This window comes from Diorhabda carinulata, chromosome X (assembly GCF_026250575.1).
Source record: "Diorhabda carinulata isolate Delta chromosome X, icDioCari1.1, whole genome shotgun sequence".
Classification (NCBI taxonomy): domain Eukaryota; kingdom Metazoa; phylum Arthropoda; class Insecta; order Coleoptera; family Chrysomelidae; genus Diorhabda; species Diorhabda carinulata.
This window is the reverse complement of record NC_079472.1, coordinates 29,957,712-30,882,898: the sequence shown is the minus strand read 5'-3', so window position 1 is coordinate 30,882,898 and position 925,187 is coordinate 29,957,712. Positions and strand designations below refer to the sequence as shown.

Genomic DNA, 925,187 nt, shown 5'->3' with positions numbered 1-925,187 from the left:
AGAATTAGATATATTTTCTATGTAGAGAGTATGTAATTTGGAATAATATATATAATAATAACTCATCGATTAGTTCATATACAATAATAATATGTATACATAAGTCCCAATTTAATTATTTTGACAGTTACATATTGTTTATAAACAAAATTGCTATTACTAAATCAACTAACCTGCCGGAGTATTTAAAATTAGTTACGACTCATATTCTACTCAATAAAAGTAATAAATAAAAATATTAAGAATGACATACCTCACGACATTTAGTTGCATTATTAGAGACATAATTAAATCTCTATACAAAAAAACTTTTTCTTGCTTTTTTATATGATACATTCAATTAAATCAGTTAGTTTTTTATGAATCCGACGTGCGATTGTTAGAAAAGTTAAAAACCACCTCGGTTGTATTGGGAATTCAGAAATGATCACAGATTCTCACATACAGAGTAAGTATATAAACTTTTTTTTATTAATGAATAAAAAATTCTGAGATCCATGGTAGGTAAAATAGAAAATCGTATCCGACTTAACAGGAATATCAAAGATTGGAGAGGTATTTTCTCAAAATGTATAGAAATGACGTGCAAGTAAAGATAGGTCGAAAATATCCTACTGAGTATTAGGAAAGAATAAATTCGATTTGATGTTCATAAAAAGGAGATCGATACTTCATATACAGGGATTTTCAATACCTCGAGATCAGTAAATATAGTTGTAATCAATGAAGCAAAATTGCCTTCATATTTATTATAAAATATTTTCTACTCCCTTCTCGTGTAATAATAGATGAATATAAAACAATGTTTTTAAAATGTACATTTTACTGTACTGTACTGTTTTAAAATTTATTTATCTACGTTCCTTTATGTATTGTAAAAACTACCCTCGTATAACTTGATTATATGATTATTATAAGTGGTTCAATAGCCACTATAATATAGTTCACGCGCCATCTGGCCAGATCCTTTTGTCTGTGCGGATTTTGCAAACAAGTTGAATTAGATCTAAGTCTTGATAGGAGAACAGAAGTTATAAAACGTGTGTTTTGATGTTGAAGAAAGTGTGCAAAATATTTTTGCGAACTTGTACGTTACGATAACGATTACGTACAGGAGATAACTTAAATGTTTTCATTATGGTTTAAAAGTGAAAAAAAAAAAATTTCTGGCTTTGATATTTAGTTTCGATACATAAATTTGTACTATTATTTAACAGTATTGAAAATTTAAATTTGTGTTAATGTATTAAAATTTTCGATCGAGAGCAGTAGTCCCGTTTTACTATTATATCCTTTACAATTCCTATTTTCCTGATAAATCACAGCCATGCAAGTTATGTTGTGGTAACGGAAACGGTGTTTAAAGACATCACCCATCGTTTCTGTCCTCCTGTCAGTTGTACAACTTTTCTTATATAACAACTGCGTACATGTTGTGGAATAAAACAACCGCTTGTGGGTCGTTGTTGTAACTGAACCAACTATAATAGCTTGATATTCATTTTATATTTCTTAAGTTTCAACCATTTTGTTTATAATAAATTAAGTCCTATTTTTTTTCAAACAGGTGTTTCACAATTTTTGTCTATGAATCAAAATACACAATACATATTTTATAAATAGTCTGTGGGTGGATAAAACTAGCAATTAAGCAACGTATTATGATCGTTTTTAAGATCTAAATCGGTTAAATATTTATAATAAATGCCTAGTTTGTTAACATAAGTCCAAGTCCACCTTTATTTGCTTGTTAATTTTTTTATAATTTCATTCTTATATATAAAATATATTTGTTTAATGGCTACATGTAACTAGTCACGTAGCGTGTGGAAATTTATAAATAACTTAAAATGACTAATGGAATTACATCAATTGCAACCTTTTTTCTTATAACTGTCTTGAAACAATGCGTAAGATCTGATTAGTAATTAGACAAGCCCAAGTTCCGATTTACCTTGTTTAAAAATAATTGTCATTTTCTTAACGTAAAAACTAATTAAGGACGCCGTAAGGAATTTTTCATTACACCTACATGAACTTCTTTTTATTGGAAAAATCGCCTTCTGAATTTAAGGTTAATGTATGTATAGAAGACATTGATTTTGGCGTGCCCTCGATTGAAATTATGGGATTATACTTTTGTTCCGCAATAGAAATCCGACAACCCTGTACAGTTAATTGAAGCTATCACACACGCTATCAAGTGAATTTGTATAATATTTACAACTATTTATTTGTTAATATAATAATAAACAATAGAATTTCGTTAAGATAAATATAATAACAAAAAGTATATGAAACAAATGCTAATAATATATTTTACAATCAATTTCAAAAACAATAAAATTGATCTAATTTCTTCATATTTTCCTACATTATATTTTTGTGGTACATATTGACTAAGACAGTTTAAATGGTAATTTTAGAAAAGTAGTTCAATGCCAATAAAAATACAAGGAAGTAAATATACAGCTACTATTTGTTATGTAAAATAGGATTGCAATTAATTCTTATAATATCCTGAAACATTAAATCAATCTAATAATTAGGAAAGTAGTTTATTAATTAATGTTATTAAAAATTCAATTTCGTTGTAAATTATGAAATCCCATTCTCGTTATTTGAAATAGTTTAAATTTTGTGACATTGATTTACACGTGTATAATAATAAAGAAACATTAACAACAATTAAATTTATATCCTCAAGATCACTTTTAATCTTTAGTTATGATTATTTTTCTACTAAATCCCCAGTATGGTCACATTTAATCTAAACTAACTCGTCTCTAGTTCAAATTAGACGTTGCTTAAAAATTGAGCGTTACCAAATTTAACTCCCTGGTTTTTATCATCTAATAAAAGTTGTTTTGAAATAAATTTTTATAACGAGCAATCAGTAATTGAGATATCATGTCGTTTTCTGCGCTAATAGTATTTTTTACTCACATAAAAATCCATCCTTCTTTCAAAATTAGTAAACTTACTTTTTACTTAATAGAAATATGAAATTATCTTTGGGAATAAAGAGCCCTTTCCCTTATCATTCGTACGATATAAAACCCTCAAAATCATATTTCCTTTCATCAATTTGACCACTACTCTTTTGATGTTTTCGTGTATAGAAAAGTAAAAAGTCTAATTTAATGGTCACCGCGTTGCAATATTAAGTCGACAACGTTGTCAAATATATAAATTTAACTTTCAATATTAAAATAACCTCATTTATAAATAAATATATCTCGGATTGAATATTAATGATACATATCGTAATAATAATACTATTAAAAACAAATACTTGTAATGAATTGCGAAAAATATGAAACGTGTCTTTATTGTAGAGCAAAATGATTCAGCTCGACAACGTCGTAATATTGAGTTATAATATTCCTTCTGTATAGACAACACACAGTACAACGGTATGTTTATATGGTGATATAAAACTGAGTTTCTCGATTTTATATTGAATTTATTTAGTATAATATTAATAAACTCATGATATAATTATTTTTATAGTAATTATTAACCTAATTATACTTTTGAATATATTTTAAATAGTTTAACTTTAAGTTGAATTGAATTCAAACGATTATCGTTTATGATGAATAATGTGTTGCCGACCTATTAGGTAAGATGATAAACCTAAAAATGAGAAATATATTTCAAATTTTCAATTTCAATCAGTTCATACGTAATGTAACTGTCAGCTTTGAATCGAAATCTTCCCTTCTTTATTACGTTCCAACTGGGGATGTTCATATACAATAGCAAACAAGTAAAGAGAAATTGGAAATGTCACAAAGTATGCTTATTTTCTCTTTAAATTTAAATTTCTTTTGATCGGTCGGAAAAGAGGTTTGTATGCGTTTCCTTCACAACAATGCTCTTGAAAATTATTCAAAAATCCAATATCTGACTCCATTATCCGAAGCTATGAATGTGTAATGTCTTAATCCTACCTAATCATAAAAGGACTATAAATCACTTTTGAGATTTACATATATCTTTTCGGTGAGAGTTTTTTAGGACATTTTGTTTTATCTATTGATTTCTATACGAAATTGAAAACCATGGATTTTATCGGAACAATGAGGTTATAGTACAGATAAAAATTATTACGATAAAGTATATTTTATATTGAACAGGTACAATGTTGCCAAGTTATCTACTTTTTTTATTAGTTCGTACTAATCAACGAGCGGTCAATATTCTTAATTCCCAAGTTATTATTAATGATAATCCCGTTTTCCCTAAGTTAACTTGTTCAAAGGAAAGTCGCCAAGTTAGCAGGAAGCTGGTCGAAGGACAGCTGGCGTTCCGGTTCATCCACATCCGGTCGTCCTTAGAGTCCTTCCAAATTTGCGACTGGTAAAGTTTTGATGTTAATTTGAAAGGGTCAGTAAATTAGGTGATGAAAATTGACTTAAGTTCAATGAATTGGTTAATCTTGTAGCATTTACTTTTCGCAACACATATACGTATTAATATACAAGGTGTTTCAACGAAAAATACTTATTACATTCTCATCTTTTGAATCATTAAAGTTTTAATATGAAAAATACTTCGATTCATTCACAAATGGAGATGATTGACGTGAGGAGGAAAGACAAATAGGCAACAACGCTTTTGAACTGCATTTCAATAGTTATCGCATTGTTGCCAATTCGTTGCCGTAGCTCATGAGTAAAATTAACAATGTAAAACGAGTGAAGATTTTATAAATCTATTTTTTTTATGTATTTCAATTAATTTTAAATTCAATTTGCAACACATTATTTCTTTATATACGATTAGTAATAATACATTCGGTGTCACGTATCTGACTAAGAACGTCTGAACCCAATGATCAGAAACGTTTATTTGTTATTTGCGTTGGGTGTTAGAAATATATATGCGAGAGACTGTTCGTCTTCAGACCTTTTTTATGAGCTTTATTTCCATATTTACTGCTACATAAAAAATTCTATATTTATATCGACAGTGTTCGTAAATCCAGAAGAAAATATTATACAGGGTCGTATTGGGAGTTTTTTTTTAATAAAAAATATCTTTTTTAAAATGTCTCCGTGATTAGAAAATAATTTTTATTTATAGGTTATAATGTTCGTAATCAACGCAATCCATACAGTAGACGAATTAGTCTAAAATACAGGGGAACTCAATACTACACATAATCTTTAGTTTACATAAACTTAATAGATAAAAAATTATAGATTTAGATACATTAAATGTACAAATACAAAAAGAATGGATATCGAATATTTGGGATCAATATTACAGGAGATGGAGGGAGAATATTGAAGAAAAATGAAGAAATAGAAGAAGAACTGGGAGGAGAAAATATAATAAAGTATGTGAAAGACTGAATTGAGCAGGAGACATTATGAGAAGGATACCTCTGTAGCCAAGAGTCAAAGGCAGACCAAGAAATACCCGGAGAAATCAAATTGAAGCAGATACCATAATCCAAGGAACAGTAGATTGGAAAGGAAAACGCAAAAACAGAAAAGAAGGAAGATAATTGACAAAGGAAGCCAGGACAAACAGAATAAGGGAAGTAAACCACCCCAAACGCACGAAATGCTAGTTGTAATCCAAGAAATTGAACGACATAATGATGATAATGAATGTTCGTAATAGACAATTAAGAAAAAAATAATAAATACTGAATTTTTTTAAGAAAATACTACAAAAAAACTTTTTAATAACGAGTATTTTGTTGTTGGGGTTGTTTTTGAGGATTGAATGGTAATTTTCGATGGTTTCCATCGATAGTTTCGATTGAATCGATTGTACATTGTCAAAAAAGTGTTTGATCCTTTCTCTTTTGCATCTTCCGATATTTTAGCGATGTAAAAACTCTCATTAATAAATTCTCTTTTTATTTTAGCTTCAAATCGATTTTTTAAGATTTTTTTCGATGCTACCCCATTCTGCAGTGAGTCCGGGCTACGCGCCGTACGTAATTTTTTCGGATTTCTTACATAAAAACTCCGAAAAACGTAAAAAACTGATTTAAAACAAAATTCTTGTATTATTTTTTGTAGTCCGTCCCTGGTATTTCGTGTAGGACCTCAATGATTTCCTATATAGAATAAAAAACATAAAACTTTTTTGGTATATGATATACGCCCGAATTTTCAATTTTGTATAAATAAAGACATATTGGTGATGTTTTTATTTTTATTGCGATGACCGTTCAGTGTCCAGTTCGTTTATTTTGAAATTTATAGGGAAAAATGCCGATTAGAATCGTTATGATACCATCGAGATATGCCGTTTTATTTTTTATTAGAGAAAAGGTGGTTTATTACATATAAAATTAATTTCAAACGGAATACGCGGCAGATGGTGAATCTCTGGAGAAGCGTAAAGTTTTTATTGCGGTCCGGAATAGAAACGAAACGTCGTAGAATAAATATTCAGTTCACTATTGCAAACAACGTCCTAAAACGATCGAAATATATATAAAGTTATTAATGAGAATATGTTACAAAAATTTTATTATATATCAACACGTATACGTTTAAAAAACGTCTAGACTAGGGATGATATTTTTGAAAAAAGAAAAATATTTGTAGAAAAAATTATTTACGGGCTATCTGTGGACAGGAAAAAGTCAAATGGCACTGTTGTAGGTAATTAAAAGATCCACTAATCTCGTATTCACACTTTGTTTTACATAACCTCAAAATTTATTTGAATAATTTAAAAAAAACTTTTGGTATTTAGTTTTCATCTTTTACAAAATAATTTAGTGAAAACTTACCTTTCTATGTCCATTACTATAGTAAATGTTTTCAAAAAATGTAACAAATCTAAAAAAACTATTATTCGATATGGTTTTTCAATCATTTTGTACAGTTTCATCTAAGAAATGTGCCTAATTTTTTGAAATCAACCGGTTGATTTATTAAATTCTAATTACATTTATAATACATTAACCTAGCTATTCATAAATATTTTATATTGAATTCTAATTTCTTATTTATTAGTTTTTGTAGATTCCTTGCTAATTCTGATTGTTTATTTACAATTTTTTCTCATTCATTAAGTTTCTCGTTTTTTTCTTTTATAAACAAACAAAATAAACAATTTTCTTCTATTTATACCTATTATCTAATTCCATTATTAACTAATACGTATCATTATCTATTTCTGTTTGTCTGCATTAACTTTCCAACCACTTTTAAATATTCATATCCCGCTAATTGACTCGGTAGATAATACAGTTAGCTTGATTACCGATCCTACTCTAAAAATTTCAAGATGTACTAAAACTTTTAATGAAATCAAGCCGGCATTGAGAACGAGAGGATAGCAGAATGCAAGTTCTTGTATTCAACATGCAGCCGTTTTCGTTGGAATATACTAAAAAGGTTCTGAAATTAAGAAAAGGGCCTTGCTAACCACATTAAGTTACTTCGTGGAGTAAACAAGTAAAAAATCTTGTTGAATTAGACATGAGGAGTATTTTTTGTCGTCGCCCGACTTGAAGTGGGGCATTAATAAAATATTTGACGTAACCAACTCATTTTATTTTGTAGAAAAATATAATTTTTTCACTCTTATTTACATAGGTAATATTATGTTTATGTTTGGTAAACTACTAAATCCAATAAGATCAACGAGTCATTTCGAAATTAATTACGCTTGTTCTTGGAAGTAGAAGCCTGTTTAATGGTCCTCTGTATCACTTTAATATCGACAGAAAGGGCTGCGATAATGTTCCAAGTCGGTCTAAGTAAATATTAACAATGATCTTAGATAGCGTGGTTTTCTTTGAGTTTCGATAGAAGTTAAAATATTTATTTGGGAAGTGTCACATTTATCAGACAATAAAATTAACTTTCAATTGTATTGAGATTTATCATCGACAAACGTTGATATATTTCATAATCATAATTTATTTACATTCCCCCGAATTTTATCTTTAAAAAACATTTTCTATACCCTGTTTTTAAACTAGGAAGAATTTAAGTTGGCAATTCTTCAGATTCTTGATTTGTCAAATCGCCGCCGGTTTTACAAAGCATTATTGATATATATATTATGATTGATAATTGTAAACAAATATTGTCCAAAGTAATGTGTATCTATCAAGTTAATTATTATTTAGTTTGTGATTAATTATTTTTAGACTGTATAATTTAATTATGACTAGTATTTTATGTCATTGCTTACAATCTATTAACTTTTTTAGTGATTTCTAGTGGTGTGATTCAGGTTTCATAAAATGAACTCAAACAGGTTATTAGTGTATTATAGTCACACTGTTGCCACGTTTTTTTTTTTTAGTAAATTATAATTATTGAAGTAAAATTGAGTTTTTAATGTTAAATACGTTTAATGAGCATTTTTCTTCGAATAAATTTTGTGTTTTATATTATTAACGTCCTTAAAACATCATATAACTGAGAAATCAAGAGAACTAGATAAAATACGAACTCAAAATAATCCCGAGGCGAATTTATGACGGTATCTCGTACCGTTGAGACGGATAAGAGTTAACAATAGGACAACTAAAGATCGACTGTTGCCTTTATTTTGTTTCAAGCTAGTCATAACATGTCATGTGAGTATTTTAACCAACGACTTATATCCTCTGGCACTGAAAGCGAGCTTTTGCATCAAAATAAAATGTTTATCTTAGAAAATGATATATACGGAGTGTCACAACTTTAATTATTATATGAATAAATAAAAATAAGGTTTTTTTCTCCATTGTACGAGGTGAAAACAAAAAACTATATATTTATTTTTTAACGTAATCTCTATTTAGCTCCATAAATTTTTCCGAGCGATAATATTTGAACAACGAGCTTTGTTTTTCAAGTCTGGGAACAGAAAATAATCCGAGGGAACTAAATCTGGCGAATGGGGTGTATGAGGTAGCAATTTAAACTTTTATTCAATCATTTTGGCCATTGGAATAACGGGTTTTTGAGCTGGCGGATTGTCTTTATGAAATAACACTTTCTTCTTAATCAAATTCGTTCGTTTTTGCTAGATTTCTTGACTCAAACGTTGCATTAATACTCGCCGTTGATAGTTTTTCCTTTTTTGATGAAATTTATCATTCCAAAAAATCGACGCCTGCAGATGGAACGGTCTTCGCTTTCTTTGGAACCGATTCCACCTTTTCAGTCCACTGTTTTGATTGTTCTTTTACTTTAGGTGTGAAGTGATGGATCCGCGTTTAATTTAGGATAAGAACTATAAAATAAAAGTATTATATCACATAACAAACATTACAAATTACTGAAAACGTCCACTATTGATGACTGTCAAACAAACTTGGAACATATGCAACTACCGCCATCTCTAGGTCAGATCAGATACTTCTGGGACTGTCCTCGCGACAAATAGGCTTTTGTAGAGTAATTAGAATAGGTACCTGAGCGATGATAAATGAGAAACGTTCAGTAAATTAAGCGAAATGTTGAAGTGACTCTTGAAATTACAAAAATTTAATTAAAACTTCATTCTGTTTAGAATACTAACTACCAAAAATGAAAAAGGTTTTAAGATTTACTATTCAGTATTTATTCATTTATTGAGTACTGTTTTTTTTTTTTGGAAATCGGAAAGCTGGATCAGATTAGTTTCGGAAGTCCTCTTATCGTTTTCATTAGCGAATTTCATCCCCCATCACTCATCCTACATATTTTATAAATATAATCTTTGGAGATTCAGGCCAAAAAGCTTTTGTCGCGAATTTTAAATTCTCTTTTCATTACCAGAAAAGTTTGTTCCTAAAAGTGACTCATTTAAAAGTTTGTCGAGAGCAGATATATTTACACAAAGGGGATTTTTATAACGATTTTTTTTAGAATATACTCGGAGTATAATAATGGATGACTGATTAGTGTTTAGAAAGTTTTTAAAGATTTCCTAACAGACTTTTTGTCATTATTATTAAAAATGGAAAGTGGATGGTAAGTGCCCGACGATTATTGTCGATGCGGCGAAACTTTTATACCAGGAACATTGAAAACCCGAAAAATTAACCTATAAAAATTAATTACTACGAATTATGATATTTAACGGAGAAACGATAAAAATTTCAACAAAGAAGAAAGCAAAAACAAAAGCCAAACGACGACGAACCCACAGGTTAATAAGAATAAAGCTCTGAGTTGAATATTTCTGGTACTTTCTAGAGGATATCGCATAGGTATTGAAAATGAGGTAGTTTCGCACCACAAGTGAGGTATTTGATCCTGAAACAATCACCAGAAAAGTGATTAAAAGGAAAGAGACTACACGTATACAAAAAGCTTCCTAAAAACATAACACACAAGATTCTCAAGGTATTAACAGATCCATGAAAAGAGATAATCCTCTAATAAGGAAAAGGAATCATTCCGAAGTAATATTAAATCAGGTATATCGGGTGGCTTACGGTTTTGGATGGTAGGTTCAATACTGTAGTATTTGGTACTGATTTACACCTCTCAATACATTTTAATAAACGAATAAACATTCATTGAACTTAAATAATAACCCTTGTATATAAACGTAAATAATTTCGTTGTCTATTAGTTAATAGCGTGAACGTCCTTTGGGTCTATTCTATTAAACATTTCTGGCATCTTTCCACTATTTTGAATGATTCATTGAGGTCTAAAGGGTGTTTTGTCTTGCCCTGCGGATTTCGGACCAGACACTTGATTTCGTGGATAGTGTCCCTTCAACAAATCTGCATACAATGTCGATAAATTCATTGCGACTAATTGGAATCTAGTAGATTTTCAAGTTTGGAGAAATTTCGTGAAAATATTCGGATGCTGGTTTGCCACAATTCTTTATAAACAGTACAGCATCTAATATCAAAAGTTTTCAGTCGTTTACATTGTTTGCTTAGAGAAATATGTATTAAAACCTTCTGGTTAACCTGCCCTAAGGCGTAAACCAATTGAAATGTCTTGGGCTAGTTAAGAAGTGCATCAAGACACAAAGAATCAACATGTGCGATTGCAATTGCATTTATTGTCGATAATTAATGAAACTGGATGAATAAATCGAAGGAAAAACGGTCAGAATTGTCGAATCGGAAAGGTTTAGTCTTCCATCATGATAATGCAAGGCTCACACGTCTTTGGCAATTCGTGGAAAACTATTGGAGCTTGGCTGTGGTTTTTGAGCTGCTTCCAAGTAACCAAACGATCAATTCTGATGTTTATTGTCGATAATTAATAAAACTGGATGAAGAAATCGAAGGAAAAACGGTCAGAATTGTCGAATCGGAAAGGTTTAGTCTTCCATCATGATAATGCAAGGCTCACACGTCTTTGGCAATTCGTGGAAAACTATTGGAGCTTGTCTGTGGTTTTCAAGCTGCTTCCAAGTAACCAAACGATCAATTCTGATGTTTATTGTCGATAATTAATGAAACTGGATGAATAAATCGAAGGAAAAACGGTCAGAATTGTCGAATCGGAAAGGTTTAGTCTTCCATCATGATAATGCAAGGCTCACACGTCTTTGGCAATTCGTGGAAAACTATTGGAGCTTGGCTGTGGTTTTTGAGCTGCTTCCAAGTAACCAAACGATCAATTCTGATGTTTATTGTCGATAATTAATAAAACTGGATGAAGAAATCGAAGGAAAAACGGTCAGAATTGTCGAATCGGAAAGGTTTAGTCTTCCATCATGATAATGCAAGGCTCACACGTCTTTGGCAATTCGTGGAAAACTATTGGAGCTTGTCTGTGGTTTTCAAGCTGCTTCCAAGTAACCAAACGATCAATTCTGATGTTTATTGTCGATAATTAATGAAACTGGATGAATAAATCGAAGGAAAAACGGTCAGAATTGTCGAATCGGAAAGGTTTAGTCTTCCATCATGATAATGCAAGGCTCACACGTCATTGGCAATTCGTGGGAAACTATTGGAGCTTGGCTGTGGTTTTTGAGCTGCTTCCAAGTAACCAAACGATCAATTCTGATGTTTATTGTCGATAATTAATGAAACTGGATGAAGAAATCGAAGGAAAAACGGTCAGAATTGTCGAATCGGAAAGGTTTAGTCTTCCATCATGATAATGCAAGGCTCACACGTCATTGGCAATTCGTGGGAAACTATTGGAGCTTGGCTGTGGTTTTTAAGCTGCTTCCAAGTAACCAAACGATCAATTCTGATGTTTATTGTCGATAATTAATAAAACTGGATGAAGAAATCGAAGGAAAAACGATCAAAATTGTCGAATCGGAAAGGTTAAGTCTTCCATCATGATAATGCAAGGCTCACACGTCTTTGGCAATTCGTGGAAAACTATTGGAGCTTGGCTGTGGTTTTTAAGCTGCTTCCAAGTAACCAAACGATCAATTCTGATGTTTATTGTCGATAATTAATAAAACTGGATGAAGAAATCGAAGGAAAAACGATCAAAATTGTCGAATCGGAAAGGTTAAGTCTTCCATCATGATAATGCAAGGCTCACACGTCTTTGGCAATTCGTGGAAAACTATTGGAGCTTGGCTGTGGTTTTTAAGCTGCTTCCAAGTAACCAAACGATCAATTCTGATGTTTATTGTCGATAATTAATGAAACTGGATGAAGAAATCCAAGGAAAAACGGTCAGAATTGTCGAATCGGAAAGGTTTAGTCTTCCATCATGATAATGCAAGGCTCACACGTCTTTGGCAATTCGTGGAAAACTATTGGAGCTTGGCTGTGGTTTTTAAGCTGCTTCCAAGTAACCAAACGATCAATTCTGATGTTTATTGTCGATAATTAATAAAACTGGATGAAGAAATCGAAGGAAAAACGATCAAAATTGTCGAATCGGAAAGGTTAAGTCTTCCATCATGATAATGCAAGGCTCACACGTCTTTGGCAATTCGTGGAAAACTATTGGAGCTTGGCTGTGGTTTTTAAGCTGCTTCCAAGTAACCAAACGATCAATTCTGATGTTTATTGTCGATAATTAATGAAACTGGATGAAGAAATCCAAGGAAAAACGGTCAGAATTGTCGAATCGGAAAGGTTTAGTCTTCCATCATGATAATGCAAGGCTCACACGTCTTTGGCAATTCGTGGAAAACTATTGGAGCTTGGCTGTGGTTTTTAAGCTGCTTCCAAGTAACCAAACGATCAATTCTGATGTTTATTGTCGATAATTAATGAAACTGGATGAATAAATCGAAGGAAAAACGGTCAGAATTGTCGAATCGGAAAGGTTAAGTCTTCCATCATGATAATGCAAGGCTCACACGTCATTGGCAATTCGTGGGAAACTATTGGAGCTTGGCTGTGGTTTTCAAGCTGCTTCCAAGTAACCAAACGATCAATTCTGATGTTTATTGTCGATAATTAATGAAACTGGATGAAGAAATCGAAGGAAAAACGGTCAGAATTGTCGAATCGGAAAGGTTTAGTCTTCCATCATGATAATGCAAGGCTCACACGTCATTGGCAATTCGTGGAAAACTATTGGAGCTTGGCTGTGGTTTTTGAGCTGCTTTCAAGTAACCAAACGATCAATTCTGATGTTTATTGTCGATAATTAATAAAACTGGATGAAGAAATCGAAGGAAAAACGGTCAGAATTGTCGAATCGGAAAGGTTTAGTCTTCCATCATGATAATGCAAAGCTCACACGTCTTTGGCAATTCGTGGAAAACTATTGGAGCTTGGCTGTGGTTTTTGAGCTGCTTCCAAGTAACCAAACGATCAATTCTGATGTTTATTGTCGATAATTAATGAAACTGGATGAATAAATCGAAGGAAAAACGGTCAGAATTGTCGAATCGGAAAGGTTTAGTCTTCCATCATGATAATGCAAAGCTCACACGTCATTGGCAATTCGTGGAAAACTATTGGAGCTTGGCTGTGGTTTTTGAGCTGCTTCCAAGTAACCAAACGATCAATTCTGATGTTTATTGTCGATAATTAATGAAACTGGATGAAGAAATCGAAGGAAAAACGGTCAGAATTGTCGAATCGGAAAGGTTTAGTCTTCCATCATGATAATGCAAAGCTCACACGTCTTTGGCAATTCGTGGAAAACTATTGGAGCTTGGCTGTGGTTTTTGAGCTGCTTCCAAGTAACCAAACGATCAATTCTGATGTTTATTGTCGATAATTAATGAAACTGGATGAAGAAATCGAAGGAAAAACGGTCAGAATTGTCGAATCGGAAAGGTTTAGTCTTCCATCATGATAATGCAAGGCTCACACGTCTTTGGCAATTCGTGGAAAATTATTGGAGCTTGGCTGTGGTTTTTGAGCTGCTTCCAAGTAACCAAACGATCAATTCTGATGTTTATTGTCGATAATTAATAAAACTGGATGAAGAAATCGAAGGAAAAACGGTCAGAATTGTCGAATCGGAAAGGTTTAGTCTTCCATCATGATAATGCAAGGCTCACACGTCTTTGGCAATTCGTGGAAAACTATTGGAGCTTGTCTGTGGTTTTCAAGCTGCTTCCAAGTAACCAAACGATCAATTCTGATGTTTATTGTCGATAATTAATGAAACTGGATGAATAAATCGAAGGAAAAACGGTCAGAATTGTCGAATCGGAAAGGTTTAGTCTTCCATCATGATAATGCAAGGCTCACACGTCATTGGCAATTCGTGGAAAATTATTGGAGCTTGGCTGTGGTTTTTAAGCTGCTTCCAAGTAACCAAACGATCAATTCTGATGTTTATTGTCGATAATTAATGAAACTGGATGAAGAAATCGAAGGAAAAACGGTCAGAATTGTCGAATCGGAAAGGTTTAGTCTTCCATCATGATAATGCAAGGCTCACACGTCATTGGCAATTCGTGGAAAATTATTGGAGCTTGGCTGTGGTTTTTAAGCTGCTTCCAAGTAACCAAACGATCAATTCTGATGTTTATTGTCGATAATTAATGAAACTGGATGAAGAAATCGAAGGAAAAACGGTCAGAATTGTCGAATCGGAAAGGTTTAGTCTTCCATCATGATAATGCAAGGCTCACACGTCTTTGGCAATTCGTGGAAAACTATTGGAGCTTGGCTGTGGTTTTTAAGCTGCTTCCAAGTAACCAAACGATCAATTCTGATGTTTATTGTCGATAATTAATGAAACTGGATGAAGAAATCGAAGGAAAAACGATCAAAATTGTCGAATCGGAAAGGTTAAGTCTTCCATCATGATAATGCAAGGCTCACACGTCTTTGGCAATTCGTGGAAAACTATTGGAGCTTGTCTGTGGTTTTCAAGCTGCTTCCAAGTAACCAAACGATCAATTCTGATGTTTATTGTCGATAATTAATGAAACTGGATGAAGAAATCGAAGGAAAAACGATCAAAATTGTCGAATCGGAAAGGTTAAGTCTTCCATCATGATAATGCAAGGCTCACACGTCTTTGGCAATTCGTGGAAAACTATTGGAGCTTGTCTGTGGTTTTCAAGCTGCTTCCAAGTAACCAAACGATCAATTCTGATGTTTATTGTCGATAATTAATAGAACTGGATGAAGAAATCGAAGGAAAAACGGTCAGAATTGTCGAATCGGAAAGGTTTAGTCTTCCATCATGATAATGCAAGGCTCACACGTCTTTGGCAATTCGTGGAAAACTATTGGAGCTTGGCTGTGGTTTTTGAGCTGCTTCCAAGTAACCAAACGATCAATTCTGATGTTTATTGTCGATAATTAATGAAACTGGATGAAGAAATCGAAGGAAAAATGGTCAGAATTGTCGAATCGGAAAGTCTGGGAAGTGATGCCACATCTTTCATACAACCCTGATCTAGCATCGTCTGATTACCATTTATTTCGAAGTTTGCAGAATTCTTTGAATGGTGAAACTATCACAAATAACGATGATCTTCTAAATATCAAGGTGCCCATTTACACCTCATTTTCCAGCTCTAAAATCCTCATAATTTCCAACATTGTCAGCCACAGAATGTGAACTCTAAAATTTCTACTAGATATAGTTCTATCAGATGATTCTCAAGGAGATTGTAAGGGAGAAAATACGACAAGGAAGCGTCAAATTCGTGGTCAATTTGTTGTACGAAAGACAGAAATATTCGATGGACTTTAAGTAGTTTACGTATTTTGAAATTCCTCTCTAAACCCATGTAAAGATAGGAAAAAAAAACGAAATTATTGTAAAAAGGTGAAATGAAAGAGAGATTGATAAATCCAATTGTAAGGTAAAGTAAGTGTCGTCCACACGGTGGCCTCGTTTACCTGATTAAGGCCGACAGGGAGGACGGATTCGGGTGTAAATATGATTATTTCCAACCTTCCAACGAAATCTATTTGAAAATTTTATCTCACTTCATTTTATATGATGTAAAATATATTTTTATTGTATTCTCAATATATCAATGTGAAAATCTAATTGTGTATTGAATAGTTATCCTATCGACTGCGCCAGTTCTAGCTGAAAATTGAACGTATTAATCAAGGTTTTCAATGATATTTACAAAAACTGTCTCATAAAGTGAAAAAAAAACATTTAATTTGAGAATATTCTGAGCTATTTCACTTTTTACTTTCTAAAGCTCACGTTTTGGTAATAGGTAAACACTTTTCTGTTTTCCCTACACTTTAGCATTCCCTTTCATCAAATTAATTTTGTTTTCAAGAATGATTCGTTGAAAAATTACGACAGCCATTGCGTATTTACACAAAAGTCGTTTTTTATACGTCTTGTCACATTCTGGAATGTTAATTTTACTTTAATATTTATAGTATTTTTTTTAATAGTCGCATATATTTCGTAACCGCATTTACCCCTCGGAAGTTTCATACTTTATGAATGAGAAGTGTGGTCAGACGAATACAACGTTGACAAGTTTTAAATTTAGATCAGGAGCCTGGAAATCTAATGATTCCGCTAACAGAATATTCTCGAACTTGATTTGAGTGACATACATATTTTTTAATAAAAAAATCAACAAATGATGATAGCCTTACAATATAAGTGAAACTAAGCTACTTTTTAATCTATTTTATTGAATCAAAATAAGATTTCAATGATTTTGTTCTATTTTTTGTCAATATTTCACTGTTAGCTTGCATAGGGCTTCTCCAATTTCTTCAATCCATTAAGATCTCGTTCTTACAAGTCTTTTTGTTCTTTTATTTTTATAAGCTGATACGAGGGTTACTACGTAAGCTTTGAAATGTGGCAACGCTTATGTGAGAGATTTGACGTAAAGTCAAGATTTGACATAAAGTTTGACATTTCTAATGATGAACGTATTCAAACGTGTGCTATTTGAGCTGTTTACAGATACTTAAAACATTTGGCCGTCAAAAATATTTCGTTCGTATAATTTGATAATCGCTCAAAAAAAATTCGTTTCGATTTTCAGTTCTCAGTTATAATAATAGTTCCTTTTAGCGCCATCTATTAGTAAAATTTTAAAGCTTGACTTAAAAGTTCTATAAGATGAAAATTTCACGCGATTTTATTGATTATTTTATTTTCATTGTTTAATTCCATTCAAACAAACAATCAAAATCAATTTCTCGTCGATTATTTCTCCAGTTTCTTGTATGTAAATACTGTATAATTCGAAATTAGTATTTATTCTAATTTGTGATAGTTTGGCAACGTGGTACGTATTAATATACGCCTCCGGCTACTAGGATCCCTACGTAAATATTTCGGTTTACAGTTATTGCTGACCACAGGCCGTTTTCCATAGATTACATTACATTTGAGCCTTTATGGTAGTCTATAAAGTTTCTCGTAGAGGGCGTTTTAATGATCGTCCTTTATAGGCTACAGGTTGGAGATTTTCAATATTCTAATCAATCCCCAAGGCGACGGTTTTACAACTTCTATTATTGCTTTAGGACAATGACATAACGTCAAACGTTTATCTACTATTATTTTTCATTTTTCTTAAAAAACTAAGTAGTTGAATCAAGTATTTTTAATAATATAACTCGTCTTGACACTAATCGTCATCTCCACTAAATGTGGATAGTCAAAAATTGAATATCTCGTCTGGAAATGAATTTTCCGAGCGGCATTTCCGAATATGCTTTTAACTTTTTTTTACCTGTAATTTTTTACTCTTCTATTGCTTTTAAAAGCTACACCACCGACTAATATCATTAAATAGAAAATAAGATTGTACTCAGACAAAACGAGGTCTTTCCACCAAGTAAATTGAATTATGTGTATCAAAATCTGTGATATAATACGAGGGTTACGAGAAACGTTTATAACCATTTTACGTGTTTATAAAATATATTTGATGGAATACATTATAAGAAAACATCAGGACAAAGTTGTAAATCAGAAATTTCATAATCTTTAGTTTTACATTAAGTTTTTATACAAATTGTGGGTTAAACTTTAAATAGTTTCTTAATTAGATAAACTAAATTTTCAAAACTTTGAAACGGAATCTAAATTTAACGTACTGCAAATTTATATGAACAAAAAAATTTTGTGTTATGGGGTATACAAGTAGTGCTGGAAGATGTTGAGAAATCGGAGACTGGTTACGTTGAACACAGAGTACCAATAAGAAAAAAAAAGGTTGCGCACATTTTTGGTAGTACCATTAGTAGAAGATTAAATGTACGAGTATTGAAAAAGCTTCCACGAGTTGTATAGCTCTAAAAGAAACCATAGCTTCTACTAATGAAGTCTAATCAAAAATTCAATGGGAAAGATGATGAAAAAAATGGGAAATGATAGTTCTAGACGTTTTGGAATCCAATGGAGTGAAAAATAAGCATGAGAAGATGGATATTTATCTGATAGGTTCAATCATATGAATTGGAATCCAAAATCGCTATAGAATCGCTTTTTTTTTTGAAAAGGTAGTCTAGATTTGAATCTGTCTACTCCACGCAACAATCAAAACTGTTTTGTTCAATTCCAAGGCTTCAATCTACTTTTTCCTTGGAATATCACCATGAAAATGGAAGTTGTAAAAAATAAATAAGAAGCGAAGATTATTTTCATCAAGTAGGGAATCCATTGGAGGGTTTTCGTTGCGGATAAGTAAAAAATTGTATCGAATTGACTTTTCAGTGGACTTTAGACAAAATGTTACCATTATTATGACTGGAACAGGCATCCGAAAGGGTTAATTAAAGTAGATGACTTTATATCTCGAATCATCTAAATCAGCAAAGTGGGACGATGATTTTGTTTATATCGAAATCGACATACATCAAGTGCTCCTTAGTCCCGATGCAAATACGTCGAATTGTTTGTCCTATATAAAAACAAGAGCCTTTTAGGAAAGGATTTCCATATACTCCAAGCTGTTCAATGAGAATTTGATATTTGACAGAAGATTTTACAAATTTTCTCTGCCACATCATTAATATTTTTATTATATTGTACGAGTAGAAGTTGAAAATTTGTGATTTCAGATAGGCGACTACAAAATCAAGGGCCGAATGATTTTGCGATTAAAAAAACTGTGTGAGAGCGTTGGCGATTAAAAACCCCCAAAGTGTACTAACTCTAATATATTTCCGAGCTTCCGAATACTTATTTGTGATTAAAGTTGTGGTCATGTCAAGTATAACAATCAAGATCAAATGCCTTTTGGACATATTTTCTTTAAAATTTCCGCAAAAATTCCACTATGCGCGTTTCTATAATGAAATCACCCTCTTCGGGGACTAGATTTAAAGTAAAATAGATTTAGTTTTAATCATATTTTTTCGAGTTGATTCATTCCCGTGCAAATATTTCGAAAATTCGCCGCTGTCTTTCAAATCTCCAGAATTAATTATAATTCTAATTTCACTAAGTCTCTCTCTTTCATATTTTCGAGTCGTTCTTTTGTAGAATTTTTCGAGAAGCGTGAAACGTAACAAAGTAAATCATAATGCAAATCATTTTTAATCTGGTCTAAAAGCAAACAGGGCTCTAATAAGTTTAGGGCGCACTTAACAATATGCCCTTAAATAATAAAAAATAATTAATTTTGTATCACCGCTATATTCACAAACGCCTTCCTCTACGTATCCAATTTAGAAGGACTTATTAAATTATGTTGTTCGAGGTTATTTTTCTTTTTGATATTTTTTGAGCGGCGTTTTAATTTATTCCATTTTTTCAACATCAACTTTATTGTGATATAAAATAGATGAAATTATCGATACGAATTTGTCGTTTTTTTAATTTTATACCCTCGAAGCATCCCTTTCTGGATTTGGAGAGAAAAACACGCATAAACTTTTCTATATGTCTTCAAAGCCCTTCAAAGTGAGCTGAAATAAAAAATATGACATTATGTTAAACAAAACTTTGGAGAGAATATCCTTTTGCATGAAATCGCATGCACACGTCCTTATCCTGTGATGCGTAGAAAAAACTCTAAAAATATTTCTCAATTTCCAAACTTCCAAAACTCGATCTGTCTGAAACTACATTCGTATTCCATAAAGATTACAAGGCGGGCGTGTGTAAGGCCATGTGTGTGGAATATGAAAGGCGTACTGAACAGGAACCTTAAACCAAATTTAGAAAAAAAAAACTGATGCTCTAAACCTCAATTTTAATACTTAAATGCATCTATTATATAATCTGTCCTTGTAAAAGACAATAAGTATTTAACGTGACTGTTTAAAGAGACTTGAAATGGATTGTTCCAATCAACATTTCTCAGTAAAGGCATGACCTCAACTTACTCTAATAACATCTCTCCTACAATAGATCTAATCAAGTCAGCTACGGTTTTTTGTAGAATGCTAACATGCGTCTATGTAATCTGGTATAGATTCGTCTCCAATGTCTCCTCGATACTAATGAACACAGCCTAGATCATGCAGGAAACACCTCTTCAAATCATGGAGGCATATTCTGGTCTCATCTGAGAACAAACCAAATCTCCAAGATTCCAATTCAGATGATCCTGTGCAAAACGCCGATGAGCTGGAAGGAGCCAGTCTTCTCGTACATTCAATTATCAAAAACATGGATTCACAAACAACATTTCGATCTCTGAAGACGATAATTTGGTTATAGAAACGTAATCGAAATCGTATAAATATTAGTAAGATAGTTATTGTGAAGAGAATTTGCGAAAAAAATTCTTGCGGAAACTGAAAATTTCTGAATTAAATTCGAACACACCACTGCCTGATCCCTATTTGAAAATCTTTCATCAAGTAAGATTATTTCCGATATACTTCCCTTGGAGCACAAAAAACTTTTTCAATAGAAAGTGGAGGGTTTTTCAAGGTAATACGATAAAAGGGCGAATTTTATTTCTAAATAATAGGGAAATGAAAGAAACAAGTCTGATTTGGTGATCAGTAAGATTATTATTAACTTATATTTATTACAAAACTGTTATTTATGGTATTTTCTATATTATTGTGTGTATTATTTAATCAGGACTAATTAAATGAACGGTCACAATATGGAAAATTAAATAATAATAAGTTAAGAAATTTTAGTAGATTTGGCAACGTTTTCTAAACTGTAGACGTTCATAGTATCCCCTCCCATGCAGGTTATTCTTCTTCTAATTCGAAATAAAAACTATATTTGACAGCTGAATTGATTTATTTAGTAATAAAAAATTTATTCGTATTTCAATACAGTTTCTGTACGAGAAGAATCGTTTGTTATGGAATTGATTATAAGAAATTCCTAAAGCCCCGTAGAGAATCGTAAGTGCTAAATGGTTTTTATAATGTAAAAAAACTGTTGTAAAAAGTACAATAATACCATAACCATTATTTAAAACTAACGCCGTTTCAGTATAATGTTTTCAGTGCAAATAGGAATTGTAATGTGCCATTTCAGGAATCATAAGGTTGCCCATGGCAAATATTAAACATGTCCACTATCTAGTGGCCTTCGGCTAGCTGGTAGTGCCATTGCCATTACGAAAGGATTTTATTATAAAACGTCTTTTGCACCATAATATGTGATTGTGAATATTATATAATTATTATGGGATCGAAATTGAACATTTTAGCGTATATTTAAATAGAACCGTTCTTTGATTTGAATAGAACGTAACCTAACCATAAAACTGATGTGTTTAAATAATACAGGTTGTATGTAATAATAAATTTTTTAGTGGTTTACTGAGAATAAAGTACGCGACGAAGCATTATGAAAATTGAATTCTTAAGTTTTATAACAAATAAAAAGTTGAGCATCTTCTTTTCGTTGGAAAGTTATTTTCATTCACTTTCAGTAAAAGAAGGCGAATGTAGTATAAAAGTTATAGCGACCACCTGTGTCAAATTAGAGGAATACAAAACGGTCTTGACGGTATTAAATAGTCCAGGATGAGTTATTTTTTTATAAAAATTTGTTACTACCATATTAAGATGTTAATTATAAGTTTCTTTTTATAATAAAATCATAATTCAACCATTTCGGATTGCAATTAGTCGATTTGTAAAATTTTTGGTCAATAATTACAATAAAGTAATCTTATTTTAATGGACCTCCAGTTCACGGATAAACTTGTTCTCAAATTTATCCCTCCACCTTTTCCTATTTTCCAAAAACACTATAGATCAACCGGAAATCTCGTGATCTATGTCATCAACGCGTATGTATGCGAAGACCAGAATGGATTTAAGCAATACGAATAACGAATAAAAGATTATTTAAAAAAAAATTGAAGAAGAAATATTTAGACGAATAGAAAAAGCTACAATATACTTCATGGAAAAAATGTTTTATTCCTGGTCTAACGTATCTCGAACAAATGCCGTTTGTACATTTTTTTTTGTTTTTTTCATAAATCTAATTTGTCCGGGCCGTTTAATTTCATTAAATGGACTCTCGAGAAACGAACTACTTCGTTAACTTTTTCGAGAATTCTAAGGAGATGTGTTTAATTTCGAAAAACGACGATCCGCGCTTTCGAAATTCCTCAAATGTTCATATAAAATTTAAAAATAACGACTACACATATTTTTTTAAATTATTGTAAACTTGGATAAAAATAATTAAGTACTACTCTGTATAATTTGACATAGCTAGAGGAAATAGAGTTGGCAATAATGCATTTTTAAATAACAACAACTTTAAGTAGACAGCTTTAAATTAAGATACCACGTTCCGTTGATTGCAGAAAAAAAATTATCACTCATGGGTATTAGATCTAGTGAAATCAGTAACTAATAAAAAAATTCAAATACTATAACAACATTTGAACGAAAAAATGTTTGTTTGAATATAATATTAAACCCTCTCTTACAGATATAATTAACATTGGGATTCTTATTGTTGAGATTTAGTTCTTAAACCAGGTTATATATAAACACACGAAAAGTTTTTGTGAAATATAATACCTAAAATATATTTCTATGTTCCTTTTGAAATACCAAATTGAATGTTTTCAGTGTAAATATAATTAAAATTTGAGGTTATGTTCGTTAGGCAACGTTTTCGTCTCAACAAACACGTTCACTTTTCGTCGGCTCGTAATGAACGAAAATGAGAAGTATGAAAAAACACATTTAATAAAAATATGGCACTTTCAATGAATTTAATGAACTACTAATTGTTGTATGATGGAATTCTGGCAACGCTGCTTTCATACGTTACGTAGCGAACAAAAAACTTAAACTATTTAGTTTCGGGACAAATTTCGTTTCTAAATAACTAGTTTACTCTCTAGTAATGATTTTTATATATCTAAATATGGTGGAATATTAAAATTCTTCATATATAATAATCTGACCAATTCTCTTTAAAAATAATGACGTCGTAACAACACCACTCATATAATAGAATTTGCATAGACAGTTAATGCTGATAGCGATGGCGAACTTCGCATAGTTTAATGGGTATATCAGACGGGAAGGTAAACTTTATGCCGTTTGGTTCATAACAGTAAAACCCTTTATCTAAATAAAACAAATTTCGTTAGATTTTCATTTCTTATATCTTTTTATATGTTTTAATTGCCAAATTATTTTGATTTTACGTCACTCCTAAATGATATTATTTCATAAATAAATAGGTCGAAACGTTAATTTTGTACCTGTTTAAAAATCTAATTTTTATTTAGAAAATACTTAAAATCAAGAGAATTTAACAAGAAAAATTGAATTATATTGATAAAAGTTTTTAAAAACATCTAAATGTCAATATAACTAAACTTATTATTGTAAATTTCAATTGAAATACGAAATAAATTATTATAAACTCAATTGGACCACTACATTTTGACACCTGTCTTCATCTCTGCTTCATTTAAATCCTTATATTTTTCTACTTTTTAGTGAATTCTCGTGAACTAATTAACATTTTGAATAACGTCTTCCAGATAAACAAATAAAAATTATTATAAAGAGAGAGTCTCAAATCTCCCAGCTCTTTAGCTGGAATTCTACAAGAAATTTTAATTATTTTATTGTTAATTATTATTAATTCGTGGTTCTTTTATAGTTTTGTCTATAAACATTTTCAAATAACCTAAAATAAAAAATAGTGGAAAGCAAAATTTACTACATATTACGTTTTGTGTGACAATTGACGTTCAAAGTGACTTTTGACGTTCAAAGTGACTTTTGACGTTCAAAGTGACATTTGACTTACAATCTAGACTGTTAACTAATACAAAATCTGAAATATAACACGATGGTACATCGGGATCCAGTAGATTTAGTGATGGTAATACGAGTCGAAAGTTTAAGCATTTGGTTTAGGAAGCTGGAGGATTGATCAATTTAAAATAAAAGAGCTGGATCTGGATCAGCAAATAGAAAACTAATAGAGACAAGACACAAGGTTTTTAAATAAAGGGTGACCAAATCGAAGATATACATCGTTAGTTGATGGTAGTATTGTCGTAAGAACGGGTTTGATCGAGTCGTTTAATCCAAAATTCCACTTATATATATATGATTTATAACCAATAACCTTTTTAGAACAAATATAAATCAAATTTAATTAAAATCGTATATTCATTGAGAGTTAACAAACATTACAAACAAAGCAAAGAGATTAACTGAAAACGATAAATCCTACATCAACGTGAATACAACGTTTATTCAAATTCCTTTTTATCATTATGATATTGGAATTATTTTTATAAATATTTTAGCAGTTTCATTTAATTTCGAACGGGACAATGTACTGCAGATATCACAATTAAATAATACATATTGAATTTATTCGTGTTGACTATATATCATCGAGTCAACTTGATGGAAAGCATCATTTCTATTGCAACACCCACTCATTGTTTCGATCTAATATTTAATGCATCATGCACATGGATGCAGGGGAATTCGAGAACAGGGTAGAACCAAAAGCGACTATACTAGTAGTTACAGCAGAATCCAACGAAAATGAAATTATTAGTTTATTAGTTTTCTTACAGAAGTGGAAGATCCAGCTCGTTTTGGATACCCAAAGGCAACGACGAAGCGGACTCACTCACCAGACTGGGATCGGCGAACCTACCAATGGGCCCAAAACCATCCTTGTTGTGTTTGGTAGACCGCCGTCAGATTTACCTTCGTAAGTAGAAATTTCATCTAGTTCGGGATTTTTTCTTTCTTTTGAAATGGAAACGTTTTATCATGTTTTTGTCTCTACATCTAGTTGATATCTAACTACCGATTTAGATTTCTTATAGTCCGGCCAATTTAGACATTCGAAGTTACATAAATTCCCATCATGCTGAAAATCTGTTTAAAATACAATTGAAAATAAAATTTGAATGTCAATTGTCAAAAAATGAGTTTTTTGCAATTTTCAACAAAACGCTGAGTTTTATAATAAAAACACTTCAGACAAAAATTGTAGACCATAAAATTATCTACAAAAAACGTTTCAATACTTTTTTCCCACAAGCCACTGTTTCTGAGATATAATGTTTCAAAAAGTTGTTTTTAATGGTTTCACCAATACATAACCGAGACTTGTAAGAAATTTCTGTTGACTGGTGTGAGCCATCATAAGTTCATCAAATAAATTATCAATTGACGAAGATGCTCTGTAGCTTTGGTATTCCTCGTGCAATCATTATAGCCATTAAATACGACAGTAAATCTGAAACATCATAATTTTACAATTTTAAATCATTATATCTCAGAAACGGCAGCTTGCAGGAAAAAAGTATTGATACGTTTTTTGTAGATAATTTTATGGTTTACAATTTTTGTCTAACGTATTTTTATGATAAAACTCACCGTTTTGCTGAAAATTGCGAAAAACTCATTTTTTTGACCTTTGACCTCGAATAAAATTTTTTCCGTACACGGAAATGATGTGGAACATACAAATATTATTTTCAATTGTATTTTAAACAATTTCACTGATTTTTAGCTTGATGGGAATTTATGTAGCTTCACTCTTATTTTTTGGTCTAATTTGACCAGACTATTAGTTAAAAATCCTGATAATATATTTATTTGTCTTCATCTTGTAATATCAACGTAACATACAAACATAGTAATTTAAATAGAAATTTCTATAAATTGTTTATTTATAAAAAATGAGATTGAAAATTTGTTTTTTTACTGATTGGACGATAATAAACTTATTATTCGACGATTGAACATTACAAATTGTACGCAGAATTCATATTTTTCATATTTAAATATATATTTTCTAATTATCAGTAGAAGGGATTTGTAATTGATCGTATTTATATCATTTTATTGTTTATTTTATATTTGTGGATTTGATTCAGTCCGCTCCTGATAAAATTCAGATCGATTCTCCAAGGCGTGGACCAATTGCACTGGTGAGTTTAGAAATCACAAGATCTTTAACGAAATTACTGTTTTTACTTGATGGTTGCCAAAGTGTTCATATGATTGAGATATAAGATGGAAAACACCAAAAAACTTTTGATTTGATTTTAATTTTTACAACAAATCAAGTATTTGAATTGCCAGCAGATATTTTCCAATACAAGCTATTTTTAGTATGATTTTGAAGAATTAGTAGTTAAAATAATATTTGAAGATTGAAATTATTGATGATTTTCTATACTACCAATAAAAAATATTGAGGTTAAATTATTTTTTGACTTATTTGCAGTGGAAATCGAAATATTTGTTATAAACAATTAAATTTTATATCTCAGTCGCGAAAATATTGATGAAATATGGAAAAATGTTCCCGAATTTATAAAGTCTTCAACATCTATTTCTAGAAATTGTATTCTTTTGTTTTCTAATTTTTATTAAATTAATCTGGAATTGAATTAGTGCAATTCACCCGCGATTTTGAAGAATAATGAGAAAGCATGTTGATGCACACAATGTAAAGGGTTGATATCGGCCTGTTGACTCACAGCCAATAGTAAAACGATAGGGAAAGTATTATGTTTATTGATTCAGTTATAGCAAGACCAGCGCAACGTTTTCGTTTCCAAACTTTCCATACAACTGACCTTTGCATGCAGCACTGTTCATTTTCGTTTCAATGTGAGCGAAAAACAAAATTAATTCATTTACTGAATAAAAACATTCGTCATCAAAATGTGATAGAATCAGGAATTAATTGGAAAATTTTGTTGTTGGAATTCGACATATTTTTTTAATCTCTCTCTAGGACATTTCTAAGAATAAATCGTGAACAAACTGTATCTAAACATTTGCTAAACTTCTTTCATTTTACAAACAATCCCTCCCTCGGTTTTCAATATATTCTTTTACAAGAGAAAAGTCTTAATAAAAAGTTTGAGCTGGTGAAACGAAAAAAAAGGTGAACCTTTCTATCTATAAAGATCCAGTTTTATCACGTCCCGTATACGAAGTGGAAACAATCTCCCCATTCGATCTATTGTGTCTTTTATTTTTTTTTTTTTATTAAGAATTCGTTTACCTAGAACTCAAATTATGGGAAACAGGGAAGTTAAACTTTTTATAAACCAGCCGTGTTCTTTAAAACTATAATTTCTTCTTCAACATTTTCTTTATTATTGTTTTCGTCTTTTATTCTTCTTTTTATTCTGTTTTTTGCTCATCATCAACATTTAGATTTTAATGTTTTGATGGGAAGGTCCTAACTATCTGGATTGGTAGTCCTCCAAACGTCGATGGCTTCAAAACAAGTCTTGTTTTAAGTAACTTCCGCCATTTCTAGGTCAAGCCAGGTACTTCTGGGACCACCCTCGTAATCTCAAAGCAAATTTGAGACCCAGAAACCCAAAGTTTTACTTTCAGTTAGATAAATTAGTTAAAAATCCTTAATATTTTGTAATATATGATTTAAGATGTTTATCGTTGTTCATATTTTAGCTCCATGTCTTATTTTCTGTTGGATTTATTTTGTTTTACTTTATCCAAGGTAGTAGAATATTTAACTTACTTCAAAGAAGCGTTAATATATTATAAAATCCAACTAACAGTATTTCTAGTTACAAAAGGAGCTTTCTCATAGTAACGGCCAACAAAAAAACGGCTTTATCCATAATTCCTTTGTATTTAGCTGCGATATAGAGATCATAAAACCAACCAGATCACTTTTTACGACCTCCAAAGAATAACAGAAATTTTATTTTGAATAAATTAAACGTACAAAAATCGTAAAATTTTCGCAATAATTTTTTAACGACCCGAATCATAAACCAAAAATCTAACGCCGGTTATTGTCAAAAGGACTTCCCTCAATGAAGAGATCCGAAACTCGTAATAATAATTTTCTTTATTAGATCGAGAGCCAACCCGTCTCAGAAACAAAATAGATGATTGATTTAGATTATATATAGGGTATTTGTAAATCTATACGAAAAAATTCAGCAGGTGATTGCTTGTATTAAATTAAGATGGGTGTTTCCTATAACAAAATTTCCTCAGCCCACCCCTTTCCTAGATATAACCCTTAAAAGGTGGTGACTATAAATGTCTATCATAAATTTTTGCAATAATCATGTATTGGCAGACGAGAATCCCCATTTTCAAAATATTGAAAAGCTATTGAATTTTCAGTTTTCTCGAAAATGATTTCCCTAAATTACTCGAAGACATCGCACTCAATAACAAGCAATATTTAGTTGGAATGGACGTAGAGGGCCCCAATATTGGCCTCCTCGAACTCCAGATTTAGTTCATTGTGATTTCTGTTTATGGGGCTATCTTAAACCAGTAGTATACACGACACCCATTTATTACATTTTACATATTTACTGTTTTCCACTCGATTTATTAAAAAAATTATAAATAATGGTGTTTATTTTTTTCCTCGGCAGCTATTTTTAAATAAAAAATGAAATTTCGCCCCCGTATAATATACCAGGAATATTACAAAAATTCCTGCAGTTAGTTCTTTACTAGTGCTCGAAAATTACAGAATTTCGTGTTTCTAGTTTTAATAAAACTATAGAAAAAAAATAGAAACTCAATTCTCCACTTTTTAAGGGTGTTATCTTGGAAAGTGATAGACGGGAAATTTTGTTATAGAAAAGACCCATCTTAATTTAATACGAGCAATCATCTTCTGAATTTTCTCCATTTTTATAAATACCTCGAATATTACTAAAAACTAATATTAAAAAAATTGTCTTATTAATTAAATGGACATACTGTATAATATCCAGAATCTTACTTTAAAAACTTTAGTGAATACAAATTGTTAACAAGCTCCCGTACTAATGAAGTTCCCACCCATCGGTTCCTTAGACATATTTTGGTAATAGAAACGCATTTGGTTGTAGTAGAATATTCACTGAATCTACTGGACATTTATGGGACAATAAGTTATCATCTTTCGCTTTGTGCTCTCGTAATCTAAAGGGTATCTTAGTCACTCTTTTAATGACGCCATAAAATTTCTAAGGGGTCATTCATAGGGTGGATAATCCCTTTCACGAAAATAATAGATGATATAGCTCGCTTCTTTTAACAGAACGTTTGTTATGACATCCTGTATAAGTGCGAAATAAGTCATTAGATGAGCTTGATCCTATTTAATTACTTGATTATTTCGACTTGGATCGGAATCCTTTGGGCTCACGGTAATAAAATACACACAGCTAACTTTACATGTGAGAGAATTATGAATAGGCTTAATGTCGTAAATTCGATATAACGCGAATTGCGAATTTAAGGATGGATTATAATAGACTCGTCGTTTATCGCCATAGGACAATTACCTTAGTTCGAAATTCATAAATGAGAAAACCGATTATAAGAGATACAGAATTCGTATCCAAATTATATTTGAATTTTACCACGCTCCACGTCGATAAAGTAGAAATCATTTCACGTCAACGGAAAGGTTATAAGTTTGTTGGAGTTGTAGTATTCTGTTTTATATTAATGGACGATAAATTACTTAAAAACAATTTAAATATTAAAAGTGAAGTGATAAAGTTTATTGTGTGAACGAAAAATTAGATGATAAATATATTGATTTCTTTTTAAGTTTACTGGTAAGTTTTATATCAAGTTTTACAATTTGTTTGTCAACATATACGCACAAAAATGGCGGTAACAAACTGATATATACTAAATTTTAGTGGTTTTATATACTCAGCTTGCATTTTTTTCGAAAAAAGGTCGTAAAAAATCGAATTTTAGATTATATTGATTTATGTACTCGCTATAATATATATTTTTTTACAACCTTTCCATTTTTTTTGTACGAGAAAGTTGGAAGGTTAGTTATAAAAAAATAATTGCCTAGTAAAAACATGAGTTTCGATAATAAAGAGTGTTGGTAATTGATCGTAAAGATCCCTTGTTTGTATCACAAAAAATATAAACTAGAATGACTGACGATTATCGAAAATACAACACATCAACGATTTAATAGGATAGGGTAAAAAAATAGATTGATACAAAGTAAAAACATGATTATTAAACTTGTAATTCAATTATTTAATATCTCGATTTGTATTAACTAACAGATTTTTATACTGATCTCGATGTTGCCAAATATCACTGCACATGGATTGAAATAAGTTTGTCATTATTTACATCGATTCATGTATTTAATAATTGATAAAAGTAGTGATCAACCTCGGGGAAATTTCAGTAATTTAACTAACCACAAGTCGGGGTGTGAAGTCGTGGATGGACAGACCGCAGTCTGGTGAACTTGAGTACCCTTCAGTGGCAAGAATATTAGCCAGTATCTCGAGTACGGATTGTTGTCTAACTACAGAATAGGAGACGTGTTTGTCTAAATTATTGGGGAGGAAACTATGTGATGAATTTGTTGATTTAGAAATAGAAACTGTCGACAATGTAATAGGAAATTGTTATCATTGTTGTAAACGCTTCTCAATGGAAGTATTATGTACAGGGATATTTATAATTGGATAAAATCATTTTATAAATAGTTTGATTAATGAAGGAGATTATTAAACTAGAATTTCTCGTTATCGGAATGTAACACGCACGCAATTTTATGCGTTTGGATCTGAGTTAATGCCATTTTCCATAAATGCCGTCAACGCACGGATGGGCACTTCAATACACCCATTAACTGGACCGTTAAATCCCATCATTTCCGGATGGGATCTCTCGGAATTATGAACGAAATAATTCTATTACTCTTATTCTCATTTGAATGAGCTGAGAATGCTTTCGAGAAATTTTTAAATGACTACATTTTTTTTTAAATTGAAATATCACAACGGATCTCATTCTCGTTGATGATTTCAAAAATTATGTCACAAGAGAGAGAAAGATTCGTTTTTATAGGAGGGAGGTTAGCGCTGATATAGGAGCTGCTCCTCTGCAACGCTGGAAAAGAGGTGAAGCGAACTACCATTGGCCAGAAGAGAGCTCTAGGGATTTGGGGATACATATTTTTGTGGTTTTTTGAATTTCTTTTTGGTTTTTTTCTTCATTTAAATGGGGGGAGGGCAGGTACAGCTGCAGTTGCATTATTCCATATCGTCAGTCATTTGACTGGAGAACCGGATCACCAGGAAACCTGCTACATCGTCTATCGACGAGGGAATAAAACCTCGGAATGTATTCTAAATCGTCCTCTATCTACCTACACTCAAGTGTTTAAATCAAAGTAAATTTTAGTAAATTCGTGGTTATATTATTCGCTAGTAACTAGCTTAAATATCTTTTTAACTTTATTTTTTTAATTATAGTGCTCACAAAAATGAGTTTCCTTTTGTTTAAAGCGGTTTTTTTATAATAATTTTCATGTAAATCTGTATTTTATGTATATTTGTGGAACAAACAGAGCATAAGTACCTTTTTATTCAAATCTGTTCTAACTACTCGTTTCTTCTTTCGACGAGGATTGTATTCTAAATCGTCCTCTATCTATCTTATTTGATCAGTGAACAAGCGATTGAAAGCTGTTATTATTGCCAAGGGAGGAAACGAATTCAATCTGGTATCAATAATTTCAAGATGATTCAATGATAAAATGATTATAATATAAAGTTTTAGTTGCAACATTACTGAAAATTAGACAAAATCTTTGGTTGCAGAGATTTTTTCTTTCGCAACAAGTGTAATTCCACATAAATGACTTAATTAGTCCAAAACGTAAAGTATTAAATTTCAACTTAATGACCCGTCATTAGAATCACAGGTAGGGGCGTAGCAATAAATAATAACGTAACCCGTAGCGAGAGAGAGACAGTGAATTTTCCATATGGTCACCGTTGAAAATGAACTGCATCGTCTCTCTGATAAATTAAACACATTAACGCGCAAAATTAATTAATAATTCAGTAATTTGTGAACTGTTTAATGGGAAGCTTTCAGAAATTTGTCATTTTAATGGGGTGATATTCCAAAAGCAAACGAAAATTTCGGTTAATTTATTATTTTGGTTCAACAAAGTACGATAAATTATTTAGTTTGGCCAACGAAAAGTTAGGTTAGGGCAAATAATTATATTACGAATCGATATTAATGCCAATTGATATGATCAATCAATTTTTTTTTGTTTTGGTGAGATCAAAAATACTTTAACTTTTATGTGGTTATCAACTTACGAGAACTTTAATAAAACCTCGGAATGTATTCTAAATCGTCCTCTACCTACTTATACTCAAGTGATTACATCAAAGTAAATTTCTGGGGATATAATCTTTTATATTCGCTGTTAAGTTTGTCAAATATCTTTTTAACTTTTATTTTTTATTATACTGCTCAAAAAAAAATGAGTTTCATTTTGTTTAAGGCGAATTTTTTATAATAGTTTCCGTAATTCGTCTTTTCGTATATTTTTGAAACAGAATAAGGCATAAGCTCCTTTTTATTGAAATATTTTCTACCTACTCATTTCTTCTTTAGTTGCAAAATAAAAAAAAAATTTAAATGGTAGCGCATATGATTTTGACTTGATTTTTACAAAATTTTCTTCCAATATACGAAAGGAATAGTTAACTTTATTATTATTGCTTTATTTACTAAACGAAACATCGCTAGATAAAGATTTTTTCCTTCAGGACAACATACCTTCCTTACACAGTAATTTCCAAGACTTTGGTCTACGAATCGGTTAATCACCCATCGTATTCACCTGATTTCGTCCCCCCTCCTGTTTCTTAACCGTCTAGTTGAAATATTTTTATCAGACGAGGAAGTTATCTCATATGTAGTCGATTATTTCAAGAAGAAACATGCCAACTCTTAATTAGAAGGATTGAGAAGGTTAGAGCATAGCTTTAAAAGGTGTGTATGTTGAGAAATAAAAACAATTCTGATTCTGTTTTCATTTCGGAATCTACTCCGAACGGGTGTTTGTTATACCACTCTGATCAGACGTAATAACGTCGAAACGTTCTTCATAGGGAGTGTAATTCGATATTCGTCGCGGTATTAGCCAGGAAAGTAGTTTTTTTCTCCTTTTAAGAATGGATGAATTTCAAATTATCAAAATTTTAAATATAAGAGGTGGCAAGTAGATTTTATATATTTATATTTTTGATATATAGGATGTACCTCGTATATCCACATATATGTAGTAGGAATTCATGGCTGTGTTGATAATAAAAAAATGAAAAATCACGGTAGCGCACATCTTCATCACCTTAACCACTTTTCCGCCTCCTGCGATTCCGAATAAACACTTGATGACAGACTATTTGCTATGCGTCCCGAGTCAGCGGCCACTAGATGCATACTTTTTGAAAACGTCGCTCGTTTGTCAAGTTGTCGCTCGTTTGACTGGTCCCTCTTGATCTTCGAAGGGTCGCTAATCTGAATAACGGCTTGCCAAACATTCTTGATGTGTCCTGAAGGTCCTCCGAGGATTTTTATTGGAGACTTTTCAAGCTTTATTTTGATGTTCCACGTAAATATTGTTCTTAGACTTGACGTGATCGTAATTCCGAATTTAGTTTGCGCATCGGATTTTAGAAATAAAAAAACATCAATGTTTCTAAAACAACAAGGAAACGAACTTGATATTTTCAAATATCTACTGAAAAATTACAGGTAACGTCATTTTAGTACGGAGATAAAATCTACATTAAGGAATGATTCATATCCACATTACCAAGATTCAAGATATCATGGAGAGGATAATTTATCTGGTGCAATTCTGGAAAGGTATTTTCTTCAATGATTTTGCGTGGAATCATCAACTCGCTTCGACTTTTGGTGATGAAGCACCATCTGGGGCCAGAAAACATCGATGGTATGCCTAAACTGATATTGTCCACAAAGGTCGTTCGTGCACGAAACACTTAGAAGCAAATGGTCGCCTGTCTTTCCGGAAACTTGACATTTGGCCAGCGTTCCATTAAAGCAACGAGGGTACATCAGTATTTGTTCGCCAGAAGTTTTCGAAAAAACCAATCGCAGATGACGAATCATTCTCCACACATCAGTTCAATCAAAAACCTTTTTGAACAGTCAAAGATTCAAAACTTGGAATTGATTGCATAGTCGCTTATCTTTCCTCAGCTTTTCCTATGGGACTTGATTCTACTTTTTACTAAAACGAATTTTGTGTTCTATTCGTGAATCATGTTTAATTTTGACGCATTTTTCAAAACCAAAAGTTTTTGGTTTATAAAATTATAAAATAACAAGTCTGTAACATGATCTCTACGTTAACAATCCAATTCACAATTTCCCACTTGCTGCCATCGTCGTCCTCGCACAATTTCAATTCTCTACGGAGACAGGATTGGAGAAATTCAACTGGAGTTGGATAGAGAGGAGTACGGATATATTTGCGGCGATAGGCCAATCAAAAAACAAATAAACATCAATAATATTTTAGTCAAGTTTTATTTTTCCACTATAACCCCATCAAGATGTTATTTAACGGATGTTAGATGGAGTGAAAGTTTACCTGGATGGCCAAACTCTTCGTAGGCTTATTTTTGAAATCTTTGTTTTCTGTATCATCTTCAGTTTCTTCATACAAAAGCGCTGAAGGAAGAAAAAAATCGTGTGGTGTGGTCTTTGAGTTCATCTGGTTATCAGTGGACCAAAATCTAGTTCAATTAAAGCTGAGTAGATAAATGAGGTTCAGATGAGTTTCAAATAAAGGAAATACTTATTTTTGGTGTCATTGTTTTCTGCATCATCTACAGTTTTTTCCTCTAAAAGCGCTGAAGGATTTGGTCGTGTAGTTGAGGAACTTTGAGCTGACCTGGTTATCAGTGGACCAAAACCTTGTTTGGGATTGATACCAAGAGCTTAAATCACAGTGACCTTTGGCTAAGAGATTTCATCGCTTGAAACTCAAACTTGGAAATTCTGCTGGTGTTTCCGATAGATGTATGTTGTTCAATTAAAGCTGAGTGGTTAAATAAGGTTCAGATGAGTTGCAAAACAAAGAAAATCCTTATTTTTGAGATCATTGTGTTCTGTATTATCTTCAGTTTCTTCGCCCGAATACGCTAAAGGAATTGGTCGTGTGGTTGAGGATCTTTGAGCTGACCAAAACCTTGTTTGGGGTTGTTTGGGGTTGATACCGAGAGCTTAAATCACAGTGACCTTTGGGTAAGAGATTTCATCGCTTCAAACTCAAACTTAGTTCTGCTGGTGTTTTTGCTATAGATGTATGTCTCTAAGTCGTTCAATTAAAGCTAAGTGGTTAAATGATGTTCAGATGTGTTGCAAAACAAAGAAATTCTTATTTTTGGGATCATTCTTTTCTGTATCATCTTGAGTTTCTTTGTCGAAAAGTGCTGAAGGAATTTGTCGAGTGGTTGAAGATCTTTGAGTTGACTTGGTTATCATTGAACCAAAAATTTGGACTAGTGTTTTCTTCATTTGAGTTTCTTTCCTTGGTGTAAAAATTCCTATCGAAACCTTCGGGAATATCATCGGTTATCCAAATTTATCTGCACATCAAACATCATTAAACTCTTTCAATTAGAACAATTGAAATTGAGGCAATTAGAATACAAACAACTCCATATGTTTATTTTTGTGAAAGTACATTGAAGAACTGGACTAAATTTGAGTATGCCAAAAGTTATTTGAGCTTGATTACTCGTGTCCGATGAATACCAACAAGACTAGGGATCTACTTGCAAACAGAGACTTCATTACTGAGTTTTTTAAACTCACCTTATTCACCGTTGGGAGTCACTTGATTGCTGTTTGGGCAGCGAAGTAGATGGAACGTCACATAATCCATATTAATACGGGAGAATCCGCCTATAATCCTCGAATTTAAATAATACGCAATGTATATATGAAGTTTGATGAATTCGATGTTTGATAAGATTTCGAAAATATATTATTAATAGCAAAATTTGACTTTAAATCTTAGCTACAACGTCGAAAAACTAGTAATATCAAAATTTTTGTATTGATGGTCTTCAGAATTATAATTAACAACTAAACTAACCTCAAAAGTGACTGATATCACCTACCAAAATTATTCAGTCTAAGGTTCTTCTTCAAATTCGTCCAGCTTTGGAATAAGGCTCGCACATTTGTAGATCTGCCCCCAAACATACCCAGAAGCTGACCAGAAACTTGAACAGCTTAGAGCATAGAAGAAACATCTAAGGATCTAACTCTCTTTTACTGATACTGCAACCTAGAGCAGTTATTCCAAGATCTACTCCATCATGAACACCAAGTTCGTCTACAGACGTCAATTTATGGAAACTCCTTTCTTTGGAGAAGTGTTAGCTTATGGAATCACCTACCAAGGCACCTTTTTCTCAATTTACAGAAGTTTAAGATCAATATCTGTAACTTCTTACAGCAGGCACTACTCAAACTACTCGAGTGTATGTTTGCTTTTTAAAATAACGAATTTAGTTCCGAGAAACACAATATTAATAAATAATTTTACTAGAACGGATTACTTCTAACTTGTTGAAGTTAAAAACTTGTGTTGTGGAAGCACCTTTCGTCCATGGAACCTTTTGAGAGACGCGTGATTTAAGTTGCCACCGAATCAACAGATCGATGACGTCTGAATTTCATGCTACACCAACTGATTTAATACTGATTAGTATTAGTATTAAATCAGTGTGCGTTCAAAAGTTTGATTTTGATTGCGAAATGATTTTAAGATCAACAGGTTTGCAATTTTTGTTTTCTTTTCATGATGTTGTGTTCTGCTTATTTCCAAAGATGTTTTATCAATTCTTCTTTTGTCAAGGAGGTCGTTTAAGTATTCCAGATCGATATACAAATATTAATTAAATGTGAAAGCTGGATTCTAGTTCGCATAATTTCCAAAGCTTTCCACTCCCTGGGATCATGTACTTGTTAATTGCCCCAAGGACCAAAAGTCATTGGGATAATGGACTTCTGTATTAGACAGACTTATTAACAGCAGACCTAGAACGTTGACCACGACATTAAGATATTGGTTTTTCCCTTTTGTGAATAATTAATGTGTCCTGGCTACTATTCCGATCATGTATTCTTAACGAAAACTAGATCTATAGTTAAAAATAAATATAACCTAACTTTATTTTGATTATGATCCATTGCAAAAAGGTTTTTAAATCATGATTCCAATGGGTTGTATCAATAATATTACGGGGGTTGTACAAAAGATTCAAATCTAACCATGAAATAATGTTTTTCAACATAGTTTTCTTTCAAGACAATATTTTTAGACAAAAAATCCGTACAAACTTTTTTTTATTTGCGCTGAATAATCACTATAAACGTTCTTTCGACACTACGTGACAGTTTGACGTCAAGTATTTTATCGTAGTGACCAAAATTTGATTTTTGTTCAATTTTTTGCTTCTCAGATTATTTGGTTGCTGATTTTCTCGATGTTTCAACTATAACCTCTAAACAAATATAACCTAAGGTTATTTTGATTATGATCCATTGCAAAAAGGGTTTTAAATCATGATTCTAATGAGTTATATCAATAATATTACGGGGGTTGTACAAAAGATTCAAATCTAACCACGAAATAATGTTTTTCAACATAGTTTTCTTTCAGACAATATTTTTAGACAAAAAATCCGTACAAACTTTTTTTTATTTGCGCTGAATAATCACTATAAACGTTCTTTCGACACTACGTGACAGTTTGACGTCAAGTATTTTATCGTAGTGACCAAAATTTGATTTTTGTTCAATTTTTTGCTTCTCAGATTATTTGGTTGCTGATTTTCTCGATGTTTCAACTATAACCTCTAAACAAATATAACCTAAGGTTATTTTGATTATGATCCATTGCAAAAAGGGTTTTAAATCATGATTCTAATGAGTTATATCAATAATATTACGGGGGTTGTACAAAAGATTCAAATCTAACCACGAAATAATGTTTTTCAACATAGTTTTCTTTCAAGACAATATTTTTAGACAAAAAATCCGTACAAACTTTTTTTTATTTGCGCTGAATAATCACTATAAACGTTCTTTCGACACTACGTGACAGTTTGACGTCAAGTATTTTATCGTAGTGACCAAAATTTGATTTTTGTTCAATTTTTTGCTTCTCAGATTATTTGGTTGCTGATTTTCTCGATGTTTCAACTATAACCTCTAAACAAATATAACCTAAGGTTATTTTGATTATGATCCATTGCAAAAAGGGTTTTAAATCATGATTCTAATGGGTTGTATCAATAATATTACGGGGATTGTACAAAAGATTCAAATCTAACCACGAAATAATGTTTTTCAACATAGTTTTCTTTCAAGACAATATTTTTAGACAAAAAATCCGTACAAACTTTTTTTTATTTGCGCTGAATAATCACTATAAACGTTCTTTCGACACTACGTGACAGTTTGACGTCAAGTATTTTATCGTAGTGACCAAAATTTGATTTTTGTTCCATTTTTTGCTTTCCAGATTATTTGGTTGCTGATTTTCTCGATGTTTCAACTATAACCTCTAAACAAATATAACCTAAGGTTATTTTGATTATGATCCATTGCAAAAAGGGTTTTAAATCATGATTCTAATGAGTTATATCAATAATATTACGGGGGTTGTACAAAAGATTCAAATCTAACCACGAAATAATGTTTTTCAACATAGTTTTCTTTCAAGACAATATTTTTAGACAAAAAATCCGTACAAACTTTTTTTTATTTGCGCTGAATAATCACTATAAACGTTCTTTCGACACTACGTGACAGTTTGACGTCAAGTATTTTATCGTAGTGACCAAAATTTGATTTTTGTTCAATTTTTTGCTTCTCAGATTATTTGGTTGCTGATTTTCTCGATGTTTCAACTACATCCATTTCCTTCAGAATGTTGTTTACATATTTGGAGTTTTCTGCCCAATTTTCGCAAACAGGTTCCCAGTTTTTCGTGAGTCGCTCTAACCAAATCTTCTTTTTTGATAAATTAAAGAAGGAAAGGCACTGATTTACACAGTGATTCTAAAAATGAGAATTTCACTTATCCAAAACTCCTTACAGAATTATAGTTAATGTTGAAGATGATGACATTCAGGATGGATGAAAAATATTTACAAATAATTACTCTATTTATAATGAAACAAAATATTTGTGTGTTAGGAAAAATATTCAAATCTCACATTTAGAAAGCGAAGACGAAGTTGTACGAATTGGACTCCAGCGACATCTCGACCATTTTACTTTAAACTTAATCGTGATCACAGGATCGCAATCATTGATTTGGATCGCGTATCGTGTTCTAGATTGTATCGGGATAATGATCATTCAAATTCGGTTTCGGTTCAAACTAAACTCCCAACTCGTGGATAACGTTTAATATTTCAGTTATTTTATTGTAAACGCTTTTTTTCATATGCCAATCTCTGAGTTTTTAACCGCCTCTAAAGCTCGTCGTCAGTCAACGCTGATATAGATGACTATCAAAATTCCGTGTAGTTTTACAATATTTTTCCTTTAAAAACGGTTGTTCGTAATATTAGACAGAACTTATATAAATATACTTGAAAGGGGTCTTTGTAATATTTTGGAACAGAAAGAGATCTTAAATTTCAGGAAGGGTTTAAACTCGTTGTTCTATTTTGATTCTACAAGAAGATTTCATTGATAGTAAAGGCTGTTGTACATTATCAAATATAGGTCTTAATATGACCTTGATTTGTACATTTTGACATGTATGAGATGCTCAACAAAAGCTTACTACAAGAACTGGTAATGGTTTGTAGAAGAAGGTCTAAAACATTTGTACAATGTACAAACTTCAAAGCAAAATTTTTCCTAAAGTATTGATACTTGATACAAATTTGAGTGGTAATGAGATTTTCTAGGAGTTCAGTTGATATTTAATACAATAAATAAATAATGTCATCAACTTTTCCAACGAATTCGTAAGGATTTATTATCGCAGATGTGTATTTATTCATTCGACCATTATATATGAGACAGACGCGATTATTCACGCTTCGAAGCAATTTTTAATACATCTAGAAAATCAAATGTAAATATTCATAAATTTGAAATTGTTAACGGCGTATGAAATTAAAAACGGCCGAACGAACTACGAGTACAGACAAAAATTAATTAAAACACGTAGAAAGTAAGAGCCGAAGCCCGTTTGTCTACTTTTCGTGATGAATGCTAAATACTCCCATCTCCGCGAATGAAATCATAGTGCGGTAAAATTAGACTTAACCTGAAAATTAATACCACAATTCTTCTCATATATATATCTGAAAGAAATTTGGCTTGAACCTGAGCATCAAGGATTCTTGGCTTCTTACCAGGTTTTTTCTGAACCTCCGGGTTGGAAGCACTGAGTGATGGAAGGTTGGAGGTCTTAGGATCCGCGGCAGTCGTCTTAGCATCATCGGCGTTGCGGCGTTTAAACCGGACTTTGTTGAAAGCTTGTAAATCAGTAGAAACGATGTTTTTGATCCAAATTTTTTGAAAAGATCCAAACTCAAGCTTTGCATAGAAAGAAATCGACCTTAAAAAATTCTTCGTTTGACCTGACTATCAACGAATGTTTTTACTGATATATTATGAGTTTTTTATTTCATTTTGACAGACCAGAAGAGTGGTAATTAGGAGTACTATTAAATATGATAATTTAATTACGTAATACAGTGTATACAAACTTTTTGATGAAAATATGGAAATAACGTTATTTTTCATTATATCAACAAAATAATAGACTTATCTTGGTATATGTTGATTCTTCTTGATTGTTTTCTCTTCTTATTGTAGTGGTTAATATATGATAGAAATTATTGAATGCAATAAAGACATTTCTTAAAATAAAGCTAATCAGTAAATTCATCAAGAAACTTGAAATTTAGCCCCGTATATTTCTTATAAATTTGAAACTGAAGGAATCCACTATGGAAAATCACTTAGATACTCGATTTCTCAATTGATTAATGTTAATAATAATTTGATATCTCGAATAGTTTCGCAAATATTGAATCTTTTTTACAAGCATGTAATTTTTACAAAATTTTTTTAAGTATGCGAAAATCCATGCAATTTTTGTCCGAAAAATTATGCTAGTTTCCGGATCAAATGTATAGTTTTCCAGAAAATCTGATCTTCATGAATTTTCCGAGCAACTGATATTTTTTCGACTTCCTTGTATCAAAAAACCCCAAAATCTGAACTATATTATTGAAATCTGGAATTCTGTTTCTGATACGACGATCCTTTTCAGATTTTTTTGCATTACAACGTTGCCATGTACTTTATAGAGTTTTAGCGAAATTTCTATCAAATTTTTCCAGATAAATCCCTTATTTTTTGGTAGAATTATCACAAAACAGCCCCACATCTTTTTTTCTAAATTATTTTTTCTACAACTGTCTATAACTTTTTGTACGAGATAGCTCCCATTTTGTATACCAGAACTGAGCGATCATCCACACTCTCGACTAATACTATATTCACGCCCTTTGGCTCGAAACGGGGTGATAAAAAGCCTCAAGCTGAGTCTGTATTGGGGTTTCAAGGTAATGATAGGTTAGAAATGAAGAAAAAACAATTTCGACGTTCCTCTTCCGATTTTTTTGTATTACAACGTTGCCATGTACTTTATAGAGCTTTAGCGAAATTTCTATCAAATTTTTCCAGATAACTCCCTCATCTTTTGGTAGAATTAGCACAAAAAAGTCCCATATCTTTTTTTCTCAATTATTTTTTCTATAACTGTCCGAGGATTGAAACCCCCTACTTTTTGTACGAGATAACGCGCATTTCGTATACCAGAACTGAGCGATCATCCACACTCTCGATTTATATTATATTCACGTCTTTTAACTCCCAATGGGGTGACAAAAAGCCTCATGCTGAGTCTGGATTGGGGTTTCAAGGTAATGATAGGTTAAAAATGAAGAAAAAACAATTTCGACATTCCTTTTCCGATTTTTTTGTATTACAACGTTGCCATGTACTTTATAGAGATTTATTTCACGTTTTATCGAAATTTCTATTAAATTTTTCCAGATAAATCCCTTATTTTTTGGTAGAATTAGCACGAAAGAGCCCCACATCTTTTTTCTGTTCGATCGATTTCCATCTCAAAAGTCTTTTATCTTCTTTCTTCTTTATATATTCGTTATTTGCTAAAAGATTTGATTTGATTGGATCTGATGCTCGATTTAAACTTCAAGGAAGCGTTCCTAACGCCGTCAACACGAATTTTGGTGAGCGATTATCCACACTCTCGATTTGTACTGTATTCACGTCCTTTGAGTTGCAACGGAGTGATAAAAAGCCTTATGCAGAGTCTGGATTGGGGTTTCGAGGAAATGATAGGTTGGTAATGAAAAAAAAACAACTTTTTTAGACAATGGTTATATTTATTACGTTTTAAAAATTTGTAATCCCATTGTATTACATTTATGTAAAAGCCGTCAAAAGCTCGATCATGTCATATATTATATTGATATCAAATTTTCCACGCATATAAAAACATCTTCACATATTCAAAGCGGTTCAATAGACACCACTTAACCTCAAAAAAAATACAAAATATGCCATTTTTTATATACCAACTCAATTCCTTGTTTAAATAGAAGGTGAATGAAAAATGGTTCACTTTGTACGTATAATTTCAACTTTTTTTTAAATAAAACAATTTTCCAACATTAAAATGTAAAATAAATAACATTTTTATACAATTTAAAAATCGAGAAGTAACTGGTGTCTACAATACCGACTATCTAAAGATACAAATAGATAATTTACAAATCTAAATGTGTCCATTGAAGGCCAATAAATTTCTAATAGAACCTTCAACAAACAATACGGAAGTTTCCTTTCATCTCAACAAATCTTCTCCTTCTTTTTAATAGGTACTCTAGTAGTTCATAAAGGTCTTTCTATAGGAACTTTCGAAACTTTGACAGTCAACAATGATCGTGGTAGCTACAGCCGTCAAACTGGTTCGAAAACCTGATTTTGTGTCTGTTTTTTAACCCACGTATTGATCTATAACTGAATTGGAGTTCATTGAATCATTTAAAAGTAAAGATAAACAACATTGTCATTGGTGACAACTTTGAGGTTAGGATATAGCGACATAGGGAGTGGTGTTTCTGAGCTCTATGAGTAACTTTCATCAAAAAATTAGTTTTTAATTTACAAACAAAACTTTGAAACAACAAATTCTTATTTGTATTTAATTTTACTGAAATTATATTCGCTTGTTGTATTAAGTACAACTCTGTTTAATTATTAATGATGATTTACGTTTGTTAGTCGATTATGGTTTCACAAAGTGATAATATTTTCGTTATTTGATGACGGGCGTTATAAACGTCTATTGATAATGACGTTTGTTCGCTAAATAGTTTCTTGACAGTTGAAAAAGTTTTAGAAAATCATCTTATATATGTCAGAGCGTCCAATACGATCACTGTTTAGAGGGGATGTAAAGCCATGCCCGTCGTCGAGGATCAATATGGGTCGATGACTATAAAGATAAGCCACATAGGCGACCCTAAAAACCAATCTTAGTCATGGAAAATTGATTGTTTAGGATATTCGTAACCCAGAGAAGCTACAGCAGATATATTTAATGGCGTCGCTACATTCAAAGATAAAAAGTTCTTAATGAAAGACCCAATACAATGATTTATATTGTAAAAATTTGAAAACACAAAAACTTGTGTATCAAGACTCTAATTATTATTTGGTATTATGATCCTTATATGGCACATATTGCTTTTTGAGTGACATATGGTACACAAACTTACTCCAAAAAATTTTTCAAAATAAAAATCCAAATTTATTGATATATGATTATTATTATTGCTTTTATATGATTCATATTTCAACTAGTATCTTGAAATTTGACTGCTTCACTCACGTTTATTGTAAATTCAGTATATTACTTCGAACAATCTCACTTCGATCTATGTCTCCCTATGAGGATTGTATTAAATTCTAATTAAGTTAATTCATAAAATTATGGAATAATAGACTTAAGATAAAGATATAGTGAAGAAAAACTGAAAAACTAACAGTTCTATGGAAGTGAGATGGTACACTATGGTAGAAAAAGAAAAATGAAAAGTCCCATCAATAATTAAAAGTAAAAGTTAGTATAAGAGAAGCTCCAGAAAAAGAATTTTGTTGGTTTGAAGTACAATGGTCAGTTATAATTATGCTAAAAAAGAAGAAGCAGTTAAATAGTTTCATTGCGCTGTATGTCCTATATAAATATTTATAAAGATCGGTTTTTGTAAAGTCGCGATAAATTTACGATCCGTTTAAAGACATCTTGATCAAAAGTCTTATAAGAAGAAGAAATCTAATTACTTTTTATCAACCAAAAAAAAAATTGAGAATCAGCTCTCTAGTCACTTTTTTCTATAATTTTGCAAATGCAAGGCTTGTGCAGGTGGTTGTGGGTGTCGAAAGGCTGTGATTAAGTGCTAGTTGATTTATACCCACTGCAAGAGGAATTCCTGCACTAACTATCTCCAACCTGAAGATATTGACGAGACCTGGACTTCATATATGGGGAGTCGGACTCCCATCAAAGACTTTAAGGAGTCGAATAGTTCAACGACAATCAAACTGCAACGTCTGTAATTTGTCCCAACAGTTGATTGATTTGAGTACTACTATCGAACCAACTTCTTCGTTTTCTGTGGTAAATCTAACCTAAGAAAATTGCATTTTACGAAACAGAAACAGAAAAGAAAACTGTCGGTTTTGGTTAGCAGCTCCACCTTTTGAAAATAAGTTATTCTTCAAGGAATTGAATCATATTTACTCGACATGTTGAATTCAAAGTTAAAACTCGATTTTATACCAAGCTAGTAACCTCTCGCGGCTTTTTTCGAACACAGAATATGCTTTTCCATTCCCTAATTTGATTCCTCTTCAGCTACTGGATTTCTTTTCCATATAAAAACATTTTTTTCTCAATCTTTTGTAGTAATCTTATCTACATCGTATGTAGAATCTTTAGATTGTGAAAAGATATAAGTCAGAGATCAATGAATCGACGAGACTGTCACGAAAACCGACCCAAAAATAAAGTTTAACAAACCAAAACTGAAATTAGTTAACTATATTGTTAGTGCACGTAAATTTTTAATTCAGTTCACTAATTTCGTGTGTTGTTTGTTTTATTGGTATATTTATTGACAAAAACTCTTATTATTTCACCAGTAGCATAAAACATAAAAATTAGACGAATCCGAAATAATCGCTACAAAAAGTTTGATTGTTTTAATGGCTTCATGTTTAGCCCAACATGACTATCCTAGGTATCCCCTTCGTCGGAACTCTAGGGGGAGGGGAAATGTACCCAAAAAGGGTATTTTCACAGTAATATATCTTAAAGGACTCTTAATATCGAGTACATGGTTCTCTTACTACAAAACATCAAAGTTTTCCACATTTTTGAACGCCATAAGTGGGGATGGACACATCATCTGCAGTCTTAAAGCATGACAAGAAAAAGTTGGTGAAGTTGTTGGAGAAAAATTAATCTGCAAACATTGCTTAAGAACGTACCTACGAGTACAAATACGGTTGGGACATCAGATAGTTTCGTTAGCAGGCTTTAAACTATGGTCTTCCTTGAACATGAAGAGATTGAGGAGCCAAAAGACCTGGGCTACATATATGAGGCGAAAAACTCAGAAAAACGTATTAAAAACTCGTCGTTTGGTCTATGTATTACAATTTTATATCTTCAATTATATCTTCAACTGCTTTAATAACTATAGATAAATAGTTCAGTCCAGTCCATAAACCATGTTTATGTTATTGGGAGTCCTTTAACCCTTTCGAGACGGCCTTTTGATCATGTAGGTAGACCCCAAAGACGGGCTTAGTTTTTTAGTAGTGTGGTATGTCTCAAAGCAAGAAACTATGCATAAACACACCTTGTAGTCCTGGTTCAAATATTGCGTCTCGTAGTCAAGCCAAGCAAAGACGGATTAACTAACTAATAGTGTCGGATTTAAGTGACAAGTGTTTTGAGGTTATGTTAAAGTAATGCAGATAAATCCGACATCCGTTTGGGAGACGAATTATGAAGAAAACTTCCACTGCCACTTTAGCACACCTCCGGCGAGAGAAAAAACTTGGAATCGTCATATTGGGATGAAAATGAGGCCTTTAAAAGTATATAACTTTTGTAGCAATTATCAGGATTTGAAGTTTGATTCTACTGGATTATATACGAACAACAATCAAAAAATTTGGATACATTCGAAAGAAAAATCTAAAAGAACAAAGAAAAAACAAAATTAAATATTAAATATACATCTGATGATATTGCTCCATTGCTAAACTCTGATTTAATTATTAATAATAATTATAATGATAATAATAAGTCGGTACGAGATAGGGAAGCAGAATTTGTACTCATTCAGTAATCACCATTATGATTTGTAAACATTCTCAGACCCTCGAGACTATTAAATATATTGAAAATTAAGATTTACGTTCGAACATTTTGGTATAGTATAATTTACAACGGGACTAACGAGACAAATAAATCATTTTAATTATTATATAGTGTGTACAAATAACTGATTATTTCGTTTGTGATGTAATATAGTTTGAAAGATCTCTTAATTGTCAATTCGAAAATATTGATGATGATGACAAACTAGTCAAAAACAATGAGTTTAGAAACGTGATGAAGTTGAGGCGGTTGACAAACAAACAAAAAATTTTTCAATCGCGATATCGAAAATTTTCAATATAATTAAGTTGTGGTCTTGGCCCTCTGGCTGCCCTGAGTGAAAATTAAAAAGAAAACAGCAACATCAAATCTTTAAAACAATTGACTTGTGCCCCGCTCTGCTAAACTAATACCTGCCCTAAAACTAAAAGGGCAAAAAGGGCTGGTAATGCAGAGCGCAGGTTCGGTCCTCTGCTCCCCTTCCCGACCCTTCCGCGCTACTACAGTACGCTATAAACATACATAAACTACCCTCTCAACACTCAACTTTCCAATAATGATAATAATGAACCCCAAAAGTAACGACACTCGAATTTTAATTCACAAAAAAGTTTTTGATGTAAAATAACTTTTGGTGGAATATTTAAGTACATGTTTGAGTATCGTATACTATTCGGGGTGATAATTATAATGTTTTTTTTTTAATGAAAAAAAAAACAGCGGCTAATCTACAACTGCGCCACTATAATAGCGGCCTCTTTTCACAAAACTACAATAACACCGAAAAACATGGTTAATTTGTTAATTAATTAATTAATTAATTATAATTATAGGTGTTAATTATTACGAAAATTTGTACTCTGATAGGAAATTAGTCGGTCAATGGTACTCAGAAATTTCTAAGTATGGAAATTTAACATATTAACGATCAACACATTTTTTTTCTACTAAATCAAACTATGAAACTTTCTATTGTACACATTCAAAAAGCTCTTTGGTATACCATAGTATACTAAAAACAATGTATCTACGTGAAATGATGTACCAATATTCACTTATATTATATGTTGATTATAGGGACATATACTGTATATTTGGTGCCATCATTTGAATGGATTCTTAATCTTACGAAAAAAATCATGCAAATTAACAAATCTTTTTGTTACCAAATTTTATTCTTAATTCTTTTTATTCATTATCAATATTTCGAGACATACTGTATATTAAAGACATTCTGTATACTTAGTGCCATCATTTGAATGGATACTTCATCTTACGAAAAAAATCATGCAAATTAACAAATCTTTTTGTTACCAAATTTTATTCTTAATTCTTTTTATTCATTATCATTATTTCGAGACATACTGTATATTAAAGACATTCTGTATACTTAGTGCCATCATTTGAATGGATACTTCATCTTACCAAAAAAATCGTGCAAATTAACAAATCCTTTTGATACCAAATTTTATTCTTAATTCTTTTTACTCATTGTCATTATTTCGAGACATACTGTATATTTAAGACATTCTGTATACTTGATGCCATCATTTGAATGGATACTTCATTTTACAAACAAAAAATCATGGAAATTAACAAATCCTTTTGTTACCAAATTTTATTCTTAATTTTTTTTATTTATTGTCCCTATTTCGAGACATACTGTATATTTAAGACATTCTGTATACTTGATGCCATCATTTGAATGGATACTTCATTTTACGAAAAAAATCATGCAAATTAACAAATCCTTTTGATACCAAATTTCATTCTTAATTCTTTTTCTCATTGTCATTATTTCGAGACATACTGTATATTTAACACATTCTGTATACTTAGTGCCATCATTTGAATGGATACTTCATTTTACGAAAAAAATCATGTAAATTAACAAATCCTTTTGATACCAAATTTCATTCTTAATTCTTTTTCTCATTGTCATTATTTCGAGACATACTGTATATTTAACACATTCTGTATACTTGATGCCATCATTTGAATGGATACTTCATTTTACAAACAAAAAATCATGGAAATTAACAAATCCTTTTGTTACCAAATTTTATTCTTAATTATTTTTATTTATTGTCCCTATTTCGAGACATACTGTATATTTAAGACATTCTGTATACTTGATGCCATCATTTGAATGGATACTTCATTTTACAAACAAAAAATCATGCAAATTAACAAATCCTTTTGATACCAAATTTCATTCTTAATTCTTTTTATTCATTATCATTATTTCGAGACATACTGTATATTAAAGACATTCTGTATACTTAGTGCCATCATTTGAATGGATACTTCATCTTACCAAAAAAATCGTGCAAATTAACAAATCCTTTTGATACCAAATTTTATTCTAAATTCTTTTTATTTATTGTACTTATTTTAAGACATACTGTATATTTGAGACATCCTGTATGTTTTATGTAATCTTTTTAATGGATTTTTGATTTTAATTTACAAAAAAATATCTTAAAATCGGCATATTATTCTTATACAATGGTGTGTACCAAAGTATATTCTCAACTCTTTTTATTATTTACACTTATTTGGGACAAACTGTATAGTTGAAGATCTTATCGTTCGAAAGGATACTCAATTTTCATTTGCAAAAAAATTAAACAATGCGGCACATTTTTGTTATACAGGGGTTAAACGAATTTTTATTCTAAATGCTTTTTATTGATACCCATATTTGGAGACATACTGTATATGTGGTCTACTAGTTTGAATAGATACTTAATTCTTATTTACAACAAAAAATCAATCCAAATTGGCACATTGTTTCTATACAGGAGTAAACAAATTTTCATTCTAAATCATTTTTATTGATACCCCTATCATGAGACATACTGTATATTTGGTCTATACAGGGGTTGGATCTATTGTTATTATAAATTCTTTTTATTCATTACATTTATTTGGGACATATTGTATATTAGATAAAATTTTCCATCGATATTTAACTTTCGTTTACAAACAAATCATACACATTGGCGTACTGTTCTTATATAGGGGGTGTACCAAATTTTATTCTCGATTATATTTTTCATAACACTTATTTTTGGGTCGTACTGTATATTTGATCTAATTTTTTTAAGAATACTCAATTTTCATTTACAAAAAAATATACAATATGGCACATGATTCTTATTTACTGTTTTAAATTCCTTTTATTCATTGTACTTATTTGAAACATACTGTATATTTGGTCTAGTCATTTGAACGGATACTCAAATTTAATAAAAAAAAATCATGAGAATTGTTCTATACTCCTATTTTTATTCACGACATTTTGAGACAATCTGATCTGATCAAATCATCAATGAATACTTCATTTTCATTTATGAAAAAAAATATAATTTGAACCGTTTTTCTTATACAGGGGGTGTATACAAAATTTTACTATCAATTATTTTTATTCATTACTTATTTTGGGACATACTGTATATTTGATCTTATTATTTTAGTACTTTATCATCATTTATAAATAAAAATCATTTAAAATGGCACATTATACAGGATGTATAATGGTGTAATGGTTTTTATTTGGTGTAAGCTTTCGAATCCATATTTGAGACATACGGTATAGTTGGTGTAATCGTTTACATGATTTTTTCCTTATTTTAATGTGTGAATTAATGAAATGTTAATACAAATTTCTATTATACAGGGGATATAATAATTTTTCATTTCATTTATTTTTTGGCAAACTGTATAATACTGTGAATTTATTGGCGCGAATCTGTATGAGTATAACAAAGAGCAATTTTACACATTCTACAAATTTATTTAAAAATTTTTTTTGATACAGATTTCAACAGCACAAAAAAATATTTTGTTTTTGGAATTATTTATTTATCATGATACAGAAAAAATTAAAAACCTGAGATTATTAGCTAAATAGTTATTTTTGGTATAACTCGAAGACCTGGAAAAAAACTGAAGATTCATAAAATAACACTAATTATAACAATAAATCTATATACAGGGCGAAATTTTGTTACATCTATTTTAAAAACATAACCAAATGTTTCCAACTTGTTTTGGTATTGCTTAAAGTTATAAATTTCATTATTTTTTTTAAATAACACGACAAAATAAGGTTTAAACAGATCTTTCTGAATGCCTTGACCATAAAAACGGAAAAGCAAGGGTAGCCAACCAACCATGAGTTTAAAAGACAATACCCACGAACACGCTTATAACTACTGCCTTAACTTCTATCTTTACGATTTATTCAATATCGTTATACATTTTTCGTATAAAATATTTTACAATCCATTTTCGAATGATTTTTTTTTATATATATGTATATAAAAAATTTATCACCAATTGTATTCCTAACAATACGAAATCGTGATCACACTAAAAACGGTAATTTTTTTGAGCCAATTTGAAAAAATATTTTTTAAGTAATTTGGGCGGTCCCTAGAACAACTACATCTAAATTTAGTATGTATAAAAATATATATCACAAAATTCATAACCATTTTTTTTTATTTGCAATATAATATGCCAATTAGGATTAAATTTACAATTTTGATCAATATTATATATTTATCGGAGGTCCTTAAAGCCACCAATACTCAAAAAAATCTCGAAATATTCCAAAAATAATTTAAACTTCTTGAAATTTTAATAGAACAAACGTTTTTGTCTCCTGGACAAAATTAGAAAGTTAATAAAACTTTGAGTGATTGTTTGGGGATGTATAGGGAAGCTAAATCCAAGTTTTCGGATAAATCTAGCTTGTAATTGTGTAGGGGTGGCCGAAAAACCACGATTTTTTCGAACTTGTTTCAGTTTTTGGCTTATAACTCCCAAACTATGCATCCTACCGAAAAATATACTATATACCTTTTTAGAGTAGATGAGAATCGCTATCGTTTAAGACTAACCGCAGTTTTGTAGGTCTAATAGGTCTCAAGACACAGCTCTTCAAAATTTGCCAATTTTTTTCAAAAATTGGAAAATTTATGTTTTGGCCGTCTTTTGCACGAAATATTGGCTAAATTATTGATCCCACGAGGAAGTCATGACAAATGAAGTTGTAGAGCAGTTATTTAGCTTCAGTTTAAGCCCAACCGCAACGCTGTAGAACGAACAATTTCTCAAGAAATGGAGCTCTTAACAGTATAGCAGTTATCCTGTACAAAATTGCGAAGTTATTGATTAGAAATGTTGGGATATTATTCGAGGATAACAAGGAAATCTTAATCCGAGTTTCTTTGACAAAAAAGCCAGTGCTCGATAGGGGTAGCCAAAATACCGCGATTTTTTCTGACGTATTTCGGTTTTTGGTCTATATCTTAAAAACTATGCGACGTGTAAGGGTTTCTTTTATTCTATTTTCGGAATAAGCATTAAATTTCCTTCAAATTTTACTATTTATATTACATTTTTGGCCGTATAATTCCGAAGATAATGGCATTTCAATTAGCTCCATTTCTTGAGAAATCGGATTTTGTTGATGTTTCAATTTTTCCTTATAACTTGCAAACTATTCGTTCTACAGCGTTGAGGTTGTGCTTAAATTGAAGCTAAATAACTGCTCTACAACTTCATCGTGGGATCAATAGTTTAGCCAATATTTCGTGCAAAAGACAACCAAAACATAAATTTTCAAATTTTTGAAAAAAATTGGCAAATTTTGAAGAGCTGTATCTCGAGACCTATTAGACCTACAAAGCTGCGATTGATCTTAAACGATAGCGATCTTCATCTACTTTAAAAAGGTATATAGTATCTTTTACGATAGGATGCATAGTTTGGGAGTTATAAGCCAAAAACTGAAACAAGTTCGAAAAAATCGTGGTTTTTCGGCCACCCCTACACGAGCACAGGTTAGATTTATTCGAAAACTTGGATTTAGCTTCCCTATACATCCCCAAACAATCCCCCAAAATTTCATCAACTTTCTAATTTTGTCCAGTCAAAAGTACATGACTCCTGAACTATGGCATAATTATACTAAAAATTGTTACTTTATTCCGACGAAATTTTGAAAAATCCAAATGTCTTTGATGGCTTCAAGTATCCCTCATGGTTGGTGGCTTTAATATAAAAATAGCTAGCGACAAAAGCAAGACACACACAAGATACATTTTATCATTATCTACTTGCAGCCAAGCTAATCTAAAATTACATATAGTAGTGCTCTACGATACGACCCTTATACCCTGATTGCGCCTCCTGTATTGTGCATCGACAGCCTTATCAAATTTTAAATGGCAACAACTCGAAGTTTATATATATGTAATGTAAACTAAACCATCTCTTCAACTCGACATAACTTGTATCAACCGCGATCGCGATCAAATTCAGAGACTTTTATAAAGATCCGGCTCGAAGGACCAAGAAATATTAATGAATATTGGAGTAGTGTTGCTGATTTTCTACAGCTTTGAGTTTTTATTTTTGATTGAGACATCGTCATGCGAAGATGACGCTAATTAAAACTTTGAGTTACCTCTATTGAGCTAAAGCGGGGGCAGACAAGCCCTTCATGGGACCTGAACCATTGGAAAAGAAGGTAGAGAAGAGCAAAATCAATTATTGACACATGATAAGATATGTTACTAAAAACAAACACCTGAAGATTTTGTTGCACAGAGGACGAAAAGTCTATCCACATTATCTTGATCAGATCAGCTGGATTCCCTAGTATCGCAGCAAAAAAAAATACGATAGATACTCTGAATGTCTGCAATTTTGCAAGGAACTAAAAAATGCTTATACCGGGTGTCCCTCAAACAGTTTAAAACAAAATTTTCGGCCTTGCGCGTCATGTTTGGCTCGGTGTAAAATTTCAAGGTTAGGTCATCGCCAATTAACCCCACAGGGTTTGATAGCCTTCTACTTCCTATGACTTAATGCCCTTAAAAAGTGTATTAAATTTGATAATTTGATGTTTTTATATTATAGGGTTCCGTATTTTTTCGAAATTTCTGGTTCTACATAAATTACCTTCAATTGTTATATTTTGGCGTCTTTTCTTAGGGACAACCTGTATTTTTTTAATATAAAATTGCAAATTTTTATATTGAAAAATAATAAGAACAGGAAATTTGCAAAACATACAGGTTTTCTATTAAATATTACGTATAGTTTGAAATACCAAGAAACTATGAGGTAGAGCTGACAACACTGCATTTTAAACACGACTAATATCGAGTAGTAAGTTCTGATTGTATTAATACAATTTGCCATCGAAATTTGAATTTATAAATAGAATTTACTATGTAAGGTCCAAATTGCACTTACAAAATGATTGTGTCCGTTAAAGCCGTTTTATAATCATGGGATTATTATAAAAATTTTTGTTTACTTTTCCTCAATGTCCAGAAATGTTTTTTGTTGAATAATTGGATATTTGGAAAGAAACGTTTCGAGTTGTGCCTTAATGGGAATATATGAAACGACGTGAACACCGTTGAAATCATATAAAATTTTTAGGTTGTTTCATATATTAGCAAAGTCCGTTTTGAGGACGCTGGACCGGCTAAAAATTGGAATCAGTTTTGAAAAATCGTAGACGAATGAGTCGAGCTCTGGGCAGCCACCGGATTTGGTCCTCGCACCAGCTGGGGTGCCGCGCCTCTTTTCGAAAAAAAAAACAAAAATTGATTACATCTAGAAATTCGTATTTAAAAATTTAATTTCTGTAAAAAACGACTACTCACTAGACTTATGTTAAATCGACATACATTATTGTTAATACCAATTTTTTAAAAAAAATTCAGATCAACTTTACGTCTTTTGAAAAAAAATCCGCTCGATTACCGATTGGAAAATTTTCTTATTGGAATTTTTTAAATTACAAAAAAAAACGTAAGTTGATCTAAGGAGTATTCAACGTATTTTTTTTCTTCTTTTATATCGAATTCGAAATTTATATACATTTTCATTTTAACAAAAAAAAAAGACATGAACGATTTATTTTCTCACAAAAATCTTTACAAAATATCTTAGACCGTGAGATTAGGCCTCGACAAGAAGCATGATTTTTTCTTTCTACATTTCTAGAGTCAGTTTAGAGCAAAGCGGTTTGGGTGCATGCAAAAAGTAGAGTGTCCAAATTAATCCCAAATCTTCTTATAACCAAGACAATTCGTATCATTTAAATTTTTTTATAAATTCTTTACACCGTAAAACGTTCAATTTTTTTTAGTGCTGTTTATACTATACGCGAAATAACGCGATGTTGTGCTTATATTGTAAACCATAAACCATAGAAAATTTGAACAAAACCTTCCTGAAATCATCAAAACGTGACTTGTCATCGGTTCAAAACTTCTGTTATTAACTCAATATTGAACATTGGATAATGTAAGTTTAGTAATGGAGAGGAATTATGAATTTCCACGAATTCCAAATCGTCCACAGAAACTTCTTGGTGCATTCGCAGATCTATCGAGAGTTGAACCAAAAGAAGATGAAAGATATCATTTAAGAAACTACCAGAATATCTCAAACCCACCTCAACATCCAACTAATCGAATAGGCTGTGCATTTAGGGAGAAAAACCAAGACCAAGATTAGATTTAGGTCCGTTAGACCAATCAGTGCAAGAATAATCCCTAAGACCTAGTATTACAAGATGCTTGACGATTTTTAAGTTCGATTTTCATCATCAGAATACAAAGAATTGATAAAGATAACATAAAATAAGAAATAATTTAAAGATAAGAAACCAGGCCATAACAAAATCGTGGAACTAGGATGGGATTGATAGAAGAATACAAGAAAGGAAAACCGAGAAGTTGGACAAAAAAAATAAAGATTTCAGGGGGAAAATGGCGAATAAGATGACAAGAAGTAAAATAAAAGGTACAGGATGAGATAGAACGGGAACAGACTCAACAAGCATTATACCTGAAAATATACAAAGTTATCAGAACTTGAAGATTCATTGATTTTCAAATGTTCGAAATACTTTAACCAGAACTAGCGACGTGTTTTTAAAAGTCGACTGTGCATAACAAATGAAGTTATGAAGCTGCATGACTCGAAAACTCTAGAGGAGTACAGGAAATGGAGGATGGAGCAGAAATAGAATACAAATACTTAGGAATTGAAATAACAACATTAGTCACAGCGATCGAAGAGAGAAATCTGCGGAATGGACCGAAATTGAGTACTGGAAAAGAGCAGCTGGATAAGAAATGACAGAATAAGAAAGATAGTGGGAGAGAACAACTATTCTGGTCATGCACAAAGGATATTAGAGAACAGAACACCTAAAGAAGTCCTATCAAAAGGGAAGACGGCGAAGAAAGTTCTAAACCATGTTTTTTAAAGAGCCCAAGACCAAGTTTGGGTCATAGGGAAACTTGCTTCATATTATGCGGTACTTTTGTCATTGTCACTAACAAAAATTGATTGACAGATTGGTTGCTGAGCCAAAAGTAACTAGATTTCTCCTTAGAATTACAGCTAGCACCCAATAAAAACGGCACCAATCTGATAATGTTGCAAGTTCGAGTTCTTGCATATCAAGCGGCCTTAAATTATATCAATATTTGAATTCCATTAATGTTTACATAAAAACATTTTACCAAAAATTACAAGTCACTGAAACTGTTGACGTTAACGAAGATGATGTTATCAGTGATGTTTCATAAAATTCATGTAGTAGAACTTGTGTTTGTCTATTTTAATCAAAACCAGACAATTAAGAAGTTTTTACCAAAAACTAAATGCCATATTGAACCTTTCAATTCCTTCCAATAAAAATCTAAGAAGAAAATGGACTTGCAAGACTTGCAAGTCAAGACTGCACTTTGAAGACAATACGAATATCTTGGTTTTGGATTTCGTCTTGCTTTAAATCATCACTAGATGGATAGTGATCAGTACTAACCACCCCATCGAAAGGGATGATATATTTTTCTTAGACCGCAGGTTTATTTTGAAGAATTTATAAAAGTCTATAGTAGAAAGTAGCTGGATTACCTCGGTTATACAAAGTTTCGTTATTAATTATTATTACTAAGTAAAAAAATAGTACTCTACTGACTACTACTTAAGGACTAAGGATAAAGGATAAGGATAGGCTATACATTACAAAAGCTAGGCTCACACTCGCAATATTCAAGTCGGTCGAATTAGTTTAGTCAAAACCGAGGAATCATCGAAATAAAAACGATTTTAAACTATTAAAAATAGTTTTTATTTCGAAATTTTCCAAGGTAATCGATAAAAAAAACACAAACTTAAAGCTTTGGCTACAATCGGAGATAGGAATTACTTTACCTTCAACAATAGATTAAATATGTTAATATTTTATTATATAAAATTTGCAGAAGTAACGAACGGTTTGTACTTGAAGCAATTTCCTAGTTCCGCCACATTCACCATGTCAGAAAAACAACATTCTTCTTTGTGAAACAACTGTAGCACCTTATCCAGGTGTAAATATATTTGATTCAACATTATTCCAAACGTTAAAAATTATATAATAATTATAAGGTAAACAAATAATAAATTGCACTAGGTATATTAGAATTATTGATCCGACCTCGTATTATAAAGTATTTATACGGGGATCATAAATTAATTTTTTTAACATCAAACAAATATCACATTGATTTTTGTACTATATATGTTAAATTAATAGTTAAACTTGAATTTACTCGGATAAACAGTGCAATATCTAGAAGACTTGTGATGTAATACATTGTCTTCGAAGACTGAGTTTATTGTGGAACAAACACTTCTCCAAGAGGTGTATTGCCTTTTTGGCTACTGGATATAGTGGTGAATTTACGTAAAGAATGAAAAAGCATAAAATTTTTAATGAAAATGATAATTTCATCTATGGAAATGACCAGAAGAATACATCGTCTTCAAAGACTGAGTTTAGCGTGGAACAAGCACTTCTCCAAGAGGTGTATTGCCTTTTTGGCTACTGGATATAGTGGTAAATTTACGTAAAAAATGAAAAAGCATAAATTTTTTAATGAAAATGATAATTTCATCTATGGAAATGACCGGAAGAATACATCGTCTTCAAAGACTGAGTTTAGCGTGGAACAAGCACTTCTCCAAGAGGTGTATTGCCTTTTTGGCTACTGGATATAGTGGCAAATTTACGTAAAAAATGAAAAAGCATAAATTTTTTAATGAAAATGATAATTTCATCTATGGAAATGACCGGAAGAATACATCGTCTTCAAAGACTGAGTTTAGCGTGGAACAAACACTTCTCCAAGAGGTGTATTGCCTTTTTGGCTACTGGATATAGTGGTAAATTTACGTAAAAAATGAAAAAGCATAAATTTTTTAATGAAAATGATAATTTCATCTATGGAAATGACCGGAAGAATACATCGTCTTCAAAGACTGAGTTTAGCGTGGAACAAGCACTTCTCCAAGAGGTGTATTGCCTTTTTGGCTACTGGATATAGTGGTAAATTTACGTAAAGAATGAAAAAGCATAAAATTTTTAATGAAAATGATAATTTCATCTATGGAAATGACCAGAAGAATACATCGTCTTCAAAGACTGAGTTTAGCGTGGAACAAGCACTTCTCCAAGAGGTGTATTGCCTTTTTGGCTACTGGATATAGTGGCAAATTTACGTAAAAAATGAAAAAGCATAAATTTTTTAATGAAAATGATAATTTCATCTATGGAAATGACCGGAAGAATACATCGTCTTCAAAGACTGAGTTTAGCGTGGAACAAGCACTTCTCCAAGAGGTGTATTGCCTTTTTGGCTACTGGATATAGTGGTAAATTTACGTAAAGAATGAAAAAGCATAAAATTTTTAATGAAAATGATAATTTTATCTATGGAAATGACCAGAAGAATACATCGTCTTCAAAGACTGAGTTTAGCGTGGAACAAGCACTTCTCCAAGAGGTGTATTGCCTTTTTGGCTACTGGATATAGTGGCAAATTTACGTAAAAAATGAAAAAGCATAAATTTTTTAATGAAAATGATAATTTCATCTATGGAAATGACCGGAAGAATACATCGTCTTCAAAGACTGAGTTTAGCGTGGAACAAGCACTTCTCCAAGAGGTGTATTGCCTTTTTGGCTACTGGATATAGTGGTAAATTTACGTAAAGAATGAAAAAGCATAAAATTTTTGATGAAAATGATAATTTCATCTATGGAGATGGCCAGAAGAATAGATCGTCTTCAAAGACTGAGTTTAGCGTGGAACAAGCACTTCTCCAAGAGGTTTATTGCCTTTTTGGCTACTGGATATAGTGGTAAATTTACGTAAAGAATGAAAAAGCATAAAATTTTTAATGAAAATGATAATTTCATCTATGGAAATGACCAGAAGAATAGATCGTCTTCAAAGACTGAGTTTAGCGTGGAACAAGCACTTCTCCAAGAGGTGTATTGCCTTTTTGGCTACTGGATATAGTGGTAAATTTACGTAAAGAATGAAAAAGCATAAAATTTTTAATGAAAATGATAATTTCATCTATGGAAATGACCAGAAGAATAGATCGTCTTCAAAGACTGAGTTTAGAGTGGAACAAGCACTTCTCCAAGAGGTTTATTGCCTTTTTGGCTACTGGATATAGTGGTAAATTTACGTAAAGAATGAAAAAGCATAAATTTTTTAATGAAAATGATAATTTCATCTATGGAAATGACCAGAAGAATAGATCGTCTTCAAAGACTGAGTTTAGCGTGGAACAAGCACTTCTCCAAGAGGTGTATTGCCTTTTTGGCTACTGGATATAGTGGTAAATTTACGTAAAGAATGAAAAAGCATAAAATTTTTAATGAAAATGATAATTTCATCTATGGAAATGACCGGAAGAATACATCGTCTTCAAAGACTGAGTTTAGCGTGGAACAAACACTTCTCCAAGAGGTGTATTGCCTTTTTGGCTACTGGATATAGTGGTAAATTTACGTAAAGAATAAAAAAGCATAAAATTTTTAATGAGAATGATAATTTCATCTATGGAAATGACCAGAAGAATACATCGTCTTCAAAGACTGAGTTTAGAGTGGAACAAGCACTTCTCCAAGAGGTTTATTGCCTTTTTGGCTACTGGATATAGTGGTAAATTTACGTAAAGAATGAAAAAGCATAAATTTTTTAATGAAAATGATAATTTTATCTATGGAAATGACCGGAAGAATACATCGTCTTCAAAGACTGAGTTTAGCGTGGAACAAGCACTTCTCCAAGAGGTGTATTGCCTTTTTGGCTACTGGATATAGTGGTAAATTTACGTAAAGAATGAAAAAGCATAAAATTTTTGATGAAAATGATAATTTCATCTATGGAGATGGCCAGAAGAAATTTAAATAGGCAAATAAAGCATTGATGGTTTCTTCAGATCTATCAAGAGGATCTGATTGACCAGTAATCGTATCCAAATGGATGATAGTAAAACTTTATCATGATATCATGAAATAGCTTCGACAAATTTACTCAAAAACTTTAGAAAATTATCTAAAGAAGACCTGTAATTTATGGATAACCACCAAGAAATGGTTAAACCACAATAAGTTTCCATGAACTACAATGTAAGATGTTGAAATTTGAAGTGCTTCTTATATCGTTAAGCTGGGGCTAGAAGTTATAACAGTAGTCCTTGGTGTGGGTAACAGCCTTAATAAAACTACCAATCTATGAATAGTGACCCAAAAATGGTTGTTTCACAATAAGGTTTGAAATTTATCTAGTTACTGATATAAAAAAACAAATAATATTGAAATATAACAACAAGATATTGATTCTGATGGTTAACGATTCAGAAATGGATAATCCACAATATCCTGGAAGAAAACATGGTCAGTAATTAAAGAAATATCGTCGGAAATATGCAATGAAGACTGAATGTTATTTCCAAAGAAGATAAAATCTAATTCTCGTAATCCCGCAATAAAAATCAAGTAGATTGAATTCAGTACTGTGAGGTGGTCACCACGTCCTGTCTAACAATGGAGGAAAATTTTCAACAGACCCCAACCATCTTCCCCAAAGACTTTCTTTAATAAAAACAGATTTTAGAGATATTTCGTTTCTATCTAAAATCAGTTGGTACCTATGTTATGTCCCTGCTCTATTGCCTCTATTAATCTGCTATTATCTTACTTGGAAAGTACAATTTACATCATAAGAAAATGATGATGACAGTTTAGGAAGCTTCTTAATTTCGTTATTGAAAATGATGATAATGAACTGATTGCTAGTGAAGTATTAGAAAAAAGAAGACGAAGCAATGAAAATGATAAAGACCAACGAAACAGGCACTCGATTAGAGAGAGGATCCTAAAGATGTGATATATTTGGTCCACCAAAGAGTCAGTAGGGTTGCAGAAAGAAATTTTGTCACACTTTTGATCTGTGCTAAGGGAACTGCCCGAGAACCACGGTTTCGAAGTATGTATTTCCTTGTTTTTTTCTACAAATTGTAACAATTTTTTGATAATAAATAATTTGTTTTTGACATACGCCTGTGAAACTTGGATAATGCCGAATAAAACTAATCAGAAATCGGATATCTGGGAAACAAAAATATTAAGAAGAATTTTTGGAGGAAAGCAGACAGAATTGGGATGGGAGGAAAGATCAAACCAAGAAATTGGTTAAGTCACAGAAAGAATGGACGAAAACTTGAAAGGGGTTGCATGGAAAATACCAGAGGATAAGAGGAGAAGAGTTAGACCAAAAAAACGGTGGAGGAAAGCGGTTTAAGAAGACCTTATAGAAAGAAAAAACAATAGAACGCAAAAAGTGGAGAGGAATTACAAGACTATGGACCTTAATAGCGTCATCTATTGTTAAAATTATGAACATATCGATCCATACGAATATTGTCGCTTTATGGTGTCCAAATAGCATAGTATGTGTCGTAGTTATTGCACAATTTATTATTGTAAACAATTAATCTAACTCCACCCGTAACATATACATTAAAATTTCCAAAATAAAAAACAAAATTATTATATATTAATTAAGTTTGGAATAATTATTTTCTGCGGATAACGCTGTTTCTAAAAAAAAACTGAATGCTCCAGCGCTACCTTCAGTAACATCAAGATACTAGTAATTCCAGCAACTTGATATATATTTTCAACTTTTGAGGTAATAGCGGATAACTGAGCGGCTGAGTAGTGCTTTGTACGTCCGTTTCTTGAAAGGCTACGTATACAACGGCGTAGTCACGATGTATTCGACTCTGTTAGCTACGCCGTTGCTGCGGGATGATTGTGGCAGTATGCTATTCTCTGCAAGGAGACCGACCGTCCCTTAAACGGTGAGACATGTGATCTAGATCACGTGTTCTCATGCCTTCGGATTCATTACAATGACAACGATTAACAGGAAACTTTCATACTCCTATCGCTCACGCCCTCTCGCGGGCGCCAATCACACCTATCACTAATTATTGGGACACAGCAATTTTTATGTTATACTTGTTTACTTACATTAATTATTATAAAGTAGGTTTCGTAAAAAAAACAACACAAAAAGTGCAAATTCTAACATTAGACATCTACAAAGACGAAAGGTTCAATTACCTTTTATCGATTGCTTTTTTTTCAATTTTTTCGTCGCGTAGACAAAATTCTGTGTCGATCATTTGAATTAAACTTAAAAATTATAACGTTTATCATCACAATCTTCAATTTCTTTTTTTAAAAGACTAAAGTTTGAAATAGAAATTCACTAGAAACTAACAAACATATACATTAAACTAATAACAAAACGTTTCTATATAGTACAGATATCTAAGGGTTAGGTACGGAGGACCTTTCACCCTAAAAATAAATGCGATAAAAAAAACGTTCAAGGTCAAGTCCAAGATGCTAAAATTTAAAATTAAAACGTGATTTCGTGCAAAATAATATATATTCTTTTGAATTAAAATTTTTCAAACGGCGAAATTAAACTTTTATTTAACAATTCTAAACTGTCATTATCAATGGTCGACTGATTTTTATAAATTTGTATTTTTCTCAAACTATAATTGAAGTGATCATCACACCAAAAATGATGAAAATATTAGATTTTCTTGATTTTAAATTACTTTAATATGAGAATAAAGCAGATACTCAATAACTAACTATAATTATTATTTACTTTCTAGCTTGGATCTATCTCGTTAAACATCTTGTGAAACGTTTCCATTTATTTATTAGGTTAGGTTTACTTCATTTAAAGTTAGGTTATCTCAATAAGAAAGTACGACTAATTTAATAATTAATAAAACCTGAAATACCTGAACATGTCATGTATTTTATGATTCTAAACCCAACAGATTCTAAAATATATGTTATTAAACACCAGATTTTTCTACTAAACACTCTCTGCGAGAAATTCCGAACGCAAGACTGTAAGTGTAGCCTCGCTTCGATATGTCTCGGGTTGTTTCGGCCGTTCTCGCTTCCGTGTTAGCTTTTCGAGTCCGAGTCGTAAGGTTTCGGCATGTCTCGTTAGGGATCCGAGATCCTGTACAATCTCCCACACTTCAGTAATCAGGTAGCAGCCATACGGGGCACATGTATTATTACCACATTATAGTAATAAATTAAATACGTGGAACAGTGAATGTGTAAATTTTTTAAAGATAAAAAACATTATGTAACACTTGGGTTAGAATATTACCTGTGGATCAGGTGAGAAAAAGAAGAATTCTTTAATGGAAACGTACAAAGGATAATTACGAAAAATTCATCTTTGTTTACGCCCTTTTTTTTAAATTTTTTTAAGATACGTGGATCAAGAACACAACGTGGATATTTATGTTAAGAAAGATGCTACGGAAATTTACTGGTCTAAGCCCATGTGACTATTTTTTTTAAATTATATCAAGGAAGAAACACGTTCAACATTGATGGTTTTAAATACAAATTTTTAAAAATAGGTCTTTACATCAAATTACAAAGAAAAAATTAACTGTATTTCAATATGAAAAAACATCAACTTAATGGGGATTTTTGAACAGTTTTGATTATTAAGAACTGATTAATATCGATAATCGGCATCTATATATATGTAAATTAGACACATAATTAATCACAAAAATTCGAAAAAAATTATACTACAACACCTTGAACCTAACCTCAAACTGTAAAAAATGCAACAACATAACAAAGGAAACTAAACGGTGGAGGTCTACCGAGCTCTGGTGAGCTGCAATCGGCAAAACTCGTCGAGTCGTAATCCGGCCAATTCGCGCCACAACAATCCGAGATCTAAATCCATGGGATTAGGATCTGGAGGTGTCGGTGGCGTCGGTGGGTCCTTGGTAACGACTCGGGGGGCCACGTGCTATGGCCACATCATCTGTAACGACCGCGATAGTTGACGGGCGTAACAGAAACCGAGAGGTTTCACGAAATGAGTGTCTAAAGTACGACAGTGTGGACATGGTACCATGTGACTGTAATCGCTGAAGAAATTCAGTCTTTGCGTCGGATGAAGTACCGGTTTATAACAGGAATTGCACTAAAATAAAACAAAAAAAAAGAAATTTTAGAAAATAATTAATCATTTGGAAATCATCGTTATTGTACCTTTATTCTCTCGGTGCAACACGGCATGGCGGCGAATATATCGTAAGAATACATGGTTCCGAGTACCAGGGATGATCCGTCCCATTTCTGATTACAGAATCTGCATATGATGGCGCGACCGTTTACGCCTTCCAAACAACCCATACAGACTACGGTGAGAAATTGGGTACGTCCCTCTACTTTCACCTGAAATTAAATTTTTAAATTGGAAAAAAAAGATATATTTTTTGAAAAATTTATTTTTACCTCGATGCAACTTTTGGCGTGTTGACGCGGACTTAAGAAAAATGTTCCGTCCACTAATGGATATCTATCGAAAACCAGAAGCTGTTCTTCGCACAAAACGCAATGAACCTTTGAACGACCTTGAGATGCTAGCGTGGACAAGATGAAGCAGCGGGTATCGTCGTTGCCGTGATTACCTTCGTCTTCGGTCTGTAACAAAAAACAAAATTAATCAGTGAAATTAATGTAGAAATTTGATTAGAAGAAACCTAAAATCGAAATTTGGCTACAAAAACATATCAAAACAGCAACTCGCTTCGGTTTTTGGTGATGAAGCACCTCGAGCAACCATGTTTTTCTAATTTAATCGTTCAGATTATGCGAATTAATGTAGAAATTTGATTAGAAGAAACCTAAAATCGAAATTTAGCTACAAAAACATATCAAAACAGCAACTCGCTTCGATTTTTGGTGATGAAGCACCTCGAGCAACCATGTTTTTCTAATTTAATCGTTCAGATTATGCGAATTAATGTAGAAATTTGATTAGAAGAAACCTAAAATCAAAATATGGCTACAAAAACATATCAAAACAGCAACTCGCTTCGATTTTTGGTGATGAAGCACCTCGAGCAACCATGTTTTTCTAATTTAATCGTTCAAATTATGCGAATTAATGTAGAAATTTGATTAGAAGAAACCTAAAATCGAAATTTGGCTACAAAAACATATCAAAACAGCAACTCGCTTCGATTTTTGGTGATGAAGCACCTCGAGCAACCATGTTTTTCTAATTTAATCGTTCAGATTATGCGAATTAATGTAGAAATTTGATTAGAAGAAACCTAAAATCGAAATTTGGCTACAAAAACATATCAAAACAGCAACTCGCTTCGATTTTTGGTGATGAAGCACCTCGAGCAACCATGTTTTTCTAATTTAATCGTTCAGATTATGCGAATTAATGTAGAAATTTGATTAGAAGAAACCTAAAATCGAAATTTAGCTACAAAAACATATCAAAACAGCAACTCGCTTCGATTTTTGGTGATGAAGCACCTCGAGCAACCATGTTTTTCTAATTTAATCGTTCAGATTATGCGAATTAATGTAGAAATTTGATTAGAAGAAACCTAAAATCGAAATTTGGCTACAAAAACATATCAAAACAGCAACTCGCTTCGATTTTTGGTGATGAAGCACCTCGAGCAACCATGTTTTTCTAATTTAATCGTTCAAATTATGCGAATTAATGTAGAAATTTGATTAGAAGAAACCTAAAATCGAAATTTGGCTACAAAAACATATCAAAACAGCAACTCGCTTCGATTTTTGGTGATGAAGCACCTCGAGCAACCATGTTTTTCTAATTTAATCGTTCAGATTATGCGAATTAATGTAGAAATTTGATTAGAAGAAACCTAAAATCGAAATTTGGCTACAAAAACATATCAAAACAGCAACTCGCTTCGATTTTTGGTGATGAAGCACCTCGAGCAACCATGTTTTTCTAATTTAATCGTTCAGATTATGCGAATTAATGTAGAAATTTGATTAGAAGAAACCTAAAATCGAAATTTGGCTACAAAAACATATCAAAACAGCAACTCGCTTCAATTTTTGGTGATGAAGCACCTCGAGCAACCATGTTTTTCAATTCAATCGTTCAAATTATGCGAATAAATGTAGAAATTTGATTAGAAGAAACCTAAAATCGAAATTTGGCTACAAAAACATATCAAAACAGCAACTCGCTTCAATTTTTGGTGATGAAGCACCTCGAGCAACCATGTTTTTCAATTCAATCGTTCAGATTATGCAAATTAATGTAAAAATTTGATTAGAAGAAACCTAAAATCGAAATTTGGCTACAAAAACATATAAAAACAGCAACTCGCTTCGATTTTTGGTGATGAAGCACCTCGAGCAACCATGTTTTTCAATTCAATCGTTCAGATTATGCAAATTAATGTAAAAATTTGATTAGAAGAAACCTAAAATCGAAATTTGGCTACAAAAACATATCAAAAAAGCAACTCGCTTCGATTTTTGGTGATGAAGCACCTCGAGCAACCATGTTTTTCAATTCAATCGTTCAGATTATGCAAATTAATGTAAAAATTTGATTAGAAGAAACCTAAAATCGAAATTTGGCTACAAAAACATATCAAAAAAGCAACTCGCTTCGATTTTTGGTGATGAAGCACCTCGAGCAACCATGTTTTTCTAATTTAATCGTTCAGATTATGCGAATTAATGTAGAAATTTGATTAGAAGAAACCTAAAATCGAAATTTGGCTACAAAAACATATCAAAACAGCAACTCGCTTCAATTTTTGGTGATGAAGCACCTCGAGCAACCATGTTTTTCAATTCAATCGTTCAGATTATGCGAATTAATGTAGAAATTTGATTAGAAGAAACCTAAAATCGAAATTTGGCTACAAAAACATATCAAAACAGCAACTCGCTTCAATTTTTGGTGATGAAGCACCTCGAGCAACCATGTTTTTCAATTCAATCGTTCAGATTATGCGAATTAATGTAGAAATTTGATTAGAAGAAACCTAAAATCGAAATTTGGCTACAAAAACATATCAAAACAGCAACTCGCTTCGATTTTTGGTGATGAAGCACCTCGAGCAACCATGTTTTTCTAATTTAATCGTTCAGATTATGCGAATTAATGTAGAAATTTGATTAGAAGAAACCTAAAATCGAAATTTGGCTACAAAAACATATCAAAACAGCAACTCGCTTCAATTTTTGGTGATGAAGCACCTCGAGCAACCATGTTTTTCAATTCAATCGTTCAAATTATGCGAATAAATGTAGAAATTTGATTAGAAGAAACCTAAAATCGAAATTTGGCTACAAAAACATATCAAAACAGCAACTCGCTTCAATTTTTGGTGATGAAGCACCTCGAGCAACCATGTTTTTCAATTCAATCGTTCAGATTATGCAAATTAATGTAAAAATTTGATTAGAAGAAACCTAAAATCGAAATTTGGCTACAAAAACATATAAAAACAGCAACTCGCTTCGATTTTTGGTGATGAAGCACCTCGAGCAACCATGTTTTTCAATTCAATCGTTCAGATTATGCAAATTAATGTAAAAATTTGATTAGAAGAAACCTAAAATCGAAATTTGGCTACAAAAACATATCAAAAAAGCAACTCGCTTCGATTTTTGGTGATGAAGCACCTCGAGCAACCATGTTTTTCAATTCAATCGTTCAGATTATGCAAATTAATGTAAAAATTTGATTAGAAGAAACCTAAAATCGAAATTTGGCTACAAAAACATATCAAAAAAGCAACTCGCTTCGATTTTTGGTGATGAAGCACCTCGAGCAACCATGTTTTTCTAATTTAATCGTTCAGATTATGCGAATTAATGTAGAAATTTGATTAGAAGAAACCTAAAATCGAAATTTGGCTACAAAAACATATCAAAACAGCAACTCGCTTCAATTTTTGGTGATGAAGCACCTCGAGCAACCATGTTTTTCAATTCAATCGTTCAGATTATGCGAATTAATGTAGAAATTTGATTAGAAGAAACCTAAAATCGAAATTTGGCTACAAAAACATATCAAAACAGCAACTCGCTTCAATTTTTGGTGATGAAGCACCTCGAGCAACCATGTTTTTCAATTCAATCGTTCAGATTATGCGAATTAATGTAGAAATTTGATTAGAAGAAACCTAAAATCGAAATTTGGCTACAAAAACATATCAAAACAGCAACTCGCTTCGATTTTTGGTGATGAAGCACCTCGAGCAACCATGTTTTTCTAATTTAATCGTTCAGATTATGCGAATTAATGTAGAAATTTGATTAGAAGAAACCTAAAATCGAAATTTGGCTACAAAAACATATAAAAACAGCAACTCGCTTCGATTTTTGGTGATGAAGCACCTCGAGCAACCATGTTTTTCAATTCAATCGTTCAGATTATGCAAATTAATGTAAAAATTTGATTAGAAGAAACCTAAAATCGAAATTTGGCTACAAAAACATATCAAAAAAGCAACTCGCTTCGATTTTTGGTGATGAAGCACCTCGAGCAACCATGTTTTTCAATTCAATCGTTCAGATTATGCAAATTAATGTAAAAATTTGATTAGAAGAAACCTAAAATCGAAATTTGGCTACAAAAACATATCAAAAAAGCAACTCGCTTCGATTTTTGGTGATGAAGCACCTCGAGCAACCATGTTTTTCTAATTTAATCGTTCAGATTATGCGAATTAATGTAGAAATTTGATTAGAAGAAACCTAAAATCGAAATTTGGCTACAAAAACATATCAAAACAGCAACTCGCTTCAATTTTTGGTGATGAAGCACCTCGAGCAACCATGTTTTTCAATTCAATCGTTCAAATTATGCGAATAAATGTAGAAATTTGATTAAAAGAAACCTAAAATCGAAATTTGGCTACAAAAACATATCAAAACAGCAACTCGCTTCAATTTTTGGTGATGAAGCATCTCGAGCAACCATGTTTTTCAATTCAATCGTTCAGATTATGCGAATTAATGTAGAAATTTGATTAGAAGAAACCTAAAATCGAAATTTGGCTACAAAAACATATCAAAACAGCAACTCGCTTCAATTTTTGGTGATGAAGCACCTCGAGCAACCATGTTTTTCAATTCAATCGTTCAGATTATGCGAATTAATGTAGAAATTTGATTAGAAGAAACCTAAAATCGAAATTTGGCTACAAAAACATATCAAAACAGCAACTCGCTTCGATTTTTGGTGATGAAGCACCTCGAGCAACCATGTTTTTCTAATTTAATCGTTCAGATTATGCGAATTAATGTAGAAATTTGATTAGAAGAAACCTAAAATCGAAATTTGGCTACAAAAACATATAAAAACAGCAACTCGCTTCGATTTTTGGTGATGAAGCACCTCGAGCAACCATGTTTTTCAATTCAATCGTTCAGATTATGCAAATTAATGTAAAAATTTGATTAGAAGAAACCTAAAATCGAAATTTGGCTACAAAAACATATCAAAAAAGCAACTCGCTTCGATTTTTGGTGATGAAGCACCTCGAGCAACCATGTTTTTCAATTCAATCGTTCAGATTATGCAAATTAATGTAAAAATTTGATTAGAAGAAACCTAAAATCGAAATTTGGCTACAAAAACATATCAAAAAAGCAACTCGCTTCGATTTTTGGTGATGAAGCACCTCGAGCAACCATGTTTTTCTAATTTAATCGTTCAGATTATGCGAATTAATGTAGAAATTTGATTAGAAGAAACCTAAAATCGAAATTTGGCTACAAAAACATATCAAAACAGCAACTCGCTTCAATTTTTGGTGATGAAGCACCTCGAGCAACCATGTTTTTCAATTCAATCGTTCAAATTATGCGAATAAATGTAGAAATTTGATTAAAAGAAACCTAAAATCGAAATTTGGCTACAAAAACATATCAAAACAGCAACTCGCTTCAATTTTTGGTGATGAAGCATCTCGAGCAACCATGTTTTTCAATTCAATCGTTCAGATTATGCGAATTAATGTAGAAATTTGATTAGAAGAAACCTAAAATCGAAATTTGGCTACAAAAACATATCAAAACAGCAACTCGCTTCAATTTTTGGTGATGAAGCACCTCGAGCAACCATGTTTTTCAATTCAATCGTTCAGATTATGCGAATTAATGTAGAAATTTGATTAGAAGAAACCTAAAATCGAAATTTGGCTACAAAAACATATCAAAACAGCAACTCGCTTCGATTTTTGGTGATGAAGCACCTCGAGCAACCATGTTTTTCTAATTTAATCGTTCAGATTATGCGAATTAATGTAGAAATTTGATTAGAAGAAACCTAAAATCGAAATTTGGCTACAAAAACATATAAAAACAGCAACTCGCTTCGGTTTTTGGTGATGAAGCACCTCGAGCAATCATATTTTTCTAATTTAATCGTTCAGATTATGCGAATTAATGTAGAAATTTGATTAGAAGAAACCTAAAATCGAAATTTGGCTACAAAAACATATCAAATCATTCAAAACAGCAACTCGCTTCGATTATTAGTGATGAAGCACCTCAAGCAACCATAATTTTCTATTTCAATCGTGTTTGCAACTTCGCTACAGGATCAATTTCGTGAAGGTTGTCAAAATTTGTTTGCATTGAGTATCACATAATAATTTGACAATGGTTCAAAAAAGGTCGAGTTGTTTACCAGAAGAATCAGTGGACACAGTCTTTGTTTAATATCCAAGGTCAACGTTTCCTTCCACACTGGAGAATCGGTCAAATCACATATTTTGGAGGTACCTCAATCGGAACGGAAAATACCTCAAATTTGTTTTTATTTGTCTATTTCAAAATATTTTTCTGTGTCCTCTGGATCAAACCTGAAGGAACAGCTACAGTTATCAAAAATGAACTACATCTTTTCAATCCAGAAGAATTTGAGGACTTACTTTGGGAATGCTAATTCAAGTAATCAAAGAAAGGTAGACGATATAGTTTTGATGGGTTTATTCGTGGTCAACAGCATCTTTTACTCTTCTGAGTATCGTCTCTTCATCTACAACTGACTGACCTCTGACTCATTCTGTAATGTTTGAAGCATGAAGAGTATGCATGACCAGGAGATTTAAGGATGTTGGGCATGCAATATGCATTATATTCAATTTATGATAATTTTTTTCAGAATGTCTCTTTATAGCGAACGGTTTTCTTGGCATGAACATGAATTATGTATATTTGCAGGTTTATCTTTATTGTTTTTTATAAATAAAAATGAACAACATAAAATTTGCGTCATTACACAATTTTTTTTCAATTAAACATAAATAAATTAAATAAAATCAACGCTACAGCACTCAGACTCAAAAATCAGTATAATATACTACAAATGAGTCTCTACATTCTTGAATAAATCTGCTATGAAAATTTAAACAGAAAAAGGATCCATAGTCTGAAAACTTTCTAATTACCTTAAGGTAACATCACAGACGTTGTTTTTATTATGTTGAAACAACAAACGAAAATAGAAATAAAGCTAATGCAAAGTCGACTAAATAAATTTCAATAAATGAGAAATTTTTAATGTTTATGTACCTAATTAAGAGTATAAGTACAAAAAAAAATAAATATTCGTAACCTTTGGATCATTTAACGTAAATTTCTTTTAGTACTTTTTTTTCTACCTCGTAAAATAACCGGTAGGAGCGAGTGAGGAATTTACAACATAACGAAATAGTTCAAGATCAAACAAATTGAATAAATAATTTAAAAAACTACATATAGGAAAACTATCACTGATTCCTGTGTTGATACTAAAATTTTCTCGATATAAATCAAGGATTTTTTTATGTTTTTGAAGCTTACAGATCGCATCAATTCCGAGATTAAAATAAAAATATCTTTTGGCCTCTGTCCACCCTGTTGGCTTTCAATAATCTAATACCTTGATATATCGCCCGAGCTTTGGAGTTTTCTATTCAAATATCCAGATATTTATCCTTTTTTTTACAATGGAACCAGTCGAACTGGAAAAATCTATTTACATAATAAAGACACAGGACAAGGGTCGTCTCGAAGTTGATCGAATAATAAAAATAAATTTGAATTAATTTTTTTTATAGATTCAATGTAGTTATATTTGATTTTTAGTCTTTTATTCATTAACTGTTTGTTAATGTCAATTTTCATCATCTTTATGGTTATTCAAATCAAAACTTCTGGAAACTTGTCATTTTAGACACTTTTCTATTCGAGGAATTCATCTTAGACAGTTTGTATTCGATGTATCTGTCAATCCTAGACACTTTTGATTGAGGGGTGTCTATTCTAGACACTTTTTTCTTTATAAGAGTTCAATTTTAGCAATATTAATCGTGTAGATTCATGCTAAGCATTTTCTATGAATTTGAGAATTCGTTTCAGGTTTATCATGTCATTCTAGACATTTTTCTATTTGAAGAATTCATCTTAGACAGTTTGTATTAGACGTATCTGTCAATTCTAGACATTTCTTATTGAGGGTGTCTATGCTAGACATTCTTTCTTTGTATGAGTTCAATTGAAGCAATCTCAATCGTGTCGATTTGTGCTAAGCACTTTCTATGATTGTGTGAATTCGTTTTAGGTTTATCATGTCATTCTAGACATTTTTCTATTTGAGAAGTTCATCTTAGACACTTTTTATTCGATGTACCCGTCAATTTTAATCATATGGATTCGTGCTAGACACTTTTTTCTTTGTACGAGTTCAATTTAAGCAATTTTAATCGTATGGATTCGTGCTAGACACTTTTTTCATTGTAAGAGTTCATTTTAAGCAATTTGAATCGTATGGTTTCGTGCTAGACACTTTTTTCTTTGTACGAGTTCAATTTAAGCAATTTTAATCGTATGGATTCGTGCTAGACACTTTTTTCTTTGTACGAGTTCAATTTAAGCAATTTTAATCGTATGGATTCGTGCTAGACACTTTTTTCTTTGTACGAGTTCAATTTAAGCAATTTTAATCGTATGGATTCGTGCTAGACACTTTTTTCTTTGTACGAGTTCAATTTAAGCAATTTGAATCGTATGGTTTCGTGCTAGACACTTTTTTCTTTGTGCGAGTTCAATTTAAGCAATTTGAATCGTATGGTTTCGTGCTAGACACTTTTTTCTTTGTACGAGTTCAAATTAAGCAATTTGAATCGTATGGATTCGTGCTAGACACTTTTTTCTTTGTACGAGTTTACTTTAAGCAATTTGAATCGTATGGATTCGTGCTAGACACTTTTTTCTTTGTACGAGTTCAATTTAAGCAATTTTAATCGTATTGATTCGTGCTAAGCACTTTTTTCTTTGTACGAGTTCAATTTAAGCAATTTTAATCGTATGGATTCGTGCTAGACACTTTTTTCTTTGTACGAGTTCAATTTAAGCAACTTTAATCGTATGGATTCGTGCTAGACACTTTTTTCTTTGTACGAGTTCAATTTAAGCAACTTTAATCGTATGGATTCGTGCTAGACACTTTTTTCATTGTACGAGTTCAATTTAAGCAATTTGAATCGTATGGATTCGTGCTAGACACTTTTTTCTTTGTACGAGTTCAATTTAAGCAACTTTAATCGTATGGATTCGTGCTAGACACTTTTTTCTTTGTACGAGTTCAATTTAAGCAACTTTAATCGTATGGATTCGTGCTAGACACTTTTTTCATTGTACGAGTTCAATTTAAGCAATTTGAATCGTATGGATTCGTGCTAGACACTTTTTTCTTTGTACGAGTTCAATTTAAGCAATTTGAATCGTATGGTTTCGTGCTAGACACTTTTTTCTTTGTACGAGTTCAATTTAAGCAATTTTAATCGTATGGATTCGTGCTAGACACTTTTTTCTTTGTACGAGTTCAATTTAAGCAATTTTAATCGTATGGATTCGTGCTAGACACTTTTTTCATTGTACGAGTTCAATTTAAGCAATTTGAATCGTATGGATTCGTGCTAGACACTTTTTTCTTTGTACGAGTTCAATTTAAGCAATTTTAATCGTATGGATTCGTGCTAGACACTTTTTTCTTTGTACGAGTTCAATTTAAGCAATTTTAATCGTATGGATTCGTGCTAGACACTTTTTTCTTTGTACGAGTTCAATTTAAGCAATTTGAATCGTATGGATTCGTGCTAGACACTTTTTTCATTGTACGAGTTCATTTTAAGCAATTTTAATCGAATGGATTCGTGCTAGACACTTTTTTCTTTGTACGAGTTCAATTTAAGCAATTTTAATCGAATGGATTCGTGCTAGACACTTTTTTCTTTGTACGAGTTCAATTTAAGCAATTTGAATCGTATGGTTTCGTGCTAGACACTTTTTTCTTTGTACGAGTTCAATTTAAGCAATATTAATCCTGTGATTTCGTGCTAAGCACATTTCATCATACTATATTATTCTAGACACTTTTTTATTTAGGGATTGCATCCTAGACAATTTCTAGAAGCTTTCTGTGATTGCAAGTGTGCATTTTATTTGATTCGGTCAGTCCTAGCCTTTTATTTAGTTGCGTGAGTCCTTTCTAGACACTTTTTTTGTAATATAAACACTTTTACTGTTTGTACGAGAACATTCCAAACTTTTTTGGTTCTGTAAATTCAGTCTAAGCATTTCTGTCATGTAAATTCTTATTGTGTGAGTCCATTCTAAATTCTAAATCTTAGAATGTTTGTACTACAACTTTGTGAATATTAGTGTTTTCTATTCTTAGTTTTTTACGATATAAAAGATGAAATTACGTCTACAGCTATCGCCCTCTATGAGGCGTTAATTAAATTCGAATACAGTCAATAATTTCGAAAGAATCGTAAGAAATATGCTTGGAAACGATCATTTTTTTGGTTACTTTTTCCCCACTCCGCTTGTGTGTTAAAAACCCTTCCGAATGTTCCATATATAAACAAGACTAATTAGATGCCTTTTTGACTGTCTCTTGTTTATGTTTGAAATGTGCCTATCATAGCACACATTCATTTTGACTACTCTTTTGAAGCCTCTCTCGCAGAGTTAATGAACTTTTCTCAACTCAACAAACTTTCTCTGTAATAGAAATTCTCTCAACCGTTGAGTTTGCCGTGGAAAATTTTCCGGGCGGGCTTTTCTCAGTTTTCTATATATATACACGGGCGTTTGTGTCATTGCCAGATATTAAACTTTCACTTTTATTAGTTTTATGACAAGTGCGGGCGTATATGGTACATGAAAAACATTATTTCGAAAAAAATATATACCTGAAATAGAATACGAAAATCTCTGGTAGCTTCAGCCATCTTATTATATTCTAGAACGTTCTAAAAGAAATTAACAGATCAGATGTAAACACTGGATCCTTTGGGTCACGGTTTTTCTTATTCAAAAGAATTTTTTTTTATTCGTTATATTTTCTATGGTATAATTTGAAATTCTTTTTATATATATAAGAATATCTCATATCGTTTTTTTTTTGTTAGAAATAACTGAAGGAGAAAAATTAATTCACACAATTTCCCACAAAGAAAAACGCGTGCATTTTCCGGAAAACTGACCATCGGCCGGTTCTTTTGAGGATCCAACTTTATTATATCGCGGTATGCAGACTATACACACAGCAAGTCCATTTCCTGTTTATAAGGAAACTACGTGGAGTCGGACTGACCATTCGGAGTATCGCAATAAAAAGAAAGAAAAATAACAATAAAATTAATATAAAAAAGTTTAATCCATATAGTTATAAGAACTACGATGAAATTATAAATCTAGTGAAAGTTTGAACTAGAATTTTAGCAGGTGAAGTAATCGCGGTTGTGATTGAAGATATCGTAGAATATGAAACTAACCAGACGACGTGCCATCAATCTAAAGTCTTTATAGAGACAGGAAGATGTTCTTAACCAACAAAAAAACTGAATCAGTATCACGTGAACTAATAATTTTGCATCTTAGAACAAGCAATTCTCCCAAATCACTTGAAGTATGAAGAATCCATTGTATTCCTGATGAAGACATGTTCGTGCATAAAATATAATGGGAGTTAAAATGAATTGTTGTCCTCTACAATATTTTTACTATCAACCATCAACTCTTTGAATTCATTGCAGTTTTAGATCTTTCTTTTATCTCAAAGTTTCCAATCCAGCCGCTTTCAATCTATTTTTACAACTTTTCCTTCGATTTATTATAAACTCTCCTCAATTTTACTTTATTTTTGAGTAATAATTTTGAAAATATTGAAGATACAGTTGTTGAAGACAGGTATCTTCAAATCTGGTATTAAAATGAGTTTTTGCTCTAATATTTTTTGTTTTTTACGTTTTTTAAGTACGTTCGTGCTTATTTTCGGAGCATAACTGGTTGCGGGAAAAATCTAGATGGAAAATAACCGCACGAAAAGGTAAAAATTCGAAGGGTTCAGAATTTTAGTTATAAAATCAATATTGACCGTAGTTTACAAATGAAACGAGACGATGTTTCAAATGGAAATCTTAGGCAAACAAAAGTAGGATTTATTTTTATTTGAATTTCGTCAAGGTCGTGCAAAATCCAATTAAAAACACATTTATGAGATCATGGATCCATGCATATGAACCCGAAACCCAACAAGAATCGACTGTATGGGAAATCAAACTTTGAAGCAATTGTTCGGTTGTTTTTTCAAAAAACGCTACCGTTCCATTGGAATCACGTAGAACGGTCAATTCTGGATGGTACACGAGGACAAAGCGAGCTCTCACCCATCACTTCGAACAAAAAACGTTTTCGAACAGTCAAATCATCGAATTGATGGATTTAGTACCCAACGATGTGTCATTATTCCCGAAGAATGCTTGATCTGACTGGTGTTGTGTTCAGTTCGAATTAATGAACGAGATGTTAGATTACTCTGAAGAGGTTCAACAGAATAAAAACCGGTCATTTCACTTTTATTTCGTAGGTAATGTAATCAACATTGCGAAATATGGAAATTTCGAACTAAATGAAAGGTGAAATAAATAATATAACAGACATATCTTGTATATAATATGTTATATATTAATTCAGAATGTTTCCAAGACTTTTACTTTGGGTAATAAAGTGCGAATTTGAAGGAAATCGTCTACCGACAAATGACAGCGACGGTTCAGGTGTGACAAGAATAAAAAAGGTCCTTATTCTTGGAGAGAAAGAGGCATTTTATTTGTGGAAAAAGGAGACGTTTGAAAATTTCTCATAAAATTCGTATGAACTTGTCTGATTGTTTCATATTTACGAGGAAACCGATTTTTTTTTCCTTTCTATTTATCTGTCTGGTGAAAATAGTTTGAAGATTTTTTTTTTTAGTATTATTATTAATTTCTTTATGTTGAATCATTTAATTTGTTTGTCTTACCGTGTCCTTATTTAATTAAAATGGTGGGTAATTTTCGTATGGACATTTGACTATTGAAATTTAAACGTTCTACGATTTTATCTAAATGTCAGTTCCTAATAAATCATCAAATGTTAGAAGGATACGATGCCGAGAGCTTTCCTAAAGGATTACTAAGGAATCAGAATTTGATTAGTGCCTGTATTCTCGCTGATACCTTCTTCCTTTATATCCTTGTTCTTGCTATTGTCAAAGGATTACTCAGAAAGTATTAATTAATCTTTGAAGGGATGGAGATTTTAGTACAACTAACAATAATTCAAATAACAAATAGAAAAAAAAAACAACCTTAATCACTTCTTAGATTATCTTTTCACCATGGCCCGTGAGGGAGTTTTTTAAGCAGCTTTTTGTAATCCAGTCGACACCTTTCAAAATTAACTGGGAATTTGATCTTTCACGTACCCCCGAGATCCAAAATTCGCTTTTTCTTGATAGCAAAATGTAGGGAATGGATTGTGTGCGTTTTCTTTTGACCCCAGACGGGATGAAATTTCACGGTAACCTAACTTCAGGAAAGGATTTTACCAAAATAAATTCGCGGAAGTATAAGGATTAGTTGTTGGATTTTGAAAATTCCCTTAAACAACTCAGAATTTGATATAAATTGAAATTTTGAATGAATAAATTTGTAAATTAGCAATTTAGTCCTTTTACAATTTAAACTATAGCATATTATTCCGAATTCCATTATCCTAATACTACAAGGTGAGTCAAATTTAAAAAAATACACGACAATCAGAAACAATTATTTGGTTCGTACGCTGACACATAGATAGCGCTAACAATATTGAATCCATATTATTTTCAGTTAGTCCTAACCTTCAAAAGATACGTACATACATTTGACAGCTGTCAAATTTATAAGTTATTGCATTTCCATTATTATTTTGAGATAATATATAAAAATGTATTTGTTGTGTTAAAAAAAAATCGATTTTTGGTAAAAAATAATATTGAGGCCAAGATTTGACATTACTGGGATTTGTCAAAAGAAAATTAACCGTTGAGAAGAAGTTTCATAAATTTAAACTCGACGTAAAGAGCACCGAATACGAGGTACGCACCAAAAGAAGTGTCACAAACGAAAACATAAAAAAAGTTCACAAAATAATCGTAATAATGGTTTAAGGTAGTTGAAAATATTGTACACGTTTGAATATAAGACCCCAATAGTATATTGATACATAGATGGCGCTACAAATATTAAATCCATATAATTTTCAAACTCAGCTTTCTAAGAACAAGTATATGAATAACCACATTTTTTTTGTGGAAATTTGGAGTGCATTTCTACATTTTGGCATACAAGATAAACATTTTTTATATAAATTTCATATTTTATTCACTTTTACGTAAAAAAAAAGATTACAAAACATCAAACAGTGTCGAAAGACACGTTAGGACCATGTTTATAGACGTGCTCGTTCAAAACAAGGATCAACATAAATTAAATTGCTTATTTGACCGGATCGCTTCGAAACTAATCCTCTTTTACAAGTCATTGACTCTTTGTTGATACCGAAATATTACAAGCTTGTTTTTATATTTCGAAAATCGAATGATATAATCCCAGGATTTACGATTCGGTACATCGTTTCGACGAAAATGAATATGAAAATTTCCAAACTGGACAATAATTGATATTTGAGAATACCTGGAAGTTATTTTATCAAATCAGAAGTTTGATCCTCGATCTAGTCCTCTAATAATTAACATTGAAAACCAAAGAGATTGTCTTTCAAAGGATTACAGTGTCTGAATCGATTTAATTAGGATGTCGAGGTCTACCTACTTTTTTAACAGTGTACTCTAGCAATTTCTTACATCCTTTCTTGAATATCGAAATTTTTTGCTTGAATAACAATGCCTAGTTTATAAAAATAATATTAAATGAAAAAACGATTCGTTTTTTTTCTGAAAAGTTTCCAAAAACAAAACTTTTTACGAAAAAAAAAAGATCCTCATCCATCTCGGCGATTATTTCAAGGTTCACGAATGTCCATTGTCCGTGTCGGCTTGTCGATATATCCCTATCAATTTAAAAAAGTATTTTTTCGACAAAAAAAAATTGTTAGCTAACATTAAAAGCAAAGTTTCGTTCCCGTTGAACACAACCATCAACTAAGGGAGGTAATCATAAGCGCCGTCAGTTTTATTTTATATTTAAACAACGTTTACAAACTTCGAAAATTATAAGGATATTTCAAAAATTAATCTGGGAAAAAGGCTCGCTAAAATAAGTCGTTGTTGGGTGGAAAACAGCCTCACATTTCACCTGATAGCTCTAGGGGAAGTCCAACGACTATTGGTAGTAGCTCAAGAAGAGTTTCCTCTAGGATCACAAGCAAAGAAACAATCCAAAAGATGGAGAAGATGTTTATTCAATAAATACGATGCATTCTCATAGGATTGTACTAATAAAAAAGATTTTGTTAGCAGATCAATCAATGAAAAACTTTTTCTTCTTCATCGTACGTTAGAACTTAGTCCTGTGTTTGTATCAACGGTTGCCTAGCTGTAGCTGAGATGATGAAGAACAGCTTTCATACTACATCTTGTAGGTAATCGTCCTGGTGATCGGGATGTATTCGGTTTTTCTTCCTTTGCAATCTTTTCCAACCGGTCATCTGACACATTTAATCATTTTTATTGTGGTCAAATAACGTGTGATCTCAGTTCTTGCATATTTTGCTTCTGGTAGTCAAAATATGAGCTTCCGCTTTGCAATATTCGTCGTCCAATTTTCTCAGCATTCAAAATAGGATTTGGATACGAATAGGTCAAAAAATGTGGATTGCGGAAGATGGTACAACAAAAGCAGATGTACAACAAGCTACAAAAATTGTGAACTTGATGCTTTGGTCAAAAAGAGAAGAGCAGGTCCGGTATATACGATTTCAAAGAGGCTACAGATTGAAGAACCGCTGTGGTACAAATATGTAATGAGGATGGAGCCGAAGGCCGAAGAAAACATCGATGTATCAACCGAAGAATACGACAAAGATTTGGAAAGAAGGCATTGAACAGACTATAGACATAAATTAAAAATGTATTTCGATTTTGAATTTATTTGCGACGCCAATGCACGCCAATAGACAAAAGGGAGGAAAAAGAAGTATAAAAAGTGTCATAGAGGGGAAAATAGACGAGGGAAAGTGTCTTGACACCGGAAACCAATAGAACACGATTGACAGTGCCTGATGTTTTATACTTTTCCACGATTTCTTATTGACAGATTATAAACTATCTTTTCTATAAATAAATTATGTAGTTAATTAATTTGATTTTAAAAAAATGAATAGTAACTTTTGAAAATTGATTCTCTCTACGCTATATAACTCAAAAACCTTCCTATTATAATAGTTTTTAATCTTCTACGGTTCAACAACTATATTCATACCTCTTTTGAACCCAACGTTGTTTTTTGTTACATTTTTTTCACAGTTAAATAATTACTGGTGTCTAGATTGTTCGTAAACCTTTTCCATTCTTTATTCCGAAGTTAAAGCAAAGATATAAATTCCAATGATGTGATTAACAAAGTTTGAGCAAACAAATTAAGCCCTTATCGACGCCCGCGATCTCGTCAAGACATCAAATTCCATCTAAATATATAAATTTCTCGATGTTTTACACGCGGATCGCGTGATAACGACGAGCATTCAAATTGAGAAAATTGGATGTTGAAGACGAATATCAACGAGTTGCGAATATTCTTGTCGATAATTTCACATATTCATTGTGATATTTCTATTCGCCTCGTATCCATATAATAACAGGAACATAAGGATACAAAGGACTATGATGAAACTGGTACTTGAGATGCTTGCAAACAAAATAAAATCAAAACCAAATTTTAAAAACAAAACTGGATATTTCCTTTAAGACTTCCGTTAACATATTTTTTCGTTTTAACAGCGAAAAAGTTCGAGATAACTACTTAGCAAGTTCCGCAAGGAAAAACGCTTGCTTTGTTTAGAGCTTACCACGTGGAAGTGACTGCTTATTGAGCTCATCAACGTCCCAGCCTCACCATCCAACTCATATTCGTTTTTGGTTTCAAAAGTTGGTATTAAAGCGATTTCGTCTTATGATTCCGCTTACCGACGAAGAAGCCTCAATTACAAGCCTAATGCTGCGGAGGAATCTTCAAATTACTTTACTTGGATTGCTTCTTGAAGATCTTCACCGAAAATCCGGTGGTTTAGTATTCTACGCAATCCCAGTTCCCTAATTTCGTTAGAATTACTAAATTCTGTAAAGGATTCTGGGTTCTAACATATAATTTTAATAATCGGTTCGCAAATATCAACCAGCAAACGTAATTTACTTGGTCAATTGGTCCAAACTGTTTGGGCCTGTAGTTTGTCTATCTAAATGTTGAAACAAGAGCCGCGGAGGAATCATATACATTTGGGCATCAAATCAAATCAAAAATATAAATCAAATGATTCAAAATTTTGTACGATTTATATTTGAACCGAAACGCAACTATCTGAATCACAATTCAAGTTTATTCAACTTGAACTTTCATGGACATTTGAAGTTTGTTTTTAATGAAAAATAAAAGAAAAATTCATAACGAAAATCGCTCAAAATCGCTCGGAAATTAACTATAAAGCTTATAGTCTGCTTTCCATGAATAATTACCTGCAGGTTCTTGCCGGTTTAAAAGAATACGTTTTGCAAATTTCATTGTTTGACTCGAAAATATTCCTAGGAAAATGCGGGGTTTTGGTTTGGGCGTTGAATCAATTTACGACGTCAAATAAAATTGAAAAAAGTGTCTCTGCACACCATCAAAAGTTTACAGTCCTTATCTAACCCCTAGTGATTATTATTTCTATTTTATTATAAACAAAACTTGTAAGGACTTTTGTTCAATTAAAGTTATTCTATTTCGAACGGGAATTTTTTCTTTCATTTTGTTGAGCAGTGTAATATAATTTGACGAACATCTTTGATCAAAATGATAAGAAAAAAAAACTAATAAGTAACATAAAAGAGCTTTTTGATTTCTAAGCATTGATTCGTCATTATTGGATTACTGAATTTGACATGTGGATTCGGAAAAGCCGAAAAGGAAAATGAAGAAGTGAGCCGTTCTAATTTTCCGAGGAAAATGAAAAGATAATCTTCGTATCTGTCGGAAAATGAAATTAGTCATGTGAAATTGGAAAATCGAAACAAAAACATGAAAGACGACGTCAATCTTCGTGGATCAAAATTGAAATTTAATTTTTTTTTTTTTTTACCGAGATCATTGATTTTTACGAGGTTGGTGTACTCGTTTTGAGTAATTTGAATTATTTAATGTTTAGAAAGTTGAGAAGCTGTGAGCAAATCATCTTAACGATCCCACAATAGCAATAAACTTGTTTTTACGTAAGCATATTCGCTTTATTTTAATTTGTTTCAGCGAAGTATATTCAAGAGGGGTTTCAAGTTGTTAGATCATTAATATGATTTAGAGCACTCGTAAGTGCTCTAGTTTCAGTTCAATTTCTTAAAACCATATAGTTTTGCCTGAAAATGGCTTGTTCATTCATTTAATTCGCTTTATAATGATGAGATTGAATTAAATCCCGAGAAATACTTTTCCTACATCCCCCGTAACAAACAACATTGATTTTTTGCAATGCAATTGATAAAACAACGAATAAATCCTTTTTCGATATCCCTCGTAGCAATCTTTGATTTAGATTGGACTTGAAACATTAATTTTACATAAAAATGTCATTGAATTTTTTCGTTACTATATACAAAATGGCGATTTTCCTGGTATTTGAGATACAAAAATACCAGAATCAAATAACAAACACTTTTACTACATCCCCCGTAACAACCATCATTTAAAACATCAAGAATTATTTTCTTTGTCTCTCGAGGCAATAATTTATTCAAATTCATTTTAAAACATTTGAATTTTGAATCAAAATGGCGATTTTTCTATCTTTTTCATCTTATTTTCTTTTGGTTTGTGTGGAATTTTTTCGTAACTATATACAAAATGGCGATTTTCCTGGTTTTTGAGATACAAAAATACCAGAATCAAATAACAAACACTTTTACTACATCCCCCGTAACAACCATCATTTAAAACATCAAGAATTATTTTCTTTGTCTCTCGAGGCAATAATTTATTCAAATTCATTTTAAAACATTTGAATTTTGAATCAAAATGGCGATTTTTCTATCTTTTTCATCTTATTTTCTTTTGGTTTGTGTGGAATTTTTTCGTAACTATATACAAAATGGCGATTTTCCTGGTTTTTGAGATACAAAAATACCAGAATCACATAACAAACACTTTTACTACATCCCCCGTAACAACCATCATTTAAAACATCAAGAATTATTTTCTTTGTCTCTCAAGGCAATAATTTATTCAAATTCACTTTAAAACATTCAAATTTTGAATCAAAACGGCGATTTTTTTATCTTTTTCATCTTATTTTCTTTTGATTTGTGTGGAATTTTTTCGTAACTATATACAAAATGGCGATTTTCCTGGTTTTTGAGATACAAAAATACCAGAATCAAATAACAAACACTTTTACTACATCCCCCGTAACAACCATCATTTAAAACATCAAGAATTATTTTCTTTGTCTCTCGAGGCAATAATTTATTCGAATTCACTTTAAAACATTTGAATTTTGAATCAAAATGGCGATTTTTCTATCTTTTTCATCTTATTTTCTTTTGGTTTGTGTGGAATTTTTTCGTAACTATATACAAAATGGCGATTTTCCTGGTTTTTGAGATACAAAAATACCAGAATCACATAACAAACACTTTTACTACATCCCCCGTAACAACCATCATTTAAAACATCAAGAATTATTTTCTTTGTCTCTCGAGGCAATAATTTATTCGAATTCACTTTAAAACATTTGAATTTTGAATCAAAATGGCGATTTTTTTTATCTTTTTCATCTTATTTTAATTTGGTTTGTCGTAATAATATTAAATCGAATGACAAATATTTTTTCTGCGCCCGTGTAACCAATAATTTGTTCTATTCTAGTCTTCATTGAATTTTTTCGTAACTATATACAAAATGGCAATTTTCCTGGTTTTTGAGATACAAAAATACCAGAATCGAATGACAAATACTTTTTCTATGCCCCTCGTAGTAATAATTTGTTAATTCTTTTTGTAATAATCAAATATTACGAGTATAAACGAAAAAAATCGGTAATATTCGACTATCTACCAAAAAATCACAATTGGATACAATTTATCTATCTCGTAACGCCCGACAACCCATAAAAATTCATGGGTATCGCCCCATAACTTCAACAAACATTCAATTTTTTTCACTTAAGTCGTCGGTATACGACCAGATGGCGCGAGTCATTTCCTTCGATATCGTTTAGCTTACGTCTTCCGAAACGTTGTTAGACACGCCGATAACACAGAAAGGACGTTTTCGACGACATCTTTGATCATTTTCCGATTGGCAACTCTGAAGGATAATATCCGGTGAACGTTTAATAAGGTGGCCATGGCCGGACGTAATAATGCTCCTTGGATAAACAAGTTGCTTGCTTACGCGGCGATACGTACCGCAGGTATTTATCGAAGGGGTCCAAATTTATTTTGAAAATAATTACACTCTCCTAGGGTATGAAATAACATTCTAAACTTCAAGTTTATTGAAATTTGAATTTAAGATACTTCCATCACTACTTTTGGACACGTTTTGATCGTTTTTCTTTTGTATTTTATGATGATTGTTGTGTAGATAATTTGATGTGAAACCAAAAAGTTGTAACGGGAATAAGACAAAATGTAACCAGATCTTTTGTACATTTGGAGCTTCCAACTACATCCTGAAGATGCTCGACTCCATTAGACTTATAGACGATCCAGAATTGACCACAAACTTGGACGACTTAGAGCATTGGTTCAAAATTAACAGTTTTTGAAAGAAAAAATTGGAATCAATTGCTTGATAAAAAAATCAACTAAACATGCAACTTATTTGACTTGTACAGTGACTTATAGCAAAAGAGTTACCAAAAAAAATAAGTAATTCGAATGAGATGGATGTACTTGATGGATTGACAGCATATTATCAATATTTGGTATGTGGGGAAGTAAAAATTTTTGATACCTTCTTTTAAATGTCATTTCCAGATCCTCATTAGTGCTAAGCTCGAGTAGCTCCTATCACCGTTTCATCAAATGATAAATTAAAATGTTCAGTTTACGAAAAAAATTTTATTTCATCTAATATTAGAGCCATCACTTTTATTAGTTTTTCGGTTTTCCATCCATCGCCGGCGGCTGTTTTAGACAGACTCGAGAAATTAGAAGGGTCTGAAAGAAATTTTGTCATTTATTGATATCCGATCTGTTTTTCACGAAAAAACACCAAAGTTTTCTCTTTTCCGCCTCAAATGTACCCGGTGAACCAATAAACTATTCATTAAGGTACATTTTGTTTGTCCAATTTTGTTACAAGTACCCAAAATAAAAAAATTTAGACCCTTAATATTAAGAGGTCATCTATAAATTACGTCACACGTTAAAGGGTTGGGAGGGGGTCGACTAAGTGTGACTAAATTTTTAGATGTCACAAAGTCTATTATAATCTAAATGTTAAAACCCGAATTTCAAACTATTAATTCACGAAAATCTCAAAATCATGTGTAAATATGTTTTTGTGTGGATGATGACGATGATGTTAATGAAAAAGATGTTGACACAACTAATATTCCTGACGTTAACTCAAACGATAACGAAATAGCTGCTGTGCCAGTTTATAAATAATTCAAAATGGATTCAAAATCAAAATATTATTGAGTTTATATCTTTAATTAATATAATTCTATAAATAATTTTGTTAATTTCTTCATTAGGTCTAATCTACAGTATATTTTACTTTCAATCTATTTCTTTTATAGTCTTTCTCCATACTACAATATTCTTCAATGCTTTTTTCCGCAAAAAACTTCGAAATCTTCTCGACAAGGACTTTCTAAACATACCATTTTAACCTTTATTGGTAAATAGATACCTTTTAAAAAAAATCTTATGATACGGCTATGTAATCTTCAATACACAGGGTTTTTAGCCAGTCCAAACCTTTTTCTAAGGCTTTGTACAACTTAATTATAAAAATATAAAACACGACACTGTATTTCATACTTATAAACCTCACCGTCGATGTCTGTGCTATTCTATTTTTATCTCTTTGTATTGTTTCTAATTTTAAATTTAGAGCTTTTTGGAAAGTTTATATTGTCGACATTTCGAAGCACTCAATTGTCGAAAGGAGATTAATTTTCATTTTATGATCGGCGTTCTATTATTGTCGTTCGTAAAATTGGTAACGTCGTAAACATAACTAATTCATAAATCTCAAAATAAGTACCTGAAGATGTCGTTATGCACACAACGAAACTTTCACTACATCTAATACAGTATTGTACTAAATAGATCGTCAATTTAAATAATAGAATTGCCAGTCTAATAAATATATTCACAAGGCTAAGATTGCTATCTTAGTTGTGACAAATTTCTTTAATTTCAACCGACTACAACTCGTAGAGACGTGAATTCTACTACAGACTACACAGGTCCGGCATTAACAATTACTTTCATCGGTAGCAACATCTCCGATAATAATAACTAAGTCCCAAAATGTGTATACAAATTTTAAGTGGCGCAGTCTATAGGATCAATAAAACATTTTTCAAAAATATAAATAATTAATTTCGATTACAGTTAGATTTGACTTATTTGTTTCAAATTTAGATACATATCAGTCACTAATATACGAAGGTTGTTCGAAAATGAATTTTTTCACAACAGCTCACTTATATGATCGTCATAAATAAATAAAAACTTTTTTTGTTCTAATAAAAACACATCAAGAACAAATCTAGCAGTTGGTACACATGGTAAAGGATTAAATAAATGAATCCCTGATATTAAGGACGAAAATACATACTTTCGATCGAGGTATAAAGAAACTTTATTTTTTTCTTAATCCCGACTATCTATAACTGGAAGAACATGTTTGGGAGTCGGTCCTGGCTTACAAAGGGCTCAGTTGAATTTATACAACCGATTTGGATGTATTCCAAACTGTATATTAACAACGTAATTGTGAATAGTTCCAAAACGGCTCTACCGTGAGTAAAATAACGATTACGAGATGTATTTCAATCGACTCGGAATACTTTCTTTGTAATAAAAATGATAATCAACATCTAAAAAAAGAGATAGTTCGTGGAAGTTTATTTTCGCAACTCTGTCAAATTTAGGAATGCAATTGAAAGAAAAAAATGGAACTGTTTTGGTCTTGGACGAAGAGAATACTAGAAGGCGTCCCATGGAAGGATTTTGGAAGGATATCTTCCAACTGGATCCAAACAAAATGATCTGGAGTTGAGGCTTATGTCTGGCTACTAATGATGATTATCTTCTTCATATTATTTTCCTCGCGAGTACACTTTTTTTGTATTGCAACTTAAACTTATGTTTTTGATTTCATCTCTCGAAGATCTCAGTAGTAGTTTCTTTTTAATGTTCAATTCATTTAGTTAATATTAGATTAATTGCTTGGAAACAATTTGATTGTCATTTCTATAGACCAAATCTAGCTACTAGTTGAAGGAATATCTTCAGGGCAACAACTACGATGACTATTCCCAAGCAACTCTTGTCCCTAGCGAAACAACTTAGACCAAAATAATGGACATAAGTCACTGTGAACAGCCTCTAATAGAAACAGTGATTTGGAGCTTATTGAAGATTGTTGAAACTTGTCACTGACAAACTCAATGTATTTACTATATGACCCCAAGAACCCATAGACCTTTTGGTCAGTAATATAAATAATGTCACTTAGAGATGTGTCAAATTAATTGAAAACTTTGAAAGCTACGCTACTGCTTCGAACCACTCGACTTAGAATTCGTTATTTATGTGCTTACCAACTTTCCATATGCCAAACAGTCTGCAATCTTCGAAATTTAGTTGTTTACGTATCAGATAACGAAATACAGCAAACAAAAAATCTGTTAAATATAACTGGCATTATCTTCTAATCGTTTTACAATTTTTTTTTCTCCTCTAAACCAACTTTTATCACCATAGTGACTTATTTTATATTCTCGAGTTTTCAACAGTCACTTTTTTGTCCATTAGCTAATGTATTTTCGTGCTCTATTGATTGAAAGTCGTCAACAACTCCAAGATCTCTTTAATCTCCTTCAAACCCTTCAGACTACCGGAGAGGCTATAAGATCGCAGCATGGAGAATTCTCCTTGCTATTTGATTAAAATCAAAAAAGAAGTCGAAATAGTCTAAAAATAACTGTTACGCAAAATAGATTTTCATCTTCTATTCCCGTATTATTTGATTTAAATTCGTCGCCATTTATGCACTATTGACAACCCTCAAAAACAAAACGACAACTGACAGTTTAAGGTTAGGTTAGAAATGAATTATTTTTACCAAAATTTGATGATATTGTGTGGTTTCAACAACATGTCAAACTATCCATGAAACACGTCGTATATATCTCGTTTCGGTGATCAGAATTTACCCCGATTTAACACCAATTGATTTATTTTTATGAGGCTAGGGTTAAAAATGACAGTTAACAAGATCAATAATGAATAGTTGTTGAAAATATGAGTATAGAAGACTTGGGGAATGATTCATTGTAATAAAAGCATCTTAGACCTCCAAGGAGTAATCAGTTTATACCGAGAATGTATCGGTTTTATATATAGAGATCTGTAATGCTTAAAATTCTTAAAAACGGGCTCTGTTGCCGACGCGCCGCGTTCTGGACGACTAGTGCGACTATCGGAAGAACTTCAACGTTCTTTACGACGAATTCTATTATGCAAAAACTTCACGAGGATGATTTCGTTAGTGAATTGTAATCTTGGTAATGGTACATCGGATGCGGTCAACTCCAGCATTCCATGGAGCTTCACCGCATTTTGGAAATTAGCTACCCGCTCGGTCATGTGATTTCTTCCTGTGGGGACCGGTAGTACTTCAGCTATGAGTTTTTCGCGTGTACAATTTCTATCAAGTCTGGAGAGAAAATCCTTGATTAAATGCAACATATTTGGTGTAAAGTGAATTTACAACGACGATTTAAGATCGTAAAAAGTTTATTTTGAAAAAAAAAACTCATTCGATCTATTTATTTACAACGTGATTCAATGTTTAAATAAATGGATGCCGTCTTAAACTTTTTGAATTGTGAATCAAACTATTGCAATTTTAGAAATGTTTTCGTGAAATCTTTGCGAAAAATAAAGAAATTCATTGAATAAAAAAATATGAGATACGCGTTCGAACAATCAATGAATTTTTTTTATCAACTCTTTCTCTTTATCTCTGTCTTCTTGGCGAATCCCACGTTGTGGTTATACAAGCCGTTGTACCTATATTTGTTTTTTAATTTTTCCAAATGTGGAAGTAAACACGCCGCCAAAGGTAGATATCGCTTAAAATTTACGACATACGAGCACCTTGATGATCATATTTCCCAAACCACACACATCCATAAACGTTTATCTCTTTGCATACTTTCAATAAAAACAACTACAAGAGTTTTAATGAATAAATTTAAAAGATATAATATGTACAATGCGCAATTCCCTATTCAAAAATATATCATATAATAAACTATATTAGAAATTAATCAGCAACGGTACATAAAACAAGCATTTTGAAGGGATCTTGTTTATTTATATAAATATTGGTTGTGTTTTTTTTTATATCATCATTTATCCTACAGCTACTGAATCGGGTTGAAATCAGACTAATTTTCAGCACATTTTTCCTTCCCAATTCTTTCTAATACACTTCGCACAGCTTCGAGAAACGCTTGGCATCGTTATCATCGCCGATCAGACTCTGTCTATACTACATCTTCCTTTATTATTTTTTATACCCTTCTTTTTTCGAAATCTCTTCAATTTGTACTAAATTTCTAGTCTCCCTTCCTTCAAAACATCCCCAAACCATTACCGAGTCTTTGTCGGGATTACACACGTCTATTCTTGTTTGACCTGCACACAAAAACCCGAAAAGCTCAAACTTTGACTCATCACTGCTTAACACTCTCCCCCACGCTTCATGTAACTTAATTTTATTTTGACGTCTTATAAGAGGATTTTTCACTGCCCCCAAAAAGGCGAGCTTCTCTCAATATCCTTTTTCACTGTTGAAGTACCCAAAGACAGATTCCTAGATCCTGGTTAGTATCTCTAGAGCTGTTAGCCGGTTGTTTTGGAGAGTAGGACTTTTTGTTCAAAGTTTTGCTTGACGGTTTCGTTGATATTTACTTCGTTTGCTATCATTCAAACCATTAACCTACGATCTTAGCATAATGGACTAAACTACAATCATAAACGCTGCAGAAAATCGCTCGTATGAAGTAAATAAATAACTGACACTATTAAGTATGTAATTTCAAATGTTTTCTGTTCCCAAAACAATTTTATTGTGATTTATATCGAAAAACCAAAATTTCCTGTCGTATTTTCATTCTCAAATTTTCGAAAAAAATTTTACAGAAAAACGAATTTGTATATTGTGATTAGCAACCAAAATATCTTTGGACTGCACGCCCCTGGATGAAGCTACGGAGGTTTTTATCTCGTGTTACTTACAGTTCATTGAACGAGTTTTAAATATGGACGATAATGTAAACTTGTTAATTAAAACAATAAACAAATATGACTCGATTTAAACAAAATTACAATATTTTCTGAAGGTTAATTTTACGTTTTATTAAGTTTGGTAGTCTAGTTGTTTTAAATACGACTCGATTTAGAACAAAATGCTTAACAAACACATGTGCTTAGCTCTATTGAGTCTAAAACACCAATTTCAAAAATGTAAACTTAGTTTCAGTTTTCTAAAAATCACACAACTAACATCGTAAGAGATTGAATAGTTATTCATATGAAAATTGTGTAGGGAGACAATTACATGAGTCGAAAAAAGGCCTTTACACACGAATTGCAAACAATATTTTTTCTACAACCGAAAATTTTATCAAAACACACAAGTTTTAATGATTTCTTATAAAATATATTTCATGTTTATTAATATTTGGAACATTTTAAACAAAATTAGAACAACAGACGAATTCAATAACTATTATTACATAAGTACAAAAATAGAAATCGGAATGAGCGCGACTTGAACCTGGGACCTTCCGCATGTGAGCCTCGTGCTCTAATCACAATATTATGGAGACCTTAATAATAACTTTCTTAACGCCCTAGTGCGTTTTACGTACTGGAAAGTGTGTCTAATGTACGTACTTCATGTACGGTAGTAAAAAAATATTAATATTAATTTAAAACTTTATATCATCTATTTCATCTAAATGTTCTATAGCGATTTTTTGACATAGTAGTTAGTGATTATTTATTTTTTGTCCAAAAAAACATGTTAGTTTCTCGGAAAAACATGAATTTTCCTCAATTTTCCCCCTATAATCATTTATTTCGAGCAGCTGATTTCTTTTTCGTACTCCTCGTGTCAGAAAACTTCTTACAAATATGGAACTGAAGGAATTCAATATAGAAAGTCATTTAGACTGATTTACGTCAAAAGAAAATAGTGATGGGAGATATTGGTCTTGGACTTGCAGTTAGGTTAGGTTAGACCAACGGAATACGCAAGACCAAGACCACGTATGAGGCTGCAAGACCAAAACCAAGACCATGATTAAACCGGTCTATATCTCGAAGGAAATAGTTGAAAATACAGACTTCATCCGAAATTTTGGGAAAAAACGTGAAATATTAGATATTTTTCTACAAAAATCATGTTAATTTCCGGATCACATATATAATTTACTGGAAAATCTAGTTTACATGAATTTTTCTCAATAATATTTTTTGTTCGATATCTTTTTCGAATTCCTCCTTACGAAAATTTACTTCAACGTGAACCCTGTATATTTATCTGAAGAAATCCAATATATACAGTAACGTTTTCTCAATTTTCAATCGATTTATGTTAAAAATAAATCGATATCTCGAAAGGTTTCGGAAATATTTTATACAACATGTCAAATTAAAGGTATTTTCAAAAAAAACAGTCTAGAAACCATAATAACCTTAAAATGTATTTCACACTATTTCTATGGAGGTTATAAAAAAGAAGAACAGTCATGTCAGTCTAAATGTATTAAATAAAGATGACGCCACATTAACATCAAAGTAAATATCTTCTAGGTTATATTTACAATATTATTTTGTAAAACGAAAGTCGTTGAAATTTTTTGTAATTGGTCAAAAATGGTATTAAATGTTTCAATTCTTCTGTACTTTTTCAACGTTTCTCGCCTAAGAGAAACTCTCTGCCCTCTATAACTATTTCCAAGTACGAAATTATCTGACAAATGACAATCAATTTACTTCCGGTCGTTGATTAAATTAAAAAAATAACTTCACTGTCATCGTTAAATCGAACCGTCACTTCATTATCACAAATCCAAATTTTCAGTAACTCAAAATGGGATCAATCCCAAAAGATAAAGTTGATATTATATTGAAAGTTTGCGAAACGTTAGTCGAACAAAATAATTTAAGAATCGCCGTTCCTGAAACACCCAAAGGAAGACTATCAGGCATAACCGGGTTCATAACTAATACAGTATTGGGTTCGAATAGCTCAAGTCCTACAAAACGATCCGTCGAAGCTGTGATAAAGAACGAATTAACGCAAAGTCAAAAAGATGAATTAGCAGAAATCGTGGAGAATTTACTGGAAGGTATAGAAATTGATAATCATATATCAGTTTTGACAGCTGTATCGCACAGAATTGATTTGAGAACGGCCATTATCAACGATATTACTAATTATCTTACGACTAAATTGAATGTTAAAATAATGTAGATAATAAATTAAATAATAATTTTTTCGATTTTGAAATCTTACAATTGTAACCTCACTTATGGTTGTTACTTTTGTTGCAAAAAACCAAAATAAAAACAGGGTCGTACGCGAAAGTTCGAATACTACTTAGGAATTGATTCAATTGAATCAAAAATAGATTTTATTCATTTTTTACAAAGCTAGTGTATAGATTAGAAAATGGTTAAACTTTAGATTATGAACCGTCTAATTGGATGTTACGTAACTGGTTTAAGACGCCATTTTGTATAGTGACATACATGACGTGTGACATACATTCAGCTGTCAAAAAGATTTCGTTGCTAAATAAACGATTGATGCGTTCAAATCAGATGTTTTTGAGATATCTTATTACATAACTGAAAACTTTGTATCGTATTTGAAAAAATATAATATTAGATCTCATTCGAAAATATCTACTGATGTTTTACATTGTATTGTGAGTTTTTACCGGAAACAGTAGATATAAAAAATGATATTTTCTTGGAACAAATTATAATTAAATAAAAAAAAGATGTAGTGCAAAAAAATTGTTCTTTCCAACTATAATTCCTTGAATAATGTCAAAATTTCATACCGAAGATAATCCCATATTTTTCCGTCGGAAAAACAAGAAACTGAAAGTTTTTATAAGCCAGACAAATGTGCATGCACGTCACACGAGGAGTATCTCGAAGAAGAAGAGGAAATTGACGAATGTATTTTCGTAAAAGTTTCCGCATGATGTACGTAACCACAAACTTTGCTCTTACGGGAACTAGAATCCACCAGAGGCGGCGCAAAATGAATTAACATGAATTACGGGCACGGGTTTTCGAAATTTTTTACAAAAAAAGTCTCAAGTAATTTTTTCGTTGGAGTCACTTCTTAATAGTTTCTGTTTCACAAAAATGTGGGTACTCAGTGTTCTACAATTTTGACTCCGGCACTTTTTTTTCGAATTTTACGTAGTTTTCGAGTTATTCGCGATTTAAAATATTTTTGAGCGTTCAAACCCATTTTATAATGGAAATTTTGAGGTTAGGAAAAAATTTTTGAAGACCAATCTGTAGAGAATTTTGTGCTGTACACTTTTTGCTGTAGCACTTTATTTTCGAATTCTTCTTGGTTTTCGAGTTATTCGCGTTTCAAAATTTGTTTCAAGTCTCAAGATTCAAGTCCCAAAATTTCGAAAATCCGTGCCAGTAATTTTGTTAAGAGTAGCTAGATTTATTCAGTATCCCAAAACCTACCAGAATATAGAAAATCAAAATCGCCCAATTTTATTTAGGATTTTAGCTCATAATCGCCTGTACTATAACAAAACGAATGTTTGAATAACTATTTGTATGTTTGGTTGCCTACTCCATAGGTAAATGTCATTGAGAACTTCTGTTTGACTTTCAATTCATCTTGGTTTCAAGTTATTATAAGAATCACACATTACAATTATATATACAAAGATATACTTGTAGTAAAATAAAATTAATTATCTCCATTTATTTCAGTCAAATAAAAACGATGCTGACATATGTTATTCAATTCTAACTACAACCAAAAAATGAATTCAGTCTGCATTTATAGACAGATATTATTTCTGCCTGCATTATTACATCTCTCCACTTCGATATAAATAAAATATTCTCGTTCAGTTAGAAGTTCAAACACAAACAAAAGTTTTTATACCGCGAAATTTCGACTTTTTGGTTCATGTTGGTTTACTCGATACCGAGACTCCAGACTTATGCATAATATATGAATTTATGCCTGCAACTCGTTTCACAAATGTGGAATAATCGATTCTATAGATGTCGCCGTCAGCGCGGACCATTTTTTATATTAATGATATCACGTACTACCAAAGTTGATTCATTTAATATGCTCGAGGAATAAAAATTCGTTTATTTCGGTAAACTAGAAGAAATTCCCATCAAAAATGAGTTTTTTATACACTCTTACTTATTTATTTAATTTATATTCACTTATACCCAAGATTTATATGATTTACGTAATTAATTTATACGCTAATTATTCATAACACTTAGACACTACACTATTCACTAATTTTGTACAAACTAATTTATTTAATTACACCATTTGTTTTATTTTTCACTTTCCCGATGTGTTTACTGTGATTGAAAATTGTTTTTGGGTGTTTTATATTCAATCTTACTTTCCGAAATATTCGATTTTCAGGAAATTTATCGTAAACAAACAAAAAGGACGCCTTGTGTAAATAGATAGACTTTCAATCGATTAACCTAATAAACTAACTTCAAATGAGTTTGTTATGTCAAAATTTTGATGCCTACGTTACCGACGAAAATCCCTAGATAGCAGCGCCTTGCGGCGGCTATTTCCAACACTTAAAACCCGGATAATCTAGGGAACCACACGAAATTGGTATCGGTTTCAGAAATTGTATGTAAAATTGTGTAAAATGATGGTTGAAATGTTTATAAATATTTGTTCAAATGTTAATTGAGGCCACTACGGCACTGTTTATGTCTTCTTCTATTTCTTCCAGATCTAAAAGCATAAACTAATGGACAAAAGGAAACGTTTCATTATTCAAGAATTCGTAAATAAAACACTCGATTAGGATAAATTTTTTCCCTAGGCACTGACATTCGCGTCAACGACCCGTTTTATATCGTTCTGTTCATTTCTCCGATTCCAGACATCGGAAAAAGATTAATTGCATTTGTGATTGTACGTTTGTTCGTTTCTGCATATACCACAGAATTAATTATAACCGTCGTATTCATATACGTTTCAAATATGTGGATACGAAGTGCGATCCATGAGTTCTAACATAGAAATTAAAACTGTGATTAGTTTTGAATATTCCCCCTTAATTTTAACTATTCAAAACTAAATAAAACAAATCGTAGACCTCATTGACCTGGGGTTAATTTGGACTTTTTTGACTGAAAATTGTCTTCTCTTGAATCGATTATTTCTCGCAGATGTGCAGCTTTCTTTCCAGGAGCCCCGTCTTCGATTAAAGTTTCTAGTCTCTTGGTAAAGACACTGCTTTTCCCCTTGATGACCTTGCCAGCAGACGGAACGATCTTTGCCTAGTTTGGAGTCGGTTTTCCCTTCTCAGACTTTCGAGTTAGAAGTGACCGACTCACGTTTCATCTACGGTTATCTGGAAGTGCGTTACTGATCTTCGTATTTCGTACGGTCTCGTCTAAACTTTGCTACCCAATATTTTACTGTTGATTACGAAATAGAATCCAACTTTTATATTAGTTGGGTTAAGGTCTTTCAAATAAAACGATGATTAATTTTTTCCATGTTTATAAATACACTGAAAACGTTCATTACTGATCTGCTGCCATCTCTAGGTCAGACCAGGTACTTCTGGGATCAATGTATACAGACTAAATATCGACAAATATGAATTTGCTGATAATATAGAAGATTTCCGAAGCCTGATGTGTAGTATCACCTCCCACAGTCAGCAAAACAGCTTGAATAGCAATATGGGACTATCCTAGTATTATAATAATATGAATCGAAGTAACAAGTTGAAACTTGTCATTGACAAGTGGATAAATAATTGCAATCTATGAGACCGAGAACTACTTTTGCAATTACGAATGTTTTTAAGGTTCTTGTTTTAAATTTCAATGCGAATTGTATTCATGAACCTGTTTGAACATCTCGATAACTAATTAATACTTTGATCACTTAAAGGTACGCTATCTGAATAGTCGATGGTCCATTTTCCTTTTCGAAGTCCTTTTCAGCAATTAACTCTATTACCTCAGTTACCGTTCCGATCCATTGGAGCTACTAGCCGCATTTATAATGGAAATTAATTGTTATTTCAAGTTTTCAACTGGTCGATTAGTGTTTTAGAAGTAATCGGTGGTTAATTTACCGAAAACCAATATGTCTGTTTATTTATTGAGAGGAAAAAAATCATTATTACATCTCGTTAAATTGCTACAACTCGATATTAAATTATAAAACGTATATAGACGAGTAAAATGTACCTGTCTGTAAGGGCGTTTGGTTAAAACAGGGTACCAGACATGAAGTTTGTCCTACATTAAAAAACGAATACAAGAGATAGTTGGAAATACATCATTTGGACTTACATTTTGTACATTTCTCTCAAAATTTTCGAAATTATCCTTTATATTTACGAACAATAGCTATATGATGAGATTTTAGTCACTGTATTTGATACCTCGAGGTTAATCAAGAGGATAACCAGTTCCAAAATATTCCAGCAATGTTTTTCGTCACCTTTACATTGTTTGCCACGGGTTTTCCTTTTTTGATTATCGTATCATGGTAAAATATTACTTTCTTGGTCCTTAAGGCTATAAAAACCGTTCATATTCTACTCGACGCTGCTTTTTGTACAGCGCTAAAAATTCGAGACTCCCACCTTCAATTGTTTTTAGGCTTATTTTTTGGAGTTGTCACCGTGTGGTGGTTATTAACCTCGGAGGTTATAAAAAGTTAATATGAACTAGGTTGAACTTACACGAGGACAAGGTTCACAAAACCCAAAATTGCGTTTATAATGTTTTTAAGCAATTGAAAGTTAATTTATGAAATTTCTAACTATAATTCCGTTAGTTGGTTGTTTATGAGGAGAGATGTCGAAAGTGATGTACCACGCCACGCCACACCACGCCCTGCAACCAGTAAGTTATGCAGATCACTAGTAGTTTGACCTACACGCCTTTTTAGCATAGATAACCGACCCACTCTACATTTAAAGTAAAGTTTCTGTAATTATAGTTGGTTGTTGACTTTCAAGCTGATTTGTATTTGTATTTTTTTTTTTTTTGGGGGGAAATAAAAATGATTAATCCATAAACGTCTTCAGATATTTCGCAAGACATATTTCACGTAAACAAAAGAAATTAAACGTGGTCGTTGGCTTATAATTCTTTCACAACTAATAAACTTTATGATATTTATGATCTTTTTTACACTTTTCCCAACCACTAAGTGGATAGATATATTTATTGAAACGTCCGAAAATTGCTATGTATTATTGGGGCTCTACCAAGAAGTCATTAATAAGTTTTTTGATTTATAATCTCTATCTTTATTATTGCGGAAATTCACTCATCAGAAGATGTATGTGGTTGTTGATAAGTTTTGTAGAAGATAATACATTATCTGTGTTGCTAATGCCGTTCTATCTATCGTAGAAAAACCAAAAAAGACTTCCTGTAAATACAAATCTTATGATAAATTAAGATGCAGATTTTCTTCATTATCATCTGTAACGTCTTTAATATCTTCTCCGCCATCTTAAAACATTGATATAGAATGTACCTCAGGTTATTTATACAAACGCTAGCAGTCTTCATCTTGTATAGGAGACTGTTTAAGAATTTCTAGCGTCTTAATCTATCAAACGCCTTTTCAAAATCCACAAAACATATGTAACAGTCTTGGTTTATATTCCTACATGTTTTAACCAACAATTGAGCTGTAAATTGATTTCTTTTTCAAATTTTCAAAAACTCTGTGCTCGATTATTCTTGAAAACATTTTTGACACACGTCTTATAAAGCTTATAGTTCTAAAATCACCACATTTTGTTTTAGAAAGACCATTAACGCCAGATTCATAAATATTATTATTTAGTAGTAACAAATAAGTGCAAATTGTCGATTTAAATCCCGGAAATCTATTTTTAAACAACTTTATTCACGAAATAAGAGAGAAATTCAAGAAAATATGAAACTTAGCACTTACAAGCGATCTGAAGGCTATTTCTTGTTGTCTCGTATTAAAATACAAAGTCGAGATTTTTATCGCGACAAAACGTAAAAATTCACGATCGCACTAATCTTACTGACTGCGCCTATTGAGTTTTTCCCTCTCGGAAATCTATTTTTAAACAAAAAAAATTTATTTACAAAAATTGTGACAATCAGTATTTGATGTTAAATGAATCTACTACGTTTTTATGTATCCACTCTGTATATATGTATTTACAGTAGCTAGTTATTTGAGTTGTTTGACCTCGTATGCAAATCAACGTTTTTAGCAATTATTACTCTCACAGACGCTACCATATGTTAATAAAAAACACATTGTCCGCTTTCTGTTTAACCCATTTTTCTACAGAGCAGTTTGACAAACATAAAAAATAATTTTATAGTATATGCACGTGATGAAAATGATATTTCCGTTTCCGAACATTTATACAAATCGTTCTGTTTGTATACATATAATTATGACTGATATTATCATGTAGGTAATCGAATTGTTAATATCTTTATACTCGATCATTTTTTATTTGAAATTCGCGGTTCTTACCTTAAGTCGTTACCACACGATACGTCCAACAATGTTCGTTGGTATGATAGGATGCATCGTATATCGTAGTGCGCATGTCATTCGACATATATCATCCATTTTACTTCGTTCAGTCGTACGGTGAACGCATCATGTAGTACCGGCTTTAGATTCATGAAATATTTCTCAGCATTTTCATCCTTTCTATACAACACACTGAAAGACAGTAAACAAAAAAGTCAAGATGATATTAGTCGATGAATTATTCGAAGAAAATACTTGATTTCCAACGAAACATTAACCTAACCTAACTATATCGATATAAGCTGATTGTTACAGTAATAAAATTTCAAAACTCATCCACTTAACTATAATAAGTACTTCCCTAGTCTCCCTCGTATTTATAATGCTACAATTATTTTTTTTATTATGTAGTTATGAGTTTCTTTCAAGTTTAAACTATTTATTGTTTCTTCTTAATGTGTAAGTGGCAGCTGTAATAAACTGAACTTCATATTCTGCAACAACCCATCTTTAAATCATTTTCTATTACAAAAAACAGTCTTTCTCTCGAGATAATCCGTCGTTATACCTCTTCGCCGTTCCATTTCCAGTTAATTTGACGCCAAAAGCGTAATACGCGGTAAAATGTTAGATTAATGACGTCACATTCAAAGTGACAGTTTCGCAAGAAACATCAAAGCGCACGCTGGAACATATCGTATGTTATTAAACACAGGCCACGTTGATAATATCCACAGCTAAATCTCGTCATTCAGATGTCGCCTACAGCTTACTACGAAGTGATATTGTGAATAATGAGTTTTCGAGAAGAAAATCCACTAGTAATTTGTTAACATTACATATGTGAAATTCACAAAATATATTATTTTAAATAAACAAATAGGTTATTCTTTAAATTCATTGCGTTCGTTTGCTAGTTCAATCCGATGTCAATCATTTGTTTTATCGATTTAAAATCAACAATATAATATAATTAAATACTTCTAAAACAGTTTTCCAATGATCTTACAATTTATAATATGCTTATACAATAAATACAGACGCGTTTCAAAAAATTAACTAGGATTAGTCGGCAACCAGTTTTACATACACTTGTGTATTAAGTATAGTATATGTAGTAGATATAGAAATTTTTTAGTGACACATTGGTAACGTAGTTACGAGACAATACAGTCATTATGTTGTATCAGGTGCGTATTAGCAATAAAACTAAGTAATAATTCACAAAATACATGGGTTAATGAACTCGCATACATGTAATCATACTTAGATTAATGCATTATATAATTGCAGATAACAATTTCCTGTTTGTTTATTAAAGGCTTGGTCTCATATTTACAATGAAATATACCAAAATACGATTCTTAATAACTTTTAATTTTGGTATGTCTGACATTTCGCGTACGCTTGTTGTAGGATCAACATCAGCTGCATCTAATGCATTTTGCCCTAAAATTATTGGTGTTCGTATAGTTCGTTATACAATAAACATTTTTAGTCAAACGAACTGTCAAATTTTTTACTAAAATCTTCTTAATATACAAGGGGATCCATAAATGAATTAAAATTAAGTTACCTTGTCATTTATTATCGAATTGTATGTGTACAATAAACATTTTTAGTCAAACGAACTGTCAAAATTTTTACTAAAATCGTCTTAATATACAAGGGGATTCGTAAATGAATGAAAATTCAGTTAAATTGTTATTTATTATCAAATTGTATACAATAAACATTTTTAGTCAAACAAACTGTCAAAATTTTTACTACAATCTTCTTAATATACAAGGGGATCCATAAATGAATGTAAATTCAGTTTTCTTGTCATTTATTATCGAATTGTATGTGTACAATAAACATTTTTAGTCAAACGAACTGTCAAAATTTTTATTAAAATCGTCATAATATACAAGGGGATTCGTAAATGAATGAAAATTCAGTTAAATTGTTATTTATTATCAAATTGTATACAATAAACATTTTTAGTCAAACAAACTGTCAAAATTTTTACTACAATCTTCTTAATATACAAGGGGATCCATAAATGAATGTAAATTCAGTTTTCTTGTCATTTATTATCGAATTGTATGTGTACAATAAACATTTTTAGTCAAACGAACTGTCAAAATTTTTATTAAAATCGTCATAATATACAAGGGGATTCGTAAATGAATGAAAATTCAGTTAAATTGTTATTTATTATCAAATTGTATACATTAAACATTTTTAGTCAAACGAACTGTCAAAATTTTTACTAAAACCGCCATATTATACAAGGGGATTCGTAATTGAATGAAAATTCAGTTTTCTTGTACTATATTTTTAAAATTGTATGTTATTCCGACTCTGTAAAATCTATGGGATTAATTCAATTGTTATCTTGAAGTTATGCCGTTGAATTTATTCTTCTTTCTTAGTTTTATCGAAAAACAGGGCTTTAACCACATAATTCTTCGATACAAATACCATCTACAACTCAATTAGTACAAAATAGAAACTGATTCACAACATGCAATATTGCTATAAATCCGTCGTGTTTGGAAAAAAACTGATTTAGATATTTGTTTGTTATTTGGATTGAGATAATAACACGAATAGAAAAAAAAACAACTATTTATTGAAAATTTGTTTAATTTATATTCGTTAAAACGATATAAAAGTTTTTAATTATATCTGAAGTAGAAATAAATTTGACAACGTAGCTTATTATCTTAATCTATAAAAAATTGTCGTTATTGTTGTTGGTAGAATAAGTTACAGGGTTGCCAAGTTTCATTATTTGTAATTCAATTATAACACAGTTTAATGTAGTCTGTATATTTCTCTATTTGGGCACGACGGACCTTTCTGAAGGTCTATATGCCCTTAATCGCCCACAATGCTACACAATGAAGCCTAATATTTCCCTTTTTGATTGCTATTTGTATACCTTGCAGTGTTTTATTTCTGTTTAGTCCTTCGTATTTCGAAACTTTAGCTCGTAAATTTTTTCTAAACCTAACCTCCTTAAGTAAATTATTTCGTAAACAATCAAGTCTCTTTAATTTATCTCTTAATAATCCCTCCATCTCGATCTGTTTTTTACCTTGTATTTCTTGTTAAGAAACTTTTATAATACGAAAATAATTCTCCATACGAAACCTGTAACATTGAATTCACTAATCAAAACTTGTTAATTAAAGGTAAATTCAATTTATGCTTTGTTTTAGTTTCCAAACTTGTTTTTCCACTTTGCGAAAGATATTTCAACTTCAGAACCATGAGACTGGAAAATACAAGTGTTCAGTTTTCATTATTTAATAATTTACTCCAAGTTTTTTATTAGAAATTCGAGCAGATGAAATTTCGTGAATGTTAATTAAGTCGATTTTTCAATCTGGTAATTATTAAAATATAATTATGAATAAAAAAAATCGTTTCGAACATTTTGGCAACCGAATTCAAACTAGGTCAGATATGACAGTCTAAAATAAAAGTATAGGAAAACAATTTTGATAATCGTTATTTGAAGTGGTAAACAACAACTTTTTTTGTTTGCGAAACTACAATTTTGAATTATTTCGAACATCGACTTTCACAAGGTCCCAGACACGAGACAACGTTTAGTCGTCGTACGGTAAATATTTACTCGAGCTACTTTTTGTTATTTTAATTTTTAACCGTAAATTCATTCAAACTATGCATAAAGTCACAAAGGAATATTAAAGTATTCACCTGTAACCCAAAGTGCAATTATCATTTAACAACTATAGGAAACTGCGTGTTTCAAATTTTAATATTACAGTACTGGTTCCAAAAAAAAATCATGTACCTATATTGAATAAATAGTACCATTAGTATTCATGTAACTTCACATCAGTGTTGCCATATCTCAAAACTTGAAAACATCTAACAAACCGTCAGTCCACGTGGACTCATCATCTATACTGTTTACTAATGAAAACATCGAATCGTAAATATAAACGCATTTCTAGTGGCCGAAGCTGTCAGAAAGCGTATATACGCAATTTCTTTGAAATATTCCTGCTAGACAATCTGCGATAAGCAGTGGCGTAGCCTAGTGAGATTTATTCAATTCATACATTCGTTCTTTACACCATGGGCGAATGAAGACAATTAAATTGCACAGTGTAGTGAGTTATTTATATAAATAATAAATATATTCGAACTAGAGTAAACTGAAGGTCACGTTCGGTATCCTTTTAGACCAAACGCACTTACAGGCAGGTACATTTTACTCGTCTTTTTACACTTTATAATTTAATATTCAGTTGTAGCAAGTATTTATAAAAATAATAAATTTATAAAATGAGGTATCTACGCCTACGGTAGATTAAACAAAATTCTCGGCAAAGGTTTTTATAATCTGCAATTGATTAGAAAAACTACAACTTTTGAATTTTACGAATGGTTTAAATCCGGTCCTGTTACGAAACGCAGGTGGATATTGCTTGGAGTTCACTTGAATTATTAGTGCGGACTTTCGAGTTAAATCTCAAGTTTCCGAGAAAGAAGAATGTTGTTTGTTTATTAAAAGTACAAACTTATAAAAACTACCGTCGGCATTAATAACTTCCATCTTGCAGTTAATTTGTTAGGTGAGAGTTGTTTATTTTTACTGACATGAAAATTTGTTGAGAAAACACCATGAAAGTTTCAGTTGATAGGTTCATTTTTAAATATTATATATATACATAACCTCACAAGAGTAGTCAAATAAGATTTAATCTGTTATAATATTTGTGAATCATTCAAACTTATATTCGTAATCTGTTAATTAACCAAAGAAACTCTCAGTTTAGTTAGTTTGTATCTGACACCGCATAAATACCATTTAGCGTATGGTAAAATCGGTTTGAGGCAAAACAGACGTTTACATTTTCTGTGATGTTATACATGTACACAATGTGTGCGGTGAGACGTCCATTTTGACAAGCCATGTTATTGTTGTAGCGTCTGAGTCTGTTTCATATTTCCGGCGAATATACACCACTACTACTATTATGAATTGAAAAGAATTCTCCTGCTGCATGAATTTATCTTCGTAAATAAATATGTATCTTGTTACTCGTTGAGAAACTTTCACAGTAGACTGTATTTTAAGTTATTTTCGAGAAATTTATTCCTAATATACCGTAAGTAAAATTCCGATGATTCGACCATCTTCAAAACATTTAAACGTGGAAACGACAAAAATTCATATTTTAATAAATTATTATAAGTAAACATCGCATTCGGAAGAGTAGACTGTTAGACAGCTGACACTTGCATGCGCATGCGTACTTTTACTATAGTTATACTAGTCAGTTTTATGTTATTTTTAGAACGTAGTGTTTTTAATTGTAATAAGATTAGTAAAAAACATTAAATTTCGTTAGGAATACAGTGCAATTTTCCAAATAATGTTTACAGGATGTGCCAATCCAAAAATACGACGTATAATTGATTTTCCCAAATACCAGAGCAGTAATTTTTTTTGTGTGAAGATGAAATATCAAACTTTTATTCATTTTTAAATACAGGATAATGAAAAAGTATCGAATGCATTCAATTTTTGCTTTTTAAGTATACATAAAAAGAATTGAATGACAAACTTTTTGTAATTGGAGATTCAGGATTGTACTTAAGCTATTGGGAAAATGTAATACAAAGCAGACGAGCTAGGAGTTGATTAATGAAATTTCTTGAATTAGAATCTGTATCAATCGGGATTATCATATGATACATACACCTACAATAATTTTTTACAATATTTAGAAATTTCTAAATAACTTGAACAAAAGTTTAAACGAGCTTAAATGTTTTTTGCCCTGTATATGATTAGTATGCGATTCTATCGAAGAAAAATCGATTTTTAAATCGATTATAATAGTAACCATTAAAAAATCGAAGTCTAAAAGATCGAATTTGTATTAACGATGTAAATATGAATCCATTTTATCAAAAACAAGATGAATAATAATAAATAATCTCTGGGATCTCTTATCAGTAAAATCAGGAATTTTATTTCGATAATAATAATAATTTTTTTATCAAATCAAAGTATCAGATCAATGCTTAATATTTAAGCTTTTTAAAAATGTCGATTTTCAAGGATGAAATTCGGTTTATTTGGTCGAAGGAATCGATTTTTCGATTAATCGATTTCAGATCGTCATCGCTAGTTGCGAAACCAAAAATTATTATGAGTTATAAGTTTAATTAGATATTTCTACGAGCAATAAGATGAGATATTACAGTTTGAGACAAATTATCTCAAAAATCTTGAAACACCGGTGTGTTTATTGCTAAAAATTTTGTATTTCAACTTGTATTCGAAACTAATTTCGAATAAAAAAAAATATGGCTACGGTTAAATTAAATCCACACACAAAAAGTTTTAAGATTCTAGCGAGAAGCGATATTCAAAGAAAGAAAAATACGCTTCTTATTTTTTGTCAAGAGAAAGAAGATCCCATCTATTACTTTTTCATCTATTTTAAGATATCTTTTACTTGTCAAATTTTATAAACGAAATAAAAAAAAACTCTTTATTCACAGCGGTATCATTTACTACCATTATTTCCCATTACTTTTTAAATTTGCGAGACTGAGGCATGTGTTTTTGTAACTTGGGAATGGTTTTTATTTCGCGGCTTTTTACCAGTAACGGATCGAGGAAAAGCGACGGAATACGAAAAAAATTCAACAGTATAAAACAAAAAAAAAAGAAACTCTTTTGGTAAAGGCGTTTTCATGTCTGGATGTATGAAATATTTTGTAAACACTCGATGGAAAGACCTTCACGACGATGTTTTTGTTCCATCGTGAGCAAACGCGGCATCCATCTTGCACACAGCTTTCTCACGGTCAAAATTTAACTTTTTGAATTGCCCAGCTGTCGGAATTGCAGTCAACGATTATCCAGTACATCTTTGTACATTGTGGAGTCGTCACCTCATTTGGTCGACCACTGCGATGCTGGTCCTTGTCGTTTAAACCCTTCTAGAGTAAAATCTAATACAGCTTTCAAATGAAACATATACTGTATAGATTGAGTATTTTCTAAGGAACTACGCCAGGTACTTCATGGATCATTCTCGTAATTGCAAATTTTTCAGAATGTTTGTTGAATGTAGAACAAGAAGTATAAAGGATGGAAGGGAAAGACTTACCCAATGATGAGGGAGTACAATTGATTTTTCAGGTCTCGGAGAATCATCACCCTTTCAAATATACAAATTTTGTATACTAACCTGAAACAAAGAAAAACCGTTCGAATATTTGTAAGAAATTATTTGAAATTAAACGGTATAAATTAACTGTTTTTTTTTTCATTTTTATTAACAAAAATTGTTACCGTAACATTCAAATGAGTTTTCACTCAATTAACATTTCAAAAACAAAACTACAATGTCAGTTTTATAAATTACTAAAAGTTTTTTTTTGTAATTTCCTGTTGTGTGAACAACGATGTAAACCTCGCGTGCTATCAAAAATTAATTAAAACTAAAATTTCCGTTTGAGGCTTTTGTTAACACCGGAGTTTGGTTTGGTTTGGTACACTGTAAAAAATGATAACTTTTCGAACACGTTAACTGCCGTATCTATGCACACACTCGATTTAAACACCAGTGATATGTGTTTAAGTGACAAATTTTGATTTTTATTAGGATTTTTCTCTAATAATAATAATATTTTAAAATATAATTCAAAATTTATTGTGTAAAAAAAAGAAGAAAATCAAATTATTCGGAGTATATAAGTAATCATTTGATTTATTTATTTAAACCATAATTACGGCCCTGTCTTAAGACATTTTTTTATGAAAAATATTTTTAAGCATTGTTTACACTGTTTGACAGCTCCAAAGAACGCAAAGACCGTTTTATCTACAGGATAGGTCATAATTATCAACGGCGAGTATTATGCGAACTTTTGAGTGAAAAATTCAAGCAAAAACGGACGAATTTGTCTAAGAAGAAAGTTTTGTTTCATGAAAACAACGTACCAGCTCACACAACTTGCTCAAGCACCCTATTCGACAGATTTAGCACCCTTAGATTATTTTCTGATTCCAGATTTTATAGGATTTTCTAACAATGAAGAGTTGATGTTGACAGTTAATGTCTATTTTGAGAAACATTATCACAAAAAGGATATATCGAACTTATTGAAAATCGCTCAGAAAAGTTTATGGAGCTATAATTAGATTACGTTGAAAAATAAATACATTCTTTATAAGAATTTTTGTGTACTTTTGGAACCATCCTCGTATACGATGAATAGAACCAGTTTGTCTGTTTTTTCATGACATTTTAGTTTAGTAGACGTTTGGTTTTATCAAGAATTTTTTCTATTTAATGATTTGATATCTTTTTTTTCTTTTTTTGTTAATAAAACAAAAAAAAAAACGTTACCACATATTTGACACAATCCAAAACATTTAGACGCACTTTTTCACAAATTTAAACTGGCAGTTGACGTGTTAACTATGAATAAATGGATTAATTAATGTATCAGAAAAATGTATTTGATTCAACGATGTCTCCGGAATCGTGTACATAGAGTTAATATTAAAGAGAAAGAGAAAGCAGCTACTAATAGAGACAGAAATAATATCTGTATACTACCATCTCTCTCTTATTCATTGTCAATACCATTTAATGTGACAACAGAGACGTAAAAAAATTTCATATAAGCAGTTGCAGTGGTAATTCTGAGTTATTTATTTCGTTAATATCAACATTATACGATTTGTGAGTATTAAGTAACGAAACTAGAGCTGCTACACAAAAAGTATCCGAAGCTTAGTCTTTTGAATGCGATGTCTAACAAGTTTGTAAACAAATCGGTGTATCCGTCGCCTTCGTTTATATTGTTTTCTGTTATATCTTAAAAATGATTATATTAAAGCAAAAATTTCAAAAGAAACTTACGATTTCTTAACACGAGTGTGTGGTAATGAATTTTAATCACGTCCACGTGTTTTTAAGTTAGTCGAGAAAATGTTGAAGATGATTCCCGTTCTGGCATTTCTTTTCTCGTTGAAATGAGAGGTGAAAAAATTGGGTTTTTAACAATTTACCAAGAGCTATTTATATAATAATAGGTAACATTTGATTTTGATATGTCAACTGTCAAGCAACTCCTATCATTAAACTATTAAATTGTCAGTTTGAATTTGAGGCGCGAAAACGTTTGAATGGAAATATTCTTACACGCATGAATTGAAAAAAACAATCTCAAGTTACTGAACCGTATTGTCTGCATGAAAAGTTGTTTTAGTGTCGATTAAAATCATTTAATGACCGTCATTATTTGGTATTTACTCGCGAATAATCGAATGCCACGAATTACGTTTAGACGAAAAACAAAATAGGTATCAAGAAAGTGATTATAGTTCCTCAATTTTTAATTAAATTATACCAAAAATCTATTTTCTCTTTAGTTAATTTATATGAATCATAATTCATTTTCAAGTATTATCTTATTAAAAACGTCAGTTTTGTTGCTTTTAAACGATGATTGAAGTGATATTTCGTCCTTACGACACATACTCAAAATTTAATCCCTTCTCTATAGCCAGACATGATTAATGATGCTCTCAAGGCATAATTGACTCTATGATGGTTTAAAATTAATAAAGCGTTAGTTATCAAACGTTTTAATATACTCAGGTATTAGTTAAACAGTTTGACGTGATTTTGTGATGGAATATTTCTATTCCTGAAAGTGAGTGAATTATGAAATCTGATCCAAAACTTATTATGGTTATTTCAAATGAAAAAACTCGATCGCGACAGGCAATAATCGACTGTGTAGGTGTTTCAAGACGAACCAAATCCAACTAAAATCGTTCGCTCTTCGAAATAACTGGACAAGTCTTTACCTTTCCATTAGAGCAACGTAGAACGCTCAAATCTGAATAGTGCACCAGGATTTGTTTCGAAAAAATCGTTGATGGGTCATCTGTCGTAGAGTCCTTGTTTGGAACCAAAGGATTTGTTCTAATTCAATTTGTTTCCTTCCGAATTTCTTTGTATTTTTATTTTGTTTTGCTTCATACTAGATTTTCCTTATTGCTTCTTCTGCTTTCATTAATTTCGTGATTCCCAATCCTTCTCCAATTCTCATTTTGCTTACAAATACTCTTTCCATGTCTCCATATTTGTTTCTAGATATTTCCTTTCCTATTTCTTTTACTTAGAAACAATTTCTGAAGAGAAAAATGATTCGGGCGTTAAACGGTTAATAAAAAGTGATTTTTTACACCTCGAAAGTTTTCGAAAATTTTATAACAATCAACGATGATTCTCTCGGAAATCTTCTATCAGCTTACAGCATTTAACATTGTTAAAAACAAAGGCGTAGTTTGTGAGTTCGAAAGGGTAGCTATGTATCAATCAGATTGGTAATTAGTTTAGAAGTTCGAAGTTCGCCAAGGGATTCCAAAGGGCGGAGAATGCTCATTCGGTAGGTGTATACTTGATGATTCACTATACTACGTTAAGGTTAGTTACCAATTATCGTGCGACGGTTATATCAACCCTAGATTAATAAGAACGTGCCCTTAGACTTGGAAGATAATTTTCATAGATCATTTTATTAATAGGAATTATGGTTATGGGATTATGGTGTTTGTTATGATATTTGTTTATGGGTGTACGGATTGTTTCCTAAATATATATTCGGTGTTTGTTGACGTGGGTATTTTGTTATTTAAGGATCATGAATTATATTTATACAACAAGGATTCCTCTCAAAATTTCCCAGGAAGTGTTGCCATCCTTATTAAATTCGTTCCGACAAGTTTTTCTGACTCGTTTTAGTTTACGATGTCCTGAACCGACTTGTGCAGGATCGTGTCCCCGTTTCTGGGATGATTGTAACTGTCAAAAATCTTATTTCGAAGATTCCCATGAAGATGATTTCAATAACTAAACTAGATAAATCAAAATAAAGAAACTGCCACTAGTTTATGAGCGTTTTTTGTGGAATTGTGGCAAACAAAGACCATTTTAGTTTACTTTTTTTATTGTATATTCCAAAGTTTTTGAATACGTGTGTATTGATCATCGAGGTCTGAATATATGAGCAAACTACAATTAAAAAATACGTATATTATATATGAATTAATTCGTATAAGTAATTTTTATTATTGTTAAACTTTTATATATATTTTTATATTGGACTTTGACCATATTTTCAGTCCTCGGGGATGAAAACATGCGAAAGCACGAAATATATATTAAAACAAAATACATTTTGCTGTTTGATCGCCACAATCCCACGAAAAATAACTAATAAATAGAAGCTTATGTTCTGGAATGTCTTACATCTTTTTTTTTTCTATTTATATGTGTATAAAAACCGTATGGTATGAAAGAAATCAAGACGCGACAAACCCTTAAAGTTTTCCCAACTGTATCTGTTTGAAATTTAAATGTAATTCAGTTACAAGTTTAAATTAAGTTTCCCAGTTCGGAACTTTTTTTCACAAGAACATCCGTTTACCTCTTAACTAACAAGTTTAATCTGGTTGAGTTAATTTATTTGCGAACATTCTATATCTTATATTAAAAGGTCTAATAATTGAAAATGTGAGGAAATTTTAATTTTTTTCTTCATACGAAGATTTTTCCATTTTCAAAAAGTTATGTACATTAATTTCAATTCTCGTGGAAGAAACGTTCACTTCAGATTCCACATGTGCATAAGGGATGGTTTTTTTTTCGAAATCCCGCGAGTATTTAAAACAAAACAAAGCCGGCAGATAAGAAAGGCGGCGAACTGGTAAGGGGGCAGTAAGCGGGCGGTATATGGCGCCGCCCGGGGCGGGCCGGCGTATTTTGTCCGCCAGACCGTGTTCAGATAATGCGACTTCTCCAGATATAATATATATCTCTCAAAATATAAACGCTGCTGGATAAGATTCACGCACAATTTGAAGTTATTCAGAATCGTGAAATGAAACTTATAAATTATAAATCGGAATACAAATTTAAAAAAAAAAGTTTCAAATTTATACAGAGGTATTACTAGTGTGCAAATTATACTTATAAATATTTTCTAAATGATATTTCATCAATACCTAGTGTGCAAAAAAAGCAGAAAGTGTGCGTATACATACTATAAGCAATAATGCGTAAAAAACGTATTATTAAGGTCGTAGCGTAATTGCAAGAGAACAAGACCCACATACGGAAGGTCCCAGATTCAAAAGTCGCGTTCTTTCTTCTACTACTTACGTAGTAATAATTATTTTCAGTCGCCGAAGAGAAAATATTATTTGTTATTAATTGAATTCGTCTGTTGTTTTGTTAATTTATTCTAATATTTATTAAAAATTAAACTTTACGCATTAATAATTACTTTTTAGTTTATTTTTCTAACCTTTAATTTATTTGACAGTTAACACATCCGAAATGTCATTTATTAGTATTGAAACTACCTACACATTTCTATTTATTTACCACTATAGTAAACGATGTATTTCCAATTTAAATATATGTAAATATAAAGTAATAATATTAAAATAAAGTTGTTTCTTATTTGGTACTAAACTTTAAAATATTTACGACTGAATGTTTTCTGAATGGATAAAACTCCCGTGTGATCTTCGGCCTATTCGTCTTTTAAGAAATTACGGCGAAAAACAGGATATTTTTATGCCCCATAAATTGGAAAAAAATAAAAAACTTGTCCAGAAACACATCTTCGATAAATCTGGTGTGAAATTTACGATTAACACCCATTTCAGAATTTTCTGTGACAGGCAATTTACATTACGTAATGTGAAACATTTAAAATAAGAATATTAATTTTTATCATAATTAAATTGAAAATATTCAGAATAATAATATATTTATTCATTTATATGAGTCATCTACTACATCAAGTGTAGATAGCGTTACCAGGTGTACGGATAAAGCCGGAATTAGGCTTTTCGATTGCATGTTCCGCCAGAACAAACGTTGTCCCGCTAATACAAACGGTGTCCTGCCAAAACAAACAGTGATCCGCCAAAATAAACGGTGACCCGCGAAAATAAACGGTGTCTCGACAAAATTAACTGTATCTCGCCAAAATAAACGGTGACCCGCAAAAATAAACGGTGACCCGTGAAAATAAACGGTGCCTCGACAAAATAAACTGTATCTCACCAAAATAAACGGTGACCCTCGAAAAAATAACCGGTGTCTCACCAAAATAAACGGTGACCCTCGAAAAAATAAACGGTGTCTCACCAAAATAAACGGTGACCCTCAAAATAAACGGTGTCTCGACAAAATAAACTGTATCTCGCCAAAATAAACGGTGACCCTCGAAAAAATAAACGGTGTCTCACCAAAATAAACGGTGACCCTCGAAAATAAACGGTGTCTCGACAAAATAAACTGTATCTCGCCAAAATAAACGGTGCCTCGACAAAATAAACTGTATCTCACCAAAATAAACTGTGACCCTCGAAAAAATAACCGGTGTCTCACCAAAATAAACGGTGTCTCACCAAAATAAACGGTGACCCTCGAAAATAAACGGTGTCTCGACAAAATAAACTGTATCTCGCCAAAATAAACGGTGACCCTCGAAAAAATAAACGGTGTCTCACCAAAATAAACGGTGACCCTCTAAAATAAACGGTGTCTCACCAAAATAAACGGTGACCCGCGAAAATAAACGGTGTCTCGACAAAATAAACTGTATCTCACCAAAATAAACGGTGACCCTCGAAAAAATAACCGGTGTCTCACCAAAATAAACGGTGACCCTCGAAAAAATAAACGGTGTCTCACCAAAATAAACGGTGACCCTCGAAAATAAACGGTGTCTCGACAAAATAAACTGTATCTCACCAAAATAAACGGTGACCCTCGAAAAAATAAACGGTGTCTCACCAAAATAAACGGTGACCCTCGAAAATAAACGGTGTCTCGACAAAATAAACTGTATCTCGCCAAAATAAACGGTGCCTCGACAAAATAAACTGTATCTCACCAAAATAAACGGTGACCCTCGAAAAAATAAACGGTGTCTCACCAAAATAAACGGTGACCCTCGAAAATAAACGGTGTCTCGACAAAATAAACTGTATCTCGCCAAAATAAACGGTGACCCTCGAAAAAATAAACGGTGTCTCACCAAAATAAACGGTGACCCTCTAAAATAAACGGTGTCTCACCAAAATAAACGGTGACCCGCGAAAATAAACGGTGTCTCGACAAAATAAACTGTATCTCACCAAAATAAACGGTGACCCTCGAAAAAATAACCGGTGTCTCACCAAAATAAACGGTGACCCTCGAAAAAATAAACGGTGTCTCACCAAAATAAACGGTGACCCTCGAAAATAAACGGTGTCTCGACAAAATAAACTGTATCTCGCCAAAATAAACGGTGACCCTCGAAAAAATAAACGGTGTCTCACCAAAATAAACGGTGACCCTCGAAAATAAACGGTGTCTCGACAAAATAAACTGTATCTCGCCAAAATAAACGGTGCCTCGACAAAATAAACTGTATCTCACCAAAATAAACGGTGACCCTCGAAAAAATAACCGGTGTCTCACCAAAATAAACGGTGACCCTCGAAAAAATAAACGGTGTCTCACCAAAATAAACGGTGACCCTCGAAAATAAACGGTGTCTCGACAAAATAAACTGTATCTCGCCAAAATAAACGGTGACCCTCGAAAAAATAAACGGTGTCTCACCAAAATAAACGGTGACCCTCTAAAATAAACGGTGTCTCACCAAAATAAACGGTGACCCGCGAAAATAAACGGTGTCTCGACAAAATTAACTGTATCTCGCCAAAATAAACGGTGACCCGCAAAAATAAACGGTGACCCGTGAAAATAAACGGTGCCTCGACAAAATAAACTGTATCTCACCAAAATAAACGGTGACCCTCGAAAAAATAACCGGTGTCTCACCAAAATAAACGGTGACCCTCGAAAAAATAAACGGTGTCTCACCAAAATAAACGGTGACCCTCGAAAATAAACGGTGTCTCGACAAAATAAACTGTATCTCGCCAAAATAAACGGTGACCCTCGAAAAAATAAACGGTGTCTCACCAAAATAAACGGTGACCCTCGAAAATAAACGGTGTCTCGACAAAATAAACTGTATCTCGCCAAAATAAACGGTGCCTCGACAAAATAAACTGTATCTCACCAAAATAAACGGTGACCCTCGAAAAAATAACCGGTGTCTCACCAAAATAAACGGTGACCCTCGAAAAAATAAACGGTGTCTCACCAAAATAAACGGTGACCCTCGAAAATAAACGGTGTCTCGACAAAATAAACTGTATCTCGCCAAAATAAACGGTGACCCTCGAAAAAATAAACGGTGTCTCACCAAAATAAACGGTGACCCTCGAAAATAAACGGTGTCTCGACAAAATAAACTGTATCTCGCCAAAATAAACGGTGCCTCGACAAAATAAAATGTATCTCGCCAAAATAAACGGTGACCCTCGAAAAAATTATCGGTGTCTCACCAAAATAAACGGTGACCCGCGAAAATAAACGGTGTCTCGACAAAATAAACTGTATCTTGCCAAAACAAACGGTTTATCGACAAAATCAACTGTATCTCGCCAAAATAAACGGTGACCCTCGAAAAAATAAACGGTGTCTCATCAAAATAAACGGTGACCCTCGAAAATAAACGGTGTCTCGACAAAATAAACTGTATCTCGCCAAAATAAACGGTGACCCTCGAAAAAATTATCGGTGTCTAACCAAAATAAACGGTGACCCGCGAAAATAAACGGTGTCTCGACAAAATAAACTGTATCTTGCCAAAACAAACGGTTTATCGACAAAATCAACTGTATCTCGCCAAAATAAACGGTGACCCTCGAAAAAATAAATGGTGTTTCGGCAAAATAAAATGTAACCCACCATATTAAGCTGTATTTCACAAAAATAAACGGTGTCCCGCGAAAATAAACGGTGTCTCGCCAATAAAAACGGTATCTCACTAAAATAAACGATGTCGCGCTTGTCCAGCTTTTGTTAGCGGTTGAACGTTGATTTCAAGCAGTTAGCATATAGTTGCTATTCCAGGACATAACGCAAACGTCGATAGATCCGCAATGGTCGAAAGAACACAACATTGATGATAATAATTAAAAAAACTTTATTTCACATAAAATTATTTTGTTGTATCTATTAAAATTGAGATAATCTACGGTGTTTGGCGTTTTTACCAAAATATTTCCACTTTTTTGCTATTTCTCCATTCCAATTCCTTCTGGATCTGTCTTAACTGTTCTGTCCTTGATTCTCGCTATGTATCCAAACTATCTCAACTCTTGTTGATCGATTTTTTGCACTGCTTTCATTATCTTCATTTCACGTGCTGTTATTTGTTGCTTCAATCTTTTAGTCAGCACCCAAATCAGCATTGGTGATAGTACTGATACGTGAAATATCGTTTTTGTACAATTCGTTATCTTTTTTCACGTCTTACGATTGTTTCTAGATACTTCAGCTTGTTGAAGCTCTTCTTTTTTAATTCTTGTATTTGCACAGTTTTTCTACTTATCTGCAGTCCCGCCTCATTTCTATATTCTGTTTTGTAGCTCTTATTTTGTGTTAGTAGATCGTCCGCATACATCAGCTGTATCCTATGTGTGTTTCATCACCTTCTTCATTCACTTCTTCAGCTATTTCTTCCATGACTAAGAAAAACCATAACGGAATTATAAACGCCCACTGTCTGTTTTTTTTTTTGACGAAGTGATTATCGAATCTATTGGTTCTAAATGCTCCAAAAGATTAACAGAAGTTGATATCAGCTGCAATTTTGTCCTTGTCGTTAGTGAAAACATGGAGATAATCATAAAACTTCTAATCGGTATTAAAATATTTAATATTCGTCTATAATCATAAAAGGTTAATACCAGTTCATTACTTCTGTCCAAGATTATACCGCCCTCTAGATTTCCCAAGGACTATTAAATCGTAATTAGATGTTTAATATCGTTATTAAGGCCGCAACAAACCCGCCATGCGAACGCGGAGACATCTGGTGTAACAAGACAGCACCCGCTCATTCTCGCGGTTTTCCTTCATAACTTGCTTTCCTAACAAAAACGCCAAGGGAAATCTCGAAATGTCATATGGACTAATTTTCCTCATTAATTTTTAACGAGAGAAATATTTACATATTCGTAACAAATTGGAAATTGTATAAAAGATAATAAACATTGATAAATGCTAAATAAAAAGAACTAGTCGTTAGAGAAATTGGAATATCAAGTTTCTAGTTACCAATGGTTATAGAAAGTATTTGGAACCCAGTGAAAGCAAACTACACTTCCTTATTAGCTTAACTCCTTCCTCAGGAAGTATTTGATAGTTTTCCTACAGCATAAACTCCTATAGATCTAATTATAGGAGAAGATCTCTGATGAAGTAGAAGACTTACCAGGAAGAACCACTATCCCCTTTTATTAGTATGGAACTTCTATAAGAAAGAATTTATAGAAAAGCCCTTTGCAAATGTTTTCCAAAAAGTTTTGGATCTGAATAAAACCGAACTACACCTCCTCTCCACCCTAGCTTCCTTCTAGTGCCTTTCTCCCTCAAGAAAAAGACGATGGACCTAATTCTAGAGTGCAAGCATAAACTAGTAACCTCCGAAGAAGCTGAATACTTTCCAGGAACGAATCATGACTGTCTTTTATCGGCATGGTGCTTCTATAACTTTAGAAAAGTTTTCCAAAAATTTCTTTGATGCCAATAGAATAAAAAAGTATTTGGATTTGGGTAAAACCAAACTACATTTCTTCACTAGCTTCCTCAGGAAGAACTTGATAGTTTTACCACTAGCAGAGACTCCAATAGACCTAATTTTAGAAGCCTCGACATCTCAAACATAAACCAGGATTGCTTGGTACAAGAGATCTTTGATGAACCAGGAAACTTAACAGAAAATGACCATGACCGACTTTTATCGATTTGGAGCTTCTATAAAAAACAATTTAGTATAAAAACACTTTGGAAAAGTTTTCCAAAAATTTCTTTGATGCCAATAGAATAAAAAAGTATTTGGATTTGGGTAAAACCAAACTACACTTCCTCACTAGCTTTCTTAAGAAGAATTCGATGGTATTACCTCTAGCAGAAACTCCAATAGATCTAATTTTAGAATACCTCAACAAGTCAAGCATTAACAAGGAATGCTTGATCTTTAATGAAGCAGTAGACTTAACAGAAAAGAACCACGACCGTTTTTTTATATTGGAATATCTCGTAATGTTCCATAAGAAATATCCAGTTACATTCAACTTAAGTTAATTGTGAAAAACCATGTTTTTCTTTTGATATTATTCATTTGAAACTGCGTGGTATCAAAACCACAATATACTTATTTCAATTATCATAAAAATAAATAACTTAGTTTTATTGTAAAAAAAAATAACTTGTATCATGGTCCAAACGGCACGATAAATACACCCACTGTCGTTAGAGATTTCGGATCCTGAGGTTCAGTTATAATGAGCGAGACGATTTTTTTTTCTAGTTTATTATTTTTTTTGTAACGAGTCTCAAGATATTTAGCATGGTATTTCGCTTTCGACGATTTTATTAAATAATTTTTGTCGTTGATAAAATATTTCAGCGGATCTTCTCGGGAGGAAAAAATCGAGGTTTTAATGAAATGTCTGCAGATTGAATACCGGTCGAGATGGAAGCTGTACGATATTAAGCCGTTGTTTTTATTTTTAGTCTAGATTCACCTGTTTGAGGAATTAATTCGCAATATCCTCACAAAAAAAAACATTTGGTTATAGAGACTGAAGTAGATTGAAATTATAACAAAAAACGAGTTCGCTGAAGTGCAAAGTAAAAAGAAAAAAAAAAACTTGTTCGTGTCAAATTTCACGATGTATTGTATTAAAAATAAATAATTACAGTTTCGTGGTTGCTAATACATAATAACTAGAGTTCAAAGGTCATCATCGTTTATCATAGTAGGTACTTACAAAAGAAAATGTCTAGTCTCAAATAATTTATCCAAATTCTATCAGAAAGTGGTATTGATCAAAATTTAGTTCGTTAATAGTTTTTGTGTGGTACAACAACACCAGAGGCGCGACCATTTTTATTGCCCAAAAGAATACAGGTAAAACCACACAGTTCCAAACTATTCTAGGGTTAATAATGAAATTTAATATATGACTAATGTCCACCATAATCGATTCCATTAAATTAATTATCCATTTCTATCAAGAGAAAAGAAAAAAAACGTTTTTGAGTTTTAAAACATTTCATTATATTAAGAAAATATTATTAAATCTAACTAGAAAATTATTAAACTATTTTTTCGACAATATATTGCTTCTCTACAATGCTTTTGACAAGATTCTCATCATTATTTTCGACAGAATTCATTAATTTGTTGGTACTACAAATAAAAATCTCATTAATTATCGAGTCATATTTTTTATGGAGCTTATTTAACACAAATATTTCATTCTACCCTCCAAAACAGCCCAACACCTCAAAATGACTGGGGGGTCTCATTTTTAAGCTTATTCTAAATTTATTTTCAACTTTTTAATTTGATGTGCTATTTACTTTTCAGTTTTTCAATTGGTACCACCCTCGTATAATGGCTTCGTTGGTTATATACCCATATTTCGAATCGAGCCATAACGGTGTAGTTGGTAAGGTGTTCGATTTCCAACATGGAGATCGCAGGTTCGAATCCTGTGTCGAACGAAATTTTCATCAAATAACCCACTTGCTCTTAGTCCAAATGAGAGTTAGAAACAAAAGAGCTAAAAACTCACGTAAATATATTGATAAGTCAATAAAAGAAGAAGAATAAACCCCCGTAGAGATTTATTTTCATGGTTTCGTTGACGTTCGGTATACTTTTATGAATTCACGTTCTATTTTCTTAACTATTAAATTTCGTATTTTATTTTTGACTACGGCACTGGTTTCAAATGCATTTTAACCGATCATCGGCCCTCTATTGTTTGGTCTGGTCAAGCAGACTTGCGGTATATCACGAATGTGATGCAGTCTCAGTTTCATACGTTCTGCATATTTCATTTATGACGTTATTAAATATTGTGTTGGACACTTCCATCTCTACATTTTTCGTAATATAATTAATCGTCATATATGTATTATCTACTTTGTTTTTGTGGTTATTTATCATGAAATACACTCATAAAATACAAAAAATATTAAAATCACGTTGAAGAGTAAGTTTGTTATGGTCTACGTACTATTTTCGTATTCTAAATCCCCCGTTTTGAGTAAAGCCGTATTAATGACGTCAACAAGAAGCCAAATTAGTTCTATGGTAATTTCGTCGGTAACTATCCTAATAAGCAGAATCTACCTACACCTATAAACATCTGGTAGAACTTTGGAACAATGTATAGGTACATAAACGTATCTATAAAACGAAACCTTAGCCATTTCAAAATATGATCCCTACCCATTCTTTATAACATATTTAACAAAGTTTCACGTAACTGTTATTTCTAACAAGTTCTGGAACTTTCTTGAATGTCTTGTATTGTGCTTTAGTTGAGGGAAGGAGTTCGTCAATATGGAGGGGAATCTATTGTTCAGGATCGAATTTAGTTTGGAATATTTACGAATTGATATAAGAAAATATGCTTTTAATATTTACAGAAATATTCTGAAACTTCGCTACATTTAAATTATCGAGTAATTGTTTCAAATTTTTAAATATTATTCAGACTGAAAAAAGTTTCATGGAAATCCAGAATGTGCTAAATGTTGTTTTAACTTCTTAAAAATCAAAGAAAATTTCCAGGAAAATCCAGATTATCACCAAAACTATGCAGAAAAATGTTGAAAATTTAGAAAATTAGTAGATTTTTTTTCGAAACGTTTGGAAGCTTTCAAAAAATATTATCTAAGAGTTTGCTAAATGTCCCATTAACTTTCTAAAATCTAACTGAAATTTTCCAAAATAATCCAGAAAGTCATTAATACTTTTTAAAACATAATAAAATTCCTTAGAAAGATCCAGAATGTCATTAAAAGTTTATAAAACTTGCTCAGATTTTCCAAGGAAATAGAGAAAGTTAATGAAACTTTTGAAAACGTGCTAAAACTGTAGAGAAAGATCCAGAATTTCGCTAACTTTTGGAAATCTACTCAAATTCTTCAAGATAATCCAGAAAGTCGCTGAATTTTCGAAAACTTTTTTATATTCTCCAGGATAATCTAGAAAGTCACTGAAACTTTTGATAACAAGTTAAAGTTCTCCAGAAAGATCTAGAATGTGAGTCAAAGCTAATCAAACTCTTCAGGATAATCCAAAAAGTCACAGAATGTCACTAAAACTATTGGAAATATGCTTAAATGGTCCAGGATTATCCAAAAAGTCACTGAAAGTTTGGAGAAAGTGTTCAAATTCTTCAGAAAAATCCAGTATGTCACTAAAACTATTGGAAATATGCTTAAATGATCCAGGATAATCCAAAAAGTCACTGAAAGTTTGGAAAACGTGTTCAAATTCTCCAGAAAAATCCAAAATGTTACTAAAACTATTGGAAATATGCTTAAATGATCCAGGATAATCCAAAAAGTCACTGAAAGTTTGGAAAACGTGTTCAAATTCTCCAGAAAAATCCAAAATGTCACTAAAACTATTGGAAATATGCTTAAATGGTCCAGGATAATCCAAAAAGTCACTGAAAGTTTGGAAAACGTGTTCAAATTCTTCAGAAAAATCCAGAATGTCACTAAAACTATTGGAAATATGCTTAAATGATCCAGGATAATCCAAAAAGTCACTGAAAGTTTGGAGAAAGTGTTCAAATTCTTCAGAAAAATCCAAAATGTCACTAAAACTATTAGAAATATGCTTAAATGGTCCAGGATAATCCAAAAAGTCACTGGAAGTTTGGAGAAAGTGTTCAAATTCTTCAGAAAAATCCAAAATGTCACTAAAACTATTGGAAATATGCTTAAATGGTCCAGGATAATCCAAAAAGTCACTGAAAGTTTGGAGAAAGTGTTCAAATTCTTCAGAAAAATCCAAAATGTCACTAAAACTATTGGAAATATGCTTAAATGGTCCAGGATAATCCAAAAAGTCACTGAAAGTTTGGAGAAAGTGTTCAAATTCTTCAGAAAAATCCAAAATGTCACTAAAACTCTTGGAAATATGCTTAAATGATCCAGGATAATCCAAAAAGTCACTGAAAGTTTGGAGAAAGTGTTCAAATTCTTCAGAAAAATCCAAAATGTCACTAAAACTCTTGGAAATATGCTTAAATGGTCCAGGATAATCCAAAAAGTCACTGAAAGTTTGGAGAAAGTGTTCAAATTCTTCAGAAAAATCCAGAATGTCACTAAAACTATTGGAAATATGCTTAAATGATCCAGGATAATCCAAAAAGTCACTGAAAGTTTGGAGAAAGTGTTCAAATTCTTCAGAAAAATCCAGAATGTCACTAAAACTATTGGAAATATGCTTAAATGATCCAGGATAATCCAAAAAGTCACTGAAAGTTTGGAGAAAGTGTTCAAATTCTTCAGAAAAATCCAAAATGTCACTAAAACTATTGGAAATATGCTTAAATGGTCCAGGATAATCCAAAAAGTCACTGAAAGTTTGGAGAAAGTGTTCAAATTCTTCAGAAAAATCCAAAATGTCACTAAAACTATTGGAAATATGCTTAAATGGTCCAGGATAATCCAAAAAGTCACTGAAAGTTTGGAGAAAGTGTTCAAATTCTTCAGAAAAATCCAAAATGTCACTAAAACTCTTGGAAATATGCTTAAATGGTCCAGGATAATCCAAAAAGTCACTGAAAGTTTGGAGAAAGTGTTCAAATTCTTCAGAAAAATCCAGAATGTCACTAAAACTATTGGAAATATGCTTAAATGATCCAGGATAATCCAAAAAGTCACTGAAAGTTTGGAGAAAGTGTTCAAATTCTTCAGAAAAATCCAGAATGTCACTAAAACTATTGGAAATATGCTTAAATGATCCAGGATAATCCAAAAAGTCACTGAAAGTTTGGAGAAAGTGTTCAAATTCTTCAGAAAAATCCAAAATGTCACTAAAACTATTGGAAATATGCTTAAATGGTCCAGGATAATCCAAAAAGTCACTGAAAGTTTGGAGAAAGTGTTCAAATTCTTCAGAAAAATCCAAAATGTCACTAAAACTATTGGAAATATGCTTAAATGGTCCAGGATAATCCAAAAAGTCACTGAAAGTTTGGAGAAAGTGTTCAAATTCTTCAGAAAAATCCAGAATGTAACTAAAACTATTGGAAATATGCTTAAATGGTCCAGGATAATCCAAAAAGTCACTGAAAGTTTGGAAAACGTGTTCAAATTCTCCAGAAAAATCCAAAATGTCACTAAAACTATTGGAAACATACTGAAATTGTCCAGGATAATCCTGAAAGTCACGGAAATTTTGAAAAAGATCCGAAAATACTCAACTGCTCAAAAATATCCAACTAGATTCCCGAAAATTTCCGGAAAAAATCACTTGAGTGTCACTTTATCAAAGAAATTTTTAAAAGATATATAAAAAAAACAAAAACTATTTTAAAAATGATATTTTGTTTGTATCATTTCTTCATAATGGTCTTATGAAATATTTATAAAAAAAATTGTTGGTTAATATTTTATGAATTTTTTGTGTTGGTGCCGATACGGACCTGCTTTTGATAATTAATAGTTGCACATGCGTAAAACAAATAGACAATTGCAAAGCTAAAACCGCGAATAGAAGAAGAATGTTTTTAATTATGTACGTAACCGTTTTCGTTTCTAATTCCGAACGGCGCGTTGAGATTTGAATATCATCTAGTTGGCTGGTGAGACAAACGAGTCATGAATTTACACCCTCCGAGAGAATTAGCGGATCAAGTCAGAATGACAGTTTTAAAATGGATGCAACGTCGAGAAAACGGATTAAATGGAATTATTGTACTGGATTATGTCGGGTAGTTTTTTAATCTTTGCTTAGATGTCTGCTATTACAGATTAAAAGACAGCTTGTCATTCGTTACGAATTTTTTATTTTCATTTCCACGAATACTTATAAAAGAGAAGAAGATTTATATTTATCTATGTTAAGATACACTTAGATAAGGTCGAAGCATATTGTAACCAATCAATAGTGAATAATTAACTAACTTGATTTGGTGTTGATTTGTTTGTTTTTGCACCAGGACAATGCAATTGTGCATTCATGCAGTTTCTAACCTCAAATTAATTCATAAATTAGGTTAGAATTGCTCCCCTATTACCCTAATATGTACTTAGCTTTTATTTCCTCTTTCCTAACGACTTAAAGGCGTAAAAATAAGCATAAACGATGGAAATATTTACAGAAAAACCTATATTTCAGTCAAAAATTTATGAACTTATCTACCCGCCCTCGTATTAAGTTGTTTTATTAATAATTTGCAATTGTTTCAATTATATTGGCGACATAATGTCAATGACGAGTTTGTATTATTCATTGAAATATGAATATTTGTAACTAAATTCTTTGAATAATTTAGGAATTTATATTATAATTAGAAAAATGGTTACATTACGGTCATAATAATGAAGAAAGAAAATGATTAATTTATTTTTGTGTAATATATAATAATAGAGGTTAATTCTTCTTCTTATTTCATAAATATTGTCCGCTGTAGTTGGTGGGATACATAAACTGAGAAACATGACGTCATAAAACAATTTGGTGACACTGGTTTATTCTATAATGAAGTGACTGTGTCTGTGGAGAAATAATTGTAATTTTAATGGTTGAGAAGACAAACAAAGATACTGAATGCTTTCTAAACGCGACAAAAATCACTGAAATATTCGAGAAAAGTTTCCAGAAAGATTCAGAACGTCAGATTTGTTTGGGTTTGTTTTTAGAAAGACATAGGAAGCTTTCGAAAAACTTTTCAAATTCTCCACAGAGTTATACAAATTTTTCAAAATTACTTCCTGTCACTCAAAATTTTAAAAATTTACTCTATCTAATTGTCGTGGAAGATCCTGAACGTCACTCAAACTTTAGAAAATTTGCAAATTTGAAAATGTTATTAAAACTTTCGGCTGATGGCACAAATTCTACAGTATGTCACTATAAATTTCGAAAAATCGTTGATATTTTCTAGAAACATGTCGAATGTGCGGTAACTTTCTAAAAATCAATGAAAAATTTCTAGGAAATTTAAGGAAGTCACTTGCTAATATATCTCAAAAAGATTCAAAATGTCACTAAAACTTTAAAAAAGTTGTAAAAATTTAAAATTTAAAAAACGCCTTAAAGCTTTCGAGAAAGGGCTCAAATTTCCCAAAAAGTCTCAAAATTCCACTATAACTATGAAGGAGTTGTTAAATATATTAAGAAAGGTTTTAGAGCTCTTGAGAAAGGACACAAATTTCCAAAAAAAAAACCCTCGTCCCTAAAACGATAAAGAAATTCTTAAATATTTTTAGAAAGGATTTAAAGCTCGCAGAAAATGGCTTTAATTTTCCAAGAAGACAAAATAACACCAAGATTGTAAAAAAATGATTATAATTGTTTAAAAAAGCTTCAAAGCTTTCGATAACGGACTCAAATTTCTTAAAGAGACTCAGAATGTCACTAGAATGATAAAGGAACTCTCAAACATTTATAGAAAGGCTTCAAACTTTTAAGAATAGGTTCAAATTTCCCAAAAATACATAAAATATCACCAATATTGTGAAAAAATGATTAGAATTGTTTAAAAAAGCTTCAAAGCTTTCGAAAACGAACTCAAATTTCTTAAAGAGATTCAGAACGTCACTAGATCTATAAATAAACTCAAAAATTTTTAGAAAGGCTTCGAACTTTCAAGAAAAGGCTCAAATTTCCCAAAAATACATAAAATATCACCAATTTTGTAAAAAAATAATTAGAATTGTTTAAAAAAGCTTCAAAGCTTTCGATAACGGACTCAAATTTCTTAAGGAGACTCAGAATGTCACTAGAACTAAAGAAACTCTCAAACATTTTTAGAAAGGCTCCGAACTTTTACGAAAAGGCTCAAATTTCCCAAATATACATAAAATGTCGTCAAGATTGTGGAAAAATGATTAGAATTGTTTAAAAAAAGCTTCAAAGCTTTCGAAAACGGATTCAAATTTCTTAAAGAGATTTAGAACGTCACTAGAACTATAAAGAAACTCTCAAACATTTTTAGAAAGGCTTCAAACATTTAAGAAAATGCTCAAAATTTCCCAAAAAGATATAAAATATCACCAAGATTGTGAAAAAATGATTAGAATTGTTTAAAAAAGCTTCAAAGCTTTCAAAAACGGATTCAAATTTCTTAAAGAGGTTCAGAATATCACTAGAACTATAAATATACTCTCAAAAATTTTTAGAAAGGCTTCCAACTTTTGAGAAAATGCTCAAATTTCTCAAAAAGACATAACATATCACCAAGATTGTAATAAAAATGATTGGAATTGTTTATAAAGATTTTAAAGCTTTCGATAACGAACTCAAATGTTCTAAAGAGACTCGGAATGTCACTAGAACCATAAAGAAGGCTCAAATTTCCCAAAAAGAAGCCTCAATTTAAATTGTTGAGAGAACTAGAAAAGTGAGGTTATGTATGGTGTAAAAAACCGGATTTAGCAAGACATTCAATATGAAAGTAACGTTATCATTCTAATTGTTTTTCGACAAAGATGAAAATTGTTTTCAAAACAATGGTCAGTAACTCCTTAACACACTTGCGGTTATGGCATTAAAAATAGATTCACATATCTGGTAAACCATAAAAAAACACCGATAAGAAGGTCAATGTAATTGTATATGTGATACCTATATACAGGGTAACTTGAAATGAAGTGAAAGGAATTCATCCTTAAAGCAATCTAGTGATTTTTTTCAAGTTTAGTCGTTCATCCCCTTTTTTTTAATTCGTTTGCATCCAACGAGGGTAATTAAACCCCGGAAAAGTGGAATTATATTAATTTGCATAGAAATGTAACTGATGCAGACCGGGAAAACGTGATGAAACATTTTTATGTGAAATTTGCAATGGTTAATGAGATGAAGTTTTTGTTGAACGTTTGGCGCTTCCTAAATTTACGGATCTGTCGGGCCGTTTTATGGAGACATTTGCGAGCTTTATGACTTTTCCTTGTTATTAAACAAAAAACTTCTCGAAAAAGGCTTAAGATATGAAGTACCAGTTTGATGGAACTAAAACTAGGAAAATTTTTTAACGCGAATCGGTGTAAATGACCTTTTAGTCTGAGAGCGTTTACAGCAAAATACAGATAAATAAATTCGAATTCGTTTCGAGGATTTCCAATTGTGAAACGTTAAAATGTTCAGTTTAATCTCGTGCAAAGGATCCCGTAGAAGGAGAAGATTCCCGTCCCTTTTCCTGGTGAATGGAAATTGACTTTGAATAAAATTAGCTCACTTGGATCAGTTTTCCAGATAAGAAATTTTCTCTAAGTGTCTTCGAGAATGAACTTTCTCTAAATGTAAATGTGAATATTTCAGGAAAATCTACCTTGTTTGATAAGGGATGAATTTTTTTAACAAAAATTACGTATAATTAAAATAATATTTATATTTCGATAATTTTGTACAGTCAGTAAAGCTTTTCACTTCTAAATTGACGCTTCTACCCCTTTTGTGGGTTGACACCCCTTCTCCAGGGTAAAATAATAAACAGGAATCGATAGAAAATCAAATTCTGAATCAAAAATATCTGAAGAATTTTTTCGAGAAATCAATAGATTTTTATTTATTCACGATTGAAAACTTTTCCAACCACATTTCCAAAATATTTTTCGCGAATAACTCAAAAAATACGCATTTTATTAGAAAAAGTGTAATGAACAAAATTATAGCTTATAAAAAAACAAAGAAAATTATTTTTTATAAAATTTTTTACGTCCAATACAAAGCACAGTATGATTAGTGAAAGGAAACTTATTTTGTGTAGAATTTTACGTGCATAATGCTGATAAAGTTTTTTGTAGTACTCAAAAAGACGTTTAAAATGAGTACCTATAAAAGTTAATTGGACCAAAATTGAAAAAGGTATAGTCAAAAATAAATTGGTCGCTCATATTTTTTAGATATACAGATTTTAAGCAATTACAAGGGTTTCATTTTTTCAACTTTTAAAAACGGAGAAATTTTTATAAATTATATAATTTCGTAGAAGTCTCAGAACGAAAAATTTTAAATAAATATGATATAAAAATCATAGGCCCCCCAAAAATTGAAAATTATTTTTTTTTATTTGTTTGATCAACGATATATTTGCATTTTTTTTACATTTTTTACATTTGCAAAATTTGGGAAATATTTTATGTTTTACCAATTTTCCGAAATTATCATTTTAAAAATTTTGAATAATATTGTCTTTCTGAAAAATTTTCAATATCTCTAAAATGAAGTTTTTTTTCGAATTTCATATAAGAATTTTTTGAAAAATTTAAAATTCTCGATATAAACAATAATATGGAAAAAGTATTTTTTTAATTTTTAAGAAAGAAAGTATTATTCTCCGAATTTTCTCGATTTTTTCAATTCTCGAAATTTCCAAAAATTGTGAAAAAATTTCATTATTTAAAAAAACACGAATACAAAAATTAATGATTTATTTCACAAAAAATCATATTTTTCGAAATTTTCCAATGATTTCTTCAATTTTTTTCCATTCAACTACAATTTTCAAAATATTAAATTAAATTTTTAAAATTTTCGAGAATTTTCTAGACATTCAGTTTTTCAAATTTTCTCGTAGGTACTCTACAATATTTGAAATAAGAAAATTGAGTCTAAACAATCCAAAAAACCGGAAAATTCGAAAAAAAAAATAGCAAAAACCAAAATTCATAAAAAATTATACAAAAAAAAGTGAAATTACAGATCCCTCAAATCAAGTTTGCCAAGTACGTTCTGCAAACTACTAAATTCAACTTAACTCTGTACTATTAAATCATTTCATTTATTATTTATTTCATAAAAGAAAATGCAACACCCAGAATAAAACTCTACACCAGACATTTTCCCATGAATCAAATTGAGTTTGGGAATATAAATATTATCTCCAATAAAAGTTATCTCACGATTTCAGTTACCAAATATATAAATTTTACGACTCAATTTCGACTTTTTCCTATCTTTGTCAATTCGTACCTCTGATAAACCATCGCATAGAAAATATTGAATAACCTTAAACTACCAAACAGCAAAAAATAAACTGAAATCAATTGCATTCAAGGTCAAGTTTTGGTGTTAAGCGCGAACGAATTTTACACCTACACGCCACACCGCTAGACAATCATCAACAGTACGAAAACTGTATATAGTATGTGTAGGAAGTTATAGTGGCCAGAATATTTCGAATTATAATAAGAATTCATCAGTGATTAATTCATAGACATCCCGTATAATATACCTTTTCGGTATCGTGGTCCAAACGATACGTTCAGCAGGTCAACGACTCTTTTATTTTTAGTCTAACCGATTGAGTAACCGACATATTAAAATCCTGTTTTAAAACTGGTTGTTATTTAATCCTGTAACACATCGGATACATAAGTGAAATTGTTTCCAATCATATAAGTATTTAAGTAGGATATTTATCCTTTTTTTGAATACCGCCATTTTTTGTCCTTATTTTTTTTTTTACAAATATACATCTTTTATCAATTCTCGAATAGCCTCTTTAGTGACGAAATGACAAAAACGGCGTAGATATTTATAAATACCGTTGTAACTATCTTCTACATATAAAACAAGTCTGTTACAACCATTTCGATTTAACTGTTGTGGAAAAAAGCAGACGAACAAGATTTTATACTTGGAAATATCCAACTAGACTCTGCAAATACGGTGAGTGGGATTTTAAAATTCTTCTAACTGTACTTATGGGAATTTCTTTATATAGATCTCCAACAAGTTTATAAAATATGTTCAACAATAAACTGTTAATAATAAATTTTATTATTTGCTAAAATATCTACATCCTTGTTCATAGATGCCTTTTTAAATCTCTATCACGTGACCACACAAACCATTATTATTGGATATTATTAAAGTACTCCTAACCACGTGATTCAATATGGCGTTAATTAACAACTACAACAAACAGTTTTTGGATTTAGAATTAAAATTGTAGACGTTTTGTGATTATTTGAAGTATATTTTTGAGTTTATTTTGTTGTTTATAATAATTTTCAAGTTATAAAATGGATATGATTGAAGAAAATCGGGATTAAAATGAACGGTATGTTTAAAAATTTTTTACATAAGTATAGGTTTTATTTTCATTATAGCTTTGTATAATATCAATTTTTCAACTTTGATATTTTCGGAATAACAAAAATCAATAATTTCAAAATATTTCAGTAAGGCAAACTTAATTAGATAATCATTAGATTTGTATAATGAGGTTATGAGAAACGTCTGGCAATGTGATACATTTTCGACTATATCTTATTAATTCAGTATAAAATTAAAAACATGAACTTATGTAAACAAAATAAATATTTTTACGACTGCAAAAGTTTGAAACACGTTTCTATTACATAACACGAATTATTTTGCATAAATTTGTCATTAATTATCAAGTTTCCGTATCAGATATATATACAAGGGGAAGTTAAAAATTAATAGATCGTATCGATATTTAATAGATAGTTTAACCTGAGGCGGTAGGGAGTGCAGGTTGTACTGCAGGTGCAAAATATTGCTTTTTCGGGATTTTTATAAAGCAAAAGAACAAAGCATTTACCTAGTGTTATTATCGATTATTTTTAAACAAAATGGAGTATTATCTTATGGCTTAAAATCAAATCGTAGGTAATTTTGGAAATCGTTACATTTTGAGAGCTATAAAACGCTAATTATGGCGTATATTTTCAAATTGAAGCACAAAAAGTACCTCTACTGATAATAAGTGCCAAAATATTAGAATAATTTCTCGTATAGATATTTTTATATTGAAAAAATTAGTTTTCATGATTGGATAGACAATTGTTCACAAAAAATTACATGTTTTAGACATTTGCACTATATTTACACTGTAATAGTTTTTTTGTTAAATTGTTTAAATTAGTTTATTGATACTGATAATATTTGCAATGTTGCCAAGTGTTGAATAGAGAAAATTTTGTATATTATAAAAAAATTACTTTTCGTCGACACTTAATACACGTAATCTCGTTAACAATATTCATGATAGGTAATGAGGAATTTGTTTTAACAAAAAAAATCCAAACTTTATAATTAAAAATGTATTTAAATATCCACACTAATATTTTTGAAAACAAACACGGAAGTCTTTCGACAATAGTGTAATAAAAGCTTAATTTTCGTTTGGCACAAATCATTTACTTAGAAACTATTTGGACACGGACCAAAAACAACGATTTCGAAGTATGTCTATGAATATGTTTTTGTTAAGTTTCAGTCTTGTCATATATTAAAATTTTAATGCATTTCCTCTATCTGTAAAGCTCAAATGTTGAATTCCAACATTTCCACAATCTTGCGTATGTCTCCTGTATTTCGTTCATGAATTATATATACGAGGGTGGTTCAAAGATAAACCTAAATTTTTAATTAAACGCCGGAAACATTTAGTATCATACAAGTAGCTGCACTGGATGTTTAAACTGGTCTGTTATGAATCGTAGAGAACAACCAAGAGCTTTTCTATAAAGAATAGGACGATCTATTTAACCAAATATGTCATACTGTCTTCTGACGTCACAATATACACGTCAGTACGTCATTTTTTATGATTTTTTGTGGGTTTAAAGTAAGTAGACCGTCCTAGTCCTCTTGGAACCTCCTAAAAAACACGATCAAACCTGTCTACAGATCAAAAAGAGGCCATATTCCAATCTGCAGTACGATATTGCTGCAAGACAACCCCAGACTGTATACAGTTCGGATTACTATGGAAAGTTGAACTAATTGTGACCATTATTTATATGGTCTATTGAAAAATACACTTGGAGGACTGCGATTCGAATTTCGTTCATCAGTTGCCCAATATAAGTTCAATATTAATTATAAAAATTGCAATTCTCATTAACTTGAAACTTTCCAAGCAATTTTTCATTTTCAACCCTCGTAATAACTTAATTTTCAATCGTTTGACAACAGAAAAAACTTCTGATTCTTTCTGAGACTCTCTGATCTTTTGTTTAAACAATGTAGGTTTCGCAATGTCTCTTTCCAACTGATTTAACTATTCCATGGGGAAACCGCTGAGTTTTTCTACGAATTACTAATTTATTAAACGAAAATTTATTACACGTGTGCTATTGCACGAAAGTCGTTTAAAAGGAATTTGTAATAATGTAGAGCTCGGACCGCATTTACACACCTTTCGCATTAAATCTACTTTTGTAAGTTTAAATTGGATTCTATAAAATACGATACTCCAGTTCATAATAATATTAGTCATTCGATGGACTTATTGCAGTCTAAGGGATTTTAACGACATCGAACTTTCGGAAATTATTTTTGTTTTTTAAAGATAAACGTATATAGAAGACGATCCACGTGAAGGAGTCCGATGAATCGAAGCTGTAGAATTGTATGGAGAACCAACAAAATCAAAGAGGCGACTGTATATCGTTTTATTAGTATCCTGAAGGAATTTTCCTCGCGAAAATAGTCTTGGTTTTCGTACCGCTCCATGGGGGTCGTCCCAGGGTAGCCAAGTTGTGCACGGAGTGTCTTAAGACTGTAAACTGACAGTTAGATACTCCCAATACGATTAGAAGGAGTATGCATCCTTCTTGTGGTGACTCTGTTGAAACTGAATCTAGCTGATTTAGACAGGGAGATCGTGACGACGGATGAATGGCAGCAGGGCGATTGGTGTCTCGAATTATACCGCTGAGACACCCGGTCGCACCCCACTGTATCCAGATTATACTCCTGGAAGCTGGGATCTGCTGGAATGGACTAAACGTTCCCTAACTACTCGTGGAAACAACCACGGAAAGAATCAAAAATAAAAGAAAATTAGAGAAACCCTCCAACTCTCAAGTGAGAATTCCTCACGAGAAAGGAAAACAGGGAGATGAGGTATCCCCCTCTTCTACGAAAAAAGAGAAGAAGTTGCCGGAACCTGGACAACCAGGAGGCAGATATGACCCTCTAAGGCGTGGGTTGCCGATGGTATCTGCGCTACTTCAACAATGAGCTGGCACCAGAGGAAGCTAGAGCCAAAGCATTGGAGAATAGATCCAAGGGTAGCGAAACAAAAACACTACCCCAAGCTTCAAAGAGAAAAAGGGTCGAGACTACTCCAACTCCGATCTGTTTCCACTTAAATGTTGTCTTAAATCAGATGACCTCAAATTAATCGATTTCATTGGATTTTCTACTGGGCCAAAAAGTTTTCAGCCTAATTAACAAACATGACTATTTAATTTCATAATTATTATTTGAATATTTTCACATTTCTCTCATTAATATCATTATGTCGAAAAGTTTAGTAAGGGATTAATTTAATAATAATAAATTTTCAAAAAATCATCTGCCCGATGAAATTATGTACCACCTTTAGCGGTAACCTTAATTTAATGACACCTGACATTTCGTATTTGAAATAACTAATAAGCAGGTGGTAAATTCTACGTTCAAAAGTCACGAATATGTTTTTTTTTCTAACATTTATAGATTTTTAGTTTAGAAAGTTTATTATCGATGGTTGGGCATTAAATAAAATATTATCACAAGGTAAACTTGTTTATTATTAACACGTTGACCGCCGAAGTAATTTTCAGAATTTCATTTAATTATATTATATCATTAAAAACACTAATTTAAGTAAAAATTTGCTACCAAATGGCATAATATCGAAAATTAACCTTTTTTAATAATTTTTTGAAGATAAAATTCGACTTTTCGACTTTTCTTTAAGAAGTCGAAACGTCAAATTGTTATCTATTTCGAGAATTTCTTAAACAATCAAGTTATTGAATTTTTTGGTGGAGCGTTCAACTGATTCACAAGTAAAATCGGAATATCTATAACTTGTTCCTTGTAGTTTGTTTTTAATTTTATCATTATTATTCACTGGTGTAATTAATGAACATTCCAGACACCTGATCTTCTTCGTGTTTGGAAATTGAACTTGCCAAAGTAACAACCGTTGCGTTGTAACAATATTAATAAAGTTCTATAAGTACATGCCCCCATTATCCCTTCATGTGTTTGCCCTAAGCGTCGGCTTAATATATAACCCAAAAATTATAAAAAAAAGTATATATCAATTATCTTATAATGATTACGATGTTATATACATAGGACAAACATCTCAGTATTTAGAAAATAGATTAAGAGGTCATCAAAACGATAAAAATAATAAAAATGCATCAACAAACAATGAGATATCAAAAAAAAACATATTTAATTATAAAAAATTCTTGAAATGTAATTAAATAAAAAGGAATTGAGAATATTTAGTTCACATACGAGGTGTGGCTATTAAATAACGAATCTGGTACTATAAAATATTTTTTTGTGAAATTACGTATTTATATATTTATAATTACCTTCATTATATACCCCTCCTGTATCCCTACATCACACGGTGCAAGATCCAGTGAATAAACTGGATGATTTAACACTGGGATGTTGATTTATAGAATTTTTACCTGTTTATTTTCTACCAAAAGAGATCTAAATTTAATACACTCAATCAAGGAAAACATATAAGAAATGAGAAGTTTGAAAAATGAAGTTTCCTCGACTTGAAGAAAAATCGAGAAGTACATCGGGGATGTAGATGAATCTTGAAAGTTATTTGTAGAGTCTAATATAGAGCATTGTGTGAAAAGGGAGAATTCTAACCGTTGGAAATCAATAAGAGAATTTACCGATGCGTCATTCTATATCTGAGTGCCTTCCACAACATTGTCATTAATTTTAGTTTTAAAATGAGTCACCATTTCCTGGAACAAGGAGTAAAATAGTAAAAACATGTTGAATATCCTTATATCGAAGTTAAATTTTCAAAAAAATCATTTGGAGAAATTTAAAAAACGTCGTTTTCAATAATAGGAATGTTTATACGTTTTTTTTTTCCAATATTTGAGAATATTTTGGAGGAATTAAAAGCTATGGTTTCTATGTATAAAACTATTTCACGAACTCTCATACTTTCGTAATGAAAATCCAAATTTTCTCACGGGGCAACGTTTTGTTTACGTGGTTCAGTGAATAGTGAAATTCCCGGACAAAACACACCCGGCGCCCCAAAAATTGGGTAGGAATCGACAACATATTAGTCCTCATTTCTTTTCCGAGGATTTAACAACTGATTAACATCTTCGTAGTGCTTCTAGAGCTAATTGCGGCATTTCCAATAATTTAGTTAACAACATTATGGTATTGATGTTCTGGATAACCCGTTTGAAATTGGCTTCGAAGAGATAGAATAGCCTCTTATATCATTTGATCTTACTCCTCTCGATTTTTTTCTATGGAAACGTTTAAAAAGTAGAATAAGACAATTTAGAAGACTTAAAGAAATTCACGTTCCATTGTGAATGTTATCTTTATATTTATTAACTTTCTCTGAAGGAAATTAATAATTTTATTCATATTTCTGGTTATATTTGGTTGGAAAATAGCAAACGCAACGAAAATAGTGAATAAGAAGAAAAAACTAAGCGCTCGGTATTAGAAAAACCTGCGCCATTATTATATACCGAAAGTCTGGACTTTATAGTTCCGCTAAATTTTCGAAATGATGTGCTTTCATTTAATAACCAGCCAGAAGACGGTGTCTGTTATGGAATTTTTGTCTTTTTACGCGGTATATAAAATTAAAAATGGATCAACTCCATTCCCATTGTCCTTTCGTGTATTTTTTCTTGTTTGCGTCATACTCGCGGCCCTCGGAATAATTTTCGAAATACAGCAGCAGTCAGACAGTTTGAAGTACACACTCCATTACCATATCAGACATATAAATTAATTACTAACAATACAAACATAACAAATTGTCTGCAAAACAACGTACCGCACCTATTTTCGAGAGGAGAGGCTTAATGTTAAATGCGATGCTCTCGATTCAGAATTAAAACGCTTTTATTTTTTATTTATATCGTTGTTCCTCTTCAACAGGGTCAAACGTATCGATTATCGTGTTCGTTATAACGTAATCGTGGATTATTATGCTTGTAAATCGATAATTTTCATATCAAAAATGAAAATCGAAACGTCTATCAACATATTAGTAAAACCCACGTAGTTCGATGTGATTTTATGAACCAGCCGTTGATGTAAGAGCTTATCCATAGTCTAAAAACAACCAATAAATAACCATTTGTTTATTATTTTCAAATTTTCTTTCTAAATCCATCCCCAGCTCATCCAACCATCTCTATTTTCCTCATTCTTTCCCAATGTGTCCACAATTTTAAACCGATTCAGCTCTCCATATATATTCCAGTAATCTGTCCACTATTGAGCTTAATAAGATATCCAAAGAAGGAAAATTCTCGTGTAAAACGTTGCGACAATGAAAATAGATACGGAAACCACCAATTGACATAACCAGGCAATCATTTCATTATAATACAACAAGATGAAGGATAAGAGACAGATCTGTCCGAACTATCAAGCAACAGATGAAATTAACATAGAAAGAGGCTACAGAAATACCCAAAAACAAAAAGAAAATGAACAGAATCCACATAACTACAAGTGAGGATTTCTAAATCCAACTCCAGGTCATCCAATCATATCGATTTTCCTCATTCTTTCCCAATGTTTCTGCAACTTTGAACCCGGTTCAGCTCTCCATATATATTCCAGTAATCTGTCCACTATTGAGCTTAATAAGATATCCAAAGAAGGAAAATTCTCGTGTAAAACGTTGCGACAATGAAAATAGATACGGAAACCACCAATTGACATAACCAGGCAATCATTTCATTATAATACAACAAGATAAAGGATAAGAGACAGATCTGTCCGAACTATCAAGCAACAGATGAAATTAACATAGAAAGAGGCTACAGAAATACCCAAAAACAAGAAGAAAATGAACAGAATCCACATAACTACAAGTGAGGATTTCTAAATCCAACTCCAGGTCATCCAATCATATCGATTTTCCTCATTCTTTCCCAATGTTTCTGCAACTTTGAACCCGGTTCAGCTCTCCATATATATTCCAGTAATCTGTCCACTATTGAGCTTAATAAGATATCCAAAGAAGGAAAATTCTCGTGTAAAACGTTGCGACAATGAAAATAGATACGGAAACCACCAATTGACATAACCAGGCAATCATTTCATTATAATACAACAAGATGAAGGATAAGAGACAGATCTGTCCGAACTATCAAGCAACAGATGAAATTAACATAGAAAGAGGCTACAGAAATACCCAAAAACAAGAAGAAAATGAACAGAATCCACATAACTACAAGTGAGGATTTCTAAATCCAACTCCAGGTCATCCAATCATATCGATTTTCCTCATTCTTTCCCAATGTTTCTGCAACTTTGAACCCGGTTCAGCTCTCCATATATATTCCAGTAATCTGTCCACTATTGAGCTTAATAAGATATCCAAAGAAGGAAAATTCTCGTGTAAAACGTTGCGACAATGAAAATAGATACGGAAACCACCAATTGACATAACCAGGCAATCATTTCATTATAATACAACAAGATGAAGGATAAGAGACAGATCTGTCCGAACTATCAAGCAACAGATGAAATTAACATAGAAAGAGGCTACAGAAATACCCAAAAACAAGAAGAAAATGAACAGAATCCACATAACTACAAGTGAGGATTTCTAAATCCAACTCCAGGTCATCCAATCATATCGATTTTCCTCATTCTTTCCCAATGTTTCTGCAACTTTGAACCCGGTTCAGCTCTCCATATATATTCCAGTAATCTGTCCACTATTGAGCTTAATAAGATATCCAAAGAAGGAAAATTCTCGTGTAAAACGTTGCGACAATGAAAATAGATACGGAAACCACCAATTGACATAACCAGGCAATCATTTCATTATAATACAACAAGATGAAGGATAAGAGACAGATCTGTCCGAACTATCAAGCAACAGATGAAATTAACATAGAAAGAGGCTACAGAAATACCCAAAAACAAGAAGAAAATGAACAGAATCCACATAACTACAAGTGAGGATTTCTAAATCCAACTCCAGGTCATCCAATCATATCGATTTTCCTCATTCTTTCCCAATGTTTCTGCAACTTTGAACCCGGTTCAGCTCTCCATATATATTCCAGTAATCTGTCCACTATTGAGCTTAATAAGATATCCAAAGAAGGAAAATTCTCGTGTAAAACGTTGCGACAATGAAAATAGATACGGAAACCACCAATTGACATAACCAGGCAATCATTTCATTATAATACAACAAGATGAAGGATAAGAGACAGATCTGTCCGAACTATCAAGCAACAGATGAAATTAACATAGAAAGAGGCTACAGAAATACCCAAAAACAAGAAGAAAATGAACAGAATCCACATAACTACAAGTGAGGATTTCTAAATCCAACTCCAGGTCATCCAATCATATCGATTTTCCTCATTCTTTCCCAATGTTTCTGCAACTTTGAACCCGGTTCAACTCTCCATATATATTCCAGTAATCTGTCCACTATTGAGCTTAATAAGATATCCAAAGAAGGAAAATTCTCGTGTAAAACGTTGCGACAATGAAAATAGATACGGAAACCACCAATTGACATAACCAGGCAATCATTTCATTATAATACAACAGGTTGAAGGATAAGAGACAGATCTGTTCGAACTATCAAGCAACAGATGAAATTAACATAGAAAGAGGCTACAGAAATACCCAAAAACAAGAAGAAAATTGACAGAATCCACATAACTACAAGTGAGGATTTCTAAATCCAACTCCAGGTCATCCAATCATATCGATTTTCCTCATTCTTTCCCAATGTTTCTGCAACTTTGAACCCGGTTCAGCTCTCCATATATATTCCAGTAATCTGTCCACTATTGAGCTTAATAAGATATCCAAAGAAGGAAAATTCTCGTGTAAAACGTTGCGACAATGAAAATAGATACGGAAACCACCAATTGACATAACCAGGCAATCATTTCATTATAATACAACAAGATGAAGGATAAGAGACAGATCTGTCCGAACTATCAAGCAACAGATGAAATTAACATAGAAAGAGGCTACAGAAATACCCAAAAACAAGAAGAAAATGAACAGAATCCACATAACTACAAGTGAGGATTTCTAAATCCAACTCCAGGTCATCCAATCATATCGATTTTCCTCATTCTTTCCCAATGTTTCTGCAACTTTGAACCCGGTTCAGCTCTCCATATATATTCCAGTAATCTGTCCACTATTGAGCTTAATAAGATATCCAAAGAAGGAAAATTCTCGTGTAAAACGTTGCGACAATGAAAATAGATACGGAAACCACCAATTGACATAACCAGGCAATCATTTCATTATAATACAACAAGATGAAGGATAAGAGACAGATCTGTCCGAACTATCAAGCAACAGATGAAATTAACATAGAAAGAGGCTACAGAAATACCCAAAAACAAGAAGAAAATTGACAGAATCCACATAACTACAAGTGAGGATTTCTAAATCCAACTCCAGGTCATCCAATCATATCGATTTTCCTCATTCTTTCCCAATGTTTCTGCAACTTTGAACCCGGTTCAGCTCTCCATATATATTCCAGTAATCTGTCCACTATTGAGCTTAATAAGATATCCAAAGAAGGAAAATTCTCGTGTAAAACGTTGCGACAATGAAAATAGATACGGAAACCACCAATTGACATAACCAGGCAATCATTTCATTATAATACAACAAGATGAAGGATAAGAGACAGATCTGTCCGAACTATCAAGCAACAGATGAAATTAACATAGAAAGAGGCTACAGAAATACCCAAAAACAAGAAGAAAATGAACAGAATCCACATAACTACAAGTGAGGATTTCTAAATCCAACTCCAGGTCATCCAATCATATCGATTTTCCTCATTCTTTCCCAATGTTTCTGCAACTTTGAACCCGGTTCAACTCTCCATATATATTCCAGTAATCTGTCCACTATTGAGCTTAATAAGATATCCAAAGAAGGAAAATTCTCGTGTAAAACGTTGCGACAATGAAAATAGATACGGAAACCACCAATTGACATAACCAGGCAATCATTTCATTATAATACAACAGGTTGAAGGATAAGAGACAGATCTGTTCGAACTATCAAGCAACAGATGAAATTAACATAGAAAGAGGCTACAGAAATACCCAAAAACAAGAAGAAAATGAACAGAATCCACATAACTACAAGTGAGGATTTCTAAATCCAACTCCAGGTCATCCAATCATATCGATTTTCCTCATTCTTTCCCAATGTTTCTGCAACTTTGAACCCGGTTCAGCTCTCCATATATATTCCAGTAATCTGTCCACTATTGAGCTTAATAAGATATCCAAAGAAGGAAAATTCTCGTGTAAAACGTTGCGACAATGAAAATAGATACGGAAACCACCAATTGACATAACCAGGCAATCATTTCATTATAATACAACAAGATGAAGGATAAGAGACAGATCTGTCCGAACTATCAAGCAACAGATGAAATTAACATAGAAAGAGGCTACAGAAATACCCAAAAACAAGAAGAAAATGAACAGAATCCACATAACTACAAGTGAGGATTTCTAAATCCAACTCCAGGTCATCCAATCATATCGATTTTCCTCATTCTTTCCCAATGTTTCTGCAACTTTGAACCCGGTTCAGCTCTCCATATATATTCCAGTAATCTGTCCACTATTGAGCTTAATAAGATATCCAAAGAAGGAAAATTCTCGTGTAAAACGTTGCGACAATGAAAATAGATACGGAAACCACCAATTGACATAACCAGGCAATCATTTCATTATAATACAACAAGATGAAGGATAAGAGACAGATCTGTCCGAACTATCAAGCAACAGATGAAATTAACATAGAAAGAGGCTACAGAAATACCCAAAAACAAGAAGAAAATGAACAGAATCCACATAACTACAAGTGAGGATTTCTAAATCCAACTCCAGGTCATCCAATCATATCGATTTTCCTCATTCTTTCCCAATGTTTCTGCAACTTTGAACCCGGTTCAACTCTCCATATATATTCCAGTAATCTGTCCACTATTGAGCTTAATAAGATATCCAAAGAAGGAAAATTCTCGTGTAAAACGTTGCGACAATGAAAATAGATACGGAAACCACCAATTGACATAACCAGGCAATCATTTCATTATAATACAACAGGTTGAAGGATAAGAGACAGATCTGTTCGAACTATCAAGCAACAGATGAAATTAACATAGAAAGAGGCTACAGAAATACCCAAAAACAAGAAGAAAATTGACAGAATCCACATAACTACAAGTGAGGAAGGCGTTTTACCACAGCTGTGAAACACCAACGGATGCCATGGGAGTTTTATCAATATCAAGGGATGTTTAACGAATTCAAAAACTCCCTGAGTTGTTGTGCGTTATCCTGATGCAAGGAAACAAAACTTTTTCTCAATAAAATTTCCAGGGAATCAAAGTAGCAAGTCTACGTCTGCTTCAGAGGATCCAGCGTCCAGTCCTGGGCAACAACACTACACCCTAGTAGTCCGGGAGGTGCCTGCCGTATGAAAATGCCTTCTGAAGATAGTGGTGATCTGGTTTGAGACATCTGGTGTTTATGATCCACGTCTGCTTGTCAAGTAGATCTTGCAAATACTTGGGATTATGTTGGACAGCTCGGAAAATCATCTGCCGTAGTAGCTGGTCAATTCTGGATCGTCGAATTGCTCTGTATTGAGTCGAGTATCTTCAAGGTATGCTTGAGAACCGAGCTCCAAATATGCAATATTCCAAAGATGATTCCTAATTTGTTCACACTTCAAAGAGATAGTTTACGATTAGCTATGAACGCTTGAACCTTCCCGGTATATACGTAAAGTTATTTTCTATTGAAAGTTTCAATATTTTCTATTTCTCGTGGAAAAGGTTTAATACTTTAAAGTGAAGAAATCTGAAGCTTTCACACGATGTTTATATTAGTAATCATATATAGGAAATGAGATATTTGAAAAAGAAACTTTTCGATTTAAAATCGAACGACAACTGCATAAAGAAAATTGTAACTAGATGTTGCTTATTGAAAAGATATTTTAACACAAATGACATATGGAAATGAAAATATGTAATTGGAAACAGCCAGACGGACGTTAAAAAAATGATACAGGATCGTATTTTCTACAAGCAAAAACAGTCGAATCTACGGATGCAATTTCTCAATATGATATTTGAAATGATTTATGATCATGATATACGAAAATCAATGTATATTTATTAGGAACATGGCATAAAACGAGATTGTGTGCGTGGGATATGCACCGTTTATGGTAACTGAACCAGATTTTAGTACAGTGAAGTAGAAAAATCGATGTATTCAATTATTTTAACTTCGTCACGAAGAAACGGGTAAACCAATAAAGTTTTCAAGTTCTTTGTTGAGTCTTCATGGTTATGGATAAAACTTAAGTTTTCTTATGATCTGGATGGAACCTACAAATCATTTAAAAGTTAATTTTGCGAATCTATTAAATCTATAGTACGTAAATTGTAGTAGTACACCACTGGTACTATTAATCGTTTACAACGAACGGGTTCTAGACAACCTTAATACCCGCCTACTTGAAGAACAATAAATATCGTAGAAATAATATTGTTTTTTAATGGCGGATTGTCTTCTGCGTTGATGCGGAGGCGGAAATAGTAAATAAATCGTTTCGAATTTCATACTAGTAGATTACTGAGACTTCGGCTTCTTGAAATCTATATCGAAACGAGGCGGACATTCTACACGTTAATTTTTACTTTGAAAATCCGGAAAAGAGATAAAAAATTCCGAATATTAACGTTTTATATGCACATCAGTTTGTCCATTGAATGTTGTGCGATGTCTGTCCAATATTTCTCATTTAAGGTAGCGTATTGTTTTTTGTAATTCATCCCAATAAAAGCATGTCGTCACACTTCATAAAGAAACTTCCTTCAATATTTGAAAAGATATAATTTCTCGAATCATCAAATTTCAATTGATTATCTTCAAAACTAATCTAGTGAACAAAAAAATCGACAATGACGATTTTATGGTCGTTACCAAAAACTTTCAACGAAGACGCGGTTCCGGTCATTCATTGTTAGCACATCGCACAGAAATCTGGCCTTCACTGATGTTCAAGAGCTCAGAGAAACGCGAGGAGTTGCTGAGCGGTCAGAATAAGACGAAAGATGTCTCAGATTAAACCCAGCGCATCGAGCAGTTCTACGATTTACCAAAGAACAAGACCAATTGAACAGACTGAATGATTTCTTGGTGAAGACTCCTGGATGGTTTGAGCTGGGATTTCAATGGAAGCAAAGCCGAAAATTTTTTGATTGGAGACTTTTGACCGCGAGCTTGCGGTTCGAGTCGATTGTTTATCTATGATTAAAGTAAAACTTGGTACTGTCCTGATTAGTGATTAGTAGAAAAAAAAACCTTCATTTTTCGGAATAGGCGTTATCAAAAGAACCAATTTGAAAGGCTGGTTGGGGTGATTGTATTATCGTCGGTGGTATAAAACAACTTTTTACATCGTAAATTATTTAGAAGGGTTGAAATAAAATTAAAACTAATGAAATTATCCGGGGAAATAACGACAGTATCAAAAAAAAATCGTCCCCGATATCAAATTTTCGATGAAATTGCCTCCCCGGGCGGGCAACACGAAATATTCATCAATACAAATCAGAGGCGTGTTAGGGGGTTGAGAGAAAACAGTTTATTGACGGATTTATTTTCTGTTATGAATATTTACTACGTTGCTGATAGGAATGACGTTGAAAATTAAATTGGGTCAAATTATAAACAGTTTTCAATTTCCTCGGGAAATCGTCGAGCGAAAGGATGCGATTCAATTTATATACCTACATATCCCAGATCTGATCCAAATATAAAAAGAAAAAAACAATTTATTTCTGGGTATTTAGACTTATAACCCTATAGAACATAATGTCTCAAGTGTTTTCCAAATTAATAGAAAAAAGAAAATATTAACGTTTCGTTCCGACTGACTCATAGTCCAAAATGCGGATGACCTCTTTGGAATGAGCATAATATTCAACGTCAGACTCATACTGGCATGCTAATTGTAGGAAAACACCAAATTTTTAGTAAGATACATCTTCAATTCATCTTTGATGGTATACGATTTTTTCATTTGGACTGAAACACTTGTAGCAGAGCTATACACAGCAATAGAAAAAGGTTTGGAGTGGTCAAAAGCTCTGCCTGCTATGTGAGACACTTAAAACTCGAGAAAAAATTCGTTCTCCTTTATAAGAAAAGAATTTCTGATCCTGGAAGTTTTTGCCACGGTTGCCAACCGTCCTGAATTTACCGGGACAGTTCTGATTTCCATTGTCCAAAGTCCCTTCTTTGTCTGTCCACGGGACACGGCTCAGGAGAAAAAATTTAGTTAGATCATCACCACATTGTGAACTGGACTCGATTGAATAGGTATAGAATAAAGAAGGTTATTTTATATGAAAATATTTTAATTCTTAAAAAATGATACGCCTATGGATTACGAATGTTTCATCATTTTAATACTCTCTCATTTATAAAAATAGACTATAGGTTGGAACATTTATGTTTTACCATGATTTTTTCCACGTGTTTTTGTTGATAAAAAAATATTTCTACATTAAGGATTCAGTGAGAATAAAAGTTTTTCAAACAGATGTTTATCGCAAGACATATATTATCAAAATAGCCTGAGTGCTTAAGGAAAGTTTGATAAACTTTTTTTCAAACTTTGTACCAAAAAGTTTAGAAAATATCTGGTAATAGTCCGAGAGCTAGTAGCCAAATCAATCCTAAAATGCCTGGAAATTATACACCGACATACAGTAAACAAATTTTTAGATAACCAAAAACTTTATGATGTGTTTAGATTTGATCTTGTTGAAGAAAAAGCTTTCTCATACCAAATGATTGGATTAAACCGAATAAACCACGTTTTTATCTTTGAAATTGATGATGTACAATCAAATTTTGGTTTTCTATAGACTTAAAATTCATTTCCGCATATTTTCAACTTCATATACAGTTAAAGTATACGAAAACATAAACAACAAAATCTTAATTCTTATCTTGGCGTTTAGATTTAAAGAGCTACTCGAAACAAAAAGTCGAAAAAAGCCTGTAACCGCATTTCATGCTCAGAGATTAGCTTTAATTGTTGCCGGGGATAATCCGGGGATTCTTATCTAGAAACATTTACGATGCAAGAGCTTTTCTGGAAACTTTACCAGTTTAAATATACGTCCATAAGTTTTTCCGAAAATTTTATTCTATTTTGTATTGATTAAAGAAATTCGGAAACTACAATCAATTATAACGGGGGTGGTTTTACGTAAATTACAGGCGCCCCTTCGTCTTCTTTCCTACAATCCATAGACGTCGTTTAATCTCAGGAATATAGCGGTGTACCTAAGTCTGGTTTGTGGTGAAAAATTTTTCCTTCCTTTTCATATTGATGCAGGAGACGCGTGCAAACTTCCCAGCGAAAATTTCTGCTCAAACTCAAATCGCGTACTGTACTTCGACGTTCTCATCGATAATCCTTGTTCTGGGACAAGTTTCCAAACACTTGTTGGCCTTTTCGGAAAGCGGAATACCATTCAAATGCTTAAGTCTTGGAAAGAACATCGAGCTACATTTGGTCGTCCGTTTTTTGTTCTTTTTCAGCTTGAATCAGCGCAATCATGACCCAATCACCAACAACCCAAGCCCTGCAGAGGAGTAACTCCTATATCAGGGCCAATTCCTATAAAAGAAATCCTCAAAATATATATATCTCTCTCTCTTCTGATTAGTCTATCATCAATCTTATTAGGAGAGGTTTCCTTGTTCTTCATACAGCTCTTTTCGTATCATGAGCAGAGCAACCCTATTAAAAACATCTCTATCTAAGTCCTGCAGAGGAAGAGTCTTCCAAAACAACCTTCGAGATGATGTGTCTCGGTTGGTATCTATTAATGGTTTATTTTGGCCAGAAAAACTAAATTTTTTTACCTTCAACGACTAAAACTAAACTTTCTGTCAATCTAGATATTTTTTGTATCGCTTTCTTTCGAGATTACCAATCAAATGTCTGGAGAAAATTATTGTCGAAATGTTTTGATTATGTTCGATATATTAGTAAGAATATCAACATTAGATTTCAAATTTACGCGCGATACATTCATAAAATTCCCTGTGGGCAACTTGGCATCAACAAGATATCAAATACTTCCATTAGAATTGAAAAAAAAGGTACCGACGTCATCACTTTCAACGGAATTTCGTCGGCGCAAAAAAACAACAGAACCTTCGTTCGAAAACAATAATAAAATGAGCAAAAAATTTTAGAATAAATGAGTGTTGACCCTGTCCGTGGAAGAGACGCAGATGATTTACTAAGTGCCTTGGAATTGATAAAAAACGGGCACTAAAACTGACTTTCCCTCTCGTGGGTCTGTGACAAATGGAGATTCGGTTATGGTCAAGCTTGAGGATTACTGCGACAATGAATATGGAAAGGCCATGGATATATTTACGATCTTTTTTCAAACGTTTCCCAAATAAATAAAAAAAAAACACGAATTATGATACGTGAATTTACAGGATGACCATTTTGTAACAAATAGAGTTGGAAATTGAACGCAAGTCCTGGGTATATAAACAAGGCATATTTTGAAATAGAAAACACCCTAATCTGAATAACCAAAAACCTTTACATTGTCCAAAAGTTGTGGTTTAGGCAACAATGTTTTTAAGGCTTAAGTACTTTTTTTAAAAACTTTATTAACGATCTTAAAAACATTCTGGAATAGAAAAAGAACGATCTGATTGAGTTCAAGTAATAACAAAGAAAGCTGGTTTTGGTCCTGGTCTAGATACAAAACTTCACCACCTGCCGAAGGTTGAATTTGGAAGCAATTAACAGCTTCTAATTCTCTACACCGTCTAGATCTATCCATCCTTAGAGTATTGCTCCTACAACTGTAGTTCAACTTTCAAGATTTTCATTAGAAATCTCGACTTAATACAGAAAAGATAAATACGACTTATAGGTGATCCTGATTTAACCAGAAACTTCGGATAGCTCAAAACCTAGAGCAGTAGTTGCAAGATTTAGTTGTTGAGCAAACGTAGCTCATAAACACCAAGGCAATACAATCTACAGAATTTCGAAACCAAAATCCACTACAGATGATTACATTCAAGATTTTTGTACCTGGTTTGAGAAAATTCGGTGGCGATATTAGTATCAACACATAATTGTTCTTTATTTGGAATATTTTTTTCAAAAATCCATGGCTCAATCTTCTCTACACCTCGTGAAATCATATCTGGTTGCATTTCTAGAAGGTTCTTTCTTCTAGCTTTGCTAGTGACCTTTTACTATATTAAATAATGGATGTTCTATCCACACGAAAAACCAGAAGCTAAATTTGTCAAAAAAAGTGGATAGTGACGTACAAAAAGACTTTTGATGATTAAAAACTAACGAATCAAAAGCGACGCATCACCGCGACGACAAAAAGCAATTTAATTATTTTGTTAACAAATTTTTCTGCGATAATTCAGTTTATCATTACATACACTAGATTGTAATATTTCAAAAAAATCATTCGACATAATTTTTGTTGGACTTTAAAAGAGAACAATGAGAATGTGGAGCCAGATCTGGATTATACGGTGGATAAGAAAGCAATTCAAAGTGTGATTAGTTCAATTTAACAATAATTGCCATCGATTTGTCTGTCTGTAGTTTTTTTTGATATACGAGGCCGTTTTTTCTTGATTTTTGCATTTAAAAGATCCCAAAAATTGTATACGTGGAATTATGAAAGTTGGTACTTCGTAAACGTCAAATGGATTTGATACTGACAGCGCCACCTGTGTATAAATCACACTACTTATTGAGTTATATAATTAGATATCTCGAAATGTAGTGAATTATTTTGATTTTATAATGAAATTTAACTTATTTTGATTTCATCGGAATGGCGACTGATACTTTTCACGCGAATTTTTTTCTTAAAAACCATCCGTTTTGTGAAAAAAATATCAGAAAACATTTCCCTGAATTATTACCAGTACTGTTTGATTTTGAATACGACCCTATTTAAATTGAAATCGTTTTGATTTCGTAGTGAAAAAATGGATCCATTTTCATCCTTTATCCATTATAAATTAACAAACGAAATTGTTTTAAAAATAACAATATTAGCATCATTTAAATGACTGTCATTTTTTTTTGATTAATCGAAATGTCATAAAATTATACACGTCGTATTTTGAAAGTCGTAAACGTCAAATGGATTTGACATTGACAGCGTCAACTGTGTGTAAGTTATACGATTTATTGAGTTATATAATTAGATATCTCGAAATGTAGAGAATAATTTTGACTTTATAATGAAATTTAACATATTTTGATTTCATCGGAATGGCGACTGATACTTTTCACGCGAATTTTTTTCTTAAAAACCATCCGTTTTGTGAAAAAAATATCAGAAAACATTTCCCTGAATTATTACCAGTACTGTTTGATTTTGAATACGACCCTATTTAAATTGAAATCGTTTTGATTTCGTAGTGAAAAAATGGATCCATTTTCATCCTTTATCCATTATAAATTAACAAACGAAATTGTTTTAAAAATAACAATATTAGCTTCATTTAAATGACTGTCATTTTTTTTTGATTAATCGAAATGTCATAAAATTATACACGTCGTATTTTGAAAGTCGTAAACGTCAAATGGATTTGACATTGACAGCGTCAACTGTGTGTAAGTTATACGATTTATTGAGTTATATAATTAGATATCTCGAAATGTAGAGAATAATTTTGACTTTATAATGAAATTTAACATATTTTGATTTCATCGGAATGAAGATTGATACTTTTCACGCCAATTTTTTTCTTAAAAACCATCCATTTTGTAAAAACAATTTCAGAAAATATTTCCCTGAATTATTACCAGTACTGTTTGATCCTGAATACGACCCTATTTAAATTGAAATCGTTTTGATTTCGTAGTGAAAAAATGGATCCATTTTCATCCTTTATCCATTATAAATTAACAAACGAAATTGTTTTAAAAATAACAATATTAGCATCATTTAAATGACTGTCATTTTTTTTTGATTAATCGAAATGTCATAAAATTATACACGTCGTATTTTGAAAGTCGTAAACGTCAAATGGATTTGACATTGACAGCGTCAACTGTGTGTAAGTTATACGATTTATTGAGTTATATAATTAGATATCTCGAAATGTAGAGAATAATTTTGACTTTATAATGAAATTTAACATATTTTGATTTCATCGGAATGAAGATTGATACTTTTCACGCCAATTTTTTTCTTAAAAACCATCCATTTTGTAAAAACAATTTCAGAAAATATTTCCCTGAATTATTACCAGTACTGTTTGATCCTGAATACGACCCTATTTAAATTGAAATCGTTTTGATTTCGTAGTGAAAAAATGGATCCATTTTCATCCTTTATCCATTATAAATTAACAAACGAAATTGTTTTAAAAATAACAATATTAGCTTCATTTAAATGACTGTCATTTTTTTTTGATTAATCGAAATGTCATAAAATTATACACGTCGTATTTTGAAAGTCGTAAACGTCAAATGGATTTGACATTGACAGCGTCAACTGTGTGTAAGTTATACGATTTATTGAGTTACATAATTAGATATCTCGAAATGTAGAGAATAATTTTTTCACACACGTGTATTCATTATATTTACACGTGAATATTTATTGAAATTCGTCAAAATTTACTTTTTTCCGAATAATTCAAGATTTCTAAGTTAAAAAAATGACCAAATAAATGAAACTGCGTGTTTTTATTGATCATTCTGATTGGATTGGAAAAACAATTATTATTATTGATTAGTTGATTATATTCAGTTTTGGAATACAAACTTGGTGATCGTGAAGTTGTATCGACTATTTTGATATTAATTCAACTACCTATTTAACACATAATATTTCTTATTATGATTTTTTTCCCATGACAGAATGTTTATTGTCTCAACTCCATACGTCCAATTGAAAAAGCAAAAAAAGAAAACTCTTTACAGGCAGTTAATGTTATAATTTCATTATTAACGTCGCAGCCATATAAGAGTGGATTATCCAAGTGTACTTTCTTAAATAAAAATGTTTCGGTGACGGCCACAGGATATAAACAACGACTACAATTGGGTTGTTATGAGAACGCGATAACGAAATGGAAGTTGAACAGACAATAAAAAAAATGTTGAGGTTTGTACAGGATCGGCATTAAACACGAATATAAAATATGATGGAATCTTAAACGTTACAAATATTTATTTAAACAACGTATTTATTAATTCCGAAATCTAATCACTCGTATATACCATACTAATAATACAGAGTGTTGAAAAAAATATATACGAAACGTAGGAATGTAAACAGTACGAGGTCTAGCTATTAATTAACGAGACTGATCAAAACACGTTTCCGTCACTATTATAGTATTTGAGCAGTAGAGGTGTGTTTTTTTCTCGTTAAATTGCAAAAAACTCCGACTGAGTGCTATAAATTAATGCAAGAGGTCTATGGGGACAATTCTCTATCACGTGCGCGGGTTTTTGAGTGGTTTAAGCGTTTTAATAAGAGCAATGAAGATGATCAGCGTCCAGGTCGTCTTGTGATTGCTACAACTCCGGTAACAGTGACCAAAATCAACCAAAAAATGTGACTCCTGAACAAAAGTTCTTGCGTCAACGGGTCTGCTCAAATTTCCTTGAAAATTTAGAAAAAGATCTGCTTTGAAAGGGACAAGATTTGAATCAATGGAAGCGGTAAAGCAAAAAAAGACAAAACTCCTAAAGGCACTCACCAAAGAAGACTTCCAGCATTGCTATTAATTCGTTTCATTAGATTTTCTTGGTATTTTTTGAGTACTATACGTATTAGTATCGAAATCGATCAGTATCAAAATAACATTGATAGAAAAATTAGGATTATGGTAATTGGTTTTCGGCAAAACTAATAATCATCAAAAAACAATAATTTAGATATAAATTTCATGTTTGCCAGATCGTACTATCAATTTCGGCTGCCAAACAAATATCAAACAACGTGGCGTATTCAAATTTGAAACAGGAGTCTTGTTGAGGCCACGACGATTCAATGGACAGCCGAAGAAGCTAAATTTAGAAGAGGATCCAACGTAGAGACCGAAATCTCATTCTTTTAAAGTGTGAGTGACTGCAGAGCTCCGAAGCATTGCACCTAGAAGTGTATAAAAAAGAAGATGAAGACTTTTGACAGTTAAAGACATGTCTAAGTTTGAACTTTTTAAATACTGAACCGCAGTAAGTTATATAACTAGTATAGCAATTGTTTTGAACGAAATTCGCAGGTTTTTTTAGAAGATTATTTTTGTAAACTGCATTTCGAAAATTTTTTGATTGTCTAGATGAGTGACAAGTAAAGAAGACGGTGACGAATCAAGGAAATTACAGTTTTCTTCGTATCAAAATCTAATTGGAACTACATTTCAAAGTAGTAATTCAAAAATAAACTGCCCTCTTCATTTTATACGAAGAATTACTGTTTAGTTAAATGATTAGTTTGAGAAAAGATGGTTTGGAAGATTGTTTTGGCCTACTAAGTTCCCAAATCTAATAATAATTGATTTTTTGTACTAGAAAACAAGTACAGACACATTGTATTTATGATTTCTTTCCAAATAAAGGAAAAGTTTGAAATATTGGGTTATTTACTTTGAAATAATTAGTCTACTGGATGAAAAATCACGAACAATGCGTAATTAAAATAATTAAAACGAGGTTATTATATCATTATACAGAATAAGGTGATAAATCTTACCGATTTGGAAACTAAATTTGTTTCTTTTACCTGTAAAAGATAAAGAATATGTTATATTACGACATGGTCTGCATAGTAATTTAAAAAAAAAACTTTCGTTACCTTTATATAATAATATATAACAACATAATTATAGATCTGTTTGAATACAAATTTTTTTTAGAAGCGATTTCGTTACTCAATTAAATACTAACCCAATTTCACGTTTAATATGAACACCAAATTCGAAATATTTTTATTGTGTTCAAAATCAGGGAATTTTTGAAACAATTATACTGAAATACGATTGGATTCTTCAAAATACATTCCGAAAGTTGTTTGTTCAACGAGAATGGGTTCTTTAAAAGTAAATTAATATATTATGTACAGGAATCTCGAAAAACTTCTGGTTGACAAGGTCTATGAAACAGCGGAAACCAAAGAGGTCAGTAGACGTTAGACAACGCTCTAAAAAAATCTGCATATATCGCTAAGTTTGGCAACACTGTCGAAAAAATTTAAAACGTACTTCAGAAAATCGTGTCTGTGTCAACATTCTTCATTCCATGCAGGATGAAGTTTTCGGAAGTACCTTAATGTTAATTTTGGAGTATGGAGGATTCGTTGAGTGGTCCGCTCGGTCGTGTGACCTAGCACCCTGTGATTTTTTTCTGTGGGGCGTTTATACGGATCTGCTCTCCGTTGAGAAACGTGATTTGATCAAGATGGGCATCAATTTGAATAATTTTCGAATCCCTTTTGTAATTTCTTTTAATAAATTCATTTATTAGAAAATAATGATCTAGTTTGAGAGTCCTATATCTTTTAATGAAGGAGTTATATAAAAATTGTTTTTTGGGAAAAGGAAAAAGTGAAAATTATGGAGATTTGAAGGGCTTCATCAGGGATTTTTGAAAAAAAATATGTTGGGAGGATCACTTTTGGTCTATAATAAGAAAGGAGAAGTATTTTTCGAAATAAAGAGATTTTTTTCTATGTGTAAAGATTGTGTTTCGTATAATGTCTGGCAAAATAACATTGTCAAAAATTGAAATTTCATCTACCTGAGACTAACGTAAAAAAAGTAATTTATGAACTCCGCAAAAAGTAATCGATAGTTGGAAAAAGTTGCTCGTATCTAGACATCCAATACTCCCATTTGCGAGTTCCTTTTTGTAAATAAACTCAAAACGACTTTTCCCAAAGTTTATTCAAATTTTATAACATCGATGTTGCGCGTTTTAGAGTTTTAAAGACATTTGACTTTATAATGAAATTTAACCGAATGATAAAAACTTATTTTGATTTCATCATATACTTTTCACGCGTATTTTTTTCTTAAAAACCAAATTTTTACTACTACTTTTTGGATCCTGAATACGACCCTGTTTAAATTGAAATCGATTTTGTTCGACACTCCTTAACTACAAAATTTTCTTTTGTTGTTTACATGGATCGGCTTCAATTAATAATTAATTCATAATCATTATTGTACATAATCTATTATTCGTTGAATCTTTAAGGTTAGAAGATAGATTCAGATTTCACTTTTAGTCCAAAATTAACAAACGCGTCCTTTTGATATACCAATAAATAACCTCTCTATATCTTGATTCTTAATCTGACGATTACCCAGTACCATTTAATGTAATTTTTCGATGATATCAATGAGATTTCGCACGTCCCGAAGGATCGTCATTCATTTGCCTTTCAAAAACCAAAAAAATTTCGCTCGTATTTGGTTCCAAAGTATAATACTTAGAGAATAATTAATCCGGGTTGTTTGATAATCAAAAAGAATTCTTAATGACTACATTCTTTAGGAGCATTTTCAATTATTCAAAACTTTAATGACTGTTAGCATTGTTTTCATTGTAGAAAGGACGAAAGTGACTCAATTTTTTTTGTAAACGGGATGAATACCAAAAAGCCACAAAACGCGATGTATTTTTCCATATTAAAGACAAAGGAACTTTGTATTCGAGAAAATCGATATTAAATACCACTCCTCATCATTTTTACTTCATTTTCTTCTAGTTTTAGCTATTTATAACCGGAATTAATTTTTTTATTCATCCCCAAATAACAGTAGTTTAGTTCTATATCAAATTTATATTATTAAAATCACTCCGCTTTCGTTTTTTAGCGATTCAACCGCTTCCATATCGTCTAATAACCTTTTCAGATCTTCAGAGATAAATAACGTTAACGAGAAAATGTCTGTAAGCCGAAACCCACTAGCAACACGCCACGCCACGTTTCGAATATGTTTTTTCATTTAAGGCAATTATCTACGTACGTACTCAGTCCATCACACGCCACGCCACGCCACACACACACACGCACCAAGGCACAGAGATTAAACATCCACTATATAGCCCTAATCTGGTATTCTTTATCATTTAAATAATTTAATTTAAAATTTGATAATGGATATTGATTTCATCTTTATTTAGAAACTTGCCCCCGCGTCAAAGTTTCCCCTGTATATTAATAAATTATAACATTGCGAGGAGATTTGTTTCTGGTTCGTCCGTTATCATAATCAGCTTCAATTATGTTAATAAATAATAAGAACACAGGCATATCTATATTTCCAATTAACTAAGTGAGAAATACGATAGGTGTGACCTTCAAGCGGTGATTTCTATTTTTATAGCTTGTTTATCCTTTTAAACTTGTTGAAAAACAACAATTCAAATCGTTCGTCTATTAATATAAAAAAACCGTAATAAATTAATTGTAATAACTACTCGTAATATTACTGAATACAAAATAATTTAATAACTGTATGTCAACACAAAACATAACAAATAAAAAAGTGTAAATTTCGGCAATACAAATTTAGTTCTACGACTTACAAATCGCGGCGCTAATAAAAATGTCAATTTTAAATATGAATTAACATTTTTTTTTTTTTCAAGTTTTAAAACTTTTTCTAATGTGTGTTGTAAATTGGCCGTGTCATTACCTTGAATAACAACAAAATTCATGAACGTCAACACAAACTAAACATTCAAGCAATCTTGAACATTATTAAGAGTTAAAACACGTAAACCATTATATATATGACCTAACTAAAAGCTTTTGACTGTGTAAATTCGAACATTTTGTTGTTTTGTACGTGAATCTAGTCTGGCATTAGTGAGTGATGGAGTTCCTCAGGGTTCAGTGTTGGAACCACTATTATATCTGCCATATATAAACGATTTATACTCAAATGTCGTTTTAATCGACGACGATAATACATTTCAAAATAAAAAGGTCAACATCCAAAATCTTAAAGTAGCTAAATCTTTGTTTGGTTCAAACAATTTGAAATTAAACGAAGCAAAAACTAAATTTAGCTCTGTAAAAGGAGGTGTCAGAGGATGTTGTTGGATTGTTTCAGGCCTGGAGTGATTCTTCATCTGATTCTTTCGCAAACCATTCAGTTGATCATAAGGATCTGGTCTAAAAACTTTTTTTTTAAATCTGTCTTCTTTCTAATTGTTGGGTGACCTGGTAGTCATTTTTTTTGAGTTAGTTACTGTATTTATAATTTATTTACACCTCCACGCTAAATTGAGGCTGCTCTCAACAATTTTAGGTCTTTCAAAACTGCTTGGATAAGGGAGGGAATGCTCCTAAACACTTTATGTTTATTACAATCTAGTCTGTCCATAATATTTGGAGATAACCTTGTCTAAATGATTGTTCTAAGTGGAGTTTTTTTCCTTGAGGACTCTTAGACGTGTTACTTCATTAGAAAGATATGTTGAGTCATTTCTTAATATCTTGGTGATCGAGTAAAAGATTATATTTTAAATACGACTTTGAAATAGATATGATGGAAATAAGTTTCAGAAATTGTTTATAGAAAACGAATAAATCGTGAAAGAAATTTGTTGTTTATCAAAAATAGGGTTTATTTCAAAGGAAAAGAATTTTGTACACGCCGATGAATGAATTTGAAACCAGATATAAGAATTAAACTGTCTGGGCAAGCGCCGAATCTAATTTGCAAGAATTTAGCAATTTGATTTAGCTTTTCATGGTTAACTACGCTTTTCTAATTGAAATTAATCGAGTGGCGAATTTAAAAACTTTTCTCTTTTCATAAAGATAATCTGGGGACGTTTCGGTTCTCAAGTTTTAGTTTTTTTTTTTTCGACAAAAAATTGAGTTTTAACCGAGAACCTAATTTTCAAATCGCGTTCGTTCATAAATTTATAAAATACATTTTCTAGACTTGTCAAGAATACTATTGGTGAAAAAAATTGTGAAGACAGTTACAAAAAACAGTTTCCATTCAAAAAAGAGTCAAGAGAAATCGCAATTCTTCAAAAAAAAATGACTGGAAAGATTCCTAGATACTAGGTTAGAGCGAAAAAGTGCCCATTTGCACTTAACAAGTTAACAAGGAAACATTTAGACGTACCGAAACAACTGTCATGTTTTCCTCTCCATCACCTCTGCGTACCAACTTTTCCTTCATCTTCCTTCTATTCTTTTGCTTAGTTCTTCTTTTCCAAATAGATTCCTTACTACATTATTGGTAGTTCTCATCTATAACTCCCCCTTCTTTTTACCTCCTAGTATTTCTCTTCTTCTGCTTTGTTTCGCTTCCGTAGCTCACTGCTGGTCTTATTTTTCGTATAGATGTAGCTTGGAAGTTATGGTCACTCTTATGGGCTCCCGACTGTTTACTTTCCCTCGTCATCCTCGCTTCTAAATTTCCTCCCTCGTCCTTGGTAACCCCTCCAAAACTTTCTTCTTTCAGTTGTATTAATAAACTTCTCATCGGTCTTTTCCTTTGTGGTGTTATCTTGAACTTCGATTTGCTATGAGGGCTCTGTAAATTTCGTTAACCTCGTCATCGTCTTCGTATACCAGTAGTTGCTTTGTACCTGTTCTGTTCAAACCTATTCAACATTGTGGATAGCGGATCTCCCTGTTTTAATCCTGTGTTGGTCTGAAAACATTTTTCAGTTCTTATAATTTATGTCAGTGTTTTAATCTTGATCATGCTGATGATGCTACTGAAAAATCACCGTCATTTCCTTCACTATTGTGAACAGCAAATCCATTAATATCATATACACGTGTCTACCCTCGGTCTCGGCGATTCTAGTTGTAAAAAAACCTCGGTGGTCTGTTCCAGTGGGTTGCTAATAGAAGCGCCGGGCGCATAAATAAAAAAAAAGTCTGTCGACGCATGTGACGCCCTACAACGACACCGGTTGTTTTTCCATGTCCCCGGCACTACAGGAACCACAGCGTTAGGTTAGTGATAAATATTGATTTTGTTTTTGGTTTATGAGAAAAGCTTGTTGACCTTGTATCACCTGACAAAATCTTAATCGCATAATGTGGAATTCCCTTGGTTTATGGAAGAAAAACTAATCAACCAAAAATGATCAATTTCGGCAGGTTTTTCTAAAAAATCGCATCAGTTTTTGATGGTATGTAGATTTCTTTGTCTATTTTTGTTACTAATTCGTCCATGACAAGGATCGTGACGCAGGTCCTGTTCGGTTATAATGGAAGTCTAAAATTTAGCGTATTCGTCGGTTCGTTTGATCTTTTTACAGTGAACAGTTGTTTATATAATGTATTTAGAACCAATTTCTAGGAAAATCTCATTATTTTTTTATTTGTATACGTTCCAGAATTATTGAGAAATTCTTTTAAGGTATATATATACAAGTTTTTTTGCCAGCTAAAGTTTAGTTTATAATTTGCGGACTGAAGTAAAAGATACAAGCGTATAAATTCACCCCGTCGTTGAAAAACAATTCTGACGAACCTTGTATCACCTGGCTGCCAAATAACTGATTTTCATAAATTTCCTTTGAAACAAGGTTTATTCCAATGAGAAAACGCTAAAAATGACAAGTTGTTAATGGTATATAGTTGTCCAATCAAGGTTTCTTCGCATATTATTGTTACGAACTCGTCCATGACATGGATCGTGACGCTTGTCCTGTTCGGTTATAATGGAAATCTAAAATTTAGCAAATTCGTCGGTTCATTCAATCTTTTTAGTCATGTATCAGTGAATAAATTATGGAAAAGGAAAAAATTATAAACCCTGGTGTGATTTGTTTCAATCTTACGTAAATTATTTTTTTATTACTCGACTAAAAGTAAAATTATGTAGTTTTTTTCTCCAATTCTACTTCTATTTGGAATTCCAAATCAATTGTGCATTATTGACTTAAAAAAAAATCAAAAGAAAAACAAAATGTAAATTCGTGATTGTTTGTTTTTTGATACGTTCCGCATTCAGATGAATTTGTTTACATAATAGGACAGGAATGCAACTTTTTAAAAATAGACCTGTCTCACAAAGGTAAACACTGCCAAATACGTAATTTTATGATAATTTAGAGGTATAAGTAGAATTATAAATGATTCTAAACAAAAAAGAAGCGAAACTACTTTCAAAATGAAAATATCTAGAAAGAGAGTTGGTTTATTTTGGAGAGAGATAGGGAGCTCCTTCGTGCTCTGCGAATTCCTCCTTTACGATCAATCACTACGTTCTTTATTCACCCTCCAACCAGTCAAAGTTTCTTGCCGTTGCCAGCGTGCTTTTTGTCGTATTTTGGTTAGCTCCCACTCTGATACCATCCGTATCATCACTTTTGTCCAATCTATTTAAACCTCTCATTTTTTTACCTCCTCTTTGATCTCGTGATTCATTTTTTTTCTTATATATCCTCCGACGAATAATGGAAACCGAAAAATCATTCGAGAGCTTCTTGAAGAGTGTAATACATTCATATTCGAAGAAGCGGGTACAGCTGGGGATGTATTAACCTCTATAATCCCCACTTGGCTGGTGAAGGGGTTCACCAGGTTACGGAAAATCTTCATAGTGTACAAATTCGTAGGTTTTGGCTCCAACTTTGGAGAGGAAGGATGAGAGAATGAGGAAAATTGGCGAAGTACAGTTTGGAGTATAGAACGTTCGATAACGATGTACACATTTCGAAAATTTAGGTTCTAATATTAAGTTTGAGCGCCAAATCGTCCATCTTATTCTGGGATAACCTCAAATCGACAAAAAAATCTAAATCTTATAAATAGTAAAAAATGTGTAAGTTATTATCGTTATTACAAACAAAATGTTAATTAATGTTTTATTGAATTATTTATTATATTGAAATTCAATTAAAAACAATGTTGTAAAGGTATTAAAACAGAACTTGAATCAACAAACTTAAACATTAAACCGGTTGATAGTGCGTCTTTCATTGACTACATATAAATAATAATATTTTTTTTTGCTTCTTGTTAATAAACGTTTCTATGTCAGCGAGAATATCATTATCATATAAATAGTGTAATTGCTCCCATTTTAATTTTTTACACCTGAGAATAACATGCATTAAGAAATTGTATATATATATAGAATAAGAAGTAACTGGTCTGACCTATAGATGGCGGGAGTTGCTTTAAAAATATTTATGAATCAAGTTTGGAGACGACGCGTTGTTTAGTATTTGTTTGGCAGCCATTTAATAGTGAACCAGCATCACAGTGGTCGATCAAATTAAGTGACGACTCCATAAATGTTAAAGAAAATCCATGCAGACGTTTCAAAGCTGTGCACAAGATGGGTACCGCGTTTGTTCAAAATGGAACAAACACAGCGTCGTGAAGATGTTTCCATCGAGTATTTCACAAAATTTATACGTCGTTTCATAACTATGAGTCCATCACTTCAGACTTGAAACAAAATTTTAGATTTAAAATGGAAAATCGACTCCAAAGTAGGCAAAGACCGTTGCATCTGCAGACAAGGTCATGGTGACGGTTTTTTGAGAAGCGCGTGGGATAATTTCCACTGACTATCTTGGAAAAGGAAAAACTACGAACGGTGAATATTATTACAACGTTTGAACAAATAAGTCAAGAAGAAACTGCCGTAGTTGGTTAATAAGAAAGTTTTGTTTCACCAAAACAGTACACAAGCTGAAATACCCGATATTCCAATGGCCAAAATGATTGAATAAAAGTTTTTATTGCTACCTCTTGCACCCTATTCGGCAGATTTAGTCCCATCGGATTATTTTCTGTTACCAAACTTGAAAAAAATTGTTCGGTGGTCAATAATGTCGACAGAATGTTATCGAACTAATTGAACACCGGACATATGAAGTGAGAAGTTATTTTGACTTAGAACTTAAGATATGTGATTTTGAAAATTCTCCCAAGAATACATATAAATAGTATAACGTTAATCTTGTGTTTTCGTGAATATATCAAGTCGAATTAGTCTTTGAAAGAACTGATTTTAACAATAAAAAGATTCTACAATCGATAAATCGTAGATTGAGTTACGAAATGCAAAACCTTCACAGTTTCTACTGAATTTATTTATTGAATACTTATAACTCATCAATTAGAAACATTTTCGTCTTATAACAAACTTCCGAGCCCGAATCAACTGCGAAGTTCGTGGTTTTAATACAGTCGAAACCAAAGCCAAAAAAAAAAACATCGAACTGTCAAATCCTGTTTAAAAATTGAATGAAAAACGAGATGGGTCTTTTTAGTCTGCGGATTTTCAAAACAAATGACTGTGAAATAGCGAACGGATTGTGACAGGAAAGGGTTGAACCTGACATTGCACTTTCTCCTAGAAATTAAGTTCTGTCCGTGACGGATTCTAATTATTATTGATTCAAGTTTACCGTGTTTAATTTGATTCGAATCGTCTGATTCGTTCTGTGACATTTCGACGGGGTTTAAAATCAAATGAAACGATTAAAGATACTCTGTATAGACAAATACTTCGGAAAATCGATAAAGTGAAAAGTTATCTGGAAGTGGTCGAAGGGCAACGATTTAACACTCGCAAACATTCGCCATTTCATACAATAACGCTCATTTTTGAGAATGGAGAGACAGACGCGGATTCGAACAGTGGCCTGCACGGTTATCTGACCTGACACCCTGTGATTTCTTCCTGTGGGGTTATCTCAAGGACCGCGTTTTTGCAAGAGTTCCACGCATCATTCCCGACCAACCGAAAAGCAATTAGCTTCCCATGGACCGGTCCACAACATCTTCGTCATCGCTCAAAGCTATCAGGAAAAAATATAAAAGTGATTCTTAAGGAATTAATCTTGTTGGAAGGATGAAAAAAAAAACTTTTTTTAGGTTAGTTTTAAAACGTTTAATACCGCATAATTTCCTCGTTTAGTTTTACCAGTGTAAAAAGAAAACATCGGTTGTAATCTAGAAACTAGTGGAAATAAAATTATTGTGATTGTCTAGGTGTGGTTTGGTCGAGACGTGGGCGATTTTCGGCGATATTCCTCGCACGTGTTTGCCATATTTTCCAAGACGAATATCAGACAAAGAATCTGCTACGATTCACAAAATTCTTTTAGTTATTTATGAGTTCAATTCACATATGTATATGTATACTCTTGATTTATATAAACCAGATTCGAATTATAAAAAGATTTTTGAATTTTAAACACATAATCGAAAAAACGATTGTTTTCAACTGTAGATGTTTCATAATATTATGAAAATCTTTGAGTATGCTCCCCAGAGTACAAAAATCACGATTCATTTTATGTCCTAAATCCAGTGGACAACTTCACTAGTTTTATCAAATGAATTTGGACAGACCACCTTCAAATTTGATTTTAAAATCATGTAAGACGATGAAATGTTGAACGTATGTCTGAATATCTTCATCAAGGCTTTCTACAAATTTGAAAACTGTAAAAATTTACGCCGACCAATATTTTCTTTTATAAATTTTAATTTACCAAGAAAAATCGAAATTAAACTCTTCGTTTTAAGTTGAGGTTATTAAATTTTCTGAACAAAACAGTCTGCTTTGAAATTGATCATGTTTTATTGTAAATCAGGATATTAACTTACCAGAAACTCTAAAACTGAGTCAAGACTTCTTGATAACCATGAACCTTTCGACAAGGAGCGTGCTTCGGAATGTAACAAAAAGTCTTCATTATTTTCTTCTCGCAATTGTACAAATAAGCGCGTATTCAATGCAATGCTTCTTATCTTGTTAATACAATATATAATAGAATTGTTTTTTCCTTAAAAAAATCACTCAGCACAGCCACTGCCAACGTAGAATGGAGAAATCAAGCCCAAATTTTTGCTCTTCATTATCGGCTCAACGTAGATCTCCGTCGAATCATAACATGCTACCAGAATCAGCGGTTTTAAAAGGAAACCGCCAGAACGTCTCCAAATTCGCAGAGAAGTTTTCTATTTAAAAGTGAAATTAACTTCCCTGCTCAATTGGATGGCCAGATAGAGTACAGAGTCCGTATTTGGACCTACTTCATACGTATAAGAACTAAATCCCATAATAGAGCCATTACTCAATCTTCTCCTAGAAAGACTCTAGCTGCAAACATTCCATTCTCAACTGGTGCTTAAACAAGTGCCGATACAACCCCAGCAATACCGTTTAAATCGAAAATGACTTTGATCTTCAACCCCAATATTGAAAACTTCATCGTTATTAGAAGATATCCTTTTCTAAATCCAATCTCATCAATCGTCGGTATTGGAATATCGGTTTTCTGGAATATTTCTATAACCTGCTGAACCTGTTCAGTATCTGAATAGCTGTGCGATACAGACGCAGCTGTATCCGCTTACTTAAATAATTAAAAAATGTATCACGCTCCCCAAAACGCTGTTTGTTTCGTTGAGTTTTTCTGTTTACATACTACCCTTGTAAAAAATCACTCAGCACAGCCACTGCCAACGTTGAATGGAGAAATCAAGCCCAAATTTTTGCTCTTCATTATCGTCATGCTCAACGTAGATCTCCGTCGAGTCTCCCGTGGATTCCTGGTGGTATACCTGGACCACCTTAGGAATCACGGCAGTAGAGTCTTTCTGGAACCTCAAAATTCCTTCGTATTCATCGAGTAGTAACCTCAATAGTTCGCCATGACTGGCGGCGCATCCTTTTGATAAATACTTCACGATATGTTCCTTATAGACCACCTCGAGCATGTCGAAGAAGCAAATCAGCATATTTTCCACTTTCAACGTACTCATGGGAGGTTTTTATGGTTTTAGATCACTTGGTTTTTCTTTCGGGTTCTTACTGAAAGAATCAATTGCAAAAAAATAGTTTTCATCTTTGACTTGACTTGACACGCGCTTATTGTGATCTTGGATAATTTGGTAACAGCCACTGTTGACTTTAGTGCTTTGTTTATGGATCGTAATGAACAAATCGACCTTTAGATTTAATATACAAGGTGAAGTAGTTAATTCTGTCCTTCCTAATTAATGCAAGCGATTTCTAAAATTGTCCATTAGGTTATGAAGCATGCGCTGAGGATTTCCAATCGGAATCTTAAACTGTACGAACAGTTTACTTTGAAAAAGCCCCTACGAGAAATAATTACTTGGTTTGAAGTCGGGTGAGCCCAAGGAATCGCTCCGACGATGTTGAAAAATGAATAATAACCTTAATATTTCCAAATACAGCACTGCATTCACCGTAACAGATTGACCCCTTTCAAAAATGGGATTATGATTCCCAAACTGTTATCTTGACTTAGAGGAGAGGTTGTTGGTGAAGTTGATGAAGGTTTTGATTCCTTAAGTACTAGAGTTTTGTTTGTTAACAAATCTCACGAGATGAAAATATCTTCGTCACTCATTCAGAGGTTGTAAACTCCTAATTGTCTTCAACAATACCCAAAAACGCTTCGAATATCTGAACCTCAAGATATGTCGGAAATTCCAAGAGTATCACTGTGCAGACTAGCTAATTTAACTAGCTGAATACTCCACGAGTTCAATGTTCTCAGGAGTTGGAACGGTTTTTGCTAGGTTCAAAATTTATTACCCAAAACTTTTACAGCAAACGTTCGGTGTTGATTAGACCATTGTTCCATGGTGACTGGAATGCTTTGAGATGGAAAACTAATGATAACCTTCACAAATTCACTTTCTATGTATTCAAAAATGCAGGATTGACTTCCAGTATTTCTCCACCAAAAGTCAGGTCGAGCATTCGGTGGTTAATTTTTCAGATTTTTGAAAAGTATATTCGCTCCAATAAAGGGACTGTATTCTTGAACTATTATATTTTTAATATATACCTTATTATTCGAAAACATACTGTATATAAAATAAAGAGACAAGCGAAACATATTTATATCCATTCAAGGTATATATATTCATATTGTCTTGCTAGGATAAATATTCAATTTCGTCAGATCTAGATAGTTATAGCTCAGAAAAGATATTCGAAAATTCCGAGCTCGGTCTGGTAGTTGAAAGCAACAACATGAGACTTTCTAAGCCCCCATTGACAATGTCTTTAGATACAAATCGATTCGGTTCGGATGATGAAATTCGGGAACGAATATCATTTATCGCGTACCAGAAAAAATATATGGAAATTATGAATGTCTCGAGATTTATGACGATAAGAAGAAGATGTTTGTTGTTTTTCAAATTGTATTTAGAAACAAATATAAACATAGTAATGCTAGAAAGTTAGAAATTACATTATAACACGATGGATAGCGAAGAAAATATAAAGGAAAGCAAATATATTATTTAAATGAAACTTTACTTAATATGTAATATCATAGCGTCTCCAAAGTTTAGCTAGGCTTGAATAAAAAATGTTCTCTTTAAACGTTTATTTGAGGTTAGTCTTCAGATTTCAAATTTCTTTTAGGGAAAAGTCGACAGTTGATCATTTTGAATATCTGAACTGCACGGGGTCGAACTGAGTTTTAAAATGTTTTAAACTCGAAGGGTTTTAGTTCCCAAAACTAATTCTACGAAGCGTTTTTGGTAGAAAATTGTTTACAACTTCTGAATGAGTGAATGAGATTTGTTAACAAATAAAACTCTAGTACTTAAGTGATCAAAACCTTCATCAACTTCACCAACAACCTCTCCTCTAAGTCAAGATAACATTTTGAGAATCATAATCCCATTTTTGAAAGGGGTCAATCTGTTACGTTGAATGCGGTGCTGTATTTGGGAATATTAAGGTTATTATTCATTTTTCAACATCGTCGGAGCGATTCCATGGGCTCACCCGACTTCACACCAAGTGATTATTTCTCGTAGGGGCTTTTTTAAAGTAAACTGTTCGTACAGTTTAAGATTCCGATTGGAAATCCTCAGCGCATGCTTCATAACCTAATGGACAATTTTAGAAATCGCTTGCATTAATTAGGAAGGACAGAATTAACTACTTCACCTTGTATATTAAATCTAAAGGTCGATTTGTTCATTACGATCCATAAACAAAGCACTAAAGTCAACAGTGGCTGTTACCAAATTATCCAAGATCACAATAAGCGCGTGTCAAGTCAAGTCAAAGATGAAAACTATTTTTTTGCAATTGATTCTTTCAGTAAGAACCCGAAAGAAAAACCAAGTGATCTAAAACCATAAAAACCTCCCATGAGTACGTTGAAAGTGGAAAATATGCTGATTTGCTTCTTCGACATGCTCGAGGTGGTCTATAAGGAACATATCGTGAAGTATTTATCAAAAGGATGCGCCGCCAGTCATGGCGAACTATTGAGGTTACTACTCGATGAATACGAAGGAATTTTGAGGTTCCAGAAAGACTCTAGTGCCGTGATTCCTAAGGTGGTCCAGGTATACCACCAGGAATCCACGGGAGACTCGAAGGAGATCTACGTTGAGCATGACGATAATGAAGAGCAAAAATTTGGGCTTGATTTCTCCATTCAACGTTGGCAGTGGCTGTCCTGAGTGATGTTTTACAAGGGTAGTATGTAAACAGAAAAACTCAACGAAACAAATAGCGTTTTGGGGAGCGTGATACATTTTTTAATTATTTAAGTAAGCGGATACAGCTGCGTCTGTATCGCACAGCTATTCAGATACTGAACAGGTTCAGCAGGTTATAGAAATATTCCAGAAAACCGATATTCCAATACCGACGATTGATGAGATTGGATTTAGAAAAGGATATCTTCTAATAACGATGAAGTTTTCAATATTGGGGTTGAAGATCAAAGTCATTTTCGATTTAAACGGTATTGCTGGGGTTGTATCGGCACTTGTTTAAGCACCAGTTGAGAATGGAATGTTTGCAGCTAGAGTCTTTCTAGGAGAAGATTGAGTAATGGCTCTATTATGGGATTTAGTTCTTATACGTATGAAGTAGGTCCAAATACAGACTCTGTACTCTATCTGGCCATCCAATTGAGCAGGGAAGTTAATTTCACTCTTAAATAGAAAACTTCTCTGCGAATTTGGAGACGTTCTGGCGGTTTGCTTTTAAAACCGCTGATTCTGGTAGCATGTTATGATAATTCCTGTCATTTTAGAACATGTTAGATAGATAGAGAAACTGGAATGTGTGTTATAATGCTCGATACATCCATAAGAATACGATTCCTGGTTTCTCTACGATTTAGTCCTATTTAGAATATCCATTGTTTTTGTATTGGTTGCTAATTTTTTTTTATTTCTGTTTTACCCGCCAGATTTAGTACAATGCACGTTTTAACTTCACGAAAATGGAAAAACGACATGGGAAAAACTTTTTTTTGTACGATTTATTTGTTGTTCAAAATCTTGTTAATCAAAAATATCTTTTGACCAGAACTTAACCTTCTCTTTAGGTGTTATTTCTATCAGCTTTTTTTGGAATGTCTCGTTTTGTATTCGTAACCAATCTATTGTGTTGTTTTTATTTTTTGTTCGCATCAAATCCAGAGTCAATCCAGTTGAGTATCGCGACAAATCGAGAAAAATAAAATAGAAAGCACACGTCCAGAAAAACCTCTGACACGACATGATTCCTCAGACGACAATTTGAAGTCATCGCTGTTAGTGTTTTAGAGGTATTTCCACCGCGTTTGCTATTTTTAAGAAAAACTTGTCAGCACTTTAGTTGAATACAGACAATTTTACACGTAAATAATCATTAAATACAATAAAGAAAATTAAAATAATGAAAATTGTAATACCATTTATCTAATATGGAATTTACTAGAAAAATCATCATCATATGCAGCGACTTTTTAAGTAGCTGTCTCCTTGGTCCTTCATTTAAGCCCATTGATGTCTACGATTGGTTAGTCCAAGTCGTTGTTGCTAATTTTTTTATACCATAGTCCCATCTTAGTCTTCTTCTGGATCTTTTGGTGTCTCGTGTTGTAATTTTTGTGGTCCTTCTTTGTATTAGTTGACCCAGGTATACAATTTCCTTAATTTTAGCTAGAATCATGTGTCAAATCTTTGAGGTATTTTCCATCTATTCAAAGAACTTAATTGTCTTATTCTAATCTACATTTTCCCGCTATTTATTTTGAATTTCAGCGGGAATAAGAGGAAATAATTGGATGCTAAATAAGGACTGTACGGTGGATGATCCATCAATTCGATATTTTGACTATTCAAAAACGTTTTTATTTAAATTGACGTGTGAAAAATCGCAATTAGTTTCCGTGATTGTTTTGAAAACTTCTGGTACTATTCAGAAAGTCGTAGATAATAATTAATTCCATTTTTTGACGTTCGCTATTAAAAATGACAAACTTTGACACATCCACATCAGTGTTGCCATATCTCAAAACTTAACTATCACTTGGAGGAAATGTAGAACTGCGTATTTATTTAAATAAACATCATAAATTGGAAAAATTACGAATTTTCTGATATTCCGAACGATGGTAAAATCAAATTATTTATTTCTTATACAATGAGTTGATGGTATAATGATGATACCGCAAAATTAACGATTTATCAGAATGCTTGTGCACGTAGCTAGGGTCACGATTTGGGGTTCCTGCGTTGCTAAGGACCTACCCCATCTTTTGATGCGTTGAGCTTTACCACGTTGCCACATTGAAATACTTTGCAGGTAGGACGAAAATTTAGACACAAAGTTAACGATTTTTTTTTCGAAAAACCAGAATTTTTATGATGTGTTTAGGATTTATCATATTGAAGAACAAGCTTTCTCATATACAATAATATATTTAGCGTCTAGTATGTTTTTTATTATTGAAATTGATGATGCAGAATTCCTATAGTATTCATGAAGTTAAGTTTTGATTTTCTGATAAAAAATCACCACCAGAAGTTCATTTTTCGTTTTGATTTCTGTCAAACTTGAACGCAGATTGTCGAAAAGTCAAAAAAACATATTTTCAAATACATGAATCTCTCGAGACGACTCCTGAAGACACTATACACAGACGACATGATTGCTATGTATCCACACTCTCGACGTCACGTCTTTTAACCTGACAAGGATCACTAGGAACCGTATCAGGGCAATACGATTATTTCAATAAGCAAATATGGAAACTTTTCCTGGAAAATAGATGGCAACGTTGCAGAAGTCTCCCCATCAGGATTATGCGTATTGCGTAGCACCGTCTCCGACCCCAAATGCAGTATTCTATCTATGTGTTGTGTAATCACGAGTTAGGGGTTGAAATGAGGGTAGGAATAACTGCAACAAATTTTACAGGGATGTTAAGGAAAGCCTTTGTGGAAATTTCCACATACAGACATCAAACATAGCGTTATAGATCTCGTTGTACGTCAAATCTGTCAATTATTATTTATACGGGGTGTCCCACGACGAGTCAAAACTATCTGTATATGGCGAAATACTATTCTAATAAATGGAATACCCTGTATATTAATAAATTTTTGAAATCTATATGAAATTTCAGTATACTTTTGTCTAAAAACTATTTTCTAAAAATGCATACTTTTTGAGTTATTAAAAATTGAGTTACAGACCCTTATAAATTATTTTTTTACGATGATACCCCTAAAGATATGAAAATGGTTCCTGTTCGGTGGATTTTAACAAGATCAAACGTATTTGAATCTATGTTGAAAAATTTTTATTTCATACAGGGTGTGTTTAAAAAGTGTTTAAACTTTAACTTCATAAATATCAAATTTCTTCATTTTTTTAAATAGAATCACCCGGTTTTTTTATTTTAATGCATTCGGGGGTAAAAAATAAGTGTAGTTTTCTATACGCAAACCCTGTCGTTATCCAGATATTAAATGTTTTCTGTGAATTTTGAAAATTTAGATCATACCTGCAACTCTAAAAATTTACAGAAAACATTTAATATCTAGATAACTGTAAGGTTTAGGTATAGGATAGTATATATGAATTTGCCTTATTTTTTACCTCCGAATGCATTAAAATAGAAAAAACCGGGTGGTTCTATTTAAAAACATAAAGAAATTTGATATTTATGACGTTAAACACTTTTTATATACACCCTGTATGAAATGAAAAAAATTTCAACATAGATTCCAATACGTCTGACCTTGCTAAAACTAATGAAGAGAAACCATTTTCATATCTTTAAGGGTATTTTCGTAAAAAAATAATTTGTAAAGGTATGCAACGGTCAAATTTTTTACAAAAAAATTAATAACTCAAAAAGTTTTCATTTTTGGAAAAAAGTTTTTATATCAAAGTATACTAAAATTTTACGTAGATTTCAAAAATGTATTAATATACAGGATATTCCATTTATTAGTATAGTATTTTGCCATATACAGTTAGTTTTCATCATTCGATTAATCAAATTTTTTACAAAAAAATTAGTAACTCAAAAAGTTTTCATTTTTGGAAAAAAGTTTTTATATCAAAGTATACTAAAATTTTACGTAGATTTCAAAAATGTATTAATATACAGGATGTTCCATTTATTAGTATAGTATTTTGCCATATACAGTTAGTTTTCATCATTCGATTAATCAAATTTTTTACAAAAAAATTAATAACTCAAAAAGTTTTCATTTTTGGAAAAAAGTTTTTATATCAAAGTATACTAAAATTTTACGTAGATTTCAAAAATGTATTAATATACAGGGTGTTCCATTTATTAGTATACTATTTTGCCATATACAGTTAGTTTTCATCATTCGATTAATCAAATTTTTTACAAAAAAATTAGTAACTCAAAAAGTTTTCATTTTTGGAAAAAAGTTTTTATATCAAAGTATACTAAAATTTTACGTAGATTTCAAAAATGTATTAATATACAGGATGTTCCATTTATTAGTATAGTATTTTGCCATATACAGTTAGTTTTCATCATTCGATTAATCAAATTTTTTACAAAAAAATTAATAACTCAAAAAGTTTTCATTTTTGGAAAAAAGTTTTTATATCAAAGTATACTAAAATTTTACGTAGATTTCAAAAATGTATTAATATACAGGGTGTTCCATTTATTAGTATACTATTTTGCCATATACAGTTAGTTTTCATCATTCGATTAATCAAATTTTTTACAAAAAAATTAGTAACTCAAAAAGTTTTCATTTTTGGAAAAAAGTTTTTATATCAAAGTATACTAAAATTTTACGTAGATTTCAAAAATGTATTAATATACAGGATGTTCCATTTATTAGTATAGTATTTTGCCATATACAGTTAGTTTTCATCATTCGATTAATCAAATTTTTTACAAAAAAATTAATAACTCAAAAAGTTTTCATTTTTGGAAAAAAGTTTTTATATCAAAGTATACTAAAATTTTACGTAGATTTCAAAAATGTATTAATATACAGGATGTTCCATTTATTAGTATAGTATTTTGCCATATACAGTTAGTTTTCATCATTCGATTAATCAAATTTTTTACAAAAAAATTATTAACTCAAAAAGTTTTCATTTTTGGAAAAAAGTTTTTATATCAAAGTATACTAAAATTTTACGTAGATTTCAAAAATGTATTAATATACAGGATGTTCCATTTATTAGTATAGTATTTTGCCATATACAGTTAGTTTTTATCATTCGATTAACAAACTATTTTCTCCGTGTAATTAAATTAAATAAATAAACATATCCGACGATCCGAACAGCATTAAACCGTATAAATTATTAACATCGAATGGATTTTTAACGGTACTTTTCCTGCCAGCTGTAATTTCAAAGAGAGCTCTTTTCTGTGTTGGACATCGTCTCGCCTTATAAGATTCGAAAATAGACGTAACGAGACTGGACAAGTTACGACTCCACAAACACGAAAACAGTTACGAATGCAACAACTGGATTTGATAGCAAGAACTACATCAATGGAATACGCAATTAAGTGAGTTGATATACCGTGAGATCACCAAAAGTTCGTAAACAATTTTATGAATGAAATATTATCCCCCCTATTTTGTACATATATTTCACCAAGTTGACTAATTATCCTTGATGTGGTGGGGATAAAACACGACAAATCAAACAACAACAAGTATAAGGATAAAGGATCCTTTACTAATAACGCTATCTGAAACCTTAGATAGTTCCGGAAGGAAGTTTTAGTATAATCAAGCAATTGGTGAAGTCTCAGGTCAAATAAAGTCTTACTCTATACTGAGAAAAGAACTTGCTGTTAGACTATAAGGCTAAATGAAGATGCTGATGGAATGATCTTCATGTCAGGCAATTATAAACATCCTATTTGGTAGTTAGAAGACATTACCAAGTGTTGAGATGTTATTGGAGTCGAGTAGATGAATTTTTTGACTTCCAAGGGGGGGTCAATGGTGCAGGGAACAATTCTAGAAGTGATCAGAGGCTTGTTGATATAACTGGGATAAATTTGAGCTTTCTCTTCTTATTATTTAACCATGATATTTGCTTTCGTAGAAACTACTTCAAATTATGCTTAAGGTTATTGTTAAGGACCTGGAGAATTGATTGGATTGATTACTAAGAGGTTAAATATGGATTTCAATCTGTCGTATTTCAATTTTATATTGTAAATAACCAGAGAAAGTTATTAATTAACCAAGAAAAGAAAAATCTATTGGTGTATTTTAATGTTGTAAATGCCTTTGTAAAGCAAGAAAAATATTACGTTTTTCTTGTGGAGAATGTGGAAAATATCACCCTGTATTAAACATGTTTCTATTTTTTTTTTCAATTTTCAATAATAATGAATGTATCAATACTTATTATTGATAATGTATAAGTCCCTTATATCGATAACGAAGCTGATTAATTTCTTTTTTAATTTGTTAGATTTAAGTTTGTGTTATAGTACACGAACGTTATCGTTTTTACGCGTTATTTCTTGTACTATAAATGACCAAACTGTGAAATATAAATCGGTCATGTGTATAAGAAAATCAACAACGTTTTCATCTCAGATAACCCCATTAAATTGTAAATTCACAACTTAAAACGAGCACGTATACCATTAATAAAATTATGTAACTGCAAATATATTCATGACATTCACAAAACATCGTCTGAATCAGTTTTTTTCTTCTTCTTTTCTCATCGATTTGCAACCGATAATCACTTGTAAAATGCCAGACGTACATTTTATTTCAACGTTTAATTCAAACATGTGTTTTTAATTAACAGCAAGTTCAACATTCATTTTAAAAGAGCGAAAAATTGGTGGATGTACGTACAGGGTGGTCAGATAAAAAAGAACAATCCAAACAATGGATCAAAAAAGAAAAACCGGTTTCAAGCAAGGTTATTCGGGATGCGAGTGAGATAATTTTCATCATAAAAGGAAAAACTATCAACGTCGAGTATTATGCAACGTTTAAGCAAAAAAATATTGTAAAAAAAGCCGCTTTTGGCTAAGAAGAAAGTGTTGAAAGGCCCCTCAGATTATTTTCTGTTCCCAGATTTGAAAAAACTACTTGGTAGTCAAACATTTCCAAAAAATGAAGAGTAATTTTGAGGAGCTTGATTTTTTCAACAAAAAAAAATAATAAAAGAAACCCCTGCTTCGATAATTCCGTTACATATCACCAAATCGTAAACAGAGAATAGTAAAAAATTTAAAATATAAATCGACAATATCCTTTGATATCGTGAAGTCTTTATAAAAAAATTTGTATCATTGATAGATTTCACTCACACATCTGCTATGTCAAACAAAAACAAGAGCTACACTCTAACAAGCATCCATCTAAAAGCCCCCAAAGGTTTTTATTGATTCGAACGAAGTTATAAGGGAGCAAATCGTGGTGTCGTGTCCCTAGGACAAGGTGAAGAGGGTGATTCGCGTAACTAAATTCGAAACGTGCCCTACAGTCGCACAAGTGGATACTTGAAAGTGAAAATAACTATTGAAATATCGAATAATGAAGTTGATTATAATAGTTAATTATTTCGTTAAAAGTCAATAGGGAAATTATTAGTAAGACCTGCTGAATGCATTAAGGGATGACGTTAAGACGATTAAATTAAATAAAACATCAATTTTTATCAAAAATAATCCATTTTCTTATCTTCACTTTCATATTTTCTATAAATTTGGTTCAAGACTAGTTAATATCATCATTTATCTTTTGAATACAAACAAATACGCGATTTAAGGAACCCCAAGTTATAATTAATTAAGAAAAACATATTTCAGATTGAATATCATGGGGAATATGATAAAAAAAAACGAAATATCTACCTTAATTTGATAAGAGTTCAACTTGTTCTTCGGAAGAGCATTGAATGAACTGAAGTCCAATCTTCGTGTGAAGATACCATTAGCTCCACCACCAATACTGTAACCAAAAATATATATTTCAGTACAAAAAATTTTTGTATCTAGTATTCTTTCGAATCCTAATAGTTTTTTTTTCCATTTTATACGGAGTGTTTTAACATATTTGTTCGATATATTGTTCTGGATCAAGATACATTTTTTGTGATATCTAATTATCGATTATTTACATTTTAAATATGAACAACTCGATTATGTGAATAAAAAATAAAAATTATTTATAATTATATATTTAGTTACAATTTATAAAGAAATTATTTTGATTGGGACTATCAGTTAAATTCAAACGAGATTCTAACCGCCCTCTATCTCAGAAACGATTCACCGTATGAAAAAATTTTTTAAACAAAAGTTGTAGAGATTTTAATGCTCTATAATACTGGTTAGAAATACAAATAGCGTAAAATCCATAGGAAACGAGTTATTTACAAAAAAAGTGTAAAAAATCGAATTTTTTTGATTTTTGACCCCCGATTTTTAAAGTTGCTCAAATCGAATTATATGTGAGTTTTAAAAAGAGTTTTAGGATGTCAAATGAACAAATTTGAACGATTTTATAGCTGGGTATCTCGATTTTCCTACCTAAAATGACTGGACTAGATAGTTTCCAAGAGAAACATGAATAGTTTTCAGTTTTTTAACTAATAACCTTTAAATAAATTATGTTGTTCAAAAGATACTCATAATTAACTACTTAAATAGTTTAAGTAGGCCCACAACTTTCAGTTTATGGTTTCCGAGGTATTACATCAAAGGGAAGGGAAAGGGGGTGAGTTTTTAAGGGTACAAAACGGTTTATCTCGATTTTTGGCAAAACTACAAGTCCTATGAAAAAAGGTAAATAGCAAAGTTGTAGATAATGAAAAGATCTACAACTTTTGTATTCACACTTTTTCACATAACTTCAAAATTTATGTGAAAAATTGAAAAAAAAAGTTTTTCGTTTTTAATTTTTATCTTTTACAAAAAATATTTTTTTTTCACGAAATTTTGTGAAAAGTTGCCTTTTTATGTCCCGTATACAATGTAATTTATTTGATTTGAAATATTTGTTTTTTTTTTACTTTATTTTGACTAAATATCGAAAAAACACCCTAATTTTCCAATGAAAATTATTCCGTTAAAATATCGCATTTTTTGAAAAAGTCGGTGGGATTTTTATTCTTTGAAATCTTTACTTTTTGATTGTTACCACAAAATATTACCATCGCCATGGTAAACTTTCTCAGAAGAAGCAAAAAATAAAACGAAAAAATTCGCATTCGAAATTTTTTTCAATCATTTACAATTTTTAGATATTTATTAAAATTCTAGACTAATTACTAAAGTCCATCAATGTAACATGAAATCTCATATTTTCCATGTAATTAGAGCGGAAAAATTTAATAAACTATTAAAAATTGTACGTAATGATTAAAAAAAATTCGGATGCTGGTTTTTTTCGTCTTATTTTTTGCCATTTCTGAGAAAATTTACCACGGTAATGGTAATATTTTTTTATACTATTAGAAAGTAGATTTTTCATCGAATAAAAAACACATCGACTTTTTAAAAAAATCCGATATTTTGACGGGAGAATTTTCATTCGAAGATTAGGGTGCTTTTTCGATATTATGTCAAAATAACGTGAAAAAATAAATATTTCAAATCAAATAAATTACAATGTATACGGGACATAAAAAGGAAACTTTTCACAAAATTTCGTGAAAAAAAAATATTTTTTGTAAAAGATAAAAATTAAAAACGAAAAACTTTTTTTTAATTTTTCATATAAATATTGAGGTTATGTGAAAATAGTGTAAATACAAAAGTTGTAGATCTTCTCATTATCTACAACTTTGCTATTTAACTTTTTCCTATAGGACTTGTAGTTTTGCCAAAAATCGAGATAAACCGTTTTGTACCCTTAAAAACTCACCCCCTTTCCCTTCCCTCAGATCACCCGTAAATTATTTTTCATTTTCATCATTTCTTCCTCCTTTTACAATGGGTTCCATCCTACTACTCAAGTTTAATTTATTTTTTTTTTCATATGAATGATATACAAGAAAAAGTATACAATACAATCAGTACCTACGTTCTGAAATCATATTTCATTTCGTTAAATACTTATCGTCAAAAAAATACTAAATTGAGTAATAATTTAAACATTAAATCATTCTCAAATTCGATAAATAACAAAAAAATCTATGTCAGAGTTTTTTCTGATTTTTTTTGTTAGTAAATGGTTATTCTATTTGACCTTGACCATGGATTATATTCAAAATAAAAGGCAGTGGAGCAACGAAGAACTTGTTGACCTTGAATTTGCTAAACAAAGCAGAATCACGTCAGAAGTCGTTACGGTTTGTGAAATCTTTTTGCACTAGTAAAGATCGAGAAAAGTAAAAAAAAATTGTGTGGGAAGAAGAATTTTTCGTTTTATAAACAACTAGTAAATACTTCGGGAGTCTCGTTCATTTTTATTAACTGAAACCGATATGAAACTAGCTGGTATCATAATCAAATACTACTTGAATACTAATAGGAAAATGAACAAAATTGACGGTATACTCAATGCAATTTAAACGTGGAAATCAATGACAAAGCTGTGACTGTTTAGGCCAAGTACTTGTATATCCAAAGTTGAAATTACGTCCTCACAATTTGACGTTTTACATTTATTCTATTGCAAAATATCAACTGATATCTATCACTCAATTCAAGATCTCGATAATGACAATTATTTCGGACAATAACATCGACAGATTCTCAATTCAATCGAATGTGAGGACGAAAAATATTTTCGTTTGAAATTTTATTTTGATATTTTAAATGACTAAAACTTCTTTTTTATTTTATTTACGATTAATCCATGCAATAAATACAATATATAAATATGTCACATTTTGTTTCCTTTAGTTATATTAGTGTTAACAGGCCTAAAAAACACAATATAGAGAGGAATCGGTAGCCCTACGCAATGCAGCCGATATTGGACCTACCGGGAATGTAGTTTGACGTAGGCCCAATATAGAGAGACCCTTCATGCCGGTTTTCAAGGTCGTAGGGTCATTATAAATTCGATAACAGAGAAGCGGTGTTGCGATCCATCCACAATGTTTGTCTGATGTATAATTATCGATTGTTTTTTAACGAAGGATTATTATTTGTCTGTAAGTCTATATACAGAAATTTTTGAATGTTACGAGGTGTGGAAAATTAAAAAATGGTAGTCTCAATTCAATTATTTTCCGATGTTGCCAACTCCACGTTTATTTACGTAGATCTATGTATTTTAGGCGTATTCTTCTCAATTTGTACAAGGTTTAAACCGTGGATGGAAAATTCTAAGGAACATAAATCTTCCATTCTGTTCTAAGAAAATCAGCTAAACTTTTTATATTAAATTTTTGTTCAAAATCCGAATTGGCAACACTGGTTCAATCATTAGCAGTTCGGCTTGACGCAACTCTGTCTAGTCTGATTATTTTTTTTTCAATTCAATATTTCAACGAATTCCAAGTTTTTTTGGAATTTTTCACGTTTCATCTGCAATCAAATTTTAATTAAAGAAACTTTTTAATGTTAAAAGTTATTAGATGATTAAAAAGTTCAATAAAATCGACAAAAAAACTTTTAATACATTTTTTATCAACTCCACGATAAATAAAATATATGAAAAGTACAAAAAAAATCAACGAAAGTTAAAAATAGCTTCGGAAAATATTATAACTGTCACTGATACCTATTTTTGACATATAGACAAGAGAATATACCACAAAAGTAGAAATAATGAAAAAATATGAGTAAAACAATTCTTATTCCATTATCAAATCAAGTTTCGATAATCCAGTTACCATCTTCACAAAGAAAACATAAATCTGATCGTATTTAAGCAAGCTCCACAATTCTCCAGTTAGAAATTTGAAATTTTATTACAAAAAACGTGAAAATAATCAAAATAGTTTGTATAAATTATAAATAGTTTCAAATCTACCGATATATAACCATATAATTCTTTCAATACATCCTTGTTGATAATATTAAACCCCTTCGTCTATCTTCGAACTAGAAATGAATTTTCTATTTAATCTGTATAAATATTTGTTGTGACAAAACCATCTTATCATTATCATAAAGCAAATAAGTCATTTTTTAAAACTCGAACAAACCAATCATTTCGAGAAAGACGTACAGCTGTTGAAACAAAAAAAAACAACTAATAAACTAACCTCTGGAAAACATTCAAAATAAATTTTCTAGTACTTATTCGTGGGGCTTACTTTGTATAATAAAATGAAAAGTAAGTTTCTAAATCAGTACTGATTTACACTCGACATAACCTCAACAATGTCCACGAAATAATTAAAAAATATTTTGTACCCTCTTCCCTTGCGAGACGCAAAAGATATACTTATTTTACAAATATTTAAGTGTATGTAGGAAATTGCAGGTGATTTTGAGAGTTGACCTGGCGTTTAAACCAAATTTATGTTTACAAAAGTGCGCTACCCAAACCACAAGAATGAAGTAACTACTACTGAATGTCTAAAAGATTTCCGATAGTCGGATTGACATGTCCGTACAGTGTTGCAACATAAAATAATTTAAGAATTATCTTAATTTGTATATGCTAATAATACGATAAAAACTGATATTATTAATATCCTTGACATTGAAAATAGATTATAGAATGCATTCGAAATTACTGATAAATAAACGATTTTATGTTGTTTACCGAAACAAAATTCTATCTAAAAAACGTGACCGCATAAAGGAGTCTGAAATCTTTTAATTGATTTACTCGATTTTAATTACTTTCTAGAAACTAGTTGAAAACAATTGTGTGATGAGTTCATTCCTCCTCTAAACTAGATTAACGATATACGAAAATTGTTTAGTATAATAAAATATGATTACTTTGTTTGCGATCAAGGTAACGTCATAAATAGGTCAGTGTTGACTGATTCGTATGTAATGCTTGAATTAATGGATAACTAATGTCTAGTGTGGAAAATTAAATAAAACTATGCTTAATGCAGTAGCGTACATTAATTTTTTTAATATATATAATTAACTATAATATAATATTTCGTTGTTTGTTGCCTACCCGGTAGGTTAGGTTAGGTTAGGTTAGGTTATTATTATTATATCCAACATAGTGAACGCGGTAGTAAAAATATGGATGACAGTTGACAGATTTCAATAACGTGTACTAACGTTTTCTGTTTTATTTTATCTTTCTAAAATAGATTATAATTTTATAACAACGGTTAACAATTATCATTTACCCGAACCGTTCGAAAAAATACGATAAGTAGAAAACCTAAAATTGTAATGCCCAATAACGAGTTGATGCAGTTTCGAATATCGTCTCAGGTACGTACGGGGTGTCCCAAAAAAGTAAACTGTAATATAATTATAATTGATAATTCATTTGTTGGTGTAACGTTTAATGAAAAAATTCTTCATTCGATGATTCGACATGAAACCATAAGTACGAGAGAATTTTATAGAGCAAGGGAATTAATTTGCTTGGGGAATTAAAGGGAAAATGTACATGTAAGGCAGGGAGAAATAAGTATAATGGTAACTTTGGGATTTGGAAGCGCGAAATGGTATTTTTTTAATTGCTCGTAAATAAAAAAATAAATGTTACATTTTTGTATAAGTTATTTCATTATACCTGTATTATTCACGAATTATTTTTTTAAAATCGACTCAGTCTGATTAAAAATTTAATTTTTTTCGTATTTTATATCAAAAATAACTTATTGTGCAAAAAATTATACAACACTAGAGATCATGGACACAATTGGAAGGGTTTATACAATTTTTTTAAAACACCAATTCCAAACTTTCAATAACAATTATAACAACTATTTAAATATCGATATACGTAATTAAAATTACGAAATTTCCTATTCCATGCTCAACATTAAGACAACTTCATCCCGAACAGGATAAACTACACGTAAACCCATGACATTGGAGGGTTTAAAAGTTTGTATTTCTCTGTTGGTTAATCCTATTGGACTGCGCCATTATATTCGTCAATCGTTGAATCCACATAAAATTATACTCAATCTAGTTTGTATTTTTTTTTTCATTTAAAATACATATTAATATACGAGATATACCCACAAAATAAATTTAGTTTTGACATATAGGCGCTTGTCATAGCATGGCGCACATCTTTATAAAATTAATGTGGCATGTTCGCCCAATTGCATGTCTTGTAATCGTAATGAGTATTAAATCATGTCATAATCGTTGAACTATCAAGAAAATAGTCGCTAGGAACAAGGTCCTGGCTGTACGGAGGATGATTAAACACACTAATTGTAAACTTCGAAATCTATTTCGTTTATCACAGAAGATTTAGAAGTTTCTGCCAGCAAAAAATGTATTTAGAGATAGTCCTGAAAGAAGATGCAATTTTTTTATTAAATTCTATAGAGGTTAAACCCAGGGCATTAATTTACAACTTGAATTTGTTCAATATTCAATATACAGTTGTATAAAGTAATTTTTTTCGAATTTCGATATCATTCTTTTCCTTTGTTGATGTTCAGTAAGAGCTGAGACTGAGTGTGATTGATGTGTCGTAGCAATAATTTATGAGCGTTTCAGAACGGTATTCAGGAAACTCAAATTTTATTTGAAAATCGAAAGATGCGAGTTAAGGCGTCGAGAAAATTTAATCTTCAACGATGAAGTTAGAGTGGATTTAAAAGGCGTCAGATAGATTTATTAGGAATAAAAAAAATGTGAAATTTTGATTAAAATAAATAGAAAAAATATATATGAAACAGACACCCCAGCAGAACGCCATCTATAACCTAAAAAAAATTAATTTAAAATTTCGTAATTCCGTATATTGCTTCGGTTAATACGAGTTTGTTTGTTTGTAGCAGCCCTCGTATTATTAACGTAATTAAGATAAAGAAAACTTGAAATTTTATAATATTTTGTACTAGTTAGAGTTTCTAAAAAAGCAAACGCCAATACTGTATATTTGTATAAATAAACTGAACGATCCAAGTTTGTTGAAGGGATTCGAGGATTCTTAGTTAAAACAATCAATAAAGGAAATTTGAATAAAGGAAATTTTCGATCTCTAGTTAAGATAAAAGAGATCTCATTTGCATTGATACGAAAAACTGAAAGTGGAGAACAGAAAACATAAGAAAGGAATAAATTTGTAATCACGGTATTCGATTCGACGAAATTTGAAGATTGTACGAGTTTGATGGATTTAATACACTAATTTATTTCATAAAATGGAAATTAATTCTTATTAAAATGTCTTTTTTAAACAAAAGGAATCATTAAAACATAAGCTATACAAAATAAAAGTGAGGTTAAGTTTGTTAGTGCAATTATTTCGTAAGAGAAATAAAAACTAAAATAACCTCAAGTTTATACCCTAATTAGGCCTTCGAATTCACTAGGTCCAGATTACCCAAGCAGATAACTTGTTTTATATGGAAAAAATAGAAAAGTTGAATCAAATATTATAATATCATCTTGTAAAATCAAATCCAACATTGTCAAGTAGCTTTCCAATCATTTTTTAAGTACGTTTAGAAGATTATTATTATCTCATAAAATATATTTATCATTGCGGTTAAATTTATAGAAGATATTGTTGAGGTTATGTATAATCATTAACCACTATATGGATTATATTACTTCCTAAACACCCCAACTATAATAATTGATAGTTATATCTACGATTATCGCCATAACCTAATTAAAAATAATAAACTAAATTATAATTATCAAGTTCAGTAGAAATCACTTTATTTCCTTTTCAGTTTCACCACAAACCATACATAAAACCCGTCAAAACAGAACCCAACTTATATCTCTATATCAACAAACATAACCTTGAAAAAATAACACGAATTCTTGTTTTTTATATGTAGCGTACATTAATGAATATACCTGCTTTTATATTTTTTTTTTTCAGTCGAAGGTTACTATCTGAAACTACGACGTTAGTAAACCAGCTGAAATATATAACAACAAAAGGGTTCTGTTCTGTTCTATAAATAATCGTGTTTTCGATAATAGTTTCCTGTTTATCAGAAACTTCCTTTGCATTTCGATGTTTTGCTGTGTAAGGAGAGAGGCGGTGGAATATTCAAATTTAATCATTCGACAATATTATATAACTTATTATATAATAAATTTGGTATTTAGTAATATTTAAGTATTAAATAACATTTTTTAAAATACCTCGTATACTACTGAACAATCTTAATGTCTGAGAACCCAGAACTTTTATAAATACATTTTAATAAACATAAAAAGTAAATAACTGAATATACTGTATAATTCAAACCAAATTTTACCAAATATTTAAAAAAAAAACACAAAATGGTAGAAGAAATAATAACAACAATGTGATTCAAACGATCATTTGCTCACGGTCAAGCAGAAATAGTTTGATCTAAGATAAGATTTATAATGGAAATGGTCTGATAATATCATTTTACGATACACGAAATTGTTTTAATTTAGTATTATGTTATCTTATTAAAATTTTCAAGGTTAGAATTAGAGGTATTATATAAATATTAAGGTTATAGAAAAAAGTTAGGTTATGGAATCAAATTGATCAGAAAATGAAAATCCATCACTAATGAGTTAGATCGTTGAATAATTTCGATCTTTACAACACTAAATAGGAGATTTTGTGAAAATTTGAAGCACCGGAATATTGAAAATAACATCGTTTATTTGTTATCTAAGTTCGTATATTATTTATGTCATTATATACTGCATAATCATCTAATATTTCAATTTATTTTTATAAATATAAAAACAATAAGTTTAACCACATTGCATTTTACAGTGATATCATCTTACAAGCAAAAATTTCTATATAAAAATCTACACTTTATAGTTTGTATATTTTATACAACTATCATCCATGACCTAGGGTACAGTAAATACTGAAACGACACGAAATGCAATAGAAGCAATTCAAATTAACATTGTAGTTTATTACAAATAAAAATATAAATAATTTTTAATCTGTTTAAACAGAACAACTCATTCAAATAGAAGTTTGTTGGCGCCAATTCGTTGTAAAAATATTTGGCAACGTTGTTAGATTTAATTGATTCTCGGCCCACTTTTTTCATCTAGTTCGTCTCTGATTTTAAATCAGAACTATACTTGAGTTCAACTAGTTTCGAAGGTGTGGTAAATGTGGCCAATACCATATTAATAGTAACAAAGTGCAATGCACTGCGGCCTATCTATCACGAAGACAAGTTATTTATTTCAGTTTGTGTGTATTTTCTTAAATGTCATTTCATGTTTGTCAATAATGGGTGGAAACTAACAAAAAAAAATTATATGATAAATATATTTGTTCATGTTGAAAGTTTCGTTTATTCAAATAGCCTTTGTAATATTGACATGGATTGATTTTACGTTATTCAGCACTATTCCCTTTGTATCCAATCGAAAATCTATTGATACCTTTTTAAAAATAGTAAATATCCATTAGTATATAAAAAATTTCAACCAAAAACATGACTTTATTTTCATAAGACTCAAACATATTATAGAAAAATATATTTAACCTTCTGTAAATATTACAGAACATCCTCGTCTCAGCTGTAGCATAACTTGGGCGTTTTAAAGACATTCGACCCATACGATGTTGCCAAATTTCCGAAATATAATAAAATTTGATCATCTAAGTATTATTATCATTATTACTATAATTGTGAGCTTTTCGTACATTCTGCTTTATATTCTGATATTTGTATATTAATAAGATTTAGAAATATAATACGAGGGTTCTTTTATTTCTGAATATTTCTACGAGTATTATTGAGATATCGGTTTGGCAACAGTGGGAAATGTAAACAAAAAAGTATGTGTGCGTTTGAAACTGTGGTGTATAAATAGAACCATATCTTTTCTTAATTAGAAAGCCAAACGTTGAAAAGAGATACACGAAAACCTGTACGTACATATTTACTTTTTAAATGATGGTGTCGGTAAGGTAGGTCTCGGATTTTTCATCTTGTCAAGTCGGTCGAATGTATTAATAAATCTTCAAGGTCGTTAGTGGAAATTAAAAAGGAATAATACATAAAATAATTTGTATTTTCAATAATTTCAATTATTGTACATCAACATTATAATCAAATTAGAAAATTATCGTTATATATTTTGGACGTTGTCAGATTTATATTCCTCAATACACATACCGGTATGTCCTTATTTGTAGTTAAAAAATGGAAACCCGTTAAGAAATTTAATGACACTGTCAATGATCGATGGATACATTACCTCCACTATTTAATGATTACCGAACAAGATTTAAAAAAATGAATCGTTACGCCCACTTTTCAAAATTAATTACAATAATTACAACACGTTTAATGTAGTATTATATAAATAGAAGAAATAATATGAAGAATTATTAAGAGAAAATCCGACACGTTCGATTGAGTATCTCCAACGTATGTTCATTGCTTCAATAGGAAATCAATAACAGGACCGGAGTATGAGATTTAAAAAAAAATTTAAAGTTTCATTTTCATTTAACACAAAATGTAGGCTAAGTGAACTTCTAGTATCTGTTACCACTACTTTATATGTTTATCTAAATTTCAAACACTTCTTATCAAAATGTTACTTACATATTTAATTTTATGTTGGCGTGTTGGGATTTTATTCAACTCTCAGAGAGAATAATCAAAATTTAGACACGTATCTCTTTATTTGGCGCGAGATACCAACAAAACAATTTACTGTTTACTTTTCCCTAGAGGATTCCAGGTCATGTGACGCGAAATTAATGTTTCCACGATAGTTCTGCAAGTTACTAAATTTTCCTTGTTTGTATTTATTAGATTTAGTAAACTACGTGGCTGGGTTGTATAGAATAAATATTCCCGTTTGGTTTATTCAAAGACAATTTGTTTTTAAAGAAGTAACAATAATAATTAAAAAAGATTATGACATACAAAGTTCATCATATTGATAGGAAATCAATGTAGAAGTGACAACAACGTAAATATAAAATATAGATTTAGTGTGGTTGGATTGGTTCACAGTAATATTGTACGATATGAATATTATTCGGTCTTATAAATGAAGTTTCATATTTTTCTTAATAAAAAAATTATCTAATACGTTATATACGTTAAAATATTTATTGTTTCATGTATCTCCTTTATTCTATACCTACTTTAAAAATGGACGTGAGGAAACATTGGAACATCACTGTACGTGTCGTATTTCCAAATCCTTTCCTGATTAATCCCAGTGTTTATAAACACGTTTAGCAGGAATTACGATCCAGGAATACCGGTATGTACACAGCAAGAGCTTAATGCACGCCGTCATACCGACTAAATTATTGTTTGGTGAAACGTTTGGTTAGATACGTGGAAGTCCAACAAATCGAGTTGATTAAGGTCGAACCAGACACACAAAATTGTTTTATACGTTCTTAATTACATCTAGAATATTCCACGTTAAATTATTTCCTCTTCTAATTTATAGAAATTGAAAATATTTATAAGACGTAGTCCTGTCATACTTACGCGACTTTATTAAATCATGGCAGTTGGAAATTAGCTGACCGTAAATAACTAAAAATTATAGTCTATAGACAAATTACATTTTTAATTTGATTTGTATTTATTTTAAGTAAGTAAATTATTTAATTTTGAAATGTTTATGACAATAATCTGGGTGGAATTTATTTCTACATTTAGACACGATCGTCTGATGTTTGGTTTCTGTTTTGTACGTTAAGTGAGTTTCGAAGGTTCCGCACATTAAGAAACTTTCCGTTTTAAAGGCGATTCGAATCGTAATTTTTAAATAACAAAAACAAATAAAATTTAATTTAGTACCGTACATATAATACTCATTCACTTATTACGCATTATTTTGCTTTTATCTTTATGACTCGAGTGTTTATTGTGTTGCATATTTGTAGTCATGAAAGTTGTTGACAAAAGGTTGCACTAAAACGTTTAACAACGTTAGCACGCCAATGCATTCATTTCAAACGTTAAGCGGGATGAGAGAGTCAGTCTCTCTTCACATGTTGAATGGTTATTAAACTCAAAACGAGTCAAGGTTTTTTTTATTTCGTATTTTGTTTGTTTTGTAACGGTAAACGATTATTTAAAACCGTGTTCAACATTCCAACAGTAAATTTGTGGATCTGAAATTTCACCCCGGCGTTGACGATTAGAACACTTCATCTCAAGATTAATTACATATTTTGACTGATTTTAACTTTAAGTGTATAGGCCATCTGTATTCTTCAGTTTTTATTATAAAAATCGTAGAATTTAATGAAATACTGAAACAAAAATAAATAATTTTGAATAAAAGTAAGTTTAGTTTTTGTACATTACGATATTTATCAAAAACGGTATTATATAAATTTAATTAGGAATTGTAAATATAATTCTTATCAGTATACAGCAAATTTTTCATAGAGATTATACGAGGTGTGATCCAAAAATATGGTAAATTAATATCCTGATATTAATTTAGTTACTTTGATAACTGTTTATGAGTTTATGAATGATATGACGCAATTTTATGTAGAAATGAATCAATTGTCGACGAGGAACGTTTAGAAAGATCTCTTTAAAATAGATCATGATGATAATATGAAAAAAGTGGATCTGTTTATAAATTTTGATTTGCTACGATGTTGTGAAATATTTCGTTTAATATCGTTTGATTGTAGAGAAAAAAGTCGAATGGATTTATATCAGGTGAATGTGAGGACTATTAGAATCGACTATACCTTCTAATAATTATTTAGATGTTTGGTGAGTTGTTTTTTTTTGTTGATATGATAACAAAAATGTTAATACTCAACAATTGTTGAATATAAATGAAGAACATCATCGATTTTAAATGTATACGTGTCAGAATTCACGATTGGTTGGGTAAAACCAAGGTTGAAGCGAGGTGTGAATTGCATTTTAAAAAAACTGCACGTTATTCAGTTTGCTTTTCAAAAAGAAACAAAGATTTCGAAATATTGAAAAGCAAATAAAAAACTATATTAATTGACTACTATTTATATGATTGAAATCTTTCTACTATTACGTCTAATGTCAGTTTTTTTTTCTCTCGAATTCTATCGAGCTGAAAATGTGACTTCAATCTCGATTTTCTGGAAACATTTTTCTTGAAATAGAAAAACCTCGCTGTCAACTGGTAATAGAGAGCATAACAGGCAGCGAATAGATTTTACTTTCTAAAGAACCAGTGGCGGAACAGGCAACACTGTCATAAAGTGTGAAAATCGTACGTAGTTGCCAAATTTCGACCAAATCACCAAAGTTAAATATTTATATCTTTCTCTCTCTTGATATCGTTTATAATCCGTTATTGCAATGACCAAAATTGATGAATTATAGTTTAAATTGCTACATCACGCAGTATATTCGCCAGATTTAACCCCCTCGGATTATTTTCTGTTCCCCGGACCAGGTACTTCTGGGACCGTCCTCGTAAGGAACAGGTTTAACGTGGTTTATCTAATTATGGAGTTCCTATGGTCATTTTCCTCTTTATAAGACCTTGATTACCATCTAGTTACAAAGTATTCGTAAAGACGAATCGAATGAGCCCATACTCGATTGGTTTGCTTCGTTTTTTATATTACAGTGTTTCGAAACCCGTCTTCCTCATCATCAGATCATCTCGATTCACAGTAGAATTGCATTGTGATCCGATTTATACGTGCAAAAAAAATTTCAGCTCATTCGGAGAACGAGAAGTGGATCAAATTCAACTTGATTTCACACATCGGGATAGTTCGAACTAAATAAAAAATGCGCGGTGGGGTGAATCTTCAAAAGCATAAAAATTTTAAAAAATGTTCTATTTTTCAGCTTGTATAGTTTCATTTTATACAAAAGTTCGGAATAGTGAGGCTCGTTTAAGTGCGAGGCCACGGGTGTATAATCATTTCCCAATGTCTAGCTACGGCCCTGTTTTCACGTCAAACGATATGATAATGGAATTGCATTTGATAAAAGTAATAATTATGTAAAATATTCATGAAACGTTACCCGCCACTGATTATGTTAGTTTCATTGATAATAAAACCCGCATAGACGTTCATGTCTGAAAGTTTTAAGGAATAAGGGAATGTTTCCACACGAATGATTCTTCACGATAATAGACAATCCGAGTTTTTCACTTTTTTTCTTTATTTTTTCATTCGCTTTTTTTTATTAGTAGTATAGAGAACAAAACAGGTCCGGTCGGATAAACATCAGAGACGATTCGGTTTTCTACAATTGCTTCAATAATAATCACAATCACAATATGAATTCGATGTTATAAATTGTATTAACATGGTCAAAAATGATCTAAAACACCTCAAATTCGAAATTGATTCATCACGAATGCTTTCCAAAGGGTCAAGTGGTCAATGAAGAATCCGACGAAACGAGAATCATCGCTCACCCAACGAATTCGTCAGATTTACGTCTATGTGACTTTTTCCATAAAAAATTACAATGGGAAATTTCATAACCACACAGGAATAAGTATTTTGTCCCTATTCAAACCAATCTTCTTTATATTTTTTATAAACATTGATATATGTGCCGATAAATAAGTTTTTCGCGATTATCTCGTTAACGATCATAGTTATTAAAAAAATAGTTATTATAAAATTTGTAGTTCAGGAAATTGCCAACAAAAAACATCATATTACTTTTTTTAGTAAAACTGATAGTTTTCGAGAAAATTCGTTGCAAACAATGTTTCTTCAATCGTTTTCCATCCAAGTTCTGTTTTCTCGATTTCTATTGTTTTAATTTCGATTCATGTTGATGTACGTCTTCATTAACAACATCATCACGTATCAACAACAATTACCATTGCTGGTGAACAATACAATCAAGCTCAACTGTTAATTTGTTAACCTGCAATGAATTCCATCTCTAGTCTACAAAATTCAGTTCAGTGTCAAGCTATATTTGTAATTATTAGTAGAAAGGATATGGAAGGACTCTTCCACATAGAATCGGACGGTTTACTTCACCAAATATGTCAAACTGTCATCTGAAATATGTCAAAAACAGCACAAAATGAGCTTGGATTGTTGCAATTCGTCCAGCAAAACTTCTCGATCTTCAAAAGCAACAGAAACAAAAAATTCTCGATTGAAAAATATGATAATTGATCTAGTCACAAGCTTTCTGTAATTTGAGATCTCACAAAATCGAATTGTGTGGATTTAATACAAGTAGACCGTTTTATACTTTGTGAATGAGTCGAGGTTGTAAGAAATTAAAGAAAATTTGAAAATTCTTATGTTCTTTAGTCCACTGCAACCTCTTTTGGTTTTATTTTGACCTCTTAAAACATTTCTGCTAGTTTTCCTCAATTTCCGTATCCTTGTGGAATTACTACATAGATTCATTGAGCTGCTATCTCTGGACTTGTGAGTAATAGATCAGGTTTACTGATCAATCCAATACGTTTCCTTGGTTTTACTATTTTCAAACTTCAAAAGTTTGAGAGAACGAAAACAATTTGTATACGAACTTCATAAAAAGATGACCTGGACAGTGCGTTCTTGTGGTCAACTGGGACTAAACTACAATCACAAACAAATGAAAGAAGAGTTTGTATTATATATTGAAATTTAACGAATGGATTACGGGGTGGTGGACAAAATCTTTTGACTTATGGATAATTTGTTGACTGGACCATTTAAATATCAAATTCTCGACAATTCACCGGAGTAAAGAGATATGTCAAGATTTTCTAACCAGACAAATTTATTTCTTGCTCAAAACTTTCGAGATATCCATTGTCTCTGTAATAGATAACCAGAAAGTGTCAAAGAAAAGCTAGAGAACAACCAGCTACAGCGTTTCGTGTTAATTCAATTAAAGTGAGATACAAAAGGACTTCGAGGACTATAAATGAGTTTCACGCTTGAGAATAATGACTTTTTCTTTAATTAGGTTATATTAATTTTAGATTTTGGATGAAAAGATTTTGAATTTACTTATTCAAATATCGAGAGCTAAGAAAAACCTTTTTTTTCAGAATGAATAATCTAGGTTTTTACATAAACGTTCCATCTGTGTTATATATTTTTTTTTTTGGAAATTTAGTTTCAAATTTATACACATCAAATAACGATCTTATCAATTTAACTTTCTTTATCTTTGGCTGGCTTACTAGCAACATAAATTCCAAGGATTACAGTTAATTATCCTTGAAGTTCCCAAGTCTATAATGTGTATATTAAGAAGAGACCAAAAGATTATCCAGCGCGCTTATGTTTCAGTTTAGATGAGCTGCGGTATTGTCTTGGATTAGGCCATTTATAAGCTTTCTCCTTGTCGCGGTTTCTTAAATTTACCGTGAGATGGATACCAAGGTTGTTTTATAATAGCGAAAACGAAATCACTAATAAAAAACGACATTTAATCGTTTTAAATCATTTAAAATCACTTGTTATTAAAGGAAAGAAAAGTGGAGTTTCAAACAGCAACTAAAGCTCCAGGTAAACCAAAATTTCCATCTGTGGAAACTTTTAGAAGGGTTTCGCTGGAAAAAGCTTCCCAGAAAGTCTATTCCAATGCAAAGAAGAAATTTGGATTATTGTAATTGTTGTCTTCTTCTTTCACTGCTTTATCCATTGCGAACGTTACCTATTAACATTCCAAGACCAATTTCAAAGTCATGAAAGTTTCCACAATAAATCTTCTATCTCTGAAAATGTAAATGCACTCCTGGCAGTCCTAAAATTTTAAGGAGGATCAGAATTAAGACTTTTTGGTTCAAGTATCTGCCCTAATTGGGTATTTACTTTTGACTGTCGTTTCGTCAATGCTCGAAATTTGAACTGAAGATATGCCAGAACGAAATTCCATCACCAACAATGTGCTGGTTAGGAAAACGTCTCAGAAAACAGAGCGCTTATGGACAACCATCATATTGGTCGTCGTATTTTTACATTCCCATCTGCGTTTTCCATCATCTTCTCACCAAACTCTTCCCACGAATCAGTCTCACCTTAGATCCTTTGATCTCCATCATTTTTGCTGAAGTATCTCTACCAAAATCTTCTTTTTCTTTATTTATTCATTCCATCAATGAGTGAGTTTCTTTTGGTTAGTTATCTGTATAGTTTTGAACGCTTTCCAAAGTTTTTCATAATCAATTTAAAGATCTTATCTTCTAATTTCATTATTTCTTCATCTATTCCATCATGGTATTGTTTCTATACGTCGTTTCTTCCTAGATTATTAATCATATCATACTTTCCAGTCAATTAGAATTTTTTCACTTATCTACAAAGCGAGTGCTACGATTACTTCATCATCGTCAAATAGATCTCAGTGGAGTATAAGACGCCTGTCAATGTACCAGCAGATATACTTAATGCTGATTAAAAGCTCGCTTGTATTATAAACGAAACAATGGGCAGTAGCTACGTGATACAGCGTTTCGATGTTTCAAATAAATTAGTGTATAGTGTTTTTTTAACTAAAAACTCGATTTTTCGTTATAACACCATTTTATTTTGCTAATAATTTGCCCTTAATACAAATAGTTAAGTATGTAGTATATCAAATACATGAAATTTTAAGAGTTAACCATTTTCTACAACGATATCGCTTCGTGTTTGTTCTTGTTTTCTTTTTAAATGTGTGGCGGTGTAAAAATCCTCATATTTCACATTTCGGCACGTTCCGTATGCAATTTTTGTCATAATGAAAGATTACTTCTACGCACACAAACGAAAATAAAGTAACGAAAAACAATCCTCAGAAAATCTGTGGTACGTGATAAATTATATTAAACCATTTCTCTGGTTTTTATTTTATTTGTGTTTCTGTAATATAATCCTGACCATAAACGACATGGACTTCCATATGAAGGCAAACAATTTGTTATGAACTCGATTTGAAGAACTACTGAGCGTTCATAAATCTTGTATGTTCTAAATTCAATCGAAAATATTGAATTACATAAGCGAAAACGAAAAAAAAATCGGTATGAACGGCGAAGGTTATTCATTATTATTTTTTTCGTTTTCACTCGCACAATCTTTAATTTTTTTAAAAGCATTACGTACAAAATCGTGTCACTTTAGTTAACGTCAAGTTAGGAAACGATTTCATATTAACTATCCAAAGAAGGACGAACAATAAAGATCCTTTCTGATCTCAAGAAGGATCAGAATGTGTCTAAATGGTCGCAATGGAAGGAGACGAGTCCATGGAAGACCTTGTGGTATATGTATGAAAGAAAACGTCGCTTTTGGAGAAGGTTTTTAGATGGTTTGGGAGGAAATTTCACTGGAGATAAAGAAAAGAAATTTTAGGGGATTAAATCGTTCCCTACAACAGTTTCATCTTAATGCAGGACATTCCTGTCCAAATACTGCATGTTCTGTACGAGAAAGACGAAATCTGACTTAGAATCCATTGAAACTTGCTATTAAAGTTATTACGAGTTCTAATATATATATATAGTTATACCCTTGCTCCTACAATTCTTATTTTTATTTATTTGAACGGTGGGGTCAATTTATACACTAACACTAAATGCACTAAACTATGCTTTAACACTTTTTACTAAACACTTATCTAATTTATTTAAACACATAATTAAATATTTGTTTTTCTAGAAACTTAACTAGCAAACCTCGTACGAAAAATTGTAGAAGAATCAGCGTCGTTATTCACGTAAATAGTGTAAATTGTGTAAATAGTACAGGCAAATTAGGTGATTTTGAGCTAAAAAGTTATATTAATTTGGACGGTTTTGATTTTTCAAATTCTCTACAAAAAGTATCCCAGGTATTTGTTCCCAGCCTCCAAGTTTTGACCTTAAAATGGGTTTATACACTCAAAAATATTTTGAATCGCGAATAACTCATAAACTACAAGTAGTACCAAAAAAAGTACTGAAACAAAAAATGTACAATACAAAATTCTCTACAGATTGGTTTCTAAGGATTTTCTCCTAACCTCAAAATTTTTACCGTAAAACGAGTTTATGTGCTCAAAAACTGTTTGAATTGCGGACAACTCGAAAACTACGAGATTTTTGACACAAACTGCCGAGACAAATAATGTGGAGTTCAGCATTCTATACAAAAACGGTTTCAATTTTTTCCTAACCTCAAAATTTTTATTATAAAATGGCTTTGAACGCTCAAAAACATTTTGAATCGCGAATAACTCGAAAACTACGTAGAATTCGTAAAAAAGTGTCGGAACAAAAAATGAAGAACACAAAATTCTCTACAGATTGGTCTTAAAGAATTTTTTCCTAAGCTTAAAATTTTCACCTTGAAATGGGCTTATACAGTTAAAAATATTTTGAATCGCGAATAACTCGAAAACTTCGTAGAATTCATGAAAAAGTGTCGGAACAAAAAATGAAGAACACAAAATTCTCTACAGATTGGTTTTTAATAATTTTTTCCTAACCTCAAAATTTTTACCGTAAAACGAGTTTATGTGCACAAAAACTGTTTGAATTGCGGACAACTCGAAAACTACGAGATTTTTGACACAAACTGCCGGGACAAATAATGTGGAGTACAACCTTCTGTACAAAAAAGGTTTCAATTTGTTCCTAACCTCAAAATTTCCATTATAAAATGGGTTTGAACGCTCAAAAATATTTTGAATCGCGAATAACTCGAAAACTACGTAGAATTCGTAAAAAAGTGTCGGAGCCAAAACTGTAGAGCAGAAAATTATTGAGAAATCTGTGAATTTTGAAATAATAATCAACTAAGAACGAAGATAGTTTTAATGATTGCATTTTTTAAAAGTTAGTTCATTTGAAACCAAATAGTTCATACACATGAAAGTATACCTCTTCATCTCGCAAGATTTTCGAAAATTTCTCCAAGTCGAAAATTATTCTGATAGAAAATAAAGATCTTAACCTCCTGATACATTTTGGTTATTTTAAAACGGACTATTTTTTCAGGAGATTTTTTCATGTGAATGAGTTTGCGAGCAGATACATCGGCGTTGTGGGTAATTTACTCAGAACTAGAGCCTTCAACAAAAAAATAACTACAGACCTTTTTTGTAGAAAATTTTATGCTCTACAATTTTTATTCGAGCAGTTTTTTTCGAATTCCTTTTAGTTTTCGAGTTATTCGCGTTACAACTTCCAAAATTTCTAAAACCCGTAATTTTGTTATGAGTTGCTAGGTTTATTCAGTAATCGAAAACCTCCGAGAATCCAGAAAATCAAAAGCGTCCAATTATTAATTTCTAGTTTAATCCTAATTTACCTGTACTAAAATATCGGTGTATTATTATAGATACGCGCTGAACTTTTCACCTGTTAAGTGTACCATCTACATAAAAGTAAAAATACTCCGACTGATTGTTGCCAGCATAAGTGAAATTGATGTATAGCTCCTGCCATTCCAGGTATCTATTATTTATGATACTGCCGAATGTATTATTGACTGCGAGCTTGGCGGAGGCGCCGTTATAAATTTTCTTCGGTTGACGGGATGGGTGTACACGACCCCAGACATCGAGCTTTTCACAAACTATTGTCGACATTATTTGTAAAGGTTCGATATTTTCGGCGAGAGGTTTCAATTTACTTATAGTAGATAAATTTTATTAAAAAAATAAGTTTCAAATTTCATATTCTCTTTATAATTTTTTCCGACGACTTTTTCTCACTTTTAAAATCGTTATTATCAGTCCGGGCGTTTTTCATAACCTCACAAAAAGGAATCTTCTTAGTGTCCTTTTCATTATCAACTCAAACCGGCAATTAGGCTTAAAAATTTTATGGAAATTATTTAATGTACTTTTTTGACGGTTTTCTTTAAAAAATTTTAGGGTTAATTTACTATTTTAATTATTAAATATAAAAATAAAGACAGAAAAAACTGAATATTTTAATCTGTATGTATAATTAAGCGTTTTCTTATTGGGAACGTGGAAATGAAACACCAAAGTAGACTAAGTTTAGTATATTTTCCGAGCTTTCGAATACCACCTCACAATTTGCAGTTAAAAGTAGGATCATTTGTTATTATTGTGTGTAATATTAATCAACCTCGACGTTGGTGATGAATAACGTCATTGAGGTAACAATCATACAGGAAAAATACAAAATTCTTCGTAAACCGATGATTCCAATTTTAATCGTTTACAAATTCCGGTACGTCTGGGCATTGCGATGACCATAAATAAATCGCACGGCTAGTCGTTTTCGGAATCCATTTGGAGTTTCCCTGTTTCGCCCATGGAAACTCCGTTTTGTAAATAACATCGTGTGTAATTAATCGAAAATAATAATAAAATTTAATCTAAGTTTATTCAACACAAGAGTTTAAATCTTAGTAGTAGTTAGTAAAAAATTGTTCAGGTACAACCTTGTTTAATAATTTTTTATAGTAGGTGATGTAGCTTTTTAATTTCATGTTTAGTTTGTTATACTATAATACTTCGTGATTCAGTAATATCTTTTTGTCTCTATTATTTATAAGTAACTTGACCTTGTTTTTAAAGATTCATCTGTAGGCGATGAACAAGGTTTCATACAGAAATGGAATCAACATGGAATAATTGGTTTACTATTATTAGTCATCTAAATGATTTTGTAATCGAATGTGGGCGAATTGTTAATTTCTAGCTTAAAAACGATGTTCAAATTATTAAAAACATTTCAGAAAAAGTCGAGAGCTTCAAATGGTTGTTTTAAAAAAAGAAATATAGTATACGGGATGGCCCAAACGACAGTCGAATTTCATATCTGAAGACGATTTAAATCACGTTATTAGTTTTTAAAATTTCCGGTAGTTTGAAAATTATTTTTCAACTAATAACCGATTTAATGAATCTAGGAATCTTGTTTATCGACTTTCAAAAATGCTATGTCAGTTGGGAACATAAAACGCAGACAAAGGATGCAATTACTTTTATATCCGTATCCGTATCTACGGTATTCCATAACAATAAATTTTCTAGTGGACTTATTTCGCTAGAAAACAACTATATTAGTCAATATTTCAACGGAAAACGACGTAAAATAAATATACAGTATTGAAAAGTCTCCGTAATACCAAATGGTTTTTTGAAAAATCAATTACACCATCGAGATATTTATTTCCACGTAACATTTAAGAATATGGCTTTTTCGAGTTTATCTTATCTCTTCTATACAAATAAGATATAATTTCTTTAAAAAGTGGAAATTTATAAACATCAAAATAATAGGTATGTAAGAAAAATTATAAAATTGGCAACGCAGAGATTAAATAACGGATTCGAATCAAATTCAAACGAATTCACGTTAAATATCTAAGGAATGTAAGAAAAATAATAAGATTGGCAACAGTGCGATTAAGTTAACGAATTCAAAACAGAAGAATTTTTTATAAGAGAAAACTGTGTTAAAAATGTAATGAGTTTGGCAACACTGTGATTAGGTTAAAATAAATTTTATAGGAGAGATTTTTTTGAATGAAAGAAAAATGAAAAAATGTACTCAAAAAGATTAATTATATATGTGATCTTGGATATACCAGGTGTATGAGAAAAACAATGACCCTACGGGAGATTTGGCAACAATGTATCGATCAGCACGAGTATCATTATTGACAAGTAATAAAAAATAAAAAAATTCATAGTTTTTCTCCATTTTTTCGCGACATACAAGAATAAAAGTTTAAAAACTGTCATTTCTCAGCTTATAAGACACCTAGAATCTATAAATTTCCAGATTTGTTGACGAAAACTGTACTTACAATTGTTTTTGGGAGAACGCCTTATTTTTTTTGCAGAAAGTAAATACAAGAACAAACAATTTGAAAAAAAACAATCGAAAATCATAATTTATCATATCATCATAAAATCATAATTTTTGCGAATCCAGAGTTGCAATTTTGAAATATTGACCAGTTGAAAATATTAAAAATTGTAATTTTTTTGGTAAAAAGTTCCTGAAAATAAATCATTTACGAATGGTGTGATATTCATGAAAGAATTATATCAAAACAAAAATAAAATTCATTTCGCGTCTGGGCAGGTGTTTATCCTTGAATAATTTACTTAATTTTTGACCGAGAAATTTACCTAATACAATCATTTATTTGTTTTTACACGGTATTTTATGTGTTAGTTCACTATTTTTAAAAGGTCACTTCAACGTTTCCATATGTACGTTACTTTATAAAGGTTATTATTAGTTTTAATGAATTACGAGTAAGGAAACTCAAATATGCAAATAAAAAACCCAAAATATGCTAATCATTTACTCAAAATATGCACATAAATGTTGAAAATATGCTAAAAAAAATCTCGTACATTAATTTAATGATTCAGAAGTTATCAAAACCGCAAATCACTAAATGTTTTTCAAAAAATTTCATTTAAAAAAATTGTCTCCTATCTGGAAATATCAATAGATTGAGTTCTCTCTCTAAAACGCGGCATCCATCTTGTACACAGCTTTCTCATGTCCAAATTTTCAGTTAATAAGCCATGTACTGCACTTTTTGAAATACCTACTAGGTTTGTTCTTGTTAGCTGCACTGGAACTGTTCTGACCTGGACCAGTGTAGGCCAATTTATAGGTTTGTTCTTGGTAGCTGCTCTGATACTGTACTGAACTGAACTAGTGCAGACCAGTTCATGAGTGCATAGAATTAATTCGATCTGATACAAAGAATTGTTGTATTAGAGGTTATTCGATGTGATTCAGGCCTTAACAATAATGGAAAACGATTTAGTACTTTTCGATATTTTACATTCGTCCGATGACCGTTTCCAGATTACACTTATTGCACTGCACTGGCTGAACTGGCCCAGTGAACTGGTTGAACCAGTTCTCTTGCACTGCTATATAGAACGCTTCAGTGTACACTAGTTCAGCCAGTGCAGTTACCAACAACAAACTTACTATGTCTACAATCCCAAAGAAGAATCTAGTACAGTTTTTATATTGCTGGGAGTCTTCAAATTAGAAAAATATGCTGTATAGTTTGTGTACTATCTCAAGGAAAAGACGTAAAAATAAATTTTGTACAAATCTATTCACTGTCAGTGTCTTAGAAGCAATAAGAAGTGTCGTCGCTAATTTCTTGAATTAACTCCAAATATAAAGATCTAACGTCGTTTTTTCGTATTGTTGATTCACCTGGTACATTGAATTTGCAAAACTTTTGAAAAAACGATGTTTTGATCACGTAGTTTTGACAATTTCAGACCGTCAGAGCGTGGAATAAGTTTCGGTTGAATATTACATTCGGAAAATCAGAATATATATTACAAGCAGTACACTTAACTTAGCAAGGACTTTTATTAGTCAATCTGGTACACATAATATCCTTAAGTTGGTTCAAGTGAGTAAAAAATTACGTGTACATTTGCATGTTTCCTTAAAAATAAAACCAGAACTTTCGGAAAACTTCATAAACTCGTTTTTCTTTGTTCTTTTGATTACAACAAAAAAAATTTCATTCCGTCCATAAATACCTTCGTTTTCTTTCATTCGGCTTTTATCTACAATAAAACTCTCACAAGATATACTTTCATTGGAAAACGATACAGCTAATTTGATCTCCCAGGTGGTGTTTCTTTTTTCCCCTTACACGCTTTTCCTTCCGACTTAACGTCACAATATAATGGAGAATTGGACGTAAAAATTTGGTTTAACAAAATTATAATTTCTTGTATTAAAAACATAAAAAAAATCATTTAATAGTCACTCAATAAAATTGAAAACACTAATTTTGGTTAGGATAATATTTAATTTTTTCCCCCTTAGGATCTCAGGAAACAGAGTGCAAGATCTGGAGAATCAAGCACATGTCTAGGATTCTAAACTTCGTATAGCACGAGCTTCCGAATTGTCTTGCTAAAAACCTCATCAATGCGAATACCTCCAAGTCTAAATGACATCCCGTGACCACAACTTGGAGTAAATACATTGACAAAGATATTACCAGTTAATAGATCAGTTTCAGACCTGGAGGTTGAAGTTCTTTCCTTTTTAAAATAATGGCAGATTGGAATGTAACCCATACGGTTCTCAACAGCCACTATCCCGAATGCTTCAGTCCTTTTTAAGACCAGAAATGAGTTCTGCAATAGTTTCCTATCCTCTACAAAGATTATTTGACTCATAGATGAACCATGGCAGATTCTCTTCCAATTTTTCTAACACAATCCTATCTAGAGTAGTATCTGCTCGAAAGGCAGCTTCTTTTTCGAACTTTACAACCTACAGAAGTTAAAGATCTTCACACGGCAGGCACCACTCGAATTACTACAATCCCATAGACTGCAGGCTTAGAATTGCTTGTGAATGTGCTTGCTACAGAAAGCATTGATTCGTTTCTTCATCCTCTCTTCCATACTCCTTTTATATCAGTTTCTTTCAATTGAATTTTGGTGCTTTGAACTTAGGTATCTTGTATTTGATTGTTGTGTTGAGTTTGGTCTTTTTAAGAATCATTCCGAAGCCTTCACCACAAGGTGATATCTTCAAATGCCTTCTCATAATGTCGAGGATCTTTACCCCAAATCGATATAGTTACATCGTCATCATAAGCTACTGTTTTGATTATTCGTTCTTCCAGGGTTTTTAGAATTTTTTTTTATTTAAAGACGCTTTCCATACCAAGTTATACCCCTAGAGTAAATATGGTTTACCCTTTAGTATTTTGAATATTCTGTACGTGTATACACAGATTTATTTACCAAAATGGCTTCTGGTAACTTAAATCGACATCGACGACACTGAGTATACCATAAAAATATGCTTCAGTTTCTATCCATCGAGGATACTCTTAGATCTGGGATGCGGAATGATTCTAACCAGTTTGTTATTTTTCAAACGGGTCCATTGTTTATAGTTTTTCTGTTTTGCTAGAAGATTTTGACGTCTTTCTACCCTTTGGAGTGGGTTCATCATCGATTAACTAAAACCCTGGACAGAATCATAAATTCCTTGTAGATGGAAGGTGAAATGCAAAAACTACTACAATTTATTGAGGATCAAAACCGATGAATCAGAATAAAAAAATATTTTTACTTGTTTCCAATACTCGATTTTTGGTTGTGTGTGAAAAAAATTTAGTATTCACCCGACTTTAAAGTCGGTTCACGAAAAACTGTCTGTAAAAGGGAGAGAGAGTGGATTATGCGTTTGTCATCCCTCGGGACTCATCATGACCTTTTCGGCTTCTTTTTTTGTCTTCCAACACGAACGAACCTTTGACTTTTCGAAACATAATTCATAATGAAAATGTACACTTTTTGTTTTGCGGTTTAATGTCTTTACTCTCATTATATTCAAATTACTTCAAACTTAGGCATTATTTAGAAATTGCTCGTTCGGGAATTGGGATTTTAGTGATATTAAACACAAAATTTACTTATACAAGAGATTGTTAATGTTTTTGGGTTAATTACTAGTCATCACGTTTCATAAATCGTTTTCTACAACTAAAAACTACGTTTATACTTTTGTCTCGCCCTGTATACTTACAAATAAAACATTGATAAGACTCATGACAAATAATATTAACAGTACGTTGACATTGAAAGTAATAAATGGATAAAAACGTTATCAATTTTATTTATACTTTAATACGGGGTTCAAAATAAAATCAATATTTATTTTATACCCTATTAATATTTAAAAAACATACATTTCTACAAAAGGAATAAATTTTTTGTTAGCTACTCAAACATTCCTGAAAATATTTGTTTATGACTAGCAACTCTAACTCAAAAATTATGAACGATTTTCTGGTTTTAGTGCATTTGATACAAAAGATTCCCTGTTTTGAAATCATCAACCCAGACACCATTGAAACTGCGTCGTGAATACTAAACTAAGTTTTCTAATAATTATCTGACGAATTGAAAAACATTTTTGTCAGAACTGCCTGTCGTGGTGAGATTGTTTTCTAAAATAAATCCAACCTCAACATAGTTACCGATTACATTGTAGAGTATTTAATATCTATTAGGGAATTAAAAACTAAACACCATCGGAAATATAAAAAAAAAATAGTTAATTTAACTGTAAATGGTTGCGTAAGTTAATTTCTAAACATCGATAAATCAAATGGTTCTTTGTAGCTAATGGTAGGTTTGAAATAACAGTCTAAAAGCCCGAAGAAAGATGGAATGTTTTTGAATGGTACTCGAGTTGAGTACTAAGAAATTTCTGTTTGTAATTTGTGGTGTCAAGATGTATATAGACGCTTAATCGTAATTAATGGTTTGTTTATTGTTTATAATAAAAGACAAATTGTAAATAATGTTAATTTCGATATACGAGGATTGTTTAAAAATACAAGATTCGTCGGACTTGATTGAATTAACCAACAGAAAAGCCTGATTATAAATGTGAAAATTGCAGATTTTTTTCTTAAAAAGACAGACGTGGAATCTGGCTAAGCTGGTAGCTACACAATCTTTAACAAGGACTAAAACCTTCAGTCAATTTAGATTGGGGGCCAAATTATTTTTTTAGTTATATTGTTCAACCAAGAACAAGGTTTTTCATGATTATTTGATAAGTAGAAGTTACAATTTTTTTTAATAAACGCATGGCAAGTCAATCCTAGTGTTTGGAATCTAAAAATTTCGGAATTGAGACACCATTTTCTATGAGTGTGTTTTGTAAAAAAATATTTGGTTATCCACTAAACCGCAAACTCTTTAGCTGTTTTACGTATTCAGGATTTTAATCATTGAATCCTTGAAGGAGCATTAGATAATGAAATTGCAAATAATCAGGCTCAACTTTCCACAGGATCCGAGGTTTCAGTGGATATTCCTTGCTGGTGTATTTAGGACCTATTTCTCTTTAAATGTTTTAAATATTCAGGATTTTAATCATTGAATCCTTGAAGGAGCATTAGGTAATGAAATTGCAAATAATCAGGCTCAAACTTCCACAGGATCCGAGGTTTCAGTGGATATTCCTTGCTGGTGTATTTAGGACCTATTTCTCTTTAACTGTTTTAAATATTCAGGATTTTAATCATTGAATCCTTGAAGGAGCATTAGATAATGAAATTGCAAATAATCAGGCTCAAACTTCCACAGGATCCGATCTTTCAGTGGATATTCCTTGGTGGTGTCTTTGGGACCTATTTCTCTTTAACTGTTTTAAATATTCAGGATTTTAATCATTGAATCCTTGAAGGAGCATTAGATAATGAAATTGCAAATAATCAGGCTCAAACTTCCACAGGATCCGATCTTTCAGTGGATATTCCTTGCTGGTGTATTTAGGACCTATTTCTCTTTAAATGTTTTAAATATTCAGGATTTTAATCATTGAATCCTTGAAGGAGCATTAGATAATGAAATTGCAAATAATCAGGCTCAAACTTCCACAGGATCCGATCTTTCAGTGGATATTCCTTGGTGGTGTATTTAGGACCTATTTCTCTTTAAATGTTTTAAATATTCAGGATTTTAATCATTGAATCCTTGAGGGAGCATTAGGTAATGAAATTGCAAATAATCAGGCTCAAACTTCCACAGGATCCGAGGTTTCAGTGGATATTCCTTGCTGGTGTATTTAGGACCGATTTCTCTTTAAATGTTTTAAATATTCAGGATTTTAATCATTGAATCCTTGAAGGAGCATTAGGTAATGAAATTGCAAATAATCAGGCTCAAACTTCCACAGGATCCGATCTTTCAGTGGATATTCCTTGCTGGTGTATTTAGGACCGATTTCTCTTTAAATGTTTTAAATATTCAGGATTTTAATCATTGAATCCTTGAAGGAGCATTAGGTAATGAAATTGCAAATAATCAGGCTCAAACTTCCACAGGATCCGAGGTTTCAGTGGATATTCCTTGCTGGTGTATTTAGGACCTATTTCTCTTTAAATGTTTTAAATATTCAGGATTTTAATCATTGAATCCTTGAGGGAGCATTAGGTAATGAAATTGCAAATAATCAGGCTCAAACTTCCACAGGATCCGAGGTTTCAGTGGATATTCCTTGCTGGTGTATTTAGGACCGATTTCTCTTTAAATGTTTTAAATATTCAGGATTTTAATCATTGAATCCTTGAAGGAGCATTAGATAATGAAATTGCAAATAATCAGGCTCAACTTTCCACAGGATCCGAGGTTTCAGTGGATATTCCTTGCTGGTGTATTTAGGACCGATTTCTTTTTTAGTGTTAACCTGTTGGATACAATTGATTCAGGACATATTCATGATTTTAACCATTAAATTCTTTCGGGAACCAGAGGCAATGAAGTTGTCTACGATCTGGCCAAGTTTGCAAGTACTCATCCTCTGACAGGACTTAAACCAGTGGATATCCTTAACTGGTGGAATAAGGACCAATAGGTGAGACAAATCTGTTATAGTGGGAGACGGAAATAATATGATTATGCAAAAAAGGAAGCAAAAACGTTGGTTTTTACAAATACAAGGAAGGAATTCAAGGATTCAACGTTGTAGAAGAGTCTTAAAGCGAAGACGAAGGCAATTATCTATGGAATTATAACTGAAGACCTCTTCTTGGTAATAGTGTTCATTGCAACCATTATTTTCGAGTAAAAAGAATTTTGAAATGTTTATATGGAGAAGGGAAGTTTTTTTTATGTTTGAACCTTGTATATTAAATCCTCGATGAAGTATTTTATGTATACGACTCGTTTTAAAAGAAACCAGTAAAGATAAAATGGATTTTTCTGTCTGGCGTCTTCCAACCAAAATTAAATATTTTGCAATGGTAAAATGGCGGTTTTAATTTTTCGCTCCGAAGAACGCATGTACCCAATAGAATGAAAAAAAAAAAAAGAAATAACTCCTATTCAACTTCTTAAACAACCGAAGAGCTCTTAGAAAGTTATTTTTCTGTTTTCAAATTTCAGTCATGCAAATGGAACTTTATGTATATAGAAAGCATAACATCTGAAAAAAAGTTATTTCCTTTAAAGCATAGTTTCGGAAAACAGTTTTTTATCGTATGCATCAACTATATTTTCACTAACATCCGCCATTGCTAACAACTTGAGCTTTAGAAAATTCTATTATACTAATTTATAAAATAAAAAATTTAGATTTTTCTCCTGTCAATTGGACTTTTGGCAACTATACCCGCAGATAAAATCTTTTCGGAACTGCAAGCTTGTACACCAATTTTGTAAATATCTTTGTCAATGCCTCCTCGACCATTTTGAAAACGTTAAAGCCACTCGTGAATATGTAGACGCGACAAATACTCATCATCATACACCTGTTTCAATAAACTATGATTTTAATTGAAGTTTTCACGTGAATTTTTAAAACAATATGTATTTACCCCAAAACAAAGAAATATAACCTATATAAACGAAGGCAACTGCTATGCAGGTTTGTTTACAGACACGATAAACATAGATTAAGCTTTGTAGGAAACAGATGACAGTCGTAAACATTTGAGCAGGCGTAATTTTTCAGTAATAGCCAATTTTTTTGTTTGTTAATTATTTCAATACAGACAAAAAAATGCGATGCTTCTGGGTAAGATCTAAAAACAGCGCGGTACACATCATTTTGTTTGATCAATTTTTTATCACCCGAAATTTGTTATTTATTATATTATAAAATATATTTACAGAAATAACACGTAAGTACATTAAAAATTCGTTGCTATCTGATATATCTATTAATAGTAAGTAAAAAAATTGAAAATTTGGCTTCAAGATCACTGGAATCGCTATTTTTGGTTATTTTTACAAAAAAACTATTTTAATAAGATGTATTATTCATAACTTTAACGAAAAATTATAACAGCTCTTCGTAAAACATAGCGCTGGGCTGAATATTCCACATTATAAGTCATAGAACGAGCGCGCAGAACACTTTCATGTATCTTAATGAATAATTATAAGAATGTTACAGAATGGATCCGAAAATAGTTATTATACAACTGATCAACTGTAAAGAAATGTATTTGGTATTGAATATAACGAAGAAAAATCAGTTTTTAATGAAAATTTTCTAGTTTTAATAAAAATATAAACACCAAACCACTATAATCAATTAATAATTTTCATATTTGCAAGGGTTTTGTTGTTTCATAATACCGAACCAACACTAAACTACCAGAAATTTTATAATTTTCCATAATTATGAGTGAAAATATTGGTGCTTCATTACTGAATTCATTACGAATATATAAAATATCATATTCTCATCTAAACATGATAAACTTTTAGTCTAGTATTTCGTTTCATGCAAATGTCAAATAGTTATTTACTTTCTGAATAACCCCCGTATTCTAACCTACAATTCGGTGTAAAATGTTGTAACTTTCGATAATAACAACCGTAAAAAATAACAAGTGACTATTCAGAGATTTTATTTATATGTTTTTCAACCTTGGGCCGATTTTATTTAGCTGTATAATCGTTTGCATAGTCATAATTTCGTTTTGAATTGACTGTTTCAAACTACGTTCTAATGTTTCCGTAAATAACGATAAATTTTGAGCAGCTGCGGTCAATAATAATCGCAAAAGGTGATTTATTACATACTAGGTAGTTGAATTTTTTTGAATTTCCCGCGCACTTACAACAGACTACTCGCGATGTTCGAGAGATATCAACATCGTTTGGATACTACAAGAAATTAAAAAAATGCTAATATCCGTAGAGTAAATAAAAAAATTAAAATAGAAGAAGACGACTCCACATTGGGAGAATATCGAAGAGTAATTGCAGTATATTTGGGATACTGCAAGTGATTTGGAATATTATCATATCTAAATGAATTTAAACGCCATCTTTGTTTTGATGCCCTAAAAAACATAAAGTCGTAAGACACACGAAATCATAGAGTATTGAAAACAAGACGCCATCTTGACATCCCAGCTGTCAGTTTTAAGGAAACGAGATGCTTGCTTTGAAAACTTCATTATGGTTTTATGAATATTTCCAAAACAACCGAAAATATTGTAAAAATTTTCAATTTTAATACCTCTAAAAACGAGATATAAATATTTTTATCTTCGAAGCAGAATGGCATTCTCGGAATTTCTCTGTTGCACTTGTGAAATAAAAGTTGTCGAATCGGCAAAAATGAGATCGACTTTTCAGCACTTTTCGACACATTATTTATATAACAGACATGCACTTATATTTTCTTTGTGTTAAAATATATTTAAAAAAAAAATACACAATACAATTTGTAAAACAATTAAATTGATTTAATTTCTTCTCAGTCGACGTATTTCGGGATCTACGAGCTTGTCAGTTCGTTGATTCGTATAACGAGATTACCTGTCTATCCGCTCGAAATCAATTATCAAAATTTCTGTCTCAGATATTGTGGTTTTACAACTAACACGCTAGAAAATCGGAATAGCGAAATAACTAGAAAGTCATTACGTGGATAAGGCAAGTCACTTGTCAGGTTTAGATGTAAATAATACCCTCTATCAAATTAGCAAAAATCAATAAGAAAATATGCAAAATTTGTAGCTTTTCCGTTGCTATTTAGTTGCTGAAACCGCGATTTTGTTGCTTAAGTTGTTTGCGAAAAATTGTAATTAATGCTAAATTCATATAAAGTCGATATCTCTCGAACGAATCAACCGATTCTCACGTTTTTGGCGGCAATAGACGCAGTTTTCTGAGCTCTAATAATTATTTCCTTTCGTCAAAACCGATCCAAAAAGAAATGTCGAAGTTATGTAGAAAAAAAACCCTTTTTTCGGATTTCTTTCGTTCAAGATATCTCTCGAACGAATCAACCGATTTTGATCTGCGTGGCGGCAATCGACGTGGTTTTTAGATGTTAAGAGCTGATTAGTTTTTGAAATCGATCGATAAAACCGTTTAAAAGTTATTTAAAAAATAACACATTCGAAAAAAAATTATCTCGTAGTTTTTTTGAGATTTCTTAAAATCTACTCGTCCGAATCAGTTCAAATTGCACTCAAAATTCAAGTTTTGTCAAGCCTTTTCGAATGGCTCCGATCGAGCCATTCAAAAGTTATGAGAGAGATCTGATGGAAACTCGATTTTCGAAAAACGGGGTAAAACCAATAACTTCCAGATTTTTGAGAATTTTCAGTTTTCAAAAACTTTATATTCGGTTTTTGTTTCTCTAACGATAACTCACAAACAAATCAATTAATTTCGACGAGACTGGCGGCGATCGACGTGGTTTTTTGAGGTTAAAAGCTGATAAATTTTTGGAATCGATCAGTAGAGCCGCTTGAAAATTATTTCAAAAGGACCACAATTAAAAAACGATTTTGTTGTTTATTTAAATATTTTTCAATGTAGCAACTAAATCTTTTCCTTGTAAGTCCAATTCAAGCTAACACGTGTATAAAGAATTACTGCTAGTATAAAAAATTGGTCCTGTCTTTTTTTTCTAATTTTTAGAGTATTTACTAGCAGGAACAAATTTTACTTCACTAGTTGATTCGATTTTTCAAGATTGCGATTTTTCGCGAACAAAATCGCCATAACAACAACAGATATACCAAAATCAGGAAATCCAAGGTCTACTAGAACGGTCTAAAACGTAGACAATGTTCTAGACAATCCTGACTTGTCTGTTCATCATTATTTCGTATTTTCCACAAAATTTTAAGGCTTCATTCTTTCAAAATGAATTTGGTGGTTAGAAGCTACTTCGTAAACTGATTAAGCGCTTTTCAACGTTTACCAACATCTAGTTTTCAGACTTTCGTTTGAAAGTGAACTTTCTTTTGAGACAACTCGTACTATCCTACAACATCTACAAGAAAAAAGACCAAATGAACTTACATTTAGTTCCACATATTCAATTTACTGGTTTACTCTCAATTTCCAAATCTAAATAGATTTAATAAGGCTCAATCAACCTTGGGAAACTTCTGGAAGACAACATTGCCATTTCTTCCACTTCTTTCCACGTGTCGTCTACCAGATATTCGCTAACTTGATCCACCAATTTTCTATTAGACATTCCAGGTGTCTGTATTTGTTGGGATTCGTATCTTAGACACCTTCAAAGTTCCATTCCACGGCAACTTGTTTTCAAAAACTTTTGATGTATTAAGGATCAGGTTTCACCACCAGGTGATGAGAATCTGAATACGGTTCTTCAAGTCTTTCTCAGATTCTTAGTACCTAAAATTGGTGTGTATACGAAGTATCATAATCAAGGTTCTAACTCTATAAGCTCAATTTTCAATAAAAATATTGGGAATTCCTTTGCAGTCACCATGACTGCAGCCTCATTAGTAAGTTCCTTGTTTTTAAATCCCTCACGTCTAGGAATCTACAGGATTTGTCCCAGCCAGTTCTAATTTCACCAATTCCACATCTATTGAGTTTTCCAACGCTATTAAATGATAGAGAGAGCCATTCAGGGATTTAATGATGAAATGATAAAGGAGTTGATGTAAAACAATTACTAATGATCTTGTTTTGCTACGGAGGTAGTAAGGACGAATACCTTTCAAGAAGATGTCTGTATAGATATTTTTTTTAGTCCAATTATCTTTATTCTTATTGGATACGACCTTGCTATTATTTGCACAGCTTTTCCCGTCCTTTTATTCATCTTGAACAGTCTCTTAATTATCTCAAAAGTTAATTTCATTACAACCGTTAGTGTATTATTTTGATAGTTTCAATTAAAGTGTAATTTTGTGCTGTTCGCCAAAACCTTGAACTTGTTTTCAATTGCCACTCATATTTCATCTGATGAGTCTACCCATTATTCGAATGGAAGCATAACAAGCGAGATGAGAAAGTTTTCATTAGCTTGTAATTTTCAATTATATCGTGAATATTTTCCGAGGAAATTATATACGTATAAACAAGGCTAATACAGGGTTTTTCACTACAACAGGGTGTCTAGTAAAAATTTAAAAACGAATCGTCTGTCTCCCGGTTTTTCCAAGTTGATTTGCACATTTTCACTATTGAAAATTCGTGAATTTACTACAATTTTTAATTTGCTCCACTGCTGAAAAACAACCATATATACTACAGATCGTTAAAGAGCGGTTACGAGGGAGGTTCGATATGTTTCTATTGGATGATGGATTTGATTGACTATTCTCGGTTTTTAAGGCTCCTAAACACCCTGTACAACTTGATATCTCTACGGATATACAAAGAAGAATGTGTTTTATAATAATCGAATCATCATAATCAAATATATTAATTATTTATTGAATATTTTCTACGGATAAGCTGGGATGTTGTACGTTAACTTTTGAAAACAGTCGGACAGAATTTTCAAAATTTTAAATGGAAAAGGGGTTGAAAGATACTCAATTTTGAAGGTAGTAGACTTACCTTTTTTTGAAATTTTACATTTTGCTTCTTTTTTAGAAGTCCGCGATAAATCTAATTAAAATTTACCAAAAATAGTGATTGTTACACTTAAAAAGCATCCCAGGTATAGTATTCACAGTCAAGTTGCACGCTCGCTTCCAAAGGTCTGTAGATTTAAGTCCGGGCTACGCGGAGGCTGATCCATAGCAGCAATTTCAATAAAAACCAACTCAGTTTTTACTACTGGTCTGGGGTTAACTTAAGGCAAGTTCTAGCATTTTTGATCCAACGTTAACTGCCTTAAGCCTTCTTCTGACTATTTAACCATTTCTCGCGCTTCCATGAGCTCTTTTTGAAGGGTACTTTTTGTTCCTGAACCACGTCTTCGATGAAAATTACCAATTTCTTTTAAACTCTGTCTTCCAAAAGTTTGTAGATTCAAGTCTGGGCTACGCGGAGGCTAATCCATAGAATCAATGTCATTGAAGGAACCTACTCCAAAAGTTAAGTCTCATTCCATACAACACAGGTCTTCTGTAAACTCGTAGTCTTCTAATATTACCTTGTTTTCGTCTGAGAAGTTAACGAAGCTCCATTCTTCGTCAGTCCAATTAACGTGTTCTCTGCTCGGCGGGCTGGGGTTAATTTGGGGCTAGTAGATGGCCTTTTTGGTTGGAGGTTAGCTGTTTTAAGTCTTCTTCTAACTATTCGACCATTTTTCGCGTTTCTATGAGCTCTTTTTTTTATCTGGAACCGCGATTTCGATGTTGCCTTTTGGCAACCATTTTAGCAGTTTTATCAATTATTTGAAAGATCAAGGAAGATTTCGTTTGGATATTTTAAAATTTGATTTCGATTAACTTGTTTAGAATCTACTAAACAAAAGTAACAATCAACTAAACGATTTTAAGAGTCCATCCAGATTATAGGATGACCAAAGTCTATTTCAGGACGTTTTGGTTTTATCAGGAACTATTTTTTTCATCTGAAAACCTTCATAAAGTCGTTGAAGAATCATACTTGAAATATTTTTTTTTCTGATGAAAATGATTAGGGACGCCGCTGGGAAAAATTAATATGTTTAACATAAATGCATTGCGTTTTTTTTTTCTTAACCATTGCCGTAAAAAGAGAACAATACTACATTAACACGGTCTGACGAACATTTATTTTTTATTCAAGTTGGCTAATACAGGGCGATGACTTACAATCACTTAATGTTATAATTGAACATGAAATATCGTTTTTTAATATGTTCTATGGTAAAATTTTATTGTACCAAAGTTTTTTGTTTATTTACCAAATTTGAATAATCAATTTTGAATCAAATAGGATAAAAAAAAAATAAAAGTGTCTTAAGAAGGAATCTTGAAAGACTGATAAAGAAAAAATTAGCGATGTTGTCAAATTTGTATAGATTTCAGAACTATTACCGGTTTTTTAAGCTCCTTATTCCTTGTTTTTACTTTGTTTTTCTTGCTTCGTATATTATTCTTACCATTTCGTTTATTACCATTCTTATAACATCACCAAATTATCTCATTTCCATGCTTTGTTTCTCCATCTTTTGATTATGTTTCGTATTCTATGTTAAGGCGAAAATTGTGTTATCTTTTTTTTCGCTACATCTAGGCCTTCCTGCTTTTTTTATTTCATTCTCGATGTTTCTGTCTTCCATTACGTTCTAGCCTATCCAATTATATTTCATTATATTTTACTTTGTAGAGCTTCGAGGAATGCTTTGGATCATCGCCTTTTTTCTTTAATATCCCTTCAATTTTTATCAGGGTCTCCAGTAGCTTTTTCTCCAAAATATTTCCAAACTTTGACTCATCACTCCATGAAACTCTCTCCCATTTAATGAATGGATCATCGTCAAAAACAACTGAGTAAATCCATGACCTGGTCCTTGTTTAGTCTTAAATATTTCTGATATTTCTTTGTGTAAAAATCAAATCTTTTCAAGATAGTTGATTACGAGTTATTGGCAGACAACGTGTACTTGATCTTCTAGATGTTATTTTGAAATTTAATGAATGGATCATCGTTAAAAACAACTGAGTAAATCCATGTCTTGATCCTTGTTTAGTCTTGAATGTTTCTGATATTTCTTTGTGTAAAAAACAAATATTTTCAAGATAGTTGATTACGAGTTATTGGCAGACAACGTGTACTTGATCTTCTAGATGTTATTTTGAAATTTAATGAATAGATCATCGTTAAAAACAACTGAGTAAATCCATGACTTGGTCCTTGTTTAGTCTTGAATGTTTCTGATATTTCTTTGTGTAAAAATCAAATCTTTCCAACATAGTTGATTACGAGTTATTGACAGACCACGTGTAATTGATCTTCTAGTTAGTTATTTTGAAATTTAATGAATGGATTATCGTTAAAAACAACTGAGTAAATCCATGACTTGGTCCTTGTTTAGTCTTGAATGTTTCTGATATTTCTTTGTGTAAAAATCAAATCTTTCCAACATAGTTGATTACGAGTTATTGACAGACCACGTGTAATTGATCTTCTAGTTAGTTATTTTGAAATTTAATGAATGGATTATCGTTAAAAACAACTGAGTAAATCCATGACTTGGTCCTTGTTTAGTCATAAATATTTCTGATATTTCTTTTTCTAAAAAAGAAATCTTTTCAAGACAGTTGATTACGAGTTATTGGCAGACAACATGTACTTGATCGTCTAGATGTTATTTTGAAATTTAATGAATAGATCATCGTTAAAAACAACTGAGTAAATCCATGACTTGGTCCTTGTTTAGTCTTGAATGTTTCTGATATCTCTTTGTGTAAAAAACAAATCTTTCGAAGATAGTTGATTACGAGTTATTGGCAGACAACGTGTAATTGATCTTCTAGTTAGTTATTTTGAAATTTAATTAATGGATCATCGTCAAAAACAAGTGAGTAAATCCATGACTTGGTCCTTGTTTAGTCATGAATGTTTCTGATATTTCTTTGTGTAAAAATCAAATCTTTTCAAGATAGTTGATTACGAGTTATTGGCAGACAACGTGTAATTGATCTTCTAGTTAGTTATTTTGAAATTTAATTAATGGATCATCGTCAAAAACAAGTGAGTAAATCCATGACTTGGTCCTTGTTTAGTCTTGAATGTTTCTGATATTTCTTTTTCTAAAAAAGAAATCTTTTCGAGATAGTTGATTACGAGTTATTGGCAGACAACATGTACTTGATCGTCTAGATGTTATTTTGAAATTTAATGAATGGATTATCGTCAAAAACAACTGAGTAAATCCATGACTTGGTCCTTGTTTAGTCTTGAATGTTTCTGATATTTCTTTTTCTAAAAAAGAAATCTTTTCAAGATAGTTGATTACGAGTTATTGGCAGACAACGTGTAATTGATCTTCTAGTTAGTTATTTTGAAATTTAATTAATGGATCATCGTCAAAAACAAGTGAGTAAATCCATGACTTGGTCCTTGTTTAGTCTTGAATGTTTCTGATATTTCTTTTTCTAAAAAAGAAATCTTTTCAAGATAGTTGATTACGAGTTATTGGCAGACAACGTGTAATTGATCTTCTAGTTAGTTATTTTGAAATTTAATTAATGGATCATCGTCAAAAACAAGTGAGTAAATCCATGACTTGGTCCTTGTTTAGTCTTGAATGTTTCTGATATTTCTTTTTCTAAAAAAGAAATCTTTTCAAGACAGTTGATTACGAGTTATTGGCAGACAACATGTACTTGATCGTCTAGATGTTATTTTGAAATTTAATGAATAGATCATCGTTAAAAACAACTGAGTAAATCCATGACTTGATCCTTGTTTAGTCTTGAATGTTTCTGATATTTCTTTTTCTAAAAAAGAAATCTTTTCAAGACAGTTGATTACGAGTTATTGGCAGACAACATGTACTTGATCGTCTAGATGTTATTTTGAAATTTAATGAATAGATCATCGTTAAAAACAACTGAGTAAATCCATGACTTGATCCTTGTTTAGTCTTGAATGTTTCTGATATTTCTTTTTCTAAAAAAGAAATCTTTTCAAGACAGTTGATTACGAGTTATTGGCAGACAACATGTACTTGATCGTCTAGATGTTATTTTGAAATTTAATGAATAGATCATCGTTAAAAACAACTGAGTAAATCCATGACTTGATCCTTGTTTAGTCTTGAATGTTTCTGATATTTCTTTTTCTAAAAAAGAAATCTTTTCAAGACAGTTGATTACGAGTTATTGGCAGACAACATGTACTTGATCGTCTAGATGTTATTTTGAAATTTAATGAATGGATTATCGTCAAAAACAACTGAGTAAATCCATGTCTTGATCCTTGTTTAGTCTTGAATGTTTCTGATATTTCTTTTTCTAAAAAAGAAATCTTTTCAAGACAGTTGATTACGAGTTATTGGCAGACAACATGTACTTGATCGTCTAGATGTTATTTTGAAATTTAATGAATGGATTATCGTCAAAAACAACTGAGTAAATCCATGTCTTGATCCTTGTTTAGTCTTGAATGTTTCTGATATTTCTTTTTCTAGAAAAGAAATCTTTTCAAGACAGTTGATTACGAGTTATTGGCAGACAACATGTACTTGATCGTCTAGATGTTATTTTGAAATTTAATGAATGGATTATCGTCAAAAACAACTGAGTAAATCCATGTCTTGATCCTTGTTTAGTCTTGAATGTTTCTGATATTTCTTTTTCTAAAAAAGAAATCTTTTCAAGACAGTTGATTACGAGTTATTGGCAGACAACATGTACTTGATCGTCTAGATGTTATTTTGAAATTTAATGAATGGATTATCGTCAAAAACAACTGAGTAAATCCATGTCTTGATCCTTGTTTAGTCTTGAATGTTTCTGATATTTCTTTTTCTAAAAAAGAAATCTTTTCAAGACAGTTGATTACGAGTTATTGGCAGACAACATGTACTTGATCGTCTAGATGTTATTTTGAAATTTAATGAATGGATTATCGTCAAAAACAACTGAGTAAATCCATGTCTTGATCCTTGTTTAGTCTTGAATGTTTCTGATATCTCTTTGTGTAAAAAACAAATCTTTCGAAGATAGTTGATTACGAGTTATTGGCAGACAACGTGTAATTGATCTTCTAGTTAGTTATTTTGAAATTTAATTAATGGATCATCGTCAAAAACAAGTGAGTAAATCCATGACTTGGTCCTTGTTTAGTCTTAAATATTTCTGATATTTCTTTGTGTAAAAATCAAATCTTTTCAAGATAGTTGATTACGAGTTATTGGCAGACAACGTGTAATTGATCTTCTAGATGTTATTTTGAAATTTAATGAATGGATTATCGTCAAAAACAACTGAGTAAATCCATGTCTTGATCCTTGTTTAGTCTTGAATGTTTCTGATATTTCTTTTTCTAAAAAAGAAATCTTTTCAAGACAGTTGATTACGAGTTATTGACAGCCAACGTGTAATTGATTGTCTAGTTGTTATTTTGAAATTTAATGAATGGATTATCGTCAAAAACAACTGAGTAAATCCATGACATATTGTCCTCGGTTAGTCTTGAATGTTTTTTGATATTTCGTGTTAAAAAAAATCTTTTCCTGGTAATTAATTACGAGTCATTGGCAGTCAACTTGTAACGATCGTCCAGATATCGTATCTTATTAAAAGCCTTCTCAAGATCAATAAAATAAAAGTGCGTTTCTACTAATATCTGATTATGAAACGTGTATTGTTTGATCTGAAGATCTATTGAATGTCTTTTTTTTTCCACAAACATTTTACTATTAAACAAAAATTTAATTTTGAAATAATGTTGATTTTACCAAAAATGTTTTAAGTAAACATCCATCACAGATATATATTATATTTTGTGATGACGTTGTAAATCCATAAAACACGAAACTTGTTATTTAATCAACAATTAGTCCTTTGCTAGCAATTTAAGGTTTTCGGGGGCATAGAACTCGATTTGTTAAAGGCACGTCGTTCTTAACGATACCTTATTGTGTCGTTAATAGAAGGAAAAGGATTTACGGATCTAATCACCGGATTAAGTTAGACTTGTTAGCAGATTGGAACCCACTAAATTAAACAACGCCCGAGGATTGCGTTTATAGACTTCGACTTTAGATATTTATTGATAAGGACATTTTCACATGATCTTTAGACCTTATAGTTTGTATTTAAAGAAAGTTTTCACTTCTAAAAGCGAGTTTAAAGACTTAGAGACAGTGATTGACTGTGTCGTTCACCTAGTAAAGAGCCAAAAACCGCAGGAAACTTTATTAGGAATCCTTTGAGGCTGTTGAAGAGACGGGACAAGTATTAATATTTTATTTTTATGAGATCTTTAATTTTTTTCGAGGGAAAATTTACGAGACGTCTTTTACCAAATTTGGAAAGTTGCCATATTGAGATGTAGCTTATTTGAAGTTTGAAACAATAACCAGATATAAAAGAAACACCAAATTTATTATTGTCGACTCTCTATGGAATTAAAATGTCTTTTTCATCGTCTGTTATTTACATAATTGCTCCTATAAGTAATCCAGATAATATTTATACGCACATTAAATAAAATTACATTTTTTTTGTAGATTACATAATATTGTCTGAAATTAAAAACACAAAATTTCATTTACAATACCATCACGAACTCTTCCATTAACGTAAACCGCGAAACCGGCTCTGTTATATCGTGTTAATAAAATCCAAAGTTTAGTGAATGCGATTGGTGCAATTCCCAGAAGAAATATTTACATTAGGTTTTTTATACGCGCCCGGTATATTGTGAACGTGTTAATTACCATGGGGATCATGGAATAAGATTCAACGTTATGATAGAGCCATGGAACCACGACGAAGGTTATCCCAGTACACTTAAACCAGTGTTGGATCCTGGTCAAACTTCACACTACAATATTGGGAAGTGGGTATCAAAAATAAAGGGGTCGGAGACTGGAGATGGGAAAATTATAACAAAAGACTGTAAAGCAACTTATCACTGTGAAATTTTTTGAGAGATTTATTGTGAAATTAGAAAATATAGAGTTCAAAGAAAACTGACAGAAGTATAACCTATAGAATGTGAAAAAAAGAAGAAGACTAAGGTAAAAACAATTGGAGGAGGTTTAAAGAGATTGTGGATTGTGACAAACCGACGAATTGAGACTAAAACAGAAAAAAATCGAAATAAAAAGTAAAAGATCTCAACGAAAAATACCAAAAAATCCAAAATAATCGACTGTTTCCTATTTGAAACGAGTGCAAACTGGGAAGATAAATCAACTTCGCACTTTTAGCAGTCTAACCTCAAAATTTTCGGCTCGATGTTGATTCTCGCATTTCTCTTTTCGCTAGGTCAAGGTAGAAAAGTAAGCGGAAAGTGATAAACGGTTCATATCGATCCTTCGGGAGTTTCTTATTTGTTCAAGAAATGCCGGTAGATTTTCAGTTTTTCATAATTTTAGACCAGTAAAAATGTTCGTTAGAATTGAAAGTTTTTACATAAAAATCTTTTTTTTCAGTATTCTTTCATCCATTATTTAATATTGGTCTTCAAACGTCTCTATTTTTGGATATTTCTACTACCACAATGTTCTTTTTCTGAATTTTCTTCTATTATTTGTGGTTTCCCAATTTAGTAAACACAATTTTTTAAAGAAAATATCCAAATATAAAAATTAAAAATACGAATTTATTACCAAAACATAAATTTCGATAAATGTTTTAGTTTTTGATCGTAGAGAAAATATAGTGTGCTACTCGGTGTAATTATATAAAAAATAATGGCACTTGAACTATAGGTTATAACAAAAGAGACCCCGAAATTATTTTCAGAATTTAAGCTCCACTACTATAGGGCGTATTCGAAAATATAATATTAAAAAAACATTTTTTTTTTCAAATTAACTTTCTTTAAATGCGAAGTGGGAGGAAAACGCCTTCAAATCAACATCAAAATCGGTTTAGAAGAACCGGACTTAACAGACATTTTTTCATAAATTCCCACTCTCCCCCATCTCTTATTTAAAAAGATGAATAATTCGCAGAATTTGATTCACGTGCCATTTAATTTGGTAAATTTTGCTTTTACGATTACAAAATTCGAAAAATAATTTCCAACGCGTGTCCCGGTGGCCACTTTTGTAATAATTTTCCTTTAATTCCCGATATAAGGTCGTTCTTAGTTGCCCACCCGGTACGTTTGAATAAAATTTACAGCTTGTAAGTATTTTAATAAATCGTGACGTTTCAAACTGGGCTATTATCCTTTCGAAAATACACCCATTCCAGTATAATGATCCCTTTAGTTCAGGGTCGAGCAATTTGTATGGATCCAGAAAATTGCATCGTTTTTTCCTTTCGCAAGGTAGGCAAGATATGGGGTTTTCGACGGTCTCAGAAGTGGGATTAGATCTACTAAATCAGATGGGAAATAAATGAAATGGGTATGTTCGGCTGGCAGGATTAGAATTGAAAAATTTCAAAAATATAGTACCGAAAACGAAGTAGATATAAAAACAGAAATAATTCCAAAAAAAAATGGAAATCTCTATTGGAAAACTGTTTTTTATTTATAAAATTGGCCACATTTCGACATAAAACATTTTTAATGACGTATGATTTCAAATTCTTAAGGCCCAATTCTCATATTGGCTGGTTGTTTTGATTTGGTACACTTTGTATTTATTCACAGTACATTTGTGCAAATAATTGTGTCAGGATTCGAAATATAAAATTTGAAAAACAAAAGACACGTAATACTTTAAATCATATATATCGTAATACATTCTATTTAAAATAAAATCACATTGAACTTGATACTTCAATGACAAGGTTAAAAATTTTCAGATAATGTATTAATCGTTTACATAAATATAATTAAATGACAATATAATGAGCGATTTATATTGAAATCAAAGCAACTATGGACAAAATAAACGTTAAAAACAAAATCTAAAACTTAAGGAAATCCAGTTTATACATTATGGACCTAACAACAGTTTCTATAAGTGGGAGGTGCTCAGTGAAACAAATAGTGTATAGTTTTCTCTCTCATCCGTACGCTTCAAATACTTCTACGCATCTTTTCGCGCATGAAGCATGCGCGGTGAAAATAAAGTGTCAAGAACGAGAGAGAGAAAATGAATATTGTAGACACTGTACAATTGTCCATATAGGAATATTACGTGTATGCTAAAAACTGACTTATTTGGATTATAGCCATCACTTTCATGATCAAAAGTTTCCTTTAATTGTTTTTAAATCTTCATAAACCCACGATTCGCATACACGACTTATTTCACATCTGTTTCATTGAATATTTCTTCACTTCACGAAAAAAGCGATTCCTTATTTGTTTATTAAAAGATAAAATATGTTTTTTCGAAAAAAAAATCCATTGTTACTTAAAACCGTCATATTTTACGTTTGGAATTTTATAAACAAAGTTATTTTTAACTTAGTAATCAAAAATAAAAAACCTGTATCTATTTAAATTCGTTTTATGCAATCACACCTACTTTAGATGATATTAAACACGCCCACGTTAAAAAAAACGAACATCTGGGTGATTCTATATATTTTTAAGCTTTTATATATGAATATTTTCGAATATAATTGATTAATCATATTGGGAATCTCTCCTAAATTTAACAGCACGAAACAAACTATTCGTATATACTAACAGTGCTAAATAACTCGTTCTTTTTATAATGCAACCGCTCTTCTCATGACGAGCCTTTGATTCAGGATTTTTATCTTTATAAACATTGTACATACGTGTTATTATTAAAAAAAAACAACCAATATACTTGTGAGTAAATAATTGTGATGTGTTGATGAAGTTTATTTCATATTTTGATATATGTAGCAATGAATTATAAAAATTTTCGTTAATTGGAGAATTAATTATAAAATTTCGTATGAGAATATATAGAGACGTTTCTATTTTTGTTTAAAAACATATGGGACAAATGAAATATAATCACATATGTTTTGCTATACTTGACAAACATTTATGACGTTTTAAGAATCTATGGGATCGTTGAGATAAAAAAACAAAATTCTTTTTAAATAAATACAATAAATTCGACTAAAAATAGTTGATTCATATAATTAAGATGTTTTCTACATATAGTAACATTGTGTATTTTTTTACTATCAGAAATTTAATGAAATATTTGTAGATAACTTTCGACGCTGTTTCCTATGGAAGCACAGCCATATTGTCGTAATTTTTACATACGTATTAAGTGTTTTAAAATTTATAGCCGTATATTTTTATTATTATTAAGAGTACAAATAAAAAAAGTTATCGATATGTTTTAAATTATATACTGAACTGAAGGAAAGCGAATTATTGTATATTAGATATGTAGTTTTCATTTTAAATACGACACACTATATATTTATACTTCTGCTAGTAACTATTATGTTTTTTTGATGTTAATGTTGAAATACAATGGGCTATATATTCTTGTGGGTTACCAAGATTGAAAAATGTGACAATTTGTTTTGCTCGTTTTATTTTCCTCATAGGAATCCGTTCCTTCACTTCTTTGAATTGAATATTACGTTTTATATCCAAGTTTTGATTTTTACGTTTGTTCATACTAATTTTGAAGAGAAAAGTGTGTTATAATGATAATAAATACACGAAATTTTACAGTACCACATTGATTATTTCGTACTGTTTAATCTCATTTATAAGTTTATAATTTCAAGTCATTCAATAAATTTCATTGATAATTGGATTAAATATATAATTTTTGCACGTAATAATGATGATGTAATTACTTAAACAACAAAGAATTTATTTTAAATAAATTAACTTGAAAAAGTAGTTTGATATATTTGACAATTTGTACGAGTTAAAAATAATGAAAAATAAATGAAATTTGTCAGTTAATATGTATGAGGAATTTTAGTTACATTTGTTATTAAAAAAAATATAAACAAAAATAGAAATATAAAAAAAATTATTTTTTATATTCCCCTGGTATTTTGCAGAGATATGAGAAAATTACGTTTATATGGAGATTAACAACGTAAAATATTTTAAATATGTTGATAAGAAATATTAGTTTAATTTACCATAAAAAATTAGTTTTTGTATATTGGAAATAGTTTTTTTTTCTGAGTAAAATAGTTTTATAAGGAAACTTACCGAATTCTTTCTTGTACTTCAAGCTTAGTTTTCTTTTTAGAATGGGCATGTATGGGTGAGACGCTGGGTTCGCTCCCCGATGTCGGAGGGCTGGAAGAGCCGGTGCTAGAGCACGATAAGCTACCGGTTCTCGTTCTAAGCTCGGCGCCGATGGGATGGTTTGAAGAAGAAATGGCAAGAGTCGGTCGGCAATTTTTGTTCTTTCGTTTTTTCTTTTTGCCGGTATCGACTTCTTCGATTCTCCCGAATATGTTGCTAGTGGGAGGCGGAGGCATCCAATCCAAGTCTTTTTTCAAATGTCCACGACCGCACTTACACCCACAAGCTTTATAAGCTAAATCGTAACCCTTCTTGGTCCATAGATTTTGATGTCTTTGACGTTCTGACCAAGACCGGGCTCTACCGCATGTTTTTAGATAGTTCAATACGGATTGTTCCCATTGATCGAAACACTCCCGGTGCATGTACCTTCCCGAGGTGCATAATTCGTTATTGCAAGTAACACGCACCGTATCACGAAGATCGTCCAACGAAATGAGCATGTGGTCATTGTTGTTCATATTTTGTTGGGCGCGCAGACACTCCCCCGTAGGCACACAACACCTGGTTACACCCCCGGTAACCTCGTCCCCGACGAGGCCCTGAACTTGCGCCAAGTGCCGACGAGGTGCCATAGTTAGAAAACTGTGACCTTGTAGAGATGCGTTTCACGTCCTCTTTGCGACTACTTCGGAGGCCTACTGTGACGATCGCCGGCATACGCACGCCGCGCTGGCCAGGGAAAGTGCGTGGTGGGGGACTACGGTTCAGAAAGCGAAAGGTAGGGGAAGGTGGGAGAGAGATTTTCACTTTCGGTTTCGCGCCGCGCCGCGACGCAAGCGCCCGCTTTTCACTCTCCGACGGCCCTGACCGACGTCGGGACGTTCACGACGCCGCCGATGCCTGCTCCTGCCGAAGGCTGCTGATTTGTTTTGGCTTTGGGACGCTACCAGAGCCTTCGGCAGGTATACAACCACCGACGTCACCAATACCCACCGATGCCGGTAAATTTTACAAGTCAATCAATCGTTTTATATTATACGGGTGGCATAATATTTGTACGTCTTTCATATATTTATTTATGAAACGATTTATATTATTTTTTAACAATTAATATTGGAGAAATTATTGTTTTAATTGATATCAAATACAAAATCCGTTTCATAAAACGAAAAATTTGGTAAACATCGAAATTTTCATGAAAATAATTAAAAAAATCATATTTATAAAAAGTATTTATGCTAAAAAATCTTTAATTTATTTTTAGTCGAAGAAATAAGTAAAAAATATACAAAAAAGTACATTCTATTTGAAAAAACCATAAATTAATAATAAAAAAAAATGAAAATTCCATTTATTTAATTGGAAAATGCATTTAGAAATATATATTTCGAATTATAAAAAAATTTATAACTCGGAAAAAATATACGAGGCACCTGGTGCACTAGTCGGCCGTCGTCTGCTGGAATCCCGTCGAAACTTGTAATAAAATTTGATAAATATTTGTAGCCAGGGGTTTTCAATATTTCTAAAGACGTATATAGAGTTTATTTACAAGTGGAAAGTGATACGTTGACTTCGTAGAAAGAAATAAATGAAATAGCTACAAAAAGTATTCGATTTGAAAAAACCATAAATTAATAATAAAAAAAATGAAAATTCCATTTATTTAATTGGAAAATGCATTTAGAAATGTATATTTCGAATTATAAAAAAATTTATAACTCGGAAAAAATCTACGAGGCACCTGGTGCCCTAGTTGGCCGTCGTCTACTGAAGTTCCGAGGAATTTCGTTATAAAATTTGATAAATATTTGTAACCAGGGGTTTTCAATATTTCTAAAGACGTATATAGAGTTTCTTTACAAGTGGAAAGTGATACGTTGACTTCGTAAAAAGAAATAAATGAAATTGATACAAAAAAGTGCATTCGATTTGAAAAAACCATAAATTAATAATAAAAAAATGAAAATTCCATTTATTTAATTGGAAAATGCATTTTGAGAAGTATATTTCGAATGGTAAGAAAATTTATAATCGGAAAAAATCTACGAGGCACCTGGTGCCCTAGTTGGCCGTCGTCTACTGAAGTTCCGAGGAATTTCGTTATAAAATTTGATAAATATTTGTAACCAGGGGTTTTCAATATTTCTAAAGACGTATATAGAGTTTCTTTACAAGTGGAAAGTGATACGTTGACTTCGTAAAAAGAAATAAATGAAATTGCTACAAAAAAGTGCATTCGATTTGAAAAAACCATAAATTAATAATAAAAAAATGAAAATTCCATTTATTTAATTGGAAAATGCATTTAGAAATGTATATTTCGAATTATAAAAAAATTTATAACTCGGAAAAAATCTACGAGGCACCTGGTGCCCTAGTTGGCCGTCGTCTACTGAAGTTCCGAGGAATTTCGTTATAAAATTTGATAAATATTTGTAACCAGGGGTTTTCAATATTTCTAAAGACGTATATAGAGTTCATTTACAAGTGGAAAATGATACGTTGACTTCGTAAAAAGAAATAAATGAAATAGCTACAAAAAAGTGCATTCGATTTGAAAAAACCATAAATTAATAATAAAAAAATGAAAATTCCATTTATTTAATTGGAAAATGCATTTTGAGAAGTATATTTCGAATGGTAAGAAAATTTATAACTCGGAAAAAATCTACGAGGCACCTGGTGCCCTAGTTGGCCGTCGTCTACTGAAGTTCCGAGGAATTTCGTTATAAAATTTGATAAATATTTGTAGTCAGGGGTTTTCAATATTTCTAAAGACGTATATAGAGTTTCTTTACAAGTGGAAAATGATACATTGACCTTCAATTGAATACTATACGATGGAAAACCCTTTAATGGCAAAGTACTTCCTGGAACACCATTCAACAAACTGTAATTCAGTTACCTAATTATCATGACATCAACTTACTGTCGATACCATCACATAAAATCCATAATCTCCAGCCACTGGACGTTGCTGTCGCTTCAAGTCTCTAAAAACTCACTTGTATAAATTCTGCAGGCTATGGATGAAACTGTAATCAAAAATTTGAATTATTGAGTGAAAAATTAGCGACAAATGGAAATGTAATATCAGGATTCAAGTAGCAGGAGTCTTCCTGCTAAAATCCGGGAGACATTCCGGAGTACGCTTTCAAACAAACATAGGACACGCAGTGCAGACCCAATTAGTTCCAGATTCACGCCCAAGTGAAATGAAATGAAGTTCGCAAACTAGCATTCTTTTGACCTCTGAAGGGCATATTGAGAAACGAAAAAAGAAAGGAATTAAGACTGATAGTAGATTGGCTCATAGAAGTTGCGACGAAATTAACATCGTTTTCAATAATAAAGTGAAACTAAAGACATTGAAAAAGATAATTGCGGAGATTGTCGTAATAAGATAAAGCTGAACCAAGATTGGATATAATACAATCAGAGTATATGAAAATTGCGTTTTTTGTTTCAGTTTTGGATCTATTATTTAAAATTTTTGCAAAAATTTATAGAAAAAATGTGTTCCGATACTAAATTTGTATATTTCTATCCTTTCCCATTTTATAATTAATTATTTGAAGTGGAACATGAAAGGTAATGTATTAAAAATATAAATTAATGGGGTCTAAATCGAGAATTAACTTTTTTTTTTTAGAAATTCATTAAAAAGAATTTAGCATCTTGACGCATAATCGTCTTGAAAAAGTCGATTAAAATTGTAATTAAATACGAAGAAGATTACTCAAGAAATGCACAGGGTGACAGATTTTTAATTTCATTAAGAATTATTTTACAGGGACGGCTCTAATAAATTTATGTCTATTAGCCAAATTTGTATCCAAAAAACGCAGCTTCTAATATAAAAATCTATAAATATTTAAAAATAATATCGAAAATTTTGTTTCTTTCGAGGATTTTTTTATTGAAATCTCTCGGGATTTGTCGACCCTAATTACAAAGGATTCGAAAAAGTTGGTTCTAAATCCTTTCCTGTTAAGTAAAATGAAAAATTATCTCTGTTAGAAGATCACGAGTTAAATATTTTAAAGGGTTGGAAATTAGTAAAAGGCCATAAAATACCGGTAATTAAAAAACTTGAACCGATCGAAAATCCCATTAATTTTAGCCCTTTTTCTAGATTAAATTAATTTTTTCGAAATTTTACGCTATTTCTAATCATCACACCTCAACAATTTCAAGCCTTCTCGATTTTTTTATTCACTCATTTTAATTTTAACTACAAAAAAAAAATAAATTAACTCACGTTGAACCAAACAATCCAATCGATCTTTGGAGTATTGCTCGCACATTTGAACTTTATCTTCCAACCATACCCCATTCAGATCCAGAGATAGAAACTTGGACATCAAATGTTTTTACGAGTTGTCCAACATAATCACACCTAGAGCAAGACATACTCGACAGGCAGACGTGGTTCATGAACACCAAGTTCGTCTACAGACGTTCAGAACATCAATTTATCGAGGCTTCTTCCCTTGGAGATAAATCCTGTGGAACCAGCTACCAAGACACGTTTTTAGATTTAATCAAACACCGAATACAACTCAAACTACTCGAATTTTATATTGTTTATCTTCTTTTGTTTGTTTCGTACAAACTGGTTAGTGATTTACGTCAAAAATGAGTTTCTTCTGAATTGATCCGTGTGTCATCAGCCCAAGATTCATCAAATACTAAATGTGGTCGGTGAAGTATGAAATATGAAGAGATACTAAGTGTTTACAAACTAGAACTCTTTTAAATTAGGATCTATTGTATCCTTTTTCTTGCTGCGATACTGGAGAATCCAGTGCTTACAGCTGATCCATTAATCCCACTTTAATTACCAGAGATCTTCCATCCTCAGGTGCAGCGCTTCCGGAGTTCACACTTCGAGAGAATGTTGATAGAGATTTCGTCTTCTGTGCAACAAAATCTTCACGCCGTATTATCTGTTAAGCCTAGAGTCTTCAAGGCTCCTGTAACTGTTGATTAAAGGCAAGATCGAAGGCTGGAGAAACGTCGAAAGAATGAAGATATCTTGGATGCGAAATATCAGACAAACTTAAACTATAAAGTCGTTAATACACGTCTCAAAGTATAAAGATATATGAAAAGTGTTATCGCAAACCTTTAATAGATTGCACCTCAAAGTTTGAATTAAATCGCAGCCAAATTAAGATGAGACCTAATTTTAATAATTTGTCTTTCCACTAGATGACACTTTCTTCATCTGTCAAGTCAAATAAACCTGCAACGACAAATGTGGGCGTAGTACTTGATCCGAACGAGTTATAAATCTAGTTTTTATGTATTATTCTTCTATAATAACTGTTGATACCCCTCGTAAATAAAGAACGTTTACCTGGTTGAATGGAACGAAACAAGAAAGATTAATTAAAGAAATTAACAGCAACTCGTTCTACAAATTAAAGGAAAAAAACACATAATTCTTTATTTGCGATTCTTCTCCTTACCAGACCCGAAATCGAGTTGCAGCTCCTTTTAAACAGTTCCAAATGAACTCGAGCTGATAATTAACGATTCTCAACAAAAGACTTTCATTTCGTATAAGAAAATCTTTTAGAAAGGGTGACGAGTCAATGAAGATAACACCATAATTATAAGATAACGTCGAGTGTTAATCTTTTAAGCGCGTAAAAAGGATTATATACAATGACGAGTATTTTGAAACAATGTTTACACATTCATCAGTTTGCAGATGATCAGAATACGATTTAGAATACATGAGACAACCCTAACCTAACTCTCTACGATAATTCCCGACCCCATATTCTTATAGGAATCATCCTACTCGCTCATAACGACTTTAAACTCTTCTACATCTAAAATCTTGGTGGTTGGAAACATACTACGAAGAGGGCATATAAAAACTTGTGTCATTTGTCACTTGTATCAATACACTGTTTACATTAAAACTACACTGTTTGACGCGTGAAAACGAAACGTGCGTCACTTGTCACTTGTCATTTGTGTATCTGTATACGTTGGAACCAATTTCGTTGAGTCGAGGCTCGTACTTAGGGGTATTTTTTTTTCCATTGTATGAAATCGTAATTTAATTTTCTGACATTCGGAAATGTCTAATTTTCTCAACCGCGTTCGTTTCCTAATCTCCCGGATCTGTTTTATCACATGACTTGAACATGTAAAATCATCTAGCGAAGCAAATAACGCGCTTTATCTCTAATATATTAACCATTAAATTCCGCAACAATGTAAAGACCTTACTGAAAACAAGCTAGTTCATCGTGTTCATTGTATACAGGGTATTTATTAGATATAGGGTGCAGACTTGGTATCTATGTTGTAAATTTCTTTATAAAGAAATTATCTCGCTTCCCTAGACGAGATTTCGTATAGCGTCATGTCAGGCGAAGTTCATAGTAACAAATTAAAATATTCAACAATGGTTAGTAAATTCAATTCACACAATGGATCATAATTTTTTTAAAGCTTCAATTACAGAACAATGAGCTTCGAAATTACATTCATCGTCAGTATAAGATAATGAGTATTAATGCGTTAAGGTGCGTAAAATTAAGTAATTGTGTACATGGTATGAGTAATAGTTATCATTCTCAGATCTACATAATTTTTTCAATTGTTTGTTTACAATTACTTATTATAGAGCAGATCCGGCTTAATACGAGTAGTACTATTTACTATGAGTTGTTTTTATGTAGAGTTATATAATTTCGAAATATAATTAAAGAAGGAATTCGGAAAATATTAACTAACAAACAAAAAAAAACAAAAACAAAAAAAATAGCAGAAGAAATAAACAAAACAAACAATAAATAAATAAAACAAAAAAATGAAACAACAAGGAATCAAAAAAGTAAAAAAAAGCAAACAAAAACAGAAACACAAAAAAAATTGAAAAAGTACAAAATAAAACAAACCGAAAAAAAAAACAAAAATGAGAAGAAAAACAGATCAAAACACGAAAAAAAATTGAAACAGTAAGAAAAACGAAAAAACAAAAAGATTTGAAATATCCAAAAAAAAATTTAACGTAAAACTGAACAAAAAAGCGTAAAACAAAACGAACAAAGACAAAAACAAAAAACACAAACAAAACACAGAAAAATAAAAAAATTGAAAAAGCAAGAAATAAAAAAAATTGTAAAAGCAAAAAACAATAAAAAATAAACAAAACAAAAAAAACAACAAAAAAAAACAAAAAAACAAAAGTAACAAAAAGGAAGACAAGCAAAATAAAACAGAAAAAACAAAAAAAAATGAAAAAAAAAGCAAAGCAAAAACAAATAGAACAAAAAAGGAAAAAGGATTGAAAAAGCAAAAAACAAACCAAACGAAAAACCGAACAAAAACAACAAAAAAATCTAAAACCAAAATACAAAACAAACAAAAATACGAACAAAAACAAAAAAAATTATATAGCACAAAATAAAATAAAAAAACGGAACAGAAAAAATAAAAAAAGCGAAAAAGCAAACTAAAAACGAACAACAGAAAAAATTGAAAAAGTGCAAAATAAAACAGACAAAAGTAACAAAAAAGGAAAGACAAACAAAATAAAACTCAGAAAAAACAAAAAAAAAATTGGAAGAAAAGCAAGAATCAAACCAAACGAAAAACCGAACAAAAACAAATCGAAAAAGCAAACAAAAACTTGAAATGGCAAAAAACAAGAAAAATTGTGAAAGCAAAAAACCAAAAAAAAAAAAATAAATGAAAGAAAAAAAAAAGAAATTCAGAAAAAAGAAAAAAAAAAGAAAATTGAAACAGCAAAAGAAACAAAAAAATCGAAAGGCACAAAACAAAACAAACAAAGGAATTAAAAAAAAAACAGGAAAGAAAAGATTTTGACAAAATAAAAAATAATAGTGTTTTCCAGGAAATTGTGGTTATCAATGGTCGAAAACAAAGACAAACTATTTTATGTTGTTGAAAAGTATAAAAAATGTATAATTTGACAATAATGATTGAACTGTGAAATTACAATATCGATTTAATGAATTAATTTAATTCGATTATGGAATTTCAAAGTGCAGTGGTCATATATTTCCAATTTCGATGAAATTAAATAACTGACTCAGCCGGTTCGTAATGGTAGGTAACTTCCAAACAAGCCAACAGCTGCCTCTCTAATTATAGAACTTTGTCAAGGCCAAGGTCAAGAATCGCGTTAGTTAAACAGTGAATTTTACGGCTTATTTCGGGTTTATTATGACACAGGATATGAACTAATACTGTAAATAAGATTAGAGAATGAATAATTAATCGTGCAACATTATATTTACTTATTTTGAATCTGTAAAGGGAAGTGGCTAATTAGAAATTTTGAAATTTCTATCAAACGAATAAAACATAACCTTGAAAACGTTCAATTTTTAGATATAGTCTTTTCGCAATTACTTTCTCACGACATATGCGATCCTTATAGATGTTGTGTCGCAATTCATCCAATATCATATAATAGAACGGCGTCATTGATTTGTTGTTGACTCCATATCTAGCTTTGTAGGTACCTCCGTACGCATCCATGAATTAATCGTGTCAGGTTCTTCTCTAAGTCCTACAAACCGGCGTATTCGCCAAATTTTATAATTCCAATGTAACCGAACAGGACCGGCTGCACGGTGCGTGTCGTGGACGTAACAATACATTTAACTCATTTTTGATCTAATATCGATTGTAAAACAGAAAAATATGCTGATTCAAAGTCAGCAGAAACGTTATAAAGAATATTATATAGTCTTAGATTTATATATTACTAAAATTGTTTTTTATATGATTCAAATTTTGAAATATTTGATTGTGTTTGATTTTCTGTGACCCACTCCGTATATTATTGAATATAAAACTTACATGCGGTCATTCCGGCATTCAGATAACTAATAATAAAAAAATTTCAAAACCAGTATGTGGTATTATCTTCATTGTAATAAAAAAAAACACGTACTAAAGGAACACCTGGGCGCGTTAAATGAATGAAAAAAAAATAAGGACTAAAAAGGAGTTGTTATACAAAAGATCCCTCTTTCGTATTTCGAAATGTCAAGGCCGCCCATCTTAATCTTGCAAAGTGGGTCGCACACGCGAAATCCCGTTTTCATTCAAGTTCTAATGCGGCGTTGCAATTTTTTCTTTTACCACAATATAACACTTTTCGTATATACCAGAAAAATAACATATTATAGTATATATAAAATATCATGATTACCACGTGTTTTTATTCCAATCGATTTCGGTCAAAATATAATATATAACTTGCTAATATTTTGTTTTTTGTTACAATAAAATATCATTTCACTAATGAATATATATATATATATATATATATATATATATATATATATATATATATTAAATAATACATTCTATATGTATTTTCATAATATATCTATTACTACACTGTATAATGAGGTTTGTCAAGTGCACGTAAATTCGGCAACGCTGTACGTAGCCCATATGTTATACTTGGAGTGTTCATTTTCTTTGTGCGTGTCCTTTAACCTCTAACAATAAATATTGAGAGTTCTTATTATATGTTGAGGTGGGGATCTTAATAAGAGAACTTTATTTTTGTTTAAATCTATTCAATCTGGTACAGTCCCGAATGCCAAAGGGGAATTCAGGGACAAAGCAACAAAAAAAAAATAAGGTCAACGAACTTAAAAACAGCTAGTATAGTTTTTTTGTTGATTATGTGACATTTGTATTGAGTGTGAATATTCTAGATCAGTTTATTTGGATTTATATTTGATCAAAATGGTTATAACAGTAAAAAATTTTATGTAAAATCAAATTGTAGTTTATAGATTATTCATACGATTACGCCTTCGTGTTTTCGGTGTTGACAAAACAGAGATGTTATTATGATAATGAAAATCTATTACATTCCAAAGAATATTAACAGGAGTGTACCTAATTTCCATAATCTTCTTTTTATTCGATGAAAATTCGAGGTTAGGTATCTGTCAATATAAAATTGAAGTAATAAAAACTATTCTTAACTCAAACTCCTATGTAAACATATGATTACTTGATACGTTTATATGTATCACGTGTTGTTTTTTATTTTAATCTGTAAGATGTGTCATAAGCAAACAAACAAATGGGATATCATTCAGCAAAGCATAAAAAGAATGGATAAAAATTCAATTCAATGCGAATAAATATCTGGCGTGAAGCATTTGTTATGGAAATGTTCCCAGTAATTTAATACATGTTCTGCATAACATACATCACCGATATATAAATATAAAAAAAAGAAGAAGAAAATATTCTGTTTGCCTCGATACAACAATAAAGATGAAAAATAAGAACAATAAAATTTGACAGCATATTTTATCCGAAAATATACACGAACTTAAATGCATATGCAGGAATATCGAACGATTTTTCCGATTGTATACAGGGGAAAGTTGAATTGTACATATATTTTAAACTATTATAATTTAAGGTTAGAAAATAACTATAATATTAACATAATAGAACACGTGACCTTGACAAATCAGTCATTTTACCTGGGTGGTACACAAAATATTTATTCTCCCTTCGTCCCTTCGTTAACGTGCGTTTTTTTGTGTTTCTTGTCATTATATCAAAGAAATGGATTCTTAGGAATTGAATGCATCGGTTCAATCGGTAACGCTGTGGAGTTTTGAGTTATATTATGTATCAACAAAATTTAACTTGCGCGTGCCAAATCTCTAGGAGCAGCATAGATCCGCTGAGATCTAGGCGTTCGTTTCATAAGCAAAAATGTAGTAAATGCGAGTGCACGTGGCGTGGTCATTACAAGTAAAATTCGCTCACTGGGTATATGTCTACAATAGCTTTTGGAATCAATTGTTTGAATTGAACAAAACAAAATGGACGAATGAAACAAATTTTGGAGATTATTGAGTAGGTAGGGTATTATATCTTGTATTCGGCCATTTTGTTGATGTATGATGAGTCCAGTATGTCTAATCAGTCTGTTCGTTACGATTTTTGTTGTATTTATGTTTCTCCCCTCGTAAAATTCTATAATATATGTTTATTGAATGCGATATATCAACCTTATAGGTTTGACGGTAAAATAAACTATACAAATCCGGCTATTCCTAAGAAAAACAATCACTTGTGAAGATAATAAATCTTTCTAGCAGAGAAAAATTGTACATAGTTTATTTCAGAGTTGTAAAATGTTACTAAAAACACGTCTTTATCTTCTACATACAAAATTTCCTGCATTTGTCGAATGTGAATATATAAAATGCTTTTTTTTGTCAATTACACAATCAATTTATCTTATATTCAATAGTAATTTGTGGTGAAAAAAATTGAGATAATTATCGTAACTATCGATAAATATGTACGAGTTTTTAATTCAAAATTATCTATAAATATAGATCCATAGAATTAAATAAGACGGTTGGCAATGTTGACGTATATATGTCAAATGTCAAACAATGTCACAACAAGAAGTTTGACATTTTTAATGGTAAACGTACTCAGAACGTGTTGTCATACGAGTGTTGTGCATATTTAGCATCCAATAATTCCTTTTTATTAACGCAGATGAAAAATAAATTGCGAGATCAACGTTTTTCTACACCTGAAGAAACGGTTGATGTGTTCCAAATACTTATTTTGAAGGTACCTCAATCGACCAGTGATTCAAACATACCTATCGATCTTAATGGAGAATATTTTGAAAACCAAGCCATATTAAATTAAAAATATTGGTTTTTATTTATCTATTTCAAAACTTAAGTAGCAACCCTCATAAACTATATCTTAGAACTTACCCAGAAATGTTTGTTAAGCATAATTTTCAAAATGTTTTTATTATGAATCATCAACCGTATTTTAGTGTCCATTATATCACTTCTCCAGCCTACCCCACTGTCCTACTACCCCACTCGCATTGATTGCAACCCTTTTTTACAATCTTATCCACCCCATGACATAAAATCACTCTTGCACTATGAGCCCTCCTTTCATTTTGCATACTTTTTAATCTTCTTTCATTTTTGCAACGTTGAAATAACCGACAGAGATGGTTTAAGTTTCCCAAATTTTCAAAATGGTAGACAAACCGAAATGGCGCATTATCAGAGAAGAGTATATAAGGGAAAAATAAAACATTGTCAAGGAACATAAAGGAAGAAGTAAAAAAAATAAAAGTTTACCAGATAGATGAATTAGGACGAATTATACACAAAATTTTATTGCAAGAAGAAAACGAAAAGAATTATTCATATGCGAACTTTATCAAAAATTATAAACCAAAGAACTGGGCTAACTTGGACAAAATTACAATCATAAACACCAAAGAAATAGACGCAGTACTTGCAAGTTTGAATAATATGAAGGAGAAAGACAAACGAAGGTTTTTAGATCAAACAAACAGTTTTATAAGACAATTGAAAGTTTGTTTTCCGAAAATACAGTTTTCAAAACACAAATGAAGACTTATAGTTCAAAGAAACAGTTTCTAACTACAAATGACGGTTCGTTTTTCGAAAAAATAGTCTTCTAAAGACAAACGAAGGTTTTTAGATCATACAAACAGTTTTATAAGACAATTGAAAGTTTGTTTTCCGAAAATACAGTTTTCAAAATACAAATGAAGATTTGTAGTTCAAAGAAACAGTTTCTAACTACAAATGACGGTTCGTTTTTCAAAAAAACAGTCTCCTAAAGACAAATGAAGGTTTATAGATCAAACAAACAGTTTTATAAGATAAATGAGAGTTTGTTTTCCGAAAATACAGTTTTTAAAATACAAATGAAGATTTATAGTTCAAAGAAACAGTTTCTAACTACAAATGACGGTTCGTTTTTCAAAAAAACAGTCTCCTAAAGACAAACGAAGGTTTTTAGATCATACAAACAGTTTTATAAGACAATTGAAAGTTTGTTTTCCGAAAATACAGTTTTCAAAATACAAATGAAGATTTGTAGTTCAAAGAAACAGTTTCTACCTACAAATGACGGTTCGTTTTTCAAAAAAACAGTCTCCTAAAGACAAATGAAGGTTTATAGATCAAACAAACAGTTTTATAAGATAAATGAGAGTTTGTTTTCCGAAAATACAGTTTTCAAAATACAAATGAAGATTTGTAGTTCAAAGAAACAGTTTCTAACTACAAATGACGGTTCGTTTTTCAAAAAAACAGTCTCCTAAAGACAAACGAAGGTTTTTAGATCATACAAACAGTTTTATAAGACAATTGAAAGTTTGTTTTCCGAAAATACAGTTTTCAAAATACAAATGAAGATTTGTAGTTCAAAGAAACAGTTTCTACCTACAAATGACGGTTCGTTTTTCAAAAAAACAGTCTCCTAAAGACAAATGAAGGTTTATAGATCAAACAAACAGTTTTATAAGATAAATGAGAGTTTGTTTTCCGAAAATACAGTTTTCAAAAGACAAACGAAGTTTTGTAGTTCAAAGGAACAGTATCTAACTACAAATGACGGTTCGTTTTTCAAAAAAACAGTCTCCTACAGACAAACGAAGGTTTTTAGATCAAACAAACAGTTTTATAAGACAAATGAAAGTTTGTTTTCCGAAAATACAGTTTTCAAAAGACAAACGAAGTTTTGTAGTTCAAAGAAACAGTATCTAACTACAAATGACGGTTCGTTTTTCGAAAAAACAGTCTGCTAAAGACCAACGGAGGTTTATAGATCAAACAAACAGTTTTATAAGACAATTGAAAGTTTGTTTTCCGAAAATACAGTTTTCAAAATACAAATGAAGATTTGTAGTTCAAAGAAACAGTTTCTAACTACAAATGACGGCTCGTTTTTCAAAAAAACAGTCTCCTAAAGACAAATGAAGGTTTTTAGATCAAACAAACAGTTTTATAAGACAATTGAAAGTTTGTTTTCCGAAAATACAGTTTTCAAAACACAAATGAAGACTTATAGTTCAAAGAAACAGTTTCTAACTACAAATGACGGTTCGTTTTTCAAAAAAACAGTCTCCTAAAGACAAACGAAGGTTTTTAGATCATACAAACAGTTTTATAAGATAAATGAGAGTTTGTTTTCCGAAAATACAGTTTTTAAAATACAAATGAAGATTTATAGTTCAAAGAAACAGTTTCTAACTACAAATGACGGTTCGTTTTTCAAAAAAAAACAGTCTCCTAAAGACAAACGAAGGTTTTTAGATCAAACAAACAGTTTTATAAGACAATTGAAAGTTTGTTTTCCGAAAATACAGTTTTCAAAACACAAATGAAGACTTATAGTTCAAAGAAACAGTTTCTAACTACAAATGACGGTTCGTTTTTCAAAAAAACAGTCTCCTAAAGACAAACGAAGGTTTTTAGATCATACAAACAGTTTTATAAGATAAATGAGAGTTTGTTTTCCGAAAATACAGTTTTTAAAACACAAATGAAGATTTATAGTTCAAAGAAACAGTTTCTAACTACAAATGACGGTTCGTTTTTCAAAAAAAAAACAGTCTCCTAAAGACAAACGAAGGTTTTTAGATCAAACAAACAGTTTTATAAGACAATTGAAAGTTTGTTTTCCGAAAATACAGTTTTCAAAACACAAATGAAGACTTATAGTTCAAAGAAACAGTTTCTAACTACAAATGACGGTTCGTTTTTCGAAAAAATAGTCTTCTAAAGACAAACGAAGGTTTTTAGATCATACAAACAGTTTTATAAGACAATTGAAAGTTTGTTTTCCGAAAATACAGTTTTCAAAATACAAATGAAGATTTGTAGTTCAAAGAAACAGTTTCTAACTACAAATGACGGTTCGTTTTTCAAAAAAACAGTCTCCTAAAGACAAACGAAGGTTTTTAGATCATACAAACAGTTTTATAAGACAATTGAAAGTTTGTTTTCCGAAAATACAGTTTTCAAAATACAAATGAAGATTTGTAGTTCAAAGAAACAGTTTCTACCTACAAATGACGGTTCGTTTTTCAAAAAAACAGTCTCCTAAAGACAAATGAAGGTTTATAGATCAAACAAACAGTTTTATAAGATAAATGAGAGTTTGTTTTCCGAAAATACAGTTTTCGAAATACAAATGAAGCTTTGTAGTTCAAAGAAACATTTATTGAAAGAAAATTTTCATCGTACAAATGAAATTTTATGGAAACAAGAAAAAGTCACTGAAGGCTAGATCTGGTAAATACTAGAGTATGTTGTAGCGCAATTCATTAATATTAACCATATTCCAACTTTGTAATCCACCGTTTGGACTGTTTTTAATTCCAGGAGTGTCCAGGACATACAAATTTCATCTTAAAGTATGAATCAGACCCATTTTGCATAAACTTCGTTAATGAGGTATGGCAAATGTTAATTCAAATGCGCTTTTGGTCACAAGAGAGCAAAAGCTGGTTGAGGCAGTTCCTGGCCATCCCCAACACTCGTCGTTAGTCTAGATGACACGGCCACGTTTTTAATCAACTTCTTAATTTAATTTTGACGTTTTAAAAGATGTCAACGAGAACAATTCATATGCGAAGTTTAAAAAAAATTATAAACCAAAGCACTTCAATTAAACTACAATCATAAATATCAAAGAAATAGACACAGTTTGAACAATATGAAAGAGAAATTTGTTATTTGGAATATTTAGGTTTGGAAACGTCAAATGGTACAGTTTTCATCGTTTATTTTGACGACTCTTTTTAGCAAAACATAAAGCGTCTGATTAGTTCAAAGAATACCAAAGTTGTTGAAAAGCATATCTTCAAAAAATTGAATTCATTAGGATATTGACAATATGTTTAATATAGTAATAAATTGAAATATTGTTTAGCATTAATCCCATCTTAAACTTATTGTTTATAAACTTATATTTCATTTTGAAGCTTTAATATTCTGTATTAACCCTTGTTTGAATGATTAAAATCACGCCACTGACCAAAACAACAGTTAGCCGATTAATATTATAGGTCTGAGGGCCTACACAAAAACGGTCGAAGGCGTTTGGGCGTTGTTTTTTTCGTTTTTTGATTGAAAATGAATCACGGAGGCGTATGCATGATATGACATTCTTTTTTGACGTCTTATTGGATGTACCTATTTAGTTGCATTTCAATACACAATGCGTTTTATTTAAGAAACAACCTATTCGTATAATAAAAAAAAAAAATTATTTCATTGGAAAATTTGAGAATGGAGTTTCGATTATTCGAGAACGATCGATTAAGATCTGTTATTTTATTTGATTACATGGTTAATGTGGAGTTTTATATACAGGAGTTAGCGGTAAATACTTATATATCGAAAAAGCAATTTTCGCTGTTCTGTCAAATACCTTTTAATGCCTAAAAACAAGTAGTGGATCTCCTGGAATACAAAAGATCATCAGCTTAAAAGCATCCATTGACACAAAAGGCAAATATACCGCTGAAGATGATTCCGACCATTGTTAAAAAATAAAAATGGCTGCACACTTCGACAAGCAACAAACAAATGAAAGGGGGGTTCGGCTATGGACCAATCAAAAACAGAGTTGATTCACGCATTTCAATCAGGGAAAAAGGGTTACAAATGATGAGGTCATCCTAAGGTAGGAAGGGGTGGAATTTACCACCCCTACTGGTGCTTACGTGGACCCTTCATTGCGAAATATTGTGTGCATTCGGTGATTTAGATTATTCGCAAATGGGGTTTATGGGACAGGACCGTTTTACATAATTTTTCTCAGTTCTCTTTTTCTAGGTATTTTCGTATAGCGTTCTATTTTCCATTTCTCTAGATTGCCAAATCTATAGTTTTCTTAAATCAATCTAATCTGTTGTTTTTGTTCAATTATAGGTTCCATAGTCAAGTCTTCTCTTTTGGTTCGTTTCTGCGTAAGTATTTGATTTTAGCCGCTCGAATTTTGCTTTTAACTGAGTTTGTAAGCACTCAGCTTTCAGTGCCATGTATTAAGACTGGTCTAAACATAGTTTCATAGATTAAATCCCATCTTTCTATTCATGATTCTCTCAAATTCTTCTTTATCTCACTTTAAATGAGTGTAGTTTTTGTTTCTCGTATTCTACTTTGATAAAAAAATCTAATTTCAACCACAAGTTTTGATTAAAATAAGTATTATAATGTACACGTGAAAATAATTATCCCCTTGCCAAATAAACGGATTGTAATCAAAAAACGATCATATTGAATTAAAATTATCAAAAATACCAAATAAATGAGAAATTTATAATTTGATACAATGTCGATTGGTTGATTTAAACAGTTTCTCTTGACAAAAGACGGTTTGTTTTCTTTCTAAAAAAGGTATTTTTAGTTCAAATAAACAATTTCTTGAAAAAAATGGCAGTTTGTTTTTGAAAAATAAGAGTTTTCTAAATACATATGAAGATTTGTTCAAAGAAAACTTTGCTAAGGGCAAATGACAGTTCGTTTTTCAAAAAAAAACAGTCTTCTAAACACAAACGAAGGTTTTTAAATCAAAAAACAGTTTTGTAAGACAAATGAAAGTTTGTTTTTCGAAAGTACAGTATTCCAAAGACAAATGGAGGTTTGTAGTTCGAAAAAACATTTTCCAAGGATAGAAGAGGGTTCGTTTTTCAAAAAAACAGTCTTCTAAAGACAAACGAAGGTTTTTAAATCAAAAAACAGCTTTGTAAGGCAAATGAAAGTTTGTTTTTCGAAAGTACAGTTTTCCAAAGACAAATGGAGGTTTGTAGTTCGAAAAAACATTTTCCAAGGATAGAAGAGGGTTCGTTTTTCAAAAAAACAGTCTTCTAAAGACAAACGAAGGTTTTTAAATCAAAAAACAGTTTTGTAAGACAAATGAAAGTTTGTTTTTCGAAAGTACAGTTTTCCAAAGACAAATGGAGGTTTGTAGTTCGAAAAAACATTTTCCAAGGATAGAAGAGGGTTCGTTTTTCAAAAAAACAGTCTTCTAAAGACAAACGAAGGTTTTTAAATCAAACAAACAATTCTTCAACACAAATAAATGTTTGTTATCCGAAAATACAGTTTTCAAAAGACAAATGAAGATTTGTAGTTCAAAGAAACGGTTTCTAACTACAAATGACAATTCGTTTTTCAAAAAAAAACAGTCTTCTAAAGACAAACGAAGGTTTTTAAATCAAACAAACAGTTTTTCTACACAAATGAAAGTTTGTTTTCCGAAAATACAGTTTTCAAAAGACAAATGGAGGTTTGTAGTTCGAAAAAACATTTTCCAAGGATAGAAAAGGGTTCGTTTTTCAAAAAAACAGTCTTCTAAAGACAAACGAAGGTTTTTAAATCGAACAAACAGTTTTTCAACACAAATGAATGTTTGTTATCCGAAAATACAGTTTTCAAAAGACAAATGAAGATTTGTAGTTCAAAGAAACGGTTTCTAACTACAAATGACAATTCGTTTTTCAAAAAAAAACAGTCTTCTAAAGACAAACGAAGGTTTTTAAATCAAAAAACAGTTTTTCTACACAAATGAAAGTTTGTTTTCCGAAAATACAGTTTTCAAAAGACAAATGGAGGTTTGTAGTTCGAAAAAACATTTTCCAAGGATAGAAAAGGGTTCGTTTTTCAAAAAAACAGTCTTCTAAAGACAAACGAAGGTTTTTAAATCGAACAAACAGTTTTTCAACACAAATGAATGTTTGTTATCCGAAAATACAGTTTTCAAAAGACAAATGAAGATTTGTAGTTCAAAGAAACGGTTTCTAACTACAAATGACAATTCGTTTTTGGAAAAAAAACAGTCTTCTAAAGACAAACGAAGGTTTTTAAATCAAACAAACAGTTTTTCAACACAAATGAAAGTTTGTTTTCCGAAAATACAGTTTTCAAAAGACAAATGGAGGTTTGTAGTTCGAAAAAACATTTTCCAAGGATAGAAGAAGGTTCGTTTTTCAAAAAAAAAACAGTCTTCTAAAGACAAACCGAAATTTTCAAATCAAACAAACAGTTTCTTAAAACGATGAAGTTTTTTAAAATAAATGAAGCTTTGTAGTTGAAAAATATATTTTCTAAGTGCAAATGACGGTTCGTTTTTCAAAAAAATAGTGTTTTAAAGGTTTTTAGATCAAACAAACAGTTTCTTAACACAGATAAAAGGTTTTTTTTGGAAATACAGTCTTTTTAAAACAAATCAATATTTTTTTGTGTAATAAATTGATTCCAAGAGCAAAGGATAGTTTATTTTTGGAAAATACAGTTTTCTTCAACAAAATGACGGTTGTTTTTAAAAAAATAAAATGTTCGAAGGCAACTAGAGATTCATAAAAAATAAAGATCCAACAGTGTTTGATCAACAAACGAAACTACTTTATTTTCCTTATTAAAAAAACTCCTGCTCAAATTTCATCAACTGTACTTGAAATAAAACATTAGATACTCCCAAATGATCAAGTTACTTGCAAAATATATTTAATTATGTCATCCTAACAATGCCACAAGAAGTTTCTAACCCCAAAATGTGTCATGAATCTTTTCATCATTATTTTTATAAACAGAATGCTCGGTATAGAATTACCTATTTACAGTAAAACTTCGTCATCTCTTAATTTAATAATGAACGTGCAGAAGTTCGTTAAGTGATTTGTTAAAGAGCATTGTTTCGATTTCTCTAGAGCCCTTCAGGAATATTTCTTTGATTAATGGGAGCCCTACGACGAGCAAAGTATAAAATCAAAATGCTTGAAATATTAAGAGGAATTGTTTGTACTCGAAATTTTCAAATGTTTTATACTCTTTTGCGTCTTAGATTTCTAATGAATAGAAAGACGAGTTGGGTTTTTCACGAGGTATTTTCTTGGAAAACTCATAATTCGGGTCGACGACATTTCAAAATGATAATCCGAATTCGATGTCTCTGTTTTTCAAGTTTGTAACAAACCGAAGCCGGTTAATTAAGACGAAGAAATCTATAAAACAGAAGTGAGGTTATGCAACGTTAGTTGAATCACTATTAGTACTATCACATTCACAATCTCTAAACAAATCAAAAACTTTGTTTCATAACTTCAAACTTTATGTTATATAACTCGCTTTGTAACGATGACGAAAGGGTTGTGGTATTTTTTCTATGATAGTATCAACGTTCATCTTCCGATTTTCATGTATTGCAACGTTGCCATATCACAACTGTAGGTACTATAAATTTTTATAGTGTTATGTTTCAAAAACAAACTTACTTTATCTTTAGCCCTGTATATATCACAAAAATATGAAAATTGGAGGAATTCAATGTATACAGTTACTTGAACACATGTTTTCTCAATTGATTTATATCAAAAATAAATCGATATCTTAAACGGCTTTGGAATTATGGATTTTTTTTTGACAAGCATGTCAGTTTCAGTTTTCGGATCAAATGTATAGTTACTCAGAAACTCGATAGATTTGCCTCAATTTTCGAACTATATATAATAATAATATTTTTTTTCGGAGCAATCGTCCTGTCATCGAAATTATACGTACTAGATAGCAAAATTATTGATTGAATGTATTTTAATAAAACAAAACTATTTTTCTGTTCCCTTTGTATAATAGAACATCCTATTTTGCGCAAATGAAATTTGTTTTATGTAATAATATGTCTACATGTTTTTTTCCTCAAATATTATTTCAAATAAGTGGGTACCACCATTTGGTTGAGTACACACATTATCAGTTTATTGCTGACCTTGAGTATTTACAGTGACTTGTTTTCAAATCATCTGCCAATATTTCACATAAAATTGTTCATTGGAATAATGTTAATTAAAGTAAAATGAAACTAAGGAGAAGTTGATTCAATATTATCTTGCAAGTTTCCCATCGCATGTAATGATTGTTCAAAGTGATCTTAAGGGAATATGATAACTGATTATTAGCAATGTCAACCTTCCCCCTAGAGGCGCTACTGAACTTACCTCATCCCCACCTTCTAGACCAAAATCTTCTAGTAACGTCAGTCACTATTTTTTAAGTACTTATATAGATTTAAATTCAGAAATAAAAATACAATTTCGATATGTATTATGAATATTTTTTTGCTACTTTCGAGTATATTATGGAAAATAACTAATAAAACAATTAACCTGGCCATTAATCTTGATTTTGTAATTTCATTTCATTAGCAGGAAAGCAGGTAAACACCTGGTTTGCGTGCAAATTTAATATCCAAGTATTCGCCCGCACTAAGAATGCTTATTAGCTTCTCTATAATACATCGTCGTTATTTTTAAAACGAACCTCTACTGGATGTGTTCCATAAGGTACAATATAATAAATTAAAATGACGTTTATTTAAATAAAATGAGTTGAGCTCATTTTGGTGAGAAAGTATTTTCTTGAAGTGTGGAGATTACGTTGTAGCAGCCATTTTGTTGTAATTGACGAAATTATTAATTAAGTTTCGATATATGGCAACACTGACTTGAATATGTCAAATCTGACGTTGCCATCAAGTTTGAGTAGAAATTTTTGTTAATCAACGAATTATCTAGTTTATCGATTAATTGACATAAAGAAAAAATTTTAACTGCAATAATTTCTCTAAAGTGTTCAAAATATTTCATAACTTTTCTATGCAGGTAAAATTCAAAAAAAAACTTCTATTCCTCAATAACTGTTTATCTATGGTTTAGAAATTGTTTTGTAGAAGAACTGACTTTTATGTCTCTAGAGGCTGTCAAAAATAAACTGTCAGTTGTCATTGGACTACAACAATCAAATTACTAACTAATAGATCCCTTAAATTTTGAATAAACATCAGGTTAAAAATTAATCACAAATTATTAGTTGGTTAATTACAAAGCTCATTAAAATATTTCGTGATTTTTTCGGTATAGAGTGTACAAATTAATTTTAAGTTGTTGGGTTAAGGTAACAGAAAAGAAAATTAAAAATATAATTCTTTGTTTGGCGTGTCGAACTGTTAGCGATGGAGATTTGAAAGGCCGACATGACAAAACGTTTCTTTCAGATAATTTCGGCGAGTTTAAAACTTTTTATTTCATATTGTTGTGACTAATTGGAAAACGAGTTATTTTTGGCATATTACGACCTAATAAAAAATTAAGGAAAAACGACACGATTTAGGATGTAATAAAAAATTTTTTAACGAGAATATGAATAGCGCAGATGTTGGATATAATTGAATGTATTTCGGAACTTGTTGTTCATAATCATAAATTTTTTATAGCTTCAGGTTGGACAAAATACGAAACATTTTCGTTTTTTATTATTGTAAAAGACCCATTCATATTAACGAATTAATTAAAATGTGAAAATGGAATTTCTTAAAATAATATAATTAATTTATGTATAACATAAATAGAATAAATTCCTTCTAATTTATATGTATATCTACAAATTCCTACGTCAAAGTATTTTAGTGTGACATAATATAAATAAAAGCTCAAGGTCTATAAAAAATTTTAAAATCGTTGTCGGCGTTTTAACAAAGAAATATTTATCCCTGTCTCAAACCATCTAATAAACGATTTTCGAAATAATTAAAATACATTTTACGTTAAATAATTTAGGTATTTACTATTTTTTACAAAATATTTCGAATGTTCAAAAAAATACCTAAATGATAACTGGAACAAAATCAAATGCGTTACCCGAAATTATAGCACCAAAAGGTAACCAATGATGGAACTAAGAACGGAAACAGGGTGAATATTCATAAATTAAAGAATTCGAAGAAAAAAGAATATACACAAAAAAGGAATTTGACAGAAGTATAACAAAGGAAATAAAAAATAAATTTCTTTAGGACACTAAAAATAAAAAGTACTTCACGATATACAGTCGTTAATACAAGGAATAAAGAAATAATGGAAAATATTATCACAAACATCCATTAATGGATTGAATTATAAGAAAAAGTAAATCTATTATCAAAAAAGATATGCAAAATGTATTTAGTTTTGAGTTTATGAAACTTAGTTATAACAAATTCAGTCTATTGTGAATTTTGAACTATATTTTTCTCGGAAACTGTGATTCCTAGGACAAAAAATATGAGTATTGTTTTTGTAGATAATTACATGATCTACAATTCTTGCCTGACCTTTTTTCATCATACACTTAACCGTTTCGTCATAAAATTGAAAAAACTAGATTGAAATCAATTATTTCACGTACTTGGAATGAAAGTGAACACCCTGTGAGTTAGATGACCAGTTAAGCACATTAAAATTCAATTTATTTCACTTTCCAATGAAAATATCACTGTACCTGACCTACATTATTATAAAAACATATTTTTAAGTGCAAAATATTTGTAAAAAAGTCGTATAATGTCTTAAAAAGTGCATTAATTTTGATTATAGTATTATTAACATATATTCTTAATGCCTACAATAAATTTTTAAATTCTCATTCATCTAAATTTTCAAAAACATGTTTATATAGTTTATTTCGACTTATTCAAATAACAAAATAAACAATACAGTTTGAAGTGCTGATAAATATTTCACAATCTTATTATTTAATTTATATATAAATAAAGTTATCATCAAAATAATTTCGTAATACGTGCAGAATTTGTTATTTATTTTGAAAGTTTATTTTCGTTTGAGTATATTTCATTCTTATCACTCTATAGATAACTATTTTATATATAGGTTAGGTTAGTATTTTATATATAACCATAATCACTATTATTTATAATAAATATTGACTTAGTTTTACGAAGATTATTGTTTATATGATAAATTATAAAAAATAATAAAAAAAACTTTAGGTCCCACCGAGATTCGAACTCGGATCGCTGGATTCAAAGTCCAGAGTGCTAACCATTACACCATGGAACCTGTATGAATCTTAAAATGAAATATTCTAGACATGCCTTAATCAATGAAATATATTTAGAATTTAAATATAATTGTATGTTCTTTAACTATTTATTTCTTAAACCTATTTTATACGTTTTCATCATGATTTATCTTTATTTTAAATCTCTAAAATGAATTTTAAATAATAGGTGAAATTTGACATTTGGATCTACTTTTGTCTATACCTCAATATTTTTATGTTTCTAAATCTTCTTGATTTCAGGTCTCTTCTTTTTCAAAATTAGTTTTTGTAAGAATTTTTGAAAGATACATATATACAACGAATAAATATTAATTGTCTTCTCTATGTGCAACATATATAACAAATAATTAATCTACTGCTTATTTATAATATAAATATTGAAAATTAGTATTAAATATTAAACTTAATTCATTGCTTCTAATTTCAATCTTATTTACAATATAAAAAATTATAAATATGTTCAATTATTTGGAAATCTAATTTATTCAGGGTGTCATAACTTTATTATAAATATTTGGATAGTAATGTAGATAGATCGATAAATAAAAGACTACTATTAGGCAACCAGTAATACTTCCTTTTATATTATATAACTAGCAATACAACTTAATAGATTTGTATTGGGATTTATCGTCATAGTTTTATGAATGATTTACTGATTTTATTAACAATTTTCTTGTTATAAATTATGTCATGGAATTAAATAATGTCTGGTTCATTTTAAAACAACAGACAAAGCTTGTAAACACTACTGTTGTTCACAAAACATGAAAAATGACAGTTATTTCCAAAACAATTTTAAGCTGCATAATATATTTCAGTATTAGACCAATAAATAACAATATAACACTTGTTCACGACGGTGCTGCAGAGAGGATTTTTCATTTTAAATTACAGCCATTTAACGGAAGCCCGGGAAAAAAAGGAAAGCGATCATTACTTTTCAGATATTTTATGGCTTTACATAGCCGAGGAAAACGATAGCAATTAAAGTTCAAACTGCTGTTTTAATCGTCACTATTTCGTAATAAAACTTTTCTCCTAAAAAAATGAGCAAAAACTTGTTGTAGTTTGAAATGTTAATCAATTTTAAGCTCGGATGTGTATTATGAAAACATTTTTACTTCATTTACCACCGTTATTCAGTGTCCTGAAGCGCTGTTTGGCATTTATAGAAGGGTTCGACCTTCAATGACACCATTTAAAATTCTATTCGAAAAAAACCTTATTGTCCTAAGTTCAATTTCGCGGTCCGATAAATCTCAAAATTTAAACTGTTTATCAAATGGGATTGGTTAGAAATTTGTGGCATCTGCGGTAGATTTTTTTGCAATTTTATCTTTTGTAGAAAATAACAGGCAACACGGCTTTGTTATCAAATGAAACAAGTTCAATAGAAAAATTTCAATATAATTTGTTATTTTCAGAAACAGGTTCCTACGAATAGAAACTCGATTTACACGTCTCAAGTTAATTTTCTAATTCTTTTTTTCTTTGATATACAACTGGATTAAGCGTTCATATAAAGTACTATTTGTCTATTTTTTATGAATCAAAGATGACGGCGTATGAATGTTTTAAACGTCTGCCCTACATGACTCATACTTGTTCATCAAAATTTATCATATTATATAATACTCATTGCTTTAATTACTTCAATTTTTCTTCGTATTAATCTTCGATTTAGAAACTTTTCTAAACTTGATGAAATTGTAGGCGAAAAAAAGGACTCAATAAAAATGTAATCACCAGATTCTTAAGTCTCGTTCGTAATAAAATCTCATGCTGCTGGTAGTGGCGGAATATAAGAATCTGAATAACTACAGTCACAAAATAGATGCAGTATTGTCAGTTTTTTTTATATAATAAAATAACATTATTAAGAACGTACATTGAAATAAGATTTAATTATATTAAATATTGCGAAACAATGGAATATGACTACATGAAATAATAAATAAAAATAGAAATAAGTGATTTATATCAGGTATAAGTACTTAAATTAATGAATATAAGGAAACTAAGAGACAAAAAGAGATTTAGATCGAAAATGAAGAGGAATAGGTAGAGTAAGATTTAAAAAAAAGGTGCAGAAATTAATTATTTAAAAAATGAAGTGAAAAATATGCAAATGGAACAGAGGACGAGTCCAGTTTGGTCAATTCAATTGATTTTAGAATCTTAGTTTTAACATACTTCTTACATATACGGTGCGAATACCAAGTCTTACTCTTAGTTTTATAACATGTCATTGTCAAAAATACAAGGTAAGTAGATAAATCCAGTTCATGTTGGAATTTACCGTTGTATAGCTTTGAAATTGACACGTTCTCTTTCTTTCATTAACTCATTCTTAATTAATAACCAACTAACTAAATAAACAATTTATACTGATATTGAATTCGAACGATACAAAACTAAACAGCGATTTTGCTAAATAATTGTTTTAAATATCATTATCTGTAATAATTTATTGTTATTGGAACCGTGGCAACGTTGGTAACCTTTTTGAACGTTGTGACTACGTGCGGATAGATTTTTGTGGCAGCCTGTCCGTGATTTGTTTTACAGCTCATCAAAACGAAAGGAGGGAATAAAACAAATGACCGGTGTAGCTGTACACGATGCCCATGCCGTCCACCTTGGTAATAATAAAACGGGGACATTAAATCGGGGACATTCTGAATCGTATGGATGTGTAGAGATGAATCTAGTTTTATGTGGTAAACTTTAGTGGAAAGGAGTTCGTCGCTTGCAAATTTAATTAATTACGGGTTAACGTACTTTTCTACTTATTTTTTTAGCAAAAAAAAATTGTGTACTAAGAAATTTTTAACAAATTTTTTTATTAGAATGTTTTCATATTTCCAATCGACAAAAACTGTATTGAAATATAGTGGAAAATTCGTGTACGTATGATGTTTACACCTGAATAAAGTTCAGGTATTTATTTCAGGAGCGTTGCTTTTCGGATATTATCCTTTTTCAATATTTCGAAGAATCTGCTCCGTGTTACAAGATCAAAACAGCTTTAAGGGCGATAAGTATGTTGAATACAATGTGTGCAATGTCGTGATATCTTTTTTAGTCGAGATTATTGAAAATATTTCACGTCAATTTATATACTGAATGCCTTTGAGTTATTTTTTTCTTACAAAATCTAATTTCGATGAAATCACAACAAGATATGTTATTAATAACACGAAGTTTGATAAATATTTATTGAAAATGATGTATTTGGCGTCCTTCATGAAAGCTACTCCTTTTCGAACTAGAAAACTTGTTATAATTGTTTGAATGTTCTCGATCCATCGAGCATGCGTTCTTATTTAGAGTACATTTTGAAGACTAGAGGGAAACGGAAAGCAATACATCCAGCGAAGCAAAAAATATGATACAATATGTTATAACTTTATTATAAATATTGGAATAGTAATGTAGATAGAATGCTGAAAAAAGAGTACTACTAGGCAACCAGTAATACTTCCCTTTATGTTATACAACTAGCAATACAACTTAATAGATCTGTATTGGGATTTATCGTTATAGTTTTATGGATGATTTACTGATTTTTTTAACTAGAAGAAATCGCAAATTAATACATCTAGCAAAGCAAAAAATATTATACATGTTATAACTTTATAATAAATATTGGAATAGTAATGTAGATGGAATGCTGAATAAAAGACTACTACTAGGCAACCAGTAATACTTTCCTTTATATTATACAACTAGCAATACAAATTAATAGATCTGTATTGGGATTTATCGTCATAGTTTTATGGATGATTATACAACATCGGGATGTATCAACGCATTCCGTTGACTTATTTACGAAATATAAAATTTGATTACAGAACACACCTGGACTTTCGATTTGTTTAAACAAGATTTTGTTGATCTTGGATCATTTTGGGAAACTTGGGGGCCTTAATGCAATCGAAAAGCATTGAATCACGTTATGCTTGTTTATTTCAAACTTCTGCGATGTTGTTTTTGTTATTTTGGAACCGTTTTAGCACATAAATCTTTATGATGGTATTGCAGTTGATATTTAATTTGTCTGCTGCCAATCGAACAGTTAATCGATGGATTAGAGCGCCTACAAGCTAGTCATTTCTTGTCGGAGACCTCCTTCCATGTTTTCACAGCCCTTTTTGAACATTTTAGTTAATAAAATACTTGTGCAGGGTTCATAAATACTTTTAATAGTTTACATTGTTAGAACTTGTGGAGTGCGTGGTAATTTTTAAAATGAAAGACCCCATTCCCTTTATAATCAATTGTTAGTGGAAAAAAAGAATGTGACACAAAATTACCCAACAATATAATATGCAAATAGGTTGTTTAAAAAACTATTTTACATATCAACCCTTCAACATCTGTTCTACGATAAGCGCGTCCAAAAAAAAATCCATTCATTTATTTCTAGAAGACATTGCAGGTTGTACCAATAGGATTATCCGTAGAAAAATATATTTCTTAACAAAGCAATTCGATTTCAAAATCCATTTTGATGATTGCCTTTTATAACGTTGAAAAAAAGAAATATGAAAGAAAATGTCGTTGGATTTAGAAAGCTGTTTTACATTATTTCCGAGTGACCAAAAACAGTGAAAGTATCGCCTTTGGGGGTTTAATATTGAAAATAAACTCAAAACTAACGAAAACGGAGAATTTGTATTAAAACACAGCCTAGTGGAGTGAAATTTACTTTCAAACTCAATGAAACAAAAAGGAACGAACGAAAAATATTAATATAAAAAAATCTTTTATAAACAGTCAGAATAAGTTGATAGAATCAAAAATAGGGAATATGATCAAAGTAATAAAGGGGAAATTCTTATAAACTTCAGAATTAATTATTTAAATCTTGAACTTCTGATGTAGTGTTCGAGGAAGACTTGTCTTGGTAGCTGATTCCAGAGACTTCGCTTTCTTCTGTATTAAGTCGAATATCTTTGCTTGGGGAGCCGAGTATGTGTCAGTAATATTCCAAAACTGGACGAATCTGGGCCTTGTAAAGGATTAAAATCTGTTGCGAGGTATATAGCTTTTTTATTTCAAAGTTTTCGTGAAGCTTTAGCTAATTCGGTCTCATGACTATGCCAGTTTTCAAGATCGAAGAAAGAGACGCAACACCGGGGAATACCAGCGTTAACCTCGAACGTTTCTAAGGTTTTTTCCATCGATAGCGAGCTGGAAGGATCGGACTTTGAGACAGCTACTAAGCCAGTGGATAAATAAGGACATAAACCTTTCTGAGTTGTCTTTGACTATCATCGTTTGTGTACAAACACATTCATACTTTTTTTGGACATCGGATGGTTTCTAGTGCAAAAAAAAATAAAAATAAACGTAGAGACGTAGATTTCCATCAAGTTGGATAGAAAATGATGATAGATTATGACGAAATTCACAGCAGTTTGTTGAGTGGATGAAAATATGTTTGCTAAAGTCAGGTTGAGATAAGAAGGCCGATATTTGTCCCAAAATTGGGATTTAGAAATGATGTTAAAAGTGAAAATTGTCGTTTTTGGGAAGTGATAATTAATTTCCATAATGAATTTTTCATTCTAATTTTCCAGAGTATATTAAAAAATTATTGCGTCGACTTCTGACGATTACAACGGTTTTCTTATCTGTCGGTAACGATATTTTTGCTAAATATTCTCGCCAACAAAAGAAACACTAATAAAAAAAAAAAGATACAGGGAAACAAAAGCGTCCTGCAATAGATTTTATATTTCGTAATTAAAACCTGGTTTCATTTACCGATTTGTTCCATTGTGTTAACACTGTTTAATTAAATTTCAGAAATTCTAATGTAAAAATATCTTAATTGTTTTTGGGGTTGGTTGTTTTCGCTCGGTATCTTTTTTGTTGTTATTTACATTCATTTTCATACCACCAGATACCGGATGGACCAACTGAACAAATTAAAAACGTACTAATAGTTAAAAAAGAACATAACGTTCATTTTGATACAAAAAATATTCTTGGATGTTACAGAAAAGAAAAGATAAGTTCAAATAATGTTGAATCACGTTAACCTCAAAGGTTAGTTAGACTAATATGAACTTAGTTGAACTAGAATCGAGGACAAGGTTTATAGAAACCAAATGTTCGCAAAAGTTTTAAACAAACGATTAGTTATTGTTTATTAAGGAATTTAAGTAAACAAACAAGGTGTATAATTAAAATATAGCTATAAGATTGATCAGCAATCTCCTAAGGTAAGAATTTACCAAAATGGTAACTTGTTTTATGATTCCATGCTTTGATTGAAGACTACACCAGAATATTTTGAGGTTATAATGTATATACTTGGAAGAGGCGAAGTGACATTTGGCATTTCTGATCTGATCTTTTTGATTGTTAAGCTCCGATCACTTCATATACGACGATAAGGACTTTATCATGTAATTCAGCAGGTTCTTAAGGCATATATTAAGGATAATCCGACAAGGACTTGATGAGGGTGTAATGTAGATTGGTAATCAGGTCCTGATCGTCCTTATTAGGAGAACTTTAAACGATTCTGATCAGGATGTAAAGGTTTATATTTGGTTTAGAACTAGATAGTTTGAAATGAGTGATTTAATAATAGAAGAATTGACTCAGGTGAGCCTGGGAGATTCCATGACCAGGAAAACCTGATGAAAAATAATTTATTTTCAATAGGGTCAATCGATTGTGATCCTAGCGTGGATCGCGTCAGGATTAATCTTGTTTCAAAGGATTTATATAAAAAATATAATTGATATTAATAATAGCGTTGCCCTCGTATACAGTAACTTCAGGTTTACAGCTTTAATTTCGAACGAGTTACATTTTATCATCAATAAAGTTGTCGTTAAAGACTTGAATGGAGAGTTGAGAATTATATATTTTGGAGGTTTGTAGTCAGTCGCGAAACATAAAATTCCTTTTGTTAAAAATCTTGTTTTAGCTCAGACCGAATTATTTCACCGAGTAATACCAAATATTATATATATAAACGAGGATGGTTCCAGAAGAGAAAATGTTCTTCATTGTTGGAAAATCTTTGACCACCAAGTCTGGAAATAGAAAAGGGATCGAATTTGACTGCGATTCAAACTTTAATTCAATAATTTTGGTCATTGTAATAACGGATATTTAAGCTGGTGTCTTTTTAGACGATTTTGAAGGATTTCTTCGATCAAATTTTGCAAAAACTTCGCCGTTGATAGTTTATCCTTTTTCAAAATAGTTCATTAAAATTAATCCACGCGCATCCCAAAAAAAAAACCGACGCCATGATCTTACCTACAGATAGAACGATCTTTGTCTTTTTTGGAACCGGTTCCACCTTTTCAATCAATTGTTTTGATTGTTCTTTTGCTTTAGATGTGGATTACAATAAATAATTTGATAATTGATTAAGTTAGAAATCTGTTATTTTTGGTGGAATTTATTTGGACACGTACAAAAAACCTCTTAATGTTATGATCGATGTTTATAGTAGTTTCGAGATCAGACAGATAGCGTGTTTTTCGTTTTTCCACCGAAAATCCTGGACTCTATTGATATCGTTCATCCCCACGCTAATATTTCAACGTGTTTTTTTTTCAAAGTCAAAACCACTCGAAACTTTTTAAATTTTTTAAAATATCAACTGTCGTTTCCTTCTTTACTTTATCTTTATTACATATAATGTTATACATGTCAAATATTTACATATAGGCGGAGTTTGAACAATATGGATATACGAGGGCGGTTCGAATATATATAGAGACAAATGCTGTTATGTTTAAATGGACTAAAGCGTTCAAATATGGCCGCGAATTCGTCGAGATCCAGGCACTAGACAACGTTGGAATGATTAGGGAGACGGTTTTTCATAGCGGAGTTATCTAACACGCTCAAAAGCAAGATGGAGGACCAGCCTTTACGAAGACTTGCTGTACACACCTGGAATCTGCTTATTGTTCAAAACGGAGAAGCATTCATGCTGGATATAATGTTAGAACTCTAAGAGGAGATGCTAGAGCATCCTCCCTGCAGTCCGGGCTTGTTTAGATCATTGGAAGAAGCCCTCGAAGGTCAAAAATCCAACACGGACGACTGGGAGTTTGTACTTACAAGAAAAGAAAAGTTAAGAGTTTTTGTAAATATATTTAATAAAAAATAAATTCGTCGAAAAGTTTTTCATAATCATATTTGTCCTTTGTAGTCCCAAATAAGGACCATGAAGTAGAAATTGGATTTTGATTCGTCCAGGTGCTTAGCAATTCAGTTATAGATGTGTTTTTGAATACTCAGTCGAAAAATACGAGTTTTTTGTTTATAAAAATTCCCATCTTGGATATTTAGCATCTTATACTTTGACGTATCAAACTTGATGATTATCCTCTGCTGATTTCTCTCGATTGAAACGTAACTGTCTTCCAGTACTTGGTTTAGCCTATGAAGAAGGTTTCCAGGCATCTATTCAAGTAGAAGTACGAATGTATTTCCTACTTTTGATTAAACCTTGGGGAATCGAGAAGCGTATTTGTGTTAGTACTTTCCTTCAACCGATCCCGTCTTACCTTTTTCCAGCTTTCTTGAGTCGCTTAATACAATTTTGTACCACCATAGAGGTGATAATAACCGCTCTATGTGAGTTGGGAGACCAAATTTTCTATCACAAAAGACTGCTCATGCAGATTATTTGATTTTGAAGTCACACATCCTAAGATTAGAAACTCTTCAAGGTTCCTGATCCTTAGTATAACAGCTAACTCAGACATCGCTTTTTTCCTTACCTTGTGGTACCTCAAAACCATCTATATTTTTCTCCACGATATATTTTTTATACTACTTCTTGTTTTTTTTTTCGTTTTCTTCATATTAACTGTTTCTCTTAAATAATTTTGTTTGTTGATTTGTTGTTGCTGTTTTTAGTTTATAGAAATAACGGACGTTTTGTTTATTTTAAGCCTTATTACTTCCAGATTCGAATTAAACGTTTATATAAATTTCGAGGGAAGGTTTTAGTAATTTTACGGCCCTACATAGGATCTGTATGTATATGTGACAGTTTGAAGAACCTTAAAAAGATTTAATTGTGTGGGGTCGGATTATATATCTGCACTAAAATGTTTCGAAACATCTGAGGTTTTGTGGTACGAGACCGTTTTAACCCATAAAAGAGCTCTTAGTAAATTGAATTACGCTTATTTTTTCCAGTCGTTTCATTTGCAATAAACTTCACATTATCATCTCGAAAATGTATATATATATAACTCAAAATAATGAAAAATCTGAGTAGATTTACATTTTTACTTTCATCTCAAGCAGTTATATCTTGAAAATGGCCGCCACGACTTTTTAAATTTTAAATAACGCTATTTAATAAATATGTTGGTAAGACTGCAAGTTTATTCGTATAAACCTGTGATTTCAGAGCATGGAGGACAACTTTTGTCACTAAATCGCTAAATGAGGAGATTCGTCCAAAATCGTCGATGTTTTACGAACGTATGACATTTGACAGGTGATCTGACATGTGGCTGAAACTACGTGTCGTCAAGATCAATAGCTTCCAAATGATATTGAAGAAACTGTGTTATTATAGCAAGATAATGTTTGCTATTCACGTTTACTGAATTTTTGAGCCCCAAAATGAACAGTTTTACCATCGAGGTAAATAATTTTGACAGCAAAATCAGTAGATTGCTCGACGATCGAAATGGTGAAGTTGTAGAGTCATTTGGATTTTGTAGACATGCAGTTGTATATCTCCATTGAGAATAGAAGTTTCCGGTCTTTCTGTCACATTTTAAACGACATCTAAAACCTCGTATCGAGTATTTTACGTCACTAACCGCACCGGTATTTTCTGGTTTCAGTTGTCAAAGTTTCTATCTGTCATGTCATAATTATGTGACATTTTGACTGTCAAACATTATTTGTTTATTCTATATATTTATTGTTAAAATTTGTATTAGACTTATGAATTATTTAATGTAATTTCACCTTGTGGATTATTTAACGTATTTTTAAGTTTTTTTTTAAATATTTTTAATTGATTTATGTTTCAAAACTTAATATCTAATCGGTGTTGTGCATATTGATATTAAATAATCTAAAAATATATATTTCTTAATTATTAGTGTCGTTTAGACTTTAATAAATGATATTAAAATCGAACTAACGTTTTGGGTAGATCGTAATTTTCGGAAGCTTCCCAACCGCGAAACTTTCACAATTAATATTCAAAACATCTCAAAATGCCCTGATGACTTCTTTTAACAACCCTTCTTTAGTATTTCGCAAATCTTTCATAACATCATACCAAATTTTAATCTCGCCGGCTAATTTCTCCAAAATCATCAACCAAAAGTTTTGACAGATTCGTCTGTTGCTAGTTTATCCCACCAGGGACGTAGAAGATATATTTTTAATAAGGGAAACATTTGAAATAGAAATAAATCGTTTTTCATAAGAATCATTACAGTTTTTGAACTAATTTTTGTGGAAAATAATTTATTCAACTAATAATCAACGACTTAATTAAATAAAATAACAACTAAAGTGTTTTATATCGAAATAATCTACAAAAACAAGAAATTTTGAAATATTATAAAATGTACTTGTTAAATTAACATCCTGTCCCTTATTACCATGGTTTATACCCTTTGATATATTCGTATTTATCAAGTGAAAACCGATTTCCTGGTTTTATTAATTATCGCGTGAAGATTTCAGATTAATTTCGACTTTAATTAAGAGTCCCTTCAGTCAATCACGTTCTTCTTGGAGGAACAGATGAACTAGATGGGGGTTGAGTATTGTATTGTCTTATAATAACTCCCTAAGGTTTCATACCATCAATAGAAAAAATATATCTTTCACAGTCTAACGTTGATGACGGGCTAAGAAATATACAATAGGGGTTGTTCGATTGTGATTTTCTTGAATGAAATTGATTTGAGTTCGAGGAATGTTCGGAATGCGATTGGATTAAGGGTGGAACGACAATTCTTATTTACAACTTATTTTATTTTTCATAGGCTTGCAGGAAAAATCGCATTTTTCACAAAAGGAAATTGTTAAACGACGTGAAACTTTTTAATATCGATTTATGTATGGTTTGAATTGGAAATTGCGAAATTTTTCGAGTTAAGAGGATCTCCAAATATTCCATCACCAAGTAACCTGAACCTGGAAAAGGATGTAGGATTTAATAGACCAGTGAAACTGTTTTTTTTTAATACTAAGAATGATTGAATGTTATATTTGGTTATGGAGAAGCTGAAAACTGGATAATGAAGCATACATTAATGCTAAGACTACCACGAGTGATTAAGAACAAAATAGGCCCTAGGGAGATTAGGATAAAACAAATATCTAGCTTGAGGAACGTTCAGGAATGGATTTGAAACAAGGATCTTGTCTTTGTGATGTGGGACTTGAGATAACGCAATGAGAAGAAAAATTTAGTTTTATATTTTAGAAAACTCAAAGGAAATTTGATTCTGTTTCATATAATCTTGAAGCTGCTTCGTCGCAACTCCAGAAATTTGAAAAAAATCCTCAAATCGGTACTGGACGTAGTTGTTTTTATAGCAAAGTTGCTACTTATATACAACATAAAGTTTGACATTTTTAGATAGTTCTAGAAATGGAGTTCAATCACGATCATTTTCGTGAGATGATTTTCTACGAGTTTCGACGTGGATTAAATCAACAACTCGCTTCGACTATCGGTGATTAAGCACCTTCTCGAACCTGGTTTTCCGAATTAGCTGCAAGATAAATTTCGTGGGGTATCTCAATCGGCAATTGGTTCAAACGTATACCGAAGTGTTTTGATCTTAATGGAGAATATTTAATGCAACCCTCGTATATATCGAATATGTAAATGATCAAATAAACTCTTTCGATATTAGGAATAATCCACATCTGACTACCATCAACTAAATTACGTCTCTCATTTCTAAAAATCCTTTTTTATCTGACCAACGCATCACTTTTTAATCCGTGCTCGAAGTTCCCGCGGGAAAAATAAATAGCGCAGGATTTGCAAAAAGGCAATATTTCGCCGTTATCAAGGTCATTATCAAAATTACAGCACTGCCAAGCCTCCGGCTTATAGCCTCAAATTAGCGGATTTTTAAAACTTGCCAAAGGGCATTCGAACAATAGAGAAATACCGAAGGTAGAAGGGTTGATTTGGCGTTTTGTAAGCGATGTATAGGACCTTTTGAATATGTATGTGGTGATTTACATTTATTGAAGACTTAAAATTCGATTTTATTAAGTTAAATGATACCTGATATAATTTTTGATTTCATTTATCTTTTGCGGTTAAAATTATCTTCTCCAATTTAAAAAAATAGAACAATGCATAGCTAACTTCATTAGCTATGGTTGTCTCGTCTAATAAGAACATTAGATCTTTAAACTGTTTAGATATTTACCGTGAATTTATCTTCTAGAAAATGTCTTAAAAGAAACTTCACATTCAAGCAATTAAATTCCAGGTATTGTTTGTAATGGCTGCCATTCCGTGACTGGTATTCCTTAACGTAAACTATATATTTGACATAACCTCACAGGAAAAGGTCTATAGGTATAAAATCCAGACCTCGTAGAGGCAAGGCAAGGAAAATGTTTGATGTTGCTACATCCTGCTAGAACCACGTTCTTTGATTATAATAGTTGTGCAATTCAGGAACGAAGATGTCCTCTAGCATTCTGGTTTCACGTCTATTAAAATGAAAATAAGTTTAATCCAAAAATAAAACGTTCAATGATCATCGTTTAAGTCACAAATATTGCTTAAGTAATTCTGAGATACCTTGTACATCGATTGGTGTAGTTTGTGTTAATTTTCGTTGCTATTTTGGGGAAATTTTATCCTGTTTGGTTGGGGAGTCTTCATACATTCAATTTCTCTAATTTATATGAAACTATTGTTGCAAGCGACCATACTAAAATAACTTTATAATACGATGCAATAAATTGAAAAAAAAACCTTTCTCGAAATATTATCTTGAATTCCATTCTATATAATTTCATAAATCTGTTTTCTTCACCAACTTTACAATCTTTTAACTAATACCTGAAATCATTCATTCGAACAGGAAACATTTAGAATTCTTGTATCGAAAGGAGCAAATCAAATTCATATTTGGATTCCCTAAATCAAATATGGATTGGCATCACGCACAAAAAATACAATGAAGGTCTAATTTACCAGCGATATTCAATATTCGGTAATGGAAATGTGCGGATGGCATGCTAAAAGGGACTTCTCGTCTTCGCTACCCTATATTTTATTATTATATATAGATTGAGAAGTTTCAAACGTTTCCCCAGTATTAATTTTTTTTTTATATTCGAAAAAAATGATTCTTAGTAACATTATTCAATAAATCGTTGAATTACACACAAAAAGCGTTGCCATTGACGTTTGACATTTGACGTTTATGAAGTACCAACTTTTAAAATAATACGTGTCTAATTTGGTGACATTTCGATTGGTCAGGAAAAAGTAACAGCCATAATTTTCCTTCAAAATTTGTATTTTCTCACATAATACCTTTCCGTGGCAGTTTACTTTTTAAACGTTATTTATTTCATTTCGTCCAGTATCTGTATATACCACATAAACATAAATCACTTTTTTTAACGCAATCATATCAGCAAAAGGGGGTTGTTATGCTTCGTATAGATGTATAGGAAACCAGTTAGTGGTCTCTATGAAAGAAATATGGCCAGTTATCTCTTTTTTCACCGGAATTTCATAACCTAAATTTTCGTACTTCGCCATTACCGTTATTACTGATATCAACTCAAATTTTTTATAGTTTCGCTTATAATGACTGTTTATTTTTTTTTTAAATATATAAATTTTGAAAAGTGGGAGTCGAATTTCAACTCGCTGCAAATTATTTTGGTAACTACAATATTTTGGGTCTACGAGGATATCTTTTTGAATCAAATACAACTTACAGACTTACGAGGATGGTACTAGAAGTACATATTTAAGTTTTGAGATAATTTTCTTTTATCTTTATACATTTTTTCCATGAGAATCGTCAAGCATCTCTTTATTGTTTGAAAATCTTTGACCACCGAGTCATTTTTTCAAGTGTGGGAACAGAAAATAATCAGAGGAGGTTAAATCTGTTTAATAAGGTGGATGAAGTAGCATTTCAAACTTTATTTCGTTAATTTTTAGCCATTACAATAACGGATGTGTAAACTTGATGAAACAACAATTTTTTCTTGGCCAAATTCGACCGTTTTTACTTGATTTTTTCGCTCATACGTTGCAATAAATTCGCATAATATTCGTCGTTGGAATCGAAGCTTAGATCTTGTTTGCAGATGGAACGACCTCTGCCTTCTTTGGAGCAGATTCTCTGTTTTCAGTTCATTGTTTTTTCGTCGACTTTCAGTCGAAGATCATCCAGTACAACTTTATGGATTTTCTTCGGCATTTCTGGAGTCGACAACTCATTTGGTAGATGTCACGGCCTCGTTTAAACCACCTCGTTTCACCTAGAATAGAATCTAGTGCAGCTTTTGTATTACTTGATACAACGCCTTTCAAATAAAACGATATCCAATTTTTTTCATGTTTACAAATTCACTGGAAACGTTCACTATTGATGACTGTCAAACAAATACCAAACAACATGGCGTCTTCAAACTTGATTTATATGCTGTGTAGATTGTGTACCTTCTATACAGTGACAACTACCGCCATCTCTAGGTCGGGGCCCTTCTGGAACCATTATTTGGAAGGGTTAAAAAGATAGACTTTCACTGGAAGAAGCTTGTAGACTTAAAAGGAGATTATTCTGATGAAACAAATGGTAAATAAGAAGATTATGAAAACTTTCAGTGATAATTAACGCCATATCTAGGTCGGGGCCCTTTTGGAACCACCATCTTATTATTTGGAAGGGTTAAAAAGATAGACTTTCACTGGAAGAAGCTTGTAGACTTAAAAGGAGATTATTCTGATGAAACAAATGGTAAATAAGAAGATTATGAAAACTTTCAGTGATAATTAACGCCATATCTAGGTCGGGGCCCTTTTGGAACCACCATCTTATTATTTGGAAGGGTTAAAAAGATAGACTTTCACTGGAAGAAGCTTGCAGACTTAAAAGGAGATTATTCTGATGAAACAAATGGTAAATAAGAAGATTATGAAAACTTTCAGTGATAATTAACGCCATATCTAGGTCGGGGCCCTTTTGGAACCACCATCTTATTATTTGGAAGGGTTAAAAAGATGGACATTCGCTGGAAGAAGCTTGTAGACTTAAAAGGAGTTTATTCCGATGAAACAAATGGTAAATAAATAATTATGAAAGCTTTCAATGACAATTAACGCCATATCTAGGTCGGGGCCCTTTTGGAACCACCATCTTATTATTTGGAAGGGTTAAAAAGATGGACTTTCGCTGGAAGAAGCTTGTAGACTTAAAAGGAGTTTATTCCGATGAAACAAATGGTAAATAAATAATTATGAAAGCTTTCAATGACAATTAACGCCATATCTAGGTCGGGGCCCTTTTGGAACCACCATCTTATTATTTGGAAGGGTTAAAAAGATAGACTTTCGCTGGAAGAAGCTTGTAGACTTAAAAAGAGATTATTCTGATGAAACAAATGGTAAATAAGAAGATTATGAAAGCTTTCAATGACAATTAACGCCATATCTAGGTCGGGGCCCTTTTGGAACCACCATCTTATTATTTGGAAGGGTTAAAAAGATAGACTTTCGCTGGAAGAAGCTTGTAGACTTAAAAGGAGTTTATTCCGATGAAACAAATGGTAAATAAATAATTATGAAAGCTTTCAATGACAATTAACGCCATATCTAGGTCGGGGCCCTTTTTAACCACCATCTTATTATTTGGAAGGGTTAAAAAGATGGATTTTCGCTGGAAGAAGCTTGTAGACTTAAAAGGAGTTTATTCCGATGAAACAAATGGTAAATAAATAATTATGAAAGCTTTCAATGACAATTAACGCCATATCTAGGTCGGGGCCCTTTTGGAACCACCATCTTATTATTTGGAAGGGTTAAAAAGATAGACTTTCGCTGGAAGAAGCTTGTAGACTTAAAAAGAGATTATTCTGATGAAACAAATGGTAAATAAGAAGATTATGAAAGCTTTCAATGACAATTAACGCCATATCTAGGTCGGGGCCCTTTTGGAACCACCATCTTATTATTTGGAAGGGTTAAAAAGATAGACTTTCACTGGAAGAAGCTTGTAGACTTAAAAGGAGATTATTCTGATGAAACAAATGGTAAATAAGAAGATTATGAAAACTTTCAGTGATAATTAACGCCATATCTAGGTCGGGGCCCTTTTGGAACCACCATCTTATTATTTGGAAGGGTTAAAAAGATAGACTTTCACTGGAAGAAGCTTGTAGACTTAAAAGGAGATTATTCTGATGAAACAAATGGTAAATAAGAAGATTATGAAAACTTTCAGTGATAATTAACGCCATATCTAGGTCGGGGCCCTTTTGGAACCACCATCTTATTATTTGGAAGGGTTAAAAAGATAGACTTTCACTGGAAGAAGCTTGTAGACTTAAAAGGAGATTATTCTGATGAAACAAATGGTAAATAAGAAGATTATGAAAGCTTTCAATGACAATTAACGCCATATCTAGGTCGGGGCCCTTTTGGAACCACCATCTTATTATTTGGAAGGGTTAAAAAGATAGACTTTCACTGGAAGAAGCTTGTAGACTTAAAAGGAGATTATTCTGATGAAACAAATGGTAAATAAGAAGATTATGAAAACTTTCAGTGATAATTAACGCCATATCTAGGTCGGGGCCCTTTTGGAACCACCATCTTATTATTTGGAAGGGTTAAAAAGATAGACTTTCACTGGAAGAAGCTTGTAGACTTAAAAGGAGATTATTCTGATGAAACAAATGGTAAATAAGAAGATTATGAAAACTTTCAGTGATAATTAACGCCATATCTAGGTCGGGGCCCTTTTGGAACCACCATCTTATTATTTGGAAGGGTTAAAAAGATAGACTTTCACTGGAAGAAGCTTGTAGACTTAAAAGGAGATTATTCTGATGAAACAAATGGTAAATAAGAAGATTATGAAAACTTTCAGTGATAATTAACGCCATATCTAGGTCGGGGCCCTTTTGGAACCACCATCTTATTATTTGGAAGGGTTAAAAAGATAGACTTTCACTGGAAGAAGCTTGTAGACTTAAAAGGAGATTATTCTGATGAAACAAATGGTAAATAAGAAGATTATGAAAACTTTCAGTGATAATTAACGCCATATCTAGGTCGGGGCCCTTTTGGAACCACCATCTTATTATTTGGAAGGGTTAAAAAGATAGACTTTCACTGGAAGAAGCTTGTAGACTTAAAAGGAGATTATTCTGATGAAACAAATGGTAAATAAGAAGATTATGAAAACTTTCAGTGATAATTAACGCCATATCTAGGTCGGGGCCCTTTTGGAACCACCATCTTATTATTTGGAAGGGTTAAAAAGATAGACTTTCACTGGAAGAAGCTTGTAGACTTAAAAGGAGATTATTCTGATGAAACAAATGGTAAATAAGAAGATTATGAAAACTTTCAGTGATAATTAACGCCATATCTAGGTCGGGGCCCTTTTGGAACCACCATCTTATTATTTGGAAGGGTTAAAAAGATAGACTTTCACTGGAAGAAGCTTGTAGACTTAAAAGGAGATTATTCTGATGAAACAAATGGTAAATAAGAAGATTATGAAAACTTTCAGTGATAATTAACGCCATATCTAGGTCGGGGCCCTTTTGGAACCACCATCTTATTATTTGGAAGGGTTAAAAAGATAGACTTTCACTGGAAGAAGCTTGTAGACTTAAAAGGAGATTATTCTGATGAAACAAATGGTAAATAAGAAGATTATGAAAACTTTCAGTGATAATTAACGCCATATCTAGGTCGGGGCCCTTTTGGAACCACCATCTTATTATTTGGAAGGGTTAAAAAGATAGACTTTCACTGGAAGAAGCTTGTAGACTTAAAAGGAGATTATTCTGATGAAACAAATGGTAAATAAGAAGATTATGAAAACTTTCAGTGATAATTAACGCCATATCTAGGTCGGGGCCCTTTTGGAACCACCATCTTATTATTTGGAAGGGTTAAAAAGATAGACTTTCACTGGAAGAAGCTTGTAGACTTAAAAGGAGATTATTCTGATGAAACAAATGGTAAATAAGAAGATTATGAAAACTTTCAGTGATAATTAACGCCATATCTAGGTCGGGGCCCTTTTGGAACCACCATCTTATTATTTGGAAGGGTTAAAAAGATAGACTTTCACTGGAAGAAGCTTGTAGACTTAAAAGGAGATTATTCTGATGAAACAAATGGTAAATAAGAAGATTATGAAAACTTTCAGTGATAATTAACGCCATATCTAGGTCGGGGCCCTTTTGGAACCACCATCTTATTATTTGGAAGGGTTAAAAAGATAGACTTTCACTGGAAGAAGCTTGTAGACTTAAAAGGAGATTATTCTGATGAAACAAATGGTAAATAAGAAGATTATGAAAACTTTCAGTGATAATTAACGCCATATCTAGGTCGGGGCCCTTTTGGAACCACCATCTTATTATTTGGAAGGGTTAAAAAGATAGACTTTCACTGGAAGAAGCTTGTAGACTTAAAAGGAGATTATTCTGATGAAACAAATGGTAAATAAGAAGATTATGAAAACTTTCAGTGATAATTAACGCCATATCTAGGTCGGGGCCCTTTTGGAACCACCATCTTATTATTTGGAAGGGTTAAAAAGATAGACTTTCACTGGAAGAAGCTTGTAGACTTAAAAGGAGATTATTCTGATGAAACAAATGGTAAATAAGAAGATTATGAAAACTTTCAGTGATAATTAACGCCATATCTAGGTCGGGGCCCTTTTGGAACCACCATCTTATTATTTGGAAGGGTTAAAAAGATAGACTTTCACTGGAAGAAGCTTGTAGACTTAAAAGGAGATTATTCTGATGAAACAAATGGTAAATAAGAAGATTATGAAAACTTTCAGTGATAATTAACGCCATATCTAGGTCGGGGCCCTTTTGGAACCACCATCTTATTATTTGGAAGGGTTAAAAAGATAGACTTTCACTGGAAGAAGCTTGTAGACTTAAAAGGAGATTATTCTGATGAAACAAATGGTAAATAAGAAGATTATGAAAACTTTCAGTGATAATTAACGCCATATCTAGGTCGGGGCCCTTTTGGAACCACCATCTTATTATTTGGAAGGGTTAAAAAGATAGACTTTCACTGGAAGAAGCTTGTAGACTTAAAAGGAGATTATTCTGATGAAACAAATGGTAAATAAGAAGATTATGAAAGCTTTCAATGACAATTAACGCCATATCTAGGTCGGGGCCCTTTTGGAACCACCATCTTATTATTTGGAAGGGTTAAAAAGATAGACTTTCACTGGAAGAAGCTTGTAGACTTAAAAGGAGATTATTCTGATGAAACAAATGGTAAATAAGAAGATTATGAAAACTTTCAGTGATAATTAACGCCATATCTAGGTCGGGGCCCTTTTGGAACCACCATCTTATTATTTGGAAGGGTTAAAAAGATAGACTTTCACTGGAAGAAGCTTGTAGACTTAAAAGGAGATTATTCCGATGAAACAAATGGTAAATAAGAAGATTATGAAAGCTTTCAATGACAATTAACGCCATATCTAGGTCGGGGCCCTTTTGGAACCACCATCTTATTATTTGGAAGGGTTAAAAAGATGGACTTTCGCTGGAAGAAGCTTGTAGACTTAAAAGGAGATTATTCGGATGAAACAAATGGTAAATAAGAAGATTATGAAAACTTTCAGTGATAATTAACGCCATATCTAGGTCGGGGCCCTTTTGGAACCACCATCTTATTATTTGGAAGGGTTAAAAAGATAGACTTTCACTGGAAGAAGCTTGTAGACTTAAAAGGAGATTATTCCGATGAAACAAATAGTAAATAAGAAGATTATGAAAGCTTTCAATGACAATTAACGCCATATCTAGGTCGGGGCCCTTTTGGAACCACCATCTTATTATTTGGAAGGGTTAAAAAGATAGACTTTCACTGGAAGAAGCTTGTAGACTTAAAAGGAGATTATTCTGATGAAACAAATGGTAAATAAGAAGATTATGAAAACTTTCAGTGATAATTAACGCCATATCTAGGTCGGGGCCCTTTTGGAACCACCATCTTATTATTTGGAAGGGTTAAAAAGATAGACTTTCACTGGAAGAAGCTTGTAGACTTAAAAGGAGATTATTCCGATGAAACAAATGGTAAATAAGAAGATTATGAAAGCTTTCAATGACAATTAACGCCATATCTAGGTCGGGGCCCTTTTGGAACCACCATCTTATTATTTGGAAGGGTTAAAAAGATAGACTTTCACTGGAAGAAGCTTGTAGACTTAAAAGGAGATTATTCTGATGAAACAAATGGTAAATAAGAAGATTATGAAAACTTTCAGTGATAATTAACGCCATATCTAGGTCGGGGCCCTTTTGGAACCACCATCTTATTATTTGGAAGGGTTAAAAAGATAGACTTTCACTGGAAGAAGCTTGTAGACTTAAAAGGAGATTATTCTGATGAAACAAATGGTAAATAAGAAGATTATGAAAGCTTTCAATGACAATTAACGCCATATCTAGGTCGGGGCCCTTTTGGAACCACCATCTTATTATTTGGAAGGGTTAAAAAGATAGACTTTCACTGGAAGAAGCTTGTAGACTTAAAAGGAGATTATTCCGATGAATCAAATGGTAAATAAGAAGATTATGAAAACTTTCAGTGATAATTAACGCCATATCTAGGTCGGGGCCCTTTTGGAACCACCATCTTATTATTTGGAAGGGTTAAAAAGATAGACTTTCACTGGAAGAAGCTTGTAGACTTAAAGGAGATTATTCCGATGAAACAAATGGTAAATAAGAAGATTATGAAAGCTTTCAATGACAATTAACGCCATATCTAGGTCGGGGCCCTTTTGGAACCACCATCTTATTATTTGGAAGGGTTAAAAAGATGGACTTTCGCTGGAAGAAGCTTGTAGACGTAAAAGGAGTTTATTCCGATGAAACAAATGGTAAATAAGAAGATTATGAAAACTTTCAGTGACAAATTTCATTCAAAATGAGATAATTAAGTAAGTTTTTTATTCATTTCGTCCTGCTGAGCTCTGTAATATTTCGCCCTAAGCCTATTAAACAATTTAATAGGGGTTCAATACGTGTAGCTCCCCATCAAAAATTCAAATAAGGACACCATCTGGTTTGGTATCCAGTTGGTCATTGTTGAGTAAATTAAAAAATCCTTTTTGCTCGGGATACGTATATTGAATGAATTTTATTATAATTGTATTACCAAATCTATAAATAATACAGGATAAATCACAATTATCTATACAAAATCGAAACGTAGCTTTTTACCGAATAACCATAAATGTTTACATTTCATTCGACATAAACGTTTAAGTCTCCGGTCGTCAATAGAGTAGCTGCATCGGACAGGACAGGAAATACCCTCCTACTACCGCCCTTCATCCCTCCTGCTGATATCGCCGTTCATATTCCTGCTATTGCTGTTCTCGGAACTGATTGTGACAACCAGTGGTAGAACCGATAAAACATCGAGATATTTATGGTTTATACTACAGAATAATGTACTACAAAACTTCCAGTTGATAGTCAATGATTATTTACTTCTTTTTTTTTAGAAATAATCATTTTTGAAACATCGCTGATCAAAGGGAATTGGTTGAATCTGAGGAGGGTTAATATTTTTTCAATTTCTTAACTGTGCCCCAATACTTTTTATATCCCTTTAACGACATATTTATTATTTGATTTATATAAAAGTACGGGTCTTCTAGAGTATATATACAAAGCGTTTTCTACTTACACGCTACTGTTTGAATGAAAATCACACTGTATCAAAAAAACGGTATTAGAAAAACAGTTGACAGTGAAACAAATACACAGGAAACTTCTGGGAAATTAGAAAATGTACGAATAATGTTATAGAAATATGTGAGTTAAATCATTGACGTCTTCGAACTGTTTCCGGTTTCGGCCGGGATATTTTGGTTTAACTATATATCTAGTTTTATTTATAAATTGATTAATTTAACGAAATATAACGAAAATGAGTTCGTTGGGAGAAAAAAATAATTATTCAGGAACTAGAAATAATTAAAATTGTACGCGAAATGATTGGAGTTTAATTAAGTAGAATATAATCGATAAAAACAGGTAAAAGATAACTAAAAGTTGATATAAATATGATTAACTTGAGTTGCAAATGGAGAAAAATGAATGCAAAAGTCGATTTTCGGGTTATGGAGTGGCCAGTTTACAGTCCTGACCTAAATCCGATAAAATATTTATGGGATGAGATAAAAAAAAGAATTCTAACTCGACATCCCATCCCAAACTCGATCCCAGAACTTATTGTTGAAGAAGAAGAGAGTGAGAGTTAGAGTTGCCAACTATACTGGTTTAAACGGTATTATACTACTAAATTATACTTTTTACTGTTGAACAGAAAAGAAGAATATAAAATAATGTTTGTAGTCACGCAAATTTATTCTTCACTTTGAATTTATGAACGAATCTGTCAATGTCAAATATTCTGTCATTCATTGACAGATATGCGAGTGTGTGCGTTCTTAAAACATAAGTTTCGTGTCATCGAAGTCTTCGGCTACATTTGATCATCGATTATAGATAAACTAAGTTTGTATAGACTCGATATTCGTTTGGATGATTTATATTAGGAATTAACAAATTTTAAAGTTATTTATGAAAAAATATGAAAAGACGAAAACCTTCTTTAAATGAGTACTGGCCAAAAGTGAAGCTTTTTAAAAGTAAACATTTCAGAAGGATTTAAAACCATAACTAAAATTGTTTCATATCTACTTATACTTGTGGTGAGACGTTTGAGGTTTTTATAAAAGATTGTTAATAAGTAAGTTATTCGAGAAGCTCTAAAAAATATGTATAAGGTTGCAAATTCAGTATTTTCGCTTTTTACTGATAGAGAACTTGCTCGGAAAGATTTAGTGATAATCCAAGGTCTCAAACACCATTGGCAACTCGTGGGAAACTATTGTAGCTTAACTAGGAAGTGATGCAACGTTCCTCGTATAGCCCTGATCTGGCACCATCTGATTACCATTTATTTCGAAGAATTCTTCGAATGGCGATGACTGGTTCAGTTTTTTGCTGATAAGGACCAGAAATTTTATGATCGCGGAATCAGGAAGTTGAAAGAAAGATGGTAAAAGGTCAGTGAGCAATATGGAAAATATATAATTGATAAACAACTATTCTTTGTTAAAAAAAAGTAAAATATACCGAAAATGTTAGTTTCTGCACTCTATTTGAAATTAATCTACAACTATCAAGAATCACGCACTACTTGCTTCTAAAATTACGTCAATGTGACGTCAGTATCACGTGACGAGGCACAGTATTAACAAAAGTTATTCAAAAAATAAAGCAACGCTCTCTATAAGTGAAAAGCGAAAGTACTTAATATTCATTCACACAAACATTCTTTTAACAATTTTGGATTTCTCCTCGTAAATATTTAAATGTTTTATCTCTGTTTATTTAATGTGTAAAAATTACGTAACCTCGAATAAACAACCAGAGAAACCTGTTACTGCATATTAACAAGGCAACGTGATACCGAAATTAGTTGTCTATAACAATGTTGGACAAACATAACAAAAAAAAACTATTGTCTACATGTACTTTTGGTTAGTTTTCAATATCAATTCCCAGAATTGCTTCTCGAATAATTATCGCCACAAATATAGATAATATGAGTACAAAACAGTCGTTCATAAACATCACAGGAGTGACCAGAATGAATTTAGGTTTTTTCATATTGTTTTTATTTTGTTTTCGTGTGTGTTATTCGATTGTCACGAAAAACGAATCTCATTATTTTGACGAAACTCCACGAGGATCTAACAAAAATTTCTCAGTAGAACTAAGTAAGTCAGATTCATAAATTACAACACAATTTCATTTACATAACCTCACATTTTATGTAAGCTTACTAATATATGTTTACTTTTAAGTATCTTTTACTTAAAATATATTTATTTTTTTGTTGTTGTAGTATTTTTATCACACTGAGAAACATAAAATACTTGCTACTAGGTTAGAACATATGCTTATTTTTTTAATCCCACCGTATTTTTGTAATGAAAATATAATAAAATATGCTGTTGGTTATATCAATGACCTTATATGATAATTTTTTTAATGTTTTATTTAACTGTTGATACTCAAATTCTTCACATTCTAAGTTAAAGATAAAAAATTTGTAGTACGTAAAGAAAATTTCCATTCGAGAATACTGCACGACAAAACATCTCGATGCAAAGTTAATGTTTTCATTATTTAGTCATTAGCTAAATTGACAGTAAGGAAATAACCTCAAATAAGTTTTAATCATTATGATTCCAAAGTAATTATCCATAATATAGTAGGATTAATCTTTTTTTAAACTTCGCCTCGTTGAGGCAATTGAACTTTATTAGACACCAGATAAAAAGTTTAATTGTAGTTTTGATCGATGGTACAACCATAGACGAAAATCACGTGTCCCAAGATGGCGCTGAATTCGTACACTTCTATAGCGATACCAAGGTTACTAGAATATTATAAGGTTTGTGACAATAACAAGATGCGCAGTAGACAAGTGACGTCACCAGTTCTTCACAGCTGTGAATTCGTTAGTTATAAATATATTTGTTTGTATAGACAGATCGTCAAGTGATAATACACATCCTTATAACTGGAACATAATGTTAGTGAGGTTCTGTTTGACATAAAAATATAAACAAAACAAAAATGTAAACATAATGACGTAGCTGGTGTTCTAGCAGCTGATTACAAAAACATGCGCATGTCACAAACCTTCTATTATTCTAGTAACCTTGACTAATACAATCTGTAAAGGTTATTGATGTTGTTTATTTTGTGTGGTTATAACAAAAAATTGTGATTAAGAATCGTTCTGAAAATGACGAAAATTGAAGTTTAACATCTTGTAATATATTGGAGAAGCAGACTACAAGAAAGTGGAGCAGTTTTTAAAGCAAAACATACAGTATTTTTGGACCTAGAAGAAAAATTATTAAAAGTTTGTATCTACAGACGTCAGGTCTAATTTTCCAGCCTCATTAGATAACAATTAATCTGAATGATGTTGTTAAATATTGGAAATGGTTTGTTCGTGTAAATAGGGAAGGAAGATATTTAAATATCTACAGAAAACTACCAAAAAGGTGTACAAGAGTTTTATTGGTCACTATATAACTAAAATTTGAAATAACACTTTCTATTGTTTATAAAACAACAAAATTAGATCGAATTTTGGCTTGACCTTCATAGAAGTTTAAAAGAAAATTAAGAGATGTCGCTGATTTTTGTTAATTACATGATTATACCGAGGGTCAATAAAGCTCGTGCCGTTTCAACTTGTAAATCGAAAAAACAAACTTGGTACATCTTGAAAACAGTCAGTTTTCCCGACTTTTTACATTGTTTTCTTCACTTCTCTTCGTTCTTTGTTTGTTATTGAGTTGCTGCTAAATCAAAAATACCTCGACGTACTTTGGATTACAACATGTAAAATATGTATCCACTAGAAGCTTTGTGCAATAGAAACCGTTCAAAAAGCTACTACCACTGAAGATAAACGATTCAGAAGCAACTCAAATCAATATATCTGCCTTTGGTTACTTCTACAGTAAAAAGAAGATTCACAGACGTTTGTTTTTTTTTGGAAGGGTGGTAGTGAAGATATATCTTTAAAAACGTCAAGATAAAATTAAGAGGTTACAGTTAACTGAAGAAAATTAGTCGATGAAGAGTTGGAGAGAGTTTTATGTAGTGTTGAGTTGAAGTTTGAGATTTTTGGGTCTAAAAGATGAATGAAGACCAATGTGGAACCTCGAGGCAGATGCTCGATGATAGTTTGAGGGTGTTTTAGAGGAAGTGCGACTAAAAATCTAGTAAAAATTTAAGGAATTGTTTTGTGCAATAGAAACTGTTCAGAGCAGCTTCGAAAAGCTACTACCACTGAAGATATGTAAATGTGATTGACGATTCAGAAGCCCAGAGATAGCAACTCAAATCAATATATCTTCCTTTGGGTACTTCTTCAGTAAAAAGAAGATTCACAGAAGATAAAACCAAGAGGTTACAGTTGACTGAAGGAAATTAGTCGATGAAAAGTTGGAGAAGGTTTTATGTAGTGATGAGTTGAAGTTTGAGAATTTTGGGTCTAAAAGATGAATAAAGATCAATGTGGAACCTTGAGGCAGAGCCTCGATGATGGTTTGAGGAAGGAATTTTGAAGAAAGGTGTGTAAAAAGTATTTGAAAGAATGAGAGACGAAGAATATACTGAAATTAATGATATAATCGTCACAGTTGATACTTTACATCTTTGGAATATCCTTAAAAACGACTGGAACTAAATAAACGACGATTCTTCCTCGAAATATTTTTTTGTTATGCGGGAAAAAACTTTTGGTTGGTAATTTATATGGAAAACGAATAAAGTAAAAGCAAGTTTTTCTATAGATAGAGATTATTCAATACAATAGCCGATATAAAACTTATTTTCATTTTTGTATCCTTCTCAGGACTACCAACTGAATGTGAAACTCCAAATCTAGATCCAGGATATTGTATAGAAATACAAGATTGTCCTATATTATTGAAACAGTTAAAAAATATTAACGCTACAAATTTTCTAAAGGCTTCGAGATGCGGCCCACAAAATGAAGATTATTCAAGACCAAAAGTATGTTGTGGCAAATATGATAATTTTAAACACCTAATCGGTACGTACCCTATTCTCATATTAATTTCATTTAGTAAAATCGAGTATAATTTAAAAAACTAAACATGAAATTAATCAGATACACCCCTAATTGTTAGATTCATAATTTTATTTACATATTTAACTTTATTGAAGCATACTATTTGAAAAATTAGTTAGAAACATGGAAATCGCGTTTAGGGGATGCTCTAAACTGGACAAAATATTGAATGTGATTATAAATCTTAATTATACCCCAAAATTTCTTTGAAATTGGAAAAAATATGTTTTGAGTATAAGTTTCTTAATTTTTGATCAAGGTTGTTGATTAAAAAACAAGTTTTTAAGAAAATATATAATCTATTACGTTAAAAAGGTTCAAAGGGCTTCAAAAGTGTTTCAGCCACACGAACTTTGAAAGGTTACATCTCGATTAATATTGAGGTTATAATATAGGTTGAAATACATTGAAAAACATAAATTGTATCATAAAATATCGAGCGATCTTTATTTTAATCATCGTATTTTGATAATAAGGGGTAGTTTTCATCCCTTACAATAATTTACACATATTGACATGAGATAGATTTTGAAGTGAAGGTCGAATAAAACTCAATTCCAAAATTTCACGAAAACTCATTCGTCTTAACGTAATTTATCGTTGTATATAGTACTAATTGAATAAAGTGTTTAATTCTTAAAGATATTTTAGTAAAAGTTTCGATGGTTTAGGCCTTGGTACTTGTGATTATCAATTTCACCTTCAAAGATCGAATTTATGGAACCGGTTGAACATATTTCTGTACCATTACCTTGGATGTTTTTATGTACTGATTAATTTCATATTTAGCTTGTTAAACCAAAGCCATAACTCAAATTTTCTTTATATCTATATTCGTACTACTTGTAGTTGTTTTTATATTTTATATTTTTTATAATTTGCAGTTGATGATAAAAGAATATTTCCAAAAAGATGCGGCGTCGAAAAAATTTCCGTCCATAACCGGATAATAGGAGGAACCGAAGCTAATATCGGTGAATTTCCATGGATGGCTAGATTAATTCATAAAAATGACCGAGGTTTTAAATCAGTAGGATGCGCGGGATTCCTAATACATTCTAAATATGTATTAACCGCCGCTCATTGCGTAAATCCCGAATTTACACGTATCAGAGGCCCTGTGTAAGAAATTACTGTTTTTTTGTTAAATATATGAAGTTTTAAAGTTCGTTTTCATCATCAAACTTCTACTTCATCCCTTCTCTACATTTAACGATTACAATTCAACGCAGAACACAACAGGGACAACCTGTATAATATCCAAGTCTACAGAAATGTATTAACTATAAATATAAGAAAAGTTTTTTCCACCGACTCGACATTCGCAGTTATCGGTGCTTATACGAGGGTTGTTACTCAAGTTTTGTGATAAACAATTAAAAACCAATATTTATAATTGGGTATTCAAATTATTTATCGATTGAGGTTCCTCCAAACATGTGACTGTTTCTTTAGTTGTATGATGACCCATCGATTTCATATTTTGACTGTTCTGTTTTTATTTGAATTGGTGTGTGGGAGCTCGTCGTGGTGGATTCGTTTTCTACGATTTGTAATCCTCATTTTTCTGGTAAACACATGCACCGATTCAGAATTGATCGTTCTACGTTGCTCTAATGAAACGTTGGTTTTGATTCGTCTTGAAATATCCATACAGTCGATTTTTGTTTAGTTTCGAGTTCAAATGCATAGATTAATGAATCGTCGCCCTTTCAAGATCCTTTGGACATCTTTTGGAACACAAGGATTGAATATTCTCAGCATTTCTTTGAACCAATCCTTTTTCTGGATGATTTTGGACGATCTTCATCAAATAAATCGTGTAGGAAAGCGCGACTACCATGGAATTCTGGAAACTAACGAAACGCAGTAGCTTCATCACCAAAAATCGAAGCGAGTTGGTATAATCCACATCGAAATCATAGAAAATCAACGAACGAAAAAATTCGAGATTTAATCCCATTTTTTTTACCAAAATGAATGATTCAAGTATCTGTAAACAACTCGTGTGATAATACAATGAAAAATGTCAAACTTCACGATGTCAATGTCAAATTTGACATTGACATAATCACTTAAAGTGATCGAAAAGGAATAGCGTCCGATTTTCAATCGAGATAGAGATAACACGTTGCTCTAATGAAACGAGTTCAAATGGATAGATTAATGATTCGTCGCCCTTTCAAGATCCTTTGGACATCTTTTGGAACACAAGGATTGAATATTCTCAGCATTTCTTTGCACCAATCCTTTTTCTGGATGATTTTGGACGATCTTCATCAAATAAATCGTGTAGGAAAGCGCGACTACCATGGAATTCTGGAAACTAACGAGATTATAGAAAATCAATGAGCGAAAAAATTCGAGATTTAATCCCATTTGTTTTACCAAAATGAATGATGCAAGTATCTGTAAATAAATCGTATGATAATACAATTAAAAATGTCAAACTTCACAATGTCAATGTCAAATTTGACATTGACATAATCACTTAAAGTGATCGAAAAGATAGAGATAGAGATAACAAGAAAAATAACCTCTAATGACTTTTTTTGTATTCTAATTGCTCTTTTGCATCTTTTTTTGTTGATCATTTTTTGTTTTTCATCTAGGAAGATTTTCTTTAAACGTGGCACGATCGTTTTAGATTTTCTGTGTTGCTGGGTGAACACAACACCGAAACCAAAATTGATTGTGCAGATAACGGAAAATATTGCGCGGATCCCCTACAAATTAGTCGAGTTGCTAAAATAATCGCACATCCTGGATACGACGACAAAACCACTGGACATTATAATGATATAGCCTTGATTCATCTGAAAAAGGGCGCTCGATTCACAGGTAAGTTATCACGAGAAAAAATTTAAATAAAAAAGAAACAAATTAAAGGGTCAAGTCTTTTTAACTAGAAGAAAATTTCTTGGTTTTGGTTCAAATACTATTTTTATTCTTATACTTTCCAGATGAGCGTTTTAACGATTTTTTTTTGAATGTTCATCTATTGAAAAATCGTTTTTCTTTGTCTAATTAATCCGTTGTCTTGTTGGTCTACGTCCCACAACCTTCAATTCCTTTTATTTCGATTTTTTTCACTTTTAGAATGTTTCCAAAAGTATCAATTTCTCCATCTGTTCCATCAGCAAACCTTTTGTTCAATTTTGTTCACTGGAATATCGTAAAAGTCTTGGACACAGCTCCAAACGACTCGAGCAAATCCTCACCATTCAAATCCATTTCACGTAAACAAAATTTAATATTATTTTCACAGATTTTGTTCAACCGATTTGCTTACAAATTGATAACGGAGAATACGTACCAGGAAGGTATGCGATCAGTGGATGGGGAAAAACCAAGACTGGTAAGTAGAAATCATCGTACTGAATATGTTTACACCAAATATATTCGATCATAAGGCACAAATTGCTTCACGTAACTGCTGTAGATCGATCGAAAGAACACGAGGAATGAATCCGATCTATTATGACCTAAGCAGCGGTCAAAAATAATAACCAAAATAAGGGAATCAATGTAAAATAACATACAAGTCATTTTCTACTTGCTACCCTTGAAGATCTTTATAGAAAGTTCTTACCAGAAACAGAACATGAAGCCTGGGACTTTCCTGGTCATCTCAGCTTCTAAAATGTGATGCAGGTCGAGAAACCAAGCTCGCTATCTCAATGGGGTTAGAATTATCCAATTTCCAGATGGAAACATATTACACTAGCAGATCCACCACAATGCAAAGTTTCCAATCTAGCAGATACTAGAGCGGTCAATTAAGCACTTAAATCTTAAAAAATTGAGTCAAAGCTTGTATTTGATAGCATACACAACCTAAAGATTTTTCAAAATTGGTTCCAAAGGTATTAGTTCACTGGATATTGTCTGGTGGATTACCATCTGAAGAAAATCGACGAAATTTCTGTAAAAAACTAAAATGAACAACCGCGAATTGGTAAATGCGAGATTATCAATAGAAAAAGGTGGTAATTACCCGGGTAACTTTGCAAAATCGTTTGTATCCGATCTATTGGTCAAAGTCTGGGTAGATTCATTCAGAATTACCATTGTCTTCTTGTTTATATTCGTGTACCAAATGCAGTTGAATTAGAACGTTTCTTACTATCTAAATAATCCTTTTCAGTGTACATTATTATTATTTCTAGTTCAGTTTAGTAAAATTAAGATGAAATTGGAAATACCGCCGTTCAATAAAGGAAACTGTATCGATCAATTTCGTTCTGTGAACATTGATGTTGTCGAAACGCAGATATGCGCTGGAGGAGAGTCAGACATGGATGGTTGTAGTGGAGATTCTGGAGGTCCTCTTATGTTCGATAACGGAACTAATTGGTTCGCAGCTGGAATTGTTAGTTTTGGTAAAATTCAATTTTTCTTTTCAAATATTTTAATGATAAGTTTAATATTTTCGTTTTGGTGTTATTATGAAGCGAAGTAGATGTAGAAATGGAATGATACCAATAAGAATTCGACAGTATAATGAAAGTAGAATAATCTATTCAGGAAGAAGAGTTAATTTGAGGAGAATCTCTCTGAAGAAGAAGTTGGTGGCTATCTCCGGATTTGCTGCTTATTATATTTTAATTCGAGGATAGAAAACTTCGTTTTCGACAGCATTTACGTTAACATCAATCTATAAATTATCAATAACTTTGACATACTTCGATAAAAGACTCAAAAATATACCTGCGGAGGTCTTAATTACATAGATTTCTACTTGGAAGATTGAGATTGGAGGTGAGAGTCTTAGAGGCTCTACTGTATAAGATCCTTCTGTGGATCCTTTTGGATTTAGGTTATTTTTTGTGATTGCAGCTTAATTGCAGTTTTCACTGTTAAATTTTCCGCATAGAGATGACGAGAACTCCCTGTTGATTGAGAAAATAAAAAGGGGAGATTAAAATCTACATCTACATTATATTCTTTTTACTAAAATTAATTTTCCCATTACATATTTTCATTCATTTAATAATCAAATTATTTCTGTTTCGTCTCAGGTATAAGTTGTGGTTTAGAGGGATGGCCGGGGGTTTATACGAATATTCCAAGCTTCGTACCTTGGATTAAAGAAGAAATTATCAAAAATAGCGCCAACACAAAAAATTCTAATAACACTGAATCTTATAAAACAAAAAATCGTACTATTACCACAAAAACAGTTCAATAAACTAATAATTAAAGCTTATGAAACAATTATTGATAATTGAGATTGTGATTTTTATCGTTTATTGATTTTTTAATAAATATAAACACACCAGATGAGTTTTTATTTCCTTAACTCCAACAAAATAACTGATATTCCAAACGTCAAAGTGTAGTAACCAATTAAAACGAAGGATCGTAAGGTTAAACGTAGTGTACTGATCGCGTTCAGCTGGTTTATCATCTCCCAACTAAATAAAGCCCTCGTACACATAAATAAAATTATCTTCTTCATAATAGGACATTCTTTAGAGCTTCTTCTAAGGATAAAAGATCAAAACCCTGGAAGGTACATTCGTAGATCCAGTTGAAAGTCGTTTCTAATGAAATTAAGTCATATCAACCAAATTTAACATAAAATCTTTTCGTGTGATGATTTTCGACGTGTATTGAACCAACAGCAGTGTGGTGATCATTCAAACAAAGTTCGTGTCGATTGGTGTGAAGAAATGCCGAAGAAATCATCGATTTATGCGTATGGACTCGAAGCTGGGCGAAGGAACCAAATCTGACGAAAGTTTTTCGAACCAAATTAATAACTGGACATGTCGCTATCAATTGGATTGAATTGCGGAAGCTTCTGGATACTTGAAAGTTTTTTCCGAAGTTATCGGAACCGAAAGAAGAAGCTGGTGGTTGTGTTAGATCTAGAATGAAAAATTTCTGCATTTTGATAATTATAAATCATTAGATACCGAATTTTAGGGAAATAACCAAGCTGAGAACTGAATTTAAACGAAATTTTTTACATTTTTTGCAACAAAATCATAAAAAAATGATTCGTTATCTTATTTAAAACCTAACAAAACATGATACCCCACGTAACTAATTGCTGTTTATTTTTTGATCAAACCTCGTATATTAATACTAGTATTGATAGAGAAATAGTAATAATTCCATCTTCGGGGACGAAATTACCTAAAAATATGCATTAAAAGTGCATAATAACATTTAAAATGTATAATGAAATTTCTTGTTTAATGTAAAACTTTCTTTTCTCATTAACAAATTTCCGTTCTACGATGACTATTTGTTTTACATAAAAAACGTTTCGATACGTAAATAGCGAGAAAGATAAACATATACTGGAATAACCAAAATATTATTTAGTGAGAAAACACATTTTCTGATTGTCGATATACATATATAAAACAACATCTGAAGGAGGTAGAGTAGTTCAAGAAGGTCAAGGTATTTTAGTCAGTTGCTGTTGATCAAGTGTTCAATATATGTAGTGATAATGTTTTATAAAATTTGTTTCTGTGTTGTTTTCTTTGTGGCAATTTCGGATAATTTCCAAGCAAAAGGACGTAAGATATTTTTAAATCTTTACTAATTTTTTCATTGTCTTTTCACCACGATGTTAAATTTTGATCGCCATAAAATAGATTGATTGAACTGAGTAAAATATAAAATAAGCAACGAAGCGTGAGCTCTGCAGAGGGAATTTTTCCTATATCAGGACCGTTTCATGAAATCCTAGCGAAAAGTAAACCAACGAGGCTATTTCTCTTTTTATCTCCCTAGGGAATTATGAACGTTGTCTTCTTTAGATAATTAAAATAACATTACTATTTAAAAAAGTTACTTTCCTTTGAGTTGTGTACGATATTTTTTCTACGAAATTGCAATATTTTAGTTATATTTATGCAAAAATACTGCGAGGAAAAGTATATATCGCTAATTTTAAAGCTAAACACTTTTTTGTATACTTTGGGTGGAATTTATTCATATATTCACGATTTTCAATAAAATAAAACCATTACATTGGACTAACATGATACAAACTTCCTAACTAGCATGCTTATACATCTCATGTAATTGAATCAACTAATATATAAATATAAAGCATGGCAGGTCTTAAAGGCTTGAAATTTCTCTTCTACTTTTCTCAGACACCTTGTTAAGGCTCTTTCCACCTACCAGTTTCCTTCCTGGTTACATCCCCAAGCCAAGGCAGTCTTTTTACACTTGCACCATACAAACTTTTGATATCTGCGTTGGTTTTTCTTCTTCATTCATTCAGTTCCATTCGTATCCCTCCAAAAATTTTTCTCATGACTCCCATGCATTTAGCCTCCAATTCTTTCATTGCCTCTTGTCGAATTCTCCAATTTTACTTGTTATCGTCACTCCCAGGTATTCAAACTTGTATTCTATCGAACCTTATTTTGTCTGTTGTGATTTTTAATCGATTGTCACTTAAAAAAAATCTTTTTGCCGTTTATTAGTAAAAACTTTCCTTGTAATTCCTGTTTTGTTCTAGAATTAACTAATATAAGCCTTAATAATGCTTTTTGGCTTATCTAAAATGCTATTAACTTGTGCTGAATAGGAGCAACGACCTCGAAACTGGTCCGTATTAAAAATACGAGTTAAAAATAATGATTAGAATCGATAAAGATAGAAAAGTAGTTACAGAAAACGATAAATCGTTAAATATTATTATAAACATTTAAAACATGTAATGGAATAGTTAATCTTGACATTTGACCAATTCTGTGAAATTTATAATCAACACAAAATGGTGGAGTATAAATAAATCTTTAATTTTGATATTATGAACGTCATGAATAAAATTTTTTTTATAATGTAAAATCTTTCTGTTATTTTCACGTTTTTTACATACATACAGGGTGTCCCCTACTAAACTGATACTACATGTAACTTTCTAAGGGAGTTAGTGCCCTTAGAAGATGATATTATCGAATTGATTTATGAAAATTTGATATTTTGAATTGAAAATTTCGTATTTTTCGAATTTATTGCAAAACATTTTAGAGCAAATGAGTTTTTTTTGCTTAAAAAATTGATTAAATAGCATCATTTACTATTATTAATGACATTTAGTATTTAGTTATATTTTTGTTTGTTTGTTACCTCGTATATTAATAGTTTATGTACAATATTATATTTCAGAATTTTGAAATTATTAAAACAAGAAAATATTTTAAAAATAATTAGGAAATTCGAGAATTATCTTATCGAATGGATATAGGATGATGTCATTATCATTAATTACATTTTAATTATTTTTTACTTATCGATTTTAATACAACAAAAACCTAAAAATTACACGAAAATAATCGACAGAAAAACATATTAAAAACGGAAAAAAATAAAAACTTAATCCCTAATCCCCCTCGGAAACATTGAATTGGAAACAATGTTTTTGTACAAGAATCAGTATCAAATTACTTTTGATTTTAGAAATTTCAACGGTTAATTAAACCCTAGACTTTACTTTGGCCAATCAATAAGCAAAACATCTAATAGAAACATAATTTTATATTATTCCGTTGCTTTTAAATGTTTCCAAAAGAAGAAGTTTCAAAGAAAAGTATTTCAAAATTATCTAATCTTCTCTAGGACTCAGAATAGATCCCACTGATTAAAATCGATCATTTCTAGCTCTGATAGAATAATTGCTATAAATTCTTTAATTATATCAAAAATATGTCTATTATAGAGTGGCAAACGCGTAAAAGAAGGCCTCAGTATGCACACTCAAATACGTCACGTAAGTAGTTATATTTTCTGAAACTTTATGTCACTTCAAAATATTTATGTTAACGATAACGATGACGAAGACGATTAAACAGAAGAATGTTCAAAAAATAATAGTTTCCGCCATGTTATTTGTCCTTTATCTTAGAAAACAATATTAAAAAAATTATTCTTCAGACAAATCGTTTCTGATCGAGCATGTATCAAAACTTTGGGCTTCTATAGATGTTTTAAAGTGACATAATGTATATAAACACGTCTTTATGTAGATCAAAAACTTGTCTTCTATTTTATCTTTATATTGGTGCCGGTTATTAACACTTTCTAAAAGAGATTGAACTTTAAATCCACAGATCTTTCTGTAAATACTAACCAAACAGTTTTCGTGCTCGTGGTTGCTTAGTTAGCCATTTTCTTCATTTGAATGTTAGAATACATCTTCATATCATAGACATAATCATAGTTAATGCTTTTTTTATTAACATTATCGATTAAACCATTTCCGCGATCATTCTAACAAAGTATTTAACAATTTTTGTAATGAATCATCGATTGAATGAATTTTAGAACGAGGTAGGGAATGTAAGACCCCAAATCAAGAATGGGCGACGTGCGAATCCATATATACATGTCAACGTCTTTTGAACACCATCCAGAATAAAGATCCGATCCAGGTGAGGTTTTTACGCCAATCGCAATGCGGTTACGATTCCGAACCTCTGGTTTGTTGCGGTACCAAAAGTACTTACATGAGACGCAATACTCAAAATGGGGGTACTGCGATACCTGGTAGATCGTTAATTGGAAGTAGAAATCGTGATGGTGTAGTTGGGGTAGCAAAAGGTGGTGCCAGTAATTATAATTATAGATCTAATTCGGTTCTACCTCAAAGACCTTCATGTGGACAAGACGTGAGTAAAATATTTCTTCGTTTATAGACATTATATGATGTTGTTTAGTTTTCGGAAAAAATTTATGGTGGTATTAGAACTCAGTTGAACGAATTCCCGTGGATGGCGCTTCTTCAATATGCGAACGGTACCGGTTTTAAACGTTGGGCGTGCGCAGGAACTCTTATTAACAACAGATACATTTTGACAGCTGCTCATTGTGTTACTGGGGAAATAACAAAAAAAGTTGGACTATTGTAAGTATTTAGATTATTGTACGATAATTTTTTACTATAGAATTGTTATTATTTGATTTTTTTCAAAAGTATTCCAATACGAAACTTCTTTTTCTTGTGGTGTCTATCCATGGCGAATCATCATGACTATTTTCATACTCTCAGCAGCAATTCGTCTTCTTCCTGGACCTCCTTTGCCAAAAATTTTGCCTTGTAAGATGGTTTGGAGCCTTGGATCTGTCTTCAGATTTGTATGCTATTTCAATGACTTCCTAGTGCTTTCTAGTTGGATTACTTAAAGAAATAGCTTCAAAAGATGCTTCATAAGACAAACCTTAAGCTAATCTTGGTTTCTTAGGACGTGCAAAGATCTCGGATTTCAAATAGGTCTATTGTTTGGACTTGGATGATGACAGAACAGATTCTGATGATGATGGACTTTTAAAATAATGCTCTGATGAAGTTCAATGTTGGCATTGATTAAATTTCATCCAGTATTTGTATCGAAAATTAAAATTCAAAATTTCATTAAAAAATTGAATTTTAGAGTAAAGGTACGTTTGGGAGAATATGATACAGCGCAAGATGTTGATTGTGACGGCGCTTTATGCAACAGCCCCCAGGATATCGGCGTAGAAGAAGCTGTTTATAACCAAGGTTACGATAACGATGACACTCAAAGATACAACGATATCGCTTTGATTAGATTAAACAAATCAGTCAAGTTTTCAAGTAATTATTCTAAAATAAATATAATAATAAATCGAATAATTTATCGATTTAATCATAGGTTTCATCCAACCTCTTTGTCTACCAAATATAAACGAAGCTGCGGCTATTGGCGAGCGCGTTGTTGTAGCTGGTTGGGGTAAAACCGAATCGTCTGGTAGGAGCTCCAAGAAGTTGAAAGTAGAAATACCAATAGCTCAAAGGAGACAATGTACGACTGCTTTCTCTTCGGCAGGTATCAATTTGAAAAATTCACAAATTTGCGCTGGAGGGGAAAGAGGAAAGGATTCTTGTTCAGGTATAACATGAAATAATTCCTATATCACAAAAAATTAGTGCTAGGATGTTTTGATGGAAGGATTCGACCTAAAATGAAGTTCTTTACGGGTATAGACCTAGATATTGAGTAATCATTGTCTAGGTCTATGTCCTATGACTTCCTTCGGGAACTACGACCTCCAAGGTTCACTTCAGGTGTGCTGTAGAGATCCCAAAAATGTTAACAACCTCCAGATGACCCAGGAAGTTATATATAACTTGGAACGATGTCCCAAAATACTTTAGATTGAATCCTACTCGGCGTAGTCTTCAGATGTATCATTTTCCTTCTGTGAGGTTTCTAAATTTTAGCACTACGGTTTAAAAGTACAAAGCACAAATTTTTTGTGATTCCGGAACTCTTATCAGCTTCTTTGCTTTGAATTTAGGTTTGTTTGTTCAAATTCTAGGTGACAGTGGTGGTCCTTTGATGAAAACAGTAAAGGGGGATGTATCGACTTGGTATTTGGAGGGAATAGTTTCTTTTGGAGCTAAATGTGGTACGGAAGGTTGGCCGGGAATATATACCAGAGTCGAAAATTATTTAGGATGGATTCATAGTAACGTTAGACCATAGATTGTGTTCGATATCTATTAGTTAATTTATTTAATTTTTGTTTGATTAGTGAAATAAATTTGTGATTGGATCCGATAGTTTTATTTTAATGATAATCACAATTTACTGAATCCATTTTTAAACGGAATAATAGACAAAAATCTGGGGCATATAGTGAAGTGAATTATGAAGGTTATGAATGTTAATTATTGCCTCGGACTATTAATAGTCCAAGAAAATTTGTTCTTAAATGAGAATTCTGTAGTACTGTACTTTTTAATAAAAATTTGGGTAATGGCTAGAAATAGAAACATCGAATTAAATTTGTAGATTTATTTATTATCGAATTTTGTTATTGAGGGTAGTTCAAGCTTAAGGGATGGTTTAAAAATTGATGAATCGCTTAAGAAATTGTAATTTTTCAAAATAAATGTTTATACGCTGAAAGAACTAATTTTTGTTTGGTTGAAGTTGAACTAAAATTTCTGGTAATAGCCCATTATACTTTTAATTCAATTATTACTAATTTTTTGTTTCTTAAACTATTAAAATCAGTTTTTTACTTGGTATATTCTATTTTGCTTGGATAAGAGTATACGTAAAAAAATTCTCACTATTTGTGGTTTTATAAACATCTTGATTAGAAATCTTATGAATTGTTAATTAATAGCTATTTTATGGGAAAAACCAATTATTCACACACTTTTTTTGATAGTTGAAATATAGGTGGAATTACCAATGGTATTTCAGTATTTATTCCAAGTTTTACGTACGTAGTGCAGTCCATGAGTTCTTTGTTTCACATTAAAATAAATTCTGATTGATTTTCAATATATTTTCTCCCTATTTCTACAAAATTTGTAACTAATCCTATGCTACTATAGAATACAATGCATCTTTAGAGTCAAAATGTTGGCACGAGGCTAGATCAGGACTATATGTTGGCTGTTCAATCTCTGCGAACCTTATCGCGCCTTTTTTTCGATAAAATTTCAATACAACTACCTTATTAAGAAATATATCGAGTTCAATGTTGTATTAGATTCATTAAAACAACCAAAAATTTACTCTCCAAGACCTTTGCTTTCCTTGCACGCGCTGTTATTTCTATGGAATCTCTTTTGGACGTGGGATCATAGTAAAAGAACCTCATCCGATGCAACGCTCATCATATTGTACAAAACGCTTGACATACAACTCTGGTAGGATCCTAAGAATACTTGTTCAAATTTACGATGCCAAAAAAAGCAAAAATTTACTCTCCAAGTCCCAAAATATTGTAGCTATCAGTTTTTTGGTGCTTTTTTTGACCTTTGCTTTCTTTGTACGCGCTGTTCTTTCTATGGAATCTCTTTTGGACGTGGGATCATAGTAAAAGAACCTCATCCGATGCAACGCTCATAATATTGTACAAAACGCTGGACATACAACTTTGGTAGGATCCTAAGAATACTTGTTCAAATTTACGATGCCAAAAAAAGCAAAAATTTACTCTCCAAGTCCCAAAATATTGTAGCCATCAGTTTTTTGGTGCTTTTTTTGACCTTTGCTTTCTTTGTACGGACTGTTCTTTCTATGGAATCTCTTTTGGACGTGGGATCATAGTAAAAGAACCTCATCCGATGCAACGCTCATCATATTGTACAAAACGCTTGACATACAACTCTGGTAGGATCCTAAGAATACTTGTTCAAATTTACGATGCCAAAAAAAGCAAAAATTTACTCTCCAAGTCCCAAAATATTGTAGCCATCAGTTTTTTGGAGCTTTTTTGACCTTCGCTTACTTTGTACGGACTGTTCTTTCTATGGAATCTCTTTTGGACGTGGGATCATAGTAAAAGAACCTCATCCGATGCAACGCTCATCATATTGTACAAAACGCTTGACATACAACTCTGGTAGGATCCTAAGAATACTTGTTCAAATGTACAATGCCAAAAAAGCAAAAATTTACTCTCCAAGTCCCAAAATATTGTAGCCATCAGTTTTTTGGTGCTTTTTTTGACCTTTGCTTTCTTTGTACGCGCTGTTCTTTCTATGGGATCTCTTTTGGACGTGGGATCATAGTAAAAGAACCTCATCCGATGCAACGCTCATCATATTGTACAAAACGCTTGACATACAACTCTGGTAGGATCCTAAGAATACTTGTTCAAATTTACGATGCCAAAAAAAGCAAAAATTTACTCTCCAAGTCCCAAAATATTGTAGCCATCAGTTTTTTGGTGCTTTTTTTGACCTTTGCTTTCTTTGTACGCGCTGTTCTTTCTATGGAATCTCTTTTGGACGTGGGATCATAGTAAAAGAACCTCATCCGATGCAACGCTCATCATATTGTACAAAACGCTTGACATACAACTCTGGTAGGATCCTAAGAATACTTGTTCAAATGTACAATGCCAAAAAAGCAAAAATTTACTCTCCAAGTCCCAAAATATTGTAGCCATCAGTTTTTTGGTGCTTTTTTTGACCTTTGCTTTCTTTGTACGCGCTGTTCTTTCTATGGAATCTCTTTTGGACGTGGGATCATAGTAAAAGAACCTCATCCGATGCAACGCTCATCATATTGTACAAAACGCTTGACATACAACTCTGGTAGGATCCTAAGAATACTTGTTCAAATTTACGATGCCAAAAAAAGCAAAAATTTACTCTCCAAGTCCCAAAATATTGTAGCCATCAGTTTTTTGGTGCTTTTTTTGACCTTTGCTTTCTTTGTACGCGCTGTTCTTTCTATGGAATCTCTTTTGGACGTGGGATCATAGTAAAAGAACCTCATCCGATGCAATGCTCATAATATTGTACAAAACGCTGGACATACAACTTTGGTAGGATCCTAAGAATACTTGTTCAAATTTACGATGCCAAAAAAAGCAAAAATTTACTCTCCAAGTCCCAAAATATTGTAGCCATCAGTTTTTTGGAGCTTTTTTGACCTTCGCTTACTTTGTACGGAGTGTTCTTTCTATGGAATCTCTTTTGGACGTGGGATCATAGTAAAAGAACCTCATCCGATGCAACGCTCATCATATTGTACAAAACGCTTGACATACAACTCTGGTAGGATCCTAAGAATACTTGTTCAAATTTACGATGCCAAAAAAAGCAAAAATTTACTCTTCAAGTCTCGAAATATTCTAGCCATCAGTTTTTTGGAGCTTTTTTGACCTTCGCTTACTTTGTACGGACTGTTCTTTCTATGGAATCTCTTTTGGACGTGGGATCATAGTAAAAGAACCTCATCCGATGCAACGCTCATCATATTGTACAAAACGCTTGACATACAACTCTGGTAGGATCCTAAGAATACTTGTTCAAATTTACGATGCCAAAAAAAGCAAAAATTTACTCTCCAAGTCCCAAAATATTGTAGCCATCAGTTTTTTGGAGCTTTTTTGACCTTCGCTTACTTTGTACGGACTGTTCTTTCTATGGAATCTCTTTTGGACGTGGGATCATAGTAAAAGAACCTCATCCGATGCAACGCTCATCATATTGTACAAAACGCTTGACATACAACTCTGGTAGGATCCTAAGAATACTTGTTCAAATTTACGATGCCAAAAAAAGCAAAGATTTACTCTTCAAGTCTCGAAATATTCTAGCCATCAGTTTTTTGGAGCTTTTTTGACCTTCGCTTACTTTGTACGGACTGTTCTTTCTATGGAATCTCTTTTGGACGTGGGATCATAGTAAAAGAACCTCATCCGATGCAACGCTCATCATATTGTACAAAACGCTTGACATACAACTCTGGTAGGATCCTAAGAATACTTGTTCAAATTTACGATGCCAAAAAAAGCAAAAATTTACTCTCCAAGTCCCAAAATATTGTAGCCATCAGTTTTTTGGAGCTTTTTTGACCTTCGCTTACTTTGTACGGACTGTTCTTTCTATGGAATCTCTTTTGGACGTGGGATCATAGTAAAAGAACCTCATCCGATGCAACGCTCATCATATTGTACAAAACGCTTGACATACAACTTTGGTAGGATCCTAAGAATACTTGTTCAAATTTACGATGCCAAAAAAAAGCAAAAATTTACTCTCCAAGTCCCAAAATATTGTAGCCATCAGTTTTTTGGTGCTTTTTTTGACCTTTGCTTTCTTTGTACGCGCTGTTCTTTCTATGGAATCTCTTTTGGACGTGGGATCATAGTAAAAGAACCTCATCCGATGCAACGCTCATCATATTGTACAAAACGCTTGACATACAACTCTGGTAGGATCCTAAGAATACTTGTTCAAATTTACGATGCCAAAAAAAGCAAAAATTTACTCTTCAAGTCTCGAAATATTCTAGCCATCAGTTTTTTGGAGCTTTTTTGACCTTCGCTTACTTTGTACGGACTGTTCTTTCTATGGAATCTCTTTTGGACGTGGGATCATAGTAAAAGAACCTCATCCGATGCAACGCTCATCATATTGTACAAAACGCTTGACATACAACTCTGGTAGGATCCTAAGAATACTTGTTCAAATTTACGATGCCAAAAAAAGCAAAAATTTACTCTCCAAGTCCCAAAATATTGTAGCCATCAGTTTTTTGGAGCTTTTTTGACCTTCGCTTACTTTGTACGGACTGTTCTTTCTATGGAATCTCTTTTGGACGTGGGATCATAGTAAAAGAACCTCATCCGATGCAACGCTCATCATATTGTACAAAACGCTTGACATACAACTCTGGTAGGATCCTAAGAATACTTGTTCAAATTTACGATGCCAAAAAAAGCAAAAATTTACTCTCCAAGTCCCAAAATATTGTAGCCATCAGTTTTTTGGAGCTTTTTTGACCTTCGCTTACTTTGTACGGACTGTTCTTTCTATGGAATCTCTTTTGGACGTGGGATCATAGTAAAAGAACCTCATCCGATGCAACGCTCATCATATTGTACAAAACGCTTGACATACAACTCTGGTAGGATCCTAAGAATACTTGTTCAAATTTACGATGCCAAAAAAAGCAAAAATTTACTCTTCAAGTCTCGAAATATTCTAGCCATCAGTTTTTTGGAGCTTTTTTGACCTTCGCTTACTTTGTACGGACTGTTCTTTCTATGGAATCTCTTTTGGACGTGGGATCATAGTAAAAGAACCTCATCCGATGCAACGCTCATCATATTGTACAAAACGCTTGACATACAACTCTGGTAGGATCCTAAGAATACTTGTTCAAATTTACGATGCCAAAAAAAGCAAAAATTTACTCTCCAAGTCCCAAAATATTGTAGCCATCAGTTTTTTGGAGCTTTTTTGACCTTCGCTTACTTTGTACGGACTGTTCTTTCTATGGAATCTCTTTTGGACGTGGGATCATAGTAAAAGAACCTCATCCGATGCAACGCTCATCATATTGTACAAAACGCTTGACATACAACTTTGGTAGGATCCTAAGAATACTTGTTCAAATTTACGATGCCAAAAAAAAGCAAAAATTTACTCTCCAAGTCCCAAAATATTGTAGCCATCAGTTTTTTGGTGCTTTTTTTGACCTTTGCTTTCTTTGTACGCGCTGTTCTTTCTATGGAATCTCTTTTGGACGTGGGATCATAGTAAAAGAACCTCATCCGATGCAACGCTCATCATATTGTACAAAACGCTTGACATACAACTCTGGTAGGATCCTAAGAATACTTGTTCAAATTTACGATGCCAAAAAAAGCAAAAATTTACTCTCCAAGTCCCAAAATATTGTAGCCATCAGTTTTTTGGTGCTTTTTTTGACCTTTGCTTTCTTTGTACGCGCTGTTATTTCTATGGAATCTCTTTTGGACGTGGGATCATAGTAAAAGAACCTCATCCGATGCAACGCTCATCATATTGTACAAAACGCTTGACATACATCTCTGGTAGGATCCTAAGAATACTTGTTCAAATTTACGATGCCAAAAAAAGCAAAAATTTACTCTCCAAGTCCCAAAATATTGTAGCCATCAGTTTTTTGGTGCTTTTTTTGACCTTTGCTTTCTTTGTACGCGCTGTTCTTTCTATGGAATCTCTTTTGGACGTGGGATCATAGTAAAAGAACCTCATCCGATGCAACGCTCATCATATTGTACAAAACGCTTGACATACATCTCTGGTAGGATCCTAAGAATACTTGTTCAAATTTACGATGCCAAAAAAAGCAAAAATTTACTCTCCAAGTCCCAAAATATTGTAGCCATCAGTTTTTTGGTGCTTTTTTTGACCTTTGCTTTCTTTGTACGGGCTGTTCTTTCCATGGAATTTCTTTTAATTCGTACAACAGATTCGAAATGAAACAAAAATCACACGAATACAGACAAATCCTCCGAATGTTCACCAATCGCAAGCTTGGTATCTTTCTGTAAATTTAAAGCAATCTGGAACAACAACCAAAGCAGATTCATATTGTGAACTAGTTGCTTAGAAAGCGGCGTTGCTAAACTGACGTGGAGTTCAGAAAAACCGTCACAATTTGGCAGCTTTATTTTATCGAGAAGGTATTGCATAGATATGACAAATATCTAAGTATTTTATCTTATTTTTCGGTAATAAAACATTTTTTGTATATCCATTCGTCGTTTTTTTTACAGCCCATCGGATGTTTAGATAAACAACGATTCAATTTGTCGTGTATAAAAATAATTATTTCTAAAAATTTCTGCAGCACTTTCTTTAATTGATATTTTCTAACAACCACCTGTATATAATGACCTTACCATTCAACCTTGTCAGATCAATAAACAATTCTTATTGTACAAGTAGCATTTTATTAATTCGTCGTGTTGAAAATGTAAATGATTAATATTGGAATTTTTCTTTTCCCGCATAACCTCAATATTGTGGATATCCCAAGAATGATTTGGGATTTATAAATTGTAAATTTCAAGCGACAGTACAAATAGTGATAATGCACGGAAAAGGTTTTATTTTTTTCAACGTGTCTCTGATTATTTTAACCATAAGTTCATCGGTCAAATGTCGTAAGTTATTTTTTTATTTATATTTAAAAATATTAATCATTATTTTTATTTAGAACAATCATGTGAAACTCCGAACGGTGTTTCGGCGATTTGCATTTCCGTTTTCGATTGTAAACACTTTATAAAAGCTATTAGAAATAGAAATCTTTCACAACTCGCTTTTATACGAAAGTCACAATGCGGTTATGATTCTACTCCCTTTGTTTGCTGTGGTGAAGATGTCGATTTCCTCCCAATACCATCAGGAAGATCTTCGTCAACTATTAGTCAAAATTTTCTGAGAAACTCGGCAATTCCTGATTGGAAGACCTGCGGAATACAGGTAAAAAAGTATTTTTTATGTAAATCAGAATATCAAAAATGATTTTTTTATACCACATTCTTTTCTATTAGTTCTGGATACAATAAATCTCTTCTTATTGTCAATTTATTTGTTTTTAAAATAATTTCTTCTTTATATTAATTTATACGAGCGCATCTTTATATTTCGTTGGTAAATTCTACAAGTTTAAACCTGATTTGTTTAATATTATGTTTATGATTGTAGTTTAGTCCTAATTAGCCCTGCGACACGCCGGAACGTCCTGTGGTTCATAATTTTTGAATTATTTTCGTTTTTACAATAATTATTCTAAGTTTAAAAATGGGTAGAACCGTATAATTACGAAAGGAGCATCCATTAAACTACAACTCCTGAAGATATAAGTTTTGTATTGATCAGTAAATGTGATGAAACGATTCACCCAGAGAAATTAACTCATTCAACGAACCGGATTTGCTTAAATAAGTGACGGGGTTGTTTACAGAAATTGATCATCCACCATATAGACCTGATCTTGCTCCGACTGAATATTTTTGATCGCTTAAAGTCGAGGGTGTAAATGAATGATGTTAGGATAAGAATTCATTCATTTCATGAATTAAATTTGAATTTGCTTCGAATATTTTCAAAAATTTACCAAAAAATTAACAAAAAGAGACTCTGTGGACACAGGAAATTATAAATATTAAGAAAATGTTATAAATATCGTACAGGGTTGCGGTTAAAAAAAATTGGGAAGTTTTTTTCTAAACAACAAGTTGAAAAACGGGAAAAATGAAAATAAAGTTGAATCAAAATCTAAATTAAGGGGTGGGAAAAAACTAATTGATTCAGTGATTGTCAATGTTAATATTATTAATAGTTTAATAAGAAGTTTTTCACTTTTTTCCCAGAAATCTGATACTGGTATTGCAAGATTCATTATTGGAGGAACAGAAACGAAATTGAAAGAATTTCCTTGGATGGCTCTTCTTGGTTACACAGATAAATTCGGTAATTTGCTATGGCCTTGCGGAGGTACTCTCATCAACTCCAGGTATATTTTGACAGCTGCACATTGCGTCACTGGAGATATATTAAAATTAGTAGGGAAACTGTAAGTAAATTATTATTTGTTCAATGTTCAATCAGATCTTTCATGACATGTAGACGAAATTTCCTATTAATATCTATAACTTCCACAGCTGCTTTAAACCTTCTTTTTACCACAGATCAAATGGTCAGTTTTAGACTTGTAGAGCCTACAAAACTTGCGAAAGATAAGTACTTAGTTGTTATATGAATAGCCAAATCAAAACTAGTCTCCCAAGTTTCAAAACTGATGTTATAGACTACGAATGTCATTAATGACAGATGAAATGTGTGTAAACGATTGTTGATACCAAGAAAACAAAGAATTTAGAAAGATTTATAACTTTGGTAGGCACCAACGTGATCAAAACGTCACAAAGCAAAAATCCGGAATAAAAATTTTTATATTTGTATTGATGGAACCACCTAGAGGATGTTGGTGATGTTAAGAAAGATTTTCCACCATATCTTGGTTCTAAAAAGTTAGCAAAAACCAGAATGCCAGTCACCAGATTTATACAAGAGATTCTTCAATCATTTTTTCCCCTGGAGAAGGCAGAAACGAAAAGGCAAAACTTTAAAATGTTTACTTAAGGTTGCCGATGAGATTATAGAAAATGTTTAAATATATTTTTGGTTTTTTACGTGTTTTCTAGACGATTTTTAGTGAAAAAAACTCTGCGTCAAGGAAGATAATTATTCAAAATTATAAAATTAAAATGTTAGGTTAAGATAACATCTGATTTACGTAAGTAAAAACGTTTTGTTTTAGTTCTTATGTGAAGCTTGGTGAGCACAACGTAAAAACCGAAATCGATTGTGACAAACATGGAAATTGTAACAATCCTCCAGTTGTAGTAGATGTGGAAACTAGTATTTTCCACGAGGATTACGATCCAGATGATAAAACCAGCGCAAACGATATAGCTCTAATAAAATTGAATCAACAAATCACGTACACAGGTTAATATCTAAATAAATCGATGTAATTGATTGTTGTTTCTTTAATTTTTAGATTTTATACGTCCAATATGTCTCCCGGAACCAAACGAATTTTCTTTTATCGGGGATTATCTCACAACAGCCGGTTGGGGTTTAACAGAAAATCGGACTAATTCTAATTATTTATTAAAAGTGGAAGTTCCATTAAATGATAATGAAAAATGTAATAACGCTTTTAGATCTACGGGGGAGACTCTGTTAGATTCACAAATTTGTGCTGGAGGAGACGCTGAACGAGATTCTTGCTCTGGTATTAAATTTTTTTTTTAAATAAAAACTAGATTTTTAAAACTATTACGTTTTTGTTTTAGGGGATAGCGGGGGACCTTTAATGGCTAGAAGGGCGAGCAATCCACGTCAATGGTATCAAGAAGGAATCGTTTCTTTCGGTGATGTAACATGTGGTATACAAGGATTACCAGGTGTCTATACAAAAGTCTCAAGTTTCTTATCCTGGATACATAGACATGTTGAAGATTGAAAATTAGTTTAATCAATTGAATGTGATAAACAAATGTTAGATTTTATTATAATAAATGATTATTTAAAACTGTTTTTTATTGGTGAACATCAACATTAGTCAAAAACTTGACTAGAAGAAGTTTACAGTGTTCTGTGTACATTATTCTCAACAATTGCAGTTTCAAGATTCAGCTCCATGGCTTCTATACACCACCATGTAGCCCTGATCTGAATCCTTTTCACTATTTTTTATTCGGAAAGCTGAAAGTCGAGCTAAAGGGTGAAAAGCTAGAGAAAGTCATAGGAAAATGATTAGAAGACGATTCTATCGATAAAAGATGAAAAAATACAAATAAAAGTATAATAGATATAAAAAATAAATCATAGCAGTTTAAAGAAAAGCAAAAGATTAATCCGAATAAATGATAAGAGTTGTTATCAATATTTACTTGTTAAAAAAGCGAGGTCGGAAGCTTTTCAAACAACCCTCGTACATATGTAGTACACAGTATTGAATTGGGACGAATAATCGGATAATTCAACCGAATATGTATATCGGAAATGAGATTTACGGAAACGTTATACGGGTAATCACCCACGGATATCTATCGCATATTTTTTAAGATGACTTATCATATTAAATGCCGTTCAAAAATATAAGTTAATAAGTGGAAATACGTCGTGACGTCACTAAATTTTATATGAAATATTATATAAAGTGGAGCGAATTATAAACAAAAGGCAGTTAACTTGCACCACCACATACGATATTATCTTTTATTTGATAATTATTTTTTATTTAATTGGAAATGAAATATATCGAAACATGTTTAATGTTAGGTATCTTATCGATTATCGAAGGTGGTAAGTATTTTTTTTTTGTTAATATAATTCGATTCTTCTAACTTTATCTTATTCTTTTTTATCTAATAGTATTAGTATTTTATCATTTTACATATTTCAATATCTAATTTTCTTTCTTGTTTTTATTATATTCTGTTTCTAGACATTTCGTATTCTTCTTTATCTTCTTTTTTATAAAATGACATTTCCTATAGTAATTATATCATCTAATTACGTTCCTAGATATTTCGTATTCTTTTCGATCTTCTTTTTTATCTAATGACATTTCCTATCAAGTAATTCGATCTTCTACATATTTCAATATCTAATTATCAATATATTCAGTTTCTAAACATTTCGTATTCTTTTTTCGTATTCTTCTCGATCTTCTTTTTTATAAAATGACATTTCCTATAGTAATTATATCATCTAATTACGTTTCTAGATATTTCGTATTGTTTTCTATCTTCTTTTTTATCTAATGACATTTCCTATCAAGTAATTCGATCTTCTACATATTTCAATATCTAATTTTCAATATATTCAGTTTCTAAACATTTCGTATTCTTCTCGATCTTCTTTTTTATAAAATGACATTTCCTATCAAGTAATTCGATCTTCTACATATTTCAATATCTAATTATCAATATATTCAGTTTCTAAACATTTCGTATTCTTTTCGATCTTCTTTTTTATCTAATGACATTTCCTATCAAGTAATTCGATCTTCTACATATTTCAATATCTAATTTTCAATATATTCAGTTTCTAAACATTTCGTATTCTTCTCGATCTTCTTTTTTATAAAATGACATTTCCTATCAAGTAATTCGATCTTCTACATATTTCAATATCTAATTATCAATATATTCAGTTTCTAAACATTTCGTATTCTTTTTTCGTATTCTTCTCGATCTTCTTTTTTATAAAATGACATTTCCTATAGTAATTATATCATCTAATTACGTTCCTAGATATTTCGTATTCTTTTCGATCTTCTTTTTTATCTAATGACATTTCCTATCAAGTAATTCGATCTTCTACATATTTCAATATCTAATTTTCAATATATTCAGTTTCTAAACATTTCGTATTCTTCTCGATCTTCTTTTTTATAAAATGACATTTCCTATCAAGTAATTCGATCTTCTACATATTTCAATATCTAATTATCAATATATTCAGTTTCTAAACATTTCGTATTCTTTTTTCGTATTCTTCTCGATCTTCTTTTTTATAAAATGACATTTCCTATAGTAATTATATCATCTAATTACGTTTCTAGATATTTCGTATTGTTTTCTATCTTCTTTTTTATCTAATGACATTTCCTATCAAGTAATTCGATCTTCTACGTATTTCAATATCTAATTTTCAATATATTCAGTTTCTAAACATTTCGTATTCTTCTCGATCTTCTTTTTTATAAAATGACATTTCCTATCAAGTAATTCGATCTTCTACATATTTCAATATCTAATTATCAATATATTCAGTTTCTAAACATTTCGTATTCTTTTTTCGTATTCTTCTCGATCTTCTTTTTTATAAAATGACATTTCCTATAGTAATTATATCATCTAATTACGTTCCTAGATATTTCGTATTCTTTTCGATCTTCTTTTTTATCTAATGACATTTCCTATCAAGTAATTCGATCTTCTACATATTTCAATATCTAATTTTCAATATATTCAGTTTCTAAACATTTCGTATTCTTCTCGATCTTCTTTTTTATAAAATGACATTTCCTATCAAGTAATTCGATCTTCTACATATTTCAATATCTAATTATCAATATATTCAGTTTCTAAACATTTCGTATTCTTTTTTCGTATTCTTCTCGATCTTCTTTTTTATAAAATGACATTTCCTATAGTAATTATATCATCTAATTACGTTCCTAGATATTTCGTATTCTTTTCGATCTTCTTTTTTATCTAATGACATTTCCTATCAAGTAATTCGATCTTCTACATATTTCAATATCTAATTTTCAATATATTCAGTTTCTAAACATTTCGTATTCTTCTCGATATTCTTTTTTATAAAATGACATTTCCTATCAAGTAATTCGATCTTCTACATATTTCAATATCTAATTATCAATATATTCAGTTTCTAAACATTTCGTATTCTTTTTTCGTATTCTTCTCGATCTTCTTTTTTATAAAATGACATTTCCTATAGTAATTATATCATCTAATTACGTTCCTAGATATTTCGTATTCTTTTCGATCTTCTTTTTTATCTAATGACATTTCCTATCAAGTAATTCGATCTTCTACATATTTCAATATCTAATTTACAATATATTCAGTTTCTAAACATTTCGTATTCTTCTCGATCTTCTTTTTTATAAAATGACATTTCCTATCAAGTAATTCGATCTTCTACATATTTCAATATCTAATTATCAATATATTCAGTTTCTAAACATTTCGTATTCTTTTTTCGTATTCTTCTCGATCTTCTTTTTTATAAAATGACATTTCCTATAGTAATTATATCATCTAATTACGTTCCTAGATATTTCGTATTCTTTTCGATCTTCTTTTTTATCTAATGACATTTCCTATCAAGTAATTCGATCTTCTACATATTTCAATATCTAATTATCAATATATTCAGTTTCTAAACATTTCGTATTCTTCTCGATCTTCTTTTTTATAAAATGACATTTCCTATCAAGTAATTCGATCTTCTACATATTTCAATATCTAATTATCAATATATTCAGTTTCTAAACATTTCGTATTCTTTTTTCGTATTCTTCTCGATCTTCTTTTTTATAAAATGACATTTCCTATAGTAATTATATCATCTAATTACGTTTCTAGATATTTCGTATTGTTTTCTATCTTCTTTTTTATCTAATGACATTTCCTATCAAGTAATTCGATCTTCTACATATTTCAATATCTAATTATCAATATATTCAGTTTCTAAACATTTCGTATTCTTCTCGATCTTCTTTTTTATAAAATGACATTTCCTATCAAGTAATTCGATCTTCTACATATTTCAATATCTAATTATCAATATATTCAGTTTCTAAACATTTCGTATTCTTTTTTCGTATTCTTCTCGATCTTCTTTTTTATAAAATGACATTTCCTATAGTAATTATATCATCTAATTACGTTCCTAGATATTTCGTATTGTTTTCGATCTTCTTTTTTATCTAATGACATTTCCTATCAAGTAATTCGATCTTCTACATATTTCAATATCTAATTTTCAATATATTCAGTTTCTAAACATTTCGTATTCTTCTCGATCTTCTTTTTTATAAAATGACATTTCCTATCAAGTAATTCGATCTTCTACATATTTCAATATCTAATTATCAATATATTCAGTTTCTAAACATTTCGTATTCTTTTTTCATATTCTTCTCGATCTTCTTTTTTATAAAATGACATTTCCTATAGTAATTATATCATCTAATTACGTTCCTAGATATTTCGTATTCTTTTCGATCTTCTTTTTTATCTAATGACATTTCCTATCAAGTAATTCGATCTTCTACATATTTCAATATCTAATTTTCAATATATTCAGTTTCTAAACATTTCGTATTCTTCTCGATCTTCTTTTTTATAAAATGACATTTCCTATCAAGTAATTCGATCTTCTACATATTTCAATATCTAATTATCAATATATTCAGTTTCTAAACATTTCGTATTCTTTTTTCGTATTCTTCTCGATCTTCTTTTTTATAAAATGACATTTCCTATAGTAATTATATCATCTAATTACGTTCCTAGATATTTCGTATTCTTTTCGATCTTCTTTTTTATCTAATGACATTTCCTATCAAGTAATTCGATCTTCTACATATTTCAATATCTAATTATCAATATATTCAGTTTCTAAACATTTCGTATTCTTCTCGATCTTCTTTTTTATAAAATGACATTTCCTATCAAGTAATTCGATCTTCTACATATTTCAATATCTAATTATCAATATATTCAGTTTCTAAACATTTCGTATTCTTTTTTCGTATTCTTCTCGATCTTCTTTTTTATAAAATGACATTTCCTATAGTAATTATATCATCTAATTACGTTCCTAGATATTTCGTATTCTTTTCGATCTTCTTTTTTATCTAATGACATTTCCTATCAAGTAATTCGATCTTCTACATATTTCAATATCTAATTTTCAATATATTCAGTTTCTAAACATTTCGTATTCTTCTCGATCTTCTTTTTTATAAAATGACATTTCCTATCAAGTAATTCGATCTTCTACATATTTCAATATCTAATTATCAATATATTCAGTTTCTAAACATTTCGTATTCTTTTTTCGTATTCTTCTCGATCTTCTTTTTTATAAAATGACATTTCCTATAGTAATTATATCATCTAATTACGTTCCTAGATATTTCGTATTCTTTTCGATCTTCTTTTTTATCTAATGACATTTCCTATCAAGTAATTCGATCTTCTACATATTTCAATATCTAATTTTCAATATATTCAGTTTCTAAACATTTCGTATTCTTCTCGATCTTCTTTTTTATAAAATGACATTTCCTATCAAGTAATTCGATCTTCTACATATTTCAATATCTAATTATCAATATATTCAGTTTCTAAACATTTCGTATTCTTTTTTCGTATTCTTCTCGATCTTCTTTTTTATAAAATGACATTTCCTATAGTAATTATATCATCTAATTACGTTCCTAGATATTTCGTATTCTTTTCGATCTTCTTTTTTATCTAATGACATTTCCTATCAAGTAATTCGATCTTCTACATATTTCAATATCTAATTATCAATATATTCAGTTTCTAAACATTTCGTATTCTTCTCGATCTTCTTTTTTATAAAATGACATTTCCTATCAAGTAATTCGATCTTCTACATATTTCAATATCTAATTATCAATATATTCAGTTTCTAAACATTTCGTATTCTTTTTTCGTATTCTTCTCGATCTTCTTTTTTATAAAATGACATTTCCTATAGTAATTATATCATCTAATTACGTTTCTAGATATTTCGTATTGTTTTCTATCTTCTTTTTTATCTAATGACATTTCCTATCAAGTAATTCGATCTTCTACATATTTCAATATCTAATTATCAATATATTCAGTTTCTAAACATTTCGTATTCTTCTCGATCTTCTTTTTTATAAAATGACATTTCCTATCAAGTAATTCGATCTTCTACATATTTCAATATCTAATTATCAATATATTCAGTTTCTAAACATTTCGTATTCTTTTTTCGTATTCTTCTCGATCTTCTTTTTTATAAAATGACATTTCCTATAGTAATTATATCATCTAATTACGTTTCTAGATATTTCGTATTGTTTTCGATCTTCTTTTTTATCTAATGACATTTCCTATCAAGTAATTCGATCTTCTACATATTTCAATATCTAATTTTCAATATATTCAGTTTCTAAACATTTCGTATTCTTCTCGATCTTCTTTTTTATAAAATGACATTTCCTATCAAGTAATTCGATCTTCTACATATTTCAATATCTAATTATCAATATATTCAGTTTCTAAACATTTCGTATTCTTTTTTCGTATTCTTCTCGATCTTCTTTTTTATAAAATGACATTTCCTATAGTAATTATATCATCTAATTACGTTCCTAGATATTTCGTATTCTTTTCGATCTTCTTTTTTATCTAATGACATTTCCTATCAAGTAATTCGATCTTCTACATATTTCAATATCTAATTTTCAATATATTCAGTTTCTAAACATTTCGTATTCTTCTCGATCTTCTTTTTTATAAAATGACATTTCCTATCAAGTAATTCGATCTTCTACATATTTCAATATCTAATTATCAATATATTCAGTTTCTAAACATTTCGTATTCTTTTTTCGTATTCTTCTCGATCTTCTTTTTTATAAAATGACATTTCCTATAGTAATTATATCATCTAATTACGTTCCTAGATATTTCGTATTCTTTTCGATCTTCTTTTTTATCTAATGACATTTCCTATCAAGTAATTCGATCTTCTACATATTTCAATATCTAATTATCAATATATTCAGTTTCTAAACATTTCGTATTCTTCTCGATCTTCTTTTTTATAAAATGACATTTCCTATCAAGTAATTCGATCTTCTACATATTTCAATATCTAATTATCAATATATTCAGTTTCTAAACATTTCGTATTCTTTTTTCGTATTCTTCTCGATCTTCTTTTTTATAAAATGACATTTCCTATAGTAATTATATCATCTAATTACGTTCCTAGATATTTCGTATTCTTTTCGATCTTCTTTTTTATCTAATGACATTTCCTATCAAGTAATTCGATCTTCTACATATTTCAATATCTAATTATCAATATATTCAGTTTCTAAACATTTCGTATTCTTCTCGATCTTCTTTTTTATAAAATGATATTTCCTATAGTAATTATATCATCTAATTACGTTTCTAGATATTTCGTATTGTTTTCTATCTTCTTTTTTATCTAATGACATTACCTATCAAGTAATTCGATCTTCTACATATTTCAATATCTAATTTTCAATATATACAGTTTCTAGACATTTCGTATTCTTTTTTCGTATTCTTCTCGATCTTCTTTTTTATAAAATGACATTTCCTATAGTAATTATATCATCTAATTACGTTCCTAGATATTTCGTATTCTTCTCGATCTTCTGTTTTATAAAATGACATTTCCTATCAAGTAATTCGATCTTCTACATATTTCAATATCTAATTTTCAATATATTCAGTTTCTAAACATTTCGTATTCTTCTCGATCTTCTTTTTTATAAAATGACATTTCCTATCAAGTAATTCGATCTTCTACATATTTCAATATCTAATTTTCAATATATACAGTTTCTAGACATTTCGTATTCTTTTTTCGTATTCTTCTCGATCTTCTTTTTTATAAAATGACATTTCCTATAGTAATTATATCATCTAATTACGTTCCTAGATATTTCGTATTCTTCTCGATCTTCTGTTTTATAAAATGACATTTCCTATCAAGTAATTCGATCTTCTACATATTTCAATATCTAATTTTCAATATATTCAGGTTCTAAACATTTCGTATTCTTCTCGATCTTCTTTTTTATAAAATGACATTTCCTATGTAATTATATCATCTAATTACGTTTCTAGATATTTCGTATTCTTTTCGATCTTCTTTTTTATCTAATGACATTTCATATCAAGTAATTAAACATTCTACATATTTCAGTAACTACTTTTAATTCTTAATTGTAATATATTCAGAATGAATTGCATATTTAATGTATCTTATGAGGTTAGTAAGTTTTACGGTTCCAAGAAATTTCGCATTTAATAAGCACAATAAAAAATTGATATAGAAGATAAAAAACCTTCCGAATACATCGTTAAAGCTACAGCAGTTGTTGTAATTCAGATTACATTAAATGAATTTTCTAATTAACGTTTTTTTGATATTAAATATTAATATAAAAGTTTTATTATAGAAAAATTTATTTATATCCCGTGGATGCATTTTTACGAGCCGGTTAACATTGAATTCTTCTTTCTTATTTTTGAAACGATTTTACACAAACTAATGAAATTTGGAAATTGAATAGTAAGGATGCAAAACTTCCTGTTAATGATGATGACATAGCTCTCTACGTTGAAAACTCAAAATACCCAAATTTTCATGTAAAATAAGTACATAGAATGTGTTTTTAAACACAACTTCAACTAGCATACTTGTCAATTATATGTTTGTAGAAAGAAACAAAAATCAAGTAAAAACATTTCCCACTAAACTTATCTTATTATAGGACAAGATAGTCTGAGACAATACTTTCATGGTATCAGGATAACATCGTATTGAAGATATGGTGCATCAAATTTCACAGTTTGAAGATTCTAGTATATTAGATCTCAACCATCAAACTCCTATTCAAGAGGATTGGGTTGGTTTTCAACAATTTTTGAAACCATGGTGTCAGGAAAACAAAAAAAAACATTATTGAACTTGGATTGAATTGGATGCGTGTTCAATAGTTCGTTTTGAAGATGTGGTGCATCAAATTTCACAGTTTGAAGATTCTAGTATATTAGATCTCAACCATCAAACTCCTATTCAAGAGGATTGGGTTGGTTTTCAACAATTTTTGAAACCATGGTGTCAGGAAAACAAAAAAAAACATTATTGAACTTGGATTGAATTGGATGCGTGTTCAATAGTTCGTTTTGAAGATGTGGTGCATCAAATTTCACAGTTTGAAGATTCTAGTATATTAGATCTCAACCATCAAACTCCTATTCAAGAGGATTGGGTTGGTTTTCAACAATTTTTGAAACCATGGTGTCAGGAAAACAAAAAAAAACATTATTGAACTTGGATTGAATTGGATGCGTGTTCAATAGTTCGTTTTGAAGATGTGGTGCATCAAATTTCACAGTTTGAAGATTCTAGTATATTAGATCTCAACCATCAAACTCCTATTCAAGAGGATTGGGTTGGTTTTCAACAATTTTTGAAACCATGGTGTCAGGAAAACAAAAAAAAACATTATTGAACTTGGATTGAATTGGATGCGTGTTCAATAGTTCGTTTTGAAGATGTGGTGCATCAAATTTCACAGTTTGAAGATTCTAGTATATTAGATCTCAACCATCAAACTCCTATTCAAGAGGATTGGGTTGGTTTTCAACAATTTTTGAAACCATGGTGTCAGGAAAACAAAAAAAAACATTATTGAACTTGGATTGAATTGGATGCGTGTTCAATAGTTCGTTTTGAAGATGTGGTGCATCAAATTTCACAGTTTGAAGATTCTAGTATATTAGATCTCAACCATCAAACATCAAGCCTTTGAAAATAACACGATATTGATTTACAAAAATTTTTAAATACTGCAAGAAAGTAAAGAAAATTCAGAAAGTATGAATGATTACATAAAATATTGTTTATTATAAATATGTAACATAATTAAGTTATTTTTTTTCAACAGAACTCTTCCAGTTAAATACAGACGAAGAAATTAATACTGTAAACAATATTCAAACAGAATCTAAAAGATATAAGAGACTCATTGCATTCAAAAAGTTTGAAGGGAAATTTTGTCCGAACAAAAAAAGGCGAAGAACGCAAATAATAAAAAAAAATCGGAAAATAAAAAGTCTTTACGGACCAAGATATGAAAACGAAATTGTCAATGAAGTTAACAAAGATTATAATGACGATATTTATATTTTGAAACCATCTGATTATCCAAAAACCTACTCGATTAAATCCAAAAGTAATAACAGGAAATGTGGTAGAAATTCGGAAGGTGTCAGTGAAAAAATAGTCGGTGGGACACGTGTAGCTTTAGGCGAATACCCCTGGATGGCGTTAATTCAATATATCGGAACTAAAGGGGTGACAAATGGATGTGGTGGTACTTTGATAAATTCAAAACACGTTTTAACAGCTGCTCATTGCGTAGACGAAGATATTCTACAATTCCAAAATTTAAAATTGTAAGTAAACAAATTTGATAATCTTAGAATGTTTATTGTCGTTTTTATTCAAGGTATCGAATTATTTTGGGGGAATATGATACAAAAACAGATCCCGATTGTACTGCTGGACCTAATAGCGTTTGCGCAGATGCAATTAAAGTTTATAATGCCGCGCAAATAATCAAACATTACAATTTTAATAAAACAAATGGCTTATTGAACGACATAGCGTTGATAAAATTAGACAGGGAAGTTGAATTTTCAGATTATATTAAACCTATTTGCCTTCCGAGAACGAACTTTGTTCTTAATCAAAATGGCAGAGAAACAGTCACTGTTGCTGGATGGGGAACAATTTTCACCAAAAAAGATGTTTCTGCAAAAGGTAATTGATATATTTGTTTCACTTACCGAATTAAAAGTGATAACACTCTTTTCCAGAAAGTACTAGCAGAATGTTGAACAAAGTTGATCTTCCAGTTGTTGATCAAGGTTATTGTACGAATCAAGGTGTTATTTTGACACCGGGTCAACTATGCGTAGGTTTGGGAAAAGGCATGGACTCCTGTCGGGGAGATTCAGGAGGTCCGGCGATGGTCCAAATTGTTGAAGACTCAGAAATCGTCACTTACCAAATAGGCATAATTTCCTACGGATTTAGTCCTGATAGGGAATTGTGTGGAAGTGTTTCGTCAGTTAAAACATTCGTTCCTTATTATTTAAACTGGATTTATAATCAAATGTGATAATATCTTTATATAAATAGTAATAAATGATACGAAATAAATAAAAAACGAATTTATACCCTACTTTTTGATTTTCTTGTATATTAATTCATATTTGGATTGATAAACTTTTTGTAAAGTTCGTTCATCTTTAAATGATAATTACGAATTGATTCGAAGCTTCAAGTTCTTGTTTACGAGCTTATCGAACGGCAACTTTCTAATATTTCCCTAACCTCCAAATCATGACATATCTGTCATTTGTCATAGTTGATGTCTCCGAAAGGCTTAGAAGATACCTTGACTATAACCTCCAAATCATGACATATCTGTCATTTGTCATAGTTGATGTCTCCGAAAGGCTTAGAAGATACCTTGACTATAACCTCCAAATCATGACATATCTGTCATTTGTCATAGTTGATATTTCCGAAAGGCTTAGAAGATACCTTGACTATAACCTCCAAATCATGACATATCTGTCATTTGTCATAGTTGATGTCTCCGAAAGGCTTAGAAGATACCTTGACTATAACCTCCAAATCATGACATATCTGTCATTTGTCATAGTTGATATTTCCGAAAGGCTTAGAAGATACCTTGACTATAACCTCCAAATCATGACATATCTGTCATTTGTCATAGTTTTTAGATTTTTCGTTTTGATGTCTCTGAAACGTTTAGAAGATACCTTGAAATGGAATTTAAGAATTTCTGACTAACACCCTTCGGCAATCCTTCATCTTCATTATCTAAATTTTGGAAATTTCGCCTCAATACAAAGATGGTTCCCGAAGTACTTGGAAATTGGACCAGATTGATTGTATTGGACCACTTTGGTAATCAGTTTATAAAAATTCGAAAAATTTATTTTATTTTGCTTAATGACAACAAATAAATAATAAATTTATACAAGTTTTTCATCGGATTTGTTAATAAATTTTATTGAAATTTATCTATCGACGAGACTCAATTTTTAACCCGATTATTTTCACTTTCAATATCCTTTATAGGGCAGCAAACTTTTGGATTATTACCGAAGAAACCGCATTGTGATTTTATGAGAAAATCCAGTTTTTCAACAGTCATTGGAGTGTCATAATCTGTAGATATTTCAAATATAGAAGAACATTCTTGTAGTATCACACAAATACCTTTCCCGTTGTTTGGAGTTAGACAAAAATCTACAAAAAAAAAGATAATTTCGAAAATTGAGCTAATAAATATGTCAGAATTAGAATCAAGACAAATTAAAGATGTGGGGAGGAAAGTTCGTTCCAAATTTCGCCAAAACGTTCCATTGGTTTCAATTGAGGCTCATTAAGAACTTTCCTAGATGTCCAACTCCAAGTTTTCGCAAGGTCCTTTGCATAATGAGCAACTTCTATATCTTCCCAAAACAAATAATTTTTTTCTTTATGTAATATTCCATTTTAACAGACGTGGGTAGGTCCAGAACATGTTATTTGTTCTACATAATCATTGTTTTGTAATACAACCGCGTACAATAGAATAATTCCTTTCCATATCCTTTCAAAGTCGCTTTTCATTGGAACCATTTATTGAGGTTTTGAAGCGGTTCCCGATTGCACCAAAACCAGTCTGGATTACAAAAAGTTTAGAAAAATCAGGACCTGCAAGAATACAGCTAGAAATAAGAAATTTCGTAGACTATTGAATCAGAAAACGCTTTCGACGAAATCAAGAAACGTTTCACATCTAACAAGCCTTGATTTTTGATTTTTTTCCATTCGTCGCTGAACTACATTTTGTTTGTTTAGATTGTAGCTTACAAATTTCTTATTTTTTTGACTTTTAGTACTACATAACCTCAAATTTTATAGACTTACCTGTTAACGCTGAACTGTATATTGCTAAGGTAGATACAAGCACAAATCGTAACCACAACATTTTGGTAAATAAGAAATAATGATTAAAAAAATAGTTTATATTTATTTCAGATTGAAATCAAGTCTACCTTGATTAAGGTTAATGCTATGATACACGTTGTTGTAATTTCCTGCGCCTATTCGTTCATACTTTAAAGGAAAGGTGTTAAATCATTAAGAATAACCAGTTTTAGTTTAACGGTATTAATAATTTCAGTAACAATATAAATCTTTTGGTGTTGAAGAAAAAACGAGATGGATTCTATTTTGAGTGACTAGTACTGGTTATAATTATTAAAAAAAATTTTCTTTACATTTTTAGAATCCTTTTACTTTCAAAAAACATCTCCTAAAGTTTCATAGCGAAATTCGAAATAATAAGAAAGTTATAAAAGTTTGAGCGCGCAGGCGTTTCTGAGTTCTACAAGCGATTGACAATTGGTTTTAAAAACAACCGCCAATTGGATTTTTTTTTCACAATTTCTCATTTAAAAGTAATAAATTACGATATCAACTACCCTTCTATTTAAAAAGTTATTAGAATTTTTTGTTTCGTATTTACCAAATTCGAGATTATCTCAGCGCCATCTATAAAATGATGTTTAACACTTTTTTACAAAAAAAAAATAATGAGCAAAAAGTTTCATATGGAATTAAAATAAGAAAAATGAAAAAAAACTATTTAATTAAGCGTCTCTTAAAAGTTGTATGAATTAAAACAAAGAATGATAATTCACAAATGTCTTTATGATAAAAATGAGAACAAAAAAAAAGATTAAATCACTTAAAATATGAAAAATATTGTCAAATATATCTAATGGAGGCGTTTGAGGCTTTTTGGATGTAGATATTATCAAAAAAAGTGAAAAAAATGAGGTAGAACATTGAAAATTCAACCGATTTTGAAAGATATTTCACTTAAAAGTTTGTCGACAAGTTAAAACCAGTAATCAAGTTGTTAATTGGACACAATCTACTAATAATTTAAATCTGGTATCATTAGAAAAGGAGAACCATTCACAAATGGTGAATATATCGATGATTGCTTCATATCTGCATCTGAATAACTGTTTGGTGATATCAAAACAAACCGGAAATCTTGAAAAAGATTTTCCTTCATCTTTTACCGGATAGAATAGCTAAAATCTCGTCCAAAGACACGGAATAATTGAGGTTTATGTCTTCACAAGATCCAAAAGAGGATTTTCTACGATTGGAGATAAAAGATATAGCAAACGCCGTGCTTTGAAGACAATTGTATCAATTTGAATAAAACTGTTCCAATAGCAACTAATAGGATCAAAAGTTGAGGTTATGAGCTTGCTAATAGCATCAACTATCATCACAAGTTTAAGCAATTGTTGAATTCAGTGGTCCAACCAACTTTTTCATAATGCTTTCCGAAGATAAAGGGTTAAAACGTTTTGCTATGTGTTTGAATGAAATAAATACTTTCCCAAATGAAATAGGTATTAATCAACATGAATTAGAAAGCGATTAATGGTTGAAACAACTTTCCTTTATGGTGGATATCACATCTAAGATGCAACTAGAAAAGAAGCCCATGGTAGCCGGCCAGTAGGTATCTAGAGGAGCACCGATATACCGATTTGTAAACATAGAAATTGCCTCCATTTATGGGGAGCATATAATATTAACTGATGTACGAGTTTGCAGCAATAACCTTGGAAGGATCTCGAGCAGAAGGCTACAAGGATTTATTAAAATCTGAAATCTTACGCTCAGAAGATAATTGCGATGTTTGCAATTTAGCTTTGAGAAATCAGCTCATCCCAATTTCTACCTCCTTCGAAAAAGTTTGATCTAAGATCATTATATTCTTCAAATATTTTTATTTTTCGTAATTTTTTCCTTTTTCTTATCTCATTATAAGTTCAAAATGGAGTATAAAGGTTTTCGAGATATCGATACTTGAAGTTTAAGGAACATAGCCTAACTTCACTGGAGTTTTGTGTTTAAAAACACTCGATATTTTTATATTTAATAATTATCATATTTAACTGCTTATTTTACTTAAGAAAACAGAATTATCGAAAAAGTTATTTCGAATTAACGTTCGGTAGTGATTTCAAGTATCGATATTTCGAAAACGAAGCGAGATATCGAAACATTTTATTCGTTTTATTGACATTTATAGGTTATGACAAGAAATAAAAAACAAATCATCTCTTTCACTGTAATGTTTACATCTTATATACTGTAGATAACTAATGAAAAATTTTTTGAATAACTTTAAGAATATTCACTACTTTATAAACGTTGTTCGGAGATTAGGATGACAAAATGGCGGCGGTGACGCCACGCGCGTTATTACTAGAAATTTCCGGTTTTAGTAGCTGCTAGATCGAATGAATATGAAATCATATAATTATACAGTTCTACCAACTGTCAATGATAACTTGAAATATCTTAGTTTATCTCATTTGTTTGATAATAGAATTTGCATTTTAGCAGCTGATCGGTGACATTAATAAATTTTTGTAATGTCAACGGATGTGACCCACGTCACATACAAATTTGTAACATGTGTAAAAAGAATAATAATTAAATAAAAAACGTAAAGTAATGGCGAACGAATCGAGTACAACTTTATACGTAATTGCGGAATCCGATTCGTCGGAGTGGTCATCGAGCGAAGAAAAAGGTCAACAAAAACCGAAACCGATCATCGAACCGATTTTGAAAGAGAAAAAGGAAGAGGTTGGTAAAACGAAGAAGAAACGAAAACGCACGATTTCGGTATGTCTGACTCATTGTAGATACGACGTTATCCGAAGGGTCGCTCAGAAATACAATTATCGTGAAGTACTCGAAGGAGAAAATTGGAACATGTACTGGACCGATCTGTCGATTACAGTTGATAGGTGTAAGGATATGAAGAGGTTTCAAAAAATCAACCATTTCCCTGGTAAATATAAATTTTTTAAAAATTCAAACACACTCTTCTAAAATAAAATATTAAAGTTTCCATTATCGTTTTTTATATCCTACAATTCGAAATCTCGAGGTCTTGATCTGTTAATTTATGTATAATTAAATTTTTTAACATCTAGTAGTTTGAAATTCCCATCTTGGTCATACTTAAAAATAAATTTGATGAGCTCTAAGAAATGTTTTTGGTAACTTGACAAGAATATTTGAAACCGGTCAAAATTTTTGCCCACCCCGTTGATTTGTCCATTATTCCTCAATTGTAAATCATTTCTTCGGTGTTTATGATTGTAGTTTAGTCTCACTGAGACGCAAAAACGTATTCCGATTAATACTGTTTGAACCAAGACATGTTTATTGTTTTCCTTTTTGCAAATCAAACTTTTAAGTTTTGAAATAGCTAAAACCGAGCAACTATCATTTGGAACTCATGCATCAGTCTTCGTAGTTCATAAATTACCATCGAATTGAAAATTCTTCGATAACTTCAAAATTATGTAACTACCAGGAGTTTTAGTGGAAAAAAAACGTGATCAGTAAAATTAGATCAATGAATCTAGGGATGAAAAACATATAAATTGGACGCTTCAAAAGTGGAAGAGAGTTTTATGAAGTTTGAAATTTTTGGTTCTAAAAAATAGTGTAATCCCGACTGTAAAACACGGCGGAGACTTGATGATCTTTCGGGGATGTTTTAAAAGAAGATCTACTGGAGAATTGATAAAAATTGAAGGTGTTTCATCGGCAGAAATCTTTTTCCAGCATGACAACGAACGATCCCAAAAATTTCTCGAAACTATGCGAAAAGTATTTGAAATAATTGAAAAGGAAGAATGTACTGAAAATATTGATTTTGCCTAATCTCAACTCAGAATTCAGAAAGCAGTGTCCATTGGAATATCCCCCAAAACGAATGGAATCAAACTAAAACCAAAAATTTTGACCTGTAGTGGTCGGGATTTAGATCCATCAATATCTCAGTTGGATTTGAACTATTGGCATAGACGTTTTCTCTTTGGATTTCTTGTCTTCTTCGAAGTTGTTGTACAAATTGGCTCTTAAAACTTCTTCTTCAGCTATGTGGAGTTGTCATTTCAACACGAGGTTTGAGATTAAAAAAAAAAAACAACAAATCAAGCTTTTTTAGACCTGCATGCAGAGCTTAATAATTAAACCTCTAATTCTCCAAGTTTCGTAGCATTTTTTCGTTTGAAATATAGTTGTTAATGAAATTTCCTCATACCAATATTCATTTCAGGGATGTTAGAAATATGTAGAAAAGATTTACTAGCCAGAAACCTCAATAGAATGTTAAGATTGTTTCCTAGAGAATACAATTTCTTCCCTAAAACTTGGTGCTTTCCTGCAGATCTGGGCGAAGCTATAACCTATAGCAGAGTTAGGAAAAACAAAACTTTCATTTTAAAACCGGACGCTGGTAGTCAAGGTCGTGGGATTGTGATAACTAAAACGCTAAAAGAGATACGACCGTGCGACAGGGGAATTTGTCAAGTATACATTTCGAGACCGTTCCTCATCGATGGTTATAAATTCGATTTGAGAGTATATACTTTAATAACCTCCTGTGATCCTTTAAGGATTTATATTTATAACGAGGGATTGGTTAGATTCGCTACTAGCAGATATAAAGAACCTAACGGTATTAATATAACGAATGTTTTCATGCATCTAACTAATTACGCTGTTAATAAACACAGCAGGACTTATAATCAGGATGCTGAAGGTGGTAGTAAAAGGAAATTGTCTTGGTTCAACAATTATCTTCACAGTTTACAACACGACGTCGAAGCTATTTGGTGTAGGATCGATGACGTGATAATAAAGACAGTCATAAGCGCTTTTCCGGTTCTCAAACATAGTTACGCAGCTTGTTTTCCCAATCACGATGTAATACCAGCTTGTTGCGAATTATTAGGCATAGATATCCTTTTAGATAAAAGGTTGAATCCTCAAGTTTTAGAGGTGAATCATTCTCCTAGTTTCCATACGGATACAGAGCTGGATATAGAAGTAAAAGAGGCTCTATTAAGCGATATGTTCGCTATGATGAACTTGGAATATTGCGATAAACGTAAAGTTATGAGAGAAGATCGAAAAAGAATCAGGGAGAGGTTATTGAATGGAATTACTTCGAAGGATAATAGTTCGAATGATATTAAAAACTTTACCGATTATTTTAAATTGGAAATGGCGCATAGAGGTGGATTTAGATTAGTTCATCCTTGTACTAATACGGAACATTTGTACGCGAAATTTTTCGATCAAGGACAGAATTCAATTTATTGCGATACCGCATCTAGTAGAGCTAGAGAAGCAGCTCAAAACGCTCTAAGAGACGAGATGCAATTGAAAGCTAAATTAGAAGCGGCGAAACGTATAACTGCTAAAGCTAAAACTGTAACGGAAGGACCTTCGACGAGTTTCGTGAAAACTACGATTCCTTTAAATACAAAAAGTGATTATAACAATTCTTTCGATCCTCAGATGATTGTGGAAATTGAAGAGAAGGAGCGGTTACAAAAACTAGCTCAACGAGATTATCTGGTGAGGAGTCAAGGTATATTGGAATTAATTTACTTTTCGATGAAAAAAAATAATATATTGAGACCGCAAGATGAAAGAAAATACGCGTTGTTCGATAAAATACGACATGCTAGTGAAACTGTTAATAAACAGTTGAATAAAGGACCTGCCATTAGTGATATGTTGGAAGATATCACCGAAAAAGGAGCCGGTGAGGTTCTAGCAAGTCAAAAGGAACTGTATCCGTGGAGGTCTAATAAAGATAAATATCTAAAACAGATCGGGAGAGTTTAGGTATGAAAAATGGAGAGTGAACAATAAATTTCGAAATAATTGTTAAATTTCGTACCATTTGTGTGTGACGGGTGTTTCGAAATTTAATATTTTAAATCGTCGGTGAATGTAACTTCAATAGAAAGGATTTTCATTTATTCACTATGGAGTTTAATTGAAAAAAAAAATATATTAAAAACAGCCTGGTTCGTTTTTTTAATAACCGTTCGGATTTTGTATTATTTAAATTTACTTTTTCTTGAATTCTGATTAAATATATATTTTACAATATGTTTCGCTTATTTTTGTAAGTTACAATTAGTATATTAATACAGGGTGGCGTTTTATTACGAATTTTAAAAAAATATATAACATCACTCAATAAGTCGTGTGACTGACACACAGATGGCGCGGCATTTCACAAATCCGTATGACGTTTATAAAGTACCAACTTTCAAAAGACAATGTGTCAAATTTCATGACATTTCGATTGGTCAGAAAAAAGTGACAGCCATTCGAGTGAAACTACTTTTTTATTTTCAAAACAATGGATTTCATGGAAAAAATACTGTACAAGTTCAGTAATAGGTTTGAATAATATTATCCGGAATACGGTCTATCGAAAACAACCTTTTGTTTTTGATTTGCTGAATTAAAACGTGGTCCTACAGACACCGAACGTTCTGGTCGTCCATTTAAGGTTATTACTTCAGAAAACATCATAAAAGTTCACGAATTTTTTATATTCAATTGTAAATTCAAACTGAATGAGATTTATGAGATCCTGGAGATATCAAAAGGCATTATCTTTACAATTATGCATGAATATTTGACCACGAGAAAGCTTTTTTCAAAGTGGGTATCGTGTTTACTGATAGTCGATCAAAAATATGAACGTGTTGATGATTCGGAGCAGTATGGAGCAGGAGATATGTGATAATAGATGAAACATGGGTCCATTACTTCACTCTGGAATCAAAACGATCATCATCCGAGTGGATTGCAGTCTGTGAACCATCTCTAAAGCGTCCGAAGGCGCAGAAGTCAGCTGGGAAGGTTACGGCTTCAATATTTTGGGAAACGCGTGGAAAATTTGCGTCGATATGTGATAATAAATGGAACATGGATCTATCACTTTTATTCCGGAAACAAAATTATCATCATTCGAGTGGACTGCAAATGGTAAACCACGTCCGAAGCGTCCGAAGGCACAGAAGTCAGCTGAGAAGGTTATGGCTTAAATAATTTGGGAAGCGCGTGGAAAATCTGCGTTGATATCTGATAATAGATGAAATATGGATCTATCAGTTCACTCCAGAATCAAAATTTTCATCATTCGAGTGGACTACAGTCGGTGAACCACGTCCGAAGTGTCCGAAGGCACAGAAGTCAGCTGGGAAAGTTATGGCTTCAATATTTTGGGAAGCACGTGGAAAATTTGCATCGATATGTGATAATCGATGAAACATGGATCCATTATTTCACACTGGAATCAAAACGATCATTATCCGAGTGGACTACAGTCGGTGAACAACGTCTGAAGTGTCCGAAGGCACAGAAGTCAGCTGGGAAAGTTATGGCTTCAATATTTTGGGAAGCACGTGGAAAATTTGCATCGATATGTGGTAATAGATGAAACATGGATCCATCACTTCACTCTGGAATCAAAACGATCATCATCCGAGTGGATTGCAGTCTGTGAACCATCTCTAAAGCGTCCGAAGGCGCAGAAGTCAGCTGGGAAGGTTACGGCTTCAATATTTTGGGAAACGCGTGGAAAATTTGCGTCGATATGTGATAATAAATGGAACATGGATCTATCACTTTTATTCCGGAAACAAAATTATCATCATTCGAGTGGACTGCAAATGGTAAACCACGTCCGAAGCGTCCGAAGGCACAGAAGTCAGCTGAGAAGGTTATGGCTTAAATAATTTGGGAAGCGCGTGGAAAATCTGCGTTGATATCTGATAATAGATGAAATATGGATCTATCAGTTCACTCCAGAATCAAAATTTTCATCATTCGAGTGGACTACAGTCGGTGAACCACGTCCGAAGCGTCCGAAGGCACAGAAGTCAGCTGGGAAAGTTATGGCTTCAATATTTTGGGAAGCACGTGGAAAATTTGCATCGATATGTGATAATCGATGAAACATGGATCCATTATTTCACACTGGAATCAAAACGATCATTATCCGAGTGGACTACAGTCGGTGAACAACGTCTGAAGTGTCCGAAGGCACAGAAGTCAGCTGGGAAGGTTAAGGCTTCAATATGTTGGGTAGCGCGTGAAAAATTTGCGTCGATATGTGGTAATAGATGAAACATGGATCCATCACTTCACTCTGGAATCAAAAGGATTATCACTCGAATGGACTGCAGCTAGCGAGACATTTCCAAAGGTACAACAGTCAGCTAGTTTCGGTAACAGCGTCGTGAAGATGACTTCATCGACTGTTTGGCAATGTTTCAAAGATAAAGCAAAATTTTAGCGTTGTTTCATATCCATGGAAGAAACGTAAACGAAAAAAGAATCAGAACAATGGTTTGAACAGAAAGAACCGGTTCCAAGGAAGGCAAAGATCGTTCCATGTGCAGGCTTCAGTTTTTTGATATGCGCGTGGGATAATTTTCATTAACTATCTTCAATAAGGAAAAATCTATCAACGGCGAGTATTTTACAAACTTATTGCAACATTCCAATGAAGATATCAAGCAAAAACGGTCTCATTTGGCTAAGAAGTAAGTGACGCTTACACGCTATTGAAATGGCCAAAATTAAAGAATTAAAGTTTGATTTGTTATCTCGATGTATCTCTGATTATTTTCTGCTTCCAGATTTCAGAGAACATCCTCGTAATCTAGCAGATTCCCAATGTTGGCTTTTAGTTTTATATAAATTTGACTTTTATACATATAATTTTTTGGTAATAAACTGTCAGTTTATAAAACAACAATGTATTAATTAAAACCCAAGAATAAATACGCGAGTAAATAGAAAAAAATTCTGTATAATTACTGGCCTCGAATTTTTCGTCATCCCTCGCTTTCTAACCGACGCATTTTCGCGCATTTTTTCAAATCAACTCGTAAGTAAGCAACTGTGACAAATTGGCAATTAAAACCAAACATCTATACGTACGGACCCATCATAAATTCCCTTTTCTGACACCTAATTCATAATTTTTCATAAGCTTAATGAAAGCTTTTAATTTTACAAAAGCCATACCGTTCTCCATTTTGAATAATGGCGAGTTAATTCTCGGACGATTGGCGGGTCCGCGACGTCCAGTTTTGCTTCGAAAAGCATGCGTTTTGATTTCTTTCGCACAGGCACGGTCTCAGTTAAAATATGTAACAGAAAGGAAAAAAAAATCATTTCATGGTTTCCGAAATATATTCCATTAAGATCAATACATTTTGCATATATTTGAACCAATTTAGGTACCTCCAAAACTTGTAAATTGAAGTTTTAGATCCACCCGATGCTTTTAAACGAGTGAAAAGTATGTTTCTGATTCTGTTAGATATTTAAACAGATTAATAGTGTCAAAATAACAAGTTTTACGTTACATATTTGCATAAACCTTGTATAAATTTAATGTACGAGGTTAATCTATTAGTTAAAATAGTCCAATATGATATTTTCTTTCATATAAATAAGATACGGTCCTGTATAGACGGTGCGTTTCGTTTTGATTTATAAGCTCTTAAAAATATGGGTTGGAGCTCCATAAATATGGCCAATGTCTTTTCCCTAATGCCTTTTCTAATCATTGGATAACACTAAAACGTTCTGGTAACAACAAAAAAATTGAATTTGATATATGGAAGTTTGTTTGTGACGAGAAACTTGTGATAGTCGCTCAGGAAATGGACGTCGGAAAAACGAATGTTTCGTTTTCGTTTGCTACGATTCTTCCATCAATTATGTGGTCAAACAACCCACGTCTTATCTGTTAATATATTTAGTCATTATCTGGAGTCTACTTAACATTTAAGATTCATAGTTTTTATGCAGCAATATTATTTGATTGACTGTACTATACATTATGATCAACCGTTAACTAAATCACGTTTTTCTCGATTCGGGTATTAAAAATCTTCAAGATACTTCGATTAAAATGTTAATTTGTAATAGTTTGATACGAGAATCACCCTAGAAGTACTTGATCTAACCTAGAGATGGCTGTAGTTCCTTTAAAAATATGATGTGACTGACTGTACTATAAATTATGATAAACCGTTAACTAAATTACGTTTTTCTCGATACGAGTATTAAAAATCTTCAAGATACTTCGATTAAAATGTTAATTTGTAATAGTTTGATACGAGAATCACCCTAGAAGTACTTGATCTAACCTAGAGACGGCTGTAGTTCCTTTAAAAATATGATGTCACTGACTGTACTATAAATTATGATAAACCGTTAACTAAATTACGTTTTTCTCGATTCGGGTATTAAAAATCTTCAAGATACTTCGATTAAAATGTTAATTTGTAATAGTTTGATACGAGAATCACCCTAGAAGTACTTGATCTAACCTAGAGATGGCTGTAGTTCCTTTAAAAATATGATGTCACTGACTGTACTATAAATTATGATAAACCGTTAACTAAATTACGTTTTTCTCGATTCGGGTATTAAAAATCTTCAAGATACTTCGATTAAAATGTTAATTTGTAATAGTTTGATACGAGAATCACCCTAGAAGTACTTGATCTAACCTAGAGATGGCTGTAGTTCCTTTAAAAATATGATGTGACTGACTGTACTATAAATTATGATAAACCGTTAACTAAATTACGTTTTTCTCGATACGAGTATTAAAAATCTTCAAGATACTTCGATTAAAATGTTAATTTGTAATAGTTTGATACGAGAATCACCCTAGAAGTACTTGATCTAACCTAGAGATGGCTGTAGTTCCTTTAAAAATATGATGTCACTGACTGTACTATAAATTATGATAAACCGTTAACTAAATTACGTTTTTCTCGATTCGGGTATTAAAAATCTTCAAGATACTTCGATTAAAATGTTAATTTGTAATAGTTTGATACGAGAATCACCCTAGAAGTACTTGATCTAACCTAGAGATGGCTGTAGTTCCTTTAAAAATATGATGTCACTGACTGTACTATAAATTATGATAAACCGTTAACTAAATTACGTTTTTCTCGATACGAGTATTAAAAATCTTCAAGATACTTCGATTAAAATGTTAATTTGTAATAGTTTGATACGAGAATCACCCTAGAAGTACTTGATCTAACCTAGAGATGGCTGTAGTTCCTTTAAAAATATGATGTCACTGACTGTACTATAAATTATGATAAACCGTTAACTAAATTACGTTTTTCTCGATTCGGGTATTAAAAATCTTCAAGATACTTCGATTAAAATGTTAATTTGTAATAGTTTGATACGAGAATCACCCTAGAAGTACTTGATCTAACCTAGAGATGGCTGTAGTTCCTTTAAAAATATGATGTGACTGACTGTACTATAAATTATGATAAACCGTTAACTAAATTACGTTTTTCTCGATTCGGGTATTAAAAATCTTCAAGATACTTCGATTAAAATGTTAATTTGTAATAGTTTGATACGAGGATCGTCCTAGAAGTACCTGATCTGACCTAGAGATGGCTGTAGTTCCTTTAAAAATATGATGTGACTGACTGTACTATAAATTATGATAAACCGTTAACTAAATTACGTTTTTCTCGATTCGGGTATTAAAAATCTTCAAGATACTTCGATTAAAATGTTAATTTGTAATAGTTTGATACGAGAATCACCCTAGAAGTACTTGATCTAACCTAGAGATGGCTGTAGTTCCTTTAAAAATATGATGTGACTGACTGTACTATAAATTATGATAAACCGTTAACTAAATCACGTTTTTCTCGATACGAGTATTAAAAATCTTCAAGATACTTCGATTAAAATGTTAATTTGTAATAGTTTGATACGAGAATCACCCTAGAAGTACTTGATCTAACCTAGAGATGGCTGTAGTTCCTTTAAAAATATGATGTGACTGACTGTACTATAAATTATGATAAACCGTTAACTAAATTACGTTTTTCTCGATTCGGGTATTAAAAATCTTCAAGATACTTCGATTAAAATGTTAATTTGTAATAGTTTGATACGAGAATCACCCTAGAAGTACTTGATCTAACCTAGAGATGGCTGTAGTTCCTTTAAAAATATGATGTGACTGACTGTACTATAAATTATGATAAACCGTTAATTAAATCACGTTTTTCTCGATACGAGTATTAAAAATCTTCAAGATACTTCGATTAGAATGTTAATTTGTAATAGTTTGATACGAGGATCGTCCTAGAAGTACCTGATCTGACCTAGAGATGGCTGTAGTTCATTTAAAAATATGATGTCACTGACTGTACTATAAATTATGATAAACCGTTAACTAAATTATGTTTTTCTCGATTCAGGTATTAAAAATCTACGAGATACTTCGTTTAAAATGTTAATTTGTAATAGTTTAATACGAGGATCGTCCTAGAAGTACCTGATCTGACCTAGAGATGGCTGTAGTTCCTTTAAAAATATGATGTGACTGACTGTACTATAAATTATGATAAACCGTTAATTAAATCACGTTTTTCTCGATACGAGTATTAAAAATCTTCAAGATACTTCGATTAGAATGTTAATTTGTAATAGTTTAATACGAGGATCGTCCTAGAAGTACCTGATCTGACCTAGAGATGGCTGTAGTTCCTTTAAAAATATGATGTGACTGACTGTACTATAAATTATGATAAACCGTTAACTAAATTACGTTTTTCTCGATTCGGGTATTAAAAATCTTCAAGATACTTCGATTAGAATGTTAATTTGTAATAGTTTGATACGAGGATCGTCCTAGAATTACCTGTTCTAACCTAGAGATGGCTGTAGTTCCTTTAAAAATACCAAATATACAATCTATACAGCATATGTTTCAAGTTTGAAGACTCCATAAGACACGAGTTAAACGGAATTTCTATTATTTCACACCCGAAACAAAAAAACAATTAATCTTAATCAAAGTTTGCTATCTCATGTATCCAATTCACCACATTTAGTCCCGTCAGATTATTTTCTGTCCGTTTGTATATTTAATTGAAATAATACAAAATTATTATCCACTTTGATCTAGAAAATTATCATTATTTTAATTATTATTATACTTTTATCGATAGTACGTTTTTGTAATATAAAAAATAACGAATTTCACTTGATTTAAAGGGCCCTTGAAAACAGTAAAGGGTTGAAGAATCGAGATAACAGGAATACTTCAGTCACATCCGATGTAGCATGTATTCTGAAATCGAAAGTTCCCAACAGTGAATCAGAGACGTATTCAAAATTTGTTTAAGGATTTTATATGAATATGAGTTTTCGGATTTTTGATTTGACTATGACTCTCCCAAGCTAGCAATCTATAGAATTGTTCATAAGACGTGTAACCTCAAAAACTGTTTTCCTGTTAAAAGAACAAAGGACCCGCTAGTTTAAAACAACAATCAGTTAGAAAGAAAGCACGAAGAAATTTTTACAGATAGTTTGGTCACAAAATGGAACAGAATCCGAGGTTTGAACAAGAGATCAGAACATTTAGAAGTTGTACAGTCTTTAAACAGGATGTATCTAATATCCTTCAAGTAGAAATTTACACAATGGAAAAGGATGTCGACAAAAAGTGTTCAATTGAACAGAAATACAACAAATTATACATAAAAAACAGACTTAAAGGCATTAGCACCAAAATTGGTAACAGGCTTTCAGGAGGTACTATATAAAGTAAGTATTTGCTGGTTACTAGGGCACCATGAAGTGGCAAATAGGCTTGCGAAAAGCTGGACGAGAGTGACGCCGATGTTATGGACTCCTTACCGATCTTTCCTACATGGTAAAATCTGGACAATAACTCAGAAGAATTGATCAGTTCTCTTTTTGTTTACCTCAGAATATTCGAACATATTAGATGATACTTTCCAAACCAGTGTCGACTAGGAGATTTTTCCATGCAGAACGTTTCGTAGCAATTGCAGAGTGAACAAAAGCTTCATTAACGAATCAACTAATTTAAATCGAGGTTTTATTGGAAAGACTATAAACTATAATTCAGTTTATAATTTACGAAATTTCGAATGAAAATTTCAACACTTTAACCATCAAAAAAGAAAAACAAATCCATCCCTGTAAAATGATATCGACCTAAAAATCAAAACTTCTAAACGAGCGTGAGTGTCTCCTCGACCACTCGGACAATAGACCAGCTCTCATTTTCGACGTTTCCACGTGGCCTCTCCATGGAAACCTTTGACTTAATTTGCTTTGAACCTAATATATTATATATTCATATTATCTGATGTTCCAAACTCTTTGACTGCTTTTAATTTAGTTATAATTGTAATTAATCGAAAAACCCATATCTGTTTTTGGTCATTTCGTTCCCTGTGATGTGTGAAAACGGAAAAGTGGACAAAGCAAGTTAGGTGAAGCCTTTTTAGCACAACTAACAAACTTCAAAGGGTGTTTATTGGGTCAAATATAAACGTATATACTGGAATTATCTACGATCAAAATCTATGGATACTACAATTGAAGAAACGCACTTAAAATAATTAAGGGATGTTACAAGAATGGAAGAAGACAAAATGAAGAAAACTGAGCAATCAAAAGAAAAATCTTCATGATTATACAAAAGCTAGACCATGATTCTTAGTTACAAAATAGAATCATGTCCTAGAACAGTTTATTGTAGATACTGGTGACCAATTTAGCTAAAATTTAATGCAACGACTGTATAAAAATAAAAGTTTTGATTCTCTGGAACGTACTGTATACGGAAGTCTCTTGTGAAACAATGTTCATCTTGATTCCTTTAACATATACCGTTAAAAATATGGAATGAAACAGTTTCCAATTAGAGAACCCTTTCATATAAAAGTATATTTGACACATACGTATTTTCACCCTTGCAACTTATGCTCCCTATAGAATCTCTCTGGTTACAATTGACGTCCTAATACCCACAGTTTTATTAAAATACTCGTGTCAGTTCCGAATCTCCAAGGACTAAAGGAAAGTCCGTTCAGAAGTGCTATGTGTTGAATTAATGTTTGTAAAGGATGGGATTATGTTTTATATTTTTAAAATATAATTCGTCATTCATTTTATGATGTAGTTTCGAGAAAACATGAAAGATTAAACAGAAAGTTTTGTTTCTACAAATAAATTAAGGTGTTACAAATAATTTTCCAAAGAATTTAGTCCTCCAAGAGTTATTGAGCATCGAAATCAAAAAATGAAACCATTTTGAGAAACCGTTCATTCACAATATATAAACTGATTTGGAAATGGTTGCTGTGGGATAAATAAATGCTTGTCCCGTAAGTTTATGTTTGTATTATGAAGTTATTTGTTAGAATATAGATCTCAAAGTTCCAAATTTTAGCACAAAATGACTTCTTTTAAAGAGTTGCTACTTGAAGAAGTACGAAATTTCCTCTAGGAAACGTGTTTTTGTTATTTTCAACTATACAGTGTAGTATAAAGAGCAAGTATATTGTAAAATTGTCGAAAATGATCAGAATCCTGACTAAAGGTCTTTTTGACTAATGGAATCTCCATCTAAGGCTTCAAGTTTGACCACTAGTTTATTGCACATAATCTGTAAAATAAAACTGCAAAAATATTCAGTTTCAGCTGTATTAATTCCACTTAAACAGATCTAAAAAGTATCCTTAGAGTCCTCTCAACACTATAAAACAAAAAAATAATACAAAACTTTCACTACTGGAAAAAATCAAAGAAAGCTAACGGGTACATACAAAAAAATTGTTTACCCTACGTCCGCCATTTCGACGTAGATATTAGATCAATGACAGTGTCAATATTCCCAAAAACGACAGCTGTCATATTATATCGATATCTGTGTTCATTCAAATGCAACAAAAAAATAAGAAAGTATGAATCGAAATAAAACTGTGAGTAACGATTATTCAGAATTGTTTTTCGGACGATAATATTCTATTGTAGATGAAAGGAATGGTCAAATAATATATTTACGGTTTTTTGATTGTTTACATGGATGTAAAACGGGCATAAACAACAAAAAAATTTCTTGAAATATTCAGACTGACTTAAAAAACTGCAAAAATACTCAGTTTCAACTGTATTAATTCCATTGAAACAGATCTAAAAAATATTTATGGAGTTTTCTTTACACTATGAAACAAAAAAACATTTCTCACTACAATAATTAATCGAGAAATCGATTGTTTACCCTACGTCCGCCATATCGACATAGATCTTAGATTCCGTAATTCAATGACAGTGTCAATATTCTCAAAAACGACAGCTGTCATATTATATCGACATCTCTGTTCATTCAAACGCAATAAAAAACAAAGAAAGTATTAATCGAAATAAAACTGGAGGAAACGATTTTTCCGAATTGTTTTTCGTATTTGGTAGTGGATGAAAATAATTGTCAAATAATATATTTACGGTTTTTTGATTGTTTACACGAATGTAAAACGGGTGTAAACATCAAAAAATTGCTCAAAGTATTCAAAATGACTAAAAAACTGCAAAAATACTCATTTTAAACTGTATTAGTTCTACTGAAACAGATCTAGAAGTTTTCTATGGAGTTTTCTACACACTATAAAACAAAAAAACTAACCAAACCTAACCTAACTACAAGAAATAACAAAGAAGTTGATTGTTTACCCTACGGCCGCCATTTAGATGTTGATCTTAGATTCCGTAATTCAATGACAGTGTCAATATTCTCAAAAACGACAGCTGTCATATTATATCGACATCTCTGTTCGTTCAAACGCAACAAAAAATTAAGAAAGTATTAATCGAAATAAAACTGTAGGAAACGATTTTTCCGAATTGTTTTTCGTATTATAACATTTGGTAGTGGATGAAAGGAATTGTCAAATAATATATTTACGGCTTTCTGATTTTTTACGCGGATCTAAAACGGGTATAAACCTCAAACATAGAACATAAAAGGTTATTTGCTTGCTTTCACTGTGAATATTAAAAGTAGTAATGGTGGAATTTTTTTATAACCTATAAAAAATCCCCGAGGGGTGGCGGCGATGTGACGAAAAGTTCGTTGCTAGGTTTGTGCGACAAAATAAAAAAAATATTAGATACATAAGAAGAATGACATTTTTTTATGTTAGCATATATTTTTATATAATAATTTTTGAATAGATCATATATCTTCGCAATATTTGGTTTTATTAGAGCAAATAAAATTGTGGAAATATGTTTTAAAACTGATACTATAATTCCAAAAATATTTCCACTTACAAGTAATAGTATATTGTTAACGAACTCGTCCACTACATGGATCGTGAAGCCGATCCTGTCGGTTATAATGGAAGTCTAAAATTTGGCAGAATATGCAGAAACGTTTGATGTTTGTCGACGTCTTTAATATGTTTTTCTATAAACAGCGGAGAATTGTTTATATTATCCAGAAATTCTTTTTATTTATTTATTAATTTTCTAGAATTTTTGAAAAATTCGTTTGGTGTATAAAAACTAGTATGTTTAGCAGTTAAAGTTAGTTTATAATTGAAAGTGATAGTAAATGGAACGAGAGAGAGATTCGATAGGAAATTTTTTTGGTAGGATAACGGAAATTTGTTATAGAAGGATTTGTTGGAGTTGGCCCTAATATAGAAGCTGTTCCTCTGCAGAACTGGGGTTATAAGGGTTGCGTGGGGTTGTGTTCGCTGTCCTGGCTGGAAAGAAGGAAAAGCAAACGACATTTGTAAGAAGAAAACGAGAAAGGAGCTATAGAAAAGTAAAAACGTTTCTTCTAGGTTTTGGGATTTCGTTTATGTAAGTTTTTTGTGAGTTTTTTTTGAAATTTTTTAATGGAAATTCAAGTATGACTTGAAATATTTAACAGTGAGATCATAAATGATCGATAATTGTCGTTTTAACGTTAATCTTCTTCGATGTTGTATTTCTCGGCCAAATTAGAAGTCTAACTGCATTTAATATCAAAAGTTTCTAGATTTCATGTTATATTAAAACATTTTCGTAGTTTTTGTCGATTCAAAATAATCTTAACATTACAAATCAAAGCAAAAGCGACTCCGAGTGTGTTCTATCACTTTTTTTTTCGGATCGTAGTAAAAGCTTTTCATATAAAATAGTGGTGAGCTTTTTAGTGTTCTTGCATGACTGTGTTATCACGCATATTATTCAGCAGGCGCTTGTAGTCGGTAATATTACAAAATTTATGACTTAAAACATACGTGCAGTCATCCAAAAGCAATTCCACTTTTTATGCGTATGGAAATTTCATACCAACACGAGGGATCATCAAAATTTTGGCAATGAGTCGTGAACTTATTTCAAGACTTTATGATTTAAAATTCAATGTGCATCAACACCAAAAAGATGTGGATCGGTCGTTTTAGAAAGTTCTATTCATCTAATTACATACCGCATCGTTAATATCAATCGGATGTACAAGAAAAAAAAATAGTGCGCTCGTACAAGTTGACAGACAACCCCGTACCCCATTCAATTCCCATCAAATTAATAAAGAATAATGAACGTTCTACAGAGACACGCAACCCAAACAAAACTTCTCGAAACTTCCAATTTCTTCCTGTTAACTCGATATCTGTTGATAATTAAGATTGCTGAATCTACAGAACCGGTTCCACGATCTTGGATACAGATTCTGATATTTTTCTCATCATTAGAAGAAAAAACTGATTTGGCGAAGGATGTTGGAAATAGACAACAACGAATTGAATTGCAAGAAGATGAAGACATCAATGAAGATGGATTTAACGAAATCGTAGATAAAATAGAAGAGAATAAATCATCAGGAATTGTTGTAATCAATCAAGAATTAGTTAAAGAAAATTCAAATTGGTATAAAAAGGAAAAAAGAAAAGTAATTGAGAGACAGGATTCATAGGAAAGAGTTGAAGATGGTATACACTGAGAAACATAAAAAAATGATGTAGTAGGAACACGTGGAAGATCAAAGAATGGGTTCCACGATCTTTGATACAGATTCTGATATTTTTCTCATCATTAAAAGAAGAAAATTTTGAAGAAAAAACTGATTTGGCGAAGGATTTTAAAACTAGACAACAACGAATTGAATTAGAAGAAGAAGACAAGACGTAAAGGAAGATGAATTTAACGAAACCCTAGATAAAATAGAAGAGAATAAAGCATCAGGAATTATTGTAATCAATCAAGAATTAGTTAAAGAAAATTCAAATTGGTGTAAAGAAGAAAAAAAAGTTTACTGCGAGACAGGATTCATAGGAAAGAGTTAAAGATGGTATACACTGAGAAACATAAAAAAATGATGTAGTAAGAACACGTGGAAGACCAAAGAATAGGTAGAGCAGATAAATGTCTGAAAGGAAGCAAATAGAAAACCAAAAGCAGACAATTGCAGAGAAAAACAAAATCCAGATCAGTAATATCTAGTAGAAAGGAAAATTTCGAAGTAAATAGTCCAGGTGTACCCCCACGAGTCCACGGGAAGGTCTACAAGAAGAACATACTTCAATTCCCATAGTTAGATTTTTGACTAGTTGGTGATAAGGAAAAAAACCATGAGAACTACTGAAATTTGCTGTTACATCGAAACATTTCACTTTCCTACTGAATTAAGAAACGTGGAAAGCAAAATTTCAAAGCTCAATACTTGTTTTAAGAAAATTAATATTCTAATTACTCTCAGATTTGCTCTAGCAAGAAAAGTAGAGAAAATAGACAATATATACGAGATCGCTCCATGCAGACGCTACGATCTCGTACCACACACATTGTTGACATTCAGGCGTCAGTCGGCGTTGTGCTATAGCCACGTAAACATGTCCGCCATTATTGAATGTGTGAATAGCGAATTTTGATTCGTTTTTTACAGGCTGAAGGTCATAGGGCTGCAAAAATCCTTCGGAGAATGAGGGAAAAAAGTTTAAAGATGGTTACATGATGAAGGGGGCCAAGGACGCAAATCTATCGTTTCAGATGATGTGGTTCAACGAGTTGACAGATGTTTCAATCTCTTCGATGTCGAAAAGTAATAAAATTATTGTTTTATATGAACTTGTACGAACGGCGCTCGTACATAAATTTCAGTTTAGTTTTAGGTACAAATTTTAGGTAAAAATCTAGTGGGAACCCAGAGCATTTGACAGTGTTTTACTACAAATTACGTGCATCGAATAAAGTCCAATTTCAAGTACTATTAAGACAGTGTTTTGTATAATATGTTTAGATATAATTATTATTAAACCGGATCTATTTGTAGTCATTGAATCCGATGCGTCTGTTGCCTTAACTTATTTGGAATGCTTCTGACGTCTTTCACTAATTACAAGACTTGTCTGTGACATTCTCGTCTTCCAAATACAAGTTTCCATGTCTATTAATTTCTTGTTTTCAGCTCTAACTTTTTGTCTATTTTAATATTTGTTAAAATCGATCGAAAATTACGTATCAAACTTGTTTTAGACGATTTCGTTTTAGTAATTTTCATCCTATTCAATTCAAAAATGATCGCATGGATGAATATTCTTCAAACACATAATACCCGTTAGCATATGAATGGCGAGATTTTATTCGACCAATTACACAAACTGTAGACTACGTGGAACTTGAAAAACTCAAAATTTAGTCCTGGTGATACGATGATAATAAAAACACGTAATCATCGTTGAAGCGGTATTAATTTAAAGTTTGTTTGGTTAAAAATTACATTCAAAATTAACGTAATTTAAACAATAAATAAAAATTTCCGATATGTACTATAGAATAGAAAAAAACATAACCTCTAAAGGGTTATAGTAGTTGTTGGTATCCATTTTGCATCGATTTTAATATCCGCCATGTTAAAATGGATTTGGATCAGTGAATAATCTGGATTAATGATCATTTTGTAGTGATTTACGATTTACTACAACATAAACGCTATTATATGTATACGTTTTCAATAATTATCAGTTTATTTAAGTGATTCATCTGGAATTGAGATCACTAATCCAATCTTGAAGGCTGCTTTTTGGTTTCCTTCTTTAGTGACGAATACTTTGAGATCCAAACTCGTACCAAAGCTGTGATACTAATTTACTGATATGATTTACTAATAAAATAACGATGCATGGTAGTCGTTTTTATAGAAAACTGAAAAATAAAAAAGAAACGATTCAAATATACTTTTCTAGGTTATGTGTAATGAATAAAAAGACACAAACTTGGCTGGAAAATGATGCAGTAGATGAATGAAGTAATTAAGGGTTTAAAAAATCGTTAAAAACGTAATTAAAACGGAAATATCAACGTTCCCACTGAAGAAGAAGATACTTAAGTCGTTTTCGGTCCACTGGTCTGAGATTTCTCGTCGATATTGACTTGTTCACTTCCGGTGGGTTCAAATTCATCAATTTTTTTACTGTGTATTATCCTTTTCTTAACATTCATCATCTCGTATTGGAATATATTGGATTTAAAAATCCATTTCTAGTGATATTAATAGACTTGAAGTTTTACATCCAAGACTAGAACTCAAGAATCCAAAAATTCTGGTTGATTTCGATAGATTTTTAAGTAATTATTGCCTATTACTAATCTGAATTCGAAATTTCAGTATAATCACCCGTTCTATATTAAATCCTATCATATTCGAATGGCCAGTTCACCTATTTTAGAATTCCCTCGCGTTGGAATCGTTCAGAAACGTCCGGAAACGGGGTCAAGAACAATACTGTGAGCTCCTTGCAAACCCCTACGGGTATATACGATGAGAGTACACAAAGCTTCAACAATAATCGCGAACGAAGTTATAGAACCTGTAGAAACTAGTTTTTACATCCCCCATACCGGTTTAATAGCCTCCGGACAAGAATACACTTGTTCGAGTGGATCTAACTAATGAACAAGCTCCGGATGTTTCAATAGAAACCGGAAAATGAAAATGATAAAACTACGAATTTCAAAATTTGAATTAACAATCCCTATTTGAAAAAAAAGTGTTATTCAAAGCATAAAAACCTGTCAATTATGAAATACCCCTTGCCGAACGGTTTAACATGCTGACAAAGGAACCCACCCCTAGTTTTTGGCGTTTTATTGAGGTAATTTTATACTACTCTGTATAAAAATATGGATATATTCTATATAACGATATATATCAAGAGTCTACATTTTTAGAACGAAAACAAAACATTTTAAGGACCCCATAAAACAACCAGTTTGGTATAGATCGCATACAGAGACGTATTTTGATATTCTAGAGAGAAAATTTTTGTTAGCCTTGCTGTAAATAGCTTTTACTATAAATCTTCAAATCTTCGGATGATTATTCATCAGACAGTGTCCAATGAACTCTGTCTTGCTCGTCTTTGCTTCATATAAATGCCTTTTGGAACCAGTTGATCAAATAAGAAAGAAAACTCTTCGATTCTTTCGAATCTGGTGTCTTACAACATTTCTTCGCTTTTTTTTATCTTTCCACCTCTTTATAACCAGTATTCGATGGTTTTTTGAGTAACGAAATTGTCAACTGTCAATATTGAAGTGGCTAAGTCACATCCCGAAAGTGTTTTGCAGTACGGAACTGTCACTTTCACTACACGGAACACTCAAAACGCAACTTTCCACAAAAAGATCGTAATAGTTAGTTTAAATAATGAAATAATTTTCAGTTTTTTACAGTAATCAATATATTAATCTTTGAAATATAAACAGTTTCCACGTAACTACTTTTTATAACTGATAAATGAATGTTATGATAAATTTGGCATTTCCTAATGTCAAAGAGTAACTTAAAATGTCAAATTTAATAAATAAAGAATCAAACTTCGGATAAAACGAAACTGTCAACTGTCAATATTGAAGTGGCTAAAGTCACATCCCGAAAGTGTTTTGCAGTACGGAACTGTCACTTTCACCACACGGAACACTCAAAACGCAACTTTCCACAAAAAGATCGTTAATAGTTAGTTTAAATAATGAAATAATTGTCAGTTTTTTAGAGTTATTAATATATTAATCTTTGAAACATAAACAGTTTCCACGTAACTACTTTTTATAACTGATAAATGAATGTTATAAAAACTTTGACATTTCCGAATGTCAAAGAGTAACATGAAATGTCAAATTTAATAAATAAAGAATCAAACTTCGGATAAAACGAAAGTGTCAACTGTCAATATTGAAGTGGCTAAAGTCACATCCCGAAAGTGTTTTGCAGTACGGAACTACTTTTTATAACTGATAAATGAAGGTTATGAAAACTTTGACGTTTCCTTCATTAGACTCAAATTTTTCATGTAAAAAGCCTATTACATTCGAAGAAACCTTCTCTAACATACAAAATGAGCAAGGACTTAATGGTACAGGACAACAAACATAGAAAAGTTATCCGAGGACAATCTATTTGCAGACAAAAGGTCTCAATCAGAAGATAACCTTGAAGATGATTTGTATGGGGTGTCAATTATGACAGATTATTAGAGACCATGAACAGATTGAAGGCATTTGAGATGTGGATCTGGTTGTCGTGTTTGGGAAAGACGTATTGGTGTTGAAAATACTGATATCTCTAATAACTGCATTCTGATTGTTTTTATACTGATTTTGTTGTAATTAAGTATTGCTAATGAGATGTTTAAACGAGAATTAGCCTCTTAATATCTTTGTATTATATAGAAATTTAATTTCTAATATTATATCCTAGTGAGCAAGTCCGTTTCTGGAGGCATCATCTGAAATCACCGACATAAAAATGTGACAGTTCTGAAGCACTAATCTTCCTTTTGTGTTTCGCAATAGAATAGGGACGATATAAATATGAAATTCATACGTAAATATAATCCCTAGACAGGTTTGGTAAATTTCTTGCGCAAATATTTGAGGTTATGTTGAAACTCTACACTCAACTTTATCTGATGAACAAATTTACATTCATACTCATATAAAACAGAGGAAAATTATGTATTTCTGCATTACAAATCAGTTTTTATAATCGAATTAATACTTAATTAGAAACGACATACGTTTTTCATCCTTGAAAGGATTTTTATTTTTATATTTAGTGAGAAAAATACCTGTACCGAGTATAAATAATACTTTTCTATTTATTTTTATTACACCATTACAACAATCGCTGTTTTTAAGAGCGACATCTCATATTTTTCATTTCTATTCTCAAGATTTTATATCCAGCTGTTATAAGAAATGTCAGACTTAATAATTTAGATCCAGAATGTCGACAAGTTATTTTTTCGAAACGACAAAGATAGTACGGTCATTAACCTTAAAAAAATGATACCTATACTCAGTAAAAGTTGTCGATTTTCTTATTTAGAAGCTTTTCAGTCTTAAAGAGGGCTTCAAGTTTGCATGGAGTCGCTAAAGCTAACTCGACCACGTAAACTGCTCCCAACCTCAACATCAAACAAGCAAATTTGCGATGCTGGTGATATTTCAAGTCCAGAAACGATCAAATCTTGAGCTGCATCTTTGCAAAAACAACATCTTGAGTCTTTGTTGCATCAAACTCAATAAGATTGTTTCCAACCCACTCCAGGTTGTTTTTAAAATTGATGAAGTATCTCTTAACGTTCCACGAGCTCTAAACACTCACCAAACATCGTGTTTATACATTTTTCAGTTCTTTATTGGTTCCAATACACTCGAGTGACTAGGCTTTGTAGAGGATCAGAAGCTACAAGCTTTTCAGTCTTAAAGAGGGCTTCAAGTTTGCCTCAACCTCAAATAAGCAAATTTGCGATGCTGGTGATATTTCAAGTCAAGAAACGACCAAATCTTGAGCTGCATCTTTGCAAAAACAACATCTTGAATCTTTGTTGCATCAAACTGAATAAGATTGCTTCAAACCACTCCAGGATGTTTCTAACATTGATGAAGTATCTCTAAACGTTCCACGAGCTCTAATCTCTCACCAAACATCGTGTTTATACATTTTTTCAGTTTTTTATTGGTTCTAAAACACTCAAGTCACTGGGCTTTGAGGGGATCAGAAGCTACAAGCTTTTCAGTCTTAAAGAGGGCTTCAAGTTTGCGTGGAGTCGCTAAAGCTAACTCGACCACGTAAACTGCTCCCATCCTCAACACCAAAGAAGCAAATTTGCGATGCTGGTGATATTTCAAGTCCAGAAACGACCAAATCTTGAGCTGCATCTTTGCAAAAACAACATCTTGAGTCTTTGTTGCATCAAACTCAATAAGATTGTTTCCAACCCACTCCAGGTTGTTTCTAACATTGATGAAGTATCTCTAAACGTTCCACGAGCTCTAAACACTCACCAAACATCGTGTTTATACATTTTTCAGTTCTTTATTGGTTCCAATACACTCGAGTGACTAGGCTTTGTAGAGGATCAGAAGCTACAAGCTTTTCAGTCTTAAAGAGGGCTTCAAGTTTGCCTCAACCTCAAATAAGCAAATTTGCGATGCTGGTGATATTTCAAGTCAAGAAACGACCAAATCTTGAGCTGCATCTTTGCAAAAACAACATCTTGAGTATTTGCTGCATCAAACTGAATAAGATTGTTTCCAACCCACTCCAGGATGTTTCCAAGATTGATAATTTTTTTAATAGCTTTTCTCGTATCCTAAATGTAAAACATCTTTAGCCCTATCGAAAACCATTTGCCTTTGGTTCCATCCTAGAATGTAAATTTTCATCGACTACATTATTTGTTATCGTGTCATTCAAAGTGATCGGTCTAAAGTTGAAGCACTTTCACCGAATAGAAATTGTTAGATGAAACAACCCCTGCAAGATAATCTCCGAGATATTATTTTAAAAATGTAAGGTAAAGCTACCGCGGTGGATTTTTACGAAGATTACGTTTATTTTTAAAAAACTGAGGATCAAAAGTGATTGATATATAATACAACATCAAAATCATATTTATTTTATTACTGCAGATTTTGTTGGTGGTTATATTTTAAAAATATCACGTACTAATACAAAAACCAGATATTTTTTTCTAATAAATAATATCATTAGGTACAGAGTGATGAAATTATGGTTTTCTACATCGAAAAGAGATTCATTGGAGCACAAAAACCCCGAAAAGAATCAAAAAACAGAAAACTACATCATTTTGGAACGTGCTTGATGTCCAGCCAATCACAGAACAGCATATTGACATTTGACATAATGTAGTAGATGTGTAGTTGATGATAATCGTTATGGTGGTATTCACTCATAGGTAAAGTACAGATAACATAGATTTAGCTGATTTATGTGATTCGATCAGGATTCAAGATGGAGGATAAACAGAAAGTTGTGTTGTATTTGGATCTCATCGCAAATCGAGTTGTTGATGCAAATGGACTTAAAGATTGAGAAAGATTCACTATTTTCGTCTTTATAAATCTCCAATTTGTTGTAGCTATTACCGGTGCTCCTAAAAACCGGTAATAAATCAAAGAAGTTGCGGTACGATTTTTACGATATCGTATAAGAGGACCTTTACTGCCGTTACATAAAATGAGAGGACAAACGAGCAATTAAACCAGCTGTAAAGAGAAGGAAGTATCTTGGAACGCGTTTGTTTTGTGTAGGAAGACGTATACAGGGTATAAGTCATAACTAAGGCACATATTATTTCAATCTAGGAAACAATAAGATCCAAAACTTTTTCAGTTACTTTGAGGGAAGAAAATAAATAATAGAGAATTATAAACATCAAGTTGCATGGATAGGAGTAACTCTCTTACGTTTTCTTTTTCATCATCATTCATTGTTATTCATTAATTTAGACAAAACTTCGGATAAAACGAAACTGTCAACTGTCAACATTGAAGTGGCTAAAGTCACGTCCCGAAAGTGCTTTACAGTACGAAACTGTAATTTTCACATCATAGAACACACTGAAAATGCAACTTTCCACAAAAAGATCGTTAACAATTAGTTTAAATAATGAAATAATTGTCAGTTTTTTACAGTAATTGATTTATTAATCTTTGAAACGTAAATAGTTTCTACGTAATTACTTTCTATAATTAATAAATGAGGGTTATGAAAAATTTGACGTTTCCTAATGTCAAGGAATGACATAAAATGTCAAATTTAATTGATAAACGATGAAATAATTTGGAATATTTATAATTATGTTCGAAAAGATATCAAAATTAGAAAGAATCTCATTTTTATGTCAGCAATATCAAAAATACTGACAAAGAAAAAAATTCCTTTCTTCCGAAATCATCTGTCACGATATACTCGTTATTGTTTAGCGGATATATGAATACCATAAGTTTTTCTTCTACCCTTATATTAATAATCGACGAAAGAATGCATTAAGATACAGTAGAATCGCTCTCAAAATACCCCAAAAACAATAAAGAAGGTCACATCTGACGTGACATTTATAACTGTGATTCCGACATGTTGCTTTCGTCTTTTGTTTTCCAGTCGTGCGGTCCGATTGGGGAGAACTTCGAGGACATAAAATCAGTAACGACTCGTCTAAATCTCACTTAATCACAGAAAAAATAAACAGGATACATCAGATCCTAAGGATTTTTTAAAAATGATTATTTTGTACTATTCAGTTTAGAACAGCAATGATTTATATACACAGCCCTTTTCCTTTTGGTATACAGCCCTTTTTCCACTAATTTTCCGCTCATTTTTCCAAATATAAGAAAATTTTCGAGATTAGTTGGTCGATTAGTGTTAAATTTTGAAAAAAAAAATAAATTTTTTGTTATAATAATTTTATAATGAATGTATGCGAAAAAAACATGAAATATTATTAATTTTTTGTCCAAAATAACCTCAAAAAACATGTCAGTTTGTGATTAAAATGTATAGTTTTTCGAAAAATACAATTTTTTTTGATTTTCCTCAACTTTCCGTTTATAATAACTTTTTTTCGCTATTCGTATCAAAAAGCCCCCTCTATAGTTCCGCCACTGCTATTAGAGAACCCTATAAGAGGAAACAATGGGGATAACGATGATTGTTGGTCTTAGAGGACTCTCGAAAGTTGATGGAACATTTTCTTGAGGCGTTAATGACCGATTTCTACGGCCGAATCAAATCTGTCAAACTTGCACAATCATACCGGTTCTCGATTATCTCTACAAACGCCGTGATTTCGATCATTATTTTTGAGTACCTTCGAGATATACTTTTTCCAGATGGATTAACTTTCTGGCGAGATGACTGGAACATGTTATTTGTCCCTGAAATAGGGAGAAAGTCTCTCTATTATTTCAGATATTAATTGGAAAGATCGCTCCTTTGGACCAAAGAATTATCTTTTTATGAAACTACTAAAATTTGATTAACCAATCGATATTTCATTTGGAAACAGTTTCGTTACTTTCCGCTTTAATTTGATTAATCTTTTGTAGTATTTGTTATACATGTTTCCTTAGGGTTAAATCCCTTCTAACGTATGTAAAGTAATTCATCGTTTTGTGCGAATTCTTGACGTTTCCTCAACGTCTATTGAATAAATTTTCTATTTAAACTCGAGATGCGATGATGAATCAAAGCTAGAAAGTTTAAATTTTGAATAAAATCATCTTTTTTATCGAATGGATATAAAAGTTGTATTAAATAAATTTTCTAAACAGCCTTCGCTTGTCCATCATCTTGTGAACCATCAACCACCAGTTTCATGTCGTTTCTTCGTTCTTAAGACTTCTCGTGATGAATATCTTTGACCTGGAATGCCTCTCCTCATTAGCCATTCGTTCAGTTCAATGTGGTAGCTCTTGAGGTCACGGTTGAGGTCTGATGCAATGTATGTCTGCTTCCTTATTTCTTGGTATACCCTGGCGGACTGGAAACTACTTTATGGTTACTTTGTTTTGGATAGCTAGTGTTTTTAGGGTCTTCCAAAATCGAATATTGTCGACCGTTAATAAGAAAAAATTGAGAATAAGCAGCAAAAAATGTTGAAAAGTCACTTGTTTAAGGGTAGGTTTGTAGTAGGGTTACTAATAGATAATACACTGGTAGGTAGTTGTATTTTTGACACAAAAAATTCTATATTACAATAAAGTAATAATTTTTGATTGTTGAAATAACATTAGTCGGTATCTATTTTTTTAAAATTTCCATAGTATCCCAAGATTTCATCGTTTTTTAATTTTTCCGGTCGTAGTTTTTCGTTAACTTCCATTTTTTCTAACTTGTCAAATCTATCTTTGTATTCCAAAAATTTCGCTTTCCACATTGCTAGAAAAGTAAAAAAACTACTAATAGAACTATTAAAAAAAAACATTCTGGTTTACCTTCCAGTTCGTCTAAAGACTTTTCTTGACCACCTAAATCGCTTGGTAATATGTCCAATGGAAAATGTTCACTAATATTTTCAATCGTGGGATATGAGTGAATCTGGAATTATGTAATTATCCAACCGTAAAAATAATACGACGATTCCAAAATAATAATTAAATAACTTCGAAATTGTGAGGGTTGAATCAATATTAAAAATTCATCCCATACCCAGAAGAATACAACCAGGACCTTAATCGAAATATAAGTTGTTGTTATTCATTTTCTTGGAATGAAATTGGTTTCAAAGTCTTTTTTTCTCTATTTTTTATATTTGAAGATAAAAGTTTTTAGGTAGATTCAAACACTTTTTATGATATTTATAGTATCAACTTTCTAAAGACTATGTGTAAAATTTAATGACGTTTCGATAAGTCAGTAAAAATTACCAGCAAAGACATCGATGATGATGAACGTTCTGGTCGTTCAATGGAGGTAGTTACTCCAGAAAAACATCAAAAAAGTCCACAAATTTGACCAAATTTGACAAATAATTTGACCATTAGAAAGTTTTTTCTTAGTTTGTGTGGTGTCGATCAAAAACAACAACGTTGGCCATGTTTACAAGTAATAAATCAGATTTTTTGTATTGATATTTGACAATGGATCCATTACTTCATCAAAACGATCATCGTCCGAGTGGACTGCAGTCGGTGAACCAGGTTGGAAGCGTCCAAAAGCCCAACCAACAGCTGGGAAGGTTATGGCTTCAGTATTTTGGGATTCCCGTGGAATATTGTTCATCAATTATCTCCAAAAAGAGGAGATAATCCATAACGAATACTACATAGAGTTGTTGGATCGTTTTAATGCAACAATCAAAGAAAAACGACAAAGAAAAAACAACTGTTCCACCAAGACGACGCACAGATTTACAAATCAATGACAACGATGGTTAAATTGAACGAATTGCTTTTTTATCCAGCGTATAGTCTAGATCTGGCCCTGGGTGGGAAATTCAGCTCAAATAATGAAGCAATTGCTGAAACTGAAGCAAAAGATAAATCATTGTACATCGAGAAGTTAGTTAGGCGTTGGATTTATCGTATTGATCTTGAAGGAGATGAATAAAATCGGTTTTTGACAAAAAAATGTGTTTTTCTGAGTTAGTCACACGACTTATTGAGTGATGTGTTTCAAAAATTACTTAATTAACATTTGAATTTATATTTTTAATAATTTAATCAGTTTTTTATACCATTAACTTGTGTTTTTATACAATAATTTAATATTCTTTATTCATACTTTTAGCATATTAATTAGAATATTATTTGTACTAGTATTTGAAATATTTTATCTTGTAGTTAAATCTCAATACTCACTCTTTCACCCAATTTACTGCTCAAAAAGCTTTTGAATAATTTCAAAAAATTTGTCATATAATTTGGACAATTGTACATGTATACACCTTTCAATCTCAGACTGTGAATTTTCTAAAAATTAGCTTAAATCAATTATGAAATTTCGAAATTGGGATGTGGACGATACCTCCATGGCAAGAGCTACTTGTTTCAAAATTACGGGTGTGTTTTTGGCCGCCATTGCGAAGCTGATGTGCTCCAGATCTACTAGGACAACGTCGCCCATTGTGAGATCTTCTTAAGCTCTTATTTCGTAAATATTATTGAGGTAATGAACGTAGATTTTCCGTATATCCACGATGTCATCCACGTCTTTATATTTGAAAAACATTATTCTTTCCTTTGATGGGGTTAATTTTGGTAAAGGAAACATATAACTGAAATTTTCAAAATTTTTAAAAGGATAAGAACCAGAAAAAATTTAAGGGACCGTAAAGGATTCGGGAGATTGAAGTAATGATTAGCAGTAGCTACTGAAAGGGGGATTGGGATACAACAATCTAAAAAGGATTGTTAAGGACGAGAGATTTTTAGGAAAAATAGGATTAGAAAATAGACAAACTTTGAGTTGTGTCCAAAGATTGTTGAAGTAAGATAAAAAATCTGATAAAGGACAATAGAATAGAACTTGTAATGCCTCAAAAGGATTAGACAGGATTAAAAATAGAATAAAATAATGACAAAACCAAAATAAAAAATTGAGTGTCGAGTGTTAAATGGTACTAAAAACGTCTGATAAAGACTGGAGGCCAAAATGGACTTAAATAGTATGAAAAAGTGACTAAAATTGGTTAATAACAAATTAAATTCCAAGGATAAGGATTGGAGAGGATTAGTAGAAAAAACAAAATGGAAATAACATTCAAAAGAGACTAAAAAGGAATAGGATCAATTGAGCACTGAATAAAACTAAAAATGTCTGAAAAAAACTAGAAAAATGTTCCAAAACAAGTAAAGAATTAAAAAAAAGAAAATTAAGAACTTAAAATGTCTGATAAAGACTGGGAAGGACCAAAAAGGACTCGAATAGTATGAAAAAATGAGTAAAATTCGTTAATAACAAATTAACTTCCAAGGAAAATATTAGAAGGGAACAAAATGTAAATAACATTCAAAAGTGACTAAAAAGGAATAGGGACGTGAAGAAAGAGAAAATTGTGTACTAGATGAAACTAAAAATACTTGAAGAGAACTAGAAAAGATCAAAAAAGAGAAAATTATAACGAAATGGTATCAAAAATGTCTAAAAATGAATAGAAACGTCAAAAATAATTGAATTCACGATCAAAACAGATTAAATAAGAATCAAATGAGCTAAAATAGTGTTTAAAAGTAACTAAAAAGGGGAAGAAAGTGAAAAAAGGGAAAATTTAATACTAAACGAAACTAAAAATACTTGAAGAGAACTAGAAAAGATCAAACAAGAGAAAATTATAAAGAAATGGTATCAAAAATGTCTAAAAATGAATAGAAACGTCAAAAATAATTGAATTCACGATCAAAACAGATTAAATAAGAATCAAATGAGCTAAAATAGTGTTTAAAAGTAACTAAAAAGGGGAAGAAAGTGAAAAAAGGGAAAATTTAATACTAAACGAAACTAAAAATACTTGAAGAGAACTAGAAAAGATCAAAAAAGAGAAAATTATAACGAAATGGTATCAAAAATGTCTAAAAATGAATAGAAACGTCAAAAATAATTGAATTCACGATCAAAACAGATTAAATAAGAATCAAATGAGCTAAAATAGTGTTTGAAAGTAACTAAAAAGGGGAAGGAAAGTGAAAAAAGGGAAAATTTAATACTAAATGAAACTAAAAATACTTGAAGAGAACTAGAAAAGATCAAAAAAGAGAAAATTATAAAGAAATGGTATCAAAAATGTCTAAAAATGAATAGAACCGTCAAAAATAGTTGAGTTCACGATCAAAACAGATTAAATAAGAATCAAATGAACTAAAATAGTGTTTAAAAGTAACTAAAAAGGGGAAGAAAGTGAAAAAATGGAAAATTTAATACTAAATGAAACTAAAAATACTTGAAGAGAACTAGAAAAGATCAAACAAGAGAAAATTACAAAGAAATGGTATCAAAAATGTCTAAAAATGAATAGAAACGTCAAAAATAATTGAATTCACGATCAAAACAGATTAAATAAGAATCAAATGAGCTAAAATAGTGTTTAAAAGTAACTAAAAAGGGGAAGGAAAGTGAAAAAAGGGAAAATTTAATACTAAATGAAACTAAAAATACTTGAAGAGAACTAGAAAAGATCAAAAAAGAGAAAATTATAAAGAAATGGTATCAAAAATGTCTAAAAATGAATAGAACCGTCAAAAATAGTTGAGTTCACGATCAAAACAGATTAAATAAGAATCAAATGAACTAAAATAGTGTTTAAAAGTAACTAAAAAGGGGAAGAAAGTGAAAAAATGGAAAATTTAATACTAAATGAAACTAAAAATACTTGAAGAGAACTAGAAAAGATCAAACAAGAGAAAATTACAAAGAAATGGTATCAAAAATGTCTAAAAATGAATAGAAACGTCAAAAATAATTGAATTCACGATCAAAACAGATTAAATAAGAATCAAATGAGCTAAAATAGTGTTTAAAAGTAACTAAAAAGAGGAAGGAAAGTGAAAAAGGGAAAATTGAATACTAAATGAAACTAAATTACTTGAAGAGAGCTAGAAAAGATCAAAAAAGGGAAAATTATAAAGAAATGGTAACAAAAATGTCTTAAAATGAATAGAAACGTCAAAAATAATTGAATTTACGATTAAAACATTAATTAAAACTCAAATTAAATAAGAATCAAATGAGCTAAAATCGTATTTCAAAGTAACTAAAAACGGTTAAATTCTTATAAAACTGAAAAAATGTAATTTTGAATATAACTATAACTAAAAATGATAGAAGAACTAAAAGAGACTGTAAAATAAGTGGAATAAAGAAAAAAAAATTACTAAAAAGTAGTGAAATGACTTAAAATATACAAACTTGACTTGTTAAGACCATATCTGAAAAGTCTAATAAAGAAAGAAAAGTTGAAGATAATAAATAACTAAAATGGAACCAACCGTAATACTCTAAATTTAATAATAACAATCAAATAAAAATAATTCTATGACGTACGCTTTTTTGTAAACTTCTTCTATATCTGGTGTAGATGGATTCGCGTTTTGATACATATCCGGTATAAGATTTCTTAACGTATAGTACATATCCAAATTTTGTTTCGTTTTCTCGATACTGAATTTACAATTATTCAAAACGAATTCAATCAAATTATCACCTGCAACAAATATTTTCTCAATTCAAATTATCAATCATTTCATCCCATAGGATAGTTGATAATTAAGCCAACCATAACCTAACTTTTTATCATTATCGATATGAATATTGACTTAGTTGGAATTTCAGGTAGATGCTTTTGAGTTTCCAACCATTCCTTAATAATTTTTATATCTCGAAAAACGGATTCTTTCGATTTCCCGGACAATTTTCTAATTTCATCGCGATCGGTGATTAGTACAGTTTCAGCGTTCATGGTATTAGAACAAACTGGTTAATATCAACGTAATTTTTACTTAAATATCGCCTTGATAGAAACAAGTCAAGTAACAATAAAACATGCAAATTAGCTTACGATTAAAACATAAATTATGTGAAATGATATCATGAAAACGTATTAGATATTACAAAACATCTACTACGTGCTTGTTTTCAAATTTATTTCCTTCTAATTTTTATTTATAAATAACTGTATTGGTGATTTTACATGTACCAGTGAATTTGAGTGGTGATTTGTGCATTTTTAGACCTTCTGGTACTCAAAGTTTTTAGACACAATTACTGATTCTCCTTCGTACTTAAGAAGATTCGTACTCTGTACAGTTTATGGTGTTGAACAAAGTCCAAGCAAGTCTGAAGACGAAGAAATTGATACAGACTTTACATCTACTGGAAGTTCTCCAGCACCGAATTTGATTAACCAAACTTAATGAATGGATCTCAAGACTGACAAAATGGAATCGGAGATTCCTCATCACCAAAGATTAATCTGTACAGTTTTGGAATGAATATGATGGAAAATGATTAAAAATTACTAAAAAGAAGACGAAAATAATGATAAGATCACTAGACTATGAAGATTTATCGAAAACTTAGTAGATAAGGACTAGAATAGTTTACAAATACCAACTAAAGAATTTTATATGGGTGTAGAACTAAACAAAATATTCAAAGAATTACTAAAAACAACTAAAAAGATTGAAATAATACAATTCAATAAAATCAAAAATAAAATAAAATGAAGAAGTTATTAAAAGCAGTAAAAGAAACTGATGAAAAAATTGAAAAAAACATAAACGAAATACATAAAGGAGAAAAAGATGTATATTACGAAAATGTATAACATTTTTTTGACATATTTGAAACATCAATCGGTGTCTATTTTTTTGAAATTTCCATAGTACCCCAAAAGTTCATCGTTTTTCAATTTTTCCGGTCGTAGTTTTTCGTTAACTTTCATTTTTTCTAACTCGTCAAATCTATCTTTGAATTCCATAAATTTGACTTTCCACATTGCTAAAAAAATTGATAAACATCGATAAAATTTTTCTATGTAAGCACATTTTGATATACCTTCCAGTTCATCTAAGGATTTTTCTTTACCACCCAAATCGCTTGGTAATATATCAATTGGAAAATGTTTGCCAATAGATTCGATCGTTGGATATACGTGAAACTGAAATTATAACTCATTGAGCCGTGAAAATAATAAGAAACACATTCTATAAGTAGAGAAATATGGAAAATAGTTTCATTGCATTATAATGAAAATATCAGCTGCAGATTTATTCACCTCATCTCTCTACTTGGTCTTGCAGAAATTCAAACAAGTATCACAATGAAGGTGTTGGATTTTCACGAACTTCCATCCTCCTCGGATGTTCTCAACTAGGTACAAAGACGATTTTTATAAGCTTAATCCATCAGCATAAACAATTATGGTTAAAGACTAAATGGAACAATGCTTGCGGGAAACCTAGAGAAATTCCAATAGTCCTGCAAGAGCTGAGATCACGACGAATCCTCCTCTTTATCCAGGGACTATCAGCAAACAAAAACCACGAAATCTATTATCCAAAAAGTATCGGTTTCTGCTACTCTGACAAAAAAAAAAAGGGAAAAGAAAAAGCCAAAGCTCTCAAAGATACTCCAAGACCTTTTCCTTCCAGGAGTTCTAGGTAAAACTTTTTGAAACACTAAGAAAACCTGGTTAATCGCTCATTAAACAACGGTTTGGTTGCACCTGCGTTAGATCCCGGTGCATAATCGAATCTGCGACTGGCCTCGAGTCTGGCAGCGAAATCAAACCTTCCTGTTGGGCTGGTTTTGGATCATATTCTAATTCGTCGAAAGGTTCAAGCCAGAAGGACTTTCAAAGAAAATCTGCACTAGGAATTGCCGCGATCCCGGATCCTAATGTTGACCAAGAAAACCTGCACTTAGGGGTTGAAATTATGATTAATTCGTAATAATCCCTGAAAAATTCTCGCCGTATATTTTTTCTTAACTTGATTTCAAATGGATTTTTTTTTGTATTTATGTTTTCGTCGAATATACTTACTCTTTCACTTAGCTTGCTGCTCAAGAAGCTTTTGAATAGATTCAAAAAATTAGTCAAATAATTTGGACAGTTAAAAATAAATATTCCTTTCATTCTCAGACTATGTACTTTCTGAAAATTAGCTTAAATCAATTATGAAATTTCGAAATTAGGATGTGGATGATACCTCCATGGCAAGAGCTACTTGTTTCAAAATTACGGGTGTGTTTTTGGCCGCCATTGCGAAGCTGATGTGCTCCAGATCTACTAGGACAACGTCGCCCATTGTGAGATCTTCTTGAGCTCTTATTTCGTAAATATTATTGAGGTAATGAGCGTAGATTTTCCGTATATCCACGATGTCATCCACGTCTTTATATCTGAATAAAATTATTCTTTCCTTTGATGGGGTTAATTGTGGCAAAGGAATCATATAACTGAAATTGTTTTTGAAATGTTGCATTACCAAAAATAAGATTTTTTCATGGAGCTTAAATTTGGAAAATAGTTACGGAAACGGTTTTTAAAATTAAGTGAAAACGACAATAAAGGATTACCGAAATAACTTGATAGATTAGGATTTAAAAATAATTGGTATTGAGAAATCTTAGAAGGACTATACAGGATCAGAAACCACAATATACTGAAAATAATTAATAAAGAATTACTAGATATAAATCGAAGTAGAAAAGTCCAATTAAGACTGGATTAAATGTTAAAAGGACTCAGGAAAATAACTAAGAAAGGGTCAGAAAGAAACGATGGTGTCAGACAATAACTAAAAAATAGAAAAAAGGACAATAAAGGTCAAAAAATATTAAAAAAAAGGTCATAAGCGATCAAGAGAAGAAAAAATGAGTTCTATATAAAACTATAAACGGCTAATTAAAATTAAACAAGATTGGAGAAGAGAAAATATGATAAAAGAACAAAATAGTCAAAAAAAAAATGTCTAAAAATGACTGCGAAATGTTGAAAGGTTAAAAAAAGAGAAAATTAAGTTCAAAATACAAATGAAATATTTGGTAAAAGTTTAGAAAAGATGATAGACAGGAAGAGTATTCAAAAATGAAATAAAAAAATCTGATAGACTGAACTCAAATACAGTCTAAAATGAGTTGAAATATAAAAAATAGTTAAAGGAGCTGAAAACACTTGAAATTATTGACAGGAAGTAGAAAGGGCTAACCACGAATAACTAGGACTAAAATAAAATAAAACTAAAAAAAAATAAGAAAAATAGAACGAAACGAAGAAAGATTCAAAAATGATTCAGTAGGAGTGAAAAGGAGTAATAATTGGATTGTCTTCCAGGATTAAAAAGAAGAAACAAAAAGAAGACTAAATAGGACAAGGATTGGGTCTAGAATAGAGTTTGATAAGGATCAGAAATTACTAAAATTTGATAAAGTAAATGTCTGAAAAAATTATAAAAAACGAATGGAAAAAACTCAAAAAGAGAAAGAAAAAACTCAACAAATCACAAAAAAATTATAAAGATTACTTGAAAGTAATAAATTAGAACCTGATAGGATTTCAGTTTACAAAATTCTGATAAGGATTAAATATTATATTAGATACTCAAAAGGACCAAAATGTTTTAAAAAATATCGAAAAAATCGTAAAAATTACTTAGAATCTGATAGGATTTCTTTCACAAAAAGTCTGATAAGGAATGAGATAATATTAAATACTAACAAGGACCAAAATATTCTGAAAAATAACGAAAAAATCGTAAAAATTACTTAGAATGAAACATTCTAAAGAATAACGAAAAAAACGTAAAAATTAATTAGACCCTGATAGGATTTATTACGCAAAAAGTCTGATATAAGGACTGAAAATAATATTAAATACTAACAAGGACCAAAATATTCTGAAAAATAACGAAAAAATCGTAAAAATTACTTAGAATGAAACATTCTAAAGAATAACGAAAAAAACGTAAAAATTAATTAGACCCTGATAGGATTTATTACGCAAAAAGTCTGATATAAGGACTGAAAATAATATTAAATACTAACAAGGACCAAAATATTCTGAAAAATAACGAAAAAATCGTAAAAATTACTTAGAATGAAACATTCTAAAGAATAACGAAAAAAACGTAAAAATTAATTAGACCCTGATAGGATTTATTACGCAAAAAGTCTGATATAAGGACTGAAAATAATATTAAATACTAACAAGGACCAAAATATTCTGAAAAATAACGAAAAAACCGTGAAAATTACTTAGAATGAAACATTCTAAAGAATAACGAAAAAAACGTAAAAATTAATTAGACCCTGATAGGATTTATTACGCAAAAAGTCTGATATAAGGACTGAAAATAATATTAAATACTAACAAGGACCAAAATATTCTGAAAAATAACGAAAAAATCGTAAAAATTACTTAGAATGAAACATTCTAAAGAATAACGAAAAAAACGTAAAAATTAATTAGACCCTGATAGGATTTATTACGCAAAAAGTCTGATATAAGGACTGAAAATAATATTAAATACTAACAAGGACCAAAATATTCTGAAAAATAACGAAAAAACCGTGAAAATTACTTAGAATGAAACATTCTAAAGAATAACGAAAAAAACGTAAAAATTAATTAGACCCTGATAGGATTTATTACACAAAAAGTCTGATATAAGGACTGAAAATAATATTAAATACTAACAAGGACCAAAATATTCTGAAAAATAACGAAAAAATCGTAAAAATTACTTAGAATGAAACATTCTAAAGAATAACGAAAAAAACGTAAAAATTAATTAGACCCTGATAGGATTTATTACACAAAAAGTCTGATATAAGGACTGAAAATAATATTAAATACTAACAAGGACCAAAATATTCTGAAAAATAACGAAAAAATCGTAAAAATTACTTAGAATGAAACATTCTAAAGAATAACGAAAAAAACGTAAAAATTAATTAGACCCTGATAGGATTTATTACGCAAAAAGTCTGATATAAGGACTGAAAATAATATTAAATACTAACAAGGACCAAAATATTCTGAAAAATAACGAAAAAATCGTAAAAATTACTTAGAATGAAACATTCTAAAGAATAACGAAAAAAACGTAAAAATTAATTAGACCCTGATAGGATTTATTACGCAAAAAGTCTGATATAAGGACTGAAAATAATATTAAATACTAACAAGGACCAAAATATTCTGAAAAATAACGAAAAAACCGTGAAAATTACTTAGAATGAAACATTCTAAAGAATAACGAAAAAAACGTAAAAATTAATTAGACCCTGATAGGATTTATTACGCAAAAAGTCTGATATAAGGACTGAAAATAATATTAAATACTAACAAGGACCAAAATATTCTGAAAAATAACGAAAAAATCGTAAAAATTACTTAGAATGGAACATTCTAAAGAATAACGAAAAAAACGTAAAAATTAATTAGACCCTGATAGGATTTATTACGCAAAAAGTCTGATATAAGGACTGAAAATAATATTAAATACTAACAAGGACCAAAACATTCTGAAAAATAACGAAAAAATCGTAAAAATTACTTAGAATGAAACATTCTAAAGAATAACGAAAAAAACGTAAAAATTAATTAGACCCTGATAGGATTTATTACGCAAAAAGTCTGATATAAGGACTGAAAATAATATTAAATACTAACAAGGACCAAAATATTCTGAAAAATAACGAAAAAACCGTGAAAATTACTTAGAATGGAACATTCTAAAAAATAACGAAAAAAACGTAAAAATTAATTAGACCCTGATAGGATTTATTACGCAAAAAGTCTGATATAAGGACTGAAAATAATATTAAATACTAACAAGGACCAAAATATTCTGAAAAATAACGAAAAAACCGTGAAAATTACTTAGAATGGAACATTCTAAAAAATAACGAAAAAAACGTAAAAATTAATTAGACCCTGATAGGATTTATTACGCAAAAAGTCTGATATAAGGACTGAAAATAATATTAAATACTAACAAGGACCAAAATATTCTGAAAAATAACGAAAAAACCGTGAAAATTACTTAGAATGAAACATTCTAAAGAATAACGAAAAAAACGTAAAAATTAATTAGACCCTGATAGGATTTATTACGCAAAAAGTCTGATATAAGGACTGAAAATAATATTAAATACTAACAAGGACCAAAATATTCTGAAAAATAACGAAAAAATCGTAAAAATTACTTAGAATGAAACATTCTAAAGAATAACGAAAAAAACGTAAAAATTAATTAGACCCTGATAGGATTTATTACGCAAAAAGTCTGATATAAGGACTGAAAATAATATTAAATACTAACAAGGACCAAAATATTCTGAAAAATAACGAAAAAACCGTGAAAATTACTTAGAATGAAACATTCTAAAGAATAACGAAAAAAACGTAAAAATTAATTAGACCCTGATAGGATTTATTACACAAAAAGTCTGATATAAGGACTGAAAATAATATTAAATACTAACAAGGACCAAAATATTCTGAAAAATAACGAAAAAATCGTAAAAATTACTTAGAATGAAACATTCTAAAGAATAACGAAAAAAAACGTAAAAATTAATTAGAGCCTGATAGGATTTATTACGCAAAAAGTCTGATATAAGGACTGAAAATAATATTAAATACTAACAAGGACCAAAATATTCTGAAAAATAACGAAAAAACCGTGAAAATTACTTAGAATGAAACATTCTAAAAAATAACGAAAAAAACGTAAAAATTAATTAGACCCTGATAGGATTTATTACACAAAAAGTCTGATATAAGGACTGAAAATAATATTAAATACTAACAAGGACCAAAATATTCTGAAAAATAACGAAAAAACCGTGAAAATTACTTAGAATGGAACATTCTAAAAAATAACGAAAAAAAACGTAAAAATTAATTAGAGCCTGATAGGATTTATTACGCAAAAAGTCTGATAAGGACTGAAAACGATATTGAATACTAAAAGGGGTCAAAATATTCTAAAAAAAAACAAAAAAAAAACAAAAAAAAATGCAAAAAAATCAACCAATTGATCTCAAAGTATTGACAAGAATCAAATAAATTAATTTATGACGTACACTTTTTTATAAACTTCTTCTAAATTTGGTGTAGATGGATTCACGTTTTGGTACATATCCGGTATAAGATTTCTCAACGTATAGTACATATCCAAATTTTGTTTCGTTTTCTCAATACTGAATTTACAATTATTCAAAAAGAATTCGATCAAATTGTCACCTGCAACAAATATTTTCAAATTCTCAATCATTTCATCATAATTGATAATTAAGCCAACCATAACCTAACTTTTTATCATTATCGATATGAATATTGACTTACTTGGAATTTCAGGTAGATGCTTTTGAGTTTCCAACCATTCCTTAATAATTTTTATATCTCGAAAAACAGATTCTTTCGATTTCCCGGACAATTTTCTAATTTCATCGCGATCGGTGATTAGTACAGTTTCAGATTTCATGGTATAAGGACAAACTGGTTCGTATTAATGCAAATTTTACTTAAATACCATCGTTCACGCAAACAAGTCCATAAGCTCGAAAACATGGGACACTGGCGTACAATTGAAATATAAATTTTGGGCGTAGATAATTGAATGAAAAGAAAAAATTACTATAAAAATCGTGAAAACCACTTAAAAAAACAATAGTATTATATTATGATTGGAAAGGGTAATGAATCAATGAAGCTTGAAGAATAAATTATAATTCACCCAAAAATGTATTAAAGAAAGCTCGAAAGAACTGAAATAGATTTAAAAACTGATTAGAAGAAATGAAAAAAGACTAAAACGGATTTGAAAACAAGTAAAACGAAGAAATTACTAGAAACAAGTCGAAGAATGATCGGAGAAAGGTATTAAAAAGATTGAAGAAAACAAAATGGAATAAGAAACATTACAAAATAACCATAAAAAGGATAGAAATGGAGTGAAATTTATTGAAAGAAAAAAATTTCTCATGCGAACTCAAAGAATAAGTGATAAAGACTGATAAATATCAAAAGGGAATGAAACAAAATGAAAAAGAATTCAAAATATAATAAAACCGGAGCAAAAGATACTAAACAAGATTATAATTTACACAGAAATTGATTGAAAAGGGATTGGATGAACTAAAATAGATTTTAAAATTGACTAAAGAGTGAAAAATATCAGAGAAGAAGGGTAGAAAGAAGAAAAATTGATTGAAAAGGGCCAAAAAGAACTGAAATAGTTTCTAAAACTGACTAAAGAGTGAAAAATCAACGGCTGAAGAAGAGTGAGAAGAACTGGGACTAAAAAAGTCGGGTGAAGGCTGAAAAATGACAGAAAGAAATAAAGTGGAATGGGAAACTATTAAAAATTAGAAAAAAAGAGCAAAAAAAGATTAAAAAGGATAAAAGACTTAAGGAACATCAATGAATTATTTGAAGACGAATAAAAAGAAATAAGCGAGACTAGAAATAGGGCTAATAGAGCTAAGGATGAAAAATATCAAAGAGAAATAACATAAAATGAAAAATAATAATGACAAATGACAAAAACGGAAAATAACTAAAAATAATATTAAAATAAATTTATTGGAAAGGACCAAAAAGAATTAAAATAGATTCAAAAACGGACTAAAGGGTAAAAACTACTAGATGGGAAGAGAATGTTTTCAATAAAGGACTGAAAAGAAGTGAATTACGATAAATAACAGGAAGAAACAAAATTAAAAGAGAAAGAATTGAAAATTAGTGAAAAAACTAATAGATGGGAAGAGAATGGACTCAATAAACGACTGAAAAGAAGTGAATTACGATAAATAACAGGAAGAAACAAAATGAAAAGAGAAAGAATTGAAAATTAGTGAAAAAACTACTAGATGGGAAGAGAATGGACTCAATAAACGACTGAAAAGAAGTGAATTACGATAAATAACAGGAAGAAACAAAATAAAAAGAGAAAGAATTGAAAATTAGTGAAAAAACTACTAGATGGGAAGAGAATGGACTCAATAAACGACTGAAAAGAAGTAAATTACGATAAATAACAGGAAGAAACAACATGAAAAGAGAAAGAATTGAAAATTAGTGAAAAAACTACTAGATGGGAAGAGAATGGACTCAATAAACGACTGAAAAGAAGTGAATTACGATAAATAACAGGAAGAAACAAAATAAAAAGAGAAAGAATTGAAAATTAGTGAAAAAACTACTAGATGGGAAGAGAATGGACTCAATAAACGACTGAAAAGAAGTGAATTACGATAAATAACAGGAAGAAACAACATGAAAAGAGAAAGAATTGAAAATTAGTGAAAAAGCTACTAGATGGGAAGAGAATGGACTCAATAAACGACTGAAAAGAAGTGAATTACGATAAATAACAGGAAGAAACAAAATGAAAAGGGAAAGAATTGAAAATTAGTAGAAAAAAGAATAAGAGATTAAAAACAACTAAAAAAAGAAAAATTACGTAAAAAATGAAATGAAAAAATTTAAAAAGAATCGAAAAACTGACTAGAGGACGAAAAAACTAGATGGGAAGGAAATAGACCCAAATAATGACTGCTAAAATGTAAACACAACTAAAAATAAATGATTAGTACTAAAAACAAGACTTATAAAGTCCGATAAAAGCTGAAAAATATCTGTAAGAAACAAAATGAACTTAAAATTATTTAGGACTGACGAGAAACTTAAACATATGTCGAAAAGTAGAACTAAAAAGAAATAAGACTGAAAAAGTTTGACAAGGACTAGAAAGTATCAAAAAACAACAAAACATATTGGCAAGGACTAATACGCACTGAAACTCTACATAGTTAACTTTCGTATGATAATTATTAACCTTTGAAATTAATTTTTGTTGTGCAATTTCTTAGAATTTATTCAAATTAAAAATAACTGTCTGGTTGGATATTTTGTTCAATTATTTTTAGAAATACACAATATATATATATAAAATTATATCAATAACAACAACAACAAAGAATATATCAACAATTTTTTATTTATTTCTATTTTATAACTTCCACAAAACATCATCTTGAAATATGTTAATAATTTTAACAATTCAACGAATATTTCTAATTAATTTAGATGCTACATCATTTTTAATTAATCTGTTTATAAAAAATTGGAATAATCATGAGCTGAGGGGGCGAAACCTACCAAAAAATTCATCTAATTTCGTAAGAGAGCGCCACTGAAAATCATATCTCATAATATTAAAATTTCAATTGACTTTGAACAGCCTAAAAAAACAACTAAAAAAAAACAAAGGGAATTTAAAAGAAAACAGACATCGTTAAATATTTATTTGTATAAATAGTAAATTTATTGAATAAAATTAGAATTGATAACATATGAATAAATGCTCAAACGCGCGGAAACCTCTCGTCGGGATATTGAGTGAAAAACGCTTCCCAATCATTCCTATTTTCACAACTCCATCTTCTTATTTCCCTTCCGCTCCGGTACTCAGTACACCAAGTACCAGTAGCGTCTGTTAGAACGCCGGTCGGATCGGTACATAAACATTTCGGTCTTCGTATAGTATTACAGTTAGAGATCACTTTCGATACCAATCCGTAACATTTATAACCCGATTTGGGATCGTTTCTAGCCTCGTAATTATCCAAACAACGACAATCTTCTTTGTTTGTTATCCTAATGGGAAAAGAAGTCACGAACGTCCCTGCGGCCACGAAGGTGAAGTAAATCAAGTATATCTTCATTCTGGAAGGAAGAAACTATGTCAAGGTCCAATTAAGATCATATATAAAAAAAAACTGTACAGAAAATAGAAAGAAATGTTTGTTTTATACAGGGTGTCCCACGACGAGTTAAAACTATCTGTATAGGGTAAAATACTTATAGTAAAATCATGAAAATTACTACGTTTGGGTTTTAAGATATGATCTTTTTAACTAAAATATTTTCAAAGATGGCCGACTTCCGGTTCTACCGGAAGTTGACTGTAACTTTGTTATTTTACATATTTTACCCTATTTATTAATACATTATAGAAATCTACGTAAAATTTTATTATACTTTTGTCTAAGAACTTTTTTCGAAAAATGCATACTTTTTGAGTTATTAATTTTTTTGTAAAAAATTTGACAGTTACAGACCCTTATAAATTATTTTTTTTAGACGATACTCTTAAAGATATGAAAATGGTTTCTGTTCGGTTGATTTTAGCAAAGTCAGACTTATTTGAATCTATGTTGAAAAATCTTTTATTCTATACAGGGTGTATATAAAAAGTGTTCAAAGTTTAACTTCATAAATATCAAATTTCTTTATTTTTTTAAATAGAACCACCCGGTTTTTTTATTTTAAAACATTCAAGGGTAAAAAATAAGGCAAGTTCATGTCTACTTTCCTATACCTAAACCTCTCCGTTATCCAGATATTAAATGTTTTCTGTAAATTTTTAGAGATACAGGTGTGGTCTAAATTTTCAAAATTTACAGAAAGCATTTAATATCTGGATAACGACAAGGTTTAGTTATAAGAAAATATATGTATGAATTTGCCTTATTTTTTACCTCTGAATGCATTAAAATAGAAAAAACCGGGTGGTTCTATTTAAAAAAAATAAAGAAATTTGATATTTATGAAGTTAAAGTTTGAACACTTTTTATACACACCCTGTATAAAATGAGAAATTTTTCAACATAGATTCAAATACGTCTGACCTTGCTAAAAGTAACCGAACAGAAACCATTTTCATATCTTGAAGGATATCCTCGTAAAAAAATAAATTATAAGGATTTGTAACTGTCAAATTTTTTACAAAAAACCTAATAACCCAAAAAGTATGTATTTTTCAAAAAAAGTTTTTAGACAAAATTATACTAAAATTTTACTTAGATTTCTAAAATGTATTAATATACAGGGTGTTCATGTTAATAAAATTGATTTATTATTAAAAATAGTGAAAAAAAACGGTGTATATTATTTTCCTTAATCAAAAAACCGATTCAAAGTTTATAGTTGTAAATTTGAAAATTAGTAGTATCACCACTTACTTTTTCTAGTCGTTTATAATAGAAAAAATTCACAATAATTTCAATGCTAATTCAAACTTCACAATTCTTTGATAATGATGGTAATGTAAAGTTGACATATGAGATAACGTTATCTAGAGGTCGTAATTTGTTATTAAAATATGTAGGGGGAATTAGAGACAATAATTTTAAATAAAACAAACTGTTTTTCAGTACAACTCGTCGATACTTGACGTTGCCGCGCCGGTCGTCGTCCCGTCCACAACGTTTATTCAAACTTGCAAATGAATAAGACTTGTTATATACGTGGTTGCAATCTTGCATGAACTTGTTTAATTATTTACCAATATAAATACGAATGTCAAGGGTAAACGTTATTAGTTTTCGAAATTTAATAAAGAAAAGTGAAAAATTGTTAATTCGTCGTTAAAAATCAGCCACAACGCATATTTCCCTTCACTTTTAATAATAGTAACCAGAATCATTATTTCAATCAATCAATAATTCTATCAATGTCAATTTAATTATTGAATTTTGAATTCTATGAGTTTAAAAATTTATACAAGGATTAATACTATAAAAAATGACCGAAAATCTCCATTAATTATATCCCAGACGATGAATACATAAATATTCGAAAATATATTAAAGTTAGTCCACTTTGGTGTTTCATTGCCACGTTCCCAATAAGAAAACACTTTTATATATGTAACCATACGTTTTTTTTTGTAACATATCTCGTATAATTATCAAAATATTTCTAAACTTTAGAATTTATTTCAACAAATGTCTTTAATTTCAGTTTTCTCCAATAAAAACCGAAACGTGGAAATGAAAAACTTAGTTAGTCCACTTTGGTATTTCATTGCCACGTTCCCAATAAAAAAACGCTTTTATATATGTAACCATACGTTTTTTTTGTAACATATCTCGTATAATTATCAAAATATTTCTAAACTTTGGAATTTATTTCAACAAATGTCTTTAATTTGAGTTTTCTCCAATAAAAACCGAAACGTGGAAATGAAAAACTTAGTTAGTCCACTTTGGTATTTCATTGCCACGTTCCCAATAAAAAAACGCTTTTATATATGTAACCATACGTTTTTTTTGTAACATATCTCGTATAATTATCAAAATATTTCTAAACTTTAGAATTTATTTCAATAAATGTCTTTAATTTCAGTTTTCTCCAATAAAAACCGAAACGTGGAAATGAAAAACTTAGTTAGTCCACTTTGGTATTTCATTGCCACGTTCCCAATAAGAAAACGCTTTTATATATGTAACCATACGTTTTTTTTGTAACATATCTCGTATAATTATCAAAATATTTCTAAACTTTAGAATTTATTTCAACAAATATCTTTAATTTGAGTTTTCTCCAATAAAAACCGAAATGTGGAAATGAAAAACTTAGTTAGTCCACTTTTGTATTTCATTGCCACGTTCCCAATAAGAAAACGCTCTTATATATGTAACCATACGTTTTTTTTGTAATATATCTTGTGTAATTATCAAAATATTTCTAAACTTTAGAATTTATTTCAACAAATGTCTTTAATTTCAGTTTTCTCCAATAAAAACCGAAACGTGGAAATGAAAAACTTAGTTAGTCCACTTTGGTGTTTCATTGCCACGTTCCCAATAAGAAAACGCTTTTATATATGTAACCATACGTTTTTTTTGTAACATATCTCGTATAATTATCAAAATATTTCTAAACTTTAGAATTTATTTCAACAAATATCTTTAATTTGAGTTTTCTCCAATAAAAACCGAAATGTGGAAATGAAAAACTTAGTTAGTCCACTTTTGTATTTCATTGCCACGTTCCCAATAAGAAAACGCTCTTATATATGTAACCATACGTTTTTTTTGTAATATATCTTGTGTAATTATCAAAATATTTCTAAACTTTAGAATTTATTTCAACAAATGTCTTTAATTTCAGTTTTCTCCAATAAAAACCGAAACGTGGAAATGAAAAACTTAGTTAGTCCACTTTGGTGTTTCATTGCCACGTTCCCAATAAGAAAACGCTTTTATATATGTAACCATACGTTTTTTTTGTAACATATCTCGTATAATTATCAAAATATTTCTAAACTTTAGAATTTATTTCAACAAATGTCTTTAATTTCAGTTTTCTCCAATAAAAACCGAAACGTGGAAATGAAAAACTTAGTTAGTCCACTTTGGTGTTTCATTGCCACGTTCCCAATAAGAAAACGCTTTTATATATGTAACCGTACGTTTTTTTGTAATATATCTCGTGTAATTATCAAAATATTTCTAAACTTTGGAATTTATTTCAATGAATATCTTTAATTTGAGTTTCCCTCAATAAAAACCGAAACGTGGAAATGAAAAACTTGGAAAATTCATTGCACTTTCCCCCACAAAGCATTGTGTACACATTTCCAGGTCAAAAATCACTTAAAAACATGAGGAACATAATGAGAAGCATAATAAAAGACTGGGGGGGTTGTACTAACCCCATTCACGTGTGTACAGATTTTAAATCTCGTCGGTATAAATTTCATTCCTGTAGATATATTTTTGCACCACTGGCCACGAAAGAGTGAAGATATTACAAAAGTCACCCTCGAATACATGGACGTGGAAATACGATTTTTTTTATCGAGGTTAAGTTAATGGAAATCATTTATGTTTATTATTCCATCAATTATATCAATAATTAGTATAAAAACAAATAATTAACTTTTAAGTGATGTTGTAGAATAATTAGCAAATAAGATATTTAAAATAATAATATTAAATAACTTATATACAAATTGATATCAATTTATGTATATTTATACGGGGTAAATAAGAAATTCGTTTCTTTATCGTATCTCGTAAACCTCCAAAACTCAAAAGCCGTAATTTTCTCAATTTTAGTTTTTTCTTGTAGGTAGATTCCCATAATTGAATAACTATTAATAGTAATACTGTTCATCACATAACAATTGCACATATATCGAAAGCTTTTGACAAGGTCTAACATGTACATATGTAAGTTCAGAATGGAGTTCTAACTAGAGTTCTGTGGAATTCCGTAGTGGTTAATCGTTTCTTCATCTGTCTGGTATCTTTCCCAAGAATATCTTTGTCTGTCTCAACCCCTGTGGATTACCTAAAAGAATTTGGATCCTAATTTAGCAAGTCTATCAACAATTTCGTTTCCCTTTTCCTCCAGGATGTACCTAAATTAATCGCGGCATAAATTTATTTTCTTCTAAATAAATCGAGATCATTGACCTTATATTATTAGTTTTCTACTCTATCCAAGACACGATTCAAAAGGAATTAGAATCAACGTGTTTTCCAAGGATTCATCTTATTATCTAGCCCTATGAACTGGCTTAAAACCAGATCAATACTTACTGACCTTGAAAACGTTCTAGAATGGGTAGGATCAATCTGTTTGAGTTTAACGCAGCATAGATCTAGGCTACTGGCTTCATAAAGAAAGCTGTTGCTCTTAAAATATCCCCAAATCATCTCAAATTCACCAGTTGGGTATTGAAGTTAAGACCAATTTCTTGGTATAGTCTTACTTACTAAATTCTATCTTTTCAGATGTAAGTCATGCTGAAGTTTACTTGGACTGCCTCTTCCACAGTAGCGTCTTTCCGATTCTGAGTTTTTGGTTTATTTTCTGATATATTTATGTGGTTTAAATAGGTTAAACAGCTTTACAACAGCTTCTAACAGCTCCATTCCAAGCAAATCCTCTTTGACTTACTAAGTTAGAATTTTTGGAACTCTGGGGATGTTCATAGTGAATATTACTAAGATCGTGGTCAGATACTGGTGAACTGCTGTGTTTGATAGAGGAAATGATCTAGAGTTGATCAGACTGTTGAGCAATTGGGAGTTCAAGATAAAAGTGGGTGATCTGCCTGTTTCACTGATACTAATACAGCAGATTCGAGCTGTGAACATAGTCCCATCTAGAACAGTATTTGCAACATCTATTTGAGAATCATTCATCGAGATTTTTTACCAACAAGACCATTCTCGAGCTATTCGAATGTAATATGGCTGCCTCTTCCACAGTAGCTTCTATTCTTTCAAATTCTGAGTTTTTGGTTTATTTTCTGGTATATTTGTGTGGTTTAAATAGCTTCAAAACAGCTTCTAATTCTCTACGACGCCAAGACTCGTCCATATTTGGAGTACAACCCGCATATTTAGAGCTCCATTCCAAGCAGATCCTCTTCTACTTAATAAGTTGGAATTTTTGGAACTCTGGGGATGTTCATAGTGAATATTACCAAGATCGTGGTCAGATACTGATTTAATTGATAGAGAAAATGATCTAGAGTTGATCAGAATGTTGAGAAATTGATATTCAAGATAAAAGTGGGTGATCTGACTGTTTTTCTGATATAAATACAGCATATGATCATCAGAACTGTTCGACATAGTCTTATTTAGAACAGTATTTGCAATATTTCATGCCATTTTACATTTAGAAATGTTGTACGTCACTGAATTTCAGCTGCATTTTCTATATTTCAATAAAATCAAATACGCGTGAATTTTGGGGTCGAAGAATGTAGTTCATAATGGCATTCGATGAGTTTTACACGCAAATAAACCCCTACACTGGGTGTTTTTTTTCTATTAAAAAAACCATATCTAACTACTGGATATGTATAAGTAACTGTGGGTAATTTTTTTCTTTTTATTATGCCGTTGATGATGTGCTAAAACCTGTTATAGAACGGTACTTCTTCGGCTTGAGTTGATTTCGCAGTATTCTCTAGTTGTGTCGCTACAAGAAACGGTGTCATCGGTCTTATAATGTAAGTAAAACAATTCGCAAAAAATTATTACAACGTTAATATTTGTTTTTTGTAAAAATAATCGAAATAACAGTGATTAACTACATTAATGTCATATAAAAACTTTTATTAAACATTAACCCGAACCAAACTTTAAAAATCACATGTCAATATCATCTTTAGATATTCGTTAACAAGAATTTTAAAGAAATGGTCAAAAAGTCAAGAGGAAGGTATAAACTTGCATTGTAGTTGCAACAGATTTCTTCTAACCATTCCAGGACAAATAATTTGTTAATTGTATGCTCTTTTGGTTAATCGAACAATTAGTTTCCTTGATATTCAAGGCAATTGCTTCAGCAAACCATCTAGTCCAATTTTGAAAGCTTTTTCGTCCAATTGGTATCAATTTTTCAAATAATCTGATGTTATTTTTCATTTGCTTTCAGAGCACATTCTTGAACTACTCTGGCAAGTGTTGCTGTATACATTCAACTCGATTTGTTACAAAATCATCGTTGTTTGATTCGATACAATCAAGGAGCAGCTTCACCTTCTCGTCAAGCTAATCCTACCGTGACTATGCGATAGAAATTCCGTTGCAGTCCTTCAGAGGTGTCTTCATACCATAAATTTATCATTTTCTTTATTTCTACGTAACTTAATGGTGTCGAACTTTAGTAGATGCTTTAGGAAGGTATTGGAGTGCTTATTAGCTACCTCGTAGTATCCTTATCGGCACGTCTAATCGCAGCATCGAAGTATGTGTTTCCTTATACTGTGATGATTTCCTCTAAAAATTTCTAAGGTTTCTTATATGTTATTTCGTTCTAGCTTTAACTTCTTTTATACAAGAAATTTGCCTGTTAATATCATGTCTATGATAAAAATTACAAACCAATTTTTTCTTTTTATCTATTAACGTTGTAGGCGCTGCTTGAGGAGCCTTACTTTTGTAGTATGGAATTCAGAAGCATTTATTTTGACATCCTACATCGCTGGGTGGGTCTAGCTGAAAAATTCAGTTTTGTTTTTGCTAAAGCATTTCCTGGAGAACGAGAATTGTTGTATCATAGCATAATTGGCTACATTTTGGATCTGATTCTAGCGAATATTTTCTGTTTCCATTTAATCTTTCTGTCTTTTTGAAGACTAAAACTTTGTTTGTCTCTGAGAAATGTCTTTAGAAACTGTCTTCTACAAAAATCAACAGTCATTCGTCGAAAGAAACATAGAATTGTCTTTAGAAACTGTCTGTTACAAAAAAAATGTTCAATTGAACTACAAAACTGTCTTTTTAAAGTGTAAAACTTTGTTTGTCTCTGAGAAATGTCTTTAGAAACTGTCTTATACAAAAATCAACAGTCATTTGTCAAAAGAAACATGGAATAGTCTTTAGAAACTGCCTTTCTGAAGTTTAAAACTTTGTTTGTCTCTGAGAAATGTCTTTAGAAACTGTCTTCTACAAAAATCAACAGTCATTTGTCAAAAGAAACATAGAATTGTCTTTAGAAACTGTCTGTTACAAAAAAAAATGTTCAATTGAACTACAAAACTGTCTTTTTGAAGTGTAAAACTTTGTTTGTCTCTGAGAAATGTCTTTAGAAACTGTCTTCTACAAAAATCAACAGTCATTTGTCGAAAGAAACATGGAATAGTCTTTCGAAACTGCCTTTCTGAAGTTTAAAACTTTGTTTGTCTCTGAGAAATGTCTTTAGAAACTGTCTTCTACAAAAATCAACAGTCATTTGTCAGAAGAAACATAGAATTGTCTTTAGAAACTGTCTGTTAAGAAAAACAAATGTTCAATTGAACTACAAAACTGTCTTTTTGTGAAGTCTAAAATTTTGTTTTTCTCTGAGAAATGTTTTTAGAGACTGTCTTCTACAATAATCAACAGTCATTCGTTAAAAGAAACATAGAATTGTCTTTAGAAACTGTCTGTTACAAAAAAAAATGTTCAATTGAACTACAAAACTGCCTTTCTGAAGTTTAAAACTTTGTTTGTCTCTGAGAAATGTCTTTAGAAACTGTCTTCTACAAAAATCAACAGTCATTTGTCAGAAGAAACATAGAATTGTCTTTAGAAACTGTCTGTTACAAAAACAAATGTTCAATTGAACTACAAAACTGTCTTTTTGTGAAGTCTAAAATTTTGTTTTTCTCTGAGAAATGTTTTTAGAGACTGTCTTCTACAATAATCAACAGTCATTCGTTAAAAGAAACATAGAATTGTCTTTAGAAACTGTCTGTTACAAAAAAAAATGTTCAATTGAACTACAAAACTGCCTTTCTGAAGTTTAAAACTTTGTTTGTCTCTGAGAAATGTCTTTAGAAACTGTCTTCTACAAAAATCAACAGTCATTTGTCAGAAGAAACATAGAATTGTCTTTAGAAACTGTCTGTTACAAAAACAAATGTTCAATTGAACTACAAAACTGTCTTTTTGTGAAGTCTAAAATTTTGTTTTTCTCTGAGAAATGTTTTTAGAGACTGTCTTCTACAATAATCAACAGTCATTCGTTAAAAGAAACATAGAATTGTCTTTAGAAACTGTCTGTTACAAAAAAACATGTTCAATTGAACTACAAAACTGCCTTTCTGAAGTTTAAAACTTTGTTTGTCTCTGAGAAATGTCTTTAGAAACTGTCTTCTACAAAAATCAACAGTCATTTGTCAGAAGAAACATAGAATTGTCTTTAGAAACTGTCTGTTACAAAAACAAATGTTCAATTGAACCACAAAACTGTCTTTTTGTGAAGTCTAAAATTTTGTTTTTCTCTGAGAAATGTTTTTAGAGACTGTCTTCTACAATAATCAACAGTCATTCGTTAAAAGAAACATAGAATTGTCTTTAGAAACTGTCTGTTACAAAAAAAAATGTTCAATTGAACTACAAAACTGCCTTTCTGAAGTTTAAAACTTTGTTTGTCTCTGAGAAATGTCTTTAGAAACTGTCTTCTACAAAAATCAACAGTCATTTGTCAGAAGAAACATAGAATTGTCTTTAGAAACTGTCTGTTACAAAAACAAATGTTCAATTGAACCACAAAACTGTCTTTTTGTGAAGTCTAAAATTTTGTTTTTCTCTGAGAAATGTTTTTAGAGACTGTCTTCTACAATAATCAACAGTCATTCGTTGAAAGAAACACAGAATTGTCTTTAGAAACTGTCTGTTACAAAAAAAAATGTTCAATTGAACTACAAAACTGCCTTTCTGAAGTTTAAAACTTTGTTTGTCTCTGAGAAATGTCTTTAGAAACTGTCTTCTACAAAAATCAACAGTCATTTGTCAGAAGAAACATAGAATTGTCTTTAGAAACTGTCTGTTACAAAAACAAATGTTCAATTGAACTACAAAACTGTCTTTTTGTGAAGTCTAAAATTTTGTTTTTCTCTGAGAAATTTTTTTAGATACTGTCTTCTACAATAATCAACAGTCATTTGTCAGAAGAAACATAGAATTGTCTTTAGAAACTGTCTGTTACAAAAACAATTGTCAATTGAACTACAAAACTGTCTTTTTGTGAAGTCTAAAATTTTGTTTTTCTCTGAGAAATTTTTTTAGATACTGTCTTCTACAATAATCAACAGTCATTCGTTAAAAGAAACATAGAATTGTCTTTAGAAATTGTCTGTTACAAAAAAAATGTTCAATTGAACTACAAAACTGTCTTTTCGAAGTGTAAAACTTTGTTTGTCTCTGAGAAATGTCTTTAGAAACTGTCTTCTACAAAAATCAACAGTCATTCGTCGAAAGAAACATAGAATAGTCTTTAGAAATTGTCTGTTACAAAAAAAATGTTCAATTGAACTACAAAACTGTCTTTCTGAAGTTTAAAACTTTGTTTGTCTCTGAGAAATGTCTTTAGAAACTGTGCTTCTCAACTAGATAGCTAATTTTCCACTAGATCCGGAATCATCATTGGAGCTCAAACTACCTCTGGTCGATCTTTCGTTTTTTCTCTTTTAATCTCCTTTTTAGCAATTGTATTATCATCTTTCCTTTCTTCGCTATGTCGTCGTTCTTTTTGATTTTTAACCTCACAAATTATATATTCAGTTAATTCTTCTTATTTTCTAATCAATTATCGTTTCGTTTGTTGCAGGTCTATAATATACGTTCTGTTATTAATTTCATTGTCAGTTGTTGCTGACGAAATTTCCGACTGTAAATGTAAAGAAGGATTTTCCGCTCAAAAAGACGAACACGGAAATGTCTTTTGTCAAGGAATCGTTTTGAAATCTATCCTCCCTTGTAATATAGTCTTCAAACCAGACTGTTTGTGTGGAACTGAAGCTACCAGTGTTGTACAAGATTCTTCAGGTAAACTTCAATTTAATATTATCTCGATTTCTTATAAAAAAAAATGATTTTCTACTTTTGTTGCTTCACAGGAACTTGGTGTGGAAGATTTGTCGATGGAAAGGAAGATAAGAGATGGGAATGTCAAAACAAAGCGGAATGGGAAGCATTCTATCAAGAACACCCAGAAGAGAGACCAAAACAAACCAATAGTTAGAAGAAAAAATCAATTTTGAGAAGTTATACATTTAAGTTATTATATGCTTTGTTAAGTTTTTTGATTCTGATTCTTCATACGTTTGAAAATCACGAAAATGAAACTAAGAGATGATATAAATTATATAATTAACAATAATTCTAGTTTTTCTTTATTACAATGATGTGTGAACGAAATAAATTATTGAATTTATATATATCAATTCGAGTTGGCTACACTTCAGTATCGGCGCTGGGTCTTTCCTCGGGATACAATTTAAAAAATTCGTCCCAATCATTTTTGTTCTCGCAGTCCCATCTTATTTCTTCCACGTATCCAGGTTTAACTTTAATACACCAATAACCGTATAAATCCTGAACTATAAACCCTTTAATTAAGGTACATTTACACCTTGGTCTTTCCAAATTCACACAAGCTGATTTCCCTTCGTGTAAAATACCTTTGCAATAAAATCGTTTATCTTTTGGATGCTTCTGTACATTATATCCATGGTGGCAAACACAGGACGATTCATCTGGTTCTACTTTATATATTATAGATGTGGATAGAACAAAATAGGAGATACTTAGTAGTAAAAGTGTCCTTACTAGCATTTTCCTGGAAATCAAAAGTCTTTTCAATATTTTCCTAGTTCAAAAATAAACTAATTAATCTTAAATGTTTTAAAATTGAAATGCTTGGCTTGACGATCTCGAAAAAGATTCAAACAAAGCTTGTTCGTACTTTAAATAATTCTTTCTGTGTCTAGATAACACGTGCTCGGTCGAGTAGACACTACAAAAACGAAATTTTTTTGTTATGAAGTTTCTACGGATTACGAAACTTCGTTTACTGATTTACAACAAAAATTTATTAACTCGCAGCTATCAAATCGTACAACAGTGTGGAGGACGTACCAGAAATTCTTTAAAAAAAGGGCTCTGTTGCCGACGCGCCGTGTTTTAGACGACCGGTATCTATAAATATGGAAATATCCATAAATAGTTATGGAGAATAAGAAGAAACATTTTGCATGTATGTCATTACGATGTAAATTATTTTTTTGTACTATCCCATTGCATACTTTGTTTTTAATTTGAATTTGAATATAAAGAAAAACTTACCTGATTTTTCGAGTATGAAATACATAATATTACTTTCGATTTTGTGAGACAAAATCGTTTTTAAATGAGCGCAGTGTCTGATAAGTCACATTTGATGATACGAGATGGTTTTTGTAATTAAATTGTGAAACTTGTGTGCGCAATTTAAAATTTTATCAACATATTGGAACCAGTATTGAAATAACATCGGTACATGTTATAACATACATAACTGGATATTATTATAAATATAAAACTTTGTTTGTGTGTGCTACAGAGAACCTTGAACTGATCTGATTATTCAACAGAGCTGAAAATATTATCTTTTACAGGATGATTCGATTGACCATCGTTTCAGTATTTATTAGAATTACGTCTGTTTTAGTTTTATTCTAGACATATTTTTACGATATAAGCATCTGTCAAAATCAAAATCAACAGTTATTTGTCGAAAGAAACATATAATTGTCTTTAGAAACTGTCTTTAACAAAAACAAATTATCAATTGAACTACAAAATTGTCTTTTTGGAATCTATAACTTTGTTTGTCTCTGAGAAATATTTTTAGAGACTGTCTTCTACAAAAATCAACAGTCTTTCGTCAAAAGAAACATAGAATTGTCTTTAGAAACTGTGTATTACAAAAACAAATGTTCAATTGAACTGCAAAACTGTCTTTTTGAACTCTAAAACTTTGTTTCTCTCTGAGAAATTTTTTTAGATACTGTCTTCTACAATAATCAACAGTCATTCGTCAAAAGAAACATAGAATTGTCTTTAGAAACTGTCTATTACAAAAACAAATGTTCAATTGAACTGCAAAACTGTCTTTTTGGAGTCTAAAACTTTGTTTGTCTCTGAGAAATGATTTTAGAGACTGTCTTCTACAAAAATCAACAGTCATTTGTTAAAAGAAAGATGGAATTGTCTATAGAAAATGTGTATAACAAAAACAAATGTTCAATTGAACTGCAAAATTGTCTTTTTGAACTCTAAAACTTTGTTTCTCTCTGAGAAATTTTTTTAGATACTGTCTTCTACAATAATCAACAGTCATTCGTCGAAAGAAACATAGAATTGTCTTTAGAAACTGTCTGTTACAAAAAAAATGTTCAATTGAACTACAAAACTGTCTTTTTGAAGTCTAAAACTTTGTTTCTCTGAGAACTTTTTTTAGATACTGTCTTCTACAATAATCAACAGTCATTTGTCAAAAGAAACATAGAATTGTCTTTAGAAACTGTGGATTACAAAAACAAATGTTCATTTGAACTACAAAACTGTCTTTTTGAAGTCTAAAACTTTGTTTCTCTGAGAAATTTTTTTAGATACTGTCTTCTACAATAATCAACAGTCATTCGTTAAAAGAAACATAGAATTGTCTTTAGAAACTGTGGATTACAAAAACAAATGTTCATTTGAACTGCAAAACTGTCTTTTTCAAGTCTAAAACTTTGTTTGTCTCTGAGAAATGTTTTTAGAGAGTGTCTTCTACAAAAATCAACAGTCATTTGTTAAAAGAAACATAGAATTGTCTTTAGAAACTGTGGATTACAAAAACAAATGTTCATTTGAACTGCAAAACTGTCTTTTTCAAGTCTAAAACTTTGTTTGTCTCTGAGAAATGATTTTAGAGACTGTCTTCTACAAAAATCAACAGTCATTCGTCAAAAGAAACATAGAATTGTCTTTAGAAACTGTGTATTACAAAAAGAAATGTTCAATTGAACTGCAAAACTGTCTTTTTCAAGTCTAAAACTTCGTTTGTCTCTAGAAATGTTTTTAGAGACTGTCTTCTACAAAAATTAACAGTCATTTGTCAATAGAAACATAGAATTGTCTTTAGAAACTGTCTATTACAAAAACAAATGTTCAATTGAACTGCAAAACTGTCTTTTTGAAGTCTAATACTTTGTTCCTCTCTGAGAAATTTTTTTAGATACTGTCTTCTACAATAATCAACAGTCATTCGTCAAAAGAAATATAGAATTGTCTTTAGATACTGTGGATTACAAAAACAAATGTTCATTTGAACTACAAAACTGTCTTTTTGAAGTCTAAAACTTTGTTTCTCTGAGAAATTTTTTTAGATACTGTCTTCTACATAAATCAACAGTCATTCGTTAAAAGAAACATAGAATTGTCTTTAGAAACTGTGGATTACAAAAACAAATGTTCATTTGAACTGCAAAACTGTCTTTTTCAAGTCTAAAACTTTGTTTGTCTCCGAGAAATGTTTTTAGAGACTGTCTTCTACAAAAATCAACAGTCATTCGTCAAAAGAAATATAGAATTGTCTTTAGAAACTGTGGATTACAAAAACAAATGTTCATTTGAACTGCAAAACTGTCTTTTTCAAGTCTAAAACTTTGTTTGTCTCTGAGAAATGTTTTTAGAGAGTGTCTTCTACAAAAATCAACAGTCATTTGTTAAAAGAAACATAGAATTGTCTTTAGAAACTGTGGATTACAAAAACAAATGTTCATTTGAACTGCAAAACTGTCTTTTTCAAGTCTAAAACTTTGTTTGTCTCTGAGAAATGTTTTTAGAGAGTGTCTTCTACAAAAATCAACAGTCATTTGTTAAAAGAAACATAGAATTGTCTTTAGAAACTGTCTATTACAAAAACAAATGTTCAATTGAACTACAAAACTTTCTTTTTGAAGTCTAAAACTTTGTTTGTCTCTGAGAAATGATTTTAGATACTGTCTTCTACAATAATCAACAGTCATTCGTCAAAAGAAATATAGAATTGTCTTTAGATACTGTGGATTACAAAAACAAATGTTCAATTGAACTGCAAAACTGTCTTTTTCAAGTCTAAAACTTCGTTTGTCTCTAGAAATGTTTTTAGAGACTGTCTTCTACAAAAATTAACAGTCATTTGTCAATAGAAACATAGAATTGTCTTTAGAAACTGTCTATTACAAAAACAAATGTTCAATTGAACTGCAAAACTGTCTTTTTGAAGTCTAATACTTTGTTCCTCTCTGAGAAATTTTTTTAGATACTGTCTTCTACAATAATCAACAGTCATTCGTCAAAAGAAATATAGAATTGTCTTTAGAAACTGTGGATTACAAAAACAAATGTTCATTTGAACTACAAAACTGTCTTTTTGAAGTCTAAAACTTTGTTTCTCTGAGAAATTTTTTTAGATACTGTCTTCTACAATAATCAACAGTCATTCGTTAAAAGAAACATAGAATTGTCTTTAGAAACTGTGGATTACAAAAACAAATGTTCATTTGAACTGCAAAACTGTCTTTTTCAAGTCTAAAACTTTGTTTGTCTCTGAGAAATGTTTTTAGAGACTGTCTTCTACAAAAATCAACAGTCATTCGTCAAAAGAAATATAGAATTGTCTTTAGAAACTGTGGATTACAGAAACAAATGTTCATTTGAACTGCAAAACTGTCTTTTTCAAGTCTAAAACTTTGTTTGTCTCTGAGAAATGTTTTTAGAGAGTGTCTTCTACAAAAATCAACAGTCATTTGTTAAAAGAAACATAGAATTGTCTTTAGAAACTGTGGATTACAAAAACAAATGTTCATTTGAACTGCAAAACTGTCTTTTTCAAGTCTAAAACTTTGTTTGTCTCTGAGAAATGTTTTTAGAGAGTGTCTTCTACAAAAATCAACAGTCATTTGTTAAAAGAAACATAGAATTGTCTTTAGAAACTGTCTATTACAAAAACAAATGTTCAATTGAACTACAAAACTTTCTTTTTGAAGTCTAAAACTTTGTTTGTCTCTGAGAAATGATTTTAGATACTGTCTTCTACAATAATCAACAGTCATTCGTCAAAAGAAATATAGAATTGTCTTTAGATACTGTGGATTACAAAAACAAATGTTCAATTGAACTGCAAAACTGTCTTTTTCAAGTCTAAAACTTCGTTTGTCTCTAGAAATGTTTTTAGAGACTGTCTTCTACAAAAATTAACAGTCATTTGTCAATAGAAACATAGAATTGTCTTTAGAAACTGTCTATTACAAAAACAAATGTTCAATTGAACTGCAAAACTGTCTTTTTGAAGTCTAATACTTTGTTCCTCTCTGAGAAATTTTTTTAGATACTGTCTTCTACAATAATCAACAGTCATTCGTCAAAAGAAATATAGAATTGTCTTTAGAAACTGTGGATTACAAAAACAAATGTTCATTTGAACTGCAAAACTGTCTTTTTCAAGTCTAAAACTTTGTTTGTCTCTGAGAAATGTTTTTAGAGACTGTCTTCTACAAAAATCAACAGTCATTCGTCAAAAGAAATATAGAATTGTCTTTAGAAACTGTGGATTACAAAAACAAATGTTCATTTGAACTGCAAAACTGTCTTTTTCAAGTCTAAAACTTTGTTTGTCTCTGAGAAATGTTTTTAGAGAGTGTCTTCTACAAAAATCAACAGTCATTTGTTAAAAGAAACATAGAATTGTCTTTAGAAACTGTGTATTACAAAAAGAAATGTTCAATTGAACTGCAAAACTTTCTTTTTGAAGTCTAAAACTTTGTTTGTCTCTGAGAAATGATTTTAGAGACTGTCTTCTACAAAAATCAACAGTCATTCGTCAAAAGAAACATAGAATTGTCTTTAGAAACTGTGTATTACAAAAAGAAATGTTCAATTGAACTGCAAAACTGTCTTTTTCAAGTCTAAAACTTCGTTGGTCTCTAGAAATGTTTTTAGAGACTGTCTTCTACAAAAATTAACAGTCATTTGTTAATAGAAACATAGAATTGTCTTTAGAAACTGTCTATTACAAAAACAAATGTTCAATTGAACTGCAAAACTGTCTTTTTGAAGTCTAATACTTTGTTCCTCTCTGAGAAATTTTTTTAGATACTGTCTTCTACAATAATCAACAGTCATTCGTCAAAAGAAATATAGAATTGTCTTTAGATACTGTGGATTACAAAAACAAATGTTCATTTGAACTGCAAAACTGTCTTTTTCAAGTCTAAAACTTTGTTTGTCTCTGAGAAATGTTTTTAGAGACTGTCTTCTACAAAAATTAACAGTCATTCGTCAAAAGAAACATAGAATTGTCTTTAGAAACTGTGGATTACAAAAACAAATGTTCAATTTAACAGCAAAACTGTCTTTTTGAAGTCTAAAACTTTGTTTGTCTCTAAGAAATGTCTTCAAAAACTGTCTTCTGCAAAAATCATCAGTCATTTGTCAAAAGAAACATAGAATTGTCTTTAGAAACTGTGTATAACAAAAACAAATGTTCAATTGAACTACAAAACTGTCTTTTTGAAGTCAAAAAACTTCATTTGTCTTTGAGAAATGTTTTTAGAGACTGTATTCTACAAAAATTCCACACAAATATAAAATTGAAGAAATACAATATATAAAGTCTTTCGATTGATTCATGTGTGATTTATGTTTTTTGAAACTACAACTTTTCAGCGAAAATATGGTAAAAAAAGTGAAATATAATGTATATTTTCGATTCGAGTAGTTCAAAAAAGGTATCAATTACATCGAAAAAAGTTATTATAGGCGAAAAATTGAGGAAAAAGAATGAAAATTAGTTTTTTAGGAAAACTACACATTTGATCTGGAATTTAACATTATTATTGGATTTTTTGAACAAAAATAATTTCGATTTAAAGTTTTAATTTCAACTATTATGTCAAAGAATCCAAAAATTTGCTGCTATGTGGTACTGTTAATAATTTCTAAGCAAATTATAGCACTATCTTCAAATTTAAAGAAAATACTTGGACTGAAGCTCTTATCTTTGTGGAAAAAAACTCAAAATGTGTTATATCTACTTTTGCTAATTGTATAGACGTGATTGAAATTAGTTTCACCTACAAGCATTCCCTAAAACTATGTATATAAGTAAAAAACCCCTTTTTAAAAATATTTTCATGAAAATTCTCCAAAAAACCTAGTGAAAAAAGCATTTTTCCTACCAGTATGAATATTTCTGTCAATTTGTATTCCACTTATAAAAAAGAAAACAATTTAGGTTTCAATTAATTCCTTTACATCGCATTTGAGGAATGTCTTCAATGAAGGATTGATATCCAAAATAGCTGTATGGGCATTAGAGGATTGTTGAACGTCTGGAATTTTCGGTTTCGCTTTACCGTCTATTGTTTCGGTTATAATTCGACTTGGAAGATCACACATTCGAGTTAGATTTAATATGCACGGCAAGGAATAGAGAATTTCATTTAATTCTCACAATTTCATACGTATATAAACAAAAATACTTTATGAAGTTGTGGAAACACGCTTCTAGATTGTATCTGAGTTTGAGTATCAAAAATATTTTTATTCACAACATCCAGCTTTGCCTTCAGTATTATTTTGAAGTATAAAACAATGAAAAAACGCGCAGAATTAGTTTAAGGCTCAATACTATACAATGCGAAAATAATGCACAATCATTTGCCAATTGAAATCAAATCTATTACATAATAGGTGAATAATTGTGTAAAAATAGTTATCTCTTTCTTAAAATATGGTTAGCATAAACTCTTCTTCTGTAATTTGCATGGAGAAACAGTTTTTTGGTCTCTACATCACAATAATGGATCTTATGAATAGATATTTTGTAATAAAGAATGGAATCGTCCCAATTACGTGTAGATGGAGGAAGAGGTTTATATATAACGAGCAATTATACAAGATTTCGTTTCGATATTCTATTTTCTTGAGGGAGGATATTCACCACAATCGTTTCGCTGATTTCATTCTCGTTAACTTCATTTTTTTTTCTATATCCATCAGTGGTTTAGACACTTTCCAATGTCAATTAGGATTATTTTGATAATTAGGTTACCGAAACTCAACTTTTTATATAGATAATAAAATTCCTAAACTTTCAATTCTCTATCTGAATAAATAAACGACTGACTAGAGATTTACCCCCAAAAAGTCATTAGTAGTTTTTAATTCGAATTTTTTATTACTTTACCACAAATGCGATACCGGAACGTCATTAATATGTGTCGTTTGAAAATCGGATGCTGATGGGTTTGGATAGAACCATTAGGGTGTCATGTAAAAAGGGAAAAAAAACAAAAGTAAATACGAGGTTTATACACAGCTTTCCAATAGGAATTTACTATGATCTATCGATTAGTTACTTGATGACTGTTTCAGTGAAATTAACCCACAAAATATCAGATAAAAATCAATTGAACTACAAAACTGACTTTTTGAAGTATAAAACTTTGTTTGTCTATGAGAAGTGTCTTTAAAAACTGTCTACTATAAAAATCAACAGTCATTCGTTAAAAGAAACATAGAATTGTCTTTAGAAACTGTCTATTACAAAAACAAACGTTCAACTGAACTACGAAACTGTCTTTTTAAGTCTAACACTTTGTTTGACAATGAAAAATGTCTTTAAAAACTGTCTTCTACAAAAATCAACAGTCATTCGTCAATTGAAACATAAAATTGTCTTTAGAAACAGTCTATCACAAAAACAAATGTTCAATTCAACTGCAAAACTGGGTTTTTGAAGTCTAAAACTTCATTTGTCTCTGAGAAATGTCTTTAAAAACTGTCTTCTACAAAAATCAACAGTCATTCCTAGAAAGAAACAAATAATTGTCTTTAGAAACAGTCTATCACAAAAACAAATGTTCAATTCAACTGCAAAACTGGCTTTTTGAAGTCTAAAACTTCATTTGTCTCTGAGAAATGTCTTTAAAAACTGTCTTCTACAAAAATCAACAGTCATTCCTAGAAAGAAACAAATAATTGTCTTTAGAAACAGTCTATCACAAAAACAAATGTTCAATTCAACTGCAAAACTGGCTTTTTGAAGTCTAAAACTTCATTTGTCTCTGAGAAATGTCTTTAAAAACTGTCTTCTACAAAAATCAACAGTCATTCCTAGAAAGAAACAAATAATTGTCTTTAGAAACAGTCTATCACAAAAACAAATGGTCAATTCAACTGCAAAACTGGCTTTTTGAAGTCTAAAACTTCATTTGTCTCTGAGAAATGTCTTTAAAAACTGTCTTCTACAAAAATCAATATTCATTCCTAGAAAGAAACATATAATTGTCTTTAGAAACAGTCTATCACAAAAAGAAATGTTCAATTCAACTGCAGAACTGGCTTTTTGAAGTCTAAAACTTCATTTGTCTCTGAGAAATGTCTTTAAAAACTGTCTTCTACAAAAATCAATATTCATTCCTAGAAAGAAACAAATAATTGTCTATAGAAACAGTCTATCACAAAAACAAATGGTCAATTCAACTGCAAAACTGGCTTTTTGAAGTCTAAAACTTCATTTGTCTCTGAGAAATGTCTTTAAAAACTGTCTTCTACAAAAATCAACAGTCATTCCTAGAAAGAAACATAGAATTATCTTTAGAAACAGTCTATCACAAAAACAAATTTTCAATCGAACTACAAAACTGTATTTTTGAAGTGTAAAACTTCGTTTATCTCTGAGTGATGTTTTTAGAGACTGTCTTCTACAAAAATCAACAGTCATTCGTCGAAAGAAACATAGAATTGTCTTTAGAAACTGTCTGTTACAAAAATCAACAGTCATTCCTAGAAAGAAACAAATAATTGTCTATAGAAACAGTCTATCACAAAAACAAATGGTCAATTCAACTGCAAAACTGGCTTTTTGAAGTCTAAAACTTCATTTGTCTCTGAGAAATGTCTTTAAAAACTGTCTTCTGCAAAAATCAACAGTCATTCCTAGAAAGAAACAAATAATTGTCTATAGAAACAGTCTATCACAAAAACAAATGGTCAATTCAACTGCAAAACTGGCTTTTTGAAGTCTAAAACTTCATTTGTCTCTGAGAAATGTCTTTAAAATCTGTCTTCTACAAAAATCAACAGTCATTCGTCGAAAGAAACATAGAATTATCTTTAGAAACAGTCTATCACAAAAACAAATTTTCAATCGAACTACAAAACTGTATTTTTGAAGTGTAAAACTTCGTTTATCTCTGAGAGATGTTTTTAGAGACTGTCTTCTACAAAAATCAACAGTCATTCGTCAAAAGAAACATACAAATATTGATAAAAGAAATAAAAATAAACAAAAAAAAACCTGAAATTATGGTAGTAGCAATAAAAATTGTTGTCTTGGTTGGATAGGAGATGATAGAACAAGTTAGTGGCTTCCAATATCAAGGAATTATGTTGGGAAAAGCAGGAAAGAGTGATATACAATTAAACATTAGAATAGAGAAGGAAATAAATTCGGCTTTGAATGTTTTGAGCCGATTCTACCGATTCTTCCATACGTTAAGCTTCAAACTGTACTAATTCTATTATATTCCCCAGCTATCGAATACCTGCGTTTAAATTTTTTAGTTTCTCTTGAAAATAATTAAACGCAATAGTCAAATTGACGCTTGACGCAGATATTAATTCTAACCTTATTAAACAACAATAAAAATTTTGTTTAGTAGTAAATTTCGTATTAGGTAATCCCCTGAATCATTCCCTGTTCCTTTATGTAAGTACGCGGACCCAAAACAAATAAAACAACAATGTTTGACTTTCTTTTTGAAAGTGACTCAATTAAAGAGATTTTTTTATATTTCGAAATTCAAAAGGGTCCCTTATAATAATAATAATAATAATAAAAGCCTTGTGTTGCTGTTAAATAAATTTGTTTATTAAATTGAAAAACTAATTTAAATCGAATTCGCTTTGATGTCCCATGGCTGCCTACTTTATTGCGTCTTTTTCTTTTAATTTGGCCCGTGGATGTACAACTTCATCATTCAGGAATTTCACTTGTTTTTGTTTTTATTTTTTTCAATGGAAACCTCCTGCTAACTAAATTAAAAAGTAATATACGTCTACATCTACAGAACCGGAAATGCATGTTAATTTCTACGTTGTGAACGATCTCGTTTCATTTTTATCTTGTTGTTCATTATTTTGTTGTTAGTATAACCTCAAACTACACGGTGTACACCACCACTACACCAACAACCACAATTACACTGTCGAACGCGCGTTTCTAAATAACCTTAAAAAGAAACATTTGGGTGCTAATTTCTTTGAAAATTTAAGAAATTGATCGTCGTTAATTACAGATAATTCAATACACATAATAAAAAGAAAACTGGTTATGAATCGCGACTGGGTTTCTAGAAAAAAATTTATTAATATTCGTAAATCAGAAGGTTTATCTATTGATCGCTTAAAGAATGATGTATAATGATATTTCAACGATTTGGAAACCGTTTTGAAGGATAACCAATTGTTTATTAAGCTTTCTCACATATTTTATATTAATGAAACTGATCCCAAACAAATATAAAAATCAGAGTAATATCCAAAATCAAATAAAGTCCTACTGATTGTTGATTGACATGCATCGCATGAAGGTCTTCTTCAGCTAGCTTATAATCGTATTTGAAGACCGAAGAATAGAAGATTAACGTTTCTAATGAACGTCAAATCGTAGAATCCTTGGGTCGTAATACCAGGAACCTCAAAGTTTAGTCTCAGTAATTGACAATATTGCAAGGAACCATGCAAAACATGTAGTGGATGTATTGACAGACAAAAGAAAACAAAAAATAGAGAAGAAAGAAAATTTTGAAAATACCGAGCCTTGTTTGTATACAAAGAAAGCAGAATCAACTCTTGAAGAATGTGAAGATTGGATCAATTGATCCATGAAGACAAGTAAAATCAAAGCAAAGTAAAAATTATTAAAATTTCAGTTGATAAATCGTCACCAAAGTTTGTATAACCAAATTTGATCAATAAAAAATTAATAATAAAGTGAAGACTTTCATTTTTCGTAACAGGTACTCTGAATTACCCTATACGGGGGCTACGAAACTGGAGGAGTTAGATTTTAACAACACCTGCATAATCTAGAATTCCAAATAGTTATTTTGGACAGCAGGTAATTCATCCTACGGCCCTAGGTAAATAAAATAACTTTCAATTCATCCTTCTAAACGAATTATCATGAAATTTACCTGTCCAAATATTATTAGGTTATGTTACGTGAAACATTTTGACGAAGTCAAATATTTATCCGAGAAATTAGAAGTCCCAAAACTACTATACATTTCATTTAATAATATATAGTTTTCTCTCAGTTGATTCCCTCAAAGTTGTAAGGCTTTTTGGTAAACCAAGAAGGGTGATAAGGGCCCTTTAAATGAATTCCATTCGTTTATTTGGATAACTAGTTATTTCAAGGTCAAGGTAAACCGGGAATTGGGTTTCGACTAACCTATTATCGTCTTCAGAGACTTATAGTGAACGAAATCATTTTGAAAATTACTTGGCGATTTGTCGCTGAATTAAAAACGATTTTTTATTGTAACACGTGACTGGAAAACATCAATTCCAACAGTGGTCACACACCCATGGATCCATTTATTCCTATGTCTAACAAATTACTACACGAACCCCCGATTTGCAAACGACTTTCTTTTTCAGTCGTAATCATGTGTTTTATTTAAATCTGTAAATGGCAGTTGTTAGGCCAGTACTAGGTTGTTTTTAATTCTGAATTCTTTATGTGTACACCGCTTCTCAACCTTTAGAATACACGTTCAATTGGCCTCAATTGAGGCGCGTTCTATTTCTCGAAACCTCTCACTCTCAGTTTTCCGTTGGCCGTTTTGACCAAAACTTATCTTTTCTTTTATGACATTTTTTGATGTGCTGTCTAAAAATGTACGGAATTTTCATCTCCACAACCTTAAATTATTATATCTACCACGTTTTTTTAATTCGGGATGTCTCATAATCGATATAAAGTTTATATCAACAAGCAAATTTGTTTCTAAAAGGAACTGAAATAAAATAAAAGTTGATGTCTACTTATCGATCAATTGTAAATATTTAGAGGTCACTAAGGAAGATTTTAACTTTTCATAGAGTATAGAGCAGTCCATATTCTCGATCCGTTTGTCCCCAATGTCCCAAATCAGATTATCAACTTCTTCGAGTTGAATCGATACAGTTTGCTTCAAGTTTGAAGACACCACGTTGGTGGTAATCGTTATGTAATTTGGTTGAGACTGCTCCTTCGTTATTAAAAGTAAGATATTGGGTAGCAGAGTTTAAGCGATGTCCAACGACCTGCGAACACCAAATTAAGTGACAATTCCAAAAATATTGAAGTTAAACCGCTGGGTGATCGTCGATTGGAAGGCATTTCAAAAAGTGCTTTATATCGCATTTTAACTGAAAATTTGGACATGAGAAAGCTGTGCACAAGATTGGTGCTCATATTGGAACACAAACAACATCGTGAAGATGTTTGTTTTACAGAAATAAGGCCGTTTCATAATTATGAATGCACCAGTTCACATATTAATGAATTAAAGTTTGAATTGTCACCTAATTCACCAGATTTACCCCCCTCGGATTATTTTATGTTTCTAGATTGATAAATAAATATATTTTGTAGTAAAATTTTTCGAGTTGAGTTCGGTCTGGTACCTATTGGTCGATTTTCGTAAATATATATCGGATTGGTCTAAAATTTTATTCAAAACGAGGATATTAATCAAATAATCGATAGATCTAATTTGATTCTGGTAACTAGGGATTGACAAAACAATCACAAGCTCGCCTTTTTGTCCAGTAACTGGACCCGAAAGGGTCGGCAAATATTCGTTACATGCGTCATGGACACGATTTCCGCTTGTTTTCCGCCATTTCTAATGACAAATTTGATTAAATCACGAATAGACATTTTCAAACTTGGACTACATCAACTCCAAAGGCTTCGTCTGTTAATAACAGATGCAGAAATTCAAAGATATCCTAAATATTTCAACTAATAAATCTATTAATTGGTAAAACGAAATCTTAAGTTCAGAATTAATTAGAAACGTTATAGTGGACTGCTTCGATTGGTTTTTATAATATATTAATGAATGTTAATTCGTTGTTTGTCTGACACTTCTCCGGGAGGTTAAAAACCTTTAAGATGCTAGTTTCCCAAAAATTAGAATTCTTCAATTATGTCAGTCAATCTTTTGATGTCGATTTCATCGAGACTTTGTAGCTTTTCGTAAAATCATTTCTTATTTATTCATTTATATATTTATCACGCAGCTACTGATAGAAAATTATATTTTTTCTAGTAAAATCTCAAAATGTTTTGCGAATATAGTATAGTTTGATTTAAACCTAACCTCAAAGTTGTAGCATGAATTGTAAGTGAAAAGTGAAATGGAAATGAATGAATAGCACACTAGGATTTAATAATATGACAACCAGTATTACTTTGACACTAATATCGCCATCTTTCGTTGAAATAACGAATCTTTAATGTTTCTTATAAAATCGACAGACGTTGAATTAATTTATTCATTCAGTTACAGCTCGCTCAATTCTTTTTTGTACTAAATTAAACAGAAAAAACGAATATCTGCCTTAAATATTTATGAAATTTTCCTGTTGTAAATTTATCGCTAATTATTTCAGCATTAAATCTTAGATATCCGCTGAAGTGTACTTGAAAACATGATACTTCCAATTAATTACGTTAAATCCCAGCATACTTATTAGATAATTAAAGAGAGGGAAACTGTTGGAACACTTAAAACGGATACTTAAACTTTACTGCAGATTATCGCGTATCCGTGGCGACATCTTACGTTATTAATACCAAGTAATTATGAAATTAAATCGGGATGTAGCTATTTACCATTTCGGACTTGGGTACTTTCCACAGGTAGAATTTCGAATGTAATAGATGAAAGTTTGTTATTATTTCAGTAGAATCGAATTTTCTATTCGAAATTCCGATCAGGTGGCGTTGAAATTACCAAAAATTCTTATTGTTCTTTGACAAAAATCGAATCATAATTCTAACAAAGATAATTCCGAAAACCAAAATTAATTCTTCCACAAACAAAAGATTCAAAGAGACGAAGCCTTTGTTCGACATTTCGGAGGTGCCTTATGATCTCGTTTCAAATGAAAAAAACGTTCTCGTTAATACGAATGGATAGCCTCGGGTATATCTCTTATACAGGTCATGATTCAAGATAAAACAGACCTCAAGAAATTCATTTTGAATTGTACGTTGATCGGGGATCCATAATCGCAAACGGGGGTTTTCATAATCGAAAATTTTGAATGCGGATTGAAACACCTCACGGTGATGGACTGCGCAAAAGCTTTGTCATCATCATATCTTGTCGAGAAAAGTTTTAGTGCATACAAACTTCTAATTGTAGATGCAAATGAACTCCACCAGATCCGGCAAAATTAAAAGTGATCTATGGAACTAAAAAATTTAGAAAATCTATCGAAGACTAAAAGAAATAGAAGGTATCACGTGATAGAGTACGTAGACGTATACAGGTCAGGATTCAAGATAAAATAAGCCTCAAGAAATTCATTTTGATTTGTACGTTGATAACTGAGTAAAACTTTGGAATATAAAAGGAAAAAGAAATAACCATGAAAAACTCAAATTTTAGAACTGTGATTACCAAAGTGCACCTTGTGGACCTCCAGCGCGATAAATAACGGGGGTATATAATCGCAAACGGGGGCTTTCATAATCGAAACTTTTGAATGCGTATTGAAACACCCCACGGCTTTGGAGTCGAAGCATATAACATGTAGCAAGAAAAAACATGAAAGCTATGAACTCAAAGAGGAAACAGAAGAAATAAACAACGAAAAGAGCTTTTAGCGTATGAAGAAAAATATTGAAAAGCAAAGAAATGAAAATGAAAACAAAACTCGAAATATATAAAACAAAAAGTAAATTCATCATGATTTAATCTGTAGAAACCATGAGTTTGATATTGAAAGAGATGCTGACAATAAAACAAGAGGAAATAGAAGAAAAAATAAGGAAATGGAAGAAGTTTTAGATAAAGAAAATGTGTTAAGCTGAGTCACCGCAAAATTTGTGTTGATTTTTATTTCATATTTTGTTCAAATTCGGATCCTTGAGCTGCGGTTGATTTCTTACAAGTAAATATTCACATTATAGAATCTGTGGAATAAATCTTCAATTTGATGACTTGAAAATAGTTTAGAACCATACGGTAACATTATAATCGCCATATTTAATACCATGTGTAAAAAAGTTAACACCAAGTTTTTATAATTACCTAATTCAATTTGATGATTAAAACCTTTATGTATAACTTAATGGAGGTTTAAATTTCGAAAATAAACATTTAAATCGACAGATATTGAATGAAAACGATTCGATAAACGCTTTTCATTCTGCAGAAGAAGATTTTAATATAACAAAAGCTTTTTTTATATAATATAATTGCATTTGAGACAGTTTGAGTATGATAACTGATGATTGGAGTATTGAAATTTTAAACTGAACCGACCCTGTTGTCTTTTTTATGTTTCATCAAGAGCTACAGCCCATTATTTCAAACTGGAACGTACTTCCTTCCGATTTGTTTCCTATTAAAAAATCTTTTCAATTTTCGAATAAAAAATATTGTAAGAACAATTCGGGAAAGTAAAGTCACGTTTTCTTTAAAATTTCATCAATCCATATACTTTTTTGTATCTATTTATATCATGTACATGTCTTTTCACACGACGTTTCAATATAGTTATAAATAACCATCTTCAGAGGCCAAAAAACAAAGATAAAAACAGGATCTATGATATTTTCGAGTAATTCATGTTCTGTTTTTTTTCTAAAGTGTCGTTGAATATGAGAAATTGATTAAGAAATATATTTCATATTGTGACGACGTTTCAATTAACTTATAACCATCTTCAGAGGCCAAAAAACAAAGATAAAAACAGGATCTATGATATTTTCGAGTAATTCATGTTCCGTTTTTTTTCTAAAGTGTCGTTTAATATGAGAAATTGATTACGAAATATATTTCATATTGTGACGACGTTTCAATTAACTTATAACCATCTTCAGAAACCAAAAAATAAAGATAAAAACAGGATCTATGGTATTTTCGAGTAATTCATGTTCCGTTTTTTTTCTAAAGTGTCGTTGAATATGAGAAATTGATTAAGAAATATATTTCATATTGTCACGACGTTTCAATTAACTTATAACCATCTTCAGAGACCAAAAAATAAAGATAAAAACAGGATCTATGGTATTTTCGAGTAATTCATGTTCCGTTTTTTTTCTAAAGTGTCGTTGAATATGAGAAATTGATTAAGAAATATATTTCATATTGTCACGACGTTTCAATTAACTTATAACCATCTTCAGAGACCAAAAAATAAAGATAAAAACAGGATCTATGGTATTTTCGAGTAATTCATGTTCCGTTTTTTTTCTAAAGTGTCGTTGAATATGAGAAATTGATTAAGAAATATATTTCATATTGTCACGACGTTTCAATTAACTTATAACCATCTTCAGAGACCAAAAAATAAAGATAAAAACAGGATCTATGGTATTTTCGAGTAATTCATGTTCCGTTTTTTTTCTAAAGTGTCGTTGAATATGAGAAATTGATTAAGAAATATATTTCATATTGTCACGACGTTTCAATTAACTTATAACCATCTTCAGAGACCAAAAAACAAAGATAAAAACAGAATCTACGGTATTTTCGAGTAATTCATGTTCCGTTTTTTTTCTAAAGTGTCGTTGAATATGAGAAATTGATTAAGAAATATATTTCATATTGTCACGACGTTTCAATTAACTTATAACCATCTTCAGAAACCAAAAAATAAAGATAAGAACAGGATCTATCAAATTTAATACTATATTCGTATTTTTTTTGTTCGACAGTGTTGTTAAGTGTGTTAAACGTGGTACAAATAATATTTTTTACTATAACAACGTTTCAATAAATATTTTAATGTCTTCAGAGAGTGTATATGTTGAGATAAGCAATGTGAAAGGACGAAGAATCAAATTTTGAAAAACTTGTTGCTTTTGATTGGCGGGTTTTTGACAGCTAAAAACCTTACTGTCAAAAGATGACAATGTTTGACATATTGGGAATGTATCGAAGAATTTTTAAGAAATTGGGACGTCCGATACATTCGATTTTATAATATTATTCATCATTATTGGTAGTATCTAATTTGGAAGATTTGAATATAGATGAATTGAGGAATTGGGGTCAAGAAGTTCCCCTTGTTGTTACTAAGGGCATTAATTATAAACGGTCTGCTTACTAATCACGTTCCCTTCGTTGACGTTACCTTAAACACCTCCATCATCTTGTGGTGAACCAAAGAATTCAACTTGAAGGGATTTCAGACCTTTTGTCTTGACCATTATTTACCAATGAAATATTATAGATATGATACACGTGTACGAATTTTCTTGACGACCTCGAAATTTCATTTTTTGTTTGCAGATGTCTTAGAATTTATCGTATTGCGAAATAAAGGAAAAAAATGCACGTCACGAAAAATTATCGCGTCGAAAATAATGAAATAATGTCCAATGGGATCCTTTCAAATAAAATTAAGGAACGACGTGAAATCCTACAATTAGATCAATCCCCTAAAACGAATTAAGCGATGACCTAATCAGAAATCGGGCTTTAAGCGCTATTCGGAAAGACCGAATCAATACCAGGGAGATTCAAAATGTTTCTAGTATCATTTAAAATGTTTTATACAGAAGAAATTGATAAATTAGAAGAAGAAACAAGAAATTGCGCATCGGAAATGAATGCAAATAAATACAATTTCGAAACAGTATAGATCTTTAGCTATCTAGGAATAATAAACAGACACAAGAAAAAGAAAATGATATAAAAACTTATTAAAAAACGAAAATATAACTAAACGAAACGAAATAACAATGTACGTGCGATGGAAACAACAGTAATAAACAAAAGAGAAGAAGAAAAACCGAGAGATAGATAATGGGTTGAAACATAGCACAGGAGAGAGAAAGAAAAGTAAATAAAAACGAAAAAATAGAGAAAGAGATTGAAAGATGAAAAGAATAATGTAATAAATCACATAGTGGCCAAGGAGAAGAGGCAGGCCGAGAAAAACTTGGAGAAACGAAATAGAGAAAGACATAAAAGCATTAAGAAAATAATATAGAAAACGAGAATAAATCCACCTCAAAAAGGATGTTAAAGCGTTAAAAACGAAAGTGATAATCGAATGGATTGAAAGGTTTAATGATGATGTTGACGATATTGAAGGAATAGATGAAAAAAATACTAAAAACGAGCTAAAAAATGCGAGTAGGAATGTAGAATTTTATAGGGGAATTGAAGGGAAATCTTTGGAATGTATCGTAATGATAAAATTATTTCAAATCACTTAAAGTTGAATAATATATCGGAAATTTATACATGCCTACCTTTCTATTCACGTTTGATTTATATTTTTAAATAAATAATATCTCTTTGTGTGATCATTTTGTTAACTCGTAGAAGCCCTCAGAAATTCACTTAAACCGATCATTTATCAAAGCGGCCCGAATAAATATTTTCCTAGGATCATTTTTCATAGTGTCCTAAGTCAATTTATGTCTTCATTTTTTATATAAAAACTTTCGCTAATCTGAATACCTACAATTCCATTAGAGCTAGTCCCTCCGGAAATTTATATCTTTAATGTACCGGGCGACAGCTCCAAGTGTTTAGATTCAGTTTTGTTGTTGTTGAGATGTCTAATACTATTTTTCATTTTCGAAAAACGCTTTTGTTAATGCTAACGAAATTCTTTCCAATAAGAGTGCTGGAAGTGATCATTAATTATTATAATACAGCCGCATACGAGGTTATTGGCATACTTTTATTTTAATATGTATTTTCTTGAAACTGTCGACGTCGATGTTGACCTGGTGAACCGGTTCCTTAGTCAAATGGCCGACGATGAACCGCAAGCTGTACCCCATCTTTTAAATTTAGAAAGACTTTCTTGAAAATTATAAAAATCCAAACAGAGAAATAGCGTTTATGCTTTTTTTTCGTTTTTTTTCTTTTCCAGAAAACTTAGCAAACACAACTCCACGCAACCACCACAACTCCAGCTCTGCAGAGGAGCAATTCCTTTTTCAGGACCCGCCGTTCCATTAGAGCAACGTAGAACAATCAATTCTGAATGGTACATCACTATTTTTTTTACCAGAAGTGTTCGTGAAAATCATGGAAACCAATCATTCTCTTAACTTAACTTATGTAGCAACCCTCGTATACTTGAAAATTATTAACAATAAAAAAGGACCATTGAAGTAGCTCCCTACGTCTTAAAGTCTAACAACTTTTTTCGATTTAAAATTACAAACGTTGTAAGACAAAATTAAAAACGAAGTTTGTAGGTTTATTACCAAGAAATCGTTGGATATTTAAAAGTATATTTAGTTGAATCGATTTATAACGAACAAACCAACAACCGGTTGATTGTGAATCACTCCACGTATCCCAATTCTCAATTATTTCAATCTAAAAAATCAATTAATCCGCCTATTGTGCAAAAGCAATCGTAATTTACGTCGGAGTTTACTTTGAGGGTTGAATCCGGACACTGCACGGTGTATAATTTACTTCCCGGTCCTCTTCTAAATCCCGCTGACCATCCAGAATAATAGATAATTGTTTATTCTAGTTGGAAAAGCTGGTTTTCCGTTTAGGACGTTTTCTCTCTTGATATAAAGTCCGTACAACGAGAGCTTTTCGTCTTAACCTCGTCTTATTTTCAATTTCAATGTTAAAAGTATTCTATTCAGTCCATGTGTCCTTACATGTTTTTTGACCAGTCGAAATGTCATGAAATTTGACGCATAGCATTAACGTCATATAGATTTGACATTGACAGCGCTATCTGTGTGTCATTCACACAATTTTGAATGATGTAATATATAATATATGGCTGTCAATTTTTTCTAACCAATCGAAATGTCATGAAATTTGACACGTAGTATTTTGAAAGTTGGTGCTTCATTAACGTCATATAGATTTGACATTGACGGCGATATCTGTGAGTCATTCACACAATTTTTAATGATGTAATATATAATATAATGCAAAAACATCAAAACAAAATTAACTTCACTCAAATGACTGTCAATTTCTTCTGACCAATCGAAATGTCATGAAATTCGAAGCGTAGTATTTTGAAAAATGGTACTTCATTAACGTCATATAGATTTGACATTGACAGCGCTATCTGTGTGTCATTCACATAATTTTGAATGATGTAATATATAATATAATGCAAAAACGTCATAACAAAATTAACTTATTAGAGCTCTTGTTTCAGTGACCATGTGACCAGGTCTCTTAGGTTTGAAGAAGCTGAATTTTTGTCTCGACGTTTATCATGACTGACAGTTCTATTCTGGACAGCGTCTTCAAGAAATATTTTCGTCGTAGCTGAATTTCTAAAAGATATTTTCTAAGATACCTGCTGCAAATCTCCCTATTGCACTACGAGGTTTTCTACTAAAATTTTGAGATTTTCAATTAGATATGGGTTTATTATTTTTTTTTAAATATGAAACTAAAGCTCAAAAATAATTGGTATATAGAGTTACCTCTTCAAATTTCTCCAAAAGTATCATTGACAATTAATGACTGTTACTTGTAAATTAGTCTCGACTATCGTCCGGCTGAACACTTTGGAAAACATTGAACTGACACGGAATTGCTTTTAGATTATCCTGTTCGTCTCAATGACCAACTCATCTCATTTAGCAACTAATTACCTCGATGTGTAGTCCCTTCTTTAATTTACATAAATACCTTTTCAACTACATTTGAGATTTTCAGGATTAAATAAGGATTATAAGGACGAGTATTAATGGAAAAATCCTGTTATGTTAACTAAAATTGTGTTTATGTCGAAAAAAAAATGAAAACTAGTGGATAGAAGAAATAATAACAAAGATATCATGTCTACGTTCCTAGCTATCAGTAATTTTCAACTTCAACAAAAACTACCCCTTTAAAATTTTTATTTTAAGCACTGGTTTGTAAAGTTTTTATTCGAGAACTAACAAAAAATCCAAGTTTAAAGTTTGGAAACTTTGTGGGAATATAAATTTGACAATTCATCGCACTCAGACCGTCTCTAGTACTTATAATTGTAAAATTTTTACTTAGTCCTCATTTCTTCATGCTTACGTCACCAGCGCCTATCGAATTTCACCCAACAAGCTGCAAAAGCATCGTTATAAATACTGTATTGTATCAAAATGCACGCATGACCAAATCCTGATAAGAATCATGAATATGTTGTAGTTTGTGATCGACTGTGAGTAAACGCGGCACCCATTTTGAAAAAAGCTTTCTCGTAGTTAAATATTTAGTGGATTTTTTGTTATTTCCTTGAATAACCACTTCAATTAGAAGACCAGAACGTTCACCATCATCGGTGTCTGTACGACCACGTTTAAATTCAGCAAACCAATACCAAATGGTTCTTTTCGATGGATCAGAGCCCGAATATCATTGCTAGACTTGTAAAAAATTTTTTTTCATCAAGAAACAAAGATAAATTGGAAATAACAAAATTAACTTCACTTTAATGGCGGTTAATTTTCTCTAACCAATCGAAATGTAGTGAAAATTGACACGTAGTATGTTGAAAGTTGGTACTTCATTAACGTCATATAGATTTGACATTGACAGCGCTATCTGTGTGTCATTCACACAATTTTTAATGATGTAATATAAAATATAATGCAAAAACATCAAAACAAAATTAACTTCAGTTAACTGGCTGTCAATTTTTTCTAACCAATCGAAATGTAGTGAAATTTGACACGTAGTATTTTGAAAGTTGGTACTCCATTAACGTCATATAGATTTGACATTGACAGCGCTATCTGTGTGTCATTCACACAATTTTTAATGATGTAATATAAAATATAATGCAAAAACATCAAAACAAAATTAACTTCAGTTAAATGGCTGTCAATTTTTTCTAACCAATCGAAATGTAGTGAAATTTGACACGTAGTATTTTGAAAAATGGTACTCCATTAACGTCATATAGATTTGACATTGACAGCGCTTTCTATGTATCATTCACACGACTTTGAGGGATATAATATAATGCAAAAACATAATTTGACACTTTCTAGATGACATTCTAACCTATTTGAGTAAAAACAGTTAATCGTTGTTAATCACTTAAGTGACATCAACGGATGCTGTATAACAGCTACGTCATTTTTTTTAATAGGTATGTTTGAAAACAACATGATTATTGAGTGTTTTTTAGTATTATAGGGAATTATTTAAACTATAAATCAAGAAAAAAGGATTTATAATCATAATTAGCGCGAAAGAAAACTTTTAAGTAACTTTATTTGAAAGTACAGTGAATAGAAAAATCACAAATTAAATTTCAGGAACAAAGACAATGTTTTATGTATATTTGTAGATAGTATACATACTATAGAATATCTACATTTGGTATTTTGTATGAGGAGACGTCTGTTGAAATTAAATTTTCTTTTATTTTGCCGCCTCTTTGTAAATTTCGATCGATCGATGCACTCTGAATAAGTGAAGATGCGTATGCCTTTGGGTCTATACAAATTTTACGAGCGATACCCGTTCGTTCTGTAGTTTATGAAGTGGTTGCTTTCATATTAAACGTGGGGAAATGAATTTTAATCAGGACTAAGGGTCCTGGCGCCAGTTTAGACGCGATTTACGGTCCGAACTACCCGCAATAAGTGAAAATTGATGTTTAATGAGTTTCAAAAGTTTATTCTAGATTTTCTTGTATAACATTAACTTATTTGAAATCAAGACTGTTTGTTCTTATCTACAAGAAATTGTTTGGTAATTTTTGTACAACCTAAAAATGATTGAATCTTTATTTGAAAAAAGCAAAAAATACGATGAAATTAGAAAATTTGTATTTTATATTATTCCTTAACCATTTAATAACTTTCTGTAATGTAATTAATTGTTCGAGGATGGTTCTAGAAGTACCTGACCTGAACTAGAGATGGAGGTAGTCGCTAGTTATAAAATAACGATACTGGTTACGAAAAACGGTTGTTTTGTCGTTAACGGTTATTTTGAGAAACTTGACGATTCTTATCAGCGTTGTAAAAAGTGTATAAAGCTAAAAGAAAAGTTATACTTTCATACCAATAATCACAAACTTTCATATCAACTCTAACAATTCTAGTTATAAATTAACAAAAGTTGTAGTTCAATATTCCCACCTCAAATTCTAAACGAAATTTTATTATATTCGATTCTCTTTCTAAACTAACTCCTATTAAATGTCTGGAAAACTTAACTAGACTTCAACATTATATTCTAGTTCCGTTTTCATTCTATTATATCCTTAATTAATTCTTCGTAAATAAGTTTATTAAGTCTGGATTTGTTCAAACGAAATCAAAAAGGAATTTCAAATAAAACCAGTTAATTCCAACTTGAAAATACCTTTATATCTTTGTGTAGAAAAAACTGATAATATAACTGAAATTGAAGTAGTTAAAGATGACATAGAAACGTAATAATCTACTATTTTATTAATATCCTTATCGGTATAGTCCATTCAAACACAAAGTAGTTTTAGCACAAAATATTCATCATCATATTTGAAATGAATTTTCTGTGAATATCTCTCATTAAACAGAATTATTTGTTTTAGTATAACCAAGTTTCCATTATATAAAGGCTTGACGGTAAGATCCAGGTTACCTTATAAGACCTAAATATCCTTATTTTGTCGAAATCGTCCACCAGATCAAAATTTCATCAGCGAATTTTGCTTTTTAGTCATATTTTACATTGTTAACGCATTTTTCTATATTTCACATATAAAATCATCGTTTCCTTTGATTTCCTAATTGGCAGATGTAAAGTAATTGATGATTTTGCATGATAAATCTTAGTTTTGATGAACGCGAACTATCTAAGTCTCCAACTAAATTTTGGAAGTTTTTTCATATTCGCAGTTTAAAAGATATTTCATTGCAAATGATATCATTAATGATTTAACTCACAATTAGTCAAAAAAAAGGAAAATTCATAAAATTCGGGATAAACAGCGTCCTGTCCCTTGAAATCCGGAACGTCTGGAAACCCTGGTACTAACTGCCATCACGCAAATTCGTGGAAGAAATTTCTTATTTGTTTCGGATGGTATTTCAAAGTTTTGTCTTTATTACTCTGTGTTGTATTTCTTTTTGTGTACTAACTAATCTCTGAATTATAATTAAAGAAAAAATAAGCCGTTTTCATCATTAAGATTCATTTTTTAGTGTAATTGACAGAATAAATAATTATACACTACTATCTGAAACTAGGACCTGATGTCCAATAGTTAACAATACGTAATTTTTACAGGGACAACCTGTACAATCTAAATATAGGAAAAATGAGTTTTCTATTGATTTTTTAACAAAAAGTTTCTCTTTGTTTAACTTGATAAAATTTATGATTATATTTAGATCGATGTACATGTACAAGAAAATCGTTCACCATATTGGGAGACATTTTGAAGAAATTGAATTATATACTGTCGAATATCATTTTACTTACATAAAGGAAAAAATTGAAACGTAAAAAAATTATAATATATGTTCGAAGTAGGCGTCTACATACTTCCAAAATCTATAGAGGAAATTTCTTTGAACTTGAAAGAGTTTTCCAAGTTTCTGCCTTATAACATCACAACGGAAGTTTATTCTATCGATAATTCCGTTTCTTGTGTTATTAATTATCACAATTAACATGATGAAAATCCTCATAGTACAATTAGAACAAAGAATCAACTCCGTTTTTGTCGAATTCAACACTGCAGACACAATTAGTGCAAAAATTGACACAAAACGATTCAATTTCCAAAAAAAAACTTCTTGGACGTGGTCCGATTACTTAAACGAATATGTCAATAAACAAAATAAAGATTTTGGAGCAGACAAAGCCCTCTACATTTTCCAACAATGTCTCCAAATACCAACTGTACTTTTTCCGAATTTTTTTTTATTTACATTTTTATCACTAATGGTTACAAAAATTGAACATGGAAGATAGTACAACATGTTATGTATACAACGAGATTTAAAGAAATAGATTTTGCGAAAACAAAAATATTTTATAGCCTCCTCGCAGCCCAGACCAATAACTAGTTGATTTCTTATCGAGTCTAAACTAAATACCAAATTCCAATTGAAGAGAATCATTCGTCAAGAAATAGGTAACATACCAGGTGCTATACGTCTTCGAAAATCTAGTTTCTAAGTTATAACAACGAGTTTTCTTTTTTTTTTTTTGTTCGTGGCAATTTTAAAATAAAATTTCGTAGCCCACCCGTATAACGCGATATTTCGAAAGTATGACTACTTAACTTATTTAACAATAGAATATATCTTTAGATTTGTATTTAATATCTTCCAATGTTCGAAAGACATAAACACAGTGCCTACTGTACTTTATTCAGGTCAAATAGGGGTGCCAGTAGTATCTCGAAGGGGAGATATACACTAGGGGAAAAGATTGGTCAAGGACATATCCTACTGCGTAGCTGGGGTTACTCATCATCAACTAAAAACAGAAAAGGAAATTACGAAATCAATTTTATCAACAAGAATTCGCTCAATCGAAATAATTCTATGTATAAAACACGTGAAATCGGTTGAAAATATACATATTCGCAATCAAAACTTGAGTAACAACTCTAAATTCGATACATTATCATTTCAGTTGAAAATAAACTTTCTATATCCAAACCGGTGTCTATTCCCACCATAATACAATTATCTCGACCATTAGTAAACTAAATAAGCAATCAACTAACCAATTTCATTTGTTAAACAGCACTCTGAAATGTTTTCATACTTTCTAGTGTACCGAAAGAAAGAAAAGTATTAAAAACATTTTTTTCCTTTTTGTTGAATTGGACCAATTCTCCGGAACGAACTTGAGGTCTGCCCACTCCTCTATAAACTCTATAATATAAATTATTTATTGATGAGATCCGAAATTAACAACCTTTCGATATTACAGTTCTTATTTACTACGATATCGTTGAAGATAACATAGATTGCTCCGGCTTTTGGTCTTCCCGGATTGATTTGATGACATGATGAACATTAACGATGGCCTTTGGAATTAATTGAACTTTAATTGGACAATAATACGTAATCAGGGTGGTTCCGGATTGGTTTGAAGACATGATGAACATAAACGATGGGCTTTGGAATGAATTGAACTTCAATTAGACAATAATACGTAATCAGGGTCGTCACGGATTGGTTTGAAGACATGATGAAGTTCAATGATGGCCTTTGGAAGTAATTGAAATTCAATTGGACAACAATAAGTAATCAGGGTCATCCCGAATTGGTTTGAAGACATGATGAAGATAAACGATTGGCTATGGAATGAATTGAACTTCAATTAGACAATAATACGTAATCAGGGTGGTTCCGGATTGGTTTGAAGACATGATGAAGTTCAACGATGGCCTTTGGAAGTAATTGAAATTCAATTGGACAACAATAAGTAATCAGGGTCATCCCGAATTGGTTTGAAGACATGATGAAATTCAACGATGGCCTTTGGAAGTAATTGAAATTCAATTGGACAACAATAAGTAATCAGGGTCATCCCGAATTGGTTTGAAGACATGATGAAATTCAACGATGGCCTTTGGAAGTAATTGAAATTCAATTGGACAACAATAAGTAATCAGGGTCATCCCGAATTGGTTTGAAGACATGATGAAGATAAACGATTGGCTATGGAATGAATTGAACTTCAATTAGACAATAATACGTAATCAGGGTGGTTCCGGATTGGTTTGAAGACATGATGAAGTTCAACGATGGCCTTTGGAAGTAATTGAAATTCAATTGGACAACAATAAGTAATCAGGGTCATCCCGAATTGGTTTGAAGACATGATGAAATTCAACGATGGCCTTTGGAAGTAATTGAAATTCAATTGGACAACAATAAGTAATCAGGGTCATCCCGAATTGGTTTGAAGACATGATGAAATTCAACGATGGCCTTTGGAAGTAATTGAAATTCAATTGGACAACAATAAGTAATCAGGGTCATCCCGAATTGGTTTGAAGACATGATGAAATTCAACGATGGCCTTTGGAAGTAATTGAAATTCAATTGGACAACAATAAGTAATCAGGGTCATCCCGAATTGGTTTGAAGACATGATGAAATTCAACGATGGCCTTTGGAAGTAATTGAAATTCAATTGGACAACAATAAGTAATCAGGGTCATCCCGAATTGGTTTGAAGACATGATGAAGTTCAACGATTGGCTATGGAATGAATTGAACTTCAATTAGACAACAATACGTAATCAGTGTCGTCGCGGATTGGTTTGAAGACATGATAAAGATAAACGATTGGCTATGGAATGAATTGAACTTCAATTAGACAACAATACGTAATTAGGGAAAACAAAGAATGTTCAATAACATATTAAATTGTCAACGGTATAGCTTTCCAAAACAACTGGATCTTTGTTTTGGAGCTTTAGAACTCCACACATAGTATCAAGGTACACAGCAGAGGTTTATTTTAATCTAACGAATCCGTCAGAACGTTTATTCATACTGGATTCACCTCTTTTCATTTAACTGCCTCTTCTCTTCTCGCGGAGATGTTAATCTTGAACTTGGGTAGGTTGACGTGCCTTGGTAGTTGATTCCACTTCTCCAAAGAAATCGGTTTTTATAATTGACGTTCTAGGTGCGTCTACAGGTGAAATGGGTGATTATGAACCACGTCTGCTTGTCGAGTAGCTTTCCAAAAACTGCTCTAGGTGGGATTTTGTCTTAATCAGCATTTGCCGTGGTTGTATCGGTAAAACAGATCTTCTTCATAGATCTCTTGCAGGAATTCTTTTAGAGAGATGTACTGCTTCGATAAGAGAAAAGGAAACGGAAATCCTGTCTTTGTCTGTACCTCTATTACAGCTCGAACCTTTTGAACACTCTACCAGCCTTCCGATTGGTTTTTTTGCCTCTCAACAGACCCTATTTAATCTTGGACGAATACAAGGTTGTAGACATTTTGATTTTGATTTTACCACGTTGAAATGGAATCAACTAACTTCTGTATATAAATATCGACTATGATATGATGTTTTTGGAGATTAAAAATCTAGATCTTCAGCTTTATGGTGGATACTATGAATTTAAAGGTTATTTGGGTTTAGTTGAAGATTGATACACACAAAGAAAACAGATTAAAAGAACCTCGACGTACTGAATCGTCCAACTATGAATTTATCATACATAGAACGCAGTTAAGAAACTATTTATCTGAAGAAGGTTTCCAGCCCCTTCTAATATCAAAGTTATTCCTTCATACATCCGAATTCCGTACATATTTCCTTTATAATCACCTCGCGTTATTTTTCCAAGTGATTTCACACGCGCCCTTATGAATTTCTCCCTAAATCCGCATTGCCCTTTTTCTTATTTACAAATAATTAGAAGGTCATAAATAATATACAATTTAAGACGCTTCCGTTTACAAACTCAACCAATATTCGTATCCAGACCACGGCGATAAACATCAAAAGGAGGAGGAATCGAAATCGTATGGTTGGAAGTTACCAAGAAGTTTTTAATAAAGGAAAACTCGCTAAAACAAAGTAAAATAAAAACTGAAATTGATATAATTCATAATTTTTCTAAAAATAAAGTTAAAACTATGAATTTAACTCTAGTTTTAACCAATAATAAAGAAAATTACTCCATTGCAGCCTCTACCACGTTTTCCACGTGGAAATCTAACCCAACTTTTCCAATATCATGCAATTTACCTTGATCGTTGTTGTTTTCTTAGTTGTTTTTGATTTGATGGAGAAATGCATTCCATTATCTTCGTATTTCTTGGAGTATTATCTTTTCAAAGAGTTTCATCTTCCGCTCAATGAAATTGAAGCCCCCAACAACTCCCAAGCAGCTCTCGGTCACTTTTGCTTCAAGATAGTTTGAACTACAACTTTTCCAAAATCATGCAATTTACCTTGATCGTTGTTGTTTTCTTAGTTGTTTTTGATTTGATGGAGAAATGCATTCCATTATCTTCGTATTTCTTGGAGTATTATCTTTTCAAAGAGTTTCATCTTCCGCTCAATGAAATTGAAACCCCCAACAACTCCCAAGCAGCTCTCGGTCACTTTTGCTTCAAGATAGTTTGAACTACAACTTTTCCAAAATCATGCAATTTACCTTGATCGTTGTTGTTTTCTTAGTTGTTTTTGATTTGATGGAGAAATGCATTCCATTATCTTCGTATTTCTTGGAGTATTATCTTTTCAAAGAGTTTCATCTTCCGCTCAATGAAATTGAAACCCCCAACAACTCCCAAGCAGCTCTCGGTCACTTTTGCTTCAAGATAGTTTGAACTACAACTTTGTTTTAGTCCAACAACAACAACATATATTTAATCTAGAGTTTTAGGTCGTTTCATCTGTAGGAATTTTGATCTATCAGCTCTAATCCTTGAGTACCATGGTACATTTGATTTATACCTTTAGTTGTTTAGCATTTCCCAATAAATTATCACTCACTATCTAAGTTTTATACATAGGAATGATTTAGTTGATTAATCTTTTATTTTTTTTTATTGTTACTTGAAATAACTAAATAATAATTAGTCTTTCTAGTAACCAACCCTCTTATCCTTTATTGGGGATCAAAATTATTACAGCTTGTCATATTATCATCGTATATCATATTTTCTTCAACGGGAAACACGACCCAGGGCTAAAACTTCCCTTTCACCCTTCCCTAATTGGCTACCTCGTGATGAACCCTTACAATGTGATGGGGATCAGATCTGTCTACAGAAATTATCTATACTTGAAACAACATCAACAAAAGGAACAGGACACTGGACTTGTAGGGTTTCAGAAATGATTAGCTCAATATTTTACGTAAAAAAATGAGTAATCGAGTGAGATTATTTAATGAAAAATTTGTTTTTAGATCACGAAGTTAAATATTTTTCACATCATATAGCAGGAATGTGATAGGAAGGCGAATCGAATTACGAAATAAAGTTCATGTAATTTGATTTTCGTGAAGCAAATTACCCTTATAATTCTCGCGTTACACAACGACACTGATAAAATTACCACCCCAACTTACGAATTTTAGAAATTCGTTTCGGAATTCGTAAAATTTTCTACCAATTCCAGTCAAAACTGTGACAATAAACTCGATTACTTTCTTTTGTAATTGAGGTTATGTAATCCACCGAAATTCATCTATTCGGTGTATAGTAGAAGGGTTCACACGTTAACAAGAAACACGTGTCCATTTAACAAAAAAGCTCCCCTAGTTTTCTCTGGGAAACAAGGTCATAACTACGAATCATTTAAATAATACAATGGATCGATTACTTATCGTGATAAAGTCTTTTTAACACACTTTATTTGAATTACGATGATTGTTCCAGAAGTACCAGGCTTGACCTAGAGATGTCGGTCAAGTTTGAAGACGCTACATGTTTTGAATTTTTTATATAAACATCAATAATCTCGAAATTCCTGACGGGAACCATTTAAAATCTGTTAATTATATATTAATTCAAACAATATATCTCGAATTACCTAATTTCTGTTTTATAAACGACTGTAAATATAATTAATTATATTTTTTGTATAGGATTAGTATTTAAGAGAGCTTATACACGCATAATTTGTTTTTTATAGTTTTGACCTTCAGCGAGATTATTAAAATCACTTTCTTTACTTATATTTTTTGTTAATAAATAGTTTTTAGTTTACCGAGTTTATAGGTTTTAGTTTTTAACTCGATTTTTAGTTTTTTATATATATACAACTGTTTTTATTCGTATTTTGAAAAAAAATACGTAGTTATTTAAATTATTAAAGCATATTTTACGATTCCTTAAGGTAATACTTTAAATACTTTCGAAGAAGTTGTAATTCCTGAAGGAAACTCCGAGAAAAGTTGGACCGTGGAGATGTAATTAAATGTTGACTGAGTGGATTTAATGGGGTTTTCAGCTTGATTTATTTTCTGTCAGTCGATTAGTGATTCATTAAGAGATTTTCTGTTTTTTTTTCTTCACAAAAATTTGTGTTAAAACAATTGTATCTGTATCGTGATTGTACGTGATCCACAAGCAAGCGCGTATAATCGTTACGAATCTCTCCCACGCACTTCATGGGGATGATTTCGATCGCAGATTGGAATTAGTATCTAGAATGCAGTCTGAATGATCCAGCAATCCATATCGTGGTCTAATAAAGCTGAACGATCAATCTTGGAACGACCAGAATCCTCAGGTCTTCACTGAAAAAAATATTAAACGCTAGGGGGTGTGTGTGGGTAGATATCCATGCGAGAAATCTCGTGGGTTTTTAGTTTTTTGATAGTCAAAGTTATCTGGAAATAATCGATGATTTAGATCTTCTCAATGACTGAATTTTTAACTCTTCACGAAGAGATCTACCGAATCTGCTTCTAAGTTAAGAAACGTTATCGTATATACATCGATCAATCGATTTGAACCATTTTTTTCTCTAATTTTGACGGAAATGGTTAGAAATAAAAAATAAACGAAAACTATTCCTTCATGTATATATGTAGAAACAAAATAGAGAAGAAGAACTAACCCTTTTAGCAGCAGTTAAAAGGATCCGAAACTTCGTTAACCTAATTGCGCAGCATGTCAAATCAATTAAATGTATTAGAACGCGACTGTCATTATCAACTGTCCCTTTTTGTTTTGAAATTTAAATTAACAACGATATATGGACCTTCAGGAAAATGTAGGGCTTTAGTTCGATTTTCATTGAAAGCATTCAATTGATTACTTACAATTTAAAGTCTTTTTAAAATTAGATTTTGTCCTCGCCAACAAATTTTCAATCCTCAGTCATTTCGACTTCTCCACCTAGTCATCAGGTCATTTCATCTTGCTTTTGGTCTTCCTAGAAGGTGCCCGGTTGAGCTCTCCATAATTTTCTTATCGTTGTATCTTCATGTCTTATTCTTACATGACCCAGACAATATCTGATCGTCTGCACTGATCCGATGTTTTTCAATATTCTTCATAATTCTTTTATATTTTATTTTCAAATGTTAATAACTTCTTCTAGGTGTGTTTTTTTAGTATTCTACACCTCAAATTGTTATAATAATAGGTAAAAGTAAATGAAAAGTTCTTCGAAAGTAACTTTTAACATTAGGTAGATCCGGCAATCTTTGTTGGTGATTTTCCAATGGTATATCGCACAAAAAATCGTGTTTTACAGCGTGTTTTGTTTCCTGAAATTGTAATTCAGTTTTCCTCCAAATCTCCTGCAAATTAAAAGCGTAGTTCCTTAAACTAAAACCAGTTTTTGGCCAAGGACAACATACAATAATGATTATGTTAAGGCCGTCACTACCATATGGTTTATTTTTAATGTTTTTAATTATTATCTAAAGCTTCTTCTTTATTTGTTGAATGGAACGATAATGAAAAATCTACAGATAGATTAACGATGTTATTACAAAAGTTTATAATATCATCATCTGGTTTATAATCGCTTTTAATATCATTAATAAAGTTATTAATTTCATCAACATTAGTGCAAGTGATGAGATTTTTTTATTTTCGAATTCTGTTGTGTAACATACTGTTTAAAGGGCTTAATGAAAGTCCAGTGTGACTGACCCGATGTAAAGGGCTAAATATTTAATAAAACTAAACCGATTTCCTTGCAATGCTTTCAACAAGGATTATTATTGATGAAGTGAGTGGGATTATTCGAAAACGCGCTCTTTTTTCCTAGACATTTCCATTAACGGTTTTCCTCCTACTTTACCAATTAATTTTTCATTATATGAATATAATCGACTCGGTCGATTCTTTTTACTACAATTTTTTCAGTTGGCAGATTGTTCAGAACATTTTGAGTTGATAGTACAGTTAACCAAGAAAATCACTTCGCAATTTTAAATACCTTCATGGATTAGTTTGAAATTTTGACAGAAGCTCAAAAATGATGCAAGTAACAAACTTGATTTGGTACTAATGTATGCTTATACCCCAGGGGTGAATGCCACCCTTATTCGGAGGTGGAAATTTAAAGTTACAAAACAATTCAAGGATCGATAGAGAATTAAATTTTATGAAGAAAATGTCGGATAAAGTTTTTTATTTAACTTGATAATTTCTGAGTTATTCGCGATTGAAAATTTAAAACGTTTTCCAACATTTTTTTATGATAAACTGGAAAATTACGCCTTTTCTGGAAAAAATTATTCTTATCAAAATTGAAGCTTATAAAAAATCAAAGAAATTAGTCAGCTTAAATTAAATTTTTTAAATAATTTTCAACAACTTAAGAGTTACTGAAAGCCTATTTTTTCTTTTTCGTAAATTTATGCGGAGGTTTGAGCACAAATAACGGAAAAACAGTCAATTTTTCATAAAAAACTGTGATAAACATTTTTAAAGAACTTTTTCAGACCTTTAAAACGAGTTTTTATAAAACTGTCTAGCATCAATATTAAGCGAGTTAAGACAAAAATTAAAAAGAAACACGTTTTTAACAGTTTTTCACGAAAAACTCGAAAATTACGCATTTTCTGAAAAAATTATTCTTATCAAAATTGAAGCTTATAAAAAAACAAAGAAATTAGTCAGCTTCAATTAAATTTTTTAAATAATATTCAACAACCTAAGAGTTACTGAAAGCCAATTTTTTCTTTTTCGTAAATTTATGCGGAGGTTTGAGCACAAATAACGGAAAAACAGTCAATTTTTCATAAAAAACTGTGATAAACATTTTTAAAGAACTTTTTCAGACCTTTAAAACGAGTTTTTATAAAACTGTCTAGCATCAATATTAAGCGAGTTATGACGAAAATTAAAAAAAAAAACACGTTTTCAACAGTTTTTCACGAAAAACTCGAAAATTACGCATTTTCTGGAAAAATTATTCTTATCAAAATTGAAGCTTATAAAAAAAAGAAATTAGTCAGCTTAAATTAAATTTTTTAAATAATTTTCAACAACTTAAGAGTTACTGAAAGCCTATTTTTTCTTTTTCGTAAATTTATGCGGAGGTTTGAGCACAAATAACGGAAAAACAGTCAATTTTTCATAAAAAACTGTGATAAACATTTTTAAAGAACTTTTTCAGACCTTTAAAACGAGTTTTTATAAAACTGTCTAGCATCAATATTAAGCGAGTTATGACGAAAATTAAAAAAAAAACACGTTTTCAACAGTTTTTCACGAAAAACGCGAAAATTACGCCTTTTCTGGAAAAAATTATTCTGATCAAAATTGAAGCTTATAAAAAAACAAAGAAATTAGTCAGCTTCAATTAAATTTTTTAAATAATATTCAACAACCTAAGAGTTACTGAAAGCCAATTTTTTCTTTTTCGTAAATTTATGCGGAGGTTTGAGCACAAATAACGGAAAAACAGTCAATTTTTCATAAAAAACTGTGATAAACATTTTTAAAGAACTTTTTCAGACCTTTAAAACGAGTTTTTATAAAACTGTCTAGCATCAATATTAAGCGAGTTAAGACAAAAATTAAAAAGAAACACGTTTTTAACAGTTTTTCACGAAAAACTCGAAAATTACGCATTTTCTGAAAAAATTATTCTTATCAAAATTGAAGCTTATAAAAAAAAGAAATTAGTCAGCTTAAATTAAATTTTTTAAATAATTTTCAACAACTTAAGTGTTACTGAAAGCCTATTTTTTCTTTTTCGTAAATTTATGCGGAGGTTTGAGCACAAATAACGGAAAAACAGTCAATTTTTCATAAAAAACTGTGATAAACATTTTTAAAGAACTTTTTCAGACCTTTAAAACGAGTTTTTATAAAACTGTCTAGCATCAATATTAAGCGAGTTATGACGAAAATTAAAAAAAAAAACACGTTTTCAACAGTTTTTCACGAAAAACTCGAAAATTACGCATTTTCTGGAAAAATTATTCTTATCAAAATTGAAGCTTATAAAAAAAAGAAATTAGTCAGCTTAAATTAAATTTTTTAAATAATTTTCAACAACTTAAGAGTTACTGAAAGCCAATTTTTTCTTTTTCGTAAATTTATGCGGAGGTTTGAGCTCAAATAACGGAAAAACAGTCAATTTTTCATAAAAAACTGTGATAAACATTTTTAAAGTACTTTTTCAGACCTTTAAAATAAGCTTTTATTAAACTGTCTAGCATTAATATTAAGCAAGTTATGACAAAAATTAAAAATAAAAACACGTTTTCCACAGTTTTTCACGAAAAACGCGAAAATTACGCATTTTCTGGAAAAAATTATTCTGATCAAAATTGAAGCTTATAAAAAAACAAAGAAATTAGTCAGCTTCAATTAAATTTTTTAAATAATATTCAACAACCTAAGAGTTACTGAAAGCCAATTTTTTCTTTTACGTAAAATTTATGCGGAGGTTTGAGCTCAACATAAAAACGGTCAATTTTTCATAAAAAACTGTAATAAACATTTTTAAAGTACTTTTCAAGACCTTTAAAACGAGTTTTTATAAAATCATCCATCATGAAAATTAAGCGAGGTATGACGAAAATAAGTTAAGTAACTCGAATTTGAAAAAAAAATGTAAATTTGACACCATGTGCGGCAAAATTAATTAATCGTAGCCCATGTAAAATTATCTTTATTTAAGCCCTAACAACACGTTCCAAAATTTTGAATGGTTTGGAACACGTATATTTTGAAAAAATTTAAAAAAAAAACGTCACTTTTTCAAAATATCTCAAAAATTATTGGATCAACGAAAGAATTTTTTTGTAACTAAAATTTAGCTTTTATTTTACTGAAAATTTTGCTTTTTTTTAAACTCACGTAGCTTGAAAATTAAACGAGATATAAGCGTTTAAAGTATCGATTTCAATGCTAAGGGAGAGTTTTTTTTACCCTTTAACATCAAAATTTTCTGAAGAAAAGGGCCTAGAAAGAATGCAACTTATGTATCAGATTTATTGTATTTAAATTATATATATTTTTTCTACTCAAAATCAAAAATAAAATGATTTCATACTTTCAACCGTTTTTTAAATAACTGTATTAGGGTAGTTATTAAGGGTAGTTATATATAAAAAATAGAAATATTACTTACATTGTAGAAAAACAATTATTTCACATGTTTGAATACAATAAGCCTTATAACTGCTTCCATTTAGTAATTTGCAATTTTTTCCATTCTGAGGGGTGGTTTTTGGTGGTTGCATTATTAAAAATACTGGGGGTCAAATTTCTTGTACTTGAAGAAAAAAATTTCCCCTATTACGATCCAAAATAAAAAAAATTTCTTAATTTTTTAAATAATCTTTGTATGAGGGGTTGTTTCTAAGGGTAGGTGAACTGTATAATATCAAAATATTGAAGTCATGATACAAAACAATCAAAATTTATTATATTTGAACATAACTATAGCCAATTACCGCTTTAATTCATTAGTTTTTAATTTATTAGAGTAAAGGGTGATTTTCACCCCTTAAAAATAAAAAGCACACCTAGCGATCAAGTCAGGTTTGAAGAGGAGGGTAATTAATTCCAAATTTTCAAGAAAATCGATTAAGGTCTTCAAAATTGCGAGGTTTTGGTCGATTTTAAGCATGTATGGCTGTACTATTAAATCAAAAAGGGACGTTTTCAAAAATTACGTTAAAATAATTTTCAATTGTTGAAGCTCACTAAAAAAAACGTATTTTCAGCATTAGTAAACATTCCTATGAAGAAAAAGTGAAGAATTTAAAAAATCAGTAAATTCGCTACTGATAAAACGTCTCGGCAACGTTGTATACGAAAAAAACGTTTTTTTGATTCACACTACAGAAAAGTTTTAAGCTAAAAAACGATAATATATTCTCTGAATATAAAACGAGAAGTTTAAGTAGATTAAAACGAGAATAATTTCGAAAAGAATAAAGAAAAATACAAAGTGTATGTATGTGTGAGATGAAGCGGAAATTCTCTCATACATTTTTCATTGTATCGGAAATGTTTGCTTACTAGTTAGACATGCAAATTCAAAAAATTATTCCTTCTTTTTATATCAAAAAGAATACGTTTTATATAATGATAAAAGAAATACTAAAAAATATAACCGTTACTTTAGATAACTCCATCTCTAATAAATATCGAAAGTACTTGAAGAGTTTCCATCAACAACCCTCTTGGTGCTCTTCCTTGCCATCTTGATATTGTCTGATGTCCTTAAGACACCGCGACTGACCGAAAAGGACCAAGGACTTTGCGTTCGACAACCGGTCAAGCAAACAATTACTAAATCGTTATTACCGAGTAATTGAAATTTACATTTGGGTCCTTTGATGTCGACCGGAATGTGGAATTGACTAGAATTGCAATTTGTGCGCTTTGTGTGTCCCACTTCTGATGTGGTTGTGACATTTCGGTTTAGGGGAAACAGAAAGCTAATTTAGTTGTTATGGACGAAAGGTATAATATCGAAAATTTCGAAAATAATTAGTTTTATCGAATAGTTGCTTTCCATAAACGAAAACGATGCTTTGAAAATGATATTCTTTTATAAAATATACTTTTTAACACAACCGGGGATCGTTAGACTTAAAAAAACTAATTTGAAATGACGCTAATTAATTTCTCTAATCTCCAGACTACTTTCAGAATCTGGCAACGTTGCTTTCGCTAAATCATTTCTCTAATCCCCAGACTACTTTCAGAATTTGGCAACGTTGCTCAAACAACAAATAACGTTTGTGATTATTACACAATTAATATCTAGAAATCGCGGATTTTCATAATAAATACAATGAGTTAAAAATTCGAAAAAAACTGTGCGAATTCACCAATATTTTACATAAAACCGATCGACCCTTATTTTATCCAATCTTGAATCAATCTAAACTTTTAGTAGGCGGTCGTTTATTCAATATTCATGTGATAAATAATTGCAATTTCGTTTCGACGAGACAAGTTTTGCGACTACCACTTAAGATGGCGTCTCGACCTCCGAAACCCACCCTAATAACTAATAAAGGAGCTGATGAAGCAAAATGTCCCTTGTTTAATATAACAACCACCCTTCAAACACTTATTATTAGTGTAATCGATTAGGGTTGTACATACAATGCTGATTTTGTCTCCATTTGCGACCTCTGAGGCCTCGTAAAATAATAAATTTCCAGTAGCGCAGGGCGACTAGGGTTGGGTGAAAACAAAATGAAATTAATTTCAATTTTTTAAGCCAACGCTTACAATTTTATGTTCTCGGCCATTTTTGACATTCAGGCGTCAGTCGGCGTTCTGCTACAGCCATGTCCGCCATTATTGATACTCCCGCCAAGTTTAAACGCTATAATTCTGCAGAAATCCATCAGAGAATGAGGAAATAATGATGAAGTTCAACGAATTGACAGAATGGTTAAAGAAAACCACAGATTCATCATTACTGCTTTGTCTACGGAATTTCCAGAAGTTTCAAGGTCTTTTTTGTACCCAATAGCTGGCAATTTTCATTAAAGAGGGTATTGGAAAGATTGTCCACAAATTTTGAAAAAAAAAAACGTCTCTCGTAGTATAAATAAAAATAAATGTTTTTAAATTTGAGTTAAAAACTGAGATACAAACTCTTTTAAGTGAATTCTCTCACCATATCTGATGGTAACCATTAGGATTTGTTAATAATTTAGTTCAGTGATTCCAAGTGTACCTTATTTGAGACTAGAAACTCGAAATTCCATTAACGTAATAACTTTTATATTGATATGACTTTAGACAAGCATAAATTAACATTTGCATATGATGATATTTAGTATTTAAGACAGCTTGTACACGGATACGGTGTTTTTTGATAGTTTGACATTCGTCGAGTACACGGATTATTAAAACTATCTCAAATTAATTATTTTCTTGCTCAATAAATAGTTTTTTTCCCGAAGATACATTACAGGTATTAAAATAAATGGTTATAGAAGTAAATCTGTTATTTGGAGATACACGCCCTTATTCGAGTCCGTGTCTGTATTAAGAAAGTCCTTCGACCAGAAAAAATGATGTCCGTTTCACCCTCTTATAATCCCCGTGCTAATAACCCCCTACCTCAGTACGAATGAGGTGAAGTATCATAATTACCGTAATAAGAATTCAAATCTGAAATTATTATAAAAGTTTTGGTTGCGGTTTATTTTTTAATAGGATTAAGTTCTGTACTTTAGGTCTCGCTAATTGGAGGTTATTATTTTCCATAATTCTTGTTCTTTTGTTATAATTGCTACGTTCTTTAGAAAGATAAAAATTTTATTATTGAGTTGATAAATACTTTTTACTTTTTCAACGGAAATCGATGCAGATATATTTAAAAAATTCATTTTACATCTTATTCGAGATCTGCTTCCAAATCATCTACTTTTCACTATCAGAAATCAAAATTTTCCTCTTATAGGATCCGTATCTATAGAAAATCTGTATATCCACGTTTTCTATTATTCCACATATTCAAATCAGAAGTGGGATTCCTATGACAAATGGACTTAAGGCCTTATTGACTCATCATGCTGAATGGGAATTCGAGAAATCTTCCCCTCGATAAATCTATGCTTTCTCGGTGATCCACCACATATATACATGTTTGTCACAAAATAGTCGAGTGTTGGGTTCACTTCAGAGAGAGAGGGAGAGAGGAATTGCGAATAATTACTTTCATGTCGACATGCTTTTTGATATACAGAATGTCCTAACGAATATTTCCATCTTCAAATTATAACTAATAACTATTGGTCATAATCGCACAAACATTAAAAATAATTTATAAGATATCTGGAATAAGGTTGAAGATAGTCAAGAGAAGAAACTATTGGGCTAAAAAATAGAGTCGAATAGAGAATTAGAGACACTCAAATGTACTGAGACAATAAGAAAAAGTTTATAAGAGACTAGGAGTCAGAAGAATGTTCGGTAATGAAGTAATTGATTCTTAAAGAGACAGAGAATTTACGAGTATCAGGGAACCAGGAACGAGATCAGAGATACTCAAATGAAGTGAGAAATTAAGAAAAAGTTTATAAGTAACAGGGAGTCAAAAGAATATTTGTTAATGAAGTAATTGATTCTTAAAGAGACTTATAGATAGTTTACGAGTATCAGGGAACCAGGAAGAGAATCAGAGTCCAAGTCAGAGCTATATTTAGTCAGTGAGAGACTCAAAAAGAAGATTAGAGACACTCAAATGAAGTGAGAGACCAAGAAAGAGTTTAAAAGTGACTGGAAGTCAAAAGAATTTTCGTTAATAAAGTTAATAAATTAATAAAGTCTTAAAGATACTAACAGAAAGTTTACGAGTATCAGGGAACCAGGAAGAGAATCAGAGTCTAAGTGAGAGTTATATTGGGCCAATGAGAAAGTCACACAGAAGATTAGAAATACTCAAATGAACTGAGAGACTAAGAAAGACTTTATAAGTAACAGGGAGTCAGAAGTATGTTCGTTAATGAAGTAATTGATTCTTAAAGAGTTTTATAGATAGTTTACGAGTATCAGGTAACCAGGAAGAGAATCGGAGTCCAAGTGAGAGTTATATTTAGTCAGTGAGAGACTCAAAAAGAAGATTAGAGATACTCAAATGAAGTGAGAGACCAAGAAAGAGTTTAAAAGTGACTAGAAGTCAAAAGAATTTTCGTTAATAAAGTAATATGATTCTTAAAGATACTAACAGAAAGTTTACGAGTATCAGGGAACCAGGAAGAGAATCAGAGTCTAAGTGAGAGTTATATTGGGCCAATGAGAAAGTCACACAGAAGATTAGAGATACTCAAATGAAGTGAGAGACTAAGAAAGACTTTATAAGTAACAGGGAGTCAGAAGTATGTTCGTTAATGAAGTAATTGAATCTTAAAGAGACAGAGAATTTACGAGTATCAGGGAACCAGGAACGAGATCAGAGATACTCAAATGAAGTGAGAAATTAAGAAAAAGTTTATAAGTAACAGGGAGTCAAAAGAATATTTGTTAATGAAGTAATTGATTCTTAAAGAGACTTATAGATAGTTTACGAGTATCAGGGAACCAGGAAGAGAATCAGAGTCCAAGTCAGAGCTATATTTAGTCAGTGAGAGACTCAAAAAGAAGATTAGAGACACTCAAATGAAGTGAGAGACCAAGAAAGAGTTTAAAAGTGACTGGAAGTCAAAAGAATTTTCGTTAATAAAGTTAATAAATTAATAAAGTCTTGAAGATACTAACAGAAAGTTTACGAGTATCAGGGAACCAGGAAGAGAATCAGAGATACTCAAATGAAGTGAGAAATTAAGAAAAAGTTTATAAGTAACAGGGAGTCAAAAGAATATTTGTTAATGAAGTAATTGATTCTTAAAGAGACTTATAGATAGTTTACGAGTATCAGGGAACCAGGAAGAGAATCAGAGTCCAAGTCAGAGCTATATTTAGTCAGTGAGAGACTCAAAAAGAAGATTAGAGACACTCAAATGAAGTGAGAGACCAAGAAAGAGTTTAAAAGTGACTGGAAGTCAAAAGAATTTTCGTTAATAAAGTTAATAAATTAATAAAGTCTTGAAGATACTAACAGAAAGTTTACGAGTATCAGGGAACCAGGAAGAGAATCAGAGATACTCAAATGAAGTGAGAAATTAAGAAAAAGTTTATAAGTAACAGGGAGTCAAAAGAATATTTGTTAATGAAGTAATTGATTCTTAAAGAGACTTATAGATAGTTTACGAGTATCAGGGAACCAGGAAGAGAATCAGAGTCCAAGTCAGAGCTATATTTAGTCAGTGAGAGACTCAAAAAGAAGATTAGAGACACTCAAATGAAGTGAGAGACCAAGAAAGAGTTTAAAAGTGACTGGAAGTCAAAAGAATTTTCGTTAATAAAGTTAATAAATTAATAAAGTCTTGAAGATACTAACAGAAAGTTTACGAGTATCAGGGAACCAGGAAGAGAATCAGAGATACTCAAATGAAGTGAGAAATTAAGAAAAAGTTTATAAGTAACAGGGAGTCAAAAGAATATTTGTTAATGAAGTAATTGATTCTTAAAGAGACTTATAGATAGTTTACGAGTATCAGGGAACCAGGAAGAGAATCAGAGTCCAAGTCAGAGCTATATTTAGTCAGTGAGAGACTCAAAAAGAAGATTAGAGACACTCAAATGAAGTGAGAGACCAAGAAAGAGTTTAAAAGTGACTGGAAGTCAAAAGAATTTTCGTTAATAAAGTTAATAAATTAATAAAGTCTTAAAGATACTAACAGAAAGTTTACGAGTATCAGGGAACCAGGAAGAGAATCAGAGTCTAAGTGAGAGTTATATTGGGCCAATGAGAAAGTCACACAGAAGATTAGAAATACTCAAATGAACTGAGAGACTAAGAAAGACTTTATAAGTAACAGGGAGTCAGAAGTATGTTCGTTAATGAAGTAATTGATTCTTAAAGAGTTTTATAGATAGTTTACGAGTATCAGGTAACCAGGAAGAGAATCGGAGTCCAAGTGAGAGTTATATTTAGTCAGTGAGAGACTCAAAAAGAAGATTAGAGATACTCAAATGAAGTGAGAGACCAAGAAAGAGTTTAAAAGTGACTAGAAGTCAAAAGAATTTTCGTTAATAAAGTAATAAGATTCTTAAAGATACTAACAGAAAGTTTACGAGTATCAGGGAACCAGGAAGAGAATCAGAGTCTAAGTGAGAGTTATATTGGGCCAATGAGAAAGTCACACAGAAGATTAGAGATACTCAAATGAAGTGAGAGACTAAGAAAGACTTTATAAGTAACAGGGAGTCAGAAGTATGTTCGTTAATGAAGTAATTGATTCTTAAAGAGACTTATAGATAGTTTACGAGTATCAGGGAACCAGGAAGGGAATCAGAGCTAAGTGAGAGTTATATTGGGCTAATGAGAGAATCAGAAAGAAGATTGGAGATACTCAAATGAAATGAGAGACTTAGAAAGAGTTTAAAAATAACAGGGAGTCAGAGGAATGTTCGTTAATGAAGTAATAGCTTCTTAAAGATACTAACAGAAAGTTTACGAGTATCAGGGGGCCAGAAAGATAGTCAGATGATGTAATAGAGAGTCAGAAAATCTATGAGAGAGTTAGGAAGAGGTTTAGATAGACAGATAGATTAATACAATGCCAAAGGAATTAAGAGATAGTTATTGGGCGTCTGGAAACTGAAAAGAGATTTAGGAATAGACAACTGAAGTAATAGAAAGTCAAGGTGAAAGGGTCAAAGAGAAGATTAGAGATAATCAGTTATAATAATAGATATTTAACTAGATTGACAGATTCATGGAATCAAAAAAGATTAAGAGATGAAGTAATAGATTTAGAGAGACAGAGTCTGTACTGCTGGAATAAAGATGTAGTTGAAAATGTAGTGGGCAAAACCAAAATAATTTATGAAAATTTCTAGATAAAGCTCAAAAAATGTATGAAAAAATTTCTATAAAGTAGTAAAAGTGTACATAAATATATATAAATAAGACAATGTGTATAGTAACATCGTCGAGACGTGCGAGTTTTCCGGTTTTCCAACCGACTAACCCCCAAAGCCAGGATGCTCGTCCTCATCCTTAAAGTCCTTAGATATAGAACGCAATTTAATTACGATCTATATGTTATAATTAAGAGAATTTATAAAGATTTACTCGGCCGTGGGATATTATTAAGGACGAAAACTGGACGTAATATAACGAGGAAAATACATATTCGGAAATTGTTTGTTTATCGAAGGAAAGGGGAAAAAGCGGAAAACGTAATTTCAACATTATATTCATTAAAATAATTATTCCAACTGAGAATTTTAAAACTTTCTCTAAGTACTTTTTCCAAAGAATAGTTTCGCTAATATCTCGAAGGGTTCACTCTTTCACGCCCTCTATATAAAAGAGAAAATATCTGCAGTGCTGTATTAACAGTATTCAGTATGCAGTTTAGTCCTGCAGTCCTTAAAGCTAGAGGAATAAATCGTTAGGCATTTGCCAAATCTCGTTATTTAAATCGTTTTCTTCGATATTATTTCAAAAAAATATACGAAAATTGTGAGGAATGGACTGGAAAAACCTCATATAATATTTAGTGACTATCCCAGTATCGTCTCAATCTCAATATTCTCCAACTGCAAACAGTTTATCACCTTCTTAATGTCTTACAAGTGTTTCTTATGCCTGTCTGCGCATTTTTCTAAAAAGTGTACAACCGATGTTCTCATATAAATAGAAATATACAGACGCCATACTGAATAAGCAATTTTATTTTCATATGGGGTGAAGGAAATCAAATCAACCTGATTTGAAGCGTGACTGGGATATTATCAGATGATCTGCTTTTCGCTTCGTCGCGGGAGGGAAAAAAAAACGATTTCTTGAAAGGCGACAGGAAATTTGGAGAGGCGCAGATGCATTTTAGTACAAAAGATAGCAGATATATATTTTTGATATCATTATTTGGAACAAATAAGTAAAGGATATTCCTTAAACAATATTTTAATATCGAAAATTTTATTAGTACTTTGTATAGTCGATAATTTTTCGCAATAACTTCAAAAGCAGATACATTTTTTCATTTTTCATAAATAGACATCACTATGCGAGAAATCTGGCACTACAGCTTAGCATTTGGTTCTAGAGGACGTAAAATCTGGTATAGTCACGTGGACGAATTAACTAAGGCAGCTTTACTAAAATTTGGAGCCCTTTTGAGGACCAGAACAGCTTCTAATCCTCTATAAACCCAAATCTGAGGATGTTCGACTCAATTCGGCTTATGGACGATCCATTAACTGGAAAATTGTACAGAGCCTAGAAGAAAAATCGCTGATTCGTCTTTACTTGCAATTTATTGAGACTTTCTTTCTTTGGAGAAGTGCAAGGCTGTTGAATCAACTACCAAGACAAGTTCAAAATCAATCTCCACACAGCAGGAACCACTGAAATTAATTTTGATGGGTAAATCCATTTTGATTTGAATTTTGACACGTTCAATCGTTTTTAACCTCAAAAAACTGACTTACAACGGATGTAAATTGGAACGATAAAACAATTAAAGGAGTTAACCTCAAAGATAGAAAGATTAGATGGATATTAGTGAGAAATAAGGATTTCGGGATGTGGAGACTTAAGATAAAACGTAATCATGAATTACCTGATAGGTAATCTGGGATAGACAACAGAAATCTAATATACGAATACCACTGATGATAGATGGTAAAAGATAGTCTCAAAAAGAGCTGAAAAATCGAAGTTAAACAAGACAAAAGACAAAGTTATTCCCTAAGGTAGCTTTACAAAAATTTGGAGCCCTTTTGAGGACCAGAACAGCTTCTAATCCTCTATAAACCCAAATCTGGGGATGTTCGACTCAATTTGGCTTATAGACGATCCATTAACTGGAAAATTGGTCAGAGCACGGAAGAAAAATCGCTGATTCGTCTTTACTTTCAATTTATTGAGACTTTCTTTCTTTGGAGAAGTGCAAGGCTGTTGAATCAACTACCAAGACAAGTTCAAGACAAGCTCAAGATCAATCTCCACACGGCAGGAACCACTCAAATCAATTTTGATGAGTGAATCCATTTCGATTTAAATTATGACACTCCCAATCCTTTTTAACCTCAAAAAACTGACTTACAACGGATGTAAATTGGAACGATAAAACAATTAAAGGAGTTAACCTCAAAGATAGAAAGACTAGTCAGGATATTAGTGAGAAATAAGGATTTCAGGATGTGAAGATTTAAAATTAAAATGAAATCATGGATTACCAGATAGATAATCTGGGCTAAAAAACCAAAAATATAATTACTGATACCACTGATGATAAATGGTAAGAGATAATCTCAAAAAGAGCTAAAAAATCGAAGTCAAACTAGACAGAAGACACATTTATTCCCAAAGGTAGCTTTACAAAAATTTGGAGAACTTTTTTAGGACCAGGACAGTCTCTAATCCTCTACAAGACCCAAATTTGACTTATGGACGATCCATTAACTGGAAAATTTGATACAGCATAGAAAAAACATCGCTGATTCGTCTTTACTTGCAATTTATTGAGACTTTCTTTCTTTGGAGAAGTGCAAGGCTGTTGAATCAACTACCAAGACAAGTTCAAGACAATCTCCACACGCCAGGAACCACTGAAATTAATTTTGATGAGTGAATCCATTTCTATTTGAATTTTGACACGTTCAATCGTTTTTAACCTCAAAAAACTCACTTAAAACGGATGTAAATTGAAACGATAAAACAATTAAAGGAATTAACCTCAAAAATAGAAAGATTAGATAGGATATTAGTGAGAAATAATGATTTCAGGATATGGATGCAAATGTCTTATTGAAAATCGAATTTTTATATGAACTACTCGATTTATTTTAGTATATAATTGTTAACGTCGCTTTCAATTACAGTCCAAAAAATCCCTTTTGGGGATTCGTTAAAAGTAAAGTAGTAGGATTTTCCCTCAATTAAGAAAGCCGTGAAAACCGTGTCAAGTGCCCGCCCGCCTGCTCAAACCACACGTCCAATTAACGAGGGTGAGAAAAGGGTAAAAGAACAATTATTTCTTTCTAATCTAAATCCTCTCGCGATGCGATGTGGTCGACTGTCGTCCGTTTTGTAAATTAACCAAGTATTAAGGACCGTTTCAAGAGAAAAGATAGTGTTTAATTTAATTCCACAACACAACTAATTCTACGTAAAAAAGAAAGAACCGAAAAGAAGCGATTTATTGTTAAAAAAATTGTTACAAATTCTAGCCAAAAGCTTGTAAAAGATTAGAAGGCAAATGATTGTGCACTTTTTTGCATTGTAAAATATTGATCCACAACTAATTCTTGAAATTGGAGGAACATGCTTAAGAATTAGTCAAACGGATTCAAATATGAAATATGAAGGAGTTTAGTCCAAGTAAATATTCTAACAGCTCTTTTTGAAGTAGTTTGAATCTCGAATTGAGTCTCACCACACCTAAATGAAGAACTAGACATAAAGAACGTCCCTAATTCAATGACGATCATAGTAAAGTTGAAAAAACAGCGTGATGAAATTGAAAACTAACTGAGGAGAATTTCTGATGTTTTTGATATAATATTTCTGGGATCTGAGTGCTGAGGTTAACAATGTGTAGATGCCGAGTAAACAACGACTTTTGGACTATCAATCGCGATGTTTCAACGTGGTTAAACTCCTATTAAGTATTTGGAAAATTGAAAAGGGAAAAGCTCGATAGGGATATTAAGAAAGCTAATTTTTTTAGGAGGAAACGTTGCAGAGCCGCCACTGTATATTATAGACGTGACGTACCGGGTGGGCAACTAAGAACGGGAAATTACGATACACATACACGAAATATTTAAATCAAACAAATTTTGTTATAGTCGTAGCTGTGAAGTTATAAGCTTCGACCTAACGAGGTCAATATTCTTTTTCATCCGTAGCTTATCGGGAAAATTGGAAAAATCCGTTGGTATATAGATTCAAACAAGCCCCTTTATGCAAAGTAACTGCGTCTAGATGTCGCCAATGGGGTGGGGGTTTTACGGATTTACTGCGAAGTTATATAGTGTAGAAGGCAAGCATTGAAAATTGTCGATTATAGGAAGCTAAGCAGCATATAAATATGTTTGAGCCGTCGGAAAATTGCCTTTTTCTTGATAGTTGCGCCCATCTTCTCGTCTCCGACATAAGTAGAAGTTTAAAGTTAACTTTATAATTTAAATTCATGTTTTTATGCTAATGGGAAAGTTAAGGGTAAAGTCGATAAACTTAAGGTAATTACTTTTTTTATTGAACGGGAGATCAAAGTAGTAAAATATTCCATTATACGGGGTAGGTTTATTCCATTCAAATCTAACGTTCTATTCGTCCTCATCATAAATATTTTTTAATTCAAGGTCTTCTCTTCAAATTTGTATATCTTTTAAAATAGTTGTGAAGTTAAAGTTTCCAAAAGTCGATTGGGAAGCTGGAAATCCAAAACTCGATAATTTTATAACCAACTAAAGCTGCATGGACAAAGTACAATGTACGACACGTGAAAAGGTGACATATTATTCACTTGATGTACAAGATACTAGTGCGAATTTTATACGACCCAAACTTTTTTTCTCATAGACAACTTTCGAAATATTACTTGATCCGGTGGATCTTCAATATTAATTCACCTCTAGGTTCCGTTTTCAAAGTTTTCGCAAAAAGTTTCTCCTCACAAATATCTCCACCCATAAAAAATAAATTCATGAGCTGTCATGCGTGGCGTGTCCAATGTCGCCATTAATCAATTTAGAAATCGAATTATGTCTTAATTTCTTAATTAAATTTTAATTTTTATTTTACGAAAACTGTTTCACTCGAAATTTTATCACAGATGGCGTGGTAGTTTAAGTAATCATTATTACAGTTGAGAAAGTTAGGTTAGGTTGGGTTAAATTAGGTTAACGTCTAGTTTCCGCCTTCAAAATTTTCGCAAAAAGTTTTTCCTCAAGAAGTTTATATGCGAAATTTCAAATTGCGTATTTATCTAAATAACTTTTGAGAAATTATTTTTTGAAAATGTGCGTTTTTCAGCTTTATGTCAAACGAAACGTAACCCGTTTAAGACGCCATTTTGTATTGTGTCATGCGTGGCGTGTCCAATGTCGCCATTAATCATTTAGAAATCGAATTATGTCTTAATTTCTTAATTAAATTTTAATTTTTATTTTACGATAACTGTTTCACTCGAAATTTTATCACAGATGGCGTGGTAGTTTAAGTAATCATTATTACAGTTGAGAAAGTTAGGTTAGGTTGGGTTAAATTAGGTTAACGTCTAGTTTCCGCCTTCAAAATTTTCGCAAAAAGTTTTTCCTCAAGAAGTTTGTATACGAAATTTCAAATTGAGTATATATCTAAATAACTTTTGAGAAATTATTTTTTGAAAATGTGCGTTTTTCAGCTTTATGTCAAACGAAACGTAACCCGTTTAAGACGCCATTTTGTATTGTGTCATGCGTGGCGTGTCCAATGTCGCCATTAATCATTTAGAAATCGAACTATGTCTTAATTTCATAATTAAATTTTCATTTTATCACAGATGGTGTGGCAGTTTAAGTAATCATCATTACACTTAAGAAAGTTAGGTTAGATTAGGTTAAGTTGGGTGTAGGTTATGTTAGGTTAGGTTATTATTATTTTGTATATCATTCAAAACCTCTACCTACTATAAAAATTAACAATCGATGAGTAAATACTGTGTAGTAAGTTTGTTTTTACGTCGCAGCTCTTTCCAGGGTGCGCACCCCTCGTAGCTCTTTCCGGGAGTGTAAAGAACTCCTTAATACGTACATTAATCAGTACTGATTCACACTCGACACAACTTCAAACTCTCTCTCTTTTTCAGAATGGAGTTTTGAGGAACAATTGACAAAATTTAAAGTTTGTCCAGGGTTCTGAGGCCCACTGTGGAGATCGTTGGAAAAATATTGTACATAACTCGCTGCAAAATTAATATTCATACTCGTGTGTAAAACGTCTCGTTATTTGATAAAATTTTATCGATCTATATAATGAAATTACTTAACCGTTAGCTGGACTTTTGTTTATTTACCTCTTCTTATATCGAGGACCCCTCGATTCCGCAAACGGTTCTTTCTGTTTATTTTCCCTAGCACGGTCGGAAGGTACTTTCATTTCTCGATATTTAAACAAACAACTTTAAATTTCCCCTATTTATTTCTTCCTTGGACCGTAAAAATCCGCATGTACCAGTTGTCCTAATTGCATCCTATCCGCACTTAATCACGACTAAAAGCAGGACTGAACTGGGAAGTCTGCTGGTAAAACAAGCTAAGGCCTTTCTGTCTGTTCACCAATCAACTAGATAAACTTGATTACTTGTATTTCAACCTCACTTCCATGAAACTTAAACCTAGTGACGTTAAAAAAATGCTTGATTTTGATTAACTTTTCTGAGTACATTTGAGGTTTTTCATCCAATCAAAAGTTATTAGAACATTTCCAAATATCCAAAAGGTTGTTACTAAATTTTTTATTATCTGTAAAATTGCTTGATGTTCTTTCTACAACTGGAGATCTATTAACATCTTTCAAAATATTGACAGCTGCTTCAGGTGTAGAAAAACGTTGATCTCGCCATTTATTTCAGATCTGCGGATATCAGAAGAAATCGTTGAGTGTCAAACAAGGTTTGTACGGCGGATAACCAAGGAAAATCGATGTTTTGACTGTTGGACGTGGTTGATCTCTTCTTTCGGCAAAAAATTCTGATGTACCATTCGGAATTCACCGTTCTACTTTGGTCTAATGGAACAGTCAACCATTTGCTTCGATGTGCTTCTAATACGAACAGTTTTTGTTGGATTTGGTTCATATTGAAAGACCCATACAGTTTAGTTTCGATTCTATATACATAAATCCAATATTCGATCTTATAAACTTCTTTTGAAGCACCTCTATTGAATTTTTTCAAAATTTCCTTTCACCAATCGACTCGAGCTTTTTCATGCGGTTATCAACGTGAAAATGTCTTTTTGACAGGCAAAAATCTAGACAATATCGAATGTATACGAATACCTCAATCTCACGATAAATATTTAGAGTTTCGACTTGAACTTGTTTGGTCTATCTAGAAAATTCTCCAATACAAACCTGTGATTATATTTTGGAGGTACTCGTACTTTTTATTCTATTTGCGATTCGTTAATTATTTCAAGGATATTCGGGAGTTTTCGCATCGAATACCATAAACATCCGAGAGCTTTTTTTAAAGTTCAAACGTATATTTTTTTCACAGCGAACTTTCCAAAGTAAATAGCTACTAACTTATAACTGCTCATACATAGTAGTTTTCGATTTATTCAATCAGAAATAATACCAATTTCCAATGTTTTTTCAAATTCTTGCCTTTTGGAGTACTTAGAGAGTACGCAAAAATCCCAAGCATATTTACTAATAGATCAATGTGAAGATTTCATCTTCTGATGGGTGAAAATTGGTAAAGAGGATTTGGAGTTGTAGCCCAAAGATCGTGGATGTACACGGCAATTGTAAGATCAATCATAACATATGATTACAGTGGATTACCAAGAGGCACAAAGACTGGATTGAACCGGATCCTTTGGCTGTACTAGAAGCGATTCTAAATCTTTCACCCGTTCACATACTTGGAATGTTAACAAATCTCACAATCTAGACTTTTTAAAAGGATTAATGGATGAGCAGTTCAAATGTGTTTGTCGATCCTGTTTTTGTTTTTACTACTACAATTTTCCTTTTCGTATTTCATGGTTTCGTTTAATAGTTACACCAAATTTGATATCTAATAAAGACGAAATACGAGTTTATGGTGTTTACAAAACATCAGCTCTATAATTGAATTGCTTTCGAAAACCATTAGTTTGTTTGTTGTGATAGGAATATCATTTCTATTGTATGTATACGAATTTTTTGTCGTGATTCACGTTATGTGTCATTCATTCCTCATAGACACGCTGTGAATGTCTTAACCATAATTACATCCGGTTGTCAAAGATGACAGACAAACAAATCGAATCCGCACACAATTTGTCTCGAAACAATGGAGATTGTATATGTGTTAGTCAATTCTAAATTAAATTCCTGGTAACAAAACAATCGGCAGTCATATAGTCTTGGAACAAAACGTCGTTTTCCGCAAATGCGTTCGAGAAACTGAAAGTAAACTGTTTACCTTCAGTCGCTGAAGACGATAACTTGGTTATCGAAACATTGTATTCAGTTTCAGTCATCAAAAATGGACACTAAAAAGTTTTTAACGTGAAAAAATGAAACGTTTTAAGGTATTCCATGACTAATCAGTAGTTTTTCTCCAATATCGCGTTTTTATAGGACGAAAAAATATTGGGGAAGATGTGCAGTCTCTGAAGACGATAACTTGGTTATCGAAACATTGTATTCAGTTTCAGTCATCAAAAATGGACCCTAAAAAGTTTTTAACGTGAAAAAATGGAACGTTTTAAGATATTCCATGATTAATCAGTAGTTTTTCTCCAATATCGCGTTTTTATAGGACGAAAAAATATTGGGGAAGATGTGCAGTCTCTGAAGACGATAACTTGGTTATCGAAACATTGTATTCAGTTTCAGTCATCAAAAATGGACACTAAAAAGTTTTTAACGTGAAAAAATGGAACGTTTTAAGGTATTCCATGACTAATCAGTAGTTTTTCTCCAATATCGCGTTTTTATAGGACGAAAAAATATTGGGGAAGATGTGCAGTCTCTGAAGACGATAACTTGGTTATCGAAACCTTGTATTCAGTTTCAGTCATCAAAAATGGACACTAAAAAGTTTTCATCGGGAAAAAATAAAACGTTTTAAAGTATTCCATGATTAATCAGTAGTTTTTCTCCAATATCGCGTTTTTATAGAACGAAAAAATATTGGGGAAGATGTGCAGTCTCTGAAGACGATAACTTGGTTATCGAAACATTGTATTCAGTTTCAGTCATCAAAAATGGACACTAAAAAGTTTTTAACGTGAAAAAATGGAACGTTTTAAGGTATTCCATGACTAATCAGTAGTTTTTCTCCAATATCGCGTTTTTATAGGACGAAAAAATATTGGGGAAGATGTGCAGTCTCTGAAGACGATAACTTGGTTATCGAAACATTGTATTCAGTTTCAGTCATCAAAAATGGACACTAAAAAGTTTTTAACGTGAAAAAATGGAACGTTTTAAGGTATTCCATGACTAATCAGTAGTTTTTCTCCAATATCGCCTTTTTATAGGACGAAAAAATATTGGGGAAGATGTGCACGGGTTTATTTGCCAGATTTTTGAATATACGTCATCTTCACTTGGGGTAAATAACCGTAGTGAAACGAGGGATGAAGCTAGAGTCCTGGAATCGCCTTAAATTCAATTTCCAGCCCTTCCATCCCTTTGCTTGTATGACAATCTCAATTAACAGCGTACTGAAGAATCAGAAAGACAAGTTTTGTAGTAAAATCAACGATAAAATAAACAATATTCATTACGCAGTGGTATTGGCTAATAGTCTACCAGAGCTTCTCTACATCCAAAACCAAACTATTGGTATTGTCAAAAATACAAAGAAACTTCATCCAAACACTCCATGGAGACATCATTGAACAAATGTCATTTCTAAGATACCTAGGAACGCTTGTCAACCAACAATGAGATCCAATCAGATCAAGAATTGGACAAGCAAGGAAAACTCTGAACAACCTCAGCCTGAAACTCCAGAATCCTTCGCTGGACTATGGAAGCGGCCACAGAGAGGAAAATTGAAGCGTTCAAAATACCTACAGGCAAGGAAAGGAAGTTGTAGTACCAAGGACATATAACAAGAGGCGAGCGAGCTTTTTTGTCCCTTGGGCTTTTACGAAAGCTGAAATTTCTTTAATTTAAGATAGAGTTACATCGGAATTAGATTCTAGTGAAGATTCTCTTAAAATATAACTTTGGGTACAATTTTTTTTGCAAGACGACAAGCTCTTTTAATATATTGGCTACATTTCTATCCCCAGATTTCCTCTAAGTAGCAAAAACAAAACTCAATAAATGTTGAAGAAAACAGCGTCGTGAAAATGTTTCCATCGAGTGTTTTGCAATGTTTTACATAAATACACGTAAGTATGGATGAATCGTTGGGTCCACCACTTCAGATAAGATCGTTCCATCGACAGGCGTCGTTTTTTTGGGGTACGCGTGGGATAATATCCATTAACTATCATAAAAAAGAAAAACTATCATTATGAGAACTTGTAGCAATATTTGAACTAAAAAATTGAGCATTTGGTTGAAAGAAAAGTGGAATTTCATCAAGACAATGCACCAGATCACAAATCTGTTATATAAAGTACTCTATTTGCCAGATTTAGCTCCCTCGGATTATCATATGATCCCAAACTTGAAAAAACGATTTAGTAGTCGAAGATTTTCCAACAATGAAGACTATTATGAAGATCTTGACGATTCTTCTTATATTCTTATAAAAAAAGTAACGAATTTATTAAACATCGCTGGGAAACGATTATTGATCAAAATTTTCCAAAATTTTTGTGTTTATTTTATTGTATTAGTACCATCGTCGTAATCATCAATTATTTCTACTTGATTTGAGATTTAAAAAAGTTTTCAATGTCTTCCTGAAATATTGTTAACTTTTTATCAAAAATTCTGAATAGTGTGTTCACAAAAACATAATTCACGTCTTTTATTCAATGAAAACTGACGTCAAACCCTCCTTCCAATATCCGAATACCTTCGAAACACGTAACTACCCCTTAAATATTGAATAATGAATAATCCTCTAGTATGTTTTAGACGTATCATATCCACAATAAGCTATTTCCTTCTACAATGCAAATATAAAGAGCTCCCGTACCCGAATTTATTCAAAAACATTGTAGCATTGTCTGGAAATTAGCTGAACGCTCTATTATAGAAACATCGTTCCCTTTTGTAATAATTTCGATTTGTGAAGCTCGTTCCTCCCGACCCAATTTGAATATTTTAACCTTTTCGATTATGCCTTTATTAGTTCCATTTAGACTTCGACAAAGATATCTCCTATCAAGATTTTCTCACATGCAGATGATAAAATCAACTATTTCATTCATAAAAATAAAAAAAAAACATTCGTAACTTATTGAGGAAACAATTTTAACTGGTCAATCATCAAATCTAGTGATGACAACAACAAGATTAATAACTTCTTAAATATTTTGGGTTTTACTTTTGATAGATATCGGATTATATCGAAGAAGTGCGATTCTTTACAAATATTTCGTAGATTATAGAAAAAAATTTGTCTTTAAGCTTCCTTATCTAGTTTTTCTGAAGGTACTGTCTTGAAAGTTTTCCACCAACCATCGTTTTCCACCAACGCGTTTCTTTAACTTGTCCAAGAGGTGATAATCCTTGGGGGCTAAATCCGGGCTCCACAACTGTCTAACAGTCCGTCCGAATCAATTTCATCGGAAGTTTTGTGGTCATTCGACTTGTATTGCAATTCTGGATTAGTCACTGGTTCTGATACCAATTAGCTGCGTTTGTTTGAATTTTTTTGTTGGAGATGAACCTGGTGAACTGATTCACTTTATTTCCTAGGGAATCCAACCTAAAGCTCTTCAAATTGCACCATGAGCCTACCATCTTCTCTCGATGTTGTAGCTCAATAAGATAAATGCCTCAAGTCTGTAACTTCATAAATATTTTGGGTTTTACATTTGATAATAAGTAGAACCGATCGGATTATATCAAAGAAGTGCTGAATCTGTACAATTCTTTCATAGATTATGGAAAAAAATTTTTCTTGAAGCTTCCATATGTAGTTTTTTTGAAGGTCTCTGTCTTGAAAGTTTCGTCGGAGTTTAAAAGCGTCTTGAGACTTCATCTTTTGCCACCAAATCGTTGCTTTAACGTGACCAAGAGGTGATAATCCCTGAGGGTTAAGTCCGGGCTTCACAACTGTCTAACAGTTCGTCCAAATCAATTTCATCGGAAGTTTTGTGGTCATTCGACTTGTATTGCAATTCTGGATTACTCACTGGTTCTGATACCAATTAGCTGCGTTTGTTTGAATTTTTTTGTTGGAGATGAACCTGGTGAACTGATTCACTTTATTTCCTAGGGAATCCAACCCAAAACTCTTCAAATTGCACCATGAGCCTAGCATCTTTTCTTGATGTTGTAGCTCAATAAGATAAATGCTTTAACTCTGTAACTTCATAAATATTTTGGGTTTTACTTTTAATAGTAGGTTAATCAGATTGGATTATATCAAAGAAGTGCTGAATCTGTACAATTCTTTTATAGATTATGGAAAAAAATTTTTCTTGAAGCTTCCATATCTAGTTTTTTTGAAGGTCTCTGTCTTGAAAGTTTCGTCGGAGTTTAAAAGCGTCTTGAGACTTCATCTTTTGCCACCAAATCGTTGCTTTAACTTGACCAAGAAGTGATCATCCCTGAAGGTTAAGTCCGGGCTTCACAACTGTCTAACATTTCGTCCGAATCAATTTCATTTGAAGATTCTGTGTTTGTTCTGGCCATTCGTCCTTTATACCAAAACACCGTCGTCATAAACGTTCCAGTCAGATGCGTTTGTTTGAATTTCTTTGTTGGAGATGAACTTGGTGTTCTGATTCACTTCATTTCCATTAAAAAACGAATTCTTGTAGCTTATCATCTTATATTTTTGAAGAAGTTTATCAACACCGCGAAGGCGTTGCTTTTTAAGTTAGCATGTAGGGAATCCAATTCAAACCTCTACAAATTGCACCAAGATGTTAAGCATCTCCTCTGGATATTGTAGCTCAAAGTTGTAGATTTCGTATAACTTTTTAATTTAATATAAATAGCTAATTTTACAGATGAATGTAAATAGAAAAACTTCCAGATAAAGATGAAATCGCATATTTTATTTTCAACAATGTATCTTCTTGATCCTTTTTAATATCCTATCGTCTTGCACGTAACCCATCCTAGAGATATAAAATTACAATTTTAATGCTCGTTTCTAGTAGTTTACGACGCGAGACCGATCACCCTTGGAATGGTTCAACAATGAAAATATTTTTTGCCGAATCAAAATTCACATCAAGTTCGGCAGTTAGTGTGACCACTTTATAAACGTCGATTTATGGTTATAGGTTTGTTAAAAAAAAATTGGTTCGAGATGGTAGTCGAAAGTTGGAGGAGCTTTGTCTGATTTGTACGAGGACTTCGCTCTGTCTCTCTGTAACTGCCGCATTGACTCATTTGGGAAAATTAATTAGCCAATTATTGGGAGATGCGATGCCGGAGTGCTACAGAACTGGACTCGACAACGTAACTCGATTTCATGATAATTTTTTTTCATTTAAAACAATTATCAAAGGTAATACGACATAGTATAATGGAAATCTATAAAACTAACAAAGAAAAACAATTAGAACCAATGAGAAATGAAGAAGTAATAGCCTCAGATACAAGCCGACGATTATACGACGAGCAATAAGCCCCACGAAAGTGTAGAGGATAGCAGATACAACAAGCTGCACTAGAAGCAATCTTAACCTTGCAGACTGAAGCTGAAGACTATATCATCTTTAAAAATGTTAGAATTAAAATCCCCACAAGAGAAAATTGAAATAAAGTCATCATAAAATATAAACGGATGCCCACAACTTTGCAATGGAAATTAGAACAGGAACCGGTGTGTTTTTAATGGATTGAAAGCATTGAAAAGGATTATAGATTGAAAACCTTTCAAATAATACCATTAACAACAATAAAAGTGTTAGTGAACTATCATTAGATGCACTCTTGGATTCATGACACTAAAATAAGCTTCTGTTGAGTACCAAGACACTATGAAGTAGTTGGAGTACTATATTCAGACGATTTTATCAAAATTGATGAAGAAAAAACAAAAAAGATAATAAGATTTCAGAAGTAATCTATCCAGAAGACCATAAGACATCTTTAGATTATATTTAGAAATGGGAAAGGTGGAAATCTCCAATCTAGTTAACTCCATATTCACATGAGATCGTCGACGTTTTTGAGTATACAATTGCAAATATAAATCTCACAGTTAATGATGATGGATGCAGAATTAACTGTCTCGCGAGATTCTCGTGTGGAAATTTAGAGCAACCTCAAGTTCTTAACTGCATTCACGTCTATAACTTAATTCGTGCGGTTTTTTTTTCAAAATTTGAAAGTTTATTTAAGAAAAACATTATTCGAAGTATTGCCCATCTGAAACTATGACTTTTTCCCATGTTTCTGGTAATTTGTGGATCCCATTCCAAAAGAACTGCGTCTGCTTGGTATCCAAGAATGAATCAAAACAATTTTTGATATCTTACTCTGATGTGATCCGTTTTCCAGTGAGGACGTTCTGTATCGACCGGAACAAATGGTAGTCAGAAGGGGCAAGGTCTGGGCTATAAAACGGGTGAGGTAAAACTTCCCATCCACTGTTTTCCAAAAATTTCTTAACCGGAATAGCAACGTGGAGCGTTGTCAAAATGGAAAATTATTGCCTCGTGTCTGGTCGCATATTCCGGGCGTTTTTCGGCTACTGCTCTCTTCAAAACGGATTAATTGTGTTCGATAGCAGCAGCTATTAATACAGCACACCCTTCTGATTCCACAATTACCTTCGCGCCATGGATATTCGACTTGAAGTTATTGTAATGGATCCATTTTTCATCACCAGTAACAATCCGATGCAAAAATGACTTCCTTCCGTGGCATTCCTGCAGTAAAACCGACGTCTCTCGGCTTGAGTTCACGTGGAACCCAATTTCCTTGCTTTTGAATATATCCAGCTACTTTTAAACGCTTTGAAATGGCTGCTTGAGTAACACCCAAAGATTCTGCGAGATCTTCTTGTGTTTGGCAACAATCTTCATCGATTAATGCTTCTGGTTTTTGATCTTCAAACTTTTTGGCGGCCCAGGACGTTCATCGCCTCAATTTTAAATCGTGCAAACCACTTTTGGCACGTTCGTTTAACTAAAGCATGTTCACCATAAACTCGATGTTTTTGTTTAAACTTTGTTTCAGAGCTCGTATCGAGAATGATTCTTCGATTGGTCTCTCAGATTTTTTCGAACACTTTTGGCCAAACAAGTCTAAAATTGGTCTACCAGAATTGACTATTCAACATTTCTCTAACAACCATTTTATTGTATTTGGTTCGTCTTGAAAAACCCATTTAATTGATTCAATTTTTGACCAAGATGTATCTACAAACAACTCAAATAGCTCTAGCAGCGTTGCCATATCTCGAAACTTAAGTAATAATCCTGATATAACGTTTTAGAATCCATTTTATTAGGTTATGTCGTTATTAAAAGTCATTCTAATACTTTGAAATAAAGTTGTTATAATTCTTGGGCTGAATGGGATTCTGATTTAATGCTACAATAGTTAGTTCCGGAAGAGAGAGCTTCTCTTGCGCTCAGGATTTGTCACCGATCCGATATTAATTTTCGGTACGATAGTTATAAACTGACGTCGGTTGTATCTTATTCTTTATGGTCCTTGATTCTCTCTATTACATCGAGAGAGAAAGTGATATATATTTGATTAGATTGCGTCTATAACTTTGATTTAGGAAGTATCTTATTTTACTTTATCCGGAATTGAATTATGCGACCATATTATGGTACGTCAAATCCATTATGTACGTAAGTTTTTCATTCTGTATTCATTTACATACCGAAAGTTGCGTTTTGATTGTTCCATGTAGTGGAAATGACAGTTCCGTACTACAAAACACTTTCGGAACGCTCTGAAGTGACTCTGGAGTGATTCAAGCCACTTCAATGTTGACAGTTGACAGTTTCACTTCGATGATTTCGCATAACCTCAATTATTCAATTTTCTATAATTATTTGTTTTATCAGCGATGAAGTTACGAATTTTCAGACTCGTCCGACAAAGTAGCACTTTCAGTTTCAGTCCTTGACATACAAATAACTATTTATTGGGACACTATGTATAGGAAAGTATTTTTTTCGATGATTCAAATTATTTTAAATAATTCTTAGCAATTGTCGCAATAATTGATATGGAATATGATAAAATAACAACTAACCACATTATTTCCTTTGTTAAATTTTTTTTTTCATATCTTGTGAGTTGGAATAAGGATATACGTGGTGAATAAATTTTTTTAATGACCACAAAAGAGATATGAAAATATTAGTTATTGTTCGAAGGTTTTTTATGATTTTAATAGCAGTTTAACCCCCTCATCTCCGATCACCTTGAAATTTTAATATGTTGTACAATTTTTCACGCCGTACAAGAATATATATACATGTTTGACGCGAAAACGCCATCTTCACATGTAAAAATTTAATTTTATACTTTACGAATAACTAACGCAAAATAAAGTTGCAAATACGAGCGGAGAGGTGTTCCTAACCTAACCTAACCTAACCTTAGTTAACCTAAGTAAGTTACTCGTAACTTAATGTTGTTTTGTAACTTGTTTTGGTTGTAAAACAGAATCGAATTGATACAACACAGTAAAACAACAAACAGTAACAATAATTATAAAAACGTATGATTTGTACGCATATTTTTCATAAAAAAAAACGAATTTACAACATATCTTAAATTTAACATCAATAATTTTTTTCCGTAACTTGTTTTGTTATAAGCAATAGCTGTAATTTAAATTTGATTTTTCACACATTGACTAAATGTCTATTTTAACCTATATAACACAATCTAGTATCTCCTATTGAAGTAATTAACGAAAAAAACATTAAATTTTTGATCTGCAAGAATAAGAAGTAATAATTGGATACCAAACAAGAAATGTACAATGTATGATCCATCAAATCGATGTTCAAAAACATTTTTGTCGTGTTGGAAAATGATTCGACTTCTGCGATTTGGTTTCCCTGATTCTTCTGCAGGTGTACCATTCAGAATTGACAGCTCTACTTTGATCTAATGGAACGGTCGCGACATCTCCAGTTAATCGGAAAGAACAGCTAACATTTGACATGGAATGCATCGAACGCCGACGACTTTCACTTTCATTTCATCACCAAAAGTCGAAGCGATATGATCGGTACACTGTTATTGGTTTAATCCACGTCAAATGTCAAATGTCATAATTTGAGTACTTTCACCATATAAAATCTCAAAGTTCATGATCGAAATAACAGATTTGATATATTCACAACATGTTTTTTTATAATATGAAGTTTTCTTTATAATAATTGATGTATTGAAGTTACAACATCTTCGTATGTATTTATATACAAGGCGGATACAAAATAGAACTTTTCTTTATAGCAAAAAGATAATTCCCTATACTTAAAATTATTTTGTAATATTTATTCTCCAGCATTTATTTTTATTTGCTTATTTTGTCTTAGAATCGTCTCTGTGTCAGTAAAAACCATTTTCCATCATTCTACCTTACACAACATCACCTGGGGAATATTATCAAGGATTCTACTTAATTCTCGAGTTCCAATCTCAAATTTCACAAGAAAAATCTGTATTAGGAATCATCTTGCTGGTATCCACAGTACCTTCACGTCTGCACGTTCTTTATTTCGTGAAAAAAACCGTTTTTCTTCAAGAGTTGTTTCTATATGTATAAATAACCAGAAGGTCCACGGAAATCACGCACGTTACCACCAAGTCAGCTTGTGTAGCTTACGATCCTTAGAGCACCTTGTTTTTGTACCATCGTCAACGTTTTACAATATTTCTTGATCCTCAAGACCTCTGATCAGATCTTCTCGCTATCTTTGCATGCTTGCTTGCTAATTCTGTCAAAGAGGTCAGGTTTTTTCTAGTGTAAGTACTGTTACGAACGCCCTAGAGTCGGTCCTGTCAAGATATAGTGGTATTTTAAAATTCGGCAAAAGCGCGGCGCTTAAAAATACCCGGAATCCATTTGTTGTTTGTTTTATATAACTTTTATTATATCAGACGGTTTATTTTCATTGTTTATTTTGGAATAATTACTAGAAAAGTCTATTTATTTATTTTTAACAAGTTTTGAGAATTCTTTTTGGTTATAATAAGGGTTGTATAGCGCGTTTAGTTAGTTTATAATGAATAGTCGTGGTAAAACGACCCAAATAGAAAGTAATCGAAGAATTCGAATAAGTTAGTTAAGTAATTGTGATAATTGAATTATTATAGGTCAGTTAAGTGTTTTTATAGTGTTAATTTATTCACTACACGAATAGAAATAGCATTTTCTCTGATCTTTCTTGGTAATTTACCGTTTGTATGCTTGCTTGCTAATCCTGTCAAAGAGGTCACGTTTTTTTTATTCCAAGTACTGTTACGAACGTTCTAGAGTGGAATTTTAAAATTCGGCGGAAGCGCGGCGCTTAAAAATACCCGGAATCCGTTTGTTGTTTGTTTTATATAACTTTTATTGAATCAGACGGTTTATTTTCATTGTTTATTTTGGAATAATTACTAAAAAAGTCTATTTATTTATTTTAAACAAGTTTTGAGAATTCTTTTTGGTTATAATAAGGGTTGTATAGCGCGTTTAGTTAGTTTATAATAAATAGTCGTGGTAAAACGACCCAAATAGAAAGTAATCGAAGAATTCGAATAAGTTAGTTAAGTAATTGTGATAATTGAATTATTATAGGTCAGTTAAGTGTTTTTATAGTGTTAATTTATTCACTACACGAATAGAAATAGCATTTTCTCTGATCTTTCTTGGTAATTTACCGTTTGTATGCTTGCTTGCTAATCCTGTCAAAGAGGTCACGTTTTTTTTATTCCAAGTACTGTTACGAACGTTCTAGAGTGGAATTTTAAAATTCGGCGGAAGCGCGGCGCTTAAAAATACCCGGAATCCGTTTGTTGTTTGTTTTATATAACTTTTATTAAATCAGACGGTTTATTTTCATTGTTTATTTTGGAATAATTACTAAAAAAGTCTATTTATTTATTTTTTACAAGTTTTGCGAATTCTTTTTGGTTATAATAAGGGTTGTATAGCGCGTTTAGTTAGTTTATAATAAATAGTCGTGGTAAAACGACCCAAATAGAAAGTAATCGAAGAATTCGAATAAGTTAGTTAAGTAATTGTGATAATTGAATTATTATAGGTCAGTTAAGTGTTTTTATAGTGTTAATTTATTCACTACACGAATAGAAATAGCATTTTCTCTGATCTTTCTTGGTAATTTACCGTTTGTATGCTTGCTTGCTAATCCTGTCAAAGAGGTCACGTTTTTTTTATTCCAAGTACTGTTACGAACGTTCTAGAGTGGAATTTTAAAATTCGGCGGAAGCGCGGCGCTTAAAAATACCCGGAATCCGTTTGTTGTTTGTTTTATATAACTTTTATTGAATCAGACGGTTTATTTTCATTGTTTATTTTGGAATAATTACTAAAAAAGTCTATTTATTTATTTTAAACAAGTTTTGAGAATTCTTTTTGGTTATAATAAGGGTTGTATAGCGCGTTTAGTTAGTTTATAATAAATAGTCGTGGTAAAACGACCCAAATAGAAAGTAATCGAAGAATTCGAATAAGTTAGTTAAGTAATTGTGATAATTGAATTATTATAGGTCAGTTAAGTGTTTTTATAGTGTTAATTTATTCACTACACGAATAGAAATAGCATTTTCTCTGATCTTTCTTGGTAATTTACCGTTTGTATGCTTGCTTGCTAATCCTGTCAAAGAGGTCACGTTTTTTTTATTCCAAGTACTGTTACGAACGTTCTAGAGTGGAATTTTAAAATTCGGCGGAAGCGCGGCGCTTAAAAATACCCGGAATCCGTTTGTTGTTTGTTTTATATAACTTTTATTGAATCAGACGGTTTATTTTCGTTGTTTATTTTGGAATAATTACTAAAAAAGTCTATTTATTTATTTTAAACAAGTTTTGAGAATTCTTTTTGGTTATAATAAGGGTTGTATAGCGCGTTTAGTTAGTTTATAATAAATAGTCGTGGTAAAACGACCCAAATAGAAAGTAATCGAAGAATTCGAATAAGTTAGTTAAGTAATTGTGATAATTGAATTATTATAGGTCAGTTAAGTGTTTTTATAGTGTTAATTTATTCACTACACGAATAGAAATAGCATTTTCTCTGATCTTTCTTGGTAATTTACCGTTTGTATGCTTGCTTGCTAATCCTGTCAAAGAGGTCACGTTTTTTTTATTCCAAGTACTGTTACGAACGTTCTAGAGTGGAATTTTAAAATTCGGCGGAAGCGCGGCGCTTAAAAATACCCGGAATCCGTTTGTTGTTTGTTTTATATAACTTTTATTAAATCAGACGGTTTATTTTCATTGTTTATTTTGGAATAATTACTAAAAAAGTCTATTTATTTATTTTTTACAAGTTTTGCGAATTCTTTTTGGTTATAATAAGGGTTGTATAGCGCGTTTAGTTAGTTTATAATAAATAGTCGTGGTAAAACGACCCAAATAGAAAGTAATCGAAGAATTCGAATAAGTTAGTTAAGTGATAGTGATAATTGAATTATTATAAGTTAGTTAAGTGTTTTTATAGTGCTTATCTTTTCACTCAACGAATATAAATAGCATTTTCAGATTGTTCCTCAAAGTTTAATTTAAAACCTTCAATATTTTCGTTTGTGTTTGAAGTTGAGTGTCTCCCTGTATTAGTCAAAATCGATGATATTTAAAGTGGTTTTTCCTACACAAAGCAACCACAAAATGTTCGTTTTATTTTATAAAAAGTATATAAGAAAGTATTTTAATCAAAAACGCGCAGTATATTCTTAACAGAATATATAAAAAAAAAATTGAAAATATGTTTTTCGTGAAGTCACTTTTGGTATTATTTTTGATTGAATATTGTAGTTCTGCACCTCACTTAGTTGACTGGAATGACGTGGTAAGTTACCATAAATTTTTCAACACACGTTATAGACAATATATGATGCATTGTTGCCAATTTTTCACAATTACCAGTTATATTTTTATTTTCTCCAATTAAATCAACATAATATTTTTTTATAAACGTTTTCTATTCGATTACATGTTTTTCTTCATTTTGCTTTATTGTTTGTTTGCGATTGAATCCAAAATTTCAATTTTGAAGTACTTAAATACCTCAAATCCTCTTCGAACTTGAATCGGAATCCTGTAGAATGTGTAAAATACGAGAATGATCACTAAAATACCTTGCCCAACAAAAAAAACACGAAAATTTTGGAAAAAATATTTCTTTTATTCAATTTAATCTCTTTTTAGGTAAATACACTTTTCCCAACGATGTTCAATAACTTCTATACCCTTTTTATAATAAGAATCATCAATTTGTTCAAAATAATCATCAACCCTCAAATCTGGGAACAGAAAATAATCTAAGAGGAATAAATCTGTTGATTAGGATGCATGTGGTAGCAAATCAAACTTTAATTTGTTAATATTGGCCATTGCAATAGCTGATTGTCTTCTTTGGCTCCATTTCTGTGGAACATTAACCAAAAATCGATGGAAACACCTTCAAAACTCTGTTTTTGTTCCATTGTGAGCAAACGCTGCACCTATCTTGCACACAGCTTTGTAGTACATCGCCTCATTTGGTCTTCGTACGTCCCACAGTCTCGTTAAAACTTTGCTACCCACTATTTCACGTGGTATCTTCAAACTACCGCCATCTTTAGGTCATGCCAATTATATTTGGGACCATCATAGTAGTGTAGTTTTTATGTAGAAAACGCAATTAACGATTGTACTTTGACCAGAATTTAATATTAAAACAAAAAGAAAATAATGTTACTTTTCGTTTATTGGAATTAAAAATTCATTTTTACATTTATAGGGTAGAAAAATCAACGAATTTCGAAACAAAATCTCGACTGTAGCACAAGGAGCCTGCGGTTTTGTGAACAATTTACCGAACAACAACATTCCTGGTTATCCGAATTTCCAACCACCTTACAACAATCCTTTCGCGAGAAATTTCCCACCATCGTTCGGTCCGCGATTTCCTTTTAATTTCCCCCGTTATTATCCCTCCCAACAAGTACCGAATCGACTCCCTTTTTATCCAAAAGACAAATCTGAACCAGAACCAGCGTTGCCGCTACCAATTTCAACTACAGCTCCAACAGTAGAAAGCCGAACAACTTTAGAACAGAACGATTTGAATATTAACGATAATAAGATTCCAGAATTCATTCCACCAAACGGTGACGATAATGTTGTTACAGAGTATGGAAACAATCCGGAATCTCGAAAATATAATGTCTACAGTGATATGTTTTAAAAGTATTCCAAATAACGTGAATTATTAAAATTATAGATCAATGAATCGCTTTATTGGTAACATACAATATTTTCACATCATTCAATAAGTCGTGTGACACATTTTTTTTACCAAAAATCGATTTTATTCATCAATGGAATCATCTTCAAGAGTAATACAATAATTTCAACTCTTCTCTAACTTCTCGATGCCTTACTTTCTACATTTAAGCATTTTTTTGCTATCAGCGAATAGCCAATAGTCACTGGGAACTAGATCTGGACTATACCGTGGATGAGGTAGCAAATTCGTTGAATTTAACCCAAAATATTGAAAACATAACCTTCCCAATTGATTATTGAGCTTTTAGAAGCTTTGGATTTGGTTCGCTGCAGTCCACTCAGATGATGATCCTTTTAATTCCGAAGTGAAGTTATGGGTCTAAGTTTGATTCATTATCGCAAAAAATCTGATTTATTACGTGTAAACATGCCCAAATACTCCTGTTAATCAACGACATGTTGTTTTCAATAGACTGCGGGTAACGCGTCATTTAGTTTTTTCGTTGTCAAATAATCATGCATAATTGTAAACTCATTACCTTCTGATATCTTAACAGCCTCAATTTACGATTAAATATAACAAATTTGTTGATTTTTATGATGTTTTCTGTAGTAAACACTTCAATTAGAAGACCAGAACGTTCACCACCATCGGTGTTTGTTTGACCACGTTTAAATTCAGCAAACTACAAAAAAATGATTGTTTTCCATAGGCCAGAAAAAACTTTTCAAACCTATTACTGAGCTTGTACAGTATTTTTTTCATAAAATCCCATTGTTTTCAAAATAACAAAACTTTACTTAAATGGCTGTCAAGACCAATCGAAATGTCATGAAATTTGACGCGTAGTATTTTGAAAGTTCATTAACGTCATATAGATTTGACATTGACAGCGTTATCTGTGTGTCATTCACAAGATTTTGAATGATGTAATATATAATATAATGCAAAAACATCACAACAAAATTAACTTCTCTTAAATGGTTGTAAATTTTTTTTTGACCAATCGAAATGTCATTAAATTTGACGCGTAGTATTGTCAAAGTTGGTACTTCATAAACGTCATATGGATTTGACAATTTCAGCGCCATCTGTGTGATAGTCACACGACTTATTAAGTGATGTTATATATTATAACCTATTAAAATGTATTTTGATTATTTTTTTTTTACTGTGAACGTATAATAAATAAAGTTATAAATTTAATGTTATTTCTGTTTGTGCCCTTGTAATATTGTAAATTTGATAAAAAGGCACCATCTTGAGAAGTCTTTATAATTGATTTGCAGTTGGTTTCGATATTATGTCAAAATGACATGAAAAACTAAATATTTCAAATCGAGTGTATATGGTACATAAAAAGTTAACTTCTCACACATTTTTTGGTTTATCTTTTTATATTTTACAATAAATATTTGTATTTAATAGAGATAAACCGTTTTTTACTCTTAAAAACTCACCCCTTTCCCTTCCCGATCTCAGATTACCCGTAAATCATTTTTTCATTCATTTTTATCGTATTCTCCTAATTTTTTCAAAAATTATCGATCCTGGTATACGAAGCTAAGGAAGTTATCTGTAAATATCTCAGCTTCCTCAAACAAAAATCATAAAATCAATTCATGAAAACTTGAACGAAGACTCAATCATTCAAATAACAATGAAAATCTCAATTGAATTTTATTAAAAATTACATTTCGTCGAATTCGAAACTTATCTTTCCAATAAACCACTTGACGGAAATTCAACATCCTTTAAGTTGTACTTATCAACATTATTATAGAAGATATTTCGATGTCGTACTATAAAGATGTGTCCCAAAATAATTTTCTTTCTATCTCTTGTATTGTTATTAACTTTTATTAGTAATGATTCAACACAAGCGCTTTCAATTAATAAACCTCACGAATTCAAAAGTGACGTCGTCCAAACGCATTGGCCTACCGACAAAAAGCTTCCAGCTGCTGATGTCAACGAAGAAGATCAGCCTGGATTTTGGGTGAGTCATACAAAAATAATTAAATCACTCAATCAATCCTCTGACAGGACTGATTGATTCCCACGCTTATCCTAGTCACTGGGGGGCCAAATCTGGACTATACGGTGGATAAGGAAGCAATTCGTAATGTAATTCGTTCAATGCTATCTATTTGAGAACCATAACCTTCCCAACTGACTTTTGTGCTTTTAGACGTGGTTTACCGATTGCAATCCACTCATTTTAATTTTGAAGTGAAGTTATAGTTCCATGTTTCATTCATTATCACGTATCGACGCGAAAAATCTAGATTTATCACGTGTAAACATTATCAAACACCTGAATCATCAACACGTTGTTGTTTTTGATCGACTATGAAAAAACGCGGCACTTTAAAACAAGCTTTCACGTGATTAAACGTTCGATCGACATTTCGATCGAAATGTCATGAAATTTTGACAGTTGATACTTCATAAACGTCGTATGGTTTTGACAACGCCATCTGTGTGTCAGTCATACGATTTATTTGAAATAGTTTACGATTCCAGAAAAGTTGATCAAAATAATATCAGGATTTGTTTATATATGAGTTTTAGAGATTACATAATATATTTCAGAGAAAACAATTGGTAAGATTTGGGGAAGTAGCTAGTAAAGTGGGTAATTCCGTTGGATCTTCGGCAACAAGTATAACAAGAGCGATTGATAAAGTATGTGAAGTTGTCAAAACTGTCATTCCTTTATTAGCTGCAGTATGCCACGTTGGACAGTTTAAATTCTGTGCTGCCACCACTGGAGCTCCCGACGAACTAAATACTGCTATCAATAATGGTTACGCAGATTTAAATTTACCAGATTAATTAAAAATGTTTATTTTTTAAATATAATTTGTGGCATTCCAAAATATATAGAATAACCCTCGTATATGTAATAAATAATTGACATTTATTGTCCACCATGTATAAGATATGAAATTAATTATAAAAACACGAAAAATTTAGTTTTTTTTCAAATTTCCTGTTTCTAATCACATCTAAAAGACCTCTTTTATATATTTTCAAAATTTAAATTATTAAAAATTGATTTTTTTCGATTGAAATTTGTTTTGAATTCATAATTAGAAAAATATTGAAAAAACTAGTTAAAATAATTACAGGTTTCATATTTTTAAAAAGATATCGTTTGAATTTATACTAAAAATAATTTACGTTAAAAAATTTTCGTTTATTTTTCGAATGGTACTCGTATAAATAGATGTCTTATGGTGAATCGACCTAAAGAGAATTTACTAATGTGTTTACAAACTTAGTAACAGATTACGATAGACTGAATCACTATTTGTAAGCAGTATAAACAAGAGGTTTTGGGGTATTCCAGTCAGCAGAAACTATTCATGGAAATTTGGATAATATTCAGTCAGTACATTTCTAATAGTTATGCAAATTATAAACATTGAAAAGTCACGAAATTTACATATGCAAGATATTAAACTTCGCATTCACTATATCTTCAAAAATCAATTTCATTTATTTTCATTATAATATAATTATGTAATACGACTTATAAATAAAATGAAATGATGTTTATTTCTTCTTTTTTATCATGTGTAGTAATAAATTAATCGATTATTAACTGACAACAGCAAAATACCTACTAGGTAGGCAGTCTGCATTTCATGTTTCAAAGTCGTTCACTTGTAAAAATCAACATATACACCAGAGACATAGACATACACACAGAAATAAAAAGCAAAAGTATATGAATGATATTTTTAATACAAATAAAGAATAAATCAAAATACGACAAAATAAGGAATAAAAACTGATTCATAAACTTTTGTTTACCGTTGACGTTCGCGGATGACATTTGACGTTAGTATCAGATTCTACACCTTAATCGTAAACTTTTACGTTGTTGCCGTTAACTTAAAAAATTCGTTATTCTTGTTGACTTATCTATTGCTTTTTGTTTTTATGTTATAATTGTCTTTTTGTTTGTAATCCGGTATTATGAAAAATCACGGTCTAACGTCATAAGTCACGTGACAAACGCAAACGCAACTATGAATGGGCTTAGGCAGTTCAACGTTTTTAATTTTAAACGTCAACGGCAAATTGAAAGTCAATTTAAAACAAAATGGAAGATGGATGGAGAGAAGAACAATTAAGATGAGGAGCGGTTGGGCAGAAGAAATTAAGATGGCACGTACTCACCCAATTTCAAGACTGCGCCTATTGAATTATATTTCTATATACAGGGTGATTACGTTATTATACTTTATTGTGAATGAAATCTACATCAGATTAATCCAGTGGAAATTTTGTAATACCATGTTATCGATATATATCCACCACCCTCTTTAAATATCAACGGAAACTAATTCATCAATTTTCTGCCTGTAGTAAGACATCTACGACTTCAGATCCTGTGAGAGAAAATGGAATACATAATCCCAATCGTGTCCCTGCGGGAAATCTCTCGGTTTTGATGTGATTCTGACACAAGAAATGAAGTTCTTGTCATGTTACTGATGTGCCCTTAAATGATACGTTTCGTTTTTTTTTTTTTTCAAAAAATACACTTCGAACGTTCTGATTTATAATTATTTAAAGTCATTGTCATAAAACACATTAAACAGAGTGCCCCGGATAATTGTAGGGCCGAAAATGTCGGAAAAAATTAATTTCTTCACAACCCTTCAACATATAAATATCAATTCATCACAAATTAACACCCCAGAATAGTTCGGGTTGCAGAAAAATTAATTTTTTTACAAATTGACGATTGGGGCCATCCTGTATACACCCGGTATTTGTCAAATCACATATAATTCTCGGTAGTTGTCTTTAATCATTTTTCGTCCAGTACAACTGTCAAATGTCAACACGAACGAATATCTGAAACTACAAACTTTTCCAATTAACGAATGAACATTGTAGCTCGAGTGCCTCCTAACAATAACTTTCCTATATACATAATGCTTCGTTGCTCCTTACGTCTACGAGTTGCGTCTTAAGTTAACGTCTAAGGGTATATATTCAGCACAGAACGTCGACTTTAAATGAGCGCATCGAAATGCTGATCTGTCAGAAAGTCGGAAAAGCAGAAGATATTAGCGAGTTGAAATGTCATGTGCATGTTTGAATTGCAACAATAGCGAACGCAAGGAAATTTCCTTTTTGGTGTTGTTAACGTTTCAGTTTTCATGTAAATTATCTCGATTCAATCGAATAAGAAAGTGTTTAAGGCCGTCGACTTATAAATTACATATATATACTGGTACTGAGAAAAACCTCAAATTTTAATATATATCGTTGAAATATTGGTTAATTACTTTTATAAACTCCCCCGTATCAAACAATAACAATTATGACTTATGACTAATAGGTGCCGCGTACGTTGCAACGACAATAGTCATAATTATACATCATTAAATCATTAAATAAAATGGTCATTATATAACAATACTTTTAATAGAAATGTTTCCTCAAATATACTACAATTCAAACAAGAAATAACGAGAGAATTTTGGGATTCTATTCAATCGTTATCAGATTTTCTGAACGTTATTCTATTTCAATTTCAGTATATCTTCACGTGTATTGAATATTAACAAAAACGAAATTTTCGTGATAGAATATTTGAAATTGTTTGAAATACATATCGTGACTAAACTAAAAATCTACAGAAAGTTATACATAACTAACAGTTTTTCTATAATCAAGAAATTAATAAGAAAACTAATAAGAAAAATAAGAATAATAATATAGGTTATGAATATTTTATGACAATGTATCTCTAGACGAGTTTCGTAAACACGTGCTTCTTTTAAAAAATAATCAAATATTTGAGTTGGCCCACATCCACTTGTACCAAAAACGTATATAAGTGTAACATTAGCATACCGAAATACTGCAACAAGGCTAAGGGATAAGGGATAACCCTCTGCATTTCACGTGTATGTGTGTGTACATAAGTATAGCTCTAGTTCTGCTGATATGATGGAGTCGTTTATTTGACGTTCAAATTACACGCACAGAAAGGCCCGCAATACGAGCAGTATTACTGCTTTCGACTCGAGACGAGAAGAGTAGAAACCACTTGGATCGGCTCATTTCTTAATGGAATTATCGCTATGGAATGTTTGATTTGCTTTTGCTGCGAAACGTGTTTATGTTTACGCTACAATAAACCTTAGATGTCTGCTACTATATAGCGTGTTTTTTATTCAGATAATATTGAAATAGGATTAAAATCATTCAGCTATATAAGAATATACTTATATTTTATCTACCTTTTATAAATATTTCTAATTTAGTTGTTTACTTACGTAACCTTCAAATGTCATTGAACGGAAGATGGTACCAAATAAAAATAATATAAACATAGTTTTGCACTTTATATCAACATTCTGTATATATTTTAAGATTCCTAGTTATCACTACTTCATTGGTAATTCAGTTTCTTCAATAAAGCAACTGCTTAGTATGAATTAAATGTTTCATTTACGTCAAAATAGATGCAAATGCGAAAACCATGTAACATCTCTATTTAAATATTCAAAATTATTCTCATCTACACATATAATACCGAATGTGTGGTAACAACTTAAAAGCTAAATATCTACATTTGTGTATTACGAGGGTTGTAACGAAATTATCCCTCAATAATCCACATAAAACGTCGTGGGAATAAGTACTCAATATAGTTACTATTAAACGGCAGTATAACAAATAACATGTCAAAGTAGATATTTTACAGTTTCCTGCAGTACCGCATTATATTTGATTCTAGAGTTTCAAGTAAAGAGGGCGTAATTTTTAAGCTACGAACAAGGATGTATATAAAAGATATAAACGTATTTCCACAGTTAAATATAACTTAAAAATTATAATTAATTTGAATTTGTGGAAAGTAAATATACGAAAAGTAGTAATTTTTAAGTTGGGATTCACCATACGTATTTACCTCGTAAATTCGTATATGTATATAAAGGGGTAGACGAAGTTTCTGATTTGCATTCATCACGTCATTTATGATACAAGCAACTTAATTAACGAGTGACACGTTAACGATCCACTTCACACCCGTTTATTGGATTCTACCCCGTTTTAGACACCTATTTATTTCACTGCAGGAACCGATAAGCTTTCTATGCGGCGATGAATTTTAAATTCGATATCGCAATTTTGAAACTTCCATTTCAAATTGTCAGAAATAAAAAGAGCTTTATTTGTGAGTTTTACCCATATAGATAGTCGAAAATAACGATTTCGAACTAAAATATCTCGAACGTAATAATTTTGAGGTTCTGAGTGTATTTACACCGTTGCCAGGTTTTTCGTTTTTCAGGGAATCTAGTTTGGATCAAAATAATAGATAAATTACGATTAAATTTTTATTTAAATGATACTACAATGGTACAAAAAGCTTATTTTCAATAATATGGCATATAAATAAGTTGAAATAGATGAAATTAATAATAATGGGTTGAAATTTAATACGAATATTTTAAGGAACTACAGCATGTACTAATCCAACTTGCGCAGCAGCACCTGCGTATCCTTGCACAGTTGGTAATAATTTTTCAGCGGCTTTTCTCACATTTTTACCAACTTTTTCCTGAAAAGAAAAAAAACCTCGTATAGAATTAGCGGTTTCCAAAAAATCAAATCCGTCTCATATCCCAAAAATGGAATTTTCATAAATTATAGATTGATAAATAAATCTAAAATAAATTATTGCTCCACTCGCCCCTTACGAAAATAGTAGAAATCTCTAGAATTTTATGGACCTATTTCAATTCATTTATATTTACAACGTAGGCAACTTCAATATTATTGTTGTGTGACGGGTTGCATACAAAAACTATCCACGTGTAAATAAAAAAAAAACAAATAATAAAATCAATTGTATTTGTAATAAATTATTACTCCACTCGCCCCTTAAGAATGACTAATATTGAGAAGCGATGCAACAATTTCAATTACAAAAAAATATACTTTGGTTATTTAGTGGAAATTTCTGAACGGATATATTTCGTTGTAATATAGGCAACTTCAACATCATTATTGTGTAACGGTTTGCATATTAAGTAGTCTGTTTAACTGGTTATATACCGAGTATTTTCCACAAGGCATTGTTTAAAAAAATATCACAAATGAATGAAATGAATCAAAACTTTTTATATGTATTGTGTAGTTGTTTTGTTACGAAAGTAATTTTTTTAAATCATTCATATAGTACGAAACTATCTGCGTATAAATAAAAAAAATTACATAAACCGTTTTTATTAGAAATCACTAAAAAATTACTAATACTTAGAAGTGATTCCACAATTTAAATTACAAAAATATACTTTACTTATTTAGTGGAACTTTCTGGATATACCTCGTTGTGATTGGATAAATACCAATTTAATTATAATATAGGCAACTTCAACAACATTATTGTGTGACGGGTTGCATATTGAGTAGGTTGTTTAACTGGTCGTATATAGTCTGTTTGAAAGTTTCAATCGAGTTGTAATTAAAAGTGAATAAATCACAAATTTAAACTGCGTGGTGTGTGGTGTTTTGTAAGTAATTTTTCATATCGTTAACGTAGAAAAATGTTAATTATTATAAAAATACTAGTAGGAAAACTAGATATCATGTTAATATTTTATTTAGGTTTGTGATTAATAGAGGTGAGATTTGCTTAAAACGACCTCCATATCTTTTTTAACCCAACAAGAATTTTTGACGGCTGTCTAATTCTCAAATTCAGTTGTTGAAATAAACGGAAGATGTGAAGATAAAACATATTTCGATTTTCTTGATTTTCTACGTTACGAAAAGTATATTTTAACATAATAAAGTTTTTCTAAGTTGAAAATACTTCGTGTAACACCTAAATAAGCACAAAAACATGTTTTAAATGCGTAAAATGAAAATTTTAAACTTACCACTTTTTTCCAAAATTTTTTACCATCGGCTTGACCGGTAAAAGCCATCATAAACACCAAAGCAAAAATTAGAACAATTGAAAATTTCATTTTTAATAATAATTTACTCTAAGCTTGTTAAACAACTGATTGTGTTTGGTGAGATTCCATTCTGAAATCTTCTTCTTATACTCGTATATCGATTATTGTAATTCCCCATTTCCTTTTCATCTGTTAACTACTTAACTTTATCAGTGTAAGATTAATCTTTATACAAATATTGCTTTTAAGATTTTTATTACCAGGTAAAGTTGTTGGTACGAGGTTAATTACTTTTTTTTAATATTTTATTGTTAAAAACTACAAAACTAAGTATATTTTTATTTCAGAACAAATTTATCGAGAAAATAATCATAGTTTAACGATGAATCAATATTTAAAAGACCTTGTTCTAACATCTCTATATATAGACATAAGTTACTTTTATCTCGAATTATTCTCCATGATTTTCTCCAATCCCTCATTCCATATTGCCAAGTTTCTACTAACAATACACATCAAAGCCTATTACCATGCAGAAAATCTCCTGTAGGTCCATTAAGGAGGCCAATAACATCCTTATAACATTCTTAAGAAGAATGATTCGTGGTATTAGGTTCAGATAACGGAAGCTCCGAATATATATATAGTTAAATCATGATTTAGTGAGGGGTAGGAATCGAATAATTGAGATATTTTGTTATATATTTTCTCTATTTTAAATTATAATGCGTATAATCATTAAATCAAATGGGGTCATTAACCCAAATTGACAAGATCGAAAATATTAGGTTAACTTACTATTAATTCGTTAGAAACATCGAAATTTTTGTTTTATCACTATATAATGTGAATTATAATGTTCAATGTATTTTATATTAATTCTATTCTACGTAAAAACGTTATACGTGAATCCTTATTGTCGTTTCGATAGGATATAAAATGATAAAATAGTGTGTGTTACATACCGCTATTGTTAGCCCAGGTCAGGGATCATTTTCCAAATTTTTAAATTCGTATATTTAGTGATTTGTGATTTTATTTTTACAAATTTTGAATAAAATAAATACCATTTTATACAAAAATAAACTATTAAACATTTTTCAAATAATACACACTACTTCGTAAACTTTATTTGTAAAATAAACTATAACAATATGGCTGCCGTGACGTCACGCCTCGGTTGTCTATTATATTTCATCTTTGACGTTCACTTATTCATTTATTTATCCCATAGTGACAAGTACGGAAATATTAGGTTAAGTTTATATTGATACGTTAGAAACTTCAAAATTTTTGCGTTTTTTATCATATAATGTGGATTATAATGTCTATATTATGTTCAATATATTTCATATTAATTTTGTTATACGTAAAAACGTTATACGTGAATCCATATTGTCGTTCCGATAGAATATAAAATGGAAACTGTGAGTTTATTCATTCAATTATATTTCACTATAAATCTTCGACGTTATCTTTTAGAGAAAATCGTCTCCAAAAGCAATTAATTCGAAAACCATTAATCTGTATAAAATAATTGTTCACCTTAAAACTTAATTAGAAGAAAACAGTTCAAAATTAATGTTTAATAATCAATTGAAATATAAAAGGTAATTAATTTCTTACGTTGTAGTGTTTGTAATAAAAAGGTTGCGCAAAAAAACTGATATTAAAACAATTTCAAATTCATAAATTGCTGCATTCGAATCGATATTAATACACTCGTGAGCACTTCTTTATTAACAATAAACAATAACCGTTGATTACTGGACTATATATTTGAAATTCATGATAATCGGACTCTATCGAAATAATTGGGAACTAAAAACCGTTTGTGACCGGACTACTACCGAATAATCGACCGGAACTGTTATGTAAATTTATACCGTAACAATTTATCAACAAACCATTTTAAAATTTCATATTTTTATATACTTTTCATCCAAACGAATCCTTATTAATATTTTCCGATTATAAACTGCGCTACCTTTTCCTCTTACTTCAAGCCTATATTAGAAGAGCGTTTTTTGCGTTACAGTTCGATGGTAAACGAACGTTTTTAACAAGTCGAACGGCTTACGTCATCTCTAGTAAAACCCGTTAAAACGGTAATTAAAAGTGTTGTTGATTGAAGTGAATGATTTATTTGCTCGTCGTGTTATTCGAGATGGATGAAAGATTGAATGCGAATCCCTCCGGGGAAAACTAAATTAGATCAAACAGATAGGATTCAACAAAACAAAATAGATAACAACGAAAGAAATATTGATAGAGATGGCGAAGATAACTGAACATCAAGAATACATACTTGAACTAAAATAATAAGTCGATTTAGCATTTTTCGTTTATTCTTTTTGTAACCATGGTAAATAATCGAAACATAATTGCGCTAAGGTAATTATCTTTTCCATATTTGTGTATATAGTGGGTTTTGGTGTCGGCCACAACATCTCTTTACCCATTTTCACCTAGAAGAAAAGGGATCACGAATTAAAGTGAAAAAAAATAAAATAAAACTGTGACCAAAAGTTTCTATAGGCGACTGCTTAGTTATCCTTCTGGAATTTCGCCACTTCGTTTAAACTGAATCGAAGCTTTGATACTTCAGCAATCAAAATAGAATTAAAGTTTTATTTTGAGGTTAAAACTTACCAGGTCCGAATAGCTGTTAGATAATTTGATTTGTAAATTTACAGGTTGTACTGAATTTGTTTGTGTTATTGTATGACTGTAAGTAATAACTGCAAGAAGAACGAGGGTTATGAGAATGGTTATTTTTAAAATACTCATGTAGATTCACAAGAATTTGATTATTGAATAACAAAACGCATGACAATGATTTTGACAGTTATTGTCGTATATGTTCAACGTCAAAAAAAGCGCCGAATGTATTGGATGAAAAATATGAATAATCGAACGCCTCGTATAACTTTTAATGGACCATTTTAAGTCCCTCGTTACCCCCTGAACACATTACTTGATTAACTGCTTGGTCCTGCTAGTAAGACAAATACATTTAGAAAATTATATTGCCTTCCGTGGATTTATCTTTCGCCAAGTTCGGCCATTTGTTGGTAATTCGTATGCCAAGTAGACAAGAAGATTTACTTACTTCGACTTTATGTATTATAAAACACCTGGCAACGTCGCGCGAATAACACCTTCACATTATTATTAACGGGAATTTAGGAAATATAATTTTTTACGAAAAAAAAAGTTCACTTAAATATATTGATATTGAAATTGTTCAAAAAGAGATAGGAATATGTGTCTATGTATATGAAACACATGGCAACGTTGTAAACTACGAATTGCAAGTTACGAACCGTTTTATATTATTAATACCTTCATTTTGACGACGAAAATATTAAAAATAAAAAAACAAAGATCGAGGTTTATTCAAACGGCTGACGTTCTTGATATATAAATTTTTCAATAAAATATTTGGTTTCTTAGCAGATTCATGATAACGAAACAGAGAAATTAATGTAATAAAGGGTTACGCCCTCAAAACAAGATTCGAAATTAAATTTGAATAATTATACAATAACACGCAGGGTAAGTTTTAAAGTTATACAAGACGAAGTTTATATCACGATAGGACGAAATGTCGCCTCATTAAAATATTTTAATTGTTGCGGAATGGAAAATGAATATTCAAAAGTTTTGTGTGAATAACGGGAAATATTAACATACGATGAGTCTGCACTTGGGCTTTTACGGTCGGTTTCACTTATGTCTATCAATTTTAATGAACCAACCTGCTGTTATGTGAGTAGATTCGTTTTATGTTAAGTACCACATCAAGGGTAAGGCTTTTCAAAAGGAAAGTAAAATCGGGAAATTCACCCGTCTCCCTCTATTGCTTTTTGATTAAAATACGTAAACAATATGTCACAATTACCTCAAACATATTTATAACGTACAGATATTAAAAATAGTAATTTGTACTCTAAAGAATGTACAAACACTTTAATTTCAAGTCTTAGAACGATGTTACTATAAGGTTAGAACTTACCTAATTTTTTTTCCTAATGAAATCGTAAAATTTCTATCACTGAACCACTTCATAAACTCAAACACTTTTTTATATAGAACTTGAGTATTAAAAACTTTTAAGCACTACCGGTATACAACATCAACCTAATTATTGCACAATAAATCAACCCCGATTATTTCTATTGAAATTACTAGAACAACGCGATTCCTAGAGTTCGACTGACCCAGTTTTCGAAAGATGCATCTCTGCACTAAAGGATGGAAAATGCACTTTAACGCGCATAGTTGAAAGGCTTGTTCAGTATTATATAAATACCAAAATTTAGCTACATTTTAGTATTAAATTTGACAATATGTTGATATTATACAATTGTTAGATTCACTTTTTTAATACCAAAAAAATTGTACAAATAAAATCATGGTTTATATTCTTTATGCCACGTCACGAAACAACAAAAGATTCATAGCATGTTGCCAGATTTTCTATATACAATCGAACAGTAAATTTATCAATATAAATCTTGTACTGTTAATCGAAGACCTAATTTGGATATTGATAAAATAGAATTATCATAATTATATAATATATTAATTCATTATATGTAATTATATTTATTAATTCCTAATTCACAATATATAAATTTCTAAATATCTGGCAACTCTGTGACAGACGTAATTTCGTAGGTAGAGATTTTTTTAAATTGGCGGGAATAAAAAATACCTATCAAACAATAAATTTATTAATTATAAATCTATATGTTAATTAAAGACACAAATTTGATGTTAACAAAATACTATCAGTATTATTTATATTGTTTTATATAATATCAATATATCAATACATAAATTTGATATTTACATCTGGCAACACTGGTACAGACAAATTCTGTCTAAATCTATGAATCTTTTAAGTATTTGTAGAGTAGGTAAATATTTTTTTATTGGCGGGAATCTTGAAATTATGTGAAAATATAGGCAAGTACGATTCAAACATAAACAATTATTGTTTTATAAATATTGTTTATATTATTTTTCACACATATTTGTCGTTGTTCCGTAAAGGAAAGCAACAGATATATTTTTATTTCAGTAAGAGACATTCACGTCGAGTGGAAAGTCTAAAAACACCCTTAACAGAAACGGCACGAAAATTGTGTATAGCAATAATGTTTCGAAACAAGTCTGAGAGGACAGTAAATGCAATTCCGGTGTGAGTTGTGGGCTAAACTTCAGGACGAATGTAACAACTTAATATGAACTAAATAGTGCAATGCAGTGTTCTAATGGTCGAAACACTTAGGAGATGTTTCTTTGTAACCGCAATTCTGGAAAAACGTTTAATGGAAGACAATTTTCTTACAAAGTTTAGCAAGATAAATGAGATCGTTTAAAATAATTTGTAAATGTTTTTTCGTGAGAAATGCAAGGTTATATCTCGAGAGCTTAAATAGAAAAAAACATTCAGTTATACATCACGTGTTGCTAGGAGAAAATCACGTGATCATCATCTCATATGCGAAGTTTACAAGTTACAAGTTGTATGCATTCATCAAATACAATATATTTTAGACAATTTGGCAACGTTGTTATAATTACCGATATGACAGTTATACATATGTGTATATACATAAGCAAACTTTTTTTACCTGATGAGTTTCTATAGTTTTATGTGATCATAGTAATAATTTTACTTTTCTATGATTATTAATAAATATATGTAGATTTATTAACACGAATCAAATAATTAATTTCCATCTACAATTTGCCTATAATAAATGATCGTTTTTAACTTTCCCGCGGGTATTACTTCATCCTAAATCTTATTTAACCGTTGCTTGTCAAGCGTACCCCATCCGGGAGCAGTAACTCAACTTCCTAAAATCTCCACCAAGACATAGTTGCGGTGACGAAGTGGCGATGCACTTAGCAAACTACAAACTCCATGATTTACACCGAGTAATCCATTATTTATCAAAGCGATAAACGCAAAACACGCACTGTACGAATACGCTCGCCTTTCGCCTTCTCCTAATTTCGCTTGAATTATTCAACCCTTTCTAGCCAGAACCGCCGCCATTCACCTCGTACACCTTAAATGCGAGTCAAAAGAAAATAGTTTCCTTTCGAGATTTAACAATACTAGAGATGGGATCGACCAAGTAGTTACGTATAATTTAATAAAATATATCTTATTATCAATAATCTTAATCATGACCACCCTGTATATAATATTCTATTAAATATCGAATTGTACATCATTTATCCTAATTATTTATTTCAATTACTAATTATTGTTTGTCAGTAAATTCTTATTCAATTTACTAATATAATTTATCTATAGTTGTAAGATTTAGATCGATGGTTTTTTGACGTATATTTATCAAGTATGTGATTGTTACGTTACAAAATATTAGTGATTGCCATCTCTACTATTTCTGACAGCTAAACTACGTTAATTCACCTCCTTTTGACAGTTAAGGCGCTTTAAGTTTTGAAAGTTTAACTAAAGTGGTTTGCGAATGAAGTGAAAGCTCCATGATTTATGTTAGATGTATGTAAAACGCGTGCTTAGAGGTGTGAATCCTCTTATACACACTCACATAAAAGTTATACCTGAATACGTAGTAGATTACAGACTTTTCCTCTACTCGAAATAATAAATCAAAAGTTTTACGTTTAACGGAAAAAAATTCGATTTAAAACGTCTGTTTTATAACATGTTAACAATTTAAGGAATACGCCTTTAGCTAAAGATTTAATTCTCTCATAATTCTTCATACTGCAGTGGTATATACTACGTGATTCAGGTCGTAATCCAATATAAGACCGCTAATTCGGCAATTTTGTCCAGCAGACTATTTCGTTTGCCTTAATTTTATTTTTATTTATCCCCGAAAGGGTCCGGGTAGGTAAGACCGTGCATGAAATGAATTTTAGATGTGTGATACACTACAAGAATAAAAATTTGTATCCGTACAAACGAACAATATGAAATTATTCCCTCGTATTATAAGTGGGTTTACGTCATTAATACCGCTTACCACTATATCCATATTCGATATATAGCGAAGTCCTAGAATGCAAAAGAGCTCCCGTAGAGTTTCGCTCTCAAAGGATTCGGCGGTTCTTTGATCTGGCTACAACACCACACAACCACGCCGAGACCTCGCGCCGCCTACTTAAATTCAATTATCAAATTGAAAATTCATGTTTTGTAGTCGCTTATATCGTCCGATGAACTAAATTGACGATTAATTCCAACGAACTATGATCTTCCAAATTGTACAAATCATTTATATATTCTTAAATATCTATTACTATAACTAAACAAACCTTATATATTTTGTCAAATATCTATTTTAGATTGCTTGGCAACGTTGTATTGAATTTAACTTGTATGATTCATTTGGTTGTTTTCATATAAACTAAATTTTTAGATATGATAAAAATTTCTTTCTAGTGTACTTAAAAATAATATTAGTTTATCATAAACTCTATTATTAAAATAATTTGTCTATGAAAGTGTGTCTGAATCTAAAATTTAATTTTTAACTTTTTTATAATAAATGAGTTTGTCATCATTTTCAAGGTTAATATAATAAAAAACAAACAATACGACTAATATCAAAGAATATAATGAAGTAGTTACGTTAATATCAATTTTCCATAGTTTTCGTAATTATTGTTAATTTTTTATGTATTCTGCAATCTATTTTAGAAAGTTTGTCAACGTTGTTTTAACTTTAACATAAAACATATTCCAGCCAAAGGTCATATAACCTAACTTTTTGTACAGTTTTTTTAATTTGTTTTGATCATGTTTTTCGGTATACACAGATGTGTGACTATTTAAAATTGATATTATTTCATTCCAAACTAAGTTTCCAATATTTTAAAGATAAACATTAAACAAAATGTCTCTCTTCATTTCTACATCGTAAATAGAGTATTTGGTCTACGCATATACAAGGTCATATCGACAAATATATATATTTGAAAATGGAATACAAAAAAAAGAGAATTCCCAATCTGGGCCATCTGGAAAAATGTATTTCGTCGTATACATATATTATCCTGTTGCTCCCTAGGGCGCTCGCATATACTTTTTTCAGTCTGTTGAAGCATACGTAACCCAATAAGAGGCACTATCATCCTGTATGTCTCTTTGAAGTCGTGGAGATGCGCCGCTTTTGCATCTGACCCCAAATCGAATCAGGCGACAGTATATACTTCCTTTTACCAGCAGAAAATTGAACCGACTTTTCTAGTTTATTGGCATATTTTTGTCTCCGGAGGGAACATTTATACGGGACTTAGATGTCGGAAAGTGAGTTTTTAGAAACGAGATTGTTTGTTATTTACAAGAAAATATACGTTTTATATCAACAAAGTGTCAATAATAATAAAAAAACACCTTAATACGAAACATCCTACTTTTACTAATAGAGAAAATGCAGAAAATAATTTTTATTCGTCATAAATTGGTTTACCAGTATAATAACAGACAGTTTAACAACGTTGCCAGACTTCAAAAACAGTATCAAGATAACTGATATATTGAACGATAATTTTACATCAACATAAAACTTTCTAAACATTAATTCGTATGGTTTTAGTATTTATATTATTTTTAAAAAACGTCTTTGGTACAACAATTTTATAAGTGTATAGGATTCAATAGGATATTAAACCCTGATTTCGAACCTTCCTTTCCAATATTCCCGTTTCCCCGGAATTAGCTCAAAGTCCTTTAATTTAACAAACTTTCCCAAACCCTCCATTCGAATCTCCCCCCAAACTCCCTCATCATCCGGTCGCCTTATATTTGAAATATATTATTATATGAACCTGAAACCCACACACACACACACACACACACACACACATATACATACACACAACACACATGCCCTAAAATACTACTAATTTCGGCGAGAAAGGCCCGTCTTTGAGACACGCAGCCGTAATTACAAAATCCATTTTATTAGGGAAGCACAATAGGGGTTCAAAACAAGAATTAGCAACGTCTTATTAGTTGTAAAATACAGGTTAGACTGTCTTGTGCGTGATTTCCAATTTCCATTCTATTAGCTAACTTGATGGATTCTAGATGTAATCAACAAAGGACCTATAGAGGAGATGAGAGGGGATGGAACATTCTCAAGATGGCTTTTATCGGAAGATTAAGAACAAAAGACTATTTATCCAAATTTAATTCGACGTTTAATAATTCTATTACTATTATTATTCATAACTAGTAATAATTTATTATACGTATATAAATTAATGAAACTTCTAACATAAATAAATTATCCATGTATTATATATATATATATATATATATATATATATATATATATATATATATATATATATATATATATTATATATATATATATATAATAAATTCAGGTTAACAAACTGAACTCAATTCATAGATAAAAATTAAAGATATTTTTGGAATGATAGATAGTTCTTAAAATAGCTTTTATTGTAAGTTTTGTATCAAAAGCTTATTATTTAAATATTTACTTGTTTTTTTCCTGAATTCATAACTGTTCTATTCTGAATCAATAATGATTTATATGTTTATAAAAAGAAAAATAATGAAACCTCTCTGACCTTTAATTATTCTATGTCCTATTTATTACAGATTTCTTCAAAGTAAGTTAGTCAATACGTTACAAATATAAATCACTATGAATCCATAGATAATAGGGAAAACATTGAAGTTTGAAGTATTAGAACAAAGTACTATTTGTTCAATTCTCATCCGTTTATTCTCATTCTATTCTCATATATGATTTGTTTACAGAAAAAAAAATCATAAACCTCTATTGAACTCAAATATTCTATGAATGTATTATCAATTTACTTGACAGTTCATAGATAAATGGAATGGAAGTAATTTAGGACTAGAAGAATATTTTTAGAATAAATTTGGAACAAAACATTATTTTTTTCAACCGACGATTACTAATTCTATTCAATTTATACTTAGAAATTATGTATATTCCATAAAAATAAAATAAATGAAATCTATATTGAATGAAAATGAGTATTTACTCTCTATTATTTGATTCCTTTATGGCTAGATCAGTCTACAAATATAAATCATAGATAAAAAAGATGCTATAGAGGAAGTCTCAACATTCTCGAGGTGATTTTTATTGGAAGTATTTAAAAAAAGATTGTATGTTTCAGTTTTACTGATTAATAAATAATTGTTTAACTATTTATCACTTGTTAATAACTACTTATGAAAAAAAATTACAGATAATACTTCATGTATCCTCTATGTTTAAATTTGTTTGTGGTTAAATATATCAAAATATTCTATAAGAGTAAATTTGTGAATATTATAAAGATTTACGTAAAAATGGAACAATATGTACATTAATGTCCAAGATTATTAATGGTTGTAACGGAAAACTGACTCCATAAAACGCAATATATGAAAAATCACCTCACAAAGTATCAGACAAATAAGCAATTTATTTTTTGTCTCGACTTCCATTTATCAAAACCAGGAGAAAGCAAACTTTTATATTAAAATATTAATAAAGTCGTATATTCTCTTTGACTTGCTGATGTTCCGTCATGAGAGACTTCGGTAAAGCTGAAATATTTTTAATAAACGGGATCATTTGTTTCTTATTTCTAACCCTATATTCATATCAATAAAAAATCGGTAATTTGTTCAATTATTTTAACCCCGTGCATATTAATAATTCATATATAAATATGTTTTAGAGGAAGTCAACTTTTAATATTCTGTATCTTAATACGCTCAACAACGCTCTGTTTCTGATATGTGTCAACTGTCAATGAATTAGTTAAACGATCGTTATATGCATGCACGTTGTGGGCAAAATGTTCTATAAATCAAGCAACATGTGCTATTTAGACAGCGCTTGATGGATTGTAATTCCGATATTCCATTTATATATGAACCTCGTATTGATTTAATCATGTGTGTGACAGAGGGAGTGAACACGATGCGAAAATATTGTTGGAAATTGAAATATAATTGAAAATATAACGTGACAATACTTGAATTATTTATGTGAAACTTCGGGTCGCTTTACACGCATATTTTTATAAAAAATAGATTAGATAAAGAAATAATATAATTAATAATGAAAAGTAGAATATATAAATACATATTTGGTAACTCGTAAATATATTATTTGACTCATATTTTATCAACGACTTTAGAATTATTTAATTGCATTGGTAGAGATATCTACTAGGTAGGCAACCAGTATTACTATTAGAGCTTCTTCTAGACTTCCAGATATTACACAAATAAAAAGATGGAAATTAATAATAAATTTCTATGCGTCAGTAATTTACATTATAAAATAGTTAAATATTAATTATTTTGTTCGTATATGAGATAAATTTATAAAAATATCAATTCAGTAGCTTATAACTACTACTATGCAACGTACAAAACAAATACTGGTATTCTTATGGAACAGAGTTGCCAGTTGTATAAGAAGTTATATATTTAAAAATCATGTCAAATTCCCTTCCAATAGCTACTGTTCTATGATATATTTTTCACTTTTTAACCATGAAATACGAATTTTTATTCATGAACGTATGAAAAATTTTCATAGTCTATCGTCTTATTTTCAGAAGGGTCCAAGTTAATAATGATTTTGGACTTTTATTATGAAAATATACTTTATTTGATGAAAATAGAGGAAAACAAAAAATGGTCTTTAGAATCACGCTAGTGCACATTTTCAAAATCTGTCATCGAATCTACACTACTGCCATTGTATAAAGAATATTCTTTATACAATGCTACTACATTCTCTACCCAACCGGATAGGCAACAAACAATGCCGCTACGAATTATATTAAAATGCTTCACTTCTTTGAATGAGTTTGCAGTTAAAGTTATTATTAAAACTCTCATACAAATCAAATTATCGATATACTTCGTAAAACTAATCAGGGGGCACAATTATCGCATCGCAATGTTTATAAATCAACAACCGGATCATAGATAAACTTTAAATACGGAGGGTAAGTTGGAATTTTCTGAACCGGTATACTAAATATATTGTTTCCACTATCGCTACATCGATACTCACAAATGAACTATCTTACTCGTGTTTCGTTATCTTTAGAAATGAAGGAGTTTACTTCAAACACTGTAATTGTGAGTGTTGGTGTAATGCATAAACAAAATAAAATTATTTTATTTAATTCTCATTTTTTATTTATGTTGGTATACTAATATAGTGGATTAAGAGAAATGAAAAAGGTCTTTAATTGGAACGTGTAAGAAATAGGTAATTTGTAATATAATTGTAATAATTAATAAAAATATAAAGATAATTAATCTATGATCGTTGTCAGCTATCAACAGAAGTATTTGTTCTGTGTCATTTGACTTATAACAGCTGTTTCTATAAAGACTTATTAATAAAGTAGATATTATTATATATTAATCAAAAGATGAGATTTTATTTATTACTATTTTTCAATAAGAAGTTTTTTTATGTGGGAGTAATGGTATTACCAATACAGTCGGCCAGATTCCAATCGTTCAATATAAGTCAATATAAGGATTTTGGGAAAAAATAAGAAACGATTATTACGTGCATTTTATTAAAAAAAAAAGGTAAAAATTGTTGACCAAATATATAAATATTCAAATTTCAATAATTCTAATAGTAAAAGTAAATTGTTTATTAATAAAATGTTCAAGTTGATCGTAACTAAAAATGACAATGTATCTATCGTCATCGAAAGCAGTCTCGTTACCAGTCATAGGACCGCAAGGTTTTGACATGAGAGCTCTGCAATCATGTCCACAAGTATCGTAAATTTCTACTTCGAAATGATACTTGGTACTCTCCCCCGAAGGTCCAATGAACTGCCCAGCAAACATAAAACTTTCATCGATAAAAGTAAAATGGACTTTGAACAGCAACGAATCATGTTTGATGATGAAACAATCATCGATGTTGGTTTCCAGAAGATTATTTTCCTGTCTATAGAACGGCATGGTAACTGTGTCCAATTCTAATAGATTTTCGTAATGTTGGGATTCCACGTGATCGTATATATCTTTGTACCCCATCTCTTTATTACAATCAAAGTAATCTCGGAGGGGGCATTTGTATAAGGAATGGACGCAAGTTGCTTCATGTAATTTTATATCTTTCGCTTTAGCCATGTGATCACACCTTTTGAATTTACAGGGGTAATTGATGTGTTGGATGATTTGAGCCAAAGCGAAATTCTGGGTGTTTTGGAATTCGCTTCTACATGTCGGACATTCACTTACGCTTTTCTTACAATCTGTACAGATGCTATGACCTATTATACATTGATAGATCGGAGGAACCATGTACTCTAAACAAACCTGAAAATTGAATGGAAACTTATGCCGGAAACAGAATAAAAAAAAGCGAAATTACAAATTTTTAATATGAAACCGAATTTCACCATAGGTATCTGTAATTTCCAAAAAACCTCAATACAAAAATTATAATTTTTTTAAATATGAAAAATAATGAAAATGATTGATATTTTTGAGATATGGCAACTACGAGACGGCCATTTTGACGATAACATAAACATGCTTACAACATTTTTTATTTATCTTACACGTAATTTTAGAAGAATACAAAATAATATGAATGAAATATTTAGTCTCTATGTTTCAAAATCTGTAAATTATAAATAAAGACTATTTATTTTATACATGGAATAATTTATAGGCATTAAAATGTCAGACGAAACATCAGAAGTCAAAACAAATTTGAGAATTCCCTTTCAAGATTCGTGATAAAAATTTATACAACCAAACACGAACTGAGCAGGGAGATCGAGATAAAGTAGACTACCGAACTGTCAGAGTGATCAGATGTGTCTAATCGAACGTAGTTATATATAAAAGAAGAATTCCAACAATGTCAAATTACTTAATATCAATTTTGTTATGTTACAAGTATTACTCACCATACATTCTAGTTCTTGAAGAAGTTCATAGTTGAGATCTGGACTACGTTTATCTTCGATCTCCTCATCTTCGTTTTCTTCATCACTAAGAATTTCTTCCTTAAATATCTCGATTTTTGCCAAAATTATCAATGGATCGTTCAAGATACTATTTATAACTTCTTTGTTAATCTGAACGGTGTTATTAATTTTCTCGACGATTTCGTGCATCGTGGATTTGTTGCCGTTTTCTAAAATAATCTTAAACGAAGCGTTTCTTTCGAAATTATCATTTCCTAAGCACGAAACCGTACAGAAAAACATGTGTTTTTTCGAATCGGTTGTTCGATTTACCAAATAAAGTTCTTCTGAATATGGAAATAGATAATTTACATTATGATTGTTGACGAAATCTATTTCGAAAAATTCCTCGTTTTGTATTAACATTTTGTGTTTAGTCTCGAAATGATTCAGTAGTTTTTCAAGGAAACCTTTCCAACTGCAAGGTGGAGTAGTGATAGCTGGGCAATTGTATTTTTTAAAAGTACAAATTTTTTCATGCTGAGCCACATCTCGTGGATACAAAGTGATTTTGCAACCGTTTTCTTTATTGCAACAAGGAAATTTAATATTTTTGGCTAATATTTCGTAAGCTTCGTTGTGTATCCCGTTTTCGGGGTAGGGGCATCTACCGCAAGTAGAGCCCCCTTTGTAACAATATATCGGAAATTGGGATAAAATTTTTTGGCATGTTGCACAGAGGAGATGAGGTAAGTTTTTTAGTTGTAAAGAGTTTGCAACACTATCCATTCTATAAAAGAAAAAAAATGATCCTATTTTCAATATACAACTCAATTTATGACAAACAAAACAACAGGACAAAAAAATTTAAAAAAAATACCCAAATTGTCTTTTAATTATTTCCATCACAAATCAAAGAAAAAAAATTTTAGAAAAAATTGTAGTACTACACAGTTTTTTAAATCAGTACAGCAAGAAAAATCAGTTACTTCTCTCCACAAGAAAAGAACTATAATCTAATTTTTTTCCCAAAAACATTATTTCAATAGTTACTTATCTAGATTTAAACTAAATATAGTACCAAAAAATCTACTAAATGTTTCAAAAATTCGCCGAAAGAATAATCTATTTTTATAACAATCACTATGTGTATATATACAGTGCTTTTCAGATAAAAGTATCCACCTTTAATAACTTTTGTAATACTGGTATTTAGAAAAAATCCAAAAACACGTCAATTTATGTTGGAAGGGGCAAGCATTATGGCTTATTTAAACTTACTGGAAAAGCCACCCCCTCACCCCTAGCAGCATCCCCTTTATTTTTTTAAATTACTTTTCATATTTTTTATGTAAAATTTGGATACTCCTCTTTGAGCTGATTTCAAAAATGTATAATACTTGTAGGTTAAAGTGGTTAGTTTATGAGATAAACAATTTTTCTTTTAAGAGCACAAATTTTTCTTATTATTTACTTTCACCTTATTTGCCTGTACTAAAATGGGTTGTACAACAGTTCAAACTCTTTAATCTTTTTAACTGTGCTATTTATTATGAAGTTACAATAAGTGTTCAAAATGAGTACCATTCACTTCCATACAATGGTATAATCTATTTTGAAATGCCTCTCTGACATTGCTTAATACGGCTGGATTTAATTGTCGACATTCATTTTCTATCCTCTCTCGTAAATCATCCAGAGATTCTGGTTGGGTAGCATAAACTTTTGTTTTTAAATACCCCCATAAAAAGAAGTCTAGGGGTGTTAAATCCGGTGACCTAGGTGGCCACTCCATCATCTGCCCCCTTCTACCTATCCAACGAGCGGGGAATTTTTCGTTTAAAAATTGTCGGACAGGCATAGCATAGTGTGGGGGAGCTCCGTCTTGTTGAAATACCAGTAAATCTTCGGAAAGGTTATCATCATTTTCTATTATTGTTGTAATACGTGGGTCAACCCCTTCCCTGAGTAACTCAAGATATGATTCACCATTTAAATTTCCGTTGATGAAGAAAGGTCCGACAATGTGGTCACCTAGGATACCACACCAAACGTTTAACTTTTGGGGATGTTGTGTATGAGATTCACGCATAATATGTGGATCACTTTCAGCCCAATATCTACAATTATGCCTACTTACTAAGCCATTTAATGACCATGAGCATTCATCAGAAAAGCAAATATTGTTTAACAATTGTCGATTGTTATTGATAATTTGCGTCATTGATTCGCAAAACTCTAGACGACGATCAAAATCATCTTCATTCAACTCGTGCACCAACTTAACTTTGTATGGGTGGTACTTGAATTTATGTAGAACTCGGAAAACTGTAGAAGATGAAACACCGATCGCTCTACTTATTGTTGACAAAGATTGGGGTTGTTGAGCCTCTAAGCTGACTTGCCCTAAAATTGCCACTTGGATTGCTTCGTTATTTACGAGTCCCTCTCGCTTATGCACTTTATTGCAAACAGACCCTGTTGTGGTAAATTTCTCCATCAGTTGAATTACATACTTATGAGTTGCATGTCTTCCGTCATGTAATTCGTTAAATATTCTAGCAGCAGCTCTTGCACAATTATTATTTTGGTAGTATAAACCTGCAATTTCAATTCTTTCTTGCAAAGAGTAAACCATTTCAGAAAAACAAAATAAATAATGTATCAAATTACACTATCAATAGTGACTATAAATTCTAGTTGACAATGTCAAACTTTAATAAAAAGTAGAGTTTTTTGTTGTTTGGATTTTTTAAGTAGAATAAATAGCACAGTTAAAAAGATTAAAGATTTTGAACTGTTGTACAACCCATTTTAGTACAGGCAAATAAGGTGAAAGTAAATAATAAGTAAAATTTGTGCTCTTAAAATAAAAATTGTTTATCTCATAAACTAACCACTTTAACCTACAAGTATTATACATTTTTGAAATCAGCTCAAAGAGGAGTATCCAAATTTTACATAAAAAATATGAAAAGTAATTTAAAAAAATAAAGGGGATGCTGCTAGGGGTGAGGGGGTGGCTTTTCCAGTAAGTTTAAATAAGCCATAATGCTTGCCCCTTCCAACATAAATTGACGTGTTTTTGGATTTTTTCTAAATACCAGTATTACAAAAGTTATTAAAGGTGGATACTTTTATCTGAAAAGCACTGTATATATATATATATATATATATATATATATATATATATATATATATATATATATATATATATATATATATATATATATATTAGTCATCAGATAAACAACATAGTTGGATACAATTTTGATAAACTAGTTAAACTCGTTTTATACTAATTTGAAGTTAATAGAAGTCTGTAAATAGTATTGACTCCAAAGTAACTTCACCCTAAAGTTCAGTTTAGAAATGAATATTATAAATAACAAATACAAACCTCCCAAGTATGAAATAATAAACTAATAATTTACCTTGATTTGAATCAACAATGTTAGGTTACAAATTTTAACTCAAAATAAATGTTTTATTTGTTATATACATATATATAACATAATTTCATCAATGAAACAACTTCGGCACCACTTCATAAACACACTATTTCGTTTGCGTTTAGGTCAGATCTGAATTTTTAGTAATTTTCCTTGATTATTAACTTTGTTCGTGATAGTTGATTCGAACACATTCCGAATAAATTCTGTTTATCTTTTGACGTTTTATCGCATTCTCTGTTTAGAATATGCATTAACCACGAATGATATATGAATTTTTATACTCTATACTTTATCTAACATTTTTTAACGTAGTTTGTTGTAAATACCACGATATAATTGCTCTAGTCCGAGGATATATTGATACGTAATCAAAATAAAATTCAGAATTAGAAATCTGTGCTACACAAACACAGTATTTATAATCCCGAACGTGCTTTATTAGTACCGAGACTGAACAAATTCAAACTGAATCTGATGACAAATATGTTTGAGATCAGAACGCGAGAAAGTTATGGCACAAACTAAAATTTTGATTTAATTGCTTATCATTTACGTTAAATCAATATTTTGAATATATTCGTAAGGAAATATGCGTATTACAGCGATTTTTAATTGATTCTAAATTTAATCATCGAACAAAGCTTTTATAAATTAGAAGTTGTCATATGTCATTTATATTAGTGTAGATGTTACTTACACTTACACACAATGATTTAAGATTTGTGTGTGATAAAATAATAATATGAATTTCGATTTAGTGATGATTCACTATTTAATACTATTTGTTTGTCTAAAAGGAAAGAAGATGAAGATTGGAGGGAACAATAATCAGTTAATTATTAATTTGATATTCGTACCCGATTTATAGTTTGAAAAAAGGGAATTAATAATTATTAGTTTTTAGATTATATTTTGATATTGTTCACTTTCGGTAAGTTATGTTTATTTTTATTTATATGATAATTTAATTTAAATAAGTTAAAATTATCATGGGCGTAGGGGTTTCACCTAACCGCCATAACCGTATTTTTATGTAGAGAAAAGTAGAACGTGATTATTACGTTTAGTTGAATTATTTAGTATAAATTGTTTATATTGTGTTAAAAACTAAATTAATATTTTGGTGATTAGTTTATTGAAATATAGGTTAAATTATTGTTGGTACGATATATTTTAAAAAGGTTTTTTTCTTCGTGTAACTTAATATTTGATTAAATTTATGTATTGTATTTAAATTCAGACAAATTTGATTTTGAACATGATCAGGTATAATTGCCTATTGAATGTTTTTAACTATTTGTAGGCAAAGATGAGTGGTTGTGTTTCCCTTCCTTCTGATATATTGGAATCTTTAATTTGCTCAAATTGTAGCAACTATTTGTCTGTATTTCCAATTTATACAAAGATTGATAATTCAGGTGCATTATGCGGCCGATGCAAGGTCGCGGAAGTTGATAAATATTTAAAAGACGAAGCTTACGAATGCATAGCTCAATTTTTAACTTTTCCATGCATGTATACCAAAAACGGATGCACCGAGAATCATATTCCGACAAAATTAGAACAGCATGAACGACTGTGTTCCTGGCAAAAATTGGGTTGTCCGAGCAAAAATTATTCAAAATGTCAGTGGATAGGACATAGATCTGATTTAGAGAAACATTTCGCTTCACAGCATCCGAATCTCGTATTAAAAGATCGTCAATTTCGATTAACTTTCATAAATTCACTAGAGGAAACATATTTGTTTTCTTATATGGAAGAATTGTTTATTTTAAAAAAGGAAATCGACGCCAGGAAAGCGAATTGCTATTGTTCGGTACAACATCTTCAATCGAGTGAAGAATCTGATAGTTTCGGTTACTCATTAAAAATTGAGAGCAGTGATAAGAACTACTTCTTTAATTGCCCTGAAAAAAGTACTTGCAGTGATGAAAAGTTGAATTGCACCCAAATTACTGCCGATATTATCAAAGAAAAACTCTTTGGATCGGATTCAGTTATAGTTAATGTCAATATTTATAAAGTTAACAATGCGGGGCTTGTTTTACAAGAAGAAACAGTTGAAGATGATGATAAAACAAAGGTATGTTGAAATTTTAATCAAAACTCTCGTTATATCACCCGATTTTTCACATTTCTGTTTTTTTCAATTATTACAACGTTGCCGCTTTTAATTGTTTAAAAAAATGATTTTGCATCACTTTTTCTTGATAAATAAAGTAATTATTCCATGTTATATAAATAAAAATATTTTTAATTGTATATTTATATCATTATAAGTCGGAATTTTATTTAAAATTGATATTTATCAAAAAAAAATTGGCATGTAAAAATCTTTGTGAATATGGCAACTGTGTGATTTATAACTGAGCTGGGGTCAATGGAACATAATGGCGTTGTTGTCATTACGACCAAACAGAAATTTTGTGTACAGTAAATTTTTTTGGTTTTACTCATTTTATTATTGTGAAATTTCATCAAAAATTTAAAATAATCATTATTTGTGAGTGTTTGGTATGTGAAAGTTACATGATATTTATTCAGTTTCACCTGTCTGTCAGTACGAATTTTATGTTAAGTTATGATACATTGTCTTAAACCAGTGGCGTACTTATCCGTAAAATATTCATCTTATAAATAATTGTTATATACTATTGACATATAATTTTTAACTAACTTAACATTTACCTTAAAATATGAAAATAATTTATTTATTAGTTATTTTTTTTTCTCTGAATATAACTAGTTCAAATGTCAATGATGGGATTTTGATCATTTTTAAAATTTATTTCAAGTGTTTTTGTGTTATTTTTTTGTATATACCCCTAGTTAGACACGTTTTAAAAACTTAATACTTTGCGAATATACTAAGGTTTTCCAAGAAAATTCAACTTGAAGATGTCAGCACTTTTTTTGGAGGTATTTGATTTTGTGTTGATAATTTTTTTCGTTTATTTATATCTGTACCCCTAATTGAGACAAATTTTTAAAAAACCATTTAAATATACGAGGATTCTTCAAAAAAAATCAAATATCACCACTTATTCAATAAATTGGAATTTGCGCATGCGTTGAAAGATTTTCACTCAAATTTCGGTTATTTTGGGCACTTATTATCAATTTGACAATCGTGTAATTGAGTCTTTGTGAGATTTTTTTAATTTGAAAAAAATTGAGCATCCAGGTAATGAGAGATATTTTTTTTTGTAAGGCAATACGCCTAAAACTACGATAACCAGCGGAATCATCGGAAAAATTAATCAAATGATACAGGAAAACTATTTGATTGAGGTTAGAGTGACGATATACGGTTTCAGCAAATTGAATCGATGTTTTTGTATCACTTCATAACTGTAGTTGAAAAATGGACCCGCTATTGAAAAGAAAAAAACTTTTTCCTGTTTCCTAACCTCAAAGTTTCACATGCAGGAAAATACAATTGAAAAATATTATTTTTGTTGTAAGGTTAATGACTTACGAACAATCCCCGTATATGCAATTTTTTTCACAAATTATTTTATTTGTACTCGTTATATTATTGAAAATTTATTTTATTTTCGTTAGTATTTTTAATTTTAAAATAAGAAATGTTACGCCACTGGCCATCACATGAACAGTATTTACAATGTTGCCAGACTTTTTTGTCTAATACAGAAATGCTTATAAATTTTATTTAGTCTTTTATCAAGATTTTCTTATATTTAGTATTTATTATAAATCGTACTTTTTAACTGACTTTTTTATATATACGACGGTAATCGAAAAAGTAATAGACATTTTCGAGGTCAACTTTTAGGTTGTATGGTTATAGTGCGTTTGTTTTTACTATATAATAATTAAATCATATTAAAATACAGGGGGTGATGAAAAAATACGGTGAATTATTTTATTAAAACCAAACCAAAATTGGAGAGAAATTTTTTAAATAGTTCAAATTATGTTGTACATGGATGAGTATGGCCAAAATGGCATCGGTGTACTACGAAAACGTTTATTATTTCCAGGAAAACAGTTTGGAATTCAAGGTGAATTGGGACTTATTGGCAGAAATGGAATGTCCAATTTGCTATAATTACATGCTACCACCGATATTCCAATGTATCGATGGTCATAGTTTATGCGGAGCTTGTAAAGAAAATATAAACGGGATCTGCGGGATCTGCAAAAAAGTTGTTAAAGATACCAGGAACTTTACACTGGAAAAAATGGCGAACCGTTTACTATATCCCTGCAAATTTCACAAATCCGGTTGCACTTATTCGTCTCTAGCAACCGAAATAAAAGAGCATCAAAGTAATTGCAGATTCGGTCCTCAAGAATGTCCATTAAGCGATTCCACTGATTGCAGTTGGAGTGGTTTCCATTCCGCAGTTTTCGCTCACGTGGAAAACAACCATAACGACGATATTCTGCAAGGCGATAAAATCGAAATACCTTTCGAAAGGGATCGAACTTCCAGCGTGGTGTATTTGATCGAACGCAAAAAGATAATTTTCAAATTATGTTACGAATTCGACGGATCGAAATTTTATTGGTGCGTGCAGTTGGTTGGATTTTCGGAGGTAGCAAAAGATTACAGGTTCGAAGTGGATTTGATAGACTTGAGCGGTTCAAAGTTGAGGTTTTATCATTTGGGGTTGGTGGTACCGCTCACGAAATTGGCGGATTGTTACAAATGTCCCGGAAAATTCGTCGTGGCTACGTTGGAACAAGTGGAAAATTTCGTTACCAATTCCATTTGTTTTAGGGTTAACATTGTTGAAAAATGATTCTTTCTATTCGTTTTAGAATCAACGTTGTTGAGAATATGATTTTTTTTGTTATTTTTTCTATTTTTTATGCATAGTTCTTTGTTTTTTTTTTGGGAGTATCTTACGAGGGCTGTCGAGAAATTAAGAAATGAAATATTGGTAACAAAATTATTGTACACGTCTGAGAAAATGGTTATAATTGGCCATAAAATCGAATCGAAATTATAGGGGAGGAAATCTTTCAATTAGTCATTTTAAGTCGGGTATTGTCGTGATAAAACTAGTTTTGTACAATTTTTCGTGAAAATTGTGTCCCCCCACTCCATAGACTGTAGTTTTGACTCACAATCGATTCAAACCAACGTTTTGTCACCGATTCAGTTACGAATCACCAATAAAGTGTCTAGGAATATATACCGATAATTTTCTCATTATGAGACAGATACCAAAATATATAAGAAATCAACGATGTCGAACATTTTTTACTTTCTTAAAAACCCTTGTATATCGTTTATTTTATTTCGACAATATATATTTAGTTTTAATAGTTTTTAAATCATGTATAATGTTCCAAATAAAAAATAAACGTATAAAACTGTTTTTATTTTCAATTTTTTTAAAAATAATCTCGTGCGTAGCGCTGAAGCCTCTCCTGTACGTGGTTAGTTTCTAAGCAAACATATCGATAGAAATTGACTGTAAAAAACTTTTATTCAATGAACAATCGATTGTAATGTTCTTATAATAATTCCCGACTGATTAAACCGAAAAAAAAGTTCGAATTCACGCTTACTTTGAAGGAAATATTATATACGATTTGTTACATTTTATATAGTATTACTTTAACTGGAATAATTGAAGGAGTTAATAATCTATCTTTATCTATTATATAAGAATCCATTCTGTCATTATAAACAGCCGAGAGAATATAGAATCGTGAACGATCGTTTGACGTCGTTCTGTCATTGTTTTTCGATCGAAATAGTTCATGAGAAATTAATTCATAGGTATTAAACTATTAAAAATTAAACTATTAATTTTGTGTCTTGTTGTATGCTTTTAAAATAGACAAAATTAATCGATTACGAATTCGAAATGCAGTTCTTGAATGTATTGCTGTAGAAAATTCTAAATCACGGAATTTCATGTTGAAACGATTGATAAATTAGATGTCATTGAACTGAGTAACAAAGAACAGCGCCGGACTGATTCGAATTAGAATAAATTAGTATTTATTCAAAAAATAATGAAAATATACAGTAAATAGAAATAAATATAGTTATGATTGTAAATTGTATATTAAAAAAAATAGTACCGTACGAGTTTTTTTTTTCAATTATAAAGAAAATTATTGAAAAATTAACCAAAATATAAAAAAGGGAGTAAATAAAACAAATTTAAACAAAAAATTCTATTTTAATACAAATTATAAACAATTTATATATAACATATAGCATATACGAAGAAAGCTGAAAGCAATACAAATTTTAAAACGAATCTGTAGGTAGGAAGCAGTACCGAAAATTTCGGTAAATGTGATTTTAAAAAAATGTAGTTTTTAGTTTTGTATCGAATATAAAATTCAAATTAGTGAACCAAACCGCCAAAATTAATTCAACACTGGGTTTTAAAACAAAAAGTACTAAATTAAATTACGAAATAGTGCCTCCATCTATGTACCAAATAGTAAACTATCAATTAGTAACAGATGACGTGTTCAAGAGAGATGTTGTAGCACAAAGCGATTAGATCTTGTTCTAAATAGGAAATTTTTTTGATTATTTGACAAATGTCGAGAAATTTGAACGTCACAAACAAATATTTTTAAGTCGGGTTTATTTTTTGAATTCGATAGATTTCAAAATAATAAAAATTTTGACAGTTTAGTTTGACACCAATTTAGAAAAAAAAATCGAAGCCTTTCGATTTTATTTTATTTTATATGGAAATATATAGAAAAAAACAAATATATACAAGTGAAAAATAATTTTAATGTGAAAATATATACAGGGTGGTCATTATTATTTACCGAAACGTAAAGGATCGTTTAAATTGACAAAAATATGAAAAAAATGTTAATTTGAAAAAATAATTCGATAAAATTATGAAAATGGGATATATATTCATAAATAAACAAGGTACATTTGAACTACCACGACGATTTATTAATTTCTTTAAAAATTCAGAGAATAATAATAAAATATAAACAAAAAATATAAAAATAGATTTTTTTCTATTAGAATTTAGATCATTTTTTTTCTAATGTCTATGAATTACTAGGAATCAAAAAAAAATTACAGCGATATTTATAAGGAAATAATGAAGCTCGTAAAAAGATTGCCAGCTCGCTGAGGTATTATAATACGACTTTATTCAGTATTTATTAAAAGCCAAGATTAATATTTTAAAATAATCCATAAAGTGATTTTGAAGCAATTTGGAATATATATTATATAAAAAAAATATATATATAATATGGTAAAATAATATCAATTTAATTAAATATCGATATTTTTTTGAATTCGACTAAATTTTTTGGCACTTAAAATCGAGACAAGGAAAAAATAACGCGAGAAAAATAATTTTCATACAATTCCAGAGCAGTATTGATATTTATTTACAATTTTTTTTCGGCACAGCAGCACATTAGCGAATAATTAGAGGAACGATTTTATAATTAAAAAGATACACTACCCCAAAAAAATAGTATCATAGAATTTCGAAAAAAATTTGATAAAAGACTCGCTGGGTTTTGGGTACATTTGAACTACTATTTGCGTAAAATTGTTTGGGATTTGATTAATGTTATTGAAGTTGAAGAAAATGAACAATAAGAGATTATTTGATGGCTAAAATTTGTTATAGTGTGTTTGGGAAGTTTACGAATAATATTTCCATAAAGAAATTAGTTTTGATGAAATCTTTTGGTGAAAAATTTTGAAATTATGATTTATACCAAAAAAAAAACTTTTTTTAAATTATATTTGGTTCTATAAAGATATTTGATAACAAAATGGTTTTATGAAATTTGGTTGTAGATTCAAATTACTAGGCTTTTTTATATGAAAAATAATTAGAAAAAAGTGATACAACGAAAATAAACAAGAAAACATGTTAATTTTTTTGGAAAATGACTTTAATTGCGATGAAATTTGTAGAAAATTATGTTTAAAGAGGATAAAAAGATCAATAGAAAGAAATTTACTTTGGTAAAAGTGTTATAGTCTATTTGGAAAGTAAAAAGGTCTATATAAAAATTTTTTAAGAAAAAAAATGGCTCAAAACAATTGGAATATAAAAAAATATCAAAGTTTGACAATTTTTAGACAAAAAAAGAGTAAAATTATTAAAGATAAATTAATTATTTCGTATTGATATAAAAAAAACCATTCAATTTTAATCAATTAGAAAAATGATGACTTATATTAGGGTACATTTGAACTACCCATTGTTTCCATTTTATTAAAATCGTAGTTTCGTTACAACCTTAAACAATTTGATACAGAAAAAAAGAAAATATTCAATGGTTAAAAAACGTTATAGTCTGTTTGGAGGATACAAAAACAATAAAAAACCCTTCAACAAAAAGAAAAAGCAACAAAAAAATACGAAACTCAAAAAATAAATAAGATCCTGTAACAATATTTGATAACCTCCATTAGGGTACATTTGAACTACCAACTTACAACAAGAGAGGATACCCGAACATCCAGAAAGAGTTATAGTCTATTTGGGTAGTAAAAAAAAATCATTTTAAGAACGAAATGTAACTTTTTCAAGCAAATAGTTCAAGATGAGGACAAAATACTACAAATATATATCTAACCGTGAAAGAATCAACCCTAAATTTCTTGGAACAGTGTATCATCGATATGCACCACCGTATTTACACAAAACCTGAACATTTCAACCAAATCCGCATCCGTTCAAGTTCAATCCACTTTTCTCGCTTGCTCGGTCACTCGATTCAACGCTTTATCCCTAAATCTTCTCCTAGCCAATTCGGACATGGCTACAGGACCAAGATGGGCTATCTGAGGAGACGTAGCTATCGCTCGAAACGTCGCTGCGACCGCCTCCTTAAAAATAATCGATTTAACCGGAAAATTCGAGAAAAATATCACCACGTACCTTGAGGTGAGGTTCTTGAACGGCCACTTCCGAATTACGCGGTTGTAATTTGTGATGTTGTTGATATAAAGCCGATGAACGTTTCACCCAAGGATGTTTCACGAGCTGTGCGGCAGTAGGACGTTTTTCCGGTAAAATGTGCAGCATTTCCGTTACTAATAACTTCGCTTCGTTACTTATTTCCGATAATTTACCGTTCTATACACAAAATTAATAATCACGCACTAATTATTCACTTTCGAGTTAATATAATTGAATAACTTACCTGTAAATCGATTATTCCAGATCCGATCCTTTTCAATATCTTCTGAGGACTGTCTTTATTGGTCGTACTGAAAGGACATCTACCCGATAACATTATATACAAAATTACTCCTAAAGACCATATGTCGCAAGCGGCGTCGTATCCTTGTCTTTTTAATACTTCCGGAGCTACGTAATTCGCTGTGTAACAAGGAGTCACTAGAAGTCCGTTTTCTGCTCTTAACTACGAAAAAATATCGTTTTTAACACGAATTTTATCATCGATAGAGTAGAAACCGACCTGTTTGGCAAAACCCATATCACAGATCGTAACACTTTCCAAACATTTATCTTCAGTTGCAAACAAAATATTAGCGGGTTTTAAATCTCGATGAACTACACCGTTTTCGTGTAAATACGCTACTGCCGAAGCTAAAGATTTTAAAACTGTAGCGGCTTCGTATTCAGTAAGAATCCTCTAAAAATTTGTACTTTGTTTATATTATGATGATAAACTGAACTACAATTTAATATTTAATCACCAAAACGTCTTTAATTTACGAAATCACCTCGTAATTAACTTTATTTTTGTTATTACTTAGGATTAAAATGCATTCGAACAGTCAGAAATTCGTATCTAACCTAAGAAATAAATTGACAATTAAATAACCTTGAAAATTTTCTTTGCGGCTATATTCACTCCATAAGCGTAGTTATAAAATTTTATTAGATATAATAAAAATATTTATATTTGCAAAATTAATTTAATCCAATAGATTCCTATTGTTGTGTTATCTTTTGAAAAAAATATAAAGATTCGTATCTAAATCATATTTGTACCTATATTTTGATAAATATTGAAAGTAGTCGAAACGAAACAAACATATATAAAAGATCTAAGAAATATATTTCAAGTTTGTTTTTATTTCGATAATTGTAGTAGATTATTTTTTTTATCATTTTTGACATTCATTCGGTATATTTCCTTAAAAATGTCTAAACATTAAATTAATTAAAAGTTACGTTTAGTTTTATCATTCAAAATGAAACAAGAAACCCAAATTTGGTTATCAAACGAACTTGAACGACATTACACGAATTCAATGTAAAATGCAATTGCCGACACTAAACAAAAACCAAAATAACTAAATTAAAAATGAAATTATTGTATTATCTGGGGAGATTAAATTCCAAACATTGGCAGCCGTGTTATATAGATAAGCAGTGTTGTAAGATTTATAGTTTCTAAAGTGAAGTAATCATTTCTGAATTAATAATTTTTCTCATTCGTTTATTATTATTAATTCAATTATGAATAATTATTATTCTAATAAAAATAATTAATTATTATTTCACATAAAATTATATTATTTATTAGTAAACATGAATAAATTCAATTTATAATTCCTTTTTGTAACAGGAAAAATATTACAACGTGGCAACGATGTAAAACATCAGTCATATTGTACTCCAAATCTTATTAACATTAAATTTTTTCGGTTAATTTTTCGTTATTTTCTGTGTGTTTGATTGTGAAATAAAAAAAAAGTGAGTGACTATTTTTCGGAGTGAATCCTCAACAATTTCATATTATATAATTCGATTTACATCGTACCGCGTTTCAAATATATCGATACTACAGAAGTGCATTTACGTTATTTCGAGATGATACGAATATGCCACCATTTTGAAAAACTTAATAACGGATTCAGTGAAAATCGAACTTCAAAAACAGCGTCGCGTTATTGGTATCGAAAATTTGTGATAACGACAGTTTGAATTATGAGGAAAATTACTTTAAAATAATTGAGGTCGAATTACATAAAAACAATTAGGTTACGGTTAGATTCAAGATGGCAGCCTACAAGTAAAAGTTATTTTACGAAAATCTTTATAATATACTACTATATTTGAGAAATAAGTGCATCAAATGTAAAAAATCGTCGATTTAGTGACCTTGGTGTTCGTTTCCAGAGACGTAGTCAAAAAATTTTAAAATCAAAATCTCGGTAAGTAATTTTACTATACTATTTTCAGAATTTATATAGAAACATGTTGATTTTCCAAGTATTTACATATTTTAATATATATTAAACGCAATAACACATGTTTTACATTGTTGCCACTTTATATTTTTTTTCCAATTATTTGCATAAAAAAATTTCGTAGCAAATAAACCAATATGAAAGAACTCGTAACTACAAAGTGTTTAATAAAGAAAAAAATAATATTTCAAGCATTTTCACGTTTCAATATATACAAAAAATGATAAATGATATTATTCATTGATATATTCGAAATAATAGAATGTTTAATATACATTAACAGATGTTTTACATTGTTGTCACGTTGCAACTTTTTTCCAGTTATTCTCATAAAAAAATATCGTAACAATTTAACCATTATGAGAAATAGATGCGTAACTACAGGGTGTCCCAGTAATTCTTTTATGTTATTTTTATTCAAAATTTATATGGAAATATGTTGATAAAAGATATGAATGTGTATTTACAGGCTGACCAATTAGACACTGTAAAAATTAAAAAATAATGATTTATACGTACCCTTGTTACAATATAGTCTAATAAATCGCCCCCTTTGAGCAACTGTAGTACCAAATACACTTTATTGGCATCTTCATAAACAGTTTTCAAAGAAACAATACCGGGGTGTTTACCGTATCGCGCTAATATCTCCACCTCTTCTCTACAGTCGAATACCGATTTGTTAATGATCTGAAATCCAAATTTTTTCGACAAAAAAAACATTTTTTTTTTTCAATTATACGTAATATATTTTCACCTTTATGGCGTATTGTTGTCCTGTCGTTTTATGTCTACCCAATTTACAAACGCTATAACTACCTACACCGATACGGTCTAAAAGGACGTAATCGTCGAAAAAATTACGATCGTTCATTCTTACTGAATACATTGGGGTTTCCATTTTTTTCGGCATATTACCGTTTTCCAACAAACATGGAGCAATGAAACTAAATCTAAAATAAACAAAAATCAAATCTAATACGTATATTAACGAGTCGATCAAACCACCCGGACCATAAATAAATTTGATTTTTATTGAAATAAAATCGTGTTATTATCAATATTTATAATGAATACGTCCCTGCTATAATCTCATGTTGCCCAGCCACCTACAGAAGAGATAAATCCAGTATTAAACAGCCACAGTCACAAAATATAAATATTTTCAACGTTGCCAATTTTAAGGATTATCAAGTCGGTCCTAAAATTCTGTTTCCGCCTTTTCGGTAAAGTCATTTTGTTCATTTGCTCTATTCTCATTTTAATCTTTGTCAGATTGGAATAGAAAATATTTTTCAAGATACGTATGTAAATGATAAATTATGCATATTTTTTATTGTAAAAGTTGTTAAAAAAACTACTATTTGTATATATTTATTGTATTCTTCAACAGATGTTTAAATGTTTAGTAAAATTGGTGCTAAATAATTCGTTTCATGGTTCGAAACTTTCACTACAGTAAAAAATAAGCAATAGGGATCACAAAACAAATAACATAATACGGAAAACCGCCTTCATTAGAATCAATTCGACAACATTGCGTTGTATAACAAATTAAGACCGGATCCATTTGATTTCGGGTCGTTTCTGCGAGCGAATACAACCGATATTATAAACATTTTTTGACATTAATTCTTCGTTAGAAAATAAAAGGCAATAACGATATTTTAAATTAATATAAATAACTGAAATCAAATATTAACAATGATATTTTAAGTAAATATAAAAGGAATTCTATGGTTGTACACGTTACAGATGTGGGAGTTATTTGAAGAAGGAAGAATTGTTGCAACACAAAGCGTATAGAGGTGAAAGCGTTTATAACTGTTATCTAGAGTTTATTCAATTAATAGCTGCTGTTCAGCAGATAATAAGAAAAACTAGAAAAATGAGTAAATCAATTCTAAAAATGCCTATTGGTAAATAGTGAAGAATTAGGGTGTTGAAAATTACACTATAATTAACACAATTATTTTTTTTTCAATTTTTGGAAGTGACCATACAATAGAAGTGGCTACTCAACCAACAAAATTTATTAATAAATATTTTTGAAATGACGTCAGTCGATAAAAAATGATTTTTATTCAATTTTTGGAAGTGATTATACAATAGAAGTGGCTACTCAACCATCGTATTTTTTAATGAATATCAATTGAAATGACGTGAGATGATAATAAATGATTTTCCTTCAATTTTTGGAAGTGACTATACAATAGAGGTGGCTATTCAACCACCGTATTTATTAATTAATAGTAGTCGAACTTCTATATGGATCAAAGGCTCGAAAAAAGTTGATATCAACGTAAAAAAAAAATAATTTTATAAAGGATGTCATAATTCCTTTCTTTTCTTAAATATAAAAGTTTTATCGTCGTTAAATGATAATATATTTCAATTTTTTCAAATTTAAACTGTTTTTATTTTTCTAAAGAAATAGATGCAAAAATATACATATACTAATTTTAGACATATTTTCAATAAAAATCAAATTCATATAAAGCTTTGTATAACCTCAATTTTAGAAAAGTTTTTGGCCAAATTTTCACAAATTACAAAAAAATGTATTTATAAAAAAAATATTAACAAACAGTTTTTATTGAATTGGTACTTACCCTCTAAATAATTCGTGAGCGTTGGCACTGGCGGGCACTCCGGGCGAATCCCTCGGCGTTCTACTGGTAAATTCCGAATCGAAATAAGCATCTTCCGGACCACAAACGGCAGGTTGAAACGGCGGTCTTATATTTTTCGTTAACAAAGCATCGAAATCGATAGTAGCGAAAAATTCGTGGTTTTTCAAATCTTCTATACCGCCGGGACCGGAACATAACCTAATATTTCCATCAGAATAAACTAAATCGATACAAAAAAACACACAATGGATCCCCTACCTGTTGAGCGGATTCCTTTTAAACAAAACTCTCAAAAGGCTTTGGGCTTCCGGACTAAGATTAGCCGGCATACCCAATTTAGCTTTCAGTATCTGACTCATGGTTTCCCGACGATTTGTACCTTGAAATGGTAAAGTACCAGTCAACATTTCGTACATTAGTACTCCGAACGACCACCAATCCGCCGCGAAAGTATGTCCTTTTCGATTTATTACCTCCGGCGCCATATACTCCACCTATAATTACGATACACCCCGTATATATAATATAGAAAAAGCGGTGAATATACCAGCTCACCGTCCCGCAAAAACTGTAGGCTTTTCCTTCTTCCAAGGGGGATTTAGAGAGACCGAAATCTGTCAGAGCTATGTGTCCGTCTGAATCTAATAGAACATTTTCAGGTTTCAGATCCCTGTAAATGATCCCTAGTGAATGTAAGTGGTTTAGAGCTAGCGCCAATTCGGCTAGATAAAATTTTACGTCTTCTTCTGTGAACATAACCTTAAAAAAATATTGAAATTGTAAATGTATAAAGGATTTAGATACACTCGTATACCTCTTTACTTAACCTAGAAAATAAATCTCCACCTCTGAGAAAATCCAACACCAAATAGAGTTTTCCTTCGGTCTGAAAGGCGTAATGGAGTTTTACTATGAAAGGATGTTCGACGTCCACTAAAATGTTTCTTTCCATTTTCGTACGGTGTCTATCTCGAACTCTCAACGTAGCCTTTTTTAGTACCTTCAAAGGTTTGCATTTCAATTAATGTGAGATCAAAAAATAATCATTTTACTCACTTTCATGGCGTATAAAGTGCCAGCATCCGTTCCGACCACTTTTCTGGCCAAAAATACTTTCCCGAAGGAACCTTCTCCGAGGACTTTGAGCAGTTCGAACTGGGAGGGGTCCGCTTTGTCGTGACCGTCTCGCACCAACTAAATATATTGAATTTTTAGTAAAATGTTTAATCAAAAGCAGCCAACGGTCGTAAAATCGCATTGAAATGTGTAAAATGTAGATACACGGAAACGCTATCGAATAACATTCAAACGAACCATGTTCTTGCGTGTCTACGTCGTGATCAAAATGAATTTTTTTGTTACGTCGTATTTTATGCAACTGGACTTTATTAAAAATTCTCGAAATAATCAATTTTGTATAATAATTCTGATTAAATTTGCATTATTAAAAATTTTAGTTAATTATTTTTCGTATTGACGTAAATTTTTCAGTTCCGGCAACACTGTTTTTAGTTTATTCGTTTTAGTTCGATTTACAAGTAACCAGACCAGTTGTTGTCAGATTGCACGTAGATAAATAATATATTTAGTCAAATTATATAATTATTTCACTCTAAATAATGAATTACAAATACGCCATCAATTTATCGAGAAGATTTAAAATTAAAAAATTATTTGAAATTGCTTAAAATAATCTGAAATAGTATTTTTAATATAATAATTATATACAATATAGAAAAAAACTACAATTATAAAAAAAGAGCCATTTACTAAGTTTCATTAATAAATGTTGTTTTACCTAACCTCAACATTAATAATAAACTAAATACTTACTTCCCCAAGCTCGATTTCATGTTCTCCTTCATTAGGTCCGGAATCTTCTGTGGAATTTTGTTCTTCAGCGTCTCCAGACTGAGACTAGAACAAAAAACAAAATTTTTATATAACAGTGAAAATTTTAAGAAATCGTGTTTCAAAAATTCAAATCAAAAGTCTTATGATAATTAATTAAACACATAAAATGTTCAATAATTTTATTGGAAATTCTAATTAAACAATATTGCAATTACGGGGGTTGTCGATAAAATAAGGTTCTGACGAGACTGACATATACCTTAACTCCCCCTTCTCCCAGTGAAGTGAAGTGAAACCTTAACCTCAATACGGAGGATATTATAACAAGAAGCAAGAAGTAAACGCCAAAACGAAAAAAAAAATAAACTGAAACTGTGAAATAAACAGAAAACTTGAGATTTGCTACACATAACTTCAAAAAGGAAAGCATTTCCCTTCGTGTATGGAAAACTATGTTCTTTATTTGTTTTATTTTCCTAATATATTGTTTTTATTACAAAAATAAACATAAATTATATTGAATTGAAATTTTTTTTGTGTTTTTAATTTTGATATTGTTAAAATGTATTAAGAAATAACCGTTTAGGTGTAAAATGAGATGTGATATGATGAAAAAGTGAAACCTTAACCTCAATATGGAAGCTATCATAACAAGAAGCAAGAAATAAACACCAAAAACGAAAGAAATGAACTGAATCTGAGAAATATTCGAATTAATGTTTTGAAATACATAACCTCAAAATGAAAAACTTTTCTCAGTGTATTGACCACTGTTAAAGCAATTGCTATTAGTAGTGGAATCATATTTTCAACGCTGATGCAACATTTTGTATTTGAATTGATGTAAAAAAAAATTTAAATAATAAACTGTGAGGAGTTATACCAGGTCACTAAAATAAGTTTTTAAACTTTTCATTTTCTAAAGTTGAAAAAACAAAAACAAGGAGAATTTACCTCAAATTTTTTGTTTAACAAAAACAATTGTTTAACATAACACGAAAATCAATATATTTTTTTTTTTAATTCAAATCACATTTAGTGCATAAGATATTCTAATATCAAGATTAAGTTATCTAATTTTGCAAATCCATTTTGTGATAACACCATTTAAATAAACATTAGTCACTTTTTTGTTCAAATCTCACAAACTGTAAGGGATTTTATACAAAAAAAACTAACCCAATCACAAATACAAAACCTTCTAAAATCCACATGCATGACTTGTTGAATTACAGTAAAAAAATTTAAAGAATCAAATGATTTAAAACTCCTATTGTATCCCTATTAAACCCCATTTTACTATTAACACTTCATTAAATTTGTTACCTAATATTATACATTTCAACAAGCAGCTGTTGGGTTTGAACACATTATTGATCAATGCAAAAATTATTTTTATAACGTCCATATCAAATAATTGGTTAGAATTTCAATATTTCCTATGTCAGTTAAATGAAGCAAACAAATTTTCTAAGCATTAAATAATGTATGTTTCTCAGATTAAAAGCGTAATTATTTATTTGACATTTGTATTTATCATGCAGTAATAGCTGAAATGATAATTTTTGTATAACCACAAAAAGTTGCAAAAAAAACGTAAACATTTTACGTACAGATACTATTCTTAGGGACCTGGATACTCCGAAAGCTGTAAAATGAACAAACTCGTTAAATAATTATTGAAATTAACGCAGGATGTGCAATTAAATTAAAATAGATGAAGTTATGTACAAGAGGGTTGCTTAGAAAAATGTTTCAACTAAATCTATTTACCTCTGTATCGGCGTGATGAATTTGCCATGGTTCTCCCGAATTTGCTAACGGCATAGTAATTTCTTTTAAAAAAAACTATATTATTCTTTTCACATCACTATTTTCAGCAAAAATGGCTAGCAAAAACTTTAACTTTTGACCAAGCCAGATACTTGTTAAAAAAATACATATATATATTTACTAGTGATGGTTAGTTATTTCAATAACGTTCTTATAGATGGAGCACATTCAGTTACAAAATAACTAATTATTAAATAAAAAAATAAAAAATCATCGATTTATACGTTACTTCAACCTCTACTGTAAATAAAACAGCAACCAAATAATTAAGTCTTTCAATTAATGTTATTATATTGATTTCAAAATTCGACCTTTCAACATATGGAAATAGGTATTCCCACCTCTAAAATACAAGACACATCAATTGACACATTTGAATGGTTCTTACTCAACCGAGCAATAGTTTTATAAAATATTGTAATAAATGCTATGGAAATTATATTAATGGTTACAGTTAATCTAATTGTTAAAATATACTATTCAGAAACAGATTTTACCGAAAGACTATGTTATGCTAATATTCAACCAAACAATTCATTCGTATTTTTAGAATAATATCATTTTTGCAAAAATGAATTTGTAGTCACTCCCATTTTAATGTTTGAAATAACCTGATTTTATCTATAAACTTGAGAGAAAGATACTACATAGGATTTTTATAGAAACAGAAAGAGACAGCTATATGATCATAATATATTCGATAATCAACAAGATTGCAGTCATGTCATTGAGTTAATATCAAACATTTTTTTATATTTCAAGTTTGATATGTTAATTTATCTCAATTTTAAATAACTAACTTTCCGTTTCATATAATATTTAATTTTTCATTTTATTTAACGAACTTGAACGATTAGCTCTATCCTTGTTTGAGATTTGAATCTGGTATAGACGCCTCCTTACTTGTTAGGGTGGCGATACTGAGGTCCGGTATTTGTTACCAACACGTTGTACGTAGTTGTCTTTGTCTGTTACATTCGTTTATACCCAAGTAATAACATATATCGTTAGAGTTTCCGGACGTAGCCTATTTTCGTGGAATAGTTTAGACAAGTTAGTTCGCGTTCAAGTTGGACTTTAATATTTGTTAAATAACCCGTTTCTGATAAATGTCCGAATTAAAATTAAAAATGTCTGCAGCAGTAGATACGAGTAATGGTGAGTAGTTAGTCGAATTAAACATTTTTTTATACTTAGTTTAGTTTTAATAAAGCATATTAGTTGTGTTGAGGTTTTATACATCTGGATAATTCCTCGTGCTTTTTCTTATTTTAAAGAAAACGTTTCTTTTCTTGATTATTGGTAATTAGTTATTAATCACGTTAATAGGAAATTTGTTGTATTATTTTGATAGTTTCCTGGAAAAAACGCAAACACCCTGGTGATCCATCTAGGGAATTGAAAATAGAAATGAAAAGACCGAGATATTATTATTACAGGCTTGCTAGTGAAAGCTCAAGAGGCTCGGAGGAAGACACTGAAAGCGTCTATAGTGTTCAGGATCACGAAACTGGTAGGCTCCTGAATATTTCAAGGATAAAAGGCTTCCAACTTAATTAATTGTTTTTAGACGTGGCAAAGGATACAACAGATACTGATTCAAAGTCTGATGATAATGAAGACATTGAATTGATAGAATATGAGGTTGCCAGTCTATCTGAAGGCAGTGTGTCTTCAGGATCCACTGCTAGTGAAACGGATGTAAGTTATTCATTGTGTTCATTGTATTTAGTGTGTTGGTGGGTTATATACGTTTATTTTTACCTTATTTCTAAATTATTACAGGATCAGGTGATTTTCGCGGCTGCTATTGAAGCTATTTGCGATTCTTCTATTGAAACCTGGATAACAGATGGAGAAGAATCTGATAGTAGCTCGTTTGAGAATACGAGCATAAATACGTTGGGATTTGTGACTTGTGTTCAATGCAAATCTATTAATGACAATCCTCTTTATAGATATTGTGAAAAATGTTTTCAGGTATTTATTTGTTTTTTATATGGATTTTTTTAAATGTTTTGGTGAAAAAATTGCATTGCTCTTTCTAAATTTCATTCGATTATATTTAAAATTGATTTATATGGTATTGTTTTAAACTAAAATTGAGGTATTGACTTTTATTTCTAAGTAATTAGACATTATTTGAATAAATCTAGACTAAATCATGTATTGTGATTGTTTTTAGATCCATCTGGTGTCTTCTACATTTTTTAATTGATATTTACATTGTTTTTTTATTCATTTATTACATTGTTCATTAATTTATAAATTTATTCTATCTACTGTTTCCTGGTGGTCTCAATTTGAGATTTGAGCTCAATATTTTGTATTAGGACATTATTACATACAATTTGAAAGTTTTCATTTGATTTATTTTGATTTTCTAATTGTTTTTCCTTGGGAAACAATCCCTGTAACCATTTATTACATTTCTTGTTTATTCCTCCATATATTTAGCTTCTTTATCAATTTCTTTTCTCTCAAGCTTCTTTATGGTCTTAATTCAAGGTTCCAGTTCAATATTTTGTTAACGATTCAGTATTGATACATCGTTTTATACTATTTGATGGTTTCAGTGACTTTTATCATTAATTTTTGTCTTATCGACTGTATCTTCAATTTCTTCATGAATTTCTTCTCTCTATAGCTTTTTGGTGGTTTCAATTCAATGTTTCATTTGAATATTTTGGATTGGGACTTTGTTTCATACTATGTTATAGTTTTGATTTTCTTCAACATTTTTTAGCTTTTCTTCTTTAGAAAACAATCTCTGTAACTATTATTGTTTTTTATTTCATATACTCTTTGCTTATCTTCTTTACCAATTATTTTTTTCTTTAGCTTCTCTTGTGGCTTTCAATTCAATATTTTGTTGAAGTATGTGTGTTGGAACGTTTTTTATTATTCGTTGGTTTTATCTTGATATTCTTTCAGATTTTGAATATTTTATTCCTTAAAGAACCATTTTTGTAACTCTTATTATTAGGAAATTAATTTGTCCTAAAATTGGTTAAGTTGGGAAGCTAATTAGGCCATAAAAGATCAAATTTGATTATTTTTTCAAACGAATTTTGTCCAAAATTGGTTTATCTAAATTCAATTTGATATAAAATTGGCTGCTATGGTTAAATTGGTCCAAAATAGATTTACATAATTAGATTTTGTCCAAAACTGTCCTTATTGTCTATAAAAATAGAGTTTCTTAGTTTAATTTTGTGAAATAACATTTTTCAAGTTCAATTTGATAGTCCTGATTAGCTCAGAAATTGACTTTTCCAAGATAAGTTTGGTGAAGAATAGTTTTAGATCCCTGTTTTTAGTCTAATTTGGTGATTTTTCCAAACAAATGTCCAAAAATGGTTTATTCAATTCGATATAAATCTGTTTAAATTGATCGAAAATATGTATATTTTTTTCAAAATTGTTTCTTTTGTATGTAAAATTGCATTTATTAACTCAATTCTGTGGAAAAAGTTTTTCGAAACTCAATTTGACAAAAAAATTTGATTTTCTGAAATTAATTTGTGCCAAAAATATATTTTTCAAGTTCCTTAAGCTCTAAAATTGGTTTTTCTAAATCTATTTAGTGAAAAATTGACTTTGCGGAGTTTAATTGGACCAAAACTCCGTATTATGATTTGTGAAGGTTTTTTTTGTAAATAGGGGGCTACAATAAATATATTAAAGTTGAATATTTTTTTAAATTTATTTTGTTTTTATTGTATTTTTATAATTTTTTGTGCTGTCTAATGTATATTTTTGTTAATAACAAAATATTTTACACTCATAATCATTCCTATAGCGAGAGCATGTGATTCTATAGCTTTTTTTTCAGCTTCTAATTTGGAATTATAACAAAAATATTTTATTTTATCCTTTTCGAAATCGTATAATCCATTTATCAAGGTTTCAAATATCCATTCTTTCAGTTTTACCAATAATTGGTTATATGATTTAAATGTAATGTTTTTTTTATATGGGAAGGGGGGCTATTTTGAAGAAATAGGGGCTTGTTTGAAGAAACAAAAAGAAGTACACCTAGAAAAAAGTTAGAAGAAAAATTGTTGTTTGTGTTTTAATTTTTTTAGGTTAGATTTAGTTTAGATTAGTTGAAGTTTAATCAAAAATTGCTTTTCTCTATGAAATAAGACGTTTTCATAGACAAAAGGTTCTAATTCAGTCATCAGTAAAATTGATTTTCAATCCCTAGGATTTCGATAAATGGATTGAAAACGCTAAAATAACGTATTTTTATTGTGATTTTAAGGGGGTATTCTGACCTAGAATCCTAAATTTTAGGAATTCATGAAAGTAACCTAATAAAATCAAAATTCCAATAAATTACAGGCCGGTAGTGATCTGGAACAAAAAAATTTTTTATAAAACTCTCAATCTATAATGATGTCGCTGTTGCATTAACAAAAAAAAATCACAAAATGGCATCGACTTGAAATATCAATTTTTTTTTTAAGAATAATGCAGATTTTTTTCAAAATCCGATCAAGAACATATTCCTAAGGGTGTAAGCGAAAAAAATGATTTTTTTTCTCAAATTTCTAGACCAGAATACTCCCTCGAACCGACTCCTAGAGGTCGTTTAAAATTGTTTTATTTATTTATTTTCAAAAAGAATCGTAAGAAGTTTTATCCGCCGAGACCGAGAGGTAACAAGAAATCGAAAAAAAAGGTCGATGATCCTGTGAAATTGGACACTTTGAGGTCCTGTCTAAGCGGATTGTCGTCTTTAGATTCAGGTGTAGGATCGAGTCAGGAATGTCCTCCGTTGGATTTGGACCAGATCGTTGTACCAGATAAGCATCTTAAATCAGGTACGTTTTTTTTTCTCGTAAAAATGCAATTTTTTTCATATTATATACCGAAAATTTATAATCCTAAAATTCTATTTTATTTCAAACCGATTTATTTATTGCTATAAATTTACCCCGTATAAAATAATTTACAAATATAATGAAAAATAAATCATTTTGGATAAAAACGAACAAAGTTTTGTTTCATATATTGAAATTTTTGTTAATATTTTCGAAATGTATCATAACCTCACTTATTTTAATAATAAATTCAATTAAACAACTTTTGAAATTTAAAAAAGGAACCAGTTATTGTTAAAAAAATGTGTTTTGTTATAAATCGTTCTCTTTTGATAAAAAAATCAGTTTAATTTGATCTAAATGCGTTTTCTATTGAAAAAGACCACAAAAAAATAAAATCTTCCACTCTTTAGGCCCTTTTATATGTTTTTTGTCATAAATTTTCTGAATTTGTGATTTCTTTCGTTAAAAAACTCTGCTTAAACGGACTTAAAATTATAAAAAGTCATGTCCTTCCTATAAGTTCTGAAACAAAAAAAAATTGTAAAACTAAAGAAAATCAATTCAATCTTTCAAGGATATATATACAAAATCGTTTATTTGTTACTCAAATTTATTAATTTTTGAAATGAAATCAATTCAGAATTCAATTTCATAACTTTTAGGTTATTATTCGTATTTTCCAAGCAGATAAATTTGAAAATAACAACTAATTTTTTTTTAAATCAAAATTCAAAAATCACGTGAATCAATTATTAAAAATATTGCACATAATTCATTACTAGATTTATATGTATTGAAAATGCTTTGTTCGCTGGTTTAATTTCGATTCAGTTCAGAGTTATCGAAATCGTACAAATGTCATTCGGTCATGTAGTTCATTGATTCCCACTCAAATACGAGACATCCGAGTATTTTATTTGTGCAGGAATATATCGGGCCCACAGTTCTGCTATGAGCTTATTAAGAGCCAATAAAAGCCAAGGACGCCAGTTTGTAGGCGGGGCATAAATGCGCGATTTATTTAAATTTGTGACAATGGAAAAATCACCATGTTCTTGATTGAAAGTATGAAAAATATGAAAGCAAAGTCAATTAAAAACTTACTTTTTCAGCTAGATTTGTAATTTTTGTTAAATTTGGCATTCTGGCATACGCTCGTAAGTTCCAAAATGTACTAAAATATCAAATTTGGTCAAAATTGTCCATGCAAGATATTAGTAAAAAATAACAAAAAAAAAGTGGGTAGTGAATTCCATTTCATCTTTCATCTTGCTTTATTTGTTGGTTTGATTCAGAGCGTACGATTGTCATAACTTCGGGAAACATCGATTTAGTTCGTTAATGATTCTGTATCTAGAAGTTCTTGACAGGCGCGAACAAAGCTTTTAACGAAACTTCATTTTACAACGTTGTCGGATTGTATTTTTTTTCTTGATATCGTTTTCTCGTTAAAAAATCTTGATATAAACAAAACATTGAAATGTAAAATCGAGTTGGTTTATTAAAAAAAATATTATTTTCAAAAATTTATAGTTTTTATCCCAATTTTTAATAGTATTTGATAAATTGTTTTAAAAAAATATCTTATGTAAATTAATATGGTTTCGATAATAATAAATCTTGCAACACTGTAAACCGATACTTCACGATTTCTTACAAGTATAACGATTTAATTTATATTTTAGATTGTGATTGTTGTTTTACAACGAAAAAAATCGAAAAAACCTTAAAATAAAAAATTTTTGATTACGTTTTTTAGCGATTTTGAGTGATCGATAATGTTGTTTATTATTTCCCACTATAGGTATGTCAATTAGTGATGTAGGCGATTTATTACTGAAGGAAAATGCTGCCGAGGAACACGGAAGTAAATCGAAACGTAAAAGACAAGCTTCCGAAAGTAGTTTATCCGATTTCGATGTAAAAAAAAGAAAATTATCGAGTCCGTCTAACGAAAATTCCGTTATAAAAAGCGATGAAAATATAAAATTCGAAATTTCACAAAATGAAAATGCCGCGGTAACTTCGGAAAACGATCAATTATCGAATCAAACATCGGAAACGTCGGAATTGTGTATAATATGCAACGGCGCCCCTAAAAATAGCATATTCATACATACGAATATAGCTCACCAGTGCTGCTGTTATAAATGTGCCAAAAGGACTTTACGTACCACTAAAAGATGTCCGATTTGTAATCGATACGTTAATAAAGTATTGAAATTATTTACAGCTTAGCGAAAAATTGAAATTACAAATTTTCTAGGTAGATAGTTGGAATTTATAATAATTATTTGAAATGTCGTCGAATTATTTATTTACGTAGAGGTATTTAGATGTTACGTATTTTTTTTATTTTCACCAAAAAAAAAATCTTAGAACGGTGTTTTTTTTTGATACGAGGTCGAAAAAACGACTACTTCTTTTAGGTAGTAAAAATATTATCCAGTCCTGTCGTATTCTAATTGATGTTTTTTTAAAAGGGCTTTTTTTTGTCTATTTCAGAGATTCCCGAACTTTTCTAGTTAAACCAGAATATATTTTAGATTCATTTTCGTCGTTTATAATATCCCCCATTTTTTGATTTTTTTTTCATGTTTTAGCTCCACTGGAACACCTCTTGGACTCATTTTTTTTGGTATTCTGACTTTTCCAATTGTTATTTTTGGACTATTTTCATGTGTTAACTCTATTGGAACACATTTTTTACTCATTTTCGTCGTTTATAACTTTCCCTATTCAAGTTTTGATTTTTTTTCATGTGCTAGCTCCACCGGAACACTTTTTGGACTCATTTTTTTGGTATTCTGACTTTTCCAATTGTTATTTTTGGACTATTTTCATGTTTTAACTCTATTGGAACACATTTTTGACTCATTTTCGTCGTTTGTAATTTTCCCTATTCAATTTTTGATTTTTTTCATGTTCTAACTCCACTAGAACACCTTTTGGACTCATTTTTTAATATTTTTTCTCTTCCAATTGTTATTTTTGAATTATTTTCATGTTTTAACCCTATTGGAACACATTTTCGTCGTTTATAACTTTCCCTATTCAAGTTTTGATTTTTTTTCATGTTCTAACTCCACTAGAACACCTTTTGAACTCATTTTTTTGGCATTCTTTTTTTCCTTTTGTTGTTTTTGGAATATTTTCATGTTTTAACTCTATTGGAACATATTTTAGATTTATTTTTGTATGTTTCCTCTTCTTCAGTTCTTGTTTTGAACTTTTTTTTATATTCTAGTTCTACTGGAACATTTTTCAAACTCATTTTTATGCGTTCTCAATTTATACTTCCACTCTTTCACTTTCTATTTACTTTTCATAAATTTTCGGTTACTCAGTATCATTTTTTCCTTGTTTTAACTCTACTGGAAAACTTTGTTTGGTATGTTCTAGCTTTCTTGGGATCCATTCTGAATTTATTCATAGTTTAGCTCAATTCTTGAACTTTGTCTAAACGTTCCAACTTCTCCGAAACATTACATCGTCTTTTTGATGTTCCAAATCAATCGGAACATCTTTTGGATTTTGTTTCGTTTGTTCTAGCTTCCTTTGGAATATTTCTCGATCTCTTTTGAGGTTTAGCTCAACTGGAACATTGTTCTAGCTTTATTAGAGTAATTTCTGGACTTATTTGCGATCCACATAAACTTGAACATCTTTTGGATGTAGTTTTATACGTTTCAGCTTCATTAGAACATATCTTGGTCTTTATTTCGATTTTTAGTTCAATTGCAACATATTTAGGATTTTGTACTCAGAGCCGGCTTAAGCTCAAACCGTAATAAAAATAATAGTATTTTGTTGGGATTTAAACGTAATCAACCCTGTAAAACAACGTTCCAAGTCCTCAATTAATTGACGTTGAAACTTCTTTTAAATTTTTCTCTTTCTATTTTCATTCGATTAGAATTTATGACGTAAAATTAACAAAGGTGAGTGTTAGTTTTTCCTCCAAAGCTCCCTTAAATTTAAAATTATTCTATTTATTATAAATTATCTCATAAAAAAAATATTGTCCCTATAATTTCCCAAGGATAACGTAGGACGTATTTATAGAAAGTTCATGGACCCCATGAATGCTACTAGCGGCACGCGAATTTCATTTTTATATTTTTCATTTTCGCTGGTATGTGACGTCTGGAAACCTCGTTTCAGAAATTTAAGAGTGACAAGACTGAACCAAAGATGTTTAATATATTTTTTTTTTGTATATATTTATGTGTATGGTACAAGGTATGCGCGAAATAAAACGAAATATTTTCATTGACGGATCAATATTTTAAATCATTCCACCAAAAATCACCGTCGGAAACGTATTTCTATAAATTTCGATAAAATATTTCCTTTAAATATGGCACCGTCGCAGTTTTGGTTGATGAAATCGTTGTTCGAAATAATTCCACCAAAAATCAACATTTGAATATTATTTCTATGATTTTCGATAAAATATTATGGCAACATCGCAGTTTTTATTAACGAAACACTGTTTGGAATAATTCCGCCAAAAATAACAATTTGAAACGTGTTTATATAATTTTCGATAAAATATTTTCTCTGAATGTGGCAACGTCGAAATTTGATTAACAAAACGTTGTTTTTAATCGTTCTACCGAAAATCACCGTCGAAACTTATTTCTATAATTTTCGATTAAATATTTCCTTAAAAAATGGCAACGTCGCAGTTTTCGTTGATTAAACTTTGTTTGAAATCATTCCACCAAAAATCACAATTTGAAACGTGTTTACACAATTTTCGATAAAATTGTTTATCTAAATATGGCAACGCCGCAATTTGCCAATAAAACTTTGATTGAAATAATTCCACCAAAAATCACAATTTGAAACACATTTCTATAATTTTAGATGAATTTCTTTCTATGAATCTGGCAACGCCGCAATTTTTGTTGATGATTTCATTCTTCAAAATAATTCCACCACCAAAAATCAACGTTTGAAACGGATTTTTATAATTTTCGATAAAGCATTTCCTTTAAATATGGCAACGTCGCACTTTTCGGTAATGAAACTTTGATTGAAATTATTCCACCAAAAATCACAATTTGAAACAATTTCCTTGATTTTCGATAAAATTCGTTCTCTGAATATGGCAACACCGCAATTTTGATTGGAATCGTACAAAACAGTATTTCGTTATTCCAATGAAGATTTACTTATACGGGGTGATCCGAAATTAATTTATCAATAATAATTTCTATATTTTATTTTCTTTCATTAAAGATCGCCTTATATCCTCGCCAGTTAGATTATAGAGAGTTATAGTAGTGGGATAGTGGCATAATAAAACATCAAAGTGTATTAACTCTAATATATTTCCAGCTTTCAAATCTCAATTTTTTTTTGTTCAAAAGGCATTAAATTCATTGGTTTCAAAAATCAATATTATGCCGCAATTTTCAACTAATTAATTCCCATATTCGAAAGCTCGGAAATATATTAGAATTAGTACAGTGTGGTGGTTGATTTTGCCACAATCCCACTACTTATATATATTTTTTTAACTGTTAAAAATAGCCTCTTAAATTTTTGAAAGGCACATTGGCAACACTGGAATGAATATCTAATATTATAGATCCATACCTAATTAAATTAGGCTATCAGGATCTATCCTTGCACGTTTCAGTATAACTAGAATTTTTTTTTATGTTTAATGTCATAAAAAAATTATCCTAGTTCATATGATGTGTCATTTGGATTATTTGTGTTTAGAAATTTTTGTGCAATACAATTTTTTTTATTTTGTTTTGAAATAAATATTTTCCGTGCTGGGTAATAAATTTTATTACTCATTTTATATATTTTTATTTCATTCTACCCTTTTGTCAATCCTTAATTAGAGAGGTAAGTACGTCTAAAATCGAAAAAATTGAATTGTTTTCCATTTTTTCCATTGCAAAAGATAAACGCGTTTATACCCTATATATAAAATGAAATGTATCTGTCAACGGTAAGTATGTATCAGGAAATAAAATTAGGGGGTTATTTCATCAATTGAGTACGCTTAACTTTGAATCCTGCACTGTTTTAATCATATATATTGAAATATCACAAATTTTTAATTTTTTTCCAATAAAAAAATTTTGTCAATGATACTTTTAGCTCTGAAGCCGGTTCTGTTTCATTTCTAAACATTTAAATGTTACAAATTTCATTAATTGACCAGAATCCGGCTCTGAATTATAAAAATCGATTTAAATTTTATTAATTTCAATTAATTATTTCGAAATAAAATTTTGTGAATTAATTAAGCTTAGGAACTGAAGCCAAATCTATTCGAATAGTAAATATTCAAATTTCTATTGCTTGGAAATGCTTAGCTCTAAATCTGGTTCTGTTTCAATCATACATATTTAAATATAATGAAGTGGCTCCATCTATCCTGAACATTTATAAATGTAATTTACAGTTTCCTATAAAATGAGTATGACAATTTTAATCGAAAATATAAATACTGTAACCATTGACCCGTACAGAATCAAATTTTTGTCACTAAAATATGAACCTAAAGAAAAAAATTTTACCTTCAATGCCGAAATACTATTTTTTATTTTCTTCTCAATACAAAGAGTTACGTACTTCGTAAATATAAACTCCTGAACTGTGTAACCCTATGAGAAAAGGCCATTATAGTGAAAAGAAAAATGATGTAGCTAGACTCGTCACAATATTTTCTCTAGTCCATATTTAAATTGAGACGTTTTTAGTTTTGTTAAAAAGCTATTCGTTATTTTCTTTTACGCTGTAAATTTAATAAAATATTTCATTTAATTAATAATTCCATAATTTTCTATAGTTATCACGTTCTAATTACTTTCCAGTTATGATACAAACTTCCATTGTAAATATACTATAATTGCTTACATTTAATTACAATTCAACCAATAGGAAATAAGGAAAAAACTTTTGAGTACCATATGCACTTTAAAACGTGTTATTGTTTTTAACATTAAATATGGAAACAATTTACCACGAAAAAATTCGTCAACAATAAAACAATTAGGTTAAGTCAAACTGTCATTTACTGTCAACTACCGGTAAGTAAAACTTCCTGCCACCATTTTGAATAAAACAATAACCAACCCCATGTCGCAGCTTGATTCAGGTGAAAAATTAACTTGAAATTAATGTACATCCACAGTATAATTTCATTTCAATGAAAATTACCCTTAATATAAGTGGAAAATTAACAAACGATCTACTTCTTTCTGCTCTATTATAATTAAAATATCCACGACGTTGAAGTTTCTTTCTCTCTTCAGACAGTATAATTCTCCTTACATGACTAAAAACCGAATCAAGCAAAGACATATACTCAAGATGGTGGAAATATTTACGACATGTACGTGGATAAAATAAACACATAAAATCCTGGGTTGTAACTATGTTTAGGGGTGAGGTCAGGCGCATATATTTAATTACTTATTTAAAAACATCTCAAGAATGACTCAGACCTCTCCGTTCTAAATCAAATTTCCCCACTTTGTTGTTATCCCCCATTTAGTCCACGCCACGATAGCCTTTTGAAATTAACGATTTTAGTTCTTATGAAAGTACTAATTTAAAGCGTTTCATAATAATGGAAGACGACGATGGAATGGGTGTTGTGTATTCTACGCGAAAGAGTGAACCGACGTTGCCATAACTTCGTTATTGGAATTCCAACTCCTACTTATCTCATTAACTAACACGTATAATTGTTCACTGAAATATTAAATGTATGGGTTATTTTATGGAGAGTTATTAATTATAAACGTGACATAATATTTCTAGTTTCAATTTTTAATATATTTTTTTCTTAGTATATACTTCAAAAAATAATAAGTATATGTATTTTTTTAAATGTGAATAGTTTTTTTATGGATTGTTTTCAATTTTTAAATATTTGACATATAATAAAACTTATCTAGGATTATTAATATAATAGATTGTTTTATTCTAACGTAAATACTTTCGATAAAATTTTGTTATCGGCAACGCCGTAAACTGTTTCATGAAATCGAACGCGTCTCATTCTGGCCATTCTGTTCAATTTCAGCATTTCTGTTTCCAACAGCGAGAGTAGTAAGTCGACTCAGTGTAAAATCAGCTGTGAAACCGGTAAATTTTTGTACAGTTACTTTTTATAATATAACTACTTTTTTCCGTTGGAACTTTTATCATATCAAAGGTAAGATTTCAAGAATTAAATTTTTATCGTTGGTAGACGATAATAGATAATTATTTTTACAGTTTTAAGAAGTTTTGATTTTTTTGGGTGGGGTTTTGTCTTCCATCGACGTTGATATTAGTATTTTTTAAAACATGTTTTTGTGTATTAAAAAAAAGTTTTGTTCAATTTACGATTGGTTTATGAATCTATATCTACGATATTTAAAATTATTCCTCCCCTTCGAATGTAAAATCCCTTGATATTTCCTTTACGAGGGTGGATCTTGGGACTGTCTACTCAAACAAAGAACTGGTATTAATAGTAATATTGTAATTTTGCTATTATCAAAGTTTTTACATTTAAATAGTAGTATTGGAAATTTTCGACTTATATTACACAAATTGGTCACTTTTTTCGATAATAATTTTATTTGAAAATTTAACCATTTAAATTTTTTTATTGCCATTCAGTTTTTTTTAATATTTTTGTATTCAAATGAATACGACCCGTGCCAGAAGCGAACCGGCACCATTTAACTTTTTAATATAGATGTTTTTATTATATCAATGAAAGTTTTGATGAGTATTAACTTGAAAGAATATATTTTGATAAGGCAAGTTTTTCTTCCCGACATAGCATCGTTTCCTATGCCGGAAATGGGTTTTCAACGACAAGGAAAATAATTTTTCCATCAATTAATTTAGATTGTTTATCATTAAATAATTTTATTATTAATAGATTCAGTCGAAGCTAATCAAAATGAATGAAAAATAATCCCAACGGAAACGAGATAAATTTTGAGGTTTATTCAATATTATCTGTATTTCAATCAGAAACAATAAACCCTATTGAAAAAAAAAATAATGTATTCGTAATCATGTATTTTTTTCTCTCCATCTCCATTTTACTCATTTCAACTTTCTTGTTTATGTTCAAAACTACTCAGTTCATTTTTATTACTTGTATGGGCAGCTTTAACAAAACATACCACTTTTTTTAATTTCTTAACATCCCCCGTAACTTGCTGGGTTCATTATTTTGCATGTATGGTCAACTTTAAGAAAACTTATACCGATCTTATTAATTTCTGAATATCCGTCGTAACTGATTTTGTTTATTTTCCTTGTATATTTCATGTTTTTAATATCTCTTTTCAACAAAAACTATACCGATATTAGTAATTTCCCAACATACCTCGTAATTTGCCTCGTTTGTTTTTTTTACAGTGTATGGTCAGCTTTAACAAAACTTATACCGATTTTATTAATTTCTTAGTATCCCTCGTAACTTACTTTGTTAATTTTCCTCGTATATTAGTCTCTGTTTCATGTTTTCAATATCTTTTTAAAACCCATACCGATATTATTAATTTCGTAACGTCCCTCATATACTCCTTATGAGAAAAATTGGGAGTTGAATCTGTATTTGAAAGAGGTTGCAAGAATGGATCGCATTTTCATTTCAAAGAATGTTTATTTATAAAATAAATTTTATGTTCTTTAGAAATATATATATATATATATATATATATATATATATATATATACAATAAAATCTAATATTTTTTTTATATTCAGCCAACACATCTAATTTTAACTCACAACAACTGGATATAAATAAAATTATTGAAACTTTCTTTGTTTTCGAGACTGCGTTAAAATATTTTCGACACATCTGTCGGATTATCTCAGGTCAGTTCTGATTTTAACCTTGAAATAAAAATATTCATTGATCTTGACGTGGAAAATGATTCACTAGTGTAGATTCTTCTGTGTGAAAAATATCTATATAAAACGTTTATCTATGAAAAATAACGACACTATAAGGTTTACGATGAGGTTAGAATTGTAATTAGTACATTTCAAAATGTAAACTTTGTAACAATGTAGTAAATAAATACAATGAAGTTTTATGTACCGATAACAACGTTGCCGCTTCGTTTATAAATCTGAAAGCTATTGATTTCTAAATATATTAACAGTATTATCTTATAATGTACTTTTATAACTTTTGTTTTTACAATCTAAATCGCGAGTTCAAAGTATTTTTATTTTTATCCAGTTGTTTTGTGATATTTTTTCTTGGTATTGAAAATCAATTTATTCCCAGAACGATATTTTTCATTATTTATCAATCAACAAAAGATGATTCATAAGACTGTTATCTAGAAGATATATTTGTGTTTATTTCGATTACTTATAATTTAATACGAATAAGTGATATCGTTGTGTCAAGTCGTAACAAATTCCAAATCGATGTTTTCTTAAAAAATCGTTTTTTATCATTATTTTTAGATAGGTACTTTTAAATACATATAAATGTGGATATGTTGTGAATGACCTTGAATTTAGTTCATTAACCACGTAATTATTTTTAAATTATGTATTTTTTATAATTTATGTGTAATCTGAAGTCAGTAACAGCTTTTTTTACAAATATCCCTAGGAAGCTTAATAAGCTCGCGAAAAATAAGAATTTTTTCAATTACCCTCGTATTTAGACCTTGAAGAAATTGTGGTGAGCGGCTCACTATTTTTTAACATTTCGGAATGCGCGGTCAGAGAACGAAAACTGAAATTATGAATAAATAAATGAAATTAACGAACCAACTGAATTTATTTATAAGGTCGTTGACTTTGCCAAACAACAACTGCCGATGCGAAAAATATATGCACCTTTTATTAGCTATACATTCTAATAAGAATTTTACTGCTAATGAAATTGATCTTAATGAAAAACGATTCCACGTAAAATTATTCAAAAAGTAATGATTAATACTTTAAATAAATTATTAATCTCCGTCTCACATAACCTAAAAAATTTCCTTTACGAATTACGTGTTGTATTAATATGTCGATTAACGACGATAAATTTGAATAACCACACCAATGTAATATCATTTCAAGAGAGCAAGGTTAAGTTGAAAGAGAAAAATTTACTAATGTAGGTCGATCATTCGGCAAAAATGGACAAAACCATATGGAGCTCATAACCAGTACGACGCCGTTTGTTTATCGAGAATGTAATGAGAAATATCATTTTAAAGAAAGTTCTGAAACGCTTTCCAAACATATGAAGTATTCCAGATTCTTTTATAAGCGTAGAAATTAATTTTATCTTCATTAATGTAATTATTATTTGTAAAAACCGCATCTCTATATATTTAACGTCCATCTTGAATATTATTTTTACAGTTTCCTACTATAATTAGCTTAATTGTATTTGAAAGTAGAGATGGTTATTAGATATAACAATTTGGCACAATTCCGTTATTTTGGAACGAAAATTATACACACAAGTAAATTTATTATACAATTGTCTATCCCTTTTATGACGAAACCCCGAAAAATATTTTAAAATAACATTAAAAAAATTACGAGAATGCCAAATGACGCATACTTAATAATTAAAATTCCGCCGGTGTGTGTAATATGCCCAGACGACATCGATTCTGAAATGCCTATCACGAACACGTTTCCTTTGGATGTTTTATTGCATACCATCCGCTTTGTTTTCAATATGTACATTTGTACAGGTTATAAATTTATGTAATACAAAAAAATAATTTTCGAATCATCTGTTACAAAATTATTTTTCATTCTAGTACATTATTTACTAAACAAAGTTTCGATTTCTAATAAACAATTACGCGTAAGCTTGCAAAATTTATATAAACACACTTACTATTGAGAATTAAGAATACCACGAATTATGTTTTAAATATTATTAAGTAAATATATGTCAAGTACATGATTATACTTTTTTCACTATTTAGGATTAGTCTTAGTTGTTTTTTCGAAATAAAAACTACCCCTATACATCGAGTTTAATATTTTTATGAACATTCCGTACGCTTATGTTCGATTCTACGTATTGATGCTGATCTTGGTCATGTTGGTACACCTTTTCCATATAAGGATAACGAATTCTAAATACATCATTCATTCCGTTGAAAAGTATGAATAAATTTTCTCGATTTCTTATTTTATTAATGTCGTTACGCAAGCAAATGTATACGGATTATTAAAAATGTCATTCCAATATCTGCTACGAACTTATGCTAAACCCTGTATAAATTCCCATTCTCCCTTATCTCCTATTCTATCGAAACATTCTAAATGTCGTTTAACAGGAAATACAACTTCCGTTTCTAATATTTTTAATCGACGATAGATAAAATGACGTATACTGCAACGTCTTGGCTAAATCCTATCCTGATTATTTAATTTCTATTTTTTTTTCTTCAATTTTGATCATCTGCCGAATATGGTTACTTGAAATGCGTGCCGATTAACCGTTGTCGGGGTCATTCGGAGCCCGAAGTCATACGAGAATGTTGAAATCCAGACAAATATGGCATAAAGAGAATGATTCATACATAGAAAGTATTAGATGAAACGAGACTTAACAAGTGGTTAACGTCTGGTAAATGTAAAATGTTTGAATATAAACTGACACTGTACGAATCGATATTAACACAGTTGTTATTACATTTGGTATAATAATTTAATATATAATGATGGGTGATATATCAATAACAGTTATAAGTAACTGTTATTAGTGTTAATTGCGATAATAAACGTTCTTAATTATTTATTTTCGCGATAAATAGAAAAATATACTTAAATATATTGAATTAGTAATTGTAAATAAATTGGTCAGTCACCTCCAAAAACCAGATTGGGTGTTTTATTGACCATATGGTCCACGATTCTCGTTCTTTTAATAGTGTTTAACTTGCACTCGGTTAATATTTAATTAATACAGTGGCGTACTAAATTTTTTTATAACGTTGAAAATATATTTAAATTATAAATAATTAGATACGATATTCATTAGAGCGTGGATTTTTACAAAAAAAAAACTAAATTGGTACTATTTAATAAATGTTTGATCCAATTAGACGCGGAGATTTGAGTACGCTAGTTTATTAACTCAGACGAATTAATTTATAATAATTATATAAGAAAAAATTACCGGAAATCGGTCAATGAACCACAAAAATAAAACGTTCTAAATATATCAAAGTTGATAAATGTTATTTGGAGTAATGAACCAAATGACAAATAGAGCTGTCATTATCGATAATTTTATTAGATTTAGCGTTATGAAAATAAAACTGTAGACAGTTGAGGAGGAACATAACTTAGAAATGTAGCGGTTTGTTAGACGGAGATCTGTTTCTACCACTTTTTTAACCTCAATAAATTAATTGATAATAATTTAATAATAAAAAAATGCTGGAAATTGTTTTATAAATCATAAAATATGTTCAAAAAATAAAATATAACTAAAAATTGATATTTATTCACAAAACGATACATTTAATTTGGAGTAATGAACCAAACGACAAAGATAGCTGTCATTATCGATAAAAGGAAACTGTACTTTTGTAACAAAACTAACGTTCCATAGATGGTGCTACGTCTTCTATGATCCAATACAGTTGAGGGGAAATATAATCTCGAAATCTATAATTTTTTTAGAAGCGAAAATTTGGTTTTATAACGAAATATTTTCCAGAAATTGGTCTTTGAATCACAAAATATGTTTTAATAATAAAATATATTTAAAACGATAATGAGCCAAACGACAAAAAAATCTCTTATTATCAATAATTTTATTAGGTTTAGGGTGTTATAAAAAAGAAAACTGTACTTTTGTAACATAACTACGTTCCATATATGGTGCTAAGTCTTTTATGATTCAATACAATATAGGGGAAACATAACCTCGAAATCTATCAATTTATTTTTCGTTTAAGATGTCTTGCACCGTACCAGCTGCTCCAGCTCCTCCAGCTCTTAAAGACCTCCCGAAAGTAGCCGACGATCTAAAAACTCAATTAGAAGGTTTCAAACCCAGCAATTTAAAAAACGCCGATACACAAGAAAAAGTTGTTCTTCCATCCGCCGAAGGTAATAAAAATTTCTTACTTTTATATTAGTAAAACCCCGCTAATTTCAGAAGACATTTCTATTTTTGACATTCTCGTATAACATTGTTCTGTTAGTTATTTTTAATATTTAACATTTGGCAAACGTGTATTTCTTTGTTCTTTTCTACTGTCTGGATTCCTAACGGTCTAGACAGAGCGGTTCTATTTGCGACGCGAAATATTTTAGGTTGGAATAGCATAACAGAATATAACGAGTGAAATTATTATAATTTTTAATGTGAAATTAGGAACATTTACGAAATTACTTGTTTAAACAATATTTCATTTTTTTAAATAATAAATATCATCTTTTCTCAGTGTAGCAAGTTACGGCATGATTTCTAAACTTCTACATTTTGTCTCTTTTTAAAACAATATGTTTTATAACGTTTTGGTTTCATTATTATTACATTAATAATAGTAATTCCTTTTGTTTTTTTTTCGTTATTTTGTACATCAACGCATTTTTTTCAATCTAAAACTTGTAATTATTATTGATCTTGACCATAGTACGTGTAGGTTAAATATTTTTTTTAATTTAGTTTCATCGCCCACCTTTAATGCATAATTGGAACACCTGCAACGAATGTTATTTACAAAAATGGCAGATGTGCCTGTTTACTATAGTTAAAATAATTCAGCTTTTGATTAGTAGATGGCGCGTTTATAATATTCTTAATGCTATTTTAATAATGATAATTATATGATTTAAATAGAAAAAAACTTTTTCGGAATTACATATATTTATATTTTAAATGATTCTATGGAAGATGAAAAGGTTTTTTGTATATTGGTGTTAATAGATGTAGCGCAGGAACGTACCCACAACGCTCTTATGGACGGTGTGGAAAATTTCCAAACGTCTAAGCTCAAAAGAACAGACACCAAAGAGAAGATAGTGTTACCTAATGCACAAGGTAAAAGGAAATAGGTATAGTGAAAATTGAGAGGAATAGAACGCCAACAGATTTAACGCTATTTAACAAAATTTTGGCTTCTAATCTCTAATGCCGAGATTGTTTTATTCGAATGCCGTTTTAACCTCAAAATATCGAAAAAATTAACGGGTTTTGAACGTATTTTAAGTGCTTCTAATTTACTTACATTTTAACAAATTTTGGAACCCGTGTATTATAAAAACAAAAAATTATGTCTTCCAAGACAACACGTGTATTCAAGGTCATTTTTTTGTATTGAGTTGTACACTGCTCTACAAAAATTTTCTGCAAGTACAAGGTGAAATAGAAAAAACGCATCAATTTAGTTGTGTTTCATTATTCGTACCTTATATACAGGGTGATCTTGTAGAAATGGGATACAACACTATATTTTTTTTACAGTTTGTCCTTTCTCAGTGGATTACTGATAAAAATAAAAATTTTTATTGCGAAAAAAATATAATTTTGCAAGGGAAACTCGTCATTATGGAAAGAAATGGTTTTTTTTTTCATACTAATCTTAATCGCGCGTGAAAAAATGATGTGAATAATCGAAATATTAATAATCGATTTTTGGTGTTATTATTTCGATTATAATTTTTAGATGTGGCCGCGGAAAAAACCGAAAAAGCTTTAATCGAAGGCATCGAACGTTTCGACACCAGCAAATTGAAGCACACGTTAACGCAAGAGAAAAATCCTTTACCGGATAAAGAAGGTAAACATTAGATTAAAATTGTAAAATGGGCTTAATAGTTTTTACAACTGTACCAGAAATATCGTTTCCCCCTGTATATAATCTATTGGCGATAGTCGTTTCCTTCAAAATATTTATTATTTGTTTCAAATAATCGATACTTTCATAAAAAAAGTTGGAAATATCATGAATCACATTTGTAAAAAATTGGACCGTGTGGACGGTGCTTAACAATTGTAATATCATGTATCTCTCTTTTATATAAACGCTAAATTGAAGTCAAGCAGTCAAAAATCATTAACGACGTTAATTTTTTGATTTGAAACGTTTTTAAAGATTTTAATTTGCCGGATCATGTGAGCTGCTCTCAAATAATTATATATTACGTATTTAGCTAGAATATGACGCTAGATCTCATTGCCGGACGTATGAGCGATACTTAAGACATGCCGGATAGTGTGAGCAATACTTAACCAGCGCCTAGTCTATATTAAGCAGTTAAAAAAATTATCTAAGACCCAAATATTTCATTTTCTTAAACTTATGATTCGCAATTTTCAGCATAACGTAAATTGCCGGATCGTGTGATCGATACTTAATGACTGCCGGTCATAGTGGTTAAAAATTATTTGAAAAATCAAGAGTTTCTTTTTCTACTTCTAAATTTAGAAATTTACGAAAAAAATAATGTAGTATGCCGGATCGTGTGAGCCGTACTTGATTATTTTATACGTAATTCACGATACTAGCATAACGTGAATGCCGGATCCTGTGAGCGATACTTAATGTGTTACATTAAACGTTAGAACAATTATTGTGGAAGTTAAATTTTTTTTTCATTTCTAAGTTTTGAAATATTCGGAAAAATGTAATTTGCCGTATCGTGTGAGCACCATTTCCATATTATACGGTTGAAAAAAATTATCCAAAACCTAAAGATTTTCTCTATTTCGTGTAATTATTGGCACACTTCGAAAAACTTTAATTTGCCGTATCGTGTGAACCGTACTTTATTAAATTATACGTAATTCTCTCTCTATAAGTTGCCGGATCGTGTGAACGATACTTAAATAATTATTATAAAAACTTCTTAATCTGATTACAAATTTTAACTACTTCGAGAATAAATAATCCAAACAGGGCTGTATTTACTTTTTGGTTTTAATATGGTGCAGTTTTAAAAACTATTTTCACAATTTTCTTTGCACTAAATAGCTTTGCATTTTAACAATGCAATTGAATGAATGTTTTGTTCGTAAATAGTATAACGAATTATTCATCAATTTCGATTACTAATTATTTTCTTTAGAAATCATCGTACCAGTCATAAAATTATTGACACAATTATTTAGTTTGCATGATATTTCATCGAAGTCGATTTTATTAGTAACTAAATTTATGTTTCCCGCTTTTTTGTCGTAACAGCTTGTTACTTTTTTTTGTTTCAAATTTTTGCATGAATTTGCTTCGTTTTTGCCTGACAGCCGTCCAACTAGAAAAAACACATCAAACACTCCTAAATGGCGTTGAACATTTCGACAAAAGTACAATGAAACACACGGAAACCGAGGAAAAAGTAGTTCTACCCGATAAAGAAGGTAGGTACCTAGAAATAAAATGCATGTTCAGGTATTTTTCAAATTTTAATACAAAATTTGATTTACCGGATCGTGTGAACTGAACTTAATCCATTTTTAGCTGCTGCAAATAATCTAAATTGTTTTGATTCTTTTTTTTTTTTCAAATTTCAACACAATGTAGTTGACCGGACCGTGTGAACCGGCCTTAATAATCGTTACGATCCATACATAGCTGTTAAAAATAATCTAAAACGTCGTGACTCGTTTTTTTATCAAATTTGTCACAAAATTTGATTTACCGGATCGTGTGAACGAGAATTAATAACCGTTGAAGTCAATTTTTGGCTGTGTTGGATTCTTTTGTTTTGACCAAAAATTTTATTTACCGGATCGTGTAAGCGGGACTTAATTATCCATATTCATACAGTTATAAGTAATATACAACGTCATGATTTTGTTTTACAAATTTAAACACAATGTTATTTGCCGGTTCGTGTGAACAGTACTTAATTTAATATTTATTAAATTGCCGAAACGAACGAATCGTATTTAAATGTCGTGTGAACGGCATTTAAGTGATTAAAAATAATTATTTGTTCATAATACTACCACCTTTTGGAAAAAAAATTGCATTCGAGTGTTAAATTTTTATTAATGAGCAAAAAAAGATGATCTCTGATTTTTGTTTATTTGCAGTCATTGAACAAGAAAAAGGCCAAAAAAATCTGATTTCTGGTATTGAAAACTTCGACAATTCCAAATTGAAACACGCGGAAACTTTGGAAAAAAATCCCCTACCCACCAAGGAGATCATTGATCAAGAAAAGAGCGCTTAAAAATATTCATATCGCGTCCTGCGGGCTCAATTCAATGCCAATTTTTGTATTATTTTATACTTTTATATAATATTTGATACCCCTATTTATATTGTAAGATAATATTTAAGATCAGATTCATCAACGAGACTTTTTATTCAACAACAAATGCTACAACAGAATTTTCATAATTTGATGTTCTCTTTTTAGAAAATTAGGAAAAAATATCTAATTTGATGAAATTACTAGGGTTCAGTTGAAACCGAATAGTCATTGAAGCGATTTGCTTTACTTTTCGACCAAAGTATACAGAGATTTATATTTTTAGATGCAATTTTGTTGTTTTGTAAAAAATCTATCTTTTATTTCGTTTGATATTGTAATCATTTGTACTTATTCTGTTTTTACATTTATCTGTAGGTCTAGTATATCAAAGAAATTAATTTTGCATGAATTATGGTGCTTCAATAAATCATATTAAAAATATAAATTATACCAGTGTTTTATTCCATTATGTTGACATGTAACGTAAACACAAGTTTTCTTAATCGATTCATATAAATCGAAATCTCGAATCACTTCCGAAATATTGAATTTTTCATAAAAGCATGTCATTTTTTTTCTTAATTCCTGGGTTATTTGACATAATAGGTAAAAATATACATTCAAACCAAAAGAATTTAAAAATTCATGGAATATTATGTGAAACAATTGAATTACCGAACCACGAACGAAATCTTGTAATTGATATTTAGTTGATCAAAATATGACTTCATAACTGCCGCCATATTGTTAATTTTATAAGAGATATTGACGTCATACATCAGCGCGATATTTAATTCAGTATTCGTGTTTAGTAACGGCATGGAACAAACAAAGCTAACGACTTTTCATACTTCCAAGATTGACAATGTTGATTTTCCCAACATCAAAAAATGTTTGTGAACATTGATATGATAACTAATAAATTGAACTCCATTCGATATCAAAAGTTATATATATATATATATATATATATATATATATATATATATATATATATATATATATATATATATATATTATAAATGAAAATTTATTTCAAATTCTGATTATTTTTTATGAAAATGGCGTTAAAAGTAATTCGAAAAATACACAATTATTACTTAGAGAGATCTATGATCTTATGGAGTTAGTTCCTGGTGTTACCACTAATGTGGGTTTGGTGCACAAACATAGATTGGAACGTTTTAAAGCGGGAACTTAGAAAATTATTTTTAGTTACGTATGGAGGGTAGAGGTAAGGAGTACAATCTCATATGGGAGCTGCTTAGTCTGTAAATTTAATTCAAAATTTGACCAGAATGGCGCTCCTGTCGGACGAGATATCATATGATCGTTCAGTTCAGTCTTATTGGAATATGCAGTGTTAAAACATTTTAAATGACTAGAATCGAAAATTTACACTAATGCGATAGTAGCGCCTCCCTAACGTAAAGAATTCGATGTACACTTTTTATAGCACAGAGATGGTTCTCCTTACCTCTACCCTCCGTACAGTTACGTTATTTTTATTAAGATTTGATTGATAGAAGCATATACAGGGTCGTATCTATAATATAAAAGAAATTTCAAAAATAAATTGACGTTCATATATATTTAATAAAAAAATGTTTTTAGGAAAGCATGTTATGAAATAAAAAATGCTTTTTTTCAATACTTTTATTATAAATTTATAAAAAATATAAAAAAAAACAAAATATATTCTCAATATAAAAATAAATAAAAAAAAACGATTTATTTTATTTTGGATAACTATCGGTAAATTTCGAATAATATGAGAAACATTTAAAAGTTATAATGCCCTAATTATAAAACGCTCATTTTTGATTATATAAAAAACAATTTTTAATTAAAATCGGAATTTCAATATAAATAGAATATTTTGTTCTCGAATATGATTTTTTTTTATTTATAAAAAACAAATTAGGACTTTTATTTATGATAGTTTCATATGAAAAAAATATTTAAGGCACAATATATTACCTATAATTGGAATATCAACAACTAATTTCATATTTTTTCACATACCTAAATATACAGTGCGTCCAAAACGATAACAACAAAAAACAATTGAGAAGTGACTTTTCTTACACAAAATCTACATGATAAATAACAAATTTTTAATTCGTAGATTTGGAAACTGAAATCAAATGTCATTTTGACAGTTATGATAAAGTTAGAAACAATCAAACAACAAAAAATTCAAAAATGAACAAATAGGAACCAAGTTTTAAGTTCTCTTCAAGTTTCTTTTTAAATATGCACTTTTTACGAAAAATTATAGTGATTTGGAATGATCACTAATATATTCTACTATTTATGTCACTTAAATATCACATAAATTATAAAAAAATATCTGACTACATTTTTCTTTACGAAATATAAATTTGGTCCACCCTGTATGAAAATCCGACGAAAATAATGTTTCAAATAGTCGAAACAAAATTTGAAGTTTTTTTGAAAAATCGAATTATTGTTTAACGGCAGTAATATATAATACAAGGGGTATACAAATACTAAAAAAAATTTGATACAAATACCCTATGACGTCACAGCCGAAGAATTCACGAATATCTATGAACGTTATGAGTAATAATATTTTTTAGGTTATGTTAACATTTTCTTACATTTCTGGACTATTATAAATTGGACAGCATTGTAATATCGTGATGACAAGATCAGTGGCGTGAAAGTGCATTGAAAGTTTTGTATCATAATTTTTACATAGAAAAACATTTTATTTTATTTGCGTTTTTATACATACATGAGTCTTGAAAAAACTAAATAAATTTTTTCTTTCAAAATAAAATGAGCACGATTCACATATTTTTACTAATAAACGTAAAATATTAACAAAAAAATAACTCTAGAAAAATCGACATTTATACAGATTGTACTTAAAAAAAAGTAATTTCTGTAATATCATCAGAAAATTGTAATCACCTTGTACAAACAAAACCATTAAAAAATGAAACAAATCAAAATGAATTCTTCCAAACTATTCAAAAATTGAGGTATAATTTCGGAAATTACGTTCGGGGTGGAAATATAAACCCTTGATGGGTATACGGCCAAGAAGGGGGAGGAGTTGGGGGATAAACATAAGGAGAGGATTGCACGTAAGGAACTTCGACTGGGGGGGTGTATAGAACTGGCGTTGTTGGCAATAACACTTCGGTCACTTCCTGTTGCGCAGGAGGTGGGGGTGCTCCAGTGTACAATATAGAAGTTCCTAAATGAAGAAAATCAAAACTAAATCGATTTAACTAAAAAAAAGTAGTTTAATGTTTAGCTCGAATAGAAACATATGAGCCAGTCCGGTACTGTTGATTGTTTACATTCCCGAGCTAAAAAATTTATATAAATATAAAAAAGTTGTACCGGGTGGGCAAATAAAATTATAATTACAAGGGAAACACGAAAAGTGTGGAAATTATTTTAAAAATTTCAGGTCCGTATTTGAAAATATGGAATTAAAAATTTTTTTTTCAAAATTTACTCAATTAAGTGGCACTTTATATATACATTAATAGAGATCTTCAACAAATTTTACCCATTTTTCATTAAACAAGTTTTAGTCCATCTTTTTAAATAAGAAATAGGGGAGAGTGGGAACATGCCTTTAAGAATCCGGTTCTGCTTAGTTATCTTACGAAATGTAAACATGGATAAAAATTTTTCCAGTAAATGAAAGCTTAAATTATACGTAAAAAAGTACATGTTGGTCAAACAACAGCATAGGCAGATAAAACTTGGAAGTTTATTTTTCTAGCCACCCACATTTCCAGACCTAACTTACTTGGATTTTTATTTGTAGGGTCGAATGAAAGATCTCTTTTAGACAAATAGAACTACGATAAAAGATGATATGATTGTAAGAATACGACAGGCGACAAAAAGTATTTCAATGGTATAAAATGAAAAATTCTCGTCTTTTACATGTTTCCTAAGATATCTCGAAACGAAAAAAAGATATCGACATGCAATTTTCGCTAATATAATGTTAATTTAGTTTATTTTTAAAAGACTTACTCAAAATTTTGTGCTTTTATTTAAATGTGTAAATATAAATCACAATCTCTAAAATATTTAAAACAACGCCATCTAGCATTCACGTTGGTAATTATATTGCTTGGAATTTATTTATTTTGTATTTATTAAAAAAAATTTCTTTCGAACTACATCGAGTTTTTAAAAATCCGATAATCAGAACCGGACTTACAAGCATTTTTTTCATTAAAATGTTCCCACTCACCCCCATCTCTTATTAAAGAGATAGACTAAAACTTGCATAATGAAAAATGGACAGATTTAGTTGAAGAAATTGATTATCGTTTATAAAATGTAACTTAGTTGAGAAAATTTTGAAAAAACTTGCTTTTTTAATACTATATTTTCATAGTGGTGTACCTAAAATTTTGAAAATAATTTTCACGTGTTTCTGGGGGCCACTTTTGTTATACTTTTTATCCCCGAAGCTGTAATATAATCCGTTCCTGAGATATGGTCGACGGCCGATCTTATTTGCCGACCCTGTACATTATATAGGGTGGTCTAACTTAATTTCGTGTTCAACTGGTTTTTTGGGAAAAAAATCGAAAAATTGGAAAACCTTCGTGGTTATGGTATCAAAATGTTCCATTTAACGTATTTGTTGAAAAAAATATAGTAAAAGTAGCTGAACTGGAGATTTCTAGTCATTTTACGGCTTTAAATAGTGAAAAAATATTTTTCGATAAAGTTTTTATATTTTACATAAAATAACAAAACAATTTAGAAGAAAATTTTTTTGTTTTACTGGGCAAAAGTTCTTTCAAACAACATCAAGTTTATAAAAATCGAATAAGCAGAACCGGAACAGGCATTTGATCATAATAAAGTTCCCACTCTCCCCCATCTCTTATTTAAAGAGATAAACTAAAACTTGTGGAACGAAATTCACACAGAATTTATTGAAAAATTCGATTATTATATATATAACACCAATTAATTGGTAGATTTTTTTAAAAAATTTATTTTTCAATTTTATATTTTCAAATCCTCCCACCAATAATTGTGAAAATAATTTCCACGTGTTTCTGTTTTAAATTTTTTTCTCTAAAGCTGTAAAATAATCCGTCCTACGGTCATTCATAATTGCCCACCCTGTACAACGTTTCCTTATTCACTTAAATTTCAGTTTAGTATTTCGATAATGTAAACAAACAACAGTACCGGACTGGCTTAAGATGAAAATATTTTTATTAAATCAAATACCAAGATTATTTCACTTTTTCTCGATCTTGAGACTAATTTTAAAACGTGACAACGTTGTTCATACTTCTTTTTATTATTTTCACTGATTTATAAAAATAAAATGAGAGTTTAAATTATTTGAAATTGGGAAGGAATGTTTACGTTACCTTGTCCCATCTGTGGTACTTGCACCATAGGCGACATCGGCGAGTATGGTTCGACGGGTGTACACGTGGTGCAATGTTGCGTGTAACAAACCGCCGTTTCCGGTTGTTGGACATAATTGGAGTTAACAGTTTCGGTTGTACGAAAATTGTTGTTATCGCAATTGTTAGCGATATCGTTTTTTTGGATTGTTTCTTGTGGTAATTCTTGTTGGGGGGATTGGGGCACTTCGTTGTTGGTTTGTTCTTGTGTTTTGTTTCTCGGTGGAGGGGGTGGTTGTAATTCGAATAAAGGAGACGTCCATTGGGGGTATGTTTGGTAAGAGTAGTTGTAGTAATATGAATAATTATTGTGATCTAAAATGTAAAATATTTCACATCATAACTCATCCCGATTGTTAAAAAAAAATAAACTTTTATGTTAAACCCTAGCGAAGTTTTGATCATTTTTTTACACCCTGTATCTAAGAAATCATTCATTAAAATTAGTTCTAGAAAGTTTTCCCGGGAAATTGGCTCTAAATCATCTGTACTTTGGTCCGTGTGATTTTATAACGCTGCAAAGTTGTTTCTAATATTTATTATTGATTTGTGGAATTTGATACCCTGTAACTCAGAAATCACGCGTTCAAATTTGTTCCCGAATTTTACCTATAAAGAAGGATTCTTGATAAAAGTTTTTTCTGAAATATGAGCTCGATATTTGCAATATTTTAGTCCGTGTGATTTTGTTAAAACTATACAGTTGTGTCTAGGTTTCAGAATCGATGCGTCGAATTTGACACCCTGTAATTCAAAACCGCGCATTCAAATGTGTTCCCGATTTTTTTCTTCAAAAAAGGATTCTTGTAAACAGTTTTTCTGGACTTGCCATATTTTAGTCAGTGTGATTTTGTTAAAACTACTGCTTTGTCTAGGTTTTAAAATTGATAGGTCGCATTGGACTCGGACCTTTCTGTGAAGAAGGATTCTTGTAAGAAGTTTCACTGAAATATAAGCTCGATACTCGCAATATTTTAGTCGGTGTGATTTTCTAAATCTAATAAATTAATTTCAATATTCATTATTGATATGTCGTATTGGACACCCTATAACTCAGAAACCACGCAATTGAATTTGTTCTCGATTTTTTTCTTCAAAGAAGGATTCTTTCAAAGAGTTTTTCTGGAATATGAACTCGATATTATTTTAGTACGGGTGATTTACTAAATCAACAAAGTTGATTTAAATATTTATTATGAATTTGTGGAATTTGACACTCTGTAACTCAGAAACCATGCATTCAAATTCATTCCCGATTTTTTTCTCAAGAGAAGGACTCTTTTAAAGAGTTTTTTTGGAAAACGGGCGCGATATTTTTAATATTTTAGTCCATGCGATTTTCTAAATTTGCCAAGTTGATCCCAAATTTAATCAAAGATATATCAAGTTCGATACCCTGTACCTCAGAAATTATGCATCTGATATAGTTTTCAATTTTTTTAACTATAGAAGAAATCTTGATAATAGTATTTTTAAAAAAGAAACTCGATATTTGCATTATTTTAGTCCGTGTGATTTTTTTAATGAGACCAATTTTTTTTAATATTTCTTTCGATATACAAAAAACAGATAATTCTAATCGACTTTTTTTTCAAAAAAAAAAAATGTTTTGAAAAGGAAAAAAAAACAATTTCATCACATTTTTAACACCTAAATCAAATATTTCCAAAAATTTGAGCCTTAATTTTTGCGAAATCGATCGACAACTATCATAATCACCTAATTCTGTAATATGATAGTTACAAGGGGCGACTAATTTTCAAATACTCGAATTTCAACGTAGAAATTGAAAAAAAAATAGTTTTTGTAGTAATCATTTTTTTGAAAAATCAAATGAAGGAAAATCATCGATTAAGGAAAAAAAACTGTCAAATTTTCAAATAATTTTATTAGTAGCATCCTAATTTGAACTTTTCACTTTTCGGTCATTGTATTCCGAGTAATTTCAAATCTGCAGCTGCATCCATGTCTCCCCCTGCTACGTCAGTATCTATAGGCGGTACTGTAGCAGCTACAGATTTCAAATTTTCCAATAACAACACCAACGATCCGTTATCGTACCCCTCGGAACTAGTAACAATTTGAAGCGCCGTTGATTCGATTTCTTTTAATAAAGATTCTCGTTCATTCGCAGAATTTACTTCTTCGACTAATAGGATGACGTCGTTGATTCGAGGAGTTTCTTCTGTCGCCTGAAACATCTCGATACAATTTTTCTTTTAATCACCGTATTCATTTATTACTACCGGTATTTGTTGTTTCAAAGATCGTTTAATATTGTTGATGTCTCGCCTTTTTAATTTTTTTCTGTGTAGACTATCGCGTTCGGCTTCTAATTCGAGTATTCTGGAAGGAATGACGTGATGGAAGCTCAATATCAAAATATTAAACAAAAGACATGAAAATATAATTAAAATACAAAAATGAAGAAATTTCATCAAAAACTTACCTCGTAGGTGACAATCCCCTCTTAAGACTCCTAACTACTTCCTCCCTCTGTTGTTTAGGAATTCTTTTATTCGTATCATCCAAGCTGTGTCCATAATGCGTCCGATAATATCCAACATGATACAAATCAGGATTTAAATGTTTCGTAATAATTATTTTACTCGTACAATTTCGATTCAACTTGAAAGATTTACGACCCCTCCTAATTTTCGGTTTGTCCTTGTTAGTCTGTTGTTTTCCTGAAAACGTCCTATCACATTTTGTTTACCAACAAATTGCGACAACTCACCACTTCTAGCACAGTCGTAATACAACTTTTCGTGTTTGAAAGATTTCTTCCAACCTGTTAACCTCGCGTATTGTACACCGTACATAATTTCTTCGGTTTCTAACCACGTCTTAAATTCTGAAATACTTACACTTTGTCGCGTCTAATAATAACGAAATAAATCGGATAATTACCTTCGAAAGTAGAAAATATTAATTCTACGAACTCCATATCGATGCCGTGTACGACTTTTAAATGGTATATCAAGTCTTGGTTGTATTTAAATGATATTTCACAGCCTTCGAGACATTGGTACGTACTATTTTCGTTTAAATCGTAACCGATGATTTGTCGATGAGGTTCTTTATGTACTAGTTTCACGTGTTTATTAACATTCGATTGACAAGAAAATTTTTTACCACAAGTTAAACACACGTTTTCGTTATTCATTATTAAAATAAGTAAATGCGTTAATAGATTTGATAAAAACAAATCAAAATAGAATTATTCCTGCTGTTTTTGACACTTCTGACAGCGGAACTTTTTCCTCTTTTTAAACGCGTTAAACTACACTATAATCATAGAATTAAACAGATAATAATAGAATCGATTCGGAACGAGTAGCTCTATCTGCAAAACAACCGAACTGATGTCAACCATAGAACTGAATTAAAACGAACAAAACGTAATAAGTACCTAAAATTAATGCAAAAAAATAATCGTACTTCGCTAGGGTTGACAGGAGCAGAAGGGATCACCAACGTAACGGTATATTTAAAGATTTGATCATAGAACTAAATCAGTGTTCCGTTCTGGACAATGGATTTTTTCCTTTTTTTAGACGCACTCAAATACACATTTGCCATTTTGTACTACACTATGATCATAGAAACAGAACCATAGAACTAAAGTAATATTAACGAACGAAACTCAAAGAATTTTACAGCGTTGCGTTTTCAATAAAAAAATACTTAAAATTAGTGAAAAATTTGTATTCTACTTACCGTGATAGGGAATAACGCTCGGGGTGACTGGAGCAGAAGCGATCATCGGTTTAACGTTATAATTATACACATTTTGAGTTTGCCCGGGTATCGTAGGCCAAACGAACGGATCTGTTTGAGGTTGGATGTAGGGTTGCCATTGGTACCAACGAGAGTTATCGTCAGTTAGGTTTTCTTGTACTTCGTTGGGGGAAATAGGAGTTGTTTGATCCAATTGTAGCTCCGTTGCCATTTCGTCGGTGCAATACGTGATATTATCATTATGAGGATTCTGTATTTGCTGAAATTTAACGAATTTTACATACGAAGAATTTTTAGCGCGATTCGTGAGCTCACCAGAGGAATTCCAATATAAGCGTCGATATTATCTACTGGGTGGTCTTGTTTTGCCGCGTAACTTGAAGACAGCAAACTAGTTTCACTTTTAGTCCTTTTTTTATCCCTGTTGCGCCTTTTTGGTTTGGGTAGGATTCTGTCCGTGGGGGGCGTACTTGGACTGATAACGACGCTTTTTGAAAACCTTGAAATAGTACGATATTTGGAGTACTTTCTCGGGTTAGCGCGACAGGTCTTACCTATAGGGTAGCGGCCACGGTTTGGCGTCGTCTTCGGGGGATAAATCTGTATATTTGACAGTTCGTTTTTCGGCTAATTTAGTCAGATAAATGACGCACATGTTTTCGTTTTTAATCATCTCTTGGATATAACAATCGAATTTTTCGTTCAAACGTATATCGTGGTAAATACATTTTGTGCCCAAAATTAATTTATTGTCCCCGTGGTACCATTCACCTAAACGCCATTCTAAAACGCGATCCCGAAAAACACCGAAATTTCACTATCACCGTCGTATAAATATTGAAATTTTAATCAATTTTTATTGTTAAATTGAAAAATTTTCGTCGGTTGTATAAAATTCTAGCCGGCTGATTTTGAACAATTAATTTTTCACAAGATATAGGCAACAATGCATTGTCAAGTGTTGAATTTTTCATTCATAAGTTAAATTCCATTATTTTCAATCATTAATGACTTTCAATGATATAAATAAACAATTAACACGAACACTTTTACGTATTTAATCAAATTTTACGATTAACCTCGTATAAATTTAAAAACTGTCATTGACGTCACTATTTTGAAGAAAATCGTAGAAAAAATTTTGTTGCCGCACTTAGAAATATGAATTTTCCAAATCGATTGACGTAAAATTCAGATCGCTTGATTTTAGACAGATATAACATAAAGAAACATTGCGTTGCTGCGCTTAGAAATAGAACTGTCAAAGTCAAATGACCGAAATTCAGAAACACGTGGCAACATTGCGTTATCACCTGGTAAATTCGAAAAAAGTTTAATATCTTCATCATTTTTATATTAATATTCCTAATATTGAAAAATTGGCGACTCAATAAAAAATCGATAGTTAGAATCGATTCGGGATCAATGAATTAAATCGATTTTACCCGCTAAAATAGAATCGTCACTAAAAATTCAGAACGTATCTGGACAATTTTTAAGAGCGCATGCGACATAGATAATATTAATTCATTACTAACTAAATATCCTATAAAGTAGAAAATTATTTATTTAAATTTTTACAGAATTTCGTATTTAACATAATTCTAATGAAATTAGATTTTTTCACGCTTCAATTTGAAATAAAATTGACAGTTAAATATGTGAAATGAGGTACGAATGCCATGTTGCCAGAATAAAAACTTTGTAAGAATAACTTTTTCATCAGAATAATAGCGAAATTTCACTATAACCCTCGTATACATTGAAAATTTACATTTTTATTTTTACTTTCAGCAGAATTCTTTAAAAACATTGTCTTTACCGTGCTTAGACATATAAATTTTCGAAACCCAGTGAAGGAAATTCAGATCAGCTGATTGTAGGCGGCCATTATTTTATTATCAAACACGTGGCAACTTCGCGCTTTCCCGTGGTCATTTTTAATAGTACATTTGGATATTGTGTTAAGATATTTTTATGCAAATATATTAGACGCGTTGTTGCCAAATTATTTGATAGAAATTTAAATCAGGTGATTGAGATATTGCCATGTAAACGCATTATTGCCAGATTTTATAAATGCGTAAATAATTTAAAAAATTTATAATAAAAAAAAAACGATGAGAATTTTTTAAAAAATGAGATGATAACTAATGATTATTTTCAAAAACATACCCCTTCTCATCTCTCCCCAAGAATCATACTCGATATTCCTATAAATATTAGGATCTAAAGCTTTGGCTATTTTAAATGGAAACGGCGCTATATTGAGTGCTAAATTTTTTAGATCGAATTTTTCTTGGAGTTCCTCAAAAGTGAGTTCCTTATTTTCGGATTCTAAACGTTTCTTCTCCATCATCAGTTCAGCTTGAGTTATAATATTACCTTTATCGTATAACATGTTGTGGACAATTTCGTCGACATTAGCTATTCCAAAAACGTTTTCGTATAACGTTTTGTACACGATAGCTGTAAAAACGATAAGAAAATGCGAAAATTGTTGTTTTTCTAATAAAACGCCCCCGAGAAACACACTGATCGTTTTTGAAATAACGAAATTAAAAAAGCAATTTTTTTAAATCTACCCTATTAAATTGCATTTTATATGCGATTCTTTAACAAATTTGCACATTTTTCATTCCATGAGATTGAGTGTATCTCTTCAAATAAAACGTGGGGGAGAGTGGGAACGTTGTTTTGAAAAAATGCCTGTAAGTCCGATTCTTCTTAACCGATTTTGATATCGTTCTAAAGCGCTTTTATCCAGGAATACAAAATATATAAATTCTAAGCAATTTAATTAACAACGTGGATGCTAGAGGGAGTTGTTTAAAATATTTTAGATATTGTGATTTCCTAACAAATTTGATTAGAAACATAAAAAATTAAGTTAGTCAATATAAAGTAAATTAAATTCACATTAAAATAGCGAAAACCGCATATCGATATCTTTTTTATGTCCCGAGATATCTTAAGATATGTAAAAACGGCCTACTAGACGTTTTCGTCTTTCACACGTTTTCTAAGATATCTCGAAACGAAAAAATGATATCGACATGCTGTTTTCGCTATTTTAATATTTTTTTACTAACTAAAATTCTATGCTTCCATTTGAATTTTTCAAAAAAAAATCACGATGTCTCAAATATATGAAACAACGCCATCTAGCATTCACGTTGGTAATTAAATTGTTTGTAATTAATATATTTTGTATTATTGAACAGAAGCTCTTCCAAACAACAAGTTTATAAATTTCCGATAAGCAGAACCGGACAAGCATTTTTTCCATCAAAATGTTCCCACTCTCCCCCACCTCTTATTTAAAGAGATAGACTGAAACTTGTGAAATGAAAAATGGGCATAATTTGCTAAAGAAATCGATTATCGTATATAAAGTGCAACTTAATTGGAAAAATTTTGAAAATAATTTTCACGTGTTTCCGGGACCACTTTTGTTATACTTTTTTTCCCGAAACTGTAATATAATCCGTTCCTGAAATATGGCCGACCTTATTTACCGACCCTATACATTATATAGGGTGGTCTAACTTAATAATTATAAAATTTCGTGATCTACTGAGAAAAAAATTAATCGTGTACGATGGTTGTCTCAAAAGTTTCCGAACTCGACCTACAGATGTCAGCACCACCATTTAAATTCGGAACGCTTAGTTTTTGTTTTATAATCGTATAAGTGAGTCGTTGTGAGAATTCATACGTCTACGCAAAGAGAAAGTGAAAAAAACGCATTTTTTTTAAAGAAAAACAACAACTAACAGTTGGTGAGGTTAAAAAGGTAAGAACATCGCTTGAAAAAAAGACTATGATGAAAAATAGTAATGAAAATTAGGTTATGTTCTTTCTTTCGGTCGGAAACTGATCAAACAACCCTCGTATACTGTAGCGAAGGGGAAATGCGTCTGTTTTCTACGAAAAGATGCTTACATCTTGTTTTTTTTTGAGATCTAAGATTTGATTATTGGTTTTATGGAAAAAAACTGAATTTAAAATTTAAACATAACATAACCTCAAAATTGTAAAAGGCAAAAATAAACAGAATTTTTTAAATATTTTTTGTATGTTTAGTAGTTTTTGATAAATTTGAAATTATTAACATTTCAGTTCGAGAAATATTTGAATATATACAAGGGTTTGTTGAAAAAAAGGTTATAGCACTTCAGGTTGAGAAAGATTTAAAAAAATACGTTTTGTTGAAAAAATTTTTAATTTCTCGAAATTTTTTGTCAAAAGTTGTAAATTTCAATTTTGATATAAAATTTGAATAAAAAATATTCTAAAAACAAATAACACCATGAAAAGATGAATTTTTAAAAATGTGTTTTTGTTCCAAAAGTCACTTAAATAAATCCAAATTCTCCTTCAATGAAAATTCAAATTAAATCTAAAAAACTGAATATAAAGCTAATTTTTCTGCATTTAAAGTCATAAAACTGATAAGAATTAAATTTTTTCCATAAATCCGGCACAAAAATGAATAATTTGAAAAAAAAATGTTAATTTTTCTATTTTTATATCGAAAAAACCAGATAAACACGAAAAAGTACAATTAATAATTTTTTAATTATTATTACAGCTTCCTAATCCTATTAACCATATATGTTATACAATATAACAAAAAAATATGAAAATAAAATGAGAAAAAAAGAGTGGAAAACGACTTACATTGACAAAAACCAGCTGCCTCAATATGTTCCTTCTTATAAACCACATCATAATGATCCCTATCCATCAAACACAATAAAAACGCTTTATCAAACTCATTTTCACTATAATGATGAATCTGTTGATCAGTCGCATCAAAAACCGTAATACTTTTTCTAAAAAAAAATCAAATCCACGTCAAAAAAAAACTCATCGTTATTGTTTAATATCTTACTTATATTTTTTAGTTATAATATTTAGTTCGATTTCACCACACACGACCATGTGTTTTTCTAATTTATCTAAATGATGAAAAAATTTACTAGTAGATTCATCGTCTACGAAATCTGTGTAATTTTCTCTTGCAAATAACAGACATTCTCTCCTAACCCTTTCGTGGTATATTTGACAATCAAAAAGCTGTTAAAAAATAATAAATCAAACATAATTTGCAATAATTTTGTAATCAGGCTTTATTACCTGCTCGCTTATTGCCCTAAATAAACAAGTTTCATCATACGCGACATTTTTTCTATACAAACCAAGGGTGTCTAACCAAAAATCAACTGCGGTTGGATTTTTCCCTTTTTTACCTATTTTATACATTATACTCGACTTATAACTAAAAATATAAAAGAATTCTTATATTTATACAAGATAATATAATTACTTACTATTTATTTGAACTTTTTAGTAATAAAATCACTCAATATAACAATTTCTATTAACCACGTGCTTCAAATAAAACTTAAAACTATTCAGACACGCATCTATAAGTGTAGTTTACAGACAGGCGATTTGTCTACTAATTTTTTACTGCGCTATTGCCATTTCTATTTGCCTACAATTATTAAATAGTTGAAACAATTCCACCAAAAACAGTATAAATTAAAAACCGTGTTTAAAAATATTTTAATGGAATAGCAAACATATAATAAAAAAATCTTTGTTTCTTGATATAGTTTATAATTTATTGCTAAATATGTATACGAAAAGAATCGTCGAATTCAAAACGATTATAGAGAATGTTACTTTTTTGTTTTAGAAATGTTCACGTTTGAACTAGTTGGATGTTCAGATGGATAACTGGCCTCAAGAAAAACGTGAAACTTATTTTGAAAGTTTAGATTCACCTCTAGAGGGCGTATTTGAAATAAAATTAGTGAAACACGAATTAAGTCAAATTCTACCTGTTTCTTTTTTTAAACTAATTTTCGATCGAAAGATGCCTAAAATGAAGACGATTTATCAAAAATATAAATCAATGAAATCTAATTATCTCATAGTTGCTTTTGATTTCAATATTCTAGATGTATACATAAAAATGATTTTTGGTGTAATTTCATTTCCTACAATACGGACTAAGCTCGTATACATATTGCCTAAAACAGTAACATCAGTTTATAACATGATGATACCGTGGGGAATTAAGAATTTCTTCACGAAAAGAAACATATAATATCTATAAAAAAATGATAATAAAAAGTTGATACAATGAAATGCATCAACTATGTACACATAAGGATTGGGGAAAATGATAGTTAAATTATGTATGTTTCGGTCCATCAGATAAAATACCCGACAAAAAAAAATTGACAACAGCGCAGCCAGTTGAACACGATTATGAAACGAGCCAAGCGATTTACCTCACAAAAAAAAGTGCAGACGTAACAAAATAGACAAATTGTTGTATGTATCAAATTTATATTAATTTTCGGGAAAACATTCATAGAAATCTGCTTACAATAATTGAAGTTTTATGTCTTATTTGCTCTAAAAAAATCCGATCACGTGATAGATCTGTGTTGCCGTTTATCTTGTAATGTAATGGAAAGTTTTTTCTTATTCTAAAGATTTTATACAAGTTTAGTGTTGTGTTTGATAAAGTTGAATCCAATTTAAAATTGGTTTCCTAACCTAATCTTTTTTATTATTGAGTATGTTTAGTACATACATTTGTAGTTGTGTTTTGAATTAATGATTCGTTCATAACATACTAAATAAGTGCATGGTCGTGGTCTCTTTATTAAAATTAACTAATTTGAGGCTTAATTTAATATAAAATTCCTACTCGGTGAGCAGATCATAAGCATTTCAAATAAGATTTACAATTGTTTACGTGTAAAAGTTTTTTTGGAGAAGGGTCTCGAACACAGCTATTTGTCATATTTACGAAGGTTATAAAAATGTTAATTTTCGATTAGAAACTTTTTTTTTATAATTCTCTGATTTTGTTGGAAAATTGTGAGAATTTTGCGTTTTATTGAGAAATATTAAAGTTTATTTACAATGTTTAAACTCAAAATAGTTTTTTTCGTTTATTTCTAATAAAAGGATAAAAATCACGGGGGTTGTTGGATAAGTAGACGAATGTTAGGACGAAATCCAATTTTTTGTTAGAAAAAAGTGAAAATTTCTATTAACACGAGTTTTTCGATAGTATATTGAAGTTAGATTGATCATTCTTCTTTTTCCTGTAACTTAGTTCTTGTTTATATGACTACGCAGCTACAGATTACTTGGAAGGTTTCAGCCAATGTAAAAATGTCACTTAGAAACAGAAAGTTTATTTATTCATAATTTTCTGATTCTGTTGAAAATATTTCGAAGTTTTTCACTTTTTTTCAACAATTTTAAGCATGAAAATTATATTTTTTCGTTTATTACGAAAAGAGGGATAAATTTACGGGGTTTGGTCGATAAGTAGACCAATTTTTGATTGAAACACGATTTTTGGTTAGGTTTTTCATAATTCTCCTCAAATCTATTCGATAATATTCACTATTGATTGTTATATAGGGTGTATCACAAAAAACTGAGTCTTTATGACTTGACTGGTTGAAAAAACCGCTGTTTGCTGAGAAACACACTGCTTGGTGTCTCTTGCTGGATCCATGGTTACTAAATGGTGTAAAACATTGAGTTTGAGTCGATTAGGTACAACACTTATCTTGAGAAAAAAACACTAAATCATCCGGAACACCACTTGTACCTTCAATTTACAGTCAATTACAGTGAATTATCATCAACATTAAGTTATTTTTTTCCCATAAAAACGCTTATTATGACTGTATTTGTTGAATAAACTACTTAGAACACTATTCAATGCAGGAACACCCCGTTTGGTGTCTTTAGGTGAACCCACGGTTGCAAAAAAAAAGTCACTGGAGTGTCATTATTCACAATTAATCGTGTGTAAAGACTTTTACTGAGTGTTCATCACGTTTAACGTCTTCCATACACAAAAAATCCAGTAAAACACTTTTATTGCCATCAAAATTAATGTTGCGCGGTTCCTGTAACGTTCATGGAGTTGAACTTTTGTTGTAGTTCCAAAAAACAGGGGGTTTAATTTGGAAAAATCACTTGGGGCCACCGTTTGGTATATTTAGGTCAACGCACTGTTGCAAAAAGATGCGAAAAGTTCGTTTTCGGTTGATTATTTTAAGAAAAAGTACCTGGAGTATCAGTATTCACAGGTAGTTAACACTAAATCGTGTGTAGGGACTTCTACTGGGTGTTTATCACATTATCACAACTAAATTCACTAAATCACTTTTCACTATATCACATTGAAGAACTTTTCCTTCATTTCAGAGGTTTTTCCAAAAAAAATATCCTGTTAACACTATTGTCCTTTTGATGAATATACCGTAGGTACTAATAGACTCCTCCTGCTATTAAAAAATAATAAAAAAACCGTCTGGTTAAGAAACTCTATTATTAATTAAAAAAAAAATGATATTAATACAAATATTAAGCAAAAATTTAAATTAAAACATTCAAGATTCGTCGTCGCTTCCTTGCGGTTGTCTCGCTTTGGGTCCACCGGCCCTTTTAGCCATAATAATTTGATCTACCCTCAAAATGGTAGTAGCAGCCCCAACGGCGTACTTCAACCCCCAATATTTACACTGATACAGATCCAAAATATTCTTTTCCAGTACATCGCAAACAGCGCTTTCGGATTCGATATCGATACCGACGTTTTTCCTACCTAGAAAAAAATGGAAAACTAACATTTTATACGGGGGGGGGGGGTAAATCATTTTTTTTACCGTTTTGATGGGCTTCCAAAACTTTCTGCAACGCTACCGAGGATCTATGACCGCTGTTGTCCGCCAAAGCTTTGGGGAAACCCTCGAGGGCCGAAGCGAATTTTCTAACGGCGTATTGCTCCAAACCGGGGAGCGTATCCGCGTATTTGATCAGCTGGATAGCCAATTCGGCTTCTACTGCTCCCGCGCCCGGTAGGAATCTTCCGTCACGTGAAATTCCCTGTATAAATGAGTTACCGTTAATTTTATTCCATATAAAATGGTTTAGTCTTACTTTGAAGGTGTTAACACCATCGTCTATGGCTCTTTCTACGTCGTCCATGTAGTTATCGGTAGATCCTCTTATAACTATGGTAGAAAGTCTGGATTCTTTACCTGATAACTTGAAACTAACTACGGGGGTGTCGCCTAGTTCTTCCACACATACAATGTCCGCGTAACCGAGTTCTTGGGCTGTGGGGGCTGTTAAACGGGGTAAACAAGTCGCCCCGACCTAAGAAATTTCGTTATAGTCCGATACAAAAAGGAAATAGAAATTAAAAAGAAAAGATAATAGATAGAATTGAGGTTAGAAACAAATCAAAAAGTATGAAGAACGAAGAAGTGGAAATTGTGGAGGAAAAATGAGAATATGGATGAAATAGGAGAAGAAAACTGGTTGAAATGCATCAAAAGTAAGAAACTAGAAGATAAACGAATGAATAAGGGGTAAATAAACATCAAAAAGAAAAAATAATAGATGAAATTGAGGTAGAAACAAATCAAAAAGTTTAAAGGACGAAGAAGTAGAAATTGTAGAGGAAAAATGAGAATATGGGCGAAGAAGAAGAAAAAGTAGAAGAAAAGATTATTATACAGTGATCAATATAAAATTAAATTGGAAAAATGTGAAATTCTTAATTAGAACCTTGATTTTAGTATTGATTGTTATTTTTTCAAATTTTTTATATCGTACAAGTTTTTAATATCAAAATTTCATTTTTTTTTTCGTTTATTACTAACGCATGAATAAATTTACGAGGATTAGTCAAATAATTAACGTATTTTTGGACAATATTCGTCAATGTCTTCAAATTACAAATTTATCATTTTGTTATGTTTCGAAACAATAGTCACTTGGAATTAAATCCTGACGATAGAAAGGATGAGAAAACAGCATTTGCTACTATATATATCATCCTAATAGGTCATAATTATTAGATAATACAATTTTTTGGTAATAAATCTTTTCCCCAGTAACATTTTCTTTGTATTTTGGGACAATTGTCAATTTGAACTAAATCCTGAGAATAGGAAGGGCGATAAAACAACAATAGATCGTCCTATTGTAAAAGTACAATAATTTTTTCCCAAATTCTCATTAAATCGACCTAATAACCCGATAATGGTTGAAAAAAATAAATACGAAAAAATAATTTTCCTAATTGAATTTTCCATATTTAAATCATTTTTTTTAAAATTTAATCATTTGAAGATCGTATTTTTCTCAATTCCTGTCAAATTGACATGTTTGAAACCCCCAAATAATTTTATTACATAAATTAGATCAACGATATTGGTAATACCTCCATTTTTGTATAATAAATTATTTGAAATGAAAACAGTTATCGTCCACGAAGAAAAACCTTATTCTTATTGCTTTCTATTGGAATAAATTGTCATAAACACCAAACGAATGGATTATAATGAAAAAAAACTCACAGTTTTACATAATCTCCTCAAATCGAATTTAGAATTCAATCTAACGGCCATTAAGCCGTATTTGTTGATGTAATGCATGGCCATGTCGCCGAATTTAGCTCCGGCTACCAAAACTTTAGCTCCAGCGTCCGCTATGGATTTAATTTGCAATTCGAGAAGATTCTCTTCACCTCTACTGAAATTCATTAATTCGTCCGCCGTTTTTATAAGGACCGTGCCTAAATATAAGTAAATGTATATTAATGGTCGAAAGGGGGATTTGTTGTGATGATTTACCTTTGGTTTCGGTTTGCATGATATCTACAGCACAACTGAATACTGCTATTTGAGCTTTTTCCACTTTGGTAACCTCTCCTTCGATTTGTCTTTTGAATACCATACCTTGTACTACCTGTTAATCATTTTTTTTTCTCTCAAATCGAATAGTATATGGTACAAAAATACAAAAAAAATATGGCACGTAACAAAAAATAAGTTTGAGAAAGTAATAGTTTATATAGAAATTTTATATTCTTCGATCAATATTTGTAGAGAAAAAAATTATTGAAAATTCAAACATTTTGTAGGTAGTTAAAACATTTCAGTAATACCGCCGTATTGCGTGACGTCATAATTACACTGAACATAGGATACAAAATAAATACGACAGTTATTTTCTCTCGGTTATTCTAGAATATTATTAAACTTTGATTGATCTTAAAAATTGTGTATGAGTCGTGTTTTGTGTAAGGATGTAAAAATACCACGACTATAAGTAAAAAACCTATAAAAAGATTTAATTATTATATAATAATTGTAACGAACTCGTCCACGACATGGACTTTGAAGCAGGGCCAGTTCAAATAGAATTTAAAATTTGACGGATGCGCTGGGTACAAATTTACAAAAACAACAATGAAACGTCTGAAAAATTGTGAAAATATCATCCAATAATTTGCGAGACAGGTTTAAGCACAAAAAAACAAAAAAAATGATGAAAAATCTAAAATAATTAATAAATTTGGCTTCTATCTCGAAAAAATTGCAAAACAAACAAAAATTTGTAAAAATATCATCAAATAAATTGCAAAACAGCATTGAACACAAAAAAACTCAAGATAAACCACCAAAAGATAAAAAAATTGAAATAATTCAATAAATTTGGTTTTTATTTGAGAAAAGTTGGCAAAAAAACAAAAAGTTTTGATAAAATCCCTAAATAAGCTTCAAAACAGGATTAAATACATAAAAAATACAAAAAAACTACTAAAAGAAAAACAAAAACCAACAGATTGTGAAATAAATCAAAACTAAATAAAATGTTTTCCCAAGTATTTGATTTTCATTTTTTCACAATAAATTTTTTTTAATAGAAATTTCAATTAGAAACTAGAGAAAACCAACAAAAAGTTAAAAAAAATCACTAAAATTAGCTACAGAACAGGATTTGATAGAAAAAAATACCATCAAAAGATAAAAAAAAAAACAGTTAAAACCAGCGATAAAATTTTAGAATAATCAAATTAACTGTTCCTACCTGAGAATTCAGTAATCCAGATCCCAAAACCTTACAAATCCTGACATTATCCACATTAAATGTAGTATCTTCCGGTATAATGGATACACACGCCTTTGCGACGAGTCCCGCTAAGAAATCTTCGTTCCCATACTGTTTAGACTGAATCGACGTTTTAATACCTTTAGTCACTTCCTCTACGTTTCTATAATCTTTTATTGTATAGCAGACAAGATTCGGTAAAATTTCCAGACATTTGTCTAGAGCTTTCTCGAATCCTTCTGCTATTTCAGTGGGTGTGACACCAAGATGTATCAGTTCCTCGGAATGTTCTAAAATTTTATATATAACATGTTAAACTCATAAAATCCAAGATATTTTACCTAATAAAGCTCCTGCTAGTATAACAACGAAATTTGTTCCATCCCCAACCTCGGAATCTTGCATTTGGCTACCCATTATCATTAATTTAGCTGCTGGATGTTCAACATCCAATTCCCTCATAATGGTGGCGGCATCACTCGTGACAAATTGTTTCTCTATATGGTTTATAACCATTTTATTCATACCGTTTGGACCGTATGCAGATCGCACTGATTGTGCGAATTCTTTACATGCTATAATATTTCTTACAACGGCTTCTTCTAATCCTGTATAATGCTGAAAAATAAATCGTAGCCGGTGATTGTTTGTAATACACCCTCGACCACATGTGCATTAAAGCGTTAAATTTTCATTAAAATCCTCACCCTAGCGCCTTCTTTAAGCATCTGTGCAAAACCGGGGGCTTTAGGTACGTGAAGAGCCATCTTATATAGAATATTTATTTGAAAACTATTGATATAATCGACAAATTATCAAAGAAATCGCAGAGGGTTATAAATTCGCGAAGATAGTTGACATGTGACAGGTGACTTTAATGACATTTCAACCACGTGCGTTGAATTAATATCTGTGGTTTAAGGTGTACTAGATGTAATAAAATCTTTTCATATATGGCATTATAAAATTATTCGACTATTATTCCATAAGATTCCGTTTTTTGAAACACAGATCAAATAGATAGTTTGTAGTTTTATAGCTTTATGACGACTAAGTACGAATTCCAACCACGTACGTTGAATTAAGTTCTATGGTTCACGGTCTACTAAATTAATAAATTTAATGAAATATTTTCATATATTTCTATATATTTCATATTTTTCATGATAAAATGATAATATATCTTAAGCTATTCGACTATAATTTCATAGAATTTCGTTTTTTTTAAGCCCAGAGTAGTTCTAAGGTTTTAAGAGAACCACGTGCGAACTAGTTTTGACATCCGTCAAAAGTCATAACCTAATTATTTAGTTAAGAATTTAAAACGAGTGTACTTCCTTTCGTTTCAATGCTTACCACGTTGTTTAAACGATCAATAAATTTTTGTAAATATAGTAAAAAAAAGTTGTTAATAAAGAATTATTTTTCAACAATGGGAAACAGCTCAACAGTTAACTTAGATTTAGGAGTAAATCGTATAGTGTGGCTAGACATGGAAGTAAGTAAATAAAATCAATTTCTTTTTACTTCTTAGATATTTTTATATGTTTTTCGTGATGATTTTCCTTCACTTTAGGTTTTTTTCATAGAAAATATATGAAAATAGACCTAAAATCAAAAGAAATTATCGCGAAAAAGTAAAGAAAATATAAATTCCATAGTATTTACTTTATGTCATATAGATGACTGGTTTAAATCAGGAAAAAGATAAAATAATGGAGATTGCCTGTCTTGTTACCGACGCTGATCTAAATACAGTTGCTGAAGGACCAGATATAATAATACATCATACAAAAGAAACTCTTGATAAAATGAATGATTGGTGTGTGAAACATCACAATAAAGTATGAATTGGTATATTAGTTGTTGAAAGGACACTACAGTTCGGCATTTTTTAGACAGGATTGGTCGAAGCTTGTTTAAATTCAAAGACGGACATTAAACAAGCTGAAGATGAACTTTTGCAATTTGTGCAAGAACATACTATTGAAAAAATGTCACCCATTGCAGGGAATAGTGTTTATATGGATAGAATATTCTTAATAAAGTATATGCCTAAATTGAACAACTATTTTCATTATAGGTAGATGTAAATATTATAATAAAAATTTTCGAATATTATGTAATTTTTCTTGTAGAATAATAGACGTTTCCACAATTAAAGAATTATGTAGAAGATGGAATCCCAGTGTGTTCAAGCAAGCCCCAGATAAAAAATTTGAACACCGAGCTCTCAGTGATATAAGAGAAAGTGTGGAAGAATTAAAGTTTTATAAAAACCATTTTTTAAAATTAGAAAAATCGTGATTTTCTATGAAGTTAAGCAAAATCCACCCTGAAATTGAATAATTTTAAATACCTCATGTAATTTATTACTTTATACACATTTTATTTAATTTACAATAAAAATTTCACTAGTAAATATGTTTTTTTAACCCTACATCAAAATCCCTTCCTTTGCATCATAAAATGCGAACAAAATTATAAACACATCTTAAAATTAATTCAAATATTATTCACGTACTATTATTGTGACTAACCCTGTATGTAACAATAGGCACAGATCACCTATACTTAGATATTATTTGTTTTCAACCTAGAACATGAAGTTTTGACGAAATTGGCGCCATCTAAAGGTGTAAACCTTAATTTCACATCTCATAAAACATTCGTAAACAGGAATTTAAATGTTATTTTAAGAGAGGTCATGCCATCGTCAAGTAACTTGTTTATATAAAATGTATCCAAAATTTTTATAAAAATAATGAAATACTGGAAACAAAATGCAAAAGTGCGATATTATTGAATCATTAAAAAATTAAAATTATTTATTTTCTTGGTTGATTGAAATTCAACAATTATACGAAAATTATTTATTTTATAATAATAATAAATTCAGAAGACAAGTTTTAGTTAAATTAAAATGTTCGGTGTTATTTATATCCGGCAGCCATCTTGTGAAACGTTTTATATGATGTGGGAATTAATGAATTGTCTTTGATTTGAAGGCACTAGATCTTGAAACGGGTTCATACACATTTGACACAACTGTATTAAATTATTTGGTACAATTATATTGTACTGTAAGTCGCCTATCATATAACTACACGGATCCATATAAAATAATAATTTTCACCCTATTACGTTCAAGGTTGGTAGAAGATAGGTCGACCGATTTACGCGTGACGTCATCTATTGAAATCCGACAAATGAAAACTAACAAAAAAACACTACTTTAAAAGGAAAAACCGACTTAAAAAGTGGATATAAAGCAAGACTTAAGCACAAATCAAACGTAATTACTGCTTAATTTACAGATCTTTTTCAATAACTGACGTAAGACTTCTCCCTTTCGTCTATTGCATCCATGATATCGTGTAACCTATCTTCTACCAACCTTGTGTTAAGTTAATATTAATTTCAAATATTGAATCAGTACGGTAACGTTGTAAACGGAAGTAAGAACCTCGATGGCCGACGGCGATGATTAATAAAGATATACTCTTGTAATTATTGTTAATTTATAACAGAAAATTAACGTACATTGAAATAATCATGGTTTTTAATTGTATCAGCATTTTTTGAAGATTAAACGTAAAATACAATTTATATTAAATGTTTGAAGGGATAGTTTAATAATCATTTTTAGTTTTTATAGAAAATTAGTCTTCACGTGTATCTAGAGCTAACGCGCATGATTGATAATTGACGTTTCGTTCTAAGATGGCTTCATTTGAATTCAATCAGTTTCTTTGTGAATTGACAATTGTTTCAATTCAATTAAATATTATTATTCGATATTTAGTTTTGAAATGCGGATAGTTTGTTTGCTAAAACACCAAACAATTGTTTCTACATTTAATATAATATTGAATTAAAAATTGATTATCGAAGTGTAACGTTTGGTGTAGTACCTTGTAACATCGTAAACCAGTGCAAAGATGGATGCATATGAACAACGCGTTATCGTATTTTTTTCATACAAATCGAGTGATAAATTTTCTTAAAATTGTTTTATTATATATAAAACTTTAGAAAACAATAAAAAAAATACAAATTTTATGACTTTGGAGTTATTCTACAGCATCTAATATCTGTGTTTATATTTCGTGGGTTTTCGCGAACCGTTAGGAGGTTAGAAAGTTTTGCGCTTGTTTGTAGTCGTCGCGACGCCTCTCTACGATGCCTCAGTGCCCTAAAAGATTGTTGCCAGTAGCGCTGTGCGCGGTTATAACGAAACTGGTCTCTCAAATTACGTGCACCTTGGCTTGGAACAGAAAAAAAAACGTATTCACTTCAACAGTTTCAAATTTATCATTGGGTAAGTTTTTTTAGTTCTATACATATTTTGATGGTGTCTCTACTATATTATGTATCGAAAAAAATAAATAGAATATTTGTATATATAATATACAGGGTCTTTTTTGTTAGTAGTACAAAATAAATATACAAATTGAATGAAAAAAGCGTGATAGTGCATAACCTCAAATAAACAATTTATTTGAGGTTATTTACTAAATGAAAACTCAAATCTTTTATTTATTTCTAGGGTTGATAAAATAAATTATTATTTACAGGATTGTACTCATGAAATTCGTATTTTTAAATTCAACATATTCATTTAAGTTTTTTACTTAAATCTTATATTATTGATGTTTTTTTTTTGTTTATATTTATGAAAATATTGTATTAGACAATATTTATAGGAATTTTTACGGTTTATATTTATAATAAATGTATGTATGTTGCAGAAGACTAATGTAAAAACGAAAACAAACTCTCAAACTAATTCCCTTGACGTAGTTCTAGTGGACTAGTAAATTTCGAGGACTGTTTTGACATAGTTATTTCTGATTTACGACCACTATCTTAATTTGTTCGAGATAAAATCGTTCACTTTTTTGGGTAAATATCTGCAGATACAACGAACTTTGGTAATATTTCATTTTTAATGATATCGCTTGTAAGAAAAAGTGGATATTTTGGCAGAAATTCAGTTCCAGAACTTAACCCAACTATAAATTTCGAAATCTCGACTATATCTGTATAATTATAATACCAATAGTGTTCTCGATAACCAAAAACAACTTACAGGGTGATTCGTATTCAGGAATATTAGAATAAATTACTTTTTCGCTCAAATTAGGCATACGTGGGGACACATAGGCCTCCAGATAGACCTAGACCTACTTAACATCACCAAAGATCGATGTCGTTTAAGAAGCCGATCAAGCACTTTGATGTCATTAGGCAAATTGTCTCATTTTGAACATCCGAAATCAGTTTATTTTACTCTTGAGCCACTTCAGCTCAATGTAACGCCGAAAGTATCTAGTAATAGACAATTTCTGCCACGAAACTCCTGTACAGTTATGGCTACCCGATAATAAACATAAAAAATAATTTCTTCTTCTAAAATGATTCCGTCAGTTGGAAGTGGATAGAGCTCGTAAATATTCAGTGGGGGTGCCTCAGACTCATTTGACTGAATCAAATTGATGAAATCCTCTATTTTGTGATTTAATAAAAATGTTTGTGTCTAGTTTATTGAACTATAAAGTTGAGAGGGGTTGTAACTATGCAGGTGAAACCTTAAAAAGTTAATATAACGAGTGGGAAGCTCGTATTTCAAACTGAAATAACCAACCATCAGTTATATAGAGCATTTTGAGTTGAAACATACGACGCGTCCGTCGTGATTCCTCGAATTTAGAACGAACGAGGAAAAATGTCTCGCAAAACACGTAAACAAGATTTATTATTTTTATGATGTATAAAAAAAAGTGAAACGAAAACTTTTTATTATAAACTGTCTCGAAAATACAGAGGCGGTGGAAATTTGAAACGTGAAATAGATATGTGTGTACAGTTTTTTTAATATACTTTCAAATATTTATATAAAAAAACAAAAATTCTAAAAACTGTTTCCAATTATCTTGAAATCAAAGAAAATTTGGATTACTATTTTCATTACTTTACTAGTTTCCCTGTATCTAGATGGTAGATTTTTCAGCTAACTTTGCCTAAAAAGATATTTTCACTCTGGATCTCTTTGTACTTTCCCCAAAATATGTATCCCCCCCCCTAAATTAAGTATCTCCTCCTAAACGGTTCAGAATATTGAGGCTCATTAAACCTTAATCTCCCCAAACATTGTTGTACACCATTTAGTTGATTTTTCCGAGTAAACTTATTTTCTAGTAATGAAATTTCCACAACAATATAACAGGAAAAACAATTAAATGGCATGTAATTTAGCAACAACCAATATACCTGGTATTTTCTACCTTTCTGTAGTTAGAAAATGAAATTAACATGGATACAAGTGAGGTTAGATTGATTTTATCACAGAAAACCTACTCAAATTTATACAGTTACAACTTCGTTAATAAAATAATAATCGTTCCAACCCTGACGGACCGAAACCTGACCCAAGGAAGTCCAAGTCTCTTTTATAATTTTCTTAATGTCGTAATTTAGCATAATACGTTTTAGGAAAAGCCTATATACCTGCGTCCTTTACTTTCCATGAAATTGAAATAGATAAAAGTAGGGTTAGATTGATTTCCATTTTTAACCTATCCTAACCCACCCCGTAAAATTTACGAGTTACGTACTTTATATGTAGATTCTAAATATTGCAGAATTACGATTAGAATATGCCTAGATATTTTTTTTTCTGTTAGTATATTCTAAATATGCGTTTTTGACATTAAATAGTCACGTGACCTCACCTCCCAATACCAGAGATTAATGCCTTGTTGATATTGAACATATTCATCACCCTATATATGTGTTCTCGCATTTAAGAATAAAAAAAAAATATCGTTCCACCCCTGACGGACCGTTACCCGATCCTGGTAGTATAAAATTACAATTCCAAGTCTCTTTCTGAATGCCTTGATAGCATACAATTAAATTAATTAGTATCTGGTGCACTTATTAGGAAAAACAAATATACCTGCATCTCTCTACCTTCTCATCGTTTCGTATTTACACGAACATTGGCGACGAAGCGAGCGCTTTCGAACATCTAGATTTCTGTGGAGCTACGTTGCTCATAGAGACTCGACACGCGCGGCATAGTTTAATTTTAAGTTTTGCACATATTTGTCTCAATCAAATCTGGCCAATAAAACAAAGATTTCTTGAACGATCTGTTTATTTTTTGTGTTTGTTTTACTTGTTTGTTTAAGGGAATTCTTGTTTTCTTTTTTTAGTTGCCAAAAATTTAAGGCCAACCCTGTAGTATGACGAAATTAAAAAGGCGATCAATTTTTAGTAAAAAATCGAGTAAATCAAACGTTTATCCACTTCGTAAATCTAATTTTTTTTCTTCTTAATCTATTAACCTAATCATATTTTTTTCAAGTCTTTTTTTTCATGCTCCGTTTCCTTTGAAATGAGAGGTGGTCCTGCCGTAGCGGCTGCTCGTCGCCATGAGTCATAGTTGGGGGTATTCGGGGGCAGCGGCCGTCTTATTTCTGGGAATCGTCGCCAGCAGATTTATCGCGCCCGCCTCCTCTACTTTACCACCTCAAGTAAAAGTAGGTAAGTGTGAGATGTTTATACAGGGACGACAATAAAAAAGTTTGATTTCACAGCAAATTACTTTTAGAATTATTATTAGCGTGTTTTTAATTGTTATTCAAATTGCTAAGTCATGAATAAAATATGGAAAGACTCGTTAAGAAGTTTGAAATAATCGGAACATTCAAAAAAGCGTTATAACTTCGTCTCAAACACAATTAAGAATGTTGATTACAGAAAAAAAATCTTCATATTTTCTCACTGTTTTTTTAAACAACTCGCTATTTGTTTGTGGTATAAAACCAAGCAGCGTTTATAAATATAAATATAAATCAGTGTCTATTTAGACAATTACAAACTGTATATACGAGGGTTGTTTAAAAAGTTGCGTATCAAAAATAAATTTAAAAATATCTTTATATACGATTATCAGATACAAATTGAGTGTCCAAAATGGCTGACATTATAGTGAAAATATCTCAACGCATGCGTAAATACATATAATTTATAAATGTTAAGGTTTTCAGGTTGAGGTACGAAACGTTTCGGACAACCCTCGTGTATTCAATTTCATTTTGACTCCGTACAATATTTCTATGATAATTTTCTTATATAATAATGTATATAGAGTGTCGCAACTTCCAAAAATTAAGTCGTAGTTTATTTTGTTGCTATATACGTGATTCAATTTTTTTTTTCAAATATTTTATGATGGAATTAAATTGATCCACATTTGTTTTTTATTCGTGCTACAAAATTTTAAAATTCACCGATTTGGTCTAATATATATTATTGTTCAATTAGCTCTATAAAAATGAATCTAAAGGATTAAAATTTGGGGAAATCGGTGGTTCTCTTTCACACATTTTTTTAATTAAATTAACCATATTGAACGATTTTTCTAAAATAACTAACACAAATTTCTGTTTCGCTTTTTTCACTAGTAGTATAGTTCGAAAATTGAAGTTAAACTATAAAACTTGGTCTTTAAAGTGAGGTTATGTTGTACAAAACATGATAATATACGATTGTGATTGATTATTGTATGGAAAAAGTTTTAATTTTTTTCAATATGTGATTTTTTTTTAGTATTTCTTGTGATTTTTTTATTTTCCACTCCATTTCCACGATTTCCAGCAAAACTTTTCACCTCCTCATTTATTTTCTTTGAAATCGCCACGAGATTAACACATTTCTCAGGAATTCGATAAGAATTTCACAATATGTGATTTTCTTAGTATTTCTTGTGATTTTTTCTTATTTACCACTCCATTTCCACGATTTTCAATAAAACCTTCCACGACCTCAACGATAATCCTTATTCCAGACCATCGATAAGTGATTTGAAAATCTATTCACGTAAAATATAACAGCTTAGCATTTTTTCGTCCTCTATCACGTTTCCTAGTAATTTTTTTTTAAATTCCAGGTGCTATTTTCACCGAAGACGAGAAGAATGGCCCCAACGAACTAGCTTTCAAATACGCCATCAATAAAATCAACAAAGACAAAACTTTGCTACCGTACACGTCACTCGTCTATGACATTCAATATGTTCCTCGAGACGACAGTTTCCACGCCAGCAAAAAAGGTGAGTCGAAAGCCACAATTATACTACGAGGGTCTTTTAATAAGTTTCTTTCAAATAATCAACAGATAGTGAACACGTGAAGCACACTGTGTTGCCATACTTAATTCACCAATCCTCATTAATCAATTATTGTAAATTATTGCTATATAACATAAACAAAAAAAACAGAAGTTTTAAAAAGGTTTTTTTGAAATAAAAATTTCAAAAAAACAATAAAAAATTCGAAATATATTTAAACGTTAAACGTTTTATACGAAACACAAACGAACATCAACTGAACAACGGCAGGAAACAGATAGTGAACACGTGACGCAGTGTTGCCAGACTTATAATTCAAAAGTAAATTCCTGATATAATCGTAGAAAACAAAACGAAAACTTAGGAAAACAACAAATACAGTTTAAAAGGAATTAACGAACCAAAATGTAAACAAAATCACGTGAAATGTAAGCAAGGAGAAGATATAATGGGACTTGTTGTTTGTTCGAAACTTAAAGATTATAAATAGGTTAAATTTTTATGTAATTAAGCAATTAATATCTGTATATTGAATTTTTGATTATAAATAGAACTTTTCGTACACGATTTTGGTGGCAAGGTTTTCTTTTCAGCTTGTCAATTGGTCCAATACGGCGTTTACGCAATTTTTGGTCCTTCGGATCCCCTACTTGGATCTCACATACATTCTGTTTGCGACGCATTGGATATACCTCATCTAGAGGCTCGGCTCGACGTCGAAAGTGACGTTCGAGAATTTTCTATAAATTTACATCCTACGCAACATTTGCTCAACGCCGCTTTCCAAGACGTCATGACGTTCTTGAATTGGACAAGAATAGCGATAATATACGAAAAAGAGTATGGTGAGAAACTCTCATACGGGGTGTAATCAAAAAATAAGGTCTTTTATTTTATTAGAAACCCAATCGATCTAATTTGAAGTCTGAGAAAGAAAATTTAGTGTTAAAACATTTTTTTTTTGAGAATTCTAAGTTTTGGATAATACAATTTTTATTTTATCATATTTTATTCAATTTTTGAAATCTGCTTAATTTTCACTTTTAAACAGTATACAAAGTTATTATATTATCATCTTAAACAAATTTAATGTTTTATGAGATACTTTATCATTTTTTTCAACTTAACAAGCTGGATGTAGTTCAAACTAGTTATTTCCAATTTAAACCTGATTGTTTACAGATTAAAAACAATGTTGAATAACAAATATTAGTATGATCAAACTTACCTTAGAAAAAATCGTCTTGTTATCGATGCACTACACCAATGTACCACTACACTACTACACCACTACAGCCAAGGGTGTATTTAAATCACCCTATTGATGATAACAGCCCATTTATCACCATCACTTTAAAGTCTATCACAACATCACAACTTAATTAATTCAATTTATTTACTTTATGTGAAAATTAAGACCGAAGATTTCGTTAACACACTGTATATAATAAAAACAGTACGAATTACAGTATTTAATTGTAAGTTTGAAGATCTTAAGTCATTTAGTTTATTACATTTTAGTAAAATCTTTGTTTATTCACCATATTTTTTTAGACACCCCGTATTTGAATTATTAATTAACGACACGTTAACTTACATAACCGAATAATCTGGAATCACATTAATACTAATTATCTGAACAAATGTAATTAATTGAAAAAAATAATTTGTCACTATAACCTCACTTATTATTGTGTAACAACTTGTATTTCGTACGTTCTGGAATCTTCTAAAACGCCGCCATATTGAGCGCGAATCATTATGACATGGATAACCTATTTACTCTCTTGACAAATCTCACTGCAATATATTTTTTGTTATTTTCGTCAAAACGAATAAAAATTTATAATTAGATATTTTTTAATCTTAAAATTGTTGAATAATCTCTACTCTACGGTTATTTTTGTAGCGGTTTTCGTTCTGAGTGGTTGGCGGATCTGTTTGTGTCATTTTGTGCTGTCATTTTGAGTTACCTTACATCACATCACGTGATACTATACACATAAATCGTGTTGGTCTGAGTTTGTTTATATTAGAACCCGAAAATCACATCAAAAACAAAATATTTTTCTAACAGAGTGCAGTAATTATGCGTACAAATAACTTGAACTAATCCTGTGTTTGATACATTTATGGGGATTTGTTCGTTACATTGAGTTCGCGCGCGTTTATCTCATTGGCTTATATCTCAATATGGCAGCTTTCAGAAGTTATCTCATTTGTTGTGGGCGTAACACTCCATATTTATCTATTTATATCATTTTTTTTGTTGCTTTTTAGACTTCTTATTTAGTATGACGAAAAGTTTTGGTTCAGTTAATATTTTAATATTCAATAAAAATATTTCTGGAATACACAACGCGAATTCTTAATCGTCGTAGAATCGTTTTTAAACATCCTATTCCAGGTCTTTTGAAGCTTCGTGAATTGGTTAAGTCTCCGCAGAATAACGGTTTGGAGATTTTTTTAAGACAGTCAAATCCGGATTCGTATCAGGACGTTTTAAAGGAAGTTAAGGATAAGGAGATACGTAATATTGTCATCGATACCAAACCTGGGAATTTACAACTATTCCTAAAAGGGGTAAGTATAAAAATGAGTTTGTATATATGAGGTGATATCAGAAAATAATATTATGAGTTTGGTAACCACGTTAAATGCTTTGTTCATATTACATTTATACATAATTTACTAGAAAAAATAATGTTTTGTTTCAGTTAGGGATACTATAATTACAAAGAAAGATTAGTTAATTTGTTATTCGCTAATTTTTATCTGATTTTGTGATACAGTTGCGACCGATTTTTTTTATTTGTTGTCTTTTACTATAATCATCAAGTTTTCAATTAAATTCGTTCAAGAGGATAGAAATCTGGATCACTGGTAGGTCTGTTAACGTTGTAAATATTAAATGAAGTCATCGTTATAATTATTTCGCACATCTCTCAAGAACCATTTTTTAAATGTAATTTTTTCATTTCCTAAACGTTTAGGGGAAATTTTTTTATGGATCCTGATATTTTTAAGTTTCTATTTTTATTATTTTTCAACATGTATAAAATCAAAGTTGATTCTAATATATTTACGATATTTCGATTTTGTTATCTTGTATATCAGAAATTAATTGTCTGGTGGTGGTGTTTATTTTTTTCTTAAAAGAAGAAGACTTTCTAAGTTTTCTCTTCAAAACTAGACTCGATTTTTTTCATTATTTCAGCCTGTCTGATTTTTTGAGTGAAGTTGAATTTAGTGCCCTGTATCTAGGAAATTAATCGTCTGGTGGTGGTGTCTATTTTTTTCTTGAAAGAAGAAGACTTTCTTAGTTATCTCTTCAAAACTAGACTCGATTTTTTTCATTATTTCAGCCTGTCTGTTTTTTTGAGTGAAGTCGAATTTAGTGCCCTGTATCTCGGAAATTAATCGTCTCGTGGTGGTGTCTATTTTTTTCTTGAAAGAAGAAGACTTTCTTAGTTATCTCTTCAAAACTAGACTCGATTTTTTTCATTATTTCAGCCTGTCTGATTTTTTGAGTGAAGTCGAATTTAGTGCCCTGTATCTCGGAAATTAATCGTCTGGTGGTGGTGTCTATTTTTTTCTTGAAAGAAGAAGACTTTCTTAGTTATCTCTTTAAAACTAGACTCGATTTTTTTCATTATTTCAGCCTGTCTGTTTTTTTGAGTGAAGTTGAATTTAGTGCCCTGTATCTCGGAAATTAATCGTCTGGTGGTGGTGTCTATTTTTTTCTTGAAAGAAGAAGACTTTCTTAGTTATCTCTTTAAAACTAGACTCGATTTTTTTCATTATTTCAGCCTGTCTGTTTTTTTGAGTGAAGTTGAATTTAGTGCCCTGTATCTCGGAAATTAATCGTCTGGTGGTGGTGTCTATTTTTTTCTTGAAAGAAGAAGACTTTCTTAGTTATCACTTTAAAACTAGACTCGATTTTTTTCATTATTTCAGCCTGTCTGATTTTTTGAGTGAAGTTGAATTTAGTGCCCTGTATCTAGGAAATTAATCGTCTGGTGGTGGTGTCTATTTTTTTCTTGAAAGAAGAAGACTTTCTTAGTTATCACTTTAAAACTAGACTCGATTTTTTTCATTATTTCAGCCTGTCTGATTTTTTGAGTGAAGTTGAATTTAGTGCCCTGTATCTAGGAAATTAATCGTCTGGTGGTGGTGTCTATTTTTTTCTTGAAAGAAGAAGACTTTCTTAGTTTTCTCTTCAAAACTAGACTCGATTTTTTTCATTATTTTAGCCTGTCTGATTTTTTGAGTTAAGTCGAATTTAGCGCCCTGTATCTCGGAAATTAATTGTCACGTGACTATTTCCATTTTTTCTTTAAAAATGTAAATAAATCCACTAATTGAACCCAATTTTCCGGATTATTTTTGTGTACAGAAAGAAACGAGGGTGCATTGATTCTTATTATACGAAATATTACAACTAAAAATGATTTATCATCCTAATGCCCAAAAAAAACTTCAAAACTGACACTCATATGTCTCGAATCCGTATTATTTACCCTGCAGAGGAGCAATTACTATATCAGGACTCAATCCAACAAACCCTCCTTTTATTAAAATTTTCCTCATCCCACCAATTCTATCCAACGAATTTCTCTCTGTCTCTCCGTTTTATTTATAAATCTATGCACTACAAAAAACCAATAGTCTTCGGTTCCTTTTTGCAGATATTAAAACTGCAAATGAACGATTACAAATATCATTATCTTTTCACGACTTTCGATATGGAAACTTTCGATTTAGAAGATTTCAAATACAACTTCGTTAATATGACCGCCTTTCGAATAGTCGATACCGAGGACATTTCCGTCAAGGAAATCCTGCGAAGCATGTCGAAAAGTCAGTTTAATAGAGACTTGCGACTTTTAAATTCGACTTTCATCCAAGTAAGTATTATTCCGCATCTAATTTTATTATAAAACTATTGGATTCGCACCCGTATATTCACTTGATTAGCGAAATAATCTGTTTTGATTGGTTATTGGTACAGAAACATTGTATTTGCCCTCGTATATTAACTGAAAAATAATCCCTTTAACCCACAATCAAATTTTTTTATTATCGAATTATTTGATTCGTCCCTAACTTGTTTTGTTTTCGTAATATTAAATTTTTATAAAATTATTTGATTTGTCCTCGTATATCGTCTTGTTCGAAAAAAATAATTTGTCTTGTCTTTGATTTCATTTTATTTTCATGTAACTTTTAGATTCTTCCTCGTATATCAACTCAGTAACAATTAATTTTTATTAAACTATTTTACTAGTCCCCGTATATTTAATTTTCACTTAAATAGTTTTTTTCACTTTTTTCTTCTAATCTGGATTTATTTTTATAAAACTATTTAATTCGTTCACAAATTAATCAGTTTTTTTTTGACTAGACAACTATTTGGTTCAACCTCGTATTCATCAATTATTCACTGTGTTGTTTAATTTCGCGTTATTATTATAAGAACTATTTGATTCACCCTTGTATGTGCGAAAACTAAGTTGATAGTAGTTCAAAGACTCGTACGTTTCACAACAACCCATAAAAACTTTACCATCTCGCATACTACTTTTTATTTTATTTCTTAACAATTCGAAAATAATCTTATTTCATCGTTTGTTTTTATTTTCTTTCCAGATATTAAAACAAATTTCAAATTTAAAATCTTTTGTCATTTCTGTTCAAGTTAGAATCGTCTTCTTTTTTTCTTTTCCTAATTGACCAATCAAAAGGTCTACAGTATTGAATTTGGAATCGGAGTAGGCCAAGTTTTATCATAAATCTCAAGTCAAATTTTCGCAGCACGGAGTAGCAGTAGGAACGTCAATTAGATTTCGTGTGACCGGATCGATTTGTTCCCCTTTAATTGATTGAGTTATAACTTAAACGGTAGTCGAACATGCATTCGGTAAATATTCAATGAAAAACGATGTTAATTTACAAGATTACGGACGACTTGACTCGATACAGAGGTTATGTTATCGTAACTTTGAAGTTTGTGGTTGTAATTCAGTTCAGGTCTACCAACCTTGACCGTTAATGACGTTCTACACTAAAATTAACTGGTTAAATGGTTTATAATAGATAAATATGCGACGGAATGATTAGAATTTCGATACACAGGAAATTGATAATTCGATATTGAAATTAAATTAACGACGTTTCTTCATTACTTTTTTTATATTGGAAAGGGGGCGTTAATGTAAATTATAATTTCGAAATTATTTCCTTTAGAACGTAAATCTGAATTATTTTAATTGGGGAGTATTTTTTCAGTTTAATATCGATTAATACAATCGAATTATTCGATAAACTCGTTAAATAAAATAGAGTGAATTGAATTTATGGTAACTAAAGTTGCAACAATCATTTTAACGTACTTCGCGACTGGAAATTATTGAAAAAATTTATGCTTATGCTACAGGGTCTCGATATCGAACTTTGGGCCACTAAAAATCCAAAAAAAACTGTTTTTAGTAGTATTAATCGAATACTTTTCTAATATTGCTTGTTTTTTTTCTAGTATCGATTATGTAGCTGATTAATTTCTTGTTTTGCTGGTTAGATTTGTAAAAAATTCATGTCTAAAAAGAATTTTGGAATTTTTTTTATAGTTCTGAATTCGTATATCAAAATATTCTTTTCGTAGAGACGAAATTTGAATATTTCTCTAAATTTGCTTGTTTCTTCCTTGTATCAATAATGTAGCTGATTAATTTCTTGTTTTGCTTGTTAGATTTGTAAAAAATTCATGTCTAAAGAGAATTTTGGCATTTTTTATAGTTCTAAATTCGTATATCAAAATATTCTTGTCGTCGAGACCAAATGTGAATATTTCTCTTAATTTGCTTCGATAACGTAGCTGATTAATTTCTTGTTTTGCTTATTTTTCTTTACGTCGACACGAAATTTGAGTGTTAATCTAATTTTTTGTTTTGTATCGTAATGTAGCTGATTAATTTCTTGTTTTGTTCGTTAGATCTTATAAAAATATATTCCTATATCAAAATTCTTCTACTTCGACACGAAATTTGAGTATTAATCTGATTTTGCTTGTTTTTTTATACCAACAATGTAGCTTATTAATTTATTGTTTTGCTTGTTATATTCAAAATAGCAGGTGTTGATCGCGCCTTGAAGGCGTGGCAAATAATTAGGTGTTTCCACAGGACCGCATTCAGTATCGATTTGAAATAGTTGCAAAATTCATAAAAATTGTTTTCTTAAGTTGACCAACATCACTTTATGTTTCATTATTTTATATATTCGATTATTATGATACGAGGGGTATCAGAAATTGATATTTTTCGTTGTATTTACGTATTTAAGTTAAATTCTTATTATACATTTCTAAATTCTGAAAAAAAAACGTTAATAGTACATCCAGGGTTTTAAATATATCGTTCTCGTTTAAATACAAGGCTATTCAGAAAGTAATAAACCGGTTTGTGTTTACATATAAAACCGTGCCTTATAATTGAGTGTATTTTGAATTACTTCGCGAAAATCCTTTATTTTTTGAATGATCCTCGTATTTGATTAAAAAAAAAAATATGAAAACCACTCGATGTGTCTTGGAATTTAAAAACGTCCTGTGGAATCTTTTTTCTCGGTTAAACGAGACTGTTAGCGCCGAATTCGTCTTCTTTTTTTTTCATCTATTTTCTACAGGCAGAAGCCGCTTTGATATACGATTCGGTTTTTGTGTTCGCTATCGGGCTCCAGACGCTAGAACAGTCGCACACTCTAAAACTGTCAAATTTATCTTGCGACAAAGAACAACCTTGGGACGGAGGACTCAGTCTCATCAACTATATTAATTCGGTAAGTTATTAAAACGATATAAAAAATCTGGTTTTTTCTTTATTATCGCGAGGAACCCACTAGCAACACGCCACCCCTCGCCACGTTTCTAATATGCGTGCATACGTTTTTCCATTTAATTCAATTGTCTGCGATTAATCTTGAGAATTTTGAAGCGTCTCACGTTGGTTGGCGTGGCGTGTGGTGGTCGTAGACAATTGAATTAAATTGAAAAATATATACACACATATACGAAACGTGGAGTGGAGTGGCGTGTTGCTAGTGGCTTCTAGCCATTAGAATGAACTTTTTTATACGTTTATTTCTTTTTTCATATATCAAAAAGCAACAAATTCTACCCAAATTTCTCAACTATTTCGATCAATTTGAATGATTTTTTTTTCTATTTCTTCACTGTTATTTATATTGGGACATCCTGTGTATATGGGACTTTTTTATAGCTTGTTTGTTACCTCTTATTCGCTTTTGCGGAAGCTGGTGTACAAATTTATGTCCAATATCCTCTATCCACGTCGTTTGTTTCACCCTTAGTGATATTAAAAAACGATATTTATTACATAACCTCAAAATCGTATTCACCCTCGAAATCGTATTTCTTGAAAGTATTCTCCACTCGGCGAAATTTAAAATGCACAAAAGAAAGTTGAAAATAGTTTTTTTTTTAACTTTTATCATTTCACAACAAACGTCTTATACAGGGTAATCCACATTTGATTGTATATCACCCTATATAATTATTTTCTCGAATGGTAACTGTTTATTACAGGTAGAATTGAAGGGTTTGAGCGGGCCTATTGAATTTAAAGAAGGGCGTCGCATTAAATTCAAATTAGACTTGCTTAAATTGAAGCAGCCTGCTTTAGTGAAAGTCGGCGAATGGCAGCCGGTTACGGGGGTCAATATAACGGACAGAGCCGCTTTTTTCGATTCGGGAACAATGAATTTCACTCTTGTAGTTACCACAATTTTGGTAAGTACAGTGAAATTTATCGAAATATAATCAGTTAAATATATATTTTTATTCTTTTTTTCAATTTTCCACAGTTTAAATCGTTTTATTTAAATTTTCGAGGAAAAAATCGTAACCTAAAAAAATTCTCGTATCTATGATAAATTTAAATCACTGCGGCGTTGCCAAGTTAAAATTATGTTTGACGAATCAAATTCTATTTCGACTAATAAATTTCAAATTTTTTTTATTTATTTGCATTAAGGAAACTCCGTACGTAATGATGCACACTACTAACAATTATACGGGAAATAATCGATTCTACGGATTTTGTATCGATATTTTGGATCGAATATCTCAAGAAGTAGGATTCGATTATTTACTCGATTTAGTACCTGATCGAAAATATGGAGCGAGAGATCCCAGTACTGGTCTTTGGAATGGTATGGTATTGCAGCTAATGCAACACGTACGTAAAAAATCAACAAATAATATAATTATTTATTAATTGTTTATTATGTTTGGTACATACCTCGTATAACGAATATTCCCTGTACGTTTTCCGGATGGAAACGATTTCGTCAGCCAATCAATCATCGTCTTCGTTTGGGTTTAAACCGCAATTAAGATTTCTGGCACTGGAGTAGATAAATTTTAGAAAAAAAAATGGATTTGGGGTAAAAATTCGACAGTAGTATCCCTCTTTTGATAATTAATCTTATTTCACGTCAATCATTCAATGATTAATATATCTTTGCCAAAAAAATGTGTTCGCGTGAAATGATTAAACGAATTTCACTATTTTTTGTTTAATATCACGTAATGAATTTTTTATTTTGTGTCTCGATACTTTTTTTTTCATTTCTACCCCTAAAATAATCATCAAAACTCGTATGTTTAATAAAATGATTTATTGTTCATGTTCAATAAAGAAATCTGACAACAACGCAATCGTCTAGATTAAATGACATTGAACTCTCGTTGTTATACAAAATTTTACTGAAACTATTCAACCAAAAAAAAATGATAATTTTATGAAAAACGAAATAAAAAAAAATATTTGAAAGCGAAGTTTCTACTACACTTATGAAAATTGTAATTGTAATTGTTTTTTTAAATAAAAATTCTCACCGAAAATAACCATAACCAAATGTCATTTTTAACTTCTAACCTATATTCAAATGTCATTTCTTAAAACTAGAATTTCAGTATTTTTGTCCAACATCACTCAAAGGGTTTTTTATTTTGTGCTTTGATACTTTTTTTTTCATTTCTCCCCCAAAATAATCATCAAAACTCGTACAAGATATAATAAAATCATTTAGTAAATCTCATGTCAATAAGAAAATCTGACAACAACGCAATACTCTACTTTAAATGACGTGGAAATCTCGTTGTCATACGAAATTTGACCAAAACTATTCAACCAAAAAAAAATATAATTTTATAAAAGACAAAATAAAAAAAATATTTGAAAGCGAATTTTCTACTACACTTATGAAAATTGTAATATTGTTTTTTTAAATAAAAATTCTCACCAAAAATAACCTATAATCAAACGTCATTTTTAATTTCTAACCTATATTCAAATGTCATTTATCAAAACTAGAATTTCAGTATTTTTGACTAATATCACTCAAAGGGTTTTTTTATTTTGTGCTTTGATACTTTTTTTTTCATTTCTGCTCCAAAATAATCATCAAAACTCGTACAAGATATAATAAAATCATTTAGTAAATCTCATGTCAATAAGAAAATCTGACAACAACGCAATCCTCTACTTTAAATGACATGGAAATCTGGTTGTTATACGAAATTTGACTGAAACGATTCAACCAAAAATAAAATGATGTTATAAAAGACGAAATAAAAAAAATATTTAAATAAAATATGGAGTTTTTCAAATAAATTTTCCTTTTCTTTCTAATGTTTGCTCGGTGGTTTTTGATAAACAGAAAGCTGACTTGGCGGTGGGATCGATGACGATCAACTATGCCAGAGAGAGCGTTATAGACTTCACGAAACCCTTCATGAATCTTGGCATCAGCATTCTATTCAAGGTAAGAGCAAATAAAAAGGTTCTGGGTCAGTGTGTTACTGGGCTAGGGAGGAATTCAAAAGGGTGTGCATATACGAGGAACGTTCAATAATACAACCTCGATTATTTAATAAAATAAATTTTCGTTTACGTTAAATTTAAATTGATTCACTACGTTCTGAGATATTTGAGGTTATGTATAAATTAAACGAGCGATATATACAGGGGGCACAATATTTTTATGTTGGGGAAATTTCTAAAATATGAATTTTTTTTTTGAAATTCGTTTAGGTTCCAAAAAGTCAGCAAGCGAAGCTTTTCTCCTTCATGAATCCGTTAGCTACCCAGATTTGGTTGTATGTCCTTTCTGCGTACATTTTGGTATCGATAACGATGTTCGTTGTTGCCAGATTTTCACCGTGCGAATGGCAGAATCCTCATCCTTGCGAAATCGATAACGCATTAGTGAAAAATCAATTTTCTTTGGCGAATTCTTTTTGGTTTACCATTGGTACGCTAATGCAGCAAGGATCGGATCTGAACCCGAAGGTGAATTTTTGTCATGGAAACCTCGTTGTTTTTGTGGTTAAATTTTTTGAATTTGAAGGCAACTTCTACGAGGATCGTCGGCGGTATTTGGTGGTTTTTCACGTTAATTATTATTTCTTCGTATACGGCGAACTTGGCGGCGTTTCTAACAGTCGAACGGATGATTACTCCAATTGAAAACGCCGAAGATTTAGCTGGTCAAACGGAAATTTCGTACGGTACATTGGAGAGTGGTTCCACTATGACTTTTTTCAGGGTAAGTTCAAAACTGACGTGAATATTTTATTAAGTTGCGATTACGTCAAACCTAATCTATTTCCCAAGATCTAGGAAAATTGAAAAAATTGTCATAAAAAAATACATTGTTGCCAAACCTTGTTTCTCTCCGGTGATGCATAAAAAAAATTATAAACATGTAAATTGTAGTGTTACCAAATCCATTTTATCTACTAACAACTGGGTAAATAAGATACTTGCCATATAGAAATACGTGGATATCACAGTGTTGCCAAATCTATTTTTTTCGTAAAATCCGAAACAATGAAAAAAAAGTCAATTAGAAAAAAGTGCATATTGCAGTGTTGCCAAATTTATTTCCCCCCAAAATTTGGAAAACTGAAAAAATTTCCTATTAGAAATACGTACGTATTGCATTGTTGCCAAATCTATTTTTCTCTAAAATCTGAAGAAACGTAAAAATTTCCAATTAGAGGTACGTACGTATTGCAGTGTTGCCAAACCAGTTTTCTTTTCCTAAAATCAGGAAAATAGATTTACTTGCAACTTGCGGTGTTGCCAAATCTCCATCCCCTCTCAAAATCTGAAAAAATTTTAAAAGACTGCCAGCTAGAACTACGTGCGTATTGCAGTGTTACCAAATCTATTTCCCCCCCTAAAATCTGGAAAAATGGAGAAATTGTCAGTTATAAATATTTGCAGCGTTGCCAAAATTTGTTTTACACAAAAAGAAATTGTGATTCCGGAAAGAACACATCGAAATTACAGTGTTGCCAATTCGAACCATAATTCTAATACGGGGAATCGCTAAAAGAAATCACTTATATAATGCAGTGTTGCCAAAATTAGTTTTTATGCGAAACATGGTAATTTATAAAAGAATACGTATAAATTACAGAGTTGCCAAATTTAGTTAATTTCCCCTGATCTAAAGAAATGAAGAATTGCAATGTTGTCAAACGTAATTTGTCGCTGTTTCGGGAAAAATTACCCGAATAATGGGTATGCATTCTATTTTCCTCATATACCGCTCGATTTCGTTGTAGGATTCGATGATCGAAACTTACAAAAAAATGTGGCGATTTATGGAAAATCGAAAACCCTCCGTATTCGTTCCGACGTACGAAGAAGGTATCCAAAAAGTCCTCGACGGAAATTACGCTTTCCTAATGGAATCCACCATGTTGGATTACATTGTCCAACGTAATTGCAACCTGACCCAGATCGGAGCGCCCTTGGATTCCAAAGGTATCCGTTCAAATTCCTCCCTTCCCCCCTCTATGCGATAATTTTTCCGAATTTCCAGGATACGGTATAGCGACGCCGAAAGGTAGTCCTTGGCGGGACAGGATATCCTTGGCCATATTGGAACTCCAAGAGAAGGGCGAGATTCAGATGTTGTACGACAAATGGTGGAAAAAAAGCGGCGACATCTGTCATCGAAACGTCAAAGGCAAAGAATCGAAAGCTAGTTCGTTGGGGGTGGATAATATCGGAGGGGTTTTTGTCGTGCTTTTATGCGGATTAACTTTCGCCGTTATTATCGCAATATTCGAATTTTGTTATAATTCCAAGAAGAACGCTTCGAACGATAAAGTAAGTACGAGAAAACAAAATTATATTTTTCACCGTTTCCCGATCGAAAAAACAACTAATTCTCTAGCTATATACCGCAATGGGTATTGAATAACATTTATTCGCGAAAATCACGATACCGACGTAAAGAAGAAGAATTAGTGACTTTTTACATTAATGTATACTCTTGAGCTGAATTATCATTTAAAGAAAAAAATATTTCCCGTAATGTTTTAGTAACAGCTACTACGTTACAAAGTTCCTCCCATCTCAACACTTATATAATATAAATACCTCCGATTTAAATCACTTGTTGAATTAAAATTAACGTAAATTTTCCCTCCGAAACGTCGTAGCTTTTTCTACCCGACGGTATATCCATTTTAGACGAACGATTATTTTTAAATTTGCTTTTATTCCAAAAAAATCGTGATTAAACGTGGATTAGAGCACGTGTTACTCTATCGAACTTCATTTGTCTTCCTACGAAATATATCCATACGCCAAGTCTAACAGTGTTGCCAAATTTATTATAAATTACGTCAAGGTTGTATATTTCGAACTATTGTACGATCGTAAGGATGTCAAAGGTAAAATTTATGAAAAAAATTGATTTTTTGTTAAATCACATGATAAAAGGATAATTTTTAATGGTGTTTTTCAATCGAGAAATCAAAATATGAGTTTTTTATACACATTTTCCCATCAATTTATATAATTACAGAAATTACGTCATCTTAAATCTTTAAATACCAAACTAAAGTAAATATTTCTGCGATATCTAGCTTTTTATAAACGTGTGGCAACATTGACGTCGGAACAGCTGCTCCTTGATGATTATTAATATACAACTTCGAAATAGCAGCTTTTTTCTAAATGTTTCTACTTTTACGTGAAATTGAACTGCAAAAATAAAAATAGGCAACATCGCATTCAATCGGGAAACGGTTTAATTTATTTTTTAATAATTTAAGTAACGTCATCCTGCTTTCTGGTGCTTCGTCATCATTTTTAATGGTGTTCAATAATTGACAAATCGAAAATTGCGTTTTTTATGCACATTTAATAATTAATTTAATCAAACGGCGACTACGTCATCTTGAATCTTTAAATACCAAGCTAAAGTAAATATTTCTGTGATATCTAACTTTTTATAAACGTCTGGCAACATTGACGTTGGATTAGCTGGATGTTTCTCCTTAATGCGTATCAATACACAATCTCGAAATCGCAAACATCATTCTGATTATTCAATTATTTTTTTATATTACAATTTTAATACGCTGATTTCCGGTGTTTCGTCATCAACAGTGCGTTTCTATTATTATTTTATGATCAATTTATTTGAACAGCAATTACGTTCATACCAAACTAAAATCACTAATTGTGTGATATCTAACTTTTTATGAACGTTAGGCAACATCGGCGTCAGCTGTGCATCATTTAATAAAAGTTTCAAGTTGAGTTCAGTTGGATGATGCTCTTAGATGGGTACACGTGCACGTCATTTGGTGCTCAGCGGCTTTTTAGGCATCTTTTTCAATATTTTTTTCTGTTTCACGTGAAAAATAAACACAGAAATAAAATTATATAACATCTCATTTAATTCGAGTAATAATTTATTTTATAATTACGTACGAATCAAATGACGTCATACAATTATTTTCAATATTTTAAATAAACAATTAGATTTTCCTATTGAAATTGATGGTAAAAAAAACATTTTTTCATAAAATTTTATAATTAACGTATTTTATATACGGGGTGTGGTACGAAAAGTTCTGATTAAAAGTAATGGCGGATACAAATATATTTGTATACACCGTTATTTTTTTAAACTTTTGCGCGACACCCTGTGAACTATTTGTTTTCACACACTTTTTTATTGAAAATGTCGTTTAAACTTTGGTTCGAGTTCGGGAATCGGTATTTCAGAGATCGGCTAGTGTACCCCATCAATCTCTATGTTCCGAAATGAAGGGCGAATTCTGCTTCGCTCTGAAATGCGGAGGTTCGCGTCAACGGCCCGCTCTACGAAGAAAATGTTCGAAATGCATGTCGGGCGTTTCTTACGTACCGGCGACGTTAGACGTTCCTCCACATCCACCTCTACCTCCGGTGAGATCTATACCAAGAAATACGACGGAGAATCCATCGAAAATTTTTTAAAAATTTCCCATACGGACCTGTTCGAATAATAAGCACATTCATAGTGACAATCTAGATGTTTTTAGATAAAAAAAATGTTAAAACGAATAAAATGAATAAGTAATTTTTAAAAATGTCTTTTATTTCTTAAAAAAAAATTAAATTGATTATTCCTATACATTTCATTCAGTGTTTCGTAAATAAAATCTGTTTATAGAGTAAAATTTCAAAATTTGAATGAAAAAAAAATAAGTCTGGCAACATCGTTTTGATTTATATACCACGTCATAAAAATACACAATTATGACATTCGTAGTGTAACAAAATCTATTTATCAAAAGTGTGTGTGAAATCAATACTCGTGTATATATCAGGTAAGTTTATATTATAAACGTTGGTAGTCCTTTAGAATCTTTATTCGGGGTTGCCAAATTTATTGTGGTTTATATCAGAGCTTACTTATAGCGATTTTTTTTGTTTTTTATTCGAATTATTTACTAAATAAAAAATGAACAGTTTCTTTCATGTCTATTTGAATACCTTCAGTTCATATTGGTTAAACTAAATGTTATAATGGTCAATTTAAAATATCGTTTCGTACTAACAAGTTAGATAAAAAAATGACAACGTGGCAACGATGTAAAATAATTGCTTACGCGAAGTTATATCTTTAAATACGTAAAATAGAAACCAATTTTATTTAATAATCTCTAAAATAAGAATATCAATAGTACGCCGATGATTACAGGTAACACTATTTAATGATTTACGATATATATTTAGTTGGATAATTTCCTCTAAAAAAACGATACTTTCTAATATAAGACAATTCGTTATTAATATATCATTTCGTATACATAGTTATATAATATTTATCATCATTATTTCGTTTAATATAAATGATGATAGGGTTCATTAGAAAACATGCCAATAACTTGCGATTTATTCATATTAACCAACTATAAATGATGATTAATGATTTTAAAAATTCCTATAATCATTCATAAATGATACAAATATAAAACCGAACATAATCAATAATTATCTTATATCAAATTTAATCATTCATCTTTACCAAACTTTCAAAAACGTGATTGTCAACGTCGGAATTAAGTTGGTAATACTTACACAAGTTGTCAGCTGACCGTGGCGTTTTCCGCATCTAACTTCACGTTATATATTCACGCCCCTTCAAAATACATTCGAAAATCGTACTTGAGAAGAAATAATTAGTGTAAAATATTAGCAAAATATCCATTTAATTAACTCAATTATAAATACATAATCAGATCTTTAATCATTATGTAAATTATATTTATACACTCATCGATTGTTTTCGTTACATCACCGGGAAATCTATTAATAATATCCTTGGATTTAATTGAATTTATTAGTGCATTTTTGAAATTAATGCGTTTTTTTCATATAATTGATTGCTCAAATAAAGTTTCGTCCATATAATATACATATATATATTACGAAATGTGGAAAGGTGTAATAAATATTGTTGTCCGCAGGGAATATATTAATGGAATGGTACACGTTTTTTAAGGTCACAAATAAAGTCAATTTCATATCGTACATTTCGTAACAGGTTTTACTTCACGTGTGTACAACGTTGCCAAACCACTAAATGAATAATCCGATTCCGGATTATGTTTTTAAAATTTTTTAATCGATTTTGGTTGAATATTATTTCAATTTGGACCCGTATTTAATTGAAAATAATTTATGTACTTACATAAGTAAGTATTACCTATTGTGTAATTATATAAGAAATATTACTATGGCAAACGTCAATTTATTCATGTTTATAAAAAGTTTCTAGCAGTACCATGTGACAGACATTTATTACATTGGATTGTTTATCATCTGGAATAAGTTCAACTTGACAGAATACATACATAACAAACTGGTTTTGTTCCATTTCGAATACCATATTCAAAGTTGCTATACTCGATACAACAACATTGGCTAATAAATTACAATTTAAGTAAATAATAATTCAGTGCTTGAACAACTTTTCTTAGAATAAAAGATACAGTGTGTTCCATAAGTTATATTATACTAACATTCACATTATTTGATACCTTTCTTATTTTCAGTCAACTTTTAAAAACATTTTACACAACGTGTCAACATCGCGTTTTATAAACTTTGTTAGGCGAATGTACCCCGAATATTTGGATTGTTCTGTGGTTAGGAAACCAGCAATCATTTTGTTTTTTGCTTAGAATTTATATTCGGTGTTAATTCTATGGTTTTTAACTAACACTTTTCAAAATAAATTCAATATTTTATAGCTTTATGGTTTTTATTTCTTACAGGACCGCAATAGTCCTTAACATATTAATTTATTTTCGATTCTAAAAGAGTTTAGTATAAGAGATATAAAAAATTGTTATTTTTATTGTTCGAAAGGTAACGAAATTAATATTTAAATTATTTTTTCAACCACCCTGTGAGAAGATGTTATAAAACATTTATATTTACTAATCTTTCTGTAAAAGTTCGTCCATAAAACGATTTAACACAACTGACCTAGTTGGTAAATAGTTTTTTTTACTTTTGCATAATATTGAATCACGCCCAAAAGAAGCGCCAATTACGTAATTTTAAAATGATGAGGACTGCGAGAAATGAGAGAAAGGTGACTAACATTAAGAACTTCAAGTCGACGTTCATTTGTCAAATTTAAAATTTTAATACCCCGTTTATGAGTCCTTATATCTTCCGTATATTCCCCATGGCGTACTATTTGATTTTTTTCTATATACTTACAACCATTGTAAACCATTTCGTATAATATGAACTCAGTATCTAACATATTTCGACTTTTATTTAATTGGTGCTCTTAATATTTTCAATAATGGATTTTTGTTGTCTTGAGTACTTGACTACCTACACTTAAACACGATTTTGATACATAAAACTTAAGAAAAAATATTAATGGCTGCATTAACTCAGTTGTCGCAAAGTTGCAAAATCATATTTATAAAATTATAAAGAAGCCGGCAACAGCGCGTAACTACTCGGATCACTACAACAGAGAAATAACAATACAAATTTAAGCGACACGTTTTTAAGGAATACAATTCAATTTAAATCTTTTTCAAATTTAACAATCTTAGCTATCGATATATTTATCAAATGAGAAATACCAATTTTGAATACATGAATAGACAAATCGAAAACATAGAGAGAGAATTTATTAGTGTACACTGTATAATAACGTAACTTTACACCATTCTTTAGGGTTAATACTGTATAAAAAGTCTGTGTTACAATTTATAGCGTCTCACATTGTTGTCTAATTTATTTAATAATGTACTAATGAGAAATGTTTTGAAGAATAAGTTTTTTTATAACTTTTCATAATCCAATTTTATCTTTGGAAATATTTATCATAAAATTAAATTTTCATTTTAATCTCATTAAAGAAGTAGAGTTTTGATGTGGCTGGCAAAATAGACAAATCGAAAACATAGAGGAGGAGAATTGAATAGTGTACACTTCAAGATCGGGAGACATATAATAGTTTTCTTTTGTTGCTATTTCAAGTAATTTCACCACAAATTTCAAAACTAAAATATATCATGTAATATTGAACTAGTTTTGTTTTATTTACATAAATTATAATAAAAAAAGGTCAACAATGGATTATATAATTTGAAATATCTCGAGAAATTGCATTAATTGCTTGTGTGACTAATCTACAATTTAGGTGATCAAGTAACCTTTTAATAACACAAAGCGGAACTGCATAAAGAACTAAATATTAGTTTTCATTTCTTTGTGTCAAAATGCATCATATAAACGACAGGGCAGGACTAGAACTAGATGTTAAATAAACAGCACCACGATGCTTTCTTGGATCTATTTTTAGCTACGTAACCGAACTACTGTTAAAATTTAATGAATCGTGGATATGCAGCGATCTTGAATGATTCTTCATCGTTAAATCAAGTTGATTGATGAATTGTCCATGTCTAAAGTCATATGAAATCAACCCTTTTTTGTAGATATACAAATTTAATTTGATGTAAACAACTCATTTATCGTATGTCAAAAACATGTGATGACAATATGGCGACGACAGTTTCACTTGAAATCAATGTTGCCAAAAGTTTTTTTTACAATTGACTGATAAATTATAAATAAGTTAATATTTAAAAATGCGGTTCTGAATTTTAAATTTCGCAATAAATACTCCGGATTTATTTTTGTTATGCTCCATGGTTAATTATGTTACAAGGTGTGTATGAAGGATTGTCGACAACTTTTAATTTGAAGCTATCGTATTAACAAAGTTCCTGTAAAATACTTGATTTATTGCTATAGCAAACTTAATATTACAGTCATCTTTCAATGTCAAAAAACAATTTAAACAAGATCCTCAATGACGTAATATATTATACACGTTTCTTAATCCAACAGCTTCTCTTATCTAATTTTTTATGGTTCAAACTTGCCTGATGGTTGATAATAATATTTTTAAAAATCACTAGATGTAATTTGAAAATGTTATTGTTCGAAATTCATTCCCTGTTCGTAATATGACTTTCATTAATTAGCTGAAGCAATCAAAGACATTTTATACAACATGGCAACGTGGTCTTCCATAATATAACGAACTTACCCGAAATATTTGAACTATTCCGTTGCTAGGAGACGAGAATATGGAACGATTAGATGGCGTATTGTTATTTAATTTGATATTTTCTAAACTTTTCGAAAAAATAAATAAATGAATTGATAATTTTATAATAGAACTTACTATTTTTATTTCATTTATTATAATTCATTTCCATACTATCATAGAAATAATAATGTATAAAGATTTGTTGAATAACATCCATATTATTATTGACAGGACCGTAATAGCTCTTAGCACATTCAATAATTTTTTATTATAAAATTATAATTCGAACTAATATTAATAATAATAATTATTATTATAGTTTTTATTCTCAACCTCGGGATTTTTTTTCATCCGAACTAAATATTTCAATTCAAAAATTCCACACGGCAAAAAAAAACGTTCTCCTTGAATGTCTGCCGTTATTTAAGTAAATAATTTGAAGTACTTTCACTTTATTAAAGGTAAAAAATTACGTCACGTTGATTTTCGTTGTTTAGTAGCCACTGGTTGAATTGTTAATTCCCAAACGTTTTATTATATATTAAGATCTTTAATTGTTTACATTTTGTTGTTTTATGTTTTTACATATCATTCAGACAAAAAATCGAAATACATACTATTGGTATTGAAATTGGAGGGATTGAATCCTTTCCTCCCAATATCGTAAGGAAGAAAGTAACAGTTCTTCACGAAGCTAACGTGAGCCTAATTCATTTTCAATTCTCTTTTGCTGTGCGTGGTGGTACGACGTATTTTTTTTGTGATACTGACACTGATTATACGTCTGTGAAGAAATAGTGTACGGGGTTAATAATATTTCGATTGGTATGGCGATATTGAGGTTAGTATAATTTTATTATTCACATTATTATATTTTTTCTGCTTATTTTTTATAAATATTCGTAATTTTTATATTTTATTTTTTTTAATTATAATTTTATTGAATGGTAATCCAAAAACAAAATTTAATTTTCAAATTATAGCACATTTGCTTAGGGTGTTTAAAAAAATTGGTAATTTTGGTACTTACAATCATATTGTATCAATTTACGAATTTTTTGACAATTTGTAGAATTATTTAGTCCCTATTTCATATTCTTTTTGCTTTTATAATTAAAATGTATCATTTGTTCGTTAAAAAAGCTGAAATATTTAGAAATAATAATTCATAAAAACATTTCGGCAGTAAAAACACCTGTGTCTCAATCGATTTGAAAACAGGGGCGTATTTAGGAAAAAAGTATCAAAAAAATTAAATTTTAAATCAAATTGATATGTGATATTTATAATCTATTACAATAGAATTTGTTTTTTTCCATATAATTAAAAAAACCAACGTTTATAATTGATTACCGTCTTTCAATTGACCTATTTTATCATCATAAGCTGATAAAATCATTGTTTCATTATATCGTTAGCTATTAAACTAAGTCACGATTATTATAATCTTAAATAACAGTTTCTCGGCTACCAGTTACTATTTCAACTCATTAATAATAATTGAGTCGTGTTATAAAAATAACTACCACTTAATAATTTTTTCAACTAATACGTTGCAAACAAAGTAAATTAAATAATAAATAATTATTAAAATTTGTTGGGAATAAAATAAATTCCAAGTTCGTCTCTGTTCTTTACAATGTTCGCAATTTAGTACATCATTGTTACCAATATAAAACACCAACATCTCATCTGATTCTGATCATTTAGATCACGATTAATACGTCAAAATTTAACGGTGTGATTTTCAACAGTGTAAGTCACGTAATTGTGCTTTTTATTACAAAAAGAATTCCTCTTACATATATGGTTATCCAATTCATCTACGTGTTGGTAAACAATTAAAAAAAAAGTGTGCCAATGAATTAATATCTAGTTCGATTCAGAATGTATATACGTTCGTTTCATAAATTATCATAGATAATAAATTAGTGTATGGAATGTATCGAAATGTAGTTACTCGAACACGGCGACAAGCCATCGAAATCAATCATTTTATATCAATAGATGATTTATGTGAAACAGGGTTGTCAGATCAAACTATTCTATATTCAATATGTAATAAATATGTAAATATTATACGGTTTATAATAAATTGTTAATACTATTTTTAAAATTTTGTAAGTTCATTAATGTCTTGAAGTAAAATAATAGTTTTATTATTTTAATTAGAAACGTGGCAACCTGTTTGTCATTCAAGATTTCGTCTATGCATTTATCATCTGCTATTCACTATGAATGTATATAGAGTATTTACTGCCCACTTTCACATTTATGTTTATTTTTATTTCGAACGTAAATCGAAGAAGATACTTTTTATTTCGACCTAGTGATATAATAGATTTATGTAAGTTATACGGTATACATGTAATGAGAAATATATAGTTTCAACATCAATAAAAACATCAACCGTTTACTTTCATTTTTATTACAAGGAACTTATATTATCATTGCTCGATTTACTTTATTGTTTATGGGGGAGATTGGGACAAAATAAGAAAAGATCTGCACTTGATTTTTATATTGGATAATTTAAGCAGGCCCGGAGTGGGCCTATTTGGGGTAAAATCTGGCAAACAAGACACAAAAAAATATTATGATGATTTATTAGGTTTCTAGCTGTGAATCGAGTGAATCTATTTTTAAATGATTGTGAAATAATTATTTTACAACTAATTTTTTTTCTTGTTTGTTTTTATTTAATATTTCAAACACGTGTATATGTAACGTGGCCGAACTTATTTGTATGAAACTTTCTTATTCTTGTTATAGTTTTCTTTGTTCGTGTTAGGATTAACTTTGGTATGTAAATTCGCCTACTACACACAAATAAAAATGAAAGTAGGTTAAATATATGATCTCATATTTCATGGCGAATACATCAACCGTGTAAATATTGAACTGCCATTTTTATAAATGAATATCGTACTTTATGTTCCATTAATTTCATTAACATAAAAAAATTTTGTATTTGTTTCAATAATTTTAACAAAAACATGTCCAAATGTCTCAAGGTCATTTTTTAATAAAACACAATAGATCGCGCAACACTGTTGAGTCTAGCAGCTTGAACTCGTTATAGTCAGGACCGTATTCTCTAATAAAATTTAATAATTAAAAAAAATAATTTATTCGATTTAGTGTTCAGCGATTAGATTTTTTTTTCGTTGGTTTTTATAAATAAAGCAAAATTTTTAAAAACAATATATCTACGGTTACAAGCAAAAAATAGAAATGATCACGTGTTTATCATTCTTTTTAAGACCAATACAAATACTACATCAAATTTTATTGCTTTATGTAGTAAAATATATTTTTATCGATGAAAATTTATACCTTCCCTCGTAATAACTCAATCGACGATAATTATATATATTTCTATTAGTAAATCACTTAAAAACAGAATTTAGCTATAAAAATTATTTGCCAATTTGAAAAAGAAGATAAAACTAATAAGGAGCACTTAAACGAATCGACTATAAAGCGATACCTTGACCTACTGCAATTTAAAAACAATTCTCCAAGTCTTGCATCAGTTCAATATGTAATATAATGTGGTGCAATCCCGAACGCGTTTCTACAAGATGGATGGAAGTAAATAGATGAAAATCTGAGAATTTTTTACGTATTAAAATTCATTACTATTTCATAAAGAATACAAGAATTGTGGCTGTTAAAATATTTTTTTAAATATTTAAACTTTTCTCAGTGTATTCTGTTATATACATAATAATTGTACGCGTCAACGGATTTTCACATCTATTGATTAGTGGTTCTATGACGATGTAACGTAATCTTCTTTTTTTATTTGAGACAAAGGACAGTGGTAACTTACGATATTTAATTTAATGTGTAAAAATTTATTCCTGGAACTATCAATTTACAAGATATGTATTTAGAAAATTGAATAAAAATTCCTTGAATGAATTTAGTACCACAGATTATAAGAACCACAGATATACATTGACATTTAAGCCATGCTGCTAATTAATAGACAAATTTTCGTGATCAACCCCTGGAAAAAACGGTGTTTTATGACCATCAATATCTAATATAGAAAAGTGCGGGTCCGGCTTTTAAAAAGTTGAAACGATGATAAATTTTAATAAATTTGAAAAATACCAATACCATGTATATTCGAGTTTCGATATTTATACGCCTATTCAATCTCTAAAAATATTAGTTGATATAAATTTGTGGTTTAAGTGTGAGGGTAACCCACTACAAAAATATTCTCTAGTTGGGACATCCTTTATATCCTCGGTTATTTCCAAGGCGAGAGAAATGTTGCAAACCTTGTCTAGACTGCAGAACTGATCTTAACGATAAAGTTTTATTGTTAATACAATCATTAAACTCAATTAACTAGTCGTTAAAGTTGTTATAAAATTTTATAATCGATTCGGAATGTTTATAATTCCAATTAATTTATTTTATGAATAATTATTAGAAGATTTGACCTATTTATAGTTAGCTAGTGATTTCTAGTTTTTTGTTATACATTATTTTCATTCATTTGAAACATCCTGAATTCAGTGGCGTGGTGTTTTTTTTTTATAAATTTCAAATTACTTTTAACTTCAAATTTTATATATATTTCGAATCTAAATAAATCACCTTGTATATCACTTTTATTTTTCCAATAAACAATCATAAATTCGTCAAATATATCAATTTCAGTGAAAACAAAAAAAAGCGCTACCCAGAGTATTATTAACAACCATACGAATGAAGTAATTCAAATACAGTTCTACTATGTTGCCAATTTTAACTATCCATCAGGGATACTTGAAATAATTATTTCAAATGGATATAAAATATGTCTTATGTTTATTATAGGGCTACTATGCCTTCAATACGATGTTTTATATTCTTCTTTTTACAAATTCAATGGATTTTGAGTATACAGCTGCAGTCATTTGAAATACCATTGCATGGAGACGGTGATTGCGCTTTGATATTAGAAGGTCCTGGTAGAAGTAGTAGTTTTGATTATTCTTTCAATCTATTACGTGGAAGTACTTCGTAAGTGATAAATGATTTCATATTTTACACTAAGAAACGTAATTTATTATAATTTTTTAGAAATTACGATGGTTCTAGTACGTGTATAACGTATCAAGCAGTTAATGCGGCTTATTTGGACGCCAGAAAAAGGATACGTAAGAATTTTTATAATACTATAACATTATTTTAATAATTTTTGTTATCTTAATATATATATTTCAGGTATTGCTCCACCAGATGATGCCGAGAAGAAGAATGAATATGTCGCAAGTATTGGTGAATTGGTTTTTGACATTTCTATGAATTTAGCAAAAACGTAAGTCAGAAAACAGAACTTTCTTTTATATGATACATTTCTTTGAAATATTATTTAATTCTAGTTACGGTTTGAGTTACGAGGAAATAGAAAAAGGTCTACCTTTGATAGATACTAGCAAAACTTTAATAAGTGAAGTATGTCCTGCATTTTTATCAAACGTAGAATGTAGGGCTGGTAAATACAGAAGACTAGATGGACTTTGTACTAACATCGAACATCCAACGTGGGGAGCTAGTCACACACCTTTCACCAGGTATATGATAAACAAATTTTAAAAAATGAATAAATCGTAAATTTTCATAGCATCATATTCTTAAAACACCTCGTGGTTGAAAATGATAATTTAATTCCCTTTTATGTGGCAAACGCGCAAATACCTAAATATAGATGGTCACAAAAGAGGGTCAAAGTTAATTAATGGCACCAAATATTTTTTTCCTAAATACATTTATATGTTGCTTATTTTAAATCTATATTATCACAAAGATAATTGAATTTTCGTAAAAAACGTTAAAATTTACAAATACATATAATGATTTTATTATTATTAATAATGATAATACGAATGTAACAAGTTGTTTTTATGTGAATATAAAGCAAAAATGGAATATATAAAGTGAAACTTATGAAGTTTCAAATGAGATATTGCAAATAAAAATGGTTAATTAAAATATTACACAATATATTTAATAATACATTATAAATACCTCAATTCATTTTATTGTTCATTGAAGCAGCCATCTTGTAAATTGTTTTAAATCTTTCAGAACACATTATGACAATTAATGTATCACATCAATGCACGTGAGTTATAAAACACAATAATTAAATTTCACCAAACAAATAAAACAAATTATCACCATAATACATGAAGTAACCAATACAAGAAATAATACCAACATAAAATCTGTTTTCACACACCAACTTTATTTCTATTCATACTAACAGAGCCATCTAGGGGTTCGAATGTAAAACAAAAAAAAATAGTTTGACGTTTGAACTACGAAGATGATTAATAGAACTCTTTTTTTTGTTGTAAAAACCAATACCACGTTAAAAATGTGTTTGTTTGGAATAAAAATATATATACAGGGTATTTGGTATTTTAATCGAAATAAATATTTTGAGAAAAGTATTTATTCTTCTGTAGATTATTAGGTCCAGTTTATGCCGATGGTATCCAAGCTCCCCGTATAGGAATATCTGGGAGGCAGTTACCATTAGCCAGAGTTGTATCCAGAACCATGCATCCAGACGAAGGATATCACGACCATGCTGGTACAGTAATGATCATAGCTTGGGGGCAGTTTATGGACCACGATTACACTCTACAGGGTACACCGTTAGGTGAATAAAAAAAATTGTTGTGATAATTGAAATTATATAAATTTTTGAATATTTAGATCCTAAAAATAAGAATGATCCAGAAGAATGTTGCGGTAGACCGCAGCATTTGAAACATCCGTATTGTAACGAAATCTACGTACCGAAAGACGATTTTTTCTATAAATTGTTCAAAGTGAATTGTATAGATTTCGTGAGAACATTCCCGGCCCCTAGACCTGGATGTAGATTAGGATCTAAGGTTCCTTTCAACACGCTTACTGCAGTTCTAGACGGTAATACCGTTTATGGGGTTACAGAATACCATAACAAGTAAGTATTAGACCAATTTACGATTCATTTCCTTTGTCAAATTAATTTAAAATAAAAAAAAATGTACCGATGTAGAAAAACTTATTATTTTATAATAAAACCGATAATTATGTAGTTTTTATCCGCCATGTTGGTTAAAACATAAGTCATTCGATTAAACAGCGTTGCCAGGTCTTCTAATTCAACCTACATACTTTCTAAGATAATTTTAAATACGTACTCATATACAACGCAATAAATTTGATGTATAATGTATAAATTTATTCATAAATTTTATTTGTAACAATAATTTAACTTATACAAACGATTTTTTCATTAGTAATCTACAACAATCCGCCATGTTTGTTAAAACATTAAGCAAACGTCATATTCTTTGTGTAGGCCTCGATGCCAGTTCACAAATTTAAACTATTCAATAGTAATGATCTATTCTGTGAATTTTTTCACCCGATGATTTTTTTAATATCAAACTAATTTACTTAAATCGAAATAAATGACTAGGCAACCCTGTAATTACTTCGCTCCAATGTTTACGTCACATGCAAATTTGTTACAATATGTTTTGAAAATAAAATCATCGTTAAACAGTTTTTTAAAAATTAATAATTATTATACTTATCTGGTTTTTTCCTTCTAGTAAATTGAGAACGTTTAACGGTGGTTTATTAAGAATGCATCCTGCTTTTGAACATTTTGGTCTTAAGGATCTGTTACCACTAAAACTGGAGTATCCCGATGAAGGATGTACTAGACCTAATTCTTCTATGTACTGCTTTGAAGCCGGTTGGTATAATTTGACGATAATATAACGAATTAAATTAATTTAAATAATTAATCCTAATACAAGTAATTTCACTAAATATTTTCACTAATATCATTTTTAATGATAAATACGATGAATTGAACACATAACGACATTCCATTGGCGATTCTAACCTAAAATTAAATAGTAGGCGGAGGTGGTATATCCACGCTCGCGACGTTGCCAGATCATGTATTAAAATTGTATTTCTTTGAGGTTCTCCAGTGGCGGGGTGGATTTATATAACGACTTTTTAATATTTGTAGGTGAAGTTAGAGTGAACGAACAATTAGTTTTAACTTGTATGCATACTTTAATGGCTCGCGAACATAATAGATTAGCTCGCGGTTTGGCTGAAGTTAATCCGCATTGGGATGACGAAACTCTTTTCCAGGAAGCTAGACGTATCAATATAGCTTTCATTCAACATATAACTTATAACGAATTTTTACCTATTCTACTCGGAAAAGATGTAATGGAAAAATTCGGTTTGATTTTGCAGAAAGAAGTGAGTTCTTTCTATTCTAATATAAATAATAATTACTTGATGTTTCTATATATTTTAGGGTTACTGGAATGGTTATGATCCCAACGTAAACCCAGGAGTTATCGACGCTTTTGCGTCAGCAGCGTTCAGATTCGGACATTCTTTATTACCAACAGCAGTAGAAAGATGGAGTAAAGCACATAAATTCATCGGTAAGTTGTCAAAGTTTCAATGTTTTTTTTTTCCGATATGACAACGTTGCTATTTATAATTGTATCCAGTGTGGTGTCAGGTATAAATATTACAAATAAAATAATATTTAAACGAATAAAAAAACACATTGTAAAAGACGATTATTATTTAAAAAAAATAACAATAAAAAATTAAATTGATTGTGAAATAAATTCATTGTTTTGTTTGATAAATAACAATATAAATCAAATGTGTCCTTGACTTTAACCTAGATAGTAATCGTATTGAGATATATGGGACACGTTGCCAGATCGCGATTTTTATATGAAAATATTTTATTCGAAGTATTTACCGGGTGGGAAAATAAGAACGGCTGTGGATCATGTTTCAGGAACGGATTATATTACAGTTACAGGTACAAAATTATAACGAGAAACACGTGGAAATTCCATACATACCTAAATTAGTTGTTAAACCTTATTGGCAACGCTGTAATAACATCGTTACTTTGCTAGAAATAGCTATTGGTGGGAAATTTATAACACAAGAATGTAATATTGCCATATTTACTAAGTTTTTAGAATGTTATAGATTATAATCTATATATAAATAATGAATATATTCATTATTTTAAATTAAATTTTGATTCAAAATATAAAATATATCAAATAATTCGATTATAAACATGTTATTTATTTATATAATATAAAACTATCGTTATAATATATATCGAAATTGATTATTTTTTATAATTTTCACTGATAAATAAAATTGGCAACGATGCATTAATGCGAATTAAACGAGAATCTATGGTGGGAATGATGTTTCACCTCATCAATAAATAAACAATTTAGCTTCGTAAACATACATTTTTTATCAATTTTCGTTAACAAATTTTATGAAATTAAAAAAATGATTTGACGTGCTTTAAATAGCGAAAAATATTTCATATATCGTGCTTTAGCATCGAAACGTTTGTCCGATTTGATCCGAAGACCGCACGATCTGTTCCGAGCTGGTATATTCGACGAATACGTCATGGGTTTGATGAACCAAGTAGCTCAAGCTATGGACGATTCCATAACTCAAGAAGTAACCAATCATTTGTTCAAAAAAGTCGGAGGGCGATTCGGTATGGACTTGGTCAGTTTCAATATGCAAAGAGGCCGAGAATTTGGGATACCTGGGTATATGGAATACAGGAAATTCTGCGGGTTACCTTGGTCCGATAGATTCGAAGATCTTTTCGGAGCTATGCCTAACGACACCGTCAGAAAATATTCATCAATATTTGAGTAAGTTCTAATCAAATCTATTCAATAATGTAAAAAAAATAATCCATTTTTAATTAACTTCAATATAGGAAATATCTCTAATGATTATTATTTAATTAAATTAAACATTTTTATATATCAACTAGACTTAATATTAAACAAATTTTGTTTAAAATATTTATTCCCAATTATATCTGAAGTAGAATTAAACTTGGCAACGTGGTATATGTTTTTTTATCTTCAAGGTTACTCAGATTGGATTACTACTCATATTACTGCTAGCATCTATTGTTAACTATTGTATATTTTTGTTTTGATTTATAAAAATCGATGACTTTTATTTTATGCACTAATTCATCGAAGTATAAAAACATTGATTCTCATAGAATCGTTAAAAGTAGACAATGTAATATATAATCGTGTATAGTCGTGTAAAATCGTTTTGACGTTAATTATGTCACTCTTTTCGAATGAAATGTCAGTTCATGCAAAAATTGGTACCTATTTTCGAGCACATTTTTGTTTTTGAGAATTGTAATTGATTATGCAGTGGTTTTAATTAGATTTTTTGTTTTGTGTATATATAAATATTGATTAGGATCAATTAGAATAGTGATTAAAGTGTTAATACATTAATCGATTACAAACAAACATTATGTAGCTTGCAGCAGCTATAAAACTATTAAAAATAAATCTTTGTGTTTTTAGCAGGTTAGTTTTTTCTTTATTCACTTTAACTACTATTAATTTTAATTATATCAAATTCGAAAATAAAATTTCATATTTTGATAATTGACAAAGCTAAAACATAGGCGTACCATATCGATCAAAATAGTTAAAATTCAAAAAAATAAATTGTGAACTTTTTTTTAATAAAGTGAATGGGACAAGTGAATTATCTTCTTAATATTCCATTTATGAATGTTTTTATGATGTCTCTAATCTAAAAGTTGATAATTTTTTATTAAATCATAGATTTGCTATAAATTACGCTTTAAAAAGTATAAAAATTGAAAAACTCGAAAATGATTTAGGGAAAAATAGATACCTAGTAAATTTGTTAAAAACAAAAACTTACTAACTAGGAGAATAAAAAATTTGATTTCAAGACACTAAACAAGTTTCTGAATTAATTTTTTATATTATTTGTTACTCTATAATTTTTATATAGCACGCCACGAGTTTGTTCAAGTGCGTCTGAAAGTAAGAGAAATAACATATACCACTTTCTATTCTCTCTACTTTATTCTGATTGGATCACCTTACGTCACAGTTTCGAGTGATCGGAACGGAAAGGGAGTACTATAACAAATTGAATTTATTGGCGAATAGAGAGAGATGGATAGTGGGGCTTTTTTTCTCTCGACCAATAGTACAATTTCATTTATACGCCATTCTTTTTTTAATATTTATTAATTATTTATTATGAATGTGGTTATGTTCTTACAGACACCCAGCTGATGTAGATCTATGGTCAGGTGGGGTATCGGAAAAACCGTTACCGGGAAGTATGCTAGGCCCGACTTTTGCTTGTATAATTGCAACACAATTTAGTTATTCACGAAGGGGAGACAGATTTTGGTAATTTTCATATATTTCATACAAATTTCATTTTTTTTTAATATTTATCTATCTAGGTACGAATTACCTAATCAACCTTCGTCTTTTACACCTGAACAACTACAAGAAATTAGAAAAGTCAAATTAGCGAGGATAATATGCGATAATACGGATCTGATAGACACCATTCAATTATATCCTATGGTGTTACCAGATCACGAAATGTGAGTTTACTGCGACATTTTTTTTATTTATAACAATTTTTTTTCATATTTTTTTATAGTAATCCACGTGTTCCATGCAAATCTGGTATAATCCCGAATCTAGATTTAGCGAAATGGGCGGAATTTCCACGTGAACACGCGTTTCCATTAAACGATATTTTAGGCAAATAAAATGAAAATTATAAAATTATTTAATTTAGGGTTTAAATGTACAGCTGCCATTGTAATTATTTATTTATTAACGTGTACCAGAGGATGAGAATCGGACTACCAGAACCACGAAACAGTGCCAAGAACAGAGTAGCTTAAGACGGTCCTGTAACTTGTTGCATTTTTGTAGATTCCAAGAAACTTTTATATATTTTTTTAAATAAATTGCAAATTTTCTGTGATCTTTCATTCATTTACTTCACCTATTAAATGAGAATTAATTCATTCTTAGATCATTCTCATTGTTTCCCATCATCTGTCGAAATAGCGCGCGAAATATAAAAAAGAAGAAGAAGCCTTTACCAGTAAATCATCTTGCTAACGTGGCACAGACAATAGTGACATCTATCACATATTCATAACAGTCAGGGCCTGTATCTACAGGAATCTTCTTTATTTGATGTTTATTATTTACGTTGTTGCAGAAGTTAATAAAAATTATCATAGATGTCATATAATCAACGAATTCAGATTTATGGTAAAATAATATTTGAAACGAAAGATAATTAATAAAATAGTATTTTGTTATCAACGGACTTTTATAGTTTCGTAACTAAATATAGAAATATTTAATACATTTGGCAACACATACCACACCAGCTTATAACAAGATGGAGAACGGAAGCGAAATATAAAAGAGAAGAAGAGGCCTTTACTAGTAATATGTCTTGCTAACATGGCTAGATAATATCATGAAAAAGGTTCTTTCATATGTATACAATAGTGAGATCTATCACAGATTTATTGAAGTTAGTGGCTGTATCAACAGGAATTTTCTTTATTGATAGTTTACTATTCCAGTTGTTGAGGAAGTTTATGGTGAAATAATATGAGGAACTAGAGAAAATTAATAAAATTGGATAGTAATTCCAATTAAAAAAATTTGGTTAAAAATTTTTTGTATATTTTTTAAAGACATTGCAAGTTTTCTTTAGTTTCCGACTAATTCTTATCCAAAATAGCATTTTGTTATTGACAAGCTTCTATAGATTTGTTTGTGAGGAGAAGAAGCCTTTTACTTACAGACTAATCAGTAACAAATGTATAAAAATGGATGGATATGAGGATTATAGGGACAGGTCCGGGATTTACTTTTGAGGAATGCGGGGAAAAATAAAAAGAAATTTTTATTAAAAAAATATATTTACAGCTAAAAAATGGTAGCCAAATTTAACACTTAAATCTAGGAAACATGAAAGAATTAATATAAGAGTTAATAAAATATTTAAAATTAATCTTCTGTTCCTATTGATTCAGGTACAGTGTGTATGATAACTTTACGTTTGGCGTCGTATATGAAATTATTCGATTCGAATATTTGACTTTGATAAAACGGTTTCAGATCGTGTATATCAATTTGTTTTGCCTGAAAATTAAAAAAAAAAACTAATTGCCTGCCTGTGACGAAATTGATAGTATGATACAAGTCGTTGAATATTGATCAAAATTTTCATCTAAACCCTGTATATTAAAAATACAGTTAAAATATGTTTATTTATTAAATAAATACTGAAATATTTGAAATTTGATATGGTCCTTATTACCTCATTATGGCGATTCATTAAAGTTAAAGGAAAGGTTTGGAAGTAAGTTGATAATGGGCAAGTTATTTTTGATAATAATCGGTGAATGTGAATGTGAATTTTGATAAAAAAAACAAAAAAGTGAAAAAAATATAATGAGGCGACTTATCCATTATTAAAAATAAGTTTTGGTTAAGAAGTTATTTTTGTTTATAACCAAAATTATTTATTGAAATGATATAAATTTTGATACTAAACTAACTGGAATCGAATAAATAATCGATTTATCGATTATTAGAAATAAGTTTTGATAAAGGGGAAGTTATTTTTGATAATAATTGGAATTATTTCTCAAATTAACGTAAATTTTGATAAAAAAAACAACAAAATGAAAAAAACATAATAAGGAGGCGACTTATCCATTATTAGAAATAAGTTTTGGTAAAGGAGAAGTTATTTTCGATTAGAACCAAAATTATTTCTTGAAATAATATAAATTTTGATACTAAATACACTGGAATCAAAAAAATGTGACAAATAATAGATTTATCGATGATTAGAAATAAGTTTTGATAAAGGGGAAGTTATTTTTGATTATAACCAAAATTATTTCTTGAAATAATATATATTTGATAAAGGGGACGTTATTTTTGATGACAATCGAAATTATTTCGTGTATGACCACAAATTTTGTCAAAAAGCGAATTGGAATCGAAAAAATATGAAAAATACAATCAAATTCAGTCCTTACCTTATCAATGAGATCCTTTTCGTCAATTTCTATGGTTAGAGCTTCCATATCGGTGGTATTCCTCTGGAAAGTCAACTGATCTTGAGTGAGCTGTCTCAAAATATAAAACAGCAACTCGCTGTGATCTTTCTTGAACAGTAAGTACCTCTGGAACGTCTGAAAAAGTAAAAACCGTAAATTACGCGGGGATTCGTATTCAACGCGACCAAATTTTACCTGTCGCATCGATTTCATGACACTGTACTTCTGAGTTTCCACGAAACTTTCCAGCATCATTCTCACGGCCATGTTGACGTCGTCCTCGTGTACGTAGTCTCTGAGGTGCATTTTGGCGTGAGCCTCGCTCATTCTTATAATACTTTCGATGTGGCGGACCGTTATAGGCAACGAACCGGTGGCCTATAAAAAAAAAGAAAACGCCCCAAAATGAACGTGAAAGGCGGGAGAATTTTTTGTTTTTTTACCAATGATTCTTGTCTGAGTTGACAGTAAATGTTAGCGATTTTGTCTTGATCGATGTTTTGTAATTTGGGGTGTATGTTTTCCCTTGCGTAAACTATGTATTTCTTCAACATCTCCTGTGGTATTTGCATTTCGTTTTCTGGTTCTTCGGACACTTTTTCTTGGTCTTTTTTGGAAGGGTGGTGACGTATATGGGAACCGACGACGAACCTGCGCAAAGGGTTGTTTGAAAATTCGATCAAACTATTTGAAATTTAAGGTTTGACATTGACAGTTATCGCGAACAAGAAATTTTTAGGTTAGATGTTGACATAGACATTGACAGTTAGCATGAATTATAGGTTAAGTTTTGATATCGACAATTCTCGTTTTTGTGTTTTTGACCTCAACAATTATTATGAATTAGGTTAAGTTATAACATTGATAGTTATCGCGATTGAGAGATTTTTAGGTTACGTTCTTTTACAGTGATAATTCTAGCAAAGAAAATTGAGTTTTGACACGTGACAGTTCCGGCAAAGATCAAGTTTTGGCACTTGACAGTTCTCACAAATACGAAGATTTTGGGTTGACTTTTGACAAGACAAGTATTAAGTTTGAATTTTGACACTTGACAGTTCTTGAGAGTTTTTAAGATAAGACTATCAGTGGCGACATTATCATGAATAAAATTGAATTTTAGCATTGACAATCCTCGCAAATAAAACTTAAGTTTTGACATTTGACAGTTCTCGCCGCAAAGATTAAGTTATGACACTTGACAGTTCTCGCAAAAATTGAGTTTTGACACCTGACAGTTCTCGCGAATCCGAAGTTTTTGGGTTAAGATTTTTGACAATGACAAATATCACATTTGATTTTGACATTTGACAGTTCTTGAAAACGAATTAAGTTTTTAGGTTAAGATTATCAGTAGTGACAATTAAAATGAATAAAATTAAATTTTGGCTTTGACCATCCTCGTTAAGAAGTAATTTTGATATTTGACAGTTGTCGTAAATATTAAATTTTGACACTTGACAGTTCACGCCATTGAGAAATTAATAGGTTAAGAATTTTGAACATAGCAATTATCGTAATTGAAGTTAGGTTATGACATTCGACAGGTGTCACGATTAATTTTAGGTTAACATATGATAATTGTCGCAAGTGAATTTAAGTTTTGACATTTCTCGATAGTGAGGAAAATTTTTAGGTTAAATTATTTGACAAAGACAATTATCATGAAATAGTTTAAGTTTAAACATTGACAGTAGTCTCGATGGCGATAAATTTGATTACAACCATAAATACAGTGTGTTAGCATCTTACTTGGCTAAATGTTGATCTTGTATGGGATCCACTTCGTCTCTAACAACGCACAGTATATCGAAACGGGAGAGAATCGGATCTGAAAGATTCACGTTTTGGGCAAAAGTCATACTGGCATCGTAACGACCGCCGATGGGATTGGCGGCAGCTATAACGGAACATCTAGCTTGAAGACTGGTCACTATACCCGCTTTCGAGACAGATATAGATTGTTGTTCCATAGCTTCGTGGATCGAGGTACGATCTTGATCGTTCATCTAAACAGATATTGATACGATTAGAAAATACGAGATTTGCAATTACTTCCGTAATCGCTCGGTTCGGGATCGTAAGAACACGTTAGTTTGGCGTTTTCGAATACGTACGATCCATTTATCGAAGTTCCGTAAGTCCGAAATCGGTACTTAAGTTGCAGTTCAGGTTCTTGAACTGCATTTTTGAATTACACCTAACAGCTTCTTTTGATGTCGTAAATCTAATTAAAACGAAGCTAATCTAAACCTAACATAAATGAAGCTAAAGTAAACTTAACTTAAACGAGGCTTAAGTAAATTCAACTTTGGGAACGTGAAGTAAATTTAACCTAAACGAAACTACTGTAAACCTAACTGGAAAGAAGCTAAAGTAAACTTAACACCTAAGAAGCTTCAGTAAATTTAATTTTAAGGAATTTAGAGTAAACCTAACCTAAATGGAACTAATATAAATCTAACTTAAACGAAGCTAAAGTAAATCTAACCTAATCGGGGCTAATGTAAACTTAAGTTAAACGAAGCTAAAGTAAATTTAACTTTGGGGAGGTAAACCTAAACGAAACATAAATGGAGCTAAAGTAAATTTAACCTTAAGGAATCTAAAGTAAACTTAACCTAAACGAAACTAATGTAAACCTGACATAACCTGAAAATGGATCAGTTTTTTGATTTGCTTAACAACATAGACATTTTAAAAATAGTCAACAAAGTACCAATTTCCGAGATCTGGGATATCGATAAATGGATTATACGAAGTCGAAAACGCCAAACGAAACGGACAGATGAATTTTATACCGTATGGATTCAGGAAAAGTAAATAAAAAAATTGATATGGTAGTCGAAAACTAATGTAATGTTTCTTCTAGGTTGATGTAAAAATACGAAAATATCCTTTAGAAATATATATACAGGGTGGATCATAATGTTGAGAGTGATAAATCGTATTTGTTCATAAAAAATCGTGAATATATTGATATAAATTTTGCTTACTTTATCAAATTCGTCGATTAAGCAAACGCCCTGATCGGCTAGTACCAAAGCGCCGGCTTCTAAGGTCCATTCTTTAGTGGAGGCGTTTCTTCGGACGTAAGCTGTTAGACCTACAGCACTGGCGCCCTGGCCCGTTGTGAATACCGCCCTTGGAGCGATTTTTTCGACAAATTTTAAGAATTGGGATTTTGCGGTACCCGGATCTCCGCAAATAAGCACGTTTATGTCTCCGCGAACTTTGTGCTTCTGACCTAATCATTTGATAAATAAAACATGACCAATCATATTTGGTTCCATAAATTTTCTATTTTTCGCGGTGAAAATCGAAATAAATATTTTTTTTTATAGATTACAAAATAAAATTTATACCAACTACGCCTATGGTAAATTAACGCTATGATATATAAAAATCGATATAGAAAAGTTCGTTCATTAAAAAAAAAAAATGAAATTGAAAAAAAAAATCCAGTTTATTGCAATAGAAATTAGTTTGAATAGAAAAATTAAAAAAAAAATCACGAAAATTTGACTCTCCGTCATAAAAAATTTAATAACTGAAAAACTATCACAATTGGATGATTAATTATCATGTCATTCGATAGTTAAACATCAGACTACATGACCAATCATATTTGGTTTCATAAATTTTCAATTAGTTGTGAATACACAGGGTAAAAATTGACATTTTTTCTTAAAATTCGAGTTTTTTATGATAGAAATTAGTAAGAGAAAAAATTACGAAAATTTAATTCGCCCCTATAAAAAGTGTAATAAGTAAGACACTGACAGTTTTAGGATTCATTCTCACTTCGTTCGATAGATAAAACATCAATCTACATGACCAATCATATTTGGTTTCATAACTTGTCTATTTGTCGCGAATATACAGGGTGTAAATCGAAACATTTTTTTGACAATTTCCTTAAAGAAAAATTGTACGAACTACGCCTATGGCAAATAGACGCTGTAATGAGTAAAAACCAAAAGCGGGATGTTTATATTATGAAAAAAATTTTTGAAAAAAATTGATTATATTTTGTGAGAAATTAGTCACAATAAAAAATTAAGAGAAATGATACTAAAATTTGACTCGCTCCTATAAAAAATTTGATAACTTTGAAATTATGACGGTTTTAAGATTCATTTTCACGTCATTCGATAGATAAAACTACAATATACATCATCAATCATATTTGGTTTTATAACTTTTCTATTTGTCGCCAATATACAAGGTGAAAATCGAAATAATATTTTTTTGACAATTTCCTTAAAAAAATTGTACGAACTACGCCCAATTCACAAACTTTCCATTAATAAAAAAATCGGAATTACAAGACACCAAAGTCGAAATTTCTAAAACAAAAATCGCAAACAACATTTTTGAAATATTTACCTGGATTTTTAGGTTCTCCTCCAAATAAAGCCAACGCCAGAGCCCTCTTGATATAATCATGTCCATATATCGACGGTGCTATGGAAGATACAATCCTTTCCGCTATCCTGTGATCCTTACTCATCTTGATAATTGAATTAATGTCATCATCGGTTAACGACTGCACGATCTGCTTGCAATCTTTCACCAACAAATGATTCGCGAAAATCACCGTCGAAAACACCGGAAAACCGTTATCTGTATTAAGGGAACCATCGTAGCTGTTGGTGTAGATCCCAGTGATATCGACTTCGTCTCCGGGTTTGCAGCGATCGCAGAGATCGGCGAGGAGGATGCAGTCCTTAGACCTGGGGACTCTCCCAGCCGGGATACGACCCGGCGATTCTTGGAGCGTCACTTTTTGATAGTTGCGGTACAAAGTTTGTTCCATGTTGATCTGGAATCACAAAATTATCGAATTGTTTCGATATTAAATCGAGCTGGGAAGTACGAACCATGAAAGGACCGTGACTTTGACATTGCGGACAGGCGTTCGGTTGAACTTCAGTTTCCTGGGTTTGAGTGAAAGGGCCCAAGATGAACCCGCATTTCGCGCAATCGAATTTAACTACCGACAGTTGGGGTAGTACTCCCGTGGTAGCCGTTACCACCCCTAACGTCCTTACCAGTTGATTCACATGGAGTTTCCTAAAAGGAGGAAATTATATGAGAAATTTTATCGAATTCGATGATGAATTTTACCTGAAGGTACGAAGTTCTTCGATGAGTGGTAAATCCGAGATTCTCACGTGAATTTCATTCGTCACTCTGTCGTAACTGGGGTACATGGAAAGTACGATGTCTTTTGCGACGTCATCGAAAGTTTCCAGCATTTGGAATGGTGCTTCCGGTAAAAAATATGCCAGAACGTGTTCCCTGTGTGCTAGACTTGGGAAATCCACGTTGAAACTCGACTTAAAAATAATAATCACAAATACAGGATGGTTCAATATAATTCGTATTAAAAGAATTGTATTTGGAAAATCGAATTATTTGGAAAATACGATTATTTCCATTGAAAAAAACAGTTTTACTATCAATGAAAGCCTATAGATGTGAGTTATTATTATTTGTTGAAATAAGATACAGGGTGATTCAACAATCACCTAATTTTTCAGAAAAAAGAAATAGAAATAGAAATAGATTTGAGAAAAATGCTCATTTTTATAAGAATATACAGTTTTTACCATTGCAAAGTCAATAAATATGCTCAGTTTTTTTCATTGAGATGTTATAGAAACATACAGGGTGAACCAAAAGTTACTCCATATATAACAAGACATGGAAATAAGGAAAATCATTGTTTTTAGTAAATTTTGTTTAAATACCTGTAGAAAACGTGGAATGTGTTCATTAATACATTTTTGTTAATCCAAAAGTTTCTTTTTACCAAATAATTAAGAATTTTTAAAATTTACCTCATTTTCTTTTCCCTGTATTGTTTTTAGAAATTATTTGCTTCCAATATCAACAATTAGAAACTATTATTGTTCTAATTTATTCAAAAAGTAGTTTTTTTGAGAATTTTTTCAGTTTTTTTTAGTTTTTTTTTCATTTTTCTATGTTTTAACCAAACTTTTGATCAACACTCTTTTTTTTACGAAAAAAATGACTAAAATATTGCTGTAACTTTGTACAAACATATTTTCTTTACATACATTCAAAAAATCATGAAATTATCACCAAAATTGAAAAATTATATTTAAATAAGGTAAATCAATATTATTTACTCACACTGTATTACTAAAATTAGATAATAAACGTCATTTCCCGAAAAAATACATTTTTTATCTGAAAATAATAAAATAATTGAAAATTTTGAATTTACCTGATTGTTTTCACACATTCTCCTTATTTTCTCTTTATAAACATACTGCCCTTTACTATTCGTATAAGTCCTTAGGAAATTTTTAAATCTATTTGCAATTTCAGTTTTGGGACCAATCATAACAACCCAATCTTTAATCGAATACCCCTTGGTATCCTCTAAATTTTCAATAGATTCAATCATTTCCGTATCGGCTTCCTCCCCGGCTGCTGCTTTTTCCGCTTCCTTGCGCCTCCTTTGCCGCGGATCATCTTCATCATCTCCTTCATCATAAAAAAGTTCTCTATCGTCTCTTCTTATTATTCCCAATTCTCTGCAACGACAACAATTAATAAATATATTAAAATAAATTAAGAAATCAAGTTACCTGTCCCTTCTTCTTAATTCTTCTTCTGCAGCAAGACGTTCTCCTACTGACATTTGATCGTAGTCTTCTTCATCTAATATACGCTCATCGTATCGATCTAAATGAGGCATAGGGCGGTAATCGCTGAAATAACAACGTAAATTATATAAAAAATCTCCAAACTATCAATTTTTTAATTTTACTTTTCCATGTTATCTCCAAATAACTCCTCTCCATCTTCCTCTTCAACATCTGGATCGATGTCTCCAATTAATTCCCCTTCGTCTTCAAATGGGGCCATGTTTGGCGCAGGAGAAGATACATTCGAACGAGGAGTTGGTAGAGGAGATTCTTCCGGCTAAAAATAAAGAATATTAAATTAAATAAGTCTTGATTATATTATTTAATAAATACTTACTACATCCGACATATTTATAATGTTTTCTCTAAATAAATAAACAAATAATGGAAGACGCACAATTTACAATAAAACTGGCGGGAAATATTTCGGATAAAGGTTAACTGTCAATATATTATACAGTACTTTCCAATAGAATTCTCAGATTCACAGCCGTCGTTTATTTCACTCCATATGTTTTTTTTTTCGTAGTGATAATAAACGGAATTATAAAACATTATTGATATAATTCTAGTAAAATTTTTAATATCATACCATATCTTCAGTTGAACTAAAGATATGTTTTGAACATCGTAATCGTGGAATGGAACGCATCCGTGATGATTAGATCATGTTTGAAAAAGAAGAAGAAAAGTTCATTAATGTATTTCGCGCCTAATAAATATTTTTATAAATTTTTAGAATGTGGGGCGATTATAAAAGTTTTGGAAACGATTCAACTGCTGGTGGTTTTCTTAATACGACTACTAATCAAGATGAAACAATTTCCGAAAATAAGGTATCCATGTTATAAATCAATAATTACAATTTTTTATAAACAAATTTACTTTCAGCCGGTTCGTAGATCTCAAAACGTTGTACCACTTGTAATACAACAAATTAAAAATTGCCATGAAGACGATTTTAAGCTGTTTGGAACTCCCGTTCAAATAGTAATTAATATTAAAACATTTTGAGGTCTTGTAGCTAATTAATTTTTTCTAGGTAAAGTTAGTTGGAATTCTTAAGAATTTTGAAGTACAATCGACTAAAGCTACGTATACTATAGAAGATCATACTGGAACCATCAAAGCAGTATTATGGCTGGAAAGTGATGGCGATACTCCTACAAATTTACCAAATGTTAAGGAGGAAAGTTACATTCAATTGTTTGGTTCTCTAAGACACCAGAATGGCGAAAAAACAGTTATGATATTGAGGATGTTCCCTATAAGCGACTGTAATATAATCACTTCACATCTGTTGGAAACTATTTACACAAGATTATCAGCCGAAGCCGATAGTAAGAGAGTTGTAAGTAATGTTTCTTTTTTGTATTTATTTTGTTTTACTATGAAATTATTTACAGCTGAGCGACATTAATGTCAATAATCCAGGTGCAGCTTTAGCTAATTCTATGAGTTTCGTTGATTATGAAATGGGCGGTGGAGGCAGTTCCGGACTTAGCCCAATGCAAGAGAAGGTATTTAAAATATTGGAAACTGATGATACAATGAACGGTATGAGTCGGGATACTTTGTATTCTAAATTCCCCCCCAACCAACACAAACAAGTCAAGTGAGTATTATTATTTTTATTGTACGGAATTTTAATATTTTAATTCGATTTTTTTTTCCAGTGATGCATTGCAGTTTTTAAGTAATGAAGGTCATGTATATTCAACCATAGATGGAGATCATTTTAAAGTAACCACTATGTAACCCCCTTAAAGTTTTCATTATTTGGTGTTGTATCTATATTTAAGGTGTAAAAATAAACTTTTATCTAAGTATTTTATCTATTTTTTTAATGAAATTCAATCATCATTCAGTCACCATTTTATATCAAATTAGTGAAATCACATCGAAAACAGTGTCATTAATAGTAAAAAACAGGATTCATACATTTTTACATAATTAATCATTTATCCCGTCAAACATACTTTGCTAACGTAAATATATTACTAAACATTAGTATTTTTTAAAGTTTAAATTATAGCGTGTTTGCCGGCTTTATTTACTAATAAAAATTACATGAAAATTTTTTTATAAAAAACATCAAATTAGGAATATGTTATACAATTTTTTATTATATGATTAATTAATATGTTTTTCAATACAAATATGTATTAGAACTCCTAATATAAATCAAAATTAGTTTCAAATAAATCACTAATAATGTACGAAAAATAGTATAAAACAAATATATTCTCGTGAAGACGGCAACATGTCAAACTTCTTTATTATTTGTATCTATTCTAGTCAATAAAGTTATAATTACGTAGTTGCTAAATCAGGTATTAAGGTATCTATAGAATTTTTTTGATTAATTTATTTATTTTATATTACATTTAAACAAATTAAGAACTATAAAATGTAGTTTTTAATATAAGCACACAAATAGTTGATTTATTGTTAGACGTAGTCCTTAAAAAAAAAGAAGTATTGTTATTTATTTCGAAGTATTTTTTGGGTAAATTATCCAGAATACTAAAGAATAAGGTTAGAAATTTGTTGATGTATCTGTCAATTAAAAATATTCTATTTAATGTAATATATTTTTTTTTGTAATAGAATGACTGAAAAAGAATCGATTATTTACCTTGACTTTAATAATAGATTAACAAAAGAAGTTTTTGAGGATGGAAAAGAAGCTTTCGTACGTATAGCGAATTTACATAAAAAAAATCCTTTGGTACAAATTAATGACACAGTATTTCAAGGTACGTTAATAAAAACTTCAAATTGTTTTCTTATGTGTAATTTTAATTTTGTAGGTTCTTACGACTATGCAATGGGTACGAATTTATTTTTCGAACCTATATCAGACGCTTCTCCCCAAACGGACCCTTTTATAAAAAGAGGACCCGTTCAGTACGAGAATTCATTTACCGAAATGAAGACAATCACTTTTAAAACGATGAAAGTTCCACCTAGAAAAGTTAAACTACCCCAAGATGTGAATAAAATACAATTCAATTTGGACTGGGACTATCCTACATTATTACAAAAAATTTCGGAAGGTTCAATAAAACTGCAGGACATTTTGAAAAAAGGGAAGCAAAATGAGGAAAATGAAGAAGAAGAAGCAGAGGAAAGTGAAAGAATGGAAGTTGTAAGTGAACCGGTAGAAGAAGAAGTTTTTGAAGCAGACGTGGAACAAAAAGAAGAAGAAGATACGGTTCCAACAGAACTTTTAGAAGATTATCAGAAGCTACAAGATCTTGCATTTAGGCCTGTGAAAAGACGAGTAGTGCTTGATAAAATAGAAGATTGTGATTCAGTGTTTAAAGAAGAATATGAATATAAAAACTTGGAAAAACAGGTTTTACAACCTTGTGGATTATTTGCTACTGAACCTGTTGTGGATATAAACGAAGAAACTCTTTCTAATTGTGTGAATATTGATCGATGCGTTCTATATGGAATTATCGAAAAGTCGACAAAAAAACCGAGAATATTGACCACAGATGAAAAACGAAAAGTTTTAACTTTGGAAAATTTCGATAATTTATCGTTAGCCGGTCGATATTACGTTTTAAAAACACACGTCGGGGATTTGGAGGACTATTTATCGACTAAAAGTGACAGTGAATTGAACGCACGTGATAAATATGGAAGAACACCCTTAAAGACGCTCGAAATTTATAAAAAATTAACAGAAGCTGTGAAAAATCGAATTAAAGAAATCAAATTTGGTTTACATGAAAATATTGTGTAAAATATGTAAATATATTTTTTCTAACAAAATATTTCATTTTTTCCAGTTATAATTTCATAAAATACCTCATAAATGCTCATAAAACACTAATTTGAAGATACTGTTTCAAAACATTTTTCTTTAGTATCAATAAGGTTCATATATTTATATATGTTATATGGTAAAAAGTGTTTCAATAAACTTATTAATGATAAAGTGTACATAATCAGATTTCGTAATTTCGAGATTTATTTGAATTAAATAGATATACTCAGTTAAATAATGACGATTTGTCATTAAACTCTGTGATGGAATTTTCAACAAATTATTGTTCATACTTTAAACAATATTGTCAGACTTTAAAAGTAGTATCAGAATGCAAGGAAAGTGAATCAACAAAGTTATGCTCATTAAATACAAAAGAATTTTATCTAATTTTAGACGCTAAAATATGTTTGTACTATTCCACTTCTTAAAAATGGTGTTTTTTATAATTTAAACGTGCATATTATCAGATACAGTGAATGATACCAGATATGTGAATGAACTATAAAATAAAAAAAATTATTCATAGTGTATTAAATTACAATAAAATAGATAAAAATAAGATTCAGTGGTTTCGGAATATTCTTTTACACAATTTGTTGATATTCGTTATCAGTATGTACCCAAATTAAGTTTTTTCATAGTGATATATTCAAAATTTTATAATCTCAATTAAATACAAAGCCCAATTTGACGTCTTAAAAACTAGAAGTCTATAAATTTAACTGTCAATTGTCAGGTGACGCTCATAGATAAATTAAAACAACGGAGACTTGAACATCGGCGTTTATTATGGAATTTTATTGGAATCATAGACATAGTAATACTATACTACACTTTTGGTGACATCCAATATTAAAACGATATGCTAACAAAGTTATGGTACAGTTAAAAATATTCTTAAGTCCCTTTATAAGTGTAGGTTAATGGCGCGGCGTTGCTCTCTTCTGTCACCTGATGTCGCGAATGTAAATATAATAGATCAGACTTGCATTTCACTCTTTTCTTTTCACTAGTTTCATTATTTATGTCTATAAATGTCATTTCCTTCATAAAACTTCTATAATTCGAATGTATGTCCCAATATTCAATAACGTTCGATAATTTGAATAGACCACTGGTCACGCGTTTCCTTTATTGGAGCCGCCATTAATTTCTTAGAGCTAGGCCAATCACGTGAACGAGCGCTCTTGTCCAGACTTTCCAATACACGCCCTTTAACATAATTTTATTGATAACGCTCTCTGATGGTGTCAATAGGTACTATAAATTTCTGGGTGTGGCCCAACTGCACTTAATAGCTTCCACGGGATTTGTTTTAAAGTATTTTGGTATAAATTTGAAAATGGCGTTAATGACGTTGCATCGATTGTTATGATACAGGAGATATAAATAAAACAACGTTTTGATTTTTTACTTTTAATCTTAACCAGTATATAACAATAAATAGTCATGCAAAATTGTAAATTAATCCCGAAAATGATTATTAATATACAGTGTGTCTCTATATTACTAAAATCCGGCAGTGAAAATCGATAGTTAATTTAGTGAAAAAATTAAAGTTTTTTGTCCAATTACTTCGATATAATTTAAATTTAAGTGTAAATAATTGCATATATTATTAGGGCCAATACACACAACAAAAATGTATCATTTAAATTAAACTGCGCGAACAATTTGTTCTAAATTGAATGTAATAATAAGAATTTATAAATATTCGTTAAGCCCGAAACACACGACGAAGTTTTAGCCTTGCGTACAAATTAGAATTTTTTTTATTTAAGCGGTAAATTATTGATCCAGAAAATTACATAATCATTCACATTCCAGATATGATGCTTAAGGCAAACTGCACAAATCTATTAAAAATTAATCCAATAGCAACTTGAGAATGCTCGTTATAAGGCCCGAATACACGATAAAGATTAATAGGAACGGTTAACCTGCACAAAATTTTCATAAAATAATCCAATTCAACAGTTGAAAATATTCGTTAAGGTGCATATATACGATAGGGATTAAACTGCACTAAACCATTAAAAATTGATCAAATTGCAACTCAAGAATGTTCGTTAAGGCCTGAATACACGATAAGAATTTAGTAGCGACCGAACTGTACAAAACTAGTAAAATTAACCGAATTTTTATATGTAGTAAATTCTGATACTTTTTTCAACAACTTGGCAACACTGCAATTCATTAGACTGTAATTAAGGCACGTTTACATGAAGTAAGGATTAAACTGCACAAAACTATCAAAAATTAATCCAATAATAGCTGTTGAAAGGTCAATTTAAATAAAAATTTCAAGCAAATCTATGAATTATGAGATTTTAATAAAGTTTTTCCAATTTTCACTTTAAAATCAAGAAAAAAAAATAATGAACCGAATTTTTGATAAGTAGCCAATTTTCATACTTTTTTCAACAACTTGGCAACACTACAATGACCGAGACTTTATTACGATTCATATTGTATCAATTTCAAAAAGTTTTTAGAATAAAATACATCAAAAACCCTTTGGTGGTGAAAAAACGTTTCGTCTTAATCTGATTGTTCGTCATCAGAGGGAAAAGCGCCCATTTCGGGTGCAGTGAGTTTAGTACCTTTCAAATAATTCAATTTCAACAACTCCTTGGCGGTTTTCCTTTTAGAAGGATTGTAAACCAGCATATTCTGAACAAAAACAAATTAATTAATTCAAACACTGAGTATATTGAAAGGAAGTAACTTACCAATAGAAAATCTTCTTCTTCTTGATTATGGAATCTTATTATATCGCATAAATCGACCGCTTTCCAAATGGGGAAACTAGGTTTGTAATCCGGGTATAAAGACACCCCATCCCACGTTTCCTCCACCGGGGTTCCCATTATTTTGAAAATCTTGTACAGTTGATCGATTTCGGAATCACCGGGGAAAAGGGCTTTTTTATTCAACTGAAAAATAATCATTTATTGAAAAAAATCACAATTTATAACAAAATATTCACCATTTCGGCCATTATACAACCCAAGCTCCATATGTCTATTCCGGGGCAGTACATTTTAGCCCCGAGTAGTAATTCCGGAGCGCGGTACCAAATAGTAACCACTTCGTGGGTATACGTTCGAGTCGGAAGTGAAAATGATCTCGATAAACCGAAATCGGCCAATTTAATATGACCTTCTTTGTCCACCAGCAAATTTTGGGGTTTCAAATCCCTATGGAGGATCCTATGGGAGTGTAGGTAAGCTAAAGCTTCGATTAATTGTTTCATGTAACTCTGAAAAATTATAATTATTCCAATACTACGACGGATATCGAAGATTCTCACCCTAACTAGCTCAGATTCCATCGGTCTCTTTGTTTTATCGAGATACCTCTTTAAATCCAGATCTAAATATTCGAAAACTAAATATAATTTATCGGTTGTTTGCATAACATCTAAAAGTTCAACGATAGACGAATGTCTAAGACCTTTTAATAAACTTATTTCTCTTATAGCGGTCGGCGGAACACCCTCCGAATCTCCTTTATTATAAAATCTATAAAAATATAATTCATGCAAAGATACCCCGTAGTATAATAGTAGATCATTTAATATTAGTCGAAATAAAGTTACTTACGATGTTATTAGTGATGATAGCGAGTTGAACTATAAGCTGAATCATGTGGTGCTACGAGTTTAAATAACGTAAAACACTCAACAGATTCAGCTCAATGTCCAACTAAAAATTAGTACCTTGTGCTCTGTTAGTTATAAAATGACATAAAAATTAGTTAATTCAATGTTTGAAGCCTTAAAGTTATTTTAAAAAAATGCCACAAATAAAAATTTTATTATATTAATTATTAGATCATGTTGTTACATCATTTACTAGTATTAATTAGACGAAATATAGTTCTGATTTTAGTGTAAAGCATAAATGAATTATTAAGGGTTATGTTAGGATATTAAAAAGAACTTACTTTTCTAATTTAATCCGCTTAAGTGCTACATTTTTACCCGTTAGTTTATTTTTGGCTTTGTAAACGACTCCGTATGTACCTTCTCCGGCTTTTGCTAACTTAATGAACCGATCTAACTTATCCATTCTTTGAAAAAATTCAACGATCGTACAACATTTAGGTTTCCATTTAAAGCGGGAAAAATAGTTGTTTTTACAGGAACCATTTTTGTTTATTAATTATCTGCGCATGTTTTCTACAATTTACGGTCAATAATCATGAATACCAACAATGAGAAATGGAAATTGGAATATGATTATGTCTAAGATTACAAAATTCGGACAAGCATTTGCTGACTATATATTTAATTGGTTAGTTAAGTTACATTTTTTACTTTTTAGTCCTTTATATATATATTTTGACGTTTCGACTTCGATATATAATCTTAATCATGAATACCAATATAAAATCAGAATAGAAATTTATTTTAACGAGAAACATTAGCTTTTGCTCAGTTTTCACCTCCCAAAATTATGTAGTAGCCATTAATTGAATTATTCATAGTTGCATTCGTGTATTTACTTTCATTTCAAGAATTTTTTAGAATCTCTATAATGGAATATAAAATATTTATGACCTTTCAATCTATTTTCTAAATACAGAGATGCTTACCCCATTTATTCAGCGTTACAATTATTTCGAGATACTTGATACATAATATTGCTGCTTTTCTTCTAATTATATTATTATATTTTTAATTACAGTAATTTAAATAATTAATTACTCCTATACATACGATAATAAAATTAAGACTCGCTAGTTATATTTTATTTAAATGCAAGTAATCTAGAATCGTACTGAAGATTATAATAACATTTCAAAATTGAACCATTCGGTATACTTTTAATTGTTTAACGTCAGTTATTAAGAAAATACAGTAGGAAAGAATAATAAAGAGGTATGAAAATAACGCCCTTTGGAAATGTAGTTACTTGTTAATGTTATTGATTTTTTCATTTCGGTTATGTTGGTAACCCAGTTTCCTGTAGTGTTGTTCTATGCTAGCGTCACCAACATCCTTCCTCTTCACTCTACGTTAAGGTGATTGTGGTTGTTAGCAGGGTGTGTGCCGCAAGGTACAAAAATTTGAAAATATCTATTATTTTAAATAATAATTTTAAAGTAGTGTGTATACAATATACTCTAGTGGAAAGGGGGCTCTTTACAAAGGTGAATATTACAGATATCTTGTAATACTCGATATATTGTTCAGTTAAATTCTCTAGTAGCCGCCATGATGTGGCGTCGGTCTGAATTATAACATTTGGTATTTTAATTCCAGTACCGACCATGGCGTCGGAACAATTCTCATTATGTTGGGACAATTTCCACAAAAATATGAGTTCTGGTATGAATTCGTTACTGGAAAACGAAGATTTAGTGGATGTCACGTTAGCCGTACAAGGAAAATGTTTAAAGGCCCACAAAATGGTTCTTTCAGTTTGTAGTCCGTATTTTAAAGAACTTTTTAAATCGAATCCGTGTCAACATCCTATTGTGTTTATGAAAGACGTTAGTTACGAAGCTTTAAGTGATTTATTGCAATTTATGTACCAAGGAGAAGTTCAAGTTAGTCAAGAAAATTTATCGACGTTTATTAAGACTGCAGAGGCCTTACAAATCAAAGGTCTCACCGGGGACGGTAATGTAAGTACAATTTTTTCAATTTGCGTTTCTCCTATCCTCTTCTGTTTAGTTTTGTATGCGCAATTCGATGTTTTTACGCATTTAACAGCTCAAAATAAAAAACTTGTTATTCATATTCAAATTTGCATGGATTGCGAGTTTCTTTATTACATTTAGTTTTTTTAACTTTGTACGTGTTTTTCGAGAATATTCAGATTTATTTTTGTTCTCTTTTTGTAGAAAATCATTCTGAAACGATTTTCCATGAAAAGAAATCTAAATTGTAGCTAAATAATCGCGAAATTTACATTAATTATTGAATTGAACTTCTAAAAATTCCTTATTTTTATGTTGTGATTTTTATTGTTATTACGTAGGAAATGATGAAACAGTTACTGAATTTTATTGATGTGTTTTCTGTGGACGTAATTCTGATCCTACGTTGATAATTTCTCCCAATTACAAATTTTTAGTCAAAATTTTTTAATGAACTTAAAAGAAAACGCACTATTTTAAATTTAATTTCGTAATGATCTTACATGATCGTTATTTATTGTTATTGTTATTTTGAGTTCCAACTCATTATTTATTATTTTTAAATAGTTTTAAATGCAAAATAATTGATATTGATAATTTAGACTGATGTTTAGTGCAATGTTGTACTTCTTATAAGAAAATCTGCTATAATTTCTTATTGATTTTTCTGATTCTATAAGAAATTTACGAGATTTTAGGGTAGTATGATGTTTTATAGGTGATATTAACAAATTTTTGTTTGTTTTCTTAACTAAAAATGAATATTTTTTTGTATTTTAATAAACTAGAACAAGTGACAACAACGCAGAAAGACGCCGTCTCAATTTCAAATAATCAATACTTAGAAACTGATTTTATGTATATAAAATTATTTCCACCGTCTTAAGTCAATAAAAAAACTAACTTTTTGATAATATAGAATTTTTTCTCTATTTGAAAATGTGACTTTTTTGTTTTTATTTGGGATTGACATAAGTTTTTGAAGAAATAATATTTGGAAATATAGGTTTGAGATACACCATATCTTTGGTCCTTCAAATTATTATTTTCACAATTATTTATATTTTGTTTATTTTTTCGGTGCATTTAAAATATAAATAAGACCCCTATACAAAAGAATTCGTTGTGATTAAACTGCATAAATTTGTATAAACTAATCTTACAATTATTTCTGTGTTTCAAAATCAGATCCTGTTGAAAGTTACAGTTTAAAGATATTCGTTAAGGCCCGAATCCACGATAAACATTAGTAGAAACGCTTAAACTGCACAAAACTATTGAAAATTAATCCAGTAGCAATTCGAGAATGTTCGTTAGGGCCCAAATACACAATAAGGATTTATGATTTCGATCAAATTTCATATAATTTTTGTGAATTAATCTAATAGTAATTGAAAAATATTCGTTAAGGTCCGTATACAAGACAAGTGATTTTATGAAAAGTTTAAAAATCAAAATTTGAAATTTTTTTTCTACTTATCTGTCATTTTTTTCTAAAAGTACATACAAAAACGTAAAATTCGAAAAAAACCAATTGAATATCATAACTTGAGCAATTATGAAAAATTTTTGAAAAACTTGAACATGCAAAAATTTTGTGGCAAATTTTTCGTTCCCAAATCGGGTATTTAAGGTTTTTAAATTTTTTATTGTCCCAAAAAACGTTATAACTTTAGTTTTCAAACTTAGGTATCATTTTTATCATAGAAACGCTGAAAAAATTAACAAAATGAAAAAAAATTGTGGCAAATATTAATTTCTCGATTTTTTTAAAATAGGGGGTATACTACTTCAGAATAAAACCCTGATTTTCTACAGCCATAATTTTTTCCCAACATACACCTCAACTACTGATCACGTGGTCGGTCTATATATCAAATTTACAAAAACTTACTCCACACCCCAACAACCAACCCCTTGCATGAAATATCCCATACTTCATGAAACAATGAAGTTATATATCACTTCCAAGGTTTTCGGGGTTGCTGATTATGAATTTGATGTTAAATTTACGGGAACTTACCCCCTTCACCCCTAAATAACCACCACTTTACATTTTAGCCCATATTTCATAAAGCATTGATGTTACATGTCATTTCCAAAGTTTCCGGGGTCGCTGATTACGAATTAGATGTCGAATTCACGAAAACTTACTTCTAAATAACCACCCCCTTCGCCCCTGTAGATTTACACGAATGTTTCACCCTTAAAGTCGGGCGCAATTGATTAAAATAGGCCCATAAACGCAATCTAATGGATTTATTTACAAAGTCAACCCTTTAAAACGTTTATATCAAAATATTTTTCCATAAAACACGATTTTAACAAATCCTTTGGACCGATACGCGTTTCAACAACCAACTTATCGTTGTCAGAGATCTATTAATTAATTAATTCCAGGGTTCGACCGATAACGACGTTACTGAAGTACCGGTGGAAAAACATACTCCTCACGTTGAGGAATACAAACCCATTCCCGTTTCTCGACCAAAGAAACAACAGCTCTCGTCCGCCCCACCAACGTCTTCACCTTCGGTTAAACGTCAAAGGTTAAGTTCCAACGACGCTCAATCCATACCGCAAACTATCACCAAAGTCGAACCCGTTGCCCCTTCGCACCAATCCATCAACGTTTCGACACCTGAACCCGCCGCCGTACATTTTAAAATGGAACCATATGATCAATCGCAGAACCTCCTCGACGAAACTGGTGAGTGATAATTACGTGATAAAATTTTATTTGAGTGACGATTAAATTTATTTTTTACAATTATTGAAATGGGAAATGATGATGCAGTTACTGAAAATTATTGATGTTTTTTTGTTGTGGACGTAATTCTGATCCCATTTTTTTTTGGTACCTTTAGAACATTTATTGATTCAGGCAGGGCTTTTGTGTTTGTGTCTTATTTTTTTACAACATTTTCAGGTCTATTTGTAATCATTTAAATCTTGATTTCATTCTTTAGCATCATTCTTTTTATGATGGGTTTTGTTTGGTACCAAATATTCCATTTTTTTTATTTCTGGAAGTTACACAAAAATCTGCTTTTTTCGATTCAATTTTAGATGTCTATTGAGGTTATAAAGCCTTCGTGACAGTTTAGGGCTTTGTTTTTACTTTTTTTTTTTTTCACCAGATATGTTGGAAACTTTGGCTGTTGTTCTAAAATGAATTATTTTTCTTGCATTTGACCTGATTAGTTCTCCCACTATAATCTAGAGGTATCAGATAACAAATTATTTGTTTCTTGGTACATTTGAACTACTCAAATTACAAAATTGTAAGGAGCTGAGAGTCTACCGACAATTCCACGTTTTGACTGACCCCGTATTGACGAGTTGGTGTCTTACTTGTGAAGGGTTGTCTAAAAAGGGTTAATCGGTTTTATCGGTTGATTGTATTCTATGTTGATTCAATAGACTCTATTTGGTTCATGGTATGTTTGAACTACTTGCAATGCCGTACTTAAAGGATATGAGGATCTATTTGCAATATGTTTTGACAGTTTTTTTTCCATGGGTACAAGTAGGAAGAGGTGGAAGTGGTACTGATGAATTTTTTTGTTTCTGAAACTTGTTTGAATTTTTTGAATATTGGTCTTTACTTTTATCGACTGGACTTTAGATTCATCCAATTTAAGTTCCTTTCTTGTATATTTGAACTACTTTTGGAATAATTGAGACTTTTTGGGAACTTTAATGTTTAGACATACCAAATGAGGCAGTACTAATTTTGTTCTTTTTGGATGGGTTAAAATGGTACTGATTAATTTGTTTTAGTTTTAACTAATGACATTTGTAAAATATTGATCTCTACTTTTATAGTTTGTACTAAAATTTGATTCGATCGACTCTTTGTTTTTTGGTACATTTGACTGCTACAACTATAGAATTTGAAGGAATTGGAGATTCTATAGGCATTTTAACGTTTTGATAGTACTAATTGTGTTCTTGTGAACTAATTGTTCTTTTTGGGTGGGTACTTGTAAAGGGCTCTCTAAAAAGGGTTAAAATGTTACTGACTCACATTTTGGTACTAATCAAGGGTATATGTTGAATATTGTTTTTCTTTTTTATTGATTGTGCTATAGGACTCCATTTGTAGTACATTTGAACTACTTGAATTAAAATTTAGAGGAACTAGAATTTTGTAGGCTATTTAATGCTTTGATAGTCCTATTGAGGCAGAACTGACCATGTTCTGTAAATTATTTTTTGTGTGGTATTTGTAAAATTTTGTTTAAAATGGTACTTATTTGATGTGACCAATGAAATTTGTTTGTTTCATGGTAAACTTGAACTACTCTACTTAGAGAATTTAGAAAAACTGAGAATTTTTTTGGAAATTCATTGTTTTGACATTTGGGCAGTAGTAATTATGCTCTTGTAAACCAACTGTTCTTATTATGTGGTACTTGTAGAGGGTTCTGTAAAAAGGGTTAAATATTAATCTTTTGTTTTATAAATAGTACCATAGTTGGATTCAAAATATTATTTGTTTTTTGGTACATTTGAACAACTTTATTTAATCCTTCGATAGCCCCATTGAGTCAGTATTTATTGTGTTTTTTGTTGTAGATGTTTTTTTTGTTCGTTCTAGTTAAGGGTTGTTTAAATTGGGTTAAAATACTACTGATTGACATTTTTTTGTTGTGTCTAAAGAGATTTGTGTTCCGAGGGGCCGAGATTCTAATTTGACAGTTTTCTGTCATTCAAGAGTACTAATAAAAGTAAAAATTAGTAATTTTTGTTTAAACAAATAATGTTAATAAAATTTGAATTAATTTTGAAAAATTTATATCTTAAATAATAGTAGTTCTTTTTTAAAAACTTTTTATTTTGTTTTTGAAAATTTATTTATATTTAAAAATTGGAAATTTATAAGCATTTTTTTTGAAATTTTTTATTTGCAAATCATATTTTAACTTCAATTTATTTAAATTCTTTAGAAACAATTTTCGTTTGTTGCAAGGGTGGAATAAATGGATTTCTTTTTATTTTTTTATCAAAGGTGATGAAAATTTCGGCGACGATACTTTGGATGAAAACGTAGGGGACGATACGGAAGATTATTCGATGATGGAAACTGGTACCGGTGGTCCTGAGGAAGAACCACAAGCCGGTACTAGTACGGACGGAGCGGGTGAAGGACAAGGTAGGTGGTTTTGTTTTAATTGTGAATATATTTCTGATAAAAATGGGACTAAGTTTATTAATTATTATTATTATTTTTTTAATATTTAGAAATTCTGTCGTTAATGAAAATGTTAATTGAATTTAGGATCAAAAGCTACTTTCTTTTGATTTCTAAAAAATATAATTTTTTGATTACGATGGGATTTTGAAAAATTTATTTAAAATGTTGATAGAATTCTTGGATATATTCAGAATTAGGGGACAATTATATATTTTGGGTTTTCTTTTCTATTTTATTCGATTTTTTGCAAAATTATGCCATTTAAATGAATTTAATGTTGATGTTGAATATTTTTTTCTTAGTCGCATTTTTGCAGAAATATTTGTATATGGAAAAACTTTGAAATATATATTTTTAATAAAATGTGAGTTTTTCCATTTCGCTTTTTGTGTTAAATTATTTTTTATTTTGTGCTATTTTAATTGTTGTTTAATATTAATGTAAATTGTTATTAATTTAACGTTTATAATAATTATTATAAACGTTTTTTATATTATCGCATTTTAACACAAAATTGAATTCAGTTTTGTGTTTTATTTTTCATGTGTTTCTTAATTTTGAATCACACTAAATATATAAAAATATGGTTAATTTACTATATTTTTTAATTTTTCTATCAATTATTTAATATTTATTAAATAATGTAACAGGAACAGTGCCAAATACAGAAAATTTTGTAAAATGTCATTTTGACATGTTACAATTATTATTTTTTCGAAAAAACACATTTTTTGTAATATTTCATTTGATTTATTACAAAAAGTTTTTACTAAATTTATATTTTGAATTTAGTTAATTCATTTTCGCCATATTTTTTAGTGAACTACTTTTTCATTTTGAAATAAAGCGAAAAAATTTTTTGAAACGCTGTTTATACTTTTAAAGGGCGTTAAATTGTTTTTTTTTTTAAATTATATCATATGTAGTTTTTTTAACAAATTTATTATTAAAATCGCGCGCGTTTTACCATTGGTGTTTATTTTTGGTTTTGTTGACTAGAAATCTGCGAAGAAATCGATTCGACATCACCTAAGCGATTTTTTGTGTCAAATCCCATAGTTATTGACGGTTTTACGTATCATCAAAATACTACGAAAAATGGTAAAACGAGGTAAGAGAAATCTTAGATTGTTCCTCGTATTTGAAATTCTTCCTTATAACAAAATGTTATTTGAAAAAATTGACTTGGCAACGCCGTGTTTTAATGTGAATTCTCTTAGAACAATTAATCATCGATCGTTAATTTTCTTATATACAGGGTGGTATACTATAAAAACCGCTATTAATTAAATAATTTCTAACTGTGGTGGAAATTGTTTATAATGTAGTGCTATAGGGGAAGTTCTGAAAATAATTTATACTTGAATGAAAAAAAAATTTGAGTGTCCTCGTATTTGAAATTCTTCCTTATAACAAACTGTTATTTAAAAGTGACTTGGCAAACCGCGTGGATTCTCTTGAAACAAATCATCGATCTTTAATTTTTTTTTATACAGGGTGGTATACTTTGAAATCCAATATTACTAATTTAAAAAGTTCGAAAAATGTGGCTAAAGATCGGCATTTTTTAAAATGTAACGTTACAGGGGAAGTTCTGGATTTACTGATTTCATTAAAAAAAAAATTAAAATATACTGGTTGGTTTGCTTTAAAAACCTATATTAAGAAATTTCAAATTGCGATTAACAACTCGGAATTTTTTTATAACGTAGCGTTACAGGGGGAATTCTGAAAGTACCAAATTGACAATAGAACATTTTTTATATACAGGGTGACGTACAGTTGAAATCACAATTATTGATAACAAGTCGAATTTTTTATAATGTGGCGCTAAGGGGAAGGTCCAAAAATATTGATTCGATTCAAGAAAAATTCTTATATACAGGGGGAATGCTTTAAAAACCACTATTGAAAAATTTCAAACTGCGTTTGACGACTTGGAATTTTTTTTAAAACGTAGCTTTACAGGGAGAATTCTGAAAGTACCAAATTCATTATAGAACATTTTTTACATACAGGGTGAAGTACAGTTGAAATTACAATTATTGATAAGTCGAATTTTTTATAATTACCGTTACAGGGGAAGGTCCAAAAATATTAATTTGATACAAAGAAAATTTATATATACAGGGTGGTATACTTTAAAAACCCCTATTAAAAAATTGCGTTTGCAAACTCGGCATTTTTTATAACGTAGCGTTACAGGGGGAATTCTAAAAGTACCAAATTCATACCAGACAATTTCATATATACAGGGTGATGTATTTTCGAAACCACAATTATCGATAAGAAGGTCCAAAATTATTAATTTGATACAAAGAAAATTCATATATACAGGGTGGTATACATCAAAAACCGGAAGTTATAAAACCAATTTCAAACAATGGTTAACTAGTAGAATTTTTTTGAAGTGGTGGTATATGTATATGTTCTGAAAGTACCATATTCACACGGAATTTTTTTTTAATTAGTTTATTTTGAATTTGTAATAAAAAGTCAAACCATATTTCAAATATTTCATTTCATATACTTCGAGTGATTTAAAATGTTGGAATGTTGGTTTACTTTGTTTTCAAATCAACAATATCAACTAACCAATCTATCGAGATATATCGTATACATACATATACATACATACACGGGAGTTAAACGAAACTTTGGTAATATATAAATTCGAATTGGGCTTTACAGATATCTCGTTTGCTCCGAATACAAACGACTTGTTTGTAAAGCTAGGGCCGTAATGCCCGCCGATGGTACTTGCGAGGGATTCGTTTTACGTAAAGAACATTGTCACGAACCTTTATTGGGGGCTTCCCAGAAAGTTGAATTTATTAAACAAATCCGACAAGCCATTCTCAGTTATCCCGATAAATCGCCTAGAAATATATACGAGGATTTAGCCGAAGTGTAAGTAGGATAAATGAAAAATTTCATTTTTGCAATTTTATTAAAAAAAAAAAAAATCGAATTTAATCAAAAATCTAGTCGAAATATAATTTTTTTTATGAAAAATTTCGTATTGAGAATTGATTGGGGGTGACAGGTATCCGGAAGCATCGATTTTATGTCCGTTTACTAAGATACATTCGTCGATGAGAAGATGGCGTCGTTCGGCTAATATGGCAACGTGGCAAACGAAACGTGATACCTGAGGAGTGGTATAATGATCGAAATGTATCCTCAAAATAATTTATTAAAAATTTTTTTATTTAGAACTTCTTTGTATTATTTCCAAACCTATTTTTATCATTTTTTTTCTGATTATACAGGATGTCTCAATTATAATATCGAGTTGTTATAACGCATTTTAAATAAAAATTTTATTTGATGGAAATTGAAAAAATGATGAAATTCAAATTAGACGACGTTGTCATTGAATATTTGTCGTTTAAAAGGTAGTCCAGGTCCGGCTTTTGGGATTCACTCGAACTTATAAATCGAAATTCCCAAGAAATTTTTTCGAAAATAAAACCGGTCAAGAAACTTTTTTGTCATTTTGTTGCTAGGTTCTTAATCGCGCGGAATTTGAAATTCATTCTCTACTCACAGTGCTCCGTTTTGTCGTTCCACTAAAACCTTTGCAATGAAATAGTGTCTGGCTGTTTTAAATCTGAAATCGTACCCCAAATACCAAAAAAAAAACGAAATAAATTGAAAAACTTCTTGAAATACCGTCCGTATTTTTTTTAATTTTTAAATGGTACGGGCTTTTGTATAAAGATAAATTTGAGCTTTATTCACCAATTACAGTGTTTCATTCACCAATTATCAATTACAGTGCTCAATTATGTTTCGATACTAAATTTTTGCAAATTAATAGCAAGGGAAGGATTTTGGGGTGATTTAACGTTTAAACTAGCTTAATAAAGGTTTAAATGGATCTTATAAATTGAAAATCCCACCCAAAACAAAAAAATATCGAAATATGATGAAATACCTCCATTAAAATATTGTAGGAGTGTTTATTATTTTCTATAGTGTTCAGAAATCTACCTAAAAGATTTGCATTCATTTCTTTTCATCTTTAAATGGTAGTTTTCTGTAAATCGCAAGTTTTGCTATTTACAGTCCTCCATTTTCCCCAAATTTCAGTTTTTGTACAAACTAGTAGTGGAGGGCTTTAGGGTTGAGTGACTTTTAAATATAGGGTTGAACGGAGCTTGAATCTCAAAGTCGTATTCTAAATAGCGTGAATTAGGAAAACTTATGGCACTACACTGTGAGAGAGTAATAAAACTCGGATTTTCCCCCGTTATATTTCGACTGTTTCTTATAATCCGACGTGAAAAAATAATTTTTGAGACATACTGTATTAATATGAGTGTAAATTGTATCTGCAATAGATATAAGGTCGATAATCGTACGATTGGAGAGTAAAAAAATTTATTTTTGTCAGATTCTATCGAGAAGATGGACAAAAAATTACCACGTAAAAAGAGAATATCTTCGAGGACGAGATTCGTCTACCAAGGATTTGTCTATCATAATAATATTGTTGCGGGGAATCCTCCCTTGCGGTACGAAATTTATGTGGATATAATTTCCCTTATCAATTGTACCAAAAATATTGCACTTTTTATCACTTTGATTTGATGGGACAAATGAAATGAAAAAACGAGACATTCTGTCAAATTATTGTGTCCTAACCTAAAATTAACTTGTCAAAACAAAACTCTAACCTCAAAGTTTTAAGTCATTTGTCAAATAAGCTGAATTGAGTTGATTTCGTAAAACAAAAGTTGGTGATGAATTATCTGATATTTCATGCAAAAAGAACCTAAAATTAACTTGCAAATAAAGGAGTCAGAAATAACTTAGATTGTAAATCTAACCTTGAAGTTTTCAGTCATCTGTCAAATAAGTTGAATTGAGTTGATTTCGTAAAACTAAAGTTGAATTATCTGATATTTCATGCAAAAAGAACATTACTATGACGTCAAGTTTCTTAGTAAACCTAACTTAAAAGTATGAAAGTGCGTTTTTTTTTTATTCTGTTGGGAATTTGTAGATAATTATAGACGTTAAATTATTGCGTCCTAACCTAAAATTAACTTGCCAATACAGAAGTCAAAAATAACCTCGATTGTAAATCTAACCTCAAAGTTTTTAGTCATCTATCAAATAAGTTGAATTGATATAATTTTGTCGAAAAAAGAGTTGGTGTTGAATTATTTGATATTTCATGTCGGAAGAACGCTATTATGTTAGGAGATTGTAGACGTTTTATCAAATTATTGCGTCCTAAACTAAAATTAACTTAACCACGTTTGTAGGCGTGTAAATATAACCTCAAAGTTTTCAGTCATCTGTCAAATAAACTGAATTAATTCCTTACAACAAAAGTTTGCTTCGAATCGGTAAGGGGGGGGGGAGTAAATATCTCAGTTTATTTGATTTGAGTAAAATTAAACGAGTTCAAAATTATTTGTTATTTCATGCAAAAAGAACGCTGTTATGACGTCAAGTTTTTTAATAAACCTTACCTAAAAGTATGAAAACTAGTTTTTCATCTGTTAGGAGATTGTAGACGTTCTATCAAATTAATGCATCCTAACGTAAAATTAACTTATCAATACAAAAGTCATAAACAACCATGATTGTAAATTTAACCTCATAGTTTTCAGTCATCTGTAAAGTTTGTTAATAAATCTAACCTCAAAGTTTTTAATTGTATGTCAAGTTTATTAGTAAATCTAACCTGAAAGATTTTAGTCATCTCTCAAGTTTGTTAGTAAATCTAACCTCAAAGTTTTCAGGCATCTGTCAATTTTATTAGTAAACCTAACCTAAAAGTATGTTGGTACGTCTTTTATCTGTTAGGAGGTTATGTTACTTTTTTTTTGTCGTTGATATACTCTTCGATCTTCCCTTATATTAGAGCAGAAGTTCCCAAACTTTCACCACTCTAGGAAACAGAGGTTTTGTTGCCTACTGAATAATTTTTTTAAAAAAACGTTCTCATTGAAATTAGTCAAAATATAAATATTTGCGATGTCGTTAATATACGAAAATCAGTGTAGATTTCGTAGTTATCTTTGATTTTTGAATGGCATTCGACTTGGTACAATTGAATATCCACATAAAAAAAGGAAATAAATGAAAACGTAATGGGAGGTTTAGTTATTTAGGGTGTGCGGAGCATAAAAAATCGGGTTGTCGTGGTAGAGCTACTATCCCGGTAGACGGTTGGATCAACGAGCTGAAAATTACGAAACCTCATAATCATCCACCAGATTTGAATGCGGAAGAAAAAGAAGATTTTTTGAAGGAGTTGAAGTGCGCCATTCGATCTGATTCAATGGCGAATTCTACTATGAAAAAAGTTTACGAAATTGTAGCTTCAGCGTAAGTATCTAAAGGTTAATGATGAAAAAATTTTTTTTATCAATTCTATGAACGCTTTTTAGTGAAATTTGGGTTTAAATTAAAACATTTTCAATGTTTGTGACCGAAACAATAATTCAAACGAAATACAGGTTCGGCGAAACAGTCAAGCTGCCCAAGAGTTTCGAATTCTTCGTCAGTTGCAGTTCGGAGGTTGGGAAATGTGCGTGGTCCTCTCGCAAAACGCAATCTTGACATACAAGATTATCTCAATCTCTTCAAACCAGTTTCATCGCTTATTGGAGCTAATACAAGATGATCTTTATGTCTACGATCATTTTATCGCTTATTGGAGCTCATACAAGATTATCTTTATATGTACGATCATTTTATCGCTTATTAGAGCTCATACAAGATGATCTTTATGTCTACGATCATTTTATCGCTTATTGGAGCTCATACAAGATTATCTTTATGTGTACGATCATTTTATCGCTTATTAGAGCTCATACAAGATGATCTTTATGTCTACGGTCAGTTTAAGCGCTTATTGGAGCTCATTCAAGATGATCTTTATGTGTACGATCATTTTATCGCTTATTAGAGCTCATACAAGATGATCTTTATGTCTACGGTCAGTTTAAGCGCTTATTGGAGCTCTTTCAAGATGATCTTTATGTCTACGGTCATTTTATCGCTTATTGGAGCTCATACAAGATGATCTTTATGTGTACGATCATTTTATCGTTTATTGAAGCTCATACAAGAGCCCTGCTCTTTTTTTCTTTTCGAAACTCAAAATTCCGCATAGAGGAATGCGCCGTGGATTCATCAAAAGGTGGTACTGAAGGCCATTCCAAGCGACGGTTGCAACAAGTGTATGGAAAATTGAACCAAGTATACATGTATTGACTGTTTTGAGGTTATGAAAATGTTGACATTGATTACGTCATCTATAAATTTACAACAGCAGATTCATGGCCATTATCAAAAATGAGATCACAGCCTATGTTGCCAAATTGTATAAATGGTACGAAATTTCAGTAAAAAAATTTTTTAAAAAATCTAATATAATATTCATAATATTTTTAAACATTTAAAGGTTAATTTAGGAATTTACGTAAACAAACAATCCGTGAAATGAAAAAAAAGCATGAATTGATGTAATTATGGAACCGATTTTGAAATTAAATTATCGCGATCGCCTCTGCAGGATTGAAATTGTCACGATAGGGTTGTTTTTAACTATCAAAATGTAGTTGACAGCTTCGGAAACTTCCCTGTACTGACGAGATTCACAATATGAGACAGCAGTCTTCAGGTTGATTGTAGCCAAACAATCTACAATTTAGTTGACATTGCAACGATGCCAAGTGTATCTTATTCGTACTTTATTGTAATAGAAAGAAAGTGCGAGAGTATGATGAAAAAATAGATTTTTCTTAATTCCAGTTTTCCCAAAGCAGCTGCGGACGTTCCTTTTAAGTCTATCAGTTCTTCTTTACATCGATGGAGAAGGAATCCTTTAATGTAAATTTTTTGTCAATAAATTCATATATAAATAATAATTTTTGTTGAACGCATCGAGTCTCGTCGAAAATTATTTTTTCCCTACGAACCTTCATACCCTAATGGGGCGTAGTTCAATATATTTTGATTAAAACTTTTTCTTTTGGTCTGTAACATTGGAAAGAAAGATCCGAATCGGGAGGCGAGAAGAAATTCAAAACAATATACAAGGTGTCTCAAAAGACAATTGATCTTTGTTGCAAGTAGCTATTCGAAGATACATTTTATGGATGTATCTCCTATAATACGATTAAAGTTCAGTGAAATTAATATGAGATTTTAGCGAGGAGTGCGGTTGAAGCTGCGGCGGAGGTTTCGTTGTGTTTTTGAATCCCTCTCTGTGATCGGCGTCAGTTCTAAGTTCGTGCATTTGAATCGAACTCTTACTAGTTTTTTCAGAAAAGTTTGTTTTTAAATGAGAGAATCAAAAAACCAGAAACGACGCGGAAAAAATTGAGTGAGGTTATGATTTATACGGAAGCGTACGAAGCGGCAACAGTAAATTGAATAGTGAATCTTTTCATTTAAAGGCGACTGTCAAAAATTGTTTTCACTTCAGGTTTTGAAGGTCCATGGCCTGCCTCTTCTTCTAATTCTCCCTCCCTCCATTTTTGTTTGTTCTTTTGATAATTTATTTCTGCTCCATGACTCATTTTTTATTTTCCCATCCCACAGTATTTTTCGGAGTATTTTCCTTTCCTATATTTTTACTTTTTCAGCACTCTTCCTGGTTAGCTTCTCTGACTCATATCAAGTCGGCCTGATCAATGTTTTGTACAATTTTATCTTCAAGAACCCCATTCAATCTACCACCCTTTGCAATCCGATTTTCTACCCCTTCAGTCTCATCATCCGTAATTATAATCAACCATTTAGATAGTCAAAGGACTTAATTTTTTCAAAATATGCTTCGTTTTTTGTTTTCAAACTGATTCTTCTCTTGACGTTGTATTTTCATATATTTAGTTTTTCGAAATTCACCCGAAATTCACCCTTTTCCAATCCACTTTTTCTAATTGTCCTCGGGATTCCGCTAGTAACACAAATCATATCCATCTGGTGATGGATCAAACCTTGAGCCTTCCTTTATGATTACCCCTAATGTGAGGTTAGAAAGTAAAGCTTCAGCCCTCTTTCTTCTTCTGATACTCAATGTTACCAACGTGGAAAATACTTTGAACGTACCGAATCGGAATTCGAAGGAAACCCCTTATCAATCATCTTCTTTAGATAGCCAACTCGAGTTTTCGTTTCAGCGCCATCTCTTTGTTAATTAGCAGTACTAAACGTACATGGAAACAACAGTTTCCTTTCTGATTTTTTTTAGAAAAGTGTCAGATTTGAGTTAAATGAAGCATAGTTTACTAAAAATGAAAAAAAATGGGTTGAGAACGTCGATTTTGGGTTTCGAGTTCAGTGTTCAATGTGTTGTTAATATACGGAATGTAAGATTTCGAGTTAAAATGTTAAATAGGAAAAGATTTAATGGAAATAAACGTTTAAAAAAATTGATATTTTTCAATCCCCGTTTTTTATTTAATTTGATTGTTAAGATTTATTAAATTCCAAATCTAATAGGGGTTTTATTTTAGGGGTGATATTTAGTAAAAAATGCTTGATTATTGACGGATTCTCTTATATCCGTGGACATAAAACCGAAAGCAATATGTAAGTAATTTTTTTTTTGGAAAAAGTGCCGTTATTAGAAAAGTTTTCGAATATTATATATAAAAAATCGAGAAAATCATCGATAAGATATTGAATATTTCCCTTCTGACTCATTTATAATAAAAAATTAGTAGAATTATTTTTTTTCAATTAATTTTTGTGCACGGTAGCGATTTAGGGCATAAAACAATTTTGAAAACTAGATTTGCGAAAACTGAAACAATTCGTACACAAACTTCATAAAAACAGTTTTCTGAGTGGGATTGTGGCAATTGTTTCAATTAATTTTTGTGCACAGTAGCGATATTTACGGCCTAAAGTTTGTCAAAAATACTGTTTAATCGAGAAATATTTGGTTTTCTATCAATTTTGAAAAATAGATTTGCAAAAACTGAAACAATTCGTACACGAACTTCATATAAACAGTTTTCGTTGTGGGATTTTGGCAAAATTAAACACTAAGTGTACTAACTTTAATATATTTTCGTTCGATTACTTCTGTATTCATCGTCTGGGTAAAATTGCGACTTTATTTCTTTGAAATATTGATAAACAATCGATGAAAATATCAACACGACGCTGTTTTTGTTCCATTTTGAGCACCCAGCTTTCTCATGTTCAAATTTTCAGTAATACGCACTTTTTGAAATGTCTATTAAGTCGCACTTTCAGTTGTTGCTGGGACTAAACTACAGTCATGAACAACGAATGATTAATGGAATTGGGTAAAACTTTTGACTGCCAGTGTTGTATCTATTCGAAAACTTTTCTGTCAAGGAAAGTCATTATTTTCCAAAGTATCGATAAAATTTTTTAGATACGTCACTTGCGCTCATAGCAACATCAACAATTGTCGTGCTAAAGGGTACGTCCCCTTAGGAAGCGACAAAAGGGATCTGGTTCTTACCATCCCTCATTCACACGATGCGGATTCGCTTATAGGAAAAAAAGCGGAAATCTGGAATATTTTAAAGCAATTTGCTTTGACTTTACCTGGAGGAAATAAACAAGTTTATAACAGCGTCGTATCGATGTGAGTGGTTTTTAACCAATCTATTAATAAATCGAAATCTCTAATGTCTAAAATTATTCCTTGGTTAGTTTTAATGATTCCCAATACGTTGTTTGGTTTACAACTTTTCTTTGCCACACACTCGTAAATCGTTGTATTCCTAAATCGAAGACTTCTCATGTTAATCCTTTGAGGAAGCTTCTAATCTCTTCTTGGACTTCATTGTTGGGTCCATTTAGGGTCCAGCGTTGCCGTCTATTCCCTCAGTCTGTCGTACTCTCTGCTGATTCTGGTTGACTCGCTGGAATTTGGTCAATATTTCACAATATCTGTTTGAGTTTATGGTACTCCCAACTTGCATGGTATCCATGAGGAATACCATCTTCCGATACACCTAACCTTTGCTGGCGACGAACCGGAACGAGATTTTTTTGGTTCGGAGGTCTAAAAACGTTTCTGTGAAGGTTTTCTCAGGGGAAGTTTAAGAAATGCGTTCAGCAAGTTTGCTGATAGTCTGTTGATCTTCTGGATGATCGCGTACGAAACTGGGATGGAAAATTTCAGTGCGACCTTCAGCAGAAAGCTTGGGAATGGAAAATTGTGTGTCAGTTTCTAGCTTGTTACAAGATAGACCAGGAGATGGTGACAGAAAATGGTCTCCCATTTTCTCCTGCATGCCTTTTTAAGAATTGATAACTAACCCCAAAAATATGAAAGATAGAGGGGTTACGAGCACTTGCACGTCATAAAGAAAATGGCTTCTCTTTGTCTAACGAATTTTAGTATTATTCCGTGACATTATATTGCATGCCTTTGTACTAAAACGTAGTTGGAACAAATTTAAGCTTATAATCATTGATGGCATGCAATTCGCAACAGCCGACGGGGCTCAAAGGGTTACGTAGAAATGAAAAAAAAAGACCACATTTACGTGTTTACAATTTGCATGCCGTTGTAAAAAATTAGTTTTTTTTATCTCAAAAATACTCTACGAATATAGGCATGCACCCTTCGTATGAGCAAGAGTGAGAAATATTAGGAAAATGTTATGAAAATTCAATACGACTTTTCCGTGATTTCAAACTACTAATAAAGATAAATATTAATTTTATGACCAAATAATTCTGAAATATAAATGGCGTGCATGTTGCACATGATCATTATATTATAAATAATAACAAAAGTTGCAAAAAATTTAATAAACACTTCCGTGTTTTTTATTTGCATGCCGTTTTGTATTTCATAAAAATATATTATTTTAAGCATATATCGAAAATGGCATGCGTATTATAACACCATCGTATTTTTAATGAGTGAGTGAGTGCGTGCATGTGCCAGTCAAGCAATTTTTACTCGAGAAATTAATTTTTTAATTGAAGCGAGTTTTAAATCTAAAACTTAATTGTCAAATGTAGAATTTAAAGAGTTCTTTTCAATAATTTAAATAGCAGTTTCTTTTATATACTCTAAAAGAGTCCTATTTTTTGAAATTTATTTTAATCAATTTTTTTAGTCTTGTAGAATAATTATCACAGTATTATTATACAATAAATCTTAAACATTATAAATAAATTCTTTTTAAATGCTTAAATTACTTCTGCTGTATAAAAAATAATAATAGTTCATTATTAATGTTTAACTTAAGTTCGAAAACGCATTTTACGCACGCACACTATATCAAAAAGTAATTTTTTTTTATAAACTAACACAATATCTTTTATTCTTATTATTATTTTAATTCTTTAGAGACTACTTCTCAAATATGTCTGACAATGATGAGGGTGAAGAAACCGTTAAAAAAAAAGATGTTTTTTGGGTTGTGCTATTACATCTCCAATTATTTATTTTACTGCCGATACCTTAGCATCTTCTATAGCGATTTTAGAGCAGAGAAAAAAGCCCAATTTAAACAAACCTTCGGGAAGCAAAGTGCAAGTTTTTGGTTGATTTGTTATAATTTTCGAAATGTGAATATTATAAAATAATAAAAATTGCATACATAAAAATGTACCGTTTTCACGGTTTCCCCCCATTCCATATTTTTTATTCATCATTACATTTTTCAATGAATTGATTGTGTGTTTCATTCATTCACAGTCCTTTACCGAATGTTGCTATTAATATTTCTGCTGAGGATGTTGATGCAGTAAATGTGGATGACGTTGCGCATGAAAGTAATGTAAAAAAATCTATTAGAGGAAATAAGGGCTCTTCGACAAATCTTGCTTGTATTCTTTGCAATAAATATAACAATAAAAGAGTTAAAGGACGTAGTGAGGCGTTAAGTGGGATAAATGGGATTCAGTCGTTACAGAAGCTGTAAATAGTAATAATTTTGAAAGAGTAGCAACTATCACGAACTACATCTATAATGAAATTAAAATACCGTACCATAAATCGTGTCTTTTGGATTATCTATACCTCATTGCCAAAAAAGTACCTAATCCACCTGGTATTTGGCTAGAGAGTTGAAAACAATAGAATTTAGCGCTCGCGCGTCGCGCTAGGGAACCTGAGGTGTTTCTCCCCATTGATAAAATTGTTCAAATTGATAATTAAAAATCAAATGTTTATTTAATTTTGATAGATCCAGAAGAAACAGATACGGATAATAAATTAGTAAGAACACCTAATTTTGAAGATGTCGAGAATGAAACTGATGACGATGACAGTGATTGTGAATCCGACATTGGAGAAACTACGGAAGATGAATCAGTGTGTAATGATTCTGAAAGTATACAGTGTACTGTATAAAGTGTACAGTTTTGCAAGTAAAAAGTTTTTGGAAGAAAGCCACGTACCAATGTATTGGCAGCGGTTTTTTTGTTTATTTAAATAATTTTTTATCAATAAACATGCATGCCATTTGTTATTGAAGTTTAAAATAATATTTACAGACAATGTACAAAAAGGCATGCAAAAAAAACAGGGAATTGTACCTTATTTTTAAATTTGTTAAAAAACTTTTTTTAATTTTATTTTTGCACAAGTTTTTTATGCCAGGCTTATGTAATACGCATGCCATTTTTTTATCAATTAAAATAATGTTTTTTAATGAAATATTGAATGGCATGCAAAATAAAGTGACGGAAATTGCAACAGCGTTTTTTGCAATTTTCGTCATGCATGCCACTACTTTACAACTTCCTGTTGTGCATGCCAAATTTGCTAACGTCAAAAAATTATAAAAATTAAGTATTGTTCAAATGGCATGCAGTTTGAAATCACGAAAAAGTCGTATTGAATTTTCACAACATTTTACTAATATTTCCCACCCTTGGTCATACGAGGGGTGCATGCCAATTTTCGTAGAGTTTTTTGAGATGAAAAAAAAATTTTCTTACAACGGCATGCAATTTGTAAACACGGAAATGTGCTCTTTTTTTTTTCATTTCTACGTAACCCCTTGAGCCCCGTCGGCTGTTGCGAATTGCATGCCATCAATGATTATAAGCTTAAATTTGTTCCAACTACGTTTTATTACAAAGGCATGCAATGTAATGTCACGGAATAATACTAAAATTCGTTATACAAAGAGAAGCCATTTTCTTTATAACGTGCAAGAGCGCAAGGGCTCGTAACCCCTCTATCTTTCATATTTTAGGGTTAGTTATCAATTCTTAAAAAGGCATGCAGGAGAAAATGGGAGACCATTTTCTGTCATCATCTCCTGGTCTATCTTGTAACAAGCTAGAAATTGACATACAATTTACCATTCCCAAGCTTTCTGCTGAAGGTCGCACCGAAATTTTCCATTTTGTCATGGAAATCATGAAACTGGAATGGAAAATTTCAGTGCAACCTTCAGCAGAAAGCTTGGGAATGGAAAATTGTGAGTCAATTTCTAGCTTGTTACAAGAGGGTGTTTTGGAGACCTCGTTTTGTCAAAGATATTTGCGAGTTCAACGTTCAAAGTTTCTGTAAAGGTTTTTTCCGTTTTGTCATGGGAATTATGAAACTGGAAAGTAAAATTTCGGTGCGACCTCCAGCAGAAAGCTTGGGAATGGAGGATGGTAAGTCAATTTCTAGTATGTTACAAGAGGGTATCTAGGAGTCATTTCTTTTTTATGAGGAGTGTTTTGAACTGAAGACGTGTTCCCGATGTCCAAATACCTCTTTCCATGGGGTTTATTGAATTTTTCCTCGTACAAATTTTTTGTATTTCGATTTATTTTCCTCATTCGAATAATTTCAATGAATGAATTGTTTTAAAATTTTTTTGATAAACTTGAATGTAAATTTTGCGATTTTTCAGATACCCGGAAACTGAGGATTTGTTTCCTTTTGAAAAAGTCGAAAATTTTATAAAAAAGTTTAGAAAACGTTTCAGAGAATTGTCGTAGAATCTAAATCATATTTATTTATAAAATTATATGAATAATCTCGTTTTTTTTTAAATATTCAAATTATTTTTAATTTTTTAATGATCCACTGCGTATTTAAAAAAAACGGTTTAATGGGGTTTTTCCCATAGGAAAAAAAGCCGAACTGAATTTATTACCACCTTATAGACCAGATCTGATTTTTTTTATTTCTATGAAAAAAAACGAAGTTATTTTCTTAAAAATTTTTGTTTTTTAATATTTTATTCAATAAAATGATGACAAGCGATTTTAGAATTTTTTTTCACCCAAAAATACTAGATAGAAAGTGTAAATTCAAAATTCTATTTCATAGTACAAGGAAAACGAATGAGAATTTTTATGTTAATAACGTACGACCCCCGTATATATTAAAATAAAATTAATTACAGTACATTTTCCATTTAAAAAAATCAGAATACTATAACCACAACGGAAAAAAGTTTACGAATTTTTTCAACACCTCACGCCTTTTTTTCTAAATTTAACTACGAGGGTTGCCCGAAAAATTTCACCCATGCTGCAAATCGTATAAGTGGAGATTTTTTCCGAAAATGGATTATAGAGCTGTGAGTAAATGAAACAGGATATAGACCTGTGTTTTCCCATGACTCACAGGGAAATTCCAATGCAAAGTTTAATTTCGATGCCTGATTGGATGAAAAAAAAAGAAATTTCTTTTTCATGTTTCAAGTTTGAAGACCACATGTTGTTTAGTATTCATTTGGCAGCCATTAATAGTGAACGTTGTCAGTGAATTACCAACCGAGATAAATATTGCAGGCCAAATCACCTGCGAAGACCAGCATCGCAAAAATCCAGAAATATAGTCAATAGGAACATTTTAGGCGAAGGATTATTTTCAAAGATTTTCTAATGATGATCAGTTTAACGATCTTGGTTCTCATCAGAACAATAGTAATAATAATATACATTTTATTAAAAATTATTTTGTTATACCAGGTACTTTCAGAACCATCCTCGTAATCTGTACCAAACAGTTTCTTGAAAATGTTTTCGGGCGACTGGACGAACCGTTTCGGGTTTCAGATGAAAATTTCTTTGTGCGCCGGTCAATTTATAATCGATTCTGAATTGGTTTGGAACCAGTTTAGGATCGCTGTAAAGCGCATGCTTGAATCAACTTATTCAGAATGTGGTTTGCTTGATTAATAGAATAAACAATTCATTCAATTTCCTGTAATTATTTTCCCATTACCCTAAAATTACGAATTAGATTTATTGAATTTTGAATTCAAGGTCGCTTAATCGCCGATTCTATTAACAATATTCCGTTCTAGATATAAATACTAAAGATCTGTTGCAAAAAATTCGAAGAAAACCGAATATGCCACGTTATATAGTCGACGGATTCGTTTTCCACGTGAATATAACTAAAGGAAAACCGCCGATGATGTGAGTATGAATCGAGAGATGGAAATGATCGAAATAATCGATTCGATTCTTTCAGTTATCTACGATGTCTCGAATACAAACGATTGGGCTGTCACGCAAGGGCCGTCATACCTTACGACGGTTCCATACATGATATAAAAGTAAACAGACCCCACAATCATCCCCCTGATCATGACGCCGAAGAAAAAATCGTATTTTTGAGGGAATTGAAAGAAGTTTTGTTGAAGAATCCGAATGTACCCAGCCGTACCGTTTACGCTACTCTATCCGAAATGTGAGAAAATACTTTTGAAAAAAGTCGTTTCATTTCCGTTTTCCTTTTCACGCCATACTTTCAGTTGTCCGCTTTAGTCTCTAAGGCGTTATGATAGTTTCGGTCAGTTTTATCCCACATTTGTTTTTGTACATTTGCACACGTTATTCATACACTTAACTATTCACTATCTTTATTAATGTATCTAAATGTTTTTGATTTTAGATTTTTTATCTTTGTTCCAAAAATTATTACAAAAAAAAACTAATTTTAAAACAGAAGAGACTTAAAATCAAGAACATCTAGATACATTAATATATCAAAAGGTCTAGGAAATGAGAAATTGAAGAAATTCACTATATTTTATACATTACACTATTCACTAATACTTCTACACTTAACTACTCACTAACACCTTTACACTTAACTATTCACTAACACTAGTTTATTGAAATTTGCGATTTATTTTTCACTATTCCGATGTTTTCACTACGATATCAAATTGTTTCATATACACTATGATCATTTTCTGGAATCCTCGATTTCCTGGTAATCTCAAATCAGCCATAAACGAGCACGTCCTTCTTAATTACGAAAACAGTGTGGATAGGTGACAAAAATTTATAATATAAAAACAAATAGTCGGGGCGGTTTTACCAAATTTCAGTTTCGATAACATATTGAAACAGGACCGGTTTCAGTGAACTATATTAGTACTGAAATATACTAATGAACATGTTCTATTGAACTGAAACATGTTTGGTCAGTTTCCTTTATGCGTTTCAGTTTTGTGAGATGGAAACGGAAATTGAAATGATCGCGTAGAAGGCATTCATTGTTTTGGAATGTCCTGTGATTATTTTTTTATATTACGAGGGTTGTCTGAGAAATTTCCTACCTAACAAAAAAAATGTTTTAGATTTATCTACAATCTGTTTTTTTAATATACTTTGAAGTCTATAAACTTTTTGGGCGACGATCTGAGCTTTTTAATCGTTCTAAATAATAGATTTTGTCTTTATTCTCAAATACGCGTTCAAATTAGCAATAACGTCCTCGTCTGACGAAAATATCTCTACTACTAGTCAAACTTTAAGATAAGGAAACAAGAAAAATTGGGGGGGGGGGTCAGATCTGGACATTGCGGTGAATGCTGAAGCGATTGAAACGGATTTCCATCGATTTGTGACATTGTGTATTGTCTAGATGAAGCAGCACTTTTTCTTTCTTCTAATGGGATCGTTTGGCGTCATTTTCGTATATCGACTCAAAAATTTCCAGCATTTCCAGATAATTTTGGCGCGTCACGTGACCCTCAAATAAGTATCGATCCATGTGACCTGCCGCAAGTTTAATTCTTCAATACAGCTTTGCCGTCTACAAGTACTAGAAGCCTTTCAGATAGACCTTTCATTCTGAATGCGATCGAACTGACTAAATCCGAGGTACCGCTCGCAAAATTCCAATCTGCAAACGAAATTGTCCGCGTGAAGGAGACGCAGACGATAAATTCAATAGTCATGCGTTTTAGCATGGTTCGGAACACGAAGCGTCAGTAACAGAGACTGTTTTTAAGAATTTGTGGTACGTCTTCCGCCTTGTTGAACTATTTGGTGATTAGCTATCCGCGATCGTACGCAGATACGACATAGTCAAAAAACGTGTCTACTCGACGAGCACGTGCTATAATGACACAGACTCAACTGTCTCATGCACGAACATGCTTCGTTTGAATCTTTTTCGACAGCATCGCAAATTATAAGCGATGGAAACCTTTCAGACAGAATACGGATCATCCTGACTGCATCTGAGGTACCACTCGCAAAATTTCAATCTGCGATCGAAATCATCCACGTGGAGTAGACGAGGACGATAAATTCGATAGTAAATGCGTTTCGGCATGGTTCGGGACGCGACGCGTCGGCAACAGAGCCCGTTTTTAAGAATTTGCGCTGGAAACCTTTCAGACAGTCTTCGTATAGTCACTGAATCGTTAGATATAATTAAAATTATAGATTATTTCGATCTATCAGGTTACTTGTTAAGCGGTGTTTTTCGTTTTTAGGTATCCGAATGCAGCTCGGGAATTCAATTTCGAAACGATTCGGCATAAAATGAATCGTTGGAGGAAATTGAACGAATAGTCACTAGTAGGGAGTTTGATGGTTTTTACCTTGTAAAAACAACTAAAAGTCTATTAATTTATGATTGTTTTCGCTTTTTAAAATTCAAATAAAGTATTTATTTGTATAATTTTGTTTATTCTATTCGAACTTTCCTGATACGTAATCGTTTTGGGATTGAATTCGCCGTTTCAAAATTTTGTTTTTCTAGGCATGTTCGAATTCATTTTAACTAACAAGAAACACCCGCATTTGATTTGGCACGACCAGGTGTATGAATTTATTAAAGATGTCGACGATACGACAACGTGGAGATGCTTTAAGAAAAAATGCGAGGCCAGCTGTCAAACTAGATACGGGAAAGTGATTGTCCGAATGGGATTGCACCAACATTTGGTTCCTAAAAAGTATCTAGTGAAAGCTAGGCACGATAAGAGGGTGATCAAAAGAAAATTGGACGTTTTTTCGAGAATAAATGCTCAATAACACGTACTGCCTCGATCGATAAATTATATAAAACAAACAAAAATGTTTTTCTTATTAAAACAAATAAAAAAAATGCATGGTATGAACGTAGTTTTACTAATAATTGTCCATGAGCGAAACAGGGAAACTCCAAGTTGATTCCGCAAACTTCCAATGATAGACCTTGCGATTTATTTATGGTTATCGCAATGGCCAAATCACCGGAAATTCAAAAACGTTGAAAATCGAATGGTAAATTGAAATAATCGGTATACGCGGCATCGAGACATCTTTCCATTGTATTTTCCCTGTATAATTGTTGCCCTAATGGGGTTATTCATCACTTTTTCACAGCCACATTTGATCTAAAAGGACATATATGAAATATTGTATTAGGCAATCATCATGTTGTAAAAACATGTCACAAAGAATGTTGCTTTATATTTAGATAACGCCATCTAGCGGCAATTATTGAGACACTTTTCCGTAACAATGCTCCCACTCTCCCCCACGTCTTATCATTTTTTTGACCCTGATATAGAAGTAAATTCAATTTCAAATGAATATACGGAACTTGCTGGGTCTGATTTTAACCTGAAACACGAGATGTCGCTAATGTCTGCTGTTTTTTTTTTGGAAATTTCCCAGTATCTAACCTCCTAACCCCATATCCTCCATTTTGTTTTTATTTAATTTTCTGATTGAAGTTGTTGATGGACACCCAAAAGTTTTGACTGACAGTGTATATTATATACGGAAGTTAATGGTGGAAATATTTTTGTAGGTATATTGTACGTCAATCGTGGTTACAAGCACCCAAAGATAATTTTCGAAAATTACGAATACATCGTACATCGAATGAAACAAGCTCAAACGACGTGGTTTTGCAAAGATAAAAAATTTTCTTGTAGATCGCGCATAACGACAATGCGCGGACAAATTTTGAAAATTTCAAACGCCAATCACAATCACGCTCCCCATTATTCGGACGAATTGGTCAAAATACGGGGGTTTGCTAAACAAATTGTTCATGTAATTCGATAGTTAAAACAAAAAAAAATTAACTGAAATGTTGATTTTCAAAAGAAAAAGTTTGTTTATATTTTTTTTTCTCGCCTTCACCTAAACGATTTTGCAAAATTTTCTACTGGCAACACCGCATTTTTCATATGCTTCTACAGAGCATAGATCAAGAAAAAAATTATATCTTGCAACAACGCAATTATCTCTAGATCTAGAGATAAAATCACATTTGGCAATAGGGCAATCATTATATGCTTACGTATGACAACTTTTTAATATCCCCAGATTTAATGAAAAAAGCTACGTTTGGCAACATCGTAATTTTCACATATTTCCTCATTTTAATTTAAAAACTACGAAACAAAGTCAGGCAACAACGCTTCTGTTGATCGTTATTCAATTTTTCGTAGATTTGGAGAAAAAATAGTTTGGCAACACCAAAATTTTCATTTGTGTAGCAAATTATCACTTTATACACATTTAAGGAAAAACTACGTTTGGCAAGATCGTAATTTTCACATATTTCTCAGGTTTAGTTTATCAAGTATGAAACAAAAGTCTGGCAACAGCGCAATTTTCAAATGCATCTGTAGAGTAAACTAAGTTTGGCAACAACGCTTCTGTTAATCGTTGTCCAATTTTTGCGTAGATTTGGGGAAAAAGTTAGTTTGGCAACACCAAAATTTTCATCTGTGTAGCAAATTATCACTTTATACACATTTAAGTAAAAAACTACGTTTGGCAACGTCGTAATTTCCACATATTTCCTCTCTGTAGTTTATCAAGTACGAAACAAAATCAGGCAACAGCGCAATTTTTAAATACGTCTGTACAGTAACTACGTTTGGCAACATCGCAACCTGTATAATTAAACGCATATTGAAATAAAAATTTCAAAACATCGCTTCTGTTAGTCGTTGTCCAATTTTTGTGGGAAAATTAAGTTTGGCAAGACTACAATATTTATCTGTGTAGCAAATTATCACTTAATACACATTTAAAGAAAAACTACGTTTGGCAACGTCGTAATGTCCACGTATTTATTTCCTAGTTTTAGTTTATCGAGTACGAAACAATTTTGAAATTCATCTGTATAGGAAATCACCACTTTATACATCGTAATTTCCAGATATTTTTTCGTTGTAGTTTAGAACGAAACAAAAGTCTGGCAACAGCGCTATTTTTAAATGCATCTTTGAAGCTTGGCAACATCGCAAATTGAATAATTTTACATATAGTTAGGGAAAAAGTTTAACAACGACGTTATTGTTTTTCAATTTTTCGTAGATTTGGGGAAAAAGTAAGTTTGGCAACACCACAATTTTTAAAAACTATATTAGAAGAAAGCATTAACCTTAGATTGAGCATCTTTTCTTCTTCTTTTTATTGATAATAATAAAAAATAACGTTCGCAGTTAAATTGAGTAACGAAATGTACTTTCAGAGGGCGTCATCTATTACGACAAAGCTCAAAAATATCCAAAATTGATACTGGAAATGTTCGAATATACCATAGAAAGAGTGAGTAACGAAAAAACCACTTGGAGTTGCGCATTCAAAAAGAGATATAAATGTAAAGCCAGATTAATTACTTCACGACCCGATGTTGTTAAAGTCATGAACAACGATCACAATCACGACCAAGTTAGAACACTTAAATCGCTCAATTCCCCACCAATCAAAGTTAAAATTATAAAAGCCACGAAATGAAATTGTTACTTATACGTTGGGATACAAATTTAATTTGAAAATGTTATCAAAATAAGACAAATATAAAGAAAAACGTTTCTAATTCATTTTCCCCAAATTTAGGAAAAAATTACGTTTGACAACAACGCAAAATTCATTTATTTAATACTGACAATAATTTAATATCCCCAGATTTGAGGAAAAATTACATTTGAGAACACCGTTGTGATTTCATATTTCAATATATAGTTTAAACAAAAGAATACATTTGGTGACACTGGATTTTTTTTTTATTTAGGGCATACGTATCGTCATATTTCGAATTTTTTTGTTTTTTATTTCAACACCCGGATACGAATATCAGAATGTTGCATTCTTAGTGTATCACACTGTATACTATTAAACACAAATTATAAAATGGAATAAAAATTTTTTCAGATAAATAAATTTTGTTTTATTATACCCACGGATTTACTTACTGTTTTCTTTGTGTGGATTATATTGAAAATAACGTGAAAGATAAATCTAATTATCGACGAGTCGTTTATACTAATTATATTTAATTTTAGTTATCGTTTACAAAAGTTTCGAAGAAGGCATCCACAGTCGCTTAGTTTTGGACGGATACGAATATAAAATGAACAAAATGGGCTTACAAAGAATCCCATGGCATTGCGTCAAAAAACGAACTTTGTCGTGTCAAGCTAAATTCACAGAAATCGATGGTGCGTTCGAAATATCAGCGCACATGCGCCACAATCATCGCCCGACTTTTCGCGGGAACTTAGACGAACTAACAGTTTCCATAGTCACTTTAAAAACTATCGATGACGTAAACGGAATAGGGGGGGGTTATTTAACCAACGATAGTTCCTCAGAAGATTTTTCTGAGGAAAGAACATTTCATAATCGGAGAAGCAAAAAAAAGAGAATGGAAATCTTACCGGAAATAAACGAGGATGAATCATGTGATTGATTTAACGCGTCATAATATAATCGGTGTTATTGTCAGGTCCGGCGTGGCTCTTTGCGTATCTATAAATTTTTAATTAATAACGTAATTTAAATAATTTTTTTTGGTATTTTAAGGTTAATCTTTGACTTTAGATAAGTGATAACTTTCCACAATAACATCTAGCGGGAAATTTTTTTGATTTACGAAAAAAATTCATTGAAATTTTTTTTAAATAAAGGTGACGTTCTATTTTATTTGATTATTCCAGTGTTGCATTGGAAAAATTTAATTAAAATATGGTTAGAAAAAGTTTGACAAAATAATTTCTGAAATATGGAGCGTTGAAGTTAAACAAAAAAAATCGTGAGTTTTCCAGTGTCGTATTAATTTGAAAAACTGTTGAATATTTTTTTCTTTATTAACAAATGTTGGTTATAATTAGAAAAATTTCCGTTTTTTACAATGGAGTATCAGCTCCACTTACAGAATCTACGAGGGTCGTACATAAACTAAGGTTCCCGAATTTTCATAATAAAAAACTTGTTTATTGAAATTATATAATACATGTTTGGAAAGCTTAGACTTTCCGGTATTTTTCGACATAATTACTATTTAGAACAATGCATTTTGCATACGGCGTACCATCTTTATGTTGTGGAAACGAATGTCTTACCTAACAGCGTCCGCATCTCATCCCGTAGAATCTCATGATAATTCTTTAGTGTTTAACTTCTACACCCTGCATTTCAGGAACGACTTTCGTTTAATCATTTCATTTTGATTTTTTTCAATAATAGATAGTGTGAAGTTTTTTTTATTTTTTTTGCAATTGTAGCATATAATAAATAAGTATTATTTTAAATATTAATTTTTTTCAACTTGTACTTTATTGTAATATATACTTATTTTATATCAAAAAATGTGGTGTGCAGTTTTTCTCCACTTCGACCTCTTCAGTGCAATTCCTAAACAGTCCTTTACTCCTTTAAATTGCAAATAATTTACGGCTTTTGGGTTCAATGAAGTGGAAATTCTTTTTACGTTCATTCTACTTGATTTTTTTGAATTTTTTAAACAAAATTGATCACCTTTTTCCCCTTTCCGTTTTTTTACAAACAATTCAATCTAATCATCTAAAAATAACATTCAATTACTTATTGGTGTTATCTTCATCAGAATAATCCTTATGGACGATCCAGAGTTGACATAAACTTGGATATCTGTCCTGTCCTGGTTCTAGAAGTACTAAACTTGACCTAGAGATGACAGTAGTTGTAGTAAACGATTTATACAGCGTTTGTTTCAAATTTGAAGACGCCTCGTTGCTTAGTATTCGTTCCATAGTCATCAATAGTTGAAGTTTCGTTAATTATTCTGTAATTCAACTGTAAAATATCCACAAACAGCTGGTGGATGATCGTGGACTTTATTTTAAAGACTTTATCCCAACCAATATGTATGCTAATTGATCTACGAAGGCCAAAATCGCAGTGGTCATCCAAATGAGGTGACGATTACAGAAATGTTGAAGAAAATCCGTCGACTAGAAGTGCAAACTTAAAAGGCATTTCAAAAAGTGCGTATTAATCGAAAATTTGGACATGAGAAAACTGGGTGCTCAAAATGGAACAAAAATAACGTAGTGGGGATGTTTCAGGGATGGAACGTGGATCCACCCAAACCAAAAGATCTGGACTAGACTCCAAAGAAAGCAAAGACCGTTCCATGTTGCCTGCAGGTAGGTTTTTTGGAATGCACGTGGGAAAAACGACGATTATTGCAACGTTTTAGCGAAGAGATCAAACAAAAACGCATTTGGTTAAAAAGAAACTGTTACCAGACTCGTTGGTCGAAGCTTTCCCAACAATGTAGAGATGATGTTGGTTATTATGACATAAAAATGGTATGGAAGGTATTGAACATCGTTGGAAAGAGTCTTTAGAGCTAAAATAAATCATTTTTTTTTTTCCAAAATTGTTGCGTTTTCTTTGACCAATGTAATTCTGGTACCATCTGGTTCCTGTTTGGTTTTAAATCATTTCCAGTTTCTAATTCAATAATATTTCAGCTATTATCTTTAGAAACTTCGATGAAGGTTCAAGTAGACGTATAATTTTGGACGGATACGAATTTCGAATAGAAAAGAAAGGTATGAAAAAAGTACCTTGGTGTTGTACGCAAAAAGGGCGACGTCGTTGTATGGCTAGGTTCGTTGAAAACGAGGGTTGTTTGGAAATCACCAGAAGTATCAAACATAATCATTTACCTACGTTCCGAGGAAACATCGAAGAATGTAGTATATCTATAGTTGAAATAAGAAGAAGAGACGTTGCTCAAAAGGCACGAAAAAATGGTAAACATAGGAACGTGGTACAATTGAGAAAAACAAAGGTGAAACAAGAATTTCCGGTACTGGATGAATCTGGTTTACTGGAAATTAAAAAAATTGTTAAAATTAAAAAAGAAAAATTGTGATAATATTTTTTTTCCTACCAATACTTTTTGTCATATTTCTTTACAATAAACCACTTTTTTCAAAATTATTTTTCATTTAGTCATTCCTGAAACCTATACGTTTATAATTTCGATTTCCCTTCAACCCGAATTGTCTTTTCGATAGAAAAAACTACCCAAAACTCGAGGAAAATCAAAAACATTAAATCACGTTTTAATCTCTTCGATTCCTAGCAGAATTTGATCTTTCAACAATCCACGTTTCTCAATTGATTATCTTTTGTCCGCTGGTGGTAGGAACTGATTTTTAATTTAACCGAAAGGAATTAATAACGAAATTAACAATATCATTGACGAATTAGAATTACTGTCAACTATAGAATAATTTAATGATAAAAACGTTTAAAACAGCTTCGACAAACGACAAACATTGAAAATAAACGTATAGTATTGATCAATAAACATAAACGACAACTCAGAAGCTCAGAACAATGACTAGGGTTTTGATTTTGAGTATTTCAACAGTTGAAAGGAGATTGGACGCTTCGGACCTGGTTCACCAACTGCAGTCTACTCGGATCATGATTTTGATGAAGTGTGGATCCATGTTTCATCATTTATTACGAGTAAATATGGTTAAACACGTTATTTTTGATCGACTGTGATCCACTCCATAAAAAGTTTTCTCATAGACGGTTTTTTTAAGTAATTACCTCGATTGGACGACCAGAACCTTCAATATCATCGACTGTACAAGAACGTTTAAATTCGACAAACCAAAAAAAATGGTTGTTTTCGTTGGATAACACTTTGGAAACCATTACTGAGCTTGCGCAGTATATTTTTTATCAAAAAGCTGAATCAATACATGAAAGTTAATTTCAATTAAATAACTGTCTTTTTTTTGACTAATGGAAATGTCGTGAAATTTTGACAGTTGGTACTTCGTAAACGTCATATGGATTTGACAATGACAGCACCATCTGCATGTCAATCGAATATCTTTATCGATGTCTTCTACCAGCGACAAAATTTGCACCGACCAATATTTTCATCTATAAATATCAATTTACAAGAAAAATTGAAAATTAAACTTTTTGTTTTATTAAATTGACTCTCTAAAAATTGATCAGGTTCAATTTTACATCAGGATCTTTATTTTCCAAAAACCGACTCAAAAAGTGAATAAAATTTTTGTTAAGTGGCTATTTTAGTGTCTCATTATCGAAACTAAGTTGTGGACCCCCATTTTTTGTCACGCCCAGCATAGACCCTTGCAAGGTTCCCCTTGGACCCCTGGTGGTCAATATTTGGGAATCACGAGTGTAGATTATAAATTCTTGCATTTAATACACGAGGTTTAACCAATGATTACTTAGTTTTAATCATTTTAAATAATTTTCGATCTTACAAAATCAATTTTACAAAAGATTTTTTTATAAAATGTGATTTATATAATGGATTATGTAGTGGGTAAAAACCGGTTTTGTAGCTGACTAATTTCTTGTTTAGTTTGTTATAAACGATTATTAATATTTTAGATATAAATCCTATAATGTAATGGTAGTTTTTTTTTTAATTAAATATACGTTTGGCAGTAATTGTTAAACATTTTACGTGGATTCGAAGTGACTATAATATTTTTCAGATCTCTTGTACAAAACCTGTGCGTGCGACGAGTTAATAATAATACACGATGGACACATATTCCGACAGGAGATGCAAAAAAAATCGATAGGAAAATTTTTCTGGGTGTGCGTCAATAGCAAAATCACCGGATGTAAATTCAAATTTCGTTTATTAGAAAATCGAATGGAAATAATAAAATTGTCGAAGCATAATCACCTCCCGACGTTTAGAGGGAATTTAGACGAATGCAGCGTCGAAATAGTCAACGTTTGTTACGTTAATAAATATTCGAAACTACCCCCGACTGTATGCCTAAAAACCCAAACTTCCCAAATGTTGTCGATGTTACGAAAACCCGCAGCTCAAGATCTTCTGAGCTACTTAAATTTACAGTTAATTTCCGATGAAAATGACAGTAAATCGGATGTAGGTAAAATAGAAATTTGTAATTCTGTTAATAATAAAAACGAGAAATTGGAAAGTTCCTTTAAAATAACGAATTGTCGTACTGTGATTGACGATGCCGAAAAAAACGGTTTTCCCGATATTGAAATTAAACAGGAAATCGTCGATTTAAACGACGTCCAGGTCAAAAAAGAACCAGAAGATTTCGATTTGGAAAATACGTTTTTTTAAATACATTACCGGTGACAACTTATGTACTTTTGAATAGACATAGGACGGTATCGGTACTATGGATACTCGAAAAAAAAATTTTTCCTATAATGAATATTTACCATATTTTGAGTTTTAAACAAAAAAAAATTGATAATTATGGTAGTTTCTAATTGATCCTGTTCGAATAGTGCGGTATAAAACTTTTCGTATGTTTGGAAAAGTAACACAAATTGAATACTATATTTTATCTACGACTTTAGTGAAAAAAATCGAAAACAAATGAAAAAATATTGATTTTATCATTATATCGAGTACATAAGATTGTCCCACCAAATAGATTTCGTAGATAATTAAATAATTCATTTGAATATTGTAATCGGTATCGTACTTTTTTTTATATATATGTATACATTAATAAAAAAATTCCACGGAAATTTTCTTTATTATTTGTCCTATTCCTCTCGATCATCCCCAGAAACATTTTTTTGGTTTCGTGACGTAAATTTTCACGAGAAATATCAAATTTCGAATTGGAAATTGAATGGAAAGATTTAGGTTTAGTTTAACCACGAAATAAAAAAAAAAATTCTGTGACCAAAACACGATCTTGGACCGCAAAAGTTTTGGCCCAAACTATAGTTCACTTGTTGTATAACTTTTCCTAGCGATGTTCAATAAGTTCATTGTTGGAAAATCTTTGACCACCAAGTCTGGATGCAGAAAAAATCTAATGGAGCTAAATCTGTTGATTAGGATGCTTGTGGTAGCAAATCAAACTTCAATTAATCAATTTTGTTAATTGCAATCACGGATATTTGGGCTGGTGCATCATCTTGATCAAAAATCGTTGATAGTTTCATGTTTCTCATGTTCAAATTTTCAATTAAAATGTGATGTAGCGCAACCAAATGAGTTAACCATCATTTGGTCATGCTGAAAAATAAATTTTCTACCAATCAGACATTGATCGAAATGTAATTGATATTTCTCATAGTCTTTTTCCTTCAAAATCCCAACACAGTATGGACAAAACCTGTAGTCTAGATTAATATTAACGTGACTTTTTCTCGGTTTCATAGTAGAATATTTGAAGACCAAAGATCCTTACTACCAACATTCAAAATCACCAAAGGATAATTGTATTTACTTTAAACTTAAAACTGTACTAAATGTTCACAGTTGACTTGGTCTGCATTCTGCATGAACCAATGTTCATCCCAGTTCCGTTATAACCAGTTGTCGAGTTGAAATTCCAGTCATAAATCGAATTTCCTATTTATTTGAAAGAAGAAGTTATTTGGTGGGTCTGTACTGCAACCAGAACCACCTTGAAAGCTCCAAATCAAACCGCCGTATCCAAACTAAAAGGTTCTGCGTCCATTGGTGGATTTTCAGTTCCCAATATTCGTTGTTGCCCGGGTGATTTGGCGCCCAAACGAACTATATCGTTTCAACATCACTCCCTAGTCCTTCTAAAATCTTCCAGTACATTGTTTTAGCCCTATAAACAATTTTGGACGTTTGAAATTATTTTTCTTGTGGAATCTTATCAAGCAATGCCATGTCAGGCTACTACGATGTGTAATAACGTATTTTTTAGACTAAAAATGGAACGAGCAACAACATAATCCAGTTCTACAAGTAGATCAATTGTCAGTAAGAGAAATTTTTTCAAAATATGTTTTTCGTTGAAATAAACAAGATTGAATTGAAAAATAGCATACGAATCGAATAAACGTCGAAACTTACTAATAACACGCCACTCCACGCCATACGACGACGTTTCATTTAGTACAACGATACGACTAATTTTATTGTATAATTTAAAAAAAAAACAATTTCCAGTAAATAATAATGCGATAAAACTTTTTCATACAAAAGCAAAAAAGGGAAATTCACGCGTTGGTTATATCTGAGAATTATGAATCGTCTCGCGTAGCGTGGTGGGCTGAACGAGTACCAGACAATTGAATAAAATGGAAAGACATATGCGCGGCGTGGCGTGACGTGTTGCTAGTAGATTTCGGGTGTTGGTACGATATCATTGAACTGAATAGATGGCGCTGAAGTCTGCAGGTGCTTTGTACATTAATTGCTTTCTAATGGCTTTTTTTTTGTTGAAATTATTAATCTCAGTATTAGTTATGTCGTTTTTTAGATCAAGAAAATTGGGAATATTGGGAATTTTTTACGGAAATGACCAAAAATACTGAAGATGAAATTCTACTCGATATGATGGAAAAAAGTAGAATCGTTTAGTGACAAATTTCGATTATTTTTATAGGGAAAATCAATAAAATTGTTAAAAGGTGTTTTTAACCTTTTTTTTAAGCTTCTGTTGTTATTTTAAAACATCCCCCTATTTTCGATAATACATGATGTGGTCAAAATTGATCCGGATTAATACGAGGGTTCGCATAATCTCACTTTTTAGTAAACTCATAGCCATGAACCAAGGATTAGAGTTAGCGCTGTAGAAAAAATCATTTTTGTACGCCGACAAGGTACTATACATGAATTAAACATCAGGGTTGGTAATATCGAGCAATTGATTCATAAAGTGCACGGTTAGAGCAAAATTTCAACCAGAAGTTGTCTAGAACGATCTTAGTTCCAAAAATCCGAACTCTGAGCATTTTCCATTCAGTGCTATCCCTCCGTGGGCTTATACACTTTTTGCCTACACGTTAAACTTCTATTTTCGAAATTCGAAAATTCTCTTCGGTAAAAACGCTGTGATTCCATTGATATTTAAAACAACTGCATGGAAAATTGGATTGAACATTGACTAGCTTCCATTTTGCGCCTGTGAATTGAACGAAGCTACATTATCCGTCAGTCAAGTCAACGTGTTCTACGGCGAACCATAGACGAGCGGCTCGATGTGCTCGGGTTGATTTGACAGCAGTAGTTGACTCAAATACATCTGCTTCAAGTTTTCTGACTATCCAATCACTCCTGAGCTCTTTTTGGACTTTCTAAGTGATGTGGTCGCTTCTCGTTGACTCTAACCTTGACCAGCATACGTCAAACTGTCATTTCGACTAGTCCGGATCAAATTTGATCATAGGGGAAAGTCTATTGAAAAAAAATGGTAATTAACTTTTATTTTAGGAAAAAAACTAGTAAAAGTATACATTTACTATCGCAATAATTCTGCTAGGATAATTTTGGATGGTTATACGTACGGATTAAACAGAAGGTACCACGAAAAAACGTTTTGGTTGTGCAGCCATTACGCCAAGACACATTGCAGAGGACGAGTGATTACTTTCAGTAACAAAGCAATGAGGAAAGGTCACCACAACCACGTCGAAGATAAACATCCGAATCTATTAGATCTCAACTACAAATTAATCGAAATACTAGATCCAATAAAGACTAATCAGAAATTGTATTAAACGCATTTGAATCGATTAAAAACTATTTAAAATTAATATGGTTATGGAAAAATAAACGAATTTAATTTGTCGATTGGAGCTTATTATTTATATCAACCATTTAAACAGCTCGGAATCGTTTTTAAGTCGTAGAATCTCACGAAGCGCTTCCTGCTGACTATCGACTCGAGTTTTGGCTTACAAAATTCACTATCCACACTCTCTAACTCGCATTACTTCGTGGAGAGTCTAGATCGAGCGAATAGGTTCCAAATAAGCGAGCAGAACGTTCTAAAGCCCGATTTAGACTGTCGTGAAGCGTTTCCTGGAAGTTCGACACGATGTCTGGCAAGCAAAAGTAGTGGAGGTCTTAACCAAGGAAGGATCCACTTGGAGGCGACGAGAGAAGGTGATGACGCACTGTCCACACTCTCCAACTCGCATTACACCTTGGAGAGTCTAGTATGAGCGAACAGTTTCCAAATAAGCAAGCAGAACATTCTGAAGGTCGATCTAGATTGTCACGAAGCGTTTTCTGGAAGCTCGACAAGATTTCTGGCGAGCAAAAGTAGTGGAAGTCTTAGTCAAGGAAGAAGCCACTAGGAAGCGACGAGAGAAGGTGATAACGCACTATCCACACTCTCCAACTCGCATTTCATCGGAAGAGTCTAGATCGAGCGAAAAGTTTCCAAATAAGCGAGCAGAACGTTCCAAAATCCGATCTAGACTGTCGTGAAGCGTTTCCTGGAAGCTCGACACGATTCCTGGCGAGCAAAAGTAGTGGAGATCTTAACCAAGGAAGAATCCACTTGGAGGCGACGATAGAAGGTGATAGCGCACTATCCACATTCTCCAACTCGCATTACATCGTTGAGAGTCTAGATCGGGCGAATAGTTTCCCAATAAGCGAGCAGAACGCTCTAAAGCCCGATCTAGACTGTCGTGAAGCGTTTCCTGGAAGCTCGACACGATTTGTGGCGAGCGATGAGAGTTTTGGACATGGAGAAACGACAGAAGGTAACAGCACACTATCCACACTCTCACTAAGCGCCCCCTAGTGGCTCTCTAGACGAAGTAACTGCTACACGAGGAGAATAAAGGCGAGAACTCATTTTCCACACTCTTGCGCTCGTTTTCCATTGTGTAGTTTAGAGTTAGACACTAAAAGGTAATTTTTTTTGGAATTTTTGCGTATTTTTTTCAAATTTCATTATAAAAAAAGCTAAAAAATTATGAACCCTTCTCACTATAAGTCGAATTTCTCTCTACTGTATTCGAGTCGAGCAACCTCAGGTTATGCTTGGGATCCGAGATCCAAATCTACGAGCAATACTCCAAAGATGAACGATTCTGAACAAAACCAAAACCGAGCTGCAGTATCAGCCTTCTGTGTAAAATAGCAGCTTCAACCAGTTTCTTTGTCGAATATTCCTCCTTGTACATTTTGTTATTTGCTGTGCAATTAAATACGCAATGAAGAACTTGTTTTTTTTTGGCATTGAAGTGCTCGAATATTTCCGGAATTTTGATTTTTCGTGTCGTGTATCATCAGACTGTGATCTCATGTAGAACATGTGAAAACAAGTCGATTCGTGTCCAAATCGTTTTACGTTGGAATGTGATTTGTTGAAAATCGGTTCAAAATAACTAATTTTCAGGTGTGGTGCATTTTTTGAAAGGTAACAAACATCCTAAAATGATCGTTGATTCTTACGAATTTATGTTAGAAAGAAGATTCACCGATAAAAGTATTTGGTGCTGTACCCACAAGATAAAATCGAAATGTAAGGCGAGATGCTACACGTATGGTCAAGTAGTCGATGTAAGAGTCGGAGAACACAGCCACGGACCTTCCATGAATGCTTATTCGGCTAGTTTGTTTTCCCAAACTTTATCCATTATTAGACGACCCAAAAGATATTGATAAATAAATTTCATTATAAAATCACCACGAGTTTTGTTTATTTTCTTAAAAATCATATTGCTCCAATCCCTCAATCGTCCTACAAGCTGCTGCGTCTATGAATAATCGAATCTCCAGAAACGTCTTTAGGGTTTTTCTGAAAAAAACTGCTGATGAATTAGTGGTAGATGGATGTTCTTCATGGGTTGATGATGCGCTTTTACTCAAGGGCTCGGGTCAAAACAGGATAAGAACTTCTTGGACTAAACCTGCTGCTTCTAATTACCGTAATCGGCCTTTTTGTATTTGTTCATAAAGTCTTAACTTTCTACTACCTCATTGTAGACTCAATCGTTTCAAGGTAACAAATGGAGAAAGTGTATTTGAAAATTTTACATATAGAATTGCCTCAAACGGTATGTCGAACAATTTATAATTTCTTTTAATGGCCTGGAACAACTTATAATATTCTAAAATGATATTAAACAACTCGTAAGTTTCTGGAATTTTTCAGGGAAAATTAGAATTGTCTGACGAACAATTTATAATTTTATTTAATAGTCTGGAACAACTTATAATTTCCTGAAATTATCAGGAACAACTTGAGAATTTCCTAAATCGTTCAGGAACTATAAGAATTGTATCAAACGGTCTGCCGAACAATTTATAATTGCATTTAATGTGTGGAACAACTTATAATTTCCTGAAATTATCAGGAACAACTTGAAAATGTTCCGAAATCGTTCAGGAACTAATAGAATTGTCTAACGAAAAATTTATAATTTTATAATGGTCTAGAACAACTTATAATTTCTTGAAATGATCCTAAACAACTCAGAAGTTTCCGTAATCGTTCGGGAACAATTAAAATTGCTCAAACGGTGTTTCGAACAATTTATAATTTCATTCAATGGTCTGGAACAACTTATAATTTCTTAAAATGATCTTAAGCAACTCAGAAGCTTCCGCAATCGTTCGGGAACAATTAGAATTACCTCAAATAGCCTGGAGAACAATTTATAATTTTATTTAATAGTCTGGAACAACTTATAATTTCTTAAAATGATCTTAAACAACTTAGAATTGACCGAAATCGTTCGGGGATAATTAGAATTGTCTCAAACTGTCTGTCAACCACTTTATAGGCGTGATTTAATATCTCTTTCGCTTTTGGTACCTACGAAAATCCTTTTATCCCAATGTGCCTCTTCTTTACGTTCAAACAGCTAAATGATAAAGGATATCGTTAAATCAAGCTAAATATTTATGAAAATTTCATCTTAGAGATATTTTTTTTCATTAGGACCGTTTTTTTAGGTATAGTCTACTTCTTGAGCGCCACCAAACATCCTAAAATAATATTTGAGGGTATCGACTATAGTTTACATATAAAATACGCCCAAAGAACCACATGGCGTTGTACCCATTACTACAGATGCAAATGCCCAGTTAAATTATCAACGTCAGGTAAACGGGTCGAAGTGCTCGGTGATCACAATCACGTTCAATCGAAACTAAATTTAGACTTTAGATCGATGGTTCCGACTATAGTAGAAGTCGTTAGATTACCGAAACCTAAATAAATAAATATATTAAATTCAATTTTTACCAAACTGTAAAAATTTGCTTGACCTTGAACAATAACGTGGAAATTGGAATCAACAACTAGGAAGTCAATTTTCTTGGAACTCTGTAAATTTCTGTGCAAAACACTTTTTTTAACTTATTTTGAAGCTTCTATAATATTTTCTTCTACTTTTCTCAAAATATTTTTACTTAACGTCACTGATTTCGAAATATTGATGCTTGCCCTATTAATGGCATCCCCTCGTAATGAACAATGGACTCGTCCGGACAGTGTCGTAGAATAGTTCGTTTATTTTTTAGAATCTAATAGAAAATTCGATTATAAACAATAAAATATTAATTATATAATATAAACCGTGGTTATAATTTATATTCAATTTTTTATTCATTTCCAAGTTTATAAACCTGACAATCCTGCATTAACCTCAATCAAGTATGGCGGAAATGACCAGAAAATAGGCGCATGAAATCCATAAACTTATTTTAAAGCTTCCATTAATATTTACTTCTACTTTTTTCAAAATGTTTTGATAAAGACGTAAATAAAAGTTGCAACGTTAATTTTTATTGAATTAAAAAAAAAACTAATTTTAAAACAGAAATTACCTAAAATCAAGTACGTCACTGATTTCAAACTATTGAAACGATGCTTGCCCTATTAATGGCATCTCCTCGTAATAAACAATGGACTCGTCCGGATAATGTCGAGGAATATTTCGTTTATTTTTAAGAATCTAATAGAAAATTCTGTCATAAATAATAAAATCTTATTAATTATGTGATATAAAACCGTGGTTATAATTTATATCCAATTTCTTATTAATTTCCAAGTTTATAAACCTGACAATGCTGCATTAACCTCAATCAAGTATGGCGGAAATGAAAATAAAATAGGCGCGTGAAATATTAACATCAGAACTACACGTAAAACACCATCAATTATGTTTATTTTTCTCAATCAATTTTGTGCTGATTATTGTCGTAATTTCCATTAACAAAATGTAAGTTATCGCTTTTTATGAACGTATAATATCTTTGTCTATGTTTAATATATTTTCAAGTGTATACGTCTTTTAGATTCAACTGGTATTATATATTTCGACGTAGGTACAAAAAACCCCAAAATAATCGTGGATGATTACGATTTTAATATGGCTAGAAAAACGAGTACGAAAACTATGTGGATTTGTTCCGGGTATTATAAAACGAAATGTAGAACTCGTGCCACGACCAGTGGTAGAATGGTACACGTGACAGGAAAACACAATCATTTTCCCAAACATAAAGGAACTAAATTCACTAATATGCTGTCACAAGAAGTGACAATTTTACGGTTTGATAATACATAACAGGTTACTTACAACGTGATTAAAAATAATTTTTCTATGTAATATGAATTATTTATTTTAGAATATTTGTTAATTTGAAGATTTTCTTGGAATAAACTTTTTTTCCTGCTTTAATATTGTTTTAATATGCGTATAAAATAATTCTTGGATGACTATTACCTATTTGGCAACGGTGCAAGTTTATATACTATTTATAGTTGTAACTTCAGCTTGTACCGGAAGTACGAAAGTAAATTCATCTCATCAACATTTTGAAACGTTTTATCTCAAAATTAAAATTTTATCAGTTTTGTTTTAGTTTGTAGATATTATTGAATGGAAAAATTTCGTGTCATCTGTCATGAACGTCATATATTACTTGTCATAGATCATCAAAACTAATTTAGTTTTCTCTATATTAATATGCATAAAAAATGATTTCCCATACGATCAAAATTATCAAAACGTCAAAAGTATGACGTATCACACATGCCATTGAAAATTAAAAGTGAAATAAAAAAACCTTAGTGAAGTTGGTGACAGATTAAACACGTAATATATGACGGATAGCTCTGGTGATAGTTGACAGATGACATTTCGGTGGTGGTGTTAGTTATCTATTATTAAAACTTCTTTTTTTACATATATATTTCGTAAAAAAAACAAAATTACATATAGCAACAGAACATATTTTATAAATATTTTCGTATTTATATTTTTTTTTTCATAACGTTCGTTCAGTAACTAGTAACTAACTTCCAAATATCCATAAAACACTTTGAATTCATATAAGTATAAATAAAAAAACAATTTCAAAATTTTTATTTCATGTGCTAAATTTAGGACTGAGGTGAATTCACTGAAATCCATTTATTTTGGTCAAAAATATATAATTCATATAATGATTTATTACAATTAATGAAAAATAAGTTGAGTCTATTCGATGTTGCAGATCTGAATGAAAATCATTTCTATAAAGAATTGTGTACCTCAACAACAGAATTTTACCTGTCACGCTACTTTGAAATGTGTCACGTGTTTTCTTACGTAAAGATAAGTTGAAACTAAAAATTCTGTCTGATTACGATGTCCTGATACTTTGTAATCTTCAAATTATAAACTCAAATTATAATTTTTGACGCTATTTAGATGATTTTATGTGTAAAAAAACAGTAAGCACCACTTTCGAAATTATTTGGTCGTAAAATACCACCAACTACGATCACTGTCGATGACCCATGACGTGAACCAGCTGTTTCTAGTGTCCGAACGCAGTGTTGCTGGTCAGTTATTTATTTATTTATTCATTTATTTATTCTTCACTATATATGAAACTTCTTACGTGTATAACTGATTTTTTCAGTCAGTTCTTTGTGATACCCCCGCTTTTATACGACATTTTTTCAATCAGTTTAATGTATGATAATAAAAATACTAATAAATTTCAATGTTTTTCTTTTTATTTAAATAAGAATGAGAATTAAATTAAGAGTAATATCAATAATTAATTTTGTAGATATTGTCTATTTTACAGTGGGAAAGAAATACAACGCAAAATTAATTTTACACGGCTACGATTTTACTAAAGAAAGAACAACCGAAAATAAGACGTACTGGACTTGTACTAATTACTACAGAACGAAATGTCGAACTCGATTGACCAGCTCCGGTCTAGCCATTGTTGTTAATCACGATCACAACCATCCACCTACTTATAAATCTTTCGAAGGAATGTATTGCAAACATGTAAATGTTTTCAAAAATAAATACATGCGTACTAAATAATTGAAAAGTTTTCTTTTTCAAATACCGAACTTTTCAGCGTACACCATTCAGAAATTTATCAACGCAGTTTTTTCTATTTATCTCGAAAACCAATTTTATCGCGAAAATACATCAGACAAGATTTTTAGATCATATAATCTCTATAAAAATCATTCAAACACTTTTTTTTTCATGATTCAACGTTCACAAGCCAAATCTAATAAGTTGTTCGCGCAGGAACTTTAATTCATCCGCCATCTCAGGCAAGGCCAGGTACTTCTAGGACAATCCTTGCACTTGATTAAAATAATGAAGAAATCGCGATTGAACAATTTTTTTTGTTTAATTTTTGAACTGAAACGAACAATAACAATTTTCGTTTATTTATTCTTATACATTTATTAAACATTCCAGGGGTTATTTATTTTGATGTCGGACAGAAGAAACCGAAAATAATTGTTGATAATCACGAATATCTGATGCGTACAAACAAAACAGGCGAAACGCACTGGTTATGCAACCAGTATTACCACCCTAAAACAGACGTTAGATGTAAAGTTAAAGTTATAACTAGTGGGAAAATGGCGTTGATTTACGGAAAACATATACACAAGCCTAAGATGAAATCTTTGAGGGAATATATGAAATCACAAAATTTCACAGTTATCTACAATGATTAATTCAATAATACAACGAATTTGGACATATTTTTTTTTGTGAAGTAACAAGAACAAATTAGAAAAGTTCGTATCTAATTTCTGTATAAATACCGCAATTTTTGTTATAATATAACCATAAACATTGTTATATATGTAATTATTTTACTGTAATAAAATTTTCAACGTCCTAACGCCGACTCTGTTCTTTGCACCGCCGACTAGAACTATTGCCAAACCAAATTAATAATCATACAAACATGGCAGCGCAGCGTTGCCACAAGCACCTCGAAAGCGTCAGCTCTTGCTACCTTATTAAATATACAATGTGATATTTATACTTTTTATTATAGTTTATATTATTTATAACTTCAACTTATACTTTATTTACTTATTATTCCTACTTAATTTGGGTTTGGAATTGTTTAGTTATGTAAAAAAAATATTTGATCACCGGTTTTCAGTTAAAAAATTGAATTTGCTTCAATAATAGATATAAAAATATAAACTTTGGAAATAAATCAATGAATAATAATTAAAACTTCAATGATTATATTTAATAAATATTTTTCTAATTTATGTGCCTCTAAATGAAAAAACCTGATGGCAACACTGTGGATTTATCATTTCGTTTCATTTCAAAGCACTGTTACCAGCTTCATTACCTTGTATTAATCTTTATCTGATTTGTAGAACAGGTCTGTACTGGCCCAATGCAGTAGCTATTTTTTGTATCAATTCATCATTAATTGTTTTACTTTTTATGTTTATTAATATAAAACTATACCGAGTGCATTAAAAAAGACTATACTGACTGACTTTTTGACACCCATTAAACCTGAAGAACTTAATATTTTGACTGCCGTTTGACTTCTCGTACGTTATGGTGTATATCATTTTTTACCATTGAAATTGATGATATTTAGGCTTATTTTCGATAGCAGAGTTGTATATGTATACATATTTCGCCCTCGAATCCCATAATAAATAACACAATGTTTGATAGGAGTAGAAGAAGTGTTGCCTTTTAATTTAACAAGCTGAAACATGACATGAATATTTCAATAAAAACGACGTTATTTCCGTAGATTTAGTGATGGTATGGAATATTTTGTTGAAATGATGATTTTTTTAGATATCGTTTATTTTCAAATGGGTGCCAAAAATCCAAAATTAATCGTGGACGATTACGTTTTCCTATGCGCCAAAAAAACAATGACTAAAACAATATGGAGGTGTTCATTCTATTATTGTTCCCAAATGGGAAGGTGTAAAACTAAATTGATCACTACCGGGTTGATTGTACAAGTTATCGGAGTACATAATCACCCTGTACGTCTTCGGAACGAAAAGAACATTAACATGCAGTCGCAAAAAGTTACCATAATCAGAACACCACAATAATGTTTTTCCTATATAAAATTAGAACACCCTGTAGTATATATAATATCGTTTATAAGTGTTACAGGGACATTTTACGATTTTTCGTTGTGAAACTTTTGTTTTGAAAAAAGAAAAAGTATCAAGTTTTAAATTTGAGACGTCTTGTATTTGTAGGACAATCTATATTACTAGTTTGAACTAGTTCGTTTTCCTAATCAAAACAATATTCCCATTTATTTATTTTTTTATTTAAACTTAGTCCTCCTAAGTGTGAATTTTCTTTTTTTTAATTTTTATTTATTTTATTTATAAGTAAGTCGTATATATTGACTGATCCGCTCCTGTATAAGCTTAAATATCGTTTTTGCTATTTTACCCATTCAACATTCTTTTCTTATTATTGTAACCTACTAAAATAATGAAATAAACGAAAAAGTATTATAGAATGTCTTTTATTATTCCCAAATTTTATATTAACCAACAATAAAACAAATATATTTGTAAAATTATCGTTAAAAAAACAATTAGATATTTAAAACTCTAATAAAAAATGACATTTGACAATGTTTTATTTAGAAATCTGTATACATAACACCCACTATTCACGTAGATAACAATTCAATTCTTGGCGTTTTTGTATAATCAAATTTGAAAATAGGCAATATTGATATATTTTTAACAAAAATTTGAAAATTTCACTATTTTCACTTATATACTTCTAAATAACATCAAATTAGTAGTAAAATTCAACTCATAGATGACGTCAATTTTGTTTGAACAAATAACTCTATGGAATATGAGAGTTCTACGGCTTTTAGCATCCAAGTTAAACAGCCAAACATTTAAACAGATAAGACGTTGCCAATTTTAAGTTACTATAAGTTATATAATTATCATTGTTTTCCTGCCTTATGTAGAATTTGTTTGCTGTTATCAAAATCCGTTGTCAAACGAATTATGACCGTTGTTGTTTAACTAAGTAAGTTCAGGGTTGGCTTAGATACTTTCGTATACAGCGATTTCAATTTTTATTTTCGTTTAGATTAACCCAAAAGATTTGACTTTTATAAAGATAATTTAGTTCTTCGAAATAAAAGGTGTTTCGCCTGATACTTATTTATTTGAAAATAGAAGGATATTTACGGGAAATTACCTCGTATCCAAATTTTTTAAATAAATTTCTCAATATAGTTAAAAATTTTCATTTTTAGATGTGATATATTTCAATATGGCGACAAAAAATCCGAAAATTATACTAGACGATCACGATTACATAGTTTTAAGAAAAGAATATAATAAAACGATATGGATGTGTTCGAAATATTTTAATGTTCCGAAACAAAATAGATGTAAATCCAAATTGATAACCAGCGGTCGAGAAGTTCACGTCAGCGGGGAACACAATCACCCACCAAGAGAACAAAGAAATTTATCCAATATGTTATCTCAAAACGTTACTATCCATAGAAAATAAACGATATGTTCCAAAAAAAATTATATTTTTATGATTTAAAACAAAAAAATGGAAATTGTGCCTTTTTTATTCTGTAACTGGAAGACGTTTACCCTCTAGTTGTTATTTAATGACATATTTGTTAAAAGTAACAAATATAACTTTAATTCGACTAAAATCTCGAAAATACGATTTTTGTTTTAGTCAAAGTGAAAAATTCGTTCATTACATGTCAATTTGTCTCGGCTAAATGCTATAACATGAGCTTTTCCTAAAGTAAACAATCGAGATAATAGATAAATAAGTGAACATCCTCAGGGCTGAGCTTCCAACGTGCAAATTTTGATTATTAGATTTAGGTGAAGAGGTTTGTATAAATATTTATGAATATTTTGCTTAGAACTGAAATTTTTTAGGTGTTATTTACTTCGACGTCGGTACGAAGTATCCTAAAATAATTTTGGATAATTTCGAGTACAGAATTTATCGTAAAGAATCCATGAGAACTCTGTGGAAATGTCGTTCTTATTTCGGTTCGAAAGAAGACAAAAACGAAAGATGCAAATCCGCTCTAATTACTACTGGTAAAATGGTAAACGTGAATAAAGAGGCACATAATCATCTTCCACCAAAAAAAGATAATTTCAAAAATACCTTGTCTCAAATAGTGACCATAATAAGAGATACGGGGCGAGAAGCGTAAATATCGATTTATAAATTTTAAACAAGTTATTATATGCACAAAACGATGGTGGTTTTATTTTTATTCTAGTTAGTTGCAGCATTATTCACGATTCTTATGGTGTGTTTCAAATAACCTAACCTAACTTTTTGAAATCGTAAAATGTCGTGCTTCAATATAATGGAACCCAAAATGTCGCCATACCCACTAATCCGGTCTTACCTTGAAGCGTTATTCACGATAATGTTCCAAGATGAAGCTTGAGCTTATTTTTGACTATCGATTCGACGCTCTTTCTGTGTTTCGCCCATTTTAAAACTTACAAGTCAATATTCGCGAGAACGAAAACAATTCTTATAAGAACTTCACAAAAAGATGTCTCTGACCAAAAATTATGAATCGCAACACGTTCTCGCGTCTCACTGGGACTAAACTACAATCACAAATACCAAAGAAACAATCATTTTGGACAACCCTCGTAGTAGGAAGTCCAGTGATTCAACAATAAAATCGAAAACATTTTAGACAACCCTCGTAATAGAAAATACTGTGATGTAGCATAAAAGTTATGTGAGTAATTTTTTACTTACCCTCGTATTTACTTTTTAAACACGTTCTGGGATTGTCAAAATGTCATTTAACTGAATATATTTCTCGGTCATTTTTAAATCATTTTAATTTTAGGTGTGATATATTTTGACGTAGCAACAAAGAATCCAAAGATAGTTTTAGACCATCACAATTATCTCATTTACAGAAAGGAATTGAACAAAACAGTTTGGAAATGTTGTCGATATTTCAGGTGTAAAGAAAATCGATGTAAATCCACTTTAGTGACCACCGGAAGAATAGTCACTGTCAGTTCTGACGTACACAACCACGAACCGGACGCCATTAAAAAAGATAGATACAAAAGTATGCTATCCCAACACGTAACAATAATTAGAGAGAAATTGAGTTCGCAATAATAAATGTTAACAAAATTTGTTTTATTTTGATTGATATTATTTATAAAAAAACATTACAAAAGCTATTTACAATGTAAAAAAGTATTAAAAAAAAATATGATTATGAACGTTATTTTAAAGAATCGGAATTCTTCTTTTTTATAAAGCCAACAAAGAACACGAAACAGTTTTAATAAACAAGTTATTGTTAATACAATGTGTTACTACAAGTTATTTATAATTGAAAATTGTTAAATACAAGAACTCATGATAGTCCAGTTAAATTAGATATTGAAAAAAATGTTCTTTGTTGTTAGCACATAAAATAATTCTATAATCGTTAATTTCATTGTTTTCCATATTTAATTTTGAATGTATCTTGTCCGACCCTGATCAAAAATATCAAAACGAATATCGTATATAATTTATTTGTCTCCCAACCTATAAATCAGCGGAGCCTACCCTGTATCTAAACACTAACCTTAAATTCCAGGTTTAATATATTTTGACGTTGGAACTAAAAATCCGAAAATAATATTAGACAATCACGAATTTCTTATATACAAAAAAGAAATAAATCAAACCACTTGGATTTGTAACCATTATTTTAATAAAAGAACCGTCAGGTGTAAAGTTAAATTGATTACCAGCGGAAGAATCGTCAATGTATACGGTCAACACACTCACGAATTTTCTAGAAACAAACAAGAAAGATATAAAAATATGTTTTCACAAGCTGTAACACTCATAAGACATGATTGTGATCCGCGATTCGTTAAAAAGCATCAGTGTTAATCATTTTAATCAGAATATTAACAAATATTTCAATAAAAATTGTAAATATAATGATATTGGATACCTTTCCATTTAATTCACGTAGCGCCATCTATTAAACGTTGTTCATAGTGTTATAGCGATACATTTTATTATTATTTTTTTTAAAGTAATTTAATGAAAAGCTTGTTATTTTTTTATTTTTTTTTGATATTGTATATGTTTAAAACACACTGTTTATGTAAGAATCTAATCAAATAATAGTTAATTTCATAAATTTGAATCTACTAGCGTCATCTATTCATGTTAATGGTAACTACAATATGTCATTACGTGTCAAGGTCGTAACGAATTGTATTTATAGTTTTAAAATGGAATGTTTATATAAGATCAATAAATGTTAGCTATTTTATAACTATTTTATTTATTATTATATATAATAAACTTCTACAATAATAAAAATCTTTTATTTCCATTATGTGAATCGTACTATAACAATTATTTGTTTTATTGTTAAATTAAAATATGAATTACCGTAATGTCATTTTAGGAATGATTTATTTTGATGTGGGGATTAAAAATCCAAAAATAATGCTGGACGATTTCGATTATCGTTTATACAGAAAATTAAAAAATAAAACAGTTTGGTTATGTTCTCAATATTACGTCATTGATAAAGAAAAACGATGTAAAAATAGAATAGAAACCACGGGACGGATGGCTTACGTTAGCGGACGACACAATCACGAACCGAAAAGAAGAAGAGATAGATATAAAAATATGTTATCTCAAATGGTTACTATAATAAGGCACAATTAAATTTTGATAATAAAAAAGTTGATTTGTATTTGTTAAAAAGTTTCTTTTTTTTATATTTTCCTATCATATTACCGAGTGCTGATATACATTCAAAAACACGTGAAAACCCAATAGACATGAAATGAAACTCGTAAGTCAATATACAAAGACTTTAATAAATATTTTATTTCATCAACAATATAATATCGATTTTAAAACTTTATCATTGAATCTCCTATAAATCAAACTGATTTTAGCACCTAATCTAGTGACCTTATAAAGTATTTACGAATCTTATACATAATTTTGAATCGTCTATTTAAATTCATCAAGAGATATCACCATATTTAAAATCTATGAAACCACGCCCTCTAGTATTCATGTTACATAATAAATTGTTGGAATTTATGTATTTTGTAATACTGGACATTAAGGTTATAAAAATCAAAATACGCTCCCTAATGGTGGAACTACAAATCTGATGTTTAAATATTTTTCCATATAAAAACGATCGATCGTTAATCATTTTGAATCTCGTTTGGAACTAACACAGCTATTGTAACATCGTAGTTGGCTAGCTAAACAACGTTGCCAGTTTTCGCTGAACTGATTGTTCTCTAGTAATATAAATTATTCACTGTATTAATAACAGTGTTGATTATTTTTTATGGTGTATGTGAGCTATAGTTATTTAATTTCGTATTTTAGGTAAAGTTTATTATAAATGTGGCAGGAATTACGCGCCGAAATTGATATATGATAACAATACGTTTAGCAGAAATAAATCGTCGATGAATTACAGTATATGGAGGTGTAACTCTTATAGGAAAACGCATTGTTTATGCACGGCAACAACTACTGCGGGAAAATTGTCGATTAGAGGTTATCACAATCACAAACCGAATTGTTTACAAGAAAATTTCAAAATATTAGAATCGAAAATCGTTTCCGTGGAATATGGAAACAAAAGAAAATATTATTCAGTATGACTTCATTGAATATAAATTGTTTTATGTACCAAATAAAAGTTTTATTTTGAATTATATATAATTTATTAAATGGAAGAATACACCATTATTCATAGACAAACAGTCAACTGTCAGTTCCAAAGGGTTTTTTTTATTTCTAGAACGCGTTTTCTTCCAAAGATAATTGTCAACTGTCATTCAATGAACAATCGATTTTTTTCTCTATAACAGATGAAATATAAATGCTTGTACGAGGTGTAATAAAAATATATGTTAGATTATTTCAATAAAAACAATGTAAAACGACATTATACATGAGTGGAGCATTTCTAGAACGCTTTTTTTCGACACACGAACTGTCAACTGTCATTCAATATACAATTAATTTTTTTTCTATTAAAGTGAAATATAGATGCTTGTACGGTACGAGGTATGATGGAAAAATACGTTAAATTATTGTGATAAAAGCAAATAAAAGGGGTTGAATACATGCCTGGAAGCATTTCTTATATATCGATAAGTGGAAGGCTTTTCTCGTTAAGGCTTTTTTATTATCAGAAGTCGTATATTTTATTACTCATATTTTTGTTCACGCCTCGTAGATTTTTCGTTAGATAATAATACTAATATCGTTTCAGGTAAAATATATTTTCAAAAATCGAGATTTAAATCTTCCCCTCGTATAATTGTTGACAGAAACGCGTACGCTGTCAATAGTATTTTAGCTGGTAAAACTGTGTGGTTATGTACGGAATATAGAAAAATTGGATGCAAAGCCAGAATAACGACAACGCAAAAAACGGCCATCACTAGAGGGTCGCACAATCACACTCCTAATTGCCTAAACGCTGATTTAAGTGTATTACCTTTCCAAAATTTTAATATAATCTTTAAATAATTGTATATTTCTCTATGGCAGCGTAATATAATTGTAAAGAAGAAGAAGATTGACTTATTTCTAGAATAAATAATTTATTTTAAGTATTGTTCAAATAGATGGCGTAACCTTCAAATGTCATTGATTTCCGTATTTTCATAAATTATTGATATTTATATAATATTTGCAAATCCAAGTATTGAAAAAGAAGAAATTTAATTTCATTTATATATATATATATATATATATATATATATATATTTATTGGATATCACCATCTTAAAAAAAGCAAATAACATAAATTCTAGTAAAGTTATTCGATTAATGAATAGATGGCGTAACCCTTAAATGTTATTGAATTCTATTTATTACGTTATATTCATAATTGACTGCGATAAATAGTTCCTAAGCCTTTATCTAGTACAAATATAAATCTTAAAAAAAAGAAATTTTTTTATTTACATCATGTACTACACATTTGAAATAAATAAAAAATTCTGTTTAATTCTAAAGCTTAAAACATAGATGACGTTGCCGTCAAATGTCACTTGTGTTTACGAAAAATAAAAATGTTTATAATTTTAGGCCGGATATATTTTTGTAAGAAAAACAAACTTCCACTATTGATATTCGACAAGAATGTATATCGAGTAAACAAACGACTTCAGAATAAAACATTTTGGTTGTGCCGTTCTTATATCTACACGAAATGTAAAGGAAAAATATCCACAACCGGAAATACAGTCACCGTATCATCAGATGACCACAATCATGCTCCGAATGCTATTTGTGAAGATTTAACCAACATGCCTTTTCAAAATGTCTTAATTAAAAGAAGATAATTCGATATTTTCATACATTTATTTTTTCAAACTTTTAAAAATAATTATAATCTTATAATTACACATTAAATGATTAAAATATAAACGTAACCTCAAAAAAAGAACATTCAATAATATCACGTACGAATAATCGGCCATTAATTCGGGATACTAAAGCAATGTTGTCAGATCAAATTTATTTTCCTAGGATTATAATATACAAAATAAATAACTAAAAAATATTCTGTTTATATATATTGTTCATTTTTATCACATCCAGCTTTTCTAATATTCCCCTTTTTTCAGCTATCATATATTTTGAACCAACCGCCAAAGGGAACGCGAAAATTATATTGAACAATTACAGATACGAATTCATTAGCAAAATAACGCCGGATTCGTCGTCTTGGAAATGCGTTTCATATTACAAAACCAAATGCCCCGCCAAACTGAGAACTTCCGGAAAAAAAGTTAAAGTTAGCCACATTGGACACAACCACCCTCCTAATTGTTCCACCCCCATCGGTTTACCCAGTCAGATAGTTTCAATTGAAAAATATTATTGTAGATTAAGAAATATGAGACGATAAAATTTGTTAAACATTTTCATTTTTTTTTTATCAAATATATAAAAAATTCGGAAGCTAGTAGGTTTCGATAGAAATTTACAACGTGACAACAATGTAGAAGGCGTTCATCACAGATGCCGTAACACGTCATAGAACATTTACCTCGCCGATATTTTACAGTGTTGTAGGATCGTCCAAATAGCCGCGAAAAATAAGTTTTGAAATTTTAATAAACCGTCAAATGATAGTGATTTTTTTTAGGTTTGATATATTTCGCTGTAGCGAGAATTAACCCGAAAATAATTTTAAATAACTACGTATATAAACTCGACAACAAATTGACCGATCGGACTTATTGGAAATGCGTCTCGTATAGTAAAACCCAATGTAAATGTAGGATAACAACCAAAGGGACTTTAGTCAGGATTAACGGTGTACATAATCACCTGCCGTCAAACGAAAATTGCGAAGGTCTCAAATCGCAACAAGTATTTATTAAATACGACAGAGTTGAAAGATTACGCAGAACTTATTTTCAATAACTAATTTTTTTTTCTAGAATAAATTGGTTTTTCATCAGAAAATTTAATAAAAAAAGTATGAGTTAATCTATAACTCTCATTTTACGTTGATAGTTTTTATAATTATAACTTCGATAATAAATCTGGCAACGTCGCTAATATTCACGTATTTTCGTATTGTGCCAATAAAATTTTTGAATTAAATTAATGATGTTAAAATTATTACAAAAAAAATTACAAATGGATTGGGAACATATTAAAATGAATATACCAGTGATGTTGGTAGAATTCAGGTAAATAAATGAGGTTAAACGATAAAAATATGAAAATTTTCAGATACTTATTTATAAATTTGTTGATGATTAAATAATACTTTGAAGAATTATATTATTATTTAATAATATTTACCTTGAATTATAGTGCAATAAAAACGATCTATATTAAGATATATAACGATAAATAAAATTTTTATTATCACTTTGTTGTTTACTAACCACTACTTCGCGCTAATATGATGTTTACAATGTTGTCAAGTTAAATTATTATATTTTCCACGCTTTCATTAATTTTTATTTTAAAAATTTACTTTTTATACAATTAATTAATCGATTAATTTGTTTGGATTATATATAAAAATGAAATGGTTTTTTAGCTTACATATATTTTTCCAAGGCTCGCATCAATCCAAAAGTAATATTAAATAATCACGTTTACAAAATTAATTCGATTAAATTGGACAGGACGTATTGGAAATGCATATTAGAACTAAAAAACAATTGTAAATGTAGACTTACGACACAAGGAGCAGTAGCTAGAATCACCGGAGAACACAATCATCCTCCTTCTGTCATTAACTGCGATGGACTCAGTTATCAACTTGTTTCCGTTATATATGCTTCAAAAAATGATTCTAAATATATATTCAAAACGAATATAAATACAAAAACTAATCGTTATAAAACTGAATAAAATTTTTTGTATATATCGAAATATTGAATTTATTGGCAACAATGTCGACAGTCTTATTTTCTGACTGTCTACGTGTATACAATTTGTAATGGTTGCAATACAGTGGGGTAGTAGAATAATGTTAATAGTTTTATTATTTTATGAATAATTTACTTCATAGCGGGTAGAACAAATTCGAATATTCTCGATATTGATTACGAATATATATACAAAACGGATTTAAATTCATAATTTAATCGTTATAAAACTGAATAAAATTTATTATATATGTCGTAATATTGAATTCATTGGCAACAATGTCGAGATTCATATTTTCTGACCGTCCACGTGTATACAATTTGTACTGGTTACACATACTATGGGGGGAAGTAGAGTAATGTTTCATATTGTTAATAGTTTTATTATTTTAGGAATAATTTACTTCATAGCGGGTAGAACAAATCCGAAGATTCTCGTTAACGATTACGAATATAAACTGCATACTAAAAAATACGACAGGACCTATTGGAAATGTGTTTCGTACAAAACTAAATGTTCGGCTTTAGTAATTTCTCAAGGTAGTACCGTAAGGATTGACGATAGTAAACACAATCATCTTCCTAAACAGCAGGACTATAGAGGACTCAGTTCTCAAAATGTTATCTTAATGCAGAAAAATAGATAAAATTAATGTGATTAAACAAATTATAATATTAAACACGGTTTAGATTTATTTAAAATTACGTCGGTTTAGTTTATTTTTCGGAATTAGTGGCAACACTGTGATGAAATTTCGGGCTTAATATCGATTGATTGTTAGTTTTTTGATAATTTTGTACACACCTACTTTTTTTAGGTACTATTTATATTGGAGCGGGTACTAAGAACCCGAAAATAATATTAGACGAAAACGAATTTACTATAAATACGAAACAGGGGGCGAGGACACGTTGGAGGTGTACGCAGTATTTCAAAAGCAAATGTAGAGCTTCTCTAGTGTCCTATGGTAAAATGGTGAAAGTTAATCAGTTCCACAATCACACCCCCACGAAACCATCCAAACAAAACTTGTTACCACAAATAGTAACCATCCTCAGGAATAGAAGGGTTGTGATTAAATAGTCAAACATTGAAATAATTAATTATTATACAAAAAAAACTCAAATATACCATTCACTACGATCCAAGACTTGGCAACTCCGCAACATAATCTTCTAAAGCAATTATTGAAATTTCCCCAGCTTTAGGAAAAACGTCGTTCGGCAGCGTCGCAATACTTGTATAGCAAATCAATAAATTTCCGTTATTTAAGAAAATAAATCGAATTTTCCTAGTCTAGGGAAACAATTATATCGGCAACACTGCAGTACTTATCTCTTTGATGATACGGCTTTATTTGTTTCTGAAGCATCAATTCATCAGTTTAATTTGGCAGCATTGCAAATGAATTTCCTCATCTTGAGGAAAGAAATTTCTGTTTGGCAACATCGCGATATCGCTGCTTATACCGAAATATAAGTTTCTCCGAATTTGTGTATATAAATAAAATTTCCCTAATTTAGGGGAAAACTTAATTTGGCAACATTTCAATAATTTTATTTTTATCAAAACTTCAGATCCCCGTACCTCCGTGGAAATCCTTCTGATTTCCCTAGTTAATAGTAAAATATATTGTGGCAACATCATAATATTTTTGATTAAACCAAAATATAAAATTTTCCAATATATGTATATGAATTTAATTTCGTCATTTTAGAGAAAAACTGAACTTGGCAACATTGCAATATGTTCGTCATACCAAAATATAAAATTCCGTCAAATTTCTATATATGAATTTCCCCAGTTTAACGAAAAACTGAGCTTGGCAACATTGCAATATGTTTGCTTATACTAAAATATATAATTTCCCCAATCTACAGTGAAACTTAGTTTGGCAACATCGCAGTATTTACCTCTTGTTATAACTAAATTTATTGTTGGCGTTATTGCAATTTTTATATAATTCATTAAAGAAATTATTCAAATTTGTTAAATATCATTCGGCAACAATGCAATACTTTTACTTATACTAAAACTTTTCGTATATTTGTAAATATATGTCGAAATTCCCTAGTTTAGAAGAAAACTTAGTTTGGCAACAGCGTGGTACTTCATACTGCGGACTATCATTAAGAATAAAACGGTAGTGATTAAAATGTGTGAAATATTTTGATAATTACATATGATTTTTCAAATATACTATTTATTGAGACACCTGGTATATTTTTTACATTATAAAACTAAATCCCGTATTTTTTTATATAAAAAGGTTTTTTTCATTTAATATCTTCACATATTAATCACAATAATAAATTTAAAATGAAAATTTTATCTGATTATTACTTTTCAATATCCCTCGTGTCAATAACTAAAGCTTGATAGCCATCCATTAGCAATTAACGGAAGTGAGGTTCAAAATTCCTACGCATCAAAAAATCAGTGCGTAATCACTGCCCTCTGTATCATAGGTAATAACTAATGACGGTTTAATTTCATTTTCAAAATATTTTTTTTCAGTTATATATGTAATACCCGGAAAAAAGAATCCTAAAATAATAGTTAATAATGATCATTACGTCATCAATCGAAAAATGGAAGGAAGAACTATCTGGAGGTGTTCTCAATACAGAAAAATATCATGCACGTCAAGAATTATCACGTTCGGTAAAAACGTTTGGATAAAATCAGCTCATAATCATCAACCCACTTTTCCTTCGTTAAAAAATGCCGTCAAACAATTCGTTAATTTCGTATATTGTAAAAATAAACAAAATTTATATTAAATACCAGAAAATATATAAATTATATGTCATCATACATATATTTAAATTGTTTTATTCAAATTACGTGTCTGTTAACGAAAATTTGACAGTTTTATGTTAGCTAATATTTACGATTACAGTAGATGGCAGCAAAAATTTATTTTTTCTACGACCGTGCGTTTTAACCCACTTTCCCGCACGCATTTTAGTTTTGAAAGTGTCACTTTCCCGCACTAGTGCGGGAAAGTGGGTTAAAACAACTGCAGTCGCGTGCGGGAAAGTATCACTTTCCGCACTTGTTAGGAAAATAACTATTTCAACTTTCTAGTAAAAAATACTCGAAATGGTGTTGAACTATTACCTCCATTTTGTTAAAAATAATCGTGTTTTATGAATTACTCAAATTAGTTTTTAATTAATATTTTATAAAAAGCATTATAAAGTCAATAACGCCATCTGTGTCTTAGTTTTTTTATTTTTAGTTTCAATCCGTGACAAATACAATAGTTCTCTGTGTTTCATGTTAAAACACTCAATTCAGACTAAATATAAACGTAAATATGGATAGTAGTAGTGTCATTCTTCTTTTATATCGTTATTTCTTCCTATAGGTGTAATCTACGTGGTGCCGGGATTAAGAAATCCGAAAATACTTTTTGGTGTACGTAAAGAACAGAGATAAAACTAGATGGCGCTGTGCCGCCTATTACAAAACAAAATGTAAATCAACTTTGGTGACGTACGGTAAAATCGGCAAAGTTAATAATCAACATAATCATATACTGTTATTGAAAGGAACTAAAATGAATAATAAATTTATACAAACTGTCGAAATTATTAGATCAAAAACGAAAATATAAAATAAATAGCTTTAAATATTTGCGTGTTGGTTAGGATGACATAAACAACTACATATTATTATTTATAATTAACAATGATTCATCAGTAATATATATTTAACACTAAATCTAGTCTGAATTGTAACCAAAATATACTCAAAATTTTCATTTTCTATTTATTTTTTTGCCAAATAATATGAATTTGTATTTAAGACAATGTTACTGATATTGTGTCATGAAAAGAAATTGAATCAAACAGGGTCGGACTAGATATGGAGGCCCATCTTTAACAAATTTTTAGCGGTACGCCCTACATGCTACAAATGAAAAGTTTATTTTTAAGTAATTATAAAATGGAGTTCCAATATTTTTAGTGGATTGCACGATTGGCAACATCGCTATAATTTTCTCTATTCGCCTACAGTATATACGAAGTTACCCCAGGTTTTGGAAAAATACGTTTGGCAACTCCGGATTTAGTCTATACTGAAAAAATTAACTTTAATGATTCAACCAAATTCAGGAAGCCCAATTCGGCAACACCACAAAACTTTTGTTTATTAATGATATCATTATATTGTCATGACTTTGGGGAAATTTAAATTTGGTTGGTAAACACTGTTTTTCTGAAACAATTTTCCAAATATTCAGTTTTTGTTAGAATTTAGTTTGGCAACATTGCATTTGTCAGTTTTTCAATTTTTAGCGAAACTTTAAATTTGGCAACACTACAAACTCGACACATGTGTAGAAATCGAACGAAATTACCCAGTTTAGGGAAAAAGATAGTTTGGCAGCATTGCAGTACTTTTTAATTGGTTTACGGAAATATGACGAAACTGCTATCTTTATATGTTTCATTAAAGCAATTATTCAGTATTTCAAAATCCTAATTTGGCAACACCGAAATAGTTTTATAAAAATATCAATGTTTCTTATTTAGGTGAAAATAGATCAGATTTATTCAGAGATACAGGTCGGCAATACCGCAGTACTTTTTCACGAATTTTCTGTAATTTAGATTTGGCAACACTGTAATCTCTATATTTTATATTCTTGAAATGATAATATTCATTTTAAATGATATAGTAAATAATTTTTTTAGAATTTCAGTTGAAAATTGTTTTTAGGCATAGTTTATATAATCCCAGGAACAAAACACCCCAAATTAGTGGTAGACGATAACGAATACTCCGTATACCTAAAACACGAAGATAGAACAAGATGGCGATGCAGCTGTTACTTCAAAACGAAATGTAAATCTACGTTACTGACATACGGAAGAGTAGTTCGAATCAATCACGAACACAACCACGCGCCATCGATGTCAGGAAAAGATCTAAACAATCAATTAAAACAATTTGTATCGATTATTAGAAACATACAGAACCATTAATACTCGAATAAAATATCTATATCCCTATTTTTATAAATATCATTTATTTCTATGATTCAGAGCATGTTTGATAATCGATTTTTGTAGATTTGATCTTCGTTTTACCGGGTAGAAAGTATCCGAGAATAATAGTCGATGGTTTCGAATACAACGTACATAAAAAAGAAGAAACTAAAACTCGATGGAGATGTACGAACGGATCTAAAACAAAATGTACCGCTACAATATTTAGTTACGGCAATACGGTCATTATGAAACGATTACACAATCATCCTAAAAATAAAATCGATAGTTTAAATAAAATCGGCGTACCGAAATTTGTGAAGATTCTAAGACAATAATCGTTTCCCATGATATTGTACGATGTTGCCACGTTTTGTTTTTCATTTTTTAACTATATAGAATTTAGTTTGATATATTTTAATGTTTAAATTTTGGCAGCAATTGTTATTACAAACGTCACAGTTACCAACGTAAATACCTTTTAGTAATTTCATTACTATTAATAAGAAGTAAATTAATACAGGGTGTCTCAACTTATGTAAATTTGTTTAATGAATAAAAATTATTTTTTTTTGTATAAAGATTCGTTTATTAAATTTTTTTTATCAAATGATTTTGTTCTTCCTTTCGTTTCTATTACCTTAATTTATATACAGAGTTTTCCTAAAAACGATAATTTTGTATTGATGATTAATTTTTAGGTATCGTGTATTTCTGTCCAGGAAGAAAACACCCCCGTTTAATTCTCAATAATTACGAGTATAATTTCCATATTAAAGAAGCTACACGAACAAGATGGCGATGTAAAAATCAAACTTCAAGCAAATGCAGCGCCACACTATATACTTCAGGATATCAAGTGGAAATAAAAAACCGCCATAATCACGAGCCACATAAAGTTAAACAAAGTTCTTTAATTATGCCACAAACAGTTAAAATTGTAATATTGGATAATAATTACTGACAATATTTTTTATGTTGTGTTTTATTTCAACCTAATGAAGTTGTTATTTAAAAAAAATTGATTAAACAATTTTCAGGTACAATATATTTCGGACAATCTCGTAAAAATCCAACGATAATATTAGACGGTTTCGAATATCTACTTCATTATAAAGAATCTCAAAAAACTAGATGGAGATGCAAACATTATTCGAAATTCAAATGCAAAGCTAGTTTAATGACAAGCGGTAGAAAAGTTGTCGTACATCAAAATATACACAGTCACGAACGAGAACCATTGGATTATACGAATAAAAGACAAATTAATATCAATATAATAAGGCAACAATAACAGAAAACGACAATTTGTATTCAAAATGTGATAAAATAAACTTCTAAACTTTCTGTTTTATATTTGATTATACTTAACCTCACATTTCCAATCAGTGCTACGCTTCCAAAGAATCCGGTCGTTGACCTTAGTAACCGACTTCGTATCGATTTTATAGTCCAGTCACTAATGGTTAAGAATAAATTCGCATAATATCCGATATCATGAAATTTGTCCTGGTAGTAGTAAATACTTTAGGTTAAAAAGTTATATTGTGCTGATGTGTATTTTTCATCCCGTTTCGGGATTGGAAATGAATAAGAAAAAACTAATGTAAGAAATCGAAGAACGAGTCATTTTCAAGTAAAAATGTTCTATGCATATCTATAATTGAGTCTATAGATGGAAAAATTTTTTTAAAAAATTTGTAAAAGCTTTTTTAAAGAGCTTACAAAATGGTGGGATAAAAATCTTTTGTTTAAAAATTGATTTATTTTGAAAATGAATGTTGTTGAAACCTCGTATGCCTAATATCGTGACCCCAATTAACATCATGATTTTTTTCAATATGCATCTAATCTTTAAAAATACTTCTCTAAAATTTCAGCTCAATATCCAAATTATTTTAACTTGAGTGATTTTTCAAACAAGCATATGTTTTTCATTAATAATCGAAAAAGTTTGAGGTCTCGTATTACCAATAACGTGACCCCAATTAACGTCATGATCTTTAAAAAGACTTCTCTTAAATTTCAGCTCAATATCCTAATTATTTTGGCTCGAATCATTTTTCAAACAAACATATGTTTTCCATTAGTATTGGAACGAGATAATTATCAGTAAGCAATCTTAGTTTCTGTATTAAAGGACAAAAAAATAAAAATTACAAGTCTTTTAGATGTTCAAATTGTATTGAAAATGATTTTTTAATGGTTTAGATAGCTTAAAAATTAATTTTCATACAAATCTGTTCGAAAAAATTACAACAATTTATTTTTATCGTTAGTGACTGGACTGTGTGAGAATCCAACTTTCACTCTTAATCCTACTAATGTACGGTTTCTAATAGTTTTCAAAATTAATTATTCTGTTAAATATTGACCATTTATTATTTTCAAATACTTTCATAAAAAAATACGAAGAAACTTCAGTAAGAAAAAAAGTGTCCTTCTAAAGTCAAACTTTTTTGCTTCTCCTTTTTTATTATCAGCTGTGTGGCTAGACAAGTAAATCGCAACGTTGTCGGCTTGTACCTAAAGTTTATAAAACCTCGTTATACTCAAAGTTTATTTATAAATAGTATTTAATCTCAAAAAAGTATTATTATTTATAATAAAATAATTTTTAGGTACCGTATACTTTATAAAAGGACAGAAACATCCTATGCTTATTCTGAACAACTATTGTTATACCATGCATTGGAAAGATCGAAATAAAACAAGATGGCGTTGTAGACGACATAATACTCTAAGATGCATCACGTTCTTATATACAACCGGCAACACTGTTTATATTCACAACGAACACAATCATTCTTGCGAAACGATGAATATGGCGAATTTAAGTTCTCAAAACGTCACCGTTATACATAGGGCGATCAAAAATAGATTAACGACAAAATCAATATTGAGATGATTTGATGTACATGGAGAATCGATGAGAAATATGAATAAAATTTCTAGAATGTAATTATTAACTTAAATAAAAACTATTTAGTTAAATTATTTTCTTCCCTATATCGTGGCTGTTTCGATCTGCATATACGTCCTCAGTGTGATTGTTGTCAAGGAAAATAATGTTTTTAGGTACCATTTACTTTGGGAAGGCTCAAAAATACCCGAAAATCATTCTGAATGATCACGAGTATCATATGCATATACAGGATATAGATAAAACTAGATGGCGTTGTAAGAAACATGGTAGAGGGAACAAGTGTTCGGCTGTTTTATATACAAAGGGAAAAACAGTGTACGTTCATGGTAATCACAATCATTCTGCAGATACAGTCCAATATGAAAATCTCATACCGCAAAATGTACAAATCGTATATAAAAATAAATATTAAAAATTCCTTGTATTATCATTATCATACAAATAATAACTCCGACAACACCGCATTTTCGCTCGTTACGTATTCATATTCGATATTTCATCAATTATCATTGTACCTTTTAATTTTATAGATAAGATTAATTTTTAGGAACAGTTTATTTTACTAAAGGTCAAAAATATCCCAAACTTTTGCTTAACAATTATTGTTACACAATGCACTGGAAGGATTCGCTTAAAACTCGATGGCATTGTAGACGACATACCAGTCTTAAATGTACTAACTTTCTTCATACAACCGGCAACACTGTGTATATTTTCAACGAACACAATCATTCACGGGAAGAAATAGATATTACAAATTTATTGTCTCAAAAAGTAACCATAGTTTATAGTAAAATTAAAAGGAGACCGAATTTAAACAAACAACGTCAAATATTTATAACTAATTAATAATTAAAAATCAAAATGATTAACTATTACTTTGATATGTTTTTACTTACTCTGTGATCTGTAACGTCATTTCCGAAATAATAATGGATTGAATTATTTACTTAATGTTTGTAATATTTTGTAACTACATACATGTAATCAAATTTTGCTAATTTTTGTTTATTTACAGGGAAACAGGTTACCGTTTACTTTGGTAAAGCATTAAAACACCCAAGATTAATAATGGATAATTACGAATATCAGATTCATTACTTTGAACCGAATAAAACTAGATGGCGTTGTAGATTGCATACTAAACTAAAGTGTAGAGCGATTCTATACACCACTGGAAATATCGTCTATCTACATAGTAACCACAACCATAGACCTTCAATTATAAATTGCGAAAATATGGTATCGCAAAAATTCATATTGAAACGTAAATTTATTAATAGAATTTGAAAATGTAACCGTCTTCAATTATTAAATCGTTACCTGTAACACGGTATATTTTAATTTAAGTTATAACCTGTTGTTACTGTAAATATAGAGATGGGATTTCCAATTTAAAAATAACCTATTTCAATTTCAGCTATAATATATTTAACGAAAGCTCAAAAACACCCGAAATTGATACTAAACGGGCACGGTTACCACATAGCTTTGAGGCAGTTAAATAGATCCAGATGGAGGTGTAAAAAACATAGAAGTAATAGATGTTTAGCTTTTCTTTATACTACGAACGATGGACGTAATACGGTTTATATTTATAACGATCATAATCACTCTCCAGATGAATTTCCAAAACCCCATTTGCAGTCACAGTACGTTTACGTGGTGAAGGCGTCGAAGGGGAATATACCACCTTCAGTTGCATATAATGTACAGATACCTAGTTGAGGTTGACTATTTATTTGAATAATAAAATTGTTTATGAAAAATTATTGTTTATACATTATTTTCATTTAAAGTATGACATAGTTAATTCAGAAAGTACGTGCGGCAGATGAAAACATTTTTTTACTAAAATTCCAATGCAGATTGAAACATTTGAAAATTTGAATTAACCTGTAAAATTCGAAATAAAATTCTAACGTATTATAAAAGTGGAAAAAATTGGGAGTATTTATTATAAAAAATGGAAAAAAATTAAAAATTGCTGGAAATTGAGAAAAATTCGAAATAAACTCGGAAAAATTGGGGAAAAAACGATAAAATATAAAAAATTTCAATGAAATTTCAGGAAAATCTGGAAATTACGAAAAAAATTCTATAATTCACAATATAAATAAAAAAAATACAAAAGTGACCGAGATTATCAAGAAAAAGTATTTACAATTCAAACTAAATATAAAAAAATTGGAAAAAAATAGACAAAAAATTCGACAAAAATGTGGAAAAAATTAGGAGATCCGAAAAAATCCATGGAGATTCTGGAAAATCAGAAAAGTTTATGGAAAAAATTCTCATAAATAAAAATAAATATAAAAAATCGTGAGAATTACTAAAAAAAATCCGATAGAAATCTAAAAACTCCGAAAATTGGAAAAAATTTTGAAAAAAACAAAGATATTTCCAAAATTGAAAAATTAAAAGGGTTCAAAGAAAAAAATGTAAAAACCAAAATTTAAGCAATTTGACAGAAATTTGAAAAAAAAAATAAGAAAATAAGAAGAAGCATTTCTAATTCAAAATAAATATAAAAATTTCATTAAAAAATCAAAAATAAGGAAAATAGAAGAAATCGAAATAAATCGGAAAAACAAATTTTAAGAAAATTGTTAACAAATAATTGAAATACGAAAAAAAAACGAAAAATTCGGAAAAATGTGTATTTGAAGAAATTTTTCAAAAATATTCGGAAAAATGCGGAAAATACAAAATATCATAATATGAATTAAATATGAAAAATTGAAACAAAAAACTATAATAAATCAAAAAATTATAAAAAATTGACGATTAATAAAAAAATTGAAAAAATTCGAAAAAATAACCCGAAAATATTCGAAGAAAATGTTAAAAACTACAACAAAAAACAAAAAAAAAACGGAAAATATCGGAAATTCTGAAATTTTTGTCGTATTGATAAAATAAATATTTTTTTCTAATTTTTTTGTTTAGAATTTCTGAATTAACATTCCAAAAAAATATCCATTTTTCACATCAATACTGATTATACTTTTTTGTATACCCGCCCAACCACGTACTTCTTCAGCTTCACAGTAAAATAATTTACAAACTGTCATGATTTTCCATTTGGAAAAATCACATTTCCAATATAAATAACCTAACATTAAATTTCAGGTATAATCTACATTGGAAAAGGCTACAAACACCCCAAAATAATCGTAGATTCATACGAATATAAAATGCAAATGAAGAAAAAAGACAAAACAAGATGGACTTGTTCAAATTACAAAAAAAGCAGATGCAACGGCACGATATACACATACGGAAAAACCGTTAAAATCATAAACTATCACAATCATCAAGCAACTGTCAAGGACACGAAAGGAATGCAACTCATCTCACAGAATGTTACCATAATTAGGCCAGACGAACCCATTCAATTCACTTGGCCATTCAAACTAGAATAAAAATATTTATCATAATATTAGTAATGTTATGACACACGAAATACTCTTTTAAATAATATTTATTCCATCAACCAAACCATAAAATCATTAAAAGAAAATGAGTTTTTATTTAATAAATCTTTATAACATATATTTTCTACAACGTATGGTAAAAATGCGTCAACCACATCCCACTAAGTAAAACAATACGTGTAAAACAGCTGGAAATACCCGCGAAATTTAATTTGATTTAAACGAACATACTAATAATAGTTTAATAAAACTATTATTAATACGATTCGTTTTATTTTTTTTTTCTATTATTCAATTAGTTATAATAATTAATTGTGCTTGGTGTGAATATAAACAAAAAATCCAGATATTCAAAGTTATAATAATAAAAAATTGACGGTTAAGTTGCCTAGTTACCCGGCGAAAGTTCTTTTATATATAGTAGGTAATGCATGACGTAATCTGGCGTGATTAAAATAAAACATAATTTCGTAACGGTTTGTTTTGTTTTAGAAATAATATACATCAGTAGAGGATATAAACATCCGAAAATAATTGTAGATTTTAACGAATATAACATACAATTACAAAATAAAAACAAAACGAGATGGACGTGCGGAAATTACAGAAGAAGTCGTTGTAAATCTATAATATATACGTACGGAAAAACCGTTAAAGTCATACATTCTCACAATCACGAATCTGTCATAACTAATATCGACGAGACGAAATTAATACCACAAAAAGTACAAATTATACGTCAAACTTGAAAATAAATATAAAAATAATAGTTTATACATTCGATTGTATCAGTTACGTAATTTATTTCAATGTATACGAATATTATACATTCTGTTTTTGTTGACATGTGTTTTTGTTTATGTGTTGCTTGATTAGTGGATTTATATATATTTGGTTCTGCGCATGGAGCAAGTAGATGATCAGTTACGATCTTAAATTTGTGAATAAAACATATATATATATATATATATATATATATATATACATATAAACACACACACACATATTGATAATAAAAATTATATCAAAGTAAAGAAAAACAGTTCAACAAAACCCAATTTTAGATGTAATCTACTTCACCCAAGGCTTGAAGTATCCCAAAATAGTATTTGGAGACTATCTTTTCACCGTTCATAGTCGTAATCCGAAAAGTACTAGATGGCGCTGTAGACACGTAAACAAAACCAATTGCAAAGCTAGTTTATTGACATTTGGTAGAACATTGGAGGTGATAAACACGCATAATCACGCCCCCCCTTCGGATATCAAGGAGAAATTAATTCCCAGCGTGGTAAACGTAATACGAAGTATCAAATGATATATACGAGGGGAGGATACAAAGTAAATCGATATATTTGTTTGAAAATGAGTTGTTAAATTGTTTTTTTACGCAATAAATTATATATTTTTGTTGAAGAAAATTTATTTTTCGTTGACGTGATGAGAGATTTATGTATTTATACGGTGTATGGTAAATCGTCTATACTTTCACACCTCCCCGATTTAAGATCGTAATAAAACACATTAATTTAGCATTTTCGATATCCACTTATCGAACTACCAGATAATATTTCCGGTTTTAATATTATTTGATTGACTTCCGAGTGGAATTTTGATATATGACGTATACGTATCGGTAGTAAATGGTAAACGAAATGGCAGTAAATTAATAAAACATTACAAACCGGAAGTAAATAAAATGATATTAAAACCGGAAGTGCTGATTTCTGACATTTGTGACCCAGGTAAATGGAGTTTAAAAGTCGAAAACGCTAAACTAATGTGTTTTTATTATGATTCTATACCGGATAGGTACGAAAAGTGTTTCTTATTTAATCTCTAATATGGATATTATTGTTTCAGAGACAATTTATATTTGCCAAGGTAGAAAATATCCGAAAATAGTCGTTGATATGTATCATTATATAATGCAGAAACAAAGTAATCAAAGAAGTAGATGGAGATGTTCTTATTGCAATAAAACTAAATGTAAAGCCATCCTGTATAGTTTTGGAAAAAATGTTAAAACAATGTATCAACATAACCACGAACCCCCACCAGCAGTACCAATCGAAGAACTAATCCCGCAACTGGCAAATGTTATACGACATCAAAATGAATGGATAAATATTTTACATAAAAAAACTATTGTCCACGACCACCCTGTATTATGAAATGTCATCTTCTTTCCCTTATAACTTGTTCTATATAAGTATGCAGCGTATAACTGTTTTGCTTAGTTATAAAAAAGAAGAAGAAAGTTTATATCCCTATTCGTTATGATTTAAATATTTTTTCTTTCCAATAATAAATATTTTTTCTAGAAATAATATTCTTTTCCCACGGTAGAAAATATCCTAAACTAATCGTGGATTCCTATCATTACGTTATGAAAAAACAAACTGACAACCACAGCAGATGGAGGTGTTCGTATTGTAACAAATCGAAATGTAGGGCAGTACTAGAATCGTATGGAAAAACTGTGAGATTAACTTACGCCCACAATCATCCTCCCCCTTCTCAAACTAGAAACGAAACATTAATACCACAAACTGTGAACGTTATTAGAAGAATGACAAAATAAAATTTTATATTATAATACTATATATTTATTTCACACCTCGTATATAAACAAACTACGTCCAGCTGTAAAGGTGAAACGGAATACTCGATCTCATTTTATCACGTATAGTATATACTTTTCTATCTCTTTTTATTGTTATAAGGAAAAATCTGTGTGGTGCTGACATCGATGCCACAGTTATTGATTTTACCTACTTTCAGAAATTTGTATATACCACGTAAAAGGAAACAAAAATCCTAAAGTTTTCGTTGAAAATTATAGTTTCGGATTACAACGTCGAGGCGAAAAGAAAAGTAGATGGCGATGTAGTTCTGTGAATAAAACTAGATGCAGAGCATTTTTAAATACATTCTGCGATACGGTTATGATCATAAACGAACACAATCACCCACCTCCTAAGATGCCTCACATAGAACATCTCATCTGTCAAATGATTACTTTGATTAAACATTCAACGTACGGAGAGAAATCTCGTAATATACTAGACTAATTTTGTAATTTAATAAATAAATACTTCAATTATTTATTTATAATGAAGTTTTAATTATTTATTGTAATATAATCATAAATTAACATAATTTCTTTATACTGTTTTATTATTAATAAAAGTATTTTTAGGTACCATATATATAAGCAGTGGTCGTAAATATCCAAAATTGGTACTTGACGATAATCATTATTGTCTTTTATCACAAGCTAAAGATCATACAAAATGGCGTTGTTTGTATTATTACAAAACTAAGTGTAGATCTAGTTTATCTACGTCCAAAAATATCGTAACTGTTATGTACGATCATAATCATCCTGTATTTAAAAACAAAGATGGCGACACCAAACAACTCATTCCAAAAATAGTCAAAATAGTAAGAATGGAAAAAACAGGAAAACTACCTTATAATTATTAATTAAAAATTGTAATAATTATAATTTGTATTGAAAAAAATGATGAATAATAATATAATCATCAGTAATCGAAATGTAAAAATTACCCTTTTCAATGGCAACACTGTTCTTAAATTTCAAATCACGAGATGTGAATATTAGTGATTAATATACCGTTAAAACTGACAATGTATTGTTGGTTGCATACTTTCTTTGAATCTAATATAAATAAATTTGTATTTAGTTTGAATTTATTCGATGTATTATTAAATTTCATTATAGTTTTAGTTACATACGCTGTGGGTAAGAAACAAATGCCGGTTTTATTACTGAACGACTTCAAATATCTCAAACATAGAAGTTCGCAAAGATCCACCTATTGGAAATGTTGCATGTACGACACGGGAACCTGTAAAGCACGTTGTACCACTTACGTCAATCAAACGATCAGAATTTCCGGAAATCACAGTCATAAAAGTTTAGAACCAATCGTCAATATGCAACTGATTAGTCAAGAAATTTATACGATTGTAGATAAATTAAATGACGGTTATTGAAATTTCAATTCCGGATATTGATTTATTTATGTAAATAATACTGTCAAAATCTCTAGAGATGGAAACAACCGAATTTTTAACTGTTCTAGTCGCTTCCCGATGGAACCAAAATTAAATAGACTTGACATAATAAGAACTAAGATTTTCAAAAATCTTCAGTTTTCCTAATAAAATCATCTTTGAAAAATTTATTGTTAGCAAATTTTAATAATAAATAAAATTGTTAAAACAGTTTAACTAAATTGAATCTGAATAATGCAACGCTGTCAGAAGTGGAATTTTACCAGGTGCGTTTGAAAAGTACTTACGGTAATTTGAATTTTAGATAAATCGTATTTGAAGGTGTTATTTTCCACGACGAGACGAGGTAGGAAGTGTATGATATTTAAAAAATACAGATATTACGTAAATCAAATACATAATAATAGAATATTTTGGATGTGTGCGGATTATTACCACACGAAATGTAAAGCAAGATGTGTTACTAATGCAGAAGGGACATCTATATTTCGTTATAATGAAATACACAACCATCCACCGGATACCGACGAAACACACAACTTTACGAAAATTTCGTAAAGATTTTAAAGAAACTTTTAATTTGATCAACGCTGTACCAAATAAAATTAATATATGTCAAATTAATATAATCTAACAATAAATTTTCTAAAAATTAGATCATTTGTATAAATTTAAGGAAAATACGTTTTCTTAAGCTTACGCCACCACCAATACATCTTTTTTGACGTAAGTTACGGTAAAACATTTTCTCATATTTAATACTTTATCTATGGTATAGTGACGGTTGCATTACTGACGTCAATTTGTAAGATGTTTCTAAACACTCTGTCAATGACCTTGTTTCGACTTTAGATTTCAAAGGACTGTGAAAGTATGAAATTAATGAAATGAAATTATTAAAACGTGTTTAATTATTATTAACAATAATTCGCAGAATTATAATCAGATTATTACTATAAGCATTGAAAATCACAGAACTAGTTGATTTTAAGGGTGGTTGCATATACTTCACTAATAATTAATGCATTAAATGGTTGGGGACAGTTTGAAAAATACGTTTTAGAGCACAATAATATGAATTTTTGTACTTTTTATATAATAATATTTTGTTTTATAGTTGTTGCATAAAAGAATATACAATATAATAGAAAACAAAACGTCACTTACTAATCTACCTTGGTTGAATAACAATTTGTACCGGTCTGTCATAGGTTAAAAAAGAATTGTATTTTTATTCAATAGCTTCAATACAAAACAATGTAAATAACAGTGAATATTTTCTAACGACTCCAAAATTTTATTGTGTTTTAAAAATAATGTCTCTCCCCGGACTACCTCCTTTACCTAAAAGTCTCAGCGGTTTCAAACTCTCAGAATATCCTTCACACCTTCCTCCAACTCCAATTCGAACCTCGTCTATCCGCTCAACTGTATCACATTCCTCTAATCAAATGTTGTATCCAGAATCAAACGTACATTTAATACCAATCGGCGGAAGCTCTCGACGATCTTCGAATCTCGATACGAAATTAGCCGTTTTAAAACAAGAAATGTACAATCTGAGACAATTAGATCTTTCAGTTCTATCTCAATTATGGTCTTTAAACGAATCGATTCAAGACTATAGACAGATACTACAAGAACAAGAGGATAGAGTGTTGTCTCCACCATCGCCTTCGCCAACTCCATCATCGGGAGAAGATATGGACGGCGAGGAGTTTTATATGTCTGCTACTTCTTTGAGCTTCAGATCCACGGCAGCCGTTCCTCCAGGAAGGAGAACAAGTAATTCGTCGAATACTTCGAGTTTAGGTTAATTAGTGATTATTGTTTCCATTCCTGTTAAATGGTGTGTAAGATTAAGTGATAATTATATAGTGACAGCTATTTTATTGGGGTATTTTGAGGAATATGAAGCGGAAAAAGGTATTTGATGAGATTATTCATATATTTTGTATGTCAGTTTTATTTTATTATGTGTAATTGTTATTTTGATACTTTATTATATTTTTATTTACTTGAATAAAGCTCAAACAACTGTTTAATTTTAATTTTCCTGAAAAATATTGGATTTAAAAGAAGAAAAGATTATTAGATAGAGAATTGGACTAAAAAACTATGAAAATTTAGTGAATTTTACTATAAAACTTGAGTTGGTGGATTGATAAAACTCAATTTATGTTATAAAGACAAATAATTTATTGCTGCCAAATTTAAACTAAATTAAGTAAAATCGTGTGGTAAAACCAAAATAACATTCGTACAACAAAAACGTATAAAAAAACTGGAATTAAATGCCCAAATAAGTGTTTTATTCTAGTTTTTATAAATATTGACGAAAGTATTATAATTAATTATGAAAATATATTTACATAAAAACTTTAGATAGAGGATTATACTACAAAAAGTATTCGGAAATACGAATATTTTTGGAGTTTTGCAGGGTCGTAAAAATGATTCAGATATTGTTTATAGAATAATGTGAAGAGATGACTGATTAAATTTGATTTTTGTATACAATTTTGATGTTTTCTGAAAAAATTTTAGGAGCTTTAGTAATTAATTAATCTGGAAATGACGATTTTAAAATTTAAGGTACATATTTATATATGTACCATTTACTACCACGAAAATTGAAAATGCGGCTTTTTATACTTAATTTCTGATATTAAGACAACAATATAACAATTAAAAACTTCACTGCATCCAAATTATAACGAATTCACCTTAAAATCTTGTGTAAATCCAAAATTATATAAAAAACTGGAATTATAAGCTTAAATAATTGTTTTATAGTAAAATTAAGATATGTGACTGACCAACTACGCTTTTTTTTTGAATTTTCTGGGAAAAATTGACTAATTTAATCAATGAATTGAACTGGAAATGATGATGTGAAAATGTTAGGTTAGGTATTTTGTTACACAAAAATTGAATAGATGGCTTAGTTAAATACAATTTTTGCTATAAACACAAATAATAAAAACTTTATTTCATCCAAATTAAAGCAAATTTACTTCAAAATCGTATAGTAAAGACAAATAATATACATATAAAAAATTTGAAATTATAAGCTTAAATAATTGTTTCATTATAATTTTATAGTTTATATCTATAGTTTTAGAATTAAAAATCAATATATTCTTGTAAAAAACATCAAATAGAAGATTAGATTACAAAATCTATTTGAAAATACATATTTAGGGATGTTAAAATGATTTAGATGTTTGTTATATAATGAAATTAAGATAAATGACTGATTAAATATTATTTTTATGTTGAATTTTCGTATTTTACGAATTTATTCAATTAATTCATCATTGCCGCAAAAATTGAAAAGGAAGCTTTGTTATACTGAATTTTTGCTATTAAGATAACAAGTAAAAACGTTATTGTATTCAAATTGAAACAAATTTACTTAAACCAAAATAGCGATTAATACAAAATCATGTAGAAAAAACTGAAATTAAAAGCTTTAAAAACCAATTTTTTATTGATTTTTTTTAATTGATACATTACCCTTCCCATTATTAAAACCAATCAAAATTCCACGTAAATTTCCAATCACAAACTTCGTTATTAGAATCTCATTGAACAAGGTGAGTATTTTCAAAATGAAACAATTAATATAAAAAAAACTTTTATTAACATCAGAAAATATATAAAAGGATTATTTATTGATACTGCTGTAATATTCCTCTTCGAGATCGTAAAGATCAGCGGCCATATCGTCACGTAAAGACATCAATTTCTGATCGCATTCCGCTTGTTTCGACCTAAAAATTTTAATCAAAAACGAAATATTTTTACTGAAATACGTACCTGAATACTTTGGAATTGTGTGTTATAGCTTCGTTAACTGAAGGAAAGTCGTTTAAAATAAGATATTGTTTGATGTCAGACACCAATTTCATCAAAGATTCGCCAGCTCTAACTATATTAGCGGCTCTAACGTGCATTTCGTATGTATCTTGTTCACATTGAGTCATTCTTGATAATTGTGTATCGTGTTCACCTTTCGATAGTTTTACGATTTCTATAATAAATGAAAAACTAGATTCACTTCATTGTTTACTTGTTTTTATTTACCTTCAAAATTTTCTAACATACTCTTTACGTCGTCTTTTAAACGCGTTCTATAAGATTTTAATAATGCTTCTTTACTTTGAGGAAGCGATCTAGAAATAGACATTATTAATATTGAATATATAAATCGTTTAAACAAAAACAAAAATATAAATGGTTATGTATATGGATTTGTATTCTTCTTCTTTTTTATTTGTATATTGACCTTTTACAATTTCAATTTGAGCTACTATATTAATATTTAAACTATTTAGATAAAGTATTTCCTTTTTTATAATAAATTTTTGAATTATGAAGGTATATTATATGAACTTATCTTTAATACAAATATACCGGAAACAAATTTATATTTGTTAACCTTGTATTCATTACACATTTATCATTGAAAATACCATTTTTAAATACATGCAAACATGACTTTAAATAGAAAAGATACTATGTATATGACTGTTAAAAAATGTTTATTCACTTAACATAAACGACAGATAATGTGTCCTGTTGTTGAAATAACTAAGTACCTACCTTACTAGCATATAAAAGACACACTTAAATTCTTTTCGTGATAGTTGAACCAGTGCATCGACAAATGTGTAGCGGGAAGTATAAAAAAGTGGAATGCCTATAATTGTGTTTTACGAAATAAAATAAATTAAACGAAATTAATGAACAAGATTTGAATTTAGTGTTACAAAAGTTTGAAAATACTATATTTGTTTGGTTTATAAGTATGTATAAGTTTTATTTTATTTTAGAAAATGTAAATGCTTTTGAAAACTTAACTTTTCCGCTGTCAAACGTATTTTATCATAGTGGGTAATTTGTTTATTGAGGGATTATTTTTCATATATATACAGTTTAAAGTTGTTTATTAAAATAAATATCAAGAATTAGTTAATTATTTATGGAGAGATACGAGGAAAGTGAAGTCCAGTGGCTGCGTGTAAATATTATAGTAAGGGATCATTTTAAAAACTCATATTCGTAAAAAATTATACAGCATATTTCCTAGTTATTTTAAAATCTGTTATATAATTTAACGTATTACCAGTTTTAAAATGAAAATCACATAATTATAACTCGAAATTAACAAAAATAAATACTAGTATTATGTAAGAAGTGAAAAGAAGTATTGAAAAACACATGCTTTTTTTTATTGTACACGATTTATGTACGGCAACAGCGTTTAAGACAAATTAGTTTATAATGAATTATTTGTATCAATTCAATCAAATTTGATTTTTAATAATCTGGATGCACAATACTGTATTTATTTATTAACTGCTATATTTCTGATCAGTTTGCATATTTTTTTTTAAATAAAACAAACAAATTACCCCACTGTACGCTCATGAAAAAATGCCTAAGATATACGTTATCTGTAAAATAAGGTAAAGTACTTCGTTGCCAAATCTAATAATACTAAAATATCACTTACTAAAAAGGTAATGCTGACATTGCTGATTACGAATAAAAACAATGTTATTGAGTTTATACTAAATGTTATTTTATTTACATAATTTACAAATATTATTTCTTCATTTTTTTTGCATTCAAAGTTGTCTAAGGCAGTCTTTATTTTCGCCTTATCGATATCGATGTCAAGGTCATGAAAAATAAAACAATTTAGATTAAGGGCAATAACTTGTTTAATAAAACGTTGTTGTAAGCTTCGAAAATGATTTATTTTGATATAATGAAACTGAAAATTATTATACAGTGTGAATTAAGATGATGTATTCGAAAAAAAAAATTAATTATGCATGTTTTTCATGATAATTTACGATCTAAGTTTGTATTTTAAATATTATTTTTGTTTCTGAAATAATTCAACTGTAGAAAAGAAGATGGCGGAACTTTCTAAAGACCATACTCTCGATGACGTGTTAATGAAAACAGGTGATTTTGGAAAATATCAAATTGTCGTTTTTGCCGTGGTGAATGTTGCTGTAATGTTGCATTCTGCCGTACACAATGCATTCGTTTTTACAGCGTTAAACGTTAATTACAGGTAATAATAGTTGTTTACGAAATAAGGAATTAAATAGTATTTAAAATTAAATTTGACTGAGAAATACCAAATTTACTATTTAAAAACGGAAAATTACGCGTCAAATTTAAATAATTCAGTTATTTTTGTTATTAACATGACTAACAAAATAATAACTAAACAATTGTTCCAGTGTTTATGTGATTATCTTATTTAGAATTTGCTATTGTAGTTCTACAAATGACCTACTTCCATTATCCCGTTGTAAAATTAGTAGAAACATGTATTAAGTTCCTTATAAAATAAGTTAATTGAGAAAAAACATAGTTTCGTAATCATATTTACGTATTTACTATTATATATTCTTTCGACCTTCACTGTATAACAAATAATATATTTCATATTTAAATAGAATGTAAATAACTATTGATAATTTTTAATCATCCTGTATACGACAATTTTCCTCTAATTAAAAATCTTAAATTTATTTTTTATTACTGAATTAGTCGCGCCACCTCTACTTTTAATTAAAAACCTAAAGCCTGTTGTAGTAAAGAAAACTGCTAGAATAATATTTTTTAATAACAGATAAACATCACAGACTAACTATATTGAGATAATTCATTACAATTTTATTTTTTACGTCCAAATTGGCGCTATCTATAGATAAAGAAAGTCTGTGGTAATTTTATTGGGAGAGATAGGGGTATTTTTCGTATGAAGAAAAGAATAACTATTTTAGAAAAAAAATTATGATAAACTTTAACTACTTTCAATATAATAAGAAATATATTTTGAAATCGTATTGAATGGTTAAATGAAATATACATAAAATTTTAATTTAGAAATGTGTGTATAAGCGCGGTCATCTTGTAAAACGTAACTAAAATAAAAAATAACTTGTTTTTAAATTATCGGAGTAAAATTTTTATAAAATAAGTGATTTGTACTTGAAATATCATATACACGTCTATAAATAACACTCAAAAATATTAATACAACATTTATTTTAACAAATCTGAAATCTTTTGAAATTATTATTTCATTTATAGTAGCCTATTCCACCAACGTTATAAAAATACGATGACATTTAATATTAGCGATGATACGAAATAGTTAAACTGTTATGGAAAAACTGTTATATAATTTCTAATTGTTATAGATGTGCTATTCCAGAATGTGATTTGAATTCTACAGTATTTGAACCAACGTGGTTATCCGTTGCAGTACCTTATAATGGTAAATACCCGGAAAAATGTAAAAAATTTTTCAACACAAACGATCGATTCGATTCCTGCACTCCTGATACTTTCGATCGTAATCGACAAATAAATTGCTCTTCGTTTATTTATGAAACCACAGAATATAGTATCCTACACGAGGTGGGTGGGAAATAATAATTTTAAAACTGTTATTTTTATTAAGAATTCGTTATTTACAGTATAATTTACAATGCGAAGAAAACCTTTGGAAATTATCTATGGTAGGTACTGTCAATAATATCGGACAGTTCGTTGGATTGTTTATCGGTGGATTTATTTCTGATAGGTTGGTATTTATTTAAAAAACGGTACAACGTTGCCATTTTTTTTGACATTTTTAGATATGGACGGAAATTCCTTTTGGTGTGGGGTATGTTACTTTGTGCAGTTTTCGGTCTTTCAAGAACATTCATGCCAACTTACGAATTGTTTTTATTATTTGAATTTTTAGACGCCGCTTTTAGTGCAGGAACTTATATCTGTGGTTTCGTGTTAGGTGCGTATAATGTCGTCAAAATTAGATCGTTTTTTTATAATTATTCGTTGAAGGGGTCGAATTGGTGGGTCCTAAAAAGCGAGTTATCACAGGGATTATATCTAGTTCAACTTATGCCGTTGGAGAAATGTTCACGGCTTCGGCTGCTTGGAGTGTCCAATCTTGGAAGTAAGTTATGACTTATCACCTTTCCGGAGTTGTTGTTTTATATTTTGTTATAGAAAAATTATATATATTCTGTATACTCCGATATTTTTGTTGATATCCTATATTTGGATAGTACCAGAATCAGTACGTTGGTTGTTATCCAAAGGACGAACAGAAGAAGCCAAAAGTATATTAAGAAAAGCCGCCAAATGGAACGGGAAACATTTGCCAGAAGAAGTTCTTGAAAAATTGAGTTACATAGATGCCAGTGAAACTACTAAAAAAAACGAAATTCTCAATGCCTTAAAATCTAGAATACTATGCGTAAGGTATTATCTCTAATAACGTATTATTCATTCATATATACTATTAAACAATGTCATTGTCACATTCTTTTAAAGAAATTATTATATAATAAATAATTAATCATTTTCATGAAGTATATATACCATATTAATTACTTACTACTAAGTAATAATTTCAGACAACGGCAACGTCGTGTTTCATACGCATCGCACCCGCGCATACTTGAACTGTTATGGATACAATTTAATTCGGTTGATAACAGTGTTGGTGGCTTTACGTAACTTTACGTAAAAACAGGGAATTGTTATCGATTATACAGTTTCCTAATATATTATTAACTTCATCTTTTTAGTTAATGATTATTAAATTGATTAATAATGAATAGTCTACAAGTTTCTCATGCAACTGAATTATTCTCTTATACAAGGTGTTATTTTCAAGAAATAAATTCCCAAGCAATATATTTCAGTATATAACATATAACATTTTTTCAATATTTTTTTCTTAAAATTGTTTTTAAATGTGTACCTTTTTTTTGAGACACTTTGTATAAAGCTTTGAGTGTCGTATAATGTACTTTATTGATAATTTAAACTGAATAACTATGTACAGGTTTTTCGATAAAAGTCTAAAGAATTTCTAAAAGTTTATATGGCAACACTGGTTGAGATATAAAAATAAATAATTAACAAGTGCTAGTTGTGTGCTAGCCACTTTTTGTCTCTAGTCTACGTCTAATATAATAAAAAAAGTAAAAAAAACGATCTCGTAAATGAAATTAGAAATTATTCGATTTGTGAACAGTTTTTTCTTAATTCAGTATCATATGCCCAACTTTTAACAAAAGTTTTTAAAAATTTTTAACATACATTTCATAAAAAGGAAGTGGCTACGCTACCAATCACTAACATTATTAAAATAATATAATCAGAATAACGTCAGTTCAGCATTCATCTAATTCAATTGTTTTAATCATTCTATTTATGATATATGACTAACTTACGACCTACGTTATTGCTTAACATTCTTTTGATCACTCAATCCATTCTATTCATTAATTCTATGATTCAATTTACGATCTACGTAATAGTTGAACATTCATTTAATCTCATTCTTTTGGTAACACAACCCATTCTATTGATAATGTATTTACGACCTACATTGTTTTTTCAGGTTAATAATATGTTCGTTTTGTTGGATCGTATGTGCGTTCCAATTTTACGGCTTAACATTGAATTCTGTGACACTAGTACACGGTAATAGTTATCTAGATTTCATGTTAACGGCTCTAATCGAAATACCCGCTTATATATCTTGTCGTTACATATTGGATATCTTCGGAAGAAAAAAATCTTTATGCGGATCTTATTTAATCACCGGTGTAGCAACCGCTGGTTATCTAATCATTCCCGAAGGTCGGTATTTGTTATATCGTATCGATTATAATAAAATCGATTAATCGATTACAGATTCTCGAGCTGGTAGTTTGGCGATATATTTATTAGGTAAATATGGCGTGACCTGCGCGTTTACGATTTTATATGTTCACACTAGCGAAATGTTTCCGACAAATTTGAGACATACTTTCATGGGTACTTGTTCGACGTTGGGGAGAATTGGGTCTATGGTTTCACCACAGACGCCTCTTTTGGTAAATTTTGAATATTTCTTTCAATATTTTAATTTTTATTTAGTACGTTTTCAGGCGCAAATTTGGAAACCGTTGCCTTTCATTATATTCACTGTCACGGCTTGGTTGGCTGCTCTTTTAACCCTCACCTTTCCGGAAACGTCAAATATTAAGCTACCTGATACTGTAGAACAGGCCGAAAAAATATTGAAATTAAAAAGAAGAATTGAAGATTGACAAACGTGGTACAAATTGTGAGAAGTATTATGACATCCAGTGGTGTTTATTTACGTCGAAATTTATATTATTTATATTTTTTTGTTATTTATTACATTTATTAAAGGGTTTTAATAACTTTGTTTTTTTTCGATGTCTATACACATTTCGGTCCACCTGGTATATCAAATTAATTTTCTTCAATCTATTTATTACGTCATATGGTTTATTTTCTTTATAACGCTCATGAATAAATATACAAATAACTTTTATCTCTATTTCTGAATAGCTTATTTGACGTCTTAAATAAAACAAATATTGGTTTCCATTAATCAGTAACTTTGTATTAAAAATGGTAATTAATATAATGAAACATTCAGTCAAAGAATATTTGTCTATGTAACACGTGAAATAATTACAATTTTTATTTAACACGTTATTAGAAATTAACAAAAAGAAGTTGTATCTAACCTACAAATACAGAAAAACAATATTCAATCTTCAGTTCTTTGAACAAGTTACTGACAAATATGCTGAATACAGACTAAAGAAATAAAAAAAGAAGATTTATTTCTATTATAAGTCATGATTATGTCAAAAGTTAATTTAATTCCTGTTGAGTAGTGAAGTGAATAAATACATAATTTTATAACATTTATTTGAAAGTGAGTACTTACAACTATTTATGTTTTAAGTGTTGTTAAAAAAGTCATTTTAGATTCTTCCGAAGGTAAACATCTACCAAACGCTTCTAAAAGTAAAGGTTCCTCTCGAACGGTTACTCTAAAATCTTCTAAACAAACTTTCCCATCTTTATCCTTATCTATTTTCCTCATAACGATGTCAACCAAATCCTTCACACTTTCGTCAGGATCTTCTTCTTGAGGATGCTTAATCAAGCAATTTCTAAAAATTAATCATCAAAAAAATTTGTCAACAAAAGTGAAATTATTTGGATTCACACCTTAGTAACTGGAACATTTCGTCTTTGGTTATGAATCCGTCACTGTTTAGATCGTAAACAGCGAAACAATAATTAATTTGATCTTGTATATTTCCTTTTAGAAATAACGATAGTCCTTTAAACCAGTTTTCAACTGTTATGAGTCCATAATTTTGTTTATCCCAAACGCAAAAAATTCTATCCATCAACATATACTCTGTTACTATATCAAATGTATTGTGCATAACTTCTCTGAAAACTGTTCGATCAATGCCCTGAAATTTTCGTATTTTCATATATTCATTTTAACAGCTAATTTCCCAGTGCTATGATTTTTTTCGTAAGAAATGCGGCAACGTCGCGTTCTTACTTGTTATTTAAGGAATAATATTCGTCATTTAAGAGTAAATTCTATTCGTCTTCTTTTTTAAAATAAATCTTATTCATAGAGTTATTACGGGTAGAGTAGGCATACTATAAACGCAAGTTTGCAAGTGGGAGTGTCAGCTTATCAAAAAGAGAGAGGTGATAGTTGTATCGCAACGAAAGATAGAAAGAGATAGAAATACCTAAATATTATTAATCATTTACAACTATAAACATGCGTTCTCCATATGTGATATCTCTATGATTCTCAGTTCACCAGCTGCGTTGTTGTCAGATTTTCAAAATGTACATTTTGCTTTGGAAATTGATTAATTATTAAAAAATATAATCACCTCTGTTGCTGTAGGCGGTTTTCCGATGATAGCAGCAGCATTTACATTTTGAGAAATTGCCCCTTGTGGAGTGATTTTGTTGAATGCAATCAATTTTTTGTAAATTCTGTAAAGCGCGTCGATTTCTTTCCTTGAAGAGAAAAAATATTTTTTCTTGAATCATAGTATAATTAAATAAGCAATCGTTATTGTTCTTAGTAACAACATCCTGTGTTTAAAGACGTTACGTATAGTTCACTCTGTATATTATACACATATAATAATCATCCCTATATAAAAAAGTAATTATTTATTTTTACCTGTTTAACAAAGTATCTCTTTTGGTCGCCTCCATAACTTTGGCGGAACATTTACAAATATCCTTATCGTTCATTTTTTTGCGCCCTCTGCCCTTTCCGTCAGAACTACGACTGGGTTGATTGGAAGTTTTGGGAGTTTTAGCAGCTGCTAAGAAGAATGAAACACCCTTTATTGCGAAAACGCCCCCGCGCATGCTCAGCTTCTTACCAGGCGCGGGAAATTGTTGTGCTTGTTTATTAGACATACCTGGAATTATCACCTGCTATTGAACAATAGTTTCCACTTTTACAATCGATTCGATTCTTTTTTGTTGTGGGGTTTTTAAGTATGACAAGATAAATGAATGTGAATTTTCATTGTTATACGAAGGTCAATAACCTACTGTACAGTTTTTAAAGGAAAAAAACTATGAAATTCGTTTTTAATTAATTCCAGGAATATTAAAAATGACGAAATTTATTTCTTTTAATGGATTTTCGTAGCGCAAAGGGGTGTATGAAAACAATTTAGCGAATTAAAGTTTTAAAATTGATTCAGTTCGTGTCAAGCATATTTCCAACGTCTATTTAAGGTGAAGTTGAAATTATTTTGTTGCGTGGAAATGGTGATAATCATTGAAAACTTATCTCAAATAATTAGAAACTTGATTAGATTTTCGACTATAACATCAAATCGATCCGACATTTGAAACTACACTGAGAAATCGATATTTGTAAAATATGAAGTAAAACCTTGAATTTATGCAACTATACAAGATAATAATGTATTGATTATTTGTCTCGTCAATCAATCGAATAATTAACGTTTATTTTTGTTCCTTTGTCCATGATTGAGTATCGTTAAAGCTTTGAAAAAAAAGAAAATTAGTTAAGTCATAGATAAATATTAGGTATTAGAGGTTTCACAAGCTAACATAGCACTATTATAAATAATTTTATTGCAATTGATATTCAATTAATGTCAATTTTCAACATAACGTAATAAGATGATAGCTTTTAATTTGTATGTCTTTTATTGAATCTTCATTTATGATGCTCTAAGTATCACGGAGGCTTTGAGAAAGAAGAATAATTATTTAAGTAATTGACAAATAGGGTGACATTAGAGGTTTCACAATGTTTAGTAAGTAATGTATATTCGATAAGTTTAAATTGTACTATTTATTGTAGATAATTTTCATTCAATTCATATGAAATAAAAGTCTAAAGTAAGCATAAATGTCTTTTATTCTCTTTTCCTTTATGTTATGTATATATTTATGTATATCTTCAAAGTTTTTAGAAAGAAGAAAGTGTTTTCAAGTCATTAACAAATATAATGTTGAAGAGATTATACAAATATGAGTATATTTCTAAAGCTAAAATGACACTGAAATAGAGGTTTTTAAAATAAAAGTACCTATGCTGTGAGACTCAACAAATTACTAAAAAAGAAGAATTACTCAAGTCATAGACAAACATGATTTCGATAGAGGTTTCACAGGGTTTAGTATATATCAAAAGTTGCAATTGATATTTGATAAACAAATTGCGGTTTTATAAATGAACAACAAGATACACTTATATATTTTATTTCTTAATTTGAGAAAAAATAACGCCAAATTCGCTTCATTCAAATTATATACGTAATATGTGGTATTTTCAAATAAATTAGTAATAAAAATTTTAATATTGTTTTATTAACCCAGTAAATGTTACAAACCATGAAAAACTATTTTATATTTCGAATATTCTATATAAAAACATCCCTATTATCGTATATCATTCATTAATTAAAAAAGCCACATGAACAATACTTCAAAATTTATCTATGTTCCAGTAATATATGGTTTTATTTCATTACTACTTTCTAAAAGAAGAATACTATTTATTTCATAGATAAATTTGAATGCGTAGAGAAGTATAGACGTTGTAATTTACACTTAAGTTGAATTAAATGATGCAAGGAATATAGTCTACCTATTCCTTGTCAAGATATTTAAGATTATAAACTAATAAATGTATATAACTTTGATTGAAGTAGTTCAGAATAACATAACAACATAAGTTCTTTATATGCTGCTCTACCGGAAGGTGTGAAATAATTTCAAGCTTCAACTAAATCTAATTCTACTGAAGTTACTTAGCCCCTTTCTATATAGACGGTAAAAATATTAATAACATTATTTAATATTTATTTACACAGCAAGTTAAAAACGAAGAAGAACTACTATATCCATGATTTCAACATTGTTTTAGCGTAGTCATATGAAATGCATGTCTGAAAGTGATATATAAACACTAGAAATTTTTTCAAATATAAAATAACATGCAAATACCATATTTATTGTGTCACTCGGAAGAAAAATGCGAAAAAGATGATAAATACGAAAAAGTCTTTCGGGTTTATCACGCGATCACGCGTGTATACATTTGTCAATAAATAGGTAACTAGCAGAACATCGATAGAAAAATGTAAAAAAAAATGAATAAGTTACCTTTTCCAGGTATATCACACACCCCTAAAATATCCCCTACACTCAGAATGATATGTAGAACAATAATTTAGTAAATGAAATGTCACTATGGCTACTATACGGAGTTTTAACTAGAATTACAAGTTTGGTCAATAATTTCTGGGTCGCGACAAATTATTATTGACTTTTCGTATGTAAAAGTAGTCTACTTCTAGAAGATTATTTAATACAAATTTGTTTGTTTAAACAAAAACATTTTGTTATTAAAAAAATCAACATAAATTATATACATATACTTTAATTTCTTATAATCATGATTTAAGTTTGTTTACAAGTTTTTCTACACGATTACATAATATTCTTCTTATAAGTTATAAGACAACCATCATATGTCATTTAAACACCGTAAGATATTTTTATTTATCCTACAAGATCTAAAGTTGTAGTAAAAAAGAAGAATAACTAATGAAACATAACCCTTCAATACCAGCTGTCTTATTATTAGTTAGAAATAGGCTTTAATGTCGTATTAATATTTGTTTATTTGAACTTTTATACTGTTCATAATGGAATTGGAAGAAGTAGTTTTAGTTATAGAAAATACTGAGGTTAAGTGTAGAAAACGAGACTTGATTGAAAATAGTGATTACTTCTTAGCAATGTTAGAAGGTGATTTTATAGAAAAAACCAAGAGGAGAATCAAAATTGAAGTAAAAATATAAATATACTTAATTAGACTCGTCGACATACAATTTTATTTTATAGGAAATCGACTTGCAAACTATGAATTTAATTTTAACGCTAATACATGATAATAAATATGATATTGAAGAAGAGGAGGTTTTAATGTTGTTGTACGCCGCGTGTGTGCTACAATTTTGCGAAATAAAAAAAAAGTGTTTGGAAAAAATAGAAGAAATTTTCTGTCCAGAATATAGTTTAAAAATATGGATAATGACCGAACTTTTAGATTTGAAACCAATGTGGCAAAAAGCTTATTACACATCTTTAATGCAGTTCGCGAAAATAAAAGACAGTGACAGTATATTACAACTCAATTTATTACAGTTGAAAATGTATTTAAGTGACACGAAATTAAAAACCGATAATGAATTTAGCGTTTTTGAAACTGTAATGAAATGGTGGTACCAAAATAATAACCAATACAAGCAATCGGATTTATTGAAGTTACTCAGTTGTGTGGATTTCAGAACTTTATCTGAACACCATTTTCATGAAATTATCACTTCTCCCGAAATCTTAAAAACTGAAATCTGTGATATAATAAAGTGTTGTTACAATATTGTATATAAAAGACAAATTGGAAATTTCAAAGAAAATTGCATAAAAACTGCAGTTCTGTTAACTGAAACTAATAGTAGGGAAGAAAATAGTTTTCCTTGTTTACTAGTGAATTTAAAAAATTATCCCATCGAAAAGGGGCCCCAAAATGATAGTGAACAAGTTATTTATTATGGTAAGTATTTATTTTATAATCATTAATTACTATAATTCATATTAAACCATGTTTTTAATTAATAATTTCATTATATTTAAAGAGTTTTATTAGGTCCCAACTCTATACTTACTTCTTCTTTTTTATAATGTTTAATAAGAGACTAGAAAGTGTGACATCATCAGCAATTTTTTGCACTATTAATATGTCTGGAATTTTCATTATTTAAATGTTACTGATAATTTTTAATCACATGTTTCTTTATACCTCTCATTTTAAAAAGACTATTTTTCATTAAAATCGACAATCAAAAACATTAACGAAAACTATTGTGTTACTAAGCAGTGTAACCATCTTGTTTTATGATGTCACATTTCTCTAATCTATTTCTATATTGTATTAGTACGGGGGCCCGAGGATTATATTGAAATTGGACTTTCATGAATACCAATTGGATTTTAAAATTTAAAAATAATAAAATGATTTTTATTCATATCTGTAAGGAGGCATGTACAAAATTTAAAAAGTGGAAAAAAAAGTTTTATTAAAATATTTTATTGTATCAAGATTTACTGGTTGTTGATAACAAAAATAGACTATAGTTTCGTTTATCCTCGGTTTAGAATCATAAAAACATGTTAGTTTATCGTTTTCGAGGTCCTCGAATCCATTTATCAAAGTCTTAAATGTCTGAAATAACCAATAATTAGATTTTGTCATTTTGAACTGGTTCTGTGTATGAAATGATAAGTTCTATTTTGAGAAGTTTATTTTTAGGGGATGAGGGCTTAGCTAAAGAGGGTAAAGACGTACGGTAAGAAAAAAGTAAAAAAATAATTGTAGATCACATTTTTATTTATAAATGTGAATTAGGAACTGACCCTTGATGTAAACTGACGAAAAGAAGAATTAGCATTTTTTTATTATGATTTCAACTTGGTAGGATACAGAATTACTAGTTTTCATTTCAAAAATCGAATGAAACTTCGTTTTTAGTCGATACGGCTTGTGGAAATTGACATATTTTATATTTTTCTTGCATCATTTCCTTAAAAAAATCACTATACAAGATCAATGTAGTGTATTTTGAACAAATTTGTGACCCTCCCTGTCTCTTTTACTATTCTCAAATCGCCAAATTGTGAAAATTGATACTTTAAAACAAGTAATTAGTTTTTTATTTATATTTATCTGATGTGATTAATCAAATCCCAACTTTGGCCCCCATACTCTATTATTAAAATTATAGCAAAAAAATTGTTAAATCAAATATTTTAGATCAATTTCGAAGAAAACGAGTATATGAAAAATTAAATACAACTCAATATAATAGTACGTCTCACATTTTATATTATGGTAAGTCTAAAATAGAAGGAATATCCGCGAAGGATATTCAGTTATTTTGTCCCACCTCTATTTTTATTATTTGTACAACTTACATAACAGATATATAATGTAAGTTGCATAGATTTCCTTAGGGAATTCCAATTTCATAAAATGTCAAACTTGAAATAAGAAAAAAAACTAACCCAACTTTTTTATTACAAACAATTTATTTTAGATCATACATCGGATAGTTTTAATAAGCTAGTCACTATTACTGAAAAATTGGTAGGTTTTCAGATAATAAGTTATAGGGAATGTATATTTACGTTCGGAGGAGAATATATACTCGGTAAAGGTGATTGGAATAAGAATTTTTGGTGTTATAATTCACTAAAAGACAAATGGCATCGAAAGGAAAGGTGTATAACTAGAAGGCATTTTCAGACGTGTATAGTAGGATCTAAATTGTACATCGTAGGTTAGTTTCATAAATAAAAACAGTAGTTTGTGAAATATTTGATTTTGTGTGTTAATAGGTGGAACAGGTATGTTTAGAAAATGTTTGGAAAACGTGTTATATTACGATTTTCTTACGAATTGGCGTAGCGGCGTAATAGATTTTCCGGTGTTTATTAGGCAAATGAAATGTTGCGATTTCATGGGAAACTTTTTTTTATTCAACATTAATGAAGTTTGTGGTTATTATTTAAACGATTCTGGTGGTTGGACTCGTGTTCCGATTAGAATAGAAAATAATTTATTAGATCTTCAGTTTGATTATTCGATATTTTCGTACAAGAATCGATTATATATAAAAGGTAAAGTTAATAATTTGAATTTAAATGAATCGAAGTGAAAATGTGTCTTTTTAGGGAAAAAACTAGTGGAATTTGCATTTGTTCATAACGAATTTTTAATATCATCCATAAAAAGTATTCCGAATATAAATTATGATAATATGGTGTGTACAGTGTGTACCAATAATGTTTACACGTTATACAAACAACACATTGATGATAAATTCACTTTTGAAAAATATAATTTAGAAACCAGTGAAATTACTTATATTTTTAAAGATTTTTCGAATGATGTGATCAAAATTGATGAAGATGAATACACTATTGATTCCTCTTTAATATTATTCTCTTTCTGTCATTATAAGTTGGTTGAATTTCGTAAATTCGTCAACGAAAATTTTTGATATATCATAAATAAATTACTATAATTTTTTTATCCTTTTACTTATTAAACTCTCCTTTGTTTTTTTTTCTCGAAAACCAACATGATTTTAGGTATATTTTAATAGAAAATCAGTTCTAACAAACACGTAGAAATTGACGAAAAAATTTCAATAAAAAACCGGAAAAGTCAATTTTTTTGTTACTTTAAACTGATTTTCTATCAAAACAATTCATTACGAAAAAAATAAATTATTATATATGATTAATTTTTACGTGTAGTTTTATTTTTCCCGACATAATTCCTCGATTCTCGTAGCAATACATATTTTATTTCAAAAACTATTCAAGTCTGTCCCTGGTGCACTGTTATCTAATTAGAATGAACAATTTATTTGTCAAATCTCATTGTTTCACTCATTCAATATAATCATTAGAATAAATATTTTATGAATAAACATTCTTTATATCATTTAACAATGTCAAAACTCTTCTATACGAGGTACGTTGTGGCCTCGGACAAGTAATTCGTTAACCAGTAACAAACATCAGATATAAAGTATAGATAGTGGAACTCTACAATCACTTGATTCAAACTATGATTTATCGAACACATATTTTTTACATACTAGCATTTTCTATCAATAGAAATATATTGATTGTTTTTTTCACAAGACCAACTACGGGACATACGTAATAGTTTTTTTAAATCGACGTGAATAACTGGATTCCACCTGAGCTTTGTATATTTTTTTAGGGAATTATTGGATTAAATATATGTTTTATCGCTGAAATCATTTGTTTTAATAACAAATTTGAATTGTTATCTAATTTTATAACGGGAAGTACGAATAAAATGACCAAACTTTTGACATTTGATAATACCTAAGATGTCGTAAGACGGGAAGATTATTTTACTACGTATTAACGGTAAAAAGTGTTTATAATTTAGTATAATTGTAAATCTCTGTAAAATTTTCAAAATTGCGTCAATCAAGTGTCTGATTATACTTATAACAGCATTAACCAACAGTTACATTCAGAAAATTGCTGGAAAAAATTATGCTAAAGTCAACATATGATTCTATTACATATTTGAAAGAGCGACAACCGCGCTGAAAATATCTGTAAAAACGATATATTCCGCTAAAAAAAGAATGCATAATGATCTGATTTTCCTTACACCACTCAGTCGGATACAACGAAATACAATTAAAAAAATTTCTTTTCTAATTATAAATTCGTAAAAGATCGATCTTTGGAATATTAGTCATAACGATTCTTTCTACTGATTCGTAAGTCATAAGTCACGTGATAAAAGATTTCTATCGTATTTAGTGTAGCTGTGTACTATAGACGGTAACAGTCCAAAATAGATTTGAAATTTGACGTATTTATAATAAAGAAGAAAACTTCAAACATGTTAATTATGGTGGGTAAATGTAAAGGTAATAATAATAATAATAGGATTTAACGAAATAGTATTTGTTAGTAAACGAAAAATTATGTGAATTTTGGTGGATATAAAGTGGTAATTAATATTTGTTAAGTGAAAGATTGTACAAGTGGACAATATATACGAAATCCAAGTAAGGCAATGATTATTTCTCTTTAAGCCACTTGTATGTTATAGCAATATTTTTTTATTGATCTTTATTACTTCCGTTTTATCTTCTCTTCATAGTTTAGCTCTTCATTTTATATATACTTTCTAATGCACAGAGAATGCTCTGCTCATTTGTACCCTCCATAATTTCAATTTATTATCGAATAAAGTAATGAATATTTTGTTTTATTCTAGTTTAAAAATCAAAAAGTTTGGCACTGATATTATTCATAATGTATTGACCTTGAACAAATAAAAAGACATTTTAAATTTTTTATTTATATATTTTGACATATCACAAATATTCCAAACAAGACATGATATTTATTCAATAAACATCAATTTCGAAGTTTTCCTTCCGGTTCCATTGTTTTGTTTACAAGCTTCTAAACGTAATTTTATATTAGGGACGTAAGTAGTTACTCCAGTTCCAATGAAAAGCAACACACTTTGAGTAGCCAATGACCAAAAAGCTCCGTATATTTGGTTGAAAAACCCCAAAGCTACGACGAATATTACCCCCGTACATTGGGTACATGCGAGGAGAATACCCGCAGTAGTGCTCTCTTCTGAAGGAAACGTTAATTCTATCGCCAGTTCGAAACCTACCGGCATATACGCGTTCGTGAAAATCCTGAAAAAAATTCATGGAAATATCCTATTTTTATATCAAGTTTTTCAATTAAACGGCTCGTTTGGGGTAGCATGCAATAATATATAATCATGACTCACCCTGTATAAGTTTTAATCCTTAAAACACGAAAAAACTTGTGTACCCTTTGTAAAAATCACTTTAGACAATAATTCGATAAAATTAATTTATTTAAAACTAAATAATATTGATGTAGATGCAATTTGCAGCGTTGCCAGATTCAAAATTTCTTCCTATTATGCTCTCTAAGTATTTTATATGGAGTTTTACACTTAGAAACTATCATTTTTGGTTTAAAAAAACTTGGTTATAAAGAAAATTAATGCGAACTAGTAACTGAATACGGTCCTGTACAAGTCTAGACATCGGGGAGGTCGATGACCGATCTGTTCGTGACGTAATTTTAAACAAAACTGGCAACGTTGTTCGAATATTTCGTAGTAGGGTTAGTCGTATTATTTAATATCACAAAATTTAATACAACTTTTATTAAATATCATTTTTTGGTTGTGTAGAATTGAAGATAAAAAAAGAATGTCTTTCAAATTAGTTTGTTTTCAAAATCTTTGCTTTCCATAAAAGCTTGTTGCCTCTTTAGTATATTAGGTACGAAAATTGTAACGAAGACGCCTATAAATAGAGAAATACTTTGGGTCACTAAAGACCAAAATCCTCCCAATAACAAATTAAAATACCCCAAAGCAACGGCGAAAATAGTCGCTGTTAATTGTGTCATGGCGAATAGTATACCGGAAGTGGTACTTTCTTCGCAAGGATACGTAAGTTCCATGGCTAATTCAAACCCTACTGGCATGTAAGCGTTTAAGAAGATTCTGAAAATTATTAAAAATTCGTTTTGAAAAAGTTACGAACTGTAAAAAAAGTGCATGCTCCAAAAAAACGCGTTAAAAATATCTAGTTTATTTTTTTTATTAATTACTTACCCTAGTAAACAGCAAGAAACGTACGTCAAAACCCTCATTTTGTACTTCAAAGTAAACATCAAGCAAACTATACTTAAAGCCGAACAAAAATAAATGAATAAGGTTACTTCTCTGGAAGAAAAAATAATTTTTTTTTAAAAGATCTTTATTTTTAATTCCCACATACTTGTATTTATGGGTTTTGTCTAATAGCACACCGAAAAATATCGATCCCACCATACCAGAAACCACCATTACGAACCCCATCCAACCAGCGTCTTCATTTGCTCCCTGGGTATATAAATAAATATTTTATAGAGTGGATGTGTTTTAAATATCAAATGAAATAAATTTCCTTGAACAGTTTTCTTAAACATTTTTTTTCAAATATTTATATTACATAAAATTGGTAAAGTAACTTTGGCAACATTGTATTATAATTAAATTAACGTCTCGTCTTTTATATAACAAAAAACTCATTATTATCAGATGCTACAATCTTCACGAGGTTATATTGGACCTAATGGTCACATTTTTAATTATTTTAAATGGTACAAATTACTTTTCTCAGTATATAATATAATAATTGAATTGACTTATTTCTTGTGTATGTATTATCAAGGATGAAAATAGTGATATATACAAATAATTAAGAAATGTCAAAAGATTGAATAACTTTCTAGATAATACCTAATAATTGTTTTTCCGCACAAAATATGGATACAAAATCATAAATTTCATTATTTAAACCTAGAAATAAAGCAAATTAATTATATCCCTAAGTCGAACAAAACCGAAAATTGTCGATTGTTGATTTCAGTCACATAAAAGTACAATCAAAAATTATAAGAACTTCAGGACTATAGGTCATTTCAAGTAACGTGATTTAAAAAAAAAGTTTTATTACATTTTTGTATAGGGAATTAATTATTTCGAGCATTTTTTTTCCAATATTAATAATAATTTCAATTTAAATAACGTAATAAATAAGACAATATGGCGGGCGGTTGTTACGTCATCCCAAAATAAATTCACACTCAGACAGTTGTGACTAAAATTACGAAGAAAGGGAAACTGATGTAAGGTGTCGTACCCCTTATAGACCGTTTAAATAGTTTATTCGTATTTATTATTTTAATTATTTAATAGAAAACTGCTCAATAAATGGAAAATAATAACAAGAACGCACCTCGAAAAATTGTAGAATGAATTGGTTAAGTAATGTTCCTACAGCTGAAAATACAGCTATATTTATACTGTACGCTACCATGTGGATTACGAAACCTTTGTTACGAAAAAGTTTGACGATAGAAGTGAAGAATAACCTTGTATCGAATTCTTCTTTTTGTCTTCTCAATTTTGCTTGGGCGTTACTTGGCGGCAGGGGGGGCTCTTTTGGGAAATCTAAAAGTATACGCAATCATAAAATTACAAAAAGGAAGAAAAAAGATGGAGAACGAATTGTGGAAAAACTATATAAAGGGTAAAAAGAAAATTTATTGTTTTAATTTACGAATTGTAGTACGAAGTTTCGCTATTATTTAATAATTAATATACACAGTGGTGTTGTCGAGCCATAGCATCAACGTCAACGTCAACAAGTACTTATAATGATAACGATTCTGACGAAGTCTCGTGACCTAATATTTGGAGTGGGAAATGTGGTTAGAAAAGAAAATACAGTTTCCTTGATTACTTTCCGAATCCGGTTGCTCTTTTTGTAACAAAATACAGCACTTAGAGGTATCTACAACTCGTGGTGTAAATATTTCAAAGAAATGAAGTTCCACATCCGTTTCTTACTACGGTTAAGATAAAAAAATCGCAATTAACGTCATTAAGAAAAAAATTTTAGAACACGCGAAAACAACAGCGCACATTAATTAAAAAAAAATTTTGAACAGGGAACAGCATCAGCCAATAGAAAAAGGAATAGACAATTTAATTAAGAGCACGTCTTTAGTATTTAGAACTGCTTATTATTTAACCAAACACGACCGACCGTATTCGGATTATTATAATTTATTGCAATTGCAAGAATTAAATGGAAAAATTTTGACACCTGGTTACGGTCCTGATATACCTGCACAAATATAATTAATCACATAACCAAAAATATGAAATTAAGAATTTGTTCAGAAATTATTAAAACAAATGGAAAGAAAAAATCCGCACAGAGCGGCCGCCTACCCTGGATCGGCCCTGTCTATATAATTATATATACGCGTTCCGGTAAAAAAAAATTAGCACAACACCACTGAATATACAGGGTAATGCACAATTGTGAAAAAATAATGAAACATTTGGAAAAGGAAGTTGAGAAGGGGTTTTGTACAGGGTATTGCGAAATATTCAGTACTTAGTTTTCTATTAGTTGGTAACTGGTAAAAGTACAAAAAAAATCAAAAGGAATGATACGTAAGGACTTTGTGAAATGGCTATAAACAGGGTAACTCGCAATGGTAAAATTGTAAAAAAACGAATGAAACATTTGGAAAAGAAAGCTATGGAAGTGCTATATACAGGGTATAATAAAATGTTAAAATTTCAAAAAAGAGGAATGATTCATTTGGAAAAAAGGCGTGGGAGTACTATATATAGGGTAACACGAAAATTTCAGTACTTAGTTTCATTATTGAAGTGTTAATATACAGTGTAACTCAAAATGGTAAAACTTCAAAAAAAAAGGAAAAGGAAGTTGAGGTATATTTATATACAAGGTATGATGGTGTTTATTACGTGGTTTCGCTGCGATCAGAAGAGTTAATATACAGGGGAACTTATTTATTTCGCTAATCAATCCTTACATATTATAACAGCTATTGTAACCGGAATCATGGAACCCGTCAAAATCCAACACAAAATTTTTATTTGATTCCCAATGCTTTCCATATCGTCGCTGTCTTGTACAATCAAAGGTGGTAGTATATATCCGATGGCGCAACCCATCTGGGTACCGAACACCCCCAAAGAACATGCTGTAGAAACCTAAATATAAACCATATACGAATTAAACGGAAAAATTGAACGAGCAATGTAAATTTCATTAAAATATAGTGATTTAAGGTCTTACTTCACTAGCCTTGAACCAAATAGCCGCCAATTTCGGTGGTAGGCATACTATAACTAATTGTGATGAAGATACTATAGCTTGACCTAGTAGTACTACCCAAAACAGATCGTTTCGTATGGATATTACTTTTAGACTGGTACCGAGTAGGGTACCTATGCATCCTATCAAACCTGCCGCTCTTAACCCCTAAAACAACAACCACTAATTTTCGGTTTCTATAAAAAGATCAATAATATGCTATAAGTTGGTATAAATGTGAGATTTATCATATCAAGTACGTCCCTGTATGAAATTCTGATAGAACCTAACTTATATGTAAATGGAACGTTGATATTTTCGAATTTTCTGTTGAAATTGGTGCATTTTCAAATTTACATCCTGTATATCTACCTACCTAAACATAAAATCTAATAAAAAACAAGTTTAATTTCCAGAACGTGGCTATTTTCGAATTTCATGTTGAAGTTGATACATTTACATAAATTTACACCCTGTATATCAAAAACCTACTCATCCAAACAAAATTAAATAAAAAAATTTACTAAAATACCGTTTAAAACCATTACAATATGAATCAAGGGTAAACGTTTTGTGATTGTTTGACAGCTTCGCACATGCGCATCAAAAATGATTTACCTTTTTATCGATAATATAAGACGCTGGTATAACTAATACTGGGTAAAGGGCCATATAAATGGTGGAAGTCCAATCAACTGCTAAAGTACTAACATTATAATATTTAACAATGACGTACGTAATGCTTGAATATTCAATCCATTGTAAGGCGTTAATGCAAGCATAATACATAAATATACACATAATCAGCCATCTTCGTTTATATGCTTTTATTTCTTGATTCTCTTCTGTTGGTTTTTTCAATAACTCCACTTCGTTTTCGTTAAATTTGTTTATTTCCATTTTGGAAATTTCATTTAAATATTAATAAAAAATTCAATATGAACCGTACGTATTCAACAATTGTTGTTAACTACTATAACATTTTATTAACTTGAATTGAAATAGTGACGTATTTAATTGTATTTCAACATTTATTGACAGTGTGTGGTTATTATTATCTTGTATTCAAAAAGTTTAATCAAGATTTAAAATCAAATCCTTTATATAGTTGAAACAATATAAATAAGTTTCTACGTTTATTATATTCAGTATATATTTAAAATGCTTTAGATTGATAATTAGATCAAAAGCTGTAAGATGATTCACCGTATTTAATTTGAATCCATATTGCGTTTATAATGTAATACGTGCAGTATTGTTTGTTGCCTACCCGGTTGGTTGGGATATGATTTCTCGTACCCAACATATGGAACGCAGTAGAATCGATCCAATGACAGATGACGTATATTAACAATGCTTGATTATAAAATACAATATTTGTTTTTTTATTTTCATTAATGAACTATTTTTTTCCAATTAAAGCCCACAATTGAACAGTCCAAAAAATAGGACATCATTTTCTTAATTATATACCCATCACAAGAGACTCGTCAGAGACTGATTTCTTATAGAGAAGAAATGATAAGGTACGAATTACGTAATTCGTTAATTCTTAGATTTGTTACATGGTTTTTTCAATAATTTATTTGTATTGTTAGTAATATTAGCTTTACATTTAGATAACGCCATCTATCTGCAATAATAAGATATGATAAAACTTTCCATCCACATTTCTCAAGATATCTCGGGATAGAAAAAAGATCAATAAAACATATCGAGATATTCAGTTTTTTATTTTCGAAAATTAAAAATAACAATTTTCATAAATATATTACAAAATTCATTTATTATTGATGTGTTTTAGTAAAAAACTCGAAAAAATTATTTGTTCCACTTCGTGAATCACACAATAAATTAATAAATTTATTTACAAAAATAAAATTAAATAAACTATTGACCGTGCCGGATTTGTACGTATATTGAATCATAGATAAACGATGTACGGCAATGAAATCAGTTCATGCGATTATCACGAGATGGCGTATCAGTCATTCTAAAATGTTTATTTTATTGTTTAATTAATATAAACTCGACGTTTCGTTCCCTAGTGAAAGCATTTCGTCTATTTAGTCTATTTGGTGTGAACAAAGTCAGCACTGTACCTATTACAAGAATAACTGTCATAACTATGACGCAAAACAACGCCCCGTATTGGTCTATTATATAACCCAATGGAAGGATCATAACAACCGAAAGTAATTGCGAAGTAGCCATTAAAATTCCTGTAACTGTACTTTCCGGTGAAGGAAATGTTAATTCAGATGCAAATTCTACTCCAGCTGGTAAATAGGCATTTAAAAAAAATCTACAACACAAAATGTCTGCTATAGCGGTTTCGTTCTGTTTTGACAGTACCGCACTCACCCGAATATAGATATTGCTAAATATACCATCCATTTTGATTTCATTTCTAACGCTAATGCTAATCCTCCCATCGCTAAAGTACTTAGTAAAAATATAATGAAGGCAGTCTCTCTAAATATAAATAATATGAGAATTAGATACTACATATTATGAAAAAAAAAAATGAGTATGAAATAATTTTTTCATTTTTAATTAGAAGTAAAGATGGTGTAATCATCGACAAAAGTTCATTACGATAAATTATAAACGTATTTGTTAGTTCGTAATCAGAAATGAAGATGGCGTGGTTCTCAATTATTTGATGGAGTTACTTCATATTGCCTCGTTTTTCGATAATTACGTGTTATTAACTGTTATGAAGATATATAAAAATAAAATTCCATTTTTTAATCGGGAAAACTGACATTTTGTTATAATGCTTATTCAAATCACAATACAATATGGCTGATGGGCGGAGTTTCCTATTCTTTGTATTGCACTACTTGATAATGACAAGCTGTGTTGCCAACTTCAACTTTATTTCATAGATAATTAGAAATAAATATTTCTGACGTAAATTGTTTTTCATTCTTATAGTAAAAATAAAATATATTTATGAACTAACACACAAAAAAATTTTGTAATTTATAGATCTGCAATTTAAATCAGTTGTATAATTTTAAATAAGGTTATATCAATATTAAATGAAAAAGTTAGTACCAATAATTTTTTTTTCAAAATTGAAATGAATTTTCAAATAAATGAAAAGTATTCTTAAAAAGTTTTTAATACTCACTTATATTTATGTGTTTTATCTAACACAAAACCTGTTAGAATAGCTCCAATCATACCAACTACGATCATAACCATCCCCATTCTTCCAGCATCTTCTTGTGCTCCCTAACATTTTCAAAAAAAAACTATTAAAATTATTAGTGTGAATATTTATAAAAAAAACATAATGGGTCGTGCCGGATCTGTGCGTAAACGATTAAAATGGTCGGAAACTCGTAAACAACGAAACGACACGATCAAATCTCGGTTAATTAATATACGTATCGAAAAACAGTTTATCATTATACAAAGGGATAATTTAAAAAATTACGAAATGATATATAAATTAACTTACTTCGAAATAACTTAATATAATCTGATTTAGTAATGTACCGATGGAAGTAAAAATTCCAATGCAACAGCTGTAAGCAATAGTATGTAACATGAAACCTTTATTTTTGATCAAAACTTTTACTGAACCAAAAAATCCAGACAATGTGACTTCTTGTCTAACAGCTCTTTTCTCCAACATCGTTTGACTGGGAGGAAGAGGAGGCTCAACGGGAAAATCTACAAAAGTAAAAATTCATACTACATATACACCATTATTTTGGATGAAGGCTTTTAGCGCCGTCTTGTGAAAGGTAGCAATAAGTCTTTAAAATTAATAATAACACCGCGTATCGCCATCTATTGAACTGTGACGATACTATAAAAAGTACAATTTTCTTCTTGCGTAATTGCTTTTGGATGGACAGGTCAGTTTGAGTTTTGAGAGAGATGAGTAAGTGAATTTACGAAAAAAATACTCACACACGATCACTGTTAATATAACAGGAGCAATCAATAGCGCCAATGCCCAACATAATATTTTGAAATCATGACCTATATCTTCTAATTTATCACTATCGTTGACCACCATTGGCGGTACTAAAAATCCCAAAGCGCTACCTAATGTTATCCCGAATAAACCCAATGAGCAAACTGTTGATATCTGGAAAAATTAAAAAAAAATTTCTAGTTTAAATCAAAACATATTAGAAAATGGCGTAGGAATTTTCACTTCTAATTATATTAATGAAAATTGAAATACATATTCAATCTGTATTATATTTTTCAGTGTTGCCAGATTGTTTTTCTAATCTACCTCGAACTATATATAGAAAATAAAATTTTTCGTATTTACATATTTTGCGTTATGCAACTAATTAATAATGAAAATTTGTTCATAGAATTATAGAAATGTTTGTTTGATATATAATTTTGTCTCAAATCCCTTCTAATTCGGATAAAATCTATCAATGAAAATTTTAGTCGAAAATCTCTTAATTTCAAAGAAAATATTTTTATTCTGGCAACACTGAATTTATTTTTTATTACGGATACAAGCATGTGATATTAAGTGTTTATGGCGCTGTTGTCGGCTTATCAGAAATATCCGTAAACTCTTAAAGATATCAATAGTGTTATACGGGGCGCGATTTTGGACAAAAAATATTGCTCATAATAATTATTATAAATGATTTTATTGTGTAAATTATTACCTCTTGTGGTTTAAACCACGTCACCGCGATCTTGGGGGGTAAACTTAAAATAAACAACTGCGAAATAGCAACTATAACTTGTCCAATCATTACGACGTAAAACAGATTTTCTCCTATGGAAAAAACTTTGATTAGAGCACCAAGGCCGGTGGCGACCGATCCTATAAGCGCCGATACTCTCAAACCCTAAAAAAATCATATGAAATTAATGCTAGGGGCAATTTCAACTTATCAATTTTTATCAACGATGAGTTAGATGATATTTAACCATGTTTTAATTGATCCAGATTATGGAACATGCAGTAAATGGTTAATTTTAATGTAATTATAAATATTATAATTAATTATATCCTATATGACGTCAGAGTCACAAACTCACGAAATGAATGAAACGGTATGTCTAAACAAAGTGTCTAAAGCTACTATCCCGTATACATAAATACTTTTATTATGTAAATTTCTTCCTATAGCATACATAATGAATATAAATCATTGTTAGTGGGATAGGCAATCAACCATACATATGTAATGGTGGTTGCATATAAGATTCTAATACTTATATATTCTATTATAAGCTAATAAATATAATTTTTTAGAAATAATTTAAGTTACGAAAATATAAATTTATTTTATTATTATAAGGGGTAATTAGTTTGATATTATCGCTCGTTTTATAACGTATTAATAATAAAGCATTCTAAAGAACGTATGTCGTTTCTTAAAATTCTTACGTACTGTCAGTAAAGAAATAGAGAATGTGTTTAGTGTGACGATGTACGGTAGAAATTAATTAAATGTAATTGTGGGTCAGTCTGCAATTCAAAGGTTGAAAATTACGTGTATAATTAACACACCATTTTATCGATAATAAATGAAGCGGGAAGTACAAAAATTGGCCACGCTATAGCGAAACACAAAGAAGTCATATTCACTTCACTAGCACTAACATGGTAGTATTTCATCACAATATTTGTTATAATAGAGTATTCTACCCAATGCATGGTACTAAGGGTAGCAAAAGCTATGTAAGTTATTAAAATTAACCATCTTATTCTGTAAACTTTAACAACTGATTTTTGAGACATTATGATAATCGTTACGCGCCAATTCTGACAGAACAATTCGCAGGTGTGTGTATATATATAACTACTCCTAAACCGATTTTAATCCATTTTTACGTTAAACGGATCGTATGGTAAATAGATTTAGATAATAAAATGTAGTTTCTTTTATTTACTACTTTATTGTTCATAAAAAAATTAACAAAAGTTTATTAAGATATCATAACAGGTGTTGCATACATACAATTTACGGCAGTTGTATACTGCGGTGTTGCCGAATGTAAATAATCTACACGTTGTGAATAATAATGAGTACAGATTACGAATTTTTATTAATCATTTCAAGAATTATTAATTATTTTTTGTATCTGGCAACACCTTCGTATCTGATATTATATATTACATTGAAGATTATGGTGTAATTAAATCCGTTTTTCACTTTATCATTATGTGTTGACCGAAAAATAAACTTGGCAACGTTACTATATCAATGACAATTGTTATCTGCTCTGTTGCCAAGCATAGTTTTTATTTGTCTACGTATATAAAGTCGCCTCAACTTTATTTTCTTTTGTTGATCATTGAATTTATTTTGTGTTAATAGACGATTCAAAGGTTGATATACGAATATGTCAATTTTTCTATACAATAGAAAAATGTAAAGTTATTTTAAAATTTATTACTGATAAATTTGTTTTACAGTCGTGGAATAATTACGTCTGACAACACTGTAATCATAGAACCATATAGATTTCGGTTAAAGATGACTCAACGCTGTTACATAAAAAAATTGCCGCCAATTAATTTGGAATTTAACAATTCAGTTTTACATAAAATTTACTGTTGTTTTTTTTATGAAATCTATGCTTGAAAATATTTCATTTGCACTTGGTTATATAAATTTTTACAATGGTTAATCCATGTTAGTCATGAAGATTATCTTACTGCGTGTTAAAAATGCAACTAATTTGAGAAGAATTTAATATACCTCATATTAATTTTATAGGAAGGAGCTTACTGTTTTTACGATTATTTTAATTGTTTCTATTATTACGTTTGGTGATTTAAATGATGTATCATCTCTTTATTGACACGTAACGAGTCATTTTATTATTTAAAGGATAATAAGCACTCTTTCAATAACATTTTTTCATAAGAACTTATGACAAAAACGCAAGCGCTTTTACGTAGCGAATAAAGTTAGCGGTATTGCCAAATGTAATTTGGTTTTTCGGGCTTATTTTATTCGATACCTGTTGTATTTATACAATAAATAGCATTATGTTTTAACAAATTAAAATTTTATTTTTTATAACCTAATACCGGCTACACAGTCATAACTGTACGTACTCGCAGCTAACTTCACGAGATAATAAGATCTGAAGAGATATTTTACGTTTGGCGACGCCGCATTAATATATAATATATAATACATATATAATTTAGATTGCGGTGTATAGTAGACTAGTATACGAGGAACGTAATAAAATTTCTTCTATGGTAATTCGATTTTTATGTTGTTTAGAAGGAGGGAAGATTAGTAGTTTCTTAGAAATTTGATCTTTTACTTGTAAAAAACGATTTAGAAATTATCTTAATCATTAAAGGAATAAATATATATCTCCCAACCCCCTACATAAACAAAATTTCCTCAGATTTGCGGATATAAAATTACTCCTGGCAACGCTGTATTAACAATATAATTTGATGTACTAAATTTAGATTGCGGTGTTGGTAAATTTAGACTAGTATACGAGGGACGTAAGTAAATTTCTTCGGAAATAATTCGTTTATTAGGTTATTCATAAGGAGGGATGATTAAAGGGGTGAAAAAATTCAATTACAATAATTTAAATTCTTATTTATTTGTATAAAAACAAAAATTTTGATAGGCTATAAAAAATTTTATCTCTATTGCTTATGAAACCTTTATAAAATTATTTTCTTATTAAAAAAACATAAAACCTATGTGCCCATTTTATTCTATATTTGAAATAAAATTTTAATTAACAAAATTTCTTAAGATTGGGAGACCACAAATTACGTTTGGCAACAATGTACTCACAGTATAACCGACCTTGTAAATTGAAGATCTCGGTGTTGCCACGTATATAGAAGAATCTCGTCACTATCGTAAACAGATATGATCATAATATAGATAATCATATGAGGGTTGTAAGAAAATATACGAATTGTACGATTAGGTAAGAAATTTATTTAAAAACGCGTAAATGGTAATTTGTGAATCGCAACACCGCATTAACAATATAATTTGATGTACCGATTGTAGATAAACCTAGACTATTATATGAGGAACGTAAGAAAATTTCTTTTCAATTAAGTCGTTTTTCAAGTTATTTATAAAGAGGGATGATTATAGGGACGAAAAAAAACACAATTTTAGATAAAAATATATAATTAATAACGGATATAGAATAACAAATAATTTAAAGTTATATTAAACAAATTAAAAAAAGAAGTTTCCTTTAAATTTCATCTCTAATTTGTAAGAAACGATTCAAAAAACAACGTTTTATACAAAAAAATAAAACATTTATGCCCATTTTTCCCCATACATACAAAAAAAATCGACACTAATACAATTGCCTTAGATTTGGGATGATAAATTACGTTTGGCAACACCGTACTTACAATACAACAGAGTTTGTAAATTTAAGATTACGGCGTTGCCACTTATATAGAAAAATCTCGTTATTAATATAGACAGTATAGAGAGTTAACAATATGGATAATACTACGAGGGTTGTAAGAAATTTACCGATTGTACGATGAGGAAATAATTTGTGAATAAATAATTTTCAAAAAAATAATTTATCTTAATTTTACTAAACAAATAAATTGTAAAATCGTCAAAATAGTAAATTGAAAGATTTCATTTTGAAATTGAGATAAGCGTAGTATAAATTGATTTTGAACAGTGCCCAAAATTCCGCCAGAGAAATTTTCAATCTGTCAAATTTTTTTTCAGTTTTCACATACCGCATATTATACACGGACTTGACGCAACATTCGGACATCACCCTAAACGCCCCCATCCTATCCCCGGTTTTTAGAGCGTGCTCTATACCCCTCATAAGATCGTTCGTCTTCAATATCAACAACAGCTGCGGGTTGACGTTTTGCAAAACTTCCGAAATCTGCGGAAGTATACCAGTAAAATTTTGTTTCAAAAAATTTCTCTCCTCCTTCGACATCTGCTCCCTATAAATATACGCCACATTCACATCACCGTTAACTAAAAATAAGAAATAATCGCACTCCCCTCATATATACTTACTTGTCTATGCCTTTCTCGATACTGTTCCAAGATCTTCCGGTCACCATACAAGCAAATAAACCGTAAGCGTTTCCTTCGATACCCAAATTTTTACTGTGTTTTCTCATGCCATTATGGTCTCTGTTTAGTATACTCAACCACAAATTCGAATATTCAATTCGTATTTCTTCCTTCAAATCCTAAATATAACATTTTAAAATCGATTATCGTGGGGATTTAATTGACTTACAGCGTATAATCCGTGATCTAATAAGACGATATCACAATGTCCTTTTCCTGATTTTTTAACGAGAATATTACCAGGATGAGGATCGCTGTGAACGAAACCGTGGATGAATATCATTTTCGAATATAATTGACCTAATTTATCTGAAACTTCACATGGATCGATATTATTTTCTTTGATATATTTCAAATCGTTTACTTGACCACCTTCTACAAAGTCCATAGTTAAGACTCTTTTTGTAGTTAATTCCCATCTGAAATTGTTTCACACTCTATATAGTACGTTCTTATAACATTTCTAATTACATTATTAAATTCTTAGTTTTCCCAATCTCATTTAATTTGAAGAAATATTGAAACGAGTTTTAATGTTTACATTTCTTTTTAATCATTATTTATAAAGACATACGACAGATGTTTTACATAGTTGCCATGTTGTAATATTTTTCCTGTTGTCCTAAATGAATCAAATAGGTAATAGAATTAAAATCGCAAATAAAGTAATAATAAATAACTTTTCCTAGAATAATAATTATTTGTAATATAATAATAACTGATTTGTTGTTGAATGACGATAAATGAAATATAAACAAAAAATTATGACTCAATTACTTGGATTGATTGTAAATCTCACAACAACGAAGGCCGATGCTACACGGTTGACAACTTTAAGAATTCAATTTTTACTAATGTATTTGGGATATTAAAATGTTGTTTAAAGTCTGCAAAATAAAAGTTATGTGCATGTAATTTGATAATTAGGTGAATACATATTATAGGTAAGGTTATATTTTACATCGAAGATGATGTGAAAAGTGTCAAAAATAGAGAAAAAGTTAAATTAATAAAGAAAAAAATATGTGAAATCAAAATATTGTAAGTTATTTAAAAATAAATATAGAATCTTTCATAACTTACGTTGAACAAAAAATTATCTTGTTTACATTACAATTACAAGTTATAATACAGGGTATGCCATAAGTTATAATAAATTGATGACGAAATTTTTAACAACGTCCTGCAAAAAAACTGTGTAAGGGTAATATTATAGTCGATTTTCTTCAATGTTTATCAAAAATGATAGGAAATGAGTAATTCTGCTGTGAATTATTAAATTTAATATAGGGTATATCAAACTGTTACAACACGACTTAAAATGAAAAAAAATTCATAAAAGGGTAGAAAATGCATATAAAAACCAGTCTGTTCTCAAGATACCAATTTGTGTTTATTTTATCTTTACACCCGAATAGAGGATGAAATATGAAGTTAATTGACATTAAAATGAAGAAAAAGGGTAGAAACAAAATGAATTGACTATAAACACTCAAATAGAGGGTGAAAAATGAAGTTAAGTGACATAAAAACGAAGTAAAATGGTCGAAATAAAGTGAATCCATATAAAAAATCAATCTGTTGATGCTCAGAGTGTAAATTCCTGTTCATTTTATATTACATCTGTCGTTAAACTCCCAAAAAATAAGTTATATCCTAAATTTTATAAATAAATAACGTTTTATATAAAAAATATGGTATCTCGTTTTGCAGTTATATTACTTTTTATAACGCCCAATTTGTATTACTCACGAAAATGATCTTACTACGAAAAATAAATAGAATAATAATTTATTTATATACTTTACGATAGTATTTTTGAGTCATTTGACTAGTAATTGCGACGATATAATTTAATGAATTTCAAATATTTACCTTATTCTTGGAATTTTCAACCAATCGACATTCTCGAATAACTTTGCGATTTTTTCGGCATTCCTCCCTTCTTGGGAGAAATTCAACTCTTGGGGTATGTTTTTCTTGGATTCGTCCACCAGCCATTTAAATTTGAATTCGGGGAAGACGACGCCCATTATTTTAACGAGATATTCCATGGTTTTCATATCGACTTTGGAATTTCCTTGTACGTAGGGATGTTGTACTTTCACTGCTACAGTAGTACCATCTTTCAATTTAGCTTTGTGAACTTGTGCCAGAGACGCCGTGCCAAGGGGCTGAGGTTCTATCGATTCGAAAATCTCGAAAGGCTGAAACCCCCCAACCTATAAAAAATTACCTAAAACTAAATTTATACTTACATCTTTTTTGAGATCTTCTCTGATAACTTTATATACATCTTCTATGGAGTTTGTAGGGGCGTGAGAATGGAGGACTCGCATCGTTTCCACATATTCCACTGGCAGTAAATATTCCAAAGCGGCGAGATGTTGTCCTACTTTAATGTAAACTCCTTTATTTGTACAGCATAAATCTAACAGTTTTTCAGCACTTCTCTTGTGACATTGCGACTTTACAATTTTATATTCCTCGCTATTTGTATCTAAACGTTTGCCGTAAAGGTCTTTTTTGTAAATCACTCCTATTTGGAAAACTGTACAAGCTGCCCTACTTAACCTTACAATTCCTATTGAATCTAAATGATATTGATTCGTTTTTAAACTTACTGCCGTACCTCCGATAATGCTAGTTAGAATAGAATATTTCAACAAAGGACGCAACTTAATTCTCAACATTTTGAAAATAACAAAAACTTTAGATAATATATTAATAAAATTAGGTCATTACTGATTTCAAATATACAATAAAGACTATAATTTAATACGTCATTATTATCACAAAAAAACAGTTCTACCTATTTTTATTTTCTTTGAAATAAAATATTAAAACTTTCATTTATTCGACATTGGCATTAACCTTTACCCTGTCAAGAAAGTTACGGATGACCAACTTTCTTCTTTGTCATTGGTCGAATGAAAGTAAAACTCTATTTTAAATATCCACCAATAGAAACGTTTTTACGAGTTATCATCATCATGAGCAACAAAAAGTATTTTGAAATAAAAAATATGTATAAAAAGAGCATAATTCATGAATTTCTAAATAATTAGTATATTATATGATAAAATTGCTGCTTTTTTATCATTATAGTTTTGTATTATGTATTGAAATAATATATAATCCGTTTATCTATGTCAATTGACAGTTGTTAAAAAAAGAAGTAAATCGGAAATGGGATGTTTGGAAAAAACTTTAATTTCTTCGTCATTGGCATTAACATTCACCCTGTCAAGAAAGTTAATAATGAACATCTTTTTATTTTTCATTCCAAAACAATTTAAATATCCACCAATAAAAACCACTTTTCTTTTCGAACTAACATAATAGATAATTTAAAAACATAGAAGTGAAACATCTAAAAGAATATATATAAAATTTATCATAATTCGTGACTTTCTCATCAATTACGTTTAATTTGAGTGAATTATATAATAAAATTCCTGTTTTACGTATAAATTAAATTCTATGAAAAATTATCTACTCTTTCTTTATCTATTGTTCATTGACAATTGTTAAAAAAGAAGCAGATTATATCAAATTTATCATGTATTAAAAATGTCTTTAAAAAATTTATCAACTTTAGTACATCGAACGTTAACAAGATCAACGTTTAATATAAGATATTGTAATACCAATAAGAAAAAGGTAAATTTCGTAAGATATTGCTCAAATTCTAATATAACAAATTCCAAACCTGCACTATCTCAACCTATTGGAAAAGTAGAAGGAAAATTATTTTTGTCGTACAAATGTAAAGTATGTAAAACTACTAATAATCATTTTATTACTAAAATCGCTTACGACAAAGGGGTGGTTATAGTAACATGTGAAGGATGCAGTAACAACCATCTAATAGCAGATAATTTAAATTGGTTTACAGACTTGAATGGAAAAAAAAATATCGAAGATATATTAGCGGAAAAAGGTGAAAGTGTACGAAAAATTGATGTGAATAAGTGTCTGGAAATACTCGAAAAAGAAGTGGTACAAAAATGATGTAATTACTGTGATAAAATACACAAAAATTGTATTGAAAATAAATTTATTATTTGTTCAAATACACTTTAAGTAACATGGCAAATTTCATTTTTCATTGGCACAAAAAACAGTAAATATAAGTAAATGAGAACCATAGAAAAACAAGTTATACTGTACTTATGAATAACAATAGGTAATATCAAGAGAAAAATAGATCAGTTATTTTTGGGGTTATTTCGTATTATCGCGCTCCCCCTCGTATTTTGGTTATAGAAAATGGAAAAATTGAGTTTTTTTTCGAATTTTTGTAGTTTTTTTTACGTTGTAAAAAAGATTTAGAAAAAAATTCCGCTGGAATTGGTTAAATTAGGTTAGATTTTTAGATTTGTTACACTCAAAAAACGAGGGATCACAATAATATACCACTTTATATATTTGCACCAAAAACTACAATTGCATCTTTGGCACATATTAAATTTTATACCGGTAGTGCACGTTTTGTTTAAGTTAAAATTACATCAACAATTTTCAGGAATGTTCTGTATACTAAGGATACAGTCTCGTATCGCTTTAATGCGTTTACTGCCGATAGTACGAAAATTAATATATTCAAATTTTATTTATTGTGATATAGTTTCACTAATACCACAATAGGTTTATAAAAAGTATACAAATATGGATTTTTTTCTATTAAAAATATTTTTTGCTTACAATACTGTTAACATTATATATATATATATATATATATATATATATATATATATATATATATATATATATATATATATATATATATATATATATATATATTTAATTTATAAAATGAGATGAGCACACACGAATTTTATAAAAATACAAAAATTAGGCACCTTTTATATAAAAAAATGACGTTTATATACATAAAAAAATGTGATGGAATATATAATATCACAGAGTTTGGTAAGTAATCACTTCACAATACAAAGTTACGTAATTTTTATTTAAACACAGAATGACGTGTTATAGACGTTCTTAAATATTAAAGATAGTTCAATATGTTGAGAAACGCACACAATGATCACGCTTGACGTCGAAATTAACCAACTTTTTACGCCCTGAACGTCAAAACCATAACCTCACTTTTCTAATGTAGTTTATACTTGTAGATACACTGAAAAATAAGGTTTGTTCTTGTTAGCTGCACTGGTACAACCAGTGTACACTAGAGTGTTCTTTGTAGCAGAACCAGCGCTATTGTCGTTGTTCTTAGTAGCAGGCAAGAGAACTAGTTCACCCAGTTCACTGTATTACTTCCACTGGGTCGTCATTGGACTAATGTAACATATCAAAAAGTACTAAATCGTTTCCCATTATTGTTAAGGCCTGAATCACATCAAATAATCTCAAATACAACAATCAACAAATGCTCCGATCGAATTAATTCTATACACTCATGAATTGGCCTTCACTAGTATAGTTCCAGTACAGCTACTAAGAATAAACCTCTGACAGCTGACAGAATCTGTAGGTGCGCATGAGTGTTGAAATAACAAACAGTCGGCTAGGTACAAGAAAACACAAATTCAAGGGAGATTTGGTCAACTTAAATGTCAACTAGTCGTCCAATCATGGTCTTACTACACTTTTTTTTCAATATCTACTATTGAAACTAACAAAATGTCGAATTTTTTCTAGTTTTTCCAATTGATAGTGGTAGTGATCAACTTTTGGGAATTATCTTGTTTTATTCTTTATATTTATAGGGTTAAAAACACCCTGTATGTTTGTAAATAATTAAAAAATTACGATTTATCATATTGTAAATAACTTTGTTCGATATATTTTGTTGCTAAGGCAGGTAAAAACATTTTACCAAATATCTCCGAGAATATTAATTTTAGAAAAAAAAGTTTCATATAAAAAAAATAAAAAAACCCTACAGAAAAGATTGTATACGTTTTTTACGTAAACCTACTCGTTTAGCTGTTATGACTCAAAAAATCTCGACAGATGTCAAATTGACCAAACTAACCTAATATTTTACCGAGATATTTTGAGTCATAACCTAATGAATAAGTTTAGGTAAAAAACGTAGAAAACCTTTTTTTTAGAGCTTTTTATGCTTTTCCTTCTTTATTTGAAACTTTTTTTTCTTTAATCAATATTTTGGGAGACATGTGAAGAGGTACGAGGGGCGAACAGAACATTTTTGGTGAAACTTCTCCTAGGTATAATCAAGAAGTTTTAGCAAAAAATAGTAACAATACTGGTAAAAATAATAAGAAAAATGTTGATAGAAAGGAATGTGACGAAGAAAGAGTTTGTTAGTATATTAGAAACCCCTACTCCAAGTCGTTTGCGTTCAAAAATTTTCCTAAGTATCTCCTAAAATATCGATTTTAGAAAAAAAAAAAGTTTCCAATAGAAAATGAAGCTTGAGAAGCTCTAGAAAAAAAGGTGTGATACGTTTTTTACCTAAACCTATTCGTTAGGTTGTTATGACTCAAAATATCTCGGCAGGAGGTTAGGTTAGTTTTGTCAATTTGACTTCTGCCGAGATATTTTGATTCATAACAACCAAACGAATAGGTTTAGGTAAAAAACGTATAGAGCCTTTTTTGTAGAGCTTTTTATGCTCTTTATTTTTTATTTGAAACTTTTTTTTCTAAAATCAATATTTTCGGAGATATACGAACAGGTATGAGGGGCAAATGAAAGTTTTTGGATGAAACTGGTTTTAGGGATAATCCAGGTGAAATTTTGACAAAAAAATTCGGTAAATTTCGGGGGTATCGTTATTTTTTAATTAGACCCTGGATAAAAAATATGAAAACCCGATTTCATGACGTCGTAAACAGTTATGGAGGACTCTATATGAGATTTTTTTATAAAACTTGAGAAATTATCAATTTTTTTTAAAAGGTTTCGATCGATCTGTTGCAAAAATGAATAATTTTGAAAAAAAAACTTATTTAAAAAGTTCGATTTTATGATAAAAAAATCAGGTGACCGTGAAATATGATTATCAATAACTTTTTTATAATTAATTAAATGAAGTCTTTATATTTTTTTATTAATCTATATAAAAAAATGAGCATTTTGGAAAAAAAATTGTATAAAAATGTTTATTTTTTATGTTTATACAGTTTTTTTTAAAAAAAGGTCATGTTAGAAGCATTAATAAAATTTAATTTGTAAAAACTTCAAAACTAAACATTTTTATATAATTTTTTCTCCAAAATGTTCATTTTTTTGTATAGATTAACAAAAATAAATATAAAAACTTCCTTAGACAATTTGAAAAAAAGTTATGAGTCATTATACTGAAATACAATCGAATGAAATATTTTTTTTCATAAATCCATTAAAAAAACATGAAATCGATGTATTTCCGATTGTATTTTTGTACCCAAAAGAGCTCGGAAATCGCAAAATTCATAAAAACCAATGCAGTGCAATAATGCCATCACTAAACTCACTTCACCATCACTTCCCATCGAGCCATCCACAATAAGAACAATTGGTAAATAACGATGTAGTCACTAAAATTGATCACCCTGTACACTGAATATCCCATATAACACGCTACAACGTGAAAAAAATGACTAGACCCTTTTTGGTTTACTGATGACGGCGTAAGCTTCCTCGTTGTGAAATTGATGATTAACTTTTTCATCTGCATTTTTCTCCGGAAAACACTGAACTTCATCGTAATCGTTAAATGACGGCGGTTCCACGACGACGGAAGCCACCGGAACCGGATATACTTGTTTATAAGGAGATTTCGTATTCAATTTACTAGTAGACCCAAAAAAGTTCAACTTATCATAATACCCCGGGGTATTTTCCGTAATAATCGCTGACACTAAAGGTTTTTTAACTGTTTCTATTTCCTTTCTAACATCGCCCCACGACATGTAATCCTCCTCATCGACGTGCTGTTCCTTGTGATCCGGCGAATCCACCCCCAAAGTTTGCCAGGCGTTGTTCCTGAACTCGATCTCGTCGTACTTTTGAACCGGTTCATACTCCGGTTCGGGCTTGTTCACAGGTTTGAACTTTCTGGGGGGTTTCGAAGGTTTCAACTTGTGCGCCATTTTCGTTTCGGGGGTTTTTAACGAGCACTGCACGTATTTGGAATCGGAATCGCTACTTGAAATACTTATTTGAGATTTACTCGATACTGATAGATCTGTGAGGGATTGTAACGTCGAGGAGGGTACTAGAGGTGTTCTGGATCGGGGTTCCATGAAGAATGCCGCTTGAAATTGCGCGTCTCCATCTAGTAACGGAGAATTTTCCGCCGAAGCTAATTTTTTCATGCATTTCATCTTGCTAGCTAAACATCTGAAATTAAACATATTTCCACTGCCCGCCAATCACTATAAATAAAAATATTGATTACTACATAAAAAAAGTACTTACCGGAATATTTCTTGTTGGTTAGGATGTTCTAGGTAAAATATTCCTTCTCCAGATTCGCATTTTCTTCCCGCTTCAAAGGTGAATCTACCGTTTTTATAACCGTAACGTCGTATGTAATGATAAGGCCACGTAAATAATAATTTATCATCGACGACGTTCCTAAGTTGTAATGCATTCGACATCAAAACTAAAGTGTAATTTTTATTTTCTAATCCGCAACGGATAGAAACGGGAGAAGGGTGTAATTTAACGTTAAAAACCCCTTCGCCAGATGAACAATATAAATCGTTATCTTCTTCTACGGTTGTTATTTTCGATACGTCATCTGGAAATGCGACTGATTGTATAGCACTCACCCATTCGGTATTAGAATGTTCAGTTAACGTGTTAAATTCATACGAATTCGTTTTTGTTGTTATTACGAAAGTAGTATTAGATTTCGGATATACCTTTATACATTGTTGTAAAATTATTATTTTACTGTATTCTTTTGAATTCGGTGTATCGTAAACTTCTAACCTTTCAACACCGAATTTACTAGATTTAAAAAGCGAACAGTATTTTTGTTGCCAAGATTTCTAAAATTATAAAAAAAAAAACAAATAAATATCCTATATTTCACAAATATATATATATATATATATATATATATATATATATATATATATATATATATATATATACATAAATAAATTTATTTCCTTTTATATATTTATATATCTACAAAACTGCCCATCCCGTACTAAACGTCATAATTCCTAACCTAAACCAATGAATTGTCAATTTTTTGTTCGTAAAACAAATAACCAAAACATTTATTATAACAACAACATTGGAAGTGGATATAAAATTTTAAATTAAAAAATACAGGAATGATTCGAATGTAAAAATAAATTTAATCAACAGGTAATACCTTAAGCAGCTTTCCAACGGGTAACTGTAAAATTCCTCGGTAAATTGGTTCTTCATGTTCCATCTTGGCGGTATTAATCACAACATTTAACAAAATATGAACATTTAACTATAAATATCACGTCCACTATATTTATCAGAAGTGAAAAAATGTTTTATCAGTTTACATTTTCGTTGTTCATTACACAGTTGTCAGATTATATAAATTAGTTAATAGAGGATATATTTCCATCTGTCAAATAATTTGAAGTAGCTAACCGTCCGATAGGAGGTATATAAAACATTATTTTTTAAATAAATTTTCAATTATCATTAATATATAATCAGTTATAGTTATCACAAATATATATTCGTCATATAATATATAGAAATATACGTTAATATATACAATAAAACAATTAAAATTAAGTAATATCTTATGTATACTGTAATACGTATTCATATTTATTCCTGTTTACTAAAGATATACTAGAATCTGGATTTATTAAATAGAAAAGTGGCAACGTTATATATTTTTATTTATACTTAGTGGCTAGTGGTTGACCGACTGGTGGTATGTCATATTAATCGGAAATGCCGAAACATTATATCATATTCTGAATTTATAGAATCATTAATATACTACTATCTACTATCTCTTTTTATTTAGAATAAAAATCTATTATATTTAAATCAATGAAAATTTAAAACAATAGTTGTAATAGACAGAGTCGGCTTAGTTAAATTTTTAAAATATAATAAAATTGTTTATTAATTCGTATTAATTATTATTTGATCGATTATATTAACAAATGTAGCAACCTTAGAGAAAAAAGCTGCGCAAAATCAAAGAAATTATACACGTATATACTAAATATGACGTAGTAGTAACTACCAATGGAAATAATCCGCACCCTACAAACCCTATAAGGGAGGTAATCAATTGTGATATTAAAACTTCGTTAGTTGCTTCAGTTTAGCGGTAGAAGTCACGCAATACACAAATTTTCGTAGCACGTGAATGTTATGTTCGAACCAGGTTAAAATAACTAATATAAAGGTACAAAGTTATCTTAAAACAATTATTTGGTATTGAAAGCGGTTATTTGCTTGTCGTAGGACTTCCTAGAATGCCACATTTCTGGGATTTCGGAAAAAGTCCACCTAAACAAAGAAACCTACAAGACGGTTTGTTTCAAATAGCTTCCCAAACTTGTAATTTATTGGTACAGGTTAATAATACGAATAATATTAGTTATGGAAATAATAGTTCCAATATACATCTTAATAATATATCTACCGGTGCGAGAAGTCGAACTCCTAGTACTGCACCAGGACGTAGTGGAGATAGAGAACAACTTCTCGTGCTTATACCACCAAATTCGGAAAGGGTTCATAAATATAAACCCTCGGGGTTGTTGGGAAAACCCAGGTTATCGGTAAGATGTCATTATTAATATTTTCATTTCATCACTGTTGCCATATCGCTAAACTTAAATAGTAACCCTCGTATTACAGATAATAATATACACACACAATTTATATGCAATGAGGAGTGGTTTTTGAGGGATGAATCTTTATAAATTAATCATTAATCTAATTGATTACCTTTAAAAAAGATAATACTCAATATCAATACTCTAATATGATATTTAAAACTATTCAAAACAATTTTTACAAATAATTAGTCTTAAGGATGGATTTTATAAGGGTTATTCAATTGAAAAAAGTTATAAACATATATTTAACTTGTATTATTTAATATTTATTTCATTCGTTTCATCAAGAAGAAGTAGTTTCTACCCCTAAAGGTAGGGAAAAACATATCAGGTATATACAGGGTGTCTCGCATAAGTACCAACACAAAGCAGAGGATACCTTTATATCAAATTGCATTCCTGATGTGTTATAAGGTCTAAAAACTAATTTTTTCAACTCAAAAATACCAATAGAAGGCGATCGAAACATTCTGGACGGTAAATCAAGGATGATATAACCTCAAATTTCACGGTATTTGATTTGAAAAATTTCATAATTATTCCATGGACAATTCTAAAATGTTTTTTACCCTTACAATTTTTCATAAATTTACTTTCAAGTAAAAATCAAAAACTCGTCAAATTTAATTATTAGAAGAACTAGACAGGACACCCTGTATAACATCTGATTAGGTTGTATTTCAATATGATACAAATCGATGTTATTCGACAGCGACTGGTCTATCACACTTGTATTATAAATAATTCTTAAACCCGGTCCTGTTATAACACGTGAATTTGTTTATAAGATACTATTTCATTTTATTATAAACAATTTATTTTTATAAACAAGTTATTTGTTTACTTGTTTTATTTATCTAATTCTAAACGAAATAATCGATACAAAAATACAATGTATCGATTATTAATATTAGAATTGTGACGAAGTGCAACTAGTCTCACAGGTTAACCTCGTGTTTGACAGATAAGAATTTAGAAACATTGCTAGATCTTAATTAAATGTTGTTATCATTTAAATTATTTTCTTTGGAAAAAGTAAGTAAAACTTGTACAGTATAATTTTTTAATAATATATATTCAGTATATTTATATAAAACTATGTAGGATTGAGATACATCGTTAGTAAGCAATTTTTTATGAATTCGTTGTGAAAAAGTGAAAATTTCTTTGTTTTGACAACCGAAAACTTTCTTATAAAAGTTAATTTTTATTCTAAGACTGTTCTTGAAACGTCTCCTGTTCAAAATGAAGAGGATACAGATATTTGGAGTCATGGTTTCATGATACCTTCAAATGGGGATGATACACCTGAAAGGTAAATATAATATCGACTTTTCTACAAAATTTGTCGACTTTATTCTAATATTTTTTTAATCATTTAAATATAGAATCGTTCTGGTTGTTTATTGATTTTGATTAATTGTTTTAATGTAGAAATTAGGTCATTGATGACACAGAGAAAATTTAGTGTATTTAATACTAGAAATCGACTATTTAAGTGTTTTTAATAACAAATATTTAATTAATTTACTGGAAACAAACTTTTATTTCAAATATTTTCAGATGGTCCAATAAAAATAAATGGTGCAGACCATCATGCATACCAATTTCCATAATTTGCATTTTGATCTTCCTCGTAGTATTATTACCTTTATTAGATCACGCGACAGAACGAAATTTAGAAGAATTAAACAGTTTTCATGCAGATAACTGTAATAATACTTGCAGGTAATTATTTATACAATTTTGTTATAGGAATTATATTTTTGTTGCCCCTGGTATAGTTTCGAAAAAAATATTTGTTATACTTAACGCGCAAAGTAGTTAAATACAGTTAAAAATATTTTATAGGTTATAAATTGGTTTTTAGTGAAGATTTTTTTTTATAATTGAATTTTGTAAATCGCTTTTTTTTTCAAAAATCGTGCTTTTTATTATTCCACCTCCCTTGCAAATCTGATAACTTATCGATATATCATAACAATGAGGTTTGTTTGAAAAGTTTCTAACCTCAACTTGAATATCTTCATATGTAAGTTGGGATATTGGCGCACGCGTTATGAGATTCTAGATAAAATTTAATCAATTTCGTGTTTAGTAAGGTAAAACTAGATTAAAAAGTTTGAAGTTTAAATTTTTTTCGTAAAATTGTGCCATAAAAGTTGGGAAATTAATGTGGTTATGTTATATCTAGTATCTTTGTTAGATAGCAAACTTTTCATATAACCCTCGTATATATTAAAATTATTATAATGCGCATTGTTTGTTTTTGGGTATGTAAAAATCATGTGGGAATCGTTTTTATTTTTAGTAACGCTGGAAAGTTAATTGCGTTGTTGTCAATAGCTCGATATAAAATATATCTTATTTATAGTCTGGAAAGTTTTCTTCGTTTTAAAACATTTATAGGAGGTTGATTGATGTTGTTTTTTTTTCATCAGATTCATTTTTCTTCGTATTTTTGTGTGAAATACGTTTTTTATGGATTTTTAGATTGTCGTTAACTGAAAGTATTCCAGAAGGCTTGATATATTCGAACGGTTCAATCGTATATCCTTCCACTTTTGATACTTGGTTAGATTTGATTAATTCGGCTAACGAATCTATAGATATAGGGTCGCTTTATTGGACTTTGAGACAGTCGGAAGTTTATCCAGATCCTTCTTCATTACAGGTTAGAATTTTTAAAATTTTTATTTCCCAAATAATTCTATTTGATATTATTTCTAATTGTTTTAATCAAAATATTTATTCTATTCATGTTTTTTTTTCATTTCTTGTATATAAATTTTATAAATCACCAAATTAATATTATCTAAGTGTTCATATTTAGGTTTAAAATATTTTTCAACAATTATTTCTAAAGTTAAATTAAACGTGGCAACATAGTATATCGTTATATTTAGACTTCATGTTTGATGACATCAATTATAACCTACAACTTTATAATAACGTATGCAATATTTAGTGAATGAATATTTAGTTATAAAATGCAGTATTATGTTTATAATTTATGTCTTATTTCAAATTTTATTTTAAAATATAACGTTATATTATGTTTCCTCAGTTTATCTATATCCAATTATCTATATTTTGTGTTTGATTTGTGTTATTTCGGTAAGTACTGTCATAACCTTAAGTTGTGTTTATTATTGGTAAATTAACTTATAATTATTGAATTTGTTGTAATTGATTTTAGTTTTTCTTAACTAAATATGATAATTGACACTTATAATTAAGCAAACTATTGAAAAAAGTATTTCGATTATCATCAGGAAGAAAAAAATTAACAAATTTGGTTTCATTGATTAAGTAAAAATTAATTATCTTTTTTAATCATTTCAAGTGTTTAAATTATCAAAAAACTCGTATTAAATGATTTAATTTCTAATAGATTATTTTTGATCGTTTTAAATTTAACGAAATTATCAAAATTGACAGTTATAATTATGAAAATTATGACTGATGTAGTTTAATACACGATAAAATTATCAAAACAAGATACATTACGCGATTTAATTTCTAGTATATTCGTTTTAAAATAAAAAAAATTTGTATAAAATATAAAAATTGACATTTGTATCGAAATTAGGGGGAAAAAATCTTCCAGTCGTTAGTAAAAGCGGGCGTGGAACGTGGTATTAAAATCAGGATAGCACAAAATGCACCATCGCAAAATTTTCCCAACATAGATACCGAATTGTTGGTGAAAAGGAAAGCAGCTGAAGTTCGTAGTGTTAATTTTGCTAAATTATTAGGATCCGGTGTTTTGCATACTAAATTATGGATCGTCGATAAGAAACATATATATGTAGGTAGCGCCAATATGGATTGGAGATCCTTAACACAGGTAAACGTTTCATTATTGATATCCTATACAAACTTCTATTATTTTCAGCACCCTCGTGTATCTTCAAAATGACTATTACTTACTTAAATGTTGCTTTTGTTTGAAATTCACCTTATTGTTGTATTTTTTCTGAGAACTGTTTTTATCACAATCGTATATTTCCAGAAAAAATTCTACTGATCTAAATGTGATTTTTGTTTGAAATTCACTTTCTTTTAGTGTGTTTTTAAGTTAGAAATTTCTTTAACACCCTCGTACATCTGTGTAATGAATAATACCAATTTAAATGTTTTTTTCTTGAAATTAACTTTCTTGTAATTTTTCAATGTAGACATTTCCTATCACCCTTGTATCTCTCTAAAATGACTACTTCTAACCTAAATGTCGATTTTTTATTTGAAATTCACTTGTAGTTTTTCGATGTAGACATTTTTTAACACCCAGCATGACTACTACTAACTTAGACGTGATTTTTTTTGAAATTGACTTTTTTACACCGTATTTTCAAGTTCGAAATTTGTTTTATTACCCTCGTACATCTGTGGAATGAATAATATCAATTTAAATGTTTTTTTTGTTGAAATAAACTTTCTTGTTGTAATTTTTCGATGTAGACATTTTTTATCACCCTCGTATATTTCCATTATGACTACCACTAACCTAAATGTCGATTTTTTTTTGAAATTCACCACTTTCTTGTTGTATTTTTTTGGAATTAGAATTTTTTTTTCGTATTCATCATTTATGACTATATAAAACATACATTTATAGATTACATTTATAGGTTTGTCCTTGACCCGTGTCGGAAATCGATAAAAGTCTGTCACGTCTGTTAATCGTGACTATATACATTTTGTAGTAATAAATGAATATTGATGAGAGAAAATTATTGGTCTACGAAATTTTCCATAATTTTGTTTCTTTTTAAATAATTTTCATTGTTTTAAAATCTAATTCGATTTCATCGAACACGTTTTGTTGACAGTTCAGGAGACTATATAGACTAGGGCTAAAATCATAAAAACAAAACTAGAAAAAATAGCAGAATGAAACTCAATGGAAACTAATGTAACAAAAGTAGTGATCTGAGATCGAGAAGTGGAAGGGGTGGGATTTTAAGGGTGAAAATGGATTATCTTGATGTACTGTAAAACTACCAGTCCTATGAAAAAAGGTTAAATCGCAAAGTTGTAGATACGATCTACGAATTTTGTATTTACACTTTCCACATAACCTCAAAATTTAGGGGAAAAATTCGAAAAACCAAGTTTTTGGGTTTTTTCTTTATTTTATAATTAATAAAAAAAGATTTTTTTGCGCATAAGAGGTGTCCGCCATTCTGGATGTCAACGGAATTGGCATCCGCCGCATCGTCCGACATTTTGGATGTTAACTGTCATTAGATATACGAGGTTAAGTTGTTTTTATATCAAAACAGTTTCTAAAGTTCTCGTTATCATAGAAATCAAATACATACAGGGTGATACATGAAACATTTCTAGACAACTAGATTTTTATTAATATTGCAGTAATCGAATATTTACAGGGTGATACATAAATCGAATAGTTACAGGATGGTATATAAATTGAATAGTTTCAGGGTGATACATAAATCGAATATTTACAGGGTGATAAATAAATTGAATATTTACAGGGTGATACATAAATCGAATAGTTACAGGATGATATATAAATCGAATACTTACAGGGTGATACATAAATCGAATATTTACAGGGTGATACATAAATCGAATAGTTACAGGATGATATATAAATCGAATACTTACAGGGTGATACATAAATCGAATATTTACAGGGTGATACATAAATCGAATAGTTACAGGATGGTATATAAATCGAATAGTTTCAGGGTGATACATAAATCAAATATTTATGGGGTGATACATGAATCGAATATTAACAGGGTGATACATAAATATTTTTTTACGTCAATATAATTTGAAATTTTCGAAATTATTGCGTGTTATACCGAACTAATTCTTAATGAAAGTCGAGATAAAATAAAATTTCGAGAAACTCGAAGTAAATTATACGTCGTTTCATACCGATAGGTGAAAGAGTTGGGAATTACCATAAGGAACTGTTCCTGTCTGGCGAACGACGTTCAAAAAATTTTCGAGGTTAGTAAACGACAGGAAATTCAACAAATTTCGATAAAAAAATTTGATCTTTTGAAGGTTTATTGGACCCTCGGCGCCGATAACGCCAAAATACCACCGCAATGGCCGTCTAACTTATCCACGCAATACAATAACGATACTCCGTTCAATTTAATGTACGACAACGAAACTTTCCAAACATATTTCACCGTGAGTTTACCATAAATCGAATATTCGAACGCGGAATTTGATGTTTTGTGTTTTAAGAGTTCGCCGTTGCCTTTTAATCCGTCCGGCCGTACGAACGACATCGACGCCTTGACTCACGTCGTACTACACGCAGAAAAATTTGTTTACATATCCGTTATGGATTATTTCCCTTTGATGATTTACACTCCGAAAGTTAAATTTTGGCCGGTTATAGACGATGCTTTGAAAACGGCCGCCATCGAAAATAAAATCAAGGTAATTAACATGTAATTCTCGTACGTGCGAGTTTTTTATTACTACGGGGGTGGTTCGGAAAGTTCTACTATTTGTTGTTGGCAATTACGTCACGATACGATTTTTTTTGCAGTTAAATAAATATATGAGAAATTTTCGTCCCATTTGTCTTTGATTTTGTTAGTTGTTATCTTTATTACAACTTTTTCAAATCCCTATCTGATATAAGACAGAGAACTTACTTTTCTAATCTACCCCGTATAATTATTATTTTCCAAATAATTTTGTAGGTTAGCATGACAAATATTTTTCTTTTTTTTTTGGATATTATTAGTGATTTAATGACATTATTATTTATATAAAAGGTTTTTTAATGAAAAAATAGTTATTATGAATTTATACACACCGTATACACGGTAATTTATTCGTAAAGTACTAAAAATACTTAACTGTTCACTAACACTTAACATGAATTTGTTGAATGTTTGTGGCTGCTTTATATATTAAAATCGCATTCTAGAAGTTTCGATTCCTGGAAATCTTCAATTTTTCGTAAACGAATAAAAATGTTCTCTAAGAAACTGTATTTAGAAAAAAAAAGGTTTAGCAGAAAGATCGCATAAAATATCCTGCGCATACGCCAAATTTTAGGGGTTGTTTTCTTCTTTGTTTTTAATGCCCTTGTTAGTTCTAAATATGGAATGTTGCAAACCGTTTTTTTTCTTTTTGTCATTAATTTATTGACTGTTTTGTGGCAGCTAAACTTCTGCTTTATATATTAAAATCGCTTTCTAGAAGTTTCGATTCCTGGAAATCTTGATGATATTGGATATATATTTGAAGTACAACGATTAACTTTTGTAACAATTTTTTTCTTCGTTTTTCTTTTTCCAATTTCTTTTCAACTTCATAGTTTAGTATTTCTAATCTATTTTTTTTTCTTCTTTTTCCTATTTTTCTTTAATTTTATTAGATTTTCTCTTTATCACCATTACAAATGTCATTTCTTCTTCTTTTTCGATTTTATTTCGTCTCGTTAGTTATGAATTCACTTAAAGCTGTTTATGTCACAATACTTTATAGCTATATAATCTCGATGATCTATCTCATTTAAACAGTTTAACAATAAATTTTTCTTCTTTTTCTTTTCTTTTGCTATTTTAATTTTTACCGACCTCCATTTTTCTTCTCCTTTTTCAATTTTCTTTTCGTCTTACTAGCCTTCAAAAACTAACTGAATCTCGATTGTTCTACTTAGTTAGCTTTTTCTTCTTTTTTTCAATTAATTCAGAGTTTGTTCGTCTTATAATTGCAGCGAAAGTAGTTCGATTGTTTTTTAGTACATTTTTATTTAAAAAATGTTCAACATTTTTCATTGTTTTTGAAGGTGAAATTACTGATAAGTTGGTGGAATCATTCCAGACCTTCGGAAGACAACTTTTTAAAATCCCTATCTGATATAAATAACGCATACCCTGGAGTTAGTTTGGAAATAGTGAGTTTTTTCAACTCGATAGGGGTGAATAACGATTAAATCAATATTTTGTGTTTTTTTAGCGTCGTTTTATCGTTCCCGCTAATAAAGATCAACAAAAAATACCGTTCGCTCGAGTAAATCACAATAAATACATGGTAACCGACAACACTGCCTTTATAGGCACTTCTAATTGGTCGGGGGATTATTTCACCGACACGGCCGGTATTTCTTTCATCTTGCACGACCCTGTATTCGACAGAAACACCAATCACACTACGATACGTAGTCAATTACAAGGGGTTTTCGAAAGGGATTGGAATTCACCGTATGCCCATTTAATGAATTTTTCCGAATACGAAGAAACTTATTAAATATACGACTTTTTTTTATTTAAATAAATCGTTAAAATAATTATTATTTAGAAATTAGAAACAACAATTATTTCTCTCCTCGATACGTCCCTGTTTATAATAAATTACTCGATAAAGTGTCTATTGTCGTTGATAGTTTCACTTTACAGAAAGAGGTCACTATTTACCGTTCTATGGAATTTCTTCTTTTTTAATTTTTGGCAGTTACCTATTATATAAAAAGGCCATTTATGTTAGTTAAAGCTCCGTTGTATTACACCAGAGACTTAACAAGATTTCTTTTGTTAATATTTGATTATAATTGTTAGTAATAATTTAATAGAATAATTGAAATGTGAATTGATTAAAATTTACGGTAATATTTGAACATTTTAAATTAGGATTTGGTGAACAAAATGGATCGGATGTTAAACATCTATGTAAATATTTAACAGAGCACAGAAAATGTCGCAACAATTTTCATATGTATGAGCCTTGATTTTAAATCTCGACAAATTTCATGTGATGAAATAAAAAAAACTATTTAGAAACCATTATATATAATTCAATTATTCCAATTTCGACAATATTTTCCTCTTCGATGCGTCCCTGTTTATAAATAAACATCCTCTTAAGTATCTATTTCTTCTTTTTTATATAGAACTTTGATAATTCTTGGTTGTACTTTTTTCTAAGTTTGTTGTTAATATTTTTACGTTTCAAAAAGAGGCCACTAATATAACGTTCTATGGAATTTCTTCTTTTTTAATTTTGACAGTTTCCTCATTCATATTTTATTTTACCAAGGACGTGACAAATTTTCTTTGGTTAATAAATTATTATTTGTGTTAATTACGATTATTAGAATAGTTTAAATGCTCATTGATACATTTTTATCTTAATATCTTACCAATTGTAATTGGGGTTTATTAAAAAAAACATGAATTTGATTTCAAGCAACGATGTAAATGTTTCAAAGCACTAAAAATGTTTGTCGTATATGTGTGTGCCTTAATTTTGAATATTTACAAATTTTATGTTATGTGTTGTGATAAAACATTAGAAAGTGGTTGATATTGAAAAGTACCTCTAAGTTTATAAACGAAAATAAGAAATTTACTAAAACATTTTTATTTTTACGATTTTTCTTAATTTGCAACTAATAAATGTTCCCGACAAATTTGAAACATAACCTCTAATACCACGACAAAGTTGATTGATAACTCTATATTTCTTTTTCTTTTGTATACACCAAAAGTTATTCAATTCTTTTTCTTAATGTTAAGTGGATGTTACAACTTACCTCACTTTTCTATAGGGATATATGTCAATAAAGTATTTTAAAACCTCATTATGATTAATCAGGACCGTAATATATTTTATTTGATTGAGATATTTCGCTTAATTTCGTAAAATTTTAGTTTTTCAACGATTTAGTGGTACTTTTTCTTAATCTATCACTTTCTATTTTGAAACTACGTTCAAGATGAAATAAATTGTATGAAAACTTCGTTTTTTTATTATTTACCTATTACACTTACCAATATCTAGGAAGAAAAAATCTGTAAACCAATTTACCCGAAAACCATTGAAGATTGATGAATAGTAGTTCAAATGACCCAAAGTCCCTAAATACAGTAGCAGTAGCACCTGCTATATACCACATATTAATTTTATTGATAAAAATGAATTATTTTGAGTTATATATTTTTTTGGTTATTTTCAGAAATTATTTACCACTTTTGAGGAATAAGCTTCAAAAATGTCTTCTTACAAGTTATTTTTGAGCTTTTTACTTATTTTGCAAAGAAAATCAAAAAAATAATATATAATAACCATAAATCTCATAAATATTCCACATTTTCTTTTTAAAAACTCAAAAAAATTTGGTCCACAAAATCCTTAATTAAAATAACAGTAGTTCAAATGTACCATTTTCACAAAATATAGCATATACTGTAAGCAAATTTTTTATTAAATCAATAAAATGGAACTTTTCGGGTGATGGGTATAATAATCTGGAAAATCAAAGAGATTTTACAAAAATTTTCGACCCAAAAGAAAATTTTGTTTTATTCTTAAAACAAACAACGTTCATTTAATAAAATAATCATATAATTTACTTAAAAAAAATTAACTATATATATATATATATATATATATATATATATATATATATATATATATATATATATATATATATCCATATAAACGTACATTTCTTAACAATAATTCTATATATACAGGGTCAATTTAATAATGGTAATTTCATCGTTTCTTTTGATGTAACCAAATAAATCAAATTTAAGTGTCAGTAATAGAATCATTAGAAATTATAAACCAACTGGGGACTTGCCACAAATTAAAAACACGACTCTCAGTCTCTTTTTCCTTTTCTTTCAACAACAATAGATCTTTTTGTAATTTTTTATGTCTTTCCGTTAACTGATGAAGTTGATTGTACAAAGCCTGTTGTTGTGAAGCAAATTCCCGCTGTCGATTCAACATTATCTTCATTTCCGTTTCCCTTTCTTCCAAAAAAAAAACAAAAAATAAATTAATCCCAGTACATTCATTTTTTAAGCACAATCAAACGTTCAAAAATAGGGGAAATATAATAGTTTAATCTACTTACTGCTAACTACTGCCGTTAAATTTGCCATAGCATCACTGACGGTTACTGAGTTGGACGCTCCATTACTAGTAGACACTCTGATGCTAGGCATACCATCTAAGCTTGATTCGTCTAAGGAAGTGCTGAAAGTACTAGTGGTACCTATGGCTTCGGTGTCTGAACACAATTCCCTAGTAATATCACCTGCTACGGATTGCAAATGCTGTTTCCCTTGTAAATGTTCCCTCTTATTATGTAAATTATGAAACCATTGATCGCAGGTGCGACAGTATAATTCTTCGTTATCTTCTTCCTATCAGAAGAAGAATAACAGATATTAAAGTAGGGGAATTTGAACAAGGTTGTCAACGGATTGGAGATGTCAAATTAGTTTTACTTCACCCTGTAATTTCTGAGGAGTTGCATTTGGTTTTTTGTGTTGTTACAAATAATGGAAACAAAAAGGGTCGTAAAAGGGACTAGTAGATAATAGAATGGATGATGTTGTGGGTATAGAAAGGAAATTTAGGTACAAAATTCCTATTTTTATATAAAAAAAAGGTTTTTGACCATTTTTTAAATTGGAAAATGGATGGATAATAAAAAAATTCAATATGAAATTGATATTTTTCCTTTAGTATGAAATTTTTTTATTATAACAACTTTTTATGTGGGTTTCGTGGAAAGAATAAACGTTTTTGATTATTTTTCTTCCTGAAAAACAAAAAGAATTGAAAAGACCTAGTAAGATATGGAATTGTCACTTTACAAAGAAATTTTTCTTGCTTAGAATCAAAATGAATCATAAGAATTGTCGCTATAGAAATAAGATTTGTTAAATTCAAAAAAGAAACTGAGAGATGTTGATCATTTGTTTTCCCTAAAATCAACTGGAACCAAAACAGGACCTAGTTAGAAAAGAAATTAATATTTTCTTTGAAGAGAGAAAATTTAATAAAAAATGACCATTTTTGTGAGATTCGTAAAAGAAAAGACAATTTTTAACAATATTTCTTCCCGAGACACAAAAAAAAGCTGGTATTAAAGGGAATAGACATTAATGTTGCTGTGGCGAGTTGATCTGGACAAGAACAGTAATTTTTGTTGTATTAAAAGAAGAAAGTGAGGATGTTTGACCATTTATCTTGTCTAGATTCGACAAGAACCAAAGGAAGACCCAATAAAAAATATGACAGATGATATTTTTACTATAGAAAAAAGATTTGGGTAGAAAGTCATTTTCGTGGGATTCTAAGATGAAAAAAAAACGTTTTTCGCTATTTTTCTTTCATAGAAACAAAGAAAAATTAAAACACAATCTAATAAGACATGAAAAACACAATATTTTATATATTTTTGTGAGATTCGAAAGAGAAAATGACGGTTTTTGACCACTTTTCTTATACAAAATCAACACAGTTATTTTCGTTCCCAAAAATCAAATAGAACTAAAGAAAGCCCTATTACATGAAATAGAATAGATAAAATTATCGTAGGAAGAAAATCTGAACAAAAACATAATCCTTTGGAGGAATGTTTGATTATTTTTCTTTTCTAAAGCCAACTGGTACTATCAGAAGACTGGGTAAACAGTTATTTTCGTTGGATTAAATGAAAAAAAAGTTTTTAACAAGACATAGACGAGACATAACAAGACCTAGTAAAAAATGTTATAGAAGATATTATCGCTGTAGAAAGAGAATCAGGGTAAAAATGGTCATTTTGGTGTGATTCAAAAAAGAAAAATTCATTTCTGACCATTTTTATTCCCTAGAATTGACTGGAACCATAAAAAGATTGAGTAAAAAATAAAATAGACAATATTATGGCTGTAGAAGGAAAATTCGGGAAAAACAGTCATTTTTGTGGGATTCAAAGAAGGAAAGTTTATTTCTGAATGTTTTTTCTTCCCAGAAACAAAAAAGGCCATAAAAAGACCTAGTAAGAAATTATATACAATATTGTTGCTATAGAAAGAAAATTAGAAAAGGAATGTGCTTTTAAATCATAAAAGGAAATACAAAATTTTGACCCATTTTTTAATCCAAGAACAGTAAAAACACTTAAAAAACTGAAATATACAAAAAAATACATGAAAAACCAGAAAATATATCAAACATCCATCCCAATCTCTAGATTTAGCATTATGTGACTTGTACTACTGGGATTAAATACATTTTTCAGATCTAGTAGTAAATATAATAAATTCGTAATTTTTTTTCCCTTTTCAACCATTTTTTTACTTCTTAATTTACATTAGTAGACATTCAATTCATAATTCCAGTTTAATTCAAAGTTATTTTACTGTAATATCTACTTACATCAAAATCATCCGTTGCATCCATGTCACTTTCCGATAGCACATTATTCTGCAGTCTTTTTTTTCTCTTTTTGGTCAAATAAGTCCTATAAGCATCAGATTGTCTATATTGTTTCAATTCCTCTCTGTACCTCTTTTTATCTTCTTCAGCTTTTTCCAAATACGGTTTTTTTTCTTCCAAAGTTAAACTCGACCATTTATTACCCATAATTTTCGTAATTTCGTGAAATGCCAAGCTGCTATCCTTGAATAGTTTCCTTTGTTCATTGAGGTACAAAGTGTACCCCGTCGCGGGGGCTTTTGGGGGTAGATTAAGAAGCTCTGGTTTCCTTTTCCTCCCTTTTGGCCATCCTCCTCTACCTTTCTTTGGTTTAGTTATATCTATAGACATTTTAATAGGAACGACCACGTTTTCAGTTTCACTTTTTGGGATCAATTCAATTTTGATATCGGCAGGTTTTTCATTAGATTCCAAATTCGGTTTACTCACCATTATGGTAGTTTCGTATTTTAAATTAGGATCGGTTATTAGGGGAGGGAGCGATTTGAAATTCGATTGTGCGATGGAGCCTGACGTTGTAGTACTAATATCGCTACATTCGCTGGAAAATCCGTCGCTATCAAAATTGAAATTCGTATGAGACGTTTTCGTCGGATGGGTCACTACATTCTGCTCTGAAATCAATTTTGCAGCGACGTTACGCAAATCGTCTACTGATAAATTTAAATCCAATGATAGGGCGTCGTTCAACGACATACAAATTAGGCTGAAAATAAATTTGTTATTGAAATAAACGTCATTTTATTATTGTATACCCTTTGCTCGTTTCTACTAAAATCCCATTTCTCAATAGATTATTAGCTTCATCTGTTGCTTGGGTTTCCGAATTTGATCCTGGTTCGATTTTAATTTGTAAATCAGACGATTCCATTTTAAATCATATAATATATATGATTCTTTAAGAAAAAATATGTTACTTTTCCTTAAAGTTAATTTCACATGTTACAAAAATGATGAACATCAACAAAACGAAATGTAAAAATAAAACGTCATAATCTTCTTCTTTTTTTTATTGAAACTATGACATTTCTAATTATATATATTATAGCCGTACGAATCTCAGATCAAGAATCTAATTCTTCTTTTTTATTATATTTTTTGTAAAAACGTCTCTGTATTTTCACAAAATTCCAGGAATTAAAAATTATTGGAAAGGTAGCACTTTTTCGTATAAAAACCAATTTATAGACTTAAAAAAAAATCGTAACGAAGATTCATCGATTCGTGATTAGATAAATCGAATGTATCAGTTCAAAACATAATTTTAATGAATAATAAAGTATTCATTTGATTCTATTAAGAAACTAATCGAAAATCAATAAAAAGGTAACGCGAAATTTTTGAAATTGAGATAAATACCATTAATCGATTTTAAAACAGACATTGTCATTTTGTACAATCGATTGTATTTTGCTCTTATTAGGGTACTAATCAAAAATTATTAAAAAGGTAACTCTTTCTTACAAAACAAATTTGTAGAAATAAAAAATCGTAACGAAAATTTATCGATTCGTGATTAGACTAGCGCTTTGATAAATCGAATGTATCGATCATCGATCAAAACAGGATTTTAATGAATATTCATCCGATTTTATTCAGAAACCAATCGAGAATTAATAACAAGGTAACGCGAAATTTTTCCCAATCTTCACAATTTGATTAAATCTCGATTAATTTAGTACCAGACCAATAAAAAAATAAACAAATAATTAAAAAACTTCTTTATTCGTAAAATAAACACATTTTAATAAACATTACAACTAAGAACGTATTTGTAACTCCAAAAAACTGAATTTAAAAAAACAACGAATCAAGACATAAACGGAAAGGATTTAACTCAAGCATGTGTTTGATCGTCCTCGACGAAATCCCTCGCCACCTCCCTGCTCACGCACTCCACGTGACTAACCTTATTACGGAATTTAACACCATAGAACTTATTGGCATGTTCGAGTAGTTCAGGTCTAAACGTCGTGGTGATAAACTGAGCTTCGCTCGATAATTCGTGAATCATATTAGCCACCGATCTCCTACAATAATAAAAATCATTAAAAATATAGTTTCTAATGCAAGACTACAACTCTCGGAGAGTATCTCCGGGAGGAATTTACACGTTTTCTTGCCCCTATTTCCAGCTATGGGGTACTTAACATGTATTCGAACCGAAGAAATATTGATACCGGAAGACGATTCATCTTCTAACCTCGCCAAGTTTTATGTAACAAATATAAACTAACCTATAAGTCGGATCTAAAGCTTGGTCGATCTCGTCGAATAGATAAAATGGCGCCGGATCGCATTTCTGGATGGCGAAGATCAACGCCAAAGCTACCAGGGATTTTTGACCGCCGGAAAGTTGATTCATCTCTTTCATTTCGACGTCGGCGTCGGTGAAGGATATTTTAATACCGATACCGATGAAATTATCGGCGTTATTGTCGTCTGGACCGATTTCGTGGCCTTCTTCGTGGTCGCTGGTTTTCAAAACGAGCTTAGCTCGACCTGCGGGTACCAATTTTTTGAAAACTTCCGTGAAATATTTCGATATCTGTTTAAACGTGAATTGTATCGCTTCCATTTTGCGTTGTTCCAACATCGATATCAACTCTTTGATTTTCTCATCTCTAAAATCGAATTTTATTTATAACAACAATAAATTTATTCTAATTGTCTTCTCACCCTCGGTCTAATTCTTCTTTTCGCTTTTGGAGTTTTTCCTTTTGATCGGAAAAACTCATAAACTGATCCAAAGCTTTCTTATTCACGTGACTGAATTGTTTGAGTTTGTTATTCGCCTTTTCCAGTTCTTTAAATAGCTAAAAATAAAACAAATTGATTAAAACCAATATACTCAACAAAAGTTGGTTTAATTTGTGCTTATTGTGCTTACGGATCTGGAAGACATCTTCACGTAATTGGAATACATCTCTTGGGGCGGTAGAGCGCCGAGTTGGTTGATTTTTTCGACGGATTCGGCGATTTTTTGTTCCAGAAGGTTCTGTTTCGAAGCGAACTTTTCTAAATGTTTGGCGTCCTCGTCGATCCTATCTTGGGCGTCTTTTTCTTTTTTCTTCCAGTTCTCCAATTCGGTCTGTTCCGTTTTCAACTACACAAATAATATAAAAAAATGTTACAAACTGTTGGGTAAATCAAAAGTTAGAATTTTCAAAACTGTTGGTGATATACATACTGAAGTTATCAACTTTAGTGACTAAATCCTAATGACTTGACATACCTGTTTTATTATAATTTTGCCACCAATAAACCTTTTCAAATCAAAAAAGATTATAAACGAAAACATTTCAAAAAGAGTCAAAGTAGGAAATTTTTAGATTAATTCGAGGTTAGATGACACATTAGGTTAAGTGAGGTTAAGTTGATTTAAAAAGTGAGAAATTTTTAGGTTAATTCGAAGTTAAGTTATGTTGGTGTAAAAAGTAGGAAATTTTTAGATTAATTCGAAGTTAGGTAACAAATTAGATTAAGTGAGGTTATGTTGGTGTAAAAAGTAAGAAAGTTTCAAGTTAATTCGAGGTTAGGTGACCAATTAGGTTAAGTGAGGTTAGGTTGGTATAAAAAGTGAGAAATTTTTAGATTAGTATGAGGTTAAGTAAGGTTATGTTAGTTACTTATGTTACTCACCCTTTTGGTCATATCTTTAACTTTATTCTCCACCATGGTCAATTCCCCATTAATTTTATCGATTTTTTTATCTATCTCCTCCAATTCGGCTTTGCAATTAGTCAACTGCCTTTTCCTATCCTCCAACGATATCTCTTGAAGGGCGTGCAATACTTCGTCCCTTCTTCTAATCAAATTGTTCGTCAACAAATTTTCCAATTTATTTTTTTCTGCTTCCAATCTCATCCTCGTACTGAACGCCTCCTTGTTCTCCTTTTGCAATTTCTGTATATCATCGTTCAACGAATCGACTTGGGCTTGATCGTGCACGGAAAGTTGAGCCAACAATTCCTGATGCAATTCCGATTCGAGACCTTCTTTGGTCGTTTGCATCGCCTCCAAGCTGGATTTGCTTTGTGCCAAGGTGCGTTCCTTGTGACCTCGGGATCGTTCGATATTCGACAACTCCTCGCGCATCAATCTCAGCTCCGCTTTAACTTTATCGTAAATACCCTAAAATAATTCACAAAAATATCATTCTTTCATTCCCCGATCGAATTTATATATATATATAATTTTTTTTACTTTCGCTTTGCTGTTTTTCGTTTCGGTTTTCTGCATTTCGGAAACTATTCCGTTGATGGACGTTTCGGTTTTGCCCAATTCCATCCTCAGATTTTTCAGTTCTTGTTCGCATTGTTTGATCTGTTCCATGGTTTCGCTTCGGGTTTTTTGCATTTCTAGTCTGCTGTTTGATGCGTTGAAGAAACCGCCCGTCAACGAACCTTAAATTATGGTAGACTTGGTTAGGAGTGAATTGTTGTTTAGTTTCGGAAGTTACCTCTCGATGATACTTGATCGCCTTCGAGGGTGATGCAATCTAAGCCTGTTGTACGGGCTAATTTCGTGGCTACTTCCATGTTACGACAAATTAGGGTTTTGCCGAATAAGTAGCGCATGGCTTTGTCGAATTTTTGGTCGTAATTTAATTTTGAGACCATCGGTATAGCGTCCTACGTATTTTTACCAAAATTAATTTATTTTATTATTTAATTAAATTGTAAACGAAATAGGGGGATGAAAATATTCATTTGTAATTCAATTAATTGAAAAATGTTTCGATTTCAAATGATTTTAGACGATAAAAAACTTTTCTTTTTAAATTCAACATTGAGGAGGTTGATCGCATAAAATTGTAGTAATAAATTAGGGGAAAGTGGTTGAAGATTGGTAATAATGGAGTAGAGGGATTCAAATTTTAGTTTTTTAGAATTTGAACATGGATTATCAAAAATTTTGAGGTTATGTAAACATTTATATTTTTCAACGTTTTACAACGCTTCTCAATATAAAGTCTTGATTCAACGTAATTTATTCCTAAACATCGGAAAAAACAGAAAATTTCGTTGAATTTTTGAGAAATTAACCTTTTCCTCTAAAGGAAAAATGAAAAAAATCAAAATATTTAAAAAAAATTGGAATTGGAATTTGTTTTCAAATAGTTGTTTTTTCAGCAATTTCCAAATTATTTTTTATATTTTTTATAGGAAAAACAAAATAAAAAAAAATTAAGGGTATTTTTAAATGGAAATGAGATATTTCACAATAAAGTTTTATAACTTAAAAAACAACATTTTTTGTACCTATATTCCTAATAAATTTTAGGTTAGGAAAAATTTATTCAAATCAAATTGAAAAAGAAATCGAGACATTTTTGAAACTTTTTCACCAATTATGAAGCAAATCGATAGATATTCATGTAAAAAAATATATAACCCTAAAAAACAAGATTTTTTTTCACATTCTCTTTTATACATTAATTTTTTTCGATCTGAACTCACCGAATCATTAGGATAATCCTGATCCCTGACGTTCAATCTATTCAAAGGCATGAAATTAACTTCACCCGGCAACTTTTGTCGATTCATCTCCTTCAATATTTGAGTACCGATCACATCGGTATCGACGACGTGATGGAACAATCTATTACCGGCGGTAACCTCCACCGATGTGTAAATACTTTTTTCGCAATCGAAATTTTCGATAACCGGTCCTCGATAATGTTTGGCGAACTCCGCTTCGCGTCCCCCTCTCGAAACGAAAGTTTCCAGTACTTTCCGGACGCTATCGCGACCGTTCAATATCGGTTTACCGACCATCGATCTCAATTTCTGATCGGCTTTCGCTAATTCTTCTTTCAACGATGACAAATTTTGTTGGACGTTGTTTTCTTTACGCCACAATTCGCTAGAAACAAATTCGTACACGAAACACATACTCGGAACAATACAACAATAACATTGCTCAATAAATCGGGTGACTTGCGCACAGATGGCTCTGCCATTGTCGATTCCGTATGAAGTACCAACAAAAGACTATGTGTACAATTTCGATCAGTCAGAAACAGCCATTTGTTATTTAAACGTGGTCGTACAATCACCGATGATGGTGAACGTTCTGGTCGTCCAATTGAGATTAGGTTACTACAGAAAACATCAAAAAAGTCCAAAACAACGTTTTGATGATTCAGTGCAGTGCTCGGCTATGTTTACACGTAATAAATGACAATGGATGATATATAAATCCATCACTTCACTCCGGAATCAAAATTATTATGACCTGAGTGGACAGCAGCCGGTAAACCACGTCTGAAGCTTCCAAAGGTACAACATTGAACTGGGAAGGTTATGGCTTCAGTATTTTAGGATGCACATGAAATATTGTCCATTGACTATCTCCAAAAGGTAGAGAAAATCAATAACCAATACTAGATAGAGTTGTTAAATGGTTTTAATGCAAAAATCAAGAAAAAAAATGACCTCATATGTCGAAGAAGAAGCCACTGTTTCACCAAGGCAATGTACAGATTCACAAGTATATGGTAACGATGGTTTAATTGAAACTGAGGCCAAATACTTCGACAAGCAAAGCTTCGAGAAATTAAAGAAGTGTTGGATTTATTGTATTGATTTTGATGGTGATTACGTTTATGAATAAAATCCATTTTTTTGCAAGAAATGTGTTTTTCTTAATTAGTCACACGAGTTATTGAGTGATATGTTATCTGATCCAATATGATTTAACACATTGTATGTGAGAATTGAAATCGCAAAAAAAATCGTAAAATTTTTTTCTTCATTGAAAATAATAATCGATGAAAGTTGTTAAGTTGATGTAAAATTGAAGTTTGAGATACGAAATGATTAAAAATCTGTCGTATCCGCCATTTTGTATATCAATATCAACTGTCATCTATCGGGTCCGCCATCTTGAATATCAACGTCAACTGTCATCTGTCGTGTCCGCCATTTTGCACATCAAAATAATGAAGTGCTGAATTCCGAATTTTTACCTTCAGTGACTTAACTAACAAAATAAAAAAAATAAATACTCACTTTCTGGTAGCTTGAAATTGATCCTTATTTTTCTTCAACTCATAACACTGTTTATTGTGTTCGTCTATGAAATTTTTCTGTCTTTCTAATTCTTGTGATTGTTCTTCGATTTTTCTAGTCAATTCCACCGTTTTATTGGCGTCCTTTTTCAATTCCCCTTCTAATTTATCGCGATAATCTTTTTTTTCTTTCAATTGTTTATTCAAGGATTTCAATTCGTTCTGTATCCATCTGTCTCTATCATCCTTCGAGGTAAACTGACTTCCTCTGCCTTGTTTCGCATACAATTCCTTCCTTTTTTGTTCTTTGAGGGCTAATTCCCTTGAACATTCTTCTTCTCGCTTTTTCATTTGTTCATATTGAGGTTTCACCTTTTCCAGTTCGGCTTCTTTTTCTCTGATCGAATTATTCAATCTGGATAATTCGTTTTCGGCTCTTTCTTTTGATTTATTGTCTCCCAGCACTTCCTCCGACAAATCCTTTATGGTCAGATCTAATTTGGCTTTTTCTTTAATTAAATGCTGGTTGTCGTTGATTAATATGTCGCGTTCTTCTTTTAAAGACGCCAATTCTTTTTTCGTTTCTTTCGTCTTCTTTGATAAAGTTTTTATATTGTCTTGGGCTTTTTTCAAATTCGCCGCCAGTTTTTCCTGTTCTGTACCGGATTCGTTCCGCTGTTTCTCCAACTGAAACAAATGGTAATTTTACTTGTTCTTTTTTGGTTCTGGTACATCAAAAATCAAAGTCAAAATTCAATAATTTTATTTGTTTTTATGAAAAAGATTCAAACTTTCATTAGTTTCCTTTCAAACGAAAGCCCCCCCCCCCAAAAAAAAAGGATACAACGACTCTAAAACAATCTACAGTTTAAATTTAAGACAAGAATAAGGACAAAAGTTGATTATAAAGGTGTAGAATGGAGCACACACTAAAATGACCCCCCAAAAATGCTAAAACGACCCCCAAATAAATCACAATTTAGATTTAAAGCAACTATAAAGAGAAAAGTTCATTTTAAGGAAGTAGATTGCATCACAAGCTAAAATGACCCCCCAAAAAAGCTAAAACGACCCTCAAATGAATCACAATTTAGATTTAAAGCTAGTTTAAAGATAAAAGTTGATTTTATGGTTGTAGATTGTCTCACAAGTTAAAATAACCCCCCCCCAAAAAACTAAAACGACCCCCAAATGAATCACAATTTAGATTTAAAGCAGGTATAAAGACAAAAGTTGATTTTAAGGTGATTTTAACATGGTTTTTTTTTCAAAATGTTCTTTCTTAATGTAGATTTACAAAAACACATATATAAACTTCGTTTTGTTGCTTTCAAAAAAAGTTATGAACAAGTATATTCAAAATAGTAAGTTTATAATAAAATTAAGTCATAAAACAATAAGATATCTTCAAATAAGAGAAATGCCATATTTTTTCAATCAATTCACCAAAAAACAAAGTTTTTCGATTTTTTATAACCAAAAAACAAACAGATAATATACAGTAGAAAATTACCAATTATTAATACTGAAAACAACACTTACCTCCACTAATTTCTTTTTATTTTCATTTAACTCGACCTCATGTATTATATACTCCAAAGCCCTACGTATTTTATCATAATGTTGATACTGTTTTAATTCCTCCTTTTCCTCCTCCAAAGTACTCAACCTCTCCTCGATCGTACGCAAAAATTCCTCGATTTTTTGTAGTTTTATCTCGGTTTCCCTTAAAATAGCCATCGATTCATCCCTTCTTTCATCATACACCCTTGTACCTGCTACTTCTCTCAACAACTTCAGTCGATGGGCATCAGGAGCTGTCGCCATTTGGTTAATCTATATAAAAAAATCCTAATTTTCGTAAACTAAACTAATTATTTTCATATCGACTCACTTTTCCTTGTTTTACAATATAATATGGATTAGAATTTGAAAACCCTGCAGATTCTAATAGATTCATAACTTCACTTCTAGGTACCACTTTTTTATTGAGAAAATACTGATCTTTTTTAGCACCAATTACACGTCTTAAATATATTTCTTCATGTTCAATCTATCAAATAAAAATAGAAACATTTTCCAACTAAATACTTGAAATATAATAAAACTTACCGGAACTCTGGAATCTGAGTTATCAAAAATGATTTCTACATACGCTGATACGACTCGAGGTCCTGTACCTTCATGGAGAAGAGCCTGTCTTTGATCGGGTCGAAGATGGGAATATTCGTCACTTAATACAAATTGAATAGCTGAAAATAAATGTAATGAAATAAAATGAAAATAATATAACACGAATATGTATAAATTTTATTGACCTTACCGTAGAAAAAGTTACTTTTTCCTGAACCGTTACGTCCTACAACTACATTGTGCCTTTTGTCGAAAGGTTCCACTACTGTTTGGTCCCTATAACTTTTAAATCCCTGGATAATAACCTGAAATTTATTGTAATAAGTATTTGTTGGGAAATTAAATCAAAAATACGTACTTGTTTTATATGCATTGTTAAATCATTACTACTTTAAAGAACAAAAAAAGTGATTTTGTTTGTTTAGCAATAGTTTATATTAACGCCATTTTCGAACTTTCCAATGACGAACGATTTTCTGTCAAAATTAGCGGCAAACTTGATCCACGTATAAAACAAAGTATTTATATACAATCTGTAAAAAATTACATTTTCTTGATATACGATATAAAAAGTATGTATATTAGAATCATATTAATATATTTTGCAATCTACTAATAACGATTATTTCATTCTATTTAATATAGGATTTTTCGGAAGCTAACCCGCGTTCTGGAAGATCACCGATCAGCTGATTGCTGATCCTCATCTAAAACGAGATTTAACATAGTTTCCGAAGGTCTTGTTCTGCTTTCGATAGAAATTACAAATTTAAAACACAGTCTATAAGAGTTTTTCATTTTTATTACTTTTATCTTTTAAGGGGAATAAATAATTTTAATGTATAAAAAACCATAGACAAATGAAACAACCCTTCAGCTGTTCGCATTCACCCACCGATCTACTAGAGCAGAAAGAATTTTATCGTAGATTTGTTCAACCCATATTTGTAATACATATAATGGTCCAGCCTATAAAAAATATATCCTTGGTACAGTGACGATTATGCGTCAAATCAGGCAATTATCGTTATACGAACGATTCTGTTTCGTATTCCAGCCGATCGTTTGTGAAACGTTTCCGGAACGCTCTTTTCGATACTTGGTTGAAAGCAAGTACTCTTACCAAAACTGTGCATAGCAGGAAATCGCGTGAAAATATCATTTAAAGGCTTCTAATAATCGTTCCAACTGGATTCAAATTTATATTGCTACGATCCGATTAACTCTAATAGTTTCCGAACAACAATGAACGTGATCTGGGTAGTTTCCGAACATATCATAGTTTGCAAGAAATTCTTATTGGTGCAAAGTGTCGATATTTTCACAAAATTCGAGTTACGCTCATGCATATGATTATTCTTTGTGATATATCGATTAGGGACATTTTCCTCAATTTTAAAAATGTGATACCTTTTTATTAATTCTTGATTAGTTTATTAATACAATCGAGTGAATACTTAATTATTCATTAAAATATTGTTTTGACTCGATAATCCATACATTTGATTATCTAATCACTAATCGAAGAATTTTTTGTTACGTTTTTTTAAATGTGGTCATTTGAGATTGTTTTCTCAGTGTATTTTCCTCAAATGACGCTATAACTTTTAAACCCGTTCGCTTAATATTTTTTTGAAGGTTTTGGGGTACTTTTTTGGATAATAAAACAAATTACTGCGCTAAATTAATCATTTTATATATTTTGAACAACAAAAAATTTATAAACAAATTATATTACAGCCTAACAATCCTCTTCCTATCCACTTCTTCGGTGTCAACTGCACATTAACAAACCTTTCGCCCCTTTTAATTCTCACATTCAACGGATTCCCTTCTGAATGTTGTACAACTGTGGCGATATCATTGATATTTTTAAAATTATTCACATTCACAGACCCAAATTCCACAATTTCGTCGTTGACGTTCAACCCCGCGTAATATGCAGGGGAATTATCACTCACAAACGTAACTTTGGCGAAAGGTGTCTTGTAAGTGGCAATTTCTATAGGTGTTGTTTCCATACTAACAGATTGATTACATTCGGAAGATGTCGCATTGTAATATCCTTGCAAACCGTTTTCAATTTGCTTCATGAGGTGTTTGTGATCGTTTTGGAGACAAATGATTCTGTGTCTAGCATGTCTCACTTGATGGATGTTTATGGAATTTTTTGGAAATCCTTCTTCATCTACCAGAGGTTCTGTCATACCTACCCCGTTATGCATTAATACATTTGTCAATTCTTTTATCTCGTTTTCTATTTTATCTTTTTCGTTCATTAAATTCAGCACCTGTTGTCTCACTTCTTCTCGAGACATTTTCTTAGAAAATGAAAAATTTTACACGTTTATAGGTAAGTATCAATTGAAATGGCTCATTTAAGACTAATCTTACCTCTTTTAAATTATTTTCAAACACTGAATCACAACACTATCACTTTGTTAATCAATTAAATAATTTAAAAAATGAGCCATTTCAATTTATTTAAAATTCGAGACGTAAAATAAAAATCATATTTGCTATTTATTTATAATATTCAATACACACCTTTAAATATAATATTAATAGGTTGAATTCAATTCAAATAGTTAATCTCAATTTCTTTAAACTTGTAACTTCAACTCAAAATTAAAAGTCTATAGTTTCTATTTGTGTTATGTCATGTTAACTAGAAATTTCTTCTTCGCTTTTACTACTTTTAGGTCTACGATATCGTACATCAACAGCAACTAAATTCTCTTCTTAAATAGGATAAATAATTATATATCATTTTATGTTTCAACATTTTTTTAAAACAAATAGATTCTCAGTATATACAATATCTTAAGATCTCTTAAGATATTTCAAAATATCGTATAAAGTAGAAACATGGAGTCTTTTCCGATAATTCTTTAATCGTATGCATTTGTATTACAAATGACAGTATTATGACTAATATTCCTAATCTCGGTATGTTTACAAAGTTATCATTTTCTAATGTATTTTCCGAGAGTACAACAGTTTAAATCGTCTAAAGAATATATGTTTTCGATAAAATCGTCACCTAAATTACGTCTCGAAGAAGATTCGGCATATAAATTACATTTAAATAACAAAAAAAACTCGTAATCCTACAAGCAAAGAAATTTTATTTGTAAACGTCACTTTATTAATCATATACATTCGAATCGATTCTTAAAACATAGACTACTATGTTTTAATAATCAATTACACATGACAGCAGAAATATACGTTACGACTAATATTCCTAAGGTCGGTATTTTTAGCAAATTATTATTTTCCGAATGTATAATAGCTAAAATGTATGTTTCTTTTGGATAATATCGACAACTAAATCACGTATCGGAAAAGATTTATCGATTAGATTATATTCAAATATTAAAAAATCTTTTATTTCTTCAAACTTTGTTAGTAAACGTCACTGGATGCTTCAAAAAGTTTTTAAAATAAATCGATTATCAACCTCTACGATATCATTGTAGTATTTCAGAATGGTTTTAGAATACCACCTTTAATCGATTTTCTTACAAAGTTTCGATGATTTTCTTTGAATACTCAATATATTGTTGGTTTTTGATAAAGGAAAAATAAAAAACGGGTAAGTACAGTTATTCAAGTTTATTAAACAATACATAAAAAATAAATTCGTTAATTTATATCCAACATAATGAGTAAAACGCTATTTTCAATAATAAAATAGAACTCAGGTAAAAAATAGTTTTTTTTCGCATACTATATATTTTTAATAGACAGGAAAAAACTTTCAGATTAATAAGGTTTGTTGGAGAGCATTGTACATTGCGTTATTTTCAAACAACTTTTTATACAACAAATATCAAATTTCCAAATTTTATAAGGAATTTTCAATTTTTAAATATCAATGGGGTTGAAAAGTCATGGATTTAACGTAAATATATTATTTGTTTGTATAGTATTTCTTGTCTCGCATACATTAAATTTATGGTAGATTAGAACTGCTTTCAACATTTTATCTGTCACTTTGCGAAAATTTTATGGGCAGAAGTTTTTTTTGTTAAAATATAATTGATGTGAGTGAACAAAAACCATAGGGTAAATTAGAACGTCATTAATTATCTTTCAATTACCATTGAGTACCATACAAAAATAAATTCACGTTCTAAAGACTTTCTTGCAAAAATACAGTTTTTTTTATAAATCCTTCATCCTTTATTCGTTTTTCTTTACCCACTTCGCCCTATGTACACATTTGCTCTTACGACTATACAGTGTGCGCAAAATATAACACGAATCTTTTAGGTTATATACAGTTGTGGTACTGTCATCGTCAGTCACCTAACCTATAAGACACACGAACTAACCTAACCTAACCTAACATAAATGACAGATGATTTTATTTAGTAACCAAAGAGTTTTACTTAGTCCGGAGTTAAATGATTTTTGTGATGTTTCTTAAAGATCTGTGGAAGCAAAATTATTGTTTTGTGATGGCACCACGCGGCCGGGAGTGGAACTAGATAGATTTTTGTTATGGTTTTAATAAAAAAGAAGATAATTGAGTGAAAAAAGTCTTTAAATGTTACGAGAAATGAATTTTTTTTTCGAGTAAACACGTTCAGAAACGAAGTTATTGAGTCAACTCAACATAACCTAACAAAACTTTAATGACACTACGCAGTTGGTAGTGAAACTATATCAATTTTTGTGAATATTTTTTTGGAAACTTTCATGTTTGAATCAAAAACGAAAATAAATAAGTAAAAAATTGATGAAATGATGAAATATCATTTTTGGACGTGAAGTTTTCGGTTAGTAGATGTGTAGGTGGGGATGTATGACGTATTGTGTCATTTTAAAGTACTGACGGACAGATTATGAGTAAATAATAAATAATTTTCATGAAATTGACGAAATCGGCATTTTTTAAATGTTTATAAGAACACGCTTTCAATTATCAATATAATTTGATCCCATTTTAGGTAAAATATGGATAATCAATTGTCAAGTCGTTCGATATGGGGGTAATTGATTTTTTTTTGGTAAGTTGGCACAACTAGAACAGTCTTAATATGGGTTAAACACGATAAGCGATTTTTTTAACTGGCTTGAGAAATTTGCTAAAATTTCCTTTTTCGTCGAGCTTCTAATATATCTAAGCACAAATATGCTAAATACACATAAAATGAAGTATTGGTGGGGACGGGAATCGGTATATTTTTATAGTTTGAACACCTTTTAATTACGAGTATTTTCAAATAGGATATAAATGTCAAAAATTCGCTATTTTGACATTTAAAACTAGTTGTGAAAAAAGCGATGATTTATATTTTTTGGTGGAATAAACAAAAATTGTGATCTATGATGAAAAAACAGTTATTGGTGGAATAGACAATAATTTTAGTCTATGCTGAAAAAATATTGGAATATACAGAATTTGTTGACTAAGGAGAAAAAATATTTTTTTTTGGTTGCATCAGAGAAAATAATTATTAGTGGAATAAATGAAATATTTGATTTATGGTGAGAATTTTTTTCGTAGACTTATGGCGGTATTTGAGGAAAGATAACTATTTGGTGGAATCGAGAAAAACGTTATAAATGTAGAAATATGATATTTGGTGGAATGAAACCAATGGTCTACTCAAAAATATAACTATTGGTGGAATAAACAAAAAATATGGTTTCCGATTATGACGAAAAATTGTTTATTGGTGGAGTAAACAGAAAATGTAACTTTTGGTGGAATTGACAAACATTTTGGTTTATTACAAAAAAATTTTCTATCGTTAAAATTTTTTGGTGAAAACGACTTAATTTGTCAATTATGGAAAAATAATATTCTAATTTGGTGGAACAGACAAAAATATAGTTTCGCGGCGAAAATATATTTTTTGTGAAATTGGTATAAAATGTAAAAAGATAATTTTTGGTGAAATTAACAAATTTTGGTTTAAGACAAAAAGATATTTTTCTATCATTTCTATAATTGATGGAGAATATTTTGTGGAAAAAACCAAAATTGTAAACTAATGCAGAAGATATTTTTTTTGTGGAATAAACAAATATTTTGGTCTATGGAGAATTAGATTTTTACTTTACGACGAAAAAACAGAAAATAACTTTTGGTGGAATGAACAAAAAAATTTGAAAAGATAATTTTTGGTGGAATTATCAGATCATTTGGTTTATGACGGAAACACAAAAAAATTACTTTTGGTGAAAAAGACTAAAATTGTAAGCTATGGAAAAATACAATTTTGTTTTGGTGGAATAGACAGAAATTTTGGTTCGTGGCGAAAATATTTTGTTGTAAAATTGATATCAAATGTAGAAACATAATTTTTGGTGGGATTACCAAATATTTCTATTGTGAATTTGATTTCATAGAATAATAAAAATTTTGTTTTATGACGAAAAAAACCTGAAATTATTTATTGGTGGAATGAACAAATAATTTGGTTTATGACGAAAAAACAAAAAAAATCACTTTTGGCGGAAGATACCAACATATTTTGGTTTATTGTAACTTTTTTTCGTAAAATAATAAAAATTTTGGGGTTATGACGACAAAACGAAAAAATATTTTTGCTATAAATCGAAATTTTGGTTTATGTCGAAAAAATATTTTCGAATTAGACTAAAATTGCAGTCTATGAAGAAAGATGATAAATTTTCGGTGAAATAGACTAAAATTGCAGTCTATGAAGAGAGATAATAAATTTTTGGTGGAATAGACGGAATTCAATACAATCAGTTTGTTGCTAAGACGAAAAAAATCGTTTTTGGAATGTTTGATACAGCGAGAGGCGGCTTTCAAAAATGTCATGGTTTGGATTAAATTTTCGTCAACTAAAACTATTAATCTCTTTTAAATTATTCTCTAAAAGTTAGTAGAAGGAATATTTCGAGTTAATCCCCCTTTTTTTGATAAATATTCAATTAGGCGGAAAATACTATAAATAAATGAGATTCCCTCAATGCAAATTCGAATAAATCGTATTTATAATACTTTCCATATACATATATTTTTTTATATTTTTATAGAATATAGTAAACACTGAACGACGTTAGACTAAGCAATTAACATACAGGGAGGTTCAAAAAGTTTATTTTTGAACCCCCCGTATATCACATAAATATGGCACAAACATCAAGAACTCGTATTCGAATAGAGATTTTTTTCCTATTTACATTTGAATGTAAAATGTTTTATAGAATATATGTAAATTTTTTTTCGATAATAAAAATAATGCGCGGACGTAAACAGCTGGTCATTGTAGAAAAATCGTAAAAAAACTCATAGTCGCACCCATCTTCAACAATTATATTAATAGAGGTGGCAAAAGTTTATAATCTATAGTGAACACGTAACTGTTATTATTATATACCAGTTGATCCAACTCTAATTATACACAAACAGATCAATACCAGAAAAAAGAATTGGGAAGTTTAACAGTAATTAATAGAGGTGGGCACTTCTCGGAAATAACCGTTTAAAAGTGAAAAATATAATACTGAATAAAGTTGGTATTTAAACAAAATTAAAGTAACTGTATAGAGGTGGAATTTTTAAAAATTCGCAAATGACTTAACATATATTGAAACGTTCCGAAAATAACTGAATAAAGAAGCGAATATGAAAAATAGAGATGGATTTTGGAATATTCGGCAATAACTGGATAGAATTGGGACCGTTTCGGAAATAACTGAATAGAGATGAGAATTTGGAACGTTTTGGAAATAACTTGAAAAATTCGGAAAAATAAATAAAGGTGGGAACTTGAAACATAGAGGTGGGGTATAATTCATCTGATTTCGAAACGTTTCGGAAATTCGGAAATAACTGAATAGAAGTTGAAACGTTTTGGGAAAAACTGAAATTCTTGAAAAATTGAGGTGGGATTTTGAAATGTTTCGAAAATAACTTGAAAAATTCGGAAAAAATGAATAGAGGTGGGAAATAATTCATCCGATTTCGAAACGTTTTGGAAATAACTAAATGCAGATGAAATTTCGAAAAAAAATCGGAAATAATTAGAGATGAGATTCTAAAAAATTTCGAAATAACTGAATAAAGATGGGAAAAATTCGTAGACGAATGATTAGAGGCGGTATTTAGAGAAATAGAGGTGGGATTTTGAAACGTTCGAAAATAACTGAATAGAAATTGGACCGTTTCGGAAGTAACTGAATAGAGGTGGAATTCTGTAACATTCGTAAATAACTGAATAGAGGTGAGACTTTGAAAGAAATGAATTGAGGTGGGAATTTGGAAGAACTGAATAGAGGTGGTTGAAATTTTTCGGTAATAACTGAATAGAGTTGGAATTTTGGAAAAATTTCGAATAACTGAATATCGAAATTAATAAAAACCTGAGATTGAATCGAAAATAATGACAAAAAAATTATTCCCTGTATATTTTCTCGGACAAATTCTCGATGATTCAGAAAATTAAATAAAAAAAAAAATCATAAAATTGTAAATTATTTTCGTACAATCGAAAATTTTTGCAATTTTTGTCGAAATTAATATACCAGGACAAGTTGATAAGTCACAGTCGAAGTTTCAAGGGTGAAAATTCAAAATTTCGACAATTTTTCCACAAAAAAACCACCCTTTTAACAATCCACTTTGTACGTATAAATTTCCTTTGAACATTTTAGAAATAATAATAATACTTCGTTACAATACGGCCGATTTTCAAATACCGACAATTAAAGATTGTCACCGATTTTATTTTTTCAGTCAATTCTCAACCGTATCGAGCCACTTATAAGTCAATAAATTTACGCCGTTTCCTAATTGTTCGATATCGAAAATCAGCCGCACGAACAGAAATTTTTCAAATTACAAATCTAAGCTTTGTATCTGCGCGCCCGATTCACCGAACAAGCCAGAATCAGACCGAGGATTAAACCGACGACCTGTATACCCAAAATGACACCACCCACTATCAAAATAATGCAGCAACTCTCTTTTATTTTGTCGTAAATCATCGTATAACATCCGTTGTCGTAAACCAAACTCTTATTGGGTTCCTTACCGATCTATCAACAAAAAAAAATTATTGCGTCGTAAATAGAAAAAAAAAACGTCGAATTATCTTACAGGGATGTCGCGGACGGCGCCCTGGCATTCCGTAGGGGCGATACCGGTTCGACAACAAGATTCGGGAACGTTGTAAGTTGTTAAATCAGAAGAAACTCCCATTATGAACTCCTTACCTCTCACCCAGTCCATTGGTCTTTCTGCGCCGCAACAGTGCAACTAAAATCCGCAAATTCAAAACATACTTTCTTATCTTCCCGGTATAGGTTTAGGATCGTTACGAAAACACGTTCTTTTAGCGTTTTCGGGATAGTGGAATCCATTTATCGACGTCGTAAATTTTACGAATAATTGGATTCATTGATTTCCGGATTTATGCGTTAATCACGAGATTTTATTTATTGAGTACAATAAGAAAAAAGTCAGAAATATCATTTGTTTATTGAATTTTCGATTTATATTCGAATTAGGAACTGCTTCTTGATGTAGACTGGAGAACGGATCCATTTTCTGGTCCCCAGTTATCCTAAATCTCATAAATTCACATAGGAGCGTCGCTTCTTAATTCCTGGTGGGTACCCAATTATCTCTATCTGAGGGGTCTCTAGATATCCTGAACTCCTTTCTCCATATAAATTAACATAGGAGCGTTGCTTGTCAATTCCTCCTCTACTAAATCGCTTTCTGGAGGATCTCCAGTTATCCTGAGTCTCCTTCCTCCAAAGGAAATCACACAGGGGCATTTTAGTCCACTCTTCCTCTACTTTATCTCTTTCTGGAGGGTCTCTAGATATCCTGAACTCCTTTCTCCATATAAATTAACATAGGAGCGTTGCTTGTCAATTCCTCCTCTACTAAATCGCTTTCTGGAGGATCTCCAGTTATCCTGAGTCTCCTTCCTCCAAAGGAAATCACACAGGGGCATTTTAGTCCACTCTTCCTCTACTTTATCTCTTTCTGGAGGGTCTCTAGATATCCTAAATATTCTTTCTCCATAAGAATTAACATAGGAGCGATATTTATTGATTCCTCCTCTACTGAATCGCTTTCTGGGGGACCTCCAGTTATTCTCTGGGCATTAGCGCTTGCTTATTGCTCCACGATTGGTTTTTCACAACAATCAGTCATTATGGTTGGTCTAGGAGGTATGTTCTTCTTGATGAATTCCTCGAGAGTCCTACGACAGATTTATCTCGACAAACATGGCTTCCTCCCCCCAATTAATTCGAAATTTACCAATAAAATTATCGGTTAAACTGAAAGTACTAATTTCCGACATCATTGACGTCGATAAATGGATTCTACAACCTCGAAAACGCTAAACCAACGCGTTTTTAATTTCGTAATAAAAGTTGTTTTTGACGTTCATTGTATAAATAACTATTGTTTTGATATAATCTCATTTTTGAATTTTTTAAACATTTCCATTATTTCGAGTAAAAATTTAATTAGACAAATTCGTTATGTCCTGAAACCGACCTTATTAGAATCACAAAAACTTGAAATATTGTAAATTGGTTCCAATTTCCGAAATTTGGACGTCGACAAATGGATTCTACGACCTCGAAAACACTAAGCCAACGTTTTTTTAATTTCGTATCAACATTTTAATTATTTCGAAATAGAATTTCATTAAGTACGCTTTGCCCTGAATCCGGCTTTGTTTGGATAATAAAAAATACAAATATAATAAATTTGTTCTAATTTCCGACATCCGGGACCCAAAAACTCTTTTAATAGTTCAATTAATTTATTATTTTAAACCGGGCAGATTCGGATCTGTTTTCACTTTTCACATTTACCTCTTCATTTGATAGATAATTTTATTTTTAGAAATATAACGTTACCTTGGTTTGTATAGTATCGAATAAGGCTTTAACGTTATCGTCTTTGTCGTATTCCTCCCCCACAGAATGTTTAACAGACGCTCTTATATGGGCCTCCAAACTATCCCGATTTATATAACCCCAAACACCAGCTGCTATTTCGGCGACAACTATTATCAGAAGCAAGCAGAAACTCTACAAAAATAATCAAATATTGCAGCATTTTTACGTTTATGTGAAATCAATATACTTTACAATTAAATCCTTATGACTATCGAGATATTTCAAATTAGTTTCTTTAGCTCCCGTACTATAAACAAGTTTTTAGGTTACCGCCTTCATTTCTATTTATAGATATATTAGGCAATCACAAATTTTAAAGTGTGATTTCACACATATCGGACAAAAACACGATTTTATTAATTATTTTGTAACAAAAAATAATAATTTAATAAGCAATTATTTATTTATTCAAAACATAACTTCTAATATCAATGGACCATTCTAGAACACGTGATTTTGTAAGTCGGCCATTTTGCCATTTGGTATGCTTTGCTTTAAAGGTCCCCGTTTCTAAGCTCTAATATTAGTGAAAAGGCCAAAAATTCCAAAAATCATAATATATTTCGTACAGTACAGTACAGTGTTGAAAAACTGACAACACAATAATAATGAGACATTTTTTAATACATTTATACAAATGTTTAGGATTTAAAAATGAAAAATTCGCCAATGTCAAGATGACCGAACTGTCAATGACGTCATATTTGTATAAATATTGAGGTCAATTCATAAACTTGACTTTACGTTTCTTGTTACAAAATTAGAAACATTGAAATGCATAAATTTCATCTTTCGTATCAATAGAAAAAAAACCAAACCTTCCGTTTGCGTATGTCAAGTGATTTTGAGGTATGACGTTGGAATGTTAGATTTTCACCTCTGTTTATTGATCCCACTTTGAACCTTCTCATATTTTTTTTAATTTTTATTATTACCATTGTACACGCGATAACGCCTAATGCTCCCAATATTGTTATTATCTATAATATCGTCCTTAAATACCTGATTACAAACAAAATCACGAAAACAAATAGCAGTACACACGAAAAGAATAATAAAATTTTTAGCTTCTCTGTAGCAACGTCGAGTTTATGAATAGGGTGTAGAATTAAGTAAAGTTTACGAATCGACCTTTACGACGGTCACTACTTTGCAGTGTTGCCAGACTTGAAGAGTTTCCTTTAATATGAAGAGATTTGAAACATAAGTAAATGAAATACTGAGGGTTTTTATCTGATTTGAATAACGTGGTAAATTTTTAATATTTAAATAAAGTTAATTTATACATGTTTTTTTAAACTAATGTTCTATCAAAATGAGGACTTTTTATCAAACATGAAAAGGTCTAAGAAAAACAATTTGAAAAAAATTTATTTTCCAATAACTTTTCTAATTGAAATTAGTTAATTAGTTACGTAAAGTAAAATTCCAAACATTGTTTTATCTACGTCACTGACGTCAGTTAGAAGATGAAGTTTTTTTTAATTTTTTTGATTAACAATTTATTACAAATTATGACATCTTAATAATTATAGAACTATGAAATTTTAATAAATTCTCTTTGTGTCACGAATCTATTTTAACCAGTCGATAAAAAGTCTGGCAACGTCGCAATTTTGACTTGTATTACTAGATCCGTTACATTTCGTGCGAAGTTGATCAGATTAACTGATTAGAGAGATAATGTAGAGACATACTTCTATTGGCTAAAAAAGTGTTGAATTATGATTTTTTAAACAAAATAAAAAAATATTATTGAAAAAATCTTTTTACCAAAAACATTAATTTCGCATATCCCAAAATCTAAAAAATAATAATTATCAAATTTTTTTAGTCGTATACGAGGTTAGTCGAAAGATATAATTTTATTTTAAAAATTGTTATTAAATATATTGATAACAAATAAAAAATGCGTTTTATATTATTTTTTTATATTTTTATTATCTAAATATTGAGTCTATAGCATATTTATGTATTTTCAAGTTCTGATCAACTTTTTCAAATAAAAACAATTTTTTAACGAACCTCGTATACAACTGATGAAATTTGATAAATAACGAATCAATTTAGATTTCAGAACAAGCAGAAATGATCGAAATCGTTTTTTCTTCGTATCTTTTTTTGATAATCCAACGCAGTAGTTCCCAAACTTTTTTTCTGGAAATATTACTAATTCCAGGATACATTTCTGTCAAATTTTCAAAAATTCGTCAAATAATACGAAAATGAATTTTAAAGGAATAAATTTACGTAGACCCCTGTAGAGTTTAACAAATTGTCAAAATCAGTTGTTTCCGTTTTAAATATGGCCGACGTAAAGTAAACAACTGCTTTTACCGTAAGTTTCCATGAAATTATTTGTTGAATTTTAGATCTTACTGAAGATTTGGTACTTTTAAGATTTCTCAATAAATCTATTATCACCAAACCATTCTTCTTTTTTAATAAAACGACTTATATAACCTAACTGTCACTAATGGCCACTGACATACCAAATGACATTATAATTGTTCAGGGGCGAACTTTCCCGAGATCGATAATTTAAAATATGTTTTGAAATATTTAATATCAAAAAATTGGTTTGAAAATATTTGAAATATCATCGAAAATGTGGGTTAAAAAATATTATTAGCGACTTACAGCAATCAAAGCTTTTCTAGCTTCCTGACCTGCACCAAATATTCCCAAAAGGGATACAATTAACAAGATAATCGATGCTAAGAGAATGATAACGGTCGTTATCAGATAATCTCTTGATTCTTGAGTGAAATGAAGAGGAATTGTAGGATCAACAAACATCCATATTGATACTCCAATTCCACCGAGAGAAACAAGCTAGAAAGAAAAAAATCACGACTTTTTTTTCATTATATAAAAGCAATTGATAATAATTATGTTATCAGGTACGCGAATAATATACACTGCCCGTCAAAAGTTTTTACCCACCACATAAACTTCTTCCATCGAATTTATTGTTGTTCATTACGCAAACTATAGTGTGGGCAAAAACTTTTGAATAGTAGTGTACATATTTCGTGGATACAAATTTCCAACGACATTAATTTTCAATATAAAATTTAATTTACTCTTGTACACCTAATAGATAAACAGTCGTTTTTTTAGAGGTTAAATTATTTGATCTTGCAGAATATCTCAATATAAAATGAAATAAAATTATCTTTAATTGAACCTGATATACGATGTCAATTAATAAAAATATTTTTATATTTCGTAACAAAAATGAGTTATACAACTGAAATATTTATAAAATTTAAGTTGAACATTATTTAGTATCGAACAAGTTAAAAAATTAATTTAAAATCCGTAAGTTACTAAGTACAGCTGATATGAATATTAAATGCTCATAATAAACAATAACGTAGGCGGTAAAAATCATAAGCGTATTTATAGAAATATGATTTGTTTATAACGAAAACCGGATATTGCACAATAAAATCAAACTTTTTTATTAATTTAAACAAAATATAAGATAACGAGAATCAAAATTATCGATTGAGCATTAGGGCACTTATGTAAATAAATAGCAAAATGGCTTCTAAACTAGCATATCCTTACCAAAAAGAGAACGTTGAGTAGTATGAAGAAGAATTTCATTATAGTATAACCAGCACCCATGTTTTTTATGTTAATAAATAACAATTTTTTACAATTCGTAGCACGATATAAACAAATCACATCAAATACGCGCGTAACTCGATCTCATATGCTACTTTTTGGTAAGCGAACTATGATTTGGAGGGGGTAAATTATGTCGATTCCACTAAATTTGTGATATATCCGGAAATAGCCGAACGCGATTTCTGTTTAAATTTATAATTTATTTTACGTACATTAACTATATTAATGCATCTATTGTTCACTAAATAATTAACAAAAATTTATTTTTAAATATAAAATTATAAAAAGCATATCTCATCAATACTAAACTAAGATATGTTAGTACAAAATAAAATGTAATTTGTTCGGAAATAGATCGGATAAAAGATGCGAACAGTGTTGACTTGTTAGATAATGATAGTGTTGTACGATGCGGTATTGATAACATGATGTGATTTTTGTTATAAAGACTTTTCATAAACGGTGATCTAAATACTAACTCGGATCACGTTCATTGCTATTCGTAAAATTATCGAGTGAATCGGGTCGTAATCATATATTATCATCCTTTCTATTCCGATAGATCTGTGATAAATACAATCAGATAACAAATGGTTTTTTTGTCTATGTTTTATTGAACTTCAATTATATCTTCCTTACAAATGGCTTTTTCGGCGCAAAGATAGATTTAAATTTAAATGCAGAATCCATATATATAATTCATTATACAAATAAATAAATATAATAGGAGAATCAACGTACTAAAAAGGGATCAAAATCATGTTTCAAATCTGTGAGCTAAATCACGTTTCAATATAGGATCAGCAATCATCTGATAGGTGATCTATCTGAACACGGTTTATAGTTTTCGAATAGTACTGCAATGTGGTATTTTAAAACTATTCTGTTTTTTGAAATGAATTTATTTCCTTTACACTTAATTAGTATACCTAAATTATAATTTGATATTGTATGGTTGAAACTATACATTTTTATAATAAAGTTAAAGGAAGCTTGGCAACGGTACATTAAAGAAAAGGAAATGACATAAAGTTTAGATACGCATGTTCACCTAAGGACGCTTTCTGTCATTTTAGTTTCATTTATCTCTTTTTAATACATTGAACATAGAGTGGGAAAGACTATTTTGTTTAATTAATTATGTATAAAAAAAAGTTTTAGGAAAACAAAATGGCAAAGCATTATTTTTGTAAATTTGAAATTTTGAAAAAAATTAATATCGTTTGTTTTCCGACATTGATTTAAGTCCAATAAATGGTAACTAAGGTTTTATATTGTTTATTCATTGTTTTACACGGTGTAATTGTTATGTCATTGTTTATTTATTTTTCTTTTTAGAAACGAGTATAAAATTTTGATTTAATTTTATAGAAAAAATGGAAGAGGAATTCGATTGTAAGTCCTCAATAGGACAATTGATTCAAAATTTACAAAAATTGTACAAAAAACCTCAAATAGACCATCAACTAAGCACAGTAAGATAAAACGCGTTAATTAATATTTTATTCAAAACGATAAGTTTTTAGGCACTAGAAGCGTTTCAAGAAAAGGTCACTCGACAACAAGCTTATTTAAACAATGGAATTTTCAATATCAATTTCGCCGAAGCCGCTATTTTTCTACAAAGCTGTACAGAATTATATGGGAAAAAAGTTGATATGCTCTGGGACGAATTATTAGAGTTCCATACGAGACTTATCGAGTACGATTGCGAACACGATAAAGAAAGTGGAAAACAATTAGATCAAAACGCGATAGATAAATTAGAAGAAAGGAGAAATCGTTACAAGAGAAAAAAGAAATTCAAATTGGCTTTGAAACAGGATAACAAAAAGAATTTTGAGGATTTTTTATTCGAAGGAGTACAACAAACAGGAGAAATCGTAGAATCTAACGAAGTAAATAACGATTGTTTCCAATCGTGGAAAGATATAGAACACGAAAGTTCCTTAATCACAAGGATTCCCAAGGCGGTTTATAAACAACAGCTACTGAAATACAGGATTAAAAACTATCGTATAATGAGGAGCGAGGATTTCGATATATTTGATCCTGAAGACGGTGAGTTTAATACAAAATATAGTAGAGTCCCTGGTTGGCATGTCATAGAACATATTTTTGAATATAACAACAAAGGGTTGCTACCAGATAAAGATAACGTCATAGCTACTTTACGTTTGTCTTGTTATTTGAGGATAAAGTTCATGAAAGACAACAACATCCCTTTTAACACACCTTACAGTGAATATAAAGATCAATATTTGAAGTTCAAGAAGAAATTCTTTGAAGAAGAAGCAAAAAAATGGCAGAACATGCCTTTGAATACTATAGCGGATCTCCGTAAGCAATTCGATTATCTCGCTAAAATGGAAAGGGAAAACGAAAAGAAAAATAAAATTTTTGATCCTTGGTTTGGAGTTTCTTCTATTTTGAATAACTGTTGTGATACACCCAATTGCCCAGATTGTTCAGATACGATTATTTTATCTGATGATAATTTGAACAATAACCTGATTGGAAACAATACGAAAAAGTTACCTCAAGATATTGCGGATAAAACTAGACAAGATTCCGGTTATTTTGAATTGGATGATAGTGAAATGGAATCTTCCGCATGCGAAAATATCGAAGATGGAGAATCTTCAACATGCAAACTTGGAGATGATACACTTTCCAAGGATATGTCTCCAAAACATGGAGAAACCACAACATGCGAACTTGGTTCACCTGAAAACAATGGAGATTGTGGACTTTCCAAGGATGTATCTTTAGAACATGGAGAATCTTCAACATGTGAACTTTGTTCAACTGGAAACAATGGAGATTCTGGATTTTCCAGGGATGCGTCTTCAGAACATGATGAAAATGAAGTAAACACTAAAATTGAAGACAAAACAAGAACGATTTTGAATGGAGAAGAAGTTGAAACAAATAATAATAAAGTTCAATCAGTGCCCATGATACTGCCTGATGAAAGTGGTGTTATTGTCAATGATACGGTTGTGGAGAATATTACTGAAGATATTGATAACGTGAATGATGCTGTTGAAGGAAATCCTACAAATGGTGATGATAACGACGATATTTTGAGTGTTATGAGTGATCATGATTATTGTGGTATAGCGGATCAAGTAGCGGTTTTGAAAGAAAATAAGAACATTGTTAATAAAAGTGATAAAGAAGATATGGTTCCTTTGAAATTGAGATCTAATGTTGTTCCAAGGGTTGGTAATGTTAAAGTGGCGAAAAACAACAGAGCAAAGGTGAGTTTTTAATGATTTTTTTTAATTTATAAATTGATATTTTATTTTCAATAATATATTCGCGAATTTTTTATTAAAAAATGTGCCGTTTCTACCGTTTTGTCCGTATAATTAATTAAAAATTACCTAAAATGAGATTGCTTTATCCAAATGACATGAATCGACATGAATAAACATCTTAAGACATCAATCAACGTCAAATGACATGTGTCGTCAATTGGTTTGTCAAGAAATAATGGGGATTATAAATGAAATTAATGATATTTTTCATGGGAACTTCGTTTTATGGATTAAGTAGTTTGTATTTTTCTTTTCTTAAAAATTTTATGTCGAATTCATTTTATTTATTTTACGTGTATGACTTGCTATACTAATAATAATCCTTATCAAATTAATTTATTATTAACCCTCGTATGTTAGTATAAAAACTATGAAATCTATATATTATACTACTTAATACATTTTTTTTTAAATATACTTTTATATATTTAAATATTACAATTAAAGCTGACCACATACATAAAATCTATGTTTTCATATTCAATTTATAGTAATATAACTTTTTTTATCATTTATAGAAAAAATTGTTTTGGTATCTAAATAATGAAATATAACGTTTCTAAATCTTCAATAGTTCTATAGGGTGTATCAAAATTAACGTTTTGGAAATTTTACTACTACTAAAAGGTTACATTTTATCAATTTTTAATTTTAAGCTATTAAAAATGTCAATTCTGTTCTAATTAAATAAGTTTAAGTAACTTTATTTGTAAATTATTCATTTTTTTCAACATTTTCTCTGTTTTATTTCCTTTTGTTGACACTACTTTTGTGGATTTTTTCAGTGTATGGCAGACGCTTTTTTTAATTTGCCTTATGTACCTGTAAAACTGTTTCTATATTTTGTTAAATAATTTTTTCTACGGATATAGAAGGTAAATCAGGAAATTTTTTATGAAATAAGTGAACTACTTCCTGGTATGTTCTAGTAAATAAAATACAAAAACGAAGAGACCTTTCAAATGATATATCACAAGCCTAGACTTTTGCTTTAAATAATTGGGGGTTGTACTTGTCATTCGAGGGTAGTAAAGGGTCAAAAATATTACTCCGGTAGTAAATACTTTGTAAGAATTAAAATTCTTAATTCTTTAAATTAAAATTACCATTTAATTTCAAGAATACATCAAAAGGAGTAATAAAAAAAACATGTATGGTAATCTTTAATTCTAATGTACAGGTATTTAAGGGTGTAAGTGAAAAAGGAGATTGAGGGTCAGATTACGTCGATTTAATAGTTTAATATAAAAGTTTATTACTCATATAAAATGAAAAATACGAGGGGTAATCATAAATTGATATAAATAGGATTGTTAGTATAGCAGACCATACACATAAAAAAATTAATATTTGAATTTTTTTAAAAGAATGAATTTATGGGTCCACCGCTATTAAAAAAAAGGAAGCTTTCCCAGAAACAGATACAAAATTTGGCCAAAAGCAAAATAAGTCCTGTTAAAGAAATGAAATTCGAAAAGTTTTTTTCTTTAAATTATCAACCCCAAATGGGAGAAGGTAAAATATCAATTCTGGTATAGGGGTTAAAATTTTACAATAACGATAATTTTAAGGTGAAGTACAAGAAATTAATTACGAATCTGAAGAAGAAGAGGAGGAAAAGGAAGTGAATGATGATAACGATGATGCGCGATCAGTTATATCGGATCATTGTTACAGTAAATCATCGATTCAAACAAGTCTAAATTATGATAAAGATGATGTTTGTTCTCATATATCAGATCATAATTACTTTCAAGTTGATGATACAACTACACAGGACGATTCCGGATTTTTAGACCAGTAAAATTTTTTCGATTTTTTTCTTACAAACTCATCTATATTAATATTTTCTTTTCCCACAGTTCGGAACATAATTTATCCATGGAAACCTCTGCTAATTCATCAAATCCATTATTGAGAGGTCTGGAACCGGAAGATGTGGAAGAATATGAAAGATTATTGAACCAAATACAAGAAGATAGAAGAATAGAAGGTGAAAATCCAGAGGGTGTGTGAATTTATAGGGAATTATTATTATTTTTTTGGTATAATTATGTTTTTTTAGATGATTTAAAAGAACGCGAACGTCGTAAACGAGATTTATTGGAATCGAAAGCTCGCGTGGAGGAATGGAGGGAAACTATCATCCCAATTTTGGATAATCTGAAGGAGAACGATTTCGATATACACGAATATGGTGGTAAAATAATGGACGGGATGGAAATCGGTGAAACGAAATTATTTAAAAACGTCGTCGATGGTAAATCGTCAGCTGAAGTTGTGAGATACTTCATGGCTTCCTTACAATTGGCTAACACTTACAATATTGAAATACGAGGCGCCAAAAGTGGTGAAAAATCCAACGATACCTATGGCGTTAAACTACTTAATAAGGACAGGTACCACGAACATCTGAAAGAATATCATGCTCCTTCGGAAGAAACCTTCCATGAGAGGATAAAAAGGATGAGGATGTCGCAAAGAAAAGTTAGTATTTCTATCGATATTAATTAAAAAAGTTTTTGTTTGGTATATGTTGGGGTATAGTATAAACCGCAATCCGATGGATTTATTTCAGCTCCCTTTCTAGTAGGTTTACAGGGGATATTCAATATTTTACAGCTGTTGCAGTAATTCTACTCCTTTTAGAACGTTGGGAATGTAAAATGGACTTTAGCTATCGTCTTCTATTTTGTATGCTTCCAGGTGTAGTGCTTTGGAGTTCCATAGTACTTCAAGGTTCTAGAGAATCTACAAGTTGCATTTTCTGCTAATTCCAATATCTTTAGGTGTTCATTGAAGTGACAGTGCCCCGATAGGGCTCCTATTAGGTGTTATTACTTCAAATGATACATTCAGGGAATCTTCTCTGGGGATAGTTTCCCGGGAGGGTCTTTGTTTATCTCAGTCTCTGTAAATTGTCCCAATAATTGGTTTGGTTCTTATTCATCTTCTTTTCTAATGTTTCCTCTATTATTCTGTAACTGTTGGTACTGAACGGTTCTGGTTCAATGAAGAATATAGCAAAAGTACCGTTTGTAACACTTTCTATTAACACTTGTTATTTTTTAAAACCATTCTTGTTCAAAATCCAATTTGAAAATAATTCATGTCATTTATCATTTTATATTTCAATAGTTGATGCAGTATACAGAGCGATTCAGTTTATTAATTTACCGATAATTTTGATGTAATATTTTTAACGTGCATGGTCCGCTATATTAATAACTATTCCTTTTAATAAATTTCCAAAAAATGGTCGTTTTTTTGACTTTATCAATAAAATAAACTTTGTTACAACCCTTAATGAGTATATTTAATTTAATTTTCAATCCTTTTTCCTGCCACTAGGACATTAATGTATTAAAGCTGACCATACATGTTTTTTGTCTACTTTGAAAATTTCCGAATTCGATTTAAATGTTTAATATATTCTTTTTCATTTTTAACACTTTAATTGTTGACAAATCATTAATTTTTGTTAATTTGAAATATTCAACGTTAAATCGTAATGTTTTTTCAAAATATAAAGACGAACAGGGTATACCAAAAGTAAAGTTTTTGATACTGTTAAGTTCTTACATGAAGTTATAAACTAAAAAATTTTATACTCTTCCATTAACACCGAACAGGAGCGGCTTCGCGGTCCATGTCGTGGACGAGTTCCTAACAATACTTTCTAATAACACTTCCACATCACAAATTACTGATGATATATTTCAATACTTAGGATAGGACTCCTGCTAGTATTCAGAAACAAGGTTGATACGCTCAGCAGATCTTTTTTGGTAATAGTTTCCCAGAAGAATTCTCAGTCCTTGTAGATTGTCCCTATTTACCTTCTTTTCAAATGTTTCTATCTATCATTCTGTAGCTGTTACTGCAGAACGGTTCTGGTCTTATGAAGGGTTTGTCTGCCCCTACATTAGCGCTTCTGCCACTTCAGTGTGTCCCGGAATTTTTTGCAGGTAACTTTAGTTTTGTCCAACCGTTCCCAAACTACAAAAGCTATAAATAATTATATTTATCGTCGTTAGAGTCACATCAATATAAAATAAAAGTAAATTGATACGTTGGTGGAACTTTAAGTGTCCAAGGGACACATGGAAACGCTTAATTGTGACGTTGGTTCCCCAATAATTGAGTAATCCGAGACTTTAATGGAGGGTGAAATAAGAGACACTTAACTAAATAATTCTAATATAATTCTTCCGTCTCCGAACAATCCTTTCCAATACAATCGGGAAATGGAATTTTATTTTGTTTATAATTACAGAAAACAATTCACCGGGAAATAGAAGAACCGGTAACTAAACACCCAAGAAAAACGGGTAGTAAAAGAAGAAGAATATTTTCGACTGATGATGATGATGAATTAGAACCTTTTGGTATTTCTACTTCCACGGTTCCATATGGTAGTACAAAACGGTCGAAATTTGACAGTAGTTCAAATGTACCATCGAATGTATTTGATAACGGAAATGATTTGAACATGGATACTGTCGGTTTTAGTACTCCATCATCTATTTCCGGTACTTATAGAGTAAGTAGTAGATTTATAAAAATATGAAAAAAAAGTTAGTACTTGAGAATATTTTTAAAAATTTAATTCATTTTAACAAATTTATTTCACACGATTTTAATATTTAACGAGCGTTTTCGTAGTGGGATTGTGCCAAAATTAAACACCAAGTGTACTAATTCTAATAATTTCCCCAGCTTTCGAATATAATAAAAATTGCGGCGTTTTTAATTTCGTTTTTCTTTCAAAAAGGCTTTAAATTCAGCGGTTTCAAAAATCAATATTCAATCCTGTAGTTTTCAACTAAATAATTCCCAAACTATAAATAAATAATTATTCGAAGCTCGGAATATATTAGAGTTAGTATACTTTGGTGTTTAGTTTTGCCACAATCCCACTAAGATAACTTTTCAATTAACATTCATTTTAGATTTATTGATCTGAATGAATCGTTTAACTTTGTACACTAACGGAAATGTGAAAAATTGTTATGAACGAGTTAGAGTATTTTAATTTATTTATAGAATTAATTTTCTGTTCAGTTGCCTTCGAGTATTGAACATTTCGAATCGGAATTGAGTGCGGCGCAGTATACGAAGCCCTTTATTCAGATACATTCGACTCCATTGTCTACGAATGTAACTAGAACGGTGGAAACCGATTTGTTGAATCAAAGAGTACTTTTTAAATAGATCTCACTTTTTAATAAAATAATTTGTAGTTTATAGTAAAATCAGGGTTTTTCTATAGATTAAATATATTTTTGATGATAGGGTTGTAAATATATTGGAAATTTTTAGGAGTACAACGATTGTTTTTTGTTTTTTTTTGGATAATTTATAACACAAAAATGAGTTTTCTTGTTTTTTTTTGGGGGGGGGGGTAAGTGAAACTACTTCTTTCATGTCAGTAATAAAAAAGTTAATTTCCACTTTTTTTGTAGATTTTTGTGATCCTAAATGAAAATTGTATAGTTGTAAATATTGAAAATATAAAAATGTTTTTTAACTAGGGGGTTGTAAAAATGTACAAATTTGTAAAGAAAAAATTGGTATTTATGGTGGGAGGAGTATTTTTCGAATTTATTTTTAAGTAGAATTTTATATGAAAACAAAAAAAAAATTATTATTTTGAACGAAATAGTTGGGTTAAATATTGAAAAATTTTATTAGTCTAAATTAATCGGTATAATTTTTATTCTTCTTTATCACACAATTCTAATCTGGTTTTTATTTTTTTCTTATAGAATTGTTTTAAAAATATTTTGGATTTATTTTAATTTTTTTACGTGTTTGGTCCGCTATACTAATAATTCTCATTTATAAATTTCTAAAAAATTTTTTTGACTTTATCAATTAAATAAACTTTGTTATGAACCTTAATTAGTATATTTATTTTATTCATTAATGATTTTTTCTGCTATAAAGACATTTAGACTTTAAAACTGACCACACACGATTTTTTTTTAACTGAACAAATAACGATAAGAAAACAAGAAAAGTGAGTTTTTGACACTGCAAATATCGAAATAAAAATAGCATTTCCAACTTAAAAAATTACAAAACTACCAATTTTGGGTAGATTTTTGAGTACAAAAAGGTGGGATTTCCAAAAAAATTAGACAAACAACTATCTGTCACCTATTTCCACAACAAAGGCAGTATTAATATAACGAAAACGTTCCATTTTTTCTACTTGTATGGTCCGCTATATTAATAACAATTCCTTTTAATAAATTTCCAAAAAATGGTTGTATTTTTGACTTTATCAATAAAATAAACTTTGTTATAACCCTTAATGCGTATATTTAATTTAATTTTCAATCCTTTCTTCTACCACTAGGACATTTATGTATTAAAGCTGACCATACACGATTTTTTTTATTTTGAAAGTTTTCGTCGTATTCGATGTTTAATAATTTTTTTTTTTCATTATTTTATATATTTATTGATAAAAAATAATCGATTGTAATTTTTTGTTGTTATAATTCCGAATGTATTATTTGTTTTATAACTTTGTTTAATAAATACCTAGATGTTGTTAATCAATGGGGTACAAAAAGTTTTTGAATAAATATATTTTTAAACAGAAAAAAACTACTTTTTATTAAATAAAAATATGTTTTATTGCTTATAAAATACATCGAGTCAAATACATTTAAATACACATATTATAAAATGACAAGTTTTCGAGATGATCGCCAAAAAAAACGATAAATCTAAAATAATTTGGCGGTTAAATTCGAAAAATGGGAGTGACTCTGTCTCTTCTAAAACCTGTGAACCTAAAATTTAGCAGTCTGTTGAGTAAAGATCATGACCCCATTCTTTGTCTAATTTTTTTTAAAAAGTCTTTAGCCTGTTTATCACCCTGTCTATGTTCCAAGGCTCGTATTTCTAAACTTGATAAAACTGTAATGAAAAAAATTCTATTAAAAAGAAATAGTAAAAAAGAAATGAAAATAAAAGAAAACAAAATACTATTAATAAAAATAAAAAAAAACAAAATTCTACTAATAAAAAATAATAAAAAAATGACAAAAAACTGAAAAAAAACAAAATCCTATTAATAAAAAATAATGAAAAAAATAAATAAAACCAAGCAAAATCAAAATAATATTAATACAAAATAATATAGGAGAGAGTGAAATTTGCAAAAAAGAAAACAAGTTTGCAAATGTCGATAATAAAAAATAAGTTTTTTTGCAAAACAGATATCGAAACAAAAATAGTACCATAAAGTACAAAAGCTACAATAAGAAGATTCCAAATTTCAACAATTTTTGAGTAAAATTACAAAAAATGTGAACGAAACACAGAAAACAAAGTTTGTGCAAGACAGTGAGCGATCCAAAAGCAACACTTCTACAAACAGAATTTACAAAAAAAAATACCAATAACAGGATCTCTATTAATAAAAAAATAAAACTAGCAAAAAATTTAACAAACAATGATCTATCATCTATTTCCACAATAAAGGCAGTATTAATATAACGAAAACGTTTCATTTTCGTATAATTTTGATGTCATAGTTTTTTACGTGTATGGTCCGCTATACTAATAATAATTTCTTCCAATAAATTTCCAAAAAATTGTCGTTTTTTTGGCTTTGTCAATAAAATAAACTTTGTTATGAACATTAATTAATATATTTATTACATTTCTCAATTATTTTTTCTTCAATTAAGACATTTAGACTTTAAAGCTGACCACACACGATTTTTTTATAAATATGAAAGAGTGAAGTTTCAAAAAAAAAATTGAACACAACTATGAGAAAAAAGGAAATTGAGAATTTTACAAGGAAAATATCGAAATAAAAAATAGCACTTCTTACTTAGAAAAATACCAATTTGGTAAGATTTCTGAGTACAAAAAGGTAAAATTTCCAAACAATTAAACAAACAACGATCTGTCATGTAATTCACAATAAAGGCAACTATTAATATAATGAAAACGTTTCGTTTTCATATAATTTTGATGTAATAGTTTTTTACGTGTATGATCCGCTATACTAATAATAATTTCCTCTAATAAATTTCCAAAAAATCGCAGTTTTTTAGGAAAATATTTCGAAAAAAAATCTCAATTTGTAGGGATCCTAAATAGATTTGGCAGTCGATGAAATCGAACCAAAACAAACGAAACTAACAAAAAAAATTAAAGAAAAAACATAAAAAAAAACGATTTTACGAACACTTACTTTGTTCAGTCGGTCTATTAAGCTGCAACTGTACTTGCGGCAAACCGGAAATATACTCGGTAGTATCTTTTAGGTCACTAAAGGACAAAAAAGCCTCCCCGATGTACTGGTTATTGTATCCCAACAGATCCTTGTCTTTGACGCTGAACAAAATCAGACCGTCGTGTATCTGCCTTTGGTCGCAGCTCAGGTCACTGAAACGAAACACAAAAACACTCTATGACCGATCCACCACCGGATATTCGGTACTCACAAAGTGAATTCTTCGTCGTATAGAGGAAACTGATTCCGGTTGTGGGTTTTTGTCTTCGGTTTGTCGATTCCGACGAATTTGTGTTCGGGTAGCAGATGGATCCTTACGAACGAATCGCAGGAACCGTTCGAGTCCATTGCGAGAAGATTTCGGCCGTTTAGTACTTTTACGGATAGGGTTGTATCGGAAAATTTGGCTATTACGGTGAGTTGCCCTAAAGGCGAATCGGCGGCGGCGGACTGAAATTTTTTATGCAGGTTTTTGTGAACCTGAAATGTGATAACAGAAAAATCGTAACACGGATTGAAAAAAAAGTTTAGTTTCGAAATTATTTGGTGGATTGATAATTTTAACCACCCCGTGATTGAAATATTTGATTAATTTACAAAATAAGCGAAAATTTACAACGATTTGTTAGTTTCCAAATTGAACGTGTTGTTTCTTGAGCCGTATCTGTTCAATTTACTATATAAAACAGTTTTATTAAATAAGGACCGTCTTAAGCTCAAATTGTATTGAAATTATAAATAAATAATGATTAAATCCACCATGTAATTGAATAATTCACAAATTATAAAAATTTAATGTTAATGTTAATTTTCCGAAGAAACGTGTTGATTCTGAGTCCGAACCTGTTCTACTTACTTCAAATATCAACGTTTTTATATAAGGAACGTTTTAAGCTCAATTTTTTACGGAATTGTATTGAAATTATGATTAAATAACCATAAAATTTATCTCAAATGAAAGCAATCTATAAAAGAACAACAAAAAACGATGAAAGTGTAAAATTTTCAACTCTACTAATATCAAAATTACATTTTTTTATAAATTCATAAATGCAACCACCCCCCGTAATTAAAATAATTCACCGATTAAGCAAAAATTTTCAACATTTTGTTAATTTTCTGAAGCGTTGATTCTGAAGCCGAACCTGTTTAACTTGCTTCAATTATCAACGTGTTTATATAAGGAATCCGTTCTAAGATTAATTTTAAATAAATAATAACAAAATTGAGCATAAATGAATGAAAATTATAGAAAAATGAGGAAAATATCACTTTTCTATCGATAAATTGATCAATTTGACCACCCTATAATTGGAATATTTAAATAATTCACGAATTGAGCAAAAATTTTCAATAATTTGTTAATTTTCGACATTACTAAACCAAAATAAATTTTTTTAGCCCAATTTTTCATGAAATTGTATCAAAATTGTAAGTAAATACCAATAAACCCGAGCATAAATAAATGAAATTTTTGAAAAAGAAGAAAATTTTCGACATTACACACATCAAAATAATTTTTTTTAGATATATTCATAAATTTAACTACCCTGTAATTGAAATATTTCAATAAATTGAAAATTAAAAAAAAAATTTCAATAATTTGTTAATGTCTAACGAAATCAATTAATTTTAGAGCCGAACCTGTTCAACTTATTTTAAATCTCGAAGTTTTTGAATAAGGACCGTTATAAGCCCAATATATCACGAAATTGTCAATAAATAATAAATCTGAGTACAAACGGAAATTTTGTGAAAAAAAATGTCAAAAAACGAAACACAAAAAAATATTTTTGACTTTACATATACCAAAATAACATTTTTTCTTGATATATGGATATTTAACCACCCCGTAATTGAAATATTTCGATAAATCATGAATTCAGAGAAAAATTTTCAATAATTTATCAATTTCTAACGAAACCAATTAATTTTAAAGCCGGACCTATTCAACTTATTTGAAGTTTTTGAATAAGGACCGTTTTAAGCTCAATCTGTCACGAAATTGTCAATAAATAATAAATCTGAGCACAAATTGAAGAATTTTGTGAAAAAAATTACAAAAAAAGAAAAATGTTCAACTCTATACCAAAATTACATTTTTTGATAAATCCATAAATTTAACTACTACTAATTTATATTTACAATAATTCCTTAATTTTCTACTGAAATTTGTTCGTTTCGAAGACGTACTTGTGTAATTCAAATTTCATAGTTTCTAAATAAGGACCGTTCTAAGCTCAATTTGTATTAAAATGATTTAAGTACGAATAAAATTATATCAATTATTACTGAAATTCAATACTGAGTAATTTGACACCCTGTATATTGAATAACATTATTAACATTCATACAGCAATTTTCTTGATTCCACAAATTAAATAATAAAATCCTTTTATTAAAATGTATTACTCCTTAAGCCGTCCCTATTCGACAGCAATGTTAAGTATAATAAACAGGGACGTATTTAGGTATCTTTTTACTCGACAATCATTTGAAAATAAAAAATTACTTGATATAAATACTCAAATTATCCATTTAATATACAGGACGTCACAGTTTAGAAATGAAATAAATATACGTGTAATATTTCCATTTCGTAAAAACCGTAACGCTCTGTATATTAAATGAATAAATCAAGTATCTATACACCAAATTTCAATTTGACATTTCTAGCTGAAACCGTCCCTGTTTAATATCGTAATATTTAAAAGTCTACTAAACAGGATCGGTTTCACTTAGAAATTGTCTCAATACAAGATCGAATTGTGTAAGGATTTTTTATTTAAAAATTAATTTTGCGCCAATAAATGAAAAATGTTTTAACGAAATTTGATTTTTTACTCAAAAACTATAAAAAGAATTCCAACTGTCACATCCTGTATATTAAACGTAAAAAATTATACCTAATAATTGTTTACATGGGAAAATAAAATTATTTTTTGTTGCCGAAACCGTCCCTGTTTGACTATATAAAACTCATGTTTATTATTAAACAGGACGGATTCAGTAAGAATTTTGTCCAAATAAAAATAAAATTTTTATTATTTGATTTTTATCAACGAATCGAAATATAATCATTTAATGAGTCATTTGATATACAGGATGGACCACAATTATGTGTATATTTCGAAATATTGAATACGACAGTGATTTTGAATGACCCACCTCGTGTATCAAATCCGACGTTTCTAACCCGTAAACTCGTAAAACATCCTCAGTTCTTTTCAGTGCGTCGCAATTGGTGCAATCGTCGGGATTTTTGAACGATCCCAACATTAGATTCAAAGTTTTATGAAGATTCGCGAAAAACGAAGGGGGTCGACGTTTCTATAGAAAAAAAACCATAAATTCGATAAAAAACGATCGGCCACGGGAAAATATCTACTTACGTCTATGTTAGTCTGTATTATCTCGTCCAATGTTTCGGCCAACATGTCCCAAACCAACTCCAAAGTCCTATTGAAATTCTCCTCGTTCAATTCTCTATTCAAAGTACTCAAATTATTATCAACGTACATCATCAAACGATCGATACTGTTACAGTCCTGCTCGCACAATTCCGCGCCCTCTATCAGTAAACGTTTCATAGACGGCGCCATCTACGTCCGTAAAACACCATCAATAGTTAGGTAAAGTTGACACATATAAGTTAAGTTAGTTTGGAATATATACGATTAGATCAGGTGGGGTTTAGTTGAAATTAAGTTAGGTTAGATTAGATTAGTTTGAGATATATAAAGTGGAGTTAAGTTAGATTAGATTGGATAAGAATTATTTGACATATATACAATTAGATTAAGTTGAATTGAATTAAAATTGAGTTAGGTTGAAATGGATTTGGTTAGTTTGGAAAATATACAGTTAGATTAAGTTGGATCAATTTAAAATTAAGTTAGGTTAATCTGGATTCAGTTAAATTTGGTTAGGTTAAGTTAAACTCGAATTAGATTAAATTGGATTCGGTTAAATTTGGTTAGATTGAGTTAAAATCAAATTAGGTTAAACTGGATTCGGTTAAATTTGGTTAGATTAAGTTAAAATCGAATTAGGTTGAACTGGATTCAGTTAAATTTGATTAGATTAAGTTAAAATCGAATTAAGTTAAGTTTGATTCGGTTAAATTTGGTTAGATTACATCAAAATTAATTTAGGTTAGGTTGTAACAAAGTTAGATTAGGTGGAAATCCAAGTTACTTTGACATATTTGCGGTTAGATTCAGTTAGGTTATGTTAATTTGACAGAAAAACAATCGGAATAAGTTAGGTTAGGATCACAGATGTAGGTTAGATTAAGAATGAGTTGGGTCAGGTAAGTTTGAAAGGTAAACATTTCGAATTAGTTAAGTTAGATACAGTTTGAGCTTAAGGTTAGATCTAGATAGGTTAGATTATGAATTACTTAGATCACGTTAGTTTGACGTATTTTGGCTCGAATAATTGAGGATATGTAAATATTGAGTTAGATTAGGACAGGCTGTGAGATGTATTATTAAATCTAGTTTGACATATAAACAGTTAGAATAAGTTAGGTTAGATTTAGTTAAATTAAGTGAGGTTAGTAAGTTTGACAGATGAACATTTTAGAATAAGTTAGGTTAGGGTTCGATTTAGGTTACTTTCACATAAATACGGTTAGATTAAGTTAGGTTAAGCTGTAATAAGTTAAATCAGATCAGTTTCACTTAAAAAAAGTTAGGTTAAGTTCAAATTAAGTTAGGTTGAGCTGTAATAAGTTAAATTAGATCAGTTTCATTTAAAAAAAGTTAGGTTAAGTTCAAATTAAGTTAGGTTGAGCTGTAATAAGTTAAATTCGATCAGATTCATTTTAAAAAAATAAGGTTATGTTCAAAATTAGTTAGGTTAAGCTGTAATAAGTTGAATCGGGTCAATTTCATTTAAAAAAAGTTGGGTTATGTTCAAAATAAGTTAGTTTAAGCTGTAATAAATTAAATTAGGTTATGTTGACGTATACGAAAATGTATTTTTTACCTTTTTGACGACGATTTCCAATAATTCGATGATTTTGTTTTTGACGGTATCGACGGCGTTGGCAATGACGTTATCCAAAGTGCGTTCGCACCTTTGGGCGTCGACCGGACTTTTAATTTCGCCGATTTTCCTTATCACTTCTGTCATTCCAAGATCTCTGGTAAAAGGTTCGAGCGTTTCTCTGACGTAATCGATGTTGTTGATGGCCAAACACCATTCGTTGGTTACTTCGAATTTTTTTTCGTAAACGTCTGTAGTATCGCCGAGACCCTCTACCCTAGCCGCCATTTTGTCAGCGTAAAAAACCGAACATCTACATATATCCTGGAATTTACACGAATAAGTAACGCTCCGTGTAAAAAGATTTCGACGATGTTTTTTTAATACTCACGTCGATAATTTTCGCTATGAAACTATAACAACTTTCTACGTCCGGCCAATTCAACTGTTCCCAGAAAACTTTCACCTGAAAAGAACGGATAAATATTCTTTTCGTATCAGTTCGATACCTTATTGACAAGTGACGTTTATAAATCACGAAGAAAAAGTTCTAATCTTTTTCCAACAACTCGTTTTTACTATTAATTTCCACTAAACTTAGAAAGAGATGTAAAATTATCGTTTTTTTTTTATTCATTTCCATCATTAATCGACAGATGACGTTCGCAAATCACGCCCATTCTAACGAAATTATATAAATCACGAAAAAAAAGTTATGTTATCTCTTTTTAAAAATGTTTTCACCATTAACTTCCCTTCAAATTAAAGAGAGACGTGAAATTATCATTTTTTAAATAATTTCCATCATTAATTGACACTTGACGTTCACAAAACACGCCCATTTCGTTTAAATTATACGAATCAGGATAAAATATTTGTTCTTTCTTTCTAATAACCCGTTATTATCATTAATTTCCATTAAATTCAGACAAAGATACAAAATAATATTTTCTCCAATCATTTCCATCTTTAATTGATAGTTGATGTTCACAGGTCACGCCCATTCTAACAAAATTATATAAATCACGAAGAAAATATTGTTATCTCTTTTTTATAACCCAATCTCAACATAAGTACCACCAAACTTAGAGAGAGACGGAAAATAATCAATTAATAAAATCACTTCATTAACTAACTGACAAATGACATTGAAAACAACACGCCTACTGGATCTATTTGGAATTGGAAAAAAAATTGTTTTACCTGGTAGAATATCGTCAAGGTATCAACGGCGGAAGAACTGTATTGAACGTTATGATCAACGTGCACCAACTGATCCAATTCCACGGCTTTTTCAATCCGCTGTAAAGCTTTAAAAACGGCGACGTCCAACCACCGAGCCACCCCGTCGTGGAACCAATTGTGGAAATTTTTTATATGAAAACTATCACAATCGGCCGGACATAAACCGACACCTATAAATGATCGAATTAGAAGAAAAATAAACAAGAACGCACTGTATATAGAAATTTACCGAGTGTAGCGAATCGTTGAATAGCCAAGTACAATTCGAACAACGAAGTGCCTTCTAATAAAGGATCTACAGCGTCGTTTATGGTAGATTGGGTATTATACCCGGGGTAGTTGAGTTGTTTCATACTTTTACAGATTTCTCGTACTTCCGGTTCACATATTGAGGATAATTTCGCTTGGTAAAATACGTAAATCGCTTTGGCGTATTGAAAATTAACAGTCCTAAGCAAAAATTATAAAAATTTGATTGAAATTAAATTTATATTAATAAAATAATCCGTAGAAAATAATTTTTTTAACACTGCTTGTAAGATATTTATAATAAACAATAACAAAAACTTTTATCTGTTTCAAATGTAGCTTCCTTTTTTGTTAAATATACAACTCTACTTCGTATATACAACGTTATTATGAAAATTTCTTTTTAGTCGTATATCAATATAATATTACCTCTAATACTTATGTATGGGTTTTATTTTTGAAATTTTCATAAAAATTTATCGTGTTACTTTTGTTTTATTAAAGTTAAATTCCATTTCCACTTTTATTTATTTATACATTTCATAAATTTGTATAATCAAAAATATTTAAATTTGGATTAAATTACCTCCTAATTTTTTTAAATAAAACTTAAATCACAAGGAATATTGATGAGGCACAGACACAACTAAAAGTTTAAGGTTATATACGATAAAAATCGCGGTGTACTTCATTTCATTTACCATGATGGCGTATTACAAACTAGATGCCGATGTTGCCAGATTTTTTTTACGATCTTTAATTAAGTGACAAAAATAATTGTTTTTAAAAATACTGCGAGTTAAATAAATTTCCGTTATACAAAAAGAAGCAATTTAATTTTTTTTTATTTTTATAGAAAATAAAGTTCAAAATAGATGGATACGTCAAATTTTTTACTAGTCGTTTTTAACTGATTTAGAATAGAAAAAAAATCACGAAAAACATAAAAGGAAGCAAAAAGTTGGAGAAAAATCATAACTGATGATAATATGTTACTTCAAATAACGTGATTTGAACAGTCGGCCATATCGTTGAGCTGGACTAATAAACATTTAATTTCGTTTGTAAAAATTGTTTCGACAAATACTAATAATTTTAATGTGAATAACACGATATTTACCTCCATTTGGCAATATGGCGACCGATTGAGACGTCATTCTGAAATGACTTAAAATGTTTTAAAAAATTTGTTGAATGTTCAAAAAAATAAAATTTTCATTAAATATACAAGTTTGTATCAAAAAATTAAAATTCCTTTGAATAATATAAAAAAAATTTAGTTTAGAAATTAATATTGAACGAAACCTTTTGATTCTGGCAACACTGCTAGAAACAATTATGACACAGAACGAGAGCGCAACCGGTCTTATCCGACCGATCAGATGTTATGAATAAAGAATAATTAAATATTTTTCGTGAAAAATTTACGTCGCTGAGACCAATTCACACAAAAAAATATTAAGAGGCCTTAAAAAGTTTCAAAAAATTCAAATATTTTGAATAAAAAATTTACTTACTCTTGAAACAGTTTATCATAGAACTCGATCGATTTTTGAAGATCGCTCCTGATCAAATTGATGATTTGTATCATATTTTGCATCTTTGTCACATCCGATACATCGGGTAGTTTGTTATTGTCTAAAATGTGATTCAACCAATCGTTAGCGCCCTGCGTGACGGCATCGTTCAAAGTCGACGCGATGTCGTTATTCGGCTCGTCACCTCGATAACTTATCCAAGGGTAACTAATGACCGGAAATAGATCTAGAGATGGAGGAGGTTCCAACGAAATAACATGTCGGAGTATTTTCAATACCTGAAGATCAAAACAAAAACAAACTTCAGAATGAGTGATTTTTTTGAGAATTGTTTATTTATTTTGTGGCATTTAATGATAGTTATTATTTACCTCGGTGACTTGTTTCATTTTCGTTTTTTCGTTGACGTTTTTCTTCCGGATCTTCCTGATAATGGCGAAGCTAGAGGGAAGCAGTTTTTTCGTGGCGTCCCAAAATAACTTGACGTCCTCTTCGGAAACCCCACCGGTTTGTATAGGTTTGACGAGTTTATCCAGAAGATTAGCGAATAGCGCGAAACTCAAAGCGTGATTGTGATGAACACCCGCGAAAACGCAATACTGACAAACGTACGCTTCGGTGGGGGTGATGCGAGATTGCGCGATGTGTTGGGTGAGTAACTGATTACCTTGGGGAGTGAACGAACCGCACCACCAATGGGGCGCTACCTGATGGACAAATTTCAAATTATTAATCGGATATTCGACGGTTGAATATCAAGAAAAACGCACCTTGGACGTTTCTAACTCGTGTAATAGAATTATCCTCAACAGGTGTCTGTATTCTTGTTCGGCTACTTGATTATTTTTTTCCGAACTGAACGATAACCTAACTTTCAGTACACCTTGGCGCGCTAATTTGTTTTTTTTGTCCAAACTGTACCACATTGTCATACCCGAAGCTGGAATCGCCTGCGAAATTAAATAACTTCACTTTCCACACTTTTTTTCGATATTTACAATCAACCATATTGCATTTCCGGTTAAATACTTCCTGGTATTTAATAATGACTTTTTTATCCATTTTTACGCATAAAAAGTACCAATGAACCTCTAAATTGACTTATTTTGATCCAACCGAACTTTTTGAGCTTCCCTCGTATTAATTAAGTAACCTTTTATCAATAATTCATCCATTTTTCGTACGTCTAACCCCTACTACCAAAATATCAATGCATTTAACGAAAAAAAAAAGTAAAAATAAACATTTTTTTTTCATTATCGACAATTATCCAGATTTGTCGACCCCCCCACACCAATTTATTTATCGCATTTAAACTTAACAAACCATAACCTTGAATCATTTAATGAAAGAAAAAACGTGAAAATAACCATTTTTACATTATTTACAAGTAACCAGATGTTTCGTTGTTCCCTCGTATAAATGAAATTATATACCAATACATTTATATCTACTACCATAACCTCAATAAAAAATTTTATAATCATTTTCTTTAAATTATCATTTCCCCAGCAATTTTCTTAAAAATACATAAATATCATAATATAACCTATAAATTCTTTCATTCTATATAACCACAATTTATTTAAAGTAAAAATAACTTACGCTTAACGGGACTTGCGCTTTTCCAATTAATTCGTTTTCGTGTTGTCCAGACGTGGCTGTCACAGCGATTTCTTTAACCAACTTCCTCATCCCCTTAAGACCCTTCACGTCAAACACTTTCCCGAGTTTTTCTTTTACCGATTCAGCCGGATCGAAATCCCAAACTTCTAAGCATAATGTGTCTTCAGAGGCATTTTCACTTATCGGTCTAAACGGTAAACATTACAAAAGTTTTTTTTTTGGAGGATTTAGAATTGTTTCCGAATCAGTTGGTAACGATCAATGTAATGCGCAAGCTACGAACGATAATTTTGAAAGTGCACATGCGATCTGTTACCAAACAGATTCGGAATCAAGTATGTGGTAGTTTTAGGCAACTTACAAAGCGAAATGTTCTTCCCAAATAGGATTTAACGTCATCGGTTTGACAGACGTATTGTATCTGTGAGTTGTATTCGATGCTAAATATAACGTGACGAACGGATCGCTGAATCCATTCGAATCTTTCGGTCGTAGATCTTTTGCTTCGATAACCTAAAAATATCGATTTATTTTGATGTGTTGGAAACGATATTTTCTTAGATTTACCTCAACGTTAATCAAGAGAGATGGCGCTTCTTTTTTTTCGGCTTCTTCCATGAGTAATCTGTGTTTGTCGTTGGAAATTTTGAAAGCGTCTTGGGCGTAAAAAAATAACGAAGTTTGGCCGATTTCGCAGTTGACGTCACAACCGACATTATGAAGGATTTCGTATAAGATCTCGCGATAGAGCTCGTCTATCTATTTATATAAAATTCCGATTATTAATTAAAATTGGAAGCAAAAATACGAGGTACATACAAAATGGAAGATAGTAGAATGTCATTTGTACAACTATATATAAAAATTGACAAATGGCAAACGTTGATATACAGGGGCGTTGTTGTAAATACATGTAATATTTAAAAATTATACAAAAATATCGACAATTTAGAAGGGGTGATATACAGGGGCGTCGTCAAAAATAAATTCGAGAAAAATTTCGTTTATAAATTATAAAAATAGTACATAATATACGGGGTATGTACTAAAAATGATTATTATAAGATATAATTCTAGGAAATTTCATGTTTTTTTTCACAATAAGTCATAATTGGGAAAGCGTGGTATACAGGGGCGTCTTCAAAAATAAATTCAAGAATTTCGTCATAAATGATGAAAATAGTAAATAATATACGGAGTTCGTACAAAAAGTGATTATTGAAAAATGTAATATTTAAAAATTATACAAAAATATCGACAATTTAAAAGTAGTGGTATACAGGGGCGTCGTCAAAAATAAATTAGAGAAGAAACTCATTCATAAATAATAAAGTTATAAAAATATAAAAATTTTTTGAAAATTTTAACTTGAATTGAAAAATCATTATGCAAATTCTTAATGCATTATAAAAGATGATTCATAAAGTATGTAAAAATTAATTATATGAGAAACATTTTTATAACAAGCTCAAAGAAAGTTTTCTTAAACTTTCGTGTTTAACGCTAGATGGCGACAATAAATGTTATCCAAAAAATTTATAAAAACTAAATATAAATGAAAGTTTGTTAAAATGGACTTGACAAAACTTTTCCTTGGATTTTTTTAATCATTTTCCACGTAATATATTATAATTTTTGACACTGTTTTTTTTATATGATTTATCAAATTTTTGTAAAATTTTGACAGACAATCGTCGTATGAAGAGTATTGTCGATTTCTGGGAAATCCCTATACCTTCAAACACCCCTCGTATAAAGTAAATTTTTTCCCTCTTGATAGAAAATTAGTTTCCAAAAATATATATTTGATTTTCTATTATATATAAGAAATATAAATGTGACAAAATATTTGAAAGAATATATGCTTGCTTGGCTAAGCACTTTTCGAACCATCCTGCGTGTATCGTCATATTGTCCACATAAAAATCATGTCGCTCATTTTTTTGAAAAAATTACCTCAATAATTTATTGACCCTAGTCATATTAAAAACTCACCCCGTATATAAATTTTGTAATAAATTGATTTGATGGTATTTTTTTTAACCGGAAATAGTTTTTACCTATACAGATTTTTCTGGGATGCATAAACGTATTTTCGATAAATAATCAAAATTTTTTTCAGAATTTCTCTTTATGAAAAATTTACGAATTTTGAACCATAGTACTCGAGCCGTCCCTGGCCACTAAACAGTTAAGTTCACTCACTTCCGAATTTTTTGCATCAAAGAGAGAAAGAAAGAGAGAGAGAAAGATCGCTAAAATATTAGTACGCCTATCTCTCACAGTTTGTATAATACGAAGTTAGCTGTTAATGGGTACAAATTGATGAATTAATAATAATAATAATAAATTCTTAGGACGACAATATAAAATTATGTTGCTTTGTCAGTAACATAGTAAAATTTTTTAATGACAATAAATCTTAATTCCCTCTCTCTCAAATAACACGAACTAAACAATATGGCGGCCGTGATGTCACGTTTCAGTTATCTATTCTAAGTTAATTTCCTACAGCATTCGTTTTTTTTTCAACTTCCATGAAACAAAAATCTAATACCTTTTTTAACCTCATTTTCAAAATACACTTCCCAAAACTACTTAGTTCGTTATACGAGTATATACTGACATTTCGAAATATGTTTACGAGATTAAAATTGATTTTAATAAAACCTTGATTTACTTTGTTGAACATATTAATAATAAAGTAAAGAGATAATAACAATTGTATTTAAATTCTAACACAAAAAAATGGAACTATAGAAATAAAACTAGAAGTCACTTTTTCGAGGAATTGTCGGCGATTGAAATGATTACGTAATGCACTACTTGAAATGATCCAGATATTTTACATCATATTATGTTTATAAATATATAAAAAACAAAGAATATTTACCTGTCTACACGTTATCATTTCGAAATAACTATATTTCGTACTCATTTTGTATAATACAAACACTAAACCCTATCGATTTATTTCTAAATCCAACCCTCAAGAAAAAACTGTTTCGCCAAATTACGTTTATACAGGGAGAGTCCGTAATTCGGAATAAATTCATTTTCGAAAATGTACAAGCACGTTGATCAATATTACAAATCATCATTCTGTATATATACTATAATAACGTATACCAATTGTCCCGAATCAAAAAGAACATTAGTATGATAATAGAGAGATTTATTTTGAGTGGGACGAGAAAAAATTTTTTATGGTAAAAAGGAATCATTGGAATTGGTATAGATAGTTCTCTGAAGGGCTGAGGTTGCGTGAATTACTCTGATTCAGGGTGAAAAAAGAAATAACCAACACATATGGGGTTTGAAGAAATAAGTAAAAAAACGGTTTTTTTCAGGATTGGCGATGTATTTTGAATTTTTTTAAATTCTTTTTGTTTATTCTATAATATGAAAGCGTGTAATTGGGGGGATGGGTGGCTACAGCTCCCCATTGGTGCAGATTTTTTTACTGTGAACCGAAATTTTGGAATTAGCCTCATATTACCCTTAACCTCAAAAGTGAAAATGATCTGCCACCCCTTTTCGGTGGTGTAAATTTTCTTTGCAAATCCCCTTCGGAAATCGATAGACCTAATTTTAAGAAAAAATGTTTCATAAAGTTATCCAAAAAACCCAATACTTTTCAAGTTATTGGCAATTGAAATTTTTTTCACGTTTTTCATCATTTTTTGCAAATATCTTCAAAATTATGAATTTTAACGAAAATTGTTCTAAGTGCAATATTAAGCGAGATATTAAAGATCAAAATCGTTTTTTATTTTGTTTGAAATTTAATCGATGTATTCAATGCCATCTAGCGGGTAGCGGATACATTTTATGCATTATAATGAAATAGGGTTTTATAGTGCTTGAAATAAGCTTTAAAATGAGCACTGTCAAAAGTCTTTTGCACGTAAAATGAGTGAGCAGTAATGCAAATAAGAGGAACATCTAATGGTTTTTTCTTTTAAATCAATGGGTTCCACAAGTGCCATTTCCACCAAAATAAAAATTAATCGTATTCCATCTATAAAGAGTTGGTTGCTTTAAGACACATATTTTTTAAAAAAATCACGATTTTAGGAAAAGAAAATTTTCGAATTTTTTAAAAAACCATCTTCTTTTCATAATATCTCAAAAATGATGTAAGATACGTAAAAAAGAATAATGACAAAAAATGTAGGTCTTTTTGTGACAAAAAAGTTTTTGTTTCTGTCACACAAAAATTGACGGAGATATGATTGTTTAAAGAGCACGCGGCCAGCGCAATCACAGTCTTTCTCGAACCCTTTGACCCTGCGCCGTTTTAAAATAAAAGGTTTTTAGCTCTTTAAATTACCTTTAAAATGGTTTTTCGTAAATTGTGATAGCATCAAAATCGAAGGAGTTATGGTCCAAAAACTAATCGTATTTTTTTCTAAACCAAATTTTTTTATCAAGGGCTTGTTTTTAAGGGTCGAAACGGGGTTAAAAATTCGATAATTAAGATAGATAACATAAAATATCATTTACTCTATACTTAAATCTTTTTATGTCATAACAAAGTAATTTTTTGTGATTGTGTCAATTTGAGGGTTGTTTTCGAGGGTAGTAACGTTTCCAAGGGCTTGAAAATGATTTTATTATGAGGTAATCGTGTTAAAAACACTTTACAAGTTCATCCCTCAATATTAAACAAGTTTTTTAGCGATAGAATGGCTAAATGTCAATTTTTCTATTAAGGGGTTGTTTACAACCCTTAAAAAGAATAGGCGGAGCTCAGATCATTTCCACTTTTGAAGTTAAGGGTGAGATGAGACTAATTTCAAAATTTCATGTAAATCGCTTCACAGTTTACAGTGAAATAAACGATTTTCATACAGAAATTGTCATTAATTTTTAAAATGACAGTTTTAGTCTGATTTTGAGTAAAGTTAAAAGTGAAATTTTGTACATTGAAGATATGTGAATAAAATTTAGCACTTCGAAATACAGGGTGTTTAAATTTGATATGATAAAAGATTAATTTTCAATAATAGATACGATGTTTAAATTTTTCAAAACAAAAAAAAAAACGAATCCATTAGAACGATGTACCCGAATTTTCGTTATTCCCCAGGTAGGGGGTGAATAATGAAATAATAAAGTGTCTCTATAACTTCCCTATTACTCATAATTACTAAATTGGGGTGGCTACAGCTTGAAGGATGATAATTTACTAAAAAAATGCAATATTTCGTAAAAACTAATTTTGAATTTTAGAATAACCTTTTTATTCGATAAAATTTTGTAGGGGATGTCCGTTTGTCATCTACCCATAAAAAAATTTCATCTCCCCCAAAGATTAGCTCCCCAAAGCTGGTTTCATAAAATTTTTGTTTATCCTGAAATCCCTTATGACGTTTAGAATACGAACCGAGTCCCTTATATGAATGAGTGAAAATACTAAAAGAAAGAGATAGAGCTAAATAAACTATTTTTAACCGATCATAACTCCCTAGGGAGACTACGAAAGTCTCACTTGGAAGAGACGAATACAAACAAAAGTTCGGTTAGGTCGGGTCGTTTTTCTGGATTTTCTCCCTCGTATTATGAATGATAAATACAAATCAAAGTTAGGTTAGGTTAGGTAAATACGATTTTCATGTATTTTGGACATAATTCACTCGTTTTTTCTGGATTTTTTCGTTTCTACATTCTCAATCTAAAATATCTCGAGATCGGGGACCAAAATTTTCTTTTCCCGATCTCCACTAGGGGACTTTTCCGTAGTCAGTTTCGAATTTTGAGTTCCAATAGTTGAATTTGAATTTTAAAATTTTACTTTATATAAAATCATACTATTTCAAACAAATGCGATTTTTTTCGGAAAATTAATCGAAGATAATCAAATTTGATCTAATTTTCCATGTAGAATTCAAAAATTTAGGGTGTTTCAATTGAAAAAAATCGTACGTTTGATATGTTCAACTTCTTTTGGGACGTCGTGTATAACTAGGAACAATTTGAATCACCCTGTAATAGTTTAAAAACCGAACGTAATTCACGTTTACTTGAAATCGAATATAAAAATTTGTGTGTATTCAAAATGACGTTTTTGTGCATAAATACGCCATTTTAGAATAAAAAATGAATCTACGTAATAAATTTACTGTTCCACACTGTATATAGATTATACAATTATTTATAAATAGTATATTTGAAAAAAACATCGTTAATTAAACAAATTACGTAATTATATAGTACTCACTGTCATATTTGCTAAATACATATTAGTACGTCTCTGTAATTCTTCTTTTTTTAACCCCCTGAATTGATTCCTGGTAAACGATTTTTTCGTACGTGGTGAAGTCATTTTGATATCACCGTTACCGAAATAATTTAAATTCGATTCCGAAACGCACGATCTCGTCAACAACATTTTTTAAAAAAATTCAAAACATTATTTCGAAAAAAACCTACCGATGAATTAACAAAAAAAATCAACTAAGTGGATGTGCATGTATTGAATCAGCTTGTCAGTGGGATTGAACTGTTTTTAGCCAATGTGCCAAAATCTATTCTGGTACACAACGTAAGAAAATTTTCACCTCGAAGGTTTTTAGTAAAAGATTTTTGTTTATCGACTGATTTAACCTAAGAAAATATACGTGATATAAACAGGATATAATGTAACATAATTTAGTATGTAATATGATATACGAGGGGCGTATCAAATTGTATACGAAAAAATCTGGAATAAAGTGCAATAAATAAATCAGTGGCAACACCGATTTGAATCTGTCAAATTTAAGACAGAATTTGATGGTAAATAACGCGCTTGCTCACGATTTGCACTTGGAATTAATTGTTCATTTACCAGATCTGATTCCCAGCGATTCTGATAACCTCCCTGTAAAGTATCGGCGACTACGAGGGTTGCTACTATAAATTTTGACATTTTTAATAGTGGAGTGTTGTTATACGAGTGCTATTCGAATTATTTACACAAGTTTTGCGATTTTTTACACATCAGTTCAATCAAAAGCGTTTTTGAACTTTATCGAACGACGACTCAATCGAAACAAAATGAAAGATGTTTACGAGGATTTGTGTCAATCATTTTTAACAATTAAAAATTCTAAGGGAAAGGAGAGTTCGTGCCAAAAAAGCATAGATCACGAGAAAAATTGATGGCTACAATAATTTGGGACTGTTAGGGTTTGACTCAGTGGGTAAAATTAGTGGGTTTGCTTGAAGACTATACTCCAGTCCACAATATTTCGTTTTCCCAGGCTATACGAAGTTTTTTCGAGAAAAACCAAACTTTCAATAAATGATATAATGAACAATTCCACCAAAAGTTATGACCTACGTTTATCTCAGTATTGAACGAAAAAAAAACACGTGGCATCAATTTTTTTGAACGTTATCTTTTTTCAAACAAATTTGACTGGACTATTACATATTTGATAGGAGAGAGCCGGGAAAAAAATGTTTGTTTCTTTGTTTAAACCTCCCTCGTATTATGAAATCGGTATATAAAATTAATAAAATAATATTACGTCTCTCGTAATATTAAAAAAAAATATTCCTGGATGGGTTTTTGGCACGTCAGAAAAAAATAAATCAAGTCAAGTGGATTTTGAAGCGTTTCACATAAAACGAGAAATGCATTTTTTTATAATTCGTATGTCAGTGATAAAAATAGATCTACCGGGTATGTACGAAAAATAAATTTGAAATTATTTAAATATATAGTCGGTAAAAATTATACCGGAATATGTTTTTTGGGTGTTACTTTGAAAATACGAGAAAAAGTTTCAGCTAAAAATTGTAGAACATAAAAGTTTAGACTTCCTCACATAGAAGACTTTTTCCCTAAAAAGCACCCTTTCACCCCTAAAACGGATTATATTACCAAGAAAATGAAAATTCGAACAAAAATATAAAAATTGGATTTTGAATTTAAATTTAACAATCATCGTACAGAACAAAAATATTTTTTTTCATCCCTTTTATCGAAAATGGGGTTTTTGATATTGATATTTTATTTAATGTGAGTAATTTAAAAAAAGAGTTTTGACGTTGGATTTATACTCGTTTTAACTAGAATATCAAAAAACCTCAATTTTTGATAAAATAGATAAAAAAAGTTTTTTTTCGTTACAATGGTTCTTAACTTCTTTTTTGAAAAAATTCGGTGAAAATTGTATAATTTGGTTTTTATATTTTTGTTTGAAATTTATTTTTTTTAATATAGAAACCGTTCTAGGTGTGAAAGGGTACATTTTAAAGAAAAAGTGGTTTCAATGAAGTAGCCCTTAAATTTTATGCTCTACAACTTTCATTTGAAACTTTTTTCGATATTTTCAAAATATAACCAAAAAATCGTATTTCGGGGTGGTTTTTTAATTTTCTCATGCCCTTTTCGAAAGTATTTACTTTACCCCCATCAAACTTGAAGGGACTTTAGTCGAAAATTCGATTAAAACATGAAAATTGTATTTCAAAAATTTTTTTTTGGAAATTTTAATTTTTCTTCAATTTTGATATTTTATTTATTATTTTAACAAAATCCGTTTTCACCCTCTCATTTTTAATATGAGAGTTGGAAAAAATTTTTATCTTCCATGATTTTTCTTTATATTTTTCATTTTATCCATTTTTTTTAGAATTTTTTATTATTATACACCGTTTTAGGGGCGAAAGAGTGTGTTTTAGGGAAAAAGTAGTTGCAATGAAGTAACCCTTAAATTTTATGCTCTACAACTTTCATTGGAAATTTTTTTTATATCTTCAAAAATTAACCAAAAAATCGTAAATCAGGGTAGTTTTTCAATTTTTTCATCCCCTTTCCGGAAGTTGAAGTTATTTTTACTTTACCCACATTACAATTTAAGTGATTTTAGTCAAAAATTCAGTTAAAACATCAAAATTTCTAGAAAAAAAATCTATGAAATACAATTTTCATTTTTTTAAAAATTTTGACATTTATTATTTCAACTTAATTATCGTGTAAAATCCGTTTTCACCCTCTCATTTTTAATGTAAGGGTTGGAAAAAATGTTTTTCTTCTACGATTGTTCTTCAGATTTTTCGTTTTATCCAATTTTTTAACATTATAAACCGTTTTAGGGGAAAAGTGGTTAAACCCTTAAATTTTATGCCCTACAACTTTCATTCGAAACATTTATTGATATTCTGAAAAAATTAACCTAAAAATCACATTTTGGGGGTAGTTTTTAAATTTTTTCATCCCCTTCCCTCTATTTCCATAAAATTTCAATCACATCTAACAAAAAACCTTTCCGACTGGACTATTAAAAGCGATAATGGTAAATACTTTCAATAATAAATCATTCTTTGTACTGTTAAAAATGAAGGTTTATGTTTTTTGAAATATGGAGGATTTTAATGAAAATAATCAAAAAAAAAACTTCGTCATTACATTTTGAATAAATATTGACTCTCCATGTAATACAAGATGTCGATTACGTAAACATGCCAGTTAATTCGAAAATTAACTTTCTCTTTAAAACATCAATCAGCAATTTAACGATTAATTTATAAATAACTTAAACTCATTTCGTTCGATTCAATTTTCTATTAACAACAAAATTTCCACTAATTTGATCGTCTACTGTTGAACGCATTCGGTTTTACGAGGGTAATACTATATTATACCGGAAAAATAATTCGTAAAAATTGATTTCGAAAAGGAATTTTTAGTAAAAAAAATAACTTATATGATCATTGAAAATGTAATAGAAATTCACAAAACAATCATCACGAAAGACATTCTAAGACAAGTAAAAATTTAAAGAAAATACGAATGTATTGAACGAACAATGTCAAAAGTGCTAGGTCGGACCTGTACCTAAATATTACGTAATTTCTTGATTTAAAATCGACGATATTTATTATGAAGTGGATGTGAATCATAAAATTCGTTATTGATAAACTTCCACATCGACTTAAATTCAAATATTTGGGATATTATGTAATTTTATATTAAAATTAGAAGCGTAGCAGATAATTTGAAAATAAACAAAGAGGTTATAACCTCTTTTTGATGTCGATATTTTCAATGCACTACATTACCGATCAATAACACTAAATCAAGTTGTACAATGCAATAAGAGATGGCGCGCTCGGATCTATTAATAGGAAAGTTCAATTATTACAATATATACTTACATTCCATGCCGCCGCTATAAGTTCGGATTGATCTTTTTCTGTTTCTCCTTCTGAATCCGTCGAAACGACGGAATCCTCATCACTTTCTACAGTTGGTAGAGGTTGTTCCGAATCGATTTCTTCCTTTAATTTCTCAGGCGAAATTTCCGCTGCCGCTTCGGCGACTTTCTTCTTTTCCAAATTTTCCTTTTCCGCCACGTATTCGGCGTGCTCTCTGAATAACGAGCCCCATTTCTCGAAAAATCCACCGTCCACCTGTACAATTCTGGAAACAAAAGAATCGGGGGGGAAATTATTTAGAATATACGAGGGCTGTGTCAAAAATAGGATTCTCAATGATGTACAGCCTCGAATGAAGGTGATACTAACACATCTGAAAATGATACCTTTAGAGTTCTGGAAATGAAAGAATCGGGGGGGAAATTAATTAGAATATACCATGGTTGTGCCAAAAAGTAGTTGACCTTCAGTCTCTAAAGAAGACAACTCGGTTATCGAAACGTGCGTCAGACAGTGTAATTGTGAGTGTTGGTGTGAACAATTCGAAAAAGTTGGGTTAGGATCCTCCGTTTCAGGTTAAACTGCCGTTTAAACTCCCCCAGACCGCAGGTAACGTTTAAACCGTAGTTTATCAGTAAACGCCATCTATAAAACGCGAAAAAAACGGTATCTGTAATTTGAGGTTTAAACTTCACTTATAAAATTGGATTCGAGATAATCCTTTTTTAGTTTTGTTCGCGGAACTGATTCCGAATCGGTTTAATGGATCAGGGTACTCCATAAGAGAAAAAAGGGGGGAAATAAAGAAAAAATGCGATAATTTATTGACGTATGTCATTTATTTATGGAATAAATTATTTTACTAACAATTTTTCTACTTAATTATAAGTTTTTCAAGAAAATTCTGTCAAAACGTGTTTATTTGACAGAACTTTTCAGGAAATTTAAAATAAACAATTGTTCAATAAGTTTCGTCACTGTTCAAAAGTCAATCTGTCAATCCGTTCGTATTTCATGGATGATTCTACGAGTACCGAATGCGTCATTCGAACGATTTTATAATCGATTATTTTCGATTATATCTCTTCACAGATTAACAGCTATGTAAATCATTCGAAATACGACATGATTTGCGTTGTTTTTTGTCTCACATTTCATTGTTTGAAAGTCACTTCGACAACCCGTTCGTTTATTATGAGAGATTCGAAAATAATCGATGATTCTACGAGTACTGAAAGCGCCATTCGAGCGATTTTATAATCGTTTAGCGTACACGGTCGACATGTCGACTTAATCTGTTATGTCTCTACCTAAATTTGAGATCATTTTAGGGAAATTTCGCGAAAAAATTCAAAATTCAAATTAAAAAAAAAATATCGTGAAAATCGGTGCATCCTTTTTATTAACTGGACTTGATTCACGTTGACTGTTACATTAAAAAGAAACTTGGGAAATTATTTACATCGAACAGCCATGTATGCGTATTATAGTGTGAGTGAATAATAAAATTTTTCAAATCAGAAATCGCGTTTCCGATACTGATCGACAAAACTTTTTGAACAACCGGGTATAATATTGCGAGTTACATTTTGGAAGACATTTTTGGAAGACGTATTTTCATATTTATATCACTACATTCCTAACATTTAATATTTGGAAAAAAAATTAATGTAATTAGGTGTCAACACGTTATCACGTGACTGGACTAAAATAAAACTAGAACAATATTTATAATTATAAATTATTGTAAGCCCCTGGTAATATCAAAAGCAATATCGATTTCAAATAATCCCAGATTTGTTCTAGACTTTATATGAATACAATCTTGTATTTAATTATAACATAAATCGAAAACAAAATTATTGTAAGCACCCGGTAACATCGATTTTCATGTTGATATCAGATGTTCTGAGATTTGTTCTAGGTTTGGTTAAAATTGAAATGTTTTTCTTGAGAATGTGTTATCTGAAGTATTTCGAGGGTTTAATTTGGACAATAAAAGGATGAGAAATAGATATTTTCAATTAACAATACGATTGAGTCATCTACAGGGTGAAATTAGCTTATTTTCTTAAAGATATATTGTTGTTTTTATTGGTAAATGAAGCAACTTCGAAAGTGCGTAATTTTAGGTATTTTAAGGGTTGGTTATGGGTATTAAAGGGATGAAAACATGAATTTTCAATTAACAACAGGATTGAGCATTGTACAGGTTGAAATTATTCAATTTTTTTCAAGATGTATTGTTGTTCTGATTGGTGATCGAAGCAACTTGCAAAATAAGTTATTTAAGATATTTTAAGGGTTGATTTTGAATACTAGAGGGGTAAATAACATAAATTATAAAGTACAACAACAATCGAGCCATTAAGAGTAAATTTGACTTGTATTTTTAATGTATTGTTGTTTATATAAATAATTAAAGCAACTTATAAATTGGGTTGTTTTAGATATTTTAAGGGTTGATTTTGAGTATTGGAGGGATGAAAAACAAAAAATTTCTAATTACCATAACAATTGAGCCTTCTGTAGGGTGAAAACGTCCTAAATATTTGTAAAATATTGATACTTGCATAGATATTTGAAACATCTTCAAAATTGGGTTATTTTAGGTATTTTAAGGGTTGATTTTGGATTGTAAAGGGATAAAAAACAAGAATTTTCAATGAACTACACGACTAAGCCATCTACAGGGTGATATTACCTAATTTTTTCAAGATAATTTGTTGTTTGGATTGGTAATCTAAGCAACTTAGAAAATAAGTTATTTTAGGTATTTTATGGGTTTATTTTGAATACTAAAGGGGTAAACAACATAAGTTATAAATTACCACAACAATTGAGCCCTTAATAGGGTAAATTTGACTTTTATTTTATTTGATTTTTAAATAATATTGTTGTTTGTATAAATAATTGAAGCAGCTTATAAATTGGGTTATTTTAGTTATTTTAAGGGTTGGTTTTCGTCGTTAAAGGGATGAAAATTAGAAATTAGAGACTACCATCAAACTTAACTTCTCTAAAAATCAAAATTAATCTCTTTTTCAAATCTAATTACAACTCGATATATAAATAGATGCAAATTTCACTTAGGACATCTTGTATAACAATAATTGATATTAATTCATTCCAAATTACCAATACAAGTATATTTGATGTAAGTATACTCCTCGACGCCGCGATGTGAACCTTCCCTACCAATTCCTGACTCTTTGATACCCCCGAAAGGAGCTTCGACTGTCGAAATGAGTCCCTCGTTAACCCCAATCATCCCTGCTTCCAAATTCCTATTCACCCTAAATATCTGCTTGATATCTTCCGAATAGAAATAAGCTGCCAAACCCCTATCCGTTCCGTTAGCTATATCCAAACTTTCTTCTTCCGTTTTAAACTTAACGATACCAATAACCGGTCCGAATATTTCCTCAGAAAACAACATCGTATTTTTATTAACATCAACGACGACAGTCGGCTCGTAGAATAATTCCCCGATTTTCGGAGCCGGTATACCCCCTATCACGACTTTAGCCCCTTTAGCCACAGCGTCTCCTACTAAATTCGATATTTTTTCAAACTGTGCTCGGTTTATCAAAGGTCCGATTCGTACACCGCTATCGAAACCACAACCGATTTTAAGATCCTTAACTCGATCCACTAATTTCCCCACAAAACTATCATACACTCCTTCTTGTACTAGAAATCTATTAGCCGCTACACAAGCTTGACCGCAGTTTCTAAATTTAGCCGTCACAGCTCCTTCCACCGCTTTATCCACATCAGCTGTGTTGTACACTATAAACGGGGCGTTACCCCCCAATTCCAACCCTAATCGTTTAACACCAGCAGAACATTGCTTATAAAGAATCTTCCCTACTTGAGTGGAACCGGTAAACGAAATACCTGCAACTAAAGAGCTTTCGCATAATAATTTACCTATTTTCGGTGCGTTTTTTCTACCGCTGGTTACAATGTTTAAAACCCCCTTAGGTATTCCGGCTTCTTCTGCTAATTCCAGGAGGGCTAAAGCCGTTAAAGGCGTATCTTCGGCTGGTTTTATCACGCAAGTACAACCAACGGCTAACGCTGGGCTCACTTTTCTTGTTATCATAGCGTGTGGAAAATTCCAAGGGGTTATTAAAGCTGCCACCCCTAAAAAATATCGTTTTACTCCGTATAAAGATCTAATAAATATAATTCTACATACCTATAGGATAATGTTCGACTAGAATTTTTTTTGTCGTAGTAGAACTTTGTATTATTTCACCTCGAACGTTTCTAGCTTGTTCTGAAAACCATTCTACAAAACTGTTACCGTAATTTACTTCTCCTAGGGCTTCGGGAAGTGGTTTTCCAGATTCTAATGTTATGATTTTTGCTAAATTATCGCGGTTTTTTATCAGTAGATTGTACCAGTTTCTTAAAAAATACGAACGTTCTTTTGGTGTTGTGTTTTTCCATGTTTCGAAAGCGTTTGCGGCGGATTCGATTGCTTTTTGAGTGTCTTCGATATCCATATCGGGTACAGTAGAAATAATACTACCGTCAGCTGGATTTAGAACTTCGAAAATTTTGTTACTAGCAGCCGAAATCCATTGGCCATTAATGTACGTCTTGTCGTGTAAAAGATGCATTTTTCTTGTTTGTATCAATAATTTCGTAATTACTTTCCCACTTTTTAGCAACATTTTTTTAAACTTGATAAATAATGAATTTAATACTTAATGTTACAAACTTAACAATCAACACAACATAGTACTCGACAATAAAATGTCATATTATTTAACGTGTGATTCTGCGCGAAATTTAATTTGTTAAACTCAATTGAATAATTTAATTTTTTATTAATAACAACTGCGTCAAAACTTTTAATCTCGAGGGTTTTGAGATTTCTAATATTATAACCTAACTTTTAAATTTGTTAATGTTTTATTATCACTACTTGGTAGGCCACACAAATTACAAACGATCTTCTTTTAAGGTTAAAATATTAGATTCAATTTATAACACAATTGTTTAATTAGATAATATTATCAGTCACAAGTTTTATGCGGTATTTTTATAACATATGACTCAAAAATTGTATGATTCGATAATTATATATTAGAAATAAATATTGTTTTTGGCAAATACCTTGTATGTCTCCGGAATTACATAATCTAGTTCATTGAACGATTTACGAAATTAAAATAACCTCTTTGATCTATAAGATCAAGGTTACTAAAAAAAAACAATAACAAAACCGTAGATATACATATATATAAAAATTATTAGACATTTTTAATATTACATGATACATTTTTGATATAAAAGAAGACCTTGGACGTTTTATAAATATATTTACAACCGTTAACTGATGTAACAATCTCGTGAACGATAAAAATCTGAGTATTATAATGTGCAACAAGGTCAAAAGAACAAATTGAGGGTTAAAACCAAGGACTTCCACTTAACAAAGGATGGTCTACTTAACCAAATCTGTGAGACATTCTTCTGACGTCACAGAATACACGAAATTACCTCTCTTTATAAGATACAAGCCGTATAACAATAAATAATGTGGTTTTTTTCATATAAATCTCTCTTTACTAGGTAAATAAAATATGAATAGGTTCTAAATTTTGAAATAAATTTTAAGCGGATCATAATGGCTACACTTGCTGTAATTTATGACGTCACAAAATTGGATTGTGTGGGATTAATGAAAGTGGATCGTCATTTGTCTTGTGGAAGAATTCTTGGGTTAAAACTGCCATATTTGAAAACGCTTATTGGTGTATACATGACGGTTAACCATAGATGGCGTTAATATTTATTATTTCTATTATCGAACTATATGCAGATGTAATAATAATATGTTTTATAAAATATCCGTTTATAATGGATTATTTTTTTAATTATACGCACTATACTATCAATTAGTATTATTTTCAAAGTTATATGATATAATGAATAGCTGATGCATGCGATGTTATTAAAACCGTGTCTATTTTTATAACATTGACTAATAACGGAATGTTTGAGGTAAAAAATGTGCCGGAAAACTCGAGATGTACATTTTTCTCATACTAAAAGACAAACAAAGTCACAATAATGTGAAAATTTTTATAACAAAACTTTCCCATTAAAATCCAGACGAAATATAAACATAACCTAATATTCCTAATTATTTAAAAATCTCTGTTGCGTAAAAATAAAATTGTAGTGAATCACTTTTTAATTAAATTAACACAACACTGCGTAAATATAATTCGAAGGGTTATTCAATTTAATAATAAATCTGTCGATGATTTAGTTTAATTTTCGTTTACCTGAGTTCGTGTTCACTTTGTACATGTTCAGTACTTTTTTGTGCCTGTAATTTCTGATAAATTTGTTTCCACATTATATCTTCCATTTCCATATCCATTTTTTTACAAACGCCGAACACTAATAATAAAAAAAGTACGCGGAAACAGAAATTTGTTTCTACACAAATTTATAGACAAATTTTTCCAACTGACCGATTTCACAATTACCACATAGTAGACTAACATAAATTGTGAGTCATTTGTACTAGGAGAAACATGAATAAACTGTATTTTTGTTTCAAAGAATAAATCTGTCATACCAAACATAAATCTCACGGCCTTGTAAAGACTCCGTGGAGGTGTAATCCATATTTATCGTATAATACAAGAATACTATCCAAACAAGAATACGAGGGTTATAAGCATAGAGATATTACATATATTGGTAATATCTCTATGGTTATAAGATATAAGTTATGAGAAAGTAGCTGGTTTAGATTGATTAAATTTGTATGTCAATTGAATTAGTTTATTTTAGTTCGATTGCTTTTACCAGTAGATTTTAATATTCTATTTGTACGCGTTGTTGCCAGATTTTCATATTTTACCACCACTAATTAATTAGTAATACTATACCTATTGTTTTGTATTTATAACTACTATAAGTACAAAACATAATTGTTACGCTAAGAGATTTATTATTTATTCTAAAAACATCCAAATAACTAATGAGATGTAAAATTGTAAAATAAACGGTCTATTGTATAACTAATTCAAGTTGAAAGCATAGACAAATTGCGATTGTACGAATGACGTCATTAATGATAATAGTTTAAACAATCTTATATATTAGGAATTTACAGGAAATGTTTTTCATAAAAAAATATGTACGCGTATATATAATTAGTATTATTATAAAATGCGAAATATTTCGACATTTGTTAATGAAAGTTGTTAACGTATTTGCTTGGGACATATAAAAAGGTTGAATAGATAAGTTTTTAAATAAAAAACCAATGTCGAAATAAGCAAACCGATGAAATGAACATTTTTAAAAATTTTTTTTATTTAATTTGATTTTGAATACCTTAATATTTCCGTTAAATAAATTTGTTCCAATTCATGTTTTCACAACACAATCACGAAACACACAAGATTATTAAAATAAAAGATATTGACTTAAAGAACATTTGACACAGCAAAAAAGGCGGTATACTAAAAAAAAAAGAAGAAAAACAGGAAAAAGGTGTTAACGTATTTGTTTGGGACATATAAAAAGGTTGAATATATAAGTTTCTAAATAAAAAACCAATGTCGAAATAAACAAAGTGATGAAGTGAACACTTTTCAAAATAATTTGATTTTATATACCTTAAAATTCCCGTTAAATAAATTTGTTGCAATTCATGTTTTCATAACACAATCACGAAACACACACAAGATGATAAAAGTAAACGATATTGACATAGAAAACATTTGAAACAGCAAAAAAGGCGGTATACTAAAAAAAAGAAGAAAAGAGGGAAAAGCTGTTAACATTTAAGAATACTCTTGAGAATGTCTAGTAGTTTCATCTCGTGTATATTAGAAAAAGTGTTAAACGTGGTAAAATAGTTTGAATTCAAATAGAAGTTATAAATCATTTAATTTTATGATTTTTGAAACGTGAAACTTGTGGATTTAGTGATGATTGACGATATAATTTAGGTATGTTTGACCTTAACTAACCTTTCGTTTTGAAAATCTGTAGATTTTTGTTTCTGAAATACGCGGTAGAGTTGTGGCCACATTTTCTTTACCACTCACAAAGAATATAACGTTTCAATTTCGATGTTACTTTAAGATTAACACACAATACACAACAATTTCCACATAATTTCCTGAATATTCTACATAACGATAACAAGTATCTAATTATATTATAGAGTACGGCTCAGTACTGCAACTGAGATTATATTTGACGCTAATATAACATTTTAAAAGACTTGAGTAAATAATTAACATGTTTATTTAGCGTCTAGAAGGGGAATTCCAAGATTTTAATTCATACATTAAACCCCAGGATTTGATTGTTTTGAAATTAACTTGTATCCAGATTGCGTAATAACTCAGACAGAACAAACAAAACAAAAAATTCTTATTTCTTTATTAAATTAATGGTAAAAGTTACATTGTTCGAATTTTGCTGTTGAAACCAGTTGGAAAATTATAAAAAGACCATAAAAAAAGGTATACCAGAGGTTTCAAAACTATTCTTGATCAAAGACGAAAGTTTACGTAAAGTATCCCTTAGGTACTTGGGTATTACTAATATATATATATATATATATATATATATATATATATATATATATATATATATATATATATATATATATATATATATAGAGTGTTGAAAGAACAACAGATGAAACATAGGAATGGTAATAAAAACTCGTTAATTTTAACTAACTAACATCCAAACCTCCAATGAGGAGGCTTACGTCGAATCTACAATAATGATGTTGTTAGACTGAGGAATGGTTAGGTTAAGTTCACTTTAACTTCATTTGAAACAAGTTATTCGGAATTGAAAACGATGTTTTGTAATATACAATCAGAAACAAAAGAATTTTTAATTTTTTTTCGATACATGTCGTACATACATTCCGTCCCACTCTACTACTTCGCCATTTTGAAATACATCAAAAAATGACGAGGCTTACTTAATAAAAAATTAGTTTGACAGAGGATTCGAACGTTATAACCGATTGTTCTGATTGTGATTTGAATGTAGTTCGTAATCATTTTGATCACGTTTTCATCGCGTGTTGCTGTGCTTGGACATTATTTTCATCGTCTTTGTTGATATTTGGCAAAATTTTTTGATCTAATTCTTTTGAAAAGTAAATTACGTGTTATATTAATGATGGCTGTTACATACAATACACCTTGTATACGTCTTGTTGTTATCTTCTTTGTTTTAAAATTATCTTAAATCGTATAAGAAATTATACTGACCTTTCATTTTCTAATTCACCCGATTTTTGTGATTTCATTTGAAAAGCTTTTCAGAAGCACTGGTTTAAATATTCAATGTTTCGTTTTAATAACGAATCGTTCGAAAAAAGTGATTTAAATATAGCACAGACTCCGAAACAGATTTAAACAATAAGAGTTGTGAAAAATAATACTTGTCGTTACGTCGGATTAAATTCATATCAAAAATAGTATATTCTTTAAATAGAGAATTTAAATATAATTATTTATCAAATTTTATCCAATTATATTATTACCTTGAAAAGTGGTTGTATGAATTGTGCTATGATTGGGATATTTTGAGATAAAAAAGAAGAAAAAATGAATATTGGTCGATAAGAACGGAAATACATAAATAACTCGGGATCAATGTAATTGAATATACAGTGGGGTGTTAAAGTAAAATTATAAACATAATTATTGATAAAAATTATGATAATGCCACTTTTTATAGTAATTATTTAATATAAAAAGTCGTAAAGCGTGAGTTTAATTCACTAGAATCTTATATTAAGAGCTAAAGCAATAATTTTTAGAGTAACAATAAGTACTTTCTGAGTGTTTTCCATAGACGACAGGGCCGGTTTAAGATTTATAAGGTCCGGGATTAGAATAATAACGGTGCCTACATAAGGAATTCAGAAACCCGGAAAAATTAAAACAATAATATCAATACGTTACATTTGTGGTATCAACACATCAAAAAATACAGAATGTTTTTCAAATGATGTAGCCCGGGGCTATTATAGCCCCCCCAAGACTCTAGCTTAATCACTGTTTATTGTAGGTTACGAAAAAGGGTTTTATTATAAAAATTATTCTACATTCGAATGCTTCCTTTCAATATACTCCCCTCTCCTCGCCACACACCTTTCCATACGTTTTTTCCAATGATCGAAGCAGTGCTGGAAGTCTTCTTTGGTGAGTGCCTTTAGTTTTTTACTTTACCGCTTCCATCGACTCAATTCGGAAACAAAAAAAGTCACACGGTGCCGAATCTGGAGAGTACGGCTTACCGACCAAATACTGTTTCACAGGTAACGCGTTATGGACAGGTGCGTTGTCCTGGTGCAAAATCGGATCGTTTTTTACGAACTCGTTTTAGCAGCGTTGCAAAAATGAGTTTGAGCTTCTGGAACCCATTCAGTCATCAAGATACGGTTAATGCCGAAACAAAAACGATCAGTATTACCATGAATTTTGATTTGCTATTTCGGCCTTCACTAAACCGATTTCAGCACTCAAAAACACTCGCACGAGATAGAGAATTGTCCCCATAGGGCTCTTGCAACAATTTATAGTACTAAATTGGTTTTTTTTTTCAATTTATACCACAACAGCACAAATACTATAATAGTGAGACGTGCATAGATAAAATATCTAGATATCCAACACGTCTAGGGCGCCCTCTAGGCGGGCTGTTTCGTTATTTAATAGCCAGACCTCGTATATCAAATTAAAATGTGTATTTATCTCACAAACAACGAAAGAAATTGAATAGATAAATATAAAAAATCGATCTAAAAAAGTTTTAAAAGCGTTTTTTAAACCATAATTCCAATTTTAATGATATTAAATATATTATATGGCACGAACCTTTCGATATAACTCGATTTCCGTTTCTTTAATTGGAAATATACAATTTTCCACAAATCCTTTTTCATATTATTAACTAAATAATCAAAATATATGCGCGATCTTTCACTATGTATAAATTTATTCGAAAAACCTCACGACCGTTGATAAGAGACTGATCTAATCTCATTAAAAACATAAGTTGTAGTATATAAATCAACTTAACTACTAATAAATTATTTATATTATTTATTTATATATTAACAATAAACTGCTAATAACAATTTACTATTTAAAATTTGCTGTGTTTTTAATCCTTAAAAGTGTTTTGACATTATCTTAATCATTTTCTTAGCTAAAATCTTCTAAAGTTTTTGCTTAATAGTGTAGATATTTTCTTCAAACATTTTATTTTATTTTTCAACCTCAAACGTGTGTACATCCAAAGAAAAATCCGTGATTTGAATGGCCTCGTCTAAACAAAAAGAGCCAGGCCAATGCTGGCTAGTCTGCAGGACCGGCTTTGTTAAAATCTGCTAACTGTTTTAGACGATCGATAAAACGTTTTAGATTTCAAGTTAGGTGTGTTCTTGTGCATTAATCTGTTTTATCCAACATTCGATTTCAAGTCATTAATACCAAACCGCGTCTCAACTTCAATGATTAATATTTCTGTATAAAACACGCCGGTCAATGTCGTTCGTGTAGAATGGCCTTAATACTAAAGTTATGAATGGCGGTCGTGCATGTCTTAAACATCTAAAAATTTTGTAAACTGTGTGGTTTTTATTGTTAATTTTATATATTCTATTCTGTATTATAAATTTAGTTCGGTTCTGTCTTAAATACTGGTTTAAATTAGTTTGTTCAATGACATCAATGACTTATCATTTTATTACTTAATTGGATTACGATATGACACATTTTTCTTTGAATTCCAGGTATTTATTACATTTTTAATTGAATATATAAATAAATAATTATAAATTATGAAAATTAATCAAGATTTAATTTTTAAAATGCAATTTTTGTACGGGCTTACAAAATTATTATAAAAATCGGTATTCATAAAATAAATTGATACAATTTTTTAATTAATGACGTACCTTTTAATTTTTCTAATTTTCTTAATGATTGTACCAACGTAAACCATTTTTTTTATACAAATGTCCACGCACTTATATTGAAACTGATCATTTAAACAAGTTAAAATTTATTTATAATTATTAAAGAATCTTATTTATCGAGTCCGGATACTCGAATTATTATAAATAAACAAATCGAAATGTGGTTATTTACCCATGTATATATAATATTTAAAAACCCTCGCGAAAACTACTTAATATCAAGTGTTATCTAATGGTCAAGCTGGTGAATATAATTTAGTCTGTGGTCATCGGTATTTCCCCTATACATACTTCGTAAAATTGTCTAGAATATTCTAGAAACGTCGATTTTTAGTCTAGAACAATTGGTCGAATGTAGAATGTTTCAGTTTTAATATGAATACCACGAAAACTTTCTAGAAAAGTCGTTTTTGGGTCTAAAACCTTTGGACCAATATGAAATGTTCAAATTTCATTATGAATATTCCGTAAAATTCTCTAGAATCTTCTAGAAAAATTTCTAGAATCTTCTAGAAACTATTACGTTCCGAGCCTCAGCTAACTCTTACTGTCCTTCTATCATGATTTTTGTCTGATTGTGAATCACTTTAGGCACCCATCGAATGCTAACTTTCAAAATTGTGGTTCGCCAATCGATGACTTTTCCCCCCATCGAAACTAATTCGGAATCAAACCCTTGAACGAAAAGCTATTCGTCTTTTAATAAGTCACGTGACTGATATACAGATGGCGCTGCTATTGTCAAATACATATGACGTTTATGAAGTACCAGCGTTCAAAAAACTATGTGTCAAATTTAATGACATTTCGGTTAATCATAAACAAATGAAAAATTCAAACAATTTCTAGTGTTGATTGATTTATGCACTTACCTCAAATCGCATACAGGGTGTATTTTTCTCTTTCTCCATCGTAACATCCAAGAAATTTCAACTCTATCTCTCTTGTCGTATAAACGATTTTTTCGAAAATTCATACGTTCATAAATACTGACTGTTTGAATTTTATTCTTCATATTTTTAACAATTTTCACATTTTCTAGACGTTTCCAATACCTGACGAGAACAAACAATTTTCGAATTTTTGTGAAACAACAAAGAAACGCGTGAATTGATGTTGAAATAAGATACGGTTCAAAAAGAGGCAGGAATCACAGTGAATGGTCAAGGTATACAATAAATACGTGTGCGTGTTTTACTCACTTTTCTACACATTCATTTTTCGTATTCACGGTTTTTTTCGAGTATTTTTCGATATTTTTATCTCGTCTCTTCGAAAAAGGACGTTGATGACTTTTGATTCTACGTCGTTTGATATCGCTTCTCTCGAAGACGATTTCGTTTTCTTCGCGTAAAAGTCTTAAAGCTTCGATTCCTCTCGAAAGACAAAATATCTCTTGATGCATATCTCATAAATATATTCGCTAAAAACATATATATATATATATACAGAGTGGAAACAAAGTCTTTTAGTAAATAGGACTACAAGTATTCTTACATACCGAGTTAGCAAATAAGAATTTTTGGTTTTGAACAATTATTCGGATGTAGAATGTCTCAATTTTAATATGAATACCTCGAAAACTTTCTAGAATCTTCTAGAAACGTAGATTTTTGGTTAAGAACCTTTGGACGAATATAAAATGTTTGAATTTCAATACGAATTCTCTAGAATTTTATAGAAACATCGATTTTTGGTATAGAACAATTAGTCGAATGTAGATTGTTTCAATTTTAATATGATTACCTCGAAAACTTTCTAGAATCTTCTAGAAACGTCGATTTTTGGTTAAGAACCTTTGGACGAATATAAAATGTTCGAATTTCAATACGAATTCTCTAGAATTTTATAGAAACATCGATTTTTAGTCTAGAACAATTAGTCAAATGTAGAATGTTTCAATTTTAATATGAATACCTCGAAAACTTTCTAGAATCTTCTAGAAACGTAGATTTTTGGTTAAGAACCTTTGGACGAATATGAATTGTTCAAAATTCATTATGAATATTTTGTGAAATTCTCGAGAATCTTCTAGAAACGTCGTTTTTTCGTTAAGATCCTTTGGACGAATATAAAATGTTCGAATTTCAATACGAATTCTCTAGAATTTTATAGAAACATCGATTTTTAGTCTAGAACAATTAGTCGAATGTAGATTGTTTCAATTTTAATATGAATACCTAGAAACGTCGTTTTTGGGTCTAAAACCTTTGGACGAAAATGAAATGTTCCAATTTCAATATGAATACTTCATAAAATTCTCTAAATCCTCTAGAAACGTCGATTTTTGATTGAGATCCTTTGGACGAATATAAAATGTTCGAATTTCAATACGAATTCTCTAGAATTTTATAGAAACATCGATTTTTAGTCTAGAACAATTAGTCAAATGTAGAATGTTTCAATTTTAATATGAATACGTCGAAAACTTTCTAGAATCTTTTAGAAACGTAGATTTTTGGTTAAGAACCTTTGGACGAATATAAAATGTTCTAATTTTAATACGAATTCTCTAGAATCTACTGGAAACATCAATTTTTAGTCTAGAACAATTAGTCGATTGTAGAATGTTTCAATTTCAATATGAATACCTCGAAAATTTCTAGAATTTTCTAGAAAAGTCGTTTGTGGGTCTAAAACCTCTGGACAAATATAAAATGTACGAATTTGAATTTGAATACCTCGAAAAATTTCTAGAAGCGTCGACTTTTAGTTTAGAACAGCTGTATATGTAAAATAACAAAAACATTTTTACGCATTTCACTTCGTTAGCCTGCAAGACGTTCGAACAAAAATTCCCGCCATTTACACATTTCTCAAGATATCTCTGAACAGAAAAAAGATATCGACAAGCGGTTTGAGCTATCTTAATGTTTAATTAGCAATTACGCAACCATATTAAAATTGATATAAATATTTAATGATACTCACTTCAACTGAAACACTAAAAAACATCCTGCACTTGATTATTCAATCTGTATCACTTTTGAATGAAGAATAATCACAGTAGTTGTTGATGGGTTCGGTCGATAATGTTTAAAAAAAAATTGTGGACTTTAACAAAGCCATTTCCGCTAGGCACGTCTCTTCATTTTATTTTTTTCAAACAATGCTTGTATTACATGTACTTTATTGTGGAAAATGGAGCGATCGTGTTGGTTTGAAATAGTGATGGGGCAGGAAGAATGGCCTTGTACGTAAAATACTTCGAGTGTAGAAATAGCGATGTCAATGACTCTTGTTTTTGTTGATAACATTATCTAGGGCTCTGTGTATTACGGTTATTTTCGTATTTACATTTAATTCAGAAATTGTTGACGTAATATCTAATCATTTCTTTCTATAGTATACGAGGAAATTAAGAATCGAATAATTTTAGTCTATTTAGAGGTAATGTAAATTTACGTACAGCCGATAAAAAAGGTAGTAAAAACAAAATATTTACTAATTCACTTAGTTTATTATTATCAATCATATAAAATTATTAAACTAGATTAATATTATTAATTGATAATTAATATAATTAATTAATTATTATAATATTATAATTTTCTTTTAATCAATTCAATTATATTCAGAATATCTCATTTTTATTTATTTAATGTCTTGAACGCCATCTAGGTATTGTTCCCTTAGTCTAGAAATCAATATTATGCAATAAGGAATCTGCAAAAATATTTACTAATTAACTTATTTTATTATTATCAATCATATAAAATTAACAAATCTAGATTGATATTACATATTATTATTATCCACGCTAATTTTCTTTTAATCAATGCAATTATATTCTGAATATTTCAATTTGATCTATTAAATGTCTTGAACGCCATTTAGGTATCGTTCCACTAGTCTAGAAATCAATACTATGCAATAACGAATCTGCAAAAATGTTAAAAGCATTCTATTTGTAAGAAGTTAATAATTTTTTCGATTTTGCCAATAAGTTTCTCATTGTAATCATCAACTTATAATATTATTTTAATTATATGAATGTGAATAAAATTGAACATTATTTAATACTTGTAGCGCCATCTAGTCATTCGTATCCAATATAATAGATGTGTTGATAAAGAAGAGTACAATCGATAAAGAAGGTATTGGAAAAATCAAAATTAATCATTTTTGTTAATTATAATATATTTCAAAATGTATAAATGTTTCGAAACGACATTAAATAAAACAAAAAAAATGTAAAATATTATTATAGTAAATATATCAATATTGAAATCAAATCATTTAATGTTTACGTCACCATCTAGAGTTTATTTCGGTAATCTAAACACATTCCCAAACTAATTAATATGAAAATAGAATAAAAATTTAACAATATGGAATAAAATAATAATAATAATTTTAATAGTGTCCATAAATTCTTTATTTAATCATATTTAGGTATGATATTCTGAATTAAATCTGATTTAATATTCACAGCGCCGTCTAGTTTCTAGTAGCTGAATTCACCACGTAAAATATTAAAGAAAATTAATCACGATTTTTAGACGTCACTAATTTAAGAATACTTATTTTTTTTATTTTATAAATTGATTTCATCATTATGAATTAATTATTTATCGTCATTTCAAAATCAAATTCGGTATTTTAATTAGTCATTGTGATTAATAATTTTCAATTTAGAATATTGAGTTTTACACCACGCCATCTATTCATTGTTACTTGAACTTATAATAATTCCATCTAATTAAATAAATTTAAAGATGCCTGTAAGAAGCAGTTCGAGAATATTTTTGTTTATATAGTATAGATGGCATTAATGATAGATGGAATGAAATGATAGATATTTGAATAATTTTTAAAACTTAAGATCATATTCAGAGTCGTGTGGTAATTTATAACTGTTTATATATAATTTTTATTGTATAATTTTTATTCGCTATCAATTCTCGTTAAAGTAGAATTTTAATTTATATTCCTGCTTATTGTCGTCGTATCCTGCATATATCAAAATGGAGTAAAATCAAATATAGCAGCATTAAAAAAAGAATTTTCAAATTACACGCCCCAATCGACGTTAATACATTGTCGCACAAGGGAATTTAAACGCAACACAAATTAAAGCTAATTTTTTCCAGTTCAATGAAAGATGATTACTTTTCGAGTTGATTCTTTGATATTTAAAAAGCCATCAACGGTTAAAAGTGCGCAATTTTTATTTCTAAATATACGACTTTGCGAAAAATATTTATAAAGACGACGGAACACTGCTAAAAATTAAACGTAACATTTCTAACCTATAATTCAACTGTCAATAAAACGGTTACGTTCATAGATTAATCGAAAGCTTAGAGGTTTTTATATAATTTTGACACAAAAGTTAAATTAACGTAAACGATTTATTTTTTGTCTATTATTACCTAAAAGTAAAGTACGTCGGGACTAGAAGCAATATATGGGTAAAAAAAAATAATAAATTACTTCTGGTAAATTGCATTTCACACTTGTTCGTGTAATAATCCAATAGCAATGGTGTTTAATGGTCGACCTGAGGCATTTTGGCCGCCATTAACAAGTTCCGCCGAGTTATGATTGGGTGACAAGCAACTGATTGATGACGGCCGACGCGTAATTACACTCGACCTTCATTAACTATTCACGTACAATCTCGAAATATATACATTCACATCGATAATTCTTATATATTAGTTCGGGATAGAAGTTTATTTATAATTTCGTAGCAAACCCGATTTAAAATAAAATACACAAAAACTTTTACGATTAACCTCGTATATATGAAAATATATTTCGATGAATTCTTTTTCTTGATGAGTTACCGCCTTCGAACATCTACCAAAGTCATAGAGAACAGAAAGAGACGTTAATTTAATGTTTGAATCATTTAATATTTTGGCGGCTATCACATTAGAAACGAAAATTTTTCTCTACCCCATAAAAGATGTCTTTTATTGAAGTGGTCCACCTCCGGGGTATTTATCATGTCACCTTATACGTTATTATTGATGTCTTAATGTTAATTTCTTCAACGTTTAACAGGGAGATGCTACCAAATGGAAATTAAGTTGTTAGGACTCGGATTTTTGAGATGCGCTTGATTTATGTTGTCGATATGTATTCATCTAACAAATTACTTTTTCGTTTGGTTTTTCGAATTGGGTTTTAAGAAATCTATGAAAATATGTAGGTTACGTAGGAAGCTACTGAACAAAGAAAGAATTTGAATAGAATTTATACAGAGTTGATTCTAATTACGTAAACTTCGTTCAAAAATTAATCTTGACTCTTTATCAATAAATGGAAACTTTATTTGATGTTCTGATGATATGTATCTCGAAAATAGGTTACGGGTTTTTCAAAAAATGTCATTTTGCAACTAGGCCAACTCTATCTCAATCGATAGAGACTTTATTCGGTGTTTTAAATTGATTTTATTCAGAAATATGAGACAAAAGTCAAATTTTGAAATTTTAGAGAACTTTGAGGCCCCGTATCTTGGAAATTTATTTGAAAAAATGACACTTTTCGAATAGAGCAGCTCTTTCTTAAACAATGGAGACTATATTTGATGTTCTAAGTACAGTTTCCAAAAAAATATGAGACGAAAAACATAATTTGGAATTTTAGAAAACTTTGAGGCCTTGTATCTTGAAAATTTACCACTTTTATTTGAAAAAATGACACTTTTTGAATAGAGCAGCTCTCTCTTAAACAATGGAGACTCTATTTGATGTTCTAAGTTCAGTTTCCAAAAAAATATGAGACGAAACACGTAATTTGGCTTTTAGAAAACTTTCAGGCCTTGTATCTTGGAAATTGATCACTTTTATTTGAAAAAATGACACTTTTCGAATAGAGCAGCTCTTTCTTAAACAATGGAGACTATATTTGATGTTCTAAGTATATTTTCCAAAAAAATATGAGACGAAAAACATAATTTGGAATTTTAGAAAACTTTGAGGCCTTGTATCTTAAAAATTGATGACTTTTATTTAAAAAAATGACACTGTTCGAATAGAGGGGCTCTGTCTTAAACAATGGAGACTCTATTTGATGTTCTAAGTACAGTTTCCAAAAAAATATGAGACGAAAAACATAATTTGGAATTTTAGAAAACTTTGAGGCCTTGTATCTTGGAAATTTATTTGAAAAGTGACACTTTTTGAATAAAGCAGCTCTTTCTTAAGCAATGGAGACTCTATTCGATGTTCTAAGTTCAGTTTCCAAAAAAATATGAGACGAAACACGTAATTTGGCTTTTAGAAAACTTTCAGGCCTTGTATCTTGGAAATTGATCACTTTTATTTGAAAAAATGACACTTTTCGAATAGAGCAGCTCTTTCTTAAACAATGGAGACTATATTTGATGTTCTAAGTACAGTTTCCAAAAAAATATGAGACGAAAAACATAATTTGGAATTTTAGAAAACTTTGAGGCCCTGTATTTTGGACATTGATCACATTTAATTGAAAAAATGACACTTTCCGGGTACAGCAACTCTTTCTTAAAAAATGGAAACTTTATTCGGTCTTATAACTCAAGTTTTGTATGATTTATAAGCTATAACATACGTTGTAGCTATCTAACTTAAAAAAAATAAATTCGTAGTGAAATAATGTGAGACTGGATATTTTATCGTACATATTTCTTGAATAGTTCACACAAATTTGAACTAGATTAGTTTGTTGAAACAAGTTGCCCACTGCGTAATAGTGTAGTTGTTTTCTCAGTGTAGTGTATTTTACGTCAAATGACGTCATGACCTACCAAGTGCTTTCGAAAGCATTTTGTGTGTGATTTTCTTGAGTTTCGATCCACGAATCAATTAGAATACGACAAATAAGGCTTTTGCTCGTTTGTATGCACATTAACGAGTTATAAAGGACGGTTAGTTAAACCCATGCGGAATCTAGTAAATCTAATTAGAAGTTGAACATGGCCGACTTTATCTTTCAAACGTATGATCCTCGATGAGTCTACAATTAACTATAACCTCATTCACTTAATGAAATTTTGAAAGTCATCGTATAATAACGAATAATTGGTTTTTTTAATTCAACTTTAGAAAACAATATACATATGCAGATACCGAAATTACGTGAAATGTTATTATTTAATTTATTTGGTAATCCGCCCCCCGTCGTGTTTTCCTCGCATCCGGAACAGAGGTTCAATAATAGTAAGGGCATTAATAAAGTGACTGCTTATACGGAGCTAATGGATGAGCGTATTAACTGAGTTAGAGGGTTACAAAGGCAGATTTTGTTGCCTTCGAAGGTTGAAGGGCTTTTCGTTCGAGCGGTAGACATATTACAGCTTTGATGTGATATCGCGGTTTGTTAGGTCGCTTCTTAGACCGCCTCCTCCTCCTCCTCCTCCCTTTGTGTGTATATGTGTTGTGTGCTTACTCCAATTCGGAGGAACATTAGGGGATGAGAGAATCGAAAAGGAAGAATCGATTTTTCTATACAGCCAAAATTAAGAACAAAAAAACAAAATTAGAAAGTAATTTGTCCAAGTAAACGCTTTTTCTGCCAACAAAAGCTGATAAAATTACGAAAATCCATTTTGAATTTCAATTTTTGAGTGTACTAGTAAATCCAGATTTCATTTTTAGTCATGAATCGATTAAATTAAGACCTGGAGAATGTTCATTCGAATGCACTTTCGATGGAAAGTGAACCATCGCGTCATCCCAACGCGCAGACGCATAAATCATGTCAGTATAAGACAGATGCGTTCTTTTGATATGTTGATGGCGTGGTCTGTCTATCCTTCAATACAATTTGAAGAACTTTTTCTATTAGAAACCTTATAATAACCGTGTATATTGCAAAATTGATGAATTTAGTTATGAATCGATTAATTTTCCTTAAACCGCCATTAACAAAACCTGGAAAATGTTCGTTCGAACGCATTTTTGTTGGAAAATGAAACATCGCGTCGTCCCAACGCGCAGACGCATAAATCATGTCGATATTAGACAAATGCGTTCTTTTGATATGTTGATGGCGTGGTCTGTCTATCCTTCAATACAATTTGAAGAACTTTTTCTATTAGAAACCTTATAATAACCGTGTATATCGCAAAATTGATGAATTTAGTTATGAATCGATTAATTTTCCTTAAACCGCCATTAACAAAACCTGGAAAATGTTCGTTCGAACGCATTTTTGTTGGAAAATGAAACATCGCGTCGTCCCAACGCGCAGACGCATAAATCATGTCGATATTAGACAGATGCGTTCTTTTGATATGTTGATGGCGTGGTCTGTCTATCCTCCAATACCATTTGAAGAACTTTTTCTATTAGAAACCTTACAATTACCGTGTATATCGCAAAATTAATGAATTTAGCTATGAATCGATTAATTTTGCTTAAAACGCCATTTATAAGACCTTGGAAATATTCTTTCGAACGCACTTTTGTAGGAAAGTCAACCATCGCGTCTTCCCAACGCGCAGACGCATAAATCATCAGTCAATCTACAACAGATGCGTTCTTTTGATGTGTTTGGTCTATCTTTCATCTAATACAGGTGATTCACCGTGTATATCGCAAAATTAATGGATTTCGATTATAGGTGATGATGAAAAAATGATCATAATTCAAATATTTTTGGAAAAGAACAAAAAAAAACGAATAAACTTTCAACACAATCACGGTTTAAAAGCTAATAATTAGTTGGCTTTCAGAATTTTCCTGACACAAATAACGAATGATGGTAAATCTCTGCAGGAGTCACGGCCATTTCCATTCGGCTCGCCAGCCACCCCAATTACGTTTCATTAGCGGCCCACTACCTGTTTTTCATTGTGTTCATCACAATAGTAATTTCATTGTTGGACCTAATTGCATATCAAAAAATTTCTCACTCGCCCTGCGCATGTATACAACTCGGTATGTTTTATAATTGACACGTTGATTATTAGGTTATGTGGTATTCACATTTTTTATTATACAGGCGTGGATTTTATCACTAAAGAATTTTCAAAAACGGCGGTTCTCTCTCGTATTACAGGGGAGATCAAAATATGACGATTTGGGGAAATTTAAGTCTATACCAAATTTCGTTTTTTGCAACTAAGGGCATCTTGAATCAGGTCCAAAGTAATAAAGCGAAAAAATCGTTAAAGAGATTCTTGATAACGAAAAATTTGTTAATTTAGAATTTTAGTTCCGAAGCAACTTCATTTTGGTCCAAAAGTGGTTGAAATTACCACGTTTCTAGCTGTCAGAATGAAAAATTGGCCCACATCGACATCATGGAAGATGGAGCAGCTCTGCATGACTTCTAAAAAGAAGAGAAAGGCCCGAATAGTCCAAATCACATGCTCGAACTTTCAAACGCATTTTTCGAAAATACGACCACGATATTTGAAAAACTACCAAACCCAATTTATACAAATATGTTATAAACAAGGGATTTTCATGATTTGCTTCCATAATTTTTTTTCTACGAGCTAAAAACTCTCGTAATTTAGAATTCCCTCTAGTTCAATCGCTAGTCATAATTATCGAGATTAAATTGCCGTTTGGGGTTTTGATTTCGGATAAACAGAACAGCTACGATCTGTCACTGTCAAACACATCCTGTCGCCCATTATTATTCTTATTTCAAAAAATTTGTTTAAATGTTAGTGAAAACTATGAGGTTGATCTAGAAACTTCTTTAAACATACAAATGGTAAGTGGAAGGCGATTCAACTATTTCTGGGGGTTATTAGGAGCGACCTAACCTAAAAACCTCACGAAAGTTTTTTTTTCTGTCATTAGATTTCCAAGCAACAATCTTTCGAAATAATTATCGATGTTCTTGGGTTATTACTGATAATAATTATTTTCTCGTGCAATTTACTTATTTGGACACGTAAATCCGTGGATCAATTTCGATTTTCCGAGTTCTTGATGTGGATTTTAACATGATTAACAACATACTATAATAGAGCGTATTTATATATTAATTAAATCGATCTAGCTCGAGGTTTATTTTGTTTTACTTCATTTTTCAAAATTTATAGATATAGTAGAGTATCTAATCGCAATTTTTTTATTTTTATAGTTTATTTTTAACCATTGTCAGCTTAGAAACTCATTTTTTCTATTTTTGTTTTCTCGAAGGAATTTATTAATTAATCCCCCGAGATTTGGAGTTTTTTCATCAAGACAGGGTAAATACTTTCCCTTAGTAGTTTCTTTTGTTGTAGGACTGTTTCTTTGACATTTTTTTTCTTGTCCCACTCTTATTGGGTTCCAAATTGAATATATCACAAATTTAGTGTATTTTGAAAGTCGATACTCAAAAATGTAAAAGTTTATATAAATATATAATACGTTTAAAGTTATGGAAATATTTTTAATTCATAAAAATCTCCACAATTTAATCAGAAACTTTTAAATTGGATATTATATCGTAGAAAAAAAATGAAAAAACAAAACGGAACAGGTGTTTTTAATTGCCGACGAAATTTTTTTTTGTTTGAATTTTGATAATTAGTGAGGATGACCCTCCGGATCTTGGAAGCAAACACTTTAATACATTTTATTAAACCGTGACTAATTTTAAAACAAAAGATCATTAATTCCCGACCGAGTGTCTGCTTCTTATGAAATTTTTCATAATGCGTGAGAAAAAAATTGACTTTGATTGAAGACGGAATCAAAATAACATTAAATTCACGAATGAGAAAACTAAGACTCAAATCCAGTTCACAAAACCAATAAAATTAATGAAAAATAACTACAAACACCTAACCAGATCTGATCCCCATCGACTGTTTTCAGTTTGTTGGATCGTACTTTTGAATATGTCAAATCTGACAGTACCATTTTTAATGGTGAACGTTCGTTATTTGAATTGTTTACGATTAAACTAACAGAAATGAGATAATCAACTCGCTTCTATTTTTGGTGATAAAGCCTTCGAGCTGGTTTACGTTCAAAATCGCTTGTTGCACCATAAAACATCTTAAACTGTCATGTGTCATGTGTCATGGGTCTATGCTTGAACCCAAAACCAAACAAAAATCGACTTTTTAAGTCTTTTAAGTTCCAACAAAATGTGTTTGGACGAATCATTCGCTACTACGAACGACAATTCGAGCTCTGAGACATAAGAGTTAAAAAAAAAACGTTTTTAAAAAGTCATAACATCGATTTAATAATTTATCCGCCGTTTGGCAGATTAAATATAAATATAAAAATAAATAAAGACGATTTTTGTATTGGAACTTCCCTCGTATGTAATTTCATTCGATATATTATATGATTGATGCAAAATAATAATTCATCAAGATAAATTATTAATTTTTCTTTTGCATGACTACTATATTCGAAAGGAATTTTGCAGGACAAAAACTAAATAGGTTTTTGCGAGTTTAAACGCCATCAACTGTTCGCTCATTGTTTGATATTTACAATCGGCACATAATGAATCCGTTTTCCAAGAAACGAATTATTTTCGATCTTTTTCTTTAAATGTCAGATATGTGATTGTACAAGAAAATCGATTAAAAGCGACAAACGTTGAATAGGTCATAAATCAAAATGGACGAGCGCAATTACTTCTTCACAAAATGTCGTCCGATATTTTCTATACATGACATCAACCGATGACAGCATTCTCATTTACCTGTCGTATTCGTTCAATCATATGACTTATTTCACTAAATTCAAATCTAAAACACGAAAAAACAAAAGAAACAATATTATATATTGTAAACTTCTTTCTTGGATGGCCAGAATAAATTCAAAAAAACTTTTGGAAATGATCTTTATTTTTATTGTGTTTACATCTATCTGACGCAAGTCTCGATCCGTGTTACCATCCTAACCTCTCAAAATTCCCTTACTAGAGCGCGAAATTCGAATTAAAATATAAAAATGCTCACAATACCAAGTACCTTGTACTAATTGTGACGCTGTTTACATATGACAGACATCTCAGTATTTAGAAAATAGATTAAGAGGTCATCAATACGATAAAAAAAATGGAATTGCATTAACGAACTATAAAATATCAAAAAAATAAATAAAAAAAAAACATAAATTCAATTATAAATATTCAATAATTCTTGAAACGGAATTTAATACACGAAAAAGAGAATTTTTAGAAATGATTCACATCCGTAAGAACGAAAAAGCTATAATGGATAAAAAATTTAAGTAAAATTTACAAATAATTTGATATTTGAAATGTAAGAACTAAGGAAAAATTAATTTTTCATATTGAAAGAAAGTTCTAGTTTGATTTTATTCTTATTTTAACATCATGATTTATTGATCAATATAAATACGCAAATTGTCAATATCATACTTTGACAAGGACCTAAAGAAAAGTCGAAACGTCAAATTTTAACTATCTTTCAAGGATTATTTGAAAAAAAACCTAATTTTGAAACAAAAAGACCTAAAATCAAGAACATTTGAAAATATCGACCACACGAATAAAAATCTAAAATTTCGAACGTGTATAAAATAATCAAATCATTATCGTGACAGTTCCATAGAACATGGTGGTTGTTCGGCACGCGTTTCTCAAAACCATTTTTGTTGTAATTCTTTTCCCTTTAATAATTTTCATTATCAACAGTAAAATATTTTATAGTAGAGTTTAAACGAAGCCGTACGGCCTGCAAGGACCAGCATCCCGGTGGTCGACCAAATTAGGTGACGATTCCAGAAATGTTGAAGAAAATTCACTCAATGGAGTGTTTAGCAATGAATTGAAAAGGGAGAACTCGATCCTTATGACGTATTTGATCAAGATAATGCAACAGCTAACATATCCGTTATTGCAATAGCCAAAATTGATAAATAAAAGTTTGAATTGCTATTTCATGCACCCTATTCGCCAGATTTAGTCCCCCGCGGATTGTTTTCCTGCAATGGAGAAATTATTACGAAGAGGGTATTGAACTAATCGAACAACGCTGGGAAAAATTTTTTTCCTAAATTTTCGTGTTGGATGTTGGACCAGGTACTTTCGGAACCGTCCTCGTAATTAGAATTTTTGAGAGAAAGTATTTTACAATTAATTATTGAAATTTTTGGGTTGCAGTGAGCCATCGAACACTGAATGAAGCAATTACGAAGAATAGTCGGTCTTCTTTGGAACAATGGAAAGATAATGATGGTTAAGGCTATATATACATATCAGTGGCGTATAACAAACAATTTTTATAAATAAAAAACATTTCATATATAAATAGTTTATCTATACAGGTGTTTTGAACCTTAGCTTCAAGAATCTTCTCTACTGAATCCTACCAACTTCATCTATACCGCACATCTCACTTGACTTCTTATAACCACAATTATTTGATGTCATAATTATTTCAAACGCTTTGTTTTTGAATGCTCTCGGTATATTTGATCCCACTGCTCTATTATATATTTCAAAATTCTCGTATCTGCCCCATTTTCTTGAACTTATACACTTTTCTAGTTGTTATCTGTGACTTCAGAACGTATCTCCATGAAATTCGTCTTCCTTCCATCGATTTATAAACCGAGCTTCATTTACTTCTTCTTTTTTTGTTGGAGTTTCTACTACATCATATCGATGAACATCTCGTTCGTTTTCGTATCCATTTGATACGTTTCTTATTTATATAAAGTTAGTGAAAATTATTTTATTTTGATCCGCTACTGAAGTAAGGTTATCAGTGTACAGCAGCTAAGAAGCTATTAGACTCCCATCAAGTCAAAAATGACCGCCATAATTAATTAATGTCGACATACAACACCGCCTGCCCGCCCGCTGCACAAAAGAACGCACGGTAGTAAAAGAACGGATATCTGAACGCAGCATGAACCTCTCAATAACGATCTTCTTTTTTAACACCGCGCCGTCTCTACCGCGTATATAGAAAACTTTATTATACATCCACTTTAATTATTTTAGATGTGGAATTACGCAGATATTGATTCAGGAATCGAATATTTAAATAAATTTTAAGAATTAAACGTGTTTTTAATAACAAAATAATAATTTACTGTATTAAATATTCATATATAATACTAAAATATTCATACGCGGACTTTTAACATGTCACATGTCACAATTGAATAGACATTATTCTGTCATATGTCACAAATATAACCAAAATTTTGTCTATATGTTCATTTTTAAGAAAGTTTTATGTACCCTGTGAAAAAATACGAGAAAATGTTTTCGAAAACTGCCCAACAAATTTGGAAAATAATAATAAAAGTTTTTGTTGTAAGTAGTAAAACTATGAGGGGTTGTCAATATCTAAGAAAATGACGTGTGAATCGATAATAGAATGATCGAAAAAAATAATACGAGGGGCGATCAAAAATAAAAATAGTTTATTACACAATTATTAGAAATAAAAGTTTTTTTAGAACTCTTTGACATAAAAAAAAAGTTTGATACTTACCTTGTGTTGAATTACTCATTTATATACACAGTATACGAGGGTGAAATGGTTTTACGTTTTATTGAATTTCAAAAATATAAATGAAAAAAGAAACACGAATCAATATTAAATTATTTATTTTGTTGTTGATAAAAAACATTAATCGTCATTATCGAGATTCTTCTTCTTTTTCTTTTTGACCGGTTCCAGTCCACTTGAAAATTCGGAAGTCGATAAACTGACAGATTTGATCTTCTTCTTTTTCGGCGGTTTCTGTAGTGGAATATCGCTAAAACGATACCAAATCTACGTGTATTCATTCATCGGTTTTGGTAATTAGAGTGAATTTAAATAGACTCGCGCAGGTGTCAATGACGTAAAACAACAATTTATAATTCATTGTTGCCACCAATATAAATTGGATACGAACTCGATAAAATACAAAAAAACTGATAAATCTAATTAAGCAGCCGCTTTTTTCGTGAAATGAAAACCAACTATTAATCATACGAGGTCATTAATTATAGCTTTCATACGCGTCGGACGTACAGGTCGATTAGAAGATGTTAAACAAAAAAATAATACGAAAAAAAAAGAAGAAGAGGAACGCTGCTATTTAAATAGATCAAAATATTGGAAATACGCCGCTTCGATTTCTGTTATTATTTTCTGGTGGCTACTGGTAGTTGAAAACCATCACAAAATCATGGGAGAGTTCGATGAATACGAGGTGTTTAACAAAAATTAGCGATCAAACACTTTTTATAGGTTATTTTATTAATAAAAATGATACCAGGAGCGATCATAAATTTTAGAATCGATGTGGAATTGTTTCAAATAAAACGAGGTGTATTCGATAAATCGTTATATTTTTTTGAAAAAATTATACGAGGTATTCTATAAATTTGGAATATACGACGTTTTATTAAAATGTTACGAGGTGAGATCGAAGAATTTGTAAAAGGATCGAGATATATAAAAAACTACGAATAGGTGAATGAAAAATTTGGAAATTATTGTAAAGTCATCGAAAATTATGAGAGAAAAAATAATACGGGGCTTATTATAAAGTTTTGAGTTTGAGTATGATAAATATTTTGTGAAAAATGTCGGAAAATTATTGGAAACAAATTTGTGAAAAAACATTTCGAAATAGTTGGAAATTATAAAATAATACGAGGTTCAATCAATAATTAGTGAAAAATATCGGAAATGGTTATTATGTGAGAAGATACGAGGACTGGACGAAAATTTATAAGAAACATCGACAATTTACAAAAAAATATTTTAGTTCAAAAAATCAATAATCTGTAAATAAAAATATCGGAAAACGATTGGAAATTATAGTAAAAGATTCGAGGATTTAACGAAAATATATTAAAAATATCGTTAATTTCAAAAAAAAATATTTTAAAGATAAAATATTCTTAAAAATTTACGAGGTTCTAACAATAATTTGGAAACAGTAGATCATAAAAAATATGAGGTTCGATCAATAATTAGAAGAAATTATCATGAAGAAATACGAAACTATGAAAAATACGAGGACTGATTAATAATTTTCAGGAAATCATAGAAGAAATAGAATTTCATAGAAACATAAAAAATCATAAATATAACAAAAAAAAATACGAGGTCGGTTAATAATAGGCAAAAAATATTTCAATTCAATGTAAGTAAAATGTGGAGTTCGATCAATAACTAAATGGGTATAAAATCATAAAAAATACGAGGTTTGATGAATATTATGCATAAATATTTTAAAGAGGTACACAATCGAGAAAAATACGAAGTTCTATTAATAATTTGCAAAAAATATCCGAAAACGATACGTAATTATACAGAAAAATACGAGGTACGATCGGTAATTGGCTAAAATATCGTGAAATTATGAAAAAATACGAGGACAGAACGATTTAGAAAAAAATACGAGGGGAGAACGAAATTTTAAGAGACATTTCGTTAATATGCAAAAAATAAATAAATAATACGAGGTACGATTAATAATTGGCTAAAATATCGTGAAATTATAAAAAAATATGAGGACAGAACGTTTTAGAAAAAAATACGAGAACGAATAGAAATACGATGTGTAATTCAAAAGATGCGAAAAATGTGAGAAAAATAATACAAGAAACATGAAAAATTGTATGAAAAACGTTCGAAAAGTGATAAATAATTAAAAAAAATGATCAACGATATAGAAATTATGGAAAATTTTTGTGAAAAAGTGACTAAAAACATTGAATAACAACGTAATTTTTCACTTTATTATATTCGAAAAAAAGGTATCGACGCAATAACTTTATTAAGCACCTTTTGTGATAAATAATTTTAACAATTTTAAATTATCAAGCTCGAACTGAGGATTCCAAAAAAAAAAACGCCCCGTTCAAACGATATTACCGATTTACCGTGAAAAAATCGTTATCGAAATAAAAACTTCCTTACTCGATTTCAGCGCAATAATATTAAAAAAACGAAAAAAAAAAAAAATAAACATATACGTGTATAAAGCCCTTTTGTATATGTACAGCGCGTTTCTATTGAAAGTAGTCGCGGTTTAACATGATAATTAGACCTCGACATCAATCAACGACGCACCGGTTGCTTTTTATGTAAAAACTGCCCTTTATACGAGGGTTTCGATAAATTCAGAAATACTAAAAATACGAATTAATCAACGTCCCAGATAGATTTAGAAATAAAAATTGGCAAACACGAAACGTCCAACGTAATTTAACGAGAATACTGAAAAGAGTTAAACCTTTCGAGATAGTGTATAATTTAATAGCTGAAAGAAAACAATTTTTTTGTCGAAATTTTAAACTTACTTTTCGTGATTTGCTAGTTTTTTGTTGAGCCTGCGAGATTCTTTTTTGACGAACTGTCCTTTTACCAATCTAGCGACGGCGGTGGGGGTTTCCTTTAGAGCGAAACTAGTGACGTAATGACCCAAATTTGCTTTTTTGAAATCGAAAATCGGTCGCATTTTATTGGAATACGTATTATAAAAACGCGACCATGACGAATACGCTACAATAAAAAATAATAATTTACGAGGACGTTTTCGCTTTAATTGTGAAGTGATTTACCATTACACGCGGATTTGTGTAGCTGTTTGTCGTTTTCTAAGGCCGTTTCGTAACGTCTCTGGAGGGCCGTAGCTGCTTGTTCGCGATCTTTTTCGTCCATTACGTCGCTCAAATTCGACAAAAACGTATCCGCTTCCTGCTTTTGTAAACTAAGAAAAATTCTGATAAATACGTCCACAGTTTGTGAATATTGATCGAAAGTACGAGGCGCATCCAATAAAAAATGATTTACAGCGATACGAAATAATTAAAATATACGAGGTTCGATCAATAATATGGAAAGAAATATCGTGAAAGGGTTGGAAACTTTAGGAAAAAATACGAGGATGGAACGAAACTCTATAAGAAATGAGAAAAACATATTTTAAACCCGAAAAAATTTTAAAACTTTACGAGGTTCGATCGATAATTAGGAAAAATATCATAAAGCGATACGAAACTATGAAAAATACGTGGTTCGATCAATAATTATAGGAAAAAATACGAGGATTGGACGAAAATATATGAAAAACATCAATAATTTGGAAAAAAATGTTTTTAAGCTAAAAATTTTTTTTTTAATTTTCGAGGTTTCATCAATAATTGGAAACAGATTTTGAAACGCTAGGAAATGATAGGAAAAAATACGAGGATTGGACGAAAATATATTAAAAACATCGATAATTTGAAAAAAAATATTTGTAAGCTAAAAAAATTAAAAAACTTACGAGGCTCAATCAATAATTTTGAAACGATAGGAAATACGTGGTTCGACCAATAATTTGTAGTAACATATCGGAAATTATAGGAAAAAATACGAGGATAGGTCTAAAATTTATGATAAACTTACGATAATTTGGAAACAAATATTTTGAAACGGCGAGAAATTATAAAAAATACGAGGTCCGATCAATAATTTGGATAAAATAAAAGAAATTATAAAAACAAAATACGAGGACAGATCGCTCTAGAACAAAAAACGAGGGGAGAACGAAATTTTGGAAGATATATCGATAATATGCAAAAATAATATTTTTAACAGATACAAAACAAATAATATAAAATACGAGGTACGATTGATAATATGCAAAAATATTTTTTTGAAGCGATATGAATAATAAAAGAATACGAAGTACCATCAATAATTAATAAAAAATTCATGAACAAAATTTGTACGACGATTGACTAAAATTTTCATATAGCGATTATAAATATATGATAAAATACTAAAGGTGATCCGAAAATTGCAAAAAAAATGTTTTAAAACCACACGAAATCATAAAAATATACGAGGTTCCATCAATAAGTAAAGGAAAAAATCATAAAAGGACACAAATCATAAAAAATACGAGTTCCGTTGAATAATTTGGATAAAATATCGATCAACGATAAGAAAATATACGAGGTTCCATCAATAAGTGAAAAAAAATATCATAGAAGGATAAAAATCATAAAAATATACGAGGTACGATTAATAATTTGGAAAAAACATTCCGAAATGTTAAAATTGGATGTAAATGTCATGAAAAGATACGGAAATGATATGGAGGAAAATACCGGTGAAGGGCGGGGAAACTATAGGAAAAAATACGAGGAGAAAACGAAGCTTTATAAGAAATATGTATAAATTCTTGTAAGAAATTATAAAAATAACGAAATCGATCTAGAATTCGAAAAAAAAAACTTACTATACTCGATGTTTTTCCATATGGGTAACGAAATCTTGTTCTTCGTGCGTCAAAAATATGAACGAAGTACCAGATTTACCTGCCCTACCGGTTCTTCCTACCCTATGAAGATAATCCTCGATACTTTGAGGACCGTTATACTGAACTATGCAATCTGCCGCCGGTACGTCAATACCTCTCGCCACAACGTCCTACAAGTACCCACCAAATATTTTCGAATCACTTATCGTTTATTCGTTTCAAAAATTTAGTTTGCCATTCAGCGCGGATATCACAAAATTTCGAAATATTACATCTTTAACCGATTTCTTTTACCGTATTGTCAAAATGAATATCCGCGTGTCCGTTGCTCTTCGTGTACCCAATTTTTATGTTCCTCGGCCCACTAAAACCTCTTAATTTTAATTTAACTCCAATACTCCCAAGTCAAATCCTTAGATCCTTTGATCTGAACTACTATCTCTGGTCTCCTGAGTCATCGTTTACGTTTACTGATCAATACCATAAGTTTATCTTCAAAGGTTATGGTTTTCCGAGGCCGTCCTGAACGTTTTCCATATCGCCAAAGCTCCTGGTAGATGCAGTCCACGGTACTTGGACTTATTTTCAATAGTAGACTATGAAGACGATTTTCAACCGATAGTGACTTGATTTTACTCAATTTACAAGTCTGAATTTGCGAAAACAAGGACAATTCTCATCACAGCACGTTCTTGCGTGTCACTAGGCTAACTGTGACTAAATTTTTAGAAATGGTTTATGTTGAAACCGATTTACATCTACAGCAAGGTTCCCATTCTCCCTCAGTTATTATTTGCGACGTAAAACAAAACTTCAAATAGAAAATAGAAAATTCAATTATTATATTTAAAATCGGGAAAATTATATTGTTTTCCTACAAAATTTCATTAAATGAAAGTACGTTTCAAGGTTATAATTAAGAAATTCCATTTATAAATTGTTTACGTTTGATTTCGATTCCCGATGAATTTGTATGCACAAAAGACGTGAAATTCCACCTGCAGCGATGAAAATGTAACTTTTCGATTCTATCGACTAGAAGATGAATAAGATACGATGTTAAGTGCCGTTCTTTTGATGGCGGGATGATACACATTTAATATGAATTGAATTCGGTCGTTGAATGGAATAAATGACTAAACGAATGCGATTGTCTCGCAGCGGGAAGTAGATAAGAAGCTCAGTAAGAAAAATTACCGATCATCGTTTTTTTTACTTAATCAAAATATTTGGAAAATTTGTTTTAACTTTACTAATTAACGCGTTATAAAAGGAAACGTAATCGAATGTTACAATAATCCACTTTGTCTATAAGTCTTGAAAACGATTTTTTATAATGATTATTAAGATATTTAGTAGTCATTTCCATTCAAAAACATTCTAAATTTATTGATTTTCATCTATTTTTCGGAAATATTTCATCAATATAATGGATTATTCCGATAATCCATTTTTTCTAAAGTCCTTGGATTGATCAGAAAGAATCAAACTACGAAACTTATATACATTTAACAATTTCTAAGAGTTGCAAATCATCATTTGCTTTGGAAAACGTGCGAAATATATAATTTTCATGTTTCTCTCGAAAATATTTCATCAATATAAACAATTATTTCGATAATCAATTTTATCTGCAGTCCTTGGATTGGTTGAAAAAAATCGTAGATTTTGTATATTCAACGGTTTCTAAGAGCTGCAAAAGTTATTTACTTCGGAAAATGTACTAAATGTGAAATGTGCACTTTTCATCTTTTTTCGAAAATATTTTATCAACTTAATCGATTATTTCAATCCTTTTTGTCTATAATCTTTGGATTAGTTAAAAAGTCCGAGATTTCTGTATATTTAACGACTTCTAAATGAAGCAAATCGTCATTTGTTTTGGAAAACGTAAGAAATGTACAATTTTCCTCTTTTCCTCGAAAATATTTCATCAATATAATCGATTATTTTTATAATCATTGGATTAGTTAAAAAGTACGAGATTTCTGTATATTTAACGACTTCTAAGTGATACAAATCGTCATTTGTATTGGAAAACGTTTTTTTTCTCGAAAAATTTCATCTATTTAAACGATTTTTTCAATAATTCATTTTATCTGTAGTCCTTGGATTGGTTAAAAATAATCAAAGATTTTGTATATTTAACGGTTTCTAAAAGCTGCAAAAGTCATTTATTTCGGAAAATGTATGAAATGTCGACTTTTGATATTTTTTCCGAAAATATTTCACCATATCATTATGGAAAACGTACATAATGTAAGTTTTTTTCTTTTTTTCGAAAAATTTCATCAAAATAAACGATTATTTCAATAATCTATTTTATCTGCGGTCCTTGGATTGGTTGAAAAGAATCAAAGAATCAAAGTATATTTAACGGTTTCTAAAAGCTGCAAAAGTCATTTATTTCGGAAAATGTGCACTTTTCATCTTTTTATCGGAAATATTTCATCATATAATCGATTATTTCAATAATCCTTTTTGTCTATAATTCTTGGATTAATTGAAAAGTACGAAATTTCTGTATATTTAACGATTTCTAAGTAATGCAAATCTTCATTTGTATTATTTGTATTGGAAAAGGTTCATAATGTACAATTTTTATCTTTTTTTCGAAAAATTTCATCAATATAAACGATTATTTCAATAATCCTTTTTCTCTGTAATCCTTGGACTGGTAAAAAAGTATCATACTAGGTACGAGATTTCTGTATATTTAACAATTTTTAAGGACTAGAATCGTCATTTTTTTTTAAAACATTCAAAATCTACTAATTTTCATTCAAATTAAAAATATTGTATCAATATAATCGATTATTCCAAAAATCCATTTTGTCTTCAATCCTTGGATTGTATAAAATGTATCGAACAACAAATGTAAATCTAACGAATTATGAAGACAACAACCGTTATTTTTTAAATTTTGATCTGTTTTTCGAAAATATATCAATATAATCGATTATTTCAATAATCCCTTTTGTCTATAATCCTTAACTTAGAATGTATCTAATAATGTCATTGAATATTTTTATGATCCACTTTTTCTACGATCCTTGGATTGATAATAATTTAATCCACTATGGAATTTCCGCATTTTCAATGATTAATAAGGAATGTAATAATGGAAAACATTCAAAATTCTTAAAATTTTTTTTATCAAACATATCCAATCAACATAACCGATTATTTCAATCAACTATGTGTACTCATCGCTGTGATTTTCCATCGTAATTTCATTGAAAAATAAAGGATAATTTCACCAAGTTAAATTTTATACAGGTCGATCAATAGTTTTTCAATATTAGTGATATAATATGTAAATTTTATAAAACTGAAAGTTTCATACGAAAAAACTCATTCGATAATTATGTATTCCAAAAAATCGATTTTTTTTTTAATATAGTAAAAAGAAAAGTTTAAAATTCGAAATTAATCATGAAATTTCCAACCTGAAATAGTTTTATGAAAAAAATTACTTACAGTGCATAATAAAATTCCCTTTTCGGCCGCCCTGAATCTACCGAAAACATCCTTCCTAGCACTCTGATCCATATTACCGTGCAACTTGAAAAATTCCACATCAACAACAACTTCCTCATCATCACTATCGAATTCCTCTCGGTCCAACACAAGTTGTTGTCTATTCAATTCACCCCTAATTCTAGGCATTTTAACCAAAAATCTCGTAAACAACTCGTAATGATAATCCACCATATTACTAGTACCCATAAAAACGAAAACCTAATAAAAACAAAACCGTCAATCACGAATTAAAAACCACAAAGTTTCGACGAACCTTCGAATTGATCTTCGACTGGTGTAGCAACAAAGCGGATAAAGTGAATAAACGATGTTTGACGTGAGTTACGATAAACATCTGCTTCACCGTTTCAGGTATCACCATCATTTCAGGATTTTGTGTCGTAAATTCCTCCAAAGCGTCCACATACACGTGATCCTTCATTGTAAAATCGGCCAATTCCGCTATTCCTTTAGTTAAAGTGGCCGATAGTAAAACAGTTTGTCTTGATTTACAAGAAACATTCGCAAGAGGCATTTTTTCGCTATTAATATCTTCTTCGACTTTATTATCTTCAACTAACGTCTTTTTGAGTAACCCTAAAGGGTCATATTCCGAGTTCTTTTTAGCTCTATCGAGCTCCTCTACTATGCTAATAAGAAATATTACAAATATTATGTAAATACGGTTAATACATTGACTGCCAAGGTGTTTTTTCGCTTTATAACATTACAAATACTAATTTGAATACGAAATTACCACAAAAGTGTGTAAAAATGGAGGGTTTTTCATTTATTACTGTAGAACATCGTAAATCCGGAATCGCTGGGATTTTATTTTATATATTTTGAATACAACGTTTCGGTATCACACTATGAGTTTTCTGTACATTTAACGATTTCTAAGGGTTGAAAATCATCATTTGCTTTGGATAACGTGCGAAATGTACAATTTTCATCTTCTTTTCCCGGGAATATTTCATTATATAATCGATTATTTCGGTAATCCTTTTTGTCTTCTATCCTTGGATTGGTTAAAATGTATCACACTATGAGTTTTTTGTACATTTAACAATTTCTAAGAGCTGCAAATCATCATTTGCGTTAGACAACGTGCGAAATGTACAATTTTCATCTTTTTTTTCGGAAATATTTCATCATATAATCGATTATTTCAATAATCCTTGGATCAGTTAAAAAGTACGAAATTTCTGTATATTTAATGATTTCTAAGTGATGAAAATTGTCATTTGTTTTGGAAAACATTCAAAATGTACAATTTTTTCTTTTTCAAAAATATTTCATCAATATAAACGATTATTTCAATAATCCTTTTTGTCTATAATCCTTGGATTGGTTAAAATGTGTCACATTATGAATTTTCTGTACATTTAACGATTTCTAAGGGCTGCAAATCATCAATTGCTATGGAATACGTGCAAAATGTACAATTTTCATCTTTTTCTCAAAAATTTGTCTTCAATATAATCGATTATTCCTATAACCCTCATGCTAATAGTTTAGCATGTTATTATTTTAATAATCCTCTTTGTCTATGATCCTTGGTTTGATATTAACCTATATCACTCCAAAATTTCGACATTTTCAACAATAAGTGAAATAGGTTCATAATTCATTAGATTTCATTCTTTTCACAAAAATATTTCATCAATATAATCGATTACAACGTTTCGGTAATTTTGAAAAATTCCGGGAATTACACGCATGCCTAGCAAACATGCGGTATATTAAGTATATTATGAACATTTAAAAAAAGTTGTCGAACCAAATCACCTCTAAATGCAACAATAAATACAGCCAAAAGACTCTAAAGAATGTAGTTGCATTCATTCAATACTTCACCCCGAAAAATATTAAAAATTTAGTTTAGATTAGACATTTTGAATGCATTTATTGTGGCGCCATCTGTCGCGCTAAAGAGAAATCATATCGCTTTATGTAATAATGTAAACAGAGACAGACAGAAACATAAAATATAATAAAATCATAACAGCAGTTAAAATAATATTAATAAAAGTAATAGTGAAGAAATAATAAATAAAAAATATGGGTGTCGCCATCTAGTGTCAAATACAGAAACTAAATATTACGATATGAACGTATTTGAAATATTCTCCTTTTTAGAAGTCCGGATTTACGATGATTAACTGTTTTATTAAAAAACCTAATTTAAATACAAAATTACCACCAAAAGTTGTGAAAATACATTTTTTTTCATTATTTAATTGAATAGGATTGTTTTCACTAAGATTAAATCGGATGGTTCAGATATTCTAATGATTAACTATGATAGTAAGTAGACATAGATTTCTGTTAAAATAATAAAAGATTAATAATATCTTTCGAGGATAAAATCCATAAAATTAGACGTTTAATCACGTGACGTTCAACACTAATCATAGAAACATATGGAAGCGTGACGTCACATCTCGCGAAACGCCATGTTTTTAACTGTAATTTTCGTATAAAGTGGACGAGTTTTCAACAATTAAGTTCGTTTTTACTTTAATCTTGAAACTCAGCTATAATTTGGTATGGCATTAGGTTTTAACAAAGCAGTAATTAGTCCAAAATTGACGCCGTTATGTTTGACAAATTGTTTACATTGAATATCGACTTTTGTTCATCGGAATTCCGCGATGTTAAAATTTATATGTAAATATTATGCTAGGAACAAACAAATTCTTATTTAATTCTCATTTATCAATCAGAGAATCGCGAAAATGATATTTTAACTCAAATAAATCATAAAACCTTAATAGAGTCGTAACATTTTATAGGTTATGTGTGATATATTATGGTAAATTTGGCAAAATTCATTTCTTTTACTAAACATTTATAAACAGATACATCGAAATGATATATTCAAAAATAAATTGTGAAACAATTGATAAAGTTTGCCTCCTTGCTATTATTAACCACTTTTTTCGTATTTTTTTATTGTTTAGAACGTATATGAATAATTTTTTGACGTTTTTATCCTTGTACTTTCATTTTAGGGCACAATACACTATTTATAATACGAGGAATTCATTATTTATTAAAAAAGCAATCAACTATCATAAACAAATTCGCGAGGTATGACGTCATTAAATATGCCATGACAGTCTCGACCTTTTACGCGGTAATTTCTTAAAATTCAAAACACTAATGTAAAAGGCGAATTTTTCTCAAAATATATTTTTGTGATGAAATAGTTAATAAACTATAGTTTTAAACCAATTTCCAAATTTTATCAACTAGCTTATTATGTAGAAAAAATAATCCAGTAAATTGTGATCATAATTGGCAGTTAACGTGTTAAAAATTATATTATTTTGAACTAATACCTTACGATATCTTTCTTAAAACCCATATCAAGTAGACGATCTGCTTCGTCTAAAACCAAACAACGTACGTTTTGAGTTTTGAATGCGTTTGTATGTAACATGTGATCCAATAATCTACCGGGTGTTGCTACAAGTATATGTACTCCTTTTCTGAGTCGATTTTTTTCCGTATTTCTGTTTTCACCACCACATAAATTACCGACGACGATCCATTGGAAAGTCTTCAAGTTACAAGAATTTTTTATAACAAAATAATATCAAAATTTTGGAAACTTACGTTTATTTTTTTGAGTAATTCTTGCGTTTGGAGCGCTAATTCCCTAGTAGGGACTATGATTATAGCTTGTACTCCGTCAGTTCTTTGTAATCTGGGGGTTATGGATTGTACGGAATTTAGAATTGGAACGGCATACGCTAATGTTTTGCCCGAACCAGTTTGAGATCTAATCTATTGAATAAATGTTGATAACAAATAAATTATAAACGATAATGTACTTACCAATACGTTACGTCCTTTCAGAATAACTGGTATAGCTTTCTCTTGTACATTCGTTAATGTTGTAAAATTATGTTTTTCTAGGTTAGAAACTATATATTTGTGTATTTCCAAGTCACTAAAAGATTTGCTTGTACTAAATACTTTTTCTACAACCGATTTACCTTTTGAATTTCCTTTAACGTATATATCTTTACGTCCGACGTTGAATAACGAATATTGTTGAGGTGTTTTCGTAGATTCACTTGATGGTATTGGATTACCTTCTTTTGCTGCTTTTTTGGCTGCTAATTTATCTTTTTTCCATTTACGTTTGATAAATGTTCTCGCAGTATCTGTTTCTTTAGTCGATTCCGCTATTTTATCAACTCTAACCTCACTTTTATTAAACTTTTTCTTATTAAACTCTTTGTTTGAAGTTTCGGCTTTATCATCACTATTACTTACTATTATTTCACGTTGTTTTTTCTCATTTTTAACACCAACAATGCTAGTTTCTAATGTCTCTGTGGTTTTCGATAACTTTTTAGATATATCCACATTTTCATTTTGTTTTTTTCTTTTTTTGGCTACTATAGCGCTTTTGGGTGCTTTGCTATCATTATTCCAAACAAAATTAAAAGAAGTCATACCACTAATATGAATACGAGATATAAAAATAATTAGATTACACCAACAATATTGTCTACGAATTGTGAGGTTATATTCTTTTATTGGCACATGTCACATAGAACCATAGATACAAATTTATAAAATTACGATTACTATTCTCATCTCTTTCTATATTCATTTATAAAAAAGAAATATTACCATAATGAAGGGAATAATATATTTTATTGATACAAAAGAATGATTTATTTTTAGAGCCTAATAGTCCATATTAATGTATATTTCGTGTAATTACAACAAATTATTTCTAATTTTTCATTAATTTCTTATTTAAATCTACAATGCAAGGAGTTTATTTTTGAAAGACAATTATAGAGAATGGAATGATTTAGAAGTATATATACATCACAAAGTAGTGAACTATCAGTTTTTTCTTCCCTCCGATACTCAATCCTCCCTTGGGGTATTATAATTACATTTTAAAATTGATAAAAGCACTGATAAAGTTACAAAGAATAAAAATATGTTCGTGTTTCTGATCTAATGTGGAAAATTCGACGAATTTATGAATTTGGTCTCTTCGGGCCGTTGACAATAAGGCTTTAAAAGGACGGATTTAGGGATATCAATCACTTTTAGTAGCTTTAGGGTCAAGGGATCACGTCGTCCTTTACTTTTACTCTATTCCCCGGCACGAGGGCACTTAATGGAAAGCTAATGTGCTACTAATTCCCGCAATCCTATTCAAGTGTAACTTCGGACCCTGTTAAATCGATTTATCTTTACAGGATGTTGGGATTTTAGTTAGAATGATGATGATAGTCGGCGGATGGGTTCATCAATAAATATTATCGAGAGTGATTTAAAATCGTATCACGAATATGAGTTTATCTATGATAAATTCTTCGTTTTCATTTGCAGTACTTTTTCTTAAATAGTTATATACGAGGGATACTTAGTTTTTAAAAAGTTATTTGATTAAATTTATAGTTTTTAGCGGATTAATTGGATTGAATTGATTTTATTTTATAAAAATTTCTTTTAGCAATTAGCTTTAACTCTTTTTTCATTCAATATATATGTAATAAAATATGTACGAATCCAATTCAAAAGTAACGGAGGGCTATGAACAGATATTATATAGAGATAAGTGGGAGGGGGCGTCCCTAAAATACGCCCGCTTCGTTTGCGAATTCCCTGAGGATATAACACCTTTAACCAAAGCGGTCCCGCGTTGACATTAGTAACGCTCCGGCGCCTGGGATTCACCGCATAATGTATAATTCATTTTTTTGTTTCTCTAATTTGTTTTTTTTTTAAATAATCTACGGGGTGATCAAGAAGATGAAAATTCCAAGGTTTAGAATGTTTAAAGAAAATTTTAATACAATTTTTAGTAGGTATATATCTCCGAAAATATTTATTCTATAGAAAAAAGTTTTGGACATAAATTGAAGCTTCTGAGAAGCTTCATAAAAAAGGTTATATACGTTTTTTACGTAAATTCGTTCGTTTGACTGATATGACCCCAAACATCTTGGCTTGATTAACATATATCGGAAAGTTTGAGTATCCGGGACAATCTGTATAATCATCTTGCTTTCAGCATATTTATTTCGTATAAATACATCAAAAAATTTTGTATTCTCTGTTTTTTTTATGATAAATGCCCTATTTTTAGGGTTAGAAGTCAAACTGTAAAGTTTCCAACAATGGAATCCATTCAAGCATAAATTGAACCATCCAAAATGATTTACAGAAAATTGATCTTAACAATACAAAGAGAAAAAAGTTCGCTAGTCATAACACATATTTCCGAGCTATTTGAATCGATTTTAGAAAACCATCAAGTCTAGATAAATATTCCACATTTTCAATTTGAATTTCTAAAAGTTGGGAGTAGATCCATTTATCATAACAGAAAAAAGTCGCGTTTCAAAAAGAAATGAACCCCTACACTTTTATAATAATGAAATGGGATAATTTGAAGGTTAGTTTTCAATACTAAACGAAAAAAAAAAATACAATATCCACATTACTAAAGCACAGTTGTTCTAAGCATTTTTCTGTGCTTTATTTTCCCAAACTTAAAAAAAAACTTCGATTTCCCGGTAGTTTTCAGTATTTCTTTCTTATTTTCTTATTTCTTGTTACTTTTAATCTACATTTTCATTATATTTTAGTACATAACCTAAAAAAAAATCGAATACAATACATACAAACAAACAATTTTATGAAAAGTAACAAAAACTTTTGTTACATATAAAAATACATTTCTCGGGAATTTATTTCTTGTTAAAATCATCGTCCAAATGTCAAACGTTGTGCACACAACATTCATTATACGGCTCGGAAGGTATTCTACGTGATGGCTGCCATTTTTCTGGATATTTTCTTCATGTGGAGACTAACTCAAGCCATTTATCCTGGAAATCAATTTACCTAAAAGAAATTTCACGAACTCCTGGTAGAGTTCAATTGGACAGGTGTGAAGTAGCTTCGTCTTGTTGGAACCATGTTCTTTGGTCATAACTGTTGTAATATTTCAGTTCAGGCACGAAGAAATCGTCTAATTTTGCACATAAAGCTCTGAATTCACTGTAACTTTGCATCTTCATTTTCAAAAAGTGTTTCGTATTAGTCGCACTCGATTTTGCTTGTAGACGTGTCCATTAAGATAAATTCGAAAATAAGATGTTGGTAAACGTTGGAAAGCGCTCAATCATTTTGAAGACTAGTATTCTGAGGCTTCACCAGCACGTTTCTGAATAGATAATTCAGGCTTGTCACGAATATTTCGATCTAGAAGACATAGAACGCCTGGATTTTGGTTTATCCGCTGTTGATCTAGTCTCTTCTGGACTTTGCGATTTATTTTCCAATCAGTCGATCGTCCGGCGCGTCATTTAAGTGACGACAACATTGCAGATACAGTCGTCGAATTAAAGTTTTGATAAAACCAAGCACGCTCTGATCCACAACGACTAAATATCCAAGGTTGAGACACCTTGTATAAATGATCAAACCTTAAGGAAATAACGCGAGATTACAGAGGAAAAAGTCGTGTCAAATCTGGCGAATATAGCGGTTGAACGATGATTAGCATTTTCGACTTTAATGTTTTTTTTCTGTTTTGGTTCATTTTTGGCTTGGTAAAACCCAGTTTCGTTGCAAGATTATCATTTATCATCAAAACGAATTTTATTTTCATAACTTTGACTCAACTAGAATCGCTTCGTACGCTAGATTAATGGACTATAATAATTAGCAGATACGGAAATAATTTATGCAAAAGAAATGATTGTCAATAGAAGATTAGTTTTCGGAAAAGTTTTTCTTGGAAACCAATTAAATTAGCGTTTTTTCCGTGGAAAAATATATAGCTATAGCTGTAGACCGTCTTCCTAAGGAACTTTATAATCGAATCGGAATGTCTGGGTATCAAATACGTTCACCATTATCAGAAACTTCGATAACTATCACCTTGATTGGAACTTCGTTAATTACCGATGAAGGTAGTATCCTCCGAAATCTAAATCAATTAAAATGGAAGGCGTATTTCAATTCGCGTCCTTTGACGGTAATTAAGTTTATTCAACTGTTCCCTTTGAGGCTTTAATTAGTTATATAAAGACAACAAGGAAACGATGATACCTTTGAACGTGTCGAACGTTTAATTTAAAGGAAACACCTTTGAAATATCCGATTATGTGTTTGGGATGTTCAGTTATGCATATTCCAAGCACGAGAAAGTTTTTTTTATTTGTGAGATAAACCTTGGGATCAATTTGATTTCAAAATAGAGATTTTTGGACGCGAATCGTTAGATTTTTCTTAAACATTGAGGGAAATAAGAAGTATAATAATCACTTTCGTTTAAATCAATTACAAGTTCGTTTCTCCAATTCTTGGTGCTGATGTTTGGAAGTTGGAGGAGAAATATTTGGATCAAGTATTATTAGCTCTTGTCTATCTTTTTAGTCGGGATTATATTAATTTGAAGGAGTTAATTTTATAAGAGGTGCAAAAGTCATTTATTTCGGAAAATGTACGAAATGCGCACTTTTCGTGTTTTTATCGGAAATATTCCATTACATACTCGATTATTTCAATAATCCGTTTTATCTATACTCCTTAGTTAGTTAAAAATGTACAATTATAATAATGTACAATTTTTTCCTTTTTTTCGAAAAAATTGATCAAAATAAACGATTATTTCAATAATCCATTTTATCTGCAGTCCTTGGATTGATTGAAAAGAATTAAAGACTTTGTACCTATATTTAACGATTTCTAAGAGCTGCAAAAGTTATTTACTTCAGAAATCGTAGGAAATGTGCACTTCTCATCTTTTTTTCGAAAATATTTCATCAATATAATCGATTACATATTTCAATAATCCGTTTTGTCTATAATCCTTGGATTAGTTAAAAAGTACGAGATTTCTGTATATTTAACGACTTCTAAGTGATGCAAATCGTCATTTGTTTTGGAAAACGTTATTAATGTACAATTTTTTCCTTTTTTCGGAAAAATTTGATCAAAATAAACGATTATTTCAATAATTCATTTTATCTGCAGTTCTTGGATTGATTGAAAAGAATCAAAGACTTTGTACCTATATTTAACGATTCCTAAGAGCTGCAAAAGTTATTTACTTCAGAAATCGTAGGAAATGTGCACTTCTCATCTTTTTTTCGAAAATATTTCATCAATATAATCGATTACATATTTCAATAATCCGTTTTGTCTATAATCCTTGGATTAGTTAAAAAGTACGAGATTTCTGTATATTTAACGACTTCTAAGTGATGCAAATCGTCATTTGTTTTGGAAAACGTTATTAATGTACAATTTTTTCCTTTTTTCGGAAAAATTTGATCAAAATAAACGATTATTTCAATAATCCATTTTATCTGCAGTCCTTGGATTGATTGAAAAGAATTAAAGACTTTGTACCTATATTTAACGATTTCTAAGAGCTGCAAAAGTTATTTACTTCAGAAATCGTAGGAAATGTGCACTTCTCATCTTTTTTTCGAAAATATTTCATCAATATAATCGATTACATATTTCAATAATCCGTTTTGTCTATAATCCTTGGATTAGTTAAAAAGTACGAGATTTCTGTATATTTAACGACTTCTAAGTGATGCAAATCGTCATTTGTTTTGGAAAACGTTATTAATGTACAATTTTTTCCTTTTTTCGGAAAAATTTGATCAAAATAAACGATTATTTCAATAATCCATTTTATCTGCAGTCCTTGGATTGATTGAAAAGAATTAAAGACTTTGTACCTATATTTAACGATTTCTAAGAGCTGCAAAAGTTATTTACTTCAGAAATCGTAGGAAATGTGCACTTCTCATCTTTTTTTCGAAAATATTTCATCAATATAATCGATTACATATTTCAATAATCCGTTTTGTCTATAATCCTTGGATTAGTTAAAAAGTACGAGATTTCTGTATATTTAACGACTTCTAAGTGATGCAAATCGTCATTTGTTTTGGAAAACGTTATTAATGTACAATTTTTTCCTTTTTTCGGAAAAATTTGATCAAAATAAACGATTATTTCAATAATCCATTTTATCTGCAGTCCTTGGATTGATTGAAAAGAATTAAAGACTTTGTACCTATATTTAACGATTTCTAAGAGCTGCAAAAGTTATTTACTTCAGAAATCGTAGGAAATGTGCACTTCTCATCTTTTTTTCGAAAATATTTCATCAATATAATCGATTACATATTTCAATAATCCGTTTTGTCTATAATCCTTGGATTAGTTAAAAAGTACGAGATTTCTGTATATTTAACGACTTCTAAGTGATGCAAATCGTCATTTGTTTTGGAAAACGTTATTAATGTACAATTTTTTCCTTTTTTCGGAAAAATTTGATCAAAATAAACGATTATTTCAATAATTCATTTTATCTGCAGTTCTTGGATTGATTGAAAAGAATCAAAGACTTTGTACCTATATTTAACGATTTCAAAGAGCTGCAAAAGTTATTTACTTCAGAAATCGTACGAAATGTGCACTTTTCATCTTTTTTTCGAAAATATTTCATCAATATAATCGATTATTACAATAATCCATTTTGTCCTCAATCCTTAGTTTGTATAAAATGTATTAAACAACAAATGTAAATCTAACGAATTATGAATACAACAACCGTTATTTTCTTTGGAACGTTACTTTCTTTGAAATTTTTTAAATTTTCATCTGTTTTTCGAAAATATTTCATCAATACAATCGATTACATATTTCAATAATCCGTTTTGTCTATAATCCTTGGATTAGTTAAAAAGTACGAGATTTCTGTATATTTAACGACTTCTAAGTGATGCAAATCGTCATTTGTTTTGGAAAACGTTATTAATGTACAATTTTTTCCTTTTTTCGGAAAAATTTGATCAAAATAAACGATTATTTCAATAATCCATTTTATCTGCAGTCCTTGGATTGATTGAAAAGAATTAAAGACTTTGTACCTATATTTAACGATTTCTAAGAGCTGCAAAAGTTATTTACTTCAGAAATCGTAGGAAATGTGCACTTTTCATCTTTTTTTCGAAAATATTTCATCAATATAATCGATTATTACAATAATCCATTTTGTCCTCAATCCTTAGATTGTATAAAATGTATTAAACAACAAATGTAAATCTAACGAATTATGAATACAACAACCGTTATTTTCTTTGGAACGTTACTTTCTTTGAAATTTTTTAAATTTTCATCTGTTTTTCGAAAATATTTCATCAATACAATCATTCTTATAATCCCTTTTGTCTATAATTCTTAACTCAGAATGTATCTAATAATGTTATTGATTATTTTATTAATCCACTTTTTCTATAATCCTTGGGCTGATAATAACTTATTCCAATACGGAATTTTCGATTTTTTAACGATTAATAAGGAATGTAATAATGAAAAACATCCAAAATTTGTTAAATTTGTAATCCTTTTTGTTTCTAAAACCTCTAATACTTACTTTTTTGTCTTATGTGCGATCGTCTTAGTATGGAGGATAGTAGAGAATTCGTTAACTTAAAAATTACTATAATACATCAACAAAACTATGCACAACGAATTATTAAAGTACGTCGCGCGAGCTGAATCTCTGGAAACGGCGTATATTCAATGACATTACGGCGTTCGAGAACTTCGATGTCCAATTCCAAAAGTCTCGCTTCGTCTCGTGTAAATATGAAACAACGAGCAAGTAGAAGGGTGCAGGTATAATGGTTTTTCCTAAAAAGTGTATCAGGTATATAGAAGAGGATCAATTTAATCATATTATATTTGAACATCAGGTATAGGTCAGTCAAAGAAGCAAGGATTATAATTTAAATGCAAGGCAAATATTTAATTGGACTTTTCCGATTGAAACGCGTTATCCAATACAAATAAACTGTTTGCTTGTAGTACTGGTAACAGTTTTTCTTTGAAACAAGACACAAAAGGGGCCCCAGTAAATTTTCCAAATGCTCGTACCACAAGAATAGTTCTTCTTCTGAATTACACTATTTGACTTGGGTTTTGATAACCAAATTATCGTCTTTAAAGAATGGAGGTAAACCTTGGAAACGCGCGTCAAATAGTGTAATTGGTGTAGTAATAGTGTAAACAGTGTGTTCACTATGAGTATCATCAACGGTTCCAGCAATTACAACTTATTTGGTCTGTCAATTATTGAAATTTTACATTTTTAGACATTTTTAAATACTCTAAAGTTAAAGTTTCAAATGGATAATAACCAATTTCCATCTGTTAATAGCGATTCGAGTTTTTGTATTTAAACTATAGATTTTTTCACATATTTACACTTTTTGAGCATCTGTTGATAGATGTTTTATTTAAGAATAGTTTGATTCTCAATACACCAAACACTCGCAGAGTTCACAACTAATTACTGATTGTGAATCGAAAATAATATAATCGATTTTGTTGTTGTTTATTTATACTTTTGAATGATTCGGTGATTCTGGAAATTAAATATTGTAATGTAGACTTGGATAAGTTGTTAACTATTAATTTTCATAAGAATTTTGTCAACTAGATTTTTTAGATAAACGTATATCTATGTTTTTATTTAAAAATGTCTCGTATCCTTTTTAAATCTATATCAATTTCGACCGTATATTACCTTCTAGTCTCTCCGTTTTCCCCTTGTCGACATCGAATCTAAGAGGACGGAATCCACTAAAAGTTTTCAAAGAGTACGTATTTTCCATTTGGACTAAATCCAATTTTTATCCGTCCATTATTCAAATACGCAGATTTATGTGTACCAGCCTCGGTATATAAATCCACTGAAAATACGAGAAAATGGTTCGACTCGATCCTAATTTATTGGCCGAAACGCTCGGGTGCCAACCAAATTGTTACAAAACTCAACGTCGTCGAAATTAGACTGAAAAAAGAAAAATAAAACGACAGGGAAGGAACGAAATTATCTACGTTTCAGATGAATAATTGTTTATTTATTTAATAAATAGCTAGATTGAATCATGAAAAAGAAGAAGAAACAAAGACTGTACTTCCAGTCAATTCGACCGTTAATGTCAAACTTCAAAATGGCAATGTCATATATCTGATATCAGTGTTGCCATATCTCAAAACTTATATAGCAACCTTCGTATAACAAATTTTGGTTTTATTTTCATAGTTTTTTTGTATCAATTGCTGTTATTTCAAAGATTTCTTAAGATATTTAGATCTCAATATACCCTTCAGAAATCTTTAAATCTTGTTTATGTTTATCATTTGTAATTTCCAAGTTGACAGGTGAAAAATCGAAGCTTCCAAGAAGTTTTTCCAATGACAGATGACAGATTATAAAGTTTAGTATATCGCAAGTTGCAGTTAACCTAAGATTCTACACTTTGTATATTTGTTGCACCCTGTATTTCGAAAACCAATAGAGCTCGATATAATATTAATTCATTGACTGTTCGGTAGACGATTTATCAAGATTAAGGGTCATTTATTTCCGATCGGTCGAACATTTACCACGGATTTTGATTCGCCATTAGAATTTCATATTTTTTGTGGTTATGATCCGCTAGAGTGCGCGCACGTGTCCAAACAATTATTTAAGAATCGTTGATCTAATGGGTGTACTTTGTTACTTATACAATTTGGAAATTCGTTAGGGGAAGGAATTTCCCCGAATGGACAAACTAATTTGGAAAAATTTTCATTCTATGTCCGTGAAAAAAAACTACCTTGGTTCACAAAGGAATATGTGAAGTTCATGGTGCTGATACCTTAACAGTGTTGGGGAAAAAAATTCTGTTCTGGAGGTTTTTTCCTCACAACGTTCTGGTGGATCTACTGAAGTTGATGATGACCAAAACAAAGTCAGTATACAATTGAAATGTGTTAGTTAAGTTAGGGTTAGTTAAGAAATTTGATCCTTTCTTGGAAATAATCATCTCTGGTGATAAAAAATCTACAATAAACAATAAAAAAATCTCATGCTGTCAGCTTGGTGGGATGCAGAAGTTGTTGTGTTTTTTGAACTGCTTCCAGAGAACCAAACAATCAATTCTGATGTTTACTATCAATAATTAATGAAACTGGATAAGGCAATCAATGAAAAACGGTCAGAATTGTCCAATCGGAAAGGTTTAATAATAATGCAAGGTCTAAGACATCTTTGGCAACTCGTGGGAAACTATTAGAGCTTGGCTGTGGTTTTTGAGTTGCTTCCAGAGAACCAAACAATCAATTCTGATGTTTACTATCAATAATTAATGAAAATGGATAAGGCAATCAATGAAAAACGGTCAGAATTGTCCAATCGGAAAGGTTTAATAATAATGCAAGGTCTAAGACATCTTTGGCAACTCGTGGGAAACTATTGGAGCTTGGTTGGGAAGTGATGTCACATTCCTTATACAGCCCTGATCTGGCACCGTCTGATTACTATTTATTTCGAAGTTTGAATGGTCAAACTTTTATAAATAAAGATGAACTTCAATCGCACCTGGTTCAGTTTTTTACTGATGATCCATGAAGCTGAAAGAAAGATGGTAAAAAGTCATTGAGCAAACTGGAAATCATATAATTGATTAAAAACTATTGTTCATTTTGTTTTATGCAACCAAATTGAAATTATTTTGTCGCCAATTCAATATTTGTTATAGTATAGAGCTTTCCACGTTGTTAGGGTGGTATCAGGAAGCTCCTCCACATATTATTTAGGTTAGATTAGATCAGACCAGAGGAGGTCTTTGTAGAGATGAACATTTTATTTTGGTTTATGTCGAATTTAGGAGGTCCAAAAGAGTAAAGGAAAGCTCTGTTGTCATCTCATAAGGATTTGAGCCAAAGTACCACAAAAGCAAAAAACAGGAAAAATATTAGACAGACGTTTTTAAGGTCTATTTTTTCTTGATCTATGGATCACCTACAGTTCTAGTGAATGGTGAACTTCCTGGAATAGCTTCAAGAAAATCGCTTATTGTTATAAAAAAATTTTATTTCTCTAATAACAATTGGATTTTTTGCCTTGTTCTTTGATCAAATTTTCCAAGTGCTCTATCGAAATACGTGAATCAAAATCTAAAACCAAAATATTGGACCTGTTTCCGATATAAATCGTCAACATGGAAGTTTGAAAACATATTAAGTTTTGATGTATTCAAATGGGCTGCCCTAAAAGGTCCATAACATCAAACTCGTTGTTTGGTTTTCTAGAAAGCTATAAAATCGAAAAAAAGGACGAATATTCGATTTGAGGATTTCACAGCGGCGTCACCGTCAACTACAATCTAAAATATTTATAACATTTCGAAACTTATACGAGGGTATGTGAAAATTTTGCTATGGATGATTTTAGAATTACATTTCGAAATAGGGTTAGTGTTTTTGTGTTATCAAACTAAATCCACAAATTTTGAAAAAAAAAATGTTGTTAAATGACGAAAAACTCATAATATCTATCCAAATAATATACAGTGTTGTTTACGAGGTTGATTCGAGAAATACCTGGCTTGATCTAGAGATGGAGATAGTCATCTGCTTTTTCGTTATCAACAATTAAATATTAAGTAGCAGAGTTTAAGGGAAGGTACGAAGACTTTAGATATATCGAAGAAAAAAACAACATCTTGAAGATTAATCCACAGAAATTAAGTTTTTGTGTTATTTCATGCACCCTATTCGCCAGATTTAACCCTCTAGAGTTATTTTCTGCTCCCATACTTTAAAAAAATTGCTTGGTGGTAAAATATGTACAGGTGTTGAATGGGGAAAAGTGTATGGATCTAAAAAAGATCGTATGGAAAAATAAATATATTTTTTATTCCAAAATTTTCTTTGTTGGAACTATCCTCGTATTAAAAATTATTTACCAATTAAAAATTATCTTTGAAATACTAACTTTAATTTTTAAATTACTCCGTTCACTTTTACACTGAGGGAAAAAATTGAACAACCCTCCCGAAAAAGTTATTTCTTTTTCTTCGCAATTAGATTAGATTTTGAATCATCTGATGGGTTGACGAGAAAATTTAAAAACTCGTGTTTTAAAAGTTAGCAGAAGCCATTTGAACAAATTACGCTTTTCGTTTCTTTTCATTTCTTTTGGGAAAAGGGGAGCAAATTTTGAAGCATTTTCCGAAGCTAATTCGGTGAAGTAGATTAAGTGGCCGACCGGCGACTCGTTTTTTCTTATTGGAGGAAATTATTTGTTTAATATTCTTCCGAAATGGATGTTTCGTTTTTATATTATTTCAAATTTTCATTTTAAAAACGTCTTTCATGTTTGTGATGGAAATATATTTTTTAGAACTAAAAAAATACTAAAAAACTATTCAAAAAGATCATTCGACTATATTACAATTTATTTTTTTGACATATTTACGAGGATGGTTCCAAAAGTACCTGGTGTAACAAAAAAATTTTGAAAAATTCCACTTAATCTCCTTTTAGCTCCTTATAGCTCGATTTTCTTTTTATAACAAGAATCGTCAAGACTCTGAGTCATTGTTTCAAGTCTGGGAACAGGAAATTATCCAAAGTGGCTAAATCTGGCGATTAGGATGCATGAGGTGGTAATTCAAACTTTAAATCATTATTGTATGTAATTTAATGCTTTATTTCAAGCTGTCATCACTCTAAAACGACAGAATCATTCAAAATTTCACACGTTTACTCAAAATGGATGACTATACAATAATTTCATAAATTTATGTCATTATCTTAACCAGGATAACCGTATAAATTAATTGAACATTAAGATTTTGGACAGATGTTAATTAAGCTTTTTCAACTATTTCTTTGAATAATTCCCGAAAAAAATCCATTTTTGTATAAGGGAAAGTGAGTTTTAAAAGTAAAGGACCATATGGCTATCTCCAGGCCAGATTTGTTCACTGAATAATAATATGATGCTAATTTAAAGTTGATAAAATCAGTGGTATGTTCAGATGCACCCTCTGAATGTAACTTAAATGAAATACCAAACATAATGACGTAGTGTAAAATTACAAAAAGGGTCTTTTAAGTAGATATATATGTATATATTAACATGTGCGACATGTATTTTAAATTTATTCGAATGATGGTTCTTTTAATAGATGTACATCAATATTAGGGGTTGTCGATTCGCTTTCGAATCAAAGCGATTTTAGTATCTTTTTGGTAATAATTTTTGTTCTATCGGACCAAAAATTAGCGATCAAGTTCATTAACTCATTTATAGGAGAAAAAAACTCAGTTTCAGGTCAGAGTTGCGTCGAACAAAATATTCTTAAATTGCGCATTAATTGGACAAAAAGTTATTAAAACCCGTATTTTTTTATTAAAACTCTTTTATAAGAGCAAAAACCACAGTTTAAGTAAAAAGTTGCGCATTTATTGAACAACATATTCTTAAATTGCGCATTAATTGGACAAAAAGTTATTAACAACTTGATTTTTAAAAACTAAACTCATTTAAAGGAGCAAAAAACACAGTTTCAGTTCAGTTCAGTTTCATTAATTGAACAAAAAGTTTTTAACAACTGGATTTTTCTAACTAAACTCATTTGTAGGAGCAAAAAAACACAGTTTCGGTTCAAGTTTGCGCATTAAATGGACAAAAAGTTATTAACAACCGGATCTTTCAACCTAAACTTATTCATAGAAGCAATAAAAACAAAGTTTCAGTTAAAAGATGCGTATTAATTGAACAGAATGTTATTAAAATGCTCATTAATTGGACAAAATATTATTAAATTGCGTATTAAATGGACAAAAAGTTATTAACAACCAAAAAAACACAGTTTCAGTTGAAAATTGTGTATTAATTGAACAAAAACTTGTGCATTATTTGAGAAAAAAGTTATTAACAACTAGATTTTTTACTCGAACGTTATTTTTAAGAGCAGTTTTCGATCTAAATGAAAGGAAAATCGGTTCAAATTTACGTATCAATTGAACAAAATATCATTAAATTGCTCATTAATTGGACAAACGGTTATAATCAACCGGATTTTTTAAACTAAACTCATTTATAGGAGCAATAACCACAATTTCAGATAAAAGTTGCGATTTATTTGAACAAAACGTCATTGAATTGCGCATTAATTGGACAAAAAGTTATTAATAATCGGATTTTTTTAACTAAACTCATTTATAGAAGCAAAAAAAACAGTTTTAGTTCAAAATATGCGCATTATTTGAAGAAAATATTATCGAGTTGTGCATAAATTGGACTTAAAGTTATTAACAACCAAAAAACACAGTTTCAGTTGAAAGTTGTGTATTAATTGAACATTTTTAAGAGCAAAAAAACAGTTTTGGCTCTAAATAAAAGGAAAATAGGTAAAAATCGGTTCAAATTTACGTATCAATTGAACAAAATATCATTAACTTGCTCATTAATTGGACAAACGGTTATTATCAACCGGATTTTTTAAACTAAACTCATTTATAGGAGCAAAAAACACAATTTCGGATAAAAGTTTTGCATTAATTGAACAAAATGTTATAAAATTGTGCACTAATTGGACAAAAAGTTATTAATAACCGGATTTTTTAAACTAAACTCATTTGTAGGAGCAAAAAACTCAGTTTCAGTTCAAAGATGAGCATTAATGGAACAAAATATCATCAAATTGTGCATTAATTGGACAAACAGTGGCAATCCTCGTGGGTGTCTACCAAAGCGTGTTTTCTACAGTGAACAATGTCATCAAGTGACCACGACGATGTCATTGATATGTACAACTGAGAAATAGAAGAAAATCTGGATTGTCCAAAGGGGAATGGTAGATGATTCCTGCTATTACAACAATCCTTCAAAACAGAATGTGTACTGCTGTTTGAAGACCTCGATGTTAATCGTGATATTCGTATAGTTTGTCTTCTCCATAACTATATTCGCAAGAGGGAGAGACCCTAAGAGGCAGTACAAAGCTTGACCATCGAATCGAAACTGATTTTGAAATGCCAAAAGTGTCATTTGATTAGTCGGTCGACGATTCAGTCGCTCAGGATATTTCAATATAGATACATCGATCAAGGGAAGAGTACGCATCGAACACCCTGTAGAAAGAGCACAATGAAAACGATATAGGTATAATAATACGTAAAAAAAATAATTGCTTTAATGACACGTCAACTATATTTGCAAGACAATGGATTTTAACAGGAAACAACCACTGATAATAATAAGTAGAGAGATCAATTAAAAAAAATGTAATTGCAGATAAAAACCCCGCATTTTTATTAGCGAACCATTTTATTATTATTTTAAATGACATACATTTTGTACAAAAATTACGATCCATCGTTTGCTTCAAGGAATTATATACGAAAAATATAAAAAAAATAGGGTAACTATTAACAACGTTATTTTTAATAACACGTGTTAGGTCAATTGAAATGGTCTATTTAAAAATACCCATTCATAAAAGCAAAGTGCATAACGTGCTGTTATTTGCACGACATTGCAACCACGCATAAATAATCTATGGGGAATACAATTTTTCTATTAACACATAATTCAAAGAGGATTCAATTACACAAGAAGGTGATATCCACTCAGGATCTACTCAATTAGCTTTACTACGAAGATAAAACTCAATCTCAAGCTAGACAGGCGAACCAGAGTGGACTCACATTAGATAGTGAACTCCTCTGGAACAAACAAAAGCTCTGATGGCGTGCAGAAACTTCTAGTTCTATATAAGCATCCGAGGCATAGAAGTAAATCTAAATCTTCTCGTCTCTCCACTTACTTTGAAAGCCCGGGAAACACTCACATGGATCGGAAACTCCAAAGCAATACATGTGAGAACGTTTTAAATAGAAGACGAAGATTTCCAGGTAGTCTGAGTCAACCCACATTTTCCAATAAGAAGTTATATATATATATATATATTGGTGGTTCGAGGGGGAGTTTTACCTTACTAAACCACCCCCTTCTGTTGCTAACGAAAATAAAGCAACTCTATTATTGGAGAAGAGTTCCAGAACTGGGAAAAAACTCCGAATGATCTATAACCGTATCATCTGAGGAGTTTGAGGAACTTCTCGAGATGTCCAGAAACGATATTAAGATGGTGATCGGTGTTCTGATAGTTCATTATTTGACCTTGAGGTTCTACATGTTAAAAGCAGTATCTACTTTGTGAATGTCCTACCCATTCAATAGAAAGGGTGGAAAGTAGGATAAACAACCCAGAAGAGTAGCCTCTTTTGGAAGGACTAGAAAGACTGACCCAAAACTTACGAAGACTCCCGAAATAGTATATTTTCTACTGTTTATATCTAGAGAATGTCCAAAGTTTGAATGAGACTCACCAAAAAAAGCATTTTATTACAGAATTGTATTCAGTCTTTACATTGAACCAATTAATTACGTCCTTGGTGTCCATTATGACAGTATTCTTAAGTGGATTGACATTAACACTAAATCATTTAGGCTGTAACATTTCCTAAATAAGTTTAGAGATATTTTTGGAGAATAGAAAGTCCACTGTCACCAGACAGGCTTAATTCTTGTTCAATGAAGACGTTAAGGAATCTGGTGGTTCCAATTCACTCAGTTATACCAATTGGGCGTACCGTTCAGCTTGAAGGCTGCTTGAATCGACCATCAACGCTGGAATTGCTGATCATCCTGACTGCGTCCGAGTTACCACTCGCCAAATTTAAATCTATGATCGAAATTATCCTCGTAAAGTGCAAGGAGGAGACGCGGACTGTTCAACTAATAATCAGTGCCGCTGTTTCTATATTTTAGTTAGCGGCGCGTCGGCAACAGAGCACGTTTTTAAGAATTTCGGATACATCTAACGCGGCCAGTTCAGAAATTGTTAATCCGCGTTCGTAAACAAAAAAAATTCTTGACAGTTATTCATCCTGACTGTGTCCGAGTTACCACTTGTCAAATTTGAATCTACGATCGAAATTAACCTTGTAAAGTGCGTGGAGGAGACGCGGACTGCTCAATTAATAGTCAGTGCCACTTTTTCCTTATTTTCGTTAATGGCACGTCGGCAACAGAGCCCGTTTTTAAGAATTTCGGATACGTCTAACACATTGTTGAACGATTTAGTAAAGGCGAGTTCGGATATTGTTAATGCGCGTTCGTAAACAAAACAAAATCTTGACACTTATTCATCCTGAGTGCGTCCGAGTTACCACTTGTCAAATTTGAATCTACGATCGAAATTAACCTTGTAAAGTGCGTGGAGGAGACGCGGACTGCCCAATTAATAGTCAGTGCCACTTTTTCCTTATTTTCGATAATGGCACGTCGGCAACAGAGCCCGTTTTTAAGAATTTCGGATACGTCTAACACATTGTTGAACGATTTAGTAAAGGCGAGTTCGGATATTGTTAATGCGCGCTCGTAAACAAAAAAAATTCTTGACAGTTATTCATCCTGAGTGCGTCCGAGATACCACTGGCCAAATTTGAATCTACGATCGAAATTAACCTTGTAAAGTGCGTGGAGGAGACGCGGACTGCTCAATTAATAGTCAGTGCCACTTTTTCCTTATTTTCGATAATGGCACGTCGGCAACAGAGCCCGTTTTTAAGAATTTCGGATACGTCTAACACATTGTTGAACGATTTAGTAAAGGCGAGTTCGGATATTGTTAATGCGCGTTCGTAAACAAAAAAAATTCTTGACAGTTATTCATCCTGACTGTGTCCGAGTTACCACTTGTCAAATTTGAATCTACGATCGAAATTAACCTTGTAAAGTGCGTGGAGGAGACGCGGACTGCTCAATTAATAGTCAGTGCCACTTTTTCCTTATTTTCGATAATGGCACGTCGGCAACAGAGCCCGTTTTTAAGAATTTCGGATACGTCTAACACATTGTTGAACGATTTAGTAAAGGCGAGTTCGGATATTGTTAATGCGCGTTCGTAAACAAAACAAAATCTTGACAGTTATATATCCTGACTGTGTCCGAGTTACCACTTGTCAAATTTGAATCTACGATCGAAATTAACCTTGTAAAGTGCGTGGAGGAGACGCGGACTGCTCAATTAATAGTCAGTGCCACTTTTTCCTTATTTTCGATAATGGCACGTCGGCAACAGAGCCCGTTTTTAAGAATTTCGGATACGTCTAACACATTGTTGAACGATTTAGTAAAGGCGAGTTCGGATATTGTTAATGCGCGTTCGTAAACAAAAAAAATTCTTGACAGTTATTCATCCTGACTGTGTCCGAGTTACCACTTGTCAAATTTGAATCTACGATCGAAATTAACCTTGTAAAGTGCGTGGAGGAGACGCGGACTGCGCAATTAATAGTCAGTGCCACTTTTTCCTTATTTTCGATAATGGCACGTCGGCAACAGAGCCCGTTTTTAAGAATTTCGGATACGTCTAACACATTCTTGAACGATTTAGTAAAGGCGAGTTCGGATATTGTTAATGCGCGTTCGTAAACAAAACAAAATCTTGACACTTATTCATCCTGAGTGCGTCCGAGTTACCACTGGCCAAATTTGAATCTACGATCGAAATTAACCTTGTAAAGTGCGTGGAGGAGACGCGGACTGCTCAATTAATAGTCAGTGCCACTTTTTCCTTATTTTCGATAATGGCACGTCGGCAACAGAGCCCGTTTTTAAGAATTTCGGATACGTCTAATACATTGTTGAACGATTTAGTAAAGGCGAGTTCGGATATTGTTAATGCGCGTTCGTAAACAAAACAAAATCTTGACACTTATTCATCCTGAGTGCGTCCGAGTTACCACTGGCCAAATTTGAATCTACGATCGAAATTAACCTTGTAAAGTGCGTGGAGGAGACGCGGACTGCTCAATTAATAGTCAGTGCCACTTTTTCCTTATTTTCGATAATGGCACATCGGCAACAGAGCCCGTTTTTAAGAATTTCGGATACGTCTAATACATTGTTGAACGATTTAGTAAAGGCGAGTTCGGATATTGTTAATGCGCGTTCGTAAACAAAACAAAATCTTGACAATTTATTCATCCTGAGTGCGTCCGAGATACCACTGGCCAAATTTGAATCTACGATCGAAATTAACCTTGTAAAGTGCGTGGAGGAGACGCGGACTGCTCAATTAATAGTCAGTGCTACTTTTTCCTTATTTTCGATAATGGCACGTCGGCAACAGAGCCCGTTTTTAAGAATTTCGGATACGTCTAACACATTGTTGAACGATTTAGTAAAGGCGAGTTCGGATATTGTTAATGCGCGCTCGTAAACAAAAAAAATTCTTGACAGTTATTCATCCTGAGTGCGTCCGAGATACCACTGGCCAAATTTGAATCTACGATCGAAATTAACCTTGTAAAGTGCGTGGAGGAGACGCGGACTGCTCAATTAATAGTCAGTGCCACTTTTTCCTTATTTTCGATAATGGCACGTCGGCAACAGAGCCCGTTTTTAAGAATTTCGGATACGTCTAACACATTGTTGAACGATTTAGTAAAGGCGAGTTCGGATATTGTTAATGCGCGTTCGTAAACAAAACAAAATCTTGACAGTTATTCATCCTGACTCTGTCCGAGTTACCACTTGTCAAATTTGAATCTACGATCGAAATTAACCTTGTAAAGTGCGTGGAGGAGACGCGGACTGCTCAATTAATAGTCAGTGCCACTTTTTCCTTATTTTCGATAATGGCACGTCGGCAACAGAGCCCGTTTTTAAGAATTTCTGATACGTATACTACTTTTTTGAACGATTTTTTAAATCTTTTTCGACAGCGTTGTCAGACTTACGAGCTTTGCCGGACTTACGCCGATTTTTTCAGTGAGTTGCCAAGTTTCAAGTCTTGTGGTATATTCTATGATTAACGTTGTCTAATAGATGTTCCCGCAGATTTCTACGTAAACACCTTTCAACCATTAACTTCAAATAAGCCGAAGGTGTGAAATTCAAATATGAATTATGAATATATAAAGTGTGTACCATCTCGGAAACGCTTTCAGAATTAAACCTAAATATTTATGGGGTGCTGCAAATCGGCTGCTTTTATATTGCTTATACAGTAAAAGTAAGCTATAAAAGCTCTCTAAAGCTCTTCCGTATACTCGGCTTTCAAACAGAGGCGGAACAAACCCACGATCATAATCGTATAATATTTTTTATTTACATTTTATACGTTCCAATATAAACAAATAAATATTTAGAAATCTAACTAAAGTTAAGTTGTAGATTACGATGAGTTGACACACTAAAAGTTTTAAAAACAGCTTCGAAAAAACCAAAATCTTCACTCGCTCTTTGTGCTGTCTCAATTCAATACATAGTTTTCCCCACGGGAGCTTAAGGGCGCTACTAATAAATCTCCATATTTGTATCAAACAATTTTGCCAAAAGTGTTTGTTTTTGCTTGATTTCTTCGCTGAAACGTTGAAATAACTCCGCATCTAACTACTTAAACGTAAAATTAACTTAGATCTCGCGTACCGAATCTCTAGGAAGAGCGTAGCTCCGCTGGAATCTAGGTTTGGCCGTCCAGAGCAAACGTAAACTTCTTTCCTCTTTCCAAACCGTTTAGCCTGGGTTTGTGTTAGTAAAAACAGTCATGAAACAATGTAGAAGGTAAAAGGAAGTACACTCTTGGTTTTTCATAAAACGTATACCAAGTATATCGGAAAGTAATAAGTTAATAGAATGTTATTATAATTATATAAAATAAAGCTAAATTCGAAGTTTTCAAAAAAGATAACTTGGAATTTCTACTGTTGAGAAATTATTGTTTTATTGAGGAGGTTTTTGAGGTAAACAGGTGGGGGAAAAATATCGAGCGAGGTTGCCATAGCTCTTTATAGAAATAGGTTCCTTACTAAACTCGAAATGGCGGCTACTAGGTTTATAGAGTTAATATTAAAGTTAGAACAAGCAAGGCATGGGAGTATGGACATTTTCTATAATTGGAAGGTGTTTCCAGAACACCAAGGAATCAGAAGCGAATGACATTTACCCTCATGTTGAAATGTTATAGATTGTTACTTTTTATTAGGTTATTTTTTTTTAAATGGACGCCACTGCTTTCGGTGTACTTTACACTGCTCGCTTCTCTGTAATAGAAGATAATGTTTATAAATATGCATGTGTAAATGTAAGGCTTTAAGTAAACCCAAAACGAAGCGACTTGAATACGTAAAATCCCCTCTCTGTCTCGCTTTTCCTGTCCACCATTTTCTAATTTTTTCTCAGACGCGACGATTTCTTTTTTTTTACGCAATATCTTTTTCTATTTTTCGTAACTAATCTATATGTATTGAAAAAAATAAAAATCGAATCGTTAAATTATTATTTATAACGTTATAGTGATCGGAAATGTAAGGGGGAGAAACGCCAAATGTCAAACGCCAAACGTCAAACGCCAAAATAATTTTTATTGCAATAGGAAGCTGTGTATAGATAATACTATTAGAATTCGTTCGGTTTATGGTCCGTGCATAAAAGTTTCCGCTGAAATGCACATCCTCCTTTCCCCTTTACACCCCTAACGCTATTTTCCTCAGAAAATGCGTCTGCAATTTCCATCAACAACGATCGATAATTATTTATTCAATACGGAAATTTATTCAATTGCATCATCCGGAATTTACTGTAATCATTAGAAACGTTTAATCGCAATAATTTTTGATTTTTAAAATAAAAATACACCGACGTGTATATTTCTTAAAATTCGACGTTTAATTTGTATGGGCGGGTGTCTGAAGGCAGGTATCAAGTAGTTATCGTCACGGCCATTGACTGGATTGGTCGTGACAAGACGCGAGAATCACTATTGGTTGTTACAAACGTTTACACGCTCCACCAGTTCGCGATATCTTGAAGGGCGAGGGGACTATCGGTTAATATTTTAACCAGGGTCGTACTAGGTTCAAATAAAAAAAATTTCGAATTAAAACATAATCGAAAATAATGTATTAAATGTATTAGATAAATTCTAATAATTTATCGTTAAATTACGAGATTAGTGAAAAATTTGTATTTCCATGATATTTTTTTTTATTTTATTACTGTAATTTCAATTATTAATTAGACAAGTTTTAGTCTATTTAAATTATTTAATCTTGAGTAGAAGTTGAGTTGATTCATGATTTTTCTCTTTAAATTAAAACTGGACTTCGAAATAAATACGTATAAATATGTGGAGGAAAAGTCCAAAATATAAAGGAAATGCACCAAAATTGACGTATTTCGACGACGAATCCAATAAATTTTACGAGAACAAACACGAATAGTAATTGCTTTATTATGTTTATGAGAATTAGAAACGAACAAAGAATTTTCATCCCTTTCAACTAAAAATGCCATAAAGCTGCGGATCATTGGGTCTAAATCGGATGCTAATAGACTAACTTAAACGTCACAATAGTTCTCTATCTCTATATATATATCTCTATCTGTCTCTATGTTTACGATTCCGCAATACATAAACTTGGCATCGAGTTATATACAGGGTACCGAGTTTAAAATTATCATATTCTCTATATTAAATGTTTATTTCGAATCAATTTGAATTTAATATATTAATATACACAAGCTAACCATCCCTGTCTTTATTAAATCCCTCTTAATACACTATATAACTATCTAAAGGCGGTGGGCGGTTCAAATCCAATGATTAACAATCAGTAGCTTTTACAGGGACAATCTGTATAATATAAAGATAGCGAAGATGAAAAAAGTACTCGACATAAAGAAATATTCTGAAAAAAATTATCATAAATTGTAATTTTTTATTAAAAATACTTATAGAAGGTGTTGAAACAAAATCAGGCATTCTTGTTATTTACATATAGAAAAAATTGAAAAAAAACTATGACAAATATTTGTGGACGCACTTTTCGAAATCTATGGAGGATATTTTTTGAACTTGGACAATTTGGGTAGAATTTGGAGAGATTTTAATAGCAGTAGGGTTTGTTGGAGTGGGTCCTGATACAGGAATTGCTCTTCTCCAAGGGTGGGATTGTGATGGTATCGCGTGGTTGTGTTTTCCAACTTTTCTGGAGGAGAGAAAGCGGAAATTTTGATTTTTGTGTAAAAGAAAACGACGAGAAAATTTACAAGTAAAAACTGCTCTTCTTGGTTGATTTTTTGAAAAATTTAGCAGGAAAACCGCAAAAAACCTGCAATATCCTAATTTCTTATAATATCCATTGTATATAAATCAGGAAAACGTGGTGGCTACGTTTTTAAGATGACTTTTTACATCGTGTAGAAATGAACCAACTATTTGTTAAAAAATCGTTTTAAAAACTAATTTTTGATATTTTCAGATTGTACTAGTTGCCCCTGTGAAAGTAACTAATTGTCAACCATTGGGTATGAACCTTCAGATGTGTTGGTGCAGAATTAGATATAAATAATCATCCAACAAAACTTCAAAATGCCAGAATGTATAATTTAGAAAATAAGTTTTGTTTCCGTAACTTTAAAAGCCTATAATTCAGAAACGAAGAATCGTATGAGACATTATTTTCACGTCATCGAGAAATTACGGATTTCCATCACGAAAAAACAATGATTCAAAACGAGGAATTTAAAAAAAAAGTATAAAATGTAATGTTCGATCAACATTAAAAAAAAATCAGTTTAAACAGTTGGTATCAAAACATTTTAAATGTTGCTTAGTCACATCAAACTATAGAATAAGTTCATAACTTCGAAGGGTTCATAATATTCCCATCAGGATTTTATACAATAATAAAAAATGAAGTGACTACTCAAACTAGTTTACGTAAATTTTTATACAAATGTATATATGGAAAGGTGTTTATCGTTTTCGATTGAGGTACAAATTTTACGTTGCTCTAATTGAATGCTCATGTAATATTGAATGTTCACGAGTGGAATTAATGCCCAAATATGCCCGAATCTCATGGTATGTCACAGCATCGATGGATTGAAGCACAACAACCAAAAGTAGAGTTGGTTTAATCCACGTCGAAAATCATAGATTTAATTCAATTTCAGTATCTGTAAACAACCCAAATAGCACTCGCATGACAACAGTGTATTCAAATCAGTGTTGCCATATCTTAAAACTTAAATAACAACCCTCGTAGTAAGGGATAAAAACACATATAAAAGTAGAAAAATTGCTTGAGGGAGAAAATACAAAAAGCGTAGTAAGTCATGCTAAAAAGCGATTACTATGTACTATATGTCATATTATATTGAAAATTTCTGTATTTTATTAGATTTACTTTAATAATTAGATGTAACTTTTTTTTGAAACCCCATAGAATAGAAAAAATTACCATAAACTCTACTAGATCGTTCAAATTACATAAAAAATTCTCACTTGAACATTTAAAAGATAATTTCGGTGTTCATTGTAGTTTTTTTCGTGTATTCTTCATATTTACATTTTGTATTGTCGGTGTTTTTATTTAAATGTTTGTGTGTTTGTTTGTTTTGTTCACAAACTGTAACTTATAAGTGGATGAGTAGTCACTGCCGGAATAATAGAAAAATAATAAAACGGGAGTGTAAGAGCGAGCACGAAAAATGGAAAGGAAGTGTACCCCGAACATTGAGGATCACCAAATACCATGAAAAATAATTAATTGTGCTTCAAAAAGTTACTTTGTGTTGTAAATGATTTCGCATTCGGAAAATTTTCGTCGAGTCATCGTTTATTGTCGATTCATTTTTTCTGACACTTCTCTTTTAATTAAAAGTATTGTATATATGAGTCGGAGAGTAAAAATAAAAAAAGGGGCGATGAAGGGCAAACGGAAATTGGGTATAAAACGATACTCGACATCCCCGAACTTCAACAACAGTTTTTATCTCATATTTGTCGAATTTTTTTACATATACGCGGTGTTTAAATCAAATTTTGCGTTCACCACAAACTTTTTTCAATAACAAAAGTGAAAAAATGAGATTTTATTTGAAATAACTGTTTAGTTGGATATTTTCTTTATATAGGGTGTCTCACGACGAGTTAAAACTATCTGTATATGGCAAAACAACCCGAAAGTTGACTGTAACTTTGTTATTTTGAATAGAACACTCTGTATATTAATACATTTTTGAAATCTACTCAAAATTTTAATATACTTTTGTCTAAAAACTTTTTTCGAAAAATGCCTACTTTTTGAGTTATTAATTTTTTTGTAAAAAATTTGACCGTTGCAGACCCTTATAAATTATTTTTTTAATTGGATACCCTTAAAGATATAAAAATGATTTCTTATCGGTTGCTTTAAGCAAAGCTAAACGTATTTGAATCGATGTTGAAAAATTTTTCATTTTATACGGGGTGTATATAAAAAGTGTTTAAAGTTTAACTTCATGAATATCCAATTTCTTTATTTTTTAAATAAAACCACCTGGTTATTTCTATTTAATGCATTTAACGGTAAAAAATAAGGCAAATTAATATATTTTTTCCTATACCTAAACCTTACCGGGTGGTTCTATTTAAAAAAATGAAGAAATTTGATATTTATGAAGTTAAACTTTGAACACTTTTTATACACACTCTGTATAGAATGAAAAATTTTTCAACATAGATTCAAATATGTCTGACTCTGCTTAACGCAACCGAATAGAAACTATTTCCAAATCTTTAAGGGTATCCTCGTAAAAAAATAATTTATAAGGGTCTGCAACGGTCAAATTTTTTACAAGAAATTTAATAACTCAAAAAGTCCGCATTATATTTCAAAATTGTATTAATATACAGGGTATTCTATTTAAAATAACAAAGTTACAGTCGACTTCCGGTTATTTTGCCATATACAAATAGTTTTAACTCGTCGTGGGACACCCTATATACTTGTATATCAACAAAAACACAAAACTAAGATTTTATCTAATTATCGAATGGAATGTTTGAAATAATCCCCACAAAAAGAAATCAAAAGCGAAAGATTCGGTGATTAGGTCGGCCATTTTATAGAACTCCTGCTAACACAAAAACCAAGATGGCTAGTTTGTCTATACTAGAATTATAATTAGATTCTACAGTTGTAGTTTGTGAGTTTCCGTTTTCTACGTGAATAACAAAATAACTAAAGAAAAATTATCGAGTTCGTTGCAATTTATGAGTATTCCAAATTATAAAATTTTAGCACCCAGTCGAGCACACGTTCCAAATTGTCGTATTTAAGATCCGTTCGTCGAAGACATTCACACGTTTTCAAATTTGAAATTTGACAAAAAACGATTTTTAATCGATTCTCGTGTGCTCATAAACGACGTGCCCGTGGGCTTCGTGCGCAAAGTGCTTTCCGAAATTCCTCGGAAATCGGTCCAGGAGATTACAAAAAGTCTTCTACAAGTTCAATATGATTTTTAGATTTTTTATTACCGAGAAATTGAGCATCGCTAAGACGAAAGTTGTCCAAATATTTGGTTCTAGCTCAATCATAGATATTCTAAATTAATCTTTCTTTAGATGAAGCAATTTTTGTTAAATGAAACCAGAAAAATGGTGGAAGTGTAATTTGGCCACTATATTTTCCTCTTCAGGCTTCAAATTTCCTTTCGAGGGCCAAATTCTTCTTGCCCAATGCTTTTATTTAGCTCTACGGTTCCAAAGGGATTTAAAACTTAGTATAACCACTTTTTGAGCAATTTTTAACTGTATACTGTAGGTAATAAGTAGGTTTTTCAATATCTTGCTCTAAGGGTTCTGATATATTTTTAGACAGCGAGGAATCAGGTCAAACATCACCAAACCCTCGATGGAAACATCTTCACGATATTTTTGGTCCATTATGAGCAAACCCACTTCTTTTTCATGTCCAAATGTTCAGTTAATAAGCGAACATTTTGGAGTCGTCACCTCATTTGGTCAACCACTACGATGCTGGTCCTTGCAAGTCGTACTACCTCGTTTAAACCCTAAATTACCCGTTGATAACGAAGAAGCAGTCTCAATCTAGTTTAGCTTTCACTGGAAACTTTAACTATTGATGGCCATCAAACGAAAACTAAACAATTTGAAACATATGCTGATCGCGTACTACAACTACCGCCATCTCTAGGTCAAGCCAGGTACTTCTGGAGTCATCCTCGTATATTATAAGCGTATTTAATATTTGGGGGTTGTACTTGTCTATGGAAGGGAATAGAATTTTCAAATTGTAGAATATCAAGTTATGTATATTCTGTGACGAATAATCTTTTATTCAAATTTCATAATTTCGACAGTGATAAAATTTAACTGAAATATAAAAATACGTAAGATTTTCTATAAATATTCATAAGCTTAAAATATTAAAAGAGCTTAGAGATGCAACTTCAAACGAAGCTAAGTGGCTAAGGGAAGCAGCTCTTTTGAAAAGCTTTTCAAATTAGATCTCGAGATAAAATTTGCACTTCGCGCAAATTAACAACACCTCGCTTGACGAGACACCCAAACTACTTAAGCCTCGCTTATATTCTATCCACGTACTGACTGGTTGGTTGATTTTTACTTCTATCTTCATATATATATATATATGTGTTATTTTAAACTTGGTTGTTGTTTCATTATAATATTCATTGAGATTTAGTTATTTCTGGGGATAATGAGTCACTAGCAATAGTACCAACATAAATACTAAACGAAATTGAATGAAAATAAGTAGGCAACACTATATACAATAAAATAAAGAAAGTTGTAGGTCTGTCAGGATGATAGATAATTTGGTGTAGACGTTTAAATCAGTACTACTCTTTATTCAAATAAAATATGTAAATTTAGATCTGGTACAGACAAGAAAAAATGTATTTGTATTATTTTTTGGAAATAAAACACGATATTTAGTGAAATATTAAGCTAAATGAATATTTGTTTAAAACACTAAAGCAAATAATCTAAACCTGTAAAACTGTAAAAAAGAAACTAAGATCCATCCGGATCAAAAGTCAGAGTCTTCATAGAAACAAGTTGGTGAATCTCTTAGTTCAAAAGTGGAGGAATGTCTTGTTTTAGGAGTTCGTAAATCTCCAGGTTTTGGAGTAGGTGTATCTGTGACTAAATTTTGACCTAATTGGGGTTTTTTACTTGGGGCTTTACCTTTCTTTAGAACAAATAGACTTGAACCTGGTGTAGAGTAAACTTTTAACATCGTCAAAGGTTTCTGTATGTCGCTAGAGTCTTCATAGAAACAAGTTGGTGAATCTCTTAGTTCAAAAGTGGAGGAATGTCTTGTTTTAGGAGTTCGTAAATCTCCAGGTTTTGGAGTAGGTGTATCTGTGACTAAATTTTGACCTCATTGGGGTTTTTACTTGGGGCTTTACCTTTCTTTAGAACAAATAGACTTGAACCTGGTGTAGAGTAAACTTTTAACATCGTCAAAGGTTTCTGTATGTCGCTAGAGTCTTCATAGAAAGAAGTTGGTGAATCTCTTAGTTCAAAAGTGGAGGAATGTCTTGATTTATGAGTTCGTGAATTTCCAGGTTTTAGAGTTGGTGTATCTGCGACTACATTTTGACCTAATTGGACTTTTTTACTTGTGGCTTTACCTTTCTTTAGAACAAACAGACTAGAACCTAGTGTAGAGTAAACTTCTAGCATCGTCAAAGGTTTCTATATGTCACTAGTCTTCATAGAAAGAAGTTGGTGAATCTCTTGATTCAAAAGTGAGGAAATGTCTTGTTTTAGGAGTTCGTAAATCTCCAGGTTTTAGAGTTGGTGTATCTGCGACTAAATTTTGACCTAATTGGGGTTTTTACTTGGGGCTTTACCTTTCTTTAGAACAAATAGACTTGAACCTGGTGTAGAGTAAACTTTTAACATCGTCAAAGGTTTCTGTATGTCGCTAGAGTCTTCATAGAAAGAAGTTGGTGAATCTCTTGGTTCAAAAGTGAGGAAATGTCTTGATTTATGAGTTCGTGAATCTCCAGGCTTTGGAGTTGGTGTATCTGCGACTACATTTTGACCTAATTGGACTTTTTTACTTGTGGCTTTACCTTTCTTTAGAACAAATAGACTAGAACCTAGTGTAGAGTAAACTTCTAGCATAGTCAAAGGTTTCTGTATGTCACTAGTCTTCATAGAAAGAAGTTGGTGAATCTCTTGGTTCAAAAGTGAGGAAATGTCTTGTTTTAGGAGTTCGTAAATCTCCAGGTTTTAGAGTTGGTGTATCTGCGACTAAATTTTGACATAATTGGGGTTTTTACTTGGGGCTTTACCTTTCTTTAGAACAAATAGACTTGAACCTGGTGTAGAGTAAACTTTTAACATCGTCAAAGGTTTCTGTATGTCGCTAGAGTCTTCATAGAAAGAAGTTGGTGAATCTCTTAGTTCAAAAGTGGAGGAATGTCTTGATTTATGAGTTCGTGAATTTCCAGGTTTTAGAGTTGGTGTATCTGCGAGTACATTTTGACCTAATTGGACTTTTTTATTTGGGGCTTTACCTTTCTTCAGAACAAATAGACTAGAACCTAGTGTAGAGTAAACTTCTAGCATCGTCAAAGGTTTCTGTATGTCACTAGTCTTCATAGAAAGAAGTTGGTGTATCTCTTGGTTCAAAAGTGAGGAAATGTCTTGATTTATGAGTTCGTGAATTTCCAGGTTTTAGAGTTGGTGTATCTGCGACTAAATTTTGACCTAATTGGGGTTTTTACTTGGGGCTTTACCTTTCTTTAGAACAAATAGACTTGAACCTGGTGTAGAGTAAAATTTTAACATCGTCAAAGGTTTCTGTATGTCGCTAGAGTCTTCATAGAAAGAAGTTGGTGTATCTCTTGGTTCAAAAGTGAGGAAATGTCTTGATTTATGAGTTCGTGAATTTCCAGGTTTTAGAGTTGGTGTATCTGCGAGTACATTTTGACCTAATTGGAGTTTTTACTTGGGGCTTTACCTTTCTTTGGAACAAATAGACTAGAACCTAGTGTAGAGTAAACTTCTACCATCGTCAAAGGTTTCTGTATGTCACTAGTCTTCATAGAAAGAAGTTGGTGTATCTCTTGGTTCAAAAGTGAGGAAATGTCTTGTTTTAGGAGTTCGTAAATCTCCAGGTTTTAGAGTTGGTGTATCTGCGACTAAATTTTGACCTAATTGGGGTTTTTACTTGGGGCTTTACCTTTCTTTAGAACAAATAGACTTGAACCTGGTGTAGAGTAAAATTTTAACATCGTCAAAGGTTTCTGTATGTCGCTAGAGTCTTCATAGAAAGAAGTTGGTGAATCTCTTAGTTCAAAAGTGAGGAAATGTCTTGATTTATGAGTTCGTGAATCTCCAGGTTTTAGAGTTGGTGTATCTGCGAGTACATTTTGACCTAATTGGACTTTTTTACTTGGGGCTTTACCTTTCTTCAGAACAAATAGACTAGAACCTAGTGTAGATTAATTTTCTAGCATCGTCAAAGGTTTTTGTATGTCACTAGTCTTCATAGAAAGAAGTGGGTGAATCTCTTGGTTTAAAAGTGAGGAAATGTCTTGATTTATGAGTTCGTGAATCTCCAGGTTTTGGAGTTGGTGTATCTGCGACTAAATTTTGACCTAATTGGAGTTTTTACTTGGGGCTTTACCTTTCTTTGGAACAAATAGACTAGAACCTAGTGTAGAGTAAACTTCTAGCATCGTCAAAGGTTTCTGTATGTCACTAAGTCTTCATAGAAAGAAGTTGGTGTATCTCTTGGTTCAAAAGTGAGGAAATGTCTTGTTTTAGGAGTTCGTCAAACTGCAGGTTCTGGAGTTATGTATTTGCGAATACATTTTTGACTTAGTTGGGTTTTTATACCATTTTTTGTTTTCTCACTCTCGGAACCTAAGATTATCGATGAGAAAAGAATCTAGGCTTATCCTAATAGCTTCGGTATCTCCCTAAAGACTTTAAAGCCTTGGATAGGCTCTGGAGGTTTCTTTGAAAGCTGATAAGCCATAATTTGAAAATCAACACAGGGAACTGTTCTTTTTGTTGTTGTAGATCAAACAGCTAACTCTCTAATTGATTTTCAAATACTTCATCCATCAAAAAACTATACAAAACTCAAGTTTTCATTATCCCATATACTTTTTTACATACTTTTATAGTTTCTAGTATAGTGATACTTTTGATTCGCTTGGTATGTGAATGAAAGTAGATATCGTCGTAAAAATTTGACTATTATCTGTAATTTAAAATTTTTTTAACGCGTACTGACAAGGTAACTGATTATCTTGACGCAAATCCTTGGTACCGAAGGTACTACTTAAAATATTAGTTGATTTAGGTAATTACTACTAAAATTTGACTAATGTACAATTAGAATGTCTTCCGATGAAGGAAATATTGAAATTTAGTAAATTCTGCGGTTGTTTCGTGGGTTTTAAACTACAGGGAAGTACCACAACAACCAAAAAAGTTTATATGATATCTGGGAATTTTCTTGTGGGGAAATTATTGTTTGGGGGATGTTTTAGCTTAAATAACATATTTTAATGACCAAAATTTAAGTTTATTATCAATGTAAAATTGAAAAAGTTCTAAAATTTCGGAATTCGTATATAAAAATCTTCGATATTTCATATGAAATTCGAATCAAAAAGTAAAAATTGTTCTACCACGTTAATTTTTTGAAAGAAACATTCTTTTATTGCGCTAATTTTTTTTTTTCGAAAATCCATATTTACAATCCATATTGTCTACAATTATGATTATAAAGGTGAAAAATTCGTTTAACAAAATGACTAATTCGAAAATATGAACTCCAATAAATGTAGTTCTTGCCTTTATTGATACGGCATTGAAATTTGTGGTGAACATTTAGGCAGTTTAATCATACCACTTGAATGGTGCTTCCGGTTGTTACCATATGTTAAACACGTCATTTTTCACCACAATTATTAACAAAAATTGTATCAAATGAGTTGAAAATGACAATAGAGAAAAATTACCCAACCGTTGAAAATATAATGACTATTATGACGTTTCTCGTCTAGTTTCAACACCAACTTGTATATATATTTGAAAAAAATTATTAACTTAAAAATATGTGGGTATTATCATAAATAACATAACCATAGAAAAATATTTTGATATATAAAACAGAAAAACTTGAGGAAATAATCATAGACGAAAATATTTAATATCTTTATGGTTCTAGTATATAACAATTTGATGCAATTTCAAATGTTTTGGGATGTTTACAAAAACACAGTAATTTATAAAAGAAAATTTCAATTACGCGTGGAATTCAGAAAGTAAACATTTACGTGACGAAATGATTACTTTTGGAACATCACCTATCACATGTCGAGAATGTCAACTGACAAACGTCACTAGAGATAAAAAAGAAGAACGAGAACAAACGTTTACATTGATATCATCGACTGGAGATATGTATGAGAAAATGATGTCTGAACTCGATAATACAGGACCGTATTCATAACAAAACTTAAAAGTGTCTTAAATTTGCTATATATACAGTAATAACTCAAAAAACTGCGGGATTTTGTAATGGAATCGATTAATGAATAAATTCCAGGATCCGATGGAGATGTCAAACACAGTGGTCGTCCGAAATCGAGTCTTTCAAATTTGAATATCGAAACTTTGTGTTTAAAATGATAATAATCGTAAATTTAAAGGTTTTTTCTACAGTACAGTCATTAAAAATCTACGTTTCTATGCTTACAAAATGCGATAAACACAAAAACTGAAGCCATGAACAGCGTACAGAGTTTGTTGAATGGATTTATGAGCTCTAAAAACCAATCCACAAATTGTCTTTGTTTAGTGTGTATTTTGAGCTGAAGGCATGTACGTCTATATCGTTTCGGTATTCAAAATTAGCCCCTCAAATGAGTGATTTAACACCATTAGATTTTTTTTATGAGGTTATGTACAACAAACCCACAACTACGCGTACAATAAAGAAGAAGATTCGACGTTGCGTCAACGAAATTCAGTCACATTTATACATATACATGGAAAATTTCGATAAATCGTGTTTCTATATTCGACAACGCTCTATCACAGAGAGATCTCAATAAATGATTCATTTTGACCCTGACAGCACGCCACTGGTTAAATTTTTTTAAAGTTTACTTATGTCAAAATACTACTTTATTAATGAGTATACTGGTTACCAAAATTGAAAAAAAAATTTGAAGGCGTTCTTGATTTATGGCAAATTTTTATTTATAATTTTTAACGCCCTATATCTCAGTAAATAGGGCTCGTATTCCTATATCAAAATGTACAATTTATTGAGATATCTGCGTAGTAGAGCGTTGTCGGTCGAATATAGAAACACCCTGTATATAAATATAATAAATAGTTCGAAATTTTCTTTAGATTCACACACCGAACGAATGTTGTGTCAATCGAGAGTTGAAAGGTAATTTCTAACCTCAATTTTTGTTAACTTTGGTTTTGCGTTAGGTTAGGTTATCTTACGTTGTCATCATTTTCTCTAGAAATTTTACGAAACGTGCTAATCTGGAAAGATAATAGTAATGATTATTTATTTTCCTTCGCAATTTACTTTTTTAAATTTATTTAATATTGAAATTTCAAACAAAACTTCGACTTTTGACTAATGCACTGTCACCGTCAAATGTCAGTTTACTCGGATTTGATTGGTTAAAATTGAAATGTCAGTGTAGCCAACACAAATTTTGCGTCATTATCGCATAATTAGAACAAGTTTTGGGGCATTCCTAAAGACAATAAAATTCGGATTTTAGGTTAGGTTTTCAATGGATGATCTGTTTATCAGAAATTGTATTTATAACGTAGAATCAGGTCTAAATTAAATACAATTTTTGTTAATATTGTAGCTAGATAAAAAATTGAGATGATTTTTGACAATTTGTTTATTTCGTATCCTTTTTCGTCGAGGAATATATCCGGAAAACGGTCCTGCTTATGTATAATTCATAAAACCGGTAATAACTTATTTTAGTAAAAAGGCAGACGTCGATATTGACATCATTAGTTAAGAATTCGCTGTGAGATCTGGCGCGATTGTATTTTACAGTATTAAATCGGGCTATTTGTTTTTCTGAGTTCTTCGTAATTGAAATGGTTCTCGAAGTTTTTTTTTACGTCTTACGCGAGTTTAATGGACTTGATACAGTTCCGTTCAAAAGAAACGTCCTTAACGACGACAGAATCCGAGTTTTTTTAAACGAGATTAACGACAACAAGATAAATTATTTTCTCAAGATTTTATAAAACTATTTACCTAAAAAGTATTTCGTTTATACAGGGGGTTTTAAAAAAAGTGATTTCTTCGTACCAGCATCGGTTATTATTTCAAATTTTCAAATCAAAATATTCCAAAAATAGTAAAATCAAATGTTCTTCGAGTTGAATTGAAATTTTACTTAATAAATCTAATATTGAACAAGTTATGTTCAATACAACTTGGTACGAATCGTGTAACTAGCGCCCTCTATGAGAATCAGACGTAAAAACTAATTCGCTAACTCTTTTTGAAACACCCTGTATCATTAGGGCTATAAAGAAATTTTATTGGGAAATAAAGTTGTTATATTTTCTCGATATCGCCCCTATTTCCACGCTTAATTACCATAACAACCCCTAAGCTAATACTCGTACATACAAAGATTTATCTTTCATCTAATATTTTAGGGTGAAACAACCACTTACAAATACCCTGGTAAATGAGTAGCTTTCGATTTGCTCGACAATAAATTCGATTTACGATATTTTTCTTTTCATTTGGTATAAATTAGAAAAATTCAACTTGTCATTTTTTTCAAAAATACAAAGTTCTAGGGTTGGTTTTTAGTCGTTAAGATGTTTTTCCAAATGTCCCTCGATGAACATTTGTCCACAAGACACATATTTTGTACAAATTGTTTGTACGAGATAGCAAAACTAAAATATGATGGTTAACATCCAAATCCTACATCGAAATTGTAAAAAGTTGTCTGTCCATACTATTATAAACATCCCTTTGTATGTATTTAATAATGGTATTGCTTTATACACCCAGAAATACCCTCTAACTATCCTAATGGTATGGAAAAAAACCTAAATACGTTTTCAAAGCAAAATGAAAGGGATTTGAACCCGCGACCGGCGATTTCCGAGGTTGACGCTTTAGCCCACTCGGCTATCGAACAAAATTGAAGTGGTGGGATATACTAACAGTAATAAGTCACAAAAGACAGTTACAAACAAACTCATAACCTCACAAACCCACATAATGGTGAAAAGCTCCAAAGTTTTGAAATTAGTATATTATACACCACAATTCCCAACTCAATAAATTATATTAAATTGTAAATGATAAAAAATATCAACGAGACTACTTCTCACATGTTTTGTTTGCTTATTGTATTCTACAGGGGTCGATTGAGTTTTAATACTGAGATACGATAAATTGCGTTTCCCCTCGTATCTACACTATCCATTTTGTCATGACATAATATGAATTTTTTGTTAGAATTAATGTTATTATGAAAATTGTCGTAGTAGGGATGATATTAGCTTTCGAAATTGCATTACAATCGGAAGCACCCAAAATCTCTGGGGAGGGAAAGCCGGGGAACCGGCCAATCGTTATTTGACGTGATTACCGCCTCCGTGAAAATATGAAATTGGAACAGAACGAAAAGCAGTCGACGAAAGAATGTGACCGAATTGGGATCAACGAAGCGTTATATCTTTATGTTATAAATGAGAAAAGTCTTCTTTCACTGGATTTTTTATCGTCATCATCGTGTCGGAATGATGAATATATACATGTGGAGAAGTCTGGGTTGTTATATTCCAACTAATAAAAAATTATTACTTCGATGTTAAATTATGGAACAAATACAATTTTTTTACCAATTTCGACTAGTTTATTTTTTTTATTGGGGGTTTTGCTTCGAAAAACAACGTAGCTCAGTTTCCAATAAATTTTTTATCCACCTATTAATATATGCTGATATATATTTCAAATTTTTCCAAGAAGAAACTTCCTTATTTTCTTGCCAAGAAATCATCTTAATTTTCTTTTCTTAATTTTCTTGATAATTTCCCCATTGTCATCGGGGGTCGGTGTTTGAAGTTTTCTGAAGGTTTACTGTGAACTGGTGAACTGATTTATCTACCAAATGGTTAAAGACTGGGACTATTACCATCGCGTTGTACCTTCAATAACTTCCGGAAGATTCACTGAGAAATCATCTTAATTTTCTTGATAATTTCCCCATTGTCATCGGGGGTCGGTGTTTGAAGTTTTCTGAAGGTTTACTGTGAACAGGTGAACTGATTTACCTACCAAATGGTTAAAGACTGGGACTATTACCATCGCAGCTGTACCTTCAATAACTTCCGGAAGATTCACTGAGAAATCAGCTTAATTTTCTTGATAATTTCCCTATCGTCATCGATGGCCGGTGTTTGAAGTTTTCTGAAGGTTTACTGTGAACAGGTGAACTGATTTACCTACCAAATGGTTAAAGACTGGAACTATTACCATCGCAGCTGTACCTTCAATAACTTCCGGAAGATTCACTGAGAAATCATCTTAATTTTCTTGATAATTTCCCCATTGTCATCGGGGGTCGGTGTTTGAAGTTTTCTGAAGGTTTACTGTGAACAGGTGAACTGATTTACCTACCAAATGGTTAAAGTCTGGGACTATTACCATCGCAGCTGTACCTTCAATAACTTCCGGAAGATTCACTGAGAAATCAGCTTAATTTTCTTGATAATTTCCCTATCGTCATCGATGGCCGGTGTTTGAAGTTTTCTGAAGGTTTACTGTGAACAGATGAACTGATTTACCTACCAAATGGTTAAAGACTGGGACTATTACCATCGCAGCTGTACCTTCAATAACTTCCGGAAGATTCACTGAGAAATCATCTTAATTTTCTTGATAATTTCCCCATTGTCATCGGGGGTCGGTGTTTGAAGTTTTCTGAAGGTTTACTGTGAACTGGTGAACTGATTTATCTACCAAATGGTTAAAGACTGGGACTATTACCATCGCGTTGTACCTTCAATAACTTCCGGAAGATTCACTGAGAAATCAGCTTAATTTTCTTGATAATTTCCCTATCGTCATCGATGGCCGGTGTTTGAAGTTTTCTGAAGGTTTACTGTGAACAGGTGAACTGATTTACCTACCAAATGGTTAAAGACTGGGACTATTACCATCGCAGCTGTACCTTCAATAACTACCAGAAGATTCAATGAGAAATCATCTTAATTTTCTTGATAACTTCCCCATCGTCATCGATGGCCGGTGTTTGAAGTTTTCTGAAGGTTTACTGTGAACTGGTGAACTGATTTACCTACCAAATGGTTAAAGTCTGGGACTATTACCATCGCAGCTGTACCTTCAATAACTTCCAGAAGATTCACTGAGAAATCATCTTAATTTTCTTGATAACTTCGCCATCGTCATCGATGGTCGGTGTTTGAAGTTTTCTGAAGGTTTCACTGTGAACTGATTTACCTACCAAATGGTTAAAGACTGGGACTATTACCATCGCAGCTGTACCTTCAATAACTTCCGGAAGATTCACTGAGAAATCATCTTAATTTTCTTGATAATTTCCCTATCGTCATCGATGGTTGGTGTTTTTCTGCGGGTTTTATGTGAACTGGTGAACTGCTTCACCAGCCAAATGGTCGACGACTGTCCATAATAACTTGTATTTAGAAACAAAATCTATTACACATTTCAAAAAGCTGTATGGTCCGTGGTATCATTGTTTTTGCTTCTACTTCTACAATTCATCACAATACCAACCATGAAAAGGAGAAGTTTCCTATATCAGATCCATTCCTGCATCTCAATCTCCTACATAAAAATGTCTTTTTAAAAATTAATGAACAGTATTGAAAGAGTTGCTATCTTAATTTTCCAATCCACCTATTGGGAAAAACCTAGTCGCTTCATTAGAAAAAACTATTTAGTTTACGAACTCTAAATCTGCGTTCATTCTGTCCATCATCAATTCACAGGATTCTTGCTTTCTATCAGGATCATCTTCATTTAACTGCTGAACCAACTGAATTTTGTAAAGTTGAACATTTTTACCTGGTTTTTCGATATTTTTTACATGTCCAGTTACACAAAACTTTTGCTAACTGAAGACTGCGAAATTTGTTGACTCCTTTTGAATTCCTGTTTTATTACCACAACTAATCATAATTAAAATGAATTTCGAACAAATGAGCCATAATTAAATTTAATTTAATTTAATGTTTATAATGGGTTTTTATCACATAGTATATAATAACGAGGTCTGATTATTAAATAAAGAGACTGGTTACGAAAAAGGGTTTTAAAATAAAAACTTTATTCTACATTGGAATGCTTCCCTTCAATATGCTCCCATCCCCTCGCCACACACCTTTCCATACGTTTATTCCATCAATCGAAGCAGTGCTGGAAGTCTTCTTTGGTGATGGTCTTCAGGAGCTCTGCCGTTTTTTGCTTTACAGTTTCCATCGACTCAAATCGAGTCCATTTCAAAGCAGATCTTTTTCTAACCTTTCAAGGAAATCTGATCAGTCCCGTTGACGCAAGAGCTTTTGGTCAGGAGCCTCAGCAATCATCTGGATGCTCATTCGACGATCAGCACGCACGATTTTGTTGATTTTGGTCACTGTTATTTGGTCGTCTTCAGTGCTCTTTCGGCAATCACTAAAGCGCTTACATGACTCAAAAACACGCTCACGGGAGGGAGAATTATCCCCGAAGGTTTTTGTTTAATTTAACGACAAATTTGAGTTTGATACGCCGCTTATGTTTTTCATCACGCGTGTTTTGGGATGCGTCTATGGCGCCCTCTAGACGCGAAGTCTTTTTATTTAATAACCAGACCTCGTATTGAAGAATATGTCGTGTGAAGGATTATACGGCGTGACCACATTTCGAACAAAGAGACCTGTTAAGTTACACGATTATGAACTCGTAATCGGATACCGTGTGTGTCGAAAATATTATTCTCGAATAAACACGACATCGGATATACCATGTTCGATTGAACAACCAACTGATATGATATGGGAATTACTAACAAATTACGTCCCATAACAGGCGCGCACATCTTGATAGGTTATTACCGAGGAATATACGGCGGTAGCTTATCATTCGATGCAATCGGTCAATTGGTATATATATCTACCGGTGAATATTGAATTTCTAATTAATATTGTGCAAGTTGAGCGTAATTTAATATGAAGGTGGCAAAAAAATACGTTTTTACTTTAGAAATCAATCGTTAGATCGTTTTTTCCATCAAAAAGTTACTTTCCCTTCAAAATTATCTCTTTTTTATGTAAAAAGTAACTCCAAGAGGATAAAACCTATTAACCTCTAATAGCTGCAGTATTTAGACACCTAAGGATATTTCTGCAGGCTATAGGATTTGGGAAAAACCTGCTTTGTTAGTTGATTATCTAAAATTAGTCGAAAACTACATCAAATTGTCCAAAAACGAAGTAAAATCGGCAACTATTATTGTATGTTCCAAGCTGTTCAAGTTTCTGTTAAAATCTGAAAGTAGCTGCAGTATTTTGATACCTATGGACACTTCTGCAGGATGTAGGATTTGGGAAAAACCTGCTTTTTAGTTGATTATCTAAAATTAGTCAAAAACTACATCAAATTGTCGAAAAACGAAGTAAAATCGGCAACTATTCTTGTATGTTCCAAGCTGTTCAAGTTTCTGATAAAATCTGAAAATAGCTGCAGTATTTTGATACCTATGGACACTTCTGCAGGATGTAGGATTTGGGAAAAACCTGCTTTTTTAGTTGATTGTCTAAAATTAGTCAAAAACTACATCAAATTGTCCAAAAAGGAAGTAAAATCGGCAACTATTATTGTATGTTCCAAGCTGTTCAAGTTTCTGATAAAATCTGAAAGTAGCTGCAGTATTTTGATACCTATGGACACTTCTGCAGGATGTAGGATTTGGGAAAAACCTGCTTTTTTAGTTGATTGTCTAAAATTAGTCCAAAACTACATCAAATTGTCCAAAAAGGAAGTAAAATCGGCAACTATTATTGTATGTTCCAAGCTGTTCAAGTTTCTGTTAAAATCTGAAAATAGCTGCAGTATTTTGATACCTATGGACACTTCTGCAGGATGTAGGATTTGGGAAAAACCTGCTTTTTTAGTTGATTGTCTAAAATTAGTCCAAAACTACATCAAATTGTCCAAAAAGGAAGTAAAATCGGCAACTATTATTGTATGTTCCAAGCTGTTCAAGTTTCTGTTAAAATCTGAAAGTAGCTGCAGTATTTTGATACCTATGGACACTTCTGCAGGATGTAGGATTTGGGAAAAACCTGCTTTTTAGTTGATTATCTAAAATTAGTCAAAAACTACATCAAATTGTCGAAAAACGAAGTAAAATCGGCAACTATTCTTGTATGTTCCAAGCTGTTCAAGTTTCTGTTAAAATCTGAAAATAGCTGCAGTATTTTGATACCTATGGACACTTCTGCAGGATGTAGGATTTGGGAAAAACCTGCTTTTTTAGTTGATTGTCTAAAATTAGTCCAAAACTACATCAAATTGTCCAAAAAGGAAGTAAAATCGGCAACTATTATTGTATGTTCCAAGCTGTTCAAGTTTCTGATAAAATTTGAAAGTAGTTGCAATATTTAGACACCTACAGATACTTCTGCAGGCTGTAGGATTTGGGAAAAATCTGCTTTGTTAGTTGATTATCTAAAATTAGTCAAAAACTACGTCAAATTGCACAAAAACGAAGTTAAATCGGCAACTATTATTGTATGTTCCAAGCTGTTCAAGTTTCTGTTAAAATCTAAAAGTAGCTGCAGTATTTTGATACCTATGGACACTTCTGCAGGATGTAGGATTTGGGAAAAACCTGCTTTTTTAGTTGATTATATAAAATTAGTCAAAAACTACATCAAATTGTCGAAAAACGAAGTAAAATCGGCAACTATTCTTGTATGTTCCAAGCTGTTCAAGTTTCTGTTAAAATCTGAAAATAGCTGCAGTATTTTGATACCTATGGACACTTCTGCAGGATGTAGGATTTGGGAAAAACCTGCTTTGTTAGTTGATTATCTAGAATTAGTCAAAAACTACGTCAAATTGCACAAAAAAGAAGTAAAATCGGCAACTATTCTTTCATATTCGAAGGTGTTCATGTTTTTGGTAGACCTTATAGAGACATCAAATTTTTGATCTTAAAAAGGTTGCAAGCTTGTATGAAGCTGCTTTAGTTATTTCAACTGTATAACTATTCCAGGTCATATTTTCGTCCTAACCTAAACACTCAACAGGACAATTTGAGATGATGATGATTTTTGATGTCCAGGCAGGATCAAATCCGAAACTACAGCTCCAGTTTTTTTTGTATATACAGCAGCTTGAGGATAATGCGAGATCTAGATGATATGCCTGTTAATATCCTCGAAAACTCGTTTTTTTAGCAAAATAAAGTTAGCTATTGAATTACTGACAGACTCGCTAATGATGTGGTGGAGAAACCCTTCATAGGACGTGAACTTTTCTGTGGTATCAGTTTCAGAGCATTTGAAGCATATCGGTTGAGCCTAGACATTGATGGCTGTCAAACAAATACTAAACAAACATACGCTGTATAAATCGTGTACGTTTCAAGCAACTACCACCATCTTTAGGTCAGCATATGTCTTTCCCGGATCATCCTCGTAGTTACCGTGGTTTAAACAAACTTTTTTGTCTCACACCCGTTTTTAATGATAAATTTTGATACATAAGTTATTAATATATGATTTTTGTGAAATACACCAAGAAATTCCAAAAAAATAATACAGTTTTTGTAAAATTACGATAATTTTTTTTAATTCTGACCAACAAATCCATTGAAATTGATACAAAACCAACAAGAAACGATCTTTTTTTCTATGATGCGAGATCACTTAAAAGGTTGTTTTCAACTTGTAAGGCGTGAAATTGTATTACATACACATATCGCGTTTCAAAAAAAAAGTTGGACCTCCAAAGTCGATGATACTAAGACAATGTTGGTTGAAATCGGTATAAGTGACTTCAACTTGAATGATCTTATAAAAAAGTAAGGTTATACCTTCTCGTAGAATCGCTGCAAAACGATCCTCGATTATTTCAATTCAATAATAAAAAAAATGTTTATAAAACGAACGAACTTATGCATAGCCACTACTTTTATATTTATCTATCTCTATCAAATCGATGAGATTTGACAGAGACAGTTACATAATTTCGTATCTTCTTTTTTATTGCGTATTTACACTTCAACATTGAGATTATTCAGCAACTAAATTAACTATATATTTCTTTAATACCATAGATAAAATATGAATATTTAAATGGAAATGATTGGTACCGCGTGTCGATAATCGAATTAATAAAAACTGCGTTGATAGACGAAACTGAATTGACTGTGGCAGGTGCGTTCCGTTTACGGTTGAAAGAACACGCTCGTTCTTGTTTGGTTATTATTAATTTGCATTGTCGAGACCTATTTCAAAAGGAAAACGCGACTGATGCCTTTTATAATACGTTCGAAATGAAGAGGTAGACAATTTATAATTCGGGTAAATAACGGTCAACTTCTTATTTACGACAGAACAAAGAATAAGAAATCTAATAACCCACCAGATTTAAATGTCACATTTTCTTGTATATTGCTAATGAAAATTTTACGCCTGACGCATTCTGATTGACATTCCAATGGCAGATGTAAGATCAAGACTAATAGGATGATTAATTAGATAATGGATTCCAAAAAATTTTGAAATCACTTTATTAGGTTATTATTCCAATTAATATTGAGTAAATACCTAATCTAACCTAACTCGATTCGGTTCAATAGTGTACTTGCATCGTTTGAGACAAAAATAGTTTATATATAACACAAAACAGAATTTATTTTTTAAATTATTTGAGAATTATAATCAATGCTTTTAATAATTATATAATAATGAAAACTGTATTATAACAGCACACGCTTCGTAACCGGTAACGATAACCTCGTGATCATCAAGCAAACATCTGTTCAATGTTCATAACTGAAAACGAATAAGAATCGTTTTTTTATGTAGTTGAAAATTTGAAATTTTTTCGATTTGATTAAATATTATTTCGTATCAAGAACTTGAAGTTGTCTCCCTGATTTAGGTTAAGTTAGGTCAGGTCAAGTAATTTTTTAATATTAAATGATATAATTACTTTCTAACAATTTTCTTTTAACCTTTCTAAGGATTCTCTTCATTAGCATTAACGAAATTTAAAAATAATTAAATTAAGATTTCTTCTTTGGGGATTTTATCTTCTTCTTTTTTTCATAGTAGATTCTTTCTTCCTCATCTTAACTCTAAGATCTCTGCTGTATTACTTGATATTTTAGTTCTAATTTGTATCTAAAAGGGCTTTATTGATATTTCCAGGCAGTTATGGAAAGTCTTTCCAGCTGAAGAAGGCATAATATTTAAAATATTTCTTGCAGCTACAGGAAATCTAATCTAATCTCTCATAAATGATCATTCGATCTATCTTAAATGTATATACACGGTCCGAAAGAATTCGATCCGTATTGGTTGATTTAAACTGAAATTTTATTCATCTGAATTGATTTGTTTGATGTTCTGAAGTTTGAGCTGCTTGGTACAATGCATTTCGTCTGGAGATATCCAATTTTAACTCGGACAAAGTAAATATTCATCTTTGATCGAGGAACGACTCAACATTTTTTCAATATGAAACGTTTCAGAAGAACTGAATCTATTGCAAAAAAAAACTTTGGGTAGAGCTTGCAGAAAATATTCCTGGCAATGTAGCTGAGACTTGACCTAACCAAAAATTGGAATAACCTCTTTAAAATATAAACTCTTCGTTTTCTTCAATTTTCATGGCGTTTTGTATCAAGCATTCTAGTTCAACAACTATAGTTAGAGTAGATGTTCAATCACATTCCAGCATGATTGTGATGAATTACGAAACGAGAGTTACCAATTTTGGTAGATTTGTTTCCCTTTTAGATTTTTCTCTTTTCGAAACTCAAAAAACTGCTGCGCTAAACGCGCCTCGAATCCATTGAACCAGAGGCTTAAAATAAGTACGGAAAATTGATTTGAGTTTTAGTATGCTTCAGTTGATTCTGAGATAGCTGGAGCAAATAAGTCCTTCATCCTGAAACTTCCTGTGTTATCAGCTACAGAGCAATAAAAAACACTAGAAAAGAAGGCAGGAAAACCAATTATTGGGACAACCTACAGGTGCTGAAGCAGGTGAAGATTCTTTTGGGAAACAATAACCAAACAAAATAGTAAGAAGGATCTAGGAAAGTCTAAAGCACTAGACCTGGAAGCTTACAAGGAAGAAATCGAAGATCTTTGGCAATTGAAGTCATCTAGAGTTTCTAAAAAGATGAAAGGGGGACTTTTGGGTCGCAATGTATATGGTACATCAATATCTATACATATATGTTTTTGTTGGGTCAAAAGGAGCAGGTTTTGATATCGATAATGAAGTAATTTTTCTCAATCTACATTTGGCATTGACTGTAATGATTAAACCAGTTTATTACATAAAGACATGATCTTTATGTTTGTTTTCTAGTCACTATTGTCATTAAATCATTTTCTTTTCAATATTTGAAAATTTTTCTATTTTTATGAGTGTACGTAAAGCTTAGGAAGTGGTTTGAAGCCCTGTTGGGTGCTCGATACTTTTGTGGTCGACGTTGAAAAGTTTCCACGCCAATATTTGTCGTTTGTTAACTAGCTCGTTAAATAATCCCGGATTGAATTACTACCAACTTATTAAGTAAATTCTATTATATCAATCACGTCATTCTGGTATGGATCAAATAACCGCTTTCGGTTTTTTTCTCTTTATTTTATTTTAAATATACGATTCGTTATATTTTTATATAAACAGTTGTCGGAGGTTGAATAGAAATTTTTATTAGTTTTAATTTTGAATTTGGATTTGCCTCTGTCTGTTGGTTGATTATCGGAATGACTACGCGATCGATCGATCTCATAATGAGCCAATTAAAGCCGTCAAACAGGCTCACCATATTCGTATAAACACGCAGAAAGAAAGATAAGCTACTTAAGTACATTATCTGATGAATATATACCGATTTCAATTAATGTGACAGTTACTATTCGTTTCATAATTCCGATAGTCGATGCCGACCAGATAAAGTGTTTTTTTTTCAAGAAAATCTGAAGATTCGAATGCTTTATTTTAGTGTAAACTTTTTTTCTTACTCCGTGCTGGAAATTAGATGGATTGAGCCAAAAAACATGAATTTAGACTTCTCAAGATTCAATAATGAAGCCTTAACTTCGAAATCTTTTATTTGGTGTCTCAATTCATTAAAAAATGGTAAAAAATGATATTTTCATGGGAAATCATAACATAACTTTTAAAAAACTCAAATTTCCAGCATTTATGAGGAGTTGGACATAAATGATTCAAATTTTTTCGTACTCTGTGCTGAAAATTAGATGGGTTGATTCAAAAAATATGAAACAAGACTTTTTAAGCTTCAATAATGAAGCCTTAACTCCGAATCTCTTCTATTTGGTGTCTCAATTCATTCAAAAATGGTGAAAAAATTATATTTTCATGGGAAATCATAACATAACTACTTAAAAAACTCAAATTTCCAGCATTTATGAGGAGTTGGACATAAATGATTCAAATTTTTTCGTACTCTGTGCTGAAAATTAGATGGGTTGATTCAAAAAATATGAAACAAGACTTTTTAAGCTTCAATAATGAAGCCTTAACTCCGAATCTCTTCTATTTGGTGTCTCAATTCATTCAAAAATGGTGAAAAAATTATATTTTCATGGGAAATCATAACATAATTACTTAAAAAACTCAAATTTCCAGCATTTATGAGGAGTTGGACATAAATGACTCCACTTTTTTCGTAGTCCGTGCTGAAAATTAGATGGGTTGATTCAAAAAATATGAAACAAGACTTTTTAAGGTTCAATAATGAAGCCTTAACTCCGAATCTCTTCTATTTGGTGTCTCAATTCATTAAAAAATGGTGAAAAAATTATATTTTCATGGGAAATCATAACATAACTACTTAAAAAACTCAAATTTCCAGCATTTATGAGGAGTTGGACATAAATGACTCCACTTTTTTCGTAGTCCGTGCTGAAAATTAGATGGGTTGATTCAAAAAATATGAAACAAGACTTTTTAAGGTTCAATAATGAAGCCTTAACTCCGAATCTCTTCTATTTGGTGTCTCAATTCATTAAAAAATGGTGACGAATTGATATCTTTCATGGGAAAGTATAACATAACTTTTAAAAAACTCAAATTTCCAGCATTTATGAGGAGTTGGACATATATGATTCTACTTTTTCCGTACTCCGTGCTGAAAATTAGATGGATTGAGCCAAAAAATATGAAACAAAACTTTTTAAGGTTCAATAACGAAGCCTTAACTTCAAATCTCTTCTATTTGGTGTCTTAATTCATTAAAAAATGGTGACGAATTGATATTTTTCATGGGAAATCATAACATATCTTTCCAAAAACTCAAATTTCCAGCATTTATGAGGAATTGGACATATATGATTCTACTTTTTTTGTACTCCGTGCTGGAAATTAGATGAATTGAGCCAAAAAATATGAAATAAAACTTCTTAAGGTTCAATAATGAAGCCTTAATTCGAATCACTTCTATTTGGTGTCTCAATTCATTAAAAAATGGTGAAAAAATCATATTTTTCATGGGAAATCATAACATAACTCTTTAAAAAACTCAAATTTCCAAAATTTATGAAGAGGTAGACGTATATTATTCGACATATCAAAGGTTTGTTAATTAGCTTAGTTTTGAATGATGATTCTTGGTCGTAGAGAAAATACAATTTGTTACTAGGTTGGAAAGAGTCTTTTCTTTTGTTACCAAAGGCTAGTTTTTACACCTTTTTGTCTCTATTACCAATTAACCGCTTAACTTAAAAAGGACGGAAATTTGAATGGTGATTGGCCTTTGGACCGGGTACTGTTATTTAAGGCGTCACTTCATGCTTTAAGCACCGAAATGCCGCTGGTACATGGAAGAGAAGAAACCGCAGATCATGATATTGATGAGTACCTAGTGCAAGGATCAAACACATAGATGAGACTTATAATTCGTCCAAGCGAAGATGCTTAACTACTTTTTTAAAGGATTTTTAGTAGATTTTTTAGTGTTTTACAAGACTTATAACCGTCCATCAACCTTTTTATGAACTAAAATAATAATTAAAACGTAAATTTTGATATTGACAGATTAGATTGTCAAAATTTTTGGAAAATTTGAGTTTATTTACACATATACAAAAAAAAACGTTTGATAGGGGTTGAAAAAATACGGATATTTTTGAGTAATATCGAAAATTATGAGGTTTTTTTAAAGAAAAACGTAAATAAATTTGTAGATTTCTTCGACGTATATTAAAAACGAATTTTGTTTTATTTAAGTGGATTTTACACTTGGACTAAGGGTCTGGCATCGTAGAGAAGCCGATGAGGTTATTGTAGCGTGAGACCCTAATGAACATCTGTCTAAAATTGATACAATAGAATAATTGGTCCGTGTGAAACTAACCATCATTAATCAATAACGATTTCCAAAAATTGACCAAAATTTAAATTAAATTACCCAGAAACTGCGCTCTTGCTTGGAATTTAGGGGTTAATGAAGTGTTAACGTGGTGAGAGGGTGTGATGTATTAGTTATGGTTCGACTATAATACGATGGATATATTGTAAATTGGTTATTGGGACGATAAAATTGATTTGGAAAACAAAAGGAAACTAAAGGTGAACTGTTTAGTTAATATTAAAAAGAAAATATTTGCAATTTATTCATTATAACCATTTTGAATATGCTGTTCTACCTAACACACATTTATAATACATTAATATCATTTACCCTCCTGATTTTTTTGAAACCAGATCATTTTTGTGTTAAAATTTATGCTCATTTGAAAAATGATTCCCATTATTATCAAAATTGATTTCCTCCTAGTCAAAATTTGTTTCCGAAATCTTCATCTATCAATAATTCGTCTATCCATAACATTTTTTTTAATCCACTCCGTTTTTGCATCAAAATTTACGTCCATTTAACAAACAATTTCGATTATTATCAAAAATAATTTTCTCCTAGTCAAAATTCGTTGCCAAAATCTACTTCTATCAATAATTTGTCAATCCATAACATTTTTTTTCATTCCACTCCATTTTTGCATCAAAATTGACGTTAATTTATGAAATAATTTCGATTATTATCAAAAATAGTTTCCTCCTAGTCAAAATTCGTTTCCAAAATCTTTTTCTATCAATAATTCGTCTATCCATAACATTTTTTTTCATTCCACTCCATTTTTGCATCAAAATTGACGTTAATTTATGAAATAATTTCGATTATTATCAAAAATAGTTTCCTCCTAGTCAAAATTCGTTTCCAAAATCTTTTTCTATCAATAATTCGTCTATCCATAACATTTTTTTTCATTCCACTCCATTTTTGCATCAAAATTGACGTTAATTTATGAAATAATTTCGATTATTATCAAAAATAGTTTCCTCCTAGTCAAAATTCGTTTCCAAAATCTTTTTCTATCAATAATTCGTCTATCCATAACATTTTTTTTCATTCCACTCCATTTTTGCATCAAAATTTACGTTCATTTATGAAATAATTTCGATTATTATCAAAAATAGTTTCCTCCTAGTCAAAATTCGTTTCCAAAATTTTCTTCTATCAATAATTCGTCTATCCATAACATTTTTTTTCATTCCACTCCATTTTTGCATCAAAATTTACGTTCATTTATGAAATAATTTCGATTATTATCAAAAATAGTTTCCTCCTAGTCAAAATTCGTTTCCAAAATCTTCTTCTATCAATAATTCGTCTATCCTTAACATTTTTTTTCATTCCACTCCATTTTTGCATCAAAATTGACGTTAATTTATGAAATAATTTCGATTATTATCAAAAATAGTTTCCTCCTAGTCAAAATTCGTTTCCAAAATCTTCTTCTATCAATAATTCGTCTATCCATAACATTTTTTTTCATTCCACTCCATTTTTGCATCAAAATTTACGTTCATTTATGAAATAATTTCGATTATTATCAAAAATAATTTCACCCTTATCAAAACTTATTTCTAAATCTTCTTCTTTTTGTTATCGCCCATGTTTGCAACCACATTCTTCAGCTGATCACCACCGTTGAAATTTTGACCACCACGGAAATATTTTAAATGTAAAAAGAGATGAAAATCACTAGGAACCAGATCCGAGCTATACGGATGATGATCAAATCCACAGGCAACAATCATTTCTATAATTCTTTTGTATATTATTTTCGGATATGAGACTGTCTCATAAAACGTTATTTTGGATTTTTCTTGAAACGCATAGAGCTGTATCTACGTTTCAAAAACATCAAGACACTAACCACATATCCGTTATTGCAATTATGAATCAAAATTTGAATTGCTACCTAGTCGCTAGACTTAGCCCCCATGGATTATTTTCTGTTCCCTTTCTGCTCGGTGGTCAAAGATTTTCCAAAAATGAAGATATGATGATTATTGACGATTCTCATTATAAAAAGGGTATTGAACTTATTGGACATCGCTGGAAAATGTCTTTAAACCAAAAGGAGATTACGTTGAGAAATAAATATATTTTCAGTTTTGTATAGTTAACATTTTGAGGTTATGGACGACCTCTAAACGTTGTAATTTGTAAACGATAATTTTTATTGAGAGAAAATTACAAAAATAAGCTAATACACCCCTGTTGAGCCTTTTATGGCTAAAATATCTGACTGGTCGGCGATAATGAGTAAAGTTTTTGATTACTCGACTCGATACAAATCTTAACGGGTAATACCGGTTGATTGGGTGGTTTTGTATACCGATCGTGTGAATTTTTTTTTATTCCTATTATAGATAGAATACTGATAATGAATTATCGACTCGTTGAATTCAATAATTGACATATATTTCATCGAAAAAAATAACAAGTCTCCAGGAACGTTCATTTACAGAATGTAACAAGGACAAAAATTATTATGGAATACCAATTGGCATTAAGGCTCGATGTGAGCTTTGTTTGGCCTTTTCGAAATTTCGCTTTCGAAACTGGTCTGTGGTCAAATCCATCTCATTCTCTGAGCTCAAATTATTTTGTCGATGTTTTCATTTCATCATCTCAAATCTTGAATATTCGATCGGTTTTTTGGCGTTTATGACTTGGAGGTGAGTAGTTTTTAAGAGGAATGTCAATTTTTTTGAATCATTGACTTATCGTGTAATCCGATCCTGTAAAATCTAAAGTTCAAAGAAATCATTTTTTCTCACTGGAACCATTTAGCGAATTTCTGTATAGGTAAGCGAGTTCTATGGCTGTTGTCAAAAGTACCGCTAATGGTACGGTACCAGGGGGTCACCACTGGTTTCCGAGCGAATCATTTATCATCCGATTGAGCGTTTAATTGCTTCTCAAAATTGTGTTTGAGAAATTTCAAAACAAAAATCGATAAAAATCTGATAAATTTTCTATCCGCTAAAAATTCTTTCTAATAACGTCAAAACTTATACAGTAATGGTTAAAATTAAAACAGAAATTCGTTTTATAAGCGAAAAGTTTAAGTCAATTATTGTTATACAGGATGTCTCACGAGAAGTTAAAACTATCTGTGTATATCGCAAAATACTTATATAGTAAAATCATGAAAATTTCTGTATCTGGGTTTTCGGATACGATCTTTTTAACTAAAATATTTTCAAAGATGGCCGACTTTTGGTTCTACCGGAAGTCGACTGTAACTTTGTTATTTTATATAGAACACCCTGTATATTAAAACATTTTTGAAATCTACGTGAAATTTTAGTATACTTTTGTCTAAGAACAAATTTCGAAAAATACATACTTTTTAAGTTATTAATTTTTTTGTAAAAATTTTGACCGTTGCAGACACTTATAAATTATTTTTTTACGAGGATACCTTTAAAGATATGAAAATAGTTTCTGTTCGATTACCTTAAGCAAAGTTAGACGTATTTGAATCTAAGTTGAAAAATTTTACATTTTATACGGGGTGTATGTAAAAAGTGTTTAAAGTTTAACTTTCTAAATATCAAATTTCTTTATTTTTTTAAATAGAACCACCCGGTTTCTTCTATTTTAATGCATTCTGAGATAAAAAATGAGGGAAATTAATAAATAATTTCCCATACCTTAACCTTACCGTTATCCAGATATTAAATGTTTTCTGTATTTATGAAGTTAAATTTTGAACACTTTTTATACACACCCCGTATCAAATAAAAAATTTTTCAACATAGATTCAAATACGTCTGACATTACTAAAAGCAATCGGACAGAAACCATTCTCATATTTTTAAGGGTATAATCGTAAAAAAATAATTTATAAAGGTCTGTAATGATCAAATTTTTTACAAAAAAATTCAACTCAAAAATTATGTATTTTTCGAAAAAAGTTTTTAGACAAAAGTATACTAAAATTTCACGTAGATTTCAAAAATGTATTAATATACGGGATGTTTTATTCAAAATAACAAAGTTAGAGTCGATTTCCAGTAGAACCATCTTTGAAAATATTTCAGTTAAAAAGATCGTATCCGAAAACCCAAACTATCTGTATATTATGCCATATACAGATAGTTTTAACTCGTCGTGGGACATCCTGTGTATGGAACCATTCATTCACTTTCTACAACAACCCCTTATAACATAGTGGTAGCTTTCGACACCTATCTGATTTAAAAATTTACTCTGAATCTACTTTATTTGGGATACTGATCAGTTATCATCTTCGACTGGAATTTCCTGATGACTTTCTTGTAGTGTCATTGCCATACGTCTTCACCATGCTTTAATTCCATGTCTGCTTTCGATGAAATTGATTCTAAGCATTCAATTTCATCTTCAGATGTAAATACTTCGATTCCTTGTATTTGTTGGTCGACGTTTCTTCATAGTGATCGTTTATTGGTTAATAGTATCCGATATTTCTTTGAATTGCATCAAACCGAATGCTTCCTTAACATCCATAAACATTAATGGTGATTAATATTCTGTTTGGCTATTGATAACCTCACTTAGGTCTCTTTTGACCAAAAACGAATTCAAATAGACGTGATTTCAGCAAAATAAGTCACGTAGTAGATAAAATCTGTTAGTAAACGGTGTTCCAAATTTGTATTAACTTTCAAAGACATGAACCTCTTCAGTAATTTCCTCTGTTTCGATTTCTGAATACAATGTCTTCATTTTTTTATTTGCTAACTTTGGAGTGACGAAGAAATAAGTGAAGAAAATGAAAATTGTTTAAAAGTTATTAATATTTTTTTGTTCAATCACATCGAGGACTAATTTGTCGTGGTTAACATTTACCTTTTCATGCTACAACCAGTTATAGGTAGTAACACGAAGAAGTCTATTCACAACATATGTTTGATGGGAGGTAGATCGTGCGTGATGCGGTACACAATAGAAAAAATTTCGATTCTAATTACAAACAATTCATATGGTCGGTAATCGATCGTTTTTTTTTAGAAAGAGCGGCTTCCACTCTCAAAGTTACCTCAATTTCACTACAAATAATACCATATAAAATGGATTCTCCATACGTTATTTAAATATCCTCAAAATAAAAATATATAATTCGATATATTTTAACTTTGTTTCTAAAAAATATGATGCATCTTCAGAGTATACGTCGTCTCTGTTAAAACTACTAACTTGACCTACAGCTTTGAGAACAAAAAATAATCGGATGGTACCAGTTCCAGGCTATATGGTGGGTGTTTAATTTCAGCGAAGTCATATTCTTGTATAATAGCCTTGAAAAGCAAAGCTGCGTGGGTTAAAATGATAATTAGATCAAAGAATAGATGGTTGATTTATTATATGGACGCAATATATGATGGAAACTACCATTAGGAGAATTTATGAGGCGCTAGATCAGCATCAATGCAAACTGAGATAGTGAAGATTTTAAAGACGATGCTATCACTATCGAAACTGACAGCATCTTAGACAATGATTGCCAAAGCTCAATCGCTATAAGGAGAATAAGGATAAACTACGGCAATAAGGAATAGGGAATAGCATCTAATTGGAGAAGATGGTCTGCAACAGCTGACGATTATGGACTAAAATCAATCTGATGAAAATTATAATCGAAAGTGAAGACCTGGAAAGTATTTTAAACAATGATTGCCAAAGCTCAATCGTTATCAGGAGAATAAGGATAAACTACGGCAATAAGGAATAGGAAATAGCATCTAATTGGAGAAGATGATCTGCAACAGCTGAGGACTATGGAGCAAAATCAAGTGAAGACCTAGAAGTATTATTCATCTAGGAAACGAAGTTTACCAAAGAAGCAATGAAGAGGATTGATAACTTGTTCGCTTGATATGGAAAATGGTCTAAGAATTTATATTTATAATAAAATTTTCATTATAGTAAAGTCGTAAGACGTAATCGTCGGTGAAAGGAACCCACTTACCGACGTTATGGTCAATTATTTAAATGAAGGAGCGCGCAATTACGCTACCACTTTATCTGTGCATAATTTAAATAAAAAAAAACTAACGTTTAGAATAATTGCCCTTACGATACAATGGGAATTAATTGAGATTTTTATCTTTGATCATATTGGAATATTATATTAATTGCGCTCTTATCGATGTTCGGTATCTTGCCTTTTCTCATATAATACATTATGGCACATTTTCAATGGAAATTAATTGTTATTTCCACACTCCATGGACTAGATAATAGTTTTTGAATTAAAAATGAGGAAACTCGACGATGTTTTGTCGATTAACAAACCAAATCGTCTCAAATATCATGTTAGCTACGAGATACGGCAACATTGATCTCAAAACTTTCCTAACCACCCCCGTATAACAAGAACATAGACAATATTATACTAAGAAATATATATATATATATATATATATATATATATATATATATATATATATACGAGAGTTATATGAAAAGTTGAAATCAATATAAAATATATTTCCACAATTAAACAAATAACACAACAAAAAAAATATACATCAGTTTCTTAGATCTATAAAAAGCTTTTGGCAGTGTTAAAATAACAATTTCGAATAGTCCGAAGTACAGCAGGGGGTTATTAAACATTATTAAAAGTCTATTAATTTATTTCATCTTATCAATGAGGATATATTAAATTTTTTTGATTTTATATATAATTTTCATATAAACACAGCTTCTCTCTTCAAATTTGACGAATAAAACTTACCGTGACTTGACGCATTAAGTCTTAATGAATTTATTGACAAAACAACAATAAAAATCAATTTATTAAAACATGTCACCCCTTCTATAAAGGCATGCTAAGCTTTATTAATTATTTGCCAGCTTTTGGTAAATTATAGAGTATTAAGTGGGTGTATTATAAATTAAAGCTGGGGATATTAACGCCCTCTGTAGGGAACGCCGTGGACGACGACGCCTGTTCATTAATTAATGTCACCTTCTACAGTTAATTACCTTCAAGAATACCAAGGCGGCGAAAGGACTCGGGAAAAGGATCGTATACTTATATTTTTAATCAATTATAATTTTTATAATTATAACAACGATTTTATCAATGGAATTGTCACTATTTCAAAGTTTTTAATCATGAATTTTAATGTAATTAGTATTGATAATTGGACACGAAGTTAATAGGAAAATATCTGTATCTTACTGAAGAATTTTCCTTGAATCGACCACAAAAATGTCGCATTTTCAATCAGACTAAAGAAACTAGATTCGAGCGATGATTTGGTTACAAGAAACAATACCAAAATAAAAAATGTACGTCGATGGACTCAAAAATACCTGGTATAACAAACAAAATACTAAAAAGCTCCTCAAAACAGCCATTAACTACTGACATCTCCTCTTCAGAAAATGATCCGAGGAGCTAAATCTGGCGAATAGGGTGCGTAAGGTAGTAATTCAAACTTTAATTTATTAATTTTAACCATTGTAATAACAGATTTGTCATCTGGTGCTTTGTCTTAGCCAAAAGCGGTTATTTTTGCTTAATTTCTTCGCTCAAACGCTGCAATAATACTCGTCGTTTATAGTTCTTCCTTTTTCTTTATAGTTAATGGAAATTATCCCACGCGTATCACAAAAAACCGACACCTGCAGATGGAACGATCTTCGTCTTCTTTGGAACCGGTTCTCTTGTTCAGTCCATTGTTTTAATTGTTCTTTTGCTTCAGGGGTGAAGTGATGGACCCATGGTGACATTTAAACATCTTCACCACGTTGTTTTAAGCATACGCAGTACCCTTCTTACGCACAGCTTTCTCATGTACAAATTTTACAGTTAAAATACGATGTACCTCGCTTTTTGAAATACATAGTTCGCTCATTTTCAGTCGACGATCATTGGATTTTTGGAGTCGTTATCTAATTTGATAGATCACTGCATTGTTGATCTTCCTATGTCGTACGGTCTCGTTTAAACTGTGCTACCCAATATTTTACTGCAAATAACGAAGAAACTATCTCACCCAGAGTAGTATTTAGTTCAGCTTCTCAAATAAAAGTACTTCTGGTACATTCCTCGTATTGCAAGCAAGATTAAATGCTATAGCATGGAATTCTTCTTGTTGATAAGTAGATAATATCTTCTTGATAAGTAGCAATCATTTTTTGAAACCAAAATATGGTAATCAACGCGTTTTTGAATAGATTTACGAGGTTTGTCTGAAAAGTTTTTGACCTCAACCTTAACATTCCAGAATTTCGTATGAATGAGTAGGTGGAAAATTGAAAAAATTGCATTTGCATACGAAAAGAGAGTGTATCAGTTTGCGAAATCTTAATCTATGGAAAAATTCGAAGAATATATCAAAACTTATCTACATTAACGTTTTTCTCCTTTTTTTACATTGCTCGAGTAAAAGATCCACGTAGAAAGAAGGTATACAGTGTGGAATACCTAAAAATTTCGTATTTCGATTATAAAAATTTACCCCTAACATATTAATTAACAATTTTTTTTATATTATTATTAAAAATATTCAATCAGATGTATATAACCGTCAAACCTCCCTCGTAACAGTTTATTTTTTAAGTACATTAATATGTCAGAAGATGCAATGACTTTAACATGTAATTTCAGAAAATTTTCGATTATTATATAATTTATTTGTCTTTGATGTAAATAATAATAATAATGTCAGTTACGCAAGTAAATAAATTCCATATTTAACACGAAGTATCCAATTAAATAAAAAACTTTGATTCTAGTAATCGATTATAATGAATGTTTTAACAAAAAGTATATTGAAAAACAAACTTTTTTGCCAAAGATATAAACTAAATCGTTAAATATATATAAATACAGAGTGAAATTAATAATTTCGTTTGAATTAACTCGTCATAGTTTATTCTTCAACCAGTACTGTACATTTAAAAATTTTTTTCATGTTCTAAATTAGCAGTTAATCGCCAATTATAAGTTTGGAATTTAATATTAATGTTAAACGACCACAAATTGCAGCTGCTGCTCATTTATATTTAGATCAATGCTAATTAGTAATGTATATACAGTATTATCCACTTTCTTTATCATATCGTAAACACTAATAACTTTAAACGCTGTAAAATGTGAAAGAAAAGAATTTTCTTGATAGGTATATTTATAGGATAGGTTTTTTAAATTTTTACAGCTTGTCTATGAGTAACAAGCTTGAAAAAGTTGTAATAAAACTTTTGAGTAAGCATCAATACAGAGCAAGATCTAGACGCGTTATTTCCTGATGATGATTATGATGTATTTCGTCAATATCAAAGTGTTGTGACTTTTGGCCAATCGACTAATCGTTCTATTGGAACTTGGTGTTTAAGTCATCGCTTCGATGTAGTTCAATTTTGAATCGTATTTCTTCCAATGGGCATATTACCATTTCCAGATTTCCAGAGGCGATTTATTCTTAAAAATAATCTGTTGATTTTGATATTTGGTCATCAATGACAAATGTTTAAGTTGTTTTCCATTAAAAATTTCCTTTCAGTACACATTCTTGAACCACCTTAGCAAGTCTCGTTGTATACTGGGTTCATTCCATAAATTTATCATTTTCTTTATTTTTATGAAGCTTAATGCTATCGAATTTTGTTACCTTTTAAAGGTTTCTATAATTTCATTAATATTTTCTTCTGTTCTAATCTAATCAAATTGTGACATGACGTGGTAAACTATAAACAGCCCTTGGGATCCAATCTCAGTATAATGTTGTACTACAAAAACCATCAATGATTGGCTCACGCAGATAAAAAGGAAAATAGAGGATTAATAATATGGAATCGAAAATAAAAGAAACTTGAAAAGGAAAAGGTGAAGCAAATGAAGAAACAGTATAAGTGGAATTCAAAAGTACTAAAAATATGTAAATAACAAATTGTTTGTTGAAGGGAAGATAGATATTTAGATCACATGTGGTTGGAGATCAATTCGTAAGAGAAATAACGAAAATATTTTGGTTTGGATTTGGGTAAAATTTTGGTTATGAACAAGAAAAAAAAATGTGTAAGAAAATCTATAGCAGGGAAGCAGAAAAAACGACAATCGACTGGCAAGAAAAATGCAGTTTTCCCAGATAAAACAAACAATTTTTACAAAAATAAAGATGCATCTGTGACCTTATGGATGTTAAAAATAACGTTTAATTTCAGTATATTTCTTTTATAACTAGCCATTAGTCGCATGGTGATCTGGAGGACTTTGGAAGAAAGATGTTTTACCATTTCACGTTCTTCACTAAGTTTTCTGAAACTAAATACTTGTACTAATAAATTTTCTTTATTAAAACTCATCCTTAACCGAATCCCTTTCACTTTCTAATATCTTTTATAAGATGAAATATCCAATTTTGAAATTCCACGGAGCTAAAAGAGAATTTAAGTAATAAGCTTCGACCGTTTCAACTCCATCTCTTGGTTCATTATTAGTACTAAACGTACATGGAAACAACAGTTTCTTTCTCGTTTTTTGGCGGTATATTTCAAATTCAAATTTCAAATATTTAGTCCAGTTATTTTTCCAAACAATTCAATGAAATTTCATCAACCATACAATTCTATTCTCTTAAATATGATACATCCTTTCATTTTCAATTATGGGAAAAGTTGGGCTAACAAAAAATAAGACAATATACATATAAACCACGATATTTATTCCTGCTATGATTTCAAATATCAAAATTACCACAATCAGATCAATAAGTTGTTATTATTAGGCATCCGCTCCGCATCAACTACTCATCCACTATATCACGTCAAATGTCAATACTTTTCTGTGATTGGTCTGATCTTGGCAGTGGAATAACGAGACATAATAAGTCAAATCAAATGGTTAGTAATTTCAAAAATACAGTCAGATATTTAAATTGTTGTGACAGTTGTTGAAATTGAATCTACGACTTTCTGTTATGAAAGAGAAACTATATAAGAAAAAGAGCAATAAAAGGACATTGAGGACACTCTGAAAAAACGAAGAAGATACAAGGATACATTCAATAAACGTAGAAAGAACGAGCAGCAGACAAAACTGACGATACCATCGAAGATAGAGAAGACTGATGGTTGCGTTGTTCTTTGAGGAACGCATTTTAAGAAAGGCGGGTTTGGATTGGATTTTGTAAAGAACAGTTAATTAATTTTTTTCATTATATCATCGTAATTAATTGATTATCTTTGTTTTATTTTCTTAACAAACAACTGTGCTGTAACCACCATTAAATACCCCATACCTTTATTGTAAATAATTTACATTTTAAATAAAATAACCTTTAAATTAACACGTACACGTTGAAGCAACTAACAGAGCTATTACAAGTATTAAAATTCAGATCAGACAGACACGACATCGTCTTCTTCATATCACTTAGCAGATTGTTGATAAAATTTAAATTAGTTGTCGGTGTTTGTCGCTAAATAAACTGCCCGTATAAGGATCGATCTTAACGATGTTTTTTTTTAAACGTACGAACTTATATAGAACGTTTAATTAGTATAAATGTCGCGTGTAAAGTTATAATGACAAAAGAAAGGTGTTGGATTGAAGAAACTACGTTTTAATGGACGACTCTAGCACGGAAGTACGTCTGGTAACCCTAATTTTTGTGTTTTTGGACACCCACTAGTTTCATGTGATTACGAAACGATTTTACACGAAACCGTTATATCGAAAAAAGTATTTGATCAATAGATAAGGTGAATATCATCACCTGTCGTATAATAAGCGAAAGCGCTTTGTGATTTCTAGATTTCATACGAACAGCTAAAATTAAATAATTTTTCTGGGTATGTTTACTTTTGAGGAAATAATAAAATTATTTCAGCAATTTTCAACATGTACAAGCAGTTTTGATCATGGACAATTACTAATGAAAAACTGAAATTTCGAAAACTTAAGTACTAAGCAATACAGATCAGCAATGCACTTCGATTTTTAACAGGCTACAAATTGGATAAACTTAAAAGAAATTTTTATATTTTGATAAAGACCGAAAATAATCGAAATTTTATCTGAAGGAGTCTAAAATAAAGACAAAAATAAAAGAAATAAAAAAATAGCAGACCAGAATCAGAAATGAACAGCTCGGGAAGATTATTCGGAAAATTACTACACTAGATCATAAAAAATAAACCAGTAGATCTTCAGTAAGCTGCTAGAATTATTTTGCTCGGTGATAGTTCAAAGAAAGAAATTTGACAGTTTACGATCTAGTTAAATGACTGCTGATGCTTTTGGTGATGCAAGATAACGCCCAAATCAAAAATTGTATCTTTGAAGAGATTACTATTGGAAATTATTGATTGAATCACTTAAATTTTTGATTTGAACTCTCTTTAACACCTTTGGGACGTTTTGGACGTCTTATAAATCACAAAAGCAGAGCACGACTGATTCCCTTCAATCCCGGATCTAATGAGATGTGTATAGACTCTTTTGGATATCGAGGGTTCGCTTGGATTGCTAGAATTACTATTTATTGCTTGGGAATAGTTCATAGAAAGAAATTTAATAGTTTACGATCTAGCTAAATGACTGCTGATGTTTTTGGTGATGCAAGATAACGCCCAAATCAAAAATTGTATCTTTGAAGAGATTACTATTGGAAATTATTGATTGAATCACTTAAATTTTTGATTTGAACTCTATTTAACACCTTTGGGACGTTTTGGACGTCGTATAAATCACAAAAGCAGAGCACGACTGATTCCCTTCAATCCCGGATCTAATGAGATGTGTATAGACTCTTTTGGATATCGAGGGTTCGCTTGGATTGCTAGAATTACTATTTATTGCTTGGGAATAGTTCATAGAAAGAAATTTAATAGTTTACGATCTAGCTAAATGACTGCTGATGTTTTTGGTGATGCAAGATAACGCCCAAATCAAAAATTGTATCTTTGAAGAGATTACTATTGGAAATTATCGATTGAATCACTTAAATTTTTGATTTGAACTCTCTTTAACACCTTTGGGACGTTTTGGACGTCGTATAAATCACAAAAGCAGAGCACGACTGATTCCCTTTAATCCTGGATCTAATGAGATGTGTATAGACTCTTTTGGATATCGAGGGTTCGCTTGGATTGCTAGAATTACTATTTATTGCTTGGGAATAGTTCATAGAAAGAAATTTAATAGTTTACGATCTAGCTAAATGACTGCTGATGCTTTTGGTGATGCAAGATAACGCCCAAATCAAAAATTGTATCTTTGAAGAGATTACTATTGGAAATTATCGATTGAATCACTTAAATTTTTGATTTGAACTCTCTTTAACACCTTTGGGACGTTTTGGACGTCGTATAAATCACAAAAGCAGAGCACGACTGATTCCCTTTAATCCCGAATCTAATGAAATGTGTATCAGACTTTTATTTAGTTTTTAAGCATCGATAATTTTGAAAATTTTCAAAAAAACTTTTTCCACAATCTCTTTATGTTGTGAATACGATGTTTATAGCAGATAAATTTTTTTTAATGTAAAAAAAAGCGATGACACCGTACCCGCCATATTGAATACGATACTAATTAATTTGTCCTTTGAACTGAATAGTGATTATTAGATAAGATTCATTGACAGGACCTTAATTGGAATCAATCGCAGATTTTGCACACGAGTGGAATATAAACGATGTTGACGGACTGGACCACCCCGGTGACCGTTTTCACGCTCATATCTCAGGTATATCCACACCTCAATAAAAACATGTTTGTTTAAATTCGATTTAATTGGGTAATTAGAATAGTTCAATTATTCACAGAAATATGTCTTATGCACTTCAAAACGAAGTTTATTTTGTTGATAAAACTGAAATTGAAGCAGATCTGCAGAATATATTGAGTGGAGAATCATTTCCATCGACTTCTTTATAATTAGTTTCTTCTTCATTAAATTTAATGGTCAATGATCAATATGATGGACGTATCTCTAAAATACGGTAGCCATAACATGATCAGTTGATTACAGCTAATCATATCGCAAACATCTAATGATGTTGATTAATGGATAGTTAGCCAGTTAGCCAGACCACGAACTCTTAAAGAACCATCGCAAATTTAAACCAAATAGAATACGCAATTTCTGTTTTTTAATAAATTTGGTGAGATAAATCAACGTTGGTTAAGAGAAGATTATACTTAATACGAGGATTGCTAGTTAAATTTTGAGATAAACAACTAAAAACAAATATTTATAATTTGGCTAAACATTTGATTTGAACACATCGATCGCTTCTTCAGATGTAAAAAAACATTGATCTCTCTAGTTATTTTTGATCTGTGGAAATAAGGTTCCATAATTAGGTTCCATACGGTGTATAACCTATCAATTCGATGTTTTGACTGTTTTTCTTTGAGTTAATGTGTTAGATCAACCATTATCGTGGTGGAAACTCTGCGATTGGAATACTTTTGGTAAACAAATGCTGGTGTATCATTCAGAATTGCTTTAATGGAACAGTAGGACAAGTCCGGTTATTTTAAGAAAAGAAGAGACCATTTGGTTCAAAGTGCTTCGTGCGCGAACAACTTTTGTAGGATTCGACTCGTCTTGAAAGACCCATACAGTCGATTGTTGTTAAGTTTGGAGTTAATATGCATGAACCCATGATTCGTTGTCTATCACGATCTCATAGAAGCACCGAGATTGAATTTTTTCAACATTTCTATGCACCAATCGACACCAGTTGTTTTTTTTTGGTGATTGTCAAATTATGCGGTATTCAACGGGAACAAATCTTTTTGACAACTAAATTGAATGAATACCAGTGGAATTGATGTCCAAGTTTGCTTTGACGGTATCTAGCAATATTAGTTTACGCACAGCATCGATGTTATCTAGCATAACAGCAGATTTTGAACGAATTCATCTTGTAGCGAAGTGCGACCACGATTGAATTTGGAAAACCAACGAATCGAGCTGATTCAAGATGGTGTTTCATGTATAAAGTCATAGAGAATCATCCATTGTACGATTTATATCCAGTTTTAGACCACGATGAATTTTTCATGTCATCTGTAAACAATTCAAATAGCCATGGGGAAAGTTCACCATTAAAAATATCAAAACTTTATCTGGAAAGTTAAATAACAACCCTCGTATCTAAAAAAAATGTATTTTGGACATAGGGATTGTAAAAAATCAAGTTACACTAAGTGAGATCCTCACCTCTAACCAAATTCTTGTTTGAAGTGCGATTTTGAGAATTTTTTGGATACTATCCATCAAAGGTCGCTAGAGAAGACCTAGATAACAACTTCTGATATCTTTTCGTACTGAATTGTATTGATTAAGACCGGAAAAGGTTCAAACGTTTTATTTTACTTTAAACTTTGAACCCTTCCAATAGCATTTAAATCGATAAAATCAACGGAAACTTCAAAAATATGACAAAACTTCTACAAGATTAGTTTTCTTGGAAACATTGTAGAGCACTCAAATTTTTTTACCACGAACCGTTACGAAATAATGTTAGGTTAAGTTAGGTTAGGTTAGGTCTGCCAACGCGACACCTACTTGGAGACAAGTTACAAAAATAAACAAATATGAAGAAATGCTAATCAAAGCTCAAAGAAGTGCACTACTAAGGGCGACAGCTTCTTCAGAAGCGATCCAGGTAATAAAAAAGTCTCCCGCCAATAGATCTTATGATCGAAGAGAGATGTTTCTTATATAAAATAGGAGGCGGGAAACAGAAGAATGGCAAGGGAAAGGACCATCAGAAGATGACAGGAAAGATGGAATAGACAATCTAATATTTGATATTTCGTCACGGGATATGGGTCACTTTACTAAAAGAATTCAAAAGATGAATAATGAGCTATGCGGCACGTTTGATCAAAAGGAAAACCAACGAGAGAAAACGAGATCGTAGATTACACGGTGAGCTCCAAAGAAAACTGGCAAAACATCTCAGAATATATATGACGATGTTGATGAGGAACCCTCAGCTTTGCACAGCCCGCTAAGAGGAAGGCACAAGCTTCCACTCTTCCTCGGAGCAAAAAAATGTTAGGTTAGATTAGGTTAGGTTAGTAATAAAACATATGGTGGTAATAAAAACTTAAAATCCTTTATTTTCCTATTTTCTAATATTAACATTAATAAACAAGCTCGTTGAGCCGAAATAAACAAAAAAAAATAATGTCGATCACAACGAAAGTGCGTAATCTTTTGAATTAAAAACCATTTACAAATTAGTACGTTTTATACGCACTTATTTTTTTATTTATAATACACAAGTTGTGGCTAAAAGACGAAATATACAAAACATCAATACTCAACATATTCCAAAGCTAGAAAAAGAAGTTTCAACATTTTTTTTGATAACGCCGATTAAGAAAATTTCAAATTTTTTTTGTCACGTCAAAATTTACTATAGAAACAGGTCTTGAAGTGTGACGAAGTCAAAACAAATTACTTCAGTTGCTATCGAATCACATTCCATTTGAAGAAAAGATAGTTTGAATATCCTGCAGTGGGTAGAAAAATCAAGAAGTAGATACGTCTTGGTCTACCAAAAATTTCATAAAAGGTTCGATTTGAAAAATATGAAGAACATCAACGTAAAGGTTTTATTTGATTATTTTGAAAATTTAAAGGGTAGATTTTGCAGACTACATATTCATCGTTGAGATCTGGACTCACAGTGCACATAAATCTCGATATCGAGTACATGAAGCTTTTGACTTTGCTGAAGAGTCGGTCAGCGGGATACCAAAATTTTACAAATGTAGAAAGATTTATAAAGGAGATGATCCTGCAGGAAAGCTGAAGTGAAGTTCCTACGATAAATCTGTACAGTACGACAGATTTTTTTATATGATTTGTAATGGCATACAACCCATGTGGGCATAAATACAATTGGAAAATTACCAGCAAATATTGTTCAGTACTTGGATCAACCTAATGTTAAAGGATATACAGGACTAGTCATCGTCTCTTCTGGCAGACTCAGGAGCGGACTTTATGAAAATAAAACAACACGGAGGATGGAAATCCAACAAAATAGTCAAAAGCTATGTTGAGTGTTCATTAGAAAATATCACAAAACATTGTCTATGTGTCAATGAGTCAATTAATCAGTTTAAATAATGATATTATCAGTTTTTACAGTAATTGATAAATAATTTTTTGAAACATAAACAGTTACGTGAAGGTTTTACATACCCTGTTCTTTAGAACGATTGAAATCACGTACTAAATCATTTAAATTACTTCGTGGAAATTGATAGTCAGTATCCCAAAATACCTCATCGTAATGATTTACAATAAGTTTTGGGGATGACTTTCTGATCGATTTGAAGGCTGTTCGTCACTATTTAGAATGATTCCATTGACCGAAGATAAGCTTAGTATGTTTGGACTTGATTGTAATAATTTTCGTTTGTGTCAAACGAAAATAACAATCATTTATGTGAATCGTGTCAACGATACGGGCCGAAAGCGACCCGCGGGCCGTATCAATAAGACCCGCGATCGCAATGCGTCCCAGAAAGAAGAATTATGTTTTTTAGAGCTTTTAGATTTCATTCGATTCCTCTACGGATGGTTTAAATACTCGTACTCTCATGTCTAAGGATGTTATACGTAATTTCAAGGACAGCGCATGACTAAACAAGCGAGAGAGAAAGATAAAGATTGAATCTTCCACGCGCTTCGAGTCTAGACTAGAATTTTCCTTAATCATATAAGACGAGCGCGTCGGAGCGACGTGAGTCAGTTGAGTCGAGTAATCGAAGCGATACTGTTACTATTTTCAATCCGGCCCACCTACGAATTCAAAATTTGAAAAATTGAGTTTGACACCTCTGATTTACATGATCCTTCGGCTCAATACGAATCATTGGAACAGCAAATGGCTGTTTAACCCAACGTAATATCAGTGTCATATACGACATTTATTTGAAATCCGGGATTTATGTTGATTCCTCTTTGAAAATTCGAAATTTTCTAAATAGTACCGTTCATTTAATGATGTGAAATTTCAACGTTAAAATGTAAAAATTAATTCCCCACAAACTTTCGGAGTATCTTATAGCATGTTTATTAATTTATTCAAAAGAAGATATAAAGTTTGTGTAACAAAAATAGTGTTTGCTAGTGTAGACAAACTCGTTTTAAATGCAACTCTCTGTAATTATCGTCATAATTTAAATAGCAAAAAATTCGAAACATCGTTGATAATGAAAGAAAACGGATGCTGTTTGCAAAATCAATTAACTCCTGATTGTTGACAGGACGAAGATATATATATATATATATATATATATATATATATATATATATATATATATATATATATATATATATATATATATATATATTTGTGTGTGTGTGTGAAATTCCATTTTTTATAACTTTTATTTCGAGTTAATTCCAGTTTTATTTTCATTGATTCAGTTTAAATTGGAATATGTTGAGTTTTAACTACACTGGCCACTGGTTTCTTTTATACAATAAACGACGACATTTTCGCTATTAATTACAAAATTTTCGTTCGTACTGAATGCGCTCCACTTTCCTACACAACATCGAAAAAGCGCCAAAAATAAATTAACAGTAATTTAGCTATAATACAAGTTATATCACAAATTTTTTCGTCACCTTTACACATGTATGGTATCTTCGTCTTCCGAAGGGGATCTTCTTCCCGCCGTACCGGGCGAACCTGGATCCAGAGGTGTGTCAGGACTCGGTGATCTGGGAGAAGGACCCTCCGGCGTAGGACTCGAATAATAACTACTAAGTGTACTCAGAGAACTACTAGCCGCCAACGAACCTGAAACAAAAATTAACACTGAAGTAAAACAAAAAACAAATATTCCATTGTAGAATTCTACAGTTAACCGTTTTATTTATATTATTGAGAACTACAGATCGATTTAATTTGATGTCTTTGAGATCAAAAAAAGCAACAACATTGAACAAAGTCATGCGTAGGATTGAAATGGAAGCAACCATTATTAACTAACTTTAATCAACCATCCAACAACCTTTACATAGGAAAAATTAGCAAATCATGTTTTGAGTCGCCCAAAATCTGTCCATACTTCAACAGCACCATAAAGAATCCTTCTATAATCGCTGAAAACGAAAAAAATTTCCTTTACGATGATTCAAAGCAAAAGGCGATGGCTACTTCCAAGTTAATCACCAAGGAGTGCTGGGAAGGTTCTTGGTCCATTTCCAAAATGCAATATATTTTAGTCAATCGATTTTTATCGTTCAAAACTCTAGGTTCCCGTTTTAAAATCAACATATTCTGGTGTTTAATTGGACTTACCTATGTGAGCACTGGGTCCGGGTATGCCTAAGCCCATACTTGGAGGATACAGTCGATAGGGTAGAGGTTTTTGTAAGGTTGCGGCCGCCGCCGCAGCCGCTTGTCTATAGTAAAGGTCCGCTGCACTAGGTGCAGCGGTAGGACCTGCCGTTTGAGGTGGATACCAACAACCGTAAGCCGGGGCTCCGTATAACCTTTGAAAGGCCGCGTAATTCCCGGCTTCAGCTAAAAGTTCCAAACCGACGGCTGTTTGACGTTTCCATTTCGTTCTGTAACAAACAAAAATGCTTTACAATAATCAAATTTTGATTTTAAAAGTGAGACATGTTGAAATACTTGTAAAAATTGGTGAAGAAGTACTACAGAGGCAACTAAGAGGGTAAGATTGTTTGTTTTAATTCAATTATTCACTTGCTTTTATAATTTTCACGTTAAAAAATGATTTAATTGGCCCTATTTGACAAATATCTTCTTTGCAAAAGCTTCTGCATTCTGCAGTTGCCATAATCTGGTCAAAACACAAATTTTCTTTACGTTTCCTTCCAGAACTGTGTTGATCTAGATCTAACACATTTTTTTTCATTATTTTGGCGGTTAGAGTATTTCCAGAAATACAAATACGTGCTGAAAAACGACCTCGAGAAGATACATGATCCCATACAAACACTTTTTGTATCTTTCGAAATACAATTCTGAATTTATTTCCTCGCCTTTATGAAAATGATTCGTCGTCGATAAAGATTTTCGTACCGAAATTCGTTGTTCCATTTGGGTGCGATTCTCACCCTTTTTGGACTACATTTTGTTCCTTTAGAATTTGGAATTGTACGTCCACTTTTCGCAAACTGACCTCCAGTTTTTCGTGAGACACTCCAATCAAAGGTTCCCTCTTATTTTTTGCTTTTCTGCTTGATCCTGATATTGTAAATTGTTTGGTATTTATTGGTACTAGGTTTCAATGATTGTTATTGGCTCAATGGGTGAATTGGAGATCTCTTTTTGGAAATGGAAATTATCCCACGCGCATTCCAAAAAACCGACGAAGATGGAACGATCTTTGTCTTCTTTGGAGCCGGTTCTCCTTTTTCAGTCCATTGTTTTGATTGTTCTTTTGCTTCAGGAGTGTAGTGCTGGACCCACGTTATGAAACTGTGCAAAAATTCTTCTTCATTTCACTGCCTAACGAATACAACTACCGCCATCTCTAGGTCAAGCCAGGTACTTCTGGATTCATCCTCGTAAACATTGATGACGAGGCATTGAATGAACTTTGACAGTTGACATGTGAGCCAACTTCTAGGAACCAAATGATCGAAGTTTTGATTTGCTCGAAAAATTGAATTTAGAAATTAATGTTGTGATTCGAAAAATTCGGAAGTAGAATCGGAAAAAAAAGAAAAACTAGCAAATTTTTTGTTTATTAACGTTAAATGTTGTTTAGCAGATAAAAAAGAAGAAAATATTATTTCCCGCCATATGATTTCTAAGGATGCCGCGTATTATTTAGAAAGGTGGGAATCGGCGTGGAAAATGACAGTCATGCAATAATAGGATGGGCGTATTTGTTTGCTTTGTACTTCGCCGAGTAGTTGACCTGAGCCAAGGGCTTATTAACTATACTAAATTCTACGGGGGTAAAAATATTATTATACCAGACAAACCAAGACACTATATTCGATCGAAAATACTTTTTCATTTGAGGAAAAATTTGTAGAAAATTGGAATAAAATTATTCAACATAGATTAACTAAGAAAATAAAAGTAATTGCTTGAATATAAGACAAGAAGAAAAAGTATCATATTTCAGGGGCGGTCAAAATCCAATAACACGAAATTCGCTTTTTGTAAGAGTAATTTTGAGATTAGGAAAAAATCACAAGGTAACTTTTTTGTAGGAAATTTTTTGAAATACATTTTGGATCCCTTCACTTTTTTCTAAATTCGCCATAGATTTCGAGTTATTTACAAAATTCGAAATTTTGAAATTTTTAACAAAAATAAATCGCTTAGCGGTCAAAATTTTGATGTTAACTTCTACTGTACCGATCCTAAATCCAGAAAATCAGCGACATAACTAATTTTCGTAGGTTTTGGTTCTAATTAGACTGTATTCACTGGACTATAACACCAGCAGTATAATGCATCAAGATAAGAATCTGCACACGCCTCTGGACGCTGTTAGACGAAACTTTTGTACATTTTGACCCCCTTTCTTCCAGAGCTATAGACAACTTATCTTAGTAGTGGACGGAGCTTCCATTTGATCTTCACACCAGGTACGAATTACGTTCTTCGTATCCAAAAAACGTTCCTCCGGTGGACATTCATTCCTAACTGTATGAGTGTACAAATGGTGCATAATTGGATTGAGTATAGTCCAGATTTGGCTCCTAGTGATCACCATCTCTTTCCCGAATTAGACTTAAGAAGGACGAAGAGTTAAGAAGAGGATTGAAGCTATTTTATTGACGAGAGGGCAGACTTTTAGATTTCTACTACTCAAATATAAATAAGATGGAAAACTGCATGCAAAAATGCATTGATTTAAACGGCGATTATGTCGAAAGATAGAAAAAAAGCTGAGCTTTCCCAAACATGTTTTATTCAATTCCAGTAAACGCGTTTTTTATTGTGAAAATTCGTTGTTGTCTTCATATAATTCTTTAAAACTTTAATTCAAAAATTTAAATTAAAATGAAATTAAATAAATACCGTGTTCATACGAAGTTTACTTGGTTATTAAAAAATACAGGTTTCTAGTTTAATTTATAAGGAAGTTATAGGGGGCCGAAAATGTCCTTAACTGCTTCGAGAAAAAAAAATTATAATACTTTATTGTCAACAGAAAATTTCACAAGCCGATTTTATATTCGGTAATATAAAAAAGTAAAAATTTAGTGAGTTTTATGTACGATTTTTATTAATTTTTGTGTCTTGTGATACGACCGGTATTATGGTGGTATCTACATTGTTGTCAGATATTTCCTTTTTCCTATTCTCTATACCTAAATGCCAAAATTTCGAAATTAAATCTATTTTTCAATACATTTTGCAACATCCCTAACTGGTCATTTCTGTGGTAATCCTAGTTTTTTTGGGTAAGGGATCAACGCATCCAACGAGGATGGTTACGTGACAAGCATCTACACAATTAAGCCGATTTATTTTTCCGTTGATACAAAAATCGTTTTGGTCTTTAAACTCTTCAAAATCGTAATCTGACAAATCTTCAACCGACTTTACTTTGAATAGATGGAATTTATTATCACGTGAAATGTTTTTTCATTGCGGATTTTCGCGAAATATCAAATTTCCTGGATATTTCTTCAATATTTAAGTCTTCTAACAGAACACATACATCTAAAAATTTATTTTTAGTTTCGTTAAACTTTTTTACTAATTTATTGACAGTTGATTGTGTTATATGATTTCGGTTAGGATATAAATTATTAAATTACACGATCCATTGTGACTTTCGATAAACGTCAAGTCGTTAGCGAGATAAAATTGAAAGAAAATAATGTTAATGGTAACGGCGAAATAAATTTTAATAATAATCTCCGCGGCGATAAAACGTTAAATTCATATTACTATAAATACATCGAGTTGGCGTGATTTAAAGTAGTTCTAACGTTAACCGCAACGTGGCGCAATTGGAAGCCGCCGCCGGAAGTGTTTAAGAGGCCCTTATCTACACTAAGTAATGTACGTTAAACTGCCCCTAAGTGCTGGCAAATTGTTCTAAGAATATCAACGATACCATGCAACTCTTAATGTATTCAAATCAATAAGTTATCGTGTTTTAAACAAGAAAATAATTTCGAAAACTTTAATTCGAATTTATTTTTCGAAGAACAATAATAAAATTTATTACCTAAAACTAAAAACTCGTAGCCGGTTCGGATATTTAACAGTGGCGTGTATTTAGAAACAATTAAAATGTAATTATGTATAACAAACTTTTCCTTTTGATATTCTTCTTCTTTTTGAGAACGATCATTGTTTGAAATCATTTAGTCACCTAATCGTAGTGGAAAAAGTGCTGACACACCATCAGGGCGCCGGTTAACAATTAAATGTTCCAACTACCGAGCCGCCCCTGTCTGTTGGTAATACGCCGGGCTCTGGGAAGAAAATTACTACCTAGATCTACTCGTTATTGTCTCGTGTTAATCACCGACAGATTAAAGACGCCGATAGATCAATTTGTAGGTTGTTTGATTTGGAAGCGGCCAAAGGGCGGATTCTTTTCCAAATTAGGAAATCGTTTCAACGAGATTTTTTATCAAACGCCTACCTTTTAATTGATTAGTAGTTTGAGATAAACTTACCGCTTCTTACATATATTAACTACAAATATATTTAGTAGAAATAGTTAATTTTTTCATAATAGTAACTCTATTCCTAGTTTTAACATAACAACACTCAAAAAATTGATTTCATTCTTCAAATTAATCTTCATCTAGACCAAAACAATCATACCAACGCTTCGCTAACTTCAGCAATTGATTTTTCTAAATTTTTTAAAGATCGGTTAATAGCGAGTAGTCCTTGGGAGTCAGATCTGGACTATTAGGTAGATAAGGAAGCAATTAGAAGTGTAATTCGTTCGATTTAATCATCGTTGTCATCGATTTTTGCACCATCTTAGTGAAACAGTGGTTTTGAGTCCGTTTTTTTTTTATTTTTGCATTCAAATGATCCAACAACTCTATATAGTATTCGCTCCATTTTGAAGATAGTAAATGAACAATATTCCATATGCATCCCAAAATACTCAAGCCATAACCTTCCAAACTTTGTCTTGTTGTCTTTGGACACTTCAGACGTGGTTCAACGACTGCAGTCCATTCAGATGATGATCGTTTTGATTCCGGAGTGAAGTGATGGATCTATTATCACACATCGACTCAAGAAATTTGATTTATTACGTGAAACACTGATCAAACACTGTTGTGAATCATCGACACGTTGTTTTTGATCGACACTGCATCCACTTCATAAAAAGCTTTCTCATGATCAAATATTCATGCATAATTGTGAACTTTATCATTATGGAGTCAGCTATATCACGTAATTTCGAGTAGATATAACCAATTTGAGGACTTTTTTGGTGTCTTCTGCGGTAGCAATCTCAATCGGACGACCAGAACGTTCATCATCATCAGCGTCCGTACCACCACGTTTAAAGTCAGCGAAACATTAACAAATGGAAGGGTTTTTACTCATCACTATTTATAATAATTGGAGAAACCAATTCAAACATGAATTTAATATATTTCGATAATTATTCTGTTATAGAATAAGTTTTTTTTAAGTTAGCAAGCGTTGATCTTTGACAGTTCTGGAAAATTTTGGTTAGCGCTAAAAAAGCGAGTTTGGACGCGATAGAAACCGTTGTGTCCTTGGTGTCCTTCCTTCTAACGTTTATGTCGATGATGCAGTTGAAAAAATTGACAAAGTCAATCAAGACAAAAACTACTGCAGCGTAGATTTGATAAGAGCCCAACTTTTCGTAACTTTAAATTCGAGATGGGGTTTTTTATAATTCCGAACAAGATAAGACTCGATAAATGCTGCAGGTAGTCAAAAAGTAGTAATTGATGAAGAATGAAATATTGCACTAAATACAGTTTTTATGTTTGTTGAACTGTAAATTTTTTGTGTTTATAAAATTGATTTCTGTCGCCTGCTACGACTCAATCAAGTTTCCAAAAAGTCCTTCGTTAAACAAATCCGGGAAATAAGAAGTTTTTAACTTTTCCCACAGTTTTGTAAACATTTTTATGAAAAATATGCTATATTGAGACCAAAAAACGCAACCAGCATTTACTACTTTCTATCATATAGAAATGGAAAATATTTTTATAATTTCTTTATTACTTTTGTAGAATCTTCCACATACTGAATGAATAATTTCGATTTAGGTTTTGAAAAAGTGAAAATCCATTGAAGCAAATGATTTTCTTTATACTGAACTGTTTATTAGTAGTTTGGGAATAAATTAGTTTAATCATTTACAATAAAATTTTTACGAGTACCTACGGTATACGAGATCAATTTGACAACGTTTATTATGATGCTGAATATATTACTCAACGTATTTTACGATATGTTAAAAGGGTAATTATAACCGTAATTACAGGTTGTATTATGTAACGAGAATTTATAGATGTTGTATGCAAATGTTTGATAATATTCGTAGCCGGAAAATTCCAATCGGGGTGCGTAGTTTTTTATCATCATTGAAAAATAAATGAAATTAACGTATTTATCGAACAATTTTTCAAATTAAAATATTTTACAGTTGACTAACTCTCCGCATTATTCGTGATTACCGAAGAAATTAATCGATCATAAAAACGATCTCTCTCTTCATCTTACCTCGAATCGATTCGGATTTTTTTGCGGTCGATCGACGGCAAGGTAAAACTGATTAAAAGGCGTTTACCTACATACCCTTATACTAAATAATATTACTCGTTCTTCTTTTTTATCGAGTTTAAATACTGAGCAAATGTTTATTCAGTGATGTAAACAAAAAAAAAAAAGATTTACCGGAACTAATTTAGCCAACAGCTTTTAAGAAACCATGAGAATAATCCTTTGTTGTTATTTACAATGGAGAAACAGTGGCGGAGATGACAAAAATTAAATTCAATATAACATCGCGAGAAATTAAAAAATACTATTGAATTCTAAATAATTATAACTGATATAGTTATGTGGTTACATCATTGTCTTACATACAGGTCTAAAAGCGAGGATCGGCTCTAAATTACCTCATTCTTTAACCGCCAGGTCGGCGTTGCAATCCAGAGGTATCTCTGTAACCGTGTCCTATCCACGTCCATCTCTAGCATCTCTAGATAGCAGCGCCTCGCCGTGGCTATTTCAAATACTCACAATCTGGATAATATCGCTACTTGGTTTCCAGATCTGTATGTAAGATCGTGGTTTTGATATTTAAAAGATTGAGAAAATTGGAGAAGAACTTTATTAGATTTATACGTCTATTTTCTAAATTACTTTGAGTACTACCATTTTTATCAAGCTTCAACGTACTATGTTAGTTTTTCTGCTTAGATCGAATTAGACAATGAAATAATTTTATTGAATATTTTACAATGTCATGTATTAGGTATACTTATTTTCAATTGACGTTTCGAAGTCTTTATATATCTTTCAAAAATTATTAAAAAAACTGATTTTGAAACATAAGAGACCTAAAATCAAGAAAATTAAGAAACATAAACATATCAAAAGGTCTTAAGAAATAAGACATTGAAGAATTCACTATGTTTTATACACTAAACTATTCACTAAGTCTTATACACTTCACTTCACTAAACTATTCACTATCTTCATGTTTCTAAATCTTGTTGATTTTAGGCCTCTGTTTCAAAATTAATTGTTTTGAAAAAATATTTGAAAGATAGATAAAATAGACGTTTGGAAATGTGTTGATAAAGACTTTTAAAACAGATTCGTCCCAAAATGAACAAGATTTAGAAACATAAACTTATTTACAATTTAATACACGTTAATACAAGTATTTAGTTTGGTTTATATCCTGTAATTTTATCATCTCCTGTTTTGTTTTAGTGTGTCCCCACCATATTTTTGATTTAACTGTGTTTACTACATCAAATTAATCCCAAATTCCATTTTCATGTATTTTCCTAATCATTCTCCTCTCGTATATCGTCCAAATTTGTTAATGTGATCGTTTCCGCAACGTAAGTAACTCCTGGTTTTGTCCCAGTCCCTCAGACTTTAATCTAGGTTCTCAAAGATGTAAAATTAGGTCAATTTCCAGTTTTTTTACACAATATTTTAAATGCTTTTCTCTGTCTCTATATTCGAGTTAAATCATCAGCATTCGTTTTGATTTATTAATTATAATTTCATCGATTTTACACGCCCTTATTATGCGATTCCCTGTTGAACATTAAAACTGAAAGTCTATTACTCCAGCAATATAAACATTGAGAGCTTAACCACTAAACATTCTTCGAAATCACTACAAAATTTATCATTTCTCTCGTTCGCAATTGCACTTGATTTTTCTAGTCACCTTATAGATTTAGTCATCTTCTTTAACAGTTTCATAGTTATTTTCATCTTTCTTTCACAGTAAGTTACTTATCACTCCGCCAAGAAAGATATTTCTTGATATTTTTACCAGCCTATCGTTTAATTTAATCTACGTCACTTGATTTTCCCATATTTTCTTTCTAGATTCTGTAAGATCGGACCGATAATTTTGATTTCTGTAGTTTACATTATTTCGTTTTTGATCTGATAGTCGTTTTGTAAATCGGTAATTTTGATTTTAATCTTAATTGTTTGTTTCCGAATACATCCCGCGATCTTATTGGATCTATCTACTTGTCTTCTACGTCTTCATAACTGGTTATGTCAATACCAAGAAAATTTCATTTATTTCTTTGTTTCATTAACGGATCTTCCGGTGCCATCGCCATAGCACAGGATTTTTTATTTCATTATCATCAATTCTGTAGCTACAACATGATTTCATCCATTGATTAGCCAATACCATAGACAATTCCTTGGAATCCGTGGGTTGTCTATGGTTCAAATGTTTTGTAATCGACGTCAAACTTTATCATTGAGAAATATAAAGTACGTGGTAATTATTTGGTGACTTAGATGTTTCTATGAGGTTTGATAACTTTTTAATCGTTCAGTTTTACTAGTTCAAGTGGTTAATGGATAGTTTAAATATTATTTTTCAATGTATTTTTGAGAAAATAGTGTTTTGTCTAGGATTTTCCATGTCTGTTAATTTTTACTGAATTTATATCAAAATTTTTCGGTACGCCAGAGAAGGCGAACTTGAAGTTTACAAGCAAGAAGTCGATTTATTTAAAATATCAGTTATTCAAATAAAACGCCACATCATTTTTCAAGTTTCACGGTAACTTAATATTTTGTATAAAACGTTAACCGAGGATAATAGACTATGAAACGAACACATTTCAAAATATGTACTTAAAAATATTCAATGTGTATCGATCCTTTGGTAAATTTTCATGAATATCTCGATTATTACATAGAACCGTGTTGTTTCTAACAATCGCTTATTTTCCGAATAGGAATAAATCTCCATTCAGTATGAGAACAAAGTAGGAAATTACCTAGTATTTACCATACGATTCAAAAGCCGCCTCTAACTACAAATTTTAGTAAACGTAGAAACGCAGATATAATCTCCATATTTCGTGATCGAAGCTTTGTTGTATTTACACCACATACAGTGCAGTAGACAATTTCCATCGAATATTCCTGTTTTCTCCTCCACCTTTCTTTTAATTTACCATTCAATCACCAATTACACTTCTCATGATGTTAAAGAAAGCTTCATAAACATTTATTTTGACATCTCACAGTTATAATAATAAAAAAATTTGATATTATTTAATCTTCATATTCAGACCTCTAAAATCTATTATTCATTGTACTCTAACCATCTAAAGCTCGACCTCCAGGTCTAATGAACTCCATGATGGTTTTAAGATCTTTTCAAAATCTTTCTTTAAGTATGTTTCTCTACTACAAAAAGGTTTCGTGTCAATAAAAGATTTTAGCTCCTTTTCTAGATAGTATATCATATTCAGACCTCTAAACTCTATTATTCATTCTGCTCTAACCTTCTTAAGCTCGAACTCCAAGTCTAATGAACTCCATGATGGTTTCAAGAACTTTTGAAAATCTTTTTTCAAATACGTTTCTCTACTACAAAAAGATTTCGTTCCAATAAAATGTTTTAGCTCCTTTTCTAGATAGTATATCATATTCAGACCTCTAAAGTCTATTATTCATTGTGCTCTAATCATCTAAAGCTCGACCTCCAGGTCTAATAAAATCCATGATGGTTTAAAAATCTTTTAAAAATCTTTCTTCAAGTACGTTTCTCTTTTACAAAAAGATTTCGTATCAATAAAAGGTTTTAGCTCCTTTTCTGGATAGTATATTGATTTCCCTTAATTCTTCAATGATTTCCCGTTCCTCAGTCATTCAGTATTCCCAGATTAACGTTCTATCAGTGATCCAAAAGCTCAAAGCTTAAGTAGCAGCCAGTTTGTTAGATCAGAATGATAAATCGTTTCGAAATTCAATTCCATACATATATTTATATATATAACACCACCAGTTGTTAGCAACTCTGGATGTAGTTTTTTGAACCGTCTTTGTATCTTTTGGTGGTATTCTACTTTAAATTCGAAGTAGTAGACCCTTAACATTGGAAGGAATATTTACTTGATCTATCATTACCTACAACTCCTAAGGAAAGCATTATTCAATTTATGTGTCACCAGATTTAAAGGTGTAAGATCTATAATGGTGCATACATAGACAAGAGTTTATTCTTTCTATAGGTGTTAGTTTGACCCACTTTGGTGTAACAGTTTATCGGTCATAATGTACATCCAGTTGTTTCAACCCTAAATTGAATCTTCATGACCAAGTATGAGTTTATAGATTATAAGTTTAAAAGGAACGAAGCTGGTATGGAAAGAAGGGAATTGAGTAAATCTGGAAAGATTATAAGATATAGATTAAAGCATCTATGGAAAGAAAATGAAGATTTAGAAGCTACAGGAGGATCCAGAACGAAGATGAAACAGATAGATATTTGTGGTTAAAAGACGTACAAGAAGATCGGTGTAGAATGGGAATCAAGTGGATTTAATATAATAGAATAGATTAAATTTTGTACTTGCTTCTCCGCCATTGTACGTTTTATACACACCATTTTCTTTATGCGATGAAAAGATAAAATCTCCATATTTCGTGATCGAAACATTACTCTTATTCCCATTCTTGTTAAAACAAATGTATGATTTAACTCGGCGTTTTTACCGTATTGAATGCATGTTTTCATTGGTACTTTTGAATTCCACGCAATTCCCTGGCAATTACCACTAATTTCTACTTAAACTCAACGTTTATTTGTCATGTATCGAGTCACGTCTTTTCCATCACGTGAATGATGGATGGAGTAAGAACCAATAGAAGAAGAAGTTCGACCATCTTTTTAGAACTGAATTAAATTTTTTTTGTCTAGTTTATGTCCGTGACAAATCTTGATGGTTGCGAAGCAAAAATACTAGCGACGAAATTTACATTTCGAATGGGAACTACGGCAAATCATTAAAATTTTTGATTTACGATCTTGCATTCAGTATAGAATAATTTATATATCTAGTGAAAGGCTAAAAGGGTGCACAATAGGGGTGCAAACAACGGTTCACCGCAAAGTGTATGTTTTAATGATTTTTTCTTCTCTTTCAACAGTGACGTATTCAATCGAATCGTAGTGAATAGTTTACAATTTTTGATGTCGAAAATTTTGTTTCATTCGAAATATTGAGTCCTAATTATTGTCCTAATTTGATCTGCCAAAGTCAGTCTTAGAGATGGGCAAATGTTCAAACTCGAATGATTATTATCATTATAACAAAACGAAAAACTATCAACAACATCAAAATTTTTCAAAATTAGCAAACAAAAATTGATAGAAAAAATTATTTTTTCTATGAATGAGGGCATTTTTGCTATTGGGTTAAAAATAATTAAAAACCTCGTATTTTAAATTTTCCATAAAAAAGCCTTTTAGTTCAAGAATAGTTAGGTTATGTTAGGTTATGTGCGCTCGATGCACGCATTCAATTATTGAGATCCGACCCAATTAGGACTAGATAAAAATTGAAATCTTCCAGTAAATCCACATATAACTTATGGCCCAATTAGTCCGGTCAAATTAGACCAAAAAATAAGAGTGAAGCTACGTAAATTCTCGCCAAGCTGAAAATCAGTAAAATTGTTTAAAATATAATTAAATTTGAAATTTCTACATCATTCCCGTATATAAAAAAAAATATATTCAAAACCAAAGGTTGAAAAAAAATTATTTTCGCGATTTTCACCAAAACGGTGAGGTTTATCATAAACATAACGCAGACAAAAATTGTAGATCATGAAATTATCTACAAAAAATGTATCAATACTTTTTTTTCTACGAGCCACCGTTTCTGAGATATAAGGGTTGAAAATATCAAAATATGCAAGATGTGAAAAAAACGATATTTCTTAAAAAAATATTATCAGGTTTCTATCTTGTAAATTTTCACTAAGCTGAAAATAAATTAAATTGCTCAAAATATAGTTGAAAATAAAATTTGAAAGTTTCCAATGGATAGGAAAAATCTTATTAAATTTCCAAGTTCAAAAAAATGAGTTTTTCGTGATTTTCAGCAAAATGGTAAATTTTATCGTAAAAATACTCAAGACAAAAATTGTAGATCATGAAATTTTCTACAAAAAACGTATTCAACTTTTTTTTCCTACGATCCACCGTTTCTGAGAGATAAGGATTGAAAATACCAAAATATTCAAGATGTGGAATAAAAACGATATTTCTTAAAAAAATCAGTTTGCAGGTATCTATCTTGTAAATTCTCAGTAAGCTGAAAATAAATTAAATTGCTTAAAATATAGTTGAAAATAAAATTTTAATGTTCCCTACGTATAGAAAAAATTTTATTCAATTTCCTAGTTTAAAAAAATGTGTTTTTCGTGATTTTCAGCAAAACGGTAAGTTTTATTATAAAAATACCTCGGACAAAAATTGTAGATTGAAAATCTCAAAATACGCAAGATGTGAAAAAAAAACGATATTTCTTAAAAAAATATTATCAGGTTGGTGGTTCCTATCTTTTAACGCAATTTACGTTACGACTGGTACGATTAAATTTCACTTTTTTCAATTTAAATCGATTTTATCTTTGTAATCTCTGCTAATTTCCAATAATATCAAAAAATACTTGATCACAACATAGAAATGGAAAACAATTTTTTGAATCCTTATATCTCAGAAATGGTGGCTTGTAGGAAAAAAACTACTAACACGTTTTTTGTAGATAATTTTATGATCTACAATTTTTGTCTGAGGTATTTTTATGATAAAACTCATCGTTTTGCTGAAAATCGCGAAGAACTTATTTTTTTTTTAACTTAGACATTGAATAATTTTTTTATACACTGTAGTTATGGGGAACTTTCAAATTTTATTTTTAACAATTTTATTTATTTCCAGCTTGATGGGAATTTATGTGATTAGAAATGTCTAAATTAACCGTACAAAATAGGGTACAAAATTTAGATGGGATATTTACAGTATAACATGCAATCCGTTAATATTTTTTCAAGAATAATCGTTTTTTCTCACATTTTCTTGCGTATTAATTGTAAGAAAGGAAATAAGAGAATTATCCGTATTTGGGGTGTCGATTTGTTACGGTCACTCACCTTAGAGTTGTCAAGATTTCTGACAATGAAATAAAATGGAGCATAGACAAAACGTGGTATTAATTGCGTGTACCTGCTAAAACCACCCCGAAAAAAGAATCCCCCAATTAAAATAACGACCACCTTTCGGCGGATATTCAAAAAAAAACAGAGTGTTCTTTAAATCAGTCACTAAGACACTTTAAGTCGATGATCAGGCACTTTTCAGTAAAACCCATACTTTTTTTCGTATTATTGATTTAGGTAAATTAAAAACCACTTTTACAAAATTACCGTTTTTGAAACTAATACTCCATAGTGCTTAGTCATTATTCAAACGTGAAATTAGTTTAGAAAATTGGCTTTTGGCGTCATAGAGTAAATGCCGTCTAGGAAAAAATTTCACAGTTGTCGATACGGTTTGTTAGATGGATAAACGAAACGTTCATGCTTTTAAAAATACTTTTAATCCGTTTAGATTGCATTGTTTTTATTAGTAAAAAGTGTTTAATCTTCGATTCCAACTTGTACCGTTTCTAATACTTCATTGATCGAAAGGTAAATAATCTCGAACCGAATCAAGTCAAAAAAAAAAAACAATCCGCCGGGCATCGAATCATCCCAATCTCTATGCGTCTTTCTTCGGTTCTATTCATCTTAATAATCATATACGAGGTACCAAAAAACTACTAAGACATAAAAAGACATCCGAAACTATGTTTTCATCGTTAAATCAAATTTTCTGGTCCTTTCTAACTTAGTAAATTAAAAACCACCTGATTAAATGTATCTACTTAAAGGGAAACGTTTCGAGATAATTTCTGATATGTAGGAAGCAGATAAAAACTTCAATTTTTGATGCAATGCACTACCTAAGTGATATTAATAAACTGTTTTATATTACATAACTAAATCTCAACTAAAAAACAAAGACATTTAATGTTTATTTCTTCGACTCTTTATAAAATAAGCAATATTTATTGACCTACATTAATTAACCTCTATTATCAATCAAAAATGACATTTGAGACAGTGACATTTGTGACAGCCATGACAGATCTATCATAGACATCATAACCCACAGATAAATAAAGTAAACCATATTAAAACTGAAGAAATACTATTTCTTTACATATATATAAGAACGGCCTAACCAATTTGGATTAAAGTTGACGAAGAGGTAGTTTACAATCAGGAAAAGAACATAAGATAGGATCAAAACGAAAAATTCATCAGTGAAAGCAACAATCTAGTTATTTATTTGTTAAAAATGAAGAGGAAGATCCGGTATGTCTAGCTGTCAGTCGGATGATCATGAAACCACAGAACTTAATTTTACAACAAGATGGCGGATCAGTTTTGTTTGCTTTGTATGGTTACCAAATCTACTTTTGGGGTTCCATCAAAGATGAAAAATGAAGAAATAGATTAGAAGAATTGCTGAAACTATTAGGCTCTGTAAAAACTCGACTATACACTTAATATACATTCTAGGTAGAGATTTTCATTTGACATATCATTTGTGTATTTGAAAAAGGACAAAGTACCCCCTTTTCAATATATAAATCCATTTGAAACGAAACGGAATTAATGATAAACATTCTTTATAATTGAAATTGTGGGTTCGAAGGACAATTCGAGACAAGATTTTAATTTGATTATAATAAATGCGTGTGGCAATACCATAAAAAATTACCTTTATTACCGTATTGTTAATATTCTATAGGGTGCATTCCACTCCGATACATCCAACTAGTATTACAACTAATTTCGTCTGGTTATTTGTCAATTCGAAAAGATTTATTATGAGAATATTGTGCGATACGGTTCAACGAGTTACCTCCACTTCAACTAATTCGCTCTAATAACATTTTTAACATGAAAGATTTATCAGGACAGGAATTAGGATCATGAAGGATCGTCTCAATTATTAGTTACCTTAAATTCAAAACTTCTATGAACCGTGTTATATTAAAAAGAGCAAAAGAGAAGAACTTGATGATTGAAATGAAAAAAAATTGAGGATATGTTGAAAAAATTCTTTATATTAATACGGGGGTCGTTTCTTTTACAGCCTCCGATCGCTCTCAATTTAGATATATCAATTTCCACAGAAAATTATCAAACAACCCTGGTTTTTATGCTTCCTGCGTGTACAAATTAAACAATCTAAATTCGGGTATGAACTGCATCCAGGTTCAGTGATTTATATGTCCAAAAAATCCTCTTATACATTTTTATATTGGATGAAATCCCGTTTCTTACTTTGAGGATCTGAAGGGCAAAGGGAAAGACATATTAAGTACTGTTCATGTCAGACCACTATGACAATTACTCCGAACACCTTGCAGGGATTACCAAGAATCTCCAATAAGAATATGCTTTATAAGCAGATACTTAAGCCTTTATGACTTTGAAACAAGCACTGAGGAACTGGAATTAAGCATCGAGCCGAGAGACAACATCATCTTGTTGAAGTCGAGCTTCTTGAAAAAACTTTTAGATAGTTTAGTGTAAACACAGAGCTTGCGTGTACACGTTTTAAGTTTTAGTGCAAACCATTCTACACAATATTAAGTACGCTGATGAGTTTAGCTTAGTTTTAAGTTTTAACATCTAGATTAAGTAAGAATTGAATTGGTTATCGGTCAATATTCAATAGATTGTTATATATTCATAGAAATCATCTGTATATAACGTATTTTGTTATTTATTTAGTTCATATTAGGTAAAGAGCAATTATTACATTAGTCCTTTTAAGGATTATTCATAACAAAACCACAATAAACTCGTAAAATACACTTATAATTAACTATCGACCGTTACGATGCATTTCCTTGGTTATTCCATAAACAGATATTTTTATAAACCAACAATGCGGTAAATTACGAAATAACTGCAACTATTTATTAAATATATAATTTTCTGTTTAGAATTACTCCCCCCAATTGATATGACTGCTCATAAAATAAGGACATTAGCTATTTATTCACTCGTCACGAAAAGGGTCAATGTCTAAAATTATTTTACGAAATTTTACAATTTACTAATTCGTCTTCTATATTTCTTAATTTATTAAAGGAATTTTTGCATTAGGTCATTATCAATTTTTTAAAATCCGAAATTACTAACAGAAAACCACAAAAACTTTACGAACGAAAATTACTCGGACAGGATCAGATCAGAGCTATATGGTGGGTGTTGAAACTCTGTGAACTCGCCTTGGAAAACGAAGCATTGTCGTGAAGCAATAACTGATTTTGAAACGCCTTCCTTAAAGGCTATCCTCACAGTTCCAAAATAATGTTACCATCACTTTTTTTATGTTATTCGTGACCTTTGCTTTGTGTAACACGATGCTATTCCATGAAATTTCTTTTAGATGTCGGATCATAATAAAAGATCTGATTACATTCTCTAGGTTCTCGTGGCAAGGCTCAAAATATCCTATTCGACGCTGATTTTTGTCATATTCATCCCGTTCATCTAGCATCCTTACAACAGTTGTTTTAGATATACTAATCTGCGTTCCTGCCACAGGACCTCCAGCACGTGGGTAACTCCCAGTCATTCTAGTCTCTAACGAAACAATTTATTGTGAAAAGCATACATTCTATTTTTGATTCGTATCAGTGTTAATCATTCTTTAGTCAAAAATTCTATAATATCACAACTCAAATCGATATATTTTTCAAAATAACTTGTCTGAGCGGTAGCTCGAGCTTTATTATAATAAAATAGATCGTTGAAACTTCGTGTCAAGCTTGTGCTACACGATGCGCCCAACGTTTAGCCTCAACATTCACTTTAAAATGTTGGTTGAGCATTGGACAAAGACTGGATGTAGTGATGTAACACGATGAGTCCAAGATTTGTCCCAAAATTCACTTTAAAATGTTGGTTGAGCATTGGACAAAAACTGGATGTAGTGATGTAACACGATGAGTCCATGATTTGTCCCAAAATTCACTTTAAAATGTTGGTTGAGCATTGGACAAAGACTGGATGTAGTGATGTAACACGATGAGTCCATGATTTGTCCCAAAATTTACTTTAAAATGTTGGTTGAGCATTGGACAAAGACTGGATGTAGTGATGTAACACGATGAGTCCATGATTTGTCCCAAAATTCACTTTAAAATGTTGGTTAAATATTGAACAAAGACTGGATGTAGTGATGTAACACGATGAGTCCAAGATTTGTCCCAAAATTCACTTTATAATGTTGGTTGAGCATTGGACAAAGACTGGATGTAGTGATGTAACACGATGAGTCCAAGATTTGTCCCAAAATTCACTTTAAAATGTTGGTTGAGCATTGGACAAAAACTGGATGTAGTGATGTAACACGTTGAGTCCATGATTTGTCCCAAAATTCACTTTAAAATACTTTAAAATGTTGGTTGAGCATTGGACAAAGACTGGATGTAGTGATGTAACACGATGAGTCCATGATTTGTCCCAAAATTCACTTTAAAATGTTGGTTAAATATTGGACAAAGACTGGATGTAGTGATGTAACACGATGAGTCCAAGATTTGTCCCAAAATTCACTTTATAATGTTGGTTGAGCATTGGACAAAGACTGGATGTAGTGATGTAACACGATGAGTCCAAGATTTGTCCCAAAATTCACTTTAAAATGTTGGTTGAGCATTGGACAAAAACTGGATGTAGTGATGTAACACGATGAGTCCATGATTTCTCCCAAAATTCACTTTATAATGTTGGTTGAGCATTGGACAAAGACTGGATGTAGTGATGTAACACGATGAGTCCAAGATTTGTCCCAAAATTCACTTTAAAATGTTGGTTGAGCATTGGACAAAGACTGGATGTAGTGATGTAACACGATGAGTCCAAGATTTGTCCCAAAATTCACTTTATAATGTTGGTTGAGCATTGGACAAAGACTGGATGTAGTGATGTAACACGATGAGTCCAAGATTTGTCCCAAAATTCACTTTAAAATGTTGGTTGAGCATTGGACAAAGACTGGATGTAGTGATGTAACACGATGAGTCCATGATTTGTCCCAAAATTCACTTTAAAATGTTGGTTGAGCATTGGACAAAGACTGGATGTAGTGATGTAACACGATGATTCTTTTAACTGTGGTTTTTCGTGAAAAAACACGTAGCGTTTGGACGCAAGAGGACAAGAAGTGTGTGTAGTTGTAGTACAAGTGTTGGTTCCAATTTTGAGTATTCCTTTGACGCGGATCAAAAAAACCGACTTTCTATAGCGAACTTTGGAACCAAAACATTCATCGAATGACATACAACGACTATAAGATGCGTCCAATCCTACCAGGGTCCGATATTAGAAGCATTGGACATCGGCTTGAAACTTTATGAGACTTTTCACAGACGCGTGCATAGAAATTGTATTTACTATGAACCAAAGAACTCATAGACCGCACTACGTATGTGATTTAATATTATCTAGTTGTAAAATAACCTAACCAAACTGAGTTATAGCGTTTTAAAGTTGAATATATGACAAAATAAATAATCATACTATTAAAATGCCCCTCGTATTTAATCCTATAGAAATATTTTGTAACTTATATCAAGCATATCTAGACCAGACTCGAATTGAATTTAGATGTAACAAATAAAAATAATTTACTCCCTCTTGAACAAGAAATAAACTAGATTAATCTTAAAATTGTAGTTGTAGAGTAGGCGTTTGTAAAAAAAACGTGTTTAATAGACAAAGTCGTAGCGCAAACCAGTTAGTTGAAGAAACTGATTTCCTTAAGCCGAGTAATTTGTTTTATATAAGTCAACGTTATATTTGCAATTCAAATTGATTCAATAATTAATTTAAACGGCTTCGACGTATTATTAAATATAAATCTGATCTTTAAAACGCTTCTGAGTAGTCCAACTGATTATACTGTTAAGAAATTGTTAAAAAAAAAACAAAAATTCAACAATCTATCACCATAAATTACAACGAAGTGACGTTTATAGAAGATTGAAGAAACGTCAAATTATAATGCAACTGACGTTGGGTTGTCTTACCGTCGATTTTGGTACCAGGTTTTTACTTGTGTGTCGGTTAAACTGAGTTTCGCCGCCAATTCCATCCTATCTTGAACGCTAAGGTATTTTTGTCTTTCGAAACTTTTTTCTAACGTTTGTAATTGAAGATCCGTGAAAGCCGTCCGCGCTTTTCTCTGTTTTTTACTTATTGCACCGTTTTTAGATAAGGAATCGTCACCATTTTGACCTGAAACAAAAAACAAACATACATACGTTTTTCCGAACGTTGGTTTTGTTATTAAAGAATTCAATCAGAGCCCAGAAACTATTCTATGAGCTAATGATATTTAAAATAGAAATTTTTTTCATCCAAAGTTTATTACAGTATAATACGTTTACAAAAACTATTTTGAAAAGGGTTCTTTGTTAAGCACCAAGTAATTTTATTAGAAATCCCAAGATTAACGTCAAAGTATGTATAACAAAAGTTGAGGGTTAAGCTTCGTTGCTTTTATACACGTATCGATTTCAGTTAGTATTGTCTAGAGCTTTTCAAAGGGATTTGCCATAGTTAAACTGTTAAAAGTCGTACTAGCAAATGTTGATTTTCAGACGCGTCAAAAATAACAAAAACTCCAACAGGAAGTCGATTGTATATACGAGGTATTTAGTAAGTCGACGCAAACGTTTACAAAAATTGTTAATAAAACTGGAAAAAGTCGATTCAATTTTTTATTAACCCCGTATATGAGTTGAAAGTTATGTTGTTACAAAATATTTATCAAATTAAGCTTTGAAACAAGGTTTTTCATTTAAATACAATTATCATAATGCTATAATTCAACCAGTTAAACATCAAATCGTAATTCACTTAGTAGAATTTGTTGTATATTTAGAATTCTATTGAATTTATTAGATTTTTCGATTTAGTACTAAACGAGATACAAAATATTGATTCTAATATATGACACGCGTTTCGATAACCAAGTTATCATCTTCAGAGTTTGGTAAACTGGTGCGAGCTTCAATGAAACATGTTTAGGGTTATTGATTCAAAATTTAAAAAGAAGTTTCAAGTTTTAAGTAAGAAATTGAAGAAATTGAATCCGCATCTCAAGAAAATGTCTTTGAAACTAATCAACATTTTGATATGAGGCTATTGATAACATGTTTTATCTCGTTCTACGAGTTAATAATCAATTTTTTTCCCGTCTTAAAATATTTTATTTTATTTGAAAGTTATTTTATTCTTTTTAGTCTATCATTTTTCGCAATTATTAATTTCGAGAACAAAAAGTATAAAGCAGATGTCCGTATCAAATTGGCCTTTTAAAAATAAAATAATTGCGCGAGAAGTAGTTTCATCATTATTAATAATTTCTTTCTAATGGATGGTGAATGTTATAAGATACCATCTGTTTCCTCGTGGTATTTATAATAATTTCAATAAACTATTCAAAATATTGATTAATTAAAACGTTGAAATAAATACCTACCTATACGGAATTTGAGTTAAATTCTTCGATTTCTACCCGGTTTATAAATTCATTGGACGATCCTTGTCGCAGTTAACAAAAGATTTATTTCCCATTATCATTGCCTAGGTTTCTAGAACTATTGAAAAGCTCAACTTATTCCATTACCAACAACTAAGTGCGGCTTTATTCGAGCTTTTACTGTTGAAAAGCTCTCTCATCAACAAATTTATAATTGAAAATGTTTCCTATTGAAGCTTTCGAACGGCTAACAACACCATTCGAATACTGATTAATAGTCCTTTTATCGATCAAAACGACTCAACATCCATGGAAAATCGAGGGTATTTCGTGAAATAAACACTATTAAGTTTTGTTATTTTCGCGTAATGCGATTTGTCGCGCCTTTCAATTATTATTGATATGTTTTTATATCGTACTCAATCAAAAAATAACGTATCAACCGTATAAAAAATACGAATTTCCATTATCCTTTTAATAATTACCAACGATAAGAAAAATGCACCTGAAAAATAAATTTCAAAATGGGATATGGTGAAAATCAAAATGTACCATTAAAAAATTGAAAAATTATATACAGTGGGTCATTAAAACAACATTTATGTCGAAATTTCTAATGAAAAACTGACAGATGCACTAATCAACAAAAAACTGAATTAATTCAAACATAAAACGTTTTATAAAGTACGAAAATTGCAGTTAATAACAGTTAGTTAACGAACAATTCTAGTAAAAATAAAAAACGACCCTAATCTCATTGAAAATTCATCAAAAAATGGCTTTGTAAGGAATATAAGCTGGTAGAAGCGTTTATACAGAATGTAAGTGTTTTTATTTTAGTAGTAGAGATGCGGAAAATATTTTTCAAGTTCCACCAGTACAAGATGTTATCTCCTATCTATTAAAAACCTCTATCTTCAATATCCGTTTCCCCAGCAGTATAAAGAAAATCATACTTTATTAGCTGCTCGATTTTTTTTCTAAACAATTTTTAAGAACTACGGTCGACAAGAGCTTGTCTCTGATGAGTGCATAATTCTCACTAAGATGCCTCGACGCTTTAACACAGTTTTCCAAACACGAGGGCACGCCTAAAATACATTTCCAACTTCTCTCGGAAGATGTCTGAGTCAAATAATATTTGTGGGGTTTTCCCAGCTTCGTGATTTCTGTTTGGGGTTTTGCTGGTAGAAGGCACCAGTTAGTTATGGGCAGCATTCCGTTATTGGAAGTGAATACAGGGGTCATTAAAGATATTAAGTAAGTTTCTTCTTCATACGATTTCTATGATTTTTGTTTTAAAATCCTCGTTTTTACGGCGGATTTATGAAAAAAAATATGAGAAATATCTCACCTGGATATTTCATATAGTTTTATGATTTTAAATGTGATAATAAACGCACTTTTTTGCATATAATCGCTCATAACTTTTTTACAAAGCATCAAATGTAGTTCATAAATTTTTTTTGTCAATCTACACAAAAAAAACGAACATTTTGGAAAAAAAAATATTGATAAATGTTTGTTTATTCATTTTTTATCTCACTTGAAGATTTTATATGGTTTTTTGACTTTAAATTCTCTTTAACAGTCAACTTTAGCAAGATTCTATTTTTTTAATGGTGAAAAACGATTATATTTGAAAAAAGGTCAATTTTAAGAGAAATTGTTTTTATTTTTAATTGTAAAAACATGATAAATCAACATTTTTGTATAAATTTGGTTCCAATTGTTCTTTTTTGTGTGTAGATTATGAAAAAAAATATAATAACTTCATTTGATTATTTGCAAAAAATTTATCAACAATTATATGTGAATGAGTGTATTTCCATAAACATTTAAAGCCATGAAATTAATATTTTTTTTATTCCCATAATTTTTTTCGTAAATCCGCCGTAAAAATGAAAATTTAAAAAAAAATTTATCGAAATCGGGCGATTTTTCGTTTATATAGAACCAAAAAGGGGTCTGCGAAAGTATAAAATTACCAAAATTGGAGGTTACCTTAATTTTAATGAGGTAGTAGAATTTTTTTTGCTGCAATCTCACTCAACAACCTTCCAGTTTTCATTCACTACCAACCACCAAGTGCTCGGTATGGATATTTTAAATAAAAATCTAACAGCATATGATTTTTTCTTAACGATGATGTTTATCTTTATACTTTTCAAATTAAAGAAAACACAAGTAGATGCAGAGATACAAGCTTGTATAACAGTCCCGTAAGAATCCAAAAATTATGTATATTTTGAAAAAAAAATTTCTTTTCTAATGAAACGAGGATTTTTTTATTATAATAATTCAATTATATTAGACAAGAGCTTGTCTCTGATGAGTGCATAATTCTCACTAAGATACCTCGACGCTTTAACACAGTTTTCCAAATACGAGGGAACCCATAAAATACGTTTTCAACATCTCTCAGAAGATGTCTGAGTCAAATAATATTTGTGGGGTTTTCCCAGCTTTGTAGGCTGTTTTTTCGTTCTTAATTCGTGATTTCTGTTTGGGTTTTCGCTGGTAGAAGGCACCAGTTAGTTATGAGCATCATTCCGTTATTGGAAGTGAATACAGGGGTCATTAAAGATGTTAAGTAAGTTTCCTCATTATCTGCTTAAATACTGCGTTATTTGAATTAAAGTCGAGCTAATTTGAAGCTTACATAGTATTTTTCAAATTTCAAATCAACTATTGTCTGATCTTTACATGTGTGTTTGTCCTAAAAATAAAAATAAGAAACATCTAGTATAAACAACATTAAAAATCACCACGATACGACGATACGTACTAAGCTAGTTATTTAAGGTTATGTAATTTTTCAAATTGTACGAGTAATTATAATTTTTTATCTTTCCTAACGATCTTTCAGAAGCTTCTTTTGACCAACGAGTAAATTCATTAAGAATTATATACGATAACGATTTTAGTAGAGATTAATCGTCCTCGACGGAAATTAATTGAACTTGACGAACACATACAACAACGAATAATATAAAAAAATAAATATTAATTCATTATAGATATGTAGGCGCGTCTTGAACAACAACCCGACCGCATCTCGGTGGTCCTAAGCGCCAAACATCCACTTTTCTTATCTAAGTGACGTCCATGTCGTCCCTCAAATCGATTTAAAATTAAACCGTTGTCTCGGATAAGCGACAGATCAAAATTGTGTATTTATCCTTTATCTTAATGTTTCGTTATCAAAGTATTTATTTCAATTAAGTATTTCGCGATGTCCTATACACCCACCAGGCCAACGGCCGGCCGGTTCGTGTTTTATGCAGAATATATACCTTGTCACCTACAAGATTTGTTCGTTCATTTTTATTTTATACTGAAATTTATCGTTTAAATTCTTCGTGAAACTTTTCATTCCAGATGCGCGTAAAACAGATCGAAATAAAGCAAGAATGTAACTGAATAATGAATTGACAGTTCAAATCTAAGACAGCGTTCATTGAATCAATATTCGATTTCCCAACCAGTTCCTAAATATTAAAATCAAATATGTGATTTGAACGCTTCAACCGCATCTTCAGGTGTACAAAAAAAATCATTGGGTACTAAACGAGGACTATACGGAGGACGTTTTGATGTTTTGATTGTTAAAAACTGTTTGACTGTTTTCTTGATTTTCTCGAACACTCATAGCAAACAAACGCTGATGTATCATTCAAAATTAATCGTTTAACGTTGCTTTAATGCAACGGTGTGACAAGTCCAGTTATTCTGAAAAAACAGGCGGCGATTTGCTTCGAGATGCTTCGTGCCAAACCAAACAGTTGATTGCTGTTTAGGTTCGGATAGATCGATGATTCGTCGCCTGTTACGATCTTATAGATGTAGTTTCACTAAAATCAAGACCAATAAAAATGTCAATGTCAGAGTTGACATATTTATATCAATGTTGCCATATCACGAAACTCGAATAGCAACCCTCGATTGTTCCAAAATTTAGGACTAAAATGATTGTTTTAGTTTTATTATTTTTCGTTATATGGATCATACGGCTCATGGAACGATATTTTTAGACCAAGTTATAAGATAACGAAAAAATATAATTGAATTATTATAATACAAAATTCCTAGTTTCATAAGAAAAGAATTTTTTTTTCAAAATATACATAATTTTTGGATTCTTACGGGACTGTTATACAAGCTTGTATCTCTGCATCTACTTGTGTTTTCTTTAATTTGAAAAGTATAAAGATAAACATCATCGTTAAGAAAAAATCATATGCTGTTAGATTTTTATTTAAAATATCCATACCGAGCACTTGGTGGTTGGTAGTGAATGAAAACTGGAAGGTTGTTGAGTGAGATTGCAGCAAAAAAAATTCTACTACCTCATTAAAATTAAGGTAACCTCCAATTTTGGTAATTTTATACTTTCGCAGACCCCTTTTTGGTTCTATATAATCGAAAATTCGCCCGATTTCGATAAATTTTATTTTAAATTTTCATTTTACGGCGGATTTACGAAAAAAATTATGGGAATAAAAAAAAATATTAATTTCATGGCTTTAAATGTTTATGGAAATACACTCATTCACATATAATTGTTGATGAATTTTTTACAAATAATCAAATGAAGTTATTATATTGTTTTTCATAATCTACTCACAAAAAAGAACAATTGGAACCAAATTTATACAAAAATGTTGATTTATCATATTTTTACAATTAAAAATAAAAACAATTTCTCTTAAAATTGACCTTTTTTCAAATATAATCGTTTTTCACCATTAAAAAAATAGAATCTTGCTAAAGTTGACTGTTAAAGAGAATTTAAAGTCAAAAAACCATATAAAATCTTCAAGTGAGATAAAAAATGAATAAACAAACATTTTTCAATATTTTTTTTCCAAAATGTTCGTTTTTTTTGTGTAGATTAATAAAAAAAATTTATGAACTACATTTGATGCTTTGTAAAAAAGTTATGAGCGATTATATGGGATAAACTATATGAAATTTCCAGACGAGATATTTTCCCTAAAAACGAAGACTTTAAAAAGAAAATCTTGGAAATCGGATGATTTTTCGATTTTATAGAGTGTTTATGATAACATTGTAAGTCAGAAAACTACATGAAATCTTTAAGTGAGGTAAAAAATGAATAAACAAACCTTTTACAATATTTTTTAATCATAAAACCATATAAAATCTTCAAGTGAGATATTTCCCATATTTGTTTTTAGAAATCCGTCGTAAAAACGAAGATTTTCAAAAAAAAATCGTCGAAATCGAATGATTTCTCAATTTTCTGGAGCCAAAAAACGAGGGGACCGCGAAATTTTAAAATTCCCCAAATTTTCTATACTAAACTGATTATATATCATAATTGATTAACTTGTAGTGGCTCTCGTTCAGAGCTATTTTCTGAACCCCTTTTCATAACGTTTTTTATGTTATTTGTGACGCCGCTGTGTTTATATCTTTAGAAAATAAAATGGACAGTTGGCAAACATTTATATAAATAGTTAACGATGCGACAAATATACCGGGTTAATACCGGCATTTTTGTATGAAATTACGACAAAAATTACAGGATGGACGATTTAGATACTGAAATTCCACTTATTTACATTACGGTTTCGAAAAAAAAGACGCAATTTAAATGTCATTATCTCTTTATATGTGTTACATGATTTTTTTTGTTTATACATGCAGGTAATCCAAATGATTCGTATTTAATGAATGAAAGAATTTTACTATTATAATGTATTTATAGTCCTCCCTGTATTTTAGACATATAAATGTTTTTTTTTGATATTTTGATAAATTGAGCTACAATTGGAGATATGTATTTATTTTTGAAAATAGTATTTTCCTCCCAAAATGAAAAAAATAGAAAAATGATTCTTTTTCTATTATATGTGTGAGTAAATCTTTTTTAAAAATTGGTTGTGTCTTTAGTTAGCCGATTTACAATTTCGTGAAAACAAAAAATGGCCTCATCGAACAAACATAACCTCATCACGCTTATTTGAATTTTTGGTAATTATCTAGATTAGGTTACACCCCTCCGATTTCGTTAAAACTTTAATATGTTATAGAGAAAATTATGCTGAAAAATTTGATATCTATATGTAGGGCGCGGAAATCATCCCTTCACATAGTTGTTCAATTTTGAAGCTCCAGTTTGTTTACATACGACTATCGTTAGTAAACCTATCAATATTTTTTTTAATTCGTGTTTGACCATGTAAAAAGATAAAATTCTATGAATTTTTATGTATTGCTGTTTATTGATTGATATTCTATCAATATTCTTAGTTAAAATTAGTGGTTAGGTTAGGTTAGGTTAGGCTACGTTGGGTTAGGTGAGGTTAGGTTAGGCTACGTTGGGTTAGGTGAGGTTATGTTAGGTTAGGTTAGACATGCGAAGCAAAACTATGATGTATAAATTATTTTTCTTTTTCTGGAACTTCAAAGTTGAAAAAATATGTGAAGGGATGATTTTCGCGCCCTACATATATACATCAAATTTTTCAGCGTAATTTTCTCTATAACATACTAAAATTTTAACGAAATCGAAGGGGTGTAAGTTAATTTAGATAATTACCGAATATTTTTCATCACTAGTGAAACTTTTTTATATTATGTGATTCCGGTAAAAGATTTTCCAGGTGTGGTGAACCTTCATGAAATAGGAAAGCGATTGGTTCAGTATTAATACCAACTAATACACTATTTATTATAAAAATAATTCATTTATTATTAGAGATAACACAAAAAAAATCCGTCATCTCATTTTATCACAAACAGAATTTTTTTCCAATAAATTTCTAGCTAAATAAAAAAAATCTGTATAGTAAGAGAATATGTCTTGTGACGGAAACGTGAGCGGCATTCAGTTCGGCAAAGTGGGTAAGTTTGTTAGATTTAGACGACCTTATGGCGAAGGGAGAAATTCACCTTCGTAACCTTTTCACGACCCTACTTTTTCTCTTTCCACAATTCTCCGTGGAAGTTTGCTAAAATAAAGAAGTTCACAACTCCGTCTACTATATATTTAGAAAGTATATAAGGCCTAAAAAAATCGACAAACAATATATTATTAATACAGAGTGAGTTTTATATATGGAACGCCTCAATTATCTCAGAAACGACATTATTGAAAATCACAATGGATCGTGTAATAATGTATATCCCAACCGAAATCCCATAACAAAATACTGTCAGTAAAAGATTTATCCAAATAAGGTCGCAGAAAAACTGCATCAACTAAAAACACATTTTTAGTTTGTCTTGTTAGAAGACTTAAATATTGGATAAATAACCAGGGAACTTGATATTTCGCGAAAATCCTGATTGAAAAAAATTTTGCGCGATAATAAATTCCATCTATACAAAGTAAAGTTGTTTCAAGAGTTGTCAAATGACGATTTTGATAGACGTGAATAGTTTGCGGACAAAAACGATTTTTGTATTAACGGAAACGTAAATCGCCATAATTGTAGATGCTGGTCACGTAACGATCCTCATTGGATGCGTTGATCCCGTACCCAAAAAGATAGGATTACCACAGAGATATAAAGAATTGAACAGTCGGAGATGTTACAAAATGTATTGGAAAGTTTGTTGTTAAGTGAATGGACAACATTTTGAGCATCTGCTGTAATCTCCTGAATGTTTTCTAACATGACACAAACATTCAAAGATTTGTCAACAGTTGTTGTAGGTTTTCTACGTGAAATTTGAATATCTCAAGAAATAGTTAGTTAGTTAGTTGGATTAAATTACAGAATCATCTACGGAATCTTCGCAAATATTTTGTTCTAAAGATGCACTGTACAATTTCCTCACCCCACCAACAAAATCTACAACCTTACTGTGTGATAAGTCCAAAAAAACTCGAGCTGTCTCAGTGGTTTCTTAACACATTTGTTTTTATTTGTACTTAAGTACTAACCCTCGTATATAATGTAATTTCACAATTAAATTTTGCGAAAGGAAAAAAACACAAAATTGTGACAATTTCCTAGATATTATAGAAAAATTTGATTTAGCATGTCGTTAATATGAAAAATTTAGGGGACAAAATAAATCTACTACTCTATTTAATTAATTATTAACTTATAATTAATCATTGGGTTATATTTTATATCTAAAAAGCTGTAATCGTAATTTCTATACATTCGTGGTGAATATTTTCGTTTTCTATATAGAAATGGAAATAATAATAACTCGTTTTAATTACAATTTTATTACTTTCAGTTAATTAACCTGCTTGCTTGCGACGAGAATCAGTTTATGTCGGAAATAAAATATTTTAATGACACTTAATAAATAATTTTTAATAGTTACCTAACACTTTTTCTATTTATAATTAGCGTTGCAGATTCATGACTTGCTTTGTAATCTTTTCGTCCTTTGATATAATTTTCAAAATGAATTCAACCTCAGGTAAAGAAAATGTAAACAGTAGTCACTTCGGATTTATTTATTCTAACATTAGAGTTTTCGAAAAAATTTTATTGCACACACAACATTTTGTATTGATTCCTTTGGTTTTTAGCAAAGTTTTCACGAACCTTCCCATATAAATTCGTATTTTCTATTCATTTGTAGAACAAAACGAATAGAATAAAACCGATTCTTTATAGATTAGAGCATAAGTTCCTTTTTATTCAAATCTCTTCTACCTACTCATTCGTTCTTTAGTAATTTTAATCTGTGTACCCGATCCTTTCTTCATTTTTTTTTAAATATATGGCACAAATTTTGTTATTGAATCTCAATCCTTCATTTATTCTATAAAATATCCTATATAATATTTTTAACATTTATTTTGGTATTAGAAGGAGGTCACAATCTACTGATAGTCTCTTAATTGTAACAAAAAATACATTGATGAATCTAAAAGGCACTCACCAACTCAAAACAAATTATTCCAAATGTTCACATGCTGAACGCATATTTTATGAAAGTTATTCTATGGATTACAAATCTGTCAAAGTATTAACAACAGAAAATAAGATGATCAGATAATAATTTATAAAAAAAAGTCAAATAATCTTAGTATAATGAATTATGTTGTGAATTATGTGAAATTTAAAATACCAGAAAACATTCAGAAACAAAACTTACATTTTACTACAAACTCCGGAAGTTATTACGTGGTTTATTATACATTTAATCAGTTTCATTTTTACTGAAGTTTCATTGCCAAAAAGACATTATAAATCGTGAATGATGATAATCAAAATTTTGAATTAAAACGACTGAGAAAACTTTTAATAAAATTCCTGATGTGAATATGTCAAATCCGCTATTTTTAATAGTGAACGTATACAGAACGTTTTGTTATACGAGTGCTGTTTGACTTGTTTACAGATACTTTAAAAATTCAATAGTTTCTATGACTTTCGACGTGGATTAAACCAGTGTGCCGCTCGTTTCGACTGCACCATCCCGAGTCGCCGTAGTTTTCCAAATTCAATCGTTGTCGCTACAGGACTATTTTCGTGAAGGATCGTCTAAAATCGATCTTGTTCGTGAATTGATGATGCGAGATCTTTCTCAAAACTTACCAACCCTCGTATATCAAAACAAACATGTATTATCCGTATTATAAACGTGTAAATAAACTCGAAAGTGGGTGGTTGAAAGGTTAACTATATGCAAAATAATTCAAAATCGTTATTGGATGTAAAAATGTTTGTTTAATATAATTTATGTAAAGCTACATAACCGGCATCTCCAGTTTATTTACCTATACGTGTTATAATTAACAAGATTAAAACATTATTTATAACAATTATGTGGGTTTTGTTCGGTTATGGGTGATTAGCACTGGTTGAAATTATACGTTATTCGTATGTCAATATTATAATCTGACGCCATTGAAAAGGCGTAAAAGCGTGGAAGCGCCGCGACGCTATAGCGGCGTCACAATCTCTCTGATTGGTCCGCAACATCCGGCATCGTCCCTTATTCATCCCCTGATGATAACTATTAACGGACGTCGTCGTCGGGACGACTAAAACAATAGTCGAATATTACATCAAATAATAGTAAACGGAAATATTGTACGTTCAATCTAGTGATTAAAATTCAAATTTTAGTCACTTTTAAATCAACTTTACTTTCGAGGTTCAAAAAATTTTCTAAAATACGAAATTTTAACGTATTAAGTACGTAGATTTATCGCTAGAGGCGCTGGCGATGTGACATTACATATTAGAATGAAATACAAAGAAAGTTGAGTTATATTTATATCTGTTATAATTGTCCACTCCTTTCTCTAATCTCCCCACAGTAAAACGAAGATATATTAAACCAGAAATTTCTCAAATTGTCCAATTTTTTGATAATGAAAATTATATAAAACGCCAGTCTATGCATGGAACGCGGCTGTTACCATTGACAAGTGACACACAGAAAATGACAACTGATAAATTGAAACAAATAAAATGAGAAATTGACACGTGACGTTTGACAGCAAACATAGAACAAACATATGGAGAAAATTTCTTCTTTTTATACACTGAGAAATAGAAGGATTTGATATTAACACTGTTTCTTTATGAATTTATAGACTAAAAGATAAAATTGCCTAAAATCGTAATTTTTTATAGCAACCCTATTTAAATACTGTTAAATCTCCGTATACCTGTTTGTCATAACCCCGGTTTGATATTTTAAATATCGACACGGCGTTTTAATCCGAATAAGGGCGACAATCTGTCAGATGGGCCTTAACGTCTTCATGAGGTGTCCATTATCGTATTAAAACATCAAAAAGTGTTCTACAATATGAAAGAGGGAAAATTGCTTTTTAAAAACCAGTAGTGATTTTTCTGGTCTGTAGGATAACACAAAAGAGAGCTCCAAATTTAAATGTCAACTTTGATAGGATTAGGGCGAGATAGAACGAGCCGAAGAAAGAGATAGCTTATTCGAAAAGGTAATCCTCTTAACGTATTTAGTTGATGGTCGATTTCAAAAGTCAATTTTACTACATGATGGGTTGGTTTCAATTTAATATGTTACCAATTTTATTATTCGCGTTCGGATTATCGAAAATTTTGGTAACTATCTAGTTGGCATTCTTCTTTTATTGTATATCAATCTCATTTTTGACTAATCTCTTCTTCTTTTTGTTTAAGACTAAATCTTGTTTCTTCTACTATTCAGCTTCTTCAAAAGTCTTGCTTTCGTGTTATATCTTGGGAAGTTGGCTGTGAGGTCTTGATTTTTTATCAATTGTCGTTTCGATCTCGTGGATCGTCCTTTATCCTGGCTATTTCCTTTTACTATTGATTTTGATATCTGTATCTTAAGGTTTTCTGATGTTGTTTGGAACCGATATACTGCAATTCATCTTCGTTTTCGGCGTAGTATTAATGTCTTTATCAATCTTCTTTCCATTTTGAATCATCTTAAGGTTTATTGCGTTCCTAACAGAGCTGCTCTCTTCGCTGAATTATTTTATATCTGAAGGTCAAATCTTCTATCCTACTACAAAGTTTCTGGAATTGGAACTTTCTCTTAGATCAAGTTCCATTAAAATGACCATCTTTCGTATCTAGAGACTATTCTTTACATAATTTTAATCCATAGACATCCCGGTTCCAATATTTACATCTATTGCTTTTAGGAGAGAAGTCCAAATAAAAATTTAACGTTCGGTTCTTTTTTGTTCAGTTATAAACAAAATTTTGAGTGTTTTGAGCAGCTGTCAAACTGCAAAATATCCAATCACGAATTATCCTTTCCCTGGAAAATATGTAGCTAGTTGAATCAACTTTGTATTTCCAAATTTTCTCCCAAATTTTTTTAAGGTTTTCCAGATTTTAAAGCTTAATGTTTCTTAGTTTTCTCTTTGAAATTTTTTTCTATCCATAACTTTTTTTATTTATTAACACCGGTAAAGGAAAATTCGAAAAATATTTTTTCCCAGTGTAGGTAATAATTAAAAATGATACGTGTTCAGTATAACCGATTCGGCTATTAAAAATAAAACAATTAGAATGTATAGAACGTGGAAATGATCGCACACAGACCATAAACTGTTTATTGTAATAAATGTTGAAAATGCAGAATCTGGACTTCCTTTGCTTTGTTAAAATCACGCAAGCATTACGTAAATAGAGGAAGCCTTTGGTCGACATTCTAAAAATTATTTATTCCAATTAATATTACATATATTTTTTTTTGTTTCGTCCTTCAATAACAGATGGCGATATTAGACCCGTCGTTCTAGTAAACTCATTCGTACATATTCTCAATTGTAACTTCGGATTTTCGAAAGTAAATTTTTTATTTACCCACGATTATCCACGTCAATAACGCTATTAAACATATCAAAAAGGATACAAGATAGTAAATGAAATAATTCATTCATGAGATTACAGAAAAATCTGTAAAAAATGGGTGTCACTTCCTCAACAGCATTAGAAGTCTTTTAGAAAGGTTTTTTGTAATTTCTTAACTGTATTTGAAACTAGAATTTACCAAAATCCAAACGAGAAACTAAGAAAAAGTGTTGAGGAATCTGTCGAGAAGTTGACAGTCTCTCACACTGGTAGAACAACAAACTCAGAGTTTTATCTTGAACTTTTGGATCAACTGGATGCGGAAAAAGACTTGGTCAACATTATAACACACCCTCTTATAAAATAAAAATACCACAGGGAAAATTAATAAAGTATAGACGCCGTGTTATTTTGCATTTGAAAATATTTAATTTAAAACGACAGCCGATGGACTAGCTCAACTACAACAGCAGGAACTTGGGCGAGTTCGCTTCGTACAACTTCATCACTGGAAGGAAGGTTATGTGGCTGGACTTGCATTTAAAAATACAAGTAGTACAAACTCCCTAAATAAAACGATAATCCGTCCACATCTGACCGATACCTCACCTAGGAAATTTCGAGTAAATTAAGTTAATTCTCCCCGATATACCTGATACACTTTTTTAGGAAAAACCAATACCTTCTACCTACTCATTGTTTAATACTTTTACGAACCCGTTTTCTCTAGACAGCGATACGCCAAGATCTCAACGAAGCTGCGCCGTTTCCAAAGACTTTTTAGTTTTATCTTTCTTTATATATTTTTTTTTTGTAAATAGTAATTTATTATAGTAAGTTCAAGTTATCTTTTCTATTAACTTCGTCATAGATTTGCGGTCGTCTCTGTATTTTGAATCATACCACATCTTAAGAAACGCATTGAAAACTATTTCCAGTTAACGAAGAGTTAATAATAATCGTTGAAGCATATTCCAGATTATTTTTTTAGGAATAGAATTCATAAGTTAAAAAAAAACTTCACTGGGACAAGTTGAGGGTTTTCAGGTGTTTATTTGATTGAACTACAAACCCGATTAAAAATCTAAATATTATACCTAAACAATTTGCATTACGAAGATGATTTTGAAAAGAAAAAATTATTCAATTGTAGTTTTTTTTTAATAAATTTCATGCGTTTTTTACGTAATGTGTTTAGTTTTAGGGGGAGTTTTTTTAATTAGAATTGGACACCTTGTATATATGCACAACATCTAATATCTGTTGTCGTTAGATCATTAAACTAGCAAAACGTGTTGTAAAAAGTACGGAAGTCGAACAATTTAGATCATTCCATCTTGACACGGTATTTTGTGATTAAGGGCTCCCACGAAATTATTGCAATTAACTACTGTATGTTTTTATTTGAGTTTCGTGGAATGTTTCGAATATCATTAGTCGAGAGTGAGGTCGAATTATTATTATTCTCTTTGTTGAAAAGCAAAAATTGATTTAATAATATCACCTTCGGGTGTGGATCGAGTATATAATTTAAACCGAAACTATTTTATAAGAAGGAATATTTTTACGTAACAACATACACGTCATCAAAGAATCAGTTTTTTACGAATCATTATATTCATAGACAAACATTCCGATTGTTCATATAGTTAAGTCAGATTTGTAACTACTTTTATAATTCATTCATAGTGATATGACTATTCATAAATTGATAAACTGCTACTTAAGTTTATAGATAGACAATTAAAAAAAAAAACGATATCTCAAAAAATCACTGAGACAGCAGCAATTTTGAAGCTGTCCGTAGAAAAAAAAACTGTGAGGCTTTTTTTGGAAACAGCTTACAAAACAATCAATACAGATTTTCGTGCTTTTTAATCACTCCGATTGAGGTAATTCCAAAATATGTTATGAAAAACGTTGACCTCGTAACATATTTTTGATTTGCGGGAATAAAAAGATTTCATTGGGTACCAAACAAGAACTGTACGGCGGATGATCCGTTAATTTGATGTTTTTACTGTTCAAAAACGTTCTTGTTTGAATTACCAAGAATTCTGAGATTTCCTTATCCCACTGACTGCGCCAAATACTTAAAAATTAAACTAAAAATAAATATTTACTAAAGATTTCTTCGTTCGAACGTATCTCATATACATAAATAAATTACGTACGTTGCAATATAAAAACATTTTTGATAGCATGTTTGTTTTATTTATTGTATATGTCTGGTACTGACTTACACAATAATCTGCTATTATATGTATTAGCCGTACAGTGACAAATAAATTACGTTTTAACAACCGTACAATAATTTTGATTCATAATTGGTCTAGATGTGAAATGGTACTCATTTCCTTGTGAACAAAAAAATTAACAACAATCAACTTTTTTAGAAATTAAAATTAATTGGCGTTTGACATAAACGTAATCCGAAATTAGTTTATATACCATTCTGATTAAATTTAATTGGATATCAGTTTGATGAAAAAACATATTAACTAGCAGTTTAATCCAGTGGCGGCGCAAATATTTACAATTCACTACAAAAAAAAATAAATATAGAAAAAGTTTTTAAGTATATATATTCGGGATCTAAAGCTGTATTTTTGAAAACAGTTTTAAACAACTAATCAGCTCCTCTAAGTCTTCTGATAAGCCTATCGTGATTTAAAACTTTCGAATGTCAATGTAGTTAAAAATACCAGCTTTTAACATCATTGAGAAAAACTGTAAGCACGTATGAATGCTGAACACACGTCATTTTATGAAAATGGAATCTTAGAAGTGACTAGTTGAATTTGGGGCCAGTAAAGCGAACAAATTACTAATAGAAGGAATCGATAATAAAATTGGTTATAATAAGTATTGAACCTGCTTCATTGGTACCTATGTAGGAGCCCCCAGACTTAAACTAGCTTAGGTCCACGATGAGATAATGGCCCAAGCCTGGTTGAAGTCTTGGTAATCTGACCTCGGCCATCTTATAGTCAGCAGAGCTCTGAAAAACTGTATAAAGTTATGTTCTAATATCTTATCCATAATAGATATTTAGAGAACATTGTTATCATCCCAGAGTTTCACCAATTCTGGGCCAATGACGGCTTCCAAACTAGATCCAAAATTGTAGATACTTGGCCCAAGTCTGGGCCTATACTGGGTCCATCGTAAAATCCTGTATGGGTAGTTTTTCGATCCCAGTTTGGCAAGTTAATAAGCCTTTTCGATCCTCTTGTCCAAAGTTATTAGGTTTCGGTTTACCTTCGATAGTACAGTTATATTTAGCTGTCAAATCTCTTGAAAAGAAGCTCGTGTCGATCGGTCCAAAGAAATTCAATCGCGGTGCTTCAAAAGATCGTGACAGGGGATTAATCACATGTTTTGGAGGTACCTCAATCGGAATGGAAAAAATATGCCGACAGTTGATTCAAACTTGATCTTTGAACAACAAGAAAAGTCATATCCAATTATATATATTCGTTAAAACCCTCGTAGTTACATATTATAAAAGTACCGTCTACACAAACGTGTGAAATTTTTCATTTGCTTACTTCGTTAAGTTACAATTGATTCTTAGATAATTTATTTTCATTTTTTGTATTTATATTTGTTATTTTTTTTTATCTATACTTTTTTCCAACGTGATTATGTTTTAGTTGTTATTTCGATTACGTTTTTAGCCGCCACTGTAGTCATAGTTGGCTCGTTATTCATTAATAAAGTTCTGATTCTTCACATCATTCACAATATACGATAATTATGTTTTTTTTTAACACAATAGCCACAGTTTCATTGTTGGACTCGAATGTTTAATTAAACTAATTTTAAATTTATTCACACAGAACAAGTCAGATGAATTTGTTACCGTTTTTTCATATATTGTTTCAAAAATATTACGAACGGTTATTCTGTTTCTAAATTAGCCCAATTAATAAATAGAAAAATTGATAATTAGCAGAATAAAATTAACGAATTTACGGTTTGTAAAACTCTGTCTTCTGTTGGATAATCGGTATGGAATCGACCATAACAGAAGTCCTAAAACAAAACAGAAAACATCTATTAAATAATTTGCAACAAATTGAGTCCGGTCCATGAATTAATTTTACCACTGTGTATTAATAGGGGTGTGTTCGTCCACCTTTTCAGCTTCGACTCATAGAAAATCTTCATCAGAAAATAGTCCTCTTCAGTGTTGACAAGAAGTTTCATTTTGGAACTGAGAATATGGATACTCAAACGCAATGTTTACTCAAACCTCTTGTTTTAAATGGAAGCTTGAAACCTCAACGCCAATTTTGAGCGAAAACTAGAAGATTGCTGAAAATTATCTGTCAATATCAAATTTGAAGAAGAGAATCAGGCATTTATTTAAAGTAAATTAGCTCTTAATCACTTTTTATTTGATCGACAGTACAAATTTTCCAATTTGGAGTGGTAAAAGTGCCACTAAAAATGGTGGAAATCTCATCAATCAACAGAACATTTTGTTCTAAATTATAAATTCGAATTTAACGAGGAAAATATGAAAGGGCGTACGCACGTAAAGCCTCGCCGTTACCGACGATAACATCTTAATTCACGTTGTGTTGGATAAATAAAAACGAAGGACTTTTCGAATTCCAAAGATCTGTCAGGACACGGTATATAACAAAACGCTCTCGTTCTATTTATATTTGATTTCGAGCGATATTCAAATGATCGTCGAAACGTCACGCGAACCGACTGTTAACGGCTCTCAAATACAAATTTGAGTGGATGGGAATTTATTATGGGAAGTGTTAACCGAATGCCCTCTGGCGGACTATTAATCTAAACGATACCTGTGACTCACTATCGACGGTCATTCGATGACCTTATCTAATTTTGTTATATAAGGTCTATTAATTGATTTGAACCGGGAATCTTCGTCACTCTATACCTGATTAACCAGATACATGGTTACACAAGAGAATATTAAGATAAAAAAAATATATATATATAAGGTCAATATTTCTTAAATTGACGATATTAGAAGACTAGAAATCTTCAGTTAAAAGTTTTAACCTTTTAGAAAGTTTCTTCTGTTCCTAGAAGTAGTTGGAATGACGAAGACTCTGTAGGTGATCATAGGGAAGGTTCAATTCTATCTGATGTATTAGCTTCCTTAGAATTACCAGGTGCATGCATCCAGTCAATAAAACTGCAAGGAATTTTACATATAACTAAGATAGTATTGCATTTTGTTTTGCTTTATAACCAGCATCTTCAATCTCTTTGTGAGATTCTATACCAACATGTTTTTGATAAACTCCAAAAACTTTTATGCCATTAAAACGATCTGAAAATTTAGTTTAACAAAGATTAATGAACTTTCGGAGGAAAATATTTTGGATTCAAATTTTTAATTAATTAGTCATGTTGTAATAAAAATTTTGTAATTTACAGCACGTCTCTAGCACTCATAATAGCGCTGATATTAATTCCTAAAAATTTAATATTTTTACTTCGCCTTCATTTTTTCTGCAGCGCGCCAATCACTTGCTTACGTCACCAGCGCCGATCGAGCTACAACAGCATTCAACATCACTATTACTACACCAAATGAAGTATTCTTAAGAACTTCTAAGAGAAATTTTCATTTTAAGAAAACTCAGTTACGTACCATTCCGAAAATACACATTTTTTTCAATTTTGATACATTCCAAACTGCTTTTATGGCATTCTTTGTATACCTATACTCCAAAACCAAGACGGGATTGTGCAAGTCCAAAACCAGGACCACATATGAGACTTCAAGACCACATGTAAGGCTGCAAGACCACATATGAGGCTGCAAGACCACATGCGAGGCTACAAGACAACATATGAGGCTGCAAGACCACATATGAGGCTGCAAGATCAAGACCAAAATCACATATGAGGCTGCAAGACCAAGACCAAAACCACATATGAGGCGTAAGACCATATATGAGGCGTAAGACCACATATGAGGCTGCAAGACCACATATAAGGCTGCAAGACCAAGACCAAAACCACATATGAGGCTGCAAGACCACATATAAGATTTCAAGACCACATATGAGGCTGCAAGACCAAGATGAAGACCGGCTATGTTTAATGATTTCTCGCGTTTTCAAATTCTTGTATGTCTATGGAGATTCGGTCGGTTGAAGTTAAATTGTTAATAAAATGATTTTAGTTAGTTATTCATGAATTCTTGATTCGCCCATTATAAAAAATGAAAGTATTCAGAACAAAATGAGGAATATATTAAGCGGGGAATCATTTAATTTGATTGAAAGGAAACATAATTAAATATTACATCAAAATCATAGAGGAGTCGAGAAATGTTAAGTTTTATATATGCACGCTTTAGTGAATGCTTAATTTAAAATTATCGAATAGTATGTATGTAAATTGACGTGTTGTGAGAAAGAATGTTAAAATGTGCCTATTATAAAGTCATAATACTTTCAAATCCTCAATTTTGAAATTATAATGGATGGAAATAACTTTTCTACGAGTTTACCAAAGCGAATAAACAAATTTATATGTTTAAAGATTACTTAATAGAAATTATACAGATTATATACACATTTATAGGTATTTTTCGAATCAACATTGTTTTTTATAAGGATTAACAACAGGCTATATGACAATATTCATCAGGTAATAGTCCAAAAAAGTTATCGTAAACTGAATTATACAAATTCCTGTTGGTGATGATGAATTCCACAACAGATTTTTTTAGTATTAAATTCAATATACAGAGTGAGTTTTATGTACGGAACGCCTCAATTATCTAGAAACCAACTTGACGATTCAATAAATTTTTATTGAAAATCACAATGGATCGTGTAATAATGTATATCCTAACCAAAATCATATAACAAAATACTTTCAGTAAATTAATAACAAAGTTTAACGAAACGAACTTTACATTGCTGTTTAGAGTGTTTTCGAGCTGATTTCAACCAAATTTTCCACTTTTATGATTTGTTCAAATAGTTTTACAATATCAAAGTGAAATAACGATTTGTCAAACTCAGTATCTGAAGATGATAACTTGGTTATCGAAACGCGCGTCTGACAGTGTATGAATATCGCCAACGATTCCAGAAACACCAACTTAATAAATCAAATGGCCCATCACCGGAATTATAAAACGTCACGAAACTATTTTCATAAAAAACACGTTAGTCAGTTCTAGTATGAACCAAAAAAAAAACGGTGTGAATGTTTGTGTTGACTCTATTTGCTTCACGCCCTTATCTTTAATCCGATCTCAAATTTCCGACCCTCAGATTAAAAATGAAAGGAAAATACGATAAGAAAAAAATAAGAATTGAAATGAATTTCTAACGGTGTATTCGATACGACGCATACAAAAATAATAAAATATCTATCATAATACAAGAAAAATTAATATAATTTAAATAATTAGAAGCTGCGAATATATAGAGATACATTTGAAAGATAACCACGAAGAAGGAATGACACAAATAATGATAAAATAGAAGATAGAAGGTACAAAAGAGACAAAAAATAAGTAATTTATGAACAATATTCTCAAAAATCGAAGGAATTAGAAACAATTAAAGATGTTATAGATAAAGGAATTCTTCAGTAGATGTTGAATTAGAAATCTCTCGGATAAATCCGCAGTTGGATACGAAGAAAAACATTCCACCACCCCTAGTCATTCCAAGAACCACCCTTACCATCGTTCGCGTGGATGTTTAGCACTTGGACTCTCCTCTAAGTTTTATGAAAGACTTTGGAGGTCTTTAAGAAAAAAGATCTAAATCAAGTGCAAAGCTTTACATTTGCCTCGATGTAAAGCTCGGAACTTGCTTATCAAATGCCGAGTGTCCTTTTGTAAGTTGACTTGGAAAGCTTAAGATCTTGGAAACTAATGTAGATAACGATGGAAAACTATCAATCGAAAATATATATGTGAATATTGAATATTTTTGGTTTTAATGTTGTTTATTCGGTGTTGAAGTTTCCACCTTGTTGATTTGGTTGAAAGCAATATAAATAATTGATTAATACAGTTGGTCAACAAACGTACACAAATCAAATAACTTACCTCTTCATAATTTATTCAATATTCGATTAAGGTTTGTTCACGATGATTTGGATCAACACGAGCGAAAGACTACTATTAGAAAAATAAATATTTAATATCGTATTATAACGATATATGTCATATCACGCGAAAGGCACAACCTTAAAGGTAAACAAAGTATCTAATCAAATTTTCAAAACGGAATTACTGAGAAAGAGATTGTTTTGTGGCTAGGATAGATATTGGATTATGCCAAAGAGAAAACTGAAGAAACAGTAACAGATAAAATTGTTGAAAGATGCAATTGATATTAACGTAGAAGTAGATTGAAAATCTGATCTTTTTTTGGTTGAAAAACATTAACAAATTAACAAAAAATTGTAGAATCAAATAGACAAAGTGAAAAACTTCATAATACGTTGGGAATGTAAAAATATGAAAAAGTATGTTCCGAATAAACCACGATCATTCTATTTCGAAGTTACCTTAACCTACCTTGCATGGGAATTGAATATGGTGCATTAAAAGCAGTTATCCTTTTACATTAACCACCCTGAAGTGCTAAATACCTTAAGATTTCTTCTAATTCCAATGTCAAGTCTATTGATGATAAAATATTTCAAATAACCATCGTTTATGGTTAACGGTCTCATTCTAACCTCATTCCAGAAATCCACCGGAACCAAGTCTTCTCTGTATCTACTGAACTGAACGTATAACCGCTTGAGGACATCCCGGTGGAAGTTCGTAATTACTATTTGACCTTGTGATACCTACTTAGACATTTTTCATTTCCTAAATTTGTCGATGAAGGTATTTTTGAAAATCCAAACATCGTCTATGTCTGTAGGTTCGAATGAGCTTAAGGGAATTTTAAATTTTGAAAAAAAAAAATACGAATTTTTAATCTATTCCATATCTATCGCCGAAGTTGAATATTTAACGTACAAAATATAAAACAGTTTCGTTATTTTTAATACATTGGTACCTAAATGAAACTAGTTGTCATAAATCATGAAATAACGAGTAGAAATATTTTACATATATTATAAACAATCGTATGAATATATTAGAATTGAATTTAATTATGTTGAATGTTGGAAATAAAAAAGAAAAAACCTTGTTAAAAATGTGTATCCATAACTATTTTATATTTAAATATAATTAGATCAAAAATTATTTAATTACGTGTTTAAATACATCAAAATGTTGAATTTCAACGCAAAAACAAAATTTTGGGTACTTTAAATGGGAAATTACGAATTTCTTGGAATGAATTTGGATAAATAGAATACCCCTCTAGATAAACTAGTCATTATTACGAAAAAAATAGCAAATGATAATTTTGCGATTATATTTATATGCTCAGGTTGTTTGATCACAGTTAAGGCCCAAGGGACTTCACAACACTGCCATTCGTTGGAGTGGAATCTTTCTACGACATCGCAAAACCAATAAGTGAAATGGAAACTAAAATATGAGACATCTTAGATTATGGTGAACGAAGTTACTGTTTACGAACCTAAACGATGTATAGAAGAAACGCTTTTCAATGTTAGTTAACACACTCTTCCGAAACGTCTTGATCGATTGATTTAAGAAATTTTATTTCGTTTTGTTAATTATAAACTTCAATGTTTGGCAACATATTTAGTTTGTTATGTCTTTGAATACAAAAAAATCACATTACTCTCATCTTTTACCCTTCTACGACTAACCCCTATTTTTTCATTTTGATTTTTACTTATTTTATACACAGATTCCCAATAGGGCTGCAATCGATTATAATAATTGTAGTACTTCAAATTCTTATTCGAGATTTATAACCTCAATTTTATTTAATTATGTTTTTTTTCTCACAATTTAATGCGATTTTCCACCGTCGCCGGTCGATAACTGATCAATTTATTCATCAAACATTATCAATAACTGATAAAGACAGTTTTTCTTCTCATGTAAATAAACACTTGGTGTTATTTCCCGCCAACAACGATCATTACCGTACCTGTACATGTTGTACCTAACTTTTATAGGACATAGTTTTAAATCAAAACATAAACGTTTATAAATATACGTGTTTTGAATAATAAGTAAACGAATACAATATTAAGTCACTGTTTATCACCAATAAGTATTTTTTGATTTATTTTGCGTACAGTCAGCAAGACGCACGGGGCCAATTTGAGTGGACAAACGACCAAATCCAGAGTCATGCAAGATATAAGATGAACGAAATCAACAAAAACAATTAGAACGAAGAGAACAGACGTAGAGCAATTAATCAACTAGTACTTTGAGCATTTGCTTCAGATTAATTCCTTCAACTAACATTCCAGTATTAGACTCAATCCAAAGTGGTCATCCATATTTTGGACAAGAAATGCCTCATTTTTCTTTCAATTATATTACACAGATTTTTTGAAATCTATATATTCGATTTAATTTTGATTTCTTTTTTTCATATCAACAATAAAAATATAATAAATATAGTAATTTTTTGAAAATTTACGTAGTTTAAAATGTATGATTGTGTAGTTTTGGTACAAGTATTTAATGTCACATCATTCGTTTTAAATAACCGATATCAATTTAAAATGTCATTAAAAGTAAATTAGATGCAATTAATATCGATAATGAATTTTCTATTATGTCTCGAGGGAGATATAAAAAAAATCATTTCATTATATAACAATCAAATGTGTTGTAAAGTTATAAAAATAGACGAAAAATTATTTTTCTAATTACGAGAAATTAATAAAAAGAAAAATAAGTCTGGAAAATGATGATTATTAAATTATATTTAGGGGTTAGAGTTAGCCAAAACGGGATAGTCGGATAAAACGGGATACTGGCCAAAATTTAAAAATAATTAGCGCCATCTGACGATTGGAGGTGTTAATCGCTATAAATAACGTTTGTTTAAATGTAGCAGGTGGTTAGGCAGTTTATTTATCGATCTGTGGTGAGTGACAGTGACAGATTGAAAACTTAGGATTATGCTATTTTGTTGTAGCGGTGTTTAATTAAGAATTTGTTAGTTTTAACAAGCGAAATAAATAACGGTGAGTATTTTTTATGAATCTGTAAATATGTGTCTATATTTTGTGACATTTGTGAATATGACGACTAATTTTTTTGTGAGAAAATTTTGAAAAACATTTTTTAATGTGCTGTCGGGCAAAATAGGATACTATCCGGTTTTGTCCAATCAAAAACGCTATAGAATTTAATGACGATTTTAAATTTTGTTTTTTACAGGCTGATTAAAAGATGGGACAATATAAAAGAAAAACCGATCGGCAGTCTTGGAATGAGGAAAGTATGCGCCAAGCAGTAGAAGAGGTTCTCGAAGGAATAATGGGCTAACTTAAAGCTTCGAAACAATTTGAAGTACCTCGCACAACGATTGAAGCCAGAGTAAAAAAAATAAAAAGTGGGATTCAGGGGAAAACCGTCACAGACCGGTTTTCTTTGAGGAGCAAGAAGAAGAGTTGGTGCAACACATTTTGTCTATGGAATCGCGACTATTTGGTTTTACTTTGAATGACTTTCGAAGTTTGGCTTTTCAGTTAGCTCAACGCAATGGCTAATCAATTTAATAAAGCCAAAAAAGTGGCCGGTAAAGCTTGGTTACACAGTTTTCTAAAGAGATACCCAAACGTTAAACTTCGTACCCCCGCACCAACATCCACTTGCTAGAGCCATGGATTCTAATAAACCTGCTGTACAAAAATATTTTTCGTTGCTTTCTGAGGTGCTTGAAAAATATAAAATACCGGCCGAACGGATTTGGAACGTCGACGAGACGGGTATAATGACGGTGCCGAAGAAAAGATCAAAATGTTTATCACTGCGTGGGAAAAAGCAAGTTGGATGCCAAATATTATAATCGAAATTATGTACTATAGTAAAATCCATTTTGGGAACCCAAACTATTGAATTGCACAATTATTTCTTAATTGTAATCTTTTAGCAATCGAGTTTAAAAAAATGTGTTTGGAAATATGTAGATTTGAATTGAGAGGTCTAGATAATTCATAGTTTAGTCGATTTAATTGAAAACTATACTCATCAAAATTTTCTAGATAAAAGTGCAAACGAATACTGTCAATTCGCATTTGATATAATATCACGTACAGTACTAAATCTTGCTACATCTAATTAACTGAAAAATCTCTCATGTGTGCATTAAATCTTAGTTAGTTCTGTGTCTTTCTTATTGTTCTTTTAAAATCAATTGCAGATTATAAAAACCTTTGCCGACAATTTTGTTTGATCTACCATAGGCGTAGATAACTCATTTTATGCGAAAAAGTTTTCGTTAAAAGGGAATCACTTTATCAACTTTTCACAACTGAATATTAAATTATAAAACCAGTAGACGAGTAAAATGTACCTGTTTATAAGGAAGTTTGGCTTAAATAGGGTACCAGACCTGAACTGAGCTCTTTTTGTACCCCATTCGTCTATTAGAACTTCTATAGTCTTTTATCTGACGCAAATAGTCTATCGAACTATCGTTAATGCCATTCGTTTATTCAGATTTTTGTGTTTAAAACCACATACTGACAAAACTTGACGCAATGTTTCTAAATTGGTATCATTGAATTCTGTATGCATGTTTTTCGGTTCTGTAAATGATCCACAGAAACCCCTTTCGTGACTACTCGATAAATGTAAAATTTATTTACTCTAGTTAATTCAACAATGGTCTAAAGAACGCCATATTTCTATTTATTTAAAGAAATAAATCTCACCAAGCCACGCCACTTCTTATCGCAGACTATCTAGTAGGAATATTTCGAAAAAATTGTGTACATACGGCTTCGGCCAATAGAAATGCTTTTATGTTTACGATTCGATGTTTTCATTGGTAACCAGTGGAGATGATGAGTCCACGAGGACTGACGGTTTGTCAGATGTTAGATAAATAAGAAAAACATCACTGAGACAAGTTAAAAGTGTTCAGGTATTTTTCTGATTGAAGTACGAAATCAATTTCAATAATTAAGGGGAGTTTTTCAAATTAGAAGGTTCCCAGCTTAGTTTATGGGTTTATACAACATTTCAACATCCATAAAGACGGGACACCTTGTATATATGTTGTATAAAGATTAAATAAAAGGTCGAAACGTTGGCTTTTTGAAAAATAATCATAGGGAGTTTTATTTTGAGTCAATAACATTCGAAATTGATATATGTCTCGATTTTTGTCAATACTTAACAGATTGAAAATTTGATTGAGCTTAACAAATCTCGACTTGATCCATTGTTTATCGAATGATATGGTACAGCGAGATAAATCTCGAAATTCATAATTTTTGTGAAGCTTTAATCATTATTGGATTTCACCCGCGGAAATATGATAAATAAATTCATCAATTGTTAAAACGATTATAATCGTTAGAATCTCTATCAAAAATAGTAGTTCAAGAGTTATTTTATAACGTTTCCGGTATATTTTCAATAGAAAAATAATAAGATCATCAGTGTGGAAATTCTTGTATTGCATGTCGATTGTACAAAAAGTGCATCATTTAATGCGTGTGTAGATATCTACTATAATTTCATAAAATACCGTTACACAAGCCGTAATTTTCTATAATTTCATGAATGAATTTATTCGTAATCGTTTTTAATATTCAGTTTTGTGACTGAAAACGACGATTAACGATTTTTATTAGACGTCGTTGAACATATCAAATAAAATATTAGCTCAGAAGGATGTTTAAATCGAAAAGTATTTTACACTCAACCACACCGATGCAATTTTCAAAAAAATTCCTTAATCGATATCGCTCATTACTCACAAAGCCCTTTGAGACCTTGATAAAACCATTGATCTGCCGTGGATCTGTGGTAATTTTAAATTCGTCGACAAAATATACGTTGAACAACACACCCTATAAATTTCGATACCAAATTTTTTTATATTTCTCGTAAAATAATTTTTGCGACAGTGTCGGTTTATTATAATTTGACGTACTTACCGTTCGAACAAATACTGGATGTATCCGGATGACCAGAACTATCCGTATCACTGTCGTGTATGGGATTCGAGTGTAATGATAAATCCCTAGGCCCCGGACTAGGTGATCTTCCCCTAATAATCGCAGCCCCGTCAGCAGGTCCACTCAAGATGTCCGTTATCATAAAACGTGATCTAGTAGCTGCTGTTTGAGGCATGACCTTTGGATCGTCCTGAACTGTCATGCCAGGCACTATTTCTCCCACACCCAACACTTTGACAGTTGAACAGTTTTCGACACTAAAAGAAAAACTTAAAAAAAAGTTTTCGCTTTTTTTTTTGTTTTATTCGCACCGATTATCACACTAGTAAAAATCACTGTTAAAATATACGTTAAAATAGGTGATAGATGTTAACGTTGGAACGCGACTTTAGCAGCTGTAACTGTTAAACTAACCTCAAGCTTTTCCTTCCGTAGGCTAACGAACAGTAAATCAGCCATGTTTTCTCTCCCACCTATCTCAATATCCCCTCTATCCCTACAGAACCAATGGAAGGGTGAGTATATTTAATTGGCTGGCCAATCATAAAATCGAGGCGGTTATATCTCGTCTTCTTGTGTTTATTTTATGGGCAGGACTTTGTAAGGGATTTTATTAGATTGAGTATTTAGGAAAACAGTTTTATGCTTTAAGGTCTTTTCATTGGTTACATAATTGAAGCTGGAGAAGAAGAGAAATAAGCTGTGTTATTGTTCTGTTCTATTCTATTAGTTTTGTATTACGCTGTTAGTGCGGGTTTCCTCTTCTAATAAATTTAATGTACACGTTTTGTATTTGATTTCGATTGGATGATAATAAAAATGGTTTACGAAAACCGAGTTTATTCAATCGCACCACTTTCATTAACCTAAGACAAACATTTAAATAGGAACAATGTGATTTTTTCAGCAATTATTAAAAGAACTAATATAAAATGTAATCAAGTTCAAGTTGTACTTGTAGAATAATAAAAGAAGAAGAAAATACGAAAAAAATATATAAATATTTATCGATTTTTATATGTGTCGGTTACCGAATGTATTCAAAAACACTCGATTTGTGGTTATCGCTTAGGGAGTTTTATATTTAGCAGCAACTAAGCAGTGGTGCCAACATAATAATTTGACCAGTGAATAGGGGAGAACGAGATAAGCGATACAGATAAGACGCCACATTCTATCTCACCTTCGACGGTAACCACTGGGAAAATGGCCATTTAGGATATCCTGCAAAGATAACGAAAAACATTCGTGTCCAAGCACCATAAAATTCAAACAAAGCTTTTAATTTTAATTAGCATAGGCACAGATACAAAAAAAAACAATTCGGACATTATCTGATTATCTTAAAAATGATTGTGTTTTTGATAGTTGAAAGATTTGTTTATTATTGAGTATAGAAAATAACTGAAGCAGCGACGACTAATTAAATACATTTTTTTCGAAATATCACCACACTGGAAAGATCATTCCATATCTTAGTTTAATTATATAAGGAATAAAATCAGTGAATTAGCACCCAGTCGACTCGCTTTTCTAATTTTCATGTTCCAAAATCATTTGGCCCCACTTAAGGCACATTAGCTACAGAAACATCCTTAATATCTGGTCAAAACTTATAATTTCCTGTATTAATCTACATCTTATACAATTATTTTTAATAATTTTGGCGGTATTTCCAGAAATATAGAAAAACGACCACGGGAAGTTATCGCCATTATACAAACATTTTCGAAATGAACTTTATGACTCTTTCGAAATACACTTTACTTTTTTGACAATTTTTATTATCCGCCGTTTCACCCCCCTCAAATTGATAATATTTCCCAAACTAGATTTCCAAGTTTTTTTTTGATGCTCAGAATATTTGGGGGCCGATTTTCTTGATTTTCAATTACTTTCTGTTCATTTACCTACTCTTAGCTTCTCTCCTCATTTATTTTGGCATTTTTGGAAAAAAACTTCAACTATCTACAAATGATAGTTATCGAAGATTCGACTAAACATTTTTCTTTAAAATATCATACCAAGCATCTACATAAAAATGTGGAAACGAAGAGCTCATTCCGAAAAGGATTCTTCTTCTTCTTTTAATGCTTATCCATTAATGGATGTTCGCGACCACATTTTTCGTGGCTTCTCTATCTCTAGCTGTATGGATCAATGTCTGAATATCTTGTATACCCGTCCACCGCCTCACGTTCCCCAACCATGACATCCTCTTCCGTCCCAATCCTCTCTTACCTTCGATCTTGCCCTCGACTATCAGCTGAAGGAATTGATATTTATGGCCTCGCATTATATGGCCAAGATATGCAATCTTTCGTTTCTTCACGATGTTAAAGAGTTCACAGTCTTTATTGATAAGCCTGAGAATATCCTCATTCCTCACTTTGGCAGTCCATGGTATCTTCAGGATTCTACGATATACCCACATTTCGAATGCCTCTAATTTGTTGATGTTTTTCACCTTAAGGGTCCAACCCTCCATCCCGTAAAGAAGCCCTGACCAAACGTAGCACCGCACAAGTCTCAGTCTAAGATCAAGATCAAAGTCGGTACATGTAAATACATTTTTAAATTTTATGAATGTACTTCGAGCTTGTTCACTTCGGCATACTAAATTAATTAGTTGTTGTAGGTCATCTATATTATCTGTAATCAGTACTGTGTCATCGGCGTAACGTATGTTGTTGACCCAGACTCCATTGACTTTGATCCCAATGTCTCTATCTTCAAGTGACTCTCGAAAGATGGCTTCAGAGTATATATTAAACAGGAGCGGCGACAATATACAACCTTGACGTACTCCTCTGCGAATCCGAAACGAAAAGGATTGTCAGGGTCAAAACAACTGGAAAAAGTTAACACAGTTAGTACAATACGGTTTGGCCATGTCCAGAAGAATCTAAAATGCAAAAAATTATACACCTAGTGAGATGTAGTCGAAGTTGGAGCTGAATTAGACTAGATTAGCTGCGTTAGGACGTAAGGTTCTGAATTTATCTCGTTAAAACTTCGACCTATTGATCTATTGTGTATCCTGGACTGCTCCGCAGTCAGTTTTACCTTTCCTGGTTTTAAGAAACTTCTTCTTCTTCTTCTTACGTTAGGACTAGGTCCTGTATTTTCATCAAGGGTTTGTCAGGAGTAGTTGGGAGGACCAGCTTTCATACCACCTTATAGGTGGTCGTCCAGGAGATCGAGTTGTGTCTGGTTGTGTTTTCCTTTGCAATTTTTGCTAACCGTTCATTTGGCATTCTGTCAACATGGTCTCTCCATTCTCTTCTGCGGCTCCTTGCCCATCTTACTACATCCTGAATATCGCAAATGTCCCTTATTTCTTCATTTTTCTTCCGATCGAGTAACGTATGTCCTGTCATGTTGTTCTTAGGAGCCGTTTAGTGGTTTAAGAAACTTGAGTGTAAATACGAAAGTCTTTGTTTATGAATTACCTCGCACTCACCAAGGAAATGTTCTGTAATTTTCTTCATAGAAACGACAAAAGCTGTCGATGTTTTTCAGACGTTAGTTCACTGTGCAGTGTTCAGTAAGCACACTAATAACTCGTATTTGTCCAACGAAAGAACCTTTTCAAACCACTTGGTGGGATTGAAGAGAAACCTTTTTGATTGTTTCAGTTTTGGGGTTTTATTCTTTGTTTCTGATCTCTTCTCGTTTTCTACATTATTTTTGACCATGATTTGATGGCTTTTTGGGAAATTTATGGTTGTGGTCTTATGAAAAGAATGTACTCCACTATGACCAGATACCCACACAAGATTGTTTAAAAATTGGAAGCAGTTACATATTAACTTTGACACAATTTTATAAGAATCGAGTGTTTGCTGGGCTGTTCTGCTATATGATAGGATGAAATCTTTGCATCGCAGTAATTACGTCGTACGCAGCAAGTCTGGTAAATAGAAGGTTCTGAGGGACAACTTTGGTTGCCAATGAAGCAGCAGGCCTAAAGATGTTATAGACAATATAAATAGGTGCTGGAAATACTTTTTTAAGAAGAATAAGACAAATCTAAATCTGTGGTGTCGTATTCCAATCCATTTCCGTTTGTTTTTATAAAATTTCTAGCGTTTATTTAAGTAAATTGAGTTATATAATCATAAATTAACGGTTTTTCTGTCTGTTAATGAAAATAGAAATATTTTGTTTACTTGGTACATAAACATTGATGTTTTTCAATTTCTATAGCAAATTTTTACGTTAGTTAAGGCTTTGTCGCAATAAAATAAGTGATTACCTTGTATTTTCATAAAATTCATAAAAAGAATTACGTTATTTAAAAACTAAGTTTGTTTGTTTGTAATTTAATGTATAAACGTTTCCATCGTAATTTTTCGTTTTATTAAAAAATATTTTTCAGAGTGACATTACATCATTGGCGCAGTCGTAGTAGGATTTACGGGATTCAACGTAAATTTTTCGTATTAACGATTAACCGAAAATATCGAACTTTTCACTGGTTTAATTCGAGTGGTAATCGAACTTTGTGCTACCTGTATTATTTGAGGAAATATCGGAAATAACCAGATAGTTTAGAACTGATCAACCACTTCGAAGAAGATTGTTTGTAATTTAATGAATAAACGTCTCCATCGTAATTTTTCGGAGTGACATAACATCGTTACTTAGTTCCAATAATTCGATTTTTCTCACAATTTTTTCCTAGCACATGTGTTTTTTGGTCTATAATTTCTCCTAATATATTGGACTATTTTGATCTTCGAATGTATCGAAATCATGCTTTATATATCCTCAATTCTGACTAGTTTTATCTTCAGTTTCGTTTCTCATTCTAGCTTTTTATTTTTCCAAAGAATCTCAATTCTTCTCCTTTTTATTCAGTCTCAGAGTCGCTACAAAATTTCTATCAACTACTTTTTCCCAAAAAAAAAGATGTTTTTCTAGTTTCTTTTTCATTTCCTGTCACAGGTACATCTTAGAACATTTCACTCATTTTATTATATATTCACAATATTCGTTCATTTATTTATTTAAAAAAATATCGATTAATTCGCATAAATCTAATCTAACGCAATCAAATTAACAGTAAATCCACCCTCTTCAATTCAAATATCTTTTCATTAATATTCTATTTGCTGTAGGTGCTACGCCCCTGTCCTGCGGGGGTTTAATTCAGACAATTTGGAGCGGTAGCCGCTCATGCTTGACTCCCATAAAAGAGGGCTTAATTTCGACATAATTGTTAGTGTGACACCATCTGTTTCCTTTCGTACTTTAGCGGTAGTCCTAATGGTAACAATCAGATTAGGCTCAGGTTGTTGGTACATGCGTTGTTGTTGTTAGTCTTACCCTAGTAACTCGTTCAAAATTATTTTCGAGGGGTGTTGATTAGTATCGTAACAAATTTTAATATGAAAATTAATATATTTTCGATTGATCCACATAGTAAACCTTCATCAGACTTAGATAACCGTTAATGAAGACTGTTGAGTAGACAATAAACTTTCTTTCATTCAAAGTTTATAGTTAAACTTCTAGGTATAAAATTTTTTGAAAATTGTTCGTTCTGTATTTATTTACATACCGAAAGTTGCGTTTTTAGTCTTCCATGTAGTGAAAATGACAGTTCTGTATTGCAAAACACTTGCGGAACGCTCTCGAGTGACTCTGGAGTGATTCTAGCCACTTGACAGTTGACAGTTTCACTTAGATGATTTTGCATAACCTTAAATTTTCAATTTGTTTTATCCGATGTTTTGTCTAAATTCATGAATAACAATGAATAATGATGAAAAATAAAATTAATAAATTAGTATTGACATTAAGTAAATTATATTGTTCTATAAATAGAATGTTTATTTTGAAGAAATTTTGGATCTTATGCGTCGTCTAAAAAATGTTGTGTACGCCGCGGCTAAAATACTACTTTGTAGCACTTTCAGTACTTGGCATACAAATAACTATTCATTAAAACGATGTATTATGACATAAGAATCATCTTTACTTTCATATTTGTTTCCATAACAAACTATTGGGAAGTTAATTATTAATATTTGTATATCATATTAAATTATGATGAGAAATTTTTCAAAATATTTTTGTTTTTAATTATAGTTATAGCTTTTGTGTTTGTTATTAATTAATTTATTATTTCCCAAAGTCATTAAAAACGCAAAAATGTTGGAATACAATCTTTTTATACATTTAGATTTTGAATTCGTCTAAAAAGTTTTAAAAAATTTTCGGGATTCTTTAACAAAATTAAAACCCTCCTCATTTTTATCTTAAAATTTTTGTATGGATTATTAAAATATTAAAATAATTCCAAAATTCTCAAAAATTTTCTTATTAATCAATCCATTTAGGACCAGCTTGATCAGTATTCAAAATCTATACGCTGAATATTTTTTCAATAGGGAAATCCTAAATTATTCATTATCAAATTTTTTAATCCAATTAACAATTATATTAATTAACGGGAAGTATTATATGACAACTAACTATCTTCCTTATAACAAAACGTGAATCATTTTTTATTACATAACTAAACAATAATAAAATGTAGTGCAAGCAATTTCACTTTTTAAAATCACGATTTAATTGTTTTTATATTAATAGAATGAGGAAAATCAGAACTGGAAAGCAATTAATACAAGTAAAGACAGTGTCGTATCATACAAAAAAAAAGGGCAAACATCACAGTATTTAGAAAATAGACTAACAAGTCATTAATACGATAAAAAAATAGAACTGCGTTAACAAACCATGAAATATCAAAAAAAAAACAAATTCAATTATAAAGATTTCATGTGTTCTCAGATATATAGTCTCAGCACTTGTAGATTGTCCCAATAATTGATTTTGCTCTCAACTCCTTTTTTTTCCAGTGTTTTCAGTGTTGCTCTGTAGCTGATACCATAGAAGGGTTCAGGTCCCACGAAGGGCTTGTCTGCCCCCACTATTATCAGATATTTCATTTCCCTTCGGTCCGGTTTAGAGTTTGGATTTTATGATATAGGAGCTTGGAGCTCTAATTGCTGCTTGACTTTCGGAGAGAATGATGATCTCCTGTTTGCATAAATTGCATAAATTTCTGCTTGGACTTTCAGAGTATTTGTTTCGTACCATCTACTGTTTTTCATCCATCCGTATACCATTTAATAGCATTTTTGCTCATTTCTTGTATGGTGTTTTGACCCACTTGCTTTTGAAGTTTTCCTCGAAGCTAAACGTTTTCGATGTGACGTCCTGAGGCATGTCCCAGAGTTGATCATTATCTAGGTACGGGTTTTCCAAAACTTTGTGGTGAGATGGAAGATTTAGGAAGATTTTATGGCTCCGGTTGCATATTCCATAGAATATTCTTGGTGAAAGAACAGATTATTATAAACATTTGATGCATCTGGAACATGGATTCCAAAAAATACGAAGAAGACGATAAAAGTCGGAGTAGTACCTATATGGGAAAATATTTTAATTATGACTAATATGGAATTTTTTTTTTTTAATTAAATAAACGAAATTTCAACGTACCGATATATCACTTTATATAAACCATCGTTTACATCAGATAATAATTCTGAAACTGAAATAAGAAAATTTCTATTTACACATGGGTGGTTGGCATCAGAGTTTTGACCACAACATTTATTCACGTGCTTGATCTCCGGCCACTAAATCAAACAAATCAGTAACGTAGAAACAGGTCGTAAAATCGTTCAAATTAGAAATGTTATTTTATAATAAAGCAAATAGTGTAGCAGCCAGAAAATCACCAACTTTGGAAAAAGACAAAAAAGGAAGAAAATTTGCGTATACATCCAATTTTTTCTTTAAAAACATCAAAAGAAAATCATTTTTTTTTTCGTCAATTTCGTATATAGAAACCAAATTTTTTCGACGTGCTAGATCTGACTACAATCAAATGATTGTGCATTTTTTTGCATTGTAAAGTATTAAGCACTTAACCAACTCTGAACATGGAATAGATAGATAAAGATCGTGCTCTACGTTCCTAAGTGGATAGCCGTGCAAAGATCTTTTTTTATTATTAATACATTAATAAAGAAGGAACAATCAATATTTGAATCCTCCTGTTTAGTCTGAGTAAATATCTAACAGCTCTCATTTGTAGTTCGAAGATTCCCTCAAATTGAGTCGCACAACAAGTACCCCAAAACTGAAGGGCAAATCGGAGATGCGACTCAATAATAAACTGTTTTAGAAATGGATGAATTTATTTCTTTGGAAAATGATCTTAGGTGAAATGTAATTTTTTAGATAAAGCAGCGATTCTACAACAAACTCTAAGAATTCTGCAGATTCAATGGTGGTCAATGGTGTTGGTAGTACTGAGCCTGGAGATACCATACGAGGGGTGTTTCCTTAGTACTGCAATTTGTTAATTAAAATATTATGATTAACACAAACTATTATTTAGGAATATAGCATCATTGAATGATCGAAGCCTCTTTTGAGTTCCGAAATTTGACTGTTTCGTCTAATAAGAGCTAAAACCTTTCCACCTAGAAACCCTTGGATCCTTTAATAAACGAAATCTACCTAAGCCTAATAATATGAATGTTTGAATCCTCTATATCGAATATTATCGATTAAAGTGTTTAATTTTAAAAAATTTGACCTATAATCCAATATTTGGGAGCTGGATAAAAGGATATAAAAAGTTCTATACTTGATGGATGGATCAATCTGACCCGTTGGATGATACGTTACTGTATAGTCTAGTTATTGAATCTCATCTCGGGTTAGTTGAAAAAGACTACTGGTCTTATTTTGTAAATTGAACCTGATGGGTTTTCGGAATTAAGAATTGAGTGGTGTACATGTAGCACGTCGGGTTGCGGTTGTTATCAACTTCACGGACGAATCTCTATATATAATTTTCTTTACGATATTTATCGGTTGTTTGTTTTGGTTAAGTACAGTTCCATTCAAAAGTATTCCTATACAATTGAAACTATAGATGATTTTTTACAATAACTATTAGTCAATTATCCAATTATTAACCGAAATAGATCATTTAAACTACCAATTTCGTAATATTCGGAAGTTTTTCTTCGAGTAGCCATAGATCAGCGATATCATTCAAGCATAAGATACTCAACGACGAAGGTTACAACTCCCGCGCTTGTAAAGACGATTTCTCCCTTATTTAACTTTATAATCTACGTTTAGTTTCTAATCTTTTATAATCATTTAGAACATCTCGAAACACACCGTTTCAACGTTTTAGCCTAACAGATCTAGCACCTAGACGTATGTGCTTTCACTTGATATTCCTTCACTAAAATTAACCGTCCAAACCAATAACTATTAGTCGGTACTCAATTATTAACCGGAATTTATCATTTAAAATCGTCGAAGAAAGTTTCATTTATTTAATAAACAAAGGCGAAATCATTAAAATAATTGTTAAATAGAAAAATCGACAAAACATATATGACAGTTACGTGCAGTGCGAAGGGCTAACAACTAACTACCAATTTCGTAATATTCGGAGGTTTTTCTTCGAGTAGCCATAGATCAACGATATCATTCAAGATTAAGATACTCAACGACGAATTGTAACGCTTGTTAAGACGATTTCTCCCTTATTTAACTTAATAACGACGACGTATTACGATATTTCAATATTTTTATAATCTACGTTGAGTTTCTAATGTTTTATAATCATTTAGAACACATATGGGCAACTACCGGCCCGCGGGCCGGATCCGGCCCCGTGTAAGATATGATCCGGCCCGCGAGACATTTTGGAAAAACCCAATTAAAAAAATATTACACTAAACTAAGTACTTATACTTAGTATTAGTACATATACTTATACTAGTACATATCTTTAAAAGAAAACACTTGTTTGTGCTTTTTATCTTATCCGGCACCGGATATGATATGAATAGACTATAAAAATGTGGAGTCATCAATAGACTAATGAATCCCATAACCCACACAAGTTTCCTTGTGCTTCCTTAGTTTACTCACGGGAGTAACGGTGAGGCGGCAAACATCAAAACCTTCGACATAATACAATAATAACATTGTCGTTTTATTTCATGTCTAATATCTATCGCAAAAAAATATTATCACTACTTTAAAATGCACTAAGTACTTTTAAACGCGGCCCGCGAACGTTTTGCACGCTAAAGTTTGGCCCTCAGCATGTCAAAGGTTGCCCATACCTGATTTAGAACATCTCAAAACACACCGTTTCAACGTTTTAGCCTAATAGATCTAGCGCCTAGACGTATGTGTTATTTTCATTGGTGGTATCCTTTCATTCATATTCGGGTATTTTCTTTTTACATTATTTCCCTTATTATTACAGTTTTTTTCACTTTGATGAAGTACCTCGAATCCTTCTCAAACTTAAACCATTTACTGACATTCTATTTCGAACAAAAAATCTCAAATTAACAAAATCATATTTTGAAGATTTGTTGTTGATGATCTACAAAATCGAATCGATATTTTGGTGATGCTAAATTTAAATTATGCTCAAAGATACTTCTATAACATTATTGTCCTAGAAAGTATACTGTTTGAACAACCAGGATACGGTGACATCGTTTCTATTTCGAATATATACCTGAAAAGGAATCAACCGATAGGAGAATTGTCGAAATCCGATTGGCGTTCATATTTTAATATGTAAATTGGAGTAGCAAGGAGTTTGAATTCCGCAGGGCTAGGGCCCTAGGGTCTTATCATTCCCAAACCATGAATATCAATTCAACAGTTCCATTTGCCTTTATCGCCGCAAATACATCCGACATTTTTATCATAGTCGAATGTCGGATATTTTTATAATACTTAAATATTGACTGCCAAGTTATTGAAAAATCGTACAGAATATTCGGGAAGATGTTGAAAAGAACAATCTGTATAATAACTAATTTTGATAGACAGAGGACGGACTAACATTGTTCAACGTCGCAATAGACGAAGTAATAGATGAGATAGATGTGGAAGACACTTCATTTCAAAACATACACATAGTAGAATATGCTGATTACCTGATGCTGATAGAAAATCTGGATGAAATGGTGTTGGAGGTGAATGTTCAAAAATCAAAGCAGTTGTTGGGGATTAAAAGGACAAATAAAAAGATTGACATCATTCTAGTAGGGAATCAAGTGAAAGATTTCAAATTTTTGGAGGTGATTATATGAATTTGAAGTTGTGAGGTTTAAACACAAACCAATACGATTTAGACCAGTCATTACGTGTGCCTGTCGGGAAAAGAAGAAGAGGATCTTCGGATAATGGAAAGAACGATGTTAAGGAAGATACTGGGACCTGTCAAGACCGATGGATGATACCTACGAAGGTTAATGAACCACTACGTCAAGAACAAGTGACATAGATAGAAATCCAAAGGCTCAAATGGTTTGAGTAAACAAGTTTTGGAGGATAAAGGAGAGTGAAGGAGTATAGTGAAGAAAAATACGTAAATTGTAATAATAACAATTAATTAAAAATTTTATATTTTCGACCTTATAGCGCCGGTCGAGTTATTTGGTTTATATACGGATGAAATTTTACACGTTCTAAAAATGATTCTTTCAAATGACCTTGTAGCGAAAATTACTATGATTTGAAACATCTGTAAATGACTAATAGGACATGAATAAGATGAAATTGTAGACTATTCAAATTTATTCAAATTATACACATCGCTTTTTCATAGAATTATCCATTATTTTTTTTGCAAATTATATCGGCTATAAAACGCTAATTAAAAAGACATTTGATTTCTGTGGTTTTATTTCGTGACGATATAATATACAAGGCGGGTCAAACAACTTGGGATGTAGTGAAGAAATGATTATAGAAACTGAATATTTTCGTTTATCGACCTGAAAATCATAGAATTTCAACAAAACCACAAACAGTTTAGTAAATATTTTGTTTCTTTGATAAACTCGTCTCCATAATTTTGTGATAAATTCGTAGAATTCATTGCACAAATATCAGTAGCCATAATATTAAAGAAATATTTAATTTTTTTATAAAATTATTAGTATTTATCGATTTCAGATCACATTCAAATTTATAAAATAGAATTATGATCATTAACAGCTGTTTCGTTTCTTTTAATTTTCAAAAATTCTTTTTCTTTTCTACCTAATTAAAAAAAATCTAAATTTCATAATTAAATGTTTTTTTCCGATATTTCATTCATTTTTTAATGCAGTTTCATTATATTGATGCCTTCATCTATTTTATAAATATTGAGATGTTTGTCTTATATACCACAATCACAATTACAAGATACTTTTTATTTTAATGTATCCAATTTTTTCACATACCTATCTTATTTTTGAGTCCTTGTGATATCCTTGGAAAGTCCTTATACTTAAGGTGAGAAAAGGTGTTTTATACTTTGATGTTTCTTAATGATGAAAGACCGAACTTAGGTCGAAAAATCAAGATTCAAAAATCCATTTTCCGAGATAATTCCTTAACGAAATAATATAAAAAATATCAAGGAACTAAATGTTTTTATTTTTAATTTAATAAATAAAAAAATTAAGTAATCGTCATCGCGTTCGCGTCGTGGTGAGTGATTAAAAAAATGGGGTTCCTAGAACCAGGCTCTATACCAATTCTTTTGAAAATGGAATCATTGATACACATACTTTTATTTAAAAAGCATTAGTACAACCGATATAAAAGCTGATTTAAAATCTACTTTGGGTGAGATTGTTTCTTCGTTATTTACAGTAGAATATTGGGTAGCACAGTTTAAACGAGACTGTACGAAATAGGAAGATCAGCAACGCAGTAGTCGATGACGAATCTAGAAATGCTGAAGAAAATCCACTGGATGATCGTCGACTGAAAATGAGCGAACTAGGTATTTCAAAAAGCGCGGTACATCGAATTTTAACTGAAAACTTGTACGTGAGAAAGCTGTGCGTAAGATGGATGTCGCGTTTGCTTACAATAGAACAAAACCAGCGTCGTTGTTTCTATCGAGGCTTTGGAAATGTTTGACATTAATTAAGAAGAGTTTTTGGGCAATTTCATAACGCGGGTCCATCACTTCACTCCTGAAACAAAAGAACAATCAAAACAATGGACTGAAAAGGAAGAACCGGCTCCAAAGAAAGCAAAAATCGTTCCATCTGCATCTGCAGTATTATGCTAACTTATTGCTCGGATTATTTGGTCAGATATTTTCCAACAATGAAGAGATGATGTCTATTTTGAAGAGCTTAACGATTCTTATTATAAAAATGGTATGGAACTTATTGGACATCGCTGTGAAAAAAAGATATTACGTTGAAAAATAAAAATTTTTATGTTTTCTTTGTTGAGCTAGATACCGATCCTCCTATATTCATATAAATATATAAATAAAAAAAATGTAATATCGAAAATATCATCTCATTTTGTTGCTTAATTTTTTAGGGTATTATTTGGTCCACCTTGTGTTTATTTGGCGGTCAGTGTGGCGCCTGATCCCTTGTCCTTTCGTCCGATCGATCTGAGTACGATTTGTCCGAGCGTTAATGTGTCTCGTATCTCGGAAACGATCTCTGATATCGCGTGGGTATATATTATTGACACACAACGGAAAAATATCATCGGATTCATTACGTTTTTATCTTACCAAGTATCAAGACACAGGAGTCGACCGGTAACGTCTAAATACCCACATTTTCAATAAATTAATTTTCATTTCAGTTTCATTTTTTACAAGATATAATATTGAAGTACAGATCAAATATCACTGAATATATTATTATTATTTTAATATAATGATTACTCTTACTTTTGTTTAACTTTCTCTTTTATCAACATTCATCTTCATATTAGATTTTGTACCGTAAACAATAATTTAGACAGCTTCAATTAATGCACAAAGTTTAAGTATTAATATAAATAAATTATTATTACACGTAATTTTTTTGTTTTTGTAAAATTAATAAATTGATCGTTACTATAGTGTAACGTAAATAAATTTAATTATTACCATTTTCTTCATCATTTCTGCTCCAATTCAATCTCCAAACTTCAGTGGCGGATCCAAAAATTAGCCACCTCTCTTGCCGATTTCAACGTTCATACAATTTAGTTAAATTTATCATGAATGTTTGGTATGTTTTGATTAATAATGATACTACAACAAATACCGAGTTCCACCATTGGATCTGCTACCTCACAAATTCACCAGATATCGATTATTCGATGAAGAAACTTCCCTTATCATTTTTCATCGATGACTTTTTGTAAACTGAAATTGTCCGATGCGAAGTTCCTCACTGGTCACTAATTTCGAATATCACCAGCGTCTTTATTAGCAAATCAAGAAACGGATCTGACGATGATCAAAGACACGGATGATGGAGATCCTCAACGGTCGCCGAAAAACGGTCGTTGAGAAAATTGCTCATGCACAGCACATTGAATTAGTACTATCGACAATACATGTCAAGATGCTTCAAGAAAATAAGTTAATGTTAAATATTTTACAAATCTGTTTACTATTATAAAAAGCTTAAAATCCATCGATTTATCGAAGTAATCACCAATGGGAAGACACGAATTCGTCAACCCTACTATTTGGCATGATGTTAAAATTAATACAGCACTTGAATATCGTTTGGACCATCAAAAAAAAGAACACACACACACACACACCCCACAATAACTCAGTATAAAACATAAGTAG

General features: G+C 30.8%; 45 protein-coding genes, 2 long non-coding RNA genes and 1 other non-coding gene across 121 annotated transcripts; 20 read left to right on the top strand and 28 right to left on the bottom strand.

Annotated features, from left to right (window-relative positions):
* Positions 1–42,999: 42,999 nt before the first annotated feature.
* LOC130900941 (headcase protein) lies at positions 43,000–220,742 on the bottom strand. Its single transcript, XM_057811959.1, has 5 exons — positions 219,998–220,742; positions 173,454–173,550; positions 64,861–65,049; positions 64,615–64,800; positions 43,000–64,546 (listed from the first exon to the last, which is right to left on the bottom strand). The coding sequence occupies exons 1-5, from the start codon at positions 220,669–220,671 to the stop codon at positions 64,370–64,372; spliced, it is 1,323 nt and encodes a 440-aa protein (XP_057667942.1). The 5' UTR covers positions 220,672–220,742; the 3' UTR covers positions 43,000–64,369.
* Positions 220,743–243,716: 22,974 nt separating this feature from the next.
* Positions 243,717–243,788, bottom strand: Trnaq-uug (transfer RNA glutamine (anticodon UUG)). Its single transcript has one exon. It is a non-coding gene; the product is annotated as a tRNA-Gln (tRNA).
* Positions 243,789–267,542: 23,754 nt separating this feature from the next.
* Positions 267,543–282,678, top strand: LOC130902460 (uncharacterized). Its single transcript, XM_057814620.1, has 14 exons — positions 267,543–267,860; positions 270,527–270,727; positions 271,651–271,888; positions 273,414–273,607; positions 274,035–274,124; positions 274,936–275,148; positions 275,788–275,948; positions 277,164–277,302; positions 279,462–279,512; positions 280,067–280,410; positions 280,459–280,646; positions 281,173–281,357; positions 281,416–281,652; positions 282,083–282,678. The coding sequence occupies exons 1-14, from the start codon at positions 267,686–267,688 to the stop codon at positions 282,247–282,249; spliced, it is 2,583 nt and encodes an 860-aa protein (XP_057670603.1). The 5' UTR covers positions 267,543–267,685; the 3' UTR covers positions 282,250–282,678.
* Positions 282,679–288,775: 6,097 nt separating this feature from the next.
* LOC130902459 (uncharacterized) lies at positions 288,776–303,131 on the top strand. Its single transcript, XM_057814619.1, has 9 exons — positions 288,776–289,177; positions 289,231–289,499; positions 290,393–290,595; positions 291,343–291,533; positions 291,586–291,822; positions 291,884–292,041; positions 301,869–302,368; positions 302,422–302,735; positions 302,792–303,131. Exons 1-9 carry the CDS (start codon positions 289,105–289,107, stop codon positions 303,094–303,096), a joined length of 2,250 nt encoding a protein of 749 aa, XP_057670602.1. The 5' UTR covers positions 288,776–289,104; the 3' UTR covers positions 303,097–303,131.
* Positions 303,132–307,450: 4,319 nt separating this feature from the next.
* Positions 307,451–311,022, top strand: LOC130900936 (tubulin polyglutamylase ttll6-like). Its single transcript, XM_057811945.1, has 2 exons — positions 307,451–307,893; positions 309,175–311,022. Exons 1-2 carry the CDS (start codon positions 307,551–307,553, stop codon positions 310,752–310,754), a joined length of 1,923 nt encoding a protein of 640 aa, XP_057667928.1. The 5' UTR covers positions 307,451–307,550; the 3' UTR covers positions 310,755–311,022.
* A 23,045-nt stretch (positions 311,023–334,067) lies between these two features.
* LOC130900935 (uncharacterized) lies at positions 334,068–339,203 on the bottom strand. 3 transcript variants are annotated; one of them, XM_057811944.1, is made up of 3 exons: positions 338,854–339,203; positions 338,611–338,770; positions 334,068–334,170 (listed from the first exon to the last, which is right to left on the bottom strand). In XM_057811944.1, exons 1-3 carry the CDS (start codon positions 339,023–339,025, stop codon positions 334,101–334,103), a joined length of 402 nt encoding a protein of 133 aa, XP_057667927.1. In that variant the 5' UTR covers positions 339,026–339,203; the 3' UTR covers positions 334,068–334,100. The 3 variants fall into 3 exon arrangements, with proteins under 3 accessions (XP_057667927.1, XP_057667925.1, XP_057667926.1); XM_057811942.1 differs by lacking the exon at positions 334,068–334,170 and adding an exon at positions 335,704–335,848; XM_057811943.1 differs by lacking the exon at positions 334,068–334,170 and adding an exon at positions 335,704–335,848 and having other exon boundaries at positions 338,887–339,203.
* Positions 339,204–339,855: 652 nt separating this feature from the next.
* On the bottom strand, positions 339,856–346,606 carry LOC130900934 (uncharacterized). The gene is made up of 6 exons (XM_057811941.1): positions 346,424–346,606; positions 346,162–346,321; positions 341,277–341,526; positions 341,111–341,221; positions 340,123–340,225; positions 339,856–340,065 (listed from the first exon to the last, which is right to left on the bottom strand). Exons 1-6 carry the CDS (start codon positions 346,560–346,562, stop codon positions 339,917–339,919), a joined length of 912 nt encoding a protein of 303 aa, XP_057667924.1. The 5' UTR covers positions 346,563–346,606; the 3' UTR covers positions 339,856–339,916.
* A 2,763-nt stretch (positions 346,607–349,369) lies between these two features.
* Positions 349,370–440,311, bottom strand: LOC130900931 (uncharacterized). The gene is made up of 2 exons (XM_057811939.1): positions 440,115–440,311; positions 349,370–349,807 (listed from the first exon to the last, which is right to left on the bottom strand). The coding sequence occupies exons 1-2, from the start codon at positions 440,165–440,167 to the stop codon at positions 349,447–349,449; spliced, it is 414 nt and encodes a 137-aa protein (XP_057667922.1). The 5' UTR covers positions 440,168–440,311; the 3' UTR covers positions 349,370–349,446.
* LOC130900932 (uncharacterized) lies at positions 360,548–361,726 on the bottom strand. Its single transcript, XR_009060230.1, has 2 exons — positions 361,507–361,726; positions 360,548–361,000 (listed from the first exon to the last, which is right to left on the bottom strand). It is a non-coding gene; the product is annotated as an uncharacterized LOC130900932 (long non-coding RNA).
* LOC130900929 (uncharacterized) lies at positions 425,543–428,586 on the top strand. The gene is made up of 2 exons (XM_057811937.1): positions 425,543–425,729; positions 426,663–428,586. The coding sequence occupies exons 1-2, from the start codon at positions 425,646–425,648 to the stop codon at positions 427,107–427,109; spliced, it is 531 nt and encodes a 176-aa protein (XP_057667920.1). The 5' UTR covers positions 425,543–425,645; the 3' UTR covers positions 427,110–428,586.
* Positions 428,947–430,119, top strand: LOC130900930 (uncharacterized). The gene is made up of 2 exons (XM_057811938.1): positions 428,947–429,150; positions 429,747–430,119. Exons 1-2 carry the CDS (start codon positions 428,962–428,964, stop codon positions 429,987–429,989), a joined length of 432 nt encoding a protein of 143 aa, XP_057667921.1. The 5' UTR covers positions 428,947–428,961; the 3' UTR covers positions 429,990–430,119.
* On the bottom strand, positions 434,514–438,958 carry LOC130900933 (uncharacterized). The gene is made up of 3 exons (XR_009060231.1): positions 438,749–438,958; positions 438,405–438,564; positions 434,514–434,751 (listed from the first exon to the last, which is right to left on the bottom strand). It is a non-coding gene; the product is annotated as an uncharacterized LOC130900933 (long non-coding RNA).
* An 8,395-nt stretch (positions 440,312–448,706) lies between the features above and the next one.
* Positions 448,707–453,999, bottom strand: LOC130900927 (uncharacterized). The gene is made up of 3 exons (XM_057811936.1): positions 453,517–453,999; positions 450,083–450,872; positions 448,707–449,483 (listed from the first exon to the last, which is right to left on the bottom strand). The coding sequence occupies exons 2-3, from the start codon at positions 450,869–450,871 to the stop codon at positions 448,767–448,769; spliced, it is 1,506 nt and encodes a 501-aa protein (XP_057667919.1). The 5' UTR covers position 450,872; positions 453,517–453,999; the 3' UTR covers positions 448,707–448,766.
* A 201-nt stretch (positions 454,000–454,200) lies between these two features.
* LOC130900926 (uncharacterized) lies at positions 454,201–459,610 on the top strand. The gene is made up of 3 exons (XM_057811935.1): positions 454,201–454,468; positions 454,841–455,623; positions 457,545–459,610. Exons 2-3 carry the CDS (start codon positions 454,847–454,849, stop codon positions 458,307–458,309), a joined length of 1,542 nt encoding a protein of 513 aa, XP_057667918.1. The 5' UTR covers positions 454,201–454,468; positions 454,841–454,846; the 3' UTR covers positions 458,310–459,610.
* A 1,274-nt stretch (positions 459,611–460,884) lies between these two features.
* Positions 460,885–471,387, bottom strand: LOC130900924 (ribosomal protein S6 kinase 2 beta). Of its 2 annotated transcripts, XM_057811932.1 has the most exons (14): positions 470,971–471,138; positions 470,811–470,845; positions 469,177–469,260; positions 468,400–468,537; positions 468,158–468,343; positions 467,899–468,102; positions 467,602–467,837; positions 467,323–467,541; positions 465,468–465,663; positions 465,230–465,400; positions 462,967–463,143; positions 462,688–462,909; positions 462,423–462,620; positions 460,885–462,370 (listed from the first exon to the last, which is right to left on the bottom strand). In XM_057811932.1, exons 1-14 carry the CDS (start codon positions 470,996–470,998, stop codon positions 462,224–462,226), a joined length of 2,241 nt encoding a protein of 746 aa, XP_057667915.1. In that variant the 5' UTR covers positions 470,999–471,138; the 3' UTR covers positions 460,885–462,223. The 2 variants fall into 2 exon arrangements, with proteins under 2 accessions (XP_057667915.1, XP_057667916.1); XM_057811933.1 differs by lacking the exon at positions 470,811–470,845 and having other exon boundaries at positions 470,971–471,387.
* A 559-nt stretch (positions 471,388–471,946) lies between these two features.
* Positions 471,947–481,681, top strand: LOC130900925 (E3 ubiquitin-protein ligase Mdm2-like). The gene is made up of 6 exons (XM_057811934.1): positions 471,947–472,188; positions 472,385–472,543; positions 472,601–472,731; positions 472,816–473,010; positions 475,661–475,859; positions 477,667–481,681. The coding sequence occupies exons 1-6, from the start codon at positions 472,140–472,142 to the stop codon at positions 478,098–478,100; spliced, it is 1,167 nt and encodes a 388-aa protein (XP_057667917.1). The 5' UTR covers positions 471,947–472,139; the 3' UTR covers positions 478,101–481,681.
* A 2,212-nt stretch (positions 481,682–483,893) lies between these two features.
* On the top strand, positions 483,894–494,496 carry LOC130900923 (thymosin beta). 4 transcript variants are annotated; one of them, XM_057811927.1, is made up of 6 exons: positions 483,894–484,056; positions 489,803–489,956; positions 490,780–490,893; positions 491,519–491,632; positions 493,096–493,209; positions 493,888–494,496. In XM_057811927.1, the coding sequence occupies exons 2-6, from the start codon at positions 489,803–489,805 to the stop codon at positions 494,025–494,027; spliced, it is 636 nt and encodes a 211-aa protein (XP_057667910.1). In that variant the 5' UTR covers positions 483,894–484,056; the 3' UTR covers positions 494,028–494,496. The 4 variants fall into 4 exon arrangements, with proteins under 4 accessions (XP_057667910.1, XP_057667912.1, XP_057667913.1 ...); XM_057811929.1 differs by lacking the exon at positions 490,780–490,893; XM_057811930.1 differs by lacking the exon at positions 493,096–493,209.
* A 1,264-nt stretch (positions 494,497–495,760) lies between these two features.
* LOC130900921 (protein ovarian tumor locus-like) lies at positions 495,761–508,699 on the bottom strand. 2 transcript variants are annotated; one of them, XM_057811924.1, is made up of 10 exons: positions 508,567–508,699; positions 508,373–508,514; positions 508,128–508,312; positions 507,914–508,068; positions 505,406–505,699; positions 503,785–504,013; positions 503,546–503,729; positions 503,210–503,489; positions 499,451–499,804; positions 495,761–497,280 (listed from the first exon to the last, which is right to left on the bottom strand). In XM_057811924.1, the coding sequence occupies exons 2-10, from the start codon at positions 508,496–508,498 to the stop codon at positions 497,078–497,080; spliced, it is 2,010 nt and encodes a 669-aa protein (XP_057667907.1). In that variant the 5' UTR covers positions 508,499–508,514; positions 508,567–508,699; the 3' UTR covers positions 495,761–497,077. The 2 variants fall into 2 exon arrangements, with proteins under 2 accessions (XP_057667907.1, XP_057667908.1); XM_057811925.1 differs by having other exon boundaries at positions 508,373–508,507.
* LOC130900922 (uncharacterized) lies at positions 501,360–502,738 on the bottom strand. The gene is made up of 5 exons (XM_057811926.1): positions 502,400–502,738; positions 502,227–502,343; positions 501,939–502,176; positions 501,736–501,835; positions 501,360–501,681 (listed from the first exon to the last, which is right to left on the bottom strand). Exons 1-5 carry the CDS (start codon positions 502,653–502,655, stop codon positions 501,415–501,417), a joined length of 978 nt encoding a protein of 325 aa, XP_057667909.1. The 5' UTR covers positions 502,656–502,738; the 3' UTR covers positions 501,360–501,414.
* Positions 508,700–511,594: 2,895 nt separating the features above from the next.
* LOC130900920 (T-complex protein 1 subunit theta) lies at positions 511,595–516,118 on the bottom strand. The gene is made up of 8 exons (XM_057811923.1): positions 515,896–516,118; positions 515,530–515,806; positions 515,168–515,478; positions 513,928–514,042; positions 513,652–513,869; positions 512,225–512,443; positions 511,951–512,170; positions 511,595–511,889 (listed from the first exon to the last, which is right to left on the bottom strand). Exons 1-8 carry the CDS (start codon positions 515,953–515,955, stop codon positions 511,675–511,677), a joined length of 1,635 nt encoding a protein of 544 aa, XP_057667906.1. The 5' UTR covers positions 515,956–516,118; the 3' UTR covers positions 511,595–511,674.
* A 377-nt stretch (positions 516,119–516,495) lies between these two features.
* Positions 516,496–517,610, top strand: LOC130900919 (oligoribonuclease). The gene is made up of 4 exons (XM_057811922.1): positions 516,496–516,686; positions 516,871–517,032; positions 517,087–517,271; positions 517,327–517,610. Exons 1-4 carry the CDS (start codon positions 516,537–516,539, stop codon positions 517,493–517,495), a joined length of 666 nt encoding a protein of 221 aa, XP_057667905.1. The 5' UTR covers positions 516,496–516,536; the 3' UTR covers positions 517,496–517,610.
* Positions 517,611–519,301: 1,691 nt separating this feature from the next.
* Positions 519,302–539,793, top strand: LOC130900916 (glutamate receptor ionotropic, kainate 2-like). Of its 5 annotated transcripts, XM_057811916.1 has the most exons (16): positions 519,302–519,509; positions 522,561–522,739; positions 524,148–524,309; positions 524,921–525,172; positions 526,735–526,910; positions 529,016–529,234; positions 532,011–532,163; positions 532,930–533,133; positions 533,378–533,581; positions 535,068–535,172; positions 535,442–535,506; positions 535,561–535,699; positions 535,758–535,955; positions 536,983–537,184; positions 537,243–537,532; positions 539,447–539,787. In XM_057811916.1, exons 2-16 carry the CDS (start codon positions 522,628–522,630, stop codon positions 539,678–539,680), a joined length of 2,715 nt encoding a protein of 904 aa, XP_057667899.1. In that variant the 5' UTR covers positions 519,302–519,509; positions 522,561–522,627; the 3' UTR covers positions 539,681–539,787. The 5 variants fall into 5 exon arrangements, with proteins under 5 accessions (XP_057667899.1, XP_057667897.1, XP_057667900.1 ...); XM_057811914.1 differs by having other exon boundaries at positions 535,442–535,699; positions 539,447–539,793; XM_057811915.1 differs by lacking the exon at positions 519,302–519,509 and adding an exon at positions 520,840–521,047 and having other exon boundaries at positions 535,442–535,699; positions 539,447–539,793.
* A 5,104-nt stretch (positions 539,794–544,897) lies between these two features.
* Positions 544,898–556,211, top strand: LOC130900918 (peroxidase). Of its 2 annotated transcripts, XM_057811921.1 has the most exons (14): positions 544,898–545,142; positions 549,141–549,326; positions 549,387–549,463; positions 549,531–549,624; positions 549,689–549,880; positions 550,778–550,974; positions 551,031–551,283; positions 551,921–552,066; positions 552,352–552,593; positions 552,652–552,784; positions 553,729–554,059; positions 555,488–555,619; positions 555,676–555,822; positions 555,882–556,211. In XM_057811921.1, the coding sequence occupies exons 1-14, from the start codon at positions 545,129–545,131 to the stop codon at positions 555,991–555,993; spliced, it is 2,256 nt and encodes a 751-aa protein (XP_057667904.1). In that variant the 5' UTR covers positions 544,898–545,128; the 3' UTR covers positions 555,994–556,211. The 2 variants fall into 2 exon arrangements, with proteins under 2 accessions (XP_057667904.1, XP_057667903.1); XM_057811920.1 differs by lacking the exon at positions 544,898–545,142 and having other exon boundaries at positions 548,096–549,326.
* Positions 556,212–557,156: 945 nt separating this feature from the next.
* On the bottom strand, positions 557,157–565,478 carry LOC130900915 (DNA replication licensing factor Mcm2). Its single transcript, XM_057811913.1, has 13 exons — positions 565,348–565,478; positions 565,133–565,287; positions 564,951–565,073; positions 564,584–564,896; positions 563,458–563,669; positions 563,211–563,403; positions 562,717–563,152; positions 561,324–561,574; positions 560,080–560,336; positions 558,771–558,978; positions 558,523–558,705; positions 558,307–558,462; positions 557,157–557,398 (listed from the first exon to the last, which is right to left on the bottom strand). Exons 1-13 carry the CDS (start codon positions 565,357–565,359, stop codon positions 557,264–557,266), a joined length of 2,634 nt encoding a protein of 877 aa, XP_057667896.1. The 5' UTR covers positions 565,360–565,478; the 3' UTR covers positions 557,157–557,263.
* A 205-nt stretch (positions 565,479–565,683) lies between these two features.
* On the top strand, positions 565,684–566,837 carry LOC130900914 (replication protein A 32 kDa subunit). The gene is made up of 5 exons (XM_057811912.1): positions 565,684–565,846; positions 565,902–566,000; positions 566,053–566,361; positions 566,417–566,625; positions 566,687–566,837. Exons 1-5 carry the CDS (start codon positions 565,751–565,753, stop codon positions 566,766–566,768), a joined length of 795 nt encoding a protein of 264 aa, XP_057667895.1. The 5' UTR covers positions 565,684–565,750; the 3' UTR covers positions 566,769–566,837.
* A 481-nt stretch (positions 566,838–567,318) lies between these two features.
* LOC130900913 (uncharacterized) lies at positions 567,319–568,798 on the top strand. Of its 3 annotated transcripts, none has more exons than XM_057811909.1 (3): positions 567,319–567,351; positions 567,621–567,769; positions 567,824–568,798. In XM_057811909.1, the coding sequence occupies exons 2-3, from the start codon at positions 567,622–567,624 to the stop codon at positions 568,765–568,767; spliced, it is 1,092 nt and encodes a 363-aa protein (XP_057667892.1). In that variant the 5' UTR covers positions 567,319–567,351; position 567,621; the 3' UTR covers positions 568,768–568,798. The 3 variants fall into 3 exon arrangements, with proteins under 3 accessions (XP_057667892.1, XP_057667893.1, XP_057667894.1); XM_057811910.1 differs by lacking the exon at positions 567,319–567,351 and adding an exon at positions 567,508–567,548; XM_057811911.1 differs by lacking the exon at positions 567,319–567,351 and having other exon boundaries at positions 567,590–567,705.
* Positions 568,799–570,194: 1,396 nt separating this feature from the next.
* On the bottom strand, positions 570,195–572,956 carry LOC130900912 (cyclin-dependent kinase 2-like). Its single transcript, XM_057811908.1, has 5 exons — positions 572,743–572,956; positions 572,108–572,318; positions 571,784–572,056; positions 571,527–571,730; positions 570,195–571,467 (listed from the first exon to the last, which is right to left on the bottom strand). Exons 1-5 carry the CDS (start codon positions 572,865–572,867, stop codon positions 571,336–571,338), a joined length of 945 nt encoding a protein of 314 aa, XP_057667891.1. The 5' UTR covers positions 572,868–572,956; the 3' UTR covers positions 570,195–571,335.
* An 802-nt stretch (positions 572,957–573,758) lies between these two features.
* Positions 573,759–644,720, top strand: LOC130900910 (modifier of mdg4-like). Of its 50 annotated transcripts, none has more exons than XM_057811853.1 (7): positions 573,790–573,951; positions 574,064–574,428; positions 576,844–577,153; positions 579,458–579,601; positions 580,643–580,754; positions 582,335–582,553; positions 582,690–582,861. In XM_057811853.1, exons 2-7 carry the CDS (start codon positions 574,072–574,074, stop codon positions 582,796–582,798), a joined length of 1,251 nt encoding a protein of 416 aa, XP_057667836.1. In that variant the 5' UTR covers positions 573,790–573,951; positions 574,064–574,071; the 3' UTR covers positions 582,799–582,861. The 50 variants fall into 50 exon arrangements, with proteins under 50 accessions (XP_057667835.1, XP_057667873.1, XP_057667872.1 ...); XM_057811855.1 differs by lacking the exons at positions 580,643–580,754; positions 582,335–582,553; positions 582,690–582,861 and adding exons at positions 595,882–595,996; positions 596,052–596,270; positions 598,315–598,940 and having other exon boundaries at positions 573,792–573,951; XM_057811860.1 differs by lacking the exons at positions 580,643–580,754; positions 582,335–582,553; positions 582,690–582,861 and adding exons at positions 589,132–589,207; positions 590,025–590,240; positions 594,475–595,882 and having other exon boundaries at positions 573,792–573,951.
* Positions 644,721–645,233: 513 nt separating this feature from the next.
* LOC130900908 (leucine repeat adapter protein 25-like) lies at positions 645,234–646,055 on the top strand. Its single transcript, XM_057811851.1, has one exon. The coding sequence runs from the start codon at positions 645,327–645,329 to the stop codon at positions 645,825–645,827; it is 501 nt and encodes a 166-aa protein (XP_057667834.1). The 5' UTR covers positions 645,234–645,326; the 3' UTR covers positions 645,828–646,055.
* A 1,582-nt stretch (positions 646,056–647,637) lies between these two features.
* LOC130900907 (mediator of RNA polymerase II transcription subunit 22) lies at positions 647,638–648,253 on the bottom strand. The gene is made up of 3 exons (XM_057811850.1): positions 648,100–648,253; positions 647,833–648,046; positions 647,638–647,786 (listed from the first exon to the last, which is right to left on the bottom strand). The coding sequence occupies exons 1-3, from the start codon at positions 648,200–648,202 to the stop codon at positions 647,681–647,683; spliced, it is 423 nt and encodes a 140-aa protein (XP_057667833.1). The 5' UTR covers positions 648,203–648,253; the 3' UTR covers positions 647,638–647,680.
* A 302-nt stretch (positions 648,254–648,555) lies between these two features.
* LOC130900905 (organic cation transporter protein-like) lies at positions 648,556–654,279 on the top strand. The gene is made up of 10 exons (XM_057811848.1): positions 648,556–648,821; positions 649,933–650,104; positions 651,246–651,465; positions 651,525–651,631; positions 651,687–651,841; positions 651,895–652,009; positions 652,063–652,317; positions 653,468–653,709; positions 653,764–653,945; positions 654,000–654,279. Exons 2-10 carry the CDS (start codon positions 649,941–649,943, stop codon positions 654,159–654,161), a joined length of 1,602 nt encoding a protein of 533 aa, XP_057667831.1. The 5' UTR covers positions 648,556–648,821; positions 649,933–649,940; the 3' UTR covers positions 654,162–654,279.
* A 455-nt stretch (positions 654,280–654,734) lies between these two features.
* LOC130900906 (calaxin) lies at positions 654,735–658,639 on the bottom strand. Its single transcript, XM_057811849.1, has 5 exons — positions 658,579–658,639; positions 656,102–656,348; positions 655,803–655,932; positions 655,105–655,358; positions 654,735–655,046 (listed from the first exon to the last, which is right to left on the bottom strand). Exons 2-5 carry the CDS (start codon positions 656,344–656,346, stop codon positions 654,824–654,826), a joined length of 852 nt encoding a protein of 283 aa, XP_057667832.1. The 5' UTR covers positions 656,347–656,348; positions 658,579–658,639; the 3' UTR covers positions 654,735–654,823.
* Positions 658,640–658,728: 89 nt separating this feature from the next.
* On the top strand, positions 658,729–662,786 carry LOC130900904 (kelch-like protein 30). 2 transcript variants are annotated; one of them, XM_057811846.1, is made up of 6 exons: positions 658,729–659,267; positions 659,323–660,034; positions 661,292–661,369; positions 661,575–661,817; positions 661,876–662,157; positions 662,212–662,786. In XM_057811846.1, exons 1-6 carry the CDS (start codon positions 659,124–659,126, stop codon positions 662,538–662,540), a joined length of 1,788 nt encoding a protein of 595 aa, XP_057667829.1. In that variant the 5' UTR covers positions 658,729–659,123; the 3' UTR covers positions 662,541–662,786. The 2 variants fall into 2 exon arrangements, with proteins under 2 accessions (XP_057667829.1, XP_057667830.1); XM_057811847.1 differs by lacking the exon at positions 662,212–662,786 and having other exon boundaries at positions 659,002–659,267; positions 661,575–661,813; positions 661,876–662,156.
* Positions 662,787–664,386: 1,600 nt separating this feature from the next.
* On the bottom strand, positions 664,387–669,787 carry LOC130900903 (uncharacterized MFS-type transporter C09D4.1-like). 3 transcript variants are annotated; one of them, XM_057811845.1, is made up of 8 exons: positions 669,408–669,780; positions 668,772–668,957; positions 668,506–668,686; positions 666,888–667,102; positions 665,886–665,989; positions 665,720–665,830; positions 665,471–665,608; positions 664,931–665,405 (listed from the first exon to the last, which is right to left on the bottom strand). In XM_057811845.1, the coding sequence occupies exons 1-8, from the start codon at positions 669,687–669,689 to the stop codon at positions 665,378–665,380; spliced, it is 1,245 nt and encodes a 414-aa protein (XP_057667828.1). In that variant the 5' UTR covers positions 669,690–669,780; the 3' UTR covers positions 664,931–665,377. The 3 variants fall into 3 exon arrangements, with proteins under 3 accessions (XP_057667825.1, XP_057667827.1, XP_057667828.1); XM_057811842.1 differs by lacking the exons at positions 664,931–665,405; positions 665,471–665,608 and adding an exon at positions 664,387–664,757 and having other exon boundaries at positions 669,408–669,787; XM_057811844.1 differs by having other exon boundaries at positions 664,387–665,608.
* Positions 669,788–670,505: 718 nt separating this feature from the next.
* Positions 670,506–674,563, bottom strand: LOC130900902 (uncharacterized MFS-type transporter C09D4.1-like). Its single transcript, XM_057811841.1, has 7 exons — positions 674,305–674,563; positions 673,451–673,636; positions 672,720–672,900; positions 672,262–672,476; positions 671,929–672,032; positions 671,154–671,264; positions 670,506–671,094 (listed from the first exon to the last, which is right to left on the bottom strand). The coding sequence occupies exons 1-7, from the start codon at positions 674,533–674,535 to the stop codon at positions 670,797–670,799; spliced, it is 1,326 nt and encodes a 441-aa protein (XP_057667824.1). The 5' UTR covers positions 674,536–674,563; the 3' UTR covers positions 670,506–670,796.
* A 2,346-nt stretch (positions 674,564–676,909) lies between these two features.
* On the bottom strand, positions 676,910–680,810 carry LOC130900901 (aarF domain-containing kinase 1). The gene is made up of 5 exons (XM_057811840.1): positions 680,128–680,810; positions 679,745–680,076; positions 678,039–678,288; positions 677,810–677,988; positions 676,910–677,733 (listed from the first exon to the last, which is right to left on the bottom strand). Exons 1-5 carry the CDS (start codon positions 680,560–680,562, stop codon positions 677,382–677,384), a joined length of 1,548 nt encoding a protein of 515 aa, XP_057667823.1. The 5' UTR covers positions 680,563–680,810; the 3' UTR covers positions 676,910–677,381.
* A 599-nt stretch (positions 680,811–681,409) lies between these two features.
* LOC130900900 (DNL-type zinc finger protein-like) lies at positions 681,410–681,968 on the top strand. Its single transcript, XM_057811839.1, has one exon. The coding sequence runs from the start codon at positions 681,443–681,445 to the stop codon at positions 681,881–681,883; it is 441 nt and encodes a 146-aa protein (XP_057667822.1). The 5' UTR covers positions 681,410–681,442; the 3' UTR covers positions 681,884–681,968.
* Positions 681,969–682,735: 767 nt separating this feature from the next.
* Positions 682,736–687,390, bottom strand: LOC130900899 (docking protein 2). Its single transcript, XM_057811838.1, has 3 exons — positions 687,183–687,390; positions 686,270–686,847; positions 682,736–686,191 (listed from the first exon to the last, which is right to left on the bottom strand). The coding sequence occupies exons 1-3, from the start codon at positions 687,243–687,245 to the stop codon at positions 685,450–685,452; spliced, it is 1,383 nt and encodes a 460-aa protein (XP_057667821.1). The 5' UTR covers positions 687,246–687,390; the 3' UTR covers positions 682,736–685,449.
* Positions 687,391–687,708: 318 nt separating this feature from the next.
* LOC130900898 (5'-3' exonuclease PLD3-like) lies at positions 687,709–698,409 on the top strand. Of its 2 annotated transcripts, XM_057811837.1 has the most exons (11): positions 687,709–688,220; positions 688,280–688,599; positions 689,877–689,974; positions 690,223–690,387; positions 691,153–691,333; positions 692,252–692,509; positions 694,582–694,650; positions 694,708–694,839; positions 694,897–695,094; positions 696,461–696,568; positions 696,631–698,409. In XM_057811837.1, exons 2-11 carry the CDS (start codon positions 688,291–688,293, stop codon positions 696,919–696,921), a joined length of 1,809 nt encoding a protein of 602 aa, XP_057667820.1. In that variant the 5' UTR covers positions 687,709–688,220; positions 688,280–688,290; the 3' UTR covers positions 696,922–698,409. The 2 variants fall into 2 exon arrangements, with proteins under 2 accessions (XP_057667820.1, XP_057667819.1); XM_057811836.1 differs by lacking the exons at positions 687,709–688,220; positions 688,280–688,599 and adding an exon at positions 689,392–689,694.
* Positions 698,410–699,087: 678 nt separating this feature from the next.
* On the bottom strand, positions 699,088–702,881 carry LOC130900897 (high mobility group protein 20A-like). The gene is made up of 4 exons (XM_057811834.1): positions 702,651–702,881; positions 701,836–702,601; positions 699,536–699,827; positions 699,088–699,431 (listed from the first exon to the last, which is right to left on the bottom strand). Exons 1-4 carry the CDS (start codon positions 702,764–702,766, stop codon positions 699,205–699,207), a joined length of 1,401 nt encoding a protein of 466 aa, XP_057667817.1. The 5' UTR covers positions 702,767–702,881; the 3' UTR covers positions 699,088–699,204.
* A 720-nt stretch (positions 702,882–703,601) lies between these two features.
* Positions 703,602–711,734, bottom strand: LOC130900896 (structural maintenance of chromosomes protein 3). Its single transcript, XM_057811833.1, has 14 exons — positions 711,402–711,734; positions 711,234–711,348; positions 711,023–711,162; positions 710,805–710,963; positions 710,453–710,746; positions 708,912–709,597; positions 707,358–707,763; positions 706,358–706,529; positions 706,102–706,301; positions 705,538–706,029; positions 704,786–705,001; positions 704,575–704,711; positions 704,133–704,519; positions 703,602–703,925 (listed from the first exon to the last, which is right to left on the bottom strand). Exons 1-14 carry the CDS (start codon positions 711,414–711,416, stop codon positions 703,733–703,735), a joined length of 3,612 nt encoding a protein of 1,203 aa, XP_057667816.1. The 5' UTR covers positions 711,417–711,734; the 3' UTR covers positions 703,602–703,732.
* A 984-nt stretch (positions 711,735–712,718) lies between these two features.
* On the bottom strand, positions 712,719–713,729 carry LOC130900895 (26S proteasome non-ATPase regulatory subunit 9). Its single transcript, XM_057811832.1, has 2 exons — positions 713,591–713,729; positions 712,719–713,364 (listed from the first exon to the last, which is right to left on the bottom strand). Exon 2 carries the CDS (start codon positions 713,359–713,361, stop codon positions 712,762–712,764), a length of 600 nt encoding a protein of 199 aa, XP_057667815.1. The 5' UTR covers positions 713,362–713,364; positions 713,591–713,729; the 3' UTR covers positions 712,719–712,761.
* A 917-nt stretch (positions 713,730–714,646) lies between these two features.
* LOC130900894 (CD151 antigen-like) lies at positions 714,647–725,889 on the bottom strand. Its single transcript, XM_057811831.1, has 5 exons — positions 725,537–725,889; positions 724,601–724,795; positions 721,919–722,092; positions 720,132–720,290; positions 714,647–720,070 (listed from the first exon to the last, which is right to left on the bottom strand). The coding sequence occupies exons 1-5, from the start codon at positions 725,594–725,596 to the stop codon at positions 719,879–719,881; spliced, it is 780 nt and encodes a 259-aa protein (XP_057667814.1). The 5' UTR covers positions 725,597–725,889; the 3' UTR covers positions 714,647–719,878.
* An 804-nt stretch (positions 725,890–726,693) lies between these two features.
* Positions 726,694–734,979, top strand: LOC130900892 (uncharacterized). 2 transcript variants are annotated; one of them, XM_057811829.1, is made up of 9 exons: positions 726,694–726,856; positions 726,971–727,074; positions 727,126–728,862; positions 730,290–730,437; positions 730,494–730,722; positions 730,785–730,930; positions 730,988–731,409; positions 733,199–733,465; positions 733,987–734,979. In XM_057811829.1, exons 2-9 carry the CDS (start codon positions 726,976–726,978, stop codon positions 734,134–734,136), a joined length of 3,198 nt encoding a protein of 1,065 aa, XP_057667812.1. In that variant the 5' UTR covers positions 726,694–726,856; positions 726,971–726,975; the 3' UTR covers positions 734,137–734,979. The 2 variants fall into 2 exon arrangements, with proteins under 2 accessions (XP_057667812.1, XP_057667811.1); XM_057811828.1 differs by having other exon boundaries at positions 726,938–727,074.
* A 565-nt stretch (positions 734,980–735,544) lies between these two features.
* On the bottom strand, positions 735,545–768,088 carry LOC130900891 (protein unc-13 homolog 4B). 6 transcript variants are annotated; one of them, XM_057811822.1, is made up of 17 exons: positions 767,892–768,088; positions 756,991–757,255; positions 747,406–747,597; positions 747,200–747,351; positions 746,818–747,025; positions 745,983–746,162; positions 745,584–745,919; positions 745,192–745,490; positions 743,655–743,875; positions 743,384–743,595; positions 742,572–742,646; positions 742,181–742,504; positions 740,581–740,790; positions 740,357–740,518; positions 737,400–737,668; positions 737,147–737,340; positions 735,545–735,855 (listed from the first exon to the last, which is right to left on the bottom strand). In XM_057811822.1, the coding sequence occupies exons 1-17, from the start codon at positions 767,957–767,959 to the stop codon at positions 735,758–735,760; spliced, it is 3,465 nt and encodes a 1,154-aa protein (XP_057667805.1). In that variant the 5' UTR covers positions 767,960–768,088; the 3' UTR covers positions 735,545–735,757. The 6 variants fall into 6 exon arrangements, with proteins under 6 accessions (XP_057667805.1, XP_057667807.1, XP_057667806.1 ...); XM_057811824.1 differs by lacking the exon at positions 767,892–768,088 and adding an exon at positions 766,278–766,392; XM_057811823.1 differs by lacking the exon at positions 767,892–768,088 and adding an exon at positions 765,006–765,307.
* On the bottom strand, positions 757,811–763,305 carry LOC130900893 (glutarate-semialdehyde dehydrogenase). Its single transcript, XM_057811830.1, has 2 exons — positions 761,195–763,305; positions 757,811–761,139 (listed from the first exon to the last, which is right to left on the bottom strand). Exons 1-2 carry the CDS (start codon positions 761,673–761,675, stop codon positions 760,115–760,117), a joined length of 1,506 nt encoding a protein of 501 aa, XP_057667813.1. The 5' UTR covers positions 761,676–763,305; the 3' UTR covers positions 757,811–760,114.
* Positions 768,089–784,475: 16,387 nt separating the features above from the next.
* Positions 784,476–797,246, bottom strand: LOC130900890 (probable ATP-dependent RNA helicase CG8611). The gene is made up of 9 exons (XM_057811820.1): positions 796,507–797,246; positions 796,285–796,455; positions 796,008–796,228; positions 792,935–793,310; positions 792,619–792,879; positions 789,118–789,308; positions 787,451–787,599; positions 787,190–787,391; positions 784,476–784,644 (listed from the first exon to the last, which is right to left on the bottom strand). Exons 1-9 carry the CDS (start codon positions 797,131–797,133, stop codon positions 784,515–784,517), a joined length of 2,328 nt encoding a protein of 775 aa, XP_057667803.1. The 5' UTR covers positions 797,134–797,246; the 3' UTR covers positions 784,476–784,514.
* Positions 797,247–862,452: 65,206 nt separating this feature from the next.
* Positions 862,453–910,933, bottom strand: LOC130900889 (homeobox protein B-H1-like). Its single transcript, XM_057811819.1, has 4 exons — positions 910,487–910,933; positions 882,721–882,928; positions 863,378–863,646; positions 862,453–862,873 (listed from the first exon to the last, which is right to left on the bottom strand). Exons 1-4 carry the CDS (start codon positions 910,707–910,709, stop codon positions 862,701–862,703), a joined length of 873 nt encoding a protein of 290 aa, XP_057667802.1. The 5' UTR covers positions 910,710–910,933; the 3' UTR covers positions 862,453–862,700.
* Positions 910,934–925,187: the final 14,254 nt, after the last annotated feature.

Coding starts and splice junctions, on each gene's coding strand:
- LOC130900941 (XM_057811959.1), bottom strand. CDS start 220,671: ATGGCACCTCGTCGGCACTTGGCGCAAGTTCAGGGCCTCGTCGGGGAC. Junction 173,551..219,997: donor GAAGTACAAGAAAGAATTCG/GTAAGTTTCCTT, acceptor TTTTGGTTACAG/TATTGGTGGTGGAGCTAATG. Junction 65,050..173,453: donor TGAACTCTTATCAAATTAAG/GTAGATATTTCG, acceptor TTTTTGTTACAG/ACCGAAGACGAAGGTAATCA.
- LOC130902460 (XM_057814620.1), top strand. CDS start 267,686: ATGAGTACAAAACAGTCGTTCATAAACATCACAGGAGTGACCAGAATG. Junction 267,861..270,526: donor AAATTTCTCAGTAGAACTAA/GTAAGTCAGATT, acceptor TATCCTTCTCAG/GACTACCAACTGAATGTGAA. Junction 280,411..280,458: donor GACCTTCATGTGGACAAGAC/GTGAGTAAAATA, acceptor GATGTTGTTTAG/TTTTCGGAAAAAATTTATGG.
- LOC130902459 (XM_057814619.1), top strand. CDS start 289,105: ATGCACGGAAAAGGTTTTATTTTTTTCAACGTGTCTCTGATTATTTTA. Junction 289,178..289,230: donor AAGTTCATCGGTCAAATGTC/GTAAGTTATTTT, acceptor ATTTTTATTTAG/AACAATCATGTGAAACTCCG. Junction 289,500..290,392: donor GGAAGACCTGCGGAATACAG/GTAAAAAAGTAT, acceptor CTTTTTTCCCAG/AAATCTGATACTGGTATTGC.
- LOC130900936 (XM_057811945.1), top strand. CDS start 307,551: ATGGCGAACGAATCGAGTACAACTTTATACGTAATTGCGGAATCCGAT. Junction 307,894..309,174: donor AAAAATCAACCATTTCCCTG/GTAAATATAAAT, acceptor TATTCATTTCAG/GGATGTTAGAAATATGTAGA.
- LOC130900935 (XM_057811942.1), bottom strand. CDS start 339,025: ATGAACGCTGAAACTGTACTAATCACCGATCGCGATGAAATTAGAAAA. Junction 338,771..338,853: donor CATATCGATAATGATAAAAA/GTTAGGTTATGG, acceptor TATTTGTTGCAG/GTGATAATTTGATTGAATTC. Junction 335,849..338,610: donor GAAGAAGTTTACAAAAAAGC/GTACGTCATAGA, acceptor TGAAAATTTCAG/TTATATGTTTCCTTTACCAA.
- LOC130900934 (XM_057811941.1), bottom strand. CDS start 346,562: ATGAAATCTGAAACTGTACTAATCACCGATCGCGATGAAATTAGAAAA. Junction 341,527..346,161: donor GAAGAAGTTTATAAAAAAGT/GTACGTCATAAA, acceptor AAACAATTTCAG/TTATATGATTCCTTTGCCAC. Junction 341,222..341,276: donor AAGTAGCTCTTGCCATGGAG/GTATCATCCACA, acceptor GCTAATTTTCAG/AAAGTACATAGTCTGAGAAT.
- LOC130900929 (XM_057811937.1), top strand. CDS start 425,646: ATGTTTTTCGTGAAGTCACTTTTGGTATTATTTTTGATTGAATATTGT. Junction 425,730..426,662: donor TAGTTGACTGGAATGACGTG/GTAAGTTACCAT, acceptor TTACATTTATAG/GGTAGAAAAATCAACGAATT.
- LOC130900930 (XM_057811938.1), top strand. CDS start 428,962: ATGTGTCCCAAAATAATTTTCTTTCTATCTCTTGTATTGTTATTAACT. Junction 429,151..429,746: donor AAGATCAGCCTGGATTTTGG/GTGAGTCATACA, acceptor AATATATTTCAG/AGAAAACAATTGGTAAGATT.
- LOC130900931 (XM_057811939.1), bottom strand. CDS start 440,167: ATGAAGTGGTTCAGTGATAGAAATTTTACGATTTCATTAGGAAAAAAA. Junction 349,808..440,114: donor TCATTAGGAAAAAAAATTAG/GTAAGTTCTAAC, acceptor TCTTCCTTCCAG/AATGAAGATATACTTGATTT.
- LOC130900927 (XM_057811936.1), bottom strand. CDS start 450,871: ATGGATAGTGTTGCAAACTCTTTACAACTAAAAAACTTACCTCATCTC. Junction 449,484..450,082: donor TTCAAGAACTAGAATGTATG/GTGAGTAATACT, acceptor TTCAATTTTCAG/GTTTGTTTAGAGTACATGGT.
- LOC130900926 (XM_057811935.1), top strand. CDS start 454,847: ATGAGTGGTTGTGTTTCCCTTCCTTCTGATATATTGGAATCTTTAATT. Junction 455,624..457,544: donor AAGATGATGATAAAACAAAG/GTATGTTGAAAT, acceptor TATTATTTCCAG/GAAAACAGTTTGGAATTCAA.
- LOC130900924 (XM_057811932.1), bottom strand. CDS start 470,998: ATGGCAAATTCATCACGCCGATACAGAG. Junction 462,621..462,687: donor CTGGAATAATCGATTTACAG/GTAAGTTATTCA, acceptor TTTTGTGTATAG/AACGGTAAATTATCGGAAAT. Junction 462,371..462,422: donor TTCAAGAACCTCACCTCAAG/GTACGTGGTGAT, acceptor ATTATTTTTAAG/GAGGCGGTCGCAGCGACGTT.
- LOC130900925 (XM_057811934.1), top strand. CDS start 472,140: ATGTCCGAATTAAAATTAAAAATGTCTGCAGCAGTAGATACGAGTAAT. Junction 472,732..472,815: donor CCACTGCTAGTGAAACGGAT/GTAAGTTATTCA, acceptor AAATTATTACAG/GATCAGGTGATTTTCGCGGC. Junction 475,860..477,666: donor AGATAAGCATCTTAAATCAG/GTACGTTTTTTT, acceptor TTCCCACTATAG/GTATGTCAATTAGTGATGTA.
- LOC130900923 (XM_057811927.1), top strand. CDS start 489,803: ATGTCTTGCACCGTACCAGCTGCTCCAGCTCCTCCAGCTCTTAAAGAC. Junction 489,957..490,779: donor TGTTCTTCCATCCGCCGAAG/GTAATAAAAATT, acceptor TGGTGTTAATAG/ATGTAGCGCAGGAACGTACC. Junction 490,894..491,518: donor AGTGTTACCTAATGCACAAG/GTAAAAGGAAAT, acceptor TATAATTTTTAG/ATGTGGCCGCGGAAAAAACC.
- LOC130900922 (XM_057811926.1), bottom strand. CDS start 502,655: ATGAATAACGAAAACGTGTGTTTAACTTGTGGTAAAAAATTTTCTTGT. Junction 502,344..502,399: donor AATATTTTCTACTTTCGAAG/GTAATTATCCGA, acceptor TAAGTATTTCAG/AATTTAAGACGTGGTTAGAA. Junction 501,682..501,735: donor CTTTGAAACAACAAATACCG/GTAGTAATAAAT, acceptor GAGATGTTTCAG/GCGACAGAAGAAACTCCTCG.
- LOC130900921 (XM_057811924.1), bottom strand. CDS start 508,498: ATGTATAAAATAGGTAAAAAAGGGAAAAATCCAACCGCAGTTGATTTT. Junction 508,313..508,372: donor TTAGGGCAATAAGCGAGCAG/GTAATAAAGCCT, acceptor ATTTTTTAACAG/CTTTTTGATTGTCAAATATA. Junction 497,281..499,450: donor AGTACCACAGATGGGACAAG/GTAACGTAAACA, acceptor TTCTTCATTTAG/GAACTTCTATATTGTACACT.
- LOC130900920 (XM_057811923.1), bottom strand. CDS start 515,955: ATGGCTCTTCACGTACCTAAAGCCCCCGGTTTTGCACAGATGCTTAAA. Junction 515,479..515,529: donor ACTAGCAGGAGCTTTATTAG/GTAAAATATCTT, acceptor ATAAAATTTTAG/AACATTCCGAGGAACTGATA. Junction 511,890..511,950: donor TTTGGAAGCCCATCAAAACG/GTAAAAAAAATG, acceptor ATTTTTTTCTAG/GTAGGAAAAACGTCGGTATC.
- LOC130900919 (XM_057811922.1), top strand. CDS start 516,537: ATGCTTACCACGTTGTTTAAACGATCAATAAATTTTTGTAAATATAGT. Junction 516,687..516,870: donor TAGTGTGGCTAGACATGGAA/GTAAGTAAATAA, acceptor TATGTCATATAG/ATGACTGGTTTAAATCAGGA. Junction 517,272..517,326: donor AACAACTATTTTCATTATAG/GTAGATGTAAAT, acceptor TTTTTCTTGTAG/AATAATAGACGTTTCCACAA.
- LOC130900916 (XM_057811914.1), top strand. CDS start 522,628: ATGAGTCATAGTTGGGGGTATTCGGGGGCAGCGGCCGTCTTATTTCTG. Junction 522,740..524,147: donor ACCACCTCAAGTAAAAGTAG/GTAAGTGTGAGA, acceptor TTTAAATTCCAG/GTGCTATTTTCACCGAAGAC. Junction 537,533..539,446: donor AGAACGCTTCGAACGATAAA/GTAAGTACGAGA, acceptor TCGGTATTTCAG/AGATCGGCTAGTGTACCCCA.
- LOC130900918 (XM_057811920.1), top strand. CDS start 549,121: ATGTCTTATGTTTATTATAGGGCTACTATGCCTTCAATACGATGTTTT. Junction 549,881..550,777: donor AGTCACACACCTTTCACCAG/GTATATGATAAA, acceptor ATTCTTCTGTAG/ATTATTAGGTCCAGTTTATG. Junction 551,284..551,920: donor GTTACAGAATACCATAACAA/GTAAGTATTAGA, acceptor TTTTCCTTCTAG/TAAATTGAGAACGTTTAACG.
- LOC130900915 (XM_057811913.1), bottom strand. Junction 563,670..564,583: donor GAATGTGTGAAAACAATCAG/GTAAATTCAAAA, acceptor ATTATTTTTAAG/TCGAGTTTCAACGTGGATTT. Junction 558,979..560,079: donor CAAGATCAACATTTAGCCAA/GTAAGATGCTAA, acceptor CCCTTTGCGCAG/GTTCGTCGTCGGTTCCCATA.
- LOC130900914 (XM_057811912.1), top strand. CDS start 565,751: ATGTGGGGCGATTATAAAAGTTTTGGAAACGATTCAACTGCTGGTGGT. Junction 566,001..566,052: donor TTGGAACTCCCGTTCAAATA/GTAATTAATATT, acceptor AATTTTTTCTAG/GTAAAGTTAGTTGGAATTCT. Junction 566,626..566,686: donor AACCAACACAAACAAGTCAA/GTGAGTATTATT, acceptor TTTTTTTTCCAG/TGATGCATTGCAGTTTTTAA.
- LOC130900913 (XM_057811909.1), top strand. CDS start 567,622: ATGACTGAAAAAGAATCGATTATTTACCTTGACTTTAATAATAGATTA. Junction 567,770..567,823: donor TAATGACACAGTATTTCAAG/GTACGTTAATAA, acceptor TTAATTTTGTAG/GTTCTTACGACTATGCAATG.
- LOC130900912 (XM_057811908.1), bottom strand. CDS start 572,867: ATGGATAAGTTAGATCGGTTCATTAAGTTAGCAAAAGCCGGAGAAGGT. Junction 571,731..571,783: donor GTTGTATAATGGCCGAAATG/GTGAATATTTTG, acceptor ATTATTTTTCAG/TTGAATAAAAAAGCCCTTTT. Junction 571,468..571,526: donor AAGAAGAAGATTTTCTATTG/GTAAGTTACTTC, acceptor GTTTTTGTTCAG/AATATGCTGGTTTACAATCC.
- LOC130900910 (XM_057811852.1), top strand. CDS start 574,072: ATGGCGTCGGAACAATTCTCATTATGTTGGGACAATTTCCACAAAAAT. Junction 574,429..576,843: donor GTCTCACCGGGGACGGTAAT/GTAAGTACAATT, acceptor AATTAATTCCAG/GGTTCGACCGATAACGACGT. Junction 577,154..579,457: donor GAACCTCCTCGACGAAACTG/GTGAGTGATAAT, acceptor TTTTTATCAAAG/GTGATGAAAATTTCGGCGAC.
- LOC130900908 (XM_057811851.1), top strand. CDS start 645,327: ATGTCTCTCCCCGGACTACCTCCTTTACCTAAAAGTCTCAGCGGTTTC.
- LOC130900907 (XM_057811850.1), bottom strand. CDS start 648,202: ATGTCTATTTCTAGATCGCTTCCTCAAAGTAAAGAAGCATTATTAAAA. Junction 648,047..648,099: donor TATGTTAGAAAATTTTGAAG/GTAAATAAAAAC, acceptor CATTTATTATAG/AAATCGTAAAACTATCGAAA. Junction 647,787..647,832: donor CACAATTCCAAAGTATTCAG/GTACGTATTTCA, acceptor TAAAATTTTTAG/GTCGAAACAAGCGGAATGCG.
- LOC130900905 (XM_057811848.1), top strand. CDS start 649,941: ATGGCGGAACTTTCTAAAGACCATACTCTCGATGACGTGTTAATGAAA. Junction 651,842..651,894: donor TATCTGTGGTTTCGTGTTAG/GTGCGTATAATG, acceptor TATTCGTTGAAG/GGGTCGAATTGGTGGGTCCT. Junction 652,010..652,062: donor TGGAGTGTCCAATCTTGGAA/GTAAGTTATGAC, acceptor ATTTTGTTATAG/AAAAATTATATATATTCTGT.
- LOC130900906 (XM_057811849.1), bottom strand. CDS start 656,346: ATGTCTAATAAACAAGCACAACAATTTCCCGCGCCTGGTAAGAAGCTG. Junction 655,359..655,802: donor AACCGCCTACAGCAACAGAG/GTGATTATATTT, acceptor CGAAAATTTCAG/GGCATTGATCGAACAGTTTT. Junction 655,047..655,104: donor GAAATGTTCCAGTTACTAAG/GTGTGAATCCAA, acceptor ATTAATTTTTAG/AAATTGCTTGATTAAGCATC.
- LOC130900904 (XM_057811846.1), top strand. CDS start 659,124: ATGGAATTGGAAGAAGTAGTTTTAGTTATAGAAAATACTGAGGTTAAG. Junction 661,370..661,574: donor GTCTCACATTTTATATTATG/GTAAGTCTAAAA, acceptor AATTTATTTTAG/ATCATACATCGGATAGTTTT. Junction 662,158..662,211: donor GAATCGATTATATATAAAAG/GTAAAGTTAATA, acceptor GTGTCTTTTTAG/GGAAAAAACTAGTGGAATTT.
- LOC130900903 (XM_057811842.1), bottom strand. CDS start 669,689: ATGGAAATAAACAAATTTAACGAAAACGAAGTGGAGTTATTGAAAAAA. Junction 665,831..665,885: donor GACAAAACCCATAAATACAA/GTATGTGGGAAT, acceptor TTTTTCTTCCAG/AGAAGTAACCTTATTCATTT. Junction 664,758..665,719: donor GTTTCTTGCTGTTTACTAGG/GTAAGTAATTAA, acceptor AATTTTTTTCAG/GATTTTCACGAACGCGTATA.
- LOC130900902 (XM_057811841.1), bottom strand. CDS start 674,535: ATGTCTCAAAAATCAGTTGTTAAAGTTTACAGAATAAGATGGTTAATT. Junction 673,637..674,304: donor CATTTATTATCGATAAAATG/GTGTGTTAATTA, acceptor TGATTTTTTTAG/GGTTTGAGAGTATCGGCGCT. Junction 672,033..672,261: donor TTATATTAAGTTATTTCGAA/GTAAGTTAATTT, acceptor TGAAAATGTTAG/GGAGCACAAGAAGATGCTGG.
- LOC130900901 (XM_057811840.1), bottom strand. CDS start 680,562: ATGTTGAGAATTAAGTTGCGTCCTTTGTTGAAATATTCTATTCTAACT. Junction 678,289..679,744: donor TTGAAAATTCCAAGAATAAG/GTAAATATTTGA, acceptor AAACAATTTCAG/ATGGGAATTAACTACAAAAA. Junction 677,989..678,038: donor TAGATCACGGATTATACGCT/GTAAGTCAATTA, acceptor TGTTATATTTAG/GATTTGAAGGAAGAAATACG.
- LOC130900900 (XM_057811839.1), top strand. CDS start 681,443: ATGTCTTTAAAAAATTTATCAACTTTAGTACATCGAACGTTAACAAGA.
- LOC130900899 (XM_057811838.1), bottom strand. CDS start 687,245: ATGGAACATGAAGAACCAATTTACCGAGGAATTTTACAGTTACCCGTT. Junction 686,848..687,182: donor CCGTTGGAAAGCTGCTTAAG/GTATTACCTGTT, acceptor TTATAATTTTAG/AAATCTTGGCAACAAAAATA. Junction 686,192..686,269: donor AACCAACAAGAAATATTCCG/GTAAGTACTTTT, acceptor GTTTAATTTCAG/ATGTTTAGCTAGCAAGATGA.
- LOC130900898 (XM_057811837.1), top strand. CDS start 688,291: ATGCCACATTTCTGGGATTTCGGAAAAAGTCCACCTAAACAAAGAAAC. Junction 694,840..694,896: donor CTTTCCAAACATATTTCACC/GTGAGTTTACCA, acceptor TTGTGTTTTAAG/AGTTCGCCGTTGCCTTTTAA. Junction 695,095..696,460: donor CCATCGAAAATAAAATCAAG/GTAATTAACATG, acceptor TTGTTTTTGAAG/GTGAAATTACTGATAAGTTG.
- LOC130900897 (XM_057811834.1), bottom strand. CDS start 702,766: ATGGAATCGTCTGATTTACAAATTAAAATCGAACCAGGATCAAATTCG. Junction 699,828..701,835: donor ATGCAACGGATGATTTTGAT/GTAAGTAGATAT, acceptor TTCTTCTGATAG/GAAGAAGATAACGAAGAATT. Junction 699,432..699,535: donor TTTAACGGCAGTAGTTAGCA/GTAAGTAGATTA, acceptor TTTTTTTGGAAG/AAAGGGAAACGGAAATGAAG.
- LOC130900896 (XM_057811833.1), bottom strand. Junction 711,163..711,233: donor AAAAAGTAACTTTTTCTACG/GTAAGGTCAATA, acceptor ATTTATTTTCAG/CTATTCAATTTGTATTAAGT. Junction 704,520..704,574: donor AAAGAAGAATTAGACCGAGG/GTGAGAAGACAA, acceptor ATTCGATTTTAG/AGATGAGAAAATCAAAGAGT.
- LOC130900895 (XM_057811832.1), bottom strand. CDS start 713,361: ATGTCTCGAGAAGAAGTGAGACAACAGGTGCTGAATTTAATGAACGAA.
- LOC130900894 (XM_057811831.1), bottom strand. CDS start 725,596: ATGGGTGCTGGTTATACTATAATGAAATTCTTCTTCATACTACTCAAC. Junction 720,291..721,918: donor TCGATACTATACAAACCAAG/GTAACGTTATAT, acceptor TGCGGATTTTAG/TTGCACTGTTGCGGCGCAGA. Junction 720,071..720,131: donor GCGCCGTCCGCGACATCCCT/GTAAGATAATTC, acceptor TTTTGTTGATAG/ATCGGTAAGGAACCCAATAA.
- LOC130900892 (XM_057811829.1), top strand. CDS start 726,976: ATGGAAGAGGAATTCGATTGTAAGTCCTCAATAGGACAATTGATTCAA. Junction 730,438..730,493: donor TCAACCCCAAATGGGAGAAG/GTAAAATATCAA, acceptor GATAATTTTAAG/GTGAAGTACAAGAAATTAAT. Junction 730,723..730,784: donor GATTCCGGATTTTTAGACCA/GTAAAATTTTTT, acceptor CTTTTCCCACAG/TTCGGAACATAATTTATCCA.
- LOC130900893 (XM_057811830.1), bottom strand. CDS start 761,675: ATGTTGCTAAAAAGTGGGAAAGTAATTACGAAATTATTGATACAAACA. Junction 761,140..761,194: donor AGTCGAACATTATCCTATAG/GTATGTAGAATT, acceptor GATATTTTTTAG/GGGTGGCAGCTTTAATAACC.
- LOC130900891 (XM_057811821.1), bottom strand. CDS start 763,396: ATGGATATGGAAATGGAAGATATAATGTGGAAACAAATTTATCAGAAA. Junction 743,596..743,654: donor TCAACGATTCGCTACACTCG/GTAAATTTCTAT, acceptor GATCATTTATAG/GTGTCGGTTTATGTCCGGCC. Junction 740,791..742,180: donor TGGAAATCGTCGTCAAAAAG/GTAAAAAATACA, acceptor TTACGGACGTAG/ATGGCGCCGTCTATGAAACG.
- LOC130900890 (XM_057811820.1), bottom strand. CDS start 797,133: ATGACTTCTTTTAATTTTGTTTGGAATAATGATAGCAAAGCACCCAAA. Junction 796,456..796,506: donor TGAAAGGACGTAACGTATTG/GTAAGTACATTA, acceptor TTTATTCAATAG/ATTAGATCTCAAACTGGTTC. Junction 796,229..796,284: donor AATTACTCAAAAAAATAAAC/GTAAGTTTCCAA, acceptor TGTAACTTGAAG/ACTTTCCAATGGATCGTCGT.
- LOC130900889 (XM_057811819.1), bottom strand. CDS start 910,709: ATGACAGTTCAGGACGATCCAAAGGTCATGCCTCAAACAGCAGCTACT. Junction 882,929..910,486: donor ATCCAGTATTTGTTCGAACG/GTAAGTACGTCA, acceptor TTTTTGTTTCAG/GTCAAAATGGTGACGATTCC. Junction 863,647..882,720: donor ACCTGGTACCAAAATCGACG/GTAAGACAACCC, acceptor TGTTTGTTACAG/AACGAAATGGAAACGTCAAA.